This window comes from Panthera onca, chromosome D1 (assembly GCF_046562875.1).
Source record: "Panthera onca isolate mPanOnc1 chromosome D1, mPanOnc1 haplotype 2, whole genome shotgun sequence".
NCBI lineage: Eukaryota > Metazoa > Chordata > Mammalia > Carnivora > Felidae > Panthera > Panthera onca.
Window position 1 is genome coordinate 79,447,808 of NC_138348.1, and position 1,153,433 is coordinate 80,601,240.

At 34.4% G+C, this 1,153,433-nt stretch overlaps 1 protein-coding gene, 1 non-coding gene and 1 pseudogene across 3 annotated transcripts in view; 2 read left to right on the top strand and 1 right to left on the bottom strand.

Moving 5' to 3' along the window:
* Positions 1 to 80,139: 80,139 nt before the first annotated feature.
* On the top strand, positions 80,140 to 80,319 carry LOC132662681 (U2 spliceosomal RNA; annotated as a pseudogene).
* A 201,705-nt stretch (positions 80,320 to 282,024) lies between these two features.
* Positions 282,025 to 282,128, bottom strand: LOC132662704 (U6 spliceosomal RNA). The gene has a single exon (XR_009602704.1). It is a non-coding gene; the product is annotated as a U6 spliceosomal RNA (small nuclear RNA).
* A 782,986-nt stretch (positions 282,129 to 1,065,114) lies between these two features.
* Positions 1,065,115 to 1,153,433, top strand: part of CNTN5 (contactin 5) — a 1,365,947-nt gene continuing 1,277,628 nt past the window's right edge. The window contains exons 1-2 of one of the 2 annotated variants that reach the window (XM_078432971.2): positions 1,065,115 to 1,065,385; positions 1,065,936 to 1,066,046. The gene's annotated coding sequence lies outside the window, so the exon portion shown is untranslated. Of the gene's footprint in view, positions 1,065,386 to 1,065,689; positions 1,066,047 to 1,153,433 lie in introns of those variants that run through there. The other variant, XM_078432970.2, reaches the window with a different exon arrangement.

Consider the following 1,153,433-nt stretch of genomic DNA (forward strand, 5'->3'; position numbering starts at 1 on the left):
GCGGGTAGGAGAAGGGGCAATGTTTATTTAGCATAAGCCATGCCACTTTTACTGTGTTCAGCACTTTATGTCCATTGACTCATTCATGGCTCATGATGATCTTAAAAGGTAGACAACATGACTGTCTTCAGTCTAAAATAAGAATAATTATATTAAAGTCTCATATCCAAAGTTTTTCAATTAGGAGCTCAGAGACAGTTTATATTTTATTAGAGGGGTTCCAAAATTTGTTCTTAAGCATACATAAAATATTAGACAATGCATCCTTAACAAAGTTTACAACTTTAATTTTCCATAGCCTAATAGAAATATGAATAAAAATATGTTTGGCTAAATGAAGGCTAAATAATGCTATTCCTATTTAACTCCTGGTCCCTAGAATTGTATTCTGTTATGTTTTGCTTGAGGATTTTTGTTCATAAATCAAGCACTATTTGGTTTATGAACAGATTTTCCTTTGCAAATTTATTCGTGTTCAAAATAACTAAAAGTCAAGTACTCACATTATAGAGTTTATTATAGAATCTGTCATTTGTTTATATCTTCTTCTCTTCCTCAAATATGAAGGCAAGGACCAGATAATCAAATGATTTTAAGCCTAAAATTGCTTTAAAAAATTCGCTAATAGACCCTGTACATAAGAAAAAAATAAACGTTATTTTACTTAGGCATTATTTCTCTAATTAACTATTTATTGAAAGAAAAAAAAAGTAAGATAATAGGTAGATTAACTAATCCTGGCCAATTGAGAGAAATGATCACTGAACTTTATATATTGGTAACTGATATACATACAGACAACTCACTCTTCTGTCTACAGGACCTTGGCTTTGGAAACAGAACCAAGAGAAGTTGTGGAATCCTGCAGTTTCATTAGTTCTGTGATCTTGAGCAGGTTCGTTACACCTTGAAGCTCTGTCCTATTGGCTGAAAAATGAGGATTAAAATACATCTCCAACTAAGTAACAGGATTATTACAAAAATAAAAAAATAAAATATATGAACAAAAATTTTTGGTGGTGAAATGTGACATATATGTGCTATTTTTATTCCTAGTGTCCAATAAAGTTAGTCAGAATGTAGCTTTAAGTTTTTCAATGTACTTTTTAAGAAGAAACATGTAAGATGCTTTTGTGAATTAAAAGAAACATAGAATAAATAGCCACCCCCAGAGGCAGATGATCCATGAAAGTGAATTAGGAGGGGTTGAAAGACATTGTCTTATTATGAGAAACACATTGAGTGGAATTATAAACTTCAGTGATTCCCCAGAGACAGTTCCTGATAAAGTGCAGAGAATATGCTTAGAGGAAATTCAGTGTTTACAATTATAACAAAAGTAAAAAAATAGTTACTAGAATTCTCCAAAGGATAGTTGAGGAAAAGAAAGTATAGTACCATCTCTCAAATAACTCTCTGTTTAGATACAGAACAGGGATTTATTTTTTATTTGATTTTTTTTAAAGAGAGAGAGGGAGAAAGAATTTTAAGCAGAGTCCACACCCAACACAGAGCCCAACGCGAGGCTCCATCTCATGACCCTGAGATCATGACCTGAGCCAAAATGAAGAGTTGGACTTAACTGAGCCAGACAGGCACCCCAGAAAAGGGATTTAGTGTGCTCCTGTTGTTCCATTATCAGATGGAGGCTGTGGCCCTCTGAGGTTTGAGTAAACTTAATTTAATTTAGAACCTCCCTTCTATTTCTTCTGGTAGTACTATCTACTTTAGAAAAAAAAAAAGAAGTACTGATTCTCTTCTACCATACATTCCATTACCTTTTCCCTACTTTACTAAAGAATGGCTTCTTACACCAAAGCTTTATGAGTTTGTAACTTTCTTGAAGAGTTTAAGGACAAAAAGAAAGGTAACACTTTACTAAGCCCAAGCTTTTGACATACAATGAAGTCTCAATCTCCCTCCTTCTTCTGACTCTTCAAGAATTAGTAACATTCCTCTCTCTCCTAGGCTCCTATGTCTTATAAGTCTGGTAAAACCATTTACAGGCCAGCTACTAACTTAGGCATGCCTATTTAGAAATTTTTCCATCGAAGTGGACAGCATCTTTTTTCACTAAGAGGAATTCCTTACTTATTGCTAAGAGAACATTTTGTCCTACTTATTATTTAAAATTTCCTTTAATCTTTTCCTCAGCTAAGACATTTAATAGTTTATTTAGTAGACACTGGAAAAACATAATGTGATTTCTAAATGAGTACATATCTATATATATTTATTCAGAATCAACTTGATATTGCATTCAATAGTATAAACCTGGTTCTCATATTAAATAAGCTTAAGTGGTTCTCTTTATATTACCCTAGTTAGATATCCCATTTAACTTCCAGGAATTTCAAACAGACTAATATTCTGTGTACCAAGTGGGACCAGGGATTCTACATGACTCATTTAATTTTAACAATTATATGGTGGTCATTTTATTAATGAAAAACTAGATTTAGTCATTTTGAAAAGACTGTATCCTTAAATGGAAGGACATTGAGTACAATCTCAGTCTGACTTTAAGATAAGTGGCCTTTGAAAATTATCACGTAGTCTGGGGGAAACTGAAAGCCTCGTAAGGCATTTCCAAATAATCTTAAACTTTAAATTAAGATAAGTGGCCTTTGAAAATTATCACGTAGTCTGGGGGAAACTGAAAGCCTCGTAAGGCATTTCCAAATAATCTTAAACTTTAAATTTTTAGAAGGAAAAATGTCATTTGCAACAATCTGGATGAACCTGAAAGACACTATGCTAAGTGGAATAAGCCAGTCATATTGCATGATTCTATTTACATCAGATATCTGAGGTAGTCAAACTCATATAAACAGATTAGAAAGGTGATGTCCAGGGGACTGGGGGGAGGGAGATATGGGGGTTGTTGCTCAATGGGTATAAAGTTTCAGTTATGCAAGATGAAGAAGGTTTAGAGATCTGCTGTACAACATTGTGTCCATAGTTAACAATACCTAATTGTACTTATAAAAGTTTGTTAAGAGGGTAGATCTTGGTTACATGTTCTTACCACAATAAAAATAAATAAATAATAAAATAAAAGCTACTTAAAATTTTATAGCAAAAATAAAAGTGAGTTAAATGAAGAAAAATTAAATTAAATTACTCTATAAATTGAAGTGTTTAAACATAAAAAAGAAGACTGGTATTTCATAATTTGATTCTATTTCTTACAAATATTATTTTTTTAAGTTTGTTTGTTTGTTTGTTTAGCACAGGAGAGGGGCAGAAAGACAGAGGGAATCCCAAGCAAGCTCACGCTGTTTGCGAGGAGCCCGATTTGGGGCTCGAATTCATGAACCATCAGATCCTGACCTGAGCAGAAATCAAGAGTCAGACACTTAACTGACTCAGCCATCCAAGCACCCCACAAATATTAAAGTATTTTAAGGCACATGCACAGTATTCCAATTCCACCAACTTTATTTTGTAAGTATATTAAATGTTTTTTGTATCTCACACTTTTATCTTAACCCTAATATTAATCAAAAAGAGCATGTGAAAGAAGCTCTAATTTGAACTGATGATTCATCTTTCTTATCGAAAATTAAAGAAAATCTCATTATGAGCTATTTCTGTGTACCTCCTGTCACCAAAAAAATCTAAATCTCCAATAAATCTCATCCCTATATAGCTCTGTACATTCCCTAAAGTGACCCAATTTTCCTCATTCCCGTGCTTCCAAACCTTGCCACCTTTCCCCTTGTAACACTATTTGTCATCTGCAACCCTCACCTCTCACCCTGCTTCAAACCCTTCTCTGAACTCTCCTGTTATCACCTTATTTTGCTGAAGATGTGACAATGTAGCCTTCAAAATGTAAGCTTTCATTGTTGTTTGTCCCTCAATACTCCCGTATTACAAAGCCTGAAGATGGTATATTTCCTTGTAACTCATTTGAATATCCTGTTATATCTTCCAAAAGATATACTGTTATATCTTCCAAACCAAGAATTCTTTCAAGTGATGCCATTAGGCCTATTATCTCCTAGCTGCCTTTGATCCTGGCATCTACTAACAGTTCTTCCTCTTCATTCTTGAAGTCTCCTCATTCTGTCACCTAGTTTATCATCTTCTCTTACATCACTATTTTTGTTATTATTGTTGACATGGTTTAAATTTACACTGAGGATTCAGTCAATTCCCTGGCCTCCGAGCTCTTTGTCATCTACTCTTCCAGTAATCTACTTCTTAATTTCACTTGACTTATCTCTCATGTGGTAGACATTTTCATTATCAATTACATCATCTTTGAAAGCCTAAATTTGTACATTTAATTCTTTCACCAGATGTACTATTTTTTTCTGTTCCTTTACATGGGTGCAACCACTGCACATTTTTTCTGCTCCACAAACAAATCCAGTTATTCCATTTATCAATTCTTCCTGTTTTCCTTTTCTTCTTTGGTAGCTTAGAGCTCATGCCTCTCCACTAGAACCATGCAGCTAATAAACTTTTTACTCTTTTGTACCTTATTCCCTACACCAGCACCTTGACTAGAAAATTCTAAACCTCAGTTATGCACAAATTGTACCTTCTCTACACTTCTCATAGTAGCTGAACATGGCTACTGAAAACCACAGGTCCCTGCTAACTGGGTTCCATTTATTTGTACCATAGACCTCAAATGGGAATTTAGCACCAGCTGGAGAAAGTGCTAATTTGCCTAAGGATTGTACTCTTCTACTTTCCAAGAAGATGGTTTCATATCTATTCTTCTAATACACAAATCTCTAGTACTATCTTCCTTTTCTCATTTTAGGTTGATGAACTCACCACTGTCAATGCACTGAGAAAATAAAGGAACCTACTTATCTGTAACTATACATTTGATCTCCCTCTCATGTAGTTAAAAGGGATGATTTTGCCTACCATACTTTAGTTTACAAGTCATTTTAATTCCACGTTAGGTGTTTGAAATCTGTTTATACCAACATAACATTATTGATTTTAGCTTAAATACATTGTTCTACTGAATAAGTAAATGTGTATCTATTTTTTTCATACTTCCATTGAAAGATAGTTGCATTATTTGTATATTTACTCACAATGTAAAGAGGCCTGGGGTGAGCATTTGTAAAATTGTCCCCTTGCCTGACTGTAGAAAAGTTTTCTCAGTGTAGATATCAAATGCAGAATTATTGGATTCCCATGCGCATTCTCAAAATTTTAGTTCATTAAAGTCAAATTTCTCTCCAAAGTAATTTTAACAATTTACACTCCCAATAGCAATTTAAATGAGTTATATTTCCCACATATTATATTCAACACTGGTAAAATAAGTTATCAGGTTTTAAACCTTGCAGAATTGATGGGAGTGAAAGCTATATCTGGTTCTGATATAGCTTTGATCATTGATTTTTTATGATTATTATTGATAATTGAGTGTTCTTCATTTCTTTCATATAGTTAACATTCAGATTTCCCCTTCCATGAATTGTGTGTGATATCTTTGATTATTTTTTTCTACTGAATATTTATTTTCTAAGCATTTTAAATTATAATATGTATCACAACAGGGTATAAAACAGTATATAGCATAACAAATTTGTAAAAGCAACAATAATGTAGCCACTCCATACTTTAGTTTCACCTCTCAAACTTTACAGAAAAGCAATTTTTCAGTATTTATTAATTTTGCTTCTGTCTTCTTTCGGTTGGTTTAATATTTAAAAATTCATCTAAGTAATTCTGTGTAAATATAGTTTATAATTTTGGGTTGCTCTGGTATATTTCCTTGTATAAATGTATCATTATGTTCATTTTATTCTTATTTTAAGTTTATTTATTTTGAGAGAGGAGAGAGCATGTGCATGAGTGGGCAGAAGCAGAGGGAGCAGGAGAGAGAGAATCCCAAGTAGGCTCTATGCTATCAGTACAGAGCCCAACACAGGACTCAATATTATGAACCATGAGATAATGACCTGAGCTGAAACCAGGAGTCAGATGCTTAACTGAGCTACCCAGGCACCCCCATTTTATTCTTGATCTCATTTAGAGTTGCTTCCATTTTATTTATCATGAATAATGATACTATGGACATAGTTGTACTTATATCTTTGTGCAAATAAGCATGTTTCTACAGAATAAATGTTTATAGTAGAACTTCTGAATTGCAGAGTATATGAGTTCTCAGCTATACCAAATAACGCCTGTTGTTTGATTTTGCTGTTCTTACCACTTTCAGCTTTAAAAATCAAGTCATAATTCTTCAGGGCTATTTATATTTTTACTGCCATTGTAAACTCTGATTACTCCAATATCTCCTTAACTTGGTATTAGTTAGACTTTGTACCTTTTAATTTTAGTCTTTTAGATTGACTGTATGTATTCATGGCTTTGCTGTGCATTTCATTAATTACTAGATTCATCTCCTGCTTAAAATATTTGGCCATCTATGTATCCTTTTTTCTGAAGAATTTTCCTTTTCTAAAAAGTTTCCTTTTAGAAACTTCCCCTTACCTCTCCCTCCTTTTCTTCTTTCTTTCTTTCTTTGCTGCAAAAATTTATTTTGGATTATCTGGCTTTTGTTACTAATACATTTCAATTCTAAAAATATTATGAATATATTCCCTTTTCTAGTTATATGTGTGACAAATATCTTCAACTACCTGACTTGCTTTTGACTTTCTTAATGATGTTTCTGAAGTTTATGACCTTAATGTAGTCAAATTTACACACCTTGTCATTTACTTACAGAGTTGTGTGTGTGTGTATATGTGTGTGTGTTTAATGTGCCATTAAAAAACCTATCTCTAACCAGACATCATGCAGATATTGTTTTAAAATTTTTTAATGTTTATTTTTGAGAGAGAGAGGCAGAGCACAAGCAGGGGAGGGGCAGAGAGAGAGAGAGAGAGAGAGAGAGAGAGAGAGAGAGATGGAGACACAGAATCCAAAATAGGCTCCAGGCCCTGACCTATCAGAACAGAGCCTGATAACAGGGCTCGAACCCATGAGCTATGACAGTATGACCTGAGTTGAAGTCAGATACTTAACTGACTGAGCCACCCAGGCACCCCTATATTGTTTTATATTATCTTCTAAGGACTTTATTTTCTCCCTTTAACATTAGTTATATGAACCATGTAGAGTCGCTTTGTGTGTGTGTGTGTGTGTGTGTGTGTGTGTGTGTGTTTATGGCATGAAGTTGTTTTGTGGTCCATTTTCTCCATATTTTCACAACTGCTGTTCAGTTATATTTTTATCATGTACAAATGGGCATGTATACATAATTCTGGGTTCTTTAGTTTTCATCACTGTTCTTGCTCAGGGATTTGCAAACTTTTTCTTAAAAGATCAGATGGAAAATATTCAGGCTTTGGGCCATATAGTATGTGGTCACAAATTGGTGTAGCATAAAATAGCTAGGTTCTAATGAAAATTTATTTTCAGAAAGTTGTGATTGGCATTTAGGTCATGTGCTCCCAATTCTCAGTTTTGTCTAATCTTGGTATAATATAGTCCTATTTAATAACCATGCTGTATGATAAATCTTACAATTTGGTAGAGCATTCTTACCATTTTGTTATTCTTCTTCAGAGTATTTGGGCTAGACTCAAAGCTTTTTATTCCTCCATTCATTTTAAAATCAGCATGTTAGATTTTTTCATCCACCTTCCAAAAACTCTAAGGAGATTTTCACAGGGTATGCAATATATCTGTATTTCCATTTAGTGTAAATTGATATCTTGGGTTTTCCAAATCATGAACATAATATATTAACTCCTTGTATTTGGGTTTTCTGGAACATCTTTCAATAAAGTTGTATTATTTTCTGCATAGATATATTGCAAATATTTTCTTAAATTTATTAAGAGGCAATAGATATTTTGATGTTACTTTTATTTTGTTTATAATTTCTCTTACTGTTTTAAATAAATACTACTGATTTCTAATGGAGATATGAAATGATATCAGTTATTTTTCTTACATTTTAATCTTGATTATCGTACTGCTCTTTTTTAAATTATGTATTTATTTTTGAGTATTATACACCTAATGTGGGGCTTGAACTCACAACCTTGAAATCAGCAGTCACACGCTCTTCCTACTGAGCCAGTCAGGCTCCCCTATTTTACTACCCTTAAGTTATCTTTTACTTTTAGCAAATGCAAAAGTAAATACCCTCTTATTGCTCCTTACAAAATGCTCAGTGCTTATCACCATTCTTGGAATATAGTAGAGTCTCAATATATTTAATGAGTGAATGAATGAAAAATGAATAACAAGTACATCTAAAGTGATGGGGCACCTAGCTGGCTCAGTCTGTTGAGCATATAACTTCAGCTCAGGTCATGATCTCGCAGTTGGTGAGTTCAAGCCTGTGTTGGGCTCTGTGCTGACAGCACAGAACTTGGAGCCTGCTTCAGATCCTGTGTCTCCCTTTCTCTCTTACCCTCCCCAGCTCATGCTGTCTCTCTGTCTCTCAAATAAATAAATAAACGTTAAATTTTTTTTAAAAAAAGTGAAATGCTGACCATTATATGATGAGTATGTATTGGAAATATTGCAAGAGAAAATAAATGCTTTTGTATTTATGAAATTAAAATAAAAAGTTTTAGTCTAAATATTTTAAATCTATGAAATAAAGATTCTTTTTCTTTTTTTTATGTTTCTTTTTTTTATTTTTGAGACAGAAAGAGTCAGCATGTGTGTGGGGGAGGGGCAGAGAGAGAGGGAGACACAGAATCTGAACAGGCTCCAGACTCTGAACTGTCAGCACAGAACCCAATGCAGGGCTGGAACCCATGAACTGCGAGATTATGACCTGAGCTGAAGACGGATGCTCAACTGACTGAGCCACCCAGGTGCTCCTTCTTTTTTCTTTTCAGTGTTCATTTAATTGAGAGAGAGAGAGAGAGAGAGAGAGAACAAGCTGGAGAGGAGCAGAGAGAGGGAGAGAGAAAATCCCAAGCAGTCTCTGCACTGCCAAAGCAGCGCCCAGCACGGGGGTCAAACTCACTAACTGTGAGATCATGACCTGAGCTGAAACCAAGAGTGGGATGCTTAACCGACTGAGCCACCCAGATGCCCCAATTCTTCATATGTGGTCTAGAGACCAGTTCCTCAGAATTAGTCAGGGGCTTATTAAAATGCTGAGTCTTCTGCTCCAACTTTGAACTGCTAATTTAGAATCTTTTGTTATAAGATTCACCATCAAATTAGCAAAACTACATATGCATATATTTATTTTATCCAACCCACATGCAACAAAGTATAGTTCTTGAGTTCTTAAACCTGAAATATTTAATTATATTTTATTAGATATATGCCAACAAACCACATTAGTCACATATTTATATGTTTCATTTACTTGTCCTAGGAAATTGCACAATACTATCAAATTATGTCACAACTTTTTCTAAAATGAAGTATTCTTCCAGTCATCCTGTTTCAGATCTCTTAATTAGAAATCAGACTTGGGGGTGGTCCTGTATAGCTTGTTTGGTTAAGTGTCCAACTCTTGATTTTGGCTCAGGTCACGATCTCAGGGTTCCTGGGATTGAGCCCTATGTTGGGCTCTGCACTGACAGTGTGCAACCTGCTTGGGATTCTTTCTCTCCCTTGCTCTCTACCCCTCCCCAACCACCCCCCCCCTCAAAATAAATAAATAAACATTTGAAAAAAGGAAATCGGAGACTTGGTTTTCTAAATAATTTTGAAAACTGCTTAAACCTCAGAATCAAAATATTACATTTTAGGAAATACAGCTCAAATCAGAACCCACCGCCCCTACCTCAGACTGTTATGCTCTTCTATTGACTGGTAAGAAAATTACTTATGCTTCAGTTAATCTTCTGTCTCCATTTTTTAAGATGATGATAGGTTTAGATGCCCAGATAGAAATCAAGAATGAAATTATTTCCAGTGACTTCTTTCCTTGCAACTTCTTTTGTTTAGAAATACATAAAAAGAAACTGGACATTTTCTTTTAAATCTCTGTTCAGATTTCCTACTGATGTTTTGGTTATTTGCCTCATTTTAATAGTGAATTCTTGAGTAAAATACATTTTAACTATAACATTTGGATTACTTAGACAGCTGTCTGCAACTGTGACATTCAACTATGATTCCACTTTCCTCAAGAGAGTGTGTTATATTTATATCAATAGAATGATTTGAGTGATTGGCTCTGTACAAACCTGGCTCTTTTGTTCCTCTGTGCTTGTATCTCTGCAGGAATTGTGGACAGGGGAAGACTGAGGGTCATTCTTACATTGTTTAAAAATGATCTATTTACTCTTGGCCATTTTTTTTGATTAAAACTTATGTTAGCTTATTTCTCAGAGTGTTTAGATTGGTCATAGAATTCATAAAAGCCCCGATTATCTGATGAAAATTGTACCATTTCATAAGTAGCCATGTCCCAATTTAAAACAGGAAATATTTATGACTTACTTATATTATTTAATAGACTATTATTTACAGTTTATTTTCCAAGTTCACTACAGCCAATACTAAATAGAAGGAAATGAATAGCTTTTCAGGGGAATGCCAGCCTCCTGGTTCCCAAAAGTTTGAGGTAGGCAACTGCGATGAGGATTGAAACTTCTAGGACATAGTAGACACTTTAAAAAAATGTGAACTATTAATGAATTTTATTATCAGGAACACAGAACATAGCCCATTTCCCTAAGGAACTGAGATCCTAGAACCCCTAGAACATACACTCTAGACTCCTTGAAGAAGCAATAATTGTCATATCGATTCTACAGGGAGTATGTTGTTCTTTGTCTTATCTGAAGAAATGAAATCTGCACAGGAAGAAGATAAACTCCAAACTGCAACAAAAGAACTAAATTTTGTTTTATTTCCTAGCCAGGTCATGGGTTATTCAAGGTAATTATATATACTATATTTTCTTGCTTTGTTCTTATTTCTAAATCTTTTCATATTGCTCACAAAAATCATTAATACCCAGCTCTCTTCCTCTCTGTGTGTACTATCAGTCCTCTCCATCTCCCTCTCTTTGTCTCTCTGTCACTCAACACAAAAGGACAAACTGAACATACCATATTATACAGTAATATAATTTATGAGACGAATAATCTTGACTCGTGATGTATGAATACCTTTTGAGGGATAATTATAACGAATTTTCAGAAACTCATTGCTCTTACCTTAAACATGTATGCATTATTTTTTACTCTCTGTGTGTGATTTTTATCCTGAATTTGCATCTATTATTCCCAAGATTCTTACCCACTTGATAAAAGTGATTAAAAACCAATTTTGGTATGTGGTCACACTGATCAAACTTGTTTCATGATTTTTCACCACAAAATTAATTTTAAAATCTTACATCCTACAAATAACTTATTGGTTTCTGAAAAAAATTTGCATCCATTAGATTTCAAATTCTGCTTCACAATAATCATATAACTTCTATCACTGGTACATAAGGTGGGTAAAGCCACACTTATTATATTTGATCAGTGCTTTCTTTTTTCAGTTCCTTGATACTCTACTCAAGCAATCTAAAATGGGTGGAAACATAATCAGAAACTAAAATCAAGGCAAAACATAGCACTCATGGTTTTTAATTATTCTATAGCTATAAAATTAGAGGATTCATAAATAAACTTCTTACTATATGTTTCAGGAATGCTCATCTAAATAGTTTTTTTTTTTCCTTTTATATGAAAAGTCCAGAATGCGGTATAATTGCCATCATTTCAAAATAATTAACCAAAGATTTAATTTTTCTTTTTTTCAGGCAAAATATAAGACATATTTAAAATATAATCACCTACAAGATTTCATTACCAAAATCACAAACGAGTCCATTCATCAGTTAGTTTTAATATAGTTCTTTATCCAGGTGTCAATTTGGGTGATGATTTTACAATTAATATCAATTTAAAATTTTTCCCTTATGAGAAGTAAGAATACAAGGGGAGAATTGTGAAAATTATGATCCCTAAACTTTATACACTTTCACACCCCTGCAAGCCTCATGGTAGATGTTTAATTCCCACTGATTTCAAAAGGAGATCGGTTTATGGAAACGCTCTGCAGGCATGCAGAGGCTGAATAAGTGCAAAATGCCTGTGAAATACTCACTTTAAGGAAGCAAATTTTAGAAGACAGTATGTAGGGAAACCATAGAAATGGAACATTTTGAGCACTTCATAAAAGCCAAATAAAAAAAAAAAAACAAACAAAAACAAAAGCAAGAAGGTAAGCAACCAAACAAAATAAAACCCAAAACAACTATTACAGAAGATAGTTACATCCAAGATTTTAACATGTACAACTTTTCTACAAGTGATAATTTCTGACACAGAGTAAATCCTACCCTGGTCACTTCTATTGAAATAGCAGCAACACCCTTTTATTTATTTTGAGAGTGAGAGAACACACACACACATGTGTGCACAAGCAGGGAAAGGGGCAGAGAGACAGAGAATCCCAAGCAGGCTCCTCACTGTCAGTACAGAGCCCAATGCGGGACTTGATTTCACAAACTGAAATTATGATCTGAGTTGAAATCAAGAGTTGGATTTTTAACCAACTGAGACACCCAGGCACTCTGCAACAACACCTTTTAATCGCTTCCACTTGGCATAGTTTTCATGTGTTTTAGATAGAAATGATATATTAAATGTCACATATAAGAAATAGTTTTTATAATTACTGTTTTTTCAGAAGGTTTTTCTTTATAATCCCTCCTGTCTTAAAACACATCCCTGTAAGATGGCTACCCTTTCAACAAATGTTGCTCTATTTCTCCTATTCTTCACCTCAAGATTTGTCCAGAATTCTCTTTTCTGTCTCTACTTTTTCACTCCCTACTTTATTCTTAGCCTCTAGTAATATGGCTGGTGTTTTTACTATTTTACCATGTCTTGCAATTGTCAGCTGGAGGATGGGATCAGCTTTTCACCTAAAATTGGTTTGGAAGTCCATACTGATGACATCACACACATGAGGAGAGAGTTCCACAAGATACCTTTGGAGATGTTCTGGGAGAGCAGGATGGGCCTCCTTTGGCTTGAGCAAAATGATAACCAAAGTGGCTTTGTTTTTTTATTTTATTTTTTTGTCATTAGAATGCAGTGGTTGCTGGCATTGGGTTTTCCACAAGGGGCTGGATTTGTGGGGTTTGAACTTCTCCACATCAACAGGAGAGTGAACAATGGGGTTTTCCTATCACATTGTTCAGATGTAGTTTGCCCAGATATGGGGCAAGTGGAGAAGAGGAAGGAATAAACGTATTAGCAGTCAAACATCAAAAATGGAGTCAGATACTACATTACCTATTGAAACAGCTTTCTGTAGAACTGATAAATTTCTAATTTATAAGTCCAAATGCTTGTATTCAGTCCTCATTCTTCTTCAAAACATGCTTCTCTGTGGTAAGTGGTTCTCTGCTATTGGTCAGCTTCTTGTAGCAAGAATAGATGGTCTTTGGAAGGGACAAATATTCTAACTCAAGCTCAATTGCTATTCTTCTATACTCATCTACAGCCCAGTAGTAAGGACCCATATAAGATATGATGGCTTTCTTGATTGATACATGGCTGCAAAGAAAGATGAGAAGGAAAGGAATAAAATTCCCAGTGGTGGTAGAAGTGTTAGGTAGACAAAACAATTGCCTGCTAACCTTGTAAAGTCTCTCCTATATTGGTTTGCATAAGACGAAGCATCTATCCACTAATCTCAACTCACCAGCTATATTTTCTTTCACTCTTTCATGTTTGTTTGATTTTTAAACATAAAGTCTTTAAATTTAGATATTCTCTAAGTTCAATTATTTTACTTATTTTAGTACATTATGTTTATATTTACTGCTTAGTGTTTTATTAAGCATCTTTGAGTACTCGTGTGAGACTTCTCTGATGGATTTCTCCTATTTCTGCACATCTTGTGAAGGAGGCATTGATTTCACTTTGTTAAAAATTATATTTTTCAAGGATAGAAGTACAGAGAACACTCAGGGGAAAAAAGATAGTGTCTCCCTCTGGAGCAAAGTAAAGCTATGATAACTGTACTTAATGATAAAGAAAATGTCTCCCTCCAGATTAATAAGCATACTGCATATGCAAGTACCTCTTTTTCCTCTTTACCTTGCCCCGAGGGAAATAGGGTTTAGGGAATCGGTAGAGAAAGCTGATGTTGTCTGACCATGGTTAAGCAATTGTTTGTGTGTGTGTGTGTGTGTGTGTGTGTGTGCGCACGTGTGCGTGTGCACATGCCCATATTTGTGACCACAGTTGGATGTTACCTCTCTGTACTCAAACTCCTTCAGCCAAAAAAAAAAAAAAAAAAAAACAAAAAGTCAGATGGAAGTGGCAAAAAAGTGAGAATAATGGATTAGATAATCTTCGAAATTAACTTCTGCACTAATAGTCTATGTTTATAAGAACGTATTTAGGTCTGTATTTATACTTCTCCTTGTTTCTGTCCTCACTTATAAAGAAATATGTCTATGTCTCTATCTATTGTTTGAAACTATAATTAGAAATTGGTAAATGATACAAAAAATTGGAAGAAGGTGCACATAAAGGTAAATGACTTGGTGGTAAGGTGAAGTGTAACATTAAATGGTCAAATATCAAAAATGATATAAATATATAAAATGATACCAAAAACATCAAACTGATAGTTCTTCTGGTGTTAAAAAGATGAACAAAAACAAGTCATGTGTGTAATGGTGAAAAGTGTTTTTAAGCAGTGCTGGGAAAGCCAGGGCCATAAGTGAATGTGTTCAAGGAACTGGAAAAAGGGCCAAATATGGAAAATGCAGTGATTAAAAGGTAGAATGATGTGAGTGGCTAATAGAAATTGTGGCTTCTAATTGCCCTCAAATATTCTCATTCTCCTCTAGGGACAAAATCCTAGATTTTTCTTGATACACTATTCCACTCTGTTTTCTTAAAAATAAGAATCTCTAGAACCCATCTTGGGCCATCTGGAGATGGCAGAGAGGTGAGCTAGAAAGAACCAGTGTTGCTAATAAATTCACACATCACACATTCACCGTGTGCTACCTACCTTGGGAGTTTTAAATGAGAGATAAATGCTTTCTCATTTATTAAAGTCGTTACTTTAGGATTTTCTGTTTTAATTGCTTGGCTATTCCTAATTAATATGGTCAGGCAGAGATCTGAAATAAAGTTTTATAAGTCATAGTAAAGGTTGTGGATATTATTCTTAGTAAAATGAAAAGTTATTGAAGGATTTTAATGTGGATGTTTGAGGTGTTGATCTTTAACATCATATATATTTTTGAAAGATCAATGTCCCTAGGTAGGAACAAATAATTGCTAACATAGTGAATGCCTAAACGTACATTCCAAATCTTCCCCCAGATTATATTGTTAATTATTTTTGATCATCATTTTGAAAAATCAGCATGCCTACATGATCTTTTAACAAAAACAACTTAAAAATTACAAAGAAAGAAGGTTGATAGTTATCATACTTTTAACTAAGCATAAATCTACTTTGTGCACCCACAAGACTAGATTCCCAATATTAGTTTCACCATTAATTAACAAGGAGGACTTAGCAAGTTCCTTAATTTTACTAGTAAGTGTACTCATCTTTTTTGAGAAAGGTAAATATTCAACCATTGTAATAAAGATACTGTGAGATTAATGGCTGTTTGAAAATGCTTTCTAAGGCACATGGCTCTATACAAATGACTTATTTTAAATGCAAGTGTAGTCATAAAACAGATTAAATATTATCCTTTTAATTTTGTCCTTTCAAATTATCTACTCTGAAAATGAGTGACTCCAGAAAGTATGCTAAACATGTAGCATGAATATATGAGTAAAGAAATTAAATGAATTGCATTTTCTATCAGTTTAACAAGTTATGAAGCATTTGACAAGTGTCACAAAACTTAATAATAATTATTAAATAATACCTTCAATATTTACCATGTTAACAGCATATTGCCAAGATTTATTTTACTCTGTGCATATAATTAAAGTGAAATAATATAATGCCTTATGGTGTCAGCTGTTTTCAGTTCCATCTTTCCTTCTTGAAGATATTTTAAAATATGACTACATTTGAAGTCAATCTACTTCACATGAGCGCTTTATGATGCCACAAGTTTAGGCTTACAGCTACAGTGCAAATCAAACATGGAAAATTTAAAAGTAGAATTATTGGGAGGGAATGTAACACAGACCTGGGGAGGGTACAAAAACCATTTTTGGTCGCCGCGATGGAAGACAGCTCACAGACTATGATTTGAGTGGTTCTAAATGTTGTCTCTCACCTCCAAGAATATAGAAGGAAGTCAAAGATTTTTAAGAGGAGGTTAGAGGAAGAAATAATACCACTAGTTAGGTTAATGCTAGTTAGGTTAGTGCTGGTTGTCCAGTTTTACTGTCTTTGAACTAAAATAAAACTGGTAGGCGATGCCCCCCAAAGAGGTAAATGTTGTCACAGCTTCCCCAAATGGGAAAAGGGGACACTAGAAATACAGTGTCTTCTCTCTGAGAATGACTATTACCTAAATAGATATTTTTTTCCTTCTAACAAAAAGGAGGAAATGGTTAGTATGTCACCAGACACCAGATCTTATTTGAAATATTCTTTCCCATTTAGTATAAATAAAATTTCCTAATTTTCATTTCCTTTTGAACACTGTATTTTCTGGAACTCTAATGATACTGTGAGTGTGTACTCTTATCTGGTGTCATACATCTTCTTTTTAAATTTAACATTAAAAAATTTTATACCATAGCATCTGCTGCTTGGACTTTGCTTTTTGCTATGAGATTATTTATACCCGTGAACGCTGCCTCTAGGATAAACCTCCTCTGTACCTGAGGCACCATTTTTGTTTGAAGGAAACTGAAGGTACTGTTACTGTCTCTGAAGCCTATACATCTTCAATTCTATTTAGGGTTAATTGCTCTACTAAAGGCTTCAAAAAGTATTATTTCTCCTCAGATTTTGAATTTCTAGGCTGAACATAAAATTTCTGTCATTTTTTTTACATCAGTACTGGGATAAGATTAATGTTTATATTTGTTTACTTGTTTTTAAACAGAACTCTGTTAAGTTTGAAAGCTTAATCACTTTCTTTAAATTTACTTCCATCTATAACATGGCAGTTAATGTGTTTGTTAGAATTGAGTGTCTTTTGTTTTCCTTTCAATTTTTATTTGCTTTCTGACTCAAACATTTGCCTTCTTAACATGATCTCTTATGTTTGTCTTGTTGGGTTTCTCATAATGAGAGATAATAAATGAATAAATTATGTGTATCTCTAAAGTTTTATCAAAAATATTGTACATATTGGATAGCCCATCTGAATTATATTTTCCCATTAAATGAACATCTAATCTGGTCTTGTTTCCTATTTGACTGTCTCCATGGTTTCTCTTTATCTCTCTTTTTTATTGTTGTTTTATATTCAATTAGAGCCTCAGTTACATCAGTATTGAGACATATCCTCTTAAGGAACATAGTTCTTCATCTATAATAACTATGTCACCTTCAAACTCCCTCAGAAACTTTTTGGAGTATTTTACACTAGTCTTCCTAGTGTTTGTATCACAAACCTATCCAATGTCATTAACATTTTACAATAGCTGTTTTAAACTTTATAGATTGGCTCTTCAGTTGCTCTTAGACTGGACCCTGTCCACAGCTTTAAAAGATCACATCTCAAAAGTTTCCAGAATATTGGCTTCCTCTGAGAGTCCTTCCAGTCCACTTTTTATGATCTTTGCCTGCTCTGCCAGATTTCTCTTAGTCATGACTATGATCTAATAATAACTAAAGCATCTCCAATTTTCTAAGGCCTATTTTAAAAACAATTAGACTTGGTACATTTCTATCTATTTTATGTCTACTTTATCTTGACTTAAATTTTATTTTTCATGTTTATTTATTTTTGAGAGAGAGAGACAGAGACAGAGTGTGAGCAGGGGAGGGACAGAGAGAGAGGGAGATACAGAATCCTCAGCAGGCTCCAGGGTCTGAGCACAGAGCCCGATGTGCGGTTTGAACCCACACGAATCTCACGAACCGTGAGATCGTGACCTGAACCAAAGTCAGATGCTCAACCGACTGAGCCACCCAGGCGCCCTAAACTTTACCTTGACTTTTAAGATAATTTTACCTTCATATGTATTTACCTTTCTAAAAAAATTTTTTTAATGTTTATTTATTTTTTGTGATTGAGTGAGAGAGCAATCTGGGGAGGAGCAGAGAGAGAGGGAGACACAGAATCTGAAGCAGGCTACAGTCTGTCAGCACAGAGCCCAACGTGGGGCTCGAACTCACAAACTGTGAGGTCATGACCTGAGCTGAAGTTGGGCTCTTAACCGACTGAGCCACCCAGGCGCCCCAAACTTTACCTTGACTTTTAAGATAATTTTACCTTCATATGTATTTACCTTTCTAAAAAATTTTTTTTAATGTTTATTTATTTTTTGTGATTGAGTGAGAGAGCAATCTGGGGAGGAGCAGAGAGAGAGGGAGACACAGAATCTGAAGCAGGCTACAGTCTGTCAGCACAGAGCCCAACGTGGGGCTCGAACTCACAAACTGTGAGGTCATGACCTGAGCTGAAGTTGGGCTCTTAACCGACTGAGCCACCCAGGCGCCCCAAACTTTACCTTGACTTTTAAGATAATTTTACCTTCATATGTATTTACCTTTCTAAAAAATTTTTTTTAATGTTTATTTATTTTTTGTGATTGAGTGAGAGAGCAATCTGGGGAGGAGCAGAGAGAGAGGGAGACACAGAATCTGAAGCAGGCTACAGTCTGTCAGCACAGAGCCTAACGTGGGGCTCGAACTCACAAACTGTGAGGTCATGACCTGAGCTGAAGTTGGGCTCTTAACCGACTGAGCCACCCAGGCGCCCCAACTTTCTTATAAGAGCTCAGCTTTTCCCATGGGGAAATCCCTTTCTTTATTCAACTTAGCTAAACCCTTTCTTTTCTTTCTTTTTTTTTTTTTTAATTTTCTTTCTTTTCTATGGATAACCAATGCTTTTCAATAGGTAATAAGAATAGAGCATGTTTTCAAATCATTCTAGTTCTTTGTTTTGGTTAGGAAAAAAAAAAAGAAAAAAAAGAAAAAAAGTCCTGTTTTCCTTAGATATAGTGATCCAGTCTCAAGCATTTATTAGATTTTCTCCACTCTGTTCTTTTTTTTTTTTTTTTTTAATTTGTGCCTCTTTAATGGCATGTTTGTATGTGTATGTGTGTTTAATAACAAATGTCCAAACTTACACATTCAATTACTAATAAATACCTACAACTGGTTTGTCAGTACACCACTATTTTAAGCTCTGAAATCTTAGGTCATGTTCAAACAATATAGTAAACTCTACTTTAAATCCTCCTTGCAACACTAATTAAATAAATTTATAGTAATATACTGCATCTAAGATAAATATTGTGTATTTTTTTTAAAGAAACCATGTGGCTTTAAAAAAAATTTTTTTTGACGTTTATTTATTATTGAGAGACACAGAGACACAGAGCATGAGCAGGGGAGGGGCTGCAATATGGAGAGACACAGAATCTGAAGCAGGTTTCAGGTTCCTAGCTGTCAGCACAGACCCCAATGCGGGGCTCAAACTCACAAACCGTTATAGATCATGACCTGAGCCGATGTGGGACACTCAACTGACTGAGCCAACCAGGCGCCCCAAATATTGTGTATTTTTAATAGTTATGTGTATTTCTTGTCAAAATTGTTTGCTGATCACCTGTTTTTCTATGAATGACATGTAAATAATGAGATGTAGGTTAACTGAGGATTAGGAGATACCCTGCAGTGGCTACATGATTAGGAAAGTATAAAAGCCAGAGAGACCCTAAACTGGTCTATGCCCAATTAACTTACTTTCTCTAACACATGCATTCCAAGTATGGAAGGATATGGGGATGTTGAGAAGCTGCACTTATGACCTTCACTATGCTATCACCATGCATATTGTGTGTTGCCTATCCTGTTTCTTATATTGATGATAAGTAAACTTGACACTGGTGAACCTTATTATGCTTTGTAAGTTTGTCTATTTGAAAACAAAATCACTGCTGCTGGTTGAGCAGAGTAGGCATTGCAATTCAAAACATTAAGAGGGAAAACAGAATCTGAAAAAGCCACTCTTGCATTGCATGCCCCATACTTAGCTTTAACAATTTAAACCTAGGCACTTACTATGCTCCTGGATAATAACACAGAGAAAACAGCTGCCTTTAAAAATTTTAAAAGTCTTGGTCTGGTTTGTAGTACAGACTGAAAAACAGAATAAAAGAAAAAAAATATTGTTACTGATGTTCTGCTTGGTTCAAGATGAACCTTTATTAGAGATATATCTAATCTTTGTCATCTCTTTGTGTATTCAAAGTCAAACTGTATCTGTCTTCTTATTAAGGTCCTCTATTAAGGCCACTTGCTTTCAAAAACCTAATAACTAATGTTACCCAAACTGGCCTTTCTATGTATTTTTCCCACAAGTTCTATTTGAACATTAATTGTGTACTTAAAATATTCAAAAATTTTATGCAAGTCTTCCTCTTTCCAGTATAGAGACAACTGAAAGATAATTGTAAAAGGCAAAGAGATGGATATAAAATAAGTTAGCATTATTACTGATGAAAATTAGATGGAGTTGTGACATAGGTCTGTAGACAAGAGGATGCGTTAACATTTTGCTCCTAAAGTAGACAGACATACCTGTAGAACCATAGACCACAGAAGACTAATATGAGCCTCCTCCATGGGGGCTAACCCTTGCAGAACTATTACATATAGAAGCAGAAATTTTGAGCTTGTTGTATATAATAAATCCCCAAAAGAAGAGAGAAAAATACTGAGTCAAACATGCTCAGCTCCAATCTCATTAAGCATGGAAAATGAATTTCATCCTTATGGAAACAAGAAGGGTAGGGAATAAGTTTCCCTTCTAAATAATGTCCCCCTTCCACTATTAGTCTGTAAGTACCATGAGGCAAAGGACAATGTTTACATTTCCCAGTACTTAAGCCAGTGAGTATTCAGCCACATACACACTCTTGAAGAATGGAGAAGTGAATCAAGAAAAGAAAGTGAATAGGAATATTAGTGGTATGTTTTTGAGGAAGTAAATAGTATAAAGAAAAGCAAAGTTTAGGTGGTTAAGGAAAAAGTAGATGGCTTGAGCAAAAAATTAACTTATCAGCACATGAAATAATTAATTTGAGAAGTATAATTCAATACGTGAGAGAATTAGTAGTGATATTTTATAATATTAGTAGCTTCTTATTAAAAGCTAATAGGTTTGTTTGTTTGTTTGTTTATTTATTTAGAATTTCAAGTTTTAAATGTGTTCTTGCAAAAAAAAGAGAAAAATTAGTGAATTTTGAAAGAAGTATCATTGAAATATGTTTTCCTTGGAAATAGAAACTAATGTAAGACTTAACCAGACTCCTAAATTTTAGAAAGAAGAAAAGGTCATTCTTCTCCTCCACTCATGACTATGATAAAATTTGTTTCAAAAATGTAGGGATCAAAAGACTTATATAAATGAAATTATTATTTTTAGTTTAATTTTATAATAATATGCTTAGTAGGTCATAGAATCTTTAATTCAGCAGATAATATTGTTGGTTTTTAAGTTGCCAGGTGACTGAAAAGGTATGGAAGTACAATGCCCAGTCCTAACTTCATGGAGTTCTCATATATAGTTCTTATTAGCATCATTACAAATCTTTACCTAAAATAGAAGTCTCATAGGTATGTTACAACAATATTTTGAAATGACCCTAGGAGGTGAGACTAAACCAAATGGAGGTGTGGGGTAGGTTTCTGTGATAGGTGGCAAAACAAATTTCAAAATTAAAAGATATGTTATAATGACACTCTTTTAGCCCAGAGTGTTATCAGAGGAATCATGTACATTGGGCTAGACACACCAAAGTGGTCTATATTATATAGCAATGCTTGAATTTAGAGAGATAACTTTCACTTATGGTTTGAGATAGAATACTAATTGATTATACTTCTAAATAGATACTATGGGAACTAAGTCTTGCTCTGAGTGAAAAAAGGCAGTGCTCCAGCTAAGCGGTCTTGTGTTTTAAAATAAAGCTTCATTGCAGTGAACTATTCTCAACTATTATTCAGAAACTGAAAACAAACAAACAAACAAAAAAAGAACACCTTCACTCATACAGAATGGATGCACATGAAAGCAAAGTCTGTATTTGGATGAGCATGTTAACATTGTGGCCTTGTTATATGAATGCACAAAATACTGTTTATTGCTATCCAATAAATATGTTACAATTGATAATGGGGAAATTGACAGGTTTGCTTTTAGTGGTAAAGTAAAATTAATGATTAAGACAAATTTTCTTTTCTATAAAAATATAAGAAAGAAATCAAGCTTCTAAAAAAATATTTGAGCTGGAAAAAGAAACAAAGTTTGTGAGTATATCTAAGATACTGCATACTAGTTAAGAATAAATTGGAAGCATGAAGTGAAAAACTCATGTTAACAATGATTTAAAGAAACTTCCAATTGTTACCTAGGGTGTAGAAAGCTAAAATTCCAACACTGCCAAATTAACAATAATATAAAAGCAGATAATCTATAAAATTAACCTTTTTCTTGAACTCATCAGAGAGCTGAAATTGTAGGACAAGGCCATAACAGAGTTTAAAGAAAGTCTGTTTTCCTCTGAGGAGAATCAAGATGTATTTGCTCCCATGTGGTAGGAAAGGAAGAGAGTCATTGTACAAGTGGGTAGGGACTCAGAAAATTTTCAATGAAATCTTCTTAAAATTTTAAGTTATTTTTAAAAGAGCACAGGCAAGGGAGGGGGAAAGAGAGGGGACAGAGGATATGTAGCAGGCTCTGCACTGAGAACAGTTAGCCCAACACAAGGCTCAAACTCACAAACAGTGAGATCATGACCTGAGCTGAAGTTGGATGCTCAACCAAGTCCACCCAGGTGCCCTCAGTGAAATTTTTAAAGGCTGCGTGTGGGCTGACAGAAGAGAATAGAACCTCAGTGAGCCACTGACATAACAATAATTCTTACTCATTAAAAGACTCTTCCATTGGCTCTCCGGGGGCATTCACAAGGGACTGAGGGAAGGAAGGAAGACAGAATAAGGCATTCCTCGGTAGTGCAGAACTGGAGAAGGGGTACAGCCACCATTCTAGGAATAGCACAAAATCCTCTCAGATCCTTCTGACCTAAGAAACAAAATCCTAAAGTAAACATAGAGGAACAAAGCAGAAGATTTTGAGAAGAATTAGGAGACTAAAATATTGTTTTACTAATTCAATTTATATTTGGTACTCTAATTTTACCTAGTTCTTAAATAACAAAATGCATTAAAAGAGTCACTGCTTTTTTAAATTATTCTTTTCTCTAAATGTGGCACATCACAAGCATATATTAGTATTCTATTTTAACTACAAATAATGTGTGTTAACATTTCAAATGAAATAACTTAAACGTTTCCTTAAAACCATTTAATAACACTAAAGGGGGAATATTAAAAACTAAAAAAAACAAAACAAAAAAAAAAAGTATCAGAGACCTTCCTAGATTTGCTTGAAGGAAAGCAAATATGTAATTCTAACCACCACTTTCACCACCAATTACTGTGAATCATATGAGCTTGTTTATTTGCATCATACTTGTCACACACATACCAAACCTGGTTCTAGATGTACTATATTCATGAATTCATCACAGTGCCCAGTAAATAAAAACTATTTAAAAGACAATTGATATTAAAATGCCAAGTTTTATTTTCTCTCAGATTAAGTCCAAGAATGATATAGATACTCTATAAATTCATTATATCTGGTCTTCTTTTGTGTTGTTGCTTAACTATCCTAGGGTGCACTCTCATCCCTGATTTAAGTTACTTGCAATGCATACGTGCATTTCATCAAGACAGATAACAGAGAAAAGGAATTGCTTCCCTAACATCAAAGTTACCTCTTAGAAATTGCCTGGATGACTTTGGCTTCTATTTCATTGGCCATATCTAGCTATTAGAAAGGTGGGGAAAATCACACTTTTTCTGGGCAGTGATATGACAAGCTAAAATTTGGAAGTTTCATATCTGGAAAAAAATGAAATTGAAAAATCCTGGATTAATAAAAAAAAGTGCTATCATGGATGTAAGTTTAGCACTGTTCAATTTTCTTTTCCTGGGTGTTTAAAAATTGACAGAGTGGACTACAGTAATTTTATTGAAAAATATTATTAAAAATAATAATAAAGAAAATCTTTGCAAATCATGGAATAGTAATAGTGCAGATTTTAAGATTATCTAGTTAGAGCAAAATTAAAAATAAATTTGTCTATTTGGTTTTACTAAAAACACATTTAACTGTCTTGTGCAACTGAGGTGAAAGAGGAATGAGTATTTTTAATATTGCAATAGCAATGTATAGAAAATAAAATTATAGTTATTAAAAAAGTGTTGGAGATTTTTAAATTCCAATTCTTTATTTTATACATAAGGAAGTTAAAATGCACAGATTTTAAATCTCATTCCCAAATTCACAAAGCTAGGTAGTAAAATAGATGGAAGTAGATACCAGTTTCCTTTCCAGCTGTGCTCTTTATTTTATACTGTGTTGTCAGGTTAGGTTTTTAATAATGGTATCATTCAAATAAGAGGGCTCAGCTTGCTATCTAGTGTGTATGCCCACCATAATGTGGATGTGGACAAAAAAGCTAGATGCCACATGTAAGTATTAATGAATGAATTCATTATTCTGCTTAATAAACATTTGTTAAACAACTAAAATGTTTGAGGTTTTATGGCAGGTGGATATTAGAAGCACTTTTCCTTCTTTCAATAAGCTTTCTATCAAGAAAATGAGAAAGCAAAGGGACAAATGAAATTCATTTAAAGTAAAATGCTTCATAAGAGAATTTTCTAAAACTGCAGTTAAAATTAGAAAGGTGGGAGATACCGCTTTCAAATTGGAAGAGTTTATGAAGGTTTCATGGAAAAGAGAGCCTTTGAATTTTATTTTGAGAAATGTGTAAAATTTCCCTTGAAAGAAGATATGTTTGAAGAGTTAGTAATACTGAAAGGAATATTAAGCTATTGCTTGAAAATCTTGAGTAATTTGAAAAGAACAGCTTCTTTTTTGTTGTTTTTTTCTCCAATGCTTTATTTCAATTTTAGTTAGTTAAGTAGAATTTAGTGATTCATCACTTTTATATAACACCCAGTGCTCATTATAAGTGCCCTCCTTAATAACCATTACCCATTTAGCCCATCCCCCGCCCACCTCCCTCCATTCACCCTCAATTTGGAAAAGAACAGCTTCTTAATTGGACAATCCATAATTTTCAGTCTAAAAGTTCATTAAACAATTGAATATGTTGGATAAAAATGCATATTACTAGGTTCTAGTTTCAAGGTAATTATGAATCTCTAGTGTGAGGCTCATGAATCTAACTTGTAAACAAACATCTCCAATCTCCCCTCTCATATGTACCTGCTGTGTGTGTGTGTGTGTGTGTGTGTGTTTATACACTCCACTTTGTTTAAAATGCACCCCTGTATATCTCCTTAAAAGGCACATATATTAATTTTACATATATGATTTTAATACAAGTAAATGAAATGGTAATACAAATGTCATATTTCTCACTATTCTCATTTAACATTGTTTTTGAGATCTATCCATGTTGCTGTACAATCTCTAATTCATTACTCTAGCCTCTAAAAAGGCTTGTACCAATGAACACAAACACTTTTCACTTGAAGTAGATACTAAAGCATTATGACAACTCACTAATACAAACGATGCTGTGATAAAAATCTTTATACCTGTTGCTTTATGGACCTATGAACATTTCTCCGATTATTCTCATTATTTGAGTTCCTTGGTACTAAAATATAAATGTCCGAAGTACTTTCAGGTTGTTTTCCAGAATGGTTGTATATGTTCATATGGTATTAGCAGTCCATGAGTGTTCCTGTATCTCCACTGTCTTATCAGTAGAAGTTCAGAGATCCTTGGGAAGTGGAGGGAGTTATAAAAATAGTATGATTTGCTCCACCTGTGTTCTGAAAAAGTTGAGGAAAGATTCAAAGAGTGGCTGATGGGCAGTTAAAATATCTCTTTTATTAATAGTGAAGGACATAATGGAATGTGGGCTTTTCTCATTTAGTCAGATGGGCTTGCTAATACCAGGAGATATGGTTCAAGAGGCTGCCTCCTAGAAGAAGCAATATTGAATACCTGGTCACTGAAGGAAGCTCACTTCCAAGAGAAAGGACAAGTTTACACATGCTCAGTACTTGTTCTCAAATTCATCAGTTCAATAAGTCCATACATCTGAGGGATAAGGAAGGAGCTAGAGACAGGTCAGGAGTGTATCTAATGAGATTCCATCTATGTAGAAGAGAAATAAGGAGAAAGGAAGAAATATTTCATATTAACATACACCTGAGCTCATTTCATTGGATTATGTTGAGTTTTCCACATAGCTCATTCTCCATCTGGGTATAGATGGTCCCTCTGAGAAAAGATTAGCAGTCTATTGAGGCAGATGTGTTTTCATTTCCATGTCTCTCTTCAAGTGTACTTAATGTTCTTTTGAGTATCCTCTGAGGATCACCAGTAGGTATAATGAATTTTAGACACAAAAAAGCTTTGAAATGAGCTAAATCAATATATTGCTTGAGTAAATTCCAAGGATAAATTGTATACAGGTCTGAAAAGTAATTACCTATGTTGTTTTCATTTCTTATTTTCTTACACTATGTTGCAGCATAGTACATCAGTTTATGTACTGTAGTAGTTTAACAGATGACCCCAATGATACATGTTTAATAGTTCTAATAGCTAATATTTCATATAAATGTCAAAATTTGAATATAAACTCTTTTATATTATGAAATTTATATTATCAGAAAAATTTAAAGACTAAAAGATTAGTTCTCCTGAAAGTAAAAGTCCGCAGACATTCAAACATACCCAAAAAATTAAAGTCTAAAGAAATATTTGACTTTCCCAAGTTAAAAGTGTCTACTTAATTTAAATCTTTACTTAAAAGTCTTACTTACATAAATTAGACTTTAAAAATCTCCCCAAATTTATTATTCTATTCAGCTTCAGAGTCAAACTTCCCTCATGCCTTAGATTAAAATTAAAATTCCTTCATCAACAGCTTTGTTCTGAAAACATTTCATTCAAGGTCTCACACACTGTACTAGTTTGACACCAAGTACTTAATGAAATTCACTAATAAATTAAATATATATATATATATATATATATATATATATATATATATATATTCTTCATCATTTACATATAACACCCAGTGCTCATCACAAGTGCTCATCACCCATTTAACCCATCCCTCTGCCCAATCCCTCTCCAGCAACCCTCAGCTTGTTCTCTATAGTTAAGAGTCTGTTTTATGGTTTGCCTCTCCTTTTTTCTACCTATGTTTAAAGGCAGACACTTTTATACCCAGGCCATAGAACTGTCATACCAAACAGTGTTTTATTTATTATTTTTAAATATTTTGTTTATTTTTGAGAGAGAGCACACGAGTGAAGGAGGGGCAGAGAAAAAGCGGGACAGAGAATCTGAAGCAGGCTCCATGCTGACAGCAGTGAGCCTGATGGGGGGATCGAACTCATGAACCATGAGATCATGACGTGAGCCAAAGTTGAACACTCAAACAACTGAGACACCCATGTGCCCTATCAAGTATCTGTGTTTTAAAAACTTATTACTTTGAATTCTTTTTTTTTTCCAATTTTTTAAATGTTTATTTTTGAGACAGAGTGCGAGGAGGGGAGGGGCAGAGAGAGAGGGAGACACAGAATATGAAGCAGTCTCTAGGCTCTGAGCTGTTAGTACAGAGCCCGATATGGGACTTGAACCCATGAACCATGAAATAACGACTTGAGCTGAAGTCGGATGTTCAACTGACTGAGCAACCCTGGGCCCCCCAAAATTCATTACTTTGAATTGTCCAAAGACCCTAGCAGAAACATAATAGTATCTGAGGTCAGGATGATAGATGGGTTAAATCTTATTGCCAATTGCCTAAAAATTCAAGTTAGAAACAAGCTTACTGGAATCCATAATCTTTAGATTTAAAATCAAGTAGTAGACACTTCTAAGAAAACAATTAATTTGGCTCTGACCAATTTTTCCTAAATCTAGGGGAGGTGTATTCATTGCCTATTGCTGCTATAACAAATTACCATACAGGTAGTGGCTTAAAACAACACAAATGTATCATTTTGCAATTCTGAAGTTCTTAAGTCTAAAATGTTGTAACACAGCTGTCTAACTTCTGGTGGCTCTGGGAAAGATCTGTGAAGCTGCCTTTTCCAGCTTCTTAAAGCTGCCTGCAGTCCCTGGATCATTGCCTCATACCACCCTGACTGCTTTTTCTGTTGTCCCTTATTCTTTTTTCCACTTTAACTCTCCTGATATTTTTATAAAATCCTTGGTGTTACATTGCACCTGCCTGAATCATGCAGCATAATCTATCCATCTCAAAATCCCTAAATTAGTCATATTAGACAGTCCCTTTCAAACATATGAGGTTAAATTGCCACAGACACTAGACATTAAGACATGGGCATCTTTCAGTACCCACCATTTAGGAATACAGAATACAGAAAGAACAGAACCCAACTGATACTGCTTTTAGCCAGTCAGATCCATTTTTGACTTCTGATCTCCAGATAATAATTTGTGTTATTTTAAACCACTAACTTTGTTGTAATTATTATTAAGCCCACCACACGGAATTTAGAATTCACCAGGCAATTTTTTTCTCATGGATAACTGGAAATCTTTCCCAATCTTTGTAATTTGGGATTCTTTCAAATGATTCAGCCAAGGAAATTTTTTACATGTATTTTATTGCATATATGCATGTATGTTGAGTATAAACAGGAGTAAAAATTTAGAGCCATTGGGTAGACACTGGGTAGTATTAAAATATTAATTTCCTTTTACTTTTGAACATTAATTTCTAGGAACTTGAGCACTGTTTTAAATTGATAATATAGATCATACACACACACATATGTACACATATATAAAACATTTTTATTGAAAATGTTAAATAACAACAAAATGTGCACAAATAATACACAGTTTGATAGTATATATTAGTTTCAGCACTAATACTGTATGTGACAAATTACAACAAAGTTAGTGGTTTAAAATAACACACATTATCATCTGGAGATCAGAAGTCAGAAATGGATCTGACTGGGTTAAAAGCAGTATCAGTAGGGTTCTGTTCTTTCTGTATTCTAGAAGAGAGTGTTTTTAAGAAACCACCCACCTTCCTTGGTTCATGGCTCCATGCCTTCATCTTAAAAGCCAGCAAGGTAGGGTAACATCCTTCACTCTTCAGCCTCCTTCTTCCACTTTGTGGCTGTATCTCTCAATTCACTCACCTTCATAATCCAGGATAATCTTTACATCTCAAGGTTTGCTGATAAGCAACCATAATTCCATCTGTATGGAATTCATTTAAATTTATTTAGATTCTCCTTTGCCATGTAACTAACATATTAACAGGATTGAAATATTTGGACATGAACATTTTTGTGAGGGAGGGCTTTATTTTGCTTACTACCAATTGTTATTAGGTGACTGTATCTGCAAAATTATAAATCCAAGATCTGGTTTATTACCAGCACATCTACATGCCGCTTCTACATCATTCCTACCTCCTCTTTCTCAAATGTAAACAAGCTTTTGTGTCTAGCTTTTATTCATTCAACATTTTGCACATAATATTAATCTATATTCTTAAACTGGTATAAGTTTATTTTTACTGCTATGTAATATTTCACCGTGTGAATTTAAAAAGAAACACTATTTATTCATTCAAATGTTTATAGGCATTTGGATTGCTTCCAATTTGGGATTCTTTCAAATGATGCAGTTAAAAATTTTTATACATGTATTTTATTACATATATGCATGTATATTGAGTATAAACTTAGGAGTAAGAATTTAGGGTAATTGGGTAGGCATATGTGCAAAGTTGACAATGTCAACATACTTTTCCCCAGTGGCTATACCTAATTACACTCCCAACAGACATGAATGGAAATCAGTTTGCTAAGATAGTTTATAGGGAATGGATGTTGAATTTCATTACATGTTTTTTCTGAATTGATTGTAATAATTAATTCTTTTTCTTCTTTATTCTGTTAATATGTTGAATTACACTGATGGATTTTCAAATGTCAAAAAAATGTTGCATTCCTGGAGGAGAAAAAAAAAGTTTGCTCATTACACATTATCTATCTATCTATCCAAATATCTATTGAATAATCTGTCTATTGCTGCAGATATAGTTAATATATTGGTTAAGATTTTTTGCAACCACAAACAAAAGTGAGATTAATATTTTTTTAAAAAAATTCCTGTCATGTCTATATCAGGTTTTTATAACAAAGTTAGGCTAAGGTCATGAAATATAATAATTGATCACTTTATTCTGACTTCTGGAAGTTTTGGCATTTTTTTTTATTTTCAAAAATGTTAGTCAAATTTACCATTGAAGCCATCCCAGTGTGAAGGTTATGAACATGTATGTGTTTGTGACAACTTTAATTTTTTTTTTTTTTTTAGCATTTATTTATTTTTGAGAGACAGAGAGAGACAGAGTACGAGCAGGGGAGGGGCAGAGAGAGAGGGAGACACAGAATCCAAAGGAGGCTCCAGGCTCCAAGCTATCAGCACAGAGTCTGATGCAGGGCTTGAACTCAAAAACCGCGAGATCATGACCTGAGCTGAAGTCAGACGCTTAACCGACTGAGCCACCCAGGTGCCCCAGTTTGTGACAACTTTTAATTATGAATTCATTTATTGTTCCAAAGATCAATTTCTGGATAAGAAAATTTCTCAAAATTTAGCAACTCTAAATTATAATTTTATAATATACAAAATTTGAGAATATAATTTTATAATTTTCAGGAATTTGGGGAAAGCTGAGCTGAGCAGTTCTTGATTGAGTTCACTTATGGGATAGTATCCAAATATTGGCTGAAAATGCAGTCCCCTGATGGTTCAATTGAGCTGACATCTAATGTGGCTCACTTACGTTGCTGTGAGTTGATACTGGTTGTCTGTGGGGAACTCATCTAAGGTTTTCAAATGTTTACACATGGCCCCCAGACAGCAGTCTCAGAATAGTTTAACTTCTTATATGGGGACTGGCTTCCCCAAGAACAAGTGTCCCATGAGAAACAGGCAGAAGCTGAATTTTGTCTTACTGACCTATTAGTTACTGAGAGAGATGAGTTAAAATGTTTCAGTATGATTATACCTTTGGCTATTTTTCTCTGTAGTTTATCAATTAAAAAAATAGTCCTTACATCATCATTTTCTTTTTTCATGTGTCTGCTTTCTCATTTCTTATTTTGGGACTCAAACTCATGAAGGTTAGACTACTTGATATTGTCTCATAGGCAATAAAACTCAGCTTATTTCTTCCAGTCTTTTCCCTCTTTCCAATTGAGTTTGTAATTTCTATTATTGTGTTTTCAAGTTACTGATATTTACTTCTGCAATATCTACCTACAATTAATCCCCACCAGTGAATTTCTTAGTACAGCAAATATATGCTCATAACTGGAAGATTCACTTAGTTTTGTTTTATGTCTTCCATTTCTTTCCTTATTCTATTCATGCTTTTCTTTATGTCTGTGAACATATTTATATACTTTAAAGACTGCTTGCTAATCTCATAATTTTATCACTTCTGTATCTCTTTCTGGTTACTGAAATTTCTCCTGGTTGTGGGTCACATTTGCCTGATTTTTGACAGGTCTAGTAATATTTGCATCAGAATCTTCACATCATGCATTTTATATTTTTGAATGCTATCATTTATTGTTTTGCTTTACCATTGTTGTGCTTTGTTCTGTCAGGAAGTTCATTTTTTTTGCAGATCATGGGAATAGAACTTTTATTTTAGGATTAGTTTACTCACTAAGGAACAACTCTTGCAGTATCTCTGTTGAATGCCTTTGGTGTTCATGAAGATATTCCACATCATCTGGTAGAACTTGAATATCTCTAAGCCCTGCATGGAAATTGTTCAACATACAGTTTTCTGATCATTCTTTTCCAGCCTCATGGAGTTTCACCCTATGTATGCATGCCTTGGTATTTACCCACAAACTCAAAAGTCTTCTTTTCAGATTTCCAGATCTTTTGGATCCTTTTATTTGTGTTTTTCTCTTCTGTCCTTTACTCTATCCCACAGATTCCAACTGCCAATGCCTCTTTAAATCCGATATCTTTTTCCTCAATACAAAAAATGACCACGTCTTACTAAAATGTCATTGGGCATTAGACTTGAATCTCTGATTATGTGGGAATGATTCAATGCAGCCTAACCATATTTGGGACAAAACAACATGAGTAAAAACAGAACTATGAGAGTAAATTTTATACTGACCATTGGACAATTATAACATTTTCATTACAAAATAATTTGTTAAGATTGTTATAGTCAAACTTAAACATTTTAATACAAATTAAAAAGCAAATCACATTTATTACACTGAATAAACTTAAGCAAGAAAATATTTGGGGTGGAAAGCATTTTATTACTATATAAAGTTTATTATTTTATAAGTTTATCTAATTAAGTATAAACAACACTTTAGACTCATTAGTAAGACATAAATACTAGATCAAATAAAAAAGATTGTGTGGTCTTCCATTATTGTGAATATTATGTTTATTGATTTCTCTACTGTTGAAGGCTTACTAGGTACTTTGTCTTCTAAACCTCATTAAGGCTGGATAAAAAATTAAAATGGTCAGTGTTAATCTTTTATAATCTATTATTTCATACCAAATGCATTCTCAGAACAAAAGATAAAATCTAGATAGTGTCATGTTAGTATGAAGAGAAGTGGTAACACTGCCATGATTAAAGACATACTATGCACTAGTTTAAGACCAAAAGCTCAGAAGACAGCCTAACTAGGTTCACAGTGTTATTTAATTTGTCTATGCCTCAGTTTTTTCATCTAAAATGGGAACAATAATTAACCTGACACTGAATGCTGCAAAGATGAAAAATGAGATAATGCACATAAAGTTTTTAACATCGAGGCAGGCACATGAGTTAATATTGAAATTGATTAGTTATGTAAACCTTTCTATTACAGAGTGAGATAACAGAGAAATAGAAGATCCTATTCCCAAGAACATTTAAACTGTCCAAACATCCAATGAGTTTGAACAATGAATTAGTTAAACTATCTGACTTTGGTACTAACATTTTGAATATAGAAGACACTTTTTTATACTGCTGTTTACTATTGTTTTAAGTGTATGGAATGAATATTTGGTATCAAATCTATTTCTTAAGGAGAACAGAAAACAGTGTGGTGTAATATTTTATGATATAATTTTTTTCTTGACATTAGCTCCACCACATTTGCCAAAATCGAAGCTCCCTGTAATATGATCCCCAAGCACTTTACGCTTACCTTGGGACTTACTGCACGCTCTCTTGTACCCGTCTGACTCTTCCTCTTCCTACACACTGTTAGTTTCTTGAGGGCAGTTTTATTTTGCTCATTAGTGTTTGCTTGTATTTTATAAAAGATATCAACGTACTGAATATTTTTAAGTATCTTTTGAGTGAATTAATGAAGAAATGGAGCATATTTTATATAAACAATCTTGAGGGTTTTTTTTTCCAGAAGGGGTGTACAGTAGTTGTTTTTTTTTTTCCTTGTTTAAGAATATCTTGAAATATTGTCTGTGATCTCCATTCCAGTAAAGATACCTAAAGTAATTTTTGGAATCCTCCACTTTCTTCCTCTCTTTTTTTGCAATTCTTAATTTCTGTGTAAGAAGTTATTTTTAAAATAATAATTTTGAGAAAAGAGATAAAAGTGATGATACAAAGAGTTAATGTTTCAAGAGAAAAATGAGAAGTATGTTATACAATTTCAAATACTGATGAGATAATATATTGACCATCCTTTCCCTCTGCATCTCCAAACCTCTTCACCATTGACTTTGCAATCTTCCACAAATGCTCATTTCTTGGGGGTATTGGTGCAGAGGATGTTTGGTTTATAAAGGCAATCAATGCTATTATAAAGAATAATGAAGTGGAAAAACAGAATGTAAGGTTTAATAATATTGGCCTATCTGTGACTTAAAGTGGAGAAGATAATAGGGTATTGGTAAATTTGTATGTTCTTATGTTCTAAATTAGATAAGAAAATTAATTTAATATTTTTTAATTGAGAGTTATTTAAAATCCATTCAAATGATCGTTTTTACTACACTTGATCTTAGCCAAAAGGCCGGAAAGCAATCAAATGATCATTTTGTATTACCTGTCAGGTGCATACACACATACACAAACACCTGTGCTTTAGCAGACTGTAGCTAATCCTCAAAGAAACTTGTATGATCTCATATGTACAGATAAGATAAGGTAAAGTAACAACTTGGATGTAACCTCAGAACCATTTCAAAGTGTTCTAATTGAAAGGGAGCTATTTACATATTTATTGGGGATTTAAATGTGCCAAAATACTGCATTGTATGCAATATTCATTTCTGTTACATCCTGATTTCCCAAAAGTCAGTAATTTGGCTTGTGAAGAAGATAGTTTAGTTAAAAAGTACTGGGCTATGTGTCAAAAGTCCCAGGTTCAAGTATAATAATTTTCAGTTTCCCACTGTGTGACCTCAGGCATATTTTTCATTTTCCATACATATTTACCTAGACAAATGAAAAACTTTAAAGCATTTAATTAAAAGAAGAGTTTAGCTGGAAAAATTGTAAATGAAAATGTAGGAATTTAACAACAGATCCAGATAGCCAAAGTAGTCTATTTTGATTGGTTTGAAATATGTTATTGCCTTAGTTCCAAATCACTTAAGTTCATGTTATAAATGAACTTAATATCACCAGAATTATATTACATAATTTCTGTAATTTACTCTGTGTGTGCATGTGCACTTGGATATAAGCTAAGTGTCTAGTGTATAATAAATTGTTCTCATTCCGTGGTAAGCTCAATAATGTTTTCTCAATTTCCTTGTTTTCTTTTTTAATACTGAGTAAAGTTATTTATTTATGTTTTTCCTCAGAAAAGTGTGCCTCCTCATTCACTGTTTTGCAGAAATACAGCAAAGTAGATAAATATATAACCTAGAGCTAATGTGGGTATATATAAAACAGAGTTGCTTGTTGGAAGACTAAGCCTTGCTTTTATCAGTGGCTGAAAACAATAAAACAGAGGATTACGAACATGAGTTATAGGAAAACTTTCACTTTGAGAAAATATTGATAACATCATAAAGTCGGAGCAAAAAAATAATCCCAAGACAATAATGAAAAAAATAAATCATTTGTGTTTAGAAAAAGATTGCATGACTGTTTTTTGAAAGTTTTTAGTCAACAAACATTGTAATATTAGCTTCAGGTGTACAATATAGTGATTCAACACTTCCATACATTACCCAGAATAGATATCAGTTGTTCTCTATAGTTAAGAGTCCATTTCTTGCTTCCCCTCCCTCTCTTTTTTTCCCTATGTTCATCTGTTTCATTTCTTAAATTCCACATGAGTGAAATTATATGGTATTGTCATTCTCTGACTGACTTATTTCACTAAGCAGTATACTCTCTAGCTCTATACATGTTGTTGCAAATGGCAAGATTTGTTTCTTTTTTATAGCTGAATAATATTGCTATATATCTATATCTATATATTCTTTATATATCTATATCATCTATATCTATCTATATCTATATCTATCTATTTCTATTTCTATATCTATCTACGTTCTCTATCCATTCATTAGTTGTTGGACATGTGGGCGGTTTCCATAATTTGGCTATTGTAGATAATGCTGCTATAAACATTGGGGTAGGTGTACCCCTTCAAATCAGTATTTTTGTATCTTTTGGGTAAATACCTAGTAGTGCAATTGCTGGATCATAGGGCAGTTCTCTTTTTAACATTTTGCGAAGCAAAATTATTTAAATCAGATTATAAAACAATAGAGGAAGTCCATGAATTTAAAGTAACTCATGGAGCACCTGGATGGCTCAGTCAGTTGAGTGTCTGTACTATTGATTTTGGCTCAGGTCATGACCCCAGGGTTGTGGGATTGTGCCCCATGTTGGTCTCCATGCTGAAGGTGAGCAGGCTTGAGATTCTCTCCCCCTCTTTGTCTCTCTTTCTCCCCCTCTGTCTCTCTTCCCCACTTGTGCTCTCTCTCTCTCTCTTTAGAATAAAGAAAAAAATAAAAATAAATAAAATAACCCCTAATTCTGCTGCTTACAAATGGCAAACTAAAAAAGCAAGTTTAATTCTAGAATCATAGAGAATTTGGGGCCAATCCTGACTTTGAAACTGGTTAGTTATCTGATGTAGAATGTAATTTAAATTTTTTAAGTTTTAGTTTCCTCAACAATAAAAGAGAGGATAAAAGTTAACTTTTTATTTCTACGCTTAATATGTCTTAGGTTTGGTCTCATTCTTTTAAACATATATGTAAATTTAGTCTTCTCTGAAACCTATAAATCAGAATGTATCATTTCTTCCTTTATTATGTGACTGGGAAAACTTATAAAAATTGAGTCGAGAAACAAAATTAAAAAAACATTTTAGGTGACAGAGGTGGGATTTTGAAACTCAGTCAGCTAGATTCCAGATATTATTCTATTCTGCTTCCCTGGCAATTTCCAGCTGAAATGAAGTAAAAGCATTCACCTTCAGAGGAAGGCATCTGGTACTGATAACCCATCATCTATTACACTATCAAAATGAATTAAAAAGCAAGCAAGCAAATGACTCCTGTTACCTTCACAGGTGTTGCTGCGGCTGCCACCATTATTGCTATGACTGCTAGCTCTCATCCTTCTTTTTTTACCAAGGTATCTACGGATTACAGCAGCTTCTGCCATTTCCTACCTTGTTTTCTCTCTTTGGATTAAAATACACTGAAGAGAATCTTTAAAACTAAAAATAACGAAGGCTAACAGGGACACTTTATAAAGTTTTACTAAATATACAGTGGCTGAGAGACATTTCTCCTAAACCACACTTCCCTGAAAATCATCACTTGATCTCAAACCTGTATTGTATTGTGTGCCTGTAGAACATGCAGTGCTGCAAAAGAATTGAATCCTTACCTTCTCATGTCAGTTCATTATAAAAAAACACATATTGCCATGTTGCATACTGATGCTTGATTAGAATTCACTTTATCCATAAAAATTAAATTATAAGACATATATTTAGACCTCACTAATACAGTATGATGGATCTATTTTCAAAGAGCACATCACATTACCTTTGCAAACATGCATGATTCATTCGCACAGAGAATTTGAAGCCCTAACATCCTTTCTCAGAAAAATTTCTGCCACAATATAGGGCTATAATAAAAGTTTTCTTGTAAGATCTCAACTGGTCTATCTGTAGCTAAAAGGGTAAAACATTTACTATATTTTGGAAATTTTTTAGACTGTCAGCAGTAAATATCCTCAATTGTTATAGAGTACGATGTTGCTGCTGGCAGTCATGCCCTCTTATGGTGCATTATATCCTTAAGATTGGAATTCTTCAATATTTCTTGAACTACAACTACCCTGTTCATTAAGTTCTAAATATATAAAAATATACATTTGTATAAGCAGGTTTAAAATGGAGATTTAAAACCATAGGTCTTATACACATCTTAAGTTACATGTCTAATTAATTTGTCTTCACACAACTCTACCTTTTCATTAATTTGTGCTTCCTAGAGTAGTAGATACTATACTATTTCATGTTTTAATCCTAATGTCCTCTCTAATTCTTTAAAATACAAATTCCTAATGACCATTTCTCAGTCAGTAGAGATGTCAAGTTTGCATGGCTAAAGAGGAAATACAGTAAGTCTAAAAGCTCTATTTTCCATAAACATTGCTGTAAAAATCACATACCCTTTTAGAATTCAGAAATCAGCATGTAGCCTATCTGAATATATCAATCACAGTGCATGTAAATTGCTGTTTTACTTAGCTTTCATGAAAACTAATGAAGAAAACAAGATTTTTTTAGTCATTCCAGAATTGACAGAAAATAAACTGCAAGATTTAGTTGAAAGTTCATGTGGAATATAACAACAAAAATTTACCATTGACAAGGATATTACCAAGCAAATAAACAATAGCACTGTCAGTAAAACCATATTAACATGAATAATAATACTTGTTCTTTGCTTTTACAGTGCTGTACAGTCATTAATTTTAATTTTGGTAATTGAATTAATTATGAGCTCTCATCATAGCCTCAATTTACTAGCAGATGCAGAATTTTAAGATACATAGATAACCCGAAAAGTAATGTTTGAGTTTAGAGCAGAAGAAACACTTGATTATCTGCATGGATGAAGGGCATTATTTCCCAGAAGAGTATAATCAAATTGCATTTACTTTTACTTTATTTAGAAAAAAAATGAATAAATTCAGGGTAAAAAAGCATTTAAAATACATATGAGTAAAATGTATTAATGTATTTATTACAGAAAGAACTTTTAAAAATGAGGTTAATTTTAAAATATGAAAAAGGATTTTCCCCCATAGCATTTATCATTTGACAGTGTATGTTGTCACTTAATATTGTATATACTCATTTGTTTGATATATCTACCTCTATTTCTCTAGAATGTAAGGAACACGAAGAAAGAGACTTGTATTTTTTTTTAATTTTTGTTAAATTTTATTTTTTAAAATTTACATTGTAATTAGTTAGCATGTAGTGCAACAATGATTTCAGGAGTTGATTCCTTAGTGCCCCTTACCCATTTATCCCATCCCCCTCCCCCCCACAACCCCTCCTGTAACCCTCAGTTTGTTCTCCATGTTTATGAATCTCTTCTGTTTTGTCCCCCTCCCTGTTTTTATATTATTTTTGTTGCCCTTCCTTTGTGTTCATCTGTTTTGTCTCTTAAAGTCCTCATATGAGTGAAGTAATAAGATTTTTGCTTTTGCTGCCTAATTTCCTTTAGCATAATACCTTCCAGTTCCATCCATGTAGTTGGTAATGGCAAGATTTCATTCTATTTGATTGCCAAGTAATACTCTATTGTATGTATATATACCACATCTTTTTTTTTCCACTGAGTAAACGTATTAATATATTTTATTTATTAATTTTATTTTTTTAATATATGAAATTTATTGTCAAATTGGTTTCCATACAACACCCAGTGCTCATCCCAAAATGTGCCCTCCTCAATACCCATCACCCACCCTCCACTCCCTCCCACCCCCCATCAACCCTCAGTTTGTTCTCAGTTTTTAAGACTCTCTTATGCTTTGGCTCTCTCCCACTCTAACCTCTTTTTTTTTTTCCTTCCCCTCCCCCATGGGTTTCTGTTAAGTTTCTCAGGATCCACATACGAGTGAAAACATATGGTATCTGTCTTTCTCTGTATGGCTTATTTCACATAGCATCACACTCTCCAGTCCCATCCACGTTGCTACAAAGGGCCATATTTCATTCTTTCTCATTGCCACGTAGTACTCCATTGTGTATATAAACCACAATTTCTTTATCCATTCATCCGTTGATGGACATTTAGGCTCTTTCTATAATTTGGCTATTGTTGAGAGTGCTGCTATAAACATTGGGGTACAAGTGCCCCTATACATCAGTACTCCTGTATCCCTTGGGTAAATTCCTAGCAGTGCTATTGCTGGGTCATAGGGTAGGTCTATTTTTTAATATTCTGAGGAACCTCCACACAGTTTTCCAGAGTGGCTGCACCAATTTGCATTCCCACCAACAGTGCAAGAGGGTTCCCATTTCTCCACATCCTCTCCAGCATCTATAGTCTCCTGATTTGTTCATTTTAGCCACTCTGACTGGCGTGAGGTGGTATCTGAGTGTGGTTTTGATTTGTATTTCCCTGATAAGGAGCGACGTTGACCATCTTTTCATGTGCCTGTTGGCCATCTGGATGTCTTCTTTAGAGAAGTGTCTATTCATGTTTTCTGCCCATTTCTTCACTGCGTTATTTGTTTTCTGGGTGTGTAGTTTGGTGAGCTCTTTGTAGATTTTGGATACTAGCCCTTTGTCTGATATGTCATTTGCAAATATCTTTTCCCATTCCGTTGGTTGTCTTTTAGTTTTGTTGGTTGTTTCCTTTGCTGTGCAGAAGCTTTTTATCTTCATAAGGTCCCAGTAATTCATTTTTGCTTTTAGTTCCCTTGCCTTTGGGGATGTGTTGAGTAAGAGATTACTACGGCTGAGGTCAGAGAGGTCTTTTCCTGCTTTCTCCTCTAGGGTTTTGATGGTTTCCTGTCTCACATTCAGGTCCTTTATTCATTTTGAGTTTATTTTTGTGAATGGTGTGAGAAAGTGGTCTAGTTTCAACCTTCTGCATGTTGCTGTCCAGTTCTCCCAGCATCATTTGTTAAAGAGACTGTCTTTTTTCCATTGGATGTTCTTTCCTGCTTTGTCAAAGATGAGTTGGCCATACGTTTGTGGGTCTAGTTCTGGGGTTTCTATTCTATTCCATTGGTCTATGTGTCTGTTTTTGTGCCAATAACATGTTGTCTTGATGATGACAGCTTTGTAGTAGAGGCTAAAGTCTGGGATTGTGATGCCTCCTGCTTTGGTCTTCTTCTTCAAAATTACTTTGGTTATTCGGGGCCTTTTGTGGTTCCATACAAATTTTAGGATTGCTTGTTCAAGCTTCGAGAAGAATGCTGGTGCAATTTTGATTGGGATTGCATTGAATGTGTAGATAGCTTTGGGTAGTATTGACATTTTGACAATATTTATTCTTCCAATCCATGAGCACGGAATGTCTTTTCATTTCTTTATATCTTCTTCAATTACCTTCATAAGGTTTCTATAGTTTTCAGCATAAAGATCTTTTATATCTTTGGTTAGATTTATTCCTAGGTATTTTATGCTTCTTGGTGCAATTGTGAATGGGATCAGTTTCTTTATTTGTCTTTCTGTTGCTTCATTGTTAGTGTATAAGAACGCAACTGACTTCTGTACATTGATTTTGTATCCTGCAACTTTGCTGAATTCATGTATCAGTTCTAGCAGACTTTTGGTGGAGTCTATCAGATATTCCATGTATAGTATCATGTCATCCGCAAAAAGTGAAAGCTTGACTTCATCTTTGCCAATTTTGATGCCTTTGATTTCCTTTTGTTGTCTGATTGCTGATGCTAGAACTTCCAACACTATGTTAAACAACAGCGGTGAGAGTGGGCATCCCTGTCGTGTTCCTGATCTCAGGGAAAAAGCTCTCAGTTTTTCCCCATTGAGGATGATGTTAGCTGTGGGCTTTTCATAAATGGCTTTTATGATCTTTAAGTATGTTCCTTCTATCCCGACTTTCTTGAGGGTTTTTATTAAGAAAGGTGCTGAATTTTGTCAAAGGCCTTTCTGCAAAGGCCTTTTCGATTGACAGGATCATATGGTTCTTCTCTTTTCTTTTATTAATGTGATGTATCACGTGATTGATTTGCGAATGTTGAACCAGCCCTGCATCTCAGGAATGAATCCCACTTGATCATGGTGAAGAATTCTTTTTATATGCTGTTGAATTCGATTTGCTAGTATCTTTTTGAGAACTTTTGCATCCATATTCATCAGGGATATTGGCCTGTAGTTCTCCTTTTTTACTGGGTCTGTGTCTGGTTTAGGAATCAAAGTAATACTGGCTTTGCAGAATGAGTCTGAAAGTTTTCCTTCCTTTTCTATTTCTTGGAATAGCTTGAGAAGGATAGGTATTATCTCTGCTTTAAACATCTGGTAGAACTCCCCTGGGAAGCCATCTGGTCTGAATAACCCATTCAATTTCTTCACTGGTTATGGGTCTGTTCAAGCTTTCTATTTCCTCCTGATTGAGTTTTGGAACAGTGTGGGTGTTTAGGAATTTGTCCATTTCTTCCAGGTTGTCCAGTTTGTTGGCATATAATGTTTCATAGTATTCCCTGATAATTGTTTGTATCTCTGAGGGATTGGTTGTAATAATTCCATTTTCATTCATGATTTTATCTATTTGGGTCATCTCCCTTTTCTTTTTGAGAAGCCTGGCTAGAGGTTTATCAATTTTATTTATTTTTTCAAAAAACCAACTCTTGGTTTCGTTGATCTGCTCTACAGTTTTTTTAGATTCTATATTGTTTATTTCTGCTCTGATCTTTATTATTTCTCTTCTTCTGCTGGGTTTAGGCTGCCTTTGCTGTTCTGCTTCTATTTCCTTTAGGTGTGCTGTTAGATTTTGTATTTGGGATTTTTCTTGTTTCTTGAGATAGTCCTGGATTGCAATGTATTTTCCTTTCAGGACTGCCTTCGCTGTATCCCAAAGCGTTTGGATTGTTGTATTTTCATTTTCGTTTGTTTCCATATTTTTTTAATTTATTCTCTAATTGCCTGGTTGACCCACTCATTCTTTGTAGGGTGTTCTTTAACCCCCATGCTTTTGGAGATTTTCCAGACTTTTTCCTGTGGTTGATTTCAAGCTTCATAGCATTGTGGTCTGAAAGTATGCATGGTATAATTTCAATTCTTTTATATTTATGAAGGGCTGTTTTGTGACCCAGTATATGATCTACCTTGGAGAATGTTCCATGTGCACTCAAGAAGAAAGTGTATTCTGTTGCTTTGGGAATCAGAGTTCTAAATATATCTGTCAAGTCCATCTGATCCAATGTATCATTCAGGGCCCTTGTTTCTTTATTGACTGTGTGTCTAGATGATCTATCCATTTCTGTAAGTGGAGTGTTAAAGTCCCCTGCAATTACCACATTCTTATCAATAAGGTTGCTTATGTTTATGAGTAATTATTTTATATATTTCGGGGCTCCCATATTCGGTGCATAGACATTGTTAGCTCTTCCTGGTGGATAGACCCTGTAAGTATTATATAATGCCCTTCTTCATCTCTTGTTACAGCCTTTAATTACAGTCTAGTTTGTCTGATATAAGTATGGCTACTCCAGCTTTCTTTTGGCTTCCAGTAGCATGGTAAATAGTTCTCCATCCCCTCACTCTCAATCTAAAGGTGTCCTCAGATCTAAAATGAGTCTCTTGTAGACAGCAAATAGATGGGTCTTGTTTTTTTATCCATTCTGATACCCTATGTCTTTTGGTTGGTGCATTTAATCCATTAACATTCAGTGTTATTATAGAAAGATATGGGTTTAGAGTATTGTGATGTCTGTATGTTTTATGCTTGTAGTGATGTCTCTGGTACTTTGTCTCACAGGATCCCCTTTAGGATCTCTTGTAAGGCTGGTTTAGTGGTGACAAATTCCTTCAGTTTTTGTTTGTTTGGGAAGACCTTTATCTCTCCTTCTATTCTAAATGACAGACTTGCTGGATAAAGGATTCTCGGCTGCATATTTTTTTTCTGTTCAACACATTGAAGATCTCCTGCCATTCCTTTCTGGCCTGCCAAGTTTCAAAAGAGAGATCGGTCACGAGTCTTATAGGTCTCCCTTTATATGTCAGGGCACGTTTATCCCTTGCTGCTTTCAGAATTTTCTCTTTATCCTTGTATTTTGCCAGTTTCACTATGATATGTCGTGCAGAATATCGATTCAAGTTACGTCTGAAGGGAGTTCTCTCTGCCTCTTGGATTTCAATGTCTTTTTCCTTCCCCAGTTCAGGGAAGTTCTCAGCTATTATTTCTTCAAGTGCACCTTTCCCTCTCTCTTCCTCCTCTGGGATACCAATTATGCGTATATTATTTCTTTTTAGTGTATCACTTAGTTCTCTAATTTTCCCCTCATACTCCTGGATTTTTTTATCCCTCTTTCTCTCAGCTTCCTCTTTTTCCATAATTTTATCTTCTAGTTCACCTATTCTCTCCTCTGCCTCTTCAATCCGAGCCGTGGTCGTTTCCATTTTATATTGCATCTCGTTTAAAGAGTTTTTCAGCTCCTTATCCCTTGATCTCTGTGACAAGAGATTCTCTGCTGTCCTGTATACTGTTTTCAAGCCCAGCGATTAATTTTATGACTATTTTTCTAAATTCACTTTCTGTTATATTATTTAAATCCTTTTTGATCAGTTCATTAGCTGTTGTTATTTCCTGGAGATTCTTCTGAGGGGAATTCTTCCGTTTGGTCATTTTGGATAGTCCCTGGAGTGGTGAAGACCTGCAGGGCACTTCCCCTGTGCTGTGGTGTATAACTGGAGTTGGTGGGCGGGGCCACAGTCAGACATGATGTCTGTCCCCAGCCCACCACTGGGGCCATAGTCAGACTGGTGTGTGCCTTCTCTTCCCCTCTCTTAGGGGCAGGATTCACTGTGGGGTGGCGTGGCCTGTCTGAGCTACTTGCACACTGCCAGGCTTGTGGTGCTGGGGATCTGGTGTATTAGCTGGGGTGGGTAGGCAAGTTGCACGGGGGCAGGAGGGGCAGGCTTAGCTCGCTTCTCCTTAGGTGATCCACTTCAGGAGGGGCCTTGTGGCAGAGGGAGGGAGTCAGACCTGCTGCTGGAGGGGTGGCTCTGCAGAAGCACAGTGTGGCGAGCAAGCAAGTTCCCTGGCAGGAACTGGTTCCCTTTGGGATTTTGGCTGGGGGATGGGCGAGGGAGATGGCGCTGGTGAGTGCCTTTGTTCCCAGCCAAACTGAGCTCTGTCGTCCCGGGGCTCAGCAACTCTCCCTCCCTTTGTCCTCCAGCCTTCCCGCTTTCTGAGCAGAGATGTTAACTTATGACCTCCCAGATGCTAAGTCCCGCTTGCTGTCGGAGCACAGTCCGTCAGCCCCTCTGCATTTGCAGGCCAGACTCGGGGTCTCTGCTTGGTCAGCGGGCTGCCCTTCTGCCCCGGCTTCCTCCTGCCAGTCCGTGCAGCGTGCACTGCCTCTTCGCCCTTCCTACCCTCTTCCTTGGGCCTCTCGTATGCACTTGGCTCAGGAGACTTTGTTATGTTATCCTCTGGCGGTTTTCTGGGTTATTTAGGCAGGTGTAGGTGGAATCTAAGTGATCAGCAGAACGTGAGGTGAGCCCAGCATCCTCCTACGCTGCCATCTTCTATACCACATCTTCTTTATCCATTCATCCATTGATAGACATTTGGGCTCTTACCATACTTTGGCTATTGTTGATAGTGCTGCTATAAACATGGGGGTACATGTGTCCCTTTGAAACAGCACACCTGAATCCCTTGGATAAATGCCTAGTTGTGTAATTGCTGGGTCATAGGGTAGTTCTATTTTTAGTTTTTTGAGGAACTTCGATACTGTTTTCCAGAGTTCCTGCACCAGTGTATTCCCAAGGAGACTTGTATTTTTTGGTCTCTATGTATATTAAGGACAATATCTGGCAAATATGTGTTTAATATACTGGATCAAAACTTAAAAAAATAAATCTCTCCATCATTTACACTAAATGTGACCTTATATCTTGCTTTCTTTCTCATGACATAGCAGTGAAGAAAAAAATTTGTTTATTTTATTATGAAGACAAATTTCCTTTTTGTATTTCAGTCCTCTGTCATCCATGCCAGGTTCTGACTAGAACAACTCTTATAGTAATATCTATTCATCAGTGTTCTAGTGTGTGTGTGTGTGTGTGTGTGTGTGTGTGTGTGTTTTATGTTTCATGAAACTATGGGTTATTTACCCAGGAGACAATCAATTTGTGCATTTCCCATTCACCTCCCAAGCAGGAAAAAAAAAAAAAAAAAAAAAAAATATATATATATATATATATATATATATATATATAGGCAGTTCTGGTTTTGTAAAAAGCATTACTAACCACTAATTGCTCTCATTCAGTCAGCATGTTCAGATAGATGAAGATGGAATACATGGGCTATGATGCCAAGCTTATTCCCATTTTCTACTTCCTAATTCTTTCTAATCACTAAGTGATTTCCTAAAGAAAATAAAAGTCTAAATAAAGGAAATATTTATTTAATATTCTTACGTAGAGTTTAAGCTCAAGCTTTGCTGTTTGATAAACAATTCTATCTACAAATATTTCTTAGTGACCACTAAAAAGTCAAGTGCTATGTATATATCACAGAAGAAATGAGAAAGAATAAAAGATACGATATTCTCTCAGAGTTTAGAGCCTAATTAAAGATATAAACAATTTTCTAATGAGCTAAATTTGAAACATCCTCAACTACAGGTTTTCTTTGTGAATTAAATGGAGCATAATACTCAGATTATGAACTATCTGGATGAGAGATTGTTAAACAATATATATGTTCTTCTCTCATTACACCACCTGCTTTCTTTATTAGGATCTGTATGCTGTTGAGCAACAGGAGTGCCTGCACATACTCCCCCTTCTTTATCTATCTATTCATCTTAAACAATTTACCAGACTTACCAAATCTCAATAACAACTTTCTCAGCTTTAAAATAATGCATCTATAATTTGAGGTTTAATTATTCTGAAGATTCTTTTCAGTATGTATTATGTTTACAGAGAAACTATATATTCCAATTGTGTAAGTCTCCTCCCCCCCACCAGGTCTATTGAGATATAATTGACATGTAACAGTGTATTAATTTAAAGAATACAACATGTTTGTTTATATATATATATATATATACATATATATATATACACACATATATACACACATATAAATATACACACATAAATATACACACATGTATATATATATATATATATATATATATATATATATATATAGTGAAATCGTCACCATAAAAAAGTTAGTTAACATTCATCACCTCACATAGTTACAAGATCTTTAAGATCTACTCTCTTAGCAACTTTCAATTATATAACTGTAGAATTTGTGCTTACTTTACATTCGCAGTACTCATTCATTACCTTATGTAACTGGAAATTTGTACCTTTTGACAATCTTATCCAATTTCCCCATCCTCTACATTCCTGCCCTCTGGCCACCACCAATCTGTTCTCTATATACGTGAAGTTTTTGTTTGTTTGTTTTGTTTTTTTGTTTTTAGATTTAACATACAAGTGAGATCACATAATGTTTATTTTTCTCTGAGTTATTTTAATTAGCATAATGTTCTTAAGTTTCATCAATTCATTTATGGATGAATATCTTGGTTTTCTCCATATCTTGGCTAGTGTAAATAATTATGCAATGAACATGGAGATGTAGATATCTCTTCAATATGATGGTTTTATTCCCTGAAGACATATATATATATATATATATATATATATATATACTCAAAAGTAAAATTGATGGATCATATATTAGTTCTATTTTTAATTTCTTGACAAACCTACATGTTGTTTTCCACAGCGGTTGTACCAATTTACATTTCCAGTAGCAGCGCACAAGTGTTCCTTTTACATCCTCACTAGCAGTTGTTATCTCTTGTCTTTTCTATAATAGCCATCTTAACCAATATGGCATGATATCTCATTTTGATTTTGATTTGCATTTCTCTGATGATTAATGATGTTGAGCACCTTTCTATGTACTTGTTTGCCATTTATATGATTTCTTTGGAGGGGCTTCTGGGTGGCTAAGTTGGTTAAGCACCTCACTTTGGCTCAGGTCATGATCTTGCATGAATTTGAGCCCCCTGTTGGGCTTTGTGCTGACAGCTCAGAGCCTGGAGCTTGCTTTGGATTCTGTGTCTCCCTTCTCTCTGCTCCTCCCTCACTTGCACTGTGTCTCTCTTGCTCTCTCAAAAATAAATAAACATTAAAAAAGTTTTATATGTTTTCTTTGGAAAAGTGTCTATACTGGTCCTCCACCCATTTTAAAATTAGACTGTACTTTTTTTTTTTTTTTTTTTTTGCTATTGAGTTGAATGAGTTCTTTATATATTTTGGATATTAACCTCTTATCAGATATATGATTTGTGAATATTTTCTCCCATTCAGTAGATTGTCTTCTCATTTTGTTGATGGATACTTTTGCTGAGCAGAAGCTTTTTATTTTGATGTAATCCCACTTGTTCATTTTTGCTTTTGTTGTCTTTTCTTTTGGGGCTAAATCCAAAAAATTATTGCTAAGATTCATGTCAAGAAGATTACTTATTTTCTTTTAGGAGTTTTATGGTTTCAGATCTTACATTTGTGTCTTTAATCCATTTCAAGTTAATTTTTTTAATGTTTATTTTTGAGAGAGAGAGAGAGGGAGAAAGAGAGTGTGTGAAAGCATGGGAAGGGCAGAGAGACGGGTGACAGAGGATATGAAATGGGCTCTGTGCTCACAGCAGAAAGCCCGATGTGGGGCTTGGACTTATGAACCACAAGATCATGATCTGATCAGATGCTTAACTGACTGAGACACCCAGGCTCCCCTCAAGTTAATTTTTTGTGAATGGTATATAATAGGGGTGTAGCTTAATTCTTTTGCATGTGGATGTTTAGTTCTCCCAACACCATGTATTGAATTGACTATCCTTTTTCCATTGTATATTCTTGGCTCCTTTGTTGTAAGTTAATATACCATATATGTTTGGGTTTATATTCTGTTCTATTGGTCTATGTGTCTGTTTTTATGTCAATGTCATACTGTTTTGATTACTAAAGCTTTCTAACATAGTTTAAAATCAGGAAGTATGTTGCCTTCAGTTCTGTTATTCTTTCTCAAGATTGCTTTGGCTCTTTGGTGTCCTTTGTGGTTCCATACAAATTTTAGGATTATTTTTCTCTCTCTGTGAAAAAAAGTCATCGGAATTTTGATAAGGATTATGTTGAATTTGTAGATTGCTATGGGTAGTATGGACATTTTAACAATATTAATTCTTCCAATTCATGAACTTGGAATATCTTCCATTTATTTGTTTTTCAATTTCTTTCATCACCGTCCATATACACATCAGTGTTTTTATACATTCTTATTAAAGACAATTTCTTATTTTCCATATTTTTCCCATTGGAAATCTTCATATTTGAGGTAAACATTGAGACAAATTAATGAAAATAATTTGTATAATGAGTAGTAATAATAATGTCTTAAGTTTTTGTCTCCAGAAAACCTTAAGGAACTGAAAGTTCAGACCATTAATTTTGAGAAATGGAAGGCATAGCATAAAGCTGCAAATTCTAACAGGCTGGAGTCATTAGTTGCCTGGTAAATTGGCTAATATGTCAGGAACATTTTCATTTTTATTAGTAGATCACATGGAGCCAAATTAGGCATTTGGGATATTACTATCAAATTTTAAATAATCCAGGTGCTGTGACCATTCATAAATTTTCACTCAATTACAGGGCTGATTGCAATCATTTTCTAAAAGGAAAGAGAGTCTTAATTCAAACTAGTGGTTTCATAATTTTTGTAATTATATTTTATTAGAGAGGTTATTAGAGTTTCTCTGAAATAAGTACAAATTTTCATGGTATAGAAAAATATCCACAAATATCCTTTGCTTTGTAAACAGAATATTTTAATCAGTGGAAAATTTTCTTAAAATTACCCACATTCACCCCTTTCACCACCACCAATCATTTATTTTTATTCCTTTTATTACTTCCTGTCAATATTCTTATTTTGGAAGAGGGATGTATTAACTGTTTCCTTTCCTTCATATCTAGAACATTTCTCTAAAGTATACATAAAGTAAAACAGAGTAATGAAAAAAACCAAAGGTGCTATACATATTGTTGTTCTAAACTGATCATAAATACAGAAGCATTACAATAGATTTCTAAGGAACACTTTCTTATTGAATATTAATAGTGATATATAATATCATTGCTTATATGAAGAAAAATATAAACTTGCTATGAAAGTCTAAATATTGAAACACAGCTTCATGCAGTGTTCACTTTTTCAAATATACAGTTAGGGCACCTACAAACAGATTTCACTGATGAGCTATATGGAAGTTTCTCTTTGGAAATGAATAAACTGTAACTTAAAAATGATTTCAGAGCAAGCTCCACTTAGTAGAAACTTCCAATTTGGAATATTAAAGGAACTTCTATATAATGTAGACAATGCAATCGCTAGGGTTTGTTAAAAAATGGTGTAATAACTTCTCTGACAACATTCACTTTGGCAGACTCTAAAAGATTGTAGAAAGGAAAGCTTGTACCAAAACATACATAAGTCTTAAATTAGTGATTTTTTTTACAGAAAAAAAACCAGAACTTAAGAATTGAATTAAAATCATTGTTTCAGTTTTTGTATATAAATATAACCTAATTTATCTAACTTGAGTCACCTTTCTCTTACATATTTAGAAAAGATGTGTGTGTGTGTGTGTGTGTGTGTGTGTTCATGAGTGAGAATCTACATGCCAACTTCATTTTCTCATAGTGTGCAAGTCATTGCTTAGAATTCTGGAAAAATATCCTTAACAGGTTGCTAAGCTCCCTGTACAGGTATCAGCAAAGGAGTCAGTACTGGGCATACTGTACTTCTCTTTATTGCATGTTCTAATTATTTTTCACATCCTCCACACAAGACTTGCTGACTGAGGAAGTTCAAAGCAATGCAAATAACTTGGAATTGAAAGTTGAAATCCTCTAGGTGAGAAATGTTTGTTCATCTCATTTGAAAGATCTTGTTGGCTATCTTCCTCTGCAGTAGCTGCCTTCCTGCCATGTTGTGGGTTTTCTTTCCCTCTTCCCACTTATTTATCTCCTTATCTTCTTTCTTCTTTTCCTCACTGACTTTTAATGCCTCCTCCAGAGTTGTCACTGGACCATTCTCTCTCTCTCTCTTCTCTGTGTCATTTCTCTTGATCATTTGCTTTTGCTCTCTTATTTTGGCATTCTCATCATTATTTCCACTCAAATCATCATACTTTTTTTTTAATGCTTTGTCTTCCACAATAAAAGCACCATATAAATGTAAGCAGGATATAAATGCAACTCTTTCTGGAGTTGAACCAGAAACTGTGGTTCCAGTGAGTAATGTGATAATTCCTTCAACACAATTCACGGGTAATCATTTCATATAAAACAAAAGAAAACTCTATAGTGGCCTGTGGTAAGTGTCCTTATTATCAAAATGTTTGTTATCATTCCTTTTGATAACATCAATAAATTTGGGGATAAAATATATAATTTGAATGTTCTTTGTGTATATAAAATGTTAGTAGCTTGGACTATTATGTATTGCATTGGTATATTTGTATATGTGTACAGGTTTTAGGCAGTTTGGAAAATTAAGACAACGAAGCTCAAAAAATGCAGGATTTGTGCATTTTCTTTTTGTGTGTGTACATTTGATTTTTAAAAATTATTATGAAATAGTGAAGACATACAAAAGATATAAAGGATAAAGTACACCAGTACCATATAACAACTAATTAGCTTTAAAAAATAAAATACAATTATTGCACCTGGAAGATCATTTCATACATTCCAGGTTGCATGCATAATCTGACATGCATGTTTACCACCATGTTGATCACCATCTTCTCTTGCAGATAGATAGATGATAGATAGATAGATAGATAATGGAATTGATACAATAAAATATATATATATTAATATACATATTGATATGACTAGATATCCATATAATAATGTAGTTGAAATATAAAATCTATATAACCATATATATACTTCCGATGTTTTCTTTTATATAAATCATGTCATATTTTATGTATGTTATTACAGATATTTTTCATCTTAACCTATTCAATGTGATACATTTATAGGTTTTCTTGTGTTAAACCATTCTTGCATTCCTGAGATGAATCCAGCTTGATCACGATATAAACAATTACATACTGACAAAAGTATATACATAATTAAATGCATGCAAATAGAGAAGAAGATATTTGGATCACATTTGTAATACTTGCTAATATTATTTAACCTATTTTCATAAATAATATTGGCCCATAATGATTACATTTTTTCAGTACTTCTCTGTATCAGAGTTTAAAGTCAAACTAGTCTCATAAAATTAGTGGAATACAACTGTGTTTAACATTTTATATGAACAGATTTTTATAAATGTAATTTGGAGTAATTATTTCTTGACTATCTGATAAAGCTCATATGTAAAATTATATGTGTCTATTGTTACTTAGTATTGACTTTTGTATATACCATTTTAAAGCATACACTTCAGTGGTTTTTAGCGTATTTACTATGCCGTGAAACTATCACACCTAATTCTAGGACACTTCCATAAGCTACCTCTCCCCCCTAAAAAATCTCTTGTACCTATTAGCAGTTACATTCAAAACCCCTTTTCCTTAATCTCCTGACAACCACTAATCAACTTTCTATCTGCATGGACTTATCTATTCTGAACATTTCATATAAGGATTTCATGCAATATATGGCCTTCTGGTGTGGGTTGTTTCATTTAACATAATGCTTTCAAAGGTTATCAGTGTTGTGACATGTAACAGTACTTTATTCCTTTTTGTGCCTGAATAATAATATTCCATTATGTATTTACCACCTTTTGTTTATTCAACACTTGATAGGCATTTACATGATTCATGTTTTTGGTAAATATGAATAGTGCTGCTATGAATATTTGTGAACAAGTTTTTGTGTGAACATATGTTTTCAATTATCTTGTGCATATACCTAAGAATGGTATTGCTGGGGCACATAATAATTCTACCTTTAATTTTTTGAGAAATTGCCAGACTTTTTTCCATAGTAGCTGCACTGTTTTACATTATCATCACCAATGCATGAGGACTACAATTTCTTGGAGCATCCTCACCAGCACTTGTTACTTTCCTTTTTGTTTGTTTTGTTTGTTTGTTTATTATAGGCATCCTAGTGGGTTGCAAAGACGTATCTCATTTTGGTTTCGGTTTTGATTCACATTCTCTGAGTATTCTTTCATGTTTTTATGGACCATCTGTGTATCTTCTTTGGAGAAATGTCTCTTCAAATTATTTTCCCATATTTAAATTGGGCTGTCTTTTTATTGTTGAGTTGAAAGAGTTCATATGCATTTTGGATACTAGACCTTTATCTAATATGATTTGCAATTATTTTCTCTTATGTGGGTTGTCTTTTCACTTTGTTGATAGTGATTTTTGTTTAATGTTTACTTATTTGTGAGAGAGGGAGAAAGCAAGGAAGGGGCAGAGAGAGAGAGAGACAGGATCCAAAGCAGACTCCCCACTGAGCGCAGAGCTTGATGCCGGGCTGAAACTCACGAACTGTGAAATCATGACCTGAACAGAAGGCAGACACTTAACTGACTGAGCACCCAGGCACCCCTGATTGTGTTTTTTGATACACCAAGTTCTTTTTTCATGTTTTGTTTTTTTTAAATTCTTTATTGAAGTAGAGTTGACAATGTTATATTAGTTTCAGATGTACAGCATAGTGCTTCAAGTTCTTTATATATTATGTTATACTTGCCACAGCTATATTGACTATCTGTAACCATACATAGTTATTACAATATCATTGATTATATATCTTATGCTATGCCTTTTATTCCTGTGACTGCATCTAGAAGATCATGCCCTCTTCCTTTGTATTTCACCATATTAATATCTCAATATATGAATATGGTGAAACACATTGATCAGGTGTTGGATGTTAAGCCATCATGTACTCCTGAAGAGTTTATATCTGTCCTCTTAATATACCTGGGTGAGCTAGTTATATTATAATATGATGGACAAAGAAAAGAGGTGCAACATAATCACTGATCTGTTTTATTCAAATTTTCACCCTGGTGCCAAAGAATAAATCTTTTGGCTCCAGGACTTTTGTGAAGTTTGGGTTAAAGATAATGCCCCAAACTCCTACTGAACCAAAACTTTGCTACGCTGAATCCCTACTAAAGTTATTTGTGTGGAAAAAATCAAGAGGTATACTTGGGTCTTAAATCAGTGACACAAGGAACATGTGCAATGCAGCAACATCACCTCCAGAACAGGATTCTCCTTTTACAGTATCCTGTCTCAAATCTTATTTTCATTAGAACCAGGGGGTGATATGCATTGGCATGTCCACTAAGTTTATTATGAAAGAATAGTAATGATAACTAATGCTTGTATTTACTGAATGTCACTCAGTGATCTGTTTTCCATATATTACCTGTATCATTTTTCACATAAAAAATCTGTTTATCCTTATGTTATAGCTGAGGACCCTGATAAAACAAAAGGGTGAAAACCTCAACCACTGCCACATAACTATTCCAAAGCAGAACAAGGTTTTGAACCCTTAAACTGGCCATGGAGTGTGTACTTTTAAATGCTATGTCATAGAATTTTACTGCTCCATGTTTTTCATACATTCATTTGCCCTAAGAAACTCTAAGAATATGGGTTTACTTATTATTGCATCATTTGCTTTTTCTGGGTCAGAAGGGAACATCTATGATCATTATATTTGAAGACATTTTTGTGGTAAATTTTTCTGCCCAGTATAAGGTTTATAATTTTATTTGATTATCATATTTCTTTATAAAACACCTTTGTTATTTGCATACGTTTTGTTATCTTCCAAGATAAGGTACTTACAAACACAAGATACATACCTTTAAATGTTAAATAGCAAATATAAACAAACACCTGTCCCTAAAATCTAATACATTTTAGTATACATTTCATATAGAGATTGTGTTTCAAAAAATTAAAAAAAAATTTTTGACGTTTATTCCTTTTTTGAGAGACAGAGAGAAACAGAGCATGATTAGGGGAGGGAAAGAGAGAGAGAGACACAGAATCCAAAGCAGAGTCCAGGCTCCAAGCTGTCAGCACAGAATCAGATGCAGGGATCAAACCCATGAACCGGGAGATCATGACCTGAGCCAAAGTCGGACACTTAACTGACTGATCCACCCAGGCCCCCAAATGTGTGTCAAATTTTATGGACATTATGGACAAATTTAGATTTCTCTGTTACATTAAACTCTAACAGACAAAAGTATGTATTTAGTTTGATGATTAAATAAAAATTATCTATGAACAGAATGTTTATGTTAATTATATCTTTGATTAAATATGTTTAAATGAAAATGCCAGCCTAGATTCTAAGACTTTTTTCCTTAAAACATAATCAATAGCAATTCCATAACTCATATTGCATCCCAGAAAATTGATTTGTGTTATCAGGTCTTTAAAGACATGATAGGAATTGAAAAACCACCACTTAAATTATTTGTATTGTCATCACATTAAACTTTACTTAAACATGATAAAAACACGGAAACAGGAGAAAAAAGAATAAAATATCAGCCACAGAGAAGCCATGTCACGTTTTATTGGCTTATGTTTTATATTCTCATGAATCATATTTTTAAATGCTGAGTCAACTGTTTTCTTTTTTTGAAGTTAAAAACTCTGTCAGAGCAAATTATATATTTTATTCCTAAATAAATTCATTATCATATGTGTGTTCAAAAAACTCCTCACCACTAATAATTATTTAATACTCTGTTTAGCTTTTTACTCGTGTTGAACAACAGCAACAACAAAATACTATTGTTTAATTTGGGAGATTTTCCAGATGCCTTTCTAGAGTCATGTGTTTAGTAAGGACTCTATTATACACCATTTATTTTTCTCAATAGAAGTCACATCATCAGCACTTTCTACGAAATGTGTTTCTGTGGTGAAAAGGATTTAAATAAGATAAGCTTTTAGTGGAAGGCTAAGTATCCTGTGGATGTACAGTAAATGATATTTAAAGGAATGACTGGCAGCAAATTCCATTTAATCCAATCGACTTTTATTGAGAGTTGAAACTATTATAAATGTTAAAGCTATGAAAAAAGGATGGAAAAGATTGCCTCCAATCTAAAGAAGTTTGAGTTCTTTTGCTAGAGATAGATATTTTCATAACCATAAAAAGGTTATTTGTTTTTTTCTAAATCATCAAATATTAGTCAAAGTTTATTATACACTAAATAATCTGTGACGCTCTGGATGATATAAAATCCTGATCCTCTTGTCCTAAAAGCTCAAAGTGAAATTTCAAATATATCAAGAAAAAACTCAGTCTTTCAACAAATACTTATTTTGTGCAAATTACTATAAGATGTTTCTTTGAGATCAAGAAATGTATGTTTGAGTGATGAATGTAGACATGAAAATGTGTGTGTGTGTGTGTGTGTGTGTGTGTGTGTGTGTTTGGAAAAGTTCATAGAGACAGCTACCCTGTAATATCCTGTATGAATATGACAGAGAGGTAGAGAAATTAAAGATAAATTTACTTTTTAAAGGGGGTTTGCGGAAAAATACTAAGAGCTAAGAGTTGGTGCTCGAATGTAATGGTCACATCAAGAAGTGACAAAGCTAAGGATCCAAAGAAAGATTGTGCAGGGACTTGTACATTATAAAAAAGTATGTTTATGCTTGTTGGTTTGTTTTTAACTAGATGACATAAGGCCTTATGCCATAGTATGTATATTTTATAAATATTAGCCTTCTGGTTGTTTACAGAGATCATAGACTAGAAATGCAGGAAAACATTATGTGGGGAAGTGTGGTTCAGCTGGGTCATGATAGATAAGGCCAATTTCAGTAACCAGGAAGAGGTCAAAAGACAAGAATGAGCATTCAATAGAAGAACAGTAAGACCAAAAAAGAAACAGATGTTAATGAACAAATGGACCCTCCACAGCTTTGTTACTCTGTGTCTCTTTGGAAGTAGAATGTGTACTATTAACAGGAGTCTATACCTGAAGTAGTCAAGGCCTGTTCTAAGAGGTTTCTCTTCTGCCTGTGTGTCAGTACAAAATCCTTGATGGCCATATTGTTGTTAGTTTTAGAACCATGTTAGGCACATGTTATGTATCTGATGTGTCCTAGAATGAATAACATTTCTGCCTACTTGAACATAAGGATTGATTCTCTTCAGTAAAGGGTGGGAGAAAGGGGTGAAGTTGTAGGGGATGCAGCGAAAGTTGTAATTAGTAAATAATATTCTAATTTTGGCCTGAAGGCTGAAATATTAAAAAAGAATAGAATATCAATAACATCAGACTACAACTTTCCAAGCTACTTGGGTCATGAGTGTCCTACAGTTCCCAGCAACTTTTTTACCTTGTTTTTCAATATTTAGGCATTCCCTCTTGTTATGGAACATTGACGTTTATAATTGCTTATTGGGTATTCTAGATAGCTTGTTAAGTTCTGATATTTTCAAATAACTTATTCTAGCACCATTTACTATACCTAGGGGCATCAGCTGGATATTTGCTATGGAATACAACATGGTTATGTTAGTAGTATATTAGTCTCCTTGAATATTGTAAAGCTAATTTTACATTCTGGTTTATATTAATCCCTTCTTTTTGACTGAAGTATAGTGAACACACAAAGTTACATTAATTTTAGGTGTACAACATGGTCATTTCACAACTCTATACATTATGCTTTGCTCACCACAAGTGTAGCTACCATTTGTCACTATATAACACTATTAAAATACCATTGACTATATTCTTTATACTATAACTTTCAGCCTATATTCTGTAAATGTTATAAATCTGAAAACATATAGAAAAATTAAAAAATCCAAACACCTTCAAAGTCTTCCATAAATATGAACTTTCTTTACATTTACCACTAACCTTACCCCACCTGCTCTTGCTCACATCATGTATTACTAGACTGAGGGCATTTTGAGGCCTGGGTCTCTATTCTATTGGTCTTTGCATTCCCAGAATAACAAAATGACTGGCTCACATTGGGTTCAAAATGCTATTGTGGATTAAGCAAAATAAATAATTAATTGATAGATGAAAGAAGGAAGTAATGAAAGAAGAAAGGATTAAAGAAAGAAGTAGGGATGGAAGTAGTGGGCAGAGGAGGAAGACAGGAAAGTGGGGGAGAAAGAAATTGCCAGAGTAGGAGTACAGCTTTACATTTCCTTAAAAACAGAAATGGATGTTTTTTAAATGTTCATCTATTTTGCAAGAAAGAGAGAGAGAGAGAGAGAGAGAGCAGGGGAGGGGCAGAGAGAGAGGGAAAGAGAGACATGGGACTCAATTCCCCAAACTATGAGATCATGATCAAAATCAAGAGCCCAAATCAAGAGTCGGATGCTTAACCTACTGAGCCACACAGATGCCCCTCTGATGCTTTTAAAATGAAGATCAAAACTAAACTGATGATGTTTTCTCTGTATTAACATCTCTCAGGAAAATAAAATTTCTTGTCTTTCATTCATTTATAAATGGTTTTTAGAATGCATTAGTAGAAATACCAGCATAGGAGATAAATATCTTACATATGAGTACTGAACTTGTCTATTAATAAATATTTGTGTAAATGTGATATTTCAGAATTTCTTTGAGCCTTAGTTATGAGCTTTAGAATGTGACCAGATTGAGCCTTAATTGATTTAAGCATGGTAAAGAACGCAAAACATGTATATTATCATTTTTTTCCATTCTGACTCTAAATATAATGGGTTATTATCTCCATTGACAGAGAAAGGCACTGTGATCACATTTTCATTCAAGATCATGCAGTTAGTAGGTAATAAAATTGGGATTTGGATATAAGACTGTATAACCTTGGGATTCTCCTCCAGTTGTAGACTGTCCTGGCTTTGCCCATACTTAAATACAAAGGATTTTATTCCAAAGATATTTCTATTTTCATTATAACTTGCATAATAATTAACAAAAAAGGATGCTTAGCTCTGAATAATTTTGGAGTTTTAAATGTGAATATGGCTTAAATAAATATTTGTTCAGTTAAACAATGTCAAAAATGCTAACAAACACATTTTTCCCAAGGATGAAGTGAATTAAATAAAAATGATAATGGTGTTGTCATATCATAAATGCAAAGATTAAAGAGGAAAAATAATTCTGAATTTTTATCATAAAACAGTATATAAAAGAGTGTGTCATAAATAAATTTCAAAATGTATTCATTTCTAAAGTAGATAAAAGCAGAAAGATATCATACTGAAAATTTTTAAAACTACTGAAGCATATCTTAGCAATTTCCAAGATAATATCCTTGGATAGTGAAAAAAATCTTAAATACTCTAATGATCATCATAGGAAAACAATTAAATTAAATATTAATATAGTCAAGTAGGACATTCTGATTATTCTAGTAAGAAATGTAAATTTTAATAACTCAGAAAATGGATGAAATATAATGACACATTCTAACATTCTTTGGGTAAGTATATTTCTATTCTGAAAGAAAAAGTCATTTTCAATTCAACAGGTAGAATTAAAGGACTATTTTGAAAGTTCAAAATTCCTACGCCAGAAGTAATTCATTCAAGATCAGAATGGCTATCAAATTCAGTGAGATTAGGAAAAATGCTGAAGTACTAGTAACTCTTGCTTTCAGCTCACTTTGTATTTCAAATATGGACTCTTGATTCTTCCTATAATATTTAACTGAACAATAAAAATAAGCTTGTCCTGAGACGTCTTAAATGAAGTTTGTACTCAACATATGGGCTTCCTTCCCAAGAAAAGAGAAAAGGAAGGAAATCCTTCTTAGGAAGCAGTGTGGGCTAAAGAAAAACAGATAAAACTTAAGCAGCTTTACAGTGTCTGGCTCTTCAATATGTCACAGTGGGTGAGAGTTCTTTCTTAGAAGATGCTCTCCATCTACTTGACTGAAACCTGTCAAAAGAAACAACAAAGGGGCATCTATTAATCCCTTCCACAATTTAGTGGATGAAGCCATCCATCCTGCTGGGAGCAGAATAAAGCTTGAATCTCAAACATGACTAGTAGCTTATCTCTCATGGAACGATCTGAAAGAAAGTCTGAAAAAAAGCTCCAGGTTTTCAGAGTGGTTATATATTCTAGAGTTGTATCTGTGAGCTGTTCATAGCATGCAAGTTGAAATACTAGGATTCAATTAGATATAACCAAATTCAAAAGGTAACTTTGGGTTGCTGGCTATGCATGAAGTCTTTGCTTATCTTAACTTATTCTGAAATGAAACCATCATTATGATATGCTAACTGAAGAAGAAAATGTAATATTTTCTCTTTGTTCCAGTGTCTGTTGTTGATGATAATTAATACAGAAAAAGAGATAATATGGTATGTTAATTGCTCCCCTATCAATTGAAATAGTAATGAAATTAAACTGTCCTGAGATAACCCAGATGAAGTTCACATTAAACCCATGGGTTTCTTTGTAAAGAGCACTCAGAAAAAAGTACTCCCTATAAAGCAACTCCAAAGTGCAATGATGGATAGAGCTAGGTCTGGTTACAGCTCTGCCACTTAATCACCGTGTGATTGTGCCCAAGTTATAAAACATTTCAGAGTTTCTGTTTTTTTCTGTGCAACATATTAGTAATGACTTATGATTTGCAGTGTTGTTGAGAGGATAGTGCATAATGTATATAATCTACTTAGCACAATGATAGATAAATGGTATGTAGTTAATAAATGGCAAATGCATGATTAGGCAAGTTTTATTATGAGGCTATAGTTCATTCCGTTCCTTCAGTCTTTGAGCAGCTATTATATCTTGGCATTAACTAGGCTTAGAAGCAAGATCCCTGTTGCTATGATAGACTTCAGGAGAAAGTGGGGTATTCTATGTGGTTATGCTTTCTTCTTTGAAATAGAATATTGCTGTACTTTAAGTCACAACAAATTCAACTGACAGTGCACTATAACCATAAAGTTTATTATAAATTTTACATTGAAGAGGGTAGATATATAGGATAATTCTATGAAAACAGAAATAATCCTTTTGTGAAATGTGACTATATTTAATGACTACAGTGAGCAACAGAAATAAAATATCAGTGGAGAGGAGGGAGAGTGTCTTAAAAGCAGAGCTGCTGGAGGTACGCACTTGATTTCAATCAGCCTTTGCTGCTATCTCTATGATGTTGAGGAAATTACTTAACCTCTCTGTGCCTCTTTTCCCTTATATTTAGCGCATTTATTTTAGGGTTGTTGTGCTTATTAAATTAGTTTCACACAGAACACAGTGTCTGGCACAGGGTAAATGTTGTATTTCTGTTTGTTAAGTGAATCTACTTGAAAGAAAATGGTGATTTGCCAGTCTTGAAAATTCTTATACTCTTTGACATACAATTAATATACAGTGTCATATTAGTCTCAAGGATTTTTTTTTACTTTATATTCAGATTTTCTGTTTTTTATTGAAGTATAGTTGGCACAAAATGTTAAATTAGTTTCAGATGTACAACATTAGTGCTTCAAAAAGTCTATACATTATGCTATTCTCACCACAACTGTAGCTATCATCTGTCATCATAAAACAGTATTGCAATACCATTGACTGTGTTCCCTAGGCTGAACCTATTATTCCCATGACTTATTCATTCATAACTGGAAGTGTGTATCTCCCACTCCCTTTCACCAACTTTAAAAAGGAAAAAGACAAATTTTAATGGGGTATGTTGTAAATAAAAGGAATGCTTTTCTTTTCTTTATTTTTTTTTTCTCCTGTTCTTGATGAGTTTGTTTTCGAATGGCAAAGGGGATGCTTGAGAAAAACAATCTTAGGAATAAAAACAATCCAGAAAGGATTTGATTCAGAGACTCAGATATCCTGTGCAGTTATAAATAAATATATTTGATTGAAATATTACATGTCCTATATTTTTAAAAGTACTATAAAGGTTATAGTACAGATGTAGTTTATTTTCTAGTTCCACATTTTACTAATCACTATTCACAGGGGAAAAAAAACACTTTCTCCTTTAAAACACTTTCTCCTAACATTGAAATTAAATCTACACCAATATCTTTGCAGACATGATCTATTCACTTTCTGCTCTGTATGTTGTGTTTACAGCACTATTTCACTACCACTCCAATTTCCCACTGTGCCCAATTCACTAGAAAAACACATTCATAGTCTCCCTTAAATTAGTTTGTACAGACTGGTTATAGTTTAATGGTATGCATTGATTTTGTTTTGGAGATAATAAACAGAAAATCACAATAAAATTGCTTTTAACTTAGCTGCAAAGATGTAGAAGGTATTGCTCATCTGGATGACCAATGTCTGGAATAGCATCTTACATATTACATGGATATTTCCTTTTAGAAGTAAATAGCAAGAAACCCCTTCCATAAGATAAAATGAATTATTTATACCATCACATCTTCCTTTTATTCCAGGCTTATGAGAATCCTACAGCCGAATGAAACATTCAATCATACAAACACATACAAACTCATATATAGTGAGTTTCCTTGAATACTTTTTTGAGAAGTGAGGAGCTATAAATAAATGGAATAACAGTAACCAATAATAGATGTATAAAGGTGAAATCTAAATTTTCACACCTAGTTTATTCTGTCTTGTGTTATACCTACTTTATATTATATCTTACTTCTTTTCCATAGTTTGGGCTATTTTGGTACAGAAATCATGCGTTAATCATTGTTCTTACCATGGTGCCTGAATTACATAAAGTTAATTCTCCATAAATATTTACTGAAGTGACATACACAATTTTTTCCCTAGAGTTCCCCAAATCACAAACTTTGTATATTCAGTTATTCTGAGTATAAATCATTTTGTAATCATCTTTCTATAGGAAATGTCCAATCATCAGCACCATTCTCAATAGTTGCAACCTTATTGTGACAGAAAAAATGCAAGTTATGGTATTAAAAGGTTAACTGATTTAAGAAATAGCCTGAGTCCATTCTCTGCAAATTTACACTTTGTATGCATAGGAGTGATATGTTATTTAAATAAACCTTTGAATTTTTAGAAATCACTGCCCTGGATTTCAGTTCCAGTTCCAGAGATCCCAAGCTTGTATCTATCATCAACAGAAGCCCAGTGTATCTAAATCTTTGTGTGGTTCTGACTGAAAGAGAATTGCTTTCAAGACATTTTTCTACAATTCAGTAGCTACCAAAAGATTCCACTACCCAGCAGGAAATGATGGCCTTCAGAGTTATAACCCCCTTCAAATGACTGTAACAAGAGTTCTAAAGGGTTTTTCTCACTGTGTTACTATGCACTGTGTCTCATTAGGCTACCTACGGTGCAGTAGTTACAGAAAGACTTGACAGATCTAAAATGTCACTACAATCACTTTTACCAAGTGCTGTCACCCATGCTTAGTCTGCTTTTAGTTTTGTGGAAGGAAATGTAGAAAGGCCATAAAGGTCTTTCTTAATGGGAACAAGCAATTTGGTCTAAGCTCTAAAATAAGGACTTTTGTTAAACTCTGTGAGCATCTTGACAGAAATTCACCCTGGTGAACACTGTATTTATTAAGATAAAGGTCATCCTATCTCCATGCATCCACCTGCTTGATAGTACACATGAAATATATCCATTTATCTGGTTCTTTCTTTGTGTATATACATATATATAAACATAAGAACATATATAAATATATATGTTATATATATGTGTATATATATGATATATATATCTATAGATAGATATATAGATATATATATCATATATATAAGAATGGACATAGCCACTCAGCAACATGTATTTTTATAATTTACTTAATTTCTTGTGTGATTTATTGGATTTGATTAGCCAGAATAGCATCACTATTTTTCTTGCTTGAGTTGAAAATGAATTGAAAGATAAGCAGGTGTATCAAGGTATCAGGCAGGTGGAAAACAGAATAGTAATGTTGAGATCTGTGCTATGAATGTGTGGACTAGTCAGCATTCTGATGCTAAATCCCAGAATCAAATTAGAAGCTGCTCCTATTTCACTTAGATTAAAAGAAAGAAGATGGGTAAAGATTTAGGGGAAAAGGAACACAATTGTCTGCTGAACCTCACCAAGGTCTTTGTCTTCACCTAAGTTAAATTCTTGGGGTGTCTGGGTGTCTCAGTCAATTAAGCATCTGACTTTTGGTTTCAGCTCAGGTCATGATTTCACAGTTCATGAGTATGAGCCCCACGTTGGGCTCTGTGCTGACAGTGTGGAATCTGCTTGGGATTCTCTCTCTCACTCTCACTCTCACTCCCTCTCTATTCTTCCCCTGCTTGTGCTCTCTCTCTCTCTCTCTCTCTCTCTCTCTCTCTCTCTCTGTCTCTCTCAAATAAATAATAAAAAACTTAAAAAAAATACATTAACATAAATTCTGTGGTTAAGGATTGGGCCAGTCAAACTGATTAGCAGAGAAGGCTATATAAGAGTTTAGAACTAGAATTCTATTAATCATTTACTCCTCAAAATATTTATTTCCCTGAAATGTCATATGGGTAAACTTGTTTTAAGAATTAAGAACAGTAACGGGGCATCTGGATGGCTCCATCAGCCAGCTGTGCATCTGACTATTGATTTCAGCTCAGGTCATGATCCCAGGGTTGTGGGATCAAGCCCCATGTCGGGCTCTGTGCTGAGCCTGGGGCTTGCATAAGGTTTTCTCCCTCTCTCTCTGCCCCTTCCCTGCTCACATTTGTGTGCTCTCAAAAAAAAAAAAATTAATAACACTAGCTATGGCAAAGATAACTGATTAGCGCTTATTCTGTTTATATCATAAAGGCACTTGGATAACATTTTTATTTTACTTTTTTGTTGATACAGTTGCTTTCTCCTACTTTAATGTAAGCACCTGGTGATCAAAGACTCCACCTTACTAATAGCTTGTCTACATGGTGTTTGGCACAAGCAGGTGAGATAACATGATGAATAAATATCTGAATGAAAAAATGAACTTACAAATTTTAAATATTCTGTGCTTTATTTTGGAAGCTACCAATTTTGTGAAGGACTTTTCTTGATGTATAGTCAAAATTAATTATTTTCTTTCTCATGTGACCATATCTCTCCAAATGCCAAAAAGTGGTTTAGAGATCAAGAGTTTTGACTTCAGATAAATTACATGAGTTCCAAATCTTGGCTCTACACCATACAGTCTGTGTAAATTTGGCCATACATCCAACTTTCCTTTGACATACTTTTTGATTTGTAATATGGAGATAACATTCATTCTTATATCTCATACTTTGTAATATTTAATAAAAATTAAATGAACCAATGTCGATTGATTGATAGATAGAAGTAATTAGAAAAGTAGCACATAATAAATAATTTAGAGTGCTGGATAAAATGATTATTATATTTGTGTAGTATTACATATTTATTTCCAATAACTGGAATGTTGATCTAATATAAACATGTTTCAATGTTATTTGAATTCCTATTCCTAGCATCTAACAACTAGTAAATGAAAATTAAAGGAAATAGGAAATAAAAGATATTTGGAAATGAATCTTAACTCGGATGTCTTTGAATATCCTATTCTGTTTCATTTCCTTGTTGCTTTCACCCTCTTCTGACACTGATTGCAAACTTTCTCTATGAAAAATAGTACATGCCTTAATATAAGCTGGTAAGTTTTGTTTTATGTACATTACTTTCTCTTTATGTCTTAACTGAATATAACCTTTTGAAATTTCCTAAGCTATGCCAGTGAAATCCTAGTAGCCTAGAGTTTCTTTTACTTCCTGTCCCTACAGCATTTAATACTATTTACTAGTTGATCTACAATGCTTTATTTGTCTGGAGTACTTCTCCATGCACCAACCCACCCCTCCTGCAGTTGGGATGTGATGTTGGATTGAGGAGGACACCCATAATGACCTGTACTTAACTCAGTTCCAACCCTGTTTTCTTTGCCTACCATTTCTGGGAATACTTCAATGTTCCTTACTCTATGTTCCCACTAGCTTTTGCAAAATTCAGAAATATCTTAGGTGCGTAATGAGTATATTTTATATAAAAGAACAAGAATGAGATGAGAACAAGAATTTGCATGATTTAAGCAGTGATTCCTGAAGTTATCTTTATCCATGAACATTGCTGCTTACACCTATAATGATTTGCTAATGTTAAGTTTACCAGGAGATGAGGGCTTTCTGACAGATCAAATATTCAGTGGGTTCTAACAAAAGATCTCCAGAGGAACCTCGAGAGAGAAAGGAGGAGAAAAAGCTTAATTTGCTTCATGAATGGGAGGAGACTTTGATTTCCTAAAGGTGGAAAGCAGTTACTATAATTTCTTCTTTATAAATAAATGTTGCTTTTATTGTCAAGAATATTTTTTTTCTATTTTGTAATAGGATTGCTGAATATTTATTGGACTTTGAAAGATAATTCTGCTTTTGCTATTTTTAATCAGCATATATTGTACATGGATGATTCCCAAACCACACTTCCAAACAAAAGAACTTTTAATTAAGAAATTAACAAGGCAATGATAAGTTACTTCAGGGTAAAAAGTATTATGAGTTTTTAAAAAGTAGTAAAACCTCAAACTCACCATTTCAGTTTAGGGATCTAGGAGTCAACATTAGAAATAAAACTCTTTGTGATGATTTATGTTGAGAAATGAAACCAAGTTAATAAATTCAAATGAATTCATGGATAAAAGGGAATTATCTCTGATGAAAACAGAGACAATATTTTGGAATCTAGAAAAAAAAAGTTTCAAAAAACAAAAATTATCAACAAAAATAATAAAATAGTGCTTTTTTTCAGAAAGACTGTTTTTCAAATGCAGAATGGAAAAAAACTACAAAACAGATAAATAAATATCATAGATCAGAAGAAAATATTTTTGGTATCTAACCTGCCTAAAAAAGACTAATAAAATTATAATCCTCCAGTCAGCAGACACAATGGTTTTCCTTTATGTAGATAAAAGAAAAAATTAAAAGCAGACTGAATAACATGTAAAATACATTGAAAAATATAGGCTCAGAAAATACAGCCTTTCTTGTTATTTTTTATATCATTGTATTGTCAATTTAATCGAGGATCAATAAATGAATTCTTCTCAACTACAAAACTAAACTAAATAATTTAATAATCATAGTGGAGTCATTTTTTAAAGTTTATTTTAATTATTTTTTTGAAAGAGAGAGAGGGTGTGTGCATGCATAAGCAGGGGAGGGGAGAGAGAGAGAGAGAGAGAGAGAGAGAGAGAGAGAGATAATCCCAAGTGGCTCCATGCTGTTAGCATGGATCCCAACTTGGGGCTTGATCTCATGAACCATGAGAACATGACCTGAGCCACAATAAAAAGTTGGATGCTTAACAGATGGAGCAATCCAGGCACCCCATGGTATCATTTAAAATGGATTTCTATAATGGGTTCAAAAGATCTGAGATTAAAACCATTTGCATAATAAAACTATATATTTTTATATTTAGATATAGTTTATTCTATTTGAGGACCAAACTGCAGTAGGTTGTATTTTTTTACCTTGGGAAAAAATTACATTTTAGCTTGGGAGAAAGATATTGAATAGCTGGGTAAAGCATACAGTAGTCAAAAGCTAATGTAATTATTTCTTTAACAACAAAATCAGAGGGTTTTTTTTTTTCTTTATTGGGTATATGTGAAAAAAGTTTACAAAATGTGCAAAAAGCCTGACTTTGAGCCATAAATTGGAATGACTTTTTTTTCCATTACAAAATACCTGAAGTTATCTAACTTGCATTATTTCTCATATATGTCAATATATAAAGTATCAACATTGAATCATAGATATATAGTACAGGGACACTATATAATTCTCACTTTATATAAATAAGAGAGAATACCACCAAAGTTTGATTCAGATGTCAAGATTGATGACCCCACACACAGCAGGAAGATATGAAAAGGTTTTGCTTCCATAATTGAGTTGTTGTTTTTTTTTTTCTGGGGAGAACAAAGCAGTCCCCCAAAGCACATCTGAAAAGTCTTGAGGAAGAAGAGTAGCTTGTGATTTTTATTGTGGTTATATTGGGGTTAGGATGACATAGGCTGGAGTTTATATGATTTGGTGTATCTGGTTATAGTGTCCCACTGTATGGAGAAAACTCAACTTCAGTAGGAGAAAACCAACCAATGAAGAGAAAATTAAGTTGAATGAAAATAGTTGTTAGGGAGAAGGACAGAGGACTATTGGTATTTAAATATGCAAAGTTAAATGTTGAAATCAAGTTTCCGTTTCTTCACTTTGTGAAATGGCTCTCATCCACTAAACTTTGTAGGCATGTTCATATTTAATACAAATCTGAAGTGAGCTGTTTGCAGCACAAAATAATCTATCATGCTTTCTCTGTTTACCTAATGTGTCTTATGATTAAAACAATAAATTTGGTTCAACAAATATGAATGAAAAGGCATGAACTTACTATTCTCTTACTCTTCAAATCTTAAAAAACAAAACTAAATTAATAAAAAGGCACCTTTTATTTTTTTATTGCTTTCAAATAGTAGGTGTTTTCATATCAGATTCTTTCTTTCTTTCTTTTTTCTATTGCAAGGTATTTCTATGTTTACCATGCACTTTATTTGAAACTTCATAGCAAGCTTTCTGAAGTAAGAATGACACTTTGAATTATTCCTTATGAACACATAAAATTATGTAATTAAAAGGAACTAACATTTTAAATATTTTTTTGAGAGAGAGAGAGTGGTAAGAGGAGCAGAGAGAGAGGGAGAGAGTCTCAAGCGGTCTCCATACTCAGCACAGAGCCCAACGCAGAGCTTGCTCCCACAGCCATGAGATCATGACTGAGAGGAAGTCAAGAGTTGGATGCTTAACCGACTGAGCCCCAAGAGGCACTAACATTTTATATGTATTTCAAGAAAGCTGATTATATTAAAATTCAAAAATTGAGAGAATTTTAGATTTGTATTTTGTACTTTTGGTGTATCTCCAGTCTAGGAAGCATATATCAAGAATTTCTTGAAGGTACAAATAAAAGTTTAGGAAAGAACTACTAGAATTGTCTAGAGTTATTAGTTTTTCTAAGAGAAAAGAAATAAGGAAGACAAGGGCAAATACACATCAAACGTGGCCATATATTCAGCCAAAGAAAAAAAGTGATTACATAATTATCTAAAATATAATTCCAAGTAAAAGTGGCAAATATTGAGAATCAATTTTATCAGTAATTATGTTAGCATGTAGTAAAATATTTAGATTTATGAATTTCACTGGACACTTAGGGAGTATTATATTTATTTCCAGTAAAAAAATTTGAAATAATTTTTAGCACAAATTTAGGATATGCAAGTACATCAAGTTAAATTACAGAGATTAAACAAAGTAAATAATGCATGTTTTTACATATTGAAAAATTGGACCAGATTAATGTGAATAAAAAATGTGTACTTAGAAAAAACATTTTAAATTATTACTATAATAGGAAGATTTGGGGGGTACCTGGGTGGCTCAGTCAGTTCAGTGTCCGACTCTTGACTTCAGCTCAGGTCATGATCTCAAGGTACATGAGACGGAGTTCTGCACCAAGTTCCATGCTGTGATTGGGATTCTCTCTCTCTCTCTCTCTCTCTCTCTCTCTCTCCTTCTCTCTTTGCCTCTCCTCCCAACTTGCATGCACATGCTCTCTCTCTCTGTCTTTCAAAATAAATAAATGAACTTAAAAAAGCAAAATGGGAAAATTTTGCTTTTGTTTGTAAATGAAAGAATAAAATGAGTAAAAAAGAAAAATGAGGTATTATAACACAAGATTCTATTATAAAATGAGAATAGCTGTTTTACAATTTTACAATATTTTAATTAAAGATCTAGTTAATGAATAGATCCATTAAACTAAATTTTATGTTTTCTTTAACACTTCTCCTCCAAAATTAATTGTGAGTGTCCTGCAGGCACTTGGATTCTTTTCTATGTTTAAAGTATGCACAGGTTTTGATACAATGAAATAAGAGCAAGCTCATAATTTTCACCGACTCCTCTTATCATCAAATTCTTGCCATCTAGCTCCTGAAAGTAATGAATGAATGAAAATGGCAGGCTTAGAAGATGTGACTCAGTAAAATGATCACTGGGTAAGATCTAAGAACCCAATAGACCAACTGTATGCTAAATTTGGGGCCATGACTCCATTTACTATCTAACTTCAATTTTTCTCACACAAACAACTGAACCATGGGAGGTGTTAGGATTTGGGTGTCAATATCAAATCAGACCCTTCATCCAATTGTCTTCAAATTGCCTTATTATCATCATTTCTCAATGTAGAGTTGTGCAAGTTAAGAAGTGTGAGCAGGGCCAATTGTATGGGCATGTGACCTGCACAGTTACACAGAGCCTACAATCAGAGGGTCTTGCCCTTGGTTTTATGTTCTGCTGTTACTGTCTTAACATTCTTAATAATGTTGGAACACTGTTTCCCTCACATTTATTTAACATTGGGTCCACAAATTCCATATTCAGTTTTGTCTGTTGGTCTCTTTAAGGTAGGGCTCGATGAATAAAACTGTGTATACTTGCCATCATGTAGCAGGGACTGATGTATTCCTAGAACCTGGTTATTCAATCAATCAACCAACAGATTCAGTATCTGAAAACTGGAAAAAAAAATCCTGAATTTTTATTATCTTATCTTATCTTATCTTATCTCACAAGCAAATTTCTGATGGTGTGTTAACTATTGTATCCTGTAGGTTTGTCTATGAAACATAATCCTGTAGTGGATATTCTGATCTTTTGGAATGTCTTAGCCTGGGTACTCCAAGAAACAACACCAAGACCAAATTAAACATGCAGGTATTTTATTATGGAAAATGCTTCTGTGAAACAAAATGGGGATGGAGTTTTAGAAGGTAGGGAGCTGACGGTACAGATGCAAACCTGACCCCGAGGAAGGAAAGAAAATAAAGTTGGATAGACATGCCCTTCACTGTTATGCAGTTAGAAGAGATTGGCAAGACTGTGTGGTATCTTCAAGCCAAAGTCAGTCATTAGAACAGTCATATGTCTTTCAAGAATGGGCCTTCCTCTGTATCACATCCAGTCATTGGCTACCACAATCTGTGGCAAGTACAACCTTTGTATAAACATGGAGATGGATTTCAAAGTGTAGCAGCTGTGATACTATATCAATTATAATCCCCACAGTTTGAGGTATGTTAAAAATTCTCATGGAAATCTCTGTCAAATTTTTATACAAGGCATACCTTCTCTGCACAATTTCCAGAATCAGCTCTTCATGGTTTCTGTGTGCCCTTCTTCCTGAAGGGAAACTCGGAAGTGAAAGCATAGTAATATGAAATACAGTCTCCATCCCTGCAGTTGATCTCAGGGCCACCACTGGTATGCATATCCTTTCTCTTCTACAATCTATTCTAAACCTCCTGACCCTCAGATAATACCTTAGTTTGTGGCTTATTTGGCAATATGATCCAAGTCTTTATTTCAAAGCACCTGAATCCTTTAAAATCATGTCTCTTCACTTTCAAGTTACTGCATATGTCTACTGACTTATACAATGAAGTATGGAAATGTCAGGATGCACCCAAGGGGATCATCTGGGTTGAAAACATGTCCCTTTCTGCCATCATTGTGAAAGTCAACCCTACTTTTTACTGTTGACCATGGTTAATTAGCTTTGCCAATATAGTCATACCTCTTCTCTGTTGGTGTCTGGATATAGGAAATTCATATGAACTGGCAGCAACCGGAACATGTAGTTTCAATGAGAAATTTTTTGGGTTTCCTGTCAAGTGTGTGCTCCTGTTTGGGTCCAAAAACTCCATCTCTACAGAGCCAAGACTTGTGATAGGAAACAGAAATTGTCCCACAAGTCACTGAAAATGATTCTAGGTAGGACATTTCTACTCATTGGTTCTTTGTCCCATGTATGCTTCTTTTTGGGGATATAACACTATGTAAAACTCTGGTTTCATAAATGCATTGTGACCTGAGAAATAACACTTCATAAATCCTGAGTGCCATCTCTGAGATGTCATTTCAACTGCACGATTAGAAGGTCATGCCAGCATTCAATAAGGCCAGCTGCGTTAGGGTACTGCAGCATGTCATAGGACCAGTTGATTACACTCACATTTCTTCGGCTATGAAGAGTTCCCCTGATTGAAAATTATGATGTGTGAAATGTTGTAAGTACTCTAATGATAACTATGTTTGAAGATCTTCCAATTGGAAAGACAATTAAATACACTAAGAACAGGTGTTTTTTCCTATTAAAATGAATTGCTGACCTTTTTGTAGCTACTCCTTGCATGGGGGTATTGTCCCACTTCTATAATGGCTGATAACAAAGGCTGGCTCATTTCATTTTATCTGTTTGGCTTTTTAGTGCTTTCTCTGTGGAGTATACTATCCTGAGGACATTAAGATGTAATACTAAAATATTTACACTTCGTATCCACTCCCATAGGCTCTTCCACACGATTCTATACAGACCTCCTTGTCTCTATCTTGCAACCTTTTCTTTTCTAGGTGCCTGACCAGTTAGTCAGGCATTTGGCCACTGCTCAGGCCCAGATTTTGTCATTACAGTTGTGCTTTAGATTACCATTACATCATGTTTGAAATTTACTCATTTGGTTACTAAATTCTAAGTTTGGTGTTCAGCTGCTTTTTTCTCTTTTTGTAAACTACACAAGAAAGCCTCTGGACTTCACACTTACTTTATAGTTGTTTGTTAAGCTTTTCATTGTCCTTAGGTAGAGCATCAATACAACTTTACAAAGCCAACCTATTCTATTTTCCTTTTATGTAACTTCCCTATCCTCTTCCTCTCAAACTTGCATCCCCATATTTTTCCAATACCTATATCATTGAACAGACCAAGGTCTTTTCTTTTCTTGGGACATTCCCTGCAATAACCACCTGCTAGAGTTTTAGCAATTGAGCTACCACTTTGTTCCCAGGACAACCCCCACCTCACATAATCCCTAACACAGTGTCCTCATTGCCAGGCTGATGAGTCACCAAGTCTTGGAACTCTATCTTATTCTCTGAAATTCTGTGACAGTTTTGTTCTTTGGAAAGGAGATACTGAAATGGAGTTAAGAGTACACAAGATTTATTAGGGATTATACCTGAAAAAAAGAAAAGGGAGAAAGTGACGTTGGTTAGGGGAAGCTGTTGAATCATGAAGTAGATCTGGCAAAGTCTCTGCTAGATCAAAGGAGAGCTTTGCAGCAAAGACTGCTAATAAAAAGACTGTCATACTCACCTTAGTGGCCAGGAGCTTATGCTTCAGTCCTGTCTGGTCCCTGGCTAGGGTCACCCCTAGAAGAGTGTAATCTAAACTCAAAAGCAGAGGTAAACCAAAAACTCAAAAGCAGAGGTAAACCAAAAGGAGGAAAGAAGATGCTGTCAACTAGACAGATTCCTCCCAGTTGCTCAGAAAGACCTTTCTCGAGGAAGGATTTGATCAATGGATTTCTGTCTGCTATAAGTAAACTGTCAAAGTTTATATGGTTGGGAAGTGGAGAACCTTCAGAAGTTTAACGAAATGCATGATAGCTCTGATATTCATAATAATAAATAACCAATACCCAAAAAAAGTCTCATAAAGCAAGCCTGTTTTGACACCTCTATCCAAAATCCAGTATTTACTTAATCTATGGATGCTTTTAACCAATTATACGCTGTCAGCCTGACAAAATTATAACTGCTGCTTGTCTTTGAATAAATTTCTCATTTCATTCTAAATATGTAATAAAGTATTGTAGCTTTAGAATATATAACAAAACAATGTTGCCTCAAGATTATTATATTTTCTGGTAATCCATTGACATGCATTATTATAAATCATCTGTGTTTTTCAACAGAAAAACATTTTTAGGACAATAATTCAGTGTATGGAAAAATAATTGAAAAATCTTTCATTTTTTTTATTTATAGTGAATTTAAATATTAATTCTCCTTTGCTGTCACAATTTTATTTTTTGGAGAGGTTACTATTTCATGTAGTTTCATCCACATATAACTTTGTGAATTTGTACATTCTAAAACATAATATGATTTAATGGAGATTAGAATTATTCACTCATTGTTTTTCAGTCTTTATTTTCTCTGGTAAAACTTTTTAAATGAATTACATATAATTTTTAATGCTTCAGTTTTCTCATTATTAAATGCAGGTAATAAACCTTCCTGTAAATACTGCTGAGCTCTAAACTGGGATCACTGTGTCCTATATATAACATTTTAATATGTCTGTTTTCTTTCCTATCCCTTTCTCTTTCATATAAGCACGAGTCCTTAGATTTGTCAAAATAAATTGGAGAGAATTAAGATGAGTCATTTTAGAAAACTGTAGCGTTACACTTCGCTGCTTTTCTGTCCTCTACCTGTGTGCATCATATCCCACTTGAGGTTGAAAGGGAAGAAAAATGGAGTTTAAGGGTTTTATAACAATTATTAATTTGGCATTATGTTTCTATGTATAGTGTTTTCATATCATGTCTGAATAATCAAATAAAGAAAGTTTTATATTGTTTTCCATTAGTCAAGATGTTTTAATCTACTGTAAGCACATCATTAGGATTCCAAAACTATCTTTTAGGAAAGGACATTTGTATTTTTTTTCTGTTTAAAGCACCATATAAAATATAGCACTTAAAAAATATATAAAAGAAAGAAACTTCAACAGTGTTCAATATATGTCTTAGAGCAGATAGATACTGCAATATGAACTTATACTGGATCTATTTTTATACCTGTTTAAGAATACACTTGAGATTACCAGTATAAATTTGGTTATTTTTTTGAAAATATAACATAACAGGTGATAACTAATCTTTGTTTTTTTCCCCAATATATAAAAATTATTGTCAAATAGGTTTCCATACAACACCCAGTGCTCATCCCAAAATGTGCCCTTCTCAATACCCATCCCCCACCCACCCTTCCCTCCCACCCCCCGTCAACCTTCAGTTTGTTCTCGGTTTTTAAGAGTCTCTTATGCTTTGGCTCTCTCCCACTCTAACCTCCTTTTTTTTTTTTTTTCCTTCCTCTCCCCCATGGGTTTCTGTTAAGTTTCTCAGGATCCACATACGAGTGAAAACATATGGTATCTGTCTTTCTCTGTATGGCTTATTTCACTTAGCATCACACTATCCAGTTCCATCCACGTTGCTACAAAGGGCCATATTTCATTCTTTCTCATTGCCATGTAGTACTCCATTGTGTATATAAACCATGATTTCTTTATCCATTCATCAGTTGATGGACATTTAGGCTCTTTCCATAATTTGGCTATTGTTGAGAGTGCTGCTATAAACATTGGGGTACAAGTGCCCCTATGCATCGGTACTCCTGTATCCCTTGGGTAAATTCCTAGCAGTGCTACTGCTGGGTCATAGGGTAGGTCTATTTTTAATTTTTTGAGGAACCTCCACACTGTTTTCCAGAGTGGCTGCACCAATTTACATTCCCACCAACAGTGCAAGAGGGTTCCCGTTTCTCCACATCCTCTCCAGCATCTATAGTCTCTTGATTTGTTCATTTTGGACACTCTGACTGGCATGAGGTGATATCTGAGTTTGCTTTTGATTTGTATTTTCCTGATGAGGAACGACGTTGAGCATCTTTTCATGTGCCTGTTGGCCATCTGGATGTCTTCTTTAGAGAAGTGTCTATTCATGTTTTCTGCCCATTTCTTCACTGGGTTATTTGTTTGCTGGGTGTGGAGTTTGGTGAGTTTTTTATAGATTTTGGATACTAGCCCTTTGTCCAATATGTCATTTGCAAATATATTTTCCCATTCCGTTGGTTGCCTTTTAGTTTTGTTGGTTGTTTCCTTTGCTGTGCAGAAGCTTTTTATCTTCATAAGGTCCCAGTAATTCATTTTTGCTTTTAATTCCCTTGCCTTTGGGGATGTGTCGAGGAAGAGATTGCTACGGCTGAGGTCAGAGAGGTCTTTTCCTGCTTTCTCCTCTAGGGTTTTGATGGTTTCCTGTCTCACATTCAGGTCCTTTTCTCCATTTTGAGTTTATTTTTGTGAATGGTGTGAAAAGTGGTCTAGTTTCAACCTTCTGCATGTTGCTGTCCAGTTCTCCCAGCACCATTTGTTAAAGAGACAGTCTTTTTTCCATTGGATGTTCTTTCCTGCTTTGTCAAAGATTAGTTGGCCATACGTTTGTGGGTCTAGTTCTAGGGTTTCTATTCTATTCCATTGGTCTATGTGTCTGTTTTTGTGCCAATACCATGTTGTCTTGATGATTACAGCTTTGTAGTAGAGGCTAATGTCTGGGATTGTGATGCCTACTTCTTTGGTCTTCTTCTTCAAAATTACTTTGGTTATTCGGGGCCTTTTGCGGTTCCATATGAATTTTAGGATTGCTTGTTCTATTTTCGAGAAGAATGCTAGTGCAATTTTGATTGGGATTGCATTGAATGTGTAGATAGCTTTGGGTAGTATTGACATTTTGACAATATTTATTCTTCCAATCCACAAGCACGGAATGCTTTTCCATTTCTTTATATCTTCTTCAATTTCCTTCATAAGCTTTCTATAGTTTTCAGCATACAGATCTTTTACATCTTTGGTTAGATTTATTCCTAGGTATTTTATGGTTCTTGGTGCAATTGTGAATGGGATCAGTTTTTTTATTTGTCTTTCTGTGGCTTCATTATTAGTGTATAAGAATGCAACTGATTTCTGTATTTTGACTTTGTATCCTGCAACTTTGCTGAATTCATGTACCAGTTCTAGCAGACTTTTGGTGGAGTCTATTGGATTTTCCATGTATAGCATTATGTCATGTGCAAAAAGTGAAAGCTTGACTTCATCCTTGCCAATTTTGATGCTTTTGATTTCCTTTTGTTGTCTGATTGCTGATGCTAGAACTTCCAACACTATGTTAACGGGGAGAGTGGACATCCCTGTCATGTTCCTGATCTCAGGGAAAAAGCTCTCAGTTTTTCCCCATTGAGGATGATGTTAGCTGTGGGCTTTTCATAAATGGCTTTTATGATGTTTAAGTATGCTCCTTCTATCCCGACTTTCTCGAGGGTTTTTATTAAGAAACGTTGCTGAATTTTGTCAAAGGCCTTTTCTGCATCGATTGACAGGGTCATATGGTTCTTATCTTTTCTTTTATTAATGTGATGTATCACATTGATTGATTTGCGAATGTTGAACCAGCCTTGTATCCCAGGAATGAATCCCACTTGATCATGGTGAATAATTCTTCTTATATGCTGTTGAATTTGATTTGCTAGTATCTTCTTGAGAATGTTTGCATCCATATTCATCAGGGATATTGGCCTGTAGTTCTCTTTTTTTACTGGGTCTCTGTCTGGTTTAGGAATCAAAGTAATACTGGCTTCATAGAATGAGGCTGGAAGTTTTCCTTCCCTTTCTATTTCTTGGAATAGCTTGAGAAGGATAGGTATTATCTCTGCTTTAAACGTCTGGTAGAATTCCCCTGGGAAGGCATCTGGTCCTGGACTCTTACTTGTTGGGAGATTTTTGATAACCGATTCAATTTCTTCGCTGGTTATGGGTCTATTCAAGCTTTCTATTTCCTCCTGATTGAGTTTTGGAAGAGTGTGGGTGTTTAGGAATTTGTCCATTTCTTCCAGGTTGTCCAGTTTGTTGGCATATAATGTTTCATAGTATTCCCTGATAATTGTTTGTATCTCTGAGGGATTGGTTGTAATAATTCCATTTTCATTCATGATTTTATCTATTTGGGTCATCTCCCTTTTCTTTTTGAGAAGCCTGGCTAGAGGTTTGTTAAATTTGTTTATTTTTTCAAAAAACCAACTCTTGGTTTCGTTGATCTGTTCTACAGTTTTTTTTAGATTCTATATTGTTTATTTCTGCTCTGATCTTTATTATTTCTCTTCTTCTGCTGGGTTTAGGCTGCCTTTGCTGTTCTGCTTCTATTTCCTTTGGGTGTGCTGTTAGATTTTGTATTTGGGATTTTTCTTGTTTCTTGAGATAGGCCTGGATTGCAATGTATTTTCCTTTCAGGACTGCCTTCGCTGCATCCCAAAGCGTTTGGATTGTTGTATTTTCATTTTCATTTGTTTCCATATATTTTTTAATTTCTTCTTTAATTGCCTGGTTGACCCACTCATTCTTTAGTAGGGTGTTCTTTAACCTCCTTGCTTTTGGAGGTTTTCCAGACTTTTTCCTGTGGTTGATTTCAAGCTTCATAGCATTGTGGTCTGAAAGAATGCATGGTATAATTTCAATTCTTGTAAACTTATGAAGGGTTGTTTTGTGACACAGTATATGATCTATCTTGGAGAATGTTCCATGTGCACTCGAGAAGACAGTATGTACTGTTGCTTTGGGATGCAGAGTTCTAAATAGATCTGTCAAGTCCATCTGATCCAATGTATCATTCAGGGCCCTTGTTTCTTTATTTACCGTGTGTCTAGATGATCTATCCATTTCTGTAAGTGGAGTGTTAAGGTCCCTGCAATTACTACATTCTTATCAATAAGGTTGCTTATGTTTGTGAGTAATTGTTTTATATATTTGGGGGCTCCCGTATTCGGCGCATAGACATTTATAATTGTTAGCTCTTCCCGATGGATAGACCCTGTAATTATTATATAATGCCCTTCTTCATCTCTTGTTACAGCCTTTTATTTAAAGTCTAGTTTGTCTGATATAAATATAGCTACTCCAGCTAGTAATCTTTGTCTTAATAAACTTTACTATTTTAAAACAAGAAATGTGTAATTTCCAAATAAATAACATATCTTTAAAACCTGATTTGTTTCTCTCTTCACATAATTTATTCATGCTCCATGTTCACCTACATTTATTGACACAACGCCAATAAAACCGTTTTTGTTTCAAAATTTAACTATAGTTGATATGATATTTATTTATTACTTGTGTTTACTTATACAACCAAATAACTTATCATTTGGTGTTAAAGTGTCCAGAGAAACAAAACAAAAATTTAAAGTTATTGTAGGGATTAAATCATTTACTCTTTAAAAAAAAAATAGGGCAACTACAATATTCAAGGTCTTAAGTCAAGTGCTTCTCATTAAGATGACTAAGGCCAAATCTCTACCTGGAAAGATGTATATTAAATCAGAGGAAGTAGGTATGTAACTAAGGAGAGTAAATTATAGGCTTTGGTGGCAAATGCACCTGATATTAAATGCTTATTTACCATTAATCAGCTCTGTGGTTTTGAGCAGGTTTATTCAACTATAAGCCTCATTTTATTATCTACAAAATTGACATAATGCATTACTCCACATGTGCATAATTACCACTAATTTAAATGAAATTATTTATTTAAAATGTTTACTGTCTGTCTGGCACAATTGTAGGCTCTCAACAAGTGCCATATTTTCCCTACACAATAGCATGATTTAATATACAATTTCTATAGCAAGGAACTCTGTAAAATTCTGCTGGGGTACCAAAAAAGAAAAATAGTGATTCATATCAGGGTGATAGGAAAGTCTTCACAGTAGAAATGTAACTTTGGAAGCTGGAAAGCAGTTAAAGAGGTTTCAGAGAGGTTACAGTATGGTTGAAGGCAATAAGGCAAGGGATGAATAAGATTATGAGGAATCAATGTCGCAAGGTTTGTTGGGCAGGCAATGAGAGACAAGGCAGAGAAGCCTAGGTTAGTGACTGTCATTTAGAAAGTCTCTGAATGAATCGGAATGAAAATATCTTTATAGTGAAACTCAGGAAAAATGTTAAGTTTGATCAAAAGCCAACCATGTCTCTCATTCCTTCTCTGGCTACCAGTTACCCCTATTGTTCTTCCATTGGACCAGTTTGGTCTTCCTCCTCTACCTCATCCTCTCTCTACTTCTTTCTATACCTTCTGGAAGCCAATTACATCTAAACAAATGGTCTTATATGCCCCCATAGACATTTAGTCCTCTAAAATCCATGCTGATTAGATACTTACATGCTCAACTCCAGTACTCTTTGGCTTCATTTTATTTATTTATTTTTACTTTTATTATTTTAATGTTTATTTATTTATTGAGAGAGATAGGGAGAGCAGGGGAGGGGCAGAGAGAGAGGGAGCTACAGGATCTGAAACAGGCTCCAGGCTCTGAGCTGTCAGCACAGAGCCCAACGCGGGACTTGAACGCTTGAACTCACAAACTGCGAGATCATGACCTGAGCCGAAGTCAGATGTTCAACTGACTGAGCCACCCAGGTGCCTCAAGTCTTTTACTTCATTTTAAATCAGCAACATAGTGCATGGACACACTTTAGACTTGATCTTCTTGGTGATAAACAAACATTAAGCCACATTGGAATATTTTAACCTCATTGTCTGCATGATTAATGAGTAATATATTTAAAACATATATGCAGATAGTACTGAAAATCTAAAGAATTAAAAAATAACCAAAAGATACGCCACTTAAAAATTTGGTAAAATTCCTTCCAGATACTTTTGTGTTCTGTTTTAATATAACTTAATCAAAAGAACATAATAAAATATATAATATGATATAACTTTGTGTAACTTTAATTATCATACATTTATATCATATTTTTATTAAGAATTTAATTATATATATATATATATATATATATATATATATCTCACTTCTTGGCTTTTTGGCTAAGATCAAGTGTATTATCTGTTTTTAACCGTTTAATTATATGGTGGGCACCTTGGGCGCTCAGTTGGTTAAGCATTGCACTCTTGATTTTAGCTCAGGTCATGATTTAGCAGTTTGTGGGTTTGAGCCCTGCATGGGGCTCTGTGCTGACAGCTCAGAGCCTGCTTGGGACTCTCTCTGTCTCCCCCTCTCTCTCTGCCTCTCCCTCTATCTCTCTCTCAAAATAAATAAATTAATTAAAAAAATAGTTTAATTATATGTAACATACCATTTGTGACTTGATTTTCCATTTACTGATTTTTGTAGATGTATGTTTTTGTAATGAACATAGATTTACAACATTGTTTTAAACACTACATAATTTCCCATTCTTCTTATATACTATAGTATAGTATGTATTTATGCAAATTAAATCTATGGTTTGAAAATTTTAACAGAATTGTGTAACAATTCCTAACTGTATATCTCAGTGAACATCTATATTTATATGCAATACCAGTAAGTTTCCTCAAATTCACATTGAAATTTTCTGCAATGAGTATAAACAAGAAATACTCAAGTCCGTGAAAACCAATATTATTATGTTAAAAATGGTGATAGCTTTAAATAATATATTATGATTCTGAGATTTTTATGTGATCCTGAGCACTTGTTAACCATCTCAGAGAATGCTAAGTATTTTGGATATTTATATATTTGTTTTAAAATTTTGAGAATAAAATAAATGGCCAGACCACATGCAAAGAGACTGACAAAATACTGAAATTATTATGTGATAGTATAGAAAAGATCAAACTACTAGTTTGAAATGAAACTCTAGTAAATATGCAACTGGTATAAAAACAAAGAAAAATTAATACTTAAAATGAAGAGTAAAATCTTATAGAATTAGTTCAATTAAAGTATTAGATATAGGTATTTATATGTAGCCAATATATCATTAAGTAAAAATTCAGATAAAATAAAGTAGGATTTTTCATCCATGGCTTTAAATTACAAGCTTATTAAACTCATAACAAATATAAAGTTTAGCCAGCCCAAAGATATTATACTTGCTGATCGAGTGTATCATCAAAGACTTAGATTCCTTCTGTCTTTTTGTTCTATCAAACACATAACTTAGCTTTTGTGTTTGGAAAATTCAAATGGAGAAAGTGGAGGAGTAGAATTTGTATTATGAAAGAAAACCCTTCCTCTAAAATGCCTTGCGGACTTCTTACATTTCATTGGCCATAAATGTGTCACATGGTTCATTCTTAACTGAAGCGGGGCTGGGAAGTCAAATAGGTTTAGCTGGGTATGTTTTCATATCCAATTGAAATCAGGGTTCTCTTAGCAAGGAAGCAAGAAACAAGTGTATATAACAAACCAAAATAGCTCTGTCTCTAGAAAATAAACTAAAGTTTCAGTTAAAATATTTTCACAAAGAAAATTCCATACTCAGATGACTTTGCTGATGAATTATACCAAATGTTTAAGGAAAAATTACCAATTTTATAAAATCTCCTCCAGAAAATTGATGAGGAGGAAATATGTAACTAATCTTATGAGGCCATAATTATCCTGTTATAAACACCAGACACAGACACTACAAATAAAGAATACTACAGAACAATATTCCTCATCAACATTGAGAAAAAAGTTCTAATATGTAGCAAATTAAATGCAACAATATATGAAAATGGTCAAAAATCATTGTCAATTTGGGCTTATCCCAGGAATTCAAAGTGAAAGTCTGAATACTTTCCCCTAAGATAAGAAACAAGGCAAGGAGGATTATTAATAACAGTTTTATTCAATAATATACAAGAGTTTCTAGCCAATGCAATAAATAGATGGTAGATAGTAGAATGATAGATGATGATTAATAAATAGATAGATTGATGATTGATAGATACACACAGATAAAAATGAAGAAGAAAAAAGACATAAGAAAGAAATAAGACAAAAATAAATGAAACATGACCATCTATGTTGGAAATTCTATGAAATCTACAAATTAGCTACTAGACTTTATCAAGGTTTCAGGCTGCAAGATCAACTATAAAAAGCAATTGTGTTTCTGTATCCTAGCAATGATTCCAACAATTGGAAAGAAAAAAAATTAAAAAAATACTAGTTACTATAGTATCTACAAATATGAAATATTTAAAGGTAAATCTGACAAAGTAGATGAAAGAACTGTACACTAAAAGCTGGAAAACACTACTGAGAGAAATTAAAGGAGGGATATACTGTGCTTAAGAATCAGAAGACTTGATATGTTCAACATGTCCAATTCTTCCCAAATTGACCTACAGTTTTAATTCAGTTTCAATAAAACTTCCAGCAGGATTCTGTTGAAATTTATTAGCTCATTCTAAAATTTGTATGGAAATACAATGTATCTGAAACAGTCTAAATCACTTTTAATAAGAACAAAGTTGGAAGACACATTATCTCCTTTCAAGACTTTGCAAAGCTACAGTAATGAACAAAATGCAGTATTAGAGTCAACACAATTTGATTAATGGAACAAATATATATCTTCAGGTATGGAGCCCAGTGAATCTCACAGATGCTTTTTTAAAAGGTGCACATTGTAGAGACAATGCAAATAGCAAGAAAATGAGAAAAATCTAAATGGCACTACAGACAGTTGGTAAGGGGTAGAGAAAATCACTTTTTTTTTTTGAGTTGATTTATTTATTTTGAGAAAGAGAGAAAGAGAGAGAGAGGGAGAGAGAATCCCAAGCATGCTCTGCACTACCATCAGAGGCAGGGCTCGAACTTACAAACTGTGAGATCATCATTTGAGCCAGAACCAGGAGTTTGATGCTCAACCAACACCTGGGTGCCTCAAGATGATGACTTTAAAAATGACAATTAGGGGTGCCTGGTGGCTCAGTCAGTTGGGTGTCCAACTTTGGCTCAGGTCCTGATCTCACAGTTTGTGAGTTCGAGCCCCGTGTTGGGCTCTGTGTTGACAGCTCAGAGCCTGGAGCCTGCATCAGATTCTATGTGTGTGTGTCTCTCTCTGTCCTCCCTGGCTCACACTCTGTCTTTCTCTCTGTGTTAAAAATGAATAAACCTTAAAAATAATTTAAAAAATGACAATTAGACTAAGTGCCTTTTAGTTTACATCTTCAAGTTATTAGAGATAAGCAACTAAAATGAGGGAGAAAAAATAATATGACAACATCATCACTCTCAAAAGCAGATGATAGATGAAGGTAAACATAGAAAAAATCAGACATTTAAAAAATATGAATGAAATATTGTGAAAAGAAACTTCTAGTAGATCAGCTATCAGAATAAGTGGTTAAACACTGCAGTTAAGAGACAGAGGCTATGTCCAAAAGTTTAAAAATCTAATTATATTCTATTTACAAAAATAACATTTTATTCACATACTGATAAAAGTTTAATTATAAGAAATATGTAGTAATTTTAAGTCTCTACTGAAATAAGAATTTAGCTTATAAAGCATATAGACAATGTAGTGGACAATTTTAATACACTTTTCTCTAATTGATAGATTTATTAGTCAAAAGGTAAATTTGTTTATTTGTTGAATATTTGAGTTGTTTCTACTTTGGGGCTACTACAAATAAAGCTGTTATAAAAATTTATGTATATGTTTCAAGGGAACATATGCTTTTATTATTATTGTTAGAAATTTGGAAACATCTTATCTTGGCACTTAAGAGCCACAGGTTAAATAAGTTTAGATCAGTTCAAGTAAGCTAAATCAGCTTTAAAAGTTTTAAGTGGCAGCTTGAGGAGAGAAATCAGGTCTATCTGACTCAAAAGCCAAGTATTTTGCACTGGGGAAATCACTTCAATAAGGAGGAAAATGCTGAAACATGACTTAAAATATGCTTACTAATTGAAGGATGTTGATAATGTCACTGTATCTTATACTTTCTTTCCCTCGTAGAGACAGCAGCATGTAGTGGTTAAGAGTTTTAGCTTTGATATGTGCTTGCCTGGCTTCAAATTATTGTTCTATCACTTTCTGACTATATACTATGGGGAATTACATGATATCACTATTTTTTTTCTCATCTTTTCATCTGTTTTGCTTTCTTTTATCATCTTTTCAAAGGCAGTAGTAATAGTATCTACTTTGTAGAAGTTTATTGAAGATAGAGTAAGTTATTATGTATAAAATATTTAGAAAGAAAATTTTCTTTCCTTCCTGCCTTTTTTGAAAGTCTATTTATATTGAGAGAAGTGAAAGAGTGCACGTGTTCACAGGAGCAGGGGAGGGGCTGGGAGAGATGGGGAGAGAGAGGATCCCAAGTACACTTAGCACTGCTGTCAGCACAGCTCAGAGCCCAACACAGGGCTCAGTCTCACAAACTCTGAGATTATAACCTGAGCCACAGTCAAGAGTCAGATGTGTAACAGACTGAGTTACCCAGGTGCCCTTCTCTTTTTTTTTTTTTTTCTTTTCTTTTCTTTTCTTTTCTTTTCTTTTTTTTCCTTCCTTCTTTAGAAGTTTCTTTCTACTTGATTTTCTGTGTATTCAGAATCCATTTTTTTTTAAACATAAGCATTTTAATTTCAGGTTAGATTGAAAATCTAGCACTTTGCTTTCATGAGCATCAAGATAAGAATTATCCCTACTCCTGGTATATTTAACTTATTTGATAACTACTACAAATTGAATCTTTGAAATATCTATTTGAGATAATCTAGAGGTTATGTGATTCATATTAAAATACATGTTGACATAATTTATGTCTATACAAGCAATATATAAGATAATATTGAATTTATATAACAAGGAAGATGAATATTCTCACTATTACAACTTCAAACTTAGCTTTTAAACTATTCATTTTAAAACATTTATTTCATAAGTAGTAATGTAAGACTTATCATGGGTTAGGGGACATAAGTGTCACTGTGAATGCAAGGGTGAGTGACTGTATGTGCTAACCTCACTGAAGTCAGGTAAATCCACTAATTAAAATGAATTTCCAAAGCATCTTGAAATTACTCAACTACTTAAATATTATTTCCCTTTCAAATTAAAATTCTGGTTTGTTTATGATCTGTGATGGAGATAATACATGAATCATGGTGCAGAATAGACACCTTCATTCTATCTCTACACTAAAAGCAATCTTTAGAAATCAGGACATTGAAAAAGTATCAAAAACTCTATCTTACATTGAAAGAGAAAGCTTTTATAAGCCATAGCCCCAGACAATAAAAAGAAGTCGATTTGCAGTAAAAGGTGAACATTTTGCATTGCTATGGAACATCCAGTGCTGCATATAGGGTCTTTAAAGTGGTGCATGTTCCATAAATATCTACTGAATGAACAAATAAAAGAACAAATCTGTCTGAGAGATGAATTTGAAAGTGGACATATGTTGGGGTAGAATTCTGGCCACAGGCAGAGATATACAGCTTTAGGATAAACATCCAGAGGATTAAAAACCCAAACCAAAATATCTACTTAGAACCAGCAGGTTGAGTACTTAGTACAATTGCAAATTATCCAGGGTCATTTCTTTCCATTGGCAGGAAATGGGACTAGTATTTTCACTCATGTAACTATTCAAGTATTCACTCACAAAGTCTTGTGTGGATAGCTGGAGGAGAAAAAACGATTAAAAATTATCTCTATAGCAAATGTTCTTGATCAGTAGAAGAAACAATTGACCTACACATATTTTTAGGCATAAATGCAGGGCTAAGTACCTCCAATATGGGAGGCAAAATTTTCCATTAGCCCTGAAATGAACCTTACTCCCATCATAGAGGCTTCACAGGAAAGAGAGAACATGAATTTCATATTGACCAGTAAACTATAGTCCCACTTTTCTTGTGTTCCCCTACAATTAGTGCTAGTATTGGCAGATCCAGGAAAATAAATGACACCCCTTTAGATATAAATAGTCACCAGAATGAAAATAGCACAGATTCTTCACAATTGCATTTAAGGAAAGAGGAGAAATGACTATGATAAATAATAAGAAGAAAAAGCTATTCAACTGGAAAAAAAAGATGGAAGTGTGGATACTACATAGGGATGTTTATAAATCTAAATTATCTGGAAATACAGCGTTGAATAAATGACAACATGTTGTTTACATCAGTAATATCCAAATTATAGGTAATTCAGCCTCATTAAGTGGTTTCATAAAAATTGAAAATGGTTAAAATAAGCTTCTGTGTTAGTATGGGACTAGAATAACAAAAAACACATAACAATGGCAAATACACGACTAGCACATAGAAGTTGCTCAATATATTCAATACAGTAATATGAATCTGTATATGTGTGCACTTGTGCATGTGGTGTCTTTAAGATATAAAAGTGGATATTAAAAAGAAGACAATGTAACATCCCTTCTTAGGTAGATTTCATTTTGAAACCAGACCAGAAACTCCATTTCAGTTACGTAGTCCACTAGAAGTGGCAATCACTGGGCTCTGATTTCTCTTTCTGTCTTATATTCACATAAAAATTGATATCCTTTTCCTCACATGGAAGATATTCCTTTGTTAAAATTTAAAAATCCAGGAACTATCTGCTCCACTAATGTGGTTTAAGGGCACAGTTTTTCCCCCCTTGGGGGAGTTTCTATATCTTTATATTTCAAGATCTTAGATGCTTCTCTCAAGTCTCTCTATAGCTCTTAAGAATTATTTTTACCTTGTGTATGATCAAAAATTATTCTGTTCAGTAGTCTGAGTTAAAGCCTTTGCAGTTCTCTCAGCTTGCTAGTGATTATTGCTCAATAGCATTCACTTTCCTCCATCTCTTGTTGAATATAGCTTCTATTTTCTCCTCCAAAGAGGTTATAAATTTCTGCAATCCATTTTGCCCTACGTGAATCACATCAAACATGCCCCTGAGAGATTATGGTTCATCTTTTCTGACATCTGGGGGAGCATTCCAAAGCTAAGAAGACAAATACAACACTGAAGCTCTTTGAGTGAGGGGCTTGAAAATGCTATTTGATGATTTTTATATTTCCCCTGCAAAGCACTAAAAGAATAACAATACTCACCCCATATCTATTTCATATAGCCATTGCAGGGATTCATTAGATCATCTATGTAATAGGCTTAGAGCTCTTTAAAGAAAAATCCTCTGTGATCTTATCCCAGCTTTTTATCCCATGACCTTTCTATGAACTTTTACTGAAACTAGGATAGTTAATTATTATTTTTTTTTAATTTCAAAAGGCAACAGTGATAAAGAGAGGGTGTCATGCAACTTTTCCTTAAAAGTTCAGTATAAAACAGCAGGCATTTGGCCAGTATTAGTTTTCTCCTCTGTGAGTTTTCTCTCTAGTGAATACCTCAAACGTACCCTGCAGCTGTGTGCAAACCTGCAGGTCTCACCTCAATGCGAGGGGTTTTGCACTAATTTGGGACCTTGAAAAAGCTGTGACTCTTCACTTCAAGAGTCCTCAATTCCATATAGTACATATATATTTAGTGCCTAGAACACATGCTGCATGGTGAAGTATAGAAGAGCTACAGTATAATTTCACATAAAATAAAATCTGCCACAAATTATTGGGGCTACAAGAATACACATAGAATATAAACAAGACTGTCATTTCAGATTCACAAAATCCATTAACATAGAGTTGCAACAAATAATCTTTGAACACCTAGAACTGTTCTTGGCAGATTGTAGGCAGTGGATAAATACTCGGTGATTACTGTCAGAAGCCAAGGAAGCAAGGTATAGAAAGATCTTGAGGGACACCTGAGTGGCTCAGTCAGTTGAGTCCAACTTTGGCTCAGGTCATGATCTCGAAATTCATGACTTTGAGCCACACATTAGGCTCTGTGCTGACAGCTCAGAGCCTGGAGCCTGCTTCAGATTCTGTGTCTCCCTCACTCTCTGCCCCTCCCTCACTTGTACTCTTTCTCTCTCTCTCTCAAAAATAAATAAACATTTAAAAAAAAATCTTGAAATCATCTCCTCCCACTGACGCAACAAATCTACAACTGCAGATGGAAAAATTACCCATGAAAAAGATGTGAAAACAAGCTGAACAGCATCTCCACAACAAAGGACTAAACGAATGAAAAGGGTAGGAGAGACAGAAACAAGGTCTCACTAAAAACCCAATCCCTGGTGCAGTGGCACACCGTTGGGAGGGATGTCACAAATACGAAGCTTCTCTCTGAAGAAAGTGGGTTTGGGCCCCACATCAGGCACCCCATCTCTTAGGCTTTGCACCAGAAAGATGAGCTTTCAAATGCATAGTTCAAACGCCAACAAGACTTATGTCCAGGACACAGGGCTGTAGGGGATGGAGATTCCTCTCTTAACGGGTTTGCATTCAGACTCATTCACCCTGGGACCCAATGCAAAAGTAGCCAATTGGAAAGTGCCTAGACCATATGTAAAGTTTCATTTGCTAATTTCTGCTTTAATAAAATTAGTGTTGTCCTGGTAATGGATTTCTTTTTGACCATTATTGGCATGAAATTTTCCCATTTCATTTAATTTGTTCATTTACTGGTATAATGTTTTTTGCAATATTTACTTATCCTTTTAATATTTGTAGAATCTATCTCCTTTTGTAATCTTTGAACTAGCCTAACTCTTTCTATTTTCTATGTTGACAGATAGAACCACAAAATAATGAGTGCTGTTCCCAATAATAAAATGTATATATTGTCATATGCAATCAACTCACTTAGGCTCCTGTAGATCTCAGTGTTTGTTGGAAACTGACAAAACAACCTCTTTTCAAACCATTGTGGTTGGTTCTCTTTTGCCTCTAAGGGAAATGGTAGAGGAAGACTTAGATGGTGCTTTCCTTAATGTTCCTGAGGAGAATAAAGACCACCCTCTTTTCAGAAGATTCTAGGCAGCAAAGACCCACACTCTACTGAAGACACTCAGTATATATAGATCCAGTATAGGACCTGGATCTATGAGAGTTCCATAGTAATGTTTTCCCTTTCCTCTCAGTCTTTCTCCCCACATTTCTTCATGTAACCACCCTATGTCTACCAAGTTTAGCATTTTATTGTCACTGGAGCCTGATTAAAGACTTAGCAGAAAATAATCAAGTTAGTTTGAATTTTCATGTCTTCAAACCTTTCCATTAAAGTCACATTTTTTTTGATACATTGAAATAAATATATGTCTTTATATGGGAGGAAAAAAAAGTGTGTATATAGTGTTTGACAAGACTCTGTTGATAATAAGTGAGAAAAATCCAGTTCTGAATATTTTAGACAAACATAGAAGTGAAAGGAGTATATTGACAATTAAAACCAGAGTACATCAATCAAAGTTTAAGAAAAAGAGATTTAACTGGGTCTCAGGAAGCTGAATAATGCCAGCACTTCCTATATATTTTGCCTATACTTCTCACTCTGGATCATTTAAAGTTTTTTCTCTTTGCAGACTGGCTCCTCTCGTATAGTAAGAAACATTGTCCTGGAGAAGTCTGTAACTTCACATCTCACAACATCTACTCAGATAGAATTAACCTATAGGCTGTTTAATATCCAAGTTCAAAATTAACAGAAAATGCTCTGGTCATAGGACGATCCCAACTAGGCTATGGAAAGTCATACCAGAAAACAAAGAGGAGCCTTATATTTGGGAGACCCATTAGACTGGAATCAAGCTTAGGCAGACAGCATATGAATATATAACACTGGCTTCTAACTTCAAGTATAAATAAGTCGACATACACATTATGTGCACTTAATAAAGCATATGAGAAAATTAGGATTGCTTCCCTGGCAATTCCTTTGTCCACGATTCTGTATGCATCAATTGTGGGTACATTTAATGTAGTATCTTTAGTGTCCCCTGAAGGGCCTCATTAGTCAGGTTTCACCCTGTATTTGTTATCATGAGAACTCTTTCTCTATCATATAGTTGAATAAATTTAAGAATATGTCCCAATATCTATGATGCATAGTTATGTTAAATGTGAGAAAATGATTATACAAAATTGATATGTCAACACCATTGATGAATCTATTACCGAAAATTTACTCCAGCTCTCAGATATATTTTGCTTGGCCTGCACCATATTCATTTTTGGATAGAAAATCATGATTATCTGGCTTCAGTTGAGTTATAGGAATACATGGAAACACAAGGCTGGAGCTGAGTAACTCCCTTTAGAGAAGCATAGGCTGTACCTTCTATTACTATAGCTATTCAGCCAGCATCATTCTCACGTGGTATCACCTGACATTGTCAGGCATTTGATATTAAGAATCCTGGCTAATTGGAACAATCCATGTGAAAATGCTTAGCCCTCTTTCTGTTGAATCTGAATCTGAAACCCAGCAATTCTATTCACTGCCCTGATTTTTCTATAAAATTATAAACTCCTTAAACACAGAGGTCATGTTTTTGTAATTTGTGAATCCTCTACCTCATTTTATATTACCTGTGAAAATAAAACTCCTGGAAACAATATTTGGCAAATAAACAATGTTTGGAAGTTTTCCTTTCTGGGCATTGTCCATTTAGATCCAAAGGCTTATGAGCTCAGACTCCACCTAGAATGTCTTACCTAGCTTCCTTACCACATGTACTGGAGGGAAGTGGAGACACAGACCAGAATTTACAACAATCATCTGGTGCTGATATTTATGATACTTATAATATTACATGGACTATTTTCCTTCAAAAACTTTAGGAAGACAGAAAAGTAATTAATTTAGAAAACCTAAACCAGGGGCGCCTGGGTGGCGCAGTCGGTTAAGCGTCCGACTTCAGCCAGGTCACGATCTCGCGGTCCTTGAGTTCGAGCCCCGCGTCAGGCTCTGGGCTGATGGCTCGGAGCCTGGAGCCTGCTTCCAATTCTGTGTCTCCCTCTCTCTCTGCCCCTCCCCCGTTCATGCTCTGTCTCTCTCTGTCCCAAAAATAAATAAAAAACGTTGAAAAAAAAATTAAAAAAAAAAAAAAGAAAACCTAAACCAAAATCTGGGTTTGTAATATATATAAATTCTAATTTTTTTGTTAAGAAGCCATCTTAATTCATTGCTAAATATAGCTACATATATGGCAGCAAGTTTTGAAGAATTGAAAAATCGATGGTAAAATAGATATATTCAATTTAGTTGAAGTATATGTGCATAAGTATGTGTGTGTGTGTGTGTGTGTGTGTGTGTGTCTGTGTGTGTGTGTTTTCCCAAGTAACTATTTATACAATTTTAATTCAGGATAGAAATCCTCAAAATTTTTACCCATAGAATAATTTTGACAACTTTGATGACTAGTCAGGTGCAAGAAAAGAAACAAATGAATAAACAAAAAATAAATAAATAAAAGACTTCCTTGACCCTTTTATTTGGCAAAACAATATTGACATTAACATCATTTTTTAAGCAAATACATGTTTATTTTTTTTAATTTTCTTATCTAATTTTTTAATGTTTATTTATTTTTGAGGGGCAGAGACAGAGCATGAGCTGGGGAGGGGCAGAAAGAGCAAGGGAGACAGAGAATCCAAAGCAGGCTTCAGGTTCTGAGCTGTCAGCACAGAGCTCAAAGCAGAGCTTGAATCCACGAACTGTGAGGTCATGATCTCAGCCAAAGTCAGATACTTAACCAACTGAACCACCCAGGTGCCCAGACATTGACATCTTAATCTGCGGTGATTGCCAAATTGACAATTATATTTATATATAGATACATTTATAGAGTCTTATTTGTCCTAATAGCTTGAACTGTGTTGTTGTTTTTCAGATTCTTAAAAGCATTGTAATCAAATTTTGTAAATTACTTATCCATTTTGACATTCTAATAGATCAGGAGTAGGCAAACTATGGCTGGCCTTTTGTCTCATTTTGTAAACAACATTTTATTGGAATAAGCTATGTGGTTCACTTACATGTTGCTCATGGCTGCTTTCACAGTACAGCCATAGATGGAGTAGTGGTCTCTGACCATGTGGCCCCCAAACCTACAAATTTACTAACTCATGCTTTAGAGTAAAAGTCCTGCAACTCTTACACTATATAAAACTAACAAAACAATAGTTTATGACTATGTAAGGTAGTTTCAGTTGTAACACTTCAAATTAAAAAAAAATATATATATGCAGGCACTTTGCTTTTTTGCCTTTTTTTTGTTTTTGTTTTGTTTTGTTTTAAGTTTTTATTTAAAATTTAGTTAATTTCAGGTATAGAATTTAGTGATTCATCACTTACATACAACACCCAGTGTTCATCACAAATTCCCTCCTTAATACCCATCACCCATTTACTCAAACCCTTGTCCATCTCTGCTCCAGCAACCCTCAGGTGTTCTCTGTAGTTAAGAGTTTGTTTCATGGTTTGCCTTTCACTACCCCCTGCCATGTTCATCTGTTTGGTTTACTAAATTCCACAAATGAATGAAATAATAAGGTATTTGTCTTTCTCTGCCTGTCTTATTTTACTTAGCATAATACACTTTAGCTTCATACACATCACTGCAAATGGCAATATCTCATTCTTTTTATGGCTGAGTAATGTTCTATTGTATATGTACTACATCTTCTTTATCCATTCACCAGTCAGTGGACATTTGGGCTCTTTCCATAATTTGGCTATCATTGATAATGCTGCTATTAATATCAGGGTGCTTGTGTCTCTTTGAATCAGTATTTTTGTGCCCTTTGGGTAAATACCTACTAATGGAATTGCTGGACTGTAGGGTAGTTCTATTTTTAACTTTTTGAGGAAACTCCATACTGTTTTATGGAGTGCTAACAGATATGAACAGATGCTCAACATCACTCATCATGAGGGAAATACAAACCAAAACTGCAATGAGATGTCATTTCATGCCCATCAGAATGGCTAAAATTAACACAGGAACAACAGATGTTGGTGAGGATGTAGAGAAAGTGGAACACTCAAACTTTGGTCAGACACTTTCTTTTTACACTAGTTTGTGTACTAACGTGATTTTATTTTCTTCCCATTTATAACAAATAATATATTAGTCATTTTTTTCCTTTGCTTGTAGAGCACTTAATATAGAATTGCCTGCTGTTGGTTTCATGTTTTTATATTCAATAAGCATGTTTTTGAGAAATATCATTATAGTAATCTCATGGTTTAGTATGGTTTTGTAATGTTTTTTCCTATAAACATTCTTAACAACAATATATTAATGATCCCAAGTAAATCATGAGAAACCTAGAAATTTCTTTGTCTTCAAATCATATGCCAATACTACAAGCAGTATCTGGAACTGGAAATATAACTTTTTTTTCTTTAAATTTTTTTAGTGTCTATTTTTAAGAGAGACACAGAGAGAGAAACAGAGCATGAGCAGGGGGAGGGGCAGAGAGAGAGCAAGACATAGAATCTGAAACAGGCTCCAGGCTCTGCACTGTCAGCACAGAGCCTGATGTGGGGCTTGAACTCAAGAACTGCGAGATCGTGACCTGAGCTGAAGTCAGAGGCTTAACCAACTGAAACACCCAGGTACCCTTCTTTGCCCTTAATGTTCACAACCACCTACTCAGATGGGTTATGAAATAATTGCCTATAAATCATAGGTGAAGAATTGCATAAAGCTAACCATAATTATTGACATTAAATTTCAAAATAACCCTCTCATAGTTTGTTGTCTAATACTTAATGGTATCTTTGCTCAATTTGAAAATACTACCTAGGCATAATGGCATAAGTCAAGTGCTGATTCAGGTGTTTGAAAGGAAACCATATCTAACTTTGATTGTAAAAGTGAAACATAAATATCAACAAAATGGTTAGAATTAAATGCACTGGTGTATTTAATCATTGTTTCTTTGTATTCATGTTGTTATGCATAAAAAAAAACACAGTAAAAAGTGCTTTGCTAATTTAATTGTGAATCTATGGATGTTTTGAGGAAAACAAATTTGGTTTTAATGTTATTTTATTCTTACTTAAGAAACAAAAATAGAGATTTTATCCTTAAAGGACTGAGTGGCCAGACATAATTATTTATGTGTTCATTTAATTATAAATGCATATTCTGTTGGAATTATTTAAAACAGCAGCAGTTAACATGGTTGTTCATCTTTTTAAAATATAAATTAAGACCTGTCACTCCCATTCTGCATAGAACCTTCCATTGGCTTCCTGTCACAGTCAGAGGAACTCTGAAATACCTATCATGGTATACAAGCCTCCACCTCAGCTGGCTCTGGCGATCTCTCAACCTCATATCCTCTTCTTCCTGGGGATGAGGTTTATAGCACAAAAGCTCTTTCCTTCCTTAGGGCTTTTGCATTGCTGTTCTCCCTGGTTGACTTAATGTAGTCTGGTCGTTTATACACTTATGTTCCTAACTAGAAGATGGGAGTTAAATTGATTTTACCCAGCTTAATCTGAACTGAAAATCTGTAGAAGATAAAGAGGTGAAAAAAGAGCCTCATTAGCCTCAGTTGTTAGAGCAACCAAACGGCTGTAGTTTGTAAACAGGCCATGTAATTTAATGTGCTAGATTTTGCTCAGCATCAGGAAATAAGGATAGAAGCCTCATACTGTTATTCATTAATTAGAACATTTATGCTGGAATTAAAAATTACCTTCTGTACTTTCTGAGAAGATTGAGTTTATATAAATACAGTTTCTGGTAGATACAGATAAGTAGGTAGATAATTGATGGATGGAAGGATGAATGGATGAATGGATACACACATACATACATACATACATACATACACAAAAGAGAGGGAGATAGAATTGAGGGGGTGGGTAGAGGAAATTTATTATCATGTTGAAAGATAACAATTCATAATCTCAATTAGTTCAATGTGCATGTATTTTAATTTCCTGAAGAGTATAATATCTTTTCTTTATTTTTTTAAGTTTATTTATTTATTTTGAGAGAGAGAGAGGAAGGGAGAGAGAGATATCCAGGGAAGAGAGAGAGGGAGAGAGAGAATCCCAAGCAGTCTCTGCACAATCAGCATGGAACCTTGAATCCATGAACTGTGATATCATGACCTGAGCCAAAAATAAGAGTTGGATGCTTGACCAACGGAACAACCTAGGTGCCCCTATAATTATTATTTTTTTAATTAACAGATCACTGTTGGTCTTAACCTAGAAAAACACTCTCTAACTTAAAAAAAAAGGTAATATATAGATTTGTACATGTATGTTTCCTATCATAATTACTTCACATATAAGATTGCTATGACTTTTAAAAGAGACGGTAATGTTTATAACATGCTTGGCATGTAATATTGGTGAATATCTACTATTTTTATTACTATTGTTAGTTGAGGCTAGCAAGGCAATCTCTATCAACAAAAATACTAGTAGTTATTTTTAAGAATATAATGTATATGTATGGCTCTAAAGAAAATTAAAATTTAACATTTAAATGGTCACCAAAAGAAATGTCTCATTCCCTACAACAATTCCACATTTAAATCCCTTTCAAATGAATACAATTGATGGAAACAATGTTAGTCAAGTTTTAAATAAGTCATGACCTCACATCATCTGAATATAGTTGAAGAACTTTTACTCAGCTTTAAAATCCCTTTCTCAGAGTCTGTTCCTGATATCAACTGCTTAGGTCAAGTTCCTAAAAGAAGAACCTTACAAGGGGAATCTAGCTCAAGAGACTTACTTAGGCAATGCTCTCAAAGAGAATGGGAATGGAGGCAAGGAAACAAGATAAGGTAGAGGTATAAGTGAAATGAAATTTATCCTCAGTTGGAGACTAGTTTAGTCTGATATGATGGTGAAGATCATCAAAGATTTCAGCTTCTGGTAGATCTATGGCTCTTCATCATTCTGCCAGTATCCAAGCTAAATATATATATACATATATACATATATATATATGTATATATACACACACACACACACATATATATATATATATATATATATATATATATTAGCAGACTTAAGCAGAAGGAAAATAAAAATGGCAGTCATTTGATTGCATCTTAAAACTTCCACTCAAAAAAGGCTTATATCACTTTTACTCACATAGCATTACCTAAAGCAAGTTATATGGCCAAACTTGATGTCAAATTGGGTGAAAAGTGTGATTCTCCTACAGGAAAGCCCCACCAAGAACAGAAGTTAAATGGGATCCTAATACAAATTCCATAGTTCATATTTTTGGCCACAAAAATATTTGGCTATCTTCTTATATGCAGAACACAGTCATCCTGTCCAAAAGAGCTAAAGAACCAATGAAGTCACCAGAATTTAATATATGTAAACAAGCCCTCCCAATTTTCAAAGGGGAAGAGTTTCCTCCTCCTTTACTTCCTTCTCCTTTTTGTTTGCCCTTGATCCTGGAGGAAATCTTTTCATTCCAATATTTTTTCATGGTCCTGGAAGGCACTTTTTTTCTCGATGTTTCCATTGGCCATACCTCAAGAAAATTTTGAAGAATATTCTTTTCCCTGCTTCCAGAGATCTGAATGCCAATGGGTCAGATTTTTTGTCAGAGTCTCTTTTAGTCCAAGTTATTGGTTCTCTTGAAAGTACAACTTTTTTTTTTTCCCCAAAACCATGGTGGTCTTTTATCTATTTAATTCCAAGCTACTACATGTACCAATAAGAGCACCAATAAATTTATGTGAGATGTTCCCCTTCCCTCTGGGCTTGAATGGAGTTATGCTAAGCCTAAAAACTTCTGTGAGAAACCTACTTACTTAGCCTCTTTCTCCTCAGCCATTCTATGTGACTGAAAGGATTTTATAATACTAGTAGATTCAGGGGATTTTTGAATTTATTTTTTTTAGTTGCAATATATATAATCTTGAAGTCATTCTTGCTTGAGACTGAGTTGTAAATGCTTTGTTTTGTCCAGTGACTTTTTAGTTTATCTTTTACCACTTGGAATTGAGAAGCATTCTTTGATGTACCACTACAAACCTGGCATTTATTGTCTCTCTCTATTTCCTTTTTTTCTGCTGGCCAAGAGGCCAAATCATTTCTGAACATATTATTTTCTAGGAGTATTTGTCAATATGTACAATAGTAAGCAAATAATGTTAACTACTTTCTGGTTTCTCATTTCTTCTCTTAAACTTACAAATTAAATAAGAAAAGCACTATCAAATGCTGAGTGCTGTAATCTATTTACAGGCATTGAACTGATTCTTTTCAGAACTTCAGGCTGTTAGAAAGTTGGACTATTTCCTAGGTCATCACTGACCATATGATGTAGACCTTATAGAATCTCATCTTAAATTATAGTGAGTTTACAATGACATCACCTACATGATGAACCTAAGACACCAATATTTGTACCCACTAACCCTAGAACTATGAAAATCTTACCACAGTGATGGCTTGTAATGGTGTTTAGCAAATATTAATTCCATTAAAAAATGCATGTATATGTGTGGATTAATTGATTGGTTGATGATTTAAAGGTCTTTTGTGCCCTATGTGGAATTTTTGCAGTTTTACTTGTCTCTTTTCCAACTTTTTATATTTTCTACTATATATGTTAAAGAATTTCATTACAAGGGAGCAACTTCTTTCTTATACTGGGATATCAGTTCTCTAAGCTTATGTGTGTGCTTTCCATCATGCTTTGCCTTTCTGTGTAGTTTCTATCTTCTTGTTAATATGAGTATTTAAAAAGCAGCTGTTCCTTTTTGTTTGTTTCTTATTTTGATCCCTATTTCTTTCATCGCTTCAAATTTTTACATAAAGGTTTACATTTTAAAATAATTCAATTTTGTTTTATTCCTTTCAGCTGTTTTTTTAAAAAAATAATGTCCAGGGCCACCTGTGTGGCTCAGTCAGTTGAACATCTGACTTTGGCTCAGGTCATGATCTCAAGTGTCCGGAGTTCAAGCCCCACATTAAGCTCGCCGCTGTCAGCACAGAGCCTGCTTTGGATCCACTGTCTCCCTCTCTCTCTCTGCTCCTCCCCTGCTTACACTGTCTCAAAAATAAATAAAACATTAAAAAACTTAAAAAAGAAATGATGTACAAATTAGCATTTCCTTTTATTTTGCACATTATTTTATCATTATTATTCTTCTAAATTTAAATGTAACACATCATTAGAGAGAATTTTTGTTATAATATATGTATTTTCTCTGCATAGTGGAAATATTTCTGCTTATAGATGCTCTTTTACAAAATCTTTAGTCATTAGATATATGTGGATGTAAGATAATCTCTTGTTTCATTTTAGGTATGTTGTTTACTCACAATAGTTTAATAAAGTTTACATGTAATTAACAATTTTGATGATATTAAAATTGCTGAAGCTGGGTTATTCATAAATCTAAAAAAAAAAAAATGAACAAAGCAATGAAAAAGTCTAACCTCCTAGAAGTGTTAAATATGTATGCCATTCTCTGCATGAGTAATCAATAATATTTTAAAAATAAAGTATGTTATAAACAAGAGGATATTTCTCCTTTTTCTTATATTAGGAGTTACTTTTATGGACTATTGATTTAGATATTTTATTACTTTAGAAGGAACTAAAACCTAGAGAACAGATAGCACATTTAAAAAGATCAGAGGAGTAGGCCATCATATTGAAATATAATATTTAAGAATTACCATTTTTAATATGTTTGACATATGTTGCTTAATTTATTGATATCTTATTAAGGGGTAAATTTATGAAAATTAGATGAATAAATTTACAGAAAGCATAATACTTAAAACCCTTAAAGTTAAGAATTATTTTTTTCTTGTTTCAAGTTTTTATTTAAACTCCAGTTAGTTAACATAGTGAATATTAGTTTCAGGTGGAGGATGTAGTGATTGACCACTTATATACAACACCCAGTGCTCATTATGACTACACTTAATCCCATCACCCATTTAATCCATACCTCCATCATTTCCCCTCTAGTAACCCTCAGCTTGTTCTCTATAGTTAAGAGTCTGTTTTATGGTTTACCTCTCTTTTTCTCCAATGTTTATCTGTTTTATTTCTTAAATTCTACATATAAGTGAAGTCATATGGTATTTGTCTTTCTATGACTGACATAAGAATACTATTTTAATTTGCACAATTACTACATGCAAAATTCTCTATGTTACTATGAAAAAGCATGGGTTTAAAAATTAAGTATAATTTAATAAGAATAGTGGCTCTGGCATTAACAAGATTAGGCTAGTTGCTTAATTGTTCTTAACTTCTGTTTCCAATTTGCAAACCTTGCTCAAAACCACCAACTTCATAGGATCATTATGAGTAATCAAAATATAAGATATGAGTAACTGACAGTTATCATTGTCTTGTTTTTAAACCATCTTTGATGTCCATCTAAGAATAAGCTGGGTATAATCAGGGTACTAAATGAGAAAAATGAAAACAAAATCCATTGTATAGCTTTATTTTAAAAATTGCTTTACTTTTCTGTTTTTATAATTTTCCTATTGGACATGTGAGAGACAAGAAACAGAACTGTGTGGTTTATTAGCCCATTCAAGAAGACCTCGTTTTAGTTCCTAATATGTTTTATGACATATCACACTAATATCTCTTGAGGTTCATATTCCTCTTTTCCTATAGCTTTCTAGAACCATAAAATGGAAACACATTTTAAAATCAAATGATAGTATTTCCAAATAGTTTAATATCTCTCTTCTGGAGTTACTTTTACATATCATAATTCACTTATGGCCATTGCTATAATAATATAAAACTATCACAATATCCTCTGCAATATCCCCAGTAGTACTTTGGCAAGGAAAAGAAAAACCATATACACCCATACGTGTACTCTCTAAATAAAACTTAAAAAGACTCTGGTAGGAAATCTATCTTTTCATATCTGTATTTTAGAAAACAAGCCAGATAAAGCAATATAACAATATCATGGTGAGCAGTAAGCTTTTTCTTTTCCTATATTTGAGCTATATTTTCAAGAGGAAAAAGTTAGTTTACATATAGAGAAGTAAAAAACAAAACAAAACAAAACAAAAAAAGCTCAAACTTGATAAGTGTTTTTAGGAGCTTGGTAAGACGGTGGAGTAGGAGGACTCTGAGCTCACCCCATACCTTATGTACAACTAGATATCTCCCATATCCAAGTTAAAAAACCAGAGAGTGATCCAAAGACTGGAAGAACAAACTCCGAAACTAAATATAGAGAAGAAGCTGCACCTGAAAGGTGATGAAGCTCATAAAGGTAGAGGGAGGATGCCCACAGGAGGGAGGGATCTGTGTGCACAGACAGGGCAGAGAAATGGGCCCTTGCACCAGGTGGCTCACGGGGGAAGACTAATCCCCATAATATTTGGCTTTGAAAACCAGAGGAGATGAATTCCATAAGTTTATATAACCATTGGGATCAGAGCCTGGAACTGTAAAATTTAGCTGACTCAGGACTAGGAGAGCCGGGAGGGTGAGTGATAGCAGGGTCACCACCTATAAAGAAATAGTAGCTGTGTGGAGAGGCAACATAAAAATGGCAATTTACAGAACACCAGGGACAAACAGGAGACCGATATTTTTATACTGAATTTGGAGAGAGTGTGGGGAAATTCTCACGGAACAAAGAAGCTGGCAGTCACTATTTTTCTTCTCTGTCTTCCAGAATAAACAGGGCCACCTGCAGGAGACAGGGCTCCTGTCTAGGAGTGTGCCAAGACACTTGCTACCTAACCAGCTAGGGTTGTGCCAAGCCCATATGTTCTCATGAGGACTCACCCACTGCATGGCTGCTAGCTTCAGCCTCGGGATTAGACCACTGTGCTCTGTAAGTTTGTGCCTGTAGCTGCCCCCATACACAGCCCCCAACTGCCATTGTGCTTTGGGGACTATGTCTAGGACTAGTTGCCCAGTGCAAATCTTGCTAACACTGGTATTCTACCCCTAATTCTCAAGTGGACACACCCCCTCAGAGCTGGCCTGCCTGGGTCCCTCTAACACCACAGACAGCAAGCACAACCCACAGCAGGCACAGAATGAAGATGACTGAAATGAAAGGAAAAGTGGCTCAGACACAATAACAGGGCACAAGCAACACACATAGGATACTCTTCTGAAGTGCCAGGATCTGGTGAACAGAGAACACTACAATGCAAGGCACACCAGGACCTCTTCTTCATAAAGTCACTACTTTCAAGAAGAGAAGACATACTAGACTTTTTTAATGAACAGAAATAGAAACAGAGAAGAAGACAAAATGAAGAGACAGAGAAATATGTCTGAAATAAAACAACAAGACAGTCACAGCAGGAGATCTAAATGAAATAGATAGAAGTAATAACCCTGATGCAATATTTAAAGTAATGATCATAAAGATCACTGGACTTGAGAAGACTGTGGAGGACATCAGTGAGATCCTTAACAAAGAAATGACAAACAACATCAGAAAAGAACTCAATAATGAAATTTAAAAATACAATAGATGGAATAAATAGCAGACTACAGGAAGCCAAAGAGCTAATGTGTGACCTAGAGGATAGAATATGGGAAAGCAATCAAGCTGAATAGGTGACAAGTACTGCATAATGAGAATCAAATTAGAGAACTCAGTGACACCAACAAGTGTAATAACATTTTCATTATTGGGATCCCAGGAAGAGGAGAGAGGAATAGGAACATAAAATGTATTTGAAGAAATAATAGGTGAAAACTTCCCAAATCTGGGGAAGGAAACAGATCCACATCCAAGAGATCCCTCAACAAATTCAAGGAAGTCCACACCAAGACAAATAATCATTACAATGGCAAAAAATAGTGATAAAGAATCTTAAAGGCTGCAAGAGAAAGAATGCAGTTACACGAAAAAGAAACACATAAGGATATCAGCTGATTTTTTTCAGCAGAAACTTTGTAAGCTAAAAAGGAGAGGCATAATATATTCAAAGTACTGGAAGGGTAAAATATAAGAATGCTCTATCCAGCAAGGTTGTCATTCACAATAGAAGGAGAGATGAATAGTCTCTCAAACAAACAAATTAAAGGAGTTCATGGCCACTGCACCAATCTACAAGAAATATTAAAAAGGACACTTCAAGTGGAAAGGAAAGATCATAAGTGAGAGTATGCAAAGTAGAAAACACAAAAGCAGTAAAAACAAATATTTCTGTAATAAATTAGTCAAGGAATTCAAAAATGAAAGACTCTAGATGTTTGCAAAATACGCTCAAAGTATGTGAGGAAGAAGTGTAAAGAATGGGTCCAAACTTAAGTGACCATCAACTTAATATAGACTGTTATATGCAGAAGATATTACATACAAACCTAATGATAAACAAAAATCGAAAAACCATTAATAGATATGCAAAGAATAAAGAGAAAGGAATACATGTATATCACTAAAAAATCCCAGCAAACCATGAAAACAACAAAAGAAGAAAGGATCAGGAAAACTACAAGAAGAACCAAAAATCAAATAACAAAATGGCAATAGATACATACCTATCAAGTACTTTGAATATAAATGGACTAAACATTCCAATCAAAAGCATAGTTACCAAGTAGATACAAAAACAAAAAACAAAAACCAAAAATAAGACCCATCTATACGTTGCATACAAGAAACTCATTGTAGACCTAAAGACACCTGCAAATTGAAATTAAGGGGATGGTGAAGGATTTATCATGGAAATGGATGCCAAAAGAAAGCTGGAGAAACATTACTTATGTTGGATAACATAGACTTGAAAATAAAGGCCATAATGAGAAAAGTATGCTATATAATAAGAAAGGTAACAATCCAACAAGAAGATATGACAATTGTAAATATTATGCACCCAAAAAGGAAGCACACAGATAAATAGTTAATAAAACACATAAAGAAACTAACCAATAACATTCCATCTTCAAACAGCAGAATATACAATCTATTCAAGAGCACACAGAGCATTCTTTAGAATACATCACATATTAGGCCATAAGCCTCAGCAAATTCAAGAAGTTTGATATCATACCACACATCTTTTCTGACCACAGAAAAAGAAAAGCACAAGAAATAATCAGGAAAGACCACACATATAAGGAGGTTAAACAACATGTTACTAAACAATGAGTGGGTCAACCAGGCAATAAAAGAAGAAATAAAACCGGGCATGGAAACACATAAAAATAAAAACACAATGGTCCAAAACCCTTGGGATGCAGCCAAAGCTGTTTTAAGAAGGAAGTTTATAGCAATACAGGTCTATATTAAGAAGCGAGAAACATCTCAAATAGCCTAAACTTACACCTAAAGGAGCAAGAAAGAGAACAACAAAGAAAACCCAAACCAGCAGAAGGAAGTAAATAATAGGATTAAACCAGAAAAAAAATATAGAAACTAAAAATATAATAGAACAGATCAATAAACCAAGAGCTGATTCTTTGAAAAATCAATAAAATTGATAAACCTCCAGTCATACTCAAAAAAGACAACAACAACAACAACAATAAATAAATAAAAGAGAGAGAAAGCTTTTAAATAAATAAAACCACAAAGGAGAAATAACAACCAATACCATAGAAATACAAAAAATTATAAGATAATATTATAAAAAACTATATGCCAACAAACTGGACGATCTAAAATAAATAGATAAGTTCCTAGAAACATGTAACTACCAACTAAAACAAGGGCATACATGCCACATGTATGCAATCAGTCTGTTCAAATTTTCTATTAATTCTTATTTTTAAATACACACACACACACACACATATATATATATACACAAATATACATATATATGTATATATATGCATATGTATCTTATATATATAAGAATAGCCTTCAGCTCTAAAAAAAGAATAAAATCTTGTTAGTTTTAATGACATGGAATGAGTTAAATAGTATAATTCTAAGAGAAATAATTTAGGCAGAGAAATACAGATACCATACGATTTCATTCTTATATGGAATGTAAGAAACAAAACAAATCAGCAATGGTGAGAGAGAGAGAGAGAGAGAGAGAGAGAGGAGCCAAGAACCAGACACTTAACTGTAAAGAACAGCCTGATGGTTACTGCAGGAGAGGCGATTGAGAGAATGGGTAAAATATGTGTTGGAGATTAAGGAGGGCACTTGTAATGATGAGTACAGCGTGATGTACAGAACTGTTGAATCACTATATTATACATCTAAAACTAATATAATACTCTATTTTAACTTACTGGAATTATAATAAAACCTTAAGAATACAAACTCATTTGCCGTGTAGTATTACAAAAATAGGGGGAAAAAATCTCTGACATGTTTTGTGACTTTTTTGTGTATTATCTCCTACTTATTATTCTGTTTTCATTGGAACATTGAATATATATTTTATATAATTATCTTTTAATTGCTTACACTATAGCTAATAGAAATCTCATTAATAATCAAAATTGTATGCAAAATTGCATTTATAACAAAATTGGATGTTAGCGATTTCTTGAGGTGAATACCAAAAAAAAAAAAAAAAAAAAGGTTAGGGGTGCTTATTAAAATAGAGATTCCTAGACCTAGTCACCAATATTTTTGAAATAAAACTTTGGGAATGATCCTGAGAATGTACATGAAAACACAGCTTTTATGAATGATTTTTCTTTTTTTCTTCCACCAATGGTTTTTCTGTGCAATAATTTACTTATTTATACTGCATTATATAATGAAAATCAGAAAATCAACAGATAAATAAATATCCCAAATCTATTTTACAATTTTCACAATGATTTATGCATATAATCCAAAAACCTAAGAAGAGTTTTAAAGGAAATTATATCCTGTACACCTATAGGTTAGATTTTCCAATTTTCAATCATGTGCCTGTGGATATTCAAGTTTGGTCAAATTTAAGATTATCACATAAATCTAATGAAACAAACTGCAACACTAAAAATTATACTATGCAGTGTACACACACACACACACACACACACACACACACACACATATATATACAGTAACTTTTCAGCAATACTAAACATTATATAGATGATTTGATATGGCATAAATTAAAACTTCTGCAAGGAAAAACAAATCATACACAAAAGAAAAAAATTAAAGAAAATTATGTGTATGTAATGAATAAATATTTAACATTCACATATATATGAATCAATATTAAAAATCCATATCAGACAAAAACAACAAAAAGGTCAATTACAGAAAATATAAATTTTTGATGCTCTTTGTGAAAAAAAATATTTGTAATCGCATGAGATGGAAAATATGGGTGTCATTGTATACAGAGTACATAATTTGAAGGGATTAGATTGGATATAACGAAAGAAAATTATTGATGGAGAAATAGAGTATTTTTAGAATTCTAGCAGAAAAGCAGAATGAAAGCTAGAAGCCAGTGACTAAGTGTACAGTTAGGGTCCTCACAGGAAAAGATGGCAGCATTCAGCTTCCTGATTACAGCCCTGGGAATTATTTAACAACAGTTGGAATTTGATACAAAGAAGACTACTACAATGAACAGAGAAGGGGTGGGGAGTAAAGGATTTACATAAAATTAATTTTAGTAATATACCATGGATTCTAAACTGTATTAGGAGAGAAGTGAAAACATGAAAAAGTGGTAGGGAAAGTGAACTCTATATATGCAAAAAGAAATCTTCTCATAATAGAATGCTTACTAATCATGGCCCAAAGAAATGTATATTACTCATGGTTGACCTTTAACCTTCCATTTATCGTAAGGAGAATGACTGTAAATTATTTTAATAATTCTTTGCATTTATATGCCATTTTCTAGTTTAGATGATATTTACACATGTATGAGAATATCCAAAAATTTATAAAATAGTAACTGAAGCACTCTGATCATTGTCTTAGAGACTTAATAAATGAAGGGTTATATCTCCATAATGCAAGTACCCGCAGAACATATATCAGATAAATCCTAAGACAGAAAACAGGAAATTCCTGAAATAAAATTTGGCTTAAGTTGTGTTAAAGTTGAGCATTCTTTACTGAGAATTGTACTTACTTATTTTACATTTTAGTCATGTGTGGAAACACTGGGAATACTGGGTAATTATCAAAGTCATATCACTCTTATGCTCATGTAATTCTTTAGAAATTAACAATTTTGTGTAAATTGTATGGATATGATAAGGTAAGAACTGATATGTGTTCTGAAGTACGCTCCTAAGAAGACATGCACTCTTTGTTCTACACACTTCTTGGGGTTTGCAGGGGACACAATTACTGAGTTTCAAAATGTTACATGACAGTTGACAAATCCTGCTTATAGGATCTTGCAATCATCTTACAGAGATGGGCTCTGTACTTGAGTAGATATGATTCACAATTTTTTAAAGGGGATTATGTATTACTACATATCCTTTCCTTAGTTATAATAAGCTTTGACTGTTACAGTAGAAATGGAAATTAAAAGTTAACTGTATTTCAAAAGCTTGTCTTATAAATGTTAACACAGAATCAGCAAGTTAATCTCAAATTTAAATATGTATAATCCTGAATAAATGCTGCACTTGCACAAGCAATAGTGCCAGAACATTCTTTACAATTTACTAAGCTGTTTTGTGTGACTGCACACCCAGCTAAGACAGATATTTTATACCTGAGTAGATTCAGAACTGGAGCAAAGACACTTTTTATTTTAGTGTCACTTACAGCTAATGTTATGTCAAGATTTCCATTGTAAACCTGTTTTGGGGACTTAATAACTTTGTAATAGTTTTAATCATGGAATGGATCCAAATTTCTTTCTGAAGAGTATCAAGCAATATAGCTTTAGAAAACAGGAGGCCAGTATGTAGAGTTTTGGTAACAGTCAAATATTAGGAAGTAATCTCTATGCCCAGTGTGGGGCTCAAACTCACAACTCCGAGATCAAGAGTCACATGCTCTACCAACTAAGCCAGTCAGGTGCTCCTAAAAGTACAATTTTTGAAAAACAAACAAACAAAGAAAAAACCAAACAACAACAGCAACAACAACAACAAAAACCTGTGACTGACACTTGTAGAGATAGGGTGACAGATGGGAAGTTCTGTGGTAATTTATAGGCAGGATTAGATTCTTTTAACTGGTGCTTTCAATTTCTCAATAAAGCTTATCCATGCTGTATTTTTCCAATTCCCTACCCAATATTTGGATTAATTTTTGTACCAGAAATCATTATTTGTGTATGCCCAGTCCATGTACAGGGTTCTACTCTTGATTTTTTTCACTTTACTCACCAATTATAAACTTAAAATATTCTCTTTTTTTCATAGTGGAAACGTTTTTATCAACCATGGCAAACTCGCAACACTGAATTTCTCCCTGTCTTAGTACTGTGTACAAAGATAGTCCAGAAAAGTTTCCATGGGACATGATGATTTCTGATGAGAAATAACAAATCCCCAAGTGAGTTTTACGTTTATACGGATACACATTTGGCCTCTTTGTATCATTGACTTGAAGCTTGAGCTTTCTCACTTCTCACTTAGTCTTTTCTGAAGGGTTTTGGGAATTACAGGATAACTAAACATCATTTCAGTAAATCTTGTGTGTATTACAAAACATTGTCTCATATATCTCCCTGTTTATTACTGTGAGAAAATCAATCTCTTTTATCTTTGATTTTCCACTGATGTTACTTCCTATATATGACACTGTACTAGATGTTGGTATGGAAAAATTAATTAGATTCAGTGTTCTTTATTTCAAAATTAGGGAAGCATAAAAATCTAGTTTAGGATTCTAAACTTTCCTAATTTTGTTTGAATTTAGACTATTCCATTTAAAGTTCTGAGAACCTGAGAAATATTCACTTTCTAATTACCATTTTTTACCAGATAATCAGCATTAACTGACAACGACTAAATTAATAGCTCAAAATTGCAAGCATTTATTCAGTACCAGACCCTGTCTAAGCATCTTCCTTTTAATTCCTACAATAACACATTTCAATGAGTTGTATTATTATCTTAATTTTATAGTTAGTGAATGAGAGTTAGAGAGATTAATTTGTTGGTGACCATGATTAATTGACTGATGAGACTTGGATTTGTACCTAATAGTCTGGATCCCAATTTCATGCCCTTAGCCTTGTGCACTATAGCCACTCTTTGTGAGAATTAAGTGAACAATACCATTGACCAACTTATCTCAATAGTTGGCACACAGTGTTCAATAAATGATACCTATAGAATCTTAAGTTAATAGAACAGATTATTTAAAATATTTTAACATTTATTCATTTTTGAGAGACAGAGAGAACAGAGCGTGAATGGGGGAGAGTTGGAGAGAGAGGGAGACAGAATCTAAAGCAGGCTCCAGGCCCTGAGCTGTCAGCACAGAACCTAATGTGGGGCTGGAACTCAAGGACCTTGAGATCATGACCTGAACCAAAGTCAGATGATTAACTGACTGAGCCACTCAGGCACCCCATGAATATTTAGAAAGTAGAAAACAGAAGTCTTCTATCACAGTCTTTCTATTCAAAAACAGTAAACTGAAGTCTGGACAGATTGTAACTTGGTCAACTTCAAATGAATCTATTATTTAAAAAAATTAGAATAATTAAGTTTAAAGCCATTCACACTTCTTTTAATTATCCATCCAAAAGTGGTTAATTGTCTAGCAACACATATGTAAAAGGTAGTCTCCAGGATTTGATAAGCATATTAAGAAATTAGAGGTAGATATTTCCCTCACAAAGTAGGCCCTTAAAAAGGACATTTGAGCTCATTTGCCATTCTTCAGTTGGCTTAGTTAAGTAGTTAGTAGGTCAGTCATTCAGCAAGGATTTTCCTGAGATTCCCATAGATGATTTCAGGTATTGTGCTAGACCGTGGGATATATAGTGGACAACAAAGAATTTAAATTTATCTTATGGAAGAAAAGTCCATAAAAGATTTACTAATAACATGTTTAATGCCTCAAAATTAGTCAGACCTGTTTAAGGAAGAAACTAGAACACAATTAATACATAAAATACTATTTCCAGTGGACCTTAAAGAAAGGTAAGATTTGGCAAAGTGGAAATGGGGGTGGAAAAGCATTTTTAGAAACAATATAAACCAAAAATAGATGAAGACAAGATGTTGAGAAAATACTGAAAAATTTAAGAGCTATATTTATCTTTAATTTAAAACAGTGGTTCTCAAATTTTACTGAATATTAGAGTCATCTGAGAAGCCTTTAAAATTCCCAGTGCCTAGGTTTTCATTCATACCAATTCATACATCTGAGAGATGAGCTAGGCATTAGTATTTTTTAAAGATCCCAGTGTGCAGCAGGTTTTGAGACCCACTGGTTTAGAGTATAAAAAATAAAAATAAAAAATAAGCATTCTAAGAGGAAAGTTAGATTGTAGTTAAATTGTAGAGGAATTTAAATCTCAGGGGAAAGCATTCAAACATAATTCAATAGGATATGTGAAATTATCAGAGAAGAGGATCTATAGGCAAAAGACAACTATGTTCCATAACCAAGGGAAGGGACACCGGACATTGTGATTTTGGGGGATGAAGACTTCCCCCTGTCCTGTGGTTCTTCTAACTGGATTTAGAATAAAATTGACATGAGGCACATTAACAAGAGGAAATCAAATTTAATAGACATTTGTACAGGAAATTCACACAGACATGGAATTGCAAAAACAGTGAGGCAGCATGAAGCTTATATGAGCTACAGAGAGGGGCAGGGCCTGAGGTCACAAAGGGGAGGGAGGCCATTGGCAGGAAAGTGAAAGGAGATGTTTGGAAAAACAAAGGGCCTCTATTATGCAGATAAGTTTCTTAGGTAAAGGAGAGTCTGTTAATAGCCCTTTTCTTGGTACAGTCTCCCTTTAGGCAGTTGAGAGGGAGGCTTAGAGCTTTTCCTGTGTTCTGATTGTTTTTAACTCACAATAATCTTTATGACAAAGCGACCCATCTTGGGGCAACCTACCCTTAGCCCCTACATTATAAAAGCCCCAAAATGTCAAGGAGAATAAGAACAGAAAAATGGCTTATTAAATGTGGCAACTAGAATGCATTTAATAACTTTCAGGGAGCAGTTTCACGGTAGCAAGGGAGAAATCTGGATTTCAAGTGGTAAAGAATACATGTAAACACAATAGGAAGTTTACTATTTTGGGAGGAAAAAAAATAGGAAGGAATAGAGATTGCACTTGATTATGTTAGTAGGCTAGAAGAAATGTAACATCAAGAGAAAAGGGGAGTAAAGATAATGGGTTACATACTCACATCCTTGAGAGTTTATGTGTGTTCGTTTGTATTCTCCTGGTAGGAGAACTTTTGTCAAAGATAGGAGTGCAAGTAGTTTATTTGAGAAAGGATATCAAGAAGGAAAGTGAGGAAACAATAAATTGGGACCAAGAAAGAGGACTACTCAATATCAGAATCTGTTTTTGAGGTTACTTATGTGAGAAATAGAGGTTTGATCCAGGGAATCCCCTAGAGGTGTCAAGGATGCTTTCCAGAATTATGCATTTAAGGTACGGGTGATTCGAATGTTTCTCTGTTAGCTCTAATCCCTCAGTGTTTGTGGAGACTCCATGGAATTAACTCCTCTACATGTCTTGGCTGTGCTTGCCCTAGGTCCAGTATGTGCCCTGGACTGTAGAAGACCTTGAGATAGAATGGAGAAGTTCGTTGCTGACAGTATGAGACAAGTCTGAGTTCTCACAAAACTATTCACTGCAGCTGTGATTGCAATTAGAGGAGCACTGAGGGAAACCAACAATTAGAGAGGACTGGCGTTACACAAGAAAGTGTTAATAGTGGAGCTGGCACTCATGGTGGGGATACATTCTATGGAAATGAAAAGTACAAAATATTTGAGTGTGCTGATCAGGAGGAGCGTTGTTAGAAAAAGGGGTTATGATTTATCAATGTGGAAGATAAAAGATGGAGAACAACTGTCTTCTGTATATCAGGTGCTTGATATATTCGGTTTTTAACAACACTTTGTGTTAGGTTTTATTACTCTTATTTTAAATTTGAGGAAACTGAGACTAAAGGCTCACCTAGAATGTGAATTCAAATCTGCCTTTACTACAAAGCTGTTACTAATCCACTTTACTATGTTAATTCCTTTGGGTATAAGAACAACTTTAAAATTAGGCTGCAACTGTATCATTTCTGGGCAGAGAGAATTTGGTAGCATGAAGATAGCAATTTATGCATTATTGTTTTAGTGTAGGTCATTTGGCATGCCCAAAGAGGAGCCAGAACTAAGAATGTTCTTTTGAGGGAGGAGGACATTATTAGGAATAAGGTAGGGGAGAAGACTTATTATATGAGGGAGGGAGAAAGAGGCAGAATATCAAAAGCAAGAACTAGGTAGATGGACTGCAGCCTGATATGTGGGTGTACCAGTTGGAGAAGAAAGGAAGAAAGCAGTTCTTAAATATCAATATCAAGAAAAATGTTTTGAGCTTCTTAGTTTCTCCCACTGTGAGTTAGTCAACAAATATCATTGAGTGATATAACGTCTCTAATGGTGAACAGCACAGAACATTCCTCTCAAACATATTTTTAAAGAGGAGGAAAAATATAAACAAGTATTTAAATACTACTGTGGTAAGTGGTGTGAAATGTATAAAATGTTATAGTATACCATTTAGTGTTAAGGGTTAGAAAAGCAACTCCTGGCTAAATAAGGGGAATGAACAACTGGGGTGAAAGCCATATAACAAGCTCTGGCATTTGTTAGTTTTGTGAAACAGGTAATTTAATTTTCTCACTTCTTTGTTTTCTTGTCTGAAAAGTTTTATAAATTATAGTGTAAGTAAAATTTTAAGACCAAATTAAGAGAAACATGACTTACAAAATAATAATGTTAAGCAAGAAAAGTTCATTTTTCCTAGCATGATTGTAGAAAGGCATTCAAATCAGCAAACTGAAGCTAAGATTTTATTGAAAAAAATGCTTCTGTCAAAATCTGACAGCTGAATCATGGACACCTCCTAAGTTGTCACTGGTTTACCAGTCATCCAAAGCAATCATTTCTGATAGGTCCTCTTCAACACTAAGATACTCTTTGGAATGCTGACCTTATTAGGGAATAGCAGAAACAGCAAGACAGAAATGCAAGAACATAGAAGCAATATTAGTTGTCAGCTGTGTTGTCAGAACTGCTAAGTATAGAATGCTTTAAGATATGGAGCCAAGAACTATGGATTTTGCTTTTAGTGATTTTAACAGCATGCAATGCTTTGTTCTCAATCAAAAGAAATGTAAAATAATAATGATACAAATTTTTAAAAAGAATAATGAAACTCTGCACACTATGAAAGTTTTGCCTGTGAGAAAGCCCCTGGAGCATCATACAAGTCAAATGTTGCCAAATTCTATTTCTAGACCAAATTTTCCTCAGCCTCGGGGAATAGCTGTCAAATATTTGCTTGACTAACATTGAGACAAAGCCATAGAGTCGATTGATAACTTTTAACGAATAAAGTCAGATTAATAAATGCTTGTTGATTTGAGAAAAAAAACCCTGCTTTTTCATTACATTTGAATTTCCTTTCATATTTTGAAAGGAAAAACAGAGAAAGTGAAAGTACATAAATTAATAACAACCCATGTTTTTAGCACTCCTATATGAATGGCAGTCATTCATATCAACATAGCAATGGACTTAGGTTGGTAACATAAGTTTCTATGTATCTTTCTGCCAGAAATAAATTCAGAAATAAATTATTTGAAGACAATGTAATTCTAATTAAATTATTCATGAAAAAATAGGTTTTTGGAATTCTAAACAATTTTGTATGAGGAGCTATTTATTTGTATTTTGTTGAAAGAGTGTGTATTTAGACATAAACACTAGAATCAATTTCTATAATTGTGGTAGAGAACTCAGCAATATGAACTCACATTTCTAACTTTTACAGCTTTTATCTCACTACTCAAAATATACAGCATTCCTCAAACTAACTTCAGTATGACTGAACTTGAGAAACATATTACCTGTGTTTAACTCTTGATTTTAGAATTCAGAACTTTTGTTAACAACATGTTTAATTTATTCAACAAAGAAATGAAGACAATACATATTTTACAATGTACTTGATAGTATTTCATGCAGCCTTCTATTTTACTTACAAATAAAAACTTATTTTCAAATATTTATTTATCCTCTCACATAAAAAGTTATGCTTTATATGTCTGAATGATATTGGGTTCTGGAATAAAGATGAAAAAGACATATCTCTTCTATCAAGAAATTATAGGCAATTACAATACAGTATGATGAGTAGGATAATTAGATGTATGTAAAGAGAAAATGCATCTGTGGGCCATGAATATCTTCCAAGAGCTCAGTATTATTAAAGTGTAAATTAATGTAATAGCCAGGTGTTATCACAGGGCACAGCATGTGAAAAGACTCAGAGTGTTGGGATAACATGGCATATTTGAGGAATACAAGGTACATCTATGTCACTCAACAGAGGTTGCTCTTCGGAACATTGTAGAAAAAAAGTTGTAAACAGTGATAGGAAGAAAATGTTAATCACGCATCAGTGGAAATTACTTACTTCTAAAATAGATTAGCCTGATGTAGGACTCTAGCTCATTCTAAGCATTAAGAAATGCAGCATTTTTCCCAAGATATTTACAAGGGATATAAAAATGCAAAATAGTTAAAATAAAAAAAATAGTATTCCATTCTTAGGTGGGTTATGAATTAGAAAAATTAATTTTTAAAAAGAGAAGAAAAAATGAAATAAAGCTGAACAATTGTGAACATGTACAACGTCTCACAGGAAATGGAGGAAAAGCAGTGTAACATTTATATATTGAACACCCAAGCACAAATGACAGTAACAACAGCAATCATCATATTATTCCATATCTACATTAATACAACCACAAAGAACTCCCCACTGACCAACAACAAGGTATCTTCAACCTCTGAAATCTACCAGTAGTAATTGTCAAATATCATCCACATCAATTTCAAAAAGAAACCTTAAAAAATGCAGACCTCTTGGGCGTCTGGGTGGCTCAGTTGGTTGAGCGTCTGACTTCGGCTCAGGTCAGGATCTCATGGTTCGTGGGTCCGAGCCCCTCATCGGGCTCTGTGCTGACAGCTCAGAGCCTGGAGCCTCCTTCAGATTCTGTGTCTCCCTCTCTCTCTCTTCCCCTCCCCCTCTCACACTCGTTCTCTTTAAAAAATAAATAAACATTAAAAAAAATGCAGACTTCTCAACTTCAGAATATGTGGACCTATGATTAAGGAACAGGAAATTTGAAATTTACAAAATAAAACAAATCTTTAGAGTGCTCTAATGCAATGTCAGATTTGGATACTTTAGTACTATAACTGTTGTGTTACTCAGATGTATTTTTTGTATTACTCAAATGTATTATTATTGTCATGCAAATGAATCTTTGTTGGATCCATTTCATTTTGTTCTAGTAATTTTTGTACCCATAACATTGCATAATATTATACCTGGCTCTAATGAATATTTGTTGAATAAATGCATTTATTTACTCAATCTTTTCAAGAATATATATGTATATGTGTTTTATAAATATATATGTCAGTGACAGATTTTTTCCTTAACAATTATACTTCTCTCAACCATATAAATGGCAGAAATATTTAATTGATTGTCCCAATATGTTCTTCTGATTATTCACTGAACAGTTTTCCATAGACCAGGCTTCAGAATGTCCACTGGGGTTACTCAAATATAACAAATCTTCCTCATAGCAACTAATCACCGACTACTAGTACAGATGATCTACAGTAAGGTTCAAAGGCAGGTTAATTCCATGCTATTATTTATATCCAAATCTACATGAAGCAAGCATAATCATATTGCAGCAAAATGTTAGATGAGACCATTTTTTAACTTCCAATAATGTTTATTTAATGTGAGATAAAGATGATAAAATTAGACTAGTAGGCATTTGGACTACAGAAACTAAGATTTTTTTCTCTATTATTACAATCAGAAATAATCTATCAGGAAGCAATAAATTTTTCTGAATAATCCTCTTAAATAAAATGTACTCTAAATTCAATTAAAGGTGATGAATTGGATTTAGAAGCTCCTAAATACAATGTATTATCTTACAGTTAGATTTCTACCCTCATTTAATTCAGCATGACCATAACATAAGGTTGATGTTAAGATTTCCATTTTATAAATGATAAAATGGATGCTCTAAGAATTTAAGTATCTGTTCCATAGTCATACAGTTATTATAGCACAGCTAGGATTTGGACCTAAATCTGTTTGTTCCACTGTATCACCTTCATCTTGTAAGTGATACATAAATAGGACAAATCTTTAAGATAACTCTTACATTATTTCAAGATTGTATATAATTGTTATGTGATTACACATAATAAATCTAAAAACTTATCTTCAAATATGTAACACTTGGGCTTTAAAATAAAAATCACATTTAGACCCAACCCTAGATTTTCAAATCACTCTCTTCTGCGATAGAGTCCAGAAAACTAAATTTGGACATTTTTCCATAACTGTCTTTTACTTTTCAAGCTTAGAGAATTAGAGACTGTGAGAAACTCTGGGAAACTCATGGTTTCCCAAATGCAACAATTAATTTCTCATCAAAATTTTATGGAGTTTTGTGAGATAACTATTTGCCTAATAATTTAAATAATAAAGTGCTACCCTATGATCCAGCAATTGCACTACTAGGTTTTTACCCAAAATATAATATATTCTTAATAATTTATTTTCTATCATCAATGTTGAGAAAGTTTTGACTTATTGATATATATGTGTGATTTTTTCACTCTTCAACATAGGTCAGCACAGATAAAATATTTATATTATAGTTTAATACATATATACACACCTGTATACATAGGTGTGTATATTATAGGTACATACATCTATAGATGTGTAATTTGATATTATATTATACAGCTGATGCCAGAGAGATGTCAATATATGTTTGTTTGCCAAATTAATAACCTTTGGTTTGATTTCTGTTATTCCATGTTTTATTGAAAAGAAAACTTCTACCTGTTCTGTCAATAATTTCTATACATGATATGAAACAAATTTTTTCTTAATTTCAGGATTTAGTGTTATAATTAAAATTTCTACAAAATATTCATAGAGTACCTTTACTAACCAATTTCCAGGGAATTTTGTAAAGTATGTTTAAGAAATATTTGCTAGCATTTTCTGCTTTAATTGAAATGTTGACCAACATTTCCTATAAACGTGCTAACACAGTGATTATATATGATGCTTATGTTTAAATTCACATGATGTAGAACTTTGATTTATATAAAATGTTTCAATAAGCCTGATATCTGAATCTACATAGAATAATGTTTTAAAATTTGAGCTAATAGAATTGCATATTCCTATTTGTTTATATATTCAAGATATTTTATCCATCAAAATCAAATTAATAAAAGCATTAAAAGCAATCTGAGCCAAATTAGTTATGAACATGAATAAAAGGTCGGTAATTTCTTCTGTATGCAATTTTACATTCATCAAAACATCTAGTAAGCCCTTTTGTTGTCTTGATGCTTTGATTTTTTTTCTCTAATGCAGTTTACTATGCCCTTCACAAAAATGTAATTTCAAAATTCATCACAGTTTAGCAGCTTAAAATCTCTGCTAAAGAGAATCAGAAATATTTGGGCAGTTTTATGTCAACATTTGAAACAGCAAAGAAAATTTGTTTTCATAGACCAGAGCAATGACTTTGAATGGACCTGCATATGTCATACTATACGCTGTTAATGAGGATCAGGTAGGTGACACTGTCAGCCATGAGACATTCCTTTTCTTTTCTTAGCGACTCAAATTCCAAACTAGACATATTGATTGTTTATGAAGCTAACTCTAGACTCAATGTGCGCTCAGATCTGTGGGATTATATTTTGTTTATTTACAAAGAGTTTCCATTTAAAAATTTTAAATTGAGATGCCTACTGAAGCCTTGAATTTCCATAGTGAGAAATAAGAATTGTTAAATAAGTTTATGCATTTTATTATTTTTTATTTTTTTATTTTTTTAAAAAAATTTAACGTTTATTTATTTTTGAGGTAGAGAGAGACAGAGCATGAAAGGGGGAGGGTCAGAGAAAGGGAGACATAGAATCTGAAACAGGCTCCAGGCTCTGAGCTGTCAGCACAGAGCCTGACATGGGGCTTGAATTCACGGACCGCGAGATCATGACCTGAGCCTAAGTCAGCCGCTTAACCGACTGAGCCACCCAGGCACCCCTAAGTTTATGCATTTTAACTTCGAGTTATAAAATAAATAAGTCACAGGGATGAAAAATACAGTATATGGAATATAGTCAATAATGTTGTGATAATATTGTATGGTTGCAGATGGTAACTACAGTTATAATAAGCATAGCCTAATGTAAAGAGTTGTCATATCACTATGTTTTATAATTGAAATTAGTGTAACAGTATGTCAATTCAATTACACTTCAATAAAAAAAGTTTCTAACTGTGGATTAACCTTCAAAGTATTAACTGCATTAACAAATTAATATTGTTGAATGAGTAATTACTACATGATCAAATAAACTGTAATAACTTGGAAAATAACCTCCTTGATTGTACAACCCAATCAATCCTATATAATTAATTTCAAACCAACCACCTTTCTGAATCCACACATACAATTTCAGCTTACACAAATTTCTCCCTACCCTAAACTTTTAATCATTATGATATTATCTAAGATTCTTTTTGTTGTTGTTGTTTGTTTGTTTTGTTAATGTTTATTCATTTCTTTTGAGAGGGAGAGAAAGATTGTGTGAGTGGCGGGCAGGGAGGGAGGTGCAGCAGAGAGGAAAATAGAGAATCCCTAGCAGACTCCATGCAGTCAATGCAAAATCTGAGGCAGGGCTTGATCTCATGAACTGGGTGGGAGATCATAACCTGAGCCAAAAATAAAGAGTCAGACACTTAATTGATGAGAGCCACCCAGGTGCCCTGACATTATATTAGATTCTTAATCAAGAAATCACTGGGACACCTGGGTAGTTCCCTTGGTTAGCTCTCAACTCTTGATTACAGCTCAGGTCAAGATCTCATGGGCAAATATAGTGAGATGTAGTACAGCATCAGGCTCCTTGCTGGGCTTGGAGCCTGCTTTAGATTGTCTCCCTCTCCCTCTGCCCCTTCTCTTCTCCCTCTGCCCCTTCTCTGCTGGTGCTCTCTCTTATTCTCTCTCTCTCTCTAAAAAAAAAAAAGAAAAAAAAAAGAAAGAAAAAAAGAAAAGAAAAAGAAAAAGAAAAGAAATCATGATATACTAATGTGCAGTGATGACTTTGTAGTGTGTAGCATGCAGTTTATTAGTAATCTCATGTCTAGACAAAGCTTGGCTTGATAGATATTTGTTGTACACATAATGGAGTGAATAAATAAATGACTGTATGAATGAATGAATATATGATAGAATAAAAGAATCAAAATTTTTAATGATTTTGCTTTTTATGACTAAATTTATTACTCTAATGGAGATATTTTTATCACTCCCTATGATTACATGTTTTTTTTTTTTTTATTTAAAAAAAAATTTTTTTTTTAACGTTTATTTATTTTTGAGACAGAGAGGGACAGAGCATGAACAGGGGAGGAGCAGAGAGAGAGGGAGACACAGAATCCGAAAGAGGCTCCAGGCTCTGAGCTGTCAGCACAGAGCCTGACGCGGGGCTCGAACTCACAGACCACAAGATCGTGACCTGAGCCAAAGTCGGCCGCTTAACCGACTGAGCCACCCAGGCGCCCCCCTATGATTACAGGTTTTACAGCGAGAGAAATAAAGTTAGATTTGGAGAAAATAGCTATCAGAGTATTATGAATATTTATGAAGTATGCCATGCATAATTTAACTTTGTTTTAGCAGAAAAAAAAAGTAAAAAGCATTCACCTTTAGTGATAACCACATACTTTAAAAGAGGAGTAGGAAAATACAAAACTATAAAACACTTGGAAGATAAATTAAGAGAACCTAGTGACCTTGGGTTTGGTTATGACTTCCTAGATACAACATCAAAAGCATAATCCATGAAAGAGGGAATTGCTAAAATAGATTTCATTAAATTAAAATTTTCTGGTCTAAAAAAGACATTGTTGAGAGAATGAAAAGAAAAGCCCAGACTGGGAAAAATATTTGCAAAGACAAATCTGATAAAGGACTGTTTTGCAAAATATACAAAGAATTCTCAGAACTCAATACAATAATAATAAAAAAAAAAAAAGCCTGATTAAAAAAATGGACCAAAGACTTTAATAAACGTCTTCCTAAAGAGGATACATCAATGGCAAATAAGTACATCAAAAGACGTTCCACATCATATGTCATCAGGAAAATGGAAATTAAAACAGAATACTACCACACACCTTTTCAAATAGCCAAAATCGAAAACACTGACATCAAATGCTGGGAAGGATTTGGAGAAACAAGTACTCTTATCTATTGCTGGTAGGAATGCAAAATGATACAGACACTTTAAAAGTCAGTTTGACAGTTTTTTATAAAACTAACAACACCCCTGCCATGGAGAAAAAGTAATATTCCTTAGATTTTACCCAAAAGAGTTAAAAACTCATATCCACACAAAAACTTACACATAGATATTTATATCAGGTTTATTCATAATTGCCAAAATGTGGAAACATCTAAGATGTCATTCAGTGGGTGAATGGATAAATAAACTGTATTATATCCAAACAATGGAATACTATTCAGTGCTAAACAGAAATGAGCTATCAAGCCATGAAAAAGGATGAGGAATCTTACATGCATATTACTAAATGAAAGAAGCCAATATGAAGAGGTTACATATTGTATTATTCCAAATGTGTGACATTCTGGAAAAGGTAAAACTGTGGGGACAAGGATTAGTGTTACATATTGTATTATTCCAAATGCGTGACATTCTGGAAAAGGTAAAACTGTGGGGACAAGGATTAGTGTCTACAAGAAGTTAAGGGAGACTAAGGGATGAATAAGCAGACAACAGATGATTTTTAAAGCAAGGAAAATATTCTACATTATACTATATTAGTGGACATACATTATTATAAATTTGTCCAAACCCAAAGAATGTACAACACGGAAAGTGTGTTTTAATGTAGACTATGGACTTTGGATGATAATGATGTGTCAATGTAGGTTTATCAATTTTAACAAATGTTCCAGTCTGGTAGGGGGTGTTGGTAATGAGTGAGAACATGTAGGTGTGGGAGAAGGAAATATCAGGAAAATCGTTCTATCTTCTGCTCAATATTGCTCAACAAAACTGCTCTAAAAATAAAGTTTATTAAAAAAAAAAGGATAGAAATGAGGTATGAAGTTTTAGTTTCTGATCTTGTATTTTCCAAGAATTTACTGTTTTTAAATCTCCTTAATGTTCTAAAAAGGATAACAAGGTAAAGGAATATAAAGGCTAATATTTACTACAACTTTGAATTTATTTAGCATAGCAGTAGAGAGACCCAATCAAGGGTTATGTTAAAATTAAACTTGATTTGTAGGGGAACCTGGTTGACTCAGTCAGAGAAGCATGTGACCCTTGATCTCAGGGTCATGTTCGATCCCACATTGGACACATTTTATTTTACTTGAAAAATAAAATAAAATAAAGTAAATAAAATAAATAAAATAAAATAAAAGAATTTATGAAAGCAATTAGGAGACTGAATTTGGTCTTATGCAGTAGTTTATCATCTGTGTGTTATGGGTTGAATTGTGTCCCCCACAGTCTCAAATTCATATGTTGGATTTCTAACCCCAAGTACCCCAGAATGTAACCTTATGTGGAGATAGGGGTTATACAGAGGTAATCAAGTTACAATGAGGTCATTAAGGTGGGCCCTAATCAAATGTGACTGGTATTATACATGAAGGGGAAACTTGAACACAGAGACATGTATAGAAGGAAGATAATATAAAGAGACATAAAGAGAAGACATCCAAATACAAGCCACAAATAGAGGCCTAAAACAGATCCGTCCCTCACAGCCTTCAAAAGGAAGCAATTTTGCAACATTTTAATTTTGAAATCTAGTCTCTGAAACTGTGAGACAATAAATTTGTGCTGCATAAGCCATCTTTTGTTGTACTTTATTATGCTAACTTTAGCAAACTAATAGTAACATAATAATATTGTAGGGGTTGTCAGTCACCACGATACACTCAAACTATCACAGAAACATTCAGCACAATTCAGTTTGCTGGATCAGAAGGACTGAGTGATAGAGTGACTGAATTGCAACAAAACCATTAGATGGACATTTTCATGCTATAAGCTCACTCAAAGTTAGCTTTTGTTTTTTTTTTTTTTTTTTTTTTTGATGACCTGTAATTAAGTTGGAAGAGCATACTCAAATATATTTTCTCCAGTATCCAAAAGGCTTTCTACACATCATGTTTTTTTTTTTTTTTTTTTTTTTTTAATGATTAATGATACAGGGTCACAATGAAGCAACTTGCCTTTCACTGGAGAAAGTATTCTGACATGCTTTTGTGAACAAAACAGGTATATATCTCTGCATTCATGTGGTATTTACCTTTTTCTCAGAAGAGACATAAATTAAGTGTGGATATGCACTTTTGGGTATACTTTTAGATGACTAAGAATTTAACTATCAAGAAAATGTAAGCAGGGAAGTAGAATAAGTTCTGCTAGGTATAAACCAGGGGAAGTAGTGAGATATGTGGATATACGGTAGAAGAGCATTCCAGGAAAATGAAATATTAAGTATATTAAGTATATTAAGCCTCTTTGGTAAATGTGTGTTGGTACATTGAGAACACCAAGGAAGTCAATGTGGATGGATGAAGAGGGAAGTAGTAGAAGCTCAGGACACAGAGGTAATTGAACTGGATTTGCTGAACAAGTCATTGAAAAAAGATACACTGAGCACAAAGGAAAGCTAAAGGAAAACTTAAGACAAAGGAGTAGGAATGGAGAAGATGACTCTAGCTACTGTAATTGGAACAGACAAGATGGACAAAAGTAAAGAGACAAATTAGTAGACTATGATAACAATCTATTTGAAAGTTAATGATGTCTTGGACTAAGGTAGTAGCAGTGCCTTGGTGATGATCAAATAAAAGAAAGGAAAAGGAAGAAAGAGGCAATAATATATGCTAATTGCATGTGGGATGAGAAAAAGATAAATTAAGGATTACTCTAAATGTTATTGACCTTAGCAAATGGAAGGTCAGTTATTAATAACTAATGAGGTGGGGGGGGGGAATTGCAGGAACACCCAATTTAGAGGAGAATACCAACCAGGAGTTTCACTGGGAATGTATATTTGAGGCATCTTTTTAACATCCAAAGTGGCTGTTCAAAATACAACTTTAGAATAAAAAAGAAAGACCTAGGCTATAATTATACACAAGAAAGTAATCAGTGAGTAGATAACATCTGAAGCCACAAAACTAGAAAACAAAATAAAAACAAGGAAGTCTGTGCAGATATAAAAATCTACAGATAATGCAGAACAAACCCCAATTAAAAAAAAAAAGAAAGAAAGAAAAGGAAAAAAAAAAAAAAAAAAAAAACACGAGAGAGGAAATGCAGAGGGGCCTAAAAAGTGAAGTATGTGAAGAACCAGAAGAATATGATGTTATGAGAGACAATGAAAGAAACTATTTCGGTTAGGAGGAGAGGAGTATAAAACTTTGTTGAAAATATTCGTAGGTCAACTATGAAGATGACCAAGAATTTAATGATGGGGAGGTTGTTATTGACCTTCAAAGGAACAAAATTGCTTAAACAGTAACATGAAAGCCTGATTTTTTTTTTAATAATAATTTTTTGACTATAGTTGACATAGAATGTTACATAATCTTCAGGTGTAAAATATAATGATTTAAATTCTCCATGTTGGGGTGCCTGGGTGGCTCAGTCGGTTAGGTGTCCAACTTTGGCTCAGGTCATGATCCCATTGTTCATTGGTTTGAGCCCACACTGGGCTCTGTGCTGACAGCTCGGAGCTGGAGCTTGTTTCAGATTTTGTGTCTCCCTCTCCTGCTCATGCTCTATCTCTCTCTCTCCTTCAAAAATAAATAAACATTTAAAAAAAAGAAAAGAAAACTAATTCTCCATGTTAGCTTATGCTCCCAAGTGAAGCTACCATATGTCACCATACGATATTATTAAATATCATTGACTATGTTCCTATGCTGTGCCTTTTATTCCCGTGGCTTCTTAATTCCATACCTGGAGGCCTATATATCCCACTCCCCTTAATTCACTTTGCCCATTCCTCCAAGCCCTTCTGTCTGGCAACCATTAGCTTGTTTTCTGTATTTATAGCTCTGATTCTCTGATTTTTGTTTATTTGTTTTGTTTTTAGACTCCACATATGAAGAAGATAATATAATATTTGTCTTTCTTAATTTGACCTATTTCACTTATACCCTGTAGGTCCATCCATGCTGTTGCAAATGGCGATACCTCATGCTTTTTTATGGCTGTACCATATATACATATATTACATCTTCCTTATCCATTCCTCTATCAGTGGACACTTAGGCTACTTCTATATCTTGGATCTTATAAATAATGCTGCAATAAACATAAAGGTACATACATTTGAATTGGTGATTTTGTGTTCTTTGAGTAAATACCCAGTAGTAGAATTATTGGATCATATGGTATTTCTAAGTTTTTGAGCAATCTCCATTCAGTTTTCCACAGTGATTTTACAAATTTACATTCTCATCAACAATGTTGAGGATTTCTTTTTCTCCATATCCCCACCCATATTTGTTCTTTTTTAATTTTTTTATTTTAGTCATTCTGACAGGTATAAAGTGATATCTCCTTATGGTTTTGATTTGCATTTCCCTAATGATTAGTGATGTTGAGGATCTTGTCAGTATTGTGTTGATCACTTGTGTGTGTTCTTTCAAAAAAATGTTTATTATGATACACTACCCATTTTTTAATTGGATTATTTGTTGTTGTTTTTTTGTTTGTTTGTTTTTTGTTTTTTTGTGTTGAGTTATAAAATGTTTTATATATTTTGGACATAAACCCCAATTATATCATTTGCCAATATTCTCTCTCATTCAGCAGGTTGATATTTTGATTTGTTGATGTCTTCCTTTTATTTGACATAGTCCCAAAATTATTTTGGCTTTTGTTTCCCTCATCTTAGGAGACATAACCAGAAAACTATTTCTACTACTGATGTAAGAAAAATTAATGCCTGTGTTCTCTTCTAAAATTTTTTATGGTTTCATGTCTTATATTTAGGTCTTTAATTCATTTTGAATTTATTTTTGCGAATTGTGTTAGGAAGTGGTCCAGTGTCATCCTTTTTGCATGTAGTTGTCTAGCTTTCCCAGCAATCTTTATTAAAGAGACTGTCTTTTCCATATAGTATATTCTTTCCCCTGTTGTCATAAGCATGGGTTTGTTTCTGGACTCTATTCTGTTCTATTGATCTATGTGTCTATTTTTGTACCATACTGTTTTGATTACCACAGCTTTGTAGTATATCTTAAAATCTATAACTGTGATACCTCCAGCTTTGTTCTTTGTGGAAGTCTGAGTTAATAGGTTCAAGGAAAGATGTATAGATAGAAAGTGGAAATGAGTACAGGCAGACTTTTTAATTTATTCAATTATTTTAATGTTTATTTATTTTTAAGAGGGAGTGGGAGTGGGAGAGGGACACAGAGTGAAGGAGACACAGAGTCTGAAGCAGGTTACAGACTCTGAGCTGTCAGCACACAGCTTGACGTGGGGCTCAAACTCACAAACCATGAGGTCATGACCTGAGCTGAAGTTGGATGCTTAACCAACTGAGCCACCCAGGTGCCCCTCAAACTAGTTTTTAAATAGAGCTAAATACAAAACCCAAACAAAAACAATTACCTCAGAGGAGAAGTATATACCTTTGACAGTGAATATTTACATCATTTTCAGGTTTTTTTTTAAACTTTGAATGTAAATGGACAGAATTCACCAGTCAAAAGACGTAGTGTGAAAGAATGGATAAAGAAATAAGACCTGTCTATATGTTGCCTACAAGAGACGTTTTATACCTAAAGACACCTGGAGATTGAAACTAAGGGAATGGAGAAATATCTATCTTAAAAATGGATGCCAAAAGAAAGCCAGAGTAGCAAAACTTATATCAGACAAAATGATTTCAAAACAAAGATTTTAATAAGAGATAAAAAAAGACACTATATAATAATAAAGGTAACAATTCAATAAAAATATATAACAACTATAAATATTTATGCACTCAACATAAGAGAACCCAAATACAGAAAACAGTTAAAAACAAAATAAAGAAACTAATGAATAGTAATAGAATAATAGTGGAGGACTTTAACACTCCATTTACATCAATGGACAGATTATCCAAACAGAAAATCAACAGGGTAACAAAGGCTTTAAATGACACATTGGACCAGATAGACTTAACAGAGTTTATTCAGAACATTCCATCCTAATACGAGAATATACTTTGCATCTTTTCTGACCACAACACTATGAAACTAGAAGTCAGTCACAATAAAAAAAGTCAGAAAAGTCCACAACTACATGGATAAACATGTACATAAACATGTACATAAACATGTACATAAACATGTACATAAACATGTACATAAACATAAACAAAAGAAGAAATAAAAACGTGCATAGAAACAATTGAAGATGAAATCACCATGGTCCAAAACTTTTATGATGCAGCAAAAACTGTTCTAAGAAGGAAGTTCATAGCAATACAGGTCTACTTCAAGAAGCAAGAAAAATCTCAAATAAACAACCTAACCTTACACCTAAAGGACCCAGAAAAACAACAAACAAACAAAACAAACAAAAAAAAAACAAATCTAAAGGCAGCAGAAGGAAATAAATAATAAAGATTAGAGCAGAAATAAATGATATAGAAACTAAAAACACACAAACAAAAATAGAACAAATCAATAAAACCAGGAGCTAGTTCTTTGAAAAAAATCAATAAAATTGATAAACTGTAGCCAGACTTATGAAGTAAAAAAGAGAAAGTATTCAAATAGCTAAACTCACAAATGAGAGAAAAGAAATAACAACAAACACCACAGAAATACAATTATAAGAGGATATTATGAAAAATTATGTGCCAACACTTTGGACAACCTACAAGAAATGGATAAATTCCTAGAAGCATAAAACTCACCAATACTGAAACAGAAAGAAATAGAAAATTTGAGTGGACTTATAACCAGCAATGAAATTAAATCAGTAATCAAAAAACTCCCAAAAAATAAAAGTCGAGAACCAGATGACTTCACAAGTGAGTTCTGTCAAACATTTAAAGTTAAGATCTCTTCTCAAACTATTGCAAAAAGTACAAAAAAAGGAAAACTTGAAAATTCTTTTGGTGAGGCCAGCATTATCCCAATACCAAAACTAGATAAAGACACCACTAAAAAAAAAAAAAAAAAAAAAAAAAAAAACCCTAACAGACAGATGAACATCCATGCATATCTCCGATGAACATTGATGCAAAAGAATTTAACAATTATTAAAAAAAATAATTCACCACAATCAAGTGGGATTTATTCCTGGATTGGAAGGGTCATTCAATATCTGGAAACAAATCAATGTGATACATCACATCAATCAGATAAAAGATAAGAACCACATTGATGAGGGGTGGAAGCAGAAAAAAAATGTTCACCTTTAGCTCAGAGGTCTGACCTATAGCCTTTATACTTTCCATAACAATCCAATACGTGGTGGCTGCTATGTTCTTAAAGGGTCTCATGGCTGCCTGCAAATTTCCCCAGCATTTAATATGGAGCTGAAAGATAAGCATCAGAAAACTGCCTGCAAAAGCAGTATTATCAGTAAAAATCCAAAGAAGACATTTGTGATCTAATATTCTCTGCATGTTCCCTCCCCCTTGAACACTAAGCATAGAACCACCAGCTTCATACAGCAAGAGTGCAGCAATTTCTGCCCATAGGTCACATCCCCATGCTATAATTAAAGCATCTTTTTGCACCAAAAATATCTCATGAATTCATTCTTGGCCACGCACTCTCAGCCCCACGTCATTTTGGTGCCCAACGTAGGGCTTGTCCTCTTAGCTGAACTTCAAGCCCTTGTGCAAACTCAGTGATTTATTCCTTCTTCTTTTACTTTCATTCCTGGGGCTTTTCAAGGAATAGGGTCTTATTGGAACACTTCCACGTGAATTGTTCAGGCTGCAATCCTCTAGCCTGTGGCTATTCTACGGGGAGGGAAAAATCCTGCCTTTTGAATGGAAATTAATATTCTGGCCAGAATGGTGATGACACCCAGAAATTTGATGCCCTCTCTTTATCCCTATTCTTATAGAAAGTTGTCTTTCTATGTCAGCAGGACAATTGCTAATGTTAAAACTCCTGTGTAAGGTTTCCTCCCCATGGGTCTAATGTGATCCCCTCCACATCTGTGGTCTAGCCCCTTCTGGTCGTGGGATATCTCCTCAGAGCTGGCCAATACCCTATTGAATTAAAACCCAACTGGGAACTGTTTCCTAAGGAAGTCAGCTGTAAAGATTACATGTGTTGCAATATTGCTTAGACCATGATGGATTTCTATCTTTACTATTTTTCATCAGTGTCCCCCACTGACTATTTAAATTATGATATTAGGTAATTTCCCCTTGTAAAACTTTTCTAATACTTTCCATGGGTTAAAATTGGTGGGTTCCTCATGGCATAGCATGGTCTTTCCGTCCATTCACAGGCACCCATTTGTAGTCTAGAATGCAATGAGGGAAGTGAAGAGACTCTGGCATGCCTTCTACATGGCAAAGGCTATGTTCTTAGCATTTTTGTTTGAAGGATACTCTAGTCAGTTTGACTCTAGGAGCCTCTGGCATATCCTGTGTTCTACACCACCTGGGAGTCAGGGGGGATTCTTGGTAATGGACCTTCTCTAATTTTTAGAAACAAGGGTTCTCCTTCTTTCAGCCGCCAAAGACTATCTGTTGGGATGTCTTTTAACTTACTGGAAATAATTTGGATTGTAAGATTTAAGAAAGGACTGATCTTCTGTAACACTGAATGGCCTCAATCCTCCTCAGGAAATGAAAAAAAAAATGGCCCATTATCGGTCATTAAGCCTCAGTATGATCTGTAAGTTAGATCTCTTCTGTAGGAAACAAGGCAAAAGGACTGAGATACCCTATGTCCAGGCCTTCACAGCCCTAGATCAGGATCTCATCCTAATGGCCTCTTGTAGAATGTGTTTGTCCACTAACCAGGCTAATAAACACCCTCCCAACATACTGGATGATGATTATCTAAATAGACTTCTTTCTCCTAATAAACCCAGGTTGCTGGAGGAAACACAGACCATCCCTAATGAAAAAAAAATGCTGTCTTTCACTGTTTCTCCTTCTAATTGACCCATGTTACTCTTGTTGTATGTGGGGCTTCTCCCTCATTTATTTCTTGGGTTGATGGATATGATAATTGGAGGCAATTATCTGTGGTTAGTCTACCTCAGGACAGGGACTGTAAGGAATATTCCCAAGCAGTTTCCAAAACTCATTTTGTTTTTGGGAAGTTGCTTGTCTTCTCTGGCCCAACATGGACTGCCTATTTTCACTTTTTGTTGGTGGAAAAAGCATGCCTCTGCTTATCTGTCTGAACTGATGAGCTTTAAGATCAGGAATCCTCTTTTTCTGCCAGCTTGGCTTTTATCTGCCTTCAGACTTGCTGGAGGCACCTTACCTCTTCTGCCTACCCTTCTCTTTTCTCCTGTTTCTGCACCACCATGAGCAAGGCTTGAAAAACCAGCTCCTATACTATCCTCTGTACCTCCAATGCCATCAGTTCCTGCTCCTCTTACCCTTGCTCTCCAAGAGCAAAGAGCACACCTCCCTGGACTTAAATAAATCCACTTCAAATTTCCCCACTGGTGCCCCACATAAAAATTGACAATGGAGAACAAATTGATTTTTGAATGGACATAGGGGCAACATACTCTGTATTAAAGCTAATTTAAGTTTGTAAGCTTAATTTTTGAATTTGTTTTTATTTATTTTTTTTTTATTTTTTAAAAGTTTGTTAGCTTGGGGGCGCCTGGGTGGCTCAGTCGGTTAAGCGTCCGACTTCGGCTCAGGTCATGATCTTGCGGTCCGTGAGTTGAAGCCCCGCGTCAGGCTCTGTGCTGACCGCTCAGAGCCTGGAGCCTGTTTCAGATTCTGTGTCTCTCTCTCTCTCTGACCCTCCCCCGTTCATGCTCTGACTCTCTCTGTCTCAAAAATAAACTTTAAAAAAAATTTTTTTTAAAAAGTTTGTTAGCTTAATTCAGGCATGTCTTTAGAATGATTAGCATTAAATGTAATACTTTTATTCTACCAAGGTTTACTATAAGTCAAATAAGTTCATGTTATCTCTGTTGCAACTTGTCAGCAAAAATATGACTTAAAATGACGATTAGTTTTATCTGTCTCACAAAGTTCTCATGGATAATTGTTAAGATAGCTTTCAAAATCTTTGGTAAACTGAAAATTTTAAAGTTTGCAAAGTTAGATGACAAATTGGGTTAAATTCATTGGATATTCAAGTATTTTCCAAATAAGATAAAATACTAAAGCATTGATTACTAAATATTGGTTTGTGCTTTTGGTTTCTTACTGCAGAGAAGCTGAGGATACCTATGTCTGTTGCTAAGTATGGTTTATGCTTTATTAAAAGATTGCCTATGGAAAAATATGTTTTTAGAAATTATGAAATCTGCAGGCAATTCACAATTGGTTACTACATAATTTTCAGCAGAGACTAAGGTTTATAAGAGTTAAAATTCTACAAAATGTAATTAAGACTGATGGAAATAAGAGAAGCAACTCTATATGCAAGAAAAGATGTGTGTTTAATAAGAAAGATACAAGAATGGGAATATATTTTGATGAGGGAAAAAGAAAGTAATTTTGTTCTAAAATGAGACTGGTTTTTTGGAGAGAAAAGGCTTAGAAAAAAATCTGAATGAAAAAGAAAGTTGCAGAATGTTGGTGAAGGAAAAGCTTTGGAAAATAATTTTATATATGGCCAGGAATAAGTTGAAATGAATGGCTCTTAAAAGTACAATGATATAAGAGGGAAATTCTGCTTTTTTCTCTCTTAAGAAGACAAAGTGTTCTTGGATTGTTGGTCTTCTCATGATAAGAAAATATAAACAAAGTTGTTTTTTTTTTTTTCTTTATCTGACCCAAAACCACAGTTTCTATGTTTGTCTTTATCAGGTCTTTGATTACTTAAGAGAACTGCAACTTCTCAATATTAAAGGAGTTAAGTTTTGCTGACAACTGTATAGCCTTCTGTAGAATCTATTATTGCCATCCTGGGTAAATAGGTAATAAAATATTAAATTTATAATGATCTGTAATCCTATGTAAGCATGTTATTTAAAACTTTCTGAGGTTTTTACCAAACTTCTTGAGATTTAAATGGGAAATTAAGTCTTTTTAATTAATTAGGTTTATTTATTTGGTGTGCTAAGTTACTTGGAAAGCACTGTCAAACCAGTGATGATAAAACTTGTGTTCTATGGATAAATTCTCTGCCTATTCTAGAAAATACATGAAATTCCTGACATTTTAATATGTCCTGGTAAATGGTCATTACTTAAATTATTGAAATGTGTGACACAGAAATAACCATATTCTTTGTTAATTGCATTATAATGAACTCTCATTCAGATCTTTAACTATGTCCATTTTTTGAAGGTTTCTTTTTGGCATTTATAGTTATTGTTCTGATGCTGTCACAGAATGTGTTTCATCTTCAAGGAGATTCTAAAAAGGACTTTTGACAAACGCAGGGTTTTGATATCTCTAAAATTATGGGTAAGAATTTCCATAGTTCTGGAAATTCTTACCCAGTTCTGTGTTGCTGGTGCAGAGCCTGCTTTGGTTTCTTTCTCTCCCTCTGTCTCTGCCCCTCCCCCACTTGTGTGTGCGCTCTCTCTCTCTCTCTCTCTCAAAATAAATAAATAAAATAAAATTTTAAAAAAAGATGTTAAATATTCTTTTGTGAATAAATTAAATCATTTAACTTTTCTCCCTTTCTAAACCCTCATAGTGAGAATTCTTTCTTTCATGGCAATTACAGTTATAAGTTCAATAAGAATTTGTTCCCTATGTAACAGGACACCATTGGAAACATTGGCTATATTACCAAGGCTTTGAGTGGATTGTAATATTTGAGAGAGACATGCATAGACTCAGATATGACCAGGCAGTTTTATTGACTTTATGGAGCCAATGGAGTCCCTTGGAAATGTTTACCTGATACTTTGTTTACAAAGTTCCTAGCAGTGCCTAGGTGAGTAAAGAATGTCACTTCCTGGAAGGTGTGGGAACCTCAGAATACTTTGGGGACCTTGAGAATTAGGAATTCACCCAAATCAATAGATATTGCAGGCAAGTCTGAGAGCAAGTATTTGGCTTGGTTCTGGCCTCAAGAGACTATTAAAAGTTAAATCTAGAAATTCTTTATAAAAATTTCCAGCAAAACAGAGTTTAAAGGATCTATATGATCATTGACTATTATTGCTGAGTTTATGTAAATAATTAGGCCACATTTGTTAAAACTGGACCTGTTTTATAAACAAATTAGTCTTTATTTGGCTATCTCTGGAAATAAGGGTGAATTTAGAGAAAGTATGTTTCAGTTACAATCCTTATGGATGTTAGATTCTAGTTTTGATTGTCTTTAAATGTTGCCTAAGCTAGATAACTTGAGGTAAACTTCAGAAAGATTGCCATAATGGCTCATATACAGACAATCTTCCTGTTTGTTACTCTGCAGGGATAATAAAAAGGAACCCATAGACATATGATTATTTAAAGAGCCAGACAATGGGATGGACTCTTCAACAATTATATAACTCATCTGTCACCTTGATAAATTCTTTTTTTTTTTTTTTTTGAGAGAAAGACAGAGAGAGCACTGGAAGGCTAGAAGGAGAGGGAGAGAGAGAATCTTTGACATGGGGCTGAGTCTCACGACTGTGAGATCAGGACCTGACTCAAAATCGGGATGAGCACTGGGTGTTGTATGGAAACCAATTTGACAGTAAATTTCATATATTAAAAAATAAAAAAAATAAAAAAAAAATAAAAAAAAAAGTGAGAAAAAAAAAATAAATAAAATTTTTATTGGAGTGTAAAAAAAAAAAAAAAAAAAAAAAAAATCGGATGCTTAACTGACTGAGCCACCTAGATGCCCTGATCAATTCTATGTAGCTCGGATAATGAAATCACCCCTTAAAAGTCAAAGCATACCTCATTCCATGTGGTTAACTATGCATTTATGGAAATATATGTCCCTACCTTTCTTATAATTGGATTAGATAATACACTTGGGGATGCCCTTTTCTCCAAGACAAGTCATCTCCCACTTGTCAGTGAATATTCATAATTACAATTTTAAGACTACACATCAGGCAAAGAAGCCTTCTTAATGGTTTGTTCCTTAGTCACATCTATCTTGAGAGCCACCTCTATCGATGTAAAATTACAAATGAAGGCTTTAAATAAGCATGTAGTAGCCACCTTTAACCAAACTCAACATGTAGTTACACAAATTCAAAAAGTGGCCTCCCAAAACCTAATGGCCCTTAATATCCTCACAGCAAGCCCAAGAAAATGTTACTCTACTAATATTGAGACTAAATGTTGTGTATATACTCCAAATGACTGCTAATGAATCTAAAGTTTTAGCAGAAGTGCACATAAGACTTAAGTGGTAACTCTTTTTTACAATGGGTACAATATTACACTGATTTACAAAACCAATCTTCATGCTTGATTTGTGGTTTACTCCCCATATCAAGCACTTCAGACCTCCCTTGGTGGATTTCTCCATTACAAGGTACAGATTGGCATTATTTACATCAATACATAGCCAGTATGATACATTACCACAATACCAGTACATGTAGGATATTCTTATTAGTAAAAAAAAAAAAATGTTTCTTGCTAGCTTATGGTAAATATTACATGGGACTTTCCATAAGATGCTTTTCTCTATGAAGGTAGGCTCACAACAATACATTTCCTGACCATGTAGTCCTTCTTATGGATACACCCAGAGGATTATATCAAATATGGGATGGCTCCCCAAGAATCCTGTGAACGTGCCATTATTTCACAGGCAACTGATTGGTTTGTTACTGACTGGACTAGGAATTAGATAGTTAGAACATAATAGAACACAATGGTTATGTGGGTCATATTAATGGCCATGGCTTCTACCAGGCTGGACTGGAAGATATATTATAGCTTATTCCTCGAAAAATGGCTGTAACACTAAGTCTATCACAAGTCTGGCTAATCTTACAATGATGGACAACATCTATGTTCCTTTTGTATGGCTATGTGACATCTATTTTTCTTCCATCCGTAGGTTTAGAAGATGTCTTATGGCACATGGAGCTCTTGATAAATACAAAATGAAGAAGGCCTTACATGATTTTCAAAATAGCGTTACATTATTGAACACTAAAATAACTCAAACGTGTAAAGAAATTTTAGAAAATAAAATGAGGGGCACCTGGGTGGCTCTGTCAGTTAAGCATCTGACTCATAATCTCAGCTCAAGCCTTAATCTCAGGGTTGTGAGTTCAAGCCCCATCATAAGCTCTGCACTGAGCATGAAGACTACTTAAAAAGAGAGAGAGAGAGAGAGAGAGAGAGAGAGAGAATAAAATGATATTAGATGTCTTAACAGCAGCTCCAGGAGGAATATTTGCCATTATTAAAGTGGAATGTTGTGTCCACATTCTAGATTATAACATAAATATATAAGAATATTATGCAGCCATAAAAACAAATGAAATCTTTCCATTTGCAAGGACATGATGGATCTGGAGAGTAAAATGCTAAGCAAAATAAGTCAGAGAAAGACAAATACCATATGATTTCTCTCATATGTGGAATTTAATAAAAAAATGAGCAAAAGAAAAGAGAGAGAGAGACAAACCAAGAAACAGAGATTATAGAGATTGTAGGACTTTTGTAGATAATATTTATATTATACGGAACAAACTGATGGTTGACAGAGGGGAGAGGGGTGAGGGGCTGGGTAAAATAAATGATAGGGATTAAGGAGTACACTTGTTGTAATTAGCACTGAGTGATGTATGTAATTGTTGAATCACACCTGAAACTAGTATAGCACTGTATGTTACTAACTGGAGTTAAAATTAAAACTTAAAAAATTGATGCAGTCTTATATATATTAAAATTTTGACTGTACATTTAATGCTCTTCAATGTAAAATTTCAGGCCCAGATGGCTTCAGTAGCAAATATTTTAAGACCCAAAAGAGAGAATTAATATCAGTCTTTTACCAAAATATCCAATCAAGAGAAAAAGGGGTATAAAATAAAAGAAAAAAGAAAAGAAAAGAAAAGAAAACAAAACAAAACAAAAAGGGAGGGAGCACTTCTCAATTTAATTTATGTAGCTAGAAAAACTCTAGTACCAAAGCACAACAAACATATTTTAAGAATGAAAATTACAAATCATGGGGCTGGGGAGATGCCTGGGTGGCTCAGTCAGTCAAGTGTCCAACTCTTGATTTTGGCTTAGGTCATCATCTCATGGTTTCATGAGTTTGAGTCTCACATCAGGCTCTGTACAGACAGCATGGAGCCTGTTTGGGATTCTCTCTCTCTCTCTCTCTCTCTCTCTCTCTCTCACTCTTTCTCCGCCCCTTCCCCACTTGCACTGACCACTAAGAACTTTTTAAGATGTCATGATGCTTCACTCCCACTTGGATGCATGTGTACATACATACTTTCTAAAACTTGATAAATCCAACTGTAGGCAAAAATATAGAACAACTTGAACTCTCCTACATTACTGGTAGTAATATAAAATGAAACAACCACATTGGAATTTATCAATATCTTCTAATATTAATGTTAAGATGAACCTATACTCATGTTGACTGTAAAACAATATTACTAAGGTATATTTGTTATATATATTGACATGTATGATAATAATAGCATCAAAGATATTCCCAAAATTGAGCTAAAGTGTCTGAGGTCCATGGTATTGTCTACAAGTTAAATGTAACTTTAAAAAAATATATTTATTTATTTATTTATTTATTTATTTATTTATTTAGAGAGTATGAGTGAGGAAGGGGCAGAGAGACAGAGAGACAGGCACGCACACAGATAATCCCAAAGAGGTTCCATGCTCAACACAAAACCACATAGGGGACTCGATCTCACCCTGAGAGATCATGACCTGAGCCTATATCAAGAGTCAGATGCTTAACCAACTGAGCCACTCAGACACCCTAAAAGTAACTTTTAACACATTCTAATAAATCAAGAGTGTATGTTGTATTCTCTATGGTATATCCAAGAAGCTAAACAAGAGTGAAATTAAATGATAAAAAAAAAATCATTACTAGAAAAAGCAGGAAATGAAAGAGCACTAATACACAAATAGTAAAATAATAAATTAAGGCATAGGTAAATCAGTAACCTCATTAAAGTAAGAGGACAAAATAATCCAGATTACAAAGACTATCTGATTGGATAATATTTAAAAAGTTGACCATATACTGATTTTTAAGAAACAGACTTTAAATATTCTTTTTTTAAATGTTTATTTTTTTTGAGAGAGAGAGACAGCATGAGTGGGGGAGGGGCAGAGAGAGGGGGACACAGAATCCAAAGCAGGCTCCAGGCTTCAGGCTGTCAGCACAGAGCCCGATGAGGGGCTTGAATTCACAAACTGCGAGATCATGACCTGAGCCAAAGTCGAATGCTTAAACAACTGAGCCACTCAGGTGCCCCTAGGAAACAGACTTTAAATATACAAAGATATTTGAAAGTAAAATTATAGAAACTCTGAAAGCATTAATTAAAAGGAGACTAGCTGCCAAATAAAGCAGTCTTTCAAGAAAATAGCAGTACTACATAAAAGGAAGGATATTTAATAGCAATAATAGGATCAATCTATAAAAAAGATATCAAAATCCTAAATGTATGCTTATACAAAATAACATCAAATTATATAATGAAAAATTTTACAGATATACAGAAGAAATAAAGTTAAAACCACAGTGAGAGAATTTAATATAGCTCATTAACTGATAAGATATATAGACAGCTATAAGTAGACATTCTAAACAACTCAATTAACAAGAACACATGGGATATTTAATTCAAAATTCAAGTACACATGGGATATTTAACAAATTGGCATTATCCTGCCATAAAACAATTTACAACAGATTAGATTATAAGTTCAAATTTGAAAGTTAAAAAATATAGAATATATTAGAAAATACTATTTTCATGACCTTGTGATTGAAATGTTTTGAAGAGGACATTTATTATCAGGGAGATAAAAATAACAATTTACTACAAAAATTAAGAATTTATATCTCAATGCTGATCTGTAAGTCAAAGTACCTTGTAAAATAATATACAATATACAATTGAATATATTGTTTTAATGATCAATGGGTTTTGGCTATTAAATCACCAACTTAAGCCTGAACTATATAAATCCTTTTTGTTTCCTCTACTGGCAAAAATAAATGGAACTAAGAAAGAACTGTTTGCAACAAATCACATGCTATCAGTGCCTCATATGGGCACTGTTAAGTATATTTCCTTTATTTTTTAATGACCTATTGCATATATTAGAGAGATAGTAACATTTTGACCAATTCAATAAACTATAAAATTTAGCTGTAGTATTTGCCCACAAAGTGAGACTGTCATGCTGATCAATAAAAAACAATGATGAATAAGTCCTTTATTTCTTCCTGTATGACAGTATATGAGCTTGCATGGTACAAGTAGTCAGACCACCCATTAAGAGCAGTTTTATTAATAGTACCTGCTTACATAAGGTTGCTTCATTTATCAACTTCATTGACTGCGACAAAATGCTTATGCCACTGGCAAAGGCTGGCTCAGCCAAGGGGCAAAGAAATAACAACTGCAAGAAAGTCACTTAAAGAATTGGTCCTGCTTGAATCAGCCACCTTAGAGATGTCCCTAATTGTTTAGCTGAAGAAAAGGAATTATGGAATAAATTTTTTTTCATACACTGGTATTCCTAATGATTCCTTATATAATTATAATTATATAAGTAGAGAAGAGAGGATCAAGTGTTATCCAGGTTTCCTGATTCATAGTATAATTCAACAGAATTATTTGAATATCCTCAGCATTTTGATGCTAATGTTTGTTTATATAACCAAGGCAGAGTGGAAATTTGTTGCATATAGTTTATGAAGAATTCCTTGAAAAATTTGATGTCAACCATGGATTATTTGATCAGCAAGATGTGGATTTGATTTAGTCTATTGTGTTGAGAACCATGGCATCCTGAGGTATGCATTCTTTGGCATCACATGATAAATGAAGATAAGAGTCTCCTTATTTCAGAATAATCAGTAGAAAGGCAACTTAATTAGGAAAGCATCTGTGTTATAAGATACATTTTAAAAATAAACCCACATTTTATTAATTTAGGAATATAGATAAACCTGGCAATATCAGTCCTATTAAATAGAAAACTATTCTACCTTAGCAGTTTTAAGAAATATAGAAATTGTTTTTGTTGTTGCTTAGATTAGTCAAAGCTAAACTTCAACTCAGTATCTGTTCACATTTTTTAGCAATTTTCTAATTAGCAGGATCTTATTAGGTTTCAGTAAGCATATATTAGGTTTGAGTTTTCACTTTTCATGGATAGGAGGGAAACTAAAACCAAAACAAATCCACACATCACATATTTAATGAAATAAAGAAAGAAAATGCAAACTTCACATTTAAGTGATGCTTATAGCACTTAAATCAACAAAGTCAGCTTAGAGTCCCACATGAAAAAATGTAAATGGCACAATTAATTGAACAGGTATATATTTTTAGTTTTATTTATTTATTTTGAGAGAGAGAGAGAGAGCATGCAAGTGGGAGAGGGACAGAAATAGAAGGAGAGAGAGAAACCCAAGCAGGCTCCATGCTGTCAGGATGCACAGAGCCTGACGTGGGCTCAATCCCATGAGCCTTGAGATCATGACCTGAGACAAAATTGATGTGAATGCTTAACCAACTGAGACACCCAGGCACTCCAATTGGATAGTTTTAATGTTTATATATAGAAATCTATGCTCTACAAATAAAAAAAAAATCATCTTCTTTCTGTTGTCTGATGATGTATTTTTTTAAATTTCCATACATTAGACCACAAAGTAAATCTCAATAAATTTCAAAAAGTGGAAATAATCAAGAAAGTTTTCTCTAATCGGGGAGCATCTGTGGCTCAGTCACTTATGAGGCCAACTTCCACTCAGGTCACGATATTGCAGTCCGTGAGTTTGAGGCCCGCGTCGGGCTCTGTGCTGGTAGCTCAGAGCCTGGAGCCTGCTTCTATTTCTGTGTCTCCCTCTCTCTCTGCCCCTCCCCCATTCGTGCTCTGTCTCTCTCTGGCTTTCAAAAATGAATAAATATTTAAAAAAATAGTTTTCTCTGATCATAGAGTGTAAAGATGCATCCATCTAATTAATAACAAAATCAGATAGCAAACACACTAATAAAAAATAATTTTCATCTGAAATTAAAACAAAATAATTTTGTTTTTAATGTTTTTATTTATTTTTGACAGAGAGAAAGACAGAGCATGAGCGGGGGAGGGACAGAGAGAGAGGGAGACACAGAATCCGAAGCAGGCTCCAGGCTCTGAGCTGTCGGCACAGAACCCGACACGGGGCTTGAACTCAGACTGCAAGATCATGACCTGAGCCTAAGTCGGACGCTCAACTGACTGAGCCACCCAGGTGTCCCTGAAATTAAAAATTTTAATTGCTGAGTAAAATTTCAGATTTCCTAGAAAAGAACAGTTGTGAAAACATTACATATCATAACATCTAGGATAAATCTGTTTCTAAAACAGCATGCAGAAAAAATGAAAACAAAATATGTTACTTTTGAGGGGTGCCTGGGTGGATCAGTCAGTTAAGTGTCCAACTTTGGCCCAGGTCATGATCTCATGGTCCATGAGTTTGAGCCCCACATCAGGCTCTCTGTTGTCAGCAATGGACCCTCTTTGGATCCTCTGTTCTCCTTTCTCTGCCCTTCCCCAGCTCTCTCTCTCTTCAAAATAAATAAATATTTAAAAAGAAACTTTAAAAAAATATGATACTTGTATAATGGATAATAATAAATGACTTAAGCAACTGAATAAAAATTTTGAAAAAAATGACAAAATAAACAGGAGCAAAATAACATTAATAACATTTGAATTAATAAACTTTATATCTAGTTTCATTTGATGTCTTTATTAATATTTGCAATAACTTTCTTTGTATTTTTTTCAAGCACATATATAAACATAAGACTGAAGTATGTCTTTTTTAAAGTGAGTATTTATTATTTGATATATTTGAAACTTCACGTATAGTCAAATTATAGGAAGTGTGATTTGTCTTTATTATTCCTAACTTTATTTTTAAAACTATTCTCTAACATACATATATACAAATCATGTTTAAAAAATAAAACACTTAAGGATACTGAAATGTTCATTGTCTCCATACTTCAGTAAGTCCCAAGTCATGTCTGATTCCTTTCTTATTAACAGAAAAGGACAATATTTTGAGTCACCCCCTCAGCCTCCTGTTCTGCTAGAAATTTACTGAAGTCAAGATGTCATCTCTGACCATGTATCTGTGTTGCACCAGGTCCCTAAAATTTAGAATTTTGAAACCCAGCCATGTGCCTAGATAAAACAAAGGAGCACTGTGCTGCTGGGTAGGTAGATGGCTTGGATGCAGACAAGGTGAAGGCAGAGATACGATAGAAGTCTGGGACACAAGAGGGAGTCTGTTCACTCTTCTGTGAAGGCTTCCTAAAATGAGGCAGCACAAACTTCCCTCTTCAGGGAAGAGAGTGAGCTGGTGACATTTTTCAACCCTTCTATCAGCACAAATGGACTTCAGTAAGTGGCATAACCCCCACGGTGGAAGCTTGAACTATTTACACCAAACCCTATACCCTTGCACTCTGCAGATGTCTTTTTCATTAGGGCAAGTGTTATTGAGAGCCAGAGCACCAATGGGCCCCACCCTCAGTAGACCAGCACAAACCCCCTGCATGCGTCAAGACAGTTTTCCTTCTGGGAGTACATCTAGGAGAGGTGGCACTGCCTCTCACAGGGAAGAAGAGCCAGCAGGCACCCCTAAGCTGCCCCATTAATTAGCAAAGCAGCCGAAGCTCCTGCTGAAGGCAGATAATTGGGAAGACAATTTTTGGCTTCTTTCTACCATAAACTCCAAGCCCCTGCACAATCATGGTACAGTGTTTCTACAACGAATGGATGCCAGCCACCATTTGGCAAGATGCTCCCCCAGAAGGTCAATACAAGTCCATGCCATGCCAGGCCCTAAAATTTGGAGTTTCAAAACACAGCCATGCACCTGAGATAAAACATAGGAGCACTGTTTGACCAGAAGGGAAGACAGCTGAAGGGTGTCACATATAGGCTGAAGGCAAGGAAGTGGCAGAAGCCTAGGATACAAGAGAGGTTGTTTGCTTTTCTTTGAGGGCTTCCAGAACAGTGGAAGGTGTGAACTCCCCTCTGGTAAAGAGAGAGGGTTGACACCACTTTTCACCCCTCCCACCATCACAGATGGACTTCAAAAAGGAGCACAATGCCCACAATTGAGCCTTGAGCCCCTTACACCAAACCCCACCCCCTTATGTTCTGCAGGAGTATCTGTACTAGGGCAAAATGCACCTGACAGTCAGAGAAGCAGTGGGCCCCTCCCTAGATGACCAGCACAATCCCCTTGCATGAAACAGGTCTTCTGAACACAAACTACTGCAAAGCTTCTGCTGCAGTGGAAATAAGACCAGGCACAATCAGTCCTAACACACAAAAGACTGAGGCCTAGACAAAATACCAAGATGTTGGAATTCCCAAAAGAAAGAACAAGAAGAGGTCATGGCCAGGGAGCTAATAAAAAACAGATATGCAATATGCCTGAACCAGAGTTTAAAACAACAATAATAAAGATAATAACTGGGCTTAAGAAGAGCATAAAATAAACCAGAGAGACCCTTACTGAAGAGATAAAAGACTTAAAAACTATTCAGATTGAAATTTAAAAAGCTGTAACAGATGCAAAATTGACTGGATGTAATGGCTGCAAGGATAGAAGAAGCAGAGGAATGAATAAGTGATGTAGAAGATCACATTATGGAAAATAATATAGTGGAAAATAAGAGGGAAATAAAAATATTGGATTGCAAATGGAGATTTGGAGAACTCAGCAACTCCATAAAGGTTAATAACATTCATATCACAGGAATACCAGAAGAGAGGAAAAAAAGAGTGGAAGGTTTATTTGAGCAAATTATAGCTGAAAACTTCCCTAATCTAGGGAAAGAAACAGACATCTAAATCCAGGAGGCACAGAGAACTTCCATGAAAATTAAAAAAGCAGACCAACACCAAGACATATCATAGTAAAATTTGCAAAATACACAGATAAGGAAATAATCATGAAAGCAGCAAGGGAAAAGAAATCCCTAAACTACAAGGGAAGATAAATAAGGTTATCAGCAGATCTTTTCACAGAAACGTGGCAGGCAAGAAGGGGGTGGCATGATATATTCAACATGATGAATGGGAAAAATATGCAGCCAAGAATACTTTATGCACCAAGGCTGTCATTCAGAATAAGAGAGATAAAAAGTTTTCCAGACAATCAAAAACTAAAGAAGCTCAACCAGCCCTGCAACTAAACCAGCCCTGCAACTAATATTAAAGGGGACTCTTTGAGTGGGAAAGAAAGACCAAAAGCAATAAAGACTAAAAAGGAACAAAGAAAATTTCCAGAGAAAACTGGTACTTTATAGGTAATACAATGGAAGTAAATTCATGTCTATCAGTAATCACTCTGAATGTAAATGGACTAAATACTTTAATCAAAAGGCATAGGGTATCAGAATGGATAAAAAAAAAAGACCTGGGGTGCCCAGGTGGCCCAGTCAGTTAAGCATCTGATTGATTTTGGCTCAGGTCATGATCTCACGATTCATGGGTTTGAGCCTTGTGTCAGGCTCCCCACTGAGCATGGAGCCTGCTTGGGCTTCTTTTCCTCTGTCACTCCCCTTGGCTCCTAACAATAAACAAACAAACAACAACAGCAACAACAACAACAACAACAACAACAACAACAAAACTTATCTTTATGCTGCCTACAAGAGACTTATTTTGGACCCCAAGACACTTCCATATTGAAAGTGAGGAGATGGAGAAACATCTATCATACCAATGGACATCCAAAAAAGCCAATGTAGCCATAATTATATGAGACAAAATAGATTTTAAAACAAAGACTGAAACAAGAGATGAAGAAGGGAGAATTATATCAAAATTAAGGGGACTATCTAACAAGAAGATATAACAATTATAAATATTTCTGCCCCTAACATGAAAACACCCAAATGCATAAAACAATTAATAACAAACATAAGAAACTAATTGATAATCATATAATAATAGTAGGGGACTTAAACACCCCACTTACAACAATGGACAGATCATTAATGCAGAAAATCAACAAGAAAACAAAGGTTTTGAATGACACACTGGACCAGATGGACTTAATAGATACATTCAGAACATTTCATGTTAAACTAGCAGAATATACATTCTTCTCAAGTGCACATGGAACATTCTCCAGAATGTACCATGTACTGGGTCACAAATGAGCCCTCATCAATAAAAGAAAAAAAAAAAATGATTGAGATCATACCATGCATATTTTCAGAACAAAATGCAATGAAATTTGAAGTCAAACACATGAAAAAAAAAATTGGAAAGGCCATAAATACATAGAGTTAAAGAATATCCTACTAAAGAGTAATTGGATTAACTAGGAAAATAAAGGAGAAATAAAAAAAAAATACATGGAAACATAGAAAAATGAAAACTCAATAGTCCAGAACCTTTTGAATGCAGAAAGATGGTCATAAGAGGAAAGTATATACCATACAGGCCTACCTCAAGAAGCAAGAAAAGTCTCAAATATTCAACCTAACTTATACCTAAAAGAGAAAAGGAGCAGCAAATAAAGCCTACACCCAGCAGAACAAGGGAAATAATAAAGATTAGAGCTCAACAAATGACACACAAATAAAAAACAATAGAAGAGATCAATGAAACTGAGAGTTGGTTCCTTGAAAGAATTAATAATATTGACAAACCCTAATCAGACTTATCAAAAAGAAAAGATAAAGGATCCAAATAAATAAAATCATGAATGAAAGAGGAGAGATCAAACCTACACCATATAAACACAGTTTTAAGAGAGTATTATGAAAAACTGTATGCCAATAAATTGGGCAATCTGGAAGAAATTGATAAATTCATGGAAACATACAAACTACCAAAATGTAAAAGGAAAAATTAGAAAATTTGAACAGACTCATAACTAGCAGAAGGAATCAATATTCAAAACTCTTCCAACAAACAAGTCCAAAGCCAGATGGCTTCCCAGGGAATTCTACCAGACATGTCAAAAACAGTTAATACCTATTCTTCTCAAACTATTTCAAAAAATAGAAATGGAAACAAAACTCCTAACTCCTTCTACAAGGTCAGAATTACCTTGATTCCAAAACCAAAGACACCACTAAAAAGGAAAATTAAAAGCCAATGTCCCTGATGAACATGGATGCAAAAATTCTCAACAAAATGCTAGCAAGTTGAATCCAATAGTACATTAAAATAATTATTTATCATGACCGAGTAGGATTTATGCCTGAGCTGGATGTGTGGTTATATATTCACAAATCAAGACACAGATGTCCACTCTCACCATTGTTATTTAATGTAGTACTGGAAGTCCTGGCCTCAGCAATCAGAAAACAATAATAAATAAAAGGCTTCCAAATAGGCAAGGAAGAAGCCAAACTTTCACTATTTGCAGATAATATGATACTCTATGTAGAACACCAAAAAGACTCCATCAAAAAACTGCTAGAACTGAATTCAGCAAAGTCTCAGAATATAAAATCAATGTACAGAAATCTGTTGAATTTCTACACACTCAGTAATGAAGCAACAGAAAGAGAAATCAAGGAATCAATCCCTTTTACAATTGCACCAAAAAACATAATATATCTAGGAATAAACCTAACCAAAGAGGTGAAAGATCTTTACTATGAAAACTATAGAACATTTATGAAAGAAATTGAAGAGGATACCAAAAAAGGAAACACATTCCATGCTCATGGACTGGAAGAACAAATATTGTGAAAATGTCTATAATACCCAAAGCATTCTACACATTTAATTCAATCCCTATCAAAATACCACCAGAATTTTTCACAGAGCTAGAACAAACAGTTCTAAAATTTGTATGGAAACACAAAAGACCTCAAATAGCCAAAGCAACCTTGAAAAACAAAAGCAATGCTGGAGGCGTCACAATTCCAGACCTCAAGGTACATTACAAAACTGTAGTGAACAACACATTGTGTTACTGGCACAGAAACAGACCCATAGATCAATGGGACAGAATAGAAAACCCAGAAATGAACACACAATTCTATGCTCAACTAATTTTCAACAAAGCAGGAAAAAATACCCAATGGAAAAAAAGACAGTCTCTTTAATAAATGTTGTTGGGAGTACTGGATAGCGACATGCAGAAGAATGAAATTGGAAAACTGTCTTACACCATAAAAAAAATAAATTCAAAATGGATAAAAGACCTAGTGTGAGACAGGACACCATCAAAATCTTAGAGGAAAACACAGGCACCAACTTCTTTGACCTCAGCTGTAGCAACTTTTTAGTAGATATGTCACTGGAGTCAAGGGAAACAAAAGCAAAAATGAACTATGGGAACTCATAAAGAAAAAAACTGCCCAGCAAAAGAAACAATCAACAAAACTAAAAGGCAGCTGAGGGAATGGGAAAAGATATTTGCAAAAGACATATTTGATAAAGGCTTAGTATCAAAATCTATAAAGAACTTATCCAACTCAACACTCATAAAACAAATAATCCAATTTAAAAATGGGCAGAAAATATGAATACACATTGATCCAAAGAAGACATGCAGATGACCAGAAGACACATGAAAAGATTATCAACATCACTCATCATCAGGAAAATACAAATTAAAACACAATGAGATACCACCTCACACCTGTCAGAATAGCAATATTAACAACACAGGAAGCAACAGGTTAGGTGAGGATGTGGAGAAAGCTGAATCCCCTTACACTTTTGGGATTGCAAACTGGTGCAGCTACTCTGGAAAGCAGTATAAAGTTTTCTCAAAAATTAAAAAATAGAACTATCCTACAATTCAGTATTTGCGCTACGAGGTATTTCCTCAATGAATACAAAAATACTGATTGGAAGTGACGCGTGCACCCTGATGTTTATAGCAGCATTAACAACAATAGCTAAATTATAGAAAGAGCCCAAATGTCCAATGACTGATGAAGAAATAGAGAAGATGTGGTATATATATCATTCAAAAAATGAAATCCTTTCATTTACAAAGACATGGGTGGAGCTAAAGTGTATTAAGCTAAGCTAAATAAGCCAGTCAGAGAAAGACAAATCCCATATGATTTAACTTGTATGTGGAATTTAAGAAAGAAAACAGATGAATATAGGGGAAGGGGGAAAAAGAGAGGGATGAAAACCATAAGAGACTCTTAACTATAGAAAACAAACTGAGGGTTGATGGAAGGGAGGTGGGTGGGGAATGGGTTAAATGGGTGATAGGTATTAAGGAGGGCACTTGTGTTGAGCCCTGGGTGTTATATATAAGTAAGTGATGAATCACTAAATTCTACTGCTGAAATCAATATTGCACTATGCTAACTAACTAGAATTTATATGAAACAAAGACATCATCTCTGGGGCCAGTGACAAATCCATGATGCTTTGGGATGATTTCTCCATTGCCATCACTGTCATCCTCATCATATCAACATTGACATCCATCCTTGTCACTAACACTATCTATAGTAATGACATTACCACTCTGTCATTACTGCCCTCCCTTCTTTTTCTAAAAACGAAAGTGTCCTAAAGGACACTGACAGCACCAGGATTGATGCTCTGTCTGAAAAAATAGAAACTTAGACTTTTGCTAAAAGGAAAACAACAGAAATGATTTCAGATAAACTCTTCTCGCTTTTCTGCTCAATGAATAGGCAGGCTCAAAACATCATGGGTTCATTCCTTTTGTTTCATTGTCTTCTTGTTTTCCCCTCACTAGAACAGGGCTAAAAGAAGCACCTTAAATTTCTGAGAGAGTGAAACTGCAGACTATCTCTTTCACAGTTTTGGGAATGCTTAGTTTGGAGAATATATTAGATCTCATATAGAATTAGAATAACTCTGCTGCTGACACTAGTTTTTTTTCAATTTTCATCTTTTCTTCCCAGTTATCTCAACTGCTTTTGTAAACATCATTTCCTTTTCCTTAAGCCATTGGAATTTTTCAGCTCTAAATAAAATTAGAATCACTTGGGGCTAGGGATTTAAAAAAAAAAATACATGTTAAAAAAATAAAACTTTTTTTTAATTTAAAAAAGATGATCTAATTTTTATCTTGGATCTGTGGGTACAGATGTGTATCTGAGCATTGTTATTTATTCTTAATCTCTATGTGAGGTGTGCAGCTGTAAGAGTGATTCTCTGCACAATCATTTCTATTTATAGCTCCAGAGGATAGGCTTAGAGTTTGAAAACTCCCACATTCTTTACATGCTGAGAAGGTCCATAATGCCAGATTTTAGAGCTCCCTATGATCAGTGTAAATAGAGTAATACTAAATAGCAAATGCTTTACTGCATTACACTTCATGTTCTCATACATTTATCAAATCTAATATTTTGGTTAATAAAAGGATCCATGTGTCCTTCATTGTAAATTCCTTAAAGGCAGGAATGCATCTGATTTTCTTTGTTTCTTCTTCACCAGTGCCTTGCCAATTGCCTTGGTTCCATTCATGTGCAGAAAAAAAAATACTAATATGAATAACCAAGAAATTAATGACATTTATATCCCCAGTCTTATTCTTATTTAAGCTTTAGATTCACGTACTCAGTTGATCACTTATTATTAAATAGTAATGTGGATTTCCCCTGCCTTCATTTCTAGAAAATCTCTTGCCAATAACCACATCCTAATTATCAAGTGGCTGAGGCCAAAAATGTGTCAGCCAACCACGTTCTCTCCCTTTCTATTTCATTAGAGAGAAGTTTCTAGCTATTTCTCCAAAATAAATCTGGAATTAATCCACTTTTTTCTATCTCCATTGCTACCACTCTGGTCAATGATTTGTTAGTGTCTCCCTGGGCTACTGATATTACCTCATATGTAGTCTTCCAGTTTCCATTGTTTTCCTCCCCTAGTCTTTTCACCAAACAACAGGAAAAGGAATCTTAAAAAAAATAAAAAGCTTTACTGAAATATGATTCTTATGCCATTCACGCATTTAAAGTGTATAACTCAATGCATTTTAGTATATACACAGATATGTGAAACCTTCATCACAGTCAATTTTAGAACTCACTCAAAAGAAAAAAAAAAACCTGCATGCTCTTCAGTGAGCACTCCTGTATTCCCCCATCCCTGACCCCTGCTCTAAGTAACCTCTAATAGATTTCCCTGATCTGGACATTAATAGGAATGGAATAATGTAGTATATTGTCTTTTGTGATTCATTTCTTTTACTTAGCATACTGAACTTAGGTTCATTCATATTGTAATATATCATTACTTCATTCTTTTTATGGCTGAAAAAAATATTCTCTTGTATAGATAAACCATGTGTTTATGCATTTGTCCATTAACAGACATTTGAGCTGTTTTTACCTTTTGACTATTATGATTAATGTTTGTTCTGAATATTTATATATAAGTTTCTGGGTGGACATATGTTTTCACTTATCTTGAGTGTTTACTAAAGACTAGAAATATTTATCATATCATATGGTAACTGTGTTTATCATTTGACAAACTACCACACTGTCTTCCAAAAAACCTCCATCATTTACATTCCCAAGCAGTGTATGATATTTCTGATTTCTCTAAAGCCTCACCAAAACATTTTATCTGACTTTTTAATTCTAGTTATTCTAGTGAATATGAAGTGGTATCTTATTGTGGTTTTGATTTTCATTTCTTTGATGACTCATTGAGCATCTTTTTATGTACTTGCTGACAACTTACCTTTTTAATGCCTAACTCAAAAGATGTTACTACTTCTTCCTGTCCTCACTATATCTTCAGTGCTTAAAACACTGTCTGGCACATCATAAGAGATTCATAATTAATATTTAATTATTTAACAAGTGTATGATAAATGAATAAGTGATCAATAAATATCTACATAGTATTCTAGATGCCTTTTTAAGATTGAACACTTAAAAGTACAGCTGATAAAAAGATTTTCTTTTCAGGTTCTTTTCAAGAAGCAAGGAAAAAATAGAACCCAAGGAAGAAATATCTAGATTAAAAGATTGTCCTAAAGGACAAATACGAACATAGTAATTTCCTATTCAAAGTTTGGCCCATGGACTATCACTATTAGCATCACCTTGAAATGCTTAGAAAGGGTCTAGGGCTTAAATAATACCTGGAAAAAATGGTACTGGGCTGTAGTATTTAGTTCCTGATGTTTCCATCATCACCATTAATCCTTCTGTTAGATAATATTGCTGTCAAATGTTGGTCTTCGACAGTCACTATGGCACTGCTACTATCAGAATCATCAAAGAAATTCACTCTGGGGTGCCTGGGTGACTTGGTTGAGCATCCCACTCTTGATTTCAGCTCAGGTCATGTTCCCAGGGTAGTGGGATCGAGCCCTGTGCTGGGCTCTGTGCAACCTTTTTAAAGTTTCTCTCCTTTTGTCTCCCCCGCCCCTTCCTTGCTCTCTCTCTGTCTCTGTCTCTCTCTCTGTCTCTCTGTCTCTCTCTCTCTCCATATATATATATATATATATATATATATATATATATATATATATATATATATCAAATAACAACAACAACAAAAGTTATTCACTCTGTTTACTTACCACTAAGAATATTTAACATAAATACTTTTGCTTATATTGTCAGTAAAAGATATTAGGAGTTATTCCTCTGATGTATACAATAGAAGTTTTTGAGATTCCACCTACCCCACTCATAGAAATCCCCCAAACAGCTTCCTCCTTTAAGTATGGTTTAAGCTACATCCTCCCAGCCTCCTTTCATCTTCTATATCAATGGTAAGTGCAACTTTATCCCTTTAAGTGAGGTGAAATTCCCAAAAAGAATCCTGGATGAGGAATGCTTTCTGCCAACCTTGGTTTCAATCCCTGAGATTTACAAGCCACTTATACTTCTTTGGGTTTAGTGATCCCACAAGTCAGAATACAAAGAATTGGCCATCTTTTCATGTTTTCATCTCCTGTTAGCTCTAAGAGCAAAGCAAATTAGGGACTAATAGTGATGATGGAGAACATCACAAACTAACCTAAAAAAATATCCTGTCACCTTATTAATACTAATAGTTAACACTTATATACCCTTACTGAACACTGACTATGTTCTGTGTGCTTTACTATTACACCTATTTTCACAGGAGAAATCAAGTACAAAGAGATTAAGCAATTAGTGCAAGGTTGTTCAACTTAAAAATGATAGATCCAGGATAAGACCTCAGACTTGCTCCAGAGTCTGGACTCTATGCCTCAAATGCTATCTTACAACTATTAAGCACTTAGTACGTGCCAAGCTGTACTCTAATAGCTTTCCATCCTTAAAATCACTTAATCCTCACATCAATGTCAATTTAAATATCTGGAAAATAGAGGTTTATAAATATTAATATTTTTCATAAGTCATACACTTAGCAAGTAGAAGAGTCATGATTTTAAATAGTTAACCTGATTAATAGCAGAGTCCACAATAATTCAGCAAAACACACTGTTTCTTTTTCTAGAACAGTTTCTTCAGAACAAATTTTCTACATTTTCCTTTCCATATTTTTTTATTATAACCTATCTATGTGAAATACCCTCCTTATATTTCTACTGGAAGAGTTAATTTTATATGTCAACTTGGCTAAGCCACTATATCTAGATATTTGGTCAAACACTTGTCTAAATGTTGCTGCAGAGATATTTTTAGATAAGATCAACATTTAAATTGATAGATTTCAACTAAAGCAAATTATTCTCTCATACTGTGAATAGATCTCATCTAATCAGTTGCAGGACTTGGAGAAAGAATGACCTTCCCAAGAAAGAGGGAATTCTGCCAGTAGTGTGCCTTTGGACCTGAGTGTGTTTCTAGGCTGCTGCCCACCCTGCAGTTTGGGATTTACCAATCTCTATAATCATGCAAGTCAATTCCTTAAAATCAATCTTTCTCTCTTTTTTTCTTCTTACTTTCTCCCTACCTTTCCTTTCTCTCTAATAAAAATTTCACCTTAATATGTCAGGAAATTTAATAATCATCTTAAAGACTATAAGCATTTTCAATAAAATTATTCATTTCAGAAATTAAAGATTATATCAAACAATTTTATTTTTGCCACCAAAATGTGGATATGAATATATGATGCTGCTGAAAGAGCTTGATTTTTCCCACTATTGAGAATCTTTGTAGGATAGGTTGTAGGATATAATTATGTCTTAACATAGAGAGAACTTTTGCATTAGTGTCAAATAAGAGAAGAAATTAAATTTAATACCTAGTGAATATGAATATAAACTTCTGTGGTTGCCATGGTATGCTTGTTCAGTTCATTTTGTTCAATTTCCATACATTTCATTATGTTCACTTATAGATCTAATAACCCATATTTTGTAAAATAGTAATTGTTTATCTTTTTTGAGTGCATTTTATTTTTATTTTTATTATTTTTTAAAATTTGTATTCAAATTCCAGTTAACCTACAGTGTTATAGTAGCTTCAGGTGTTCAATTTAGTCATTCAATATTTATATACAACACTGGTGCTCATCACAGCAAATGCACTCCGTAATCCCCATCACCTGTTTAAACCAACTCCTCACCTACTTCCCTTCTGGTAACCATCAATTTTTTTCTTATACTTAAGAGTCTGTTTCTTGGTTTGCCTCCTCTCTTTTTCCTTTGCTCATTTGTTTTATTTCTTAAATTCCACATATGAGGGAAATCATATTGTATTTATGTTTCTCTGATTGACTTATTTCACTTAGCATAAGACTTTCTAGCTCAATCCATGTGTTTGCAAATGGCATGATTTCATTATTTTTTATGGCTGAATGTGTTCAGCCATAAAATAATATAATTATTATATAATATAATAATATTCCATTGAATAATATTCCATTGAATATATCTACCATATCTTATCCATTCATCAGTCGCTGGACACTTGGGTTGTTTCGATACTTTGGCTGTGGTAAATAATGCTGCTATAAACATTGGGGTGAATGTATTCCTTTGAATTAGCATTTTTTTATTCTTTGTATAAAAACCTAATAGTGCAATTGCTGGATTATAAATTTGTTTTTTTTTTTTTAACTTTTTGAGGGACTCCCATGGTGTTTTCCATAGGGCTGCACCAGTTTGCATTCCCAAAAGTGGTCCCCTTTCTCCACATCTTTGCCAACACCCATTGTTTCTTGTTGCTTTCAGCCATTCTGTGAGGTGTGAGGTGATATCTCATTGTAGTTTTGATTTATATTTCCCTGATAATAAGTGATGTTGAACACCTTTTCATGTGTCTGTTGGCCATCTCGATGTCTTCTTTGGAAAAGTGTCTATTCATGTCTTCTGCCCATTTTTAATTAGATTATTCATTCTTTGGGTGTTGAATTTTATAAGTTCTTTATATATTTTGGATACTAATCCTTTATTAGATATGTCATTTGCAAATATTGTCTCTCATTCTGTAAGTTGCCTTTTATTTTTATTGATTGTTTCTTTCACATGAAGAGCTTTTTATTTTGATGATGTCTCAATATTTATTTTTGCTTTTATTTCTTTTGCCTCAGGAGACATATTTAGAAAAACCTTGCTATAGCCAATGTCTTATGATTTTTGGTGCAATTGTAAAAGGGCTTGATTCCTTGATTTCTCTTTCGGCTGCTTTATTATTGCTGTATAGAAATACAAATGATTTCTGTACATTGATTTTATATCCTAAAATTTTGCTGAATTTATATATCAGTTCTAGCATTTTTTTGGTGAAGTCTTTCTTGTATTTTGCATAGAGTTTCATGTCATCTGCAATTAGTAAAAGGTTGACTTCTTCCTGCCAGTTTAGATGCCTTTTTTCTTTTTGTTGTTTGCTGAGACTAGCACTCCAGTACTAAGTTAAACAACAATGGTGAGAGTGGACAACCGTGTCTTGTTTCTGACTATACAGGGGAAGCTCTCAGTTTTTCCCCATTGAGGATGATGTTAGCTGTTGGTTTTATATCTATTTCTTTTATTATGTTGAGGTATGTTCCCTCCGTCCTTACTTTGTTGAGGATTTTTATAAAGAATGGACGTTGTAGTTTGTCAGATGCTTTTGCTGCATCTATGGAAAACATCATATGGTTCTTTCCTTTCTTTTATTAATATGGTATATTGCAATGATTGATATGTGAATATTAAACCCACTTCCAGCCCAGGAATAAATCCCACTTGATTGTGGTGAATTATTATTTTTTTTAATGCGTTGTTGGATTCTGTTTGTGGTATTTTATTCAGATTTTTTTTTTACCTATGTTCATGAGGGATATTGGCCATAGTTTTCTTTTTTGGGAGGGAGTCTTTATCTGGCTTTGGTATCAGGATAATTGGGCTTCAGAATGAATTTGGAAGTTCCCTTCCTTTTCTATTTTTTTTTTTTTTTTTTTTTTTGGAATAGTTTGAGAAGAATAGGTATTAACTCTTTTTTAAATGTTTGGAAGAATTTGCCTGAGAAGTCATCTGGTCCCGAGCTTTTGTTTGTTGGCAGTTTTTTGATTACTGATGAAATCTTTGCTTGTTATCAGTCTGTTCAACGTTTCTTTCTTCCTGTTTTAGTTTTGGTAGGTTATGTTTTTAGGAATTTATACAATTTTTTTATAAATTGTCCAATTTGCTGGCATATAATTTTTCATAATATTCTGTTACAATTATTTATATTTCTGTGGTGCTGGTTGTGATCCCTCCTCTTTTGTTTGTGATTTTATTTATTTGGGTCCTTTATCTTTTCTTTTTTTTTTATAAGTCTGGTTATAGGTTTATCAACTATATTATTTTTTTTAAATAACTAGCTCCTATTTTCATTAATATGCTCTATTATTTATTTATTTTAAAAGTACATTTTAAAGAGATGTTTTGATTTCAATTCCCATTAGGTTGATGAGTTCTGAAAAATATACTTTTTTTTTCCTTTTTTCTTTTCTTTGTCTCTTTCCTGATATCTTCCTTCTGCTTTTGAATTGAATTAGCTGTGATTTAGTTCTTTTACTTCACAGCAACAGTGGAAAAACTCCTTGCATTGAAATAAAATGTTTCATATTCTGATACAAAATTTGGATATTTTTCTAGATTGCAAACCAAAAAAATTGTCCTGACAATTCTAGTACTCACAATAAGTAGAAATAGTTCAGCATTTTATTATTTATTTGGCTTCTCTGAGAAAATTTAATAAGCCTTCTATTATTTTGAGCAATTAATTTAAAGTAACTGTGAATTTTTTTTTAATTCAAATTTATGACTGCACAGACATATTACTGACAATTCTTAGTTAATTTTATTTGTTCATCAGGAATACTGAGGCACAATGCTGTACCTAAGTTGCTAACTGCCTGCCTGTGTCATTAGAAGGAAGTTATTTTTTATACTTTTAAATTTTTAATTAAATCTTTATTAATTACCTCATTTGGAAAACAAATAGTGGTCATAAATAATGAGTAGATCTTTATGGTTATTTTCATATGCTCTTAGGATTAGACCAAGAATGACATGTCTAGGTAACATAATTGCTATTAAAATTTCATAATATATAAGATGAACATAATATATACACATTGCACATTATACATGTTACCAAACATAATCTGGCAGTTACATTGTCTCTCAGAGATCAAAGTATGATTTTACAATCAGTGAGAGCCCTAAATAACCCTCACATCACTTATGCTAATTCATACTGGCTTATTAATTATATTTTTCATAATTTTATAATTATACTTGATATAAATTATATATTATGTAAATTATATTTATATAAATTATATATTTATGTAACTTATACATTATATACATTATCAATATAATTATAATCATCATTATGGTTTATAATGTTCTTTTTTTCTAAATTTATATAGTTTTCCAGATTTTTATTTTATTTCCTGCTACATTAACCCAACATGAAACTAAGACACACCTTTGGTTTTTGTATAAAAACAATATGAATACTCATCAAGAATTTCAAAGGTTTATTAGACTTAACTATTTGGAGACCATGAGGGAGCGATGACATAATAAAACCACACCACTTCCCACTATGTACTGATCTTATCTCCTCTCTCTCCCTTAATTATTTGTCTTTCACTCTGTTCTTATAAAATTGTCCTGGGGGTGCCTGGGTGGCTCAGTCGGTTAAGCGGCCGACTTCGGCTCAGGTTATGATCTCGTGGTCCGTGAGTTCGAGCCCCGCGTCGGGCTCTGTGCTGACAGCTCAGAGCCTGGAGCCTGTTTCAGATTCTCCCTCTCTCTGACCCTCTGTTTTCAGAATCTCCCTCTCTCTGACCCTCCCCCATTCATGCTTTGTCTCTCTCTGTCTCAAAAATAAATAAACGTTAAAAAAATTAAAAAAAAAAATAAAATTGTCCTGAAGAGTTCCAAATATTATCTTTCATACATTCATAACACTACTTAGTAGGGGTAACAGAACAGTTAAACTTTTCTTGGGGAAATATATACCTCTGACTTTTTAAGCATACAGTGAAAAAAGGCCATTCATGTCATTATTTCCAAAATAAATGAAATCTAGTTCTACGGTTATCAAGAAATTTAAATTAGATATCAAAGCTTGAGTACATGTTTTATAATGTACCATTGTGAGGAAGATGTGCTTTATGTAATGAAATGCTTGACACACAGAGGACATATTTGTCTACGGACCATAGAAAATAGTTAATGATTTTCTTTTTCAAAATTACTTTGGCTATTTGGGGTTGTTTGTGGTTCCATACAAATTTTAGGATTGCTTGTTCTAGCTTCAAGAAGAATGCTGGTGCAATTTTGATTGGGATTGCATTGAATGTGTTGATTACTTTGGGTAGTATTGACATTTTAACAATATTTAGTATTCCAATCCATGGGAATGGAATGTTTTTCCATTTCTTTCTATCTTCTTCAATTTTCTTCATAATCTTTCCATAGTTTTCAGCATACATATCTTTTACATCTTTGGTTAGGTTTATTCCTAGGTATTTTATGTTTCTTGGTGCAATTGTGAATGGGGTCAGTTTCTTTATTTGTCTTTCTGTTGCTTAATTATTAGTGTATAGGAATGCAAGTGATTTCTGTACATTGATTTTGTACCCTGTGACTTTGCTGAATTCATGTATCAGCTCTAGCAGACTTTTGGTGGAGTCTCTCAGGTTTTCCATGTATAATATCATGTCATCTGCAAAAAGACCCACAAAAGTATGGCCAACTAATCTTTGACAAAGCAGGAAAGAATATCCAATGGAAAAAAGACAGTCTCTTTAACAAATGATGCTGGGAGAACTGGACAGCAACATGCAGAAGGATGAAACTAGACCACTTTCTTACACCATTCACAAAAATAAACTAAAAATGGAGAAAGGACCTGAATGTGAGACAGGAAACCATCAAAAACCTAGAGGAGAAAACAGGAAAAAAAAACCTCTCTGACCTCAGCCGTACCAATCTCTTACTTGACACATCTCCAAAGGCAAGGGAAATAAAAGCAAAAATGAACTATTGGGACCTCATGAAGATAAAAATCTTCTGCACTGCAAAGGAAACAATCAACAAAACTAAAAGGCAACCAACGGAATGGGAAATGATATTTGCAAATGACATATCAGACAAAGGGCTAGTATCCAAAATCTGTAAAGAACTCACCAAACTCCACACTCGAAAAACAAATAATCCAGTGAAGAAATGGGCAGAAAACATGAATAGACACTTTTCTAAAGAAGACATCCGGATGGCCAACAGGCACATGAAAAGATGCTCAACATCACTCCTTATCTGGGAAATACAAATCAAAACCACACTCAGATACTACCTCACGCGTCAGAGTGGCTAAATGAACAAATCAGGAGACTATAGGTGCTGGAAAGGATGTGGAGAAACGGGAACCCTCTTGCACTGTTGGTGGGAATGCAAACTGGTGCAGCTGCTCTGGAAAACAGTGTGGAGGTTCCTCAAAAATTTTAAAATAGATACCCTATGAAGCAGCAATAGCATTGCTAGAAATTTACCCAAGGGATACAGGAGTGCTGAAGCATAGGGGCACTTGTACCCCAAAGTTTACAGCAGTACGTTCAACAATAACCAAATTATGGAAAGAGCCTAAATGTCCATCAATTGATGAATGAATAAAGAAATTGTGGTTTATATACACAACGGAGTACTACATGGCAATGAGAAAGAATGAAATATGGGCTTTTGTAGCAATGTGGATGGAACTGGCGGATATTATGTTAAGTGAAATAAGTCAGTCAGAGAAAGACAGATACCATATGTTTTCACTCTTATGTGGATCCTGAGAAACTTAACAGAAGACCATGGGGAGGGGAAGGAAAAAAAAAAAGGTTAGAGAGGGAGGGAGCCAAACCATAAGAGACCCTTAAAAACTGAGAACAAACTGAGGGTTGGCGGGGCTTGGGAGGGAGGGGAGGGTAGGTGATGGGTATTGAGGAGGGCACCTGTTGGGATGAGCACTGGGTGTTGTATGGAAACCAATTTGACAATAAATTTCATATTTTAAAAAAAGAAAATAGTTAATGATCACCTAGACAAATAAATGGAGAAGAGAAAAAAGACAAAGGTAATGAAAAAAGCATAACTGAAAATATCAAATAATCCAAACTGATGGAAAATTTGGAATATAGAAGAGGATGGAAATACATATGAATAAAACAAAAAGGAGAGAAGAACACATATACACATATATGTATATACATATACATATATATGTATCTATATATGTATTAGATTGATATTAGTTACAGGGAAGAAAGATGGAAAGAAATTTAAAAAAGGGTTGGGAATGGAACAATAATGTAAATTCGTTTAATCTTAGCAATTCAAACATGGGAAATGACTTACTTAACAGCAGATATCACAGTTTAAAACACAGTAAAGAAAAAGAAACAGAGTATCACAGGTAAGATGTTGAAGTTATAACAAAGGAAGTTAAGCTCATTCCCCTAGATCTTTTTTTTTTAATTTTTTTTTAATGTTTATTTATTTTTGACAGAGATAGAGACAGAACATGAGCAGGGGAGGGGCAGAGAGACAGGGAGACATAGAATGCGAAGGAAGCAGGCTCCAGGCTCTGAGCTGTTAGCACAGAGCCCAATACGGGGCTCGAACTCACAGACTGCGAGATCATGACCTTAGCCCAAGTCGGATACTCAACCGACTGAGCCACCCAGGTGCCCCACCTAGATCTTTTTTAATGTGTTCACTTGACTTGCTAATAAATGTTGCAGTATGTTATCTTGATTGTTTTAATCTTTTTTTCCCCCAGAAAAATGAGTCAAATCTACCACCAATGGATTAGAATGGATAGACAAGGAGTTAACAATAAATGGCTAAAGCATAGAAAGTTTTGAATGTTTTCATAAATAAAACTAATGCCAATGAAGAGTCAAACATAATAGATCACCTGTTGAATAATGTTATATCTTTACTATTCAAAGCTGGGAAACTTTGATGAAAGAAAAACTTCTACATAGAGATCTAAGTCATTAAAATTAGCTTATACCTTTAAATAGACTATTCATGCAGAGTCAAATTAATATTTGGATAGAAGAGATTAAAAAACAAAATGAATTATTATAGTATAATAAAGTAATTTTAAAAATGGAACTAAAAGTGCTAGCATAGGGAAATAAAACAAAATCCTAAGAACAAAATAAGATTTAGTTCATGAAACGCAAAATGTAACAGAAAACATCTATATCAATTAAGTTTTACTGTGTGATAAACCACTTTGATGTTCAGTGGCTGAAAGCAAAAAAAAAGTGTTATATATATTTTTTTCCTCATTTTTTTTTCCTCATGATTCTATAGCGTGCTTATGGGTTTTTTCTGGTCTGTCTTGGCTGGTAGTTGAAGATCTAGGATGACATCATCCACAAGTCTATGGCCTTAACTGCTGTGGTTCTGAAACCAGGTTACAAGGATAGCTGGGATCTCTATCCATATAGTCTCACCCTGTAGTGAGCTAATCTTCACTTGTTTAAATAGTGTTTTAGGGTTTCTTCCAGAAAAAGAGGGCAATCTCAAAGCACAAGAACTTTCCTAATCTGTACTTGTATCTCATTTTTTAATGAAAGTAAGTCACAAGGCTAAGCTTATATTCAACTGATGGGGAATTAAACCCTTCCTATTGATAAAGAAGACCTCAAAATTCACACAGCAAACAGGTATGTATACCCATGATGAGACACATTATTACAGCCATTTTATTTTTTCAATATTTCTGTTGGGGAGTGCTATCAAAAAGTCATGACTGCTGATTGATTAATGAGTTGGACCCAGGCACTGGGAGTCTCCTCACCCCCAATCCACTCTGTCTGAAGACTATGGGTTTCACTTGGCTTTCCCATTCCATAGGCTGTTCCAAGGACATAGACTTAATGATGTGGTGTTGAGAACACTTGCACAATATACATGACTAAACCTAGTTACAGCATCTTTATAAACTTTTAAGATTTGGTGAGCAGGTACACAGATCCATTCATCTTGCTGCTGCCCAAGACAAGCCTTGTATGTAAACTTTGTTTTATTTATTGAAACTGCCACCATCCAATGTGGAGTGGCCTGCCTTTTCAGTGTCTCCTTGTTTTCTGAGCACAGGGACCAGTGTTAGACTGCAATAAGGAAGATCCTGGGAGGGTTACAAACCAAAAATTCTACCTCAAAATCATCCAAAACCTCAAAACAAAAGCATTTATAATCTTCTCACAGGTAATTAATAAAAAAGCATTTGGCATATAATAAATTTAAAACACAGCATCTAAAAAAGAACACTTGTTTTACTATACAAGGAAGATAAGATCTTTTATTTAAGCAATAAATCTTTTCTATTTTATGCCCATATCACAACTAGTAAAATATGGAACGTTTTCCCACAAGTACAGTAACAGAACAAGAATTCTAAATTATTCCTGAGATTATTGACTTGAAGTTATAGTCAATCAAAAAAAAAAGTGTGGGGGCACCTGGGTGGCTCAGTCGGTTGAGCGTCCGACTTCAGCTCAGGTCATGGTCTCACAGTCCGTGAGTTCGAGCCCCGCATGCGGCTCTGTGCTGACAGTTCGGAGCCTGGAGTCTGCTTTGGATTCTGTGTCTCCCTCTCTCTCTGCCCCTCCCCTGTTCATGCTCTGTCTTTCTCTGTCTCAAAAATAAATAAAAACATTAAAAAAAAGTGTAAATACAGAGGAGGGTTATTAAAGGGATGAAAGCAAAACATCATTCTTTTTGGCCTTACCTCTATGTTTATTAGTTGTAGCATTACAAACTCACTTAACCATGAGCCTCTCATACTTGAGCTCTTTTGAATGATTGCAAGTTATATTATATATGTCAGTCTTCCTTGCACATGGATGTTAGTTTGACCTGGGATGGAATTATTAGGCCATAACCTTATTTTTTTTCCCTCATAACTCTATAGATAAATTTCTCTTATAATTCAGAATTAAAGCCTTTTTAGTTAGAAATAAAAATTACATTGTATGTAATTTAAGAGTACACTCAAATCTAAATTTTTAGAGTAACTCATTTTGAGTGATACCTTGAAAAGCAGCGTGTCTCCTAGGTCTGAATTTGGGAATGAAAAGAGATGTCTTAGGTGGCCTAGTGAGTGGGATTGTCCATTGTTCTTGATGTGGAAATGCCAAATTGTCTCTTCAGCACACACTGAAGCATGCATGTTAAATATTGTTACCTTCTTTACAGACAGATTAGGAACTAGGTAAGTCAGTCACATAAGGAGACTGTGCAGTTAGTTACACACACTTCTCTAGGAAAAAATGTATCCCTGCCATTAAGGACCTGTAACACATCACTTGGGGGGACTAGAGGAAGGCATCTGAAATTCTCAGGCCCAGTCTACCAGGTATGAACTGGATACCCTGATGCTTTGTAATGCTCGTTGATCTATCTTGCTGTTCTCTAAAATCTTGTAATAAAATCTTTTGAATGTTTAAAAATTGATGTAGCAATACGATTTTCAATGAAAGGAAGCATCCTTCTGACTGGGATCAATGTTGAATTCTTCAGATGTCTGAAAATTTGGTGAAAAAAAAGTTTTGAAGAACTTGTCTATTGTTCTTAACATGTAAATGAAGCAAATAAGATTAAAAAGAAATGATGTACCTTAATAAGAGTTATCAAAACAAAGTACAACACTGTAACAGAGAAGAAGATGAAATAATATTGAAAATAAAAAATGGAAGAAAAATAGGTAAGACATTCTGCATATAGCTTACAAAACTAAGAATTAAAACATTTTGGAAGAATATTGTCAAATGAGAGTTTAGGAAAATCACCATTAGGATAAGCAGAATATGAATTTGCTGGCATTAGTGTTCTTGAATATTGTAAAAATGTGTCACTCCAACAAATGGAAGAAAAAAGAGGCAGAATCTGATAAATTTGTTTGGAATAATGAGGGCACAATCAAGAGGCAACTAGAATAGGGTAAGAAGTTTTGATATCATCCTTTTAGTTCGTTATATTTGTATATATGATGGGGTCATTTGGGGGTGTTTGGGGAAGGTTATATTTTAATATCAGTATTTTTTAATACTCAGAAAAAATTATAAAACAGTTTTTACTTTTTTAAAGTTTATTTATTTTGGAGAGACAGATACAGCGTGAGAAGCGCAAGGGCAAAGAAGAGAGGGAGAAAAGAAGAATTCCAAGCATGCTCTGTACTGCCAGCTGCAGAGCTGGTCTCGGGGCTTGAACTCACAAACCATGAGATCATAGCCTGAGCCAAATCCAGGAGTCATACACTTAACCAGCTAAGCCACCCAGGCACTCCTAAAACAGCCTTTAAATTTAATTTTCCTATGACAAAAATTGGTACAAACTACTCCAATAATTTTTTCTTGAAAAAGAGAAATTGACAACAGACTAAAAAAATACATTCTTCCATTAATGAGAATCAATATAACAAAGATATTAGTCACATAGAACCTGGAGGCATCTGCTTCAATTCAAACCCAACTTCACTTACTGGCACGGTGATTTTGGGTAATATGTATAATTACTCATATTTTGCTCACTTATAAAATTGGTGCTGGTTGTTACTACCTATTTTCATTGGCTTACTATAGGTTTAGAATAAATTAAAAAAATGTGAAGCACTTAAAACAGTGACCAGCTCATAACTGTTATTGTATGTGTTTCAATATCTTATATTGTATACGTATTTTCAGTATCATGAAGAAAAATATGTTACTCACTATAATTGAAGTATATTGAAGTATATTGAAGTAAATGACAGAGAGGACTATAAATTTGATAATTTGAAAAGAAAAGCAGAAAATAGTAGGTTAAAAAAAACTCTTCCAAAAGAATGTAAAGTACTTCAGAATGAGAATATTAAATAGATCATTCAGAGGCTGATTTTTCAGAAGAAACCAGACTCTCAACATAATGAAGAAAAACAGTAGAATGTTCAGGAGTATAAGAGAAAAATCTGGGAAGAGAAGGCTGTTGAAAAGAGAGCAGGGATAAGAGGGGAAGCAGAGTTCATTCGTAGTGATGATTATGAAATAGAAAAATACTTTGGAGATCATTTGGCCAAGATTATGTTTAAAAAAGAAAAATGAAAAATACTTTCTTAAAGCAGAAGGAAATCTACAAAAAAAATCAAGACATGATAAGAAAGTTAATGTTTTGGAGTCTAAATACATTTTAACATTGCATGAAAGACTTAAAATGACATAATAATACCTTAGAATTTAGAAGCCCTGATCTTTAAATCAAACCAGACTAAATGTACATCCTGCATGTCAACTGAAGAACATTATTTCAACTATAACAAGCTTCAATTTCTTCATCTATAAAATGAGGATAGAATACCCACTTCAGGATTGTATCATAAATATTAAATACAATAATAGATATAAATAGCCAGGAAAACAGTAAGAATACAAAGTACTATAAGTAATATTATTAAATTTTTAATGGATGTTGAAAACATAGAATAATAAGGTGAAAGAACAAAATATAGAAAAGAACAATAATAATGTGACTAAGTTGAGTTTATAAAATATTAATAACATTTATATTCAGTATTTTACCTACTGATCAAAATAGAATATAAGTATGTTAATGTCATTTATAATTAAAAACCATAAGGATCAAATAACATATGATATCTGAAAACACTTAAAAATTATATCGTGCTAATTAAATACATTGGATAAACAGACACTAAATTCTCATTAAGTTAAAGAACTAGGGCAATTAACAGATGAAAGAACAGCTGTAGTAGTTGAAAATAGCACCACTTTGAAGATAAGGCTTAAAATATAAATTACTACATAATTAACAGTAGCCTAAAAATAAAGGAGAAAGAAATATTATTTTTGAAGGATGTGGGGGACGTTTTTTGGAGGTGTTTCAATAATTTAGTGAAACATTTAGGAATGTTAGGATGCCTTGTCTTTAAAAAGATTTGACAAATGGATATACCCCTGCAATCATCATTACAGACAAAACAGTGAATATAGTAATTACTCCTGGTCTCTTTGTATTCATTTGTATTCTCTATTTTCTCCTTTCCTCACCACTACTATATTTCTCAGGCAACAAGCAATCTTCATCTGTCACTATAGATTAATTTGCATTTTCTAAAAATGGATTTATATAGTATATATGTATTTTTTTCTAGCTTCTTTCATTCAATATAATTATTTTGATATTCATTTATAGTGAACATTTATCATTAGTTTATTCCTTTTTTATTGTTGAGTATTATTCTTTTGTTAAAACAGATCATCAAATGTTTATCTTTTTTTTTTTTTTTTTATTGATGGTCATTTGGATGTTTCCCATTGGGACTATTACTAATAAAGCTTCTATGAATGTTCAGGTACATGTTTTTGTATCTTTTATCTTTTGGATAAATACCTAGAACTTAAATGACTGGATCATGTAATAGCTCTATGTTTACCTTTAAAAAAAGGCAATTTGTTTTCTACAGATGTTATAATTTTTATATTATATTTCACCAGAAGCACGAGAGCCTAAGTTTCTCCATATCCTCACCAATGCTTAGTATGACCACTCTTTTTAAACATACCCATTCTAATGGTTGGTAATGGTATTGCAATATGTATGTGTATGTGTGCTTTGTTGTTGAGAACTTTACTGAGGTGTAATTACAGACTACACAATACACTAATTTTATACATCAATGAATTTTAGTAAATTCACAAAGTTGGGCAACGATCATCACAATCTAATTTCCATAACTCCCCCCTCCAATATTTTGTGCACTTTTGCAGTCATTCCGTTACCACCTTATGCCCTAAATAAATGATAATCAGCTCTCTGTCTTTACCGATTTGCCTTTTATTGACTTTTCATATAAATAGAATCATGTAACATGTATTATTTTGTATCTGTCTACTTTCAGTTAACGTAATATTTTTGAGTTTCATCCGTATTGTAACATACTATCAAGACAAAATCCATTTGTATTGCTTAATAGTATTTTATTTTACATATATATGATCTTTTGTTAAAAGAATAAGGTTAAAATGCAAAAAAAAAAAATTCACCTTTTATCCTGAGATTCCACTATTGTTTAATATAAATGCTTTATGGATTGATGCAAGTTTTTGTTTAATTACTAAGATTCGGAAAGAGAAATTATTTTGACAGTTTTGGGCAATATTCTCATTGCTTTATAGAGGAATAGATACTTGGAGGTCTTTGTCCCACCATTATGGAAGTTCTATTTCTTATATGATTAACTTATATTTAACTTTTTAAGAAACTGGCAAACTGTTCTTAAATAGTAAAATAGTACCACTATATATTTTTTTTTCTAGCAAAGAAGAATTGTTCAATATAGTTTTGATTTGCTTCTCAAATGACTAATACAGTTGATCATGTTCATATGTTTATTTGCCATCTCGAACTTGTTTTATAAAATTTCTGTTAAAATATTTTGGCCTTTTATTTTTAAGTTGGGTCATTTACTTTTCTTATTATTTGGTTTTCAGAGTACTAGTATTATACATTTTATGTAATCTATATGTATGTTTAAATGGCTTATAATGCTACATAATAATCTTATAATATTATATTGGCTATTTCTCCCTCTGTTGTATTATTCTCATACATTTCATTTTTCATATGTTATAAAAACATGCAAAACTACTAATTTGATATCAAGAGTTAGTTTTCTTTAAAAGCAATTAAGAGTAAGATAAAAATGTTTTCCTTTTATCCCTGTTTTCAACACTTTCAATTTCTTTAATTATATGCAGGTTTTTGACCTATATCATATTTCTTTTACCTGAAGAATATTAAATATTTCTTGTAGACTATGTTTACAAGTAATGAATATTCTCAGTTTGTTTTTCTAAGGAAGAAATCATTCTCTTTCAATTTAGACTTATTGTTATAGGCTCTAAGGAGAATACAAATTGATCCATATGTATATCTTCAAGAAATTTATTATGTATTGAACTAATAACACATAAGCAAAAGGTTAAAATAAGAAATGACTGTGACTGTGAAAATGTGCCAATAAAATTATTTCATCAGGTTACAGGCCATAATATGTTTCCTAAGAAATGCAAAACGATAGCAACAGCAACAACGAATAAAAGAAAGCAAAAAAAAAAAAAAAAAATCTAAACAATAATGAACTAATTTTTTCTACGTAGCTTGCGTATGTACACTTGAGTACATTTTTAGTTTTGGAGAAACTATCACTGAGGACAAAAAGGCAAAAGCACTATGGAATATTCCCCACAGAAGGAACAGCAAAAGTCTTACCCTTGGAAAGGTATTCAGACTATACGATGAGTAAAACAATGACAAGGGCTTTGTCAATTTATAATTTCTAATTGCCCTTTCCCAGGAAGAACTCTTTTAATCTTGAGATAATGCCTTCTTTTTGGAATATTAAAATTTGGTCTTTTGCACAATGATCCACTGAAGTGGATGTCAGATTTTCAGTTTACTTCATGTTTTTGGCTTTATTTATTTATTTTTTTAATTTTTTTTGCTTTAGCATTCTTACTTGGTAAAATTAAATTGCCAATCTGATGGCTGTCCCAGAATCCCAGAGTGATTGTGTAAGTGTATATACATATACTGGCTTAGAAAATACAAATGCTTGGATTTTGGTCATTTTAAAATTCTCATTCAGAAAACCAATAAGTATACTTATACTATACTATTATCACTAGAATAGTTTATATTTCAGAAATATATATGAAAAGCATGAATATTATGGAAAATGCTTGCCAAATATTAGAAATAAGGAGAAAGGAGAGAGCTGAAAATTTTCTGTTTTTTAGGATGATTGAGTCCAGTTCTCTAGGCTAAGATTGATCCCGTACCACAAATTGTACATCATTAGAATGCCCAGTAAGAAAAGAAGAAAGTACTGATGTATTTTTTGTAGTTTCCATGTTACATACCATCATAATTTCCTATAAATCCCAACTAAACAGTATTATTCATTTCCATACTGCACCTACAACATTATACTGACAGCTGTCAATCTGAATTTCCAACTCCGATGTTTCTTCTCAGTTTCATTATTGTATTTGCAACTACCCGTTAGACATGTTTAGTGACTATCCTACAGGTATATGGAAATAAACATAGTTCAAACAAACTAATTAATCTGTTGGCTTCCAAAATAAACCCCCTTAAAATGCAATTAAATGGCATTTTAAGTCATTCAGCTTCCTGAACAAGAAAACCTGATGTCAGTCACATATTCACTATGATCAACCTCCAAATCCAATGTGATATTTAATCAAGTTAAGCATAAATCCTATCTATCAAATTATTTCTTTACAAATCTATTGTTAATATAATAACTTCTATTTTCATCATCTCTTTCCTATACTATTTAGATAGCCTTTAAATAGACTTACTTTCACCAGTGTCTCCTAATTTAAATCCATTCACATTCCACAAGATTTGTCTTTGTGAAAAATCATTTACTTACCACATGACTTTTGGTATTTCCCCTTTGCCTAAAGCTAAACGTCAAGCTCCAAAGAAAAGTATTTATGACCTGCTGATTCTGAAAACTCCTATTTTGATCCCTTTACTTTAGCTGTTCTATGCTAATACCCTCATTATATATGATCCTTTATCCATACTACTCAACTTACAATATGTACTTTTTCAAATAAAACATAAAAATTTCTTGTACCTTGAACACATATTAAATGCCGTTACTTCATTCAAAACCACCCATATCTCCCTTGTAATTAGTCATGCTCATGTTTATATATTAATTTATAGCACTTATCAGCATGTATTGCAATTATGAATGTTCTAGTATTTTATTTGTTTTATTTTAAACTCTGTAAAGAATACACAGAAGTCTTCTTTTTATCTTTCCAGTTTGGCCACAATTGCCAGCAAGTAAGAGCTACTTAATATGTTTGTTGAATGAGTTATATAAATGGAAATCCTACTTTATTATCACCCTATCTTACCTTATTATGTAACCATTATTGAAATTTATTATCTAATCAGCCTATGTTATATGTCAGCAACTATGTGGAATTCTAGCATATATTATATCATTGATTTTCCCACAACAAGACTACCAAGTCATATTTTTATATCCATTTTACATCATTCTATGTATTAGGCAAGGGGAATTGAATATTTTATTCAAGGTCATACAGCCTTTCTGATAGCAAAGCCTGTGCTCTTAGCCTCAATACCATATACTGCCCTCATAAATAATAAATTCCATTATGGTTCCAAAGATCAATTTTTACACATCACTAACTTGGTTTGGAAAAAGGAAATAATGACCTACATGTTAAAGGTGTCATAAATTATTGAAAAATAAACTTAAAACTTGTAATCATTACATTTATTGATTAGAAAAGCAACTTTTGTCTTATTTAGCATTTTCTATAGATCTTGGACACATCATTTAGAGTTTTTGAGCCTCAGTTATACATTATGTCACAATGATTTTGAGAATCAAATGAAATAATGTGAACCTCAACTATTCATTGCAATTGGTGGTATTATTATCACGTGGGGCTTTTTTAGAAGGTTTTTATAAAAAAATATACAAATCTAAGTTTAAATCCTGTGACATAAGACCATAACTTATTCATGTTTACTTTCCTCATCTATAAGTAATCATAAAATTATAAGTATCACTTACCTTGTTAAGTTGTTGTGAGGAACAATTCAGTCATGGAAGTTGCAGGACATGTTGATGGATACCCAGTTGGTATACGTGAGCTTCTATGATTAATATTCTTGCTCTAATGTTGTTATTTTTATTATTTGTTTTTACTGAATAATCTCAAAATTAATATCAAGCTAAATAATTCTTTATATTTAGCATATTTATATATGTGCTATATATAAACATTTTTTTTTGTTTGTTTCTACATGACATGATCAAATTGTATCTCTATAAAATCACTTTGGCATGTTCAGATGGTTTGATATGTGAGAGGAAAGAATAGTGGAAAACTACGATGAAGGCTATTAATGTTCTGTTAGTGATTGTAGCTTATACTGTAGTAGTTATAGTGAATATTGTGTTCCTCAGGCCCATCTTTATGTTATCAGAGACACTGACACTCAACAAGTCCATCTTCTTCCAGGTTCTAGCTAGATATGTTAGGCAGGAATAAAGAAATAAAAGTCACCCAATTGGGAAAGGAAGAGTAAAATAATACCTATTTATTGATGATATGATCTTATGTATAGAAAATCCTCATTAAACAACATTAAACAACTATTAGAACCAGTAAATTCAAGATCAGTAAGGAGGCATGATCCAAGATCAATATACACTTGAAATGGACAACTGAAAAAAAAAATAATTAAGAAAATTCCACCTACAAAACATCAAAAAAATACCTAGGATACATTTAACAAAAGTACAAGATTTGTGTACTAAAGACAACAAAACATTGTTGAAATAAATTAAATATGTAAACATGGAAAAAGATCACATCCTCATGGATTGGAAGACTTGACATCATTACGAATGCTGTATAAGTCAAGTTCTCCAGAGAAACAAAACCAACAGGAGATTATATATATATATTCTATATATATTCTATATAAATAATATAAATAAAGATTTATTATAATAATGTTAACTCAACTATGGAGAATGAGAGTCTTATAATCTACTCTCTGCAAGCTGGAGACCCAGGAAAGCCAGGTGTAGTTTGAAAGTTTGAGGGGTATAAAGCCAGTGATATAGATTCCAGTCCAAATCAGATGACCTGAGATTCAAGGATGTTGAGAACAGAAGATTTATAGCCTAACTCAACCAATCAGACAGAAAGATAGAATCTTCCCTTTTTCCACCTTTTTATTCTATTGAGACCCTCAGTGGATTGGATGATGCAGGCCTACATTGAGGAGTGCAATTCCCTTTATTCAGTCTACCAATGAAAATGCTAATCTCTTCCCCAAAACACCCTCACATACTCAGAAATATTTCACAAGATATCTGGGCATCTCATGATCTAGTCAAGTTGGTATGTAAAATTAACTATGGCAATAGTACCAAAGCAATCTACAGATTCAAAACAATCTCTTTCATCAAAATTCCAGCTATCTTTTTTGAAGAAACTGACAAGCTGATCATAAAGTTCACATGGAAATATAAGGGACTAGAATAGCCAAAATAGCCTTTATACAGAAGACCAATGTTAGAGGACTCCCAATTCCAACGTTTACTACGAAGCCACAATAATCAAAATGTTATAGCACTGGCATAAGAACAGATGTCTAAATCAATAGAATAAACTTGAGATCCCGAAATAAGTAGTTAATTGGTTTTGGACAACAGTGATAAAATAATTCATTGGGGGAAAAATAATCTATTTAACAAATAGTATTAAAATAACTATATATCCACAAGTAAAAGAATTATTTGAATTTTTATCTTTCACCATATATAAAAAATAACACAAAATAGATGGTAGACCTAAATTTAAGACCAAAAACTGAAGAACAAAACAGGGGCAAATCTGTATGGCATTGGATAGACTCTGGATTGTAATATAAGCAACCAAAAGCATGGCAATTAAAACTTAAAAATTAAGTTTTAATGGACTTAAACTCAAAAAACTTAAAAAAGTTTTGATGGACTTCATCAAAATTAAAAAAAATGTATATCAGTTCCAAGAAACACTATTAAGTGAAAAGAAAGAGAAAATAAATAAAAGAAAAACAAAAGAAAAGAAAAGCAACAAAATATATGCAAATAATATATTTGTCATATATCTACAACATATAAAGAATTCTTGAAATTCAATAGTATTCATAGAACCCAGATAAAAAATGGGCAAAGGACACAAATATCTACTATCCAAAGAAGATGTACAAATGGCTAATCAACTGAAAATACAATCAACCTCACTACTCATTAGAATAATGCAAATCAAAATCTTAATGAGACACTCCATCATTCACACTCACTAGAATACCTATAATTAAAGACAATAACTGGTATTTTTTTGGATGTGGAAAATTTGGAACACTCATGCATTGCTGATGGGGATGTAAAGTGCAGCAGATACTTTAGAAATCATGTTGATATTTCCTCAAAATATAAAACATAGAGTTGACACACATGTAACCCAGGAATTCTACTCCTATATATATACTCATGAGAAATAATAACAAATGACCCTACAAGAATGTGTACACTAACGTTCATAGCAGGATTATTCACAATAGCAAAAGGTGAAAACAAACTAAACGTCCCTCAACTGATGATTGAATGAGCAGAGTATGGTATCTTTATATGGCATAGACATAAAAATCATAAATAATACAACATGGATAAATATTGAAAATATTATGCTAAGCAAAATAAGTCAGTCACAATGTACTACATATTTTATTATTCCATTAATATAAAAGGTCCAGAATAGGTACATCTGTCATGACATAAAGTAAATTAGTTTTGACTTTGGTACAGTGAATGAGGAATGAATGTTATAAGGCTGCTAAAAGAAATAGGACTTCTGGGGCACCTGGGTGGCTCAGTCGGTTAAGCGGCGACTTCGGCTCAGGTCATGATCTCGCAGTCCGTGGGTTCCAGCCCTGCATCAGGCTCTGTGCTGACAGCTCAGAGCCTGGAGCCTCTTCAGATTCCGTGTCTCCCTCTCTCTGACCCTCCCCCATTCATGCTCTGTCTCTCTCTGTCTCAAAAATAAATAAAAGTTAAAAAAATAAAAAAAAAAATAAAAGAAATAGGACTTCTGTTTGGAGTGATAACAACTTTCTAAATTTATACTGTTGTGATGGTTATACAACTTAGAACATACAAAAAATATATTTACATGTTAAATGTAATTATACAGTATTTGAATTGCATCTCAAAAAGTCTCTTTTAAAAACATCAATAGGGGCGTCTGGGTGGCCCAGTTGGTTAGGTGTCCAACTTTGGCTCAGGTCATGATCTCGTGGTTTGTGGGCCCAAGTCCTGGGTCAGGCTCTGTGCTGACAGCTCAGAGTCTGGAACCTGTTTTGGATTCTGTGCGTCCCTCCCTCTATGCCCCTCCCTTGCTCCTTCGCTCTCTCTCTCTCTCTCTCTCTAAGAATAAATAAAAATTAAAAAAAAACTAATAAAAATACATTCAATAGATGTATATTTTACATAAAACATCAGTGGTTTGTGGTTTCTTAAAAGGATTGCTTTCACTTGCTCAGGTTAAATATTTATATCATTTTCTATAAAATAAATTGTTAAAATTAATCAAACATTGTATCAGAAATTCTTTCTTAGTATTATTGAGAGAAATGGTGGCAAAGAAGGAAGTTCAAATACCAGTTTACAGCAACACTATATCTTAATGTATTCAAAAACTAGCCAGTATGGCAGATCAACTCATTTAAACAAATAAAATTAGCAAAGTATTTTTCATTGCTACTCAGTAATGGAAGATACCATTTTTATGGTAACTCCTAGTGGTAACAAATTGCTTTTTCAGTCTTGACCACCAATGCAACCAGTCTAAACTATATAAAACTTTACAATGTTCACATATATTAACAGACATGAAAGGTACACATGAAGAAGGGACATTTAGTATATGAAAATCATGTATCATTAAATAAAAGGACATTAAAAAATTTATGAGTTTAAAGTCTAGGACTACACTATGTCTTTTACCAATTTAATAATTTAAACTCTGAGAACAGTGTTTAAACATTTTATAGCAATTTGACATTGCTGTGTCATCCTGAAGATAGACTAAGTTATGGCTTACTAATATTATGTAGTGGGGAGCATGTGTCTGCTTCATAGTAGTCAATCACAGTAGGCAACTTTGCAGCGTTTAATATTTTAATTTTTTTTAATCAACTGTAGTCCTAATGTGTGTAAAAAACCTTTCAGGTTTAGGATTTTTGTAGAAGTATGTACTCATAGTGCACAAATCAATCATTATTTTTTTCATGGGGAAAGCTTCACTCCTCCCTTCTGTACCATTCCCTACCTTCCTCAAAAACAAAAACAAAAGGGCACCTGAGTGGCTCAGTAGGGTCTGACTCTTGATTTTGGCTCCAGTCATGATCTCATGGTCATGGGATCAACCCCCACATCAGGCTCTGTGCTGACAGTAAATTAAAAGAAAAAAGAGAAAAGAAAAAGAAAAAGGGAAAGAAAAAAGGGAAAACAACAACAACCAACAACAAAATAGTGTCTAGTAACATAATAAAACCCGTGAATTATTTTAAGCTAAAACATTTTAATTTTTCTTTCATTATGTGAAAGCTATTCATACACACCTGTAGAGGCACATACAGTGTTACAGTGGCTATTTAGGAGATAATTTATGTTGAAAATTTTGAACTACAAAAAGTGTATGCAATTGAGTTCATGCATAATAAGAAACCAGACTGTTCTTAATGTTTTAATGATATGAACTAGACATCCAGATTTGGTTCATTATCTGTATTTTGTATTTTTAATGATTCTTATACTTCCATATAAGTAAAGGGCATAATTTATTTTTAATGACAGATAATATGATAAAACCCCAAAGTTAGAAAACCAGAATTACTCTAGATTGTAACCAGATGCTCCATATTTTTTAGCAATTATTATCAAAAAAGTAGGTGATGTTCTATGAAAGTTCTTAATGAACACCTTACAAATTTTATAAAATAATAAATTATATTTTCCATTAATGTCAAATCATAGAGAATTTAAATTTAATCGTTTATGCGTTAAAAAAATAGAAAATTTATACCTTCAGGATCCACTTTTTCCATTGGAAAGGTAAATGTTTAGATACAAGTTACGAATTAAATAACTGGAAATGGCTACTGACAAACGATTGAACATTAATTTTGAAAACACAGCATGATTTTCTTTATGGTGAATAAATTACATTAAATCTCTTCTTCCAATCTCATCAACATACATATGTGAGAATGATTTCTCCTTATTAAATGCTAGTAAAACAAAACATAGAAACAGTTTAGATACACATTATCCCTTCTGAATACCCACATTATCCTTTCTGAATACCACCGTCATCAATCTATCCAAGATCAGATAAGTTAATGTGTAAGAAGCAAACTCATTGTTACACTAAACCACTTTAAATATTGACACACAGTGTTTGTTCAAAGCGTGTATATTCATTGAATAATATCACTTGTTTCAGTTATAGTTTGTGTTCAATTATAATTGTAGAATAATGAAATGTTTCTGTATCATAGTGATTCTCCCCATTAATTGCCTATGTGTGCCTGTGATATTTCAAAAACCAATATTTGCAGCTTTGTGCTCCATAGTACTGATTGCATTTTTTAAAATACAATTTTCTCTCGGGGCACCTGGGTGGCTCAGGCGGTTGAGCATCTGACTTCGGCTCATGTCATGAACTCATGGATCATGAGTTCAAGCCTGGTGTCAGCCGGAGCCTGGAGCCTGCTTCGGATCTTGTGTCTCCTTTCTCTGTTGCTCCCCCTCTTGCAGTCTGTCTCTCTCGTCTCTCTCTCTCAAAAATAAAGATTAAAAAAATTAAAAAAATATAAAATTTCTCTTGTCGAATTTTATAATAAAATATTCTGCTTGTAGTTTATGTCTTCTTTTTTCAACTCACTTTTCCAGCAAATAATTTTTTGCATGTTACAATAAAAAGGAGACAGACTGGAAATTCTTTTTAAAATGGCTGTTTATCACAGATGTTTAAACAATAATGCATAAGAGGGCACTGCCACTGGCCCTCCTTTTGCCAAAGCCTTTCTTATAAGACAAAGCAAGAACGTACCCACCAGAAACCCACACCCTCCTCTGCTAAACAAAAATCCCTGCAAACCGAGACCCTTGAGTTCTCTACTAAAAAGTTCCCAGACCACTTCTAAATCCTCTGCTAACCTCTTCTCTAGGTCTGACCTCAGAAGGGCAAATCACACCCCTGATTTGTGTGTCTCTTACCCTCAAAATGTTAAATGGCAGATGTTTCAGGAACTACTGAAAGACCTTACATTTGTGGAGTAAAGAGTCTGTATATGTGTGGGATAGGCTGTAAGATACAAACCAAGTTGATAAGGGAAGTAGGTTAAGACATTGGCCTGGAGTTGGGGCAGAGATTTTTTTTCCCTCTAGGTAGCCATGTATCTAAAGAAGATCTGGCCACTCAGATCACTTAAAAAAAGTATCTGTCAAGATAGAATAGAATATATTTTATGTAACAGTTCATTAGCTTAATTATAACTTTTAAATATTCAGCTATATGAAATGTGAGCCTTTACTTATACCCCTGCCTTAATTTGAGGAAATTGTCAGGGTAGATTTAACAATCACCATTTATGGTCTATATTAATTCATTCATTAAGCAATTATTTATTAAGTTCCTACCATGTATCAGGCACTACATTCGGTGTTGAGAATATAGCAATAAAACGAATAAAAAGTTATATGCTTTATAAATTTCACTTTTCTGAGGATAAATTGGACTGCATTTAGTAAAGTTAAACATGCTCTTGTTAAATGCTACAACAATTCTTAACCTGCAGATATATTTTAAATGAAATCTTACATATATACATATGATATGTAAAAACACATTTGTATCAAAAAATAGGAATAACATAACATTCCATCAACAAGAGATTGATTTAATAAACTGAAATATTGGCAAGTGCAATAGTACGTAGTAATAAAAAATAAAATGAACTAGGTCTACATATATAACAAATGTCAGCAAGGATGTGGAGAAAAGAGACTTCTTGTACCTTGTTAGTAGAAATGTAAACTGGTAAGCCACTGTAGAAAACAGTGTGGAGGTTCCCCCCAAAAGTAAAAATACAACTATCATATGATCCAGCAATTCTACTTCTGGGCATATATAAAAAAAATGAAATCAGTATCTCAAAGACATAAATGCACTTCCAATTCCATTGCAGCTTTACCCACAATAACCAAGACATTGAAATAACCCAAGTGTCTGTCCATGGATAAATAGACAAAGAAAATATCACACACACACATATATATTCTTACAAATATATGTAATGTATAACATATTTTACATTATATTATTGTTATTATATATTACAAATTATAATATATATATATACATATATATATATATATATATATATATATATATATATATATATATATAAAATGGAATATACTTCAGCCATAAAGAAAGAAATCCTGCCATTCATGACAACATGGAGCATATTATGCTAAGTGTGATAAGCCAAACACAGAAAAGCAAATATTATATGGTATCATTTATATGTGGAATCTAAAAAAAGTCAGACTCACAGAGGCACACTATAGTGGTAGTTATCAGGGACTGGGTTTGGGAGAAATGGGAAAATGTTAGTCAAGGGTATAGATTTTCACTTATAAGATGACTAAGTTCTAGGGATATAATGTACAGCATTGTGATTATAGTTAATAATACTATATTGTATACTTGAATGTTGCTGAAAGTCGATCTTAAGTGTTCTTACTACACACAACAACATGGTGACTTCGTGAGATGATGGAAGTGATAATTAGCTTAATTATGATAATCATTTCACAAGGTATACGTACATCAAATCATCACACTGTACACTTTAAATATATACAAATTTTTTGTCAATTATACTGCAATAAAGTTGTAGAAAACAAAGATCAATATAAATAAAGTAAAATAAATGTCATGTAATTTCAGAAATTATATTCACTATAATGTTTAGATAGCATTTAGAAATATACATAACTCTTAGTGTATATAAATTAAAGTACTCATAAATCCATAGAAAATATAAAACTTTGTACTTAGATAATGTTTACTCTGGTAGACAGGGTCAGTGATGAGGTTTGATAGGGGAAGATTACACAAGACTGTCCAAACATTATGGTTATGTGTTAATTCTCAGGTTGGTTATCAGTGATATGGGTGCTTATTGTTATTCTTTACTTCTCTTTGTCAATCTTAAAAAAATATTTTAGAAATCAGAAAAGAATGAAGTTTATAAAGCAAAGTTATATTGGCTTCAATCACCAGAGTTTACAGACCTACTCCAGGAGAATATTTGAGCAGATAATTATGACGATTGGATTTGTGGCAGCTGTAATATTTTTTTTTTTTCTCTACAGTAGAATAACAGTGACGGTACAGTTCTGTTCTGATGATGGAGAGGTCATGCTAATGGTCCTAGAAGAGTGTGGAAGAAACAAAGTTGATTAATTTAAAGAACAATAATTCTAGGAGGCTAGATGAATTATCTGGGGGTTTTAGAAGTCATCACAAATTATGATAGACTTAAATTTTACCTACTTTCACTAATAATTTTGTCTCCTCTCTCTATGTCTCTGTTTCTCTGCATCTAATTCCCATCCTTCTTCCTCCTTCATTGAGTGTCTGCTCCATGTATACTAATAACTTCAACAGATCTACAAGCAGATTTAAAACTGTATAACAACTGAGAGAGAAACAGACAGAGAGAGAGAGAGAGAGAGAGAGAAGGTAGAAAACCAAATTACTGAATTCTTCAGTCTTAACTTCTGTGAGATTTATTTAAGAGATGGATGAATATATTGTTTATATTTCTTTTTTTTTAATTTTTTAAATCTTTATTTATTTTTGAAAGAGAGAGAGAGAGAGAGAGAGCAGGGGAGGAACAGAGACAGAAGGAGACACAGAATCCAAAGCAGGCTCCAGGTTCTGAGCTGTCAGCACAGACACGCGGGGCTCGAACCCATGAACCGTGAGATCATAACCTGAGCTGAAGTTGGACACTTATCCAACTGAGCCACCCAGGCGCCCCTATTGTTTATATTTCTTTATTTCTATAACACCCTTCCACAAAATGGTTAAATCCATTGTACTTCTGATGAATTTTAAACTTTGTCTTTTAATGCATTATGACAAATCGGAATTTAGGGAGCTCATTTCTGACATTATATTTTTCTCTGTCTTCAGTGTAGCCCCCATAAGAAGGTTGAACAAGTGCCCTCCATCCATTTCTATTCATTTCCTGAGTACTAACCTAAATTTACTTTCTCATGGAAGTTGTTCACATAAAATTATTATTTTAATACTTCAGAATAATCTGGCATCTTTATTCGTTATTCGTTACATGTCACACAGTTTGTATTCTGACATCCATCATGTACTCTTTTGGCTGCAGTAAATTTATTTTAAAATTACATTTCAGATTCATTGAGGTCAGATGCCTTTGGCAGAAAGGTTTCCTTCCTCTGGTTTACAAAACTCACAAAATGGCTTGTAACATAATTTTTCTTTATGGTATTTCAACAAAATATGTCACACATTGTGCTGCAACCTTATATTCTTCATGGAAAATTTACACTTATTTTGAAACCAACCTTAGATTTCTCAAGGTTTATGATTACATTGATATGAATATTCATATGTAAGTGTAAAGCCAAATAGCTGAATGATTGCTTCATAAAGCATATTTTCCTGATCACATGGGATATGTATGCTATTTTGGTACTGCTGGGCTGTGATATTTATACCACTCTACATTCCAGAGACAAATACATACAAGAACTCCAGATGTAAATATTTTAATTTGTTTTATCTGCTCTACTAATGAAATAACAGTATCAAGACAGTAAAATCTTGGTTTGTGAGCATTTGGTCTAGAAATATACTTGTAATCCAAAGCTATATCAAAGTGAATTTTCCCATAACAAATAATGGGAACTCAGATAATCCATTCCACAACCCAAAAATATTCATATAAAAATTATTACAATACTGGGATATAATACAAAATAATAAAGAAAATATAAAGAAAAATAAACAAAGTAACCTGCACTTACCTTTGAAAACCATCATGGCTTTTGTGAGGGAGACAAAACAGAAGAGGGTTTTTGTGTAGGACGACTTTCACCATCACTGGCAGAATCACTGCATCTCTGAGCTCATTGGAACCTTTTTCCGCATGAGGGCAGTTGTACACTCTTGTACGGATGTTGACTACAATACAGCATCAATAAACTCTTGTCACATACTTTTTTTAATGTTAATGGCAATAAGGCAGCAGAGGAAAGTGTCTATATCTGCAGGCAGACCCTATGTCTGACCTAGAATGAAGTAAAGCATTCCTAAGCTGACTCTTGTATGGAAAAGCAAAGGACTGTCTATAGGTGCTTTGATGTGACAAGAAATACACTAGTGCAAGTTATGGACACCTTCCAACGTTCTGAAAAATCACTGATCTCTACCAAACACCGCAACCTGAGACCAAGTATCCAAGCATGGGAGATGGTCATCCACAGTCCCGCAGACAGAGAGAGAGAGAGAGAGAGAGAGAAAGAATCACAGGCTCAATTGTGATCATGTGACGTTCAGCATTCCGTACTCGTATTGCAAGTCATCACTCATTTATCAAGTTAAAGTTATTTGAAATGTTTGCTCATCTTGCGGAACACTCACAGAACAAGTTACTCACAATCCAAGGTTTAACCCTTGGATAGAGTTTTATAGGTCATTAAAATCACACTCTTCTCTGATGCCTAAATCATCCTAGCAACATTGTGCCTGTGCCTCTGTGGTCATCCATTTTCCATTTGAATTTCTTTTAGATAGGAAATGGATTGCTCTTCCAAAGCAGAATACTGCTTCTGGACACAACTACTATTAGTAAAGATGGTCATGAGCATCTTGTGCCCATCCACTTGTTCTGATATAGAAATAACCAGTCTAATATTTTCTTTTTGTGCTACATCTATTTGAATTTCTGCAGTCAGTGGTCTTATCATGATCTGTGTCATTCTAAGCCACATATGATCATTTTAAGTAATTTTTTCAAGCTCATATTAGTTTGTTTTTGTCATAGCTCCTTATATTGTTCTATGACACTTGTGTTTACATACAAGACAGGTGTCTCTCATGTTGATCACTCTCTTGGAATGGGATATAAATGCAAAACGTAATAGTATCAATATCCCATGTGTCCATTTTAGTTTCAATAAACCCTCTGTAACCCCACCTTTCTTTTCTTTATACAAAATTATTTTCTTTTATACAATGTTTTTAATTTGTATTTTTCCCTATATGATTGTAAACACTTGTTGTTTGTTTCTTTGTTTGTTTATAAGGAGATATGTAAATGCTTTTGAAGGCAAACTCCTTATCTTATACATAGTTTGTGTTTCCAGAGTGTCAGTAATTATGCTTTCCATATCAGCTATCCCCATGACTGTCTCTTAAGTAATATTTATTAGCGCACTTGAATCTCTATAAAAATAAAATGATACCACATTACTGAGTTTTGAGCTATTTGTCATAACCTATAAGAACTATTTGATATTTTTCTAATTAAAATTTTTAGAAAATAAAACTAATATTTACACTCTGTCTCTGTTATGAATTATTTGTAGGAGGAAACTGGTGTTTAATCTTACTTGAAGACTTTGAAACATATGAATTTCCAGAAACTGCTACTCTATTCTCATGAAAAAGAAATAAGATTGCATGTACAATGTCTATTTGTAAGTAATATGTTTCTGATTTTCCTGATTAAAAATCTGGTAGCACAAGTGACTTTTTTTCTCTAATGGAAATTATAAAGTATTTTTGGATTTATGTTAAAGAGACTTATGGGATGTTGGCCTTTATTTATTCACATGTCACCTTTATAATTTTTGCAACATTTAATGATTAGATTTATTAATAGTTTCTTAACACCTTTTAAAAAATTGAAATCTCTTTTAAAAGATTTATTCTAAACTATGGTGTTTATGAATTTATGAGTTTTGTATACCAGCTATATTTATCTTACTGTGTATTAAAATGGACATACTACTATTACAAATTTGGAAAAGTTCATCTGTATCACATAAAAATAATCTCACATGTGACCATTGGTATTCATACGTAAGATATTGTGAGGAGAGATTATTTTTCTTGCCGTACAATTGTCTATTGTGGCCTAAACCTGAGAAAATGAGTTATTAAATGTTTTCTTTTATAATGAGAGATATAAAAATAGGAGCTGCAAAAAAATCGGTTGCAGGTGCCTCCCTTTATAACCATCCAGATGTTGTATGATGTTGTATGATGACCATAGCATGATTTAAACAAAAGCCTGAACAAGAACCTTCAGTTGTGGTCCTTAAAGGGAGTACTCTGTACCACCACCTACCTTTGTCTATCTCAGGCTAGGGTCAAATTATAGAGGTTTCAAGAGAACTACTAGTAGAGATTGCCAATGTCGGTAAAAATTAAAAAAAAAAATTAAAAAAAATTAACATATTTTTCTCACATGAAAATATTAAGAGCAGTTGATTTGGATTACAGATTTAAATCGAGGAATAGGAAAAGACATTTTTAAAAATGAAGATGGGCACCTGGGTAGTTCAGTCATTAAGCATCTGTCTTTGGTGCAGTTCATGATCTCACAGTTTGTGAGTTCGAGTCCCACACTGGGTGAGCTCAAGCTCTGCTTCAGATGAACACAAACTCGGCTTTGGCTGAGCTCAAGCCTCACTTCGAATGAGCATGAGCCCTGCTTTGGGTAAAAACACAAGCCTCAATTCAGTTGAGTCCTGCTTCTCTCTCTCTCTGCCCCTTGAGGGACTGCCCCTCACGAGATTCTCTCTGTCCCTCACTCACTTGCACCCTCTCTCTTTCAAAGTAACCAACAAACGAACAAACAAATAAATAACATTGTATCATCCAAATTTCTTAAAAATAAAAATAAAAATGAAGATAAAGTATGGCAGTAGAGTAGTGGAGTAGCTATTTATAAAGTTATCTTTTAGCATAGAAACGACATGTGTTATATATGTTAATTTTCTATTTGGACTTGAGCTATCTTGCTTGCAGCTGGACAAGGAAACTAGAGATAAGTGTACTGCCGATGTCCTGACTCAAGGGATGCTGGAAAGATTTGATATAAAACTGGAACTCTACAAATCATCCAACTGCTTCTTCAAAGAAAACTATTTCTGTGTCACTGCCTAGAGGTCAATAGTGGCCTGGTAACATTAACATTAACTAGAGAAACAACACAATTACTAATCAACTGAACTGTTCAATGAAGAACCCATTTATTTTCCTCTCACCTTCCTCCAAGCTTCCAGTACATAAGAGTTTCTTTTTTTGTTTGTTTGTTTTTAATTTTTTAATTTTAAATTTTTTTAACAATTATTTATTTTTGAGAGACAGAGAGAGACAGAGCATGAGCAGGGGAGGGGCAGAGAGAGAGGGAGACACAAAATCCAAAGCAGGCTGCAGGCTCTGAGCTGTCAGCACAGAGCCTGATTCAGGGATTGAACCCACAAACCATGAGATCATGACCTGAGCTGAAGTCAGTCACTCAACCAACTGAGCCACCCAGGCACTCCTAGAAGAATTTATCTTAAAACTGTATAGAATAGTATTAAGTCAGAACCAAGTCAAGTACCACCTTTATTCCAAGATGGAAGCAAAGTGGAGTAGAAAAAAACATACTATATCATCTTCTATCCCTCAGATCCTGAAGGAACAAGTTGAGCAAGCAGAATGTGCATGTGTATGTGTGTTGGGGGGGGGTGTTAAGAATTAGTAAGAATTAGATATGAATTTGGAGTTTAAAACTGGATGAACTTTTAATAATTGAAATTGATGTGAATTTTGGAATTTGCTCAATATACTGTTAAATGGTCTGCTTTCCCATTGGGCAACAGATAAAGTTAGAAACTGAACTGTGAAAAAGAGAATTTTCTTATATCCCATCAAGTTGAGATAATTGGGTTTTGGTGGGAAAGTGCAGAAAGAAGTATGAGATTCTTATGTGTTGCTTTGTTGAAGAATGGGGAAATTTTGGGGGAGGGGCCTCTAATTAAGAGGACTTTTCTATAATTAATGATACTAGCAGGTATATTCATAGATAAATGCTTCTAATAACCCTCTCTTTGAACATCCTCATAAAAACTGGCTGACCATGTTGAATATAAAGTTTTGGTAAGTATATCGGACATCTCCTAGAAGATAGCTTAAGTTAAATAAAAACACATATTGCAACACTTTCTAGGCTGGAGTATTTTAAATAAATTGTCAATATCATAATAGAGAGTTCTCTGACATAAGTATGGAATAAATAGCAGAATGTTACAAATGACTGAGCTGATAATTTTATCCTGTAAATCTAAGATCATCTGTTTTATTATCCAAATATTGTAACTAGATGATTAAATTGAGATTTGGCAAGTAAACAACCTCTTTAAAGTCATACATTTGGTGAAACTGAAGGAACTGTCTATGTGTGGTCTTTCAAAATCTCACTGCCTCATTATATCACTCTTTATAAACAGGCACAAAAATTGAGCATTTTTTTTTTTTGCATCTCTTGATACTTCTTTATTCCACCACATACTTAAAGCCATGTTCATTAATTTTTTTGGAGAGAGATTCATTAAATCCTTTTATTTTCTTTGAGATCATTAAATTCTTAAGCAAGATTATACAAACAATAAAATGTAATTTACAGCTAATTACTTTTGTTAACAGTATATATTTTAAAAATACTTTCTTCTTTTTTAAGTTTATTATTTTTTGGATAAAGAGTGCATGAGTGGGGTAGGGGCAGAGAGAAAGAGGGAGAGAGAGGATCCCAAGTGGACCCAACATGGGTGTTGAACCCAAGAACTGTGAGATTATAACCAGAGATGAAATCAAGAGTTGGACACTTGGGGTGCCTGGGTGGCTCAGTCCATTAAGCATCTGACTCCAGCTCAGGTCATGATCTTGTGGTTTGTGAGTTCGAGCCCTGGTTGGACTCTGTGCTGACAGCTCAGAGCCTGGAGTCTACTTCAGTTTCTCTGTCTCCCTCTCTCCCTCTTCCTTCCAGGAGTTGGACGCGTAATAGACTGAGCCACCCAGGTAGTCCTTAAAAATATTTTCTAAAATTCAGTAATCAACAGTATGTTGTATTGATCCAAGTAAGTAACTACTACATCAAGTGAGACAATTCTAATATAAAAATTGTAGATTCCCTTAAGCCATCTCAAGAATGTCCTTCTGGCAGTATTTAGTTCAATATAATATAATTTGTCTAGATAATATGCCTAGAGAATGTAATTTAATCTTTGGCATTTGATGGTTTTTTGCTCTTATATTTTATAGACCTCTATAATGTAGAAGTCAAGATTTAAACTTCATATATTTTAATTCAGCCTAAATTTAAATAAAGCTAAAACCAACAGATGCAATATTTTAAACATAGAAAAACTTAAGAAAAAAATGTAACCTATTGGCACAAGATTTTTATCACTCAACATAATGAAAAATTATGTGTCTTGAAAAAATGTAGGAATCTTGTTCATCATTGTTATTCTAACCTTTAAACCAGACAGAGACAGTTTAGAGCTTAATTGCTAACCTGACCATAATTACTTCTTGCACCTTGTCAATCTCTGCCTCTTTTGCCATCTATGAGAATAAACCAAAACTATTTTTGTTATGTACAATTTAAGTTTGTCTTTTTTTTCTTTTTGAGAGAAAGTTCAGAGCCTGATGTGGGGCTCTAATCCATGAACCGTAAGATCATGACCTGAGGTGAAGTGGGATGTTTAACTGACTGAACCACCCAGGTGTCCCTGCTATGTACAATTCAGATTAAATTTTGTGGATAATGACTACCTCCAAATGGTTTTGAGGTGGATTGCTATTCTATAATGTGACAAAAAGATGTAATGAAAGCAGACTTTTGGGGAAGATGGTAGAGTAGGAGGACCCTAAGCTCACTTCATTTCATGGACAATGAGATAACACCCACATCAGTGTAAGAACCCAGAAAATGGCCCACACACTGACAGAGCAGACTTTATGGCCAAATGTACAGAAGATGCCATGTTGAAGAGATAGGAAAGGCAGAGATGTAGTCAGGAGCTAAACAGATCTGTAGGACTGTCCTTGGGAGGGAGGGACCCCAGGGCATAGAGAGGGAAGAGAAATAGACTTTAGGCACTTGGTCACTAGAAATCCACATGGGGAACATAAACCCACATAACATTTGGCTTTGAAAACCAGAGCGGATGAATTTCTCAGGTCCTTACAATCAGTGGAGTTTAACACCTAAAACTTTAAAAAATCAGTGATTTTGGCTCTGGAAGGGCCAGGAAGCTGATAGGAAACTGAGTTCCTGTCCTTAAAGTGACAGCAAAATAAACAGTCCCAAGGAGAGACAGCATAGAAGCAGCAGTTTGAATAACACATAGGATATACAGGAAAAAGACTTCTTTACTATTCTCAGAACAAAGTAGTTGGCAGGTGCCATTCCTTTCCCCCAACACAGCCTAGACACACAGATACCTGTGGGAACCAGCACAGTGCCAACAATCTCCACCTAACTAGTTAATAAGATTCCCCACCCCACACTCACCTGTGTACTGACACCCTTCAGCCTTGCAGGAGGAGTTTTCTAAAGCTGCTCCATGCCCTGTCCCATAACAGACCTGCACAAACCTGCTAACACCACTCACCTTACCCTCACATTCTCCTGCAGATCTTCCCCACCAATATGCCCGTGTTTGGAGCCCATCCTAAATGGTACCACAGGCCTGACAGAGTTCAAGGAGCCCTGACAGGGTCAGCACCACTCTAAAGAGATTCCTACTCTGGGACAGTGAAAGTTAAATACACACACAAGTTTCACTGTTGTCCCAGCAGTGGGCTGGGGGCAGACATCTGGTCTGACTGCAGGTACCACCCACTATTAAAAGCCTTTCAGGGGATAACACAAGGAAAGTACACTGTAGTTCTTTGTTACTGCATCTCTGACAAATGCCTGGTCAGACTCAACTCAAGCCCAAAGTGACCCCAGACTAGCCCACTAACAACACAAGGACCATACACTCTCCACACAGGCAAAGAGAGACATTGCATATGACTAGACTGAAAGCAAAGTGGCTCAACCACAACAGCAGGGTGCACACAACACATATAGAAGATACCCCTATAGGGCCAGGTTCTAGTAAACCAGGGACATTGCACTGCAGGGCATTGCATGATCTCCTCTTCATAAGACCATTACTTTCAAGAGCATGAGATGTAGCTGACATTCTTAATACATAGAATCGGACACAGAGAGTTAGACAAAATGAGGAGACAAAGGAATATATCCCAAATGGCTGAAAAGAAAAACATTAGAGCAAGAGAGCTAAAAAAAACAGATAAATAATATGCATGACAGAGAATTTAAAGTAATGATCATAAAGATACTCATGGGAAAGGAGGAAAGACTAGAGGATTTCAGTGAGACCCTCAACAAAGAGGTAGAAAACAAAATAAAGAACAAATAGAGATGAAGAACTCAATAACAAGTTTAAAATACACGAGCCAGAATAAATAGTAGACTGGAGGAGGCAGAATAATTGGTTAGTGATCTGGAAGACAGAGTAGTGGAAGGAAGTCAAATTCAAAAGGAGAGACAAAAGTAATAAATGAAAATAGACTTAGGGAAATCAACAATACCATAAAATATAATAACATTCACATTACAGGGATCTTAGAAGAAGAGAGAGAGAAGGGGCAGAAAATTTATTTGAAGAAATCAGAGCTGAAAAGTTCCCAAATCTGAGGAAGGAGACAGAAGTCCAGATACAGGAGACACACAGACCCCCAAACAAAATCAACCCTAGAAAGTCCACACTAAGACACATAGTAATAAAAATAACAGAAAGTAGTGACAAAGAGAGAATTTTTCAAACTATAATAGAAAAGAAAACAAATCCAAGGAGAACTCCATAAAGACATAGCTGTTTTTTCAGCAGAAACTTTGCAGTCTAGAAGATAAGGGAATGAAATGATATATTCAAAATGATAAAAGGAAAAAAAAAAAAACCTACAACCAAGAATACTCTATGTAGCAAGGCTATCATTCATAATAGGAGAGAAAAAGAGTTTCCCAAACAAATAAAGGTTGAGGAATTTATGACCACTAAACCAGTATTACAATAAATGTAAAAGGGGGCTTTCTGAGTGGAAAGGAAAGGCCATAGTAAGAGTAAGAAAATTAGAAAGAACAAAAGCAGTAAAATTAGGTATATCTATAAGGATCAGTCAAGGGATTCACAAAATAAAAGGATGTAAAATATGACAACATATACCTAAAACATGGAGGGGAGAGAAATAAAAATGGGTTCAAACTTAAACAACCTTTAACTTACTATAGAATGGGGTATGCATAAGAGATTCTATATAAACCTAATGGTAACCACAAATCCAAATCCAGTAATAGATATACACAAAAATAAAGAGAGAAGAACTTAAGTATATCACTAAAGAAAGTCAGCAAACCATAAGAAGGGAAAAAATGGAAAACTGCAAAAAGCACCATAAACAAATAACAAAATGGCAATAAAAATATACCTATCAATGATTACTTTGAGTGTAAATGGACTAAATACTCCAGTCAAAAGACACGGTTATGGAATGGATAAAAAGACAAGACCCATCTTTATTTTATTTACAATTTTAGACCTAAAAACAGATTGAGAATGAAGGGATGGAAAAGCATTTATCATGCAAATGAAAGTGAAAAGGAAGGATAAAAATACTTGCATCAGACAAAATAGTGTTGATAACAAAGACTAACAAGAGACAAAGGATACTATGTAATCATAAAGGGAATGTTCCAACAAGAAGATTTAGCAATTGCAAATATTTATGTACCCAACATGAAAGCACCCAAATACAGAAAGTGGCTAATACCAAAATTTAAGGAAGTAATTGAGAGTAATACAATAATAGTAGGGGACTTCAGAAGCCCACTTACATCAATGGAAACCTCATCCAAACAGAACACCAACAAGGAAGCGATGGCTTTGTATAACACATTGGACCAGATAAATCTTACAGATATATTCAGAACATTCTATCCTAAAACAGAAGAATACTCATTCTTGTCAAGTGAATATGGAATCTTCTTCAGAATACATCACATATTAAGTCACAAAACAAATCTCAACAAATTCAAAAAGACTGAAGTTACACCAGTCATCTTTTCTGACCATATCACTGTGGAACTAGAACTCAAACACAAGAAAAATCTGGAAAGAACACAAATACATGGAAGTTAAATGACATGTTAAACAAAATAACAAAAATAGACAAACAAGAAATCAGAGAGGAAATCAAAAAATACATGGAGACAAATGAAAATGAAAACATAACAGTCTAAATCTTTGGGAGTGCAGCAAAAACAGTTCTAAGAGAGAAGTTTATGGCAATACAGGCCTACATCAAGAAGCAAGAAAAATCTCAAATAAACAACCTAACATTACATCCAAAGAAGCTAGAGAAAAAAAATAGAAATAAAGAATCTAGAAAAACAAACAAAACACAAAACCAGTAGAAGGAGGGAAATAATAAAGATTAGAGAAGAAACTGTAAAATAGAAACTAAAACAACAACAACAACAATAGAACAGATCAATGAAATCAGGAGCTATTTCTTTCAAAAGATCAACAATTTGATAAAATTTTAACCAGACCCACTGAGAGACAGAGAAAGAGAAAGAGAGAACTCAAATAAACAAAATCAGAAATCAAAGAGGAGACATGACAACCAGCACCACAGAAATACAAAGGATTATAAGAGAAAATTATGAAAAATTATATGCCAACAAAATGGACAACCTAGAGGAAATGAATAAATTCCTACAAACACTACTTTTCAAAAGTGAATCAGAATGAAATAGAAAATTTGAACATGCAATGAGATTGAATCAGTAGTCAAAAAAATTTCAGCAAACAAAAGCCCAGGACCAGGTGGCTTTAAAGGCAAATTTTATCAAACATTTAAAGAAGACTTCTCAAACTAGTCCAAAAAATAGAAGAAGGAAAGCTACAAATTTCATCTATAAGACCAACATTGCTATGATAAAAAAATCAGATAAGAACACACACAAAAAAAGAGAACTACCAGCCAACAGATACAGAAAAGCTCAAGAAAATATTAGCAAATGGAATCCAACAATATGTTAAGAAAATCACGATCAATTGGGATTTATTTCTGGGTTGCAAGGTGGTTCAGTGTTTGCAAATCAGTCAATGTGATATATCACATGAAAAATAGAACGGATAAAAAATATAATCTTTTTGGGATGCTTGGGTGTCCCGGTTGGTTAAGCGTCCGACTTCGGCTCAGGTCATGATCTCACGTCCCTGGGTTTGAGTCCTACGTCCGGCTCTGTGCTGACAGCTCAGAGCCTAGAGCCTGCTTCAGATTCTGTGTGTGTCTCTCTCTACCTCTTCCCTGCTCTCTGTCTTTCTTTAAAATAAACAAAAAATTTAAAAAAAAATATACGATCATTTCATAGTTGCAGAAAAAGCATTTGACAAAGACAAAACAAAACAAAACCTCTCAACAACATGGAAGGGAACATACCTCACATGATAAAGGCTATGTATGAAAATCCCCAGCTAAAATACCCTTAATGGGAAAAAAAAAACCAGAGCTTTTCTCCTAACGTCAGGAACAAGATAAGGATTTCCACTCTCACCACTTTTTTTTCTTTTCTTTTTTCTTTATCTTTATTTTCTTACTTTATTTTTTAATATATTTTATTGTCAAATTAGCTTCCATACTACACCTAGTGATCATCCCAACAAATGCCCTTCTCAATGTCTATCACCCACTTTCCCCTTTCCTCCAGCACCCATCAACCCTCAGATGTTCTCTGTATTTAAGAGTCTCTTATGTTTTGCTTCCCTCCCTCTCTATTTGTAACTTTTTTCCTCCCTTCCTTTCCCCCATGGTCTTCTGCTGAGTTTCTCAAGATCCACATAGGATTGAAAATATATGGTATCTGTCTTTCTCTGACTGACTTATTTCACTTAGCATAATACCCTCCGGTTCCATCCATGTTGCTGCAAATGGCAGGATTTCATTCTTTCTCATTGCCAAGTAGTATTCCATTGTATATATAAACCACATCTTCTTTATTCATTCATCAGTTAATTAACATTTAGGCTCTTTCCATAATTTGGCTATTGTTGAAAGTGCTGCTATAAACATTGGGGTACATGTGCCCCTATGCATCAGCACCCCTGTGCCCCTTGGGTAAATTCCTAGCAGTGCTATTGCTGGGTCATAATGTAGTTATATTTTTAATTTTTTGAGAAGCCTGCACAATGTTTTCAAAGGCAGTTGCACCAGTTTGCATTCCCACCAACAGTGCAAGAGGGTTCCCATTTCTCCACATCCTCTCCAGCATCTATAGTCTCCTGATTTGTTCATTTTATCCACTCTGACCAGCGTGATGTAATATCTCAATGTGGCTTTCACTTATATTTCCCTGATGATGAGTGATGTTGAGCATCATTTCATGTGTCTATTGGCCATCTGGATGTCTTCTTTGGAAAATGTCTATTCATGTCTTCTGCCCATTTCTTCACTGGATTATTTGTTTTTCAGGTGTTGAGTTTGGTGAGTTCTTTATAGGTTTTCAATACTAGCCCTTTATCCAATGTGTCATTTGCAAATATCTTTTCCCATTCTGTCAGTTGCCTTTCAGTTTTGTTGATTATTTCCTTTGCAGTGCAGAAGCTTTTTATCTTGATGAGGTCCTGATAGTCCATTTTTGCTTTTAATTCCCTTGTCTTTGGATATGTGTTGAGTAAGAAATTGCTGTGGCTGAGGTTAAAGAGGTTGCCTCCTGCTTTCTCCTCTAGCTTTTTGATGGTTTCCTATCTCACATTCAGATCTTTCATACATTTTGAGTTCATTTTTGTGTATGGTGTAAAAAAGTGGTCTAATTTCAACCTTCTGCATGTTGCTGTCCAGTTCTCCCAGCACCATTTGTTAAAGAGACTTTTTTTTTCCATTGGCTACTCTTTCCTGCTTTGTCAAAGATTAGTTGGCCATACATTTGTGGGTCCAATTCTGGGTTCTGTATTCTATTCCATTGGTCTATGCATACTGTCTTGATGATTACAACTTTGTAGTAGAGGTTAAAGTCTGGTATTGTGATGCCTTCTGCTTTGGTTTTCTTCTTCAATATTACTTTGGCTATTCAGGGTCTTTTGTTGTTCCATACAAATTTTAGGAATGTTTGTTCTAGCTCTGAGAAGAATGCTGGTACAATTTTGATTGGGATGGCATTGAATGTGTAGATTGTTTTGGGTAGTATTGACACTTTAACAATATTTATTCTTCCAATCCATGAGCATGGAATGTTTTTCTATTTCTTTGTGTCTTCTTCAATTTCCTTCATAAGCTTTCTATAGTTTTCAGCATACAGATCTTTTGCATCTTTGGTTAGGTTTATTCCTAGGTATTTTATGGTTCTTGGTGCAATTATAAATGGGATAAGTTTCTTTATTTCTGTTTCTATTGCTTCATTATTGGTGTATAAAAGTGCAACCGATTTCTGTACCTTGATTTTGTATCCTGCGACTTTGCTGAATTCATGTGTCATTTCTAGCAGACTTTTGGTGAATTCTGTCAGGTTTTTCATGTAGAGTTTCATGTCATCTGCAAAAAGTGAACGTTTGACTTCTTTCTCAATTTTGATGCTTTTTATTTCATTTTTTTGTCTGATTGCTGATGCTAGGACTTCCAACACTATGTTAAACAACAGTCACAACTTTGTTTCAACATATACTTGAAGTACTAGCCACAGCAATCAGAAAAGAAAATGCAATAGAAGTCATCCAAATTGGTAAGGAAGAAGTGCAAGTTTCACTATTTGTAGATTACATGATACTATATGTAGAAAACTCTAAAGACTATACCCAAAACTACTAGAAAAAATAAATTCAATTATGTCATAGGATACAAAATCAATATACAACAATACATTGCATTTCTATACACAATAAAGTAGTAGAAAGATAAATTAGAAAATTATCCCATTTACAGTTGCACCAAGAATAATAAAATACCTAAGAATAAATCTAACTAAGGAAGGGAAAGACATTTGTGTCCATTTCTTTCATTTCTGTTGGATATATACCTAAGAGTCGAATTGATGGGTCATATGTTAACTTTATATTTAATTGCTAGATATTTGCAAAGTGGATTCATCGTTTTACATTCCCAAAAGCAATGTATGTGGTTTCTAATTTCTCCACACTTTCATAAGATTTGTTTTTATCTGTCTTTTGATTATAGTCAACCTACTGGTTGTGATGTGGTATTTAAACATGGTTTTGATTTTCGTTTCTCAAATGAATGATAATGTTAATTACTTCCATATCTTCTTTTGAATAATTTCTTATCAAATTATATTCTTAATTTTAAGAATATAATCTGTATTTGTTTGGAAGAGTTTTGGTTTTTTTTTTTTTTACATATTCTGCAGTCAAGTGCCTTACCACATAATGATTTTTAAATACTTTCTTCCACTTTATGTTTTTTTGTTTTGTTTTGTTTTGTTTTTTACTTTCTCAATGGTGTTCTTTGGAGCACAAAAACTTTTAGTTTAGTTGAGATCCAATTTATCTTTTTGCTGTCATTATTGCTCAAACTTTGGGTGCTATTCTGTGAAACCATTGTCTAATCTAGGTCCCAAACATATGTGTATGTTTTCTTCCAAGATTAATATAGTGTTAGGACTTATATGTATATCTTTAATCATTTTGAGTTAATTTTGTATATAATGTGGGATAAATATCTAAATCATTCTTTCGCATGTGGATAACCTATTGTCCCAGGACTATTTGTTGACAGGCTTATTATTTCCCACATTGAATGGTCTTTAAACCTTTACCAAAAGTTAGCTGACTATAGATGCAAACATTATTTCTGGAGTCTCAATTCTATTTTATTTATCTAGTACCACAGCATGGTGATTTTACTGTACATTTTGTAGTAAGTTTTGAAGTCAGAAAATGTGAGTTCTTTGAATTTGTTTTATAACAAAATTATTTAGGCTATCTTGGGTTCCTTTCATTTTCATATAAATTCTAAGATCATCATGTTAATTTCCTAAGAATCCAGCTCGAATATACATGGGGATTGCTTGAATCCACAGATAAATTTGGGGATTATTGTTATATTAACAATATTAATATTTCTGTTGCATGAATATAAGCTGTCTTTTCGTATGTTTAGATCTTAATTCTTTTTAAAAAAAAACTTCAACAACGAATTATATATATAACATACAAATCTTACATTTATTCTCTCAAAGGTATTCTTAAGTATTTTTGATGCTATTGCACACAAATTATGTTCTTAATTTAATTTTCAGATTACTTGTTGCAAGTGTATAAAAATGTTTGCTTTTGATATATTGATCTTGGATCTTGAGACCCTTTTTTAAAAGTGTATTTATTTATTTATTTATTTACTTACTTATTTAGAGAGTGTGAGCATGGGAAGGGCAGAGAGAGAGGGAGAGAGAGAATCCCAAACAGGCTCTATCCTGTCAGCACAGAGCCCTTTGAGGGGCCCAAACTCACAAACCATGACATCATGACCTGAGCCAAAATCAAGAGTCAGATTTTTAACCCATGGAGCCACCCAAGTTCCTGGATCTTGAAATCGTTTGAAGTTAGTTCTATTTATTTTAATTATTTATCTAAATATTTATTTATTCTTATTACTATCTATTTAAATTCTAATAGTTGCTTCTTGGACTTCTTGGGATTTACTATATATAGCATCATGGAATCTCCAAATAGAAATAACTTTACTTTCTTTTTTCCACTTGTGATACCTTTTATTTCTTTTCCTTATATAGATGCACTGATGAGAGCATCTAGTCCAATGTTTAATATAAGTGGTGAGAATGGACATCCTCATCTTTTCCTGTTCTTAGAAGTAAAAATTCCGATTTCCGCAATCACGCATGGAGGTAGCTATGGGTTTTTCTGATATTCCCTTTATCAATTTGATGAAGTTTCCCTCTATTCTAATTTGGTTTTCAACAAGAAGAGAAGCTGAATTTTGTCAAATGCTTTTCAGTATCTATTGAGTTGATCATGTAATTATTTCCTTATTCTATCAGGATGGTGTGTTGTATTAATTTGGGGTTAGATGTTGAACGAACCTCACATTTTTTCTCAAGTCAGAAATGTTGAAGCCATACTTGAAATCTGCCCTAAACTCTAAAATTCTGTTTATTCTACATCAATAACATCTTTTCTTCATTTCCAATGCCTCTGCCTCAGTAAATTCATTTCCTGTCATTTAATATATTTTTTAATACAAAAGCCTCTTAATTTATTTGTCTTTACACTTCTGTTTGTTTCATTCCAATATGTTATCCACAATGATGTTCAAGTAATCATTTTAGATCATAAATGTGATCATGTTTCTGTCATGCTTAACATCCTCTAGTGACCTTATTTTTGATAAAAAGCATGAACTCCCAAGGTTTTTAAAAATTTTGCTACAAATGTGACACTTTATTTGTAATGTAAAGAGTCTACATTTGTAAAGAGTCTACATTTGTTTGAAATGCTCTTTTTCCCGCAACAGAAAAATGTGGCTCTTTTTTTCTTCCACACCTTATTACTATTACCCAGTTATGAGAACTAGACTCTAATAAATAGTCACACCTGTGGCTTTAATCTTTGAGCAAGGGCCAGAAAGGCAAATCATTAATTTAGGTGTCCTGGAAAAAAAATGGTAACAGTGTCTAGCAGTAGTAATGTGTTCTATATATCCTACAATATCAAGGACAGCATATTGAACAGAATTTTTCTACTAGAAAAGAATAAGTTATACTTTCCTTTTCTATCTTATTATCCAAATGTTTATTGGGAGTAAGAACTAAGTATTATTTATTTTTGTTTCTCCTAACAATAAAGGTGGTTATATGTACTATTACACCACAATTCTCTATAAGAAAAGTGTGCTGCATGAAACTAAAAAGCTTCTGTACAAAGGAAACTATCAACAAAATGAAGGCAACCTATTGAATGGGAGAAAATATGTGAAAATCATATATTTGATAAGGTATTAATGTCTAAAATATATAAAGAACAACTCAATTGCAAGAAAACAAAAATCTGATTAAAAAATGGGCTCATTTTTGCAAAGAGAGCATACAGATACATGAAAATTATGCTTAATCTCACTAATCATCAAGGAAACGTAATTCAAAACTAGAAGGAGATAGAATCTTACTCCTGTCAAAATAATAACATCAAAACGACAAAAACTAATAAGCTTTGGTGAGGATGTGAAGAAAAAAGAACTCTGTGCACTCTTGGTGGGAATATAAATTGGTGCAGCCACTATGGGAAACTGTGAGGTTCCTCAAAAAATTAAAAATGGAACTTCTGCATGATCTGGCAATTCCACTTCTGGGCATTTATCCAAAGAAAATAAAAACACTAATTTAAAAGGATATATACACTCTCATGTTTACTGCAACGTTATTTACAATAGCCAAGATACAGAAACAACCTAAGTGTCCATCAATGTATGAATGAAGAAAATGTGGTGTGTGTGTGTGTGTGTGTGTGTGTGTCTATACACACACATAATGGAATATTTTCAGGCATTAAAGGAAGAAAATTTTGCCATTTACAATAGGGATAAACCTCGAGGGTATTATGATAAGTGGAATGTCAGACAAGACATGACATATGATCTCACATATATGTGGAATCTAAAACAAAACAAAAACTAAGCTCATAGATCCAGAGAACAGATTGGTGGTTGTTAGAGGTGGGAGTTGGAGGTGGGTGAAATGGATGAAGGGTGGTCAACAGTTACAAATATTTAGTTAGAAATAAGTCATGGGGATGTAATGATGACTATAGTTAACAATACTGTATTGTATGTTTGAAAGTTGCTAAACCAGCATAACCTTAAAAGTTATCACCATAAGAAAAAATTTTGTAAGTATGATGGTGATAAATGTTAATTAGACTTACTGTGGTAATCATTTTGCAATATATACAAATATTGAATCATTATGTCGTACACCTGAAACATATTAATATGTTTTATGTCAACTATAGTTCAATTTTAAAAAGTGTGTGTCTGTACATTCACATTCAAATTTAAGATCTGCTTTAGAAGAGATGATAATAACTATGCAATAATAAATAATAGAATGACTTAAATGAATGTCAAAGGATGAACGGATAAAGAAAATGTGATATTTTATTCAGCACAAACAAAAAGGAAATTCTACCATTTGAAAAAAACATGGATGACCCTGGAGGGCATTATGCTCCGTGAAATAAGTCAGACACAGGAAGACAAATACTGTCTTGAGCTTGATGAGAATAGTGATTTACACAGGTAGACAAATACTGTATGATCTCACTTATAGGTGGAATCTAAAAATGTCTATCCTGCAGAAAGGAAGTAACTGGTGGTTGTTAGGAACTAGGGGTAGGGGATATGGGGAGATATTGATCAAAGAGTAGGAACTTTCCATTATAGGATCAATACCTTCTGGGGATCTAATGTACAGCATGATGCTATAATTAATAATATCATGTTGTGTAGTTGAAAGTTGCTGAGAGTAGATCTTAAGTGTTATCAAAACAGTGTATCAGTATGAAGTGATGGATGTGTTAATTAACTGGATTGTGGTAATCATTTTATAATTTATACGTATATCATACCATCACATTGCACAACATAAATACATGAAATTTTGTTTGTCAATTATAACTTTAAAAATCTGGAAAAATATAATGGAAACTTTCAGTAGCATTTGTGTTCTCACAGTGTACCAGGTTCTGTACTAAGTGCTTTAGGTGTAGAGATTTAATGAATCCCCACAAACCTGTGTGAAATAGAGTGTGGAATCGTCACACTCTATTGTGCAGGAAATCGTCAGCGCAGAAAAATGTATACAGTTTTCAAGTAGTAGAGTCAGTATTTGAAACTTAGTAGTCTATTTCCATAACCCCCTTTCTGAACTTCTAAACTATATTGTCTTTCAAATTAATATGTTATCATTATTCTTCATCCATTTTTTAAAATTTTACATTACATATTTCAAGAAGTTACTTCTTTCCTTCCTTAATGATCATTTTTCTAATATAGGCCAGAGTTATTAAGAGTGAGCTTGATGAGAATGATGTAGAATTTAACCGTATGTGCTGAGATAACACATAAGACATGACAGTGCCAATTTGATACACACTGTAGGGCAGAATGGCAGTGGGCCTTTGAAGAACAAGATGATTTAGTGTCATGATGTTCAGAGGTAATATGGTTTTAAAATGAGCAAAAGTCACTAGCTTAATTATCAGAGGCCTTAACAACAAAAAAATTCAATATTTTTCTCTATTTTTTTAATTACATCTACGTTACTTAGCATATAGTGCAACAATTTCAGGATAGGTTCCTTAATGTTCCTTACCCATTTAGCCCATCCCCTTTCCCACAACCCCTTCAGCAACCCTCTGATTTTTCTCCTTATTTAAGAGTCTCTTATGTTTTTACATTATTTTTGCTTCCCTTCCTTTGTGTTCATTTGTTCTGTTTCTTAAAGTCCTCATGTGAGTGAAGTCATATATTTGTCCTTCTCTGACTAATTTCACGTAGCATTATACCCTCTAGTGCCATCCAGGTAGTTGCGATTGACAAGATTTCATTCTTTTTGGTTGCCGAGTAATACTCCATTATATATATACTCCATATATATATATATATATATATATATATATATATATAATATTCTTTATCCATTCATCCATCAATGGACATTTGGCCTCATTCCATACTTTGGTTATTGTTGATAGGGCTGCTATAAACTTTAGGGTTCATGAAACAGCATCCCTGTGTCCCTTGGATAAATACCTAGTAGTTCAATTGCTGGATCATAGGGTAGTTCTATTTTTAATTTTTTGAGGAATCTCCATACTGTTTTGCAGAGTGGCTGCACCAGTTTTCATTCCCACCAGCAGTGCAAAAGAGATCCTCTTTCTCCACACCCTTGCCAACATTGGTTGTTGCCTAAGTTGTTAATGTTAGCCATTCTAACAGGTTTGAGGTGGTATCTCATTGTGGTTTTAATATGTATTTTTCTGATGATGAGTGATGCTGAGCATTTTTTCATGTGTCGGTACCCATTTGGATGTCTTCTTTGCAAAAGTGTCTGTTCATATCTTTTGTCCATTTCTTCACGGATTATTTGATTTTTGGGTGTTGAGTTTGATAAGCTCTTTATAGTTTTGGATACTAACCCTTTATCTGATATGTCATTTTCAAATATCTTCTTCCATTCTGTCAGTTGACTTTTAGTTTTATTGGTTGTTTCCTTCACTGTGCAGAAACTTTTTATTTTGATGAGGTCCCAATACTTCGTTTTTGCTTTTGTTTTCCTTGCCTCTAGAGTCGTGTTGAGTAAGAAGTTGCCGCAGGCAAAATCAAAGAGGTTTTTGCCTGCTTTCTCCTCAAGAATTTTGATGGCTTCCTGTCTTACATAGAGGTCTTTCATCCATTTTGAGGTTATTGTTGTGTATGGTGTAAAAAAGTGGTCCAGGCTCATTCTTCTGCATGTCACTGTACAGTTTTCCCAGCACCACTTGCTGAAGAGACTGTCTTTATTCCATTGGATATTCTTTCCTGCTTTGTCAAAGATTTTCGTTTTCAAGATTGCTTTGGCTATTTGCGGTCTTTTCTGGGTCCATACATAGTTTAGGATTGTTTGTTCAATCTCTGTGAAGAATACTGGTGTTATTTTGATAGGGATTGCTTTGAATATGTAGATTGCCTTGGGTAGTATTGACGTTTTAACAATATTTGTTCTTCTATTCCAGAAGAATGGAATATTTTTCCATATTTTTGTGTCTTCAATTTCTTTCATAAGCTTTCTAAAGTTTTCAGTGTATAGATATTTCACCTCTTTGGTTAGATTTATTCTTATGTATTTTATGGGTTTTGACGCAATTGTAAATGGGATCGATTTCTTGATTTCTCTTTCTGTTGCTTCATTCTTCTTGTGTAGGAATGCAGCCGATTTCTGTGCACTGATTTTATATTCTTCAACTTTGCTGAATTCATGAATCAGTTCTAGCAGTTTTTTGGTGGAACATTTTGAGTTTTGCATATAGAGTATCATGTCATCTATGAAGAGTGAAAGTTTGACCTCCTCCTGGTCAATTTGGATGCCTTTTATTTCTTTGTGTTGTCTGATTGCTGAGGCTAAGACTTCCAATACTATATTGAATAGCAGTAGTGAGAATGGACATCCCTGTCTTCTCCCTGACGTTAGGGGGAAAGTTCTCAGTATTTCCCCATTGAGGATAATATTAGAATTGGGTCTTTCGTATATGGCTTTTATGATCTCGAGGTATCATCCTTCTATCCCTACTTTCTTGAGAATTTTATTCAAGAAAGGATGCTGTATTTTGTCACATGGTTTCTCTGCATCTATTGAGGGTATTGTGATTCTTGTCCTTTCTTTTATTGATGTGATATATCACATCGGTTGTTTAGTGGATGTTGAACCAGCCCTGCATCCCAGGTCTAAATCCCACTTGGTTGCGGTGAATATTTTTTTTAATGTATTGTTGGATCCGGTTGGCTAATATCTTGTTGAGGATTTTTGCATCCATGTTCATCAGGGAAATTGGTCTATAGTTCTCTTTTTTTTTTTTTAATTTTTTTTTAATGTTTATTTATTTTTGAGACAGAGAGAGACAGAGCGTGAACAGGGGAGGAGCAGAGAGGGAGGGAGACACAGAATCTGAAACAGGCCCCAGGCTCTGAGCTGTCAGCACAGAGCCTAACGCGGGGCTCGAACTCACGGACCGTGAGATCATGACCCGAGCTGAAGTCGGACGCTTAACCGACCGAGCCACCCAGGCGCCCCTATAGTTCTCTTTTTTAGTGGAGATTTTGTCTTGTTTTGGAATCAAGGTAATGCTGGCTTCATAGAAAGAGTTTGGAAGTTTTCCTTCCCTTTCTATTTTTTGGAATAGCTTCAAGAGAATAGGTGTTAACTCTTCTTTAAATGTTTGGTAGAACTCCCCTGGAAAGCCATCTGGCCCTGAACTCTTGTTTTTTGGCAGATTTTTGATTACGAATTCTATTTCTTTACTGGTTATGGGTCTGCTCTAATTTTCTATTTCTTCCTGTTTCAGTTTTGGTAGTTCATATATTTCTAAGATTATTTCCATTTCTTCTGGATTGCCTGTTTTATTGGTGTTTAATTGCTCATAATATTCTTTTATTATTGTTTGAATTTTTGCTGCGTTGGTTGTGATCTCTCCTCTTTCATTCTTGATTTTATTTATTTGGGTCCTTTCCTTTTTCTTTTTGGTCAATTTTGCTAGTGGTTTATCAATTTTGTTAATTCTTTCAAAGAACCAGCTACTGGTTTCATTGATCTGTTCTTTATTATTTTTTTTTTTTGGTTTTGATAGCATTGATATCTTCTCTAATCTTTATTATTTCCTGTCTTCTGCTGGTTTTAGGTTTTATTTGGTGTTCTTTTTCCAGCTCTTTAAGGTGTAAGGTTATATTGTGTAACTGAGACCTTTCTTCCTTCTTTAAAAAGGCCTGGATTGTTAGATACTTTCTTCTTATGACTGCCTTTGCTGTGTCCCAGAGGTTTTGGGCTCTGGTGTTATCCTTTTCTTTGGCTTTCATTTTTTTTTTTTATTTAATTTCCTCTTTAACTTCTTGGTTAGCCCATTCTTTTTTAATAGGATGTTCTTTAGTCTCCAGGTATTTGTTTTACCTTTCCAAAATTTTTCTTGTGGTTGATTTGTAATTTCATAGCATTGTGGTCTGAAAATATGCATGGTATAATCTCTATCATTTTGTCCTTGTGGAGGGCTGACTTGTGTTCCAGTGTGTGATCTATTCTCAAGAACATTCCATGTGCACTGGAGAAGAATGTATATTCCTCTGTTTGAGATGAAATGTTCTGAATATATATGCTAAGTCCATCTGATCCAGTGTGTCATTCAATGCCATTGTTCCCTTGTTGATTTTCTGTTTAGATGATCTGTCCTTTGCTGTAAGGGAGGTGTTGAAGTCCCCTACTTTTATGGTATTTTTATCAGTTACTTTCTTTATGTTTGTGATTAATTGCTTTATATATTTGGTTGCCTCCACATTTGGAACATAAATGTGTACAATTGTTAGGTTGTTGGTGGATATACCCCTTAATTATGATATAATGCCATTCTTCATCTCTTGTTACAGTCTTTATTTTAAAGTCCAGATTGTCTAAGTATGGCTACTCCTTCTTTCTTTTGTCAACCATTAGCATGATAGACAGTTCTCCATCCCCACTTTTAATCTGAAAGAGTCTTTAGGTCTAAAGTGGGTCTCTTGAAAATAGCATATAGATAGATCTTATTTTTATCCATTCTGTTACACTATGCCTTTTGATTGGAGCATTTAGTCCACTGATGTTTAGGGTGAGTACTGAAAGATATGAAATTATTGCCATTATGTTTTTTACACAGTTGGAGTGTCTGGTGGTGTTCTCTGGTCCTTTCTAGTCCTTGTTGCTTTGGGATTTATTTATTTATTTATTTATTTATTTATTTATTAATGTTTTTTCTCCCCTCAGAGAGTCCCCCTTAAAATTTCTTGCAGGGCTGGTTTAATGGGCACAAACTCCTTTAATTTTTGTTTGTCTGGGAAATGTTTAATCTCCCCTTCTATTTTAAATGACAGACATGCTGGATAAAGAATCTTGGCTATATATTTTTCCGATTCAGCACATTGAATATATCCTGCCACTCCTTTCTGTCCTGCCAAGTTTCTGTGGGTAGGTATGCTGCAAACCTGATCTGTCTTCCCTTGTAGGTTAAGGAATTTTTTTCCCTTGCTGCTTTCATTCTTTTCTTGCCTGAGTATTTTGTGAATTTGAGTATGATATGCCTTGTTTATGGTGGGTTTCTATTGAACATAATGGGGGTCCTCTGTGCTTCCTGGATTTTGATGTCTATGTTTTCCCCAGGTTAGGAAAGTTTTCCACTATGATTTGCTCACATAACCCTTCTACCTTTTTTTCTCTCTCTTCATCTTCTGCGACCCTTATGATTCTGATGTTGTTCCTTTTTAATGAGTCACCGATTTCCCTAATTCTTAAATCATGCTTTTTAACTTAGTCTCCCTCTTTTTTTCTACTTCATTATTCTCCATATGTTTGCTCTCTATATCACTGAATTGCTGCTCTGCCTCATCTATCCTTGCCGCCATGGCACACATTCTAGATTGCAGCTCAGTTATAGCTTTTTTTTTTTTTCATCCTGACTAGCTTTTACTTCTTTTAATCTATTTTCAACCCCAGCTAGTTTTCTTATTGTGAATCTAAATTCTGGTTCAGACATCTTGATTGTATCTCTGTTTGTTAAGTCCCTGGCTGTCGTTTCTTCCTGCTCTTTCTCTTGTATTCCTTTGTTTCATCATTTTGAAGGAAGAAAAGTAATTAATGAGGTAAAAACAATTAAAATTAATAAAAATTAAAATTAAAAAATTAAAAACAACACAAATCCAAAAGTCAAATAAATTATGCTAGACGTGTTGTTGATCTGGGTATTGAAAGTGGCTTGAGAGATTAGAGAAAAAAGGGGGATAAATGAAAACATTTGAAAATTAGAAAAAAATTAATACAATGAAATAAAATGAAATTATGGAAGTAAAATAGAATTTGAAAAATACAAAAAGTAATAAATATAGTAGAAAAAATTAAAGAAAAAATATTTTTAATAGAAATGGAAAATAAAAATAAATATTTTCTCTTTCTGTATTCATGGAAAAGAAAAGAAATAAAAAATAAAAAAAATAAAATTGAATAGATGGACCATCGAACAGACTGAAATACAATTGAAATTACATTGTTTACCCCTAGATGTCAAACTATGAATCACTTTATAGCCCAAAAATTAAGCAGGTGAAGACACCTGTGGTGCTCCTGAAGAGCAAGTTTGGCCCAATTTGGCGGGGCTTGGTGTAACGGCTCCATTCTCCAATAGATGGCACTGCTTACCTTACTGGGGTCGATTGTTGTGGTGTTTGTAGGTGTGTATGTGCACGCGCAGGAGGGGTGAAAATGGCATCACCCAGCTCCCCAGTCTCTAGTATTGGAACTCTGTTCTCACTGATCACCAATTGCTCACCCGTCCTTTGTCCCCAGCTTCTCTCTGTTTCCTGCTTTCACTGTCCGTGAACAAACCATCAGGTTGCCAGGCAGCACCTCGCTTCTGAGTTTTATCTCAGATGAGGCTGTTTTTCCCAACCCCTTACTTCTGAAGGACTGCAGCTTTGACCTGTTCTGCCCCTCTGCTGGAGGGTCTCACTGAACAATGGCCAGGTGGTGGCTGTAGCCAAGAATGTTTGTGGGACTGTGCTGCTGCTGGTGTCCAAAGACTGTGGCTGGTGCCAGCCCACCTCAGAAAAAGTTCACTCAATGGTGTAGCAACAGTGTTTCAGGGTTTATGGAAAATCACAAACACATCCTTCACCAGGCTTCATCTTTAACGTCCTTGTTCCAGCACCAGTGAATGTGATTGTTCTCCGGGATCTGCTAGGAACTTTGCCCATGGGGGCACCACACAGCCTCTACCAAATGTCCTCCCATCAGGGGAACTGCCTGTTCCTCTGTGGCCTGAGGTCCCCTGAACCTCACTCTGCTCCTGGGGATTTTCCCTTCCCACCAGATCACCAACAGGCATTGAGCTGCAGAGTTTCAGACTCTGCAAACCCCCCTGTTTATAGAGTCTTAATGGAATTTAAACCCTCTCCTTTCTCCTTTCTCTCTTTTTAGTTTAGTCTTGCAGTTGTTTCCACTTTTCCACTTTCTCTCCAGCTGCTTTTTTTTTTGGGGGGGGGTACTTTTCCTGTACTCTACCCCTGTCTCCGTCCTCTCTCCACAAGCAAAAACAGCTCCCTGCCCTCCATGGCTTCTCTTTCCCCCAGTTCACTTCTCGACACCGTGTACCTGCTGAGTTCTGTGGTTCAGGTTGTGCAGATTGTTGTGTTAACCCTCAAATCAGTTTTCTAGCTGTGCAGGATAGTTTAGTGTTGATATGGCTGTATTTCATGGGCGAGAGACACAAAAAAAGCTTCCATGCTGTTCCGCCATCTTGGGTGGTCCTCCAGTGTTTTTCTCTATTAACAAGGATGATAAAAGATATTCAAAAATACAAAATATATTTGCTTTTCATTGAGGCCTTACTAATTTGAATAAATGTTACCACCATGATACATCTATGCAAAGGAGAGAAAAATGCATAGGAGGTATTTTTTGGAAAAATTATTTTTTATGTATAATGAATATGATGTATAGACATAATTACAACAGGTTCACTGATTTTCATGAATTCCATAAGCATGGCTGTGTGTGTGTATGTTTGTTTGTGTGCATGTGCCCATGCATGCATTATGTCTCATTCTGTTGCAGTTCAATATAGTTAAGTGTGTCCCTTTTTGTTCTAATATAGTTACTGCTATAAGGAAAAAAAACACTGAAAGTTCGTAATCAAATATCCCTTATAAATGTTGAAATTAGTGATTTACAGAATATATTACCTGCATATAAGTTAAAAAGCTCAGTGAATTAAGAGAATTTTCCATGTTTTGTTTAAAAATGTTCTCCTTCACCCTTACCTGTCCTAATAGGCAAAACTTATACAGACCAAATTGTCTTGGATTGCTGTTAATATTTTATGAACTCAATTTAATTGCTATCATGTTCAATAGTTTCTTTTTGTGGAAGAGAAGAAAAGGAGAGGTTCTGTTGCTTTTCTTAGAACTCAGTAGCTTTTTTATTGTTAATGTTCAATTTTTCAGATATCATTATCTCTGTTTTAGAATAAATAAACTTCTACAACTTTTGGTCATAATTGTTAAACATTTATAGAACTTTATCTTGCAAGGTTTAAATAAGCTGCATATTCAAAAAGAACAAAGACTCTACATATGTTCCACTGGAAGTCCAGTATGCTTTAAAGTCATAATAAGCCAATAGTGTTATGTTAAAGTTTGTTCTACAGAATTTATTACATCTTAGTGAAATGAATATATGGATTAATTTTCAGGCAACAAAATCCAAAATGTACTATATATATTGAATGTATGTTACCTAATGATAGATCTATATTTAATTTTCAGACTTCTGCGCATGTATTTTCTTATATAAAACTATTTTGTTCATGTAATTGCCAGTGATGGGTTCTTTGTCTCTAGCAGCATTCATATTTTATAAAAGGTTTATTCAAGATTGTTTTGAACTCAGGATAAATTTACAAATCCTCTCATTCATATTTTATTCAATAAAAAATCCACCATAATAAAAATAAAGATTTTAAAACTTATATTGCCTACTTAATATGTATTCTGAGATGTCCTAAAAATATGGTGCTATACTTATCATAATTTGATTTATTTTTAATTCCCACAGACCAATGAATTTTAAAGCATCCTATAAATTATTTTTAATGTTTATTTATTTATTTTGAGAGAGAGAGTGCACGAACAGATGATGCGGAGAATGAAAGGGAGAGAGAGAGAATCCTGCACTAATAGGGCAGAGCCTAATGCCAGATTCAGATTCATGAACCGTGAGATCATGACCTGAGCTGAAATCAAGAGCTGGAGGATGCTTAATCGACTGAACCATGCTGGTTCCTCTGAAAGCATGCTGAAAATTATTTAATTCATTTTATTTCTGTAGTAATTCCTTGAAATGTCAAGCTATTGCTGAAATATCTTCTATGATAAATAGAATGTTTTGATTTCTGTCCACACACTTAGGTATTAAAAACAAAATAATACAAATCTAATCTTATCAAAATAGATAAATCAAAGCCTGTAAAGGCTATCAATAAAACATTAGAATATCAGAATTAAAAAAAAAACTTGTTTTTAATTAGGAAATTTAATCTAAGTGAGAAAAACAGGTCAGAAATTTTGAAGAAGGGAAGTCTAAACGTGGGGCAAGTTTCTAGGATTTGTAGTCATATTAGTTATTAGCCTAGCATATGGATTCAGTAAAACTGGTTTAAAGTCCTACCACTGTACTTTCCTGGATTAAATTTGTCTGATTTTTCAATTAATAATTGTCTCTCCATAGGACAGTAAGTATTGCTAGTGCAGTGATGAGTTCTGTTTTGCTCATATGACAATTAAGGACCAAGACATTACTAAGAAACAAAACAAAACAAAAAAACAAACAAGTATTTGGTCTCAGGATTGTTGAAAAACAAGGTCATTTTCATATCAAAAAATTTAGGATACACAAAAGGTAGAAACCTCTTTAGTATCACCTTTTGCTAATACAACTATAAAAAATTGAGGTGTTTGGTAGCAGAGAAGGAAATATATGTTTCAAATTATTTCAAGGATTTTAGGTTTTTCTGTTCTCCCTTGATTCAAAACTGTTTTGTTTCAGAAAATTCTATTTACTATCCCTTTTAAGACATCATATTTCCAAATGACAGGGAATCAAGAACTAAAATCCCCTTGGTGTAATTGACTTTTTATAAAATCTTATAATGTAAAAGCTGTCATTTTTTGCTGTGAAGATTTATGGGAATGTATATATATCTAGAATTTCACAGTTTGTCATATTTCCTTGTTTGAGAACGTTTATGCTCTTTTCATTTTCTTTTTATTTTTTTATTTTTGTAATTTTCTAACTTTTTAAAACATGTAAAATGTTTCCTTATTACATATAAGTTTATTCCAAACTCTACTAAACTGTGGTGCCTGGAATGTGGAGATAGCCTTGTTGCCAAACACCCTGATACTTTGTAGTTGTACATGTTTTCTTTCTAACTAATTTTGAGGCCTTTTCTTTAAGCAATTTAGTGAGTTGGACAGTCATATTTTACCAGATGTGATGGACTTTTTTTCACCACATATTTGAGTCTGATTGAAAGAAGGACTAAATATATCAATATTTTAAAACATTTAACTGAAACCAAGTTGCTGTTTTGTTTGTTCTTTAGTAGATTTTATTACCTTCTGTCTCATGATTAAACATGTACATTAACTGCAGTTATCTCCCTATGGTCAGGCAGACTGTTTGGGCTTGCTCAATATTTCTTTTGTCCACTGACTCATTTATGTCCCTGTTGTTCATTGAAGAAACATCAAATATGTCCACAGTACCAACTGAGTTTGTGATTGGCATGGAATCCCACAACTTTGTTCATTCTGTTGGAAAAGGTTTATTTTTTTTCTTTCATTGATATTTATAAATAGAGCTATGAGGAATAAAAAGGAAAAGCCACAATAACAACTAATTGTCAAGTAACTTAAGGCAAGAAAAAAACATAATGCTAAATAAAACTCTATAAAATCTCAACAGCAAACAACTAATTCTTGTCATACTATTATTATTATTACTACATACTATATACTACTTCTTCTCACAGAAGAATTGAAACAGTTTTAAAACTGATATGTAATATCATTTTCACCTTTTGTTCAATTTAATTTAATATTTTACACGTTTGTGCTGGTGGGCTTTGTATGGTTTGTAAAGCATATCCAAATGATATTGGCAGCATAATATCCAAAGACATTTTTTTAATTTGTAACTTATTTTTCTACTTTTTAGTTATTAGGGAAATAAATTATTGTATGAAAAATTTATGACAAATGTAATGCTAAAAGCGTCTTATTTTCTGCAATGTCCTTGTGTTAAACTTGGAAGTTTTAATAAGGAGCTTTTGGGGTTTTTTTTAATGGATTGACCAATTCAGAAACAAAATATACATCTGTGCCCCATGGCTAAAAAACAAACAAATAAACAAACAAACAAACAAACAAAAAACCCACAATGCTATTTCAACTGCAATTGGCTGTGTTTAATGTGGTGTTTCTTATTTTTAATCTTCCTCTGAGAATAAATGTAAGGTTTTAAAAAAGAGCTTAGAATATTCTAGAGCTATCAGGTGGCATTTGTAATTTTGTTATCTACTTCCAGGGTTGTTTTTCTCAAAATTATGTTTTCAAGTAGGATTTGAAAATTTATAAAATTCCAACCTCCAAAGTTTGACATTAATTCAATGCATCAACAACTATTTTGTGCCTAAATATGGGAATATGTTGCTAGGCTCTTGTAAGAAAAATACTTAAATTTTTTTCAACATTTATTTTTTTTGGAGAGACAGACTGAGATGGAGTGTGAGTGGGGGGGGGGGGAGGTGGCGAGGAGGGCAGAGATAGAGGGAGACACAGAATCCAAAGTAGGTTCCAGGCTCTGAACTGTCAGCACAGAGTACGATGCCAGCCTCAAACCCACAAACTGTGAGATCATGACCCGAGCTGAAGCCAGACACTTAACAAACAGCCACTCAGGCACCCCCAACAAAAATATTTTTATCAAAGAATTTATTCCTTTCCCCTAAGAAAATTATCATCTTGGAGAGAAAATCTAATCTAAATAAGACAAAAATTAAATAACATTTGCAAGTTTGACATAATTAGTCATACATATTAAATTTTTTTTGAATTCCTGCATGTACATTAAGGCAAGGTATCTATTATGATGGTGGTAAAGAGCCCAAACATTTTCTAGGCAGAAAAAAAGCAAAAAACAAAACAAAACAAAACATGGTGAATATTGCTTTCTCTGAGCTTGATCTGGTAGTATCTACACAATGAATTACATATGTACAAGTAGAGGACACATGTGTTACTAACATTTCTCCAAACGTTGGAACCTCTAACAAATGAATGTATGAATGTTGTAATTTATTTTATGAAGAGAACTAATGGGGTATAAATGGCATCTGGGGCAAGCAAAGCAAAGAAAAAGGAAAATTAGTACAAATGTATACTCTCAACTTTGGTGATCATAATGGGAAACTGTAGCCTAATTCCACCAGAACCTTTTTTTTAAATTTTTTTTTTAATGTTGACTATTTTTGAAAATGAGGGAGAGACAGAGAGCAAGCAGGGAAGGGGCAGAGAGAGAGGAAGACATAGAATTGGAAGCAGGCTCCAGGCTCTGAGCTATCAGCACAGAGCCCAATGTGAGGCTAGAACTCACAGACCAGGAGATCATGACCTGAGCTATAGTCAGCCTCCCAACCAACTGAGCCACCCAGGTGCCCCTCCACCAGAACCTTCTAAAGGAATGTGTGTAATGTGTCTTAGTATTCCCACCTCAGCAAAAGAAGGTGGAAATATATATTCACCTTTTCTTTCATTGAACAATGACTTACCCATGATACATTCATTTTACTATACTTCTAGGCTGCACATGCATGAGTGCCAAGTAGTTCCTAGTAACATCACACAAAATGGATCAAAGAAACACTGGCATAGAATATAAGAGACAGATACCTCTTTTGATGGGAAATTTTGTCAAGTAATGACTTTATTTTATTTTATATTTTTTTAAAGTTTGTTTATTTATTTGGGGGAGGCAGGAATAGAGGAGAGAGGGAGAGATAGAATCCCAAGCAGGCTCCATGTTGTCAGCAGAGAGCCTGATGTGGGGCTTGAACCCCTGAACCATGAGATCATGACCTAAGCCGAAATCAACAGTGGGATGGACGCTTAACTGACTGATCCACCCAGGTGCCCCAAGTAATGACTTTTAAAAGCTCTCTGTGGCACAATGTCTATTTTAAAAGTTGTGCCAGTAGAATGTGAGGTGAAACCTAAGACATTTCTTATACAACACATGATAAGAAGACAAATTAGGAAGATATTTCAACAATCCTGATTTTGATGATAAGGTTCAGAACAATTAGCTCATTAAACAAAAATTACCCTCAGCATCTACTACATGCCAAAACCTTCACTGGAAGTTACATCACAAAGAAGAATTAGAAACAGTCCTTGTTTTCAAAGGGCTTAAAAAAACATTAAGAGAGAAAATAATTTAAAAAAAACAAAGACTAAACTAAATTTTAAGGTGATTTAATGAAAAATGTAAATCTCTAAGCAGCTTTGACAAATGTTTTCTAGATACATGCACCAAGACTTGGTGACTAAATGTAAAAAAAAACATGAACAGAAATATGATAAAATATGTCTTCATATTAAGAAAGCTTTTTTGAGAGAAAAATTACAAGTTTTATTTCATAATAATGCTGTCTTTGGTAACCCACCCTACTCAAACCATCTATCTCTCTAACTTTTTTTCAGTTTCCAAACCAAAATAATTGTCTGAAAGTTAGTCATCTGAAACGCTGGTGAGGTCAGAGCAAAGACAACCTTAAAGACACAAGTTATACCTGAAAGTAACTACCTCATGTCAATTAAGGTTTTCGATAGAGGACTGAAAAAACTCATGCTGGTACGTAAAGTACTTAGAAATAACCCTTGAGTTCAATGCCCACCTGCTTCTCTTCCTCCACCCCAAATATTAATCTTATAGAATAGATGTTTGATCATTATTATAATCTTAGATTATTATGAGTTTACTCAATAAAATATATTGATATATACAGACTGAGACTTAAAATAATGTCTATATAGTCATATCTCAAAGATATTGCTGGTTCAATTATAGCCCACCACAGTAAAGTGAATATCATAATTAAGGGAATCACATGAATTTTTTTTGTTTTCTAGTGCATATAAGTTTTGTCTACACTATACTATAATTTATTAGGTATGCAATAATATTATGCCTAAAAAACAATGCATGTCCCTCAATTAAAAAATACTTTATTGTGAAAAAATGCTAACCATCATCTGCACTTTCAGCAACTCATAACCTTTTTGCTGGTGGAGGGTCTTGCTTTGTTGCTGATAGCTGTTGACTGATCTGGATGGTGGCTTCTGAAGGTTGGAGTGACTGTGGAAATTCTTAAAATAAGACAACAATGAAATTTGCTACATCAATGGATTCTTCCTTTCTTGTATTTCTCTGTAGCATGAAATGTAATTTGGAGGCATTTCACCCACAGTAGAACTTCTTTTAAAATTGGAGTCAATCTTCTCAAGCCCTGCTGCTCTTTATAGAATAATTTTATGGAATATTCTAAGTTCTTGGTTGTCATTTCAATAATCTTCACAGAATCTTCACCAGAAGTAGCTTCTAACTAAACAAACTTCTTTCTTTCTCATCCATAAGAAGAAACTCCTTATCCTTAAATTTATATCATGAGATTGCAGCAATTCAGTCATATATCCAGGCTCCACTCCTAATACTAGTTCTTTGCTATTTCCAAAACATCTGCAATTACTTCCCCCACTGAAGGATTGAGCTCCTCAACGTTATCCATAATGGTGGGAATCCACTTCTTCCAAAGTCCTCTTAATGTTGATATTTTGACTTCTTCCCATGAATCATGAATGTTCTCACTGGCATCTAGAACTGTGAACCCTTTCCAGAAAGTTTTTATTTCACTTTGCCCAGATCCATCAGAGGAATTACCATCTGTGGCAGCTATATAGCCTTATGAAATGTATTTCTTAAGTAAGACTTGAAGGTTGAAATTACTCCTTGATTCACAGGCTACAGAAATGATGTTGTGTTAGCAGGAATGAAAACAACCCTTATCTCACTGTACATCTCCATTGGAGTTCTTGGGTGACCAAGGGCATTGTCAATAAGCAGTAATATTTTAAAAGGAATATATATATTTAGATAAAATATTATACAATATTTTATTATATAACATTATACAGCCATTTATTATATAATAAATAATAAATATATAATATACAATATACAATATATATTTTCCCCCTGAGCAGTAAGTTTCAATAGTGGGCTTAAAACATACAATGAACTATGTTGTAAATACATATGCTATATATACTGTCACCCAGGCTTCGCTGGTCCATTTATAGACCACAGAGTAGGTCTACCTTAATTCTTAAGGGTCCCAGAATTTCCAGTAAATGAACATTGGGTTCAACTTAAAGTCACCAGCTGAATTATCTTCTAATAAGAGAAGTCAGACTGTACTTTGAAGGTTTGAAGACAGGCATTGACTTCCCTCTAGCTGTTTCTTTTTCTTATTATTCATGTGTTCAGTGGATTATCTTTTAATTTCCTGCAAGAATTTTTTTCTCTGTATTCACAACTTGGCTAACTGTGTGGCACAAGAGACCCTTTTCAGCTTATTTTGGCTTTGAACATACCTTCCTCACCAAGCTTAATTATTTCTAGCTTTCGATTTAAAATGAGAAACATAAAACTCTTCTTGTCACTTGAACACTTGAATGCCATTGTAGGTTATTAATTTGCCTAATTTAAATATGGTTATGTCTCAGGGACTAGGGAGGCCTGAGGGGAGAGAGAGAAATTGGGGAAATGGCCAGTGAGTGGAACTGTCAAAACACTCACAAAATTTATGAATTAACTTTGTGTCTTATATAGGTACAGTTCATGGTGCCACCAAACAATTACAGTAGTCACATCAAAGATCACTGATCACCAGAACAACCAATATAAAAATGAAAAAAATTTTAAAATACTGCAAGAATTACCAAAGCATGACACAGAGACACAAAGTGAGCAAATGCTATCAGAAAAATGGTGCTAATAGATTTTTTCAATGCAGGGTTGTTACGAATCTTCAATTGTCAAAAACACAATATCTGAAAAGTGCAATAAAGTGATGTATACTTGTAATGATTAGACGTGTCTGTTGGTTGTGAATAATTAAGACATGGAGATTATAGACAAGTATATAGACAATGCCTTTAAATCTTGGACTTTTCAGATTAGTCTATTGTTAATTCTTGGATTCCAATATACTATGTACTCTTGATTTTCCTTAATCTTTGGCCATGATTCTTCTTAGATATCTTTGCTAGATCATCTTTTTCTCTGTCTCTTGGTGGAATTCCCAGAGCTCACTAGTTGGACCTCAGGTTTTTGTTATTTATTCCCATCCCTTTGTGGTTTTGTCAACTTTGAATGTCAGCAGTATGCCAAAAACTTCCAAATTTATATTTGCAGTATTAACTTCAATTCCATACTGGTAACCTAGTGCTAACTATACATTTCTAGTTGGATGTAAAATAGACATTTCTAATTTAAGTTTTCCAACACCAAACTTCATACTTTCAACTATCCCCCAAATCTGATCCATCTGTAGAATTCACACTCACAGTTTATTGCAATTCCATTTTGAGAGTTGCTAAACCAAAAGCCTTTAATTCATATTGCCTCTTCAATCAAATAAGACATACTACTAGCTCTACCTTCTAAACAAATTACAAATTTATTTAGAATTTCTTAATTATCTCCATGGATACCAGACACACAAGCACCATAACCTTTCCCTTGAGATTGTAAAAGACTCAATATATCTTACACTACCCAATTTTGATTCTCTACAGTATGTTTTCAACACAGTTGCCAGAGTAATCCTTCTCAAATCTTTATCAGTGACTATCATTTCTCTCCTTAGAAATTTCCAAGAGCTTGTCATTTCCTGAGAATAAAACAAAAGTTTCTAATAGCCTGCAAACCTCTAAATAACTCGTTCCTTCTTAGATATCTGATCTCATATTCTACAATAGTCCCTTTGGATATACTGCCCTCCAATTGTTTTTGTAACATATTGGTCTTTCACATGTTGTTCCCTCTGCATGGTATGCTCTTGCACCATATACCCACAATCACATTCACTTTCTTCAAGCTTCTTCGTAAATGTCAGCTTCTCAGTGAAGCTATCCTAACAATACTATGTCTTCTTTCAGTGTTCTGATAACCTTTTCTGGTTTTGTTTTCCCATAACATCACTTACGCCATTATTAAAGACAACAAAATCACTTAAATGTTATACTTACCTTTATTGTTGAGATCTACTCATTAGAAGTGAAGTATGATGAAGGCAGAGATTTTCATCACCCTATTTTTTCCCTTATGCCTAAAACAGTACCTGATATATATTAAACACCCAATGAATTCAGCGCATGAACGAAGAGCTTGCTGAAAGTAGATGCAAAGTGGACTATTCTCACTACAAGTTTCCTTTTTTGTAGACTGATTTTTTTGTGACATCTAACATAAGTCTAGTTCATGCAAAACTTTGCACATAAACTTTATCCTCCAAATGTCTATGAAAACATTATGTGTATAGTTTGGCACATGATCTCTTTATCATATAATAAGCATTTTGTTATCTTACTGTCATAAATGAGAGTATGATTTCCCAGACTATGGGAAAAAACTAGAAACACAATGCTACAATGTGTTAATTTATACAATCCAAAATTCTGGATGGGTCTGGGACACACACACACACACACACACACCCCATAATGCTACACACTCCAAAAGCAATTGGGTGTGTTAATGTAAATAATAAGCCCTTAAAACCATGTAGAAATAAAATTAATGACTTCACACCTGGAGTGTCGAAAATATTTGAGCCTACTGAAATAATGGTGCCTTTGCAAAATGAGCCCTTTAAAAGTTTGCAAACTTAACACTATTTACTGAAGAGACCTCACTAAAAAGTATTTGCTACCAATGTGAATCCACAGAAGTAGCTGTTGCATAACCAGCTTTATCCAAATGAAACATAGGAAAAAATCAGTACATTTCTAGAAATAATAATTGCATGTAATGCACATCACAGAAAAAGTGAATTCACTTTGAGTCCACAGTGGCATTTCTAAATTTAGTAGCTCAAGGTCTATTAAATTACATACAAATCACTAAAAAGAAGTAGTCAAGACAAGCTTGAAGGGACAAATATTAAACTTATTAAAATGACCCATAGCCAGTTGAATTAAATAACTTTTCTCTACTGAAATATTAATGTGTTGATTAAATTATGTTTATGTATATGACTGAAACTTTGCATATTTTATAGTGTTTTCTCATCATGGTATACTTCACATGTAAAAATATATATTTGTTTAATTAAAGATGATATTCAGAACACATTTTTAGGCATGATGAAAATTTTAAATTTGAATAAAAAATAAATGATTATCATCAAGGAGCTTACACTTCGCCAAATTTGGGGTATGTATAAGAAAAAATAAAATGTTAATTGGAGAGTGATATAAATTTAAGACTACCTAGAGCTAATATATACTAAATTTACTCTGATAAACATTTCATGTACATTATCTCATCTGATCCTGGTAACAAATCCAAAGGTTAGTCTTTTATTACCCCCATTTTATAGATGGGGCTATCAGGGTTAGAGAGAGTAATAAACCAGTGATAATGTGTATTGGAAGGACATAAATTTATATCTGATAGTCTGATGACTCTGTTGCAGTGAACAAAAATATTTCCTGCAAAAAGTATGCAAGGTCAGAAATATTTTTTTTTTTTTTTTTTTTTTTTTTACCGGAGAAAAGACCTGTATGCTTTTCTTGAAGCAGGTAAGAAATACCTATACCTTTAGGTCTTAGAAAATGAGGGGATTTGGATGAAAATCAAAACCTATGAACATTCAGAAAGAATAATTAATTCAAATCAGAATATTTCAAAGAGAATGTCTGTAATTCAGTAGTGTCCAAGCTACAAAAATTGAATTTCAAATGGAAGTATTATACCAGGAAATCTTGTGATTAATAAGATAAAGAATGATCAGTACTAATGGGCAGAGAGTGAACTTTTAGTCATGAAAGGTAGGCAGAAACAGTTTCCTAACTTACCTTCCACTCCTTATGTTATTTAAGTATTTTGTATATTCTTTGAATACATTTTCAATAGTCAGACAACTTCACAATCAAGTGTTTTTGGGGGGATGCCTGGGTGGTTCAGTTGGTTAAGCGTCCAACTTCTGCTCAGGTCCTGATCTCACAGTACCTGAGTTCAAACCCTGCATCAGGCTCTGTGCTGACAGCTCAGAGCCTGGAGCCTGCTTCAGATTCTGTGTCTCCCTCTCTCCCTCCCTGACTCTCTCTCACTCACGCTCTGTCCCTGTCTCTCTCTCTCTCAAGAATAAACATTTTTTGAAAAGTGGTTTTTCATCACTCCTCATCAGGGAAATACAAATCAAAACCACACTCAGATATCACCTCACGCCAGTCAGAGTGGCCAAAATGAACAAATCAGGAGACTATAGATGCTGGAGAGGATGTGGAGAAACGGGAACCCTCTTGCACTGTTGGTGGGAATGCAAATTGGTGCAGCCGCTCTGGAAAGCAGTGTGGAGGTTCCTCAGAAAATTAAAAATAGACCTACCCTATGACCCAGCAATAGCACTGCTAGGAATTTACCCAAGGGATACAGGAGTACTGATGCATAGGGGCACTTGTACCCCAATGTTTATAGCAGCACTCTCAACAATAGCCAAATTATGGAAAGAGCCTAAATGTCCATCAACTGATGAATGGATAAAGAAATTGTGGTTTATATACAGAATGGAGTACTACATGGCAATGAGAAAGAATGAAATATGGCCTTTTGTAGCAACGTGGATGGAACTGGAGAGTGTTATGCTAAATGAAATAAATAAGCCATACAGAGAAAGACAGATACCATATGGTTTCACTCTTATGTGGATCCTGAGAAACGTAACAGAAACCCATGGGGGAGGGGAAGGAAAAAAAAAGAGGTTAGAGTGGGAGAGAGCCAAAGCATAAGAGACTGTTAAAAACTGAGAACAAACTGAGGGTTGATGGGGGGTGGGAGGGAGAGGAGGGTGGGGAATGGGTATTGAGGAGGGCACCTTTTGGGATGAGCACTGGGTGTTGTATGGAAACCAATTTGACAATAAATTTCATATATTGGAAAAAAAAAGAAAAGTGGTTTTTTTGGGGCGCCTGGGTGTCTCAGTCGGTTAAGCGTCCGACTTCGGCTCAGGTCATGATCTCACGGTCCGTGAGTTCGAGCCCCGCGTCAGGCTCTGTGCTGACAGCTCCGATTCTGTGTCTCCCTCTCTCTCTGACTCTCCCCTGTTCATGCTCTGTCTCTCTGTCTCAAAAATAAATAAATGTTAAAAAAAAGAATGAAAAGTGGTTTTTTGAATATCTTGATTTTTAACTTTATGTTCGAAAATTATTTTTTTTCTATTTATATAATTTTTGTACTAACATTACATTTTCTTAATATTTCTTTTTGGAAAGACCATTTTGCTTTTATTTTCCTTTTACTTAATTTCTTATAAGAGTTGTTTAAAGGAAAATCAAGAGTTTGGTGACACTACCGACTGATGGATAACTTTGAAGCATTTAGCCTGTGGCAGATAAAGCAAATTCACTTTCTATACTACGTAGCTATATGGTCAAGTGAATTGAGAATATAGATCATAAAGTGAAATAACATTTGCCTAATTTTTAGCAATTCTCTAGAGGCTATTGAACTCTTTAATTAAAGGAAATTGTTAATGTAAACTTTTAGGATATTGGAGAAGAATGCAATTCTGTGAGCAAAGTATGGTACTGCAGGATCTATGTTCATGGCTTATCTCAGATAAGTTATGTTGTCCAAATAGAATTATACTAAAATAATTCCCTATAGAAAAGAATTAACACTGAATGAAATGCCCATTTGTGTATAACAGTAAAAAGTAGGAAGAATGACATCATTGGATGTCTAAAGGAGGCAATAAAATATTCTCTTAGATTTTCCATTTGCATAAATTACAGGATAGGATGTTTCCTGTATGGTGATGGCTGTGCATTCAGCTGTAAGTAAGTTAACTGTTATTACTATGGCAAAATTGTGCCATTTTTAGTTATATAATGTGAGAGAAAAATGACCAAGATGTGTAATACCAAGCATTACTAGAAGCAGCAATTTATTATTTATCCATGGAAGGATTTGCAATAGCAGAGCAGTAAGATAAAATGGAGTTTAAGATTGATTTTTTGAGGAATCAGGGAATCAAATGGAATCCATAGAAACACAGTAATGGTTAGTAAAAGAAATAAATAAGTGAATTATGAAGAGCTTGAATATAAACCAGCGCTTGCAAAATCTTTGTCAGTTTAGTTTTTTAAATGTAATGAAATTTTTATGATGGTATCCACATTATGAAAGAAGATTTGAGCTAGCCTCATGTTTTGGAGCCACATGAGTCTAAACATAGATGTAGTAGTTTTCTATGAATAATAAAATTCCACAAAGCACATTCAAAAAACTATAATATGTACGAGATATAAGTGACAGTTACAGGTATAACAAATTTATATTAACAATACATGTAAAAATGAGAGAGAATTCACACTATTTTTTTCCAGAGATAATTTATCCATAAATATTTTTCACCCGTGATATTCTTAGGTATATTACAGCCTGTAGTAGGTTTTTACCCATGTGAGGGTATATAGATATTTAAAATGTCATATCAGAGAACACTAAACTGGAAGAATACTACAATACAGTAGATGAAAGTGAGAGATTTTTTTTCTAATTTGTATGTGCAAATATGTATTAAAGAAGAGAAACTAATTTTTTAGCAATACTGTCAATATTTAATGATATCTTCATAGATTAAATATTTATGACTGTGACATAATAATTTCAATATAAATTTATTCTCAGAAGATGTGTAATAAAATCTTCCTAATCTGGGGAGTGCTGAAAAATAAAACACTTCATTAAAAAAGCATCCTAAATTACTTGGAAGATAAGTTAAGGCAATTGGATTCACAGGTGAGAGAAATAAAATGGTATTTCAATCAAATGTTAGCAAAGACAGTTGCTCCAAGTACTTAAGTGATAATTTAATGACACAGATAGTAAACTGTGTTCAAATTATACAGTGGCACATTATGTAATAAAAATGTATTTTAAATACATTTAAAATAGTCAACGAGAGAATTAAAGAAAGGTATATTTGTCAAAATGCTGTCAGAAAAGCAGATAACACTCTAAACATTTCAGAAGATTTTAATGGATAAAAATAGGCACAAAAGTGTTGGAAAGGTATAAGTGAAAGAAGTGAGGTAACTCAAGGATGAGAAACTGCAAGGAACACTACCTTCTCTTAAGGAAAGAGAAGAGATAGGAATGCTGCCCAGAACCAGTGATTCTGGCCACTGCGGCTTCTGGAGCACGTCTGGGTGTTATGGCTGCTAGAGTCAACATTGTTAAAGCTTTGCAGGAGCAAGGTTTGCAAGAGTCTATAATCCCATTATGCTCATCAGACCTTTCAGTCTCGGGTTACAAAAGGCTTTTACTGATTGTTACTGCAGAAGCCAGTCTATGGACTCTGCTACTGAGAGGAATGTTCACTGTCTAAACTGGGTCCATGGGAACGATGAGGCTGTCGGGGGTCCTTCAGAGGTTCCTATGGCAGCACACTGCCCAAGCACAAAGACGGTATTGCTGTTACGCTGTTACTGAACGCTACAACAGAACCAGAAAGGTGAAACACAATCCTTTCTTTCTTCCTCTCACCTTCAGGTCTTCTTTCATTGCCTCCCACTGGCTGGCAAGGGAGTAAGAGAAAAGCTGTTTTCAGGTTTCTACACTCTGGTGATACGAAGGGGAAAATGTAAAGGCAGATATGGAAATAAGACTCAAAGACAAATAATAAACATACAAATTACAATATCTCAATTACATATGTGAGAATTGAAAAGAAAAGACAAATTTATTATGGAATCCAACTTGACTGAAATGTTGGGATCTCTAATAGGCTAGACACACTGTCTGGCAGAGGGAGAATTTATATGGTACAGGGTGAGAAAAATAATACAGTTGTAAATAAAGATTCAGAACAGTGAAGAATCAATAACCTGAGAGAGTCAAGGTGTTTACCATGAATTCTAGAGGAAATCAATTTGAAAAATAGAAAGCAAAACAAAACAGAAATCAGACCTTGAGTTTGAAGTAAAAGCTCCTTGGAGTTAAGTCACAAAAACATAATGGTGAACATACTGAATAAAAGAAAGGTCACATGACTACAGCAAAGGTGTCAGTTATTGTCTAGATTATTCAAAGATTTGAAACCCAGAGAAAAAAAAACTTCAACTTGAGATCCTGAAATTATTTATACAAAGTAGCTTTGTTAATGCTCTGTAAAAAGGTAGTTCCCATTTTATCCATCCCATTAATTTCTGGCACTCCCTTTACATTCTGCTAAAGTATTTCATAGATTATATAATCTACTGATCTCCATATATGAAAAAATATCATAAGAATTATAAAGGAGACGGTGCCTGGGTAGCTCAGTTAGGTGTCTGACTCTTGGTTTCAGCTCAGATCATGATCTCACGGTTTGTGGGATCGAATTCGGTGTCAGGCTAACACTGACAGTGTAGAGCCTGCTTGGGATTCTCTCTTTCCCTCTCTCTGCCCCTCCCCACTTGCTCATGTGTGTGCACGCTCTCTCTGTCTTTATCTCAAACTAAAACAATAAACTAAATAAACTAAATAAATAAACTTAAAACAATAGCTAAAAAAAGAATTACAAATGAGAAAAAGAGGAGTAAATCATAACAAGATAAATTCATTTTGTATGTATAATCTCATTTACAACAGTGTTAGTAGACATAATAAAGATATATTATAGCCTCTTGTGTTATGTGCATCCCATTTGCTACTCCATATCCCCATTCCATCCTCCCGTATCATGCTATATGCCTCAGAGGAATGTTTCACATGGGATATATCAATGAAATTCTTTGTCTTATGAATTTTGTTGAAATTTGTCAATGCAAGTCACCAGCAGGGGTCAGAGAGTGAGAGGAAAGGAGACAAGAAATTTATTCTACCGTTTATGCTAGTTTGTCACAGGTTTGTTGAGTCTCTGTACAAATAAAACAAAACAAGCCTTCTTCAAACAACAATCCTCTCCAAGTTTTAGTAAATATTCTGTCATTTATCCTTTAGGTCTAGAGTGGTATTGGCACCTTAAATTTATAATTCTTAGATTACTCTGCTATTCCTATCCCCCTCCCAAGTCCCTGTCCACAATTTTTATTAGTTTATTTCAATTCCTATATAATTAACATACAGTGCTATATTAGTTTCAGGTGTACAATGTAGTGATTCAACAATTCTGTACATTACTCTTTCTCATCTTGATAAGTTACTGTTTAATCCCCATCACCTATTTCATCCATTTCTCCCCCACACCTTTCTGGTAACCATCAGTTTGTTCTCTATAGTTAAAAATCTCTTTCTTGGTTTGTCTGTCTCTCCTTGTTTTGTTCCATTGCTTGCTTTGTTTCTTAAATTCCACATATGTGTGAAATCATATATTATTTGTCTTTCTCTGACTGCCTTATTTTGCTTGGCATTGCACTCTCTAAAACTATCCATGTCATTGAAAATGACAAGATTTCATTCTTTTTAATGGCTGAATAATATTCCATTGTGTGTGTGTGTGTGTGTGTGTGTGTGTGTGTGTACATATTTTTAAAAAAAAAATTTAATGTTTATTTTTGAGAGACAGAGAGACAGAGAGACAGAGAGACAGAGCATGAGAAGGGGAGGGGGAGAGAGACACACACACACAAAATCTGAAGCAGGCTCCAGGCTCTGAGCTGTTGGGACAGAGCCTGATGTGGGGCTCGAACTCAGGAACCCACGAGATCGTGACCCGAACCAGAGTTGGATGCTTAACTAACTGAGGCACCCAGGCTCCCCATGTGTGTGTACCACATCTTTATCCACTCATTAGTCAATGGGCATTTGGGCCCTTTCCATAAGTGGATATTGTTGATAATGTTCCTATAAACATTGGGGTGCATGTATCCCTTCCAATTAGTACTTTTGTATCCTTTGGGTAAATACCTATTAGTGTAACTGCTGGATCATAGTGTAGTTCTATTTTTAACTTTTTGAAGAAACTCCATAGTATTTCCCAGAGTGGTTGTACCAGTTTGCATTCCCAAACACAGTGTAAGAAGGATCCCATTTCTCAGCATCCTCACCAACACTTGTTTCCTGTGTTGTTAATTTTAGCCATTCTGACTGGAGTGAGGTGATATCTCATTGTAGTTTTGATTTGCATTTCCCTGATGATGAGGAACATTGGGTATTTTTTCATGGTCTGTTGGCCATCTGTGTGTCTTCTTTGGACAAATTGCTGTTCATTTCTTCTGCCAATTTTTAAAGTGTATTATTTGTCTTTTGGGTGTTGACTTGTATGAGTTATTTATATATTTTGATACTAAACCTTTATTGCATATGTCATTGGCAAATCTCTTCTCTAATTCATAGTTGCTACTTATTTTTTTTTATTATTTCCTTTCCTGTTCAGAAGTTTTGTCTTTTGATGAAGTCCCAATACTTTATTTTTTTTTTTTATTTACTTTGTCTCAGGAGACATATCTAGAAAAACCTTTTATGACTGATGTCAGGAGACATTATTGCCTGTGCTCTCTTTAATGACTTTTTTTATGATTTCAGGTATCACATTTAGGTCTTTATTCATTTTGAGTTTATTTTTGGGTATGGTGTAAGAAAGGGGTCCAATTTCATTCTTTTCCAGTTTTCCTAAACACCATTTGTTGAAGAGACTGTCTTTTTCCCATTGCTTATTATTTTGTGCTTTCTGAAATATTTGCAATGTAATTATGAGTTTATTTCTGTGATTTCTATTATCTTCTATTGATTTATCTATTTTTGTGCCAGTACCATATTATTTTGATCACCACAGCTTTGTAATATAACTTGAAGTCTGGAATTGTGATACCTCCAGCTTTCCTTTTCTTTTTCAAAAATGCTTTGGTTATTCAGTGTCTTTTGTAGTTCATATTAGGATTGCTTGTTTTAGTTCTGTGAAAAATGCTTGTGGAGTTTTAATAGGGATTGTATTAAATATATAGATTGCTTTGGGTAGGATAGACATTTTAACAGTATCTCTTCTTCTGACCCATGAGCATGGAATGTGTTTCTATTTCTTTGTGTCATCTACAATTTCTTTACCAGTGTTTTATAATTTTCAGAGTACAGGTCTTTCACCTCTTTGGTTAGGTTTATTCCTAAGTGTCTAATTATTTTTGTTGTAATTGCAAATGGGGTTGTTTTTTAAATTTCTGTTTCTGCTACGTCATTATTAGTGTATAGCAATGTAACATATTTCTGCATATTGATTTTGTATCCTGCTACTTTAATGAATTTATGTATCAATTCCAGTAGTATTTATTTATTTATTATTTATTTATTTATTTTCTGGAGTCTTTAGGGTTCCTTACGGGCATCTTGCCATCTGCAAAGAGTGAAAGTGTTACTTCTTTCTTACCAAGTTGGATGCTGTTTATCTCTTTTATTATTATTATTATTATTATTATTATTATTATTAAATTTTCATCTGATTGCTGTGGCTAGGATTTCTACCACTACTATGTTAAATAAAAGTGGGGAGAATGGCCATCCTTATCTTGTTCCTGATCTTAGGGGAAAAGTTATCAAGTTTTTTCCATTGACTATGAGGTTTGCTATGGGTTTTTCATGTATGCCTTTTATTACGTTGATATATGTTTCCCCTAAACCTAATTTGTTGAGTGCTTTATCAGGATTGGATGTTGTAGTGGTCAAATTCTTTTTCAGCAACTATTGAAATTATCATATGGTTTTTATCCTTTCTCTTATTGATGTGATACATCCATTGATTGATTTGCAAATTCTGAATCACCTATCCTGGGAATAAATCCCACTTGACAATGGTGAAATATTTCTTTAATGTAATATTTGATTCAGTTTGTTGGTATTGTGTTGAGGATTTTGTTGCATTTATGTTCATCAGAGATACGTGCCAATAGTCTTTCTTTCTTTCTTTCTTTCTTTCTTTCTTTCTTTCTTTCTTCTTTCTTTATTTCTTTCTTCTTTTTTTGTATGTCTTTATCTGGTTTTGGTGTCAGGGTCATACTGACCTCATAGAATGAATTTAGAGGTTTCCCTTCCTCTCCTTTTTTTTTTTTTTTGAATAGTTTAAGTAGAAAAGGTATTAATTTTTCTTTAAATATTTGGTAGAGTTTGCCTGTGAAACCATGTGGTCCGGGACTTTTGTCTGTTAGGAGTTTTTCTTTTTATTACTGATTCAATATATTTGCTGGTAATCAGTCTGTTCAAATTTTCTGCTTATTTCTGCTTCAGTTTTGGTAGGTTATATATTTCTAGGGATGTATCCTTTTTACTCGGTTATTGAATTTGTTGGTATATAATTTTTTTCATAATATTCTCTTACACTTGTTTATATTTCTGTATTGTTAGTTTTATTGTTATTTCTTCTTTTCATGGGTGAGTTTTTTTTTTTAATTCTAATCCTTTCCATTTTATTAATGAGTCTGGATAGAGGTTTATCAATTTTGTTTATCTTTGAAAGAACCAGCTCCTAATTTCATTAATCTGTTCTACCAGTTGGTTTTAAATTCTATATTATTTATTTCTTCCCTAATTTTTATCATTTCCTTCCTTCTGCTGGTTTTGGGTTTTGCTTGTTGTTCTCTTTCTGCCTCACTTAGGTGTAATGTTAGGTTGTTTACTTGAGAGTTTTCTTGCTTCTTGTTTTTCTATTTGGATGAGCTATGCCTTGATATACAGGAGCAGTTCAGATCCCCTACTATTATTGTATTACTGTTGATTAGTTCCTTACATTTGCTTCAACTGTCTTATGTACTTGGGTGCTCCTGTGTTAAGTTCATAAGCATTTACAATTACTATATCTTCTTGTTGGATTATACCATTTATGATTCTATAGTGCCCTTCCTTGTCTATTATTACGGACATTGTTTTAAAGTCTAATTTTCCAATATAAATATTGCTCTTCTGTGTTTCTTTTCACTTCCATTTGCATGAGAGAAGTTTCTCCATCCATTTACTTTCAGTCTGCATGTGTCTTTAGATTTGAAATGGGTCTCTTGTAGGCAGAGACATGTCTTTTTTATTATCCATTCCATCACCCTATGTCTTTTGATTGGAGCATTTATTCCATTTACATCCAAAGTAATTATTGACATGTGTGTATTTAGTGCCATTTTGTTACTTGTTTTATGGTTGTTTTATAGTTGCTCTCTATTCCTTTCTTCTCTTGCTCTCTTCTCTGTTATTAGTTGGCTTTCTTTAGCTAAATATTTGGATTACTTACTCTTCATTCTTTACATATCTATTCCTTTTTTTTTTTGATTTGTGATTATTATTCAGTTTGTATGTAAACTCTGCATGTAATAGTCTACAGTAAGCTTATGGTCACTTAATTTTGGACTCATTCTTTACTTCTCTGTCTTCCACATTTCAGATAATCGGTACCATATTTTACTTTTTTTGTGCTTCTCTGAACTGATTTTTACAGGCATACTTAATTTTTTAGCTTCTGTGCTTTCTATTTTTCTTACTGTTACTTATGTGTTTTGTTTTCCATTCACAGAGCCCTTTTAAAGTTGCTTACAGGGCTGGTTCTGTGGTCATGAATTTTTTTTTATCTCATCTTTGTGTGAGAAAGTCTTTATCTCTCCCTCTATTCCGAATGACAGCTTTGTTGGATACAATATTTTTACTTGCAGATTTTTTTCTTTTCAGCACTTTGAGTATTCATGCCACTCTTGTCTGGCCTTCAAAATTTTGGCTGTAAAGTCAGCAGATAGCCACATAGGCTTTCCTTTTTATGTAACCTTTTTCTTTTCTCTTACAACCTTTAAAATTCTTTCCTTATCACTTTTTTTTTTTGGCTTTTTAAAATACTATTTGTCTTGGTGTGGACCTTCATGTGTTGAATTTGAATCTCTGTGTTTCCTCAATTTGGACCTTTATTTCCCTCCCCAGATTCAGGAAGTTTTAGCTATTATTTATTTAAATAACATTTTCTGCCCCCTTTACTCTCTCTTCTCCTTCTGAGATCCCTGCAATGTGAATGTTATTATGCTTGATGTTGTCACTGAGTTCTCTAAATCTATTCTAATTATGCAGTATTTGTTTTTTTCTCACCTGTTCAACTTGATTGTTTTCCATTTACTACATACTCCAGGTCACCTATAGGCTCCTCTGCTTCCTGTAGACTACTGTTTATTCAATATATTGTATTTTTAATTTCGTTTATTGAGTTGTTTATCTCTGAAATGTTATTTTTTATCTTTTTGTCAAGGGTCTCACTGATGTTGTCCACCCTTTTCTGAAACCTAGTTAGTATATTTATAGTCGTTACTTTAAATCCTCTCTCAGGCATATTACCTTTTTCTGTTTTGCATAGTTTTCCTGCTGTGATTTTTTTCCTGCTCTTTCATTTGAGGCATATTCTTCTGTCTCTTAATTTCATCTACATTTCTGTGTCTGTTTCTGTGTGTTAGGAAAGTCAGCTACCTCTTCTCTAGAAAGTAGTGTCTTTATGAAACAGAGGTTCTATAGTGCCCTGCAGAGCAGTATCCCCTTTTCACCTGAACCTGGCACTTCAAGGAATGTCTGCTATATGTGTTGCTCACACCTCTTGTGTCTGAGTTGCTCTTTCTTTTAGTTTAGAAGACTGTACTGACTCCCTGCCTGTTGTGAGGTGTGCTTGCTCTTTTTGTGTTGTTTGAGAGCCAGAAAGACTGGCTCTGAGAAAGCATGACCTCAGGGAGACTCAGTGGCCAGGCTGCAGTGTTAGCAAAATTTACTAGTCCATAGTCCTAGGCCAGAATCTCTAAACAATTGTGGCTGGGAGCATGGCATGTGGCAGTGGCCATGGGTGCACTTCATCTGGGCATGTAGTGGCTGAGCAGGGCATAAAAAAGTGCCATTAGCAAAATTTCCACTAAACCCAGGCTGAGGCCAATAGGCTTAGATTATGCAAATGCTCAGGTGAATGTGTAGGCAAGGCACACTGCTAGTAGGTTAGGTAGCAAGTAGCTGTGAAGCACTGCCTCCCACCAGTGGTCCTGTTTTTATGCTGGAGGGTGTGGGAGGAAAATGGCAACTGCCACCTCCTTTGTTCTTGGAGAAGAGCTCCAACAAGGTCCAAAATGAGTATAAATATATTTCCTTCTGTTTGCTCCAGATATTGTGCAAACTGTCTCTTCTATGTTTCCTCTCTGTGGGTTACTATCTCTTTAAGGGTGGAGACCCAGCTATCAATCACACTCCAGGCTTGCCCATTGCTGAGTCAGATGATTTTTAAAGCTACAGGTACCTTGTCCAGCTAGTTATACAAACTTACAGAGTTCATCCCTTCTGGTTTTCAAAGCCAGGTGTTATGGGGATTCATCTCCATGTGGGCTCTTTGGTGGCTAGAGACCTTTTCTCTTCCCTCCACATGCAGCTCCCTTATTCCTGTGGACATCTCCTGACCACATGTTTGCCCTTTCTAACTTCTCAGATGCGGTTTCTTCTCTACATTTGGTTGTGGAGTTTGTTCTGCCAGTCATCAGATCACTCTTCAACATAGATGTGACTCATAGACTCATCTACATAGATGAGTCATATCTAGTTGCAAACAGTGAACAGGGTGTTTAGTGTGTCTTCCTACTCTACCATCTTGCCAAGCTCCTCCCTACCCACATTTCTATAAACTTTGAAGACTTTTATTAAACCCTCTTCTTGTTGCCTACATTGACTATTAAATCTGTTCTTGTCATGTTCTTATAATTCTATATATGTACTTTTAAAGAATACACCAGGTTTATGACTAGTAAGATGATAAACTATACAATAAAAATATAGAAGAAAATAATAGAATAGGGGTATGAATGAAGGCAGAAATAAAATTTAATACTAAGAAAAATAATTATAGGTTAGTATTATTTGTATATAAGAAAAGAATAGAATGGAAGCAGAGATAATATTCCAACATATTGAAGACTATCAAAAGAAAACAAAAATAACTAAAGATATTTAATATTCTTACAAATGGGTTAGATTTCATTTATTTGCCTGAAAATAATTCCCCATAAATTCATGATTAAGTATTACAGTATACAGTTATATCTTGAAATCTTATATGTTGATAAATACATTCAGGATTAATGCATAAAATAATCTTACGTCAATTAATAATAGGAAATAGAAGATGACTTAGAAAAAGGAAGAATAGAGAATGTAATGGAGAAGTAATATAGATTTCTGTGAATTTCTTGGAATATCTGCATTAGAACAAGAACAGTAACAAACAAAATAATATATAGATATAATCAAGATATCAAATGCTAAGCTCGATATTTAAGAGTGCTTGCTGTTAAATAACCAGTTAGGTTTTTGGAATAATATCCCCAAGACAAAGGGTTGTCATTCAATTGTTTAAAATAATAAGATAGTTAAATATGAAGCATTAAAAATATTTATTTCAGTTACTAGAGAAATCATATTATAGTTTTCATGTGTCAAAAGATTCCATTGTGTCCACTACATTTGAAGAGATTGTATGTGCATTTTTGTATTTGTTCATCTGACTTAAAAGGAAAACAGGATGCAAGAAGTGTAAGTCTTCTATCATAGCCAACAATAATGGTGAATTTGTCTCCACATATTAGCTCTCACAGTATGAGCCCAAACTCATTGTTTGTATTATTTCAATCCCGAGATTTCCCCTTTGTATTGTTATTATATAAATTTAATGGAGCCTGCCCTAGTGGTATGAGCTTTTTTCCCCTTTAAAACCAAGACAGCTAATTCTATCAGTTCACTAAGGCCTCTGTAGCTCTTAACAGAGACATAAATATAGAAGGGAAAAATGATTAATAGTTACTCCATATCACCTCAAAGGGAAATTTTTGAGATTTAATTAGATAATGTCTGCAAAGTGCTTCAGTTCCTAAGAGAAAATAATACATAAGTGTAAGGAGGAAAAGGCATCACAGTAAAATTGTACCATGTAAGTAGCAATAAAGGTAGGTTTTAGTTTGAATTCTGATATACCAGCAGTAGGACACTCATATGAATTGCCCTAAATCTCTCAAATGTTATCAGCAAACATTCATGTAACTGTGAGCTATTATGAAAAGTATAATAGATTAACATGAGAAGGGGGCAGGTTCAAGTCCTTGCTTTTTCATCGTCAATTGTAGGGCTATAAACCTGATGTGAAAATTCTCAGAGCCATAGTTTGCTCAGCAACAAAATGATGATAAAAATTCCTTTCTACTTCATAGGCTTTCTGTGAAGATCATATTTTTAGAAAGCTAAGGAAAATGCTTAAAAATGTTTAATGTGCTTTATAAATGATTGCTTAAAAAGTTAGCTATAAGTAGGATAGCTCGAAATAAGAAATGAAAATATATTTATTAAAAAATTAGTATCCATTCATTTTGTGCTTATATTCTGTTTTGTTTTGTTTTGTTTTGAAGGAGTCTGGTTCCCAGTTGGGAATTTAGAATCACATTTTTTTTTTTTTTGGTGTATTTCTATTCCCTAATTTCATCATTACTTCACAGACAAGAAAACAATATTTTTCTGCTCTTACAGGTGGTTAAAAAAATCCTCACCAAAATACTGGCAAAATTTATAAAGCAACACATTAAAAAGATGATTCACAATGAGTAGTTAGGGATGCAACAATGATTCAATATTTGCAAATAAATCAACATTATACACCACATCAACAAAACAAAGATAAAAATCATATGATCATCTCAAAAGGTGTAGAAAAAACATAGGGAAATTTTCGACAACCATTCATGAAAAAAATTCTCAACAAGTGAGATTAGAGGAAACACACTTCAACATAATTAAAGGCATACATGAAAAATCCACAGCTAACATCATACATAATGGTGAAAAACTAAAAGCTTTTGCTTTAATGTCAGGAACAAGACAAAAATGTCCACTCTCACCACTTTTATTCAACATAATACTGGAAGCCCTAGTCACAGCAATCAGGCAAGAAAAATAAAACAGAGGCATCCACGTTTATAAATAAAAAGTTAAAATGACACAGTTTTCAAATGATATAATACTACACATATAAAATCTTAAAGACTCCACCAAAAAACTTCTACAAGTAATAAAGGAATTCAGTAAAATTGCACAATACAAAACTAATATTGAGAAATTGATATCATTTCTATACACAACAACAAAACAGCTGAAATAAATTAAAAAAAAACACTAACAGCATTTACAATTGCACAAAAAATAATAAAGCACTTAGAAATAAACTTAATCAAAGAGGTGAAAGACCAGTGCTCCAAAAACTATAACACTGATGAAAAATATTAAAGACGACACAAAGAAATTGACATTCTATGCTCATGAGTTGAAAGAATTAATATTCTTAAAAATGTCCATATTCTTTAAGCAATCTACATAGTCAATGTAATACCTATCAAAACACCAATAGCATTTTCATATAACTAGAGTAAATAATAATAAAATTTGTAGGAAACTGTAAAGGCCTTGAGCAACCAAAGCAATCCTATAAAGAACAACGATGAAGGTATCACAATACCAGATTTTAAGACATATTACAAAGCTGTAGTAATGAGAATAATTTGGTACTGGCACAAAAAATAGACACATAAGTCAATAGAACATAACAGACAGCCCAGAAATAAATCCACAATTAATCTATGACAAAGGTGGTAAGAATATATACAGTCTTTTGAGTAAATGGTGCTATGAAAACTGAAGAACTACATACTAAAAATGTAACTGGACCACTTTCTAACACCATACACAAAAATAAATTCAAAATGCATTAAAGCCCTAAATGTGAGACCTGAAACCATAAAAATCCTAGAAAAGAACAGAGGCAGTAATTTCTCTGACATTATCCATAGCAACATTTTTTTCTAGATATGTCTCCTGAGGCAAAAGAAACAAAAGCAATAATAAACTATTGAGACTACATCAAAAAACTTCTGAACAGTAAAGGAAATCATCAACAAAACAAAAACACAACCTACTTAATGGGAAAGGATATTAGCAAATAATATATATGATAAAGGGTTAACATACAAAATATATAAAGAACTGATATACCTATATCGATATTGATATCGATATCTATATATGATTAAAAATTGGGCAGGGGACCTGAATAGACATTTCTCTAAAGACATAGAGATGGACAACAGATACATAAAAAATGCACAGCATCACTTATGATCAGGGAAATGCAAATCAAAGCCACAATGAGATACCACCTTATACCAGTTAGAATCCTTAAAACCAAAACAAGAAGTAACAAGCATTGGTAAGGATGTGGAGAAAAAGGAAGCTTTTGTACTGTTGGTGAGAATGTAAATTAGTAGAGCCATTGTGGAATACAGTATGGAGGATTTTCAAAAAATTAAAATATACCCCTGAGGCTAAAAGCACAGTGTATGTTAAGTAGAATTAAAATAAAAACTTAAAAGAATTAAGGATTGAAAAACAAATTAAAAAGGGAAATACATATGATCCAATAATTCCACTATTGAGTATTACCTCAATGAGAATGAAAACACTAATTTGAAAAGACATATGCACCCCTACGCTTATTGCAGCATAGAAGCAACCCAAGTTAACTCCAATAAACAAATGGATAAAGACAATGTGGTATATATAGACAATAGAATACTATCAGACATAAAAAAGGATAAGATCATGCTATTTGAGACAATATGGATAAACGTAGAAAGTATTGTGCTAAGTGAAAAAAGTCAGACTGTGAAAGACAAATACCATTGCATTCCACTTATGAGTGGAATCTTAAAACCAAAACCAAAACCAAAATCAAAACAAAACAAAACAAAAACAAAAAACAAAAAACAAAACAAAACAAAAAACAAAAAAAAAACCCGAATAAATAAAACACAGTATCAGTTGTATAAATACAGTGAATAAACTCATGGTTGCTAAGGGGAGGTGGATGAGAATTTGGAAGAATGAATAAAGGAGAGATATAGGCTTCTAGTTAGGAAATGAATAAGTCACAGGAATAAAAGGCATAGTGTAAGGAATACCATCAATGGTATTATAATAACAATGTAACAGGACAGATGGCAGCTACATTTGTAGTAAACATAGCACAATGTAAAAACTTGCCAAATCACTCAGTTGTAAACCTGAAACAAATGTACTATTGTGTGTCAACTATATTCAAATTAAATAATACAATACAATACAACACAACACAATCAATACAATACAATAAATAAAATAAAATTTGTCATATGGGAAATGGATTGAATTATATGAAGGAATGTTCCAATAACAAAACTCTATTCCCTTACCTTCATCCCCACCAGACACATGACTATCCTGTAGGAATATTGCAAATTACTACCATTAGTTGATCCCCCAAGGCTAATGTCAATAAGAGCTGGAATAATTTTTTCATACACAACGTTGCTGATACTACAATCATATTACCATCAGCACTTTAGTTTGAATTACTCTATTGTTTATAATTAAACACTTTCATAGTTATGATTTTAATATTTGGAAACAAAGGAATTGACTGGTGCCATTTCCCTCTTCTACCCCTCAGAATAAACACAGAGCCACTTGAAGAAAGCAACTCAGTTCTGACACTGTTTAACTAACTTGCTGACACCAAGACCCACTCCACTGTGCTATAGCAGGACTACCCTTCTCAGTCAAGCTTGCAGCAGTCCCAGTGTCGCAGGCCCCTCTCCCAGAAGACTAGCACAAACCACTGTACACACCATATTTTGACTGGTGAGTTCCACAGGGCCTCAATTCTGGTGGAGTTGGTGTTAGGTCTCATTTCACAAGCAGACAAGAGCACACCTAGTTAAAACTTGCCACACTGAGGCCACGGTCCAAACATTACCCACAGCAGGCAAGGAGAGCCTCTGCAGATGACTGGCCTGAAGGATAAAGCAGCCAAAATGCAACAGCAGAGCACATGTAGCACACACCAGAGACACTCCCTGAAGCATCAGACCCTGGACACTACATGACCCCTTCTTTATGAGGCCACTACTTTCAGCAACAGGAGACACGACTGGCTTTTTAACACAGAGAAGAGGGCAGAGACTTTGACAAAACGCCAAAGCAGAAGAATTTATCTCAAATGAAAGAACAAGATAAGGTGATGGCCAGAGGTCTAATCACAACAGATAAAAGTAACATGCCTGATAGAGAATTTAAAGCAACAATCATAAGAGTTGAGAAAATAAAAGAAGGCATCAGTGACACCCTTACCACAGAGATAAAAGTGTAAAATAGAATCCATGAGAGCTGAAGAATGTAATAAACAAGATTGGAAACAGGTGTGATGTAATGAATAGCAGGCTGGAGAAAACTGAGGAACAAATTAGTGACCTAGAAGATAAAACAATGGCCAATAATGAAGCTGAACAAAGCAGAGAAAGAAGAATTATGCAACACAAGAATAGATTTAGGGAACTCAGTAACTCCATCAAATGTAACATAGGAGTCCCAAAAGGAGATGAGAGAGAAAATTTATTTCAATAAGTAGTAGCATAGTAGCTTCCTAAGATGAGGAAGGAAACAGACATCCTGATCCAGGAAGCACAGAGAACTCCCAACAAAATCAACAAAAGCCAATACCAACACATATTGTAATTAATCTTGCAAAATACAGTGATAAAGAGAAAATCTTAAAAGCAGTAAGAAAAAGAAGCCCTTAACCTACAAGGGAAAACCCATAGGCTAGCTGGAAATTTTTCAACATTAACGTGGCAGGTCAGAAGGGAATGGTATGATGTGTTCAAATTGCTGAATGGGAAAAATCTGTGGCCAAAAATATATATCCATCAAAGCTATCATTCAGAATAGAAGGACAGATAAAGACTTTTCCAGAAAAACAAATACTAAAAGGGTTCATAACCACTAAACCAAACCTGCAAAACATATATATATATATATATATATGTATGTGTGTGTATACATACATATATATATATGTATGTGTGTATACATATATATATAATTTTTAATATTTTAAATAATTAAATTATTATTTTATATATTAAATATATAATATATAAATATTATATATACATGTATGTTGATTGTTGTTGCATATATGTATATATGTTGATTGTTGAATCCTCTGTTTTTTTTTCTTACCTCATATAGTTGAAGCAGTGTCAGTTTTGTGTATTTTCAAAAAAAAGTTTGAATTTTATTCATATTTTAAGAGAGAGAGAGAGACAGAGCACGAGTGAGGGAGGAGCAGAAAGAGAAGGAGACACAAAAGCCAAAGCAGGGTCCAGGCTCCAGGCTCCAAGCTGTCAGCACAGAGCCTGATGCAAGACTCAAACTCATGAACTGTGAGGTCATGACCTGAGCCGAAGTCAAATGCCTAACTGGCTGAGCCACTCGGGAGCCCCTGTGTATTTTTTTAGCGGATCATTACTTTCAGTGTCATGTTACTGCTTATTCTAATCTCTATTTTAGTTATTTCTGATTATTCTTTTTTATTTCCTTCCTCTACTAAATTTTGCTTAAGTTTCTTCTTCTAGTTCCTTGTGGTGTAAAGTTGTTTTTTTGAATATTTTTTCTTAGTACAAACAGTGATAGCATAAATCTCACTCTAACATATGCTTTCGCTGCATCCCATAAATTTTGGAATATTGTGCTTTATTTTTCTTTTGTTTTGAGACATATTTTGATTTGTTGCTTGACCTCTTATTTTGCTCATTGTGCAGTAGAGTGTTGTTTCATATTTGCATATTTAATATTTTCATTATAAAAAAGAAAAGAGAAAATAGGTTTATTAAAGTTCATGAATCCTTTACATTCAGGGCAAGAGAAGATAATTTCCTGATAAATTTTTGAAGGACTTCTACATATTTGGAATGTTCATTTTACTCAAATAATTTTGGCAGTTTATATCTTAAACAGAAAAATTACCATTTTACTGATTTGAAGTTTATCTTGGCAAAGTTTTATATAGTACTTCCTAAAATTATTCGTGCACACTTTATTCTAAATTTTATTTCAAAATTTTAAAAAGAATTCTACTGATGCAGAATCAAACACAAATTTATCATATAACTAAACTGAGTTTACTCTTCTATTCAGTTGGAGATCCAGACACTTACCAAAGTTGGCCTGATTCAATGGCCCATTCTCTTTATTTACATCATACTGTGTGATTTCAATGTAACGTATGTGAATAAATATCACTATAGGTTGTTTGACTCCTTTTCTTGTTTGTATATTCACTTAGTCATATTAGTGGGAAGTTAGAGAAATGGACTCAATGCCTATGCTCAAATTACCACATCTAGTTGGAAGTTATATCATTATTTTTTAAATGGCTTATTCATTTTTGTCCTCAAAAACAAAACCCGATCCTTTCAAATATTAATTCTGTAGTTAGCTATGACACTGATGAATTAATTCTTTTTTGTCTCTTAACTCATTTGCAATTATCAGAAAAACAATATCTCTAATCTGACCTCTGAAATAATCAGTTATTTTAAGATTTAGTAGTAAATTTGTATTTCTTGTTCATGTTCAAAACTTGTCTTTGAAATGTAATATGAAAAAATTCTGGACCCAGAAAACAAGACTTCATCTCTTCTTTTAGAATATATATATGTATATATGTAATATATATGTGTATATATATGTAATATATATGTAATATGCATATTATATGTATATATTATACATATGTATATGTGTATTATATGTATATATTATACATATGTATATGTGCAATATATGTACTATACATATTATAATATTTACCAGTCCAAAATAATATAATCACTTTATATGTGGTATGTTCCTTTCTAAAAAGGCTGAACAATTAGACATCAAAATGTCGGCATTTCTATAAATGTTGTTTTTGCCCTCTGTACCTTAGTTAATAAAAGTATATTATGTCTTTCATTTTTCCTTTTTTAAAAGGCTTTAAGTTTAATGAATAGTTTAATTTAAATTATCCAATGTTGCATTACACAGAGCAGCCTACAATTTATGTGAAGCAATACATCTAAAGAAAGTTATTGAAAACCATTAAATGTTTAAAAGCTGGAAATGATTGGGATGCATGGCAGCCTCAGTTGGTAAAGCATGTGACTCTTGATCTTGGGGTCATCAGTTTGAGACCCACATTGGGTATAGAGGTTACTTAAAAATGAAATCTCTAAAGAAAAAGATGAAAGGGTGCCTGGTTGGCTCCGTCGATTAAGCACCCAACTCTTGCTTTTGGCTCAGGTCATGATCTCACAGTTATAAAATTGAGGTTCTCTTGCAATCTCATTTTATGTAGCTATTTGATAATCTTTCTTTTTTAAATGTTTATTTATTTCTGAGAGAGAAATTTATCTGAGAGAGAGAGAGAGAGAGAGCGATCAGGAGAGCAGCAGAGAGAAAGGGAGACATAGAATCTGAAGGAGGCTCCAGGCTCCAAGCTGTCAGCACAGAGCCCCACGCAGGACTCAAACTCATGAACTGAGATTATGACCTAAACTGAAGTTGGAGGCTTAACTGACTGAGCCACCCAGGCACCCTGATAATCTGTTTTTATAAATGTGCAGTTATCATAGAGATCTAATAAAACAGGTTAAGGTCCCTTCAAGTAGTTTTGAGATTTAATTAAACAAGATAATTTGAACCTTATATAAGTGTCTTTCTAAAACACAAATTCAAAAGGGAAATGCATCCTGTATTCATTGCAGCATTATTTACAATACCCAAAATATGGAAGGAACCTAAGTGACCTTTGGTAGATGAATCAATAAATGATATGTGGTATATATACACAATGGAATTACTCAACCATAATAAAGAATGAAATTTTGCCATTTGTAACAATATAGATGGGTATAGAGGGTATTATGCTAAATGCAATAAGTCAAACTGAGGAAGACAAATATCATAGGATTTCACTTATATGTGGAATTTTTTTTTCTTGTTAAAAACTATACCTTTTTATTTCATGTCAATACAATAAAAACACTTACACATTTATGAGTGCATTATATATGCATTTTTATTAACCAGTAAAACATTTCTTCAAGACAGAGACTATTCATCCTTTTATTTCTCTATGACAGTTAACTGTTCTGGATATTTTCCACATATTTTATGTATTAACTATGTTCCATTCTATCTTTGTCAAAATCTATATCTTATCATTACTAGATAACATTTCATTTGATCAAAGTAACACTTTACATATGTGTAGATCATTTAGCCAGCTTGCATGCACAAATTCTCTGTAGATCCTTTTGTGGACTTTTGTAGGTTACTGAGCCAGCATCAGATAGTATAGGTCTCAGATCACATAAAATGAGAATTTGCAAGATCATAACAGCATTTTCTAACTTAAGTAGCAAAAATCTTTGGTAAATGATGGCTTCATCAAAGCCTTTCTCATCCACTGAATGACACATACAAATGGACATACTTTCATTTTACACACAACAAAAGGCTATAGGCAGAAAGTAAAATTCTCAGGTAAGCCAACTAATAAGTAATTTTTGAGAATTGCCATTACCTAAGCAATGTAATTATATCCGATGACACAAAAAATGAGCAGAAGTAATGCTTTACTTCACAACCTCTATTGGTGAAGACACATTCTTAAATAAGAAATTATGATAATGTGGCATAAAGTTAACAGTTGGTAGAATAGTGTTCTAATCAAGCAGATAGTAGAGGTATCTAACCATACTGTGAACACACAAGAATAATTATATAACAAACCCCTGATTTCTTATTTAAAGTATTCTTATTAATAACTTAAAGTCATGATTATGTTATGTATTTTTCCCACAATAATAATGTCTATTTACTAATTTGACTTATAGATATGTAAATAATTTCTCTCTTGTAAAATAGTATTGATAAAAAATAACAACAGTAATACAAACATAACATAATCAAACATGTAGCACTTACTCTGTGCCATGTATTATTCAAAATGATTTACCTAGGGGCGCCTGGGTGGCTCAGTCGGTTGGGTGGCCGACTTCGGCTCAGGTCATGATCTCGCTGTCCGTGAGTTCGAGCCCCGCGTCGGGCTCTGTGCTGACCGCGCAGAGCCTGGAGCCTGTTTCGGATTCTGTGTCTCCCTCTCTCTCTGACCCTCCCCCGTTCATGCTCTGTCTCTGTCTCAAAAATAAATAAACGTTAAAAAAAAAAATTAAAAAAAAATAAAATAAAAGTTCCAATTTAAAAAAAAAAACAAAACAAAACAAACAAAAAAAAATGATTTACCTATATTAATGAATTTAATCCTCACAACAAGTTATGATATAAATATTAACATTGGTGCCATTTACATCTGAGAAAATTAGGGAACAAAGAAGCCAAATTGTTTGCTTAAATATAAACAACAAAATAGTAATTGGTTAAGATAGATTTCAACGCAGACAAAATTTCTAAATCCTGTACTCTTAAACACAATTATATTTATTCTCAGTACACATAAGTTAGATTATATTGATTTTGAAAGGTTGAAAAGCAAGGATTGATTACCTTTTCTCAATACTACCTAAATATCTTAACTTGCTATCAAACTTTTCATCTTTGTTTTAGCTAGTTTCCCCTAATCAAATGTCATCTCTGAATTTCTACACACAAAATTCCAATTAGAGTAACAAGCCTTAGGTCAAATTATATTTTCTTCATAAAACCCAAACTAAGACAACCTCCATCTCCTGGATTATAAATTACATTTTCCATTCTTATAAATATTGACACATGATCTCAAATATTAACATGTGTACGTGTGTGCATATATAATAGATAACTTCTTTAAAAAAGGAGATTTTTATTTTATTTCTCTTTTTTTCTCATTATATAGTATTTCCAAATTGTTTATAATATTGGCAATAAATATTTTGAATGAAAAAGTTCATTGGCATTTTACAGATTCTATAAGGAAGACTGCTATGAATGTAATATGGATACATATTATCTGGCAACCAGTCATCTCTAAGATATTTGAGTATATTGAATTATAGAAATAAAGTTTATGTGTGACTTTACTTATTTTTGTCTCATGCACATATTTGTGATGCTCTTAATTATTATATGGTATTGCATTATGAATATACACAAAAAAAAATCATATGCCTAACTTCTAGTTTCTCATTCTTGTTACCAGAGTTATAACCTAATAATATTTGATGGTGGTGAATAATAAAGAAGTTCAAGTGTAGATTATTTACCAGAACTTAACAAGTGAAATTACCTGATCAGACAATATCATTGATACCCTCAGATGAGGCAGTTCTTATCATAGCATCTCATTTGGTTCAAAAGGTCATTCTAATTTAAATGCAAATTAAAGGTTTTAGAATGTTAATAAAGGCAAAAATAAATAGAAAATAAAGGTAAAATTGCATCAAAAACTATAAAGTTCTCTTTGAATTTAGAACACTCTCATTATTTTCAGATATCTTAGAAGATATGTTTCTAGACTGGACAACAGACCAAATAAGATCTTCTCTTATCATGTTCTATACTCTAAAAATTTTACTTGACTTTTTCATATGTATTTCTTGACCCAATAATTTTCATATTATTATGATTACTTGGATCCTTAATTTTTTAAATTTTTTTTCAATATATGAAATTTATTGTCAAATTGGTTTCCATACAACACCCAGTGCTCATCCCAACAGGTGTCCTCCTCAATACCCATCCTCCACCCTCCCCTCCCTCCCACCCCCCATCAACCCTCAGTTTGTTCTCAGTTTTTAACAGTCTCTTATGCTTTGGCTCTCTCCCACTCTAACCTCTTTTTTTTTGTTTTTTTTTCCCTTCCCCTCCCCCATGGGTTTCTGTTAAGTTTCTCAGGATCCACATAAGAGTGAAACCATATGGTATCTGTCTTTCTCTGTATGGCTAATTTCACTTAGCATCACACTCTCCAGTTCCATCCATGTTGCTACAAAGGGCCATATTTTGTTCTTTCTCATTGCCATGTAGTACTCCATTGTGTATATAAACCACAATTTCTTTATCCATTCATCAGTTGATGGACATTTAGGCTCTTTCCATAATTTGGCTATTGTTGAGAGTGCTGCTATAAACATTGGGGTACAAGTGCCCCTATGCATCAGTACTCCTGTATCCTTTGGGTAAATTCCTAGCAGTGCTATTGCTCGGTCATAGGGTAGGTCTATTTTTAATTTTCTGAGGAGAAACAGGAACCCTCTTGCACTGTTGGTGGGAATGCAAATTGGTGCAGCCCCTCTAAATTTTTTTTTAATGTTTATTTTTGAGAGAGAGAGAGAGAGTGAGAGAGAGAGACAGAGTGCGAGTGGGGGAGAGGCAGAGAGAGAGAGGGAGACACAGAATCTGAAGCAGGCTCCAGGCTCTGAGCTGTCAGCACAAAGCCTACGTAGGGCTTGAACTCACCAACTGTGAGATCATGACCTGAGCCAAAGTCAGACGCTTAATCGGCTGAGCCACCCAGGCGCCCCAAGATCCTTAATTTTTCTAGAATGTTGCAAGCAACATTTGTCATTGTTAGTAGTATTTAACACTAAAAATGTATTGAGAAAACATTTGCATAATTTCCCATCATCTAATTATTTTTATTCTCCTCAAAGTGTGGCATTTAAAAATGTGTTTTATAATATCCCCAACATCTCTTTTTGGGTACTGCTATGAGAAAAGGACATTAAATATATTCCCGTAATCAGTAAGATAAAAATTGAATTTTAATTGTAGAATTATATGAAGTTCTGACCTATAAACATGAGTTGGGATTTTTTATTTCTCAGTTCTTGATGTGAATTGAATTTAAAATCACAATAGCTTATAAAATTTATAGTTTTCCCTTCTGTGTAATTAGCATTATAAAAATTCAGAATAAAACTATTCAAGATACTGTTAGAGTATTCAAACAAGACTCGTATGTTAAATACAAATCTGAACTCTTATGTTAACACTGCTTTGTTGGGTTAACTGGATTAAGAAATATTCCCTTTGTCTCTTATTTAGTCTTCTATAAATCATCCAAGTACCCTGTTGTTAATCTATACATACAAGAAACTAAAGTGAAACCTTGTGAAAATGACAAGAATGTCAAGTATTGTAGTAATGATAAAAAGATCAACAAAAAGGAACAAAAACAATAAAAAAATATAATACATTTTACATATATTTATTTTAAAAACTAATATAAAATATAGGAAATGTAACAGAAATATAATGGACAAAATATTTGGATACTTTTTCATGGACAAATAGCCAATAATTTAATAAAAAGATTGTCTAAAAAATTACCTGAAATTTGGAAATAAAACAAAGAGAATATTGGATCTTCTTGTGGTGCAGTACTGTTTGCAATTGTAATGGATTTGATATTTGCTAAGCTATTTTACACTATAGGATCAGAAGCTAACTTATAAATTTTTAACTGGAAAAAATTGAAATATTTTCTGCCATTAGGGAAGATAATCCAAAAGATTATTTATTGTCCTCTGGACATGAACTAGTTTTATCAACGAAGCATATGCATTCATTAAATTCTTTATAAATATCCAGTTCTTTCAATGCACTTGAAATGGTTTATATCTTATCTGTTCCTTTATTAAACCAAATTAAATGAATAAAACTTTTGACTCATGTTTATTTTATATTTATAGCTTTAGGTGTCCCATTAAATTGTCCTAGTTTATTTATCTGATAGGGCCAAGAAATTTGTATTGCATATGTAGTTCACCTCACAGGCCACTTAAGCTCATGCATATCTTTTCTTCCTTGTCTTCCAAAAGAAAATTCAAGAAACGACAGAATTTTCATTTTCCTAATTCTTTGTTTCTCCCTTCCCTTCCTACTCCTACTAATTTTCTGTTTTGCTTTTTGCTGCTATTTCACTCATGGCCAACAAGTCATTTACCAATGGTGGCATATTTTAGAATTTTTTAGTCTGATAATTTGGGGAATTCTATCAGGTGAATGATAGAGATATATATATATGCTACCAAGTAAGAGATGACAGAAAATCTAGTTTTTAGCCTTGTTTGTTTCTTTGCCTGTCAGTAAACAGAATCAAGAAAATGTTTTGTGACCAATTAGAATAGTTCTTTGATATCTAGAACTTTGCATTTTTGTCTTTACTTTTTTTTTTTTTTAACAAAGAGAGAGACCCAGAGAGAGTGCACACACAAGTGGGGGAGGGGCAAAGGGGAAGGGAGAAAGAGAATCTTAAGCAGGTTCCATGTCCAGCACAGAGCCCAGTGCAGGGCTCAGTCTCATGGCTGTGAAGTCATGACCTGAGTTGAAATCAAGAGTTGGAAGCCAAACCAACTGAGCCACCCAGGTTCCTCTAAATTTCTTAGCTTCCTAAACCAGTTTCTTGATCAAAATATTGATCTTTACTCTTGTATATTACTTAAAATTGTGAAAAGTATAAAATTGTGCTCAACCAAATTGAATAATATATGTATGGATTTTTTATAGTAGAAATTATATTTTTAGTATATTAACTTGAAAATAATTTCCAAGATCTTTAGTACATTTGAAATCTTAAATGAATATTAAACTGGGGTAATTAATGAATAATTCTTAAGTAACTACATAATTTCTAAGTAATAACAGAAGCTGGTAAATAAGCATTATATATATTGCATGCATATACCTATATATATTGTATATAATGACTATATTACTGGTTTACAGAAATGGACATGTTTATTTTTTCACTTACAGAATGTAGAAGGGCTGGTATAGCTATAAAAAATTGAGTTATTATTCATACATTTTGCTAGTTTGTTAATATGTGTGTGGAAAATAGTTCTAAATTTTATAAGTCTCTGTTTATAAAATAAAGCTATTTTCTTGCTTAGAAGTTATAATAAATATGGTGGTTGAGCTTACCTAGAAGCAATACTGGTGGGAAAATATCATCATATATGCAAGGTAATGGGGTGAATTTCTTTTTAAGAAAAAAAAAAAAAAAAGAAAGCAAGTTTGCTATAAAAATCAGTTTGTTCCTGAATTTGAAAGTATAATGAAAGACAAAATTTGAGAGATGGCAGAAATTCGTGGAGTATTAAGGGCAGTGAATTCTTTTTGCACCTTATTTCCTAATACCTGAGTTTGTAAAGATGTTATCACTAATTGTAACTTTTTGGCAAAGTTCACTATTTTTGCTAAACTTATTATAAAAATGCAAGAACAAAAAAAGACCTCATGATAACTTTCCTATCAAATACTGTATTAGTGCAAAATGAGAATTTAACTTTCTCTTTATAAAAAGGTTGTATTTGTTCCAGAGCTCTTAATTAGGGGGGAGTAAAAGGTAACACTTTATGTAGCATTTCTATGTAACCTGTCCAGATGGCAGAGATTCTATATCTCACCAGAATAATTTTATCTGCTTATGGTGACTTTACAATTCCCTTAATTATTTACAAAAGCAAAAAAAAAAAAAAAAAAAAAAAAAAAACCCAGTGAATAAAGTTTCTTTGCTTATCAAAGAACTAAGTTCTCTAACATTTGTATTGTCTTTCTCTTTTATTTTACATAAATTGTCAGTTTGGAATCAAGTTGTTTCCTATGCACTCATGATTCTTAAACAAGTGATGACACTTCCTCTCAAAACTCTTGCATCTGTTTTTCCAATATATGATACTATATGTAGAAAAAAATTGCATCACAAACCTTTAAGATTTCCCCAAAGTTCTATAAGTCACAAAGATTTGTTCTCCATATGTGTATATATATATATATATATATATATATATATATATATATGTGTGTGTGTGTGTGTGTGTGTGTGTGTGTGTGTGTGTGTGTGTATATATATATATATATATATAAGATGATAGAAATGATCCATATGTATTGAGCATATATTACTTCATTATTGTACAACCTGCATGGGAAGAATTGTAAAGTCAAAAGACACAATCAGCCTTTACTAATTTAAGCTTTTAAAGTTAAATGTTACTAATAAAAATACGTCAGAAATTGTATGCTTTCTGGGAGAGCACTGGATACCTCCCATGCTTTCCATGTACATACTATGTTCTTACCATTGAGCAAGCACAGATCAAATCCTTTTGAAATAGTTATGCATTGCAATTCAAAAATAATTTTACATTCCTTCATTTTTATATAGTTATTGAAATAAATTAACGAGAACCATTCAATCTTAACTCTCAAACAGGTTTGTTTACTATATATTCTTTATAAATTCCCTGCTATAGTTTAGAAGCTGTCTTCACAGTCCCAGAGCTCTGTGGAAAGCACAGAGTACTTTGCATCAACTACTTTGAAATACTTTTACTTCAGAGAATGTAGTCCTTTGTGCAGGTTACCAAGCTGTTGCTCATACAACTTTTGACTGTGAAAGTGGTCTTTCTCAGGATTTTAGGTTTTTTAGTTTAGAAGCAGAGACAAAAAATCCAGAGAATTAAGAATTAATTGTATAAAACTAAACTGACTTATTAGTTTACTCATTCATTTTTCAAAATAAAAATCCAATTCTTTTTATTTATTTGGAATGTTGTTGCCAGTGTTTTTATTGTTTTATTCAGGACCTCAGTTTCACAAGTTAGGAAGTTTATAAACCTTAGCATATTTGAGGGTCTCAAAAAGAGTGCAGTTTATCAGAATTTAAAGATACTGTGGCTAAGAACAGGTAAAGAGAATGTTTTGTATGTGTGGGTTTTGTTTTTTAGCTGTAATATACAAGAATAAATAACATAGCCTTTTAGAAGTGCAATCTAGGGGCTCTTGGGTTAGGCGTCCGACTTCAGCTCAGATCATGATCTCACTGCTCCTGGATTTGAGCCCTGCGACCGGCTCTGAGCTAATAGCTCAGACTAGAGTCTGCTTCAGATTCTGTCTCCATCCCTCTGCCCCTCTCCTGCTCAAGCTCTGTCTCTGTCTCTCTCTCAAATATGAAAAATAAAACTTAAAAAAAGTGCAATCTAGATTTCTTATGAAAATTTTCACATGAAAGTTAGTTATCTGGCCCCACATTGCATGATCAAAGAAGTTTCTATAATTAATTAACACTTTTATTGGACCCATACATGTCATAATCTAACCAAATATTATGAGATGAGTCTTGAAATAATTAAGATTACTTTTGGAGGGGCTTCTGCGGCTCAGTTGCTTGAGCGTCTGACTCTTGATTTCAGCTCAGGTCATGATCTTACTACCTGTGAGATCAAGCCCTGCACTGGGTTCTGTCCCTCTGCCCCTCTCATGATCATGCTATCTCTCTCTCTCTCTCTCTCAAAAATAAATAAACATTATTTTTCAAAAAAGTTGATCAACATCATTCATCATCAGGGAAATGCAAGTCAAAATTATGATGAGATATCACCTTATAACTGTTTGAATGGCTAAAATAAAAAACTCAAGAAACGACAGTTGCTGGTGAAGATGTGGAGAAATAGGAAGTCTCATGCAGTGTTGGTGGGAATGAAAACTGGTATAGCATCTCTGGAAAACAGTATGGAAGTTCCTCAAAAAATTAAAAATAGAACTATCCTAGATCCAGTCATCACACTACTGGGTATTTGTCCAAAAAATCCAAAACTCTAATTCAAAGGGATACAGGCACCAATATGTTTATAGCAGCATTCTCTACAATAGCCAAAATATGGAAGCAGTCCAAGTGTCCATCAATAGTTAAATGGATAAAGAAGAGGATATATATATATATATATATATATATATATATATATATATAATACTAACCAAATAAGCTAGTCAGAGAAAGACAAGTACCATATGATCTCACCCATATGTGGAATTTAAGAAACAAAACAAATAAGCAAAGGAAAAAGAAAGAGACAAACCAAGAAATAGAATCTTAACTATAGAGAGCAAACTAATGGTTAACCATAGAGGAGGCAGGTGGAGAAATGGAGATTAAAGAACACAATTCATCATGATGAAAAAAATAAAATAAAACACAGTCATAAACAAACAAAAAACAAAATAGCAACTTAGACTAGAAGGAAGTAGAATAATGTGCAAGAAAACAGGAATGGATTCATTCATAGATGAAAACACAGGGATTCAACTATTATATACAGGAAGGGGTTTGATTAAAGATGTCAAAGAAAGAGCTTAATTACTAAAACCAATGTACTAAGACAAAGTAATGCCAAGAATGATTTGATGCTGAGGTCATAAAATCCTGACTTTGAGTTTCTTACAGTATCTATTCTCAAATATATAATTATTGTCAGTGACTGGTGAAGGTCTATATTTAAATGTGGTATTAAGAAACCCAAGTAATGAAATCTAGAAGAATTATCAGGCTAAGACCTATGCTTACACTGATTCAAACCCTATTCATGTTGCTGTCACTCCAAAATTCAAGATTTAAGTATGACTGTTCCCATTGCCTGATACAAATTAGCTGAAGCAAAATTATAGGCACAGTTTCCCCATAAAATTCCTGAAATCTCTAGCATATGGGCAACTAGGATGTTGTAGAATTCTTTTGACAGGGAATATGACAATAAATGCATGACAAGAATATTCACAAATATGCTCTCTGTGGTAAGCTGACAAAATAGGTGACTATATTAAGGACTTTAAAGAATACAATAAAGCATTAATATTGTGTGCAGTTGAGAAATCTCATAGCTGGTGAGAGGAGAGCAATGTTGTAATTAGAAAGAAAAAATTGGGGAAAATTATTTTGTGGAAAATAGATGGATCCACTACTCCCTTTTGGTCCCATGGCCAACACTTGGATGATCTCACATTCATGAAAGATAGCCATTTAGGATGTCACAAGCCCAAAATAGAGCTGATGCATGAGGATAGGGTGAATTAAATGCCCATAAAGAATTGGGACATTTTCTCGTAGTCTAATTTTAAATATATTTACTTTATGTTCTTTTAATAACCTTATGATTTCTTCCTACTTAACCTTAGTTCCTGTCCCTAATAAATATTTTTTGAATAAATAATCAATACATGAATGAAGAATACAGAAGCATGAAAACATGAATATATGACTAAAACATACTGGAAATGGCACTCCCTACCAAGGATAACACTATTTAATAAGTTAAGAAAACAATCTCAGATTAAAAAACAATTAAAAAGTCACATAGAGAAGAAAAATCTATGTAAAGTGAGATCTGGTCCTTGAGTTCCCCCAACTGACACAGGAATGGAACCAAATTAAATTTGCACAAATCCATTAATGTCCCACACCTTCTTTCTTATCTCTCTCTCTGTCTCTCTCTTTTTAAATAAACCAATTCTCGTTTGACTGACAAGGAAATGTAACTTACCTATAAAAAAAGGATCTGATAAAAGCCATCACATCTAAGTTCACAATATAATAAAATATGACTTTTAACATTGTAACCACTCAGTCTATTTAGAATAGGTGTGAACTGCCCCTTCACATTGTACCATGTACCCCATACAATTTAAATGGCAACATAGTCATCAATTTTCGTAATATTTTAGTGTTAATTTAAGGTCCAGTCTCCTAGCAAGCTGGAACATTTTGAATTTAGTATTTGTATATCCTAAAAGCATGTTTTATGACTTATTTTATTGTCTGATAGCTCCTTTCATAGTTTTCAGAAACTTGGTTTATTGGCATAAATCATATACACATTCTATAAACCCTGTATATTCTATAGCCAAATACTCTTAATGGAATTTGACCTTGAAGTAGATTTCTAGAACAATGAAACGATTAGGCCTCTTTTGTTCCCTTTCTAGCCAATAGGATCCTTTCTCATACAAAAAAAGAGGGGGGGCAGAGAGTAGTGGGAGACTGTTAGAAAAGTTATCTGAAGCTTGGAAATAAGCAAAAAGATTGTTAGCTATTCCTGTAGGGCATTTCTGGCCTTGTACCTTTAATTGATTTTCTGCTGACTGGGTTATTGTACATTTTGTAAGGGCAGATTTATTTTGTAGCTTATTTTCAAGGAAAGATACAAAATATTTCTGTGGGGAAAAGATAAATTTAAAGATTACAATATATTGCTCTAAAGGACAGCAACTAATTTTGTATCTAAAAAAAAAAAAAAAATTATCCTAACACTCTTTTACTACATTGCCATGACTTCCCAGCAGCTAAAATGAACTTCGAACTGGTTTCAACACCCTATCAACTTCCCTCATTAATTAAGTACAAAAATAAAGTATTTGACATACTTTCACTATCTAATTGCTAAGTCATTTTCGTAATCTTTTAATATTTTATCATTAGGGAAATGCATATTACAACCACAGTGTCATAGAACAACACAACAAACAGTAATGGCGGAGATGGGGTGTGGGGGCGGGGGAGGCTGTAAATATCAAATGTTGGCCAGAATGTTGGGATGCTAAAACCCTCATACACAGTTTGTGGGAGAATAAATTGGTAACCACTTAGAAAAGTTCTTGGCAAGGTCTAATAACTGTAACATGTATAAATGTATTATCTAGCAATTCTATGTATATGTATATAAATATATATTGAATATTCATATATACAAGATATATGCAGACATATGTTGACCAAAAGAGATGAACTAGTATGTTTATAATGACATTATTTGTAATATATAAAAATACCTAAATATCCATCAAGAGTAGAATGAATACCTTTTGCATACATGTATAAAATGCATTGTGACAGTAATGAGAATAAATTAACTAGCAACTGCATGCAACCATATGGATGATTTTCACAAACAGGATATTGAGAGAAGTCAGAGATAAACAAATACAAATTCTGCAATTCTGTTTATATCTAATGCAGAAACAGTTAAAACTAATATACACTGCTAGAAGTCAAGGGGATATGGTAAGTACACTTGAAAACCCCCACTAAGGGAGACTTGGGAGTACATTTAATTTCTTTGGTGTGTTGAGTTCAGATGTACAATTTTTAAACTTAAAGTAAATGTGATACGTATATTGAAATTAACAACCCACTCTATGACAAATTCAGGAAGTGTAAACACGGGAATTTTCATCGTGTTGTATAATTGAGCAATGTCATGGTTCTATGAGAAAAGGCTTTGGGCAAAATATGATGTTCAGGGACCTATGAACCAACAACAGGTAATACCAACAGAAACTGTGGCCTCAAACTGAAGTATGGGTGACAGAAACGAAACCATTCATAATTTGTTTTAGTGTCCCAATCAATATTTATTAAAATGTGGGATCCTTAAGTGCAAGTATATTTTCATGCATTTCATTTCTTCTGTGATGTTTCTATGCCATATTAGTCTTTTAAGCTATTTATTGTTATGATAACTCATAGGCTTGAATATCAATAACAAAACAGCTAGCATATATGGATTAAGTAGCATGTGTGACATACTGTGAAAATTCAATTTTAAGTGGATTTGCTTATGTTAAAATTTTCAATAATTATTTGTGAATAGTTTTAGAGTGTTTGTGTCATGTAAAAAAAGTTTAGAGCTATGATGGGTGGTTTTGAAGGCTTAATGATTTCAGGAAATTCTCAAGTTCTTTCTGTGTTTCTGCTCCACCATATTTAATCACTTCCCTGGTTAAGTTTTCAAGATGTCTGCCTGCACTTCAAACCAAAATATGTAGGCATTTCAGGCAAAAATAAAACAAAAGACGGGGAAAACATTAGAATGCTGTGTTTCTTTTCTTCTATCAGGGAAGGAAAAACTTTCCCAAAATACTTGCCAAGACCTTTCTTACTTTTCACTGGACAGAATCAAATCACATATTCATACCTAGATAGATGTATTACCATAAATGGGTTAGATCCATCACAAACCTTTCCTGCATTAGCAGAAGAATCTGGGGGTATTGTAAATACGAAAAAAAAAGAGATTGGGAGCAAAGCCTGTTGAACAACAAGGGATGATATTTGCTGCACAGATTTCTTCCTATGTCAAATGTAAGTTAAACATTTCAAAAGAAACCTTTGTAATGTATTTTTTATTTGAACGATGTGAACAAATTAGTCAAAGTAAATCATCACAAGTAACAATAATAGGATAAAAACAAATCTACAATTCCATGTTATTTTAAAGGATGCAATGAGAAGAATAGAGCATCATTTTGTGATGTTACTGCCAAAAGTGCATAAGTGTACATAATTGTGAGGAAATATCAGGCCCACATTGGAAGATATTCTACAAATGGACTATAACCATTAAAAAGGTCGAAATCATGAAAGGCAACAGACAAACAAACAAACAAACAAAAGTGAGCTACTATTCCATATTGAACAATACTCGAAGACATGAAAACTAAATACAAAAATGATTCTGGCCTGGATATTTTTGTTATAAAGACATTAATGAGGTATTTTGTGAAAATTTCTTAGCTTTATTGTATCAATATGAATTTATTGGTTTTGGTTGTTATATTGTAATCAGGTAGTACACTTTCCTTGTGCTTAGGAAATACACACTAAAGCATTATTTAAAATGATGTAGCACCATGTTGGCAACTTTGTCTGAAATTAAGAGGAAAAAAGTATTGTTTGTGCTGCTTTGCAAAAATTTTTTGTAAACTGGATTTTATTTCACAGTAAAGAGGAAAAAAAGAGAAGAAAGAAAAAAAGAAAGAAGGAAGGAAGGAAGGGAGGAAGGAAGGAAGGAAGGAGAGAAAAGAAAGAAAGAAAAAAATCTTGCTCCTTGAAAAGGTTTTGGACCCTGATTTATCACTTGCCACCACAGAAACTCACACTCAAAATTAAAACACAAAACAACTCAAAAATGAAAGAGAGAAAAAGAGAGATCTAGAACTCATGACACTCTTAGGCTCTAGCAAAATTAATATAAACTTCTATATACTAACACGTTTACATCTCATGACATATAGTTGATTCCTAAGAAAATGTTATAGAAAAAAAAAACTCCCCAGATACCAAATTTAATATAAATTTTACTATTTAATTAAAAATGCATTGCATAAGAAAAGGGCAAACATGCTTACACGCCAGTAACTTGGTAACGTTTTCTTTCACATTTCTCATAAGTAAATATTATATTTGGAGGTTTTCTTATGTGTATAGGTACAACCTAGAATGCTTTCTAAAATTGCTTAGGGGTTAGCAAAGAAGAAATAATGTTATGGAATTTTAGCAAGGTGAAGAAGATTTAAGGGCAGCCACAACATGAGAAGAAGTAGGCTTTGTAGCCTAACAGCAAAATTTTAAAAAGCTACTTGAAGGAATTTGAATGGTTTAATGTAAGTAGGGATTTCCATTTCTTTCCCTTAAAATATTAACAGCCTATCATTTATTTTTCTAACTACTGATTTGCAGTGACATGTTATGGAGGGGCTGATTTCTTCAACAGAGAGCAGCTTCCATTAAAACTGATCTCACAAAGGGGTGCCTGAGTGGCTCAGTCGGTTGAGTAGCTCAGTTGGTTGGTTAAGTGTCCGACTTAGGCTCAGGTCATGATCTCAGGGTTCATCAAGCTGTGCTGATAGCTCAGAGCCTGGAGCCTGCTTCAGTTTTGTGTCTCCCTGTCTCTCTGACCCTCGCCTGCTCACACTCTGTCTGTCTCTCTCTCTCAAAAGTAAATAAACATAAAAAAAAATTTTAAAAAACCTGATCTCACAGATAAAATGACAAAGCACATCAGGAAACCCACAGAAATGAAATAAATTCAGAAGTGAAAAGAAATGAGAAAATTAAAAGGAAATGAGCCACAGATAATAAAAGCATGTGAAAGAGATTTTAAAATAGGTTGTGGTTAAAATGCTTAGAGCAAAAGGAAGGAATAGAGTATGATTAAGTGAACATGAGTAATCTGCCCAATGTTAAACAGTCTCAAAGAGATAGATCTAAATTCAGTCTCAGATATGACTCTACAATCTCCTTTTTATTATTTTTTGGTTTTAATCCATGTTACCTCGCCTTCTTTTTTTCTTTTTAATTTTTTTAATGTTTTTATTTATTTTTGAGACAGAGAGAGACAGAGCATGAGAGGGTGAGGGGCAGAGAGAGGGAGACACAGAATCCGAAGCAGGCTCCAGGCTCCTAGCTGTCAGCACAGAGCCAGAGCAGGGCTGGAATTCATGGACTCTGAGATCATGACCTTAGCTGAAGTTGGACGCCCAACTGACTGAGCCACCCAGGTGCCCCAACACCTTCTTATATCTTAGTATTTTGCTAAAGCATAAGACTCAAAAAGACATTTAGTTCTATTGTACGTCTAAATCTCTCTTCCATGTACTGACTAAATAGGCTTGGTGAGGCTATAAACTTTGTAGGACTCCGAGTCATAATTCATATTAACTGCCAAATAGGGCAAAAAGGAAGATGAATAATAGTGAATGCAAAAATATATTCTAGGCCCGACAAAACAATAACAACAAAACAAAACTCAATTGTTTTATGACAGAGGCACATATTCAATTAAGAAAAATGGGATGAAATGTGGATCTGAGAGCAATTCTTGAAAAATGAAGTTTTCTTTTTTTTTTTTTTTTTCTTTTGGCAGTCAATTAGCATTTTTCTTGTATTGCAGAGAAGAGCACACTGGAAATCCTAGGAATAGGGGTTGGGTGTGTGTGTGTGGTAGGGTCTTGACTGGTAATTTAGTTATTTAGATTGTATTATTTTGTATTAAAAAGCAATTAAGCTTTAGACTTTGTGACCAGATATGAAATATGCATATATATTGAAAAATCTGTCATCTTCAATATTAAATTCTACAATTTTCTTTTATAAAGTAGAAAAGTTTTTCAGAATACCCTTTCTTTGCAAAATCTGACTTGCTGGAATTATTTTGGTGAAAATAATTTGAAATGAAAACAAATGCAAATGATTATTTGCATTCTATCTTTATAATTAATATTTTTATTGAAAAATGAAATATGCTTAGTTAGGAACTGCTATTGGAGCCCATCCTGAGAGTGGTATGCATCATCATCATACAAAGTGTATTACATTTCCAAAATCTGAAAACCTCTCAAATGGAAATATATCTCACTGAATGGTTACCAGTAAGAAACCTTGAATTGGTGGGGCACCAGGGTGGTTCAGTCGGTTGAGTGTCTGACTTTGGCTGTTTGTGAATTCCAGCCCCACATTGTCTCGGGCTCACTGCTGTCAACCTGTCAGTGCAGAGCCCTCTTCAAATCCCCTGTCCCCCTTCTGTACCCTTCCCCTGTTTGTGGTCTCCCCAAAATAAATAAATATTCAAAAAAGAGACCTTAAATTGGCGATAAATCAAAATAAGTCAATATCTTTAAAAATCTATTTAAAAGTCTACTGGGATTGAAGAAGCTCCCAATTATTAGATCACTATTTCAAATAAAGTATCTAAGATGAAAATAATGTAATCCACTCTGTCTAAATGAAGAAAAGTATATCCTGCAGATAGCTGAATTCTTAAAAGGGAAGTGACTGAAAGACTGCTAGTAATTATTGTGAAAATATAATTTTTGTTTCTAAGTTTAAACCCTCTAACCTCCAGAAACAACCGGCCATAGTATGTTTATGTAACAGAAAGGAGAGGAAGAGATAGACTACATTTGGTCCATCTTCTAAGATTAACCTCATTTTAAGGGACATACTAATTTGTCCTCTATATGAAATATTAAGTCAAATAGTTTCTACTTTGTAGTCAGTATAGATAAAATGGCATGTCTAAAAGAGGAATGATAATGATTATAAACCCCAAAGGCCTTTGAACTGGTACTTAACTATGATACATAATGAGGGTAGTTCATAAAGATTTGAGTATCAGAAATTTTTTATTCTGGCTTCACTTTAATCAGTGTTTTTCCTAGGGAAATTTCTGATGGTTACTTAAATAGTAACAATTATTCTAATCATACTGAGAATACAGGATAAATAAAAATAAAGCAATAAAAAGCAACACACACATTCTGCATAACTTTGATATTTAGACAATGAATTCTTATAATTTTATCTACTTTAGACTTTTAGTTCAAAAGAAAAATGCTATCAATATTTCATTTCAGGGAACATAAAATACATTTACATGTGAAAATTACTTTGTAAATCATTATATAAATGCATTATTGTATATGTCAACAATTATATTTAATATAAACTTATTGGTAAATTATGCAATGAAGTAAATACTTTCTAGCTCTTTCTAACTTGCCATTAGCTGTGGCATCTTTTATGAAGGCAATAATGACATATGCATAAGGATTTGAGTTTCCATGTTAACAAATTATTTTTGAAGAAATCCCAAATGCTTGGATACACTTATTGATAGAGCTTTGATGATGTAATTTTGTTTGTGTATGTTGACATATATTTTACCAGTTTTATGCCAAGCATGTTAAAATGAGGAAACCCATAAAAGCTATAACTTAAAATATTTCACAGATAAGTGGAAAGTATCTCCCTTGTCAAGTCTTAAATACCATTGAGAATTATGAATTTGATAATTGAGTTATGGTAGACATGTTGCCGTCACATAAAATGAAATTCAAGTTCAAGAACGCTCCAGCACATTTATTCTATGATTTTTCATAAAGCATACATCACTAAAAAGGTGAGTGCTTACTCTTTGGAGATACTTGAAAATAGACCATGAAATTCCTTGGCAGCAATGCTTTGTCTTTGGGAATTTTACTAACCTCTCTAAGCTAATTATTTTCTTAGTAAAATGAGATTCACGGAAACTGCTTCTCAGAATTATTGAGAGAATGTGTGAATTAATAATAAACCCAGCTCAGTATCTGGCAGATACAAACCAGACATTAATTTGTTTTGTTTTCTTTTCCTGCCTGGTCCATCTTCAGCACCAAACAAACTCTGTAGAACAGCTTATCATCCTGGACCCTCTCTTTGGTTAATATCTTCTAGAGTTTTATATCCACTCAGAAAAAGTCTGTATGCCATAAATTGTACACTTATTTAACATCAGGATCGGTTACTTAAAATTCTTAAAAAATACAGTATAATAACATCAGGATTGGGAGAGGCTCTAAAGATTTTAAGTGAAAGAATTCATGTGGTGTTTGAATTTGTTCCAAAGAATTACTTCCTGACACAAATGGCTAAATATTTAAAAAATCCTTACATATTCTATAATGAGAAGTGGATATGGCTATCTAATACTTGGAATATTCTTATGTGTTATTCAATGCACTCTCTACTACATATCAGGTGATATGCATTAATAAGAATTCTAGATTCAGCCAGGTTTGGGTTAATATGTGTTTCTATATTTGTCAGAGATGTGTACATTTGTTGTATGTGACAAATGAGATACTGTATTTAGAGGTCATATTATTTACAGTATTAATACTATACTACTGCTGTTACTACCACTACTGAATAGGTAGTAAATTATTTTTCATATGTTTTGATTACATACTACCATTTACTGTTTGATACTTGTCAAGCACTGTGCTAAGCCTTTTACATGCATTGTCTTACCTAATTCTCAAAACACTATGAGATGTATTAAATTATTGAAGCAATTTTACATATATGAAAAGTACGATTTAAAATTATAGATGTGCAATCATCAAAGATGATTGGATACTAGACCAATCTCATCTAAATATTGGAGAGGTTTCACAATAATGTCTATCTCTTTAATAAGCTAGACTCCCAAGTCTCTTTCTAAAGATAGATCCAGGCAGTATTTTCCTCCAATGTCTAAAAGGTATTGCTTAGAAACCTGAGTCAAGGTTCTTTCATTTCTTACTTTATCTTAACTGATTTCCCTTCCCTGCTGACAATTTCTTTTGAAATGGAAGTTGTAGCTGCAGGCCACTGCAGGCTTTCCAAACATCATGTACTAGATGTTCAAATCACTTTTTTTCATATGCTTAATCAGAGCAGTGGTTCAATATGTTAAGAATTGTTGATGTTTTTTTTTTAATTTCATGAAAATCAAATTGATAAGCCCTATTCTATAATCTTTTAGAATTTCTCCTTTTATTTTTTCTCCACTATTCTCTGATAAATTACACTTTCTTAAATGTGTATCATCATTAATACAATGTGTTTATTTCATTGCTCATCTTCCTGATAACCTTCTCCTTTGGCATTCATAATAACTCATAAAATTAAAAAAAATATTCATATGTAAGTGTTGAATCAGTAAATTCTACTCCTGAAGCCATTACGCATTGTTGTTAAGTTAAAATAAAATGATGCCAGATCTGTTGATTACACACACACACACACACACACACACACACACACTTAACAGAGCTCTATTAAAAAATACTTTTTTCAATTCCAGGCAAGATTCATTAAACTGATTTTAATTCTCTGCATATAAATGTGTTTAGGAAAAATTGACAGCAGCCATTAAAGGCATTCTGTCACAACTGTTGCACTATTTCCTAAGGTCTGTAAATTAAACACTGAACAAAAGGTATTGGAATCAGTAAGTGAGTAGAAAACATAGTATATGGTGATCTGACAATGGCTGCACATAGAATTAGTATGAGGAACGAACCTGAGAAATTAAGGTGAAATTTCACTCTAGGTAATATTCACATTTGATTTACAAAGAACCTGAAATAAAGATTAATTTTGACTACATTTTACATGAAAATTTGAAATTATGGAAATAAAATAGAAAATATCTTAGAGGGGATCTGATCCTCAAATATCATCTAGCTCTTCAAGATTTCAGGGCAATCACACTTATTTTCAGAACTCTTCAAAGCAAACTTTCTATTGCCAGTATGTGTTACTGGCAACTTCATATTTCACTGTACATAAAACAGAATTTATTTAATAACAAAGACAACACAAGAGTAATCAGCAATCTCACCGTTTCAACAAAAGAGTGCCATATGATGACTACCCTCTCATTTGTTCCTTTGAAAAAGGTAGTACATACTGAATTAAATTCTGTATGTTAGAAACAGTACAGGTTGACTGGGAGGAATTTATAATCATTATTTTTCTAGTCTGGGTCATATTGCTATAATTACATGAATGGGTGATTTTTTTTTCCCCTGGGCTCTATTTAATCTATTTGTCTAATTATTATACCTCACATCAGTACTACACTTCCTTGAGTAATGTAGCTTTATATTTAGATCTTGATCACTGTCCAGATCTCCAGTTTTGTTTTTTATAGTGTAGTACCTTTTAAGCAATTTTTTTTCCTTTCAAAATATTATATAGATCTACAGGCAATAAGCAGATAAAAACTGAGATCCTTACCACCACTAAACCAGCTTAACTTCAAGCCCTCAGGAGAAAAAAGAGAGATACAGAGAGAGAGACACACAGAGAGAATGGAAAATACTGGTAGAGAAACTCAAAGGAATGGATACAAGCTTGCCCATGTTTGGAGAAAGGTACAGGTGTGTCTCTTCACTTGGTAATGTTAAGCAATTTCATTGTACTATAACACAGAAAAGTGCTAGGACTTAGATAATGGTGGATTATCAATGATGGATTTTCTTCCTTGGTGTCAGCACAGCAGCATCACAACAAACCATAAAGTGTTCTCAAAGCCAGATTAATACAGCTGTCCAGCAATGATCTAACTGCATGTTTTTTTTGTCTGAGAGCAGTCCTCGCGATGGCCCTCACCATGCTGTACATTATTAGCCAATGCAGGATTGTAAATGGGAACATTATTAGTTCAATGACTTAGCTCCTCTTTCCTCGAAGAATTTTCAGACAATGTGATATATATACATATATCATATAATATATATATATCATATAACATATATATATATATATATACATACACACATAGAGTGTATTTATACATTTTTAGTTTTTTTTCCATCATCGTTCTATAATTTTTAGCAAAAGATCTTGAATGTATTTTGTTGGGGTTATACCTAAATATATCACAGTCCCTCTGATTAGTTTGTTCTTTCCTGATCACTTAAATAAAAGGTCAGTGTCCATTCTCCCCAGACTTTATATACCATCTCTCTGCTTTATTTTTTCTCCTAAATCCTTATCATTATCTAATATTGTGCCATTGTGTGTGTGTAAAATTTTTTCTATGTCTTTCTTCCATTGATATATAAAACTCTCTTAAGACAGTTTTTTTTTTTTTTTTTGCCTAGTTTTACAGTATATAAGAGATTGCTTGATACATAGTCGTTGTTCAATAGATGTTTGTTGAATAAAGTAATGAACTGAGAAAAGGCAAGACAAAGCAAAAATATGCAGGGCTTATTCAGGAAATTGGCAAAAATTAATGAGAAAGATCAGGGTAATTTTTTAGAGCTCAGGGTTTGTTATCATGGTGTAAAAATAGCACTGTGGCATATGGTGTGGTGTCAGAGTCTTTGTTTTGACCAATATATTTTATTTACACTTGAAATGCTTCAGTGTTTGGAACAAGTGTGAGCTGTTAATATCTTCATGACCCATGAGTACTATATTTGGTAACAGGGAAATGTATGAATGGCCATTCATGCTGAAATAAAATAATGAGGGATATTAAAAAGTCAGCTCAAATTTGGCTGAATATGCAGTATTTTTTTTAGAACCTACAAAGCCAGGAAAAATAAATTTAGAATAATGCCTACTCTCCTAAAAAGAATATATATAGGAAGCCATTCTTTTATAAAGTCTATATACTCATCCAAGTAATTGAATTTGATTTAGGCAAATTTATTTGGCACAGGATTTCAGAATTTATTTTTAGAATCCTAGATCTCACTGTTGTAAGGAAAGTTAAATGACAAATGTTCCATACACCTTTTAATTCTGTCAAAATTTCTGATAAAATAGAAATTTAACTTATGATAATAATTATGTTTATACAAGAAATATTTCATTATTTTTATTTTATTTTATTTTATTTTATTTTATTTTATTTTATTTTATTTTATTTTATTTTATTTTATTTTATTTTAGAAAGAGAGAGTGCAAGCACAAGTTGTGGAGAGAGAGAATTTCAAGCAGTTTCCATGTTTAGCGCAGAGTTTGACCTGGGGGCTGATCCCACCACTTTGGGATCCTGACCTGAGCTGAAACCAGGAGTTGGATGCTCAACTGACTGAGCTACACAGGCACCCCAATTATTAAATGACAAGTCCACTCTAACATTTTAACACCCCTAAGACTTTGAATCCTGTTCTCTAGTTAAACAAGGCAGGCCTGGCATTTCTAACTCACTCACTGTAAGCCACTTTTGGGTACATGTTTTAGCCACATGCCAAACAGAGCCCTAATTCCCTAACAACATATTAAATGCATAATCCCTGCTCAGTGAGCCCATATCAATAAATTCAGTCTCATCCAGCTTTCCATTCTTTCTACCATTTTTTCACACCCTTAATATCCATCCACACACATACTGTTGCTTGTTGCTTCACAAGATCATCTTTATTTGTACAAATAAGATCACAGGGAATTATTTCCAAACTTGTTATTTCCAAACAGGGTAAAGCAGGCTTCTTTTATCAGTGCTTGGGATGAATGTTCAGAGGGGGATTTCAACATTACAGTGAGGCTAAGTTAACTTTGGCACTTCTGGCACTTTCTGATTCCTCTAAAATGTTTGTTTGTTTGTTTGTTTGTTTATTTATTTATTTATTTATTTATTTTTGTTCTAGCAATGTGCTAGTTTCTAAAAGGTAAGATTGACAGTTAAACAAAAGCTTCTAGGAGTTTCTGAGTTCTGGAGGTTAGTCCTAAATTCAGGGAGTCAGGTTGGTGACAATATTCCCCAGATTTCTGTCTATACAAATTAGAAAGCAACTATTTATTTTGGAGTGTATTGTACCTCCTCATGGGTCTTAACTTGGTACTTTGTCTTTAGGGCCCTGATGGAACTGAGTCTAGTTATATGCTTAGAAGAAAAGAAGGACTGTAGGATGGATCCTGAAGAGAAACAGAATTGTCTTACAAGGCAACTGCTCCAGGGAAGGTCATTAGAGTTTATTCAGGGAATGTAAATTTAATGCCCTCAGATGGAGGAGGAGAGGGGACTTCTATTAATAATGGGTTGCTTGCTTCTACTGAGGATAGAGTGGCTGCTTCGACTGGCAAGGAAGACTCATCAGAATTTAAGGGCTCGATTCCCTAGGACTATCATGTCTTTCAAACATCCCATTCCAATATTCAGGATCTTCATCCTTCCCAGTCATTGTCCTTTTTTGAACAGTAAGACATCTTCAAGGCTGGGAATTTAATTTGAGTGGTAATTCCCCAATTTGCAGAATAAGATTCTGAGTTTGAAGTTTGTCAATCTCAGCCCTGTGCCTATAAGAGTTCGCGGTTTATTTTAAGGCAGATATAGAAGATTTCATGTCATTTATGTGGTTTTCTAGCTGGGAATTTAAATCTTGGCTTCATTCTTTTTTTTCCCCACTTTGTCCAGTGACATTAGGAGCAGCCAGACAATTTCATTATACTTATTAGTTTGACAAATATATTTTAAAATATTGTCATCAAGATTCTTGCTTCATATAAATATTTGATTGCAAGTATCCAATGGAGAAATTTTGCATATTTCTATTGTCAGATCATGCCATGGACTATCATTGGTCACTTAGCAACTAGAAACAGAATTAGCAGTGCTTTAAGATCTAATCAGATTAATGACACAATTCAAGAAACCCCAGAACTAATTTAGAAAATTCTTTCTGTGTGTACAAGCTTCAAAGGGAAAATCACTCCTTTTCTGCTCCCTACATCTCAGTGTTTCTACTGAGTCCACTCATGGTGCCTACTTTTTAATAAAAAATTTATCATTAAGCCAAAATTCTAGCAAGTTAAGATTAAATTTTCCACATTGACTTTTTATAAATTGTTTACAAATTGAAATATAACATTAATATAGAAAATTCAAAATCTTACAATTGTTCACTTTAATGACATCACAAAATGAACACTCCTGTTTAACCACAATTCATGTTGTTAAGAAAATTAAAACAGCACAGAATTACCATTGTCCTCCTTACTAAAATCTTTCTTTCCCTCTAAAAATAACCATTAGTTTAAACTTGTGTAGTTTTTTTCTTTTAAATTAAATTTCTTACTTTGAGAAGATTTAATATTCACATACAACTGTAGGAAATATTACAGAGATAATGTTCACCCTGTACTTAGTTTCTCCCAGTGATAATATCTTAAAAACCTATAGTTTTATATCACAACCAATATATTAACATTAATAAATGCATATATAGTTGGATATTGCCAATTTTTTCCGTAGGTATTTTACTATATTTCACTTTCACTTGCAGTGTCTGAGAGCACTAGTGTCCATTAGTGCCTCACTAAAATAGTTTTGTGTCAAGTGTTTGAATATTTCCAAAGAAAGAGTTCAGAGGTGGCACATCAATGTAATTAAATTTGCTTTTCTCTTACTGTGAATAATGCAGAGTTAATTTTTCATGGGTTTAAGAGTCATTTGTATACTATAATATGAACTGCTATTCATTTTTTTGTCCTTTGATCCTCTCAACTTTTGAGAATCATGCACACACATACACACACCCCCACACATATGTGTAATAGAGAATCATATATATATGCATATAATGTATATATATGTGTATAAATAATATAAATATGTACATATATAATCATATATATACACATATGTAAGAGACATATACATGGAACATTGGCTTTTAAAGAAAATTTGTGATATATATTGCAAATATTTTTTCCAGCTCATTTATTGTTTAATTTTTGGCATTGTTTATGGTTTTCTTTCACTATGAACTCTTTTTAAAAGTTGTAATTATTTTGTTAATCTTTTATTTTTTTAATTTTTTTAACGTTTATTTATTTATTTATTTATTTATTTATTTTTTGAGACAGAGAGAGACAGACCATGAATGGGGGAGGGTCAGAGAGAGAGGGAGACACACAATCGAAACAGGCTCCAGGCTCTGAGCTGTTGGCACATGGCCTGATGCGGGGGCTCGAACTCACAGACCACGAGATCACGACCTGAGCCAGAGTCGGACGCTCAACCGAGCCACCCAGGCGCCCCTCTTTTATTTTTTTTCATCTCAACGTTGAATCATAGTTGGAAGTTTTCCCTACATGCAGATGCTGATTAATTGATGTTTTAAATTAAGATATTTATGTTTTTAATAATTAAAACTTTACCAATACTAAAATTTTCTAGTGTTTAATTTGAGTTGTGAATCAAGTGTTATCATTTGCAAACACTATCAAAATATCTCAACTTAGCCTATTTAACATTTTAACAGATACTGGATTTCCTGATGTATTTGTTTCTGTTTCTAGACTTTATATTTTGTTGCCCTGACCTATTTATGTACCAGTACACCGTTTTAATTATATAGGTCTGATAAATATTTCAATATGAAGAGAATATTTGCCCTCTCATTGGCCTTTTTATTAGATGTCTTTTATTATGTGTAAATATTTGTTTTTTTTATATGACCTCTAAAATTATTATGCCATTTCTGTGAGAATGAAAAACTTGTTTGTATTTATATGTGAATTACACTAAATTTGCATATTTATATGAAATAGGTTAGCAGTTTTAAACTTCTAAACCATCCTTTCCAAGAAAGGACAATGTCTTCTTATTTACTCAGATGTATCTTTTAGGATTGTTTTCTTACTTTTATCTATAATATTTTCATTGAGGTATAAAATAATTTGTGCAAAAACATGTAGTAAGTAAGGTGTGTTGAGTAAAGAAATCTCAATTGCATAGCTTGCTGAATTTTTATAAATATAGATAGTATAGACCAATGCACCCACCACTACCATTTCCATGAAGAAAAGAACATTTGCATCCCTCTACATGGTTCAGTCGTGTTTCTTGACAATCAACATCATGTTCCATTTCCTGTGATAACTACCACTCTGGCTTCTGTCATTAAAAATTGGTATTTTTCCAAAGAAATTTTTCCTTGTTGACACTTTTGAAGAGTAATGGTCAAGTATTTCATACAATGTCCTTCAAACTGAACTTGTCTGATGTTTTCTCATAATTATACTGTGGTTAAGGACATTTATTTTTGGAAGAATATCAGAGTTTATATGCTCTATTGCATCCCATCAGGAGTACATGGTATAAATATAACTAATTATGAGTGATGTTCACAGTGATTATTTGGTTATAGCAGTATCTGCCAAATTTCTCCATTCTAAGATTACTATTCTTACAATTCTATACTCTGTTCACTAGAAGCAAGTCACTATGTACATCTCACTATTACATCCCCTAAAGTAGTTAGGTTCTGCCTTTTCGCCTATCTTCCTTGTAATATTATCATGGATATGGTAAATTTTATTCCTGGAGGAATAGCTTGAAAATGTGTGTGAATCTTCCTATGTCTGAGGTCTATATAGGTTTCATATTCACCCAATATTTTAGTAAGTCATTAACAATTTCCAGCTGAATCTTCATACAAGCATTGTTCATATAAGCTTATATTGCATGGCAGGCCATCTTTCCCATATAATCATAGTTTGGGTGCTATTTCTTCCTGGAAGCATCATTTTTTCTCCTCTCTTTCTGGAATTAACATGACACATAAATTTGTGGTTATATCCATTTCAATTTTGTACTCTTTCTATATTTTCTGATCTTGTATTACTCGGAAACTTATTCTAGATAGTTCTTCAGCTATATATATTTGTTTCCTAATGTTTTCTACAGTTCTGCTTAACTTTCTTTTAAACCTATGATTGAATCTTAAATTCAGTTATTTTGCATGGTATATTTTAACTCTAGAATTTCTATTATTTTTCTTACAGTTTTCATTTTTCTCTAATAGTTATGAGGATATTAAAATTTTCTATTTATGTTATGAAAAAGTTATTCTAAAATTATTATCTGGTAATAGGTCATTCCTGTTTTTTGTTTGTTTGTCTGTTTACTAATTTTTGGTTTTATATTGTCTTCTTAGCTGACTTGGTATTTCTAGTGAGTTTTAGACAGTACATATAAAATGTAGATATATTTTATGCTTTTAATTAAAGTCAAAGTATCCAATCACCCTACATACACTTAGGAAAGAAAATTATTTGAATATATGTGTCAATCCCAGGTAGACTCAGTTCATTTGGATTTTATTCTTAATCCTAGATTATACTCCTCTAGGCTCTTGCAAGAAAACCTGTGATTTTACCAGAATCACTCAACTTTGGTGGGCCCTGAACTCTATTTAGTGTCTGTCTCATGAATCTGCAAAGCATTTTTTTTTTCTTCTCATCTTCTGTGTTACTGTTTTAGGAATTACAAAACTTCTTAAAGATTAAAGCAGCCCCAGATCTGGTTATTGCTCTAAATGTATTTCCTTGTTTTTCATGAATCAATTTTTCACTCATTTGACAAATGTCTGATGTCAAAACATATATATTTATTTTTGCTTTTGCCCATTTTTTTATTGTTCACAACAGAAGAGTTATTGCAAAAGTCATCCACTCTGCTGTTTTCACAAGTAGAATTTTTTTTGGTCTCACTTTACATATTTATATATATATATATATGTGTATACTTTTTTTTTTAGCTGAACAGATATTTTTAAAACTACTTGAATAGGTTCAGAAGTTTACAAGTTGAAAGTTTCTATCCAGATGAAATAGTGATGCCCACCAGACAATAAAGGAAAAATGGTTTCTATAATTCCAATACAAAAGACGAGCAATGATTAAATAGTAATACAATTGAAATATAGGTAAATAACATTGTAATTAACTCAAGAAAAACAATGAACCAGTTGTCAAAATAACACCAAAACCTACCATATGCTAAGATGATTTCTATTTTTTTTAAAGATGTGAACTATACATTCACGAAATTAGTTTTAATTATAGGGGCTCCTAGCTGGCTCAGTCACCTGAGCTCAGACTCCTGATTTCTGTGGGATCGGGCTTCGCATTGAACCCTGTTTTGAGCCTCTGTGTCCACACTCAGTGTGGAGCCTGCTTAAGATTCTCTCTCTCCCCTGCTTGCACTTTATATATCTCTAAATATAAAACAAAAACAAAAACAAAATTTAATTATATTTTAATAAAAATATGGAATACATCATATATGTGCAGTAGATTTTTGCTCCATTTCAAATGTTTCCAAATTACTGGCTTTAATCTTTATAGTTCAAACGGAGAAATAATGTATATATTAATGACATTAATTTAATATCAATGAATATTATTATGAAATTAATATTATGTGTTATGAGCTATATGTTTACACTCTCATCTTGGCATCTGAACTTCACTTATTGAAAAAAATATTTTTTCTCTTTTTCTTTAATAGGAAATCCTTATACTTCAAAAATTCTGAAGTACCAAGTCATTTATATTGCATGATTTTATTCTTGTCTTATTTTATAATGGACAGAGGTTAATGTCACACAAGAAAAATTCTCTTGACTGGGAAGGAGACAATAGAGACACCTAGAGATAAAAAACATGAATAGGGGAAGGGAAGAGAGAGAGGGAGAGAAAATCCCAAGCAGGTTCTGCACCATCAGCAAATAAGACCAAGTCCAATATAAAATCTTTGTAAATAAAAATATTATTTTGCAAACATTATTACCAACATGTTTATCAATATATATTTTGATTTTTATAAATCAGTTTACCTTAACATTAAACTAAACTCATATATATGATATATATATACTTCTTAGGGCAGGTAAAACACACATAAGACTATTCTTTAACACACAGGAAAAAAGTACTTGTATCTACTTCTTTACAAATTTTAAAATGTTTAAAAACACTTGCTCTATGTTAGTACCTATAATCCATTCATTCATCAGAGTGTGCCTTGAGGCAAGACCTTAGGGAAAAACAATCTCATTCAATGCATTAGATAAAGAAGCAAAGTGCAATTAATATTTAAAACTATGTATTTCTACAGAATATACTTAAAGTTGCTCAATGATTAAATCTGAAATATCATGGTATATGCTTTAAATAATTAGCAAGAGAATGACTGTATTTATATTTCTACATATGCACATTATTGACATATACGTATGTGTAAATTCATGGAGATTACTTTGAATATATCAAACTTTAAATTGTTTGACAATACACAAATTTGAATGTATTAAAGTAGAATCACAAATATTTAATCAATTAATGCATTTGAAATAATTATGGATCTTAAAATTTTGGTTATCATATTAGTTATGTTTTCTTAATGTACACAGCAGATATTGGATACTATGTCAAAATTAAAAAAGTAAATAATGAAAATAAAATAAGTGGTAAGTATGAATTTAGAAGGGGTCTCTATTTATAAATATGTATGTTGGAGATCACTTATCAGTAAAAACCTGTTATTTTTTAAACTGCTAAATATTATAGATGAACCATATTTTACTCATTTATTTCTCCCTGTTGACGCAAAGGTAGGAAAAAAAATAATTACAAAAAATGCTGATGTGAAAAGGCATGTACTTATTTATTTGTGTGATTTAGCACAATGGATTCATAAACGTAGATTTACTTTTCCTTAGCAAAAATTATGTCCATTTTAATTTCTGAAAAAAAATACCACCACATTTACCTTCCAAAGTCATTTATGCATGTCTTCCCTGGAACAGTGTTTACAAAAGTACTCATTTCATGGCATGTTTTATAACAAGGAGTACTATGCCCACTCTATTTTTTGCCAGACTGATAAGAATGGAATAGAATTATGCTCTTAATTTAATTACACATCACCATGTTGCAAGAAAAAAAATAGGACCTTTTCCTACGTAAATATTTGGTTTTGATTTATGGTCTTATAAGACTTGCTTGTTCATATTGTCTATTTTTTTCTTTAGAACAACTCAGCTTAATTCTTTACATAAAACTGGATATGGCCAATACCTTCTTTCTTTGTTTTTTTAACGTTTATTCATTTTTGAGAGACAGAGAGAGACAGAGCATGAGTGGTGAAGGGGCAGAGAGAGAAGGAGACACAGAATCCGAAGCAGGCTCCAGACTCCAAGCTGTCAGCACAGAGCCCAGTGCGGCGCTTGAACTCACAAACTGAGATCATGACCTGAGCCGAAGTCGCTGGCTCAACCAACTGAGCCACCCAGGCACCCCAATACCTTCTTAATTTAATGTTACCATTTATTGCACCTAAGTCTTGTGCTAAATGCTTTATTTCATTTTTACCCTTGCATTTATGAAGTGGGAGTCTTTTTTCACATTTTAGAAGTGAAAAACATTCTTTAAAATTTTTTTAATGTTTATTTTATTTTTGAGAGAGAGACAGAGTGTGATTGGGGGAGGGGCAGAGAGAGAGGGAGACACAGAATCTGAAGCAGGCTCCAGGCTCTGAGCTGTCAGCACAAAGCCCAATGCGGGGCTTGAACTCACAAACCATGAGATCATGACCTGAGCCAAAGTCTGACACCCAACCGACTGAGCCAGCCCTGAAGTGAAAAATATTCTTTATGCAAATTATCTAGCATGATATATAACGTATATTTCTATGTCTTTCAGCTAATTCAAAATAAAAACTATATAAAAAGTACATTTTATTGATAAAATCAAAACAACTCAGTCTCAAAAAAATATTTAACGAATTAAGTAATAAAGAAAAGTTTATTCCTACTAAGTCAAACCCAAATATAAAAGTAATTCTTCCATTCGAACACACATTAAATCCTGAAATTCACTGATGTTGATGTAAGCTGGCTAATGAGGATCAATGTTAAGTGTATAGAGTAGGAAAATCTCATGAAGGAAATGAAACTCTACATTTCTGGGAAGGATAATAGAGATATTACTTGACAGAAAGACAGGCACACAGGCACTAAAAAAACACTCTGGGAAAAGCGTAGGGCTAGAAATAGCTAAATTAGATGCTATTTTCACAGCCTAGCTTAAAGTTTACATAACCACACTGAACTTGATCTTGTCTTCATTTGAACTTGTGAACTATATCACACACACACACACACACACGCAAATATTTTTGTGTACAGAATTTTATATGTATATATAATTTCTTTAGCACAAGTCATTTCATTCTGTATTTTTTTAGTATATAAAGAATCTTTCCCTAATCATGTATTGGGTTAGTTAAAAATAATATTCCAAAATAAGCTCATAGCCAAAACTGTTGATTTAATTTACTTAGTGACTGGGAAATAAATATGCAGAGAACAAAGTTGAGAAATAATTCTGGTATATGAAGAAGTCTGAAGCACTAAGGTTTTTCTCTACAATTGTTTCTTTTCTATCTGGTATTTTTCTAATGTCTCTAAATTGATGAAGTTCAAGATTAATTTGAAACAGTTAATTTTAATCCAATAATCTGTGTTGTTGGGTTCTTCAAGTCAGTTGGGAAAAATAAGGTTTTATGAGTGAGCTTTAATAAGATACATAAATATGTCATTTCAAAAATATTGTTTGCAAAAAATGTACAATTATAGAGACAATGATCTTTATGGCTGCATTTATTTAATGCATATTTATTAATATGCTATTAATACTATTTATCTGTGATTAATAAAGAACCTTGAGTCACAGGATTTATGTCTTCTTTTTTTAATATTTGGCTCAAATATAAAGATCATAATTTCTATATACACATTAATGATATTAAATGGCATCATAAAAAGTAAATCTTTGGCAGTCAATCTCCCAATGAATTTACTTTTTTAGGTAAAATTATATATGCAATTAATAATACCAAGACTGTCACAATTTAGTCTGATTTTTTTAGTTTTTTCTTCTCATGAAAACTTCCAGATAAATCAACCCATCAAAATTACAGTGTATTGATATGTTGTAATGGCAAAATTACACTATAACTTAAATTGCATGTGATTAGACCATGGATCTTGATATATAACTACTAAAAATCAAAACCACTTATGGAATATCAAGATGTTATTAAAAGCTACAATGTACATGACCAGAAATTATAGAGCTCTGTGACTCCAAGAAAATGATATTAAAAGATCAGCTTGTGTTAATATTTGTATAATTTTATACAGTTCAGAGTTGAAAAGTAGCTGCAATGATACCATTCCAAAAACACTTTAGGGACAGTTTAGGAAGCACTATACCAATTACTTTTACATTTCGTCATGGTCAAAACCTTGGCAACTCTTATAGGGAAATATTTGGAAAAATATCCCTTGATGTAAGCTTGTGTACACTGTCTCAAATAACAGAAGGATAGACCTTATTAATGTATTTGAAATCTTTAGAGTTTCTATTGCCTCTGAATCTCCAAAAAATATTTGTCTTTTTTCTTTTAATTCCAGTATAGTTAATATACAGTGTTATATTAGTTTCAAGCATACAATATAATGATTCAGCAATTACATATTTTATTCTGTGCTCATCATGATGAGTATTCTTAAACCCTTTACCTACTTCACCCATTCCTCTGCACACCTCTCCTCTGGTAACCATCAATCTGTTCTAAACATCAGTGTGTTCTTTATAGTTAAAAGACAGGGTTTTGGTTTCTCTCATTTTTTTTCTTTGCTTGTTTTTTAAGTTCCACATGAGTGAAATCATAAAGTATTTGTCTTTTTCTAACTTACTTCACTTAGCATTATATTTGTTAGTTCTATCCATGTTGTTGCAAATGGATAATGTCTTTATCCATTCATCTATAATGGGCATTGTGCTGCTTTTATAATTTGGCCATGGTAAATAATGCTGCAATAAACATATTTTCAAGTTAATGTCTTCAAGATATTTGTGTAAGTACCCAGTAGTGGAATTACTAGATCATATGGTAGTTCTATTTGCTTTCCCCCTTCCTCCCTTCCTTTCTCTCTCTCTCTCTCTCTTTCTTTCTTTTTACTTAACAGTGAAGCATTGATTTCAGGATTAGAATTCAGTGATTCATCACTTACATATAACATCCAGTGATCATCACAAGTGCCCTCCTTAATACCCATCACTAATTTAGCCATCTCCCACCAACCTTCCCTCCCTCAACCCTCAGTTTGTTCTCTATCATTAAGAGTCTCTTGTTTTTTTTCCATCTCTTCTCTTTTTCTTCTCCTTCCCATATGTTTATCTGTTTTATTTCTTAAATTACACATATGAGTGAAATCTTATGCTATTATATATATATAGTTCTAATATATATATATATATATATATATATATATATATATACATATATATATGTATAGTTCTATTTTAGTTTTTTAAAAATATTTTTATCTTTTATTTATTTTTGAGAGAGAGAAAGACAGAGTATGATCAGCGGAGGGGCAGAGAGAGAGGGAGACACAGAATCCAAAGCATGCTCCAAGCTCCAAACTGTCAGCTCAGAGCCTGATGCAGGTCTCAAACTCATGAACCATGAGATCATGACCTCACCTGAAGTCAGACACTTAACTGACTGAGCCACCCAGGCACCCCGCTATTTTTAGTTTTTTGGGGGAACCTCCATACTGTTCTCCAGAGTGGCTAATGACCATCTGTGTATCTTCTTTGGAGAAATGTGTGCTCATGTCTTCTGCCCCCCTCCATTTTTTTTTAATTGAAACACCCTTACATCCCAGGAATAAATGCCACTTGATAATGATGAATGATTCTTTAAATGTTTTTTTTTTTTTATTCAGTTTGCTAATATTTATTGAGTATTTTTGCACCTGTGTTCATCAGAGTTATTGGCCTGGAATTCTCTTTTCCTGGAGTGTCTTTATTTGGTTTTAGCATCAAGGTCATGCTGGTCTCATAGAATGCATTTCAAAGTATTCCTTCCTGTTTTATCAATTAATTAATTAATTTATTTATTTATTTTGAATACTTTGAGAATAATAGGTATCACCTCTTCTTTAAATGATTGGTAGAATTTACCTGTGAAGCTGTCTGATCCTGTTATGTTTGTTGAGATTTTTTGATTACTGATTCAATTTCATTGCTGGTAATTTGTTCAATTTTTTTTTTTAATTTCTTCTTGCTCAGTATTAGAAGGTTATATATTTCTAGGAATTTATTCATTTCTTCTAGGTTCTCCAAATTGTTGGCATATAATTTTTCAGGACATTATTTTACAATCTTTGTATTCTTGTGGTGGCTGTTATTTCTCCTGCTTCATTCCTGATTTTGTTTGAGTCCTCTGTGTAATCTCTCTAAAAGTTTTGTCAATGTTTCAAAGAATCAACTCCTTGTTTTCCTGATATGTTTTCTAGGTTTTTTTTTTTTTTTGGTGCTGTTTGTTTTATAGTTTCTGTTTTCTCTACTTCTGCTCTAATCTTTATTCTTCCCTTTTTTTCCTGCTAGTTTTAGGTTTTGTTTGTTCTTTTTTAGCTCCTTTAGTTGTAAAACTTGGTTGTTTATTTGAGATTTTTCTTGCTTCTTAAAATAGGTCTGTATTCCTAGAAACATCCCTCATAGAACAGCTTTTGCTACATACCAAAGAATTTGGACAATTATGTTTTCATTTTCATTTGTCCTCATGCATTGTTTAAGTTTCCTCTTTGATGTCATGGTTGAGTAGCATGTTTAATAGCATGTTATTTAACCTCCATGTTTCGGAGTCTTTCCAGATTTTTTTCTTGTGATTGATCTCTTGTTTTCTAGTATTGTGGTCAGAAAAGATGCCTGGTATAACTTGAATTTGTTGAGAATTGTTTTGTGGCTTAATATGTGATCTATTCTGGAGAATGTTCCATGTACACTTGAGAAAAACATGTATTCTGCTGTTTTAGGATACAGTGTTCTGAATATATCTGTTAGACTCATCTGGTCCCATGTGTCATTCAAGGTCTCTGTGTCCTTGTTGATTTTCTGTTTGGATGATCTACACATTGATATAAGTAGGGCTATAAAGACCCTTACTATTATTGAATTCTTATTGATTGCTTTCTTAATGTTTGTTATTAGCTGCTTTATGTATTTGGGTGCTTTCATGTTGGTTGCATAAATATTTATAAATGTTATATTTTCTTGTTGAACTGTTCCCTTTATGATTATATAATGCCCTTTTTTGTCTTGTGTTGCTATCTTTCTTTTAAAGTCTATTCATCCATTATTAGTATTGGTACTATGATCTTTTCACTTACATTTACATGCAAATGCTTTTCTGTCCCTTCACTTTCAATCTGCATGTGTCTTTAGGTCTGAAATGAATCACCTGTAGACAGGAAAAACATGGGTCATGCTTTTTGATTTGTTTTTTTTTTTTTCAGTCTGTCACCCCATATCTTTTTTTTACATTTATTTATTTTGAGAGTGAGAGAGAGAGAGCAGGAAAGAGACAGAGAGAGAGGGAGAGAGAAGGAATCCCAGCAGTTTCCACACTGTCAACATGAAGCCAGATATGGGGCTTAAACTAATGAACCATGAAATCATGACCTGAGCTAAAATCAACAGTCAGATACTTAACCCCTGAGCCAACCAGGTACCCCTGTCACTCCATATCTTTTTTTTTTTTAAGTTTTATTTTTCTCTTCTTTTTTTATATTCTTTTCTTTTGTTTTTTTAATTTACATCCAAATTAGCTAGCATATAGTGCAAAAATGATTTCAGGAGTAGATTCCTTAGTGCCCCCTACCCATTTAGCCCATCCCCTCTCCCAAAACCCCTCCCGTAACCCTCAATTTATTCTCCATATTTATGAGTCGTTTCTGTTTTGTCCCCCTCCCTGTTTTCATATTACATCTGTTTCCCTTCCCTTATGTTCATCTGTTTTGTCTCTTAAAGTCCTCATAGGAGTGAAGGCATATGATTTTTGTCTTTCTCTGACTAATTACACTTAGCTTAATACCCTCCAGTTTCATCCATGTATATGAATGTATATCTATATATATATATATGGATATATATATATATATGTATATATATATATGTATATATATATATGTATATGGATATATATATATATATACATATATATGGATATATATATATATATGGATATATATATACTACATCTTTATCTATTCATCCATCGATGGACATTTGGGCTCTTTCTGTACTTTGGCTATTGTTGATAGTGCTGCTATAAACATGGAGGTGCATGTATCCCTTTGAAACAGCACACCTGTATTCCATGGATAAATGCCTGGAAGTGCAATTGCTGGGTCGTAGGGTAGTTCTATTTTTAGTTTTTTGAGGAAGCTTCACACTGTTTTCCAGAGTGGCTGCACCAGTTCGCATTCCCACCAACAATGCAAAAGAGATCTCTTTCTCTGCATCCTCACCAACATTGGCTGTTGCCTGAGTTGTTAGTGTTAGCCATTTTGACAGGTGTAAGGTGGTATCTCACTGTGGTTTTGATTTGTATTTCCCTGATGATGAGTGATGTTGAGCATTTTTCATGTGTCAGTTGGCCATCTGGATGTCTTCTTTGGAGAAGTGTCTATTCATGTCTTTTGCCCATTTCCTCACTGAATTATTTGTTATTTGGGTACTGAGTTTGATAAGTCCTTTATAGATTTTGGATACTAACCCTATATCTCATATGTCATTTGCAAATATCTCTGCCATTCTGTTTATTGCCTTTTAGTTTTGCTGATTGTCTCCTTTGCCATGCAGAAGCTTTTTATTTTGATGAGGTCCCAGTAGTTCATTTTTGCTTTTGTTTCCTTTGCCTCTGGAGACGTGTTGAGTAAGAAGTTGCTGCCACCAAGATCAAAGAGGTTTTGTCTGCTTTCTCCTCGAGGATTTTGATGGATTCCTGTCTTACATTGAGGTCTTTAATCCATTTTGAGTTTATTTTTGTGTATGGTGCAAAAAAGTGGTCCAGGTTCATTCTTCTGCATGTCGCTGTCCAGTTTTCCCAGCACCACTTGCTGAAGAGACTGTCTTTATTCCATTGAATATTCTTTCCTGCTTTGTCAAAGATTAGCTGGCCATACATTTGTGCGTCCATTTGTGGGTTCTCTCTTCTGTTCCATTGATCTGAGTATTTGTTCTTATGCCAGTATCATACTGTCTTGATGATTACTGCTTTGTAGTATAGCTTGAAGTCTGGGATTGTGATGCCTCTTGCTTTGGTTTTCTTTTTCAAGATCGTTTTGGCTATTCGGGGTCTTTTCTGGTTCCATACATATTTTAGGATTATTTGTTCTAGCTCTGTGAAGAATGCTGGTAGGGATTATTTTGATAGAGGTTGAATTGAATATGTAGATTGCTTTGGGTAGTATTACATTTTAACAATATTTGTTCTTCCTATCCAGGAGCATGGAATATTTTTCCATTTTTCTGTGTCTTCTTTAATTTCTTTCATAAGATTTCTATAGTTTTCAGTGTATAAATTGTTCACATCTTTAGTTAGATTTATTCCTAGGTATTTTACACTTTTTTGTGCAACTGTAAATGGGATCAATTTCTTGATTTCTCTTTCTATTGCTTCATTCTTGGTGTATAGAAATGCAACCGATTTCTGTGTGTTGATTTTATATCCTGCAACTTTCTTGATTTCATGAATCAATTCTAGCAGTTTTTTGGTGGAATCTTTTGGGTTTTCCATATAGAGTATCATGTCATTTGTGAAGAGTGAAAGATTGACCTCCTCTTGGCCTATTTGGATGCCATTTATTTCTTTGAGTTGTCTGATTGCAGAGGCTAAGACTTCCAAAACTGTGTTGAATAACAGTGGTGAGAGTGGACATCCCTGTCTTTTTCCTGACCTTAGGGGGAAAGCTTTCCATTTTTCCCCATTGAGGATGATATTAGCATTGTGTCGTTCATATATGGCTTTTATGATCTCGAGGTATGCTCCTTCTATCCCTACTTTCTTGAGGGTTTTTATCAATAAAGGATGCTGTATTTTGTCAAATGCTTTCTCTGCATCTATTGAGAGAAACATATTGTTCTAGGAGCCAGAAAAATAACAGCAAATAAAACCCAAAACCAGCAGAAGATAGGAAATAATAAAGATTAGAGCAGAAATTGATGTTATTGAAAACCAAAAATCCCCACAAAAAAACCAGTAGAACAGATCAATGAAACCAGAAGCTGGTCCTTTGAAAGAATTAACAAAATTGATAAACCACTAGCCAGTTTGATCAAAAAGAAAAAGGAAAGGACCCAAATAAATAAACTCAAGAATGAAAGAGGAGAGATCACAACCAACACAACAGAAATAAAAACAATAAGAGAATATTATGGGCAATTATATGCCAATAAAATGGGTAATCTTGAAGAAATGGACAAACTCCTAGAAACATATACACTACCAAAACTGAAAAAGGAAGAAACAGAAAATTTAAACAGACCCATAACCAGTAAGGAAATCGAGTTAGTAATCAAAAATCTGCCAAAACACAAGAGTCCAGGCCAGATGGCTTTCCAGGGGAATTCTACTAAACATTTTTTTTTTAATATGAAATTTATTGTCAAATTGGTTTCCATATAACACCCAATGCTCATCCCAACAGGTGCCCTCCTCAATACCCATCACCCACCCTCCCCTCCCTCCCACCCCCATCAACCCTCAGTTTGTTCTCAGTTTTTAACAGTCTCTTATGCTTTGGCTCCCTCCCACTCTAACGTTTTTTTTTTTCCTTCCCCTCCCCCATGAGTTTCTGTAAAGTTTCTCAGGATCCACATAAGAGTGAAAACATATGGTATCTGTCTTTCTCTGTATGACTTATTTCACTTAGCTAACACTCTCCAGTTCCATCCACATTGCTACAAAAGGCCATATTTCATTCTTTCTCGGTGCCATGTAGTATTCCATTGTGTATATAAACCACAATTTCTTTATCCATTTGTCAGCGGATGGACATTTAGGGTCTTTCCATAATTTTGCTATTGTTGAAAGTACTGCTATAAACATTGGGGTACAAGTGCCGCTATGCGTCAACACTCCTGTATCCCTTGGGTAAATTTCTAACAGTGCTATTGCTGGGTCATAGGGTAGATCTACTTGTAATTTTTTGAGGAACCTCCAGGTAGTTTTCCAGAGCGGTTGCACCAGTTTGCATTCCCACCAACAGTGCAAGAGGGTTCCCGTTTCTCCACATCCTCTCCAGCATCTATAGTCTCCTGATTTCTTCATTTTGGCCACTCTGACTGGCGTGAGGTGATATCTGAGTGTGGTTTTGATTTGTATTTCCCTGATGAGGAGCGACGTTGAGCATCTTTTCATGTGCCTGTTGGCCATCTGGATGTCTTCTTTATAGAAGTGTCTATTCATGTTTTCTGCCCATTTCTTCACTGGATTATTTGTTTTTCAGTGTGGAGTTTGGTGAGCTCTTTATAGATTTTGTATTCTAGCCCTTTGTCTGGAATGTCATTTGCAAATATCTTTTCCCATTCCATTGGTTGCCTTTTAGTTTTGTTGATTATTCCCTTTGCAGTGCAGAAGCTTCTTATCTTCATGAGGTGCCAATATTTCATTTTTGCTTTTAATTTCCTTGCCTTTGGAGATTTCTCAAATAGGAAATTGCTGCAGCTAAGGTCAGAGAGGTTTTTTTCCTGCTTTCTCATCTAGGGTTTTGATGATTTCCTGTCTCACATTCAGGTCCTTTCTCCATTTTGAGTTTGTTTTTGTGAATGGTGTAAAAAAAGTAGTCTAGTTTCATCCTTCTGCATGTTGCTGTCCAGTTCTCCCAGCACCATTAGTTAAAAAGACTGTTTTTTTTCCATTGGATATTCTTTCCTGCTTTGTCAAAGATGAGTTGGCCATACTTTTGTGGGTCTAGTTCTGGGGTTTCTGTCCTATTCCAATGGTCTCTGTGTCTGTTTTTGTGCCAGTACCATGCTGTCTTGATGATTACAGCTTTGTAGTAGAGGCTAACATCTGGGATTGTGATGCCTCCTTCTTTGGTCTTCTTCTTCATTATTACTTTTCCTATTTGGGGCCTTTTGTGGTTCCATACAAATTTTAGGATTGCTTGCTCTAGCTTCGAGAAGAATGCTGGTGCAAGTTTGATTGGGATTGCATTGATTCTGTAGTTAGCTTTGGGTAGTATTGACATTTTGACAATATTTATTCTTCCAATCCATGAGCATGGAATGTTTTTCCATTTCTTTATATCTTCTTCAATTTCCTTCATAAGCTTTCTATAGTTTTCAGCATACAGATCTTTTACATCTTTGGTTAGGTTTATTCCTAGGTATTTTATGATTCTTGCTGCAATTGTGAATGGGATCAGTTTCTTTGTCTTTCTGTGGCTTCAATATTAGTGTATAAGAATGCAACTGACTTCTGTACATTGATTTTGTATCCTGCAACTTTGCTGAATTCATGTATCAGTTCTAGCAGACTTTTGGTGGAGTCTATCAGATTTTCCATGTATAGTATCATGTCATCTGCAAAAAGCGAAAGCTTGACTTCATCTTTGCCAATTTTGATGCCTTTGATTTCCTTTTGTTGTCTGATTGCTTATGCTAGCACTTCCAGCACTATGTTAAACAACAGCGGTGAGTGTGGACATCCCTGTCGTCTTCCTGATCTCAGGGAAAAGTTCTCAGTTTTTCCCCATTGAGGATGATATTAGCTGTGGGCTTTTCATAAATGGCTTTTATGATGTTTAAGTATATTCCTTCTGTCCCGACTTTCTTGAGAGTTTTTACTAAGAAAGTATGCTGAATTTTGTCAAATGCTTTTTCTGCATCGATTGACAGGATCATATGGTTCTTATCTTTTCTTTTATTAATGTGATGTATCACGTTGATTGATTTGCAAATGTTGAACCAGCCCTGCATCCCAGGAATGAATCCCACTTGATCATGGTGAATAATTCTTTTTATATGCTGTTGAATTCGATTTGCTAGTATCTTCTTGAGAATTTTTGCATCCATATTCATCAGGGATATTGGCCTGTAGTTCTCTTTTTTTTGTTGGGTCTCTGTCTGGTTTAGGAATCAAAGTAATGCTGGCTTCATAGAATGAGTCTGGAAGTTTTCCTTCCCTTTCTATTTTTTGGAACAGCTTGAGAAGTATAAGTATTATCTCTGCTTTAAATGTCTGGTAGAATTCCCCTAGGAAGGCATCTGGTCCTGGACTCTTATTTGTTGGGAGATTTTTGATAACTGATTAAATTTCTTCGCTGGTTATGGGTCTATTCAAGTTTTTTATTTCTTCCTTTTTGAGTTTTGGAAGTGGGTGTGTGCTTAGGAATATGTCCATTTCTTCCAGGTTGTCCAGTTTGTTGGCATATAATTTTTCATAGTATTCCCTGATAATTGCTTGTATTTCTGAGGGATTGGTTGTAATAATTCCATTTTCATTCATGATTTTATCTATTTGGGTCATCTCCCTCTTCTTTGTGAGAAGCCTGGCTAGAGGTTTATCAATTTTGTTTATTTTTTCAAAAAACCAACTCTTGGTTTCATTGATCTGCTCTACAGTTTTTTTAGATTCTATATTGTTTATTTCTGCTCTGATCTTTATTATTTCTCTTCTTCTGCTGGGTTTGGGGTGTTTTTGCTGCTCTGCTTTTATTTCCTTTAGGAGTGTTGTCAGATTTTGTATTTGGGATTTTTCTTGTTTCTTGAGATAGGCCTGGATTGCAATGTATTTTCAAGACTGCTTTTCCTGCGTCCCAAAGGGTTTGGATTGTTGTATTTTCATTTTCATTTGTTTCCATATATTTTTTTAAACTTCTTCTCTAATTGTCTGGTTGACTCATTCATTCTTTAGTAGGGTGTTCTTTAACCTCCATTCTTTTGGAGGTTTTTTTCAGACTTTTTCCTGTGTCTACCAAACATTTAAGGAAGAGTTAACACCTATTCTCTTGAAACTGTTCCAGAAAAAACTTCCATATCTTTTTATTAGAGAAATTAGTCCATTTACATTCAACATAATTATTGATATGTATGTATTGATTATCATATCGTTACCTGTTTTATGGTTGTTCTTTTTTTGTTCCTTTATTCTCTTGCTGTCTTTTTTCATGGTTTGCTTCCTTCTTTAGTGCTATATGTGAATTCATTTTTCTTTTTCTTTTTCTTTTTTTGCATATCTACTACTGGTATTTTATTTGTTGTTACCATTAAGTTATTACATAACACCTTATGCATATAGCAGTCTATATTAAGTTGACAGTTGCTTAAGTGTGAACCCATTTTTGCTTCTATCCCCCACACATATTATATATACTATGCCATGCCTAGTATACTTTTATGTTGTGAATCCATTAACCCATTAACTTATTTTTTATAGATATACTTATTTTTACTGTCACTTATTTTTACTGCTTTAATTTTTCCTACTTTTCTTTCTCCTACTTATGGTCTTTCCTGTTCACTCCAAAGGTTTCTTTAACATTTCTTATAGGGCTGGTTTAGATAGCCCTTTAACTTCTAGTTGTCTCGGAAACTCTTTATGTCCCCTCTTATTCTGAATGATAACCTTCCTGGATACAGTATTTTTGGCTGTGAGTTATTTTGTTTGTTTGTTTTCTGTTTTTAGCACTTTGAACATATCATGACACTCCCTTCTGGACTAGGAAGTTCCTTCTGAAAAATCAGCTGATAGCTTGATGTGGTTTCCTTTGTATGTCACTGTTTTCTCTTTCTTGTTCCTTTTCTAATTATCTCTTTATCACTATTTTTTTGCCAGTTTTATTATTATGTGTCTTGGTGTGGGCTTCTTTGTGTTGATTTTGTTGGGGGATCTCTGTGTCTCCTGGATCTGGATGTCTTTTTCATCCCCAGATTTGTGAAAGTTTTCTTCTATTATTTCCTCAAATATATTTTTTGCCCCCTTTTCTTTGTCTTCTCTTGGGATGACTATACTGTGAATGTTACTATGCTTGATTGTGTAGCTGAGTTCCATAAATCTATTTTTATTTTTTCTTATTTTAACTCTCTCTTGTTTAGCTTGATTGCTCTCCATTACTGTCTTCCAGGTCACTATCTGTTCTACTCTTTTTAGTCTAATATTTATTTTATCTAATATTTTAAATTTTATTTATTGAGTTCTTCATTTTTAATTTGTTCCTTATTGGTTTTCTATCTCTTTGTTGAGGGTCTAACTGAGGTACTTGAGTCTTTTCTCTATTCCAGTGAGTATCTTTATAACCATTAACTTAAATTTTCTATCAGGCCTACTACTTATGTCTGTTTAGTTTACCTCATTTGTTGTGACTTTATCCTGTTCTTTCATTTGGGACATAGTCCTTTGTGTCCTAATTTTGTGTAAATTTCTGTGTCTGTTTCTATGTGTTAGGAAAGTCAGCTTCATCATCCACTTGTGAAAGTAGTGCCCTTATGAAGAAGACATCTGCAATGCCTTGCAGTGTCATGTCCCCTGTTAACCAGAACCTGGTGCTTCAGGGGTGTTTACTGTATGTGTTGTGTACACACTGTTGTGGCCAACCAACCTTTGCCTCAGTACAGTAATTGGCAATGTCTCTCTTTGCTTGTTGTGGGCAAGGTTTGGTCCCTATGTTGTTAGGTGGCCAATCTGGGGCTGCCTTGGACTTTGGTTGAGTCAGAACAGGCGTTTTCCAGAGATACAGAAATACAGACTTGCAGGAAAATGCATGGGTGGTTTGCCAATGGCAAGAGTCCTTGCCAATGGGAAGGGACCTGCAGCTGCTGGGCACCTAAGGAGGCAATGTTAAAGGTGGCAGATCCAGAGAAGTACGCAGTGGTGAGATATGTGGTGTTAGCAAGGTTTGCACTGATGTAATGAGAGAGGGGTCCTGCAGTCACAGGGAGTTTGAGTTTGATGCGATGGATCTGCAGTATGTGCAGGAGTAAGATCCCCAATGTTTGTAAGGGTCTGCTGTGGGAGGGGGCCTGGACCCCAGGCGTGGCTGTAGAGGCCATGTCCATAGGAGAATATGTGAGCAGAATGTGCTGTTAGAAAGTCAGGTAGCCAGTGCTGGCCCTGGGCTGGCTCCCACAGCTATCCCTGTATTCATGCTGGGGAACAGGGGGAAATTGTACCTACCAATGCCTTTGTTCCTGGGGAAGTCTCCCATGGATCCCTTCCCCTCCAGCAGATGCTGTGAGATTAGTAAATAAATATGTTCCACATGTACCTCAGACAATTTTCAAATTGGTGCTTCTATGCTGTATCTCTGGGATGTTATTGTGTTGTCCCTTTGATGGTGGGGACTCAGTTTCCTCTGACCCTCCTGGCTCTCACAGAGCCAACTCAGCTGATTTTTAAAGTTACAGGTTTTAAGTCCTGCTGACTCTCAGAACTAATAAAATTCAGCCCCTCTGGTTCTCAAAGCAAAATGTTATGGGGATTCATTTTCCCTAAGTGGGCTTCCTAGTGTTAGAGTCTTTTTCTTTCTGCTCTTCACACTTACAGTGTTCCTTTCTCCAACAGACAGTCCAGTAGACCCTTTTAGCTCTGGAAGCTGTCTTTGCCCTTCCTACCCTCTTTGATGTGGCCCCTTCTCTATATTTAGCTGTGGAGAGTTTATTTTGCAAGTCTTTGTATCATTTTCTGGGTTATCTACAGTCATGTGGGTGTTATCAAATTGTATCCATGGGATAAGGTGAGCTTAGGATCTTCTGACTTTGCCATCTTCCTTTAAAGTCAAAATATCTTTCTTGACAATGAGAAAAATTAGAGTTTAAAAGCGAATTCCTAATGGCACTGAGGTGGCTCAGTCGGTTGAGCATCCAACTCTTGATTTCAATTCAGGTCATGATTTCAGGGTCCTGGGATTGAGCCCTGTATCAGGTTCTACACTGGGTGTGGAGTCTGCTTGAGATTCACTTTATTACTCTCTCTCTGCCTCTCCCCAGGTCTCTCTCTCCCTCTGTCTTCTGCACAAACATTTTAAAAAGCTTAAAACTAAAAATAAAAGTGAATTTCTGGAAGATTATATGAAGACAATGGACAATTGATATTTAGTGTTGCATTTATTTTCAGCATTTTTCTTCTATTCAAATATATTTTCTATGTTAAGACACATTATTAAAATGCTTTTTTTTAATTTTGCGGAATCTAAAAGATATATTAAGCAAATCTCAAGTGGCAAACAATAAAGCAGATTCCTTTTATTTTTTAAGGAATATTGAACCCAACATATACTCCTACTTAGCAGTCAAGACTAAATATTCCTTTAGACTTCAGCCAATATTGAAGAAACTAAGTGTGACTGATTATTCATACTCTTTCAGAGAGGGTTATGTAATTGATTAGTCTGGAATAATTTTTCCAATACCTGACATTTTCAGCAATGCTCCTTCTTCAGTGACTGCTTTTCTCTACTCTATAAGGATAAATCATTGAATTATATTGGTATCAAACTTGTAGTGTAGATATTATTACAAGTTACCGTCTCATTACCTATAGTTACTTGCAAATGATAAAGTTGTGAGCTTATACCTGTGAAAAGAAAGGTGAAAAATAATGAAGTGATTTAGTAAGTTTGGAGTTAACTAGAATTAGAATAGGAAAAAGGCTTTCTTCCTAGAATATTTGTTGTTAAATTAATTATATGGAAAAAATGGTAATATTTGCATACTAATGTTAACACTTGAGATGTAGTATTTCTTAAAAATGTACCTGTCTTCTATTTACTTGCTTATTAAACATTCTTCAGCATTAAAGTACATTCAATTAGATGAATGTTCTAGAGCTGAAGATAAACTTATCTGTTTGTTTACTTATTTATGTGCCTCACCTTCTATTACTTCAGAATTTCCTGTTTGTCTCTCATTCTCTCTTGCTCTCTCTCTTTCTCTCTCTTTAAACATTTCTACTCCCTTATTTCTATTTTGTTTATGTAATCAACATTATTCTGGAATTTGCCAAAAATAATTTAGCAATTTTCACTCTTCTATACACTTTTCATGGTAGAAAACTATATCACTGTTCTGTGCATAGTCACTCTAAATTCTCTTGATGCATTTAGAGAAAGACATTCAGATTTGGATCTAAAAATATATTACCAAGGTTCCTGCATGTAGATGGCTGAAAGCAGGAGACAGGCTGTCAGTTTTCTATTACACATTGGTAAACATACCATAGACAGGTCAACACATCATGCTTTATATCTAGTACCACAAGTCCAATATTTCAGCAGCAAAAGGCATGATTTGATTAACATCTTCAGTTCACATTACATCAACCTAAAAGTAAAAAAAAAAATGCTCTTGTAAGCTAAAGTTTTCAAAAGAAGTATCAAATCAGTCAACAATATTTCCTTCTCAGTGAAGTTTTCTTTGTAATAGACTTTGTTATAAAACAAACAATTTAATTGAATTTTTATTAACCAGTAGTTTTCCAGTATGTATCAGGCATTGTTAGGTGTTCTGCATACATTATTACCTTAACTATCACACACATGAAAGTTATTATAGTCTCCCTTATACAGATAAGGAAACAGCATCTAAATTAAGTCTGTATAATTAGTATGTCAGGGTTTGAAAATAATTACATCTCTTTTCCAAAGGAGAGCTCCTTTATATTAATTAGAAAAACAAGAAGCATACAGACTACCAGGTACCAGGATAAACAATAATAATTTAAAAATCATGGCCTCTCATTTTACTGATTATAATTTTCCAGGTTTCCCTCTACCAGAAGTTAGCAGATATTTTTTCAGCTCTTTAAGAATTGTAAGTACTTAATTGGACAGTGTTATATATCTCCACCTCCCCAGTGATTTATCCAATTTACCATTTTCTGTTATCTCTATTTTTTTTAAATATGAAATTTATTGTCAAATTGGTTTCCATACAACACCCAGTGCTCATCCTAACAGGTACCCTCCTCAATGCCCATCATCCACTTTCCCCTCCCTCCCACCCCCCATCAACCCTCAGTTTATTCTCAGTATTTAAGAGTCTCTTATGGTTTGCTTCCTTCACTCTCTGTAATTTCCCCCCCCTTCTCCTCCCCCCACCCCCGGTCTTCTGTTGAGTTTCTCAGGATCCACAGAAAAATATGGAATGCTTCATGAATTTGCATGTCATCCTTGCACAGGAGCCATGCTAATCTCTGCATCGTTCCAATTTTAGTATATGTGCTTCCGAAGCAAGCACTGTTCTCTCTAAATGCTATGAATCCTAACTTAAAATAGAGTCATGTTTTATATGCTACAGATAAAAATGCTGTGACTACTGTGGATGATATGATTTTATATGTGGTGCTATCATAATTCAGCTAAATAATCAAAATAAATATGTGTCTACTCATACCCTTTTAGTGTATAAATTAAAGCTTAGAATTGCTTGGTGTGGTGTTCAGAATATATTATGGAATGCATAGTCCTCTAAGATATTTGTTCATTGACTTCATCAAGGAGTTTAAAAATGGGTTATTTCAGGGACTTAGATATTGTCTCTGTGGGTGGATTAAGAAGAGTTTCATGTATAATGGTAAAGCAAAAATGGTAAGTAGTTGCTTTTATCTAGATAAATATATATTTCTCTGATTTCCAGAGAGAAAAATAAATATTGTTAAGAGAAAAAAGGAATTTGGGAACTGAATAATTTGAATAGTTTTATTCATTGATTATATTCTGTATTTAATTACTGATCTCTGTCACTTTTCTTTTTAGAATTAATCAAGGAGACTATGTAATCCCTACCTTTGGATGAAGTGGCTTAGTCATCATTGAGGTTTCTGTTAAAATGTTTTGTTCATATTCAACAAGACATGGAACATTCTTCTATGCATTTTACTTTGGCAGTCTGTAGATCCATAAACATCAGCATAGATCTCTAAACATCAACAGGACTTGTCCAAGGTAAAATTTTAAAGTCTTAATACATTTATTATTACATTTTCTATTCATTTTCAATTAAGTTAGTCATTTTCCCTCATAGTTTTATGCATTCTTTTATTTTTAACATTATTTGAAGTAAAAAAGTAAGCATCCGAGATACCTGTTACTGCTTCATAGGAGGGAAAAGGAATTGGATGGAAGCAGGGACTCACCTATCTTTTATGAAATTATCCCTTCTCTTTTGACTCAGGTGATAACTTGAGTAATGAAAGTTTGTTTTCTAAGGACTACTGGGCAAAGAAAAAGAGATCATAGAATTGTTGACATTCTACATTAAAGATTTCAAACTTGGATCCTTCCCCTGTTCTCATTCCATTTCCCTACTGCTAACTTTTCTCTCCTCATTGCCTTTCATCCAAGGTTAAGTTTAGTGATCTAGCATCTGCTATTATTCTGATGTAAACCTTATCATGCCAGGCTGTACAGGAGAGAATTTTGTTCAATAGCTCTTTGTTAAAATACAGGTAGTCTAAAGAGTAAACTAGTACAAGAAATAAGGCAGTCAAGATTTAGGATGGAGAATGGATGTTGTATGAAAGATTTTCTGTGTGTGTGTGAATGTGTGTGTAAGAATAGCAAGGAGAGAAAGAAGGGAAGGATAAAGAGAGAGATAATTTTAAAAATTTTATAATGATTAATAGTAGGACATAAATAAGGTTTATTAAGCCCTGGCTATGTGCTCAGGGCCATTGAAAGTGGTCATTTATTTATTTATCTATGGTATCAACTATATTACATAATCATTATAACTATTTCCATTTTACACAAAAATGAAGACATATTCAGTAGGTAAATTTATCTGAATGTATATAATTACTAAAACAAAATATATTGAAATTCAGGTCTGACTCTTCAGAGCTTACCAAATTCACCAGGATGGGTTTTAAGCACTTTTTGAATTATCCAAAATGACTCTTGGTTACCTTTTTTAAATTTTATTTTGGAGAAAAAGAGAGAAAACACCAGCGGGGGCAAGGGGCAGAGAGAGATAAGGAATATTTGGTTTAATGTTTGTTTATTTATTTATTTTGAAAGAGAGACAGCTCAAGCAGGAGACGGGCAGAGACAGAAGGAGAGAGAATCCAATCAGGCTTCACATGGTCAGTGCAGAGCCAAAAACGGGGCTCAAACTCTCGAACCATAAGATCATGGCTTGAGCTGACACCAAGAGTTGAACACTTAACCAAATGAGCCACCCAGGTTACCCAGGAGATAGAAAGAGAATCTTAGTCTCCATGCTCAATGTGGAGTCCAATATGGCAATCAATCCCATGATCTTGAGATCATAACCTGATACAATATCAAGAGTCAGACATTCAACTGACTGAGCCACACAGGTGTCCCATTGGTTTCCCTTTTGAGAGAACTACATAGTAATTGTCTTTTAATTTTTCTCTCTCACTTCATGGAATTGGGCATGATTAGTAAAGAAATCTTATTATATCTGCATCTTAAAACATAAGAATGCTTGTTAGTAATAAACACTAAATACAACTTTGCAATCACTGAATGGATAAAAAGGCACTCTCCAGGGGTGAATACTCTTGATTTAAGATAATGTGTCCATATTCTGAAATTTAAGCATAAATAATTTTATTTTTAGAAATGCATCTTACCAACCAGAACATGAAACTAAAAATCAGTAATAAGGGACACCTGGGTAGCTCAGTCAGTTAAGCATCTGACTTCAGCTCAAGTCATAATTTCATAGTTTGTGAGTTCAGGCCCTGAATACAGCTCTGTGCTGACAACTCAGAGCCTGGATCCTGCTTCAGATTCTGTGTCTCCCTCTCTCTCTGCCCCTCCCCTGGCCCAACATTAAAAAAAAAAAAATTAAAAACAATAATAAGAAAAAAAACTCAAACCCAAAACCAGAAGAAGACAGGAAATAATAAAGATCAGAGCAGAAATCAATGCTATCAAAACAAACAAACAAAAAACAAAACAAAACGACAACAACAAAAAACAGTAGAACAGATCAATAAAACCAGAAGCTGGTTCCTTGAAAGAATTAACAAAACTGAAAAGCCAATAGCCAGTTTAATCACAAGGAAAAAGAAAAGAACCCAAATAAGTAAAATCAAGAATGAAATCACAAACAACAAAGCATAAATAAAAATAATAATAAGAGAATATTATGAGCAATAATATGTCAATAAAATGGGCAATATGGAAGAAATGGACAATTTTCTAGAAACATATAAACTACCACAATTGGAACAGGAAAAAATAGAAAATTTGAACAGACCCGTCACAAGTGAAGAAATTGAATTAGTAATCAAAAATCTCCTAAAAAACAAGAGTCTAGGGCCAGATGGCTTTCCAGAGGAATTCTACCAAACACTTAAGGAAGAGTTAACACCTATTCTCTTGAAGCTGTTCCAAAAAATAGAAATGGAAGGAAAACTTCCAAACTCTATGAAGCCAGCATTACCTTGATTCCAAAACAAGACAAAATCCCCACTAAAAAAGAGAACTATAGACCAATTTCCCTGATGAACATGGATGCAAAAATCCTCCACAAGGTAATAGTCAACTGGATCTAATAATACATTAAAAAAATTATTCACCACGACCAAGTGGGATTTAGACCTGAGATGCAGGGCTAGTTCAATATCGACAAAACAACTGATGTGATACATCACATCAATAAAAGAAAGGACAACAACCACAATATCTTCTCAATAGATGCAGAGAAAGCATGTGGCAAAATACAGCATCCTTTTTTGATAAAAAAAAACTCTCAAGAAAAGTCATAAAAGCCATATATGAAAGGCCCAATGTTAATATCATCCTCAATGAGGACAACTAAGAGTTTCCCCCCTAAGGTCAGGAACAAAACAAGGATGACCACTTTCACCACTGTTATTCAACATAGTATTGGAAGTCTTAGCCTCAGCAATCAGACAACACAAAGAAATAAAAGGCATCCAAATCAGCCAGGAGGAGGTGAAACTTTCACTCCTCACAGATGACATGATTCTCTATATGCAAAACTCAAAAGGTTCCACCAAAAAACTTTTAGAACTGATCCATCAATTCAACAAAGTTGCAGTATATAAAATCAATGCACAGAAATCAGTTGCATTCCTATACACCAAGAATGTAGTGACAGAAAAAGAAATCAAGAAATCAATCCCATTTACAATTGCACAAAAAACCATAAATTACCTGTGAATAAATCTAGCCAAAGAGGTGAAAAAGCTATACCCTGAAAACTATAGAAAGCTATGAAAGAAATTGAAGAAGATACAAAAAGAAATCTTCCATGCTCCTGGATTGGAAGAACAAACATTGTTAAAATGTCAATACTACCCAAAGCAATCTACATATTCAATGCAATCCCTATCAAAACAATACCAGCATCCTTCACAGAGCTAGAAAAAACAATCCTAAAATTAGTATGGAACCAGAAAAGACCCTGAGTAGCCAAAGCAATCTTGAAAACGAAAACAAGGCAGGACACATCACAATCCCAGACTTTAAGCTGTAATACAAAGCTGTAATCATTAAGACAATATGGTACTGGCATAAGAACAGACGCTCATATCAATGGAACAGAATAGAGAACCCAGCTATGGACCCACACACGTATGGCCAACTTATCTTTGACAAAGCAGGAAAGAATATCCAATGGAATAAAGACAGTCTCTTCAACAAGTGGTGCTGGGAAAACTGGATAGGAACATGCAGAAAATGAACCTGAAAATGGACCATTTTCTTACACCACACACAAAAACAAAATGAAAAGGGATGAAAGACCTCAGTGTAAAACAGGAAACCATCAAAATCCTCCAGGAGAAAGCAGGCAGAAACCTCTTTGATCTTGGCCGCAGCAACTTCTTACTCAACACGTCTCCAGAGGCAAGGGAAACAAAAGCAAAAATGAACTACTGGGACCTTATCAAAATAAAAAGCTTCTGTACAGCGAAGGAGACAATCAGCAAAACTAAAAGTCAACCGACAGAATGGGAGAAGATATTTGCAAATGACATATGAGATATAGGGTTACTATCCAAAATCTATAAAGAACTTATCAAACTCAGCACCCAAAAACCAAATAATCCAGTGAAGAAATTGGCAAAAGACATGAATAGACACTTCTCCAAAGAGGACATCCAGATGGCCAACCTACACATGAAAAAATGTTTAACATCGTTCATTATCCGGGAAATACAAATGAACACCACAATGAGATACCACCTCAAACCTGTTAGAATGGCTAACATTAACAACTCAGGCAACAACCAGTGTTGGTGAGGGTGTGGAGAAAGAGGATCTCTTTTGCACTGCTGACGGTAATGCAAACTGGTGCAGCCACTCTGGAAAACAGTATGGAGATTCCTCAAAAAAATTAAAAATAGAACTACCATATCCCCCAGCAATTGCACTACTAGGTATTTATCCAAGGGACACAAGGATGCTGTTTCAAAGGGGCATTTGCACCCCAATGTTTATAGCAGCACTATCAGCAATAGCTAAAGTATGGAAAGAGCTCAAATGTCCATCGATGGATGAATAGATAAAGAAGATGTGGTAAATATATACAATGGAGTATAACTCAGCAACCAAAAAGAATGAAATCTTGCCATTTGCAACTACTTGGATGGAACTAGAGGGTCTTATGCTAAGCAAAATTAGTCAGTCAAAGAAAGACAAATATCAAATAACTTCACTCATATGAGGACTTTAAGACACAAAACAGATAAACATAAGGGAAGGGAAACAAAAAGTGTATAAAAACAGGGAGAGGGACAAAAACATAAGAGACTTAAATGTGAAGAATAAGCTGACGGTTACTGGAGGGGTTGTGGAGGGGGTGGAGGATAAATGGGTAAGGGGCATTAGGAATCTACTCCTAAAATCATTGTCACACTATATGCTAACTAACTTAGATGTAAATTTAAAAAATAAATTAAACAAAACAAAACAAAAAAAAAGAACAATTACTGAGAACCTTCTGCACAGAAATTAAACTGAGATTTTAGCACAGATCTGTATTATAACCCAATATGTGGTTGGCCATAAACAAGCTAATTTTGTTATAGCTTTTACTCTGAACATAAATTAAACTTACAGCTCATGATTAATCATTAATAAATAAATAAACAAACTCAAAAACAAAACACATGGAGGCTAAACAACATGTTACTACACAATCCATCGGCCAAGAAAGAAAAAAAAAAGGTAATAGAAAAATACATGGAAACAAATGAAAATGAAAATAACAGTCTAAAGTCTTTGGGATGCAGTGAAAGCAGTTCTTAGAGGAAAATATGTAGCAATATAAGCTTACCTCAATAAACAAGAAAGCTCAAATAAACAATCCAATCTTACACCTAAAGGACCTAGAAAAAGAAAAGTAAATAAAGGGCAAGGTGAATAGAATTTAGGGAATAATAAAGATCACAGAAGAAGTAAAAGGCATAGAGAAAGAAAGAAAAGAAAAAGGAAAAGGAAAAGAAAGAAAGAAAGAAACAAAGAAAGAAAGCAAGCAAGCAAAGAAAGAAAGGCAGAAAGAAAGAAATGAAAAAAGGAAAACAATCAATGAAATATTCAGGAACTTGTTCTTTGAAAATATAAACACAATTTATAAACTCTTAGCTAGACTCACTAAAAACAGAGAGAGAGAGAGAAAGGACTCAAATAAATAAAGTCAGAAATAAAAGAGAAATGGTAAAATAATGGGCAATACAGAAATTTAAAGGATAAGAAAATATTGTGAAAAATAATATGTCAGAAAATTGGACAACCTAGAAGAAACAGATAAATTCTTATAAAATACAGTCTTCCAAAACTGAATCAGGAAGAAATAAAAAGATGAATATACAAATTACTAGTAACAAAATTGAATCAGAATCAAATAACTACCAAAACATAAAATTCCAAGACCAGACAGATTCACAGGTGAATTTTAACAATTAAAATATCTATTTAATATCTACTCTTCTCGAACTATTTCAAAAAATAAAGGAGGAAAGAAAGCTTCCAAATATGTTCAACAAGGCCAGCATTACCCTGATACCAAAACCAGACACCAGAAAAAAAGAGAATAGCTCAATATCCCTAGATGCAAAAATCGTCAATAAAATATTAGCAAACTGAATTCAACAATACAAGAAAATGATTATTCACCACGATGAATTGGATTTCTTTCAGAATAAGAGGATGGTTCAATATTTGCAAATCAATTGATATGATGCAGTGAATCAACAAAATGAAAAATAGAGAATTATATTTTTAAGGTAAATATATATATATATTGATATACATATTTCTTTCTGCTTAAGGTAATCTATGTATAACTTCTTATGCATTCTCTCTACACATATTTCATGTACTTAAATAATAGAAATAATAGAAATTATCTAGTACATGTGTTCACATTTTACTTACAAGACCAAACTAAAATATGAGGAATAAATTCAGTTTTTATAGTAAACTCTTATCATCACACTGTCTCTAGTGCAAGTATCCTTTCCATCTGATTATAGATAACAATTACATAAGTCTAATATGCTAATGGTAGCCATAAAGACAGTTGCTGAAGTAGTTGTATTCTCTAAAGAAATTCTTAACTTTTAGACTTGCTAACAGAGTGATAAAAGTAGTACTCATTTTTATCAATCAGTAGTTTCTATATGCAACCTGTTAGAAAACTTTATGATAGTTACCATAAAAGTTGAATTAGTAACAGACAGTACAACATTAATTTCCACAATTTAATATCTCTCCTTAATTAAATGCCACCAAATAAATGGACATTTTGAAATACACAAAATTCAGATTAAGTTGGCAAATTTTCAGAAACTGCTCTATGAATTCAGTGTTAGACCCAGCTTTCTGTGTAACTTTCTTTACAAAAATAAGACACCAGGGAATTATAAAATATAAAGACATTTTTTCAAATGCCCTTTAAATAGGCAGATATATTTAAATATATGCACCACAATATTGATAATTGATGATTGATGTTATATGAATAGAAACTCTCTAGAGAACAAAATAGGAATAGTAAACTTTGAATGTTTTTTAATTGACTCTAAAAATATTCTACTCATGTCAATTATGAACAGGATAAAACTGACTAATTCCCATATGCTTATTTACAAAGTTAATACTATAATACCAATTAGGTATCATCAAATTCATTTGCACAAATGTTCATGCAATTCTTAGGGAATAAAAATGTTTTTTAGACTAATGCCTCATTATGTCACCTAAGGCATAAGGGGCAATTATTCTGCAATGTACATTTTTTTAAAAATTACCTATCAGTTAGCATATTCCTCCTGGCTAAAACTGTCTTTTGTGCCACAAAATAGCAGTAGATTAATTATAGCTTTAAGAATTGATCACCCCAATAGTTGTGGGTGTTGTCACTCACCATGTGCTCTCTCCTCTGATCCATCACACTCAGACTATAACCAACGCTAAGAAAACAAGTGTCAAATTTTTAAAATGTTTTTATTTTCAGAATATACTACTTGTTTTATTTTGTGAAACTCTTCACTGATTACTTTTTAAGATTAAATTTTCAGTTTTACCTTAACTTTCAAGGACAGCTATGCCCTCATACACAGATAACCATTTTTTAAAATAAATTTATTTATTTATTTATTTATTTAGAGAGAAGGCAGAGAGAGAGGAGAGAGGGAGAGAGAGAGAGAGAGAGAGAGAGAGAGAGAGAGAGAGAATCACAAACAGGCTCCACACTGTCAGTGCACATAGCCCAATGTGGGTCACAAACTCAGGAACCACGAGATCATGACTTGAGCCAAAATCAAGACTCAGATGCTTAACCAACTGAGTCACTCACACGCCCCTGGATAACCATCTCTTACAACCTTTCCCTCAATTCTAACATAGCGTACTTTTACATTAATTCTCATTCCTCTTTTCCATACCCACAAACATGCAGTCTACCATAACTGAGAACTCTCCAGAAGCTCCAAACATCTCTTAAGAGATTAAAAGCTTCCCAGGCTGTCTTTCATTAATGTTTTTGTGAAACTAAAACATGGAAAAAATTCAAAAAAAATTATGAATGAATATATTGCACAAGTTAAGAATACAAACTCTGGAATCAGACCTAGATTCCAATATATTGTGTCTATCTTATAAATTTAGGCAAGTTACTTATTAATTATCCTTTAGTCTCCCTTATAAAATGAAGCCATAATATTTACTTAATATAATTGCTATGAGGAATTAATTGAGTGATATGTATAAAGCACTTAGCATGGTTTTTGGCACATAATCAGTGCTTAATAAATCTTAATTTAGAGAAGACAACTTAATGTGCAGTGTAAAGATGCTTATGATTCTAATAAAAATATTTGAAGAACTTTATCAACATACTTGTTTAACATTTGAGAGGCTCACAGAAAGTAACAAGATTGTGATATCTTAAAAAAAAACTACTTAAGGGGCACCTGGGTGGCTCAGTCAGTTCAATGTCTGACTTTGGCCTAGGTCATGATCTCATGGTTCACAAGTTTGAGTGCCATGTTGGGCCCTGTGCTGTTCAGACACTGGAGCCTGCTTCAAATTCTATGCCTCCCTCTCTCTATACCCCTCCCCTGCTCATGCTCTGTCTCTCTCTCTGCCTCTCAAAAATAAATAAAAACATTTAGAATAATTTTAAATAAATAGATAAACTATTTTAAACATTTTTACATTGAATAAAACTTCTTAATGGAATTTTTATCTTGTTTGTTATCATTGATAATTATGAGAAAATTTTTATGTTTTTCAAAGTAGAACATTTGAGTAGTTTCAGTAATATGCAAACAAGTTGAGGAAACTAAATGCATATAATGTAGAATGTTAACTTTGAAATAAAAATTCAAATGCACATATGTATATAGAGTGGTTAAGGGCTGAGTGGATGAGCTAGCAATGGGTAACTAATCAGGAAAAGATTTTTAAATATAGCAATGCAGGGTAAAGATGTAGATACATACATAGATAAATGTTATGACTATAATGTACCAGTAATAAATGTAATTTAGAAAGTTTGAACAAATAAAAGATGTCACAAGTTCATCAAAAATAATTTATCATATAATATTCAAGAAAAAAGGACAATAAATACCTTGGATTTCTCCACCCAGACCATCATTAAACTTAGTGCATTACTCATTGTCTGACATCTTACTATTCATATGCTGGGTAAAAAAGATACATATTGCCTATGAAAATAAAAAGTGCACTAGGGATGATGTTTTATTAAAAACTACTATGTATAATTAATTATTTCTGTATTGTAAAGAAAACAAACACAACTGAATTAAAATTGAATTTCTATACTTCAGATAAGTAATTTTCACCATGAAAGACAATTTCTGAAGAGATGACAGCATGATTAAGAAAAAAAGTTTATGAAAAACACACCTAAGAATGCAATTCATTTATTTTAACTTTTTTTTTTTTTTTAGAAGTGTCAACATTTATTGTTACTGATTATAATAGATTTGGATTTCTTTCATCTTTACTATTGCTGGGTATTGTTTTAATAGTTGAATTATTTCTCTATCTAAGGTTATACTTTACTTTCTGTTTTATATAACATAATTAATAACATGGACCCTGAAGTCAGACCTCCCAGATCGAATTACAAGTTAGTCACTTATAACTTTGTTAATGTAATCAACTCATTTAACTTTTCTTCAGTGTTTCTATGCATTGAATGGGAATAACAGTACTATATCTGCCTCACAAAGTAAGTCCTATGAAATAGTTAACTATTGTTTTAATTATTACATAGGTTATTCTGTAACCATATAAGTAGTGAAATTGCTTGGCATTCATCGACTTAAAAACTGTCTATGCTAATCACTAGTTCTTGTACGGTGATTTTGCTATCCTTAAATTATTTTGATTCACATCTTAAAATTTTCAACAGTATCTCATGCATCGTATATCTAAATTTTTTCATGTTTGAAAATTTTTGCCTGTTGCAGTTATGCTTAAATAACCGGATAGAATATCCTTTGGATATCTTGGTATATTTTCAACTTGGAACTCTATAAATATTATTTTCTGATATTGAATACTGCTATGAAAATTTTAGGAACAGCTCATTTTTACCTTTTGTATTTAATTTCTTTAGTTTGTTTTGATCGCATAAACAAAAGTATTCTCTTGCCTTAATATTCAACAACTTAATTCAGGTTTGTCTTAGATTTGAACATTATAAAAATGAGAAAATTTCTGAAACTGTTGTCACTGTATCTGCACATTTTGTTTTCATTGGATAAAACATCTGAACAGACCATTTTGGGGAAAAACAATACAAATGTTAAATAAACACAAAATTTTACTCAATCTTACCAATAATCAGGGATGCAAATTAAAATGAAGTGAGCTTAACTAAATATTGAAATTGTTATAATGCTTGTTGCAGTTTTAAGAGATTTATTTTTTTTCTTCCTTACCTGAAGTCTAAGCAAGAAATCAAATAATAGATTTCAAGTATTCAGCTACACCACTGCTAAAGGCTTAAATGAAAGCCATGGCTTGAGCATGCAGGCAAATGGGCTTAGCAACACACTAAATTTGATAATCGTGCCCATCTAGTCAGAGGCAGCACTGATCAAAGACAGGCCACATGCAAAGGGTCAGAGCCTGTTCTACCACATTTTTTATATAATATTGAAAGATCAGAATTTACCTTCTCTGCAAACACACGGATCTGACAAGAGGAGAAATCACTGGGCATGGTCACTGGCTTCTCCAGCATTCAGGTTCTCCAGTGAAAATGATAGTTAATGTAACTGAAATACCTTCACATGGAAAAATAAGAGGTCTGAGAAAAGTGTGACTTCACTAAAACTGTCAAATACCAGTGAAGGTATGGTGAACAAGGGGCTCTCAAAAACCATATATGAGAGATCTCTGTATATAACCAATTTGGAAATATTTAGTGAAGTTAAATATTTTCATACCTGAAAATCAGAAGCTCTGTGTCTTTCTATCTCTTTATTGTGGGAAGAGAGGTCATCAAGATGACATGACTGCCGGTTGGATCATGGGGACTCTTGGTGGAAAAAATTGTTACTTGTTTTGGGAATCATCTTAATCTGGGCTTTTCCTCGCATGTGCTTGTATTGTTGCTGTGGCATCTGCCTCCAGTGCAGTCAGCTAGCCACCAAATGAATAACCTCCATGCTAATAACACCTCTTGATGACTTCTCAGGGCATTTTACAGATAGGGGACATGTAAGATTGTAACAGCAGTCAAGAGAGGTAAAGTGTCAGGGAGGTCATTGAGAGTATGTGATTGCCAATTGACCCAGAAGCTGGACAGAAATGTACCTAAGCAGAGATACCTTAACTGCTGCCCTGTCCTAGGAATGCACGTTCTATCCACAGTTCCCATAGCCAGAGTCACTTCAAGTAGGCAACCTTGAGAGAGTAATATACTGGTGAAACCAACTGAACTCTATGTGATTGAACCTCTGTAAGTCCTCTATGTAAAATTTTGAGATTCTGGTGGGTGGGTGCAGAGATCTACTCATCTTGTGTCCTCCAAAGACAAATCTTGTATGTGCATTAATCTACTTATTAAACCTGTCATCTACATTTTACAAAGTACAACATCCATTCGTAATAAAAACCCTCAACAAAGTAAGGATACAGGGAAAATATGTTAACGTCATATATACGAAAATCTTATAGCTAATATCCTTAGTGGAGAAAAATTGAGAGCTTTTTCTGGAACAAGATAGGGCTGTCCACTCTCACCATTGTTATTTAACATAGTACTAGAAGTCCTAGCTACAGGAATCAGAAAACAAAAAGAAATAAAAGGTCTCCAAATTAGCAATGAAGGAGTAAAACTTCTGCTACTTGTATATGACATGATACTCTATATAGAAAACCCAAAAGACTCCACCAAAAATTTTCTAGAACTGATACATGAATTTGGTAAAATCAAAAGATAAAAAATCAGTGTATAGAAATCTGTTGCATTTCTATACACTAATAATAATGTAGAAGAAAGATAAATTAAAGAATCAATCCCATTTACAATTGCACCAAAATCCATAAGATACCTAGGAATAAACCTAACCAAAGAGGTGAAAGACTTGTATTGTGGACACTAAAACACTGATGAAAGAGACTGAAGAAGACGCAAAGAAATGGAAAGACATTCCAATCTCATGGATTGGAAGAACCAGTATTGTTAAAATGTCTATACTATAATACAATCCCTATCAAAATGCCAACAGCATTTTTTTAGAGCTAGAACAAACAACCATAATTTTTTTATGAAACCACAAAAGACCCCAGAGAACAAAAGCAACCTTGAAAAAGAAGAGCAAACCTGGAGGAATCACAATTCCAAACTTCAAGTTATATTACAAAGCTGTACTAATCAAAATAGCATAGTACTGGCACACACACACACACACACACACGCACACACACACACACACACACACACACACACACATGACACACCAATAGAACATAATAGAAAACTCAGAAATGAACCCAAGATTATATTGTCAATTAATTTTTGACAAAGGAGGAAAGAATATCCAATGAGAAAAAGACCAACGAATGGTGTTGGCAAAACTGGACAGCTACATACAAAAGAATGAAACTGAACCACTTTCTTACACCATATAAAAAATAAACTCAAAATTGATTAAATACTCAAATATGAGTCTACAACCATAAAAATCCTACAAGAGAGCAGTATTTTCTATGACATCAGTTGTAGCAACATTTTTCTAGACATGTTTCCTAAAGCAAGGGAAACAAAAGCAAAAATAAACTGTTAGAATACATCAAGATAAAAAGCTTCTACACAGCAAATGAAACTATCAACAAAACTAAAAGACAACCTACTAAATGGAAGAAGATATTTGTTAATAACATATTTGATAAAGGGTTAGTATCCAAAATATATAAAGAATTTCTACAATTCAACATCAAAAAACAAAACAAAACAAAACCTGAAAATCCAATTACAAAATGGGCAGAAGACATGACTCCAAAGACATATAGATGGCCAACAGACATATGCAAATAGGCTCAACATCACTTAGCATCAGGAAAATGTAAATCAAAACTATAATGAGGTATCACCTCATACCTGTCAGAATTGCTAAAATCAAAAACACAAGAAACAACATGTGCTCGTGAGGATGTGAAGAAAAACTAACCCTCATGCACCATGGATGGGAATGCATACTGGTGCAGCTTCTTTGAAAAACACTATGGAGGTTCCTCAAAAAGTTAAAAATCGAACTACTATATGACCCAGTAGTTCCATTACTGGGTGTTTACCCAAGGAATTAAAAAAAAGTAATTTGAAAATATTTGTGCATCCCTATGTTTATTATAACACTTTTTAAATAGCTAAATTATGGTAGCATCTGAAGTGTCCATTGATAGATGAATGGGAAAAAAAAGGTGATATATATATATACGTATATATATATACGGGGAAAATGAGGTATAAGTATAAATATATGTACCTCATTTTTCCCCATTCATCTATCAATGGACACTTCAGATGTTACCATAATATATGGACATATGTTCATATATATATATATATATATATATATAATTAGTTTTATAGTTGTTTTTGTTTTCTTCCCTTGCTTACTTATCTCACAATAAGTTGGCTTTCTTTAATAGTACACTTGGAATACTTTCTCTTTATTTTTTGCATGTCTATTACTGTATTTGATTCATGGTTACCATTAGATTTATATATAACATCTTATGTATATAGCAGTTCTAGGGACACCTGGGTAGCTCAGTTGTTTAGGCAGCCAACTTGGGCTCAGGTCATGATCTCACGGTCCATGGGTTTGAACCCTGTGTCGGGCTCTATGCTGACTGCTCAGAGCCTGAAGCCTGCTTCAGATTCTGTGTCTCCCTCTCTCTCTGCCCCTCCCCTTCTTGCTCTCTCTCTCTCTCTCTCTCAAAAATAAATAAACGTTAAAAAAATTATGTATGTAGCAGTTCTACATGAAGCTGATGATCACTTCCATTCTTTCCTCACCCCACAATTCCTCTTTCCACACCCCACAATTTAGTTATATAGTTCATACTTCACATCGTTCAGTTTTTGGAATTCTTTGACTGATTTTTATAATATACATAATTTTACTCCTTTTGTGCTTCATAATTTTCTCACTCATTATGGTCATTCCTTTCTGCTCAAAGAGTCTCCTTTAACATGTATTGTAGGGTTGGTATATTAATCATAAATCTTTTAACTTTTGTTTGTCTGGGAAACTGTTTATCTCCACTTCTATTATGAAATACAGACTTTTTGAATTGAGTATTCTAAACTACAGATTTTTTTTTTCTTTCAGAACTTTGAATATATCATGCCACAAACTTCTGATGTGCAAAGTTTCTGCTGAGAAATCAATTGGCAGCCTGCTGGGGTTTCCCTGTGTGAAACTGTTTTCTTTTTCCCCTTTTAAAATTCTCTCTTTATCACTACTTTTCACCATTTTTATTACTATGTGTCTTGGTGTGGGCTTCTTTGGGTTGATTTTCTTGAGGGCACTCTCTACCTCCTGGACCTATTATTTCTCAAATAAATTTTCTGCTCCCTTTTCTCTCTTTTCTTCTTCTGGGATCTCTATAATGCTAATGTTACTGCACTTTATATTATTGCTGAGTTCCCTAAGTACTCTCATTTTGCATATATATTTTTTTCCTTCATCTGCTCAGCTTGCTTACTTTCCATTATTCTGTCCTCCAGGTCACTCATGTATTCTTTGCTGACTCTAGTCTGCTATTTTTCCATATTTTTAAAATCTAATTAATTATGTTCTTCATCTCCATTTTTTTCTCTTTGTTAAGGGTCTCATTGATGTCTTCCACTCGTTTCTCAAGTTCTGTGAGTACTTTAATGATTATTACTTTAAATTCTCTATCAGGAGTATCACTTACCTCCATTTTTCTTACATCTCTTGCTGTGAGTTTGTCTTGTTCATTCATTTGGGACATATTTCTCTGTGTCCTCATCTTGTCTAACTCTCTGTGTCTGTTTCTACATGTTGGGAGAGTCAGCTATGTCTATTGCTCTTGAAAGTAGTGGTCTTATGAAGAAGAGGTCCTGTATTGCACTGTAGTGGAGTGTCCCCTATTTATCAGAAGCTGCTACATCAAGGGTGTCTCCTCTATGTGTTGCCTTTCCCTGATGTTATTGTTGAGCTGCTATTTTCCTTCAGTTGAATCATCTGAAGTGGGTCTCTTTGCCTGATGGGGCTGTGTTTGATCATATGGTGATAGTGAACCAGTCTGAGGCTGCCTTGGGCTTGAGTTGAGTCAGACCAGTCATTTGCCAGAGATGAAATTGTACCAAACTGCAGGGTGTTTCCTCCATGTTTTCCCCTAAGAAGATTTTGTAGGTGGCCAGGGTCTGTAATCTGACCAGCTATATGCCCCTGCATACTGCTGGGGTCACGATATGACTTCTGTATGTGGTTATCTTTCCCTTTTCCTGGGGCAGAAATCACTATGAAGTGGTGTTGGCCCCTGTTGGAGCTGCTTGCACACTGCCAGGCTTGTGGCTGTGGTTGGAATGGACTCTGTCTGAGAGTGTATTGGAGGCGGCAGATCCTCAACATGCACAGGAGGGGGATGTTTTAGCAAGGTTAGTGCACTGGACCTCTGCAAGAGGGGATCTGCCACTCTTGCAAGTAAGACCAAGTCCAGATGGGTTGGAAGGTGTATATATGAAAAATATGTGGGTCAGGAGACATGGTGTTAGCAATATTTGCACTTGTCTTCTTGGCAGGGGAACCCACAGCACTGGGACCGAGGCGGGTCTGACTTGAGGGGGCAGATCTGCCATAGTACATGGAACAGGGGGGATGTATAAGCAAGTCAGATAGCAAACATGAGTGCTGCACTGGTTTCCACAGGTTCCCATGTGTTTATGCTGGAGCAGGGGAAGGAAATGACACTTTCCAACTCCCTTGTTTCTGGAGGAGTCTCCCAAGGATTTCTGTCTTTCCAGCTCATGCTCTGAGATTAGTATAACTCTCCCTCATGTGTATGCCTTAGACATTTTTCAAACTGTGGCTTCTATTGTTGTATCTCTGAGGGCTATTTGTTGTTGTGTCTTTTTAAGAGCAGGGACTCAGTTTCCTATGTCCCCACCAGCTATCCCAGAGCAGATCCTGATGATTTGTAAAGTTTCAGATTTTAAGTCCTGCTGGTTGTTAGAACTCATGAAATCAGCTCCCCTTGGTTTTCAAAGCCAAATGTTATGGTAATTTGTGTTTCCACATGTAGGCTCACTGGTATGAAAGTCTGTTTCTCTCCCTTTCCTGCATTTGTGGATACCTCCCTCCCACAGACAGACTACGGTTTGGTTTAGCTCCCCACCATGTTTCTATCCTTTCCTTCCTTCTTTAATGTGGCCTCTTCTCTATATTTAGTCGTAGGGTTTGTTCTGCCAGGCTTTGGGTCATTTTCTGGGTTACCTACACTGGATTACCTATCTAGTTGTATCCATAGAAGGAGGTGAGCTTAGGGTGATCCTACTCTTCCATTTTCCCAGTAATTTGTTCACAAGACTTAACTCTATTAAGTAACAAACATATGGAAACATGATTCACACAGGTAGATTGGAAGATAATGCATCTGATTTTATTTTAATCCAAATATTAACTGAGTCTATAGGGACTATCTTTTGAATCACAATTTTTAAAAATCACTTATATATCTGTTATGAAAAATAAAAGTAGGGGCACCTGGATGGCTCAGTCTGTTGAGCTTCCGACTTTGGCTCAGGTCATGATCTCACAGTGCAAGGGTTTGAGCCCCATATTGGGCTTTGCACTGACAGTGTGGAGCCTGCTTTGGACTCTGTCTCCCTCTCTCTGCCCCTCATCTGCTTGTGCTCTCTCTTTTTCTCAAAAATAAACATTAAAAAATAAATAAAAATAATGATTACTATTAATTAATTATAATATTCCTTATCATTTATTTATAAACCATAACCATGCAAAGACCTTTTTTTTTGTCAAGATATGCCAAAAGAATTTATTTTTGCATAATTAATTTATTGCAATGCTCTATATACATTAATATAATACTAAACTTTTGATAATTTGCTGAGGACTAAGATATCATATTAAATAAAACATATTCTAAATAAAATAATTTTTAAAACACTATGGGATTTTTAAAGGATATATTTGTTTCAGTATATGCCATCAAACAGAAAAAAGTTTCCTTGTATAATTTGATTATAATTAGGGCAAAATAATTGGTACATACTATTATCAGAATATGACATTATAATATATAGAAGGGTAAAATTAAAATGAACTGTAATAATAAATAAAGGCTTTATGGCAGAGTTGATGTGTGCTGAGTCTTGAAATAGATGTGGATTTGAAATGGTAGAGATGAGAGGAGGAAGCAATGTGAGACTGAGCTTTTGAGCACAGCATGCTGGCAAGTGAAAAAGATGGCCTCTCTATGATTCTAGAGAATAAATGTTAATAATGAATATTGTAAAAGTGATTTTTTATACCCATAATAATTATGACCTCATAAAAGTGACATAAATTGATTATTAATGACAAATTATAGAAGCAACATTAGTAGTAGCTGTTTTACTTGTAAGGCAATTATCAACGGTGATTAAGGTTTAAGTAATTAAACCAAAGCTAAATTTCATTGATTTAACTAATACCAATGAACAACTGCTAATTTATCCTCAAACATACTTTATTGAATGTCTATCATGGACCAGTGGAGTGGACCTAAATTAGCCTACTTGAAGTACAAAAATGAGTAAGGCATATTATTCAGGTTTAAACATAACTATTATTCTGTTACTCTATTAAGAAAGGCACTTATACCTTCCCCATTGAGGTGAGGCCTCATTTCATCTGGTAACAAACACCAGTCAGCACTCCTCTGTCTGTCTGCCTAGTGGCTTCTGTCTGTGAGCTTGCCTGCATCTACCTGGCATTCATCCTGCATGACAAGGAGGTGCTGGTCTCAGAGAATAAGATCAATGCCCTTATTAAAACAGCGGGTATACTTCCATCTGCAACAATGTGGATGGAACTGGAGGGTATTAGGTTAAGTGAAATAAGCCAGTCGGAGAAAGACAGATATCATATGTTTTCAATCATATGTGGAACTTGAGAAGCTAACAGAAGACATGAGGGAAGGAAAGGGGAAAAAATAGTTTCAAACAGAGAGGGAGGAAAACCATAAAAGACTCTTAAATACAGAGAATTAACTGAGGGTTGATGGCCGGGCTGGGGGAGAGGGCAAAATGGATGATGGACATTGAGGAGGGCACTTGTTGGGATGAGCCCTGGGTGTTGTATGTAAGTAATGAATCACAGGAATATACCCCCAAAACCAAGAGCACTCTGTATACACTGTATGTTAGCTAACTTGACAATAAATTATATTAAACAAAACAAAACAAAACAGCACATGTAAATGTTGAAACTTTCTGACTGGGTGTGTTTGCAAAGGCTTAGGCCAATGCCAATGTAGGGAGCCTCATCTGCAATGTAGGGGCAAGTGGACCCACCCCAGCAGTGGGTGCTGCACCAGCAGGAGTTTCTGCACCCTCCATCACTGCTGTTGCAACTGAGAATAAAGTAAAAGCAAAGAAAAAAGAATTCAAGGAGTCTGATAATGACATGGGCTTTGGTCTTTTTGAGTAAACCTCTTCTGTAACCTGTTCAACAAAAAGCTTAACACTTTTTTAAAAAAAGAAAGAAAAGAAAGGCACTTATATAAATATGTATATTATTAAAAAATGTAATGCTTTCAGAGACTGATAAAGGGGCTGAGTCAGGGGGAAAAGGATATTTGCATGGTCCCAAGTGTCTCCCAACAGATTGCTAATTAGTTGCAAGAGTAAATAAAATAATAGAAATACAGTAGAGAAACTAGAATCTTTTTTATGTGAGTGATCAAAGTTAATATAGGCATATCATGAGCCCCCAGCCACGGCACCTGTAAAAGGACACAATAACATCACTATGTAGCGTTACTCTCTAGAGTATTATACCTATGTTAGAGCAGAAATATAGACAGGTTGAATAAATGGCCCAAGAATACATAGGTAGAAAGTAGAACTAAAGTTAACACTCAAGTGAGTATCTCCAAATCTCTGTTCTTAACTACCATTGGCATGCAAAAGAATAAAACTTGTTTTTATTTAAAATGTATAGCATTGTTTTGCCTCATTTGTGTGTGTGTGTGTGTGTGTGTGTGTGTGTGTGTGTGTGTTACTATACAATGCTATACTGGTTTCAGGTGTACAACATAGTGATTTAACAACTTTATATGTTACAAAATGCTCACCATGAAAAGTTTAATTACCCTCTGTCATGCAACCGTATTACATTATTATGGACTATATTCACTATGCTGCACTTTTCATCCTTGTGATTTATTTGTAGCAGAAAGTTTTGTACTTCTTAATCCCCTTCACCAATTTTTCCCATCCCTCCACCCTTCTCCCTTTTGGCAACATCAGTTTGTTCTCTGCATTTATGAGTTGTTTCTGTTTTGTTTTTTTTCATTTGTTTGTTTATAGAGTTCACATATAAGTTACATTATATGGAATTTGTCTTGCTCTGTCTGATTTGTTTCATTTAGCATAATGTCCAGAATAATTAAAAACTTATATAACTCAACACTCCCTCCAAAAAAACCCTAAATAATCTTATTAAAAATGGGTAGAGGACCTGAATAGACATTTTTCCAAAGAAAACATATAGATGGTTAATAGACACATGAAAGGATATTTAACATCACTAACTATCAGGGAAAGCAAATTACAATATTGGCATATCACCTCACACCTACCAGAATGGCTACAATAAAAAGCACAAGTGGTGAAGATGTGAAGAAAAGGGAACCCTCATGAACTGTTGTTGGGAATGTAAATTGGTACAACTACTATGAAAATCATTATGAAGTTTCTTCTAAAATTAAAAATAGAACTACCATACAATCCAGTAATTCCACTGCAGGATACTCATCCAAAGAAAAAGAAAACACGAATTCAAAAAGATGCATACACCCCTATGTTTACTGTAGCATTATTTACAACAGTCAAGATATGGAAGCAAATTTAGGGCCCCAGTATTCCTGACCTGTCATACGTGGGTTTATGTACAAGAAGTAAATCTGTATCCTTTGGCTGCACGTGTCTGGAATTTAACCTCTACAACATGGCCACCAGCATTTCTCATTGCTCCCTCCCTAACAAATTCCATGCTGCACAGATTAAATTCCAAGCTGGTATATGATAACTTTTATCATATGCTTTTCTAGGTACCTTACTTTTCATCCTCATTAATTGTAGTGCTGGAAGAAGGCAATATTAAAATTTAATTTTGTCTTAATTATATACTAATTGTGTTTTCCCTTCTTAGTTAAATACTAAGGACCTGATTTTAGCACTATCTTTATAATTATAAACTAATAGTTTAGCCAAACCAAAATACCTGAATAATGTTTCTAAGAAGTCTATGAACTCAGTTAATTATTTTTTCATATTCCCCATTTCCAATTTCTAATACCAGCCTGTTATCATCTGATCCACTATTCTTTATATGAATGAATATCTATCGTATTCATTCATCCATTTATCTAACATGGACTATAGGTTTTATGATCCTTTACTCTTCCCACTAAATCATCCCTGAAATTTTACCAAGTATCAACTTATGTGAGCTATACCTATAGACTACATAAACTTTTCTTTATCCTAAGGACCATTGCCCAATTTAAATCACTGTCTTCTGTATCCATATTTTATATTATGGCTAGAATGCAGTGTATAATTGGAAGAAAAGAGTTTATAGTTATTTCTGAATGTCACTTTTCCTCTAGCTTCAGCAGCCCTTGAATATAGGACCCTTGGTCAATCTTCTTCACAACAAAAATTCAAGGAATTTATAGGAGTATATATTTAATGGCTTCAAGACAAATGAACATCTGTTCCCCGTGCACCATAATTTACTATTGGTTTTTCATTAATCACATAGTCAGCAGCCAGAATTGAGGACATGCAGTTACTCTAGACAATTGGAGCTAATTAATTATAAAATTACAAGATTTAAAAGTTTAGGCAATTTTAAAGATGATGGTTTCCCTAACTCAGATGGTCTTTATTTACTTATGGTCATTTTTTATCATTATATTGCAAGTACAGAGTGACTAGGACATCAGCTCCCGCTGGGCTGTTGCCATGAAATCTGTATTGTTGTCTATCTTGCATTCTTTGTTAAAGATAAGTAATCTTGGTAATAAGGGGAGTCTCTTCTGCTTATGAATTTAATTAACAAATTGACAAAAGACCACTGTTGGTAGTCAACCAGAGAGGGTGATACACTAACATTTAAATTTGATTTAATTGTATTTTCTCCCTAATATCTTCCTAATGTTATCAGGATAAACTCTAAACATTCCAAAATATTGCCTGTAAGAATATTCATGATTTGGTCTATGCCCATTACTCCAAATTCACCTCTTGTGTCAATAACATATTGGTTTAAATTCATAAATTCTTCCCTTACAGAAAATATTTTTATAGGAATCCATGTCTCCTCTGAAGTGTAATATCACTTCATAACACTAGGATGATGTAACTTTCTGTGTATGTGTGCGTATGTGTGTGTATTATCATAATTGTTTTATCCTTTAATGTGTTATAAGATCTTTAGCAAAATAAAGGTTCATTCTTTATACATTATGGCATACCTACCTTGCACAGAATAGAAGTAAATTAAGAAGTATAAAGTAAGGAAAATATCATATAAGTGAAAAAATATACAGTATTTTAAGTTCACTGTAAATTATTTATATTAATTACTACACTATTCAATAGGTAGAATGCTAAGGATAGCAGAATCAAATAAGTAAGTTGTAAAAAAATTAATACAGAAATTCCACATAAGAAAAAATTGAAAGAGAAGCAAGTCCAGACTCAGTGGAGTTTTTCTAAGTACAAGTTTAGTTGTCAAAATGAGATATAGACTTAATGCATTTAGTTTCCTATACTGTTACTTCACCAAATCCCATAATTGCAAGAGTAAAACCAAAAGAAATTGAGAAAATGAAATATTTTTTTCTGTCTGAACTGTGTAGAAGAGATTTAAGGTGCACTATTCAGCTTTTACTTCTGCTTCAGTGCAATCACTCAGGCCAGACTTATGTTTACAGTTGCGCATTATCAATAAGGTTCTCCGCAGGTGAGCCAGTAAATTTATTTTTCAATTAACACAGAGAATCTAGAGCTTACTTTAGATTTACCACTTTTCAGTTACTACTAAAACATTGAATTGGAGGCAATTTTTTCCTTTTTCTTCAAAAGGTTACTATTTGTAAATGTCTGTCATTTTTAGACACTGATGACAAATACCTGGCCACTAGTGTTCAGATTTCTCACTGAGTTCTGTTATAAGAAAACTGAGGTCTTGCACTCTTTATACATAGAATAGAAATTATAAAAACGCGTTATCTATATTAGTACTTTTAAAAACGATAGATAAAGGGTGTCTGAGTGGTTCACTTAGTTAAGGGTCTGACTCTTCATTTCAACCCAGGTCATGATCTCATGGTTTTGTGAGTTCGATCCCCACATCAGGCTCTGTGCAAGCAGTGTGAAGCCTGCTTGGGATTCTCTGTCTCTCCCTCTCTCTTTGTCCCTTCCCCACTGACTCTGTGTCTGTCTCTCTCAAAGTAAATAAACTTCAAAAAGAAAGAAATTAAAAAAAAAAAAGAATAGATAGTGGAACATTGACATTGTCAATTAAAATCTAATTTTGTCATTAGTTGTTCATGGAAGAAATTCAGCTCTTTCTGTGTGGAAATAAGTATTAAAACAGAAACATCTGAGTAAATATATTTAACATTTCTACAATCATAACATAGCGGGATTTTGTTATATTCATCTGTAATCTTTTTATTAAGATATTCAAAATTTCTTATTTTCTAACTTGTGATGAAAATAAGAGGGAAACATTTTGACCTACTGATTAAAGTTTGTAGATTTCCATTATTTAAATAATTCTAATAATTAGTCAAATATATATTTGATATCATCCATTTTATGCTTATTTATTTTGTTGTTAAATAGATGCACATTATTAAAATAAAATGGTTTTTCATGAAAATGGTTACAAACATGGAAATTTAAGTACATAATATGTGAAAAATTAATACATTTTGAATAAATACTAATCCAAAATATAACTTTCTACAATGTACTGAGAAAGTGTATTGCTCCCTCAATACTATGATTTACATGTCAATATCCTTTGCTAAAAGAAACTAAAATTACAATTTTATCACAACATTGATAGTGTGAGAATAGTTGCAAGCAAAGTCAATGGCAGGACAAATGGTGATCTCATTATCACATATTAGTAAAATGTGATTTGTTCTTCACTTCACAAAATAGCAAGAATTCTCAGACTTAGTGCATCAATAACATTTGCTCCCAGAAAGACCTAAAATATTTTCTGTATCTCAAAATGTCTTCTGAATCACTAGAATAAAAGATGAGCTAGAGTTAGTATAGTTTGGATGTCAGCATCTCATAAATTGACTTTTGTAATACTGTCATGAGGTCAGTGTTGGTCATATACTATCTGTCATATTATCTAAGAAATAAGGGAAATATACACTTCTGTTAAACACTCTTCTGCTAATCAGGAAGAATTTGATATGAAATGCTAAATATCCTAAAAATTATTCATATCAGTAGAGTCTGGAAAATACATCTTAGTAAGATTTGAAACCTATTGCAACCACTAGTACTCTTTCCAAATTGCGATAATGATATAAATGTGGCATATATAAATGATTATATCTCGAGTCCAAGTTTGTTCTCATATTGGTATGTTTAGTGCAGCAAACTTTTAGCAGTTCAGGTGACCAGCAAAATAATAATTCCAATTGCACAATCTCAAATTATAGTGTCGCCCAAATATATATTGTACTTCAACCTTGCAATTTCATTAATGAAATGAATCTCTTGATATATAGTGTAGTTTATTGCTGTGGATTAATATTTTTCCCATATCACTCCTCTGAAAAGGTTTCTGTCAATGTCACCAACATTCCACCTGTTGCCAAATGCAATTGTCAAATCTTAATTGTGAATGTATTTGATCTATCAGAAGCTTTTCACAAAGTGATTATGTCGATTTTGTTTTCCTCCTCTCCTAATCCTTTACTGCTCTCTATTTTTCTTTTTGATTTCTTAATTTGAGTGTTTGCATGGCTCAGTTTTCTCTTGAATATCTCCTCCAGTCCAATAACTTTTAATACTATCTACACATCAATCACTTTTGTGTATATGAGTGCTTTTATCTCCAGAGAATTCTTTGTTAATATCTTGGTTACCATCTTGATATCAAACCTTCAGTGAATTAACACAACTAAAGTTTATTCCTTGTTCATGCAAAGCCTATTACTGGTTTGGATAAATCGACAGGTCAACTGCCCTCCATAAGTAGGCTTAAAATCCCAGATTGTTTTGATCCTAAAGCATCTCCAGAATATCATATAACCCTTCAGTTTCCATGAGGAGGCTAGGGTGTTGAATTCAGACAATTAAGTAATACTATCTTTAAGTAAAATAAATAATTTCCCCTCATATTTAATTGGCCAGGGTAAGTCACATGAGTATGTCTAACTTCTGGTTGATGGAATCATGAAACTTTCTGTGTGCCTGCAACTATAGAGCTAGATATTACTGAACAGATAAAATGCCTGTCAAAGATCCCTCTGTTAAAATGATTTTTTTTAGCTAAGATTTAACATGTTTTATATGTAAAATGCTTAGAACAGTGCCAAACCCAAATTAATACAAATGTTTGTTAGTAATTATTATGATTTGGGACAATCATATCTCTTAGCTGAAAATTTGAGGAAATAGTCAGGATAAAATTCCAGGCAGTGAGTCAGTAATATAGAATAAAAAGCTGTCAATCAAGAAAACAAGCCAGTAGGTTAGCATCTGTAAGGGAAAAATACTTAGAAAAACTAACTTCTTTGAGACAGAACATGTCTGAAGTAGTGGATATAGAGGAAAGAAAATTCTAAAAATTAAAAAAAAAAAAGTTATTAGCTCCAAAACATAATGGAATAAAGACTGTTCCTGTCAATCTTGGAACTATAATTAAATCCATTAAGATTAGACATTATAATTATATTTGTATTCTGCACATATAGGATATCATGAAGTAACAGAGAATAGCAAATTTCTATTGAATATTATAAAATTTCCATTATTGACATATAATTATGCAATAATTCAAAAAGAGATCAGAGACACTGAAACTACTGACTTTATGTAATGACAGAGAAAATTTTACTTGACACCTTGGTCTATTCTACAGAAAGTGAGATTTATATATTCACTCAAAATTATCTTTAATAAATATTTTCTGATGAATGTATGAAAATAAATCACAAGGGTTGTGAATAATAAAAAAATCATAAAAAATAAACTATAAAAAATATATAAAAATTAATAGTAAAACAATCAATAATGGCATAAGATTACTGGCTGATTACATGAATGAAGAAAGATTCTTGTTTACTGTCTTTAATTCTATTAGTGTGGACATTATGAGATGTTGACAAACCTTCAGCCAGACTCATCAAACAAACAAGGGAGAGAGAGAGAATGAAAATGAACAAAATCATGAATGATAGAAAGAAAACAACAGATGCCACAGTAATACAAAGAATTGTAAGATAATATTATGAAAAATTATTTGCCGACAGATTGGACAACCTAGAAGAAATACATAAATTCCCACAAACACATAATCTCCTGAAACTGAATCAGGAAGAAATAGAAAATTTGAACAGACTGATTACCAGCAATGAAACGGAATCAGTAATAATAAAAATGAACAAACAAAACCTCTCAACCAAACAAAAGCCCAGGACAAAACACCTTCACCGGTAAGTTCTACCACTCATTTAAAGAAGATTTAATACATATTTTTCTCAAACTATTCCAAAAATATAGAAGCAGAAGGAAAACTTCCAAACTTATTCTACGAGGCTAGCACTACCCTGCTCCCAAAACCAGATAAAAACACTCCAAATAAAGAAAACTACGGGCCAATCTCTGGGACAAACATAGATGCAAAAATCCTCAACAAAATATAGGGAAAACAAGTCCAAAAATACATCAAAATATCATTCATCATGATTAAGTGTGAAGTATTCCAGGGATGGAAGAGTGGTTCAATATTCACAAATCAATCAACATGATATATCACATCAACAAGAGAAGGGATAAAAAACATATTATTTCAATATATGCAGAAAAATCATTTGACAAAGCACAACATTCATTCATGATAAAAATCCTTGAAAAGTAGGTCCAGAAGGAACATACACTATTATAATCAAGGCTATAAGTAAAAAACCCAAAGTGAGCATCATATTCAATGGTGAAAAATTGATAGTTTTTCTCTTTTTTTAAAAAATTTTTTTTAAACGTTTATTTATTTTTGAGACAGAGAGAGACAGAGCATGAACAAGGGAGGGGCAGAGAGAGAGGGAGACACAGAATCTGAAACAGGCTCCAGGCTCTGAGCGGTCAGCACAGAGCCCGACGTGGGGCTTGAACTCACAGACCGTGAGATCATGACCTGAGCCGAAGCCGGACGCTTAACCGACCAAGCCACCCAGGCGCCCCAATAGTTTTTCTCTTAAGGTAAGGAACAAGACAGTGATATCCACTCTCACAACTGTAATTTATTTATTTTTGAGACAGAGAGAGACAGAGCATGAACGGGGGAGGGGCAGAGAGAGAGGGAGACACAGAATTGGAAGCAGGCTCCAGGCTCTGAGCCATCAGCCCAGAGCCCGACTCTGGGCTTGAACTCACAGACTGCGAGATCGTGACCTGAGCTGAAGTCGGACGCTTAACCGACTGAGCCACCCAGCACCCCATCACAACTGTAATTTAACATAGTACTGGTAATTCTAGCAACAGCAATCAAGCACATAAAAGAAACAAAGTGCATCCAAATTAATAAGAAAGAAGTAAAACATTATTTGCAGATGACATGATACCATTTATAGAAAATCCTACAGACCACACACACACATACACACAAAACTACTACAGCTGATAAGTGAATTCAGTAAGGTCACAGGATAGAATATTTATTTTGCATTTCTAAACAGTAATAAGGAGCAGAAAGAGAAAGTAAGAAAATTATCGTACTTACAACAGCAGCAAAAATAATAAAATACCTACAAATAAACTTAAGTGAAGAGGTGAAAGACCTGCACACTCTGAAAATTATAAAACAGTGATGCAAGCAGTTGACACAAACAAATGGAAAATAATTCCATATTCATGAATTGGAAGAACAGTTGCTGTTTAAATATTCTTACTACCCAAAGTGATCTACAGATTTTTTGTAATAAATAATCCCAGATATCGAGATATACTAAAAGTTGTAGAAATTAAAACACTGTAGTACTGGCACAGAATAGACAGACAAATCAATAGAACTTAATACAGAGCTCAGAAAAAGACCCACAGTTATATAGTCAATTAATCTTTGACAAAGGAGGAAAGAATATCCAATGGGAAAAAGACAGTTTGTTCAAAAATGGTGTTGGCAAAACTGGAAAGCTACATGCAAAAGAATGAAACTGGACCACTTTCTTACACCACACACAAAAATAAACTCAAAATGGATTAAATACTCAAATATGAGCCTACAACCATAAAAATCCTACAAGAGAGCAGTATTTTCTATGACATCAGCTGCGGCAATATTTTTCTAGACCTGCTTCCTAAGGCAATGGAAACAAAAGCAAAAATAAACTGCTGGGATACATCAAGATAAAAAGCTTCTCCACAGGAAATGAAACTATCAACACAACTGAAAGACAGCTTACTAAATGGAAGAGGGTGTTTGCTAATGACATATCTGATAAAGGGTTAGTATCCAAAATATATAAAGAACTTAAAAAATTTATACAACACAGCATCAAAAATTTCCCCAAACATTCCAATTAAAAATAGCAGAAGACATAAATAGATATTTTTCCAAAGAAGTTATACAGATGACTAACAGACATGTAAATATGTTCAACATCACTCAGCATCAAAGAAATGCAAATCAAAACAATAATGAGATATCACCTCACACCTGTCGGAATGGCTAAAATTAAAAAACAAAAAACAAAATACAATATATGTTGGTGAGGATGTAGAGAAAACGGAACACTCATTTATTGTTGGTAAGAATGCTAACTTAGCCACTGTGGTAAACAGTATCATGGTTCTTCAACAAGTAAAAATAGAATTATCATAACATCCAGTAATTCACTACTGGGTATTTACCGAAAGAATACAAAAATGCTAATTCAAATAGAATTTTGTTCCCCTCTGTTTATTTAGTATTATTTATAATAACCAAATTATGAAAACAACCCAAGTGTTTATTGATAGATGAATAGATGAAGAAGATGCACAACGGAATATTGTTCAGCCCTAAAAAATAATGAAGTCTTGTCATTTGTAACACCATGGATGGAGCTGGAGAGTATAATGCTAAGTGAAATAAGTCAGTCAGAGAAAGACGTATACCAAATAATTTCACTCGTGGAATTTTAGAAGGCAAACAGATGAACAAACTAAAAAGAAATTGACCAAGAAACAGACTCTTAACTATAGAGAACAAACTGTTGGTTAGCAGTAGGGAAGTGTAGGGGGGGATAGATGAAATAGGTGGAGGGGGTTAAGAGCATAGTTATCATGATGAACACTGTGTAATGTATAGAATTGTTGAATCTTTATATTGTACAACTGAACCTAATATAATACTCTATGTTAACTATACTGGAATTAAAATTAAAAATAAAAATGTCCTTGGACGTGGTGGCACTTCTAATTTTAAGGATATTCAGAAAAAGGAAATAAATGGCAAAACATTTTTTACATAAATAAATGTAAGAAAATGTAAGAAAAAATTATAGTATAGTAGGTAGTTTCTATCTTGTGTGCTCATAATTTCCTTATTAAAAATCACATGCTGTTAATGCTGCCATACAATTATTCTATATATTGGTAGGACAAACCAAACCAGAATTAAAACAATCCATTTGAATTTTAATAATCCTCAGTTAAATGTGGTATAAAGAAATTTTTGAAATTGAGTAGGAATAGAAAAGCTACAGCAAATTGACTGATCATTATCACTTCCTTAGTACAAAGATGTTCAAACTGCTTTTTAAGCGAAATTATAAAATATGTTTCAACTCTTAGGCTTCTAAAAAAACTATTTTAGAATAAAGTAAGAATCTTTACTTTGACCACCACAGATATTTGGAGTTATGGATTAGCCCACAAATCTGAAAAGGAATACACAAAATGGCTCCAAATATCAAAGATCTTTTTCACAAAAAAAGATTAAACTTTATTTTTATTTATCTACTCTAAAATCCAAAAGCAAGGGACGTTATAGTAGAGAGAAAGTGTCTTTCCTCAAGAAGTCACTAAAACTTATTTCATCTAGTAAATTTACTTCACCTTGAATAAATCAGGCCTTTGCCTTGCTGGAATGGTCAAGGATCTACCTAAACTCCAAATTTTAGTTATGTGGTACACATTGTTTTTTCTGCTAGTATTTCTCTTCCTCCTCTCTTTCCTCCTCCTCTTTTGATCTCTCATCATTCTTTCTTTTCCTTGTCCCTATTCTCTCTCCCTTTTTTGTTTTTTGAGGTAATTATGGTAATTCCCAATTTTCCTGCTTGAAATATGTTACAATTCATCCTTAAGTAATATTTTAAGTGTTTTACTTTCAATTTTTCCCCACTTCTTATAGAATGTTCAAAGAAAATCAAATGCACTTATTTACACAGTTAGAATCAGAATATCAGAAGCCTCACACATTTTACTGTGCTGCTATGGTCTTACATCACTCTAATATGTTAGGAATTTCATCCCTTCCTTTTTTTTCTGTGTCCTGGCAAAAATGGGTCTTTGGTCTCAGAATTTCCTACAAACTGTAATTGACTCTCTAACAGAATTGTTTAACTTTTCCTCCACTGACCCCTTATTTCCTCGATAGATCATTAGATGTAGCTATTTGATTAGATTTAAATTATTTTATTTGGCAAAATTATTCCACAAGTTGTGTGGCTTATACTCTGTTTATAACAACAGAAACCGTACTATTTACCATCAATAGTGTCAGATATTATCAGTCTGATCTATTTATACTAAATTCCCTCACAACCATTTACCCAATAGTATTGTTTGCATTGATAATTATAGCATATGTCAATTGTCTCATTATAGACTGGAAATTAATAATTTAAAAAATCAAATTTTTAGGTCCAATTCCCCTATATACAAAATATTTTCATGATTTAATTTCTTAACTGAAACATAATTACCAGGTAGAGTAGTTTAAATATTTGAATTTTTCCTTTCACTTATCAATATTCAGGATAATTGATATCTCAATTATGAATCTTTTTATCTATAGAGCTTTCAAATCCTTGTAGAAACTGCAGGTCTTACTCTTTTTTGGTGTTCAAATTTTCTTGCTTCTGCTAAATGGAAGTTCATTCAAGTCCATTCAAGTTCCTGCTTTTTTTCTCTTTCTCCTCTTTTATTTTTCTTTGTAATAGATGCCCACCAGCAATGTATTTAAAAAATTAATTTTTACATCATTGTGTAATTTCATGTAGTTGTAAGACATAAGAGATTTAGAGTTCCCTTTATACTCCTCACCCAATTTCCCCAGTGGTAATGCCTTATGTATTTATAGTACAATATCACAATGAAGAAATTGACATTGACATAATCCATCCATCTGATTTCTTGTATCCTTTTTATCAAACTTCAGTCATTTAAAAAAATTAATGCTTTTTTTTTTTTTTTGAGAGAGAGAAAAGAGAGCAAGTGGGGAGGGGCAAAAAGGGAGAGGGAGACAGAATCTGAAGCAGGTTTCAGGCTCTGAGCCGTCAGCACAGAGCTGGAAGCCAGGCTCTAACGCACCAGCTGGGAGAGCATGACCTGAGCTACAGTCAGATGCTTAACTGACTGAGTCACCCAGGCGCCCCAAAATGTCAGTCATCTTTGATTTCTTTTTGTTCTGGCCCAAAAATATGATCATGTTGCATCTGAAGCACTTTGTGCATCACACCTGAAATTAATCAAATTTCGAAGGATTCCAAATTATTTGTATGTATGTATGTATGTATGTATGTATTTTTGTGTAATTTATTGTTAAATTGGTTTCCATATAACACCCAGTGCTCATCCCAACAGGTGCCCTCCTCAATGCCCATCTTCCACTTTCCCCTCTCCCCCACCCTCCATCAACCCTCAGTTTGTTATCAGCACTCAAGAGTCTCTTATGATTTGCTTCCTTCCCACTCTGTAACTTTTTTTTCCCCTTCCCCTTCCCACTTGTCTTTGGTTGAGTTTCTCAGGATCCACATATGAGTGAAAATATATGGTATCTGTCTTTCTCTGCCTGACTTATTTCACTTAGCATAACACTCTCCAGTTACATTCACGTTGTTACAAAACGCCAGATTTCATTCTTTCTCATTGCCAAGTAGTATTCCATTGTATATATAAATCATCTCTTCTTTATCCATTCATCAGTTGATGTACATTTAGGCTCTTTCCATAATTTGGATATTGTTGAAAGTGCTGCTATAAACATTGGGGTACAAGTGCCCCTATGCATCAGCATTCCTGTATCCCTTGGGTAAATTCCTAGCAGTGCTATTGCTGGGTCATAGGGTAGATCTATTTTTAATTTTTTGAGGAATCTCCACACCGTTTTCCAGAGCGGCTGCACCAGTTTGCATTCTCACCAACAGTGCAAGAGGATTCCTATTTCTCCACATCCCTGCCAGCATCTATGGTCTCCTGATTTGTTCATTTTAGCTACTCTGACCGGCTTCCCTGGGGAATGCTATCAGACATTTAAAGCAGAGATAATACCTATCCTTCTCAAGCTGTTCCACAAAATAGAAAGGGAAGGAAAACTTCCAGACTCATTCTATGAAGCCAGCATTACTTTGATTCCCAAAACAGACAAAGATCCAGCAAAAAAAGAGAACTACAGGCCAATCCCTGATGAATATGGATGCAAAACTTCTCAACAAGATACTAGCAAATCGAATTCAACAGCATATAAAAAGAATCATTCACCACGATCAAGTGGGATTCATTCATGGGCTGCAGGGCTGGTTCAACATTTGCAAATCAATCAATGTGGTACATCACATTAATAAAAGAAAAGATAAGAACCATATGATCCTGTCAATCGATGCAGAAAAAGCGTTTGACAAAATTCAGCATCCTTTCTTAGTAAAAACCCTTGAGAAAGTTGGGATAGAAGGAACATACTTAAACATCATAAAAGCCATTTATGAAAAGCCCACAGCTAATATCATCCTCGATGGGGAAAATGAGAGCTTTCTCCCTGAGATCAGGAACACGACAGGAATGTCCACTCTCACTGCTGTTGTTTAACATAGTGTTGGAAGTACTAGCATCAGCAATCAGACAACAAAAGGAAATCAAAGGCATCAAAATTGGCCTTTGATGAAGTCAAGCTTTCACTTTTTGCAGATGACATGATATTTTACATGGAAAACCCGATAGACTCCACCAAAAGTCTGCTAGAACTGTGATACATGAATTCAGCAAAGTCGCGGGATACAAAATCAATGTACAGAAATCAGTTGCATTCTTATACACTAACAATGAAGTCACAGAGAGACAAATAAAGAAACTGACCCCATTCACAACTGCACCAAGAAGCACAAAATACCCAGGAATAAACCTAACCAAAGATGCAAAAGATCTGTATGCTGAAAACTATGGAAAGTTTATGAAGAAAATTGAAGAAGATACAAAGAAATGGAAAAGCATTCCATTCCCATGGATTGGAAGACTAAATATTGTTAAAATGTCAATAGTACCCAAAGCAATCGACACATTCAATGCAATCTCAATCAAACTTGCACCAACATTCTTCTCGAAGCTAGAACAAGCAATCCTAAAATGTGTATGGAACCACAAAAGACCCCAAATAGCCAAAGTAATATTGAAGAAGAACACCAAAGAAGGAGGCATCACAATTCCAGACTTTAACCTCTACTACAAAGTTGTAATCATCAAGACAGCATGGTTTTGGCACAAAAACAGACGCATAGACCAATGGAATTGAGTAGAGACTCCAGAATTAGACCCACAGAAGTATGGCCAACTAATCTGTGACAAAGTAGGAAAGAATATCCAATGGAAAAGTCTCTTTAACAAATGGTGCTGGGAGAACTGGACAACAACCTGCAGAAGAATGAAACTAGACCACTTTCTTACACCATTCACAAAAATAAACTCAAAATGGGTAAAGGACCTGAATGTGAGACAGGAAAGCATCAACACCTCTTGGGACCTGATAAAGACAAGAAGTTTCTGCCCTACAAAGGAAACAATCACCAAAACTAAAAGGCAAAAGATGGAATGGGAAAAGGTATTTGCAAATGACATACCAGACAAAGGGCTAGTATCCAAAATATATAAATAACTCACCAATTTCCACACCTGAAAAACAAATAATTCAGTGAAGAAATTGGCAGAAGACATGAATAGACACTTCTCTAAATAAGACATCCAGATGGCCAACAGGCACATGAAAAGATGCTCAATGTGACTCCTCATCAGAGAAATACAAATCAAAATCATACTGAGATACCACCTCATGCCGGTCAGAGTGGCTAAAATGACCAAATTATTTCTAAGACATGGTATTAAATGTGATAAGTTAGGCGTTAGGGTCTTCACTGATGCTATTGCTATAGCGTCTAAGACTTTTCAGTGTTCAGAGCTAGCAAACATTCATTATTTTATTAAGAAAAATAATTGTCTATAGTGATAGTTTCTCAAATAAAGGTTACAGGTTTTTGTTTTTGTGGTTGTATCTTAATATTCTTGAATTTGTATTTGTATTTCTTTCCTCTTTTACTGCTAATCTTGGGTTATATTGCTCTCTGGCTTTTATTTGGATACAACAAAAGCATGGATTTGGGAAGAAACTGGAGATTTGGAAGCACATAAAAATATTCACTTGTTTTTAGTTCACAACTCCTATGAATCAAATCTCAGCACAGAGCTTTTTTTTTTGGGGGTGGGGAGGGATTTGTGGCAGGACAATCTGTCAGGTATTGGGTAAATGGCTTTCTGTTGTTGCAGTCCCAAGGCACTATACTAACCTTTGTTGGGTTCCTTATGTCTACCTACAGCTTTGTAAACTGCCCCATGAACACTTGAAATTACTCAGGTTAAGTTTGATACCCTTTTTTTTCTGCCTGAACGTGAGTAACACAACAGATCATCCTGGAAATCACAAGAAATACATATTTATTTAGATCCTGCTGTATTTTGTCATTTGTTCCAGATCATTTGAATTAAAAAAATAAATAAATAAAATATGTGCTTTCCTCTCTAGAAATCAATAGGCTAGTTGGTGAAACAATAAATAATTCCTCTGAATACAATAAATTTATCACAGAACTATGAATGAGCTTTTTGAAGTACAAAATAAAGCTGCTTATTCCATTCTAGAAGTTAAATAGGCCTTTTAGTGAGGTATATTTATTAAACTTTCCTTCATATATTGAAAGAATGTTTTGAAGAAAGTATGTAACTTGTTTATTTTCAAAATACACACAAAATATAGAAAGTGTATTGTACATGGTAGTTTCAATAAGTACATATTAAATGATTAGTTGGATATATAAGCACAGATAATCAAACACTCAAAATAGTTGTATATATTTTCAGCCTAACTGAAAAAACACTCAAGTTTTCTCACATGATTTTTAGTAAATTTTACTGTCTTTCACTCAATTTACCATGAGAACATGTAATGTAATAATCTCTTTGTGTCCTTATAAATTTTATCTTAGTTAGATTTGATGGCTTTGAATGAGTGTTTGGGAGATTGGCAAAGTCTACTCAAATTTCAGTTAAATTTTACATTGTGAGTCATGGAAGTAATGATCAAGAAAGTAAAGTTTTAATGGGTTAACCTTAAAAATAACTAAGATCAACAAAATGGCTAACATTTGGACTGTCCGTGAAGCATCTTTCCTGCAATGGTCACAGGCCTATGGTTGAATACCCTCAGTTATTGAAACCTTATTTTCTTTGGAGTCCACCCAATCCATTTTATTTCAAGTCTGACATTTCAGAAACTTGTAGAGTTTGTAAATATATCCAAGTCTAGTCAGATATAAGGAATAGATTGTTTACATTATAAGAATTTGATGTTCAGTCACTCAATTGTATTTTAGATTAACTATTAATATGGAATTTCAAAGATTTTTTTTTCCAATATAGTACTTTCATAACCAGTTAAGTTTTTGTTTTCCAAATAAAAATTGTCAGAAACATCACCGTCAGCACTGCATTTTAATTGAAGCTGAGGACTAATTTAAATCACATTTCATGTTATAGTATCAATGCATTGCACATCTTGCTTAAAATATCAGTATTCTAGAATAAGATATTGGCTTTCCAATGCAAGCTATTAAAACTTTCAAGCACAATTGGAGCATAGTTATTGATAAAAAAGTAATGTTACCAGGACTCAATTACCAAGACAGAGAATTTCACTAATAACATGAAGTAACATCTTTAGGCTTCTTACTTGCCTCCATTCCATTTTTTTTTTACAGGCATTAAATTACTATCTAAATTATGGTAGTTTGCTGACAATTATAATTTATTAAAAGTCCATTTTTGCCATAAAACCCCAAGATATATCTGAACACATCAGAAGCAAAAGGCTGCATTTTTAGAGAACTTGCAAGCTACTTACATAGCAGCCACATAGTGTGAAGTGTGTGTGTGTGTGTGTGTGTGTGTGTGTGTGTGTGTACTCTTAATTCTACATCTTAGCAAACCTTCAAAAAGTACACACATGAATAAGGGGAGCAGATGAAATGAGCCATGAATAAGAGAAGACCTAAACACTTCCACTTATGTATACTGGCGAAATAAATATCTCATGACAGTGTTATACAAAGTGTCCTGACAGGATTGTGTCCTTCTGTGAGGGGGTGGAGGCAAGCAATGAAGACATGGCAAGGAATAAATATTCTGATCCTGATACCAATCTGCTCTGATTCTTCAGTTTCCTACCTCTCCCTCCAAATGACTGAGCTTAACCAGAAGCTGGGAGACAAAGAAGCGTGTTGACATAGTCCATGCTTGCAGTCCATGAGCCTGTGTAAACTGGCCTCAATCCCCTCAATCAAAGAATCTCACACACAATCCTTCATTTCCTTTTCCTCTTCTAGCTGACAGAAATGCAATCAAATCCTCAGGATTACTTTGGGAGCCATGAGCAGAAGACAGCAAACATCCACAAAATGGAACGTGCCTGGATACTATGTTATCTCTTGCAGGTGAGCTGTGGGATCAGGTACACCTGCTTTGGAATGTGTGATGTGAGTACATCCAAACAGTGTGTGAAGTTCCTGATATCTTGAGTTTTATCCATTAGAGCAGATAGCATGTCATAATGATCATGACACAGCAAATATTAATAACCATACCAAAAATTTCACTATCCTATTTATCAATTAATATACTTACTAAACATTTATTAAGTGAGAAGCACTGTACTAGATACAGGGGATAAAACAACATTTGCCTTAGAGACTTTAGAAAGTTTAAAGAGTTTATATAAACTTAAAAAACTTAGTATAAGCTATAAAAATATTAGTAAAGCGCAGTACTTTAGAAACATACTGAAGAATTTAATGGCAGTATACTTAAAATTTTGTGTCTACTTACAGTTAGGTATACCTGGAATTCTATCCTCCATTTTCTGCCTGGCAAATTGGTGCTTATTATTTAAGGCCTATTCAGTCATTATCTCTGTGCTTTCCACATGTATTCTCCCTTATACTTTTCTACTATATTGAGAAAATCTCTCCTATAGCTCTCTTGTAACTCCATATTCAGTTTATCACTGAATGTTGTATATATTTAGAACTAGACCCTGATATATTTATCTTCCTTTTATCCTCCGTGTCCATAAAAATGGTTGTGTACATATTTAAGAATAATCCTTATTGCCTCCGTTTTGTATGATGTGTTTAGTCCAGATATTCGGTTATATAGCCACCGTTGCCCCTATCATTATTCCCAGGGAGCCAAGTTTCCTTTAGAAATGGGGTTCCATGTGGCTGGCTATGGTATATCAGATTTTCTGAAACATGTTACCCTGCTAGTCCATCCTATCAGCACTGATCTAAGTGTGTAGGTGAAAAAATAATCCATATAGTTGTTGAATATAGTCATGTGGAAGCCATACGTTTTCCTCTGGGTTGTACTTAAGAATATAGATTGCTTCTTATTTGATTCCTTCCAAGACCTAGCATAGTGCCTTTTGCATTTAAAATACCAAATAGGATTTCAAACAGCCTTTCCCCATCTATTTGTGTAATGCTATGCTAACATAATCAATGGGGTAAAGTTTCACAAGAACCCATGAGAATTGTCCATTGATGCTAGTCACATTTTGCAGAGCCGGGCAAAATTTGCTTTTCTCCTTCTCTGTATCGTATCTTCCCCAAGTTTCTGATAGTACACAGTTTTGATTGCTGCTCTCTAGTCTGTTCCATCTGCTACTCTCTTATTTCCCAGCAGACAAGCCACTGTACTGTGTCACTTTAATTTCTGCTTTAGTGCCCTTAAACTGCTTCTCCAACTTACCAGCCAGGCTTTAGCTCACCATAAAGCACCTGCTAGGGAATTCGACTGCCACACATGTGGCCAGCCTGGTGACTGTAGGATGCTTTCAGAAATAAGGTGAAAGTGCTTGTGGAATTGAGGTCAAAAACCTCCCTCATTTTTCTTAGTGGTTAATTGACTGTGTTTTTTAGATGGACTGTGAGTTATGGAATGTTATTGTTCATAGGGTCAGGGACAGAAATTAACAACTTTTGTCACTAAAATCTCTAGCTTCTTTAAAAGGCCACATGAAGGCCACAACACACCTGCACATGTTTTTGGTGCCATACTACTGTTAATGGCAGGTGTTTATTCTGCCAAATTAGGGTATAACTACAATGTAAAATTATCACCTAATTCAGGTACTAAGTACACAGTCATCCTATAGAGCTTCTGCACAGATCCCAGTCTTAGCCAAATTTGTCTTAATTGACAATTAATCAGCACTTGATTGAGCTTTAAATATCATGCCACATACAGATAGCTGAAAATTCAATTAAAAAATAAATGTTTTTCTTTCAATGACATAGGGTAGACTCCTAACAGAGTCAAATACAGATATTCTGGAGGAGTGAAATTGTATTTTTATCTTATACATATTTTTAATTAAAAAAAATTTAATCTTTATTTATTTTTGAGAGAGGGAGAGAGAGCATGAGTGGGGGAGGGGCAGAGAGAGAGGGAGACAGAGGATCCAAAGCGGGCTCTGGGCTGACAGCAGAGAACCTGATGCAGGGCTCGAACCCACAAACCACAAGATGATGACCTGAGCCAAAGTTAGATGCTCAACTGACTGAGCCACCCAGGTGCCCCTCTTATATACATACTTTTGTCCTAAAGAAAAACAGCGTTTCATGATTCATGATTCTCAAGATTAGCTATTGTTCCTTTGATATTTAATGGCAATATTTATTTTTAATCACTTCCTTAAGTATACACTTCCAATAAGTATTCTCTTATTGAAATATAAGCAGAATCAAGTCTGTTAATTCATCTCTATGCATATACTTTCTGGAAGGGAAAAAAGTGAAATATTTCATCGTTAGCAAGCTGTAGTCCTAAACATAAATCTAAAAGATTCTTAGATTTTTTAATTTCAGATCTGGTCTTTAACTTTAATTTCGTAGAAATCCTACTAACACAGGAACACTCCAATTCTATAATTCTCATAAAAATCGGTCATATTACACCTGAATATTTTCCCTTTAATTTGAATTTATTTTTTTGTAATTAAAATTACCTGTAATTGTTTCTGTGCCTTGTTTAATTCATTAGTTATACAAAGAAAATTGTATCTCAAGAGGTTAGTAATACTCTGCAGGCCAAAAGGAAACTCATATTTTTCAAGCCTCTGATCACTTTATACCAGGATATGGTAAGATACAGGAGCTTGCTAACAGCAAGGAAGCTAATCTTCTAAAATAGCTCATTTTTATTTTTTTTTTTAATTTTTAAACGTTTTTATTTATTTTTGAGACAGAGAGAGACAGAGCATGAATGGGGGAGGGGCAGAGAGAGAGGGAGACACAGAAACAGAAGCAGGCTCCAGGCTCTGAGCCATCAGCCCAGAGCCCGACGCGGGGCTCGAACTCACGGACCGCGAGATCATGACCTGAGCTGAAGTCCGACGCTTAACCGACTGAGCCACCCAGGCGCCCCTAAAATAGCTCATTTTTAAACATATTTTTTTCATCTGGTTATTCTTTCTTCAAGTAGTTGTATGTAAAAACATAAAAGTGAATAAACACATAAAAGATAAGTTGCTCTGCTTAAAGGCAATGAAGATACAGAAACCTACAAGGTGAGTCCTCTGATAATATTTCTATTCAAACATATGAGTCTGCCTTAGTGTGTCATGTGTACAGAAACGCAAAAATGTATGCATGTCTTCTGTGTATCATCTATATATAATGTATAGGAAAATGATTGGAGTCACAGAATTATGAAGTACCATTAACAAAAAATAGCTATTTAACCATCACTGTAAAAAGTAGTCACTTCATGATAGAAAGAAAAAAAAATTAAAAGCAAATAACAGAACCATTAAGAATATAGACTTGAGGAAAATATATATATATATATATATATATATATATATATATATATATAAATAAAGAACAATAATAAACTTAGGTAGGCATAATACTGACACAATTGATTTTAAAGATCATTATTTATAGGAGTGGAAATGCAAATACCTAAGCAGTTAGATGTTATACAGCTGTACACTTCATTATGTTGACTATTTTCAGAACTTCCCACATTCTAAATTTGTTTAATTCTTATTTATTTTTGAGAGAGAGAGGCAGAGTGTGAGTGGGGGAGGAGCAAAGAGAGAGGGAGACACAGAATCCAAAGCAGGCTCCAGGCTCCAAGCTGTAAGCACAGAGTGCGACGCTGGGGCTCAAACCCACAAACCATGAAATCATGATCTGAGCCAAAGTTGGACACCCAACCGACTGAGCCACCCAGGCACCCCTGGAACTTCCCACATTCTAATTGGGGATTATAATTCCTTTTTATTCAGTTTCATCATAACTCTCTTTCACATACTTTATTTCATTTCTTATTTGTAATTTCTGATATATAACTGTATATGTTTCAATTATATACCTCTAAATTTTCTACAGAAAAAAATTCCATTATCGATTTTTTTTCAAGTTTTTATTTAAATTCCAGTTAGTTAATATACAGTGTATTATTAGTTTCAGGTGTATAATATAGTGATTCAACAATTCTATACAATACTCAGTGCTCATCATGAGAAATCTGCTCTTATACTCTTTCAACCATTTCAAGCATCCTCCTACCCACCTCCCACCTAGTAACCATCAGTTTGTTGTCTATAGTTGAGTTTTTTTTAATCTGTTTGTTTTTTCTTTGTTTTGTTTCTTAAATATCACATGTGATTGAAAGCATATAGAATTGATATTTCTTTGATTAACATTTCATTTACATAATATTCTCTACATCCATTCAAATGGCAAGATTTCATTCTTTTTTATGGCTGAGTAATATTCCATTATCTATCTGTATCTGTATCTGTATCTCTGTCTCTATCTCTGTCTCTGTCTCTATCATCTCTACTTTATCTATCTGTATCATCTTTATCTCTAATCATCTCTTCTTTTTTTTTTTTTTTTTTTCAACGTTTTTTTTTTTTTTTTTTTTTTTTTATTTTTGGGACAGAGAGAGACAGAGCATGAACGGGGGAGGGGCAGAGAGAGAGGGAGACACAGAATCGGAAACAGGCTCCAGGCTCCGAGCCATCAGCCCAGAGCCTGACGCGGGGCTCGAACTCACGGACCGCGAGATCATGACCTGGCTGAAGTCGGACGCTTAACCGACTGCGCCACCCAGGCGCCCCTAATCATCTCTTCTTTATCCATTCATCTATCAATGGAACTTGGGCTGCTACCATAAATTAATTATTTAAAGACTGCTACAATAGGGACACCTGGGTGGCTCAGTCCCTTGAGCGTCTGACTTCGGCTCAGGTTATATCATGGTTTGTGAGTTTAAGCCCCGCATTGGGCTCTGTGCTGATAGCTCAGAGCCTGGAGCCTGCTTCGGATTCTGTGTCCCCCTCTCTCTGCCCCTCCCCCAATTGTGCTCTGTCTCTCTCAATAAATAAAGAGAAAATTTTAAAAATGCTACAATAAACAGAGGGATGCATATATATTTTCAAATTATGTTTTTTGTTTTGTTTTGTTTTATTTTGTTTGTTTTTATTCCTTGGGTAAACACCCAGTAGTGGAACTACTGGATTATATGGCAGTTCTATTTTTAACGTTTTGAGGAACCTCTATAGTGTTTTCTACAGAGTCTGCACCAGTTTGCATTCCCAACAATGGTGCCTGAGGGTTTGTTTTTCTCCACATCTTCACCAACATGTTGTTTCTTGTGTTTTTAATTTTAGCCATTCTGACAGGTATGAGGTGATATCTCATGACAGTTTGATTTACATTTTCGTGATGCTGAGTGATAAATATAAATCTATAAATATAAATATATCATTCTATTCAAATTTCTAATTCTTTCTGACTCAGTTTTTGGAGGTTGCATATTTCTAGGAAATTATCCATTTATTCTAGGATGCCCAATTTGTTGGCATATAATTTTTTATAATATTCTGTTATAATTGTTTTATTGGTATTGGTTGTTATTTCTCCATTTCATTTCTGATTTTGTTTATTCAAATATTTCCAATATGTCATTTAAAGTCACTGCTTCCTTGTAAGGGGGTATTAAAGTCTCCTACTATTATTGTATTCCTCATGATCACTTCCTTAATGTTTGTTAATATCTGCATTATGTATGCGCTTTCATATCAGGTGCATAAATATTTCCAAGTGTTATATCTTCTTATTGAATTGCTTTCTTCATGGTTATATAATGTCTTTGTCTCTTATTACAATATTTGTTTTAAAGTCTGTATTGTCTGATACATGTACTGCTATCTTGGCTTGCTACACTTCCATTTGCGTGACTAGTGCATTTTCATTTCTTCACTTCAAATCTCCCTGTTTCTTTAGGTCTGATATGAGTCTCCTGTAGGCAGCACAAAAATGGGCCTTGATTTTTTATCCATTCCATCACCTTATATCTTTTTATATGAGTGTTTATTCCATTTACACTCAATGTAATTTTTGTTAAGTATGTACTTAATACCATTTTGTTATTTATGATTGTTTTTGTAGTTTTTGTCTGTTTGCTTCTTTTATTGCTCTCTTTTATCATGTTTGTTGGTTTTAGTAATATACTTGGATTCCTTTCTCTTTATTTTTTCCATACCTATTACTGGTTTTTGATTTGTGGTTACCCTGGGGTGTCTATATAGCAACTTATACATGTAGCATCTGTATTAAGTTCACTGTCACTTACTTTTGAAATCACTTTTTACTCCTCACTTCCCACGTTTTAGGAGTATGGTGTCCTAATATATATCCCTTGACTGATTTTTATAAATATATTTATTTTTATTGCTTTTTTGCTTTCCTTATACCTTTTAAAAATGTTTAATGTTTATTTATTTTCTGAGATACAGAGCACAAGAAGTGGAGGGGCAGAGAGAGAGGGAGACACAGAATCTGAAGCAGGCACTAGGCTCTGAGCCATCAGCACAGAGACTGATGTGGGGCTTGAACCCACAAACCCTGAGATCATGACCTGTGCTGAAGTTGGACACCTAACCAACTGAGCCACCCAGGTGCCCCACTTTCTTCCTTTCTTACTGCTACTAATGTTCTTTCATTCCCACTCACAGAGTCCCCGTTAACATTTCTTCTAGGGTTATTTTAGTGGTCATGCTTTCCTTTCTCTTTTGTTTGTCTGTAAAACTCTTTATTCCTCCTTCTTTTCTGACTGACAGCTTTGCTGGATGGAGTATTCTTGGCTGTGTGTTTTTTGTTTTTTTTTTTTTTCTTTCAGAATTTTGAATATATTATGCCACATCCTTTTGGCCTGCAAAGTGTCTGCTGAAAACTCAAGTAATAGCCCTATAAAGTTTTCTTCGTATGTAATTGTTTTCTCTTGCCACTTTTAAAGTTTTCTATCACTATTTTTTTTGTAATTTTAATTACTTTATGTTTTGGTGTGGACACACTGGGTTGATTTTGTTGGAGGATCTCTGTTCCTCCCAGATTTGGATGTCTGTTTCCTTCTCCAGATTCAGGATGTTTTCAAATATTTCTTCACATAAATTTCTGCCACCTTTTCTTTCTCTTTTCCTTCTGTGATCCCTATAGTGTCAATGTTTTTATGCTTAATGGATTCACTGAGTTCTCTAAGTTTATTTTTATTTTTTTTATTATTTTCTATTTCTCTTGTTCAGCTTGATTGCTTTCTATTACTCTGTCCTCCAGGTCACTGATCTGTTCTTCTGATTCTTCTGTCTCCTATATATGACCTGTAGTGTATTTTTAATTTCAGTTGAGTTCATAATCTCTGGTTATTTTTTATTTTTATTTTTTACCTCTTTGTTGAGAGTTTTTCTGAAGTCCTCCACTCTTTCTCAAGTCCAGTGAATATCTTCATTACCATTACTTTAAATTTTTCATCAGGCATATTACTTTATCTCTGTTTCCTCTTTTCTCTTGCTGTGATTTTGTCCTATTCTTTCATTTGACACATATTCTTCTGTCTCATTTTGTGTAACTCTCTATGTCTGTTTATATGTGTTAGTAAAGTTACCTATGCCTTCTGCTCATGAAACTAGTAGTCTTATGAATAAGAGTTCTTGCAGTGCAATGTCCCCTGTTCACCAGAAACTGGTGCTTCAATGGTGTCTCCTATGTGTCTTATGTGTACATTACTATTGTGGCTGAGTCACTTTTGCCTTCAGTCCAGTTGTGTGCAATGGCTCTTTTTGCCATTGTGGGCAAGGTTTGGTCCCTGTGTGATTAGTTAGCCAATCTGGGCCTACCTTGGGTTTGAGTCGTCAAACCAGGAGTTTGCCAGAGATGTCTGTCTCTAGCCCACTGCTAGGGCTGCAGGGGGACTGGCATGTGTGGCTATATTTCCCTATCTTCATGCAGGAGTCACTTTGGAGTGGTGCTGGCCCTTCTCAGTACTGCATGCACATTGCCAGTCTTGCGGCACTGCTTGGATGGATCCTGCCATGGTTGTTTTAGAGGAAGCAGGTCCGCAGGAGAACACAGTGGCAGAGCATGCAGTGTTAACCTGGTTTGTGCTGGTTTTCTGTGGAACAGGATCTGTAGCTCCTTTAGAAAACTCTTGCCATGGGGTTGGATGGTGAAGGTCCACAGACTGTCAGGGTGGAGTGCATGGAGTCAGCAAGGTATGAGCTGGTCTGCTGTGGGAGGAGACCTGCATCCATTGGAAGACTAAGGCTGGCTAGGTTGGAAGGTGCTGACCAGCAGAAGCACATAGAGCAAGGCATGCTATTAGAAAGCTAGGTGGAGAGTGTTGCATTGCACTGGTTCCTACAGATGTCCATGTGTTTAGGCTTAGAGGCAGTAGAGGTAGATGGCACATACCAGCTCTTTGGTTCCTGGAGAAGTCTCTTAGATATCTCTGCCCACTCTGAGACCAGAAAATAGATATTCCTCCAGTGTACCCCAAGTGTTTTTAAATTCCTGCTTCTATGTTGTATCTCCATAGGACTCTTTTTTTTTTTTTTTTTCAACGTTTTTTATTTATTTTTGGGACAGAGAGAGACAGAGCATGAACGGGGGAGGGGCAGAGAGAGAGGGAGACACAGAATCGGAGACATGCTCCAGGCTCTGAGCCATCAGCCCAGAGCCTGACGCGGGGCTCGAACTCACAGACCGCGAGATCGTGACCTGGCTGAAGTCGGACGCTTAACCGACTGCGCCACCCAGGCGCCCCTCCATAGGACTCTTTACTGTGCTCTCTTTAATATAGGGACTCAGTCTCCTATCACCCTCCTGGCTATCCCAGAGCAGAGCTGCGGATTTTTTTTTAGAATTCCAGGGGTAAATCCCCACTGATTGTAAGAACTCATGAGATTAGGCCCTTCTGTTTTTCAAAGGCAAATGTTATGGACATTTTTCTACCTTTTGTGCATTCCTTGTTCCTGGGGTGCGTTATGTGAAGGTCTGTTTCTTTTTTCTTATGTAAGTGTTGTCTGGTTGCATCCATGGAACAAAGGGAGCTTAGGATCCTCCTACTCTGCCATCTTCCCCAGAAGTCCTATGTGTAAATAGTTTAGAACAAAATTAAAGATAATTTAATAATCTTAGAGGGCTTAAGTGATTTATCAATAGTCACATAGCTAATCTATATTTTAGCTAAGTTTAGTTCTTAAATTTAACTACTAAGTCTTATAATTATGTATCAACTTGTGGCATTTCCTAATTTCTGCTTAATGTCAATAAGATTATATTACAAGTTCCATATGCATTTTTAAATTGCAAAAATTTTTCATTTAATATCCAAAGGTTATAGTTAATAGAGAAGAATTAACACAGTGCATTCATGAGGGCTGATTTTTATATGATTCACTGTTTATTTGCCTGGGAGTGTAGATATAAGGAGCAAAGGGCACAGTGGAAGAAATTTATAGTCTAGCCTTCAGCTTATTTTGTGTTAAGATCAATTTTTGTGTCCTATTACTTTTATCTGGAATGCTCCATGATTGGCCTAAGTAGTAGATACCTAGAATTCAGATTTTGCCCTAAGGATTGTTTGCTGGAGCCTGGATCTGCATTATACCTCCATTCTGAATAGTGCTCATACTGTCATCTCATAACTGACCTGCCTCACCCTTTCCCTTTTTTAATAACCTTCATGTGTGCTGAATTTTAAGACTCTAATGCAATGCTTCTCAAAGTGAGGTCCCTAGACCAACACTATCATCAGTAGCATCTGAGAACTTTTTATATTATAAAATATATTTTATATTATATTTTATACTATAAATATAATTATTAAATTATATTATTTTTTAACTTTATTTTTGAGAGAAAGAGAGAGAGGGAGTATACAAGCAGGGGAGGCAGAGAGAGAGAGGGAGAGAGAGAATCCCAAGAAGGCTTTATGCTGTCAGCAAGGAGACTGACACAGAGCTTGATCCCATGAACTGCTAGATCATGACCTGACCTGAAATCCAGTCAGATGCTTAACCAACTGAGCCACCTAGCCACCCCTACAAAATTATATTCTTGAAGCTTACCCCTGACCTACTGAAATAGAAGCTCTGGGTCTGAGGCCCAGAAATGTGTATTTTAATAAGTCTTAGAAAGCTATCTGAAATATGTTAAAGTTTGAAGAGCAGAGCTCCAGCGTAAAAAGTAGAGATCCATTCCTCATCATTACTGCTTCTGGTATTCTGTACAGCTGGAGTGTCAATCCTCTTATTTTTTGGTAAGAACACCACTGACAGCTAAAGTCCAGTGCTGTTCGTTAACCAAGAAATGGGTTCTAGAAGCCCAAGATACTGAATATCATTTTATCTCCCTTATTGCTTCACAATAAATCTAATAAAAATCTCTGTTCCAATCTCTTGAGTATCTCTTGTGTGCCTGCCATTTTGTAACTCATTTAATTTTCATTATAAACATAATAAGGATTACCCTTTAGTATTTTTGGTGTCTCAGGTACAGAGGTTTGAGATATTTACATTCCTTAGTTCACAGCACAATACTGTCATTGTGTTTTGTAAAAGAGGCAATATATAGGCAATAGGCAAGCATCATTGTCTTCTTTTATAATTTTGCATGTATTTCATAAAATAAGCTTAGTGTTTTTAAATGTGTATATACTTTTTAATTTCTTTTTGTAAACAACTTAACTGAGATATAATTCACATGGCATACAATTCACTTACATGACATGTATGGCTTTTAGTATATTCAGAGTAATTTCATCAGTGTAAAAAATATTTTCATTATACCAAAGAGAAACCCTGTACCCCTTTCTCATCACTCGACAAACCCCTTTCCCTACCCTCATTCCCAGCTGTAAGTAATCACTAATCTATTTTCTGTTTTTATAGATTTGCCTATAATGGAAATTTCATGGAAATTTCATACAAAATTCAGTCTTTTGTTAATGATTTATTTTATTTAGTAAAAGATTTTCAAGGATTTCCCACATCATAGAATGTCAAATAGCTTTAATTCTTTTTATTGCTGAATTATATATCAGTACATAGATATATAATTTGGTATTTATCCATGGGTATTTGAGTTGTTTCCACTTTAGGGCTATTATAAATAATGTTGCTATGGACATTCATATACAAGTTTTGTGTATTTTTTAAATATTTTATTTAAATTCTAGTTAGTTAACATACAGAATAATGTTACTTTCAGGTGTACAATATCCAACCCTTCCACACCTCACCCAGTGTTTATCACATCCCCATCATCTATTTAACTGATAACTTCACCCACCTCCCCTCTGGTAACCATCAGTTCTCTATAGTTAAGAGTATGTTTCTTAGTGTGTCTCTCTCTGTGTTGTTTTTCCATTCGCTTGTTTGTATCCTAAATTCCAAATATGAGTGAAATCATATGGTATTTGTCTTCCTCTGATTGATTTATTTCATTTAGCATAATACTTTTTAGCTCCCTCCATGTCATTGCAAATGGCAAGATTTCATTGTTTTTCTTTTTTTTTTCCTTGATGTTTTGTTGTTGTTGTTCTGAGAGAGAGGGAGGGACTAAGAGGGAGAGGGGGGATTTTAAGCAGGCTCCATGCTGGCCGGCTACTGCAGCGCTGCATCTCACAAGAGTGAGATCATGACCCAAGCCAAAATAAAAAAATTAGACACTTAACTAGCTGATCTACCAAAGTACCCCTAGATTTCATTTATTCTTTTCTTATGGATGAGTAATATTCCATTATATATATATACATATATATGTATATATATATAATATTTTCTTTATCCATTTATTAATCTATGTACACTTGAACTGTTTTTTCATAATTTGGCTATTGTACATAATGCCACTATAAACATCAGGATGCTTGTATCGTTTGAATTAGCATTTTTGTATTCTTTGGGTAAATACCTAGTACTATGATAGCCGGATCTGTTTTCAACTTCTGTTTTTAATTTCTTGAGGAAACTCCATAGTGTTTTCCAGAGTGGCTATACCAGTTTGCATTCCCACCAACAGTGCAGGAGTTCCCCTTTCTCCACATCCTTGTCAACACTTGTTGTTTCTTCTGTTGCTGATTTTAGCCATTCTGACAGGTGTGAAGTGATATTTCATTGTAGTTTTGATTTGCATTTCCCTGATGGTAAATGATGTTGAGCATTTTCTCGTATGTTTTTTGGCCATGGGTGTGTATTGTTTGGAAAATAACTGTTTATGCCTTCTGCCCATTTTTAATTGGATTATTTCTTTTTTTGGTGATGAGTTGTATAAGTTCTTTATATATATTATGGATACTAACTCTTTATCAGATTTGTCATTTGCAGATATCTTCTCCCATTCCTTAGGTGCCTTTTAGTTTTGTTGATGGTTTCCTTCACTGTGCAGAAGCTTTTTATGTTAATGTAGTCCTAATAGTTGATTTTTGCTTTTTGTTCCTTTGCCTCAGGAGACATATGTAGAAAGAAATTGCTATAGCTGATGTCAAAGAAGATACTGTCTGTGATCTCTTATAGGAATTTCATGATTCAGGTCTCACATTTAGGTCTTTTATCCGTTTTGAATTTATCTTTGTGTATGGTGTAAGAAAACTTTCATTCTTTTGCATGTTGTTGTCCAGTTTTCCCTACACTTGTTGAAGATACTGTCTTTCTCCCATGGGATAATCTTTCCTGCTTTGTCGAAGATTAACTGATCATATAATTTTTTTTTTATTTCTGGATTTTTATTCTGTTTTTTTTTTGGGTCTATGTGTCTATTTTTGTGCCAGCACTATACTATTTTGATTACTAAAGCTTTGTGATATAACTTGGAGTCTGGAATTGTGATGCCTTTATCTTTGCTTTTCTTTTCAAGGTTGCTTGGGCTATTCAGGGTCTTTTGTGGTCTCTTGCAAATTTTAGGATTGTTTGTTCTAGCTCTGTGAAAAATGTTGGTAGTAATTTGATAAGGATTGCATTAAATGTGTAGATTGCTTTGGGTAGTATAGACATTTTATCAATATTTGTTCTTCAAAGAATGGAAAAGTCTTTCCATTCCATTGTGTTGTCTTCAGTTTCTTTCATTGGTATTTTATAGTTTTCATAGCATAGTTTTTTACCTGTTAGGTTGGGCTTATTGCTAAGTATATTATGGCTGTTAGTGCAATTATAAATGGGAATGATTCCTTAAATTCTCCCTTTGCTACCGCATTATTGGTGTTTAGAAATGCAACAGATACCTTTACTTTGGTTTTGTATCCTGTGACTTTACTAATTTCGTTTATCAGAACTAGCAGTTTTTTTGGTGGAGTCTTCTGGGTTTTCTATATATAGTATCATGTCATCTGCAAATGGTGAAATTTGACTTCTTCCTTGCTGATCCAGATGCCTTTTATTTCTTTTTGTTGTCTGATTGCTGTAGCTAGGACTTCCCGTACCGTTAAATCACAGTGTGAGAATGGACATCGCTGTCTTGTTCATGACAGTACAAGAAAGGCTCTCAGTTTTTCCTCATTGAGAATGATATTAGTTATGTGCTTTTCTTATATTGCCTTTATTATGTTGAGGTATGTTTCCTCTACTTTGTTGAGGGCTTTTATCATGAATGGCTGCTGTACTTTGTCCAAGGCTTTTTCTGCATCTATTAAAATGAATATATGGTTCTTACCCATTCTGTTATTAATGTGATGTATCACATTGATTTGTGGATATTGAACCACCCTTGTGACCCGGAATAAATCCCACTTGATCATGGTGAATGATTTTTTTAATGATTGTTGGATTCAGTTTGCTAGTATTTTCTTGAGAATCTTTGCATCCTTGTTCATCAGAGATATTGGCCTGCAGTTATCTTTTCTGGTAGTGTCTTTATCTGGTTTTGATATCAGGGTAATACTAACTTAATTAAATGAATTTGGAACTTTTGTTTCCTTTTCTATTTTTTTAAACAGTTTGAGGAGAATAGTTTTAATTCTTCCTTAAATGTTTGGTAAAATTCCCTTGTGAGTATATCTGGTCCTGGACTTTGCTACATCCCAAAGGTTTTGGACACTGTTTTCATTTTCATTTGTCACCATGGATTTTTTTTTTTCTTCTTTTTGTAGTCAGAAAAGGTGCATCGAATGACTTCAATATTTTTGTATTTATTGGGTCTTGTTTTGTGACCTAATAGGTAATCTATTCTGGAGAATGTTCTGTGTGTATTTGAAAACAATGTGTATTCTGTTGCTTTGTGATGGAATGTTCTGAATATATCTGTTAACTCCATTTGGTCCAGTGTCATTCAAAGCCATTATTTCCTGGTTTATTTTCAGTTTAGGTGATTTGTCCACTGATATAAGTGGGCTGTTAAAGTCCCCAATTATAGTATTATTATCAATGAGTTGCTTTATCTTTGTTAATAATTCTTTTGTGTATTTGGGTTCTTTCATGTAGGGGGAATAAATATTTACAATTGTTATATATATATTGTTGGATTTTCCCTTTTGTTATTATATAGTGCCCTCCTTTGTCTCCTAATGGTTTTTCTTTTAAAGTCTATTTAGTCCAATATAAGTATTGCTACCCTAACTTTCCTTTGACATCCATTTGAATGATCACTTTTTCTCCATCCACACTTTCAATCTGCCAGTGTCTTTAGGTCTCAAATGAGTCTATTGTAGGTAGCATTAGATTGGTCTTATTTTTTATCCATTCTGACACTTGTGTCTTTTGATCAGATCATTAACCCATTTACATTCAAAATAATTATTGATAGATGTATTACCATTTTATTACATGTTTTGTTGTTGTTTCTGGAGATTTTCTCTGATCCTTGCTTGTCTCTCTCTTCATGTGTTGCTGATTTTCATTCCTTTTCATTTTCTAAGCCAATGGCTTTGGAGAAACGTTCTCATTGTGCATTCCCTTCTATGCTCCTCTCTCTTTCTCTCTCTCTCTCTCTCTCTCTCTCTGTCTCTTGCCCTTCCTCGTAACCATGGTCCACTCCCTTCCACAGTACCTGAGATTCATTTCTCCCCTAAACTACGTCTCTGCACTGCCTATCTTCTTCGATGTAGCTTCTTCTCTTTACTTGTAGAGTTTGTTCTGTCAGTCTTCCAGTCATTTCTGGGATATTTAGGATGATTTGATAGTTATATAGTTGTTTCCAAGAAAAAAAGGTGAGCCTAGTGTCGTCTTACTCCACGGTTGTCTTCCTGCTCAGTTATGTGGATGTTTTAAAATTTTTTCTCTTGAGTATATACCCAAGTATTTCATATTTTCCCATAGTATTCCTTTTAAAAAGAGTTTAATTTTGAGTTTTTAATTTTTTCTTTTTTTTTTTTTTTTAGAGAGAGAGAGGGCACAAGTGATATAGGGGTAGAGAGAGAGAAAGAAGGAGAGTCCCACAAGGGGCAGATGGGGGGGGGAAGAGAGAGAAACAGAGAGAAAATGGGCTCACCCAGGGCTCCCGTTTTTACCCAAAATGGGGCTGGAGCTCACCTAAAGCAGGGCTGGAGTCACCAGAATCGGGGCACAAGCCCATTCGAAGTGGGGCTCATGTTCAAGAGAAGCAGGGCTGGAGGTCACCCTAAGGGGGCTTGTGCTCATCCAATGTGGGACTCAAACTCACCAACTATGTGATCATGACCTGAAACGAAGTCACGTGTTTAATGACTAAGCCACTCAGACGCCAGAGATTTTAATTGTAATAAAGTTGAATTTTATCAGGGCTCCTAGGTGGCTCAGTTGGTTGAGCTTCCAACTCTTGATTTTGGCTTAGGTCATGATCTCATGGTTGTGAGATCAAGCCCCATGTTGAGCTCCTCTCTGAGTGTGGAGCCTGCTTGAACTTTTCTCTCTCTCCCTCAGCCCTTTCCCCTGCTCACATGCTTTCTCTCTCTCAAAATAAGTAAACGTTTTTTTTTTTTTAATTTTTTTTTTTGACGTTTATTTATTTTTGAGACAGAGAGAGACAGAGCATGGACAGGGGAGGAGCAGAGAGAGAGGGAGACACAGAATTTGAAACAGGCTCCAGGCTCTGAGCTGTCAGCACAGAGCCCGATGCGGGGCTCGAACTCACGGGACCATGAGATCATGACCTGAGCCGAAGTCAGACGCTCAACCGACCAAGCCACCCAGGCGCCCCCGTTTTTTTTTTTTTTTTTTAAACTAAGTATTGCTTGTGCTATTTGTGTCATATCTAAGAAATTTTGTCTAATCCAGGATTATGCAGATATACAGCTGGGTTTTCTATAAATAATTTTATACTTTCAGGGTGCCTGGGTGGCTCAGTTGGTTGAGTGTTGGACTATTGGTTTCAGCTCAGGCTATGATCCCAGGATCGTAGAATCAAGCTCTGCACTGAGCTCTGTGCTGAGTGTGGAGTCTGCTGGAGATCTCTCTTTCTCTCCCTCTGCCCTTCTCCCCTATTTGTGCATTTGTGCTCTCTCTCTCTCTCTCTCTCTCTCTCTCTCTCTCTCTAATATATATATATATGTATATATATAATAAAATAATAAAATAAAATAAAATAAATAAGAATTTTATATTTTCATGTTTCACTTTTAGGTCTTTGATCCATTTTGAGTTAACTTTTATAAATGGTGTGATAGTGCCTCAATGTCATTCTTTTGCATAAGAACATCCATTTTTCCCAGAGCAATTGTTACAAAGACTATTCTTTCCTTATTTAGTAGTCTTGGTATCCTTGTTTATAATCAATTGACTTTACATGTGAGCACTTATTTATATATCAGTAGAATTTTTAGACTCTTAATTCTATTTTTTTAATGTTTATTTATTATTGAGACAGAGAGAGACAGAGCATGAGCGGGGAAGGGATAGAGAGAGAAAAGGAGACACAGAATCTGAAGCAGGCTTCAGGCTCCGTGCTGTCAGCACAGAGCCCAAGGTGGGGCTTGAACTCACGAACCATGAGATCATGACCTGAGCTGAGATCGGATGCTTAACCAACTGAGCCACTCAGCCCCCCCCTTAGTTCTATTTTATTAATCTATATGTCTAAATTTATATCAGTACCATACTGTCTGGGTTACTGCAAATCGGTAAAATGTCTTGAAATTGGAAGTGTGTATCTTCCATATTTGTCTTTATTTTTCAAAACTGTTTTAACTACTCAGTATCTTTTAATTTTCTTATGTATTTTTGTGTCTGCTTGCCCATTTCTGCAAAAAAGGTAGTTGAAATTTTGATAGGTATTGTTTTGAATCTGCAGATCAATTTGAATATATTGACCCTTCAACAATATCAGAACTTCCAACCCATGAAAACAGGTGTTTTTCCATGGTTTCGTGTCTTTTAACATTTCATTCAATAATGTGTAATGTTAAATGTACCAGTGTTGCCATTATTTAGTTAAATGTATTAATAATTAATTTATTCTTTTTAATGTTATTATAAATGCAATTATTTTTTAATTCACTTTTATTTCCAGATTAACCACTGTTAATGTTCAGGAATATAACTTATTTTTGTATATTATTCTTATATCCTACAACTTTGTTGAACTTGTTTACCAACTATTGAACTCTAATAGTTTTTTTGGTGGATTCTTTAGAATTTTATATGTTTAAGATTATACCATCTAGAAATAGACACAATAACTTTTTATATTAAAGAAAAAGAGAGTTGTAAATACAGAATGAACTAAAATTAAAGTTTTTGATAGCCAGGCTCGATCAATCTATTCATCTTATATAACATAGTGCCAATCTTTATGTTTATGAATCTTACAAAAACAATCAGGCATAGAGCGTTCAGAAGCTTGCCAAAGATTACATAGCCACTAAGCAGCACAACTGGAATTTTAATGGAAAATCTGTAGTCTATAGGGAATGATATTCATCCTATAGTTCTGATTTTAAGTGGTTTCCTTATTGTTAGTTTATAATCAATGTCAATTTATAATATTTGTCATGCTTTGCCAACTTTCTTAACATAGTAATTTATTTGAACTAAGGAAAGCAATGGTAAAGATAACTTTATAAGTCTAGTGAAAAAAATTAAGGAATTCAATAAAAGAGGAAAAAGTAGTCTATGAGGATCAGAATTAAACCAAAATTTATGAAGTCATGTAATATGAAAGAAGAGTTGTTCAGTGTTGACATATTGTCAATATGCAATAAAATGTATTGATCTTAACTATTTAGTGGGATTTTATGACAATAATACTTAAGTGACCACTACTGAAAATAAAATATGAAACATTTCCATCTCTTCTTTCCCAAAGGCTCTTTGTTCCTCTCACAGGCAATTCCTTATCCAGTTAGTGTTCTAATTCTCCATCTCTATTCTATCTCTATACTCTCTAGAACTTCTATATGATTTTGATAATTGTAAAAAATATTTTAATTTTATCTGTATTTGGATTACATGTAAAACTGAATAATCCTGTATTCACATTTATCTTTCTAGATTCTTTTGCTTACATAATGGTGTTCAGATTTTGTGCATGTTGTATTTTTTAAATTGCTGATGAATTCGTCATTGTATTGGCTACATCATAATTTATTTGTTTAATCTCCTTTTGGTGGACTTATAGAGTATTTCCAATGTTTGGAGCCCATGAATAAGTGTGCTGAATGAATTTCAGTTAAAATACTTTTTTTTAATATTTTTTTTCCTTTCTCTTCATGAGCAGTTATCTAAAAGTTATACCATATTGAATTCCAACCATCAAGTTAGAAGAGTCCCACTTGCTCTACATCCTGACCAACATTTGTTTTTGTCTGCTTTGTTTCATTTTTAACCTTCCTAAATGAATATGAAGTGGTATCTCATTGTGGTTTTAGTTTACCTTTTCCTAATAACTAATGATGTTGAGTACATTTTTCTCAGTGATTACTGGCCATTTTTATATTATCTTTTGTGAGATTCTGTTATTTTATCCTTTTGTTTCTTAATACATGTACTTTTTCCCTTTAGGGATTTTGTTTGAATTTCTTTTTCTAATTAAAATATAACTGGCATAAAACATTATATTAGTTTCAGTTGTACAATATAATTATTCTATATTTGTATACCAAAATGTGCTAAATGATCAACTGCAATAAGATTAGTTACTATCTAGGGGCGCTTGGGTGATCAGTTTGTTAAGTCACCGACTTTGGCTCAGGTCATGATCTTGCAGTTTGTGAGTTCGAGCCCAGCGTCAGGCTCTGTGCTGACAGCTCAGCCCCTGCTCATACTCTGTGTCTCTCTGTCTCTCAATAATAAATAAACATTAAAAAATTAAAAAAAAAAGATTAGTTACTATCTAGTTAAAGGTCTCAGGGTATTTTTTATATAACAGACTTGACCTACCATAGACATAACGCTTTGTCTTGCTACCTACTATATCCTTATGTATAGAATAATGTTCATCACATAATGGAAGCTTATAAGTTATTTCTAGAATACAAGAGTCTTTGTTTTATATGAAAGAAAAAATGTAAATTACCAAGAAATAAATGACAGCCTTTTTTTAAGAACCACCATCTCTCAATAGAACAGAAATACACAGAAAGAAAACCTACTGTCAGATTCCAGTTCTGACATTTACCAGCTGAGGGAAAAATCACATTCTCTTGATGCCCTGGTTTCCTCATTTAATAAATGAGAATAATAGTTCTTACTCATATGGTGCTGTGAGGTGTAAATAATTAATTGTACATAAAAATATAAAATAGTCCTAGACAATTTAATTGCTATATAATTGTGTGCTATTATTATTATAACATTGGATCAGTGGAAATGAAGCTTGCTCAGAAATTTGGGAGAATTTGGCAGTATTTATAGGAGAGGTGAACAGAAAGAAAAGCTTAGGCTAGCAGGTAGACAATACGAAGATGTTCAACATATTATTTTTCTGGGTGAAGCAGATGCTAAATTAAGGAAGTAGTAGAAACTTCATTCAAATGTATTCCCCATCAAAATGCTTCTTGAGTAGATAAGTCTGAGAACTCTTTAACATTTCTGCACATAGCTGAACCATAAAACTATAAAACCATAGCTGCTAAATCAATAGACCAGAACACTAGTGTCTATGAAAGAATGGTAAGTATTACTCTTACAGACATGCCCACTATTATATAATGCATGTGAAGGCTTTTCATAAATTGCAAAAAGCTATAATGGAACAAAGATAGTGGATGGTCCTGTTCAGCCAGGGAACTTGGGTGTGGTTTGCTTGAGCCAAAACAACAAAGAGCTTTAGCAGCTTTAGAGCTGCTTCTACCACTGACTCTGGGCAGAGAATTTAATTTGTAACCCTACTCATCACTGGATATAGGCTTTAGCCTATTCAACCAAGAAACCTAAGGAGAGCACATGGGAAGATGCATAAGCCATTCAGTAGCCTTAGGCATAGTGGCACTTGAACAGATAGCATGCTCTGTGGCTGCGCCCAGCTGCAGAGCAAAACCAGTGGCCTCACCTTACCAGGTATTTCAGTGCAAGGTCTGGCCTGACAATGTCCCCAGATAATGAACCCTAGTGCCATCTTGTTGCCGTGCCAGGTCAGGGTAGTTAATCCATAGCTTGATCTATTACTGAATACAGTACTCATTCCTGACTATCAAGTAATCTTATCAAAGAATCCAGGCAACCACAGAGCTTATCCCAGACCCTCACTTGTTTAGAGGACAAAGTCAGCAATTCTATCCAACTGCTTTAAGCCAAGGCAGACACCCTATCCCCATTCTCAGAACTTAATCAGTGACCTCACCACAAAATATAATAAGTGTCACGTGTCCAAGACATACCAACTCAGATACTCAGAAACCCAAAATGAGCTGACTTGTGAAAATGATCTCTGCCAAAGCAAATCTATAAAGTCTGAATGAGGAACCCAATTACTGAAATGTACAGATGCCAATGTAGAGAATCAAGGATCATGAAAACCAGGTAAAGATGACAAGCAGAAAAAATCAATAAAGCTCCAATAACTAACCCTAAAAGAATGAAGATCTATGAACTGTCACACAAAGAATTCAGAATAATCTTCTTAAGGAAGTTTAGTAAACAATAAGAAAACATGACTATACACTAGATAAAATTAGAAAAACAATGCAGGAATAAAATAAAAAGTTTAAAAAGAAAATAGCAATCATTGAGGAAGATGGTGTCATGGGAGGACACTGGGATCACTGCGTCCTGCTGACCACTTACATTCCACCCACACCTGCCTAAATAACCCAGAAAACCGCCAGAAGACTACCAGAATGGACTCTCTGGAGCCAAGTGTAGATGAGGGGCCCACAGAAGAGGGTAGGAAGGGCAGAGAGGCGGTGCTACGCAGACTGGCAGGAGGGAGCCAGGGCAGTGGAGTGGCAGCCTGCTCGGCAAGGCAGATTCCCTGAGGCTGGCTTGCAAAAACAGAGGGGTCAGACAGAGTGTGTTCTGACAGCCAGTGGGATTTAACATCTGGAATGTTATAAGTCAACAGCTCTGCTCTGAGAGCAGGAGGGCTAGAGGACAATGGGAAGGAGAGTTGTTGAACCCCAGAGGAAAGAGCTCAGCTTGGTTGGGAACAAAGGGACTCGCCAGTGCCATCTCCCTCGCCCATCCCCCAGCCAAAATTCCAAAGGGAGCCAGTTCCCATCACCAAGCTTGCTTGCACCACACAAACACCCAACGCTGTGCTTCTGCATATCCATCCCTCCAACAGGTCTGCCTCACTCCTGGTGCCACAGAGGCCCTCCCAAAGAGGACCACCGAGGCAAAGCGAGCTGTGTCTGCCCCTCTCACCCCTGTGCACCTTGCCAATCCACCCCAGCTAATACGCCAGATCCCATCGGAGCAGCACCACAAGCCTGGCATTGTGCAAGTAGCCCAGACAGGGGCCACACCACTCCACAGTAAGTCCTGCCCCTGGGAGAGGGGAAGATAAGGTACACACCAGTCTGACTGTGGCCCCAGAGGTGGGCTGGGACAGACATTGGGTCTGACTGTGGCCCCGCCCACCAATGCAATTTACTCCAGAGAGCACAGAGGAAGAGCCCTGTGGTTCTGCGCCACTCCAGGGAATATCCAAAATGACGAAATGGAAGAATTCTCCTTAAAAGAAACTCCAGGAAATAGCGACAGCTAATGAACTGATCAAAAACGATTTAAGCAATATAATGGAAAAAGAATTTAGAATAATAGTCATAAAATTAATGGCTGGGCTTCAAAAAAGTATAGATGACAGCAGAGAATCTATTGCTATAGAGATTAAGGAACTAAGAAACAGTCAGGAGGAGGTAAAAATTCTATAAATGAGCTGCAAAATAAAATGGAGGCAACCACAGCTCAGATTGAAGAAGCAGAGGAGAGAATAGGTGAATTAGAAGATAAAATTATGGAAAAAGAGGAAGCTAAGAAAAAGAGAGATAAAAAAATCCAGGAGTATGAGGGGAGAATTAGAGAACTAAGTGACAGAATTAAACGTAATAACATACGCATAATTGAGATTCCAGAGGAGGAAGAGAGAGGGAAAGCTGCTGAAGGTGTTCTTGAAGAAATCATAGCTGAGAACTTCCCTGATTGGGGGAAGGAAAAAGGCATTGAAATCCAAGAGGCACAGAGAACTCCCTTCAGATGTAACTTGAATCAATCTTCTGCACAACATATCATAGTCAAACTCGCAAAATACAAGGATAAAGAAAAAATTCTGAAAGCAGCTAGAGATATACAAGCTCTAACATAAAAAGGGAGACCGATAAGACTCGTGACAGATCTCTCTACTGAAACTTGGCAGGCCAGAAAGGAATGGCAGGAAATCTTCAATGTGATGAACAGAAAAAAAATTGCAGCTGAGAATCCTTTATCCAGCAAGTCTGTCATTTAGAATAGAAGGAGAGATAAAGGTCTTACCAAACAAACAAAAACTGAAGGAAATTGTCACCACTAAACCAGCCCTACAAGAGATCCTAAGGGGTCTCCTGTGAGACAAAATACCAGAGACATCAGTACAAACAAAAAACATACAGACATCACAATGACTCTAAACCCGTATCTTTCTATAATAACACTGAATGTAAATGGATTAAATGTGCCAACCAAAATAGGGTATCAGAATGGATAAAAAAACAAGACCCATCTGTTTGCTGTCTACAAGAGACTCATTTTAGATCTGAGGACACCTTTAGATTGAGAGTGAGGGGATGGAGAACTATTTATCATGCTACTGGAAGCCAAAAGAAAGCTGGAGTAGCCATACTTATATCAGACAAACTAGACTGTAAATTAAAGGCTGTAACAAGAGATGAAGAAGGGCATTATATAATAATTACAGGGTCTATCCATCAGGAAGAGCTAACAATTATAAATGTCTATGTGCTGAATACCGGAGCCCCCAAATATATAAAACAATTACTCATAAACATAAGCAACCTTATTGATAAGAATGTGGCCATTGCAGGGGACTTTAACACTCCACTTACAGAAATGGATAGATCATCTAGACACATGGTCAATAAAGAAACAAGGGCCCTGAATGATACATTGGATCAGATGGACTTGACAGATCTATTTAGAACTCTGCATCCCAAAGCAACAGAATATACTTTCTTCTCGAGTGCACATGGAACATTCTCCAAGATAGATCATATACTGGGTCACAAAACAGCCCTTCATAAGTATACAAGAATTGAAATTATACCATGCATTCTTTCAGACCACAATGCTATGAAGCTTGAAATCAACCACGGGAAAAAGTCTGGAAAACCTCCAAAAGCATGGAGGTTAAAGAACACCCTACTAAAGAATGAATGGGTGAACCAGGCAATTAGAGAAGAAATTAAAAAATATATGGAAACAAATGAAAATGAAAATTCAACAATCCAAACCCTTTGGGATGTCCCGAGAGGAAAATACATTGCAACCAAAGCCTATCTCCAGAAAAAAAGAAAAATCCCAAATACAAAATCTAACAGCACACCTAAAGGAAATAGAAGCAGAACAGCAAAGACACCTGAAACCCAGCAGAAGGAGAAATAATAAAGATCAGAGAAGAAATAAACAATATAGAATCTAAAAACAAACAGTAGAGCAGATCAATGAAACCAAGAGTTGTTTTTTTCAAAAAACAACAAAATTGATAAACCTCTAGCCAGGCTTCTCACAAAGAAAAGGGAAATACCCAAATAGATAAAATCATGAATGAAAATGGAATTATTACAACCAATCCCTCAGAGATACAAGCAATTATCAGGGAATACTATGAAAAATTATATGCAGTCAAATTGGACAACCTGGAAGAAATGGACAAATTCCTAAGCACCCAAACACTACCAAAACTCAAACAGGAAGAAATAGAAAGCTTGAACAGACCCATAACCAGCGAAGAAATTGAATCACTTATCAAAAATCTCCCAACAAATTAGACTCCAGGACAAGATGGCTTCCCAGGGGAATTCTACCAGACATTTAAAGCAGAGATAATACCTATCCTTCTCACGCTAGTCTAAAAAATAGAAAGGGAAGGAAAACTTCCAGACTCATTCTATGAAGCCAGCATTACTTTGATTCCTAAACCAGACAGAGACCCAGTAAAAAAAAAGAGAACTACAGGCCTATATCCCTGATGAATATGGATGCAAAAATTCTCAAGAAGATACTAGCAAATCGAATTCAACAGCATATAAAAAGAATCATTCAACATTGTCAAGGGGGATTAATTCCTGGGTTGCAGGGCTGGTTCAACATTTGCAAATCAATCAACGTGATACATCACATTAATAAAAGAAAAGATAAGAACCATATGATCCTGTCAATCGATGCAGAAAAAGCATTTGACAAAATTCAGCATCCTTTCTTAGTAAAAACTCTCAAGAAAGTCGGGATAGAAGGAACATACTTAAACATCAAAAATGCCATTTATGAAAAGCCCACAGCTAACATCATCCTCAATGGGGAAAAACTGAGAGCTTTCCCCCTGAGATTAGGAACACGACAGGGATGTCCACTCACACCGCTGTTGTTTAACATAGTGTTGGAAGTACTAGCATCAGCAATAAGACAACAAAAGGAAATCAAAGGCATCAAAACTGGCAAAGATGAAGTGAAGCTTTCGCTTTTTGCAGATGACGTGATATTTTACATGGAAAATCTGATAGACTCCACCAAAAGTCTGCTAAAACTGATACATGAATTCAGCAAAGCCGTAGGATACAAAATTAATGTACAGAAATCAGTTGCATTCTTATACACTAATAATGAAGCCACAGAAAGACAAATAAAGAAACTGACCCCATTCACAATTGCACCAAGAACTATAAAATACCCAGGAATAAACCTAACCAAAGATGTAAAAGATCTGTATGCTGAAAACTATAGAAAGCTTATGAAGGAAATTGAAGAAGATATAAAGAATGGAAAAACATTCCGTGCTCATGGATTAGAAGAATAAATATGTCAATACTACCCAAAGCTATCTACACATTCAATGCAATCCTAATCAAAATTGCACTAGCATTCTTCTCAAAGCTAGAACAAGCAATCCTAAAATTTGTATGGAACCACAAAAGGCCCCAAATAGGAAAAGTAATAATGAAGAAGAAGACCAAAGCAGGAGGGATCACAATCCCAGATGTTAGCCTCTACTACAAAGCTGTAATCATTAAGACAGCATGGTACTGGCACAAAAACAGACACAGAGACCAATGGAATAGAACAGAAACCCCAGAAGTAGACCCACAAAAGTATGGCCAACTCATCTTTCACAAAGCAGGAAAGAATATCCAATGGAAAAAAAAACAGTCTTTTTAACAAATGGTGCTGGGAGAAGTGGACAGCACCATGTAGAAGGATGAAACTAGACCACATTTTTTACACCATTCACAGAAACAAACTCAAAATGGAGAAATGACCTGAATGTGAGACAGGAAACCATCAAAACCCCGGAGGAAAAAGCAGGAAAAAAACTCTCTGACCTCAGCCGCAGCAATTTCTTACTTGACACATCCCCAAGGGCAAGGGAATTAAAAGCAGAAATGAACTATTGGGACCTCATGAAGATTAAAAGCTTCTGCACAGCAAAGAAAACAATCAACAAAACTAAAAGGCTACCAATGGAATGGGAAAAGATATTTGCAAATGACATATTGGACAAAGGGCTAGTATCCAAAATCTATAAAGAGCTCACCAAACCCCACACATGAAAAACAAATAATCCAGTGAAGGAATGGGCAGAGAACATGAATAGACACTTCTCTGAAGAAGACATCCAGATGGCCAATAGGTACATGAAAAGATGCTCAATGTCACTTCTCATCAGGGAAATACAAATCAAAACCACACTCAGATATCACCTCATGCCAGTCAGAGTGCCTAAAATGAACAAATCAGGAACCATAGATGCTGGAGAGGATGTGGAGAAATGGGACTCTCTTGCACTGTTGGTGGGAATGCAAACTGGTGCAGCCACTCTGGAAAACAGTGTGGAGGTTCCTCAAAAAGTTAAAAATAGATCTACCCTATGACCCAGCAGTAGAACTGCTAGGAATTAACCCAAGGGATACAGGAGTGCTGATGTATAGGGGCACTTGTACCCCAATATTTATAGCATCACTTTCAGCAATATTTCCAAATTATGGAAAGAGCCTAAATGTCCATCTGCTGACAAATGGATAAAGAAATTGTGGTTTATATACACAATGGAATATACACGTGGCAACGAGAAAGAATTAAATATGGCCCTTTGTAGCAACGTGGATGGAACTAGAGAGTGTTAAGTGATATAAGTCATATAGAGAAAGACAGATACCATATGTTTTCACTCTTATGTGGATCCTGAGAAACTTAGCAGATGTCTGTGGGGGAGGGGAAGAAAAAAAAGAGGTTAGAGAGGGAGAGAACCAAAGTGTAAGAGACTCTTAAAAGTTGAGAACAAACTGAGGGTTGATGGGGCGGTGGGAGGGTGGGTGATGGGTATTGAGGAGTGCACCTTTTGGGATGAGCACTGGGTGTTGTATGGAAACCAATTTGACAATAAATTTCATATTAAAAACAAAAGAAAATAGCAATAGTCAAAATAAACAAAAACAAAGAGAAAGAGAAAGGGATAGAAAGTATACTTAAAACAATAATGTCTGGAAACTTCTCAAACCTGGGTAGAGAAATGGACATTCAGATCCATGAGAACCAAAGGACCCCAAATATATTGAAACTAAATAAAGCTATAGCAGGACACATTATAATTAAATTGTCCAACGTTGGGTTGCCTGGGTGGCTCAGTCAATTAAGCATCCAACTTTAGCTCAGGTCATTATCCATGGTTCATGAGTTTGAGCCCCACGTTGGGCTCTGTGCTGATAGCTCAGAGCCTGAAGCCTGCTTCAGATTCTGTGTCTCCCTTTCTCTCTGCCCCCATCCCATTTGTGCTCTACCTTTCTGTTTCTCTCTCAAACATAAATAAATATTAAAAAATTAAAAGTTTGTCCAAAGTCAAAGACAAAGAAACAATTTTAAGGGCAGCAAAAGAAAAAAGTTACATACCATTGGTAAATTTCTTAACAGAAACTTTACAGGTCAGGAGAGAATGGAATGACATATTGAAAATATTTAAAGAAATATAACTGTCAACCAATAATCCTATACCCAGCAAAGCTGTCCTTCAAAAGCAAAGGGGAGATAGAAATTTTCCCAAACAAATACAAGGTGAGGGAGTTTATTACCACCAGATCTTCCTACTAAGAAATTCTAAAAGGATTACTTAAAATGGGAGTAAAAGAACTTAAACATTATAAAAACTTAAAAATATAGTGTAAATCTCACTGGTAATGTTAAGCATATAGTCATAATTAGATTCTGCAATGTAGTAAAAATGATGCATATTTCACTTACCAATTCTAGTTTAAATGTTCCAAATGAGCCAAATATAGCAAAAAAATAACTATAATAATCTATTATTAGTTATGCAATATAAAAACATGTAAATTATAAAAGAAATATAATATAAATATATAATATATAAGTATATAATATAAATATATATATTATACTAGATTTCTTTGATGCTAATATCATTCAGATAGAGTTATCCATCCCATCTTCAAACCACTTCAGTGTTCTTATCCACTGGTCTCATACTCTGCTTCCCTTAGCCTTCACACCCTAGCCTTAACACAATCAGGAGGATTTGTAAAATCCATACAGTTGATTCCCTACAAGCTTCTAGTTACTTGGCATCTTCATCTATATTGACCTTGTCTTCCAGTCCACATTAATCCCTAATTCCTATGCTCATATATTGTTGGATGCTGTCACTACTCATAATGGCTTCACATAAAAAAATCACTAGTTGAAAAAATGAATTTCCTATTGGTGATTGATGCTTCTTCCAGCACCATTTTAAACTCATTCAATCAATTTTTACTTATTTAGACCTTAAATTCATTGACCATTACTACTTATTTTCAATCCATTAGCTGTCTTCTTCCTTGCCTTTTATACAGGTGTTTCGGTGTTATTAGAATCCTTTTCATTTCATTGTTTGTAGTGCATCTGCCAAAATTTTCAATGCAATGTTGTCTCAACTACCATTTTTTTCTTTATCTATGCACTAAAGAATAAGTAGTTAGATTACACTATAAATTGAGAAAATTCAAAATATTATTTCTCAACAGTTTCATATATATTTAATTTCTTCCTTCCAACATTTTTCATCTTATTTCATCTCTTATTTCTCTCTAATTCTCTACTCATTCCCTTCGCTTCACAATCAATTTTCTTAAAAGATCTGTTTCCACTCATTCTTTTTTTCCAGCTCAACTCAGTCTCAACACATTATTTTCTTGTTTTCACACTGATAATTCCCAAAATTCTTATTCCAAGCTCATCAATAACAGTCATATATTAATCCAATGGACGTTATTTTAATCTGTAAGTTACTGTATCTTTTAGCAGCATTAAGACTGCTCAGCTTGGGGCGCCTGGGTGGCGCAGTCGGTTAAGCGTCCGACTTCAGCCAGGTCACGATCTCGCGGTCTGTGAGTTCGAGCCCCGCGTCAGGCTCTGGGCTGATGGCTCTGGGCTGATGGCTCGGAGCCTGGAGCCTGTTTCTGATTCTGTGTCTCCCTCTCTCTCTGCCCCTCCCCCGTTCATGCTCTGTCTCTCTCTGTCCCAAAAATAAATAAAAAACGTTGAAAAAAAAAATTTAAAAAAAAAGACTGCTCAGCTATTTTCTTTTTTGAAACATTCTTCTTTAGCTTCCATTATAAATCTTTGTTTTGTTCCCAGACTTTTCCCATTAATTTATTTCTCTCATTTTCTAGTCATTCTTTTATAGAGCCATTACATTTTGAAATTACTTAAGCCCAAAGACATTACTTCTTTTCCTCATTCTATCTCCTGAGTAAATTTTATATGTACTTGCAGAATCTGTTACAAAAACACATAAATATGAATAGATTTGCATCTTCCTCCAAGTCTCTTCTTCTGGGACCCTTAACAAGTTGAGAACTCTCTGACATTCCAGGTATTTCAAAAGAATCTCAGTTTCAATATATCTGAACTTAACTCAAAACTTTCCTCTACTCTAGACTTTTTCCATTGTACACTATTGTGAATAGTACCATCACTATCAACATGCACAAAACCCAAATCTAGATATTTTCCTTAACTAATTATCAACCTTATCATTTTCTTCCAAGGATATAATAAATCCAATAATTTTTCCCCAGTTCTTTTATCTATTTAATCCAAAATATCAACCATAGTTACATGTACTATGCAATTCTTTATATTCTTCAAGTCTCCATGTTTTTCTTTCTTTTTTTCATTCTTTCCTTCTTTCTCCTTCCTTCCCCCTTTTATTCCTTCCTTCCTTTTATTCCTTCCTTCCTTCCTTCCTTCTTCCTTTCTTTCCTTCCTTCCTTCCTTCCTTCCTTCCTTCCTTCCTTCCTTCCTTCTTTCCTTCCTCCCTCCCTTCCTTCCTTCCTTCCTTCCTTCCTTCCTTCCATCTTTTCATCATACATTGATGTCTATCTGCACTTTTTTAAAAAGTACAAATGGAGGCACCTGGGTGGCTCGGTCAGTTAAATGTCCAACTTTGGATCATGTCATGATCTCACGGTTCATGGTTTCAGCCCCACATTGGGCTCCATACTGACGGCTCTGAGACTAGAGCCTACTTCAGATTCTGTGTCTCCCTCTCTCTCTGCCCCTCCCCCTCTGCTATGCTCTGTCTCTCTCTCTCTCTCTATCAAAAATAAGTAAACATTTTTTAAAGTACAAATGATATAATAAATACAGATAAAAATTAGTAAGTAGATGCCATACCCCCAGCACTCCATTATATCCTCATGTGGGAACATCTGACAGTTGACAATCACTGTTTCTGATGATAAGTGGCTATAGAAAGACCCTCTAGCATTGGGCTAGAGGTTTGCTTACTTTTATGCAGTTATGCAAAGAGAGAAGTGACAGAAATATTTTTATAGAATAATATATATTCCTGCTTTTCCTCAGGAATATAGTTTAGGTCTTATTCTTTGTTGTGTTATGTATTTTGTGTACTGTTCTTTACACAGGCTATCATAACAGCACCTATTCCATGGTGTTGCAGAGTTACTTCTCTGTATCTTATACAAACTTCATGAGTGAAGACATTCTGATATCACCAGTGCCTAACATAATACTTAATGTACAAAAGTAGCACAAAATTTTTGATGAGTGAATAAGTTGCCAAACATTTTAAATATAAAAGTGAAAATATAGCTAAATTTATATGTCTATACTTAGAAAGCTATAAATTTAGAAGATAAAAATTGGGGTAAAACTTAAAACATGATATAATTTTATTTTCTAATATACAAAAACATTCATATTTCAAAAAAAATAAAACAACACCTAATACAAAACAAGACAAAGAACAAAAACACATCATTCTCACACCCAAAATAAATTACATGCAAATAAATATGAATAAATATAACTATTTATTGAAAACTGACTAGGTGATAACCAATGAACTAAGTCCATTATACACATTTATATTATTTATACCCAAACCATGCTATGCAGTAGTTAATTACTATAATGATATAGATGAGGAAACTGATACTTAGAACAGTTTTAGTAAATCATCCTGCTTCAGGAAGTGGGAATTTTATGACTGAACAAGTATTCTATTTTAAACATTATGAAAAACCTAACTGATTGCATTGCTTTGCTAGTGACATAAAATAGCACAGACTAGTGGCTTAAACAACAGGAATTTATATTCTAGCAATACTGGAGGCTAGAATTCCATGATGTTGGGTTGTAGATGGTTCCTTTCTCACTGTGTCTTCACATAGTCGTCTCTCTGTGTCCTAATCATCTCATCTTGTAAGGACATACATTATTTTGGATTAGAGATTGGATTATGACCCTATTTTAACTTAATTACCTCGTTAAAGGACCTATCTCCTAATAATCACATTCTGAGATAATGGGAGTTAGGTCTTCAACTTATAAATTTGGGGAGAACACAAATGAAACCATAACACTGATGGAAGACTGTGATAAAATATCCATTGTCTAGTTTAGAAGGACAATGTGATTCAACAACTGTAAATGAGCATCTGTGTGCCATATAATCTGTTAAAAATTATGAAATATAGAGATGAATAAGTAATGCTTTTTTACTAATTTAATACAAGTGACAAATGCTCTTCCACTAACAATGAAGACAATTCAGGGCAAATATTCTTAGCTACCAACTAAATAGGGAAGAGGTATGTGGTACTATCTTAGTACCCTTCATTTATAAATTGTTTCTTTTTGACTGAATAGACATAAATGGACATTAGTGAACAGAGTGCCAAGGGTAAGGAGGAGGATGGTGTTACATTAGAGACACAAGTGAAAGACAAAGAAGTGAGAAACTGAATGATGTTCAGATAGTCACAAAAATAAAATGGTATAACAAATTTCATTATTCTGCAACCACCAAATACTTGGGGAAAACATATCTCTTTTCTGGTTTTATTTGCCTAAACAATCTCTTAGTATCTCATCAATTCAACATACAAAACTGCAGACTGGAAAACACAATACCAACATATTAGATTTTTAGAATTAATCTTGTTGGTATGATATTTTCAAAACCTCAAGGAAACTATTTTTAAGTATTAAGAATAGTTCATATGCATAATCTTCTGACTACTCAGGGTATTTTTACTAATCTTTAAGACTTAGAAAGGAAACATAACTATCTTCTGCTTTTTTTTTTTAATTGGGAAAAAGCTAATTCAAAATTCACTTCCTTCATAGAATGAAGAATCAATTGAATCAAAATCTAATGAGGATTTTAATTCTATTTCCCTATTGGAAATCATATTTCAGTGAAATTTAGCTGATGAATTTTTAGAATAGCTAATGATATTAATGATTCTGATTTGTAATTGTATACTATGTTAGATATTTTATTTCACTCTTAATCATGACCTGATTCTGGAGAGCTGGTTTCAGTGACAATAGCCAGGAAGATTATGCCTAAATGAGCAAGAAAATTTAAAAGAACAGTTAACCTTATACAGACAGCCAGTTTATAAACTAGAAGGCATAAGTCATAAAGATAACCTAGCTAATCATAAATTCTAGAAGGACTTGATTTGATTTGTCTTTTATTATTTTTGTCCCCCTCCTCTTATAAATACTTATTTCTCTCTTAATGAAAACTTATAAATGATTAAATAAAAAGGAGTTGGAAAATTCCCATTTAATTATAATAACAAGACAATATAAAAGTAGCAAAAGTTATTTTTCCCCTGTATTCACTAGCATATTGAAGTCTTAGGCTGGTCTAAATATATTAAGTTAAGAAAGTAAAAGTTGTAACTAAAGATAATACACACAGAATAATTTTTACCTTTGGCAGACATTTGACTCTGGAATGGGAAAGAAAAGGAAAATATAGGCAATATCTGGAACATGGAGGCATAGGAGGACGCTGGGCTCACCTCGTCCTGCTGATCACTTAGATTCCACCCACATCTACCTAAATAACCCAGAAAAATTCCAGGAGACTAGCAGAACAGACTCTCCAGAGCCAAGCATAGACAAGAGGTCCACAAAGGAGGGTAGGAAGGGCAGAGAGGTGGTGCGTGCTACACAGACTGGTGGGAAGGAGCCAGGGCGGTGGATGGGCAGCCTGACAGGCAAAGCAGAGCTTCTTGCAAAAATGGAGGGGCCGGACTCTGTGAGTTCTGACAGCCAGCGGGACTTAACATCTGGAATTTAAAAAGTCACAGCTCTGCTCTCAGAGAGCGGGGAGGGCGAGAGGACAACGGGAGGAAGAGTTGTTGAGCCCTGGAAGACAGACCTCAGCTCGGAGGGGAAACAAAGGCACTGGCAAGAGCCATTTCCCTCTCCCATCCCCCAGCCGAAATTCCAAAGGGAACCAGTTCCCATCACCAAACTTGCTTGTACCACCCAAAAGCCCAACACTGTGCTTCTGTGGATCTATCCCTCTGACAGGTCTGCCTCTGTCCTGGTGCTGCAGAGTCCCTCCCACAGGGGATCACCCATGGCAAAGCTAACTAAGCCTGCCCGTCCTGCCCCTGTGCACCTTGCAGATCCACCCTGGCTAATAAGATCCCATTGAAGCAGCACCACAAGCCTGGCAGTGTGCAAGTAGGAACCTCTATACTGTTTTCCAGAGTTGCTGCACCAGTTTGCATTCCCACTAGCAGTGCAGAAGAGATCCTCTTTCTCCACATCCTCACCAACATCTGTTGTTGTCTGAATGATTAATGTTACCCACTCTGACAGGTGTGACGTGGTATCTCATTGTGGTTTTGATTTGTATTTCCCTGATGATGAGTGATGTTGAGCATTTTTTCATGTGTTGGTTGGCCAACTCGATGTCTTCTTTGGAGAAGCATCTATTCATGTCTTTGGCCCATGTCTTCACTGGATTATTGTTTTCTGGGTGTTGAGTTTGATAAGTTCTTTATAGATTTTGGATACTAATCCATTGTCTGATATGTCATTTGCAAATATATTCTCCCATTCCCTTGGAGGCCTTGTAGTTTTTCTGATTGTTTCCTTCACTGTGCGGAAGGTTTTTATTTTGATGAGGTCTCAGTAGTTCATTTTTGTTTTTGTTTCCCTTGCTTCTGAAGATGTGCTGCGTAAGAAGCTTCTAAGGCCAAGATCAAAGAGGTTTTGTCTGCTTTTTCCTTGAGGATTTTGATGACTTCCTGTCTTACATTTAGGTCTTTCATCCATTTTGATTTTGTTAATGTGTATGGTGTAAGAAAGTGGTCCAGGTTCATTTTCTTGCATGTTGCTGTCCAGTTTTCCCAGACCATTTGTTGAAGAGACTGTCTTTATTCCATTGGATATTCTTTCCTTCTTTGTCAAAGATTAGCTGGCCATACGTTTGTGGGTCTATTTCTGTGTTCTCTATTCTGTTCCATTGATCTGAGTGTCTGCTTTTGTGCCAGTACCATACTGTCTTGATGATTACAGCTTTGTAATACAGATTGAAGTCTGGGATTGTGATGCCTCCAGCTTTGGTTTTCATTTTCAAGATCGCTTTGGCTATTTGGGATCTTTACTCTTTCCATACAAATTTTGTGATTGTTTGTTCTAGCTCTGTGAAAAATGCTGGTGTTATTTTGATAGGTAAGTATTGCATTGAATATGTAGATTGCTTTGGGTAGTATTGACATATTGACATTTTAACAATATTTGTTCTTATATTCCAGGAGAATGGAATATTTTTCCATTTTTTGTGTCTTAGATTTCCTTCATAAGCTTTCTATAGTTTTAAGTGTATAGATTTTTCACCTCTTTGGTTAGATTTATTCCCAGGTATTTTATGTTTTTTGTGTTCAATTGTAAATGGGATCGATTTCTTGATTTCTCTTTCTGTTGCTTCATTCTTGGTGTACAGGAATGCAACCAATTTCTGTGAGTTGATTTTATATCCTGCAACTTTGCTGAATTCATGGATCAGTTCTACAAGTTTTTTGGTGGAATTTTTTGGCTTCCCATATAGACTATAGTGTCATCTTCAAAGAGTGAAAGTTTGACCTCCGCCTGGGCAATTTGGATGCCTTTAATTTTTTTGTATTGTCTGATATTTGAGGCTAAGACTTACCATACAATGTTGAATAGTAGTGGCAAAAGTGGACATCCTTGTCTTGTTCCTGACCTTACAGGGAAAGCTCTCAGTTTTTCCCCCTTAAGGATATTAGCAGCTGGTCTTACACATATGGCTTTATGATCTCGAGGTATGATCCTTCTATCCCTACTTTCCTGAGGGTTTTTATCATGAAAGGATGCTGTATTTTGTCACATGCTTCCTCTGCATCTATAGAGAGGATCATGTGGTTCTTGTCCTTTCTTTTATTGATGTGATCTATCACGTTGATTGTTTTAGGGATATGGAACTAGCCCTCCATCCCAGGTATAAATCCCAGTTGTTCATGGTGAATAATTTTTTTAAATATCTTTTTGGATCCAGTTGGCTAGTATCTTGTTGATGAATTTTGTGTCCATGTTCATCAGGGAAATTGGTCTATAGTTCTCTTTTTTAGTGGAGTCTTTGTCTGGTTTTGGAATCAAGGTAATGCTAGCTTCATAGAAAGAGTTTGGAAGTTTTCCTTACATTTCTATATTTTTGGAACAGCTTTAAGAGAATAGGTGTTAACTCTTCTTTAAATGTGTGTTAGAATTTTCCTGGAAAGCCATCTGGCCCGGGACTCTTGTTTTTTGGGAGATTTTTTATTACTAATCGATTTCTTTACTGACTATGGGCCTGTTCAGATTTTTTATTTCTTCCTGTTTCAGTTTTGGTAGTGTATATGTTTCTGGGAATTTTTCCATTTCTTCCAGATTGCCCATTTTATTGGCATATAACTGCTCATAATATCCTCTTATTATTGTTTTTATTTCTGCCATGTGGGCTGTGATCTCTCCTCTTTCATTCTTGATTTTTTTTTATTTGGATCCTTTCCTTTTTCTTTTTGATCAAACTGGCTAGTGGTTTATCACTTTGTTAATTCTTTCAAAGAACCAACTTCTGGTTTCATTGATCTGTTCTACTGTTTTTTGGTTTTTTGTTTTGTTTTGTTTTGGTTTGGTTTTGATAGCATTGATTTCTGCTCTAACCTTCATTATTTCCTGTCTTCTGATGGTTTGCAGTTTTATTTTCTTTTCCTTTTCCTCTCTTTAAGGTGTAAGGTAGGTTGTGTATCTGTGACCTTTCTTCCTTCTTTATAAATGGCCTAGATTGCTATACACTTCCCTCTTATGACTGCCTTTGCTGCATTCCAGAGGATTTGGTCTGTGGTGATATCATTTTCATTGGTTTGTATGTATTTTTTAATTTCCTTTTAACTTCTTGGTTAGCTCACTCCTTCTTTAGTAGGATGTTCTTTAGTCTCCAAGTATTTTTTACCTTTCCAATTTTTTTCTTGTGGTTGATTTCGAGTTTCATGACGTTGTGATCTGAAAATATACATGATACAATCTTGAACTTTTTGTACTTGTTGAGGGCTGACTTGTTTCCCAGTATGTTATCTGTTCTGGAGAATGTTCCATGTGTACTAAAGAAGAATGTGTATTCCGTTGCTTTAGGATGAAATGGTCTGAATATATCTATTAAGTCCATCTGGTCCAGTGTGTCATTCAAAGCCATTGTTTCCTTTTTGATTTTCTGTTAAGCTGATCTGTCTATTGTTGTAAGTGGAGTGCTAATGTCCACTACTGTTATGGTATTATTATCAATGAGTTTCTTCATGTTTGTGATTAATTCATTCATATATTTGGGTTCTTCCACATTTGGAGCATAAATGTTTACAATTGTTAGGTTTTTTTGGTGGATAGACCCTTAATTATGATATAATGCCCTTCTTCATCTCTTGTTACAGTCTTAAAGTCTAGATTGTCTGATTAAAGTATGGCTACTCTGGCTTTTTTTTTTTTTTTTTTTTGGTTAATGTTAACATGATGCATGGCTCTCCATCCCCTTACTTTCAATCTGAAGGTGTCTTTAGGTCTAAAGTGGGTGTCTCGTAAACAGCATATAGATGGATCTTATTTTCTTATCCATTCTGTTACCCGATGTCTTTTCATTGGAGCATTTAGCCCATTGACATTTAGAATGAGTACTGACAGATATGAATTTATTTCTATTATGTTTCTTATAGAGTTGGAGTTTCTGGTAGTGTTCTCTGGTCCTTTATATTCTTTGCTGCTTTTGGTATTTCCCCCCCCATCTTTTCTCCCCTCAGAGTCCCCCTTAAAGTTTCTTGAAGGGCTGGTTTAGTGGTCATGAACTCTTTTAATTTTTGTTTGTCTAGGAAACGTTTTATCTCTCCTATTTTGAATGACAGCCTTGACGGGTAAAGAATTCTTGACTGCATGTTTTTCCAATTCAGCACATTAAATATATCTTGCCACTCCTTTCTGGCCTGCCAAGTTTCTGTAGATAGGTCTGCTGCAAACCTGATCTGTTTTCCCTTGTAGGTTAAGGACTTTTTTCCATGCAGCTTTCATGATTCTTTCCTTGCCAAAATATTTTGTGAATTTGACTATGATATGCCTTGTTGATGACGTTTTGTTGTTGTTGTTGTTGTTGTTTTAATCTAATGGGAGTCCTCTGTGCTTCCTGGATTTTGGTGAGTGTGTCTTTCCCCAGGTTAGGAAAGTTTTCTGCTCTGATTTGCTCACATAACACTTCTACCCCTTTTTCTGTCTCTTCATCTTCTGGGACCTCTATGATTCTGATGTTGTTTCTTTTTAATGAGTCACTGATTTCTTTAATTCTTAAATAGTGCTGTTTTGCCTTAGCTTCCCTTTTTTTTCCTGCTTCATTGTTCTCCATAAATTTGTCTCTATATCGCTGATCTGCTGCTCTGTTTCATCCATCCTTGTCGCTGTGGCATTCATTCGAGATTGCAGCTCAGTTATAGCATTTTTTATTTCATCCTGACTAGCTTGCATCACTGCAGAAAGGGATTCTAATCTATTTTCGACTCCAGCTAGTATTCTTAGTATCATGCTTCAAAGTTATGGTTCAGACATCTTGTTTGTATCTGTGTTGGTTAAGTTCCTGGCTGTTGTTTCTTCCTGCTCTTTGTTTTGGGGTGAATTCCTTCATTTCATCATTTTGAAGGGAGAAAAGGAATTAATAAGGTAAAAAAAATAAAATAAAATAATTAATAACAACACACACACACAAATCAAATAAAGGATGCTAGGTTCTTGGTGTGTTCTGGTCTGTTTGTTGAAAGGAGGCTGATAGGTTAGAGAAAAAAGGGAAAGATAAGAAAAAAAAAAGAAAATGTTTTGAAAATTTGAAAAAAAGTGAATACAATAAAATAGAATAAACTGAAATGATGGAAGTAAAGACATAGAATTTGAAAATTTTACAAAAAAGTAAAAATACAGTAGAAAAATTTAAAGAAAAATGTTTTTAATAGAAATGGAAAATAAAAATATTTTTTTCTCTTTCTGTATTCAAGAATAAGAAAAGAAAAGAAAAAAATTCAATAGATGGACCAGCAAACAGACTGAAGTATGATTGAAATTATATAGGTTTTTCCTAGAAGTTTAACTATGAAGCACTTTATATTCCATAAACTAAGCAGGTGGAGAGACTTGTGTTGTTCCTGAAGAGTGAGGTTGGCCCAGTTGAGCGGGGTTTAGTTTAACAGCTCTGTTCTTCACTAGATGGCGCTGCTTAGTTTACTGGGGTAGATTTTTGTTGCACTTGTTGGTGTGTATGCGCGTGTCTGGGAGGGGTGAAAATGGCGTCACCCAGCTACCCAGTCTCTAGTATCAGAACTCTGCTCTCCCCGACCAGCAGTTGTGCACCCATCCTTTGTCTCCAGTCCATCCATGCCCCACTTTTACACAGTCCATGACCAAGCCATCAGGCTCCCTGGTGGCACCTCCCTTCTGAGTTTTATCTCACTTTTGAGGGACTGTAGCTTTGATCTGTACTGATCCTCTGGGGGAGGGTCTCACCAAGCAAAGGCCAGGTGCCCGCCATACCCAGGAACGTTCACGGAACTGTGCTGCTGCCGATGCCCAGAGACTGAATCTGGGTGCCAGCCCGTACCAGAAAAAGTTTGTGTGATCTTGTAGCAGCAGCTTTTCAGGGTTTATAAACGTCATAACACACATCTGGAACCAGGCTTCTCCCTTAACGTCCCTGTTCCAGCACCAGTGAATATGGTTGTTCTCTAGGGTCTGCTGGGACCTTTGTCTGTGTACTGGCCACACAGCCTCTACCAAATGTCCTCCCAGAAGGGGAACTGCCTCTCCATGTGGTACAAGGACACTGAGGACCTCTTTCTCTGCTCCTCGGGATTCACCCTTCCCACCAGAGCTCCTCCAGGTACTGAGCTGTGGTGTTTCATACTCTGTGCTCCCCCTATTTATAGTCTTCATGGAATTTAAACCTCTCCTTTCTCCTTTCTCCCTTTTTTGTTCAGCCCCTTGAATACACTTTTTTTCTCTCCAGTTGCTTCTGGCTGGGGGGATGCTTTCCATACTCTCCCCCCATCTCTGTCCTCTCTCCACAAGCAGAAACATCTCTGTGCCCTCGGTGGCTGTCTCCCCAAGTTCACCTCTCCACACCATGTACCTGCTGAGTTCTGTGGTTCAGGGTGTGCAGATTGTTGTGTTAACCCTGAAATAAGCTTCCTAGGTGTGCAAGATAGTTTAGTGTTGATCTGGCTGTATTTCAGGGACGAGGGATGCAAAAACAACTTCCATACTCCTCCACCATCTTGGCCTGAAAAAAATATTTTAAAAAATATATTTTCTTGTTAGGGCTCCTGGGTGGCTCGGTTGAGCATCCGACTTCGGCTCAGGTCAGGATCTCATGGTTTGTGGGTTCAAGGCCTGTGTCAGGCTCTGTGCTGACAGCTCAGAGCCTGGAGTCTGCTTTGGATCCTGTGCCTTCCTCTCGCTCTCTACCTCTCCCCTATTCACATTCTGTCAATCTCTCTCTCTCAAAAAAATAAATAAACATTAAAAAAATTTAAAAAATATATTTTCTTGTTATTTTCTATTTGGTTCTACAGAACAAGCAAATTGTAATCACTGGATATGGTGGGGAATGAGGGAAGAATAACCAACATTGTTCTAATGATAAAAATTAGAATTTGTAGTAGTTGTCATTTATTATATGATCTGTTCCTTTCAAGTTCTTTTAAATTTTTATTGGTCTTTTTATTTTGATACGAACATTTATAACACTTGCTGTTGTAACTATTTTTAAGGAAGTGTTAAGTCTCTATTTAGACACCTTTATATATATATATGTATATATATGTATATATATGTATATGTATATATGTATATATATATGTATATATATATATATATATATAATTTTAGGAATTTAGCTAGACCTTCATCTCTCTTTCTCTATCTCTTTCAGGTTTCTAGCTGAAAGCAAAAGTCTAATAGAAGGCTCATACTAAAATTAGATTATATTTGTCCTGAGGGAACAAATGTAGGGAAGAAAGCTGTAATTCTAAAAATAAATATTTAACCCTATATTTCCTTTTCAGTCACACTGTGTCCGAAACACTTATGACACACTGAAAATCTTGTGACAAATTTGCTTTATTTCTTTTAGTTTATACTTAATTTGAATAGTTCATAAATAAAAGAAAAAGTTCTCATGGCACCTGGGTGGCTCAGATGTTTAAGCATCCAACACTTGATTTCAGCTCAGGTCATGCTTTCACAGTTCCTGAGTTAGAACCCTGCATCATCAGGCTCTGCACTGGCAGTGTGGGGTCTGCTTGGGCTTCTCTCTCTCTCTCTCTCTCTCTCTCCCTCTTTCTTTGCTCCTACCCTGCTCTCATTCTCTCTCTCTCTCTCTCTCTCTTTCAAAATAAATAAACTTTAAAAGTAAATAAATACAAAAAAGCAAGTTCTTCACATTTTCTTCTTATTTATACCATATAGACTATTAATATCCCCTTTTCCCCCAAATAGCCAAAATTCTATGACTATTCTAATTTTCTTGGAGTATAAAATTATATTCTGTCAGATCATTTACTTCTACTGCAGTCATAAGGTTTACATTGATCACATTTCAGATAAAACACTAAAAAGAATATGCATGAGACTTAAAATTTATTTTCTTACATTGCTCTGCTTTCCTGTCTCTTATTTTGATCAATAGTCTATGAAATTATAAAGCTCTGAAATGGGCACTGGACATATAGTTTTTATTGAATCTTCAAAATATGCATAAACACACACATGCACTGCAACCATTGTGCATTCTTTACTACATTTGAAATCTGTTCTTCTATATCATAACTCTGTTACTTGTGGGAAAGAACCACCACCTCCTGTAAGACAGAAAAGAAAATCCACTTCTAATAATTGTAATGAATTATAAATGATTCCTTAAAATGTTTTGTAAAATATTTAACACTGTATTTCAACAATCGCCTTGCATATATATATATATACATACATATATATATATGTATGTATATATATATATATACTTGGAGGGGAGGACTACTGAACTTAACCTATAAGACATCTGCTTAATAGTAAATCTTACCTATACCAGATCAATAACGCTTAATGTTATTTTTTGTGCCTGGGCAATTTAATTGCAAGTTTTTATACAACCACACAAAACACTTACTGAAATGAGTGTGTTTTAATAATGAAGATTAATCTGAGCATTAAGAAGTCTAAAGAATGACAGTGAGAGAAGAAAATAATATTTGATAGAAAATGAAGTAATGTGTCAGACTCCATTTGGCTGAGTATTCAAATTGTATTTAAGTAGGCTGACTAGTTTGAATTATCTAGGTCTGAGTGGGAGGTAATGAGTCAGACTAAATCATTTTCACTATCTTTATCACAATCTGGCAGGTGTTCTGAATCTGTCCTTTAATTTACTTTTTGAATATATTTATGCCAAGATCATATTGAATTATAATGTTTTTCACAATTGATTAGGGAAAATGCCTTCAAAAGATTTGTCTTAAAAATGTAAAATGATGAGGTGATATTTTCCATAAGGAAAATCCAAGCAAATGAAAAGTTATGATGAATGCTTTCAACAGATATTGGTTTTCAAAAACTACTTTTGAACTTCAACTGGCATTTAAATTGAAATTTCACAAATATCAAATCAGACACTACCAAAGGTACTTTCAAAGTTTTTTTTTTTAAACATTGTCAGCAATGGATTTAGACAAATGTTGTTCTTCTTTTCTCCATAGTTCCACAGAGAACTTAAAAATTAATATACTTGTGCTTTGAGATTATATTACAAGAAAAAAACTCAGTGGGTACAGGAATTATCTGGAGGGATGTTGACTGCCATTCTGATTGCTACAGTGTTTCTGACAATGTTTGTATTGTTCCATCTGTACACTTTTCTTTCTACAAATGTTACCACCCTCCAGCCTGTGAGAGGCAGCTGGTCTGTGGGACTTTTGGCAAAAACACTTAGCTAGCCATGCTGTATCAAGAATACAAATGTTTGTACAACCACAAAGATTAAAGAAAGAGTTTCATTCTGGAAACATTTGTCAGAAAAGCAAATATAGATATTAAGGCAAAACAAAATCAAATATTGATTATACTCTCTTTTTTATAATATAAGAATGGTGAAAAAGTCAACGGATATGGGAAACACATTACAAGAAAAGTTATGAGAAAACAGGTATCAATCCTTGTTTTGATACTTTCATTCTCTTTGACCTTGAGCAAGCCACTTACTCTCTTTGCAAATACATTTGAAAAACATTTACTGTATGAATTTGCAGTGTAACAATTTGCAATAAAATGCTTTTATAAATTGTAAGTGCAAGACAAACCTACTTGTTGCTGTTTATGGCTATAATCATAACTATGTGAGGCTGGGCTTGTTAACCCTTTTTTTCACACTATGAGATACTTTGAAGTATAGTGTATCCTGAATTACCAAGGATTTTGTAATAGTGAATGTCAATGCTGAAATTCTTCTCCAGCTCAAAAATCTTTAACTGGCTGATGGAGTGGATCAGAAATTCCTTTACTTAGCATTTGAGATCATTTATTGTCTGCTATAGACATGTACTTTTGTACCTAACTTCCATTATTTGCCATTTACTTGCTACTTTCAAACCATATTGTTTTTGTTCTCCGTATATGGATTGTTACTTTGATGTCTGACTTCAACTAAAACTCCCTACCCAAGTAACTCTTCTATGTCATTGTCATCCTATATGTCATTGTCTAAATTTCCACAAAGCTTCCCATAGTCCTCTAATCATAACTAATCTTTTTCTCTGTCACATATTTTATATGTTTGTTAATGCTCTTCAGTGAAGTTGATTTTTTTTTAAATACAAGTTAGCAAGTATATGCTATGTATCTAATATGGAAGGTACATTCCAGGTACTTGTGAAAAATAAATGAATAATCAGTTGATGCTTGCTCAGAAAGTAGATAATTAAATGGTAAATAGGGGTGCCTAGTTGGCTAAGTACATTAAGCGTCTGACGTTTGTGTTCAGCTCAGGTCATGATCTCATGGTTTGTGGGATTGAGCCCAAGTCAGGCTCGGTGCTGAGTGTGAGGCTAGCATGGGATTCTCTCTCTCCTTATCTGCTCCACTCTCTCTCAAAATAAATAAACTTAAGAAAATAAATGGCAAATACAATCTCGTGGTTCATAAATTATTATATAGCTCATATTTAGATAGAGATGCATATTCAAAATCTATTTTTGGACCAGATGAGTGTTTCCCAAGGTACGGATTTAGGAATACCTCATCAGAACCACAAGCAGGACTTAGTGAAATTCAGACTATGAGTCTCCATCTCATACCTCTTAGGTCAGAATTTGAAATGGAAGGAGCAGGCACCTCTGTATGCCACACATTTCTGAGAGATTATTTGGCCTATAAATATTGCATAACCTCTATTGTACTACAGATATGAACACTTAAAAGTGACATAGTGATGTAGCAAGTAAATCTTCAACAAATCAAATGTTTTGAGGCTAGATTTGTGGAAGTTCTCATTATGACATGCTGATGCCATGTATTAATAACTTTTCTGTTCACATCTTACTATCCTAGGTGGATGAATTATGATAGATTTTGAAGAAAGTAAAATAGTGTATGTTCTTCAATGACTTGTATTGATTTAATTTAGTGGATAAGAAATGTTTAAAAGTGAGAACACCACTTTCTGAGAGTAAAGAGGGTACTGAAAATCTATGTGTGTATGTATGCTCATACACACACACACACACACACACACACAAACACACACACACACACTCATGAACATATAGGCATGTAGTTTTTCTTCAAGTCATTGTTTTAATAAATAAGAATCAAGTTATAGCTATAAGTAAGCATTTCATGTTTCCAATTTGAATTGAAATTTGTTTAAATGTCTCATTACTTGTGGATAGAAATAAATTTGGGCTTGGTATACTGACTTTGAATCCCATAATCTTACTAAATGTCATTATTGGTGCTAAAGTTACTTTTTTATAGACTCTTTGGGGTTTTCTCATGTCTGCAAATAGCAATAACTATTTCTTCTGTTCCTATATGGATGCCTAATGTTTTTTTTTTTTAATTTTCATTTTTTGTTTTTTTTTGTGTGTGTCTTATTGATTTGTCAAGTCCCTTCCCCAATTATACAGATGGAAAAAATGAGGAAAAAGAAGTTAGGTAAATTGCTAAAGAGTACACAGTAAAAAGTGAAGAACTGGGAATTTGAACTTGGATTTATCTGTCACCAAAATCTTGATATTTGATCACATGAGAATTAACATAAAACCAATTATGTTTTCTACAGCATTCCCAAGTTATAAATCCATAGAGATATTATTGGAAATATATTTTATTAATGAAATGTTGGTCTTGCTTATTTCATACACATCTAAACAAAGTTTTGAGTGATTCAGGTTAAAATAGTAAATCCTTCAGATTTCATCACTTTTGATCAATTTAGTTTAAGACTATAAATGAAGTCATAAATTTAATCAAAGTGAAGTCATAAATTTAATCAAAATAAGCATAATAAAGGAAAAGAAAGACATATGACAATCTCCATAAATTAATGATAAATATAAAAACTCAACTAGTTTTTGCTTAGGAGAGGTATACAAATATGTATGGAGAGTTTTTTTAAGAAACACTTTACAACTGCTTCTATTACTGCATGTCTGGTTAGAATCCATTCAAATACATATGTAATTAGTTGGTTTGTCTACTACATCTACTCATTCATAATTACCAAGCTCTTCCCTCATTACATTTTATTACCAAACATTTAACTCTATGTGGAAGTAAAGGGAAACCATTTGGTCATAAACAGCAAAATGCAGAAGTCTGAATTGAAGGCAAAGTCAGTAATAGAAAAAGTCATGTTGTGTGAACAGCCTAGAAATTTCAATATGTACAATATATTCACCCTAACATCTGTGCTGAATATTTTCTACCTAAAAATTTCTTTGAGAAATGTTTAATTTGAATATTTACTATATTTAAACTACTGTATTTACTATATTTAAACTATTGTACCTTAAAGAAGGTAAAACATTACTGTGTAGGTCATTTTTTTTCATTTCTAGTTTGATTTATTAAAAATTATATTACCATCATAATGTAAAAGTATATATTTAATATTTTATAATACCAATGAAATAATTTAAAATTAACATTATTTGTGTTTCCCATGATGATAGGAACCTCATGCACAACCTGTTATAACAAATTATAAGATACATGCAGGTATTTAATTTGAATTGCATATTTTGTATCAAAAAGAAAGTATTTTGTGTGAATCAGTTTCTTTCAAATGAGCTCTACTAAAAATAATCTTGAGATGCTAAAGTTTTATAAAAAAATACTGTTTTGTTTAAGTCTTATATATATTTTTACATGCATACAAAAGCCCTCAAAGTGACCTAGTTTTCATTATACTTATTTCCAACCACCAGAGCATTGAGCAGTTTTTAGGAGGAAGCTCTTTTTTCCTTGATGGCTTATCTACAGTAGATATCTGGTCAAGAGCCTGAAGAAAAATCAAATTACATTGAATTAATTATTTTAGTAACACTGGCAAGTGTGTGGTAAACCTCTAATTGGTAGGCTGCTTATATTTGTTCTTGTTATGATAGGATGACTTTAAAAGCTGTCTCTGTGGGGTGCCTGGGTGGCTCAGTTGGTTAAGCCTCTGACTTCAACTCAGGTTATGATCTCAGGGTCTATGAGTTCCAGCCCTATGTTGGTCTCTGTGCTGACAGTTCAGAGCCTGGAACCTACTTTGGATTCTGTGTCTCCCTCTCTCTCTGCCCTTCCCCCACTCACATTATGTCTCTCTCTGACTCTGAAAAATAAATAAATGCTAAAAAAAATTAAAAAATAAAAGCAGTCTCTGGTGATTTGATTTCCAAATTTTATTCTTGTTATAAGACGTTTAGGACAAAATAAAAGCTAAAATGAATTTCAGTACATGATACAAGAGGCATTTGCTCACATTTTCATTATATGACATTGCATTGCATGAATTATATACAACCACATATTCTAAATAAAACACAGAAAAGGTAGATTTTAGAAGGATCTATAAAATAGCTAGGCTTATGCTAAAAGTAAGTGGGGACTTGTGTGCTTAGGTTTTCAACACTGTTTCCTCTAATATTTAATTATTTGTTAGCAGTAATTGTGTATGGGCTGTGATGAGCTGTTGATAACTGAAAAGAAAAATAATCAAAAGCAGAAAAAATAAGGGAACAATAGAAGAAAAATAAATTGAACAGAAACCAATTTGAAAAAAATCTTCTTTCTAAATAAGATTGCTCTTTAGATATTTTTTTCACCTGTCAAACAATCTGTGTCATTTGGAACTTGTCACTATTTCCATATAGCAACCAATGTGATCTTGGATCCTGTCACTGTCTGGCTTAAATCTGTCCACTGGCTGCTTACTACAATGAAAATAAGGATCAGTTATGGATTACTTACTTTTCCTAAATTTCCAAGCTCATGTCAGCTCTGACTTTGTTCTCCCCCTTGTGCTCTTTACTGGACTACTTTAAAATACTAAGCTTTTTCCTACTTTATTGGTGAGGATAATTCTTCTTTCCAACTGATCTTTACACAGTTCCTTGCAATTCAGATCTCAATTTATATGCTACTTTTTTGGGGAAACTTCACCCACAATTGGTAGTCGGCATTTTGGTTGCTGTTACAATAGCAATTCCCTTTTCTGCTTAATTTCAAGTACCCACCTGCACTTTATAAGAATTTGACTCCACTCCATGTTAAAGTGATGATGTTTTTCTATGTTCATCACAATTATACCAAATTCTCACCACAATCATTATTCTAAAGATAGGGTCATGACCGATTTTGGATCCATATGAAACAGGTAAATGTATACTAGGATTTTAATTTTAAAAACATTTTTAATATTTTCATAAAACTTTAATAATTCTCTTTTTTTCCCCACTGTCTCTCAACTTAAAGTTAGGAAAACATATAGCTTGGGAAGTGTTAGACCAACAACAATGGAAACTCTACTTCAAGATGAAGGAGGTACTAAACCTGGGCCCTTGTAGCTACCAGTAAGCTGCTGATTCTATGTAGGCCTGAAGTCTGCCCTGGATTATTGTCATCATTTTTGCTTATATTTTTATTTGTTTCTTGTAGTTGAATGCACGCTTACTGGCGTGCATGTAAACTAATGTAAATATATTTTAATCACATTCTATCCAGTTATCCTGTCTTATTATCTACCTTTTATTTATGAATATCAGAAAATGTATTTAATTTGTTTAAATATTTATTTTTAAATCCTTAGTACCAAGAATCATGGTTTACTCATAGTAAATGGATAAATCAGTAAAGAAATTGGCTGGAATCAGTAAACTAAATCTCAGAGTCAATTTTATTCTATTAGATTCATTAAGCTAAAACCCCTCATTACTGACAGAAGCCTAGATATCCCATTGAAATCACAGATAACATTAAGTCCCAAAGTTCCAAAGGTTACAATGTATTTAAAGTCTTAACCTAACACATATAAAATTGACTCTGTTCATTTTAGTTTATATAAATTTAGTTTGTGCTCAATTCTGTTAAGCAAGATTTTGCCAATGCCTGACACTTTCAGCTCTGACATCTATGTTACTAGTCTTGAAATCTTTCCTGAGTTACCTTAACCAATAACTACCCTTACATGAATGCACCAGAATTATCTCAAACTCAGTATGTATGCTTAAATGAAAACATTTTTATTTCCTATTTTTCTTCCTAATTTTTATTCATTGGGATTTGAGATGTGAAGGCTTCATCCAAAATAACTATCTTGGACTATTAGGGGAAAATGACCTTCTTGGTTTTGAGGAGTACTGTAAAATGTGCCTCAGCTGGGATTTGTCTGTTTTTCTCATACTTACACTAAGTTTATGTATTCTGGGAAGAAAGATTATAGAGAGGAAGCCATTTTCATCACATCACATCATGAGTACATATTGTCAACATGACTTATCACTGTTGGTGTGAATCCTGATAATTTTGCTGAGGTAGTGTTTGTAGAGTTTCCCGACTGTAAAATTATTCTAGCTTCCCCTTTTTATACTGTATTCTTTGGAAGGATATCATTATGTGCAACCTCTGGGGTGACATTTTCTTAAGTCTTCTCAGCTGACCGAGAAAGGAAATATCTGGGTGTCTGTTAACTTCTGAATATGCACATATCCATAAATATTTCATATGTAATCACATGTAACTATATTAAGCTAAACATTAAGTACATACTGATGTTCTCAACTCTAATCCATTACCACATGAGTCATTCTAGCTTTGTCCCCTTGCTTATCTATAAACTACTACTTCAACAGTGAGAAATCCAACTCCCATCATCCACTTGGAATTGTTCAATACCAGTTATTTGTGAATGTTGGTGCCAGAAATATTGACTCTTAATCTCTTGGAAAATAACATTATCAAGTACTATACAATGTTATGTACAGCTGCCTTTGCCCCTAGTCTTAGAGAATGCATTCATTTCCAGAGTTATTTAGGGCAGCGTCATTTTTACCTATACCCTTCAGTGAGGTTATTTCATACATTTGCAATATAGTTAGATTGTTTTGTCACATTTTTCATTCTATCATAAGATCCTTTAACTTCCTTTTTTTTATTTTTACTTTTTATATGTTAAGATTTAGTCAGGTTTTTTCTAAGATTTTTTTTTTTAACTTTTAATTTTAGAGAGGGAGAGAGTGGGGGAGGAGCAGAGGGATAGAGAGAGAATCCCAAGCATGCTCCATGATCAGCATGGAGCCCAATTCAGGGCTTGGGAGCATGACCTGAATTCAAGAGTCAGACGCTCAACCAACTGAGCCACCCAGGCGCCCATGGTTTAGTCTTTAAGTTATGAAGTTCTATAGCTTTTAGTAAATGCATGCATTTTTACATTACTTTTTCTCCTTCCCCTAAGTGTTTTTTTTTTTTTTTTTTTTTTACTTCAATGTTTGGTCATTTATTATTAAATATTTTCTTTATTCCTAACTCAACAAACTATGTTTCTTGTTAACAGTAACCAAGTTTTTCACCATATAGTCATAACTCTGGACAGAATATTCTCAGTGCTGATTTAAAATACGTTATTATTTTCCTTGAGAAGATCTTCAGTCCACTTAGTCTGCTTTACTGTCTCCAGAAGTGAATAATTCTTCATATTTGAGGCAAAGTAAAAATTCCCAATGCACATTTTTCTAGTTATATAGTAAATTAAGTGAGATATTTCTTCAACTGATAGATGTTAGTGGTAAGAATATTACAAAATATCTGGAAAATAAACCCAGATTGTTTCTAACTAATCTCTGTGTGGGTATAGCTCACTTTAAATAATACATGTATTTGTATAAAGGTAACCTGTGAATAATTTTGAGATGAAACACCCTTGAAATATATTTATGAAATTGTCACTTAAAGCATGTCACTGAATATCATTATGACTGTATGACTATCTTTTACATCAATACAAAGTTTCATATATTGGATTTACTCAGGAAAAGTATAATTGCACAATTCGAAAAGTTATAGTTAAGCTAAGACGTAAAATGTGCATTAAAATTAATTTTAAAATTATACCTAATAAGTGTAACATTAAAAAAATAACAGGCTTACAAAAGTATATTCTCAGGGATATGTTTATAAGACTAATCAAGTGTTATTGTCTACTTATTGATTTACTTCTGAATATTTTTGGAAAGTAATTTTAATTTAACATAAGCTAATGAATCCCAAAATAAAATAATATCTGCAAGACTGGTATTTGTAAAATTAGACCTCCATGAGAAATGCCAATACCTAAGAGATCAACATTATTAATTAAATAATTAAATATGTACTGAACAATTACTAATATGTTAGACACATATTCAGATACTAGTAACTGTATAAGGCTCACCCCCTCTCATCTATTCTCCTCCACCTTCCAAACACACTCTACTCCTGGATATCATTAGGTTTGATCACCCAAAGAAGATATAAAACTCAGCTGAAATATGTAGCTAGAATGTCTAAAGGAGAACAAAAAAGAATTAAATGTTTGAAATTTTCTTCTACTGAAGTTTTTGGTAGAAAACAACACAGAGACATTCTCTACTGACAATAGTGTGATAAGAAGCAACACAAGGTTATTTATTTCCTGTTTGAGAAGTGTGTCTGATAGTCTCCTTTCTTTCATTTTCAACAGAAAAAAGAGAGTGGAAAGAATCTAGTCATGCTGGTTGAGAGAAATAAGCTATCTAAACACCTTCTATTTTGTTCTTTTCTTCTTTTTCCAGTTATAACAGTAAGATAAATTCAAGATCTTCGAGATACACTATAGTAATATCAGCTGTATAATGCATAAGTATTTGTGTGCAATATAGTAATGGAGATTCAAATTCAGAGCTAGAATTGAGAATGCACCAAGTTTGTTGGTTAGAATTATTTGACAATTCAAAAATTGAGATCCCAGCCTCATCTCATGTTTTTTTGTTTTTTGTTTTTTTACTATTTTTTAAGTTTATTTATTTATTTTTAGAGAGAACATGAGCAGGGGAAGGGCAAAGAGAGAGAGAGAGAGGAAGAGAGAGAGAGAGAGAGAGAGAGAGAGAGAATCCAAAGCAGGCTCCTTGCTGTCAGTACAGATCCTGATGTGGGTCTCAATCCCATGAATTGTGAGATCATGACCTGAGACGAAATGAAGACTCAGACACTCAACTGACTGAGCCACCCAGACACCCCATTCATGTTTTCTTTTTTAAATTATGAAAAGTTTTAATATTATAGAAAATTACTGTGTATAATAAAACTAACATTTTTGTAGCAGTTATTCAGGTTTATCTGTTCTAAATCTTCCACACTTTCTTCAGAACATTTTCAGGAAATAAAATGTTACTGAAATTATTGAAAAGTATACACCCAACTTTGCTTCCAGAAAGTAGTTATTGCCTAATTTTTTATTATACCTATACAAAAGTATATATTTCATCACATGTCTATGTATTCTAAATAAAAATATACGTAAGATTATTTTGCATAAGTAAAGCTTTATATTTTCATTTTTATGACTATTCTTTGTAATTCTTTAACATGGTGAACTTTTTTGTTAAATATGAAACAGAATTAATGCTTCACAGACGCCTTTCAGCATATTTTTCTTAAGTATTTAATTTACTCCTTTTCAGCACTGCACCTAGGTATTTAATTTATTTCTATTCATAATATTTTGATGCTATTTTAAATGATATACTGTGTACTGAGTTATTTTATAAATATTGTGAATGACATACAGAATTACAATTGAGTTTTTAAAACTACTTGTACTCATTGAACTTGTCAGAGGTATTTATTAATTCTAATAGCTCTCCTATATATTCTTTTTAGACATTTAACATATAAAACAATATCATCTTTGACTAGCTAGATTTTATTTATCTTTTTAAATCTTTAGATAAATCAATGTAGGTGTATAGGAATACATGTGTCTCATTTAAGTTATATTGCCTACTTCAAAGTCATAATGAAGGTTGGACTCCGATCTCAAGTGCATTGTTAATAGAAACTGTGATAGCTGACATGATTTCCTCATTCTGATCTCAGGGAGATAGATTTGGTGTTTCACCATTAACTGTTAAGGTCTCATAGGAGAAAGCTTCATATTAAAGAAGTTTTTTTCTATTGTTCACTCACTAAGAATTTTTGTTAAGAGTAGATGCCACACTTGGTCAAATCTTAGGGCTTTTTCTCCTTTTACAATCAATTATTGATTTTTTTTACATGTTAATCCAAATACATTCCTTTTTTGCCTCTTTTTAAATTTTTGTAGACAATTTCAAAACCATCTCCACATTCCCCAGTGTTAATGAATTATCATGAAAAACATCTTTTGTAACTTCTCTCAGAGCCAAACCCAAGATAGGACATATTCTTTGTAGCCCATCCCTGGGGACTATTCCCCATCTATTTCAAAGTATTTTAGGAAAGCATGTCCTATCTTGTTTTTATGCAGATTTTTTTTTCTCTCACAAAGAGCTTTCTCTTGTGAATATACCACAAAGAAGCAAAAGACAGATAATTTCTTAGCAACTTCCAGGCATTGGAACTTCTTAGTTGCCCCTAAAACATCTGAAAACTTTATTATTATCATTTCCAGACTCCTTACTCCCACTCTTTTCTTAATCTCAAAGAATTTTGCTTATTTTCTTAAAGGTCATCTATTCTTTACAAAAAAATGTATTTTCTTATTATTTAATCTAAAACATTTAGTTTTGTTTTGGAGAGATTTCAGCATCACCACTTTGTCATTCCTTAAATAAGAAAACATGTTTCCTCAACCCTTTCTGTTTCTATGTACTAATTTTCTCCAATTTTTTTTTTATTTTCCCTCTTCATGTTTATTTCTTTATCCATCTTTATTATATTAATGCCATTTCTCAAATGTCTGGTGATACTGGGATGAATGCTTTTGTGAATACATCAGGCTTATCTTGCACTGTAACTGTGATGTGGCTGAACCATTTCCTTGAAGGAATCACAACTGTCAATATTTGTAGGCTTTTCTTCTTGAGCTCATTAGCTTGTATCTAGTGGGACACTGCAATATTCTTCTGGGAATTAACAATTAGCTTGATCATTTTATTTTTCCTCCACAATGGAAACGGAACATGACCATTTTTTCTTCCCTTGAGATTCATTGTCATTAGGCAAGGGATTAAAAATCATTTTTTTTTTTTTTTTTTGTCTTCAAGTCCTACATATAACTTTTCAACCCAGAGTAAAAAGATCAATGTTTTCTGGATGACCTTAAAATGGTGTGCATTTCCCAAATGAGGAAGATTTGTTTCTGAAAGTATTTATATACACAGATTGACATACTGAAGCTGCTGAATACAAAAGACTCAAATTTTTCACTCACTGCTGAAGCAGGAAGGGTAGATATACATGTGGTTATATGGCTACTACTTTCTTTTTATCCTTCATTAAACATTTTCCCTATTATCAAGATAGTATTCTACCTGGAGGGGGAAATATAAAATTTGAAAAATCGGTTCTATAAGCCACATATACACAGACCAAAAACATGTGGGCAGTATATTTTAGTGGTTATTTCCAAGTATTTTTTGTGAATTTGGAATTTGACTTTATGAGTACATTGTCTTATTGCTTGATGTAAAATTAGATACATAGAACTTTGGCGAACACAGCAATCTTTGCTAATGTTTTGTTTTTGCTTTTCTGGAGCAAAGAGGGCTGTTAGTGAGTATTAGTTCTACTTCAGTAAACGACATTCCAGAGAAAAGGACTCCATTAATCCTCAGTACTTCCTAATATAAACCCTGTCTCTGTCAGTTCATTATGCGATAATTATTCTTTTTTTCTACGTAAATTATTCTTTCTTTTCATAGAATTCTGTTCACCAGAATTTCTCTTCACTTGTTTGTTTGTTTGTTTGTTTGTTTAGTGTTAAGGAATTATTTTTTGAGATCTGATATAGGTTCACAGCAATATTGAGGGGAAGGTAGAGAGATTTCCCACATTGACATGTTCTCTCTTAGTCACTGTGGTTGGAAAGGTTGAACTTCTGGATGCTTGCAGGTCTCTGGGCTAATGACCATATCCTGTTCTTTTTAAAACTGATTTTAAAATTGAATATTTAGGATGAATTCCTAATTACCCCCTTTAGGGGAGATCAAGTACTGTTCTGAAATTTCTTCTTAAATTTCTTCCACACTTGTAACACTTATTTTCCCTGTATCTCATGTCTCTAACTTATGTTTTAAGAATCACAGGGACACAAAACAACATTAAATTCCATCATGCCCTATGATTTTCATTTTTTATAACACAAATGTCTTCATACAGAATTTTGCCTATATTGGTGGTCAGTGCATGTAGGCTGAATAAATTCAGTAGTAAAAACTTTTTGATAAAAACAATGCAAGAAATTTCAAATATAAAAATATTCTGATAGTCCTGGTAGGCAGCTCACATCATTTGATTATAGTTCTGCACATGATCTGTGAGCTAAAGGGAGAAAGGACACAGGACAAAACCACATCCTTTGGTTGACCTCATCATTTCCAGAAAATTACACAGCCTTCAGATAGATGTACCCATGTGTTTGCACCTTTCATGTGCCTCCAATCCCTCATATTCAACTTCTCCGGAGAACAAACCCCTTGTTTCTTCCAGGATGAGAAGAAGTAGTCATGCAGGTACAGAGGGTATGGAAGAATCTGTCTGAATTCTGATACTTTGTTTATGAGCTTACAAATACACTTCCCCATTTTTATCATTCCTATTTTCAGAAGTTCTACCTTTCTTAAATTGCTGAAGCCATTTGAAGTCTATGGTGTGAATCCATCAGCTCTTAGGATCCGCTCTCTGCATACACAAGTTTTATCTGTTCCTGAGATGTTCAATCTGTTATTACCCATTTCCCACCTGAAATACTTTGAAGGTGGTCTCTCCTTCGTTTTTTTTTTCCCCTTTAACTTGGGAGTTAAGTATATATATGCAAATACATACATATATATATATATATATATATATATGCATATATATAATATATTATACCCTTTATTTATATATTATGTATTTTCTCTACCCTTTAGCATTTTTAGTGTTACCCCACCTCCAGAGAGAGGAAAAGCTGATTATATTTGTTTTAACTTTTTGTGTTTAAGTAGAAAAGTAACATTCCCCCCCCAAGTCCCATGGGATGCTTGTTTTCAGTTTTGTACCAGCCTGAGCTTCAGTCATAAAATTCATGCAACTTCCTGACTACACGTTAACTGCTCTCATATATTTTTATTTTACCTACTCTATTTTATCTTTAAGTTTTTCTTTTTCAAACGAATATAATTAATCATGGATATAATTTTTATCATAAGTATATTTTAAGACCTACCTCTTTTCTTCAGATCAAACAACATTATGGCACAGAATTTTCATGAGGATCTTAAATATTTCTAGAACTATAGTGGTATTAATCTTAAAAAAGTGAACTGAAAATACCATAATCTCTACTCTATAATATTATCCTATATATTAAATGTATATTTATTTAAAAATCTAATATTTTTTCAAACACATAATTTTCTAGAGATATATGTCTGTGTGCATCTAAATACGGCAACAGGAAATTGTGAAGAAGTAGTGATTATTTATTAATATACTTAGAGAAGTAGACTGGTGAAGGGAGAAAAGAAAGGAGGATGAGGAATATCAATTCTAACTTAAAAAACAATAATAAAACAAAATTATCTGTGTGTGTATTTGTAGAAATGTGAGTGGTCAATAACTTGTTAATAGTAGTTATATTTGAGTGGTGAGATTTCATGTCATATTTGCTTTTTTCCTTATACTTTTTTATTGGTTATAATTTTCTAAAAATTGGATTATTACATATTGTAACTAAAAGAGGTTAATTCTACAGAAACAAAAGCCGGTCAATGACCATGTTCTTTCTTGATATTCTGTGAGGCACATATAATCTACATATTATCCATATTTGTTTCTATGATTTTTAAAATCTGAAATTTAAACTTTAGAGGAGAATTATACTAATATTAAATATATCAGAATAGTTACCTTTAAATGTAGAATGATATTGATTTTGTCCACATTTTCTACTAATTCACATCACTTATTCTGTTTATTTATGGCATTATGAACCATTAGAGTATTTAAGTGAGATAAACGCAATTCCAAGAATCATAGGGCTGAGACTCAACTGCTGGCAAAATATTGATCTTTGCTTTAAGCACACACACACACACACACACAAAATGTTAATTTTTCATTTTTAGTTATAATTAGTCTCCTTATTTTCCTATCTGCTGGATAACATTGACTGGATAAAAGAATAGTGGAATAGTGGAAAAATGAATACTCAATTTAATATAAAGAAGTAATATAAGACAAAAGCAAGAAATAAAAAGAAGTATATATACATTTATATTTACATGTATATGTACTAAACTTCTAATGAATATTATATTCAATTATGGATGAAGAAACTAGTGACTAAGAATTAAATAATTTGTTCATCCAAGGTCTCATAGCTACAGAAATCTATAGTTCTTTTTTTTTAACGTTTATTTATTTTTGAGACAGAGAGAGACAAGAGCATGAACGGGGGAGGGTCAGAGAGAGAGGGAGACACAGAATCTGAAACAGGCTCCAGGCTCTGAGTTGTCAGCACAGAGCCTGACACGGGGCTGGAATTCACGGACTGTGAGATCATGACCTGAGCCGAAGTCGGATGCTTAAATGACTGAGCCACCCAGGCACCCCCAGAAATCTATAGTTTTAAAGTGATACAGGAGCACCTGGGTGGCTCGGTTGGTTAAGTGTTCAGCTCTTGATTTCAGCTCAGGTCATGATCTCATACTTTGTGGGCTTGAGCCCTGCACTGGGCTCCATGCTGACAGCATGGAGATTCTCTCTCTCCCTCTTTCTCTGCCTATCCCTCACTCACGCTCTCTCTAAAAATAAATAAATAAACTTAAAAAAGAAATAAACTGGTGCAATGCATTCAGAGGAGAGCTTCTGACCTCTTGAAGACAGCAATGTCTTGGCAAGTTATAACAAATATCATGAAGAGATCTACATAGGACCATTTCTTAATTTTTATATTATTGTTGTTTGCTGAATCTAAAGCAGTCTGAACACACCAGGAAAGTAACAAGCCACACTCTTTGAAGTCAGACACACTTGCATCTGAGTCTTGGTTTCACCATGACAACCTTGAAAATGTTATCTAAACCATTCTAGTCAAGTTTCGTACCATTTGACATTAGTACAATATCTATAGCATATGATTATGAAATTTCAATTATTCACATGGAAAGCACCCCTATTTCAATATTTATTTTATAAATTCCAATGATTCATAATAAATGTTAAACTACTTTTTTCTTGAGATGAAACCAATTAATCATCCTTAAAATGCCTAAAATGTTTTTTATTTCCTCTGAATTCACACACAAAAAGCCACAAGATGTAATGGGAGATTGATCCCTAACTGAAAGAGTTGTAGGATTAACATTTGATTTTGTCATGTATTCAAAATCATTCTCTCAATATTTACCCACATTTAATAAATGCAATGTCCCTAGCAATAAGGATATGAATACAAATACCTTTTCCCTGAAGAAATTTATATTCTTAGTTGGGGCAGAGAACAGTTGTCACTGGCATTTGTGGTAAAGTCCAATTTCCCATGGCCAATAGTACATGAGCAATTAGGGTCTCAATAAACAAAATGTGGAATAGTTAGCTACTTAAAGATGATGGAAAGACAGACAAATTTAGGGAAAGCCATTACCATCAAGGCCATTCAATACGTATTGTATTATAATATCTATTCCCAGTCTGTTAATCTAGAGAGTTCACAAAAAAATTTCAGTATGCAGAAGAGTTCTTTAACTACCAAACCTCTTCTGCCTACTGAGTGCTCCTGAAACACTGCTCACAGTCACATACTTCGCATGAAACTCGTTAAGGTGTTTTGAAGAACATAATCCTGAAAGAACATAATCCTCAAAGTCTTGTAGTTGCTTGATGACTTCTGTAGCACAATAATTTCTCGCTTCCTGCTCAGTTACTCACAGGTAAATTTGCGACCTAAGGTCTAGAATACCAAAGTCTCTGTAAATTGGTAGTAGAAGCATAAATCTTATATTTGCATAAATCATTAATGTACTGGTGTCCTATTCTTTCTCTACGTGTTCAGACTTCCTCTTTTCAATATTCTAAATGTTTGCTTCAGTTTTACTTCCACTGTTGACACCTCGGTTCACCTGATTCTTTGGATGTTGGTCAACTTTCATGGCCTTATTTAACTTGTCTCTTCTGTTAATATTTGTAGTGATTAATTAGTGATTTGGACTTTACAGATTGTCTCATGGATCTTTGCTTAGGACTACCCTATGGATTATAATGATATGTACCTCAGGCCTGATGTTTTCTGAACTCAATGTATTAACTGGTTTACCAGAGAAAATTAATTATATAATTCATGCAATCAAATAACTCTATTTTTTTTTTTTCTATATGAAGGAGGAGTGTCATATCTCATGACTTACTAGAGATGTATACTCCATAAATGGTGGGTAGGGAAATTTTAAGTGGAGGTGACAAAATGACTTATCCTGTGCCTTTAATGACTTATCCTCTGTTTGTTTTCTGATTCTTTGTTCAGGAGCAAGACGGCATTAAGCACAGTCAGACACCAAGCATATTGTCCTACAGTATATAGACTACCACTCTCTTAAACTTGTAACAATAGTGACTGTAAAATACTTTCAGCACTTTCACAGATAAACTACTTTAATGGCTAGGTAATTAACTTATTGCAAAAACTAATTATTGTATGATTCCCATGATTTAACTTATAATGTGGTTTCATATAAAACAAAATTAAAAAGTCAGTTAATTTAAACAAAACATTAAATAATAATGTAAATTATAATGATATAACAATTTTGAAGATGCTGCCCAAATAATTGAGATTTGGAAAACTCAACTATCACCATTATCTATGTTTTTTCACCAAATAAAAAGATCCTCGCTGTCTATCTCCCTTGATTCCCATGGCCTCCAGAGTAGGTTAAGTCTCTACACACTGAACTTGCCTCTGAAACCACATCAAGCTTCTCATTACTGGTTTTATGACTTTCTTTTTCTTTAGGATTAGTACACATGTATAATGTTACCTCTGTATTATACTACACTAGTTCCTAGCCTAATAATCTGGCCATGGCACACTTTAATATCAGTTAAAAGAATGAATAGGAGAATAATTCATATTTCATAACATTTCAGTCATGGAATCAAAAAGTGTGTGAAGAATAGATATAGGTGACAGATAATCAGTGTCAATCTTTGAAGCTATTATTCTGAGTCTATCAACTCTCATCTATCTACTTTGTCTATTTTGTTACCTATAATGCAAAAAAATACTGTTAGTGGAAATTCTGGGTTTCTGATGCTATTTTTTGTTGCCAATAAGATATCAGATATGCATGTTGGCCAATTTCAATTATAAAAATATGTTCCCTGGGGGGGCCTGAGTGGTTCAACTGGCTAAGCATCTGACCTAGGCTCAGGTCATGATCTTGCTGTTCCCGAGTTTGGGCCCTGTGTTGGGCTCTGGCTGACAGCTGAGAGCCTGGAGCCTGTTTCAGATTCTGTGTGTGTGTGTCTCTCTCTCCCCTTCCCCTGATAACACTCTGTCTCTCTCTCTCTCTCAAAAATAAATAAGCATTAGAATAAATAAATAAATAATAAATAAATAAATAAATAAATAAATGTCCCTTGATCTGTGTTTTGGATTAGGGAGACAGAAAACTGGGTGAATTTTCAAATTAGAGTAACATGGGACTCATTTCCCCTGGAATGCATCAGGATAAGCTACTGAAGAGTAAAATGCATGGTTAGAGTGAGAAGGTGAGGGATGAACACCAAAAAGCAGAGGAATAATGTGAAATCGGAAGCCAGTGAACACTTACTGATGTGACAGGTATTTAGAGACAGGTATATCTGATCCAGAATATAAAGTTTCTTTCATTTGTATAATGAAAAGCCATCACACAGGTAAAATATTTTATCTTGGTTTAGGCTTATTGAATAGAGATATTAAAGAAAAGATTAATCTACCTAAAACAGAGCAATGGCAACAAAGCTGCTATTACTGAAAGATTCATAAATAGAATTAATTTAAGCAAAGCAAGAACTTATTGCAGAAGTAGGTAATATAAGTATCCACAGACTTAGAATAAGAGGTACTAGGAGACTAAAAGATGTTCCAAAACCATGAAATCAGAATTCCAGTCATTCTTATGTAAGAGTTAAATGGTAGATAACTCCAATTGCACTACTAGATATTTATCCAATGAATACAAAAATACTAAAGTGATACATGCACCTCAGCATTCAGAGCAACATTATCTACAATAGCCAAATAATGGAAACAGCCCTAGTGTGTGTCCATTTACTTATAAATGGATAAGGAATATGTGATATATATATATATATATATATATATATATATATATACACACACAGTGGAATATTAGCCAGAAAAAGAATGAAATCATGCAATTTGCAATGACATGGATTGAACTAGAAAGTATTATGCTAAGCAAAATAAGTCAGAGAAAGACAAATATATGATTTCATTCATATGTAATATTTAAGAAACAGAACAAATGGGAATAGGGGAAAAAAAGAAAGAGAGAGAGACAAACCAAGAAACAGGTTCATAATTACAGAGAACAAACCAATGGTTACCAGAAGAGAGGTGAGTGTGGGGGTGTGTGAAATAGGTAATGGGGATTCAGGAGTGCACTTGCTGTGATGAGCAACAGGTGTTGTTTGCAAGTGCAGAATCACTACAACTAATTACTAATGACTAATCACTGAAACTACACCTAAAACTAATATTACACTGAATATTAACTAACTGGAATTTTTAAATAAAAAGTTTAAAATTTTATAGATAATCCATGTGATTTTTGTAGTGAATTAAGTAATTTAGTTTTGTGTTTATCTTTATTTTTATAAATTTGAAATACAATGAAAGGTTTTTGTTAGCCTTCAACTTCAATTTACTGGATGAAAAAAGGAGAGAATAAAAGATCAATATTCCATTTTTATGCAATTGGATAATCTGGTGTATAAATTTGACCAATACCTAACATGAGGTCTGTTTTTTTTAACGTTTATTTATTTTTGAGACAGAGAGAGACAGAGCATGAATGGGGGAGGGTCAGAGAAAGAGGGAGACACAGAATTGGAAACAGGCTCCAGGCTCTGAGCTGTCAGCGCAGAGCTGATGCCGGGGCTTGAACTCACCGACCGCGAGATCATGCCCTGAGCCAAAGTTGGACGTTTAACTGACTGAGCCACCCTGGCGCCCCAAGGTCTGTTTTATAGTGTACATATAGTGAATGAATGTAGTTAGACAAGTGAACAGTTAACTGTAAATGTTAGGCGATAGTATGATATTACATGGAATAAAAATCACTTGTCTGTTTTTCACGAGTTTTTGGGAGTTTATTGGTGATTTTATTTTTTTCTTCATGTGTGAATGTGATTTGGGAGATTTGGTAAAAATTAGGAAACCAGCCTAGAAGTTTATTTACCATGCATTTATATACCATGAGGAACAATGTGAAGTGAGTACACATATCTTGCATGCACCCAGTGCAGATAAAAACATAGAGATATTGAGGCAGGTTTTATGGAAGAGTGAGAACCCTGTGACTTTTAATTATTGCATGTGCATTTTTTTACCCATAAAGACTCTACAGTTACCCAGATTGGTAATAATACATTGAACACTTGCTTGAATTAAAGACTTACCACAAATAAATGCTAATTTATATATTGGACTGAACTCACAAAATATACAAGTTAAATTTTTATACTCAATATCTTAAAGAGACTTTTTACAAATGATGCCTCATGAGATGAGGTAATCACTTACACTTGTTGAGCCTCAACCCTATTCTCCCAAAATTACACAGTGATGGAGAATTGAAACCAAAGCACAGTCCTGTGGAAAACATTAGGTACAGAGATACCTAGATATAATGTTTAGAATACATATTTGTTGAGCTTTTATTTAATATGGCTGAGATCAATTTATTTGAACTTTAATTTGACCTCTTCATATTTACACTATTTCTTTTTTGGGGGCGGGTGGGATATCACAGTCTGCTTGCTATATTACGTATTTATATTCTTTTTTCTTTGTATGAATCAAAATAATCACCATTCCTCTTCTCACTGGTTTTACAAATGAAACTGCACCACCAATCTGTAACATCGTTAGAGAATAAAAATTACTTGACACATAGCAGGAATATGCTCACCTGACAAGCCATCACTCTAAAGTCTCCATTAGCTCATTCAGAAAATGGTGTACAGTAAAAAAAAAAAAATATGAAGGCTTGGGGTCTATTACTCCCATGGCCGTAGTTTGACAGACTTACAGAAAAAAATCCCATATTTTTTCTCAGAGTCCTATAATATTCAAACTTTTTGAATCATGCCCTTGTGGTTAACATTATCCTCTTGCAGTGAAAAACAAAGATAAAACAAAAATAAAGAGATAAAGAAGGTGGAAGTACAAGGAGAGAAAGGAGGATAGAGGAAGAAATAAGAGATGAAAGAAAAGGTAGGGAAAGATGTCTCTGTTGAGAACATATAATGAAAGGTAATACTGCTAAATGTGTCAAGATTTGTGGTAATTCCCAAAGTCAATCAACAACCTAAAGAACATTCTTGGAATTAGGATTGATAGGTGAAATAAGATTGATATTGTAACACAGGATAAAAAAAAAAGAAACAATCCAGTAAGTATTGTGAGGTTACTTTTTGACATATTATGAATGCACGTTATTTGTGAAACTATTTATTTATTTATTTATTTATTTATTTATTTATTTATTTTTGAGAGAGAGAAAGAGCAAGTGAGTATGAGCGGGGAAGGGGCAGAAGACAGGGAGAGAAATATAATCCCAAGCAGGCCCCACCCCCAGTGGGGAGCCTGACATGGGGCTCATTCTCACAAACGAACTGTGAGATCATGACTTGAGCCAAAAATCAAGAGTTGGACACTTAGCCGAGAACCATCCAGGCACCCAAGTAGTTCTATTTTTAATTTTTGAGCAAACTCCATACTGTTTTCCATAATGGCTGGCCCAATTTACATTATTACCAGTAGTGTACAAGGGTTTCCTTTTCTCCATAATCTTACCAACATTGCTATCTCTTGTCTTTTGATGATAGCCATAACAGGTGTGAGGTAATAGCTCGTTGTGGTTTTGATTCACATTTTTCTAACAATTATGATGCTAAGCATCTTTTCATGTACCCATTAGCCATTTATATGTTTTCTTTGGAAAAAAAATCTCTATTCATTTTCTCTGCTCATTTTTAAATCAGATTGTTTTTGTTATTGAATTCTATAAGTTCTTTATATTGTGGATATTAATGACTTATGAAATATGTGGTTTGCAAATATATTCTCTCATTCCACAGACTTCTTTTCCATTTTGTGGGTAGTTTTTTGTGTGTGTGCACAAGCTGTGTGTGTGTGTGTGTGTGTGTGTGTGCTTTTATAGCTTGTACCTTTGGTACAAAAAAAAGTCTTTGCCAAAACTAATTTACTTTAGTAAATTCTTCCCTATGCTTTTCTCCAGGAGTTTAATAGTATCAGTTCTTATGTTTAAGTCTTTAGTCCATTATTAAGTTAATTTTTGTGAGTGGTGTAAGATAGACAAATTTAAATTTTTGCATGTGGCCATCCAGTTTTCCCAGTACCTTTAATGAACAGACCATCTTTTCCCTGCTGAGTGTTCTTTTTTTTTTAATGTTTGTGTTTAATTTTTTAATGTTTATTTTTGAGAGAGACAGAACATGAGCAGGGAGGGCAGAGAGAGAGGGAGACACAGAATCCAAAGCAGGCTCCAGGCTCCGAGCCATCCACACAGAGCCTGACATGGGGCTTGAACTCATGAACCTGTGAGATCATGACGTAAGCCAAAGCTGGATGCTTAACCGACTAAGCCACCCAGTCACCCCATCCCTAGAGAGTATTCTTGATTCTGTTGTGAAATATTAGTTGACTGTGTATGTGTAGGTTTATTTCTGGGCTCTCTATTCTGATCTACTGGACTATGTGTCTATTACTATGCCAATAACCATTCTGTTTTGATTACTATAGCTTTGTAGTATAGTTTCAAATCAGGTCATGAGATGTCTCCAGCTTTGTTCATTTTTCTAAGAGTTACTTTGGAGTCTTTATAGTTTCCCACAAATTTTAGTATTTTTTTTTATATCTATGAAAAACAATTGGAATTTTGAAAGGGATTGGATTAAGCCTATAGAGGGCTTTGGGAAATATGGACAGTTCAATTAATTATTAATTCTTCTGGTCCATAGACATGAGATATATTTCCATTTTTGTCTTCTACAATTAGTTTTCACCGAACAAATCTTTTACTTCCTTTGTTAACTTTATTTCTATGTTTTTATTTTTAAAGTTATTATGAGTGAGATTGTTTTACTTCTTTTTCAGATATTTTATTGTTAGTGCACAGAAGTGCAACAGATTTCTGTATGTTGATTTTGCCTCCTACAACCTTATTGAATTCATTGATTAGTTTCAACAGTTTTTATTTGAATTTTAAAAAATTTCTATTTTAAGTTTGATTATACGAAAGTAAAGGCAGTTTTATTTTTTTTTTCCTTTCTGATTTGGATGTTTTTAATTTACTTATCTTGCTTGATTGCTCTTGCTAGAATTTCCAGTACTATTGAATAAGAGTGATGATAGTGGCTTCTACCCATATCCATTGCTAGAGACAATTTCCAGTCCTACTCATATCCAATTTCTTCACCCTAGTCCATGCATCAAACTCTTTCATAAATTTTCACCTGGATTACACTGTTTTCTAATTTGTTTTTCTTTCTTCAAATATTATCCCCTAGTATTTATCAAAGATTAGTTAAGATTAACTTTAAAATACAAATCTGTTGATTTATTTGTCTCTGCCAATTTCTCCAAATTTTGGTTGTTTCAATCACTTTAAGCTCCATCAATATCCAACATCCCTATTGTTCTGAGAACACTTCAAACTCTTTCCTACATCAGGAACATTCAGCATATTACCACCATCTCAAAATCCCCTTCTATCCCTTAAAACATCTGTGCAAATATCATTTTTTCAGGGACAAATAGATATAGATACACACATATATTCATAGATAATTTCATAGTGCCATTTTCTTATTATCTGTCTTATCCAAGATAATGAAACCTATTGGAGAGATAAAAAAAATAGTTTGCTTTCTTGGATGTTGAATCTTTATTTCTAGTGGAAAGCTTGTCGTATACTAAGTAGATAATAATAAATCCTTAACTTATTAATTATTTATAAGCTGAAATCTTCCTTTAGCCCCTTTACAGTGAAATGATCCTTTCTAAATAAGTAACAATTAGCATCTTCATCAATCTACAGAATATAACAGATAATTTGGTGCATTTTTAAAAGTTTATTTACTTAGAGAGAGAGGCACAGAGTGTGAGCAGGGGAGGGGCAGAGAGAAAGGAAGGGAGAAAATCCCAAGCAGGCTCCATGCTGAGAGCACAAAGCCTGATGCTGGGCTAGATCCCACAAACCATGAGATCATGACCTGAGCTGAATTCAGTAGTCAGAGGCTTAACCAACTGAGCCACCCATACATCCCTTGGTGTATTTGTAAATTACTCTAATTCAAGCATTTAAATGAAAATTTCTATGATGTAGAGATATCTCTTTGTATGCAATTCAGTTCCATATTTCATTAAAAGAAAAAATCATTTCATAGTGGTTTGGTCAACACTTTCTAAACATTTCTTAAGATAATGATAACATAACAATCAGTTACCTTCAGAGGCGACTTGGTTGCTCAGTCAGTTAAGCTTCTGACTTCGGCTCAGGTCATGATCTCATGGTTCAGCTCAGAGCCTGAAGCCTGCTTCTGATTCTGTGTCTGCCTCTCTCTCTGCTCCTCTCCTGCTCACACACAGTGTCTCTCTCTCTCAAAAATAAACATTAAAACATTTTTCAAAAAAATCAGTTACCTTCATCATTGTTCAAAAGTTATTACTTTAAAACCGAATCTTGGTATTTACAATTATTCATAAATTTGTTGGCATATTTTCATTATAAAATCTATGTTAATGATGTTAGGATTGAAAAAAAATGATGACTTTGTGTCTATTTAATTTTGTGACAATAACTAAGAAAAATTAAAGCAATTAGAGAGTAATGAAGACTTTGCAAAACAGCTGTTGACAAAAATCATGTAGGAACATTTGGGAAATTTGATCATATGCAAATCAACACGTCCAGATGACAAGATTCTTAGGGAATTAAGGGAATGCGTAGACATCTTGAACCACTTACTATTACTCAGAGATAAATTTGAAAATTCAGAAATAAGCATACTGCTGAGAATTAGCAAAAATGCAACCAGTTTTATTTTTAGTGGGGAAAATAGGGATAGGGATATTAATAGGTAAGAAAATAATGGGATAGGGCAAAGCTATCAGGTATAAAAGCAAAATAGATTTAAATGGAGTAAATACTGCCCCATCCACTCTCCTAGTGTTTACATTATAATGTATTTAGTGTGAACATTACAAGTTGTCATTCTAGATGCTAAAATAACCTCTACCTTAAAAATTGTACCTTTAGAGATAGAGGTAGAATTAAAACACAAATAGGAAATAATAATTCCTATAGATGAAGTCAATTCAGGAAACTTTTTGGAAGGTGCTGAATTTGCACCTAATTTGTACTTAATTTCAGCCTCCTGTAGTAAACTGAAAGAATAAAAAGCCTGTTTCAAATTTCAGAGAATATTAAATGAGGAATAAGTAATAACACTGACATGGACAAAAATATGGTGTAAGTATTAGGTCTAAAAATGGCAAATATAATCACAGAAAAACAAAATGAAATTTAGATTGAGAAAGTATAAGTTAATAAAGCGGGTGAAACAAATTTAAATGAGCATTAAACAAAGGCTAAAAAGCTGCACAAGACACTCTTCAAAAAAGACTAAGTAAGGCACGGTCAGACAGGTAAGATATCATGTAAGAGAAAAAAGAAAAAAAAAAGATAAAGAAGAACAACTTGATTTTAAATCCATCTGGAGACCAATATCTGTATAAAATCTTTACTATAAATTCTAAGATTACTTTAAAGATCTGTTAAACACAAATATTTTATTATTGTCCATAAAATCAAAATAAGTGAAAAATATTGACCATTTTTCCCCTGAAACTAAGCAAATTATCAAATTTGGAACATAAAGAGAGAGTCTGAAAGTGGCATGGGAAAGAGGAAAGGAAATGTGAAAAATGTGTCCCAGTCTCATTGTGACAGAAGTTGCATCAAAACCAAAGTCAGTTTTCTTTCAAAATTCAGGCATCAGAGATTTGTTTCCTAAATTAGGATTATACTAGTACTCAGTACATAAGAGGAGAATTAATTGTAAATGGATGAACAGTCTATCAAGCCATGAAAAAAACAAATTAATGTCTCACTATAAAATAAAATATATAATATAATCCACATTATTTTTATATTCATGTCAGGTGAATAAATATAACCCTTGTAAGAAATTAATTCCTTTGAATAGCTTATATTGCAACCTGAAAAAAAAAAGAAATTTTCTCTGTAATTCATTATGTCTTTATATGCATGTATAACATATATGTAATTCATTTTATGTTATATATACTATTAATATACAGAGGATACATATGTGGATGTATATGTGTGTGTATATACATATATACACATACAAAGAGAGAGAGAGTTAGTATTTAATTAAAAGCATAACACATGTCTACTCTTCATTTTATAAGCATATGCCAACAGTGAAATAGTATTGTTAGTCTTATTTTTTAGCACAAAACAACTAATTTTAATTTTCTTTCAATGTGACTAAGCTAGATATATTTTGAATGATAAAAAAGTGAGGTCACTAATCATTTTATGATTATTAAAGATTTGAAAGCAATCTGTAAGAGTGGAAGGGAGTTTGCCCTATATTCCTGGATAAAGTCCAGTGCGGGTAATTGCATTGCACCTGCCAAATTTCTCCCTGTAGTTTCCAGTCTGCAGAGCTGTTAAGCAGCTGCTATATGTTATCCCAGTGATGGCTGAAATTTTGTGATGAAGAAAATGGATCTTTCTTCTTTCTTTATTTGAAGCTTTAATAAAAATCAATAGTATCGTAAATTGTCTTGGGAAGAAATCTTCATGCATATCAGGGAGACTTTTTGTACAGAACCTACATTCTCTAACCCATTTAACAATAAACCTTGAAAAATGTAATAATTTTCCTGAATGACTTCTATTATATAATAAAAATATTTCTTTGAATACAAAGAGTAGAGGAAATTAAGTTGTTTTGAGAACATGAATGAAAATTAAGTGGAAAATGATGGCTAGATTCACAGTATATTGGGGATAAATATGCATCCTCAAGTTGTATAGAATTAGATTTGTAAGTCTTGTCTAATATTTAGATTTTGGTTTCCACCAATTTGGAAGAAATTCATTCAATGCTTGTTTAAAACTATTTCAGCTGATATTTTAACTTTCACTTTCCAATGTGAATTTCTTTTTGTTTTTCCTCTCCTCATATTTCTTCAGACTTACATCATACTCTTGTCTTTGTGAATGTTCTCAATTCTTTTCAAATTAAGATTTCCATTTCCTGTTGATCTCTCCCCCTCCTCTATTCCTGTCATGGAAATTATTCAGATAAAGAATTTTCCAAACTCGGATTTCCCAACTTTATTTTTGAGCATGTCTCTGCATATTATGAGAAAGTATTTTGCAGAAAAAAAAGAGCTTCACGTTTTGGGGGGAAGCTCAATTAAATAAATTAAATATGCACACCACAATACATTATTTACTGAACTCATTAATCTTTATACTTTAATTTGAGCATTACTTCCTTAGGGAAAAATTCTGATTCACCCCCAAATAGTTCACTTCAGTTTCCTTCTATTACAGAATTCCTTTTCCTTTGCTTACATTAATGTATTTTCCTTGAGTTTATAATTATACATATGTTTGAATAATTTAATGATTATTTTCTGTCTTCTCCACTAGAGCTTAGCTTCATAAAACAGAACATCTTGTGTAAATACTTTGTAATGTTTTTTGAATTAATAAGTAACTTTTGGGAAACAATTCTGTTTTTCTAAGGTCAAATCTGTTACTTGACCTTGAAGCTTAGTTTTTCTTTTTCTTTTATAAATTTTGCATACATATTTAATACATAGAATTTAATAATTATTAAGCACAACTAATATATTTCACATGTATCATTTATTTTTTAATCAGTCAAATGAATAATGTATTCATATTGTCATTTTATAAGCCAGGAACAAAGATTCAAATATAATAAAATTTTTCTACCTGGAAAGTGAAAGGTGAATTCAAGCTTACATTTGTCTGATTCTAAAATGTATGTTCTTAGTGTTTTTGTTAAATTTCCATATGTTTTGCTCTAAATTTCTCTAGACTTCAGATTTTACATAAATATAATTTCATACTTTGTGAAACTTGGAAGTAATTATATCTGATAAGAAACATCTGCAATAGGATGCTAAAGATTCTGGGTTGAAGTTCTATGATTTTTTTTTCTGCCAAGCTCAGTTTCAGTCAGTGTGCATCTTTCAAAATTTCAAAAGCTGAGGAACTGGAACCAATCTGTTAGCTTTAGGCAGAAACTACTAAAACACATGTTTCAGCATAATATTTCAAAAGTATATATTTATAGAGTGAAAGAAAGTCTTTCTTAAATCAACCTAGTATAATCCAAAGGAGAAAGTGACAATCTCATTAATCATGGTAACCATTGCTTTCTCAGTACACACGAGCTCTAGGGTGTCACCTAGGTTAGGTTTGTATAATTATCTCAAAACCACATATATATTTAATGATTTTTGTATTCCCAGATAATGATAGATCTTGAGAATGTAGATTTTAAGGATGTAGAGTGGCCAGTAGGAACTCACATAGTAGTTCAATGGTTCTCAGACCTGGGCTATTTGTCAGAAAAATGAAAGCAGAAATCTGGGGATGGGAACCAGACATCATCAGATTACTCCATTGTGCAGTGAAAGTGGAAAACTGCTGCTCTGATGAAGTGACCACAGCCCTGGCTCATCATTAGAATAACTTGATGGGAGTGGAGAGAGGGCTAGATTTAAGATTCTTCTATCATAAATTTAATCCCATCTTCCATCTTAATTAGCGTTCCTTGTAACTATTCACCTTAATTGAATCCTGCCTTTAATGTGAAGGCACAGGTCCTTCTGAAACCCTACTTTAAGGAGAGTCCATTTATATTTCTAAACAATTTCTCTCACGAGCAAGGAGGCAGAATCAGAATTTTCTTATATTTCCATTTCCGTTCTATTTTCCTAAACTTACAAAGCTTTTTTGTTCTGGATTCTCATCATTTGCTATGTACCTTCTACCTCATTTATTTTGTGCGTAAAAATGCATGGTTGGGTTTCCTCAACATGTTTTTTTTTCCCAATATCTAGGCAGACAATCTTTTTTTTAATGCTTTTTTTATTGTTTTATTTTTTTTATTTTTCTTAATTTACATCCAAATTAGTTAGCATATAGTGCAACAATGATTTCAGGAGTAGATTCCTTAGTGCCCCTTACACATGTAGCCCATCCCCCCTCCCACAACCCCTCCAGTAACCCTCAGTTTGTTCTCCATATTTATGAGTCTCTTCTGTTTTGTCCCCCTCCCTGTGTTCATATTATTTTTGGTTCCCTTCCCTTATGCTGTTTTCTCTGTTAAAGGCCTCATATGAGTGAAATCATATGATTTTTGTCTTTCTTTGATTGACTAATTTCACTTAGCATAATACCCTCCAGTTCCATCCACATAGTTGCAAATGGCAAGATTTCATTCTTTTTGATTGTCGAGTGATACTCCATTGTATATGTATACCACATCTTCTTTATCCATTCATGCATTGATGGACATTTGGGCTCTTTCTATACTTTGGCTATTATTGATAGTGCTGCTATAAACATGGGGGTGCATGTATCCCTTCGAAACAGCACACCTGTGTCCTATGGATAAATGCCTAGTAGTGCAATTGCTGGGTCGTAGGGTAGTTCTATTTTTAGTTTTTTGAGGAACCTTCATACTGTTTTCCAGAGTGGCTGCACCAGCTTGCATTCCCACCAACAATGAAAAAGAGACCCTCTTTCTCCGCATCCTCTAGGCAGACAATCTTTATAGTTTTCCTTTATATCCTTGGCCCATGTATCATTGTGGAAGACTTCACTCCCTTTTGGACAATTTATTTAGCATAGATGCTCACTTCCTCACATTCTACCATTTTAAATTTCTTTCCACTTACATCCCTCAAATCCTTATTTAATCCCTGTTTTATAGATTAGATTATGTAGATTATATAAAACTACATTAGATTCTAATACTAGAATTATGAATAGTATTATCTATCCAGAAAATATATTCTTTCAGACGGTTAATTTCTTGCTTCTACTGAACAAACTCACAGAAAGCAGTGTTCACTTATTCTCCAGTTTATCACTCTATACTGGCTTCTTACAACATTTAATAGCTCCCAATTTACTCTAGAATCTATAATCCATCACAAGGACTTCCTTGTTTCCATCCATTTCTTTTTCACAGTTTATCATTTCATCCACTTTCTGCAACAGATCTCTTTCAAAAGATTGTCAAAGGTAACTTAGAATTCATGAAATAAAAATATAAAGTAGTCAAAGACAGAAACTTCCTTGGTCGGCATGATTAGGGTAAATAAAGCCTAGGAATATTTGTCACTATAATTACTTTGCTCTCACAAACACAAACCTCATCACGTCACCATAGCATAATATGCCATTGCTTTTAGACATTGATTTTTCTGTATCCACACTAAAATATTAATTTATATACACTAGCTAATTTAGATTGATGATAAAAAGATGATAGATAGATAGATAGATAGATATAGATAGATAGATAGATAGAGACACATATAAGTGTTGAATGAGCATGGATGGATGACAAAATGGGTAGAGGTGTGGAATATCAACCTGTCAAATCATTTTCATTTTATTTTCTAGGAAAGGCAGCTGAGAAACTGACCCAATTTTATCAACAAACAAATTACAAGAGAAAGAGAGGAGAAAGATATGCAATTAAAAAAACTGAAGGTATATTTAAACAATTTGAATCACTATTCAATTAAATTTTCAAAATATCTGGTACTTATAACAAGAAAATATAAGCACTGTGTATATATCATATGACACAGCTATTTAATATATGCTAATGATATTATGGCTATCATTTTAAGAAGAAACTATTTTAAGAGGTAAATACTGAGATATTTACATGCAAAATAATATAAAGTATTGGATCTGCTTCAAAATAATCTGGGAAGGAAGAGTGGATATGGATATAATAGAAAACAGATTTCTGGATTTGATGATTATTAAATATTTGTGTGTGAATGTAGAAGTTTGTTAGCCTATTCTTTCTCCTTTTTATATGATTAATATTTTCCATAACAAAATGTTAAAAAGTACAAATTTCTAAAGTAAATGTTTAATTAATCTTTTACAAAACTTTTGATATGCATTCAGATGGATGGGTAGCATTACTCATATATCCTTTAATAAACAAAAGAGTGTTTTAAACATCAATTCATGTTATCAAATATTCAAAACTTAAACAAGGTCTTATAACCCCCCAAATTTAAAAAATACTCACTTGAAGGGATACATGCACCCTGATGTTTTTAGCATCATTATCTATAATAGCCAGACAATGGAAACAGCCCAAATGTCCATAGGGTGATGAATGGATCTATACAGAAACACTCACACGTGTGTGTGTGTGTATGTGTGTGTGTGTGTGTGTGTGTGTGTGTGTGTGTATAATATTAGTCATAAAAAAACAAGGAAATCTTGCCAATTACAATGACATGGATGGAGCTAAAGAATATTATGCTAAGTGTAATAAGTCAGTCAAAGGACAAATGCTTTATGATTTCACTCATATCTTTCATTTAAGAAATAAAACAAATGAGAATAGGGGAAGAAGAGAAAGAGAGAGAGACAAACCAAAAAATAGACTCTTAGCTATAGAGAACAAACTTATCAGAGGGGAGGTGGGTGGAGGGATGGGTGAAATAGGTCATGGGGATTCAGGAGTGCACTTGTGATGAGCACTGGGTGTTGTTGGATGTAAGTGCTGAACCACTACATTGTACACTTTAAACTAATATTATACTATATGTTAATTACCTGGAATTTAAATAAAAACTTAAAAAAATTATATAAGATGGGTCGCCTGGATGGCTCAGTTGGTTAAGCGTCCAACTTCGGCTCAAGTCATGGCTCTTGAGTTCAAGCCCCACATTGGGCTCTGTGCTGACAGCTCTGAGCTGGAGCCTGCTTCAGATTCTGTGTCTCCCTCTCTCTCTGTCCCTCCCCTGCTCACTCTCTCTCTCTCAAAAATAAGTAAACATTCATTTAAAAAATCATATAAGATACTTCTCAAAAGTGATTTTTTTCCTGTCTCTGTGACACATGAGTTGGCTTTCAACCTGACACTGACATAGCCCTGTTTCATACCCATCATGAGCCAAAGACAAACCTGCCTACAGAAAGTGTAAAAATTAGAACGCTGTACTACTATAAATTGAGACTGAGAAGAGAACTTTGTTGTAACTGAAACTCTTCTTGAAATATCACTACTCTTGCACATTAAAGTTTATGACAACATTATGTAAAATGAAAACTTGAAAATAAATTAACTTCAATGTGATTCTGGAAGACATGGCTGTGTAGAGTGAGGTCATATATCCAGAACATAAAATAAATTGGACAGGATAAATAAGAATTGGCAAATAAAATGAGAAATTGAATACAATTTGTCTTTTTCACTCATTCTCTCCTTCTCTCTCCCTCCCTCCTTACCTCCTTCCTTTCCTTTCTCTTTCTGTTTCTCTATCACACAATGGGCTCCAGTTTTATTGCTATAAAAAGCTAGTTGTGCTCTTCAGTAATGTATTTTATTGGGTGATCAGAAAATAGTGCCAGGAATGGGGTAGATAGGAATAAGTATAATGTGTCCTTATTAGTATATCTTTGTTGTTATTGGTCAGAAAACTTTAGTGGGCTCTGAATTAAAGTTGGAAAGGGAATTCATGGGAACACAATAAATTAAAAACTTATTTATGCTTAGGACTATGTTTAGAGAACACTGTGTCAAAATATAAAAATAGGAAAAATTATCAAGTTGTCTTGTCTACACAAAGGTAACAATATAGAAAGATTTTTATTTCCATTGTCAACTGACTATACACAATTTCCATAGATGTACATAAAAATACAAACAACATGAGCTATTCATGCTTTTTGCTTGAAATTAATAGAATATGGGTGAAAACTGAATCCAGTAAGTCATTTATAACAAGTTATTTTAGCCTTATATAATCATGCCTGTGGAATAAATTTATTATTCAAAGTTAACAAATATTTAAGAAAATGTCAATATTTTTCAAAATGTTAAGGTTAACAAAATAGCATAAAACATTACATTACACTCAAAGACTTTAAGGCTGATCAAACAGACCAGTAAATACGATGTTTTGATTGGTATTAATACCAGCTTGTAGAAATTCAATGCAATACTGTATTGAATTTATTTTATTGTGGCAAGAGCATATAACAAAATTTACCCACATGCTATTAAAAATTTATAAACAAACTTTAAATGTGTATTGTAGTATTGTTAACTATAGGCATGATGTTGTACAACAGATCTCTACAACTTATCTTGCATAAATGAAATGTTTTACCTATTGAACAAAAATTTCTTATTTTTCCTCTTCCCCAGTCCCTGGCAACCACCATTCTACTTTCTGCTTCTATGAATTTTATTATTTTAGATATCTTAAATCAGTGGAATCAGGTAGTATCTGTCCTTCTGTAACTGGTTTATTTCACTTAGCAAAATGTCCTCCATGTTCATTCATTCTGTTATATATGACACAATTTCCTTCTTTTTTAAAGCTAAATAATGTCCATTGTGTGTATGTACTGCATTTTCTTTATTCATTCATATATTGATGGGCATTTAGGTTGTTTCCACATCTTGACTATTGTAAATAATGCTTCAATGAACATGGGAGTGCAAATATGTCTTTAACATCCTGATTTCAATTCTTTTGTATTTATACTCAGAAATAGAATTACTACATCATACAATAGTGCTATATTTCATTTTTTTGAGGATTCTGTTACTGTTTTCCATAGTGGCTGTACCAATTTACATTTCTACTGAAAGTGTTCAGCTTTTAATTTCTCCACATTTGCAACAACATTTGCCTTCTCTTTAATTTAAAATGGTCATTCCAATAGATGGGAAGCCTTTTCATTGTGGTTTTGATTTTCATTTCCCTAGTGACCAGTAATGCTAAGAGCATTTTCATATACTTGTTGGCCATTTGTATGTCTTCTTTGGAGAAATATCTATTCAAGTCACTTGTTTATCTTTAATCAAATTATTATTATTATTATTATTATTATTAACTATTAATTTGTTATTGAGTGAAAAGTTCATTTTATATTTTGGAATTAACCTCTCATCAGATATAGTTTGTAAATATTTTCTCCCACTCCATAGGTCATCCTGTCATTCTGTTGAGTATTTTCTTTGCTATGCAGAAACTTTTTACTTTGATGTAGTCCACTTGTCTATTTTTGCTTTTGTTGCCTGTGTTTTTGGTGTCATATCCAAGAAACATTGCCGAAAGTAATGGCCAAAAGCATTGCCAAAAGCTTTTTGCCTCTGTTTCCTTTTAAGAGTTTTATAGTTTCAGGTCTTATGTTAAATTATTTTTCCATTTTGAGTTGGTGTTTATGTGTGGTATAAGAAAAGGTCCAATTTCATTCTTTTGCACATAAATAACCAGTTTTCAAAAAATCATTTGTTGAAGGGACTTTCTTTTTCCCATTGTGCATTCTTGGCAGCCTTGTCAAAGATCATTGGAATATGATATGTGTGGCAGGGGTGCCTGGGAGGCTCAGTCTGTTAAACTTCTGACTCTTGGTTTTGGTTCAGGTCATGATCTCATGGTTTGTGAGGTTGAGCCCCACGTCAGACTCTGTGCTGACAGCACGGAGCCTGCTTGAGATTCTCCCTCTTCCTTTCTCTCTGCTCCTTCTCCGCTTGCTCTATCTCTCTCTCAAAATGAGCAAACAAATTTTAATGAAGAATATAATATGTGTGGATTTATTTCTGTTGCATTGGTCTATATGTCCGTGCTTATGCCATTACCATACTCTTTTGATTACCATAGACTTGTAATAAAGTTTGACATCAGGAATTGTGAGGCCTCCTGTTTTGTTCTTCTTTCCTAAAATCACTTTGGCTCTTTGGGACATTTATGATTTTACCTGGTTTTTATATTTATGTAAAAATGCCATTGGTATTTTGTTGGGGAGAACAATAAATCTGTTGATCACTTTGTGCTTTGTATAGTAAGATGGTTAAAAAACATAAAGTCTTTCAATCCTAGAACATGTGATGTCTTTTCATTTGTTTATTCTTCTGTAATTTCTTTCATCTATGTTTTATAGTTTTCAGTATACACAAGTGTTTCATTAGTTTTGTTAAGTTTATTCTTAAACACTTTATTTATGTGTTTATTTGTTTATTTTTGGATGCCATTCTAAATGGGGCTTTTTTTGAGCGGGGAATAGTTTGTGTTTAGGGTTTAAAAACACCACCAGTTTTTGTATGTTCATTTTGCATCTAGAAACTTTATCACATTTATTTATTAGTTCTGTTTTTTTTTTTTTTTCATGGAATCTTTGGGATTTTCACATACAAGATCATGTCATCTTAAAATCAATTTGCTTATTCCTTTCCAATTTATATGCCTCTTATTTACTTTTGTTTTCTGCCTAATTGCTCTGGCTAAAACTCCCAATAGTAAGCAAAATAAGAGTAGCAATCAAGAGTGGACATCCTTGTCTCATTCCTGATCTTAAAATAAAAGCTTTCAGTTTTTCACCATTGAGTGTGATGTTAGCTGTGGGTTTGTTAAATACTGCCTTTGTTATGGTGAGGTAAATTTCTTCTATACCTACTTTGTTGAGATTTTGTTATACGATATTGAATTTTGCCAAATGTTTTTTCTCTGTCTATTGAGATGATCATATGATTTTTATTCTTCATTCTGTTAATGTGATGCATCACACATATTTATTTGTATATGTTGAGCAATCCATGCATCCCAAGGATAAATGTGACTTGATCATGGTGTATAATCTTTTAATATGCTGTTGAATTTGATTTGCTAGTATTTTGTTGAGATTTTTTACATCTATATTCATAAGGAATATTAGCCTTTAGCTTTATTTCCTTGTGTTTTTGTTTGGTTTTGGTTATCAGGATAATCCTGACTACATAAAATGAGTCTGGAATTGTTCCCTTCTCTTCAATTTTTGGGAAAGTCTGAGAAAGATTGGCATTAACTATTTACATGTTTGGTAGAATTCACAAGTGAAGCCATCTGGTCCTAGGCTTTTCTTTGTTGGGAAGTTTTTGATTAATGATTAAAGTTCTCATTATTGGCCTGTTCAAGTTTTCTATTTCTTCATGATTCATTCTTGGTAGGTTTTATATTTCTAGAAATTTCACAATTTCTTCTAGGCTGTCCAATTTCTTGGTGTGTAATTGTTTATGTTAGTCTTGATGATCCTTTTTATTTCTGTGGCATTAGTTTTAATGTCTCCCTTTTCATTTGTGATTTTATTTATTTATTTTTATTTTATGTAGGTAATTTAAATTTTGTCAATGTTATCTTTTGTATAAAAATTAACTCTTAGTTGTATTGATTTTGTTTCTATTTTGTATTCTGTATTTGATTTATTTCTGCTACAATCTACATCTTTTCTTCCCTTCTACTAACTTTGGGATGAGTTTGTGTTTCTAATTCCTTGAGATGTAAGGTTAGATTGTTTAATTTTATATACAGTATTGTGAGCAAGAAATTCAAGAAGGAATCTGTTGGGCAATTTGTCTTTGAGTAGCCATTAGCTGTAGCAGTAGGGCTAGGGGATCCACTCCCACACAGGAGTCCATACTTCTATGTCTTGCTCTCTGATGATGATAATTGGAATACTGACCTCAATTGTGCTGCTCATTCTGTCTATGAGATACTAAGGGAATCCTGAGATGGGGCAACCAACTCAGTCGGTTAAGTGTCTGACGTCGGCTCAGGTCAAGATCTCACCACTCATGAGTTCAAGCCCTGCATCAGGCTCTGTGCTGATGGCTCAGAGCCTGGAGTTGCTTCAGATTCTGTGTCTCCCTCTCTCTCTGTCCCTCCCCTGCTCATGCTCTGTCTCTCTCTGTCTTTCAAAAATAAATAAACATTGAAAAAAAATTTTTTTTTTAAAAAGGGAATCCTGAGATATTCATGTGGTTTCTGCAGTAACTTAGACTAATCACTTAGCAGCTCAGGTCTTTAAGATATAAGGCAAAACTTGTCATCTTCTTAAAGGCTGGGCCTGGTATTGGTATTGTGTCATCTACCGTATTTTATTGGTCAAAGTATCCTTAGACCACCCCAGATTCAAAGAGAGAAAAATGAATCTCATTTCTTGACGGGAAAAATGTTAAAGAATTGTCAGCCTTACTTAATCCACATAGGAGCAAAATGAATAAAAACTTACCTTGGACAATTGAAATGCAAGATTTTGAAAATGGTAAGAAATACTTCCACAAACTCCAGTGTTATTAGCTTTCCTTTAGAATAGATTCTGTGATATGCCATCTAGAGGCTTTCTCTAAAATTGAGGGACTCATTGGTGTTTCAGAAATGCTTTATGATAGCACACAGTTAAATTCTTGTTCAGGAATTCCTATGAAGGGAAACTCCCATACCCAAAATTCAAACACTCTGTGGGAAACATCACATCCAGTGACTGTTCTGTGTGGGGAATAAAGGCCTGATTCTCTTCAACTCAATTTGGGATGATGCTGAGGTTGTGCATTCAGCTCCAGAGTTCCCTGTGAAACTACTTTGCAACTCCAATTCTCCCTGTGCCCATACCTGTTTCCTTCTTTTTGTCACTGGTGTTGTTTTGGAGAGACCACACAAAAACATCTTCTCACAAAAAAACTGAATCAGACTAATTACTGAGTAATTGAACTGTGACACATTTTCTTTAAATGGCCATGCAGTAATCTATAAATCATAAAATATAAATCTTCACCTTTGGTATTTTTGACACAAAACATACTGTGTGTATGTATATTCTACTTTTGATGTACTAATAAAATGAATTATAAGAGCTTTATTTGAAATATTACACATGCAGTTATTCTTTATCATTTTTATAATATTTCCATAAGAAACAGATATTGACCTAAAGTCATAACTTGGGAACTGAATGGAGGTTCATTTTGAGTGTATTCAGGGTGATTTTTTAAAATAAATTCTGCAACTAGACATTTCCTTCTCCAAAGTTCAAACACATTACAATGTCATTATTTATAATATTCTGCTGATTCACTGTCTGTTTTAAAAGAACTGGGGCTTATCTGAAAACAAAATACCCACAGTCAAGCAGCTTAAAAGTACAAAAGTGAAAAAGGCAATCAGAACTTCAGGGGGGCGGGGAGTGCTGCAAACCACATTGATTTTAAGATTAAAGATATAAGATTGAATGAGTCAAAAGTAATGCAAATTTCATGGCAAACTCAACCAGAACAAAGTAATTTTGCGCAGCTCACACAATAGTAGTCTTTATAAATTTTTCCTTCTCTTTTTTTCACCTGCTTCAGCTATTCCTAGTCCTTGAAGCAAACAAAAGTGCTGACAGACTGTGAGGCCACAAATATTGACACTAAGTATTTTGTGCCCAGGGCAAAGTGATTAGAATCTTCATATTTGAAATTTTCAATCTAAATCCTTCTACCCGGTGGCTCTCTATTGATAAAACTGACCTCATTTTCCAAAGAAGACAATAGCACCACTTACTGTTTTCTGCACTGGCCCCATTTCTTCAACTTGGGCTTCCATCTCCTTTACTTGCTTTACTTTGCTCCTTAGGTATTGACCTTCCCCCTGTGGTAAGTCCCCTTATTGTTATCTACACACTCTTTTTTCAGGTATCACTGTCTCTTTAAATTTCACATACTCCTTAATATGTTAAAAAATAAAAATAATTAATTGAGTATTTTCAGTCCTACCTCTCTTCTGAAATCCAGTCCCACTTTTTAAGATGTATCTAGAGCATTTCCACTAAATGTTTCATGATTATGTCCAACCAACATATCCAAAACTTGTGTTCAACTCTTTACCACAATACCATAAATCATTTTTCCATTAGTATTATATTTATTTTAATAATATAATCATTCTTATACTTTTTTCATATTTTAAATCTTGCATTTTCTTTTGCAAATTACTTTCTTTCAACTCTCATATCACTTTAAGTCAAATTTTATTATCAAGCCTACCTTTTCTGCCTGTTTTAGCTTGTTATTTACTTTAGGTTCTTATAAACTTACACCAGGATTACTGTATTTCATCCATTCAACCATATTTGTTGGGCTGCAATGATCTTCCAGGATCTACTCTCAGAATAGAGAAAGCAGTTATTGCAAAGATAGATACAGTGCTCAAAGCCAAGTACCTTACCTTTCTAAGAAGAGAAAAAATATGGCTATATGGGGACCTAAAAAAGAGATAACTTTTCGATTTGATCTTAGCCTCTTAACTTTAATTTGCACAGGATGTCCACATACTGAGTATGTAATATTTTTTTTTAACTGGTATACAATAGGTACCAGTAAACAAGAAAAAGAATAAAGGTAAAGAAAATGACAAATACTTGACATTTTAACTCGTGAAAATGACAGCCTGTGTGTTATGCACTTTAAATGGTTCTAGGGAAAAATACATTTTTAAAAAAATTATGGTTAGGGGCACCTGGGTGGCTCAGTCAGTTAAGCATCCAACTTCAGCACAGGTCATGATCTCACTACTCACCAGTTCGAGCCCCACATCAAGCCTTGTACTGACATTTCAGAGCCTGGAGCCTGCTTTGGATTCTGTGACTCCCTCTCTCTTTGCCACTACCCCACTTGTTCTCTCTCTGTCTCTGTCTCTTTCAAAAATAAATAAACATTAAAAAAATAAAAATAAATAAATAAATAAAAATTATGGTTAAATTTTGGTAGCTCATAGAAGAAATATCACTTTAAACAAATATTTAAAGTGTGCTTCTTCTTAAAATGTTTGCTTTTCAACTGTGTATAATTATCCCAGTTAATCAGACACCATATTATGAGATATGCTATTGTCTTGAAATAGCTTTATGGATATTTTATTTTTCATGAATTCATATCATTTCATTTTATCTTTACTTAAAATTCTTTAATAGAGCCATATCTGATTTATATTTCTGTGTTACAGAGTGGTATTTCAGTATTTTGTACTTAATATCATTTAATATACATATTAGTTGTTCTTTCTCAGACATTTTAGTTGCAACATATTTCCTTCCACTCTGAAATCTCAACTCCTTTTAATAGTTCTAAATGGGTGACTTCCAAATAGTGTGTCAAAGAAAATGTATTGTTTATTGTTTCTAAAATAATTTAGCAAAACTTTTCAGAAGTTGGATTCATTTATTAAAAGGGGAACTGTAAACTTTGAACTTCTATAGGCTGGTATAATTATAAGTGACTTTTTAAGAATCATAATTTCGATGCATCAAATGATGGGTAGCTTGAAGTATGGATCTCAAGTCTCTTAGTGTCTCTTGCCCAGTGTTTTTGGTGAACCTAGTTCAGCTTATCACACTGCTGTTAAAAAGCTTTTGTTGAAATACACACTGCTGCCTCCACGTGTTCCCAGGACAGCCTTCCTGCCTTAGGTTCTGGCACCTGCAAACCGTTATTTGAGTTAATTAAGATAATTGTTTTCCCAAAGACTGCTTGGCCAAGAAAAAGTGAAGTCATTAGGGTAGCTTCCTTCTCTTGCATTTATCTGTTCAACGTTATAAAATATTAATTACAGTTCAAAAAATTTGAAAATTTTGACTCTATGCCTTACTAAGGAGAAATCTCCTACAGTGAAAAATTGGTCAATTATTGCTATTTTTTTACATCAAACATCTTTATTATATTCTGGCTTTGAAGGGTTACTAGTTTGTTTTCTAAAGATAACAGTTTCTTTAGCAAAAGGAGGTGTATTCTAAATATTCATGATCTATAAATATGTTTACATAGGAATTTGGGAAGATGACACATAAAACAAAATAGTTAATTTAAGCAGAATTATAGGGATATAAAGAATCATTACACATTGTATAGATTGCTTCTCAAAAGAAATCAAGTGTAATGTTTATAACCTAATATGTATGTATATATCATATGTATGAGTTTTTATAGTCTCATATTAGTATTCTGTAGCATTAAATTGATCTTGATTTAATTCATTCCCTTGTCAAAAATGTCAGCTGGCTCTTATAAATTTCCTCTCCATTATTTAATTATTCAATAATCTCCAAAGTGTGTAGGAATATCTTTTTCTTACATTTACCCTTCTCAACTTTCTTTCACAACCTCCAAATTTTAGCCAAACTTTTATTTTAATATATATGTAAACCATATTATGCTGAGTGTATGTCTTTATAATTTTTCTTCCTAGATTTTCACGTCTTCATTTTTATAACTTTTCAACACCCAACTAAAAACATAGTCTTCATTAAGTTTTTCCTAAAATTTTACTCTGATTAATCTGTATTCTATAGTATTATATTAATTTAACAACGCTTCTTTTACGTTACTAATTATGTCCTAAAATTCAAGAATCAAGTACCTGTTCTATTCCAGGCACTGCCATAAGCATAGAAGACAGAATGTTAAGGATTAATGTACATTATGCTTCTGTAGACCTCATGACATAGCATAAAAGATGGACATTGAGTGCGTAATAATGCTGAACTATGATTGAGATTATACTAATGGAATTATGTAAGTTATTCAAACATAAACCTAGATATAAAAGTCATTAGAGAGACTTCACTGAGGACATATAAAGAAAAGAAAGGTAAATTAGAGTTTGAAAAAGTAGTGTTACAAGGAGAAAGGACTTGATGGAAGGGTGGGATTGGAATGAAATCACAGCAAATGTGAGAAATTGTAAGATGTGCAGAGTAGCTGTAGCATTTAAGTGCGGCTGAAGAGGTAATTGACAGTGATGTCATAAAGAACTTCATAAAGAAGAATTTGTAAGCTGAGCAATTTAACAAAGTGAATGATATGATATTTGCAGTTTGGAAGATCTTTCACACTATAAAGGATGAGTTGTCAGTTAGCAAGTAGACCTTAAGAAATGGCAGTGATAAAAAAGAAAATTACAAAGATTTTGTATATTTGTAGGTTGTGATTTATAAAAATGTTTTTGGAGATTTATAGATACATATGTGTGTATATATATATATATATATATATAAAACTGTATAGTATATATGTGTGATGTGTATTGTACCATAAGTGTGTAGACAGAGGCATACATATATATATATATATATATAGAGAGAGAGAGAGAGAGAGAGAGAGAGAGAGAAATTTGAGATATATTTGTATAAATATATACATATATAAGTATATGTATATGAAGATATGTATGTACATATGAAGAAATACATAGACCTTAAAATTTACTTAATATAATAAACTTCAAACTGAATAGGTAAAAAGAAATCCATGTAAGAGGATTTCCAGGCAAATTCTTTCAAAACTGAAGTTAGATGCACTAACAACTTTACGAAACTTTATACATTTTAAGAGTTGAATATAGTTGTGTAAACATATGTATAAACTTTATTTACACAACCTTTATGATTTGATATCAAAACCAGAAGAAAGTCCAATTATGGAAATAGATGAAAAAAATTCTTAACAAATTATTACAAATCTAGACCCAGCAGTACATATAATAAAATAAATTATCATGACACAAGAGTTTGTTCTTTATCTATCACCCACAGAATTAAGATGACTTAGCATTAGAAAATACATTTAAGACTTTCTGGATGGCTATATGGCAGATTAGATATTCAGGGAATCCATATTGTCTAGACTATTAACTATTATATATTCTATACATAATATATATATATTTTTCCAGCTTTATTAAAATGTAATTGACTTATAGCTCTGTATAAGTTTAAGGTGTACTGCACAATGATTTGACTTACACATATTGTGAAATAATTACAATAAGTTCATTTAACATTTATCACCTTATATAAATAAGAAAGAAAGAGGAAAGAAAGAAAGAAAGAAAGAAACAAACAAACAAACAAACAAACAAAGAAAAGGCGTTTTCCCCTCTGTGATTAGAACTGTTAGGATTTACTCTCCTTACAACTTTCACATATACCATAAAGCAGTGTTAACTACAGTCATCATAGTGTACATTGCACCCCTAGCACTTTTTATCTTATAATAGGAAGTGTATATCTTTTGACCACCTTTATCCAATTTTCCTTCCCCCCAACCATTTCCTCTAGTAACCACAAATATGATCTCTTTTTCCTCTTAAAAAAATTACATTTATTTATTTTTGAAAGAAAGAGACAGAGTACAAGTTGGGGAGGGGCAGAGAAAGAAGCAGACACAGAATCCAAAGCAGGCTCCAGGCTCTGAGCTGTCAGCACAGAGTCCACGTGGGGCTCAAACTCACAAACTGAAATCATGACCTGAGCCAAAGTCAGACACTTAACCGACTGAACCACCCAGGCACTCCTCTTTTTCCTTTTTTAAATGAGTTGTTCTTTCTTTCTTTCTTTCTTTCTTTCTTTCTTCTTTTTTCTTTATTTTTTTCTTTCTTTCTTTCTTCCTTTGTTTTCTTTCTTTCTTTCTTGTCACATATAAATGAGATCATATAGAATTTGTCTTTTTCTGTCTTGTAGGGAATATAATCTTTTTCTGTTTTATTTCACTTAGCATAACGTCCTCAAGGTATAAGCATGTTGTCATAAATGATAAGATTTCTTTCTTTTTTTATGCATCATATTCCATTGTGTGTCTGTGTGTGTGTGTGTATCACATTTCCTTATCCATCAATAGACACTTAGGTTGTTTCCATATGTTGGCTATTATAATTAATGCTACTATAAACATGAGTGGGAGGGCACTTATATCACTTTGCCATAGTGTTTTTATTTTCTTCAGGTATATCCCAGAAGTGGAATTGCTGGATTATATAGGAGTTCTATTTTTAATTTTTTATGGAGCCTTTACACTGGTTTCCATAGTGTCTGCACCAATTGACAATCCCACCAACAATGTACAAGGGTTCTTTTTTTTCTCTACATCCTTGCCAGCAGTTGTTATCTTTTGTCTTTTTTATGAGAGTATATCACTATTTTTTAAATAAAATCTTAAATTTGAGAATAAACAAGGAAGAATTAATTGATTTCATTAGAGATTTTCTAATCCCAAATGATATAGACTTAAAATTTAATTGAATACATATTATACAGTTAGAAGGCAAATTTGGATACTAGCAAGGTTGGAAGGCCATATTAACCTCTCCCCCATTCTAATAGTATCCCCCAAGGCTGATAGAGGTAGATACTGAAAACACCTTCATCTGAATGTGATTTTCTTGTATTCATTCCTAAGAAGCTAAACTTAAAATTTAGTTTCAAATAATCATCAGGTTTTTTTAAATGTCCCACTTCACATATAAATCATTTGGGTGAATATAAATTAAAAAATCAAACACCTACTTCTTTACAACATAAAGTGATAGGGACCAGATTTACCAACCTACATTTAAAAAACTTAAAACCTAATGAAATATACAAAAGTAATGTTTTTTCAGACTTTGAATATCAAGTAAGGAGGATAGTGGACATTGAGAGATAGGACATCAATATGTGAGACTTATAATTGCCCAAGCTACTGCCTGGAGAGAATTTGCAGTCTGCAGCGTAGGAGGATTCTAAGAAATTTGGTCTTACTGTGATGAGACAAAGATGGATGTCAGTCAAGGCCAATAATGCTAGTTTTCATAGGGCAGAGGTTCAAAGAAAAGAAAGCTCACAGAAAGAAAACTCTTGAGATTTGAAAAGGATCCTCCTCAAGTCTTCAGCTGAATACTAACAAGCATATGTGTATGAGAAAGCTACAAAACTCTGGGGAAAGAACTCAAAACTATTAGAGAAAACAAGCTCCAAAACACACATAGGGCCAGATATAGTTCTGTTCCCCCCAGTCAGTGTGCAAAATCTCATAAATCACGACTCATTGGGCAGATTACTCAGAAGAGTTTTGATGTAATTGTTGGGAAATATTAGTTTTTAATTAAACTCTCCTATGGTCCTGCCTAACCAATCTTAAAAAAAAATAGACATCCTAAATTGTACCTATTAAGAGGAAAGAAAGGCAATAGCGAGAATACTGGTGAAATTTGAAAAAAAAATTCTGATTATGTTAATAATGTTTTATAAATGTTATCTCAATTTTAATAGTTGTACTGTCAAAATGTAAATGTTAATATTATTTGAAGATGAGATAGAAATAAACAAGTACTCTCTATGTAACTTTAAAATTGTCTTGTACACCTAAAATTATTTCTAAATAAAAAGTAAGTACACAAATGAAAATAAGACCCCAAAAAAGTATATTTCTAAGTAATTTAACTACATCCCTGAACAAATATCAATAATATTTTGTAAAGTTTATTTATTTATTTTGAGAGAGACAAAGACAGCATGAGCAGGGGAAGGCAGAGAGAGAGAGAGAGAGAGAGAGACAGACAGACAGACAGATTCCCAAGCAGGCTCTGTACTGTCAGCACAGAGTCCGACGCAGGGTTCAAACTCATGAAACCGTGAGATAATGACCTGATCTGAAACTGCAAGTCTGACGCTTATCCGACTGAGTCACCCAGATGCCCCAATAATATTGATACACAAAATTATTTTATTCCTCAAAATAAAGCAAAAGTTATAAGACATGTAAAAAAGTAGGCAAATATCACAAAATAACTCATAATGAGAAAGAAATCAATTCAAAGACACTCAAAAATTTAACAAATAGAATTAAACAAGGACATTAACAGTTGTTAAAACTTTATTCTACATGTTTAAAAATTGAAAGGAAATAACACTAAAGATATAAAAATTAACCATCTCATGATTCTAGGGATTAAAAAATTTAGGACTGCTATGAGAGAATATACCATAAACTGGGTGGCATAAACAACAATCGCTTATTTGTCACAGTTCTGGAGGTAGTAAGTCCAAGATCAAGGTAACAACAGAGTCAGTATTTGGCTAGGGACCTCTTCTGGTTTACATACAAGCCATCTTCTGACTGTACCCTCACATGGTGGGAAAAAAGCAAGTGAGGCTTTGGGGATCTCTTATAGAAGTGTTCTAATTCCATTCGTGAGGGCTCTATCTTCATGACCTGATCACTTTTCAAAGGTCCCACCTCCAAATACTATTACAGTGGGGATTAGACTTTAGCATATGAATATATATGATTAGGGGACACAAACATTCAATCGGTAGCAAAAGCTGTAATGTCTCAGATGAAAAATATGCTGAATGGAATTAACAGGTAATTAGATTTTGCAAAAGAAAAGATTACTATACATGAACACACATGCACACGCACACACACACACACACACACACACACACAATCCTAAATGGAACCCAGAGGAAAATAAGGTTACAAAAGAAAAGTTAAGGGACACCTGGCTGGCTCAGTTGGTAAAGCATGAGACTTAATCTCAGGGTCATGAGTTCAAGCCCCATGTTGGGCGTGGAGCCTACTTTATAATGTAGGAGAAAACAGAAAAAGTATTGAAAAGCAAGAACCAAAATTTAAGATCCAAAAAGCTCAACTAATATGAAGCATAAGAAAATAATAAATAAAATTATACCAAGACATACTATAATCTCATTTCTCAAAACTAATGATAAGCATAAAATCCAAAATATAACCAAAAGGTGTCAAGGTAGGGTGGAGGGGTGAAACACTTAATGTTTTTAGGCACCGAGATAAAAATTACCTTGTTGGCTTCTTGCTAGAAACAATATAAACCAGAAAAAAATGAACCAAAATTGTTAAAGTGATGAATGAAAAGGAAACTAAAAAACAAACTGTCATTAAGGCGGGAACTTGTTGGGATGAGTACTGGGTGTTGCATGTAAGTTATGAATCACTAAACCTTATGCCTGAAGCCATTATTACACTATATGTTAACTTGGGTTTAAAAAAAAAACAAAAACAGATAACCATCAACCAAGAATTCTATACACAGTTTAGTTGCATTTCAAAAAAGCAAAGGAGATAAAAACATTTCCAGTATGCAAAATCTGAAAGAAATAATTACCTTATACTACAAGAATTTTAAAAGAATTTTTTTTAGGAAAAAAGAAAAATAATATCAAGTGGAAATCTGAATGTACATGTAAAGGAAAGAAGAAAAAATAATTGTCTATGTGGTACATATGAAACGTTTTAAAAGATATCGTTTAAGTCTCTTTAAGTGACAATTGCCTCTTTATTTTTTTCCACTGCTGGTATTATTTATTTTTTTATTATTTTATTTATTTTTTTATTTTTTTATTCTCAAGTTAGTTAACGTAGAGTGTAGTCTTGGCTTCAGAAGTAGAATCTAGTGATTCATCTGTTACGTATGATACCCAGTGCTCATACCAACAAGTGCCCTCCTTAATGCCCATCACCCAAAAAAAGTCAGAGAAAAACAGATATCATATGATTTCACTCCTATGTGGAATTTGAGAAACTTAACAGATGAACATATGGGAAGGGAAAGAAAAATAAAATAAAAGTAAGACAATTGCCCCTTTAAAGCAAAACTAACAACAGTGCATTATGGGGTTTATATAAATTTTGAAGTGATACATATGCCAACAGTAGCACAAAAGCCAGAAGGAAAAACATATAAAAACAACAACAAAATCTTGGAATCATAGTGTTGTAAATTTCTTATTCCATAAGTCAAGTGGTATATTACTTGAAGGTAGAAGTGTGTTAAAGATGTATGCTATAAGCTCTAAAGCAACCACTAAATCAACAAAGCAAATGTTTTTACCCACCCCAAAATAATATGAAATAACATAAACTACTCATTTAACAAAAAAATAAGATAGTACAAAGATGAAAAATAGAATGACAAGCAGTTGGAATGAATGGAAAACAAAACACAAAATAGATTTCACCCAGCTCCACAAATAATTACATTAAATATAAGTTTTAATACTCAATTAAATAAGAAATAGGGGCAGATTATATTTTAAAAAGAAACACAAAACAAGTCACTCTACCTGGCCAAGAAGAAACCCACTTTAAATATAAAGACCAGCATAGGTTAAAAGAAAAGGATGAAAATAGGCATACTAGCACTAATCAAAAGCAAGTGAGTGGCTACATTAATATTGGTCAAAAAAGATTTCAAAGCAAACAATATTACCAAAAGAAGAAGATAAATGACATTTAAATATGATACAGGAGTCAATTAATCGAAAAGATATAACAATCATAAATACCTATGTACCTTGTAACAAATACTTAAAATGCATAAAGCAAGAATTAGATATCATGGAAAAAAGGCAAATCCACCATTATAGTCAAATATTTCAACACTTTTTAAAAATAATTGATAGAAAAAGTGGAAGGAAAAATCAATAAGTACATAGAAAACTTGAACAGAACTATCAGTCAATCTGAACTAAATGACATTTATAAATTATTTCACCAAGCAACAGTAAATTATACATTCTTCTTAATATTTGGAACGTTTACAATATTCTGGGTCACAAAATAAGTCTCAATGAATTAAAAATTATTTAAGTTACACAAAGTGTGTGTAATCTGACAATGCTGGAACTAAATTAGTAATTAAAAACAAAATTATGTGAAAATTTCTCAAATATTTCAAAGCAAAATCTACTTCTATTTAAGTGAGGAGCAAAGAGCCAAAAAAGAAAAATTAAAACATACTGAAAACTGAAAGAAAACGGAAATAAAACACATAAAAAATTTTAGATGTGTCCTCCAGTTGCTAGAGGAAAATTTATAGTACAAAATGCTTATATTAAAGATCAGTTACTATCTTAAATAAACCAAAAGAGCAAAACAAAACCTAAAATCTTCCAAGAAAAAAAGAGATTGTAAAAATCAGCATAGAAACAATGTGAAAAACATTTCCAGACATGAGAATATAGTATTTCCCTACCTATTCTATGAGGTCAACATTACTTTAAAACTCAATCTAGATAGCACATGAAAAATAAAGAAAAAAAGCAACAGACCAATATTTCTTATAAACATAGCATGAATATTTATACTAATATCGCACCAAACTGAATTAAGCAATATGGAAACATGATAACTCATCATAAATGAGTGCTCTTTATTGCAGGTTGTCAAGTTACTTTAATGATAAAATAATCTATCAAAATAAATCACTTATCACCAAATTCACAAAATGATTATATATTTATAGTCATCTGATTTGATGTAGAATATCATTTGATAATATTCAACACCTATTTTGGTAAAAAAACTTAAGGGAACTATGAATAGAAGGCAATTTCTTCAACCTGATCAGTTACATCTACAAAATAACTAGAGCTAACTTCACATTTAATAGTAAAGCACTGGATGGTCACCAGAAGGGTGGTGGGTGGGGGGCTGGGTGAAATAGGTGATGGGGATTAAAGAGTATACTTATCTTGTAGAGCTCTGAGTCATTATATTGTATATTCAAAACTAATATACTACACTGGAATTAAAAACAAAACAAAATAGGCAGCTCTTTCTGCCTACAGGTCCTGTCTCTGTGCTTTAATAAAACCATCTTTTTGCACTGAAAAACAAGACAAAACAAAACAAAACAAAACAAAAAATACTTAATAATGCTAAGATCAAGATCAAGAAAGACAAAGTTGTCCATTTCTATTCAGGGTTTCATTGGAGTTTCTAGCCAGTGTAATAAGCCATAAGTACACACGCACATGCGCACACGCACACACACACACACACACACACACACACACACACACACAGTATGAAGGAGATATCTCTCTCTCTCTGTCTGCATGATCTATATCATCTATATCTATCTAACGTATAGATTTATAAATGGGGAGATACATTATTATACTTTAGTACATCCATACATTTGCCATTTTTTGTCATATGATATGTCATAATATGTGATACAAAATATTTATATTAGTTCCAAATGTTTCCAAGCAGTGTTCAATTTATATTCCTATATTTTTCTTCCTAATCTGAATTATTCTAAGTTAATAACTATGATGTATATTAGCACACACTTAAAATTCCTTGAAATTATGTATGTGATTTTTCTTCCAGTAGCCATATATAGGTATATTTTATTTTCTCATTCTTAACTGACTTATATTTACTACTAAATATCTGTTTTAATTTCAATTTTTTTAACGTTTATTTATTTTTGAGAGTGAGAGAGACAGAGCATGAGCGGGGGTGGGTGGGCAGAGAGAGATAGACACAGAACAGAATCCGAAGCAGGCTCTACACTCCGAGCTGTCAGCACATATCCCGACGCGGAGCTTGAACTCACAAGCCGTGAGATCATAACCTGAGCCAAAGTCGGACACTCAACCGACTGAGCCACCCAGGCGCCCCTAATTTCAATTTTCTAAATAAAGATAATACAATTCCATAAAATCTATATAAACTAAGCTTTCTCAGAAGAAGTAAGACATAGAAAAATAAGTCCACAGGATTTATATACTTCTTTTCTTATTGGTATATACATCTACATTATATTTACATTATTTAAGATAAACTTGCTGTATATGAAATTTCAGGGCTAAGAAAAAAAATAAAACAAAACAAACACTTTTTCCAGTTTCTTTGGAAACCAGGTCAGAAATGCCATAGGTAACCTACATACTGCTGGGAGTAAAAGGGAGAAATCCCACCTGCAAATTTCAGTTGCTGACAACCTGCTGGAAAAGACAGGTGCCAGGCTCTAGGTGTATTATATTACTGTTTAAACTCCAGAGAAAAGCAATTAACACAATGTGTTTAGTCTTCTTTGGAAAATGTGTGAATTACTTTAATTTCAAAAGTAAGGCAATGTCACAACTGAAGTTCTGCTTCCTCTTTGGCTACTGAAACTTTTTAACTAGTAGAGAAATAGCAGGCTTGGTAATAGCACATAGTATCCATGGCAACAGTTTCTTCAGTATTTCACTTGCCCACATTTGGAAAGTTCATCTTTTGTTTTCATCATTTTATGGTCCACATTGTTTACTTTTAATGAGTAGTTCTTAATTCAAGCTAGGGTCAATTACTTTGAGTCCACTTTTTCCTTTGTTCTTCATTATATAATAATGCAGTGATTATTTCATATATGTTTTAGTTTAAATAATTGAACGTGATATAAATATTCACTGTCAAACATATATACTCCTCTGAGGTAATTGGTTTTTGTTTGGGTTTTGTATTTAGTTCTATTTAAAAGCTAGTTTGAAAATTTAAAAGTGGTTTGAAAATGGTAATCTGTGGCCTTAAAATCAAATAATACAACTGTCTAAACTATTAATAAGACATAAAGTACACTAAAAGCTCTAAATGCTATTAAGTCAAAAAGGTTCATGGTAATTCAGGAAGAATGAGTTGAGTAAGGCATTATCCAGAAGTGAGTAAGTCATCACTTTCACGGAAATTTATATTTGCCTTAAAATTAATGTTTGAAAGGAATAATTTGAAATCTTATAATCTTATAATCAGCAGATGCTTTAATATATACTTTATGTACATTATCTCATGTAATCCCTACTGAAACCAGCCTTGTTAGGCAGATATTCTATCAGCATTTTGCAGATGATAAAAATGCTGCTTAGGGTAGATAAGAAGGTGGAGCATGTAAGACATAAAAGCTGAGATTGCTGAAACTATGATTTACAATTCTGATCCATACACATACAGTAAGCACCTTTTTGCCTTTTTTCTTTCTTTGCTCGGTTTCTTCTCCAAAGTAATTGTTAACTCCTTATTCCTCCTTTCTTTCTGCTGCCAGCATTCAGCTTCAAAATTCCTAATTCATATTTTTCACTGTGATGATTTCTCTAATCTTCTGTATTACAAATCAGACTTGATTTTCTTTCTTCTTGATCACTTAAATGTTTTTTTTTCTAAATTGTCTCTGGTATTTAATATTTTTCCCATTTATCCAACCTATTGTCCACATATGGTAAGGCCTGTATTGATCATTTCTCTACACACACACACACACACACACACACACACAGACACACACTCAGAAATGTACTCCTTTTGATGTAATAAAAGACAAAGAAACTAATGGAGTGTATAGAAGAAAAGAATATTACAGAGAAGAATCAGTATTATACAATCTTAACATTAGACGTTTTTTTGTTTTAATCTGAGGAAAAGGAAGCTGTACTTCTTACTCTGAGGTATTGTAAGCGTGCATAAATTATTGATATATACCATGACCACAAAAGTTTGTTCCTTCTCCTTTCCTATTCAGATACTCACAATTAAAGATTTTCCAAACTCTTTCCCTATTTTAGTATCCTATTATTTTCTTTCGTGTTTGTTTATTTTTTATCACTGAATAGCTATATTGAACCTCATTTCTAGGTAGTCCATTAGCATGAAGGTACAAATGAGGAAAAGCAAGGAGGGAGAAAATGGCATAGCACAAGAATTTTATTCTGATCAGTAATAGAATCTTACATTGCCAGTATATTTGCAAAGGGTGGCACTTTTGTGGAATATTATTAGGTATGTGACAATAATTAGGTATCTGGGGAAAGAAAGATTAAAACTGACTGGGTTATGGGAAAATAAGAACTGTCAACAGTCTACTTTCCTCTATGGCGATCAAAGAAGAGATTATTATATATTCTATTAGAGTATTGCCATTTATTTTGGTAATAGAGCTTCAATTTCTCTTCTGCCTTAACCTTACCAGTGCTTCCTTTTAGTGGAATCAAAAAAGCTACCAAAGAAAGGAAATTACTAGTACACATTTATTTTCAAATTGCAGACTTATGAATATGAATAGTCACTTATTAGAATTTTATTTAAAAATTCATAAATGGTTAAAATAATATGTGGAAATAAGATTACTTGAATCAAAATATATAATAGATTATATTAAATATTTACTTTATTATTTATTCTGTAAAGAGTAACATTTGGATGTAGCATTTGAAAATGCAAAGGTGTAATTCTGTGTAATTATAAGACTGAAAAACTAGATTATGTTAATTGTGTTTCTATATTTGCTAAACCAAAATATACTTGAAAGATTGACAAGTTTTAAGCAGAATTAAAAAAAAATCTCCCTGTACAAAATTTATTGCAAAATATCCCTTTCATTTTATACTTAGAGAAAGAAAGAGAGAGTAGAAGAGAGAGGCAGAAGGAGAGAGAGAATCTTAAGCAGGGCTTATGATACTGGGCTTCATCACATGACCATGAGATCATGACCTGAGCCAAAATCAAGAGTCTGATGGTTAACTGACTGAGCCACTCATGTGCCCAGCAAAATACCCCTTTTAAAGAGCGTATATTTGATGGGTTTGAGCCCTGCTCAACGAACTCAGTGCTCTGGTCATGATCTCAGGGTTCATGAGTTCAAGCCCACATCATGCTCCATGCTGATGGTGCGAAGCCTGCTTAGGATTCTCTCTCCCTCTTTCTCTGCGCCCCCCCCCCCCGGTATCTCTCTTTCGCTCTCTCTCTCAAAATAAATAATAAAGTTTTCTTAAAAAAGAATATCTATTTGAGGAATCAATAATACTGACTCTTCTGAAATATGGTCATAAAAAATTTGACTCATAAAAAAATAATTTTACAATATTTATACAGTCTTTATTTAAAATTTTTTCCTTTATTTTTTTTCCTAGTAGAGTTTGTTCTTTTCCTTGCAGATTGCAATAAGTAACCTTTGAAAGGATAAGTATCCAGAAGGCCAATGAGTAATTTCAAATGCATTATTGTAAGGGATATGGAAGATTTGTACAGGTTGATCTCTGAAGAGTACAATAGGTTAAGTTGCTTGCAAAATGGATTCTGAGGCAGGGAGTACTTATAAAGAAACAAGAGAATAAGAATACAAACTCTTGAATGACAGAAAGAGATCAAAAGTATGAAGAGTACTATAGGACAGATTTTCTGGCAAATAGATTCTGAGGCAGCAATTTATATGAAGTAGGCTAATTAGGGAGGACTTTTAGGACACTAATCCATAAGACATGAGGAAAACAGGATTGGGCAGAAAGGGTAGTTGGAATACTCTGCACTTGCAACAGAGGCCGCAGCTGACCTCACACTTAGCTCTGGAGCTGGGATAGTTCTTTAAAATCATCTTAAAGGGAGGCACAGAGGAAGAGACAGATATCTGTAGAGTAGAAAAACGTAGTTTAGAAAACACAAATTTTTAAAATATGCATTAGACATGGTTGCCCTTTGTTCCAGAGAGAAATACAATCCTACTACAATGATATTCATTAAAATATTATGAATAGATTACAACGAAGGCTGTCAGTGCTTCTGCTCAAAAGACATGCAGAGAAGTAAGAAATCCACAGAGAACTGCATCCCAGCGGTAAGTGAATCAAACAATTTTTAAGCTGGTATTGATGCTGGCTAGGGGGAAATATCCAAGCCCATACCTGGCATAAATGTAAATTCCAGTTATGATAGATCACTGCCCCTTACTCAAGAGAAAGAGTGCAATTTAACCAAAAAGTGGCTGTTTTGTCTCATATTATTTTATGAGCATTGACTTCTGCCAGTTTGGATGGAGATTCAGCAGCAGCCGCAGTACCTAGATCAACCTTGGAGAGTGAGAGCCCGTGCTGTCGAGTCCTATGTACACCCTCCATTTCTTGCCACTTTGATACTCTCTTAATGAACTCATTTTTTCAGCATTAGGAGTCTGTATCCTTGATTCTCCAATGATTTTTTAAAATGACTTTTTATTCTAATTCCAATATGGTTAATACACATTGTTATATTAGATTCAAGTGTACAATATAGTGATTCAGCACTTCCATACAAAAGGCAGTGCTCATCAGGAAAAGTGCGCTCCTTGATTCCCATCACCTATTTCATCCATTCTCCCACCAATCTCCCCTTTGGTAACCATCACTTTGTTCTCTATAGTTAAGAGTTTGTTTCTTGGTTTGTCTCTTTCTTTCTAATTTCGTCCCTTTGTTCCTTTGTTTTGCTTCTTAAATTCCACAGGTGAATGAAATCATGTGCTATTTGTCTTTCTCTGATTGACTTATTTCACTTAGCATTATACTCTATAGCTCAATCCATGTCATTACAAATAGCAAAATTTCATCATTTTTCTATGGATGAATATGATTCCATTGGATATATATACCACCTCTTCTTTATCTATCCATTTATCATTGGACACTTGGACTCCTTCCATAGTTTGGCTATTGTAAAAAATGCTGCAATAAAGATAGGGATGCATGTATCTGTTTGAATTAGTCTTTTTATATTTTGGGAGTAAATACCCAGTAGTGCAATTACTGAATGGGAAGGTAGTTCTATTTTTAATGTTTTGAGGAATATCCATACCGCTTTCCAGAGTGGCTGCACCAGTTTGCATTCCCACCAACAATTCACAAAGGTTCCTTTTTCTCCACATCCTCATTTCTTGTATTTTTTTTTTGTTTTTTGTTTGTTTGTTTGGTTTTTATTTTTTTTAGTTTAGCCATGGTGACAGGTGTGACGCGACATATCATTGTAGTTTTAATTTGCATTTTGCTGATGATGAATGATATTGAGAATCATTTCATGTGTCTATTGGACACCTGAATGTCTTCTTTGGAGAAATGTCTGTTCATATCTTCTGTACATTTTTATTTGTATTATTTATATTGGGGTATTGATTAGTTTAAATTCTTTATATATTTTGGATACTAACCCCTTATCAGATATTTCATATGCAATCTTCCATTCAATAGGAATCTTCTTCCATTCAATAGGTTGCCTTTTAGTTTTATTGATTGTTTCCTTCACTGTGCAGAAACTTTTGGTGTATTTTGGTGTATTCCATCATTTTTTTGTTGCCTTTAGGTTCCCTTGCTTCAGGAGTCATATCTAGAAAAATGTTGCTACTTTCAATGTGAGAGAGATTACATTACATCCTCTTCTAGGATTTTTAGGGTTTCGGGTCTCATATTTGCATGTTTAATCCATTTTGAGTTTATTTTTGTGTTTGATGTCAGAAAGTGGTCCAGGTTCATTATTTTTCATATAGCAGTCCAGTTTTTCCAGCACCATTTGTTGAAGAGACTATCTTTTCCCATGGGATATTCTTTCCTGCTTCATCCAAGATTAATTGACTATATGTTGTAGGTGTGTTTATAGATTTTCTATTCATTCTATTGATCCATGTGTCTATTTTTGTGCCAATACCATGCCGTTGTGATTAATACAGCTTTGTAATATAATTTGAAATATTGAACTGTATTATGTCCAGCTTTGCTTTACTTATTCAAGATTGATTTAGCTATTTGGGATCTCTTGTGGTTTCAAATTCTAGTAACAATTTTTCTAGTTCTGTGAAAAATGATGTTGGTATTTTGATAGAAATTGCATTAAATCTGTAGATATATTTCCGAAGTATAGACATTTTAACAGTATTTGACCTTGTAAACCATGAGCATGGAACGTCTTTCCATTTCTTTGTGTTATTTTCAATTTCTTTTATCACTGTTTTATAGTTTGCAGAGTATGAGTCTTTCACCTCTTTCATTAGATTTCTTCCTAGGTATCTTATTTGGGGAGGAATAGTAAATGGTATTGTTTTGCTAATCTCTTGCTCTTTGCTTCATTATTATTATACAGAAATGGAACAGATTTCTGCACATTGATTTTATATCCTGTGACTTAACTGAATTCATTTTTCAGTTCTAGTAGTTTTTTTTTTTTTTTTGGTGGATTCTTTAAAGTTTTCTATATATAGTATCATGTTTTCTGCAAATTGTCAAAAGTTTTACTTCTTACTAATTTGGATGCCTTTTATTTATTTTTGTTGTCTAACTGTTGTGTCTAGGACTTCCAGCACTATGTTAAATAAAAGTGGTGAGTATGGACATCCCTGTCTTGTTCCTGACTTAGATGAAAGGCTCTCAGTTTCCCCCCATTGAGCAGGAGGTTAGCTGTAGGTTTTTCATATATGGCCTTTATTATGTGAGGTGTTTCCTCTAAATAAAATATTGAGGGTTTTATCATGAATTGATTCTATACTTTGTCAGATGCTTTCTCTTCATCTATTGAAATAATCACATGGTTTTTACCCTTTCTCTTATAGATGTTATGTATCATATTGATTTGTGAATATTGAACCACCTAGCAATACAGGAATAAATCTCACTTGATGGTGGTGAATGGTTTTATTAATGTATTGTTGGATTAAATTTGCTAGTATTTGCTGAGAATTTTTATATATATGTTTATCAGAGATATTGGCCTATACTTTTCCTTATTTTGTTTCTTTATCTGGTTTTGGTATCTGGTTGATACTGGCCTCATAAAATGATTTTGGAACTTTTCCTTCTTTGTCTATTGTTTGGAATAGTTTGAGAAGAATAGGTACTAACTCTTTAAATGTTGGTATAATTTACCTGTGAAACTGTCTATTCTTGAGCTTTTGTTTCTTGGGAGTTTTTTGGATTATTTATTCAATTTCATTGCTGGTAATTGGTCTATTCAAAGTTTCCATTTCTTCCTGCTTCAGTTTTGGTAATTTATATGTTTCCAGGAATGTATCCATTTCTTCTAGATTGTCTAATTTATCAGCTTACGGTTTTTCATAATATTCTCTTACACTTGTTTGTATTCCTGTGGTGTCAATTGCTATTTCGCCTCATTTACTGGTGATTTTGTTTATATGAAACATTTCTCTCTGTCTCTCTCTCTCTCTTTTATTTTATTTTATTTTATTTTATTTTATTTTATTTTATTTTACTTTGGTGAGTACAGCTAGAAGTTTATAAATTCTGTTGATCTTTTCAAAGAACCAGCTCCTGGTTTCATTGATCTGTTCTATATATATGTGTATATATATATATATATATATATATATATATATATATATATATATTTACTTTATGTAACAGTTATTTCTATTCTAATCTTTATTATTTCTTTCCTTCTGCTAGTTTTGGGTTTTGTTTGTTCCTCTTTTTCTAACTCCTACGTTAGGTTGATTATTTGAGATTTTCATTACTGCAAACTTCCCTCTTAGAATAGTTTTTGCTGCATCCCAAAGTTTTTATCGATCATGTTTTCATTTTCATTTGTTTTCATGTAGTTTTTAATATTTTCTTTGTTTTCTTAGTTGACCCATTATTTGTATAGTAGCATGTTATTTATCCTTCATGTATTTGTGTTATTTCCATATTTTTCTTGTGGTTAATTTTTAGTTTCAAAGTATTGTGGTGAGAAAAGATGCATGGTATCACTTTGATCCTTTTGAATTTGTTGAGGCTTGTTTTGTGCCTCCTGTGTGATCTATTCTGGAGAATGTTTCATGTACACTTGAAAACAATATGTATTCTGCTCTTTTAGAATGGAATGTTCTGAATATATCTGCTAAATTCATCTGGATCAGTAATTCTTTCAAAGCCACTCTTTCCTTGTTGATTTTCTGTTTAGATGATCTGTCCATTATGTAAGGGGGGTTTTAAGTCCCCTACTATTATTGTATTACTATCAGTTCCTTTTTGTATATTATGAATTGTTTTATGTATTTGGATGCTCTAATGTTGGGTGCATAAATATTTACAATTTTTATATCTTACTGTTAGATTGTCCCTTTATTATTATATAGTGTCTTTTTTTGTCTTCTTTTACACACTTTATTTTAGAGTCTATTTTGTTTGATATAAATATTGCTACTCCATCTTTTTTTTGATACACATTTGCACAATACATGTTTCTCCATCCCCTTACTTACTTTTTTTTTTTACTTTTTAAAATGTTTATTTATTTTTGAGAGAGACTGAGACAGAATGCGAATGGATTGGGGCAGAGAGAGAGGGAGGCACAGAATCTGAAGCAGGCTCCAGGCTCTGTGTGTCAGCACAGAGCCTGATGTGGGGCTCGAACTCACCAGCTGTGAGATCATGACCTGAACCGAAGTCTGACATGCAACTAACTGAGACACCCAGGCGCCCCTCATACCCTTACTTTCCATCTGCATGTGGCTTGGTTTGAAATGCATCTCTTGTAGACAGTATACAGATGCATCTTGCTTTTTTTTTTTTTTATTCACTCTATCACCCTATGTCTTTTGATAACAGCTTAGTCCATTTACATTCAAATAAGTTTTATTTATTTATTTTTTTTTTTAATTTTTGAGAGAGAAGCAGCACAATCAGGGGAGGGGCAGAGAGAGAGGGAGACATAGAATCTGAAGCAGGCTCCAGGCTCTCAGCTGTCAACACAGAACCCAGTGTGGGGTTCAAACCCATGAACTGTGAGATCACAACCTGAGCCACAGTTGGACACTTAACTAACTGAGCCACCCATGTGCCCCAGTCCATTTATATTCAAAGAATTTATTAATAGATACCAATTCATTGCCATTGTGTTACTTGCTTTGTGGTTGTTTTTGTAGTTTTTCTCTGACCTTTCCTTCTTTTTATCTCTTTCAGGGTCTGCTGGTTTTCTTGAATGATGGAATTGGATTTCTTACTCTTTATTTTTTGCATATATATTATTGGGTTTTGATTTGTGGTTACCATTAAGTTTATACACAACATCTTCTTCATATGGTAGTCTATGCAGTCTATGCAAAATTAACAAATTTTGATACTCATTCTTCACTCCTCTCCCCTCCATTTTTCAGATAATTGGTATCATATCTTACATATTTTACATTCTTTTATTTTGTGCTTCTTCTGGCTGATTTTTAAAGTTATATTTTTTTTTTTGCTTTTGTGCTTTCTAGTTTTCTTACTCTTACCTATGCTTTTTGTTTTCCAGTCACAGAGTCCTCCTTAATTTTTTTGTAAGACTGATTTAGTGGTCATGAATTCTTTTAACATTTGTTTGTCTGGGAAACACTTTATCTCTCCTTCCATTCTGAATGGTAACATTGCTGGGTATTCTTGGCTGCAGATTTTACCCTTCCTGAATTTTGAGTATATCATGCCACTCCATGTGGCCTGCAAAGTTTCTGTTAAAAAATCAACTGATAGCCTTATGGGGTTTCCTTTGTATATAATTGCCTTTTATTTTTCTCTTTCAACCTTTAAAATTATTTATCACTTTTTTGCCATTTAAATTACTATGTGTCTTGGTGTGGATTTCCTTAGGTTGAATTTGTTGGGGGATCTCTGTGCCTTCTGAATCTCGATCTCTGTTTTCCTCCCAAGATTTGGGAAGTTTTCATGTATTAGTTCTTCAAATACATTTTCTACCTCCCTTTTCTCTCTCTTCTCCTTATGGGATCCCTATAATGCAAATGTCATTACACTTGATGGTGTTGCTGAGTTCTCTAAGTCTATTCTCATCATGCAGTATTTGTCTTTCACCTGTTCAGCTTTATTGGTTTCTACTACTATTTCCTCTAGGTTGTTAGCCCACTATTTATTCCATCTGTTGTATTTTTTAATTTTATTCCTTGAATTCTTCATCTGTGATATGTTATGTTTTCATTTCTTTGTCAAGGGCTTCACTGATGTCCTCCACCCTTTCTGAGTCAAGTCATTATTTTAAATTCTCTGTCAAGCATACTATTTATTTCTGTTTTGTTTAGATCCCCTGCAGTGGTTTTGTCCTATTCTTTCATTTGAAACATAATCCTCTGTCTCCTCATTTTGTCTACATCTCTGTGTCTGCTTCTGTGTGTTAGGAAAGTCAGCTACATCTTCTGCTCTTGAAAATAGCGTCTTTATGAAGAAGAGGTCCTGTAGTGACCTGCATGCAGTGACCCCTTTTGACCAGAATCTGGCACTTCAGGGGAAGTCTCCTGTGTATTGCTTGTGTCATGCTTATGTGTCTGAACTGGTTCAGAGGTCCATACTGACTGTCTGCCTGTTGTGGGCTGTGCTTGTTCTCTGTGGTGTTAGTGAAACCAAGCAGACAGGTTTTTAGGGGGTGTGACTGGAGGATGGCAGGGGTGGGAGGAGCAGTGGTGTTAACAAAATTTGTGCTGAACAGCTAGTCTTAGGCAGGATTATTGCAAGCTTGGCAGCCCAGGGGGCATGGCATAAGGAGGGGGGAGAGCAGGTCAGGGGCACAGGAATTTGGGTTGAGCTCAGGACCAAGGCCACTAAGCTAGGAGTGTGCAAGTACTCAGGAGAATGCACATGCAGGGCACTCTGCCAGCTGGTTAAGTAGCAAGTGCCCTGCACAGCTTGCCCTATGTTTATGCCTAGTTGTATGGGTGGGGTAGAAAAGGGTGCCTGCCAGCTCTTTTTTTCCTGGAGAAATACCCCAAAGAGCTCTAAAATCAGTATAAACAAATCTTCCTGTTTGCTCTAGGCATTATGCAAACAGTCTCTTCTATGCTGCCTTTCTGTGAGCTGCTGTCTCTTTAAGAGCGGGGACGCCCCTATCACTCACCCTCCTGCTTTGCCCAGTGCTGAGTTAGCTGACTTTTAAAGTTTCAGATTCTGTTTCCTGCTAGTTATACAAACTCAGGTAATTCAGTCCCTCTGGTTTTCAAAGCTGGATATTATGGGGAACTCATCTTCCCTGTGTGGGCTCTCTGGGGTGCAGAACCAATTCTTTCTCCTCTCCATATCCACAGATCCCTCCCTCCTGGGGACAGCTATAGACCACCATTCCTTCCCTTTCTAAACTCTCAGATAGAGCTTCTTCTCTACATTTATTTTTGAAGTTTGTTCTGCCTGTTTCTCAGGTCTATTCACACAGATGTGAGTAATACCTAGTTGTAAACATGGGATAGGATGAACTTAGGGTCTTCCTACTCCTCCATCTTCCCAAGATCCCTCTGTTTAGCAGCGTTTTTGATGGCAATGTTTTCTGATGGGTATTCCATGCTTTCCCAAGATCATCATAATTCATGTCTCTTACCATTGATCTATCCACATTTCTCTTTCCCCGATTTTGTCTCTGATACCTTCCATAATTTTTCTTCTTGAACCTTAACCAAACAATGAATTTATTTCCCACTTCTCATGTGTTTATGTGTATTCTGACCTTGGAACAATGTAGGTAGGTGTAGGTGAAGCTCCCAGTGTTCTACACATTGGGAATATCTTGCCCAATTATTATTCGTCAGGTCCATTTCTGTATGGAACTGTAGCCCAGAAACAATCCATTTTTACATTATACTTACCAAATGAGCCAATCCTTCCTTGAATCAAAGTGTGACTTTTTCCTCTTCTGTCAAATAGGGATAAGGGAACATTCATGTGACTATTGAGTTTAGCTAATAGAAAGGTATTATTGCATTAATAATGGATAACTTTGGGGTCTAGACCACCTCCTCATGAAGCTTACTTGTACCTCTCAGCCCTATGCCTTGTCATATATATACCATACTTATAATGAATAAGAGTTTAGTTGATTGGAATTTTCATTTGTTGTCTAGAAGTATCTCTGACTATATGGATACTTGATATCCCATGATCAAATTTTCCATCGCAATCAGGGTCCTATCAAATTTGAGTTTTGAACTAGGAATATCTTTTTGCTTCTTCACAATTTTAGGACCCTCCCTTTTGATTCTCCTATTTTGTCTTGCCACAAGTTCCATATGATTTTTGTATTTAGTAGTATGTGCCACCTTCAAAACCTAAAGAGTTCAAGATGGCATTGTATTGTATCTTATTGTGGGGAATGAGAAATGCAATAATTAAAATTTGTTGTTGTTTTTCTTTACACACAATGTTCCTACATTCCCCATTACTCACATGACTAAAACCTAAAAAGAAAATAATTGGAGTAGTAGACACCTCCACGAAACTTTATAGAGCTTAGTTTCCACCCTATGAGGAACATGTGTATTTTATTAGACTCCAATATACCTGTTACTTCTTGCTCGTACAACAAGATGTCATCATCCAGCAATTATGTCATCAATATAGTCAACCAAAGTGATTTATGTAGAATGTGTAAGTGGTTGAATTACTCTAGTACTAGATTTTTATGGAAGGTAGGACTGTAAATGTGTTTTGTGGACAATACTATGTGTACTAGGTTGAATAATATCTTCTTAAATTCCACGTCTACTCAGAACATCAGAATGTTATTTTATTTGGAAATAGAATCTTTTTAAGTATAATTAGTAAGTTAAAATGAGGTCATAACTGCATTAGGGTGGGAACTAATGGAATTATTTCTGTGCTTATAAAACAACAGAAAACAGAGACACATGAGAACTCCATGTGAAGATACAGTACTTGCATCTATAAGCCAAGGAATGCAAAGCATTGCAGTAGCCACCACAAGCTAGGACAAAGGCATAGCATTGATTCTCCCTCAGAGTTTTCTGAAAAACCAACCCTGCTGACACGTGAATTTCAGGATTCTGTTTTCCAGGACTATGAGAGAATATATTTCTGTTGTTTTAAGGCACCCTAGTTTGTAGTAATTTCATAAAGCAGCTCCAGAAAATTAATACACCATATAAATGCATACTACTTGTTTTTCTTCTCAATCACTTGACTGCAGTGATTTACTGCAGTGCCAATTAATGGCTGTATACAAACTACAGGAATCTGTCTTAATATTCTCTGGGAGATATAACATATCTGGATCAGGTACTGCAAATGAGGCTACTCTTTGTTTGAGTTTGCGATAGCACACTTTCATCTGCTGGGATAGATCTTGTTTTTCTAGATACCAGACTTATGAATGGGATGATAATGAGACTACAATTTTAGCATCCTTTAGATCTAAAAAATGGCCATAGTCTCTATCATTCTTGTCCAGATATTATATTGATCTTGATGTGTTATCTTTGCGGAAAGAGTTTTTGCAGCTTGTGCTGGTTTTTTCTAAAAGATGTCTTACCTCACATATCAAGGAAACAGTGTGAGGATTCTGCAAATGAACAAAAATACAAACCACCAAGCGTTAAACATTTGGATAGCAGTGAAATCATCATCAAGTAGTTCTGTAGATCACTGTGAACCATGCCTGGTCGAAGCCTTCATTTATTGCATGGCCCTAATTTATTACATTCCTTTGATAATGCCCTCTGTGATCTTAATGGGGATGATGACAATTCATTTATTCAGGTAACATTGTCAACTGAGGTCCTGCAACTAAAATGTTTTGCAATGTTTGGGTAATCTTTTGTGGATAATGGTTAAATTGTCAAATAGCTGTAGGCCCCTTTGAGGAAGAACTGGATTAACCATTATTATATACTCTTGCTATGATGTTGTACTTCACTCAGAGTTTTAAGTGCTGACATATGTCAGGGCCGATAGTTCTTTTGGTGTAGAATTCCCCTTACAAACTTAGCAGATCTATCCCTTTCTCAGCAAGGTTATATTGTGACATGACTTCAGTTATTAGCCTGACGGCCAAGAGGGAGTGGTATTATCCTAAGAAGTCATGTGTTTTCTCTTAAGAAAGGGGCTTCTGTATGGTCTTCAAGCAAGGAGTTTGTTATCTTAAATAAGGAAGACTGAATTACTTTTGTAGGCCCTAAGTGTTTTGACAAATTTGCAAATTGAAGGTTTTTAAGTGCATGAATTTATATGTGCCCATATAAATTCTGATAATCCAAACATTTCCTAGTTTAAGTTTTTGTTCTTGGCATAACAAATTTTCTGGGGCTGAGAATTCAACTTTTACTGGCGCTCCACTACCCTGATAATCAAATTCTTCTGGGCCAATAGCTATAGAACAAGACACTTCCAAGCTACGCTAATAAAACTCGATTACTTATTAACCATTCATAACATTTTATTGTTTCTTCATTGAATCAATAACATACAGCAAGTGCCATCAATTCCATAATCTTTACTACTCTTGCTTTTATTGAACTTCCCAAAGGCTTGAAATGTACCTGTACACACATTCCCTTCTACATGTATTTCATCTTGATTCATCAATGGAACACTTTTTTAATAATTACGTCTTTACAGTATGCCAAGGGAATTACTACTGAAATTTGATCAATGGTGGGGTCCTTCAATAGTATATGAAGCTGGCAATTTATCCTGCTTCAAAATTTCATTTTGGAATCAGCTTCCTAGGATCATGTCCAGTATCAACAGATTTAAGTCTTATTCCCCAGGAAATAGAGATTTGCTTGCAGGGATTTTGTGGATGAATGCTGTTGAGATCACTATTTGTCAAGGGATTAAAGCAACAGGATTAGAGAACAATTAAACTGGAACTCAGCCATGACTGAGGAATCAGCTAGTTTTACAAGGATTTTGGAGCTGAGATGACCCTTCAGAGATACCCTATATATATGTAAAGGTGGAGATAGACTTCTGCACTCTCTCATTGGCCAGTTTTTGGAGGTGGCTGCCCTTAGGATGAGAGCAAGATGTTAGGTAGAGGTAGTCCCCTTCAACTTAGCACAACTGATGAAGAAGGACTTGACTGTGATAGGTAAACAGGCAACACTCCAAGCAAATCCAGAAATCAGTGACTAGGTCTTTAAGTGGTGATCTGGACAGCATTCACTGGAAAGTAATTAGTGTTGATCATCTTCAAATTCATGAATGACTGTGAATATTAGGAGATATTTTTACTTAGGTAACCTGGACTTCTGGCATTCCTCAGAACTCTTACCAATGGAGGTGCAGATGTCAGGGATGTAGAGTAGTTACAAGAAACAGTTTCTAAATGAGGAAATGCAACTGCAGGGAAGAATATTGGGAAGTTATTATTCTAACCCAGGAAATTATGAAAATAGTTTACTAAAATTAGTCCATAAACTTAATGTTGTTTCTCCAGGTTTAAGAGACAAATGAAACATAATCCTGTATAAAATTTAAATTGTCCATGAAAATAAAGCCTACCAATCTTTCAGAGACAGTACACTTTTCTTGACAATTGGATCGAAATTAGTTCATAGAGATTTACATAAAAGCATGAAAAATACAGAAATATATCATGCCATCTTCTGAAATTTCATCTATCTATTGTAGAGTAGAATACATAAGTCAGTTAGCCAATGGTGAAGAAATTATGTCCTTCAACTACTATAAGGATATTTTTTTTTTGCCAGACTATCTTTGTTTTGCTTGCTTGCTAGTGTCTTGAGTTTGTTAGTCAGTATGCTTTTCTTATATGCCATTCTTCCAAATTACTGATGGGTAGTCATGATTGTGGGCTCTAGTTGACTGAGACTGGTGGGATATAAATTTGGGTATTTATATCTTCTACATATAAGACTGGTTCTAAGTTTAGTGCACTAAAATATCTGCTTTCTATTGTGCTTTTAAGTTATTAGAATGCAGAAGATAGTAGTTACCTCAAATGCAGAGTGATAGTCATCTTACTTATTACTACTTTGGTAAAGTACTATACCAATTGTGCATTCAAATAGATTTGGAAGTTGCTGTGAACTTCTTATGTTAGCATGTTTGTTATGCTCTGTTATGTAGGCTATTATCTATGTTACTTCATTAGTTGTTTCCTTATTGGGGTCAAAAAAGTTGGCATGTATTTATTCCATTTGATGTTTCTCAGTGTTATGCATTGGATATGAGTTTGTGATACATTTTCATTAGTTCTCTGTTAATTTATTTTGAGGATTTATTTGCTTATGACATTTATTCTGTATGAATTGTTTGCCCTGTTAAAATTTGATTAATTTGTACTTCTGATGATGGGCCAAATTAAACAAAATAAAATGCCAAACTAATAAATATATAATATACATTGCTGGAAAACTAGTAAGGACTCTGCCTCAAACTGCATTATTAATGGATGAAAATTAAAGTTAATTAAAGTATTGATTTGAGAATGAGAACTGTAATTTATTATTTGTGGATCTAATAAAGAGGAACATTTCTCAAGGTCATGTTTCTTTTTTTTTTTTCTTTTCTTTAAACAACAAACCAAAAAATTTCTGAGGATAATAAATTGCTTTAAATAATAAAGAGCAATGACAGAGGTGGACTTACTGGGAAGCTAATGAAGTTTAACCCTCAAAGCCCTTAACTTGCATGGATGCCATCTGAGGCCTCAGAAGGGGTGCTAGTAATGTGTTTTAAAACACATATTTTACTGACTTTTCCAAAAGTCAGATATTTTAATTTCTGACTTGTTTCATTCTGACCTCCTCCCCATCACACTTTCCTCAGTGTTAGATACTGTGAAATATTAGGAGACTTTGAGGATCTGGCTAAGAGGAAGTAACTTGGGGTTTAGGTTTAAAGTTTTGGTTTGATAAGGTTAGTTTAGTTAAGATTTATTGGGTTATTTTATTTGGAATAGAGTTACTTCTGATATAAGTAAGATATTGTTAGCTATCCTCACGTATTTTGAAGGATTACTGATGTGCTATCATCAAATTTCATGCTAATTTACAAAAATATGTGACCAGCGATACTGTAGACCTACAACAGAATATTTTCTTGCTCTAGGTGAAACTCACAAGTGGCAGCTTTTCATTGCACCCTATATATAGTTCAGAGTAACGTTTTTAGATGCAGAATTTGTTAACTCCAAAATACAAACACTATTACCAGGCACTGTACTTCTTTCTTTGAAGTAGGAGAATTAAATGCAATAATTATTTTTACATCCTGGAAGGGATATTTTAGTATCCTCCTGATCATTGGCCCAGACAAACTACACTGAAACTGTTAGATTTTTGAAATATCATTGAATGCATTTCTTGCCCTTTGGAAAACATTGTATTACTAAAACTTTCAAAGAACTAGCCCACTTCTTGCTCATCCTGTCCCACGATCCCTGTCACCAATGTAATAGGCCAATATGATATTCTGCAGAACTCCATAGTCTAATTCTCTCCTTATACCAAAGAGCAGAAGAGTTCATTTAGCCTTGGGTTGTATTTATGAATGGATATGTTTCATGTGAATTCAAATTAGTTATGTTTTTTTTTAAATTAGAATACATAGGAATACCTACACCAGATGATAGGTTGTACATGCTATACTTGAAGCTTTAATAATCAGATCTAGTGAAGATACTATATTGGACACAACAACTGCACTATGAAAGTATTAACTGATTAAACTTGCAGTACTTTATGGTCACTCTGGCAAGTTAATTGGAGATATAATAAGAGCCCCAGCCCTGCACTCTTAGTTCTAAATGGTGACACTAATCACAACCCCAAGAAAATAATACTGTTTTTTATTTATTATTTTGGCTAGGTGTAGGGAAGTTTCAGAGACTTCTGTTTGGCCTTCACTGCTGTATCAGTACTTATCCCATTGGCCAACGACCCAAAGTGAGGTTATTCTTACTGCCAAGTGTGTCAATCTCAGTTACATTCTCAGGCAATGAGAAAATAACCACTGGATAGGTCTGCTGACCCAAAGGATCCATTGCAAATTGGATTCTAGGCAGAATTCTATATATTACCTACCCTTTAAAAATGGTATTTTACACCCATGGGTATGATTGTAAATTTAGACAGTGTTTCTAAGAGTCACCCAAATGTCTGAGTTCTTACTTTTTCAAGTGTGCATTCTGAGTTTTGAATGACCCTAGGTAATTTTATGATGATTATGTAACCTATAATTACAATATATATTTACAGTGATATAGCAGAGCCATTTCTCCTATACCCTTGACCATTTCCTTAACCAATAGATAAAAGTTTGAAAAGTGACTGGAGGAATTGAGGAAGGAATGGGACTTTTTATTAGGGAAACTGCCCTAATTCTTTCTGCTCCTTCATTCTTGTCTTCCTATGATTATAGATATTAAATATCACCTTTGTTGACGCTCATCTGTTGGCACTAAGACTGTCACATTTTACTGACCATCTCCATAACTACCTGTGGGTAAAAACCCCTAGGCTGTGCCTCTGACCTTACCACTTATTATAGTAAATGTAGCCCCCTTGCTTCTAATGGTTAAGCACTGCTACCTGATCTTAATTACCTCAGGGCTCCATCATCCCCATAGATATTAATGAGCCTATTTCTATGACATCTGCTAACATCATCAGTCCTGGACTGCAAAGAGCCAACACTGAGCTTCTTAGCTTGTTGGGGCTTCTGCTAAGAAATCGTCACTGATGGTCTTGATGAATAATGTGTCCTATGAACTCAACAAAGATGATACTCTGGTGCATCTTGTGGCCTTATATAATATATACAGCTCAGCACTATTCACTTCCTTGACTTTTTCAGTCCTTTTTCAATGATCTGCCAGGGAATCTTCGGGCAATTCCCCTTCAGTCAGCAGACACTATTGCTTACTACAAGCTTCTAAGAGTTCTTGCTTTGAGGTCCTTGCCATAAAGAGAAACTATTTTTCTTAAGAGAGAACTCACAGTTAAATATATTTTTGATTATACAGTCTTACTGTTTGGCCACTTGATCACATCTCAGCAAAATCCAAACCTAGAGGAACTCTCTCACTCATGAACCAAAACCTTTACACTCTATCGATGTCTCTATCTGACCAATAGTCTAAGAAATTTTATAAAAAGTGAAGTTTTCTTTAAGAATGAAGTTTACTTAGAAAAATATTTCATATCTATGTGCTATATATGTATATGTTTGTGTGTTTGTATATACATAGTGTATATGCCCATTTAATATTCCTTTTTCTCAAAATATATAAGCTTTTTTCCTCATTTATCCTCTATGATGTGGACAGAAAAGGTATGAAAGTGTGGGAAGAGGTAATATTATTTTATAAATTATGTAACTAGGTCTAAAGGTAACTAAGGTAAAAAGAAGATTATGTATTACTATCACCAAACTTTAATTTCACATAATAAAATTTAATACAGCAAATGTTAAAACTCGTCATCATTGTTTCATTAAATATGTTTGTGTGCTATTTTTGCTCCAGAAGATAACCAATGCATGGGGAGATTTATCTACAGAAATTAAAGTTTGAAACACAAAGATCCAAGATATATTTCAGTTAAGGTTTTAAAGATAATATATGAAATATTTCTTATACGCTTATCTTTTAAACTGCTCTGGACCAGAAGATATTATAATATATAATTCTTAAAGGACTTGCTATGATGCAATATTTGCCATGCCTGCCCTTTTGGAAAATATGAGCCTTTCCCAGCATAAATCAGTTTTACTGCAGGTAACATGCTCATCCCAATACTCCTGTTCTTGAAGATGATCACTTTACATTGAATATATTTCATTCATAATTTCACATTTATTTAAATACAGGTTTTAGAGATTCCAAGGCAAAACTTTACTTGTCCCCCTAAAGAATCACAAAACTAGAAGGATCTTAAAATAATGTCTGGTCTAGAGGCCCGATTTGATACTATTCCATATGCTATTACAGAAAGTGTATGAATTACAAAATAAATGTCTGCATTTTATCTTTAAGTAACAGTAACCATTAAAATGATATTTATCCGAGCATCTGGGTAGCTCAGTCAGTTGAGCATCTGACTCTTGATTTCAGTTTAAGTGTGATCTCATGGTTTGTGGGATCCAACCCCTTATCAAGCTCTGTGCTGATAGTGCTGAGCCTGCTTGGGAGTCTCTCTCTCCCTCGCTCTCTGCTCCTCCCATGCTTGCTTGCTCTTTCTCAAAATAAATAAATAAAAAAGCATTAAAGAATAAAATAAAGTGAGATTGATCAATTTATTTAATATAAGTAATATATAAGAAAGATATAAATACATTATTTCTCCAAGTTACATAATCACTCAGATTTCCTGAGCAGTCTTTATCCGTAATTAAACATGTACCAATTAACCCTCATACCGTAGTCTTTGGTTTGATCCTTACTTCTTAAAATGGTAACTCTTAAAGACTCTCAGTGGCTGATGAATGAAGATAATGCTGTTGAATAACTTACGATTTTTAGTTAATTGCATAATCATATATGTTGCTTAACTTTTGCTTCATCATTGAGAGCTTTCAGTGTGAAGAAAAATAAACTAGTCATGTTATCAGTCACAAGGTAGTCAGAATGAAGGTGAAGAGCAGACATTATGTTACTGAACTCCAACTTTGGCTGCCGGTTGCTAGAGAAAGGCAATACTCAAAATATGAGTTTTGGTTGGAAAGGAATTTGAGCTTTATTCAGGAGGATGGTTACCTGTGGAGAAGGCAGACTCTTGTTCAAAAGCCAACTCCAAGGTTTCTGCCTGGCCCATGGAATTTTTTTTTTTTTAATGTTTATTTATTTTTGAGAGACAGAGCATGAGCAGGGGAGGGTCAGAGAGAGCAGGAGACACAGAATCCGAAGTACGCTCCAGGTTCTGGGCTGTTAGCACAGAGCCCAACACGGGACTGAAACCACCGGCCGTGAGATCATAACCTGAGCCAAGGTCGGATGCCTAACCAACTGAGCCACCTAGGCGCCCCTGGCCCAAGGATTTTTAAAGGAATTTAGGGTAATTAATTCAGTAAAAGGGGTACACTACTCTGCAACATTTCAGGCTTAAGTACAGACTAGATACTGCCAACTACGAACATTATCTCAGCGCTCAGGAGTTGTGCAAAGGGGTGCAGTTCCTGTTTCGTGGTGTGTAGGAGTACTTTGTTCTTTCTGCAAAGGAAGTCATAGCCTACAGATACACAAAGGGTGCTTAATAAAATCATTTGTGTGACTTAAAAAAAGAAAAAAATATATTTCTAAAAAGTTTGCTAAGTTAATCAGAGAGCTGAGGTGGCATTAAACAGAATTGTTGGCCGCTGTGGCCTGGGAAAATTTTGATTTTTCAACTTCCTGGCTAGTGGCCTGTCTGCTGTGGATCCAGGGATTTAGGTCAGCAAATAAGGAGTGAGACACCAAGTGGTGTCTAAGGAATACAAACTTATTTCTTACAGTTATTGAGGCTGGAATTTCAAGATCAGGTCACAAATATGGTTGCTTTTTGGTGAAAGCCCTCTTCCTGGCTCATAGCTTATACCTTCTTGCTATGACCACACAAGGTGAAAGTTTCTAGGAAGCTCTTTGAGGTCCCTTTTATAGGGGCACTAATCCCATTTCTAAGAATACTACTTCATGACCTAATCACTTTCCAAAAGCCCCCACTTCCAAATACCCTCACCTTTGGAAGTTAGAATTTCAATATATGAATTTTGGAGAGACACAGTCAAACCACAGCAAAAACCAAATGCGTAATAAACATGCTCTGTTACAGCAATCCAACATTATTGATAAGAAACAACTGCTCCCTCTTACATTTGTTAATTTGTACATTTCCTGACATGTTTTTATTGAACAAAATGTTTATTGTTAATCACGTAACAATTGTATAAAATTGAAAAAAAACAGTAAATATTTGCCTGGATTCATACGATTAAATGAATGGATAAATAAAATATAAATAAATAAATAAATAAATAAATACTTTTTTTTTCAATATATGAAATTTATTGTCAAATTGGTTTCCATACAACACCCAGTGCTCATCCCAAAAGGTGCCCTCCTCAATACCCATCACCCACCTGGCCCTCCCTCCCACCCCCCATCAACCCTCAGTTTGTTCTCAGTTTTTAAGAATCTCTTATGCTTTGGCTCTCTCCCACTGAACCTCTTTTTTTTTTTTCCTTCCCCTCCTCCATAGGTTTCTGTTAAGTTTCTCAGGATCCACGTAAGAGTGAAAACATATGGTATCTGTCTTTCTCTGTCTGGCTTATTTCACTTAGCATCACACTCTCCAGTTCCATCCACGTTGCTACAAAGGGCCATATTTCGTTCTTTCTCATTGCCATGTAGTACTCCATTGTGTATATAAACCACAATCTCTTTATCCATTCATCCGTTGATGGACATTTAGACTCTTTCCATAATTTGGCTATTGTAGAGAGTGCTGCTATAAACATTGGGGTACAAGTGCCCCTATGCATCAGTACTCCTGTATCCCTTGGGTAAATTCCCAACAGTGCTATTGCTGGGTCATAGGGTAGGTCTATTTTTAATTTTCTGAGGAACCTCCACACTGTTTTCCAGAGTGGCTGCACCAATTTGCATTCCCACCAACAGTGCAAGAGGGTTCCCGTTTCTCCACATCCTCTCCAGCATCTATAGTCTCCTGATTTGTTCATTTTGGCCACTCTGACTGGTGTGAGGTGATATCTGAGTGTGGTTTTGATTTGTATTTCCCTGATGAGGAGCGACGTTGAGCATCTTTTCATGTGCCTGTTGGCCATCTGGATGTCTTCTTTAGAGAAGTGTCTATTCATGTTTTCTGCCCATTTCTTCACTGGGTTATTTGCTTTTCAGGTGTGGAGTTGGGTGAGCTCTTTATAGATTTTGGATACTAGCTCTTTGTTCGATATGTCATTTGCAAATATCTTTTCGTTGGTTGCCTTTTAGTTTTGTTGGTTGTTTCCTTTGCTGTGCAGAAGCTTTTTATCTTCATAAGGTCCTAGTAATTCATTTTTGCTTTTAATTCCCTTGTTTTTGGGGATGTGTCGAGTAAGAGATTGCTCCGGCTGAGATCAGAGAGGTCTTTTCCTGCTTTCTCTTCTAGGGTTTTGATGGTTTCCTGTGTCACATTCAGGTCCTTTATCCATTTTGAGTTTATTTTTGTGAATGGTGTGAGAAAGTGGTCTACTTTCAACCTTCTGCATGTTGCTGTCCAGTTCTCCCATCACCATTTGTTAAAGAGACTGTCTTTTTTCCATTGGATGTCCTTTCCTGCTTTGTCAAAGATGAGTTGGCCATACGTTTGTGGGTCTAGTTCTGGGGTTTCTATTCTATTCCATTGGTCTATGTGTCTGTTTTTGTGCCAATACCATGCTGTCTTGATGATTACAGCTTTGTAGTAGAGGCTAAAGTCTGAGATTGTGATGCCTCCTGCTTTGGTCTTCTTCTTCAAAATTACTTTGGCTATTCAGGGTCTTTTCTGGTTCCATACAAATTTTAGGATTGCTTGTTTTAGCTTCGAGAAGAATGCTGGTGCAATTTTGATAGGGATTGCTTTGAATGTGTAGATAGCTTTGGGTAGTATTGACATTTTGACAATATTTATTCTTCCAATCCATGAGCACGGAATGTCTTTCCATTTCTTTATATCTTCTTCAATTACCTTTATAAGCTTTCTATAGTTTTCAGCATACAAATATTTTACATCTTTGGTTAGATTTATTCCTAGGTATTTTATGCTTCTTGGTGCAGTTGTAATGGGATCAGTTTCTTTATTTGTCTTTCTGTTAGTGTATAAGAATGCAACTGATTTCTGTACATTGATTTTGTATCCTGCAACTTTGCTGAATTCATGTATCAGTTCTAGCAGACTTTTGGTGGAGTCTACTGGATTTTCCATGTATAATATCATGTTATCTGCAAAAAGGGAAAGCTTGACTTCATCCTTGCCAATTTGGATGCTTTGATTTCCTTTTGTTGTCTGATTGCTGATGCTAGCACTTCCAACACTATGTTAAACAACAGCGGTGAGAGTGGGCATCCCTGTCGTGTTCCTGATCTCAGGGAAAAAGCTCTCAGTTTTTCCCCATTGAGGATGATGTTAGCTGTGGGCTTTGCATAAATGGCTTTTATGATCTTTAAGTATGTTTTCTATCCCGACTTTCTCAAGGGTTTTTATTAAGAAATGGTGCTGGATTTTGTCAAAGGCCTTTTCTGCATCGATTGACAGGATCATATGGATCTTATCTTTTCTTTTATTAATGTGATGTATCACGTTGATTGATTTGCGAATGTTGAACCAGCCCTGCATCCCAGGAATGAATCCCACTTGAAAATGGTGAAGAATTCTTTGCATATGCTGTTGAATTCGATTTGCTAGTATCTTTTTGAGAATTTTTGCATCCATATTCATCATGGATATTGGCCTGTAGTTCTCTTTTTTTACTGGGTCTCTGTCTGGTTTAGGAATCAAAGTAATACTGGCTTCACAGAATGAGGCTGGAAGTTTTCCTTCCCTTTCTATTTCTTGGAATAGCTTGAGAAGGATAGGTATTATCTCTGCTTTAAACGTCTGGTACAACTCCCTTGGGAAGCCATCTGGTCCTGGACTTTTATTTGTTGGAATATTTTTGATAACCGATTCAATTTCTTCACTGGTTGTGTGTCTGTTCAAGCGTTCTATTTCCTCCTGGTTGAGTTTTGGAAGAGTGTGGGTGTTTAGGAATTTGTCCATTTCTTCCAGGTTGTCCAATTTGTTGGCATATAATTTTTCATAGTATTTATTCCCTGATAATTGTTTGTATCTCTGAGGGATTGGTTGTAATAATTCCATTTTCATTCATGATTTTATCTATTTGGGTCATCTCCCTTTTCTTTTTGAGAAGCCTGGCTAGAGGTTTGTCAATTTTGTTTATTTTTTCAAAAAACCAACTCTTGGTTTCGTTGATCTGCTCTACATTTTTTTTTAATTTATTTATTTATTTATTTATTTATTTATTTATTTATTTATTTATTTTTTAATATATGAAATTTACTGTCAAATTGGTTTCCATACAACACCCATTGCTCATCCCAAAAGGTGCCCTCCTCAATACCCATCACCCACCCTGCCCTCCCTCCCACCCTGCCCTCCCTCCCACCCCCCATCAACCCTCAGTTTGTTCTCAGTTTTTAACAGTTTCTAATGCTTTGGCTCTCTCCCACTCTAACCTCTTTTTTTTTTTTTTTTTCCTTCCCCTCCCCCATGGGTTTCTGTTATGTTTCTCAGGATCCACATAAGAGTGAAACCATATGGTATCTGTCTTTCTCTGTATGGCTTATTTCACTTAGCATCACACTCTCCAGTTCCATCCATGTTGCTACAAAAGGCCATATTTCATTTTTTCTCATTGCCACGTAGTATTCCATTGTGTATATAAACCACAATTTCTTTATCCATTCATCAGTTGATGGACATTTAGGCTCTTTCCATAATTTGGCTATTGTTGAGAGTGCCGCTATAAACATTGGGGTACAGGTGTCCCTATGCATCAGTACTCCTGTATCCCTTGGGTAAATTCCTAGCAGTGCTATTGCTGGGTCATAGGGTAGGTCTATTTTTAATTTTCTGAGGAACCTCCACACTGCTTTCCAGAGCGGCTGCACCAATTTGCATTCCCACCAACAGTGCAAGAGGGTTCCTGTTTCTCCACATCCTCTCCAGCATCTATAGTCTCCTGATTTCTTCATTTTGGCCACTCTGACTGGCGTGAGGTGGTATCTGAGTGTGGTTTTGATTTGTATTTCCCTGATAAGGAGCGACGTTGAACATCTTTTCATGTGCCTGTTGGCCATCCGGATGTCTTCTTTAGAGAAGTGTCTATTCATGTTTTCTGCCCATTTCTTCACTGGGTTATTTGTTTTTCGGGTGTGGAGTTTGATGAGCTCTTTATAGATTTTGGATACTAGCCCTTTGTCCGATGTGTCATTTGCAAATATCTTTTCCCATTCCGTTGGTTGCCTTTTAGTTTTGTTGGTTGTTTCCTTTGCTGTGCAGAAGCTTTTTATCTTCATAAGGTCCCAGTAATTCACTTTTGCTTTTAATTCCCTTGCCTTTGGGGATGTGCCGAGTAAGAGATTGCTACGGCTGAGGTCAGAGAGGTCTTTTCCTGCTTTCTCCTCTAAGGTTTTGATGGTTTCCTGGCTCACATTCAGGTCCTTTATCCATTTTGAGTTTATTTTTGTGAATGGTGTGAGAAAGTGGTCTACTTTCAACCTTCTGCATGTTGCTGTCCAGTTCTCCCAGCACCATTGGTTAAAGAGACTGTCTTTTTTCCATTGGATGTTCTTTCCTGCTTTGTCAAAGATGAGTTGGCCATACGTTTGTGGGTCTAGTTCTGGGGTTTCTGTTCTATTCCATTGGTCTATGTGTCTGTTTTTATGCCAATACCATGCTGTCTTGATGATGACAGCTTTGTAGTAGAGGCTAAAGTCTGGGATTGTGATGCCTCCTGCTTTGGTCTTCTTCTTCAAAATTACTTTGGCTATTCGGGGCCTTTTGTGATTCCATATGAATTTTAGGATTGCTTGTTCTAGTTTCGAGAAGAATGCTGGTGCAATTTTGATTGGGATTGCATTGAATGTGTAGATAGCTTTGGGTAGTATTGACATTTTGACAATATTTATTCTTCCAATCCATGAGCAGGGAATGTCTTTCCATTTCTTTATATCTTCTTCAATTACCTGCATAAGCTTTCTATAGTTTTCAGCATACAGATCTTTTACATCTTTGGTTAGATTTATTCCTAGGTATTTTATGCTTCTTGGTGCAATTGTGAATGGGATCAGTTTCTTCATTTGTCTTTCTGTTGCTTCATTGTTAGTGTATAAGAATGCAACTGATTTCTGCACATTGATTTTGTATCCTGCAACTTTGCTGAATTCATGTATCAGTTCTAGCAGACTTTTGGTGGAGTCTATCGGATTTTCCATGTATAATATCATGTCATCTGCAAAAAGGGAAAGCTTGACTTCATCTTTGCCAATTTTGATGCCTTTGATTTCCTTTTGTTGTCTGATTGCTGATGCTAGAACTTCCAGCACTATATTAAACAGCAGCGGTGACAGTGGGCATCCCTGTCGTGTTCCTGATCTCAGGGAAAAAGCTCTCAGTTTTTCCCCGTTGAGGATGATGTTAGCTGTGGGCTTTTCATAAATGGCCTTTATGATCTTTAAGTATGTTCCTTCTATCCCGACTTTCTCAAGGGTTTTTATTAAGAAAGGGTGCTGGATTTTGTCAAAGGCCTTTTCTGCATCGATTGACAGGATCATATGGTTCTTCTCTTTTTTTTTGTTAATGTGATGTATCACGTTGATCGATTTGCGAATGTTGAACCAGCCCTGCATCCCAGGAATGAATCCCACTTGATCATGGTGAATAATTCTTTTTATATGCTGTTGAATTCGATTTGCTAGTATCTTATTAAGAATTTTTGCATCCATATTCATCAGGGATATTGGCCTGTAGTTCTCTTTTTTTACTGGGTCTCTGTCTGGTTTAGGAATCAAAGTAATACTGGCTTCATAGAATGAGTCTGGAAGTTTTCCTTCCCTTTCTATTTCTTGGAATAGCTTGAGAAGGATAGGTATTATCTCTGCTTTAAATGTCTGGTAGAACTCCCCTGGGAAGCCATCTGGTCCTGGACTCTTATTTGTTGGGAGATTTTTGATAACCGATTCAATTTCTTCGCTGGTTATGGGTCTGTTCAAGCTTTCTATTTCCTCCTGATTGAGTTTTGGAAGAGTGTGGGTGTTTAGAAATTTGTCCATTTCTTCCAGGTTGTCCAATTTGCTGGCATATAATTTTTCATAGTATTCCCTGATAATTGTTTGTATCTCTGAGGGATTGGTTGTAATCATTCCATTTTCATTCATGATTTTATCTATTTGGGTCATCTCCCTTTTCTTTTTGAGAAGCCTGGCTAGAGGTTTGTCAATTTTGTTTATTTTTTCAAAAAACCAACTCTTGGTTTCGTTGATCTGCTCTACAGTTTTTTTAGATTCTATATTGTTTATTTCTGCTCTGATCTTTATTATTTCTCTTCTTCTGCTGGGTTTAGGCTGCCTTTGCTGTTCTGCTTCTATTTCCTTTAGGTGTGCTGTTAGATTTTGTATTTGGGATTTTTCTTGTTTCTTGAGATAGGCCTGGATTGCAATGTATTTTCCTCTCAGGACTGCCTTCGCTGCATCCCAGAGCGTTTGGATTGTTGTATTTTCATTTTCGTTTGTTTCCATATATGTTTTAATTTCTTCTCTAATTGCCTGGTTCACCCACTCATTCGTTAGTAGGGTGTTCTTTAACCTCCATGCTTTTGGAGGTTTTCCAGACTTTTTCCTGTGGTTGATTTCAAGCTTCATAGCATTGTGGTCTGAAAGTATGCATGGTATAATTTCAATTCTTGTAAACTTATGAAGGGCTGTTTTGTGACCCAGTATATGATCTATCTTGGAGAATGTTCCATGTGCACTCGAGAAGAAAGTATATTCTGTTGCTTTGGGATGCAGAGTTCTAAATATATCTGTCAAGTCCATCTGATCCAATGTATCATTCAGGGCCCTTGTTTCTTTATTGACTGTGTGTCTAGATGATCTATCCATTTCTGTAAGTGGGGTGTTAAAGTCCCCTGCAATGACCACATTCTTATCAATGAGGTTGCTTATGTTTATGAGTAATTGTTTTATATATCTGGGGGCTCGGGTATTTGGCGCATAGACATTTATAATAGTTAGCTCTTCCTGGTGGATAGACCCTGTGATTATTATATAATGCCCTTCTTCATCTCTTGTTACAGCCTTTAATTTAAAGTCTAGTTTGTCTGATATAAGTATGGCTACTCCAGCTTTCTTTTGGCTTCCAGGAGCATGATAAATAGTTCTCCATCCCCTCACTCTCAATCTAAAGGTGTCCTCAGATCTAAAATGAGTCTCTTGTAGACAGCAAATAGATGGGTCTTGTTTTTTTATCCATTCTGATACCCTATGTCTTTTAGTTGGCACATTTAATCCATTTACATTCAGTGTTATTATAGAAAGATATGGGTTTAGAGTCATTGTGATGTCTGTATGTTTTATGCTTGTAGCTTTGTCTCTGGTACTTTGTCTCACAGGATCCCCTTTAGGATCTCTTGTAGGGCTGGTTTCGTGGTGACAAATTCCTTCAGTTTTTGTTTGTTTGGGAAGACCTTTATCTCTCCTTCTATTCTAAATGACAGACTTGCTGGATAAAGGATTCTCGGCTGCATATTTTTTCTGTTTAGCACACTGTAGATATCGTGCCAAGCCTTTCTGGCCTGCCAAGTTTCAAAGGAGAGATCAGTCACGAGTCTTATAGGTCTCCCTTTATATGTGAGGGCACGTTTATCCCTTGCTGCTTTCAGAATTTTCTCTTTATCCTTGTATTTTGCCAGTTTCACTATGATATGTCGTGCAGAAGATCGATTCAAGTTACGTCTGAAGGGAGTTCTCTGTGCCTCTTGGATTTCAATGCCTTTTTCCTTCCCCAGTTCAGGGAAGTTCTCAGCTATAATTTGTTCAAGTACCCCTTCAGCACCCTTCCCTCTCTCTTCCTCCTCTGGGATACCAATTATGCGTATATTATTTTTTTTTAGTGTATCACTTAGTTCTCTAATTTTCCCCTCATACTCCTGGATTTTTTTATCTCTCTTTCTTTCAGCTTCCTCTTTCTCCATAACTTTATCTTCTAGTTCACCTATTCTCTCCTCTGCCTCTTCAAGCCGAGCCATCGTGGATTCCATTTTGTTTTGCAATTCGTTTAAAGCGTTTTTCAACTCCTCGTGACTGTTCCTTAGTCCCTCGATCTTTGTGGCAAGAGATTCTCTGCTGTCCTGTATACTGTTTTCAAGCCCAGTGATTAATTTTATGACTATTATTCTAAATTCACTTTCTGTTATATTATTTAAATCCTTTTTGATCAGTTCATTAGCTGTTGTTATTTCCTGGAGATTCTTCTGAGGGGAATTCTTCCGTTTGGTCATTTTGGAGAGTCCCTGGCGTGGTGAGGACCTGCAGTGCACTTCCCCTGTGCTGTGGTGTATAACTGGAGTTAGTGGGCGGGGCCGCAGTCCGACCCGATGTCTGCCCCCAGCCCACCGCTGGGGCCACAGTCAGACTGGTGTGTGCCTTCTCTTCCCCTCTCCTAGGGGCGGGATTCACTGTGGGGTGGCGTGTCCCGTCTGGGCTACTTGCACACTGCCAGGCTTGTGTTGCTGGGGATCCGGCGTATTAGCTGGGGTGGGTAGGCAAGGTGCACGGGGGGTGGAGGGGCAGGCTTAGCTCGCTTCTCCTTAGGTGATCCACTTCAGGAGGAGCCCTGTGGCAGCGGGAGGGAGTCAGATCCGCTGCCGGAGGTTTGGCTCCACAGAAGCACAGAGTTGGGTGTTTGCCCGGAGCGAGCAAGTTCCCTGGCAGGAACTGGTTCCCTTTGGGAATTTTGGCTGGGGGATGGGCGGGGGAGATGGCGCTGGCGCCTTTGTTCCCCGCCAAGCTGAGCTCTGCTGTCCGGGGGCTCAACAGCTCTCCCTCCCTTTGTCCTCCAGCCTTCCCGCTTTCCGCGCAGAGCTGTTAACTTATGACCTCCCAGATGCTAAGTCGCGCTTGCTGTGGGAACACAGTCTGTCCGGCCCCTCCGCTTTTGCCAGCCAGACTCGGGGGCTCTGCTTGGCCGGCGAGCCGCCCCTCCGCCCCGGCTCCCTCCCGCCAATCCGTGGAGCGCGCACCCCCTCGCCGCCCTTCCTACCCTCTTCCGTGGGCCTCTAGTCTGCGCTTGACTCCGGAGACTCCCTTCTGCTAATCCTCTGGCGGTTTTCTGGGTTCTTTAGGCAGGTGTAGGTGGAATCTAAGTGATCGGCAGGACGCGCTGTGAGCCCCGCGTCCTCCTACGCCGCCATCTTCCGGCACTCCCTGCTCTACAGTTTTTTTAGATTCTATATTGTTTATTTCTGCTCTGATCTTTATTATTTCTCTTCTTCTGCTGGGTTTAGGCTGCTTTTGCTGTTCTGCTTCTATTTCCTTTAGGTGTGCTGTTAGATTTTGTATTTGGGATTTTTCTTGTTTCTTGAGATAGGCCTGGATTGCAATGTATTTTCCTCTCAGGACTGCCCTTGCTGCATCCCAAAGCATTTGGATTGTTGTATTTTCATTTTCATTTGTTTCCATATACTTTTTAATTTCTTCTCTAATAGCCTGGTTGACCCACTCATTCGTTAGTAGGGTGTTCTTTTACCTCCATGCTTTTGGAGGTTTTCCAGACTTTTTCCAGTGGTTGATTTCAAGCTTTATATCATTGTGGTCTGAAAGAATGCATGGTATAATTTCAATTCTTGTATATTTATGAAGGGCTGTTTTGTGACCCAGTATATGATCCATCTTGGAGAATGTTCCATGTGCACTCGAGAAGAAAGTATATTCTGTTGCTTTGGGATGCAGAGTTCTAAATAGATCTGTCAAGCCCATCTGATCCAATGTATCATTCAGGGCCCTTGTTTCTTTATTGACCGTGTGTCTAGATGATCTATCCATTTCTGTACGTGGAGTGTTAAAGTCCCCTGCAATGACCACATTCTTATCAATGAGGTTGCTTATGTTTATGAGTAATTGTTTTATATATTTGGGGGCTCCGGTATTCGGCGCATAGACATTTATAATTGTTAGCTCTTCCAGATGGATAGACCCTGTAATTATTATATAATGCCCTTCTTCATCTCTTGTTACAGCCTTTAATTTAAAGTCTAGTTTGTCTGATATAAGTATGGCTGCTCCAGCTTTCTTTTGGCTTCCAGTAGCATGATAAATAGTTCTCCATCCCTTCACTCTCAATCTAAAGGTGTCCTCAGATCTAAAATGAGTCTCTTATAGACCACAAATAGATGGGTCTTGTTTTGTTATCCATTCTGATAGCCTATGTCTTTTGGTTGGCACATTTAATCCATTTACATTCAGTGTTATTATAGAAAGATATGGGTTTAGAGTCATTGTGATGTCTGTATGATATGCTTGTAGCGATGTCTCTGGTACTTTGTCTCACAGGATCCCCCTTAGGATCTCTTGTAGGGCTGGTTTAGTGGTGACAAATTCCTTCAGTTTTTGTTTGTTTGGGAAGACCTTTATCTCTCCTTCTATTCTAAATGACAGACTTGCTGGATAAAGGATTCTCGGCTGCATATTTTTTCTGTTTAGCACACTGAAGATATCGTGCCAAGCCTTTCTGGCCTGCCAAGTTTCAAAAGAGAGATCAGTCCCGAGTCTTGTAGGTCTCCCTTTATATGTGAGGGCATGTTTATCCCTTGCTGCTTTCAGAATTTTCTCTTTATCCTTGTATTTTGCCAGTTTCACTATGATATGTCATGCAGAAGATTGATTCAAGTTACGTCTGAAGGGAGTTCTCTGTGCTTCTTGGATTTCAATGCCTTTTTCCTTCCCCAGTTCAGGGAAGTTCTCAGCTATTATTTCTTCAAGTACCCCTTCAGCACCTTTCCCTCTCTCTTTCTTTTTTGGGATACCAATTATGTGTATATTATTTCTTTTTAGTGTATCACTTAATTCTCTAATTTTCCCCTCACACTCCTGGATTTTTTTATCTCTCTTTCTCTCAGCTTCCTCTTTTTCTATAACTTTATCTTCTAGTTCACCTATTCTCTCCTCTGCCTCTTCAATCCGAGCCGTCGTGGTTTCCATTTTGTTTTGCATTTCGTTTAAAGCGTTTTTCATCTCCTCCTGACTGTTCCTTAGTCCCTTGATCTCTGCAGCAAGAGATTCTCTGCTGTCATCTATACTGTTTTCAAGCCCAGCGATTAATTTGATGACTATTATTCTAAATTCACTTTCTGTTATATTATTTAAATCCTTTTTGATCAGTTCATTAGCTGTTGTTATTTCCTGGAGATTCTTCTGAGGGGAATTCTTCCATTTGGTCATTTTGGATAGTCCCTGGAGTGGTGAGGACCTGCAGGGCACTTCCCCTGTGCTGTGGTGTATAACTGGAGTTGGTGGGCTGAGCCGCAGTCAGACCTGATGTCTGCCCCCAGCCCACTGCTGGGGCCACAGTCAGACTGGTGTGTGCCTTCTCTTCCCCTCTCCCAGGGGCAGGATTCACTGTGGGGTGGCGTGGCCCGTCCGGGCTAATTGCACACTGCCAGGCTTGTGGTGCTGGGGATCTGGCGTATTAGGTTGGGTGGGTAGGCAAGGTGCCTGGGGGCAGGAGGGGCAGGCTTAGCTCCCTTCTCCTTAGGTGACCCACTTTAGGAGGGGCCCTGTGGCAGTGGGAGGGAGTCAGACCCACTGCCAGAGGGGTGGCTCTGCAGAAGCACAGCTTTGGGTATTTGCTGGAGCAAGCAAGTTCCCTGGCAGGAACTGGTTCCCTTTGGGATTTTGGCTGGGGGATGGGCGAGGGAGATGGTGCTGGCTGGCGCTTTTGTTTCCTGCCAAACAGCTCTGTTGTCCCGGGGCTCAGCAACTCTCCCTCCCTTTGTCCTCCAGCCTTCTGGCTTTCCGAGCAGAGCTGTTAATTTATGATCTCCCAGATGTTAAGTCGCACTTGCTGTGGGAACACACTCTGCCTGGCCCCTCCGCTTTTGCAAGCCAGACTCCGGGGTTTTGCTTGGCCTGGCAGACTGCCCCTCCGCCCCGGCTCCCTCCCGCCAGTTCGTGCAGCGCGCACCGCCTCTCTGCCCTTCCTACCCTCTTTCGTGGGCCTCTCCTCTGTGCTTGGCTCAGGAGACTCCGTTCTGCTGGTCTTCTGGTGGTTTTCTGGGTTAGTTAGGCAGGTATAGATGGAATCTAAGTGATCAGCACGATGCGCGGTGAGGCCAGCATCTTCCTAAGCCACCATCTTCCCTCTCCAAATAAATACTTTTGAACTCTGTTTAGTGTCAGTCAGAAGATAAGTGATCCAGGTCTAAGGTCCACTGTAAACCAGCATTGTTTCATTAGCAAGTCAGTAATTTCTCTATTTCATTACTATTATTTGTACAAAATAATTAAATTAGTGTGTTGGGTTTTGCATTATCTGTAGATACATGGATAAAGAATTAGGTTTTTTTATTCATTTATCATTTAACAACTAAATTATTCTTAGTTTATAATGATGTTTTGAAGGGAGAATGAAAAAAAATAAAAATAGTTTTAAAATTTAAAAGCAATCTCTTGGACACCTGGATGGCTCAGTCAGTTGAAGGTTGGACTTTGACTCAAGTATTGATCTCATAGTTTGTGAGTTCCAGCCCCACATGGGGCTCAGTGCTGACAGTATGGAGCCTCCCTAGGATTCTCTCTCTCTCTTTTCTTTCTGCCCCTCCCCATCTCATGGTTTCTCTCTCTCTCAAAATAAATAAATGTAAAACAATAAAAAAAATTTAAAGCTATCTCCTGATCTAGGTAAATCATTGATGTTGAATTTTACTTCATTTTTTGTAAGTAAACTTTCAGAGAAAATCAATTTCTGGTTTTATTGATTTATAGTAATTTTTCCAATACAATATAATGAATTGTATAAATCCATTATACAATTAACAAGCATGTATAATGCTTGTTTAAATTTTTTTAATGTTTTATTTATATTTGAGAAAGAGAGCATGAGTGGGGAAGGGAGAGAGAGGGGGACAGAAGACCTGAAGTGGGCTCTGCTCTGACAGCAGAGAGCCCAATGCGGGGTTTGATCTCACAAACTGCGATATCATGACCTTAGCCAAAGTTGAACTCTCAAATGACTGAGTCACCCAGGCACCCTGTGATATACTTGTTTAATGGAAGATGTGACAAAACTTAGGGGTAAGTCATTATCCAGTCTTATTATAGAAAACATATTCATTTACCATGAAATTGTTTGAATTATAAACAATAATTAATGTAATCCAATGGTTTTATACAAACATATTGTACTTCACAATTGTGTACAAAACATAGTATTCAAGTGAATAAGAAACATTAAACTAAATCAAGACTGCTTTAAAATAAAAGGTAATTAAATTTTAACTAAAATATGTTCAAAGGAAAATGAGGAAAATTGAAAATAGTGTATATTGTCCTTCCCCACTAATTGCAACTCTCAGGGTTGTGTGTACTTAGCAACCATCATCTAATTAGTGAGTTAATATCTTTTTCTTTCATACAATTAACTCTTGCATGGAATTATACAGATAAAAAGTAAATAACAACCTAGACAATAAAATAGGGAGTGTTTGAATAGTTTTTTTATTCCAGTTGCATGTATAAACCTTATCAAGTACTTCCTTACCTGCTTATTGCTTGCCATTCTGTCTAGAATCAAACTCCATGAAAATTCTGTTTGCAATTATATTGCTAACAATTAGAAAAATAAATAAGCACACAATTTTCTCAATCTTACCAATCTACATATCATACTAAGAAGTTTTAACATTTAAGGTTGAAATTCAGCAACTTTTTTTCACAATCTTACATTCCATTATATATAAAAGGAAATATTGTCAAATATAATAAAAAAATCAGTGTCCAACATTATACAACTACATGGAACATTCAAGATTTGAATTCTATTCCAAGGCACATTTTCCCCCTGAGATATATTGTCTCTTTTTCTGAGTCAAGGTAATCAGAAAGATAAACACACACACACACACACGCACACACACGCACATTCACACATATACACAGTGGTACACAATGATGTCAAAACCAGCTTTATGATAGATACAAGTCTGTTCAAAATTTTATTTTCAAATTCTAAAAATGATATGTCAATAATAAATATAACTCAAATAATTGATTCTACAGAAGTTTACGCTACTGATGCACAAGTTAGTGGCTTTCAAATCCTCTTTATGTGAGAATTAATTCAAAACTCTATTAACAGGAGAAGCCTTATTTTGCAGGGTTTTTTTGTTTATTTTTAGTATTTTTTTTTCTTTTTTAACAATCAATGCCAATTGTTTAACATTGCAGCTGCCTGCGAATTAATCCCAGATGGGGCAAACAAGAACCTGACCAGAAAACAAAAGAAGATCTAGGGAATGAGTTGCCCCTAGGTCACTTTGAAAAACTGTCATATTTCTGAGCATATAGAAGGGCTGTGTAGATTCCATGGAAAGGCCTGAGGAGGCTCAAATCTCTCAATTCTGGTTTACCTACAGACCTTCCATATCCAGGAAGTGAAGGCCAAGTAAAGAAATGGAAATTGTAACAGTATTAAAAGTATGCCCTAAGACTTATTTCCTCAAGTCCTTTACAGAAATCTCTGTTAAATTAACTGACTGCTAAACTAACCAAGCAGAGATTTCATTGGCCACAAATAATAGAGAAGAGGCTTTACACAATTCATCTGGGAGTCACTAAACAAAGGACAAGAAGAACAACTACAAACTTTGGTGGGAAGACCAGATTTCCAGATTGTCACATATTATTCAAAATGTCATTTGAAAGAAATTCAAGACACACAAAGAAACAACAATGACAAAACAAAGCATTTAGAATCTGTGCCTAAAGAATTTCAGATGTTGGACTTAGCAGAGAAAAATTTTAAATCAACTGTTATAAATTTGTTTAAAGGACTAAAGGAAACCATGTCTAAATAACTAAAAGAAAGTAGGAGAACTGTCTTACCAAACAGTGACTATCAGTAAAAAAATAGATAATTATATACAATATTATATATATATACACATAAGTAAATTAAATATAAATACTATATATATATATATATATATATATATATATATACACATATGTAATTCTAGTTTTAAAAAGTATGATATAAGTATGATAACTGGGGTGCCTGGGTGTCTCAGTTGGTTAAGCATCCAACTCTTGATTTCAGCTCAGGTCATGATCTCATGGTTTGTAAGATCGAGTCCTGCATTGGGCTCTGTGCTGACAGCGCACAGAGACTGCTTGGAATTCCCTCTTTCTCTCTCTGCCCCTTCCCCCACTCATGCACGTGTTTGTGTGTGTGTGTGTGTGTGTGCGTGCAAGTCTGTGTGTGCCTATTCTCTCTCTCTCTCCAAAAAAAAATAAAGAAATTAAAAAGATCTTTTTAAAAAGTATGATAACTAAAATGAGAAACTCACTGAAAAGGTCCAGGAGGAAATCTGAGTTGGAAGAAGAATCAGTGAACTTGAGGATAAGTCAATTCAGAGTATCCAATATGAGCAATAAAAGGAAAATGAAGAAAAGTGAACAGAAACTCAGAGGAATACGGAATACCATCAAACATACTAACATATGCATAATAGGAGTCCCAGCAGGAGAGGAGAAAGAGGACCATAAAGAATATTTGAGAGGTAATGACCAAAAATTTGACAAATTTAAGATTTGTAAGATTACTTAAGGACTTAAAAAAAAGTTGAATGCAATTAAATACCAATTAAAAGCTATATGTGAAAGTTAAGGTACCTCCTAAGTAAGACATAAAATGTGTCTGATTTATCAAAGCAGGAAGAAAGAATAATCTAAGCATAAAATCCGGTATTTAATCATGAGATTTGATCTTTCTTTACCAGGAAAATTTTATCGTTCTATCAGGAACTTCAGACCCCTTCCCCACACTTCTGGATATGGCCTTCAAGGTCTTCAATGACTGAGAGGTAGCCTCGAGGGCTGAAAGGGAACAGAGAAACATGTGGCAAGTCCAATATATGGCCGGCCGTAGCTGTTGCCAGCTCCCTGCCCTTCTCTGGGTCCACCCAGGGGCAAAAGCCATTAAAGGTACAAGATTGGCCCAAGAGTGTCAAATGCCCCCTCTGTCAGGGCCTGGTCCCCCCTGCAAATAACCAGGGCATTGGAGATGGAACTGCTCCTGCTTCCCATGCATAGGACGCCAGGCCTTCCAAGGTAATCAACAGCTTCAGTCCAAGGCCTTTGGCAGCTTGCCTCTCCAGGGCCGACACCTGCCCTTAGCTCTATACCTCCATTGTGAGGACCCCAATGATCTCCTCCCCTCTGACTGACAGGGTCCTGAGGCTCCCACGTTCTCCACCTCTATGGCAGAGCCTCCAGTAACCCTGGATGTGGCAGGAGACAAAATTGAATTTCTCACAAATACAGGAACCACTTATTCCACCTTATGAAATACCCAGGTGACAGCTTTCCATACTCCATTCTGCTCACTGGCATAGCGCGGCACCCAAAGGGGGATTGTTTCTCTTCTGCTTTAATTTGATCTTTGGGTAACAACACCTTACCCACTTCTTTCTTGTTTTACCTGATTGCCCCATTCCATTACTTGGAAGGGACATAATGACAAAACTTTAAGCTAATCTTTGCCTTTCTGGGATTGACCATGCCCTGCGGACATTTTTGTCCTCTGAGCCCCCTGCCCCTTCAAACATCAAGATCTCCATTTTTCAACAGATGCCCCCGCAAGTATGGGACACCTTGATTCCAGGGCACTCTCCATCAGTAACCCCAGTAAAGATACAACTTAAAGATCCTCTTTTCCTCCCTCAGAAAATCCCATTATCCCCTATGTCTGGAGGCCAGACATGGACTACAGCCACTCATAGAAGAATTCTTAGCAATAAGACTTTTACACCCCTGCAATTCACCAGTAATACCCCCAATTTAGCAGTAAAAAGTGCAGTAGCTCATAAAGAATGGTACAAGACCTAAGATCTATCAACAAGGATATTCCAATTCACTAATTGCTCCTAACCCTTAAGCCCTCCTAGGACAGATTCCCTTGGACACTCTTTGGTATACTGTGTTGGATCTCGAAGATGCTTTCTTCTGCATCCCAGTACACATGGATTCCTGGTTCCTCTTTGCCTTTGAGTAGCAAGACCTCCCCCCTGCCCCAGGTTACTCAATGGCTAACTTGGACTCTCTTCCCTCAGGGCTTTAGCGACAGTCCACATTTATTTGGACAGGCCCTAGCTAAGGATCTGTCCACCCTTCAGCCCAGAGGCAGTGCCTTATTTCAATATGATAATTTACTTATCTGCAGCCCCAATGAGAACACTTCTGACACAAAAATACTATCCTGGTGCTTTGCAGCTTCGCCTCTTAGAGCCTCCCCTTCAAAGGCTCATATTTCCTCTCAGAAGGTTCAATTCCTGGTATTAACATCAATCCCTGGGACTAAGAGCCTCCCTGACCACCATAAGAGTCTCATTTTAAATATGAAAGCGCTCTACAAAATAGCAGCTGTATTCTTTTGTTAGATATGGCTGGGTTTTGTTGAATATGGATATCCCAATTTGGATTAATAACAAAGCCTCTTTATGAGGCCCTAAGGGGATCTGAGGGAGACTTTGGAGTGTGATTCTGAAATGACAAAAGCTTTGGGGCCCTCAAGCAGGCATTTACAAGGGCCCCAGCTTTAGCCCTCCCAGACCAGGAGAAGCCCATCTCTTTATATGTGCATGAAAGAAGGGGAGTGGTCCTTGGAATCCTGATCCAAACTCTGGGACCATCCCAATACCTGGTCACATACCTATCTAAGAATCTAGATCCTATGGCACAGGGATGATCTCCCTGCCTCTGAACACTGGCATGAATGTCCTCACTTGTAGAAGAGGCTTCTAAATTAACCTTAGGACAAGGCATAACTGTTTATACACCCGATCAGTTATTGGACACCTTAAATTCTAGGGCATTTCATCCGACCTCCTATAGTAGAATTACAAAATTTGTTTTATTCTTTTATCAGAAACACCAAAAATAAATATTTGGCCATGTCAGAACTGAAATCCTGCCACCATTCTGCCAGATCCGACAATAAATGCCCCATTGGAACATTCTTGCCTAGAAACCACAGATTTGACTTGCAGTGCCAGGCCAGATCTTCAGGATATGTCTCTAGATAACCCAGAGGCTATGATTTGTGGATGGCAGCAGTTTCACAGTACAAGGTGTATGGGTCTCCGGGTACTCTATTGTGAGCTTAACCTAAGTCTTTGAGTCTGGACCTCTGCCAGGTGCCACTACCTCAACACAAAAGGCAGAATGAATTGCTCTTACCTGAGCCCTTCACTGGGCACAAAAAATGAAAGAAAAGTATATATTGAATCTGTTTATGCTTTCCACGTGATCCATACCCATGCTGCTATTTGGAGAGAGAGGGCCTCCTTACAGCCCAAGGTACCCCAGTTAAACATGCTTCTGAAATTTTGGCCTTGCTAAAGGCAACTATGCTTCTCTCCCAAATAGTTATTATCCATCACAAGGCCCACCAAAAGCATAATGACTTGCTCTCTATTGGAAACAATAGAATTGACAAGTAAGCAAAGGTAGGCACTGGGTTGCCCCTTGAGGCTGCTTGGTTCTCAATATAAATCCCTTTTCCTCCATGATATACTCAGATAGAAATCCAAAGGGCATTGACAAAGGGCTTTTCCTATACTCCAGAGGGTTGGCTGCAAATCACCAGTAATAAAGCTGTTACTCCTGGGAATGTTACAATGGAAATTTCTTTTTTTTTTAATTTTTTTAATGTTTATTTATTTTTGAGAGAGAGAAAGAGAAAGAGAAAGAGAGAGAGAAGGGGAGGGGTAGAGAGACAGGAAGACACAGAATCTGAAGCAGACTCCAGGCTCTGAGCTGTCACCACAGAGCTCAGTGTGGGGCTGGAACTCACAAATCGTTAAGTCATGACCTGAGCCAAAGTTGGACACTTAACCGATTGAGCCACCCAGGTGTCCCTACAATGGAAATTTCTTAATAAATTACATCAGGCCACCCATCTCAGGGTTAAGTCCCTTCAAGTCCTAGTAGGAACTCTTTTCATTCGCAAGAACATTCCCTAAACTCTGCAGGCTCTCTCCCAGGAGAGTTTTACCTCTTATCACATTGCATCAACCTGGAGGGAGCCTATAAACCTCCCCCACTTCTTCAACCTATCCAAAGATTAGAGACTCTACCAGGGGAGGATTGGCAGATTTTATGCACATGCCTCCCTGCAAGGGGATCAGGTATCATTCTTTGTAGACATCTTTACAGGATGGTGTCTTTCTCACTAAAACATAGGTCATTACTTCTCTCTTTAATCAGATCCTCCCTCATCTTGGGCTTCCCCGCTCCTTATAGTCAGACAATGGCCCAGCTTTTGCCTCTCAAATAACACAGGGAGTTAGTGAAGTCCTCCAGATAAAATACCCTTTGCATGCAGTATGGCACCCATAGTCCTCAAGGAAGACAGAGCCAATCAAACCATAAAAAGGTTCCTCGCAAAATTTATGCATGAAACCCAACAATCTTGGCTGACCCTGCTTCCCCTGCATTACTAAGGTCACATATCACCCAAAACTCCATAGCCCATCTTAGTTCATTTGAGTTTCTTTCCAGACAGATCTTTTATTAGACCCCAGATGCCACTATCCCACACAGTATGTTATAACGCTAGGGCAAACCATCTCCACCAATAATGACCATCAAAACCAGTACCGTCTAAAACTTGACCCCTCTTTCTCAGGTAGCATACATCCAAAACTTACGTTTGGGGACTGGGTATACCTTAAAACTCTTTCACAGGACAAAAAGTCACTTGACCCTGTCTTGATGAGCTCCTGTCAGGTTTTCCTGACCATTCCAATAGCGGTAAAACTTCACAGCTTCTCCCCATGGATCCATTTTTCCAGAATCAAGATCACTTTGGCTCCAGATGAGAACTCTGCCTAGTACAGCTGCCATAGGGTTGGAGATTGACACCCGTTATTCAAAGGAGACTCAGATGATATATACCCAAAGGCCTAGATGCCCATGAATCGGGCCCATTACTAATCCCTATTCTCTTATATTCAATCAATCTATGATATTATCTTAGAAACACTCCCTAAATACTTTCTCAAAGCTCTCATGATTTCTCCTTCCCAATTCCAAGACTTCATTCTCAACCTTTTCCTTCAGGGTGACTGCTCTGAATTTACTTGGCCATAAAATCATAACTTACCTTGAATTGTTTTCCCTTTGATGTCCTGCTCTCACAATACAATCATTACCCCTTTTGGGGTCAGTCTTTGTCTTTCTCATCATAACCATCTTTTGGCTTTCTCCTTCGGGGACCATGAAACACAATGATGGTGTTCCTGAAAAGATGCCTGTTCAGGGCCATCCTGGCATCTTCCTTTCTTAGGACCCTTGGTGTTGTATGTAAGTGATGAATCACGGGAATCTACCCCCCAAAACAAGAGCACACTGTATACACGATATGTTAGCCAACTTGACAATAAATTATATTAAAAAAGAGCAGTTGAAAATCAATGCTATATCTATAATTCCTAAAAATGACAAAAAATGTTTCTGCTCTTAGTAATTTCTACATATAAACTTAACTATCTGTGAGTTAAAAAGGTACTCTTTCACTAGTAGTGTAATAGTTGCTTTCTTTAGTTTCTTTAGTTTAAGATACTGGAATTTGGCATTATTTACATATTTTTTCCTTTTAGGAGATTCACAAATATTGTAAATACAATGATGACATTCTTTCTGATTCTATGCATAGAAGCAGATTCTTTTTCTGGCTCTATCATAATAAGATTATATTAAATTTGTAATATTGCCATACCAAACATACACATAGCCATATCCACACATACAGAGTTTTTATTCATAAAAGGCTATTAGACAAATTATGTCTTATTTAAAAATAAACAAGAAATGTAATTACTGCAATGGTTAGTAATCATGATAATTAAAAAAAAATGTTACTCCAGAGATAAAGGATTTAAATTTTAATTGGAATAATTGTGAAAAGATCTGAAATAAAAATTATAAACACATAGCTGTGCTTAACGAAGTTATACACATGCTAAGAGTAATATGTTCCACAAATAAAACTCATATATTCTTTAAAAACAATAGAAAATAGAGGTAATAAAAGGTAGAAAATCCATAAAAGTCACCTTATACATTACCCCAAAGAATTTTCACCCGAAGTTTTCAAAGTTTTTTGTGGGGAATAAGCTTAGGAATCCCCCGGGATTACACCAATGGGTTAACAAGGCATAAAGAAGTACAAAGCTATAGGATGCTCACACCCACGTTTGGGTAAACATGATCAGGACCCCAAGATAGAGCAGGGGGATGTAAAGTCACCCAGAATAGAGAGGGGAGCAAAGGTCCCCCAAACAAAGGTATATGAGGTAAGTGAGATTAGGTGTTCAGGGCAAAATTGCCCCCCAATTTAGTACTATAGCAGAAAGTTTCTTTCACAGGAGGGAAGGACCAAGTTAGGTATACAGGTGAATTGGGCTATAGACCAATGCAATGTGCTGGGGGTGAAGCTGCCCAGAGGGGAGATGATTAACAAAAGGAAAGGTGGCTTGTTAACCCTGAAGTCATTTGTCCTACCTGTCTCATCCCATAGGCTAGCTAAGATAAACAGAAGTGGTGCCTCATGTCGGTTGTAAACAACCTTCTGCCTGACTGTCAGGCACCAGGAGTTTGTTTTGTGTTAACCCAAACCCCTAACCCTGAATATCTTTAAGACCCCCTTTCCTTCACTTCCCCAAGTTGATGGTCACAGTTTCATTGTCTCTTTGTGCACATCCATCACCATGTTTCTAAGCCTTCTGATCCTAATAAAAACAGGGCAAGGACCCTTATTCGGGGCTCTGTGTTTTCCCGGACATTAGCCATCTCTCACTTTTATCCTGAGTCCGCTCTCTTGCTGGCCAAGAGAGAACTTTAGACAGAGTCTATGACAGTTTTTCAAACGACTTTCTTCTACCATGGAAGAATTTTCCACTCAAGAACTTATTTTATCCCATTCCCCTGAGAAAGAGCATGTTACAAAACTCCACACACTATAATAACTTATCAAGATGTATTACATGCTTTAGCAATTATAGGACAATCATTAGATTTTTGCACATTTATTGTTATATAGTAAAAATGATAGCTATGGACACAATGTTTATATTGCCAAACAATTTCTATTCTAACATTGAATGAAATACCTACCACTAAAACATTTATTTTCTTACTGAGAAACACAACATAAGTGTGCCATTCTTGGTAATTACCATACCAAATCATCAACTTAATAGATGTTACATATGCTTACATTGTCACATTATCATGGATGTATTTTCCATATTTTTATTGAAACCAACATCTATTCTTCTATTTAATACCAAATATTCCGTCTTTCTCCTTTTGATCATTGTCAGTGTTGGGCAAGTTGGCGTTTGTGTTGTTTCTGCATAAAGGTATTTCAAAGTCCAACTCCTCTTATTCTTACCCTTAAAATTTCAGTTCCAGGGTCCTTCCTCTTTGGTCAAATTATTTCAATTATCTAATATGTCCTGTAGTCTTTTTTTGTCCATCTCATTTCCACTGCCTAGAGAAGATGTGTCCTAAAAGAAAATGTGTTCTAAAAGAAAAATCTGTTCTCTCTTCTTAACTTACATTGTTGCACACAGACCAGTATAGTGTTTATTCAGTATTTAATATGTATTTTTTTTACTTATTCTAGGAGTATTTCAGAAGAAATAAAGGAATTAAAGTTGAAGGAATACAATCTATACCATAATTGCCCTGACACAGAGCACAAGCTAAAAGATTTGATGAATTCATGTGTGGAATTATAAGTGGATGAATGTCTTTAAAAGAGAGAAGTAATAATTGGGAATATTCAAAAGAGTTACAGACAAAAACAAAGTAAAATTTTCCCATTTTTAATAATGGAATTAGTAGATTACATAGACTCTCATAGTGTCTATTATGAAGAATTATAATTATTGAAATGTGCAAGATATTATTGTCTAAGAAATTACTATATTTATTTGTTATTTTATTTTATATGTAGACATTCTTTTTTAATTATGTGAGCCAGCCCATTTCTAGTTCTCTTTTTGTTGAGATTAACAGTGATCTTCACAAGGAAAGAACTCAAGTTTATTGCTCCTGGCTCTACTTCCATGAAAATGTCTTCAATGAGGATAGCTAAAATTTTTCTCGCCTCTTTCCTCACTCTTTTTTCCTCTCTCTCTCTCCTCTCTATTATTTCACTATATTGCCTTATTCTCCATTGAGATTGTTAAAGGAAAATAAAACCAAACTTTGGTTTCTCAATTACACATGAGGTCAGAATTCATTGTCTCAGAAATAAATTTGTTACGATTTGAAGAAATGATATAATAGAAATTTGTCTTCTGGGTATAAGCTTTGTGTGGTCCCTTAATATTTTAATTTAAATTTGTATCGACTTCTTAACCCAACACCTTGCTTTAAATTTATTTTTTCCTCAGATGCTATACAAGGCACAGAAAGATTTAGCCTCATTGATATAAGATTGCACATAAACAATTGAAATGTATTCAAGCGCTTATTATAATGAGAGCAAAAGTGAAACTATTCATTGTAGTGCTAATTTCTCATGTTTCACTTATGAGAAGTGCAAAATTTAATTTCCTAATATAAAGAATTATTAGACACCCTTTTATGTCAGTAATTTTATTATTGTTGACGTTTTTGTCATTTTTAATGGTAGGTCCTTTTTAACAGAATTAAAGAGTTCTTTACTGTGTATGAAAACCTTGAGACAAATTTGTTTCTATAGATTATTATGATGTTTTTGGCAATAGTTAAAACAATGTCATCTAGATTGCTTTTGGCAAACAAACAAACAAAAACCTCTTCCATTGAAAATTTATAAAATACAATGTTACAGGTAACACTGTTGTTTACATTCATCTTTCAAACTCCTCTTAAAACAATTAAACAATCTAGAATATTCCTTGGATGACTGTTATTTTGAGTCACTAGTCTAGTCTCAAGGATATTATTTAGTTGGTATTTATGCCAACCTCTCTCCCCAGAAGTGGACACTAACGATTTAATCTAATAACCTTACTTCATTATCTTAATCAAAAAGTTTTGTGTAAAACAATGGGCATAGACTCTAGCTCTGGCCAATGAAAAAGAACACTTTCTATGGATCTTAACAAAGCAAGTATCCTTGTCTTTGTCTTAGTTACTACAACAAAGGACTTTCATTCATCTTTTAGACTTGATTGTTGAAAGTATCTAGCTGCATTTTGGGGAAACAACTGAGATTCAGAGAAATTACATATTTTAGTCCTTGTCACACAACTAGGAAATGTCAGAACTGGAATAGGAGGCCAGGCAGTTCAAGGCAAGAGCCCACGTAGTAGTTGAGACACTTTATATTCATTATTACTTCATGACCCAGAAACTACAAAACATTCTACAGACATTGTCATATTTGGTCTGCAATCATTACAACCTTGTAAAGTGGATATTTATCACTCCCAATTTATATATAGACAAGGAGCATGAGGATCAGTAAGGTTTGGGAAATACTGACTTCAATACCTGGGCACTTAACAACGTGTTTTTAAATCCCACCTGCTGCAAATGTGCTTTGCAGGGGTTCAGACACATAATATGTGCACCAAAGATGATTGCTACTGCTATATGCAAATCATGCAGGCCACCTCCAGTCCTTGACTTGGCTGTCATTCCCCTAATATGAGCTACTGCCACTCCGCAATCTTTTAAAAAGTCCAAAATTTATGTCTACTTCAAATGTGCTCCATTTACATATATTCCAGGACATCAGTTTTGTACATATGTGGTCACCTGTCATACATGCACATATATGCACATACACATACATGCACACACAAATCACACAAATGCAATTACACATACAGGAGGCATACACAGGTACACATACACACATCTAAAAATGTATCTATTTTGCAACCCAAAAAAAGAGCTTGTGAATGGATGTAGAGATATACATTTGTGCTGACTAGAGAAGGCAAGAAGATATCAGGATTATCCTCATGCTTACTGGAAATATATGAGATGATGGACAAAACCTTACATGGATTAGCTTTACTCTGGACTTCTCAGTATGAGACACAAAATTTCTTCTTACTATCTAAAAGACAATGTAATGGATATTTTTGTCAGTTAAAATCATAAAAAGACACATTGATACTCATGTTTTTGCCTTTTAAAAAGACCAATGATAATAGTACTGTTATTTGCATAAATAGGTAATGTAAGAATTGGAATCATAAGTAGCAATAATTTTCATCTTTTAAAAATTTTAAATGAGAGTTTTCTCCCCTCAAAAGATTTGCAATGCTATATTCATAAGCTTAAGAGAGTAATTAATATCAAAATGTTAATTCTTGGGAGGCCACACTACGTGGTAACCAATAATTACATTTATCTTTTTATTTTAAATATATGAAATTTGTTGTCAAATTGGTTTCCATACAACACCCAGTGCTCATCCCAAAAGGTGCCCTCCTCAATACCCATCACCCACCCACCCCTCCCTCCCACCCCCCATCAACCCTCAGTTTGTTCTCAGTTTTTAAGAATCTCTTATGCTTTGGCTCTCTCTTACACACTAACCTCTTTTTTTTCTTTTTTTTTCCTTCCCCTCCCCCATGGGTTTCTGTTAAGTTTCACAGGATCCACATAAGAGTGAAAACATATGGTATCTCTCTTTCTCTGTATGGCTTATTTCACTTAGCATCACACTCTCCAGTTCCATCCACGTTGCTACAAAAGGCCATATTTCATTCTTTCTCATTGCCACGTAGTATTCCATTGTGTACATAAACCACAATTTCTTTATCCATGTTGATGGATAAACATCAATGTAGTTGATGGACATTTAAGCTCTTTCCATAATTTGGCTATTGTTGAGAGTGCTGTTATAAACATTGGGGTACAAGTGCCCCTATGCATCAGTACTCCTGTATCCCTTGGGTAAATTCCCAGCAGTGCTATTGCTGGGTCATAGGGTAGATATATTTTTAATTTTCTGAGGAACCTCCACACTGTTTTCCAGAGTGGCTACACCAATTTGCATTCCCACCAACAGTGCAAGAGGGTTCCCGTTTCTCCACATCCTCTCCAGCATCTATAGTCTCCTGATTTGTTCATTTTGGCCACTCTGACTGGTGTGAGGTGATATCTGAGTGTGGTTTTGATTTGTATTTCCCTGATAAGGAGCGATGTTGAACATCTTTTCATGTGCCTGTTGGCTATCCGGATGTCTTCTTTAGAGAAGTGTCTATTCATGTTTTCTGCCCATTTCTTCACTGGGTTATTTGTTTTTCAGGTGTGGAGTCTGGTGAGCTCTTTATAGATTTTGGATACTAGCCCTTTGTCCGATGTGTCATTTGCAAATATCTTTTCCCATTCTGTTGGTTGCCTTTTAGTTTTGTTGGTTGTTTCCTTTGCTGTGCAGAACCTTTTTATCTTCATAATGTCCCAGTAGTTCATTTTTGCTTTTAATTCCCTGGCCTTTGGGGATGTGTCAAGTAAGAAATTGCTACGGCTGAGATCAGAGAGGTCTTTTCCTGCTTTCTCCTCTAGGGTTTTGATGGTTTCCTGTGTCACATTCAGGTCCTTTATCCATTTTGAGTTTATTTTTGTGAATGGTGTGAGAAAGTGGTCTAGTTCCAATCTTCTGCATGTTGCTGTCTAGTTCTCCCAGCACCATTTGTTAAAGAGATGTCTTTTTTCCATTGGAGCACCATTTGTTAAAGACATCTCTTCCATTGGATGTTCTTTCCTGCTTTGTCAAAGATGAGTTGTCCATATGTTTGTGGGTCTAGTTCTGGGGTTTCTATTCTATTCCATTGGTCTATGTGTCTGTTTTTGTGCCAATACCATGCTGTCTTGATGATTACAGGTTTGTAGTAGAGGCTAAAGTTTGGGATTGTGATGCCTCCTGCTTTGGTCTTCTTCTTCAAAATTACTTTGGCTATTTGGGGCATTTTGTGGTTCCATATGAATTTTAGCATTGCTTGTTCTAGCTTTGAGAAGAATGCTGGTGCAATTTTGATTGGGATTGTATTGAATGTGTAGATAGCTTTGGGTAGTATTGACATTTTGACAATATTTATTCTTCCAATCCATGAGCATGGAATGTTTTTCCATTTCTTTATATCTTCTTCCATTTCCTTCATAAGCTTTCTATAGTTTTCAGCATACAGATCTTTTACATCTTTGATTAGATTTATTCCTAGGTATTTTATGCTTCTTGATGCAATTGTGAATGGGATCAGTTTCTTTATTTGTCTTTCTGTTGCTTCATTGTTAGTGTATATGAATGCAACTGATTTCTGTACATTGATTTTGTATCCTGCAACTTTGCTGAATTCATGTATCAGTTCTAGCAGACTTTTGGTGGAGTCTATCGGATTTTCCGTGTATAACATCATGTTATCTGCAAAAAGTGAAAGTTGACTTCATCTTTGCCAATTTTGATGCCTTTGATTTCCTTTTGTTGTCTGATTGCTGATGCTAGAACTTCCAACACTTTGTTAAACAACAGCGGTGAGAGTAGACATCCCTGTCGTGTCCTGATCTCAGGGAAAAAGCTCTCAGTTTTTCCTCATTGAGGATGCTGTTAGCTGTGGGCTTTTCGTAAATGGCTTTTATGATCTTTAAGTATGTTCCTTCTATCCCGACTTTCTCGAGGGTTTTTATTAAGAAACGTTGCTGAATTTTGTCAAATGCCTTTTCTGCATCGATTGACAGGATCATATGGTTCTTATCTTTTCTTTTATTAATATGATGTAATTTACATTTATCTTTGAAAATCTTTCGAATTGTCCCCTCTTCATCAACCTCACATTCATACTTTTGTTTAGGTCCTCACTATATCCTGCTTTGAAAATTACAATAATATTCTATTTTCTATTATTAACTAATAATTTTCTATTTGTATTATTAACTAATAGTTTCTAATTATTTAAATTTTCTAAGTCAGAGAGAGACTGAGGCATATAGATATAGATATGTAGATATAGATCTCTGAATCGTTCTATTTCTCAGAGAATCCATACTAATACATTAGTTATGATGGTCAAAAGTCAAATTTCTGATACATTCCTCATGGGCGAATGTAGGCACATGAGCCAATGCATTCATGATTGTGACTTGCAAGATACCTAGTCAAAGGAGGGTGTATCATTTGCATTGGGTTCCAAACTGATAGGGCTTCCATTTACTCTAAGAAATGGGTATAGAATACCTAAACACCAGTCTGCAGAAGTAAATAGGTTTCCATGGCTGCAAAAATTTGGTATACACTAGGGACTCAGGGAAGGCTTTTACAAAGACTCCTAATCTGAATGTAATATATTGGTATATTTGGGCCTCAGCTGAGGCCTGAACAGTGTTCCATGGCATTTATGTCAATGTCAGTCATCTGGATACAAATCTGTGACTCAGAAGGAGCTTCTTTCACTGTAAATGAATATAGTTTAGACTTATACTAGAATAAGAAACTTAGTATTGCAGACTCAAAAACTCTGATTTGAAAACTAAAGTTAGGACATAAATAAAGATAATGCCTTTGTAATAGTATAATCCAGAAGAATATCATTTTCCTTTTTTTTTCTGTGTATCTTCAGATTGGATCAAAACCCCAGAGTAACTGATGGTATATAAAAAGTGCATTTTTTTCTAAAAGTAATAAATCATATGAAATTACTACATTTAATGCGTTAAATGTATTCTATATTTGCAAGTGTCCAATAGAGTAACCACTAGTCACATATGACATGCACTGACGGTTGAATAGTAGCTACTTAAGGCTGAAAAGCTGAGTTTTAACTTTTATTTCTTTATAAGTACAGTTATTTATTTTTATTATATTTTATATATTTAAATTGATTAAATGTTACTAGACATGAAGCTACCAGTTCTAAGTGCCTAGGTTCATGGTATATCTCTAAATACTGAATAATTTCTGCATTAGCTGTATTTCACCATTTCACAATTATATTTTCTTTCTTTCTTTCTTTCTTTCTTTCTTTCTTTCTTTCTTTTCTTTTCTTTCTTTCTCTCTCTCTTTCTTTCTTTCTTTCTTTCTTTCTTTCTTTCTTTCTTCTTTCTTTCTTTCCTTTCTAAGAGAAAGAACAGGGGAAGGGCAGAGATAGAGAGAAAACTCCCAAGCACTCTCCGTGCTCAGCACAGAGCCCCACCTGGGGCTCAGTCACAGAACTGTGAGAGCATGACCTGAGCCAAAATCAAAAGTCAGTTGTGGGGCAGCTGGGTGGCTCAGTTGGTTAAGCAGCCACTTCTGTTCAGGTCATGATCTATCTTGTGGTTCATGAGTCCGAACCCCACATTGGGCTCTGTATAGTGCAGAGCCTGTTTGGGATTCTCTCTCCCCCTCTCTGACTCTCCTTCCCTACTTGTGCTCTCTCTCTCTCAAAATAAATGAATAAACTTAAAAAAAAAAATTGGTCGTTTAACCGACTGAGCTACCCAGGCGCCCTCACCATTATATTTTCATTTTTCTTTTCTACTTTTTTGATTAGAGAGTTTAGTAATCTTTCTTATGTTTTATTATCAATAAATAATTTATTAATTTATTATGGCATTAATTGATTGTAATATTTTTAATAGATATAGCTTAGTACTTTAAATGTTTTGTATATTATTATTTTTTAATTTAAATTCAAGTTGGTTAACATATAGTGTAATAATGATTTCAAGAATAGAATTTAGTGATTCATCATTTACATATAACACCTGGTGCTCATTCCAACAAGTATCCTCTTTTATGCCCCTTGACCAGTTAGCCTATCATCCCACCCTACACCCTGCCAGGAACCCTCAGTTTGTTCTCTGTATTTAAGAGTCTCTAATGGCCTATCTCCCTCTCTGTTTTATCTTATTTATTTTTTTTTATTTCCTTCTCTTATGTTCTGTTATGTTTTGTATCTTAAATTCCACATATGAGTGAAGTCATATGATATTTGTTTCTCTGACTGACTTACAATACACTCTAGTTCCATCCACTTTGTTTCAAATGGCAAGATTTAATTCTTTTTGATCACCAAGTAATATCCCATTGTATATATATACCACTCTTCTTTATCCATTCATCAGTCAATGGGCATTAGGGCTTTTACCATATTTGACTATTGTCAATAGCACTTTTATAAACATTGGGGTGCATGTGTCCCTTTGAAACAGCAATTCTGTATCTTTTGGATAAATACCTACTAGTACAGTAGCTGGATTGGAGGGTAGCTCTATTTTTAGTTTTTGGAGGAAACTCCATAGTGTTTTCCAGAATGGCTGCACCAGTTTGCATTCCCACCAGCAGTGCAAAAATCGTCCCCTTTCTCTGCATCCTCACCAACATGTTGTTTCCTGAATGGTTAATGTTAGCCATTCTGACAGGTGTGAGGTGGTATCTCATTACGGTTTCAATTTGCATTTCCCTGATGATGAGTGACGTGGAGCATTTTTTCATGTGTCAGTTGGCCATCTGGATTACTTCTTTGGAGAAATGTCTATTCATGTCTTTTGCCCATTTCTTCACTGGATTATTTGTTTTTTGTGTATTGAGTTTGATAACTTCTTTATAGATTTTGGATACTAACCCTTTATCTCATATGTCATTTACAAATATCTACTCCTATTCCATTGGTTGCCTTTTAGTTTTGCTGCTTGTTTCCTTCACTGTGCAGAAGCTTTTTATTGTGATGAGGTCCCAGTAGTTCATTTTTGTTTTTGTTTCCCTTGCCTCTGGAGAAGTGTTGAATAAGAAGTTGCTGCGGCCAAGATCAAAAAGGTTTTGCTTCCTTTCTCCTTGAGGATTTTGATGGCTTTCTGCCTTACATTGAGGTCTTTCATCCATTTTGAGTTTATTTTTGTGTATGGTGTAAGAAAGTGGTCCAGGTTCATTCTTCTACATGTTGTTGTCCAGTTTTCCCAGCACCACTTCCTGAAGAGATTATCTTTATTCCATTGGATATACTTTCCTGATTTGTCAAAGATTAGTTGGCCATACGTTTGTGGGTCCATTTCTGGGTTCTCTCTTCTGTTCCATTGATCTGAGTGACTGTTCCTGTACCAGTACCATACTGTCTTGATGATTACAGATTTATAGTATAGCTTGAAGTCTGGGATTGCGATGCCTCCTACTTTGGTTTTCTTTTTCAAGATTGTTTTGACTATTCAGGGTCTTTTCTGGTTCCTTACAAATTTTAGGATTATTTGTTCTAGCTCTGTGAAGAACGCTGGTGTTATTTTCATAGGGATTGAATTGAATATGTAGATTGATTTGGGAGTATTGACATTTTAACAATATTTGTTCTTCCTATCCAGGAGGATGGAATATTTTTCCGTTTTTCTGTGTCTTCTTCAATTTATTTCATAAGATTTCTATAGTTTTCAGTGTATAAATTTTTCACCTCTTTAGTTAGATTTATTCCTAGGTATTTTACAGTTTTTTGTGCAACTGTAAATTGGATCAATTCCTTGATTTCTCTTTCTATTGCTTCATTCTTGGTGTATAGAAATGAAACCGATTTCTGTGTGTTGATTTTATATCCTGCAACTTTCTTGATTTCATGAATCAACTCTAGCAGTTTTTTGGTGGAATCCTTTGGGTTTTCCATATAGAGCATCATGTCATCTGCAAAGAATGAAAGATTGACCTCCTCCTGGCCTATTTAGATGCCATTTATTTCTTTGTGTTGTCTGATTGCAGAGGCTAAGACTTCCAAAACTGTGTTGAATAACAGTGGTGAGAGCGGACATCCCTGTCTTGTTCCTGACCTTAGGGAGAAAGCTCTCAGTTTTTCCCCATTGAGGATGATATTAGCATTGGGTCGTTCATATATGGCTTTTATGATCTAGAGGTATGTTCCTTCTATCCCTACTTTGTTGAGGGTTTTTATCAAGAAAAGATCCTACATTTCCTCAAATGCTTTCTCTGCATCTATTGAGAGGATCACGTGGTTCTTGTCCTTTCTTTTATGATGTGATGAATCAGATTGATTATTTTGTGGATATTGAACCAGCCCTGCATCCCAGGTAAAAATCCCACTTGGTCGTGGTGAATAATTTTTTTAATGTATTGTTGGATCTGGTTGACTAATGTCTTATTGAGGATTTTTGCATCCATGTTCATCAGGGAAATTGGTCTACAGTTCTCCTTTTTAGTGTGGTCTCTGTCAGGTTTTGAATCAAGGTAATGCTGGCTTCATAGAAAGAGTTTGGAAGTTTTCTTTCCATTTCTATTTTTTGGAAGAGCTTCAAGAGAATAGGTGTTAACTCTTCCTTAAATGTTTGGTAGAATTCACCTGGAAAGCCATCTGGCCCTGGACTCTTGCTTTTTGGCAGATTTTTTATTACTAACTCGATTTCCTTACTGGTTATGGGTCTGTTCAAATTTTCTATTTCCTCGTGTTTCAGTTTTGGTAGTGTATATGTTTCTAGGAATTTGCCCACTTCTTCCAGTTTGCCTATTTTATTGCATAATAATTGCTCATGATATTCTTTTATTATTGTTCTTATTTCTGCTGTGTTGGTTGTGATCTCTCCTCTTTCATTCTTGATTTTACTTAGTTGGGTCCTTTCCTTTTTCATTTTGATCAAACTGGCTAGTGGTTTATCAATTTCGTTAATTCGTTCAAAGAACCACTTGTGGTTTCATTGATCTGTTCTACTGTTTGGTTGGTTGGTTGTTTGGTTGGTTGGTTTCGGTAGCATTAATTTCTGCTCTAAACTTTATTATTTTCTGTCTTCTACTGGTTTGGGGTTTCATTTGCTGTTCTTTGTCCAGCTCTTTAAGGTGTACGTTTAGGTTGTGTATCTGAGATCTTTCTTCCTTCTTTAGAAATCCTGGATTGCTATATACTTTCCTCTTATAACCGCCTTTGCTGCATCCCAGAGATTGTGGGTTGTGGTGTTATCATTTTCATTGACTTCCATATACTTTTTAATTTCTTCTTTAACTGTTTGGTTAGCCCATTCATTCTTTAGTAGGATGTTCTTCAGTCTCCAGGTATATGTTACCTTTCCAAATTTTTTCTTGTGGTTGATTTCGAGTTTCACAGCATTGTGGTCTGAAAATATGCATGGTATGATCTCGATCTCTTTTTACTTACTTAGGTCTGATTTGTGTCCCAGTGTGTGGTCTATTCTGGAGAACGTTCCATGTGCACTGGAGAAGAAAGTATATGCTGCAGCTTTAGGATGAAATGTTCTTAACATGTGTGTTAAGTTCATCTGGTCCAGTGTGTCATTCAAGCCATTGTTTCCTTGTTGATTTTTTTGATTAGATGATCTGTCCATTGTTGTAAGTGGGGTGTTGATGTCTCCTACTATTATGGTATTACTGTTGATGAGTTTCTTTATGTTTGTGATTAATTGATTAGATATTTGGGTGCTCCCAGGGACTTACTTTTAGTAAATAAAATAAAGTGGAAGTGGCAGGATGCAACTTCAAGACTAGGTCATACAAAGGCACTGTGACTTTTGTTTACTTCTCTCTCACTGTTTCATGACTCATTCCTGTGGAAGCAGAGGGTCATGATTTTGGCAACACTGTGGAGAGGTTCACATGAAAAAGAGCTGAGATAACCTGACATCATCCACATGAATGAGCAGGGAGGTGGGTCCTTCAGGTGCTGTCAAGCCTTCACATGACTGCAGTACTGGCAGAAGCATTAATGACAACCTCATGAGAGACCCTGAAGAAAACCACCAAGCTAAGGATCTCTGACCCACAAACACTGATATAATAAATGATTGTTGTTTGAAGCTACTAAGCTTTAATTAATTTCTTAAGCAGCAACAAATAATTAATACTGATTATCTCACTTTGTTTTTAATTTGTGTGAAAATTTTATTAACAATTTTCACCAGCTCTATGACATTTAGAGAATTTACTTTTTGTTTTTTTTTCCCCATATATTTGCTTCTTCTTTTAATTTTGATTTTCTTTAAATTAATAAGAGTTTTTGAATGAAGCTGGTTCTTACTTGATCATGTTGTTTCATTCCATAAATAATTATCTCTGGTTCACATTGAGTTTTGTGAGTATCTAAATTATTTTCATCTTTCTGCTCTATAGAGAGTAAAATTTTTAATCTCATTATACAGAATCTTTCCTTTTCAACACGCTTTGGTAGCATATTGCAGGTCTGTGTGTATTCTGCTTCTTTGATGTATAAAGTTATTCACCAAATTTTTAAAGAATATTTTAGTGTTTTTAACTTTTTTCTGTTATAAGCAATCGTACAGAAACTATCCTTTTAAATATTTAATGGTTTTATGGAGGATGTATTGATTCAGAATGCCTCTCTTTAGCAGCAACTGATTTACCTACCCATTATTAGCTATCAGTATTATATGGCTTCAGGATTCTTTGTTCAACCTTGCCTTCAAAACAAATTCAAGAGGAACATCCGTTTTCAGGCTGTATCCATTCTTATTATAAACAAAGGAGTAGGACCTTTTTGAAAAACTATCTTCATCTGAGTTTGGCACTACCATCATTGTTTCTAAATATCTTTTCTCTCTCTGAGTTATAGTGCATGTAGTAGTCTTTCCTGTCCCTATTTGGAGTTACAGAAGCTCATATTGCTTTTCTGGTTCTATCTCTCTTTGTTGTTGTGGCATGAGTTCTGAGCAGAAAAAAAATGACTTCTATTTTATCTCTGATGTATCAAAACTAGAAACTTTACAGCTTCAAGAAACTCTTTATGAACATAGATATGAAGCTCCAATAACCCAATACACCTAGATAATTAATCTTTTTAATCAGAAGTCTCTTTCCTTAATTATTTCCAACCAAAACAAAAATTGACTGAAATTCTGTTTCACAATGGAAGAATAGTCAGGGGTTTTTTTGTTCTTTTTTTTTTTTTTTTTTTAAGAATAGTCAGTTTTTAATTTAACAATGAATAATAAGTTTGCGAAAGCTTGGACAAAATATTTTTGTTCCTTCATTATTTCCATCTCAAGACCAACAAAACTGTAGGGTTTTGCACTAGGACAAACCTCCTATAACTTCAATCTCTCTCTCTCCCTCTTTCTCTCATTTCCAACACAAAATAAAATTGTCCAATATTTTGAAAATAAATACACCAGAAATATCTTTTTTTAATGTTTATTTATTTTTGAGAGACAGAAACAAAGCGTGAGCAGGAGAGGGGCAGAGGGAGGTGGAGACACAGAATCCAGTTGTTGATTCTGAGTTGTTAGCACAGAGCCTGACACCAGGCTCAGACCCACAAACTGCTAGATCATGACCTGAGCCCAAGTGGGACGCTTAACCGGCTGAGCCACCCAGGCACCCCAGATACCAAAAATATCTCAAAAATTGCTATTACGTTTTTTGATTATCATTAGTACATAAAGGAATTATAAAAAATGACAACTACTTCTCAAATGTGTCAGAATACAACAATTACTGGTAATAAAAATAGCACATACTTTTTCATATTAGCCATGTACTAACCCCAATTCTAAATGCTTTACATATATTAACATTCAGTTTCTGCAATCACCTTATTTGATGTATATGAGTATTATCACCATTATACAGATTAGGAAAATGATGCACAGTGAGTTACTTATCCTAAGTCACATAGCTAATAACTGGCAGAGCTGAAATCAAACTAGGCAATCTAATTCAAAAATTCATGCTTTCAAACGTGCTTTCTATTTTCTCTAAGCACCATGATAAGTGTTTTAAAGGAAACATGGACCCTCATCAGTCATGCCAGAACTGCATTTTACAGATAAGGTGACTAAGCTTCAGACAAGTTAAGTAACTTATTTATAGTTACACAATTTGAAAGTAAAACATTTTATATTTCAGCCAAATTTCATGTTCTGTTGTTTTTATTTGCTATAGATAGAATGATACCCATACCTATTTTATAAATGGATTATTTGAATATTTAGAGGCAGCTTTCTCAAATCTCAGGGATAATTTATATTTTTGATTAGCTGGCCTAGGATTTTACTTTGATAGGACTAGAGAAAATATTATATTATCTTATTCAGATAAGTGCATTTAATACTAATGATGAAACAAGAATACATTAGGGATATTAACATTTGTATGCGCTCCTTTGCCACATGTATTTTTTTTAACATATGAAATATATCTGCCTTGTGAATCTGAGCAGATAAACACTGATAATTTTATTTAGAAGATTATATTCTTTTCTTAGATCCTTAAAATAGTCCCTTTGATAAAAATTTCATCTTTTGTAAATATTGAGCACACTTATTCAATACTAAAATTAAGGGTGTTTGTTCTGTCTATAAGAATTTTTTAGGTATTAGGAGAGATACTAAACAACCTTTTAAAAGAGAAAAAAAGGCAAAAGTGCCATATTCATTCTGTACAAGAAAGTTTGTAGCAATAATTATTTACTGACTTAATAGCTAGTGTGGCAGGTCCCAAAATATTTTTAGGAAGCCAGCTAAACCTTTCACAAAACTTGGAACACCTTGCACATCTAAAGTAGAAGGCTACCCCAGCAGAAGTTTACATAGTCCCTATTTTCCATTCTAGCCGCTCACGTGAATTTAGTATATGTAAAAGAGTCTCATGGATCTGTTAAAAAAAAAAAAAAAAAAAAAAGCAGTTGGCTAATCACTAGGATTCTGCTCATGTAGACGATGCCAAAATATCATCTTTGCTATGGTTTTGAAATGAAGATAGGATAAACAAAAATAATATTATTTGTTCTGCAATTTAATATAATAACCTGATTTAAATGTAAACAATCATTGTAATTTCCAAAAAATATTTTTAGGAGGTAATAAGAACGACAGTGATCATATTTAATGAACCACATTTTTACTGACACTTGTAGTTTTACTACTGTTTTCTCAGTCTTCTCTTTCAAAAGATAATTAGGTGTCAATCCATAGCATTTCATCATAGAAAAATAATGGGTTTCATGAGTTTTTCTCAATTAAAGAAGTTTTTACATCTGCGTGCAATGTTTTTTAATTATCTCTTATATTTAACATTATTCTTAGGTTGTATATTCATGAAACAAATGACTTTTATAACTTATTTTCAAACAAAATCTTTCCTCATATTAAGTTTTTAGCCTTTAATATGGTTCTACCTTGTACTTATTTTAATTTCATGGATATACGATTCAGGCAGTAGGGGAGAAAGTAGTTCCCATCTATGCAAACTTAGTATGATAAGTAATGAATAGAAAAAGGAAGGGGGAGTTCTTAGTATTAATGAGCCTGCATTTCTTCCATGGATGCGAGGATATAATTCTTTGTCCAGATGATCTGCCAGATGATTGTTATATCAGTTGGTACTTTGGAATTCAACCTGTTAATGAGATGCTCCTTTCCAACTAATCACTGTCACTGAGAATGGCATATTACCAAAAGTGTGATTCAAGTCATAGCTGGGAAAGATTAATGTATAGTGACAACAGGAACTCTAGGGGACTTTGGGGATAGAGAAGGTTAATTGGAAATGCTGAAATTAATGTTCATTAATTTAATAAACTGAAGTGCCTTTCATTGTTGAGAATAGATTGCATTACTTTCTTCCACCTAATAAAGTCTGTTATTCACTTGAGGAGATTCATTTTAGATAAGAAAATGAATGAAAATACAGAACTTTAAAAGAAAATAAGAGAAAAAGAATATCCACAGAAGTAACTTTTGAACTCTTTTCTAATTCTAGAATAAATAATTCATATTTGTTTGATAACTAATACCAGGAACCCATTTTTTTTGGCTTTACAAATTGTTTTTTCAGAGTCTAATTATATTACAGTGTTAAATACATAACAGTGATTAGCAATAAATTGTACGTTCCCAAAATATATTCTAGAAAGTGCTTTTCATACAAATTTCTGTGGTCACAGGAATTTGGAAAACACTAAACAATACATCTCTTATACAGATTCATAATGCTCATTAGCATTCTTATAAACTATATTTAACGCCAAAATTTTCAGCCTTTCACCATTGAATAGATTTTCCAAGTAATACTTATTAAGAGATAATGAAAACACAATTTGACAAAAGCTAATTCAAATATTTCTCTCTTATTCTCTTTAGATAAATCTCTTCAGAGAAAAGTAGAGGAAATTAACAACAACAAAAAAAGCTTTTAAAACTGTAATATTCTGGTTCATTCCAAAATGATTTTAAAAATATGGAAGTTTAGATTTGTAACATGAAAACTTTGTATAGATTATGCATGTCTTGTTTTCATTTCAATCAAATTAAAATAAAGGTAGAAAAACTCTTATTAGCCAATCAACTTTTAAAAACATTTATTTCATATTTGGAATCAAAATCAGCTAATTAAATTTTTAGTTTATTTTGTTTTTATCATTTGATATTTTCATTTCCCAGTGCCTGTAACTTTACTCTATGTCTCTAGAAAATCAGTTGATACAGGATCAGCATAAGACAAAAGATTCATCGTCAGGGTCAACTGAGGCCTCTTTTCAGCAATTCCAGGGTTATAAAAATGATTTTCTGTATTCCCTTGTAATAGCTTTGAAGTTTAGATTTTGCATAAGGAGTATGAAGCAAAAAAACAATTTAAATTTTCCCCAAATACCTCAGTCTCACTTATTGAAGACTCCATCTTCATGCCACATATATGACATTTACAATACACTAAATATCCCTATACATATGTGCCTATTTCTGTACAATCTAAACTCTTGTTTTTATGTTCTGTTTATTTGCCGATTCCTTTTTCAATACACACATATTATTAGCATAGATGACTAGATGGTTTGACAGCTGAATTAAAAAGCTCTCATATCTCTGTTTTTAATTTCCCAAACTGTTATTTTATTCTTGGATATATTTTTTCATGTCAATTTTAAGATCAACTTGGTAAGCTTCAAAAATATTTTGGATTTTGATTGAAATATCATTGCATATATTGGTTAATTTGGGCAAAATTTATAGCTTAACAGCATTGAAGTAGTCACAGAATTGAAATGATTATAAATATGACAGCATTCCTTTTACTAAGACCTTCTTTACATCCTTCCATAGCTTTACAGTTTCTTCACAGAGATTGTTAACTTTGAGTTTCTTAAGGTTTTGGTTGCTATATAAATGGAGTATACTTTCTAACTATATACCTCTTGTTTATTTCTGATATAAAAATAACTATTGATTCTTTCTGTATTTTTTATCTTTTATTCATTAAAATTAATAAATTATGGCTTCTAATAACTTGTCAATTAATTTCCTAGGTAAATAATCAAATATCAAAAATCAATCTTTACAAATCCTGTTCTTTCTAATATTTAGTACCTCTTTATTATTTTTCCTTATCTTCTTGTTTTGGCCAGGTTATCTCATAGAATATTGAAGGTCAGAGATAAAGTCAAGTATCCTTGTTCTGGTCCTGTTTCTATGGTCATCAGTTTAGTGTGGCATCACACCAAGCACGATGTTTGCTTTATTTTGGGCCTATCTAATCATTAGCATGGTTAGAAATATATTCTTCTTATTCTTATTTTACTTAAATTTTCCGTTGCTGTATAAGCTTAATAATATTAACTGCTTTTTGGTATGAAATGCGTTGTTTATTTTTTCCTCACTTCCGTCTAGGATTGTAGTAAATCACATCAATGCATTTTCTATGTTGAAACATCATTGTGTGTCTGATGTAAGTCCTACCTATTCAAGGAATTTGGGTTATAATACCAATTTGAGTTTGAGTTTCGTTAACCATAGAAGGAGATTTGATAGTTGCTTTTATTTTCACTTCTCTAAGTCTCTTTGTATAAATATACAAACCTTGATACAACTCACCATTTAAAATTCTGTTTCAGAAACTAGATCTTTAATTTCTTCTATGTTTGTTGGTATATTTGGGTTTCATATTTTTGCTTAAGTCAATGTGGCATTTAATGTGCTCTTAGGAAGAGGTCCATTTTATCTTGATTTTAATATTATCCTAATAGAAATGGTATTTTACAAGTAATATCTTTATGTGGTTATATTTCTCTTTTTACAGAAATGATTTGCACCTTTTCTTATTTTCTTTACATTTACACTAGTACAGTCCATTTTTTGAAGTATTTTTGCTCTTATTGATCGATTTTAGTTATTTTGCCTATTTATTAATCCTCCCTAATTTAGGAAACTTAAAAAATTTAAGCCTTACATATTTTCTTCAGTCTTTTTGTTTGTTTTTTGTTTTTTTTAATATTTGTGTTTTTTTAATAAAGGGCTTTAGGGTTATGAATTTTCTATGTATTGCTTATATAATACTATAGCTATTTGCTTTTATTTTTTTAAGTTTTTATTTAAACTCTAGTTAGTTAACATACAGTATATTAGTCATGTGTACAATTTAGTGATTCAATACTTATGTACTATAACCAGTGCTCATCTAGGAATTTGCTTTTGTATTCTCATTTGGAGCAGTATTATTTAGGACTAACTGGTAGTAATCTATATATTTGTAAATGAAAGTTTTTATTGTTGTTTAGAATTGTGCATTTTAAGTATAGTCAGTCCCTTTATATATTTATGTATTTTTCTGCACTTGATTTGATGTTTTCTGAAACAGATTGTCAATTAACTTGTTAGATTTCATATCAATTTTTGAATTACATATTTTGAAATTAAATTTTTAGGAGTATAGCTGTTTATTACCAGATGCTATTTTTCTCATGGATTTTTTTATCAGTATTAAATAACCCACTTTGTTCTTTTAGATAATTTAAATTAATCCTAATTCGTTTGGTAACATTATTACTCCATTGGAATTGTTATTTTTATCATTTTCTCTTTCTTCTTTCTACTGTTTTTTTTTAGAGAGAGAGAGCATGAGTAGGGAGGGGGACAGAGGGAGAGAGAGAATATCTTAAGCAGGATCCACGCTTAGTATGGAGCCATACACAGGGCTTGATCCCATGACCATTGGATCATGATCTGAGCCGAAAACAAGAGTCCAAAGCTCAACAGACTAAGCCACCCAGGCACCCTTCTTTCTCTATTTTGAAAGCTGCGGTGATATTTTTATTTTAAGAGTACTTCTTTAAACAGCACACCAATGAAGAAAGTATTCATATACGTATGTAATATAAAACATAATATATACAGAAACACATAAAATGCTATCAGACTTCCTATCAATTTAATATGTAATTTTTACTCAAGTATCTTTCATGGGACTCTATTCCGACTACAATATATGTCTATGCCATATTTAGTGTTTCATTCACCAAATGATGGATCTTCCTTGTGATTATTTTATACTGGTTTTGTTGTGTTTCTTAAATTGAGAATTAATGTTTTCAATTAGTTTGGAAATTTCTCAGCCTGTATTTACTCCTTTTTTTTCTGACATTTTGTCTCCCCCATTTTTTGTCTAGAACTCCACCACATATTTGTTGAGAAGCTTGCTATATCCTACAAGCCTTGAGTCTCTATTAATTTGTCTTCAATCATGTGTCTTTCTGTTCTTAGGATTGGATCATTTTTATAAACCTCACTGAGTTTTCTGATTCTTCTCCTATATCAAATATGTAATTGAGGTAAGCTACTGAATTTCCATTGAATTCTTCTTCAGTTTTCACTTCTATATTTAGATCTGCTTGTTGAGTCAATGCCCTCATAATTTTCTTTACCCCTTTAATCACAGATTTATTTAATTATTTTACAGATTTGCAAAGCAAGATTCACAAAATCTTTGTTGGCTTATTTCAACATCAAAACCCCTTATAGTCAAATTCTACTGACTATTTTTTTTCCCTAAGTATGATCACATTTTTCTGTTTTTCTATTTTTTTATTGAAAATTGAACATTTAATTTGCAACAACGTGCATGGAACTGGAGGGTATTATGCCAAGTGAAATAAGTCAGTCAAAGAAAGACAGATACTATATGATTTCACTCATATATGTAATTTGAGAAACTTAACAGATGAAGGGAAGGGGAAGGGAAGGAAAAATAAGATAAAAATAAGATAAAAATAGACAAGAAGGCAAACCATAAGAGAATATTAAATACAGAGAACAACAAACTGAGGGTTGATGGGGTTGGTAAATGAGTGATGGGCATTAAGGAGGGCACTTGTTGGGATGAGCACTGGTTGTTGTAAGTGATGAATCACTGAGTTCTACTCCTGAAGCCAAAACTACACCATATGTTGAGAATACATAAACAAATAAATAAATGCCATAAGAAAAGTTAAAAAAAAGAAAATTGGACATTTAGATAATATGTTGAAACAACTCTGTATTTTAAATTATCTTTTTTTTTTTTTTTAGAGAGAACGAGAGAAAGAATCTTAAGTAGGTTCCACATGGAGCTCAATGTGGGGCTTAATCTCATGACCTTGGGATCATGACCTGAACCAAAATCAAAAGTTGGATACTCAAGGAACTGAGCCACCCAGAGATCCCTAAATTATCATTCTAATTATTATTGTTATTTTAAGAAACTTCGATGGACTAAAACTGCAAAATCTATATACTCTAAAATGGATATAGCTTCTGATATATCTGATCTTGTTATTATTATTGTTTCTTTTTTTTATCCTAGCTTCTGAAGGTTTGTTCTCTGCATCACTTTGCTTAGTCGTCAGAATGTGATATGAACTGAAGTTTTGTACAAACTCTTCAAGTCTGAAAGATTTCTATACAGTGCTGACTGATCTGTGTGTGGGTTGAGAATTACATTCAAAATTCATCTTGTTCTTAAATATGCTTTTACCTTCACTATCCACTAGTCTCTTTAACATTTCCACTGTTCAGGAGCACAGTTTCTCAGACAACTAGGTAGACAGAGCTATCATAAAAAAAATACTACAGAACAGACAGCTTAGAAAACAGTAATTAATTTTCTCATAGTTCTGGAGATTAGAAGTCCAAGACCAAAGTGTTGGCAGGCTTGGTTCCTCCTGAGACCTCTCTCTCTTTGGCTTGCAGATGGCCTTCTCATTTGTCCTCACATGATCTTTTCTCTGTTCATGTGCATCCTTTCCTCTTCTCTTCCTCTTATTAGGAAACCAATCATATTGTTTAGAAGCCACCTATTTGAGATTATTTAACCTTAATTACTTCTTTAAGGGCTTATACCCCCGAAAGTCACATTCCAAAGTGTACTGAATGTTAGGGCTTCAACATATGAATTTTGCAGACACAATTAAGTCTGTAACATTAAGAATCTCTCAATTCCAAACTTCTTCCGTTCAATTTCTGGATAGCCTATTTACTTAATCAGGATAATAACTTTGAAAGCTCAAAGGAATGAGCTTCCTATCAATTTTGCTACTTTTAGCTAAGTCTTGAATTTTTATTTTCTATCTGCACATGAAATTGAACCTGCACCCTGTAGCACCTGAACTGCTTATTTTTCAACAAGCTCTGCTCTGGTAAAACTACAGTTCTTACTAATTTGAAGTGAGTCTAAAGAATGGGAAGAGTCAGGCAAAAATAAGGCAGATTTCCACTTTTTCTTACCTTAAATATTGTCAGTTTTGCCTATGGTCAATTTCTAGAAACAATTCTGTTCAGGTGTACATTTTGATCCTGTGTGTGTGTGTGTGTGTGTGTGTGTGTGTGTGTGTTTTGCCTTTTGTTTCTTTTGTTCCTTTTCTTTTTCTTTTTCTTTCTTTCTTTCTTTCTTTCTTCCTTTTTCTTCTTTCTTTCTTTCTTTCTTTCTTTCTTTCTTTCTTTTTCTTTCCTTTTTGTGGAGACGATTTGCCAACCCTTATTCCTTTTATATGAGAATCATTCTTCTTCTAAGCTTTGCCTTTGTTCTACCCAACGCTTTCTTCTAGAATTCTTCTGGAAGAATTCTGTTGGCAAATTTTCTCAGTTCTTGTATATTTGAAAATTTCTTCATTAAATTAATTTTGGTTGAATATAAGATTTAACATTAAAAGTTATTTTCCCTCAGGATAATGGAATAATTTTTTGAATGTTATCAGTGGATGAAGACTCATTCCATTATCTTCCAGCATATATTTTTTATTCCTTCAGAAATATTTTGGATTTTTATATTACTTTTTAAATTTTTCTTAAGTTTAAATATAAATATGAAGGTTTGTGTTTGACATTTTTGATATAATATGAACCTACTTTGCCTGTAGAGTGTCTGGGCCTGGCTCACTTGTTTCCTACAAAAACTCTAAATATATTAGATATCCAATAGGAAAACTTGGTCAAACCTTATCCTGTCTGCATGTACAAACCTTATCCTGCATGTACAATTAGCAGTGTGCTCAGGGAAAAGTGGCTGGGAATGAAAATCTTGCCAAAACATTTCTTTTTCTTTGAAATATAGTTCATCTGTTCTTCATTGTTCCCACAGGTTTCTGATGCCTGTAAATATATGATTTTTCTTAAAAAAATAAATATAAAACATATGATATTTTAAAAAATCTTGCTATTTCTGGATGGCCTGCTATGCTTCACTACATCCTTTTCAGAAATAGAAGCTCTCTACTGATTTTTATTTATTATTAGTAGTAGTAATAGTACTTACAGTAGTATTTTAATTTTTGAGGTTTGTTTATAACTGCATTCAATATTTAAAATTATGTGGTGACAATTTCGTGAAAAATGACATAATTGATGTTAAATATTTTGTCTTCTCTCTTTTATTTTTTAACTTTAGTATTTATTTATTAATTTACTTATTTATTCATTTTGGGGGCCCTGTCTGTTTTAAAAAGAGCTGCAACCTATGTATTCAACCTTTGTAAGCATCCAAAATTCCATTCATTGAAGTGTTTTCAGGCTAATATGCTCAGATCAAATAATAAACTATTTTATTTAAAAGGGAATTCAAAGAACCCATGAAACAAACTTTGTAAAAACTCAAATATGTGGTTATTTTTGTTTCTTAAAGGAAAGATTTAGTGAGAACCACCCCCCCAGAAAATATGATTACTTTCTCTCCAATATCCCATATTATTGTGGTTATTTAAACACCTTAGAATTTATGTGACTATATATTATTTCATTGGGAATGCAGGAGCACCTGACCTTTATAGAATTTAGAATCTTATGGGGAACAAATCTATTGCACAAATAAATGATGAAGCTTAAAATTGAAAATCATGGAAACTTAAAATGGGAAATGTTTATTTATTGTGGAGTGTTAGGAGCGAAAGTGGCAGGAAATTCTACCTAGAAAAAGTGATGTTTAAGGTAGGACTTGAAAAATGACCATTACCAATATTTTATAATTTCTAGCCCCTAGTTTATATTAAATAATTATTGTATCAGTTAATAAATGTTATCCATACAAATTGTATATTTGTGTGGGGCTCAATGGATGGCACAATGTGAAAAATAATATTTAGATTGAACAGCGCATAATGAGGCTTGAAAAAGAGGGGTTGGACATTCCACATACACAAAACTAAAAGAAAGAAAGTATTATGAGTGAAGAACAGACAGTAAGGGGAAGCATGGAATAATTTGAGGCTGGTGCAGAAATTGAAGCTTATGTTAAATCTTTGAAGTTGTCTTATAGACTTTGGTATTTATTCTCAATAAAATAAAATTATATTGAAAAACATTAAGCCTAGTACTGATTTAAGATAATTTATAAGTGTAAAAATAGTATTCTTGTCTCAATGTGTAGAATAGAAAAGAATGGGGAGAGATTATAAAGAAACATACTACATTGTACCACTGAAGCTAAGATGCATGGTATATCAAAAATATTTTAATAAAAAGATTAAAAATAAAGATACTATATTATTGTAAATGTAGTGTTATATTGCAGATCATTGTTCATGATGTATTTACCTAGAAAGAGGAAGTGTAAGTGTAGAAAAAGGAAACATTGTGGAGATTTTGTGATGTATAATGAACCGAATATGAAGTTGATTATTTGTGGAGTAGAAGGAAAAATACAAATGAATTAATTATTACATTTGGATTTCTGAATAAATAATAGATTGATCAAGTTGCTGCCTAAAATAAATAAAAGCAAAACAGGTATGCAGGGAAATACATGAATTTGGTCCTGATTATATTAGGTTTCATGGGCATGTAAGAAAACCAATTTTACATAGGGATGTAAGATAGGCTATTTTTCTATTTTTTTGAAACTGAGAGGAGCGATCAGATCAGCACAAAAGCATACAGATTTATATAAGATTTACATGACATGATCCCCTAATAAGAAAATTAAGACCCAAAAGAAATGGCAAAACTTAAATGCTTTTATGTTAGGTTGAACAAAGAAAGACAGTTGTGAAAAAGTATCTAGAATATTTGAGTGACTAACGGAAGACAAAAATTATTTTAATAAAGTCTGTTCAGAATTCTTCCAGTCTCAACTTATCATCTTTGATGATAAGAATATTTCTTCTGGGAGGCGCCTGGGTGACTCAGTTGGTTGAGCATCCAACTCTTCATTCTGTCTCAGGTCATGATCCCAGGGTCATAGGATGGAGCCTGACATTGGGCTCCACACTGAATGTGGTGCCAGCTCTCTCTCCCTGTGCCCCTCTCTGCTGTTCATGGTCTCTAAAAAAAAAAACAAAACAAAAAAAAAACAAAAAAAAAAACAAAACCCCAAACTTCTGGAAATGGATAAATTCCTATAAATATATAACCTACCAAAACTGAAGCAGAAAGAAATAAAAAAAAAAAAATTGAACAGACCAATTACCAGCAATGAAATTGAATCAGTAATCAAAAAAACTCTCAACAAACAAAAGTCCAGGACCATACAATTTCACAGATAAATTCTAAAAAAAAATGTAAAGAATATTTAATACTTATTCTTCTCATAGTATCCAAAAACTGGAAGAGGAAATAAAGCTTCCAAATTCATTCTATGAGGTTAGCATTACCATAATACCAAAACCAGGTAAAGGCACTACAAGAAAAGAAACTACAGGCCAATATTTCTGATGAGCATAGATGCAAAAAATCCTCAGCAAAATATTAGCAAACCAAATCCAACACTACATTAAATAAATCATTTTTTAAATCAAGGTCAAATGGGATTTATTCCTGGAATGCAAACGTGGTTCAATATTCACAAGTCAATCAATGTGATTCATCACATCAGCAAAAGAAAAGATAAAAAACATCTGATCATTTCAATAGATGAAGAAAAAGCATCCACTCCTGAGACAAAGTACAACATCCACTCATGAGAAAGACCCTGAACAAAATATATTTGGAGGGAACATCTTCAGCATAATAAAAGCCGTATATGAAAAGCCCACAGCCAGCATCATACTCAGTGGTGAAAAACAGAGCTTTTCTTCTAAGATCAGGAACAAGACAAGGATTTCCACTCTCACCACTTTTATGCAGCACAGTACTAGAAGTCCTAGCCACAGCACTCTGAGGAAAAAAAAAAGAACAAAAAGAATCCAAATTGGTAAGGAAGAACTATATCATTCGTTATTTGAAGATGACATGATACTATATATAGAAAACCATAAACACCACCAGATAACTACCAGAACTGATAAATGAATTCAGTAAAATTGCAAGACACAATATCAATATACAGAAATCCATTGAATTTCCATACACTAATAATAGAGTAGCAGGAAGAGACATTAAGAAAATTCTCATTTACAAATAAACCAAAAAAAAAAAATACCTAGGAATAAATTTGACCAAGGAGGTGAAAGACCTGTACTCTGAAAACTGTAAAACATTGGTGAAAGAAATTGGAGATGACATGAATCAATGGAAAGACATTCCATGCTCTTGGCTTGCAAGAAAAAATATTGTTAAAATGTCCACACTACTACAAATTTAATTCAATTCCTATCAAAATACCAACAGCATTTTTCGCAGAACTAGAACAAAGATTTTCCATGTATAATATCATGCCATCTGCAAAAAGTGAAAGTTTTACTTCATCTTTGCCAATTTTGATGCCTTTGATTTCCTTTTGTTGTCTTGATTGCTGATGCTAGAACTTCCAACACTATGTTAAACAACAGCAGTGAAAGTGAACATCCCTGTCGTGTTCCTAATTTCAAGGAGAAAGCTCTCAGTTTTTCCCCATTGAGGATGATATTAGCTGTGGGCTTTTCATAAATGGCTTTTATGGTGTTTAATTATGTTCCTTCTATCCTGACTTTCTTGAGGGTTTTTATTAAGAAAGGATGCTGAATTTTGTCAAATGCTTTTTCTACATCAATTGACAGGATCATATGTTTCTTTTTTTCTTTTATTAATGTGATGTATCACATTGATAGATTTGCGAATGTTGAACCAGCCCTGCAGCCCAGGAATGAATTCCACTTGATCATGGGGAATAATACTTTTTATATGCTGTTGAATTCCATTTGCTAGTATCTTCTTGAGAATTTTTGCATCCATATTCATCAGGGATATTGGCCTATAGTTCTCTTTTTTGCTGAGTCTCTGTCTGGTTAAAGAATTAAACTAATGCTGGCTTCATAGAATGAGTCTGGAAGTTTTCCTTCCCTATCTATTTTTTGGAATAGCTTGAGAAGGGTAGGTATCTCTGCTTTAAATGTCTGGTAGAGTTCCCCAGGGAAGCCATCTGGCCCTGGACTCTTATTTGTTTGGAGATTTTTGATAACTGATGCAATTTCTTTTCTGGTTATGGGTATGTTCAACCTTTCTATTTCTTCCTGTTTGAGTTTTGGAAGTGTTTAGGTGCTTAGGAATTTGTCCATTTCTTCCAGGTTGTCCAGTTTGTTGGCACATAATTTTTCATAGTATTTCCTGATAATTGCTTGTATTTCTGAGGGATTGGTTGTAATAATTCCATTTTAATTCATGATTTTATATGTTTGGGACATCTCCCTTTTCTTTTTGAGAAGTCTGTCTAGAGGTTTGTCAATTTTGTTTATTTTTACAAAAACCCAACTCTTGGTTTCATTGGTCTGATCTACAGTTTTTTTTTAGATTTAGCAAAGTCGTAGTATACAAAATTAATGTACAGAAATCAGTTGCATTCTTATACACTAATAATGAAGACACATAAAGACAAATAAAGAAACTGATCCCATTCACAACTGACCAAGAATCATAAAATATCTAAGAATGAACCTAACCAAAGATGTAAAAGATCTGTATGCTGAAAACTATAGAAAGCTAATGAAGGAAATTGAAGAAGATAGAAAGAAATGGAAAAACATTTTGTACTCATGTATTGGAAGACTAAATATTGTTAAAATGTCAATACTACCCAAAGCTATCTACACATTCAATGCAATCCCACTCAAAATTGCACCAGCATTCTTCTCGAAACTAGAACAAGCAATCCTAAAATTTGTATGGAACCACAAAAGACCCCGAATAGCCAAAGTAATTTTGAAGAAGAAGACCAAAGCAGGAGGCATCTCAATCCCAGACTTTAGCCTCTACTACAAAGCTGTCATCATGAAGACAGCATGGTATTGGCACAAAAACAGACACATAGACCAATGGAATAGAATAGAGACTCCAGAATTAGACCCACAAAAGTATGGCCAACTAATCTTTGACAAAGCAGGAAAGAATATCCAATGGAAAAAAGACAGCCTCTTTAACAAATGGTGCTGGGAGAACTGGACAGCAACATGCAGAAGAATGAAACTAGACCACATTCTTACACCATTCACAAAAATAAACTCAAAATGGACAAAAGACCTGAATGTGAGACAGGAACCATCAAACCCTAGAGGAGAAAGCAGGAAAAAAAAAAAAAAAAAAAAAAAAATCTCTGACCTCAGCCACAGCAATTTCCTACTTGACAAATCTCCAAAGGCAAGGAAATTAAAAGCAAAAATGAACTATTGGGACCTCATGAACATAAGAAGCTTCTGCACTGCAAAGGAAACAATCAACAAAACTAAAAGGCAACCAATGGAATGGCAAAAGATATTTGCAAATGACATATCAGACAAGGGGCTAGTATCTAAAATCTATAAAGAACTCACCAAACTCCACAGCTAAAAAACAAATAATCCAGTGAAGAAATTGACAGAAAATATGAATAGACACTTCTCTAAAGATGACATCCAGATGGCCAACAAGCACATGAAAAGATGTTCAACGTTGCTCCTCATCAGGGAAATACAAATCAAAACCACACTCAGATATCACCTCACGCCAGTCAGAGTGGCCAAAATGAACAAATCAGGAGACTATAGATTCTGGAGAGGATGTGGAGAAACGGGAACCCTCTTGCACTGTTGGTGGGAATGCAAACTGGTGCAGCCATTCTGGAAAACAGTGTGGAGGTTCCTCAAAAAATTACAAGTAGATCTACCCTATGACCCAGCAATAGCACTGCTAGGAATTTACCCAAGGGATACAGGAGTACTGATGCATAGGGGCACTTGTACCCCAATGTTTATAGCAGCACTGTCAACAATAGCCAAATTATGGAAAGAGCCTAAATTTTCATCACATGACGAATGGATAAAGAAATTGTGGTTTATATACACAATGGAATACTACTTGTCAATGAGAAAGAGTGAAATCTGGCCATTTGTAGCAACGTGGATGGACCTGGAGAGTGTCATGCTAAGTGAATCAAGGCATACAGAGAAAGACAGATACCATATGTTTTCACTTTTATGTGGATCCTGAGAAACTTAACAGAAGACCATGGGGAGGGGAAGGAAAAAAAAAAAAGTTCGAGAGGCAGAGATCCAAACTCTAAGAGACTCTTAAAATCTGAGAATAAACTGAGGGTTGATGGGGGGTGGGAGGGAGGGGAGGATGGGTGATGGGCATTGAGGAGGGCACCTGTTGGGATGAGCACTGGGTGTTGTATGGAAACCAATTTGACAATAAATTTCATATTAAAATAAAAAGACAAATAAAATAAAAAATAAATGTGAGACCTGAAACCATAAAAATTCTAGAAGATGGGCACCTGGGTTGTTTGGTTGAGCCTATGACTCTTGATTTCGGTTCAGGTCATGATCTCATGGTTCATGAGTTCAAGCTCCATATCAGATTCTGCTCTGTCAGTGCAGAGCCTGCTTGGGATTCCCTCTCACCCTCTCTCTCCGCTCTGTCCCACTCATTCTCTGTCTCTGTCTTTGTCTCTCTCTCCCTCTCTCTCTCAAAATAAATAAAATCCTAGAAGAGAACATAGGAAATAATCTCTAAGACATCAGCTGTAGCAACACTTTTCTAGATTTGTCTCCTGAAGCAAGGGAAACAAAAGCAAAAACAAACTATTGAGATTACATTATAATAAAAACCCTCTGCACAGCAAAGGAAACAATCAACAAAACTAAAAGACAGCCCACCTAATGGGAGAAGAAATTTGCAAATGGCATATATAAAGAACTTATTCAACTCAACACCCAAAAAACAAATATTCTGATTAAAAATGGGCAGAAAGCATAAACAGACATTTCCCCAAAGGACACAGTACAGACACATGAAAAGATGCTCAACATCATTCAACATCAGGGATATGCAAATCAAAACCACAATGAGATATCACCTCACACCTGTCAGAATGGCTAAAATGAGCAACTCAGGAAACAACAGATGTTGGCAAGGATGCAGAGAAAGGGGAACACTTTGTACTACTGGTGGGAATGCAAACTGGTGCAGCCAATGTAGAAAACAGCATACAAGTTCTTCAAAAAATTAAAAATAGAACTTCCATATGATTCAGCAATTCCACTACTTAGTATTTACCCAAAGAATATGAAAACACTAATTTGAGAAGATTTATATACATGTATGTTTATTGTAGCATTATTTACAATAGCCAGTTATTGCAATAGCCCAAGTTGAAAGAATAATGGATAAAGAAGATGTTATATGTATATGTATATATATTACTCAGTTGTAAAAAAAAGAGTGAAATCTTGCCATTTGCAACAACATAGATAGGTGTGGAGAATACAATGCTAAGCAAAATAAGTCAGTCAGGAAAATCAAATACCATGTGATTTCCCTCATATGTGGAATTTAAGAAGCAAAACAAGTGAACAAAGGAAAGAAGAAACAAACCAAAAAAAAAAAACAAAAACAAAAAAACCTTAACTATAGAGAACAAACAGATGGTTATCAGAGAGGAAGTGGGTGGGATAAGTGAAGAGGATTTAAGGGTACACTTATCTTCTTGAGTACTAAGTAATGTATAAAATTGTTGAATCACTATATTGCACACCTGAAACTAATACAACATTATTAGTATACTACAATTAATTTTTTTAAAGAATATTTCTTCTGGTATAGGGAGGGAACCTGTTGCATGAGAATTTTATCTCCTGCTTTCAGGGGAAAAAAAGGAAGAGATGAGAGTGTCCAGATTTATCTGTTGTTTCCTAAGTGCCTTTGGCTCACAATAATCCTTATTTCAAGTGACATATTTTTGGGTGCCATGGCCTGCTACTCTTCAGGAGTCTAATAGTTTTCACTGCCTCTACCCTGGGCCACTTAGAACAAATTCTTCAAATAAGGGCAAGAATAGTATTTTTCAATATGAATTTAAAATGCAAATCAAATGAAGTTAATGAATCCTACTCTAGACCTTGAATACTTTCCTGTAACATAAAATCTAAATAGCTTACCCAGAACTTTCTATCTTCTGTCATTGTCTCTTTTTATCATTGTCATTATGTCTTTATCCTTTTTGTTCACTGTATTCTAGCCACAGAGGTCTCAAAGCTAGTTCTGGACATGCCAATCATTTCCCTAGCTCAAGTCCTTTTCATGCAGTTACTGTGGTAGATTGATTGCAACAAATAACAAACAAACAAACAAACCACACTGTAATTCTTCATTTCTCTCTGTATAAATAACCTTTTGTGAAATGACTCTGCAGCTCATTCCATCTAGAGATAGAGGGTTTTTTTTTTCACCCTTAACTTTGTGGGCTGGCTTTGTGATTTTCTTAGGTCACAAGGATGCAACAAAAGTAAAGAGGGTTCACTTAAGGGTCTAGGCTTCAAGAGGCTTTGAGTGCCTTCTTTTCTTTGGACCTCTGAGATGGTTAAGGGAATCAGTCATGAATAGCCTGCTGAAGGATGAATAATCACATTAAGTGGAAACTGATTCATTCCAGTCATGGCCATCCTAGATTAGTCAACCACAAACTACTGTGGAAGCTAAAAATGGAAGCATAGGTCACCTTACATGAGATAGGTCAACATAATCATCAAGAGTCCCACAAATTAAACACACCCTCATTGTTTTATATCATAGAGTTTGGGATGGTTTTGTTATGTAGCAGTAGCCCAATGCAGTTTCCCTTACCTGGTCTGGTTGTCTATAAGGCATTTTCACTTCATTTATGTCTCTGTTCACATATCACTCTTTCAGAGAATACTTCTCTAAGCATCTAACATCACTATCTTCTTAGACTACATTGTTTTTCCATTGTATTTATTATCAGTCTCATATATTTATTTTTAATCTAATAATCTCTATTTTTATTTCTTATTTTTTTAGTAGGCTCCCTGCCCAACATAGGGTTGAACTCATGACCCTGAAATCAAGAGCTGGATGTTCTACTGACTGAGCTTAGGGAGACATCCTCTTTATTTTTAGTTTTAAATGTTCAATGCAAATATATCACTTAGTAGAGTACCTGGTGCAATGGAATAGATTAATAATGTTTTATTCTTTTTAAGTTTATTTATTTATATTTCAGAGAGAGAGAGAGAGAGAACCAGCAGGCAAGGGACAGAGGATCCGAAGCAGGCACTGTACTGACAGCAGAGAGCCCATGGGGGGCTCAAACTCACAAACCATGAATTCATGACCTGAGTCTACATCAAATGCTGAACCAACTGAGCTACCTATAATGTTTTATTTTATTTTACTATTTTTCTTTCTATATAGTCATAATTTTTATCTCTGATGTATTTTTTATCAATTTTTTTAGTCACTAAACTAATAGGTCTCCGATATTCCATTTCACATGGCTTATGACATATCAAAATTCTAGGTTGACTACAACTTAGGAAATCAAGTTGAGCTATCTCCTTATTTGGTCAAATACAGAGGTAAATGTTCGATGTGAATACTACATATATATCTCTCAGTTATACAATTGAACAAGGTGAAACCTCAAAGTGTTGGTCTGGTTTACAAATTGGTATGAATTGTGTTCCATTAATGGTTGAAATTGTTCACACATCAATATATTACCAATCAAGCAATAAGCAATCTGATGATTAACCTTTGTCAAGCCTCAATCCTTTGCTTTTTAATTTTTCACAAGGTGCCTGAAGTGGCTAAAGTGGTCAATGAAGATTGAAAGCCAAATAATTCACTATTCTTTCTTGCATTTAGTTGGTGTAAATTTCACAATAGCACTCAAAGTTCCATCTCCCACTATAGAAGGACATGCCTGTTAGAGCATTCAATTATTTACATGTACTAAATATTTTCATTGCTGGTTCTAGATCAATGTTTGCTGTGATCTTCCACAGTAATTACTACATATTTTATAAACAAAGCCAACTCTACTTATTTCCATGTCTTGGAAGTAAAGTATTCTCATACATGGTTATAAATAAGTGGCCTAGAAGAAATGAAGCTTGACAGCAACAAGTGAGAATTGCCCATTTGATTTCTAGCGAAATGGAATAAACAGGCTAGGCTACTACTAATACGTGACTTTTCAACATCAAAGCTAGGTAAGTACCATCTTTTTAACTTCAAGATGAGACAAACAAAAAAAGGCAGTTTGAATTCATAGACATATTAACCAATAAATCTCCTAGCAGGGAGTATAACACTTGGTAGCAAACTTTACCATCTACAAAGTGAAAACTCCACTATCCCTTAGTTGGAAAAACTTCCTGCTTTGTATAAGAGCTGTGAGGATTCCAGCATGACAATGCAAGGACCTTTCCTGAATCACTCTCCAGTGAATCTGGCAAAATGTATTTTATATAATATATATTATGATATAATTATATATTGTTCATATACACAAACATTTTAATGGCCATAAGAACAAATAATTAAGAAACATCTATTTATGAAAACCTATGAGAATTTAGTTTTAAAGGAATAGTCTCTGGTATTTGAAACTAAAACCCTTCTCCCTCTAACTGTCCTATGTTCTGGTCCCTTAGGGATTAGTTGGGAAATTAAGCTTTCCTTGTAAGTAAAATTAAAGCATGTTATTATAGCTTAGTTATACAAACCAAGCAAGACTAGCATTTTAACAAACAACTTAAAAACATAAATCAAGGTATGATGTAGGGATTCGGAATTTCCCTATTAGTCTGATAGGATAGCAGTAAACTGTGTATGATTTAATAATGTTGATGGAATTAAAATAAGTTTAAATATATGAACCTTTGAATTGTGTCTAAACCGTACTATCCTAAAACATAGGAATAAAGAAAAAATATTTTAACAAATGTTTAAATTTCCTTTACAGCAAAAAATAACTTTAAAGAATGTAGAAAAGACTTCTATATTATGGTTAACTTTAGATAGTTAGCAGATAGGTAAATAGACCTTATTAACTCTATATCAAGAGATTGTGTGTGTGTGTGTGTGTGTGTGTGTGTGTGTGTGTGTGTTTAATTCCTCATAGCTGCCTTTCTAAGGGCACATTTAACTTGAGAATAGAATCTTTCACCTGAAATTCCTCCAGTAATACGTCTAATTCTAGATCCATTTTAATGCCTAGAATATTATTTGGTACTCAATTGTGTACTTCAGTAAATCACTGGATCTAGTAACTATTTAAAATAACTTCTCCTGTGCTTGCTATTCTTTATATCTAATAATTGATTCAATTATTTTAAATTTTGTTTGATCTATGTAACAAAATAAGTAACTCAGAACATTTATCTGTGCTTGGCTTAGTTCAGTAACCATCAGCAGGGAAAATAAAAATTGAAATAATTTCACAAATTTGCTTTGCTCTTGATGGAAAAACAATTCAGTATGTAACTAATAATTGGAATGAGAGACACTTGTTTACTCCTAATATACTCTTAAGTATATTAGAGCTAAAATGAAGCCTATAATCATTTGCAATATTTTAGTATTCATCAAAATGTGTTGCACATACAGATAAAAATTCTTTTCTGATTTGTAATAAATTATTGAGTCCCAAAGCTCAGATACCCATGATTTTGAGTTATTGTAAGGAAATTGACTAGGAATTTAATTTGCCTGATAAGTGATCCCCTCTTGCTGAAACAGCATTGTATCACCAAGGATAAAATGAATCCTATTAAAAGGAGGCATAACCAAGCAGCAGAAAGTGTCTGGGGGTTTCCAGATTAGAATACACACTGCATTTTGCCAGTGTGTTGACATCCATCATAAGTACATAATTTCAAACAGTTTGTCATTTTGTATAAAGTGGATGACTAAATAGGTCTCTTCATTTAAATGTAACTACTATTTCATTGGTTATGTCTGTACAGTGTCAGGCATCATTTGTAGTGTTTTTTTGAAATGTATGTTCTTATTGTAGATTTTATTTGATTCATTTAAATATATCTTACAAGAGCAAATTTAGTAGGTTTATTTCTCAATGTCCTATATCTCTGGGGTTTATTATTTTACACTATTTGAAAGCTGAAAGAAAAAAATGCTTCTGGCAAATACTTAGCTTAAAACTGAATTTCTTTAAAAAAAAATTCCATGCAAAATGTTTTTGGAAGCTGTGGATGAAAACCTTGGCTGTGTATGTATGCGAGGGGAGGAGTGGATGGGTGCATGTGAGAGAGAGTCTGTGTGTGGATATATTTGTGTGTGTCTGTAGGACATATGTATTTATCCACCCATGCATATACGTTGTTATAGACATATATGTTGGTTAGGGAAAATAAAAGTTGAAAAAGTTATTTTATGGATAGTCTCTTTTATTTAACACTATTATATCTAAAATTTGGGGATATCCACTTGATTAAAAATGATAAAATTGAAAAAAAGTAAATGATCATGTAAGAGAACAATTATGTATAGCTTCTTTGGTCAATTTTTTTTCCCTTTGGTCAATTTCTTAAAAAAAAACAGTCCAGAATGTATTTCAGATATCTCTCTTCATATTTCATTTCCTCTACAGAAGAAAAAAAAACTACCAGCTCTCAAATATCAGTCAAATAATTCTATATATCAGTGAAATTGAAACATTTCTATAGTTCCTTACAATTGATATACTAATATTTTAAAAGGTTTACAGTGACATAATTAAGAATATATAACAAGGAGAAAATTTCACCTTAAATACCACATTTTTTGTCGAAATAGAATGTCATAGCTAAAACACAGTTCTTCTTAATGATAGAACTTTCAGAGATGACATGCTAAGTAGTGTTTATTAAGGATAAAAGAAATATTATTTTAATGAGTCAATAATATATCGAGTTTATTTACAGGCATTTAAAATATCTCCATTTGGCATATTCTTAAACATTATACAAATAATGTACAAATGTTTATATAATAAATTGTGATAAATGCTAGGATTAAATATTACATAATTCACACGGGAGGTCAGGGAATATTTCTCTCAGGAATAACCTATAAGCTAAGATGAGAAATAAGTGTAGGAATTAGTGAGGTGAAAAGTGGTGGAGAGCATCTCAGAAAGGGTCGGTAACATGTACATAGGTCCCAAAGCAGAAGAGCATATGTCGCCCTTGTAGAATGAATGGAAAGAAAGACTCTTTGAATAGAATATATTGAGTGGAATAAGCATATTATTGAGATAGTTTCTATTTCTTCTCTATCCCCCTCCCTGGATGATTTAATCCATTTCTTTTTATATACAGAATTCCCAGTCAGTAACTTAATTATAAAATTATGATCAACATCCTCAAAAATGTATTTTCTGCAACACTGGCAAGCCTTGAAAGTAACCTAAAATCAAAATGTCTAAAACTGACCCTTTGATTTCCCTTCACAAATCAAATTTTCTTGCACACTTCAACATCTCAATATATGGCATCATTACCCACTGAGCTTCTCAAACTAGAACTTGAAATTTGTTCTTGATTCCTTCCTCACTTTGAGCACCCAACTTTAGAAAATAAGCAAGCCTGACATTTTTACTGTAGAATTCATTCTCCCCCTCCACTCCTGCTGCCATTACCCAAATTGAAACTACCATATTCTTTCACTTGAGCTGGTATAACAAATATCTTAATATCACCTCACTCCAATATATTCCCAAGAAAGCAGCTATGTTAATCATTTCAAAACATTTTAGGGAATGTTTTTCCTTTCAAAGTTTCTATTTAAATTCCAGTTAGTTAACATACAGTGTTCAGGTGTGGAATATAGTGATTCCTCACTTACATAAACAATACTGGGTGCTCATCACAAGTGCCCTCTTTAATCTCCATCAACGATTTAACCCATCCCACCTCCCTCCCCTCTGGCAACCATCAGTTTGTTCTCTATATTTAAGAGTCTGTTTCCCGGTTTGTTTCTCTTTCTTTTTCCCCTCTTCTCATTTGTTTTGTTTCTGAAATTCCATAGATGAGTGAAATCAGGTGGTATTTTTCTTTCTCTGACTGACTTATTTCACTTAGCATGATACTCTCTAGCTCCATCCATGTTGTTGGAAATGGCAAGCTGTATCATAAGATATTTCTATTTTTAACTTTTTGAGGAACCTCCATACTGTTTTCCAGAGTGGGTGTACCAGTTTGCATTCCTACCAACAGTGTAAGAAGGTTCCTCTTTGTCCATATACTTGTCAACACTTGATGTTGCTGTGTTGTTAATTTTAGCCCTTCTGACTGCTGTGAGGTGATATCTCATTGTAGTTTTGATTTGTATTTCTTATCTCAGGGAAATTTAATATTTAATTTCCCAATATTTTGGATTTTGCTAAGTAATTTTATGTTATTGATTTCATCTTTAAATCTTCATGTTCCCAGAATATATCCTATTCAATTTAAATACTTTTGAATTAATTGAAACTTCTTTTATGGTCAAAATGCGGTCTAATGGTATTGCTCGCTGCCTGTGCACTTGAAAATAATGCTCATTTTGTAATTGCTTGTGGGGGGGGGGGACTTCCCAAAAATATTAAATACTTCAACATATCTGTTATTGTTTTTCACAAACCTCAATGGTTTTACTTTTTTTTTCTATCAATTATTGAGAAAATATTTGAAAATCTCTATGTTCATGAAACTACCAATTTTTTTTCCTTTATTTTGGTCAAGTTTTCTTCATATATTTTAATTTCTACTACTAAGAAGTTCGGTTATAATTGCTATATTTTCCTGATGTGTAACTTTTAAACCCTTGGAATTCTCTGGTAATACTCTGTTTTGAAGTTCATTTTACTTGATAGAACTACTCAAGTATTTATATGGTTACTGTTTACAAAGATTTCTTTTTTTGATGTTTGTTCATTTTTGAGAAAGAGTGAGTGGGACAGGGGCAGGGGCAGGGACAAGGGTAAAGAGAGAGGGAGACAAAGAATCCGAAGCAGGCTCCAGTCTCTGAGCTATCAGCACAGAGCCCCACAGAGCTCGAACTCATGAGCCATGAGAGCATGATCTGAAAGAAAGTCAGATGTTAACCAACTGAGCCACCCAGCCACCCCAAGATTTGTTTTTCTAACCATTTATTTCATTCTATATTTTACTTAAATTTTATCTTTTGTAGGAAGCATAAAATTGGATACTTTTAAGTAGCTTTAAAAATCGCTTTAATTATTTAGACAATTACCATTCAATGTAATGATTGATATTAGTACAATTAGGGCTATATCATTTTATTATTTATTTCTGTTTTTAATCCCCATGTTCTCCTATTCCTGCCTTCTTTCTCATTATCTGGATAACTTTTAATATTCTGTTTTTATTTATCTTTTGAATTTTTGGCTATGCTTATTGGAAATGATTTTAGTGATTCTCTAGGGAATATTGTTATATAATATAATACCCAAAAGCTACTGCATGGGGTTTTTTAGTTATAATTAGCAGGAGAGATTGCTGTTATTTAGCTTAGATTGACACACTAAAACTCAATTTCTATTGCACAAGGTTTTAATATATATTCATTATTACTTTGTTCCAAGTATTTTTGCTGGGATTTCTCTTTTGATATGTAACTTTTTTTTGAGCTGTATGAGCTAATTAACAAATATCTGTGAGATATGTTAGTTACATTTTGTTATTATACTATAGTTAATTCTATTGTATCAGAGAAACAACTTTTTACAGTTTTGATTCTTTGAAATTTATTGGATATATTTTATAAACAAATATACGGTCACTTTTTGTAAATGTTTTCTGTTCACTTGAAAAAGATGAACTCCAGGGTTTTAATTTAATTTAATTTAATTTAATTTAATTTAATTTAATTTAATTTTTAAAATTTACATCTAAATTAGTTAGCATATAGTGCAACAATGATTTCAGGAGTAGATTCCTTAATGCCCCTTACCATTTAGTCCATTCCCCCCTCCCACAACCCCTCCAGTAACCCTCTGTTGCTCTCCATATTTAAGAGTCTCTTATGTTTTGTCTCCTCCCTGTTTTTATATTAGTTTTGCATCCCTTCTCTTATGTTCATCTGTTCTGTGTCTTGAAGTCCTCATATGAGTGAAGTCATAAGATATTTGGCTTTCTCTGACTAATTTTGCTTAGCATAATATACTCTAGTTCCATCCACATAGTTGCAAATGGCAAGATTTCATTCTTTTTGATTGCTGAGTAATACTCCAGTGTGTGTGTGTGTGTGTGTGTGTGTGTGTGTGTGTACCACATCTTCTTTCTCCATTCATCCCTTCATGGACATTTGAGCTCTTTCCATACTTTGGCTATTTTTGATAGTGCTGCTATAAACATTGGGGTGCATGTGCCCCTTCAAAATAGCATCCCTGAATCCCTTGGATAAATACCTAGTAGTGCAATAGCTGGGATAAAGGGTACTTCTGGTTTTAATTTTTTGAGGAAACTCCATGCTGTTTTCCAGAGTAGCTGCACCAGTTTGCATTCCCACCAGCAGTGCAGAAGAGATCCTCTTTCTCCACATCCTCACCAACATCTGTTGTTGCCTGAATGGTTAATGGTAGCCATTCTGACAGGTGTGAGGTGGTATCTCATTGTGTTTTTGATTTGTATTACCCTGATGATGAGTGCTGTTGAGCATTTTTTCATGTGTTGGTTGGCCAACTCGATGTCTACTTTGGAGAAGCATCTATTCATGTCTTTGGCCTATTTCTTCACTGGATTATTTGTTTTCTGGGTGTTGAGTTTGATAAGTTCTTTATAGATTTTGGATATTAATCCATTATCTGATATGCCATTTGCAAATATCTTCTCCCATTCAGTCGGTTGCTTTTAGTTTTGCTGATCGTTTCATGTGCTTTGCAGAAGCTTTTTATTTTGATGCAGTCCCAATAGTTCATTTTTGCTTTTGTTTCCCTTGCCTCTGGAGACATGTTGAGTAATAAGTTGCTGCAGCCAAGATCAAAGAGGTTTGCCTGCTTTCTCCTCAAGGATTTTGATGGATTTCTAACTTACATTTAGATCTTTCATCCATTTTGAGTTTATTTTTGTGTATGGTATAAGAAAGTGGTCCAGTTTCATTTTTCTGCATGTCGCTGTCCAGTTTTCCCAGCACCACTTGCTGAAGAGACTGTGTTTATTCCATTGGATATTCTTTCCTGTTTTGTCAAAGATTAGTTGGCTATATATTTGTGGGTCCATTTTTGGGTTCTCTATTCTGTTCCACTGATCTGAGTGTCTGTTTTGTGTCAATACCGTACTGCCTTGATTACAGCTTTGTAGTACAACTTGACGTCTAGGATTGTGCTGTCTCCAGGTTTGGTTTTCATTTTCAAGATCACTTTGGCTATTCAGGGTCTTTTCTGGTTCCATACAAATTTTGGATTGTTTTTTCTAGCTCTGTGAAGAATTCTGGTGTTATTTTGGTAGGGATTGTATTGAATATGTAGATTGCTTTGAGTAGTATTGACATTTTAACAATATTTGTTCTTCCTATCCAGGAGCGTGGAATATTTTTTCCATATTTCTGTGTCTTCTTCAATTTCTTTCATAAGATTTCTATAATTTTTAGTGCATAGATTTTTCACTCGTTTGGTTAGATTTATTCCTAGGTATTTAATGGTTTTTGGTGCAATTGTAAATGGAACCAATCCCTTGCTTTCTCTTTCTGTTGCTTCATTCTTGGTATAGGAATGCAACCGATTTCTGTGCATTGATTTTATATCCTGCAACTTTGCTAAATTCATGGATCAGTTCTAGCAGTTTTTTGGGGGAATCTTTTGGGCTTTTCATATAGAGAATATCATGTCATCTGTGAAGAATGAAAGTTTGACTTCCTCCAGGCCAATTTGGATGCATTTTCTTCTTTGTACTGTCTGACTGCTAAGGTTAAGACTTCCAATACTATGTTGAATAACAGTGGTGAGAGTGGACATCCCTGTCTTGTTCCTGACCTTAGGTGGAAAGCTCTCAGTTTTTCTTCATTGAAGATGATATTAGCACTGGATCTTTCATATATGGCTTTCATGATCTCAAGGTATGATCCTTCTATCCCTACTTTCTTGACAGTTTTTGTCAAGAAAGAATGCTGTACTTTGCCAGATGTTTTCTCTGCATCTATTGAGAGGATCATGTGGTTCTTCTCCTTTCTTTTATTGATGTGATAAATCAGATTGATAATTTTGTGGATATTGAACCAGCCCTGCATCCCAGGTATAAATCCCACTTGGTCATGGTGAATAATTCTTCTAACGTATTATTGGATTCAGTTGGCTAATATCTTGTGGAGGATTTTTGCATCCATGTTCATCAGGGAAATTGGTCTATAGTTCTCCTTTGTAGTGGGGTCTTTGTCTGGTTTTGGAATCAAGGTAATGCTTGCTTCATAGAAAGAGTTTGGAAGTTTCCTTCATTTCTGTTTTTTGGAACAGCTTCAAGAGAATAGGTGTTAACATTTCCTTAAATAGGAGAATTCCCTTGGAAAGTCATCTGGCCCTGGACTCTTGTTTTTTGGGAGATATTTTATTACTAATTCAATTTCTTTACTTGTGATGGGTCTGTTCAAATTTTCTATTTTTTCCTGTTTCAGGTTTGGTAGCTTATATGTTTCTAAGAATTTGTCCATATATTCCAGATTGCCCATTTTCTTGATGTCTAATTGCTCATAATATTCTTTTTGTCTAATTTTTTAATGTTTATTTATTTTTGAGGGAGAGAGAGAGAGGGACAGAGCATGAGTGGGGGAAGGGCAGAGAGAGAGGGAGACACAGAATCTGAAGCAGGTTCCAGGTTCTGAGCTGTCAACAAAGAGCCCAACGTGGGGCTCGAACTCACAGACCATGAGATCATGACCTGAGCTGAAGTTGGATGCTTAACCAACTGAGCCACCAAGGCACCCCTGCTTATAATGTTCCTTTTTATTGTTTGTATTTCTGCTGTGTTGCTTGTGATCTCTCTTCTTTCATTCTTGATATTATTTATTTAGGTCCTTTCCTTTTTCTTTTTGATCAAACTGGCTAGTGGTTTATCAATTTTCTTAATTCTTTCAAGAACAAGCTTCTGGTTTTATTGATCTGTTCTACTGCTTTTTTTGTTTTGTTTTGTTTTGTTTTGTTTTGGTTTGTTTTGTTTTGGTTTGGTTTGGTTTCAATAGCATTAATTTCTGCTCTAATATTTATTATTCCTGTTTTCTGCTAGTTTTGGGTTTTATTTGCTGTGCTTTTTCCAACTCTTTAAAGTGTAAGGTTTGGTTTTGTATCTGAGACTTTCTTCCTTCTTTAGGAAGGTGTGGATTGCTATACACTTCCCTCTTATGACCGCCTTTCTTGTATCCCAGAGGTTTTGGGCTGTGGTGTTATCATTTTCATTGGCTCCATGTAATTTTTAATTTATTCTTCAACTTCCCTGGTTAGCCCATTCCTTCTTTAGTAGAGTGTTCTTTAGTCTCCAAGTATTTGTTACCTTTCCAAATTTTTTCTTGTGGTTGATTTCAAGTTTCATAACATTGTGGTCTGAAAACATGCATGGTATTATCTTGATCTTTTTGTACTTGTTGAGTGCTGATTTGTGTCCCAGTATGTGGTCTATTCTGGAGAATATTCCATGTGCACTGGAGAAGAATGAGTATCCCGCTGCTTTAGAATGAAATGTTCTTAATATGTTTGTTAAGTTAATCTGGTCCTGTGTGTCATTCAAAGCCATAGTTTCTTTGTTTATTTTCTGGTTAGATGATCTGTCCGTTGCTGTAAGTGGGGTGTTCAAGTCCCCTACTGTTATGGTATTATTATCAGTACATTTCTTTGTTTGTGATTAATTGATTTATATATTTGAGTGCGACCACATATGGAGCATAAATGTTTGCAATTGCTAGATCTGCCTGGTAGTTAGACCCCTTAATTATGGTCTAATGCCCATCTTCATCTCTTGTTACAGTCTTTATTTTAAAGTCTAGATTGTTTCATGTAAGCATGACTACTCTGGCTTTCTTTTGTCAACAATTAGTATGATAGATGGTTCTCCATCCCCTTACTTTCAATCTGAAGTTGTCTTTGGGTCTGAAGTGGGTTTCTTGTAAACAGCATATAGATGGTTTTCTTATCTATTCTGTTACCCAATGTCTTTTGATTGGAGCATTTAGTCCATTAATGAATACTGAAAGATATGAATTTATTGCCATTATGTTGTTTCTAGAGTTGGTGTATCTGGTGGTGTTCTCTGGTCCTTTCTAGTCTTTGTTGCTTTTGGTATGTATGTATGTATGTATGTATGTATTTAATTTATTTGTTTATTTAATTTTTCATCTTTTCTCCCCTCAGAGAGTCCCGCTTAAAATTTCTTGCAGGGCTGGGGCACCTGGGTGGCTCAGTCAGTTAAGCGTCTGACTTCAGCTCAGGTCATGATCTCACAGTCTGTGAGTTCGAGCCCCACATCGGGCTCTGTGCTGACAGCTCAGAGCCTGGAGCCTGCTTCGGATTCTGTTTCTCCATCTCTTCTGTGCCTCCCTTGCTCATGCTCTGTCTCTCTCTGTCTCAAAAATCAATAAAAATATTTTTTAAAAAATTAAAAAAAATATATTTTTTAAAAAACCAGGACTGGTTTAGTGGTCATGAAATCCTTTAATTTTTGTTTGGCTGGAAAACTTTTTATCACTCCTTCTATTTTGAATGACAGACTTGCTGGGTAAAGAATTCTTGGCTGCAAAATTTTTATCAATTCAGCACATTCAATATATCCTGCCAGTCCTTTCTGGCCTGCCAGTTTTCTGTGGATAGGTCTGCTGCAAACCTGATCTGTCTTCCCTTGTAGGTCCAGACTTTTTTTTTTCCTTTCCTGCTTTAATGAAAGCAGTTTTCCTTGCCTAAGTATTTTGTGAATTTGACTATAATATGACTTATTGATGCTCACTTTTTGTTAATCTAATGGGAGTCCTCTGTGTTTCTTGAATTTTGATATCTGTATCTTTCTCCAGGTTAGGAAATCTTTCCACTCTGATTTGCTCACACAACATTTTTACCCCTTTTTCTCTGTCTTCATCTTCTGTGACCCTTATGATTCTGATAGTGTTCCTTTTTAATGAGTCACTGATTTCTCTAATTCTTAAATTGTGCTCTTTTACCTTAGTCTCCCTCTTTTTTTCTGCTTCATTATTCTCCAGATGTTTGTCCTCTATATCACTGATTCGCTGCTCTGCCTCATCCATCTTTGCCCCTGTGGCAGCCATTCAAGATTGCAGCTCAGTTATAGCATTTTTATTTCATCCTGACTAGATTTTACTTCTTTTATTTCTGCAGAGAGAGATTCTAACCTATTTTCGACCCCAGCTAGTATTCTTAAAACGTGATTCTAAATTCTGGTCAGACATCTTATTTGCACCTATGTTGATTAAGTCCCCAGATGTCATTTCTTCCTGCTCTTTCTTTTGGGGTGAATTCCTTCTTTCATCATTTTGAAGGGAGAAAGAAAATTAATAAGGTAAAAAAGTGAAATTTAAAAATTAATAACAACACACACACACATATAAAATAAATGATGTTAGATCCCAGGTGTATTTTGGTCTCGTTGTTAAAAGGAGCTTGATAGATTAGAGAAAAAGGAAAAGAAAAAAAAAAATGAAAACCCTTGAAAATTTGAAAAAAATGAATACAATGAAGTAGAATAAAATGAGTTGATGGAAGTAAGATAGAATTTGAGAAATTTACAAAAAAGTAAAAAAATATAGTAGAAAAATTAAAGAAAAATATTTTTAATAAAAATTAAAAATAAAAATATTTTTTCTCCTTCTGTATTCAAGAAAATAAAAGAAACGAATAAGAGAAAGAAAAAAAATTGAATATATGTACCAGCAAACAGACCGAAATATGATTGAAATTATATTGTTTTCCCCTAGAAGTCAGACTATGAAGCAATATATAATCCATAAATTAAGCAGGGAGAGAGACTTGTGGTGCTCCTGAAAAGCGAGGTTGGCTCAGTTGGGCAGGGCTTAGTGTAAAGGCTCTTTTCTCCACTAGATGGCGCTGCTTATTGACCTCAATGGCCATGGACCTGGGTGGCAAAGGAACTGAGAAAAAGAGAGGACAGTATAACAAGACACAGGAGACCCTGAGCCAACAGCCCGAGGCACCAAGATTTATTGTACATCTTATATACGTTTTCAGGAAAAACAGATCAGCAATGATTAACAACAAAAGCTTATCAAAGCATGTTATCAACGTACATCTGATTCAGCTATTGTACATATCTTGCATATGAGAGCAGTCTTGCCGATACTTATGTTTCGATGAGAATCTTTATGATAGAAGCAAAGACAAAGAAGGGAGTGAATGTGCTATATATAGCTGGCTTCCTTTAAGCAAAACATCCCTATCTGTGTACTAAAGAACAGACCACATTTCCCGAGGACAATTCACTCAAGTCCTTTCAGGTTATTTTTAACCTTATGATCTCGAGTTTTCTCAGAGATCTTGGAGCCTAAATGAATATGCGCCTATGGTCATTGTGGTGTTCTGTTTCCCACACTTATCTTACTGGGGTGGATTGTTTTGGTGCTTGTAGGTGTGTATGTGCATGCATGCGAGAGGTGAAAATGGTGTCACCCAGCTATCCAGTCTCTAGTATCGGAACTCTGTTCTCCCCAGTCAGCAATCATGCACCCATCATTTGTCTGCCACTTTTGTCCACTCCTCGCTTTTGCTCTGTCCGTGACCAAGCCCCAGGCAGCACCTCCCTCCTGTGCTTTATCTCAGATGCGGCTGTGTTTTCTGACCTCTTACTTGTGAGGGACTGCAGCTTTGACCCATTCTGCCCCTCTGCAGGAGGGTCTCACCAAGCAATGGCTGAGCGTCGGCTGCACCCAGAACATTTGAGGGACTGTGTTGCTGCTGATGCCCAGAGACTGTGGCTGGGTGTCAGCCCGCCCCAGAAAAAGTCCACGTGATGGTGTAGCAACAGCATTTCAGGGATTATGGAAAATCACAACACACACCTGTCACCAGGCTTCACCCTTAATGACCTTGTTCCAGCACCAGCAAATGTGGTTTTTCTCCTGGGTCTACTGGGGCCTTTGCCTCTGGTTGGGGGGTGGGGGGGTACACAGCCTCTACAAGATGTCCTCCCAGCAGGGGAACTGCCTCTCCCTCTGTGGCCCGAGGACACCAGTACTTCACTCTGCTCCTGGGGATTGGCCCTTCTCACCAGAGCACCACCAGGTATTGAGCTACAGAGTTTCGGAGTCTTCCCTCCCCCTGTTTATAGAGTTTTAATGGAATTTAAACCCTTTCCTTTCTCCTTTCTCCCTTTTTAGTTTAGTCCCTGTGGCAGTTTTCCACTTTTCTATTTTTTCTCCAGCTGCTTTTGGGGGCGTGCTTTTCCCATATACTCCCCCCATCTCTGTCCTCTCTCCACAAGCAAAAAATATCTCCTTGCCCTCCATGGTTTCTCTCTCCCCCAGTTCACCTCTCCGTGCCATGTACCTGCTGAGTTCTGTGGTTCAGGTTGTGCAGATTGTTGTGTTAATCCTCAAGTCAGTTTTCCAGGTGCACAAAATGGTGTAGTGTTGATCTGGCTGTATTTCATGGACACAAGACACACAAAAAACTTCCATGCTGTTCTTCTAACTTGGCTCCTCTTCCCGAACTCTAGGATTCTTTAATGGAATGTTCTGTATATGTCAATAATATCAAAATGGTTATTTTTTTTCATTCAAACACCTTTATTTTTTCTAATGTTTATTTATTTATTTTGAGAGAAAGAGAGAGAGAATGCACAGGAGGGGCAGAGAGAGAGAGGGAGACAGAGAATCCCAAGCAGGCTGTGCACTGTCAGTACAGAGCCTGACATGGGGTTAACTGACTGAGCCACCCAGGTACCCCTGAAACATCTTTATTCTTAATGGATTACTATCTTACCTATCACTTAATTATAGAGGCTTGTTAAAAATATCCAACCATGATAATATATTGTCTACTTCTCCTTCAGCTGTCAAATCTGTCAATTTTGCTACATACAACTAGAATTATTAGAGTTACACTGGCGTTACAAAGAATCGTGTCATAAGATTATAAAAGTTATAACTTGCTGTTTATTATACTGTTTCCCATGAGGGTTTTTTTTTCTTTCTTTATACTTCCTGCCTAATGCTATTTTGTTTTACATTAATTATGCTATACCAATTCTTTTTTGCTTGCTTGCTTTTATAGTGTATTATTTTACATCTTTTTCTTATAAACATTTAGTGTTCTTATGCTTACAATTTGTCTCATGCATATAGTATGAAGTTTTAAATTTAACTAGTTTGATAATCTTTCTATTCTATTTGAAAATTGTATTCTGTCTAAATTTAATGTAATGACTTATATAATTGGGCTTTAATTCCTATTTTTTGTTCATTTGTTGGTAATTTTTATCTCTCTCTATTGTGCACTTTTAGTTTAATCAAAAAAATTTTTTTATTATTTTATCTCATATATCTGTTTTGTAAAATTTTATTCTTATATTATTTTTCTTTTAATGTTTATTTATTTTTGAGAAAGAGAGAGACAGAGCATGAGCAGGAGAGGGGCCGAGAGAGACGGAGTCAGAATCCAAATCAGGCTTCAGAGTCTGAGCTGTCAGCACAGAGCCTGACATGGGGCTTGAACTTACGACTGTGAGTTCATGACCTGAATGGAAGTTGGACACTTAACCACCTGAGCCATCCAGCTGCCCCATTCTCCTATATTATTTCTTAGCATTAACCCACAAAATATGATTGTTATTTATTACATTAAATAATTTGTTCGACCAATTGCTGAATAGTGTAGGAAACTTTAGTTAATTCCATTTACAAAACCTCTCACCTCCATTTAGCTATACTGCTGTCATATGTTATAGTTAAATTGGATATGGATATTTTGAGGTTTACATCACTGAGCCTGAATCTTAAAGTAGTTGTCTAAGGAGTGTTAGACTTTTTGGACATATTCTAGTGTATAATTAGATCAGTTTGCTCAAATCGAGGTTTGATTAAAATTAGTATAGAGAAGCATTTATCCTAGATTTAACTTAGCCTTATGCTAAGGTGTGATCTTTTTGAGGACTCTATCTGATGCCCATGTTTGATGAGGTCTCTCCACTGGGGCTGGGTGGGAACAAGAAATATTCCCAGTCCTCCATGAGTGCCTGAAATTATTCAGTCTAGTACTTTAAGATAATCTCTTCCCAGTCTTGTATAATTTTACCTTTATATGTGCAGATAATTACTCAGACAATGCCTTAAATGAGACCCCTTCCCCTCACAAAGTTCTCAGAAGCTCTCTCTGTGTAGCAACCTCTTCTCACGTACTCTGTTTTAAAAAATTAGCTGACTGCTCTGTCTCCTATACTTACTGAGACTGCTAGACTGGCATTCTCTTCCCATTCTGTGACCTGCAAACCATCTCCAAAACTGAGTCATAATTTTCACTTTGTTCACTTTTCCTCAAGGATCATAGTCCTGCCTTGTCTATTATGATGCCCAATATCTGAAAACTATGGATATATATCCATTGTTTTTCTAGTTGCTTTTATAATGAGAAGGCATTCCTGCACAGTCATGGTCAACACAGAAGTCCCCTTAAATTCACTGGAAAATAAGCAGTATGGTAGACATGAGCAAAGATATTTCTGTGAAGCTTAGCAAGGTGATTGAGTCATTCATTAATGATCAGAATATCCCTTTATAATATCATTAATTGACTATTATCCCATATTTTTTCTTTGCCATTACCTGGTTTTGATTTTGTCAGTCAGATAAGCCCTGTCCTAGATGACATTGAACTATGATGATCACTGAAAACAGTCAACTCAATCTATTGTCTCATCAAATAAGTGTGGTTCCTGGAAGAGGAAATCTCCTATAAATTGAAGAGAATACCCAGCTGCATAGCATCCAAGAGCTGTGTCTTCATGCTGGGCATCTAAGAATAGCAAACTACCTGGCTATTTTTGTCAAATTGAAGTTAAAAATCCAAATCGGAGAATTGCTCCATTTAAACAAACATGGCATGAGTGTTTTTTTCCTCCAATTTAATAGAACATTTTATCTCAAAGAATGCTAGATTTTATTAGTATCTCTTTCTCCCCTCCTTCCTATACATGCAGTTACATTTTCAATACTCCATGCAGTTGAACAGGAACAAAGAACTGATTTCTGGATAGTGATATAGTGGGTATAGTCATACACATACCACTGTCAGCTCTGGCTTCTAAAATATTTTGGGTAATGCTATGAACTGTCTTTCTATTTACACTATTTTTTCAATTAGATGTAGTGGATCTAGTGGAGGATCTAAAAATAAATTATATGAAAACAACCTGGTTCTTTAGTTGATTCAGGACATAAACCCTTTGTTCCCCAACCTTATTTGTCCTTTGCTTTCTTCATGTAGTGATTTATGGTATGAGTGGAAAGTAAACACTAGTTTTGTTAAGCTACTAAAATGTTGAGCTGAGTACAAGTTATCCCACCAGAATACATGTGGTAGTGATATCATGTTTGCATACACTTATTTTTTAAATGTTTATTTATTTTTGAGAAAGAGAGACAGAGTGCAATTGAGGAAGGTACAGAGAGAGACAGAGACACAGAATCTGAAGCAGGCTCCAGGCTCTGAGCTGTCAGCACAGAGCCTGACACGGGTCTTGCATTTGTGAACCCATGATATCATGACCTGAGCCAAAGTCGGATGCTTCACCAACTGAGACACCCAGGTGCCACCATATATTACTTCTTTAGCAAAACTCACTGAATAATTTACCACAGGGTATAGTTAGTGATGCTGTGATAAACGAAATATTTTTATTCTAAGAACCCACACAGTGAGAAAGGTAGGTATGTTTAAAATGGAATGCAAAATTATAAGTACCATAATAGGTATCTTTATAAGCTCTAGTAAAAAGAAATACACGATTAACTGTTTTTTAAGAATGAAAGAAAAGACAACTGAGAAGAGAGCTGAATGTAAAAAATCAGGAGCTACCACAGAACAAAGGTACATAAGAGAAGACATTTCAATAGAGAGAGGAAAACTTGTGCAGTCACAAAGATGAAACACATGTGAGGAAACTGTAAATATTTTGCCACAACTAGAGCACTTTGTATATAAGAGGGAGTAGACAAAGATAATCTTGAGAGGTAAGTAGAAGTACTGCCAGACTAATCCAATGAGGAGGTGTCAAATACACGTGTTTTTCTTCATTTTTATCTGAATTTGAAGATATGCAAGGCTCTTTGCTGCCAGCTTCCTAAGCAGCATAAGTAGAAGGAATGAATGTAGTTAAGGCCATAGTGATGTCAACATTACTAAAATTTTGTTTGAGTGCCTTTGTAAAAGCATTAATACCCATGGAGATATTATTCAAAAATAATCTGTGGGTCTTTCAATAATACGTTCTTGTCCTTCAGGCTCAGTATATTCTTAAGACTGGAGTTATAAAAAGTGGGTAGTTCAACAGCACACAAGGAGAAAAATTCTTTAATTTTTTTCTTATTTGCCCTTTAAAACCAGACAAAAGATTTCCTGAAAGGATTGATAAAAAAAAGTAGAAATATCTTTTATTACATATATAAAATTCAATCTACCAACTATCAAGCAGAAAGAAATCCTAGAATTTTGGCTGGTTATATACAGTTGTTTCTTCCTCCTTTTCAGTGAACTTTTGACTCCTTTCTACCACAAGGAGATATCATGATTTATTTAACTTCTTTAGCCACAAATTCTTATAAGTGATTCTAAAATCCAGATTTCCTGAACCACTAAACAAACATCGTGGATGATTATGAGACACTACTGAAATGAAGTTAGGAGATATCAGAATTTTCACAGAATACTAGAGGCTATGCATAGATTATGACACAAGAGTCAACCACATTATGATCCCTACACTCTACTCCTTATGACGTGAAAAAAAGCAAAAGTCTTTGAAACACGAGGCATTGTTTAAAGTGTCATTTTCACCCCAATGACTGGTTAATCTACACTCTTCTCTAAATTTAGGGTTTTTTTATCTGCAAAAGGAAGTTAATAAAGCCAATCAATCTGAGTTTCTAGAAAAAATATACTATACTAAAATTCTTAACAAAACTGTAAACTGTAGGATATTTTATGAATATTAGGCATAGATATGGCCATTTCTGAAAATATCTGTTCAACATGAAAACACTTAGTTACCACTCTTTGGGAACAACATTGGAATAGAAAAGTTAGGAGACCTTAGATTAAGCAAATCAGATATTCAGATATATATATATATACATATATATATATATATATATATATATAGAGAGAGAGAGAGAGAGAGAGAGAGAAAGGTGAAGGAATACAGATCTAAAGGAAGGATGGATGATTAGATGATTGATAGATGATAGATAATAGATAGATAGATAGATGATAGATAGATGATATACAGATGGATAGATAAATAGACAGATGAGAGAGAATGATTCTTTTAATCCATCTCCCAAATTCAAATTAAACCCATTGTGGACTTATGGAGAAGTTGGCTTGTGGGGTTTACCTTAATGAATTGATTTGTATGATAGAAAATAATTTTTCTTGGGCAGAAGTTTATTCCTTCGCCCAGTCAGAGATAACATTATCTGTCCTAAATATCAAATCCGAGGCCTACTTCTATGTACTGATGACTGAGATTCATCACTGCAGAATGTATCTTAAGGAATTATTTTCACTGGAACTTGGATAAGAACAATAACACAAGTTTAAGATCTAGGTGACAGATTTTAAAATACACCTAGAGAGAGGGTGTGTTCAGGTATTTTGTAGAATGTCCATTGATTTTGATTTGTCTGTTTTTCTCATAATTGGCGTAAAAAAACTGTCTTTTGAGAGAAGACCACAGAAATAAAGTAGCACATATTAGCAGCATGACATATCCCTATTAAGTTTTTCTTGATAACCTGGCTGACGTAGCGTTTTGTTTGACTTATCCACTCTGAAGTCATTCTCCTCACTCTTTTACATAATGTATTTGATCCGAGGAAATAGAAACCACACTTAGGGAGTAAAGAATTATTTTCCTAACTTCTGGAGGGTGGAGGGAGTATCTATATAAAGCATTTAAATTCTCCTCATGGGAGATTTGTTTCTTCCCAACCATTTATTTATTTGTATTATTTATTTATTTCATTATAGACTAATTGATATTTATTTAAACTTTGAGCAATAATCTGATACTGTCTTATTTATTTTGTCTTTCAAATTGTTACAGGTTTGGTCAGTGGGAGCTCTTTCAGTTGGCTCATGTATCCCTTTAATGTAACACTCCTTCTTAGTGATTTGTTTTTGTTATTATGATATTTTTTATTTTATTTATTTTGTGGGAGCTAGTATATTATGATTTATCTATTTATGTCTTTACTTATTTATTTGTTTGACTGGTAAATAATTGACATACAATAGCCTATTAGTTTCAGGTGTACATCATATCCTTATGCTCTATATTATATCTCCATGACTTACTTTATTACTGAAAGCTTATATCTCTTAATCTTCTCCAACATTTTGCCTATCCCCCAACACCTCTGGTTACCAATAGTTTTGTCTTTGTGTGTGTGTGTGTGTCTGTGAGTCTATTTCTGTTTGTGTGTTTGTTGATTTGTTTAGATTCCCACATATAAATGAAATCATATGGTATTTTTCTTTCTCCGTCTGACTTATCTCCCTTAGCATTATATAAACTTTCAAGATCCACCTGTGTTGTCACAAATGACAAGATTTCATTACTTTTATGTGTGTAATTTTTAAGTTCTTTTTATTTTTATTTATTTTTAGAGAGAGAGAGAAAGCGGGGGTGGGGGGCGGTGCAGAGAGAGATAGAGACAGAATCCCAAGCAGGCTCCATGGGGCTCAAACTCATGAACCATGAGATCATGACCTGAGCTGGAATCAAGAGTCAGATACTTAACCAACGGAGTCACCCAGGTGCCTTGTTGTGTAATACATATATATATATATATATATATATATATATATATACACACACACACACAGATACATGTGTGTGTGTGTGTGTGTGTGTGTGTGTGTGTGACATATTTTTTAATTCCTTTATCTATCATTGGATATTTAGATTGCTTCCATATCTTGGTTATTGTAAACAATGTTACAATGAACATATGGATACATATATCTTTTTGGATTGGTGTTTTCATTTTCTTCAGATAAGTACCCAGAAGTGGAATTGTTGGATCGTATGGTATTTCTGGTCTTAATTTTTTAAGGAGTCTCCAATACTGTTTTCCATATTGGCTGGACCAATTTATTCTCCTACCAACACATGTACAAATGTTCCATTTTCTTCATATCCTTGACAACATTTGTTTTTTTGTTTCTTTGTTTTTGTTTTGTTTTCTTTTGTCTTTTTGATAAATAGGCAATCTATCAGGTGTGAGGCCATATCTCATTGTGGTTTTAGTTTCATTTTCCTGAAGATTACTGATTTTGAACATATTTTCATGTGCTTGTTGGCCATCTGTATGTCTTCTTTAGAGAAGAATTCAAATCTTCTGCCCATTTTTATTTTTTTTATTTTTTAAAATTTTTATTTATTTAAAGATAGAGAGTGTGCAAGCAAATGGGGTAGGGGCAGAGACAGAGGGAGAAAGAGAGAATCCCAAGCTGGTTCTGTGCTGTCAGCACAGAGCCCAATGTGGGACTCAATCCCAGGAACTGTGAGAGCATGCCTCAGCTGAAATTAAGAGTCATATGCTTAACCAACTGAGAGACCCAGGTGCCTCCTTCTGCCTACTTTAAAACAGATCATTTGGTGTTTTAATTTTTTTGACATTAAGTTTTATAAATTATTTATGTATTTTGGACATTAATACCTTACTGAATGTATGGTTTGCAATATTTGCTCTTATTTAGTAGGTTGCATTTTTCATTTCTTTACTGTTGAAAAGCTTGTTAGTTGATGTAATTCCACTTAAGGGATAATAATAATTATGACAAACTCATGCTGACAAAATACATCTTAACCAAATTGATATATTAAAATTAAAATTTGGGAGCACCTGGGTGGCTCAGTCAGTTAAGCATCCAACTTTGGCTCAGGTCATGATCTCACAGTTCTCGAGTTTGAGCCCCATGCCAGGCTCTGTGCTGACAGCTCAGAGGCTGGAGCCTACTTCAGATTCTGTGTGTCTCCCTCTCTCTCTGTCCCTCTCCTGCTTGCACTCTGTCTCTCTCTCTCTCAAAAACAAATAACAAAATAAAATATTTAAAAATTAAAAGCAAATAAAATATTTAAAAATTAAAATATGGATGTCACTTTATTAAGGAAATTAATGTATTACCTAATTGACCAATTAATACATTAAAAAGAAAGATCAACATCAAAGATATTCAAAGTAAACCCATAGCCACTAGAATGACTAAAATTAAAAAGGTTGACAATAGCTGGGATTATCAAGGATACAGAAGATTTTCCATGCTCAAATATTGGTGACTGAATCAAAAACATACAACCGTTCTAGCAAAGAGTTAATCTACATCTACCGTGCAACCCAGTCATGCTAGTCCTAGGTATTTACCCAAAAGGAGTCAAAGTATATATCCATACAGATAATTGCTTGACTGTTCTTAATTGCACATCATATTCGCCAATAAGTGGACATAATCCAAATGTCCATTAACTAATTAAGAGATAAATTTTTGTGTATCCATCCAATGGAATCTGCTAAACTATAAAGGAACAAAACATTGAAAGATGCAACCAACAGATATGAATGTCAAATTCTATGCTAGTTCAAAGAAGTAAGAGAAGAAAGGGTACACGTCCTATACAATTCTATTTATATAAAACTTTAGACTGAACTAAATATAGTGACTGAAATTTGTTGACTGGTGACAGAGTTTAAGTGTAGGAGGGATTGTAAAAGGGCATGGAGAATTTTTTACAGGTGAAATAATTATTCTATATTTTATTGTGGAGATGGCATAATGGGTGTATGTGCATATCAAAACTCACCAGCTTTAAGCTATTTGCAGTGCCTTGTATGTCACTTATATTTCAATAAATTTGAAAAATATAACTTATTTTTGTGAAAAATTTTATTTTTCCAAAATATTTTCTGTCATTCCCTTTAAGGTGAATATACATTCCTATCTCATTGGCATCAGTTTTAATCATGTTTTGGCCATATTGTTTGGCCAGAGAAGAGTGGGCAAAAGCAATGTGTGTCACTTCTGAGCAAGAGCTTTCCAAGCCATTACCTGGTTCTGCTACTCCTTTTATGCTTATCTACCATTAGTTTTATTAATATTGGATTTAATCCTAAATTATTAACTCTAAATTAAAGACAGCATAGAATCACAGAAAATCTGAAAAAGACATATAACTAAGCAAATATAATGCTTTAATATTATACATCACTGATAATGCGTTATGGTCTTACTGCAACCTAACTTTAAAAAATGTCAAAAAATTACATTTAGTATATAAAGTTTTATTATAGTAGAAATATACTCTATAAGTACTAGGACATACAAATCTAAAAACATGAGGTGCCTAAAATCTTGAAGATGTATTTTTATGTGTATGTGTTAGGGAATATGATTTTACTGGCATATTTGCAGATTCTAATCCTCTTTTATATATGAGCAAGTAGCTAACATAAGTATATCTATTAATCTTATCTGGATTTCAGTTTTGTCATTTACAAAATATGTTAATCAAAGGACATAATTTGTAAAATTTCTGTGCACTTTGAATTTCAATTATATGAGTATTATAGGTAAAATGAAATGCTAGGAATGGTGCTAGCATAATGAACATAGCTTTTTTACATCAAAATTGAATTAATGTTTTATGTCTTAAAGACCATCTTGACTCTTTCTCTTAAAAGGTCGAACCATTTTGGAAAGTGGTATCAGACATATTTTAAATAAAAAAATTATATCTTAAGCATTAAAAAGAATTACACTCAACTAATGTTTTCTGAGAAGCATGAGCTTGGTTATATTTTAATTTAGCTTATAAAACTAAAATGGTTGTTATTAGTCACCATACTGTAATTATTTTCCTCTTCACAGATGTTTTGGATACTAACTTCCTAGAAGAGTGAATTTCAGAGTCAATATTACATTGGGTGAATATCACGTATATGTATGTACATTTGATCTGTGGATTAATTTCATTAAGAATCTTATACATTAAATGTATAAGTAAAGCTTAAGAAAGTTTTAATAATTCATAAATATCAAAGATTTAAATGTCTAGTTTTTTTTTCTTTAAAACATGGCCATGAAAGATTACACATTTCTAATTATTTAATACTCTGGAGCATATTCCAATATGCATGCTTAATCCTACTTTATATCTTTACTTGTTTCATCTAATATTTCCAAGAGCAACATAATTTTTCAAAATGTCTCAGGTTTTCCTCCAGCTCAATAAAAGCTCAAGGTACTGGAAAAACCTATAGGACAGTTATAGATATTAGATTAATGGAAAGAATGATTTATAACAAATTTTTTAAAATCAGCCCTTGAAACCTAAAAGCCATTTTACTTAAATCTCCTAATGAAACATTGGCTTTTCATGAAACAGAGAATTAAACCAAACTGTAAACAGTATTCTTTCTAGAAGGTAGAAAAAGGCCTTTTCATTTGTAAAAAATATATATATAATTAATTCCTTTCACATATTAAAAGGTAATTTTAAAAAAGCTAAGAGAGCAGGATGGAAAACAAATGAAGATAAAGTAGAAACCAAATGAATTAGAAAAGCAATCATCAAATCAATCTGTAAGTGCCTAAGATGCTCTTCATAAATATCAAAATAAAGATTAGCATAAATATAAAAAGAGAATAATAATATACATACAAAATATTATTGCTCTAATAAACTTTGTTATTGAAGTATAACACATATAAAAATGTACAAAAACATAAGCTCATCTATCATGGCAATTTCTAATCAAGCCTCTCCTTTTCTGCAGAACTATACTGGCTTTCTTTTTCTTTCTTTCTTTCTTTCTTTCTTTCTTTCTTTCTCTTTCCTTCCTTCTTTCTTTCTTTCTTTTTTCTCTTTCTTTCTTTCTTTCTTTTGTGCTTTTTAATTTTTTTATGTTTTTCCCTCTGACCTCCTTTCTTATTCTTTAAAAAAAAAATATTTAAATCCAAGTTAGTTAATATATAGTGTAATAATGGTTTCAGGGGTAGAATTTAGTGATTCATCACTTACATATAACACCCAGTGTTCATCCCTACAAATGCCCTTCTTAGTGCCCATCACCCACATAGCCCATCCCCCCAACAAACACCCCTCCAGTAACCCTCAGTGTGTTCTCTGTATTTAAAAGTGTCCTATGGTTTGCTTCCCTGTTTTTATCTTCTTTTTCTTTCCCTTCCCCTATGTTCATTTGTTTTGTTTCTTAAATTCCACATATGAGTGAAATCACATGATATTTACCTTTCTTGACTGCCTTATTTTGCTTGGTATAATGCATTCCAGTTCCATCTATGTTGTTGCAAATGGCAAGATTTCATTCTTTTTGATCCCTGCATTATATCCCATTGTATATATACATCCCACATCTTCTTTATCCATGTCAGTCTCGTCAGTTGATTAACATGTGGGCTCTTTCCATAATTTGGCTATTATTGATAGTGCTACATAAACATTGGGGTGCATTTTCTGTTTCAAATCAGCATTTTTGTACCCTTTGGATAAATACCTAGTCGTGCAATTGCTGGATCAGAGGGTAGCTCTATTTGTAATTTTTTGAGGAACCTCCATACTATTTTCCAAAGTGGCTGCATCAGTTTGCATGCCCACCAGCAGTGCAAAAGTGTTCCCTCTCTCTCTGCATCTTCACGAATATCTGTTGTTGCCTGAGTTATTCATTTTCACCATTCTGACAGATTTGAGGGGATATCTCATTGTGGTTTTGATTTGTGTTTGACTGATGATGAGTGATGTTGAGCATCTTTTCATGTGTCAGTTAGCCATTTGGATGTCTTCTTTGGAAAAGTGTCTGTTCAATGTCTTTTGCCCATTTCTTCACTGGATTATTTGTTTTTTTGGTGTTGAGTTTGATAAGTTCTTTATAGGTGTTGGATACTAACTCTTTATATGATATGTCATTTGCAAATATCTTCTCTTATTCTGTAAGTTGCCTTGTAGTTTTACTAATTGTGTCCTTTGCTGTTCAGATGCTTTTTATCTTGCTGAGGTCCCAGTAGTTCATTTTTGCTTTTGTTTCTCTTGCCTCTGGAGGCATGTCTAGTAAGAAGTTCCTGCAGCCAAGGTCAAAGAGATTTTGCCTGTTTTCTAGGATTTTGATGGCTTCCTGTCTTACATTTAGGTCTTTCATCCACTTTGACTTTATTTTTGTGTATGGTATAAGAAAGTGATCCAGGTTCATTCTTCTGCATGTCACTGTCCAGTTTTTCCAACACCATATGCTGAAGAGACTCTGTTTTTTCCATCGGATATTCCTTCCCACTTTGTCAAAGATTAGTTAGCCATACGTTTGTGTGTCCATTTCTGGGTTCTCTGTTCTGTTTCATTGATCTATGGGTCTGTTCATGTGCCAGTTCTTGTGCCACTATACTGTCTTGATGATTACAACTTTGCAATATAGTTTGAAGTTTGGAATTGTGATACTTCCAATTGTGGTTTTCTTTGTCAGGATTGCTCTGGCTATTTGTTGTCTTTTCTTGTTTCATACACATTTTGGGATTGTTTGTTTTAGCTCTGTGAAGAATGCTGATATTATTTTGATAGGGATTGCATAGAATGTGCAGATTGCTTTGGGTAGTATTGACATTTTAACAATATATTTTTTTCTTCCAATCCATGAGCATGAGATGTTTTTGCACTTCTTTATGTCTTCTTCAATTTCTTTCATAAGCTTTCTATAGTTTTCAGCATACAGATCTTTTACTTCTTGGTTAGGTTTATTGTTAGGTATTTTATGTTTTTTGGTGCAGTTGTAAATGGGATTTATTCTTTGATTTATTTTGGTGCTGCTTCATTATTAGTATATAGAAATGCAACCAATTTCTTTATGCTGGCTTTCAATACAACATATTAATTGTCCATAGATCATGTCTAAAAGCTATGTCCATAAATTACATCAGTATTATATATATATACATATATATATATATGTATATATATACATATATGTGTGTGTGTGTGTGTGTGTGTGTGTATTATACACTGATCGGTATATATCAGTATTATATATATATATATATATATATATATATATGCAATTATATATATATATATATATTAGTCTTTTGTCACTGCATATTGTTCCATTTCAGGAATACATATCAACATAGTTATCTACTCTTTTTTTGTTAGTCTTTTGGAATTTTCCAGTGATCGCATACATGAACAGCATTCCTATGTGAATTCTTGTTTATGACTTTTGTCGTAACTCTTTCATGTTTTTTTTTTTTTATTGGTAGTAACTATCAGTAATGACAGAAAATTTTTATAATTATCTTTTTAAGTACATATTCTGCTCCATTCTCTCTTACTCCTAGGACTCTAAATTCACACGTTACTTACTTATTTGTTTAGAAAACTGGATTTTTATTTTATTTATTTTTTATTGCTTAGAGAGAGAGCACAAGTGAGGGAAAGAGGAAGGGAGAGAGAGAGAGAAAGAGAATCTTAAGCAGGCTCCGTATTTAGTGCATAGCCGGATGCAGAGGTTGATCCCATGACCCTGGGATCATGACCTGAGCCAAAATCAAGAGTCAGATGCTCAACTAACTGAGCCACCCCGGCACCCCTAATGTCACACATGTTTTATTGTTTGATACTATTCAGCACTCTTGTAATCCTCTTCCAAATTTGTAATTCATTGAGAAACGACAGTGGAAATACAGGGACTTCACTTTTAATAAAACTGATTAGAGAATTTGAATCTAGAAAGATATGCTAACATTCATTAGTCTGACTCACCCAGCCTAATCCTGTCTGAACAGACATAAATTTCCCTCACATAGGCAAAGTTTGCCTGATTAAAATTCTGAGTTATAAGAAAAACAAACTACAATGCACTAGCTCTGAAAACCAGAAGTCACAGAGTCTTTGAAATTCATGGATCGCCTATGATTTTCTCTTATTCTGGAAAGGGATGGTTCTCAAAATCTGTCTCTGAACTATCAGAATTAGAATCACCTTAAGAAGTTGGCAAACATTGTCTGTTTTCAGGTTCCACCTCACACTTGCTGAATCAGCACTCCAAATGATTCTGATGCATACAAGTATTTGAGGAATACTGCTTAGTTTATAGGCTCTCAACCCTGCCTGAAAACTGGAGATTTAAACATTAATATTTTCCAGACCATCCTAGACCAATACAATAACAATGTCTTAGGACAGAGAACTGGACATTGTGTGTGTGTGTTGTCAGGAGCTTCACTGGTGACTAATATTCAGTCAGCATTGAGAACTATCAACTCTAGTAAAAGACTCTACAATGGAAACATGAAGCAAAGGGATGATGGTTTCCTCTGACAAAAGCATGAAATAACATCGCTTTAATAATTTTAGTGTGTAAAATGTCATTCTAAATATTACATTAATCTCAAAATCTAGAATATTTTTTCAAATTTTGATAATTTGAATCTTATGATTTTTAAAAATCTTTATGGCAATATATATCATAAAAAAAACAAATGACATTCTTTTGTGTCTAGAAAATCAAAAGAATATAGTTCAACTAACTGAACTACAGTGAACAAAGTTATGATATAATATCAATTTAAGGACATCAAACCTATTTCTGTATAACAGCAACAAAGAAGACAGAAAGTAAAAACTTAAAAGAAATACAATTTATAATAGCATCATAAAACACATAATGAGAGTATTAAATCTAATTAAAAATCTTCAAAACTGGACTTCCCAACCTTGGGTTACTACTGGCCACTGTCTGTCACCCCAAGCCATCCTGTGTATGCTAACACAGCTGATGTTGAGGAGCCTGACAGGCCTAACCCAGTGGCTGCTGGTGCTATGTGCCCAGATTGTTTCAAGTTCCTGAGGAAGCAGCTTGGGACCATGTGCCAGAAGAATGCCTTGAATGCAGTCTTTGGAATCCAAGGTGTCTCCACTGGGCTTATCTCCTGCTTCCTGTTTTTCCTTTTGCCATCAGACTGGGTCCTGTCATATGCGGAGAGCTACAAAACATGGGAGTGAAGAGGGCTATCCTGCTTCTTACCTTGTGATGTGACCACTCTGGCTTTTCCTTATTACGTCTCCTGCATTCCTGGCTAGCCTTCCCTGGATCATGTCCTTCAATTACAGTGAACTCTTGCGCATTCATGACCTCTCCATTTCTCTATAGTGACATCCTGGGACCACATATATTGGTTTATAAGGCCCTGCTTGGTGGGGCCTTCCTTATAACAATAAAAAAATAAAGTTTATTTAAACCTTGAAAAAAATCTTCAAAACCTACCAGGCATCACTGAGAAAAAATTAAATATTAAATAAATATAGAGATATATTACATTCATAAATTGAATGACTCAGCACTGTAAATATGTCCATTATTCCCAAATTGAGCTATAGATTCAATGTAATCTATATTAACATATCAGCACTTTTAGGGGTGCCTGGGTGGCTCACTAGGTTGAGCGTCCGACTTCAGCTCAGGTCATGATTTCACAGTCTGTGAGTTCGAGCCCTGTGTTGGGCTCTGTGCTGACAGCTCGGAGCCTGGAGCTCTCTCTCTCTATGTCTCCCTCTCTCTATGTCCCTCCCCTGCTCATGCTCTGTCTCTTTCTGTCTCAAAAATAAGTAAAAACATTTAAAAAATAAATAAATAAATAAATTTAACATACCAACACTTTTAATTGGAATATAATTCTATAATTGTAATGCAAAATCCATACCCCAAGAATATAAGATTGAACAAAGATTCCAGATACAAAATTATATATATATATACATATATATATATATATACATATATATATATATATATATAAGCTAATGAAATCCTTTAAATTAAATTGAAACTCAACAAAATAAATCTATGATGATAGAAGTAAGAATAGTAGTTATCCTTTGGGTTGGAACGCTGTGACTGTGAGGTGGTAGAAAAGCTCTCTGAGGTGCTAATTATGTTCTGTTGCTTGAAGTGTATGCTGGTCACATGTTATTATTGAACTATAAAATTATATGTTCAGTTTTATAAATGTATCTATGTTTAAGTAAAATTTACTAAAGTGGAAAATTCTAATTTCTACTAAAAATTATATAGGTGAAAAATGATAATGGGCACATTGTGTGTTATCTTTTTCTCATTTGCATGTACATATATATTTCCAAATGCACAAAACATATCTCCATAGTATTACAATGTGCTTCAAAGTGTGTGAGATAAGACACAATTTATTTTTTCTTCCAAGGTTTTATTTAAATTCATGTTAGTTACCATATAGGGTGGTATTGCTTTCATGAATATAATTTAGTGATTCATCACTTACATGTAACACCCAGTGCTCATCACAAGTGACCTCTTAATGCCTGTTACCCATTTAACCCATCCTGCCACCCAACTATCCTCCAGTTACCTTCAGTTTGTTCTTTGTAGTTAAGAGTCTCTTATGGTTTTCCTCCCTGTCAGTTTTTGTCTTATCTTATTTTTACTTCCCCTATGGTCATCTGTTTTGTTTCAATTCCACATATGAGTGAAGTCATATGATATTTGTCTTTCTCTGACTGACTTATTTCACTTAGCATAATACACTCTACCACCCATGTTGTTGCAAATGGCAAGATTTCATTCTCTTTGAGTAATATTCCAGTGTGTGTGTGTGTGTGTGTGTGTGTGTGTGTGTGTATACCACATCTTTTTTATCCATTCATCAATCAATGGACATTTGGGCTTTTTCCATGATTTGGCTAATGTTGATAGTACTGCTATAAACATTAGGGTTCATATGTCTCTTTGAATCAGTATTTTTATATCCTATGGATAAATACCTAGTAGTGTATTTGCTAAGTCATAGGGTAGTTCTCTCTTTAACTTTATGAGGAAGCTCCATACAATTTTCCAAAGTGGCTGCACCAGTTTGTATCCCCATCAGCAGTGTAAGAATGTTCCCCTTTCTCCACATCCTTACCAACATCTGTTGTTTCCAGAGTTGCTAATTTTAGCCCTTCTGACATATGTCAGGTGGTTTAAAAACAGATTTATTGAAATACAATTCACATATCATAAAATTCACCTATTTAAAGTGTACAATTATAACTATCACCATAGTTGATTTTAGTGTATTTTTAAATTTTTTTTTAACGTTTATTTATTTTTGAGACAGAAAGAGACAGAGCATGAACAGGGGAGAGGCAGAAAGAGAGGGAGACACAGAATCTGAAACAGGCTCCAGGCTCTGAGCTGTCAGCACAGAGCCCGATGCGGGGCTCGAACTCACGGACCCTGAGATCATGACCTGAGCCGAAGTCGGACGCTTAACCGACCGAGCCACCCAGGCGCCCCGATTTTAGTGTATTTTTATCACCTCAAAAAGAAAGCCCACCCCACTGCTTTACCTATCACTTTATTTATTATGTCTTCTCTTTTGCTTGATTTGGGTTGCTTTTCTTTTCTCATGTGTGTAATTTGAAGAGTTAAGTTATAGATTTCAAAGTTTTCTTTTTTTCTAATGTAGGTATTTACTTTAATAAATATCCCTGTAAGCACTGCTATAGCTTCATCCATACATTTTGCTTGTAGTGTCTTCATTTTTATTCAACTAAAAATATTTTCTAATTTCCTTTTTGATTTCTTATTTAACCCATTGGTTATTTAGGTATGCACTGTTCAATTTCCACATATTTATGAATTCATCAATTTTCTGTTATTTATTTTTGAATTAATTATTTTGTTATCAGAGAAAATGCTTTGTGATTTTTCTATCCTTTTAAATTAACTGAGGTTTGTCTTATGGTCTAAAGTATTGTCTATACTGGAGAATGTTCCATGTGTACTTGAAAGAATATATATTCTGAGGCTAAGGATACAGTATTCTATTGATGCTTGTTAGCTCCACTTGGTTAATAAAGCTGTTCAAGTCTTGTTTCCTGTTGGTCTTTTTCCTGATTATTCTATCCGTTATTAAGTGAGGTATTTAAGTATCACTCTATTATTATTGAATTCTCTATTTTTCCTTTATTTCTTCCAGTGTTGTTTCGTGTTTTTTGGTGGCCAATTATTATAGGCATTTATCTTTTTAATTGTTATATGTCTGTTGGATTTCCCTTTTTATCTTCATCAGTATCCTTATTTATTTTTAGTATTAAATTATCTTTTATATGACATTAATATAACTACATCAGGTTTTTTTGTGGCTGCTGTTTGCATGTTATATCTTTGTTTCTATAGTTTTACTGGTAATCTATTTGTATCTTTTAACCCAAAGTGTGTTTTCTGTATAAAACATAGAGTTAGATATTGTTTCTTTATCCAGTCTGATACTCTGCCTCTTTGTTGAATTGTTTAGTCCATTACATTTATCATTTTAGCCACATTAAATTTATGATACTCGTTAAAGCATAGGATCTACTGTGTGGGGCATATTGGGATAGACTTTTAAAAATTAAAAAAAAAAAAAACACACAAGTTGTTGGGCATTGCTCCACCAAATACTTAGAAAGAGATACATCGTCTTCTTGGCTCCTTGAAGGAATTATATACCATACTTTCTTTGGTGGTCTAACTCAGGAGTCAACAATTTTTTTTTTCTTGGACAGATAGACAATATTTAAAACTTGCTGGCATATGGTACTTGTTAATACTACTTAACTCTGTCATTGTAATTTGTAAGCAGACATAAATAATTCATAAACAAATAAACACAACTGTATTCCAGTAAAACTTTATTAACAAGAACAGATGGCCGAACCATCATTCATGGTGAGTTGAACCCTGTTCTAATTCATTTACTGTCTAATTGTTAAAGCTTTATAGAGTAAGAAAACATTTGAATTTGGTTAAAGTTGCACTTTTGGCTTTAAGAACCAATAGATTCAATGGTGCAAGAAGTGTCTCTGCATATGAGGATGATCTATGAAGCCCTCTGACTGTCCTCAATGATATAAGTTAGAGTGTAAAAATCAATGCATTTTTTTTTAGTGAAATCAAGGACCCTCTACAAGTAACTGTTATTATTTTGCATAATAGGTCCTTACTTAACCATGTGACACCAAATAGCCATGTGAACTGAACTGCTTATCTTGAACTGGAGAATAAGACCTACCAAATCTTTAAATTGGTTATGCATTATAATCATAGTAAGTACTCTCTGATTCAGTGGAAATTGTGTGTGTGTATGTGTGTGTGTGTGTGTAGCATGAGCAAGTTTAAAATACATAAATACGTTGCATGAGCAGATGATACACAATTTCAAGCATCTATTGCTCCTGAATTATGCACATATATTGGATTTATGGAGAATTCCCTTATGGCCAGAGCATTAAAAATCTTATTTTTGGTTTTCCTATGGTTTGGTATAACATACTGGCATATTACAGACTTATACAAGAATTCTCCTGAATGGCAGTTTGGAAGAAAAATTCTCTGAGTTGGAATGAATTGGAACAATATATCTGATTGCCCCGTTTCTGGGTGGGAAAATGGTCAGTGGCATAAATTTACACTGATTCAAAGACAATGGCTGAACATTAACAAAGTAATGAGTGTAAGACTGGTTCACCTACTATATTCAATTTTAGAACAAAATATATGAAAAACATTTAGACAAAATATAAGGAAAAACTATTTTTAGACAATAAAAAACATACAGAAAGCTGGTTTTGAGAAAAGAAAAAAACATATATGAATAATATATTCATTTTATCTTTTTGCTTAGGACACTTTATTAACCACTGCACATAGAAACCCCAAACAGAGAGCAGTGGGAACACTGAAGAAAGGGGATGGATAACAGATTTGATGACAACAGAAGTGGCTGGATTTTGCAGGGCAGGGAATTGAGGGAGCAGCATGGAGTTGGAGTTCCATAAATCTGCACTTTGACTCTTTGGGCAAATAATAAACTCTACATGACCAAGACAAGACTCCACAAAGTCTGGCAGAGAACACACATTTGAGGACCTTGAGCTGAAGACAGATGCTAGTGATGAAAAGATTTTTGGAGACAATAGAATTCTACAAACCAGGAAAAAACCTTGCTAAATTCTCTAGACATTCAGTTGAGGTCCATGAAAGTCTATCCTTTGGAGTAAAGCTACCGCATCTATGCAACAAGGCTTTATAGACATGTCCTAACAAACCTGGAAACCAAGCCTGTATACGATCAAGGTGAACCACCTGTAAATAAACTGCTTATCAAAACAAACTCAACATTTTTTAAAGGAAGATCCATAGATTAAATTTTGAACAATGAAGCACTCCTCCTGTCCTACATATAACCAGTTATTACTTGATATATGAAGAAGCAGAAAAAAGTTAATGCATTAGCAGTAAAGGAAAAAAAAAGAGGCCATGGAGACAGGGCAAGGGAGAGTTGAATTAAAATAAAGTTTCAATTATGCAAAATGAATTAGTTTTAGAGAACTTCTATACTGCAGGATGGCTATAGTCAACAATAGCAGTGTAATAAGCACTTAAAAATCTGTGAAGAGGTTATGTCTCAGGTATTCTTACCACAAAACAACAATAAAAGGACATGGGGAACTTTTGGAGGTGATGGTATGTCTATTATTTCCTATTAGTGGTTTCATGGATATATGCATATGTCCATACTTATCAAATTGTTTATATCAAATATGCAGTTTTTTTGTATTTCAGAATACTTCAATAAAATGTAAAAAAAGAAAAAATAATACAAAGAGACCCAGAAATGTACATATATTGGAACTAGAAGACAATTACTTTAAAATGATAAAAAGAAGGAATATATTTGAAACCTAAGGAATTCTCTGCAGCTCCTCTTAATGTTTATATATTCTAAGATAAATTAAAAAGAATATCATAATATTACAGTACAGTCAGGACCACTAAGACTCAGATTTCTTTAGTATGAAATTTTGATTCAAATTACCAAGTAAAGAAACCTAACCAATGTAGGCATGCTGAGAGTAAAGGGACCATGGAATGGTTAATGGAAGAAGGAAGTAATAAATATAAATATAAATATAAATATAAATATAAATATAAATATTCCCTCACAATTCCTAATCAGTATTCAAATTAAATATTAAACAATTTTCTACTCCTTTACTTACATTTCACTTTTTTTTTTTAAATGTAATATCAGTTTTGGTTAACACAGGTGATATTGGAATAAAACAAAAAAAGTAATAGCCATTATTAATCAGAAGTAGATATAAGACCAAATTGTGTTTTTCCTTTTGGGGAAGATGCTGAGAACACTTTCATTTTTTTAATTGGTTAGAGTGAAGTACAGTTTATAAACAATAAAGTTTACCAAGTTTAGTAGAATTTCATGAATTTTTATAAATACAGTATATAACCACCAACATAATCAATACATGAAATATTTTTATCACTGGAGAAGTTCCCTTTTGGTAATATTCTTCAAAAATTATACAAAATAGAAGTATATTAAATCCCATAAACAGAGTAGCAAATGAGTGGGCATATGTTTTGGTTTGTTTTGTTTTAATGCTAGAAATCATGATCTTTTCCTATATACAAAATAGAATTTTAATTCTGAAGTTGTAACAATGGCTAAAATGTCTTTCCCATTCCTTTGTTACCTGTAAATTTTACCTTTTCAAAAAGTGTCTGATATTATTTAAATCTTTTCATTTGCAAGATATATGATGGCAAATGATACTCTAACAACTCTCTTGAAAGTTGAGTTTACACATTAACTAATATTAAATGGCAAAACATTTTCTTAATTTAACAGTTTACTTTTTTTATATAAAATTGACTAACAACAATGCAGATAAAACATTTTTGGTTATGTTTTAATTCAAAATAAAATCACTTTGGTTGATAATCATATTAATATTTAAGATTAATTCATATTAATTGCACTAATCATGATATTATGTTGCTTTTACGTACTCCTTTTACTATTATTTCACCTCATCTTTGCAATAATCTAGTAAAGCAAATACTTTGTCTGTATTTCTATACATTAGTTAAACTAAGGCCCAGAGATATTACTTAACTTGAGCAAGACTTATGAAATGACAGAGATATCTTTCAACATTTGGTCTTTTTACTCTAAAAAATATTTCTACTCTCCTAGGATGCCACATTTTAAATAAATAATTAGTTATTTATTAACCAGTATTAGTACTGGTTATTAAGCAAAAAATGGAATGTAATGCTTTTGTGGATTGATTGCATATGAACCCCAAGATATCCTTGATAAAAAATTAGCATTTTCATTGATTTGACTTGCAAAATGATTTTAAGTCATACCCAATATATCATTATTTTTGAAACATTTACTGAAGATTTTGAAGAGAAAATCCATATCATTTAATTTAAAATCTATCATTAAGTTTATTTTTTCCCCAAGGCCCTCTACTCCCTGACCCTAGGGTTTTCTTTTTCTTTTTCCAGTGTTTGGCCCTATCTGTTCTCATCTGTTTATTACTCAGAAACCTAGCTTCCATCTAACCTACTAAATGAGTCCCTGAAGACTCATTCATAACTGATTGGAATATAAAACATATTCTAAACAAAATTCTAAACTGATTAAGTATAATATTCATACCAGTTGCTAAAAATGTGAAAGCACCCCATATATAATTATATATGGAAAATTAATTGGCATTTGTATTATTTTGGACATTCTTGAAGGAAGTACTTACCTACCTGGTGAGAATCTTTATTGGTGTCACCTTCTGGTATCTTTTGAGGAGCAGCAATAGGTATCATTTAACATTACTACTAAATTAAAGGAAAATGCTGTGTTTGTTCATTGCTGTATAACAATATTGCCACAAACTTAGCAGCTTAAAACAGACATTTATTATCTCACAGTTTCTTTTGGTCAGGAGTTTGAGCACAGCTTAGCTGTATACATTGCTTAGGTTTTTATAAAGCTATAATGTAGGTATTAACTGAGAATGTGGTCCATTGAGGTTTCCCTGGGGAATAAATAACCTGCTTCCAAGCTCATATGATTGCTAGCAGCATTAAATATTTTGTGAGCTCTTGGCTGAAGGCTGCTGTAAATTCATAGCTGACATTTCTGATTGCTTTCTCAAAAACAGCAAAGGAGAGGCTCACCTAGAGAGACAGACATTAGTATCTATGTAATGTAATTACATACATCCCATCACCTTTATCCTATTTTATTTGCCATAAGTAACTTACAGTTCCCACTCATAGAAGGACATGAACACTAGGAGGTTGGAATGATGAAAGTCATCTTAGAGTTTTCTGCCACAGTTGGACTACATATTCGGGTATTATGGTTGAATGCTTCTGAGAAGCACATGTATTCCAATAGAAATTTGTTCCATTACTTTGATCCATGCTATTTCTTAGAGACAGTTAATTGTCCCCAAACGTTGTAAAGATAATAAATAGAAACACTAAATGTGATATGTTTTTTAAAAAATTAAAGAAACAAAATTAAGCAAGAGAATCAGGAAGCCAATTTTACAAGGACCTTTATAAAGTGGAAATGAAAGTCCCTATTCTCCTCCCCAAATCTAACTGGCTTCATAGATACCAGCAGCATGGATACAGAAAAAGATATTAAATGAATGCATTAATCTTCTATTATTACCATACCAAGTTACCACAAATTCAGCAGTTTAAAACAGTATTCCTTTATTATCTCCCAACATGTGGATCAGAACTCTGGGCACAGCATAGATCAGTTGGTTCTCTGTTCCAGGTTTCACAAGGTGGACATCAAGGTGTCTGCAGGACTGCATTTCTTTTGGAGGCTTTGAGGAAGAATCTCTTTTCAAGTTCATTCAGGTCGTTGGTCTAATTCAACTTCTCACAGTTTTAAGATGGAAGTTTCCATTTCTTGGCTGTTGGTTAAAGGTGACTTTCACTTTCTTAGAGGCCACCCACATCTCTTGGCTTCTGTCCACCTTCCTCCATCTTCAAAGCCAGCAACAATGAGTCAAGTCCTTTAATTCTTCAGCTCTCTCTGATCACTCCATTTGCCTCCTTACTCCTCTGCTTTGAGTCAGATAAAGCTCTTGGATTTTAAGAGTTTGTTTTTAGATTAGGCCCCTCCAAGATAATCTCCCTATTTTAAGTACAACCATAATTACATCTCCAAGTTCCTTCTGCAGTCTAATTTATTCAAAGTTTGTGGGGATTAGGGCATGAGCATCTTTTGTGGAGGTTTTTTTTCTATTATAATAAACTACAAAATGACAATGAAGTCATGATGGGATTTATTTTGCTATAAAATAAAAAAAAAACTTTTATTATTTTACTATCCCAAGGGACAGTATAATCTGATAATACAATTAAATGGCAGAGATTTAAAACCTTTTAAGAGTTTTTGTAATCTCAGTTTCATCCAAGAAAGTACAACTTCTCCAGAAGCCTTTCATTGTAACTAATCTCAGCAACAGCATTATTTTTAAGGCAGTGAAATATAAGCTGATTATAAAGCATTTTGGCATCTCCTGTACAATCTTTGAGCAGTCCTTGGATTTAGGAGAAAAATGTTGAGGAGGCCAAAATCCTTTCATGCAAAATTATCTATTGGCTTGGCAACATAGCAGTAGTCAATACTTCATAAAAGCAATGCCAAAATTATTGCTTACAGGAATTGAGAGGTGTTTATTTTTGCTGTTTTTGTTTCATCTGAGTTCTTAAAGGTATCAAATGGTCCTGAGAGTTGATATATTTTGTGTGTTTGTATTTGGTGAACTTTAAGTAAATCAGCAACTGTATGTCACTTCAGGATGTGCTTCCCAGAGCAAAGTTATGTACTCACTGACCCTGAGAAGGATGTCAACAAACACAGCAATAATAGCTTATCTTGTCTGAATGCTTTCGCTATAAAACACTCTGCTAAGCACTTTCATGAACTACCGCACTTAATTCTGATTGATAGTAGGCATTTCGTCCCAAGTACAAATATGAGAAAACAGTTTAACTTGTTAAAATTCATACTACTAATACCTAATAGATCTGGGTGTCAAACCATCAATATCTATTTTTGCCACCTAAAACGTTAATTTTTATTTTCTACCTCCTACACAAACATACACACATGCCCACAATCATGGACATGCAAAATGTGTATGTCTAACATCAAAAGGTACACACTACCAGCACACATAAAGACTTAAAAGACTTCAGTGTTTGTCCCTAGCTCACACCATGGTTCACTGATGCTGAAGATCAGCAAAGATTATATAAACATTTATTATGATTGGTTTTAGAAATTCTAAAACTTTATTTTCTTTTAGGAGACATCTACATTCATTATTTTCCTATTATGTTAAAGTTTGAAGTGAAGTTATGCTGCTACTTTTGACAGGACCTCTGATTATACAAGTTAGCTTAAAGTGAGACCATGATTAAGATATGTTGATAAGGAAAATGCAGCAAATTACAAAATTAAGTTATATCACCAGTTCTATAGATTCTGGGTGCCATAAGGGGCATTTTGTTAAAAGAGATGTTAAATGAGTTCCTGAAGGTTTGAAATATTTGGGACAAAAAACACTGGCTGAACTCCAAGATATCAGATAATTGAACTTAGCTTCTTTACTGGAGTAATTAGGCCTAATTTGCATAGATAAGGTCATTTGAACAACTTTCTGGTGGAAAATAAAGCTAATTGAGATTAATGACTCTTAAACACATCGTTCCTTTCCTCTATTTAGCATATCAAGACAATATTTCCGGGAGAACAGAAAATGCTTCAGGAATTCTATTAGGCAGGTAGGGGTAACAGGCTTTTTATTCTTCACTCATTTTGTCATATATAACATTTTTACAAGTTTCTATAAAACATCAAATTATTACACAAAATATTTTTTAAAAAACACGGTTTATAAATATAACAATTTTGTTTGATTTTCAGCAATTTCTGTGACTTCACCTTAATTTTTTATATTCATTCATTTTTCAGTATATTCACACACTTCTTTTCATATATAACTCCTACAAGTTTGATGTGATTTTCTCCTCTTTTAAAGATGAACACACTGATGCTTGGGGAAATGAAGGTCCTTACTAAAGACTATACAATTACTAAATAGTCACGCCAGGATTTGAAATCAAGTTTCTTCAATTTCCCAAACTACTTAAAATCCTAAACTAAAATAAAGAGAATGAAACACATACAATTTGCCAAATGTAGAGCAATACAATTTTTTTTGTTTATGTTCTCATTATACTTCATACCAAATAAAAACAGGAGATAAATACATATATTTATTTTGAGCAGTTGTGTGGTATATATAGACATTGAAAACATGAACACATTAAAATATATTTTTAAAACTGCATCAGAGTCTCAATTTTATAAAATATTCCAGTAGTGATGTTTAGAAAGAGAAGGTAATATATTTGCTCTACCTGCAATGTTTGGGTAAGTATGTACGTTGAATGAACTTGGTTCTATGACAATGTATTGATTAATTGACCTTGCATTAAAACATCACACTGTAAAGATAACTGAAAGTAAAACAAATCTGTGGGTCTAAACTAGGATACAAACTCCCCCCTTTCATAGAACACATATAGGCAAGCATATGAACTGAATAACTAAGTGTGACCCAATGATTAAAAACAAAAAGAAGACTGCTACTCTGTTATAGGCTGAACTGTGCTCCCCCTCTATTCCTATGTTGAAGCCCTAATCTTTGGTACCTAGGATTGTGACTGTATTTGGAGATAAGGTCTTTAAAGAGGTTATTAAAGTAAAATGAAATAATTAGGATGGTCCCTAAGCCAATATGACTGGTGTATTTATAGGAAGAAGAGATTAGGACTCAGAGAGAGAAAGACATCAGATCTATGCATGCAAAGATGAGGGACAATATTTTGGATGCTGTCTTCCCAACCTTAGCAAAATTAAATTTCTGTTGCTTAAGCCACCATGTCTATAGTAGTTTATTATGGCAGCCTTAGCAAGCTAACATACAGCTCTTTCCATTAAAACACTTAAAGTCCAGGGCATCTGGGTGGCTCAGTCAGTTAAGCATCTGACTCTTCATTTTGGCTCAGGTCATGATCTCATGATTTGTGAGATCGAGCCTTGCACCTGGCTCTCCACTGAGAGTGCAGAATCTGCTTGGGATTATATCTATCCTTCTCTCTCTGCCTCTCCTCAGCTTGCACTCTTTGTCTCTCTTTCTCAAAATAAACTAAAAAAATAAAGCACTTAAACTCCTTTTTCAGTGAATCTGATAATTACACATTAGCTTCTACACAAATCTATAACAAAATGTCTACATTATAGAATTTATAGGGATCACATCATAAGTTTCTTAGAAAAAGTTCAACTCAAAATGGTAAGACTTTTAGCTCTTTCATTCTTTCTTTATGGCTTTCTGAGGTTGGGGTTGTCCAAAGTCATTACTGCCATATGTATCTCAATGTTTCTTGTGATGCTCTGATTGTAAGTCTGATACTTAGTCTGGCTAGTGTAGACTATCCCTAGTCTTATGTAAGGACCAGATGAGTAAACCATGAGATTGTGGCTAAGGGGGAAAAAATAGAGCAATGAAAGATAGTTTGGCATCTCCAAAGAAGGGTATTCCAATTACCTATTGCTACAAAATATATTACGATAAAATTTAGTGGCTTAACTCATCAAAATTTATTACTTCACAGTTTTTTTGGATCAGGAATTCAGGTGCTGCTTAGATAGGTTCATCTAGCTCAAGGATTCTCACAAAGTCATGATGTAGGTACTGCCCAGCACTGGAGTCACCTCAAAACTCAACCAAAGGAAGATTTATGTTCATGCTTGAAGCAGCTGCTAGCATGGATAGAGTCTTTGTTGGCTATTGGCAGAAAACATCAGTCCTTGCCACGTGAATGTCTCTATAAGCCTACTCAAAACATGGTAGTTAGATTATAGTCAACAATATTGTATTGTAAACTTCAACGTTGCTAAGACATTAGATCTTATTTGTTCTCACCATAAAAAAGAAATTGTCATGTGACTCAATAGAGGTATTAGCTAACTCTATGATGGTTAATTGTTTAGCAATATTTAAATTTGTCAAATTAACACATTGTATACCTTAAACACATACATGTCAACTATATAAAATTTTGGGGACAAAATGGTGGAAAAAAACCTGAAAACATATTACTGAAATAAATTAGACTGGCTACTAATGCATGAGTGAGACTAAAGAAAGTAGGAAAACCAGTGGTATCATGAATAACTGAGCCTAGAAGAGGAAAAGGGCCAGAGAAGACATAGGATTCAGTAGTGTTGAGGAGGAAAACCTTCCTCTGCCCTACGAGATTCTTCCAGATAAATTTAGAATCAAACTGACAGATTAACATGAGACAGATAAACAGGAGAAAATCAAATTTAATAAGCATACATATGGGGAATCCACACAGACATAAAATTCCAAAGACAATGAGGGAACGTCATGAAGCTTTTATGAGCTAAGCAGATGGGTAGGGTCCGAAGATACAAAGGGCAGAAAGGCCATTAGAAAGAGGTGAAAGGAAATGTTTGGAAAAACAAGCTTGCCCTATTATGTAGATAAGTTCCTTAGGTAAAAGGGAGTCTCTGTTAATAGCTGTCTTCCTGGTATAGGTTCTTCTTAGCAAAGTAAATTTAGGCAGTTGAGTGGAATACAGAGAATTTTTTCTGCATCTGCTGGTTTTCTATTACTTTTAAGTCAAAATAATCTTTATGCCATAGTGGGCCATCTTGGGGCAGCCTACCCTGGACCTCTAGAGTAGTAATAAACAAAACGTAGGGATTGAAAAAATGGAGTGAACTAGAAAACAGGAATACTTGATATAGATAAAAAACTGTGGAAAATTATCTAGTTATTAGAAAATCTACAATGGCACTAACATCATGAAATAGTTTTGATTTTTTCCTAAATATCAAAGAAATTCTGACCTAGGAGACTTGTGTGATAATCATTTTTTTTTTTTAAATCAGAGATAATGTTCTCTACATAGATATTATAGATATGCTATTTCCATTTACATATTTTATATCCTCACATTATAAGCTTGTTCCCTATGAATATGTTACTCCAATAATTTTAATGGCATCAAATAAATAAATAATAAACACATCAGGTCAAAACCTAGTTCACAGAAACGTTTTTAGTTGAAACTATAGAATTAGACTTCTGTTAACATCGTTTTTTTTTTTCTTTTTTAAAAAGTTTATTTTATTCTCGTGTACACAAGAGGAGGGGGCAGGAGCCGGGAGAGAGAGAGAGAGAGAGAGAGAGAGAGAGAGAGAGAGAGAAACCCAAGAAGGCTCCATGCTGTCAGTGCAGAGATAGATGTGAGGCTTGATCTCACCGTGAAATCATGGCCTGAACCGAGACCAAGGGTCAGATACTTAACCAAATGAGCCACCCAGACACTCCTCATTCTTTACTTTCTTAAAACAATTTCTATAACATACTTTTCACTTTATAGATTTTGATTAAATATATAAATTATCTACTATGAATATTTTGATATATCCTTCAATATACAATTTATCTCTAATTGAAATATGCTCACTGATCTTAAGGACTTAATGAATTGGTTAATTAGCAAATTGTAATCCTCTTCCTTTTTGCTGGAAATGTTTCAGTGATTCATTGAGCAAACAACTCTGCATTCAGCTCTCTCAAGCATTTCTTTTTCTTTCACAACTTAGTTAACTGATCCCCTGGAGAACCGAGTGTGACATATTTGGTTTTCAAAAAAGAAAGTAAGAAAAGAAAAACGAAGAAATAGAAAACCTGCATTTTGATAACCTAGCACTTATGGTCTGGGCTTCTGAGACTTTAATTAAAATAATAAAATTTTATTGATCCCATGATTACTTTACATACCTTGTTGCTTTGTGTTTTTAATTACAATTGAAAACTGTCTGCAATGTTTTATTCCTCAGACTAAGTAGCACCAGATGTTTGGAGTAAACAAAATTCAGAATATATGTGGATTATCTTTCTTTTATAGAAGAATGGGAGTCCATTTTTCCTTCCTTAGGCACCTTGTATTCATAGGTGTGTTTTATCAGTTATTATCTTTAGCTCCCTACAACATGCAAGGATAACTAAAAAAATCCCACGTTAAGCTACTTAAAACATATTTTTCTTTAGTTTCCTCAGTGTCAAACTTCCATGCAATAAGTGATAATAATATGGATAAACTAATTGGTGATGTTTATTATATGTTTAAGCACAAAATTATGAGCAGAGCAGATCAGTTTCATGTTTATCAATATTTCCTAAAGGATAAAGCACGAACTTTGAAGTTTGGCAAATCTGTAGTAAGGTTGGACTAGTGCATAGATCTGGTTCTGTCTCCTTTAAGTTACTTAAGTTTTAATTTTTTTCATCAGTTAATTAGGAAAAATAGAATCTATGTGAAAGCTATTATAAAAATAAAATAAAATAATACACGTAATCCACCCAATGTCTTGCAAAATAATAATGTCATTAATGTTATTATTTTCCAACCCATATCAGTATATGCCCCTACTATGTGCTTTTCAATGTTTAGTACAAAACATGGAAGTATGCAAATATATGTCTTAGGTACTTATAAAATATTTTAAAACAACAGAATGAATACATATCTGTGACATAATGATTATTAACAAGACTTCTTTGGTAAGACTAATTGAGTTGAAATTATCAAATTTCATGGAAATTTGGAATAAAACATGGATTTAAGTGGAAAAGTTAAAAATCCCTCTCTGTCTCTTACTCCACTCTTATTTGTTTAAGGTTCCAAGCTCTGTGAGATAGCTTGTTGCCTGGGAACCTTGACTTCCTTATTAATGAAAGGAAATATATTTAAAAAAGGAAAGATATTGAGAGGAAAAGTGGAAAAAAAAACTATCGAATGAGGAGAATATAGGGTGTTCTTCTTAGAATTCCCTGTTTAATGCACAGTGAAATTCAGAGGCCAGTAATACACTCAATGAAGTGTAGTAAGAAACTGAGTTATCACCTAATATTGGGATAATTTGCCTACCATATATCTAACAATAAAGTGGAGAAGATCCCAAGATATATGTTAAATAATCTGTCAGGTTCTCAAACAGAATTCAACAGAGAAATGACTTTAATATATGCAACAAAATGTCATTGCTGAGCATATAATTTAGTTTTTTATAAATATATACAATTTGAAGGTCAAGCTTATGTGTGCCAAGTAATGTAAAATTATATGTCAATCATTAAATATAATACCTGTATTATACATATAAATATAAATATATATATAAATATATATATATGACAAAAATATGTAACACACTTAATGTAAGGCCAATATAGGTCAATAAGTCAGTTAAATACATGAATGTTTTTGAGTTTTCTTATAAATTATGTAATATTATAATTAATTTAGGTAATTCTTAAAAATATCAAATTCATTTTCCTTGAACTTTACACTTATAATGAATTTTATACATTTTATTCTAAAATGAAAAAACTAATATTCTTTTATTTTTGAGCCTTCTAAAACTGTTTAATTAAAGAATATTCTGACTGGTGGGAGGTGATATCTCATTGTGGTTTTGATTTGCATTTCTTTGATGATTAGTGATATTGAGCATTTTTTCATGTATCTATTGGTCATCTGCATGTCTTCTTTGGAGAAATGTCTATTCAGGCCCCCTACCCATTTTTAATTTTTTTTCAATGTTTATTTATTATTGAGAAACAGAGACAGAGCACAAGCAGGGGAGGGGCAGAGAGAAGGGGAGACAAGAATCTGAAGCAGGCTCCAGGCTCTGAGCTGTCAGCACAGAGCCTGATGCGGGGCTTGAACTCACAAACCACGACATCATGACCTGAGCTGAAGTCAGATGCTTAACCGACTGAGCCACCCAGGCGCCCATCCCTGCCCATTTTTTAATTGAATTGTTTCTGGTTTTACTGCTGAGTTGTGTAAATTCTTTATATATTATGGATATAAATCCCTTATCAGATATATCATTTGCAAATATCTCTTTCTGTTCACTAGGCTGCCTTTTTGCTCTGTTGATGATTTCTTTTGCTGTAAAAAATTCTTTTTATTTTGGTGTAATCAACTCACATCAATTAGAATGTATCATAAAGACAAGTGTTGGTAAGGATGTGGGGAAAAGGGAGCATTTGCTGGAGGGAATATAAGTTAGTGTGACCACTGTGGAAATATATGGAGGTTTTTCAAAAAAATTTAAAAAAAAATAGAAGTACAACATGATCCAGTAATTCCACTGCTAGGTATTTGCTCAAAGAAAATGAAAACACTGATTTGAAAAGATATATGCACCTCTATTATTTATTGCAACATTACTTACCATAGCCAAGATATGGAAGCAATCCAAGGGTTCATGGAGAGACGAATGGATAAAAAGATATTGTATATATAAACAATAGGATATTAACCATAAAAAAAATGAGATCTTGCCATTTGTGACAACATGGACAGACTTACAGGGTATAATGCTAGGTGAAATAAGTCAGAAAGAGAAAGACAAATGCCATCTGATTTAACTTATATGTGAGATCTCAAAAAATATAACAAATGAACAAATGAACAACGACAACAATAAAAACCGACTGTTAAATGCAGAGAACAGACTAATGGTTGCCAGCAGGGAAGTGGAAGGGGATGGATGAAATAAAAAAAGGGGATTAAGAGCTACCAACTTCCAGTTATAAAATAAATAAGTCAAGAAGATGAAAAGTATAGCATAGGAAATCAATCAGTAATACTGTAATAACATGGTGTGGTGACTACATTCTTGCCATGGTGAGCATTGAATAATGAATATAAGTTTCAAATCAATATGCTATATATCTGAAATGAATATAATATTGTATGTTAATTATATTTCAATTAAAAAATAACTAGATATTCGAAAGGCAAACTACCAAAACAATCTGCATTTACTTATCCATATAAATTAATAATTTTATTATAAATTTCAATAAGAAAAATACATAAAATACATTGGCTGCTAAACTATTTTTAAAAAAAACTTGTATTTCATTTATAAGATAACAATAATTTAAATGTTAGTCTTCTAGTTTTGTTGATTCACTTATTAAGTAAATATTATTAAATCAAACTTTTAAATTGTCAATAACAAAATTTACTAAGTGATCCACTATTTCACTTTAAACATAAATCATAAATTTTGAAGATAATTTTATTTGTCATAAACTAAACAGTTTCTGTTTCTTGAAATTTTATTCTACTGGAATAACTCTATTTTATCTTTATTGCTTTTTGAAAAGAGTTAAAATTACCACAAAAAATTATAAAAATAAAAGGTCTAATAAGTGAGAAACTCAATTTGCATAATACTTAGATATATTGTAGCATAGCTGTCAACAGCACATATTTAATATTTATTTTTTAAAATCCTTGTTACAATAGGGCAAAATATGAAGATATCAAGGAATGTAATGTCAATTTTCTAACACAGAAATTAACTGACATTCTACAAAACAGCAAAAGAGAAGGAAACAGAAATTGAATTTGAGGTTTTTCCCCTTCATTATTCTAGTGTTCCAGCAAACACTACTCAGTCACCATATATAGATGGGCTCATCAGTGTCCTAAGGTTAGGAATAAACTTCATGTTAAGCAGGGCATCTTTAGGAAGATATCTAACTTGACAACAGAACATCAGGTTAGCACTACTCTGGTCATCATTCTGACTATAACATGAGCTCTTGTATTGCTTTATACCAAATATGTTTTTTTGTTATTTGTCTTTTGTTTCTTTTCCCTAGCTTCAGACACTGGCACGCTGACTTCCTGCATGCACCCACACGCTGAAGTTTTGGCCTGGCCCCTGGCTTCAGCACTAATGACTCATTGAAAAACCCTATTAAAAGACTGATAACCAATTACTCAATTTCCTCTAAAAAATCATTATGATTAATCCTATAATACATTTGTGTACATTTGTGTATCAGTTACCAGGTGAGCCATCATTATATTATTTCTCATATCACTATACCTTGTGTTGATTCTTTTACCAGACACCATCTCCTACACTGTTACCCCCACCAAATAAAAATCACACTATGTCCTCAGGAACTCATAAATATTACCTGTAAATTCTCCCATATTTATTCTTTGTTTCTTTATATAGTTTTTCTTGCTGGAACTGAATTTGAGATGTCCACTAAAGACACTGGGTACAGTCTTCTCAGAATGAGATTTTTTTTTCTCCCCCACATTACATACCCATATCCTGAAGATGTGTTGATTGTTTTCTATGCCCCTCACTCTTTTATTATACACTTTTATACTTCTATTTATCCCTCCAACCTCAAAATATCCAATTGGATTGAAATAATTCTTCATGACTTCAATATCTATGAAGATACATCCAACACCCTGGTTTCTCTTTGCCTTTTTCCTCATCACTTCTGAAGATTTCTTTCTTCACCTCACTGCAACCTTTCATTCTTCCCTTGCTCATTTCCTAGACATTTTCAACCAAATATAAGTATACCACTTCAGCAAATAACCCCTGAAGCCTCTTCCTCTGCAGTAGCATCTCCTAACTTACCAGCTATTTTCTACTACTCCAATGTCAAATTTTCTTCAACTTCTTGGTGACTTTCAGGTATTATCAACCATTATCTCATGTTCTCTCTTACTCCTTAAACTTCTTGTTTTTGATAGTCTATTGCTATATAGTCATTTCATTGCAAATAGTTTCTCTTCATTTCCCTTCTTCATGCTAACAACTCTATTTAAACTAAGAACTTTATTCTAAGTTGTGAAATACAGCAACCAGACTCAAACCAACTCAGATGAATGCATATGTAGAAATACACAACTATGTGAACCACTCTTGCTTCAAGTTTAAAGCCACAGATTTGTACTAAGTTATATGACCCCCAAAATACTATGTTATTCCAATAGGTTAACTTCCTCACTCTGGTAAACAAAGATCACTTTAACATTCCCTCATTATCTTGCTTTCAGTCAATGACTTGTCTAAAAAAAGAAAAAAAAGCAACCTAATTATTCACAAAATATCTTCATTTGGGTATACTATATCTCCATTTATTTAGCCTTTCATTTTTTTTCCTCTTTATGCCTAAGTCCAAACTTTTAATTTTTTCACTATACTGAATTGCATCTTGTTACTGAAAAATTTCATACACTTATCTCCTTTCCTTGTGCATCACTGTTTTTATCCTGTACTACACATGTTAAGTTTCTCAAAAACATAAGTATTGGACTTATACTTTAGACATCTCTAACAACTGAACAAATTATCTGTTCCATTTCATATGCAGTCTCCACAGAAATTGTTTATGTTTACTGTTTCTAATTATTCATGTTCTAGTCTGTCTTCTCCCTTCAGATTTTCATCCCTTTGTACCATCATTCTTTTTAAGTCCACAAATGGCTACTAGCTTGAGTCTAAAAGCACCATTCTTATCAAGTTCATGAATGATTTGACTTTGTAAACACCTTCTTTTCAAGTTTACCAAATACTTTTCAAATTCAATCATTTATATGCTTTAATCCTACTTGGAGTCCCAGCAACTTTGACAAAATCATTACTTCCACCTTATTGAAACACTTTAATGTCTTGTCTAAATGACCTCATTAAACTCACAGAATCTTCATTTCCCATTTATAAAAGAGGATAATTATCTTGCAGGATTGTTATATGATTCAGTGAGGTAATATATGTTAGACATCTACCAGTGGCTGGCTTAGGATGGACTCAGTCAAGAGAAGCAGATGTAATAGTAATTAATTCCTCAAACATTCTAATTGGTCTCTAGGTCTCATCCATGTTTTATGAGATGCAAGTTAGCAGGAATCATCCTATTTTATATACTGTTTAAAACCAAATCTGAACACAAACATAACAAAACTTTTGCAACATAGCAGTAAACATTTATTAAAATAATGAATGATTTCTCTTGGTGAAACAATTTTTTTAACCAAAAAGTATAACTAATCAGTTTAGACCCATCTCTTTCAGCAGGACAGGTGGAAAATTTTCTGTGTTCTCACTTTATGCAGAACGTAGCCCTGTCTTTTCAATTGGTTAGAAACATCTTTCAGTACCCACCTAATAGATGATATTGAAGACTTAATTTCTTTAGAACATGGAGCAGTAACTTATCACTGAGAAGACAGTGATGAAGTCCCTGAATACTTTCATACTTTCTCTCTACACTCAAACTGTGTCAATTCACAAAATATATTTCATCTGTAAAGTATAAATTTTATTATATTTAGAGGTTTAATTACAGACAAATTGTTAAATTGCTTGTGTATGTAGACAGGCACATTCCTAAAAGTGAAAATACAAAATCTATATATATCAAATTTAATATGTTCCTTAAGGACATCCTCCAGCACAAGTCTCTGTATATGACCCAAAATATAGATTTACAATGGTTTACATCACCCATATGTAGCACCGATTCTAATCTCTATATGTCAGAATTATGCATACTTGAAGTCTTCTATGGACTTTCACTTCAGTTGTTATTCCTTTCTTTTTAATGTTTATTTATTTTTGAGACAGAGAGAGACCGAGTGGGGGAGGGGCAGAGAGAGAGAGGGAAGCCCAGAATCTGAAGCAGGCTCCAGGCTCCGAGCTGTCAGCACAGAGCCCGACAGGGGGCTTGAACTCACAAACCGTGAGATCATGACCTGAGCCGAAGTCAGTCACTTAACCGACTGAGCTACCCAGGCACCCCGTTACTCCTTTATTTTTTTTTAATGTTTAATTATTTTTGAGGGGGGGGGGTAGTGTGTATGAGCAGGGGAGGGACAGAGAAGGGGAGACACAGAATCCGAAGCAGGCTCCAGGCTGTAAGCTGTCAGCACAGAGCCAGACATGGGGCTCCAACCTATGAACCATAAGATCATGACCTGAGCCAAAGTTGGACCCCCAGTCGACTGAGTCACCCAGGCAACCCCAGTTGTTGTTATTTCTTATTAAAGGTAGACTCTCTGGATGCAACCCATTACAAAATATTATTCCTTTATTACCTTCATTCCTTTTAAACTATTGGTGTGATGTTCACATAAATACAGAAATAGGAAACTAGTTTTATAGTAGCAAAAATATTATATGATAATTGTTTCTTATGAGACTATAAGTTTGAAAAAATAGTAGAAAGCAACATATGTACTACTTTTTTTTACAGTGACAAATCTACATCTTATTTCGTACCTGATCTAGGTCTTCACTCCTTTTTAAAAGCTTCATTTTTTTTTCACTTGCACTCAAATATACTTATTCTCTCATATTTTCTTTTTATTTCTTTGGCAGCAAACCTCAAACTTGTTTTGTTGAATTTTCCTCATTTTTCTGAACTGTAAGTAGTAGAAAGCCTCAGAATTGGATCGCTTTCGTTTTTACAATCGCACCTACTCTCTAATAAGATGCTATATTAACTCTTATTATTTTACATACTATTCATATAATGGTGACTCAAATTTTAATCTTCAAATCTGTCCTCCTACCTGAATTGCAGACTCTTACATTTAACTGACTAAATGACATATCAACTTGGATTTCTCATAAGAATCTTAACATGCCCAAAACTATCGTCCTGAGTTCCCATTTCTTCAGTTATACCTCCTAGACAAGTGGTCCCTGTCTCATAAAACTTTAACAACATTCATCCAATTGCTCACGGAAAAACATTTGATTTCAAATATTTTTTAACAACCACTGCTCTTCATATCACTAGATAGTACCACTACCTACTCAGTAAATTCATCACTATTTAATACTATATCTTCCATTATCCTAAATTAATCTCCCTGCTTTCACTTTTGTCTACCATAAGTACCATAGTACTTTTTGAAGACTCACCTTCTTTTCCTTCCTTCCTTTTTCAATTCTGACCATGGTATATTTCTTGTTTCCTAAACATATAAACACATCCTCACCTCATAATATTTGCTAACCAAGTTTTATGCCTAAAACATGTACTAGATCAAGGCTACTCAGTGCCAATCTCAATAAAATAAGAAACTTGAGCTAGAAAAATACTAAAAATATTGCTTTCTTGATAATGACATGTTGCTTAGTTTCATCTATGATTTACATTATAATGGAAGTTTCCTTTCTAGTGCTGAATTAGTAAAAGTTCACACATTTGACCATTCTGGTCTATGTCCCAAACTTTGACACCTTTTAAATATTGACATAACTCATGATGTCACTTTATTAACATCCTTGCCCAAATATCACCTCGAGATCCCTTCCCTGAAAATCTTATATAAAATAGTACATCATCCCTTTTTTCAACATTATTTTTCTTGACAACAGTTATCATATAAACAACAAATCATCAACAACCACACAACTTATTATTTGTTTATGTTACCTGATTTTACTATTCCAATGTCTCTATCAACCTGACCTCACTATTCCAGGAGACATATTCAGGAAGACAAAAATAAAAATAATCTTATAATTTATTTCACCAACTTCCCAAAAATTCAATTAAGATGAAATTCAGATTAACCAGGAAGTAAAAGAAGATACAAAAAGTATACATGGAAACAAATGAAAAAAACATAGTAGTCTAAAACCTCTGGGATGCCACTAATTTCTAAGATGGAAGTTTATAGCAATACCAGCCTATATCAAGAAGCAAGAAAAATATCAAATAAACAACCAAACCTTGCACTTAAATGAGCTAGAAAAACAACAACAACAACAACAAAAACTTAAAACCCACCGAAGGAAGGAAAAATAAGAATATATAAGAAAAAAATGATACAGAAACTAAAAATATAATAGAACAGATCAATAAAACCAGAAGCTGGTTGTTTTAAAAAATCAATAAAATTGATAAACTTCTAGCAGAATTATCAAGAAAAAAAAAAGAAAAGACTCAAATAAATTAACAAACAAAAAAAGGGGAGAAATAACAACCAATACCATAGAAAAACAATAATTATAAGAGAATATTATGAAAAATTATATGCCAACAAATTGGATAACCTAGAAGAAATATGTTCCAAGAAACATACAAGCTACCAACACTGAGACAGGAAGAAACAGAAAATTTGAACAGTTGGATAACCAGCAAAGAAATTGAGCCAGTAATTAAAAAACTCCCAACAAACAAAAGTCCAGGACTAGGTGGTTTTACAGGCAAATTCTACCAAACATTTAAAGAAGAGTTAATACTGGGGCACCTGGGTGCTCAGTCAGTTAAACATCTGACTTCAGCTCAGGTCATGATCTCATGGTTTGTGAGTTTGAGCCCCACATCGGGCTCTGTGCTGACAGCCTGGGGCCTGCTTCAGATTCTGTGTCTCCCTTCCTCTGCCTCTCTCCCTCCCTCACTCTGTCTCTGTCTCTGAAGGGTAAATAAAGATGAAAAAAATTTAAAAACAAAAGAAGAGTTAATACTTATTCTTTTCAAACTTCTCAATCTATTCCAAAAAATAATATATTATATAAATAATATAATTGATTATAATATTATAATAATAATATAATATAATATAATATAATAATATAATATAATATAATATAATATAATATAATAGGAAGGAAATTTTCAAAATTCATTGTATGAGGGCAGCATGACCCTAATACCAAAACCAGATAAAGACACCAAGATAAAAGAGAATTACAAGCTGATATTCCTGATGAATATAGATGCTAAAATTCTTAACAAAATATTAGCACACTGAATTCAACAATATTTTTTTAAAAAATCATTCACTGCAATCAAGTACCATCCTGATCAAAATACCAACAGCATTTTTCACAGAACTAGAACAAACAATCCTAAAATGTGTATGGAACCATAAAAGATCAAGAGTAGGTGAAGCAATCTTGGACAAGAAAAGAAAAGCTGAAGACATCACAATTCTGGACTTCAATTTATATTACAAAGTTGTAGTAATCAAAACAGTATGGTACTAGCACAAAAATAAATACATAGAACAGTAGAACAGAATAGAAAAGCCAGAAATAAACCCACAATTATATGGTCAATTAATCTTTGACAAAGCAGAAAAGAGTATCCAATGGAAAAAGAGTCTCTCCAACAATGGTGTTGGGAAAACTGGACAGCAACATGCAAAATAATGAAACTAGACCACTTCCTTACACCATACACAAAAATAAATTCAAAATGGATTAAAGACTTAAATGTGTGATCTGAAACCATAAAAATTCTAAAAGAGAACACAGACAGTATCTTCTTTGACATTGGCTGTAGCAACTTCTTTGTCAATATTTTCCTGAGGTAAGGAAACAAAATCAAAATAAACTATTGAGACTGCATCAAAATAAAAAGCTTCTGTACAACCAGCCAACAAAACTAAATGGCAACCTACAAAATGGGAGAAGATATTTGCAAATGACATATCCAATAAAACTTTAGTATCCAAAATATATAATTTATACAACTCAAAACTCAAAAAACAAATAATCTAGTTAAAAATGGGCAGAAGACATGAACAGACATTTCTTCAAAGAAGACATACAGATGTCCAGCAGACACATGAAAAAATATTCAACATCACTCATCGCGAGGGAAATGCAAATCAAAACTACAATGAGGTATCATTTGACACCTGTCAGAATAGCTAAAACAAAAAAATACAAGAATAAGTGTTGGTGAGGATGTGGAGACAAAGAAAACCTAATGCACTGTTTGTGAGAATGCAAACTGATTCAGCCACTGTGGAAAACAGTATGGAGTTTCCTCAAAATTTAAAAATAGAACTACCTTATGATCCAGCATTGTAGTACTGGGTATTTACCTGAAGAATATAAGAACACTAATTCAAAGGGATACATACAACCCTATATTTATCTAAATATTATTTGCAGTAACCAAGATATGGAAACAGCTCAAGTGTCCATCAGTTGATGAATGGATAAAGAGAAGGAGTAAATATACATAATGGAATAGTATTCAACCATAAAAAATGATCTTGCCATTTGCAACATGGATGGAGTGAGTGAGTATAATGCTTAGCGAAATAAGTCAGTCAGAGAAAGGCAATACCATATGATTTCATTCAGATATGTAATTTAAGAAACAAAACAAATATGGAAAGGAGAAAAGTAAAAGAGAGGGAGAGAAAGGGAGAAGGAAAAATAAAAAACAGACTGAATTATAGAAGACAAACTGATGGTTACCAGAGGGGAGGTAGGTGGCAAAATGGGTGAAATAGATGATGGGAATTAAGAAATACACTTATTGTAATGAACCCAGAGTGATGTATGGAAATGTAGAACTACTATATTGTACCCTTGAAACTGATATAACACTGTATGTTAACTAACTGGAATTAAATTAGAAGCTTAAATAAATACATAAATAATAAATGGAAATTCAAATATCAATTTTATTTTTTATTTAAAGTTCATTTATTTATTTTGTGTGTGTGTGTGTGTGTGAGAGAGAGAGAGAGAGAGACAGAGACAGAGACAGAGAGTGTGTGTGTGTGTGTATGTGTGTGTGTGTGTGTGTGCGCGCATAAACTGGAGAAGGGCAGAGAGAGAGATGGAGAGAGAGAGAATCCTAAGCAGGCTCTGCACCATAAGCACAGAATCCAATGCAGGGCTTGATCGCACGACTGTGAGATCATGACCTGAGCTGAAATCAAGAGTCATATGCTTAACTGACTGAGGCATGCAGGTGTCCCTCAAATATTAATTTTAAATATGTATTGCAAAATCATCATTTCCTCCCAAATCTCACTTAAAATTCTTGTTCAAACTCTCATTTCTCTCTCTACCAATTCTAAAATATCATATCATAAACTATAACCAGCTTTTAGTAAGCTCTCACAATGAGAGACTAACTTTAAAGTAGGCCTCAAAAGTCATCTTTTTTATTTTCCCCCTGAGAAGCCAGAATTCTCCTAAGGTAATAGTAGTCTTACCAGGGATGCCTGGGTGTTTCAGTAGGTTGAGTGTCTGACTTTGGCTCAGGTCATGATCTCATGGTCCATAAGTTCAAGCCCTACATCGGGCTGTGTGCTGACAGGTTGGATCCTAGAGCCCGCTTCAGATTCTGTGTCTCCCTCACTCTCTGAACCTCCCCTACTTGTGCTCTGTCTGTCTCTCTCTCTCTCTCAAAAATAAATAAACAATATACTTGTCAGTGAGCTGTAGGCAGTAAGGGAATTTAACTTTTCATTTCCTTAGTTTCCCACATTACTGTGGCAAACACTTAAACCCCTTTCCTTTGTTCTTAGCCAGGAGTGTCCAAGGAATATCACACATATTCCACCTGCAGAGTGGGGGTGTGCCAGCCTGTATTTTGCCCTCAGCTTGCCCTATGCTCCCTCATCAATAATTTTCCATATTTCTAAAACTGCTTAGGCACACCTTAAATCACGAAAATAGAGGATATATTTCAGGTACTAAAAAAATTGAGGCTCACCTGACTATAGAAAACCATGAAGCAGCAAAGGTAGAGGAAAACTAGAGTCCCAAGGTGAATTGTCCTCAGAAGTTACCTTGGAAGTTCTAGAAATATCACAAGTGCTCATGCTTGTTGTTGCAACTTAATCCAGAGACTGATGGCTTCTCTTCTGTTTTAGCCTTCCAAATTATCAGCTAGTGCCTTTCCCTGGCTGAATCTGGTCCAGAATTTTACTAGGAAAGAGATTCTGGGAAATATGGTTTCTCTATGTTGCGGAATAGACATTAATAGGTAGTGAGAGAGATTTTATGTTCATAGTAGATATTTCACCACCAACACACACACATACAGACACACACCCAGACACACACACGGAGACATACACACTCACAGATTTAATTGTGAATCTGCTTATCAGATCCCAGAGAAGTCTTGTCCTGCCAAGCATCTTTCTATTTTGTCTGTTTATTATTTTTTTTCCTTTCTTCTTTGCAGAAGTGACTGGTCTAAGTCACATGAAAAACTATAACATACCAAAAGGGTAAACAAATATAGAAACCTCATCCATGCTAGTTGCATCACTTTGACTTTCAGGTTTTTCCTCTTTACTTTGGATCTTACAGGGAATTTGAGGGATTGAAAAATTTTTAAATAAGAGGTAAACTGACTTGAAATCCGTCTTTGTTCTTGCAATGTTGATTTTGGTTACATTGAAATTAGTTACAGTTAATTAGAAACGTCTGATTTTTACAGCAAAAGGAAACATTTTTTTCCTAAAACATTTTCCAAAAGGACATTTCTTATTGTTTGATGACCAGTTGACTAAGTCAGGTCCTATAACTTGGAAATAAAACACTGAATACATAGATAAAGCAAACACTTATGTTAAAATAATGCCTTAGACAACACTCACTAAATAGCTTCCTGAGTATCAGTCTGAGAAATATCAGGACTCTGATTTCCAAAATTCCTACAATTTATTTTTTATTTCTGTCTCCTTTTTGCAACCCTCATAAAGGCTTGAAGGAGGAAGAATCAAGTTAAATTAAGGTTCCACCAGCAAACTTCTGGGAAAAACTTGATCTAAATCATAACTTTTGCTCAGTGTCACTGAGCATGAGGCAAGCCTACAGGCCGCAAGCACCTGCCACCCTCAAGGTGGGATACATGTGATATTCCTTGGGCACTCCTGGCTGACAAAGAATGAAGGAAAGGGGAAAAACAAATGTTAACTGATAGAGATCATAGTCATGCAGGACCTGAGTCTTGATCAGTTTACAAATATCTTACTAAATTACAAGAAAAGGACAGTGTTATCAATAGCCTAATATCCAGAAACCTACAGACTCCGTTTCCTGGAGCCCCAACAAAACCCCTCCATGGTGATGTGGGAAACAAAGGGAGAAGGAATGGCAGGTAAAACTAAATTTCTTTATAACCTGCAGCCCATTGACAAATACTTGACGCTGGCAGAGTGCAACATTTCTTCAGGAACTCCCTACCATCTTAATGTTAATCCTCTGCTAGAAGGAAAGAAACTGTATCCTGTGAGTCTTCTTTAGCATATGAAAATCTCACTGGAAACTTCCCCTGGACTTTACCTCCCCCCAACTCCCAAATATATAACCAGTCTCTACATAGGGTTTGGGACAGCTCTTCCTGCCCACAGGTCTGATCCCTGTGCTTTAACAAAATCACCTTTGTGCACCAAAGAATTCCTTCTTGTCTGTCGGCTCCTGACCCCATGATCCCCTCATTACCCCAAAAACTTCATTACCACTATTGAATTTCTGTTACTTATTTGGAGTGTCCTTGCATCCCAGGAAGAACTATTATGGAAACATCATAATATAATGATCCACAGAATGGTTATAAGCAGTAACATAATTAAATACACAAAATGTATCCTACATTATGTTATAGTGATTTTTATTCTAATAGTTAAATTTCAATTCTGAGTGACCTGAAATTCGTCTTAAATGTAGGGCAGTGGGTTCTTAGCAAGGGATAATTTTGCCCCTCCAGGGGAAAAATATATGAAGATATATATATTTTTTTTAATTTTTTTTAAGTTTATTTATTTTTGGGACAGAGAGAGACAGAGCATGAATGGGGGAGGGTCAGAGAGAGAAGGAGACACAGAATCCGAAACAGGCTCCAGGCTCCAAGCTGTCAGCACAGAGCCTGACTCGGGGCTTGAACTCACGGACCGCGAGATCATGACCTGAGCCGAAGTCGGACGCTCAACCGACTGAGCCACCCAGGCGCCCTGAAGATATTTTTAATTGTCACAGCTTTCAAGTGGAAACGAGGTGAGGGGAGAGATTTACTGACATCAAATGGTTGGGGGTGAGCAATGTTATTGAACATCCTACAATGCATCCCACACATAAAGAATTATCTGGCATTAAATGCCAATAGTGCCAAGGTTAAACATACTAATCACGTGTAAGAAAATAAAATAGCACAATTTCACCAGTAATATTCTCTTTTAGAAATGTTATTGTGGTAGAGTCCCTCCCTAAGGAATGTGGTGGAGGCCTTCTCAGAAGAAAGGCAAAGTACAACGTGGCCCAATCAACTCCTATACATGTAGGCATAACTCTGACGTGACTCTGTAACTTGGACTGTGTCCAGTCAGAGTATATGTGTCGCCATATATGGAAGACAAAAAAGTAGAAATTGCGTAAAAGGCTACACCCTTCTGCGCTCAGGGCTCAGCCTTTTTTGGGGTCTTAGCCTGCTGAGCCAGTGCTGGCACAAAGAAAACTGCTTCCTAGAAAGAAGAGCCTTAGTATCCTGTCTCTCTGTGTGAGAATCCTGCTGTATTATCTTTTTACTATGTTTTTGCACTTGCAGAAGTAGGGTACAACAAATTAAAGTATAGAAGTGAATTTAAAGTAGGACATTTTAGTGAAACACAATTAAAGATTACTTTAAAAATTACTATAATATAAAATTAAAATTTCTATATTTTAGAAAAAGTAGCCATAAAAGATAATGTCTGGATTTCTAACTCTTAAGATCTTTACAGGGTTTTTTTTCATTAATTTGTCTCAATTTAAAGAAATTGTATTATAAAATAATTTATAATTATAAATTTCATTTTATTATATATGTCCTTAAGAGAACACAATGTGCTTTAGAGAGTCATAAATATTCATGTTTTTTATGATGAAAGAGTCATCATTTTTTAACATCTTTATGAAAATACTACATAGGTAAGAGGTTATCAAAAAATATGACTAAGTGCAAAGTCAAAGGGAAATTTGAGTTAATGTTTGTGAATGACAGAGCCAATGAAAGGACCATAAGGCTAGAGGAAGAATATTATATTGAGTATAACACTGATTTTCCTAGAGGCAGTCACTGTGGAATGAATAGTATTGTCTCCAGGATTATTCCTTAGATTGCTTAAGCAGATGTACTATTGGCCTCTCATAAGTTTTATAATTATCAAGAGGCATGGCCCAAGGTAATCTATTTTGTTGGCCCACATAACAATGGGCCAAGTGTAGTAGTGGATCAAGGTAAAATGATAATGCCCCAGTCATTATTGAGTATCCAATCAGCCAGTAGCAAAATCTAATGTTCAGTGTCCAATATGGCATTAGTTACTGGTGTCAGCCAAATAAATAATTTATTTTCCCTAGAATCTTTATTCTGAATGTGATTTTTCCCTGCCTGCCAGGCTTCTGCTAGTAACACCATCCAAAGACTTATTGAATACCCTATTTATTGTTTCTGGATCCTGTAAACTATTGCTTTTTACGAAATAACTCACTTTAAAACTAAAAAATAGCAAGACACCAGGGTGACATCCTTGATATTCACTGGTCATTCTTTATATCCTATCATCCAGAAAATGTTGACCTAAAAATGTGGAATGGCTCTTGAAGAATCAAATGTTATAGTCAGCTGGGAGACAGCACAAGGTTACAGCGCCATCCCAAAGGATTTGGTATAAACTTTGAAGCTGTGACTTAAATATAGTGCTTTTTTCCTCCCACTACTGTATTTGGATCAAGGAACAGAGGTTACGAAGGGAAGATGCACTCTTCTCTATTATACACTGGCAAAAATTTTGCTTCCAGTTTCAGAGGACTTAAAACCTCCAAGGAAATTCTTCCACCAGACAATATAACAGTTGTGTTTTCAATTTTTTGTTTTTAATTTTTAGGGAGAGAGAGAGAATGAGTATGCAAGCATGGGAGAGAGAATCTTAAGCAGGTTCCATGCTCAGTGCAGAGCCTGATGTGGGGCTCAATTCCATGACCCTGGGATTGTGACCCTAGCTGAAATCAAAAGCCAGATGCTCAAATGACGCAGGCACTCCAACAATTTTTTTTTTTAATTTAATGTTAACACTGCCACCATTTCAATATGCACCTTCATGCCACTGAAATAGAAGAAGAAAAGGGTATAGAAGAAGAATATGGATAAATAAGGATAAAGAAGAAGAAAATGAAATAAAAGAAGAAAAGAAAATGATCAATAGGAAATTGGATTTGATACTACACAATGAGGAATACATTGTATCTAGAGCAAACTGTCCAGCACTGTGATGCACCCTAATAAAAGTATTTGAAGTTTAAAGCAATAAATACAGGAATGACTCTCAAGGGCTCAGACTTTCTCAAGAATAAAATTCTGATCACTCAGTCTTATAAAGAACAATGGCAAGCTGGAAATTCTGGTTGAGATCAAAGGTAATAGAAATGGGTAATAAAATGAAAAAGTTATAAACAAAAATTGCATTTTCATGGCCAGCTACAGAAACTAAGGCTATAGTAAAAGCCTATATTTTCTACATTTTTCTCTTTTCCCACTCCATTTCCTCTTTCATACTGTATTATGTACTGACTGTGGTTATTTTTAGAACTTATTTTATGGGGTACAGGTTATTCAGTCGGATTTTGATTGAACCAGAGAGGAATGCACATGATCCACATGGATTCCATGTCTAAAGATTTTAGTATCTCCCTTTGGAGTGACAATGAGCATATTTATGTTTGTGTCAGGGATATTTGTATTATGTAATATAGGAGTTTGTAGATGTTGGTAGTTTTAGAAAGTAAAGAATGAGAAGCTATGTGTATATATACTGATGAGGAATATCACAGAAGTGGACCATGGTGGATATGATGAATTGACAAACATAAAATTTGGCAGTCAGAAGTAAGGCACAGATTAGTATTTCTGGTGACAAAATAACAAAGAGGTTTGTATTTTTTGTTGTTGTTGTTATTGTTCTCTCTGTGACAGTATTCACAAATGTTCTAGAAACCAGTCTTTGGTTTTGTAGTATGAAGAGCCTAGAGGCTTCTGGTTGTGGCTATGGGAATATGGGTCCAGAGCCAATAGTTGTATTGATAGCTTTCCAAATGAGAAGGTAGAGTTCTCAGATTGCAAAAATAGCTCCCTTGATTACCTGGTTTGTGACTTGGTGTAATAGTTCATTTTATGTGTCAACCTAACTCAGTAATAGAGTGCCCTGACATTTCGTTAAACAGAATTCTGGGTGTACCTGTGAAAGTATTTGTGGATGAGATTAATATTTGAAATGATACACTCGGTAAACCATATTGTCCTTTCTAATGCCAGTGGGCCTCATCCAAGCAGTTGAAGGCCTGAATAGTACAAAAGACCAACCATCCCCTGAGGGAGAGAGAATTCCTCCTGCCTGAGAGCCTTTAAGCCGTGATAATAGGCTTTTTCCTGCCATCAGACTTGAACTGAAACATTGGCTCTTCCTGGGTCTTAAACCTGCCAGCTTTCAAACTGAAACTGTGCCATTGGCTTTCTTGGGTCTCCAGCTTGCTGGCTCACCCTAAAGATCTTGTGACTTGCCAGCCTCCATAATTGTGTGAGTTAATTGTTTATTATAAACTTCTTTCTGTGTGTGTGCATACACACATACACATATCTACATCCTATTGATTCTGGGTTGTTTTTTTTTTTTTTTTTTCCAAAAAACTCTGATTAATACATTTGGAGTTAGAAATTATTAAAGGCGAAGTTTAATTTTTATCAGCACTTTCAATACTTTTTAGGCAGTTTATAACCTATCATTAATCCCCTTATACATAACCTAGATAAAATAGATTCTCTTCTGTGAAACTAAACTCTGAATGATATAAATGCATGTCTAAAATTGTCTTCTTTCCACCTTTATGCTTGATTAAATGTTTAGTTAATTGATTTTATACTTTTAGATTGGAAATAATTTTCTCTGAGAATTTTGAGGATCTGTCCCATTGTTTTCTCTTTCTTCTAGATTCCTATTATATATGTGGCTCCACTAAGATACTGATGTATTGATTTTTTTTCAGACTTTTCTCTTTTTCTTGTTTTGGATGGTGTCTATTCCTGTGTTTCTAAATCAATTGTTTTCTCTCTGTAGAACATAATCTGTTATAAAACAATCCAATGGAATTTCATTTCATATATTTATCTGAAAGTTCCATTTGTTTCTTTAGCTAAATATATTAATTCTCTCATCCTTAAATTCAAAATTTTCTTTAAATTATCTTTATATTCATAATTTTCGTAAATCTTTGAACATATTTGTTAGTACTATTTGAAATTCTTTGTCTTCTAGTTCTATTGTTTTATTCATGTTGACATTATGTTGTAGAGTATCTGAATAATGTTATTTTCCCTTAAGAGTACTAAATTTGTTAGGGGTCATTTAATGTTATTGAGAATCAGCTTGGTATTGGCTCAGTTATGGAGTGAACTTTACTCTAGAAGATGCAAAATGCTACGATCTCTGGCTATCCACTGAATGTCCCAAGTGTTCAGTGTGGGTATTCTAACTTGATGGGCTAGAACTTGAACATCTCCTGGTCTTGAGTGTATTCTGGTAATTGTTGATGTTGTTCTCTGCCCAGTCTTGCTGAATTTCACAATTTACAGGCACTAATTTTTACTGAGTGAAAGAATCAAGAGAAAATGTGTGCCAATTTCTATTATGTTCTGTCTGTGTTATTCTCCCTACTAAATCACTATATACCATAAATTTAGTTGACTACTCCCCAAGTTCCAACCACTCCCACCTTATATTGGCTGTTTCCTGTAATAATAGCTTTAATTATTTTTTCCAACCTATGTTATTTGCCTTTTAACATTGTATAATATTTTCCCCATAAAGATGTTTCTATTTTTAATTTTTGTTGAATTTATTAACCTTTTTATGACCCCTAGATTTTGAATTTTAGAAAATCTTCCTCCTTTCCAAAATAAAAAAAAATTGTCACAATTTTTAAATTATGTTTTGATTTCTTTACTTTTATGTTTGTATCTTTGCTTCTTTTAAGAAATTTTCCTAATGTTCTCTGTGAGACATGAACCCAATTTACTTTCCCAAGATTACTAATAGCCTGCTCTAACACCATTTTATTAAATACTTTGTCATCTGTCCCTAAATGTGAAAAACAATTTTCTAACACTTAAATGCCATTTAACACCTGCAGTTGTGTGTTCTGCCTTTTTCATTCTAGATTTTAAGTTGCTAGTTAAATGGTAATTTATTCTATATAATTTACTCTATATATTTATCTAAATATATAGTATATACAAATCTCTCAGTAATTATTTTTTTTTTTTAATTTTTTTTTCAACGTTTTTTATTTATTTTTGGGACAGAGAGAGACAGAGCATGAACGGGAGAGGGGCAGAGAGAGAGGGAGACACAGAATCGGAAACAGGCTCCAGGCTCCGAGCCATCAGCCCAGAGCCTGACGTGGGGCTCGAACTCACAGACCGTGAGATCGTGACCTGGCTGAAGTCGGACGCTTAACCGACTGCGCCACCCAGGCGCCCCTCTCTCAGTAATTATTAACTAAACAAATAATTTCTTTTTTATTTATTTATATAAACAAAAAAGTAATTGATTCTTGCTCTAAGTATAATTCATTAATTGTAAGACATGACAGTAACATAATGTTATAAACTCTCAGAAAAGAAAATGTTAATTAAACAACTACCCAATGATACTTAATTACTTAGACTTCATTATGTACTTACATTTTTATACATGGATTTTTGTCATTTCTGTGTAAACATAAAAAGGAAAATATAAGCAAAATAAATTGTTTAAGTGAGAGGCCAGCAAACGTTTTCTGTAAAAAGACAAAAAGCAGATAGTTTAGAGTTTGCCATAGGACCTAAGTACAACTGCTCAAATCTGGCCTTGTAGCAACAAGCAGTCATAGACAAAATGCAAACTAAGAGAGATGCTGTGTTCTAGTAAACTTTTATTTTAAAAAAACAAATGACACCTTGAATTAAATTATGGACTGTATTTACCCAACTCCTGGGTTAAATATAACTCCAAAAAAATTTAAAATTCAGATTCCAAATCTTCAGAATTATTTTGACTCGGGGTCATCAATATGTTTTCTATACAGTATCATCCTCAAAATGGTCCATCAAAATGCTTTTAATGAGGCATTGTTTAAAAAAATGTGCTATATGATCTAAAGCAACACCATGCAATACAAATATAATATGAGCCATATATGCAATTTTAAGTTTTTTTAATAATCCCATTTAAAAATGTAAAGCAAATTAAATTAATAGTATTGTATTTTGTTTAATACAGTATATCTAAAATTGTATCATTCCATTATGTAATAAATGTAAATATTATTATTATATTTTATATTTTTACAGACAAATTTTTGAAATTTGGTGAATATTTTATACTTACATCGTGTCTTCATGTATACTTGCTGCATTGTAAATGTTTGTCATCCACATACTGATGGTATTTACTCTCTCCTACAGTATAAGTGTAGAGGATATTCCTCCAAGTTTGTCATTCAAATTCTGCAAATTTTACATGTTTTATTTTCCCCAAAAGTGTCCAATGGGAGAAGTTTCACAAACAATCAGGGCTTCTATTTATTACTCAAATGGCTTTTAAATGCTTTGATGACTGAATTCTTGAGGAGTACAATTGTCTGGTAATAACATGAGGAATAAAAATTATGATATAACAGCCACCTAGCTGACAGCTATTTTAAGATTTTGTTTATTACAGAGATCTAAACTGAAAAAAAATTCTTTTTATTTTTTTTTCAATATATGAAATTTATTGTCAAATTGGTTTCCATACAACACCCAGTGCTCATCCCAAAAGGTGCCCTCCTCAATACCCATCACCCACCCTGCCCTCCCTCCCACCCCCCATCAACCCTCAGTTTGTTCTCAGTTTTTAAGAGTCTCTTATGCTTTGGCTCGCTCCCACTCTAACCTCTTTTTTTTTTTTTTTTTCTTCTTCTGTTAAGTTTCTCAGGATCCACATAAGAGTGAAAACATATGGTATCTGTCTTTCTCTGTATGGCTTATTTCACTTAGCATCACACTCTCCAGTTCCATCCACGTTGCTACAAAGGGCCATATTTTTTCTTTCTTATTGCCATGTAGTACTCCATTGTGTATATAAGCCACAATTTCTTTATCCATTCATCAGGTGATGGACATTTAGGCTCTTTCCATAATTTGGCTATTGTTGAGAGTGCTGCTATAAACATTGGGGTACAAGTGCCCCTATGCATCAGTACTCCTGTATCCCTTGGGTAAATTCCTAGTAGTGCTATTGCTGGGTCACAGGGTAGGTCTATTTTTAATTTTCTGAGGAACCTCCACACTGTTTTCCAGAGTGGCTGCACCAATTTGCATTCCCACCAACAGTGCAAGAGGGTTCCCGTTTCTCCACATCCTCTCCAGCATCTATAGTCTGATTTGTTCATTTTGGCCACTCTGACTGGTGTGAGGTGATATCTGAGTGTGGTTTTGATTTGTATTTCCCTGATGAGGAGCGACGTTGAGCATCTTTTCATGTGCCTGTTGCCCATCCGGATGTCTTCTTTAGAGAAGTGTCTATTCATGTTTTCTGCCCATTTCTTCACTGGATTATTTGCTTTTCGGGTGTGGAGTTGGGTGAGCTCTTTATACATTTTGGATACTAGCTCTTTGTTCGATATGTCATTTGCAAATATCTTTTCCCATTCCGTTGGTTGCCTTTTAGTTTTTTGGTTGTTTCCTTTGCTGTGCAGAAGTTTTTATCTTCATAAGGTCCCAGTAATTCACTTTTGCTTTTAATTCCCTTGCCTTTGGGGATGTGTAGAGTAAGAGATTGCTACGACTGAGGTCAGAGAGGTCTTTTCCTGCTTTCTCCTCTAGGGTTTTGATGGTTTCCTGTCTCACATTCAGGTCCTTTATCCATTTTGAGTTTATTTTTGTGAATGGTGTGAGAAAGTGGTCTAGTTTCAACCTTCTGCATGTTGCTGTCCAATTCTCCCATCACCATTTGTTAAAGAGACTGTCTTTTTTTTTTCATTGGATGTTCTTTCCTGCTTTGTCAAAGATGAGTTGGCCATATGTTTGTGGGTCTAGTTCTGGGGTTTCTATTCTATTCCATTGGTCTATGTGTCTGTTTTTGTGCCAAGACATGTTGTCTTGATGATTACAGCTTTGTAGTAGAGGCTAAAGTCTGAGATTGTAATGCCTCCTGCTTTGGTCTTCTTCTTCAAAATTACTTTGGATATTCGGGGCCCTTTGTGGTTCCATATGAATTTTAGGATTGCTTGTTTTAGCTTCGAGAAGAATGCTGGTGCAATTTTGATTGGGATTGCATTGAATGTGTAGATAGCTTTGGGTAGTATTGACATTTTGACAATATTTTTTCTTCCAATCCATGAGCAGGGAATGTCTTTCCATTTCTTTATATATTCTTCAATTACCTTCATAAGCTTTCTATAGTTTTCAGCATACAGATCTTTTACATCTTTGGTTAGATTTATTCCTTGGTATTTTATGCTTCTTGTTGCAATTGTGAATGGGATCAGTTTCTTTATTTGTCTTTCTGTTGCTTCATTATTAGTGTGTAAGAATGCAACTGATTTGTGTACATTGATTTTGTATCCTGCAACTTTGCTGATCTCATGTATCAGTTCTAGCAGACTTTTGGTGGAGTCTATCAGATTTTCCATGTAGAGTATCATGTCATCTGCAAAAAGCGAAACCTTGACTTCATCTTAGCCAATTTTGATGCCTTTGATTTCCTTTTGTTGTCTGATTGCTGATGCCCGGACTTCCAACACTATGAGAAACAACAGCGGAGAGAGTGGGCAATCTTGTCGTGTTCCTGATCTCAGGGAAAAAGCTCTCAGTTTTTCCCCATTGAGGATGATGTTAGCTGTGGGCTTTTCATAAATGGCTTTTATGATGTTTAAGTATGTTCCTTCTATCCTGACTTTCTCAAGGGTTTTTATTAAGAAAGGGTGCTGAATTTTGTCAAAGGCCTTTTCTGCATCGATTGACAGGATCATATGCTTCTTATCTTTTCTTTTATTAATGTGATATATCACATTGATTGATTTGCGAATGTTGAACCAGCCCTGCATCCCAGGAATGAATCCCACTTGATCATGGTGAATAATTGTTTTTATATGCTGTCGAATTCGATTTGCTAGTATCTTCTTGAGAATTTTTGCATCCATATTCATCAGGGATATTGGCCTGTAGTTCTCTTTTTTTACTGGGTCTCTGTCTGGTTTAGGAATCAAAGTAATACTGGCTTCATAGAATGAGTCTGGAAGTTTTCCTTCCCTTTCTATTTCTTGGAATAGCTTGAGAAGGATAGGTATTATCTCTGCTTTAAACACCTGGTAGAACCCCCCTGGGAAGCCATCTGGTCCTGGACTCTTATTGGTTGGGAGATTTTTGATAACCAATTCAATTTCTTCACTGGTTATGGGCCTGTTCAAGCTTTCTATTTCCTCCTGATTGAGTTTTGGAAGAGTGTGGGTGTTTAGGAATTTATCCATTTCTTCCAGGTTGTCCAGTTTGTTGGCATATAATTTTTCATAGTATTCCCTGATAATTGCTTGTATCTCTGAGGGATTGGTTGTAATAATTCTATTTTCATTCATGATTTTATCTATTTGGGTCATCTCCCTTTTCTTTTTGAGAAGCCTGGCTAGAGGTTTGTCAATTTTGTTTATTTTTTCAAAAAATCAACTCTTGGTTTCGTTGATCTGCTCCATCGTTTTTTTAGATTCTATATTGTTTATTTCTGCTCTGATCTTTATTATTTCTCTTCTTCTGCTGGGTTTAGGCTGCCTTTGCTGTTCTGCCTCTATTTCCTTTAGGTGTGCTGTTAGATTTTGTATTTGGGATTTTTCTTGTTTCTTGAGATAGGCCTGGATTACGATGTATTCTCCTCTCAGGACTGCCTTCCCTGCATCCCAAAGCATTTGGATTGTTGTATTTTCATTTTCGTTTGTTTCCATATATTTTTTAATTTCTTCTCTAATTGCCTGGTTGACCCATTCATTCTTTAGTAGGGTGATCTTTAACCTCCATGCTTTTGGAGGTTTTCCAGACTTTTTCCCGTGGTTGATTTCAAGCTTCATAGCATTGTGGTCTGAAAGAATGCATGGTATAATTTCAATTCTTGTATACTTATGAAGGGCTGTTTTGTGACCCAGTATATGATCTATCTTGGAGAATGCTCCATGTGCACTCGAGAAGAAAGTATATTCTGTTGCTTTGGGATGCAGAGTTCTAAATAGATCTGTCAAGTCCATCTGATCCAATGTATCAGTCAGGGCCCTTGTTTCTTTATTGACCGTGTGTCTAGATGATCTATCCATTTCTGTAAGTGGAGTGTTAAAGTCCCCTGCAATTACCACATTCTTATCAATAAGGTTGCTTCTCCGGTATTCGGTGCATAGACATTTATAATTGTTAGCTCTTCCTGATGGATAGACCCTGTAATTATTATATAATGCCCTTCTTCATCTCTTGTTACAGCCTTTAATTTACAGTCTAGTTTGTCTGATATAAGTATGGCTACTCCAGCTTTCTTTTGGCTTCCAGTAGCATGATAAATAGTTCTCCATCCCCTCACTCTCAATCTAAAGGTGTCCTCAGGTCTAAAATGAGTCTCTTGTAGACAGCAAATAGATGGGTCTTGTTTTTTTATCCATTCTGATACCCTATTTTGGTTGGCACATTTAATCCATTTACATTCAGTGTTAATATAGAAATATAGGGGTTAGAGTCATTGTGATGTCTGTATGTTTTTTGTTTGTACCGATGTCTCTGGTAGTTTGTCTCACAGGATACCCCTTAGGATCTCTTGAAGAGCTGGTTTAGTACTGAGGAATTCCTTCAGTTTTTGTTTGTTTGGGAAGACCTTTATCTCTCCTTCTATTCTAAATGACAGACTTGCTGGATAAAGGATTCTCGGCTGCATATTTTTTCTGTTCATCACATTGAAGATCTCGTGCCATGCCTTTCTGGCCTGCCAAGTTTCAAAACAGATCAGTCACAAGTCTTATAGGTCTCCATTTATATGTTAGGGCACGTTTATCCCTTGCTGCTTTCAGAATTTCTCTTTATCCTTGTATTTTGCCAGTTTCACTATGATATGTCATGCAGAATATCTATTCAGGTTATGTCTAAAGGGAGTTCTCTTTGCCTCTTGGATTTTAATACCTTTTTCCCTCCCCACTTCATGGAAGTTCTCAGCTATTATTTCTTCAAGTACACCTTCAGCACCTTTCCCTCTCTCTTCCTCCTCTGGGATACCAATTATGTGTATATCATTTCTTTTTAGTGTATCACTTAGTTCTCTAATTTTCCCCTCATTCTCCTGGATTTTTTTATCTCTCTTTTCTCAGCCTCCTCTTTTTCCATAATTTTATCTTCTAGTTCACCTATTCTCTCCTCTGCCTCTTCAATCCGAGCCGTGGTCGTTTCCATTTTGTTTTGCATTTCGTTCAAAGCGTTTTTCAGCTCCTTGTGACTGTTCCTTAGTCCCTTGATCTCTGTGGCAAGAGATTCTCTGCTGTCCTCTATACTGTTTTCAAGCCCAGCGATTAATTTTATGACTATTATTCTAAATTCACTTTCTGTTATATTATTTAAATCCTTTTTGATCAGTTCATTAACTGTTGTTATTTCCTGGAGATGCTTTTGAGGGGAATTCTTCCATTTGGTCATTTTGGATAGTCCCTGGAGTGGTGCGGACCTGCAGGACACTTCCCCTGTGCTCTTTTGTATAACTGGAGTTGGTGGGCAGGGCCGCATTCAGACCTGATGTCTGCCCCCAGCCCACTGCTGGGGCCACAGTCAGACTGGTGTGTGCCTTCTTTTCCCCTCTCCTAGGGGTGGTATTCACTGTGGGGTGGTGTGGCCCATCTGGGCTACTTGCACACTGCCAGGCTTGTGGTGCTGGGGATCTGGCGTATTAGCTGGGGTGGATAGGCAAGGTGCCCGGGGGCAGGAAGGGCAGGCTTAGCTCGCTTCTCCTTAGGTGATCCACTTCAGGAGGGGCCCTGTGGCAGCAGGAGGGAGTCAGACCCGCTGCCGGAGGGGTGGCTCTGCAGAAGCACAGCGTTGGGTTTTTGCGAGGAGCAAGCAAGTTCCCTGGCAGGAACTGGTTCCCTTTGGGATTTTGGCTGGGGGATGGGTGAGGGAGATGGCACTGGCAAGCGCCTTTGTTCCCTGCCAAACTGAGCTCTGTCATCCGGAGCCTCAGCAGGTCTCCCTCCCTTTGTCCTCCAGTCTTCCCGCTTTCTGAGCAGAGCTGTTAACTTATGACCTCCCAGATGCTAAGTCACGCTTGCTGCTGGAACACACTCCGTCTGGCCCCTCCGCTTTTGCAAGCCAGACTCAGGGGCTCTGCTTGGCCGGCAGGCTGCCCCTCCACCCCGGCTCCCTCCCACCAGTCTGTGGAGTGCGCACCGCCTCTCCGCCCTTCCTACCCTCTTCCGTGGGCCTCTCGTCTGTGCTGGGCTCCGGAGACTCCATTCTGCTAGTCTTCTGGTGGTTTTCTGGGTTATTTAGGCAGGTGTATTTGGAATCTAAGTGATCAGCAGGACGCGCAGTGAGCCCAGTGTCCTCCTACGCCACCATCTTTCTCTTCCTCACCCTAGCAGCAGGCGGGTCACTTCTGGCGCAGCCAGCAGATCTCCAAAAATTCTACTTTTTAAATTGACAAAATACTGTAGCTAATTCCCAAAGAAACCGAAGATGGTTATTAAGGAATTATAGAGATTGGTTTTTAATCTCTCTTTTCTCTCAGTATGTGAAATGTATTCATATGTAGCATGTGTGCATGTATGAGTGTGTGTGTGATATTTGTGTGCATACAACCAGACATGGGTAAGAGAAAGAGAGAGAAAGTAAAAAACATATATAATTATTTTTGGTATAGGTTAACTAGGAGGAAGGATTTGGGAAAAAATGCTAGCTTGCTCACAAGAGAAAATAGTAATATAACTGTCTCTTCTTAATCACCACATTATCATTGGTCATCTTTCTCTCTTGGATCTCACTTTTCCAACCTCAAGGAATTGTAAACTGTATTTTTCACTGTAAGGATCATTTATTAACACATTAAGACTATTTGATAAGTTAGCTGCGTGAAACACAACTGCAATAATAGAAGCCCCTCACACAAAATTAAAACTAAATGCTTTAATTCAGTATTAATGGGAATTCCTGGAATGACAGAATGTGGTATCAGCCAGAGGTAAATAGAACTCTTGCCAAACAGGAACTGTGAGCATTTTTTAATCAAACCAAGAATTTATGCTTCAACTGAGATTCACTGTTTAAAAGCTGGTATATACTAGAAATGTCTTCAAAAGAGCAGGCTTGAATGAGCATTGAGATTTGAGCTGGTGAGTTTTTGTTTGTTACTGTATTTATTTTAAGGGAACAAGGGAGATGTTAATGAAATATTTTTCTTGATTCTTTTAGTTCAAACAGAACAATGGGCTTTTCAAATAATTTTTTCTGCCTTACATTTGAATTCTTTTCCTTGAAATCTGAGGCTTTTATTTTTGCTGGAGATTCAACAAAATCTATGTAGCATGCACTTAAGAGTCAAGAACAAATTGCTTGAAAAAATATGTATAATATATATTCATTTCCATCCAGATGTTAGGACTTGTATTCCAGTATATTTTTGCTGCTTATATATGAATGTGATTAATCAATATTCCACTTACCTCTGGGTGAACCATTCCTTTGTCTTTTGTTAGAAGCTTTTATAAAAAGGAAAGAGGAAAATGTCTCCTATGATAATTATTATTAAAAAAATGAGTAAAATTATTTGAAAAGAAAGCTTTGGTACTTTCTGCTTACTGAAAAGGTTGTATAAAGCTCAGATTTCCAGGCAAGTTATGGTTTCCATCATGCCAGTAGGAGAGAATGAATCTGACCTTTGGGCTCAATGTCTCTAAATATTTGGAAGTCGACATTTTTAGACAACTCTTATTAGTAGCTGTCATCCATATTTAGACTTCTAGGTACCAGAGTGTGAATTTTTCTCCTACTGAAAGTTTGCTTCTATGTTTACCTTGTGACACAGAAAACCAGTGGGAGAATAGGAACACATAAAACAAAACCATTTGCTTTATCTAGCAATGGCTCAGGCCCTGACATGTCCATAGAATAATGTAAGAATAAAAGATTTGTTTATATCTCTTCATATCTTATCATATCTCTTCTCTTGTGAATCTATTAATTGTAATATTATCTTTCCACATTAAAATGGCTCTCTAACTTAAGTTGTGTAACATTGTGAAATAATTTCTGAGTTCCGGTGGAGCACAATTGGTGTTTGCAGCGTGAGTGATTTCACTAAAGGTATGCATGATATCTTTCCACAGCAAAACATATATGAAATAAATAAGAGCATTAAATATCTGAAATGTGAGAGTTTAAAGGATACTGATATACTGATATCTTTGTTTAGCATTTCTGATTCTTCAGGTGCCTTAAAAAAATAGAGAATAGTGGAACATATGTTGTATGGGCCCATTGATCAATTAAATTGTTTGCTGTTTTAATTTGAGCTTAACGTTATTCTGTTTATATAAATTGGAAATTATAGATTGTAAAAATTATGTTAGCCATCTGGAATATTTTGTACTTAATCCTTATGACATCTGTATGTTTCCTACACTTATATAGAAGAACATGAAAGAAGGAAGATGTTTATTAAAGCCCTTTAGGCTATGTTCAATTTATTTATGTCAGGAATCATTAAGCTATACATAGAGCATATATAAGTGTATACATACATAACACCTGGTGCTTCTTGAGGTAACTAAATGTGGTAAGAATATACTGGGATTTTCCTTAGAAGTATACTATAATTTTTGAACTAGCCTTTACTTTCATCTTGTAAAGAAATAACATATGGAATAATATTTAAATCTTTAGAAAATTAATAATAACAAAATCAAATCCTGTGTTTTTTCCCAAATATTTTATAATCAGGCACCACCTCTGCCAACAATATCAACAACAAATAGTAATGAATTCTTGCATTTCCAATCAACATTGCATAACTGATTTAAACTGCAATTGCATTAGAGAATATTCCTGGCACACATCCAGGAGATAACAGAAAGGTCTCATATAGTTGGAAAAGACCTTTTTTGCCAATAGGTGAGAGAAAGATTTGTAAGTTTAATTACCCTCATCTTTACATTTCTTGATCAAACATGGATTCCAAATCAAGGCTTTGCCATTAATTTCAAAGGCTTTAATGAAAAAATGCCAGTAAGTTTGACAATCTATATCTCATATTCTTTGTATGACCTCAGAAGAATCAATACTTGCAGCCATAGGAAGATTTTTAGGATATTCTGAAATGGAGACAAAGAAATAATGAAAGCCAAAATAAGACCTGGATTACACTAGAGGCATTTATTTAGTGATGATTTTCCTCTTGCAATAGTAATTATTATTGCATTTGCTCATCAAAATATTTAGGCTGGGGTTCAATTCCTTCTTTGAATATAATATCAGGGATGAAAAGAAATTTTTTTGAATCAGGATTTGTGTCACTGGAAAATCATTAAAAGAAAAAAGAACTGAGGGTCTACCAAATGCTCAAGTAAAGCTACATCCAGTGCTTTTGGATCAGTTAAACTGAATATGTTAACTCCCTTATAATATGGCTTTCTGAGATTACAAAATTAAGTCATTGAAGCAAGCTAATTATCACTCAAGAATCACCCTATTTCTTCACTTGCTTTAAGTATCTAATCATTTTCACAAGTGTTTGGCCCCTGACTCCACAGCCTTATCCAGATCCATAACTTTGGTACTTTCAGGAATTTTTATTATTCTTAACTGATGTTTAGTCTTCAAACTTCTGCACAGCTTCTCGTTTAGTCAATAACTTGGTCACTTATCTTCAATTTCTGGAGGCAAGAACTCTTCACTTGAGGCCATATCTAAATCTTATCCTGCTAGAACCCTCATGCTGCTTTGCTTCTGCTTAATCAAAAAAGGTCTAGTTCCACCTGAAGCCCACATTAGGTCTAGGGAGATGAATTTCGTGTTTTATTTTTAGGTCTTCAAAGATGCATTGGAAAGAATGTAAAACACAAGATGAAAAATAAATATTCCTTACTACCCACAAATAAATAAGATTCAACATTAGTGTGAAGAAATGTTTATTATTTTTTGTGCAAATGTTGCTACAAGTTTTTTTGTGATCAGCCATCTATGATTACAATGTAAAATACGTTTTCATGTAATTCTTCTTATTGGAAAACATTATTTTTTATCCAAAATTACCATACCAGCAATCTATGAAACAAGGTAACTTCTGCCATGTAAGGGAGTTCTCTTTCTCTGGATTCTTTTTGTCTCTCATGACTTTAAATCATGATAACCAACGTGAAAGGTTGACTTTATCTTATTTTATGACACAAATTAGTTTGTATTTTTATAAGAGTTTTCAATACCTCTAGTTTTGAAAGTAGGATGATAGGATATTATTATTCTATAATAAACTATATGAAAAGCTCTATTTCTCAAACTCATTATTTAGACCATTATATCATTCTCTTAGGCAGGCCATAAAGGTGGGCACAAGGCTCTTTTATTGTGAATAAATTATTCTTAAATTTAGCTTGTCTAATTTATTAATTAGTATGTGATTTTAATTTTTTTCTTTACCTTTATCTTTGGCATTCTTGCCTTGATAATTTCTAGATATAAAAGTATTTGTTTGTTATCATCATTTCCTGATTGTACTCTTTCACAATGGCTACTGAATTATATAGAGGAAAAAAATACACAAAATGACCTAAAAGGATCAACAACAAATTAATTTTAAGCAACTTTGACTAAGCCTTGGGAAGCACTCTGGATTTTGAATTACTCTTTTGTTAGTTCCCTAAAACAATTATTATGAAAACTGGGACAAACCTGCCACATTTCCTCAACTACACTACTTTAAACCTCTACAGATTCCCTTCTTGCAGTTTATGGAGAAGATAGAAAACATCTACCAGAAGCTTCTACAAGTTCAAACCTCCTCATATTATTTTATTCATGTTGTCTTCTTTTTCTCCTTCTGGCCTTCATTACAAAACTTTTTAAAAACTATTCTGCACTTACTATCTATCCATCTATCTGAGCCACAATGTATCATATCTAAGTTTTTGCTATTATTATATTTTTTAAATTTTTCCTGTTGAAATCCCTGAATCTAATTTTTTTTTGTTGTTTGTTTTTCCATGTCATCTTCTGCAGTGTTACAAGGTTGAATTTTAGAAAACATCACCTTAAAATTTTCAATGTCAAGGACTGCTGTTATGGTAATATTACAAATCAGATATTATAAAATGTACCTGTTACAAAACATATAAAAATGTCAGAACAAATATTTTAACAATTCCCTTAAATGTGAGAATAAGCTGACAAGAAAATAACTCTTCTAAAGCCAGAAGACTAGAAAAGTCAGTGGGCACCAGAGTTAGTAATACTTAACCAAGAACATAGCTTCAGTTTTAATGATCTCCTGAACCTAAGGCTTACTAAAGAAAACTCCTGGGTTTACACAAGACAAAACATCTGATCTTAGACTAAGGAGGTTGTCAAAGATTGGATGTTTACTCACCTAAACAAAAGAGAAACAAGCAAAAATGATAATAATAAATCACTAACCAGAAGAGAGATTAAAAAAAAATTGTGTCATATGTGACTCTGAATGGTTAGGAGAAGAATTATAAAAGTTTCTTTTAAGAATTTGAATAATAGGGGTTCCTGGGTGGCTACGTCGATTAAATATCAGACTCTGAATTTCAGCTCAGGTCATGATCTCATGGTCATGAGATCAAACCCTGAATGGCACCCTGCACTGACATTGTGGTGCCTGCTTGGGATTCTCTCTCTCCATTTCTCTCTCATGCTCCTCTCTCCCTCTTATAATAGATAAGTAAACATTAAAAAAAGGTACTTACATTAAAAATCTTTTAAAAAAGAATTTGAAAATAGTTTGAATCACTTATTAGTTTGAAGCTGGAATTCACTCTATTTTAAGATTCTGAGGGAAAAAAAAGAAAATTCTTTAACTTAATGTAAATTAGATCTGTATTGATGGTGTTTCCAAAATGTAATCAGAAATTCACTGGTAAATTGAAATGGTAACCCAACAAACATACTGTCAAATATAAGAGGAAAACGATACAATTTTAGACACACTAGGGCAGAAAAAGAACTTAAAACACAGAAACCCATTTATGTCACTTCTGAAACATATTCTTCAATAAGCATAAAAGTCAAAAACGTTTTCCCAAAAGGAAAGACTGAGAAATAAGACAAAGAGCTGCACAGAATGATAAACCTGGATAAATCTACACAAATACTGACCATGTAATATAATACTTAAACTTATCAATTATAATACTATATTATTTTTATTATATTACTATATTACTTATCTGTTGCTACCTTACTAACCACTGCAAAATTTAACAAGCTAAAACAACAGTAATGATTTATTACTTTTTACCATGTTCTGTGTCATGGATTCAGGGGTGGTTCAGTTGGGCATATCTGACTCAGGTTTTCTCATGAGGTTGCAGTCAGATGTTTGCTGGGGCTACATCTTAAGAAAAACTTATTTCCAAGATGCTTTATTCACATTTTTGACATGTTTACTCCCTTCCAGTGGGTGACTCTGCTGTGCTGCTTGAGCATCCTCATGCATGGCAGCTGGCTACTCCAACAGTAAACAATCCAGAGAGGAAGGCAGGGGCTGCAATGACTTTTATAGCCTACCTCACCTTGGAAGTAAGGCACAGTCACATCCAGGGTTTCCTATGGGTCACAAGACTACAAACAAATGGAATTCCTAAAATTGGTGAAAAATTACACTGTTTTATGAACACTCAATATTATGAAGATGCGTCTTTCTCAGTTCACTCAAAACTTCACTCGGGTTTTGTATATATTTTGAATAGTTGATTTGAATGCAGCTGAGAGTAAAGAATATCTGAGACATTCTTGGAGAAATCAAATAGTGTTGAAAATTATCCTAACTCATATCAACTACATTAAAAGAAACACTGTGGAATTGGTAAATCATCCAATGAAACTGATAGGAAACTGATAGACACTCATATACTAAAACATGAGCCATAACAGAATTGACATTGAAGACTAGTGGGGAGATGAGGGACGTTTCAGCAAACTGTGATTATCCATATGAAAGAATAAGAAATCAAATCCTTGCATCACACAAAAAAATCAATCCAACATAAATAAAGATTTACATGTGAAAGACAAGACACTAAATGTTTTTAAATGATAATACAGGAAAATAACTTTGCTAATTTTGTATAGAGGAGTTCTTCAACTACAATGAATGAAAAATCTTAAAAAGAAATAGGTAAGTAGAAAGAGGTTAGCAACATTGAAAGTTATAATGGTTGTTCCCCAGAGGCTACCATAAAGAAAGGAAAAGTACAAAACACAAACTGGAAGCTTCCCACTTACATAAGTGACAAGTTATTAGTACCCAGAATATATTTTAAAACCCTATAGCTAATTTAAAAAATGATAACTCAATAGTAAAATGTAAAATATTTTTATGGCATAACAGAATAAGAATAGAAAATTGTCAGTAAACTTATGATGAAAAATTCTCAGCCTTGCTAATGAAATGAGAATGCTAAAGAGAACTAAAGTAAAACATGTTGAAGATATATAATTTACTCATAAAAGAGTATATTGATACAACTTAGAAAGTTAATTAATTTTATCTGGTTAACTCCACCTGAAAACCCCATTTAAGAAAGAAACTTTTAGAAAAGAGAGTTTAGGGGTGCCTGGGTGGTTCAGATAATTAAGCGTCCCACTCTTGATCTCAGTTCAGGTGTTGATCTCAGGGTGATAAGTTCAAGCCTCTCATTGGGCTCCACACTGGGTGTGCAGGCTACTTAAGAAAAAAAAAAAAAAAGAGAGAGAGAAAGAGAGAGAGAGAGAGTTTGTCTATGTAAGACAAGATGTTCATAGAAGCATTTAGGTAATAGAAAATCCTGACATAACAAAAGTGAACATCTCAATATATTGAATATATAAAATATAGTACATTCATACAGTGGATATTATACTTCAATCTATGAATATAGCTATATGCATCAACCCAGCTATCTCTGACAAAGATAATGCTTAATTACAAAAGAAATGAATGTCAGAGAAACATAAGAGGAATAAATGGATACATGCATTTATGGTAAAATTGCTAACAAAAAAGCAAGAAAAGTATAAACATAAAATTACACAAAGTAGCTACTTCAAGGAAAGTAGTCATAGGTATGAGACTAAGTCAGGGAAAATGAGAAATTTTAGAACTATAATTTTCTACATTTTAAATTTCCAGTTTAGTGCATTGATTTTGTTTTATTATTTTGCTTCATCGCATACCTACACAGAGACACATATGCAAACTGGCATACAGTAAACTTAATGATAAAAAAAATACATTTTAATGAAACAAACATAAAAGAACGATGCTGTTACTCATTCTCTTATTTGAATACTTTGTCCTACAATCTCATTTATGGTGTTGTGATGGCAGAATCTGTATTGAGATACTTGCGGATTAGATTCTACACTATGCCATTTATATGAACATAAATAAGTAGCTTGATCTCTCTGAGTTTCAAAATCTCTATCAAATGGTGCTAAATTAACCTACTTTGCACTTGATCCATATCTGAATTACGGCACTGAGTCTTTTTCTATCATGTATTGGAGCTTTTCCCAGCTTAAATGTTAAACCCCTTAAAAGTGGTCCAAATTTAATAATCATCGTAGTTTCATAACAAATGGCAGTGTATTACACATAAATGATAGTTTGCTATTGTTGAGTGAATGAATGTGTACATTAATGAATGGATACATAAGTAAAGGAATACATGGAATTTAGTCTGTATACAGACAAGTAATAAGGTCCTCCAGAGGTTAGTGAGGAAGAAAAGATCAAGTTAACTTCATATATCAGATATATAATCAATAAAATTCAAGCTATCACAGAATAATATTTTCAAAAGGGCAGTCACACACACACACACACACACACACACACACACACACAAGATCCTGTAAAGACAGCACAGTCTAGCCTGTTTAGAAGTTGTTTCTTGTTATTAAGCAGTATTTATTATATTTATCAGTTTGTTTGTTTTATATCCGTTTCATAAGAGTAAGTCTCCTGTGCCCCTTTTTCTTTGGGCAATGTAAAAGTTCAACTACTGAATGTGATAAATTAGAAAATATCCTGAAGCTAGTGTTGCTCTAACATCTACATCAGAATCAAATGTGGTACTAGTTCAAATGCAGGTTCCTCATGGGGGAGGGGGAGGAAAAAAAAAAAAAAAAAAGGCTAGAGTGGGAGAGAGCCAAAGCATAAGAGACTGTTAAAAACTGAGAACAAACTGAGGGTTGATGGGGGGTGGGAGGGAGGGCAGGGTGGGTGATGGGTATTGAGGAGGGCACCTTTTGGGATGAGCACTGGGTGTTGTATGGAAACCAATTTGACAGTAAATTTCATATATTAAAAAAAAAAAAAAAACAAATGCAGGTTCCTAAGCCATATGTGATAGACAATGAATTTGAATTTGCTGCTAGATTTCTAGCAACTATGTTTTCAACAAGCCCCACATTCTAAAGATTTTTTTTTTGGTGACCTCATTAAGAAGCAGTTACTTAAAAAAAGCAAAACAAAACAACATTTTGAGATTTTTTTACCTATTTCTCACCTTTTAACTGTAAAAATCTGTGGGAAACTCACTAAAAACCACTAAAGAAATGATGTTCACATCTCCTTGGCCCAAGACTATCTGAGACTTTGGGGGCTTTTACTTACCCTTGTATTTCCTATTGTTTTATTTATTTTTCATAAATTGGAGGAGTCAAAAGTTTAACTTACACTCATAGTTATGTGCACAATGAATGGACACATATATTAGACCTAAATAAATTATAGTATTATTTTATATTTAACAAATTACAAGAATAATTATTCTTTATTTCATTCATTCTTATCTGAATAGACTCATGGAGATGGGATGTTTCCTATTTCATTTTTATTATCAACTATTTTATTTATTTAATAAACAGGCTTCTTAATAGAGCAATTAATGTATCATGTGTTATTAGAATGTCACACAAAAAGCAGATTGGTAAGACTTTAGACTTCAGAAAAAACCAGATTTATTTTATGTCAGTCACACAAAGAGGCAAGATGACATTGGAGCAATGGTCAAAAATGATTATATAAGGAAATATTTATTAGTGATATTAATATTTTCTAGTACTGAAAATTAGTTACTGAAACAGATTAGTGAAAAATACAAATATATTAATATGCAACTTTGCAAAGAATTTTTGTGTAATGTTCTATTATTAGTTTGTGAAAATTATAATATTTGAAAAATTTCTAGTAGCATAGGCACATAAGTGATACAAATAATAAAATTAATAATGTTAGGTTATTGGCTGGGCATATTAAACTATGTCACTATTAAAAACAAAACAAGACAAATAGGCCAAACAACAACAACAATAAAACTTTCCTGACCTACAGTTTACTTAAATGACTGAATCTGTATCCTAGAAAATGAAAATAAAAGTAAGAATCAATGAGAGGTTAGAGAAGCCAAAATCAATGAAGAAATAATTTGTTGTTTCAGAGCCCAAGATACCAATTATCATTATGGTAAGAACATTTCCCATTTACTGAAAATTATTGGAACCTAGGTTCTCTATTTAATGCCATTGACATGCATATTAGTAGACTTGAAAATCATAGTCAATTGAAGAAAAGAAACAGCAGTTTACTGACAAAGCTTCCATCACTGTGATGCATCCTAATCTCATAATCAGAACGGTACTAAAATCCCCCCTTGCTTAACCTCAGTTTGTCTGTGTTCAAGGTGAAAGCCTCATTTGTCTCATGTTGAATTCAGAATAAATTGTCTTAGAAATATTGTCACCACTGTTACTGCTTCCTCATGAAAAAATGAAAGGTATATAAAGCCATGTAGGGGCGCCTGGGTGTCTCAGTCTGTTAAGCGTCTGACTTTGGTTCAGGTAGTGATCTTACAGTTCGTGGGTTCGAGCCCCGAATCCGGCTCTGTGCTGACAGCCTGGAGCATACTTCGGATTCTGTGTCTTTCTCTCTGTTCCTCCTCTGCTTGAACTCTCTCTCTCTCTCTCAAAAATAAATAAACGTTAAACAATTTTCTTAAGACCCATGCAAAAATATAGTCAGAGTAAAAAGTTGATAATTTCTCTATGCAGTTAAACCAATTTGGATTCTTCATGCTTAAAAACTCACTTTGGGCCTGAACCACCTAAATGGTTTCCGAACAGACACTATTTTGTCCATTCAATCTGAAGAATAATCCATGTTAATTTCAATAGGTAATGTTCAATTATTCACTGTATTTTAGTTTTAAATACCTCATTTGTTTGGTTACCATATCTGCTTCTTGATCTCATCAAAACCAAAATTCTTCCTTAAATCATTCAAAAGGAAGTTCCAGTTTAAAAGTTTTGCATTAAATGAAATTCTACTGAAAACAAATCTACTTTGTTTTCAGTTTCTGTGTTCCATAATGAAACCAGAGTTTTACCATAGGCTAAATATAGAAACAGAAGTAAGATATTAGATACCATGAAAGGCCATACTTATGCTAAAGTTTAGAGCAATGATCTACACACCTCATTTTGTAAATAGACTCAATATCACTATTCTTAAATGTCTATGTTAAATTTAACAAATTTAAAATTAACAAATTAGTAACTTTTTTAAATAAAATATTAGTTTATTGAGACTTTTGATTCAATGTCTTTCCAAATAAATGGTAGATAAGAGATGTAGCACTAATTTTAAACTATAGTAACCATAGTCAGAATAATCAAGAAAAAATCGACTCTAAAATAACAACTTAAAAAAATATGAGGCAGGGCATCTGGGTGGCTCAGTCATTTAAGTGTCTGACTCATGATTTCAGCTCAAGAGTTCCAGCCCACATCAGGCTCTTTGCTAACAATGTAGAGCCTGCTTGGGATTTTCTCTCTCCCTCGCTTTCTGCCCCTCCCATGCTCTCTTTCTTTTTCTTAAAATAAATAAAATAAACTTAAAAAAAAAAGTATGGCCCAAAGTGTGGTGTGAAATAGAATAAATATGGAGCAGGGAGTTTGTAGTATGACTGGCATAAAAATGTGATTTTTTTCATGTAAAACAAATATTAAAAGCCAAGTTATTTAAGGAATTTGTTTTTAGGGATTTTTAAGCAATGCCTTTAAAAGGATAAATTATTTATAATTTGGCTAATAAAAATGAAAAACATATATGTGATATACAATGAGAAGTAAACCTTCTTTGCATTCCATAATTTCGGTTACATCATCAAAAGCAAATAGGACAAGCAGTGTTCTGTGCATTGTGCAAATGTATGCATATCACCCCCCAAATTGTCCATGCATGTATAAATATATACCCATATCCACATATCTCCTTTACAGAAGTGGGAGCTTATTTTAAATATTCTTCTATATCTTGCTATTTTACTTGTCATATGGATGATTTCATATCAGCACATAAAGACCTATCTCACTCCTCTTATTTCATCACTGCAAAACTGAGTATGGCCCTTTATCCAGATGCTTCACAATTAATTTATTTCTCCTCTTCCTGATGAACATTGATGATTGTCTTCTACTTCCATAGCTGCATCTGTCAGAAAAATATTAAATAATATTTTAATAGTCGCATCCTGACTTAACGGAAGTCCTCCTAAAATTTCACCATTAAGCATGCTGATTGCTTTTTATTCATAAATACACACACAGTGATCATAATAAGACAGTTTATATCTATTCATCTGCTTCTACTTTACTAATATTTTTCATAGTGGCTTTTGTCTTTTGTTTGTTTTGCTTTGTTTGTAAGTGTGGGTTTTTAGCAATAATGGCTATCAAATTTTATTAAATGCCTTACTTGCAATTATGAAGATGATCTTTTTTCTTTTACTTATTAATATTATGATTTATATTTATAGACTTCCTAATATTCACCTCTTTTTACGAATATAGAATGAACCACATAAATCATGATTTTGATATGCTGCAAGATTTTATTTTCTTATTTCTTTAGAACTCTGGCAAAATATATATAGGTGCTTTGGCTTGTAGTTGCTTTCTTTAATACTAGTTTTTGTGATTTTTTAAAAACACATCCCTGCCCTGTTAAAAAAAAGGAACTTTGAAGTATTTTCCTGTTCTCTTTACTGGAGAGTGGTATTGCACTTGTACTGATGGGGAAAAAAACAAACCCTGACCTTGATAGGGAAAAATTATGTTATAAGATGGACTGATAGGGAATTCCAGTCCCCTCCTGAAGACTGTCTTTCCGGGTTCTTCTTCCTGCCTTGCTTGCCAGGTACACCAAACTGCCACTGATGTGGAAGTAGCAGACTATAAATTTTTCCCCATGCATACGCTCAGGACTCAGAATTTGGAGAGACTGTCTCCCTTGAGCCCATGGATGTAAATAAACCCCCGATCCTCCCAGATCTCTGAGTGCCTCTTGCTTCTTCCCTCAGTGATCCAACCTGGTTCTGTAACATATTTGATTCCCTGACCTGGAAACCCAATCGTGCTGGTCCGTTGTTGCCACCAGTCTGGGACAATGACAGGGTGGTGACGGATTGGGGAATCACAGAGGAAAAGGGTGCCTCTGCCTTCCAAACCCAGCAGCTTCCAACCCCGACTGACTCTGTCAGATCCTGCTCTGTCATTTCCACTGGACTCTAAGAGACTTGGCAAGTGAGGGCCTGGACCCGATGTCAGATCTGGTAAGGTACAGGGCCCCAATTCAGTCAGGCCCATCCATAGGGGTGAAAGGGGGACCTCAGAGGTCTCACAGGTAGGAATTCTGTGGAAGGTAATGTAATAACCTCTGGTGTGTACATGAGTGCAAGTGTGTGACTCCATCTGGCTTGCCTGTGGAGTTCGATTTTGTGGCTCCATGGGTGGGCACCCTTAAGGTCCCTGAAGTCTATGGAGTCTGGGCTCTCCTGTGTCATGTGAAAGGCATATGGTCCAGGGAGGTGTCAGATCATAAGTCACAAAACTGAGTCCACTATGGCTAAGCCTTCAGGAAGTGGCCAGTTGAGCATCTGATTGGTCTCCTCATTTGAGGAGACAACCTCCTTTGTCTGTCTTTGCACCACCGGACAAAGAGAGACTCAGAAATGGTATCAAAGCAGAGTAAGCCCACAGTATCAAGACTATGCTCAAAAATTTCAAAAAGAGGTTCTCAGGTGATGATGGAATGAAGATGACACCAGGGAAGTTAAGGACCCTATGTGAATTAGAATCGCCCGTTTTAATGTAGCGGTGCCCTCAGAAGGGACGTTGGATGTCCAAATAACCCGAGGAGTCTGGCTGGTAGTCACGGGGATCCAGGCAACCCCGACCAATTCCCATACATCAATTCGCGGCTGGAAATTGCCCCAACCCCCCACCCCTGACCTTGGGTGCGATTCATCCATAGCAAACAGGGCCAGACCAGGATCCTAGCCATCTCATCCAAAAATCAAAGAAAAAATGGAAGCCCAGCTTTCCTCCAGTGTTTGCGGGTGACCCAGAAGATGACCCTGTCTTTCCCCCACCCTATGGGCTACCAAAGTCTACAACTCCTGCCACCCAGGGACTTGATACCCCTCTGCCTTCCATCTCTCCTCTGCCCCAGAGCCTTGAGGATTAACTCTTACCTGGGCCAGCAGCCAGACTATATCCCGACCCAGTCCTAGCACCCTCCAGATGCCGGTATGGGAGAGGTGGGAACCCAAGAGGCAAAATGAAGATGGAACCGTCCAGCCCAGCTGTTCCATGATGTGTTATCAGCCTTTCTCCACCACTGATCTGCTCAACTAGAAACGCAACACCCTGTCCTACTCTGAGAAGCCACGGGCAATGGTGGATCTGATGGAGTCCCTCTTCCAGACTCACCAGCCAACTTGGGAAGACTGCCAACAGCTACTCTGTACCCTGTTTAATACAGAGGAGAGAAGGAGGGTAATGAAGAAGGTCTGGAAATACCTAGAGGAGCATGCCCCAGAGGGAATTGTTGACCCTGCTGCTTGGGCTAGAGTGGCCCTGCCTAAAGTATGCCCAGCATGGAAGGTCACTACACACAAAGGACAGGCCCACATCCACTGATACCAGGAATCCCTGCTCCAGAGAATTCGAGCAGGGGCTAATAAACCCATGAACATGACCCAGATATCATTGGACATCCAGCAACCAGGGGAGTCCCCCAGGGACTACTATGAAAGACTTTGTGAAGCCTACCAGCTATACACTCTATTTGATCCTGAGGCACAGAAAAGCCAACAAATGGTAAATATCCCTTTTGTGGCTCAGGCCACCCCAGACATCCAGAGGAAGCTTCAGAAAGGAGAGAGCTTTGCTGGAATGAATATCACTCAGCTAATAGAGGTTGCCAATAAGGTCTACATAAACAGGGAGGTCACAGCCGAGAGGGCAGCTGAAAAGAAATTAAAAGAAAAAGATCACCTTCCTCACCAGTACCCTAAAAGAAAAGGATAATACAAATATGGGGAAGCTTTGGCCACCAAAAGCAGGGGAAGCCCAGGACCTCCTTGGCAAAAGATCAATGTGCCTATTATAAGGAAAAGGGACACTGGAAAAATGAATGCCCTAACTGAAAGGGGACCCAGAAGCCCAGCCAACATAAGGAAGAAATACTAAAACTCTTCGAAGCTGTCTGGCTTCCAAAGGAAATAGAAATCCTGCACTGTAAGGGACACCAAAAGGGAGATGACCCCGCAGTGCGGGGAAACTGCCTCACAGTTGAAGCAGCTAAGGCTGAAGCCTGCAAGGACACAGATAGGGCTCCCTCCTACACCGTGACCCTGACACCTCCAATAAAAACACTTTTACCCAGTTATGCTGGAGAAGAAAGAGAAGGGGCCATGGCAGAACAGGCCACCTTGACTGAGAAGGGATGGTGGGTTATGCCAGATGGACACATCTTCATTCCATCAGTAACAGGGGAGCACCTAGTCAAGGAGTATCACCAACTCACTCATCTAGGAAAGACTGCATTAGAGGCCCTCCTCAAAAAACACTACTGCATTAGTCAGCTGCCAGCTTTATGCCTAGCTACCAGTGAACAATGCATAATATGTGCTAAAAACAATGCTCAGTCTGTACCACGGCCCCCGCCAGGCATCCAAAGAATAGGATCTATCCCCTTTGAAGATCTAGAGATAGACTTCACAGATATGCAGCCAAACAACTGGTTGCAATACCTCCTGGTGATAGTGTGCACATAGTCTGGATGGGTCGAAGCCTTCCCGAACAGGACAGAACGAAGCTGAGAAGTGGCTAAATTCCTCCTTCAGGAAATTGTGCCCCCGTTTGGCCAGCCTTTAACAACTCACAATGACAATGGGCCCTCATTTGTAGTGGACATATGTAGATCTTTACTAAGTCTCTCAACATTACCTAGAGACTCCACACCGCTTACTGGCCCCAGAGCTCAGGAAAAGTAGAGCAGATGAATCACACCCTCAAAGAAACCTTAGCAAAGTTCTGCAAAGAGACTAGCCTCCCATGGCCAGATACTACCCTTAGCTCTCCTGCTTGCTCGTTGCATACCCAGGACATTATGTTTCTCCCCTTCAAGTTAATATATGGACAGCTTCCCCCATGCCTGGGAAATCATGCAGGAAACTTACATCAGGTTGGGGATAAAGGAATAAGGGAACAGCTTCAGCTCTTGGGGACCACCCTAAATGAGTTACAAAGATACACCATAGAGAGGGCCCCAATTTCCCTAGTATACCAGTACTTCCACTGGTATTCCAGTATACCACTTCTTGCCAGAATACTCAGTCTGGGTCAAGAATTGACAAAAGGAACCTCTTAAACCACAGTGGACCTTGCCACACATTGTTATCTTAGACACCCCTACTTCCCTTAAGGTTTCAGGCATTACCCCATGAGTTCACCATTCCTGAGTCAAGAGAGCCAGTCTGGAGGAGTCTCCGACTCCTTAGACCAGCTCTGCTCCAACCATGTCTTGGAAGCTGGCTGGTCTATGCATAGCTGAAACCTGAGGATTCAACAGATTAATTGGACCATCCTTAACACCCCTGTTCATGCAACTCTGTCAACCCCTGTCCCTTGCCAGTGTCATAATCCCTGTCTTGTTTCTTGCCATCAGACTAGTAGAGGTTGCCCCAACAGATTGGACATGAAACAAAATCTTATGTTGGGTCTCACCTACCTCCTCCGGATGGGAGAGCTATTAAGTATTGCTTGTATTTTATGCTAACCTGTCTCACCCTTACGATTATCACATACCCACAATGCCCTGAGGATTGTTATAAGATGGTAATGAGAGGAAAGTCAGAGAAAATGAGAGCATTCAACTCTCTCACCACCCTCAACAAATAATGTTACAAAGAGGCAAGGGCCTTTGTTAGCCAATCACAGGATGCTGGTCACATAAGTTTTGGGCTGTAGAGATTATCAAAATAGATGGACTCTGCAAAAACTCTCCCTTACAAAAGGGAATAAAGCCTGCTTTACTTACCTTCCCCAGGTGGGAATGTCAGATGGGGGAGAGGTACAGGATGAGGCCCTTCAGAAGATTATAAAAGATACACAGGCCAAGCTGGTACAGGCCATAAAGGCGACCACTCCAACACCCTACAGGGTCTTAGACCTCCTTGCTCTTAAATGATTCCTGATTTCCCACTCAGGTGCTGGACCAACATCACCTACAAGATCCTCCATGGCATAAAAAACACCACCCAGATTTGCTGGAAGTGTTTGCCTCTCTGCTGGAGGGCTTACTTAGCCACTTCTGTCCCCTTTGACTGGGAAGCTCCTGAAAGTCTCACAACCAATGGCGCTGTCTTAATTGGGCCCCTGGATACTGGGATCCATCTCACAAATGCTGATAAACTAACTTGAATACCCTCTGAGGATACAGACAGGACCTCCCTGTGCAGGAAAAACATAACCATAGATGAGAACCATAACCATAACAATAACCATTCATAAGAATGAAACCCTATGCTCCCCTCCCGGGATTTTCTACCTACACTCCAACTTAACCTATTGATGCTTAGAGGCCAACTGGACTCAGATGTGCTACTTAGTCTTCCTAACCCCCAAAATATTTGTATATACTGAAGACCAATTCCTAGCAGCATTTACCCTAAGCCCTGGGCTAAATGAGCAGTCTTGCTACCTGTCCTAATAGGAATAGGAATTGCTAGAGATAGGAACCTGGATAGGAGGTACAGCCTTTTCTGTAGGAATATGCCACAAGCTATCCCAGGAACTAAATGAGGACATGGAGTGGGTAGCCAACTCCCTGGTGACCTTACAAAATCAAATAAACTCCCTGGCAGAAGTATCCCTCCAAAATAGGCGAGCCCTCGATCTCCTTACTGCAGAAAAGGAAGGCACTTGCATTTTTCTAGGAGAAGAATGCCATTATTTTGTAAGCCAATCAGAAATAGTCACAACTAAAGTCAGGGAACTGAGAGAAAGAATTCAACACAAGCAACAAGAAGGTAACAGTCTCTGGAAGGGATGGGATTTTGTAAGTTGGACAGCTTGGCTCCCTGCTTTGGCGGGACCCCTCCTTTCCATAATCTTTCTTGTAACCGTAGGTCCATGCATCCTAAACAACCTGGTGCACTTCATTGAAAACACTGTTACACGTCAAACCACAGTGCTTGTCTTAGCCTTTCAGGGATATCAATCAATAAGACAAAAAGATGATGCCTACTAAAAGGAAGATTTTTAGAAGCATCAAAGCGGGGTGTGATGGGGAAAATACAAATCTTGGCCTTGATAGGGAAAAATTATGTTATAAGGTGGCCAGCAGGACTGATAGGGAATTCCAGTCCCCTCCCAAAGACTCCTTCCAAGTTCTTCTTCCTGCCCTGCTTGCTGGGTATGCCAAATTGCCACTAATATGAAAGTAGCAGACTATAAATTGTCCCCCATGCTTATGCTCTGGACTCCGATCTTTGGAGAGACTGTCTCCCCTGAGCCCGTCAGTGTAAATAAACCCCCGATCCTCCAAGATCTCTGAGTGACTCTTGGTTCTTCCATCAGTGATCCAGCCTGGTTCAGTAACAGTACAAATAGTATTGCAGTTGTACAATTTTGAAAGTTTGTTAGTATTCACTTACAAAATTATCTAGGTGGATGAATTTATCAAGATAGGAGATGGGGGCTCTTCAATAACTTTCTCAATTTCTTCTATGATAACTGGTCTGTTTAGAATTTATATAAATTCATGGTTTTGAACCCTCTTCTAAAATATATCCTTACATAAAAAGCTTCTGCACAGCAAAGGAAACAACCAACAAAACTAAAAGGCAACCAACGGAATGGGAAAAGATATTTGCAAATAACATATCCCCAGACAAAGGGCTAGTATCCAAAATATATAAAGAGCTCACCAAACTCCACACCCGAAAAACAAATAACCCAGTGAAGAAATGGGCAGAAAACATGAATAGACACTTCTCTAAAGAAGACATCCAGATGGTCAACAGGCACATGAAAAGATGCTCAACGTCGCTCCTCATCAGGGAAATACAAATCAAAACCACACTCAGATATCACCTCACGCCAGTCAGAGTGGCCAAAATGAACAAATCAGGAGACTATAGATGCTGGAGAGGATGTGGAGAAACGGGAACCCTCTTGCACTGTTGTGGGAATGCAAACTGATGCAGCCACTTTGGAAAACAGTGTGGAGGTCCTCAGAAAATTAAAAATAGACCTACCCTATGACCCAGCAATAGCACTGCTAGGAATTTACCCAAGTGATACAGGAGTACTGATGCATAGGGGCACTTGTACCCCAATGTTTATAGCAGCACTGTCAACAATAGCCAAATTATGGAAAGAGCCTAAATGTCCATCAACTGATGAATGGATAAAGAAATTGTGGTTTATATACACAATGGCATCCTACGTGGCAATGAGAAAGAATGAAATATGGCCCTTTGTAGCAACATGGATGGAACTGGAGAGTGTGATGCTAAGTGAAATAAGCCATACAGAGAAAGACAGATACCATATGGTTTCACTCTTATGTGGATCCTGTGAAACTTAACAGAAACCCATGGGGGAGGGGAAGGAAAAAAAAAGAGGTTAGAGTGGGAGCGAGCCAAAGCATAAGAGACTCTTAAAAACTGAGAACAAACTGAGGGTTGATCGGGGGTGGGAGGGAGGGGAGGGTGGGTAATGGGTATTGAGGAGGGCACCTGTTGGGATGAGCACTGGGTGTCGTATGGAAACCAATATGACAATAAACTTCATATATTGAAAAATAAAATAAAATAAAATATATCCTTACATATTTAATGACAAAATAATTCTTCCTGGGACAGAAGTAAGACAAAACAAAACAAAAACTTCATGAAACTATTTGCAGTGTAAACTCTGATAGTGATGAACTTCCTGGTGTGTTTAGAAGGAAATATTGACTATCAAGCATACTTGGTCTTTCATATTCCAGCTCTTGTCCCTGCTTCTAGTCAAATCTTTCCCCAGTCCCACAGGAGTCTCCTAGTTGCAAGACAATATCTGTAAATTCCAGAGATGTAAATGTTGGCCCTTGTGGGTTTACATTTATTATTCCCTCAGGTCTGTAACTCAGGCCAAGTTTAACAATTCCTTGTAAACTTAGGAGATGAATCTAGTTTAATTTCGCTTTCTTAATGTTTTTCTTAGTATTCTTCACGACTTCTATCAAGCAGTTATCATATGTTCATAAACACTAATTTGCGTTTCTGTCTCCCTGTCTCCTATCCTTCTAAGGCTGATGACAAGTCATATTTTTCTTTCCTTCTTTAGCACTTTGCCCATCACATAATTGGGTAATCCTGAATGAGTGTAGAATACACAAATTCAGTTAATAAATATGGAAAAACTCTGTAAATGTTATGACTAAAATAAGAATAAAATACATTTTCTTATTGAAAAATGTATTGTCTTAAAATTTTCTTCTTTTATTCTACAAGTTTATCTTTAGCTTCTAATATTGTCAAATATTACAGTTTGCTTATAAAAGATCTTTAAAAGAATGATATGCATGCTTCTTCCCCAAAAAACAAACAAAACAAAACTAAGATCATTAATTAATCAACTACTTAGAAATTCTAATTACATCCTCCATTAGCCACCAAGGAATCCCCGGAAAACCCCAAAAAAGAAGACAGGGACTAGATACTATTATCTCCATTTTTTAAGTGAGGAAAATAATTGTGAATAATTAAAATACTAAATATTAGTTGGAAAGCAGAATTGTAAGTTGATCCTCTTGGCTTTAAGTTTGAAATAAAAATGAAAGTCTCTCTTTAACTTATATATATTTTTTATTGATAATTGACCATAATCTTGCATTTGAAAAAGGTGATATATTGCAATAATTCAATCTTACAACCTAAGATCCTGAGAAGTTGCTTGGATATACACCAGAACAACAGAACACTAAAACTAAGCTCATACCTCAGTCTGTGTTTTGCTTAAAACTCAGGGAAATTTGTCCTAGATTCAAAAAAAGGAAATACTTAATTTTAGTAGCAAAATCCTCCAGGAGAGGAAATAAATCTGAAGTCAAAGACATAAAGATGAAACTTTAAGGAAAGGAGGTTTTATTCCTTTCTTGCAATTAGATTTACTTAGTGAAGTGATATGGTAAAAAATATTTTTTTGCGTTTATTTTATTTTTGAGAGAGAGAGCATGAGCAGGGGAGGGGCAGAGACTGAAACACAGAATCCAAAGCAAGGCCCAGGCTCTGAGCTGTCAGCACAGAGCCTGAGGCAGGGCTCCAACACCAGAGCCGTGAGATCATGACCTGAGCCGGAAGTCAGACCCTTAACCGACTGAGACACCCAAGTGCCCCCAAAATATATTTTTTTTTAACATACTGACAGTGACCTATGCTCTGAATAGAAGAAATCTTCATTTCTTACCAGGATGCAATTTATTTTCTGGGTTAGCATTAAGTTTCCTATATCTTCAGTAGTTCAGCTAGATATATTTTGATGAAATACACTACCAATTATTTCTTCAATATTAATCACCCATATATCTTTATACCCATCTACATATCTCTCCTTTAATTTCTTGTCTGCCTTTAGGAAGGGAGGAAGAGAGGAAGGAAATAAAAGGAAAGAAAGATGCAATTGTATTTATTCAAAATGTGAAAATAATTCAACCAGTATCTACAAAGTCTGGAGAATCTATATAAAGTATTTTTTTGTTAGGCCAGATATAGTATAACTAATAGAGTTATTAGAGACATTCAATTAATTTTTGCCTTCATCCCAGTAGTATCTTTTTATTCTTCACTTGGGCAGTGCACACATAAAAATGATACGTTTTGTTTATGATAGAAAATAGAAAAGAATGCATGGGACATTTTAATTGCTACAATGCAGTAATCCTGTAGTGCTAATTAACATGAATGTATTGAAAAGGTTAAATTTACCCTCTCAAACTTCAACATTTTAATCTCTGGAGAACAAAATGGTTATTTTTAATAGAGGTGATCCCAATGCTTCACATGCCACTGGTAGAAATAAGAAATTAGTATAACTTGACTTTCTGTCAACAATCACCAAAATAGAAATTATTAGAAATTTCAGAGCCCTCTGAGAAATCGGTTCCAAGAACAAATTCTCTAATGATTTTCCTTTCTTTTATTAATAAATTCTCTCTATTGCAAAACTAATCTAAAAATGGGTAGTTTTAATCCAATTTTCTACTTTAAGCCTAATAATTTTGTTGACTGTTGAGAATCTTACCTGAATTGTCAGTGAAAATAATCTGTATTCTTACTTAAATTTTGTTTGCTGTGGATGAACCGATGGCACAACAAAAATGAAACTGTGATTGTAAAACTAATGAATACAGGTCATTCCTTTCTTCCTAATACACCAACACAATTGTTGTTCATCACATAAAAAGCAGTTTTATGTGCACATTATAGAAAATGCTTAGCATATTGTTCATTTGTCATTATAAACATACTAGAAAGCCTTGGATGACAGGCAATTCACAAATACAATATTCTATACTAATTGAACTAGGATGAAATAGAACAGTAATCAGAAGTGATTTCACATTCTGCTAACTTTCTGAATTGAAAATAGTATCTGCTCCCAGGGAGGATATATTGTGAGAATCTTAAACCAACAAGACCTATATTACTCCATGTCTCATGAGAAAAGAAGGTCTACCCACCTCAACAGCATTCTATTGTCAAGTAAAAATACCTGAGAAGAAAGGAATAGTTGAAATGAAACAGGCCACAGTGGCAAAAATGGGACTTTGTGTCCTCTTTTGATTATAATTTCTGCCTTTCCCTTTAAAAGGATATATATATTTCTTTTGACAGTTGTCCTCTTCTCCTCTCACCTCAATTTTTTCCTCTGGATAACTTTTTCTTGATAAATGTCTCACATAAATTCAAAAGGTATTCCATGGTTTCAGTGGGTTATCATGTTGACATTGAATCCTTTTTACTTCATGTTGTGCACCATAATATAGGCCTTGTGAGTGCTAAAATGTATTAAAAAAAATCTATATGTGATTTTTTTTCTAAAAACTTTACAAAATTAAAAGCAATCTTTTTTTTTTTTAAGTCAGGAAATACTGATGAATAGAATTGCTAATTATATTCCCTCATCCTCAATCAAGACTTCTTTCTGATGAGATGACAAGTAACTTCTTTATCCTTTCATGTTTCTGAAAAATATTATAGACCTATTTTAATTTTCCAAATAACATTTTAAAGTAGTGAAATGTGGAAGTTTTGTCTCATTTAATAAAATGATATTATAAATTGCATTTTGTAAATATTTTAGTCTCTAAGCAACTTGTTCTTTTCCCCCATTGCCATGCAATACAATTAGCTATTTTTGATAATGAGCCTAGATTCAATAAAAGTGAAAAGTTGTGCCTGCTATTTCTAGTGTTTAATCATAATACCAAAATATCCCATTTTTTAGAGATACTGTGAATTTTAAATTTCCAGTTGATTATTCCATGTTAACTTATTTCTGGACATCTGTCATACCTGGATTTATTACCTCCTCAGTTGCATATGGATGCAAAAGGATCAGTGTAACAAATCGAATCTTCTCATGACAAATGTAGGAAACAAAAGGGATTATTTTCCCATAGTATAAGGGATCTATACATCAAGTATTCAAATATTACTTTCCTTTTAAAATATAATGTGTAATACTTCAAGTAAAGTTGATGCTTCTCAGGAGCTAAATAGGATCTTGTGGCTGGAACTAAATGAATAAGGTGGAATGTGGTAGAAAGGAGGATGGAAAGAAGAACAGCAACCACATCCGAGAAGCTTTGTAGATCACTAAGGAAGAGTGTTGAGTTTGGTTTCCATGGGAATTTACCATTGCCTTCAAGATTAAGCAATTGTGTTCTTTAGTTTCTTTATCTGTTAAACACAGCCACCTTGAGATCAATTACTCTAGTTTTGTATTAAAATCTTTGAATTTTTAACTAGTTAATATGTAGAATAATAGACTTGTGTTATTTGTCTGATCTATTGATAAGAGAAAGACACAGAGTTCTTCCTATCCTGATGTATTACTGACAGTATTAAGATTGTTTAAAGTGTTTAAGAAGAGGGGCACCTTGGTCACTCAGTCAGTTGAGCATCAAACACTTGGTTTTTGCTCAGATCATGATCCCAGGGTCCTGGGATTGAGCCCCTTGATCGGTTCCACGCTGAGGGTGGAGCCTGTTTGGGATTGTCTCTCCCTCTTCCTTTGCCCTTCTCCCATGCTCTATCCATCTATCTCTCTCAAAATGGAAAAAAAAAAAAAAAAAAAAAAAGTGCTTAAGAAGACGATTGTTCAAGAAGACTTCCTAGGACAAACTTCAAATTAGAAATCAAAACCATAGTGACAGAGGTATTTCTCTGCAAACAAATAACACTCTTACTTGTTAAGTTATGGGAGAGAGCTACACATAGAAATGTGTAATGTTTACAATGGAACAAATGGTATGTGGAATGTACACTGTTAAAAATTCAACCTAGTTAAATTTAACCTAATTAAATGCAACATAGCATTTAACCTAGTTACATGCTGCATAAGCTTCATGAATGAGTAAAATTTTCTAAGTCTGTACTACAGATCTTCTCAGATTTTATTTGCTTATCCCTAAAGCCAAAAAGATGCACCATATGTAAAATGGTAATACCAGGAAAGGAATTAAATGGTACTTTTGAAGGGGTGCAATATGAAGACGTTTGGAGAAAATTTTCAATCTAACAGATTAGTTTTAAGGCAGACACATAGAAAGATAGCATAAGTTGGGACACCTGGATGGCTCAGTCGGTTAAATGTCCAACTTCAGCTCAGGTCATGATCTCAAGGCTCATGGGTTTGAACCCTGCATCAGGCTCTGTGCTGATAGCTAGGAGCCTGGAGCCTGCTCAGATTCTGTGTCTCCCTCTCTCTCTGCCCCTCCCCTGCTTGGACTATGTCTCTGTCTCTCTGTCTCTTTCTCTCTCTTGAAATAAATAAACATTAAAAAAAAAAAAAAGAAAGAAAGATAGCATAACCAAAAGGTAACTTAAAGTATGGCAAAGATCTTACCTCATTTCAGTTAAACAACCAGCTTTGTAACCTGGGAAAATTACATGATTTCTCCTGGTTTGCTTACAGTATTAGAAAATTTAACTGTTAGATAAATCCAAAGATATTCTTATACCTACTTATACAATTTATTAAGATAGTTGTTATAAATATCAGAACCCCATTGTAATATAAAGTATTGGCCCATTAAATCATTGAGAACATGAGTTTAAATTCAAACTCATTTAATAATTTAATTGAATGCAGTGCTAATCAAATGTAATGGATTTGATTTTAATTGCTATTATTTCAAATAAAACTGAACAGCCACACAGATTAAATTTTATCCACCAGGAACACACATTATCATAAAAATAAGCATGCTATTAAGTGAATAGAGTTTTAAAGAAAATTTTACAATATGGAACATAAAAAAAATAATGTATATTTTATTCACTGATTGTTTCTACATTAGGAAATTATGTTACCTTATGTTTACAGTTTTTAAGACTCTGTAGGATTTATAAAACTTATTTTATCATCACATAAAGTGATATTTCAAAGAGATCTAGACATATTTTTGATATTATTTATTAAGCATATTGAGTATAAATTGCCAAAAACAATTATTTTCTTTGCCAAGCTTCATAAAATAAATAGAACCTGTATAAAAATCTCATCATGTATAACATCAAAATGTATCCTTTTGGGTAAAAATGAGCAATTAGTTTTAATTAAGAATATTGGACATTGAAAATAATCAATTTAATAACTTATTATATATTTGGGTGCTTATTGGTAACAAATCATATTCTGAATTTACAAATAATATTTGAGTTGTATAAGGAATCCAATTAATTAATGCTTGTAAAAATTTCAATTTTCAATGTGTGATTTAAACAATGACAGTATTGTATAACATCAAATGAAATCATAAAAGTAATTACTACTTTGCTTTTACATATTCGGAGAGTATAAGAGACCATTTGTTCATATTGTTTTATTATTTATTTATGTAATTTATTTTTTAAGTTTATTTATTTATTTTGAGAGAGAGAAAGAGAGAGAGAGCCAGAGCAAAGGAGGGACAGGAAGAGGGAGAGAGAGAAAATCATAAGCAGGCTCAGTGCTGTCAGTGCAGAGCTCAGTGCGGAGCTTGAACTTATGAACCATGAGATCATGACCTGAGCTGAAAGCAAGAGCCAGATTCTTAGCCAACTAAACCACCAAGATACCTCCATATTATTTTTTTTAATTCAACTTTATTGAGGTGTTCAGAACATCAATAACTTACAACAAATTGCTTTGGACACAAAAATATAAATCAGCATATATTTTACGATACTTCTATACGCTCAACACACATTTTATCAGTTATGAAGACAGATATAATAGATGCAATTTGCTAATTTCTAGTGGATAATAACCAAAATATATGTGGATGTTAAAATATATTAAAATATTTTATTTTTAAACCTAAATATGGGTAAATTTATTTTGTTTTTATTTTTGGTTGTCTTTTATTAAGTTTTTAATTTTAATTCCAGTATAGTTAACATAAAGTGTTATATTAGTTTTAGATGTGCAATATAGTGATTTAACAATTCTGTACATCATTACTTAGTGTTTATCATGATAAGTGCTCTCTTAGAAAAGTGAACCCTTCACCTATTCCACCCATCCTCCCATCCTTCTCCCCTCTTATATGCTTTATTTTAAACAAGTACCCTCAGTAAAAGTTATTATTTTTTTCAACAAGAACGTTTTACTTAAAGCATACCTCAGAATACATAGTTCTAAAAGATATTATATCTATATCTATATCTATATCTATATCTATATCTATCTATATATAACATTCCATCCAAGAAAAATAGAATATACATTTTCACAAATACACACAGAAGAATTTCCTGGTTAAATCATATAAGAGACTTAATATATATTACGAATTCAAGAAGACTGAAATCATACCTAGCATATTTTCCAACCACAATGGTAAAAACTAAAGAATAACAATAAAACAAAGCTGGAAACCCTACAATGTTAATATTAAACATTTAAAATATAATTATGAAATATATAATATGTAATATTAAAAAACACACTACTGCACATGTAATGAGCCAAATAATACATGAAATGGCAAATCAAAATATGTCTCAAAACAAAAGAAAAAGAAAACACAATATTCCAAAACCTATGGGATCCAACAAAAGCAGATGTTAGAGTGAAATTTATGCTATAAATACTTGCAATAAGAAAAAAATTTCAAATAAACAACATCATACCACAAATACTAGAAAAGGAAGAAACTTAGCTGAAATTTAGTCAAGGAAGGATATAGCGAAGAAAACTCAGAAATATATAAAATAGAGACCAGAATAAACAATAATATAACATTGAAAGTAATGACCAGTTTAAAAAAAAAAAAAAATAAACAAAACTGGCAATACTTCAACTACATTAACTACGAAAAAAAAGAAAGAAGCTTCAAAAACCAAAATAAGAAATGGAGGAGAAGACAATAACAACAGATAGCCACAGAAATAGATGGAGTGATATTAGATTACTATAAACAATTGTATACTAAAAGTCAGATAACTGGGGAAAAAAACACAGATAATTCCTAAAAATGCACAAATTACTATGATTGAATGATGAATCTTGAATCTAACAAACAGGAAATATTCTTAAACCAATAACAAGAATGAAAATTGAATTAGAAATCAAAAATCTCCTGCGCAGAAAAGCACAAGACCACATGGCTTCATTAGTGAATTCTAACAAATATTAAAAAATTAATGACAATGTTTATCAAAATTTTACAGGAGTGCCTGGGTGGCTTCATTGGTTTCGGCTTGGGCCGTGATCTCACCCACCTTGGCTCTGCACTGACAGTGTGAAGCCTACTTGGGATTTTCTCTCTCTCTCCCTCTCTCTGCCCCTTCTGTGCTCTCTAAATAAATAGATAGATAGATAGATAGATAGATAGATAGATAGATAGATAGATAAATAAATAAACAAACAAACAAACAAGCTTAAAAAAATTCTTACAAATAATAGAAGGAACACATTCAAAATCATTCCATGAGGTCAGTACTATCCTGATACCTAAGCAGGATAAAAACAATACCAAAAAAAAAAAAAAAAAAAGTCTAGTTTGTCTGAAAAAAGTTTTGCTAATTCAACTTTCTTTGACATCCACTTGCATGATAAATGTTGTTCCACCCATTTCCTTTCGATGTGCAGGTTTCTTTTGGTCTAAAATGAATCTCTTGTAGGCAGCATATAGATAGGTCTTGTTTTCTTCATCTGTTCTGACACCCTGTGTCTTTTTATTAGACCATTTAGTCCATTTACATTCAAATAATTTACATTATTGATAGATATGTATTTTTTGCTATTACTTGCTTTGTCATTGTGTCTGGAGATTTTCTCTGATTCTTGATTCTTTCTTATCTTTGCCACTTTTGGTGTCTCCTTTGCACTCAGAGAGTCCCCTTTAATATATTTTGCAGGGCTGGTTTAATGGTCATGAACTCTAATTTTTGTTTGTCTGGGAAACTCTATCTCTCCTTCTATTCTGAATGATACCCTTACTGGATAGACTATCCTTGGCTGCATATATTCCCCATTCATCACTTTGAATGCATTATGCAACTCCCTTCTGGATTGCCAACTTTCAGTTAAGAAATCTTTGTTTAGCCTTATGGGTTTTCCCTTGTAAGTTAAGGACTTGTTTTGTCTTGCAGCTTTTCATATTTTTCCTTTATCACTATATTTTGTAAATTTATTTACAATATGTCTTGGTCTTGGCTTGCTTTTGTTAATTATGGTGGGAGTTCTCTGTGATTCTTCGTTCTGGATATCTGTTTTCTTCCCCTGATTAGGAAAGTTTTCTGCTATTATTTCTTCAAATAAATTTTCTTCCCCCTTTCCCTCTCTTCCTCCTCTGGCATACCTATAGTATGAATGTTAATACATTTGGTGGAGTCACTGAGTTTCCTAAGTCTATTCTCATGTTGCATAATTTGTCTTTCTCTGTTTTGTTCAGCTTCATTATTGTCCATTATTTTAACTTCTAGGTCACTAATTCATCCCTCTGCTTTTCCCCACCTGCTATTCATTGCATCAAACTTGTTTCCAATATCCTTTATTGCATTTTTCATCTCCGAATCATCCTTTTTTTTCTTAAAGTTTATGTATTTCTTTTGAGAGAAAGCAGCGAGTTGGGGAGAGGCAAAGAGAGAGAGGGAGATAGAATCCCAAGCAGGCTCTGCACTGAGAGCAGCGACTGTGTGAGGCTCCATCTCACCAAACCTGAGATCATGACCTGACTCAAAATCAAGAGTTGACACTTAACTGACTGAGCCTCCCAGGCACCCCTGAATGATTTTTTTTTATCTCTTTTATCTCTGCTGTTAGGATCTCACTGATGTCTTCTATTCTTTTCTCAAGCCCAGTGAGTATCCTTATGATTGTTGCTTTAAATTCTCCATCAGGCATGTTACTTATATCTGTTTCACTTGGATCTCTGGCCATGGCCTTATCTATTATTTCATCTGGGATAAATTACTCTGCTTTGACATTTTGTCTAAGTCTCTGCCTTCTTCTCTTAGAAAAGCCAGTTATATCTCCTGATTCTGAAAATAATGGCCTTACGAAGAAAAGGTCATTTAGTGCCCAGGACCTGGTGCTTCAGGGAGTGTCCCTGTTGTGTGCTGCATGTGCTATGCTGTTGTGTTTTGGCCTCTCTATCCTTCAGGCCACTTGTCTGCTGTGGGCAGTGGTTTGTCCCTGGCCTGATGTGGCAACTTTTAACTAGGTGTGCTCTGTTCTGCTTGTGAAGTCAGACCTGACAGCAACTCCACCAAACTGAGAACCTGCAGAACTCTCTGGATGGGAAGATATATGTGGGCAGGTGTTTGTGCTGGTGTTCTGAGGAAAGGGCCTGCCATATTAGGGCTAAAACAAGCTTGACTGGGAAGGGAAGTCCCATCAGGATACAGAGGGGTGGGGCTTAGACTAAGCCAGTTAGGAAGCCAGTGTCTGAGCTGAGAGGCTTCTCACAGGTGACTCTGTATTTGTGCCTAGGGCCACGGGAGGGAAATGGGACCAGTGAGCTTCTTTGTTCCAGAGAGGCGTTTTCCGTGAACACTGCCTCTTAGGGAAGGGCTCCTAGAAAAGGTAATAACCTCCCCTTTGTGTCTCCCAAATATTTTTCAGATCACTGTTTCCATGCTGTCCATCTCAGTTTGTCTGCCTTCTCTCCAGGAGCAGGACGGTGCCCTCCTGGCTCTATCCCAGACAAGCCTGCTGACCTTTAAAACTCCTGACTTTAGGAACACGGTGTGGACAGAGGCCTGTGCCTGTCTTCCAGGGGAGGGGTCCACCTGACTGGAACTGAAGGAATTTTGTCACAAAATCCAGCCTTTCTTGTTTTCCAAGCCAATGGCTTTGGGGAAAGGTTCTCCTTGTGGGCTCCCCTGCGTGTTCCTCTCTAGCCCTTCTCTATGTCCACAGCACCCATGATCTGTTTCTCTCTTAAACCACATCTCCACACTTTCTAACTTCTTCAATGTGACCTCTTCTCTCCCTTTAGTTGTGAAGTTTGCTCTGTCAGTCTTCAGGTCAATTTATGGGGTAGTTTATGATGATTTGATAACTATCTAGTTGCGTTCCTGGGATAAGAAGAGTGCAGGGTCCTCCTAATCTGCCACTATCTTTGATTCCTCTTGTTTTGTTTTCAGTATCTTTTCTCAGCATACACAGTCTGACATACTGTCAAAAATTGACTGAGTTTATTAATCTCAGGATCAAAAACCTCAGCAGAATTTATCTACCAGTCTAGCCTCAGATTATGAACATTTAAGAAAATGTTATTATAAATCTTCATGAAAGAAGATGGGTTCTGGCAGAGTCTTCTGCAAGACAAGTCAAAGTTAACAATTTAGGTACTATAAGAAACTGGCCATAGGTGTGTCCTGAAGGTTTTGAAAGAAGGGAAACAAATGCACCCTCTAGTTGTGAAGTGAGAATCTAGGATTGAGCCTTTCCCCTTAAATATTAAGAGAGGTATGTAAGGAGGTGAGAACTGAGGAGTAGATACAGTTAGGAACTAAAAGTGTGGTATTATGGAACTCCAGAGTAAAAACGTTTTAATAAGTAGGCATGTAGTATCAAAGTTGTTGAATATTGACATGAAGTCAAACAAGATAAAAAGTGAAAAGGAATGTTGAATTTAGCAATATAGATTGTAGATGATGACATAGAAAAGGAAAGCTGCAGTGGAAGAGTGGGGGAAGTGGCTAATTAGCATAAATTAGGGGGTGTATGTAGAGAAAGAAAGTCAATAAAACCAGAGATTACTGTTTCAAGTTATTTTTGGTCCATTTGCAAAGAGTTACAAACATTTTTTCTGTACCACACATAACATTACATTCCAATATCTTCTTTCTTCCATTGTTTTTAATTTCCAAAAATATTTTAATATTAAGGAAGTCCAATTTATCTAACTTTTCTTGGGTGGTGGGGGCTCTTGTGTTTTTGTTATCATATCTAAGATCATTGTATTGATCCAGGATCACAGAGATTTACTTTTATGTTTTCTTCTAATATTTTTATGGTTTTTGCTCTTGCACATAGGTTTATGAGGCATTTTGAGTTCATTTTTATTTATGATGGGAAGCAGGGGTCTTAATCCACTCTTTTTCATGTGGATGTCCATTTTACCCAAAACCATTAGTAGAAGAGACTATCATCTCCTCTCCCCCCACCAACCAGTGAATTGCCTTGGCATCCTTGTCAAAATTCAATTAACCTTAAATAATTTGGCCATAAATGATTTAAATGACCATTACCATTTATTTAGTTCTTTAACTTCTATCAAAGATGTTTTCTTCTTTCTGGGTAGTAGTCTTGAAGGTCTTTGGCAAAAACTATTATGAAATAGCTTATTAATTTTCATAACATTATAAATATTACTAATTTTATTTTTGTTTTGCTGATTATTGATGTATAGAAGCAGAATTCTTTACTGTATATTGATCTTGAATTCTGCAACTTTGCTGATTTTATTTATTAGTTCTAATACTATGTTTGTGTGTGCATGTATTTTCTTTAGAATTTTCTATTTACAAGATTACATCATCTTTAAATAGAGATAGATAGTTCTTATCCTATAATTCTGTATACTTTTTTTTTCTTGCTAATTACTCAGTTTATATCCTTCAATGCAATGTTGAATACAAGTAGTGGGAGTAGGATTCCTTGTCCTGTTTCTGATAATAGGTGGAAAGCTTATGGTCTTTTACTTTAACACATGATTCTGTTAGTAAAATTTTGTAGCTACCCTTTATCAGCTTGATGAAGTGTAATTTTATTCCTAGTTTCTTTAGTTGTGTTTTTTAATCATGAGTGTTTAATTTTATCTAATGTTTTCCTCTGTACCAATTGAGATGACCAGTGGTTTTGTCCTTTTACATTTTTCAAGTTTTTTAAAAGTCTAATTTACAAATAAAACTAGTATATATTTGAGATATAAAATGTGATTTGATATACATATACATTACGAAGTTATTACAATTAAGCGAACTAGGATATCTATCACCTCACATAATTCCCTTTTTCTATATGTGCATATTGACGGAACATTAAAGATGTACTCTCTTAACAGATTCCAAGTATATAATACAATATTATTAACTAGAGTTGCCATGTTGTACAGTAAAGTTCCAGAATTATTTCATCTTATAACTGAATGTTTGTGCCCTTTGACCAACATTTCCCCCCTTCCCTTACCTCTCAGCCCTCTGTTTCTCTAAGTTCAACTTTTTTTAGATTCCACATGTCAATGAGATCATGCAGTATTTCTCTTTCTGTGTCTGGTTTATTCCACTTAGCATAATATCCTCAAGGTCCATCCATGTTTTTGCAAATGGCTAAATTGTCTTCTTTTCTAAAGACTATGTAATACTCTTATATATACTTTCATTATCCATTTATCTACTGTTAGACACTTAGGTTGTTTCCATATCTTTGTTATTATTAATAATTCTTCAATGAACATGAGTGTGCAGATAACTCTTTGAGGTAGTGATTTTATTTCCTTTGCATATATACCCATAAGTGGAATTCTTGGATCATATGGTAGCTCTATGCTTAGTTTTTTAAGGAATCTCCATACTTTTTTTCCTACTGGCTGTACCAGTTTCTATTTCCACCAAGGGTGTGTAGGAGTTCTCTTTTCTTTTTTGCTAATACTTGTTATCTTTTAACATTTTGGTAATAGTCATACTAACAGGTATGAGGTGATATCTCATTGTGGTTTTGATTTGTATTTGCCTGATGATTAGTGATATTAAGCACCTTTTCTTATAACTTTTGGCCTTCTGTATGTTTTATTTGGAAAATGTCTATTGAGATTCTTTGCCATTTTCAAATCAGATGTTGTTATTGTTGTTTTGCTATTGAGTTATATCATTTAGTAATATAATTTGAAATTAGGAAGTGCTATGTCTCTAGCTTTGTTCTTCTTTCTCCATATTTCTTTAGCTACTTGGGACTTTTTATGGTTTCATACAGATTTTGGGAGTGTTTTGTTTTGTTTTGCTTTGTTTCGTTTTTTGTATTTTGGTGAAAAGCACCATTGGAATTTTGATAGGGATTGCACTGTATTAAAAGGTCAGTTGGATATTTTGACAATACTAAGTTTTCTAATTCATGAACACAGAATATCTTTCCATTTATTATATCATCTTCAGTTTCTTTCATGAATGTTTTGAAGTTTTCAGTATACAACTCCTTGGTTAAATTTATCCCTTGAGATGCCTGGGTGGCTCACTTGCTTAAGCCATCCAATTCTTGGTTTCAGCTCAGGTCGTGATCTCATAGTTTCTGGGTTCAAGCTCCACATCGGGTTCTGCACTGACAGTGCAGAGCCTGCTTGGGATTCTCTGTCTGTAATTTATCATCACTTGTATTCTAGAATCTATCTATCTTACCATGAGGTCCAGTGAAGTTGAGCTTTGATATTTGTTGAACAGCTTTTTCATACCAAATAAATTATTGAAATAATGTTACAGAGGAACAAAATGGCAGGTGATCTGTACAAAATAATGACCTGCCTTTACTCCCGCTGATTCTCACACGTTTACCTTCATCTCTTCCTTTGCAGCCTACTATCTCAGAATTTCCTTCTCAAGTTGACAGGAGGCAAAGGGAGAGATAAGAGGCTCCTCACTTCCTGAGCAGTAGAAGACAACTTAAGTATATGTCAAAAGGGAAAACTAAATATAGTTTTATGGTTCCTTATTGTAAAAATGATGAATTTTAGCAGAGGCTTTAGTAAACCACATTATTTCAGGGGATATTCATGGGTTGCCCTGAGACTAACTTATCTCTCTGATAAGTTTCATTTGTCTCTTTAATAAATGTGAAATCTCCTTTCAGAACAGAATACAATTATATTTTGGTAATTACTTTTGTTTTACATCAGTGTAACCTTGGCTCTGGTACATTTTAGACTAGAAATAGAAATGATAGTTAGCATTTTCTAAGTTACGGCTATCCTCAAATGGCATGCCTGTCAGTACGATGTGGTATGTGGTAATATGCAATGTGCAAAAAGGTGAATAGAATCTAGTCAAAAGAATCAGATAACTCAAAGCTGACAGTTTAACATCATATTGAAGAAGAGAGGTATCAGGTGAGTTGTACTGTGCATTTTATATATATAATATAATATAATATATTATAATATAAATAATATAATAATAATATAATATAATATAATATAATATAATATAATAATCATATAAAGTATAATTATATATTATATAATAATAATATATTATTATATAAAATATTATATATATATAAAATTATAAAAGAAGTATCAAGAGAGAGGTCTGTGGTTTGGTAGTAGGTGAACTGTAGGGATAAGTCAGCAGACTTTTCTTTTAAAATACAAAACAACTTTTGTGTTTTTCCCTTTAAATGTAGATTTCAATCTGGTGTAAAAAAGATTTTAAGTGTGGGGTAAAAAGTCACTAACTTCCTACTCATTATTTCTAAATGGATTAATATTTTCAGTTATTTCATAAGTGAAATTTTTCCTATAGGGTTTCAGTAAAATTGGTCCAAATTATGTGCGGTACATAAAAAGAATGATGGCTGTTTCACTTCCATTAATCCTGTGCACTCAGTTCAATTTGTCACATTGAAGTTGATCACATGGAGATATATAAGAATTCAAGACATAATTACCTAGAGTAGATACTTTTAAATCTCAGCTGCTTCATGATAAAACAAACAAACAAACAAACAAACAAAAACAAACAAACAAAAAAACCTCATATTAAACATCTGCTGGGAGAAACCAAACCAATTTAGGAACAGGATTAACCTAGCCCATCTTTACCATTTCTCTCTTCAAATAAACATTTTGTCTCTTTAACTGTGAACTTGACATACAGTTGATACATTTCACTTACTGTCAAGATCCTCTGTCCCTAAGAATCGTGAATTACTTTGTGGAAGTGAACTTTGAAATAACTAAATCATTCCTTTTTTCAGTTGGTTTATCAGATATGGGGGCTGACATTTGGTGGTAATAAATAAAATTATATGCTCAGTTAAAATACTGTTAAACCTCTGATTTTAAAATTAGATTTTAAAGGTGTATTTTTCCTTTTCTGCTTCTATTTTTGGAACAATGATCTACTTGTAAGACCCATTGTATATCTATGAATGTGTGTGTGTGCGTGTGTGTGTGTGATTAGAGCACAGAGTAGAATTTATTCACCTGAATTCATTCCTTGGAATTATCTGGGCAGAACCCTCTTAAACATGTGTGAAAAGTTAATAGAGGTAAACCTTGATATTAGAATGCATGAGTATTAAGCAACAATGTATTCTTTCCTTTCCTACAATCTAAACTTTCAAGGACTGATATGTTTTCTGCCCCTGCGTAGTATCACGTACAGCTCAAAACTTGTTTGTTTAATTGAAAATGTATATTCTAGAAATAGAAATATTACAATTTCTGGAAGTTTCTAAGTACATGTCATTTCGTTATCTTCTTTTTTTCCGACAAGTTTTTTGACAGGTTAAATAACTAGTTGTTTTCTGAAAACCAGCAGCTTAAAAGTGAGAAATCAGAGTATTTATTTTGGTTGGTAACTAATAGATTTCTGAAAACTACTCTAAGCCTGTTTCTGTGAGCCCTCCTTCAAAGTCTTCATCAAAGCTTTGATAGAAGGCAGCTGGCCTTTGAAAATGCACTATCTGCAGCAGGCTGAAAACTCACGGGCACCTGTAGGCACAGACAATCCGTTTGCAGTGTGAATTATAGGGGACAGGCATTCTAGCATTTTTTTTTTTTTTTAGTACTAAGATTTACAAAGAAGCAAGTTCCCTTTGAGCAGGAGCACACAAGGTCAGTACTCCCTTCAAGTCTCATATTTCAGGGACTATGCCACTGACATAAAAGAATTTAGGAGTGGAAAGTGTTTCTAAGGGGAGGGAGAGATTGTGATAGCCTAACTACTTTAGATTTTGCACTATGCATGTTTCAGTGTGATAGGCTCTCATTGAAAAAAAAGTTACTGTATTACTTAAAATTGCTGTATTTTACTCAAAGTTCAAATATCTCTGTTTTTCAGTCTAACATAACTCAGGTCTGGATGCTTGGGGAAATGTCTTGAGCAAATTCATAAGAATAAGAAAAACTGGATTTTGACAGATTTACTGACAGAATACAAAAAGGGCCCTGAAGGAGGCAACAATTCTGACAGATTTTGATGTGGGGGTAGAGGGGGTCAGAATTTGAAAGTTTCATGAAGAGCCAAATTCTTACGTAGTCATCTTTACCATGGCTTCTGGTCTAATATTAAATAAATATACTGAATACAATCCATGAGACTGTTGTATTTCAGGCAAATTGTGGATTCTATGTAAAGTATAAGGTTCCCAGTCTGAGAGTGTGCAAGAATGATGGAGATGGGAAGTTTTAACCACATAAAATATAAAGTTTCTATGAATATTTGATTCATTTGTAAAGTAAATAATGTGGACACTTGGGATGAGTGCTGTGTGTTGTATGTAAGAGATGAATCACAGGAATCTACTTCCGAAGCCAAGAGCACACTGTATACACTGTATGTTAGCTGACTTGACAATAAATTATATTAAAAAAATAAAGTAAATAATGTTGGTTGCTGAAAACCTATTAAAGCAACAGAATTTCAAGACCTACACTTCCTCTCAGCCAGCTAAAGAAATAAATGTTCATTTGCACATATAATATTTCAGAAATTGTTTCTTGACCATATTTTCATTTCAAGAAACATGTTTGATAGGATTTTATATTGCATTCTCACTGGATAAAATTCCATTTGTTATAATAATTTGCATTTTTCCCTACATTTCAGCTCTTTCCCACCCAAACCCCAGCATTTTTATGTTAACGGTTATTAAGGGTACAATATAACAACACCTATATCATTAACATACAATTCTAAGCACGCGTATATACAACTATGTGGGAATTCAAATGCCTATGTCCTGGTTAAGGAGATTATAAGGAACGCCTTACACTGCTTTCTGGCCATGCTGAAAACAGCTAACAAGTATTTAGTTAATGCGTATTTAGAGGATGGGTCCTGCCTGTGCTCATAAATTCCCTAGACCATGCTATCTGTGGAATATCTTATCTTGTTCTCTACTCTTCTTTTGGCATCTGCTATTTTGTATTCTGGGGAATGCCTTGTTTTTTCCAGGCTTTCTATACATTCTTACTGGCACTTAGTCAAGGACATATTGTGCAAGGTTTTCTCTGTAACATACGCCTTATAAATACAGGAGTCTGAGAGCAGCTTTGGGAGACTTCCCTTAGCGTCCTTTCACCTCTCGTAACTTGTGGAGTTCTGAGTAATCCTTTCTGCACTCCTGGGCTTTGCTGGACAAAGCCAAAAGCTGAACTCACAACTGGTGACCCTGACGCAATAAGCCAAACCTACACAACTATATTTGAACTGACCTGTTTATAAAAAGACTTTTCTCTATTTACATGTTTCCCCATAATTTCCTTTTCCTGTCTAATAATACTACAGTTTATATGTAGTAAAATTTATGGTGACGATTGTTAAAGTCAATTGTTATTATTATTTATGGCCAAATATATATTGCCTTACATACTAGTGCTTTTAATTCTATAGGATAGGTCCTCATAGTCAGAATTTATGGTATAATTAAATGATAATTGTCACATCATATTCCAGAAACTGTATATTATTATATTTTTCCAGAAGAATATGATGCTAAATCACTCACATTCTTGCTAGAACTTGTTGTGTTACTGCATAATTTTCTCTTTTAAAAGTAAAAATATATATTTGGATTCATTCTTTATGGTGTCAAAAATGTGTCACATTAAGAGAGAACACTAGTTTCCCTAAATAATATTTTTAGTGTTTGATATTGATTACATTAAATCATATTAAATTTGACTAAAGAATTAATTTGCTTTTTGCAGACAGTTTCTTACAGTTTCTTTTGAAAAACAAATATATAAAGGTTAGGATGAAGATTGAGAACAGTCATACAATTTGACTTTGAACTACTGAGACTGATTTTTTTAATAACATTTTATGCCCATGTAACTTGTCCGTTGCTTTCTTGAAAATTCCTATAAGAAATGATCAATCTCAGAAAGATTTTCAGTTTAGTACTTCTGAAAAGTTGACCATTCCAAGCATTCCACTAATGCTCATGTAAACATCTTGATGCTACTTTAATTTTTCTCAAAGTTACTTATAAATGTTTGTATTAAATCACCCTTATGGAAGTAACTCTTATACAGTGCAATTATAGAGAACACTTTATTTGGAAGAACACACCCAAAAATAAAACTTCTCTTGTGCTTCAGTTGCATTTTTTTGTTTTCCACCATGTCAGTCTCATTTAAAAATTCACATCACTTATCAATTTTATTTCTAGCAACATTATACTTTTTACATTGTTTGGCAGAGACAATGCTAGGTATCTATCACACTACATCTTCTTCTTGGGCATAGACACTACATTCTCACACCTCCCTTGCAATTAGATTTGGAGCATGTGAAGCAATATTGTATTGCATTGAAATGTGGGCAGAAGCAAGGCAAGGAAGTCCAGCCTCTTCTAAGCCTTGTTCCTTATGCACTTTGCACTGTTTAGCGCTCTGTCTTCTGTGACTACCTGAAGCCCAATGTCCCAGATGACACAGGTATAAGACGGAAGACTATCTCACCTTATATGGAGTTAAAATGTATGTAAGAAAGAAACTTTTACCCTGTTAATCTACTGAAATTTGAGATTTTATAAGTTGTCTTACGGCAGCCTATCTTTTCTGAATAACACATGATTTGGAATGTCTTCTACAGTCCCTAACTTATGTTTATCTCCAGACTCAAATCTTTACTTCACCTCACAACATTAGACTTTGGTAGACAGAAAATCTTCAGTGAGTGCCTCCTATGAGGGAATCACTACCTCATACTTTGCCTCTCATGATAATCTGATGTCAAATAGAAGCACTTACAGTTTTTTAAATACCAATTTTTGTTCTCACGTATTTGTTTCCACTCTGGTCTCTGCTAGAACATGAATGCTCTCTTGCACCAGTTCCATGCCTCCTATGTTAGTGCCTCTATCAATTCTACAGTGGGGGACAGGAGAGAGGGGACAAAATAAAAACCAAAGTTAATCAAACAAAATAAAACGTTTTGTTTTTGTTTTTGCTTTTTTGTTTTGTTTTGTTTTGTTTTGTTTTGGTTTTTTGCCCTGGGAAGTTTACTGTAACACTATGGGCTATGCCTAGTGCTCTGTTTTTTGAGCATCATGATGTATTTTGAAAAGCCCCATTATAATCCACATATATAACACCCATAATATCCATTATATTTTATCTAATTATCCTAAATTCTGTGAGGGCAATGACCATGACAATCTTGTGTACCCCTATGGTAAATGCCTGGCAAAAAATAGGTTCTCAGTAAAAGTGAATTGATTCATTAATTGATCTTCATTTGCAAAGATGTTAAAGCCCAACAGCAGTTGTTTTTGTCTAGTTTGCTTGCTTTATAGAGATTCCATTTATGTATCATTTCAGAAAGCACAATAGTAAGAAATAAACTGATGGAATGGCAACTGTTTCTTCCTTTTTATAAACTGGCAGAGCTATGCTTCTATATTTCCTGTTAACAACTCTAATTTTGTCTCCAATAATATACCATGATATTCACTCACTATTATTATTTTTCAAGGAGTACAGAAAAAATGAAAAAAAAGGGAAAACATGCATGCACACCATGATAAGTTACAGTAGTATTCGGTGGGCTGAAGGGGTTATGGGATGGGTTCAGAACATTTTGGTTATTCAAACACTTAACTAGATTTCTCAAACCATTTGTAATACATGTCCTTGTATTCTGTCTATGACAAACTAGTTAGAGACTATAATAGCCCTTTAAATCTAAAAAGGCTAACTTTATAAAGTGGTCACAAGAAGTCCTTTATGAGACTTTCTCCTGGATGCTAAGACCACTGATTTACTTTTACCTTAACACTTTGCACCTGTAACTCCCCTGCCTTGAAGATGTATTGGACTGCTTGACCAAGAATGATACCCTAAAAGCTGTGTCCTGCTATTTGGATTCCGAGTAACTGACACTTTTCCTTAAATTTGTAATTGACTAACTAGTTTTAGTCCACACAATTTAATGTCTGTCTGGGTCACTCACCACCAATTGTACTATTAATGACTCACAAGAAAGAGAAACATATCTGCAGTCACAAAGTTTGCTTAAAAACAAAGTAGTTTTTGTTAGATTTATTGCACTTGGGTTGTTATCAGTAGGTTATAATATTTGTGATATAAACCACAGACACTTAGATAATATTTCCCTAGAAAAACAGTTTTATATCACTGAGAACACATTTGGGAAACTTTGGTATCACAGTAGAGCATTCAGACCCTTCCAAGTTAGGATCCTTAGGTTGAAGTGTTTCTAGTTTTACTTGGTGTGACAAAAAACAAAGGTGATATACAGTTCTAAATAACTGTGGAATCAAGAAAAATTGGAACTGGAGATAGAATTTAGTATATCATACAAAATAATCAAAACCTAGAAATACAAAAAAATAGAATAAGAGGATACAAAAGGAGATTCATCAAATACATTACCTCTTCTTTGTTGTAATATTACAAATGTACTAGGTAATAACAGATATAAAAACATATTACTAGTTCTTTTTCAGGGGAATAGGATTTAACCAAAGTGCAGGAAATAAAAAAAAATCAGCTGATAAAAGTCATAAAGGATATATTGCATAGAAAAAGTAAACACAGTAGTCTTGAATGTTGCAAAATAAAAAGAACTTTATCAATATTCTATCATCATACCAAGTCCAGGCTGCTTGCAAGTCTCAGCTCCAGGAGACTTGGAGAAAATGTGACTTGGAGATCAGAAATGTGAGAGAAAGCTTGTCCATAGATATATCTGTTGAAATATTGAACCAGAAAGTGACACCAAGTGTAAAACATTAGGAACACGTTGTTGAAATATGAGACTTCAAAATAACCAAGTAGAAGAGACGAAAGCAAATGCCTTTTAGTACCTAGAGAGAAGAAAATGGAATGAAATAAGGAAAGAGTTGTTTGGAGATGTGTTATGAGGCACCAACTTTGAAGAAAAAATTTCAAATCTAAACACCCCCATTTACTACCTACATGATATGGATCAAATCAATCACTAAGATATTTTTCTCATCTGAAAATAGAGTTGGCTTTAACACATACCTGAGTTTTGTGGAAATTAGAATTATTCTTTAGCTGGTCAATATTTATAGCTATTGTTAAGTGTGTGACTTCATCAAAAATATCCAGAAAAATGTTTATTTTTCCAATGTGGCAGGTAAGAAGCTTGGAAGTGGCCACTTTATCTTAAAAATAAGTAAAAAGCTTGACAAACTGAAAAAAATGACAAACCTTAGATCTTTAAGAGAAGTGAGATCACAGGGCAAATTGCTGCAAGCAGAATTGGAGAGATCAAAGGTGAATACAGAGAAGCACAATTTTCTGAAGCAGAAAGCCTTGGACACAAAACTTCATGGGAACAAGTGTTGGGTAGGAAGACATAAACTGTTACATTCGAATTGCTAGAGGTTCAATGTGGACAACCCTAGGAGTTGAAAACTGGAAGGATTCTCAGTCACAGAAGTGGGTCTACATTTTCCAAAATGGGAGGCAAGAAAACAAATAAAAAGACTAGGAAAAAAGTACAGAATATCCAAGAATTATGCAACAACTACAAAAGGTATAACATATGTGCAATGGAATACCAGAACTAGGGAAAGAAAGAAAGGAGCATATGTACGTTTGAAATAATAATGAGTGACAATTTACCCAAGTTAATGTTAGACATCAAAACATAGATCCAGGGAGCTCAGTGAACACTAACCAGAATAAATGCCAGAAAGATGACAACTAGACAGACCATTTTAAACTACAGAAAATCAAAAATAAACAATTCTGAAAGAAGCTAGAGGAAAGAATGCCTTAACTATAGAGGAATAAAGATAAAAATTACACTTAATTTCAGCTCAGAAACCATGCAAGCAAGAAGAGAGTGGACTGGAATATTTAAAAGCTTTGAAAGAAAAAAAAAAAAAAAAACAAACAAACAAACCAAAACACCAACCTAGAATTCTACACTTGGAAAAATGATTCTTCAGAAGTGAAGGAAAAAACACTAACCTAGAATTTTATACCTGGAAAAATGATCCTTCAAACGTGAAGAACTTGGTTCGGTTGTTTAAGTGTCTGGCTCTTGATTTAAGCTCAGCTCATAATCTCACAGTTCCTGGGTTCAAGCCCCACATAGAGCTCCACACTGACAGCATGAAGACTGCTTGGGATCCTCTCTCTCCCTCTCTCTCTGCTCTTCCCCTGCTCATGCTCTCTCTCTTTCTCTCTCTCTCTCTCAAAATAAATAAATAATACCTGTATTTTTTAAAGTGAAGGCAAAGTAAAGACTTTCTTAAATAAAAATTGAGGGTATTTGTTGCTAGTAGTCCTGCCTCACTAGAAATGTTAAAAGTTCTTTAGAGACAAGAAAAATGATATAGGTCACAACTCAGATCTATATAAAGAGAGAAGGAGCATCAGAGATGAAATAAGTGAAGGTAAAATAAAAGAAAATTACTTTTCTTAATCCTAATTGATCTAAAAGATAACTGTTCAAGAAAATAACAATATATTTTATTATATATGCTTATATATAAGCAAAATATTTATGTATATAACTATTCAGACATTAGAGGATATGGGAAAAAATATAAATATGTATTACTAAGTGAAACTAGCTAACCTAGAAAGGCTATCTATGGTATGATTCCAACAATATGACATTCTCAAAAAGGCAAAATATGGAAGACAGTAAAAAGATAAGGAGAGAGGGAGGGATGAAAAGTCCAAGCACTGAAGAATTTTAGGGCAGTGAAAACACTCTATATGAAGCATAATGATAGGCACATGTCATTATAAATTTGTCCAAACCCACCGAATGTACAACACCAAGTGTGAACCCTAATGTAAACTATGGAAATGTATACGGTTTTGTATAAGCAACATGAAAGGAATGATTCAAAGGATGGGAGAGAGGAATTATAATTATTTAGTTATACTCTGAAGCAGTATAGTGTTACTTAGAATGGACTTGGATTCATCATAAATGTATATTGCAAAATTTAAGGCAAACGCTAAATATTTTTTTAAGTTTAATATACTAAGAAAGAAGAGAAAATTAAACCATAAAATTCTCAATGGAACTACAAGCAGTGAGAGAGTAGCAGGAAAAAAATAGGAACACAGAAGAAGGACAACAAATAGAAAATAGTAATGAATGTGATAGATATTATTCAAACTATATCAATAATCACTTTGAACATTAATGGTCTAAATGCACCAATTTAAGACAAAGATTGTCAGAGTGAATCAATAAATAAGACCTAACGCTGTATTGTCTACAAGAAACCCAAATTTAAATATAAAGATATATATAGATTAGGGGTGCCTGAGTGGCTCAGTCAGTTAAGCGCCTGACTTTGGCTCAGGTCATGATCTCCCAGTTCATGAGTTTGAGCCCGCGTGGGGCTCTGTGCTGATAGCTCGGAGGCTATAACCTGCTTCAGATTCTGTGTCTCCCTCCTATCTGCCCCTCCTCCACTCGCTCTCTCTCTCTCTCTCAAAAATAACCATTAAGAAATGATACATATAGATTAAAAGTAATTGATGGAGCAAGATATGCAAGGCTAACACTAATCAAAATAAAACAGAAGTAGCTATATTAATTTCAGACATAGGCAATTTGAGAGCAAGGGGAATTATCAGACATAAGGGGAAACATTACATTATAATAAATGGGTCAATTTCCCAAAAAGTTGTAACAATCCTTGGCATAGGTGTACATAAAAACAGACTCCTCAATACGTAAACTAAAAATTGATAGGTCTGCAAGGAAAAATAAATAAATATACTATTATAGTATTAGAATTCAGCACTTCTTAATCAGAAATTGACAGATATAGCAGGCAAAATATCAGTAAAGGACATAGTTGAACTCGACAACACCATTAATCAACTGGATATAATAAACATCAATAAACTACTTCATCCAATAACAATAGAATGCATATTCTTCTGAAGTTCACATGGAGCATTCACAAGATAGGCCACACTCTGGTCCATAAAACACACCCTAGCAAATTTAAAATAGTAGGAAAGTACAAGGCCTGCTTTTAGACTATAACGGAATTGAACTAGAAATGAATAACAAAAGATAGCTGGGCAATTCCCCAAACATTTAGACATTAACCTACAAACTCCTAAATAACACATGGATTGAAGAAAAAATTTCAAGAAAAAATTTAAAATACTTTGAACTAAATGAAAATGAAAATAAAACTGATATGTTTTATTTCTAAGCTATGCTTAGAGCAAAATTAATTGCAAATATTAGAAAAAGATATCTAAATCAATCATCTAAGATTTTACCTTTAAAAGGTAGAAAAGGAAAAGAAAATTAAATCCAAAATAAGCAGAATAAAAGCAACAATTAAAACTAGAATAGAAATCAATGCAGTTGGGAACAGAAAATCAATAGAGAAAATCAATGAAACCAAAACCTAATTCTTTTTTAAAAAATCAATAAAATCATTAAGCCTCTAACCAGGCTAACCATTATATACCTAATAAAATGGCAAAAATCAAGAACACTGATAACACCAAATGCTGGTGAAGATGTGGAGTAACAAGAACTCTTATTCATTGTTAATGGGAATGAAAAATATTATAGCCTTTTGGAAAACAATTTAGTGTTTTCCTACAGAACTAAAAATACTCTCACCATATGATCCAACAATCTTATTCCTTGGTATTTACCTAAAGGAAGAGAAAATTTAGGTCCATACACAAAAACCACACATGACTGTTTATATAAGCTTTATGAATAATTGCCAAAACTTGAAAGCAACCACAACGTCCTTAGGTAGATAAATGGATAAACTGTGTTTCATCCATATAATGGAATATTATTCAAATGTAAAAAGAGGTGAGCTATCTAGCCACCAAAAGACATGGGGGAAATATAAATGCTTATTATTAAGTGAAATTAGCTAATTTGGAAAGACTGTATATTGTATGATTCCAATTACATAATATTCTGGAACAGGCAAGACTATTGGAGCCAATAAAAAGATATGTGGTTGCCGGGGTTGGGGGTAAGGGAGAGATAACTAGATAGACAACAAAGGATTCCAATGCAGGGAAAATACTCTTTATGTACCACGGTGATAGGTATGTGTCATTATAAATTTGTCCAAACCCACAGTATATACAATGTCAGAAAGGAACTCTAATGTAAACCATGGTCTTAAAGTGATAATTATCCATGTAGGTTCATTAATTGAAGCAAATGTACAACTTTAGTGGGGGATATTGATCATGGGGGAGATTGTGCATGTGTCGAGGCAGGAGATATATGAGACATTGCTGTGCCTTTGCTTCAATTTTGCTGTGAACCTAAAACTGCTCTTAAAAATATCTAATATTATATATATATATATATATATATATATATATATATATGTATATGTGTGTGTATATATAACATATATATGTATATATATACATATATATTTAATATATAATAATTTTAATATAATATATAAATATATATTTAAATATATATAAAAATATATCTCCATCTATCCGATACTCTGCTAAAGTGTTAAAGTTTTGTGGCAAATGAAACAAAGCACTATCTTTGATAGGTTCCCAGCTTAACAGAGAAAGAGAGCAACTGAAGAGAAAGAATTAAAGAAATTAATAAATGCAGTGAGGTATTATTATAGAGCATGGAGCATAGGGGTTAGGTATTAACCTCAGTGCAGTCTTATAAAATGAATTGTAATAGGCAAGGGCCCTTTCCAGAAGACAACACAAAGGAAACTTAAGCATAGAGATGGCCCATGTCCTTTTAAGTCTGAGAACCACAGTGTGATGAGGTTGGAGAATGAGGTGTGACTAAATAAAGTAAGAGATAAGAGGAAAATCTATAACATGTGACCGTATTATTTGTTTTTCGTGTGACAGATTAGTTAGAACTGTATCTTGAACTATAGCTTGCATATTATTTTCCGAATTGAGACATTTCTCCCATAAAATTTTTCAGACACTCAATAGATAAATTGGTGAAGATGGAAAGGCCCATTTGAAGCAGGGTGACAAGCCTATGGTTCCATCTACTCCTCCTCCATTTTCTTCTCTGGCCAAACGGCACTTCTTTTTTACCATCCCACCACAATTGGAGTACCATTTCAGAAACCTCTGCTATTTATAATGAGGACCCAGTGAAAGCTTTAAAAGCAGGGGGGTAAAACTCATCAAGGTGAGGAGTCTGAACAAGTGTGGATGGAGAAGTGGGCAGGAATATACCGCAACTCTACAAGGACTGCAAAAGTTTGTTTCCCTCATTGGAGCATTTGTCTCCAAATGACACAAAGAATTTATTGTGGCAGAAGTGACCTTATGTGACATTTCTTGTCACTCTGGATAGGTTTAACTAAATCCATATATCCCCTCTGACTTTGTATCAAATGCACCATGAGTGCCACCTCAAAAGATTCAATAAACTATAGACCCCCGTTCCCTGGGGTAAAGATAGCATCTAAGGAGATATGTCAATGTAATTAAATCACTATAAACCGACATTAAACATTTAGGTAGTAAATATATAATACTTGATTACAGTCAAGCATTGGCCTCCTTTGGACTTTTTCCTATAGTTAAAGATGCAGGCAAAAATTCAAAAAGCCACTTGAAAAGAAAATGAAATGAAGTCTAAAATTGCAAGTGAAAATTTGGGGAACATTGTGACATATGTAACCTATGGAAATAATTTGGACAGAAATTTTTTAAACAAAAAATATTAGAGCTATTCTGCAAGTAGGATTCTTTTAAATCTTAGATTTTTAATTACGCTTTTCCTCAATACCTGTTTATTATGCACCTACTAAGTGCCAGATACTGAATGATGCTGACTGACAAGATGAATATGCTCCTGCCCTAGATCCTGTGCTTGAAATTCAATTCTTTCAGCCAGTCATATTTATAGATCTCTTCTGATCTGTGTTCTTTTAGAGACACAGTGTCTTTTCAGAGACACATTCTCTGACTCCTTTTATGCAGGAACAATGACCATCCTACCCTGTCAGTCCACATCACTCCTCATTGCCCTTTACCCTACTTTATTTTCCTCCATTGTAATTGTCAACATCTGACATTTTATATATTCACTTCTTTGTATTATGTCTATCCTCCCTAGAATTGAAGGCAAGGCCTTTGTTTTGTCATTGTCCCTCCTACCTATTCTTGTAGCTAAGAGGAAGACCAAAGCTTCCTCCTTTCTGGGATTATTCATTCCCGCTGGATTCTGGATTCCACTCTCTTTCAGACTGAAGCCTCACCCATGGATGGGTGGTTAAATGGTACAAGAGAAGACACATAATGAAAGTAATAAAAATTTAATGTATTGAATATGAAAAAAGATTAGGATCCACACAATTATTAGGAAAGGAAAGTCATACATAAATAATTGAAGTAGAAATATTTTAGTGAATTCCCAGTCTTCCTTGGTTACTAGATAAACAGACACACTTTGGTATATTCTCATAGTCATTTTTTTATTTTGTATAAAAGATAAAAGATTTTTATTTTTATTTTGAATATTTTTTCCTTTGCATTGTGGTCACCACAAAAACATGAGAATTAAATCACTAATTAATTCCCTTATTGTTGCTAGTGATTTCAAGAAAAACCCTATGTGGGACACAAAAAGCATAAGACATTTTAGTGGTAACACTTTGATAATTCTGGTATTAGTAAAGGTAAAACAACTGATCTTGCAAGGTGAACAAGCTGCCGTAAAATAAATTTCTTCATAAGTGTCCCTAGTCATTCTCACCCAACTAAAGATATATTTGTTATGGAGTGTGTTGTAAAATCATTCTAAATGCTTCATGTATAATTTATTAATGCTTTAAACTATTAGGACAGTGAGAAAACTTGTCAGTTGGTTTTGTAAAAACAGATTGTCAGACATAGTGTTTTAAGAGTTTTGTCCTCAACAAGCATATTTTCTCTGCCCTGTATTTCCATATCATCATTGTTGGTGTAGTTCTAACTTAAATAATTTACTTTGATAGATATTGATGTTAAGCCATTAATATGTATATTTAGATAACACACAAAAATAAGCTAGTAAATGAGAAGATAAAACTCAGTTGGTTTTAAAATATGCCTTTATAGGTCATAGTATCGTAAATACAAATGTCCCTAAGAACTCAATGCCACTAAGTGGGAGAGTGAGATTAACTGAATGAGTGGAATGAATTAGTCAGATAATTAAAAATAATTTTTAAATGTTTTGAGCAAAGATAATATATTGATAATGGATTTTAGCCTATTGGTCACCAATTATGACTCTTTCCCTGGCCTTCAAATTTTATTTTTTTAAAGAAATGACATACATATGCATATATTTCTTTGAGCACTAATATATTTTCATGTTTCCATCTACACATACCTTAAACTATCCTTGAATAATTATTGAATTATCATGTGAAAATTCCTGGCACTTACTTCTAATATCACAAATTAAATCTACTTCACTAATTTTTTAATTAAAAATTAGTTTTATAAATAATACATGTATACATTTTCAAAAATCAATAGCATTACTATATTTAAAATGAAAAACAAATCAACCACAGATGCAATTCTCCAAATCCTTTATTCTTATTTCTTATTATAATTCTTTTGTCTTGAAAATTACATATGTTTCTAAATAATGTCTATGTTATTGATTTTTCAAGGTTAGTAATTATAAATTGTTTCCTAATAAGGAAGATGTAGCAAACAACAAGTGTGGTATTAAGTTTTCCCACATACATTTTTCCTGCTCTATACCTGTAATATAAATTCATCATTCATCCCATATTTTCTAAATAAATATTTAACATTTACATCAAGATTAGAAATACTTTCTTTGACCTATTTTGCTTGGCATTATACTCTCTATATCCATCCATATCCTTGAAAATGGCAAGATTTCATTATTTTGTATGGCTGAATAATATTCGACTACACACACACACACACACACACACACACACACACACACCACATACCACTTCTTCTTTATCAATCAATGGACACTTGGGCTGATTTCATATCTTGCTATCGTAAATAATGCTGCTATAAACATATGGGTGCATGTCCCTTTTCATTAGTATTTTTGTATACCCAGTAGTGCAATTCCTGGATTGTAGGATGGTTCTGTTTTTAAGTTTTTGAGGAATCTTCATACTGTTTACCACAGTGGCTGCACCCCACCAACAGAGCACAAGTGTTCCTTTTTTCTCTACACCCTCGTCAACACCTGTTGTATCTTGTGCTGTTGGTTTTTGCCATTCTGACAGATGTGAGGTAATATTTCATTGTAGTCTTGATTTTCATTTCCCCATGTTAAGTGATGATGAGCATCTTTTCATGTGTCTTTTGGCTGTTTGTCTTCTTTGGAGAAATGTCTGTTCATATCTTCTCCCCATTTTTAACTGGATTATTTGTTTTTTGGGTGTTGAGTTGTATAAGTTCTTTATATAGATACTAACCCTCTATTGGATATATCATTTGCAAATATCTTCTGTCATTCTTTAGGTAGACTTTTAGTTTTGTTGATTGTTTTTATGCAACAAAACAAATGAGCAAATGGAAAAAAGACAGAGACAAACCAAGACATAGACTCTTAACTGTAGAGAAAAAACTGAGAGTTACCCGAGGGGAGGTAGATGGGGGAATGGGTTAAATAGGTGATGAGGCTTAAGAAATGCACTTGTCTTGATGAGCACTGGGTAATGTATAGAATTGTTATTCAACACATTGTACACCGAAAACTAATATAACATTGTTAACTAACTGGAATTAAAATAAAAAACTTAAAAAAAAGATTAGAATATACTATTTATAACTTGCATAACATTTTCTTTCTTCTATAATGAATAATTACATTTTTGGTTACTTTTATGTATACCATAGCTTTACTTACAGCATATTCAGGCAGTGAGATAAACATATTTCTCCCCAACCCATTTCTCTCATTCTTTCTCATCTTCTCTCTTCTTTTCCCTCTCTCTTTTTATAAATGTTATTTCACTTTATTCATTTTGAGAGAGAGTGTATGTGCATGTATGAGCGGGGGAGGTGCAGTGAGAGAGAGAGAGAGAGAGAGAGAGAGAGAGAGAGGGAGAATCCCAGGCAGGGCCCATGCTCAGCAGAGAGTCTGACACAGGACTTGATCCCACAAACCATAAAATCATGACCTGAGCCAAAATTAAGAGTTGGTTGTTCAACCAACTGAGCCACCCAGGTGCCCTTCTTTTCCCTCTGTTTGAAACATACTATCTGGGAATCTCAGTCATTCTGCTCCTATTTCAACTAATTGTGTTTTATGCTTCATGTACTGCTATTTTCACAGCCCTATTATCAAAATCTTTCTATTCCTTTGAAGTCCATGTTTTGGATGTCCTGCAGTCTCCTGTTACTTGTTTCACTCCCTGGTTTTGAAAGGTATAATTTTCGTTACCTTCCTAATAAGGCATCATGGGAAGTAAATTTTTTCTTTTCCCTAGGAATATACTCATCTATTTTTTTTTATTCTTACTTTTAAGGTATGTAAAATCAGTATATAATTTAAGCTGAAAGTAATTTCCCTTTAGCATTTGCTTTTTTGGGGAATTTTGTTGATTGATTTTTATTTATTGATTGTTTTGACAGTTGTTTCTTTAGTTTGCTGCTTGTTGATTTTCTTGTCATTTGTTGTTTGCTATGTTGATGAATGGCTCTTGTTTGTTTTGAAAAATGTTTTTAACGATATCTTATGTCTCAATATAATTGTGTTATTTGATCATATTACTGATATTATTTTTGTCTTCTGTCTCTATCATCATTGTTACCTCTATTTAATTGTATTTTATGAAGGGTTTTTTTTTCCGTTTTTTAGTTTTGTTGTTGAAAGCTCTCTAAGCATGTTTGGGACTTATTAATTCATATATCCCTCTAAGGAAGGAACAGACTGAGATTGCATTTCAGTCTGGAATCTTTTGTTCATTTCTCTTTAATTTTGGAAAGAAATCCTCCAACTTCTGACCTCGAACCACAATCCCTGGCTTCCAGCATTCTTGTAGTTCCAGAGGGGAAATGAGAGGGTGGAAAGATTCTGAATAGACAAGATATAAACATTTGCTTAGCCTCCTGGCTTTGGGACAGTTGCTCACATCTGCTTTCAGCTGTATGTGGTATTAGAAATCTCTGTTTCAATCTCACAAGAATCCATTGTTCTGCTTTTCTTGGGATAGGGAAGAAGCATTCAATTTATGACAAACTTTGGAAAAGGGAATATGATGGCCAATTGCATTTTAAAATGGGTTAAAAGATTTTCTGTTAACGGTAAAACCTCAAATCCCATCTTCTCAATTGTTTATCCTTGCAAAATCACTGGTTTTGAAGTGCTACATCAGGTATCAGTACACCATTTGATTTACACCATCCATTGAAAGAAATCTCTCATTTTAAGTTGTTTATGTTACTTACTTTGTTCTTTGAAGGTGAAGAATCATAACATTAATTCTTCATTTACCACACAGTAGGTTTGGCAAATATTAATAATAACTGAGGATCATTTATTAATTTTTCCCCCAAAAGTTTATTTAACATAGCTGGTGTTTTTGGAATAAACTAAATCTATTTCCCTTACCACCCTAATTAAGTAAGAAAACAATGACCAACTCAATCTTCTCATTTCCCAACCATGAGAACAATTATGAAAGAAAATGATAGAAAGTAACAGAATAGTAATAGTAAGTAATCCAGTGATTAATATGAAGAAAAAATATTTTTGAGAAACAACATAGTAGGAATAAGTATGTATAAAAATCAGCTTGTACACAATGAACTATTTCTAAACAAGAAGTAAGATGAGAACAACTGGTGTTTAAATGACTTTGAATCCTATTTTTGTCTTTGCTTACTTAAAGGACCTCACTTTTCATTAAAGCATTTTCATTAATAATATAACTAATATAATCCTCTCTAAGGTCTTCCTGGTCAAAATGGGCAAACAGTAAAAGCAGGAACTGATGTAGCTACTCCCAACTTTCTATTAAGTTACACATAAATATAGAGAAAATTGAAAAGAACACTAACACTATCTCAATAAGAAAGAAATAGACAACAAAAAAGTATCATATTATAAATTCATATAATTGAACACTACCAATTTTTAAGGCTCTTGGACAAGCCCTAGAAAGATAATGGTAAATGAGGTGAAAAATATACCTGCTCTCATTTCTAGTCTTCCATGGAAGAAAGACCCTGTGTACATAAATGCATGTGTGATGAGAATAACCAGAAGCTAATTATATGATGTAATGAGGGAGCAAAGAAAACTATCCAGTTTTTGAGGGAGTCTCCTTGAGGAAAAGGTGTTCAAGCTCAGATTTTTTTTAATGTTTTATTTACTTTTAAGACAGAGAGAGATAGAGCATGAGTGGGGATGGGGCAGACAGAGAGGGAGAAACAGAATCTGAAGCAGGCTCCAGGCTCTGAGCTGTGGACACAGAGCCCAACGCAGTGCTTGAAATCAGGAGCTGTGAGATCATGACCTGAGCTGAAGTTGGACTCTTAACCAACTGAGCCACCCAGGCACCTCTCAAGCTAAGATTTTATACATGAAACATGTTAAACTTTTCACCATTTGAATTTAAAAATTTTCATATGGCCATACTATAAATTGAATCTAGAATAATGAATGAAAATGAATAAGATTTATCTAGGTAAAATATTATAAGCAGTGAGAAGAAAACTGAATATCGATGCAAGATTGAGGACAAGGGATTTTGCTGCTTCAAACTTGGAATATAGAAATACACTGAACGTAAAATTAAGTTGTCATATCCCAGGGATGATTTAACCAGCTTCTGACTCTCCATCATCAATCAGGGCATTGCTTTCCCATGCATTTCTAGATTATAACTCCTAGGACTCCACCACTAGAAAGTAGTATAGGGAAAAAGCTTATGTCCTATGATATTGGATGCTGGATACAAGGAAAAACCAGGAGGCTTTTGTGCTAAAAGGTATGGTCTCCTATATGTACTACATTTGAAATTGTTTTCTTTAATAATAATAATAATAATAATAATAATAATAATAATAATAGTAAATTGAAGAAATTTCCTTGATATCTTCCCAGAGAGAGCAAAAGGTATGGTGTCTATGAAATAGAAACGGGGTGCATAAAAAGCTCAAAGGATGAGACGACAACAGAGATACTGAAAGAGCTGTTGGACAATATGAAAACATTGTCAAAATATCAGAATTAAATAAGAAGTTATTATAGAGCATAAAATTAGCTAAGCAGTGGGAAAGTTCAAGAAAATTATTAAGTAAAAAAATATACAAAAACTGAGAAAAATTTAAAATGGATAAAAAAACAGAACCTAAAACAACAGTAACACTATATATTGTTATTTCATAAATGAATGTTTTTTTCTTAATTGAGAATATTTCTCAATCTGCAAATACCTAAAGGTCTTCAAGTTTCAAGCAATTTTTTTTAATCTCAAGGTTACCCAAAATTCCTACAAGCATCCAAGTAGGAGAAACAGGCTAGCTCAGAATTCTTGCAGAGTCACTGCTAATATTATGACTAATTTATTAGTGTTAGGTACTTTAGGCAGTTAGCTCAAATATTAACTTATCTAGCTAGGTGCAAAACTGTAAAGTTGATACCTTCATTAATTCATGTAACAATTAAAATAAAGAGAGGTTAAGTGACTTAGTCATATAGAATGAGCATTTAACCAATCTAAGATTTGACCAAAGGATTCTGTCTCAAAAAGTTCATGCCAACTAGCAAGAATGCCTTAATCAAAGAGGTGAGTTCCAGATGTAAAATGAGCAAAAATATCCTGAACAAGGCAGAGAGAAGGAAGAGATTACTGTAACTCAAATAATTTATATCTGACAAGAGGAAGACATTTAAATTATGAAAGCATTTAGAAAAAAATAATTATTTGTCCTCCTGGGAGGAGGAGGATTAAAGATGCAGTCTTAAATAGAGATAAGTTAAAATTAAGAAATCAATATTGTGAAAATAATAGCAAAATAACATTAGAAAGAAAATTTTAAAAATAGAAAGATTGCTGTAAATATTGTTAAATCCAAGACCAAAGTCAAATTATTAAGAAATATATTCTGGGGGTGCCAGGGTGGCTTAATTGGTTAATTTTCCAACACTTGATTTCGGTTCATGTCATGACCTCATGGTTTGTGGGACTGAGCCCCAAGTCAGGCTCTATTTGGGATTCTCTCTCCCTCTCTCTCTGCCCCTCTACCTCTCATGCTCCCTCTCTCTGTCAAAATAAATAAATAGACATTAAGAAAATAAAAAAGAAATATAATCTGCATAGTGAACCATTACAATTACTCATAACCTACATTTCTACCTTTTGAATAAATAAGCATTGTAAAGTGGAGGGGAATATTAAGAGTTATAAAAATGTTCTAAATTCTTCACTGTGGAAGAGGAAATCAATTTCCTCTTATTAATTTTTTAAATTATTTTTACAGAAATAGGTATTTTCATATGTATCTGGTGAAATTATAAGTAACTGCTCTTATAATGAAAAACAAGATTTCAAACTTTCAAACTTTGCAGAGGAAAAATTGCAGATAATCTGAAAGTAAGAAAGTGTTATGTTAAACTCTCTGTTCAATAAGTAAAATCTATAAGACTAGGTTAATAATACTAGAAAGCTGTTAGTTCACCAGAAACAGGCATAGATCAAATTATGCAAAGTTCCTAAAAAAAAAACTCAAAACAAATCAGCAGATAAATAGAAAATTAAAAATCAGAGGTATTGGTATTCATATTAGCAAGAGGAGATTTCAAAATAAAAAAGTATACCATTATTTGCCATCTCAAACATAAAGCAATATCAGTTCACATGATTTTATGGATTGAATGAGTAGACAGTAAGCTTAACAACAAATTAGGTCTGAAATTCAGTTATGGCAATAGAAAAGGAAAGGTCATTGTTGGTAGTGTTTAGACAAAAAAATAAAGAAAGGAAAGATAGTCTATGTTTAGCTACATACAAGAATGAAATCAAGTAAATAATTGCTGTAGTTCAACATAGTTCAGTGTGATTAATATTATATGTTTATAATGTAAGTATATAATGATGGAAGAAAATTAGCATGATGATTATATACTGTGTTCTCAGATATAAGTGATTACTATATTGAAAAATACATAATAAAGAAAACAAATGATTGAATTTTTAAAAACGTTGCTAATATAAGAGGGGGAGATGCCAGAGAAAATTAATTGTATAGACAGGATATAAAACATTTTAATGGATATGCTACCTTATATGTGCAAACTGCGCCAAGGAGTGAATTCACTCCTTGGTGAGTCAGAAACTGTACCAGGTTGTCTTGTTGCACAAAGAAAACTTCTATTTGCAGCAAATAAAGAGATTATAGGGAATGTCTAAAGCTGTGTTTTCCAAGAGAGGATAAATGGGTTCCTTTTGTTTAGGGTTAGGAGAAGTTTTTTAAATGTTTTATTTATTTATTTAGACAGAGAGAAGTGGGAGAGACAGAGAAGGGGGAAAAGAATCCCAAGCAGGCTTCATGTTCAGCTCAGAGCCCTAGAGGGGGCTCAATCTCAGGACCAGGAGATCATGACCTGAGAAAAATCAAGAGTTGGATGCATAACCGAGCTGCCTAGGTGCCCCTAGTTAGGATGAATATTTAGATAGGGAAGTTTGTCATCGTATGTAGAGGCAGCCATAAGTTTGTACATATGCCTTAAGGAAATGTATATATGCTGTATGTTATGTCAGGTCAGTTGCCATCACCTGAGGGGTAGAGCGTAGGGGAAAATGTAAGATAAAGGCCAATGAATAAGAGCAGGTGGCCATAAAAGTCAAGTCTTGGAATCTAGCTGGTGACCATATGGCTGGGAATGTTCTGGTAATATACAGACCATCTTTCAATCCCAAGTGTAGTACACAGTCTTAAATACACTTAGATTTAGTAATTCTGGCTCTCACAATGAATGTGTCTTGCTTACACAGTTTTCTCCTTGACTCCTGGATCTTGATCCTTACTTTTAAGGACTATCTGTCTACCTGAATACCTACTCATGAAAATACTGTCATGGTTTCTTTAAAATAGACTTGACAATAATTAAAAATTTGTTTTGAACAGAGGTTGTCAATGGAATTTTCACTTCTCCCAGAGCAACCTAGAAATGTATAGAGACATTTTTGATTGACACAATGATTAGAGGATACTAATGTCTGTAGGAGGAAAAAAAAAAAAAAAGCTTATGTAGGCTCTGATGAGGGAGCATAATGCAAGCTGAGGGCAAAGTATAAGCTAGCACACTCCAGGTCCGCCCCAGGTGGACTGTGTGTGATATTCCTTGGACACTCCTGGCTACCCAAGAACAAAGTAAAGGGATAAGTGCTTGCCATGGTGATGTGGAAGACTAAGGCAAATGAAAAATTAAATTCCCCTACTTCCAACAGCCCATTGACAAGTCCTCAAAACAGGCAGAGTGGCCTCCCTCTGGAAGCTCAGCTGCCTCGATGATGACGCTTTGTTAGAGGCAAAAGGAAATCTTGGCTTAACATTATCTTGACTCCCCAGGATCCTGTAAGTCTACTTTAACATATAAAAATTCCTTTGGAAACTTTCTTTATCTCAACTTCCCCAAGATATATGCTGGCAATCATACTCCAGGCTTATGGACACCTGATATCCATCTGAAGGGTCTTATGACTGAGGTTTTACTAAGGGTAATAATTGGTGTTTCTCTAACAACAGTTAGCTCCTCAGGTCCTGGAAACCTTGCTTCCAAAATACCTTAGAGAATTACTCTGTCTCTAACCCCCTCCCAACCTGAATGTATATATTCAGTTACCCGTCACAACCCCAGCGTAGCTATTTATGCCCACGGGTCCTGTCCCTGTGATTTAATAAAATCACTTTTTTGCACCAAAGACATCTTTAACAATTCTTTCTTGGCCATCGGCTCCAAACCCCAATCACCCCAAAACCCCATCAGGTTCCATATAACTTTCAAATATACTACCCATTATTTATTTAGATAAAAAGTGTGTTCATAATTATTGGAGCCTACAACTTTGCTTTTAATAGAAGTACAACTTATTTTGCATGATTGTAATAAGTATTAGAGTTATTAGGAAAGAAACTACTCTGTAAATTAAGAGAAAACGCTACCTTATTTCATGCAGAATTTTGCTAAATTTGGTCACAATGTCAGAAAATTAAATCAATACAGTCAATAGAGCACATAGTTTAGTTTTTCAGATGCTAATAGAACACATTTGTGTCATTTTGTATTTCAAGCTATTTCGTCCAAGTTATATCTTCCTACAATTACATGCCTCTGATGACTTCATGGCCATCATTTATTCATATTCTTTTATTATAATTTTGCAATTCTCCATTATTTTATGGCAGAATGTTTTTGTTTTGTTTTGTTTTTTAGTTCTGCACTTAGTTTTATTAGCTACTGTTGGGGAGGAAGAACTTCCTTTGCTGAAATGTTGCAGGATTTTTTACCTCAATACCTGGGGTTTGTTGTCTCGCTACTTCAAAGAATGAAGAGGTCAACATAGAATGAGCATCAAGCAAAAGTTTATTAGAATATAAGATCAGAAAGAAAGAATAGTAGGAAATCTCTCTTTACAGAGAGGGTACATTCAAAAGTGAATGCTCCCAGACAATAGGCAAGGGTCCTTGTTTTACAAGGTTCTGGTCAGCACCCCTTTTCCTTCCCTCTTGTTCCTTCTCAGGTCCTACCTTTATTGGCTTGATTAGTCTAGATGCTGGGTTGTCCATTCCCGATTGGCTCAATTCCATTGTATGGGTGTGCTCTATAGCCATATCATTCCTTGTGGGTCATAGGTTTTATGGTCTATTACTTATTTTTAGTTAGATCTTTTAATAAATTCCTGAGGGAATCGTGAGGGAGAATAGGTGGTGTCTGTTCCATTCTTAAGAGGAACCTTAAGCCTGAGGGGGTTTGCTGTGGTCAGACATTCCCAGCATTGTTCCAAAATATTTGTTTTCCCTACCCAGGGTTCTCAGGTCCTATCCGTTCCTTCTCTGCCTATTTTATCCTATATTTTTCTATTATATCCCCCCCCCCCCCCCACTGACTCCTAACTGCCATTAGGAATTGTGGTGAGACATCCCCAGCATTGTTCCAAAATAAGTATTTTTCCCCACCCAGGAACCTCAGGTCCTATTCTTTCCCTCTCTGACTACTGAATCCTGTCTTCCTATCATACTACAGTCCTTCTAGCTGGATTTAGAATCAAATTGACATGAGACAGATTAACAGGAGAAAATCAAATTTAATAGGGGAATTCACACAGACATGAAATCCAAAGACAATGAGGAAACATGAAACTTATAGGAGCTAAGGAGAGGGATAGGTTTTTGAGCACACATAGAGGAGAAAACTCAGTAGTGAAAAGATGAAAAGGGATGTTTGGGGAGAAACAAGTTTGCCCTTTATACAGATGAGTTCCTTAGGTAAAGGGGGGTTCTGCTAATAGTTCACCTTTTGTTGCAGGCTCTCCTTTGCCATGTAAATTTAGGCAGTTATGGGGAAGACAGAGAACTTTTCATGCATCTACTGGGTATTTATGACTTTTAAATTGAAATAATCTTTATGCCAAAGTGCAACATTTTTGGGCATCTCATCTTGCACCACTTCACTATGTAAAGTGAGTTTGCTGGAGACCATTTATTTATTTCCAGTACCCACTCTCATCTTCTCTTAGCAAAAGAATATTATGAATGATAATAGAGTACTGTCTACCTAGACAGAGATTGTATTACCAAGAATCCCTTGCATTGATGTGTCTCTCTGTAAGTTTTTGCCAATGGGATATGAGTGGAATATACATAAGTAATATCACGTTTTGATTTTAAAAAGTTTGGGGTATGTGCTCTTTTTTTTTCAAGAATTTGAGACTGATGAAGGCAAGTTAGTTCCAGTCCTATGAATGAGGACAACACACTGTGTGATGGTTGGAAAACAAGATAGAATAGTTTCGAGCATGATCTTAGAAGAAGTGCCCACCAGCCCCAGACCATCTGCCTACCTCAGAAGTGTTATTTGAGGGAAAATACACCCCCATCTTTTTTAACACATCTTTTCAAACACACCAAAATATATTTTGGGTTCTTTTTATTATAGAAGCCTAATCTGTACCATAAATATACCGACATTATCAAATATTTTTCATTAAAAGTGGGTGTGATAGTGTTGAGAACTGTTTTAAATGACTAAATATGCATACCAAAATGAGAACTCTACATTTTTTAGACATAACTTCATAAAATGAGATAAACCAAGAAGCAATAAAAAACTATATTATCAAAAATTACAGTAAAAAAATTATAATTTTTACTTTAGTCTGGATTGATGTGGGGCTGCTGAGCGAATGGTCAAAAGAATTCTTGAGATGTTTTCAATGCAAAAAGGTGTTTTTATTATACACAGGGGGATAAGGACTCCTGGGCAGAAAGAGCTGCACTGTGATTTTGTAGAGCCAATGATTACACATTTCAAGTTAGAGGTGTAGAGATAAAGGAAGTCTCTATGAAGAAATTTTCATATGTTGAAGAAGACTTGCAGGATCCTGGAGGTCTGGCTATTGTTAAGTTAAGGTTGCTTATAGTCTGTAGCAAATCATCAACATTAAAGCAGCCCTGAGTTCCTGGAGGAATGTCACACTCTGCATGTCTCAGGGATTTATCAATGGGCTGCAAGTTGTAAGGAATTTTAATTTGATCCATTTCTTTTGCTTTTGATCTTATTATGGATTATATGTTTTCATGTTGTAGATGTCTTTATTTCAATTAAACTGCTTTTGTTTTTATTCACAATTTCCAAGAAACGACTGCTTCTTTTCTCAGGGCCCTTAGTTTTAAATTGAAATAGTTGTTAGGCTTTGCTCATAGACTCTCTCAAACTATTTTCATTAGACATACAATTTTTATTGATTATGATTCAACAAAGAGTTTCCTATCCTACAATATGTTTTAGAAAAGCCAAATATCTGGGGCGCCTGGGTGGCTCAGTTGGTTAAGCGTCCGACTTCAGCTCAGGTCACGATCTCACGGTTCACGAGTTCGAGCCCCGTGTCGGGCTCTGGGCTAATGGCTCAGAGCCTGGATCCTTCTTCTGATTCTGTGTCTCCCTCTCTCTCTGCCCCTCCCCCATTCATGCTCTGTCTCTCTCTGTCTCAAAAATAAATAAACGTTAAAAAAATTTTAAATAAAAAAAAAGCCGAATATCTGATTGACTTCATAATAAACGTGGTTACTTCTGGTTACTGCATTGCATTTTTAATGAGTGATGTATGGTAGTTTCCTTTCTGTTGCACAACTTAAATCTACATGTTTCCTATATAATATTGAGTGAAGGGAAGCTGCTCTAAAGTCAGGGAAACAAACAAACATTCATTTCTGCTTGAAGATGCAGGTGATGAATGAATTTCCATTGAGTTGTGTGATGATTCTCCCTGAGAATCACCATTACATATACTCAAGGAGCAGAAGACAAGGGACGTTGATTGTAAATTGTCTTACCCACAATGATCAAGCAGCTAAACAGCACTGAACATTTTAAACCTAAAAAAGTTCTCAAATTAATATATAGAATATTGTTCGTGCTAAATAAACTGGTGGCAGCATTAAATGTCTGCCAGAAATTTTTAGTTTTTATCTAAACTACCTCTATTTTCAGCATGTGAAATAATTTCAAATTGCTTTTTAACCTTTCAAAAATACATTTTATAGTTATACTTATTTCATTGTTATATTTTTATTTAGTAAACTGCCTGAATAAAATAAACCTCAATATTTTATCAACCATAGATAGTAGGATTGGGGTTATATTAATCATAGCGAGACACTCCTAATTTTTATTAAGTTGTAGATTAAAAATGAGCAATAAAGTTCTTGTTATGGTAAAAGGACACTAAAATCTGGGGAAAAGTCTTTTGGTTATAAAATATTGAAGAATTTCTTATGAAGAAACTATCATCCCAAGCAGATTTACTTATGTTTACTCCCTACAGAGGACTTTCTATTCAATTGCTTGCTTTGAAAACAATAGATTTAAACTAAGAAGATTAATACTAGAGACCAACACCAAATAAACATCTGTGTTTTACTGAAGTAGCTCCTATTTTTGGAATTTCTTTGTAGTTGTAGAAAAACACTTTTTTAAAAGAGGTATCAGAATTTCTAAATAAATAGAAATAATTTCAGTGAAAGCTATCTCATCAGTAGGTAACTTATCCCATGACTTGTTTATAGCATTTATATTCTGATGACAAATATAAAATGCTTAAAAATACTCTATTCTGATCTGCCTTTGATTGTGTAACACAGAAATAATGCTACCGCTCTAATATGTATTTGGAGTGAGTAACAGGAACCAAATTAATGCAGTGTGTGTTGCTTTGAAACTCTGCCTTTCAAATGTAATTCATAGGCATCAACCTTACCTGCTGCTTTCACAGTGGGGTGGTAAGTTTCCAACCAAACTGTTTAATGTTGTAGCTCTCATTAAATGCACACCATGTGAGATGAAGTCAGTTTAACACTTAAAAAGAAATGCCCCTCTATGAGAGATCAATGCACATTACATTTATTTTTGTCTCTTAAAAAAATATGGACATGTGAATGTTTTGATAAATTGAGTATTCATTTTCGTTCATATACATACAGTAACACAGTGTCTACACCACAGAAAGAAAGAGACTATTACACATTTTATCCTGGAACAACTTAGTCTAATTGGCAAAATTTTAAACTTAACAGTATATTCGGTACTTGCTTAAATAATATAGCTAAAGAATTTATTTTGCCAGACCGTTAATTTGAGTAATAAATGTAGGTAAAGTCCAATAGACTCTACATTATTAAATTGAATCACAATAATGGGGAAAATGTTTCTATTTGCTTTTATTTCTTGGTACATTTTATACTTTAGAGTAAAGGGCATTAGTTTTTCAATAAAGGTAAATATATTTTATTTTTATATTTAAATTTTCTTTTGGGGTGCCTGGCTGGCTCAGTTGGTTAAGCCCCTGACTTCAACCCAGGTCATGATCTCACAGTTTCATGAGTTCAAGCTCCACATTGGGCTCTGTGCTGACAGCTCAGAGCCTGGAGCCGGGTTGAGATTCAGTGTCTCCCACTCTCTCTACCCCTCCCCAGTTCGTACTCTGTCTCTGTCTCAAAAATAAAAAACTATTTTAAAAATAATAAAAAAAATAAAAAAATTAAATTTCTTTTAAAAACTTACACACTGTGTTGCAGAAACAAATGTGACTCTAAATAGACTGTATTATGGATGAACAAAAGGTTAGAGGATAAACATACATGCTATAATTGTTTGTATTTCATTAGCTATCTGCATTGTAAAGAACAGCATCACATAAGAGAAAAATCTTCAGATATATGAGTATGCTTGTTATTTGGAAAACTTTATTTATCATATATATTTTAAGTATTTCTCTTATTTATAAAAAACTAAAATAGAAGGAAAATAAAAATATGAATCATTTTAGAATCCAAGAAAACCTTCTGTAACTATAGAAAATGTAAAAGGAAAAGAAATAAAGAAAAGTTATTTTAAAAATTTAGAGTTGAGAAAATTCCTGAATGTTATTCAATATATTTGAGTGACTATTATATGTTGACCACCAACCAGCTCCTGGGGAATTAGAAATAAGTAAGATGTGATTCCTGATCTCAAGGCTAAAATGGAAAATGCATTTTATTGGTGAGGTTTCAAAGTTTCCGAAAGAGACCACACAAAAATTCTTATTCTTATTATGCAAAAAGTGTGGGTTCCGCTTTCAGCTTTGTCCAGCAAAGCTGGAGGCAGCAGAAAGGATTACTCACACACAAAACACACACAAAGCCAATTACACTTCTCAATGGTAAATTTCCCCACCGTAATAAAAGTAAGCAAAGGGCAGCTACCATTTGTTAAAATTCTACTACTTGCCAGACTCAATATGCACACTTCCTTTTCTGAGAATTACACTGCAATGAGGGTATCATTTTCACCATTGAACGGCTGAGAACAATGAGACTTAGAGAATTTTAGTAACTTGCTTAAATTCACTAAAATATTAAGTGTCCAAATCAGTTCTTAAAACTACTACTCTGGCTTGGAAGATTTATTAACTCACCATCATTCAATGTGACCAGATCTCTAACCTCAGAACTAATTATTTTATATGAAATTCTTTAGAATTCCCTCAGCCTCCAGAATTGATTTCTTTGCCTTTATGATATTTTTTAATTTCTATCAGCATGCATGACCATATAATCTCTAGCACTATAAACTTGTTATATGTTAGAGAGAAAAAAAAATGTTTGCATTTTCAATTTGCTGATACTGAAAATGTGTTCTTTCTTAGGAAGTTTGATTTCTAAATTTCTGCTACCAAATGAGACAAGTTTTCACACATATAAATACCTGCAAAGAGTCACTGGTCTTCAAATTAGAAATCAACAGCTGTAACTAATAAGGACTGGTGGGAGAGGTAAAGTTGCTAATTGGCAAATAAAAGCATTGATGCATTTAAAATAAGTCACCTGGCAAACCTCTGTTATCATGCAAAATGTTGTAATTGAGTTAATATTTCTATTTTATTTTTGTCTATATGAAATAGAAGTATTTTTTTATGTGTGTATACTTATAATTATCATCATCATTGGCTAGATTATCAATGTTATGCAAAGAAGAGATTCATTGAAAGAAAGTGTTAATTAAGAATAACTTTAAAAATGTATAAAAATCAACAAGAATTCCACTTTTGTTGTAGTCTTCCTATATAAAAACCAAGTAGACTTTTTATATCACTGATTTAGAAGAATAAGTGAATTATATGGGTAGTGGTATTTCCAAAGCTATATTTTTCTTAAATATTTGTGAAATGTCAAGTTTACATATTGACTTCATGGAAAAAGTCATTCACCTCACTCTGTAGTAAACCAAAATTGCTATTCTTGTTTTGTTGTTTTTTATTTTACGTTGTCTTGTTGTTTTTCACCTTTTCTAAACATTTGAGAGTAATGATGAGATTTACTCCTTGGACGATCTGCTGTACCACTGAAAATAATTTCCAATAATTTATTCAACGACTATTATCTGAATCATACCATATAATTTAGTCTAATATCTGATGGAGAAGATAGGTTCAAAATGCAGTAAGATGAAGTATTCAAGCACATATAATATGTTATATATCTCAGAAAACAATAAAATATTACAAGAGAAATAGGTAGAGTTCTGCTTTTGTAAATGTAAACTAGTTTGTTTTGTAACAATCGTCATGCTCAAAATGATGGGGTTTTGGAATGGTGGTGGGGTCTGGAACCGATGGCCAAGAAATAATTCTTAAGGCATCTTTAGTGCAAAAAGGTGATTTTATTAAAGCATGGGGACAGGACCCATGGACAGGAAGAGCTGTCCCTGGACGGGACCATGAAGAGAGACTGATTGTATACTTGGGAGTTGGGGGAGGTAAAGCAACTTCCAAAGGGATTTTCATATGATAAAGATGACCCACAGAAGGCCTAGCTACTGTCAGGCTAAAGCTATTTTTCCCTGTAAAAAGCATTACCCTTAAGACAGTTGGGAGTTCCTAGAGAAATGTTTTACTCTGACAGCCTCAAGTATTTGTCAATGTACAGCATGTTATAAGGAAATTTAATTTTATTTGCCATTTCCTTCTGCCTTTTTCCTACATTGGTAACATGTAACAAAATTGGTTAAATGTAAAAATTATATTTGAAGTCATTAGAGAGCTTTTAGGGTCATGAGATTATGTGGTACAGAAATCCAAGTAGAGGGAAGCCAGAGACCAGAGACCAGACTTTGGCAGTATTCTGCCCTTGAGGAAATTGTCTAGGTTGTACTTAGAAGTTTAGAAGCTAAACAGTGCTTTTATCTGTGTAAGATGACTAAGGGGATATTGAATTTCAGATCCCACCTGTTAGAAATAAGCCCATTGACCCATTCAAAGGAGGGATGTGGAGACTCAGAAGACAGTGAAGTGAGGCTTTAATCAATGTTTTTACAAGAGTAGGTGTCTGATGGACAGGGACATTTGGGTCAGTCACAGCAGACAATTTATCTCCTAGCAGGCAAATCCCTCCCCTGGCTCCTCATTCACTGAGTACTACAGAGGCTACAGTCTTATCCAGACATTGCCTATTCCCATGTAAGACAAAAAGTAGTCTGACTGGAACAAATGTACATTCCCTGAGGTGACAGCAAGACTTTCAGTCCCTTCTCCCTTCGTTCTTTGGTGCATGGTTATTGCAAAGCCCATGAAAATAAGCCTGCAAAATAGAGAGGGGAAGAAGAATCAAGAATTGAAGTGTCTACGGGTTTGGGACTCCATTATGTGTAGAGGGTGGGAGGTTCGTACATATTTCCAATAGGTTGTAAACCTATTGATTAGGCAGAACAATTTTTATTTGGTACTTCTGAAATGAATTATCTCCCTTACTTTTCACACCAAATTGAGGAAGTAACACACCCCAGAATTTTGGAGCACTTCCTCAAAAAGGCTACATTTAAGATTAAGAATAAATTCAAAATATAACCTCATAAAAACTGAAGCCCAAGATAAGATAATTTCAATTCCTGGTAGATTAAGCTAATTGGTCCCTCCTTCAGTTACCTATAGAAGAAAGAATTCTGTTAGCTTTAAAGACACACAAGACTGAGAGTGAAATAATCAAAAATAATATTGCCAGCAAATGGTAACCAAAAGAAATCAATGGTAGTTATATCAAACAGAAGAGACTAAGCTAAAAATAGTCAAAAGAGACACAGAAGGTTATTGTATAATGATAAAAAAGGTCAGTCTATCAAGAAGATATAACAATTGTAAATGTCTATACACCCAATATTGGAACACCTACATGTATAAAGCCAATACTAACAGAAAAATAGGGGAAATTAACAGTGACATAATAATAGTTGGGGACTGTAATACTTCCAGCCACCCAGACAGAAATGGATGGTAGATTATTCAGACAGAAAATCAAGGAAAGAGCAGATTTGAGCAACACTGCAGACCAAATGGGCCTGACAGATGTATACATCTAACAAGAGAATACACATTCTTCTCAAGTATATATGGAATATTTTCAAATGTTTATTTATTTTGAGAGAGAGAGAGAGGGATCATGAGTGGGGGAGGGGCAGAGAGAGACAGAGAGACTTAGAGAGAAAAAGAATCCCAAGCAAGCTATGTGCTGTCAACACAGAGCCTGATGTGAGGCTCCATCCCAGGAACCATGAGATAATGATCTGAATTGAAACCAAGAGTCAGACGCTCTATTGACTGAGCCACCCAGGCACCTCATACATGGAATATTTTCTAGGAAGCATAATGTGTTACATCACACACACACACACAAAAGTTTTAGTGAATTTAAAAAGATTAAAATAATTCCAAGTATCTTTTTTGACCACATGATATGAAACTAGAAATCAATAACAGGAGGAAAATTGAAAATTCACAAATACATGGAAAATTAAACAATACTCACTTAACCAATAGATCAAAAAATTGAAAGACAAATAAAAAACTATCTTGAAACAAATGAAAATGGAAACAGTATATTATGAAACTTATGGCATGTAGCAAAAACAATTCCAAGAGGGAAGCTTATAGTGTTAAGTGCCAACATAAAGAAAAAGGGGAGTTCTCAAATAAACAATCTAATTTTACACCTGAAGGAGCTAAGAAAAAAAAAAAAAAAAGAAGAAACTAAGCCTAAAGTATAAGAAGGAAGGAAATAATAAAGGCTAGAACAGGAAAAAGTGAAAGCAAAACAGGAAAATAATAGAAAAGATTAACAAAACTAAAGGTTCAATTTTTTGAAAAGATAAAATAAATTAATAAATATTTAGGTAGACTAACCAAGAAAAAAATGAGAACAATGTAAACAATGCTATAAATGAGAAAAGAGATATTACAAATTGCACAGAAATAAAAAAAAAGTATCAAAGAAGCTACTATGAACTATATGCCAACAAACTGGACAATTTAGAAAAAACTGTATAGAAACATACAACCTACCAAGACTGAATAAGGAAGAAATATAAAATCTGGGGGTGCCTGGGTGGCTCAGTTAGTTTAGCATCTCTTGATTTCAGCTCTGGTCATGATCTCACAGTTTGTGAATGCAAGCCCCATGTCGGGTCTGTGCTGACAGTGTGGAGCCTGCTTGGGATTCTCTCTCTCTCTCTCTCTCTCTCTCTCTCTCTTTCTCTCTCTCTCTCTCTCTCTCTCTCACCCATATTGCTGTGCATGCTCTCTCTCTCTCTTGAAACAAATAAACTTAAAAAACAAAAAAAGAAAATCTGAACAGACCAATCACAAATTAGGAAATTGAATCACTCATCAAAAATCTTGCAACAGAGAAAAGCTCAGGATCACTTGGTTTCACTGGTGAATTTTTACCAAAAATTTAAAGTAGAATTAATGTCAATATTAATGTCAAACCCTTCCAAATAATGAAGAGACTGGAATATTCTGAAACTCATTTTTTTTTTTCATCCCATCACCAATACCAAATCCAGATAAGGGCATACACACATGCACTCACACATGCATGCAAATCTTATTGGCCGATATTTCTAATGAATACATGTACAAAACTTCTCAACAAAATACTATCAGATTGAATTTGACAACACATTGAAAGCATCATATGCCATAATCTAGTAGGATTCATTCCTGGGAGGCAAGGATGATTTAAATACATAAATCAATAAGTGTTATACATTACATTAATTGAATAAAAGATAATAATCACATGATCATCTGAATAGATGAAGAGAAAACATTTAACAAAATGCAATATCCATTCCTGACAAGAAAAAAAACTCTCAACAAATTGGGTATAAAAGGGAATATATCTCAACACGATAAAAATCATGTATGAAGAGCCCACACCAACATCATACTCCATTGCAAAGACTGAAAAATTTTCCTCAAAGATCAGGAACAAGACATGGTTGCCCATTCTCAGCATTCCTATTCAACAAATTACTGGAAGTTCTAGTTTTATTTGAGCTGAACTTGCTCTTCCCTTGCTGGATTCTTAAGGAGAATGGTTTGTGTATTTAGTTTATTAAGTTGTGATCTTTCTTCTTTGGTCTTTGGGCATTTACAGTTATATCACAGCTAAAATCTTAAATGTATATATTTTTTGAAGTTTGAATATATCATCCTCTTGTTTCTGAACAATGATTTCTGATGAGAAATTAGCTCTTCATCAACCCTTGTGTTTGCTGTTTTCTTTCTGCTTTTAACATTCTTTATGTATGCCTTCTGACAGTTTGATTCTTACGTGTCTAGGTTTGAATCTCATTGAGTTTATCATACTGGAGAATGATGAACTTTTTGGATGCACAGATTAATATTTTCCATTTAATTTGGGAAGTTTCAACCAGTATTCATTTTCAAATAACATTTCTGGCCATTTATCTCTCTCTCTCTCTCTCTCTCTCTCTCTCTCTCTCTCCTCTGTTCATTTGAGAACATCTTTTCAGCTGCTGAGATAGCTAGAATTTTCATGCATTGCATTCATGCCAATTTTTGTGCTGAAATTTATTTCTTTTTTTAGTTTATTTATTTTGAGAGAGAGAAAGAGTGTGAGTAGGTGAAGGGCAGAGAAAGAGAGAGAGAGGAAGGGAGAGAGAGAGAATTCTAAGCAGGCTCCACTTTGTCAGCACAGAGCCTGATTCCAAGCTTGATCTCACAACTGTGAGATCATGACCTGAGCTGAAATTAAGAGTCATACCCTTAACTGACTGAGCCAACCAGATGCCCATTGATGATGAAATGTCTATAGTTCCAACCACAGCATACATAATAGGGGTCATTTTAAAAAACAATCTTCACTCAGAAGATTTTTAATAATACAATCATAGCATGATCATAGTATCAGAGGAAGCCATTACTGAGGAAGATCCAAATTAGAATCAAGATAAGCAGCCAGGATCCAGGAGAAAATTGTAAACAGCAGATGTTTTCTTGTCAAGTATGGCCATTTCAGAAATACACTTCTCTAGAAATAATGTGATGGGTGTGTTAACTAAACTTACTGTGGTAACCATGTTGCAATATATATGTATATAAAATCATCATGTTATACTCTCTAAACACATACAATGTTATGTCTTTGTATCTCAATAAAGCTGGAAAAAATAAAATTAATGCATTGTCATTCTTATGATATGCATACATTTATGAAAAACTTCCATAAAAACATAAGTTCATTAAAAGTAATTTAAAATTAAAGATTTAATTACCATAAATCTCTTATACATTCCAGAATTAAAAGATAAACCTGTACAAGTATGTTCATGCCTTATTTATGATAATACAATACACCTAAGGGTTTTGCTAGGCTTACAAGTGTTTTTTTCTTTAGTATATGTATTTATAAATAAACAATGTTTAAATACAAAATAAAACTTTAAAAATAAATTCAGAATATTTCAGAAGAAAAGTGGAAAGTGAGTAAGCAGCTAGAGACCTAGTAACAAGTAAGTTTTTGTTTTCCCATTTTAATTGGAAATATAGCAGAGGGCAAAATAATGTACTTCAAGGATGAGCTAAGTTTCTTCCAGTCAAAAGACACTTCCTATGTTAAGCATGGGACTGCTATTTCTACAAATTTGTAGACGGAATCCTTGCAAATAAGTATTTGCACTCAGAGACAGAAATCCTTTTGTATGTTTTTATCTGGGGATGTTGATTATATTGATATGTTTTTTTCAGAAAATAAAGAGAATGAAGAGAATAAAGAGAACAATATAGAGAACAATGTCAAGGAGGGAGCAAACTTGTGAGAGGATGTAAAAGTTTTTTTTTTCCCCAATAACAGATAGTTAAGAAACAAGAAGCAAGTTTAAGGGTGCTAGTGGGAACACTTGTATTTACTAAGTAAAAGCTTGTAAGGCAGGCTTTATATGTGATTTTCTGTAACCTTCACAATAACTCTTTGAGGTAGGTATAATTACTCCCAGTTTTCAAAAATAGAGTACAGCTCAGAGAAATTACACAATTTTGTTGAGTTTAGAAAGTTAGTGAGAGGTTGAAACATTGAATCCCAGTCTGTCCTTTTCTAAAGCATATGTTTCCTCCATTATAGGTAATATTAACTCCTTCAAACAACGTTATTGAAATCAATAACAGTTTTTAGCAATGGATCACATCGCCTTTCAACAAAATTATAAAAATGATCTGTAATTATATGTGTGATTTTAAATAGTTTTTGCCCTAGTGATATTTTTCATTTTCCACACACCATAACCCCAATACCAAGAAAACTGGTGATTAATCCCAAAGTAAAAGCTTATTAATGTATAAAGTATATTTTTAAATAGTTTGAAATAATGTTGCATATGAGTTGCAAAGTAAATTTTCAAAGAATGTTTCTCATAGAGATAAGTCAGACTAGTCACATTGAAATCCAACTGGATCTACAGAAAGCCAGAGATATTAAAGGCACCATGGGCACACAAGGACTGAAAGTATGGAGAGATTGAAATGAGAATCCACACATGCATTTCAGTTATTCTGGCCCTATAAAGAAATAGAAAGACTGAAACTGAGTGAGAATAGCAGGATTCCATTGCTGTATGGCAACTGTAAATGTTTGTTTTTTGAAAATCACTTTTTATACTGAGGCTCTTTTTCATCAATGATAATATGAGGACCATACTTTTACTTGTAACTCCTACCTCAGGAGATTGTTTTGCTGATCAAATATGCAAAAACGTTATGCAAAATAGCTTACAAATATAAGATACCAGCAGTCTTTTTTAAAAACCTGGGATAATCATAAACCATTAAAAAATTCTCAGTTGTTTCCCACCCATGAGCAAGTTACTTAGATCTGTTCAGGTAAGGTAAAATCAATGCCACCAAGTGCTCTGAACTACAAATGCCTCTCTCCTGGTACTCCCACAGGCCTGCAAAGTGGGTTTATAAATACCATGGAGTTTAAATTAAAGGTCAAACATCTAAAAAAGCACTCTCTGTACATGGCAAAAATCTCCCCTGCTCTTTCTATATTTTGTGATATCAAAATCTACAAATGTATATGTATAGATGTGTAGCATTACAATTCTTGAAAGTAAGTACTTTTATTGAATGTCATAGTTTCAGAAAGAGATCATAAAAGATTTTCAGGCTTCTCTTTTCAGGCAAGAAATAGAAGGTGACTTTGGCAAACTTAAATAAAAAGGAATTCATCAAAAATAATTGGGGAAGTTATCATACTAACAGAAACCAATGCAATTGGGAAGTCAAGAAACAAGAGGCCCCAACACAGTTTTATAGCACCAAGACCAATCAGGCTGCTGCTACATCTACCAAACACCATTACTTCTAATTTATTTACAAATTTAACAAGTACCTTTTCAGGAAATACTATATAGAAGAGACTATTCTGGGTACTGGGAATATAGGACTGAAGGAAACAATGTCCCTGTAGTTGTGGATTTTTTATTTCAATGTGAGATTATAATAAACAAGTAAATATGCAATCAACCACAATTTGAGATTGTCATAATTCATGAGACAAAGAATAAAGGAGTCTTGTAGAGGTGAAGAATGATGGGGTAGAGTTAGAAGATTGTAAAATAATGAGGTCATGGATAACTAATCTCAAATTCTCCTCTTAACATTTAGAGTGTTTTTAATTGATTAGCATTACATCATGGGCCTATTGCCCAATTGGATATGGTGAGTAAAGGAATAAGTGGCCTCTTCATCTTCTGTATTTGGATATTTTAATTTTCACTAAGATTAACCACCAAGCAAAATCAGAAAGATTGTAGAAAACAAAAATATGACAAATATATGTTAAGTTTTGCCAATCAATTGCTTTCTCTGCATTAGATAATGAGTTGGGAGGGATATAATTAATCTTTAGGGTTGATACCCTTCCTTGGACTCAGCTAAAGAGACTGAAGGAAACCAGCAGCTAGATCCTAGCCAGCACTACACTGCAGTTATCTTTGCCTTTTTTTTTTTCTGGCAACTCAATTTAACAAGTATTTATTGATCACTTTGTGCAAAGTATTCAACATTTTTATATCCCTCTACTCAGCTTTCAGAGAGGCAACATAGGTAGGTCTCTTTAATGTAATAACCACTGAGGCCTGGTTTATTCTGAACAAGTGAACTCTAATGGGAATTCAGAAACCTGGTTGATACCATCTTAGAGATCCAAATAAGCAACCATCAAACACACAAAAAAGGCTTATTATGCAGATTGAATGAGTTGTACTTTAGTTTTTAAAGCGGTACTGACATGCAGCAGAGTTGGGTGTTTATCCCAATAATCTTGTACTTTTTCAAATAAACATTTGCATATAAATTGCCTTGAAGAATATGTTACCAAGTCAGAAGGTAAAGGAGACCGAATTAATTTTAATCCTACTTGAGCTTTGCAGGCCTGAAGTTTACTACTAAAGCAACATCTCTTGAAAACTTTAAAATTTGTGAATATAGTTCTTGGTTCTTAGGTTTTAAAACTTTCAACAGCACCAGTACCACAGAATAACGTACTCTAAATATGTTCATATGTATGCACTGCACCTCTTCTCTGGAAAATATATTGGCATTAAATTCTGCTTGCAGAGAAGGAATACTGTGTTAATATTTTCATGTTCTCTAAACTAAATAAGGCTTTCCAGCCCTAGTTATATTAAATGTAAAAAGCTGGCTTTTTAATATTGACCAATTGAAAATGAGTGATATGGCTAATGGTAATAAAAGTTTTCAAGTAACTAGTTTACTTCTTGTTTTCAAAAACTCACATTTTCTTAAGTCTCCATACTCTTCTATAAAATTCACTATTAAGGTAAAAAAGACTATATTTCCTTTTCAAATATTTCCTGTTACTTGTTTCAAATATTTATTTAACTTCTTTAGAATACAAAAATAACCAATTTATTATAGATTTCTAAGGAAAAATTAACACCAGTAGTAGTAGTAGCTATTAATATTTACATAGTACTTTCTTTTTTTTTTTTTAATTTTTTTTTTCAACGTTTATTTATTTTTGGGACAGAGAGAGACAGAGCATGAACGGGGGAGGGACAGAGAGAGAGGGAGACACAGAATCGGAAACAGGCTCCAGGCTCTGAGCCATCAGCCCAGAGCCTGACGCGGGGCTCGAACTCACGGACCGTGAGATCGTGACCTGGCTGAAGTCGGACGCTTAACCGACTGCGCCACCCAGGCGCCCCTACATAGTACTTTCTAAAGATTTTCACACACATTATCTTATATTATGATTACATTAATGTGATGAAAGGAATCCCTATAATCCCGACAGAACAGATTGAGATAATAAGGCTCAGAAATTAAGTAATTTATGAAGTCATTCAAAGTTAGTTACTAATGCATTCCTTTTTGTCAGTTTTTGTTTTCATTTTCATTTTCTTCTTTCTAATTAAAAAGTAATAAAATGAATTGCTTAGTCTATGTGTTTTAAATCACAGGAACATTAACTCTGTTTTATATATGAAGAAAACATGAATTCCAGCTTCAGAATCTATGCTAACAACAATAATATTTTATTTATGCATTTTTGATAAAATATGAAGGGGAATTTCTGAAGACACATGTGTATATAAAACGTCACCTGTGCTTCCCCAAGGTCAAGCTGGCTGTGGTTTTCAAGTAATCACCCCATACAGGTAATGCACATATATCCAGTGATCAAATGGAAACTGTACCTGATATTTATATGGGCTTCCACTACAGTAACATGAAATTGGTTATTATATACAGAATTGTTTGTATTTCTGAGTATTGACATATTTTTAAATTAAGTTTTATAATTTTAAATAACAGATATCATTAATGTACCTAATGCATTTAAATTAATACAATAAGTGAAGGTATTTATAAGAACTATATGTATTTGTGTTTAGTCAAAGTGTAGGCTTATTTAATTAATCAGGGGTTTTAAACTTGATGAACTTGAAAAGAGCATGAAAAGAACCGTGTGTAAGAACAGTGAAATGTCTTAGAAAAAAATCTTAAGAGGAAAAAAAATGTGTTAAGAAGAAGAAAAAAATACATTAGCAGTGTCGAATAGAAGTACCAGTACAAAAACTAATTGGCAAACTCTGTTCATGTTGGAAAAATGTGGTATAAGAAATGCATTTTGCAAATGTTATAACTTCCATGCACAAGACAGGGAAGAAGAGTTAAACATAACAAATACAAATGTAAAATTTCTAAAGTTTTACTTCATTTCCTTTGATTAATCCAAATGTTCACTTGTATCTTGATATTCTTATCATTAGGTACATGAAAATATTTCTGAAAAAAATATTTACAACCTTTTGGAATGCCTAGTATGAATAAATAAATAAATAAATTGAAGCAATATTTCAGTAATAAAGTATCAATTTGCACACAGTACATAACTATGCTGCCATTAAACAGTGAAACTTATTTGAAAACAGCAAAAATATTTGCTGGAAATGCTTGTAGACAATTTTATTATAGGATATGTATTGATACAAATATTTAAAGATGCTTTCTTTCTCTTATTTAATTTTGTTTGTTTTTTGGAAAATGTATAAATAATAAAATAACAAATCTTTTGAAATCCAATTTTACATAAAGGACACATTGACAACATGGCAACTATCTTCCTAGATCTCACATCACTCACACACACACACACACACACTTATGGTGGTGCATCTCTGTGTTCCTTTTTACAGATTATAAGTGGTTTTACCAATCTTTATGTTGGCTTAAATGATTACATTCTTGTTGATCATTTGTAGTTTATACTTTTTAAAATGCCTATTCTTATTATTACCCAATCTTTTTTTGCATTTTGTGTCTTTGTGTTTATATTCATTAGCTCTTCATCAAGTAGTGCATTAATGTTTTGTCTGCTATATGTATTTTTCTTTTAAAAAAATTTTTAATCTTTATTTTTGAGAGAGAGACAGCGTGTGAGCAGGGGAGGAGCATAGAGAGAGGGAGACACAGAATCCAAAGCAGGCTCCAGGCTCTGAGCTGTCAGCACAGAGCCAGACACAGGGCTCGAACCCACGAACCATGAAATCATGACCTGAGCCAGTCGGATGCTCAACCGACTGAGGTACCCAGGCGCCCCTCTTATATGTATTTTTCTAATCTGCCCTTTTTTTTTCACTTAACAGAAAGATTTGTTATCACTTTTGAAAAATATTAATGAAATATATAGTTAACTTTATAGGTTTTGACTGCTTTTATTGTTTTGGAAGATTTCCCCAAACCAAAATTACCTTGCTTTTTCTAAACATTACTTTCAAATAAATGTTGTATAAAATTTAATCCACATGGAAATTACTTTCGTATTCAGTGTGAGAACAGAGACCAAATTTGGTTTCACTGTTAATGAAATAAAACATAATTTCTCAATATATTGAAATATTATTTTCACATATCAAATTCAAATATATACTGACATCCATTTTTTCACATTTGTTTCAGTAGTTTCTGCTCTGCATAGATTGTTTTGAAACATATTTTACATATAACATTGTGTAAATTTGAGGTATACAACATTTGAGGACATTATGTAAAGTGAGGTAAGTCAGAAACAGAGACAAATAATATACGTTTGCTCTTATATGTGGAGTCCAAAAAAGTCAAACATGTACACATCTTAAATGGTTACTGATGTGGGAAACAAAGGCAAAAGAAAAAATAAATTTCCTTGCAACTTACAAGCCATTGACAAGTCTTTGAGACAGGCAGAGTTAGATTCCTCTAGGAACTCAACTGCCTAGATGATGGCATTTTGCTAAGGGCAAAAGGTGAACTTAGCTCACCCCCACCTCCAACAGGACCCTGTAAGTCTACTTTAACATAAAAAATTCCTTTGGAAACTTCCTTCATCTTTAACCCCCCAAATATATGTTAGCAATTATCATCCAAGCTTATGGCCCACTGATAATACATCTGAAGGGTCTCATGACTGAGGTTTGCTAGACAGTAATAAATGACCTTTTCCTAACAATAGCTAGCCCCCTCAAGGTCCTGGAAACCTTGCTTCCAAAATTCCTTAGAGACCTGTGCTATCCCTAACCCCCTCCAACTTGAAGGTATTTAATCAGTCACCTGTCACAACCCCAGTGCAGTTCTTTCTACCCACAGGTCCTGTCTCCATACTTTAATAAACCACCTTTTTGCACCAAAGGTGTCTCAAGTATTCTTTCTTGGCTGTCAGTTCCTAACTCTAACATTTGCCATATCAGTTGTTACCATGGGGTTGGGAGGATAGAACAGATGTTTACTGGCATCTATTTTGATATATTGTTTTACACTAAACTGTGAAATTTTCAAATCATTGTACCTTGATTATAATTCAGTATATTTTGTATCTTCTAACCAAATCCATACTTTATTTACTAATAAACTCCATAATTTGGAGTTATTCCCAAATAGTGACTCTATTTCATATAAAGTTGGAGTGAATTATATCTGCTTATTTGACAAATAAAAAGTTTTGTATTTTCTTAGTTTCTTATAATTGGATTAAATTGTGTAAGTGATAAAATATTGCTATTTTATGATGTTCTGTCCTCTCCATTATCAGGTCCTGATTTATCATTTTTTGGAGATGGTATTCTATGCTTTTTAAAAAGATTTAAAATGTTCATCAAGTAAGTTTACCTTTTCTATTATTTAATCCTAAGTGGTATATGTTTTTTGGTTTTGTTTTTGTTTTGTCAAGTTGAATGTATATTTTCATTTGTATGCATTGATTGCCTGTTGGATATATACAAAAACGAACATAGAGTTTTCTTTTTGGAATTTTAATTTTAATATAATTTTAAATTTACAGAAAAGTTGAAAGAATGATTATGAATCTCTTAAAAATCCAAAAGTGAGAGATCTAATTTTTTAATAAGTGCCAATGACTAATGTGTTTGTTTATTATGATGCTCAAATTTTCCCATATTTGGCCAGTATTTCTTGATAGCCCCATTATTCTTTGAGTGATTCCTTACTTTCTAGTGCCACATGACATTCTAGGTTTAGAATGTATTTCTCTTTAACTCTGATATCATCAGCCTTTTCTCTAAGGAAACTTAGTTATTCTGACTGGATAATAGTATTTGAAAACCAAGATCTGGGTGATAGGTGTGCTATTCACTCTGAATCATTGCTTCTCATTCTCTCAAACACATAGAGCTAGGAAATTAGATAATAATTGATGACAGATAGATGTTTATTTATCCCCATACCTATTTATCTCTCTATATTAAGATAAGCATCACACTGGTACTTCCAATTCCAGTCCACACCACAAGATACATTCTAGTCTTTCCACTTCCATATTTGTAATCTTTTTTCCAACAATAAGCAATTGGCTCCCATTATCCCAGGTGTATTTACTCATGTGCTCAAGAATGGAATACATAGAGTCATTTCAGAATTACTAACCCATAACTATTGTGAAGAGCAAATGTACTAACTCAAAGTCAATATATTTTTTATAATTTTTATTTTGAGGTAAAATTTATAAACCACGGACAGTACAAATCATTAATTAAAATTTAGTATATTTTAACATATACATACATGTACATAGAAATCAAGTTCTAGAGCCATTTCATCAACACAAAATGTTTCCACATGCCTTTTTTCAGGCATCCTCCAAAAGCAACCCCATTTGTTATTTTTGGCACATATTACAGTTTTAGCTGTCATAGAACTTCATATAAAAGCACTTCATACAATATTTACTGAATTCTTTTGTCCTTGGCTGTTTCACTCAGCATAATGTCTGTAAAATTCATTCATAGTGTTGGACAGTCTAAAATTTTTAATCTGTTTTTCCTTGCTGAGTAGTGTTTTGTTGTATGATCACACCACAATTATATGTCCTTTCTCCCATTGGAATATGTGTTGACTGTTCTTGTTATTGATTATCATGGATGAAATGGCAATAAATATTCAAGTCCTTTTAAAATATTTTTACTTTTCTTGGATATATACTTAGGACTGAAATTTCTGAGTCATCGGTAGGTATATATGTATATTTTATAAGAAATTTCCAAACTATTTAAAAAGTGGTTGTATCATTTTACACTTCACTTACCAATGTATTAAAATACTGGCTGTCCCAGGAGCACCTGGGTGAGTCAATCGGTTAAGCGTCTGATTTTGGCTCAGGTCATGGTCTCACAGTCTGTGAGTTCAAGTCCCACATTGGACTCTGTGCTGACAGCTCAGAGACTGGAGCCTGCTTCAGATTCTGTGTCTCCCTCTCTCTGTCCCTCCCCCACTTATAATAAGTAAACATCTCAAAAATAAATAAACATCAAAAAAATTAAAATACTGGCTGTCCCATATCTTTGCCAACATTTGGTTTTTTAAGTCTTTTAGATGTCGCCATTTTGATGGATATGAAAACATAATTTACTGAGGCTTTGGTTTAGAATTACCTGAGGTTGGGCACATTTTTATTTCCCTAATGGCACACTTCTGCTTTATGAAATGTTTTTTCAGATCTTTTGCTTTTTTTTTCTATTGGTGAATTTGTCTTTTTCATTAAAAATGAGTTATTTGTGGGGCGCCTGGGTGGCGCAGTCGGTTAAGCGTCCGACTTCAGCCAGGTCACGATCTCGCGGTCTGTGAGTTCAGCCCCGCGTCAGGCTCTGGGCTGATGGCTCGGAGCCTGGAGCCTGTTTCAGATTCTGTGTCTCCCTCTCTCTCTGCCCCTCCCCCGTTCATGCTCTGTCTCTCTCTGTCCCAAAAATAAATAAAAAACGTTGAAAAAAAAAAAAATGAGTTATTTGTAAACATTACATATGAATCTTTTGCAGATGTAGGTATTGTGCATATTTTATTCCCTGTTGTTGGCTTGACTCTTCATTCTTGTAACATTGTCTTCTTGTAAGCAAAAGTTTTCAATTTTGATGAAATATATTTACAATTTTAATAGCTATCAGTTTATTGTGCTCTAAGAAATTTTGCTTACCTACATAAATTTTTCCTTCAACTTTGTAGTTTAAGTTTATATTATTAGCTCTATGATTATTTTTTAAGTGAATTTTGGTGTATGATATGAGGAAAGGGTTCAGAATTTTTTTCCTCATATGTGGTTATCCAGGTATTCAGTACAATATGTTATATACATATATAACATATATTTATTTATACATATTTTATTTATACTTTTATTTTATATACATAAATATATAAATTTATACATTTATAAATTATATATTATCTTATATACTTTATATACTTTTATTTTATAAACATAAACATATAACTTTATATATTTTATATTATTTATATATATTTTATATAAATAGAAGTATAAATAAAATATGTATAAATAAATATATGCTTGGATGCCTTGGTCAAATAGTAATTAACTATATGAATGCAGGTCTTTTTCTGGACTCTCAATTTAATTCCCATGATCCACTGTCTATCATCTTGCCAATACTACAGTGACTTGTTTCTGAAGCTATGTTGAAAGTCTTAAAGTCAGTCAAGGAAAACCCCTCAAATCCAATCCACATTTTGGCTGTTCTAAGTCCTTTGCTATTTTATACAAATATAAAATATATAAAACAAAATATAAAATTATTAAAAAAGAAATTTAATTACATTTTTTTCAATATATGAAATTTATTGTCAAACTGGTTTCCATACAACACCCAGTGCTCATCCCAAAAGGTGCCCTCCTCATATACCCATTACCCACCCACCCCTCCCTCCCACCCCCCATCAACCCTCAGTTTGTTCTCAGCTTTTAAGAGTCTCTTATGCTTTGGCTCTCTCCCACTCTAACCTCTTATTTTTTTTTTCCCTTCCCCTCCCCCATGGTATTCTGTTAAGTTTCTCAGGATCCACATAAGAGTGAAAACATATGGTAACTCTATTTCTCTGTATGGCTTATTTCACTTAGCATCACACTCTCCAGTTCCATCCACGTTGCTACAAAGGGCCATATTTCGTTCTTTCTCATTGCCATGTAGTACTCCATTGTGTATATAAACCACAATTTCTTTATCCATTCATCAGTTGATGCACATATAGGCTCTTTCCATAATTTGGCTATTGTTGAGAGTGCTGCTATAAACATTGGGGTACAAGTGCCCCTATGCATCAGTATTCCTGTATCCCTTGGGTAAATTCCTAGCAGTGCTATTGCTGGGTCATAGGGTAGGTCTATTTTTAATTTTCTGAGGAACCTCCACACTGTTTCCCAGAGCGGCTGCACCAGTTTGCATTCCCACCAACAGTGCAAGAGGGTTCCCATTTCTCCACATCCCCTCCAGCATCTATAGTCTCCTGATTTGTTCATTTTGGCCACTCTGACTGGCGTGAGGTGATATCTGAGTGTGGTTTTGATTTGTATTTCCCTGATGAGGAGCGACGTTGAGCATCTTTTCATGTGCCTGTTGACCATCTGGATGTCTTCTTTAGAGAAGTGTCTATTGATGTTTTCTGCCCATTTCTTCACTGGGTTATTTGTTTTTTGGGTGTGGAGTTTGATGAGCTCTTTATAGATTTTGGATACTAGCCCTTTGTCTGGGGATATGTCATTTGCAAATATCTTTTCCCGTTCCGTTGGTTGCCTTTTAGTTTTGTTGGTTGTTTCCTTTGCTGTGCAGAAGCTTTTTATCTTAATAAGGTCCCAGTAATTCGTTTTTGCTTTTAATTCCCTTGCCTTTGGGGATGTGTCGAGTAAGAGATTGCTGCGGCTGAGGTCAGTGAGGTCTTTTCCTGCTTTCTCCTCTAGGGTTTTGATGGTTTCCTGTCTCACATTCAGGTCCTTTATCCATTTTGAGTTTATTTTTGTGAATGGTTTGAGAAAATAGTCTACTTTCAACCTTCTGCATGTTGCTGTCCAGTTCTCCCAGCACCATTTGTTAAAGAGACTGTCTTTTTTCCATTGGATGTTCTTTCCTACTTTGTCAAAGATGAGTTGGCCATACTTTTGTGGGTCTAGTTCTGGGGTTTCTATTCTATTCCATTGGTCTATGTGTCTGTTTTTGTGCCAATACCATGCTGTCTTGATGACTACAGCTTTGTAGTAGAGGCTAAAGTCTGGGATTGTGATGCCTCCTGCTTTGGTCTTCTTATTCAAAATTACTTTGGCTATTCGGGGCCTTTTGTGGTTCCATACAAATTTTAGGAATGCTTGTTCAAGCTTCGAGAAGAATGCTGGTGCAATTTTGATTGGGATTGCATTGAATGTGTAGATAGCTTTGGGTAGTATTGACATTTTGACAATATTTATTCTTCCAATCCATGAGCAGGGAATGTCTTTCCATTTCTTTATATCTTCTTCAATTACCTTCATAAGCTTTCTATAGTTTTCAGCATACAGATCTTTTGCATCTTTGGTTAGATTTATTCCTAGGTATTTTATGCTTCTTGGTGCAATTGTGAATGGGATCAGTTTCTTTATTTGTCTTTCTGTTGCTTCATTGTTAATGTATAAGAAAGCAACTGATTTCTGTACATTGTATTTGTATCCTGCAACTTTGCTGAGTTCATGTATCAGTTCTAGCAGACTTTTGGTGGAGTCTATCGGATTTTCCATGTATAATATCATGTCATCTGCAAAAAGCGAAAGCTTGACTTCCTCTTTGCCAATTTTGATGCCTTTGATTTCCTTTTGTTGTCTGATTGCTAATGCTAGCACTTCCAACACTATGTTAAACAACAGCGGTGAGAGTGGACATCCCTGTCATGTTCCTGATCTCAGGGAAAAAGCTCTCAGTTTTTCCCCATTGAGGATGATGTTAGCTGTGGGCTTTTTATAAATGGCTTTTATGATCTTTAAGTATGTTCCTTCTATCCCGACTTCCTCAAGGGTTTTTATTAAGAAAGGGTGCTGGATTTTGTCAAAGGCCTTTTCTGCATCGATTGACAGGATCATATGGTTCTTATCTTTTCTTTTATTAATGTGATGTATCACGTTGATTGATTTGCGAATGTTGAACCAGCCCTGCATCCCAGGAATGAATCCCACTTGATCATGGTGAATAATTCTTTTTATATGCTGTTGAATTCCATTTGTTAGTATCTTCTTGAGAATGTTTGCATCCAAATTCATCAGGGATATTGGCCTGTAGTCTCTTTTTTTACTGGGTCTCTGTCTGGTTTAGGAATCAAAGTAATACTGGCTTCACAGAATGAGGCTGGAAGTTTTCCTTCCCTTTCTATTTCTTGGAATAGCTTGAGAAGGATAGGTATTATCTCTGCTTTAAACGTCTGGTAGAACTCCCCTGGGAAGCCATCTGGTCTTGCACTCTTATTTGTTGGGAGATTTTTCATAACCGATTCAATTTCTTCACTGGTTATGGGTCTGTCCAAGCTTTCTATTTCCTCCTGATTGAGTTTTGGAAGAGTGTGGGTGTTTAGGAATTTGTCCATTTCTTCCAGGTTGTCCAATTTGTTGGCATATAATTTTTCATAGTATTCCCTGATAATTGCTTGTATCTCTGAGGGATTGGTTGTAATAATTCCATTTTCATTCATGATTTTATCTATTTGGGTCATCTCCCTTTTCTTTTTGAGAAGCCTGGCTAAAGGTTTGTCAATTTTGTTTATTTTTTCAAAAAACCAACTCTTGGTTTCGTTGATCTGCTCTACAGTTTTTTTAGATTCTATATTGTTTATTTCTGCTCTGATCTTTATTGTTTCTCTTTTTCTGCTGGGTTTAGGCTGCCTTTGCTGTTCTGCTTCTATTTCCTTTAGGTGTGCTGTTAGATTTTGTATTTGGGATTTTTCTTGTTTCTTGAGATAGGCCTGGATTGCAATGCATTTTCCTCTCAGGACTGCCTTCGGTGCATCCCAAAGCGTTTGGATTGTTGTATTTTCATTTTCGTTTGTTTCCATATATTTTTTGATTTCTTCTCTAATTGCCTGGTTGACCTACTCATTCTTTAGTAGGGTGTTCTTTAACGTCCATGCTTTTGGAGGTTTTCCAGACTTTTTCCTGTGGTTGATTTCAAGCTTCATAGCATTGTGGTCTGAAAGAATGCATGGTATAATTTCAATTCTCGTATACTTATGAAGGGCTGTTTTGTGACCAAGTATATGATCTACCTTGGAGAATGTTCCATGTGCACTTGAGAAGAAAGTATATTCTGTTGCTTTGGGATGCAGAGTTCTAAATGTATCTGTCAAGTCCATCTGATCCAATGTATCATTCAGGGCCCTTGTCCTTTATTGACCGTGTGTCTAGATGATCTATCCATTTCTGTAATTGGAGTGTTAAAGTCCCCTGGAATTACCACATTCTTATCAATAAGGTTGCTTGTGTTTATGAGTAATTGTGTATATATTTGGGGGCTCCCGTATTCAGCTCATAGACATTTATAACTGTTAGCTCTTCCTGATGGATAGACCCTGTAATTATTATATAATGCCCTTCTTCATCTCTTGTTACAGCCTTTAATTTAAAGTCTAGTTTGTCTGATAGAAGTATGGCTACTCCAGCTTTCTTTTGGCTTCCAGTAGCATGATAAATAGTTCTCCATCCCCTCACTCTCAATCTAAAAGTGTCCTCAGGTCTGAAATGAGTCTCTTGTAGACAGCAAATAGATGGGTCTTGTTTTTTTATCCATTCTGATACCCTATGTCTTTTGGTTGGCACATTTAGTCCATTTACATTCAGTGTTATTATAGAAAGATACGGGTTTAGAGTCATTGTGATGTCTGTATGATTTATGCTTGTAGTGATGTCTCTGGTACTTTGTCTCACAGGATTCCCCTTAGGATCTCTTGTAGGGCTGGTTTAGTGGTGACGAATTCCTTCAGTTTTTGTTTGTTTGGGAAGACCTTTATCTCTCCTTCTATTCTAAATGACAGACTTCCTGGATAAAGGATTCTCGGCTGCATATTTTTTTCTGTTCATCACATTGAAGATCTCCTGCCAATCCTTTCTGGCCTGCCAAGTTTCAAAAGAGAGATCAGTCACGAGTCTTATAGGTCTCCCTTTATATGTTAGGGCATGTTTATCCCTTGCTGCTTTCAGAATTTTCTCTTTATCCTTGTATTTTGCCAGTTTCACTATGATATGTCGTGCAGAAGATCGATTCAAGTTACGTCTGAAGGGAGTTCTCTGTGCCTCTTGGATCAATGCCTTTTTCCTTACCCAGTTCAGGGAAGTTCTCAGCTATTATTTCTTCAAGTACACCTTCAGCACATTTCCCTCTCTCTTCCTCCTCTGGGATACCAATTATGCGTATATTATTTCTTTTTAGTGTATCACTTAGTTCTCTAATTTTCCCCTCATACTCCTGGGTTTTTTTATCTCTCTTTTTCTCAGCTCCCTCTTTTTCCATAATTTTATCTTCTAGTTCACCTATTTTCTCCTCTGCCTCTTCAATCCAAGCCGTGGTCATTTCCATTTTATTTTGCATGTCGTTTAAAGCGTTTTTCAGCTCCTCCTGACTGATCCTTAGTGCCTTGATCTCTGTTGCAAGAGATTCTCTGCTGTCCTCTATACTGTTTTCAAGCCCAGCGATTAATTTTATGAATATTATTCTAAATTCACTTTCTGTTATATTTTTTAAATCCTTTTTGATCAGTTCATTAGCTGTTGTTATTTCCTGGAGATCCTTCTGAGGAGAATTCTTCCATTTGGTCATGTTGGATAGTCCCTGGAGTGGTGAGGACCTGCAGGGCACTTCCCCTGTGCTGTGGTGTATAACTGGAGTTGGTGGGCAAGGCCGCAGTCAGACCTGATGTCTGCCCCTAGCCCACCACTGGGGCCACAGTCAGACTGGTGTGTGCCTTCGCTTCCCCTCTCCTAGGGGCAGGATTCACTGTGGGGTGGCGTAGCCCGTCTGGGCTACTTGCACACTGCCAGGCTTGTGGTGCTGGGCATCTGGCGTATTAGCTGGGGTGGGTAGGCAAGGTGCACGGGGGCAGGAGGGGCAGGCTTAGCTCGCTTCTCCTTAGGTGATCCACTTCAGGAGGGGCCCTATGGCAGCGGAGGGAGTCAGATCCGCTGCCAGAGGTTTGGCTCTGCAGAAGCACAGTGTTGGTTGTTTGCGTGGAGCGAGCAAGTTCCCTGGCAGGAACTGGTTCTCTTTGAGATTTTGGCTGGGGGATGGGTGAGGGAGTTGGCGCTGGCGAGCGCCTTTGTTCCCCGCCAAACTGAGCTCTGTTGTCCCGGGGCTCAGCAACTCTCCCTCCCTTTGTCCTCCAGCCTTCCCGCTTTCTGAGCAGAGCTGTTAACTTATGACCTCCCAGATGCTAAGTCCTGCTTGCTGTCGGAACACACTCCGTCCGGCCCCTCTGCTTTTGCAAGCCAGACTCGGGGGCTCTGCTTGGCCGGCGGGCCGCCCCTCCACCCCAGCTCCCTCCCGCCAGTCCGTGGAGCGCGCATAGCCTCGCTGCCCTTCCTACCCTCTTCCATGAGCCTCTTGTCTGCGCTTGGCTCCGGAGACTCTGTTCTGCTAATCCTCTGGCAGTTTTCTGGGTTATTTAGCCAGGTGTAGGTGGAATCTAAGTGATCAGCAGGATGCGCAGTGAGTCCAGCGTCCTCCTCCTTCTCTGCCATCTTCCCTGGCAATTCTCGATATTTAATTACATTTAAACAGTTCTACTTTCTCTGTGCTTCCTGGTTTTTGATGTCTGTGTCTTTCTCCAGGTTAGGAAAGTTTTATGCTATGATTTGCTCACATAACCCTTCTACCCCTATTTCTCTCTTCCTCTTCTGGGACCCCTATGATTCTGATGTTGTTCCTCTTTAATGAGTCACTGATTTCACCAATTCTTAAATTGTGCTCTTTTGCCTTAATCTCCCTCTTTTTTTTCTGCCTCATTATTCTCCATAAGTTTGTCCTCTATATCGCTGATTCTCTGTTCTGCTTCAATCATCCTTCCTGCCGTGGCATCCATCCAAGATTGCAGCTCAGTTATACCATTTTTTATTTCATCCTGACTAGCTTTTACTTGTCTTATCTCCGCAGAAAGGGATTCTAATCTATTTCTGACTCCAGCTAGGATTCTTATTATCGTGATTCTAAATTCTGGTTCAGACATTTTGCTTGTATCTGTGTTGGTTAAGTCCCTGGCTATTTTTTCTTCTTGCTCTTCCTTTTGGGGTGAATTCCTTCAATTCGTCATTTTGAAAGGAGAAAAGGAATTAATGAGGAGGTAGAAAATATTAAAATTAAAAAATTAAAAACGAAAACACAGATGCACAATATCAAATAAATGATGCTAGATCCTAGGTGTGTTTTGGTCTGGCTGTTGAAAGTGGCTTGATAGATTAGAGAAAATAGGGGGAAAAAAAGGAAATCATTTGAAAATTTGAAAAAAATGAATACACTGAAGTAGACAAAAATGAAATGTTGGAGGTAAAATAGAATTTGAAAAAAATTTACACAAAAGTAAAAAATATAGTAGAAAAAAATAAAGAATATTTTTAATAAAAACTGAAAATAAAAATGAATATTTTCTTTCTGTATTCAAAAAAAAAGAAAAGGAATGAAAAAGAAAGAAAAGAAAGAAAGAAAACTGAATAGTTGGACCAGGTAACAGACAGAAATATGACTGAAATTACTTCATTTTTGCCTAGAAGTCAAACTATGAAGCACTTTATAGTCTATAAACTAAGCAGGCAGTGAGACTTGTGTTCTTGAAGAGCGAGGTTGGCCCAGTTGGGCGGGGCTTAGTGTAATGGCTCTGTTCTCCACTAGATGGAGCCTCTACCCAACTGGGGTGTATTGCTATGGTGCTTATCGGTGCTTATGTACATGCAGGGGAGAGGTGAAAATGATGTCTCCCAGCTACCCAGTCTCTAGTATCAGAACTCTGTTTTCCCGGATCAGCAATCACGCACCCATCCTTCCTCTTCAGCTTGCGTCTACTCCCTGCTTCCACACTGTCCGTGACCATGCCCCAGGCATCACCTCCCTCCCGAGTTCTGTCTCAGATGCATCTTACTTCCCTGGCCCCCCACTTCTGAGGGACTGTGGCTTTGACCCTCTGTGGAGGGTCTCACTGAGCAATGGCCAGGTGCCGGCAACACCCAGGAGCGCAAGTGGGACCATGCTGCTGCTGATGCCCAGAAACTGCAGCCAGGTGCCAGCCCGCCCCAGAAAAAGTTCACAAGATAGTGTAGCAGCAGGGCCTCAGGGATTATGGAATATCACAACACACATCTGGCACCCTTTACCCCCAATGACTTTGTTCCAGCACCAGCTAATGTGGCCATTCTCTGGGGTCTGCTGGGCCCAGGTGGCATCAGAGCCTCTAGCAAATGTCCTTCCAGCAGTGGAACCACTTTTCCCCGTGTGGCCCAGGAAACTGCTAGACCCCACTCTGTTCCTGGGTTTTTGCCCTTCCCACCAGAGCACTGCCAGGTATCAAGCTGCAGAGTTGCAGACTCTGTGCTTCCCCTGTTTACAGTCTTAATGGAATTTAAACCCTCTCCTTTCTCCTTTCTCCCTTTTTAGTTAAGTCCCTGCAGCTATTTCCAATTTTCTACTTTCTCTCCAGGTGCTTTTGGGGAGGGATGCTTTTCCCACATTCTCCATCCCCCCCACCATGTGTCCATCCTCTCTCTGCATGAAAAAGCACCTCTCTGACCTCCACGGCTTCTCTCCCCAAGTTCACCTGTCCACACCGCATACCTGTTGAATTTTGTGTTTCAGGTTGTGCAGATTGTTGTGTTAATCTTCCAATCAGTTTTCTAAGTGTGCCGGATGGTTTAGTGTTGGTCTGGCTGCATTTCATGGATGCGAGACACAAAAATCTTCATGCTGTTCTACCATCTTGGCTCCTCTCTCATCAGATTCAACAAAAACTGGCCATCAGCAAGGCATATCTTATTCAAATTCACAAAATACTCAGGAAAGGAGAGAATCATGAAAGCAGCAAGGGAAAAAAAAGTCCTTAACCTACAATGGAAGACAGATCAGGTTTGCAGCAGACCTATCCACAGAAACTTGGCAGGCCAAAAAGGAGTGGCAGGATATATTCAATGTGCTGAATGAGAAAAATATGCAGCCAAGAATTCTTTATCCAACAAGGCTGTCACTGAAAATAGGAGAGATAGGGGCGCCTGGGTGGCTCAGTCGGTTAAGCATCCGACTTCAGCTCGGGTCACGATCTCACAGTCTGTGGGTTCGAGCCCCACGTCGGGCTCTGGGCTGATGGCTCAGAGCCTGGAGCCTGCTTCTGATTCTGTGTCTCCCTCTCTCTCTCTGCCCCTCCCCTGTTCATGCTCTGTCTCTCTCTGTCTCAAAAATAAATAAATGTTAAAAAAAAAAAAAGAAAATAGGAGAGATAAAAAGTTTCCCAGACAAACAAAAATTAAAGGAGTTTGTGACCACTAAACCAGCCCTGCAAGAAATTTTAAGGGGGACTCTCTAAGGGGAGAAAAAAATTGAATAAATTAAATAAATAAATAAATAAATAAATACCAAAAGCAGCAAAGACTAAAAGGACCAGAGAACACCACCAGAAACTCCAACTCTACAGGAAACATAATGGCAATAAATTCATATCTTTCAGTACTCACTCTAAATGTCAATGGACTAAGCACTCCAGTGAAACCAATCTACTTTCTAACCAGGAGCATTAAGAGACAATAAATTTCCCACTGAGGCTTGCTCTTACAGCATCCTACACACTTGGATCTCTCTTTTTGAAACAATTAACTATGGGGAGCCTGGGTGGCTCAGTCGGTTAAGTGTCCGACTTCAGCTCAGGTCGTTATCTCATGGGTTGTGGATTTAAGCCCCATGTGGGGCTCTGTGTTGAGAGCTGAGAGCTCCAAGCCTGGAGCCTGCTTTGATTCTGTCTCCCTCTCTCTCTTCCCCTCCCCTGCTCACACTCTGTCTCTCTCTCTCAAAAATAAACTTTAAAAAATTTTTAAAAATTAAATCAATCAACTCACACTCTATTTTAATTATTTAAACATTTTTCACAGATTTTTCCAAATGTCCTATTGTAGACTGTTTCCATTTTCTTACCATGTTTTTGGAAAACATATTCTATGACTGATATTATGTTACTTTGTGATTCTTGTTCTATAGACCACTATATGCTCTAGCCTGGTGAATGGTGAAATGTTCCATGTATACTGATAGAATATATATTCTGTAGTTTTGGGGGATACTGTTATATAATATCTACTAGATGAAATTGTGTGATAGTGTTATTCCATTTGTCTCTGCTATTGATTTTGTCTAAATCTTTGTCAATTACTGAGTGAGACTTTACTACTGTGAATTTGTTTCTTTCTCTATCTTTAGTTGTAGCAAATTTTGTTTCATGAGTATGACACCTGACTGGTTAGGTGCATTCACAGACTTAGGATTCTTATACCTTCTTAGTATATTGTTTATTTTATTTTCATAACATGTCACTTTAATTCTGGTAATACTCTACATTGAAGTCCACATTGTCTGATATTAATTTAGCTAGTTCAGTTTTCTCATGCTTATTATTTCAAGGCTTATAATTTTTTACCCATTTTCTTCCAAGTTATCTGCACCTTTAAATTTAAAGTTTTTCTTTTTTTAAAAAAAATTAATGTTTATTTATTTTTGAGAGAGAGAGAGAGAGAGCAAGTGGGGGAGGGGCAGAGATAGAAAGAGAGAGAGAGAGTCACAGAATATGAAGCAGGCTTCAGGCTCTAAGCTCTGAGCTCTCAGCTCTCAGCACAGAGCCCCACGTGGGGCTCAAACCCACAAATCATGAGATCATGACCTGAGCTGAAGTTGGATGTTCAACCAGCTCAGCAACCCAAGCACCCCTAAAGTTTGTTCTTTTGATCATCATACAATTAAGTATTATTTTAATTCAATCTCACATTCTCTCCTATTTATATTTAATATGATTATTAATATATCATGGACATAATTGTCACATTTTTGTGTTCATGTATGTGTGTGTGTGTGTCACACACACATCATTTGTTTTTATTTATCTTTTGATACTTGGTTTCTTGTTGTTCTTATTGTTGTTGATAGGGGATGTATTTCTATGGTGGTTTAGAATTTTTTAGCTCTTTGACTATGATTTCCTAGGTATGTTTTTTTATCCTGATTAGCTGAAATATTTGTATTTCCATTCAGTTTTTATATTTAGTGTGAGAATTTTTATCTATCTTTAGCATTTTCCCATTCCTTTTCTTCTCAGCTGTTTTTTGTTCCAATAATACATTTTTTAGACTATATGATTTTAGGTCACTAGGACTCTATTATTTCAGTTCTTTTTTTCTCTGTTTTTATTGTATGTTTAACGTTCATGTATTTTTCAAATTTTCCAATTTTTGTATTTTTAATCTGCCATTAAATCCTGTTGTTGAAATCTGCAATTTATGTATTTCATTTTTAGGTTTAGAATTTCCATTTGTTCATTTTTCCAGTTTTCATTTTTCTGCTGCTAATAGTAGCCACATTTTTATTTATTATATTTATCTTTTCTTATTCATTTAGTGAACAGATATTTAAATTTCTTTACAGTTCTTTTCCATAAATTCATAAATCTGAATCATTTTGGAATATATTTCTATTGACTACTAATGGGATACATTTCTTATTTCTTTGCAACTCTAAACTTTTTTTTATCATATACTGGACATTGTAGATGTTATGTTGTTAAGACTCTTGTTTCTGTTGTTTTTTTTTTCTGAAAAATATTAATTGTTTCTAGCTTGCAGTAACATTGCTGGACTAAAAATTTAAACTCTCTCACCCTAAAGTGAGAAGCAAGTAAAATTTTCATTCTTTCAGTATTCTAATTATTGTGGTTTTTAGTAAAAACTTTGATATTATCTCACATATGCAAAATTAAGAATGTCATCCAATAAATTAAGCTGTAAATATTAAAATAGCTACATTGTTTCCATTTTATCTATTCTGAATGTCCACATTCTGCTATAACTCCTTAAGAAAGTAACATTGTGACTTTCTGCTTGAGCCCATAGTCCTACCCTGTGCCAAATGTAAAAGGTCTCCAGATGAAAAGTCTTATAGAAGAGAATTTTACCCTGTAAAGTTCAAGTCTTTTGCAGGATATGGTAACCTGACCAACATAATTTAACATAAATATTACTGAAAGATATAAAACTTTACATATTGATAATAGAAAATATGCCTTCTTCTCAAACATAGAACATTCCAATGAGTAATCAAATATTTGATCAAAGAAAGCATCAGTAATTTACAAAATTAGAAATATTACAAACAATAATCTCATCACAGTAAGAGGAGTAAAATAGAAATTAGTAACAAAATCTAAAACCTAAAGGTCCTTCTTTCTTAAAAATAAAAATAAAATAAATATCTTATTTTGTAAAAAATCTTTCATTTTAGAATTCTGAACTAAAAGGAAAAAAGAAGCCAATATTACAGAATTTGTAAAATATAATGGCCTATAATCATACACTGCCTTCTGTTATTGTTTTCTATTTCATCAAGATGTTTTTTTACTTCTCAGTTAAAATGTAAAAATTTGAGGGCATGGAAATTAGATGCCATTGTTCTGAAATTCCTTCTGTTACTTGCATTCATTCTATAGTGGGCAAGTATTTAATAAACATTAGAGAGTGTGTGTTACATTTAAAGAAGTATCTTCAGGGAACTATTGACAACTAACAATTCACAAGCTCTTAATCACTAACCGATAGCTAGGACATTGCTTCTTCTCAAAGATGATATTTTATTTATCTTAAGGGCATTACTTTTCATTTCTTCATCCCCCACTGTAAGTCTGCACCTCAAAATCTAACAAGTTTTTTTTTCTTAATATTCCTGTTTCCTAATATGAGGAACACTAACATAAATTATCTGCACAACCTCTATTGTAGTTTATATCTTAGTCCATTTTCTTTTCTTTTTTTTCTGAACAACTATTAATCTGCATGTTGTTTTTTATTTTTAAATTACTATAATATCAAATCGATATCTTACCTTTATTTTACAAAAAAAAAAAAGAAATTGAAATGAAATGTTTTATAGTAAATGAATAATCTGGAACTTTAACCAAGGTTTTGGATGATAGTCTCAGTGCTGTTTTTTGACACAAGGCTTCAGTACTTGGTGAGGTAAACTGCCTGGTCTGAACACATTTGTTCCCCACTATTTTTATGACAAATAAAAAGATACATTTCAATAATAGTAATTTATTTTTACTAAATAGTCATTTACAATGTCAAGAATTCTCAAGGAAGTCAGAGTTGGAGGAGAAATTGTGATTTTAAAATTGGTAAAAGGTTGGGGGCCTGGGTGGCTCTGTTAGCAAAGTATCCAACTCTTGATTTGGGCTCAGGTCTTGATCTCACAGTTTGTGAGTTTACTCCCTATTGGGGCTCTGTGCCATCAGCCCAGAGCCTGCTTGGGACTCTCTCGTTCTTTGCACGTCACCTGTTTGTACTCTGGCTCTAAAATAAATAGATAAACAGTTTTTAAAAATTGGTAACAGGTTTATACAGGACATGACCCTTATATCTTATTTTCAAAAATTAGTCATTCTCACTAACAGATTATGTACTGCACACATGTTAAAACTTTGAAATCAAATGAGAACTAATTTTTTCTCTCACATGTCTTCACAGTTTCTTCTCCTTGATATATTTTTAACATTAAAATAATTAATTCCAATATTCCTAATAATTAGAATTATTCTCCTATATTACTGCTTCCATGTGAATAATTTAGAATATGAGTCCTTAAATAACACATTCAATTACATATCTATTTCCAGTGATCTTACCTTTATATAAGAGAAGCAATAATAGTTATGTCAAAAATTCCCATTTATGCTGTCATGAACAGAATGAATTTGTTTTTGTTGAGATTGATTATCTCTAATATTGTGTATGCTTTACTCACTCAAACATTACTTTGGCAATCAAAATCAGAATAATATCTGTAGACAGCTGCTATTACAAAAAATGGGGGAAGGTAAACCAGATGGAAAGGCAGAGGATTACAAAAATCCTTGAGGGCTTCTCAGCTGACTTCTTTTTCATTAAATGGTGGCTGGTAATAATTTCTGTTTTGGAGCAATTATTCAAATTAAACAACACAATGCAACTTGTTTGTATATTTACACTGCATTTTTACTTCTAATAGGTAGTTTATCTCTTTAACTTTAGTGATCTGATATATCAACTGCAATCAGTTCCACTAGAAGCAACTGAAAGTGATATTGAATGACAGTCACATAAAACTACAAGTCTGCTGAATACCATTAGTATTCAGTTCACAAAAAGTCTTCTTCAACTGCTGTAAGTGTTTCCTAGTAAGGGGCCCTTGTTAGGGCCTTAGTATCTAGAACATACTTGTTTATCTACTCCCTTCATGTGAGGCTAAAGAGGCACTGATAGATGAAGGAAACTATACTGGGTCTCAGTTACCAAGTGAGTGGGAAACTTGGACACTCAATTTTCTTTTATTGCACTTATATACTGACTCTTCTTAGAAAGGCTCATCACAGAACAGTAAGTCTAACCCCTATATGATATCTAGGGAACTTTCATGATAAAATAGCTAAAGATTTCTAGCATAAAAATGACAATGAGACAATAAAACACACACAGAACACTGAGAATAAATAAACATAATGTAACCAATTCCTTTAAAAAGGCATACTTTGAAATCAAGGAAAGAGCCTCATGACAAGCATAGGACAAAGAGGTAGATTATGAAATAAGCAGTGGTTAATCTAGCATAAATTAGGGGGAAAACAAATAATAATAATAGTAATAATAATAATAATAATGATAATAAGAAGGAAAATTCAAAGAATGAAAACAGAACAGATGGCAAAACAAAAGAGAGAAAGCCAAGGCTATTGCAAGGAAAGCAAACAAATCCCAAAAGCAGATTCAAGTAAGTGTGCACAGCAGGAAACAACAAAGTATAACATGAGAAGAACTTCAGTTAAAAATAGTGGAATTGCTGTATTTTATACTTGGCTCTTTTAAGCCGATTTTGTAAATGATGGAATATTGTTAAATTTAGTTTAATGAGAAAATCCCTTGAAATTTATGAAGAAATGTGTCAACAGGAATGCAAATATAATTGACTTCCTTAAATATGTTAACATAAAAACAAATATATCTGACTAAGAGTAAACCTAAATCTAGGATGGGATCATTTCCCCCTCTAACGGGAGTTCGATTATAGTCAGAGACAAACTTTACTCTTTCATCGTCCGCGGGAGAAACAAGTTTCTACAAAGAGTGATACAAGTGGAATAGTGGCAGAAATTTCACCAGCCATCGCATATTTATTACAGGTAAAATTGATATAAACTTTTAAAAAAATAATTCAATTACTACTAGTTTGGTTATTTAAGAAATGAGAGCATGAGCTTGTAAAAAGCATCCTATGGAGAAACAATGAAAAGTGGTACTTGAAATATGAAGATAAAGTGAAATCAAATCTTTTTCATAATGTAATATTTGAAAATCAATCACCACAAAAATTTAGTATATATTGGCATGATAGAAAGTAATAAAAATGAGATAAGGAAGGCATACTCGTTCACTTCTGAGAGTAGGCATCAAGAAGTCAGCATGATCAATTGAAAGTTACTTACTTTCACTAATCACTCAAATTAAAATGTCAGAAAAAAGTATGACCATATAATATTTATTATAAATACTATGATTTGAAATACCAAATAAATTTTGGATCTACCTATCAGTTAACCAAGTTGGAACAGGCAAAAGTCACACAATTGAAAAGAAAATAGGCTAGCCAAATTACTCTTTCACTTAATTTTGGACTGTAAATTGCTAAAGGAATGATAGTTTTAAAATGTGTATATATATTAATTTGTTTTATGCATACAAAGATGCTTGTATTCATTTTCTCTTGTTATATAGCATATTTCCACAAATGAGAAATTTAGGCATAACTTAACTGGGTTCTCTGTTCAGGATTTCAAAAGGCTGAAAACAAGGTATCATCTGGAGGTCTGATTAAGGAAGAATCAGTTTCCAACCTCACTGAGATTGCTAAAATAATTCAGTTTCTTGAGTTTGTGGGACTGAGAATTATAGGCAGTGGATTTCCTGTCATGGTTTCTCCACAACAGGAAATTTTGCTTTTTCAAGTTCAATAAGAAAGAGTCTTCTTCTGTTTTAACACTCTTTTAAGAACTCACCTGATTAACTCAAATGAACTGGCTTGGAACATTAATTCCATCTCCAGAATATATTGATCTTTGTTATGTAGGTCATCATGAGAGTCATTATCTATGTCATGCCTGTGCACACCCAAGGAGAAGGGACCATCCAAGGGTATGGTTCATCAGGAATCATCTTAGAATCCTGACTATCACAGTGTTTTATTTTTTTTTTTTCACACAAAGTCAAGTTAAATCAATCTAATAACAAAGCCTTATTAGATTACTGTAAGAAATTGTAGAAAATGTAGTGGCTAAAGCAAAAACAAACTTACTTTCTTACTGTTCTGGAGCTCAGAGATTTGAAAATATCTTAACTCAATGGGTTAAAATCAAGGTGTTGGCAGTGCTACTATCCTTCCTGGGAGCACTAAAGGTCAATCAGTTTTCTTGCTTGTTCCACTTTCTAGAGGCTGCTTGCATTTCATTACTCATACCTACCCTCCTTCCAATTTTCACTACAGTAATGGCCAGTTGAGTCTTTCTCTCATTGCATAACACTATCTCTGTCTCTTCTGCTTCCCTTTTGCACTTTTAAGGGACCTATGATTAGAGCGAAATCACCTTGATAATCTAGGATAATAAGCTCTCCTTCCCAGAGTCAGCTGATTAACAACTTCAATTCCATCTTCAACCTGATTCCTCCTTGCCATGTAACATAACATATTCAGTGTTTCTGTGATTGGGATATGGGTGTCTTGAGTTTATTTAACATCTGAGTTCTGATGCAGTATTTTTTTTATAGGGGTAAGAAGTAAACAACTGACATTTTAACAAATTTTTAAAGTCTGAGTTAGGCTAGAGTGACAAATTAGTATCCCTGGGAGTTTCAAATAGAAGGGGAATCTGTTCCACTCACTGGCTTTTTTCCACAAGCTGCCAAAGATGCTCACAAAAAAGGATAGAGGAAAGTCAGAGGACCTTGGAGAGACAATTTTTAGGGTTTTCTAAGGCTTACCAAGATCTGAGGATAGAGCTAGAATAACTATAGAGGTCCATGTATGGTCTAGGTTCTTCACGAATGAAAAATAAGAATGAAACCTGCTGGTGCCCTAAACCCTTCTCTGGTAATAAGCAAAGGTATTTCTTGCTATAGAAGGAACAAGCAACATTTTTGTATCCCAGATCAGACCCTGCTCTCATAGGAGGTGAAGATCAACTGCTACTGGAGAGAAGAAATAAAAGCTACCCACATCCCTATTCCCTAACTTGACACTAGGCAAAGGTTGGCTGTCACCCTAACACAATCTGTAATGGTTGGGGACCAGGGACAGGAAATCTTTTCATGGTCAAGATCCTGCAGTGATTCAAAACAGAGACATGCTTCTCCAGAGGATGGGCGGCCAGAAACTGGTTGGCCACGGGAAAACACTGGTACAAGCCAGAGTTCCACTGCTACAGGGTGAGGGACAGAGGATTCATCTGTCCTTAGATCCTGCCCTAGGATAGAGGCAGAGGTAGGAGCAAGAGTGCTGAGAAAGACTTACTTCTGGATATAGGCTGACAGGACTTGCTCATGACAGACTGGAAAAGGACAGTTATGAAATGCAATGAATAATATATGATATAACACAAAATATAAAATATATAATGAATAATATATGATAATATAATTCATAATAATATAATGAATAATAGGAATACAACAGTGAGATTGTAATTACACCTACATCCTGCACCCAAATTCACAATGTTTGTCTTCCACCTCCAGTTAAATACATTCAGCATTCACCACCAGTCTTTTTGTTGAATTTTTGTTTTTTTAGCTCTTTCTCAGCTTGGTTCTTCTAGAAGGTTCACACAAAAAAATTCTCCTTTTATTTGTACAGTCAAAACTGCTTTTCTGTTATCTCTGTTTAGTGTAGGAATGTATGAAATCCTTGGATCACTTCTTTTTTTTTTCTCCTGAAGATTTAAGGGAAATTGTTCTACTGTCTTCTACCTTTGACAATTATTCTGAAGAAATCTAAGACCAGTTATAATTCTTTTAAGCTTTTGGAAATAAATAGTATTCTTGCTTGCAGCACAAGGAATTTTATATATTTTTTGCAACCAATTAATTTTATGCCATATGATGTAGGATTGATTCTTCTGCATCTGTATAACACGCAAGAGTTTCGTATTATGAAAACCTTTTCCTTTTTCTTTTCTTTTCTTTTTTTCTTATCTTTTCTGTTTCTTTCTTTCTTTCTTTCTTTCTTTCTTTCTTTCTTTGTAATTACATCTCTATATACTTATACTGTTTCTTACTTTTACTTTCAGTTTTCTCTGGGTACTCCAATTGCACAAAGATAAAGTACTGGAGTTTCTGACGGCATTGCAATGGTCATGAGAGCATATGTACTCATTTCTAGAGTTGTTCATATTTTAGAAATTCACTTTTGGGATGCCTGGGTGGCTCAGTCATTTAACCTACCAACTTCGGCTCAGGTCATGATCTTACGGTTAGTGTTTGAGCCCCACATCGAGCTCTATGCTGACGGCTGGGAGCCTGGAGGCTGCTTCAGATTCTGTGTGTTTCTCTCTCTGTCTGCTCCTCCCCCCCACCTTGTGTTCTCTCTGTCTCTTAAAACTAAATAAACATTAAAAAAAAATTTTAGGGACACCTGGGTGGCTCAGTCGGTTGAGCCTCCGACTTCAGTCAGGTCATGATCTCCCAGTCTGTGAGTTCGAGCCCCTGGTGGGGCTCTGTGCTGACAGCTTGGAGCCTGGAGCCTGCTTCTGATTCTGTGTCTCCTCTCTCTCTGCCCCTCCCCCGCTCATGCTCTCTCTCTCTCTCTCTCTCTCAAAAATAAATAAACATTTTTTGAAAATTTAAAGAAATTCACTTTTAACTAATTATTTTCCAGGTCTTTATGTTCCCAGTGAAACCCAATGTTAACTAATGTTGTTTAGATCATGAGGTGTTTTGTTTTGTTTTGGTAAATATTCATCATAACTGACAGTGATATTTTACAAGATGATCAGTTTGAATGAAAATCTTGCACGAATTTGCCAAAAATTGTTTCAGGAGAGATTTAACTAGTCTTATGATCCCAGATTCTATGTGTATGATTAACCTGATTTAAAATCTGAAAATAGGGAAAACACTAAACCATGATCTTATTTTTGTAAATAGAATAGTCTAATTCCCTCTACTACCGTAGTCAGAATGTTTCTACGGGATTCCTCATCTAGTCTCACCTTACCTTGTTTTCAGTAGAGAACCAAGTTCACTCCCGGTACCAGTATATACATCTGTTTTGTTTGTTTGTTTGTTTTCCCATGGGTGCAAACAAGGGGTTTAAAAAAGGTATATGGTAGACTTGGCTCCTTATTCTGAGAAAGTGTGTTTTTCATATTCCATCTGAACATTTTAGTCATAGTACATTTTAGCCAGGGTTCTATAACTTTTCTTCCTCAAGACATAGTGCCTTTCTCCCAGCTGTGATGTCTTGGGTTTAACTAGTACTTCATTATATCAAAAGCCAAATGATTTGAATATTTATATTTTTATTACCTTATAAATTACTTCCAGAAACAAAAGAGAGAACTGCTGATTTTTTTTTCAATATATGAAGTTTATTGTCAAATTGGTTTCCATACAACACCCAGTGCTCATCCCAAAAGGTGCCCTCCTCAATACCCATCACCCACACTCCCCTCCCTTCCACCCCTCATCAACCCTCAGTTTGTTCTCAGCTTTTAAGAGTCTCTTATGCTTTGGCTCTCTTCCACTCTAACCTCTTTTTTTTTTCCTTCCCCTCCCCCATGGGTTTCTGTTAAGTTTCTCAGGATCCACATGAGAGTGAAACCATATGGTATCTGTCTTTCTCTGTATGCCTTATTTCACTTAGCATCACACTCTCCAGTTCCATCCACGTTGCTACAAAGGGCCATATTTCATTCCTTCTCACTGTCACGTAGTACTCCATTGTGTATATAAACCACAATTTCTTTATCCATTCATCAGTTGATGGACATTTAGGCTCTTTCCATAATTTGGCTATTGTTGAGAGTGCTGCTATAAACATTGGGGTACAAGTGCCCCTATGCATCAGTACTCCTGTATCCCTTGGGTAAATTCCTAGCAGTGCTATTGCTGGGTCATAGGGTAGGTCTATTTTTAATTTTCTGAGGAACCTCCACACTGTTTTCCAGAGCGGCTGCACCAATTTGCATTCCCACCAATAGTGCAAGAGGGTTCCGTTTCTCCACATCCTCTCCAGCATCTATAGTCTCCTGATTTGTTCATTTCAGCCACTGACTAGCGTGAAGTGACATCTGACTGTGGTTTTGATTTGTATTTCCCTGATGAGGGAGAACTGCTGATTTTTGCAGTCTCATTCAAAATTATAAACTGAAAACTGCCTTAATTGGAATTTAGGGCCAAGGAAATTTATCATAGTAAACTAGACTGCACTTTAATTATGATTTTATAAAAGTATTTAAAATATAATTGCCAGACTACTGTAATATAAACTAATTCAATTATTTACAAATAGCATGTTTGTTCTGTATATTGTAACCTTTTGCAAGTTACACGAAGCAATCTAGAATCTCCATGCTGACTTATAAAACCTGGACATAGACGAGAAAAGCTAATTAAACTTGTCAGACTTTTTTTCCCCTAAGAAATTCCATTCAAAGACTTGCCCCATCAAAATAAATTCAGGTCATATATCCCTCCTCTGCTGTTGGCTGATGCGCAAACATGTACCTTAATTTGATTAAAACCTATCTATACTTTAAGCCTGAAGTCATTTTGTTCTTTTCTTTCTTTTTTTTTTCTTTTAAGATTTAATTTTTAAATAATCTCTACACCCAATGTGGGGTTTGAACTCATGACCCCGAGTTGAGGAGTTGTACACTCTACTGACTGAGCCAGTCAGGTGCTCCTGACCCATTTATTTTCATATTTCTCCTAATATTCCATATCACTTGAACCTAACTCATTCTAATGCCCAAAGTTCTGACAATTTTGTTCATACAAATCTGAATTTGATTAATAATGTTTTAAGACATCTTCTCTATTACACACTCTTGACCAAGAATTTGAGAATCTTATTGCACTAAGTGACACTCGTTGTATTAACCCCCACTCCAGGCATTCTGAGAGTCCTTTCCTTTAAGAGAAATGTGAAGGTGCTTATAATAGTGAAAAGATGTCATATATTTGAAGCAGCATTATGATAATAAGTATTCTCTCTAGCATTGGATATTTTACATAAGTAACTGTATCTATCTGTTTTCATTGTAGGAAAATAAATAAGAGACATATTAATTCAACAACTGTATTGATTATATCCTATGTGTAAGTCACTGTGTTCTGAATTTAGGGTATACTAGAGAGTAACAACTGTCCTCTCTCTTCATAAAATGTATTATTTGGTAAGGAAAATAATCATTTATCAAATCTTTAATTAAATAAATATACATTTTAGTTGTGGAAAATATAAAGAGACAATACTATAAGAGGGCATTAACATTTAGATTTGAACTAATAAAAAGGTAGAAAAATATTACTGAAAAGGCAATATTTCAGTGAGAATCATAAAAATTCCTAGATATTAGTTAGGATAAGAAAGGGTACAAAAGGGAAAAACATGCATTTTCTTACCCATCTGTCCATACTTCTTTTTAAAGCCATGGACTTAACATTGCTATAAAACAATACAATACACAGGGCACCTATGTGGCTCAGTCCGTTAAGCATCCAACTTCACCTCAGATCATGATATTGCGATTCGTGAGTTTGAGTCCTACGTTGGGCCCTGTACTGACAGCTCAGAGCCTGGAGCCTGCTTGGGATTCTGTGTCTCCCTCTCTCTCTGACCCTCCCAGCTTTCACTCTTTCTCTGTCTCTCTCAAAAATAAATAAATGTTAAAAAAAATTTAAAAAAACACAATAGAATACACAATATTGATTGACTGATATTACATTGAAATAAAAAATATATTAAACAATAATTTGTAACTTGGAACACAGTCCTTAGGTCATTAGCTTTCAATGATGATAAAATCTACTAATCAATTATTACAATAATTACTCATTTTTATTCTCAGAAACATGATTCCAAAAAAGAGATGTTGTAATTAAACATATAATAGAATAGACTACTTCTAGCACTATTTTTCTACAAAAGTTTTGCTTTTGTTCTAACATATCTGTTTATCTTGTCTTTGCCGAAAGCTGATCAAGTGGTTTACTGGGCGGACGTGGAAAGCTTCCAGGAGTATGATCCAGTAATGACATGTGAAACTTCCTTGTCTGGGGTTACAAAACAATAATATTGTAAAGACTATGGCAGATTTAATACTTTATTTTCTATTCTTAGTCTGTAGTGATGCACTCTTTTGGATACTTTTTTAAGGAGGAAGCACTTCAAGCATTTATTCAGTAATTTATTTTATATGTCACTCTTTGTTAAAGATTGTCATTTTATATTTTAGATTGTGTCATGTGTAGTTTTCAGGTTATTTTTTATGCTCCAGCAAACAGCCATTGATTCTCTCTCTCTCTCTCTCTCTCTCCCTGTCTCTCTCTGTCTCCTCTATCATCTATCTATCTATCTATCTATCTATCATCTATTATTATCTATCTCTATCTTTCTATCTTCTAATTATACAAAAACTTATTTTCTTTAACTTCACTAAAGCATTTTGAAGCATAGAGGTGGATTAAAATGAAAAGAGTTATAAAATACAAAATGCAATAAAGTGTTATACACTAAGTTAGTTTAATAAAAATATTTCCATACAAAAAAATAATAGTCATTTGAGTATATATAGAATTTATACCTGTGAATGTTTAGCATGTTTATATTTTAGGCATATATATATATGAAAGTAAGTCACAGTATGGGAAGATAGTCAGCATATATTATTAGGTAAATTAAACATTATATCAGTTAAATAATTGCATTCATGAAAATAATGAAAAAAAACCCACAAAATATCAAAAGCTGTTAAAACAAATGGAAGTGACCTCCAATAAGACGGTATATATTTTAGTACAATCTTTGGAAGAGTTGGAAATCAGTGATGAATATATTAAAGAGAGATAAATCTATAAAGACATTAAGAAAGATGAAAATTTTAAATAATTTAGGAAAAAATAAGTACTTGACACATGAGATTGAACTAGAAGGTGCATCCAGTTGACGGACTAAAGCATATTTATTTTTTAAAGGGAAATAGAATAAAATTTGTATTTCAGGCTGTCACTGCTACTTTAAAATAATCTGTATCCTAGAGACTTCTTGGGAAGATGGCAGACTAGGAGGATCTTAAATCCATCTCCTTCCATGGAGGCAATTAGATAACAATTGCAGGAGAGCAAACAACCCAGAAAAGGACCCAAAGACTGGCCAAATAAACTCCACAACTAAATGTAGAAAAAAAGCCACATTGGAGAGGGTAGGAAGGGTAAGAACTCAATGGAAATTTAAACCCTGTGATCTGACTACCTGAGAGAGGAAACTACAGGTGCAGACAGGAGCAAGAAACAGACTAGCACACCAGGGAGCGTACAAAAGGAAGAGAAATCCCCACAGCATTTGGCTTTGCAAATCAGAGGGGCTGAATTTCATCAGTGCTTATAACCAGAGGGACTTAAATCATGGAACTTTAAAAATCAGTGGACTCAGCTTTGAGAAAGCCCAGAGGGTGATAAAAAAGCTAAGCCCCTGCCATTAAAGAGATAGCATAGCAAATAGTCATTCCAGATAAAGCTTCAAAGCAGCAGTTTGAAAGGTGCCTGGGGCTTATGGGAGGGAGAGTTAGTTACTAATCTGAGTTCATTGAGGGACTTCTCCAGAAACAAAGGAGTTGACAAGCATTATTTCTCTCTCCTGCTCCTCATAAACACACAGCCATCTGTGGGAACAAGCACAGCTCAGACACTCACTACCTAACTTGATTACACCAAGCCCCACCCCCAGGCCAGACTTGTCTCAGTCCCTGTGCTGCAAGTCCCCTCCCACAGAAGACCCACACAAATCTTGCTAACAGTGCATCTTCCAACCTCTGTGGAGGACATGCACACGTTATTAAAACTGCCCACGTGTGCTGAGCAGAGTGGCCCTGGCTGGCCTAGTCTTAGTCTTAATGGCCAGTGGAAAGGAATGGCACCCACAGCTTGCAGGGCCATGCCCCAATCTCATTCATGTTTTGTGGAGTGACCCAAGTCACAGCCCAAGTGTCCATCCTGGCTGACTGTCCCCTGTGGAAAAGGACTGGTGTCACTTAGTTAAAAGTTCAAGTCTTGGCCACTACTTTCAAGAGCAAGTCACAACTGACTTTCCTAACACACAGACACAGAGAGGTATGTAAAATAAGAAGACAGAAGTATATGTTACAGATAAAAGAAATGGACAAAACCACAACAAAAGACTTAAGCAAAACATATAAGTAACATACCTGAGAGAGAATTTAAGGTAATGATCATAAAGATACTCACTGGGATTGAGAAATGAGTGATGAACATCAGTGAGATGGCTTAACACAAAGATAAAAAAAGAACTAATTAGAAAAAAAACTATTCAAGATGAAGAACACAATATATGAAGTTAAGAATACATTTAATGGAGTAAATAGCAGGCTGGAAGAAGTAGAGGAATGAATTAATGAACATTAAGACAGAAAAATGGAAAGTAAGCAAGCTGAAGAAATGAGGGAAAAAAGAATTATGCAAAAGGAGAATGGACTTAGGGGATTCAGTGACTTCATCAAGCATATAAACATTTTCATTATAGGGATCCCAGAAGGAGAAGAAAGAGAAAAGGGGACAGAACATTTATTTGAAGAAAGAATAGATGAAAAGTTCCCTAATCTGGGGAAGAAAAAGGATATGTAAATCCAGGAAGTGCAGAAATCCCCTAACAAAATCAACCAAAGGAGGTTCACATCAAGACAGATAGTAATCAAAACGGCAAAAAGGACTGATAAGGAGAGAAATTTATCAAAAGACAGGAAAGCAGTACACACAAGGGAAACCCTATTAGGCTATGAACAGATCTTTCAGCAGAAACTTTGCAAGCCAGATGGGAGTGTCATGATATATTCAAAGTTCTGAAAGGGAAAATCTACAGCCAAAAGTCCTCTATCAAGCAAGGCTATCATTCAGAATAGAAGGAGAGATAGTCTCTCAGATAAACAAAAACTAAAGGAGTTCATGATTACTAAGCCAGCCCTGCAAAAATATTAAAGGCAATTCTTTGAGTGGAAAAGAAAGACCATAAGTGAGAGTAGGAAAAGTAAGAAACACAAAAGCAGTAAAAATAAGTATTTCTGTAAAAAATCAGATAAAAGATTCACAGAATAAAAGGATATAAAATATGATAACAGATACCTAAATGTAGGGAGGAGAGGAGTAAAAAAATGGGTTTGAACTTAAGTGATCATCAATTTAATATATACTGCTATATGCAGAAGATGTTACATATAACCCAAATGGTAACACAATTCAAAAACCACTGATAGATATGCAATGAATAAAGAGTGAGAAATCTAAGTACTTCACTAAAGAAACCAGCAATCGAAGACAGATAGAAGAAAGGATCAGAGAAAAACTACAAAAACAACCACAACACAAGTAACAAAATGGCAATAAATACATATCTATCAATAATTGCTTTGAATGTAAATGGACTAAACACTCCAATCAAAAGACATATGTTGATGGTGTGGATAAAAGAACAAGACCCATCTACCTAAAAGAGACTTATTTCAGACCTAAAGACACTTACAGATTGAAAGTGAGAGGATGGAGAAAGACTTATCATGCAAATGGATGTCAAAAGAAAGCCAGAGTAGCAAGGACATATTAGACAACAACAATGGTAAAAAGAAATAAAAAGGACATTATAGAACAATAAAGGGGACAATCCAATAAGAAGGCACAGCAATTGTAAATATTTATGCACCCAAAATCAGAGCACCCAGATAAATAATAATATAAAGGAATATAAAGGAACTAATATATAATAATACAATATTAGTAGAGGGCTTTAAGGTCCCACGTACATTGATGAACAGATGATCCAAACAGGAAACCAAAAAGGAAACAGTGCCTTTGAATGACACACTGGACCAGATGGATTTAACAAATATAATCAGAACATTCCATGCTAAAACAGCAGAACACATTTTTTTTCAAGTGCACATGAGACATTCTTCAGAATAGATCACATATTAAGCTATGAAACAAGTCTAAACAAATTTAAAAGATCAAAATCATACCACACACCTTTTCTGACCACAATGTTATGAAACCAGAAATCAACCATAATAAATAAATCTACAGAGAACATAAATACATGGAGATCAAATGTTATTAAACAATGGGTCAACTAGGAAATTGAAAAAAAAGAAATAAAAAAGTACATGGAAGCAAATGAAAATAAAAACACAATAGTCCAAAACCTTTTGGATGCAGCAAAAACAGTTTTAAGAGGGAAGTTTATAGGAATACAGGAATATCTCAAAAAGAAGAATCTCAAATAAATAATCCAACTTTACATCTAAAGGAACTAGAAAAGGAACATCAAACAAAACCCCAAACTAACAGAAGGAAGGAAATAATAAAGATTAGAAACAAATGATATGAAAACTAAGAAAACAATGGAACAGATTAATGTCACCAGGAACTGGTTCATTGAAAAGATCAACAAAATTGATAAACCTCTATCCAGACTCACAAAAAAAAAAAAAAAAAAAGGAGAAAAATACATGAAATCAATATGAAAGAGGAGAAATAACAATCTGCACCACAGAACCACAAACAATTATAAGAGAATATTATGAATAACAATGTCAAAAATTAGACAACCTAGAATAAATGGATACATTCCTAGAAATGTATAACCTACCAAAACTGAAGCAGGGAGAAATATAAAATTTGAAAAGACCAAATACCAGCAAGGAGATTGAATCAGTAATTAAAAACAATGGCAATGAAAGTTCAGGACCAGAGAGCTTCACAGGTGAATTCTACCAAAACCTTCAAAGAGGAGTTAATACCTATTCTCAAGATATTCCAAAAAATGGAGGCAGGAAAATTTCCAAATTCATTCTATGAGACCAACGTTACCCTGACACCAAAACCAGATAAACAACCAGTGAAAAAGAGAACTACAGGCCAAAATCTCTGGTGAACATGAATGCAAAAATACTCAACAAAATACTTCCGAACCGACCAGCAATAAAATAAACATCTACCATGATCAAGTGGGATTTATTCCTGGGTTACAAGTGTGGTTCAATCTTCACAAATCAGTGTGATACATCACGTTAAAATGTCTATCTCTGGGCACCTGGGTGGCTCAGTTAGTTAAGCATTCAACTTTGACTCAGGTCAGATCTCATGGTTCATGAATTCAAGCTCAGCATCAGGCTCTGCACTGACAGCTCAGAGCCTGGAACCTCTTCAGATTCTGTGTCTCTCTCTCTCTCTTTCTGTCCCTCCCCTACTCATGCTCTGTCTCTCTCTCTGTATCTCTGTCTCTCTGTCTCTCTCTCTCTCTCTCAAAAATAAACATTAAAATTTTTTTAAATGTCTTATCTCAATAGACACAGAAAAAAGCATTTGACAAAGCATGACATCCATTCATGATAAAAGCCCTCAACAAAGTAGGTTTAGAAGGAATTTACCTCAACATAATTAAAGGCCTCAGATGAAAAACCCACAGGAAACATACTTAATTGGGAAAAACTAAGAACTTTTCATGTAAGGTCAGGAACAAGAAAAAAGTAAATAAATAAAAGGCATCCAAAGTGGTAAAGAAGAAGTAAAACTTTCCCTATTTGCAGATGACATGATACTGCATATAGAAAACAGGAAAGATTCTGCCAAAAACTACTAGAACTAAAAAATGAATTGAGTAAATTCACAGTACACAAAATCAATATACAGAAATCAGTTGCATTTCTATACATCAATAATAAAGTGGTAGAAAGAGAAATTAAGGAAATAATTCCATTTACAATTTCACCAAAAACAATAAGACATGTAGGAATAAACCTCACCAAGGCAGTAAAAGGCTTGTATTCTGAAAACTATAAAACACTGATAAAAGAAATTGAAGATGACACAAAGAAATGGAAAGACATTCCATGCTTATGGATTGGAAGAACAAATATTGTTAAAATATCTATAGTACCCCAAATAATCTACAGACTTAATGCAATACCCATCAAAATACCAACAGCATATTTCACAGAACTGGAACAAACAACCCTAAAATTTGTATGGAATCTCAAGACCATGAATAGTCAAGCAGTTTAAAAAGAAGAAGAAGAAGAAGAAGAAGAAGAAGAAGAAGAAGAAGAAGAAAGAAGAAAAAGCAAAGTTGGAGGTGCCACAATTCCAAACTTCATTATGTTTCAAAGCTGTAGTAATCAGAATAGTATGTTACTGGCACAAAAATAGACACATAGTCAATAGAACAGAATAGAAAGCCCAGAAATAAGCCTACAATTAAACTTAGACAAAGCAGGAAAGAATATTCAATGAAAAAAGGACAGCCTCTTTAACAAATGATGTTGGGAAAATTGGTCAGCTATATGAAAGAATGAAGCTGAACCACTGGCTGACATCATTCACAAAAAAAAAATATCAAAATGGAATAAAGACATAAATATGAGATCTGAAAACATAATTTTAGAAGAGAACACAGGCAGTAATGTCTCTAACATTACTCTAGATATGTCTCCTGAGTCAAGGGAAACAAAAACCAAAACTATTAGAAGTACATCAAGATAAAAACACTAATTCAAAGGGATACATGCATCCCTTTGTTTATAGCAGCATTTTTTGCAGTAGTCAAATTATGGAAACAGCTTAAGGGTCCATAAATAGATAAATGGATAAAGAAGAAGTGGTATCTATAAATACAGTGGAGTATTATTCAGCTTTACAAAATAATGAAATTGTGTCATTTGCAATGAGAGGGATGGAGCTAGATTATAATGCTAAATGAAATAAGTCAATGATAGAAAGACAAATACTATATGGTTTCACTCATATGTGGAATTTAAGAAAGAAAACAAATGAGAAAAGGGAAGAGAGAGAGAGAGAAGCCTAGAATTAGACTCTTAACTATTGAGAATAAACTGACATTTATCAGAGGAGACATGGGTTGGGGGGATGGGTGAAATAGATCATGGGGATTAAGGAGTGCACTTGTAGTAATGAGCACTGGGTGATGTATCGAATTGTGGAATCACTTTATTATACACTTAAAACTACTATAGCACTGGATGTTAACTGTATTGGAATTAAAATTTTAAAAGTCTATATCCCAATAGATGTTTAAATATAAATAAATAAATAGAAATATGACTATAATATTGCAAGCTATATTATAAAAATGTATGAGTCCAATTAATCACCAATATTATTTCCACTTTATATTTAGGAATAATGAAATTCTAAGTATTTCATTAAAATTCTTTCACATAGTTTTCTGAAATTTTCAAAAAAATTTATTATAAGCATTAATTATATGATCGGAAAGACTGGTAGAATATATACTATAATTATAGTAGACAAGTTCTTTTCCTATTTTTATTTTATAAGAGTTTATTTTATAAAAAAATCATTTTGAGAGTGCATTTCCTTCATAATTACATAAACATTTTTATTAAATTAAATTAAATTAAATTAAAACAAAACAGATCCCTAACAGTTTATGAATGATACTGACAAAAGTTATTTAAGAAATCAATAACCATGGAAATAATCAAAAAAATAAAATTAAATTGACATAAATGTGATTGATCTGAGTTAATTTTTAAAATATTTTATTTATTTATTCATTCATTTATTTATTTATTCATTCATTCATTCATTTATTCATTTATTTATTTATTTATTTATTCATTATTTATTTATTTTGAGAGAGACAAGTAGACAGAGAAGGAGAGAGAGAATCCCAAGTAGGCCCCACGCTGTCAGTGAAGAGCTCAACATGGGGCTCCATCTCACGAACTGTGAGATCATGACCTGAGCTGAAATCAAGAGTTAGCTTCATAACAGACTGAACCACACAGGGGCCCCTTAAGTATTTTAAAAATTCTATTATAAATTAATACAATAGATATTACCTATGTATCTAAGAAATCAAGAAAATATTTCTCAACACATGGAATATGGCAAAGATACTTTTGAACTAAAATATAATTGTTAGTATTTATAATTGGATAAATGTAGTCGCCAGTGTTAGTGAGCATGTGAAGCATCCTGGTTTCCATATGCTGTTGAAAGTGTGAATTACTATGATCTATTTCAAATCGTTTGCTATTATCTTCTAAAACTAAATATATTTAGATTCAACGGCCTAAAAATTCCAGTCCTAGATTTACTTAATAAAAACATAAACAGGCATAGAAATAGAAATAACACATATTAGAATGTCAAAGCAGTACTATTTACAATAACTACAAACTGGAAAATTCTGAAATGCTTAATAGTAAAATGGATAAAAACATTGCTGTATGCTCACAAAATGAAATTATATATAACAATGAGGAAAGAAAGGACTAACACTATGTGGAATAATATATTTTATATGCATAACTTTGTAAAGGAAGCTAAATTTAAAAGATCTGAACAAAATCACATATATAAACTTGAACTCAGAAAAATTAATTTATATCATTAGAGACCAGAATAGTGATTATCTCTTGTGGACTCTGGGTCTAAAGTTCTCTCTTATCTAGCAAGAGAGCAGGATGCAGGATGAAAAACAAGAGATTTCTAATGTCCAGGAAAAGACACGAGCCCCGAATAAGTGTCCTTGCCCCATTTTTATTAGGATCAGAAGGCTTACAAACATGGTGATGGATGTGCACAAAGAGACAATGAATCTGTGAACATTAACTTGTGGACAGGAGGGGAAGGGGGTCTTGAAATATTCGGGGTTAGGGGTTTGGGTTAATACAAAACAAAATCTGGGTTCTAGGCAGTCGGGTGGAAGGTTGTTTACAGTGGACATAAAGCAGCACCTCTGTTTATCTTACCCAGCCTAGGGGATAAGACAGGTAGGGGAAATAACCTCAGAGTTAACAAGGCACCTTTCTTTTGTTAATCCTCTCTGCTCTGGGCTGCTACACCTGCAGCGCAACGGCCTGTAGCCCAATTTACCTGTTTACCTAACTTGGTCCTTTCTTCCTGTGAGAGCAGCTTTCTGCTATAGTACTAAATCGGGGGTGCTTTCACCCTGAAAATCTAATCTTATTTTTTTATATACCTATGTATTGGGCACCTTTGGGCCCTTAATTTTGGGCCTTTACCCCTCCCTCTCTATTCTGGGGGCTCTGCACCCCTTCTCTATTCTGGGGTACCTTTGCACCTCCCTATTCTTGGTTGTCTTGTCTTGTTTGCCCAAACTCGGGTGTGAGCATCCTATAGCTTTGACTTCTTTATGTTTTGTTAACCCATTGGTGTAAGCCTGGAGGATTCCTAAGCCTATCCCCCACAATTATCTTTGGGGTATGGGTGATGATAATTGGAAGAGGGTACAGAAAGGACTTCTAGGATGTTGATACTTTTTTCTTGATTTGGATCCAGATTTTGGTGGTATTCACTTAATGAAAATGTATTGAACTGGAACATGACAATGTGCATCTTCATGTTGTCATAATACTTCAATAAAATTTTGAAGTCAAATGTATGTGCTGTGCTTTTGAATATTTTTATTGATAAAGGTCTACATACATACATATAGAATATCTATCTATGTATATAGGATACTTATATTCCTTTAAGATGAATATATTGAAATACAAGGAAAAATTCAACATGAGATCATCTGAAGTCAATATTACCTCCCAGATACATCAGTGTATGTTTTACTGCAAAAGATAACATAAAATATATCTTCTTTATAAGATTATATTAAAATAGTTGAAAATTTTCATGTGTAAATGACTAAGTGCATTTTATATCTTATTTTAAAATGAAAGATATTTCATACCAAAAATCCATACTGGATTAATTTTGTTTGATTTAATTATTTCCATTGATTGAATAAACCACACAAATGTAAACTCTAATTTTGTTTGATGTTAATGAACGCTACCTAAATGTCTAAATTATATTGCATCAATGGAGAAACACATATAAAATAATCTAGAAAGGAGTTTTTAGATTTCCAGTTCTCCCCAATCAGTTGTTCTGTACACAATTTGCATACGGCTTTACTGATCAAAAGTAAACTGTCTCCTTTGTTTGAACAATTACGACAATGTATCAGAACCTCCAATATAGCAAGTAATCCCACTCTGACGTCTATTGTGGTTATTTTTATGTGGCTTCTCTTCCCTGCTATACTGTTAGCTTCTTAGGGTCCAGGACCATGTTTTGCTCATCTATTTTTATCTCTGCAAGAGCTGACCTCCAAGTGTCACACTTAGGAAGCACATTAAATGAATTATCTTCACGTTTTGTTTTGTTTTGTTTTGTCCTATATTGGTTTGGCCTGTGAGATTCTTAGCTTTGGACATCCTCAGGAATGATGTTTAGAAATAATATTTCACATTTTCTTAATAAGCCAAGAGATTTTAGTTACTTAAGCTCTCTGAATCTCAGTTTTCTAGAAAATGGTAATAGTGACACTGTACCCTTCTCTTAGAGTAGATGTGAAGATAGAATAGAATTAATGTGTAAAGTGTTTGGTATTTTATTAAACATATGACAACTAAATAATAAATGTCACTTCCCTTGTATTTCTCCTTTCCCAAAGGCCTATCTTTTTAAAGCAAATGGTATTAGTATCTGTGAGAAAGCCACTTCCTTTATTTTTTTATTCATTTAAACTAAACAAAACCCCAGAATAAAAAAATAAAAATAAAAAAAGTTCATCCATTTGTCCCACTTCTGACCCCTACCTCTGGCCACCACCAGTCTGTTCTCTAGATCTATGAGCTTGGGTTTTGTTTGTTGTTTGTTTGTTTATATTCCACATATAGGAGAGATCATAAGATACCTTCTTGTCTCTGACTTATTTCACTTAGCATAAGCCTTCAAGGCCCATTAATGTTGTTGCAAATGGCAAAATTCCATTCTTTTTTATGGCTGAATAATATTTCAATGTGTGTGTGTATGTATGTGTGTATCACAATTTCTCTATACAATCATCCATCAATGGATACTTAGGTTGTTTCTATATCTTGGCCATGGTAAATAATGCTGCAGTAAACATAAGGGACACATATACATTTTTGAGTTAGTGTTTTCATTTTCTTCAGATAAATACATGGGTATGGAATTGTTAGATCATTTATTTCTTTTTTTTAAGTTCATTTTTATTTATTTCAACAGAGATCTAGAGAGCAAGTGGGGGAGGGTCAGAGACAGAGGGAGACAGAATACCAGGTAGGCTCTGCACTGTAAGCACAGAGCCCAATGTGGGGCTTGAACACACAAACCATGAGATCATGACCTGACCTGAAACCAAGAGTCTGTTGCTTAACCTACTGAGTCACCCAGGCACCTCGATCATTTGTTATTTCTATTTTAAAATTTTTGAGAAACATCTATACTATTTTCCATAGCAGCTGCATTGATTTACTTTCCTTCCCACCACTAGTGCACAGGGATTCCCTTTTCTTCACATCTTTTTTGAAGCTTGCTATTTCTTCTCATTTTGATAATAGTCAAATGAGAAGATATTTCATTATGGTTTTGATTTATATTTCCCTGATGATTAAGGACATTGAGAATCTTTTAGTGCACTTGTTAGCCATCTGTATATCCTCTTTGGAAAATGTCCACTCAGATTCTCTCCCCATTTTAAAATTAGATTGTTTTTGTTATTAAATTTTGTAGGTTCTTTATGTAGTTTGGATATTAGTCTCTTATCAGATATATGACTTGTGAATATTTTTTCCTTTTCAATAAGTTGCCTTTTCATTTGTTGATGGTTTCCTTTGCCATACAGATACTTTTTAGTAGCCCTTCTTGTTTATTTTGCTCTTGTTGCTTTTTCTTTTGTGTTAGTTCCAAAAACTTATTTTTAAAATATATGTCAAGGAGCTTAATGCCTTTGTTTTCTTCTAGGAGTTTTATGGTTTCAGACCTTACATTCAGGTCTTTAATCCATTTTCAGTTAATTTTTTGTATGGTGTAATATATTAGTCTAGTTTCATTCTCTTGCATGTGTCTGTCCAATTTTCCCATCATTTATGGAAGAAAATGTCTTTTCCCCATTGTATAATTTTGGCTCCTTTGTCATTTAAAATTAATTGACCATATAATAATGGGTTCATTTCCGGTCTCTCTATTTTGTTTTTATAGCAATACCATACTATTTTAATTACTATAGCTTTGTAATATAGTTGGAAATCAGGAAGTGTGAGGCCTTCAGCTTTGGATTTCTTTTTCAAGATTGCTTTATTTACTTTGTGGTTCCTTACAAATTTTAGTATGTTGGTTCTACTTATGTAAAGATGTTATAGGAATTTTGATAAGGGTTGCATTGAATCTGTACATTGCTTTGATCAGAAAAACAAGCTCTCAGTTGAGATTTCAGAATTTGAATTTGAAGTTTCCTGAGAACAACACTTGGATTGAAAAGGGGATTTGTTTTGGGGCACCTTGGTGGCTCAGTCAATTAAACATCCAACTCTAGATTTCAGCTGAGATCATGATCTCATGGTTGGTGAGTTCAAGCCCCACATTGGGCTCTGTGATACTGATGTAGAACCTGCTTGAGATTCTCTCCGCTCTCTCTCTGCCCCTCCACTACTTGTTCTCTCTTTCAAAATAAATAAACTTTAAACAAATAAAAGAAAAGGAGATTTGTTTTAAAGCTGTTGCTCTTAATTGCATTTTTATTGGGAATAGATTTGGAGATGTTGATACAAATTATATTATGCTAAAATATTCATAGGGAGCCTCTTGACAACTTAAATGCTATCATTTTGTGCATTTTTAAAGCTCTTGTTTTAAAATTATGTTTTTCTTTAAAAATAATACTGTGTTGTAAAATGTAAGATAAAATACTTCATATAAGTTGGCGTATCTTATAATTTAAAACATTTAGGTGACACAATCAATTTTCAGGGGACATTCAAGAACATCATGTTATCATACAATGTTATTATTTGCTTTAGTAACTAATACCAAATACTCCTAATGAGAGTTTTTCCTAGTATTCATGCTAGCAAAGGTAAAAGTGGGCACTTTCTATCTTTAATATAAAAGCTGAGGGTAACTCCCTAAGGAATAAAGACTTGAAGTCAGTACAAATAACTTCATAGTATACCACAGTAGATAAGCAAATGTAGATGTCTTTAAGTCTCAGAAGGCACTGAAACAATTCTGCAGGTAATTGGTAGCTTCTAGGATATCTTCACTCCTGGGCATTCTGGAAAAGCTGGAGGACGTGTAGTATATCTGATGAATACATCCTGGCTGTCAGTGCTCCATATTCTATTAATAGCCTAAAAGTTAATGACTGTTTCTTAATGACAGACTGAGGGTGAAAACATGGCAATCTTCTTCTGTTGACACATTTCTTGGGGCCAACCCATTCTAGGACTAATATTTGATGTCACCTGAGTCAGCTGAAATTTTAGATGAAACATTTACTCATAGGTAATTTGCTAAACGTTACCATATGTCCAAGGTGAATGATTTGAATTCCAAAGCACAAATAGTATTACAAAGGCAACATTAATCAAAATGCCAATGATTTTTTACCTAGTATAAAATAATGTTAGATTAAATACCAATAATTTTTGTCTAGTCTAATTGATGTTTGAAAAAGTAGGGTGTTTGTCTATGTCTACATAGCCAGAATGAAAATCTGGTTCGTGAACTGTATAAGATAGATATATCTTACATCTAGATGGGAACATACCTATGATTATCTCTGGGATTACCTGGAAGTCAGCTGAAGACTCTTCTCTGTGATAAAGATTAGAAGGACTAGCTAGTACTTTTTAATATGTTCTTTTAAATTTTGAAATTCCTCTGGCAGTACCCAGGACCATTGTTTGGAGATACATGGATAAATGGCAGACATCTGGCAATCTGCTTTCCCTATATAATCTGGAGTGCATTGAAACCAATAAATAAATAGCAATAAAAGTAAAAATAATTCTGCTGTAACTATCTTAAAACAAAGATCTTTATGTACATCTTGATAAATCATAATCTATACATAAGGTACATCTTATGAAATTAAGAAAGGATCTGAGGGAGTTAGGCTTAGAGATTTCTTAGGACCCATGTGTTTACCTGTTCTCTCTTTCTCTGAGTATACTCTATTCTTTACCTTGATTAGAATCTTAAATGTTTATTATCTGTGAAATCTTGTGAGTCCTTTCAGTTATCCTATCTGTGCCAACTTTGCATTAACTGACCAGATAAGGTAAGTATTTCCTATAGCCAAAATGGATGCATATGGTTGTATAGACTATCCTATTTTTGGCAACCCATGTCCTGAAAAGGTTCATTCATAAATTCATTTGAATTAAACTTTAGGTCTGATAAACCACAATAGTATCAGTCCACATATATAAAAAAAATTCAAATTATAGTAAGTCATGATTTACCTTAAAAAAGGCCTGAGAATTGATGCAAAATGTTGCCTTGCTTTGTGTTAAGAAAAGTGGAGGAGGTTACCTATGTTTTCATCTCCAACAATTTTATAACAAATTCAAAATATACACCTGGGATGACTGGTAGCTCTGCTCTCTGTGCAGAGCCCACTTCAAATCCTCTGTCTTTCTCTCTGCCCCTCCACTGCTCATGCTCTCTCTCTCTCATAAGTAATAAATAAATGCTTAATAAAAACATATATATGCACATAAAGTCTAGGCAAAAACCTGGCCAAGCCTGTAGCCTACCGTTTCAGCTAGACTGTTGCTTCTAAGCCACCTGCCATGAAGAGTTTATCATAACTTGATAAGTAGGAAAATTTCTAATTTCCTGCAAAAACAAAACAAAACAAAACAAAACAAAACCTCAGGGAAATTGAGTAAATGTTCTACAGTCACAAATAATCCTCCAAATTCAGGTCTTCCACATAAAAATTCTGCAATGTGGATCCATTAATAATAATTTCTAATAAAAGTTTTAGTCACTTTAGTAATATATTAAGCTGCTATTCATATTTAAAAAACCACAAACACTAAATTATTTGCATTTGATAAATGCCATAATTTATAACAGAAAGTTTAATTAACTAAACATAGTAAACATGTCAGACAACATATTTGATAATTTAATTATCCTGCAATTTATAATGGGCTAATTTATGAATTCTGGGTTCAACTTGGGCTAACAGAAGCTGTACCTCAGTTTTTAATATAACCCCCACCCCAGTAAAGTCTGTTTGTTTTTCCAAATGTTATAGTGGAATTGGTTTTATTTTCTTTTTCTAGAATGTGAAATTATAGCCCAGGTGTAAAATCAAACAAGACACATAAAGCTAAAAATTAAATTGGGCTTAGTCTATTAAGGAAACTTGGGTACAGGTATGAAAAAAATGCCAATATATCTGCCTGAATTGTTAGCTTTTAATATACTCCACAATACCTGGCAATAGTTTTTCCAGAGACACTAGATTGACAGGTTAATTATAGAAGATGTAAAACTATATGTACAGATAGCAAATCAAATGGGTATTCATTCACTTGGCACTCCACCAGAAAACAGCAGACAACTTTTATTTGAAACTATTTGAGGATACAAATCATATAATTCATGACATTGAAAATTCCCATACAAATGCATAGTGAGGCTGCCAGCAAGATTACTGATCCACATTTAAACATAAATTTATGGGGAGGAAAAAAAAACCACCTCAATTCACTTCAAAATAAATGAATTCTCATATTAGAATGTTCTGTACTATACTATGCTGTGTAATATCCTTCAAGTTGAATGAGATCACCTTCAAGTTTTACCATTACCACACTGATGTCTTGACATAAGTTGAAAGTTATATTATATCCTTTGTCATTTTACACCAAAGAGATGCATTCACTGGAAAGAAATTTCTTGATTCACTGTATTTGGATGAATGAAAATATTTTTTTAATTCACCTTTATACAAAGGAATTCACCTCGCTTTGAAGCTAGTATGACCTTCTGAAAATAGACATAAGGGATTCTTCTTTGAATAAAATTTATCTTGAAATGATAAAACCTCAAGAATACAATTATTTCAATATAAGGTTCTCATTTCCATGAATGCCACTCCCACCTGCATTGATTATTGGTCTGGCTAGGCATGGCCTTAATATTTCATATTATTTTGGCCATGAATGAGTTTTAAAGAAGTACAAGACATATTTTACAAAAATTGTTCTGCTCATCTTAGCCCAAATCATTTCTCCCCAGTGTTGTACCATATGTTCTGTGCAGACCGTCTATTTGGCTATTGCTGATAGCCCTTAAAATGGCCTCATTTCAGTGGTGAAATGATCCCCATATGAAAGGAGCTAGCAGGGCACTTTGGAAGCTCACAGGATTAATGGATTTATATCACCCTAAGGTTCTTTTATTAGAATGAGATTGTTTTCATGTCTTTGGCAAATCCACAAACAGGATAAATTAATGCATTTTAATATGGGATCCTTAGCAGAAATGTGGTTTGACTATACCTTTTCATTTACTGTATTGCTTAATTCTGGAAAATAGAATCTGGATTTTCACTGGAGAACAACAACAACAACTTCTCAGTTTTTCTGTTTGCCTAGCCTCCATAGCTGTCAATGATTAATATTTGTTGAGAACTGATTATATCCCAGGACATTTTATAAGAATATTACATCTATATATTCATATTTTCTTCTTGACCTCTCTATGTGATAAGTCATTTTATTATGAATATTTAGATTAGGAAATCAAGGTTCAGCTAACCTGAATATTTATTCAAGCAAATATTTGAGTGCCTACCAAACGTGGACTTATGGAAGTTAATGAACACTATCCCTCATGGTTGTTCATTTGTAGGGATGCCTTCCAATGCCCTGAAAGGATCCCTAGGATTATGATCATATGGTTGTACCTCATTTAGTATTTTTAATGTTGTATGATTTTTCCTAAAAGCATTCCCCGTTTCTGAAATTTGTATATGAGTTGCCGGTCACTGTCCTAGACACATGAGATACTTCAGTAAACAAAAAAGTTCTTACATTCTGGTCAATGGATAACAACCAGTAATCACAACAAATAAGAAAATTATATAGTATGATAGGTGATAAAAACTAAGAAGAGTAAAACTGAAGAAGAGTCAGGAGTTGGAGAGTGAACTGTGGAGTAGGGAGGGTGCATGGTGGCAATTTTAAATAAAATTTTCAGAGGGGCCTATTTAAACAGATGGCCATTAAACAAAGACTAGAAGGAAGTCAGTGGAAGCACTTTTCAGATAAAAGGGACATTCAGTGCAAAGACTCTAATACCTCTTTCAAGTTCATTAGCAATGATAGTTGTAATACACACTGGTTTCAGACAAACTGATTGAAAAGTAAATTAGTAAATGTTTTTAGAAAATCTACAAACCTAGAGAAAATCAAGTGGCATAAAATATAAGCCCTGCTCTTAAATAATCTTATTGAGATGATGTAACATACACATAGAGATGCACGACTATAGAAATGATGTAGCCTCATTGTCCAATAATTCCTGACACTAGATCTTAAAGGTGATATTCAGAATGTTGCAGAAATCTTTTTGAAAGAGCTTAGCTAGAAATGAGCTTTGAAGGATCAATATCATTTGGATAAATGAAAAGGACTTTTTAGACAATATGAGGTAGTAAATCATCAGATTTATATCCCAGTGCCCAGGATGTCCCCTTTTGTCCAAAGAGGGATTTTTTTGGTTATACTTTTAAGTTTTTTGTAGATATTAAAAATAGTTTCTCTCCTAGGTACTAGGGAATGCCTTATGCGAGAAAGATATTTTGAGTATCACTTTACCATGTCCTCAATCTTGAAAATTTAGAGTAGATTCAAAATTTGGCACAAAACATGATTATGGTTTAGTCTAATTTACATTAAATGGGAAAGAAAATGACTGCTGGATCCAATGAACTCTTTTCATTCCTTCTGGGCAACAGCACACTGAAGGAGTGTGTGTGTGTGTGTGTGTGTGTGTGTGTGTATGTGTGTGTGTGTGTGTGTGTGTGTGTGTGTGTGTATTTGTCTTATGCTGATTCTCTTCACACTGTGTGCCCTGGCCTTTTGAATTCAGTAATAAAACCCACAGGACATAAACCATTACAAATAGATTTCTGCTATGCAGTCTATATGATGTTTTTCCTGATTAATAACAGAATGATAATAAAGCTAACAGCACAATTTCTTATTTATTCAAAATAAAATTATTATTTTAATACTCATAATTAAAACTATGTATTATTAAAACTATATTATAAATGTATCAATGAGTGAAACAAGTTTTGTTTATGTGCTTATAAAATGACATAGACAGCTTCCATCTTGGAGTAACCACCAATGATTTGTTCATCTTACTGCTATCCATAATATTCTATAGTCCAAGTGTTTTCAATCATAAGTGATTTAATTTGCCATCACTGGGGCATATTTATACATATACTGGGGGTGAGAGTTCCAGTTCAAAATGGCCATATAAGATCCTCAGCTCACCTTCTCTCACAGAAACATTAAATCTATAGCTATATATGGAAATATATAGTTATATATGGAAAGGAAATAATTTCCTTTGGGAAAAAGAAACCTAAAAACTGGCAGAATGACCTCTTCATATAGGGGAAATGAGATGAAAGTCACATCAAAGTATGTAGGAAAGGCTGAGACATAAGCCTATTATAGATCACACCCCTGGTATGGCAATCCGTTATCAGGAGGCAATTCAAAACGCAGAACTTCTCCCTGCAGAGCAAAGGGCTTTTAGCACACACTGGGCACCCCACATTTTAAGACCAAAACCTGAAAGATGAGCCCCCAAAACTTCTGGTTTTAAAGACCAAAGGGGCTCACAGAGGGCCTCTCAGGGAACAGAGGCTGTGAACACCATCTTTGCACTCTCCCTCTGCTTCACACCAGGTTGTCAGTGTCTTACAGAAAAGCTTACACCCTTCTCTGTTGTCCACATTTTTGCAGCTCCTGCCAGAGGACACTTCTATATTGCTTGATTCTGGTGAAGCCATGAGGCTTATGCCCATGGGCCCCACAAGAATGTAACCAATGGAGAAAAAGTTGTGGGTTTTTGCTTTGTTTTGTTTTGGTTTTGTTTGTTTGTTTTGTTTTGGTTTGCTTTGTTTTAAAGATTTTTATAGATACTACTCCCAGGACACAGCAAAAAGCAATAGACCTAGGGCCTCAATCATTCTGTGGAAGAGACTTCTTAGGTTATCATTAAACTACAGCCTAAGGGGCAGGTTTCTAATAAAACAAATATCTAAGAGCTGAGGGCAGGCACCATTTTTGTATTCTCCATCTGTCACATTCCAGAGTGCCAGCATCTCCCAGAAGGGAGCTCTTAAATGTGTCTGGTACCCCACTTGCTCTATCTGGTGTTCTGGTATTTACAACTGCTACCCAGGAGATACCCCTTGATAACCTGGGTCTGGTGGCCAGGAGGATTTGCATTCTAGGGTCCCATGAGACTAACAATAGGAGATGGTCCTTGGCAGGCTCCCAGCCCTAGGGCACTTCACAGACAACAGACTGAAATAGATCTTTAGCCTTCCTGTGAGAGATACCTACTTGCTAGTCCTGGAGCTTTAGTTTCAGGGGCAAGCTTCAGTTGTGGCACCTATATAAAGGCTACAAAAGTGCTGTCATGGAACATAGTCCAGGGAATGCCATCTTTGTGCTCTCTTTCTACCTCACTATAGCTCACTAGCCTCTCTAAGAAAGGAGTTTGTATACCCATCTGGAGCTGTGATTTTTGCCACTATTCCTCACAGAACACCTTCAGACTGCTTGGCTTAGGGAGGTGGGCAGCTGTGCTTATACTTGTGGGCCCACAGGTCTGTACATGTTTCCATTCTTTAAATGGAATATGGCTTTGAATCAGCTTGATTTTGGTGCTGAGAATCTTCCCCTTTGGGACAACGATAGCCTTGGCACATCCTCAGTTACAGTTGCTTTTTGAATAACATGGGGTTTAGGGGTATGGGCCCCCACTGTAAACATTCATGTATAGTTTTGACTCCCCCAAAACGTAACTACTAATTTGAAGAACCACAAGAGATCACTTTTTACTGTGATATAAAATTTACTGGAAAGACAAACTTTACATGGGGATGATTGGCATCACATGGTGTTTTTAAGTGACCACTTGCAACACTTGAGCTCATCAAAATAGCAATAGGAGGTAGCTACAAAATTATTACAGTAGAACAGAATGCACTACAGGTAATTTTAAGCAGTTATGATCGAATACTGCATCTCTACATTTATTTTCATTTCTCTCAAATGGGAATGGTACCAAGTATGGTCTATAAGTGTTTGTGCATATAATAGTAGTAGACAAATAATGCTTGATCTCACTTATGTGTGGAATCTGAAAAACAAAACAAAAAAGCTCATGCACGTATGGTAATGTATGTTAACTAGACCTATTGTGGTGATCATTTCAAAATATATATAAATATTGAATCTTAATGTTGTATACCTGAAACTAATAAATGATGTATGTCAATTATAACTCAAAAGAAATATATATGAGATAATTTAGTTTTCTCAACTGAGGTAAAAAGGTCCCACTATAGTTTCTACAGCCAAAAATGATGCCTAAAATCTGACAATGGACTATTCTCTCTTGACAAAGAAATATCTTGACCAATAACTGTCAATACTACTGAGGGTGAAAAAACACAGTACTTCCTTTCAACCTTGAATAAGGCTGACTTGTGCAACCAATATATCATGAAAATGATGGTGTATAATTAATTCCTAAGCCCAAGTCATAGAAAATAATATGTCTTCTTCTGCCTTGCTCTGTCTTGTATTGTCTGCTCTGGGGAAAGTTTGTTGCTGTGTTGTGAAGACACTCATGTAGCCATATAGACAAGTCCACATGATGAGGAACTAAGGTCTTTTGAAGGATATGTGAGTGACCCACCTTGGATGCAGATCCCCCAGTTCAGATGACTACATCTGTAGGCATCATGGCCAAACCTACTGAGATTCTTTGAGCTAGAACTACTCAACTATGCTACTTCTGAATATCAGAATTACAGAAACTGTGAGACAGTAAATGTTGGTTGCTTTTAGCCATCGAGGCTTGGAATAAATTTGGGTGAGAAATAAGATTTTAAAACCGTATAAATTAAGTTTTGTATAAGTATTATGATTCTTAGAGCCAAAGAAAATTGCGTAACCACTATACAATCAATTAGGTTTTAGCCTCCCCTCCCTTTTGGATATAAGAAGAAATATGTTTGCTTTTCCCCATAAGCCGCTCAGAGCTAATCAGTTCTTTACATCCTTTCTAACCAAAGTGTGTCCCACAATGCAGAACTTTGGCATTACCAGGGATCTTGTTGGCAATACAGAATCTCAGACAATATTTCAGAAGTACTAAATCAGAATCAATATTTAATAATACCTCGCTTAAAAAGGGTCTTTTAGGGACTCCTGGGTGACTCAGTCAGTTAAGCCTCTGACTTTAGCTCAGATCATGATCTCACCATTCATGAGTTCAAGACCCACTTTGGGTTTTGTGCTGAGTCTTTTAAAAGACTCTTTAAATTTTGAGCACTGTCTTAAAAAGAGGAATGAAGTAAGAAACTCAACAAGGCTGTACCATTAATTAACAGCTTTTGTATAATGAAATAGAAAATTAGCACAAATGCATAAAGTGGTATCTTATATTGATAACTTAGTATTATTCATTGTTAGGACCTTTTGTACACTTTTTTTTTTTCAACATTTATTCATTTTTGGGACAGAGAGAGACAGAGCATGAACAGGGGAGGGGCAGAGAGAGAGGGAGACACAGAATCGGAAACAGGCTCCAGGCTCTGAGCCATCAGCCCAGAGCCTGACGCGGGGCTCGAACTCACAGACCACGAGATCGTGACCTGGCTGAAGTCGGACGCCCAACCGACTGCGCCACCCAGGCGCCCCATTTTGTACACTTTTTAAAATTATGGGGATTTAGATGATTGAATCAAAATTCATCTATAACAGCTTTGAGGCACCTTTTATTTTTGTGGCTGAATATTTTCTTTTCTTTTTTACTGTTTACTTATTTATTTTGAGAGAGAGAGAGGAAGAGGAAGAGGGGCAGAGGTAGAATCCCAAACAGGCTGCATGATGCTAGCCTAGAGCCCAACATGGGGCTTGATTCCATGAACTGTGAGATCATGACCTGAAATGAAATCAAGAGTCGGATGCTTAACTGAGCCACACAGATGCCCCTATGGCTGAATATTTTCTAAGTAAGGTTAAATATATTTATTGGTTGTATCTTCACAAAAGAAACTCAGAGCTCTGGTGCATATATTTTCTATATACCTGGCTCTTCACTATATATAATGACATTAAAAACAGCTCTATTGTAGGACTAAAGGATCATTCGTCAAAGCAATGAGCTCTTAAAATGCCAGTTGATGTCAGGATTTGGCAATTCTAGTTCTTAAAGAGTGTTGGTAGATTAGTTCTGTGCTGTCAAAACCTTAAAAACTTTTATCTAGTAACAGTTGAAATTGTCGTATCCAGAAATAAAAATTAACTGCTGAAAGAGGCAGTAAGTTGTGAAATATGCTATAAGTAAAATTCTATTTGTATTTCTGACATGGATGCTTTCATTATTATTTGACATATATTTTAATTTGATATTAATCATGTCCTTTTCCTTGAATTTCTCAGTACAACACTGTTAACCGTTTTGTCTATGTCTATTGTGCTGGTTTTTCCTCCTCTGCTGGACTTCTAATGTTGGATTATTGTAGGCCTTGACATCTTGTTATTCTTTCTGTATTATTTCTCTTAAGTAATTACTATTTACATGCTCATGACTCACCCCCATACATCTCCAAACCATACCTCTCCTCCGTGATTTTGATTCATATTATCTAATTGTCTCTGTCAACACTTTCACTTGGAAATCTCTCAGATAGATAACTGAACTTATTCAAATGTAATTATGTTCTTTTCTCAACAAATATCCATTTTTTGCTTTTGTTCCAAATCTCAGCAAATATCATTATCTACTCTTTTGTTCAGAAAGCCAGTTGTCCTCCTTTCCTCCACAGAATTCCCCATTCACATTACCATTATATCTTTTTTTTTTTAATTTTTTTTAACTTTTTTTTTTTTTATTTATTTTTGAGACAGAGAGAGACAGAGCATGAACGGGGCAGGGTCAGAGAGAGGGAGACACAGAATCTGAAACAGGCTCCAGGCTCTGAGTTGTCAGCACAGAGCCCCACGCGGGGCTTGAACTCACGGACCGCGAGATCATGACCTGAGCCGAAGTCGGCCACTTAACTGACTGAGCCACCCAGGCGCCCCCCATTATATCTTAATTGTTCTGATTTGGAAATACAAATTGAGTTCATAAACATAGTTTTCTGTTAGCATAACCACTATAGCTACTTACCTGGAATAGCCTCTTAAACTTTTTTTTTTTTTTTAATATATGAAATTTACTGTCAAATTGGTTTCCATACAACACCCAGTGCTCATCCCAAAAGGTGCCCTCCTCAATACCCATCACCCACCCGGCCCTCCCTCCCACCCTGCCGTCCCTCCCACCCCCCATCAACCCTCAGTTTGTTCTCAGTTTTTAACAGTCTCTAATGCTTTGGCTCTCTCCCACTCTAACCTCTTTTTTTTTTTTTTTTTTTTTTTTTCCTTCCCCTCCCCCATGGGTTTCTGTTATGTTTCTCAGGATCCACATAAGAGTGAAACCATATGGTATCTGTCTTTCTCTGTATGGCTTATTTCACTTAGCATCACACTCTCCAGTTCCATCCATGTTGCTACAAAAGGCCATATTTCATTTTTTCTCATTGCCACGTAGTATTCCATTGTGTATATAAACCACAATTTCTTTATCCATTCATCAGTTGATGGACATTTAGGCTCTTTCCATAATTTGGCTATTGTTGAGAGTGCTGCTATAAACATTAGGGTACAGGTGCCCCTATGCATCAGTACTCCTGTATCCCTTGGATAAATTCCTAGCAGTGCTATTGCTGGGTCATAGGGTAGGTCTATTTTTAATTTTCTGAGGAACCTCCACACTGCTTTCCAGAGCGGCTGCACCAATTTGCATTCCCACCAACAGTGCAAGAGGGTTCCTGTTTCTCCACATCCTCTCCAGCATCTATAGTCTCCTGATTTCTTCATTTTGGCCACTCTGACTGGCGTGAGGTGGTATCTGAGTGTGGTTTTGATTTGTATTTCCCTGATAAGGAGCGACGTTGAATTTCTTTTCATGTGCCTGTTGGCCATCCGGATGTCTTCTTTAGAGAAGTGTCTATTCATGTTTTCTGCCCATTTCTTCACTGGGTTATTTGTTTTTCGGGTGTGGAGTTTGATGAGCTCTTTATAGATTTTGGATACTAGCCCTTTGTCCGATGTGTCATTTGCAAAAATCTTTTCCCATTCCGTTGGTTGCCTTTTAGTTTTGTTGGTTGTTTCCTTTGCTGTGCAGAAGCTTTTTATCTTCATGAGGTCCCAGTAATTCACTTTTGCTTTTAATTCCCTTGCCTTTGGGGATGTGCCGAGTAAGAGATTGCTACGGCTGAGGTCAGAGAGGTCTTTTCCTGCTTTCTCCTCTAAGGTTTTGGTGGTTTCCTGTCTCACATTCAGGTCCTTTATCCATTTTGAGTTTATTTTTGTGAATGGTGTGAGAAAGTGGTCTAGTTTCAACCTTCTGCATGTTGTGTCCAATTCTCCCAGCACCATTTGTTAAAGAGACTGTCATTTTTCCATTGGATGTTCTTTCCTGCTTTGTCAAAGATGAGTTGGCCATACGTTTGTGGGTCTAGTTCTGGGGTTTCTATTCTATTCCATTGGTCTATGTGTCTGTTTTTATGCCAATACCATGCTGTCTTGATGATGACAGCTTTGTAGTAGAGGCTAAAGTCTGGGATTGTGATGCCTCCTGCTTTGGTCTTCTTCTTCAAAATTACTTTGGCTATTCGGGGCCTTTTGTGGTTCCATATGAATTTTAGGATTGCTTGTTCTAGTTTCGAGAAGAATGCTGGTGCAATTTTGATTGGGATTGCATTGAATGTGTAGATAGCTTTGGGTAGTATTGACATTTTGACAATATTTATTCTTCCAATCCATGAGCAGGGAATGTCTTTCCATTTCTTTATATCTTCTTCAATTACCTTCATAAGCTTTCTATAGTTTTCAGCATACAGATCTTTTGCATCTTTGGTTAGATTTATTCCTAGGTATTTTATGCTTCTTGGTGCAATTGTGAATGGGATCAGTTTCTTCATTTGTCTTTCTGTTGCTTCATTGTTAGTGTATAAGAATGCAACTGATTTCTGCACATTGATTTTGTATCCTGAAACTTTGCTGAATTCATGTATCAGTTCTAGCAGACTTTTGGTGGAGTCTATCGGATTTTCCATGTATAATATCATGTCATCTGCAAAAAGCGAAAGCTTGACTTCGTCTTTGCCAATTTTGATGCCTTTGATTTCCTTTTGTTGTCTGATTGCTGATGCTAGAACTTCCAGCACTATATTAAACAACAGCGGTGACAGTGGGCATCCCTGTCGTGTTCCTGATCTCAGGGAAAAAGCTCTCAGTTTTTCCCCGTTGAGGATGATGTTAGCTGTGGGCTTTTCATAAATGGCCTTTATGATCTTTAAGTATGTTCCTTCTATCCCGACTTTCTCAAGGGTTTTTATTAAGAAAGGGTGCTGGATTTTGTCAAAGGCCTTTTCTGCATCGATTGACAGGATCATATGGTTCTTCTCTTTTTTTTTGTTAATGTGATGTATCACGTTGATCGATTTGCGAATGTTGAACCAGCCCTGCATCCCAGGAATGAATCCCACTTGATCATGGTGAATAATTCTTTTTATATGCTGTCGAATTCGATTTGCTAGTATCTTCTTGAGAATTTTTGCATCCATATTCATCAGGGATATTGGCCTGTAGTTCTCTTTTTTTACTGGGTCTCTGTCTGGTTTAGGAATCAAAGTAATACTGGCTTCATAGAATGAGTCTGGAAGTTTTCCTTCCCTTTCTATTTCTTGGAATAGCTTGAGAAGGATAGGTATTATCTCTGCTTTAAATGTCTGGTAGAACTCCCCTGGGAAGCCATCTGGTCCTGGACTCTTATTTGTTGGGAGATTTTTGATAACCGATTCAATTTCTTCGCTGGTTATGGGTCTGTCCAAGCTTTCTATTTCCTCCCGATTGAGTTTTGGAAGAGTGTGGGTGTTTAGAAATTTGTCCATTTCTTCCAGGTTGTCCAATTTGCTGGCATATAATTTTTCATAGTATTCCCTGATAATTGTTTGTATCTCTGAGGGATTGGTTGTAATCATTCCATTTTCATCCATGATTTTATCTATTTGGGTCATCTCCCTTTTCTTTTTGAGAAGCCTGGCTAGAGGTTTGTCAATTTTGTTTATTTTTTCAAAAAACCAACTCTTGGTTTCGTTGATCTGCTCCATCGTTTTTTTAGATTCTATATTGTTTATTTCTGCTCTGATCTTTATTATCTCTTCTTCTGCTGGGTTTAGGCTGCCTTTGCTGTTCTGCTTCTATTTCCTTTAGGTGTGCTATTAGATTTTGTATTTGGGATTTTTCTTGTTTCTTGAGATAGGCCTGGATTGCAATGTATTTTCCTCTCAGGACTGCCTTCGCTGCATCCCAAAGCGTTTGGATTGTTGTATTTTCATTTTCGTTTGTTTCCATATATGTTTTAATTTCTTCTCTAATTGCCTGGTTGACCCACTCATTCGTTAGTAGGGTGTTCTTTAACCTCCATGCTTTTGGAGGTTTTCCAGACTTTTTCCTGTGGTTGATTTCAAGCTTCATAGCATTGTGGTCTGAAAGTATGCATGGTATAATTTCAATTCTTGTAAACTTATGAAGGGCTATTTTGTGACCCAGTATATGATCTATCTTGGAGAATGTTCCATGTGCACTCGAGAAGAAAGTATATTCTGTTGCTTTGGGATGCAGAGTTCTAAATGTATCTGTCAAGTCCATCTGATCCAATGTATCATTCAGGGCCCTTGTTTCTTTATTGACTGTGTGTCTAGATGATCTATCCATTTCTGTAAGTGGGGTGTTAAAGTCCCCTGCAATGACCACATTCTTATCAATATTGAGGTTGCTTATGTTTATGAGTAATTGTTTTATATATCTGGGGGCTCGGGTATTTGGCGCATAGACATTTATAATAGTTAGCTCTTCCTGGTGGATAGACCCTGTGATTATTATATAATGCCCTTCTTCATCTCTTGTTACAGCCTTTAATTTAAAGTCTAGTTTGTCTGATATAAGTATGGCTACTCCAGCTTTCTTTTGGCTTCCAGGAGCATGATAAATAGTTCTCTATCCCCTCACTCTCAATCTAAAGGTGTCCTCAGATCTAAAATGAGTCTCTTGTAGACAGCAAATAGATGGGTCTTGTTTTTTTATCCATTCTGATACCCTATGTCTTTTAGTTGGCACATTTAATCCATTTACATTCAGTGTCATTATAGAAAGATATGGGTTTAGAGTCATTGTGATGTCTGTATGTTTTATGCTTGTAGTGATGTCTCTGGTACTTTGTCTCACAGGATCCCCCTTAGGATCTCTTGTAGGGCTGGTTTCGTGGTGACAAATTCCTTCAGTTTTTGTTTGTTTGGGAAGACCTTTATCTCTCCTTCTATTCTAAATGACAGACTTGCTGGATACAGGATTCTCGGCTGCATATTTTTTCTGTTTAGCACACTGTAGATATCGTGCCAAGCCTTTCTGGACTGCCAAGTTTCAAAGGAGAGATCAGTCACGAGTCTTATAGGTCTCCCTTTATATGTGAGGGCACGTTTATCCCTTGCTGCTTTCAGAATTTTCTCTTTATCCTTGTATTTTGTCAGTTTCACTATGATATGTCGTGCAGAAGATCGATTCAAGTTACGTCTGAAGGGAGTTCTCTGTGCCTCTTGGATTTCAATGCCTTTTTCCTTCCCCAGTTCAGGGAAGTTCTCAGCTATAATTTGTTCAAGTACCCCTTCAGCACCCTTCCCTCTCTCTTCCTCCTCTGGGATACCAATTATGCGTATATTATTTTTTTTTAGTGTATCACTTAGTTCTCTAATTTTCCCCTCATACTCCTGGATTTTTTTATCTCTCTTTCTTTCAGCTTCCTCTTTCTCCATAACTTTATCTTCTAGTTCACCTATTCTCTCCTCTGCCTCTTCAAGCCGAGCCATCGTGGATTCCATTTTGTTTTGCATTTCGTTTAAAGCGTTTTTCAACTCCTCGTGACTGTTCCTTAGTCCCTCGATCTTTGTGGCAAGAGATTCTCTGCTGTCCTGTGTACTGTTTTCAAGCCCAGCGATTAATTTTATGACTATTATTCTAAATTCACTTTCTGTTATATTATTTAAATCCTTTTTGATCAGTTAGTTCATTAGCTGTTGTTATTTCCTGGAGATTCTTCTGAGGGGAATTCTTCCGTTTGGTCATTTTGGAGAGTCCCTGGCGTGGTGAGGACCTGCAGTGCACTTCCCCTGTGCTGTGGTGTATAACTGGAGTTAGTGGGCGGGGCCGCAGTCCGACCCGATGTCTGCCCCCAGCCCACTGCTGGGGCCACAGTCAGACTGGTGTGTGCCTTCTCTTCCCCTCTCCTAGGGGTGGGATTCACTGTGGGGTGGCGTGTCCCGTCTGGGCTACTTGCACACTGCCAGGCTTGTGTTGCTGGGGATCTGGCGTATTAGCTGGGGTGGGTAGGCAAGGTGCACGGGGGCTGGAGGGGCAGGCTTAGCTCGCTTCTCCTTAGGTGATCCACTTCAGGAGGAGCCCTGTGGCAGCGGGAGGGAGTCAGATCTGCTGCCGGAGGTTTGGCTCCGCAGAAGCACAGAGTTGGGTGTTTGCGCGGAGCGAGCAAGTTCTCTGGCAGGAACTGGTTCCCTTTGGGATTTTGGCTGGGGGATGGGCGGGGGAGATGGCGCTGGCGCCTTTGTTCCCCGCCAAGCTGAGCTCTGCCGTCCGGGGGCTCAGCAGCTCTCCCTCCCTTTGTCCTCCAGCCTTCCCGCTTTCCAAGCAGAGCTGTTAACTTATGACCTCCCAGATGCTAAGTCGCGCTTGCTGTCGGAACACAGTCTGTCCAGCCCCTCCGCTTTTGCCAGCCAGACTCGGGGGCTCTGCTTGGCCGGCGAGCCGCCCCTCCGCCCCGGCTCCCTCCCGCCAGTCCGTGGAGCGCGCACCGCCTCGCCGCCCTTCCTACCCTCTTCCGTGGGCCTCTAGTCTGCGCTTGACTCCGGAGACTCCCTTCTGCTAATCCTCTGGCGGTTTTCTGGGTTCTTTAGGCAGGTGTAGGTGGAATCTAAGTGATCGGCAGGACGCGCTGTGAGCCCCGCGTCCTCCTACGCCGCCATCTTCCGGAATCCCCGCCTCTTAAACTTTTTTAAATGTTTATTTATTTTTGAGAGACAGAGCATGAGTGGGAGAAGGACAGAGAGAGAGGGAGACACAGAATCTCAAGCAAGCTCCAGGCTCTGAGCTGTCAGCACAGAGCCTGAAGCAGGGCTCTAACCCACAAATGGTGAGATCATGTCCTGAGCCGAAGTTGGATGCTTAACTGACTGAGCCACCCAGGTGCCCCTGGAATAGCCTCTTAAGATGTATTATTTAAACACAAATCATATAATGTAACATTCTCTTAGTAAATTCTTTATTAGCATCTCATTACACTAAGACTGAATCCTGACCTATACTGGCCTACTTATTCTACCTTATGTTTGCCTGTCTCCAGCTCTTCCTGCTTCAGACCTACATATTATGATATCATATAATTTGCCTACTAGTTCAATAAAATCATACTCGTTCTGTCCCCCAGACAGGTTGTTTCTAAAAAGCAAAGCACAAATATGTTACTATCCTTTGATTTTTATCTTTGAAATGCAAAGTAATATTGATCCTTGTTTACTTTTTCTGAAATGTTTAATGATATATGGATGGCATGAATTAAAAAGTAATCTATTGGCTAATAACAAAAAGACAAGAAATAGCAAGTGTTGGCAAGGATGTAGAAAAAAAAGAGAACCTTTGTTTACTGTTGGTGGGAATGTAAATTGGTGCAACCAATGTGGGAAACAGTATGGAGGTTCTTTAAAAACTAAAAACAGAACCAGCATATGATCCAGCTATTCCACTTCTGGCTATGATCCAAATAAAACAAAAATACTAATGCAAAATGCTTTATGCACCCCATGTTTATGGCAACATTATCTAAAATAACGAAGATATAGAAAAACCTGAGTCCCTCTTCAGAAGAATGAACAAAGAAATTGTGAGATAGATAGACAGATAGATAATAGATAGATGATAGATATAATGGAATGTTATTCAGCCGTTAAAAATAATGAAATCTTACCATGTACAACAACATGGATGGACTTTGAGGGCATTAAGTTAAGGGAAATAAGTCAGCAAAAGACAGATACCATATCATTTCAGTTATATGTGGTATCTAAATTAATAACAAAAATAAAACAAAACTAAAAAAAAAAAACAAACCATAGGTCCAGAGAAAAGATTGGTGTTTTCCAGAGGCAGGGTGGGCAAAATGGGTGAAAAGAATGAAAAAGTACAAAAATCTAATTATAAATAAAACATAAGGATGTAATATACAGCATGGGAACTATACTTAATAATATTGTATCGCATATCTGAAAGTTGCTAAGACAGGAAATCTTAAAACTCATCGCAGGACCACTGGGTGGCTCAGTCAGTTAAGCATCCCACTTCGGCTTAGATCATGGTCTCGTGGTTGAGGAGTTACAGCCTCACGTTGGGCTCTGTGCTGACATCTCAGAGCCTGAAGCCTGCTTCAGATTCTGGGTCTCTCTCTCTCTGCCCCTCCCCAACTCGTGCTCTGTCTCTCTCTCTCTCTCTCTCTCTCTCTCTCTCAGAAGTAAATACACATTAACAACAACAAAAAAAATTTCTCATCACAAGAAAAAAAAAATTCTGTATGGTGATGAATATTCATTAGACTTATTGTGGTAATTATTTCACAATATATACAAATATTAAGTCATTATGATGTACATTTGAAACTAAAACCATGTTATATGTTAAGTATACCTCAATTAAAAAGGAAAAATATTAATTATATAACAAATTAAATTTCTCTGGTTCATAAAAAGTAGTTTGTGTAAAACAAAAAATATATATCATGCATAGTGAGTACTATTCAGAACTCATATTTATCTGTCCATACATTTGTTTTATGTAGAATATTTAGTATTCAATGATTTATTTTAGGAAAAAAAATCATGTTGATGTTATTTTGGATATTTATTTTTTGCTAAATTCAGCATCTGCTTTATTTGAAATTTGCTAAACTATGGGGCGCCTGGGTGGCTCAGTCGGTTAAGCGTCCGACTTCAGCTCAGGTCACGATCTCGCGGTCTGTGAGTTCGAGCCCTGAGTTGGGCTGTGGGCTGATGGCTCAGAGCCGGGAGCCTGCTTCCGATTCTGTGTCTCCCTCTCTCTCTGCCCCTCCCCCATTCATGCTCTGTCTCTCTCTGTCTCAAAAATAAATAAACGTTAAAAAAAAATTTAAAAAAAATAAATTTGCTAAACTAAAGATCCTCGGTTCTGGATGAGGCATGCTTTCTACTTTGTGAGAAGGATTTCACAGGACAATTCTCTACAGTAAACTTCTTGAACTGTATGCAGAGAAGGAAGAATAGTGATGTACCAGCTGGAAGAAATGCCTTAAGTTTCATACTCTCTAGGCCACCGTCTAGAAATTACAGATGCTGTGGCCAAGGTCCTTTTACTAAATTTGTTACGATGCTTCCATCATTCCATCACAACCAACCTCATACGCTTCTAACTTATAATGTTATGATTTAAAGAAAGAAATCCATCCCTACAAGAACCTTTCTTTTATCTAATATTCTGAGCATCTCTGAAGTAGAAATGCTTGAACAGATATGTCACTGACAATGTTTTATGTTGTTTTGCAAATGAATACAGATATTGCTATTGCCTAAATAGAAGGAAACCCATGACCAATGTTTTTCAGTTGATGCTATACTTATGGATGATTGATTATTTTGACAAGAAGTCTAGAAGAACAGACTTTTAAAGAATGTTAATGATGCTAACAACATAGACCTATAAAAAGCATCATTTAAATTTACAGTTGCTTCCTGGCTGTGTCACATAATTACTAATTACTACCTCACTTTTACAGACAACTGAGTTAAAAAATAATGAAAATATTACTTTAATCAAGGGCTATAATTTTTCTTACAAAATCTCAATAGTTTCTCTAAATTCATTCTGTTAAATTCTGCAAGCATTCTCTTTTCAAATTTTTAAAGGTTTTTTAAAATTTTAATTTCAGTGTAGTTAACACACAGTACTATATTAGTTTCAGGTGTACAACATAGTGATTCAATTCTCATTACTCAGTGCTCATTTTGATAAACGTACTCTCTTCCTTTTTTTAAATTTTTATTTATTTATTTTTGAGAATAAGAGTAAGCACAAAGGGGGAAGGGGCAGAAAGTGGGCTCTGCTCAGACAGCAGGAGCCTGATGTGGGGCTCAAACTCACGAATGGTGAGATCATGACCTGAGCTGAAGGCAGACACTTAACTGACTGAACCATCCAGGTGCCCCTTGATAAATGTACTCTTTAATCCCTTTCACCTATTTAATTCATCCCCCCACTACCTCTCCTCTGGTAACCATCAGTTTGTTCTCTATAGTTAAGAATCTGATTTTTGTTTTGTCTCTCTTTTCCTCTGTGTTTTGTTTCTTAAATTCCACGTATGAGTGAAATCTTACGGTATTTGTCTTTCTCTGACTTATTTTGCACAGCATTATGCTGTCTAGCTTCATCCATGTTTTTGCAAAAGGCAAGATTTCATTATTTTTAAAGGTTGCATGACATTCCATGTGTGTGTGTGTGTGTGTGTGTGTGTGTGTGTGTGTTCTTTATCCATTCATCTGTTGATGGACACTTGGACTGCTTCTATAATTTAGCTATTATAAATAATGCTGCTATAAACATCAGAGCACATATATCCTTTCAAATTAGTGAGCTCTTTAAAAAATATATATCTTTGGGTAAATACCTAATAGTGTGATTACTGAATCAGAGAATAGTTTTATTTTTACCTTTTGAGGAAACTCCATACTGTTTTCCACAGTGGCTGAATAAGTTTGCGTTCTCACTGACAGTTTCCACATCCTTACCAAAACCTGCTGTTTCTTGTGGTTTTTATTTTACCCATTCTGACTGGTATGAGGAGATATCTCACTATCATTTTGATTTGCATTTCACTGGTGATGAGTGATGTTAAGCATCTTTTCATGTCTCTGTTGGTCATCTGTATGTTTTATTTCAAAAAAAATGTCTGTTCATGTCTTCTGTTCATTTTTAGTTAAATTTTTGTTTCTTGGGTGTTGAGATATATATTCTTTTTTTTAAGTGAGAGAGAGTGGGGGAGAGGCAGACAGAGAGGGAGAGAATCCCAAGCAGGCTCTGCACTGTCAACACTCCTGACTTGGGGCTTGAACCCACAATCCATGAGATCATGAGCTGAGCTGAAATCAAGAGCTGTACGCTTAACTTACTGAGCCACCCAGGCACCCCTGTATACATTCTTTATATATTTGTATACTAACCTTTTATCACATGTTATTTACAAATATCTTCTCCCATTTAGTACCTTGTCTTTTAGTTTTGTTGATTGTTTCTTTTGTTGTGCAGAAGCTTTTTATTTTGATGTAGCCCCAATAGTTTGTTTTTCTTTTATTTCCCTTGTGTGAGGAGATATATCTAGAAAACTGTTGTGATGGCCAATGTCAGAGAAATTACCTGTGCTCTTCTCTAGGACTTATATAATTTCAGGTCTCATATTTAGGTCCTTAATCCACTTCGAGTTTATTTTTGTTTATGGTATAAGAAAGTAGTTCAGCTTCTTTTCTCTTTTTCTTTCTTTCTTTCTTTCTTTCTTTCTTTCTTTCTTTCATGTAGCTGTCCAATTTTCCCAAGATCTTTTGTTGAAGAGACTTTTTCCCATTGCATATTCTTGCCAATTTTGTTGGAAATTAATTGACCATATATTTGTGTATTTGTTTCTGGGCCTGCTATCCTACTGTCTCTGTTTGTGTCATTGGCATACTGTTTTGAGTCCTACAGCTTTGTAGTATAACTTGAAATCTGGAATTGTGATACCTCCAGCTTTGGTTTTCTTTTTCAAGATTGCTTTGGCTATTTGGGATCTTTTGTGTTTCCATACAAATTTTAGGATTATTTGTTTTAGTTCTATGAGAAATGCTATTGGTATTTTGATAAGAATTGCCTTAAAACTGTAGATTCCTTTGCATAGTATGGACATTATAGCAATATTTGTTCTTCTAATCCATAAGCATGGAATATCTTTCCATATATTGTGTCATCTTCAATTTCTTTCATCAGTGTTTTATAGTTTTTACAGATCTTTCACCTCTTTGGTTAAGCTTATATTCTTATAACCAATAATTCATTATCATCATTATCATTATAGGAAGTGTTCATTAAACAAGAAAGGTGTAAATGTTCTGATGCGATCTTAATTAATAATATTAAGTATAGTAATGTGTGAATCATGAATTGTAAACAAAACAATGCTCTATTGATATGATATTTGGCCTCTACAAAATTTCTAGAAGTGTGGTTTATAAAAAACAAATAAGATGCTAAAAGGAAAATTATTTCAGTACTATAGCCCACATGCTTAAGCAATATCCATGGAAGTTTGCAGTTTATATGAGGTCATTTTAAATGGTGTGGCATGTAACCACTTAGGCTCTTGGTGCTCAAAATGTTTGATAATATCTGTTTATATGAAGAGAGAGAAAATGAGAATAACAGACAACTTGAAAATCCAATACTCAACATTAGAGTCCTAAAACCCACATATGTATTTCTAATAACTGCTCTCACTATTTCTGATATGAGTAATATTTTTTAGAATCTTCCTCAGAACATAGAGTTTTATATGCAATGTCATGCAATTGATATATCATAATAACATTCCACAAGACTGGTTAAGAAAAAAAAAATCCTTGTGATAATCTGATTTCCACTTAGCTATGAAGATTTGAGAAATGCTCTATATCCAGCATTGCACAGAATTTGTTTTACATATAATTAACTATTGGATATGGAAGAGCATCCTCTTCTAATTTGTAAGGCAATAAACTCACCCTAGATGTGAGTTGAAAGCTATAGGATGCATGCAATAAATTATTTTATGAGTATAACAATTCCAGAGAAACCTATGAACCCTTAAGTATACAGCTTTTGATTCAGGAATCTCAGAAGGTAAACTAAGATTCAGTGTTTGAACTGATTTTCTGAGTGCTCAGCTTCTCATCATAAAGACCATCCTGAGTATTGGCACAGGTTGAAGTGAGAGTTTTGCCACCTTCATCTGTTTGTTTATCTTCCTAAGATGTTCTGTTTCCTCACCCATTTTCCATATATCAAACTTTGCTCTCTAATTTAGATCCATTATTTATGTTTTGTTTTTGTTTTTTACCCTCCTAATAAGTTCCCTTAACCATTACTGTGTCCATTTTAAACTTTCTACTAATTCTGCTGAGTCATTAACACCACAACTCCCTCCTACTAACATTTCAAATGTCAAATAATACAAACAGGGTTAAGTTATGGTAAGGTAGGCACTTTACATGATCTTTGGGCTCAGAATTTAGGTTAGGTACATTAACTGAAAAAAAAAATAACTAAAAATAGAGAAAGAAGTAAACCACCACAATTTGTTTCTATTCTGTTGATTTGCTGGCCTGTCTCAGTTTACTGTTCATTCCCTGTCCCAAGACAATTCCTAGATTTTGATATGTGTATGGCATCTATAGAGAGATAATGCTCTCTTCTGTTATACTTAAGGTAATGTCTACTTTCAAAGAGGTTCTAGTCACCTTAATTGTAAAGATATTTGAGGAATTAGTATTGAAATACAAATCAAACTAGGGAGTAAATGAACATTTCTTGGAAGAAATTACATAATTTGAGTTAAAAAGATAAGGTAAAGAATTAAAGGAAAATTTATTCCAGACACAGCACTCATAAGGCATATGTTGTTTTGAAAAGTTGCATGTTCTACTGACTGAGCCAGACAGGCATCTCAGGAAGATATATTAAGTGGAATTCATTAGAATGAAAAATAGAGAGATGTGCATTAGAGATAAATTAAAAGAAACTCTATACTAATGACTTTGAATGTTGTTTTGAATATTATAAGAAGGCTTTGGAGAATATTGGTCAACGGTGAATATATTATGTGCAGAGTTCACAAATTCTGTCTGGAAGTAATATAGAAGATATATTTCAGGTAATGAAAAGATAAGAATATCAGGAGGCAATCCAGTTAGTAACAGACAGTAATAATCATGGAGACAAAGGGTTGGATATTATGGAGTTAAACTTTGTGTCTTCTTTTGCAAAATTATATGTGGTTATTTATGAAATAGACTTCTTATTTCCCACCATTTTTCCATGGAATATATCTTCATTCGATCTACTATGTAAGACTGAATCATGTGTGTTGCCTTCCAAAACATTCATAATTTTTGTATTTTGAATTACCCTATGCATTCCCTACAAAACATTTTTCACTGTTAAATTTATTCAATCTAAATGTAATGACCACTTGTATAGGCAAGACTCTGATTCGTGATTCTTAAAATATAAGAAAGAAAGTTGAGGCACATGGAAAACAAGTGGCACAAGTACAGAACATATTCAAGAAAATTCAGAATGGTATATAATCTCTACTGAAAAAAAAATCATTAGGATTTATCTTAGATGTTCTAACATTACTTAAAAAGTGGACAAGATATAAATATGTGAAGAAAAATGCTAGTGTTAATGGACAGAAAGAAATAATAATATTCAGGGAAAATAGTAATTGCAGTAAAATTAATTGATTAAGCACAGAGTTTTTGCAAGTAAATAGCAAATAGACTTGATAGAATTCTCTGAAACATCACCTAATGTGAGAGGAGAACTGATGCCTCACGCTTCTGTTTTCTTAAAACAAACAAACAAAAACAAAAACAAAACAAAAGAAAAACTTCCAAGTATCTAATGTGTCCACCAGAGGCCTATATATTCTACTTATACCCAGTATATCCATCAATATAGTAATAAGATTTAATTCAAAGTTCACAAAATTATGTGAGAGTGAGCATTTAAAATTGATGCTATCAATATTTTTTTGGTCTACGGATTCGTAGTGAGACCAATTATTTTTTTTTCATATTTAGAGTTTCCTAAGGTAATACTTAGAGAATAGTGAAATTCTTAATGAAGGATGAAATGAAAGTACTAGCTACAGCTACATGTATATCTGCCCGCTCTTCTTGAGCATTAAGTAAAATATTTTACTATGCTAAAGTCAATAGCCTCATTACCAAATTATGCATGTGTGGACTTTCAGAAACATACCTATTTCACTTAAGAAATGCACAGCACTTCAAGGTATCCAGAAGACACTGTGTTCCTTTAAGTATAACTATAGACTAAGAGGTAAGATTAGAGGACAGAAGAAAAAAAAATAACAAATCCTAAGGGGTAGGATTAGAGGACAAAAAACAACAGCAACAACTTATTTTCAATTCCTTGCCTATGGGTATCTAAACCCAAGGGAGGAAGAAATTGGGCCTGCACTATGTTGTTTATATATCATTTAAATTATACTCAGAAAAAAAAGGCATTGAGGAAATAATTTCTTTGCAGCTCATTTCATGTTTAAATACTCTGCCAACTATTTTCCCATATTTCATTTAAGGTGAAATTGAATATCTAAAAGAAAATCACTTCAGAATGAGCTTGATGCTAATTAACATCATTATGTTTCCTTCCTTCCTTTCTTTTAGCTAAAGTGATCAGAGGTACTAGGTGCATACCAAGTCAGTCATACACAATAATATCACTTGTTTTTGAAAAACAATTTACCCTAGCTTTAAAAAAGAACATATTGTTAATGGGCTTTGCCAATACTGCTTTCAGATGTCTTGAGGTTTACATGGGTAATGGCAACAAGGATAATGGCAGAGTATATCTGGATTAAAATAGCAAATCAAGAGGGTGTCATTATTTCTCCACATCTATGTTTCTAACTTAATTTTTTCCTTTACCATAACAACAAATTGACAATGCATTAATTTAAATGTTCAATTTAAAACCAGCCTTGGAGTTAATGCATTTAAATTGGTGAAAGCAAAGATAACAGCAGGCTAAAAGCTTTGTGAAAATTGAAATGCTATCAACCCAATTTAAATAATTTTGGTTCTCCCATGATTTGTCTTCTTTATACTAGACTAAGACTTATCCACCTTAACGGTTGTAGATTTGGAAAATCTAAAGGCTTTCTTTTAATGCCAAGTAAAATGCTTGGGGAAAGTCACAGAGATTATCAGAGATTAGTTTAATATCCCCAAAAGATAAAATAATATCTTTTTTGAATCAGAACAAGTAATGTTTTAAGGGTTTCAAGTCAATAGCATTTAAAATATATTTTAAATATAATAAATTATGCTAAAATAGGTTTATTAAAAATATCTAATGTGTAAGTGTATATGGAAATATCAAATTTATTTGAAGAACAAAACTAATTATATAGATTTTATAATCTGAGTAGAAGTGAGTAGAAGGCAAAGTGTGGAAATATTTTTAGATGCATTTTTTAAAATCCCAACTGGATGTGAGAAAAATCTGTAAAATATCATTTGACCTAAAATAATTTCCTCTCGTATTTTAACTCAAACTTATATTGAACAAGACCTTTAAAACCTGATGTTTAGGAGCAACTGGGTGGCTCAGTTTGTTGAGAGTCTGACCCTTGATTTTGGCTCAGGTGATCTCACGATGGAGATCCCTTTGCCCCTCCCCTTCTCACACACTCTCTATCAAAAAAGACACAAACAAAACAACAACAAAAAGCCAAAGACTGATGTCTACTGCACTCCATTAAAATAGCTAATTCTGGTCATTTAGTCTAGAGAACAGAGGTAGTCTTGTTAAGTCATATATAAAAATACTAAACAGACAGCCACACAAATTTAGAACAAAAGGACAATAGTTTGAACTGAAACCTTAAAGACAATTTACTTAAATCTCTTCATATATAGTATAATAATGTATGCTTTCCTGTTTCCTGATCACCATTCTTTTCATTCTATACAATATTAGCAAATTTTTTTCTCTTTTTTAGGCCCTTGTCTTACTGTTTTGCCTACATACCCAAATATGTATTTTGATACATATCTTCCATCTCAAGTACATGGCTTTATTATGTATGCTTATAAATAAATGCATATACTTTATTTCTATTGTTGACCTTAAAAACAAAATAAACAGCTATTTTGTGAAAACAAAATGAGGTTTTTGGGGGAATAACCAGAGAATTGTAGTTTGGGACAAGCAAACAATGGTGAACTATAGCATGTCTGGAGAACAAAAAGGGTTTTCTTTTATAGGGGAAGGAAAGAAGATGGGAGGTATTATTATGTCTTTTCAATGGGTAAGTGTGGTGCTTTCTCATTGAGCTGTTGCTGGGCAAGAAGTTATTTTTTTTTTCTCATGATGAAGTATATAATGTAAACTTCTTCCTGTTGGGGAATGTGAGACACAATTTTTATGTCAGGTGGTAGTGTTTAAGAGCTCTCACTTTGGGGATTCCAGACTCCATTTCAAATGTGGTTTTCTTTATTTTCACACTATAAATATACTGTATTCTAGTTTTGATTCTGAATTATTTAAGAGAAAAACTATTTGAAAATTTAATTGAGAATGAGTTTTGATTAAAGTTAACATAAAGTAAATATTTGAGGACTCTGAAAAGAAAATAGCAGCAGCTGGGATGAGGACAAAAACCCAAACTCAAAGTGTAACCAAACTGACAGATTCTTTTTTTTTTCTTCCTCTAATATCCCATGGGCATAAACAATACTTGGAAATTGGTAGTAGGGCACAAAGAGAGCTTTAAAGGAGCTCTCTAATTTTGCCTTGAAGAACAAGAAGAAAAAACTCCTAATTCAGAGTGTGTGCAGAATGCTCTCTCATTTTTTTTCTTTTCTCAAATCCTAGTGTCAAGGCAAATTCTGTGGAAAAGTGACAATTATAGCAACATGAGCCTACAGGAGCCAAAACTCTAATGAAAGGGAAACATCTCTGATCAGTGGAACTGTGGTTCCAAGAGTGAGGGACAATATTTCATTTTTTTTTCCATCTCTATCTGCCCTGCATTGCCTTGAATGCAGGTGTATTCAAAAAAGTATGCAGCTGTGAGAGGACGGCCAACATGGCAGAGAAGTATGGCGATCCATACTTCCCATGTCTCCCAAAGAAGGACTGAAGCCAAAGGACTTTGAACCCCAAGAGTCTGGGAGGAAAAGAGACTGAATCTACCAGGAAGAAACCAGGACAATTTGAGAGTCCATAGGTGGGTGATTGTGAGCTGGGGGAGATACAATAGGCTGCATAGACATGGAGGGGAGAGATCCCTTTCAGCTGAGAGACAAAGGGGAAGAGAAAGAGCTGCTGGGGAAGCATAGGACTGTATCTGGACAAGAGAAAAAAAACTCAGACCAGGACAGAGAGGGATCCCATATTTAATGGCAAATTAGAAGATCTCTAACTGCAGATTCCATCTTCAGAATGGGGCCCGCTGCCCTGTTCTCACACCTGGGGAGTGGGGGAGGTCCCCAGGGCTCAATGGTAGATCAGGGTCACATTCCACAGCAGGAGAAACAGGTCCCCTCCCTGAAGGACTGTTGCACAGGACAAAACCAGCCAGGACATCATATCAGAAGTTGCTTCCCTAGTACTGGGACACACAGAGCAGGAGTTTAATTCCCAGCCAAGTAACTCCTGGGCAAAGGAGTTGCCAGAGCAAGCAGACAGACTCGTCTGTGCCCGCAGAACAGTGAGGACAGCTCCAAATGTGGGATTTGGAGCTTCAGTCCTGGAGAAGAGACTGGGGGGTCGCCATGTTTCTCCTCACCACCACCAAGGTGGGGCCTCAAGGATGGTCCGCAGGGCCCACAGTGGAGGTGGGACCAGCCTACCCCAAATCACACCCCTCCACGCTGGGTAATTGCATATCTACTGGAGTGGGATAGATGCTCTGGAACTAGATGGAAAGCTCCTCCAGACCAATGCTGCAGCATTGCCTGATTAACTCTAAGACAATCCTGGATATATAGATATATTCTCCCTTTCATTTCTCCTTCTTATCTCTACCTTCCTCTGGGCTGTTTACTCTGGTTATTGGTTTGTTTAAACGGACATATTTAATCCATTCTCTTGATACATGTTCTATACCTCCTTCTTTACATTCCTTTCTCTCTCTCTGGAATAATCAAGCCATATAGTTTCTCTGTCTGGGTAACTTTATCTTTGTTTCTTTTTTCCCCACCTCCTTCCTTATTTTCCTTTCTTTCTCTCTGGATTAAGCCTTTCAGTCTCTCTGCCTGGTAAATGTTTATTTTTTTCTTTTTCTTCGCCCCTGTCATTTCTCTCTTTGTACATGCTCTTCCATCAGCAATGCCTCTACCCTGTTCTTTACTTGTAAATGGTCTTTCTGGTTTTTTGCTTTTGTATTGTTTTTAGTTTTTGTTTGTTTCTTTGTTTCACTTGTTTGTGTTTTTGCATGTTTTTGTCTCCTGTTTGTCTGTTTGTTTACCTTTATAGGGCTACTTCAAGGAACAAAGCAAAGTACACCTGGCAGAGGATCCAAAACATCACTATGAGTAGGGAAATAAAATAAACAAACTCACAACAACAGAGAGCAAGTAACACTCCAAAAAACACTTCCTGAAGGGCCAGGCCCTGGACAGTGTATGACCCCCATTTAAAATATCAGTGCTTACAGGTACAGAGCACATAACAAGTTTTGAAGACACATAAGGTACAGAAAACTAGCCAAAATGAAGAAACATAAGAATTCTCCTCAAAAGAAATTCCAGGGGCGCCTGGGTGGCTCAGTCGGTTGGGCGGCCGACTTCGGCTCAGGTCATGATCTCGCGGTCCGTGAGTTTGAGCCCCGTGTCGGGCTCTGTGCTGACTGCTCAGAGCCTGGAGCCTGTTTCAGATTCTGTGTCTCCCTCCCTTTCTGACCCTCCCCGTTCATGCTCTGTCTCTCTCTGTCTCAAAAATAAATAAACGTTAAAAAAAAAATTAAAAAAAAAAAAAGAAATTCCAGGAAGAAGTGACAGCTAAAGAATTGATCAAAGCAAATTTAAGCAATATAACTGAACAAGAATTTAGAATAATAGTCATAAAATTAATTGCTTGCCTTGAAAAAAGCATAGAGGACAGCAGAGAATCTATTGGTACAGAGATAAGGAAAAATAGTCATGATGAAAAAAATGCTATAAATGAGGTGCAAAATAAAATGGAGGTGGCCACAGCATGGATTGAAGAGGCAGAAGGGAGAATAGGTGAATTAGAAGAAAAAATTATGGAAAAAGAAGAATCCAAGGAAAAGAGAGGTAAAAACATTCAGGATTAAAAGGGGAGAAATAGAGAACTAAGTGATTCAATCAAGTGCAGAAAAAGTATTTGACAAAATACAACACTTTTCTTAATAAATTTTCTTTCCTCAAGAAAGTCAGGATAGAAGGTACATACTTAAACATCATAAAAGACATTTATGAAAAGCCCATAGCTAATATCATCCTCAATGGGGACACACTGACAGCTTTCCCCGTGAGATCAGGAACACAACAGGATGTCCACTCGAACCACTGTTGTTTAACATAGCCTCAGCAATCAGACAACAAAATGAAATAAAAGGCATCCAAACTGGCAAAGATGGAGTCAAACTTTCACTTTCCACAGACGACATGATACTCTAGATGGAAAACTTGACAGACTCCACCAAAAGTCTGCTAAAACTGGTACATGAATTCAGCAAAGTCACAGGGCACAAAATCAATGTACAGTAATAGGTTGGATTTTTATACACCAATAATGAAGCAACCAAAAGAGAAATAATGAAACTGATCCCATTCACAATTGTAAAAAGAGCCATAAAATACCTAGGAATAAACCTAACCAAAGATGTAAGGATCTGTATGCTGAAAACTATGTAAAGCTTATGAATGAAATTGAAGAAGGCACAAAGAAATGGAAAAAACATGCTATGCTCATGGATTGGAAGAATAAATATTGACAAAATGTGAATACTACCCCAAGAAATCCATACATTCAATGCAATCCCAATAAAAATTACACCAACATTCTTCCCAAGGCTAGAACAAACAATCCTAATTTGTAAGGAAACACAAAAGACCCCAAATAGCCAAAGTAATATTGGGGAAGAAAACCAGAGTGGGAAGCATCACAGTCCCTGACTTTAGCCTCTACTTCAAAGTTGTAATCATCAAGGCAGTATGGTATTGGCACAAAAACAGACACATAGACCAATGGAATAGAGTAGAGAACCCAGAATTGGACCCACAAAAGTATGGCCAACTAATCTTTGGCAAAGCAGTAAAGAGTATCCTTTGGACAAAGGACAGTCTCTTTAACAAATGGTGCTGGGAGAACTGGACAGCAACATGCATAAGAATGAAACTAGGCAGCTTTTTTACACCATTTACAAAAACAAACTCAAAATGGATAAAGGACCTGAATGTGAGACAGGAACCATCAAAACCCTAGAGGAGAAAGAAGGCAACAACCTCTTTGACCTCAACCACAGCAATTTCTTACTTGATACATCTCCAAAGGCAAGGGAATTAAAGGTAAAAATGAACATTGGGACCTCATGAAGATAAAAAGCTTCTGCACTGCTAAGGAAACAATCAACAAAACTAAAAGGCAACTGACAGAATGGGAAAAGATATTTGCAAATGACATATCAGATAAAGGGATAGTATCCAAAACCTATAAAGAACTCACCAAACTCCACACCCAGAAAACAAATAATACAATGAAGAAATGGGCAAAAGACATGAATAGACACTTTTCCAAAGAAGACATCCGGGTGGCCAACAGACACCTGAAACAATGCACAACGTTCCTCCTCATCTAGGAAAGACAAATCAAAAGCACACTGAGATACCACCTCATGTCAGGCAGAGTGGCTAAAATGAACAAATCAGGAGACTAGGAGACTACAGATGCTCACAAGGATGTGGAGAAATGGGAAACCTCTTGGACTAGGTGGGAATGCAAACTGGTGCAGGTGCTCTGGAAAACAGTGTGGAGGTTCCTCAAAAAAATAAAAATAGATCTAACCTATGACCCAGCAATAACACTGCTAGGAATTTACCCAAGGGATACCAGGACTGCTGATGCATAGGAGCACATGTACTCCAATGTTTATAGCAGCACTTTCAACAATAGCCAAATTATGGAATGAGCCTACGTGTCCATCAACTGATGAATGGATAAAGATGTGGTTTATATATATGATGGAATACTACTTGGCAATGAGAAAGAATGAAATTCTGCCATTTGCAGCAATGTGGATGGAACTGGAAGGTATTATGCCAAGTGAAATAAGTCAGTCAGAGAAAGATACTGTATGTTTTCACTCATAGGTGCATCTTGAGAATCTTAACAGAAGACCACAGGGGAGGGGAAGGTGGAAAAAGTTACAGAGAAGAAGAGAGGCAAACCATAGGAGACTTTTGGATACTGAGAACAAAGTGAGGGTTGATGCAGAGTGGGGGAGAGGGGAAAGTGGGTGATGAGCATTGAGAAGGGCACTTGTTGGGATGAGTACTGGGTGTTGTATGGAGACCAATTTGTCAATAAATTATATTTTTTTAAAAAGAGCTTACTTATAAGTGCCCACTAGTAGGACTGAACAGGGCCCAGGGGGTGGACAGTGTAGTGTTATTTCAAAAATAAAAGGATCTTGCTGGGAAGTCACTGATATGAAAATTGAAATGGTAGTTTGGTCAGGAATCTGAGACCTAGAAAATCATGGTAAGAATTTCTACCTTTGTTCTTGGTTGAAACAATAAAAGTTTGTCTTATAATAATAAAAAATATATATGCATCTGAGAAGGGCAACCATAGCCCTAGCAATCTGACAGAAGCCCTGAAAAGATGAGCCCCAGGGAACTAGAAACCACCATAGTACTATTTTTTCCCATGTTGCCATAACAAAATACCATAGACTGTGTGTCTTCAGCAACAGGATTTATTTTCTCACAGTTATAGAGAACAGAAGTTTGAGATCAGGGCGCCTTTATGTTGTTCCATTCCCTGTGAGGATTCTGCTCTAGCTTACAGATGACTATCTTCTTGCTGTGTCCTTATACAGTAAAGAGATAAGATAAGAGAGAGGGTTCTCTGTTATCTCTTCTTATAAGAACACAAATACTATCAGAATAGGAACTCACACTTATGACCTCATTTAACCTTAATCACTGGGCCTCCTGAAGGCCCTTCAAGTATACCACATGGTGGTTTATGCTTCAACATATGAATTCGTGGGGGTGGGGGACACAATTAAGTCTGTACCAACCTGGAAATTCATGGAGATAGAGGAGCTCAGGGAGCTAAAGTTATAAATTTGTTTTTAAATTCATGAGCTCAACTCTGAGTGGCACATGTGTTGATACTGTCTCAATCAGAATACTTTTTGGAACTATAAGTCGATCACAACCAAGCCTTAGACTGCTAGGTGGTAAATATGTGTAACATACTCAAAATGTACTGTAAAGCCTTTGAAAACTGAACTGATAGTGGAACTACAGCCCACAGGATGGTTACCAGCTAAAACAAAACAAAATGAAATTGTCATTTATACGAGTTAAATAAGACCTAAAGTCTCATATTGTTACATTTAAAAGGCCCAAGATACAATTTAAAAGTATTTTGCACATGAAGAACAGGAAAAATTTAATACTGCATGAAAAAAATGAAAATATCAATAGACATAAGAGCTGAGACAACACAGATGATGGAATTATATGACAAGGATATTTAAAACTTCTTAAAACTACTCAATAAGCAATCATGGAAAGTTCGGGGGAGGGGGGCATTAAGAAGCACGGAGACTCTGACCTTGTCTCATCCCTAAAACGCAGCTAGAACAGCACCAAACCATTCTCACACCTAGGAAAATGATGTGAGGATTAACACAACAATCTGTATGACTTGAGCCACAGAATTCAACAGGAATTCACCCCACAAGAAAGAAAAGAATTTAGGACCACGATAACAAGAAAACTCGCTGGGGTTGAAGCAAGCATAGAATCCCTTTCTGCAGAGATAAAAGAAGTAAAATCTAATCAGAATGAAATTAAAAATGCTATAACCAAGATTCAATCTCAAATTGATGCCAAGACAGCAGTTTGCACAAAGCAGAGCAGTGTATCAGTGTTATAGAAGACAAAATAATGGAGAAAAATGAAGCAGAAAAAAGAGGGAAACAAAGGAAAAGAGCACAATAAAAGGCTTAGAGAACTCAGTGACTTATTAAAAAGGAATAACCTTGAATCATAGGAGTCCCAGAAGATGAAGAGAGAGAAAAAGGGTCAGAAGAGTTATGTGAGCAAATTATAGCAGAAAACTTTCCTAATCTGGAGGAAGACACAGACATCAAAATCCAAGAGCACAGAGAACTCCCATTAGATAAAAAAAAAAAAAAAAAACAAACTGGCAACCACCAAGGCATATCATAGTCAAATTGACAAAATATGCAGATAAGGAAAGAATTATGAAAGCAGCAAGGGAAATGAGTCCTTATCCTATAAGGAAAGACAGATCAGGTTCACAGCTGACCTATTCACAGAAATTTGACAGGCCAGAAAGTTGTGGCAGGATATATTCAACGTACTGAAATGGAAAAATATGCAGCCAAGAATTCTTTATCTAGCAAGGCTGTCATTCAAAATTTAAGGGGAGATAAAGAGTTTCCCAGACAAACAAAAAATAAAGGGGCTCATGACTACTAAAATAAATTTTAAGGAGGACTCTTTGAGTGGAGAAAAGATGAAACAAAACAAAAAACGACCAAAAGCAACAAAGACTAGAAAGGACCAGGGAACACCACCAGAGACTCCAACTCTACAGTCAACACAATGGCACTAAATTCATATCTTTCAGTACTCACTCTAAATGTCAGTGAACTAAATGCTTCAATTAAAAGAAATAAAGTATTAGAATGGATAATAAAATAAGACCCATCTATATGCTACTTACAAGAGACTCATTTTTGACCTAAAGACAACTGCAGATGGAAAAAACATCTATCAGGCTAATGGTCGTCAAAAGAAAGCTGGAGTAGCCATATTTATATCAGACAAACTAGATTTTAAAATAAAGACTGTAAAAAGAGATGGAGCAGGCATAATTAAGGGGTTGATCCACCAAGAAGATCCAACAATTGTAAATACTTTATGCTCTAAACATGGAAAACCTAAATACATAAAACAGCTAATCACAAACATAAAGAATATCATTGATAATAATAATAATAATAATAATAATAATAATAGGGGACTTCAACACCTCACTTACAGCAATGGGCAGATTATCTAAGCAGAAAAAAAATCTACAAGGAAACAATGGCTTTGAATGACACACTGGACCAGATGGACTTAGCAGATATATTCAGAACATTTCATCTTAAAGCAGCAGAATACACATTTTTCTCTCATGTACGTGGAACATTCTCCAGAATGGATCACATATTGGGACACAAATCAGCCCTCAACAAGTACAAAAAGATTGAGATCATACCTTGTATATTTTCAGACCACAACGCTATAAAACATGAAATCATCCACAAGAAAAAAAATTTGGAAAGGCCATAGATATTGTAGACTAAAGAACATACTACTAAAGGATGAATGGGTTAACCAAGAAATTAAAGAGGAAATTAAAAATTACATGAAATCCAATGAAAATGAAAACACGATGGCTCAAAAACTCTGGGATACAGCAAAAGCAGTCATAAGAGATAAGCATATAGCAATCCAGGCTTTTGTAAAGAAGGGAGAAAGGTTTCAAACACACAAACTAATCTTACACCTATAAAAACTGGAATAAGAACAGCAAATAAAGCCCCCACCGGCAGAAGAAGGAAAATAATAAAGATTAGAGCAGAAATCAATGATGTCAAACAAAACAAAACAAAACAAAACAAAACAACAGATAAATGAAACAAGGAGCTGGTTCTTTGAAAGAATTAACAAAATTGATAACCCCCTAACAAGAATAATTAAAAAGAAAAGGGACCCAAATAAATAAAATCACGAATGAAAGAGGAAAGATTACAACCAACACCACAGAAATACAAACAATAATAAGAGAATATTTTGAGAAATTATAGGCCAAAAAATTGGCCAATTTGGAAGAAATGGAAAAATTCCTAGAAACATATAAATATAAAAACTTAAACAAGAAGAGATAGAAAATTTGAACAGACCCATAACAAGTAAAGAAATTGAATCAATAATCAAACACCTTCCAAATAACAAGAGTCCAGGGAAGGTGGCTTTCCAGGAGAATTCCACCAAACATTTAAGGAAGAGTTAACACCTATTCTTTTGAAGCTGTTCCAAAAAAACAGAAATGGAAGGAAAACTTCCAAACTCATTCTAGGAGGCTAGCATTACCTTGATTACACAACCAGACAAAGATCCCATTAAAAAGGACAACTACAAACCAATTTCCCTGATGAACAAGATACTAGCAAATCATATACAACAATACCTTTAAGGAATTATTCACCATAATCAAGAGGGATTTATTTGTGGAATGCAGGGCTGGTTCAATATCTGCATATCAATCAATGTGATTCAACACATTAATAAAAGAAAGGATAAGAACCACATGATCCTGCTAATAGATGCAGAGAAAGCATTTGACAAAATACTTCAAACTTTCTTTAAAAAACTCTCAAGAAAGTAGGGATAGAGGATCATACCTCAAGATCATAAAAGCCATATATAAAAGACCCACTGCTAATATCATCCTCAATGGGGAAAAACTGAGAGGTTCCCCCAAGGTCAGGAACATGACAAGGATGCCCACTGTCACCACTGTTATTCAACATGGTGTTGAAGTCCTAGCCTCAGCAATTAGACAACACAAAGAAATAAAAGGCATCCAAATCATCAAGGAAGAAATGAAACTTACACTCTTCACAGTCATCATGATTCTCTATGTGGAAAACTCCAAAGACTCCACCACAAAACTTCTAAAACTGATGTGTGAATTCATAACAGTCTTGGGATATACACCAATAATGTATATACACCAATTTATATATACCAATAATGAAGTAGCATAAAGAGAAATCAAGTAACTGATCCCATTTACATTTTACCAAAACCCATAAAATACCTAGGAATAAACCTAACCAAAGAGATGAAAAATCTATAGACTGAAAACTATAGAAAGCTTATGAAAGAAATTGAAGAAGACACACAAAAATGGAAAAACATTCCATGCTCATGGTTTGGAAGAAGAAATATTGTTAAAGAGTTTATATTACCCAAATAAATCTACATATTCAAAGAAATCCCTATCAAAATAACACCAGCATTCCTCACAGAGCTAGAAGAAGCAATCCAAAAATTTGTATGGAACTAGAAAAATCCTGAATCACCAAAGGAATCCTGAGAAAGAAAACCAAAGCTGGAGGTATCACAATCCCAGACTTTAGTCTCTACTACAAAGCTATAATCATCAAGACAGTATGGTACTGGCAGAAAAACAAACACATAGATCAATGGAACAGAATAGAACACCCAGAAATGGACCTACAAACATATGGCCAACTAACTTGACAAAGCAGAAAAGAATATCCAATGGAGAAAGACAGTATCTTCAGCAAATGGTATTTGGAAAACTGGACAGCTACATGCAGAAGAATGAACCTGAACCTCTTTCTTACACCATACACAAAAATAAACTCGAAATGGATGAGAGACCTAAATGTAATATGGGAAACCATCAAAATCCAAGAGGAAAAATAGGTAACAACCCCTTTGGCCTTGGACACAGTAAATCTTACTTGATATGTCTCTGGAGGCAAGGAAAAACAAAAGCAAAAATGAGCTATTGGGACTTCATCAATGTAAAAATATTCTGCAAAGTGAAGGAAACAATCAGTAAAATTAAAAGGCAACTGATGAAATGAGAGAAGATATTTGCAAATGACATATAAGATAAAGGGTTAGTGTCTAAAATCTATAAAGAACTTATCAAACTCAACACCCAGAAAACAAATAATCCAATGAAGAAATGGGCATAAGACATGAACAGGCATGTTTCCAAACAAGACATCCAGATGGCCAACACACACATGAAAAGATGCTCAGCATCACTCATTAACAGATAAATACAAATCAAAACCACACCTGTCAGAATGGCTAAACTTAACTAAGAAAACAACAGATGTTGGCAAGGATGCAGAGAAATAGGAACCCTTCTGCACTGCTGATGGGAATGCAAACTGGTGCAGCCACTCTGGAAAACAGTATGGAGGTTCCTCAAAAATTAAACATATAACTACCCTATGACCCAGCAATTACACTATTATGTCTTTATCCAAAGGTTACAAAAATGCTGATTCAAAGATGCACAAGCACTCCAATATTTATAGTGGCACTATAAACAATAGCCAAAGTATAGCAAAAACACAAATGTCATCAACTAATGAATATATATATATATATATATATATATATATATACACACACACACATATATATCATGATATACATATATAATATATATAACATGATATATATATTATAGATAACATATATAACATATAAATGATGAATATATATACATATATATATATATATATATATAAAACAGAATATTACTTGGTTGTCAAAAATAATGAAATCTTGCCATTTGCAACAATGTGGATGGAACTAGAGGGTATTTTTCTAAGTGAATTAAGTCAGTCAGAAAGACAAATATCATATGATTTTCACTCATTTGGAATTTAAGATACAGAACAGATGAACATAAAGGAAGGGAAGGAAAAGTAAGATGAAAACTGAGAGGGGGACAAACCATAAGAGACTCTTGAACACAGAGAGAAAACTGAGGGTTGCTGGAGGTTTGTTAGGTGGGAGGAAGGACTAAATTGGCAAGGGGCATTAAAAAGGACAGTTGTTGGGATGAGCCCTGGGTGTTACATACAAGTGATGAATCACTAAATTGTATTCCTGAAGTCACTATTACATTATACGTTAACCAACTTAGATTTAAATTAAGAAGAAATAAGCAATCAGGAACATTCTTGAAAGAAAAAGAAAAATAGAATGTACAAAATATATGTCAAACAAAAATTTTATCACTGAAAAGTACAATAACTCAAACTTTAAAAAGAGAGGGAAAACCTCACTGGATTGACTCAAGGCACAATAGAGATGACAGAAGAATCAGCAAACCTGAAGTTAAATCAGTAGAAAGTATTCGTTTTGTACAAGAAAGAGAATAAAAAACTAAAAAACAAAACAAAACAAACAAAAAAGAAAAAAAAAAAAAAAAAACACTGAGACTCCCCTCTTTGAAAACAAAGTTTGCCATGTGGTTCCTTAGAGTCCCAGAAGAAAAGGAGAAATATTGTGCATTGAAAATAGGCTTAAAGAAATAGAGACTAAAATCTTTGTAATTTTGGTGACAGAATATTAAAAAATCTCAGGAAACCTCAAAGAATTTAAACTCAAAATTTCATGCTCAGACACATCATAAGCAAACTGCTAAAATGCAAATGGAATAACTCTTGAAAGCAGTCAGAGAAAAGAAACATGTTACCTATAGGAGAACAACAAGAAGAATGTTTGTAGATTTCTTATTATAAATCAGGGAAGCCAGAGGAAATAGCACAGAATTTTTCTTGTTCTAGAAGAAAAGAATTGTCATTACATGAATCTAGAAACAGTTTAAATATGCTTCATAAAAATAAGAGAAATAGAGATACTCTAAGATTAAATAAAACTAAGAATTTGTTGCCAGCAAAACTCTCTGTTAGAATTACAAAAGAGGTGGAAAGAACCAAGATGGCGGAACAGCATGGAAGTTTTTTGTGTCTCGTATCCATAAAGTACCAAGACCAACACCAAACCATCCTACACACCTAGAAAACTGATTGGAGGATTAACACAGCAATCTGCACAACCTGAACCACAGAATTCAGCAGGTATATGGTGTGGAGAGGTGAACTTGGGGAGAGAGAAGCCGCGGAGGGCAGGGAGCCGCTTCTTCGTGCAGAGGGAGGATGGAGATGGGGGGGAGAGAATACAGGAAAAGGACCCCTCCCCATAAGCACCTGGAGAGAAAGTGGAAAATTGGAAACGGCTGCAGGGACTAAACTAAAAAGGGAGAAAGGAGAAAGGAGACAGTTTAAATTCCATTAAGACTGTAAACAAGGGGAGTGCAAAGTCTGCAACTCTGCAGCTCTATACCTGGTGGTGCTCTGGTGGGAAGGATGAATCCCCAGGAAGAGAGTGGGGTCCGGAGATTCTCAGGCCACACAGGGAAAAGCGGTTCCACTGCTGGAAGGACATTTGATAGAGACTGTTGAAGCCACCTGGTCCCTGCAGACCCCAGAAAATGGCCACATTTGCTGGTGCAGGAACAAGGTCATTAAGGGTGAAGCCTGATGCCAGATGTGTGTTGTGATTGTCCATAATCCCTGAAACGCTGCTGCTACACTATCTCGCGAACTTTTTCTGGGGCGGGCTGGCACTTGGCCACAGTCCTGGGCCATCGGCAGCAGCAGGGTCCAGCAAGCATTCTTGGGTGCAGCACGAATTCAGCCATTGCTCATTTGGCCAATCCTCCCTGAGACCCTCCTGTGGAGGGGTGGAACGGTCAAAGCCGCAGTCCTTCAGAAATAAGGGGCCAGGGAAAACAGCTGCATCTGACAAAAACTCAGGAGAGAGGTATTGCCTGGGGCTTGGTCATGGACAGTGAAGAAGCAGGGAGTGGAGGAAAGCTGAAGACAGAGGATGGGTGTGCAATTGCTGATCAGAAAGAACAGTTTCCACACTAGAGACTGGGTAGCTGGGTGACGTCATTGTCACCACTACTGCACATGCGCATATGCACCTACAAGTACTGCAACAATCCACACCAGTAGGCTAGCAGGGGTCATCTAGTGCAGAACGGAGCTGTTATACTGAGCTCCGCCCAACTGGGCCAACCTCCCTCTTCAAGAACATAAGTCTCAACTCCTACTTAGTTTGTCTGACTTCTAGGGGAAAACCAAGTAATTTCAGTCCTATTTCAATCTGTTAGCAGGTCCATCTATTCAATTTCTTTCTTTCTTTCTTTCTTTCTTTCTTTCTTTCTTTCTTTCTTTCTTTTCTCATTTACACTATTCTTTTTCTTGAATAAAGAGAAAAAAATTCATTTTTATTTTCAATTTTTATTTAAAATATTTTTTAATTTTTTACTATATTTTTTACTTTGTGTAAATTTTTTCATATTCTTTCTTATTTCCATCATTCTATTTTAGTCTACTTCAGTGTATTCACTTTTTAAAATTTTCAATTTTCTTGTTTTCTTTTTTATTTTTCTTTTCTCTCTTTTTTTTGTTTCTTTTCTTTTTCTTGAATGCAGAAAGTGAAAAACTTCATTTTTACTTTAAATTTCTGTTACAAATATTTTTCTTTAATTTTTTTTACTATATTTTTGCTTTTATGTAATTTTGTTCAAATTCTATTTTACTTCCATCATTTTATTTTAGTCTACTACAGTGTATTCACTTTTTCAAATTTTCAAATGATTTGTTTTTTCTTTTTCCTATTTTTCATTTCTTTTCTTTTTCTTGAATACAGAAAGAGAAAAAAATCATTTTTATTTTTAATTTTTATTAAAAATATTTTTCTTTAATTTTTTCCTACCATATTCTTTACTTTTGTGTAAATTTTTCCAAATTCTATTTTACTCCCATTATCTCATTTTAGTCTACTTCAGAGTATTCATTTTTTCAAATTCTCATACAATTTTCTCCCCTCCCTTTTTTTTCCTCTAATCTGTCAAACTACTTTCAACACTGGACCAAAATACACCCAGGATCTAGCATCATTTATTAGATTTATTTTTCGTATGTGTGTGTGTTTTAAATTTTTTTTATTTTAATTTCTACCTCATTAATTCCTTTTCTCCCTTCAAAATGACAAAACGAAGGAATTCACCCCAAAAGAAAGAGCATGAAGAAATGACAGCCAGAGTTTAACCAACACAGATACAAGCAAGATGTCTGAACCAGAATTTAGAACCACGATAATAAGAATACTAGCTGGAGTCAAAAATAGATTAGAATCACTTTCTGCAGAGATAAAAGAAGAAAAAATTATCATAATGAAATAAAAAATGCTATAACTGAGCTGCAATCACAGATGGATGCAATGGCGTCAAGGATGGATGAAGCAGAACAGAGAATCAGCGATATTTAGGACTAACTTATAGAGAATAATGAAACAGAAAAAAAGAGGGAGATTAAGACAAACGAGCATGAGTTAAGAATTAGAGAAATCAGTGATTCATTAAAAAGGAACAATATCAGAATCTTAGGAGTCCCAGAAAAGAAACAGAGACAAATGGGTGCAGAAGGGTTATGTGAACAAGTCATAGTGGAAAACTTTCCTAACCTGGGAAAAAAAAAACAGACATCAAAATCCAGGAAGCACAGAGGACCTCCATTAGATTCAACAAAAACCGACCATCAACAATGCCTATCTTAGCAAATTCACAAAATACTCAGGCAAAGAGAGAATCATGAAAGCATCAAGGGAAAAAAAAAGTCCCTAACCTACAAGGGAAGACAGATCAGGTTTGCAGCAGACCTATCCACAGAAACTTGACAGGCCAGAAATGAGTGGCAGGATATATTCAATGTGCTGAATCAGAAAAATATTCAGGCAAGAATTCTTTATCCAGTAAGGCTGTCATTCAAAATAGAAGGAGAGATTAAAAGTTTTCCAGACAAACACAAATTAAAGGAATTTGTGACCTCTAAACCAGTCCTGCAAGAAATATTAAGGGGGACTCTTTGAGGGGAGAAACAATGAAAATATATATATAGATATAGATATAGATATATTTTATATATATATTTACATTTATCTATCTGTATATATACATAAATGAATAAATAAATAAATACCAAAGGCAACAAAGATTAGAATGGACCAGAGAACACCACCAGAAACTCCAACTCTACAAGCAACATAATGGAAATTAATGCATATCTTTCAGTACTCTAAACGTCAATGGACTCAATACTTCAATCAAAAGACATAGGGTAACAGAATGGATAAGAAAACAAGATCCATCTATATGCTGTTTACAAGAGACCCACTTTAGACCTAAAGACAACTTCAGATTGAAAATAAGGGGATAGAGAACAATCTGTCATGCTAATGGTCAACAAAAGAAAGCTGGAGTAGCCATACTTATATTAGACAAGCTAGATGTTAAAATAAAGACTGTATTAAGAGATGCAGAAGAGCATTATATCATAATTAAGGGGTCTATCCTCCAAGAAGACCTAACAATTTTAAACATTTATGCACCAAATATAGAGCACCCAAATATATAAATCAATTATTAACAAACATAAAGAAACACATTGACAGTAACACCATAATAGTAGGAGACTTCAACACCCCACTCACAGCAATGAACACATCTTCTAATAAAAAAATCAATAAGGAAACCGTGGCTTTGAATGACACACTGGACCAGATGGACTTAACAGATATATTCAGAACATTTAATCCTAAAGCAGCAGAATACACATTCTTCTCCAGAGCACATGGAATGTTCTCCAGAAGACACCATGTCCTGGGACACAGATCAGCCCTAAGTAAGTACGAAAAGATCGAGATCATACTGTGCATATTTTCAGGCCACAACACTATGGAACTCGAAATCGGCCACAAGAAACAATTTGGGAAAGTAACAGATACTTGGAGGCTGAAGAACATCCTACTAAATAATGAATAGGCTAACCAAGCAGTTAAAGAGAAAATTAAAAAGTATATGGAAGTCAATGAAAATGATAACACCACATCCCAAAACCTCTGGGACACAGCAAAGATGGTCATAAGAGGAAAGTATATAGCAGTCCAGGCCTTTCTAAAGAAGGAAGAAAGATCTGAGACACACAATCTAACCTCACACCTTAAGGAGCTGGAAAAAGAACAGCAAATAAAACCCAAAACCAGCAGAAGACAGGAAATAATAAAGATTAGAGCAGAAATTAATGCTATCAAAACTAAAAAAACAGTAAAACAGATCAATGAAACCAGAAGCTGGTTCTTTGAAAGAATTAACAAAATTGATAAACCACTAGCCAATTTGATCAAAAAAGGAAAAGGAAAGGACTGAGATAAATAAAATCAAGAATGAAAGAGGAGAGATCACAACCAGCATAGCAGAAATGAAAACAATAATAAAAGAATATTATGAGCAATTATCTGCCAATAAAATGGGCAATCTGGAAGAAATGGACAAATTCCTAGAAACATATAAACTACCAAAACTGAAACAGGAAGAAATAGAAAATTTGAACAGACCCATAACCAGTAAGGAAATCGAATTAGTAATCAAAAGTCTGCCAAAACACAAGAGTCCAGGGCCAGATGGATTTCCAGGGGAATTCTACCAAACATTTAAGGAAGAGGTAACACCTATTCTCTTGAAGGTGTTCCAAAAAATAAAAATGGAAGGAAAACTTCCAAACTCTTTCTATGAAGCCAGCATTACCTTGATTCCAAAACCAGAGACCCCACTAAAAAGGAGAACTAAAGACCAATTTCCCTGATGAACATGGATGCAAAAATCCTCAAAAGATATCAGCCAACTGGATCCAACAATACATTAAAAAAATTATTCATCAGAACCAAATGGGCTTTATACCTGGGCTGGTTCAATATCTGCAAAACAACGTGATTCATCACATCAATAAAAGAAAGGACAAGAAACGTATGATCCTCTCAATAGATGCAGAGAAAGCATTTGACAAAATGCAGCATCCTTTCTTGATAAAAACCCTCAAGAAAGTAGGGATAGAAGGAGCACACCTCGAGATCATAAAAGCCATATATGAACAACACAACACTAATATCATTCTCATGGGGAAAAACCGAGAGCGTTCCCCCTAACGTCAGGAACAAGACAGGGATGTCCACACTCACCGCTGTTATTCAACATAGTATTGGAAGTCTTAGCCTCTGCAATCAGACAACACAAAGAAATAAAAGGCATCCAAATAGGCCAGGAGGAGGTCAACATTTCATTCTTCACAGATGACATGATGCTCTATATGAAAAACCCAAAAGATTCCACCAAAAAACTGCTATAATTGATTCATGAATTCAGCAAAGTTTCAGGATATAAAATCAATGGACAAAAATCGGTTGCATTCCTATACACCATCAATGAAGGGACAGAAAGAGAATCAAAGAATCGATCCCATTTACAGTTGCACCAAAACCCATAAAATACCTAGGAATAAATCTAACCAAAGAGGTGAAAAATCTATACACTGAAAATTATAGAAAGCTTATGCAAGAATGTGAAAAAGACACACAAAAAAATGAAAAATGATTCTATGCTCCTTGATAGGAAGAACAAATATTGTTAAAATGTCAATACTACCCAAGGCAATTTACATAGTCAATACAATCCCTATCAAAATAACACCAGCAGTCTTCACAGAGCTAGAGCAAATAATCCTAAAATGTGTATGGAACCAGAAAAGGCCCTGAATATCCAAAGTAATCTTGAAAAAGAAAACCAAAGCAGGAGGCATCACAATCTCAGACTTCAAGCCATACTACAAAGCAGTAATCATCAAGACAGTATGGTACTGGCATAAAAACAGACACTCAGATCAATGGAACAGAAGAGAGAACCCAGTAATGGACCCACAAACTTACGGCCAACTAATCTTTGACAAAGCAGGAAAGAATATCCAATGAAATAAAGACAGTCTCTTCAGCAAGTGATGCTGGGAAAACTGGACAGCGACATGCAGAATAATGAACATGGACCACTTTCTTTCACCATACACAAAAATAAACTCAAAATGGATGGAAAACTTCAATGTAAGACAGGAAGCCATCAAAATCCTCGAGGAGAAAGCAGGCAAAAACCTCTGTGATCTTGGCCTCAGCAACTTCTTACTTAACACATCTCCAGAGGCAAGGGAAACAAAAGCAAAAATGAACTACTGGGACCTCATCAAAATAAAAAGCTTCTGCATAGTGAAGGACACAATCAGCAAAACTAAAAGGAAACCGACAGAATGGGAGAAGATATTTGCAAACGTCATATCAGATAAAGGGTTAGTATCCAAAATCTATAAAGAAGTTATCAAACTCAACACCCAAAAAACAAATAATCCAGTGAAGAAATGGGCAAAAAACACGAATAGACAGGAATAGACACTTCTCCAAAGAAGACATCCAGATGGCCAACCAACACATGAAAAATGTTCAACATCACTCATCATCACGGAAAAACAAATCAAAACCACAATGAGATACCACCTTATACCTGTCAGAATGGCTAACATTAACAACTCAGGGAACAACAGATGTTGGCAAGGATGTGGAGAAAGAGGATCTCTGCATTGTTGGTAGGAATGCAAGCTGGTGCAGCCACTCTGGATGACAGTATGGAGGTTCTTCAAAAAACTAAAAATGGAACTATCCTACGACCCAGCAATTGCAGTATTTGGCATTTATCCAAGGGATACAGGTGTGCTGTTTTGAAAGGACACATGTAGCCCCATGTTTGTAGCAGCACTATCAACAATAGCCAAAGTATGTAAAGATCCCAAACATCCATTGATGTTTGAATGATGGATGAATGAATGGATAAAGAAGATATGGTATATATATATATATATATATATATATATATATATATATATATATATATATATACAATGGAGTATTACTGGGCAATCAAAAAGAGTGGAATATTGCCATGTGCAACTATGTGGATGGAACTGGAGGGTATTATGCTAAGTGAAATTAGTCAGTCAGAGAAAGATAAAAATAACATGACTTCATTCATGTGAGGACTTTAAGAGACAAAACAGATGAACATAAGGGAAGGGAAACAGAAGTAATATAAAAACAGGGAGGAGGACAAAACAGAAGAGACTCATGAATATGGAGAACAAACTGAGGGTTATGGGAGGGGTTGCATGAGGGGGGATGGGCTAAATGGGTAAGGGGCACTACGGAATCTACTCCTGAAATCATTGTTGCACTATGCTGACTAATTTGGATGTAAATTTTAAAAAAATAAAAAATAAACCAAGTTACAAAAAAAAAAAGAATTACAAAAGAAAGCTTCAAGAGACAAAAAGGAAATGATTCCAAAGGAAACTAGAACATAAGGAATGAAGAGGGAAGAACAGTGGCAGTAAATATATGGATAAATGTTTAAAAACTCTTATTTTACTCTTGAATTTTTATTTTATTTTTTTATTTATTTTTATTTTAGAGAGAGAAAGCATGAACAGGTGAGAGGGGCAGAATGAAGGGGAGAGAGGAGGAGGAGGAGGAGAGAGAGAGAGAGAGAGAGAGAGAGAGAGAGAGAGAATATCCTAAGCAGACTCTACACTCAGTGCGGAGCTCAAACCCTGCATCATGACCTGACCTAAATTCAAGAGTCAGGTGCTCAATCCACTGAGTCACCCAGGCACCCCATCCTCTTGAAGTTTTAAAAATACATTTGAAAGTTGATTAAAAAATTTAAATATTGTATAATGAGATTTTTAATTTGCATAGATGTAATACATAGACAACTGTCAAATAGAGGAGGAGGATAAGCAACCTAAATAATGGTAAAGTTTCCACGTAGACTGAGGAATTTTAAGTATATATATTGTAATACCTGAAACAACTACTGAAAATGTTTATACATATTTATATAATAAAAAATAAAGATAAACACTGAAAAGTGTTCAAACAATCTAAAAGATAACAGGAAAGGTGGGAGAGGAAGGGAGAGTGAGACAGAGAGTGAATGAGAAAGAGACAAATGAAAGCAAACAAACATGATAGAGGAAAATTATATTCATCAAAGATGGTGACATAGGAGTTTCCTAATCTTACCTCTTTGCCTGGACACAACAAATCTACAATTACACATGGAGTAATTCCCCCTGAATGAAATCCAGCAAATAGCTGAGTGACTCCAACAAATTAGGCAAAGGAAAAAAATTCCCACATCAAAGTGGATAAGAAAGCCTGAGACACATACTTGCTATATAAATCCCAGCCCTAGAAGAGTGACTTATAATCAGAATGAAAGTAACAATTCTCCGTTTCTTCCTGAGCATAATTCAAAACCAAAAGTTTTGGACTCAACATTTAGCACCCCAACTTTCCACCTGAGGGATGGACTACAAACATTTATTACTGAAAACCAATGGGACTTGCTTGCATCTATGAGGTTGACAGGACTATAGCAAATAAAGAGACAGTTCTCAGTAGGCTTATAAGGACTCACTGTGGCCATCACCCCACCTCCCCACCTCCGGAATCAGCGTAGAAGAGCAGATAGAAATGCCAATTCCACAGTTTTTCCCTGAAAGAAGCTTATTTAATTACTTAAAAATCTGCTGCCTGAAGGTTCACCTTCCAATCAACCTCCATCAAGATGCTGACTGAGATCTTCCCCTTTGGGGCATGGGTATATATTGGCACATCTTCAACTATTGGGAGCCAGTAACAAAAAAAAAAAAAAAAAAAAAAAAAAAAAAAAAAAAGCACTGTGTGCAATCAGAAAAGTTTGATTGGCAGTCAAGAGCTTGGGCCAGGATCATCTCCAACAGGGGACCCCTCCATCAAGGCTGGAAAAGTTAAAAAAATAATAATAATAATAAATAATAAAAAAGAGAGGATTCAAATAAAACTCAAAATGAAAGAGGAGACATTAGAACTTAGATCACAGCACTACATGGGATCTTAAAAAGACTACTATAAACAATTATACACAAACAAATTTCATTCCTTGGAAGAAATGAATGAATTCCTACAAGCTTACAGCTTATTGAGACAGAACTATAAAGAAATAAAAATCTCAGTAGATCAATTATTATAAAGAGATCAAGTCAGTAATCAAAAATCTCTGAACAACAACAACAAAATCTGTGAGTAGACGGTATCACTGGTGAATTCTACCACACATTTAAAGAAGAATTTATACCAATCCTTGTCAACTTCTTCCAAAAATGAAAGGTAATGGAATACTTCCAAAATCATTTTATGAGGACAGCATTACCCTGACCAAAACCAGACAAGGACACTGAAAAAAATAAAATTACAAGTCAATATCGCTGATGAACATAGATGCAAAAATTTTCTGTAAAATATTAGTAAGCTGAATTCAACAGGACATTAAAAGAATTATAAAACATGACTAAGTAAAATTTATTTCAGGGATGCAAAAATGGTTCAATATCTGCAAATTAATCAATGTGATACACCATATTAATAAAATGAAAAGTAAAAATTATATGATTATCTCAATAAATGCAGACAGAGCACCAAAAATTCAAAATTCATTTATGATAAAAACTTCAACAAAGTGGATATAGAGGGAATGTTCCTCAACATTTTTAAGGGCATATATGACTAGTCCAAGGCTAGCATCATACTCAATGGTGAAAAGTTGAAATCTTTTCTTCTAACATCAAGAATAAGACAAGGATGTCCACTTTCACTACATTTATTCAACATAGTATGGGAAATCCTAGCCACAGGCATTAGGCAACCAAAGGAAATAAAAGTCATCCAAATCAGAAGGGAGGAATAAAACACCTCAATATGCAGATCACATCACTTATATATAGAACACCTTAAAGACTCAACCACAAAACTGTTAGAACTAATAAATGAATTCGGTAAAGTTGCAGGGTACACAAGGACATATCAATTGATCAGAGAAAAGAAGACATTTGACAAAATTAAAAATCCATTCTTTATTAACACCTCAACAAATTAACAAACTAAGAAAATTCCTGTGGGGAATAAGCTTAGGAATCCCCCAGGCTTACAGCAATGGGTTAACAAGGCGTAAAGAAGTACAAAGTCATAGAATGCTCACATCTGAGTTTGAGTAACTAAATTTGAGCATCCCATAGTAGGGAGGTGCAAAGGCACCCCAGAATAGAGAGTAGATGCAGAGCCCCCAGAATATAAAGGGAGGGACAAAGTCCCCAGAATAGGGAGGTACAAAGGCACCAATATAGAACATAGGTGTATGAAATAAACAAGATTAGATATTCAAGGAGAAAGCACCCCCCGATTTAGTACTATAGCAGAAAGCTGCTTTCACAGGAAGAAAGGACCAAGTTAGGTAAACAGGTAAATTGGGCTATAGACCACTTGTCTGCACTAAAGGTGAAGTTGCCCAGAGCAGAAATGGTTAACACAATAAAGGTGCCTTGTTAACTCTGAGGTTTTTTGTCCTACCTGTCTCATCCCCTAGGCTAACTAAGATAAACAGAGGTGGTGTCTCATGTCTGCTGTAAAGAACCTTCCACCAGACTGCTCGGTGCCAGGATTTTGTTTTGTACTAACCCAAACCCCTAACCTGGAATATCTTCAAGACCCCCTTTCCCTCATGTCCACGAGTTAATGTTCACAGATTCATTGTATCTGTGCACATCCATCACTATGTTTGTAAGCCTTCTGATCCTGATAAAAATGGAGCAAGGACCCTTATTCAGGGCTCTGGTCTTTTCCCAGACATTAGCCATCTCTCGCTTTTCATCTTGAGTCTGGCTGTCTTGCTAGACAAAAGAGAATTTTAGAACCAGAGTCTTTGACAAATTCACAGAGATGATAATAAGCATCTAAAAAACAAAGACTTAGCTAACATTTATCATATTTCCTGATGAGAGAGAATGGATGCTTTGTCTCTAACACTTGAGACAAGGCAAGGTTGTCTGCACTCTCTACTGTTATGCTACATAATAATGTAAATCCTAGCAATGAAATAAATTTAAAAAAAGGAGTAAACTCCATACAGATTGTAAGTGAAGATATAAACATAGGCTTATTTGCAAACAATAAGATTGCCTACTTAGAAAACCCAGAGAATCTTTTTGAAATTTTCCTAGAACTAATAAATAATTTGAGCAATGTTGCAGGATATAAAGTCAGCCCCCCCCACACACACACAAAATCATATTTATATATAGTAACAATGAATTATTTAAAACCAAATTTAGGGGAAAATATTATTAACAATAGTTTCCAAAAATAAAATATGTTATATATATCAAATTTATAGGTTGAAGGTCTATAGGTTGAAAATGATCAAACACCAATGAAAGGAATAAAATGAGACCTAAATTATTGGAAAGACATATTTCTGTCTTGGATAAAGCCTCAAAATATTTAACATGCCAATTATCTCCTAATGTGATAGATAGATTTAATCCAATTCCAATCAAAATTCCAGCATGAGAATTTTAGATATAGACATTTGACCCTAAAATTTATATGGAAGGCAAAGAATGGTCTTTCAAACCATTCTGAAAAAAAAAAACTAGAAGAGATCACACTATCTGGCTTTAAGAATTAATATTAAGCTGCAAATAATCAAGGCAGTGTTGTATCAGCAAAAGACTATAAACATAGAACAATGGAACATAGAGTCTAGAAACAGACTGATACAAACATGACCATTTTATTTTTGACAAAGTTTAAAAGGCAATTGAATGTAGAAAGGATAATAATCTCTCAACAAATTACTTTGGAAAGATTGGACATTCTTGTGCAAATAAAAGAACCATGACTTAAATAAATGTTAACCACTACTAATATTATACAAATATTAATTAAAATGAATCATATCGGGGCGCCTGGGTGGCTTAGTCGGTTAAGCGTCTGACTTCGGCTCAGGTCATGATCTCATGGTCCGTGAGTCGAGCCCTGCGTGGGGCTCTGTGCTGACAGCTCAGAGCCAGTAACCTACTTCAGATTCTGTGTCTCCCTCACTCTCTGACCTTCCCCCGTTCATGCTCTGTCTCTCTCTGTCTCAAAAATAAATAAATAAAAAATTAAAAAAATAATTAAAAAATCACACTTTGAAAAAAATTAAAAAAGGAATAAATACAATGAATCATATCTCCAAATAGAAACCATAGAACAATAATACTTTTTGAAGAAAACTTTTATTATCTGGGGTTAAGGCAACAGGTTCTTATTTTTTTTTAATTTTTGCCTGTAAAAAATCTATTTTATTTTAATTTATTTATTTTTCAATATATGAAATTTATTGTCAAATTGGTTTCCATACAACACCCAGTGCTCATCCCAAAAGGTGCCCTCCTCAATACCCATCACCCACCCTCCCCTCCCTCCCACCCCCCATCAACCCTCAGTTTGTTCTCAGTTTTTAACAGTCTCTTATGCTTTGGCTCTCTCCCACTCTAACCTCTTTTTTTTTTTTTTTTTCCTTCCCCTCCCCCATGGGTTTCTGTTATGTTTCTCAGGATCCACATAAGAGTGAAACCATATGGTATCTGTCTTTCTCTGTATGGCTTATTTCACTTAGCATCACACTCTCCAGTTCCATCCACGTTGCTACAAAAGGCCATATTTCATTCTTTCTCATTGCCACATAGTATTCCATTGTGTATATAAACCACAATTTCTTTCTGCATTCATCAGTTGATGGACATTTAGGCTCTTTCCATAATTTGGCTATTGTTGAGAGTGCTGCTATAAACATTGGGGTGCAAGTGCCCCTATGCATCAGCACTCCTGTATCCCTTGGGTAAATTCCTAGCAGTGCTATTGCTGGGTCATAGGGTAGGTCTATTTTTAATTTTCTGAGGACCTCCACACTGTTTTCCAAAGTGGCTGCATCAGTTTGCATTCCCACAACAGTGCAAGAGGGTTCCCGTTTCTCCACATCCTCTCCAGCATCTATAGTCTCCTGATTTGTTCATTTCGGCCACTCTGACTGGCGTGAGGTGATATCTGAGTGTGGTTTTGATTTGTATTTCCCTGATGAGGAGCGACGTTGAATTTCTTTTCATGTGCCTGTTGGCCATCCGGATGTCTTCTTTAGAGAAGTGTCTATTCATGTTTTCTGCCCATTTCTTCACTGGGTTATTTGTTTTTCGGGTGTGGAGTTTGGTGAGGTCTTTATAGATTTTGGATATTAGCCCTTTGTCCGTTATGTCATTTGCAAATATCTTTTCCCATTCCATTGGTTGCCTTTTAGTTTTGTTGGTTGTTTCCTTTGTTGTGCAGAAGGTTTTAATCTTCATAAGGTCCCAGTAGTTCATTTTTGCTTTTAATTCCCTTGCCTTTAGGGATGTGTCGAGTAAGAGATTGCTACGGCTGAGGTCAGAGAGGTCTTTTCCTGCTTTCTCCTCTAGGGTTTTGATGGTTTCCTGTCTCACATTCAGGTCCTTTATCCATTTTGTGTTTATTTTTGTGAATGGTGTGAGAAAGTGGTCTAGTTTCATTCTTCTGCATGTTGCTGTCTAGTTCTCACAGTACCATTTGTTAAAGAGACTGTCTTTTTTCCATTGGATGTTTTCTCCTGCTCTGTCAAAGATTAGTTAGCCATATGTTTGTGGGTGTAGTTCTGGGGTTTCTATTCTATTCCATTGGTCTATGTGTCCGTTTTTGTGCCAATACCATGCTGTCTTGATGACTACAGCTTTGTAGTAGAGGCTGAAGTCTGGGATTGTGATGCCTCCTGCTTTGGTCTTCTTCTTCAAAATTACTTTGGCTATTCGGGGCCTTTTGTGGTTCCATATGAATTTTAGGATTGCTTGTTCTAGTTTCGAGAAGAATGCTGATGCAATTTTGATTGGGATTGCATTGAATGTGTAGGAAGCTTTGGGTAGTATTAACATTTTGACAATATTTATTCTTCCAATCCATGAGCAGGGAATGTCTTTCCATTTCTTTATATCTTCTTCAATTACCTTCATAAGCTTTCTATAGTTTTCAGCATACAGATCTTTTACATCTTTGGTTAGATTTATTCCTAGGTATTTTATGCTTCTTGGTGCAATTGTGAATGGGATCAGTTTCTTTATTTGTCTTTCTGTTGCTTCATTGTTAGTGTATAAGAATGCAACTGATTTCTGTACATTGATTTTGTATCCTGCAACTTTGCTGAATTCATGTATCAGTTCTAGCAGACTTTTGGTGGAGTCTATCGGATTTTCCATGTATAATATCATATCATCTGCAAAAAGCGACAGCTTGACTTCATCTTTGGTAATTTTGATGCCTTTGATTTCCTTTTGTTGTCTGATTGCTGATGCCAGAACTTCCAACACTATGTTAAGCAACAGCGGTGAGAGTGGGCAATCCTGTCGTGTTCCTGATCTCAGGGAAAAAGCTCTCAGTTTTTTCCCGTTGAGGATGATGTTAGGTGTTGGCTTTTCATAAATGACTTTGATGATGTTTAAGTATGTTCCTTCTATCCCGACTTTCTCAAGGGTTTTTAATAAGAAACGGTGCTGAATTTTGTCAAAGGCCTTTTCTGCATCGATTGACAGGATCATATGGTTCTTATCTTTTCTTTTATTAATGTGATGTATCACGTTGATTGATTTGCGAATGTTGAACCAGCCCTGCATCCCAGGAATGAATCCCACTTGATCATGGTGAATAATTCTTTTTATATGCTGTTGAATTCCATTTGCTAGTATCTTCTTGAGAATGTTTGCATCCATATTCATCAGGGATATTGGCCTGTAGTTTTCTTTTTTTACTGGGTCTCTGTCTGGTTTAGGAATCAAAGTAATACTGGCTTCATAGAATGAGTCTGGAAGTTTTCCTTCCCTTTCTATTTCTTGGAATAGCTTGAGAAGGATAGGTATTATCTCTGCTTTAAATGTCTGGTAGAAGTCCCCTCAGAAGCCATCTTGTCCTGGCCTCTTATTTGTTGGGAGATTTTTGATAACCGATTCAATTTCTTCGCTGGCTATGGGTCTGTTCAAGCTTTCTATTTCCTCCTGATTGAGTTTTGGAAGAGTGTGGGTGTTTAGGAATTTGTCCATTTCTTCCAGGTTGTCCAATTTGTTGGCATATAATTTTTCATAGTATTCCCTGATAATTGTTTGTATCTCTGAGGGATTTGTTGTAATAATTCCATTTTCATTCATGATTTTATCTATTTGGGTCATCTCCCCTTTCTTTTTGAGAAGCCTGGCTAGAGGTTTGTCAATTTTGTTTATTTTTTCAAAAAACCAACTCTTGGTTTCGTTGATCTGCTCTACAGTTTTTTTAGATTCTATATTGTTTATTTCTGCTCTGATTTTTATTATTTCTCTTCTTCTGCTGGGTTTAGGCTGCCTTTGCTGTTCTGCTTCTATTTCCTTTAGGTGTGCTGTTAGATTTTGTATTTGTGATTTTTCTTGTTTCTTGAGATAGGCCTGGATTGCAATGTATTTTCCTCTCAGGACTGCCTTCGCTGCGTCCCAAAGCATTTGGATAGTTGTATTTTCATTTTCATTTGTTTCCATATATTTTTTAATTTCTTCTCTAATTGCCTGGTTGACCCACTCATTCGTTAGTAGGGTGTTCTTTAACCTCCATGCTTTTGGAGGTTTTCCAGACTTTTTCCTGTGGTTGATTTCAAGCTTCATAGCATTGTGGTCTGAAAGTATGCATGGTATAATTTCAATTCTTGTAAACTTATGAAGGGCTGTTTTGTGACCCAGTATATGATCTATCTTGGAGAATGTTCCATGTGCACTCGAGAAGAAAGTATATTCTGTTGCTTTGGGATGCAGAGTTCTAAATATATCTGTCAAGTCCATCTGATCCAATGTATCATTCAGGGCCCTTTTTCTTTATTCACCGTGTGTCTAGATGATCTATCCTTTTCTGTAAGTGGGGTGTTAAAGTCCCCTACAATGACCACATTCTTATCAATAAGGTTGCTTATGTTTATGAGTAATTGTTTTATATATTTGGGGGCTCCGGTATTCGGTGCATAGACATTTATAACTGTTAGCTCTTCCTGATGGATAGACCCTGTAATTATTATATAATGCCCTTCTTCATCTCTTGTTACAGCCTTTAATTTAAAGTCTGATTTGTCTGATAGAAGTATGGCTACTCCAGCTTTCTTTTGGCTTCCAGTAGCATGATAGTTTCCATCCACTCACTCTCATCTAAAGGTGTCCTCAGATCTAAAATGAGTCTCTTGTAGACAGCAAATAGATGGGTCTTGTTTTTTTAATCCATTCTGATACCCTATGTCTTTTGGTTGGTGCATTTAATCCATTTACATTCAGTGTTATTATAGAAAGATACGGGTTTAGAGTCATTGTGATGTCTGTATGTTTTATGCTTGTAGTGATGTCTCTGGTACTTTGTCTCACAGGATCCCCTTAGGATCTCTTGTAGGGCTGGTTTAGTGGTGATGAATTCCTTCAGTTTTTGTTTGTTTGGGAAGACCTTTATCTCTCCTTCTATTCTAAATGACAGACTTGCTGGATAAAGGATTCTCGGCTGCATATTTTCTCTGTTCAATACATTGTAGATCTCCTGCCATGCCTTTCTGGCCTGCCAAGTTTCAAAAGAGAGATCAGTCACGAGTCTTATAGGTCTCCCTTTATATGTGAGGGCACGTTTATCCCTTGCTGCTTTCAGAATTTTCTCTTTATCCTTGTATTTTGTCAGTTTCACTATGATATGTCGTGCAGAAGATCGATTCAAGTTACGTCTGAAGGGAGTTCTCTGTGCCTCTTGGATTTCAATGCCTTTTTCCTTCCCCAGTTCAGGGAAGTTCTCAGCTATTATTTCTTCAAGTACACCTTCAGCACCTTTCCCTCTCACTTCCTCCTCTGGGATACCAATTATGTGTATATTATTTCTTTTAGTGTGTCACTTAGTTCTCTAATTTTCCCCTCATACTCCTGGATTTTTTTATCTTTTTCTCAGCTCCCTCTTTTTCCATAACTTTATCTTCTAGTTCACCTATTCTCTCCTCTGCCTCTTCAATCCGAGCCGTGGTAGTTTCCATTTTATTTTGCATGTCGTTTAAAGCGTTTTTCAGCTCCTCCTGACTGATCCTTAGTGCCTTGATCTCTGTAGCAAGAGATTCTCTGCTGTCCTCTATACTGTTTTCAAGCCCAGCGATTAATTTGATGACTATTATTCTAAATTCACTTTCTGTTATATTATTTAAATCCTTTTTGATCAGTTCATTGGCTGTTGTTATTTCCTGGAGATTCTTTTGAGGGGAATTCTTCCTTTTGGTCATTTTGGATAGTTCCTGGAGTGGTGCAGACCTGCAGGGCACTTCCCCTGTGCTGTGGTGTATAACTGGAGTTGGTGGGCGGAGTCGCAGTCAGACCTGACATCTGCCCCCAGCCCACCGATGGGGCCACAGTTAGACTGGTGTGTGCCTTCTTTTCCCCTCTCCTAGGGGCAGGATTCTCTGTGGGGTGGCGTGGCCCCTCTGGGCTACTTGCACACTGCCAGGCTTGTGGTGCTGAGGATCTGGCGTATCAGCTGGGGTGGGTAGGCAAGGTGCACAGGGGCAGGAGGGGCAGGCTTAGCTCATTTCTCCTTAGGTGATCCATTTCAGGAGGGGCCCTGTGGCATCGGGAGGGAGTCAGACCCACTGCCAGAGGGGTGGCTCCGCAGAAGCACAGCGTTGGGTGTTTGCAGGGAGCAAACAAGTTCCTCTGGCAGGAACTGGTTCCCTTTGGGATTTTGGCTGGGGAATGGGCGAGGGAGATGGTGCTGGCGAGCGCCTTTGTTCCCCGCCAAACTGAGCTCTGTCGTCCCGGGGCTGAGCAACTCTCCCTCCCTTTGTCCTCCAGCCTTCCCGCTTTCCGAGCAGAGCTGCTAACTTACAACCTTCCAGATGTAAGCCACACTTGCTGCCGGAACACACTTTGTCCGGCCCCGCCGCTTTTGCCAGCCAGACTCGGGGGCTCTCCGTGGCCGGCAGGCTGCCCCTCTGCCCCGGCTCCCTCCTGCCAGTCCGTGGAGCGTGCACCGCCTCTCCGCCCTTCCTACCCTCTTCCGTGGGCCTCTCGTCTGCACTTGGCTCCAGAGACTCCATTCTGCTAGTCTTCTGGTGGTTTTCTGGGTTAGTTAGGCAGGTGTAGGTGGAATCTAAGTGATCAGCAGGATGCAAGGTGAGCCCAGCGTCCTACTAAGCCGCCATCTTCCCTACCCACCAACAGGTTCTTAAAGTCAATGTCAAAAGTACAATTTATATAATTGTAATTGGAAAACTTGGACTTTATTGAAATTTAAAATCTTTACTTTATTTAAAAACACAAGAATGAAAAGATATGATACAGCCTGGGATCATATAGGTAAGTGACATATGCAACAAAATTTTTCAATCCTGGGCATTCCTGTGTGGGTCAGTTGGTTGAGATCTGACTCTTGGTTTTGGCTCAGGTCATGATAGCCCTGCATCAGGCCTTTGCTGACAGCATGGAGCCTGTTTAGGATTCTCTCTCTCGCTCTCTCTCTGATTCTCCTCTCTCTCTCTCTCTCCCTCTTTCTCTCAAAACAAATAAATTAATTTAAAAAATTAATTTCTGTGGCTTCTGGGTGGCTCAGTCAGTTAAGCATCTGACTCTTGATTTTGGCTCAGATCATGATCTTGCAGTTTTGCGAATTCAAGCCGCATGTCTGTCTATGCACTAACATTGGGGAGACTGCTTGGGATTCTCTCTCTCCCTTTCTCTTCCTCTTCCCACAAATACAGTCTCTGTCTCTCTCAAAATAAATAAATAAACTTAATTAAATTTTTAAGAAAAGGATTCCATAAAAGATTTAATTCCATCCTGAACATATAAAGAACTCTTAAATCCCAACTATAAGAAGAAAATCTAATTTAAAAATGGGCACAAGGGGCACCTGGGTGGCTCAGTCAGTCAAATATCTGACTTTGGCTCTAGTCATGATCTTGCAGTTCTTGAGTTTGGGCCCCACATTAGGATCTCTGCTCTCAGTGTAGAGTCTGTTTTGGATCCTCTGTTTCCCTCACTCTCTGACCCTTTCTCTCTCTCCCTCTCTCTCTCTCTCACTCTCTCTCTCTCTCTCTCAAAAAGAAATAAACATTAAAGAAAAAATGTTAAAAATAATGGACACAAGATTTGTATGTTTCACCAATACAGATACAAATATGGCAAATAAGTATATGCAAAGATGTTGAATATAGTCATTAAAGAAATAGAAATTGAAATCATGACAAGCTATCACTACACACTTATTAGAATGGCTAAAATATATGATACTGGCAATACAAACTGCTGAAAAGTTTATGGAGAAGTTGGAACTCTTACACTTTCCTTGTGCAAATGGAAAGTATTACATCCACTCTAGAAAACAGTTTTATACTTTGTAATAAAGTTACTCATTATTTCCATGTATACCAATAATCCTATTTCTGGGTACCTACTCAGAAGAATCATAATCTGAAAAAATATAATCTTTAATTCACACACAAACCTATGCATAGATGTTTGTGGTAGCTTTGTTCATAATATGCACTGGATACAACTCCAATGTCTTCAGCAAATGAATAGCTAAACAAGCTGGGTGCATCAATGCAATAGAATACTATTTAGTAATAAAAAGAAACATACTGTTGATACATAAAACAACTTGAATGACTCATACAGGCTGTATGCTGAGTGAAAGAAACTATTCTTACAAGGTCACATACCATAGCATTTTGTTAACATGGTATTTTTTTAAAGATAAAACTATAATGGAGCACAGATCAGTGGTTTCTAGGCTTAGGGCTTAGGAAAATATGTTATTAGTATGGAACAGTAGGAGAGAATTTGGAGAAATGATGGAGTTCTTCTCTATCTTGATCGTGATGGTGGTACATGAATCTATATGGATGTTAAAATTAATTGAGCTGAATTGCCAAACCATAACAATTTTACTGTATAATTTGAAATAGTTTTAAGTATAATAAAAACACAGGGAAAACATGAATCAGGGGACAAAAGTCCCAAATATTATAAGTTGACTTACTTTTTTAAACTTAATGAGATTTTCCTTGACAAAGTGTTACATACCTAGGCACTAGCAAAATTTATATTAATGTGGATTGTTCAAAAAAAGATCAACATTAAATAAAAAAGGTCTTTTTTTAAAACATTGGATACATATGGTGGTGATAATTACAGATTATTAAGCTTTATACTTATGTCAGTGTAATTTGAGGAGAAAAACAGAGGAGCAAAAATTGTGAATTTTAAAAGAAAATTATTATCAGTGGCATTTCTATCTAGTTTAAAAATATATATCATACCAGAATATCCTCAATTTATTTTTGACAAGATTTCTGGGCTAATAGATCTGAGAAATGTCATAGACAAAGTTTACCTACTTAGCCTTCATTACTAGAAATGACCCTTGGAGAAATCCACAATATTCTATTACATACAGGAATTCCTAGAATATTAGATTCATATCTCAACACCACATTTTCAATAGAACAAATTTAGAGTAATGTATTTCTAAAGTTAGCAACATAATGTTAAAAACCAATAGTAATAACCAATTCATAGGATTATTGTAAGAAGTAAATGTATTATGAGATGTCAAATATGTAATGCAGTGCCCATAGCATACATAGCAAAGGATTAATAATTTGTGTTAATGGAACTTCACAGTTTAAAAACACTCCTAACACTGAGAAATGTTTAGTTATTTGTCCTAGGTTACTCTGTAAGTCACTGAGTTTAACCAAAGTCCGTTTCCAATGTACTTTCTGTTAAATCTTGCTTTTATATAATGATGATTAAAAGAAACAGGTATGTTTAAGCCAGAGTGGGGAAGTATGGTTCATGGAGAGGAGAGGCATAAAAGTTTTTGTCTGATATTTACAGAGACTGAACACGAAAAAGGACTTAGTTAGTTTACTACTGCTTCATTCAGCGAATGATTACAAAGTAAGTTCAGGGAGCTAGACATTGTGGGAGACACCAGTAGTGAAATAATGCATATGGTAGCAGCCTATTCTTAAGGTGCAGGAGGACACAGAAAAAGCTTTTTTTCTGAAAAAGCTTTGTGAGAAATATCAAGGTTTATATTTATAAAAGTTAAGATTACACAAAAATAGATTTCTCTAACTTTTAAAGTCACTGGAGCACCTATTAGAATTTAGATTAAATGCAATTTAGGTCATTCCTTTTTAAGGTGAGAAAAATTTTGTAATGTTTTGCAATTTTTAAATTAATGATCTTTGTGAAAGAAGGTGATCACTCGAGTTGCAGTCGATCTAGAATAAAAAAGTTAGTCTTCAGATTTACTTATTAATTCAACAAATACTCCTAAAAGATTTGTTTGCTTATCTATGTTAAATACTACAGAGATGCTCTTAAAGGATTAAATGAAGTACCCAGTATAAGTTATCTAGTATAACCTAGAGCAAAAATAAAAGTTTTTGATATATTGAATTGTCTATATCCCTTGTTGTTATTTATTTTTAAAAAGTGATAAGTAATTATAATAATAACCATGATAAAATGGCCGTGCATAGATGATCAAGAATTCTATATTATTTTTAAAATTTTGTAATATACATAGGCAATAGAAATGTACGGTTATCCAACTTATTAAATAATATTTTGACAACTGGAACTCAAATAGGTTATATAAATCAGAAATTTATAAAAAGTAATAAATCAAAGAGCTAATAGGTCAAACAAAGTAAGCACTTTTATTACCTAATATAGACCTAACTAAAAGAGATCAATTTAAAAGACAAACTTACATTCCATCTTCACCCCAGATCAGGGATCTCATGATATCTTGAGCTTATCAGGACAAACAACTGACTACTACTTATAAACCAGCCAATACTAAATTGTACCACATGGTTATACCTATGGTTCTTCATTTGTTATCATAATGGATCTCAAGAATGAAAGAGAAGGATTACATGAAAAGACCCTGCAAATAGCAGTAAACTACTTAATTAGATTGTTTGCCTCTGATTTTGTAACCATCATCAATTATTTTGGGATCTTAAATTCTTATCTCTTCCAATATTTTAAAACTTCTAGAGAACCTATTGTCTATGGAAACTATATCAAAAAAGCATCAACTTAAAATCAGCTCTTAATTATAGTTTTAGAAAACTTATCCTAGATTTTTCACTTTGCCAATCAAGACTCAAGAGTAAGATCATTGTATTCTACTCTCCATACAGCTTATTATATATATATATATATATATATATGTATATGTGTATATATATATATATATATATATATATATGTATATATATATATTTTTTTTATTAAATGCTTTTATTTGTTTTTTGAGAGGGAGAGAGAAAGCATGAGCAGGGGAGGAGTAGAGAGAGAAGGAGACAAAGGATCTGAAGTGGGACCCATAGTGACAGCACAGAGCCAATGTGGGGCTTAAACTCATGATCCATGAGATCACGACCTGAGCTGAAGTTGGGCACATAACCAAATGAGCCACCCAGGCACCCCACCATACAGCTTATTTAAAAAAAAAATAATGAGATATAAATCTAGAATTAGTTGTCATCCAACTGCCTGTTACTTATAATTTAAGTAAGTTGTCATTGGTACCTGGCTACTGTACCATTCTGTAACCATAACATGACGGTTACCACACTAGGCACAGAAGATGAAATACTCACTTGTGGAATCTAAAAACACAAAGCAAATAAATAAGAAAAAAAAAGGCAGAATCAAACCTATAAATACAGAGAACAAACTGATGGTTGCCAGAGGGAAGGAGGCTGAGAGGATTTGCAAAATGAGTGAAAGAGAGTGGGAGACACAGGCTTCTAGTTTTAGAATGAATAAGCCACAGGAATAAGTGGCACAATGTAGAGAATACACCCAATATTATAATAGTGTTATATGGTGACAGATGGTACTTATACTTGTGATGAGTGTAGCATAATGTACAGAGGAGTTGAATCACTATGCTGTACACCTCAAACTAACATAACATTGTGTGTCAACTATATTCAAATTAAAAAAAAAAAGGAACAAAAGCATGATGCCTTTCTCATGGAGTTTATGGCATGGTCAGTGGTGGAAAAGAGTAAACAAATAAGTTAAAAAATAAATAAATAAATAAATAATCACAGTTTGAGCTATGTGATCCAAAGAAAAGCAATCATTTTTTAAAGACCTTACCAGACTGGGGCTCAGAGAGGGTTCAAATGATGTGATATCTTTATGTTAATGTATTCTTAGAAATTAATTTAGATGAAGGCATGCTGGATAGGGGAGTGGGATTAGTTCTGTCCTAGCAGGCAAACATAAGCAAAGGCTATATGGTGAGAGGGAAATAAGGAAACAAAAAGAAACTTCTCTGGCTGAAGATAAGAAAAGAACACTGAGAAAAGGGTCCAATCCTGCAGGGTCTGTTGGATAATTTTAAAGTTATTGGTCTTCATCTTAAGAACAACAGGAAATTATTGAAGGTTTTAATGTTGAAGTTGATAGTAACCCATTTCAGGACAGTTAATTTACTTGCTTTTTTCCCCACAATTTAGGAAAGAGTTGTTGGTAGCTTATAATAGGAGGCTGTGGGTGTGGGAAGAACTGACCCATTACAAATATTATTCTTTAAATATGTGTGAGTACTATTTGGGCAAGAAAATTTAATTATATTCAAATAAAGTCATTCTGGTTCTCAAAAAAAACTTCTTCTTCAAATGTATGAAGGCCCCTCAGCTAAGAAAAAAAATGGTATTTGCATAATTTAAAGAAGTGTGTTGATTTATTACATTTCTGGATCACTCCTGGAGCCTTCCCAGGAGTCTAGATAATGATACCAATTGCTTCCTCTCTTCATCAAGGCACACTCCATAAACTTCATGGATAATATGTCTGCCCAAGGTCTAAATATCTGAAGAGTTAAGTTTAAATTTTGCTATTATTCATATAGTTCTAGGGCTGCTTGAAGTTAACTGTGATAAACTAGCCATTTTAGTGAATGATCTGAACAGTAGTCTCAGCAGCATTGAGTGCAAATTTATTCAAATTGACACTAAGGAAGTCATAGATCTCTCATTTGAAACACACTATAGTATTTTTCTATGTGCCAAGAAAGTTAAAGAAGATAAAGGTTTGTCTAGCAAGCCAGCATGAATGCAAAAATCAACAGCACAGCTGGAATTTAGAAGCTGTTCTTGCATGGTTTGGGATGAGTGTATCTACAATTTCAGAAGAGTGGTTTATTGTAATGGATTTTAAGTCATCTGAGAATCTATAGCTCATAAAAGGAAATGAAATAATGAGAAAACGTTTGGGAGACAAAGGAAAAGTACTATAATACCAATTGGAATTAGGATAACCGACAGAAGTGATCTGAGAAGAGCTATGTTTTCAACAGGGCTACATTGACTACATCAATTAATAATCGCTGCAATCCTTGAAGTCAGTATTACTACTTTTCTGTTTTGTAGAGGAAGGTATGCAAGAAGTAAAGTGATTTGCCCAAATGATAAAATTAGCAATTTATAGAATCTGAATCAGAGACAGTGGTCTCTCTAAATGAGGAATCATTGAACTAAACCATCCTTCCACCACAGGGTTAATTGGAAAGTTAACTTCAGAAATGTTGCTGCAAAGTGGAGATTCTTATTCTGGAATATTGAGAATGCAATAATACTTTATACTTCCTTTTTGGTTTAAACAGATAAGGTTAGGGACACTGGGTCGCTCAGTCGGTTAAGGGACCGATTAGTGATTTATGCTTAGGTTATGAACTCATAATTCATGAGCTGCAGCCTGGCTTCTGGCTTTGTGCTGACAGAGGTAAGCCTGCTTGGGATTCTCTCCCTCTCTCTGCCCCTCCCCACTTGCACACATGCACACTCCCTCCTTTCTCAAAATAAATAAGCTTTTTTTTTAAAGGTGAGGTTAAATACTCTAATTTCTTAAATGAGGAGCATCTACATTTCATCAGCCTCCTGCTATTCTTATTTGTGTTATTCTTTAAAGTAGTAGCAAGAACCATTGAGTCAATGAAAAAAAAAAAAAAAAAAAACAAGAAAAACAATACTTCCTAGAAGGAGATACCTTAGACCACTGATTGCAGCCAGAAACTGAGATCCTAAAATAAAATTTAGTAATTCTGATATTTTAAGGAAACATAAAATAAAAACATAGCACTGTTCTGTGCCTTGGAATAAGAGTTTGTGTTGAGAGTATTTATTTGATGTCAAACACCAAAATGAAAGTGAGTATGATGGAGGGAAGTATTCAAATATTTGTCTAAATCACCACAAATTAGGATTCCCTGACAAAGCAAATATAGCTCAAAAATCTATAATTTTTCTTTCTTTACCAACTGGATAAAAAATTGTATCTTATCCAAGAATGAAAAACCTCCATTATTTGGTTGTTGTTTTTCACTGAAATCATGAAAGATTGGTTCTTTATCTGATGACTTGATTTACTTTTTTTTTTCCTCTTTCCCTCCTCTTTCTCTTTCCCCAGCTCCTACCTGCTCACTGAATGAATGCTGAGACTACCTAATTCATTTATTCTACTGCTTCTATTGGAGATATTTCCTTTCATTCAGTTTGAATGTTCACTTCTTTCCTTTTCCACCCATCCTTAACTCACATTTCTCAATATACCTATAAACTGACCTTTTCAAAAAAGCTTTTCTGGATTTATCTGAAGGAATTAAGTTAACTTTCATAACTATTCTATTAAAGGATTGTACTTAGAAGAAACAAATTAGACCAACAGATAAAGTGCATTTCTTTTTTTATATTATTATTAATTTGAGAGAGAGAGAGAGAGAGAGAGAGCATGAGCAGGGGACAGGGGCAGAGAGAGAAAGAGAAAGAATCTTAAGCAGGCTCCACACTCGGCACAGAGCCCAATTAGGGGTTTGATCCCATGACCCTGTGATCATGACCTGAGCCAAAATCATGAGTTGGACACTAACCAACTGAGCCACAAAGGCACTCCATCTTCTTTCTCCTTTCAATAGTTCCTCCAACTTAATAATATTTGCGTATCTGAGTACCAGTTCCTTCACACACACAATCACACACACTCTCACACACCTACAATACACATACACATATGTACACACAAATAACATACATGGACACAAACACACACAAGTCTGAGAGTAGTCTATTTGATCACATAAGTTTTGTTTTTAAGAAAGAACTAATTAAATGTTATTGTATGAAACACGTATCATTCATAGTTTAATCCCACTAATACTTATTGAGCTTCTGAGAAGCCAGTAGTAAAGCAGACATGGAATATGTCTTTCTTAGAGCTGGTAGCAAAAAGCTAGTTTGTGATAACAAGCAAAATTAATCTTTGATAGAAGATAAGATAGTGATTACTCCTAGGGGTAAAATATAATTTTACCCAAGTGGGAAAAGAGCTATTTCAATAAATTAAGTACATATCACATTTATATTGAACATTTACCATAAGCAGAGGAAAATCCAAATTTTGGAATTTGCAGTTCATATAAATGCAAAGGTAGAAATTACTTTAAAAAGTGAACAATGTTATGAGTAATTATTTACAGTGAACATTTATTTATAATGAGAATATATCAATTACAAAATTTTAAACATTAATATTGAAGTCACATTTCTGAAAAAAATACTTAATTGCTTGACAACTCTAAAAGTACATACTTTTCTAGATTTTTCTCTGCATACTCTTTGGCAAAATATTGTGGTATCATCTTTTGGGGGGGTGGAAAGGAAAATAATTCTTGCCTCTAGCATGGTTTATTTAAATGTTTTTTTAATTACTTATAACTTAGGAATTTTCCTTGCTTTTTCACAACTTGGTAACCTCAATTACATTTTGAGTGTGATATTTGGAATAAACTCTAAAGCGTGCTTATATACAAGTTGTTGTGCATTTGTTTACCTTACATAGTTTGAATTGATACTGATTAACCAGTTTATTGTCAATATACACAGTGCACTGGCATATTTGAGTTTTATCTTACTTTGACCGATTCAAGTATTTCATTTCACATAAGAGATTTAAAATGTTTCCAAAGTGTCCATATGATCCACTCCTTTTAATTAGTTTGATTATCAAACAATACAAAAGTGTATTCCTCATTCAAATTTTATCACTTCCTCTTAACGAGTTACTGGAATGTTATCTGTTATTTTGTTTAAACCTCATGTTGGCAGATAAAATATTTCTATTTTTTACTTACCTTTATTCTGTTTTTCAAAATCTGTTCTTTTTATCTGACTTTTTACTAATTACTTAATACATTATCTGTTAAATTTTTTTGTTTCTTTTATATGTCCAAATCAGAAGTTAATAATTTTTCACTTGTGTATCCAAATACACAAAAATATCTTTAAAAAATTCAGTTAAAATAATTTATCAAGCTTAATAGATAATGCATAACCATTGAGAAAAAAGCAATATGGTACTTCTTATAATTGCATATACTATATGATCAAGTATATTTATAACAGGCAAGCATTTCCATTTTTAATTTCATGAATGACAATCATATTCACTGCTTATAATTTCACATATCTGATGATAGAAAGAATGTCCATAGACTAACTTCTAGCTCCATATATTTCAAATTCTGTTTTTGCTCTACCATTCACATACTCCAGAGTATATTACAATATCACATCTGGCTTTGCATCTCTCCATTTTGATGCTGGCTGAATCAACAGAATGGAAAATACTTATATCCCTGAAAGTCATTTTAATACCAGGGTGACTAGAAATAACTTAATCATACAGGAAACTGATTATGAAGCAAATGAATACATTCTACAAAACTCCAATATATCAGCAAGTGAGTTTCTCTTAGTTAGATCATAAAAGTGACTATAGCCTCTCCAAGTCATCCAAAAAGAAGGGCAGTAAGATGTGCAATAAATTGGAAGTCAGAGTGAAGAGTTACCAGTCTTAATGGATAGTGATGAAAATATCTTACTTTTGCAAATTTTGCAAAAAAAAAATGACTTACAAGACACATTTATAGGTTCCTTCTTATTACTTATCCAGAAGACTATTTTTCAGGGTCTCTGAAACTTAAACTTCACTAGTTTCATGGTTAATCTGCTTGTGATTATAAGAAGGATACAATGAAACTACTTGTCTCATTTCTGTTAATTTTTTTCATTTTTGTTAATTTACACTTTGACTCTTCTTTCTAGCTTGTATGATATCCAACCACTTGCCAATCTTGCATATTTTATAACTGAAGTAGCTTTTAATCTATGCTTATTTTCTGTTCTGTATTCATTATTACCATTTTAATTTGAGCCTTTTGGTTATCATCTATTCATTTTCCAACTAATGGATACAACTCTTATCCCTTCTCTGCTCAATTTTGTTTCATACATGTTATCATATCAACTTTCAAACCATATCAAGGCCTTTCAGGTTATGTCATATTCCAGCCTTGCTCATACCTCTTTAATGTTCTCCATTCTACTGAATTAGTTATAAACTCCTGAGCCAGATTTCAAGGTGACCTATAATTTGAATTTATTCTATCTTTGCCAAAGAAAGTAATTAACAAAGAATACATATTTCTTTTCTTCTTTTTTCACAAAATACATATAACTACAAGTAGTTCATACTTTCCTTGAGACCAGAGATTTTTGTTTCCTTAATGGATTTCTAATCCTCACCATAGAAATTTACACATACTCAATTTTTGTTGAAATAAAGTGAGAGACAGCAACACATTGGATTGATGTAGACAAAATGAATTTTCAAATGGAATCTCTCTCTGGAAGTTATATTTTACATCAGTCAAGTGTATAGCCATTTGCAGAAGAGAATTATGCTAATCTAAGTTCACAAGTGATCAAATTTTAGCAACTTTTTATGCCTATTTACAACAATGACTACCACAAAGTTGTTCTTATTTTCATATCTCAAATATTGTAGGAACTGCAAGTGATTTTAGCATCCTTGTTCCTTTATATTGTTTCGAGAAAATGAGTCTTTCTCTGTATCAGTCAAAATTCGTCTGGGAACTATAGCTACTAACCTATTTTGATTGACAATACTTACTACAGGTAATAGACCTTAGAGAAATATGGGGAAAGCTGGAGAAATAAAGTTCTAAATGAGAGAATGAGAGGATCAGAAAGTTATTAGCCAATTCACTTGAAGCAATAGTGCAGGAGGACAAAGTGAAAAATAAGAGATATCAAAGGACCCAAGTACATCCAGTGTAAAAATGGAACTGAAAAGAGGTGTTTCAGGAAGAGGTGTTTACTATAATGCTCTATAGTAAACTTTTGTACCTATTCAGTTACCACCACTGTGGATCTGAGACCACTCCTGGTCAGCACAGCTAGTAGTCAGGAGCACAAGCAGAATGTGAAGTAGAGATTAATGAGACGATTAATGAGACGACTTAGAGCCTTAAGTTTGACTGCAAAGACTTTTCAAAAGTTAAGTCTGCATGCTTCACCTTTGCCTTCCAAAACTTGTGTGAGTTCTTCTTTGGACCAACTAAGTCTAGAGTCATTAAAGCAAGAGGACTCTGGGAAACATAGTTTTAGTGTTAACCAAGTTGATAACATACAATATACTTCATTGCTTCTCTTGAAGAAATTCTTGTCTGTTTGCGAGCTCATGGCAATTTGTTAACCAATTGCATCCTGGAAAATTTTCTCTGGGCTAAAAATAAATAACTAAATAAACAAGAGACATTATTTGGGGCTCTTGTGAGTTTCTATCCTGTAAATAATCTCACTGAGGCCAATTTCAAGTCCCAGAGTGATTTTACTGAACATGGAGTTGGGAAGAGATGCTCTTTCAAATCATTTTGAGCCAGTTCAACATTCCACTGGTATCCTCTCCTCTTATTAATTGATATAATCAATATAATGCTTTCTTTGTTAGCCCCTTCAATTCAATTTTAACGTCAGCTATATGAATACAGATTTTTCTACCTCTCACTTACTACATAATCCTGGTTTTGACTTAAAAATCCATAAACTTTTATTTAGTCTGTTTTTCTTGGCAAAATGTCTTCTCTATTCCTACTCAATCCATAATTATACCATGAGATATCTATATCTATATCTATCTATATCTATATCTATCTATATCTATACCTATATCTATATCCATGAGTTGATAATATATCTGTACCTATCTTCATATCTTCACTAGAAATTGCATCACCTTGAGTGACAAGTTAGTGTGTACTTTCCTAAAATCTATTCTTCTATGCAAACAGTGTGAGCCCTTTCAATCTAGAGACATACCTTTCAAGAATTGGACATTGTCTTGCATTATCTCATTATGTCTATAATAATTTTGTGTGTGTGTGCTCTCACCTCTATTCCTAAAACTTTTATTCTCTACTGTAGTCAAATTTTAAAACTTTATTTTCCAAGGAAATTATTCATTTCAGTTGGTTTTGAAATTCAATTGAGTTTAGTTTGTGAATTAGTCTCATACTTTTCCCCCTAGGTAACATATCTTTGAGGTTAGTTTTCATGTTTTCTTAAACTGAGTTTCATGAATTTATTCTAGAGAAAAAATATATTTATATGACAAACAAATCAATTTGGTAATCAGCACGAAGTGTTCATATATCTACTCAATATACACAGATGCTAATCACGTAGTTTGTAAGAAGAATCATTTGGTTCAAAAACATGTGGCTAATTGTGATTTTTTTAAACTTCTTTTTTAAACTTCTGCCTTTTCAAACATACTTCAGATGATATGTATCTAGCAGCTAATATCATCTTCTAAATTATACACTTGAAAATGACTTTTTGCTTAAAATATTTTTTTACTTTTAATATATATTTTAATATAAACTTAAAAAATGTACAACAGTTTGAATGATCTATCATGTTTTTTTCTAGATTGTCATCTCTGAAATATAATCCCATAGAATTATGAAGATGCATGTTACTTTTTCATTCATTCAATTTATACTTATTGCTCAGTCATTATTTGCCAGACACTGGACTAAGCCTTCAGGAAAGAGAAATGAAAGATATGATTCTTATGCTTTAAAAATTCTCAATCTAGCAATGAAATGAGGTAAGTGAGCATCAATTTTAATACAGTGCAATAAGTACTATAAAATCAGAGAAGAATGACCTAAAATGTGGGATTCCCTAATGTATTTTTATATTGTAGACCTATGGCAACAGAGGCTGGAGAATTCTGTTTCCAGAAATATATTTTGGGATCAATAATGCATATGCTGCTACATCTTCAATGCCCAATTCAGGTCCCTGATTTCAAAACTTTATAATAAAATTCTTCTCTATCTCTCTTTTTCCTTCATGTTTCAATAATTTTTCATTTATGTTACCCTTAAATTTCAAAATAGATATTCTAAAATTTTGGTGTGAAAATATTGAATCTGCAGAGCCACATTTTGGTCAAGTGTATTATTTCCTTGACAATTGTCTCGCATCCCTTTTCTTTGTTCTGAAAGTCCTATTACTAAAATGTAGGAAATCTGGATTAACCAACCCTGAAAAATGAGGAAATAGGCTGGGAGTTCTTTTAATATGATTCATGCTAGAAAACTTTTTCTTCCTGGTAAGAAGCTAAAATCGGAGAGTGAAAAATATTTCAAAATTGTGGTAATCACTAAATACAAGGGAGGGTAAATAAAACTTATTGAGTCTTTTATGCATACTACCTTACATATGTTAATGTCTGAAGTCATTTAATTCTAACGACAGCCTGATGAACTTTGCATCCCCAAATATTGCTGGACAATAGTCAACTATACCATAGGTTTAATTCTATACATCTGATCTGAGATTTAGAGGAAACCATGGTGATCAAAATCAATTTTGTGTCACTACATTTAGGATTATGTTAGTAACCACACTTAAATTGTTATATTTTAATCAATTAATTTAATGTTTTTCCCTCCCCACTCCAACACACACACACACACACACACACACACACGTGTGCACATACACATGCATAATTCATACTTAGTGTAGTCAAGGACTCACATGTATGACCCATGTACTAAGCACATTATCTAAGTTTTACTTATCCTTTAACATCCTCCAGGAAGTCTGTATACCCACAAGTCAAGAAAGGACAAGCCAAACAATTTGTATAACCCAGTGCAAAATGAAAACATGAAGCCTCCTGGTCAAAAATCATTAAAACTTTAAGACAGTGACAGCAAAACATTAATCCAAACATAAGGCTTTGTTTGACTGTACAGATTGTTCATAAATCCAGTTCTAAGTCCACATTAAATATTTCATTTTAGTTACCCTATGGCACTTTGTGTTTTACTTATCATAGCAAGTATGACATTCTAAGTATGACATTGCTGGGGCTGCCATAACAAAGTACCACAGACTGGGTGGCTTAAGCAAGAGCAATTTATTTTTTTAATGTATAACAGGCTAGAATTCTGAATGAGGCTACTCTCCTTGACTCATAGATGGCTATCTTTGCCCTTAGCCTTTACATTGTTTCCTCCGGTACCTGTGTCCAAATTTCCTCTTCTTAAAAGATTACCAGTCATATTGGCTAAAGACTCATTCTAATGACCTCATTTTAACTTAATTACCACTTTAAATACCTCATCTCCAAATGTGGTCATGTTCTGAGGTCCTTGTAGTTAGGACTCCAACATATGTATTTTGGATAACACAATTTGGCCCCTTTATAATACCTTTGTTATGGATATAGGCTCTCTTAGGTCAGTGGTCCTAAGTTGATTTTTACCATAGTAAATTTGTCATCTGTCACATTCAATGGGAAAATAAACCCTCAATGAATATCTGCTAATTGAATAAATTAGTAAGTGAATTATTATATGTGTATATATCAGAGATTCTTTATGGTCTATTGTCAAAGGCATTCCAAGCTTCAGACCTGTGGTTCTTGAGATTAAGTGAACATTTTCTGAGACATTAAAAAAAAAAAAAAAAGTACTAGAGTGGAAATGGAAATTTCATGAGATGATTAAGTCATTACACATAAAAAGTTTCGTTTGAACTTTTGTCTGTATCTAGTTGGAATGTCAGGTAAAATATAGTAATTTAATAATTAAAAATAAATATTCATATGTTAGAAAACTTATCCTTTAAGTTACTCAGATTACAAAAAAACATATAGTAAATTAGTGAATATTTTGAAAGTTATTTTTAAGTGGAAATGCTAATTTATGCAACATTTTACTTTGTGTTAATTGATAATTTTATTACTTTAGAAATAAAGGTGAATTTTTTAACTTTACTCAAAGTTTAGTTCTAATTTATTACTTACCAAATACTGCTGAAATATCAAAAACTCACTAGAGAATGTGGTTTAATTTCATGAAATACTGGCTCAAATGTATTACACAGATTCATATGCATATAAAAGACATTAAGCAACTAGATTGAAGATACTCTTGCAAATGCAATCTACATAATCTTTGAAAAATGCTGTGCTCTAAACTGAATAAGGTAGAGATATTTTGAAGTAACAGACTTTTTTTAATTCTGCTAATAAAGTAACTAAAATATATTAGGCAGATGTTATAATTAGAAATCAATTAACTTGTACATAGGTCTAAATTAAAAATTGTCTCCTGAAATTGAAGAACAAAAATATTTTAAGTTAATTTTGTCTCTACTAGATTCCATTGGGCCTTTTGAAAATAGTGTTCTCAAGCTTTTCTTTAATTTTTGATCCAAAAATAGTATTTAATCATACTTCTTTCTCCTTATTTTTTCTAGCTGTTTGGTTAGAATGATGACTGGTCCAAGATGCATAAATCTGAAAAGGATCCTAAAATGACCAAGCCCCCAAATTCCATAAGTAGAAACTGCTAACCCATCTCTCTTTTTTTACCCAAAGTGACCCTTGTTCTTCTGCTGGGAAGAAAAAGAGTATCTCCTTTCTGGTTTAGCAGAAAGCTCTGGGTCCAACTTCTCTTTGACTTGTTTGCTTTTCCCAAATAAACAGTTGAAAATGTGTTCTTTTGAGGATTCTAAATAATATAAATTCATAAAGAAAATATAATAAAAGTAACATTTTGTAATTATAGTGGAATACAACTGAAAAACAAGAAAACAATCCCTAAATATATCAGTGCCAAAGGGTGCCTGCATGGCTCAGTTGATTAAATGTCCAACTCTTGTTCAGGTCATGATCTCATGGTTCCTGAGATGAAGCCCTGCAATGGGCTCTGTGCTGACAATCCGGAGTCTGTTTGGGATTCTCTCTTTCCCTCTCTGTCTGCCCCTCCCTGGCTCATGCTTGCTCTCCCTCTCAAAATAAGTAAATAAACTTAAAGTATATCAATGCCAAATTTAATGAACTGCTCCTTAAAAATGTATACAATTTCAAGGCATCCATTTTGTTTTAAATCAGTATTTCTTCCATTTTATTGTGTCACTCTCATTTATCACTACTTGTTTTATCCATTTTAAGTGCATATTATCTAATATATTGGTAGTGGTCTAATAAGCTGTTTTAAATTTAGGTTTTATGTTTTAATACTTTGTTGTCATTGCTGTTTTCTTTCATTTTTAATTTGTACATAATTAAATAAAATGTAAATATCAATATTCATAGTGTATGTGGTGGAATAAAATATATTACTTCAAATAATATCACAAATTTAATTTTGAAATTAATTTCTATAATTAGCAATAATTTTTGATAATAACCATTATTCATTTCAGGAAGAAATAGAAATAATTCTGAGGTATGTAATGAGCTTTCAAAATACAATGCAATAGTAATTAGACATAGTAAGAGATTGTTTATCCTCTTAACTGATACTCTTCACTGGAAATCCCTTGGAATATTCATTTTAAAATATGTTGAATTTTAAGAGATCCATAAGATATACGGATTGATTAAATTAAAATTATTATTATTATTATAAATGGAACATCTAAGCTCACATTAAATGTGTGAATAATACATTTGACATTCTCATAGCTTTTACATAAACTTTTGAGAATGTGTATGTTAAATCATTATATAATTTACTAAGAACAGCTATTCTAAAATTATAGACTCTTCCATCATTTGATGTCTGAGGAATCATATTGCCATAATTGTGATTGTGATGAATTATAAATAATGATACCTTAAAGCACAGTTCATAATCAAAATCAATTGTATATAATTTTGCACATTTTAAACAAAGAACCTGATAAATTAATTTGGGTTTTGAAGTCATAGCTCAAGTACATAAAATATAATTTTTAAAATATTCTTTCTCAATTCTATTGGAAAGATTTTATCATTTTAATTATTGCAAATCTGAAACATCTGGTAAATTATCATTTTGTTCATTAGAGAACACTGGGAAAAGTTATTGTTATACTTGCTTTTGGCATGTTTTAAAACAGTTAAATTTCATGCTTACTTTTCATACTCACTGGGACCATATGCTATAATTATCCAAGTGAGGTCACCAAAAGGTGAGAAAAGTAAAATTCTACATCAAAATATTTCATGAGAACTTCTTGTACAATGTTTGAAGCATTGTTAGTAAGAGTAGGGAAAATCAACACCCATAACAACCCCGATTGTATTAGTGTTGTCATGATTTTTTCAAATAAATATGCTCTTTATCCTTACCCAGTATCAAATGTGAAAAGAGAAAAATAAAGGAGTGGAGGGTAAATATCAGGCACAAACTAGATGGATAACCTCTAAGTCACCCTATGTTGCCTCTATAGACATCCTTGATTGTTGACAATCAAGGAATTACTTGACAGAAACAAGAGGAAACATAATCAACCTTTGGGGTAGCAGACCGGCTTTAAATAGATGCCTGTGGAGATTCTGTAAGATTTATGTTAGAAACATGACTGAGAAACTAAATATTTTTCCTTTCCTCCTAAATATTAGCCATATCACATTCTTCTTGAAAGATTTTGGAGATGGCTAACTGTGCTAGGATCTTAATCCATTACAAAAGACTTCCAAAAGACATATATGACTAATAACAGCAGAGCATAGTGTAAAAGTTAATAAAGCTTTACTTAATTGTATTTGTATTAAAGAATCACTTGAGGATTTCAGTTGCAGAAGTCGGTCTCATTGTTGGCTTTTAGATGTATAAAACCAAGTCTAAGTTGCTAATTAAAAAAATATTTTTACATGAATTAGGATAGTCATTGTGTTCATGTTTAATATGTTTTTTCCCTCATTTGGGACTTTTAAAAATTTTTATGTTGCAATACAATTTGACTTCCAAATTAAAGAGAGATATGTTCCCTTTTAGTCACTCAGATCACTCAATTTCTCTCTCCATTCTTTTTCTTTCTTTTCTACCTTAATTTTCTTTTTTTTTTCCTTTCAAGATTTTATTTAAAGTTATTTAACATACAGTGTAATATTGGTTTCAGGAGTAGAATTTAGTGAGTTATCACTTACATATAACACCCAGTGCTCATCACAGATCTCTCCTTAATGCTCATCAACCATTTAGCCCATCCCCCCACCCACCAACCATCCAATACCCCTCAGTTTGTTCTTTGTATTTAAGAGTCCCTTACGGTTTGCCTCCCTGTCTGTTTTTATCTTATTTTTCCTTCCCTTCTCCTACATTCATCTGTTTTATTTCTTAAATTCCACGTAGGAGTGAAATCATATGGTATTTGTCATTCTCTGACTGACTTATTTCGCTGAGCATAATACATTCTATTTCCATCTGCAATTGGCAAGATTTCATTCTTTTAGATTCTTTATTTATCCATTTGTGCTCTTTCTATAATTTGGGTATTGTTGATGGCTCTGCTATAAACATTAGGGTGCATAATCCCCTGCAAATCAGTATTTTTGTGTTCTTTGGGTAAATACCTAGTAGTGCAGTTGATGGGTCATAAGGTAGCTCTATCTTTACCTTTTTGAGGAGCCTCCATATTGTTTTCCAAAGTGGCTGCACCAATTTATATTCCTACCAACAAGATGGGAAGATGCTAAGATTGTTCCCCTTGCCTCACATCCTTGTCAATATCTGTTGTTTCTTGAGTTGTTATTTTAGCCATTCTGACATGTGTGGTCTCATTGTGGTTTTGTTTTGTATTTCACCGATGATGAGTGATGTTGAACATTTTTTCATGTGTCTGTTAGCTATTTGTATGTAGAATACATACAATTCCCAAAAGAATTTTGGGAAATGTCTGTTCCTGGATTCTGCCTATTTCTTAACTATATTATTTATTTTGGGGAGATTGAGTTGGATAAGTGCTTAATAGATTTTTGGTATTTGGATAGCCCTTTATCCTACATGTCATTTGCAAATAGCTTCTCCCATTCCATAAGTTGCCTTTGATTTTGTTGATTGCTTCCTTCACTGTGCAGAAGCTTTTTATCTTGATGAAGATCCATGTTTGTTTTTGTTCTCCTTGCTTCCATAGACGTGTTTAGTTAGAATTTGCTATGGCCAAGGTCAAAGAGGTTTATCCTTGTATTCTCCTCTAGGATTTTGAAAATTTCCTGTTTACAAAGAGGTCTTTTGTCCCTTTTGAGTTTATTTTTATGTATAGTTTAAGAAAGAGGTCCAGGTTCATTATTCTGCATGTCACTACCCAGTTATCCCAACATTTGCTGAAGAGACAGTCTTTTTTTTCATTGGATATTCTTCCCTGCTTTGTTGAGGATGAGTTGACCATATAGGTGTGGGTCCATTTCTGGGTTCTCTATTTGGTTCCATTTATCTGTTTGTCTTTTTTTGTGCCAGTACCATAATGTCTTGATGATTACAGCTTTGTAATACAGCTTAAAATCCAGAATTGTGATGCCTCCAGCTTTGGTTTTCTTTTTCAACATTACTTTGGCTATTGGGGTCTTTTGTGGTTCCATACAAATTTTAGGATTGTTTGTTCTAGTTCTGGGAAAAATGCTGGTGTTATTTTGATCAGGTTTGCATTGAATGTAGATTGTTTTGGATGGTATGGACATTTTAATAATATTTGTCTTTCCAATCCATGAGCATGGAATGTTTTTCCCTTTCTTTGTGTCATCTTCCATTTTTTTCATAAGTGTTCTGTGATTTTCAGAGTATAAATTTTCACTTCTTTAGTTAAGTTTATTACTGGATATCTTATGATTTTTAGTGCAATTGTAAATGGGACTGATTCCTTGATCTTTCTGCTGCTTCATTATTGGTGTATAGAAATGCAACAGATTTCTGTATGTTGATTTTATATCCTGTGACTTTGTTGAATTCATGTATTAGTTGTAGCAATTTTTTCATGGAGTGTTTCAGATTTTCCATATGGAGTATCATGTCATCTGCAAATGGTGGAAGTTTGACTTTTTCCTTGTTGATTTGGATGCCTTTTATTTCTCTTTGTTTTCTGATAGCTGAGGCTAGGAATTCCAGTGCTATGTTGAAAAACAGTGGTGAGAGTAGACATTCCTGTCATTTTCTTGACGGGGAAAAAAGCTCACAATTTTTCCCCATGGAGAATGATATTAACTGTGGGTGTTTCATATATGGCCTTTATGATGTTGAGGTATGTTCCTTCTATCCCTACTGTCTTGAGGGTTTTCATCAAGAAAGGATGCTGTGCTTTGTAAAATGCTTTTTCTGCATCTATTGAGAGGGTCATGTGGTTCTTATCTTGTCTTTTATTAATCTGGTGTATCACGTCGATTGCTTTGTGAATTTTGAACCAGCCCTGCAGCCCTGGAATAAATCCCACTTGATCATGGTGAATAATTCTTTTAATGACTATTGAATTTGATTTGCCATTATCTTGTTGAGAATTTTTGCATTGATATTCATTAGGATATTGGATTATAATTCTCCTTTTTAGTGGGGTCTTTGTCTGGTTTTGGAATCAAGGTAATGCTGGGCTCGTGGAATGAGTTTGGAAGTTTCTTTTCCATTTCTATTTTTTTACCAGCTTCAAAAGAATAGGTGTTAACTGTTTAAATGTGTTGTACAATTCCCCTGGGAAGCCATCTGACCCTGGACTCTTGCTTTTTGGTAGTTTTTTGATTACTGGTTCAATTTCTTTAATGGCTATTCCATTTTTTTATTTTTATTTTTTTCAGTGTTTGTAGTTTATATGTTTCTAGAAATTTATCCATTTTTTCCAGATGGCCTGATTTGCTGGCATATAATCGCTCATAATATTCACTTATAATTGTTTATATTTCTGCAGTGTTGGCTGTTGTCACTCTCCTTTCCTTTGTGAATTTATTTACTTAAGTCCTTTCTGTTTTCTTTTTGATACATCTGGCTAGGAGGTTATCAGTTTCATTAATTCTTTCAAAGAACCAGCTCCTAGTTTTATTGATCTGTTCTGCTGTTTTTTTTTAATTCTTATATAATTTATTTCTGCTTTTATCTTTATTATTTCTCTTCTTCTGCTGGCTTTGGGCTTTATTTGCTGTTCTTTTCCAGCTCCTTTAGGTTTAAGGTTAGGTTGTGTATTTGAGACCTTTTCTTCCTTCTTGAGGAAGGCCAGTTTTGCTGTATAGTAACCTCTTATGACTGCTTATGCTGCATCCCAAAGGTTTTGGACTATCATGTTTTCATTTTCGTTGGTTTCCATGTATTTTTTGTTCTTCTTCAATTTCCTGGTTAACCCATCCATTCTTCAGTAGGATGTTTTTTAACCTCCATAAAGTTTCAGAGCATTGCGGCCTGAAAATATGCATGGTATGATCTCAATCTTATTTGTACTGTTTGAGGCCTGATCTGTGACCAAGTATGTGATCTATTCTGGAGAATGTCCTATGTGCACTCAAAAGAATGTGTATTCTGCTGCTTTAGAGTAAAATACTTTGAGTATATTTGTTAAGTCCATCTAGTCCAGTGTGTCATTCAAAGACATTGTTTCCTTGTTCATCTTCTGCTTAAATGATGTGTCCACTGCTGCAAGTGGGAGGTTAAAGTCCCCTACTATTTTTGTATTATTGATGAGTTTCTTTAAGTTTGCTATTAACTGGTTTATATATTTTGCTTCTTCCACGTTCAGGATATAATATTTACAATTGTTAGATCTTCTTGTATAGATCCCTTTATTATGACACAGTGTTCTTTTCGTCTCTTATTATAGTATTTGGTATAAAATCTAGTTTGTCTGATATAAATAAGGTTACTCCAGCTTTCTTTTGATGTCCATTAACATTATAAATGGTTCTCCACCCCCTCTCTTTCAATCTGGATTTGTCTTTGGGTCTAAAACGAGTCTCTTGCAAGCAGCATATTGATGGGACATTTTTTTTTTTTTTAATTCATCCTGATACCTTAAGTCTTTTGATTGGAGCATTTAGCCCATTTACATGCAGGGTAATCATTGATAGATAAGAATTTACTGTCATTGTATTACCTATAAAGTCACTGTTCATGTAGATTGTTTCTTCTTCTTTGCAGTTTTTGTTGCTTTTAGCCTCTCTTTCCCACTCAAAGCATCCCCTCTAATAATTCTTGAAGAGCTGGTTTAGTGTTCACAAACTTATTTAGTTTTTGTTTGTCTTGGAAACTCTTTATTTCTCATTTTATTCTGAATGATAACCTTGCTGGAAAAAGTATTCTTGGCTGCATATTTTTTTCCCATTTAGCACTCCCTTTTGGCCTGCAAAGTTTCTGTGGACAGTTATACTGCTAACCTTTTGTGTCTACCCTTATAGGTTAGGGACCTTTTGTGTATAACTTCTTTTAGAATTTTCTCTATCTTTGTATTTTGCAAGTTTCACTCTGATATGTCTTAGTGTTGACTTTTTTTTTTTCTTTTTGATGGGAGTTCTCTGTGCCTCGTGTACTTGAATGCCCATTTCTTTCCCAGCTATAATTTGTTCAAATAAGCCTTCTGCCCCTTTACCCTGTTCTTCTTCTTCTAGGACTCTTGACACAGATATTATTGCATTTTATAGAGTCACTGAAGTCCCTAAGTCTATGTTTATAATATAATAGTTTTATTTTCCTCTCTTTTTCACCTTCATTATTTCATATAATTTTTCTTCTATATCACCTATTCAATCATCTGAATCTTCCATCCTCATTGCGGTTATATCCAGTCAGTTTTGCATCTCAGTTACATCATTTTTTATTTTGTTCTGACTCGTTTTTAGGTCTTTTGCCTGTGAAGCAAGGGTTTCTCTGGTGTTTTCTATGCTTTTTTCAAGCCCAGTTAGTATTCTTATGACTGTTGTTCTAAATTCTTGTTCAGATATATTACTTGTATCTGTGTTGAGCATATCTTTGGCTGTGGTTTCTTCTTCATCTTCCTTGGTGGGGGCGGGGGGGGTGATTCCTCCATCTTGTTATTTTGTCGAGGTTACTGTCTTTTATGTGTTATGAAAGTCTGTTATATTTCCTACTCCTGAGAGTAATGCTATGTTGAAGAAGGGGTCATACACTGTCCAGGGCCTGGCTTCAAGAAGTGTTTCTGGTGTATGCTCTGTGTACTCTGCTGTTGTGATTTGGCTACTCTTTCCTCCAGGTCAGTCTTCTGCACAGTTCTTCCTTGCTATAGTGGGTAGTATTTGGACCTTTAAAAATTGTGCTTTGATTTGTTTGTTAAAATAAGCCTAATTTAAAAAACGGGGGGGGGGGGTCTTCTTCAAAAAAGAAAAGTAACAAAAAACCCAAAAAACTATAAGCCTCATTTCAAAGAAAAAGAAAATGAAAAAGAAGAAGAGAGAGAACAAAGAAAGAAAGAACAAAAAGCCCAATCCAAAAAAAAAAATGAGAAGAAGAAACAAACAAACAAAAAAAAACTATAAGCCTGATTCAAAGAAAAAAGAAAAAAAAAAGGCTATTCCTATTTCCACTAGAACTAAAGCTGACACTTTGGAGTACTCAATGATCACTAGACTTCATGCATGCAGTGGCGCCTGTTGGTCCTCTGGGAGGAGAGCACCACTGAGCATGTTCACAGTTAGACCTGCCCTTGTAAAGATGTCTCTGTAGGGCACAGGAGGGTAGGGTTTGGTGTAAGTGGCTCCAGCCTTGACTGGGGCCTCTGTGTTACTTGCTAAAGTATGACTGTGCTAGTGGTGGGTGGGTACTCTCATCCTTGAGTAGGAGAGCTAGCACTTGTCACTGCTCAGATAGTCCTCAAAGACAAGAGCACAATCTCCCCTCTTTTGTCCCATGCTTCTGTCAGATCCCTGCCCTCAACCCTGCAGTGCTCAGCTCATCAGCATGATCAGGACCATAGCTCTCCTATGTTTTATCTTGGGTGCATGACTGGGATTCAAAATTCTAAATCTTTTTTTTTTTTATTTTTTTTATGTTTATTCATTTTGAGAGACAGAGAGAGAGAGAGAGAGAGAGAGAGAGAGAAGACACAGAATCCAAGCAGACTCCAGGCTCTGAGAAGTCAACATATAACCTGACATGGGTCTGGAACTCACCAGGTGTAAGATCATGACTGGAGCTGAAGTTGTATGCTCAATTGACTGAGCCACCCAGGCGCCCCTCAAAATTCTAAATCTTAAATGGCCTGGCAACACATGGACCAATCCACTCTTTTATAGGAGAGCCTTGCAGCACTGCACCTGGCACCATTCTGTCCCAGAAAACAGTTGCATGACTGGACAGGCACCTGCAGCTTATGGTGAAGTTCAGCAAAAAGCTGCAACCACTTTATCCACCTTTGCATGTGCCTCTGTCCCCTGCTGTTGAATTGCCAGAGTCCCCAGCTTGTCTTTTGTCCTTGGAGAAGCAACCTACCCTCTTCCAAATGCACTCCAGGAAGTGGAATGTTCTTTCACGGTGCAACCCAGTGGATCCCCACACCACACTGTCTGTTGTACACTCTGGGCCTCACTTTCTTCTCCCCGGTAGCGCTGCCGCCCACCTGAATCCACTCCAATAAATGTCACAGACATCCAAAAACTCAGAATTTCAGCTCCACTGTTTGCAAAAACTTTTGATAGTCAGCCTCATGATTCCCCTATCAATGGTTTTGGGGGAGTGCTTTTCTTGCATGAACCCGAGGCACTGCTCTCTCTCCTTCTCTGTTTCTCCTCTCCATGAAAAGGGCTCTAACCCCTGTGCAGCACCGTGGCTTTTCTATCACCCAATTCCCTTCTCTGGACCATGTCCCTGGCATGTTCTCTCCCTCAAATTATGGAAATTGTTCTCTTAATCCTCAGATGGATTTCCTATGTGTTCAAAATGATTTGATGATCATCTAGCTGTGTTTGAGGGATGAGATAAGCCCAGGGTCTCCCTCCTACTCTGCCATCTTAACACTTCTCCTGTCTTAATTTTCATATATCTGCTCTTTCCTTATATTAGGCATTGTAGACACAGTGCTGAGTAAGCATGGGAATTTTACAGTGAGAGTACAATCCAGTGGGTCAAAAATAAGACATAAGCCTCTGTTAGAATTAATCATTCCACAAACTCCAAGGTAGATTTCATCAAAATGAAAAAAGTACAACTGAAGATATCAACATATGTAAAGATATTAATACATTTTGTTTTTTATTATCTTTAAAAATATTTTTATAAGATAGTTTATCAAAACTTTCATTATCGTCCTCCTTATTATAATCAGGTATTCTTAATGTTCATCTGAAAAAATAATAATCAAATATATATAGCATAGGATTTAATTCTCTTTTGGGGGGGTTGTCAAATGATTCACCAAAATATTTTCCTTTATGGTTTTTAAATACCAGTAATATCAACAATCATCTATAAATTTAGCAACCCCAGTAGCTTACTATAAAAATTTTTCAGTTTTGGAGAAGCACCAAAATCTCTCATATTCTTTAGATCACAGAATAGATTTATGGCACTCTGCAACATTTTGAAGGTTATGTTCAATGTGTACTTGTTTTACAAAACATTTTGTCAACTAGTTTTATAGTATATTAGAATATTTTTAAGTGCCAATTATGTAACACAGACTCTTCCAGAAGCTCAAGATAAAGAAATAAGTACAGTTTTCCTCTTGATAGTTTTATAGTATATCAGTAAACTAAAAATTACATTAAACAAACAAACAAATCTGCACTGGTAGGCAGCAGAGATCCCAAGAAGAAAGCTACAGCCAAGCAGAAAGGAAACTAAGAAAAATGCTAAGTAGAATCTCAGGATTGAGTAACAAGAATTGACATTCAAGGCCTTACCAAGAGGAGACCTTGCCAGGAAGAAATGCAGAAAGTAGATATTCTCAGATTCCAAAGACTACTCAAGTCTCTGACCACTAAAACATGCAACAAGAAGGTAAACTAAAATTAGCTTACAGATAAAACTAAAGGAACTGAACTGAGATTGAGCTGCCATCTATCAAAGAGTGAATTCAATGTTTGAGTCTAATCAAGCTAATCTCCTGATAAAACAAAAAACACCCACAGTCTTGGGACATATGCAATACAATACAGAACCTTCCAAATAAAACACACATAGTCTAAGATACATCCAAAATTAGTAAACACATAGAGAACAAGGAAAGGCTATATAATTTTCTAGTAGCAAAAAGATATCAAGCCCCAAATGAATGACCCAGATGTTGCCATTGTCAGACAAAAAGTTAAAGCAGCTACTATAACTGTGCTTCAGGTGGTAAAACAAAGAAATAAATAAATAAATGCACAGAGAAACATACTGGAGAGAATTAATAGGAAATAAACATGACATGGCCTTTAACTTCCCTCCATCCCTCCCTCTCTCACACACTTTCCTAATGTAAACACTGGTAAAATGCAATTTTATATAATAGTATCATAAAACATACTTGTTTTTTTTTTTTTTACTTTAATTGTACTTAAATATCTTTTATGCCACAATGAAATAGATCTACAGCAACTTTTTAAATGTGGACATAAAATCCATTTATAAAGCACTAATTTGATTTAGGAAACTAATTACCTACTGCAATTTTAATTAAAGGCATTTAAATGCTTTTTTGATCTTTGACTATCAAACATGTGGTATAATTGAACTTCCTGACTTCTTGTTTTTTAGATAGTGACATGAGACTAGTTCTGGCGAAAAAAACTATGTGCATCACCTCCAGACTAAAACAATAACAGCCCTCTGCACTCCTTCTTTTTGATAAAAACTTGCAATGTTATAGTTAATGACTGTGCCAAATTATATGAAAATTGTCCAAAAGAGATTCTACTAACATTCTATGAACATGTAGAATAAATGAGGTATAAAACCTGTTGTTTTAAATTACTAGGATTGACAGAATTTAGCACTTTGATGTGGGGTGCTATCGCAATGACAAACTTCAAACATGTGATACAAACTTCGGACCCAGGAGGCAAAGAAACTTAGAGATTGAAAGGATGGTAATCCATAATATACAGTGGAAACACTTGATAGCAAATAAAAACACATGAAAAGTATTCAACCACATTACTAATAAAAGCAAATCTATATTAAAATGGAAAGAGGAAATTCATCTTCTACAATAAATTTGAAAAATTTCTAAGTTGTTTTCAATAATTCTTTTGCTGTTATCTGGAGTTTATAATATAACTTTCTGCAAAACAATCTGGTGATAGGAATCTTTTGGCAATATAAACATTACATTTTATTTTTTCATTTGTTTATTATTTTTTATTAATTTTTTAAATGTTTATTTATTTTTGAGAGAGAGAGAGAGAGACAGAGCATGAGTAGGGAAGGGGCAGACACACACACACACACACACACACACACACAGAATCCCAAGCAGACTCCAGGTCCTGAGTTGTCAGCACAGAGCCCAACACAGGGCTGGAACTCACAAACCATATCATGACTTGAGCCAAAGTTGGAGGCTTAACCGACCGAGCTACCCAGGCACCCCTTCTGAGCTGTCAGCACAGAGCCTGATGTGGGGCTAGAACTCTGAAGGGCACCTGAGCCAAAGTCGGATGCTTAAACAACTGAGCCACCTAGGCACCCACCCCCGTTTGTTCAAAAAAATCAATGCAATAACTCTGCTTCAGAATTCTGTCTCAGAATATGAACAAAATAGCATCAAGAGCATACAAAAACATTTATATAAAGTCAAATATTATTGTATATTTTGTAACCCTCCAAATTGAAACCAAATGTTCATTATATTTTACATAAAATGAATAATGGGAAATACTTAGAGATATTCAATGGCATTGCAAAATATATGGATATAAGGTGCAAAGAAAGTCACAAAGCTGCATGCTCAGTGACAAATCTACCAGATAAAAATAAAACAGTGTAGTGTCCAGTTTGTGAACAGTGTTTCTCTCTGTGATGGTGCCATCATACTCTTCTGTCACTTTCTTCTTGGACAAGACTGTTTCCTATTTTTATAAATAAACATGGATTACTTTTAATAATAATAACAAATATTAATGTACATTTTAGATTTCTGATTTGACTCTATTACATATATGACACACAATAAAGCTCTCTAAAAACATGTACAGTTATCTATCTAAAAATCCTGTCTAAACACATGTAAACAACATTTTGTAGCAAGTGTCCTGCTTAAAAACTCTTTTCATTTGTTCTGTTCCAATGATGCCACAGTTTGAGGTGACAGTAATTCTCCTTTATACATATAATTTTCTATTTTTGTTGCCTCAAAAATCATCTTTATGTGGCAGTGAAGGACAGTACTTCCCTTAAATAGTAGGCAGTAAATGTATATATTCCTTGAAGGTGAACAAAATGCAAGATGCTCAGCATGAGGTGATATTTAGAAATCCTGTAATTACATTTTCCTCCATTAAAGAGTATCTAAAAAATAACAAATTACTTAGAAACATGGAAAACTTAAGCCATATATTTTCAAATCGTATGTATATATATGGAATAACATTTTTGTGATGCATGTCACTTGAAACAAAATACTATATTAAAATAAACTCTTGCTAAAAGTTATGCCATGATATTCAAGAGAAAAGTTATTTAATAGCCAATTTTGTTTTACAGAATGCAAAACATAAAAATTTTGGATTAATAGTGTTTCAGAAATTCTAAGATTACTTAAAAAAATTGTAAGTTTTTTTTTTTTTTTTGGCTATTGATTTGCCACAAATTTGAAATTGTGAGACTTATGGTTTTATTTATTTGATATATCTGAAATCAATATCATTTATTTTAAGAATAATAAAAATAACTGTAAGATTTTCTTCTATAGTCTTGAAGAAAGTTAAGCAAATTATTAAAATTTACACCCTCAATTCACAGACCCTAAAAATATATGTACACGAATGCACACATGTATTCACACAGGCAGGCAGGCATGCAAGTACCTGCACACACATCCCAGTAACTGGGGTGGAGTAAAAGAGGGAAAAAACAGAGGGAAAGAAAAAAGAAGTGGAATACTAATAGGAATCATGGAGGAAAATGTTGGAGTAATTTCTATTGACCGAAAAATTTTATGTGAATTAAATCTTACTATCCATGAAATTTGCAATTTAATGTTTCAGTGGACAGATTGGGTTTATGAGAACACATCAGTAATCAAACACTGTCTCCTTAATCTAATAATGTCCTGACCCTGGCTAAATTACTGAAGATATATGAACTTAAGTTTTCTCCCTTGCAGTATTGATCCTGCTTACATAGTAGTGCCCAAGAAATGTTAGCTCCTTCCCTGAGTTACTCTTCATCTTTCATTCTTGACATTCTTCATTTCACAATTTTTTTGTTAGAAAAGTCATAGTTGTTTAATCTCTGTGTGTAGTTCTCTTCCAGGATGAATGTTTTTGACCATTACTAATCTCTATTATTAACAACTCATCGTCTTCTGAACTCTTAAATATATGCAGTCCTTTGCATGCTGTCTTTGAGTCTTTGTTCTTTGCATGTTATCTTCTCTAGGCCTTCCCTGTTCCCTCAGCTGCTAGAGTGACAGTGCTTAAGACGTCCAATTTCTTGCTAATTAAGTATTATATTGGAATTGCAAGTGGGAAATAATAGAAAATTTATATATATTGATCTCTTTATTTCCTGGCACATGTTCGTAAAACTCTTACCACTACCCATGTGATAAAAGCACTAGGAACATGTTCTAATATTTGGTCTTTGACTTTCAGTTTCTAACACCAACCTCTTACATCTCTTGGAATTTCCTGGATGATAAGTATGTCTTTTGTTCTAATGACACTACCCTTGGTAAACTCCATATAGGGGTTGATCTCCAGAAAGAATAAGCTATGATTAGAAGCTTAGGACTTTCAGCCCTGCCCCCACATTCTTCAGAAACAAGAGAGGAGCTGGACGTGGAGTTAATGATCAATCATGTCTAGATGATGATGCTTCAATAAAACTTCCAAAAGCATAGGGTTTGGAGGGACTTTCTTGGTCAGCGAATACATCTAAGTGCCTGGAGTCAACTTACCCCAATTTTATGGGTATAGTAGCTGAAGCATTAGAGCCCTTCCAGACTTTTCTCCCAAATCTCTCCATCTGACTGTTCATCTGTATCCTTTGTTAGACAGTAAACCAGTAAATGTAAATACATATTCCCTGAGTTATGGGAGCTGTTCTGTCTAATAACTCAACCTAAAGAGGGGGTCAGGAGAATCTTAACTTAATAGTCTGTTGGTCAGAGGTACCAGGGACAGCCTGGGATTTGTAATTGACATCTGAAATCTGGGCATCTTGAGAGACTGAATGCTTAGCTTATTGGGATCTGTTGCTAACTTCAGAGACGGGTAATGTCAGAACTAAATTGAATTGTAGGGAATCCACCGGTGTCAGAAAATTGGTTGGTGTTGGAATAAACCCACACACAGGTGTCAGAAATGTTGTGAGTATGAGTGACAAAAACTGTTTTTAATTGATGTTGTAAGTTAATCTTATTGAGTAAAACTCATCACTTTCTGTCTTTACTAGGCTTCTTCTTGCATCTTGCCTTATGCTGCTCTTGTTTGTAATGTTATTTTTTAATTAGTCAGACCTACATCATTAGAGTTAACTTTGTTTCCTCTTCCTACGTTGTCTACCATGTTAGCAAGTCAAGTGTTTCTGTTCTATCAGTGTCTGTTCTACCTATTTTGCCCTCTTTCTCTAAGTATTTAACTACAATTTATATTTGTAATATATTTTTTTGTTTCCTGCAGCTCTGGGGACTTCTTTGATATTGGTACAGGCTGCCTATAGTTGATTCTTCACAGACCATCATTTGCCTTCTACTTTAGAGGGAATGTTAGTAGGCTTAGAGTACACACTGGTGTGCCGAAAAATAATATTCAAAGAATATCAACTGCACTAAATTGCATGGTACCAGAGAGTTGCAAACTTCAACATTGTATTATGGCAACATTCTTTCTCATATTGAACATTTAGGTCTTTGGTTTCACCTTAGTGATGAGTCCAGAAAAGGTCATGCTTCATTTTTATGATATTTTTATGGCTTGAACTTTTGAAAATAAAAAGTACATATTATTGCTCTGGAGAACAATCTGAGGACACTTCTTGTCTCTCTTCACACTTTCTCCTTAAGTGATGTCATCCCTTCTTGTACTTTTAAATTTCATTAATATACTATATCTGAAATCAAAATCTTTCCTCTGATCTCCAGAATCATATACAATTCTGTATTTACTTGACATCCCTACTGGGATGTCTAATAGGATTTCAAATATAACATTTTTTCCCTTATGACATAAAAGCCATTCTGCATACTCAGTCACAATTATTTTATGTGATTGGATGTCTATCCATTTATCAAGGAATGTCTTCCTTGGAACTCAACCCAATCATAAGACAACTCAGGTAAGTGTATCAAACATATACCTCATTTACGTTCCTTCCTTTTGAGTCTGGTTCTGTAACACCTGTCAATTCCAACTCATCTTTACTGGAAAGGGTAAAGCGCACCTATTTCAGTTAACCAGCATTCCTTCTTCCTTCCTCTCAAACTATTTTCTATATAGCAGTCATCATTATACTTTAAAACTACAATCCAGATGATATCAAGTCCATTTGTTAAAAGTCCCCAAGAAACTGTTTTCAAGTTTTCTTTATTTGTTTTCTTTTGTTTTAGTTCTTTGTCCATATTTTCCTTTCACCATTTGAGAATACTTAAGAAAGTTGTTTCAAAGTCTTTACTCTGTAAATCTGATGCCTGTGGTTCTTCTGAGACAGGTTCTGCTGCTTAATTTTCTTCCTTTGAATGGGCCATGTTTATTGTGTCTTTGTATACTTTATAATTTTTGGTTGAAAATTGGACATTTGAAAAAATGGTCACCTTTACCAGTCTGTCCAGATTGGCTTTGTGCCATAGCAATTCTTCACTCAATTAGACTGACATGCTCTGAACATGGTCTTCTCAGGGTTTTTGAAACATGCATTTTGCCTGGTCTTATGTGTGAGTTTATAAAATTTCTCCACAAGGTGCTTTTGAATATCTTATTTTTTTTAGAGAGTTTTATGCCAGCTTCTCTTTAAGGTCTTGGATGGTCTACTGTATGCCTCTAACCAGTAATCTCTTGTCCCAGGCATCTGTGGGTTTATAGTCCCACTGTAGTTTTCCAAATGGAACCTCTTTTTCTCCGTGTGGGATATTCAAGTTAGGCAAAACAGAGACCAGTTCTTAAGGGAGCCACCAGAGGTCTCCTCTGCTCCCCCTGGATTGAGGCAAGAAATTAGAATTGGGCTGCCACCACTTTCAGACCAAGACAACACTGTAAACTGGATGGAGTGGGGCAAGTGTGAATAAAACCACCATAAAATGTCCTACCATTTTGAAAGTGGCTTTTTATGATTTGGTATTCACTTCACCACTTTAGACCTTGGTTGCTTAGCCAGTTATTTATTTATTTATTTATTATTTTTAGTCTTTAAATTCTTTGAAGTATTTTTTTTTCCAGTTTTATTGAGATATAATTGACATACATCACTGTGTAAGTTTAGGGTGTACAGCGTAATGGTTTAACTTACATAAATTGTGAAATTATTATTGCAGTGTTTAGTTAGCGTCCATCATCTCATATAGCTACAATAAGAGAACAAAGAAAGAAAAAATTGTTTTCATCTTTAATGTCTCCATAGAGAAAGTGCTCAGAGCTTCCTAGTCAGACATTTTCTTAATGATACTCTATCATTCCATTTTGAAAGATATTATTATGAGAATACTTACTGTTTTCATCAATATTTGTATTATCTGGCCTCTAGTACATATTTTACTAACCACACTGAGTTCCTCCCCATACTTCACACTACTATAGAATTAAACATATTTTTTGTGCTCTTATTGCATTTCTACGAAGTAAAATATGTATGTTTGTATTGAAACTTTGCCGTAGGGCACATATTGTAGCTGTTAACTTACCCATATCTCACAACATATTATTTTTCCATTAAAATAATCATGATATGCTGATATTTAACCATTAAAACTTTTTGAAACATGTTTTAGAAAGATAATATTTCAGACACTTTTTTTTATTCATTTCATCTATATATGTGAAGCACTGGTGAACTACGTACTTTGCCATTCCAAATAGAATTTTGTTAGAATGAACAGATCAGGAGACTATAGATGCTGGAGAGGATGTGGAGAAACGGGAACCCTCTTGCACTGTTGGTGGGAATGCAAATTGGTGCAGCTGCTCTGGAAAGCAGTGTGGATGTTCCTCAGAAAATTAAAAATAGACCTACCCTATGACCCAGCAATAGCACTGCTAGGAATTTACCCAAGGGATACAGGAGTACTGATGCATAGGGGCACTTGTACCCCAATGTTTATAGCAGCACTCTCAACAATAGCCAAATTATGGAAAGAGCTTAAATGTCCATCAACTGATGAATGGATAAAGAAATTGTGGTTTATATACACCATGGAGTACTACATGGCAATGAGAAAGAACGAAATATGGTCTTTTGTAGCAACGTGGATGGAACTGGAGACTGTGATGCTAAGTGAAATAAGCCATACAGAGAAAGACAGATACCATATGGTTTCACTCTTATGTGGATCCTGAGAAACTTAACAGAAACCCATGGGGGAGGGGAAGGAAAAAAAAAAAAAGAGGTTAGAGTGGGAGAGAGCCAAAGCATAAGAGACTCTTAAAAACTGAGAACAAACTGAGGGTTGATGGGGGGTGAGAGGGAGGGGAGTGTGGGTGATGGGTATTGAGGAGGGCACCTTTTGGGATGAGCACTGGGTGTTGTATGGAAACCAATTTGACAATAAATTTCATATCTTGAAAAAACAAAACAAATCAAAAAAATAAATAAGATAAAATTGCAAGTTAAAAAAAATTTTTCTTAGAATATTTACAAGAAAGAAAAAAATCCTAAAGTTCTCATTAATCTATTTTTCCTTAAAGATATAATAGGATCCTTAAAGTAACAAAACTGCATATATATTGTTTTTTAATGGACAGCTAAATCTTAAAAAATATAAACATCTTTTAATTGTGTGAAATTCTATAGAACCATAGGTACCATTGGCATGTGAAATGTTTCTGAGAAAATCTAAGGAAATCTAAATAAAGAAAAATGAAAAGTCTTATTTTTCTTCAATAAACAATATTTATAGATGGGAAAAGGAAGTATATAATGGTTTAAGTTTAAGGGCATTCATATATTTGTAAGATATTTGAATACCGTGTCAATCTTCCCAACCAAAATCTCTAGCACCAAACCACTCTCTAGAAAGTGATTATTATTGTTATTTTGAGAAAGAGAGAGAGGTGTGGGAGGGTCAGAGAGAGAGGGAAAGAGAGAATCTCAAGCAGGCTCTGTGCTGGTCTTGTGCTTGATCTCATGACACTCAGATCATGATCTGAGCTGAGAACAAGAATCAGATTCTTAACTGACTAAGCCACTCAGTTGCCACTAAAAAATAATTACTTAATCTGAAAAACATTTTTAAGTTTCTCTTTCACATACAGAAACTTATGTGAGATATTTAGTAAGGCCATGAGGTCTAAAAACTGAACTAAGAGCACTTGAGTATCCTTCTTATGAAACCAGTGGACTATTTTGATAAATTTACCTTTCTTCTATATTTATCACAGTCTGTAATTATTTCATTTACAAGGAAATATGACATGGCATTTAGATTTCTATTCCAAAGAGGTCTTTCCTTTTTGCACAATTTGCTATATTTACAAATTTGCAAATTTGCAAATTTGCAAATTTACAATTTGCTTGACACTTGTAAATAATTTCTACAGTTTATTTTGTCTTATTTCATAAAAATAAATCTTGGACTTTGTCTTTAAAATAGCACACCATATATATATATATATATATATATATATATATATATATATATACACTTATTATACTATTACTAAAGTAACAGAAAAAGGATCTCTTAGCTAACCTAATCTAATTGGCAATTTTTGATTAGGAAAACTTATTGATTGGGAAGATCAAAGAAGTTACTATTTGCTGGTACAAATTCAGTATATCTTAAAACCGTCATAAAGATGTCCTACCTGTATTTTTTTTCCTCCAAATGGAAAATATTTACTTTTTAAAAATGAGGAAGGAAGTTGTTTTAATAAAGTGATCTCAAGAGAACTGAATAAATATATATTGTATTTATTTGATATTTAGTTAAGCTCAGGTAATATTTCCACTCCCTAATCTTTTATTCAATTTCTTCCTGACCCTCACTTGCACTATACTATATATTTCATTTCAAACTCAGTTAAATAAATAAGTCAAATTCTCTTAGCCCATGAATTTCATAGCTATTCTTTGCTGCCAGTAAATCTTACCTTTTATTTTTACTTGTCAGATCAGGGCCATAAGCTAGAACTAGGAAACATGGCTCTGCTCCTTCAGGATCATCAGCAATCTTTCACTCCATGTTTATATATGAATTATGAAGATAGCTGTTGGTTAAAAAAAGAAAATGATCTCAAGTGTAATACTGCAAAAGGTTGGAAGAATTGAATTTCCCATATAGCAAATACAGAATTGTTTTCTACCTCTGAAGTGAACTTCAATGACAATGAGAATAAAAATAACCACTTGATGCCAAATGGGAAGTTGTCATCATAATTTAGGGCCAAAATAGAAGAAAAGTACCATATACACCTGACACTATAGTACGGATGAAGGCCAACCCAGATCAATTGCCTTTGGCTCAGTGTGCTGAAGAAGCATCATGAGTATTTATGGCAGCAGTATTTGCAAAGTTTCCATAGACTTACAGGGACAGAAGAATGCAGAAATCTCTGATAAATCATGTAGTCCACTGTACAATGTTGTATTTCACATTGCAGGCAGACATATGCTAACTTTTAATTTGTGATCTCAAAAGAACTACATTAGGATTAGCTCCTACTCATTTTAAAGTATTTTTATCTAAAATTATAAACTCACAGTTCAATTTTTGTTGTAGATAGTTACCAATATTCCTTTTTCACCATTATTCTTTTCTTGCTATTCTTTTTGTCAAATATGGAATGTTAATTCACTGCTGTCAGGTCCTGAAGCCAGCTTTCAAGAACAAAATCTTCAAATTCTGTATTATTTCTCCAAGTAAGAGAACACTGTATATATTCTCCACATTCTATATAATATACCTCAAAAATAGATATGTTGAATTAGTCCTAATTCAAAAGTGTTGAGTCTTCTAGTACAAGTTAACAGGCACTTAAATTCTCTTCTCTCTTGGTTCTTAGAGATCACATCATACACAGTTCAATGTGATGGTAAATAATTGAAGAGATTCTGGTCGTTTATTAATGATATATAGTACCTCAGAAAAAGAGAAGATTAAATTTACATATATGTATATGTAAATGTATGATATATATACATTTATATATATTTTATAGATTAAATGTATGTATATAAATAATATGGAATATATATAGAGAGGCAAATGGATAAATATCTTCTCTTTAATTTCTATTTGACATTCATTGGGTTTGCTTGTGATGTATTACTTAGTTAAAGGAAATAAATAGTGGGGTGCCTGGGTCCCTCAATTGGTTAGGCATCCGAGTCTTGGTTTCAGCTCAGGTCATGATCTCACAGTTCATTGGTTTGAGCCCCACATCGGGCTCCATGCTGACAGCACACCACAGACCTGCTTGGGATTCTCTCTCTCTCTCTCTCTCTCTCTCTCTCCCTTTCTTTTTCACTCTCTGTCTCTCTTTTATTTTTTTTATTTATTTTTTTTAATTTTTTTTAACATTTATTTATTTTTGAGACAGAGAGAGACAGAGCATGAACAGGGGAGGGGCAGAGAGAAAGGGAGACACAGAATGGGAAGCAGGCTCCAGGCTCTGAGCCATCAGCCCAGAGCCCGACGCGGGGCTCGAACTCCCGGTTCGTGAGATCGTGACCTGAGCTGGAGTTGGACGCTTAACCGACTGAGCCACCCAGGCGCCCCTCTGTCTCTCTTTTAAAATAAATACACTTTAAAAAAGGAAATACATGGTATTAACATTTTCTGAGAATTATTGAATATTTTTAGATGTTTTTCTAATTGTGGTATATGAATTAACTCATTTGCCTTCTTACACCAAATCTATAAGTTATGCATTATAATAATCTGTATTGAAGAAATGGAGACAAAGAAGTTCAAGGAAGTTAAGGAGCATACTCAGAATGACAGAACAAGTAGTGACACAGCAGCATTGGGGGACAGGCAGCATGGTTTCAGAGACTCTTTTTTTAGTGAGATATGCTGCCTTAGAAAAAAAATTGCAAAGTATTTCCAAAAACATATATACATTCAAGATCCTTATGCATGTGCTGAAGTGCGTCATGCCCCAAATCCATGTGTTGAAGTTCTTGCCTCCAAAACTTCAGAATATGACTGCATTTGGTGATATGAGCTTCAAAGAAATAATTAAGGTAAACTGAGGTCATATGGATTCAACCTAATTCATTATATCTGGTGTTCTCACAAAAAAGATATTAGAGACATCAGATGCAGATATTCACAGAGAAAAGACAAGGTGGGGACACAGCAAGAAGGCAGACATCTGCAAGTTGGGGCAAGCTGAAGAAAAAAATCAGATCTCTCAATACCTTCCTCTTGGACTTCAGTCTTCAGAACTGTGAGAAAATAAAATTCTAATGTCTAAACCACGCAGTTTGTAGCATTTCATTATAGAAGTCCTAGCAAAGTGTCTGCTAACTTCTTGTCTATGGAAAAATACTCAGATACACAAACACAGTAACATTTGCTAACATATGGAAATTAGATCTTAGGTACATTGAACTCATTAATCATCTATTACCAATAATTTGTTATAAAAAATAAAATCCTGAGATTTAATTTTGGTGATTTATTGGTACTCATCAAAAATAAATAAATGAATAAGTAAGTAATAAATAGATAAATGGCAAGTCTTGTGTCAATGACTTACAATTTTAGACATCAGCATCCTTTTACTTACATTTCAACATTTTTATTTTGGTTTATCACAGTTCTAAACCCACAAAAGGAACTGCATCAAAATTTGATTAAACATGGGGACAAATCTACGTTATGCATGCATTCTGAGTGATTTTTAAACAATATGAAAGCAATCTGAATGCATAGCTAGGTAAGAAAGTAAATATTTACAAAAATTTATCTGAGGGTAAAGAAGTTATATGTAATGAGTGCTTACATGCAAGCTGATACTTTAACGTTTTATGAACATTTATTTTTATACCTCATTCATTTTTCACCACACTCATATGGCGTTGGTACTCCAGTTATTTCCACCTTACATATTTTACTTATTTCTCAAGCCAAGGTTTAAGAGTTTAAGGAAACCAAAGCCACAGAACCAGTAAAAAATGACTTAAGATCTGCCTGACTCTACATCTGACTGTAACCAGACTCCACCATTTGAAGTTTTAGTGACTGGGGATAAAATGCTATTAAATGTCTGTTTCTTCTTTGGGGGAGGTAAATAACATAAGGTTTATCATACCGATTCTGTGTATTTTTCATGAATAGCCAATGCTTTGAATGTCTTAGTTATATAGAAGTAACTTGTGCCAGAAAAAAAAATTTCAATTCTTAGAAATAAGCAAATGAGTTTACTGTAAGTTCTTTCAATATAGAGTTGAACTACTCTTTCTATTTTTCAGATTATTTTACAATTCTTTAGGGGCAGAATTTAATTTGTACACTTTTATCCAAAAGAAATGTAGCTAAATTCTGTTCAAAGGAACAAATAACCCTAAAGAGTACAGCTTATGACATCATTGGATATTTTCAACTTAAATATCAACCAACAACATAATAGTGACATTCATTAGTTGATTCCCTTATTAATTAATAAGTTAAAGTAAATATTAGACAGGTATCATTTTATATTTTAATGTAAATCATAGTTTTACCTTTTTAAAAATTATATTTTCAAGTTGTAATTTTCTAGTAATTGATTTGCAAATATTCTACGTAATAATTGTAATGCACTTATAGCCATCATTTGGGTTTTACCCAAAGATATAGTTTAATTTTTGTAAAACATTCAAAAGTAATTTCATAATTTGGGAGATTAAAAAATTAAAAACTTACAGAATTATATCTTTTTATTGAAAAACAGGGAAAAAATTTAAAAGAGAAAGAGGAGATAGAGAGTAACCTACTATCTACTAACCTACAAGGACAGTCAATGCTTTTCCTTTTTTCCCTTTTTTTCTTTTTGAGGGGAGTAGTTTGAATTACCAGACTACTTTATTAAAGTATATTTCAGTAGCATTTTATAAAATTATATGATTTTAGTAAGTTGTAGTCCATAACACAATGATACTTAGCCAAAACTCAAGTTTAACAGCTTAAGCCTCAAAACAGAAGATAAAAATCCATTATAAATTTAAATTTTTTAACATTAATCCATACTGACTTAAAAATATCTGGACATAAATTATACACTGAAAATAATTGTTCAAAATACCTTTTTTATTTGAAAGGGAGATTCTTTTATTTCAATTTTTTATTTAAATTCTAGTTAGTTAACATATACGTATTATTTGTATCAGGAGTAAAATTTAATGATTCATCACTTACATATAACACCCAATGCTCATCATAACAAGTGCCCTCCTTAATACCCATCATCCATTCAGCCCATCCCTTGCCCAAGATTATTTTAGATTATGATTTTCTAGTGCAATTGAAGCATAATATTAAACAAATTATATATTCCTTTCAGAAGTATTATTCTTCATTATAAGGAGAAAATTAATGGTGAAAATGAATTATTAAATGGCAGTTTCCATTTCCTTGGAAGCAGAATAAGATATTCTTATGTTAAGTTTTCGAAATCCTAAAGGATTTAAGAATCCAACCTACTCAGCCACTTTTCATGGCTAGAGAATAGCTTCTAAGAATGATTATGCCAACTGTACATCTACAGAGGACACTAACAAATAATGAGGACAGCCAACCTGATCAGTTGTGGCCATAGACTATCAGTACTTCCCTTAAAGCTAAGGATAAATGGGATCTTGGAATGAAAACAGCATTGGTCTCCTCATCAAACACCTCCTCCCCCAGCCCTCTGCATCTTTCTGTTTAAAGAACTCCCTTTTCACATGGTGGGCGAGAGGGACAAATGAAGGTGGAATATTAGTGCTCCTCTCCTTAAGAAATAATGAGTCATCAAATATTGCATTTTTAAAAGCAATCTTTACACCCAACGTGGAGCTCTAATTCAAGACCTTGAAATCAAGATTCACGTGTTCTAATTAAGTCAGCCAGGCCACCCATATTGTATTCTTAAACAGTGTTATCAGGTAAAACTTGAAAGATTCATCCAGATATAATAATGTAAACCTTCATGAGAAATGAAAAACAAGCTTGTTTTAGCATAGACTTCTGGCACATGAGACCTTACATAGTAAGAGGGCTTTTCCATACCTCAGAGAAATCACTGATATTTAAAATTGAAATGAAAAGGTGGCCATGATTCAACACTTAAAATTTAAGAAAACAAAGATCATAAAAAACTGGTATAGCTTGCACAGTAGGATGACTGCTAAGTGATCAAGTCAAAAATTCACATCTCATGACCCCTGTACTTTATACAATCTTCTAGGTCACACTGACTTTCAGAAGTTGTTTTTAATCACCATAAGAGAGAACTTACATAGTGCTCTTTCATTCATGGATCTGTACTTAAAGCTTAGAATTAGCAAATGAGACTCCATTCCCTGGCTTACATTACAAACTGGAATAAATGACCTATGAATACTGTACTATAAATGTAAACAGTGAAATTAATTATTCCTTGTAAGAAACACATTAAAATGTTATTAATATGAACTAGTATGGGCAACTTGCTCTCATTCTTAAATTATAGGACATTATGTGCTTTCTACTATTGAAAATATTGGAAATTATCAATTATAAGAATGTTTAAATAAACGTGTACTTCTTCAGTGAATAATGGCTGGGACTTGTTGAAATTTGAATCAATCATTTTGCTCCTGGAAGACAGCTACAACATTCAAGGAAATGTGAGAAAAAGGAAAGTAAGACAAGAATTTCAGGGATTTGCAAGTTGTAGGGCTTAATGTCTTCCAAAAGGTTTCAGAAATAATGACAGAGAAGGGATACGGGTCCTTCATATTTTTTCCCCATTCATTTAACAGATGATCTCATTCTGAGATAATTATACACTACAGTATATTTGACCAACTAACAATATCATTCAAACTACAGTCTTTTAACTGTTGGGACATAATTTACCTCAGACATTCACTTACACATTTCCCTTGGTCTCAGTTGGTTTATTTACCAAATTCCATAAAGAATGTACAGCAGGACTGATTTTAATAGAGTCAAAAAATGGTTTTATATTCCAGTACCAGAAGTACCTATCTATGTGAGAGTGAGATCTGGTAGAAATTTTAAAGATCCATCAAGTTAAACTTTTACATAAAGACAGATGAAGGAAACAAGATGCAAAAACGTGAACTACAATGTCCAATGTTCCACAGTTATTAGAATACTACAAGCTTGTTTCCACAGCTCACAAACAATCTTCCACTATGATTCACTAAAGCTCATATTCACTGAACCTCACTCAGGAGAGATCAATACGTAGTAAACAAGTTTGATTTGAGGTAGCTACTTAAACCCACATGTTTGAGTTCTTTCACTCTCAGATTTATTTTTTATAAGAACTATAAAAATATATAAATAAGGTGGGAATATCCAAATGAATACTGTACACCAAATATGATATGGTCATCATCATTCAGAAAGTTCAAGATATAGAGTCTGAAAGACTTAACTGAAAATCACAGCAAGAGGGGAAAAAAAAAACTACCAGAGAGGAAGTGGAAGAGCTTTTCAATATAACTCAATGAAAATTCTTTAGTTAAGATCAGGAAGAGTCAGAGGAAAAAGAGATAGGTGCCAGTCATGCTGATTGTCAGTTCTACAAATCTATGTGAACTGGGATCCTTACTTCTTACGTTTCTTCTTTTTCCATTGATACAGTGTCTATGCATCTGTCTGAGGATGACTTGTATCCCATTTCCTGTTAGAGTCAACCATGCAAAGATTGTTTCCCCTCAGTCCTGGATCACTAATTATTCTATCTCTACCAGTTAATTTCCATCAACATAAAAATATACAGTAATATTTCCTATCTTTTTTTTAACATTTTTATTTATTTTTGAGACAGAGAGAGACAGAGCATGAACAGGGGAGGGGCAGAGAGACAGGGAGACACAGAATCTGAAACAGGCTCCAGGCTCTGAGCTGTCAGCGCAGAGCCCGACGTGGGGCTTGAACTCACAGACCGTGAGATCGTGACCTGAGCCGAAGTCGGACGCTTAACCAACCAAGCCACCCAGGCACCCCAATATTTCCTATCTTAAAAAAATACTAAAGCCAAAGTAAAACACACTCCACAAAAAGCAAAACATTGTTGACAGCAAAACAGATTGATACCTCAGACCAACCTCAATCTCTCCCAGAATTGCAATCACAAAAATCATAGTTAAAACATGAAAATCAAATGTGAAAATTACTCCCTTAAAAAAAAAGCACTTTTAAACTACAGCAAAAGAAAGAACTTCATTGGAGTCCAGAAATAACAAGAAAGCAAAAATTCCTAAAGGATGACCTAGTGTTTAGGCCAGTGTTTGTATGTTTGTCCTTGGTGTATCTGCCAGCCATTGTTGGCCCAAGACCTTGGTTTTAACTAGCTAAGTACTTGGACACACTACAAAGGCTAGGCCTGAGATTAGAATGGCAGCTAAGAGAGCTAAAACTGAGATCCTAGAAACTCAATACTGTTGACATATTAAAAAGATATAGAAGGAAATAAAGAAACTGCCATTATTTGCAGATTATATGATTGCTTATGTAGCAAAGCAAAAAAGAAAAAAAAAGAATTTATTAGCAAATTATTATAATTAATGTTAGAGTATAACAATTTTATAGGATAAAAGATCATATCCAAATTTTAATTGCATTTCTCTACCCAAGCAACAATTAAGAAATACTATTATCTATCTATCTACCTATCATCTACTTATCATCTATCTGTCAGATATATACTATTTAAAATATCAAAATAATACAGATGATACATAAGCACATATCTAAATATACCAAATATATGTGACATATTGTGAAACTGTTTTGAAATATTAAGTTTTAAAAAGGAAAGGATGTTCATAGAAAATACAATATCATAAAAATAGCAATTCTGCCTGTCTGTATGTCAAAATGATGTATAGATTTAACCCAATTTCAAATACTACTATGTTCTTATGGAATTAGATGATGTGATTTTAAAATTGATAGCAAAGGGCTATAAAGTGTCAAGGTATTCTTGAAAAAGAACCGGGAAGGAAAACTAGCTCTAATAGATAGAACTATTTATTATAGAGCCATATTAGGACAATTAGCCATATTAGGACATATTGGGACAATGTGTTAGTTGCATAGCAATAAATAAATAAAAAGTAGAAAACATCTAGATTCCAGAAGTGTAATGTGTATATATGTATGATATTTTTTAATATAAATTTAAGAGTGCATAGGCAATTAGTGGAGAAGATAAGTAGTCAATAAACCATACAGGGATTATTTTTTAAAAGTTATATGAAAAAAAATATGACTCCAAACAAAATACAAAAATAAATCCTTAAGTGAACAAATTCTTACATGTTAGTGGTAAACTTTTTAAATATTTGGAAAGATTCTAGGTAATATCTTTTGATGTTAAGATAAGGGGACATTTCTTATACAAGATGAAAATGTAAATTTAATAAAAAAGATAAATTTGAATACATTGAATTTAAGAATTTATTTCATTAAAAAATACCATTTATTCTTTGGATAAATTCCTAGCAGTGCTATTGCTGGGTCATAGGGTAGATCTATTTGTAATTTTTTTGCGGAACTTCCACACTTTTTTCCAGAGCAGATGCACCAGTTTACATTCCCACCAATGGTGCAAGAGGGTTCCCATTTCTCCACATCCTTTCCAGAATCTATAGTCTACTGATTTGTTCATTTTAGCCACTCTGACTGGCATGAGGTGATATCTCAGTGTGGTTTTTATTTGTATTTCCTTGATGAAGAGTGACGTTTAGCATTGTTTCATGTGTATGTTGGCCATCCAGACGTTTTCTTTGGAAAAGTGTCTATTTATGTCTTCTGCCCATTTCTTCACTGGATTATTTCTTTTTCGGGTGTGGAGTTTGGTGAGCTCTTTATAGATTTTGGATACTAGCCCTTTGTCCAATATGTCATTTGCAAACATCTTTTCCCATTCTGTCAGTTGCCTTTTAGTTTTGTTGATTGTTTCCTTTGCAGTGCAGAAGACTTTTTCTCTTGATGAGGTTCCAATAGTTCATTTTTACTTTTAATTCCCTTGCCTTTGGATATGTGTTGAGTAAGAAATTGCTGCAGCTGAGGTCAAAGAAGTTTTTTCCTGCTTTCTCCTGTAGGGTTTCGATGGTTTCCTGTTTCACATTCAGGTCCTTTATCCATTTTGAGTTTATTTTTGTGAATGGTGTAAGAAAGAGATCTAGTTTCTTTCTTCTGCATGTTACTGTCCAATTTTCCCAGCACCATTTGTTAAAGAACTGGCTTTTTTTCCATTGGCTCCTCTTACTGCTTTGCCAAAGATTAGTTGGCCATACATTTGTGGGTCCAATTCTGTTTTTTTTTTTTATTCTATTACATTGGTCTATGTGTCTATTTTTGTGCCAATACCATAATTTTTTAATGATTACAGCGGTGTATTAGAGGCTAAAGTCTGGGATTGTGATGCCTCCCACTTTGGTTTTGTTCCTCAATATTACTTTGGCTATTCGGGCTTTAGTTGGATTCAATACAAATTTTAGGATATTTTGTTCAGGCTTTGAGAAGAATGCTGGTGCAATTTTGATTGGGATAGCAATAAATGTGTATACTGCTTCGGGTGATATTGACATTTTGTCAATATTTATTTTTCCAGTCCATGAGCATAGAATGTTTTTCAACTTCTTTGTGTCCTCCTCAATTTCCTTCATAAAGATTTCTATGGTTTTCAGCATACAGATCCTTTACATCTTTGGTTAGGTTTATTCCTAAGTGTTTTATGGTTCTTGGTGCAATTGTGAATAGGATCAGTTTCTTATTTCTCTTTCTGTTGCTTCATTATTAGTGTATAAAAATGCAACCTATTACTGTACATTGATTTTTGCACCCTGCAACTTTGCTGAATTCATGTGTCAGTTCTAGCAGACTTTTGGTGCAATCTATTGAGTTTTCCATGTAGAGTATCATGTCATCTGCAAAAAGTGAAAGTTTGACTTAACCTTTGTCAGTTTTTATGCCTTTTATTTCATTTTGTTGTCTGCTGAGGCTAAGACTTCCAACACTATGTTAAAAAACAGTGGTGAGAAAAATGGGGGAGGAGGAGAGGAAAGATGGAGGCGTAGGAGGACGCTGGTCTCACCGCGCCTCCTGCTGATCACTTAGATTCCACCTACACCTGCATAAATAACCCAGAAAACCGCCAGAGGATTAGCAGAACGGAGTCTCTGGGGCCAAGCAGAGACGAGAGGACCAAAGAAGAGGGTAGGAAGGGCGGCGAGGCGGTGCGCGCTCCACGGACTGGCAGGAGGGAGCCAGGGTGGAGGGGCGGCTCACCAGCCAAGCAGAGCCCCCGAGTCCAGCTGGCAAAAGCGAGGGGCCTAACGGACTGTGTTCCCACAGCAAGCGCGACTTAGGGTCTGGGAGGTCATAAGTTAACAACTCTGCTCAGAAAGCGGGAAGGCTGGAGGACAAAGGGAGGGAGAGCTGCTGAGCCCCCAGACGACAGAGCTCAGTTTGGTGGGGAACAGAGGCGCTCGCCATCCCCCAGCGAAAATCCCAAAGGGAACCAGTTCCTGCCAGGGAACTTGCTCGCTCTGCACAAACACCCAACTCTGTGCTTCTGCAGAGCCAAACCTCCGGCAGCGGATCTGACTCCCTCCCGCCACCACAGGGCCCCTCCTGAAGTGGATCACCTAAGGAGAAGCGAACTAAGCCTGCCCCTCCTGCCCCCGTGCACCTTGCCTACCCACCCCAGCAAATACGCCAGATCCTCAGCACCACAAGTCTGGCAGTGTGCAAGTAGCCCAGACGGGCCACACCACCCCACAGTGAAACCCGCCCCTAGGAGAGGGGAAGAGAAGGCACACACCAGTCTGACTGTGGCCCCAGTGGTGGGCTGGGAGCAGACATCAGGTCTGACTGCAGCCCGGCCCACCAACTCCAGTTATACACCACAGCACAGGGGAAGTGCCCTGCAGGTCCTCACCACTCCAGGGACTATCCAAAATGACCAAACAGAAGAATTCCCTTCAGAAGAATCTCCAGGAAATAACAACAGCTAATGAACTGATCAAAAAGGATTTAAATAATATAACAGAAAGTGAATTTAGAATAATAGTCATCAAATTAATCGCTGGGCTTGAAAACAGTATAGAGGACAGCAGAGAATCTCTTGCTACAGAGATCAAGGGACTAAGGAACAGTCAGGAGGAGCTGAAAACCGCTTTAAACGAAATGCAAAACAAAATGGAAACGACGACAGCTCGGATTGAAGAGGCAGAGGAGAGAATAGGTGAACTAGAAGACAAAGTTATGGAAAAAGAGGAAGCTGAGAGAAAGAGAGATAAAAAAATCCAGGAGTATGAGGGGAAAATTAGAGAACTAAGTGACACACTAAAAAGAAATAATATACGCATAATTGGTATCCCAGAGGAGGAAGAGAGAGGGAAAGGTGCTGAAGAGGTACTTGAAGAAATTATAGCTGAGAACTTCCCTGAACGGGGGAAGGAAAAGTGCATTGAAATCCAAGAGGCACAGAGAACTCCCTTCAGACGTAACTTGAATCGATCTTCTGCATGACATATCATAGTGAAACTGGCAAAATACAAGGATAAAGAGAAAATTCTGAAAGCAGCAAGGGATAAACGTGCCCTCACATATAAAGGGAGACCTATAAAACTCATGACTGATCTCTCTTTTGAAACTTGGCAGTCCAGAAAGGCTTGGCACGATATCATCAGTGTGCTAAACAGAAAAAATATGCAGCCGAGAATCCTTTATCCAGCAAGTCTGTCATTTAGAATAGAAGGAGAGATAAAGGTCTTCCCAAACAAACAAAAACTGAAGGAATTTGTCACCACGAAACCAGCCCTACAAGAGATCCTAAGGGGGATCCTGTGAGACAAAGTACCAGAGACATCGCTACAAGCATAAAACATACAGACATCACAATGACTCTAAACCCGTATCTTTCTATAATAACACTGAATGTAAATGGATTAAATGCACCAACCAAAAGACATAGGCTATCAGAATGGATAAAAAAACAAGACCCATCTATTTGCTGTCTACAAGAGACACATTTTAGATCTGAGGACACCTTTAGATTGAGAGTGAGGGGATGGAGAAATATTTATCATGCTCCTGGAAGCCAAAAGAAAGCTGGAGTAGCCATACTTATATCAGACAAACTAGACTTTAAATTAAAGGCTGTAACAAGAGATGAAGAAGGGCATTATATAATAATTACAGGGCCTATCCACCAAGAAGAGCTAACAATTATAAATGTCTATGCGCCGAATACCAGAGCCCCCAAATATATAAAACAATTACTCATAAACATAAGCAACCTTATTGATAAGAATGTGGTCATTGCAGGGGACTTTAACACCCCACTTACAGAAATAGATAGATCATCTAGACACACGGTCAATAAAGAAACAAGGGCCCTGAATGATACATTGGATGAGATGGACTTGACAGATATATTTAGAACTCTGCATCCCAAAGCAACAAAATATGCTTTCTTCTCGAGTGCACATGGAACATTCTCCAAGATAGATCATATACTGGGTCACAAAACAGCCATTCATAAGTTTACAAAAATTGAAATTATACCATGCATACTTTCAGACCACAATGCCATGAAGCTTGAAATCAACCACAGGAAAAAGTCTGGAAAACCTCCAAAAGCATGGAGGTTAAAGAACACCCTACTAACGAATGAGTGGGTCAACCAGGCAATTAGAGAAAAAATTAAAAAATATATGGAAACAAACGAAAATGAAAATACAACAATCCAAACACTTTGGGATGCAGCGAAGGCAGTCCTGAGAGGAAAATACATCGCAATCCAGGCCTATCTCAAGAAACAAGAAAAATCCCAAATACAAAATCTAACAGCACACCTAAAGGAAATAGAAGCAGAACAGCAAAGACAGCCTAAACCCAGCAGAAGAAGAGAAATCATAAAGATCACAGCAGAAATAAACAATATAGAATCTAAAAAAACTGTAGAGCAGATCAACGAAACCAAGAGTTGGTTTTTTGAAAAAATAAACAAAATTGACAAACCTCTAGCCAGGCTTCTCAAAAAGAAAAGGGAGATGACCCAAATAGATAAAATCATGAATGAAAATGGAATTATTACAACCAATCCCTCAGAGATACAAACAATTATCAGGGAATACTATGAAAAATTATATGCCAACAAACTGGACAACCTGGAAGAAATGGACAAATTCCTAAACACCCACACTCTTCCAAAACTCAATCAGGAGGAAATAGAAAGCTTGAACAGACCCATAACCAGCTAAGAAATTGAATCGGTTATCAAAAATCTCCCAACAAATAAGAGTGCAAGACCAGATGGCTTCCCAGGGGAGTTCTACCAGACGTTTAAAGCAGAGATAATACCTATCCTTCTCAAGCTATTCCAAGAAATAGAAAGGGAAGGAAAACTTCCAGCCTCATTCTGTGAAGCCAGTATTACTTTGATTCCTAAACCAGACAGAGACCCAGTAAAAAAAGAGAACTACAGGCCAATATCCCTGATGAATATGGATGCAAAAATTCTCAATAAGATACTAGCAAATCGAATTCAACGGCATATAAAAAGAATTATTCACCATGATCAAGTGGGATTCATTCCTGGGATGCAGGGCTGGTTCAACATTCGCAAATCGATCAACGTGATACATCACATTAACAAAAAAAAAAGATAAGAACCATATGATCCTGTCAATCGATGCAGAAAAGGCCTTTGACAAAAGCCAGCACCCTTTCTTAATAAAAACCCTTGAGAAAGTCGGGATAAAAGGAACATACTTAAAGATCATAAAAACCATTTATGAAAAGCCCACAGCTAACATCATCCTCAATGGGGAAAAACTGAGAGCTTTTTCCCTGAGATCAGGAACACGACAGGGATACCCACTCTCACTACTGTTGTTTAACATAGCGCTGGAAGTTCTAGCATCAGCAATCAGACAACAAAAGGAAATCAAAGGCATCAAAATTACCAAAGATGAAATCAAGCTTTTGCTTTTTGCAGATGACATGATATTATACATGGAAAATCCGATAGACTCCACCGAAAGTCTGCCAGAACTGATACATGAATTCAGCAAAGTTGCAGGATACAAAATCAATGTACAGAAATCAGTTGCATTCTTATACACTAACAATGAAGCAACAGAAAGACAAATAAAGAAACTGATCCCATTCACAATTGCACCAAGAAGCATAAAATACCTAGGAATAAATCTAACCAAAGATGCAAAAGATCTGTATGCTGAAAACTATAGAAAGCTTATGAAAGCAATTGAAGAAGATATAAAGAAATGGAAAGACATTCCCTGCTCATGGATTGGAAGAATAAATATTGTCAAAATGTCAATACTACCCAAAGCTATCTACACATTCAATGCAATCCCAATCAAAATTGCACCAGCATTCTTCTCAAAACTAGAACAAGCAATCCTAAAATTCATATGGAACCACAAAAGGCCCTGAATAGCCAAAGTAATTTTGAAGAAGAAGACCAAAGCAGGAGGCATCACAATCCCAAACTTTAGCCTCTACTACAAAGCTGTAATCATCAAGACAGCATGGTATTGGCGCAAAAACAGACACATAGACCAATGGAATAGAATAGAAACCCCAGAACTAGACCCACAAACGTATGGCCAACTCATCTTTGACAAAGCAGGAAAGAACATCCAATGGAAAAATGACAGTCTCTTTAACCAATGGTGCTGGGAGAACTGGACAGCAACATGCAGAAGGTTGAAACTAGACCACTTTCTCACACCATTCACAAAAATAAACACAAAATGGATAAAGGACCTGAATGTGAGACAGGAAACCATCAAAACCCTAGAGGAGAAAGCAGGAAAAGACCTCTCTGACCTCAGCTGTAGCAATCTCTTACTCGGCACATCCCCAAAGGCAAGGGAATTAAAAGCAAAAGTGAATTACTGGGACCTTATGAAGATAAAAAGCTTCTGCCCAGCAAAGGAAACAACCAACAAAACTAAAAGGCAACCAACGGAATGGGAAAAGATATTTGCAAATGACATATCAGACAAAGGGCTAGTATCCAAAATCTATAAAGAGCTCACCAAACTCCACACCCGAAAACAAATAACCCAGTGAAGAGATGGGCAGAAAACATGAATAGGCACTTCTCTAAAGAAGACATCCGGATGGCCAACAGGCACATGAAAAGATGTTCAACGTCGCTCCTTATCAGGGAAATACAAATCAAAACCACACTCAGATTTCACCTCACGCCAGTCAGAGTGGCCAAAATGAAGAAATCAGGAGACTATAGATGCTGGAGAGGATGTGGAGAAACGGGAACCCTCTTGCACTGTTGGTGGGAATGCAAATTGGTGCAGCCACTCTGGAAAGCAGTGTGGAGGTTCCTCAGAAAATTAAAAATAGACCTACCCTATGACCCAGCAATAGCACTGCTAGGAATTTACCCAAGGGATACAGGAATACTGATGCATAGGGGCACTTGTACCCCAATGTTTATAGCAGCACTCTCAACAACGGCCAAATTATGGAAAGAGCCTAAATGTCCATCAACTGATGAATGGATAAAGAAATTGTGGTTTATATACACAATGGAATACTACGTAGCAATGAGAAAGAATGAAATATGGCCTTTTGTAGCAACATGGATAGAACTGGAGAGTGTGATGCTAAGTGAAATAAGCCATACAGAGAAAGACAGATACCATATGGTTTCACTCTTATGTGGATCCTGAGAAACTTAACAGAAACCCATGGGGGAGGGGAAGGAAAAAAAAAAAAAAAAGAGGTTAGAGTGGGAGAGAGCCAAAGCATAAGAGAGTGTTAAAAACTGAGAACAGGGCGCCTGGGTGGCTCAGTCGGTTAAGCGTCCGACTTCAGCTCAGGTCACGATCTCGCGGTCCGTGAGTTCGAGCCCCGCGTCGGGCTCTGGCTGATGGCCCGGAGCCTGGAGCCTGCTTCCAATTCTGTGTCTCCCTCTCTCTCTGCCCCTCCCCTGTTCATGGTCTGTCTCTGTCTCAAAAATAAATAAACATTAAAAAAAATTTTTTTTTAAATAAAAAAAAATAAAAAAAAACAAAACTGAGAACAAACTGAGGTTTGATGGGGGGTGGGAGGGAGGGGAGGGAGGGTGATGGGTATTGAAGAGGGCACCTTTTGGGATGAGGACTGGGTGTTGTATGGAAACCAATTTGACAATAAATTTCATTTATAAAAAAAAGAAAAGAAAAAAAATAAAAAAATGAAAAAACTAAAACTAAAAATAAAAATAATAAAAAAAAAAACAGTGGTGAGTGTGAATTTTCCTGTCGTGTTCCTGATCTCAGGGGGAAAGCTCTCAGTTTTTCCCCATTGGGAAAGATATTAGCTGTGGATTTCTCATAAATGGCTTTTATGATGTTTATGTATGTTACTTCTATCCTGACTTTCTTGAGAGTTTTTATTAAGAAAGGATGCTGTATTTTGTCAAATGCTTTTTCTGCATCGATTGACAGGATCATATGGTTCTTATCTTTTCTTTTATTAATGTGATGTATTACATTGACTGATTTGCAAATATTGAACAAGCCATGCAGCCCAGGAATGAATCCCACTTGATTATGGTGAATAATTCTTTTATTTGCTGTTGAATTCGATTTGCTAGTATCTTCTTGAAAATTTTTGCATCCATATTCATCAGGGATATCGGCCTTAGTTCTTATTTTTCTTTCTTGTTTTTTTTTTTTTTTTTTTTTTTTTTTTTTTTTTTTTTCTGGGTCTCTGTCCAGTTTGGAAATCATAGTATACTGGCTTCATAGAATGAGTCTGGAAGTTTTCCTTCCCTTTCTATTTTTTGAAACAGCTTGAGAAGGATAGGTATTATCTCTGCTTTAAATGTCTGGTAGAATTCCCCAGGGAAGCCTTCTGGTCTAGGACTCTTATTTGATGGGAGATTTTGATAACTGATTCAATTTATTCACAGGTTATGGGTATGTTCAAATTTTCTATTTCTTCCCATTAGAGTTTTGGTAGTGTGTGGGTGTTTAGTAATTTGTCCATTTCTTCCAGGTTGTCCAGTTTGTTGGCATATAATTTTTCATAGTATTGCCTGATAATTGCTTGTATTTCTGAGGGATTGGTTGTAATAATTCCATTTTCATTTGTGATTTTATCTATTTGGTTCATCTCCCTTTTCTTTTTGAGAAGCCTGGCTAGGGGTTTATCAATTGTGTTTATTTTTTAAAAAAAACCAACTCTTGGTTTCATTGATCTGCTCTACTGGTTTTTTTGGATTCTATATTGTTTATATAGAAGATCTGCCCTTATCTTTATTATTTCTCTTCTTCTGCTGGGTTTGGGGTGTCTTTGCTGTTCTGCTTCTATTTCCTTTAGGTGTGCTGTTAGATTTTGTATTTGTGATTTTTCTTGTTTCTTGAGATAGGCCTGGATTGCAATGTATTTTCATTTTAAGACTGCCTTTGCTGCATCCAAAAGGTTTGGATTGTGTATTTTAATTTTCATTTGTTTACATATATTTTTTATTCATTCTCTAATTGCCTGGTTGACTCATTCATTCTTTAGTAAGGTGTTCTTTAACGTCCATGCTTTTGGAGGTTTTCCAGACTTTTTCCTGTGGTTGATATCATGTTTCATAGCATTGTGATCAGAAAGTTTGCATGGTATGATCTCAACTCTTTTGTAGTTATTGAAGGCTGTTTTGTGACCCAGTACGTGATCTACCGTGGAGAGACTTCCACTCGAGAAGAAAGTATATTCTGTTGCTTTGGGATGTGGAGTTCTAAACATCTGTCAAGTCCATCTGGGCCAATGTATCATTCAGGGCCATGGTTTCTTTACTGTTTCTCCTTCTAGATGATCTATCCATTGTTGTAAGTGGAGTATTAAAGTCCTCTGCATTTACCACATTCTTATCAATAGGGTTGCTTATATTTGTGATTAATTGTTTTCCATATTTGGGTACTTCTGAATTCAGCACATAGACATTTATAATTGTTAGCTCTTCCTGATAGATAGACCCTGTAATTATTATACAATGCCCTTCTTCATCTCTTGTTACAGCCTTTAATTTAAAGTCAGGTTTGCCTGATATGACTATGGCTACTCCACCTTCTTTTGACTTCCAGTAGCATGATAGATAGTTCTCCTTCCCTTCACTTTCAATCTGAAGGTGTCCTCACGTATAAAATGTGTCTCTTGTAGTCAGAAAATACATAGGTCTTGTTTTTTGCTTTTATTTTTTTTTCCATTCTGATACTGTACGTCTTTTGATTGGAGCATTTAGTCCATTTACATTCAGTGTTATTATTGAAAGATATGGGTTTAGAGTCATTGTGATGTCTGTAGGTGTCATGCTTGTAGTGATGTCTCTGGTCCTTTGTGATCCTTGCCACATTTCACCCACAGAGTCCCACTTAGGATCTCTTGTAGGGCTGGTTTAGTGGTGTTGAATTCCTTCAGTTTTTGTTTATTTGGGAAAACATTTATCTCTCCTTACATTCTGAATGACAGGCTTGCTGGATCAAGGATTCTTGGGTACATATTTCTCCTGTTCATCACATTGAAGATTTCATGCCATTCCTTTCTGGCTTGCCAAGTTTCAGTAGATAGGTCTGCTACTACCCTTATGCATCTACCTTTGTATGTTAAGGCCCATTTATCTCCAGCTGCTTTGAGAATTCTCTCTTTATCCTTGTATTTTGCCAGTTTCACTATGATATGCCATGCAGAAAATCAATTCAAGTTATATCTTAAGGGAGTTCTCTGTGCCTCTTGGATTTCAGTGTCTGTTCCTTCCCCAGATCGGGGAAGTTCTTAGCTATGATTCGTTCAAGTACACCTTCTGCCCCTCTCTCTCTTCTTCTTTTTCTGGAACTCCTATGATATGGATATTGTTCTGTTGGATTGAATCGCTTAGTTCTCTAATTCTTCCCTTATAATCCTGGATTTTTTTTTCTCTCTTTTTGTCAGCTTTCTCTTTTTCCATAATTTTATTTTCTAACTCACCTATTTTCCCCTCTGCCTCTTCAATCCATGCTGTGACTGCCTCCATTTTATTTTTCACCTCATTTATAGCATTTTTTAATTCATAATAACTATTTTTTAGTGTATTGATCTCTGTAACAATAGATTTTCTGCTGTCCTCTATGCTTTCTTCAAGCCGAGCAATTTATTTTATGACTATTATTCTAAATTCTTGTTCAGTTATATTGCTTAAATCTATTTTGATCAATTCTTTAGCTGTCACTTTTTCCTGGACTTTCCTTTGAGGGGAATTCTTCTGTTTCATCATTTGGGCTAGTTTTCTGTACCTTATAAGTTTTAAAAACTTGTTGTGTGCTCTGTGCCTGTGAGCACAGCTATATTAAACAGGGATCATATACTGTTCAGGGCCTGGCCCTGCAGGAGGTGTTTTTTGGAGAGTGTGTCACTTGCTCTCTGTTGTTTTGACTTTGGTTACTTTATCTCCCTACTCATAGTGATGTTTTGGACCCTCCACCAGGTGTGCTTTGATTTGTTTCTTGAAGTAGCCCTGTAAAGGAAAAAAAAAAAAAAAAAAGACAAACACGAGACAAAACCATGCAAACACACAAATAAAACAAACAAACAAAAACTAAAAACTAAAAACTAAAAACAATCCAAAAGCAAAAAAACAGAAATATCAGCTACAAGTAAAGAACCTGGTAGAGGCAGTGCTGATGGAAGAGCATGTGCCAAGAGAGAAATGACAGGGGCGGGGGAAAAAAAAAAACAAAAAACAAAAAAACATTTACCAGGCAGAGAGACTGAAAGGCATAATCCAGAGAGAAAGAAAGGAAAATAAGAAAGGAGGTGGGGAAAAAGAAAGGAAGATAAAGTTACCCACACAGAGAAACTATATGGCTTGATTTTTCCAGAGAGAGAGAAAGGAATGTAAAGAAGGAGGTGCAGAACATGTATCAAGAGAATGGATTAAATATGTCTGCTTAAACAAATCAACAACCAGAGTAACCAGCCTAGATGAGAGAAGAGATAAGGGGGAGAAATGAGGGGGGAGAGAAGAGAGAATATATCTATATATTCAGAATTTTCCTATAATTAATCCAGGCAATGTTGCAGGGCTGGTCTGGAGGAGCTGTCAGTCTAGTTCCACAGCCTCTATCCCTCTCCAGTAGATATACAGTTACTCAGAGCAGAGGAGCATGGTTTGGTGTAGGTTGGTCCCACCTCCACTGTGGGCCTCCTGGACTAATCCCTGAGGCCTCACCTTGGTGGTGGTGGGGAGAAACATGGCAACCCCCCAGTCTCTTCTCCATGACCTAGTGATCCAAATCACTCCTTTGGAGCCATCCTCACTGTGTGGTGAGTGCAGACAAGGCTGTCTGTCTAGCTCCACCGACTCCTTTGCCCTGGCACTTGGCTGGGAATTCAGCTCCTGCTCTGTGTGCCCCAGTACTGGGAAACCATCTTCTGATATGACGTCCTGGCTGGTTTTGTCCTGTTCCACAGCCTTTCAGGGGAGGGGGCTGTTTTCTCTTGCTGCAGACTGCACCCCTGATCTACCAATGAAACCCAGGGGTGACTCCTCTCCTCCCCAGGTGTGCGAACAGGGCAGTGGGCCCCAGTCTGAAAATGAGATCTGCAGTTAGAGATCCTCTAAACTACAGAGATGGGATCCCTCTCTGTCCCAGTCCTATGTTTTTTCTCTTGTCCAGATATAGTCCTACACTTCCCCAGTAGCTCTTTGTCTTCCCTTTGTCTCTCAGCCAAAGGGGATCCCTCTTGTCTGTGCCTATGCAGCCCATTGTATCTCCCCCAGTTCTCAATCACCCACCTATTGTCTCTCAAATTGTCCTGTTTTCTTTCTGGTAGATTCAGTCTCTTTTCCTCCTGGACTCTTGGGGTTCAAAGTCCTTTGGCTTCAGGTCTTCTTTGAGTGGGAGTTGCAGGAAGTATGGATCTCCCTATTTTCCGCCAAGTTGGCTGCCCCTTCAGGAAATTTATCTTTGACCAGAGAAAGCAAACTAACAATTTTAGGATGTCACTGTTTCCCACATATCTCTGAAAATTTTGAAATAAAACTATATGTAAAATCTTAGTAAACAAATCAATGTCCGATTTTTTTAGTTTATTTATTTTGGGAAAGGCAGAGGGAAAGTGACCAGGGGAGGGGCAGAGAGAGAGACAGAATCCCAAGCAGTCTCGACAAGGTCAGCACAGAGCCCCATGTGGGGCTCAAACTCACAAAATTGTGCTATTATGACCTGAGCCAAAATCAAGAGTCCAGTGCTTAACCAACTGAGCCACGCAGGTGCAACAAACACCGATTTTGAGAATATTCTTAAGAATGTCAACAATAAGGATGAAATGGAGGGACACATGGGTGGCTCAGTCAGTTAAGTGTCTGACTTCGGCTTAGGTCATAATCTCACTGTTCATGAGTTCAAGCCCCACGTCAGGCTCTGTGCTGACAGCTCAGAACCTGGAGACTGCTTCAGATTCTGTGTTTCCCTCTCTCTCTGTCCTTTCCCTGCTCATACTGTCTCTCTCTGCCTCTCAAAAAATAAATAAATGCTAAAAAAACTTTAAAAAAAGGGTGAAATGGAAACACTACTGGTGATGTGAAAATACACACTACAGATTATTAAAAGACCAACCTGAGTAATTAGCACAAATATCTCCCTATAAAATAGATGTATTGCAAAAAAATATTTTACAGATATCTTATTCACATATCAATTATATTAAAGGTTGTGCTGAATCTGCAAAATCCTGAGACTTCTATATACTGCTTTGTGCCAAAATAAATATTTGCCAATGTGTTTTTTTTTTATTTTTTATTTTTTTTAATGTTTATTCCATTTTAAGAGACAGAGTGAACAGGGGAGGAGCAGGCCAGATGAGGAAGACAGAGGATCCAAAGCCAGCTCTGTGCTGACAGCATTGAGCCTGATGTGGAGCTTGAACTTGTTATGTGTGAAATAATGACCTGAGTTGAAATTGGATGATCAACTGACCAGGCCATCCAGGTGCCCCGATATTTGCCAAGTTTTAATGTTAACAAGTGACAATTAAAAAAGGTGCACAGCTTTATTCCCCAAAATGCAGCTTCTAAGATTCAAAACTCTTCTTAAGGAAATTATTATTTTTTTAAATAGTCAAATATTTCCTACAAAATGTACAATGTTGTTGGATAACTTGTCTTTTTTTCTATTTTTTACCTCTTGAAAACTATGGTCATCCACTAAATATAACCATATGAAGCTCTTCAAAATTAAATATTTTATATTATGGTAATATGATTATAATATACTTAAGTGAATAATCAAGGTAAAATAATATTATTATCCCATTTTATAAAATATGAATTTAGATATAGAATATATTGGATGAATAAGTTCAAAATTGAAATTTGAAATGCACTGATTAGAAAAATGAACACAGATTAAAAAGGTTTAAAAAATGGATTAATATATGTATATCTATATATCTATATCCATACATCTATCTATATATCTTTCTTAAATTATAATCTTGTCCCATATGATAAAAGAGCAAGGAAAGAAACAAACAATCGTAACATAAAATCTGGGAAATGAAATGGCTTGTTATATGGGGCTATTTAAAATTGATAACAAATTACATATTTATAGTTTGTATAATTAAATCAAACTAAAACACTAATTAGATTATAATTAATTAATTACCTAAGGATTTCCCTTGAATTCACTTTATAAATTCACAATCTTTATTTCCTGAAAAATACTTCATAAACTCGTGAGGCTTTCCTAAGGAAAATTATAAAATAGATCAACGTAATACTGTTTGACACACAAAACACTACTATATTGAGTTTCATTTATGTATTCTATTGGGAATAACTACTTAGTGCCATTTACCTATAAACAATAATGTAAAAGCAGATCTGAAAATAAGAAGAGGATCAAAACAGACTAATATTGTCAGTTATACTCCATTAAACAATCATTATTCATATGAACAAAAATTATTGAAATGTATTATTTTCCAAGAATTTTAGAATAAGAATTCTCACTTTCACAAGTAGTCTAACAAATTTATATTCCCAATTGATAGTTAATGACACTTGCTGTAGCATTTCCATTAAGGCAAATTTATTCAGGAAGTGATAGAGCCAAGATTTGAAATAAATCTTGGTCCATTAGGTTTTTCATTTCTCTGTATCCAAGGCGTACAGAACTGTAATTCTTTGTGAATGCTAGTATTTTGGAGTATTCAATAACACTGATAATTCAGATTCCAAATTATTTTGTCTAGATATTTGGATATGCCAAGGTTGGGGAAAAATTCTGATCTTTGTAACAATGATATATGGTATATGTAAGAAAACTTCTGGGTCTTAAGCATAGTCACACAAGTTTTAGTTTTCCTTGACTTTATGCTGATTTTAAGAAAACTGATATAAGAGAATGGAAATAATTGTGACAAGTTTAGTGGCAAAAATACTACACTTCAGAATGATGCTTTTCTAGAGAGCATGAAGAAAAGGGAGGAAAGAAGGAAAGAGAAAAGAAGAAAAGAAACGAAAGAAAAGAGAAGAAAAAAGAAAAGGGAAGGGAAAGGAAGGGAAGGGAAGGGGAAAACAAGACAAGACAAGACAAGAAAGAGGTAAGGAGGTGGGGGAAATGGGAAGGAAGAAGAAAGGCAAAGAAAGCAAGCTTATTTGCAGTTGTGGGAAATTGTTTTTGTTTTTGTATTATCTACATTAGTATGATTTCATTAAACACAATAATGCATGTCAACTGATAATCACATGGGTTCAAAATTACCTCTATTTTTAGAAATTGAATACCTAATGAATAATAAAATATCTCTCAAATATTAGAACAATCATTATATGAATGCAATGAATAAGATACTAATAAAATATGACAGCTAGACATATTCTAATGAATTATAGTGCAGAATTAGTTCATTAATTAATACTTGAAAATAAAGACCAGAAATAAAAATACAAATCTTTGGAAAATAATGACTTTAAAATAAACAGTTTTTTTTAGTTTTAGAAAAATGTTTTTTTTAGTAGAGACTTATTTCTCTTGATTTTAACTTGTTTTACTTTTTATTTTTTTAAATTTACATCCAAATTAGTTAGCATACAGTGCATCAATGATTTCAGGAGTAGATTCCTTAGTGCCCCTTACCCATTTAGCCCATCCCCCCTCCCCAAACCCCTCCTGTATCCCTCAGTTTGTTCTCCCTATTTATGAGTCGCTTCTGTTTTGTCCCCCTCCCTGTTTTTATATTACTTCTATTTCCCTTCCCTTATGTTCATCTATTTTGTCTCTTAAAGTCCTCATATGAGTGAAGTCATATGATTTTTGTCTTTCTCTGACTGACTAATTTCACTTAGCATAATACCCTCCAGTTCCATCCACGTAGTTGCAAATGGCAAGATCCCATTCTTTTTGATTGCCCAGTAATTCTCCATAGTGTGTGTATATATATATATATATATATATATATATATATATATATATATACCACATCTTCTTTATCCATTCATGCATCAATGGACATTTGGGCTCTTTCCATACTTTGGCTATTGTTGATAGTGCTGCTATAAATATGGGGGTGCATGGGTCCCTTCAAAACAGCACACCTGTATCCCTTGGATAAATGCCTAGTAGTGCAATTGCTGGGTTTAGGGTAGTTCTATTTTTAGTTTTTTGAGGAACCTTCATACTGTTTTCCAGAGTGGCGGCATCAAGTTGCATTCCCATTTCATAGAGACTTATTAAATGGTTATTGGTATAAACTGTAGAATTTGAAACACCTGTTTCCTTCTTTTAACTAAATATAGCATATTTTAATAAGGTAATTAGATAAGTATAAAGTGGTGATTCAAAGTCTTTTATTTTTTGTATTTCATATTTCAAAGAAACAAAATGTCATTCCATAAAGCAGATAATGGCAGCATCAACAAAAGCAAAACTTTGAAATATAACAAAATAGGCAAGCAAAATGTCTTAATGAAAATTGCAAAGAAAATTATGTCTTGGAATATAGAAAAATGGACTCTCCAGTGAATATAAGTGAAAGCACCATGCCAGGGAGTGAACTATATTTTCATAATCTTTGACAATTTTCTTTTTGACATAGTTTGTTATCTATTCACATACTGATTACTTTCCTTATTTTCAAGTGACACATTCAGCATAACCTGAAGTATTAATTATATGTGTTGTCTCTGTTGTCATCTTGAAATATTATTTATTTACATTATTTTTTATTGAATAATCATCAAAGTGTTGAAACTTGAATACGCTTAGACAGAATCTGCTTTGATTTTGGTATTATTTTGTGTACTCTCTGAAGAAAATACTTGCACTGACAGCAGCAATGAAGCAAATACAATTGTGGATTTAAAGGATTAATGGCTAAGGATTAAAATACTTAGATATAAGAGACCAGAGAAAGGGTGACGAAGTCCTAACAGATTTTGTCTTTTAGGTCACTATTTTAAATTTCACATGGTTCAGTAGTCTTGATAAGATATTATCATCTAATAGCTGAGAAATATGAGACTGGCCATATCCTGATAGCAATGGCAATGCATGAGAAAGAGCATGACTGCACAAATTTGTGATATTCATACACAAGTTTGATATACCTGTAAACAAGATGTACTGGTTCCCTATAATAATGGAATAAGGAAGGGAAAATTAATTCCTTCTACATTGCAATTTAAGAAATTAAGTTTAGAGACATGTTAAGGTAACAGACACATTTCACTAACAAAGAATCAACATTGAAATTCTGAAAATCATTAGGGAACACACACACACACACAAAGGCTCCTATGTACCTGAGCTGGAGAAGAGTAAAAGAAAAGGAACATCTGCTTTTCTTGTCATCCAAATGCTTCCCCTCATGCTGAAATATATGGTGAAAAGAAATACATTTGTCCATATATACCTGTATAAGTGTACATGTGATAAATGGAGAATGAAAAACTATTTCTAAAGCAGTTAAAACTAGTTGTTTATCTGGGAGTATGGGGAGCCTACTTGGGATTCTCTCTCTCCCTCTCCCTCTGCCCCTCTCCTGCTTGAGCACACATGCTTTCTTTCTTTCTCTCTCTCTCTCAAAATACATAATAATAAAAAACTAATCATTTATCAGTGATTTCTTACATGTTTAACCGAATTCAAAAGATATTATTGACCACTTGTGATATACTAAGATAAATGCTAGCTGGAAAACAGATTGGGAAGACTCAGAACTAAGAATCAAAAGTTCATGTATTGAGTAGAAGAAACAAAACAAATGTGTATAAAATAAGTCATTATATTCATATTTATAATACCCTAAGGACATGTTTAGAAAGAGTTCTGATTTATTAGCAGGTCAGAAGTCAAGGCACAAAGAGAGTCTATATCCTCTCTTCCTTCCCAAAGGAAATGATAGATCGCTAATTCTGTCTTATCTATGGTCTCCTTAATCAGTAAGAACAGTTATTTACTCAAGATCTCAAAATCTCATGAGGTAGCACTGCTCCAGCACAAGTAAAAAAATAATGTGAGAAAAAAAAGCATTTAACTATATTTAAAAGAAAATGTATGGACTCTATGTGAACACAGCCATAGCCAATTTTAATTGTACCTCAAGAATGAAAGATGTTGAAGACCATAAACATTATCATGCCTAATTGTTGCTGTTATTTTTCATCATTGTTGTTGTTTTCATTCCAGAATCCAGATGAGTTCAATACTAAATTTCCATGAATTCTAAGAAAAAAAGTTATTTCCAGTACATGAATACACGTAGTGCCTAAAATTTTCCCAAGAATAATATATATTTTGTTTGAATTCAAGTTTCTGATGAACTTCAAGTAGGTAAAAGGCTATGGGTTTTTTTGAATAAACATGATAGATTAGAAACACCTTTCAAATAAACATTGTGTCTATTGGTAATTTAAACTCTCAGAGTTTAAGTTTTCTTACTTGCAAATGAGTAGAATAATATCTTTCTTACATGTTTCCACAAATACCAAATTAAATTATTGTTTTTTACATAACACATATTAAGTGCTAAGTAGATTTCCTATTGCATACAAGAATTAATCCAATATTTAAAAGGACATGACATTTTTTCTAGTGTATCATTTCCTAGGTGAAAGTTCAACATTTGACCTGATGGTCAGCCCAGAAGAGTCAATTAGCAAGAAGGTCACATAAAAAGAGAGTTAAAAAAAAAAGAAAGAAAGAAAAGGAAATAGGGTATAGAATACCCAGTCACCTATGTTGAATTAGATTGTAATTTTGGAATCTAAATTTAACAACCTGAGAGGGCTGTATCTATAAGGATCCTTCTTGGTTTTTATCATCTCTCTTATTAAGTATTTATTAACTCCAGAAAGTTTTCAGTAATTGAACTTATCTGACATTCTTTTACTTTTTTTTTTCATTTTTCCCTCTCCTATGTTTTATTACAGAATTAATTAGGAAAACATGTTAAGACAACAAAAGTATACAAAAATATCTCCCTTTCCCTTTCCCTGTTTTCTCCTGCCCCCTCTCACCCAGTCTTAGCATCCTACTCACTCTCCCTCAGGTAACCAAGGTATCCTTCCAAAAATGTTGCCGTGAATTTACATACACATTTTTTTTATAGTTACATCTAGTTATTTTCAATATGTCTTATTCTGCAACTTGTTTTTATTCTTACACTTAGCAATATATCAGAATTTTCTATATGGGTACATGTAGGTCTACCTCATTCAAATAGTTGCAGCCTTCCATATTAAGTCATTTGACCTTTACTTTTTTTTTGTATTTTCAAGTTTTTAAATTCCAGATAGTTAATATACAGTGTAGTATTAGTTTCAGGTGTAGAAATTAGTGATTCATCACTTACCGATAACACCCGGTGTTTATCACAAGTGCCCTCCTTAATACCCATCACCCATTTGGCACATTCCTCCACCCTCCTCCCCTCCAGTAACCCTCAGTCTGTTCTCTATCCTTAAGAGTCTGGTTTTTTTTTATTTTTTTTTATTTTTTTTATTTTTTTTTTATATATATATATATTTTTTTATTTTTTAATATATGAAATTTACTGTCAAATTGGTTTCCATACAACACCCAGTGCTCATCCCAAAAGGTGCCCTCCTCAATACCCATCACCCACCCTGCCCTCCCTCCCACCCCCCATCAACCCTCAGTTTGTTCTCAGTTTTTAACAGTCTCTAATGCTTTGGCTCTCTCCCACTCTAACCTCTTTTTTTTTTTTTTTTCCTTCCCCTCCCCCATGGGTTTCTGTTATGTTTCTCAGGATCTGTTTTATGGTTTGCTTCTCTCTCCCCCCTCCCATGTTCATTTGCTTTGTTTCTCAAATTCTACAATAGTGAAACAATATGATATTTGTCTTTCTCTGACAGAAGTCTTTCTCTGACTTATTTCACTTAAAATAATGCTCTCTAGTGTCACGTGGGTGGCTCAGTCAGATAAACTTCCGACTTTGACTCAGGTTATGCCCTCACATTTCATGAGTTTGAGCCCTGTGTCGGGTTCTGTGCTGACAGCTCAGAGCCTTGAGCCTCCTTCAGATTCTGTGTCTCCTTCTCTCTGTGCTCCTCCCCCCGCTTGCACTCAGTTTCTCTCTCTGTCAAAAATAAATGAACGTTAAAAATTTTTAAAAATAAATAATACTCTCTAACTCCATCCACATTGTTGCAAATGGCAAAATTTCATTCTGTTTTTATGGCTGAGTATTATTCCATTTCATATCCCACATCCTCTTTATCCATTCATCAGTTAATAGACATTTGGACTGTTTCCATAATTTGGTTACTGTAGATAATGCTGCTATAAACATCAGTGTGCAGCATCCCTTGAATTAGAATTTTTGAATTCTTTGAGTAAATACCTAGTAGTATGACAGCTGGATCGTAGGGTAGTTCTTTTTATTTATGTATTTATGTTTAAATTTACATCCAAGTTAGTTAGCATATAGTGCTATGATGATTTCAAGAGTAGATTCCAGTGATTCATCCCCTGTGTATAACACCCATTGTTTGTCCCAACAAGTGTCCTCCCTGATGCTCCTTACCCATTTTACCCATCCCCCACCCCCAACCCCTCCAGCAACCCTCAGTTTGTTCTCTGTATTTAAGAATCTTTTACATTTTGTCCCCCTCCTTGTTTTTATATTATTTTTGCTTCCTTTCCCTTATGTTCATCTGTATTATATCTAAAACTCCTCAAAGAGTGAAATCATATAAATATTTGTCTTTCTCTGACTGGCTACTTTCACTTAGCATAATACCTTCTAGTTCTATCCATATAGTTGCAAATGGCAATATTTCATTCTTTTTGATTGCCAAGTAATACTCCATTGTGTATACTACATCTTCTTTATCCATTCATCTGTCAATGGGCATTTGGGCTTTTTCCATACTTTGACTGTAGTCGATAACATTGCTAAAAACATTGGGGTGCATGTGCCCCTTTGAAACAGCAACCTGTATCCCTTGGATAAATACCTAGTAGTGCAATAGCTGAATTGTAGGGTAGTTCCATTTTTAATTTTTTGAAGAATCTCCATACTGTTTTCCAGAGGAGCTGCATTAGTTTGCATTCCCACCAGCAGTACAAAAAAGATCCTTTTTCTCCTCATCCTCGCCTGAGTTATTTATTTTAGCTATTCTGACAGGTATGAGGTAGTATCCCATTGTGGTTTTAATTTGTATTTCCCTGATGATGAGTAATGTTGAGCATTTTTTCATATGTCTGTTAGCCATCTGGATGTCTTCTTTGGAGAAGTATCTTTTCATGTCTTTTGCCTATTTCTTCACTAGATTATTTGTTTTTTTAGTGTTGAGTTTGATAATTTCTTTAGAGATTTTGGATACTAACCCTTTGTCTGATATGTCATTTGCAAATATCTTCTCCCATTCTGTCAGTCGCCTTTTAGTTTTGTTGACTGTTTCCTTTGCTGTGCAGAAGCTTTTTATTTTGACGAGGTACCAATAGTTCATTTTTGCGTTTGTTTCCCTTCCTCTTGAGACATGTTGAGTAAGAAGTTGCTGTGGCCAAGGTCAAAGAGGTTTTTGCCTACTTTCTCCTCAAGGATTTTGATGGCTTCCTGTCTAGGTTCATCCATTTTGAGTTCTTTTTGTGTATGGTGTGAGAAAGTGGTCCATGTTCATTTTTCTGCATGTTGCTGTCCAGTTTTCCCAGCACTATTTGCTGAAGAGACTGTCTTTATTCCACTGGATATTCCTTCCTGCTTTGTCAAAGATTAGTTGGCCATATGTTTGTGGGTCCATTTCTGGATTCTCTATTCTGTTCCATTGATCTCAGTGTCTGTTTTTGTTCCAATAGCATACTGTCTTGATGATTACAGCTTTGTAATACATCTTGAAGTCTGGGATTGTGATGCCTCCAGCTTTAGTTTTCTTTTTCAGGATTGCTTTGGAGATTCCGGGCCTTTTCTGGCTCCATACAAATTTTAGGATTGCTTGTTTTAGTTCTGCTCTGTGGTTCAAGTTGTGCAGATTGTTGTGTTAATCCTCAGATCAGGTTTCTAAGTGTGCAAGATGGTTTGGTGTTGACCTAGCTGTATTTCAGGGATGAGAAACACACAAAAAAGTTCCATGCTGCCCCACCATCTTGGCCTCTCCCCAAGGTAGTTCTAATTTTAACTTTTTGAGGACCCTCCATATTGTTTGCCAGAGCAGCTGCACCAGTTTGCATTCCTGCCAATAGTGCACAAGGGTTCCTTTTCTCTGCAAACTCAACCACATTGTTGTTTCCTATGTTGTTAATTTTAGCCATTCTGATAGGTGTAAGGCAACATCTCATTGTAGATTTTATTTGTATTTCCTTGATGATTAGTGATGTTAAGTATCTTTTCATCTGTCTTTTAGCCATCTGTATCTCTTCTTTGGAAAAATTTCTATTCGTGTTTTGTGCCCATTTTTGAACTGGATTATTTGTTTTCTGGATGTAGAGTTGTATAAGTTCTTATATATTTTGGATACTAACTCATTGTCAGATATGTCATTTGCAGATATCTTCTCCCATTCTGAAATTTTCCTTTTAGTTTTGTTGATTTTTTTCCTTTTCTGTACAGAAGTTTTCTATCTTGATGAAGTCCCAGTTGTTTAATTTTTCTTTTGCTTCCCTTGCCTCAGGAGACATATATAGTAAGAACTTGCTACAGCTGATGTCAAAGAGTTATGTTCTCCTTTAGGATTTTGATGATTTTCTGTCTCACATTTAGGTGTTTCATCCATTTTGAATTTATTTGAAGAAAGTGGTCCAGTTTCATTCTTTTGTATGGAAGAAATGGATAAATTTTCAGAAACATATCAACTACCAAAGCTGAAAAAGGAAGAAATAGACAACTTAAATAGACTGATAATCAGCAAAGAAATTGCATCAGTAATCAAAAATCTCTCAGAAAATAAAAGTCCATGGCTAGATGGCTTCCCAGGGGATTTCAACCAAAAACTTAAAGAAGGGGAAATATCCATTTTTCTCAAAATATTCCAAAAATATAAAAAGAAGGAAAATCTCCAAATTTATTCTACAAGACCAGCATTATCTTGATTCCAAAACTAGACAATGACTACACTAAAAAAAGACAACTACAGAGCAATATCCCTGATGAACATGGATGGAAAAATTTTCAACAAGAGCCTAACAAATCAAATCCAAAGTACATTAAAAGAATCATTCACCATGACCAAGTGGGATTTATTCCTGGATTGCAAGGGTGGTACAATATTTACAAATCAATCAATGTGATATACCACATTAATAAAAGAAAGGATAAGAACCATATGATCCTCTTAATAGATGCAGGGAAAGCATTTGACAAAGTACAACATCGATTATAGATAAAACCGCTCCACAAAATAGGGCTAGAGGGAACATACCTCAACATCATAAAAGCCATATATAAAAATCCCACAGCTAACACCACCCTCCCTCAATGGGGTTAAACTGAGAGCTTTTCCTCTAAGGTCAGGAGCAAGACAGGGATGTCCACTGTTTTCACTATTATTTAACATAGTGCTGGAAGTCATAGCCTCAACAATCAAGCAAATAAAAAGAAATAAAAGGCATCCGAACTGGCAAGGAAGAAGTCAAAGTTCCACTATTTGTAGACAACATGATACTCTAGAAAACTCAAAAGACTCCACCAAAAAATTTGCTAGAACTGATAAACAAATTCAGTAAAATCACAGAATACAAAGTCACCATACAGAAATATGTTACATTTCTATACACCAAGAATGAAACAACAGAAAGAGAAATCAGGGAATCAATTCCACTTACAATTCCTCAAAAATTGTAAGATACTAGGAATAAACCCAACCAAAGAGGTATAAGATTTGTAATCTGAAAACTATAAAACACTAATGAAAGAAATTGAACATGGTATAAAGAAATGGAAAGACATTCCCTGCTCATGGGTTGGAAGAGCAAATATTGTTAAAATGTGTACCCTACTCAAAGCAATCTACACATTTAATGCGATCCCTGCCAAATACCAACAGCATTTTTCACAGAGGTAGAACAAAAAAATCCTAAAATTTGTATGGAACCACAAAAGACCCTGAATAGTGAAAGCAATCTTGGAAAAAAAAAAAGCTGGAGGCATCACAATTCTGGACTTCAAGTTATAACACAAAGCTGTAGCCATCAAGATAGTACAATTCATTTGTCCAATGAAAAAAAGATGGTCTCCAACAAATGGTGTTGGGAAAGCTCAACTTATCTGACATTCTTAAATTAGATTCTTCTTGCCTAGAAGAAGTTACCTGTGAATGTAGCTATGCTTTTTGTATTTTGGGCATTATGTGAATAACTATATATGTACACGTGTGTGTGTGTGTGTGTGTGTGTGTGTGTGTGCGCGCGCGCCTATATGTGAATATGTTTGTGTGTCTTTTTTTTTTTCTTTACATTTATTTCTGAGAGGCAGAGAGAGATAGAGCGTGAGTGGGGGAAGGGCAGAGAGAGAGGGAGACACAGAATCCGAAGCAGGCTCCAGGCTCTGGGCTGTCAGCACAGAGCCCAATACGGAGCCCAAACCCACGAACCGCGAGATCATGACCTGAGCTGAAGTTGTAAGCTTAACCAACTGAGCCACCCAGGCGCCCTGTTTGTGTGTCTTTTAAATTCAATAGCTACATTATGATATTTTGTCATGCAAGTATATTTTGAAATCCTCCAACTATATTGAGTATTATGATTCATCTCTGTTTTGGAGACAGAGTGATCTTCTAAAAAGATATAATTTCTTCATATATGCTAACTCACAATCATAAATTATTCAATGGTTTCTAAAATACTTAGACTGTTCTAAACAGCTCTTTATGATCCTTACTTATGCTATTAGTACTAGTTCAACACCATCACCTTTGTGTCAGTCAGTCAAGTGTTCTTTCTCAAAGATCAAGTGAAAGGGTTGTTAGAGATGAATTTGAGGGGTAGGAGGGAGTCAGGTCAACTATGTGGGACAGTTCCTTTCAGACTACTTAACTTCTATCCATCCTCACAATTGTGCTTATGCTTATGATTCAGACCTGATTCAAGTTCCTGATTCCTCAACAATGTCCCTCTTTAGCCCAAATCTTGCCATATTCATTTATTCATTTTATTCATTTTCAGCTCTTTTCTCAATTTTAAATTGTATAATTACTTGTGTGACCATTTATATTATCTATCTATCTATCATCATCATCATCTATCATTTATCTGTAATTCAGCTACTTTCTAATACATCATGTGATGAGCTCAATAAGGGGAATGATCTCATGTGTTTTTGTTCATCATTCAATCTTCAGGGGTCTAGAATGTCACCAGACATAAAATAGGTGCCCAGAAAACATGTATTTAGTCAACAATTAGCTCTTATATAACTTTGATTTTCTGTTCTCCAGAATTTATTTTATGTTTTTGTGTACCTAAGACTTTCAGAATCTGTATGATGACAGATTAATTGGCTAAGTGCTATTGTTCATTGATTTAGCAAGCAAATACTATCCTTAAGCTTTAAAATCTGCCTGAATATATGCCTTTTCTTGAAGCAATTAAATTATGGAGATGATTATTTTATACTCATCTTTTTCTAACTAGAAAGGATAGCTTTATAATTTAATAGTGTATAGAGCCTCTTGAATGCATAATAGCAAAAGTAGCCATTTAAAGCAGATAAATAAATGTGGTATCTTTATTCATAATGATCTTTTAAGTTTCTTTTAGCCCTAAAATTTTATAAATCTACGTGCAGCCTTAAATACGTGAAGTGCTTTTTCTTAATCTCTTGACCTTTAATCCCTTGTCTTTTTGTGATTTTAATTTGTCTTGACACTAGAACATCATCTCCTTTTATAACTTGAATCAGCAATCACTGGAGATCTTTAGGCTAATGCCAAAACCCATTAAACTGAATGGTGAATCAGCACAGTCAAGTTAAGTAATATAAAATATTTAAGATTAATCTTTTCCTTCTATCAGTTTATCTAAAAGTTTTCCATAGGATCATCTGATTTAAACTGTTGATGCTTTTAAAAATCGGTAGCAACATCATACTTTCTAAGGGGTATCTTGGTGCCTTCTCAGCTATTTGAAGTTGATACAGGTTCTGTGCAGAGATGATTATAGAATTCCAAAGGCAGAATTTTCAAGCAGACACAGAAATATGAAAAGGTAGTCCCAAACAGATTTGGACTTATTAAATGGTCAATGCTCCCTAAAACATATGGGTATTTACGGGCCTATGTCAGGAGTAGCTATTGCTGTCCCTAGAGAAGATCTAGGGTGGTACAAAATAGAGTAGAAATTTTATAGAATAACTCATATTTTCCTTTTGGCTTTGACTTTTATTGAGAACACTTAGGATAAATCAACATAATCTGCTCACTCTTATACATCCCTGCAGATTCTTTAGATATTTTTCAGGAAGCATTGGCTTGAGATAGTAACTGTGTAAAGTAGACAAACTGGATATAATGCAAAAAGCACTATATGCTATCAATAACCCCATTCTCTTGCATCATTGTTTTGCTCTATTGTTTTGAAATTAGCTATCTCACAATGGCCTACCTAATAAAATACAATTCACATGAAGTCATCTCAACTTCCTTAACTATTTCCTCTATTATATGATTTCTGTGTCTCACATGCTTAGTCTAATCCCTGGTGAAATATGCATGCATTTGCCCATATACATTTAGGGAATATCTTCTTTGTACCATACACTGTGCTAGACATTGTAGGAGATATAGATGTTTTTTTCTCTTTTTGGTAATGCTCCAAAATACTTTCTTCAATGTTTTCTTTAGAGATGATACAAAAAGCAGTTTCATTTGTTGATAGAATCTTGTAGTACAGGGACAAGCTTGTTACTTTCTTATACACAACACATTATTTCAAATTTCTTCTCCCCTTGTAAATAGCTTCTCTATATGTCTAAAATATTTTTTCCTTTTTCCACCCTGGATTATATCTTTTTTATGTAAGACTAAGTTTAAAATTATCTCCTTTTCAGGGCACCTGGGTTGTTCAGTCTGTTAAGCATCCAACTTTGGCTCAGTTCATGATCTCACAGTCCATGTGTACAGTTTGAGCCCCACATCAAGCCCTCTGCTCAGAGCCTACTTCAGATCCTCTGTCTCTTGCTCTCTCTGCCCCTACCCAACTCGTGCTCTCTCTGTCTCTCTCTCTCAAAAATAAACATTTTTTAAATAAAAAAATAAAATAAAATAAAATAATCAAATAAAATAATTTCCTCTGCAAGCCTTTCATCAAAGTTCTTGGTTAAATATGCTATATTCTCCTCAAAATTCTGTATTTATTTTCAAATTTTACTTTGAGGACTTATATTGCATTGTCATTATTTGGTAAATAGTTGTCTCCTTTGGTAGAATATGTGATCTGGAATTTTTTAACCTGTAACAGTGTATCTTCGCTATATTGCTCAATACATAGCACCAGAATTTCTAACAGTATGGATTTATGGGACAGGAAATAGAGAGACAAATAGCAATACGATTATGACTGATAGAGGCTGTATAATTTTTTTAACATTTATTCATTTTCTGAGAGACAGAGAGAGAGACAGTCTGAGCAGAGGAAGGACAGAGAGATAGAGGGAGACACAGAATCCGAAGCAGGCTCCAAGCTCTGATCTGTCAGCACAGAGCCCCACATGGGGCTCAAACCCACGAACAGTGAGATCATGGCCTGAGCCAAAGTCAGACGCTTAAGGGACTGAGCCACGCACGCGCCCCAAGGCTGTGTAGTTTTTAAGTGAATATCCTTTGTTTTGCTAAACTTGATCAAAGGTATCTACAACCAAAAATAGAGAAATCTAGAATTATCAGCTCTGATAGGTAAAAGCCGACTCTGTGGGGTTGGGACAGAAATGGACTGCAGTAGATAATGTCAAAAGAAAAAAATAAGTATGCAAAACTAAGAGCTATAAGTTTTGCCCAGATTGTTATTATACTTGGATATTGTTTGAAAGAAGTTTGTTAACTCACATACAATCCAGTTTTTTCTTATATTTTACTTCTGCTTGACTATATATTATAGAATATAAAATAACACATATAAGTTGTTTTAGGTTGAAGTATCCTAACTAAATCTAATCCATATTTGAAGCATGGGAACACCTCTGTCATATGAATGTTAGATTGATAGTATCTTTAGCAAATAATGCCCAAACTCCTCTCCTTTCAGCGAGTCACTTTTTTTCCTTTCACTTAGCTGAAAAGATTGCATAACTTCTAAAGGAAATGCATATTAAGACAGAACTACTGAGAGAGTGAAGGTGCTAAGTGAACAGTGTTGAAAACTGCACAAAGAAAGGAAAGGGCTACAGGTTTTTGTATATAATGGCAACTCTGCTAACCTTTATTATGGCAGCTGAATCAAAGATTTATGGTTAACCATAGAATCAGGTGTTGAAGCATGGCTTCTTCCACACACTTCCTCTACACAAGGTACGCATCTCCATTTCATTGAAGTAGGAGAAAGAAGGTAAAAAGACAGCATAGAGGGTTTACAGAAAGGATCATGCCTGAATGTTGTATCTTATACTAAATGAATCACCTTGCTGTTGCCACCCCACCACCTCTGTCCAGAGCCAAGGACCATCTTTGATACTCCTATGATTTATTATTTTTAACTATTGGACATAATTAATATTCCTTTTAATCTTCTAGCCATTTCCTAGAAAGCAGTTTCTCACTGAAGAACTTTGATTTCATAGATGCCCTCAAGATTTTAGTAGTGCCAGATTTCCCCATCCTAGGTCACAAAAAATTCTTAACTAATGATCTTGAAATAAACAGTTTTATTCCATATGAAAGATAATCAGTGAAAAATTCTATGTCTTAGATAATATAACAGAGGATAGTTATGAGCTTTGAGCACTGTGGAAAGTTTTAGGGGCCAAGAATGAATGCAGTGTCCAGGTCTGCCATCATTTCTAAAAATGTTAAACTCTAAATGAAATGACTTTATGAAATATGTAAATATTGACTTCTTAATAAAGTTTTTTATTAAAGAGGTTGCAAGTGTTTTAATTTTTAAACATTCATGTTAATAAGGGTGAAATTTGCTCAACAAAGGAATTTAATTTGTTCTGGCTCCTCTTTTTAGGAGTGAAAAAAAATATGTTGATTAATTTAATTTTTACCAAGCATGTCTAAAATAGTTTATCGGTATATTGTGGGTTTTATATTTTCATTTTAGACTTCACTCTCTAATTTGTTATCCATCAAGGGGCGCCTGGGTGGCTCAGTCGGTTAAGTGGCCGACTTCAGCTCAGGTCATGATCTCGCAGTCTGTGAGTTCGAGCCTCGTGTCAGGCTCTGTGCTGACAGCTCAGAGCCTGGAGCCTATTTTGGATTCTGTGTCTACCTCTCTCTGACCCTCCCCCGTTCATGCTCTGTCTCTCTCTGTCTCAAAAATAAACGTTAAAAAAAATTTAATTTGTTATCTATCAATAGATCTTATGGTTAATAAGTTACTATCTATTAAAAATAATAAAGAACATTAAGAAAACGTTCTTAAATATCTAAAAAATAAATTTATGTAAATTAATGGAAAAATAAACAGCTGAATAAGCAAGAAATGTGAATAAGTTTTTGTAAAGGTTTTACAAGAGGTTTTACAAAAGCATTGATAATTTAAAGACTTTGTGTATGGGGCACCTGGGTGGCTTAGTCAGTTGAGTCTGACTTCAGCCTTGGTCATGTTCTCACAGTTTGTGAGTTCAAGACCTCATTGGGCTCTGTGCTGACAGCTCAGAGCCTGAAGCCTGCTTTGGATTCTGTGACTCCCTCTCTTTGTCTGCCCCTCCCCTGCTCGCGCTGGAGCTCTCTCTTTCTCTCTCCCTCTCTCTCAAAAATAAACATTGAAAAAATTAAATAAGTAAATAGTTTGTGTATTTGCTTAACTTCAACCTCTCTACCACACAGATGCTAATCTATATACTATAATTTCCACTTAAATAATTCTTCTGGTTAAAGAAGGCTACTCAGGTTAAATTCTTTTTCTCATTTTCGTTTTAAAGTCATCACACTATAATGTTATATATTTAAGAAGGATTTAAAAAAGAAAATGAACATAATGCTATTGATTTAAAATTAGATATTATTTTTTTATAACCAGATTCTAGTACTTCAAAAAGTTTTTTTTCTTTTTTCTGCATTTCTAGTATTAGAAAAGGAAAATCTTTTGGCTCTTAAGTTGGTTTGCATATGTTAATGAGATTTTCTAGATTAAGTTTCTTGTATCCTTGCCCTTTGGCTGCAATTAGAGGTGGTAACCAAGTACCTGTGGTAGACACAGACATACACCATCCAAATCTCTCTTCAAAGAAGAATGTGCTGCCTACCTCAGGGAAGGCTGGTCAAGAGAGAACTTCCACCTATCAGCTCCTTCAGGCTCTGCCTCAGCTTCAGAGAGCCACCTTTCCTAATATCCTTCCTTTCCCAGGTCAGTTCACATTCAGTGACTGAATGAGTAGGGGTATAATGGCCCAGTAATTTTGCACCACCACCACCCTCCCCCCGCCCCGCAAATATTGAGAAGGGTGATGTTGCCCCAGAACTCTTACCAGGTTGGGTGAAGCTTTGTTGGCTTTGCACTGTAGTTCTAATTCTATCCTGCTTGATTCTGCCTTGTCTTTCTTTCACAGGTGTTGATCACTAGTATTTACTCCAAGCTCTTGGCACTCCAAACTCTTGTCACAGCATCTGCTTTTGGAGAACCTAATCTGTGACAGTTTTACCAGAAGTGGTTGCGAAATGCAGGTGATAAGGTTTTATAGCTAAATCACCAGCCACCTGGATGGCAATAAAGATCTCATCATTCTTGGTAGTTGGAGCACAGACAGTCCCTGGCACAAGGTGGCAATTCAATTGCTAAAACCAGAGATGAATCTTGATGGTATATAGGTGGAAAGGTATGCATTAAATGACTTGTAAGGCATTTGAGATGTATGATGGAGATAGTAGATGTTAGGAAGTAGTATTACATAATCATTGCTAAGCATGATTAATGCTCTCTAGAGAAATAGTGAGCATCTGAGGTAAAGGAACTGACACTTGAAAGCCAGGAATAAAAGCCTGAGGGCTACTTTGGTTGCATATAAAGAATATCCAATCTTCTGCAAGAAGAGGATAGGGAAAGCTAAGAACCAAGACTAAGACTGTGTTTAAATATCAAAGACAGCTAAGCACCAAACTGAAATAAATATATTTTGCCATCATCAGAGCTCTGGTTGAGAAGAATGAGACACTGACAGATGAATCTCATCAACCTCCTGAGACTATAGATATAGTTGGTTCACTATTCTTTGGTAAGTGGTAGCATTTTCTTTAAACTAAAGGATGATGCAAGTGTCTTTTTTTTTTTCTTACAAAACAACAATCCCTTGGAATCATTAGAATTTACCTGGTCAAATGACTTGCGCAGAAATATTTTGGGGGGCAGTGGGGTTAAATATGTAGCTATATGCCTTCACTAATGAAAACAAAACTATAGGACACTGAATTAGTTGGAGATCAGTTTCAATAGTAGATTTAAACCATTAATTTTTGAAAGAATATATAGCCAGTGTTGATTTTTTCACAACATGAAATCATACACTTTTAAATTAGCAATAAAATAATCAAGTTTACATTAAAAAATACAAAGAACAAATAAATCCTTGATTCCCCCCCCCCCCCCCACTGCTTCCTCAGGAACTTCCCTACTCACCATGTTGGCCACTTGGCCTATACCTAGTATTAAATAACAGAATAATCCAAATAAGGACAACTGGGTCTAAGAAGAAAAGAATGGACTATATCACAAAAGTATTGTAATATTATCTGACCTTTACTTGACAGGAACCATAACATTACACATGGATCTATATATTAATTAAAGTGGCTGGAAAATAAAATTAGACAAAGCAGATTTGTTGACTTGGGAACACTCTCCTAAAATCCACTATTTAAAGCTATTCAGTACAACATGAAATGCTGTGACTCATTATGAAGATAGCTCATAGAAGCATGGAAAAAGCAATAACTTTTACAAGTAAAGTTGTAATGCAGATGATAGAGAAAAGGCTGAGTGAAGTGGGCATACTGGAGTGTGGGCAGAAGACATGCTGGTTGACTATGTTCTGTGGGAAGGCTTGGAGGACACACATTTACCAAACATACAATGAATATGCTGCTGACAGTGGAACCTGCATCATAAAATATTCAGTGTGTCTCTAAGCTATAGGCCAAGTCCATCAATGGGAGAGACTATTGCAGAACTCAAATCACTGACAGCAATGAAGATGAGAGGATCCCCAAACTATAGAGGCTAAGTGATGCTAATTAACTACCAGTAGCCAAGAGAAAACAAGCATAGTATTGATGGGCAAGGTTTCAGGGACAGTCAAATGGGACTGATTCACCAAGAGTTATAGAGATAATTTGTAGCCCACATACCCTAGTGGCAAAATATATCGGTATCTAACTTGTATTAGCAGAAGAAATCAAGGATTTGTGACCAGAAGAAAGGGAGTGGATCATTCTTTACATTAAAAAGCAGTGCAATGTTATATGTCCATTGCATTTCAATAAAGCTTGAATGGGGAATGGGGTAGAACACATATAAGAAAAAGTCATGATCCTTTGATATATACCTGGACATAAGTCAGCCTTCAAACCAGGAATCCATTGACTGACAGCTGGGTCACTAGAAAGAAGGATCTGTGGAAAGAATACATAAAGACTCAGTTTCTGGTACAACATGTGAGGAACTTAGAAGTAGCCATCCATCCTAACAAGTATAAATCTGAATAAACTGAAATATCACTACTTCTTAGAGTGACTGAAAAAGTGACATGCAAGGGAAAATTCCTGCCCCTTCCAAATTGGGGCATTGGATAGGCAAATAGACAGAATCACAACTTACTAGAGGACAATCTATGAGCAGAAATCTTCATAGGAAACAGTACTGGAATGAGAGAAGTTGAACTGCAATTGAATTGCTAGAGGCTTAGTATGGACAAGTCTGATACTGAAAACTTTCAGGGACCCATCCTTTTGTGAGTTTTACCTCAATGAGCTATACCACGTTCACAGTAGAGATCTGAAAAAAAATCCCCTCATGTTTCCAGCAGGAGGAGTTAAAAAATACCATTTTAGAATATATCAGACCTGGGGAAAGAGAAATACCCACTTCCAGTAAGCTCTGGCCTTCCATGAGGAGGAAGAGAAATACATAACTCCAGACCCCAGTAGCCATTGTGTCCCAAATAATGGGGACACTGGATGAGAAGAATTGGCAAAGCTCTTATTCTAAAGGCTCAGGCTCAACAAAAGACTGAGACATAAACATAGGACAAAATACTTACCTCCCCTCACAGTTTTACATTATAATACTAAATGCCTCTTTTTTTTGTAGTTCCTTTGGTCTAGTACATTAATACATTTTTCAATTAAAACTAATAATGTATATTAAAATATAAAGCACAACCAACAAACAAAATCTTCCACAAATTGAGGGCAAAAGCAAGCATTAGAACCAGACTAAGAAATGGCAGAGATGTTGGAATTCTCAGATTTCGAATTTAAAACAAGTATAATTAATATGTTAAAAGCTTTAGTGGGTACAATAAGGTACATGCAAAACAGATGGGTCATGTAAACAGAAAGAAACCCTAAAAAAGAACCAAAAATAAATACTAGAAATCAAAAACAGTGTAAGAGAAATGATAAATGCCTTTAAGGACTTCATTAATGGAATGAAATGGTTGTGGAAACAATCTCTGAGCTTGAGAATGTGTCGACACAAACTATCAAACTGAAAAGCAAAGAGAAAAATGAAACAAACAAATAGGCAAACTACACAAGGACTACAGGACAACTACATAATGTGTAATATATATGCAATATGAATGCTAAGCTGAGAGAAGAAAGAACAGAAGATATATTGAAAACAATAATGACTGAGATTTTTCAAGAAGGCGGCACAGTAGGAGGACCTGAAGCACATCTGCCAAGAACACAACTAGATAACTATCAAATTATCCTAAATACCCCAGAAACCAATGTGAAGAATGACAGAACAAACTCCACAACTAAAGGGATTGAAAAGGTCACACTGAAGATAGTAGGAAGTGTGGAGCCATGGTCTAGGGGAGAAACATATTACAGGTACTGCACAGGAAACACAGTCATGGTTGCAGAGAAGAGTGAGGGAGATATAAGCACACAAGGAAACAAGGAGAACATTTCCCCAATGCCATTGGCTTGTAAAATGAGAAGGACTGAATTTTGTTGAGTTCTTCAAGCAACAGGGCTTAATGACTTGAGTTGTAAAGGTCAGCAGGCTTGGCTGGGATAGCCCTGATGGCACTGTCTTGATCCTGGAGAGAAGACAGGCAAATAACCTCGGGGTACATAGCATGGAAACAGTGATTTGAATGCTTGGGGCACAGAGTGGGGAGATTATCTACTCTTCTTGGACCTCTTCCTTGAGAGGCAACATTCACAGAGACACCTCTCCTAGAACAAAGGAGCTGTGACTGGCACAATTTCCTTCCTCCACCAATCAGCATAAACACAGAGCCACCTGAAGGAAACAGCTCAGCACAGACACTGGCTGTGAAACTTGCTTACACCGAGGCCCACACCTTTGTACTCTGGTGGAACTGCCCTTCTTTGTCAAGTTTGCCTCAGTCCCAGAGTGGTCAGCCCCTCCTCTGAAGACCAGCACAAAGGCATGTCCATATCACATCTGCTGACAAGAGAGTTCTTCAGGGCCTCAATTCTACTGAAGTAAGTGTCAGGTCTCATTTCACAAGCTGACCAGAGCACACCTAATTAAAATGTGTCACATTCAGGAGAAGGATGAAACACTGCCCACTGCAGGAAAGGAGAGTCTCTGCAGGAGAGTAGCCTAAAGGATAGAGCAATGAAAACACAATAGCAGAGTGCACACAGCACACCCTGGAGACCGTCACTGAAGCCCTAGGCCCTGGACACTACATGACCTCTTCCTCATGGCGTCATTACTTTCAGGAAAGGAGACATAACTGGTTTTTCTAAAACACAGATGTAGGCAGACTTAGACAAAATGGCAAGATGGAGGAATTTATCCCAAATGAAAGACCAAGATAAGACCATGGCCAGAGATCTAAATGAAACATAGAATGATACATATAAGTATCATTTTGCAATCATCAGGATACTCACTGGGCTTGAGAAAAGAATAGAAGACATTAGTGAGACCCTTACCACAGAGATAAAAGGGTTAAAAAGAGAATCAGACATGAAGAATACCATAAATGAGATTGGAAACAAGCCTGATGCAATGAACAGCAGGATGGAAGGAGCAGAGGAATGAATTTGTGACCTAGAAGACAAAATAATGGAAAATATTGAAGCTGAACAAAAGAGAGAAAAAAGAATTATGCAACATGAGAACAGACTTAGGGAACTCAGTGACTCCATCAAAATGTAATAACATTTATATTACAGGAATCCTAGAAAAAGAAGAGAGAGAAACAGAGGCAGAAAATTTATTTGAAAAAAAATAATAGCTGAAAACTTTCCTTATCTGGGGAACGAAACAGACCCCAAGATCCAGGAGTTGCAGATAACTCTCAAAATCAATAAGCAGACCAACACCAAGACACATTGTAATTAAATTTGCAAAATGCAGTGATAAAGGAAAAATCTTAAGAGCAGCAAGACAAAAGAAGTCCTTAACTTACATGGGAAAGACCACAAGGCTAGCTGCAGATTTGTCAACAGAAATGTGGGAAGCCAGAAAGGAGTGACATGATATATTCCAAGTGCTGAATGGGAAAAATCTATAGCCAGGAATACTCTATCCAGAAAGGGTATCATTCAGAATATAAGGATATATAAAGAGTTTCAGAGAAAAACAAAGTAGAGTTTGTGACCACTAAACCAGCTGTGCAAGAAATATTAAATATTGAGTGCAAAGGAGAGACCAAAAGAGACAAGACAAGAAAAGATCAGAGAAAATCTCCAGAGATGACAGTACAAGTAATAAAATGGCAATAAGTATATATCTATCAATAATTACTTTGAATGTAAATGGTCTAAACACATCAATCAAAAGACATAGCATGTCAGAATTGATTAAAAAAAAATAAGGCCCATCTATATGCTGCCTACAAGAGACTCATCTCATTTTAGACCTAAAGATATCTGCAGATTGAAAAGGGGGGGGGGTGTGTAGAAAAACATTTCTTATGCAAATATGATGTCAAAAGAAAGCCAGAGTAGCAATCATTATAGGAAAATCTAGGCTCTAAAACAAAAAGAGCAAAAAGAGGCAAAGAATGTCATTATATAATATAAAGGGGACAATCCAACTAGATCAAACTATTGTAAACATGTATGTACCCAACATGGAGACCTCAAAACACATAAAACAGTTAATAACAAACATAAAGGACCTAATTGATAATAACACCATAATAATAGGAAACTTTAACACCATTCTTACAACAATGGACAGAGAATCTAAACAGAATATAAACAAGGAAAGAATGGCTTTGAATGTCACTCTGGAATAGATGGACTTAACAGATATTCAAAACACTGCATCTTAAAAAGCATAATACACATTTTTTTTTCAAATGCACATGGAACATCATCCAGAATGGATCACATATTAGGTTACAAAACAGGACTCAACAAATGCAAAGAGATAAAAATCATAACAAGCACCTTTTCTCTACACAAAGATATAAAACTAGAAGTCAAACACAAGAAAAAAATTGGAAAGACCACAAACACATGGAGGTTAAAAATAAACTACTAAACAATGAATGGATCAACCTGTAAATAAAATAATAAATAAAACAAAAAATACATGGAAACAAATGAAAATGAAAACAAAATGGCCCAAAACCTTTGGAAAGCAGCAAAAATGGTCCTAACAGGAAAATACATAGCAATATAGATCTACATCAAAAGCAAGAAAAATCTGAAATAAGCAACTTAAGGAACAAGAAAAGCAAACAAAACCTAAGTCCAGCAGAAGGATGGAAATAATAAAGATTAGAACAGAAACAAGTGATATAGAAACTCAAAACAACATTAGAATAGATTAATGAAACCAGGAGTTGGTTCTTTGAAAAATGTCAATAAAATTGATAAACCTCTAGCCAGACATACAAAAAAGAAAGAGAAAGGACACAAATATATAAAATCACAAATGAGAGAAGAGAAATAATAACCAAGACCACCAAAAATACGATTATAACAGAATAGTATGAAAAATTATATGCCAACAAATTGCATAATATGGAAGAAATGGATACATTTCTAGAAAGATATAAACTACCAAAATTGAAACAAGAATAAAATAGAAAATTTGAACAGATGGATAACTAGCAAATAAATTGAATCAGTAATAAAAATCCTTCCAACAAACAAAAGTCCAGGGCCAAATGGCTTCACATGCAAATACGACCAAATATATAAAGTGTTAATTAATACCTATTCTTCTCAAACTATTCCAAAGAAATAGAAATGGTAGTAAAACTTAAAGATTTATTCTACAAGGCCAGCATTACTCTGATACCAAAACAGATAAAGATTACACTTAAAAAAGAGAATTATAAGCCATTATCACTGATGAACATGGAAGAAAAAAATTTCAACAAAATACTAGCTAAGAGAATCAAACAGTACATTAAAAGAATCATTCACCATAACCAAGTGGGATTTATTCCTGAACTGCAAGGTGGTTCAATTTTTACAATTCAATCAACATCATATACTACATTAATTTAAAAAAAAGGGTAAAATCCATATGATCCTTTCAGTAGATCCAGAAAAAGCATTTGACAAAGTACAACTTCCATTCATAATAAAAACCCTCAGTAAAGTAGGGGTAGAGGGAACATACCTCTAACATAATTAAGGTCATAAAAAAAAAAACCAGCTAATGTCATCCTTAATGAGGAACAACTAACAGTTTTCTTCTATGATCAGGAATAAGACAAGGAGGTCTACTCTCACCATTATTAACGTAGTATTTAAAGTTCTAGACAAAGTAATCAGCAACAACAAGAAAAATAAAAGGCATCCAAATCAGCAAGAAAGAAGTCAAACTTCCACTATTTGCAGATGACATGATATTCTATATATAAAACTTGAGAGACTCCACCAAAAAACTGCTAAAACTGATAAATTCAGCAATTTCACAGGATACAGAATCAACATTCAGAAATCTGTTGCATTTCTATACACCAAGAATGAAGCAGCAGAAGGAGAAATCAAGGAATAGGTCCCATTTTCAATTGCACCAAAACCTATTAGATACCCAGGAATAAACCTAACCAAAGAGGTAAAATATCTATACAACTATAAAACTTGGTGAAAGAAATTGAAGATGACACAAACAACTGGAAACATTCCATGCTCATGGATTGAAAGAACAGATATTGTTAAATTGTCTATACTACCCAAAGTAGTCTACATATTTAATGCAATCCCTATTAAATTATCACCAGCATTTTTCGCAAGGCTAGAACAAAGAATCCCAAAATTTGTATGGAAGCACAATAGATCCTGAATACCCAAAGCAATCTTAAAAAGAAAAGAAAAGCTGGAGACATCACAAGTCCAGGCGTCAAATTACATTACAAAGCTGTAGTGATGAAGATATTACGGTACTGGTACAAAAATAGACACAGAGATAATAGAACAGAATAGAAAACCCAGAAATGAACCCACAGCTATATGGTCAACTAATCTTCAACAATGCAAGAAAGAATATCCAATGGAAGAAAGACAGTCTCTTCAACAAGTGGTGTTGGAAAAACTGGACAGGAATATGCAAAAGAATGAAACTGGACCACTTTCTTTCACCACACACAAAAATAAATTCAAAATGGATTAAAGACCTAAATGTGAGACAAGAAACCATCAAAATCCTAGAGGAGAACACAGGCAGTAACTTCTTTGACATTGGCTTTAGCAACTTCCTTTAGATAGGTCCCTGGAGGCAAGGGAAACAAAAGCAAAAGTAAACTATTGGGACTTCATCAAAATAAAAACCTTCTGTTCAACGAAGGATAGAATCAACAAAACTAAAAGTAAACCTTTGGAATGGAAAAGATATTTGCAAATGACATATGTGATAAAGGGATAGTGTCCAAAATACAAAACAGGATACAAAAATACTAATTTGAAAGGATACATGCACCTCCATGTATATAGCAGCATTATCTACAACAGTTGAATTAGGAAAACAGCCCAAATGTCCATTGACTGATTAATGGATAAAAAAGATGTGGTATATATATAGAATGGAATATTCGCCATAATAAAGAATGAAATCTCATTTGCAATGACATGGATGAAGCTAGAGAGTATTTCTAAGCACAGTCAGTCAGTCAGAAAAAGACAGATGCCGTATGATTTCACTCATATGTGGAATTTAAGAAACGAAACAACCAAATATTGGGAGAAGAAAAGAGAGGGGTGCAAACCAGTAAACAAACTCTTAGCTATAGTGAACAAACTGATGGTTACCAGAGAGGAGGTGGTGGGGGAATGGGTTAAATAGGTGATGAGGATTAAAGAGGGCACTTCTTGTGATGAGCACCAGGTGTATGGAAGTGTTGAATCAGTATATTGTACACCTGAAACTAATATTACACCATTTTACCTAACAGGAATTTAAATAAAAACTTAAAAAAAAAATGAAAATTTCCCAAATTTATGTCAGACACTGAAGCACATATCCAGGAAGCCCAGAGGACCATGTGGGATAAATGCCCAAAACCTATACCTACGTATATAATATTCAAATTGCATAAAGTCAAAGGTTAAGAAAAATATTTTAGGGGCACCTGGATGACTCAGTTTGTTAAGTGTCTGACTATTGGTTTCTACTCAGGTCATGATCTTGAGGTTTCGTGAGTTGGAGCCCACATCAGGCTGTGCAAGGAGCCTGCTTGCAATTCTCTCTCTCCCTCTCTCTCTCTGCCTTTCCCCCCACTCACACTGTCTCTGTCTCTATCAAATAAATAAACTTACAAAAATTTTTTTTAAAAAGAATATTTTAAAAAGTCAAAACAGGATAAAAGACTAGTTACCTACAGAAAAGCAAAGATAAGAATGAAACCCTACTCTCCTCAGAAACCATGCAAACAAAAAGGGAGTTTACTAAAATATTTCGTCTTGAGAGAAAAACACAAAAACAAAACAGCAACAAAAATCCTATATCCTGTGAAATTATCCTTCCAATGTGAAAAACAAATAAAGACTTACACATCAAATAATTAAGAAATTTGTTGTCCATCTACTTGCTTTGTGAGAAAAGTTTAAAAGTTCCTTAGTGAAAAGGAAAATGATTACAAACTCATATCTATGTAAAGGAAGGAACAGCATAGGAAAATAAAAGTGAAAATAAAATAACTCATTGTCATTATTCTGAAGTGATTAAACAGATAACAGTTTGTTCAAAATATTAATAACAAAATTGTATTTAAATATATATACTTATAGGTACATATTCACACATACAGTATAAATATATACATATGCATAAGTGAAATGAATAACAACAATAATACAAGGGATAGGAGTAAGTGATTAAGAATATTTTGCGTTTATAATGTATTCATGGGGTGCTGGGGTGGCTCAGTTGGTTAAGCATCTGATTTCAGCTCAGGTCATGATCTCACGGTTCATGAGTTCAAGCCCCATATTGGGCTCTGTGCTGACATCTTGGAGCCTGGAGCCTGCTTTGTATTCCGTGTCTCCCGCTCTCTCTGTCCTCCCCTGCTCACGCTCTGTCTCCCTATCTCTCAAAAATAAATAAGCATTAAAAAAATAAAAAAAATAAATTTATGATGTATTCACACGAACTGTAAAAAGATATAGAGAGTTATTTCAAAGTACATTTGGATTGGTTGTAAATCCATATGGCAAACTCTTAGGCAACCAGTAAAGAAAGTAAAAAATAAGTAAATAAATAAAAACATAAATATAATCAATAAGCTATAAAAGGAGAAAAAATGACATTACATGAAATGTTTGATTTAAAGCCACAAAAGGTCAAAAAATGTGGAAGACAAAAATAGGAACAAAGAACCAGGGCAACAAATAGAAAATAGTAATAGATATGATAGATACTAAACTAAACATACCATTAATCACTTTAAACATTAACGTTGTAAATACATGAATAACAACAACAGAGATAGAGTGGATCAACAAAACCAGACTCAACTACATGTAGTGTATAAGAAACCCACTTTAAATACAGGATTGATAAATCACCTTTTATAGCACTGTATTTTCTACTTTGTATCATTTATTTAATAAAAATGTATTGATTTATTTTTCTGTTATGTTGTAAACACTGAAGTAGTAATTAAAATATGACCTCTGTTTTCAGTGTTACAGTTGTAGTAACAATGTGACAAGTGCTAGAATAGAAATATATGTGAAAAGCTATCATCAGAGAGTTTCTTAAATTGAGTTCCAAGGAACTTTGCATCAAAATCATCAGTGAGCTTGTTAAAGATTACAGATTCATGACCTCCACCAGGTCTGTCAATTATAATGTCTCAGAGTTAGGAATCTGAATGTTTACTAAAAAATACTAACTGAAGTGTACACCTGACAGAAGGTAAGTATTTCTTAACAGTGAGAGAAATTGGAAAGAGGCAAAATAAAGGAAGAAGAATGGGGCGTCGGGGTGGCTCAGTCAGTTAAGCATCTGAGTCTTGATTTGCTTAGGTCATGATCCCAACGTCGTGGGATGGAGCCCCAAGTCAGGCTCTGCAATGACAGCATAAAGCCTGCTTGGGATTCTGCCTTTCTCCCTCTCTCTGCCCCTATCCTGCTCACAGTCTCTTTTTCTCTCTCTCTTTCAAAATAATTAAACTTTAAAAAAGAAAGAAGAATAAATAAGAGGATCAGTTCACCTGGCAGAGAAGCAAGAATGGGTGTGAGCATTCTTGGAAAAGATAACATTTGGCAAAGCATATAAGTGAGAAAGTGCAAGACATGTTCTGAAATTCCCATTAAATACTCAGGTATTTATTATGTTGGTAACTCATTTTGCAAATGAGGATGTTCAGAAACAATGTTGTTAATAACTCCTGTAAACTCACATGACCACCTATGGTTGAGCTTGAATCAACAACACTTCTCACAAATCAGCTAATGTTACAGTCTCTCCAAACTTTTGGTGGACTCGTAGCATTTGAGACACAGTACCACTGTCAGAAGCACTCTGAAATTCCCCAATGATTGCCATGCAGTGGAATATAATGGTTCTTGAGGTATGGCAACTTCCATCAGATAACAAAGCTACATTGAACTACTCCATACTTACGTATTTATATCCTCGGTCTGGACCTGATATGAAATGGGAAGCCACAAGGGTGAGCGTTATTTCACTCTAAAACAAGTTTGGAAAACATCTTGGCTAGTATGTGCCTCTGCAAGTCTAAGAAGCATGATAAAGTTGCGCTGACATCAGATAGACAAATAGTTAATGAAGGAAATTTTCCAGTCAAAAGTAGGATGGCATCCTGGCATTTCCTCAAAGTTCTTCCCTCCAAAGTATTATTTCCTTGTTTCTTTTTATTGTGGATGTGCCACAGTGCTTCGGTGCTTTCATTAGGGCTTCAGCTTCTGACAAGCCTAAGGACAGCTGGGAGCCTGCTGGCTCGAGGGTTGATGTGGAGACAGTTTCACAGTGTGTCATCTGTGGGTGGCTGTGCTGTAAATCTCAGCATTTTGTGATCCCTCCTCCATGACTTCTCAATGAGCACAGAGGGCAGCAGAAAACACTCCTGGTGGGGTGATACATTTGAAGTTCTTTGGGAGAAGAAGCAGCTATAGGAAGGGGAAATGAAAGTTGCCAACATGTAATTATAGCCTCTGAACAGGAACTTGTCCAAAACACAGGATTATGATTCTTCGCTTTCAAACATGTAGTTTCAGTGATTGGGGGGCTTGGCACAGTACACGGCTGGCAATAGATTACTCACTGGGGTAATCAGGGGAGAATCAACACTTTCAATGAGGTTCTAATTTCTGTAAGATCTTATTTTTTGCTTGCATATAATTCCTGAGTTCTACCAGTTTATATTTCATCACCTTCTGTGGTATTACAATCTTCTCTTTGATGGCTAGAATTTCAGTTTTGCACTCCTGTTTAGAGAATACCACTTTTTTCCTTGATTTTATGAAATTCATGTTTTAAAATATGTTTTTCTGATACCTTATGTAATGTACAGGGATCATTAATATGCTTCATATATAATATATATTGTTTATAGATGATATGCTTCAATCCTTCTTCAGCATCATGTTTGTTAAATATCTTGAGTAAATAGATAGGTGCTCTGAGTGAAAATGTTTAATGTTCAATGTTTATGCAGTAAATTCTAAGGAGAAAAGAATAATACACCTAGAATCCTGGGACATACATTAGCTTTCGTCAGTAACTGATAGTTTTTAAGTCACAAGAGAGAAGTGAGAAGTTGGCTACAAAGGAAATATGATCACCTATTTATCAGAGATAAATGAGTGATATCTTCAGTGGTATGAAGGAAAATTGTTTGGCTTAAAAATTGTATAGCTTCACCTCATTCAGATAGGTGTCCCATTTTCAATGTTGAGATATGGCTCATTTTTGGCTCCCAACTTCCTATCTGAAGCATGACTCTGACTCCAAGCTTTACACAGCTTCAGATATATTTCCACACCAGGGAAAGCATGACTCTGGCTTAAAGCCTTTTTTTTTTTTTTTTTTTTTCTGGAGCAGTTTGAGTGCTAAAAACCTTAGGCAATGGGGCTTCGGTCCTTTTTGTAACTGTGGATTTCCACTTGCATTCTTATTTTGGAATCCATCAATGTTTCAAGTCTACAGCATTCTCTTTCCAATATTAATAATGTGAACTTACATTTATCAGTGTTTAAAATGTTCCCTATCATTCTGATATTGCTGTGTGTACAGGTGCACGTGTACGTGTGTGTGTGTGTATGTGTGTGTTGGGTGGAGTCAGTCTTATATCATACAGTTTATAGTCCATCAGCTAGAAGATATATTACTTAAAAAATATGAAATGTACTTTATTAAATACAAAATGCAGAGATTGTGAAATTTAAATTCTTTGGAGGTGCTATGTTACTGCAAAGCCATCTTACGGGTTTGATTTCATTGCCACTCAATATGCTTATTGCATGAATCTTTTAGAGCAAGAAAGGGCACTCACAAGCCCTCTGATGAGGCACAGATAATGGCAATGGGCCTTTTTTTTCCAGCTGCTTAATAAATCACAGTTCAAGGTTAATGGCAATTTCAGTTGGAGCAACATGCTTGCATATGGTTCCAAATATCTAATAAATTTTCCAGATCAAAATGTTTGGGTTATAATTTGTACAGAATGAAGATACACCATTTATCACATAATCCTACTGTTCTTTTAGAATCAAATTAGTTCATACCATGTTACCTATCATGCAGATATTTATATTCAAAATATTCCACCTCCACATTTTACATTTAAATGTACCATTAATGTGTACCTTAAAAATAATTTGCATGTGATGTAGATTTGCTAGTGATTACATTAAGCATAAACATGAATATTTCAAAATCATATTCTGAATTCAAAACCCATTATATTAATTCTATACTTTTAAAAATGACCTGCAAAATAAATTTATAACTATATCTAAATATTATCTACCCTGTGAATTCTGTTCATTGCAGTTCAAATTTTGTGAAAATTGTGAAGTAAATAAACTGCAGGGCTATAATCCATTTTCTCCTGTTACAGAATTGTGCTCCAGGGAAGAAAACAAGTGAGCTAGTCACATCTGTAATGCTAATTCTAATGATGGACCTCCTAGAAAACAAACTAATGATATTTACTACTGGGAGATGTCTTACCTATGGAATGCTTTAGAAAGATGTACCTGGTCTGTCTAGCAATGTTCATAGTAAATAAATCTGTAATCTATAAATTTCCAGTGCATGGCTTTCAAAAAAAAATGCCATTCATGCTATGTAACCATCTGAGTATAAAATGGAAATGTTTAGTGATCAAAATATATCTTTGTTTTTTGTAACTAATGCAGCAGCATACAGTAATTAGAGAACATCCTACTCAATGTGACAAGAGCACACCCAAAGTAGCAAGGACCGTCAATGTGTATACTTGAAATATTTAGTAAATCTTGGGACACCTGGGTGCCTCAGTCAGTTGAGCTTATGACTCTTGATTTTGGTTCAGGTCATGATCTCAGGGTCATTGGGATAGAGCTCCACCTTGGGCTCCATGCTCAGCATGGAGCCTGCTTAAGATTCTCTCTCTCTCTCTCTCTCTCTCAAAATAAAAATTGAAAAAAGAAATATTTTAGTAAATCTTGCTACTTGATAATAGCCCTGATTTTTGTTTGATTCCAGCCTTTCTATTTAAATATATTGCTTTTAGAAATATTTATTCTCCAAGGGATATATGAATTAAAAATTCCTAAACTGGCTTTACCATTTAGCATTTACATGCTGTGTTCATTTAAACATGCACCTTTGTGCAAAATTAAACTTAGTTTCCTTTTGAGATTATGTAACATTGTATAATGTCTTTTCCTGTTTCTTTTACATTTTGGTAATATATATTTATTTTATATCTAATATTACATAGGATTGGGCATTTGTTGCATTCATTTTGTTGTTGTTGTTGTTGTTGTTGTTGTTGTTGTTGTTGTTGTTTTATCCTAATTATCAGCACTGAAATAGAAGACAATTTCCATTAGTTCCTTTATGTTGTGGCCTGGGTAGATTTATTAAAGTTCATGAATGTCAAGATTGTAGTTGAAAGGACCTATTGCAAACCTGAGGATATTAAATTACCTTATTTAGACAGAAAGGAAGATTTGGGCAGCAAAGCATGTGATTCCTAAACTGAGTTTAGTAATTGGAATTATAATAAACTAATATAAAAACTTCAATTTACTTGTCATGTAACTTCCAGATAAATAAAATCTGATACCTGTATGTGGGCATTTTAATAATGAAGCAATCTGTCATACACATAATAGGCAAGACTCACAAACATGAAGATGTTAATACTCCTTGAGCTGATTTGTCAATTCAATGCAATTCCAAAGAAAATCTTAGGAGAGTTCTAAGTGGAATATGGTAAGTTAATTTTAAAGTTTATATGATAGACAAAATGTCAAGAAACAGATCATTCCCAAAGAATAGAAAGTGGGAGATCTTCTACCAGGTGTCAAGAACTTGTTCAAAATCATTACATGAAAATGAAGCATAAACATACTGAAAAATATAATAAAATAAACATAAACATTTAATTCATAACCAAGGTGTGATTCCAGATTCCTAAAAGAGGCTATTAGGTAGGACGATTTTAGTTTCTAGGACAATTTTAGTTACCAGTATTGGGAAAAATAGATGTTTATCTTTACATCACACCACACAAATAAATCAATTTCACATGGAACTTTGCAAGTGCCTTAAAGTAATACATAAAACGGTGTAGCTCCTTTGGAAAATAGTCTGGTGGTTCCTCAAAAGTTCAAACATAGACTTAAAATATGACACAAATCCTTTCTTTAGATATACCTTAGTGAATCGAAATACATGTCCACATAAAATCTTATAAATGAATACTTACATAAGTATTATTTAAAGTAACCAAAAAGTGCAAACAACATCATGGTCTGTCAACTATTGAATGGCCAAACAAAATATGGTAAATCCTTACAATGGGATACTATTCAGTCATAAAAAGTAATGAAATACTCATATATGCTACAATATACATTAACTTGAAAAGATGCTAAATTAAAAAAGCCACACACTAAGACAAAATATTGTATTACCCATTTATATGAAATACTCAGAATAGGGATTTCCACAGGGATAGAAAGTCATGGGAAAGGAGAAATGTAGAGTGACATTTTTTTTTTTTTTAATGTTTATTTATTTTGGAGACAGAGAGAGTGTGAGTGGAGGAGGGGCAGAAAAAGAGGGAGACACAGAATCTGAAGCAGGCTTCAGGCACTGAGCTGTCAGCACAGAACCTGATGCAGGGCTCAAACCCATGAACTGTGAAATCATAACCTGAGCCAAAGTTGGATGCTCAACCAACTGAGCCACCTAGAAGCCCATGTAGAGTGACTCTTAATGGTATGAGGATTCCCTTTAGGGTGATAAAAATGTCCTAGAAATTGAAAATGGTGATTGTTGTGGTTTGATATTATGAAGTTTCAGTATGTGCTGCCTACATATCTGAAGTGAGGGAGAGAGTAGCTCTGATGGCCCAACTGGAAGCCAGTCATTCCAATACACTGATGATAAGATCACATCACTGAAAAACCCTTTTCATCACAGGGAGAGGAGTTTTAGGCAAAACTCCTGCTTACCCCTGAGTAGCAGGTTTCAGTTCCCTGTAAGTCAGTGGAATTATTTGAACAAGCCACTCACATCCTCTTGTGGGAATAAAAGATCACTCCACCCTCCTGATATTATGAAGCCCACCTTTTATAGTCACTGTTTACTCTCTTGAGTGCAGCTCCTATGTGACCCTGTGTAGCATGCTGTGTGCTCCCTCTAAGATTGGAGTATAAGTGGTTACTAACCTGATGTCAATATCATCTGGCCAGTATCAGGTGTCAAGTCGTTGGTCATCCTCATAACCGAAAGTAGGATTCTCTCTCTCACCAATGGGGTAAAGAGTAAGCAATCAAAATATGGCTGTACATCCTTGGGAATACACACACAAAAAAATCACTGAATTGGACACTCTAGAAGGATGAATTATATGGTATGGAAATTGTAACTCAAGTGAAAAAATATTAAAAGAGCTTCATAACACACATTCACAATAAGTTTATATACAGAGCATATTAAAAAATCCTACAAATCAATAGGTAAAATCCCAACAATTCAATAGGAAAATTTGCAAAAACATGCATAGAGAGATTTTACATAAGAAGGAAGATATAAATAAAGTGCAATATCAACAAACTCTTGTCATGAGCTTCAGCCTAATAGGTAATCATAAGAATGCAAGTTAAGGTGAATAATATGACATATTGATACTCAATTATTCTGAAATTTACGTAATCAGATGTTGGTAACATTGAAAAATCAATAGTTAACTTTTGTGTCCTACTTATGGATGGACAAGTTTGTACAACGACCTTGGACAAAAATTGTGAATAGCCTGAAGTTAGTATGTATATATTTTATGTCCTGTCAATTATACTTCTAAGTATCCTAAGAAAAATTATCCTCATGTACAGGAGAGCACATACAGAACCGCTCATTGCAGATTGTTTGTAATAGCAATAAAAAAAAAGAAAATGAAGACAATTAAAAGGATGTTGAATATACAATTATTGATTCATACCATGTAACACCATACTGTAGGTAAAAATTACAATAGCAACAGAAATCAACAATACTATATTTAAAACAAGGTGTTTTGTTTTGTTTTGTTTTGCCACAAATGATTCTTGGAATTTCATTCTGCAATATTGATTTTGATGTTACAGCACTTCCTGGAGTAGCCTGAGAAGATATAATCAGTCTTCCACCTCCTTTGCTATATTTTTGGCACCCTGCTACTATTCAGAAATGTCTGACTTTAGGACACAGAGCTATTGAAATAAAAGACAATCCTGGAGAGAAATTAAATGTTCTAGAAGGTCAGCCTCACATCCTGCCCATTTATCTGTATTCTTAATTTTTGATATTTCAAACTTAATCTCTTGGGACTTATATGTCAAGCAAGTTAAAAACTAAGGAGCAACCAAAGTGTGAAGCACTCTGTTGGGTTACATGAAGAATACAACGATGAAGGATTTCCAGTCCCCAGTCACAGACATTCCCAAGATAATAATGAAAAAGATACATAACAAGTAACTTGGAGAGCAGACCAAAAAAAAAAAAAAAAAAAAAAATACATCAATCATAAACTCAATGTAGATTAAGTATAGAAGTATAGTGTAGGAAAAGACTAATTTCGTTCGTACAGTTTCAGGGAGTTTTACCCAGGTAGCTACAATTAACATTTATCTAGTATCTACCATATTCCAGAGGATGTGATGCAGTATTTTTTAATAAGGAAAATTATGAGTAACATAATCTTAAGACTTGAAGCATATTTTCTTTTTTTTTCTATATCATTATATATAATTCAGCTCACAACTCACGTTTTTAGATTCATCTATAATTTTCTTGCAAAACCATTCTTTTGGCATTAGTTGGATATAAAACTTTATATGCATTGAACAGTAATTCTCATTTCTGCCTCCCCTGCTCTTGTAACCACCATTCTATTCTGTTTTTATGAGTTTGAGTATTTTAGATATCTCATGTAAGTAGGATCATTCAGTATTTGTCCTTCTGTGACTGGCTTGTTTCACTTATTTTAATCTCTTCTAGGTTCATCCATGTTGTCACATATGACAGGAAGCATTTCTTCTTTATGAAGTCTTATGTTCCCTATACATTTAGTTACTTAATATCCTCTTGATATATGTATTTAAATAATAATAATATACATGGTTGTTATTAACTGCTTTCCTTTTTCTTTGGCTCCTACATTTAGCACATCTACCTATCGGCACACATGGGGCACACACAAGCACATATAATGTTACAAGTACATTTCTCTATTAAATCTATATTTACTACCTTTAGATCAAATCAACACAGACTGGACCTTTTCCAGAAACCATACTTGTTAAGGAAATGGAGCAATTAATCCTATGCAGAAAAACAATGTGTATCCTTGAAACTACACTTAAAATAGGTGTAATTTTCATTTTTCTATTCAATATTGACCTCTGCAATTTTCCAATGCTCTAATAGATGTATCAAGAAAAAAAAAAAAAGAAGAAAGGGAATAAATGATACCTTCTTTAAAAAATCTCATGTCTACAGGGTGCCTAGCTGGCTCAGTTGGTTAAGTGTCTGACTTGAGTTCAGGTCACAATCTCACAGTTCATGGGTTTGAGCCCCGCATCGGACTCTGTGCTGACAGCTCAGAGCCTGAAGCCTTCTTCAGATTCTGTGTCTGCCTCTCCTGCTGTTTCTCTCCACTCACTCTCTATCTCTTTCTGTCTCAAAAATAAACAAAAAAAGGTCTGCCATCTACTGCAAAATTTTCAAAGTTTTAGATCTCAGAACCTCTTCATGCCCTAAAAAATATTGAGAACCGAAAGATTTTTTTATGTAGGTTGTGTCTACTAATAGTTAAAATGTTAGAAATTAAAACTGAGAAACTTTAAAAATATCTATTCGATGTTTTAAAAATAAAAATATATTAATTTATATAACATATATGGTAAAATAATTATTTTTAAAACAAATTAAAAAGAAGAGTAGCAATAAGTTTTACATTTTTATAAAACTTTCCAATGTTTGGTTTAACAGAGGACAGCTGGACTCTCATATCTACTTCTACATTCAATCTGTTCAATCATGCTGTTTTAGTTGAGCTATATGAAGAAAATGCAACCATACAGATATGCAGTTGGAAAACGAAGGAATATTTTGATAAACTTTTTCAGAATATGATGGACATTTTTCTTTGATAATATCTAAAATTAAGCAATTTTTTTAATGGTTTCTTAAAAGTTAAGCTGAAATATGGATTCTGAAACCATATTAATGAATTCTTTTAACTCTATTACATTAAAATACATTGTTCTATCTTGGTAAGCTGTCAAATTTATTATGACAAAAATAATTCTCCAAAATTATAACTTTCTCCCAAGAGCTTGAATTTTATTCTTGGCCATTATTACTGTCATTGTTTTTCTTGAAATAACAAGTTCACTTCATTTCCTTTCAAGAACATTTCAGCTAAATACCAAAGTGTGAATTACTATGGTTTATCTGTCAGCCATTGTTTTAAATAAAAATTATGTTGTGTGAAAAAAGCAACTAATTCAGCTCACAACTGAAAGTCATGCCAATGCTTTACTTGGATGTAACATTGTACCTTAGTATACAGCAGAAGTGTTTTCTGTGCACATCTCATTTTTCATACAGAAAGTTAAAAAGACATGTTCAAGTTCAACATCTGATATAATTAATACATTTCTCCTGCTCTGTCAAGGACATTCTGCAGCAATACTATTTTGTGCTTGTTTATTTCTTTGAGCAGTTATTTATTTACTGTTTATTGTGTTTCTGTGAGTGTGTGGATGTGAGGAATGCAGTGATAGATAGCTTGATTCCACTGCCTTGATTCATGCTAAGGCATCAATAGTTTTACCACCACTGTTTTTGTACCATTAGTGCAAAAGCCAGCACAGTGAAAAAAGCAAATAATGTATTATTATGAAAATTGTTCTGTTCGTTACAGTCCCCCTGAAGTGTGAGATTCCTAGTGGTGTGTGGACCATACTTTGAAAACCACTGGTCTAGTGTAACCATGTAAATTACCTTCTTTGATAATAAATACATAGAAGAAATCTGCACTTGAACCAAATGCTGACAAACTGCTTATGCTACTTCCAGAAAGGAAACAGTATACTAGACCATATATTTATAGTCAGAAAAATATAGATTTGAATTCTAGCCATGTGATTTAGTAGCCCCATGTCTTTAGAAAAATAATTCAATCTTTCTTGCTTTGCCCTCATTGCTGAAACTGATTTTTTAAGAATAGTGTAAGAATAAAATGAGACCATGCACAAATGCACTCATACACACAATACCTGGCATATAGAAATGCCTGATTAATAGCAGTTTCTATTATTATTTTTGTTGTTGCCAACAAGGCATGTAATTAATGGTATTGTATAAGTTTTGATCTTTCTACCCCACATTTAGTAACATCAATTTTAGATGAATGTAGCTTTCAGTGAAAGAGCCAATTTTAACATATGGGCCATGACAGGTGATTTATTCTAAAGATAATAGCACTGGAGAATTAATGCAGCTAGGATTATATTATTTACCTGTTTTGAAAATAAAACTATTGAATTTCATCACTGTTCATCCTCATTGTGCACCATCATTTCAATAATTGATTTTCATGTGTGAGTCACTGTGTCCCAAGTCAGAAGAAAATTCCATAGAAGTTGGGAGAGCGAATTAGCACACCACAAAAGAATAATGAAAGAAATGGGCACTTGTTCCCTATTTTAATAAAGCTCTTCACATATAAAAATGATTCAACTGTTGTAAAAATTCAAGGAAAATTGAATTTTTATCTTTGTCCTACATAAGAGCCTAAAGTGTGAAAATGAGAATAGTACAGATATACAGTATCAAAATTGTGCTTCCGTTCTGTTTATATCCAGTTCAGTTGCTATTAGCATTAAAGGAAGATTGTAGAAAAAGATAAAGAATATTTGAAGCTATAGTGAAAAAGCCATTAACTTTGGAGTCAGATAGGCCAGATTCATGTTCTAGTTGTGTTACATGATTGATCTAAGCATAACTCTGGATACTTCCTCAAGTCTTCTGATCCCTGATTTCTTCAACTGCAGAAGAATTATGAAATAATTACCTCATGGTAATTACCTCATGGTGGTTCTGAAGAGCTGAGATTAAACTATTGAAAGTGGATAACATCCTCACATGGAATAAGTAGTCTCTAATCAGTCATTTCTGCTTATTATTATAAAACTATTAAAATAGTGGGGCTTCTTTTCTTAATGTAGAACTTAAACTGGCTCTCCTTATACATCCTCTCACAAAGTTGACCATGCAATATAAGGTTTTAACACCATTTCAAAAGGACTAGTTGATTTGGTCAATTCAGCAAACATATTCTCTTAAATAAGGATCTCAACAAAAGATAAAAACAGTTGTTTTCTCTATAGACTTACACAAATATACAACTAAGCTGTTAAGATTATTTTTGTTTATTACTTACTCTTCCCTGCTAGAATGTAACTTCCTTAAGTAAAGAGATTTTGGTTGTTTTGTTTGGAAGTGTCCAACTCATGCTAAGTTCTCAAGAAATGATTTGTGAATGAGTATTTTGAATAAAAGAGGTGGAAAAATATGTGAAGCAAGATTATTGCCTCAGCCAGTTAAAACTGCTATAACAAAATACTATAAACTGAGAGGACTGTTAACTACGAACTTATTTCTTATGGTTCTGGTGGTAACACGTTTGAGAGAGTAGAGGACCATCATGGATGAGTTATTGTTGAAGGCTCTCTTCCCAGGCTGCACATAGCTGTTTTCTCTTTACATGTTCACATGGCTGAGAGCAGAGAGAACTCTTGGGTCTCTTTTATAAAGGCACCAATCATATTTATGAGGGCTCCACTCTCATGACCTCTCATCTCCTGAGGGTTCCATCTCCTAAGACCATCACATTGGGGGTTAGGATTTCAACATATGAATTTAGGGGATAGGGGTACAAACATTTTGTCCCAAACGATGCCTATTTCATTTTAAGTTAAAAAAATGTTCATTCACTATTATAAGACAAAGCACTATAAAATATTATTCCAAAGATAATAATAAATAAAACATATTTTTCAAAGATAGTAATAAGAGCTATAATGTATTACATCTGAATTTATACTAAGCAACATTATTGAACACATACTTTGTGCTAGACATTATGCTTAATAGATACTGAATCATCTGACATAGAGGCTATATGAAAGCATCAGAGTAAATCCATAACATAAGTACTGGTAAAGCTTTACTTCTATTTTATTTAGAATAATTTAAATAACACTTTATTTGCCCTCTTCAGTGGCTATCTTGGGGGACAGAATGCTGGAGGGACTTTGCAGAGACTACTCATACTGAGTATTAAATTTCCCACAACGATATAGTATTTGAAAAATTCTCTTGTAACCTGAAAACAGTTCTAAATAGAAGAAACATCTGTTTTGGGAGAGCACCTAAATGAGGAATATTGAAGCTAAATTAGCATGATAGATCTATATCACTATAGGTATCATTTACGTTATAATTAGGACTTAATTTGATGTTGTCCACTAGATTTTATTTCTGTCCACCCTCAGGGTGACATCATATGCCTTGAGGCACAGTGCCTATACTAGTGCAGATCTCACTTACTTGCAATGTACTGAAAGTTTTGACCTCATTCCATTTACTCATTCTGCAAATACTTCTTGAACTTTTGTTTAATGAATAAATCTCTGGGGCGCCTGGGTGGCTCAGTCAGTTAAGCGTCCGACTTCGGCTCAGGTCATGATCTCGCAGTTGGTGAGTTTGAGTCCCGCGTTGGGCTCTGTGATGACAGCTCAGAGCCTGGAGCCTGTTTGAGATTCTGTGTCTCCTGTCTCTCTGACCCTCCCCCGTTCATGCTCTGTCTCTCCCTGTCTCAAAAATAAATAAACGTTAATAAATAAATAAATAAATAAAGCCCCTTGGAAATAAAGGGGAATCTAACAATATCTTGACTTTTAGGAACTTGAATTCTAATAGTAGACAACCATAAAACAATAACGCTGATGTCAAAATAATTGCTATAATGAAAGGTTATATAAGAGGGAAGAAACTTCAAACTCTGTTGGAGGAGCAAGTGATATTTTCAGAGGATGCCTATTCAGAACAGAGATTCAAGTGACAATTATAATATTTCCAAGTACTAGAAAGGAGAGAAGATTTCAGAGGAGACAGTATGTAATTAGGTATACAAATACACATATATCACTTATACACTTTCAAGACATATAGGTAGTTCGGTTTTGTCCTGTGTGGAAAAGTGGGAGATTAACTTGGACAGTGAGGTAAGGGTCAGAATATGAAGGACATTGCATGTCCTGTGAAGGAAAATTAGATTAGAAGTATTTCAACAGAGTGTCTTGCTTTTGGATAGTTCCTAAGTACAAGAAAACCTGACAAGAGTATATAATTAAAGTCACTCATTTGTAATAATTTTTTAAGTGTTCTGTAAGAGTTCAGTCATTTTAAGCCAAGTTTAGATTGAATTAATTTATTTTGGGAAATGAAGTTCTGCTAATTAGGTTTTGCCCTCAGGCCTATGGCAAGTTGTCAATATGGATTTTGGTGTAGAAGGCAGGGACTTCTTATTGTAGTAACCTATGGGAAATGTTGCCTTAACTGCTGACTTGCAGAAAAGTTACCAAAAACTTCTACCAGTCTTTGGTAGACAATTAGCAAAAACGGAGCTGTGATAAAACAGACCAATTTTATAACATGCTAGCGATTTGCAACTCCAGGTGTTTTTCTATGAGCAGATATCTCAAAATATTCTTAAACTACAAAATTGAGCAAAATTGTCAGAGTACTCAATTTTAAAACACAGTCATAAAATTTTGAAAATATTGTATAACAAAGAAATAGATTTACTCTGAAAATTATTTATTTTAAAGATATAAGTGAGATGTGCTAAAACATGGATACTCACCATGTTCTTTGCATCCTTGGTAGTTATATAAAAAGTTTAAAATAGATACTTGTCCACAGAACTAAAATGCAGGTGTCAGGAAGTACATTCCCTGTCTGTCCTCTCATTTTTTTTTTGTTTATTTTTGAGAGAGAGAGAGAGACAGACAGAGCACGAGTGGGGGAGGGACAGAGAGAGAGGGAGACACAGAATCTAAAGCAGGCTCCAGGCTCTGAGCTTTCAGCACAGTGCCCGATGCAGGGGCTTGAACCCACAAGCCGTGAGATCATGACCTGAGCTGAAGTCGGACGCTTAACCAACAGAGCCACCCAGGCTCCCTCCTCTTATTTTTTATTGCAACCAGATGTTCTTAAAATTATCTCCAGCTCTAAACTTCAATCAAATCATTCCTGGATATTGACCATTTGTCTTCCAAGAAGAAAACAATCGGTAAAAACACTTGGCCTTAGTTACAGGTCTTTTATTCTTACTGATGGATTCCACATAATCCCACACTTCATAAAAAGGACTTGATTCCAGCATGTTTACATACATTTTGACCACACTATTAGATTTTCTCTTGGTTTGTATCTATCAGGTTTTTGGTTAATTATTTTGACTTCATATTTGTTAATGTTTTATTCTAAGTTGTTCACACTCTCTGAACCAGACCTTATTTATAATTGTTACCTTAATTTTTTTCAACCACAAGAGTGCTTTTTTTAGTTTAAAAAATGTCCCTGTGACCTTAACTAGCTATTCACAGACAAGGGTGGAATGACAGATTTCTTTATATTTGCTTGTTTCCACTTAGGAGCAGTTTGGGAGAAAGATAAATTTGGATTTGTATTTAAATTAATTTAATCAAAGGTGCTTAAGTAAATTACCTGGCACGCTTAAGACAATTGTTTATGAGTTAATGAATCAGAATTTGAAGAGGGCCTCTTTGGGCATGATGTATTTTATTTATGTAGAGGAAAGCAAGTGGAGGATCTTGAGGTGGCTATATCACTCACATGATGGACTTCTCTGGCCTTTCTATTGGCGGAGTGTCATTCTTTAGGGACTTTCTAAACGGCTTGGCTTCTCATTTCATGGAAGTCTAAGAGTAGTGTGATTTCAATCATGACAGCTAGCTTCCCCAGAAGGAATGTTTCCACATATCTAGGCAGAGGCTGAAAAGTTTCTATAAACTAGCTTTGAAAATGGCAAAATATCCTTTCCAGTACTTTCTTTTGATCCTTAAGGTAAACCCACATTTAAAGGAAGGAAGAAATAGACTTTATCTCTAGTGGTGAAAAATGACACACACTCATACTCAGGGGTAATGAATTCATGTATGATGTATGGTCTGGAGATCAGAAAATAAATAAATTGGAAAAAAAAAAAAAGCAAAACTGCTTTCTCAGAAATTGTAACTATTAAAGCATAAGGTGATAAAAATAATAAATAATAAAAGGAAATGGATTGAGAAAGGTTTTCTCCCCCTCTTTGTTATCCCTCTATCCATTTTATAGGTATAAGAAATTCTGGACTCCTGGATGTCAGTTCCATGTATAAGTAGATTTAACATAATGACTTTGTCATAACAATAATAATAAAGCTGAATGTACAGAGAAATCAATTTCTTGTCTCCCTAAGAACAGGGAGAACACAGGGAAAATTGTTGCTACAAGAATTAGAAACTCAGACAGATAAATACAAGAGTCACATCTTACCAGAATAGTGACTCATGAGCCATGGGACCCAGTGCCAGAGTAGAGAAACCTGAACTCTAACTGACAAATTTTTGGAAGTTCAGTGTGGATGACTCTAAAAATAAAAACACTTATTTTTCTTATTCTTAAATGATTGAATAGAGAAGTTTGTTCAAAATAATAATAACAACAACGTACTCAATGTTTATGTATATGCTTATGTATATATCTTATTTTTCTTGAGGCAAAAATAGCTAGCGAGATGTGAAGAAGTGAAAGAAATGGAAGTTGGAGTAATAGATGAAGCAATAGTCTTGAGTATGAAATAATTGTACTTAATAACAAAATTTTAAAAAAATCTAAATAACTCAGCAAAGTCAAAACAATATTGAAGAAGAACAAAGTAGGGAGAGTTAAAATAACCTCCTCTAAGTCTTACTTTAAAGCTACGATAATCAAGACAGTGTGGTATCAGTGAAAAAAAATAGACAAATAGATCAATGAAACAGAATAGAGAGCTCAGAAATAGACCCACAAAAATATAGTCAATTCATCTTTGAAAAAAAAAACAAAGGCAATTCAAGGAGGAATGGACAGTATTTTCAACAAATGGTGCTGGAAAAACTGGACATACATAAGCAAAAAAAAAAATGAGTGTAGACAGGACTTTACATCTTTTTCTTTAAGGTTTATTTATTTTTGAGAGAGAGCGAGAGCACTGACAAGGGAGGGGCTGAGAGTGGGGGAGCAGAGAATGGGAAGCAGGCTCCATGCTGACAGCAGCAAGCCTGATGTAGGGCTGGAACTCACAAACCATGAGATCATGACCCGAGCTGAAGTGAGATGCTCAACTGACTGAGCCACCCAGGTTCCCTGGGACATTACATCTTTTACAAAAAATTAACTCAAAAAAAATAATAGATCTAAATGTAAACCACAAAACTAACACTCTTAGAGAAAATGTAGGAGAAAAATCTAGGTGATCTACAGTTTAATGATGACTTTCTAGATATAATACCAACAGAGAAAAGCATAAAAATTTTTGATAATTTAGATTTTTAACGAAATAAAATTGAAAGCTTCTGTGAAAGACAATAATAAAAGAATGAAAGAATAAGCCACATAATGGAGAAAATCTTGGCAAAACTGATAAAATATACAACATAAAGACTTAACTCTAGTGTAAGTTATGGACTTTAATCAATAATAATGTATCAATATCGGCTTTTTAATTGTGAAAATGTAGTACACTACATAAGATGTTAATAATAAGGAAGCTATGTTAGGATTTAAGGGTGCTTAAGGATTTATACAGGAACTAACTGTACTTTCCACCCAATTTTTCTACTTTAAAAAGTGAAATCTAGTATATTTTTAAAAGATATCTCTAATGAATAAGTATATAGAAAATTACCCAGCTTATTGTAAATTGTTCAATATACTTCTAAATACAAAAGAAGAAATCAACCTGAAAGTTTGAAAATACGTTGAACTGAAATAAAATGAAATTTGATATGTAAAACTTCAGCATCAAGACTAAAACAGTACTTAGAAAGAAATATATAACCATAAATTAGTATATTAAAAAGCATAAAAATCTGAAAACCTAAGCTTCTATACAAAGAATATTATAAAGAAAAAAATTAAAAACCAAAGAAATTAATAAGAAGAAACATTTATTGTTTTTGTGGTAGGGTCCCCTCCTTAAGGAATGTGGTGAGGAAAAAAAAAAAACTCAAGATAAGGGAAGGCAAGCTGGCTATGTGCTTATGTGACATCCCTCATGACCCTGTAACATAAGACTACCCAATCAGATTGTATGTATATACATTACCCATATATGGGAGACAAAGAAGTAGAAAATGTATAAAAGGCTATACACCATGTGGTGTACGAGGCTCAATTTTTCAGGTATGAACCCAACTGAGTCTGTGCTGGCATGAGTAAAGTTGCTTGCTGGAAAAAAAGACCTCGGTGTCCTAACTCTCTGTGCAAGAATCCTTTTACATTTCTTGGGGGCTCGTGTCTGGGATTCAGAGATGGTGCATTTTCACCTCTTTTGCTGCCAGGGATAAGGACTTTGGATCGCTGGGAGGGGCAAACTCTCCAGGTGCCTGCAGGCCACCTTATCCGCAAGAAACTAGCCCCTCCCAGCCCGTTGGGGCAAGGACCCCGTGTGCTCCAAAAGAACACTTGAGGACCAGGAACTATCTCAGGGAGTGCTGCAGGTCAGACTGCTAAGAATCTGGGTTTGTTTTGGTAGACCTGTCCCTAAGAGGCAGAAGGAGAGACTGATCACCTCCCAGAGTTTTCCTAGTAGTTCCATAAGTAATAAGGAATGAAACTGCAACTCTAAGCCTCTGGGCACTAGGTGACAGGTCAGAGTCACTGTGTGACTGTGTGGGGACTTCTCTCTTATTCATTTCCTGAGTCAATAGCTATGATAATTAGAGCCAACTGTCTCTGGTTAGTCTACCTCAGAACGGTGACTTTAAGGAATATTCCCAAGCAGCTGCCAAAACTCCTTTTGTTTTGGAGAAATTCCCTGCCTTCCCTGGACTGACATGGACTGCCTAATTCCATTAGTGGAAAAAAGAAAACAAAACAAAAAACCCAGAGTCTCCTCCCCTTCTGAGCTGACAAGATTTAAAACTGGGAATTGTCTTCCTCTGCCTTCTGCTAGCACCTCACCTCTTCTGCCTTCCCTTCCCCCTCCTCCTGTTTATGCACCACCTGCCTCCTCAATGCCTCAGGCACCATTAGCTCCTCCTCCCACCCTAGATGTCAAGGTGTAAAGGCCACCCACTTCAAATTTCCCCACCAGTGTTAAGGGTAAAAATTAACATAGGGAACAAATTGTTTTAAGTGGACCCAAGAAAAACGTATTCAGGGTTTAAGCTAATTTAAGTTTGTTGGTTTGAGATAGACCTGTTTATCAACATTAAATAAAAAATAAAATAAATAAAATAAACCTTTATTCTATCTTAGGTTTGCTGAAAGTCAAATAAACTCATGTTATCTCTGTTCCAATTTGTTAGCAAAAGGATGGCTTAAAATGGTTAACCCTATCTCATAGGTAATTGTTAAGATAGCTTTCAAAGTTTTGGGAACCTAACCTTACAGATTTGCTTGCATGATAAATTGTGGTTGAATTCATTGGATATCAACTGAGATACTGAGATAAAAGACTAAAGTAGTAATTACTAGATATAGGTCTGTGCTTTTGACTTATTGTAAAAAAACGACTATTTGGGTCTTACAAATGTGCTTCATGCTTTATGGAAAACCTGCTTTGTGCTTAATTGATAAATTTACCATCTAAAAAAAAGTCTGACATAACAGATAGTTCACAATTGGTTACTACTTAGTTTTCACTGGAGACTAAGGTTTCTAAGAGTTAAAATTCTGCTAAATATAATTAAGACTGATAAAAATAAGGAAAGTAACTCTGTAAAAAAAAAGTAGGAGATATGTAAGAAATGTATAAGGAATAGAAATACATTTTTGTTGAAGGTAAAAGAAAGTAATTTTGTCCTAAATGAGACTGGTTATTTGGAGAGAAATGCCTTAGGACAAAATCTGAATGCAAAGGAAAGTAGTAGAAGGGAAATCTTTGGAAAGGAATTTTATGTGTGGTCAGGATGGACTAAGATTAAAATGAATCCATTTTAAAAGCACATTGATTTAAGATTAAAATTCCTCCTCCTTTGATCCAGAGGGAAAATGGTGGTGATACCCTTGGTGGCAGCCTTCAAATCCTCCACATTTTTTTGCTCCTGTTTTGCAGAGGAATGGATGCCTGCACTATATGAGGGATGGATGATATATGAAGGGCTTTTACTGGGATACATGGGAGCCATTTTGCTAAACTTATCCCATTGTATGCTGAAAATGGATATCCACATGGCTGGAACATATTTATGCAGGCATTGCTGAAAAAGGAAAGGGAATAGACCTTGACTTTGGCCCTTTTAGCACCCTTGATGGACAATTTTATCCTTGCAAAAAATGGTTTTTGCAAGTCTTTTAAAATATATTTGTAAAGAGGATTACTGTTGGGCCAATAAAATTAGTGCATCCTTTTACAACCAGGAAAGTCTTGCTTGGTCACAGTTGACACCCCCAAAGTCCTTCAGGCAGAAAATGGAGGAATAGGAGATACCAGGAAAGACAAAGTCAGTTTTCAGAGGTAGGGTCAAGCTTGGATAAGAGTGTCTGCTCATAGTGTCTCATGACACTGACAAAGGCCTTCACTGCCAATCAAATAGCCAGCCAAAATGCAGGGCCAGGAGATGAGGCTGCACCTGGCCAACTATCAGGGTCATGAGCAGGTTCAAGGCCAATACTCCTTTGGGATACATTCTGAAAATTTGGGATGATTTTGATCTATAAACTCTGAAGAAAAAGAAACTCATTAATTATCATGATGTTGGAGGTCCTATAGGGAACTTCAAGTTTCCTACTGGGGCCCAGGTATTTCCATTCCAAGATCCTAATTGGGACTATGACCATCCCATTGATAAATGTTATTGCCATCATTTCCAAGCTGGTGCTTTAGGGAAATTAAGGAAGTCTAAGGTTAAGCCCTTAAATTATGCTAAATCAACCACTATTTTACAAACACAGAATGAGAGGTTGATGGCCTTCCTGGAGAGGTTGAGGGAGGCTCTCATTAAAAATATGGCTATATCCCCTGGCACCCCTAAGGCTGAGATGATTTTGAAGAAAAATTTGCCACTCAATCAGCCCAACATATACAGAGGAAATGCAAAAATTGGCTATTGGCCCACAAGGGATCCTGGAGGAGATCTTATGACCTGCCATTTGGGACTATTACAACCAAGACTTAAAAAAAAAAAAAAAAAATGAAAGAGGCTTAAGAAAAATCTAAGGCCTTAGTCATGGCCTTATGCATTATGTCAGACCAGACTTCCCAAGGTCCTGGCACCATATGCCACTTATATGGCCAGTCAGGGCACTGGAAATGAGACTGCCCTCAGAAGAGATAACAGAAGTCAAAGCCCTGTAAGCCATGCCCCTTGTGTGGAGACAATCACTGGAAGTCTGAATGTCCTCAGGGACCTCTATCTGAGAAGGCTGAGATGACCAGTGTCCCTGGAAGGAACTGATGGGGACTTAGGGTCTTCAGGGTGGCTCCTGGGAAACAACTGTCTCTTGGAAGCCCAGAGTCTTAGGTAACTCTGGAAAACTTAGGTAAATAAAAGGCTGGTTCACTTCCTTCCTGATACTGGAGCCACCTTTTCTGTTCTTCTTTCCACTCTAGGCCAAGTATCCAAATGCAGCATAAAGATTAGAGGTGTTTCTGGAAAATTTATAGCTAAATTTTTCTCTCTGGGATGCATATGGGGAAAACTAATTTTTTCTCATTATTTCTTGAAAATACCATAAAGCCTTACTCCCTTGTTAGAAAGGGGCATTAGAACTAAATTACAGACTATAGTGCTACTAACTACAGGACAGATAAAGAATTGTGTGAGTTTTGGGGAATGATTGAATATTGTAGGCTGTAGATACCAGGATTCAGGAAAACAGCTCACCAGCCATATTAATTATGAAAGGAGACTCAATCCCACCTATTCTCCAAAGGAAATAAACTGGGGGCTGACTCAGGGGCACTGTCTCAGCCCTTGGGATGATTACAAACAGAGCAGGGGTGATAACTATTACCTAGCCCACAGAGCTAAAAGATCATTAAAGCACTGCATCAGGCCTTTTGTTTAGGGAGCAATAGAACTTAAATGCTTCAAAGGATGTTTACTGGGAAAACTTTGTCAAGGACAGTTCAGCAAGTAGTATCAGCCTGTTAAGTATTTCTTAGAAACAATCCTCTCAACCACAAACTTGCCCTCACAGGCAATCAAGGAACTGGAGGCTAACCAGGGAAGATTGACAATTAGATTTCACTTATATGCCAAGGTCAAAGAAGTTTCAACATCTCCAACATCTGTCGGTATGGGTTGATACTAATTGGGTAGAGGCCTCCCCCAACCAAAAAAAAAAAAAAAAAAAAGGGCACAAGAAGTAATAAAAGTTCTGCTTTATAAAATAATACCCAGGTTCAACTTACCTAATAATTTGCCAATTAATAATGTTAAATGTCTGTCTTGACATTTTCTCTGGTAGGATTCCAAGCTCTTAAAAAATTTTTACACCTTTAAATAAAGCAAACTGTATCCTTATACTCAGCAAAACTCTAGCACCCCACAAGCATTAGATACTTTAAATTAAAAAGAAATTAAATAAAGTTAGGGTCGGACTTTTGGAGAACAGAACCACCATTGGTTATTTACTGCTCCTCCATGACCTGGGTTATAAGAGATTCCCTTACATATGTTGTTTCAATATAACCAGTAATTCTCACAGTCTTATAACTGATAGATGACACTTGGGCATAATTGGACAACGTCAGGGTCTCCGCTGGATTGTTTGGTTTGGTAACTGGGGACGTTATCTTGAGATGCCATCTTATTGGTCAGTGTAATCTTTACTTTGTGTTTTTCTTTTTGTGCCTGCCAATGTTTATGCCACCTCATGCCTGCCATTCTTCCTATAGAAGCATAACGTGAGACACTCTACCGACCCTTGGGTAGACTCTAACTGCTGTATTCCCACACCGTCCCTTATCAGCCTGAAGAAGCCAGAAAGGTCATAGTCCCTGTTCCCTAATGGAAATTAGGGGCTCTATTCCGAGGGGGGGGGGGAGATAAATATGGAAAGGGTTAACATTAGGCAGGGAGACATAAGGGACCTTCAGGCAGGCAGACTGCAGCTACAAATGGGAGGCTGAAGAAGAAGACGGGGTTCTCCCCTTATTAAATCCTTTATGGGTGCTTCCCCCATTATCAATGGCATAAATGGGGATCTAACCCTAAGGCAACAGATTCCAGCCCTTGGTTCTACCCTAATCACCTTACACCACTGAGTCAGAGAGCGGTTACCTGTGAGTCTGACCACAGAGGGTCACCTCTTTAAACCAAGAGATGTTGTATGGGTGAAAGGATGTCCAACCTCTAAAACCCCTATGGAGGGGGCCCATTAACTGTCATTTTGTCCACCCTTATTTCAGTAAAGGTGGCTGAGGTGGGCTTCACAGCAGAGTGAAGCTGGCATCTCTAAACTGGGAGTGCATTCCTGATCCATCAAGGCCATGCACAATGATTATAGAGAGGAAGCAATCTGCAGCTCCAGAGGCTCTGGGAGAGACTGCAGTCCTGCTTTAGTAACTCCGGAAGCTGACTAATCTACACAAAGTAGAAGCTTGAGAAATCAACGGTTCAGTGAGATAAATTGGCTGTCCTTATTTTCTATATCTGTTTCCTTACTGTGATGCACTGTCACCCCTTGTTTCTTACTGTTATTGTGATTCTTTCTCTACTTGTCACCATAGGATTGGCAGAGGCCACCCCAGCTGGCTGCAAGTATAGTGAGTGGTTTCTGTTAGCACTCACTTTCCTTTTGCGGATGGGATGCTTCATTCATACCAACATGGAGAATCAAAGGCCATGGGAGGCTAGAGAATTAGATCCCCACAAACCTTGTAGTGGAACAGAATACCCCAGTCCTACCACCAGGGTTTGACTCCTGAAACGCTCAACTATTGGGAAAAGCTTCCTTGCCCAATGGGGGAGAAAATATACCATCTCTGTTGGAAACTTAACATGCCTAGGCCAAAGATTTTATAATTCAATCACCCGGGAAACCCAATGGTAGGGGTCCCTGGAGCACCTTGAGCCAGATCCCTATCCCTTTTCTAACTTCTTTCATCTCCAAGAGGCCTGGGAAAATGTCAATGCAGCCACTGAATGGCAGACCTCAAATGGACTATACTGGATATGTGGAAGGACAGCCTATACAGTACTTCCCCCAGGCTGGTCTGGTTATGTGTGCTGGGAACTATTCATCCATCTTTCTTCCTGCTCCCACTTGCCACAGGGGAACATTTGGGAATCCAAGTTTGTGGGGACAGGAAACTCAAAGGAAATGGTGTGCCCTACAGACTGGCAATTGAAAAGATGATGAGTGGCCTCCAAAGAGTATAATCCAATATTATGGCCTTGTCACCTGGGAAGAGGATGGGTCCTGGGGCTACCACACTCATATTTACATGCTAAACCACATAACCAGGCTGCAAGCAGTTGTAGAGATTATAACCAATGAAACTACCCAGCTCTTAACTTACTAGCCAAGCAGCAGACCAAAACACAAAATGTTATCTATCAAAATCGCTTGGCCTTACATTACTTGTTTGCCTCTGAGGAAGGAGTTTATGGAAAGTTTAACCTGAGCAACTGCTACCTGCAGATAGATAATAAAAGAAAAGTCATAGAAGAGATCACAGATCAAATGAAAATGTCACAGTCCAGACCTGGAAAAGTTGGGACCCTGAGGAGTTATTTGGAGTATGGTTTCCAACTCTCAGGGTATTCAAAACCCTCATGGGAATTATCCCCCTGATTTTGGGAGCTTGCTTAATCCTACCTTGTCTAGCTCCCCTGGTTATATGGTCTGTCTCCAGCCTCACTGAGGCAATGGTTGAAAGTAAAACAGCCATGTATGTAATGATGCTGTGGAAACATAAACCTCTAAACCAATATGATGCTCTTTGAGCCAAGATAAGGGGGGTCCAAGCATCAAAGGGGGGAATGTGGTAGGGACCTTCCCTAAGGAATGTGGTCAGAAGAAAAACACAAGATAAGGAAGGCAACCTGGCTATGTGCTTATGTGACATCCCTCTTGATCCTGTAGCATGAGACCACCCAATCAGAATGTATGTCTATACATTACCCATATATGGAGACAAAGAAGTTGAAAATGCATACAAGGCTACACCATGCAGCATTTTGGGCTGAGTTTTTTTGGGTGTGAACTCAGCTAAGCCTGTGCTGGCATGAATAAAATTGCTTCCTGGAAAGAAAAGTCTTGGTGCCACTTCTCTCTGTGCAAGAATCCCGCTACATTTTAACATCTCTAGGTGAGATCTATCTGGGCACCTGGGAGGCTCAGTCAGTTAAACGTCCAACTCTTGGCATTGGCTCAGGTCATGATCTCACAGTTCATGAGGTTGGGCTCAACATTGACAGCATGTAGCCTTCTTAGAATTCTCTCTCTCTCACTCCCTCTCTCTCTCTCTCTCTGCCCTTCCTCTGCTCTGCCTCTCTTTCAAAATAAATAAGCTTAAAAAAAGTTATCAGATCAACATTAATCAAGATAAAGGAGAGACAAACTGGGGAAAGAAAACTAGTTTTATAATATTTAACACTAATTTATTGTAAAATTATGCCAAATGAAGAGTAAGATATTCACTTAATCTGATAATAGTACTTATAAAATATCTATAGCCAGTCCACATCATAGTATTTTAAAGTTTTTGCCTCAAAATTGTGATAAGACAATGATGTCCTTGAATAGCAGTTCTACTTCATGTTGTGTTATATAACCTTGCCAGTGCAATGAGACAAGACAGAAAAGGAAAGTTAAAAGAAAGAAATAATGTTTGAAAAGGAAGAAACAAAAGGCCATTTGTCAAAGATGTGTAATGTAAAGATTATGTAATTTTTAAATTCAAAGGAATGGTAAGCAAATTTCTAAGTTAAACAAGTGATCTTCCTTATACAGCCAAAATAGAGTTACAGGTGTTAAAATTACCTTGCCATGGGAAACAAGCAAAAACTTGAAAACATGTGAGGTACAACACTAAAAACGTGATCATGAAAGAAATAATTGACAAGCTGGTCTTCATTAAAATTAAAAACTTCTGTGAAAGACAATGTCAAGGATGAGAAGACAAGCCACAGACTGGGAGAAAATATTTGTAAAAATTTCATCTATTAAAAAAATGTTATCCAAAATATACAAAGAACTCTTAAAACTCAAAGTGAAGAAAACAAATAATCTGGTTAAAAAATTGTTCAAAGTCCTGATTTCACCAAGAAAGATACACAGTTGGCAAATAAGCATATGAAAAACTGCTCCACATGTCATTAAGGAATTTCAAATTAAAAGTAACAATGGATACCACCACATACATATCAGGGTGACCAAAATCTAAAACACTGACAACATCAGATGGTGACAAGGATGTGGAGCAATTGGAACTCTCATTCATTGCTAATGATAATGCAAAATGGTCACTTTGGAAGACAGTTTGGCAATTTCTTATAAAACTAAACATACTCTTACCACAAAATAACTCAATAGCAACACTTAATTTACTTGTTATTTACCCAAAGGAGTTGAGACTGATGTATACATGAAGCCTCCACATGGATGTTTATAGAAACTTTATTCATAAATGTCAAAATTTAACAGCAACCAATATATCCTTCAGTGGATAAGTGGATAATTAAACTGTGATACATGTAGACAAGGCATATTATTAAGCACTAAAAACAAATGATCTATCAAGCTATGAAAAGACATGGAGGAATCTTAAATGCATGTGAAAGGAGCAAATATGAAAAGGCTGCATACTGCATGATGCTAAGTATATGACCCTATAGAATGTCAAAACATTCTGGAAGAAACAAAACAACGGAGACAGTAAAAAGATCAGTGGTTGCCATGGTTAGGGAGAAGAGATGAATAGGCAGAGCACAAACAATTAGGACATTGAAAGTATTCTGTATCATACAATAATTCTGGATTCATGCCATTATATGCATTGTGAAACCCATAGAATGTACAACACCAAGAGAGAATCCTGAGGTAAACCATGGGCTTTGGGTAATAATGATGTGTCAATATGGGGTCCTAGTCATAACAAAAGTACCACTGTGGTGCAGAATATTGTTAGCTGGGGAGACTATGTGTGAGATGAAATAGGAGGTTGATAAAGTAGGTAGTTAAAATCTAGTTAAGATACGAGCTGGAGGCAAGTGGTTTCTCACTTCTTGGAGCTATTAAACCAAGAACAGCATGTGCATAGCATGCATTGTCCTTTCCAGGCTGTGTTCTACAATAACCTATAGCATCCTTATGATATATTCATACTTCAGTTTTGACACCCCCCACCCCCCGCAACACCCCTGGGGAAGAGGGCCATGACAGCTCCAGCAAGAACCTTGTAAGGCCAAAAATTAACCCTCCCAACTAATAGGAGGAGTGCTTTTGATACTTGGAAACAACTTCAGTCAGAGACTGCTCTAGCTGTGACCCAAAACCTACACAAACATAAGAAAAGATACCCTTAACCTTGGTGCAGTTGTCACCTGTGGTGTTGTCTTGAGAGTGTACTGACCTTAATAATCTTCTTTATTCTTGTTACTTTCCTTCTGGCTGTCTTTATTCAGGTATGGATCCTCATGTAAATCTTTCGTGGGCAATCCAAGAGCTAAGACTTCCATTCACGCAATACAGAATCTCCTACTAGTAACAGGGTATGTGAGAATTCTTTGTATGTTCTGCTTAGTTTTGCTGTGAACTAAAACTTCTCTTTAAAAGATCTGTTTAAAAAATACAAACAACTATGACAACAAAATATATGACAACAATTTTGAAGACATAGGGTATCATGTATTGAAGGAGGGGGATTCCTTAGAGATGGAAAACAAACTAGGTGCATTCTAGTTTAATGATAGTCTCAGTTTACTGCGCTGAGGCAATTTTCAGGCCATTGGGAGAGAACCCCAAAGTGGAGCCCAGAGGACTCTATGAGTTGAATAATAACTGCTGAAAGATGAGAAGGCCAGGGAGCCCAGAATTTGTAGGACCCAATTAGAGGGGAGAGAGCTATATGCAAGGTCTCTTTTGACTATTCAGCAGAACATTGCAGAACATTGCTGATCACATTCATGAGAGAAAACTACTCAAGGCTGGGAACAGAATCACCTACAAGGATCAGAAGAAATAGTTCTTATCTTTCCTATAGGACTGGGAACAGTGCTGGTTCCCACCAGACAGACGGGAAAACCTCATGATTTATATGTCATTAGGAAGAGTTTCATCTTGGTTGTAGGGAACAATTAGCAACATCTAAGACCATCTAAGAACAGCATCTAGCTCTATCTAACACATTTTAAAAACAAGATCTGAAAGGATTAAAATGTTTCCAAATGACTTATCTGCATCCCAGAAAGGAGCTCAAGAACATTCTACAGGAGTTGAAAATTATCCAGGACCAAACAAGATAAAATTCACAGTATTTGAAGCCTGTATAATTTACTGAACATATCAGCAAAGTCCAAGTGTTCTCTGTGACTAGTAATAAGGACACTGTAATAAATGAAGACTCCACAACTGTGGGACACAGGGACTATGGAGGACATGCAAAAAGAGATCCATAAAGAACTATTGGAGAAGCTAATAGTTCGCCAGTTCTTTAGTGAGAACTACCTAGCCACTGATGTCAGAACTAAACTTTCTATTCTTAGTGGTATATTGTTTATAAATATATATAATGAAATAAATATAGGTTTTATTTCAGTAGGTAGAATATAGTCATTCTCAACAAATCTTTTTGACATTTTTATAATTACCCAAGGCAAAGAATTTCCCTTATGCATGTGTGTGTTATTCAGATAGCATTTTTCTTTTAAATTCTGCTTTGCATCAGACCCACTAAAAAGTCAGGAAATAATGTAGTGAATAAGAAAACTATGGTATGCCTGTTCTTATGGAGCCCAGTTTGTTGAAGACTTGACATTAACATAGAAACACAAATACTTAATTGAATGTTTTATAAAATATGATATTATTTATTAAATTAGTGCAGAGAGTTCAGAGGTTAATGAGATACAGATATAGAGGTCAGTGGAACCTATGTTATTTTTATGTACAGGCCCATAGGACTTCAGTAGACAGTAGTAGGGCAGCAGTCTTAAGAAAGTCATCTTAATGCATGTGTATTTATCTGTAAATGTCGCAAGCAACAAACTGAGTTAGTGATGTAAACCAGAAGTGGATTAGCTTTAAAAAAAAATAAAATAAATAAAGCTTAGCAGCTGTCTTTGCTTGGTGTTATTATCCTTAGAGAGAACTACCTAACAACAACAAAAAAGTTATATTGGGATATGGCTATTAGATGTAATTCTACTTTTTATATGCTGAAACACCTGCTTGAAAAGAAATGGTTTCAGAGTTGATATGTTTTGCACCAAGGATATAAACAACAGCTTGTTAATTTCCTTCTATAGAAACTAGAAATGTGCCCAAGAAGAATGTGATTATCATTAGTCCTGTTAAAATTTTAATGAAATAAAACCTATGCCACTACAGTTGTGTTGTAGCTAGTGGTTATTTTCTAAAAGTGCACCTATAGAAAAATTAAATGTGATGAAAACTGAACATTTTAATATGTCTATTATATTTTAGAAAGGAAACAAAATGCATTGAGACATTTCCATTTTTTGAGAGAACAGAATTAGTACATCCCATTCACTCAGGGTGTGGAGGCTACACTCATGAGTGGTCCCAAGGGACATAGTCCCCTTCCTGATTTGGATTTTTATTTCTTGTTGTGTCATTTTATGGTTTGACAGTTTATTGCCTCAGGCATGAAATTATTTACAAGTTCTTAGCTTTCCTTTTCAACATTCTGACATAGACTGGTAATCACACCAACATTCTTATATATTTTGGTCCATTTTCCTGCCTGCTAAAAATCTGAGTGTTAAATCATCTCTTATATCTGTTCCAGTACTGAAAGTCTTGCCTAAGTCTTGCCATGACTTTATCACAACGTAATAAAGCTTTGCCAAAATTTTGGTAAGACAAAGTAACTTGGAAAACTACAACTTGTTCCTGCTAATTTAAGGTGAATGAGAAGGACTTAATGAATATAAGCTTTAGTAAAGAGATAAAATCTAGATAGTAATAAAAACTAAATTTGAGTTAGATCTAAATTCAAATCATGATAATGTTATAATTTTATTTTATAATTCTCTTCATAAGGACTCAGTAGGGCAAGTAAATCTTACACTAAAGAAATGTGGCTGAGAGTGACTAACATACAGGTGAGAGAATTTATTTCAATTAACTTTCTGAAATGCTGTTAGTGAAAAATGAGAAGTTGAATCACTTCTTTACCATAATTTGGCCTTGATGACATTATTTAAACTTGTATGGAAGGTTAAAGCATAGTGTAAATTTAACTTCCAAAGCCTCCCATTTTGGAAATATATAAATTGGCAGATTTAGTCACTGCTTGAGGGAGAAAAACCTGGAAAATGATGGAGAATATGTACGTGTTAAAAAATAAATCTGAGGAAACAGAGATTGTCAATATAGTCAAACCAGAGTCAATGCAATAAACCTAGATGACATTACATTAAGTGAAATTATTCAGACTCAGAAAACAAATACTGCATCATCTCACCTACATGTGGAATCAAAAGTAATCAAGGTCATAGAAGGCAAGAATAGAGTGGTGGTTGCCAGGGAAATGTAGGTCAAAGGGTAAAAACTTTCAGTTATTCAAGTTTCCATCTTCTCAGCAGCAAAACTACTACTCTGTGTTGCTGTTTCTATGACCAAATCCACAATGAAGTTTCCACAACTGTTGCAACGTGCTTCACTGAAAGCAAAGGATATTTAATTCAGAACGAACTGGACCATGCTTTGTTCCTCTTCCCTAGTGAGAACACAGTTCGATATTCCAAAAAACTTTACCAAAGGAGGAAGGGCCCTGGATAATCTCAGGCCAGGAAGTGTGATATGTTGCAAAATTTTAAAATCTCCTTCTTATAGCCATCAAAAATGCTAATTTCTTGGTGACTATGCATAATATCATAAAAATTGCCCCAATCTAATAGCTTTTTAGTCCATCATGTGAAGGAATTAAAAGGTGCTATTGCTGTAACCACCTAAGAGAGCGTACTAGAGTTAGCTAAAAGTACTGGTGGTATCTTTTCCAGATTGCCTATTTTTATCAGAACACATCTTTGTGCTACAGAGGTTTCAAGTTAATTTATATATATTCATTACCTGTTCATTTGTATTGAAGAATGTTTACTTGAAAAATGGCCAGTAGCATTGTATTGTGCTATAAGTGAAGAGAAAACATAAAATGTTTAACAGGGTATCTGTCATTATTACATGGAACAGGAGAAAATAAATCTTTATAGACAAATAGACTAGGAATTATGAAATGAAGTGCCCCTAATTGTGTTTAATAGTATCAGAATATAAGTCAACGAGGACAAAGTAGTTAGCACTGCTAAATACACAAAATTTCATGTTTTGTTTTGCATGGGGTTGTCAGGTTTTTAGATTCTATGATAGTTTTGTTGTTTGTTTAATTTGAAAAGCAGGTCAAGCTTCCTGGAGATGACACTACATCTAAATAGAAGTTTGTATAAGAGCAAACTGAATAGAAGCAATTAAATTTTTGCAAAATCAAAGTTCTGGATTGAGTCTTCTCTGAAAGTTTCACTCATTTGCTGACAAAATAAACATGAACCAATTGAAAGGGAGAGACTAACAGTAATAAAAGTTTTGCCTCCTTAACAGATAGTTTGTAGTAAATAAGGCAGTTAAAAGAATTTAGTCTTAATCTGGAAACATTGAATGAATTATAAAAAATATTTGGAATATTAGTGCTTCCTCAATGACTGCCGATGCAGCCCAGTGTGGAATTGCTTTGTTTGTGACAATTTTCCTTTTATGTATAAATATTTTCTGTAGGCCAGTATAAGTTCTGAATAAAGCTTTAGAGATACTAAATAAAATACAGATACATGTATATCAGTACGGTGCTACAGAAAATTACCTTATGAAGCAATTGTGTTTAGTGCACACAGGGATGGCTCAAAATTAGGATGACAACAAAAAAAATTCATTTGCTTTTATGCCTGGTGAACCAGGGCATTTATTGGAAGAGACAGATTTTATCAAAGATTATATAAAGATTGTTCTTTATCTAGAGAGTCTAATATTTAAAGTATCCCATGCTAAAGTTGCTCCAAGTAAAAGAGTATAACTAGTAATCATACAATTTTTAATGTTTTCTAATTTAAAGATTTATTTCCTTAGGGCTCTAACCAAAACTATAAAACTAAAATAATTCTCAGGGCTTTAATATAAATATTCAGATTCTATTACAAAGTAAGGAAAAAGTGGGGATCACTTTGAGGCATTCTTTACTCTATGCCATCCTGCTGTTAAGAGGTAGTGCTATGAGAAAGTTGTGCTTGTAAAATATCCAATGGCATTTTAATAATTAAACTATTACTCTAATAACCCAATGACTTTAGTAATTAGGATAACTGAAAAACTTTTCCAGAAAAGCAGCTGGATTTAAGCAGCATCTCCATATTGCTTTTGAATAAGTTCCATCATTGATACATGCTTAAGCCTAATTTAATTATATTTTAATAATTATTTAAAAATAATGTCACATTTGCTGAAAGCCACTTGAAATTGTTCATTTTATATTATATTTGCATAAGCCAGGTCACTGTTTTTTTCTATTTTTTTTAAATTCAAGTGTAATTAATATATGGTGTTCTTTTAGTTTCAGGTTTACAATATAATGGTTCAACAATTGTATACATTATTCAGTGATCATTAAGATAAGTGTACTCTTGGGGCACCTGGGTGGCTCAGTTAGTTGAGCCTCCGACTTCGGCTCAGGTCATGATCTCACGGTCTGTGAGTTCAAGCCCCCATCGGGCTTTGTGCTGACGGCGACTCAGAACCTGGAGCCCACTTTGGATTCTGTTTCCCTCTCTCACTCTGCTCCTCCCCTGCTCGTGCTCTGACTCTCTCTCTCCCTGTCAAAAATAAATCAACATTAAAAAAAATTTTTTAAAAAGATAAATGTACTCTTAACCCTCTTTATCTGCTTCACTCATTCCCCTGCACCTCCCCTCTGGCATCCAGCCGTTTGTTCTAAAATTTAAGGGTTCTTTTTTTCTTCTTTGTTAGGCTTCTTAAATTCCGCATGGGAATGAAATTATATGCTATTTCTCTACTTCTGACTTATTTCATTACATATATGTGTATATATATATATATGTGTGTGTGTGTGTGTGTGTATATGTATGTATATATATATATATATACACACACACACACACACACACACCACCACCACCACTTCTTATCTATTTATATATTGATGGACACTTGGGTTGTTTCTATATCTTGGCCTGCAGTAAACATCAGGACAAATATACCTTTTCAAATTAGTGTTTTCATTTTCTTTGCGGAAATAACCAGTAGTGGAACTACTGGATCATATGGTAACTCTATTTTTAATTTTTTAAAGAATTTGCACACTGTTTTTCAGAGTGGCTACCCCAATTTGCATTCCCACCAGAAGTGCACAGGTTTTCCTTTTTCTCCACATTCTTACCAATACCTGTTGTTTCTTGTGCTTTTGATTTTAGCCATTCTGACAGATGTGAGGTGATATCTCATTGTTGCTATAATTTACATTTGCATGATGATTAGTGATAGTGAACATCTCTCCATTTGTCTGTTGACCATCTGTATGTCTTCTTTGGAAAAATGTCTAGTCAGGTCTTTCGTCCATTTTTTAAATGGGATTATCTGGCTTTTTGTTATTGAGTTGTATAAGTTCTTTTTATATTTTGGATATCAGTCCCTCATCAGATATATCATTTGAAAATATCTTCTCTGATTTAGTAGGTTGTCTTCCTGTGTTTTTGATATCTTCCTTTGAGAAAAGCTTTTTATTTTTTATAGTACCAATAGTTTAATTTTGTTTTTGCTTCCTTTGCCAGAAAGGATGTATCTAGAAAAAAGTTACTATAGTTGATGCCAAAGAAATTACTGTCTATGTTTTCTTCTAGAGATTTTATAGTTTTGTGTCTCACATGTACGTCTTCAATCAATTTTGAGTTTATCTTCTGTGTATGGTGTAAGAAAGTGGTCCAGTTTCATTCTTTTGCATGTAACTGTTCAGTCTTCCCAATACCATTTGTTGAAGAAATTGTCTTTTTCTTACTTTAAATTCCTGCTTCTTTTGTCGTAGATCAATCAACCAAAAATGTGTGAGTATGTTTCTGGATTCTCTGTTCTGTTCTATTTATCTGTGTGTCTATTCTTTTGTACCAGTACCATAATGTTTTGTTTAGTATAGCTTTGTAGTGTATCTTGAAATCTGGGTTTGTGATACCTCAAGATTTGTTCTTTTTCAAGATTGCTTTGGCTATTTCAGGTCTTTAGTTGTTCCATACAAGTTTTAGTGTTATTTGTTCTGGTTCTGTGAAAAATGCTGTTGACATTTTGATAAGGCTACATTAAATCTGTAGATTGCTTTGGGTATTACAGACATTTTAACAATATTGTTTCTTCTAGTACATGAGCATGTGCTATCTTTCCATTTGTTTGTGTCATCTTCAATTTCTTTCATCAGTGTTTTATAGTTTTTGGAATAGATGATTTTTTACTTCCTTGATTAAGTTTGCTCCTAGGTATCTTATTCTTTCTGGTACAATTATAAATGGGATTGTTTTATTAATTTCTCTTTCTACTACTTCATTATTAGTGAATAGAAAGACAAAAGATTTCTGTATATTAACATTGTATCCTGTGATTTTACTGAATTCATTTATCAGTTCTTGTAGTTTTTAGTGGAGTTTTTAGGGTTTTCTGTATATAGTACTATATCACCTGAAACTAGTGAAAATTTGACTTTTCCTTACCAATTTGGGTGCCTTTTCTAGTTGTTGTCTGACTGCTATGGCTAAGTATTCCAGTATTATGTTGAATAAAAGTGCTGTGTGGTTCCTAATATTAGGGGGAAAGCTCTCAGTTTTCTAGCATTAAGTATGATGTTAGCTATGGGTTTTTCAATTGGCCCTTTATTACATTAAGGTATGTCCCTTCTAAACCTACTTTCCTGAGTTTTTATCATGAATGCATGTTGTACTTTGTCAAATGCTTTTTCTGCCTCTATTGAGATGATCATATGGCTTTTATCCTTTCTCTTTTTTTTTTTTTTTTTTTTTTTAATTTTTTTTTTTTTCAACGTTTTTTATTTATTTATTTTTTTGGACAGAGAGAGACAGAGCATGAACGGGGGAGGGGCAGAGAGAGAGGGAGACACAGAATCGGAAACAGGCTCCAGGCTCCGAGCCATCAGCCCAGAGCCTGACGCGGGGCTCGAACTCACGGACCGCGAGATCGTGACCTGGCTGAAGTCGGACGCTTAACCGACTGCGCCACCCAGGCGCCCCTATCCTTTCTCTTTTTAATGTGTTCTATCATGCTGATTGACTTGTGAATATTGAACGATATCCCAGAAATAAACCCCACTTGATTATGGTGAATGATTTTTTAATTGTTTTTAACGTTTTATTATTATTTTTTTTGAGAGAGTCTCAATTTGAGAGAGTCACCATTTTATTTTTTATTTTTTGCTCTAATCTTTATTATTTTCTTCCTTCTACTAGCTTTAAGCTGTGCTGTTCTTTGTTTCTATGTGTAAGAGTAGCTTGTTTATTTGAGATTTTTCTTGTTTCTCGAGGTAGACCTGTATTGCCATAATCTTCCATATTAGAAAAAATAGTTTTTGCTGCATCTCAAAGATTTTGGACTGCTGTATTTTTATTTTCATTTTTCTCCATGTATTTTTTTTTAATTTTCTCTTTGATTTCTTGGTTGACCCATTCATTGTTGAGCAGCATTTTATTTAACTTCCATGAATCTGTGTTCTTTCCAAAATTTTTCTTGTGATTGAGTTCTAATTTATACAATTGGGGTTGGAAAAAATGTACGATATGATTTCAATCTTTCTGAATTTGTTAAGACTTGTTTTATGACCTAACATGTGATCTATTCTGAAGAATGTTCCATCTGCCCTTGGGAAAAGTTTTTATTCTGCTATTTTGAGTTGCAATGTTCTGAATGTATCTGTTATATGCATCTAGTCCAATGTGTCATTTAAAGCCACAATTTCCTTGTAGATTTTCTGTTTAGATAATCTACTGATGTAAGTAGGGTATTAGAGTTGCCTACTATTATTGTATTACTGACAATTTCTTCCTTTATATCTGTCAATAGTTGCTTTATGTATTCAGGTGCTTCCATGTTGAGTATGGAAATATTTATTATTATTATAGCCTTTTATTGGGTTGTTTCTTCTTTCATTACGTAGTGTCCTTTTTTTGTTTTTCATTACAGTCTGTTTTAAACCCCATTTTGTCAGTTATAAGTATTCCTACCTTAGTTTTTTTTCATTTTCTTTGCATGATAAATGTTTTTCCATCCTTTCATTTTCAATCTGCATATGTCTTTAAGTCATAAGGGAGTCTCTTGTAGGCACCATGTAGATGGATCTTGCTTTTTTGTCCATTCAGACACACTACAGCTTTTGATTGAGGCTTGAGTCCATTTACATTCAAATTAATTATTGATAGGTATATACTTATTGCCATTTTGTTACTTGTTTTATGGTTGTTTTTGTAATTCTTCCCTATTCCTTTCTTGTCTTGCTTTCTTCCTTTGCAGTTTGCTGGCTTTCTTTAGTGATATGGTTGTGTTCCTTTTTCTTTATTTTTTGTATATCTATTACAGGTTTTTTATTTGTGGTTACAATTGATTCATATATAATATGAATATAATAGTCTAAATTAAGTTGATGATCACTTAAGTTTGAACCCATTTTTAAAGCACTGAATTTTTATTCCCCTCTCTTTATGTTTTATGTATATGAAATCCTTTATATCCTTTTATTTTGTGAATCCATTGACTGAGTTTTTATACATATAATTGATTTTACAACTTTTATGTTTAGCCTACATAAGGATTTTATAAGTGATTAATCTACTACTTTTTTGTGTTTACATATACCTGTAAACATCTTTTTTTTCCTTTCCTAATTTCTCACTCCTGAGTATGGCCTTTTATTTTCTCTCAAAGAATTCCCTTTAATGTTTCTTTTAAGGATGGTTTATTGGTGATGAACTCATTTAACTGTTTTTTGTCTTTTATTTTGTTGTTGTTGTTTTTGTTTTGGGTCTGGAAAACTATTTTTATTTCTATTCTGAATTATAGTCTTACAAGTTTCATTCTCTCAGCACTTTGAATATATCATAACACTCCCTTCTGGTCTTCAAAGTTTGTGCTGAAAAATCAGCTGATAGCCTTATCTGGTTTCCTTTGTATCTTGCTGTGTTAAAAATTCTCTCTTTATCACTACATTTGCCATTTTGATTACTATGTGTGTCAGTATGGCCTCCTTGGATTGATTTTGTTGCAGGCTCTCTATGCCTCATTCATCTGGATGTCTACTCCTTTCCTTAGATCCAGGAAGTTTTCAGCTATTATTTCTTCAAATCAACTTTCTGTCTCCTTTCTTCTTTCTTCTCCTTCTGGAATCCCTATGATTTTGTTATAACTGATGATGTCACTGAGTTCCCTTAACTTATTCTCATTTTTTTAATTATTATTTTGTTTTCTTTAGGCTGTTCATTTCAGTTGTTTTCCATTACTCTGTCTTTCAGCTACCTGATCCATTCTTCTGTCCCTTCTAATCTACTATTGATTCTCTCTAGTGTATTTTTAAATTTCAGTTATTAGCTCTTCATTTCTGATTTTTTTAAGTTTTCTATCTTTTTGTTGAAGGACTCGCTGAGATCCCCCACTGTTTTCTCAAGTCTGGTAAGTACTTTTATGACCATACATGAATTATTATCTGGCATATTGCTTACCTCTGTTTCATTAATCTTTCTGTTGTGGTTTTGCCATGGGTATATTCCTCTATCTCCTCATTTTGTCTCTCTGTGTTTGTTTGTATCAGGAAAATCAATTACATCTCCTGCTATTGAAAGTAATGGCTCTATGAAGAAGAGGTCCTATGGTCCTATGATACAATGTCCCCTGTTTACCAGAACCAGGTGCGTCAGTGGCGTCTCCTATGTAGGTTGTGTGCACACTACTGTTGTAGCTGACTCTTGTTTGCCTTCGGTTCAGTTAGCTGCAATGGCCCACTTTGCCTGTTGTGGGATGGGTTTTTCCCCTTTACTGTTAAGAGGCCTGTGTGGAGCAGTCATGGGCTTGTATTTGTTCAATATCAGCAGACAGACAAGATGCCTTCCTTTAGCCCATTTGCCAAGGTGGTGGTAACACTGAAATGTAAGGTGCTTTCCCGGTGTTGTCCCCTGAGTTTTGTTGCCCCCAGTACTTCTGTTGAGGCTGCAGTAGCATAGCCCTATAGGATGATTTTCCTGCATTGTACCTTGGGAGACTTTTGTTGGTGAGTGGAGAGGGTAGATAGGCCACATACTTGCAGCGCTGCAGATGCACTGAATGGCAGAGAACTCCCTCTGCATTGCCAGTTATACAGTTTGGCTCTTGGGACTGAGAGTATACTGATGTGTGTGGTTTTCTTCCCCTCTCCCCAGGCCAGGAAATACTTTGGAGTAGTGCAGGTTCCTGCTAGGGCTTTTTGCAGGATGAGACAGACATGACAGGAGGTCTTTTGGAGGAGCTCCTGCTGAGTAAAATGGATTAGATGGGGCAGATCCATAGAGGAATGTGGGGGTAGGACTCATGCTGTTAGCAAGTTAGGTGGAAAGTGTTTGTGGTGTTTCCCACAGGTGTCCAGCCATCCAGGTTGTAGGATGGGGAAGAAGTGGTACCCACATGCTCTTTTGCTCTTGGGGAGGTCTGTTAAAGATGTCTGTTCCTTGAGCATATGTTCTGGGATTAGTAAACAAATCTTCATATATACCCTAGGTGTTTTTCAGACTGCTGCTTCTATGCTATATCTTTGGGGACTATTTGATATCTTGTCTCTTTAAGGGCAGGGATTCATTTTCCCATCACTCTCCAGCTCTTCCAGAACCAAGCTTGCTGATTTTTAAGGTACCCAGAGTTGAGCCCTGTTGATTATAAAAAATCATAATGTTAAGCCTTACTGTTTTTCAAAGCCAAGGTTATGAAGACTTGTCTTTCCAGTGTAGGTCCCCTGTGTCTGGGGCACCTGGTATGGGGACGACTTCTCTACTTTCTTTGTGCTTTGGTGTCCTTCGCATTTGTGGTTAGTTTTGCCAAAAGTTTGGTTCCTGACTGGATCTCTGCTCTTCATATGCTTTTTGATGTGTCCTCCTCTCTACATTTAACTATGGAAGATCTGTCCTCCCAGGCTTTAGGTCATTTTCTGGGTTGGATGCATTAATGTTGCTGTTATCTAGGTGTGTCCATGGGACAGAATGAGCTTAGGATTCTCCTGCTCTGCCATCTTCACAGTTTCCCAGTTTTTATGTTTTATTTTATTTTATATTTTTTATTTTTATATTTTTATTTTTATGTTATATATATTTTTATTTTATATATATTAATATTTTATTTATTTTAATTTAAAATATTATATATTGTACTTTCATATTTTTATATTTTATATATTTATATTATTTTATTTTATATTTTTATTTTATTATGCATATATAAATACACTATGAGTGTCAATAGTCAAAATTATATTAAAATATATACTTAGAGTAACTCTACTGCAAATCTGCCTTTTCCTTTCTATGCCTTCCTTTCTATGCAAAGAAAACCTTTGCATTCTTTTCAGTTTTATTTTCAATTTTTACACCAAAGAGCAGGCTTTATAATATTCTCCAATTATAGTGGAGATCACTCTATATTAGAATAATGATTGTTTTTGGACTTAAATTTTTTTTTATTTTTTGAATTTTTTTTTAATTGTTTTATTTGTTTTTGAGAGAGAGAGAGAGAGAGAGAGAGGGAGAGCAAGTGAACATGGTCAAGGGAAGGGGAGAGAGGGGAAGACACAGAATCTGAGCCCATGGACCAAGAAACCATGACCTGAGTCGAAGTTGGACACCCAACTGACTGAGCCACCTGGTGCTCCTGTTCTTGGACTTTTTATAGTTCCACTGTATATAATCATGTGTATCCCTCATATCCCAGGTCTGTTTTGTCAGACAAATCCATATGACTAATTTTACCTAATTGGATAAGAGAAGAATTGATATTTCACTTCTAGACCAGTTGTGTAAGGGCCCATGTATGACCATCTTGCTTTCTGTTCCTTTGCAATCACAATTACATAAACCTAATTAATGGGATGAGAGCACATGCATGCCTGAGTTACTAGTGGTAGTCAGAACTCCTAGAGGATCAACCACACAGAGCGGAATAATTGGATGAAAATAATAAATCTTTTTATGTTGTAAACTTTTGGCATTTTTGTTTTGTGGTCTCAGACACTACAAATCATGTATAGTTTTATCACCTCTGTCACAGAAAGTTCTTAAAGCAAAGACTTGTTCTTACATTTCAATACACTCATATAACATCTTTCAAATATGAGTTTGTAGTTGGCTACAGAAAAATCCCAGCTAGTTGCAAAATTTATTTATCAAGTAATTCAAAGATCCCTACCATCATAGAAACAAGATAAAAATAAACCATAATTAGGGTCTCCTTGGTGGCTCAGTCAATTGAGGATCCGACTTCGGCTCAGGTCATGATCTTACGGCTTGTGAGTTTGAGCTCCATGTTGGGTTCTGTGCTGACAGCTCAGAACCTGGAGCCTGCTTCAGATTCCATGTCTCCCTCTCTCTCTGCTCCTCTCTCTCTGCTCCTCCCCTGCTTGCTCTGTCTCTCTCTCTCTCAAAAATAAATTAAAAACATTAAAAAAATAAAAAAAAAACAATAATCAGGTAGTGAAAATAAAACTAAATAATAAAAATACATTTTAGTCACTTAGAATATAATTAAAGTAAAACTTTATATAGCTATGTAACAATTATAGTAAACTAAAAATAAAATGACATTACCAATCATGAAGTCATTATCATCAAAAAGAATGAAAGTAGAGAAATTATATGTGAACAAAATAGTGGGTTTTAACCACTTTGTAAAGAAAAAAAGGGGGGGGTTTAAAATAAATTGAGTATTCAATTTAAGCTGAACGAAGGGAAAAACAAACCCAAGAAAATTAGAAAGTTCAAATCATTAGATAAAGCAAATGTTAATAAAATTAAAAAAAATAATGAGGCATTAGAAATGAAATGGAAAAAAAAGATTAATTGAAACAGTCAAAAAAATACAACTTTCATGAGAAATAAACAAATAGAAAACACATGCAGACTTTTTGAACAAACTGAAAATCAATAACTCTTCTTAGATCCATCAGAGAATTGAGGTCACAGGACAAACAGCTGCCCCCAAATTGGAGATACAGACAGTTGGATATGGAGAATCACAATTTACCAGAACAGTATCCCTCAAACAAAAACCTCTGTTAAAACCTGCATAGGACAACCTAAGCTAAAATTGACAAATTGTTGGAAGCTGAGTGTGAACAAGACTAAGGATTAAAAATCCAGGTCAACCCAGTCCTAGGACTTGATGCTCCACTAGTCCGAGGACCCTACACTTTTGTGAGTTATACCTCTAGGATCTCTACCAGGTTCTCAAACTGAAAACTGGAGAAAATGCACTTCTTGCAGTGGGAGGAGAAAATGATTGTGTTAAAATAGGCCCAGAGCATTCTGTTATGCCCTCAAGAGAAACTATTTTACCAGACCCTAAGCAACTAGAGTTTTAACAGAACATGATTCACTTGGGAGAAGAGAAATATCCAAATCCAACCTGTAGTAGAGAAACTATAAATATCTAATTAATATAGGAAAAGTTGCACCCAGAGAGTTAACCTTTATTTGTACCAAAGAACTCACACAATAGAGAAACTCTATCTTTGCAATCAACATGAAAAATCTGTCATTGATAATTTATCCCTATAACAAGAACAAATTCTCATTGTCTAGTCACCACAGGTCTGTGATCACTGTGGATGAGTCCCCAATCAAGCTCCAGCCTTGGTGTGCTAAAGAAAACTCTAAATAGAAATAATCCCTAAAACAAGAAAAAAGTATTTATTTGGAGGAAGAAATTCTTGAGTTACACAAATAATTCATAATGGTGAAGTAGTTCAATTACATATTGGAAATCTATTACTTTTACAGTGACATTTGTAGGACATATGAGGTTCTTCACCACATAAAACATTCTCAGTGTTATGAGTGGAAGACAGTCTTCAGTGATCACTCATTCTTCAGTCAACATTAGTCATATCACACTGTGGGCACACCAATATTTAAGGCATATGACAAAGCTATCAGATGGAGTCCACATCAGAAAACTCATACCGGGAAGACACATGACTGAGCAAATAATGTGGGCTTTGCCTAATGACCTACTACTTAAAATTGTAACATAAAGATGTAGGATTATAAAGTAGTCATGGCAATCCTGAATGCACAATTTGGAAACAAGTAATACATGAGATAAACCAACTTCAATAGATGTGTACCTGTGTGTAAGCATGCAGTAGGAATAGTTGCTGAAATATTAAGTCTACTTGCATTTGTCTTGACAAAATCGAGAAACAGTATCTTGAATACAAATGGATTCCATTTGAATCCAAATGGAATTTGAATACAAATTTGAATACAAATACAAATACAAATACATTTGAATACAAATACAAATGGAATACCATTTTTCCTTAATCATATATCACTATTAGTCATTTAGTCAGTTTCTATATTTTGTGCATTCTAAACATAATCGCAAAGATATGCATCAATCAGAAAATACCTGAATGAAACTGAAAATTTTAGGACCAAAAATGAAGTGTGTTAATAAGTACAAAATATGTATATACATAAATGGGACCAAAAGATGATAAATAAATCTTTATTTTGTGAGTTAAAAAAAACTAGGGGATACAAATGATTTAATGAGTTTCTTTATCGGAGGCGGTTTCTCACACTGTTACCCACTTTACTTTCTCTTCTTGCTGAACTATTAAATGACACAACTTTTTCACATTTCCAGAGTGTTCCACAAGCCATCTGTTTTTTTCCTTACCAAAATATGGAAGTATAAATGCTTCCCTTTTTAACTTTCGCATCTAATTTTCTTCTTTTATTTTAAATTTCTGAGGACCAATATGAATTTCATGTCAGCTGCCAAATATTCAGAGATTTTCTGAAACTGGGTGACATTTAGCAATAGTAGTTACATTTTTGAATACTCATTCTACTTTGGTTAAAAAAAAAAAGAGGAGTTAGGCTAAGTCATTACATTTTGCCAAATCCTTTTTAAATTTCATCATGAAAAGAGACGATGGTATCTTTAGGAAACTTTGTTATGAAAACTGAAGCAAATGGAAGACTATTTCACAGGATAATAAAATAAAATGAGATCTAGAATTATGGGGGTGAAATAATTAGATCTCAATAGTTGTGTTAAATAGGAAGTGCTTTCACATACAATTGGTTGTGTTGATAAATAAATCGCATTTTAGCTCCATGTATTTGCATTTATGACTACTGAGGAAAAAAAAAATCTTCACTTAGCTGCCCAATAAACATCAGTCACTGAATCACCAAAAATCATTTAATTCTAGAAACATGAATTACATGGATCCTACACTTGAAGCACATAAACCTATAATTTTTAATATGTGGATGAGCTGGTGTTTGACCTAATTTAGAAACATACCATACTTTGGCTGCTGTATTTATATAGGCTCCAAAATAATGTTCTTGAAGAGGGATTTATCCAAATATTTAAAGTTAGTATTTTTAGGTTATTGGGAAATTTTACTTATCCTGTGATTTCTCTCCACTTTTAAAATGAAAATTTTAAATCTTGTTTTATCTCTTTGATTACTGAGCCACTTCCTGCCCCAAAACATAAACTTAATGAAGGATTTTGAGTTTCCCAAAGACGCTTATCTACTTCCAAGCTGTTCTGTGTTCAGAGTGCAATTTGCAGTTATAAAATTCCTGAGCTTGCCCCATCAGGGGATAAACTAATTTCCAACTTAATGGAAAGATTTGTGATGGCTTAACTGTTTCATGAGGCTAAAAATTTAGACCAAACTGATTTTAAATCTCATTTCCAGAGAAAGATAGTTATAACCTAAGAATAGTTTTCAAAACTATACCCAATTTTTAAAGGTGTGTGCTCAAAAACAGACTATAGACTTTGTAGCTTCCTTGCTAGTGCTGGAAGGAACAATCACCCCATCACCCCATCATATGAATTGTCTTTATGGTGTCTGCACTCAGAGATTGATGCTCCAGGGAGAATTCACATCTCATTGAAGTTACTCTTAAATTTTATTGTGCAAGTGATCATGTAATTTAAAACTAATTCTGGCTTTTACAGTCATGTTTTCTTTAGCTCAAATTTAAGTAAATTGTCAGAGATGATAGTAAACAATTATGCTTTTATTTTGTAGTAAGGTATTACTTGGAATATAGTGCCAAGATTAACAATTTATTATAAAGAAAATATATACAGAGTTACCACTATATGTTCTTTTGAATGATATTTTGAATTTCTTTAAAAAGTTATTAGTAATTATTAGATGTTGATGCTCATTACTCCTTGGAGAAATATCTAAAACCAACATCACTTTAAAATCACTAAATGATTTCTAATTGGATGATAAATATGATATGAAATTCTTTTTTATAAAAATTATAACTTGAATGAATTGTGATAGCAGATCATGCATTAACTATTTATGTACTGTCAGAGCATGATATCTATGATGTCCATTCTAAGAAACACAGGAAATGGGTTATAGATATATACTCTTGGGGCATATTTTGAACTATTAGAGTTTATTTAAATATTTAGGTGTGGAGAATGTATTACTAGAGAAGGTCAAGATGTTTGTTTCTTTTTTTCCCTCAGCAAATACTAACTTTGAGGTAAAGTTCAAAAAATAAAAACTTCAGCTTTTTTTTTTTTTTTTTTTTTAATTTTGGAGAGAAAGAGAGAGATGTGAGTCAGGGGAGGTGGACTGAGGGAGAGAAAGGGAGAATCTCAAGCAGGCTCCACCCTCAGCAAGGAGCTTGACATGGGGCTCAATCCCATGACCTTGGCTCATGACCTGAGCTGAAACCAAATCAGATACTCAACTGACTGAGTCACCCAGGTGCCCCAAAACTTCAGCTTTAATACATACGGAGATGACGCGATGGCTCCACACAGTACTATAGCAATGGCAAAACTCTGATTCTATTGTGACTATTTTTACTTCAATGGTGATTTGAGACCTATTTGATCTTGCCTTTGTCACTCATATATGAGTGACTTTGGCTAAATTTCTTAACACTGTGTACGTCAATCACATTATCTGGAAACTAGTGATCACAGAGCTTAACTGATTTGAGAAAATTAAAAAAAAAATGTGTGAAAGTGGCTGACATATGTATTCAATAAAGTTATAAAGTCTGGTTGAATCAAAATATTTCAAGCCAGAAATTTTTCTTTGCATTTTTCTCTTACCTTAAGATCTAGTAATCTAAACTCTGGATTTTAAAAACAAACACAAACAAACAAAAACAACAAATCTAATGCTTATTTGACACAATGATATAACAACATCAACAAAAATCAAAGAAAAAAAGCTTAATTCTCATTTAGTAAAAGTTTAAAGTAATTTTATCTCTAAGGCTAACTTGTAACTATTATTGTAGATAAAATCAAAGTATAAAGGACATTATGACAGATATAAACAAATGTAATGTCTATAAAAATATAGTCAAGGAAGGAATCACATGTATACTGGTAGAATTTTGAAGCCTTCACAATGGAGATCATATTTGTGCTGGGCTTTGAAATATGAATGGACTTGTAACTATCAAAGGAGATAAGATAATTCCTCACAGAGGAAAAAGCATGAGCAAATTATGGGAATACATGAATGGGCATATCACATTAAAAAATAGGAGGACATAATGAATAACACTTCATTTTGTTGGGATAGAATGACAGGCAACAAAAACAACCCAGTAAATAAGATGTCAGCATTTTCATTCACTAATGTGGTATAAATATTCAAAAACATTCAAAAAAACATTCCAGAGTTAATTCAATGAAGCAGTGTTGTTTTACAAACAGTTAAATCACAACAGGTCGAATCTTTTCATTCATACTTGCTCATTTAATCCATCTCTGAGAGGATATAAACACAATTTGTCATATGAAAAACAAGTCATTATTTTAAATAAGTGAACTTTGGGGCACCTGGGTGGCTCAGTCGGTTGAGCGTCTGACTTCAGCTCAGATCATGAACTCATAGTTTGTGAGTTCGAGTTCCACGTCAGTCTCTGTTTTGACAGCTGGGAGTCTGGAGCCTGCTTCCAATTCTGTGTCTCCTCTCTCTCTCTCTGCCGTTCCCCCTTTCTCTCTCTCTCTCTCTCTCTCAAAAAATAAATAAATAAATAAATAAACATTATTTTTTTTTTAAGTAAGTGAAGTTTAAGACATCTGGTAGGATTCCAGTCGGATTCCTCACTTATTATATTTGAATAAATAATCTTCAAACTTAACAAGTTTATACTAGTGCAGATATTAAATGAAATCCCATTTTTATAGTCCAATAGTGATAAGTAAGGGCTTAAAAATTTATTTAGTGATATCAGGTTTTGTAATTAGAATTAAACAAAAGCACTGAGTCAAATATAATGCAAGAGTAAAACACTCTTACTTTGTTAAAGGTAAAAATATTTTTTATGGTGGCCTTTCTCAATGGACATGATATTTCTAAAAATTCTGGTAAGAGAGCACATCAAATTAAAAAGAAAATTAGTTCTAAGAAAAGGGGTAGACTTATTTTTAGTGGCATTTATTAGAAAGGTAATACATGTTCATTTAACCAGAGCCGTGTATATGCAGGTTTGCTCACAAATACTCAGGAGTTATCTTAGATGTCTATGGTTCTATACAACTGGTCTGCTTAGTTTCCCACCTCCCTCATTATTGGTCTAAACTATCACCTCTAACCCTTTCCCTAGTCTAACAAATCTAGTCTACCTGGATTGAGTCTCTTGTCTTTGTTGAGACAGTAACTCTAGATAATACATTCCTAGTGCTCTCAGAAACTGCTGGTCTGCCAAGAAAAAGATATGACAGGGAGTAGAAGATTGAAGTAAAATGTTATTTTTATTTATTTATTTTTGCTTGATAGTTTGTTTTACATTTATTTTCCTGTTTTCCTTAGAGCTCACCAATATGTCGATATTCTTCCTCAGGGTTCTGATAATGAATACAAAAATATTACATTTTAATTAAATGCACGCAAATGAGAATTCAAAATAGATACAAAAAAAAAAAAAACACTTTGAATGACTAGAATCATCTGCTAATGATTCCCTATTCTATCCTTAGACTACAATCGTGATTATAATGTGCTTGTTTTATTGCTATAGTTCCTGCTCAAAATTTCATAGTTATGATACCTTATTTTATTTTACTTATGTCTGGATGAATATTCACAGTAAGTTGTAAATATATGTGCACACATATATGAGCTTGTATATTAAAATATATTTATTGTATAATAATTCACATGTATGTATTGGAATAGATTTAGCATTTGTAAATTATAATGCTTATTTTAGATTACATATACTATATTTGTATGGAAATGAATGTGGTGATATGAAATTTTAATATGTTATCCAAGTATTTGCATCCTGGTGTTCATGATAATACTAGCAAATATTTCTATTCCAGTATTCCTAAAAACACTGGAGAAGTGATCTTACTAGAGAGAATTAAGAATTGACAGCAATAAATATTTAGATAGTTTAGTGTGGGACTCAAACAATTTTTAAAAATCTTTCTGTAAACACACTTCCTTCAGCTTAAGGTATGCATATCTTCTTGATGATATCACCAACATCTTAGTAGTGGCCATTTTACTTTCAGTCTTTCTGGGAGCCACAAATATCTCCATACCCTGTGGCAAACCATTAACAGTAAAGTGCTTCCTTTTATCATTTTTACGTATTTAATTTTAAGTTTGTTTGTTTTTTTATTTAGAAAGAGAGGAGGGGTGCAGAGAGAGGAAGAGAGAGAGTACCAAGCAGGCTCCCATCTGTCAGCACAGAGCCAGACATGGGACTCAATCAGATAACGACCTGAGTGGAGATCAAGAGTCCAATGCTTAACTGTCTGAGCCACCCAGCTGTCTCCCTTGATCATTTTTAAAAACTCTGTCCAAAGTCTTGTAATGAAGGGAAAATATCAAAGAAAATGATAGTCCTTCTTGTGTGTGTGATTGTATCTACAACGTTTTTCAATTTGTTTCCACCTATTGATGACTACTTTGATTTATTTTTTTCATGCGAGCCAGTGTAACTCTTGCCTCCCCCTTTACTTAGAGCCTTTGTAATAAGAATTATTTTTACATTTCTTGTGTCCATATCATTTTTGAACGTTTATTAAGTAACCCTAGTTTCCTTCACTTCTAGGCAGCTCCATATTTTTCTATTTTCTATATATATTTTCTATAGAATATATTTTCTATAACACACACTTTGCCTAGTCTTCCAAAAATCAGCTTCGTCTTTTTTTTTTCCCCTGTGAAATTTCTCTGTAAAAACCCATGGAATTAAGTATGGCTTCTTTGGGTATCAGCTAGCATCATGCCTATTCCTCTAATGTTGCAGATATAGCAATTAGAAAACAAAAAAAAAAATATATATATATATGTATATTTATTTTCCTTTTTAAAAACAATTCTATTGAGGTGTAATTAAATACAATAAGCTACACTTATTTAAGGTGTGTAACATATGTTTTTAGACACACACACTCATAAAACCATTTCCACAGTCAAGATAATAAGCATATATATCATCCTCAAAAATGTCCCTATGCCCTTTGGTAATAATACCCTGCTGCTCATCCTGCTTACCTTCTATCATGTCCAAACAAAACTCAATCTGCTCTCTATTTCTATATGTTAATTTGCCATTTCAAGAGTTTTATATAAATAGAACACAGGGTATGTTCTCTCTTTTTCTTTTGCTTCTTTCATTTAGGACAATTATTTTGAGAGTCACTGGTAGAGTTTTCTGTACCAATAGTTCATTCCCTTTAATGCTTCAACAGTGTTCTTTTACATGGTGAGGCCACAACTAGTTTATCCATTCAATTGCTGATGGACATTTAGGTTGTTTCCAGTTTGGGGCTACTAAAATAAAGCAGCTATAAATATATGTGTACAAATCTTTGCATGGGTATGTGTGAATCTTGGGCAAGTACATAGGGATGAAACGGTTGGATTTTATGGTGGTAGACCTATGAAGGGTATGAAGGGTACACCTTCAAAGGTGTAACCCTTGAAGAAACTGCCAATCCTTTTCCAAAGTGGTTTTACCAGTTTCCATTCCCACCAGGAGTCTGCAAGCCTTTCCATCCCTCTATAATGTCAACGTACTTTGTAGTTTCTTCTTTTATTTCTTTTTCGACCCACAGGTTATTTAGAAGCATGCTATTTACTTTTCTCATATTAAAATATTTCCAGAATTAATCTGTAGTGAACTTTGAACTTAATTCCATTGTGATCAGAACACATACTTTGTATGAATTGAATTCCTTTAAACACATTGAGTGTCGTATTGCCCAAAATACATTCTATCTTAATAATTTTTTGTGTGTGAACTTAAACTGAAAATGCTGCTTTGAGGTGAATTAATTTATAAATATCAGTTATTTCAAATTGGTCGATTAGGAATTTCAACTCTTTAATTTATAGGCGTCCTCACTTTGTACAATAGAATGGAATCATACAAATCACAATGCTACTTCTGTCCACAGGTTCAAAATAGCCAAAGTAAAACAAATGTACCATTGAAGTAGTAATTTTAAAAGTTATTGTGCACACACTAAAAAAGACAGTTTACAAACTGGGAGCCCTCAAACCAGAACAGGGAATGAGGCTCAGGCATTATTTTGTTATTTACTTATTTACTTATATTGTTATAATGTAATAATATATGTTATTTACTTATATTGTTATAAAGCAGCTTATATAATGATAAAGCAGTGCCTGTTTTTCTTTATACTGGTTGGTAACAATATTACAATTTTCAAAGATTATCTCTATCAATCTTAAGAAATCATTCAAGTTTTGCCTATCATTTCCAGAGGCACAAGTAAGACATGATCTAGGTCAAGTTAGCCTTGCAAAATAAGCTGAATTAAGCTTTGCCTGCATGACCTGAGCAGTTCTGTCTGATCGGCAAAACTTCAAGTCTTGTCCGAGTCTGTCCTTGATTTCAACAATTCCTTCTGAGGTGTTTATCATTTATGTAGAGGCTGGATGAGGTAGAACAGCAGTGTATAGACATTTCTTTTACCTCTAGGTTTATGGCATGAGGATTCATAAGATGCTCTTAATATCCTATGTGTGGTCAGGCAATTATTAATAAGTGTGGAAGTATTCAGAAGTATAATAGTTTTAACCAAGATTTTACTCTTCTTCTCAATTTATTTATTTTTTACAGAAGTAACAGATATAAGAAAAAATAATTTATTTTTGTTTTATTTCCCTTTTTTCCTATTTTGTTTACACAGAAACACACAAAAAAAAATAAAGAAGAAAGAAAGAATTATTTCAAATGAGATACTGTTCTTTTTTCTTTTCTTAGTAATCTCTACACCCAACGTGGGGCTTGAACTTATGACCTCAAGATCAAGAGTCACATGCTCTGCTGACCCAGCCAGCCACCATTAAATGAGATTTTTTCCAAATTAAATCAATGCTAAAGATTTCTGCAATATCTGGAAGAGGATAAAAGTAGTTCCACATGTTTAAAAATACATGTTTATTCATTTCACATTACTATTGTTACTCTTAATGTAAAATCATGTGCCCTGATGCTATGCCAAGAAAAATTAAAGAAGAAAGTTAAAGTAATATGCTGCCAGAGGGAAAAGTAAAAGGTATTATCTCCAAATAAACATCAAACACTAATCATACATTTGTGGTTATCAACTATTAATACCAACATCATTATTTGGCCATTGAAGGCTCAGAAAATGATAATATTGGTGATGATGACAATGTTGATAATGATGATAAAATAACAATAAAAACAATATAAACTATATGGAACTATTTAAAAAAAATTTTTACGTTTATTTATTTTTGGGACAGAGAGAGACAGAGCGTGAACGGGGAGGGAGAGAGAGAGAGGGAGACACAGAACCTGAAACAGGCTCCAGGCTCTGAGCACAGAGCCCGATGCGGGGCTCGAACTCACGGACTGTGAGATCATGACCTGAGCCGAAGTTGGATGCCCAACCGACTGAGCCACCCAGGCGCCCCTAGATGGAACTATTTAAAAATATTTTAAAATATGTTCTCATTTTACAGGTCACAGTTCATATGGCTAGGATTGATTGAGTACTGCTTACATGGATAATTAAATTTACAAGACAAAATTCTCCCAGAGGATTCAAGACAGCAAGTCTCAAAACAGGTTCTTTTGAAAATATCAGTTTGCACTCTCATTGGGAATATCTTCCTTTGTGAACCATCAGGGTGGTGCTGGGAAGGATTGTGCTCCTCCCCATTGTCCAGTCGTTTTTCCAAGGAGAATGCTGATGCTTATTTTCAAGGTTGTTATTGATTGCTAAAGAGGTAATATATAGTCTGTCTGGTCAAACCCTTGCATTTCAGGTCACACCAGACTCCAGTTCTGAAAGTGCTTTTTACGTATCAAATGCAGCCTGTCTTCCCAGTAATTACATCACATTCAACTGAATAATACAGAAGTCATTATTTTCATTGAATTATGCACCTGCTTTCTCAAAAGTCTAGGTTAGTGCTATGCCCGCCTGAGTGAATAAACAAAAGGAAATTTAAATCCTGTGTGAATTTTTTTTCACTAACCACGCTTTTCCTGTATGCTCACCAACTTCAAATAAATAAACTGTTCCAAAATGTTCCAATTCTCTTCTTTATTCCCTACCCTCTCCTAAGTTCCTTTCATGTCTACACTCTCTGAATTCTCTTTCTCTTCATTCTTTTTCTCCATGCAGATATTCTTATTTAATTATATAGATCTCAACTCTCTGTAGGTATAATATCAGCTTTCTGATACCTATAATAAGAGTTAATAAAGTATAAAGCTGTTTAATTTTATTCTGACGAATTTACTTTTAAGTCAAATGCTGAGATGTGTAGTGGCATTCTCACTGATCAGCTATTTGGAACACAAAGTCCTCTGGATTTCATGTTTGGTGAGATTCAGTATACATTAAAATCTGGTAACTGTCCTCTCAGATGTGAGATTACTTAGAAATGTGAAATTTTAAGGAAATATTGAGTTTAATATTTACAGACCAAAAGATAATTTTTCTGAGGTCTTTATATCTGTATGTAGGTCAACAACACCCAATAAAAATATATTTCATTACACATACATAATTTAAAATTTTCTAGTAATAATATTTAAGAAGTAAAATTAAATTTTAAATTACTTTTAAAAATACATATTGTTAACTCAATATATACAAAATTTTGTCCTTCTAACATGGAATTAATTTAAAAAGAGTTATTTGAAATATGGTGTGTTTTTATACTTAACCTCATATCTAAATTCATACATTAAATTTTCAATGATTAAAATGAAATATAATCCTACCAAAATAATAAAGTTGTGTTTATCATAAAAATGTGTATTTCTTTGCTTTATAAATTAAAATTAAATTAAGTATTTTAAGTTTCAATTGCACTACTCTCATTTCAGGTGCTTAGTGGCTTGGTACACAAGTGGTTTGTAGCTTCCATATTGAATGGGACTACTACAGGTGTTTGAATCATACCCCTGAAGTCTGAGAGAAGTCTTCTGGATGGGATCTGCCTCACAAGCATTGTTCAAGAATGTTCAATCTGTACTTGGGCACCTGGGTGTCTCAGTCAGTTGAGCATCCAACTCTTCATTTTCACTAATGTCATGATCCCAGGGTCATGAGATTGACCTTCTTGCTTGACTGTGTGCTGAACATGAAGTCGGCTTCAGATTCTCTCTCTCTCTCTCTCTCTCTCTCTCTTTCTCCCTCTGTCCCTCTCCCCCACTCGCTCTCTCTCTCTTACTCTAAAAAATAATAATTAAAAAAGCATCTCTACTTAGTTCAGGGCCCAGCTGTCACTGTTCTGAAACCCAAAATCAAAATCAGATGCTCTGAATTTTTATTTTGCATTGGGTTCTGCAAACTAGGTACTTTGTCTAATCCCCAGCATGTGTCTGGTGACTTTGCACTTCAACCAGCAATTAAATCTAACAATGTACTACATATAGATGACATGTAATTTTTATGTGAAAAGTGTTTGAAAAGGACTCAGTTCAAGTTTCTGGCAAATGGAACCGAGAAGCATAAATTCCAAAGTGGTTGGCCTATAAATATGATGATTTGATTTGATTTTTTATTTTGTTTTATTTTTATTTTATTTTTAATTTTATCCTATTTTTATTTTTAGATTATTTAACATGCAAAAGAAGAATAGTTCTTTGAGGGGCGCCTGGGTGGCGCAGTCGGTTAAGCGTCCGCCTTCAGCCAGGTCAGGATCTTGCGGTCCGTGAGTTCGAGCCCTGCCACGGGCTCTGGGCTGACGGCTCGGAGCCTGGAGCCTGTTTCCGATTCTGTGTCTCCCTCTCTCTCTGCCCCTCCCCCGTTCATGCTCTGTCTCTCTCTGTCCCAAAAATAAATAAAAAACGTTGAAAAAAAAAATTTTAAGAAGAATAGTTCTTTGAGAGAGAAGTCTGCATTCAGGAAAAGAGAAAGCTCAAAGACATTTAGTTCAATAAGAGTCCAAATAGCATTCTCTCTCTGTCTCTGTCTCTTATTGTTTAAAGCAACTTCTTTTAAATCAGCAATAACTAGCTAGAAGAAGTTTTTATTCTATTTTTTATCCTCTTGAATTGTCTTTCTTCTTCTTTCTGTGTCTACTGGAATAACCTGGATCTTTATCTGAAATAGCTTTCTGATAACATTTTCTTGTTAACCTTTATGATTGACAGCATTAACAATTTTTTCTTTCTTTTTTATTTATTTATTTATTTATTTTTAAAGTTTATTTATTTTTGAGACAGAGAGAGACAGAGCATGAACGGGAGAGGGTCAGAGAGAGAGGGAGACACAGAATCTGAAACAGGCTCCAGGCTATGAGCTGTCAGCACAGAGCCCAATGCGGAGCTCGAACTCACATACCGTGAGATCGTGACCTGAGCCAAAGTCGGACGCTTAACCGACTGAGCCACCCAGGAGCCCCAACAATTTTTTCAAATTTAGTAATTATTTACCTCTGTAAAATTCTATCAATGGAAGTTAAATATTCTCTGGGACAATTGGAAAGCATTTTTTACTTTCACATTTTAACATCTCTATCAAGGTTATTGATTCATGTGTTAATATAAGTATTTTTCCCATGTGGGCTTTTACCTTATGGCATCTTTAGTCATCAGAATTTCTCAATATATGCTTAGCTACCACAGGAGGTCTCTGATACAAAACCAAGCCTATATATCTATATCTATATATAGATATATAGATATAGATATATATTATTAACAAGCGTCCTTTATTAGATTTAATACAAAATTAGTTGGGGAATTTTTTAAATTACTCAAGTGTCATTATCATTCTTTTGTTTATATAATAACAAGAAAAATTCAACAAAAATAACAAAGTTAAGTGTGACTATAAAAACATTGAATGTACTAAGAAATCTATTAAAATCTACATTTGGAAAAAATTAACTAAATGATGCAATCATCACATAATCCTTCCCATTCCTCCCATTTTTTAAATTATTTGGTCAAATATGCCTTGATTAATTGGAAATTATAAAATTTACTAATGGGAAAAGCTATAGTTTATATTGTCATTCTGTAAGCATAAATAAGCACATTAGAACTTAAGATAGTAATAATTTAGTTTAGACCTCATATATAAAGAAATTTAAAAAATCCTTGATCAAACAGTTTTTTATTTATAAAATTTGAAATAGAATAGTGAGAAGAAAGACTGGAAGGAAAAGAAAGAACATTATAATAATAAAAATGTGATTTAAACTTTTTTTTCCAATATATGAAATTTATTGTCAAATTGGTTTCCATACAACACCCAGTGCTCATCCCAAAAGGTGCCCTCCTCAATACCCATCCCCCACCCTCCCCTCCCTCCCACCCCCCATCAACCCTCAGTTTGTTCTCAGTTTTTAACAGTCTCTTATGCTTTGGCTCTCTCCCACTCTAAAAAAAAAAAAAAAAAAAAAAAGAGGTTAGAGTGATTTAAACATTTTTATGTACCATGAATTATCTACTAATTTATTAAGGTTTATTTGTTTATTTTGAGAGAGAGAACATGAGCAGGGAGTGGCAGAGAAACATGAGCAGAGGGAAAGAAAATCTCAAACAGGCTCCACACTCAGGCTCCACACTCCACACACAGAGGATTCCCAACATGGGGCTCAAACTCATGATCTGAAACCAAGAGTCAGACATTTGACTGAGCCACCCAGGCTTAGTTTATGAATTGTTTAAAATCTATATACATTATTTCTTTTTCCTCACCACAATCCTCTGATATAAGAAGTGGTGTATTCTAATTTTATAGATTATTACCTTTAGTAATGTCAGAATTAAGTAACTAATTTTCGTAGAAAATGGTACAATTGTCACATTGACAATTAATTATATAATTAATATAATTATTACTGTTTTAGAAATACTTGATGCCAAATATGTTTCATATTCTGAATTTTCATTATTTTTAAAAGATGCATATGCCATGAATCTGCAACTCTACTGGAATATGAGATAGTACCTTATAATTAAATACATCATCAGTTCTATAGCAAAATATGAATATTACTATTCAATGGCAAAATAAAGAATACAATTCCCATGTTTTAATAGTAATTTTGTCATCAAATGATTTCAGAAAGAAATTATAAATAAGTTTTTAAATTTGTTTTTAATTTTTTTTTTGCATTTTTAAATGCAAATCAGTGATTGTGGATCTGACCAACTGTACTATAACAAATTATAAATTTCAATGATATAGCAGGTTAAATTATTAAAGTGAGTTACAGCATTGTAACATACAGACTTCCAAAAATATATGCCCTTTACTCAGTAGAATGTTTTATAATTATAAAGAAATTGTATACCAACACTTCTATCTAATCAGTAGACATGAAATGATAGAGTGATTACACCAAATTTGAGGTTTGGGGTATGAGCTAAGATTGAGCAAACTGATTAAGATTCCTTGCATACAACACTAACAGCAGTAGTTAATGAGGAAATCATTTGAGTCAGAATGGTTCTATAGATCCTGATAGCCTGAATCCAAGGACAACAGAACATGAACGAAAGAAATTGGCAGCAGAAACAGCCCTGACAGTAAGATAGTCCAATATGCTGTGTAGACTTATCACATAAATGAAATTATTTAATTATATGTGTTTCTGCAAGTACAGTGGGTCAAGTGTATATACAGAGATAGTGTATTTATATGTATTTGTTTATCTTGTATTAATTTTCTATAACTTCATGAATTACACTTCAAATAATATGTGATCCCGAAACATTTGAAAATATATTGAGCCAGAGGTGCCTGGGTGGCTCAGTTGGTTAAGCATCTAACTCTTGCATTTGGCTCAGGTCATAATTTCACTGTTCATGAGTTTGAGCCCCACGTCCAACAACGCATTGACAGCACGGAGCCTGCTTGGGATTCTCTCTCTCCCAATCTCTTTGCCTCTCCCCCATTCTTGCTCTCTCTCTCTCTTTCAAAATAAATTAACAATCTTTACCAAAAAAAGAAAATATATTGAGGTGAATATTAATAAAAATGTAAATCATGGTGTGTTTTGGGGGCTCAGTTGGTTGAGCATCCAACTTCAGCTCAGGTCATGATCTCACAGTTTGTGGTTTCAAGCCACATTGGGTTCTGTACTGACAACTCAGAGCTTGCAGCCTGCTTCAGATTCTGTGTGTGTCTCTCTCTCTGGCCCTCCCTTGCTTGCACTCTCTCTCTCTCTCAAAAATAAACATTTAAAAAAATAAAAAAATTTAAATCCAACTGTAATATTGTTTGTTGACAATCAGATTGCTGAAGAGTCAAAGAAAAAGATAATGCCCAGGAAGTAGGCAACTTTCATACACTACTAGTTGATTATTTCTTCTTTGGTAATTTTAGCAATACACATAAATATGTCAAAGAATTTGATAACATGATAACATTTAATAATTTACCCCAAAAATACTTATATGAAAAATTATACTCCCCAAACATTCTCATTAAGAATGAAGAAGAATGTAAAATCACATGATATCTTAAAAATAGGATATTGGTAAATATATTACATACCCATACCATTGCATATTTGAACATCATTAACAGTTTTAAAGAATAGAGGTGATATAGATAATTTCCAAAATGAAATTTCCAAAAGACAATTTCCAAAAGAAAAAGGAAAATATATATCTATGCATGAATCACATAAGACACAATGCTGGAAAAATTGATTAGAAAAATACATAAAAATGAATTCAAATGCTTCATCTCAAGCCATTTACAAAAATCAGCTACAGTCAAATGAAACATTTAGATTGAAATACAGTGGATTAAGACCTTTAAAAAACATTTGGCACTGGACAAAGTGAAGTAGCTTATACTAGATTATATATGTTATATGTTTATATAATACGTATAATCAAGTAATATATGTTGTATACACACATAGATACACATTTACACATAAATATATTAAGTGTATAATAAAGAGTTTAATAATGAATATTTCAGACTCACTAATGTATACAATAAAACCAACACCCATGCAACTACTATCTGGCTTACAAAATCAAACATACATAAAATAATTCAATTTAGGGGCACCTGGGTGGCTCAGTCATTTGAGTGCTTCACTTTTGATTTCAGCTCAGGTCATGATCTCACAGTCTGTGGGATCTTGGATGGAGCCCTGCATCAGGCTCTGCACTGAAAGCATGGAGCCTACTTGGGATTCTCTACCTCTCTCTCTCTTTCTGCCCCTCCCCTGGCTCATGCATGCATGTGTGTGTGCACTCTCTCTCTCCCTTTATCAAAATAAATAAATAAATAAATAAATAAACAACATTTAAAAAAATAATTCAATTCTGGGGCCTCTGGGTGGCTCAGTCAGTTAAGCATCCGACTTCAGCTCAGGTCATGATCTCATGGTTTGTGAGTTCGAGCCCCACATCAGGCTCTGTGCTGACAGCTCAGAGCCTGGAGCCTACTTTGGAATCTATGACTCCCCTTCTCTATCTGTCCCCTCCCCAGTTCATGCTCTGTCTCTGTCTCTCAAAAAATAAATAAACGTTAAAAAAATTTTTTTAAAATATAAGTCAATTTAAAGTTGTACCTTCCTCATGGTTAACTACTGGGTAGGAAAATAAATGTCCCCTACCAGATATCTAACCTTATAAATATTTTCTTTTAAAAAAAATATTTTTGAGGAGGGGCAGAGAGAGAGAGAGGGAGACAGAGATTCTAAAGCAGGCTCCTTGCTGTTATCGCAGAGCCCCTGACGTGGGGCTCAAACTCACAAACCATGAGATCATGACCTGAGCCAAAATCAGGGTTCACCTGACTGAGCCACCCAAGCACTCCAAACTTACGAACATTTTGTTTTTTAAAAAAACATTTTTAACGTTTTATTTATTTTTGAGAGAGAGAGAAAGAGACAGAGAATGAGCAGGGGGATGGCCAGAGAGAGAGGGAGACACAGAACCTGAGGCAGGCTCAGAGCCTTACATGGGGCTGGAGCTCACTAACTGCGAGATCATGACCTGAGCTGAAGTCGGACGCTCATCCAAATGAACTTCCCCTTTTGAACATGGTCTAATGAAGACAACTAAAACAAAGGTGTAGGACCAAAGTCCTGATTCAAGCTCAACTAAGCATATTAGAAAAATTGGTATATAGCAAAGGAATTATAGATTAATTCAAAATCTGTGCATTGATTACAGGAGAAAAAGTGTTGAAGAAATTAATAATCAAGATGAAGAAAAATTAATTTAAATCCTTTACATAAAGTCATTCATAAAAATCAGTTACAGTCATGTGAAATTTTTAGAGTCACAGACAATAGAAAGACATTTTTGACACTGGGGGAAAAAAAAAGTATCTCATACCAGCACCAGACTGACTGCTCACAAAAGAACAGTAATATTTGGGCAAATGCACATGATAGAAATGTATAATACAATGAAGACATTAGAGAAAATAAAAGCATGAAAGACTTGAGGGTTGTAGTCAATAAAAGAAGGGTGATGCAAGGAATGAGCTCCACTTTCACATATATTTTTTTTTCTCTGGTAACACTTTTTTCCCCCAAATCTCAACAGAAAGAGAATGGTAATTAAAATGGAAAGAAGCAGTCATACTGGGCTAAAAAAAATAAAAATCAGAGCTTGGGGATTATAAAGCGGCTAAAATCCTGGAGAAGACTGAAATGCAGATAAGTTCCATAAATGCGGCATAAACTCAGCATGTGCATAGCAAGTCTCCATAAAGCATAGCAGAAAATCCAGCTGGAAAACTAAAAGAATGGGGTGATAATTTCAGCATTTTAGGGGGAGAAAAATGTTGACATTCTAACAAAGTGACAGGGACCTGGAAAGTACACTTGACTTTCATTTGAGACTCCACAAGAATGATCCCTAGAAATATTGGCCAGGCCCTAGAAGTAAGCACTGTATCCTAGAGCTAGGAGCAAAATAAAGGCTAAATCTAAATTTTAATATCTCTCTGTCTAATGTCTCTATGTCTCTCTCTCTCTTTTAATCCACAATATTTAACATTCAGGGAAAGTTTAGAATTTTTTTGAAGGACAAAAATTGACAATAAATAACACATTTTTACAAGTAATTTGAATATTGATATCTTATAGGGACATTAAATAACAAAAATGAATTGGAATCCTAATTGGAGATTTCATCTCACCTCTAAATAACTGGCAAATAAAAGCAGACAAAAATAAAGTCATTAATAATGTACAAGATTTGAAAAATAAGATTATTCAAATTAATTTACTTTTTTAAAAAAGTGTACTACACCCAATAACTTTAGCCTATGTATATTTTAAGGGGCAGTTGGAACATTTAATAAAATGGACAATATACAATACCATAAGGCAATTAACTAAAAATTTCAAAAACTTAAATAATTCAGTGTGGGTTCTTACACTCCTATGTAAGATTTAAATATGATTTAAAATAAGAAAATAATTAATGAAAGTTAGAACATTTCCCAAATATTTAAAGTTTAAGTCATAGACTTCTAAATAAACCATGAGGCCATATTTTACTATATATATATACATATATATATATATATGTATATATATATTTCTTTTTAATTAATGTTTATTTTTGAGAGAGAGAGACAGAGCATGAGCTGGGAAGGGGCAGAGAGAGAAGGAGACACAGAATCTGAAGCAGGCTCCAGGCTCTGAGCTGTCACCACAGAGCCTTACACAGGGCTCAAACTCACAGACCCTGAGATCATGACCTGAGCTGGAGTTGGACGCTCAACCGACTGAGCCACCCAGGTGCCCCAGAGTATATTTTGAATTAAATAATAAAATATAACATCAAAACTTATGGGATACAGCTAAAGCAGTACTTAAAAGGACATTATAGCTTTCAGTGGATATATTAGAAAGAAGAAAGTTACAAGGAAGAAAATGGAAAAAATAAAGAGAATTTAATAAATATCAGAAAATATTAACAAAGACAAAGCAGGTTTTGGAAAGATTTACATATGGAAATATTAATTTAAAAAAGTAAACCTGTGGGGCACCTGAGTGGCTCAGTTGGTTAAGCGTCGACTTCGGCTCAGGTCATGATCTCAATGTTTGTGGGTTCAGGCCCTGCATCGGGCTCTGTGCTGAAAGCTCAGATCCTGGAGCTTATTTTGGATTCTGTGTCTCCTGCTCTCTCTGTCCCTCTCCTGCTTTTGCTCTATCTCTGTCTCTCTCTCAAAAATAAATAAACATTAAAAAAAAATTTTTAAAGAAAAAAAAACCTATACACACAGAGAAATAAGAACATATTTTTTAATGTCTAATGCATTGATATATGAATTATATATGAGTTATAAGTAAAAAAAAATCTAATTGCAATATTAGAACTAAAATGTAGAAAATAGTGATGAAGGATGAGTGGGGATATTTGAGTTAATTATTCTATATTTTATGTTTCTTTAAGAACATGAATATATTGATAATGTTTAGAATGTCTAAATATGCAGTATTAAAAATAAAAAATTAAACTTAATAAAAAAATTGATTTACAATTTCCAACACAGTAGAGGTGTAAGCAATGTCATATAAGTATGTGATTAATCCTAAATAAAGCAAATAAGAAAAAGAAAATACATACAAAGGTCACGATAAAAAAAATTCAAAATGGGCCAAACCCACTGGCTAAAAGACATCATGTTGACTTAAACATCAGCTATATTTTAGCTGATAACCTCAGACACAGAAAATTTAGAAGATTAATATGAATAAATACCATTTGAGTATACAAATTGAGAAAATTATTTCAATAACCGGCTCCAAGTTCCTTTTTAAATCATTCAAAGTTAAAATATACATATATATTGTAAAATTTCTTCCAGAATCTCTTAATTTGAACTCATTCTTATTCATGTGCCAATTGTAATTATCATGAATTCCTTTGGCATTCATTGTAGTAGCAGCAATTATCACAAAATTGTTTGCTATTTGTTATAATATGGCTGATCCATAAAGAATTTATTTGACACATATGAGGGCATTATATGTACTTTCTCTTCATAGAACTGCAATTTAACATCTGTGAAGTATTATTTAATGATAATATAAAATAAACAATTACTCATGTTAAGAAATACGTATCTACTACCATTTTAAGAGGTTACAAGTTAACCAAAATACAAGATGCTGTTAGCTGGACAGTTGCCCTATTAAGACACTGTGTATTATCTTTAGGAAGAACAACAAAACCCTCAAATTTATGACAATAGCACAATCACAGTCTTAATATTTGCATAAGACTTTTAAAGTATTTATATTTGCAATTAGTTCTAATACTTTAGAGACTGATGTGTCATAATTCATTTCAAAATATATGCTGACTTCAACTGGGTTACTTTAATTCAACTTTTTAGAAAATTTAAAAAGTTTTATGTGTGTTATAAATCCGTATAAGCTTTGAATATCTTCACTTACTAATATAGTCCCATGGTATTTGCATTGATAAATGCTCTTACAATCATTAACTTCAATTGTCCAACATTTTTCAAAAATTTTCTATGAAATGTAAGTAAATCCAGAATCCCAGGTTCCTAATACTACCCACTATTATGTTCTCATAAATTCAAAGGAGGATTAAATTTATTTCTAGCCTCAAGGCATTCTATATAACTAGAGATATGTATGTTTTCAAAAGTAATTTTATTTGAAGCAAATTTTAAAATATCTATCTGATAAGAATTTCATATTTATTAGTCCTGAATGTTTTTTATATCATTTATTTTCTTCATTCATAACTTGCTATTTCTTTCAATGCAATTGCTTTTTCCCTGAATAAAATCTAACGTCCTTGAACAAAAATTAATAATATTTGATCAAAACTTTAAAAATCCAATTTGTCAAAGCATTGCTCAAAGAAAGGTCTAGTGATTTTGTTTAACCTTACTGTCTTTAGTTTCCTCACCTGTAAAATTGGCATGTTAATATTTACTGTTAATAATTTCTATTAAAATTAAATTATATATGTGATTATATTTATGTATCATATATAGGATGCTTATCTCATAGCTTATATGAAGAACTCAGAAAATGTTACCTTTAAACAATGAATTATATCTCATTTTAAATATTACTTACTGGAATTCAAATAAAAATTGGGCAGAAAAACAAGTACAAATTTGTTTTGAAGGGTATTACAGGTTAAGTAAATTCATCAGGATTCTGCTGATTCTTAAGAGAAGTTTTAATTTTTTATACACTAACTCTCATTTCCCAGAATTCTGAAACCTAAAATTATTTTCCAAAAATACTTTGAGAAAAATTCTAAGTTAATATTCAAAAGTAATCCTAGAACATAGAGCCTATTATGGAAAAGGAGTTGTAGATCAAGCTCTTTTAACTGGAGAAAAAGATTAGAATGTGATTGGCTAAATTCCAGAACACTGGTTTGCATTCATTAGTGGGTGGAGTCACACTGTCCTCATGGTCACATGCCTGCTCTTCTCTTTTTCTTTGTAGCTAGCTGATAAATTTACATCATTGTTTTTCTGGCAAATTGCTCCTTACTGTCTGCTTTTTGTTTTTTTTGTGTGTGTGTTTTTGTTTTTGTTTTTGTTTTTTGCACTGTGCCTTGATTTTTTTTTTTTTTTTTTTTTGAGAGAGAGAGAGGGAGAGCACATGAGTTGGGGATGTGCAGGGAGAGATGGGGACAGAGAATCTTAAGCAGACTCCACACCTAGTGAGGAGCGTGACCTGGGGCTCAATCTCACAGTAATGGCACCATAATGACCTGAGCCAAAATCAAGAATTGGATGCTTAACCATTTGAAACATTCAGGCACACCTTGATAATATTTTTATTATTGCACATTGCTTCAAATTACAAATAATGTTTTACTAGGGTTTATTCTAACTTGTTTAACAAAAATCTAGAGGTGTTATGCTTCTGATAAATGTTTGGTTCTATTTCTTATCATAATATTTGCCTTCTTAATATTTTAAAATCCCATAGGTTCCTAAACTGAGATTTATATTAAAACTACCTTTTGCCTTTAGAAATTAAAAACTGACCAGTTTGTATATCAGCTTCAGACAGAGACAGACAACTTGGGTAACATGTGAAGCATGTAAAGTGAAGTGGCTCTGGTTTGCATCAATATCCAGAGCTCTAATTTAGTGCCTGGGAACAGGCTTCAGGATATACTAAGTAGAGGCTTATAATCTTTACTTTTAATAATGTAGGTATATATTTAGAAGCCCATCACAGCCAAAAAATGTCAGGGGACTGAGACACGGAGTCCTAAGGGAAATAAAAGCAGACATACACCAGAGTTCAACCAAGCGACTTGGAGTTCAGGCAGGAATCCAGATACATTAAAAAAATTTAGAATGCTAAAAAGAAATTTAGAGCCGAAATTCTATCCTATGGAATGAGCAACATAGCTGGAATGAGTTTACATTACAAGCACAGAGTTGCTCAAGATGCAGGTGCACCAAATACAGGTCTATGACAAGAATAATCTCAAAGCCCACTCATGTATTTGGATCTGTGAATTTAGTCATTAGGAGTTGGCTGAGTATGAATATGGGCATGAATGACTAACCTAAGCAAAGCTGGAGAAGGAATCAGCTGAAACCATAGGGCTGGGATTGTGCCATTCAATTCTATCAACTTTACCACCACAGTAAGTAGCCCGATACTCATTCAAAACCACAAATAAATAATATATATTTCATTCTGTAATGGTTAAGTGTCAAAATAGTCAATATTTGAGATTTAACAGGAAAGCAATGGCAATAATTCTTTATTGATTTTTTTCTCATTCTAGGACCAGAGAATCTATTGTTTTCATAAGTGTTTTATTGCATGACATTTGCACATAGTAGAGATTTTAATATTGTTTTTATCTTACCATTCTTTTGGAAACAATTACTTGCTTATTTCATGTAATGAAAGAATGGACTTCCAACTTTGCTGTTTAATGTTTAATACTAGGAATGACTGTGCAAATCATGCAGATATTTGCCTCTCCAATGTAATATTTATGTTTCCTGTGCTTTACTAACTGAAGGAGTTCTTCCTAGGCAAATACTAAGAAAACAAAATTCTCATACTACTTACATGTACAGCCCAGTAATGCCATAGGAAAACCTGCACTTTTAAAAGTTTGTTCACTTGTTTTTACTGCTGATGGTGATAGAAAAAAAGTATTTTAAAGGTTTCAAATATTTTTGTTATATAAACTTAAATCTAATTTTGACATATACTATACTTTTTTTAAGAGCTGTTACTTAAGTGGGCCTATTTAGATGTGGAAATTTAAAAATATATTTATTTATAATTCTTGGGCTTGGATGCATAATCTCAAAAGCAGAAGCAATGTACAGCTTTGAAACATAAATTCTGTGTATACGGTTTTTACAACTCTATTTCTGCAGTTATAGTTCCCTCACAATATTCTCTTATTAAATAGTGAAAGCATCATAATCCTCTGAGCACATGGCTGTATTTCAGTCAGGGCTGGCTTTTTTCAGAGGATGACCTGTGTAGTTACATTAGGCTCCATACTTAAGAGGACCTTACACATGGTTTAATGTGTGCTTGCCATCTTGCAATTCTTAATAATTTCTGTTTTTTTTTTTTTTAACAAGGAGATCTAGTTCTCACTTTGTACTGGTGTCAGTAAATTATATAATCATTCTGGGTTTTAGGCATCTACAGTGGGACTTACTCATGAGTATTTTGAAAAATACCCCAATTGATTTAGATGAATATTTCTTGTTACACACTACTTGTCCCCAGTTCCTAACATAAGAGCTTCTAAGACCTTTGGAACTTGTAGAGTGGTGAGTGTCCTTTCATATGCTAATGAGATAACTGGTGTCTGGGGGTTCATAGATAGCTTCAGAATGGGAGTTTTTCACTGGAAAGACCCAGACATAAAAAAAAGAAAAAAGAAAAAGGGAAGAAGACCAAGTCATGATTAGATAGTTGGAATTTCAGCCACACCCCCTGACCTCCAAGGAGGGGGAAAGTGGGGCTGGAGGTTAACTTAAATATCAATGGCTAATATTTCAATGAACCATACCTACATAGTGAAACTTTCAAAACTACGAGTTTCTGGGAGCCTACGAATAAATGAACACATTGAGCTGCTATGAGGATGGTGCACCTGGAGAATCAATGTGTTCCACTCATAACTTGCTGTATGCATCTTTTCCATTTGGCACTTCTTTGACTTGGATCCTTTATAATAAATGGGTAATAGCAAGCAAACTCTTTTCTTGAGTTCTGTGAGCCATTGTAGCAAATTGTTAAACTTGAGAAGATCTTGAGAACTCATGATTTATAGCTAGTCAGAAGTACAAAAAGGCCCATGACATGCAGTTGGCATTGGATATGGGAAGAGTCTTATAGAGTCCTTAACCTTTGGGTTCTTTGCTAATCCTATGATAATTAATGAGATAATTGAATTGAATTGAATTGAGGGACACCTGTTGGTGTCTGGAGAATTGAAGAAACAGTTGGTATAGGAAAAAAACACACACATATTTGGTGTCAGAAATGCTGTGAGTGAAAAGGAACTTCTAACACACAAATGGCCCACAGGTATGTGAAAAAGTATTCAACATCATTAATCATCAGGGAAATGAAAACTAAAATCTCAATGAGGTATCATTTGATATTCAGGATAGTTATATGGAAAAATAAAAGATGGTGAGGATGGACAAGGATGTGAAGAAATTGGAAACTTTGTATATTATTAGTGGGAATGTAAAAGGATGTTGCTACTATTAGAAATAACATGGAGGTTCCTAAAATTTTTAAAATAGAATTGCTGCATTAAATACTAAAAATAGCCAAGATGTGGAAACAATTGAAGTGACCATCAACAGATGAATGAATAAATAAAATGTACTGTGTACATACAATGAAATATTATTTAGCCTGAAAAAAGAGAAAATCCTGTCATATTTTACAACATAAGTGAACTTAGAGGATATTATGCTAGAGTAAAATAAGTCAGTAACAAAAGGACAAATAATGCATATGGAGTATCTAAAATTGTCAAACTCAAAGAAGCAGAGAGGAGAATAGTGCTTGCCAGGGGTTGCAAGTGGGGGAAATGGGGAGTTGTTCAATTAGTGTAAAGTTTTATTTTCAAAAGATGAATAAGTTCTAGAGATCTGCTATTCAACATAGTGCCTATAGCTAGTGATAGTGTATTGTACACTTAAAAATGGAAGAGGGTAGATATCCTGTTAAATATTCTTATCACAATAAAAAAATAACTAAAAACTTGTTTCTCAAACTCTTCCAAAGTATTTAAGAGGAAGAAGACTTCCCTATTCTATGAGGTCAGCATTACTCTATTGCCAAAGGCAGATGAAGACATTGCCAGAAAAGAAAACTACAGACAGATATCTTTGATTGATATTAATGCAAAAAGCCTCAACAAAATACTAGCAAATCAGATTGAGCAGTATTTTAGAAGGATATACACTACAACCAACTGGAATTTATCCCTAAAATGCAAGGAAGACTCAATATATAAAAATCAATCAAAGTCACATTAACAGAATGAAGAAAGAAATGACATAATAATCTCAATTGATGCAGAAAAATAGCATGTGAAAGAACTCCACATTATTTCTTGATTAAAACAATAAAATAGAAATGGAAAGAAACCAACCTCAACATAATAAAAAACATTTATGAAAAACCTATCACTAACTTGTTAATTGTGAAAGACAAAGCTTTTCTTTCTTTCTTTTTTTTAATCTTCAAGAACAAGACATGGGCACATGGGTGGCTCAGTCAGTTAAATGTCCAACTCTTGATTTCAACTCAGATCATGATCTAATGGTTCATGAGTTCAAGCCCTGAACTGGGATCTGTGCTGGGAGCACAAAACCTGCTTGAGATTCTCTTTCTCTCCCTCTCTCTCTGCCCCTCCCCCACTCACATTGTCTCTCACTCTCTCTCTCTCAAAATAAATAAACATAAAAAAATAAAAAAATAAAAAACAAGACAAAGATGCTCACTTTACTATTTCTATTCAGCTTAGCATTGGTATTTCTAACCATAACAATTAGGTAAGAATAGATATAAAAGGAATCCACTCTTTAAAGGAAGAAGTAAAACTGTTTCATATAAAATGAAAAGATTTTATATTTAGAAAATCCTAAAGATGGTACCGAAAACAAAACAAAACAAAAAAACATATTAGACTACTTAAAAAATTCAGCAAAGTTTCAGGACACAAAATTGACCAAAAACCTATTGTGTTCTATATGCTATCAATGAATTATCTAAAATGAAAATTAAGAAAACAATTCCATTGTCATACCAACAAAAAGAATAGAATACCTACCATTTAAATTAACAAAGGAAATGAAAGACTTTTACACTGAAAATAATATCACATTACTGAAATAAATTAGAGACATAAATAAATGGAAAGACATCCAATCTTTAAAATTTTTTTTAACATTTATTTTTGAGACAGAGAGAGAGAGAGAGAGAGCATGAACGGGGGAGGACCAGAGGAAGAGGGAGACATAGAATCTGAAACAGGCTCCAGGCTCTGAGCTGTCAGCACAGAGCCTGACGCGGGGCTTGAACCCACAGACCGTGAGATCATGACCTGAGCTGAAGTCGGATGCTTAACCGACTGAGCCACCCAGGCACCCCCATCCAATCTTTATAGAATGGAAAACTTAACATTGCCAAGATGTCAATACTAGTCAACTCTCTACAGATTAAATTCAATATTTATCAAAATTTTCATATTTCTTGCATAAATAGAAAAATCTATTTTAAAATCCATAGGGAATCTCAAATCATTCCAAATAGCCAAAATAATTTTGAAAAAGAGACACAAATTTAAGAGAATGATGCAAATATAGACAACATTGATAAAGAAACTAGAGTTATTTGTATATAATCATTAATCTTTCTATGTTTATTATAAGAAGGAAGATAATATAAGATCCAGTACTTAAAAATTCCCCTTAAAAATCTGGAAAAGAAGACTACCATTAAAGAGAAGGAATTACAGGAGCACCTGGGTGGCTCAGTCAGTTAAACATCTGACTCTTGATTTTTGCTTAGCTCAGGAGCTCACGGTTCATGGGTTTGAGCCCCACATCTGACTCTACACTGTCAATGCAGAGCCTGACTGATATTCTCTCTTTCTCCCTCTGCTTCTCCCCTGCTTTCTCTCTCAAAAATAAATAAACATTAAAAAAATAAAAATAAAATAATGTGAAAGAATTATAAACCCCCTAGAATAACTAGGAATCTTCCCCCAGAAATGCCATACCTTTTGTTAAATCAAAGAACTCATTTGGTAAGGGTTTACTGATTATTAGCTTTCTCAGAAAGTTCCATTCAAAGCATAATAGAACAATGATTACAAATCTTTAATATGCATACAAATCATAAGGTGTCAATATTAAAACTATAGCTTTTGATTCAGTAAATATGCATGGGGATGGAGATGGTGCATTTATAAGATTCTCAGGTAATACCAATGCTATTCGTACTTGAACCACATAGTAGTAAAAAAGGTAGAAGAAAATGGCAATCTATATTTTTAGTCATTCATCTATTATATTTATTATAAGGCTTAGGGATGACCTCCAGTATGAACAATGTATTGTGAGGTTTAAATTATAATTACCAATATTATATATGGCAACGGAAGCACAAAGTACATTGTTACATGTTACATGTTGAAATAAAAGTACATTGTTGAAAGTTTCTCATACTATATATGAAATGATATAATAACAATAAAAATAATAATATTATAAGGTAGATTATTTTAATGGTCAACTTAACAATGTCTATTGTAAGCTTTACAACAGCTAAAAAATTAAAGAAACCTAGCAACTAATCCATTAAAGATTTAAAATGTGATATTAAATAGTATTCAGTCCAAAAGACAGCATGCAGATAAGGACAATAGGATAAGAAAAAATGTGAGACATAAAGGAAAAAAAATAGCAAATGGTAGAATTCTAATGTAAATAAAATTATGAAACTAGTTTCAACAACACAATAAAAAGGCAAACATCAGAGAAGAAACAGAAGATCCAACCGTATACTTTTTACAACTAGTACACTTTAATAAAAGATGTAGCTAGCTAAAACTGAAAGGGTGGAAAAAGATATTAAATGTAAATAGTAATTATAACAAAGCTATATTTATATCGGATGCAGTAAAATTTAGATAAATTTTAAAGAATTTAAATCATATGCAGAATGTTCTTTTACCAAAACAAGTTGGAAATCAGTTTAAAAATCACAAGAGAAATTAGAAAAAACTATAAACTAAGGGATAATTAAAACACAACATATCAAAATTGTACTACGTATCTGGGGTAGTGTTTTGAGGAAAATTGATAGTTTTTAACTTTTATATTAGAGAAAAAGTAAAGTTTAAGTCAATTACCTGAGTTTCCACCTTAAGTAGCCAGAAAAGGAAGGACAATTAAACTCAATGTAAGAAATAAGTAAATAACAAAAATAAGGGCAGAAATCAATAAAATAGAAAATGGACAAAGAAAACAAATTTCAAACATACCAAAAGAGAGTTATTTGAGAAAAAAAAATCAATTTGATAACCCTCAAGCTTGATTGATTAACCACAGAAAAACAAACAAACAAACAAACAATACCCAAATTAACAGTATTGGAAAAGAAAGAAGGCACATTACTAGAGAGATCATTACAACTTACATGCAACCATCAAATTTATTGAAAAAATAAATAAAACTGACATAAAAAGCTAATATCTAAATAGACATATATACTAAATTAATTGAATGTGTAATTAGAATCTTCTCTTGAAGAAAACTTCAGGTTCAGATAAACTTCACTAGTGAAATCCATCAAACATTTAAAAAAATATCAAATTTATGAAACTTCTTTCATTAAATAAGGGAAAAGGCAACAATTACTACCTTATCTTATAAGGTTAATATTTCCTGAGAACCAAATCTTAACAACAACAAAACAACTTAAGGAAATAATAACAAATTTAATACATAACAACTTAATACATAGTAATTTAATACATAAATACATAACAAAGATAATGCATACTGAACAAGTAGATTGTAACCTAGGAATGTAAGTTGAGTTCACCATATTCATAGAAAGAAGGATTAAAAAAAAAGGGGGGGTGCCTGAGTGGCTCAGTTAGTTAAGGTTTGGACTCTTGATTTCAGCTCAGTCCATGATCCAACAAAACAAAGAAACAATTCAACAACATAGGAAACACCTCAAGTACATATTTGACAATATTCAACACACTTACATCATGAAAATTATTAATAAACTAGAAATAGAAAGACCAAGTATGATTAAGAGCATCCAAATAAAACCCACAGCTAGCATTATACTTAGAAATGAAAGAATGAGTACTTTTCTACTAAATTCTAGAGCAAGAATAACTATCTCTTCCCCTTTTCCTTCCCCTTTCCCTCCCTCTCCCCCTTCCCCTTCCCCTTCTTCTTCTCTTTCCTCTCCTTCTCCTTCTCCTTTTTCTTTCTTTCTTTCTTTCTTTCTTTCTTTCTTTCTTTCTTTCTTTCTTTTGTTCTTTCTTTCTTTCATTCTTTCTTTTGCTTTCTTTCAACACTCTTGGACTGAAAGCCAAGCCAGTTCAATGAGGCAATAAAAGGAAAGAATGGTATAAACATCAGAAGGGAAAAACAATAACACTAATAATTCTACAAAAGTTTTATAGAATGAAAGGTATGTATTCAGTTTATTTCTCTAACTAGCATAAAATGGTTGATTTCTGTATACTAGCATAAAAATGGAAAATCAAATTAAAATTTTTTTAACGTTTATTTTTGAGAGATAGAGCATGACCAGGGGAGAGGTAGAGAGAGAGACAGACACAGAATCCGAAGTAGGCTCCAGGCTCTGACTTGTCAGCAGAGAGCCCATCATGGGGCTTGAACCCATAAACCGTGAGATTATGACCTGAGCCAAAGTCAGACGCTTAACCAACTGAGTCACACAGGTGTCGCTGGAAAATCAAATTTTAAAGTACCATTTAAAATAAAATCAAAATATGTAAAAGATTTAGAATAAATTTAATAAAGAATGTGCAAAATCTCTATAAAAACTTCATAAATTTAAAAGAAAATTAATATAATTAAAAAATACAAAATTAGATATTGTTCATTATTTGAAAGACTCAGTGCTCAAGATACTAGTTCCCCTAAGTTGATCTAGAAATTTAATAATAAACTCAACATTTTTATAACTGACAAACTCTAAAATTTGTAGTGCAAACTAAAAACCTAAACAATTTTGAGGGGAAAAAAAAAGATAATTTGAAGAATTCCCAATTCTTTATTTCAAATTTAATATAAAGTCACAAAAATGAAAACATTGTATTTATACACATAGTCAAATGAATAATTGAAACATTACATAAAGGCAAAATATTGAGGCAAGCATGTATATTGGGCTAATTTTAGAAAAACACACCTAGATACCAATGGGGGAAAGGAGCATCTTTTAAAATTTGGTGCTGCAATAACTGGACATCTCTATAAAAAATTTAAACGTTCTCTAAATCCATATTGAATTTGAGATGGATAATAGACACCAATATGAAAGCTAAAATAATAAATCTTTCAGAAATAACATAGTAGAATATCTCTGTTCTCCTGGAGTGGGTAAACTGTCCCCAAAACAACAACAAAAAACTCAGCAGAGAAAAAAAGAAAGATAAAAAAAATCCAGAAGTATGAGGGGAAAATTAGAGAACTGAGTGATGCACTAAAGAGAAATAATCGATGCATAATTGGTATTCCAGAAGAGGAAGAGAGAGGGAAAGGTGCTGAAGGTGTACTTGAAGAAATAATAGCTGAGAACTTCCCAGATCTGGGGAAGGAAAAAAGGCATTGAAATCCAAGAGGCACAGAGAACTCCCTTCAGACGTAACTTGAATCGATCTTCTGCACGACATATCATAGTGAAACTGGCAAAATACAAGAATAAAGAGAAAATTCTGAAAGCAGCTAGGGATAAACGTGCTCTAACATATAAAGGGAGATCGATAAGACTAGTGACGGATCTCTCTACTGAAACTTGGCAGGCCAGAAAGGAAAGGCAGGAAAACTTCAATTTGTTGAACAGAAAAAAATATGCAGCCAAGAATCCTCTATCCAGCAAATCTGTCATTTAGAATAGAAGGAGAGATAAAGGTCTTCCCAAACAAACAAAAACTGAAGGAATTCATCACCACTAAACCAGCCTTACAAGAGATCCTAAGGGGGATCCTGTGAGACAAAGTACCAGAGACATCGCTATAAGCATGAAACCTACAGACATCACAATGACTCTAAACCCGTATCTTTCTATAATAACACTGAACGTAAATGGACTAAATGTGCCAACCAAAAACATAGGGTATCAGAATGGATAAAAAAACAAGATCCATCTATTTGCTGTCTACAAGAGACTCATTTTAGACCTGAGGACACCTTCAGATTGAAAGTGAGGGGATGGAGAACTATCTATCATGCTACTGGAAGTCAAAAGAAAGCTGGAGTAGCCATACTTATATCAGACAAACTAGACTTTAAATTAAAGGTTGTAACAAGACATGCAGAAGGGCATTATATAACAATTACAGGGTCTATCCATCAGGAAGAGCTAACAATTATAAATGTCTATGCGCCGAATACGGGAGCCCCCAAATATATAAAACAACTATTCACAAACATAAGCAACTTTATTGACAAGAATGTGGTAATTTCAGGGGACTTTAATACCCCACTTAAAACAATGGATAGATCATCTAGACACACAGTCAATAAAGAAACAAGGGTCCTGAATGATACATTGGATCAGATGGACTTGACGGATACATTTAGAACTCTGCATCCCAAAGCAACAGAATATACTTTCTTCTTGAGTGCATATGGAACATTCTCCAAGATAGATCATATACTGGGTCACAAAACAGCCATTCATAAGTATACAAGAATTAAGATCATACCATGCATACTCTCAGACCACAATGCTATGAAGCTTGAAATCAACCACAGGAAAAAGTCTGGAAAACCTCCGAAAGCATGGAGGTTAAAGAACACCCTACTAACGAATGAGTGGGTCAACCAGGCAATTAAAGAAGAAATTAAAAAATATATGGAAACAAACGAAAATGAAAATACAACAATCCAAACGCTTTGGGATCCAGGGAAGGCAGTCCTGAGAGGAAAATACATTGCAATCCAGGCCTATCTCAAGAAACAAGAAAAATCCCAAATACAAAATCTAACAGCACACCTAAAGGAAATAGAAGCAGAACAGCAAAGACACCCCAAATCCAGCAGAAGAAGAGAAATCATAAAGATCAGAGCAGAAATAAACAATATAGAATCTAAAAAATCTGTAGAGCAGATCAACGAAACCAAGAGTTGGTGTTTTGAAAAAATAAACAAAATTGATAAACCACTAGCCAGGCTTCTCAAAAAGAAAAGGGAGATGACCCAAATAGATAAAATCATGAATGAAAATGGAATTATTACAACCAATCCCTCAGAGATACAAGCAATTATCAGGTAATACTATGAAAAATTATAGGCCCACAAACTGGACAACCTGGAAGAAATGGACAAATTCCTAAACACCCACACACTTCCAAAACTCAAACAGGAAGAAATAGGAAGCTTGAACAGACCCATAACCAGCAAAGAAATTGAATCAGTTATCAAAAATCCCCCAACAAATAAGAGGCCAGGACCAGATGGCTTCCCTGGGGAATTCTATCAGACATTTAAAGCAGAGATAATACCTACCCTTCTCAAGCTATTCCAAAAAATAGAAAGGGAAGGAAAACTTCCAGACTCATTCTATGAAGCCAGTATTACTTTAATTCCTAAACCAGACAGAGACCCAGTAAAAAAAGAGAATTACAGGCCAATATCCGTGATGAATATGGATGCAAAAATTCTCAAGAAGATACTAGCAACTCGAATTCAACAGCATATAAAAAGAATTATTCACCATGCTCAAGTGGGATTCATTCCTGGGATGCATGGCTGGTTCAACATTCGCAAATGAATCAACATGATACATCACATTAATGAAAGAAAAGATAAGAACCATATGATCTTGTCAATCGATGCAGAAAAGGCCTTTGACAAAATTCAGCACCCTTTCTTAATAAAAACCCTCGAGAAAGTCGGGATCGAAGGAACATATTTCAACATCATAAAAGCCATTTATGAAAAGCCCACAACTAATATCATCATCAATCGGTAAAAATGAGAGCCTTCCCCCTGAGATCAGGAACACGACAGGGATGTCCACTCTCACCGCTGTTGTTTAACATAGTGTTGGAAGTGCTAGCATCAGCAGACAAGAAAAGGAAATCAAAGGCATCAAAATTGGCAAAAATGAAGCAAGCTTTCACTTTTTGCAGATGACATGATATTATACATGGAAAATCCAATAGACTCCACCAAAAGTCTGCTAGAACTGATACATGAATTTAGCAAAGTTGCAGGATACAAAATCAATGTATAGAAATCAGTTGCATTCTTATACACTAACAATGAAGCAACAGAAAGGCAAATAAAGAAACTGATCCCATTCACAATTGCACCAAGAAGCATAAAATACCTAGGAATAAATCTAACCAAAGATGGAAGAGATCTGTATGCTGAAAACTATACAAAGCTTATGAAGGAAATTGAAGAAGATAGAAAGAAATGGAAAAACATTTTGTGTTCATGGATTGGAAGAATAAATATTGTTAAAATGTCAATACTACCCAAAGCTATCTACACATTCAAAGCAATTCCAATCAAAATTGCACCAGCATTCTTCTCGAAGCTAGAACAAGCAATCCTAAATTCATATGGAACCACAAAAGGCCCCGAATAGCCAAAGGAATTTTGAAGAAGAGGACCAAAGCAGGAGGCGTCATAATCCCAGACTTCAGCCTCTACTACAAAGCTGTCATCATCAGGACAGCATGGTATTGGCACAAAAACAGACACATAGACCAATGGAATAGAATAGAAACCCCAGAACTAGACCCACAAAAGTATGACCAACTAATCTTTGACAAAGCAGGGTAGACTATCCAATGGAAAAGACAGTCGCTTTACCAAAGGTGCTGGGAGAACTGGACAGCAACATGCAGAAGAATGAAACTAGACTACTTTCTTACACAATTCACAAAAATAATCTCAAAATGGATATAGGACCTGAATGTGAGACAGGAAACCATCAAAACACTAGAGGAGAAAGCAGGAAAAGTCCTCTCTGACCTCAGCCACAGCAATTTCTTACTTGACACATCCCCAAAGGCAAGGGAATTAAATAAAAAATGAACTATTGGGACCTCATGAACATAAAAAGCTTCTACACAGCAAAGGAAGCAATCAACAAAACTAAAAGGCAACCAACGGAATGGCAAAAGATATTTGCAAATGACATATCGGACAAAGGGCTAGTATCCAAAATCTATAAAGAGCTCCCCAAACTCCACACCCGAAAAACAAATAATCCAGTGAAGAAATGGGCAGAAAACATGAATAGACACTTCTCTAAAGAAGACATCTGGATGGCCAACAGGCACATGAAAAGATGTTCAACATCGCTCATCAAGGTAATTCAAATCAAAACCACACTCAGATATCACCTCACGCCAGTCAGAGTGGCCAAAATGAACAAATCAGGAGACTATAGATGCTGGAGAGGATGAGGAGAAATGGGAACCCTCTTGCACTGTTGGTGGGAATGCAAATTGGTGCAGCCACTCTAGAAAACAGTGTGGAGTTTCCTCAAAAAATTAAAAATAGACCTACCCTATGATCCATCAGTAGCACTGCTAGGAATTTACCCAAGGGATACAGGAGTACTGATGCATAGGGGCACTCGTACCCCAATGTTTATAGCAGCATTCTCAACAATAGCCAAATTATGGAAAGAGCCTAAATGTCCATCAACTGATGAATGGATAAAGAAATTGTGGTTTATATACACAATGGAGTACTACGTGGCAATGAGAAAGAATGAAATATGGCCCTTTGTAGCAACGTGGATGGGACTGGAGAGTGTGATGCTAAGTGAAATAAGCCATACAGAGAAAGACAGATACCATATGGTTTCACTCTTATGTGGATCCTGAGAAACTTAACAGAAACCCATAGGGGCGGGGAAGGAAAAAATGTGAGGTTAGAGTGGGAGAGAGCCAAAGCATAAGAGACTCTTAAACACTGAGAACAAACTGAGGGTTGATGGGGGGTGGGAGGGAGGGGAGGGGAGCTGATGGGTATTGAGGAGGGCACCTTTTGGGATGAGCACTGGGTGTTGTATGGAAACCAATTTGACAATAAATTTCATATATTAAAAAAAAACTCAGCAGAAACAAAATACCTATAAATAAAACTTAATAAGAAATAATAATTATATTCTTCAAAAGACAGTATTAAGGAAATTAAAAGGCAAACCACAGTTGGAGAAAAAATTATATATATATATATATATATATATATATACATATAGTGTATATATATGTACACATATATGTATATATACACATATATGTATATATGTATATGTACACATATATGTGTATATATGTTTATATATGTACATATGTGTGTATATATATATACATACATGTATATATATATACATATATATATCTGAGAATAATATTCTTGTTTTCAGAATATGTGAAGAACTCTTACAAGTTCAAAATAGACAATCAAATATAAGGGGAGTAAAAATTATTGAAGAGACATTATTCAAAATACGCTATAAGATTGCCCAAATGTATATGAAAAGATCATTAACACAGTTTCATTAATTCAAATTAATACAAAGTCAAACTCACTAGATTGGCTAAAATTAAAAATATGGTAATGCATTATGTTAGTGAGGATATGGAACAGCTTGAACTATCATGAATTGCTGTCGGGAATATAAAATAATAAAACCACATTGGAAAAGAATTGTGCAGTTTCTTTTAATAATTATCATACACTGATTATATTACCCACCAATCCCACTACTAAAATTTTACATATGTGTGTGTATAAAGCATTACATATATATTTATAAAATATGTTTTACATATATAACATATATAATTAACATATACATATAATAAACATATACATATATACATATATATGTAATAATATGATGTCTGAAATGTTGTAGCCAAAAACTAGAAATAATTCATATTCACCAACAAGAGAGTGAATAGAAAAATAATGGTATACTCATATAGTAAAATTCTACTAAGCAATCAAAAATAAATAATTTCTGAGCCACACATCAACATTGGTGAAACCCTAAAACATTTTACTGAGACAAGAAGCCAGAACAAAAGTATATGTGCTGCATGGTTTTATTTCTGTGAAATTCTGGGACAAGCAAATAATCTATGGTAACAGAAAGCAGATCAAGATCAATGGTTGCCTGAGATGTTAGTAACTAATATAACATTCATGTTAACTCTACTTCAAAAAGGAAAAAAAAACTGAATGAAAAGAAATTCAATGATGTTTTGCAGAATAAAAATATTGTATACTTTTATTGAGATAATGGTTATATGGGTATATTTATTGCCTGTTCTCTTATATTGGATGATTTGTTTCAATAAGTTTGATTAAGAAAAAAATTTTGAATTACTCTTTACAAGTTCATACCTTGTATTCACTGGTTCAACATCATGAATTGGCGACATCATCTAAAGCTTAAACTGAAAGTGTAAAACATCTTTAAACGTCTGTTTATTTTTTGACATCACTATCAAGCAAGTATTTGTACATGTAAACAATGTGTTCAATATTATTTGTACTTGTAGATTTTCTTCTTTTTGTATCTCTTTTTTTATAGGCCTCAATTTCATTTCCTCTATTTTTTTGAAATATATTCTTAATTTTCTGTCTTTTGGATTACCTGAATGGCTCAGTTAGATAAGCATCTAACTCTTGATTTCAGCTCAGGAGAAATTAATTTCGGCTCACTGTCATGAGGTGGAGGCCTGTGTTGGGCTCAGTGCAGAGCCCACTTGGGATATTCTCTCTCCCTCTCTCTCTGCCTCACTCCCACTTGTGCTGTCTCTCTCAAAATAAATAAATAAACATAAAAAATTCTTTTCTTTCTCTCCTTTTGCTCCAATTTCTCCATTCACCAATCTTAATATAAAAATGACAGAATATTTGTATTATCTGAATAAATTCATACTATATTATTGAGTCTAGAAAAATAGTACACGTTATTTAAATACATGCATGAACTTTTAGAATTATTTTAAAATTTTCCTTCAGACAACAATCCTTCAGCTAACATATCTTATTATATGGCCTTTTGTAATTTCTATATGTAGTAGTAGCTCTTAATAGGAATATAGATAGAGAACTACTGATTTAACCAGTATTTTATTAATATTCTGTATGTTGAGATCTATTGAAAGATTTTAAAATGCATACATTCATTTTCTACTTTCATAAAAACTAAGTTAACCCCTTTTTAAACTATCAGTTTAAATATGTCATTGTATCTTCATGGAAAGTAACAAATCAATTTATTCAATTTATTAAAGTAAGACACTAAATTTCAGGTAATATTTCATTGAGCCAATATTAAATAATATCTTCTACCTTTCCCTTAGTGCATAATATGTAAATTCTTCATCAGTCTTCTGCAAGAGAAAATGTCATGACAGTCAATGTTCTTAATTGTGGTAAAGTAAAGCAGAAAAATCCAGTGCATGCCAAAATTTTATTGGTTTTATTTAAACAAATTTACACAGGGAAAATTAGTTCTTATAAGGAAAAATCACCCTGGTTAGTCTCTTATACTGTCGATGACTTTAGGAGAACAAACTAATACAAAGAGCATATTGCTTCTGCATATTTCTCTAAATATCTTTGCTCTGGCAGTTAGCTTCAGAGATTATGCAAGGAGTAAGTTTCCTAAATTACAATTGTTAGAAAAAAGTCTCATTATGTGATATTAGAAAAACAATTTGATGCATATATCTTTATCGCTAGCTTATCTTTTCTAATATTGCATATGTTAGAAACATCTGGGAATATCTTGAAGATTTTTTTGGGTATCCATATTTATTTTCTTATTGCTGATCATAATGAATATGTCAGCAGTGTGCTAGAGCCTTATGGAATATACAAGCACATGTGTGGTGTAATAATGTTGCAAAGTTAAAAAAGGGAGAGAAAGACAAACTAATAAATTTACAGATTTTTGAAGAGTATAAATCACAAACTACAGCAATCAAAATGTCAACAGAATCAGAGTAAAGAAGGCTATTTCTTGGATTTGAATTCAAAGCTTGAATATATTTTATGAAATGAGGAAGTTAGTCTGGAAAAATGGTATAGGAATGTTTAAATTTTAAAAAGAAATAGGACAACAAAGCAGAAAAGGTCATACGTTGGAAACACTACAGACATTTTCAGTTCCTTGCACATATTTCCTGGTACTAGTTTTTTTCAGTATGCAATCATGGTGTCCTTGAAAAACATCTATGATTGTTTGCCTGATGGCTTTCTCTAATCTTGTAAGCTTGTGAGAGCACCAATCACTTTTGCTGCATTTCACTGGCCAAAATCGGTGAGAATGCACTCCTAGACTTAAGTCTTAGGGAAGTAGACTACACATTTTGATGGGAAGAGCTACAAAATTATATTGCAATACATGTAAATATGGAAGCAGTTTTGGGTGGAGGGACTGAGACCACTTTTGCAAATATCAAATCCAATGTCTGGTCCCAATTATTCATGAATATTTCACTAAATATGCTCAGATCCATCTCAGGATCAAAGGTAACTTTCAATTATGACAGTAGTCTCAGTGAATCATCATGTCATTTTCTACATTAGACCTGGATGTAGTCTTCAGATATGGCACGTTTTGATGCAGACAACTATGAACTGAAAAGTCAAGTTATTTCCTCCACACTCTTAATAGTTTTATAATGATTCTATCAGGTAAAGAGTAATATCCAATATATTCAAAAGTTGCTTATTAGAAAAAGTTCTGAGATGACACTAATATCAGGTAAACTAAAATTTTATTTTGTAGTGTAAAATTTAAAGTATAATATCCTCCAATTTTAGAATGGGAAATTGTGAAAAACAGGTGATAACTGGAATCCTGTGCAAAGTCCACTCTACAGTGATGCCCTTTTCCTGGTTATTTCCTCAGTCAGTATGTGAATAATTAATTAGGAAATACAAATTCATTGGATTGTGAGTAACTTGTTCTGCGAGTGTTCCACAAGACAAGCAAACATTTCTAATAAATTTTAACTTGATAAACGAGGGATGTCTTTTAATACAAGTAGTATGTGATGCCAAACGTCACATGATCACAACTGAGCCAATGGCTCTTCTCTCTCTAGCTGCAGGATTGTGGGTGGTCATCTCCCATGCTCGGATGTTTGGCCTCAGGCCATAGTGTTTGGCAGAAATCAGTGATTTTCCACAACATTGGAAAATGTCCTCAACTAGTGTATTTTTTGTCACTTCAAAGCACCTATGGAGAGTTCTTTGCTTTTCCATACTAGAGTTAAGCTTAGGAACGCTTTTCTTCATTTCTACATCTGCAATGTAGACTCTTTGCTGCCTTATTGCCAGTTACATTAAATACAGTATGTGACAAGAGTTTACTAATACTGTGTTGTAGTCAGTATATGTGTGAGCATATACAATGGCCCCATGCAGAAAAAGATTCCATGGAGCCAATAGATAGCAGTGATTCCATTAGTGGTAGTGAAAGTTGTCCTACACAATAACCCTCCTCTCATGTCTCCCTCACACCAGCCATGATGAAGGTTTTCAAAGGTAAGGGCAGGTTAATTTGTTTCTTTTTCTTTATATTTTGTATATGTATATTTTCTTTATTATTTTGTATTATATTATAGTACTATAATAATTTTTATATGAATATTTTTGGGTTTTGGAATGAATTATCTGAGTTTCCATTATTTCATATGGGGAAATTTGCTTTGATATACAAGTGCTTTGGATTATAAGCATGTTTCCAGAATGAATTATGCTCACAAACTGTGGGGAATAAACTTAGGAATTCCCTGGGCTTGCACTGATGGGTTAACAAGGCATAAAGAATTACAAAGCCATAGGATGCTCACACCCCCAAGTCTGGGTAAACAAAATTAAGCTAATAAGGATAGAGAGGGTGGGGCAAAGACCCCAATACAAAGGTATATGAGGTGAACAAGATTAGGTATTCAGAACAAAAAACCGGCCCTCCAATTTAGTACTCTAGCAGAAAGCTGCTTTCACAGGAGGGAAGAACCACATTAGGTAAACAGGCAAATAGGCCTATAGATCCCTGTGGGTGAAGCTGCCCAGAGCAGAGCTAATTAGCAAAAGAAAGGTGCCTTGTTAACCCTGAGGCAAAATGTTGTATCTGTCTTATCCCCTAGGCTGTCTAAAATAAACAGGTCTTGGTGTCTCATGTCTGTTATTAACATCCATCTGCCCAGTGCCAGGATTTTGGTTTATATTGACCCAAACCCCTAACCATATATCTTCTAAACCCCCTTCCCCCATGCGCATAAGTTAATGTTCACAGATTCATTGTCTCTCAGTGCACGCCCATCATGTTTGTAAACCTTCTGATCTTAATAAAGATTTTAATAAAGATCAGAAGGAGGAAGGACCCTTATTCAGGACTCAAACATTAGCCATCTCTTGCATTTTAATCCTATATCCGCTCTTGGTGGACAAGAGAGAACTTTAGACCCAGAGTCTATGACAACAAACCAAGATTTTACTGTACTTAAAAACTTACAGAAAGCTAATACTTGTTCCCTGATCTATGAAGACATTGTTGACAGAGCCAATAGAAGAAACTGACATATCTCTCTTCAAAGCCCAACCAATATTGTACATCAGAAGCAACATTACATCCCAGAAGGAATTTCAGAGGTTACCACCACCCTCCAACACCACAGGAGGCAAAGTGGATGGCCCCATAACATCTCCATTCAATTCCTTATTTCTTCCCTTAAATCATGGAGTCTGAATATTTTGCTTAATGTGCCATCTTTACAGAAATCAATCAATAAATCCTTAGTTTGTGTCTACTGTCATGACAAACACCTTTTCAATCCTCATAGAAAGAAAACACCAAAACATATCCCTAGTACATGGGAAAAATAATGATAAACATTCTCTTGCCTCAGGAACCTCAAGGATCTTGGTCATTTAAACATTTTGTGCAACACTGACCTACTGCAGTGATTAAATGAAAGTGAACATGGTAATATAACTGGATAATTACTTTTGTTGCTATTTTAACACACATGTGCCAGAGAGTGAAACATTGAGAAAACATAAATCAAAGACTCCCTAACATGCTGGAGAAAAGTCATGATTTAAACATTTCTGAAATAACTTCCATTTGAAAAAAAAACAAAAAAGCAAAAACTCTTGACATAGTATTAGGCCTTTGTAAAGACTGAGTACCTCGCTATTGATCATCAAATGAAGATGTGCTCAGGGATGCCCATTATGGGCTTAGAATTGTCAATTCTCTGAGCTATAGACTGACTTGGCATAGCAGCAACCCATTGCATGATGGGAATGATACAAATAATTTTCTGAGCAGGTGGCCCAGCTTCCTATATCACCCAAATTCTGTTGTAGCAATACTTCTCTTTCGGTGCACATCTACTGACTTGCAGGAGGTTGTCTATGGTCCATTTATGGAGTATAAAATGAATGTGTGCCTGATTTATGATTGGTTGTTTGTATTAAAACATACAGGTAGTATAACTATTTCTCCACTCAGCAGATGACTCCAGCACTCAGAGATGGCCCTAAAGGAAAGAGTTGAAGGAAAATCTTCCATGTAAGCAGACTCCAAGTATTCCATTTAGTCATTTATTTTATACGGAGAGAAAATAGTTTGAGGTATACATATATACAGAATTATGACCAGGGAAAATGACTTCCCTTGTTAATCAGTTGCCTGGTGACAGGAAGATTAGAAGATCAGAGATAAGGAAGTATAGGAAAAAAGCAAGTGAGTATACATATGGCAATAGGTATGTGAAGTGGAGAGACAGTAATAGCTCATATTATTGAGCACCAAAAAGCAACATCCACAAAAGAGATACTCAAAAATCAGGTGACAGTATGTCTCTTTCTGTGGATATGAAATATCCCTTTTTCTCTGCCACTCTAGTGCCGACCAATAAGCCCAAAATGGAGTGCTTGTGGTGCCAGGTCTCCTTCCTAAGACTGCTCTAGTTATACACATTACACTCAATACTTACCCTGTAAGCAGCCAATCCGTCTGTATGGTTTCATCCCTTAAAAAGCCTAGCTAGGTATTTGATAGATATATAAATGATTTCATCATACCTTTTCTAAACTGGAAGGGGCATTTGTTCTTATCAGAATTAACAACTACTCTAGATATCAGTTTACCTTTTTTTATTTTTTTTTCAGTTAAACTCTACATCCAACCTGGTGCTCAAACTCATTATCCTTGAGATCAAGCATCACATACTCTACTGACTGAGCCCATCAGGTGCCCTATGATAAGAGTTTATCTTTTAAGAACCTTAGTGTTTCTGCCAGCACCTCCATTGAAGGGTTAGTTGATTGTCTAATTTACTAGATTAATTTACTAACACAAGATACTGTATAACACCAGTGGATTGGGTAAATGACAAATAAGTTTCAATAATGGATTTCTTTTCTTAAAACTATTATCTGTAAATATGCAGAGCCAGAATTGTGTAGACAGGAAGCACAAATTCCCGACATCACTGTGATTAATGGTATGGAGAGAGGGAGCCTATACTTCCACCTATTAGTTTCTGGACTCAAGTATTTTACCAACTTGGGAATAGGGCTATATAATATTTAGTGATTTAGCATGTATACTTTGTCTTGGAAGATGATGTATAATTTTAGGTTGTTACCTCCAAGGTAGCACCGCGGATATTCTTTCAGTAAGTTTCTTTTAGGTCAACATATTCTCTGTGTATTGCCACTTGTGGTAAAACCAGTGCATTGTACGATTGTAAATCCATCCCCATACTTACTTTTCTGTAAAGGAAGTCCCTGGCTCTGATGCACTGTTAAGTCAAATTCCATGACAGTGGATCCAGTGATCTTAAATTCTTAAAGAGTGATGTTAACTCAGGCCCTATAAATATGTACTCCTGCCTATTCAAGGGATTATGTTTGGATCTTTTGGCAAGCTTTTATAGGTGAATCGATGCATAAGCCCTCAGGATTTTGGAGCAAAGCCCTAACATCCTCTACATATAATTACTCTTCATTTGAGACATAACTCTTGGCCTGCTACTGGACCTTAGTGCAGACTGAATACTTAACCACAAGCCACCAAGTTACTATGCAACCTGAGCTACTCATCATTAATTGGGTATTATCTGACCCACCAATATAAAGTTGGGCATGCACAACAGCACTCCATCATCAAAAGGAGGTGGTATATCCATGATGAGACTCAAACAGGACCCGAAGGCACAAGTTTCATAAAGAAGTAGCCCATGGTCCCCACAGATACTATACTGCTTCTCTCTCTGAGCCTGCATCTATGGTCTCATAGGGAACTCCCTATCATCAATTGATAGAAGAAGAAAAGATTGGGGCTTGATTCACATTTGGTTCTGCAAAATATGCTGGTACTACCTCAAAGTGGACAGCTGCATCATTATGCTTCCTTTCTGGAACATTCCTGAAGAACAGTGGTTAAAGGAAATGCTCTAAGTGGTCAGAACTTAAGGAGTATACATGGCTGTTCATTTGTTTGGAAGCAGAAATGGTTAGATATGCAATTACCAATTTATGGCTGGTTCAAATTACTTGGCTGGATGATCAGGGACTTTGAAGGTATATGGTTGAAAAACTGGTGACAAGGAAATTGGAGAAGAGGTTATGTGGATGGACTTTACAGAATGGGAAAAAGCATGACCTTATTAGTGTCCATGTGAGAGCTCATCAAAGGGTGACCTCAGAAGAGAATTTAAAAATCAAGTGAATAGTGTAATCTATTCTTTGAATGACAATAAGCTTCTTTCTCCAGCCATCCTTGTTATTATCCTTGTTATCACAACAAAGTTGTAAATAAGTTAATCATGGTTACAGGAATGAGTTAAGCATGGGCTCAGCAACATGGCCTTCCACTCACCAAGGCTGACCAGGCTGTGGCCACTGCTGAGTGCACAATCTATCAGTAGCAGAAAACAACACTAAGTCCCAGATATAACACTCTTACCCAGAGTGATTAACCAGCTACCTAGAGATAGTGTTGATTGCATTGGACATGCTCGTCATGGAATGCAAGCCTTTTGTCCCTACTGGAATAGACATTCACTTTGGATATGGATTTGTCTTCTATGAATGCAATGCTTCTTCTAAAACTACCATCCAAGGACTTACATAATACTTTATCCACTGTCATGATATTGCATACAGAATTGTTTCTGATCAAATAACTCACTTCACAGCAAATGAAGTCCATCAATGGGCCTGTGCTTGTGGAATGTACTAATCTTACCATCTTTCCCACCATCCTGAAGTAGCTGGTATTCTGAACACTCAGTTATAGTGCTAGCTATGTGGCAACACCTTGCAGGTCTGAGATAAGGTTCTTCTGAAGACTATATGTCCTCAGCCTCCAATAAGTGGTGCTGTTCTACCATAGCCAGGATTCACAGGTTCAGGAATTTAGAGGTGGAAAATTGAGTGTCACCTCCCACTATTACCTCTAGTAATCCATTAGCAAAAGTCTTGCTATCTCTTCCCATGACTTTATGTTCTGTTGACCTAAGAATCTTAGTTCTAAAGAAAAGAATGCTTCCACCAGAAAACCCAGCAATGATTCTATTGAATTGGAAGTTAAGACTGCTGTCCTGCCTCTTTGGTCTCCTCATACTTCTGCATAAACAGGCAAAGAAAGGGGCTAATATGCAGGCTAGGAGATTGTCTTGACTAACAAGGGGGAAATTGTGTCACTACTCCACAATGGAACTAAGCAAAAGCATGTGTAGAACACAAGAGATTCCCTAAGGGCATCTCCTAGTATTGCCATGCCCTATAATTAAAGCCAATGGAAAACTACAACAACACAATCCAGGCAGGGTTATTAATGGCCCAGATCCTTCAGGAATAAAGATTTGGGTCATCCCACCAGGTAAAGAATCATGACCTTGAGGTGCTCTCTGAAACCATAAAGAATATGTTAAGTGTTTAAATAAAATACAATAAATAAAATAAAATAAAACAAAACAAAACAAAATAAAATATAAGGAGTATGTAATGGATAGTGGAAGAAGGTAATTATGAAAAACAGCTATGACCACTGACCAGTTATAGAAACAAAGTCTATAATTATCATGAGTATTTCCTCCTTAGTTTGTTATGAATAGATTTGTGTATGTGTGTATATTAGGCATATATGCAAATTTTTCTGTATGTATATGTATATCTCTTCTTTCTTCTCTTATTCCTTTATCATGTAACATAGATATATTGACATTATATTATAGTATTTAAGAACTATTATTTTTACATCATAGTGTGTAAGCTATAGAGTATCAAGCAGAGGAAACATCACTCAGGACTTTTATTTCCTCTTGTCAGGAAGGTTTAGTGCATTTAGTGCATTTAGTGCATTCCTGTACACAGGACAGTTGTATCATGTGAGGTAGAATTTTGATTGTGTTTTTTTTTATATTTGGATATTAAGTATGGCATGTGGGTGTCAAGTTGACTAGGGGTGGACTTGTGATGGTTAATTTTATGTGTCAACTTCACTGGGACATGGAGGACCCAGATATCTGGTTAAACATTATTTTGGGTTGTGTCCAGGAGGGAATTTCCAGAAGAGATTAGCATTTGAACTGAATTAAGCTGGTTGCCCTTCCTACAGTGTGTGAGTATGATCCAATCCACTGAGGGCTTGAATAGAAAAAGGCAGAAGAAGGTCAGATTCCCTTTCTAATGGTTGAGCTGGAAAATCAGTATTCTCTTGACAAAGGCATCTGTGGTTTTCATGTGGTCAGACTGAAATCATCTCCATCAGCTCTCTTGTTCTCAGACTTCTGAACTACATTATTGGTTTCCTGGATCTCCAGCTTATAGACAGCAGATTATTAAACTTTTCAGCCTCAATAATTGCATACACTAATACTTTATACTTTAAATTTTATAGTAAATCTTTAAAAGTTTATTTATTTATTTTGAGAGAGAAAGAAAGAGAGAGAGAGAGAGAGAGAGAGAGCAAGTGCATACAAGCAGGGGAGGGGCAGAGAGAGGAGAGAGAGAATTCCAAGCAGGCTCCACTCTGTCAGTACAGAGGTTGACAGGAGGCTTCATCTCACAAACTGTGAGATAATGACCTGAACCTAGATCAAGAGTTGGACTCTTAACTAACTGAGCTACCCAGGCACCCTGAATCTTTAATAATATATATTTAATATATATGTATTATGTTTCTCTGGATAAATTTGACTAATACAAATCTTAGGATCAGGAGAATCTGGCAAACAAACTCATGTATTACTTTATTATATTCCCTGCAGTGCTTTAAAATTGGGGTTGCCTTCAGAATTGCCACAATCTGGGGTAAAAAGATTGACCAGTCTTAAATGTATGCTTTCCAAAAAAGGAAACTCAACCTTTCAAAAGATGATTGTCTTTACAACCAAGGGCAAGTCTCCAAGTTGAACTTCCTGAAGTTTAGAATTTTCTTTTTGTTGTTGTTGTTGTTGTTGTTGTTGTTGTTGTTGTTTTTAGTTTTGAAGGGACATCTGACTGATAAAGAAAGCTATGAAAGGTACCTAAATCTGAAGATTTTACTACCACATGGTTATTTTGTGTTTCTCAGATCAATGGACCAAAAGACAAGTAAAGAAATTTTTCGACCAGCAGACAGTATCAGTTGTGATTATCACGGGGAGCTGGAATTGCTAGTACACAATGGATGTGTTGTGAACTTGAAGTATTCGATATGCCATTTCTTATTACTTCCACTCTTAGTAAAAATGGTGAATGAACAATTACTGGAAACTGGGAATATAAGCAAAGACTCAGATCACACAAGCATGAAAATTTATAATACATAACCAGGAAAACAAATTTCTTCAGCTGCATAGCTTGTTGAGAGTGATGAGAAACTAGGAGAGATGTTAGAGAAGGAACATAATGACTATCAAGGACAGTTGTGGCAGTGAGATCTACAGAATGTCTTTTTAATTCTTGTGTATTAAATATTTCATAGAAATTGCATTCCTTACAGTCATTGGCACAGGAATACATATACATACATATATATGAAATACGAACATATCAGCATGATACAAGTAATGAACCGCTTCAGGAATTTTTGATGTTTAAAACTGCATCCTTTTAGTCCCACCTCTGATTTCAGGAATTTTTGGATAAATTGTTTCCTTGCATGCTTGAACTCACTTTGACTTTACAGTATTTTGTCTCGAGTGTGAGCACTACATCTCTGCCTCCCATTCTCAGGCTTTACAGACCCTACAGATAGTGGCAGAGCTTGCACACACAACTTGTAGAGGTAATGGCATCCTGAGTATCAAGATTCTGATAATGGATAAATATTTCCATCTCCGGTTAGTCAGACTACTATTTTTTTAATGTTTATTTATTACTGAGAGTGAAGCGAGAGTGGCAGAGAGAGAGGGGACAGCGGGTCTGAAGTAGGCTCTGTGCTGACTGCAGAGAGCCTGTTGCAGGGCTTGAACTCACAAACCGTGAGATCATGAGCTGAACTTAAGTCAGACCTTTAACCGACTGAGCCACCCAGGTGTCCCTAGTCAGACAATTCTTAAAGACACTCTTTATATATTCAGGAAGTCCCAGAGAAATTGAACCTTGCTACCCACAGACCCATTTGAATAATGCATTTTGATATCAAGGTCTAAATTATGAATCTTACAGGAAAAATATCTGAGTTTGTTAACTCTAGTGACAACCTGAAAGTTGTGTTTTCCTGAGTTCTGAAACTAAATCTAACTGTGTTGCCTTGAAACATTGGAGAATTATAGGCTTTCTGTTGCTTAAATGCAATTTTTTTTTTTTTTTTTTTTTTACATTTGTAATGTGAGAATTTCAGTTGCTCAATTACTTCATTGGTCTTTTCTTCAGTATTCTGCCCTTTGGTCTTAAGTATGTTATTAAAGGGAGATACCACTTTGAAGACTGACTTCTTTTGAAGACAAAATACTCATGGTCTTCACTCCATGCTCTGAATTATCATCACATCTGTACTGTATTCCACTGTACTGCAAAGAACACTCATTGAGTTGAAAGAAAACTCTATCACATGGATGATGAAAAGCACATGCATCAGGGAATGATAATCAAGCAGATATATACGCTACTTCCATTTTCCTATTCTTTCTCTTCCTGGAATTTCAACTGGAGCTACTTCATCCAGTTAATAACACACATTAAAAACAGAACACCCCAAAAAACAAACAAACAAACAAACAAAGCAGCCTAAAAAAATTGTTTTTAAATCTCTGGGAACTTGAGGCTTATTTGAATAATCAAGAAGTTATGCCACTTAGAATCAGTTCATTTACATAGAAATAAAAAAAAATACATATTCATTTACTGACACCTTTCAGATCTTTAGACATATTTAGTAAACATACTATTTAATGAAAATATAAAGAAATTATTGCTGATAAAACTTGAGAAACAATTTTAAGTAAATATTGTAGTTATTTCACTAGTACATGGTTTCCAACTATGATTATTTTAACCTCTAAAAGTTGTGTTTAATTTCATTTTATTACGTAAATTGAGGGCACTTAAATAATTCAGATAATATTATTTGAAATAGTCTTTTTCAGTTTAAATTCGAAGTCTTTCAGTGTTTCCTCCTTCCCCTATTCTTAGAAAATATAAACACAGTGAGAAAGTGGCCATCTACAAGACAAAGGAAGAAACCTCACAAAAAAACAACAACTTGATCTGATCACAGATCAGAAACAACTTGATCTTGGGCTTCTAGCTTCTATAAGTGTTAAAAAAAATAAATTTCTATGGTTTAAGCCACCCTGTCTGTGGGATTTTGTGATGGTAGTCCTAGAAAACTAATACATCTATCCTGAAGTGTTTATTGATACACATCAGGTAAATGCAAATTAAACTCATAAACACCCTAACCAAAGTGCAAGAATTCATAAGTCTGACAGTACGGAATTTTAGAGATAAAGTTGACTAATTAGTGTTCTTATTCATTATTGATGAGAGTATAAAGTTATGCAATATCTGGAAAATTCAAGGATAGTAAGAGAATAATTCTTTTTTACACAGGAATTCCACTTTCAGACATATATTCTAGAGAAATATTTGCCATTGAAAACAAGAAGTCATACTCAAGGAAATTTTATTACAGTAGTATTATTTATAATACCAAGATGTAAAAATAATAGAATTCCCCAACCAGAATAATTATTATCAATTGAATTGAATAGAGTAGATATATTTGCATTAACACAGACAAATCTCAAACCTAATCATGATACAACAAAAAAGTAAAAATAAAAAAAAGATAGTAAAATAAGATATAGCAGTAAAATAAGATATCCCACTTTTATATATCTAAATATGCAAAATGGTACTTTATGTTGTTTATAGATGAATACATTTAATGTAAAAATACAAATGTATGCATAAAAATGCTACACAGAAAATTCAAGCTAATGGCTGCTACTGAGGTAGAATCGGGGTGAAAGTTATGGGGTCACAATTTAGTGATACATTTATGATGCATTTGTTAAAGAAAAAGATAATCTCTGAAATAAACATGGCCAAACACACACACAAGTTTACATGTGTTTGAATTCTATGGAGGATATATAGGTGACCTTTATATATTTATATTTATTTATATATTTGTATATATTATATTTATATATTATTTTCTATAATTTTTCAGTGAGTTCAAGATAGTTTGTTATGTGAAATCATCTTAAAAAAGAAAGTTGAGCTCTTTAGCCAGCACATGATAGCACTTGATGTTGGGATGCTGTCTAATAAAAGATGTTGATTTCATCCTCACTCCCCATTGACACTTTAAGTCATCTTATAATTAACAATATATGTTTGAACTTCAAGACATTTGACCATATACTTTTCTTCATGTTCACTTTGAATTATGACTCTCTCTCTTGGAAAATTATATATGAGATGAAATGGTAATATTAAATTCACAACTGTGACTATAGCTTAAAGACTAACCATGTCACAGAATAAGTAGGCCAAGATGAAAGGGAAATAGGCAAAATTCATGGATACTGGACTATCAACAATAACCCTAACACATCATATCTGGATGCAATGACTTGAGGTAATTTGATATACCTCCAATTGGAGATCCGGTGATTCTGCTTGCTATTGCATTGTTTTCATTTATTTTTGTCTGCCCTTTAAACAGTATTATTGAGGTATAATTAATAGACAAATAAATTCAAATATTTAATGTGTATAATTTGATGAGTTTCGACATCTACAAATACCTGTGATATCATCACCATCACCAAGTAATTGCAATATATGTAAATATATATATAAATATATGTATATTTTAAATATTTATATATATTAATATTTATTATATTTATTTATATTTATATTTTATATATTTAAATTTCCTTGTGTCTCTTTAAATTTTGTTTTATTTTTATTTATTTTGTTTTGTGGTAAAAACAGTTAATATGAGATCTACACCCTTAACAAATTTTGAAGTGCACTATACTGTCCTGTTAACAATAGGCACTATGTTGTACAACATTATGATTTAGCAACTCCATTCTGGACATACAATAATGGAAATGAAATGAAAATCTAAAAAAGACATCTATACTTTCAAGTTCATTACAACATAATTCACAGTGGCCAAGATATGGAAATAATTCAAGTGTCCACTGAAAGATGATAAAGAAAATACAGACACAGATATATGCATACAGATAGAATACAATGAAACATTATTCAGACTTAAAAAAAAAAGTAAATCTTGCCATCTGTGACCACATAGATGAACCTGAAAGACATTAGCCTCAATATAATAAACCAGTCACAGAAGAACAAACAATGCATGATTCAATTTATGTGAGGTGTCTAAAATAGTTAAATTCACAGAAACAGAGAATATAATAGTGAATACCAGGGACTGGAGGTCAGGGATATAGAATTACTGTTCAATGGGTATAAATTTTCAATTATGCTAGATGAATAAATTCTAGAAACTTGCTGTTGTTTTTTAGAATAGTTGTTATCTTAGGAATATCTTTGGCTGTATACAAAAAGAATATATGTATGTTCATATGTGCCTGATGAGAAGGAAAATATAGTAGATAAAAATTAGGATGTCTTCCAAGTCTTTGCCTGGGTTGTGACTGTTTGATCCCAATTTAGGGACTACTAAAGCTAAGGCTATCATATTGTCTCTTACAAGAGTTAAAAATTAATGATTTACACAGCCTCAAAACTGTTAGTCTTACCCTGTTGATGCCTTCTAGAGTCACCGATTCAACAAATTTTTTATTAAAACTATTTTAAGTTTCTGTTTTTAAGCTACTATATCTTCTGCACTTAAAAAAGTACCTAGAACATAGTAGGCTTTTAAGAAATATGTGTTAACACAGAACTAGAACATAACCCTAAATTTTTAGGGAACTACATAAGACCTCAAATAGCCAAAGCAATCCTGAGAAAACACAAAGCTGGAGGTATCAAAATCCTAGATTTCAAGATATACTTCAAAGCTGTAGTAATCAAAACGGTATGGTACTGGAACAAAAAAATAGACACAGAGAGCCCAGAATTAAATTTACACGTTTATGGTCAATTAATCTATGACAAAGGAGGTAAGAATGTACAAAGGGAAAAAGACACTCTCTTCAACAAATGGTGCTGGAGAAACTGAACATCTACGTAGAAATGAATGAAACTAAACCACTTCCTTAACCATACACAAAAATAAACTCAAAATGAATTTAGAGATTCACTTGTGAGACCTGAAACCATAAAACTTCTAGAAGAAAACATAAGCAGTAATTTCTTTGACATTAGCTGTAGAAACATTTTTGTCAGTATGCCTCCTAAAGTAAGAGAAACAAAAGCAAAATTAAACTACTGGGACTACATGAAAATAAAAAGCTTTTGCACAGCAATGGAAACCTTCAATAAAAGTACAAGGCAACTTGGGGCGCCTGGGTGGCTCAGTCGGTTAAGCGACCGACTTGAGCTCAGGTCATGATCTCACAGTTCGTGAGCTTGAGCCCCACATTGGGCTCTGTGCTGACAGCTCAGAGCCTGGAGACTGCTTCAGATTCTGTGTCTCCCTCTCTCTCTGCCCCTCCCTGCTTGTGCTCTCTCAGAAATAAATAAACGTTAAAAAACTAAAAAAAGAAAAGAATTAAAAAAAAAAAGTACAAGGCAACCTACTAATTGGCAAATATATTTGCCAATGATGTATTTGATAAGGGGTTAATATCCAAAATATATAAGGAACTTATACAATTCAACACCAAAAATCCCCAAATAATCCAATTAGAAAATGGGCAGAGGACCTGGATTGATATTTCTCCAAAGACTTTCAAATGGCCAACAGACACATGTAAAGATGTTCAACATCACCCTTCATAAGGGAAATGCAAATCCAAACCACAATAAGATATCACCTTACATCTCTCAGAATGGCTAGAATAAAAAAGACAAGAAATAACAAATATTGGAGAGGAGTGGAGAAAAAAGAACCCTCACACAAAACAGTGTGGAAAACAGTATGGAATTTCTTCAGAAAGTTAAAAATAGAATTACCATATGATCCAATAATTCCACTATTGTATATGTACCCCATAGCCAAGATATAGAAGCAACCCAAGTATCTACTGATAGGTGAATGAGTAAAGAATGATATATATGTACAATGAACTATTAGTCATAAAAAGAAAGATATATTTCCACTTGCAACAATATGGATGCACCTAGAGATTCTAATGCTAAGTAATATAAATCAGACAGAGAAAGACAAATCCTATATGATTTCACTCATATGTGAAATTCAAGGAACAAAAGAAATGAACAAAGGAAAGAAAAGACAAACATCCTGCTTAAGTAACCAGAAAAGTAGGATACAAATATACTAAATTGTTTCAAAGTAATTTCATTACATCCCAGAATAAACTCCAAGAATATTTATAGTAATTTTAAAAACCAGAAGCTAAAATGTAAAACAATGCTACAGATTGAATGTTTGTGTCCCTTGAAAATTCATTGTTGAAACCCAGTCCCCAGTGTGATGGTAGTAGAAGGTGGAGCCTTTTAGAAAAAATTGGAATTAGTACCCTTTTGAAAGAGACTCCAGAGAGCTCCCTTATCCTTTGTACCATGTGAAGACACAGTCAGAAGATGGCCATCTGTAAACTAGGAAGTGAGTCCTCACCAGATGTTAAACTGATCAATGTCTTGATCTTGAAACTCCCAGCCCCCAGAACTGTGAAAAATAAATGAGAGAGAGAAAAAAAAACACTTCATAGAACAAACTGGTGACTGCTGGAAAGGAAGTACATGGGCAGATGGGTAAAAGAGATAAAGGGAATTAAGAGTACACTTACTGTGATGAGTACTGAGTAGTGTATAGAATTGTTGTATCATTATATTGTACACCTGAAACCAATATAACACTATATGTTAATTATACTTCAATAAAAAAAGAAATATGTGGGGCGCCTGGGTGGCGCAGTCGGTTAAGCGTCCGACTTCAGCCAGGTCACGATCTCGCGGTCCGTGAGTTCGAGCCCCGCTTCAGGCTCTGGGCTGATGGCTCCGAGCCTGGAGCCTGTTTCCGATTCCGTGTCTCCCTCTCTCTCTGCCCCTCCCCCGTTCATGCTCTGTCTCTCTCTGTCCCAAAAATAAAAAACGTTGAAAAAAAATTTTAAAAAAAATAAAATAAAAAAATAAAGAAATATGTGTTGAATGAATGGATAAACATAGATTTATTGAGTACCCATTAGGTATGTTAGTGTAAGTTTTGATAATTCAAACACGAAAAAGCTAAAGAAAGTTTATGCATCCATAAAGCTTACAGTCTATTGAAGAAAGGTAAAAATACACCTAGAATATAAGAAATCAATAAGAGTAAGAAAGAAAATAAACTAATTAATGAAGTAATAAGTGACAAGGGATGGAATATTATCTGGTTGGGAGGGCAGAAAAGGTTTCTCTGGGAGATGATGCTTGCGTTGATATATATGATATTGAGAAAGAGCCAGTTGTTTGAAGACCTATCTATAAGAAATGTATTTCAGGAAAATGAAACGAAATTTACAAAGAACTGGCATGAGAATGAGAAAAGGATTTTCTAGGAATCAAAAGAATGTAAGTATTGATGGAACTGTATGGTCATGGAGAAAGGATGCAATCAGGGATACTGAAAAAGACCAGGTCAAGTAGGGGAGCAGTAGCTATGGAAGAAATATGGATTATATTCCAATTTTAACAGGAAGTCAATTGAAATTTTTAAGTAGAAGAAAAAATAATTGAGACAAGCAGTGACAATATCATTGTTGCTACTGTTGTTGGTGGTTGGTTGGTAATAGTGTGGGACAAGATTGGGGATTTTTATTTTTTCATTATAACTGCACTTACGTAGTTTCAATATACCCATTGTCTTTCACACATTAGATATTGTCTGCTGTTTTCTCATAAAAGCACCTGAATTCATATATTCAGTAACATGCATTTTCTTAGTCAATTTATTGTCGTAGACTCTAAGTCTAAAGATCTCTTTTGGCCAGCAAAAGAGCGGACCCAAGATTAAAATGAGAGATGGCTAATGTCCGGGAAAATAACAGTAGCCCCAAATAAGGGTCTTTGCGCCATATTTATTCAGATCAGAAGGCTTGCAAACGTGATGGGTGTGTACAAAGAGAAAAAGAAACTGTGAATATTAACTTGAGGACGTGAGGGGGAAAAAGGGGTTTTGAAGATATAACAGTGTTTGGGGTTTAGGTCAATATAAAGCAAATTCCAGGTGCCTGGCAGATGGGTAGATAGTTGTTAACAAGAGACAGGAGGCACCGTGCCTGTTTATCTTTGCCAGCCTAGGAGATGAGACAGACAGGGGCAATAACCTCAGGGTTAGCAAGGCACCTTTTCTTTTGTTAACCATCTCCCTCTGGGCTGCTTTGCCTTCAGCGCAGTGGTCCAAAGTCCAATTCACCAATTTACCTAACCTGGCCCTATTCTCCTATGAAAGCAGCTTTCTGCTATAGTACTAAACTTGGGGTGCTTTCACCCTGAATATCTAATCTTGTTTTTCCTATGTATTGGGCATCTTTGCGCCAATTCTATTTCAGGCCTTTGCCTCTTTCTCTCTATTTTTGGAGGCTCTGCACCCCCTCCTTATTTTGGGGTACCCTTTGCACATCCCTATTCCTGGCACCTTTGTGCCTCTCTATTCTCAGGTTGTCTTTGCACCTCTGTATTCTTGGAGTGCCAATCTGATTTACCCAAACTCGAGTGCGAGCATTTTATGACTTTGTATTCCTTTATGCCTTGTTAACCCATTGGTGTAAGCCTGGGGATTCCTAAGCTTATCCTCCACAATTTATTAATTCTTTAATGAATATATTAATTTTTTGGTTGAACAACTAAATTCAACTGAACTGTATACACAGTACATATATACAGTAATATATATGGGTATATGTATATATGTATATACATATAAATATACATACGTGTAAAATGCAAATGTATTTTGCCTGTTATGTGCATGTATATTTGTACTGTGTATGCTGTCTATGTCCTTGCTTGACCAATTGACATTAGCCAATCCCAGTGATCTTGCTTCAAGGTAGACCTTCAGTTGCTATTCGGGAGACTGAGTCACTGTTGCTGCTTAGAGGGGAAGATAGACTGAGACTTGCTTTTTTCCCTTTCTTGACTTGGTGAACTTATTTCTCAGCTAGTTTTTTTTTCCCTCCAATATATATGCAGCTAGTAAAGAGAGTTTGTAGAAAGTTAAGAGTTTTACTCTCTCTAATGTTCCCAGAATGCAGACTAAATTGTTCCCAAGCTATTTGGGTACCACTAGTATATTTCAGATGAAAATTAAATGCCTAAAACATTTGGCAAAGGGATATAAGACTCTCTGCCACAAGTATTTTCCCCACAATGACATTTCTTCATAGGTTCAACCCAATTTTATGGTCTTATGATTTTAGTAATATCTATCAAAATATTTATAAGTATTCAGTATCCTAAAACCAAAAAAAAGAGCAAAATTTACATTGGAATTATACTTGCATAGACAATCACACTCACAAGAATAACATATTTACTTAAAATTGCTTCATATAAAAATATCCTTGTGTTGAAAGCAAAGGAAAATTTATTACATGGCTAAATCAATGTTAAAATGTATTTGTAAAGACATATATTAGATAAATGTAATACAGCTAATGAAATTCTATAGCACGAACACTCTGCCTTGTAGCAATATATTATTTAAGATCTGTAGAAACTAAGTGTTTTAATGCACATAGTGCTGTTGATCATTATAGGTTTTTGACATCTTAAAAACAGGTTGTGTTTACATCATGGAGATAGGGAGATAAACAAACACATTGAAACCTAAAGTCTCCTCTAAAATACACGCTTTCATTTTATAGGTGTTATTATGAACATCAAGCTTTTTACAAATGATTAAGCTCAGGCTGAAATGGTATTGAATAACTTTTGCTTGAGTTTACAGGGATTTTTAAATTGTTGACAGCTTTTTTCACTAAAATACAATGGCATTCAAGGAGATGACAGAATGCATTGTCCCTTTTTACGGCTATAAATTCTGTTGCTAACTGTGTATGTGTAAGAGCAAGGAAAAGTTGAGAAATGTCATGCCTCATTCCAAACTCCATACTCCTTAATGCTTACATAGGATTACCTACTTTGATCTCATTACCCTATCTGGGGTTCCCCTTTGTCTCCATCTTCAGTACAAGAGCAACCTATTTTGTTTCCCACCTTCTCATTCCCATTCATGTCATCAGTTATTGAGTGAGGTTTCATTATGTCTGAGACAAAATGCTAGGCACTGAATATTCAAAAATGGCCAGCTCTTTGTGACCACATGGATTGACCTATAGGATATTGTGCTAAGTAAAATAAGTCAGAGAGAAAAAAGCGAATACCATATCACTTATACGTGGAAGCTAAAAACAAAACAAAACAAAAACAAATGAGCAAACAAAGCAGAAGGAAACTCATAAATACAGAGAAAAAACTGATGGTTGTCAGAGGAAGGAGGGATGACAGAGGGGTAAAATAGGTGAAGGGGATTAAGAGGTCCAAACTTCCAATTATAAAAGAAATAAGAAATGGAGTGGTGCCTAGGTGGCTCAGCCTGTAAAGCATACACCTTGATCTCAGGGTGAGTTCAAGCTCCATGTTGGGTGTGGACCCTACATAAAATCAATCAATCAATGAGTCGTGGAGATGAAAAGCACGGTGACACATGGTACTTACACTTATCATGGTGAGCTTTGCATAATGTATAAAATTGTCAAATCACTATGTTGTGTACCTGGAACTAATGTAACAGTATAGGTAAACTACACATCAATAATAAATTTTTTCAAAAATTGCTCTACTCATGGCTCCTGTTCTTAAGTTTCCACATAATCATTTGAATATACATGTATATTCATAAATATTTTCTTTGTAAAATGGTGATTGGAAAAATGGAGGGATGCATACATACAGTATTATAGCAATGTAAATAATGTTTCTCTTTTAAAGTGTTAATCTTATTTTTAAGGTAAAATATTGATAACTATTTATGAATTAATGTATTACTTTTCTCATCTACATGTAGTATAGATTAAGTTATTTATACAAAGAAGTGAATAATTTAAGGAATTTTATGTGGAAACTAGTTTAAGGAATTCCATGGAAAGTTGATATTATAATTTTTTATATATAATAAAGAGAGAAGCTTTCATTCTATCATTCTACTATGTAGGCCACTTGCTATGTATTTGGAATAAATAGCTACTTTATATAAAGGTGTTAATTTAACTTTATATTGATAGCTGTTTGTTATTTTACTCCAGAAACATAAAAACATATACTAGATATAATGAGTTGGGGGGGGTATGATCCAAAATTGGAATATGATGTTATTATAAAAGAATATCATATCAAAGAAGGAATATTTGACAACATGCTATTCTAGTTAGCATAGCAATAGAATTTAAACATTTAGGAGTTTGAAATATTATTTTAAATACTAGGTTACTAAAGTTTATAGATGGGCTCAGTAAAGAGTAAGAGCATTGTATGGAAGCACCCTCATAATCCTCCTAAGATGCACAATAACACACATAAACAGAGTGTTGCTGCTGATAATTACATCATAGCTGCATGGCTGAATAAATAAAGATTGACATTACTAATCCATAAATATTGCCATTGTATTCTTTAATATTAATAAATTAGTAATAATGCAAATAATCTTTTAAGTGTACAGAGCTGTTTTTAAGACTCCCACTTTAGGAAAATGTCAGTGATGAAACACATGAAAATAGTAGATCAAACATGAAATATCCATAGAAAGTTTCTGAATATGTCTTAATGAGGTTCTTCAATAGATATGTGAGCTGCAGTAAAAGCAAGATGAGCATCAGAACTTGGACATAATTATCTCATTGAATTCCTACCATAATCATTTGACATGCATATAATCATCCCTGTTTTTTTCAGATATTGAACTGAGGATGAGGAAATTCAAGTAATTATGTTTAAAATCCCAGAACTATCAAGCAGAAGAATCAAAATTTAATTACAAGAAGTCTTAGAGGCACTAAGATGCATAGGAAAATTAAAGCAGTACAAAACAAAAAAATACATGGACCTAGACTGAAGAAATCATAGGAAAAATATCAAGACATAACAAATTTTGGTACTATGGGGTTAGACAACAATCTATATAAATTATAACTTCATATTTTAGTACATACATAATTTTGGCCATATTATGTAACCTCTTTGAAAGACAGACTACATATATGAGAATATATAAATAATTATACTTGTTTTCAGTTTAGTTGCAATTAATGTAATATATACTAGCCATTTATTAAAAGCCAGTCACCCATAACAATTAAGTAGTTCCCTTCATTTCCCTCACTTTGGGGAAATATATAGTCTAATGAAAAAAATATAACTTGTATTCATATAACTAACACTCAGAAAAGAATGTGTGTAATGCTTATAGCATTTTCTCATAGAAAAGTTTTAAAATGTTTTGAAACCTGTCTTCTTCTAAGGATTATTTGGTTTCTATAAGAGCAATGCTTTATTATGGTTAGATGTTTATTACTGTATATGTTTTTATATTCACAATTTATTCTGTCTGCCTTACATGTAGTGAATAATTTCCAAGTTTCAACTCTATAAAACTTAGGTTCTAGTCCAATGTCTTGGATTCTGTAACTATTGAGGAATATAATTATATGACACCTCTCTTTGTCTTAATTTTCTCATATGTAAAACTGAATTGAGTTTTCTGCCAAACTGTATTCATAGAGATTTGGGGGGGAATAGGCAAATTGATGCAAAATCACTTAGAAACTTAATAGGTTGATAAAATTATTATTGCACCTCATTTTTGATGTTAATAAAGTGATTTTTATTAAACTTTCAGCACTATGCATACTTTTAATTGCTAAGATGCCCAAATAGTTGACACTAGCTAAAAATAATAGTTTTTCAGTATGCTCATGAAATTCTTCAAGAAACATATATCTCATAGCTAAGTATTTTGTCCTATATTTCTGTAAAATGTCAGAAACTCAAATAGTCAAAGAACTTTACATTTAAATGTAGCAAAGATTTCACCACAGGAATGCAAACCTGGCTTTTCAAAAAAAGAATGCAGCTATTTAAGGTGAAGTGTACTGATATCCACAAGTTACTTAAGTGACATATCAAAAATGAAAGGGGTGGATGGATGGATAGTAAGATAAACAGTTGGATCTATATGAGGAAACCAATTTCAGCAAAGTATTAAGAATACAATCTCTATAGTGAGTAAATGAGTATTCATTCTAAAATTCTTTGAATTTTGCTTTGGAAAAAAATGGGCCATTCAGGTAGAAAAATTAGCCATTAGAATCTATGTCTATACCACACCCTATGACTTTCAGTGTTTATTTCTTTTTATCATCCAGGGTCCTATGCGCTGTCCCACCACACCTCATCCACCTCACTCCCTTATCCCTTCACTCTTTATTTTGTCTATGGCTTCAGTCTTGGTGCCGTGTCCTTTCAGCGCTAACAGCTGTTTAATTTCCAAGTGATGTTGTTTTTCTGTTGTGACATGTGCTGTACTAACTGCACCTTCCTCCCAACTGCCTCCAACACAAATATCCATGGGAGATGGGTCAGCAATGTTAAATCCATACATTCCCCATGAGGAAAACTGAGACAAAGAAGAAAAACCAAAGTGGTGTAGGCATTTGCCATTCTATAAGGAGATGATTTTCAAATCAAATATATTTTTTAATTTTGTTAATGTTGATTTTATTTTTGTGAGAGAGAGTGCAAGTGGGGGAATGGCAGGGGCTGGTGCAGAGGATCTGAAGCAGGCTCTGTGTTGACATCAGAGAGCCGATTCAGGGCTTGAACTCATGAGATCACGACCTGAGCCAAAGTTGGACGCTTAACTGACTGAGCCATCCAGGTGCCCCTCAGAATATATATATTTTAGGAAGCTGCAATGATATATTGGAATAAAGTATTTTAATAACCATTTACCAAAAGTGGACTCCCCTTAATTTTAATTTTAGGGTAGATGAATCAAGCAGTCAGTAGCAGACTGCTTTCATTGTTGTTATTTGTTTCTCTTATTGTTACAATTCTTTCTCTGATTAAACATTTATTAAAAATCTGCCATATGGTAGTCTGCCTACTCCAAATAATCATGTTTTGATGTATGTTAGTGACAGATTTCAATTTTCTTCTATGATCTTATTTCTCTTTTTTCTATTTAAACAAAATCTTGTATTTGGCATTCCAAATTTTCTAGTTGTTTTTTTTTGAAACTACCATCAGTAGTATGTGATGAGAAGAGCTCTAGAATAGGAGACAGAAGACAGAATTTCTAGGAAATAATTAGCCATGTATTTTAATAGACTTTTTGAGCTATGTAAATAATTTAACTTTTGACCTCCTTTTTAATGTTTTTTTTTTCATTTATAAATTAAAGAGACCAAACTGGATGATTTCTTTTTTCCAAGGTTTATTTATTTATTTTGAGAGAGAGAGAGAGTCTGAGCAGTGGAGAGGCAGAGAGAGTGAGGGAGAGAAAGAATCCCAAGCAGGCTCCACCCTGTCAGTACACAGCCCGATGTGGGGCAAACTGTAAGATCATGACCTGAGCTGAAATAAAGAATTGGACACTTAACTGACAGAACCACCCAGGTTCCCCTACCTGGATGATTTCTAATGTTTATTCCTGTTCTATCATTTTGTCTACTTCTTTATGACTAAAATCCTTCACTGTATAAAGCGTTAAATGTCTAGAGGAATACAATCAAAATCAAATTCTAATTATACTCCAATAATAAATTTAAAAATCAAATAAAATATAAAATTCTATTTACACAATTGTTTCCTATTATTTATTTAGATAATTATTTAGTCTGTTTTTCAGTATTTTCTGTTATTCAGTTAGCTATAACAAAGTTTCCAGGGGATCGCTACATTCTAAAATTATATTTATTTATAGAAATGTCAATTTAAATATAAATTTTATTTTGACAGTGTATTGGGGTAGAGTACACACCTAAAGGAAACATGTAGATAGGTCTTCATTCAGGGGGCTAATTGAAATAATAAAAGACTCTGCCTTTCCTCACCATATTGCAAAAAAAAAGTAAAACACAATGATACAGTAGAAAAAGTACAGTTTGTGTTCAAAGCCCAGTTGAGATACTTGGATGGTGTATAACTTTAGGGGAGCTACTTCTGTGAACTTGATCACATTATTAACATTGACTTCTCATGATTGGGTTACATACTGAAAATAATATATTTGTAAAACATTTGCCATAGAGTAGTGTTACATAAAATAAAACATTAAAATCAGCTCAGAATGTGAAAGATGGTCTCAAATTTTGATAGTAATAGTCATTGGCAACAATATACTAATCAAATAAAGCAACTGCAGGTAAAACTTGTTTGAAAGGATGATGTTAATACCCTTCAGTCAGGATAAAGCAAACAATGAGTAAATTGTAAATAACTTCAAATTAATTTTTAGTGAATTAACCATTCTTATATTTTGCAAAGGACATGACCACTGAAAGAATTTCATATAATATACTAAGTAAGGCTGAGGATGTTCTTTATTTCAGCTACTCATTTTTTTTCTAACACCTTCAACATACTATACCTACAGCTTCTTGAATTTTCTCACCAAATATGTTATATTTTCATGCACTTCATGAAGCAATATCAATTGCTTCTCCAGTTCCAAAGCATAAGACACTCACTGTCCTGCTTGTTCTCTAATAATCCTTTTCTCTTGTCTATTTACTCTTATCTATTTGTTTATCCATTTCTACCAAAATTGCTTTGTAGAGTAATCGTCCCTTTACATCTCAGGTCCCCCCTCCCACTCACATTTACTTGAGTTTATTAGGGTCAGATGGTATATCATACCCTTCTGAGTAGTTTTGGTATTTTTTTTTTAATGACACACAGCAAACATTCAATATGGGCCCTTTAAATAGCATAGTGATTAAGATAATAAAGTTTGAGATTTATTAAATGGATATTTATTTTACTACCAATGATAAAGAAAATTTAAATAGAATATAAAATAATATGCTGACATTGGAAAAAAATAGAACCTCTGCAGCCTAGTTTTCTTATTTTACAGATGAAGACCTAAGAAATCTAATATGATGTGAGGAAAGAATTCCTAGTATATTAGTTCACTAAGGCTACCATAATAAAGCACTGCAGACTGGATGGCTTAAACAACAGAAGTGTAGTTTGCCACAATTCTGTAGACTAGAAGTCTGAAATCAAGGTGTGGATAGGGCTGGTTTCTTCTGAGGTCTTTCTCCTTGGCTTATAGATGGCTATCTTCTCCCTGTGTTTTTTCGTGGTCTTCCATTTGTTTATGTTCATGCCCTAATCTCTTTTTCAGATTAGTACATATATCTTCAGTTTAACTTTCTTGCCTTTTCTTTTTAATGCTTATTTATTTATTTTGAGAGAGAGAGACAGTGAGAGAGAGAGAGCACTAGTGCACATATGCATTCACAGGCACGAGGGAGAGGCACAGAGAGAGACAGAGAGAGAGAGAGTGAGAAAGAAAGAATCCCAAGCAGAGTCCTCACTGTCAGCATAGAATCTAACACAGGGTCTGATCCCACAATTAGGTCCCACAACCTGAGCCGAAATCAAGAGTCCAACGCTTAACTGACTGAGCTCCTTGAGGGCTCCACTCTCTTGCCTTTTTAAAGACCCTGTTTGCAAATACAGCCACATTCTGAGGTACTAAGGGTTAGGATTTCTACATAAGAATTTTGGATAAAAACAATTCAGTCTAAAAGATCTAACTGGTTAGCAGATAGTTAATTTCCATTGAACTAAAATTCAATTTCTTTGAATTATTTAAGTATTATACTTATTAAAATTTTTGGACCACATTTTGCAAATAGATTCCCAGAAGATCAAAACATAATAAAAGCAACGCACCTTGGACCAATATGACCTCTAATATCAAGTTTAGAGGATACATGGAGCAAAGATCTGTAAAGGTATAAAAACAGACAAGAAAATGTTAAAACAAAAATCATAAGGGTAGTTGACATTTCCATATGTTAAAACATAACATAAAGAAATAATAATTAAAAGTTTGTCAAATCATAGAATTAAAAGACTTTGACATTACAACAGAAATAAAGAACAAAATCAATGGAACAGAGTAAATAATCCCCAGAGACCGAATAATATATTAACATTAAGTTTATATTAATATAACCTCTCACCCATAAGAGAAAATATAGACACTTCAACAAATGTTGAGACAAGTCGTATACATTTAGAACAAAGTAAATGTTAACACCTTTTCACAACCTGAATAAAATTAAATACATTTCTTTTTTTGTTGATTTTTATTTAAATTCTAGTTAGTTAACATACAGTATAATATTAGTTTCTGTGATTCAACACTTCTGTACAACTCCCAGTGCTCATCACAAGTGCACTCCTTAATCCCCATCACTTATTCAACCCATCCCCCCACCCCCCTCCCCTCTGGTAACCATCATTCTCCATAGTTAAGAGGCAAGCCAAGAAACACTCTTAAAATTAAATACTTGTGTTACATAAATAAAAAATTTGGGACACCTGGGTGACTCAGTTGGTTAAGTGTCTATCCATTCATCAGTGGCTGGACACTTGGGCTGTTTTCCATAATTTGGCTATTGTAAGTAATGCTGCTATAAACATCGAGGTGCACGTGCCTCTTTCAATCAGCATTTTTGTATCTTTTGGGTAAATACCTAATAGCACAATTTCTGGGTTGTAGGGTAGTTCTATTTTTAACTTTTTGAAGAACCACCATACTGTATTCCAGATTGGCTGCACCAGTTTGCATTCCCACCAATAGTGCAAGAGAGTTCCCTTTTCTCCACATCCTCCCCAATCCCTGTTGATTTTTGTGTTGTTGGTTTTAGTCTTGGCAAACACACACTCACACTACATAGTTGTTAAAGTATTATGAAAAAATTCCAAAGCTCATGTAAATGCCTTTTATATGTACTAAGGCCATAGCCTTGAAAGTCTTTTATATGTTTGATACAGTGCCATATAAACATATACATAGATTGTTAATCACCAAGAAAACAGACAACTTAACAGTTCTAATTTCCCCAACTTCAAATACTTCAATTCATAAATGCTTTCCATGCATTTATTTATTTTCTATAGATTATATTAAGGAATGGAATATCTATATCAAATGATTCCCTCTATATATATCCATTTATTATAAGATTGCCTCAAAATACATATTTTATGTGTACATATAATGTATATATGTTATCAAATTGTTTTACAAAATACATATTTAATATGCACCTACTATCAAAATGTTTTAAAAGTATATTATGCATTTTATATAAAATATTATATGCATATATATCAAAAATTTAAAAATATACTTATTAATATCAAACATTTATTTGTCATATTATCACATATTATATTATCATATATCATATATCACTGTCATACATCCCATATTGTAGTGACATATATTCACCACAATTAACCTTCTCTTATAACTAATGTAGATGAATATATTTTCATACACTTGTGCATTTATAGCTTTTTCATATTAATTGGATGTTAATAAATTTTGACAATTTTTTTCACTTATTCTTTTATTTTTGGATTTTAAAATATTTTGTTTTATATCTTTTTCAAATAGTTCTTCCAGACATTCATTTACTTTTTAACTTTGTGATTTCTCTCTGTGGGCTGATTTTTTTTACAAAGTGTTTTTGTTTTTTTTTTAATGTTGATTTTTGAAAGAGACAGACAGAGTGTGAATGGGGGCAGAGAGAGAGGGAGACACAGAATCCAAAGCAGGTTCCAGGCTCTGAGCTGTCAGCACAGAGCCCGACTCAGGGCTTGAACACACGAACCATGACATCATGACCTGAGCCGAAGTCCGACACTTGTACAACTGAGCCACCCAGGTGCCCCTCTGTCTACTTATCTTTCTATCTCAACCAAAAAGACATAATTTAAACAATTGTCCAACATTAATATTGTATGTTCATAATTCTGGGAGTTTGAGTTAAGCTGGGGATTTCACGGTTAACTATTTGGCAACAAAGATAGACTTTTTTGGAAAAGAGTGTAGTTTCTGTGGTTTGATAGAAGACATAAATTATTGGGGCGCCTGAGTGGCTCAGTTGGATAAGCATCCAACTTCAGCTCGGGTCATGACCTCACAGTTTGTGGGTTCAAGCCCCGCATCTGGCTCTGTGCTGACAGCTCAGAGCCTGGAGTCTGCTTCCGATTCTGTGTCTTCCTCTCTCTCTGTCCTTCCCTCGCTCGTACTGCCTCTCCCTCTCTTCCTCAAAAATAAATAAACATTAAAAAAAAGACAGAAAACATAAATTATTGTTTCTTCACTAAACAGACACCAAACTCATGTCAATGCAGAATGTCCAGAATGTGCCTGGCATTCCAAACAGCTGTTTGCCAATTTAAAAAGTTTTCTGAAAAGAAAAGGGACTTTTTACATTCTTTTTCAAAGAAAAAGTACATGGTTTGTGGAGCAGGCCCCATAGGAAACAAAAACAAAAACAACCAAATAACTTTTCTGACAGTTCACACAAATTTTTCTCTTTCACTTAGATACCTAAGTAAAGAATCTTTTTCTTTTCTTTTTTCTTTTTTTTTTCTTAATTTTTTTTTGCTTCTTTTTATAAAGAGTTTGTGTTTGTGGGGGAAAAGTCATTCTAGCTATAAGACTAGCTACCATTTAAAGATAGCCAGCCACTCCGCAATGATGCAAAAGGCATTTCAGCAGTGTTAAAATTTACAGTTAGGCAATGTAAGAGCACAAGGTGGTTTGAATCAGAACTATGGACACAGACAAGGCAGTTGAGATGAAGACAAAATGAAAAACATAAAGACTCAAACAACACAAATTATGTTTTAGGGAAAAAAGCTGGTAGTATACAACAATGCTTGAGGCTCAGACTTTGATATCAGATAGAAGGTGAAACCCCATCTGACTGCCATTACTTATGACCTTGAGCAATTTACTCAATCTTGTTAACTTCTATTTCTTCACTAGTAAATGAAATGAATTACACATCAGTATTTTGAAGTGGTTGATAACATAAGACATAAATTTCTGAGTCCAATGTGTGGCATATGTTAGACAATAAAACGTATCAGTTGCTATTTTTACTATTATTATTATGATTATTATTACTATTGAAAATAAACTCATAGGTATGAATACCATTAGTCATTATTTAATACTTTTGCTACACTTTTAAGACATTTTATCCAAAGGATATTTATGTCTGCTGAAGAAGAACATCCATATAATAAAATATCTAGTGGTATCTAAGGGTAAATGAATTATAAAGTATCATTCTCTTGTATTACAAAATGATAATCACTAAAATATATTATTCTGCCAAGATTTTCTTTTCCTCTCATATAGAAACATTGTAAAGTCTCAGATGCCTTGCAGTCATTAAAACAATATGTTTTCATTCCACTCTTAAAGCATTGAAGTGTTAGTTAAAGTAATTATGTTTGAATGTTATAAATTAAAAAGTTTATTTTTAAAAATAATCTAAATAAGATATTGCAGAGTGATTTTGTACATAAGAATATATCATAGAGATAAAGAATGGTTTTTATATAATTATAGAGGAATTGCACAGCATGACACACAAACATATACACCATACACACACTACCTCAGAGTAGTAAACAAGCTTCTGATTGTCAGCATTCCTTCATGTGTTTGTATTTGCTTATGTCAAAAGATGAGTCAAAAAGTGACTAAGCAAATAAATATTTTTTCCCTAGAAATCGCTAAAAATATGCATCTGTAAAATCAAATTCTACAGCTCCATGCTATTCTGATAAAACATAGGAAATATTAAATAGTTGGAATCTCTGGGGGTGCCTGACTGGATCAGTCAGTTAAGCGTCCAACTTAAGCTCAGGTCAGGATCTCACAGTTCATAGGTTCGAGCCCCGCATCAGGCTCTGAGCTGGTAGCTCAGAGCCTGGATCCTGCTTTGTATTCTGTCTCCCTCTCTCTCTGCCCTTCCCCCACTCATACTCTCACTCTCTCTCTTAAAAATAAACATGAAAGAAAGAAAGAAAGAAAGAAAGAAAGAAAGAAAGAAAGAAAGAAAGAAGAAAGAAATCATTGGAATCTCTGGATACTGATATATTCTAATAATAAATGATAATTATGTAGAGCACTATGTGAGCTGAAAATATAAAATGCAAAATGTCATGATGTATACATGTGACACATATCCATGAGTCTGCAACAAAACCTATCTTGTGATTTGCACTGTTGTAATATTCCATCATTCCATTAACTTTGTTTTTACCTTTTTTTGTGTCCTGGGCCCTCATACAACTTTTGGTAACTGAATTTATGCATGTTCTCTACTACCAGAGACTCTGATTTGATAAGCTTGCCTTTTCTCAATGTAGAAAACGTTTAAATCAATAAAACTCGATAGTATCCAGCATAATGTTGGCATAGAATTTACTTTTGTTAATAGTAAGTTATCTACCTATGTAGATTCTCACTTCACTCAGCTCTTGAATTCCACAGTCCTGCCTGTCTTTGATGTTAATAGAAATTAACCCTGTTATTTGTTACTAATATATTCTAATTTCTACTTATTGTCCGCCAGACTGAATTTTCACACATTTCTTTCTTCAGACATTTATGTGACTACACATCACTTAACTCTAGTATTGGGAATTTCTTCTTTTTTAATATTTTAATGTTTAATCTAAATATTATTTCATGTTCCAGTTATTTTCATCATATAAAATCCTTTCCAGACTCTGTATTCCTACTATCTATTCTCTCTCCTTTCTACATTATCTACCCTTTCAACAGGGTAGACCACACTTTCTCATCTCTAGGGTGACCATATGCTTTGGGTTGGCTAAGATAGTTGTAATTATATCTGTTTGCCTGCTGAAGTTGTTGCCAGCCCTTGTATCACTGTTAAAATGTTCTGATTTAGATGATAAATGTTATTCTCACCCTAATAATTCAACATATTCCATAAAACACTAACGTTAGAATCTTTTCCTCATTAACATGAAATTTTGCTCACCAAAATTACAAAGATTCATATTTTCCAATGACAAGTAACGTCAGCCTTTATCTTACTGGATTCCTCTTCCATTTGACACTGTACCCTTCACTCCTTCATAAGCCAATGATCTCTTGGAGTCCATAATTTCACATTATCTTCATTCTTTTTCTCTGTCTACTTGTTCTACTTCTCCCTTGCTCATACTACTTCTTCTCCCTGTCTTTTAAATACTAATATTGCCCAAGATTTTTTTTATTGCCCTATTGCTCTTGTGTATATTTTCCTAAGGTTATTCTATGACATTTCTCATCCCACTTATGTAAATGGAGATGATTCCCAAACTAATATCTCCAACATATCTCCCTGCTCTACCACTCCTCCTCTATATAAATTTTATAGAACTATTTTTCATATCTATTGTGCCCCTTGACTGGTAATATTACTGTCCTGGTTACTAATCCATTTTTATCACTAATCTTCTTTTCTTTAGATGTAACCCTTTAAGATTTATTCCTGGACTGCAATGGTGTTTTAACACTCATAAATCAATCAACATATTATACCACATTAATTTTTTTTAAAAAAAGGATAAAAGTCATATGATCCCTTCACTAAATGCAGAAAAAGCATTTGACAAAGTCCTTTCTTCATAAAAGCCATCAATGAAGTAGGGATAGAGGGAACATACCTAAATACATAAATGTAATATACAAAAGGCCCACAAACTAATATCATCCTCAGTGGGGAAAAATGGAGAGTTTTCCTCTACAGTCAGAAACAAGACAAGGATGTCCACTCTCACCATTGCTATTTAACATAGTACTGGAAGTCTGGGCTTCAGCAATCAGACAACAAAAAAATAAAAGCCATTCAAATAAGCAAGGAAGAATCCACACTTTCTCTTTTCACAAATAACGTGATACTCTATGTAGAAAATCCAAAAGACTACACCAAAAAAAAAAAAATGCTACAACTGATACATGAATTCATTAAAGTCATAGGACATAAAATCAACATACAGAAATATGTTGCATTTCTATAAACCTGTAATGAAGCGGCAGAAAGAGAAATCCAAGGAACGCCGGACTGGCTCAGGCAGTTAAGCATCCAACTCTTGATCTCTGCTCAGGTCATGATCTTGTGGTTTGTGGGATGCAGCCCTGCAACAGGCTCCGCTCTGACAGTGCAGAGCCTGCTTGTGATACTCTCTCTCCCTCTCTCTCTCCACCGTTCTCCTGTTCACACACACACACACACACTCACTCACAATAATAAATAAACTGAAAAAAATGAAAGAAATAAAAATCAAGGAAATGATCTAATTTACAATTGCACAAAAAATTGTAAGATACCTAGGAATAAATCTACCTACCCAGAGAGGTGGAAGATCTGTACTCTGAAAACTATACAACACGTATGAAAGAAATTGAAGATGACACAAAGAAATGGAACACATTTCATGCTCATGGATTGGAACAAATATTGTTAAAATGTTCATACTCCCCAAGGCAATCTACACATTTAATGCAATCCCTATAAAAATAACACGAGCAGTTTTCATATAGCTAGAACAAATAATCCTAAAATTTGTATGGAATCATAAAAGACCCAGAATAGCCAAAGCAATCTTGAAAAGGAAAAGCAAGCCTGGAGGCATCACAATTCCAGACTTCAAGCTGTATTACAAAGCTGTGGTAATGAAGACATTACGGTACTGGCACAAAAACAGAAACATAGATCAGTGAAACAGAATAGATGCACTACTATATGGCAAACTAATCTTTGACAAAGCAGGAGAGAATATCCAATGGAAAAAAAGACAGTCTCCAAAAACTGGCATTGAGAAAACTGGACAGCAACATGCAGAAGAATGAAACTGGACCACTTTTTTACAGCATATAAAAAAATAAATTCAAAATGGATGAAAGACCTAAATGTGAGACAGGAAACCATCAAAATCCTAGAGGAGAATACAATCTTTGACCTTGGCCATAGCAACATTTTACTAAATATGTCTTGAGAGACAAGGGAAACAAAAGCAAACATGAACTATTGGGATTTCATCAAGATAAGAAACTTCTGCACAATGAAAGAAATAACAAAACTAAAAGGCAACCTTTGGAATGGGAGAAGATATTTGAAATGACATCTCAGATAAAGAGCTAGTATCTAAAATCTATAAAGAACTTCTAAAGCTCAACACCTCAAAATTAAATAATCTACTTAAGAAATGGGTAGAAGACATGAATGAAATTTTTCCAAAGAAGACATACAGATAGCCAACACATACATGAAAACATGCTCAAATCACTCATCTTCTGGGTAATACAAACCAAAACCATAATGAGATACCACCTCACCCCTGTCAGAATGTCTAAAATTAACAATACAGGAAACAACTCATGTTGAGGAGGATGCAGAGAAAGGGGAACCTTCTCTTACACTGTTGGTGGAAATGCAAACTGGGGCAGCCACTCTGAAAAACACTATGGAGATTCCTCAAAAGTTAAAAGAAAAATAATTACCCTATGACCTAGCAATTTGCCACTGGGTATTTACCCAAAGGATACAAAAATACAGATTCAAATGAGGAACATGCACTCCAATGTTTATAGTGGCATTATCAACAATAGCCAAACTATGGAAAGAGCCCCAATGTCTATGCATTCCATGAATGGATAAAGAAAATGTGGTAGATATATACAGTGGACTATTACTCGGCCATCAAAAAGAATGAAATCTTGCTATCTGCAAGGACATTGATGGAGCTAGATTGTATTAGGCTAAGTGAAATAAGTCAGTCAGAGAAAGACAAATGTCATATGATTCCATGCATATGTAGAATTTAAGAAACAAAACAGATAAACACAAGAGGAAGAAAAAAAAAAGAGAAAGAGGGAGGTAAGCCATAAAAGAGACTCTGAACTACAGAAAACAAACTGAGGGTTGCTGGAGGTGTGGTGGGTTGGGGATGGGCTAAATGGGTGATGGGTTAAGGAGGGCACCAGTTGTGATGAGCACTGGGTGTGATATGTAAGTGATGAATAATTAAATTCTACTCCTGAAACTAATATTACACCATGTTAACTAACTAGAATGTAAATAAAAACTTGAAACATTAAAAAAAAGAATATAATACCTAAAAAAAAGATTTAACCCTTTAAAAGCTGTCTTCTAACTAAAATAAAAGCATCTCATTCTTGCTTAAAATGTTTCAGTCTCTTATTTCTTTCTGAAATTCAAGTTCTTATAATGGCAAGTAAGATTCTTTATTATAGGACCATTGTTTTACTTCTTCAGTCTTCTCTCGCTTCCACATGTTGTACTTTACATTATATTTGCTAACACAAAGAATTGCTTATATATCACCACAAACTCTGGGTTGTTTCTGATCTCCATTCCATTATTCTTTCTTTCCCTCCTTCCTAGATAGCTAATCAAATAGCTCATACTTACTTATCCTTCACTACTAAGCCCAGACCTCACATACTCAAGAGTCATCCTGAGCTCTTCAGGATGAATTAGTTTTCTAACTCACCTCTCTTTTAATTCAACCTTCCAGATGTAATCACCCTCATTATGTCACCCAAAACATATTGTATAGGTATATTCATTAGCAGATTCATCATACTGTTGGTGTCCATTTCTTCAATGGATAAATGAGAGCTTTTACAGGAAGACAGTGTATCCCATCTTTTTTTCTTTTCTTTCTTTTTTTTTCCCCTAGCACTATAGGAGCTCCTTTTTGAACTATGACTGGAGAGTATTCTTCTATTTCTCTACAATATATACAAAACTGGCTGCAGCTGCAGCAGAAGCAGCTGTAACAATAAAATCTGCATTTCCATCTTGAAAATTATAGGGAATATGGAGAATCTGTCATGCTGAGGAAATTCCCTGAAATTACCTACAATCCAAGGAAAAATATCAGAATTTTTAAAAGATACTACTTTGAGTGAGGAATTTGGTGTTTGGTAAGTAGAATAAATAACACATTAAAATGATTATGGCAATTTTTACTCCCTTGATAAGAGAATGTCCTTGATTTATCAGATATAATTCTTGTTGTTTGTAATTAGCCATTTTTCTTGCAAAGTTTGAAAGCAGTTTTCTTCATTGTTTCTCTTAAATTTGAATCTTGTCTGAATAAAATCCATCATTGTCATGGATGTCATTAAGTGGTGGTATTTATACACAGATGTAAAAACTACACTAATTCAATGTCTTTCAGGTATTCTTGCGAAAGTATCTGAATTCATACAATAATTTTATGTTTTCAGTGACAAAAATTATAATTTTTCATGTTAGAAATAGGTATAGTGATTTGAATCCTTGTTACTGTTTATGTTCTATTATAAGAGTCTGCAGAATACCTAATATCAAGCCTTTCCTGTCTGCAGAAATTTTATTGTATTGTTTTGATTATTAAAACCCTTGATAAACATCTAATTGTTTTAATAAATTGTAAGAATGCATATTAACTTTTTGATATAAGTTTCTTTTTGTTTGTTTTTTTGGAGAGACTGAAGCAGGGAGGTTTATATCAAACATAAAATAATCACTTGATAAAAATTGAGTAACAGCTATGACATTTCTTGATTTGTATTACAATCTACCAGTTTTACTTAGCAGTGTGCAAGACTAGGTAACATAGGTAAGGAGCCTTGGATATTTAGGCTCCTGATGCAACTTACAGATACTGAGTGTTAGGTAAACAGTAACAAATGAGGCTAACTGAGAACTGGAGTACTTCAATAACCTCTTGGACTATTTTCAATCTTATTCCCACAATATTTTCTCTTATGAAAGAACTGGAACATTGGAAAGGAGAGATATTACCTGTTTATTTATGGATTTCATACTACTCACTTTTAGGGAATAGATTATTAATATAATTTTTAAGATTATCTATCATATCCAATGGTAATTGAAACCTGTAATTGTTCAGGTCAAAAACCTTGGAAGCATTCCTGATTCTTCTTTCATAATCATGTATCTGAAACCAACAGCTCTACTTTCAAAAACCAATTTATAATCAAAACACTTTACATCACCTCCAATGCTACCACTCAAGCCTAAACCAACAGAATCTCATGCTTAGATTATTGCAATATCTTCTAAATTGTTCCATCTCTACCCTTGCCCCTTCCTCTACCGTCTTTTTCCAACACAACAGCCAGGGTAATCCTTTCAACATGCAGGTCAGATCATGACACATCAGTGCTCCGAAACTTCCAATATTTCCATCATACTCTGAGTAAAGCAGTGACACACAAATTCGTTATAATGCCCCACAAGGCCTGTACCTGTATCAATTTTCTATTGCTGTGTCAATTTAGGAAGCTTAAAACCACACACATTTACTATCTCACAATTTCCATAGACCATGCATCTGGACATAGTTTATCTGGGTTCTCTGTTTCAGATCTCACCTGCCTGAAACCATGGTACTGAGCAGAAACAGTCTTATCAGTGGTTTGGGGAAATTTCTGCTTCCATACTCCCTCAGGTTGTTGACAGAATTTACCTTAGTTTGTTGGTGGTTGGAGACAAAGGCCTTTGTTTTCTTCCTGCTTGTCAGAAGCAGATTACTTTGTGTTCCTGTAGAGGTCACTCACAATCCCTTGCCATGTGAGCCTGTCTGGAGACCCTCTTAGAATATGACAGGCTTATTTCTTCAAAGTTAACAGTGGAGGAGAACCTCCAATGTGTTTGTCTAGTGTGTATATAAACATAAAATGGCACTGTTGTAAGGAGAGTGACATCCGATCTTTGCCATCTTCTTTTGCAGCTTTTGCCATAGAGAGAAGCAAAGACAGGTCCTGCTCACACTCAAGGGAGGGGATTATACAGGAAACGAATATGGAGACCACTATAGTATCTGTCCACGACAAGGCCCTACATGATCCCACTCACTGCTTCTCTAACTTCTTCATGTACTACTCTCTCTCTTGCCTGCTGTACTGGAGTACAGTTCAGACTTTTTGCTGCTCCTTAACTCTCAAAGCATACTATTATTCTAAAGTCTCCATGCTCGGGGTGCCTGGGTGGCTCAGTTGGTGAAGCGTCCGACTTCGGCTCAGGTCGTGATCTCACGGTTTGTGAGTTCAGGCCCTGCACTGGGCTCTATGCTAACAGCTCGGAGCCTGGAGCCTGCTTCAGATTCTGTGTCTCCCCCTCTCTTTGCCCATCCCATGCTTATGCTCTGTCTGTCTCTGTCTCTCAATAATAAATAAATGTTAAAAAAAAAATTTTAAAGACTCCATGTGCATGCTTTTCCCTGGTGAAACAGGTCTTTCTGAGGAAAGAAATGCATGTGATAGGTACCTGTACTGCCTTTCCATCCATCCTCAAATATAAGCTCATCAAGAAGGACATCCCTGACCACCCTATAAAATGCAGCAAGCCCCATACTCCTCACTCTGTATCCCTGCAATACTTTTCTCCACAGAATATGTCTCCGCTTGACATTTTATTTATTTATTTTTATTTTTTAATGATTTATTTATTTATTTATTTATTTATTTATTTATTTATTTTTTTGAGAGAGAGAGAGAGAGACAGACAGACCGCCAAAGCATGAGCAGGTAGGGGCAGATAGAGACACACAGAATTCGAAGCAGGCTCCAGGCTCTGAGCTGTCAGCACAGAGCTCAACAAGGGACTTGAACACACGACTGTGAGATCATGACCTGAGCCAAAGTCAGACGCTTAACCGACTGAGTCACTCAGGCAGCCCAACATTTTATTTTTAATTTTTTGTTTGTCTTCCCCATATCATCATGTAAGCCCAACATTTTTTTACCACTGAATTCCTAGCATCAAGAATAGTGCCTGCTGCCCATTTACTGAGGAAGATTTCAATAAGTATGCATACAATAGATTGCTGGACTGTTCCTTTGCTTTCTTAGTACAGACTGAATTGGATCAAAAATAAGTGTATAATATAGACTTATTATTTGATGTCTCCCTTCATTGTGTGTGGATTTGATGGATATATTTCAAGTTTAGCATCTATAACAGACTTATTCCCTGTGCATATAATCTGGTAGTAAGAGCCCTGATGGAAGAAAGACAGGAACACTCTGGCTCCTGGTTTAAATTTACTCAAATTTTTTCAGAGACCTTCCACAAAATAAGTATGTAATAAATCCTCACGGAAATAAGTAGGGTCTAAGCTAGTCTATTATTGGCAGCTCTACTATCTATAACCTTCAGTCAACTAGAAATGATACAAAGTGATCACATGAAGCTGTGGATTATTCCTACTTTTTATCACATGGATTGTTAAACAATAGTTTTGAATATAGACCATTGCTTCAAAAATGTCGCTACTTATGTTTTCATCCACTAACTTGAATACAATTCAAATGCAGTTTGTCAGTCTTACAGACTTGCATTTATAGCTGAGTTTGTTACATTTTCATGAAAATTCTACAGTTCCTAAGAAAACACCATCAGGCACACATATGCAAATATGCACATCCAAACAAAATGAGACTTGGGATTCCAAAGGAAAGGAATATTATGCTAATGAGGCCAACAGAATTCAATGTGTGCCTTGGCAATAATAAGGAATCCTGAAAGAAGTAATTGGGATCAAGGTTATGAATACAAAAAAGATTAAATCAATGTGTAAATGTATGATGGGTCAAGATATTAGAATATGCTGCCAAAATACATTTCCTGGAGAAAATGAAGATCTGTATCCATATTAAAATTACCCTTACAAAGGGATATAATAACACTAGAAAGGAGACATGATTATGAATTTGATTTAGTTATAGGTTATATTGGAGCTAACTTGCCATATGAAGAAAGGGGATGAGGGCTATATTTTTCTTACCATAATCAAGAAAGGGAGAAAAGCAATTAACATAACAATAATTATAACACAATCTTCTGATAATAAGGTTACTGTAAGCAATCAACAAGAACCTGAAGTTGTTTATTTTAGTGTGCTTCTCAAAAACAGATTTTATGTAATCCAAATAACTACTTAAATCTGTTTTTTGTAGGAAAAAATCATCTTAACTTAATATTTGAAAGTCTTCACCTTGGGAAAAGACACTGTCTTGTGCTGTGGAAGAATTTTAAATTGCTTCAAGATTTTAAACAGAGATTTGGCAGTACCTATCCAAATCTTTTACGCACATACCCTTCACCCGGCAATTGCACTGCTATTAATATTTTCCACAGAGAAACTCAATAAAGCAGGGAGGAAAGGTGATATATTCCATGTTGATCATTACAAAATTTATTGTAATAGGATACAAAAAAAAGCTGAAATCAACATAAATGACCCTTAGTTTGGAGAAGGTTTAAATGAAATATGATACATATAAATGATAAAATACTAAGCAACATTTTATTTTATTTTTTATTTTTTTTTATAATTTTTTTATTTTTTTTTATTTTTTAATATATGAAATTTACTGTCAAATTGGTTTCCATACAACACCCAGTGTTCATCCCAAAAGGTGCCCTCCTCAATACCATCACCCACCCTGCCCTCCCTCCCACCCCCCATCAACCCTCAGTTTGTTCTCAGTTTTTAACAGTCTCTTATGCTTTGGCTCTCTCCCACTCTAACCTCTTTTTTTTTTTTTTTTTTCCTTCCCCTCCCCCATGGGTTTCTGTTACGTTTCTCAGGATCCACATAAGAGTGAAACCATATGGTATCTGTCTTTCTCTGTATGGCTTATTTCACTTAGCATCACACTCTCCAGTTCCATCCACGTTGCTACAAAAGGCCATATTTCATTCTTTCTCATTGCCACGTAGTATTCCATTGTGTATATAAACCACAATTTCTTTATCCATTCATCAGTTGATGGACATTTAGGCTCTTTCCATAATTTGGCTATTGTTGAGAGTGCTGCTATAAACATTAGGGTACAAGTGCCCCTATGCATCAGTACTCCTGTATCCCTTGGGTAAATTCCTAGCAGTGCTATTGCTGGGTCATAGGGTAGGTCTATTTTTAATTTTCTGAGGAACCTCCACACTGCTTTCCAGAGTGGCTGCACCAATTTGCATTCCCACCAACAGTGCAAGAGGGTTCCTGTTTCTCCACATCCTCTCCAGCATCTATAGTCTCCTGATTTCTTCATTTTGGCCACTCTGACTGGCATGAGGTGATATCTGAGTGTGGTTTTGATTTGTATTTCCCTGATGAGGAGCGACGTTGAACATCTTTTCATGTGCCTGTTGGCCATCCGGATGTCTTCTTTAGAGAAGTGTCTATTCATGTTTTCTGCCCATTTCTTCACTGGGTTATTTGTTTTTCGGGTGTGGAGTTTGATGAGCTCTTTATAGATTTTGGATACTAGCCCTTTGTCCGATGTGTCATTTGCAAATATCTTTTCCCATTCCGTTGGTTGCCTTTTAGTTTTGTTGGTTGTTTCCTTTGCTGTGCAGAAGCTTTTTATCTTCATAAGGTCCCAGTAATTCACTTTTGCTTTTAATTCCCTTGCCTTTGGGGATGTGCCGAGTAAGAGATTGCTACGGCTGAGGTCAGAGAGGTCTTTTCCTGCTTTCTCCTCTAAGGTTTTGATGGTTTCCTGTCTCACATTCAGGTCCTTTATCCATTTTGAGTTTATTTTTGTGAATGGTGTGAGAAAGTGGTCTAGTTTCAACCTTCTGCATGTTGCTGTCCAGTTCTCCCAGCACCATTTGTTAAAGAGACTGTCTTTTTTCCATTGGATGTTCTTTCCTGCTTTGTCAAAGATGAGTTGGCCATATGTTTGTGGGTCTAGTTCTGGGGTTTCTATTCTATTCCATTGGTCTATGTGTCTGTTTTTATGCCAATACCATGCTGTCTTGATGATGACAGCTTTGTAGTAGAGGTTAAAGTCTGGGATTGTGATGCCTCCTGCTTTGGTCTTCTTCTTCAAAATTACTTTGGCTATTCGGGGCCTTTTGTGGTTCCATATGAATTTTAGGATTGCTTGTTCTAGTTTCGAGAAGAATGCTGGTGCAATTTTGATTGGGATTGCATTGAATGTGTAGATAGCTTTGGGTAGTATTGACATTTTGACAATATTTATTCTTCCAATCCATGAGCAGGGAATGTCTTTCCATTTCTTTATATCTTCTTCAATTACCTGCATAAGCTTTCTATAGTTTTCAGCATACAGATCTTTTACATCTTTGGTTAGATTTATTCCTAGGTATTTTATGCTTCTTGGTGCAATTGTGAATGGGATCAGTTTCTTTATTTGTCTTTCTGTTGCTTCATTGTTAGTGTATAAGAATGCAACTGATTTCTGTACATTGATTTTGTATCCTGCAACTTTGCTGAATTCATGTATCAGTTCTAGCAGACTTTTGGTGGAGTCTATCGGATTTTCCACGTATAATATCATGTCACCTGCAAAAAGCGAAAGCTTGACTTCATCTTTGCCAATTTTGATGCCTTTGATTTACTTTTGTTGTCTGATTGCTGATGCTAGAACTTCCAGCACTATATTAAACAACAGCGGTGAGAGTGGGCAATCCTGTCGTGTTCCTGATCTCAGGGAAAAAGCTCTCAGTTTTTCCCCATTGAGGATGATGTTAGCTGTGGGCTTTTCATAAATGGCTTTTATGATCTTTAAGTATGTTCCTTCTATCCCGACTTTCTCAAGGGTTTTTATTAAGAAAGGGTGCTGGATTTTGTCAAAGGCCTTTTCTGCATCGATTGACAGGATCCTATGGTTCTTCTCTTTTTTTTTTTGTTAACGTGATGTATCACGTTGATCGATTTGCGAATGTTGAACCAGCCCTGCATCCCAGGAATGAATCCCACTTGATCATGGTGAATAATTCTTTTTATATGCTGTTGAATTCGATTTGAGTAACTTATTGAGAATTTTTGCATCCATATTCATCAGAGATATTGGCCTGTAGTTCTCTTTTTTTACTGGGTCTCTGTCTGGTTTAGGAATCAAAGTAATACTGGCTTCATAGAATGAGTCTGGAAGTTTTCCTTCCCTTTCTATTTCTTGGAATAGCTTGAGAAGGATAGGTATTATCTCTGCTTTAAACGTCTGGTAGAACTCCCCTGGGAAGCCATCTGGTCCTGGACTCTTATTTGTTGGGAGATTTTTGATAACCGATTCAATTTCTTCGCTGGTTATGGGTCTGTTCAAGCTTTCTATTTCCTCCTGATTGAGTTTTGGAAGAGTGTGGGTGTTTAGGAATTTGTCCATTTCTTCCAGGTTGTCCAATTTGTTGGCATATAATTTTTCATAGTATTCCCTGATAATTGTTTGTATCTCTGAGGGATTGGTTTTAATAATTCCATTTTCATTCATGATTTTATCTATTTGGGTCATCTCCCTTTTCTTTTTGAGAAGCCTGGCTAGAGGTTTGTCAATTTTGTTTATTTTTTCAAAAAATCAACTCTTGGTTTCATTGATCTGCTCTACAGTTTTTTTAGATTCTATATTGTTTATTTCTGCTCTGATCTTTATGATTTCTCTTCTTCTGCTGGGTTTAGGCTGCCTTTGCTGTTCTGCTTCTATTTCCTTTAGGTGTGCTGTTAGATTTTGTATTTGGGATTTTTCTTGTTTCTTGAGATAGGCCTGGAATGCAATGTATTTTCCTCTCAGGACTGCCTTTGCTGCGTCCCAAAGCGTTTGGATTGTTGTATTTTCATTTTCGTTTGTTTCCATATATTTTTTAATTTCTTCTCTAATTGCCTGGTTGACCCACTCATTCGTTAGTAGGGTGTTCTTTAACTTCCATGCTTTTGGAGGTTTTCCAGACTTTTTCCCGTGGTTGATTTCAAGCTTCATAGCATTGTGGTCTGAAAGTATGCATGGTATAATTTCAATTCTTGTAAACTTATGAAGGGCTGTTTTGTGACCCAGTATATGATCTATCTTGGAGAATGTTCCATGTGCACTCGAGAAGAAAGCATATTCTGTTGCTTTGGGATGCAGAGTTCTAAATATATCTGTCAAGTCCATCTGATCCAATGTATCATTCAGGGCCCTTGTTTCTTTATTGACTGTGTGTCTAGATGATCTATCCATTTCTGTAAGTGGGGTGTTAAAGTCCCCTGCAATGACCACATTCTTATCAATAAGGTTCCTTATGTTTATGAGTAATTGTGTTATATATCTGGGGGCTCCGGTATTTGGCGCATAGACATTTATAATTGTTAGCTCTTCCTGATGGATAGACCCTGTAATTATTATATAATGCCCTTCTTCATCTCTTGTTACAGCCTTTAATTTAAAGTCTAGTTTGTCTGATATAAGTATGGCTACTCCAGTTTTCTTTTGTCTTCCAGTAGCATGATAAATAGTTCTCCATCCCCTCACTCTCAATCTAAAGGTGTCCTCAGATCTAAAATGAGTCTCTTATAGACCACAAATAGATGGGTCTTGTTTTGTTATCCATTCTGATACCCTATATCTTTTGGTTGGCGCATTTAATCCATTTACATTCAGTGTTATTATAGAAAGATACAGGTTTAGAGTCATTGTGATGTCTGTATGTTTTATGCTTGTAGTGATGTCTCTGGTACTTTGTCTCACAGGATCCCCCTTAGGATCTCTTGTAGGGCTGGTTTCGTGGTGACAAATTCCTTCAGTTTTTGTTTGTTTGGGAAGACCTTTATCTCTCCTTCTATTCTAAATGACAGACTTGCTGGATAAAGGATTCTCGGCTGCATATTTTTTCTGTTTAGCACACTGAAGATATCGTGCCAAGCCTTTCTGGCCTGCCAAGTTTCAGTAGAGAGATAGGTCACGAGTCTTATAGGTCTCCCTTTATATGTGAGGGCACGTTTATCCCTTGCTGCTTTCAGAATTTTCTCTTTATCCTTGTATTTTGCCAGTTGCACTATGATATGTCGTGCAGAAGATCGATTCAAGTTACGTCTGAAGGGAGTTCTCTGTGCCTCTTGTAATTTCAATGCCTTTTTCCTTCCCCAGTTCAGGGAAGTTCTCAGCTATAATTTCTTCAAGTACCCGTTCAGCACCTTTCCCTCTCTCTTCCTCCTCTGGGATACCAATTATGCGTATATTATTTCTTTTTAGTGTATCACTTAGTTCTCTAATTTTCCCCTCATACTCCTGGATTTTTTTATCTCTCTTTCTTTCAGCTTCCTCTTTCTCCATAACTTTATCTTCTAGTTCATCTATTCTCTCCTCTGCCTCTTCAATCTGAGCCGTAGTGGTTTCCATTTTGTTTTGCATTTCGTTTAAAGCGTTTTTCAGCTCCTCGTGACTGTTCCTTAGTCCCTTGATCTCTGTGGCAATAGATTCTCTGCTGTCCTGTATGCTGTTTTCAAGCCCAGAGATTAATTTTATGACTATTATTCTAAATTCACTTTCTGTTATATTATTTAAATCCTTTTTGATCAGTTCATTAGCTGTTGTTATTTCCTGGAGATTCTTCTGAGGGGAATTCTTCTGTTTGGTCATTTTGAATAGTCCCTGGAGTGGTGAGGACCTGCAGGGCACTTCCCCTGTGCTGTTTTGTATAACTGGAGTTGGTGGGTGGGGCCGCAGACCGACCTGATGTCTGCCCCCAGCCCACCGCTGGGGCCACAGTCAGACTGGTGTGTGCCTTCTCTTCCCCTCTCCTAGGGGCGGGATTCACTGTGGGGTGGCGTGGCCCATCTGGGCTACTTGCCCACTGCCAGGCTTGTGGTGCTGGGGATCTGGCGTATTAGTTGGGGTGGGTAGGCAAGGTGCACGGGGGCTGGAGGGGCAGGCTTAGCTCGCTTCTCCTTAGGTGATCCACTTCAGGAGGAGCCCTGTGGCAGCCAGAGGGAGTCAGATCCGCTGCCGGAGGTTTGGCTCCGCAGAAGCAGAGTTGGGTGTTTGCGCGGAGCGAGCAAGTTCCCTGGCAGGAACTGGTTCTCTTTGGGATTTTGGCTGGGGAATGGGCGGGGGAGATGGCGCTGGCGAGCGCCTTTGTTCCCTGCCAAGCTGAGCTCTGCCGTCCGGGGGCTCAGCAGCTCTCCCTCCCTTTGTCCTCCAGCCTTCCAGCTTTCTGAGCAGAGCTGTTAACTTATGACCTCCCAGATGCTAAGTCGCGCTTGCTGTGGGAACACAGTTCGTCCGGCCCCTCAGCTTTTGCCAGCCAGACTCGGGGGCTCTGCTTGGCCGGCGAGCCGCCCCTCCGCCCCGGCTCCCTCCCGCCAGTCCGTGGAGTGCGCACCGCCTTGCTGCCCTTCCTACCCTCTTCCGTGGGCCTCTCGTCTGCGCTTGGCTCCGGAGACTCCGTTCTGCTAATCCTCTGGCGGTTTTCTGGGTTATTTAGGCAGGTGTAGGTGGAATCTAAGTGATCAGCAGGACGCGCGGTGAGCCCAGTGTCCTCCTACGCCGCCATCTTCCGGAACTCCCCCTAAGCAACATTTTAGAAATAAGGCAAAATTTAATGTGTTGATAGGGAAATATCTTTATAACATGGTAAAAACAAAACGATGCAATATAATTCTGTATAATATAATGACATTTGTCTATATTTAAATGTATGTGCATCTATATTTTATGATTTACATGTAGTATATATTACATATTACATAAATATATGCAATACATATAACATATATGTTAATACATATCAATCTTAAAATATAGATGCACATACATAGACTATGTGGGCTGTGAAATCTTGGCTTCCTTGATTCGAACACTACTTTTGGGACTTTAGAAAAGTTTCATCATCTTTCTGTGTCTCATATTTTCTTCTGTAATATGAACTGCAAAATTTGACATAAAGCAAAATTAAAATGATATTAATTTTGAAGATTAAATAAATTAGTGAATGTATGCCTTTAGAACACTGCCTGTGATACTATAAGCAGTCATCATTACCATTACCATCACTATCATCATCTCTATCATTATCATTATAGAGTGTGTGTGTGTGTGTGTGATTACTGGTTGAATATTTAAAATATTAAATGGTATACATCCTTTAAAATTTATTTTCGAGAGAGAGAGAGAGAGCATGAGTGGGGGGGACAAGAGGGAGAAAGAGAGAGAAGGAGAGAAAGAATCCCAAGGAGGCTCCACACTCAGTGCACTCAGTGCAGTTCCTGACACACGGCTCAGTCCTACGACCCTGGAATCATGATCTGAACTGGAATCAAGAGTTGGACAGTCAACAAACTGAGCCACCCAGGTGCCCCTAAATTGTATATATATTTTAAAATATAATATAAACCAGGAAATTAAACTACTATTGAAATGCACTTTGTATGTCTATTAGTTTGCTAGCATTGCTGTAGCCAAACACCACAGACTGCATGGCTTAAACACAGAAATTTATTTTCTTACAATTTTGTAGGCTAAAAATATGAAATCAAGGTGCTGACAGAGTTGTTTCCTTCTAAGAATCATGAGGGGAAAAAACTGTTCCTGGACTTTCTTGGGCTTGTAGATGGGTGTCTTCCACCAATGTCTTCACATCCTTTTCCCTCTGTATCTGTCTGTGTCCAAATCTCTTCTTGTAAATACCATCAGTCTTATTGAATAAAGTCATATTTACTCCATTTTACTATAATTACCACTGTAAGGCCTTACCTCCAATAAAGGTCACATTCTGCAGTGAGGTTAGGACTTCAGCATATGAATTTGGTGGGCATGGAGTTTGAGGAGGAACACAATTAAGCCTATAACTGTATGCTAAATACTAAACCCTCACTTGGTCACATTTTTGTTATTATAATTTGCATATTTTAGAAATAGTATTATTGTTAACATCAGCATGCTCTATCTTTCTCCATTCCTTTATATTTTTATTAGTAAATACCCTTATTAATACACAGACATTAAAATTAGAACATAATATTATGATTATATAGGTAAATCTTCTAACACACTGGGCAAAGTAGACGAGTGTTTCTTTTTTTAACTTTTTATTTAAATTCTAGTTAGTTAACAGATATGGTAAAATTGGTTTCAGATGTAGAATTTAGTGATTCATCACTTACATATAACACACAGCATTATATGTAAGTACCCTCCTTAGTACCCTTCTAACAAGTGCCCTTCTTAGTACCCATCCCCCATCTAGCCTATTTCCCCACCCTCCACCCTTCTAGCGACCCTCAGTCTGTTCTCTGTAGTTCAGATCATTGTTCAGCTTGATGGCTTCTACTACTCTATCCTCCAGATCACTAATCTGTTCTCCTTCATCTAGTCCTCTATCTATTCTAACGTATTTTTACTTTCAATTATTGACTTCTTCATCTCTGATTGGTTCTTTCTTATGTTTTATATCTTTTTGTTAAGGATCTCACTGAGTTCATACACTCTTTTCTCAAGTCCAGTGTCTTTATGACCCTTACTTTAAATTCTCTATCAGACATATTACTTATCTCCATCTCATTTAGGTGTCTTGCTTTGACTTTGTTCTGTTCTTTCATTTGGGACATATTCTTCTGTCTCCTCATTTTGTCTAACTTGTCTATCTGTGTGTGTTAGCAAAGTCAGCTGTGTCACTTCATTTTGAAAATACTGGCCTTATAAAGCAGAGATCCTTTAGTTCCCTACAGTGCAACAGCCCCTATTTACCAGAACCTGGCACTTCAGGGATGTCTCCTGTGTGTTGTGTGCACCCTACTGTTATGGCTGAGCCATTTTTACCTTCAGTCCAGTCATCTGTGATGGCTCTTTGCCTGTTGTGTACAGAATTTGTTCTTATGTTGTTAGTGGGTCAGTCTGGGGCTACCTTGTGCATATGTTCTGTCAGAACAGGCATTTGCCAGAGACGCAGTAGAACCAAACTGCAGGACACTTTCCCTGTGTTGTCCTCTAAGAAGCTTTCATTGGTGGACAGGACCCGCAGTCAGACCAGATGTCTGTCCTGAGCTCACTGCTTGGGCAGCTGTCTGACTGGTGTGTGTGGTTATCTTCCCCTCTCTCTGGGGCAGAAGCCACTTTGGAGTGGAGCATGCCCCTGTTGGAGCTACTTGCACACTATCAGGCTTGTGGCACCACTTTGGGTGGGATCTGGCTAAGAGCATATTGGAGAAGGCAAGTCTGCAGGAGAGCACATGGGAGGAGGCTTGTGATGCCAGCAGGGTCCATGCTGTAAGAGGGGACCTGCAGCTGCCCAGGACCATGTCAGGCTGGGTTGGAAGAGGCAGATCTGCAGAAGCACCTGGGGTGGGCCATGTGGTTTTAGTAAGGTTTGCAAAGGTCTGCTTTGGGAGGGGATTTGGAACTGAGGCCTGGCTGGATGAAGTGTGACTGTAGGAGAACATGGGGGCAGGATGCACCGTTAGCAGTTAGGGAGGGAGTGTTGGCACTATGCCCATTCCTGCAGGTGTTTGTGTGTCTAGGCTTGGGAAGTGGGGGTTGGGGGAATGGTGCCTGGTAGGTCTTCTTGGAAAAGTCTCCCAAGGATACTTGCCCCTCCACCACATGCTCTGAGATTAGTAAACAAATCTCCCTCCAGTATATTCCAGGCATTTTTTTGAAAGCTTCATTTCTCCCTCTCTTCTCTCTTTATATCCCAAACTTTTCTTTAAACTGCTGCTTCTATGCTGTGTCTCAGCAGGGCTGTTTGTTGTGCTGTTTCTTTAAGGGCAGGGATTCACTTTTCTCTTGCAATCCCAACTCTCCCAGAACCAGCCTACTCTTTTTAAAAGTTCCAGGTGTTAAGCCCCATGTATTGTAAAAACACAAGAAATTCAAACCATTCTAGTTTTCAAAGTCAAATGTTATGGGGATTTGTCTTCCCTAATGCAGTTTCCATGTGCCTGGGGTGACTGCTATGAGGCTCTGTTTTACCCCTTTCTGCCCCCATGGCATCCCACCCTCCTGCAGACAGTCCTACAGGTCCATTTAGCTTAGGACTGCATCTCTGCCCTTCCATCCTCTTTGATGTGACCTCTTTTGTACATTCAGATGTGGAGAGTCTGTTCTGCCAGGTGAGGGTCATTTTCTGGGTTATTTATATTGACCGTGGGTGTCATTTAGTTGTATGCTTGGGATGAGGTGAGCCTTTGATCCTCCTACTCTACCATCATCCCCAGAAGTCCTTTACTTTTCACTTAAAAGATAATTTCATAGTGTACAAAATGCTAGGTTTTCGGGGTTTTAGCTCAACACTTTAAATACTTCACTCCACTCTTATTTGCATGGTTTCTGAGAATTTAGATATAATGCTTATCTTCACTGTTCTATAATGATTGGTTTTCCTCATCCCTCTGGCTTTTTTTTTCAAGATTTCTTTCTGTATCTTTAATTTTCTGAAGTTTGAATATAATATGCCTAATTATTTCTTTTTTGGACATTTATCTTGGTTGGTGTTCTCTGTGCTGCCTGGATCTATGATTTGATATTTGACATTAATTCAAGAAAATCCCAGTCATTATTGCTTCACGTATTGCTTCTCTCTTTCTTTACTTCTAATTTTTCCACTCTATTAATGTTAAACCATTTGTAGGTGTCTCCCTGTTCTTAGATATTTTGTTCTGGGTTTTGTTGTTGCTGCTTGGTTTTTTGTTCAGGTTTTTTTTTTCCTGTTTTTCAGTTTCAGAAATTTCTATTGTTACATCCTCAAGCTCAAAGATTCTTTCTTCAGCCATGTTCAGCATACTAATGAGACCATCAAAGGCATTCTTCATTTCTGTTGGCAGGGCTTATGATATCTAGAATTTATTTTTGATTCTTTCCTAGAATTTCCATTTCTATGCTTTTTTAAAAAATTTCTAATGTCTATTTATTTTTGAGAGAAAGAGACAGAGAGAGAGAGAGAGAGAAAGAAGAGAGAATAAGCAGGGGAGGGGCAGAGAGGGAAGGAGACACAAAATCCAAAGTAGCTCCAGGTTCTGAGCTGTCAACACAGAGCCCGACGCAGGGCTCGAACTCAGGGACCACAAGATCATGACCTGATAAGGTCAAACGTTTAACCGATTGAGCCACCCAAGCACTCCATCCATCCCTATGCTTTCATTTTCTATCCGTCCTTGAATGTTGTCTAATTTTTAAATTAAAGCCTTCAGCATAGTATTCAGTTTTTCTTTAATTCTGATCTGATAATTCCAACATCCATATCTGCGTCTAGTTCTCATGCTTGTACAGTCTCTTCAAACTATTTTTTCTACCTTTTAGTAGGCTTTGTAATTATATTTGAAAGATGAATGTGATGTTATGATTAAAAGAAACTGTAGTAAATTAGTCTGTAATAATGTAGTGGTGATATATATGAGAAGGGATAACATTTTATAATCCTATGATAAACTCTCAGTCTTAGGTGGGACAGAATGGCTAGAGGGGGCTAGAATTGGGTATTTCCCTATCCCCACACAGGTTAGGTCCTGAGGGCGGGCCTTATAATTTCTCCTGAGGGCAGGCCTTGTTAAGAAGAACAAAATCCTCTGGCACATTTCAAAATGGTTACTTTTACCTTGCTCCTTGTTGGAAACATGAGGGGATTTTTCTTCAATATTCCCTGTAGGAACCTGGTAGAGCTCCTGGAGGTAGAAATCATAAAATCATGGGGCACATCATATTATTCTGCCCTCTTAGAATTTTTAACCCACAGATCAAAGCCTCCAGCAATTCGTCATTTACAGTTTTCCTACCCTAGTACTAGCTTCTGCTCTGTGTGATAATGAATATATGGCATTAAATTGTATGTTGAATGTGGCTAAAACCATGGGTGTCCAGAAGTTTATAGTCTTAAGTGCTTACATTAGTAAATAAGAGCACCTGAAAATCAATGATCTATAAGTATTTAATTCAAAAGTTTGAATAAGAGCAAACTAAACTCACATAAACAGCCAACAGTCTATTACAATGATTGTCATTGTTCTTCTTTGTTTTATTTTTATGTAAAGCCTGTGATAAAAATATTTTCTATTCTTAACAGTTTGGATAAAATTTCATGCTGATTTGACATTTTTTATTTGTTTTGTTTTAAATCAAATGGCATATATTTTACTCAGGTATTTCTGAAATGGGAATTTTACAAATAAATATTCTTTTTCATGTCAGATCTTTTGTAAAGACCCCTAATTATAGAATGCCTATTGTTTAGCTTATACAGAGAAATAAAATAAAATACAGAGAAATAAAAACCCACCACAATGATAACAAAATTTGCCAAAAAGAATTTATAAGAGCTATGTCAACATAATGGTGTAAGGGGCACATTAAGGAGTCATAGCAACAATTGATGTTGATTATGAGACTGCATGGATACAGATGAATATACAACAAGATTGAAGATGTGAACCTAAAGAAAATGAGGCAGAGGAAGAGGATAGTCACTTATGACTGTCCAGGTTGTGGTGAGGAATATCCTTTATGACTTGGCTAGGTATTATGCTCAATATTTTATATACTACAACTCGCTTAATCCCAAGAGCAATATAATGAGTCATGTATCTATTGTATTGATAGAGTTTCAGGGAGCTTGAGTTATTTGACCCAGGTCATGTAATTAATAAACTCTGAAATTGAAATTCAAACTCACATCTACCTGTGTATAATTTCCAATCTGTTTCCATTTCTAGGATGCAATTAAATAATTAAAATGTTTTTAACATCTGTTGATATAAGCTATAAAAATTTGGATGAAGAGGAAGCAAAACTGCAAGAACCAAAATACTATCTGGATCCACAGATGTGAAAGCCTAGAGATAGATCCTTCAAAAATGGTTTTGACATGAATGTGGTGAGAGTATCCGCTACCAGCTGGAAGCTCCTGAATAAAAGTTAATACCAAAAATAGCTGTCAAATTGAATCAGGACAAAGGGGTAGAGCTAAAGACTGTGTAGGTTTATTTTAGCAGCCTACAAGCACAAAATACTTCCATCTAGTTTACTGCAGCCTCAAATCCTATTACCTGTATTTTCTTACAGGATTTGTTTTCTGTTAAACTAAAAAGAGACACATGTTCAAAATAAATCAAAAGCAAAAAAAAAAAAAAAGGAATACACAACATGTTAAGACTGATTTGGGATACATTTTTACTTTTAAAAATTATTTTCTCTAACCCACCTTAAAAAAGCTTTAATGGTTATAACTAAACTCAATAGTATAAAAATAAATTTGATTCAAAATATTTTCAAATTCATGAAAATATTAAGGAGTTTAAGGAAAGGCAATGTGAAAGACAGAGTATCAGAAACACCTGTGAAAAACTTGACTACACTAATAATTTTGTAAAAATGATGGAATAGTTCATACAGAAAGAAGAAAAATAAAAACAAATGTTTTTTCATATGTCTTACAATGTTAGTGAAGCAGCCAAAAGCAGAAATATGTATATATATGGCTTCAAAGATGTTAAGAAATTGGCTTATTCACTCACTCGGCAAATGATTATTGACAGAATGGTATAAGTAGTAATTTTTACAGTAATTATAATTTAATGAGTCAAAAGCCTTTATATAAGCAGTTCTATAAATATGTTAATATCTTTAGTAAAAAATGGAGACATTCTACTCTTAGAGAAGAAAGGAAAAAAAGGAGTAGGTAGAAAAGGAGGAAGAGAAGGAGGAACTCTGGAGTTAGGGTCCAGCAATCTGAGTTTCAGTCAGTCCTCCAGATGATTCTGAAGTATGCTAAAGTTTGAGAATGATTGGTTGAAATTAAAGAGAAAGGCAAACAAGTATGTTGGCATATTTAGATGACTTCCCCAATTTTTACAAGAAAGTGGAAAGTATTAATGATTGAGGGAAAAATAAAACTGGAAAAGAATAGAAATTGCATACTTCAGGTCGTATTTGTGTTAAGAAAAAATATCCTGCTTTTTTAAAGATGATAACAAATATATATATATATATATATATATATATATATATATATATATATGTATATACACACACACACACACACATATACATATATGTGTGTATATATATATATATACACACACACATATATGTATGTATATATATACACATGTATACATATATAAAGATAATTTTAATAAATGATCATAAAAGGAGAAAAAGAATAGAAGAATGAACATTTATTAACCACACACTATGTACTAGTTATTCACATGCATTCTCCGTTTTACTCTTCACAACTCTCTGATTAATGGATAAAGCAGGGATACCAGCACACCCAACCTTATGCATATTCTATATACAATCTTATGGTGACTCCATATATATGAAATTTTACACATCATCTGAATTTCAAAGGTATGCTTCTCTGTGGAAATGAAATATGCCAGAATGTCTTTCCACATATTGTAATATAAATAGAGGGTGTTCAATGTCAATATTAAAGTGAAAATCCATTATAGCACATTTGAAATAGCCCAAATTTGGATACTAGTATTTTGTCATTAGCTGTAGCCTGCAGCAGGTTGATGCAGATAATTTAATCAATTGCATAATAATGCTACTCCCACATTTTTCATGTTGATTGTTTTAAACTCTGTTTATACTATTTTAGTGGAATTTTCTGTTCTTAAAATTTCCTTCGAAGCAAGTGATAGTAACTCAATATAAATTAATTGAAGTGAAAGAGGGATCTACTGAAAGATCATGAACAAAGTGAGAGCAGACAGACAGATGGAAAAGCTGTGTCTTATTAAGTCCTTATTCTTTCAGGTGCAGACCATGAGCCAGGGATTTGGAGGCAAGTAATATATGAAAAATAATTTCCAGTGAAAACTAATAGGAGGTGGGTAAAAGAGGACAGGGAGGAAGTTCATCAAAAGTATGATTTCAGGTGAGGCTCAGACTCATGTTGGTCCTCCAGGGAGCTCTGAAGTGTACATTCTACTTCAGCATTTGTTGCTCATCTATGCAAAAAAGTGAGGTTTGTATCACATCAGTCAAGCATTGAGTACAGCAGGCATCATCAGCTTTAGCTGTGTTTTTCTCAAGCTATCTGAGTGGTCAGGAGGCTCCTGAGGCCAAAGACAATTCTCTGAAAAAGACTGCAGATATGAGCAATTAGCAGCAAAGCATAAGAATCTGAGAGATGAGCACACAGAACTGGTAAAAAAGGATTGAGGGGATCTTGGCGGGAACCAGTAGAACCCATGCTAGAAAGACATGTAGAGCTGAGCCTTAGGAATTGCTGGGACTCACTGATTGAATGTTTTGACCATGTCTCCCATTTCCACTCTTTGCACTAGATTCCTTACTCTCTACCTGTAGAACACTTTTCTATAACCTGGCAGACATTACTCCTATATTTTATATATTGCAGGTTCAGCTAATAGAGAGAGAAAAACTCTCTTAGTCTCAAGATCAGAAATCCTAGGAAAGGATTCATTGACCTTATTTTTAAAGTGACAATATTTAACTCACTTTCTGCAACTGGAGGTCAAGGGGTGGGGATGGTTTGTGAGAATATGCCAACTACCTCCAGGGTGATTACAATATGGGCAGAGAGAGGTAGTTCCTAGAAGAAAAGGTAAAGTCTGGGCAGTTGGTCTTAGGGTTCTCAACTAACCACAAAGTGTAAACTGTATTGATTGATAAGCTAAAGCGGATCTTCCCCTACATAAGTCCTTTCTGATACCTAAATTGGGAGAGAAAAAACAATTAAAAGTAACAATAAAAACTTTAATTTCAGAAGTAATAGCATTGTAAATGTAAACAGGGGGAAAAGAAGGCAAAATCTGAACCTATATAATGCTCCAGGATAATGAGGATAATTAAAATTTCATTATTTTGTAATAATGCATACATGTATATACATGTCCTGTAGGTATTAATCTTTTCAAAAATTCCCCTTATTTAGTTTTGAAATATTCTACTTTCTGGCACATGAAATGGCTTGTTAAATAATTATGCATGCCTGTTTGCTTGCTTAATTATCAAGACAGATTTTTAAAAGGCTCATTTTTGGTTTATTCTCGCAGTGGAAAGCAATGACTCAAATTGCTTTTACTATAAGAAAGTAATGAAATGTTATTTCCACTCCAGTGAAAATAACCAGTGTCTTCCAAAGGCATATATATTTTTGTAATTGAAAGAATACTGTCATATTTTTCTGTGATAACTGAAATTCCTCTTGTAAAGTTTTAATATTTGTAAGACTTGAAGGAGAGAACTCTTCTCAACTTGTTTAGTTCATACTATTCTAAACAAAATCCATCACTTAAACCATGACCAGACAGTGATTGACAATTCAAATTGCCTTTTATAACTTAGATCAATTGCAAAATAGGAGTAAAATCAGAAATATATTTTGCAAAATGAAGAATGTTTTCATTATAATATTCTTCCCTATGGCACTTCAAAAAAGAAAACCAAGCATCGCAGCACTTTAATATGAAGCATTACAAATAATAAATGACATGCAATCACTAGTAGACTCTATTCTATCTGAATATTATATGCAATGAATTAATAATGTATCATCTATATTCTAAGATGAATTAAACAGAAGGAGGTAATTTTCTATGGATAAAAGTCTATCTAAGTGTGTATTTTTGTATGTCTTAAAAGTTTGGTCAAGTGGCTCACTCTGTTGGCTTATTATAATTTGATTTATGTAGCAAGTTTCCTCTTAAGATGCTGTTATGCTTCAGTGTTTACAAAATATAACTTTAAATATTTCTTATTATAAATAGCCTCAGAACTACAAGCATATTATATCTTCAATGTAAGTAAAGTTCAGGAAAACCAATGATGTGACTCTGGATTTTTTGTGAAAAAATCCAATTGACAACCAATGTTTTCTTTCAAATAAACATTATTTTTAGAACAGTTTTAGAAATGGAGAAAATTGGAAAAGTACTACAGAGAGTTTCCATATATTTTGTATCTGTTTCCCTTATGGTTAACATCTTACATTATATAACTGTTGGTATATTTGCTACAATTAATTAAGCATTATTATTATTAACATCCATACTGTATTCATATTCCCTTAGTTTTTGCCTAATGTCCTTATTCTGTTCCAGGATTCCTTCCAGGACACCATATTACATTTATTCATTGTATCTCTTTAGGCACTTAGCTGTGACAGTTTCCCAGACTTTCCTTGGTTTTGGCGATTTGACAGTTTTGACAAAATATATATTGTTCTGGTATTTTGTATGATGTCAGGCTACTGGCATGTATCTGATGTTCTCTCATGATTAGGCAGGTGTACATTCTGTGTTTTGGTGAGAAAGACTACAGAATCAAAGTGCCATTTTCATCACATCTACCAAGGGTACAAAATATCAATGTGACTTATTAAAGTTGATGTTAATCTTGATCTGAGGTAGTGTTTGTCAGGATTCTCCACTGTAAAGTTGTTTTTTTACCCCTTTCCATGCTATGATTGGAAGTCACTATATACAGCTCATACTTAGGTAGTAGGGTGTTATACTTTCCATCTTTAAAAAAAAAGTTTATTTTGAGAGAGAAAGATGCAGAGAGAGAGAGAGAGAGACAGAGGGAGGGAGGGGCAGAGAGAGAGAGAGAGGAGAGAGAGAATCCCAAGCAAACTCCCTGCTACAGTGGGGGTTTGATCTCACTAACTGTGAGATCATGACCTAAGGTGAAATCAAGAGGTGGATGCTCAACCGACTGAGCCACCAGGCGCCCATATACTTCCCATCTTTGAAGGTAGAGTATCTAAATTCACTATTTGAAATTCTTCTACATTCCAGATTTGTCTTTTTTCCCCATTTATTTATTCATATAATCATTGATTTATGTTAGTATGGATGTATGGATATTTATTTTCTATTTTGTATTATAATTCAACACTACATTGTTTATTTTGTTGCTCTGATTGTTGTAGTTAGCTATTGGGAGCTTTTGTAGTTATACTTGGTTCCTGTGTCCTTTAGATCTCCATCATTGTTCTTTTTTTCTTTTTTTCCTTAGCATTTTCCTTAATTTTAAGATATCCCGGGCTCATACTCTATTTCTTATCCCACTGATAGTTGAAAAGCTTTTTATCTTTTTTGTAAACAAATGTGTCTAATCAGAAGATATTTTTTTTCTATATGAAAGTTTTTTTTTTTCATCTTTTGGGTCAGCTCCATGGTTCAAGGAAGAATGAAAGAAATTACCAACTGAATAAAACTGAACACTGCATTTAAATAGATATTTTATGAGAATCAAATAAGCAGTCCATGAACTCAACTACATCTCACCAAAAGAAAATATACAAACTAGGAAGCTTTCAGTTAGGCATTTGTCTTTGAACTAGGTAGTTATCCCCTTTGTAAAAACAAATTATAAAACATTCCACAAATTATACCAATTACAGCTGGGGCATCACTCCTCAAATGTGTGAGCATTTCTTTGTATTTTCACTTTGCCACCGAAATCTTCACCAGCAATCATTTGAGATCTTGGAAAACCTGAACTTAGGAACCAGAGACATAGTCTTGATCTTTTCTCATTTCTGCTGCTAACACCTTCTCTGTTTGAAGGTGCCCAAATTGACTCTACTTCTTCCCTGAGGTGCCAGGGAGCAATACCACCACCACCACCACCACCACCACCACCAACAACAACAACAACAACAGCTCAGATTCCCTAAGAGCTTTCTATGTGATAATTCTATGCTAAGCAGTTTATGTTTATTGTCTAACTTAACTCTCCCAACACCAGTATGAGATAAATATATTTTAGAATTCCAACTTAATTAATATCCTTAACAGGAAGGAAGTAAAGTAATACACTTCTCTTAATAATTATATTATATTGCCTTTTGTGGAGGTCCAAATCAGAGTTCCGGATTGGTTTAGAAGTAGTTGGCAGGATTGGTTAGGAAAAAGAGCTTAATAACATTATTACATTTGAAGGTTAGCAGCTATAGTTGGGGATACAGGTTTATGTATTATTATTTTTATCTGTTTGCTTTATGTTAGCATAAGACTAATGTATGAAGACATAATATTATTTCTGAGAAACTGTAATCCAAATTACCAAATTTCTGCTTTCTGAGACAGAAATTATTTTGATAATGGTAGAATGGATAGTACATAGGTTTTGAGTCACAAAGAGCTGAATTCAAATTCTGACTCTGCTGCTTGCTATTCTGGGATCTTGGACATCCTATTTGAATTTTCTCAGCCTCAGTTTCTCAGTGAGACACAAGAAGAATTATGTTAATGTCAAAGGATTATAGTAAGAATGAAACATGATAAATATGTCCAAGTTCTGATGTTCCTTGTGCTGCAAGTTTAGTACAAATATCTACTGAAGAACCTCACTAAAAACAGCCTCAGGAATTTTCAGATTAATATGAGTTGATCTCTTTCATCTAGTTATTGTTCATTTCTCTGCCACCTGTAATAATAGGTTTCTAAATGCAACTTTATTGCATGCCTTTTGATAAATTGTTAGAATTATTACCTAAGTTTCTCCAAGTAGTATTCTCTCCTGAGACACAGAACTAACTTTCAATCCTGGGGGCTACAGGGCTAGGTTTTCTCCTAGACTTACCCTGGTTTCTTCCTCAAATACCCATAACTTATCGGTATTTCAGTGGTTGTGGGTTGTTTTCATAACAAACTTATGTCTGACATTTATTGAGATACAGTATATTTTATAGACAGCAATTAAGAATCAAAAACTGGTATAACAAATCCAGGATCTGAGGCTCAGTAGAAACTTTTGATAAGTGCAAATGGAAGAATTTCATTTTGTTTTTAATATCGAACTTTTGTTCTTTCCACTACAACATGATGCTTCTGGCATTTTATGTATTCAGTACTGTGACTCTTATTATATAATAGAGTGTATATAATCACTAGAATAAAGGAATGCAGATATTATAAAATCAAAATGAATGTTTACTTTAGAGATGCTGCCTGTGTACTAGTACCAATCCATATGCTAACCAATTTAGTAACATTGGATTACTTATTTAACCTCTTTTATCATGTCTGTTTTCTCTCTTCCTTAACACCTAATCCTTTATGTAGGAGTTGGAAAATCATTTCATAAAGGCCAGATAATAAATATTGTAGGCTTTCAGGGGCAGATGATCCTTGTTGCAACCACTGGACTCTGCCATTGAATCACAAAACCAGCCATAGACAATATGAAAACAAATGAGTGGGGTGTTGTTCTAATAATTTACAAAAATGGATTATGGACCAGATATGGCCCAGAGGCCATCATTTGCCTACCCCTGCTTTAAAAGATGCAGTTGGGCTAAATGAATTTTAACATTCCATTTTACAGTCTATACTCTTCTCTCAAAGAGAAATATGATTAATGGACTTGATTTAAATAAATCAATTTTAACATATTACAATACAGAGTGGATATACAAACTATGTTAATGCAGTCTAAGATGTGGTTCCCAGGAAGAGTGGTTAAAAGTAAGGTCCCTGGAGCCATAACTGCCTGGCTTTAAATCCTAGATCTCCCATTTATGACTTGGGTAATCATTAGAATTTGAGAGGTACTTTACCTCTCTCTACACAGTTTTCTCAATCATCAGTTGGGAATGGTGGCAATTTAGAGCAAGTCTATAAGTTCTGTGACACTTTTTCCACTGAGAAGTGTGGTCTGTATCTCTTCCTCTTGACTCTAAACTGCCCTTCATAATTCACCTGTAACCAACAAAATGTAGCAGACATGATCCTTTGCCTAGGCTGAGTCAGAAAACTATTGAGTATCTACCTGGTTTCTCTGTTTGTTCTGACAGGAGCCAGGCTGCCTGTACAAAGTCCAACTATTCTGAGATCTACATGTATTCATTTCAGTCAACAGCCCCTGCTGATCTCCCAGCCAACAACCAGCATTAATTTTGTGAGCTGTGTTGGAAACCTTGTCAGTTCAGGAATCAGAAAACTGTAGCCCTAGCTGTTATCCCACTATAGCTTCATGAAAGACCCTAAGTAAGAATTACCCAAAACTTACTAATTACCAATCTAAAAAAATTATGAACAAAATAAAACAATTGTTGCTTTACAACATTAAGTTTTGGAGAAATTTTGTATACAACAGCAGAAACCAGAAGGGAAGTAATAAAAACAATATTCCTTTTATGCTCGTTATATAAATTAAATGACCTAATGTGTATAAAAGTACTTAGAACAATGCCTGAGTAAGTATTGTACAGAATAAATACCTGTCTTTAAAAACTTATTGATATACTGGTAAATTTCAGCTTCCTAATAGAATGGAAAGTGGTGAATTTTGAGCATAAAGTTTAAAAGAATAAAAATCATAGGGGCGCCTGGGTGGCTCAGTTGGTTGAGCGTCCAACATCAGCTCAGGTCATGATCTCACAGTTCATGAGTTCAAGCCCCACGTGGGGCTCTGTGCTGACAGCTCCGAGCCTGGAGCCTGCTTCGGATTCTGTGTCTCCCTCTCTCTCTGCCCCTCTTCTGCTCGTGCTCTGTCCCTCTCTGTTTCTTAAAAACATATACATATAACATAAAAAAAATTTTTTTTAAGTTTAAAAAAGAATAAAAATCACTAAACTATTGAATAAAATATATTATTATGCAATGGAGTGACTTTTCCAGGAGGCACAGTGCCTAGGTCCCATGATACTTTTAGGGACACACAAAACTTTTAACTTTTATTTCTTTTAAAATCAGAAGGAAAAATATCTAATAATAGTGAATGTACCATAATCAATGAAGTCTGGGTTATATTTATCCTTATTATAATGTAATCATGTTTTTGAAATATATTTTATAGAGAAAGAACCCTACAAAGGCAAGAGTCCCTAGAGTCTGCAAAAGTCATAATATGTCTCCCCACCCCTCTCTCTCTGTATGTATATATACCTATATGTGTAAATATGTATATATACACATATATCTATCTATCTATCTATCTATCTATCTATATATGTGTAAATATATATATAAAACAACAATATATACACACACACACACACACATATATATATATATATATATATATATATATATATATAAATCTAGTTTTTAAGTCTTCTTTTAGAGCCTCTAACCTTAGTGTTACTCTGAAATTATTGCTTATAAACTTGTGATTTTTTTTAAAAAAATCATCTGCCTTTGTGATCATTGTTCAGTTTCTCATTCCTATAACCCTTTGTGACATAATTCATATATATAAGACAAACTGGAGTTTTTATTGGTTAAAAGTCAAATGCTGGTGAAGTGAGAAAGAGTAAGATTGGACCTCAGGAGAAGCATTTAGGGTGAATGATATATAATTGTTAAAGAGATGCCATCTTTCTTGGTATTTCATCTTAAGTCTACTCTTAATTTTGTGCTTAAGGTCAGCTCTACTCTAAATAGCTTAATTTCTAAAACTCAAAGGAGGTGACCTGTAAGAACTGCTGGAATTTTATATCTTGGTTCAAGGTCATTTGGACATAGGGAGATTTTAATTTTTGAAGGTATCTTTTAATCTGCCCTGTGAATGACAGTCTCAAGAGAATGAGAGGAGAAACCACAGACTTATCTTGCAAAAGACACATCGATAAATGCCTGTTATTCAAAATATATAAAGAACTCTTAAAACGCAACCATAAAAAATAAACCCAATATATTTTATTTTTTAAGTTTATTCATTTATTTTGAAAAGAGAGCATGAGCAAGGGAGGGGGAGAGAGAGAGAGAGAGAGAGAGAGAGAGAGAGAGAGAGAATCCCAAACAGGTTCTGCAGGGTCAGCACAGAGCCCAACATGGGGCTCAAACTCACTAAACTGTGAGATTATGACACAAGCCAAAATCAAGAGTTGGACGCTTAACAGACTGAGCCACCCAGGCATCCCAAACACCCCAATTTAAAAATGGGCCCAAGACCTTAACAGACACTCTATTATGAAAATAGGCATATGGAAAATAAGCATATGAAAAGATGTTCAACATCATACGTCATCAAGGAAATGTAAATTAAAACAACAGTGAGACACCACTACATATTTGGAACACTGACAACACCAAATTCTGTGAAGAATGTAGCATAACAGAAACTCTCTCTCATTTATTGCTGGTGGGGATGTAAAAATGGTTGAGCCACGTTGGAGGACATAATCTTATCATATGATCCAGCAATTGTGCTATGTGGTATTTACCCAAAGGAGATGAAAGATAAGTCCATGCAAAAGCCTGCACATGAAGGTTTATAGCAGCTTTATTCATCATTACCAAAACGTGGAAGCAATCATGATATCCTTCAGTAGGTGAACTGATAAATAAACTGTGGTACATGCAGATAACAGAATATTATTCAGTGCCATGACAAGACATAGAAGTTATGTAAGTGCATTTTACTAAGTGAAAGAAACCAGTCTGAAAAAGCTACATACTGTATGATTCCAACTACATGACATTTTGGAAAAGGTGAAACTGCAGAAAATAAAAAGATAAGTGGTAGTTACGGACTGAGAGAGATGACTAAGAAGAACACAGACAATTTTCGGGACATTGAAAATACCCTGTATGATATTTTAATGTAGATATATGTTATTATGCATTTGTTCAAACTCATGAAATGTACAACACTAAAAGTAATCCATAATGTAAACCGTGGACTGGGTTTACTTTTAGTGTTGTACATTTCTTAACCAATTAAGCCACCCAGGCACCCCAAGACTTTATTTTTTGAAACAGTTTAATGTTCACAAAAAATTGAGAAAATTATACTCCTGCCCCCACACATGTATATAGCCTCCTCCATTAACAGCATCCCCCATTCCAGTGGTACACTTGTTATAATTGACCTTTCAAAATGACTCAATTGGTTAAGCATCCAACTCGTGATTTCAGCTCAAGTCATGATCTCATAGTTTGTGAGATCCAGCCCCATGTCAGGCTCTGGACTGTCAGAGCAGAGCCTGCTTGAGATTCTCTCTATCTCTCTCTCTCTGCTCCTTCCACATGTGCTTTCTCTCTCTCTATGTAAATAAATAAGTAAACATTTAAAAAAAGTCTTAATTTTAAAATAATTGTTTAAAAATGCAAAATATATTTAAACAATTGTTGGTGTCATTAGCCTGTAATTTACATGAAGGTATATCCCTCTCTCATTTTGTTGACATTATGTTGCAACAGCATGTAGAGAATACCTTTAAATTTTAAGTGGAATCTATGATTCCTCTAGCAGAATGAAGTATTAGCAATCATTTTCTATTCTTCTGATTGATCTTAAATCAGTTCTAAAAAAAAGGTAATCATGAAACCTGAAAGCACTCAACACATCCATGCATTAAGCACTGATAATTATGAGAAATTGGCCAGAAAATTTTTTTTTCAGAAAATTTTACTTCTAAATCAAGTCATTTCTGCTATTTGGTATAATGTTGACCAAAGTAGCAGTTATTTGACAAGTTTGAAAGAGAATCCTGACTTAGACTTCTTCAAAAATAAACTAGAGTGTGCTTTAACTAACCCTCCTTTATTGTTATTTGTTAAAAAAATCTTCACATGTAGGGCACTTATACTACTGCTGTGAAAAAATATTCAAAATAGTCCTTGCAATGTGGGGCTCATAAACTAGTTTGTGAAGAGAAATCTGCATGTGATATGGTAACATGTGCATGAAGTTCACTAAACTGACAAAAGAAATCAGGTTCTGATTCTGATTCTATAACTTTGTAGAAGTTGAAGAATTGTTACCAAATATTTTCTCTCCCTGAGCTTCACTTTCTTCTGCTGCTAGATTGAAATAATTAAGCCTGCCCCATCTGCTGCAACATGTGTTTATGAGGGGAGAGAAGTGGGGATATTACACATGAAACATTTAAATGGTAATGTAAGAAAGCAGGTTTGTAATAGCAGTAGGTTTAATGGCAAGAAATAAGGTGTAAATATCAGACTGACAGCATGTTATAGAAATTTAGATTTAGAAAGGAACCTTCACAGGTATGTCTTTATATTCAAAACCAACATTAATTAAACATGCACTGCAAACAGAAAGGATATTGGTCCCAGGAATGTGGAAAATTAATAGGAAATGACTTTTTATATTGGAAAAGTTTCACTCTAGAAGAGAACCTATATATAAATAAATAAACGTCCTATAAGAACTTCAGTAAACCATACATTTCTAGATTATTATGTTTGATAACTTAATAGTATCCATAAATTAGGAGAGAGGCCCATAGTACTTAATTTTATTTTTTAGGGATATTTAAAATTTTGCCATTTCACACAGGAAAGAAAATTTTCTTATCTCAAAAGGAGGAATATCATTACCTCAAAACAAAGGATGATATTTGCCATGATAAAATATATTCAATTTAGTAACCTCATGTATATTCACATTGATTTTATTCATTCTCATTTCACCATAGAACTATCAAAAACAAGCTCATAATAAAATACAGCTCTTAAATTGAATTTTGGAAAATCAAAATAAGTTTAAATAGTGAGATTATAAAAAGAGGTATGGCCAATTTATTCAGTAAAATTAGCCTAGGTATGTTTTAGGAAAGGCTTCATTCATCGACGAAGTTACTCACAAGCTGAATCCTAAAATATGAAAGATAATAGAGAATGAAGCAAAAGTAGAAAAATATAAATGAATTTATAGTATAGTCATTAAGAGTTTGGTTTTTGTGTCAGGAATAGGTTCAACACTGACTCTAATCTGTAACTTTGGACAAGCCATGCAATCTCTTAAACATAAATTTGCTTTAACTGTACAGTGGAACTTTAAAATATAAATTTTTTAGATTATTGTGGTTACAAAAGAAAATTCATGAAAAACCTTAGCATACCTAGCATACATTAAGTGCTTAAATAAATATTGTTAAGATTCTTCTTTTACCATTACTTTTAGTACTTTTACTATTATTATTTTATGTAGTAAGAATGAAAGACCCAGTCAAGGTATGTGAAAGGTGGAGTGAGTGATATATGTTTTAGAACATAGAGCATATTTCATGTCATACTGGACCTTTGGAAGAACCAATCTATATTTTGTTCATAGAAAGCTCTTTTTGATATTACTATAGAGAGCAGATTTAATATAAGAATTGCAGCACAATTATTAACTTGGCTCTTCTTTCAATAGTCCAAGTGACACAGAATGATGGTATACTATGGAAAAAATGGCTATGAAGAGAAAGATCCTGATAAGGATTGCAGAGTTATTTAGGGAGCAATGAATGTGGTGAATCATCATGCGTTAAGGTGTTTGTGAAGGAGACAGAAGACTTTAAGATGTACGCCAAATTTATCACTTATTTGAGATATAAATATAAAAATTTTCAGATATTCAGAGTGAACTATCTGGGGTATAGTGAGAACTTATTATAAAAGTTATTATTATTTTAAAATAATTAACCCCATAAACTCTGATATTCAAAACAACAATTTGAAGTAACTGAAATAGTCTACAAAGTGGTAGAAATCACGTTTAACAAGTCTGATCTCTCCCTGTAGAGGAAATTAAATGCTGGGTGGTAAAAATATGCAGTACTTGCATTATATTCCAAAATTTTAAAAGGAGGACGTTGGACTATAAAACAATTGTTATGTGAAGTTTATTGATCTAAATGGATGGTTTTGTAATAAAGCCAACCTCTGTAAAAGGTAAATGTAAGCACTGCCCAAAGTAAAATGCTTGTAGCATTCTTTGACAGGGAGAAATATGCTAAAAGGCAGATTTAGTTAAAGAAATGATGGATGGTAGCTTGAAGTTCTGGTCTGGAAAATAAGTTTTTAGTTTTGCAAATAGCAGTGTTAACTGTAAGGAAAAACAATCTCTGCATTTATACTTGACTTTTATACAATATATGTTTTTAAATTCAAGAAATGAACTTGAGTTTTAGTAATACAATAAAAAGGCTGAGATAAAGATATACTATTTGTTGGATTGACTATGTAATATTAGTGTCAGGCAGGTCAGTGGCAATTTTGACATTTTAGTAGACAATATATAAGATACAAGAAGTTTAACCTATCTTTTGTTAAAAACACAAGGGGAAGAGTAAACTTAAGATGTTATAATTCTCAGTTCCTAAAATAATCACAAAATTTTCTTCATACTTAGTTTTCCAAAATTTCTTAAAATTAAATTTCTGATCCACAGGCATCACAATAATATCATTAAATAAACAGACTATTAATACCAGTGAAGAGAATAATTCTTTGCATTGGCAGTATTAGCTCAATAGTTTTGAAGAGATTAAGTAAACACAACACACACACACACACACACACACACACACACACACACACAATTATTGGCACTAGGATCAAATATAAAAATTCTTATTAGAGACCCTGCTTCCTGCTATGTCACTAAACTTTACTGTCTAAACAAAATTACATTTGCTTTTTGTAAGTCATCAGTGGTGATCATCACTTTTTCTTTTAATTCAATAAGAGCATCACTGTGCCAACGCTCAGATTAAACATTCTGCATCATGAAACAAGCAGATGAAGCGGGATGCTCCAGTAAGAACTAAATGACTGATGCCTTCAAAGTACATGCATAAATTAGAATTAAGCAAAGTATCAAACACATCAACCACATAGGCTTAAGTAAAAGAAAGGTTTCAGTTGATTATCACATACTTAATAATAAACTTTTAATGATAAAATGTTGGTGACTTATAATGTTGAAATAAATGTAAGTAAAAATAAGTCATTAAATTATTCACCATGAAAGCAAATAAATATAAGTTACCAACACTTTGTTATAGTTTCCTGTGAACAAAAGTAGAAAAAAAAAGCATAAAAGTACATATTGCCATTACTGTCCAAACAACAAAACATAACAATTATTTCTGGGAGAATATTCTTTTCCCTGACATTGATTTTAGCATTTATTGATCAGATAGATTTTATATAAGGGCCATTAAGTAACATAATAAGCAACTGCTCCAATTTTAACTTTGCAGAGGATAGATGCACAGCATTTATGTTTCCCCTCTGGAAAAATGGAAGTTCATAGTTAAATCTATATGCACTGACAGTATTTATACAGTGGTCCTGAGTGCCACAATCTAGAAAAATCCAGATTATATGACAATAAAGAAATATAATTTAAATAAATTTGAAGAATGTTTAACATAGGCTTTCAAAAAGTATCTATTTATAATCAGAATTATGATGTAACGTTCTAAAGAGTCAACCTCCCAGACTTAACCCTCTAACCACTGACCAAGAATTTCTAAGTAGGATCAAATCATCTCTCCAAAGTATCAAAAATTTTTTGAGATTTTTGTGAGTGTGGATTATAGTGAGCTAATAATTTTATTTTCTAACAGTTAATAAAGTGTTCATATTTTATTTTAATTAAAGAAAAAGTCATATTCTTAGAGCAAGATTTGCAGATCATATATTTGATATCAAGTTTTAAAAATTTAACTTACCAGAAATAATTTAACAATTAAGAAACTCCATTTGTTTCTGCACAAGAGTGTATATATTAGCCATTAAAATAGGTCTAGGGGGCACCTGGGTGGTTCAGTCAGTTAAGCAACTGACTCTTGTTTTCAGCTCAGGTCATGATCTCCTGGTTTGTGAGATGGAGCCCCACATCAGGCTCTGTGCTGGTAGTGCAGAGCCTGCTTGGGATTCTCTCTCCTGCTCTCTCTGTTTCTCTTTCTCAAAATAAATAAATAAACATTGAAAAAATATGTCTAAATCTGGCTAAGCACGTGGACAATCATTGCACTGATATCCAAATGTTGTACTAAACATGGAGGAAATGTTGTAAGCAGAAAATATATTAAGTCACATGTTACCAATCAGCTGCCACAATAATAAAAAATTAAAAGTTTCCCTTCTATAAAATGTATTGATAGGTCTAAATACTGTAACTCGATTTTTGCATATGTTGCATAGTAATAAGATTTGAATGTCATGGCTACAAAGATCATGAAGTAACCCTACTTCAACTGTGAGAATTGTTTCTGAAAACTCTAGCAAATGTTTTATTGAAGAGATTGAAACTCTATAGGAAATGTAAAAAGTGGTTAAATATTGCCAATAAGCCTGTGAAATCCATTACAAATATGATGGTTATTCATTTAAAAGAAAAGCCAAGTGTTACCTGATGCTAAGGAATTAGAGGTCTCCCCCAATTTTCTCTTTATGCCATCGTAGAAATGATGACACTTTAATGGACTAAATAAGTACTACCCCATAACTAGGTTTAAATGCAATTATGCAACTCAGTGTGTTTGATTTGGAAACATGACTTTTAAAATTACAGGACTTTTTAACTTTCACTTATGAGGCAGAAAACTACAAGTAACATCATCCTCACCTGTTGAAAAACACCATAACAAAGCCATACAGTCAGCAAATCCACAACTTTTCTTGAACACTCCCTCATTAAGAAACTAAGATCATAGGCCAACTAACTAACCCAAAATTTATGGAATATTTGTCTTCAGGACAAATGAAGGTCAAGCACTTGCTTACATGAGACAGATACCACTGGACACCAGCAAGAAGAATTCAGCTAAAATTCTTAACAAATTACTTTAGGTGGAATATGAACTAGTTACAGAATACAGAACTCCTGGGAGAAGAATGCAGACACAAAGGGACTTTACACCCACTTATAGGCTATTCTCAAAGACCTCTGCAGGAGCTCAAGAAAAAATATTAACAACAGTACTGAGAAAGCATAGCTTGTGATATAAACCTAGAGGGGTGACCAGCAGAGTTTGACAGAATCATCTTCACTATCTCTATTATAGATTGAAAGTTTTAACCTACTGGGGGAAGGGGGATTAGAGGATCGTTAAGAGTGTTCTTCCAGGGGCGCCTGGGTGGCTCAGTCGGTTGAGAGACCGACTTCGGCTCAGGTCATGATCTCATGGTTTGTGAGTTTGAGCCCCGCATCGGGCTCTGTGTTGATAGCTCAGAGCCTGGAGCCTGCTTCTGATTCTGTGTCTCCCTCTCCCTGCCCCTCCCTCACTCGTGCTCTGTCTCTCTCTGCCTCAGAAATAAATAAACATTAAAAAAAATGTTAAAAAAAAGAGTGTTCTTCCACTTCCCTACCTCCATTCCACCAGCCACCTGCCCCCCCTGCACCCCGAACAAAGTGCCTACTTAAGACTCAGCCTTAGAAAGACAAAGCCCTTGTCCAACTGTTACCCTTCCCCACCACCAAGTCAATAAGCACTGAGTGACAGTACTCTACTTCTGGGAGAAGGGACAAGAATATGGAGAAAGATCCTCTCTGAGGAACAACACCAAAGAAAGACTTAAAGCTCAGAGTGGAGCAGACACTGAGGAAGTGTGGGGAAAAGACACACCTCTAATAAACCACCCTAAACTTAGAGTACCACTAGAGAAATTTGAAACGTAGGGTACACTGACATATCCAAACCCACATCAACTCTGGGCTGACTTAACACCTCCCCTGACACACACACACACACACACACACACACACAGCTGGAGCAATTAATGTTAGCTGGAGTTAATTCTTTTGTTAATCAGAAACTAGACAGAATTAAAGTCTTTCACACTTAATTTTTCATATGAGAAGGCCATAGTTGAGTAGCAGAGAAGTTGCTATGTTTTTGACAATAAACAAAGCAGATAGTATATTTTTCTTAATGAATATTTAATTTTTGTGTGAACTACTACTAAACAAGAAACTAGGATTACTAATACTGGTGCCATTTTTCTTGTACATGTTATTTCCTTAAAAATCTTAAAATCATTATTATATTAAATAGTATGCTACTTTAAAATTTATATAAAATTAAAAATAAATCCCAGTGATAAAGGAAAGATTGATATATGTGGATCAGTATTCACTTTATTGGATAACAGTACTTATAACAGAAATTACCCATTTGTGCTGGCTTGACTGATATTCCATATACATGAACAATCTTCTCAGGATTTGTTGACTAGTTTTTTGCTGTCTCTTTATATACACTATCTGAGAGACAGAAAAGAGATATATAGCAGCCTGTTAGCATCCTAGAGAATTGAGAAGAATATCAGAATAAGTGTAAAATAGAAAAAAAAAATCTCATTTAGACTAGTTTAGTTATTAGAATCAAGTTCAATCTTGTCTGTTTTACCATAAAATTAATACTTATTGTCTTCCTTAGTGACCACTTTCTACTTTCAGGAACTTATAGAATAGTGAAGAAACACACACACATCATCATCATCATCTTCATCATCACCATCATCATGCCATGTGGTAAAGTGCACAAAGAGAAATGTACACCGTGTTTTGAAAGCATAAAAATCATAACAGCTAATCCAGCTCTAGGTTGAGGGTAAAATAAGAAGAAGGTAGCCTTTTTGAAAAGACTTCCTGAATTCCTGATGTGAGTTAAATTCTGAAAAGTACATTCAGGACAAAAAAAAATACTCTTCTCAAGTTGATCTAGTAGAAAGGGAGAGCAAGATATGATTCGCATGTGATTTATTAAAGGTGAGTCATAAAAACAGAAGAAAGCCCTTGCTTCTCACTTGATTCATGAATTTAGATGACAGAGTGGGATGGACATTCAACTGTAACTTCAGCATAAAGTAATTAAAATGAAACAAAATATAGCAAACTCTTTCACACTTAGTAAAATATGTCTCGTGAAACTTTTTTTTAATGTTTTTAATATTTATTTATTTTTGAGAGAGACAGAGACAGAGTGTGAGCGGGGCAGGGGTAGAGAGAAAGGGAGACAGAATCCAGAGAAGGCTCCAGGCTCTAAACAAGCTGTCAGCACAGAGCCTGACGTGGGGCTCGAATTCACAAACCGTGGGATCATGACCTGAGCTGAAGTTGGACGCTTAACAAACTGAGCCACCCAGGCACCCCAGAAACTTTTTTATCCAGTTAAGTGTGTGTGTGTGTGTGTGTGTGTGTGTGTGTGTGTTTGTACTCTGTGTCTATAAATATATTTCTTACTAAGTTTTGTTTTCAAAAGTTTGAAAAACATAATCCCAGTCTACCTTTGCTTTAAGCTTTGACATTGGAACAAACCTGTATTATTTTTTTTCCACTAAAGACTATTCTTTAAATCAGATGTTTTACACTAGGTAGCAGAGTGGTAAAATCAGAGATGAGGAATTGGGGGTCATCCAACTTTATGGTCAACTTTGGTCTGAAGTTAATTAGGCTTACCAAGAATTTTTTTTAATTCCCCAGATTCCCAAGTAGTTTATTACAAATCATCAGCCAGTAATAAAGCATTCTCTTGCCTATTTTACTGTTGCCCCCTAGGTCTCTATTTGTTTTGGGTACTTCCCAAGCAGAAAAGTAGCTGAAAAAAGGCCAATATGTGGTGTTTCTGTATCTGCTGTATGTTTTCAAAATGTAATGACTGAATGGGTAAAACTAAAGTCATTAAGGAAGTAATACTTTGTATTCTTTGATTAAGGAATTTCTTAAGAACTTTTCTTCTCTATTGGATCGGTTCATACATTATATATACATTCATTTTGCCCCAAAAAATAATCATGTAATATCCCCAACATAGAAAATAAAAGCGAAAGGAGAAAACAATGGACTGTCCCTATAGACAACAAGAAAGAATAACATTGTTATTGTTTACTGGCTAGAACAATACACTATTCTTATCCTCACCATAACCCTACAAAAATGGGATTATGAAAATATGTGAAAGATAAAGATATCCAGATTTAGAAAGTTTAAATAACTGGTACTGAGTCAAGAACTTTTAGTGACACACTAAAAGTATCTAAGTTAAATCAATTAACTCCAAACCCACGATGGCATGTTGATACTTGCATTTTTAAGCTAATTATTTATTTACAATGGTTATGTTTGTTGTTTATATCTATGCCTGTTAATAAATAAAGGTGTTTGTGATGTCATATGAAATCACAGTTTTACCAGTTTTCAGTTATTCATAAAGGGAAACATGTTTATGTTTATATTTAACCAGAAAAATAAGCAATCAATTTACTGTAAGACTCAAATTGATGTAAAATATATATAATATTAGTTGTTTTTTATATGGATTTTAGTTTGCGATTCCCAAAATGTTCTGTCATTACTAAAATGTGCTCCTCTTCAACTTTTGTAATTCCACTGCATGATTTAGGATTTATATTTGGGGTAATAGTGCCACTAGGCGCTGCTGTCAATAATACAGACCTGAAAATTAAGTATATTTTTGAAATAAAATTGAGATCAGAGAGACTAGCTTTTTATGAATCCATTATTTTTTTCTAACTAAAGCAAGTGTTTTACTGAATGATTATATACAAAGGCATATTTTTTTCTACATAAATGGTATAGAAAATGCAATACCAACTTAAAACAAGATTGTTGGCAAAGATAAAATTCCTAAGAATTTTGACTTGCTTCTCATTATCTAGCTTTAATTTTTTTACTCCCACTACATGTTTTTATTTAACATAATCAGTTTGCAGGCACACAAGGTTTTATTTAAGATTTTTTGCATGTCTCATGCTCAGGAATTCTGAGAGTTTTAATCTGTTAGACCTGATTCCTAGCTGTAAGACTATATTAGAATCTAAGGCTCTCAATTACTTACTAATGTCCTAACACTTCTCTGTAAATTTAGGATTAGTTCCCTTGTTTCTCCAGTTCTGCTCTATTATAGTCACTGAAACATTTACTTACAACCATGGTTTTTATAGTGTCCTAGAATCACATGAAAATCACAAATGTCTTGTAAACAGAGATTCTGCTACAGGGTGTCTGATACCAGAGTCATAAATATGCATTTCAAAAATATTCCAAGTCCTTTGATACAGATGGCCTTGGGCTTCTCTTTGAGAAACATTACATAATCCCTTGCTCCCAAACACTATAGTGTAGACCACTGCAGCCAGCCTCTGGAGCTAGTTCACAGTTCAGACCAGATCTCTTCGCCTGTTGCTTCTGGACCCAGCTTCGTTGCAAATCCCACAATTCTGTATCTGATCCCTATGCCTCTTAACTAAGAATAAATGAATTAGGATAGGTTGAAGTTTTCTCCACTGTGTTCTATTTCCAAAATGCAGTAAAAACTACCTACCTACCTAACTAACTAACTAACTAGATCATCTTCCAAAAAACAATTTTATCATCCTCTTTTTTTACTCAACATTTATTGAAACAAAAAACAAGAAATGCATCTCTTCCTGGCCTCCCTGTTATATCTCCCACATTCCTTTATTTATAATGCTTTAGGTGATGAAGGAGAGATTCCCTAGACCCTTTTTCAGCAGTACAAGTCAATTTCACACATATTGAAAACTGTTTACTTCCTTCTGTTTCTCTAAGTAAGCACTTGCACTATCAACCTGACTGCAGTTGACAGCAATTACTTTTTTAAATGGATGAAAACTGCTGTTAGACAATTTCATATATTTTCTACACAACTTTTAAGCAATTATGCATAATTGTGCACTTTCTCACACATACCTAATATTATACTCATGTATGTTATATTCACCAAATGCATAAATATGCATAGCACTATTGTAAATTCACTGATATTACTAGAAGTCAATTTTAAGACTTAAAACAGAAAGAAAGTTACAGTGGAAAAGACTAAGATTTTTTCTGATACCTATCTTTTCAGTTTCTTTTAATTAAGCCAGCTTCATTATTTTGGATTCTGTTTCTTCATACTGAAATAGAATGTAGTTGCAAGTGCAAAACCACTGCTAATGAAAAATATTACATTTTTGTTTTAGTGTTCGTTTTTATTTTCTTAGATTCTGCATTTGTTTTTACTTGCTAACAAAGATAGCATAATTAAGATCAATGAGCAATTATCTCTATATTACTTCATTCCAGTTAGTGTTGTGGGGTCGAGGCAAAATCAAAATTCCAAAGTTTTGCCAGATCTTATGTATCCTGAACAATTGGAACCAGAAGAGATAAATACATCTGTTTGCTAGAGTATATTAATCATTAGCTATGCAAAGAGAGTTTGTGAGCCAAGAATAAAATAGACACTTACATTTTCTTTATAAGAAAGAACATGAGAAATTGAGTTCCCAAAGGTATTACCTTAAGAAAGAAGACATAAGTGAGAGAGGAAAAGGTGAATAGCAGAAAGTAAAAGCAAGCCACCAGAACAACGTGGCATAAAGAGACATTCACAGTGAACAGAACAGGAATGACCAAAGGACTTGCAAAAGCAAGGTTGCCTAATGTTCTATTTTAAGTTTCTGCTGTATAATATCATATCTATTGTCTTCAAGTTTCCATAAGACAGGCAAATACACCAAGCCTGTATTTTCTTCTTCAGAATTACTGCGGAACACAGAGAAGTATCCAATGTAAGATATGCGCTATAATATAATGAGCAGTTAGCAAGTGTTTGTAATTTGAAGGGAAATAACTAGGAAACATATAAACTTGCTGAAAATTCAAGATATTGAGGTAGAGAGGCTCTGGGGTTTCCCATATGTGTTATGTGAATTTGAATAATTTTCATTCCAATAAAACTGAAAACATAAACTGAGGAACTGGGATCTCCAGGTAACTATTGGTGTTACGGATTTAATAATACCCACTTCCTATTTTACAGGGCCTGCAATGCAGCTTAAATAATATTATGTATGAATCCATGTTGTACTCTATAAGATCAAGATCATACACAAGCATATTTAGAAAGCCATTGAAAAAGCACAAAGGCTCATGATTGTAAAGAATGTGGGAAAAAAAAAAAAACTTGGCAAATACATTTTAATCACAAAACACATTTTAATCAATTAAATTTAAATTTTAGTGTCATATTTTCCTATTTTGTGATGTTAATAATTTTCTACATTAATTTAGAAAACAAATGTCATATATGAGTAAAAGTGCATAGAAGAACTTACAAAGAACTAGCATGAATTCAAGGAGCTCTAATAACTGTTGTTTTTGCTTTAAATCCCCAAATACCTTTAAATCTGCTAGAATAAGGGGCCCCTGGGTTGTTCAGTCAGTTAATTATCCTACTCTTGATTTCAGCTCAGGTCATGATGTCACGGTTCATGAGTTCGAGTTCTGCATGGGGCTCCATGCTGAGTGTGAAACCTGCTTAGGATTCTCTCTTTCTCCCTCTGCCCATCTCCCCCACTTGCATTCTCCCTCTCTCTCTCTCAAAAAAAAATTCTCTAGAATCACAGTGATAGCAAAACTAAAATAAATGAATTTTCAATGACTTAAAACAAGACAATGATCTATTGTTGCTGCAATAGTGATTGAATGTATGTCAGATTGGATGGACAGGTCATGTACCATGACTTGAAGTACAACTCTCTTGATAGGTCATTCATTTTTAAACACAGATATTAATAGTTTTCAAAGGAACCAGAATAGTTTTCAAAAGGACCAAAATAGGTTTCAAATTCTTAGCATATTGCTTTGTTAATGCAAACATTTAGATTAAGTCAACTATTTATGGTATCACGATAAAAATGACCTTCAAAAATTATAATAAATTTTCAAAAGCGGATGCTGAATATTATAAGAGAGTTAAAGTCAAAGGAGAGAAATTTGTAAGAAAATACTTTGAGTTCTCAATGCTTTGAGAACAAAAGTAGAAGTGAGATTTAATAAAAGAAAAAATACCTAAAAAGCACGATTAAGCAAGATGAAACTTACGTATTTATTAGAGCAGCGAATAGTAATTTTAAAAGTTAAAGAGACTCAAATTGCTGTGAAGCTGATATAAATTAGTTCAAAATAGACTTGAGCTAAAAGTTAAAGTCATAGAAATACATAGTCAAGAGAAAATTACAATTTAGTTTACATTTACACATTTGAACATTTTATGTTACTTCTTGGCATGCTATGAATCTCACAATAATTTTATTTGTTTATTCTCTCAAATTGTAATTAATTTCCCCATTATGTATACATACAGACAGATAGATAGATTCATGTATAGAAATATACTCATAACTCAAAAATGAAGATTTGTAACCTCCTCATCTTGTCACCTCAGACTAATGAGCAATAATAATTCTAATGTGGATATGGCATCATTGTCAAGTTTGACAAGAAAAAGCTTATGATGGTGCTAGAAATGTTTAAAAAATTGTTTTTCTATGTTAAAGCATGTTTTAAAAGTTTGACAATGATTTGAAGGAGAAACTATGGTTTATTAAAGATATATCCCACAAGTAAAGGGCGAGGTTAAATACAAAACTCTTTTGCTGATCTCTCTAATAAAGAGGCTCAAACCCTAAGATTAAAGGATATAGAGAAAAGAATCACAGTACTTAAAGCAAGACGGGCTACGTGGGAGAAACCAAGAAGATCCTTTCAACCAAGTGACTATGTAAAGACGCTTCTGATCCAGCTCTAATAGCACAGTTTCCAGTGCCCACTACACTCCTTAGGAGAGGCAGAAAAGTGTAGTGACTGAATGTGGTTTCTGGCACCAGCTATCCTGGTTTTGAATCCTAATTCCAGCCCTGGAGTAACCAAGACATTGAGTTGTTATGTTCCTGATATAGTGTCTAAAACTAGATACTGACTTAACTTTTAGTGTACATGTATTCAGAACTAGACTATGAAATTGTAGATATGTACGTTTTATTAATTTTTGTATCTTCTGCATTGAGCACAATGAATAAGCTATTTTTATTGATGGACAAAAAGAAGAGAAAAAAGAGACAGAAAGAGGTATAGAGTGGGAGAGAACAGACAAGCTAAGTCTATTTTGGTTATAAAGATCTTCCCTCTAGCTGTTGAAGAATTGGCATAAAAATTGGGTTGGGGAGGGGCTCAGGTCATGATCTCTCTTGGTTCATGAGTTCAGCCCCACGTTGGGCTCTGTGCTGAGAGCTCTGTGCCTGGAGCCTACTTTGGATTCTGTGTACTCCCTCCTTCTACCCCTCTCACGCTCTGTCTCTCTCTCTCTGTCAAAAATAAACATTAAAAAAAAAGAAAAGAAGAAGAAAAAAAGAAAAGAAAAGAAAATGAAAAGAAAAGAAAAGAAAAGAAAAGAAAAGAAAAGAAAAGAAAAGAAAGAAATGTCAGCACAGAGCCCAACATAGGGCTCGAACTCATGAATGAGAGATTATGACCTGAGCTGAAGTCAGAGGCTTAACTGACTGAGTCACCCAGTACACCTAAAAAAATATATATTTTTTAATTGGGTTAGGGGATGATTCTGGGTACATTAGCATGAAAATAAACCTATGGACATAAGACATTGAGAATCCATATCCTCAGTTTAGGATTCACATATTGACCTCTGGAGCTAATTGACAGATACAAAAGAGTCTTTAGCTAAGACTGGAATACACAATTTGACCTAGAGCCTTCAGTTAAAAAAAAATATTTAAAGACAAAACTGACTTCAAACTTTTAGACTTGCAAGAAAACAAGATATGGAGAATTAAAAAAAAAAAAATTCCACAGGAAAAGAACACAAAAACAAAATTTCTCAAAAAGCAATTCTTAAAAAGATAGCATGTGTGAACCAGTGGCTTTTTATTCAAAAAATATTTCAAGGATCTTTTTGGAATTATTAAGAAGAGAAGGATTCTAGAACACTGAAAATGTGACAGAATGGATTATATGGGATGTGATTTCAAGATGGAAAATTCTTAAGTTCAGTCCAAAGGGACGTATCTCCTATAAAAAGGAAAAGTGTGGCTGATTCAAATTGCATACTGGTGTTTGAAAAAGTTGAAGCAATCTGAAAGTAACCTGCAAGGTTACAGATCCTTTGAATATCAGTAAAGACATGCTTAGATATTTTCTTTGTTTTTTCCTTAGTTCCTTTTTCATTCATTCATTTATTCACTCAACAGAATACATGAATTAAGGGTCTATACAAGGTGCTATTCTAGGTCCAGGAGAAATAAAAATTAGGAAGTTAAAAACAGGTCTTCAAAGTACACAGTTTAGTAAATTAGGAAAAATAATTATGAATTGTATAAATATAAAATAGTATTAATGTAAAAGATGGATGGAATAACTGATTCATTCAAGTATAAAAAAAGAATTAGACAGTAAAGTCTATATAGGAAAATTTTATTTATTTATTTATTTATTTACTTATTATTTTTTTTTTTAATTTTTTTTTCCAACGTTTTTTATTTATTTTTGGGACAGAGAGAGACAGAGCATGAACGGGGGAGGGGCAGAGAGAGAGAGGGAGACACAGAATCGGAAACAGGCTCCAGGCTCCGAGCCATCAGCCCAGCGCCTGACGCGGGGCTCAGAGCCTGACGCGGGGCTCAGAGCCTGACGCGGGGCTCAGAGCCTGACGCGGGGCTCAGAGCCTGACGCGGGGCTCAGAGCCTGACGCGGGGCTCAGAGCCTGACGCGGGGCTCGAACTCACGGACCGTGAGATCGTGACCTGGCTGAAGTCGGACGCTTAACCGACTGCGCCACCCAGGCGCCCCGTATATAGGAAAATTTTTAAGCCACTTGAGTCAAAAGAAGGAATTTTGGGGTGCGTGGGTGGCTCTGTCGGTTAAGCATCTGACTCTTAGTTTCGGCTCAGGTCATGATCTCAAGGTTCATGTTTTTGAGCCCCTCATTGGGCTCCACACTGACAGTGTGGAACCTGATTGGAATTTTGGAATTCTCTCCCTCTCTCTCTCTCTCTCTCTCTATCTCCCCTTCTCTCTGCCTCTGCTCTCCTCTTCCCCCCACAAAACAATAAACTTTAAAAAAAGAAGGAATTTCACGGCTAGAAAAACAATAGAAAACAGTATATGCTTTAATATATTTAGCCATAGAAAATAGTATATTCTTTATACTGTAAAAAACCACATAATGAATCATAATACTCATTGACTTTTAAAAACCTTTAGTACAAGGTAAATAAATCTGTTTTCTAAAGCGGGATATTTATTCTGACTTTCTTCTGGAATTGGGAGTAATTGATCACCTTGATGTTGACTAATTGTTTTATGGGTGGGTCTATTTCATTTTTTCCTCCTACTCTTAAGGTGTATGGCTATTCCTAGGTAGGGGTAATTAATTTTAACTTATGTCCCTTCCTCAAAGTTTGTGACCTTACGAGTTTTCAACTAAAAGCCCACACTCTAACAGCTCATTCACATTGATACGGCATTACATGCCTTCTAGTTTCTGAAATCTCTAGTCAGCATTTTATCCCCTCCACTGTTCTGTTCTTCTGAGCAACTTAAAGCTGTACCATGTACTTTTGAAATGTACAGCTCAGGACTCAGAAAAATTGAGTGGTATTTGTATATAGATTTCTGTGTCCCTTCTCTACAGTTCTTTCCTCTATTCGTTATGTTTTTTTTTTTTTAATGTTTATTTATTTTTGAGACAGGGAGAGACAGAGCATGAACAGAGGAGGGTCAGAGAGAGAGGGAGACACAGAATCTGAAACAGGCTCCCGGCTCCGAGCTGTCAGCACAGAGCCCGATGCGGGGCTCGAACCCATGGACTACGAGATCATGACCTGGGCCGAAGTCGGATGCTCAACCGACTGAGCCACCCAGGTGCCCCAATGTTTCTGAAATCACAGTCTGATGAAATTAAACTTCAGTCTCTCCCAGCAGCAGTAATACTTTTGGTTTTTACTTGCACTCCACTGCCCCACACCATGATTTGGAAATGCCATTAAGGTGAGAATGAACATTAACATATCATGTTTCCTTTTGTCAAATACTATAGCCCCTCAAGTCCTATGTACATTGATTGCTCACCAATGCTTCCAAATGTGGTTGTATGTAAATTAATATCGGTTATTTAGTTATATTTTTGCAAAAGACTTAATCTATTAGCATGTTGGTGGGAGGTGAAAGAGAATGGCAGGTTCTTTGATCTGCTTAAAAGCTTAAACTCTTAGTGGGCATTGTGAAACTGGAATAGAAGGTGTGGACTTCAAAACTATTTCTGTCCCTCCTTTAATCACAATACTGGGCCAAGTATGTATCTTTGCCCTTTTTCCATGGGTGATGATTGTTTTTATTATCTAAATCCTTCTTCCACTGTACAGGGTTTCCACCAATGTCCTCGGGTAATAGTATTGCAGTCCATCCCCTGAAGATGAAGGCATCTGTTAATTAAGAGAGATAGGTCTAGGTAAATTTTAGGTATTGGGTTCCATTCCCCACCCTAGCTGCAATGGGATTTTGCCAGTACCCACAAACTACAGGTTTTGAGGACTTTCTTTCTGGAGTCTTTTGTTTTGTGTTAGAAGCAATATAAATAAGCCAGGGCAGATTTCAGCAATGGCTGTTGTTCCCTTCCATCAGTCAGTAAATCAGGAGAACTCTCTCTATATTGTCTCTGATCCATTCTGTAAGATTCCAGTGGGTTCCTGGAGAAAACATTTGCAAGAGGTTGAGAACCCTTGTGTCTATCATCTTCAGAGTCATACTCTCACACTAGCTCACACTGGTCTTCAGAAACTCATTAAAACTTTCTAGTTTAATCACTCTATTGCCTTGTTTGGCCCAGATAGTATCTGCCTTAGGTAATCAAATGTTCTGGGCTTTTTCCTCCCTGAAGGTACCTTTCTCTTTCCAAATTTTTGTTATAAGTTTGCCTTGCAACTTTAGTTCTCTAATGAATTCGAAAAAAGTTGTTAATTTATAGTTACTCCAGATTTTTAGTTGTTGTGAGGATTTCCAGCTCTACTCTTCTTTGAGCTGCTAACCAGAACCCTGAATATATTGCTCTTTTAAGCCCCTCCTAATGTGAGATCAAATATACTTTAGATATATCCTAATGAAAATACATTAAAAAGGGGAAATAAGATTTAAAAATACTTATTTATTAGGAAAATGATAAATTATATTTACTTTCATATCGGTGATATTTGAAATTACCTTTAAATTTTAATCTATTTTTCTTCTTAAACATACTGCCCTCAATAAACAATGTTTATTTTGGGTAACCTCAAACTTACCTACTGGAACACTCTACTCACCCTCCTTGGCCCAGGTTATGTGGGCAATTAGATTACAATCTGAAGCATAACTCTATGCCTTGGTTATAAAGATAGAAAATATTAAGGATTGAAAGGGTCTTAGAGATAAGATCAAGAGTTCTTAATCAGTTCATAAATTTGTTGTAAAATCATGTCTCTAGATATTTCTGAACTATTCTGAGGAATAAGTTAATGTATTTTATTAAATTTACAAAGACACTAGTATTGCCCTAGGATTGTTAAATCCCATTGATGAGGTTCTATATCATAAAGATTATGTCATATTATCTATCTACCTTCTGTTTCTATTAATATACTCCTAGAGAAATTATCCTGCTGCTCAGTTTTTATTCCTGTAACTAACCTTTAGAACTTGGGTTCTAAATATCCTTTCAAAAAGTCCAAAGAGAAGAAAAATAAGAAAACAGGATTTTCTATGCCCGAATTGTGTGTTAATACCCAAATCCTCAGTATCTTCCCTCAAAGAAAAAAAATTACATCTCATGTTCTATGCTCATGACTGCTGCTTCAATTGCACTATTGATGGGTTCTCTAGGACATTAAATCATCACCACTAATAATACTGGTAAATTTATTCAATACATAAGTGAAATACCTTCCCATAAGTCAAACTTCTGTGTTGAGAATATCTGATACTTAATCACCTTTCTATTTTATTAATGTAATAAATAGGTTTATTATGATGAAGCTTTGTAGAGATACTCAGGTGGCTATTTTAAGAGGACTTTTATTCATAAAAGAAAAAATTTAATAATATTCAAAATTAATAAATACCTGAAGATTTGCTAGAGATTTTTGCTGGCCAGATGATTTTTATAAGAACAAAATATATGAAATAAACACATAAATGATAATAAAATATATTTAAAAATGCAAATAGGAATAAGTGCTAAAATAAGACTATCAATTTAAAGCATCAAATATATTGAATATACACAGAATCACAGAGCTTAATTATGAGTAACTTGTATAATTGAAAGAAATATAGCAATATAAATGTAACTGTAAGTGAAGCTCACCTAGGCCTGGGAAAATAATTTTAAAAAGTCAGTTTATTTTGAAAATCCCTTATCCTAATTTGTTCACTCCTAACTGTTACATTGGCTATCCTATTGAGTAATGTAACTATTTTATCTCCAGTACCAAGCTCAGTGCACAGCATAAAAATTGGTTCTTAATCTATATGGGCAAATAATTGAATAAAGGCATCATACTGTTATGGTCTTACTATCATTTGTACTGTAGTGTGCTATTTGAGTAAGTCTGACTAAATTGTATTTACTTATATGCTTGTGACCTGGAAGAATTTGTTTTGCCAATAAAACTTAAATTTCTTTTATATCATTTTCCTTTTATTGTAGGAAATAGGGCCAATTAACTTAATGTAATATACCAATGATTAAGTTAATTTTAATATCTCAATTTTTCAAAAAGACAGAGACCTTATGGTATATAACTTTGCATTCACAAAGAAATTTTTCACAAAGTGGGAAATGGGATTAAAATATACACAGGTTGATTTTCTAGTTTTATAGGCTATAATGTATGACCTTTGGCTGCATTCTAATCTACCAACCTTGTTTGCCTTTTTGCCATTTTTGTCAAAGTTGAGGTTATTTGGTTTTCTGAGTATTTTTATAAAAATAGGTACATTTTTATTCTTTCAGAATTGTTTACTTTTAAGTGTTTAACTTTAAAATATTTCTAAAGTTTCTTTTAAAATAGAAATGGAATTTTCAATATATTACATATTCTACAATCAAAATTTACTTGTATGCTTACAATTAACTCTTGATTTACATACCTAATGTGTGTTCTCTAAAGTAATCAAATATTTTTGAGAGTTTCTTCAATTCATAGAGCCTAACTAATGCTATTTTTGTAACTGTTTTTTTTCCCCAATGTGCTGGATAATTTCAAGTAACTAAACATTTAAGAATAAGGTTGTAGCTTTCAATTTGCTCTTTTTATTTCTTTTTAATCAAAGATGATAGTATATTCACTTAAGCACTCTACAAAAAAATATTATATGCTGACCCAGAAAAAATTCTCTTCAGAAAAATGAATTTAAGTATATCTAAATGATTTTAAATGTTCATAGCTATCCAAGTTTTCAAACTGTAAAAGTTCTGAGCAGAATGTTTATTTTACAACTGATCAATCTTGTAACAAAGAAAATAATTATCTTAGTTCCGATTGCACTCAAGAAGCAAACTAGGTAAATAAATATAAGTGAGAAATGATCTTCAGATACATTATAATCTCCTTGATGGTGTCTTCTTACTTTTCTTAAATCTTAGAGTGGTGGCACAGAACAGGTTATTAATAAATCAGTGTTTGGCAATTAAGGTGATTATCATAAGTACTCATGCTAATATACATTAAAGGTGAAATAAATCAAATAGGAGAAAAGTTAAATGCCTTTTGAAATACAAAATATATTTATTTGCACAGCTCTGTAAATGTTCTCTTATTTCTCCTCTGACAAAACAAAAAAAACTCTTAAGATACATTCTTCAAAACGTGGCATTCAAGACTACTCTTTTCAAGTTACCTGAACCCAACTGTATAAACTCAGTTTGGAAGGAAACTGGTACATATTTGTTAACGGAAATGGCCACACACACACATATGTACACATATATATTAGTTACATGCGTGTATCTAATTCACGCTATAAACTTCTAAGTTAGATATGTTCATATATTTCCATTTTTTATACAAAGAAACTGAGACACAAGAGGGTAATTTAACATAGGTCACACAATCAAAAATAAATTAAAAAAACAGTTTTGAATCCATCTAATCTGGCTCTAATTTCAAGCTCTAAGTTACTTTTTTAAAATGTTTACTCATTTTGAGAGAGAGCGTGTCCATGAGTGTAAGTAGGGGAGGGACTGAGAAAGAGGGGAGAAAGAATCCCATGAAGGTTCTGTGCTTTCAGTGCAGAGCCTAACAGGAGGCTTGATCTCAGAAACCATACAATCATGACCTGAGACAAAATCAAGAGTCAGTTGCTCAACGAACTGAGCCACACAGGTGTCCCTCAAGCTCTAAGTTACTTTCAGTGCTACCTTGGAGACCAAAGGAATCTCCATGGGATACCTGTTGTGCCCCTTACCCTCCACCATAACTCCTTAACATTACATACGAGACATGATATGAACTAGATGTGAACTAGAATTTCACTAATGAAATGAATAGCTGTTCATTAAGTCAAAATGTTTTACAGGAATAATAAGTTCATTCAATGCCTGAATGAAAATGCTGGTAAACTGTGGCAATTAGAATACTTTCACTCTATTTTTTTTCAATTAATTTCTTAGTTGCATGGTGGACTAAACTTTTGATTCCTTCTTTAAGGGACAATTAAGAAACATTCCCTAGTAACATGGTAAAATTTAAATTAAAATAGTAGCAGTAGTAAAAACAACAATGATAATAATTTGGTAATACTATAGCTGATAAGATCTTAATAAGTATAGCAGATGATGGTAGTGCCCAATAAATCTCTTAATCACTTTTATTCACATAGCCCCAAATTCTTCCACTAAGACATGTATTTCTTTGCCTACAGTCTTTTTCTAGCCACTGACACATTCTTTTCTTTCTATGCTCCAGGCCAGAGAGTTGGGGAATCAATGCTACCTGAGAGCAGGCCTCATCCAACTGATGAAAATTGGTGTACAAACTCCAAGTCTCTCAATTTGCAGACAGTGCAGATCTGAAGAGTATACCCTACACAAGCATTCCTATCGCCTACAGTAATAATTGGCTCAATAATAAACTCAACATTGCTCCCTTCCATTTCAGTTGTCTAACTTCCTCACTCCCTTATCCTCTACCTCCCACCTTCCAAGTTAATTGTTTGCACTTGAATCATTGTCTCAGAAACAGCTCCTGAAGAAATCTCTATTATCACTTTAAGGTTAGTCTGAAAAAATACACAAACATTCAGCTTAGATTTGGATTATGAGATTTACATGGAATAGTCTGTTCCATCTGTTCCATCTGTTTCTAATAGCCTTGGCATATCTGTAACTGTATAAAGATTAAGTATATTTAATATACTAAATGCCTCAGTTACCCTGACATTGCAAGAATGATAATTTCCACAAAACATTAAATCAAATTATTTTAATTTCTTTCATTTAAGGAAGAATTTTAGTAGTCATTGTATGTAATTAAAAACTTGCCAACTTGCTTATTTTACTGTTTCAAAACTTTTCGTGAAGAACCGAGTAATGTGTGCATTTGTGTGTATTCAGTGGTATTTCATTCACTTCTATAGTTCATTGTTTTGTGATTTATAGAATTTTTAAATTTATTTACTAAAAATGTCAAAAATATGCTTCATTGGCAATCAGAGGAACTCAAGGTAACCAATATTTTCACTCTTAATTCATCATAACAACTGGAAAAACCAGGAATTATGATTACCTAGAAAACTTAGTAAAAATAGGACTCAATGATAACTTCACTATAGATATATGATTGCTCAGGTAATCAAAACTTGTCCAGGATAATGGCATTAAATGATATACATTCAAATTCCTTAGAATTCACTCACTTCAGTGACAAGATAAAAAATATGCCAAGCATTCAGAAGAAATATATAATTCATATTTACACACCTACACATACACATAGGTATGTGTATTTTTTCTTTTTTTAACATGAATTTTCATTAGAGCTTATTATTTAAATAAATTTTGGGTTTATTACCTAAAAATTGCTCAGAAAACAAAGAGAGTTCCCATATATTCCCCCCTCCCTTTACTCCACATACAATTTTTCCTATTATTTATTTTTTTATTTTATCTTATTTTTTTAATTTACATCCAAGTTAGTTAGCATACAGTGCAACAATAATTTCCCATTTAGCCCATCCCCCCTCCCACAACCGTTCCAGTAACCCTCTGTTTGTTCTCCATATTTAAGTCTCTTATGTTTTGTCCCCCTACCTATTTTTATATTATTTTTTCTTCCCTCCCCTTATGTTCATCTGTTCTCTGTATTAAAGTCCTCATATGAGTGAAGTCATATGATATTTGTATGTCTTTGACTGATTAATTTCCCTCAGCATAATACCCTCTAGTTCCATCCATGTAGTTGTAAATGGCAAGATTTTATTAGTTTGATTGCTGAGTAATATTCCATTGTGTGTGTGTGTGTGTGTGTGTGTGTGTGTGTGTGTGTGTGTACTATATCTTCTTTATCCATTCATCCATCATTGGACATTTGGGCTCTTTTCACACTTTGGCTATTGTTGATAGTGCTGCTATAAACATTGGGGTGCATGTGCCCCTTTGAAACAGCATACCTCTATCCCTTGGATAAATACCTAGCAATGCAGTTGCTGGGTAGTAGGGTAGTTATATTTTTAATTTTTGGAGGAACCTCCATACCATTTTTCAGAGTGGCTGCACTAGTTTGCATTCCCATCAGCAGTGCAAAAGAGATCTTCTTCCTCCGAATCCTCACCAACATCTGTTGTTACCTGAATTGTTAATGTTAGCCATTCTGACAGGTTTGAGGTGGTATCTCATTTAGGTTTTGATTTGTATTTCCCTGATGATGAGTGATGTTGAGCATTTTTTTTTAAGTGTCGGTTGGCCATCTGGATGTCGTTTTTGGAGAAGTGTCTATTCATGTCTTTTGCCCATTTCTTCACTGGATTATTTGGTGTTTGGGTGTTGAGTTTGATAAGTTCTTTATAGATTTTTGATACTAACCCTTTATCTGATAGGTTGTTTGAAATATCTTCTCCCATTACATTGGTTGCCTTTTAGTTTTTCTGACTGTTTCCTTCACTGTGCAGAAGGAATTTTTTTTTTATTTTAATTTATTTTATTGAGGTCCCAATAGGTCATTTTTGCTTTTGTTTCCCTTGCCTCCAGAGACATGTCAAGTAAGAAGTTGCTGGAGCCAAGGTCAAAGAGGTGGCTGCTTATTTTCTCCTCTAGGATTTTGATAGCTTCCTGTCTTACATTTAAGTCTTTCATCCATTTTGAATTTATTTTTGTGTATGGTGTAAGAAAGTGGTGCAGGTTCATTTTTCTGCATGTCACTGTCCAGTTTTCCTAGCACCACTTGCTGGAAAGACTGTCTTTATTCCACTGGATATTCTTTCCTACTTTCTCAAAGACTAGTTGGCCATGTTTGTGGGTCCATTTAGGGGTTCTCTATTCCATTCCATTGATCAGAGTGTCTGTTCTTGTGCCAGTACCATACTCTCTTGATTATTACAACTTTGTATTACAGCTTGAAGTCCAGGATTGTGATTTGCTTTGGTTTTCTTTTTCAAGATTGCTTTGGCTATTCGGGGTCTTTTCTGGTTCCATAAAAATTATGGATTGTTTGTTCTAGCTCTGTGAAGAATGCTGGTGTTATTTTGATAGGGATTGCATTAAATATGTAGATTGCTTTGGGTAGTATTGACATTTTAACAATATTTTTCTTCCTATCCAGGAGCATGGAATATTTTTCCATTTTTTGGTGTCTTCTTTAATTTCTTTCAGAAGATTTCTACAGTTTTAAGTATATAGATTTTTCACCTCTTTGGTTAGATTTATTCCTGGTATTTTATGGGTTTTGGTGCAATTGTAAGTGGGATTGATTCCTTGATTTCTCTTTCTGTTACTTCATTGTTGGTATATGGAAATGCAACTGATTTCTGTGCATTGATTTTATATCCTGCAACGTTGCTGAATTCATGGATCACTTCTAGCAGCTTTTTGGTGGAATCTTTTGGGTTTTCCACATAGAGTATCATGTCATCTGTGAAGAGTAAAAGTTTGGCCTCCTCCTGGACAATTTGGATGCCTTTCATTTCTTTGTGTTGTCTCATTGCTAAGGCTAAGACTTCCAAAACTATGTTGAGTAACAGTGGTGAGAGTGGACATCCCTGTGTTGTTCCTGACCCTAGGAGGAAAGCTCTCAGTTTTTCCCCATTGAGGATGATATTAGCGTTGTGTCTTTCATATATGGCTTTTATGATCTCAAGGTATGATATTTCTATCCCTACTTTCTTCAGGGTTTTTATCAAGAAACAATATTGTGTTTTATCAAATGCTTTCTCTGCACCTATTTGGAGGATCAGGTAGTTCTTGTCCTTTGTTTTATTGATGTGATGAATCACATTGTTTTGTGGATATTGAACCAGCCTTGCAGCCCAGGTATAAATTCCATTTGGTCGTGGTTAATATTTTTTTTAATGTATTGCTAGATCTGGTTGGCTTGTTGAAGATTTTTGCATCCATGTTCATCAGGGAAATTGGTCTTTAGTTCTCCTTTTTAGTGGGATCTTTGTCTGGTTTTGGAATCAAGGTAATGCTGGCTTCATAGAAAGAGTTTGGAAGTTTTCCTTCCATTTCTTTTCTTTTCTTCTTCTTTTTTTTTTTTTGGAACAGCTTCAAGAGAATAGGTGTTAACTCGTCTTTAAATGTTTGGTAGAATTCCCTTGGAAAGCCATCTGGCCCTGGACTCTTATTTTTTGGCAGATTTTTGATTACTAATTCGATTTCCTTACTGGTTATGGGTCTGTTCAATTTTTCTATTTCTTCCTGTTTCAGTTTTGGTAGTGTATATGTTTCTAGGAATTTGTCCATTTCTTCCAGATTGCCCATTTTATTGGCATATTATTGCTCATAATATTATCTTATTATTGTTTTTGTTTCTGCTGTGATCGCTCCTCTTTAATTCTTGATTTTATTTATTTGGGTTCTTTCCTTTTTCTATTTGATCAAACTGGCTAATGGTTTATCAATTTTGTTAATTCTTTCAAAGGACCAGCTTCTGGTTTCATTGATCTGTTCTACTGTTTTTTTTGTTTGTTTGTTTGTTTGTTTGTTTGTTTTGATAGCATTAATTTCTGCTCTAATCTTTATTATTTCCTGTATTTTGCTGGTTTGGGGTTTTATTGCTGTTCTTTTTCCAGCTCCTTAAGGTGTAAGGATAGGTTGTATATCTCAGACATTTCTTCTTCCTTTTTGAGGAAGGCCTGGATTGCTATATATTTTCCTCTTATGACTGCCTGTGTTGCATCCAAGAGGTTTGGGGTTGTGGTATTATCATTTTCATTGGCTTCCATGTACTTTTTAATTTCTTCTTTAACTTCTTGGTTAGCCCATTCATTCTTTAGTAGAACGTTCTTTAGTCTCCATGTATTTGTTATTTTTCCAAATTTTTTCTTGTGGTTGATTTTGAGTTTCATAGCTTTGTGGTCTGACAATATTCACTGTATGATCAACCCTTTGTACTTTTTGAGGGCTGATTTGTGTCCCAGTATGTGATCTATTCTGGAGAACGTTCCATATGCACTGGAGAAGAATGTATATTCTGCTGCTTTAGGGTGAAGTGTTCTGAAAATATCTGTTAAGTCCATGTGGTCCAGTGTGTCATTCAAAACCATTGTTTCCTTGTTGATTTTATGATTAGATGATCTGTCCATTGCTGTGAGTGTGGTGTTGAAGTCCCCTGCTTATTATCAATGAGTTTCTTAATGTTTGTTATTAATTGATTTATATATTTGGGTGCTTCATATTTGGAGCATAAATGTTTACAATTGTTAGGTCTTCTTGGTGGATAGACCCCTTAATTATGATATAAAGCCTTTCTTTATCTCTTGTTACAGTCTTTATTTTAAAGTCTATATTATCTGATATAAGTGGGGCTAATCTGGCTTTCTTTTGTCAATAATTAGTATGGTAAATGGTTCTCCATCCCCTTACTTTCAATCTGAAAGTGTCTTTAGGTCTCAAATGGGTCTCTTGTAAACAGCATATAGATGGATCTTGTTTTCTGATCCAGTCTGTTACCCTACGTCTTTTGATTAGAGCATTTAGTCCATTGATGTTTAGAGGAGTACTGAAAGGTATGAATTTATTGCCATTATGTTTCCTGTAGAGTTGGAGTTTCTGGTGGTGTTCTCTGGTCCTTTCTAGTCTTTGTTGCTTTTGGTATGTATGTATGTATGTATGTATTTTGTATTTTCTACCCTCAGAGAGTCCCCCTTACAACTTCTTGCAGGGCTGGTGTAGTGGTCACAAACTCCTTTAATTTTTGTTTGTCTGGGAAACTTTTAATCTCTCCTATTTTGAATGACAGCCTTGCTGGATAAAGAATTCTTGGCTGCATATTTTTCTGATTCAGTACATTGAATACATCCTGCCGCTCCTTTCTGGCCTGTCAAGTTTCTGTGGCTAGGTCTTCTGCGAACCTGATCTGTCTTCCCTTGTAGGCTAAGGACACTTTTCCCTTGCTGCTGTCATGATTCTTTACTTTTCTGAGTATTTTGTGAATTTGACTATGATATGCCTTGTCAATGGTCAGTTTTTGTTGAATCTAATGGGAGTCCTCTGTCCTTCCTGGATTTTGATGTCTGTTTTTCCCCAGGTTAGGAAAGTTTTCCACTATGATTTGCTCAGATAACATTACTACCCCTTTTTCTCTCTCTTCCTCTTCTGGGACCCCTATGATTCTGATGTTCCTTTTTAATGAGTCAATGATTTCTCTAATTCTTAAATTGTGCTCTTTTACCTTATTCTCCCTCTTTTTTTCTGCTTCATTATTCTCCACAAGTTTGTCCTCTATATCGCTGATTTGCTGCTCTGCCTCATCCATCCTTGCTGCCGTGGCATCCATTCGAGATTGTAGCTCAGTTATAGCATTTTTTATTTCATCCTGATGAATAATATCAATATTTACTTCCTTTATATCCACAGAAAGGGATTCAAATTTATTTTACACTCCAGCTAATATTCTTATTATCATGATTCTAAATTCTGGTTCAGACATTTTGTTTGTATCTGTGTTGGTTAAGTCCCTGGCTGTCATTTCTTCCTGCTCTTTCTTTTGGGGTGAATTCCTTCATTTTGTCCTTTTGAAGGGAGAAAAGGAATTAATGAGGTAAAAAAATTTTTAAATTAAAATTAAAAGCAATTAAAACTAAAAAAATTAAAACCAACACACACATGCACACACACACACACACACACACAAAATCAAATAAATGATTCTACCTCCTATAAATTCTAGCTCCCAAATAAATGATTCTAGAGAAAAAAGGGGGGAAAAAGAAAAAAAAAAGGAAATCATTTGAAAATTGGAATAAATGAATACAATTAAATAGAATAAAAATAAATGATTGAAGTAAAAAAGAATTTGAAAAATTTACAAAAACGTAGAGAATATAGTAGAAAAATTAAATAAAATATTTTTAATAAAAATTGAAAATAAAAATACTTTTTTCTCTTTCCATATTCAAGAAAAAGAAAAGAAACGAAAAGGAGAAAAAAAAAAGAAAGAAAATTGAAAAGACAAACCAGTGAACAGACTGAAACACGATTGAAATTACTTTGTTTTCCCCTAGAAGTCAAACCATGAAATGCTTTATAGTCTGTAAACTAAGCAGGCAGAGAGACTTTTGTTCCTGAAGAGCAAGGTTGGCCCAGTTGGGTGGGGCTTAGTGCAACATCTCCATTCCCCACTAGATGGCACTGCCTAGCCTACTGGTGTAGATTGTTGTGGCTCTTGTAGGTGTGTATGCTCGCATGCACTGGAGAGGTAAAAATGGAATCACCCAGCTGCCCAGTCTCTAGTATTGGAACTCTGTTCTCCATGGTCAGCAATCTTTCACCTTTTTTCTCTGGCTTCCATCCACTCCCCGCTTTTACACTGTCTGTGACCAAGCCCCAGGCAGCACTTCTCTCCTGAGTTTTATCTTAGATGCGGCTGTTTTTCCAGACCTCTTACTTCTGACAGGCTGTGGCTTTGTCCCTCTGTGGGAGGGTCTCACTGAGCAATGGCTGGGTGCTGGCCTCACCCAGAAATGTTCACGGGACTGTGCTGCTGCCGATGCCTAGAGACTGCAGCTGGGTGCCAGCCTGCCCCAGATAAAGTTCACGTGACTGTGTAGCAGCAGCATTTTAGGTATTATGGAAAATCACAACACACATTTGGCACCAGGCTTCACCCTTAATGACCTTGTTCCAGCACTAACGAATGTGGTTGTTCTCCTGGGTCCACTGGGGCCTTTGCCTGTTTGGGGGGGGGGCACACAGACTCTACCAGATGTCCTCCCAGCAGGAGAATTTTCTCTCTCCATGTGCCTTGAAGACCCCCAGACTTCACTCTGCTCCTGGGGATTCACCCTTCCCACCAGAGGACTGCCAGGTATTGAGCTGCAGAATTTCAGACTCTGTGCTCCCACTATTTACAGAGTCTTAATGGAGTTTAAACCCTCTCCTTTCTCCATTCTACTTTTTTAATTCAGTCCCTGAGGCTGCTTCCACTTTTCTACTTTCTCTCCAGTTGCTTTGCAGGGGTTGCTTTTCCTGTATTCTCCCTCTCACCCATCTCTGTCCTCTCTCTGCAAGCAAAAACAGCCTCCTGCCCCCTGCGGCTTCTCTCTCTCCCAGTTCACTTCTCCCTGCTGTGTACCTCCTGAGTTCCATGGTTCAGGTTGTGTAGATTGTTGTGTTAATCCTCAAATCAGTTTTCTAGGTGTGCAAGATGGTTTACTATTGATATGGCTCTATTTCATGGATGTGAGATGCAAAAAAAACATCCATGCTGTTCAACCATCTTGACTCCTCCCTCCAATTTTTCCTATTATTAAACATCTCGCAATAATGTAGTATATTTGTCATGATTGATGAACCAATACATTATTACTAACTGAAATACAAATACATAGTTTACATTAGGATGAAGTGTTCTGTTATACAGTTCTGTGGATTTCAACAAATATATAATGTTATGGGGGTGCCTAGGTGTCTCAGTTGGTTAAGCATCTGACTTCAGCTCATTTCATGATCATGCAGTTTGGGAGTTTGAGCCCCACATTGGTCTCTGTGCTGATGGCTCAGAGCCTGGAGCCTGCTTGGGATTCTATGTCTCTCTCTTTGTGCCTCTCCTCTTCTCACACTTTGTCTCTCTCTCTCTCTCAAAAATAAATCAACATTTGAAAATTTTAAAAATATAGTGTTATGTGGTCACCATTACAGTATTACACAGAATACTTTACTACCCAAAATATACTCTCAGTTCCATTTATTCATTTTTTTTTCTTTCTTTCTTTCTTTCTTTCTTTCTTTCTTTCTTTCTTTCTTCTTAGAGAGAGAGAGAGAGAGTGTGTGTGTGTGAGTTGGGGAGAGGGGCAATGAGAGAGAGAGAGAGGGAGAGAGAGAGAGAGAGAGAGAGAGAGAGAATCTTAAACAGGCTCCACGCTAAATGTGGCTTGATGCAAGTCTCAATCCCATGATCCTGGGATCATGACCTGTGCTGAAATTAAGAGTCAGACACTCAACTGACTGAGCCAATTAGGTGTCCTTATTGTTATTATTTTTAAAAACTGAAATTCTAATTCAAGTTCTCTATGTCCAAAGAATTTTGTTAGAGTGATTATAAATAGTAAAAGCAGGTCAAAAGATCTAACAATAGTAAAGCAAAAATTTATTGTTGCAGGGTCCTGTAACATCAAATCAACCTAAGAGATTTCAAAAAGGAAAGAAGATGAAAGTATGTGACAATTTGCTCCACATCAGGATATAATTTATTGAAGGAAGGGATATGATTACTGTACGTAGAATTGTCCAAAATAATTAAAATTTGGCCACAAGTTGGAGAAAAAATTTCAAGTGAAATTACAACTTGGTGAAGCATTCCAAAGTATGTTTGCAGAATGAGATTCTATGGCCAGATGCTCTAATACATGCTATTCTGGAAAAGGTTAAACGGGTTTATTTACTGCAGGCCTTTTCACAAGCTTTAACAAGATAATGTTCACCATCAATTCCCAATAAATGGGGATAATATGATGCAGCCATTCCTAACCTAGTTTTCCCTACTGGTCTTTGTTGCTTAACCATTTTTCTTGGGATTAGTGTTTCAGAGGACACACTTAGAAAGCACTACATTAGAGAATCGTTAGCTGTGATAATGCATTTCTATGATCCCTACTCTTCTCCATATGTAATACAACACAAGGACTGCCATAAAATAAATAGTTACCTTGTAACAGACTAAATGTATTAAAACATAATCTATTGCATCCTTATACAGGCTTCAAAAATAAGTATTGCCATTTATTTTATAAGCCAGGATATTGAGGCTAAAAGTATTGCTTGACTTGTCCACAGTATACACACAAAAATTTGTACTTTTTTATTGTGGTAAAATCAATATTACATAAAATTTACCATTCTAACCATTTTTAAGTATACATTTCAATAGCATTAATACACTCACAATGTTGTGTAAATATTGTCACTATTTCCAGAATTTTTTCATCATTGCAAACAGAAACTCTGTCATTATTAAACAACATTGCCTATTCTTTCTTTCCCATCAGCCCCTGGTAACCTATATTTTACCTGTCTCTATTAATTTGCATAGTCTAGGTAATAAATATAATTGAAAATATACAATATTTGCCCTTTTGTGTCTGGCTTGTACCACTTAGCATAAAGTTTTCAGATTCATTCATGTTGTAGCATGTATCAGAATTTCACTTTTGTTTATGCTCAAATAATATTCTATTATATGTATAAACAGTGTGGAAAGTCCAAGGCGATTTGTCCAATTTATTGCTTTCTGATTGGGTATTATATATGATAGAAATGGAGATACAATATAAACACTGAGAAAATGGAGAAAATAAAACAATATCTATATTACAAAGCGTAAAAATACATAATCTAAAATAAGTGGATTTTTATAGATAAACATTAATTTTATTTTTCATATAAAATTTTTTATAAATAAAGATGTTGCAATTATAGCATTTCATATTTTTCCTGTTGGACTATCATGACCTTCACATTAAAAATTAAAATTAATAAATAATAGTACAAATGAGTAGTTGAAATCTAAATCATAAAATAGCATTTTTAAATTCATCCTGGCTAGTTCTTAGGTCTTTGATCTCTGCAGCAAGGGTTTTCTGGTGCCTTCTATGCTTTTTCCAAGCGCAGCTATTAGTCTTATGACTGTTATTCTAAATTCTTGTTTAGATATATTGTTTATATCTGTTTTGAGCAATTCTCTGGCTGTGATTTCTTCTTGACCTTCCCTTTGGTGAGAATTCTCTATCTTGTCATTTTGGCTGAGTTTCTGTCTTTCACGTGTCTTAAAAGCTTGTTGTGTGTCCTGCTATATTAAAAAGTGGTCATACACTGTCCAGTGCCTGGCACTCCAGGAAGTGTTTCTGGTTGAATGCACTCTGCTGTTGTGTTTTGGCTGCTCTATCTCACTGGTCAGTCCTCTGCAGAGCTCCTCCTCACTTGTAGTGGTGGAGTGTTTGGACCTTTAACTAGGTGTGCTTTGATTTGTTTGTTGTAGTAACTCTGGGGGTGGGGGGAGGTGGGTGTATACATTTTATACATTTATATATGTATAAAATAAGAATTGACAAAAAACAAACCAGAAACTATAAGCCTGATTCCAAAATTAAAAATAAATAAATAAATAAATAAAGCATTGTCTGTTGGTGCGTGGGACTGGTGGCTGTGCTGGTCTGGAGGAGAGGCTGGCTGCATTAGGTCAATTAGTCTTGCTCCAGTAAATAAGCAGTTGCCAGGCACAGAGGGGTGGGGTTTGGTCTAAGCTTGTCCGCTCCTCTCCACTGAGGGTCTGCTGTGTTGCTTTCTTAAGTCCCACCTTGTTGGTGTTGGGGGGAAAATGGCATCACCCCACTCTGTCCTCCCCAGACTGGGAATCACAACCCATGCTGTTCAGGCAGCCCTCACAGAATTGCAAGGGCATTCAGCTTTCCCTGATCCACAGTTCTCCTCTGCTTTATTATTGGTGCTGGGCTGGTATTCAAAACCACATGTCTTAAAGGACCCAACACTGCATGGATTCACTCCCAGAGTAGAGTACTCTCCACCCTGCTGATGATAGGCCTGTGACTGGTGACTGTCACTTGCAGGATTTTTTGTCCTGGGGGAGGCAACACGCACTCTTCCCAAAGTACTTCAGGAAGGGGACTGTCCTCTCCCAGTGCGTCCTGGAGATTGCTACACCATGCCGTACATTCCTGGGCCAACTCCCTTGTCTCTAGGAGTACAAGCCAGGGCTCTGCTATGGAGAAAGTTGAGCACTTCAAAAGCCTTGGAGTTTCAGCTCTAAAGGCTGTTTGCAAAAATCCGTGGTCCAGAGAGTTTTGCCTCTTGTGCTAACTCAATGCCGTACTTTCACAACTCCTCTCCCTTTCTCTCCTTTTGTTTCTCCACAGAAAGGGTTCTCTCCCTTCCATAGCTCCACTGTTTTATCTCCTTCAACACACATACATGAACCTTGATCCTGCCAAGTTGTCTCCTTCCAGCTGTGGAGATCCTTCTGGCCCTCCAGATCTATTTCCTGGGTGTTCAAAGTGATCTGACCTCAATACTGCTGTGTTTGAGGGATGAGAAAAATCCAGGTCCTCCTGCTTCTCTACCATCTTAACTCCCTTCTACATCTGTACTCAGTTCTTATATTCTCTTTTCTTCTCATTCTTCTGGAAAAACCCCAATCTCAATTAAAAAGACCTTTCTGTCTACTCCATGCCTTTACTTGTGCAACTGAATGTGGCTTGGAAAAAAAATTCACAAACTATATTAAGTTAAAGAAATGTATTTTCTAGACCTGAACTAACCAACATAATAGTCACTAGCCATATGTGGAACTGAACACTAGAAATGTACCTGTATGGCTATATTTAAAATTTTTAATTAAAATAAGGAGCTATATTTAAAATTTTTATTTAGTTTTGATTGTTTTGAATTTGAATTTTAAATTTTTTTTAATGTTCATTTATTTTTGAGACAGAGAGAGACAGAGCATGAGCAGGGAAGGGGCAGAGAGAGAGGGAGACACAGAATGTGAAGCAGACTCCAGGCTCTGAGCAGTCAGCACAGAGCCCGACGCGGGGCTCGAACTCACGAACTGTGAGATCATGACCTGAGCCGAAGTTGGACGCTTAACCAACTGAGCCCCCCAGGCGCCCCTTGAATTTGAATTTTAAAACTATTTCTCAATTCAGTTACTTGAAAACTTTTAAGTATGCTTCAAACAACTCACCTATATAAATCTACTTTTTCAATCATAAACTTTATTAGATATAAATTAAATTTTTCTCATTAAAATTTAGCATTTGAATTGAGGTGTGCTGTAAATGTAAAATGCACACTAGATTTGGAATACATTACAAAAAGCAAAACATATAGAATATCCCACTGTTTTTTCTATATCAATTGTATGTTGAAATGATAATATTTTAGAGACAAATCAAGATCAATGAAATATATCACAAAACTATTCACACTATTTGTTTTTACTTTTTAAAAAAAATGTTACTTCTAGAAAAATTTAAATTACCTATATGGTTTACATTGAATTTTTATTGGACAGCAGTGTGCTGGGTCCTTTAACTATGTGCTCAGTGCACAGAAAGTACTGGTGAGAACTGTGATGGAGGCATGTATGCACAGGGTGCTGAGGGCATGCACTAGAGGAAATTAAATCATAGTACTGGCAAGGAAATTTCTAAAATTGAAAGTGACCTGAGAATACAACTAAACATAAAAAGATTATGTGATGGGATCTTCATTCATTCAGCAAGTATTTCAAGTTTATATTCCATAAGTTACTGGGTATATATGCAATTATATATTTGGCAAGGTGTGCTTTTAAAACATATTTAGTATCTGCCCCCTCCTCTTCCACTGGTAAAATACAGGCCCAACTACCACCACCTTTTCTCTATTGGTTTATGGCAATTGTGTTTTACCTTATCTCTATGCTGTGTCCCTACAATGTTAATTTCCCCATCACCACCAACACATATGTGCATGTGTGTGTGCACATGCATGGGTGTGCACAGACACACACAAAGGATTTATATTGAATAATGAATCTGGAATGAGACTTTTAAAATATAACACAAATAATCTCACCATACATCTCAAAACCCTCTCGTGGCTTGCTATGTTGTCCAAAATAAAATAAAATTCCTTATGATAGCCCAAAGGTCATCCAAGATCTGGATATCTGGTTACTTTAGTATAGGAACTGAGATGCTAACACTTCCCCACCCTCACTCATACAACCAGAAGCCATGGCCCTTCTTCCCTCTCTCTGGATCAGTCTTTCCAAAGACATCTGTTTTTCTCAATCTTCACTTCTTTCTGGTCCCTGACAAAAGCATACCTTTTTAAAAGACATTTTCTTGAACACTCTATTTAAAATAGCAGCTCATCCTCACCCCATTACTTTGAATCCCCTACTATATTTGATCAAAATCTCAAATACCCCATATTTTATTGCAAGTACCCCCCCCCCCCCGGCCTGGCTTTTACAAGTATGATCTTTGAGGGCAATGACTTTTGCCTTTTGTTTTCACTGCTGTATCATCACTAACTAGAAGAGGGCCTGATATATAGTGAACATGCATTAAATATTTTGAAATAATCATTTTTCAAAAACTGGAGAAAAGTCAAGTATCATGGTGAAAATGCTGAAGATATAGCAGTCAGTAAGCCAACTGGTATCATCAGCATTTTATTAGGATGACAAGACTACAAACAACATTATAGTACTTCTATTATTTAATATACATGCATATTTGTTTTTTAAAGTCTTTTGATACTGATGTTTTTTATTACAAATTTCTAAAAGCTAATAAAATTTTTATTTTTATGGTACATTTAAAAATTAGGGGCGCCTGGGTGGCTCAGTTGGTTAAGCGGCCGACTTTGGCTCAGGTCATGATCTCGCGGTCCGTGAGTTCTAGCCCCGCGTCGGGCTCTGTGCTGACAGCTCAGAGCCTGGAGCCCATTTCAGATTCTGTGTCTCCCTCTCTCTGACCCTCCCCCGTTCATGCTCTGTCTCTCTCTGTCTCAAAAATAAATAAACGTTAAAAAAATTAAAAAAAAAATTAAAATTAAAAGTGATAGAGTGAATGTAAATAAATGAACTTTAATTTTGAAATGCAAACTGATGAAAGTGACTAAAAGGTAAAAATGTTTCTGGAGCTTGGTTTAGTACCTTAAGCACCAATGTTCAGGCATTATGTTCTCACATATAATATTCACATATGAACAGAAATGTTATCTAAATTTTAAAATATTTGGAATATTTTAAATCTCTTATGTTAACAAAGGTTTTTCCAAATTCTATAGTTAATTCCATGAACAGAAGGCATAATCTTTTTAAGAAACAAAAGACAAGCTGAAGTTTATGCCCAACTTGAATAAAGAGAGAAGGGAATCAAATAAGGGGGCTATAAGGAGATCATGATTGAAAAGTAAACCCAGAAAAAAGAAGCCCATTAATGTCAAATCAATATAAAGCGGTCATAGCATGATTTAACTCTAACATTTTATTAAAGTGTTTTAAATATACATTATATATATATATGTGTGTGTGTGTGTGTGTGTGTGTGTACATACTCACACACACTTAAAATAAGTATGCAGTTTAATGAATACTTACATGCTGAATATATTCATAAAACCACTACTAAAAAAAAGGGCTCTTTAGCATCCCAGAACCTTCTCTTTGTGTCCCAATCTTTTTTTTTTTTAAGTTTTCTTTATTTATTTTGAGATAGAGACAGGCAGAGAAAGAGGGAGAGAGAGAATCCCAAGCAGGTTCTTCCCTGCAAGTGCAGAGCTGGACATGGGACTTGAACCCAGGAAACCACTCTATCATGACCTGAGCCTAAACAAAAAGTCAGATACTCAACTGACTAAGCCTCCCAGGTAACCCTCTTTGTGTTCCATTCTAACCACTTTCTCCACCTGAAAAAGTAAACATTGCTTGACTTCTAACAGCATAGATTAGTTTGCTTATTTTTATATTTCATAAAAATTGGATTAGAACATATGATTTTGAGTCTTGCCTCTTTTATTCAACATTTTATTTTCGATATTTTAACATCCTTTTAATATAACAATTTATTTATCCATTCAACCACTGATAACTATTTGTATAGTTTTCAGCTTTGAACTATTGCAAATAGGGTATTATAAACATTCTAGTACATATTTATGTGTGTTCATGTGTGCAGTTTGTGTGTGTGTGTGTGTGTGTGCAGTTTGTGTGTGTGTCTACAGTTGATCTGCGGACAACACCAACTTGAACTGCACAGGTCCACTTACACATGAATTTTTTTCTGATAAATTCAGTACAAGAGTGTAAATGTATTTTCTCTTCTCTATGATTTCCTTTTCTCTAGCTTAATTTATTGTAAAAATACAGTAAATAATACATATAATTACAAAATATGTGTTGTGAAGGCTTCCAGTCAGTAATAGGCTGTTAGTAGTTAAGTTTAAGAGGAGTCAAAAGTTACATGCAATTTTCTTTCTTTTTTAAAATTTTTAATATTTATTTTTGAGACAGAGAGAGACAGAGCATGAACAGGGAAGGGCCAGGGAGAGAGGGAGACACAGAATTTGAAACAGGCTCCAGGCTCAAAGCTGTCAGCACAGAGCCTGAAGCGGGGCTAAAACCCACAGACTGAAAGTTGATGACCTTAGCTGAAGTCAGGTGTTCAACTGACTGAGCCACCTGCGCACCCCATAAATCACATGCAATTTATTACTGCACTGGGCTTAAAGCCACTAACCCACCTATTATTCAACTGTTTAGTGTCTGTATATTGACATATATAATATTTGTATATATATACACACACATATACACATTTCTATTAAGCATATTGCCAGGATCGTATATTTGATAAGACAAATATCATATAAACTATTGATAGTAGTTTGTAGCATAGTAGAATTTATACAAGATTTATAAGCGTGCCTGGCAAATGCTTAATAAATGTTAACTGGTTAGTAATAGTTGTATATCAAATTACCAGAATAACTGTCTTTTAGTAAATATTTGAACTCTAGACATGAATAAGCCTGCATCAGATTCCTCACTATGTCATTCCCAAGCTGAGTGGTATTTAGGCACATTGCTAAAAAAATTTGAAGTCTCATTTTCCTCTTTATAAAATGTAGAAAACATAGGCTGTTGTGAATACTTGAGAAGAAAGTAAATATACACTTAGCACAGCACCAGGTATGTAATGGAGGTTAATAAACGTTTGTAGTTTTTAGCACATGACATAATTAACAGAGCTGCTAATACTATTGTTCTTTACTAACACCATGTCTTTGTAATACACCATATGAATTTAAACAAAGGCCGTGTTTAATATCTTAGCTATTTCCCTGGATACAGAGATGTGTTGCCCAAGAAACCAACTATCTCCTAGCAACTTCATGTTCCAATTCCCTTTTAACTTGGAAGTTTTTCAGATGCAGTGCTGGATCTTTCTGAACTTCTGTATAACTCATAATATCCAGGTAAAAGAGAGTTAATAAAAAATAACTAGATTAAACAATAATCTCATCTCTTTGACTTTAAAAAAGCATGAAAGACAAGGTTGCTTATCCTGCTAAAATTAATACTGAGTTGTTTGAAAGTAGAGACTCAAAATGCTCAGCAGTACTGAGAAGTACATCCTCGGGCTTATATGCTAATTAAAATTCTGCCTAAACTTATATTTCAAATACTATATTTAAACTAAATTTATTTGAAATGAAGAGACATAATTCTTTAACTAAAGCTCACTGTTGCATTTTTTCAAAGAAAAATCTATAATGTGATGTTCTTCAAAATAAATCCCTGGGTTTTATTAAGGTAGTAAAAATACCAATATATGTGACAGTGGATTTTCTAAGACAAAGGGATTTTTTTCTTTTATACACTAATAAAAAAATGAGGTATACATATTTCTGGGAGGAATTTTGTGTGGGGAAAAAAAGCACAACTTTTAGAGTATATCTTATTTATACAGCTGCCAAATCTTTCCACCAGCTTTCGCTCTGACAGAAATGCAGCTATGCCTGGATAAGGTTGATTTTTAATTAAACATTCTGTGTCTCTCAGCAAGTGAAAAATGAGCTAATAGCAATACAATATTAGACAATATTAGAGTTTTAATTCTAAAATCTACTACTGATGATGGGTTTATTTGTGCTAATCATGTCCACAGATATTAAGAAACAGATATTACAATATATGTATGCACAGATATCCTGTATTAATAATTACTTTCAAAAGTACATAGAACACTTTTAAAATGTCATATTTAACCTAGTAGTTCAAGCATGGATTTCCAAATCCCTGTCTATTACCTTTAATTTAAGTGATTTAACCTTATTTATTTGTTTGTTTATTAATTAATTATTTATTTTTAAAGTTTATTTATTTTGAGAAAGAGAGTGTGAACATGTGTGGGGAAGGGACAGAGGGAGAGGGAGAGAGAAAGAGAATCCCAAGTAGGTTCTGCTCCATTAGCACAGAGCCCCATGGAGGGCTTAAACTCATGCACCGTGAGTTCACGACCTGAGTTGGAGTCAGGAGCTTAACCAATTGACCCACTCAGGTGCCCGTAACCTTATTTAAAGATTTAATTATATAGGATGAAAGGATACTTCAATGTTTTAGGATACATACAGTAGGTGTCATGATCTTTTCTTAATTAATCCCTTGAGAATGGATCCATTTTTATGTATAGTGCCTGTCTATTAATCATAGTTTTTCCAATGTTAATGAAATAATCTATAGAGCATATTTCCTTCCTATAATACTAATACTCAATGACAACTGTATTATCTTTGTTTAATAATAAAATCTTAAAGTTTTAAAATTCAGTTCCTTACTGCAAACACATCACAAAATAAAATATTTCCTATTTCATTAGAATGATAATAATACTACCAATTTAATAAATAGATTTAGAAGCAGAATGAATATAACTGCAAGATCCCTGCATATAAGTGAGCTTCTCTATGCTACATGTTTCATTCCTCATGGTCTTGGACCCTAATTACTGCTTACACTAGATTTAAGAAGTGATCATATGTAACGCTAAAATTTTCTATTTGTATGATTCAGATCTTCTCTCTTAGAAAAAAACTACTTTGTCACCTTTCTATCCTAATTCACCCCATTTAATTTCAGTAAAGAAAACTCAGAATATCCCTTCCTCTCCCTTCTTCTCTTATCTCCTTCCTTCTTTTCTTCCTTTTTTTTCTTTGTTTCTATGATTCTCATAGAATTTAAGGATGTCTTGCAGGATGTGTCAAATTACAGTAACTGTGAAGGGAAGCACTCCCAAACATATTCTTTTGGGTAGTTTGTGTAAGCCAAATCAGAAGTATGCACACTGAACAAAGCTCTGGCTAATTTATCCACCAGTGAGTTAGGTAGTTGCTTTGATGACAGCCTTTGAGACAGCATACAGTTATTGGTAGTTTTAGTCTTTTATTGTTGGGGCAGTGCCCTATGTGATTCAGCAGTATAATTATTAAGCATTTATAAGCCATTTCAAAGCCTCCCAAATAATTTCTGTTTCCTATTCTTTGTGGTTATGGGCAAATCTCTCCTTCTGGGCTCCCTTCTTGGGCTATAAAGTTATCTCTTTATCCTCCTAAACAATACTAATCTCAGTACTTATGTCTCAGAAGTTATTTCCAGGAGGTAAAATCTGATTTAATTCCTTAAGGATTTATCCCATGTGATTCCAATGGGATCAACAAAACCAAGGGGTTAGATGTGTTGATTCCAGAAGACTTTCTGGCATCTTTTTTTCAAAGAATAATTAAAAATCCAACCTGAAATTTCAGTGCACACACATTCTCTTCATTAGCCAACTACTCTTTTAATATAAAACTTTGGCATATGGTTTTTGATTAAACACGACACTAATAATTTATGTATTTTCTGAACATACATTTAATAAATACATTGTGCTATTTATTAATCAAAGTTCTCAGCATCCTCTCCATGGTTTAGCATTAATAGTACAGTATTTTCTGTATTATTTTCTTATTCTCTTATTATTTTTATTACTTTTCTGCATGAGATAAAAGAGATGTGTTGCAATTGCATATGTTTAGCATATATATGTTTGTGTTATAATAGAGCATAGCAAAAAGAAAAAGAATACTAACTAGAGGTTTGCATGTTGATGCAAAGTGCATGATGATTTCAAGTGGAAAAGATGAGACATCTAATCTGAAGCAGTGTAATTTGAAAAGCAAGCATGATATTTTAATGATTTTTACTTTGAAAACAAAAATATATGGTGTTTCCATAATACAAAATGGTGAAAGTAAAACACCCTTAAATAATATCAACTAGTGAAGACAAACAGAATATAATGACTTGTGATGCTTTAGGTGGAAGGAATGATTTTTCGAAGTCTGCAAACATGGAAGCATGTTCTTATTAGCTCAAGGTTTTCATTCTTTTCTTCCCTTTCTTCCTTTCCTCTTTCCTCCTTTTCCTCTTTCCTTCCTTCCTTCCTTCCTTCTTTCCTTCCTTCCTTTTCCTCTCTTCCTCTCTCTCTCTCTCTCTCCCTTTCTCTCTCTCTCTCTGTCTTTTTTTCTTTCCCCACTGACTCTTAGTGAGTCATCAGGAAACTCCTCCATCCAAGCAGCCAGCCCTGAAAAGAAGAGCTGCAAGAAGAACCTGGGGTTATCTTTTCTCATCCAAACTGATTTGTCACATACAAAGGAGAATCAAGACAAAAGTATGTTTAGAATTATAATGAGGAAAACAGGTCTCTCATTCAAAGCATAGTGACAAAAAAGACTATTTCAGAGAGAGATTACTTGAGCTTTTTATGGCCTGATAATGTATGTACTAATTAATTCCTCTCTGACAATGTATTGCTTCATGTGGGCGTCACCTTAATTTGTCAAAACCATAAATAATCTGATTTCATACTTTGAAGGCTTACTGGGGTGCCTGGGTGGCTCATTCGGCTAAGTGTCTGACTCTTGCTCTCAGCTCAGGTCATGATTTCACACTTCATGAAATTGAGCTCCTTATGGGGCTCTGTGCTGACAGCAGGTAGTCTGCTTGAGATTCTCTCTCCCTCTCCCTCTGCCCCTCCCTTGCTTGTTCCTACTCTGTTTCTCTCTCTTTAAAAACAAATAAACAAAAATAAGACTTCCTCACAGATACAGCTTCACATATTTTCCCAAAGTCTACTTTCCTGCTTATTATTTACATAGAATAGAAAACAAAATCAAGGCTTATCTGGTGTAGCTGAAGGAAAATATTATGTCTTATTAACTTTTAAAAGGATGTGCATTTGACTAAATATGTTAAATGAATGAAATAACATGAAATAAAAATTTAGATGCTAAGAAGCTATGCTCATACTGTCTGGAAGGTTTATTGCCCATATAATAAAGGCTATTTAAAATTCATATTGAAAACATTATATTAGAATGCATTTTATGCATATTTAAAATATTGGACATACATGTTATGAATGAATTTTTAGGAGTAGCATAATGTTTCTTATACTCTAGAATGTAACATCAAAAGTGGATTTATGAAAGCAAATAATATTCATCAAATAATGCCTTAGTCACTTCCTATTCCATGAAGTAATTCATGAGGTTCGAAAGCAGATTAACTATCTTATCCTGAGCTAAATTGTGTCGTGATGTTTATCTTTAGGATCAACAAGTGTTCTCTGGATGTTCTGGAAGGACAAATATTTATTAATTTTAATTGCATATTTAGAATGTTCATTTCATTCCCAAATCCAAAGTATGTAGATTTAAAAAATCATGTCCTTAGAATTAAAGAAATGCTTTTTTTTTTAACGCTTATTTATTTTTGAGACAGAGAGAGACAGAGCATGAACGGGGGAGGGTCAGAGAGAGGGAGACACAGAATCTGAAACAGGCTCCAGGCTCTGAGCTGTCAGCACAGAGCCCGACGCGGGGCTCAAACTCATGGACGGCGAGATCATGACCTGAGCCGAAGTCCGGCGCTTAACCGACTGAGCCACCCAGGCGCCACAAAGAAATGCTTTTAGGTTTAAAGGATATGATTTATTGCGACACTAAGGTGTTCATTTTTGCCCCATTAGCTATGTTCTTTAGTTGAAGACGAGCTGTCGTAGCCTCTACTTCTCTCACTACCACAGTAATGTGGTTGCAGATTTCCTTCCTAGCACTCTGAATTTGGATGTTATCAGGAGACATTAAGGATTCTTGGATTTTTAAGAATTATTTCATGATATTTCCCTTTCAGAATCTCTTGCCTTAAAATCTTAACATTTGTCTTAAAATTTTGTCTTTTTTATTTGAATATAGTTGACACACAATATTATATTAGCTTCAGATGTGAAACATAGCGACTCAACTCCTCTATATGTTATGCTCTGCTCATCACAAGTGTGGTTGCCATCTATGGCATACAATGCTATTATAATACTACTCACTATAGTCCCTATGCTGTGCTTTTATTCCTTTGACTTATTTATTCCATAATGAGAAACCTGTATCTTCCACTCCCCTTCAACCATTGTGCCTGTTCACCTACTCCCTTCCTTTCTGTCAATTATCAGTTTGTTCTCTGTATTTGTAGGCCTGATTCTGCTTTTTGTTTGTTTATTTATTCATTTTTGTAGATTCCACATATAAATGAATTCATATATGTTGTTTTTCTTTCTTGGTCTGACATATTACACTTTTCATTATACCTTTCAAGTCGTCCATGTTGTCATAAGTGTCTCACCCTTTTCTAAGGCTGCATAATATTCAATTGTGTGTATATACCATGTCTTCCTTATTCACTTGTCTATTAGGGAACACTTGGGTTGCTTCCATATCTTGCCTATTACAAATAGTGCTGTAATAAATATAGAGTGCATGTGTCTTTTTGAATTAGTGTTTTTGTTTTCTTTGGGTAAATACCCAGTAGTGGACTTTTTTGGATCATGTCATGTTTCTGTTTCTCATTGTCTGAGGCATATTCATATTTTTTCCACAGTTGGTATATCATTTACATTTCCATCAACAGTGTTTGAAGATTCCTTTTTCTCCACATCCTCTCCAACACTTGTTAGTTCTTGTCTTTTTTATTCTATTTTAACATGTGTAATGCGATATCTCATTGTGTTTATCACATTAACAAAATGTAGTATAAAAATCATGATCATCTCAATAGATGCTTGACAAAATTCAGCATCTGTTCATGATTAAAAACTCTCAACAAACGGATTTCAAGGGAACATACCTCAACATAGTTAAGGTCATATAATAAAAACCCACAGCTAGCATCATGTTCAATGTTGAAAAACTGACAGCTTTTCTTCTAAAACCAAGAACAAGATAAGGATGTCCATTCTCACCACATTTATTCAACTTAGTACTGGAAGCCTAGCCGGAGCCATCAGACAAGAAAAAGAAATGAGGTATTCATGTTGGTAATGAAGAAGTTAAACTGTCACTAACTGAATGAAACTGCATAGAAAAATCTGAAAATTGCACCAAAAAACTACTAGAACTGATAAATAAATTCAGTAAATTTTGTAATTCAGGGTACAAAATTAATACCCAGAAATTGGTAACATTTTTATATACTAAAAACAAAGTAGCAGAAAGAGAAATTAGGAAAACATTTCCATTTGCAGTATCACCAAAACTAAAAAAATACCTAGAAATAAACTTAACCATGGAGGTAAAAGACCTGTAGTCTGAAAGTTATAAAACACTGATGAAAGAAATTGAAGACAGCACAAACCAATGGAAAGATATTCCATGCTCATGGACTGGAAGAACAAATATTGTTAAAATGTCTATGTTACACAAGCAATCTATAGATTCAGTGCAATGCTTATCAAAATCCAATAGCATATCTTACAGATCTAGGAAAAAAATCATCCTAAAATTTGTATGGAACCACAAAAGACTCTGAATAGCCAAAGGAAACTTGAGGAAAAAAAAAACTGGAGGTATCACAATTCCAGATCTCAAGATACACTGCAAAAATATAATAATCAAAATAGTATGGTTTTGGCACAAAAATAGACACATAGATTGATAGAACAGACTAGAAAGCCCAGAAATAAACCCACACTTATATGGTCAATTAATATTTGACAAATCAGGAAAGAATATCCAATGGAAAAAAATAGGGTCTCTTCAACAAATGGTGTTGGGAAAACTGTACAGCAACATGTGGAAGAAAGAAACTGGACCACTTTCTTACATGATACACAAAAAACTAAACAAAAAGTCGGTTAAAACCTAAATGTGAGGCCCGAATCCATATAAATTCTAAAAAAGAACACAAGCAGTAATTCTTTTTTGACAGTTGTAGTAACATTTTTTTCTGGATATGTCTCCTGAGGCAAGGAAACAAATAAACTATTAGGACTATATAAAAAAAAATAGCTTCTACACAGCAAAGGAAACCATCAACAAAATAAAAAGTCACCCAACTGAATGGGAGTAGATATTTGAAAATTACATATTCAATAAAGGGTTAATATCCAAAAAATATAAAAAACTTATCTTTCTAAACACCAAAAACACCCCAAACATAGAATTAAAAAAAAAAAAAACAGATAAAAAACTTTACTAGATATTTCTCCAAAGAAGACCTATAGATGACCAAGAGACACATGAAAAGTTGCTCAATATCACTAATGAGAATCCCCTATTCCTTTTTTTAATGTCTGTTTTTCTCATCTCTAAGTTTATCAGTGAGCAAAGAGAATATCACAGGTATTATTGAACCTACAATAAAAATATTTACCAGTAGATAAGACATTGCAAAAGTCAGATGAGGTCCTGGAATATTAGGGAATTTTTTGTATCAGAGTTATTCAGATCAATATCAAGTTTTATCTAACAGCCATATATTTAAAAACTTAAGAAAACAAATACCATGTGTATTTACCTAGCAAACAAGAAAAAGAGAAAATCAAGGGATATTTGAATAAAAGAAAAACAAAAAAAAACAAAAAGAACCAAATTCCTTAAAAATGATAGCTAAATCCACAAAATATAATGAGGAAATTTTGATAAAATGTGATATTCAGAAGAAAAAATAATATATTAAAAATAGTTTTAAGTCGTCTAAATCCTAGGGGTGCCTGGGTGGCTTAGTCAGTTGAGCCTCTGATTTCAGCTCAGGTCATGATCTCACCATCGATGAGTTCAAGCCCTGCATTGAGATCTGTGCTGACAGCTCACAGCATGGAGCCTGCTTCGGATTCTGTGTCTCCCCCTCTCTCTGCCCTTCCCCAGCTCATACTCTGTCTCTCTCTCTCTCTCTCTGTCTCTCTCAAAAATCGGCATTATTTTTTAAAAAATCCTATGGATGGAAGAGTTTCTTCAGAAACATTACATAAAAGTAATGCTTTGATCAGCAAGAGTTTTGGAGTATTGGTCAGAAGAAAGAGTAAAGTATGTGAACTATGTCTGTAGAGAAGTTAGCAGAGTGTTTGAATGAGTTTTGATAGAATGATGGAATTGTGTAGTCACAATATTTCCTAATTCCTTTTTTTGACCAAAATTTTTAATTATAAAATGAGGATATATAGATGAAAAATAAGCACATAAAATGATGTCCAACCTATCAGCCTCTGGGGAAATGTAAATTAAAACCACAGTGAAATATCACTACACACACTTCAAAATGGCTAAAATTAAAAAAAAATAATAATTAACACCAAAAGCTGGTGAGAATGTGGAGAAACTCAATCACTTGTAACGTGCTAGAAGAATGACAAATGATATAGACACTCTAGAAAACTGTTAGGCAGTTTCTGGAAAAACTAAACTTGCAACTACTTCTTTTTTTTTTTTTTTTTTTTTTTTTAGGCTGTGAAGATACTTAGTTTTTATTATTTTTTTAACTTTATTTTTTTATTTTTTTTAAATTTACCTCCAAATTAGTTAGCATATAGTGCAACAATGATTTCAGGAGTAGATTCCTTAGTTTCCCCTTACCCATTTAGCCCATCCCCCCTCCCACAACCCTTCCAGTAACCCTCAGATTGTTCTCCATATTATAAGTCTCTTCTGTTTTATCCCCCTGCCTGTTTTTATATTATTTTTGTTACCCTTACCTTATGTTCATCTGTTTTGTCTCTTAAAGTCCTCACGTGAGTGAAGCCATATGATTTTTGTCTTTCTTTGACTGACTAATGTCACTTAGCATAATACCCTCCAGTTCCATCCATGTAGTTGCAAATGGCAAGATTCCATTTTTTTGATTGCCCAGTAATACTCCATTGTATGTGTATACACATATATATATATATATATATGTGTGTGTGTGTATATATATGTGTGTATATATATGTATATAAATATACATATATACATATGTATATATGTATATGTATATGTATATGTACACATATATATGTACATATATACATATATATGTACATATATAATATATATAATATATACATATACATATATATATACACATATATATATGTATACACATAAAATGGAGTATTACTGGGCAATCAAAAAAATGGAATCTTGCCATTTGCAACTACATGGATGGAACTGGAGGGTATTATATATGTATGTATATATATATGTATATGTATATGTATATGTATATATATATATACCACATCTTCTGTATCCATTCATTCATCGATGGACATTTGGGCTCTTTCCATACTTTGGCTATTGTTGATATTGCTGCTATAAACATGGGGGTGCATGGGTCCCTTCGAAACAGCACACCTGTATCCCTTGGATAAATGCCTAGTAGTGCAATTGCTGGGTCGTAGGGTAGTTCCATTTTTAATTTTTTGAGGAACCTCCATACTGTTTTCCAGAGTGGCTGCACCAGCTTGCATTCCCAACAATGTTCCCTAATTCTTTACCTTTTTAAAATGTATGCAAGCTTAGCATTATAGGAACATTCTGTTTCTGACTAGAAATTTTTTTAAACTAAATATAAAGTCAAGAAGGATAGAAGGTCAGATACTAGAGTTCATATTAGATTGTCAAAATCATAGTCCTATGACTATAGAGTCAGAATTTTAGAGTTGATTGTAGAGTCCACTGTTACAAGTATAAAAATAACATCAGAGAAAAACACATGAGACTATATGTACTAATGTGTCTTGCCTAAGACATGTAAGTACATACAACATAGTAGCTACACAGCTGTAACAAAACCACTTCTAACACAGAGTGTCCTGATTCCTTACTGATTTCCTGTTCAAATGCTACTATGTAGCTCTCATCAAAACCATTTAGAAGAACATCTAAATTGCCAGAAGATTTAGGCATATATATTAGTTCAACATGTGTAAAGAACAAAATATCAAAAAATATTTTGTAAATATTTTCATGCCCTATCAATAATTTTGGTCTGTACCATCGCAACCATCGAATTAACAAAGACTGCTTTTTTTTTTAATTTTAAAGCTGATTTTCTTTAAATCATAACAATGCCAATATTTCAAAATTCAAGCTTTATTGAAAAAAAAAGGTTTTGAAAATTTCCAAAATTCCCATTGTCAAGTGGAAAACTAGACCTAATAGTCTTAAACTTAAAGTTTTACCATTATCAGCAGTTATCTGAGTTAGCAAAACTGGCAACCAGCAGGAAGAGTTCTTCCTTTCCAACAAGGTGGCTGAAGTCCATGATGGGAGGCAGAGAGAGAGGAGAGGAGATAAAGTGTGACAAGAAGTAGATTTGAAGATTCTGACTTGCTTTTTGATATTAAAACATTCAAAGGGGAGGTCAAGGTTCAGTAAACACCCCTAAAACAGATCATTACCACTCAATTTTAATGGTATCACTGAAAGAAATTGCAGAATTTAAGATCCTTTCAGTGTTAGAAGCGTGTGATGCTACACAGGAAGAACATTAATAAATTAATGCATTCTGTGAATAAACTCATTATTTTTAAAAATTATATAGTAGAGGGAAAGAGTCAGGCCTTCATCCTGTGACTCTTATATAAGTGATAATGAGTCATGAAATAGTAGGTCGGGGAAGCTTCCTTTATAGAAATATTTCACCATTCGTTCTGTGCTCTGTTCTCATGGTTCTGACCTCAGCATGATCTCTTCTTTTTCATGAAGGGTACAATCAATCACATCTGAGTAGTTTTCCTGCTGATAAAGTTTTAGTGTTGGAATAGACTCTTCGCTTTGTACTCATTGTCCATTTCAGTCCAAAATGACAGTACTTCCAATATAACTCTAAAAATATTTTGGGTGTCCTCTAGATAATTTTAGGTTTTAGTTCACTTGACAAAGGGTAAAATCACATATCTCTTCTAGATTAAGCCCTTCTGTACCTTGGGCTACTGCTGAGACTGTTGAGATAGAATACCCTTAAGCTTATTAGGAGCACTACTGTTTGATTGCAAGGATCTATAATGTATATGCTTAATTTCTATAGAAGGAATTTTTTTTTAATAAAAAGGTACTCTAAGATGGTACTTTTAATTTTTTTGAGAGCTTAAAAAAGATTTTATAATCATACTCTCAACTTCATCTTTATACCCTATTTGTCTTGGCATACCTTAGATGATGTAATTTTTGCCCCAAAATAATTATTTTTTTAAGTTTACTCATTTGTTTTGAGAGAGAGAGGGGCAGAGAGAGAGAATGAGTGATGGGCAGAGACAGGAGGATAAGGATCTGAAGCAGGCTTTGTATTGTCAGCAGAAATCCTGATGCAGGGTTAAACTCATGAACCACGAGATCATGATCTGAGCCAAAGTAGGATGCTTAACCCACTGAGCCACCCAGGCGCTCCAGATCCAGAATAATGTCATAATTTTAGTATCATTTGCTTGCTAAAAAGGGTGAAAAACTTCAAAATCATGACGTTTTGACCCCTTTTTGTCTAACAGTTTTTTCCTTGTTCTTTCTTAAAAGTTTTTCTTTGTCCTCTTGCATTTTACTGTAAAGAGTGAATAAAAACAACAACCACTACAATAACAGGTGGCACTTCTCTGGTTTTTAATCTCCTTATCCATATCACCCAGTTTATTAGTTATATTTTCTATTTTCCATATAGCTATAGGCAACAGTTACTAAACTTTCTCAATTTTTTAAGTTTATTTATTTATTTGAGAGAGACAGAGACATCACAAGTGGGAGAGGGGCAGAAAAAGGGAAAGAGAGAGAATCCCAAGCAGGATCCACACTGTCAGCACAGAGCCTGATGCAGGGCTTGATTTTACCAACTGTGAGATCATGACTTGAGTTGAATCCAAGAATTGGACACTGAACCAACTGAGCTACCCAGGCAAGCCTAAACTTTCTGCTACTACATAACAAAGATCTCCTTTTCTCCAGTTTCCAATAATGTTTTTTTTTTTTCACTTTCTGGAGAAGTCTTCTCTACAGCATGCTCAAAGTCCTAACCTCTACAAGTGGTGTGTTTAAGGTACTCTAAGCTTTCAATAAACTCTCCTCAAGACCATTCACCCAGTTTAGGTTGTAGCTGTGGCTGCACTCTACTTCCAGATACAAAAAATGATGCTAGTTACCTACTGCTGCATTAAAATCTATTCCACACTTTTTCAGATTAAAACAAACCTTTATTAACACATCTTCTAAGGGTCAAGATTCTGGGAGAGGCTGTTGAGTTGGGTGGTTCTCTTCCAGGGTCTCTTATGAAGTTGGAGTCAAGCTGTCAGTCCAGGTAACAGTCTTTGCATTTAAGGGTTTGTGGATATGATTTCAAGTTCATTAATGGGGTTTATGGACAGAAGTTTCATTCTCTCATTATATGGGCTTCTCAGTAGGGCTACTAATGATATAGATTCTGCCTAGTGAGAGATTAGAGATTATAGAAAGGGAGAGAACCTCTAAGATGGGAAGCCATATTTTTTTTATAATCTAATCTTGGAGTGGCATGTCTTTGCTTTTACTATATTCTATTCATTAGAAGTGGGTCATGAAGCACAGTCCATACTCAAGAGAAAGGAACGAAGCATGGTTTACTACTATCTTTCTTTGTAATGTAAATATGGTTAAAGAAATTGTGTATGGATTCTAGGTTGACAAGGAGTTTGATGGTGGTAATTTCGTGACATTCTTTAGCTAATTTGGGACTAAATGTTCCAGCATGTGTTGGTAAAATTCAGACAAAGAAGAACACAAGTGAAACAGCAAAAGATTTGTAAGGTGGAAGTAAAGTGTCAACTGTTATGTTTCTGCAGCATGAGTCATTGTCACTGATTGGCTCTCCCAGCTTGTTTGTGCATGGCAGAATTCAGGCTTGAAACTCCTCCACTTCCTACAGGATATCTTTGATTTTATCCTTCAAGTCCTGGGCCAGGTGTATGTAGAGTTAATTAGGAAAGTTCACTATTTTCTGTATAGTTAATCAAATGCCATCAAGGTTGTAGGCTCAAATATAGGTCCTTTTTCCTACATTAGTAGAGGTTAGCTGTGAGTCACTTATACTCTGCTGTCTCTTCTGTTTCAAGAGCAACAATTTGAAATTTTTTTAATGTTCATTTATTCTTGAGAGCATGAAGAAGGGAGGGACAGAGCAAGAGAGGGACACAGAAACCAAAGCAGGCTCCAGGCTCTGAACTGTCAGCACAGAGCCTGACCGGGGACTCAAAATCACAAGCCGTGAGATCATGACCTGAGCTGAAGTCGGACGCCCAGCTGACAGAGCTGCCCAGGCACTCCAAGAGCAACAATTTGAAAAAAAAAATTACTGCATTAATTAAAGTCTATGATTTGGTCACTTCACACTTAGAAAATCTCAAGGTATGCATTCTTAATTGCCTTCCAAATAAAATCTAAATGATAAACCCAAACTCTTATCTCTCATCAGTACCATCTGCATGTGTATATTCAAACTCACCCAAACTGCCTACTTCCCTTTTTTTCAGAGACATTATGTTTGTTAAGGCACATTGCCCTTGTACATGTTCTTTCCTCTGCTGGGAACTACCTTTGGCCTTTTTTGTGGATAAGATCTTCCCATGTTTTAATAAAACTATCATGAAGCATTACTGACTTGGGTTAGATTCCCTTCCTTTTTCCATACTCTAAAATATACCCTGACATGGTATTTATTGCTTGCATTTTATCTTTCTGTCTTCCTCACTACATTATGTTTGTTAAATGAATGAATAAATGAAGTAATTTATGTGACATTAACTGAAAGGATGAAATATTAATTAACAATATGACCTTGGAGCTTAGGTACCATAACTCACATAGTTAGACTATTGTGTTCTTTTACTGCCTCTCTGAAAAACAACAACTGAGCATTGCATGGATGATGCTTAGAACATTGCAGACATTCAGTGAATATAAAAAACAGTAACAGTAAATATAAAAAGCATTTTTTCTAAATGTTTATTTATTTTTGAGAGAGAGAGAGAGAGAGAGAGAGAGAGAGTGAGCATGCAAGAGTGTAGTGTCGGAGAGAGAGGGAGACAGGATCCAAAGCGAGCTCTGGACGCCCCAAAAGAGAAAACATTTTTAACATCAACCGCAATGAGAATACACAGATAGACAATAAACTTCTTTAGCACTGCACATGAAATAAAGAACAGCTAGGACATAAAATGTAACAATTTTCTTTATTATCTGAAATGTGTGGGAAAGCTATTGATATTTTGCTTTTGGTAAAATAAAAAAGTAGAGAAAGACATTAAAGACAAGGAGAAAACGAGAACTGTGTTTTGCTGATAATGTCTTTCAATGTCAGACATTTTTTGATTTAAAGTCATTTGCTGAGAATGGGTCTATGAGTAAACACGTAATATGGATTCTTCCCTCACAGAGCTACACTTTTGAGAAGGTGTAGCTATAACTCAATGTGCATCTTTGGTGCAATAAAAGGTTCTATTTTCTTAGACATATACTATCACCATAGACACTAAAATAGAAACAAATGCAGCCTAGTGAGGCAGTTGCTCATGGAGGATTTGGAGAAGCTATAGCCTAATTTCCCACACCCATTATTTGCCACAGAAGTTATAAATATGATTACTAAAAAAGTAATCATCTAATAATTACATTTAGTGTAAAGAATGGGATGAGTAAGAATTTTGTTTATTCTACTTAAAGACATGCCTGTACTGGCAATTTTATACTCACTCTAAGACTACATTACAAATATATGGAAATGATAACATTTGAGGGTACTTCGGCCCCCAAATCCCCAGGTATTTTATTATATGTTCACTGATAGCTGATATTCTTTAATTATGCACAAATTAATATTTCATGGTTTCTTATATGGAAATAAATGCTAATATCCTTATTATAGCTGATGAATTGGCAGTATAGCCAACCATTCTGGGTTTCAGTTTTTATGGGAAAAAAAACAAAAACAAAAAACAGGTAAAGCTTACCTAGTAAATTGCTATGAATAATAAAAAACATAAAGTGTGTGAAGTGCTAAGCAACCCCATGTAATAAAATATTTTAGCTACTATATTTGTTTTTGTATCTAAATATTCACCATCAAATTATTCCAGAAAACAGGTTTGAACGTAAGTGTAGGAGAGGGAAAATTGAGGAACTTTCAAGTGGTAGGAAAGGGGATTGGGTGACATGCATACAGTTGTACTAAAGGTTGAATAAATGGAACCTAGCACCAGAGACAAAGTATGAGAACATTACAATTGTCCTGGAATTGCCAAGACCCAGATGATTTTGGCTCTCTTAACAGTGTTATATTCCAGTTGAGGTTATTAAGTACTTAAGAACTCAATTTTATCATCTTGTAAAATGGAATGATAATATACATTTCATTAACTGATATGGTGTGTCCCAAAGCCCTCATCATAAATCACATTTCATGGAGTTGCTTTCATAATGAAGATAAAATTATAATAAAAGAGTCATGGTCATAACTAAAGAAAAAATTACATAAGTTGTATTATTATCCTTTTCATGACAAAGAAACTCGCTCAGAAAGTTGATATGTTGACGGTATATTTTAAGTGTCAGGCAGAACTAATGGTCGGCAAATTCTCTATATCAGCATCTTCTAACACAGTGATTGCTGCCTACATTGAAGTCTTTAAGTATTGAATAATTTGACAAAAAATAAATAAATGACTTACCCGTGGTAGGAGGAAAACTGGGCTGCTAAATCAAGTATTCAAAACTATGCCTTTGTGGCATCAGAGCACCCTGGGTTGTTAATTCTTCCTTCCTGATGTTTCCCTCCACTTTCTTCCATTCCCTCACGTCCTCTTCATCTCTCTCTCTCTCTCTCATCCCGTCTCTCTCTCCTCTTTCAAAGAGAGCATACTGAGTGGTGGGCTACTGACATCTAAATTGTAGTACAGAATTTGGGTATCTGTAAAAATGCAAAGAGGTGGCATGTAACCAATACATATCTCAGTAAATTTAAGCCCATCCTAGAACAGAATATGGTATAGAACACAAAATAATTTCTTTTTTTTTTTAAAGGTCAAGTTCAGCATCTTTAAGGTATAAATAGAAAATATGGTAAAATAAATTTTTTCAGTAAAAATGTAATAAAATATGATAACAACAGATTCAGAAATTCTATTTAGCAAAAATATCCCACTTCAGCAATATTCCATATCTGTTTATAAACAGATACTCTTTATTTATCTAAGGAGTTGTTTCTGCAACCTTCTATGATGCTTCCTAGATTTTCAAAAATCAATTTTTGAAAATCTAACATTGTCAAGGAGGCACTCAAGCTATTTTTCAGAGTTAGTACATTTTTCTTTAGGGCCTAGGGAAACTAACTGCAACTTCACTCCCAATTTTTATGGATTTATGCCGCTATTCCAAACAGAAGCTCAAGATTAGGGTTATTTTCTACCCAGGGTATGAAACTCTGAAAAGAATATTTGATTACACTGATACCATTCTAAAGTCAATCTGGGAACAAATACATGCATAGTTTACTGTACTCTCTTTAACAGAAATGACTACTCTGTTTTGGCTGAAGGGCTTGAAATGCTTTTTATAGCAAAGGTTTTTAAAGAGATAACCTTTGGGTACCCAGGATATAATCAATCCATTGAAAAGAAAATGCATGTTATCTTTTTGTTTCTTTGTTTTTAATTTTTTAATGTTTATTTATTTTTGAGAAGGAGAGAGACAGAGGGTGAGCAGGGGAGGGGCAGAGAGAGAGGGAGATAGAATCCAAAGCAGATTCCAGGCTCTGAACTGTCAACACAGAGCTGCACATGGGGCTCGAACTCACAAGCCGTGAGATCATGACCTGAGCCAAAGTTGGAGGCTCAACCGACTGAGCCACCCAGGCGCCCTGTAAATGCATGTTTTTAATAGTGCTATATGATATGGCATTTACATTTTACTTCATGTTTCTATACCTCATGCCTTCATTACATAAATATAGAAAGAGTGTAATACAATATTTCAAATAACAGTCTGCTCTTAGTGGAACCTTAATGCCAATCTGTCAGAAATACTTTTCAAATATTATTTATCCATTTTTCTTTTTTTAAAGTGATTTAAGTTTTTATTTATTATTTTGGAGAGAGAGACAGAGACAGAGAGAGAGAGAGACAAAGAGAGAAATGGGGGACAAGCAGGGGAAGGGCAGAGAGAGAGAGAGAGGGAGACACAGAATCTGAAACAGGCTCCAGGCCCTGAGATGTCAGCACAAACCCAACACGGGGATCAAATTCACAAACGGTGAGATTATGACCTAAGTCAAAGCTGGATGCTCAACCGACTGAGTCACCCAGGCACCCCTCAGATTTTATTTTGTTACACACTTCAATTTAGTAACCTTCATATATTCTGTAGTTAAGCTAACTTTACCTAAACTGGGAACTTAAATTTCCTTCTATTTGGTTCATTTTTTATCATTTTTATCTTTTTAAATTATATAATTCTAATATTCCAAGAATGTTTTTCCTTTAACTTTCTTAAATTAGGATTAAATAGAATAACCACAGTATCAAATCACTATATTAAACTCTCTTTCCATTTCCCTTGCTCAATTTTTCCCTTTATTTTGAACTAGAATAGTTCTCTTGGACCATTTCAGCAACAAGTAGCTCACCAAATATTGACTATAATGGCTATAAAAGAATAATTTTCACCAGTTTTGTCTGATAACATCAAGTTCTGGTGGTTAAATATGACATTTTATAATTTTATTCTATGTTATGTCAGTTCATGTCAAAAAAAAATTTTGTTCATGTGTAGTGTTTTTAACAAATTTGATTTCTTAAGTTTCTTTGGAAAATATTTTTTTTTAATTTTTTTTAACGTTTATTTATTTTTGAGACAGAGAGGCAGAGCATGAACAGGGGAGGGGCAGAGAGAGAGGGAGACACAGAATCTGAAACAGGCTCCAGGCTCTGAGCTGTCAGCACAGAGCCCGACGCGGGGCTTGAACTCACGGACCGTGAGATCATGACCTGAGCCGAAGTCGGACGCTTAACCGACTGAGCCACCCAGGCGCCCCTTCTTTGGAAATTTTTAACAAAATAACTTATATATCTGATTTTAAAAGCACCTAATAGTACAGAGAAGCCATAATAAAACAATCAATCTTACCAATCCCTAATGACAGATGTTATTTTTCCTTTTACTTCTTAAATTATCAGTTCTAATTTAGTATGTAATATACTTGAATCTGCTTTTGATTTGTTATCAAAACATTATTTTTTCACTCTTTCACCTAAAATAGATAGCTCTAGATACCTTGCTGTATCCCCACTTCTTTTTTATGTCTCTCAGTTCAGTTGTAGTTATTCTCAACTCTCTTTCCATTGGTCAAATCTGCATTTTCAAATGATGTACCAAAACTTTCATTCCTTCTTCCAAATTCATAGATATTATATCTTGACTCCCCAATTTGTCAGATGTAGATGTCATTAATCTTCTCCCTCATCATCTCTTTTCCACTGTTTTATTTCCCATGTCCAAGTCTCAGTGCTGTAAATCTATTTTTGTATTTCCAAGTTAGAAATATTTTTATTATATATTAATTCAAAGTTAGATCTTCTAAGATTTGTCTGTGGTTTTTGTTTGTTTGTTTCTTGGGGTTTTTGTTTTATTGTTGTTATTATTTGTAAGTAAAATGTCAGTAAAAAAAATCTAATTTTCATAATTGTAATTACTTTCAGGAAGAAGTAATACCCTGTGTAGTGAAGAACTGACTTTACCCAAAGAAGGGTCTAGTCTTTGCCCTTGTCCACAGGGAGAAGACCTCTAGGATCATGGGAGGTCATGCTTGATAGGACTGTCTTGGTTTTCCTGGAAGCTTTGTCCACTGCAAAGTCTAACAATGTGATATATGATGGAGGCATTGGACACACCATATAAATCCCCATCTCCCAAGAACCTGAAGACTAAAGCTATTAACCTGAACCCCCAAGTTCAGCCACACAAGCAGTATTCAATCAAGTCCTAATAAACTGTGGACACCAAAGGATTGAGTGAGCTTCTCTGTTTGGCAATACTCTGTGTGTATGGTCCTCATGTGGCAGGAGAAGGTCACAAGAAAAAGACAATCAGAAGCTCCATGTTTGGACTGCCTGAACTTTGTATTTTTTCTCCCTTCACTTGGTAGATTTTAATTGTATACTTTCACTATTCTAGAAAACAGTAATAAGTATAGCACTTTCCTGAAGGTGCCTGTCAAGAACCTCAAAGTTTTAGGTGACTGGTCTGAAGTAAAAGTGTTCTAGGGTTCCCAAACCTGTGACTGGTGTCTGAAATGAGGGCAATCTTATAAGGACTGTTTCTTCAGACTTTGCAGTTTGGCTAACCCATTGCATATAGAATAATAGCATTTCTTTTTGGGGGACTCCGGATTTTTTTTTTTTTTTTTTTTGCTATTATGCCAATAAGGGGTAATGATTTCAATTTTAAATGACTTATTTTTCCTACATTCCACAAATACTCCAAATCATAACACATTATGGTTTATTTTTCCTGTATTGGGATCAACCTTTTTATATTTGCTTTTTATGAAGTTTCTAGTTTTTGACTAAGTCTTATATACTGTCTAGGCTTTGTCTGGAACTAGTTTTATCTAGATCATCCCTTAATTTGTCCAAGGTTGGACCTGAATTCAATAACTTTCCCTTCCTTATTTTAACTACTCATTTTGCTAACATTTGCTAATATTTGATTTTTCTGGAGATAAACCTTGAGTCCTCGCAAATATGAAAAGCTGCCCTCATCTTTTCTTGATAAATTTAACTGAAATAAATTATAGATAGGAAACCATTTTCCTAGTGGATTTTGAAGACTTTGCTCTATTGTCTCCCTAGATATATCTTTTCTCTTTAATTTCCTATCTCTCTAATATTTGTTTGTTTAACAAAGGAGATTTCTTGGCCTTATCGTCAAACGACACTAGTATACTTTCTTGCTCGCTATTTGATCTCCAGCATGTAGAACAGTGTCTCCTATACGTAGGGTCACAATAAATATTCATTGATCTTTTACAGACTGGATTCAATGTTCTTTTAATATATCTTCATTATTATAATAGCTTTATTAGGCAAATAAGATTTTTTAAATTAGAAAAAATTAGACTTCTTATAAACATACTTGTATTTTCTTCCATTTTGTTTATTTTCTTAATTCATTATGATATCTATTTGTAGTTATTCTTCTTAGAACTGCATCCTTCTGTTTGGCCACACTCCTCTGAGAAGATTCTTTTTAGAGTTTTAGGCCATTTCATTCCTCATTTTTAGCTATTGTGGTTACTCTAAGCTCACAGTTTTATAGTCAGAAGTTATATAGAACATGAAATTTTCTATAGTAAACTATTCTTGGATTTTTCTTACCATTATATTTTAAGTAAAATGTGTGTTTTAAATAGAACCAAAATCTCTAAGTTCTACATGTATAATATCAATAAATAGATGCATTTAATGCATTTATTCCATCACTTAAGAAATATTTAATAGTGTGTGAGTCAGAATAATATAATAGTATCAGAATAATAATATAGTATCTATATACCAGGGGTACAAAAATTAAGAGAATATAAGGATTAGTTGTTGTATTATTAACTAGTTATTGTATTAAGTTATATAAGTATATTTGGATGTATATTTATAACATATAAGTATATATATAACTTATATAAGCATATAAAAGTTATTAACTGCAGGTACAAATATTGTAAACATATATAATTTTAACATAATCACTAATTTTCTCAAAGGAAGAAATTTCAATACCTTTGGAGCCTACACCAAAACAAAAAGTGGGATGATTAAAATGTCAGCAGAATAAAATTTGAAATATTGTATCACATTATTTGAACAGCCAGTTTAAAATGCTATATCCATTAGCATCCATCATCCAAGGTGGTGAAAGTGTTTAGAGCTAACCATTGAATTTCATTACTTCAGATAAGATGTGGTATTGCAGATTCAGCCTTATGTCTTTTTTATGGTTAAAATTTATAACCAAATAAAATTTGAACAAAAGAAAAACCCTCTTGTCTATAAATATATTGTCATTTAAATAGATGCTACACACATAGTAGGCTCTCTATAAATAAGCAATGAATTATTGAATTCGAAATTTAGATACAAAAAAGAAATTGAGTTGCATAGAAAAAAATGCCTGGGGAATTAAAATAATCACCATACATAAATATTCACATTAGGTAATTGTATTTCAAATTCAAAATTTCATAATAAATTAAAGTATCTTGTCACTGAAAAGGAAATGTCTCACTTTATGTGCTTGCAGGTGTGCATAATACCCAAATAAGCTTTTAAATAAATACCTGTGATTACAAAATAATGTTTACTTGTAATTTGGGGCATTTCCTAGCACCATGAACTATTTAATGAGGATAATAAGAATCTACTCATCTCCAATAATCAGGTAAAGTAGTGTTTATAAAAGAAAAAAATTCTATCTTAAGAATGTATATTCTAATGTGTTTATTGTACAGCTCAGTCACAATACAGTGGAGTGTTAAATATCTGTTTTATTTTTAGTAAGTGTATAAGAAAATACTAATTTATAGCAATAAAATCATCACTTAGTACTTTTTTGAAAGTATATAGTCATATCATCTTAATTTTCTTTCTGAAAACCAAAATTAAAACAATATGATTATATTTATGATGGATGTAGAATAACATAACTTCCACCAAAGAACAAGTAAAAGCTGAAATTTTATTTCAAAATTTCTAGCTTCAAAAAATTGGAAAGAATGTGAGGCAACCAAGCCTAACAGAGACAAAAATCAAGAAATAGGAGAAACAGGGCACCTGGGTGGTTCAGTTGGTTGAGCCTTGACTTTTGTTCATGTCATAATCTCACAGCTTGAGAGTTCGAGCCCCATGTCGGGCTCTGTGCTGACAGCTCATAGCCTGTCTCCTGCATCTGATTTTGTGTCTCCCTCTACCTCTGCCCCTCTCCTGCTCATGCTCTGTCTCTCTCTCTCTCCCTCAAAAATAAGTAAACATTAAAAATTTTTTTTAATAAGTAAATAAAAAAGAAAAAGGAGAAACAACTAAAAGAGATGAGCTGGCATTTTGTAACTCTTGTTTTCTTTCAAGACATCTGTCAATTCTGGACAATGGGCAAAAAGTTAAGGATTGGGAAAGTGCCCAGGCCAAGAATTGCCACTAAGAGGAAGGAAAACCAACATAGAAATGACATTCTTTTTGTGCTTCATAAATAAAACAAAACAAAACAAACAAAAAACCCAAACAAAGAAACAAACAAACAAAACAGCTACATACAAGAGACTTCTATAATTGTAGTGCGAAGAAAGCGTGGGAAATTGAGTTCAGAACCCCATCAGTTTTCACAACAGGGCATTCACTTCTTAAGAATTCATTCCTGAAGTTTACTAGTGTTGGAGATTTAAACACTAAGTAGATAGCCTCACTGCATGAGTTCTGACAGCCAGTGGGACTTAACATCTGGAATGTTAAAAGTCAACAGCTCTGCTCTTGGAGAGCGGGGAAGGCAAGAGGACACTTGGAGGGAGAGTTGTTGAGCCCTGGGACACAGAGCTCAACTTGGCAGGGAACAAAGGCACTGGCCAGCGCCATCTCCCTCACCCATCCCCTTAGCCAAAATCCCAAAGGGAACCAGTTCCCCCCACAGAACTTGCTTGCACCGCGCAAACACCCAACGTTGTGCTTCTGTGGATCCATCACTCTGAAGGGTCAGCCTCCCTCCTGGAGCTGCAGGGCCCCTCCCACAGAGGACCACCAAAAGCAAAGCTAGCTAACCCTGCTCCTCCCGCCCCGGATCCACCCCACTAATACACCAGATCCCAACAAAGCAGTACCACAAGCCTGGCAGTGTGCAAGTAACCCACAAAGGGGCCACACCACTCCACACTGAGTCCTGCCCATGAGAGAGGGGAAGATAAGGTACACACCAGTCTGACTATGGCCCCAAGCAATGTGCTGGGGACAAATATCAGGTCTGACTGTTGCCCAGCCCACCAACACAAGTTACTCCAGACAGCACGGGGGAGGTGCCTGCAGTTCCACGCCACTCCATGAACTATACAAAATGATGAAACAGAAGAATTCTCCTCAAAAGAAACTCCAGGAAGTAGCGACAGCTAACAAATTGATCAAAAACAATTTAAGCAATATAATGGAGCAAGAACTTAGAATAATAGTCATAAAATTAATCGCTGGGTTTGAAAAAACTATAGAGGACAGCAGAGACTCTATTGCTACAGAGATGAAGGGACTAATAAATAGTCAGGAGGAGCTAAAAAATGCTATAAATGAAGTACAAAATAAAATGGAGGCAACCACAGCTTGGATTGAAAATGCAGAGGAGAGAATAGGTGAATTAGAAGATAAAATTATGGAAAAAGAGGAAGCTGAGAAAAACAGAGATAAAAAAATCCAGGAGTGTGAGGGGAAAATTAGAGAACTAAGTGATGCAATCAAATGGAAAAATATCCCTATAATTGGAATTCCAGAAGATGAAGAGAGAGAGAAAGGGACTGAAGGTGTACTTGAACAAATCATAGCTGAGATGATCTGGGGAAGGAAAAAGGCATTGAAATCCAAGAGGCACAGAGAACTCCCTTCACACGTAACTTGAATCGATCTTCTGCATGACATATAGTGAAACTGCCAAAATACAAGGATAAAGAGAAAATTGTGAAAGCAGCTAGGGATAAACATGCCCTAACACATAAAGGGAGACCGATAAGACTAGTGACAAACCTATCTACTGAAACTTGGCAGGCCAGAAAGGAATGGGAGGAAATCTTCAATGTGATGAACAGAAAAAAATATGCAGCCGAAAATCCTTTAGCCAACAAGTCTGTCATTCAGAATAGAAAGAGAGCTAAAGGTCTTCCTAAACAAACAAAAACTGAAGGAATTCGTCACCACTAAAACAGCCCTACAAGAGATCCTAAGGGGGATCCTGTGAATGAAATGTTGCAAGGACCACAAAGTACCAGAGATATCACTATAAGCATGCAACCTACAGACATCACAATGACTCTAAACCCATACCTTTCTATAATAACACTGAATGTAAATGGACTAAATGCACCAACCAAAAGACATAGGGTATCAGAATGGATAAAAAAACAAGACCCATCTATTAGCTGTCTACAAGAGACTCATTTTAGACCTGAGGACACCTTCAGATTGAAACTGAGGGGATGGAGAACTATCTATCATGCTACTGGAAGTCAAAAGAAAGCGGGAGTAGCCATACTTATATCAGACAAACTATACTCTAAATTAAAGACTGTAACAAGAGATGAAGAAGGGCATTATATAATAATTACAGGGTCTATCCAGCAGGAAGAGCTAACAATTATAAATGTCTATGCACCGAATACGGCAGCACCCAATTATATAGAATAATTGATCACAAACATAAGCAACTTTATTGATAAGAATGTGGAAATTTCAGGGGACTTTAATAATCCACTTACAACAATGGACAGATCATCTAGACACAGGATCAATAAAGAAACAAGGGTCCTGAATGATACATTGGATCAGATGGACTTGACAGATATATTTAGAGCTCTGCATCCCAACGCAACACAATATATTTTCTTCTCGAGTGCACATGGAACAGTCTCCAAGATAGATCACTTACTGGGTTACAAAACAGCCTTTCATAAGTATATAAGAATTGATATCATACCATGCACACTTTTAGACCACAATACTAAGAAGCTTGAAATCAACCACAAGAAAAAGTCTGGAAAACCTCCAATAGCATGGAGGTTAAAGAACACCCTACTACAGAATGAATGATCAACCAGGCAATTAGAGAAGAAATTAAAAGATATATGGAAATGAATGAAAATGAAAATACAACAATCCAAATGCTTTGGGATGCAGCAAAGGCAGTCCTGAGAGGAAAATAAATTTCCATCCAGGCCAGCTCAAGAAACAAGAAAAACACCAAATACAAAATCTAACAGCACACCTAAAGGAAACAGAAGCAGAACAGCAAAAACACCCCAAATCCAGCAGAAGAAGAGAAATAATAAAGATCAGAGGAGAAATAAACAATATAGAATCTAAAAAATCTGTAGAGCAGATCAATGAAACCAAGAGTTGGTTTTTGGAAAAAATAAACAAAATTGATAAACCTCTAGCCAGGTTTCTCAAAAAGAAAAGGGAGATGACCCAAATAGATAAAATCATGAATGAAAATGGAATTATTACAACCAATCCCTCAGAAATACAAGCAATTATCAGGCAATACTATGAAAAATTATATGCCAACAAACTGGACAACCTGGAAGAAATGGACAAATTCCTAAGCACCCACACCCTTCCAAAACTCAAACAGGAAGAAATAGAAAACTAGAACAGACCCATAACCAGCGAAGAAATTGAATCAGTTATCAAAAATCTCCCAACAAATAAGAGGCCAGGACCAGATGGCTTCCCTGGGGAATTCTAACAGAGATAATACCTATCCTTCTCAAGGATTTAAAGCAGAGATAATACCTATCCTTCTCAAGCTATTCCAAAAAATAGAAAGGGAAGGAAAACTTCCAGACTCATTCTATGAAGCCAGCATTACTTTGATTCCTAAACCAGACAGACACCCAGCAAAAAAAGAGAACTATAGGCCAATATCCCTGATGAATATGGATGCAAAAATTCTCAATAAGATACTAGCAAATCGAATTCAACAGCATATAAAAAGAATTATTCACCATGATCAAGTGGGATTCATTCCTGGGATGCATGGCTGGTTCAACGTTTGCAAATCAATCAATGTGATACATCACATTAATAAAAGAAAAGATAACAACCATATGATCCTGTCAATCAATGCAGAAAAAGCATTTGGCAAAATTCAGCATCCTTTCTTAATAAAAACCCTCGAGAAAGTCGGGATAGAAGGAACATACTTAAACATCGTAAAAGTCATTTATGGAAAGCCCACAGCTAATATCATCCTCAATGGGGAAAAACTGAGAGCTTTCCCCCTGAGATCAGGAACATGACAGGGATGTCCACTCTCACCGCTGTTGTTTAACATAGTGTTGGAAGTGTTAGCATCAGCAATCAGACAACAAAAGGAGATCAAAGGCATCAAAATTGGCAAAGATGAAGTCAAGCTTTCACTTTTTGCATATGACATGATATTATAGATGGAAAATCCAATAGACTCCACCAAAAGTCTGCTAGAACTGATACATGAATTTAGCAAAGTTGCAGGATACAAAATCAATGTACACGAATCAGTTGCATTCTTACACACTAATAATGAAGCAACAAAAAGACAAATAAAGAAACTGATCCAATTTACAATTGCACCAAGAAGCATAAAATACCTAGGAATAAACCTAACCAAAGATGTAAAAGATCTGTATGCTGAAAAGTATAGAAAGCTTATGAAGGAAATTGAAGAAGATAGAAAGAAATGGAAAAACATTCCGTGCTCATGGATTGGAAGAATAAATATTGTTAAAATGTCAATACTACCCAAAGCTATCTACACATTCAATGCAATCCCAATCAAAATTGCATCAGCATTCTTCTCGAAGCCAGAATAAGCAATCCTAAAATTTGTATGGAACCACAAAAGACCCCGAATAGCCAAAGTAATTTTGAAGAAGAAGACCGAAGTGGGAGGCATCACAATCCAAGCCTTTACTACAAAGCTGTAATCATCAAGACAGCAAGGTATTGGCACAAAAAGAAAGACTAAAGAGTGTTTTTGGTGGATAAAAGACAGTCATTCTAGACAGAGGTATAAGAAGCAGAAAGAAAAGATTATACTTAAGAAGGTAAACGTTTGGGCTAAATATACTGGATATAGCTACACAAAATAATAATTATAATGTAAACATTAAATACATGTAGAATTAAAATACACTAAAGCAAAATTGGGAAATTTTGAACATAACTGACATTGCTGGAAGCAATAATTTATCTTAGATAAAATAAGTCTAGAATCCATGCTTCATTTTCTATTGGAACTACTTAAAAAAAATGTACATAAAATAAGCTGATCATATAAACTAAAAATTAATTCAAAAGAAGGCAAGGAAGTGGATACACTAAAACAAATAGTAAGATAGTAGATGTAAATATTATATATGTATATATGTGTATATACATGTATGTATACATGTAACTATTAAGTGTCAAAAAACTAAATACTAAACAAAAAACAATAATTATCATTCTAAAATTGTAATAAAAAGTGTGTTATATATTCCTTACTAGAGACACACCTTAAATATATGTGCACATAAAGACTAAAATTAAAGGATGAAAAGGGTCTAAGATGGTGGCCTAGGAAGATCCTGAATTCACTCCCATGAAGACACTGAATCTACAAATACATATGAATCATTTCCCTCTGAAAAGAATATAAAAACTAGATGAACTTCTTCTCCACACAAAAAATGATAAAAGGACTACAGTGAGACACTTAGGAGTAGAGACACAGTCTCAGCCACAGCAAACTACCCCCCACCCTGCCAGCATGGCAACACACTACAGAGAAGGATCTCACTCATCTGGTGCTTCTAGAGGAGTGAGTGGTTGGTGCCCCATATCAGGCATCCCCACCTTTGGGATCTACACTGTAAAGACAAGCTCCAGAAAGTGCCTGGCTTGGGAAACCAATGAGGTTAGCATCCAAGGAACCCGAAGTGTTATAAGAAACTGAGACACTCCTTTGAAAAGGCTGGGATGTGGGTTCATTCACCCCTGGATTCAGCATAAAACACCAATTTGAAAAGCACCCAGACTATAAATGAAGGAGATTCATTTGCTGGTCTGAGGCACCTACTCAAGAAGCAGAGCAGTTGGACATCTCTCTAGAGTTGGAGGTGCTGGCACATGCCCTGTGTACTCTCCATTTATACTACTAACACTGGCAGATGTGCTTATATGAGGCACCATCCTGCTATTTCACTCGGATGGAGAAAGTAAACAGTCCTGGCACTGACCCACTTCCTTGCTGAAGCCAGAGAGTGTGATGGATGCTATGTTCCTCTGCTCCCTAGCTGGAGCAGGTGAGTGCAAATAATTGCAGCATTCTACTGCTCCCTTGCTAAAGGTGGCAAGCTCTGGTGGTTGTAACACTCCCACAAACCCTGGCTGGGGATGGCAAGTACAAGTGATAACAGCATCACCTTACACTCACTCTTGGGCCAGCATACACACTCAGAAAAGGCACTCTCTTGCAGCATTGCTGAAGCTCATGTGTGCAACGTGGAGTCAAAACACTTTCTCACTGCTTGTCTGAGGTGAGTGAGTATACCTCACTGTGTATACTTTCTGGATGCTCTACTAAACCCAGAAGGTTCACACAAACGACTCAGGGAACAATACACACAGGGGATAAATTGTCTTGTCTTGGGGTTAGCATTTCTGAGCTCTATGGAACTATTACAATCAGAAGGACAGTTTCTGGCAAGCCAACACCTCCAGGGCACTGTACAGACATCAGAAGCATACCCCTAGAATTCCTATGAAAATTTTATATTTACTTATACTGGGGATTCAGCCTGAGGGCATCTGTGCTCTCATTTTTATGAGCTAATACAATCACAGTGTAAAAGCATGGTTTGGGGGATGGGGGATAGTGGAAAGTCCTGGAAAAGTTTGGCAGAGGAGAGACCATGACTACAGGTTCTAGTTGAATAAGAAGACCTGTCTCCATTTTCATTCACAAAAAAAGAATGGGACCCTTCCACCCATAGTTGCTACAGCAATTAGGCAAGAAAAAAAAAGATCCATCCAAATTAAAAAAGAAGATGAAAAACTACATATAGACTTAAGTGACACATTAAACTAGATGTACATAGTAGACATATATAGAAAATACTACCCAAAAGCAACAAATGCACATTCTTCTCAAGTGCACATGAAACATTTCTCAGGGTGTCATATATTAGACCAGAGGACAAGTCTAAATATATTCAATAAGTTCAAAATCATATCAAGTATCTTCTTTAACTACAACAGTATAAAACTAGAAATAATTAGTGCAGAATTTGAAAAAATACAAATTTGTGGAGATGAAACATGTTACTGAACAACAGTAGCAACAACCATAACAACAACTGGGTTATCAAATAAACCAAAGGAGAAATTTAAAAATATGTAGACACAAATGAAAACAGAAAAATGACAAAATCGTTGAGATGTAGCAAAAGAATTATTAAACTGGAAGCTCATGGGGTGCCTGGGTAGCTTGGTTGAGCGTCTGGCTTCGGCTCAGGTCATGATCTCAGTTTGTGGGTTCAAGCCCCACATCAGGATCTGTGCTGACAGCTCAGAGCCTGGAGACTGCTTTGAATTCTGTGTCTCCCTCTCTCTCTGCTCCTCCCCCGCTCATGCTCTGTCTGTCTCTTTGTCCTTCAAAAATAAATTATAAAAACATTAAAAAATTTTTAAAATGGAAGTTCATAGGAATCAAGAAATAAGAAAAAGAAATCTCAAATGAGCAATCTAACTTTACATCTAACAAAACTAGAAAAAAGAAGAGTTTAAAGCCCAAAGCTAGTCAAAGGAAGGAAATAATAAAGATCAGAGCAGAAATAAGTGAAATAGAGACTAAATAGACAATAGAAAAGATAAATAAAACTAAGAGATGGTTCATTGAAAAGATAAAAGTTAAAAATAGATTTACCTTATGAGTCAGCAATTGCATTACTAGGTATTTAACCAAAGGATACAAAAATACAGATGTGAAGGGGGACATGCACATCAATGTCTATAGCAGCATTATCAACAATATCCAAACTATGGAGAGCTCAACTGTCCATCTACTGATGAATGGATAAAGAAAATGTGGCATATATATATATATATACACACACACACATATACATACATATAATGAAATATTATATATATAATGAAATATTATATATATAATGAAATATTATATATAATGAAATATTATTCAGCCATCAAAAAGAATGAAATCTTGCCATTTGCAATGATGTGGATGGAGCTAGAGTATATTAGGCTAAGTGAAATATAATGAAATATTATATATATAATGAAATATTATTCAGCCATCAAAAAGAATGAAATCTTGCCATTTGCAATGATGTGGATGGAGCTAGAGTATATTAGGCTAAGTGAAATAAGTCGGTCAGAAAAAGACAAAGGTCATATGATTTCACTCATATGTGTAATTTAAGAAACAAAACATATGAACATATGGGATGGGGAAAAAAAGAGAGAAGGAAACAAACTATAAGAGACTCTTTATGATAGAGAACAAACTGAGGGTTGACCGAGGGAGGTGGGTGGGAGGTGGGCTAGATGGGCGATGAGTATTAAGGAGATCACTTGTGAATGAGCAGTGTGTACTGTATCAAGTAATGAAACACTGAATTCTATTCCTGAAACCAATATTGCACTGTGTGTTAACTAACTGGAATTTGAATAAAAATTTGAGAAGAAAAATAAAGCATATTAACCCAAACTATGGAAAAGGGAGGGGGGAAATAGAAAAAAATAAGAATGTAAATTAATGGAATAGAAAGTAGAAAAATCAAGGAAATAAAAAGTTGTTTTTTAAGACTAATAAAATTCATATAACTCTAACAAGACTGATGAATTAAAAAAAAAACAAGAATAGGAAAAATTAACCTAATACTAGGAATGAAAAAGTGTTCATCACTATGTATATTTCAGATGCAAAAAGGATGTAAGACAATATTAATAATCCTATAGCAATAAACAAAATTTCCCATTAAATAGAAAAATTCCAAGAAATACACAGGTTATAAAAATAAAAAGAATACGAAGGAGATGGAGAAGGAAAGGAATGAAAAGAAGTAGGAGAGAAGAAAGAAAGAGAGAAAGAAAGAAAGAACAAGAAAAAGAAAGGAACGAAAGAACAAGCATGTAGATATTGAAATTGTTTTATACTTATTTAAAAATTGAATCCACATTTAAAACTTTGCTGAAGAAGATCTGTAGGCTGAAATTGATTCTTCAGTATTTTTTTTTCATATGTTAAAGACAAAAAGAACACTAACTTTTCTTCAGACAAATCCATTGTATTGGAAAAGAGAAAATATTTCTGAACTAATTTTATGACAACATAACCTTAGCATCAAACAGGACAATAAAATTTAAAAAAAAGAGAGAATTTGCAGGTAAATAATTTCTTTGTAATAGATGCAGAATTTCTAAGCAAAATATTAGTAAGTAGAATATATTGATATGTTGAAAAAGATAATGCTTTCTAACAAGTTGTGTTAATTCCAGAATGAACGTTTGGTCACAGGTCAGGCAATGTAACTGACAAATTCAGTGGGGAAAAAAAAAGAAGGAGACAAATTATATGATTTTGTTAATACATGAAGATGTCAGTGAAATTCAACACCAACTCAAAATTCAAAACCTCTCAGTAAACTGGAAATGGAAAGAATTTCCTAATCTGATGAATTTTGTGTTAGGCTTCTTTTAGAAAAGTTCCTAATGATTTCTGCTTTCTGGTGTTTATGACCTTGTATAACCCTTTTCTTCTGTTAAGGCCTGATCTAGTAACTTCTTATGGATAGAAAATAGTAAAATTAATGGAATGAAACGTCCAACATTACATTTTAAAAGGCTATAATGTCCATCTCTGTCCCACTCACCCTCAATCTACTTGCTTTATCATTTTGTTGAAGCCAGCTACCATTTTGTGAGTTGCCTTAAAAAGAGTTCCAAATGGCAAAGAATAAGTGGACTCCAGTCAATATCCAGTAAGGAATTGAAGTCCTAGTCCAACAACCCATGAGAAAGTGAAATCTGCTTATAAACACTGAGTGAGCTTGGAATTGGAGGCTGCCTAGGCTGACATCTTGATTAGACTTGAAAAAGACTGGAGGCAAAGGACCCAGCTAAACCACACTCAAATTCCTTATGCAGGAAACTTAGAGAAAAGAAATACTAATTTTATAAGTCATTAGCCTAAGGTGGTGATTATTAAAAAGCAATAGATAACTAATTCAAATATCTGAAAAAAAATACAGCAACTTAAATAATTATTTAAAGTTTTATTCCTAAGTTTGAGAACAAAACAAGAAAAATCATTTTTTAGAGATCATTTTCATTAGAGATTCTAGGTAGATCATAAACTATTTTAAAAAGTAACATTACACTAGTTTCCAAAACATTAAAACTTAGAAAAACATTAAAACTTAGAAATGAATGAAATAAAACATTCAAAACCTCTACAGTGAACATTACAAAACATTATTGGAAGGAATTAAAATCCTAAAGAAATGATAGGATAGACTATATTTATAGGTTATCAGACCAATCTTTTGAGAATGATAATCCCACCTAAACTAATCTATAGAGTCATTGAAATACCAATCAAAGGTGCAGGTGAATTTCTGAGACATTGGCAGGCTGATATTAAAATATATATTGAATAGTAAAGGGCTAAGAACAGCCAAGACGATTCTGAAAAAGAACAACAATGGCACGAAATGGAGAATTTCTACTACCAGATCTCAAAGCTTATTTTAAATTAAGCAGTTAACCTTTTGCAGTACTGGGGAAAGGATAAATGCATAGACCAGAATAGAGTTCATGAAGAGACCACATACATACATCTGATTTAAGAAAATGTGATGCTGCAGTACGGTGAAGAAAGGATGGCCCTTTTCAATAAAATACTTAAATTGTTTAATTATAAATCCATATGAAAGTACATAACCCTTGTCCCTTACCTCATAGCTTAAATGAAAATCAATTCCAGATGGGCTGTGTATCTAATCATAAAAGGGAAACCTTTGTTTTTTTTTTTAAATAACACAGTTAATATTTCTTAACTGAACATAAACACACCATAAATATTAATCATAAAATAAATTTTTAAAATGTTATATGACATTAAAGTTAAACTCTTCTGTGCATTAACAATCATTATTGAGAGAGTTAAATGTAAAGTCAAAACAGGAAAATAAAATTCACAGTACATAAATTTGAAAAAATTTGAAAAATGTATTGATAAAATATAGAAAGAACACTTACATACCAAGGAGAAAAAATAACTACAAAAAGAGATATCCAAATGAGAAAAAAAAAAAAATCACTGAGTCATGCAACTAAATGGATGAATCTAAGAAAAAAAACCAGTAAAATAAGCCAAGTTGAAAAATACGAATACTACAAGATTCCATTCATAGAAAATTCGGTAGCACATAAACTAATTTATGGTGTTGGAAATTGAGGGAGTCATTATCCTTGGTATGTTGATTAGTAACTGAAAGGAAGCACAATGAGGATTTTGGCATATTATTAATATTCTATTATCTAGCCTACCACTGATTACATGAGTGTGTTCAGCTTATAAAATTATGTTGTAGGGGTGCCTGGGTGGCTCAGTCAGTTAAGTGACTGACTTCAGCTCAGGTCATGATCTCACAGTTCGTGGGTTTGAGCCCCGCGTAGGACTCTGTGCTGAACAATTGATCAGAGCCAGGAGCCTGCTTCGGATTCTGTGTCTCCTCCTCTCTCTGCCCCTACCCTGCTTGTGCTCTGTCTCACTCTGTCTTTCAAAAATAAATAAATGTAAAAAAAAAAAATAAATTGTTATAATAATATATAATAATAGCTTATACAAATCAGCAAACTCTTATAATAATATATAATAGCTTATACAAATCAGCAAACTGTACACATCGTTTGTAATTTTTATAAATCCTCTTTTTATGATATTTTTAATAAATAGATTATCAGTTTAGATATCTATATTCTAAACATCATTCCAAGTTGTTCCATCCAAAACAATACTTATCTAAGAAATCCATTCACTAAAGCTTCTGGTGAAGCTGAGCCAAAATGAAACAAGCCTTATACATTTTATTTAGGAGTAACTTTTTATGTGTAAATTCATAGTGAGGATTATTTTACATTTGGTACACACGCACACACACACATCTGTAAATGGAAGTTTAATTTATGTAGTTAACATTTCTCCAAGTCTTACAGGTTTAGTAAGCAGGGATGAGGTTATAATAAAAATTACAAAAGCAATAACCATTTCTGAACCTCAAGTCTCCACCTGTACTTTTGTCCCAGCCCTTTACAACATTGCCCTCACTAATCCCTTCAAGTTATATTCTGTAGTCCCTACGTGTTCTTGTCATTTTACAAATAATTGTCAGCTCATTTCCCATCTATTATTTTCTTCCTTGTCTCTTCCCTTAGCAGGCCTGCTGCAGAGGCCTGTGCTGCCCATAAAATTTCATAAGATTAGCCACAGCGGTTACTACTTTAGCTAGCACTCGTTCTTAAAGTGCTCTAAAGCTTCCCCGCTGTGTGAAAGCCACCAGGCTGTGACAAACCAACCATGCCTGACTCTCCTCTGATATACTAGGGTCCAGGGTATATCTATGCTCCTGTCATTTTTGTAGATGCCCAGTGCTGGATTATGGGCCATGATTCAGAAACGTACCACTTGGTATTAGAGACAATAATAAAAATGTACATAGAATCCTATGTAATATTAAATATTTAAAAATAAAGCAAACAAACAAAAAATTCCAACACATATAACAAACTCCATGCGTACATGATATATATTTTGTCAAAACTATGAGTTGAAAAAAATTATATTTTGAAATGTTTAGGTGAAGTGCACTGATTTTTCAGGAGCACAGTTGAAAGTCTGCATGTGTGAATTCTATATGCAGGTGTTTATACAAAATTTTCAGGGCTTATTTGTTCTTGTGCTTCTTCATTTTTCTATTTTTACTATATTTCATATTATACTACACTCAAAAGTTAAGACTAAAAAATGATTCAAATGTAACAAAAAGAAGAGATTATTAATTCTAATATTTTATATCAAAATGTAAAATCAATAAATATTCTAAAATCTCCATTCTGAAACAATAGTATCAGTCCTGGGGAATTATATGAACATAAAAGCAATTCATTATTACTGTATTAATTATTGTTTTTAATCATGTTTGAGATAACGCGGAAATAATAATGAGATAAAATGAATAAAAGTAAATTCTAATAATACATTCTTTTTAATGGTGAATTAACTTATTTTTATAAGACACACTTAATGAAAAATAAAATTGTTGGGTACATGAAAATATGCATGACTGGAGAAGGCTGACAAATAGTACTTATGCCAAAGAAGAATTTCACAGTAGTGACTATCCCAAGAAAGTGTTCCAGAATATCTCACTTGTCAAATTGCCTGCATATATCAAGACTGACTGATAACATTCTTTATGACCCAAAGGTATAAATTTACAAACTAATCTAGTTTTTCTTAGAGGCTAAAATATTCAAAGACCTGTATTATAGTAACCCTTCGAAATATCCAAATAGTGCTGAGGTTGAAGCAAGATAAAGCTATCAAGAGAGGTTAGCTTGTACCTTGCTACAAAATCATGTAAAAGGAGTCACTGAAGATGAAACTTTCTGAGGATATTTCATTGGCATTATGAGCTCATTATTTATATTTCCAATAATGCCAGACATTCAAGTAAACTCACCAACTATCATAGATTTATAGCCAGGAGACTATGTTAGGACCACCATAAAGGACTGTGCTAGATATGCCTGCCATTGATGAGGGAGACCCATGAGGAGAGTGAATGGAGGCTGAAATCAAGCTTTCACACCTCTCACATGTGAATAGATAGGCGTGGTGCCACAGGAAAGTGGACACCCTTAGAATTAGTTCAAAAGTATAACCTAGAGGTGACTATGGGGGATATCATGAGTGTGTGTGTGTGTGTGTGTGTGTGTGTGTGTGTGTGTGTGTGTGTGTTATGGCAATTAGGAATCAATTCGATAAGTCACAAGTTCCATTTCAAATATCTACCATATACAATAAAATAGTTAATAAAATGTCAGCATCTAATAAACTAAGGAAAAAATCCTTGATGATTTTCACTTCTGAGAGACAGAGGGAAAATGTTTCATCAAATGATAATTTAGAGTTGTATATTTCATTTTCCACTTTCCTTTATCTCCCAAGCATGCTTGTGACACCTACAAAGTTTACAAATAGTATGAGCTTGGTTAAAATATTCCCTACAGTCCACCAAATTGCTAATTTAACCTCTCTCCTGTTTTCTAGATAGACAGATACAATTTTACTCAATGCTTTATAACAAACATAGTCCACTCTATGTCATATTCTATGGGCTAGGAGGAAAACAATAATTGCCTCCCCATTTTTAGGTCCAAAAATGTACTCAGAAACCTCCCACAATTCAAGACTTCAAGCAGGTCTCTCTGGTCTTATATTCACATTGGTTATAGTGATATAGGCATTGTCCTTGCCACCATGATTTCTGAAAGGTAGATATATAGGTCTATAGCTGTCTGGCATTGTAGATTTTTGTCAAGTCAAAGGTTCCTTTTCCATATAACCATTCTTCTTTGAGATCCTATCTTATCACTAAAACCTTCAAAGTAGTATAGGACACAGCTAATTCTGGATCCAATGAGTCCCCACCAATTCTTTCCAGACCAGAGAAAGTACTTCTTCATCAAGTACAGTCATGCTTTCTTTGTGGCTCGTTTCTTTTCTAGGAAAATTATGCTTAAACTTCCCAATGAGGAGTTGGGAGACGAAATACTAAAAAAGGAACTTCTTCTTCAGGAAGATTCATTTTTTAATGGTATAAATGTGTCCCAAAGCAAAGAAAATTATATACTTCGCTATCTTCTTGTAACAAGAAAGAAACAAAACAAACTAAAAACACAAAATAGTATTTTAGTTAATTATTTTGTCATTCTCTATAGTATACTTAACTTTACTGCATAGACAATCCATTTCTCGTTCTGAGATTTTTTTTTTTTTTTTAAAGCCGGTAGACTCCTCAGGGCACTACCTCTTTTCACACAGTTGCTAACTACTTCAATATTGTTTTCATTTATTTTCCTTGTTTCATTGAGTGTAAGCCTTCAAGAGTAGGCAGTGCTATTTGACTCCTAGCCCAATGTTTCCAATCAATTCCTTAGTTACAGAACTCTTCCCAGTTTTTGAGTGTTATAAAGTTGGAAGAGGATTGTGTGTTCCTTAAATTTGAGGATCCCTTTCTAATCCTTCCCTGAAAACCAGATTATTGTCAGAAGGCAGAGAAATAGTCCTGCTATAATCATGCCCAGCCTCTCCCAGTAAAAACATTCACCATTCAATGAGTGATTCAGCCACTTTTCTCTCCCTGCTGATGGCTGTCCTTGGTGAATTTGGAGCTCCACAAAAGTGGTTGCACCTTGATCCTTCTTTTGGTGTGTGATGAAGTTGTCCCTTATTGCAGACCTATGATAGAGATTCAATATACAGTTAATAAGTGAATGGATAGATGGATGGATGGATGATCCAAGATGGAGAATATCTGCTGGTTATTTACTGAAAAGAGGATAAGTCCTCATTCTCATTTAAATGAATGTGCCATAAAGTAGATAAACATCCTTTGGAGAAAATAACTCAAATCCAATATTCAGCAAGTAAAATCTAGCTTTCATTAGAGTCATTTATCAATCATATGTAAAATATAAATTTGTTGCTGAAGAATATAGCACATTATGGCACCCCAAAATATGTAACTTTGGTTGCAGATTATTCTGAGCTGTAGGCACTTGAAGAACAGTAACTGAAGAGAAAGGCTTTCTCTGAATTCCCCTTGTCTGGCTAGAGATAGATCTTCTAAAAGGAATTCAATTGACATAAATCCCCTCCTGGAGTTCTATCAACCAGAAGAGTCTAGAGGTCTATATTACACCCAGACAAACGTGGTCACAAACTGTCAAACCTACCACCTATTCTTATAAGAGTCCATTTATGTTTCCTAAAAAATCATGTACTTTCCCTTAAGATAACTGTATTCCCCCTCTGCTTTCCCTTTTAAGATAGTATTAATCCTGAATTTTAAAGCCATCTCTTTGAATTATTCATTTTTCCTTGGGTATCTCCACATATACATGAGGTATACATGTTAATAGCTTTTGTTTATTTTCTCTTGTTAATCTGTTTAATATTATAGGAGTCTCAGTTAAGAACTCAAAAGGGGAGAGGAAAATTATTTCTCCTCCCCTACACTGCTTTACATTCACCCAGAAGAAAAATGGTGTCTTCAAAAACATCAGTTAGTGGCTCAGTCAGTTGAGCGTCTGACTTTGGCTCTGGTCATGACCTCACAGTTCATGAGTTTGAGCCCCGCGTTGGGCTCTGTGCTGACAGCTCAGAGCCTGGAGCCTGCTTCAGATTCTGTGTCTCCCTCTCTCTCTGCCCTTTCCCTGCTTATACTTGTCTCTCAAAAATGAATAAACATTTAAAAAAAAATTTAAAAAAACAAAATGAAAACATCAATTGGGCATCCACCTTTTATTAGCCAGGAATTTATTTAGGTCCCCAAATGGCTCAGACTGGAAGTGTAAAAGTATCATAAGTGTATTCAAAAGTATGTGTCATGTGATGCTGTAACACAAATAAAACACAAATCTCAGTGGCTTCAAGTACTATAGAGTATGTCTCTCTCAACTACACATCCAAACTGAACAGGCGGGGGATCTGCTTCATATAATCACTGACAATGTCAACCTGATGCCACCATCCTGTACCTGCAAACATGCAGTACCTTCTGACAGCATGGTAGACGATTATGCATCCACACTTAGAATGATGCATATCATTTCCCCCTCACATCATTGGCCAGAGCTAGTCATACGGTTCCAGCTAAGTACAAGAGGCCAGAGAAGTGGACTGTTCCTTTGTTTCCAGACAGAGAGAAGAATTTGATATGAATAGGCTCTAGTAGTGAAGCAGAGCATTATTAACACCATGTGTTATCTGCAATAATAAAATTATACTTACAGACCTGAATACATATCTCAGCATTAACTTTTAGACACTATATAATTTGTACAAGTTACTTTATCCTTCAACTCTGCTTCCCTATCTAAAAGTGAGAATAATGATTTTATATGGTTTTTGTACAGATTGCGTAATGTAATGGAATATATAAAGACCAGACACATAGAAGCTTTTCAACAAATGGCAGTAGTAGTAGTTTTTCTTATAATATATAGCACAAGAGAGGTAATACCTGTCCAGAGCAGTCATATTCTTTGGCCACATATTAGATTTATCTGGAGAGCTTAAAAAATAATGATTCCTGGACTCTACCCTCAGATTTCTATGTGGTAAAGCCAAAGTGTTGGTATTTTTAAAGGCTACCAACTTACTTCAGCATAAAATCAGGGTTAAATACCTCTCTAGTAAGATGAAAAATAAGATAGATACATACGGTTGATATTAATTTGTTGTCTTTCTCAGAGTTTCTTTCCTTTTTAAAAATATATAGCTCAACAACAAACTATATTGTTTGAAGAAGGAAATAATTGTGTTTTCTACAGTGAAATACATTGCTATTGTAACAATCACATTCATTTTACAACAAACAAGAAAATAGACGCTGTATAAATAATTGTTTTCTCATGGTGGAAAGAACAAAACAAATCCATAGAAATATAACATCTAGATATACAGTAGCTGAGTAAAACAGGGAATCACCTTGAAATGCAATATGTATTTCCAACTAAACAAGAGATCTAGGTTATATTTCACATATAGCCTTAATAAAAAAAAAAACAAAAAACAACTCTCAGAACATTTTATTGATGGAGGTATACTAATGAGAAAAAAATTACCTGAAAGTCTACAGGGACACAAAAAATAGAGAGTATTGTGAGGAATGGTCTAGGGCACAAAAAATACAGCTTGAATACTCATTCAGAAACTAAACTGCTACTATATAGTTTGTGAAAGGGGAAAAAACAATGCATTGTTGGCAAAAGCACAAGTTACAATTTAACCTAGCAATTTGGGAAGCGACGTCAAAATTCAATTTTGCACATAGTGATAACATGATTGATGACACTCCACTCCCTTAGTTCCTTTTTATTTTAATATGCTATTAAGGATTATAAAGCATATGCCTTTACTCCATGGCTGGGATGTTTATACAAACTACCCCATCACATCCATGCTTGCTTCAAGTCACCATTAAAGCATTGTGAATGAGCAACCTATTTAGAGTATAAAAGTATTTCCCCTGAAATACTCACATCAGGATATAATCTCCTGGCCTTAGGTAAAACATGGCAAAAAAGAACACCAGTATTCTCTTCCTTCATTAGTTAATCAATTTGGGATTTAAATCAACAAATGTACTCAGCATTTATTATATACAAAGCACTGCATTTACTATGTCACTGTTCCTAAATATTTATTTATTTAAAACTTCTTACTAGGTTAATTTTTATATAAAGTACATGAATGTATATACATTTATAAATTTATGTGATTTTTAAAATTATACATATATATATATATTTAAAATACAGAAATAAACAACATATATTCATTTAGCATTAAATATTTATTGAATACCTGGTATATTCAAAGCATTGTCCTAATTTTTTAGATACTGTGTCTTGTGCTGTTTTCGGCATTTCATTTTTGTTTTGTTTTGTTTTGTTTTAATTTCTTACCCAGATTATGAGAGTACTTAACAAAAAAGGAAATGTTAATTTAATTGTGGAGATAATAAAAGTGAAGTATACATGAAACATGTTTTTAAATTTATTTATTTGGGGAAAGAAAGTGTGAGCAGGGGAGGGACGAAGAGAGGGAAAGAGAATCTGAAGCAGACTCCATGCTGTCAGTGCAGAGCCCAATGTGAGGCTTGAACTCTTGAACTGTTGATATAATGACCTGAGCCAAAATCGAGAGTTGGACGCTTAACCAACTAAGCCATCCAGGCATCCCTACATAAAACATTTTGCAGCAATAAAACTGCTTGGATATGTGGAGAAGAACAAAGAATCCGCAAAATCCTTAAATTTGTGAAGCTATTCACAAAGTAACTACAAGTTGTTTTTATTATTACTACTTGTTGAAGAAATGCTTTACACACTTGTGAAGAAATAAAGTAAATATAAAAAGTGAGGTAGTAAATATGTATATTATAATGAATTAAATTTTAGCATATAGTGAGGGAAAAATATAGGAAAAGAATTGTGAATAGAAGTGATAGATACCAGCATTACAAATGACATATTACGATGATTGATGGGTTGTTTAATTATAATTTGTGTGTGTGAGAGGTAACAGGGTGCAACCTTTAAGAGAAAAATTTTCAAAATCACACAGATATGACTTACAATTCAGTTGCTGACACTTGGAACTCTGTAGCTTTGGGCACAGTTTTTGAAATCCTGTGCCTCAAAGTCTTAATTATAACAGTGAAGATTGAGTACTATCTAGTTCATAACATTGTGAGGATTAAAACATGCAACTGTTTGGACTATAGTATATGGTCAATAAACTACTGTGGGTAATAATACAATAGAATTATAATAATTAAAGGTAGTGAATTTAAGCTAATAAATAGGAAGAAAATAGGGAAAAAGCTATAGTTACGTATTTAGAACTTCGATTACTAAAAGTAAAAGTTTATTGTCTTGTACCTCCTAAAGAGTGAAGAATTGAAATTTAGCAAGCCCAATTAAGGAAGAACAATAATGATTACAATAAAATAGTTGGATAGAAGGCAGCATTATTAAAATCCCCGTAGCTAATATTAATAAAACACTCATGAGTATAAGTTGACCAATATTACCAAATTTGCATTATTTTTACATATTTCAAGATGAATTGAATCTTTAAAAATTTTTCAAGAGTTTTTTCACCTTCTTCCATTTCACATATGCTATTGCTAAAAGAAAACATTTTTTGCTAAGGAATAGAACACTTAAAGTTAAAATATGATTTTTTATAAAACGGACAATATATGTTGATATTTTTTCTATCTTCAACCTTGGCAATAATTAATGTTCATGGCTGGAATAGAAAAAGTCATTTTCAGTGGAACCATTATTGATTTTTCTAGAGGATTCAGAGTGTTATTTTCAAGGCTCTATTGTCTCTTTTCCAAAAATCATATATAGATATATTTTAAATTTATGTTCTTTAGCCTTCTATTTTACTGTTTAGTGCTTGTTTGATAACTAAGATTGGGCTTTATGTCCATAAGAAAACTATTCTTCAGATTTACATTGCAGCTACTTCTAGAAACATGTGACTACAAAGTAGTAACAAAGGTAAATAAGAGTATTTGCAGTTAAAGATTCTTTTAATTTAGTACAAAAATAGTGTTTTATTGAACTAATACATCATAGTTGTGTCTTATATTTTGAAGAATATTTAGTAGAGTTATGATCAGTATGTTCTATTAAGATAGTTGTCTTCAAATCTCCATTTTACACACAGAATTTGTATGACAAAATACAAAATACACTGGTTTAAAACAAGGATGAAGAGAAAAAGAAAACAAGAAAGAAAAATCTCAAGTTTTAACCATAAAGAGGAACATGGTTATTGTAAACAACCAGACTATTGATATATAAGACTTAATATCAAACTATATAATAAAGAAACTAGATTGGGGAAAAGATGCTTAGTTCTTCTGCAGTATAGATTGGAACTGAACCCCACAAACTTAGAAAGCAGAAAAGGCTGTCCCACTGTGAAAAAAGAGATACAAAATATTTGGCACTTTGGCTCAGGGGTATTCTTTTTTTTTTTTTTTTTTCCAGTTTATTTATTTACTTAGAGAGAGAGAATGCACATGTGAAAGCATGAGTTAAGGAGAGGCAGAAAGCGGGATAGAGAGAGAATCCCAAGCAGGCTCCATACTTCCAGCATGAAGCCTGACATGAGGCTCCAAATCAGGAACCCTGAGATCATGACCTGAGCTGAAATGAAGAGTCAGACACTTAACCCACAGAGCCAACCAGGTGCCCTGGCTCAGGGGTATTCAGTAGACATGGGCCACTGATTTAGGGCTATGAATGAAACACGAGACACCCGAGAACAAAGAGTATCCCATTCCCATTTCCCATGAAATGTAAAAAAACTAAGCCAATAAATTAACATAAAGCTGGTCTGAAATATGCACAATAATAAAACTTGAAAAATAATATACTTACTACTTCAAATTTCATTTTTACAAGGTGAATGTATTTTCATTTATGGATAAACCTTTCTTCACATTAAAAATAACAATAAAAATAACAACAATAATTTGATGTTGCTTTGCCCACACACTTGCAGCAACAGGTATGTAGAACATACATAGTAACATTTTTATTTCTAATAATGGCAAAAACTAGAAATAATCTAAAATTAATCAAAAGTAAAATGAATACATAAATTATGATTTATTCATACATTACTAGAGAAACCAAAAATATAAGCAAAGATTTCAAATAAAAACTCATATTAATATTAAAAATACAGGGCCACCTGGTTAAGTGTCCAACTTCAGCTCAGGTCATGATTGGCTTAGGTCATGATCTCATGATTTGTGAGTTCCAGCCCCACATCAGGCTCTCTGCTGTCAGAGCAGAGCTCTCTTCAGATTCTCTGTCTCCCACTCTCTCTGCTCCTTCTCTGCTCATGTGCCCTCTCTCCCTCTCTCTCTCTCAAAAATAAATAAACAGTTTAAAAAGTTATAAATATTAACAGCATAATATTGAAGAAATAAATCCATAATACAGAGGAAAGACTACATATTACATGAATCTAATTATATAAAGCTTTTTTTTTAATGGCAAAACTAAACAACAGAGATGCATAGTTATGGAATTCAATAGGGATGCGTAGTTATGAGGTAAATTTTAAGGGAAATAAAGAAAATGGTTACCACACAAGTGACTTGTGGTAACTCTTAAGAGAAAGACATTGTGATTGGTTGTAATAAAAAAAAATTAAGTGTGAAAGGAAGTAACCTAGAGCTTTTACAGGGCAATGATGAAGCCTCTCACTTCTGGGAGGATGAAGTAGGCATAATTTTCCTTATTTTTTTCTGCTAAGTACAACTAAAAGCCCTGTACATTATACAAAAAACAAACATAAGAAGATTCTTCAAAGATGGGAAAAAAGTCATAGTTGCTAGGGATATGGAGACTGGAGAAACAAACAAACAAAATTAGCACCCTGAGTTATATTTTTTTTTCATATATCCCAGACCTGGAGTTAAGGAAGTCTACAACCTGAAAATATCAACAGGCACAGGCAAAAATACTGTCCAACAAGAACTGTTCCTTCTAACCAAAGAAGCAAGGGAAGAGGAACTTAGCACCAGAAAATTTTGATAATGACTACTCTACTCTGGACAAATACCACAGAAAAAACTCTAGCCCCACTCCCACTTGATCCAGCAAATAAGAAACCTAGATTTCTGCTCTTGTAAGGCTATATTATAAAGAGGCACCCCAACCTCTGTGGGGGCGATGTCGAAGAAGGTCAAATAAGGAGCTGAGGATTTCATCCCTGCTGGCTGATAACAAGCCTTACCACCCTAGTGACCATGTAGGGAGCCTACACTTCTACTCCCAGCAGCAATGAGGAGCTTTCCACCTTTGGTGTCAAGAAGGTGAATGGAGAACTTGAACTCCTGCCTCTATTTGGCAATAACCAGGTGATTCCTCCTATTCTCTTAACAGAGTCAGACAAAGGCAGATAAAAGAAGTTTAAATAAATTCAAGAATTTCATAAATTAAAGGAATATGCCCAGGTTTCAGTTGAAAATCATTCATCAAGTCAAAAACCAGAAAGATCTAAAATTGAGTGAAAGAAGAAAATAAACAGAAGTCAACATTGAGATGATGAAATGTTAGAATTACCAAATTAAAATTTTAAAGCAACAACAATAGTAATAATTCTTCAACAGTTTATTATGAACATGCTTAAAACAAATGAAAAAAAAAAAAGTACCAGCAAAGGAAAAGAAAGTAAGATATAAAGAAGAACCAAATGGGATTGAATACAAAGTAACCAGAATATACAGGTTAGTCTAGTTCACTATGAGAATGGAAGTTAGAAAAAGTATTTAGTGAATCAGTAGAGAAACATTAGGAGATAAAACGTCAGGAAGAGAAAACAAAACAAAACAAAACGAAAGATGAACAGAGCCTGAGGAACCTGTGGCACTATAAGAAATTATCTAATATTTGTATCATCAGAGCCCCAAAAGCTGAAGGGAAAGAGTGTTGAAGTGAAAGTAATAAAAGAAATGATGGCTGAAAAGAAAATGATGGCTAAATTTATCAAGAGATGTAAATGTATAGATAAAGGGAACTGAGAAAACTCCAATCTGAATAAATCTTATGAAATCCACATTAAGACACAACTTAATCAAATATGTGTGTATGTTTCTAAACAAAAAAAATCATCCTGAAAACAAGAGTGAAATGAGACCTATGAGATGGTATCTGTAGGAGAAAAATAACTTGGAAGGTAGTGGATTTCTTACCAGAAACCCTGGAAGTGAGAAGTGGCACAGTATCTTTCAAGTGCTAAAGGCAAAGCATTGTCAAGCAGAATCTATATTCTAAAAAAAAAAAAAAAAAAAGTTTATCAATGAAAGAGAAATCAAGATATTCTAAGGTGAAGGGAAACAAAGATAGTTTCCTGCTAACTGACCTAGTGCAAAACACTGGCTAAAGAAATTTCTCCAAACAGAAAATAAGAGAAAGAACTTTGGGAAACCACAAAGGAGAAAAGAACATGGTAAGCAAAAATATGGATAAATACAGTAGACTTTCTTTCTCCTCTTGAATGCCTAGTTTTTGAATAGTGAATTTATATTTTGATAAGTTGAAGCAAAAACTGTAGTACTGTGTGATGTAATTCTATACAGAGAGGAAATATTGAAAATTATATTATAAATGGGGTAAGCATGTAGAAAAAAGGTAAGGGTTTTATAGTCCACACAAAATGTAAAGTGATGATGTTAGTAGACTGTGATAAGTTTTGTATATATATAATGAAATACTCAAAACAACCACTAAACTGTTTACAAAAAGAGATACACTAAAAAAAAAGTGTAGATAAGTTAAAATGGAATTCTGAAAAATGTTCAAGTATGAAAGAAAAATGCAACCAGAGAAACAAAAATCAGGAAAAATATAAAGTAACAATCTTAATCCTTAACATAATAATTGCATTTAATATAAATAGCAGGTTTACACTAATAGGCAGGAATTGGCAGATTTATTTTTTATTTTGTTTTATTTTTTAATGTTTGTAATGTTTATTTTTTTGGGGGGGGGGGTGGGCAGAGAGAGTGGGAGACACAGAATCCAAAGCAGGCTTCAGGCTCTGAGCTGTTAGCACAGAGCCGGTCGCCTGGAACTCATGAACCGTTAGATCATGACTTGAGCCTAAGTCGGATGCTTAACTGACTGAGCCACTCAAGTGCCCCAGCAGATTATTTTTTTAAAGTTTATTTATTTACTTTGAGAGAGAGAGAGAGAGAGAGAGAGAGAGAGAGAGAGAGAACGCGTGCGCGCGCGCGTGCATGAGTGGGGGAGGGGCAGAGAGACAGGGAGAGAGGGGCACCTGGGTGGCTCAGTAGGTTGAGCCTCTGAGTTTGGCTCAGAGCATGATCTCGCGGTTTGTAAGTTTGAGCCAGGCATCAGGCTCTGTGCTGACAGCTCAGAGCCAGAAGCCTGCTTCCTATTCTGTGTCTCCCTCTATCTTTGCCCCTCCCCCACTCATGCTCTGTCTCTCTCTCTGTGTCTCAAAAATAAATAAACATTAAAAACAAACAAACAACAACAACAAAAAAAAAAAACCAAAAAAAGAGAGAGAGAGAGAGAGAATGGAATTCCCAAGCAGTCTCCTATTGTCAGCCTAGAGGCCTTGTGCACTCCATCCTATGTACCATGAGGTCATGATCTGAGCCGAAATTAAGAGTCTGACACTTAACTGAGTCATCTGGGAACCGTAGCAGAATATTTTTTACATGAGTCAATTATATGCTGTCTACAAGATACTAATTTCAATTATAAAATATAGGCAGTTTATATTCTATAAAGTAGAAGCATAGAAAAGCATATCATGCAAATATTAATCAAATAAAAGTAGGAATGGCTACATTAATAAAAAATAAAAATGTTAGAGCCATAATAATAATAATAATAATAATAAAGAGGAAGAAGAAGAAGAAAAAGACGATGACACAAAGAAGCACTGTATAATGTTAAATGGGTCAACATCCAAGAAGACATGGAACTTCTAAAAATGTATGAACAAAACAATACAGCTGCAAAATGTATGAACTAAAAGCTGATAGCACTAATACAGAAATAGACAAGTTCACAATTGGGGATATCAAGATTATTCTCTCAATGACTTATAAATAGAAAATTAACAAGGATATCAAATAACTCAGCATTATGATCAACCAACAGAATAAGATAGACTATTATAGAACTTTCCACCCAGAAAACAGCAGAACATATATTTTTTTTAAATGCTCAAGGAACATATAAAAGGTAGATCAAACACTGGGCCATATAACAAATGTCAACAAATAAGAAAAAAACTATAATCATAGATAATATGTTTTCCAATCACAATGGAATACTAAGAGTTAAGACAACAGAAAAACTCCTAAAATTTAGAAACTAATTTATAGACTTCTAAATAACCTATGAGACAAAGGAAAACATCCTGAAGGAAGTTAAACACAGAGCTAATTGAAAATGAAAATGCGGCATATAAAAGTGTATGGATTGCAGCTATGGCAGTGTTGTCAAGGAAATTTATAGTTTTAAGTGTATATATTAGAAAAGAGTAAGTCTCAAATCAATAATATAAGCTCACATTTCAAGAACCTGGAAAAGCAGAGCAAAATAAACCCAAGGCAAGCAGAAGGAGGTAAGTAATAAAAGGAAGAAATAAAAAAAAAAAAAACCCAGAAAAACAATAGAGAAAAATCAATGAAACAAAGAGCTTGTTTTTTGAAAAAATCAATAAAGCTGACAAATTTCCAGTAAGACTGACAAATAAGAAAAAAGATACAAATTATGAAGAGTGGTAATGAAACAGAGGATATTACTATAGCATTTTAATTATCAAAATTTGAGGAAATTAAATTCATAAATACAATTTTTTTCAAAGAAGGAATTTTCAGGTCCAGATAGTTTCACTGAAGAATGTTAACAACTGTTGAAAGAGTAATTATCACCAATTCTGTATAGAATCATTTTAAGAAATAGCAGAAAGGAAGATACTTCCTAATTTATTTTTTTGTTTTTTCAACGTTTTTTTTTTTTTTTTATTTATTTTTGGGACAGAGAGACACAGAGCATGAATGGGGGAGGGGCAGAGAGAGAGGGAGACACAGAATCGGAAACAGGCTCCAGGCTCCGAGCCATCAGCCCAGAGCCTGACGCGGGGCTCGAACTCACGGACCGCGAGATCGTGACCTGGCTGAAGTCGGACGCTTAACCGACTGCGCCACCCAGGCGCCCCCCTAATTTATTTTTTTGAAGCTAGTATTACCATGATACAAAGACCAAAGTACTAAAAAATAAAAAAAATAAATAAAAAATAAAGGAATAAATCTACAGTTCAATATCGCACATGGATATAGATGCAAAACTCCTTAAAAAAATACCATATAGTATTTAGCAATGTATAAGAAGATTTATGCAAAATGATCAGGTGAGGTATTCTAGGAATTCAAATCTGGCTCAATATTTAAAAATCAGCCAATGAGGGGCACTTGAGTGGCTCAGTCAGTTGAGCATCCGACTTTGGCTCAGGTCATGATCTCACGGCCTGTGAGTTCTAGCCCCATGTGGGGCTCAGTGCTGACAGCTCAGATCTGGAGCCTCCTTGGGATTCTGGGTCTCCCTCTTTCTCTGCCCCTCCCCCAGCTCTCTCTCTCTCTCAAAAATAAATAAACATTATTTTTTTTTTAAATCAGCTGATGAAATCTACCAGGTTGAAGAATGAAAACCACATGATCATATAAATCAATGCAGAAAAATCATTTGATAAAATTCAGCATTCATTCATGATTGCAATTCTTAGAAAAATAGAAAAGAGGAAGCCTTCTTGATAAATAACATTTACAAAAGGCCAACAGTCAATGTTATACTCAATAGTCAAAACACAGAATTCCTTCCTCCAAAATCAGGAAGAAGGTAAGGATGTCTACTCTTACCATTCTTATTCAGCATAGTACTTGAAATTTCAGCCAATGCTGTAAGGCAGAAAGAGGAAATAAAAATGCATACAGATTGGAGAAAAAAAGAAATAAAACAGTTCCTATTTTCAGATGACAAGATTACTATAGATAGATTCCCAAGTAATCTAAACAACAACAACAACAACAACAAAAACCAGTCCTAGAGCACACTCTTTGAGTTGAGAGATTTAAGGAGAGCAAAAAGAAATTCACAAAAATCCATTGTATTTCTACATATTAGCAATGAGCACGTGGACACTGAAATTAAAAATACAATAGAATGTATAATTGCTGTGCCAAAAGAAAAAGTAGAAATATAATTTCAAAAATTGAAATTGAAACAATACAAATGCAAAAGTAGCCGAGGGGGAAAAAAAAATCAATCTGTGTGCGGTAATTTTGTAAGAAAATTTTTAGACTTTCATATAATCAAAACCACCATAAGGATTTCTAAGGAATTTGGTAAGATTAACATAAAGTGTATTAGAAATATAAATGAACAAGAATACCCAGAGACTGATAAAAATTAAAATGTGAATGTTTGCTATCAGATATCAAAATGATGTATAAAGCTATAGTAATTAAGATAATGTGGTATTGGCTCAAATAATAATGGACTTATCAATGGCAAAATGGATTCTGTATGTGAGAAAAAAAAACAATTCTGAATGAAATAATGACATAGATGTGAAAGGAAAATCTGAAAAAAAAACACAACCCACATAAAAGAATATTTTATCATTTCAATATAAGGAGTATTTGTTAATGAATAAATTTTAAAATATTATTACTAACATAAAATCTTGAAAAATTCAATTACATTAAATTTAAAAAACCTGGTTCATCAAAAATTATTATAAAGGGGAAATGATAAAAAAAAAGTCTCTACATTTTCTGAGAGAAAGTATTTGTAACACATATAATTGACAAATAAACTGGGCATAACAAATGTAAAGAATAGGGCACCTGGGTGGCTCAGTGGGTTAAGCTTCTGACTTTGGCTCAGGTCAGTATCTCACAGTTGATGGGTTTGAGCCCCACGTCGGGTTCTGTGCTGACAGTTTAGAGCCTGGAGCCTGCTTCGGATTCCTTATCTCCCTCTCTGTCTCTGCCCCTCGTCCACTCATGCTCTGTCTCTGTCTTTCAAAAATAAATAAAAATGCTATTTTTTTTAAAGTAAAGAATGGCTATGAAGGGCAAAAATAAAAAAAAAAATTGACAGACATGAATCAGTTTCCTCTGCAATGAGATGTTATTTCATACATGGTAGATTATTTTTTAAAAAGTGTGAGTGCCACATTTAGCCAAAATGTGGAACAAGGAATCCCTTGTAAGCACAGACATTCTAAAGGTACTGTTAGTTCAGTGTGAACAGAGGATGGAACGCTTATCCGAAGACAAAGAAGACCAGAGAAGAGAGGTAGTGGCCAGATCTCGTGTGGCTTTAAATTACATTAGATGATATCTGAAGGCAATGAGAGGCAATTTGAGTATTTTAAGAAGAAAAGTGACATAACAGTTTTATGTTTGTAAAGACAACAGGAGGTAGCTTAACGAATAAATTAGAGAAGGGCAAGAGAGGAGACCAGTGGTCAGCATTATAGTGAATAGGAGATGTTTAAAAATGGAGACTAAGACTCGTATTTATTTTGAGAGAGGGAGAGAGAGTGTGCACACACACATGTGTGGATGGGCACAGAGTCGGACAGAGAGAGAGAGAAACCTAGCAGGCTCAGTGCTCACAGCTGTGGGGGTAGGGAGGTGGGGGGGGGGTGCAGAATTCTAAATCCCACTAAATATGAGGTCTTGACTTGAGCCAAAATCAAGAGGTGGTGACTCAACAGACTGAGCCACAGGAGCCCCTATTTTTCTGAACTTACTAAACATAGTTACAAATATTTTATTACTAATTATAAAATTACATTACTATCTAACAGGAGTAATGAAAAATCCCTAAAGCAATTTTAATCATGTTCTTGTTTTCCAAAAATAAATTATTTGATTAAAATCTTGTTACTAATTTAATAATTTTTAATTGATGACTTATGGCCTAAAGGATTTCCTACCCATGTACAAAATAAACCAATTGTGAAATTAGTAATAACTTAATGATTCAAGTAACAATTGTCTAAATTATAGCCTATAATAGATTTCCTACATTAAGCCTATTATAATTTTCATTGTTTTTAAATTTTATTTTGAAACTATAAGTCAGTCATCTGGTTTAAACTATAAAACTTTACAAGATGAATCCCCCCTCTAGATAGATTCTATGAATATGGGAGATAATATAATTGCCTCCTTTTGTTTTTATTAATCATAAAATTCAGAGTTCCTTCCTCTATTTAATATCCATGTGCTTTTATAGTTCACAAGAATCCCATTTGATTATAAGATTTTAACAATATTTTACAGACTACATGAAAAGATAACTGAATAAAGCAAAGAAAGAAAACTATTAGGAATTCTTATCTCCACATTTCTATTTTTCCATGTTACCATGTTAAGCATTTCACCGTCCTAAGCATTTTGGTTTAGTCCTCTGCCTTACTGTTTGATAGGCACATGGTACCTATAGTTAACACTTTACAATTAAGAGAAATCACATTTTCACTGACTGTGTTCAAAGCTTGGGGAACGATGAAGAGGAACAAAAGGGCATTCCGTTTATGCTGTTCTTGCCTTCATCAGTTAGGAATTTTTTTTCTAAAATGTATGAAGCAGACTTTATTTATGTGTCATTGCCCACCCTCAACCAATCCCTAGTAGAGGCATAGGGTTCTCTATGTTTGGCTCAGGCTGACCATGACATATGCCCCAGAGCAGGACATATTACTTCTCAAACAAAATTGGTAGTGTGGAAGAATTTAAAAGAGATTAGTTTTCTGCAATAGAAAAAATGTTGGCATGTAATAGGAGATCAACTAACATTTCTTGAAGGCCTGTCTGTGTCAATTACTTGGCTATAAATTTTCTGTAGATTAGAGAAGAGGGCAAATTTGGTATTTAAAAAAAACAGTATTACTGCTACATATTCTGTTTCTTCTATTATCTTCAAATGTTAACACCTTACTATATTTATTTAAATGTTTAAATGTTAATGTGGAGCAGAGCCTGCTTGAGATTCTCTGTCTCTTCTCTCTCTCTCTGCCCGTCCCCAATGCACCATCAATCTCTCTCATAAATAAATAAATAAATAAATAAATAAATAAATAAATAAAATTAAAACAATAAAAACCTGAATTCAATAAATGTAGCATCTGTAAAAGGATGTTCAGAGAGCAGAAGCTATATGCAAAATTTCAAAAGCTTCTGTATTTTAAATTAATTTAATCATTGTTTTAGAATGCGTGGGTATTTGCAGAGTATGAATTCAGGTACACATGTAAAGTTTCAAGAAAATATGCCTAAGATTCACATTTATTGAGAACCCAGTTTTCAAAATCTAAGTTTTATTACAAAAGTAGTGTATGAAAAATAAATTTGAAAATAATAGTGCAAACTTAGATGAAACAAGCAGTGATTAAAGCATTTTTGTGTGTTCCATTTTTTGTTTCCATTCTGATCTTTAGGTGTAGAGAGAGTTTATATTCTTTTGTAGTCCTCAGTTCATAGTGCACTGTACTCATGTGTCCATTCAAAACTCTCCCTTTTGTATTTTATTTACATTGCTTTACATTGTTCCATTTCATTTTATTGTGTTGTATTTTATTTTCCCTTTTCTTCTGGTCTTCTTCTCTGCACCAATTCATCTTCATATGGACCTATTCTCTTTATTTAATATTAAATGGAAAATAGACATGAAAACTTATCAAATATGGAGTGTTGAGTGAATGTTTTGATTTACAGACAACACTTAAATATGAATTATATTACTTTATCCCTCATTTCACCACTAATGTTTTCAGATATAGCCATGCTTCTTTATGTTTCTAAGTTGGTGCTCCTTACTTCTCAGACATATTCCACTCACATTTTGTTTATGCATTCTTCATGTAATGCTCAGTTTTGAAACCTGTTACTACTCACTGTTATAAAGAATAATGATGTGATGTGCCCTTATGCAAGTTTTTAAAGTTTTTTTCCCACCCATACTGGGATCAGTTTGTGTACCAGTCAGTATATGGTGAAGTATCTCTCTAGGGATTTAGAAGATGGTATTTAATGCAAAGAATTAGGTTAACAGAACTCTTGGGAGGGGCCTGAGTTGATCATATCAGGGAAGACTGCTGTTAGCTCTCAAATTCCCTCCTGGCTTCCATGGCATCAAGAAAATGAGGATCTGAAACTACTTCCAAAGTTCATAGGTAGTTGACTCACAGGAGGAGATCTCAAGGCTGCTGAAAAAAACCTCACCTCTGCTGAGTCCCATACCATTGCCTGTTGCTCTCACAATAGCCCCCTTTACCTTCTAAATCACATGCTACTACTTCCTGTTGGAGGATTCTAAACAAGAACTAGGATAGCAATAAAATTTGGAAAATGTATTTCCAGTCTCCTTCTTCTATGATATAGTGTAGAATGTAGAAGATAGTGGAGATTATAATTTATTGCCAAAAATGAGTATTGACCTTATCAGGCTTAAGCGTGCATAATTTAGATAAATACTGCTTTACTGAAGTCTACAAATAGCTGATCATCTTACATAATCACGGTAAAGCCTAAAATTCATCCCCCCCCCCCCCCATGTCCTAACTATTCACTTGAAATGACACACATTTCTGCCATTCAAGGTAGATAAAACTAGGATCTTATAATTGTTTTTCATCTTTATTTCTCTAATTTCTAGTAAGTTAAGAGTATCTATTCATATGCTTATTAGCTATCCAGGCTTCTAATTGTTCATTAATATTTGTTGATTGTCTTCTATTGTTTTTCTAGTTTTTATTTTGTTTAGTTGCTGTTAATATATTTTAGATATCCATCTCTTGGCCATTTTAGATGTCATAAATGTCCTCTCCCAGTCACATTTGTTTCTTAACAAATTTATTGAATAGAAATCATTATTAATCTTAAGGTTTATAACTTTTATGTCTTTAAAAAAATTATCTCCCTAGTCTTTGATATATAGTCCTCCACATTTTCTTCAATTAATTTATTATGTTTACCTTTAAGGAATTTTCATTATTATGTCACTTGATATTATGAATTTGAATAAATATAAATTAAAATTGGCTTCTTACTCTGCCCGGCAGTAATGTGACCATCTATCTACTTTATGTAATTGAATTTGTAGACATCGTTTTTAGTATCATGGTAGAATTTTACTGTATTTTCTGAAATTTATGATCTTTATCAACTTATTTAAGGTTTGTTTAATGCTTCTTTTCATCTTTGCTTATTAATCCAGAAACATATCCACTGGGTTACAAATTGATCTGCTGGACTACACTCCTCTCAAAACTGAGGGTCCTTTCCCTGCATTCTTCATGTCCCTTCCTTTGGTAACCCATAAAAGGAAATGCCCACCAATATTCTTTGGATGGAGGAGGGTACCTTTATTATGGAGGTATGAGCTAAAAATAAACTTCCCCCAGGAGAAATAGAGATGCCATGTCATGTGCTGTAGTGTCAATAATAAACCATTCTTTCACTCACCACTCCTTCATAAAATACGTTCAAGCATCTTGGGGTTGGGTGTGAGACTCTGTTACTATTTTAAGAGCAGTATCTGCATTCTTAGTTGTACACTGATAAATCTTTCAGAGTAACTATGAATCCAGAATAAAATTAAAATATCACTGTACAAAGACCTGAAGCCACAATCATGTATTTTATTTCACAGAAGTAAACTGGAATAAAATATTTTCTTTTATATTTTAGAATTCATTAATTTGCTTTTACAACACAGAACAAAATATATATATAGGCTTTCCTCCTACTCACCCTACTCACTACAGATATTGTCTCTGCCTGCTCAGTCTCTGTGCATTTGCTGCTCCTAATTATGACAATGGAGGTGTAAGTAGAACTAGGAAGTTTACAGTGAGCTACATGACGAAGGCAGAGTTGCTGTAAGAAGATAAACTAGGAGAATCATGGTAAAGAAGGAGTAACGAAACCAACATCAAACAGGAACATATGTGTCCTGAGACTGGAATATTTTGTAAAGTAAGAGCTATTAGGAGTGTCTGCTGGGCTTGTGAGATGTTGAGAGAAGACTTGTGGAAACAAGATTGGAGAGAGAGCTAGTAAAAGCCAGTATTAAAAATGTCTGTTTCTGAGGAGATTTGTTCCTTTAATGCTTTACTGAGGCTTAAATTCTTAAACTGCCTTTCAATTTTCTAAGCAAGTCTAGTGATTATTTAATTATAACTGTGCTCAGACTTGGCTGAGGGTAGCTCAAATTTATTTGAGTTCACTAAATTCATTTTACCCTTAGAATAAAAATTTCTAAAAAGTAAATGTGCTATTGGGTTATATTCCCATAACTTATTAAGACTGTGTGTTCTTATGTGTGTGTATAATTTTAGAAGAATTTAATGATACTTTCCCTACTGATTATATAGAATTCTGTGTTACACTGCTGAAGCATATGCTTTAAAAGTCATGGAAAAAGACCTTTAAGAAAATGTTAGCTCAAAAGGTTACCCTAAGAACTTATATTCTTACAACCTAGGTAGCTAAATGCTTTCTATAGAATGAATTTATATTAGCTATTTTGGTGGATATAAGTGAAGAATCAAATCTAGATTTGTAAATAAATGGATATAGTAATGTATGCTTTAATCTTATCAACGCAATTAGTTAAATTATTCTGAGTCAGAAAACTGATATTACTTAAAACTAAAAGGTGGTCCAAGGGTTCTGGGGTTCCAGGGACCCTTTCAGGAAATACATGAAATCAAACTATTTTTATGACAATGCTGTTTTTACTTTCATTGTGCCATGAATATACAGTGGAGTTTTTCAGCAGTTACATTCCACTTGCAAAAGATTAAATGCAGTAGATATGAAAGTCCATTTGTCTTCTATTAGGGCAGATATTTTAAAAGTATGACAAACAAAAAATGATGCTAACCTTTTCCCTATTTTTGTTTAAAAAATGTAGCCATTGTTACATAAAATATCTTATTTTTGCTAACATACAATGATTCATTATTGCTAGTTTTAAATGAATGTTTTAGTTCTGTCTTAGTTTTAGTTCCTTATGTGGTGAATATTAATAGATATATTTCCCAACAACCAAAGCTCTTTGGGACCTTAATATGTTTGTTTTAAGAGTGCAAAGTGGTCCTGAGACCATAAAGTTTGAGCATCTCAGTCCTAAAAACTTAAAAAAAAATTTAATGTTTATTTTTGAGAGAGAGACAGAGCATGAGTTAGGGAGGAGCAGAGCGAGAGGGAGAATCCAAAGCAGGTTCCAGGCTCTGAGATGTTGGTGCAGAGCCTGATGTGGGGCTTGAACTCACGGACCACCAGACCATGACTTGAGCTGAAGTCGGATGCTTAACAGAGCCACCCAGGTGCCCCTAAAACTTTGAGAATAAATATAAGTTTTCAGAATAGAGAGGCTACTGCTTTTCTTTTGAGTTTCATATATATCTTTGCTAAATAACTAAAAATAGGAGATGATGAAGGAAGAAGAAAGGATAGATAAAAGGAAGAGAAAAGGAATAAAGAACACATGGCAAACAGAAGTGAAATATGTTGGCTCATTATACCTCAGGTGACATGTCAAACAGGCAACAATGTATCTTCCATAGAAATAAATAAACCACAAGAAAGATCAGAAATTCACTGCCTCTACCCTGAAAACTACGTTCATACTCAACCCACTGAATATTATGAAGTATGGCAAGCAAAATAAAAAGACCTTTATTTAAAATATAATAATCATTACTAAATTTCTTATATTTAATTTTTAGAGTCATTAGAGCACGGTACTTTTTTTATGAAGCTCTTTTGTTTTAATTCCGGGATAGTTAATTCAACAATTCTACACATTACTCCGTGCTCATCATGATAAATGTACTCTTTAATCCTCATCACTTATTTCACTCAACCCCTCACTCACCTCCCTTCTGGTAACCATCATTTTGTCCTCTATAGTTAAGAGTCTGTTTCTTAGCTTCTCTCTCTCTTTCTCTCTTTCTTTTCCCCATTCCTAGCTTATTTAATTTCTTAAATTCCACATATAAATGAAGTCATGTGGTATTTGTCTTTCTCTGACTGACTTATTTCACTTGGCATTATACTCTCTAGCTCCATCCACATCCTTGTAAATTACAAGATTTCATTCTTTTATGGCTGAATAATATTCCATTGTACTTATACACCACCTCTTCTTTATCCATTCATCTATCGATGGACACTTGAGCTGCTTCCATAATTTGGCTGTTGTAACTAATGCTACAATAAACACTGGGATGTATGTATCCCTTTGAATTAGTGTTTCTGTATATTTTAGGTAAATACTCAGTACTATGATTACTAGATCATCAGGTAGTTATCTTTTTAACTTTTTGAGGAATCTCCATACTGTTTTCCACAGTGGCTGCATAGGGTGCAGCACTTTTATTTCATGACTGTTTCAAGAGTTTTATTATTAAAAAAATAATTAATGCATTAAAATAATTAATTAATTAAAAACCTTAAATGCCACTGAATGGTTATAAGAATATGACATAGAGACACTGTACCTATGGCAGAGTAAGCATTTTTTTTGTCTTTTGAAAATTTACAAAGTGAAGTGTTGCAAAATCAAGTTTCAACAGTCTATACGTAACTCATAGAAAATATTAATAAGCTCATCACTGTGCCAATCTGATACCAAATCACTAAGTCTACTTAGTGCTTATAATGTAGTGTTACATTGATTTAATGATGCTATTAGGGATATTTGCAGTGATTGGACTGGCATAAACAATTAGTACTTAGGATACTCTTTCTCGGTAGAAAAAACACCTAATTCCACTAATTGCCTCTAGTTCTGCTTCTATTAACTGCACACTTTGTACATGCTAATAATCTTATTATCAGCTGTTGCTGAGTTAATTAAAAGTCATGTCTACAAGCATAAACCAAAATAAAAATATGTATTCTGCTCATCTTTTATATAATAAATAAAAATTTTGGAAGACTGTATTTAAACATTTATCTTCAGAAAGTGAAAGAAAATTAAAAAGATGTATATGCCAAATTAATTTATGGCAAGCTCAGAAGAAGCTGCAAAAACAATTTTGCACTCAAATTATAATAGCTAAGAACATGCCAGTCCATTGGTTAGTATAGAAAATGCCTAAGTTTTCAGAAAAGCATTGCTCATTCCTTGAATAAAGGAATGTATCCCAAAAAGACTCTTTTTGTTTGCCTTTTTCCCCCTGAAAATTGCTAAAATATATTTTAATTTGTTCTGCAAGTCTTAAAATCAACCTGAAATATATTTTCTTTTGTGTTGGTATTTTACTATTTCAGAATTTAACAGATCATTTCTAAGTAAATAGTTTATATATGACATCATATTTGTATCTGGTAAGAGTAACTTATGTTTCAAGATTGTATTATTTATAACTCATTAATGGCAATGAACATATACCAGACATTATTTCATAATGAAGAATGTCACAGAGTATTTCAGTTACATTTACTTGTGTTATTAATAAAGAAGTAAAGATGTTAGGTACTACTAATCTTCCCCAGATTTCATCAAGGAGAATCACTCTAATTGGGACCAATTAAATGAGTAAGTTTTTTTATGCTTTTAATTCATTCCTTAAGCATACAAGCTGCCTACATTCTCTCAATTTGGAATTGATAAGTTTAGTGTTGCTATAAAATGATACTCATGTTGCCGTACGGCTGTATGTTACAGTGTGCTTTTTGTTTAAGAACAAGTAATTCTTAAAATGTAAGAGTAAAATGTTATGTACACATGTATATGGGTATGTACAAAATATTTATATCTAATTTTATATGGAATATGTACCATAAATTGAATTCCTAAGATCTGATTTTCTTTTAACAACAGTAATACCAACAACAACGGATAAGAATATGATATGTTCAAGAAATACCTCTCCAGGAAAAAACCACAAAAATAGTAATGATGAACAAAACCCTCAGTTAAAACAAAAACAAATTAGTACTATAGACCTTAAGTTAAATTCAGCCAAACAAGAAAAGTTATACATGAAACATTTAAACATCTTTCTCTATCCTTCTATTTTGTTAAAACAAATACATCAAAGTTTTGATGACCTTTTCACATTATCCATTGCCTTTGAGGCACTTTTCATTGCTGTAACACGCCTGTGTATTCTCCCCAACTTTTAAAAGCCAAATCAAAAATGAATGTTTAATTCCTATCTTCTTTCACTTCTTTGAACTTGATGCATTTGTGCGTGCTCTACTTCTTGAAATTATCTCCAGCTTTAGCTTCCTTGACAAACCTCCATGGTTTTCTTTCTCATACAAGATATTACCTTCTCCGTATCCACTATCAGTTTTTATTTCTCTATGACTTTAAAATGTAGTGTTCCCTGAGCTTCCATTGTTGGCCCTGCCCTCTTCTCATGCTATCGTTCTCAAGATCAATATTTTTATTCCATGCATCAGCTACCAAATATACCTGAATACTTTAAACACAAAATGTATGACCTCTAAACATAGGCTCTCCATATTATTCAGCACAAGTTTCTTAAATATTGCACAAATGAATCTATTTCACTATAAACTGAACTCATTATCTATCTCTTAAATCTATCCCTTAGATAATACTTGTCAGCTAAATTCACTACTTTTGACAGCTAGAGTTTCCCTTTTTTTCCACTTAGCAATGGGTTCAGTGTAATGTCTTGCTTATTTGATTAGATCTCCCAATGAAATCTAAGACCCAAGAAGACAAAATCTATTTCCTGTCTATTTTGTTCACATAGTATACCTAGTTGTGTGGTCCTAGAAGAAAAGAGTTAATGCACAGTGGTTTTTGTCTGTCACCACCCAACATGCCCAGTTAGTCCACACATCTTCCTGTTTCCTCATCCTAGAAGTCTCTGGGATCCACTACCCTGCCACATTCCTAGTTTCTGCTTTTATGATCCGTGGATAAAATACTATAATAGTTCCCTAACTTATTTCTTTGATTCAAGACTATTCATCTACAGAATTATCTTCTCCTGTTCAAATATTTTCAGTGATCTCTGTTCCTTAAGATTATATGTAAGTATTTACCTCAAAGATCTGCTACTTAACATCTCCTGCTCTGCACATTCCAAGGGCTGCAGTATCTACCCATATTCATTAATTTTAACTTTCTGGAAAACATGAAACAGCACACTGTGCTCCTATCACAGGGATAGATAGGTATAGATATTTGATATAAATGTCAATATAGATATCTATATAAATACAGACATAGAAAGATATGACTATGGGTATAGGTGTAGGTAGATATAGATGTTGAAAGTAACCAGAATTTTGGACCCCAAAATATGTCTCTTTGGTCGAAAGATGATCTCAAACTGGCTATTTTTAAGAAATTGTGCAAAAAAAAAAAACATTAAAAAAAGAAAGGATGCCTAATGACTCTGTTAAGTGTCTGACTTCGGCTCAGGTCATGATCTTGCAGTTTGTGAATTCCAGTCCTGCTTTGGGGTCTGTGCTAACAGTGAGGAGCCTGGAGCCTGCTTCTCATTCTGTGTCTCCAGCTCTCTGCCCGCCCCCTCCCCCTTTCTCTTTCTCTCTCTCTTTCTCTAAAAAATAAACAAACATTAAAAATGAAAGAAAGAAAGAAATTGTAGACACAGGAAACCTTCTGGAAACTGAGCAGAAGTTACTCTTTTGCAAAACATTAATGTTTATAAGGAAAATCTCTATTTGTAAGTATCTATCTCACTGCACCAGAAAGAGGAGGATATCCTATTCCCTGGAAACTGTTATCAGTGGTGAAAGCATGGACTTAAATCTGCATCACAATCTTACTCTGGGTTGACTATGTTTTTCCTCCTATAAGTAACTCCCCACATGCAACAACTTCTTTTGCCTTTAGCAGAAAATGGAATTTCAGGTGATGATTTCAACCATTTTGAGGAGTTACTCAGTTTTCCTGAGTGTTTCCAATGCATACAGAAGGAATACAGGTTATTACATTTGTATTTGTGTTTCTCCTCTTAATTTGTCTTTTTATTACCTGTTTTTTTAAACCTGGAAAGGTAGAGAATTATTTTCTTCCTCACAATATGTGGATGTGGATATAAATATAGATATAGATGTAATCACCTCTGGCCGATTCTCCCCCTCACTCTTCTGAACCATTTAAGATTCATGTTCTTGGTAAAGGGCTCCCTTCAGTGCTGTTCTCTCCTGCCTTCCTACAGACTCCTGAAAATATCTCTGTTAAAGCACTTTGGACATTGCATTTCCACGTCTGTACCATAAGCTCCTTGAAAGTAGTGTTACATAATCAGTAGTAAAAACATTTGTTAAAAGAATGTTTGAATCAATTATAATTTGTATTAATTATCATATCAATCTACCATGTGAAGAGAAACTTAATTTTAAATATACCTACCAAGCAGCAGTGGCACAAAGAACTTCAAATAAGGAATCCTGTAAATACAAATACACTTCAGAATTCTTTGTTTAAATATAGCCCATTAAGTAATACTTAACAAAAGAAAAACAAATCCCCAGGTAACATATAGAAGGAATAAATATTTACTTATGCAAAGTATAATTCAAGCAACGCTTAGAACTCCCCTCTCTTCTATTTTAATCTGTTAACTAATAAGTATATTATATATTAAGAATGCTTTACAGGTGAAATTTGATTGTTGTTAAAGTTCAAAGTGCTCTGAGAGCTTAACAATAAACAGTTTTGAGTTTGTTGGAACTTCTTTATATGAACTGAAGATCCTTATTTGGAAATGTCTTTTTTTACAGGAAATAATCAGAACACTGGTTTATGACAGAAGCAAAAGAATGCAACTTCAAATTTAATTATGTATGGAAACATAGGCTTAAAATACTTGGCTATTTCTACAAGAGTCATCTCCACCCTCAGTAAGCAAGAGAGTAACCCACTAAAAAGACAAGCCCAATTGAGATATCAGAAAGAATGTCTCTTAAGTTTTTATGCCATGTTGATGGTTTTCAAAATATTTTCTATGCTTTCATTAAAAAAAAACAAAACTTGGGTGAGGGGTGCCTGGGTAGCTCAGTCGGTTAAGCATTCAACTTTTGGATTTGGCTCAGGTCATGATCTCACAGTTCCTGAGTTTGAGCCCCACCTGAGGCTCTGTGTTGGTAGCAAGGAGTCTGCTTGGGATTCTGTCTCCCTTTCTCTCTGCCCCTTCCCTGCTCTCTCTCTCTCTCTAAAAAATAAATAAAGCATTTTAAAGAATTAAAAAAAAAAAACACTTGTATACACCATCTTCAGTAAAGATTTAGTAAGAAAATGAAGCACAAATCTGTTTTATTCAATGTCAAAGTATATCAAAGTCAACAATTTAGACTTCAAAAAGAAAAAATATGCATTTCCCATCCTGTCATAAGGAGCATATTTTCATTTTGAAGTAACTAACACAATGAGAACAAAACAGAATAAGATTTGTGTTTATATCAATAAGTATAAGAGAATCAGAGGAGTTAGAACTCTAACTCAGGTCATATGGGGATACAGATAAGGAAAACAAAGTGGGGAAGGAGAATGAAGCAGTCCTGTATGGTGTGGAGAAGCTGAAGTCACTGTAATTGCTGAACTTGGGGGCTCATCATGTGCATTCTCTGTTTTCCCAGGAGAACACGTGCAAGGGATAACCAGCAGGTAAACCCCATCTGGGAAGGAGAGATGGTGGTCTAGAATGGAATCCACTATAGTGTTTCAATGACTCCTCCATGAATTTGGAAATCGGGTTCTTTTTTCCCTTATTAAGAGAATAATTCTGTGGTCAGAAAGCAAGATTTTTCCCATTATTCATATAATATTGTAAAAGCTCTAATTTAATGATTTTTCTTTTAAAGTTTTCAAACTTTGAGTCAAACATGCAGTTTTCACTAATACTAATAGCTCCTTACACATTAATTGTGCTGATGCCACTGTAACATGGCCATACTTCCTACCCTTCGGGGGCAGACACCATTGGTAGCATTATCCTAAGGCTCACACAAGTACAAAACACCACTGCTGTAATTTTTCAGCAAACATTGTTAATTTTTTGGTCTCATATTGTTTTCCAGTGGGTTTTGATATGATTTGCTCTACTGCTGGCTCCTTATCAGTATTTGCTACCTAATCAGCAAGCATCATTTTGCACAAGCCTCAGCCAACATGATGCCATCTTGTTCAAACTTTTAGCTTTCTTTGGAACTGTCCAGCATAGATTCCTTTTTCTTTCCACTACAAAACTGTCAGCCTTTTGCAAGCTAATAATTAATAATTAATATTTTATAATAAAGTTGCATTATATTATAGTTTGCCAACCAAAGTAATTATTTCCACCTCATTAGGAATATCTCTTCACCAATTGCACTGAAAACAGGTTCACAGTGTATGATTCTTTCCTTTCATATAAAGTATATGTATGCACACAGATGATGTGACATAGGAAATAATGAAAGGTATATGAAAGCAGTGACATGTAGCTATACTACATTGTTTAGTTTTTGTTTTCATATTCAATGAACTTGAGATCCTTATAAGAAAGGTGCTATTTAATGATAAAATATTGTTATATATGTAACTGCACAGCTTATAAATCATATCTCAAAATTTCACAAAGTTTTTTTAAATTTTTTTTTAAAATGTTTATTTTTGACAGAGAGAGAGAGAGAGAGAGAGAGAGAGAGAGAGAGCATGAGCGGGGGAGGGGCAGAGAGAGAGAGGGAGACACAGAATCCGAAGCAGGCTCCAGGCTCTGAGCTGTCAACACAGAGCCTGACACGGAGCTCGAACTCACAGACCACGAGATCATGACCTAAGCCGAAGTCAGATGCTCAACCAACTGAGCCACTTAGGCACCCTGACACAAAGTAAGTTTTTAACATTGTCAGCAGCAAAGTTAATGTAGTTATTCCAGAAGGGGCCTCCTCTGTTATCAAAACAATTTTCAGCAGAGTCCTGATCCCTTCACTGCTACCAGTTATCAGAAGAGCAATAGTTGGTGGTGGGTCAGATAGAAAGAACATAACCCAATTTCTGGGCACCAGACTGACCTTGACATGGTGACAGAAAAATGTTTTTTAATTTATAAAGAAAGCAAACCAGACATAAATAGGATTGATGGCAAACAATTGGAAATTCAAAATGTAATCTCTTCTGAACAAAACAGCATTTATTGTTAAAACTATGTGTTTTTTCCCAAAATTGTGGGTTTGTTATATGTCAATTAGCATTTTGAATCTGGTATTATTCAGGCAAAATATTAGAATAAGACTATATAACTCTTTACTTTTTGAAGTATATGAAAAAAAGTTTTGTGAAATCTCATATTTAAATTTATTCACCTTGTACAGTACTTAGACTAGTAATTTCCTAATCAATATTACTTGAATAAATCACATGTCCCAGAGAATATACACAAAATGCCATAAACTTCCAATGAATAGGTTTAATATGGCATTTTATCTTGTTATATACTTGTGCTAAAATTATTTTCCATTTATTGGATTCTCTATACATGAGGTGTGTTCTGTGCATCTGGTACCAACACGTTATTTTGTGGTGATTTAAGTGATTTACTCTAATCAAAACCAGGATTGGTTTAGTGAACTGGTTAAGAACAGTCAATGGAGACAGAGTACTTGAAAATGAGTTTCAGCTAGACCATTAGGACAAAAGGGAACAATTCATCTAAAGCATACCTATTTAAAAAAAAATTTTTTTTTGATGTTTTTTATTTATTTTTGAGACAGAGAGAGAGGGACGGGCAGAAAGAGAGGGAAGGGCAGAGAGAGGGAGGGGCAGAGAGAGAGGGAGACACAGAATCCAAAGCAGGCTCCAGGTTCTGAGCTGTCAAGACAGAGCCTGACGCAGGGCTCCAACTCACAGACTGTGAGATCATGACCTGAGCTGAAGTCGGACGCTTAACTGACTGAGCCACCCAGGCGCCCCATAAAACATACCTATTTCAATGCCTCGCGTATATTTAACCCTCAACAAATTTCAATAGCTCTTATTTTGCCTCAAGGTGCAAGATCACCTTTTAAACATTTGACATTTTACAATTTTCTGATGTGTTTAGTAGATGTTTACATTAAGTTGTATATATAACTCTTCTTATAGAGTCAGTAGCTAATTTGGGGGGTTCCTCTCATTCCTAAAAAATCAAAATCCCTAGGACACAACCTAAATGACATTCCTAATTAGAACACCAATGCCATCTAGTGGTCACATTTGCAAACTACAGGCTTACTGGTGAACAGAAAAGTAAGTGGTGCTGCTTCAGAATGCACTCTGAATGAATCTCAGATGAGCAAATAAGGTTTCCTACATGTACACTACTCAGCCAATAAAAAGTTTAAACCAAAATTTCAGCATAGTGTAGAAAATTTAGTTCCTGGTCCACAGGAAGCATACAGTCTGGCTCTCTATATAAAGACCTACATAAAATTCTTAAGTTGGGTTATAAACACGATTTAGAAAAAAGACTGAGTCCAACTATAAATGAGACCATGAAGAGCTGGAATAGAAATATGGGTAGAGTATTTGATAACAAAATTTATTTTGGAGAAATATTATTCAGATTTAGGGCAAAAAGTCAAAGAAAGGTCAAATTAATGCACTTGTAAATTCAGGAAGAGATGGAAAATGATCAAAATACAACACACATATGAAACTCCTTTAAAATAAGATACAACAAATTAGAACATAAGAAGGTATTAGAGATTTTTATTCCAGATTGAAAAGATTTGCATAAACAGATAATATTTGGAGACATACCTGGTCATGAACAAATGAACTAGGTTTTGTTTCTTTACAGAAAATAATTATATATGAGAACATCTTGGTGAAAGAACGCTATACAAAATGGAAAGTAGACATCTATAATAGCAAGTATATTAAAACTTAATGTACATCCTTACACTAAAGATATATTTAGGAAAAAAATGCACGTGTTTATCTAACAAGCTACTGAATACAATCAGTAAGTAAACCTTACCGTTAAATTAGTAAGATTTCAACTTTTACTCCTGTTTTGTAAAATCTTAGTTAAACTGACAGTGTCTTTTGTTCTTTCCTAAGTAAAAACATTTTTGTTAGACCAAGATGTCACAGGATGAGCTTAAGGGCCACTCAGAGGTCGGTAATGTCCATAGCTTCCATAAGCAAAAGTCGGCACTCTGAGCACCAAAATCGTCAAATTAGAGCTCATCTCTCAGACCTCTTAATGCGTTTAGCTACAGATGTTATCAAGACATCCACAAAGTGGGCTATGTTCTTTAGTGTTGGTTACCGGAACAGCTGTTAAATTAATTAAGTCAGTATATTTTCCAAGTCTGATTAAGATATGTTTATTTCTGCTTTCACAAAACAGCTGTGATGTAAGTACTAAAACTGATGTTCTAAGAAACCCAAAATAAAATTAAAATCATCATATGTTGTCCAGTTCAAGTAAAAGTTTACTTTTGGATCTTCATGTTTTAGTTATATTTATAGGGAATACAGGTGTACGTTGACAATGCAAGGTTTTGATTAATTTCTCAGTATTTTCACATTCACTATTATTTTCAATATATAACATAGAAGATTAAAACATCAAAACAGAAAAATGCAAATGCTGAAAGTGGCTCCAATAAGCAAAGCAGGTGATTCAAGAAAGGATTATACCTGACTTGAATTGAGTATTGCCCTCTGTTTCCCTTCATGTTATGGCACAATTTGTTGACAAATAACGTAGCATTGGTCCCGTGACTAGAACCTAGAACCTTCTATGAGTCAGATGAAAGGAGAGGAAAGGAGGCTGTGATTTAAAGAAAAATATCTGTAACACAAATAAGACAAAACCTTAGAGGCAACTCAACTACTACAGATGTGCTACATCTGCTCACTTGCCCACTGGGGACTAGGAAATAAAGAGATTAAGACATTTACACAAAGATGGTTAGACAACAAGATCAGATAAGCAACACGACAGCTTGGTCAAGGTACTATAAGCATAGCATGGAGAAAATGACTCACTAAACCACTTAACCCACTTACAAACAATATTTTTAATTCATTTAATGTTCAAATGATATTTTATCAGGGTAGACAATGAGCTGGCTATTTTTAAAATGTCACTAACAGTCTGAAATAGAAACAAGCGATCTTTTTAATAATGACCTTTTTAAAGTAAATAGCATTGCGATTTTATAATGGGGCATGAATGCCTATGACTTTTAAAGATAATATAAGAGCAATATTTTAAATTCCCATCTTCACATAACAATAAAAGAAATGACTAGTTATGATGCATGTGAAAAGATTTGATGGGTGCTTGGAAAACATGAGTTAGCTTGTTTCTTCTTGGCAGACCTCCTGAAAGAAAATTTTTCCTGCTTCTTACCTTACGCACTGCTGTTTTCCTAATTTCAAATGTTCACCTGCTTATACCTGAAACTTGTGGATGTAATAACAGAGGCACATGACCTATAGACCAATTTAAAAATATGCACTACAACAAAAATAGATTCCACAATAGCAAAATTCTAAATTTTTCAGAAAGATGTAGAAGTCAAGGCTTATTTTGTCTATAGTACATATATAGGTATTAATATGGAATATATAATACTAGTATTGAATTTACAGTTGCATATTATATAATGAAATATTTTAAATTATAAAATAAATGAAAATATAGTCACTCATTCCGAGTCTTGCTGCAATATATCCCTGTAACCTAGTCACTCCTACGTTATGACTTGATATGACTTGAAATTAACATTCTAAATTTGAACTGACAGAAATAGATCTTACTATTCCTAATTAACCAGATTCAACATCTCTTTTCCCACCCTCTAAATGATCAGATAACCTCAAAAGGAAAAGTGCTTTACATTATCAATATTTGTTACACAAATATCTTCATGCCTAATTATAATCATCTTTTTTGTAAAATGTCAAAACATCATAAGCCTTTGTATTATTTTATTTAAAATAATTAACACACCTATATCATTTGAAACATACATCTCCTTGTTCATGTTAACTGTGGGAGGGTACCACGAATCATGTGACCAATAGCATTTCCTTCTTTAAATTGGCTACTATCTTAATGGTAAACTTAAGGCCATTTTTAACAACATAGAAATGAGGTTTTCTGTCTAAACCTCATTCCTGGCTACCTGTCTCTCCAACTATCACGTTACCCTATGTCTTGATTTGACTGACCTACATTCTTGATTAATTTTAAAAAAATTAATAAGCCAACTTAATTTTTTTCTGAAATGAAAGTTGAAAGAAAATATATGAAATATATGAGGTGATGACACAAATGCCAAAATTATCAAATCAATTGCAATATAAAGGTGTTCAAGGAAGTAAAGAAAACTGTAAGCAAGCTTGTCTTTTCTATCTCCTATTAAGGCTGAATGTGCTCAATTATAACAAACATTTAAAGGGAAAAACCTCACTGCACAATAAAAAAAAATAATGTTTTAAGCTTTTAGACTTTGAATCTATGTTGTGATATATTTAAAGAGGTTATAAAAGTCCGGGTGATTCTCTCTGTGAACCAAGAGCCTGACACAGGAGTGAAGCTAGTGAAGCAGAGAAAAAGCCGAGAGAAGTCAAATCTCGGCAACAATCCCTCAGTTAACACAAAGAAAATAACCTAATTACTGGAAAGCAGGGAAAAAGAAAATAAAAAGTATGGAAGGGTAGAGAAGCATTAGATGTGAACACACAAATTTGTCTTTGCTATGGAACAAGAAATCAGCCCAGATCCTGAGGGTGGCCATTAAAAGCAGAGGCTGTATGTTCTCACAACATGTGTGGATGAATGAGAAGAAGCCAAGAAACAGTAAAAAGACTAATTTTAATTACCAGAAAAGCTGTAAGAGAAACAACAGAGAGTTGGTGGTAGGAAGGCTTCCAGCTACAGGCTGCGTGGCACTGTACTCTCCTTACCAATTAGAGCCAGTCAGACCCCATTGAGGGATTAAGTGAGCAGAAGAATCAGCCCCAGTGCAGGGTCAGGCTGGACTCAAACACACATGCAAACCGGACACCAACCGACAGCGGGTGTAACCTGAGGATCTCACACAGTCTCACAGAGATAGATGAACAGAAACAGAAAACAGTGCGTGGGATTTCTTTTCCATTAAACACAGGTGCTAATCGCTTTATCTATGGAAATACATTGCCAAGGACGTGCAATATAATTTCTGTAACAAACTCTTAGCATCAAAGGAATCAAGAGAATTCGAGAATGACTCTGAGATCGAGAGAGGAAAAGTAAAGGGGAGGGCTACCAGAACAATAGCACTAAAGCTGCCACACTGTGGATTTACTACCTGTGTTATTTTTCCAATTACATCCATTGTGATATAAAATTTCAGGAAAAAAAAAAGGGCCGCTGTCTGAGACTAAGCCGACTATTTCCCTAGGTTACTCAGGACTGACGCGGGGGCGGGGGGGGGGGGGAGGACAACCAAGGAGAAATAAAAACAGTCACAGAGCCTAACCGTCCTGAGATAAAACTCATAAGTGTGCGAACAAAGAGAAGCGCTTCCCGGTCAGGACCTAGGGACATTCTCCAAAGTGCAAAGTCCAGTAGCAGCGGGCCTCGGTCGGTGCCGCTGCTGTCTGGGGTAGGAGCGACCGAGTGGGAATCCGAAAGCAGACAGACAGCGGCCAGCGAGCAGAGGAGGGAATGCTCGTCTGAGATCTCCTGAGCAGTCACCAGCCAACACGATCGCTCTGTAATCTATGAATGTTGAATTCGGAAAGGTTGCGGCGCAGAAAAGCAGGTTGGGGGGAGGGGAAGCCCTCCGCACTTCGGCGCGAAGGGAAATAGCGGTTGACTAGTGAGACGAGTAGAGAAACATATAAAACCCTTTGGAAGCAAACAGACCTTTCAGCCCGGGGACATGCTAAATGAACCTTCTCAGCGAGAGGCAGTGAGGCGCAGGGCGCGGGCGACAGCGACAGCGCGGGCGAGCGGGGAGGGGCGAGGGACCGCTCCGGGAAGGACACAGCCAGTCAGAGGCGCGGGGCGCGGGGCGCGCGGACGCATTGGAGGAAAACACGCGAGCCCCAAACGTACCAGCCTGAGGAGGCGCCGCACCTACTTCCCGATATAACCAACTCCGGAGTGGGGGCGCGGAACTGCAAGGAGGCGGCAGCCAAAGTGCCATTAAAGCTCGGGGCGGAAAGGATGAGTTACCTGGGTCCCCTCTTCAGGGAGAAGCAGGGCAAGCTGGAGGATTTCCTCTGAATGATTAAAAACTCCGCAATTCTCTCCTGCCACAGGCTGAGTGGACTCAAGGAACTGCTCTATCTGAACTGTGTTGACGGGCAGGAGGATGGCAGACAGGAATTGAGAGTCACAGAGGAAGGACAGGGGAGTCTGGCATCTCATTGGTAAGTGGCAGGCATTCCTTTGCCAGGGACTGCTTTCTGTGATTATGCACTTCATCTCCCAGGCACTTAACGATTTTTGACACACTCCCTTCTGCAAAGCCATCTTTTCTTGCCATATTGCCAGAATTTAAAAACTGTAACGTAAAGAGTTGTGGTTTTTTCCCCCCAAACATGCTGTTTTTTTCTTTGCTGAAATTTTATGTCAGAAAAGTTGAAGCATGGAGTGAATATAACCTATTTGTGTATCTCATAATGTCATCCAAAATAAGAGTAAACAATTCCTGCAAGTAAACGGTAAGGTAATGAATGCCAGGTGAGGGGAAGAATTTTCTGCAAAAGAGGGTAAATGCTCAGAAAATAGGATGTGGTTCTCAGATACTGAATGTATGTCTCACGACTGAGCCCTGTATTTGTGGGAAGACAGCCCAATGACTGGGCACCTGGCAGTGCAATAACTTGTTAAAATTCAGGAGGGATGCTCTCTAAGTGGAGTTCTATAAAGTTAGAGAGACCAAGGAAAAACGGTGTCTTGAGTTATGCTGCGGTGTTTTCTAAATGTCATGTAGGGGAATGAGACAGATTTTTTTAAGAAAATAAAAATATGTTCAGACATCCTTATTAAGCTTTTTATTGAGAAGTGGAAGAGAATAGTAATTTGCATAAATATGAACATGGTGTAGAATAGGCTGAGAATTACTCTGACAATCTCAAAAAATTTTAATTAACTTTTTTTTTGGAAAAACAAGGATCCAATAAATATTTTAGAATTGTTTTATTTAAAAATTTTATTACCTCTTTAGCGTGAAAAATACAATACAGTCACGTAATTTAAATGCAGATTTGGAAGCAGAAAACTTTTAAACTGTCATATGTGAAATGCCTTACCTATATTCAATCCATCTGTATTTTTTTCTAATTGAAAAGATAAAATAATTTAGAGACACCATACCTCCACCTTGATTCTCAATTTTACCTGGGGAAATAAGGATGAAAGGAATAGATATTCATTAGGGTACTAGCATTAAAAAACACAGACAAATAAATAGTGGGTCGATTTTAAAAAAATTAGTGAAGGTATAATTGATTACTATTGAACTGTAACAGAGCTACAGAAATACTTAGGACTATCATAGCAAGCTAGAAAGAGTTCGTCATGATTGATACTGTGATCCTAAACATAAAAGAATTACTAATGATGAGGTCATTATTTTTTTCAAAGGGCCTGTAGCCAATTTTAAGCAACTCACAAATGTTTCTTTGTATATTTTCCTACTGCATACTCACATGAGTTGTATGTGGACCAGTATATTGAATCTCAAACTTGATAGGTATATGTTTCCTCTGACGCAACTCTAAAGAAACTCCAAAACAATATGACTGTGTAAGAATATGTGACATAAAGCAAATGCTTAAAAATTAAAGATATTACATACAAAGACCAACTAAGTTTAGTGAGAGAAAAAAAACACAAAATGCAAAGTTACAAGTCAAAAAAAGGAAATGTGCCATAAATAATGAAATAGAATTTGAAAAATAACAAGTGGACTGTGGTGAGATGATATTAAAGCATATTTGAAATAGAAAATTAGTGAATGTTTATTACAATATAAAGTGTCAAGGTTTTTGTGCAGGGGTTGGTGCACCCTTTACATTTTTCTAAAGCTTAAAACTTCTGAAAACTAAGGAATGAAGAGAAAAACATTTTAATTTCTTCTTTGATTGCATACACAGTTGAATAGACAGAATTCTCAAAGTTAGAAAAAAGAATATTTACCCTGATAGATTAACTAAATGCCAGACTTTGTAAATTGTGAGGCAAATGTACACCACAGTATGTTTAGAAATAGATCTGGGAAAGTACAATTGTGGAATTTTTTAATGGACCGCTGAAATACCTTAGTTTCCCTATCAGAGCAACCCTTCAACTATTAAGTGGTAAATAAATCTTTAGTAGGTTAGGAAGATTAACTAAAATCAAACAGTGAACACACACATAGGCTATTAAAAATTAGTTGTTTGTGCACGTTTACTTCAATTGTATGGGTCCAACTGAGAAGAACTGTTTGTTAAAATGGAACAGGTTTGGCTAAAATATAGTTCTATAAATATATTTTTTATTTAACAGTTTAGAAGACCTTTAGCACCTTTAGATTAGAGATTAGAGTGTGGTTTAATCTCAAAACTGATTTGGTAATAAGGACCAGAGGGTGTCAGTAAAGGGTAGAGGGCTCTCCAGATGAAGAAAGGAAGGGGTTGCTATGCTGCCCAAGTTATTTTGGAGTTTGTCTTAACTCCTAGAGAAAACAAAAGGCATATTTTATGAAATTAAAAAATTTGCCTAGATGGCTTTAATAGTGTAGAGATGATTTGACTACATTTAAGTTCCATTACTAACACAAGTTTTATAGCAGCATTTAGTGATTCCCCATCCAATTTAGGATTTTATGGGGCCAAGGTTTAAAATGTTTTTTGCTTGATCCATCCTATCATACATATTTTGCTTAGCTACATTGTCTTTGAACTGTCTGCTTTTTAAAATATATGTTTTCTTAAAATTTTGTTAAGAGATTGGAAATTTTATCTTAATTTGAATGTGTCCATATGTTTATATAATTTGGCAACTTAAAACTCTGACTTCAAGATCTCAGATTTATTTACTCCTTTTTTTATTGCTGAAGATACAAACATAAAATAAGAGGTGTGTATTTCTGACAAGATATTTTCTTAGATTGGTGTTATAAGGCTGTGCTAATATGTCACATGAACTTCTTAGCACTTTATAGCAGGAAAGAGGCTGGTCGGAAGCTCAAAGCAGTAGAATGTTTGCCGAGGTCTATTTTCTGAGCATTTGTGATCAATAATTCCACATTAGAGAATGGTGCATTTTAAAAAGTAATGAGTAATATAAAATCCCTTGATATAATATTTAGGAATAAAAACTATTTAAGAGCTATGTCCAGTATCCCTACCTATGCCCAATTAATTTCTCCTTTTATGATTTTTTGATATCCAAATGTATAATGTTAGAAGGTTTCTGATAAGCAGCATAGTATCAGTTAATATTTTTCTTAAACTCTTGGACATTCTTTTAGTTAATTATTTTCATTAAGAATGAATAAAACAAATTTGGTAGTGTTTCATTGATACACTGAATATGAGAGGAATTTTTAAACTGCTTTATTGTATATATTTACCTTCTAGGAAGATAAGGTTTTGCAGTTAAATTATTTCATCAAAGTTATTTGTCAGTATTAAATTATACCCCATGAACTTGATATCAGACCATGTATTAACTTCATTCATGTTTTATCTATTATAAACATATGTATAATCCAAAGAGAGCATTTTTATCCACATCAACCCCTTAAATTAAAACACAAGTCTTTCACATCATATTCCACATTGTTAGATATTGTATTTTTGACTTTCTAGTCTTCTGAAACATCAGTTCATAAGACTTAAAGCCAGCCAAAGTATGGAAGCTCTTCTTCTCAGTTTTATAAGGAAATAGAACCCTAGAAATAGCCCATAAAGTAATCCTGGGAAGGAAATCAAAGTTCTGTCTTTTCATGGACATCAAAAAAATCAATACATCCAACATTTCTTAAGCTAATATAAAATAGTGTGGGAACTGTCATTCTCAAGAAACTTTAGAGAGCATGGGTGTTCATTTCCCGTGTGTTCTTTAAGCTGGAATCCCTTGTGACCATTGTCATTTTTAAACAATTCCAAAAATGGATGCATTTGACAATACAGTTGTAAAATGGATTTTTTTTGTCTTCTCAGTGGTTCCCTAAAAATCCATAATGACCTAAATAACTTGCTTCCTTGTGGATACCACTTTTATGCATTTTTAGCAAGTGGATTTCTCTTACATGATCCAGCAGGACTTGCCCATTTTCCTCATATCTGTCAAGAATCCAAGTATTCCCTATACTTATAAACGTGAAAAAAAGTTGAGCTCTTGATAGAAAATAAAGTATTAACATAGTTGTATGAGCCTTCCTGCAAACATTCCTTTATAGTTTGTGTCTTTATTTTAAAATATGTCCATGCATGGGGCGCCTGGGTGGCGCAGTCGGTTAAGCGTCCGACTTCAGCCAGGTCACGATCTCGCGGTCCGTGAGTTCGAGCCCCGCGTCGGGCTCTGGGCTGATGGCTCGGAGCCTGGAGCCTGTTTCCGATTCTGTGTCTCCCTCTCTCTCTGCCCCTCCCCCGTTCATGCTCTGTCTCTCTCTGTCCCAAAAATAAATAAAAAACGTTGAAAAAAAAAAAAATTTAAAATATGTCCATGCTTAAGCGTTAAAGTAGCTCCTGGGCAAGGAGGAAAATCAATGTATTTTATTTATGAGTTATCAAAAATTCTTTTGCGACCATCAATAGGATAAGTGTAATTATATACATAAAGATTTTATCGGCCTGGGATAGGAATCTGCTCCTTATCATTCTATCTTATCATTATAGCTGTTAAATGCTCAAGATGATTTCATCTTCCATTGTCATCCAGTAGTAACTGTAGCATATGGATCTTAGGAAGGGAAATTTTGCTGGTCACTTAGGTGATGAAAGGTGAATTAAAATTCTCTTCCTATTGATAGACATAATATTGGAAGAAAAAGATATTATAACAGGATAATTATAGTTATAATGTGTCTGGATCCATAAACATATTTTTAAATATATTTTAAGGAAGATTTCACTGGCTCCACAAGTTTATATTTATGAAACAACTGGTAGAGAAATGGTATATTTATTGGGTGAAAAATTTACTTGTATGCATATAAATTTTCATCTTTATTTTCTCAAATATTTAATTTCTTATTTAAAAGTGTTAAAGAACTTTTCTGAAGCTAAACCAAACATTATATAAACCAAATGTAAATATTATTTTAATCCTCCTGGGTTCTCCCATTTCAATTTTATATAAGAATTCACTTTTCAATTATGTCATATTTGCTGAGATATTGTATTTTGTAGTCTCGGAAATGACAGAATTCGATGAAATTATTGGAATTAAGTTGAATAGTAACTGGAGGATACAGATGAGTGACAGTAGGAAGTTAAAAAAGACTTCTTGTTTTCTAGAAATAAATTTTTATTCAATTGGTATTTCATGATCATTAATGTGAAATTGTTTCCTGTGCTTCTAAACAAATTTAATTGCCCTCAAATATTTCTGAAATCATTAGAAAAGGTCTCATATCGAATCTTAGTTAGATTTTATGTTTTGCTTTATTGTGTTGGTTTGAAACTTTCCTCTTCATATTCTTCTCCAAAAGATACAGACTAATCTCATGTCTTATATTCAAAAATTAATAAAACAATTTGCTAGTGATCATTAATTTTTCTAATTTTGGGTATATTTTATAATAGGTACTTCAAAAGTCATATCATTTGTAATAGAATTGAAACCTTAAATTTCATAATTCAGTACTCTTCCTCTTTCAATGCCATTATTCTAATGGCAATATATGAGCTAGTGAATGAGTTTCTAATGTTAAAATAACCATCTCATTAAAAATAACCACAGATATCATAGGTCACTAATGATAAATAGATTATCAGGACATTTAGGGAACAGTGACAAAATAATATCATTTAGTATTAGAAGGAGCCTTACAGAGTGCATACGTATTACCACAAAGAGTAACAAACAGATATAAACAGGTGAAGTGCTCTGTTCAACATTACATTTAATGGAAAAAATAGAATTAGAACCCTATTTTTTTTATTTCTTTGTCAGAGCTTTTTATAGTTTATACTTTTTATTTTGCTATGAAAATATTAATTAGTTTTATATCTTTTAAGTCAAGATTACTACATAGTATACTTGTAAAACATTGTCTTTTAAGATTAGAAAATTTAAAATTGAAATATGTTAACTAAGAGGAAACAGCTATACCCACATTCTCTTAACCAAGAACTGAATGTCTAGCCAATGTAATTGCTGGATATAAAGTTTTTCAAATGAACTTAGTGTGTACTCAGCAGTTAAATAGGAGGCTTTTGACAGTATCAATTAAGAAACCTGGAAATGCAAGTAAGAAAAGAAACACAAGTGACTTTTTTCCACCATATATTTATAAAGGACTGTATATTTTTTTGGTTAAAACTTTTTTTTTCCTTAATTGGCAGTTTTTTAGTTTTTTGTTTATTTGTTTGTGGTTCTTTCAGTAATATGTGTTTAATGACACACTAAAATGAGATAGAAAGTCAACGAGAAATGTAGCTAAGAAAATGTTCCTGTGTATTGACAAGTTTGGATAAAATTTAAATCATGAGCTTCCATAGGATAGTAATGATTTTGGAGAATTTAATAAAATGCAAAGCAGAAAATGAGTCTCTAGAAATAGGTACCATTCCTCTGAGTTTTAGAATTAAAATATCAACTTGTATAAAAACTCTAGTTTTACTGCTGTAATACTAAAGAAAGTTAATACAGAACACATTTGAGTCTGTAATAGTATTTAGTTTATCACTGTGTCTGAACCAAATTTCATCTATGCTTAATTTTAATAATGTGATGTAATTATTTAAACACTTAAGCCTGGGAAGAAAATTAGTTTTCACTGCAATATGTATTGTAGGTTATAAGCTTTAAGTTATCTGTCTACCAAAATATTCTGTTTTTGCATGAGGCACAATGCTGCCCTAATTGTGGAAGGCAATATTGAGATGTATAGACCATGAGCTAAAAAATTCTATGGTAGAACCGAGGGTAAACTATAATATGAGCATAGTGCAACTCAAGTGATTATACATTGCTAGGTTTATGGTACAACATTGTCTCTCAAATCTTTCATTGTCACGTATGACAAGAGAATTTTTGTATGTCCATATGGGCTGACTTCATATTTTAAGACTCTCATTTACTTTAAATACTGAATATTTAAAGGTGACAAATATAGTAAAGATGAAGTGAAAAACAATGGCTAAAATAATATCTAATCTGAATTTTTTTACCCTATGCATATTGACAGATTTTGCAAATAATTAGTAGAAAATATAAAATATATTCTCTAAGTCCAATGAATAAGTGGTCCTTAATATTCTTTGAATTTTTACTTTCTTTGGATATTTACTTACCTACAACTTATTTTGAATTCTTCAGTATTTTCCAAAAACAGTAACCTTAGTAAGAAAGAATGGTTAAGATTTAAGTTAAATGATCCATAATTGATTTTATGAAAATCTACCACATTAACTGTGTTTAAAAAGTTATGACTATATTTGTTTCTCATTTTTTAAGGTGGTCTTATTAGTATATGCTTTAATGTGTAGCATTAATAAAGAGACAATTCTTTCAAGTTTAAAGCAATTTCTACATCGTTTCACTCACTCAAATGGTCTAGTGTGTGCAGTTGTAGTTAAGTAAGAATATAAAGGGGAATAAATAGTTTATGAGCTGGTGGAGGAAATAAGCATATAGGGTAAATGTGGTTCAATGTAAAATGTACAGTGATAGCACTGTATACAGCTAAGATGCAAATATTCAAAGTGTTCTCCTTTTGGAGACTACTGTTAGTTTTCTCCTACTGTGTCTTTCCAGCTTGGAGTATTTTATGCTAGCTCTCTAATTGCTGCATTTACTTCCTACTGCCTAAGTTATTTTGAAGTAACTTTGATTCCAAGACTCACCTAACCACTTTAAATGAATGCTGTGTTTTTCTACATCTCATTATAGTGCTAACTTTAGTATCTTAGAACCATCCAGGCTCTGATGATAGAATTGCATCTTAGGTAAAATAAATGTGGCATGCTTAGATGCTGTGAAAAGATACATTTCTTACATGTGATAATAAATAAGCTTTATTTCTTTCTATGATTAAGTATAGAATATTAATGGTGATGGTAAACCATATTTTAAGGGGTTAGGTTAACTGCAAAGCTAATACAGCTTTACTTACACAGTCCCTTCCAGATAGCAATACTAGTAGTAATAGAGGTGTCAGAACAGTAGTAAACATTATTTTGATCATTATAATAATATATCTAACATAGGGAGGGCAGTATAGATTAAGGGACTTGGTGTTTGAATTTTAGAGTTCAGCCTTGGTTCCACAACTTGTTAGCTGTTTAATTTTAGAAGACTTACTTAACCTTTCTTTATATGCAAAATTAGGATAAAAACTGTCATGCAGTTGTGATAATATTAATATAAAAATAAACAATCTACTTCTCAATAACAAAAACGACAGTGGTAGAAACATCAAAAAAGTCTGGGAAGAAAACTTGTTTTCACTCCAATATGTATTTATGTAAGATATAAGCTTTAAGTTGTCTGTCCATCCTAATTGTAGAAAACAATATTGAGATGTATGGACCATGGGTATTTAAAGATTATTCTATATATCTTCTCTTTTATTAAATTAACTTATTTAGAAAGACATTTCTTATAAAATTAGTATACACAAAGCCACTTATTTTTGGCAATCCAAAGCAAGTGAGAGGTTTGATCTCAGCAAGTGAGAGGTGGAAAATTGTCAGTTCGGACACAACTTGATAAGAAACTTAAGAAAATGTACTAGTAAACATAATTATTGAGATATTAGTCACACATTCTGAAGACATTGGAGGAACAGAAATAGTCATTGTGTGGATGGATTAAACTGAATTCCCAGACAAAATAAGATTTTGTACTAAGAAGTACTAAGATTTGGCGGAAATTTCAATTATGGATTGGTAAAGACTCTTTTCAGTTGGTGGAAAGACAGGCAGAAAGAAGATGAATATGTAAAAGGAAGTAGGAAAATTAACTAATGTAAAGAAAAAACTCTAATGCAAAGAGAGAAGTTAAAATACATCGAATGCGATGTAAAGGATTCTGAGAGACATGTAAAGTATTGGGATTTTATCAAAAACAAGAGGCTAATAGTTCATTTCAAGATTAGATGGCATTTAAGGTGAGGGTCAGCTCCAGTTTTGCACGTAGCTGTGACTTGGGCAAATCACTTCCTCAGTTTATTATCCTCTTAAGAGAGTTAAAATCAATAAACCTAAAGGATATTTTGGGGGGTTTTGATACACTGTAATTTAATGGCCCCTATGTGAGTTATGAGATTTTGATATAGACAAAAGTTGAAAGAAACAAAACTGTTGGTGTTGACAGCTTAGTCTAGGATAGATTCCACCAAACAGATATAATGAGACAAGACATTGCATTCATAGCGCCTGGAGAGGCCATGGAAAAAGCATGGACTTCCTACTACCCAGATTTCCTCCTGATCCAACAGCTTCCCTATGTGGTTCCCCGAGAAATACAGAAACTTTTCTAAGCTTCTGTTTCTTTACTTGTAAAAGAATGATATTAACTACTGTTTTACAGGTTTTTTGTTTGTTTTGTTTTTATAAGAAGGAAACAAGAATGGTTTCAGGAGTCAAGATTATTTCCTTCATATCTTTAGGTGCAATTGCTTACAAATTTGTTTTTTTAATGCTTAGGTTCAAAAAATATTTGAAGACAGAAAAGTAATATAAATTTTGTATAAATACACATCGGCACAATCGGTCCAGTTTTCCAAATATGAGGAAAATCACTTATTTTATTGATATGGAGATGTTTTATTTTCCTTTTATGGTCTTAATTTTACTTGCATGTATTGAAAGAGATTACTGGCTGGGGTCTTTTTATTATATTGTGTTTTTGCTCTGTCTGTTAAAGGAAGTATTTAATGTTCTTTTATAGAATTATTTAGAGCATTGATTCTATTTTGGAGATGGAGAGGAGATGTTCAGATATTGTCTTTGAATCCCATGTAATTGCAAAATGGTATAGGATATATTCATTTGCAAATACTATGTTCCTCTGAGTATTTTCTTCTTTCAATTTTAGTACATGTTTTGTTACTTAAAAAATAATTTTATGAAAGTAGCTCATGCTGCAAATATTATGTTAAAAACAAATAGAAACTGAAATCTTTTAAATAGCAAATTGTCAATAGATTTTAATGCAAACAAATGATTTCATTTTAGTTTGCAAACATTTTACAGATTTTTTTCTACAAATGATATTTAGGTATATAATTAGATTCTGGCTTGGCTACTATTATTAAGTAATATTATTAAGTAAACACAGTTTGTGTTTAATATGGTGAATTATGTGCCTCTCTATGCTTTGTATTTGTACAGCCAATCAACATCTTCCTTAAATGTTTGCTGATTATTTTACTATTGCAGAAAATTCAATACAATGCAAAGATTGGAAGAATCAAATCTCACACACAAAAAACTCTCTTTCAAAAAAAGAATATTAAGACTATACTGCTTATTGAGGAAAAATAGGAAGGTGGAGAAAGCCACAAAGCAGACAGGAGAGGGAGCTGATAGAAAGGAATTTCACAGCATTTTATGAGGAAATGATTAAATAAGTATTCATATCATGAGATACTTTAAAAAAATGGCCTGAGGTGCTATTTCACCTGAAGCAAAGATGTCTTTTTATCTTTTCTGCGTGTGTTTGTTTTATAAGATAATAGGCTTTAGATATAAATGCGTGGTTGATTTTGTCAGATTGAATCTTGAAATGCCATTTATTCAAAAATATATAGTTGCCTTGATAAACATTAATTTAGAAGAAAGAAATGACTTTGTGTTCTCATTCCATGCATATTACTTCTCTTTAGATATTCTGCATGATCAGATGTCTCCTACATATGAGAACTTCAATACATGTTTAAAAGTTAAGACAACTATCTTGATCTAACTTCATATTAACTACCTTTCTAAAGGTAATCTCTGTTAGGTTAAGTGTTTGTCCGTAGTTAATGTTTGTGTAAATGGTCTCAGTTCAATTTCTTTTTTATATGAAGAAATTATTGTTAGTTTCTTGTAGCCTTATATTTCAAACACATTAGGGTAATTCAAGTTTTCTTGAATGAGCAAGAAGAAAACTCAAATGACAGATAAATATATCTTCTTACCTAGCTTTTTTCTCCTTGGCAAAAATAATACACTGTTTTAAGGGTTAATTTAAAGAGGCATAGTTTTGTAGAGGAATTATTTTCCAATAACAAAAGATAATTATAATTTTTTTCCAGCTCATCATTGATAAAAAGTGGAATGCTAAGAATGACTTCAAATATAATCCTAACATACTTTTTGTGACGTTACAACTGATCTGTTCTGTTGGGGTATTGTCAGCCTGGTGACCATATGATAAACAGCTCTCAAAGTCAGAATCTTGATCAAGTGAATACTGTTGTCATCATCTGTTTTTTATCCTAACGTTATTGAGTTGACAATGAGCATTATAAAAAGAATATAATGAAAGCTGAATCTCTGCCCTAAAATTTCTTCTAGTCCTGTGCTTCAGGGGTAGAAGTGCAGAACTAGAAGCCATCATCAACAGGAATTTTTACATGCACCCTTCCAAAACATGTTGTATCTTTTTATTCATAAAATAATTTTGGGTGCCTACATAACAATTCAAAAGGTACATAATTTTTGAACACTGTAGACTATGTCATGATAAAGATAGAGTATAATTTATATACATAATCCTTCTCCTAAAATCATTTATCAATTTATTTTTATATGCAAAGACAAATGTGAAATAAAAATTCTTATATGCATTTTTACATAAGTGTAAGTAGATCTAGAAGCAAAATTCCCAGGTAATTGAGAATGTGCATTTAAAATTTTAGTTTTACTGCCAAATTAATCTCCACAGGGATGATTCCAGTTAACACTTCCACCAACAGTGTTTTAGAATATCTGTCTATCCATATTTTGAATATTTTCACATGTTTTTAAAATATTTCTTAGTCTTACATTACTACCAATCCCCAATTTAACTCTATTAAGTTGATTTTTTTTTCTTATTTCCTTTACATACTAACTGAAACCAAGACACAAATGGCAGCAGGAAGTCAATTACAAATGTTTTGAGGCATTGCTCAATTTTCTAGGAAAGCACATTGTGAAAAGCAAGAAATATTTGTATAAGTAACATCATTTTGTTTCCCCTCCAATGCAAAAGATCCAGTTGGGGTATGAAAAAGAGAAGACAGACAGTTCTACGTGGGTAGAGCAGAAAAGGCTTCAAGCAAAGAAAAGATTCTGGATAAATGAATCCTCTCACATTCAAACCAGCCTTCTAAATCTTACAACACTGGTTCAGGGCATCTTTCAGTAGAATAACATCTCCAGCTTTGTTTCTTTCCTTCTGTTCTCCAACATGTCAGCCATTATGATGGAATAATCTTTCAAAGATTCAGACCTGGTCATGCCATTTCTTTTATAAACTACTTTGCATAACATAAACAAGTAGATTTTTAAAAATGTTTATTTATTGGGGGAGTGAGAGGAGAGAGAGAAAGAGAGAGGGAGAGAGAACGAGCGGAGGAGGGGAAAAGAGAGGAAGGGAGGAGAAAGAACAAGCAGGCCCATAAACTGTGATATCTGGACTTGATCAAGAGCTGGATCCTCAGTCGACTGAGCCACCCTGGTGGCCCAACATAAACAAGTGAAATTTTATTTAATTAAATTAGCCCTTTTTCCTAATGTATAATGCTCTAGATAAAATAATGCTTTAGAGATACCAGAATTGAGAAATACCACATAGAAGTAGCGTTAGGATACATCATAACACAGAATGAGCTCTCAGCAAGTGTTTGGGTTTTTGGTTTTGTTTGTTTTTTTTAAGTTTTATTTATTTATGTTTGAGACAGACAGAGAGTGAGCGAGCACAGGCAATAGAGGGGCAGAGAGAGAGAGAAGGAGACACAGAATCTGAAGCAGGCTCCAGGCTCTGAGCTGTCAGCACAGAACTCAATGTGGGGCTCAAACTCACAAACCGTGAGATCATAACCTAAACTGAAGTCAGATGCTTAACCAACTGAGCCACCCAGGTCCCCTAGCAAGTGTTCTTACTATACTTCCACGTAAGTTTAAGTTTGGTCCCTGACCTAACAACATCAATAAAATTATTTGTTTAAGTTCTCTTTTCCTAATTGTGATGAAGAAACCAAACTTGTATGTGCTTGAAAAATTTGTGATGAAGGTTCTTAATTTGTTTTTTATTTTTATCTAAATTATCAATTGACTCACTGAGTTTTGCTTGCTTACATTTGCCTTGCTCCTTTCAGAACATGTAACAATGCTTGAGATAAAGGCATGCACACGAAACCAATACTTACTTTAACACTTCTGAAACATGAGCAAATCTTTTTCATTTTATACATCATTTGTAATGTTCAGCTATTCCACAAAATGAAAACTGCTTAGCACAAAGAAATAAAAAAAGATACATATATTTTTTACAAGTCATTGTAAGATGATATATAATGAAAAAGAACATTTTTTTAGGAAGATGATGTACCATACATTATGTTTGAATTTCACCATTGAATCAAATCACAAGTACCACTAAGTGAAATGTCCTATCTGTAACTAAAGTAAATTATAAACTTAATTATTAGTTCTAGCTATCATATAAAATTTTATTTCAATTCAATAAATTAACAACTAGCTAAAATAATTAGATACCAAAGTTATTATAAGAATAAATAATTTAAAGCTGAAAAGACATTTCCTGTATCTTTTCAATATATTTAAAAGAATTTTTCTTAGATAACTCTTTTGGAATGTAGTTTAAAATAAAGCATAATGTGGAATTTAAGAAACAAAACAAATGAACAAAGGAGAAAAAAAGAGAAGGAGGCAAACCAAGAAACAGACTCAACTACAGAGAACAAACTGATGTTTACCGGAGGGGAGGTGGGTTGGAGAATGGGTAAAAAGGTGATGGAGATTAAGGAGTACACTTGTAGTGAAGAGCATTAGTGGGTGTTGTATGGAAGTCTTGAATCACCATACTGTATAGTAATAACACTGTGTATTAACTAATTGGGATTTAAATAAAAACTTCAAAATAATAAAGTATAATTATCATGCTGTTAAAAATAATAGTTAAAATATAATGTTTCTTCCCATTCTGGCGTATATTTTGATAACTAGATTAAAAGTTGAGTTCATAAACTCAATACCATAAAGTCATTGAAACATTAGCAATAAAAAGAGTTGTAAATATGTTTTAGGGAAATGAAAGAAAAAGAAGGAAAATCCTGAAGAGGAGTTCAATACCAAAAAGCTTAAAGGCATTTACAAGCTTTTTCAGGTCATTTAGTACATTTAAGTCTGGAGGTATGCTATTATCTCCTTTATTCCTTGTGCTTATTTCTTCTTTATCTTAAGATACTATTCTTCTTCTAATCAAAAGGTCTCTGTCATTGACAGGAAATGCTATTGAACTGCCCTGAAAGATTCACATTCTTATTTTTTCCATCACTTGATAAACTCAGAAAAGCCATGCTGCTGTTCATCATATTGTTTCTGCCTCAATAGAAAACACTAAAAGTAAAAGCAAATGGAAGACCAAGAAGTCTTTTTGAAATTAGGGAAAAAGAGAATTTGCAGCTGTTAAACACACAAATACTAACTAGAATCACAAAAATTCCAGTGTGCACAATTAAAATTGTCTTCTCATCTCTGAGATTTTACAAAATAGTGGGCAGTTGCTTAATAAGAGAAATGATGGATTAATGTTCACACTAGCTGCTGAGCACTGAATCCAAAAACAGAAAAGAAACTGATTGTTAAATTAGCTTCTGTGGTCCTCCTGGTGACAAATAGATGGCTTGCAGCAATCAGCAGTACTCTACAAAATATTTAAAAGGACTGCTTCTTGGCATTCCTAAACTTCTATGAAAAGATTTCAGAGACTTTTATATTTTAAAAAACATGTAGTATCTCAGAGAATCAAGAAAAAAACTCAAGTAAATTTTATATACCACTTAAAATTTGTTCAGCAATTTGAGACAAAACATTTTTTAGGGAGACGATGCGTTTTTTCAGGATGGCACTGGGATGGGGGGGATTTATCCTCAACTTTTCCACATTTTTAAAAACATAAAATCAATCTGCTAAGAACAGTTAGCAGTAGGTATTTGCTCAGTAGCAGAAGGATAGGAATTTAGAAGCTGGGCTACTACTACCAAGGTGCAAGCTAGGAAAAATTGCTAGAGAAAAAGACAAAAGATGATTCAGTATAATGCAAATATATGTACATTTTGAAAGAAAATAAGAAAATATAATTTAATAACTAGAGCCAAAACTATATATTATGATTTTTTTGAATTCCAAGTACTATAAAAACTCAAAAACTAAAGGCATAACAAATTATTAGACTTGGAAAAAACTCCTGTAACAAAGGTTATCATGAAAATAATTATATACATCCGATTAGATATGAAATAAATACTATACTAGCCTGATTAATTAACGTAATCCTGATATTTGATAGTATTTGGGATCATTATTTTAGGTCTTATGTTTACCAATTAACTGTGTTTTTTTCTACATAGTTAAGGTTTTTAAAAACCAGAAGCTATAAAAATTCAAAGAAAAAACAGAATTTAAGAGATCATGTAAAAATAAAAGTTAAAAAATGTGGACGATTCTTCTAGGTTTATTTGGTGTGTACTATGTGCAAGGCAAGTTGACATTTATATGGAACACATTTTAATTATTAGCAGTATATCAAGTTTACTCTGAATATAGATCAAAGTCTCACAATATCCATTATTTAAATGGTTTTGCTGATCTGTGTACAGAGATATTGTGTGTGCATTCACTCCCTTTTATGGTAAAAAAAGAGCTATCACAATCTGAAGTATTAACATTTCTTTAGTCACAATTTGAGAACTTATTGTAAATTAAAAAATGAAACTGCAAAATGTAACTAATGCACTTCCAGATAACATAATAATAATAATAATAATAATAATAATAATAATAAGCAATTTAGGAGAAACTGTACTATATCAAAAAAGAGAAAGAACTGTAACTTTAACTTGAATTAATCTTCTCAATTCTAAAACTCTCTTTGTAATTTCTCACTTATTCAGTGAGAGCACAAAACTGAATAAGACATGGGCCCTCCTTGGCCTTGAATTTTCAGAACAATATTTCATGTATTTCATGGAGTAGGTATTTCCCATCAAGGAACTTTTCCCATCTATGAACTTTTTTCTTATAATTTCAAAATTTACCTGCAAAAATTTACCTCTTAAAACCTTTTGTTCCCACATCTGCTTTTCTTCAGCTATTTTTTTCTCTTCTTTAGGGACTCCATACTTCATATTTCTGCCATTTCTCTAGTATCTTCATTCTCTCCATTTCTATAGTCTTCTTTTGTCCTACAACAAATGCAGGCTGGCCCAGTCTTAAAAATAAAAGTTAGCCTACTCATCATACTTTTGTTCAAGCTACTACCCTGTATATACTACTCTCATACTTTCCTCCTCCTTCTGATTCATTTGTTGGCATACCTTGCCTATCTTCCTCTGAATTCATTGAAGGTAATCTTACTCAAGTATTTATTCTCGTCACCAAGCACATAAGACACTCACCGAGTGCTTATTGAGGAATACATGAATCCTACCATGTTCTTTCATTATTATTTCAATATGATTTCAGTATGAATTTCAATATGATTATGCCCAGGAAATGTGGTGTTAGATATACATAAATGTTATATTATCTAAACTTTCATTAATAATAAATAACATAATAGCAGTAAATTGCATCCCTCACTCTTTATGTTTTTAACACATACAGAAAGAATTCAATGACAGTTACGGGCAATGTGCGCAGTGCTATTTTATGTATAAGGTATAGTTTAATTTTGATGGCTCTGAATCAGTAATTATTTAAATATTTTTGTGGACTAAAATTCCCTAATTTGACCATGACAAATTAGGCCTAATTTGATGAATGACAATTTTGGAGAAACGGTACAAATAGTCCTTTGCATATGTACATATGCACACAGAGCTCCCTGCCAAGGCATGAATTCCGTAGGTGCCCACTACTAGCTGAAGGCTTTTTTTGGTATAATAACTTGCCTGATAGCAGCATAGTTTATTATCACATGTTGCTTGAGACTCTACCTTAGTTTCATCATTGTGTTTATTAGTGGGATCTGCTCACTAATGGCACTCATTTTATTTCCTTATAAATAAGGATTTCAGGGGATTATTTCCCCATTGAGTTTTCTCGAAGTTATATTAAATTCAGTGTCTGTTACTAAGCATCACTTCTTTGATATTAATCATACATAGTACTGAACACTTAGCAGATAGTCTTTCATTCATCTTTTAAAACTGGGAGCTATGATTATCCTAACAGTGTCTTTGGTATTGATACTTGTATCTAGCAATGATCCTGAGATGAGTGATAAAAATGTACTGCATACGTTAAAAAAGTTGTCTGAAGTTCTGAAGATGGCTTCCAGAGCTGCTCATTTATAAGGATAAAGTGAAAACTTTTGCAATTTATTGTGATTCTCATTTCCCAAAGAAATTTGTATGTACAGATATAGCTATATTAATTTAATCAGACAATATGGGGCACCTGGCGTCCAACTCTTGATTTCAGCTCAGGTCATGGTCTCACAGTTTGTAAGCTGGAGCTCTGCATTGAGCTCTGTTTTCAGATTCTCTCCCTTCCTGTCTTTCTGCCCCTGGTCCACTCGTGTGCTCCTTCCCTCCCTCCCTCTCTCTCTAAAAATAAGTAGATAAAAAAAACTTAAAAAAAAATTAATCAGGTAATAGATTTTATGAGACCAGATTAAGAACATGCTCCCAAATATGCTTATTTGCACTTAGATCGGAAAAGATTGTGCCATTTTAAGTTAGTTTTCAAAATTAAATATAATGATGCCTAAAATGTTTTTAGATGGGGTTGGGCACATGTGAGTCAATAAGCATTAATTAGTTTTTAACTTTAAACTAAAGTATTTGCAACTATGTAACATATAGGAAATATTACTCTAGGATTGAAATAAGGTTCATACCTTAAATGGTATGCATTCTGGATATATTGAGCATTGTTGCATTGTTTAGAGCTTCAAATTAATGATGGCTAATATTTATTTGGTGTTTGCTGTATGCTAGGTACTATTTTATGTGCTTTACATAGCACCTAATTTTCACAACAAACTTATGAGGTACTGTTACCATCTCATAGATGAAGAGTCTGAAGCACACAGATATTGAAAAAATTCACTTATGGACTATTAAGGGGCAAGGCTGTTTTTGCACCCAAGCAACTAATTTGTTCACCATGACTCTCCTTATTATAAGATTAATAATAGAGAGATATTTTGAAATTTCCCCATTACAGTTTCATTACATTTTCATTATTATCATTCTATCTTGGGCCTACCCTTTACAGGGGACCCTGCTTTACATTTTTTTCCAGCCAGGCACCATCCCCAAAGGAAAGGATTTTGATAACCATGGAGAATTATTTCTTCTGAGCTTATACCCACCATCCCTTGCTATAGGTCACACTAGAAAACTGAAACCTCAGAATTCTTTCATAAGGTGACATGAAGCCTATCCCCAGGTCCTGATAGGCCTCTAATCTGGATCCATCTCTTTGGGCAGACTGGTGTGGATATCTGTAGATCTAAAGGGCAGCCAAGATTTAGGGGAGGTGAAGGCAGCTTAGAATCATGGTCTGGAACGCCCGCCTTGTATACAAAGCCTCTTGTGGTACCGTAGAGTAAATGGGCAGGCTGCTGAGTAGGGACCTTGAGTCAGGGTCCTCAAAGGTTCATGTTTTTGTACCAAACTCTAAGGAGTCTAAAAATTCCAAATTCACAACTGACTTTGCAGAACTTAAAAAGAAGTATGTGCAAAGTTGGAGAAAGAGGCACATTAGTTTGTATTAAAACTTATAATTATTTATACTTGATATATGGGTCACTATAAATATTCTTGTCCCAGAGCTTCAAATATTAGAGCAGGTCCTGGCTTTCATGTTTGCAATTATATTTTATGCATATTATAGCATAAGGGATTTGATTGTTACTTTATATTCTTTACCTACTAAGTATGAGACTACATTTTCTCTCTTGTGAATAATGACATAGCTAATGCTTTAAGAGAAAATATAGTACATAATAGAAACTAACTTCATGCTGCTTACTGGGTAACTGGTAGATTAATTTTTATTTTTTATTTTTAATTTAGAAAATTTAGAAAATTTTTAAAAGTAAACTCTACACTCAACAGGTGGCTCAAACTCACGACCCCAAGATCAAGAGTCTCATAATCCACTGGCACCCCGGTAGACTATTGTTAGAGACCTTAACACAAGACTCTTACATTGTCCCATTTATCATCAATGCATCAAGAGAGCTCAGACAGTCATACTATATATATATATATATATATATATATATATATATATATATATATAGACATAGATATAGATGATGTAGATAGATATAGATATGGATATGGATATAGATATATATAGATATGATATCTATCTCTCCTTCTATATGAAGAGAGGGAGAGAGAGAGAACAGGCTACTATGGGTGGCATTTTGAATCAAACTTAGAAATTCAGATCTTTAGTTGTTTGAACCTAAATTCTAATATCTTCTCTTGTCTTTCAACTGATACTGTCTTCATTTTTTTATGGGTCAGAGGAGTGTGAGTAGAAAAACATGAATGTTAATAATACTTAATGTTAGGGAATTATTAGGATTCAATCAATGACCATAAAAAAACTAAGCTTTTTTTTTTTTTTTTTTAAGTTCAAGGCATTAAGGAATTAAATACTAAGTATATTTTAGCTACTTTCTAAAATAGCAATCTCCCTGTAGTCTATTTTCATTTACATCAAATATCCATTCCTTAATACTTTTTACTGTTCTTTAGTGAAGTATACCACACCTGATCTTTAGATAGTATCATTTCTAAATATTTTAATATAATAAAATAATAAAATTTAGAAGTTAATTCCTATGGCACTTTTAATGTTTTAATTCTTAGGAAATGAGTTTTGCAAACTATGTTTAAAAAACATACTCCCCCTCTACCCAACTCCTTTCTTAAAATATATGCTCCATTCTCTAATCAAGGGTAAGAAAGGCTTTTGACAAATTAATTCAGGGTTCAAGGAGGTACTTCTATGGAAGAATGGAAAGTGTCTGGCTGAAATGGTGTGGGGCCTGAAAACAAGAGAACTATGGATCTTGAGAAATTTAAATTAAATTTTAACTATATAAGAAGGAATCAGTTTCTAAGAGCTATGGTAGCATGTTAAGAAAATCAGTGGAAACACTAAATTTCTCAGTTGTTAGAACTATGCATTAAATGGCAGCCCCAAACTGCATCTGTGTTCATTTATTTATTCATTCATTCAGTAAGTATTTTATCAAGTGCCCACTATATTACAGGCAATACTACTTAAAAATTACATAAAATAAAATTTGAATCCTTACAGAGTTTCAAGAGGGGAAGTGTGCTATATTGTTTATCAAATAAATATTCAAATAATTATATAATCACATATTATTACAAATTCCATAAGGAACAATTTTGCTAAGAGAGAAAATTATGAGAAAGATGTTTCTCTTTCTGAGGAAGTGATGTAGATCCAAGAAAGGTAAACAGTATTCAGGCGAAAAAAGGAAGGAGCATTTGAGGCCAAGGGAACAGTATGTGCATTTAAAAAACAGTGTGTGTGTATATATATGTGTGTATATAGAAAATTAGAAAAATTAGAAAATCATTTTACATTATAAATGAGACTTGCCTGTTACTTTTTCTTGGAAAATACATTTATGGTTTTTTATTATATATTTAATAAAAACTCTTCTCTGAACATTGTAAATTGTTTACCAGATTACTAAGTTTAACCATATAATTATTTTCTCAGGAATTTAGCTAGGAATTTAAGCTGAGAGCTAGAAAGGTAAAACATTTTCACTTTAAAAAAATTTATTTAACAAAACATCTTTCACAAAGTCTGATATTTACTGGAAGAGTATTAATACTACATATTACAAATAAGAAAAGTCAGATGCCTTTCTAATAATGCAATAAGGTAATGTAAATAGTCTATTTGTCAGACAGAGATGGAAGTTAGCATTTTTAACTTCAGGCCTCATATACAACTGACTAAATCCTTCATTTTACTTCAGGAATGATTTAATAAAATTGAATTGGACTAGTAAAAAGGAGAATTTTTGAAAGTCAGTGTTAAGGTTTATTCATATACTCATAGGAAATATTTTATATTAAAGTCATCTATTTCAACATTTTCTATCTTATGTCTTTGTTTTGAAAGAGATTATTATCACTTAAACATTGCAACCTTTATGTATTTTTAAATTATTAACACAACAAGAAGAGTATGAATGAACTTAGAATTTTTTTTCAGTATACTTGAAACTAAAAAGCAATTGATATCAATAATAAAAGCTAATATGTATTAAGAACTTACTATTTTCATAGTCTGCTCTATTCTAATCTTCTACTCTAACTTGTTCTTACATAAGAAAAAATATGTCATAAAATTATCAATATTGAGAGATGCTAATATGTGAAGGTGATTTTTACCATTTAGTTTTGACAAAAAAAAAAAAAAGCTTTGTGTGTATGGTGTGTCTTTAAAAATAAGGATATTTAGATTGCAATGGTGAAATGTAAATTGTAACTAACATTATGTATAAGATAAACAGGCAATTTCAGTTTTTTAAAAGCTCCATTGTGGGGCACCTGGGTGGCTGTCAGTTAAGCATCTGACTCTTGATTTCAGCTCAGATCATGGAATCAAGCCCCACAAAGGCTCTGCGCTTGACAGCATTGGAGGAGCCTGCTTAGGAATCTGTCCCTCCCTCTCTGCCCCTCCCCTGCTCTCACACATGTGCGCGCGCTCTCTCTCTCTCTCTCTCTCTCTCTCTCTCTCTCTCTTCAATAATTTTTTTTTTTTTAATGCTCCAGTGTAAGTGATGAATCACTAAATTATACATCAGAAACCAATTTTAACATATATGTTAACTAACTACATTTTAAATAACAACTTGAAAAAGGAACACATAAAAGCTCCGAAGACCTGGGTATGTATTTTTTTTTTTTTTAATTGATCGTGGGTACATCAGTTTCCCGCAATTAATCCAGTAAAAGGTAATCAAGAAATTCAGCCTCTAAGCAATTAAAATAACTTGTTTTTAATAGGATCACCTGTTGGGATTTTGACTTTGTGAGATTTTACCCTAATGTTTAAAAATGCCTTAACTGGGGCGCCTAGGTGGTTCAGTCGGTTGGGCGGCCAACTTCAGCTCAGGTCATGATCTCATGGTTCGTGGGTTCAAGCCCCACGTCCGTCTCTGTGCTGACAGCTCCGAGCCTGAAGCCTGCTTCAGAATCTGTGACTCCCCCTCTCTCTCTGTCCCCTTCCCAGCTCATTCTCTGTCTCTTAAAAAATAAATGAAAAAAAAAGTTAAAAAATTAAAAAAAAATAAAAATGCCTTAACTGACAACAATACAAAGTGCGGCACAGACTATTTTCATAGCTTATACATAATTAAACAATGTTTTACTGCTTCTATGCAAAAGATTGCAGCTTTTAGATATATTTTCATACAATTTTTAAAGTTTAAATACTTGTGAAAATTTATTTGTACTTGTGCAAGAGTATAACTTATGGGACTTGTACATGTTTTGTGCAGCTATGTTAAATGCATCTAATATATTTATAAAATGTGTATTGAAAGTTAATTATTTTACATGCCTTTTCGTGAAAAAACTCCCAGCATATTTCATTTTTCCAAAAGGTAATTGGAAAAAAAAAACAAGCTGTTTCACAGTCATACAATTGCAAACCTTAAAATAATATCATGACACACTATTTAAAGCATTTGGAATAACTTTCCCTTTTCCTTGCATTTTTCCCAGAAGTTTTCACAGTCAGTGCATAAACTACGTCTTAAAATAATAGTAAATCAGACTACTGATGTCAGTTTACAGATAAAGTTGAAGGTGACCCAAAACAGTAAATCAATGGAGTGACTTTAAGATCTGCTCTAAAAAAGTTCAAGTACTACTATACAACCTAAAGTAGAACAGGGTATCTCAATCCAAAGGCCATATCATGAATTGTGCTGGTGTTACAATGTTATGATATCGGTTATTCCAAACAAAATGAGAAGCATATTCAACAATATTAAACAAAATCAACAATAAAATGATTCATGTTTTCAGTTTTTCTCTATTTTCAGGAGGCATTTCTTATTAGTGGCTACAAAATAAAAATCTTTTCCATAATCTTTAAATATTTTCACATTAATCAGTTAGGGTGTAAGTTACCAGAAATGAAACCGAAAGAAATTGATTACTTATATTCTTTACACTATTTGTACTATTTGTGTTTTGTTGTCTCCTATGTTCTAATATATCACATGAAGCTTTCGGTTTGCCAATTCTTAAGAGACTACATTGCCCTACAGCTTCAGTTTGGCAAAGCCAGTTTCTTATTAATGGATGATACGTGATAAAATTCTGTATCAAAATTCTAAATTAAAGTAAAAGGAATTCAAGAGGAATTTACTCTAATGAAATCAGTACTGCTACTGTGGTATTAATTATATCCTGAGCCCACATCTTAGGCAAAGATGGTTTCTAGTCAGCTGAAACTCACAAGAAGTGCCTCATCCTTCCATCTTCCTTAGTATGCTTTCATTGTACAAAGTCGGGCTGAAAACCCATAATAACATCCTTGAAAACACTGCTAATTTTATGTAAATTAATGATAAATTACAAAAATATTTTAATGTTTATTTTTGAGACCGAGAGAGATCATGAGCATGGAAGGGGCAAAGAGAGAGGGGAGACACAGAATCTGAAACAGGCTCCAGGCTCTAAGCTGTCAACTGCAACGCAGTTCGATGCAGGGCTCGAACTCATGAACTGTGAAATCATGGCCTGAACCGAAGTCAGATGCTCAACTGACCAAGCCACTCAGGCGCCCCAACTCATGATAAATTTTAATTTTGTTGCTGTTTCCAATGCTGCCTTAATTGGTCTCCCTTCCCTTTCTGGAAGAGATTTCAGAAACATGGTTATATCATGTAGCATAACTGCTCTACGTAGTGAAACACATTGGTTAACAATAGTAATGCTGGAGCCAAATCACCTCGGTTCAAAATTCAGTGCTTCCACTTGAACAAGTTATAATCTCTTTGCCTCATTTTCCTCATCTGTAATGACCTGAATTAGTAAATTGAAGGTGGCTTTGCACAATTGACTTAAGTCTATTTGCATATTTACCTGAAGTGGGTGGAGAAGTGAAACAGAAAAGTAAATGTGCAAAGTATCAGATTTCACAGATACTCTCTTGCCACCTTTTGAAATATGACCAAAATGGACATGTTCTCCTTTACTGACGACAGCCTGTGGTCACCCTGATTCCTTTGGGTCTACTTACTCCAGAAGTGTATTAAAAGTTTATTTATTATTGCAGGGTGAAAATTTACATGAAACACTTAAAAAAAACACCTGAAGATAAAGAATACAAAGTGAAAGAACAGAGACAAACTAATAACAATTTTCTTCAAGTCCCAATGTATATAATTCCCATATATACAGGTCTCTGTGTATCCATATCATCAATCATTTAAATAAAACTGGTAAAGACTGAAAATCAAAGATTTTATATTTTCATCTTGTCACAACCCTATATGTCTTTGATGCTATTTCTAGTTTCCTATTTTAAAAAGGAAATAATAAAATCTTGCTTGTTCTATTACTTATTTTATTTCCAAAGAGTGGGTGATGCTGTGAATCTAGTTCATGGTGTATTATGAGATGAATTAGTTTCTTTGATAACTACTTTTTGTTGTATAGCAGAGTAAACAGCCATTAATTTAAAACTTGTAAATTGGAAATCTGGGACCATTGCAGTAGCATTAGGAGAAACACATTCTTTCAGCATGTGATTACTTCCATAATTCTTGAGTATGGAGAATTACTGCCAAACAGAATAGTCAACTTTCCCTGATAAGATGTATTGACTGACACTTTAGTAGAAAAAAGGTAGAAAATGAAAACATTATGTATTTCAGATAATGCATTTCAGAGAATAATAATATGCATTTCAGAGAATATAATTGGAAACACAAACTAAAGCAATTGTGGTTTTTGTTTTTATTTTTAAGAAAGTAAAGAAGAAAGTTGAGAAATAAAATATTTTTATCATTTGAAATATATGATCTTTTGTGTTATAATTTGGTGGGGGATGTTCTATTCTTTATTTAGATTAACTCAACTATTGGTATTTGTCATAAAATAGTTCTCATATCAGAATTAATGTTTCAAATAGAAAAAAAAAATAGAGCATTGGAAAGCCATACATTAAAGACATAAATATTTATTTTTAGTATTTTTATTATTTTTTAAGTTTATTTATTTTGAGAGAGAGAGAGAGAGAGAGAGAGAGAGAGAGAGTGTGTGTGTGTGTGTGTGTGTGTGTGTGTGTGCGCGCGCAGGGGAGGGGCAGAGAAAAGGAGAGACAGAATCCCAAGCAGGCTCCTGTAAGCTGTCAGCACAAAGCCTGACATGGGGCTTGAACCCACGAACCACAAGATCATGACCTGAGCTGAGCTGAGATCAAGAGTCGGACGCTTAACCCACTGAGCCACACAGGTGCCCCTAAAGATTTACTTTTTATTTTTAAATGGAAAAAATAAACCCAAATGTGTGTATGTATATATATATTTCTTAACTATATATATATTTCTTAACTATGTGTATATATATTTCTTAACTGTATATATATAGTTAAGATACTTAATGTTTTTCTAGTGAAAACTGGACTCTTCAGTGGTAACCTAATACATTTCTAAGTGTTGAGTGCATAGTTAATTTATTGCTTTGCATATATTTAGCACCTTGTAAACTTGAGGGGTACTCAGAGTTTCAAATTTTTCATTCCTTTCTCAAGAATAATCATGGAATGAAAAATAAATATATTCTTATATTAAATGCTTTTTGAATGTGATGTATTCATTAAAACATATTTTATAAATCATAGCTTGCTCCCTTAAGTGAATCTCAGTGTGTAACAATTACTAATAACCTACATGTGTGTGCTAATATTACATAAACACATGTATCATACATGTGTATATACATGTGTGTACATGTAGAGTAATATGAATGCATATGTATATTACATAATATTCAAGTTATATCATAACTCAAGTTCAGAATAATATCACTTAACATGGCCAAAGCATTTATAGGAGGCTAAAATAAAACAGCCATTAAAAATATGGCAAAAATAACAATTTCCTGACTTTAACTATATTATAGTTTCAGGAGGCCTGTATGCTTTTCTCCTGCATCACATTATTCTTACTAATAAGCCAAATCTATAAGCCAAGTTTCCTTTTTATAGTGTATTTGAAGAAAGGCATTTCTAATCGTACAATTTCATGTAATTCAGTGTAATAGCATCAGTGTACTCAGCCCCAAAGGGAAAAGGACAAATAGCTGAATCATTAATGACATCCAGAACTTTTTCCCTTTTGAGACTTACTTGATTTTCAATGCCATCAATGGTGATGTATCTGAAAGTATGGTATTCATTTGGAATATTCAGCATATCATTCATGAACTTTCCCGTGGTGATTTCATTTAGCATGCCAAAAATCACCAACGGGAGTTTCATTACTAGAAACAAGCCTAGTTTATTTTTGTAAATTTATTTTACTTCAACAGTCAACAGCAGGTATTGATTACCCACTGTGTTGAGAGCATTGAACTGTGTATTATGAGGAAGTCATTACAAAGGAAGTAAAATATTTGTTCAAAGAATCACTTACTTATCATCTAATGAAGGAAAGAAGGAAAACTTTATACAAATGATTAGCTATCAGTCAATCCACCCACTTACTCTATTCATTCATTCATTTACTTTATTCATTCATTCATTCATTCATTCATCCATTTACTCCATTCATTTACCTTGTATTTTTTTTAAGCATTGGAGTTTATACAGATACACAAGAAGCTGTTTATTCCCTTCAAAACTCACAGTGAACAGGAAAGCCAGATATAACTACCCACAGAATAGTAGAACAATTTTATTATGACTAGGAGTGTTAGGAAAGCAGTGGGAAAAATGGCTTTTGAAGGTAGTCTTAAAAGGATGAATTGGATTTTGACTGTTGGAGATGTGAGAAAGTAAATTTCAATAGAGAAAATACCATAAACAAAGGCACAGTTTTGCAAGAGCAATCATGATAAGGCCATTGTGAAACTGCAAAGAGTAGTTAAGCATGGTAGAAAGAAGTGTATGATATTGAGGAGGCAGACAAAACTGGGGTTACATGGTTATATGCACAGGAATCTAGTATTGTGTGTATGTTACATATTAAATATATATACACATTTATATATATATGTGCACATGTATATACACACATACATACATGCATACATAAAAAGTATATAGTTTGAGTGGGTGGTCTTTGTTGAATAGAATGGACACTTGAAAATGGATACTTGTTAGAAGCTTTAATTAAAAAGCTAACAAATTGCCAAACATTTTAAAAGAGTGTTAATGTGGTCAAGTGATCATCTGTAAAACATATCTAGTGGTTACATACTGAATGGGTTGACTTTTATGAAAAGACAGCACTTTTGACATACGAAATAGACGTGAATTTAGAGAAAATGTTTCTAAGTCTTATTGAATCTACTTGCTCTGAGTCTAGTTTTGTACCCTTTCAATGTATCCTTAATGCTATCACAAGAGAAAATTTTCTAATTCTTAAATCTGATAATGTCTTACCACATTTACAGTAACTACAAATTAAACCTCTTCAAAAATTTGGCTATAGTACATGATGAAATCCCAGCTTTAGAGCATAATATACAAGGCTCTCCATTCTACTTTTAGACTCAAATTCCTCCACGTCCCCCCATCTCTGCATCCCCTTATGTTTTAATATTTAGCCGTTTAGCAAAATGATCTTTCTACTTATAAAATGTTTAAGACAAATTTGCTATGTATTACTACATCCCCTATTTTTGGCTTACAGTCATTCACAAAAAGTGGGGAAAGAGCTGGATTCACATCTGTTTCAAATCTATTTCTGTGTGTGTGTGAAGTTCAAAGATCCTATTCCTTAAGTCCCTAGTAAACTAATTCTTTATTTCCAGCCTGAAGTTAAGTTCAGTCTGTTTTCATTGGAAACAATTTAGGATAACAGCTAAAAGACTGCAAAACATGTACATTTTTTTCTAAACCCTTCTGAGTTCATATGCAATTTGCAGTCTTTTAAGTTATCTTCAAGACCTTTTTATTCTACTTTTCAATTTTATTTTTTCCTTTTTTTTTTCATCTGTGGTTTCTAATAACATATGAACTTAATTGATACAGATGTAAGAACTCTAAACTATATGTTCCTGAAATTATTCTAATTGTCTAAATTTCTCTTTGGCTTGTTGTTTTGGAAAGTTTTGCCATAAGAGTATTTTCCTATTTTGAAGGGAGTGTGTGTGTGTGTGTGTGTGTGTGTGTGTGTGTGTTTTCTTTAAGATGTCATTGAGCTTTGTTTTTATCTGGTCACAAGAGAAAGGGAACAGGGCAGAAAAAGGAGTAGGAGCAGCCAGGTAATAATATGCATAGAATGAGGGAAGAAGACTAGTAAAATAAAGCCATTAGGCTTAAGTTGAGGTTGGAGGATCTAAGTGAGAGTTTTAAGTTTTCTGCATGTTTTTGTTTGCCTTGGCCAAGGAATATTTTAAGGAAGCAATTTTGAACCATGAGTCTTTTGGAAACTTTCTTATTCCAATAAAAACCAACCAATCAAACAAACAATCATTGGATGTTTGTTTTCTTTCATTTTAAAGTGCCTCTCAAAAGAATAATTTTGTTCATATATAAAATTCCCCAATGGCCACTGTAAGTCTAATATTTTTGGTGTAAGTATGTCATTTAGAAAAAAAAAATAAGTACCAACCTTTGGAGTTTAGTGGAAAGGTGTAAGAACTTAGACTGGGACAAACCCATATGGTCTGGAAACAGTCAAATTCTTGCTTGTGAGTCTTGTCTTGAGTTCTCAACCTAATTGTTGGTTGTCAATCACAATTTGTTTGCTGATGGCTGGGTGACTGGATGACTGGATGGAGAGAAGATCTCTCCCAGAACCAGACTTTTATAGACAAAATAAGACAGGTTTAAGAAAAAATCTCCCGTGTTTTGGAATATATAGCAAGATTTGGTCTATCAGAGGCTGGTTTACTGAGACCTTTTTTATTTTTTTTTTTAAGTTTATTTATTTTGAGAGAGGAGAGAAAGCATGAGTCAGGGAGGAGCAGCGAGAGGGAGAGAGAATGAATCTCAAGCAGGCTCTGTCAGTGGTCACTACCTGTCGTCTTCATTATGAACTTTTACTTAAAGGAAATGAAGAAAATACATTGAGACTAATAGTAATTTTCTGACTAATAAAGCATCTGTCCACTAAGATAAAAGCTTTCAAAAGAGATGTGCTTAAAGTATTTGAGAACAATATGTATATACATACATATATATCCTAAGAAAATCCTGTCCTTTTCATTCCTAGAAACATTTGGAGAGGTTAGCAAAAAGATGGTAGAAGTTCAGATTCAACACAACACTCACCTTATCACCAAAGTTCAAGGGATGGCATATTCATAATTGTTTTGAAAGAAGCCTTGTGAGTAAATAGTCATTTGGATCAGCCCAATTGAATATCTATTTTTTCTTAGAAAATATAACTTATATGAGGGGGTCATTGTATAGTTTATTGTTCAGATGTGTTAGGAAGTTCTTGAAACAAACAAAGTTGTTTGCAAATTCATTTTCTGGGCTAAAAATTTCTGGAATAGTAGCCATACTGATAATATTCTAGACTAGTAATTCTAAAACTTAACCTTAAATCACAATCATCTGGAAGCCTTAATAAAACACACATTGCTGGGTCCTATCCCCAAAATTCAAAACATCTGAGCTGGGTCCCTAGCATAGTTCCCCAAAGTTTCTAGGTGATACCAATATTGCTGATCTGTGAGGACAGTTTGAAAACCACTAATGTAGACAGTCTTACTCATTAACCATATTAAGCTGTGGGCTGGTGATCATTTCAGGGAGACTAACTATGACTCTGAATGTCAATAAAATTGTTTTAATATACCTCATACTTGTCAATGTGTAATATTCAAGATGTTTATTGCTTAAGAGAAGGGTATTGGAATCAGTGTTCTACATAACTAATTTTAAGATATGCCAATTTTATATTATTCCTCTAAATGGTAAGGAGATCAATTATCAGAGTACAATTTGGGTTGATTTCCTAGACAATTTTACCCTTATGAAAATAGATCAGTGCATAGGTATTAATATACACTGAGTGAGGAGATATGCATATTGGCTCTAGATCACAGTGTTATATCCAGTACAGGTTCTATGAATATGTGCTACTCCCATGCCAATCCCATTTTCTCTTTTTGTCCTTCATTGCCTAATTTTCTCATAAGCTCTAAGATGCACATTTAAATGCTTGCCAGGTCCTGGCTCTTACCAATTAGACTCATTATTACTTTATAAAAAGTGCAGGCCACCCCTAGTTACTTGCCTACTTTTCCAATTCCAGGGCACTGAGCATGCTGCCCCTAAAACTGGGTTCAAACTAACTGTTAGAATGAGAATGAGTCTTGCCCTGAAGGGATCTTTTCAAACTCACAGTTGGGCCTGAATGCAGTTTTGCCCTTAGGCTCTCTCTGTTCCTTCAGAGTGATAATCCAGGCTCCAGTGATTGTTGCCTTTGGGTTGTCTCCTTCAGTTTCAATTTCAAGGCTCCAGTGCATTTTACCCTCAGGTTTTCCCTTTTTAGTTTCTGTATTAGGGTTTAAAGGCCTACTGGCTCTAAACGCTTTCTCATTGCCATATTTTCCTGTTTCATGCTTCAGTAACATAGATGTGGACTGCTGTTTCATTGATCTGATGTTCCCTCTTTGAATTTCAATATCCCCTCTTTTTACTTATCAGGGTTTTTGTTTTAAGTTATACTTTATTTCAATTCTTAGACTTATTCTGTGGTAAGCTATGTAGCATATAACCAACCATCTCACCAAATACATATTTTCTGCTAGAAGAAATTATTTGCATACCTATACTATCTAACCAGTCAACATATTGGTAATAAATAAAAGATGTATAATTGTTTTAATTCAAACAGAAGGTTCTTTGAATTACAAAGCTGAGAACCATGCTCGAAAACAAACAAAACCCAGCTAAGAGTGGGTGTAGTAATCATGCACATGCACATGCCAATGGAAGAGATGGTTAGGACATAGCTAATGCAGATGCTGGACACTGAAGCCACCCTCCAAACTGATGCCAGTAGATGCTTGATATCACCACAAAAAAACATTGAAATAATTATTAAAATATTCTCCCTCTGAATCACAGTTTCTTGTCCAGAGCCTCAGCTGGGAATATGAGATTGGCTGCACTAAGCCTGTGCCTTCCTATTGGCTTGCATCATGGTAGAAGTGGTCCTATTACCATCAAATCTTAAATGATGGCCCACTTCCAACAGCAGAAGTGATGCAGATATTGTGTCAAAGAAAACATGATTCTAAAAACATGGAAAATAATAACTAGGTCATTGTCATAAACATAAATAAAAAATACCTTATATGAGCTTCAACAGGTTTTTACTTTTGAATTCAACTTTTAATTATGTAGGACTAATATTTTTCCCCCTTCCTCTTTTACCAACATCATTTTCTCTTTGTCCTCAACTCTCCTGGAATATAAAGTAAATTATGGATACTACCTATAAGCCAAATTTCAGCTTATCACTAAACTGACAAGCATGAGCATCCTCGAGGAACACAATTTGATCTGGTCAGAGATAAATTATGCTCTCTCTGGGGATAGATGGTTGTGTTGCCTTTGAAATGCTTGGTGAATTCTGTACACCACTGTATGCTGTTATGTTGCCTTCAGTGAGCCTGATCTGTTTATCCTGAAGATTTTTTTTAAAGACATTTATCTCTTCTTCCAATTTCCTAGCTTTCATATAGTTATGAACTATGTCCACCCCAAAGTCCATATATAACCAACACAATACAGGTTTTTTTATTTTTTCCACAAACATGTTAAAAGGTTGGCCTTCTAATAAATAATATCCTTTACTTATTTCAGGCAAGGAAATTTCTGATTCTTTCTGGTCCTTTCCAAACATGTCTTTGAGTAACATAGGATAATGTTTCTACACAGAAAAGAAATCTACTTTAACCTACAACTATTTCTTGGTGACTAAAACCTATCCAGAGGATAGATTATTTGATTCAATTATACACGATTCAATTACATATTTCACTGAACATGTTTTTAAGTATAATTTTATTCTATTTTTTAAGATTTTAAGTAATCTCTACATCCAATGTGGGGCACGAACTCAGAACCCTGAGATCAAGAGTTGCATGTCTTACAGACTAAGCTAGCCAGGCACCCCTAAGTATAATTTTAAATTGTGATTTATTTCTTCATTCAGTAAACACTTTAGTGTCTACTTTGTGTCAGTCACTGTTCTCAATGCTGAAGATAAAATAGTGAAAAAAGTAGGTGAAAAATACCCACTCTAATAGAGCTTACATCCTATTATGGCATATATCTGAAGTACAAGTGAAACATGAATATAATTATATTTATGTATATGGTTACAAATGCTGAGGAGAAAAAGTAAAAAAGAGAATTGGCAGTATTGGGAAAGGTGGAACACAAATGATTAAAATTATAGCTAAAGAGTCCAGAGAAGTTAGTATTTAAGTATAGACAGTGATGGGATAAACCAAGCAGATATAAGAATATTTTAGACTGAGGACACAGGGTGCAAAAGATCCTAGGCAGGAACTTCCCTAGTTTTTTTCTAGGAACATAAAGGACACATGTTTGGTTGAATAAGAGTAAGTATTGGGGTTTAGGGGAAGATGAGGGGATGAAGTCTAATAGAAAACTTAGAGTTCATTATAATGACACTATTATAGATGAGATGGAAAGTTCTGGAGGTTTTTGAGTAGAAAAGGTTGTATTCTACTCAATGACTGACATTTAATAGCACAACTCTAGTTCCGAAGTGAAGCATAAATTATGGGGAGAGTGGGCAAAGGCAAGAACATGCAAAATACTAAGAAGGCTACTGCAGTATTCAATCGATAAATAATGGAGACCTTGACTAGATGGTGCCAATGGAGGTAGTCAGATTCTGGGTATAGCTACAGACTTTGCTTACAATTATGATGTTATAGCTGTGAGGGAAAGGATCAAGAGTGACTCCAAAGTTTCCAGCTTTAGCATTGAGATAATTTACAAGGAAGGAAAAGCAAGTTTGGAAGGAAACATCAGGAGCTCAGTTTTTGATACATTGGTTGTCTTGGGTATGAAACAGCTAAGAAGAGATGCCAATTAAGTGGTGAGATATCCAAGTCTGAAATTTAGGCAAAAGGTCTGGGCCTGAGATGTAAATTTGAGAGCCACGTACACAAATAATAGCCCAAGATATAATCTGTTGCTGTAAAACAAAAGTACCCCTGGATTAGCTGCTTAAATTAAACAAAAAAATCCCACAGTTTCAGAAGTAAGGAAACTACAATGTGGAGAGCTATATAGCTTGACCACACACACCTAGGAAATTATGTGCAAGGGTATAACTTCAGAACTCTTTGCTTCTGCACCCTCAACTCCTTCAGTTACACAGCTCTGTATTCTTAGCCTTCCCTTGAACTGGCTGCACTTCCCACAACTCCTCAAGGGTCTACTGAGTGCTCTCTCTGATTGCTTCTTCCACTAAGTGAGCTTCCTTTATCTACCCAAATTCTTTCTTTACTATTATTAATCAAAGATAGGTTCTTTTCCTGTGACCTGAGCAGACAGGAAGGAAAATAGAGGAATGAGCAAGGTGCATAGAGCTCAGACAGATAACTGAGATGAGGACTCTTCAGACAGTTCTAAATGATGAGGATTGGATGGATAACAGGGGAGAAGGATAACCAATGGTGGATAGGTGTGTGTGTGTGTGTGCGTAAAGTCTTGTTTAGGAATGCAGGCAATTATTTTTTTTTTCCTTTTTTTCTTTTCCAACCAATCTAAATTAATGAAATCACAGCAAACTGCCCGTCAAGTATCTGAAGGAAAGAAATAAATACAAATGTGTGCTTTCAGCAGCACACCATTTTTCTTAGCACATAATTTTTAAAAGGCACGATAATATACTACTCCCTAGTCCTCCATTTTCCTATCAATTCACTGTCTTCTCATTATTATTATAGTGTTTAAAATTTTTCAGAGCAATCCATTATGCATTATCGCATGTGATTGTCATGAAAGCTATTTAGGTGAAGTTAAAACAGAGGTGGATAAAATTCATACATTAATATAAAAAGTACACAGTATGTTTCCTTGTAAATTTCTCAAAACGTGCAATTTGTTGGTAAACTATTGTTGTAGGGTTTTGGAATTTACCTTGTAACACTGAAGATGATAAAAAATAAATATCTCTGTTTTATGATATTCTCTTTCTCACCTCCACCTCCATTTTCCTTATTGACCATTTAGCCCCAAACGCTAGGAACCCTTCTAGGTTTCCTTCATCCCATCAAATTCTTTCCTCTCTGATCTGCAAGATCCCCAAATTCAAATTCCTCACTCCTAACTATAGAGAGTGGTGTGATCTGTGATGAATTTAAGAAGGTTAATCTTGCTGAAAACTCTCTTTCTTAATCTCTGTCTTTGAGTTTAACATTATTTTATCCAAGATAACTGTATTCCTGGGCCAAATGTAGTCTATTTGCAAAGTTCTATTTTAGTGACCCTTCTCACATTGTCTTCATGACTGTTTATTTCTAAATTAAATAAGGTTATTTGCCTATTCCTCCCTGTTTTGGGGGAAATTGAGCCCTTTTGCTTTTGTCATTATTGATTTGGGTTTTGAGGGCTGGGGAAAATTTATGCCCTTTTCTAAGTACTTTTCTTTCACAAATACTTTTATAATGCAGCATGCAATTAGCAAATTGCTTATACACATCAAACATGTTCATCCATGTGCTGTTATATACAGTTTACCAAACACACACATTCACACACACACACACACACACACACACACACACACACACACACACAGGCAACCAAACCAGAAACACAGGAATAAGCATTGTTGCTTATACCAGTCCATCAGTCCTTTGAATGAAGTAATCTGGGGCTAGAACTAACATTCATTTAAGGTAGTATTATGGAGAAAAGCTCCTCCTTTATTTGTCTCTCTCCCTTCCAAATATCCTTCCCTCTTCTCTCTCTTTCTTTCTTCCTTTCTTCCTTTCTTCTTTCCATCTCCCTTTCCTCCTTTTGCACTTTGTTTTTTATTATTTCAGAGACATCATGCTGATTGTCATCATTTGGGCTAAGTATTTGAGCAAGCCATTTAAAATTTTAAGGACACACCCTAGGAGGACAGGTACAATTCTATTTATTAGACTAATAGGCAGCCCTCATTAATGAATGTTTTCTTAGACTTTCTTGTCCTTCATTAGCATAGAATCTATTTTACAAAAAAGCTTGAACGTTTGCTTAGTAGAAAGGAAAATCTACTTCATTGTTTCTCTGTTATGCTCCTTGATGTTCCTAGTAGAGGTTGCTTCCTTAGTGCCTATTATCAGAATGAAAACAAATTTAAAATTAATATGATTTATTTCAGGCTAGTTCCCAGAGCTAAATGTACACAGGATATTATAAATACTTTTGTTTAGTCATTTATATGTCTATATGACCAGTTTTTTTTTTACAGTAAAAACATCTGCAGCCCCCTTTACAGCTCATTCAGAATTATCTTGTGGAATTCACACACTTTTTGCATTCTTATTAAAAGCATTAGAAGAGTCATTACTGCCAAGTATTATTGACTTTCCTGTAACATCCTATTCATAATCTGTATTCTGAGTTTCCAGTCTCTCTATTAATATTTCTGTTAATATCTCTATACAGTCTCATCTCCTCTCATTAATAATAATGTTATATATACCAGTTTCCACATGCTTATTTTCTTTTATGGTTCATAAAATATGAATGTAAGGGTTATATTATAATTCAAATGTAATTTCATAGCAAGATATATGTTTTGTATATATTATCCATTTACTGCTTTGAATTTCCATTAAAATGTTGAATTTTAACATTAGAACACAGTCTACTAGAATGGTTAAAGTTAGTTAAATTTAGGAATGTAAGAGAGAGAAAAAGATTGGTTTAAAGTTTATACCAGTAAATATGGGTATATATATGAGTTTGTAGATAAGCTCTTGGTTGAAAACAATAATTTTAATTTATTAATTACAATAAAAACAAATCATATTTGACTATACCATCATAAGATAACCATATAATACCTTTAAAGAAAAAATATAAAATAAGTAGAAATACTTTAGGCTAAGAAATTGTGCAATCTTAAGCACATGTTTGTGCATGCACAATGGTATATTACCTGAGAAAGTTCTTTATTTTTAAAATCTACATTTACAAAGAAGATAGAAAGCCCACATATCATACAACTGAAACCAAATGACACTAAAACTATCATAGTTGGAAACATGGTCATGCTCTGATTAATAATTAACTGGTTTTAAACAGGTTGATCATTGGTATTAAGATGATGTGGTAATAGAAGAATCAATTAGTCACAGACAGGAAGGAGAGAAATGAGCTCGATATATGAAATGACTTTTTTTTTCACTATAGAGAAGCAATGCAAGAAATTTACTCTTAGATATAACGGGAGAAAAAAGGAGCTCAGAAAATACATCATTTTGCATTAAATGAATTTTAGTATTTTGTTGTTAAAAACATGTACACAGAATAAAACTTGTCCTTTCTGTTCCCACATTGAAATCTATTCTGTATGGATGGATTTTAGTGTTATATTCAAAAGAAAGAAAAAAATGGACTCAAAAAGCTCTTCAAAATATTATGTCTTTAGCGAAATCTTTTGAAAAGGTGGCAAAGAGGGTGCCCTATTGCAGAATACACAATAATATGCCTCTATCCATCTCTTTAAAGTATCACACAGTCTCCATGGTTCTAATACTCATTTGGGTCTTCCCTCCAAACTCCAGCCATTGTTCTAATCTCCATTGGGGTCTCTCCCTCCAAACTCCATATTCCAACCCCTCTGGATTTCCGTTCTGCTCCATTGTCATAATCCAATCCCAAGTTTCAAGATCTTTATCTTTTTTTCTTTAGCTTCCTGTACATAAAAATCAGTTTAGATACTCTGGGAATTAGTCAGTCTATCACTTGTGTATTACCCTTCCTTGCTCAACAAAGGCCTGTGATTTGATATGTAACAAATAAATTTTCCCTTGATGGCTGGGGCAGGGGAAGGCTGTGAATATCTATACTTTTTCCCCTAACTGAATATCACTGCATTAAAAACTTGGTTTTTATTCTTTCAAGAAAATTATGCATGAACTATACCTCTGAAAAAGAGGAGGGTGTGTATCTGGTGAAAAAGTATTAGGGAAGCCATATTAGCAGCACTGGAAGTGAAAACTTGACCCAGCCCAACTGAGTCAGTAAAGATATCAGAAGTCCTTAGGGGTGTGTCTCCCTAGGAAGGTCATAGAGGGGAAATTGGTACATGGAAAGACTTTGTCTTTCTTCTCTTGTTGCTGTAAACAGCAAGTGTTTGTCTGGCCCACTTCAGGATTTTGGCCAAGTTTCTTAGTCAAAGAAAACAAAACAAAACAAAACAAAAAGAAAAAAGTAAAGCATGTTCCAAATAGGATCAATAGGCAAAGCACAGTAAATGGAAAGAAAGGTTACAGGCTTGAATGATGAGGTAAACTTGAAGTTGTATTTAACCATAAGAGATGACATAATCTGTATGAGCTCATAAACTGCAGACAGATTCAGTAATTAAAACCAGCAACTTCTGATTAAATTAAAATCACTTGAAGAACTTTGGAAACTTTATTGGAATTTTCAAGAGTAGGAAGAAACTTCATAACAATTTTGTAGTAAATTATCTTTTTGAAAATGAGAATGTGACCCAGATTCAGACTACATTGATGGCTTCAGCAAATCTAACTAAATCTAAAGAGTTGTATGTAATAATCAACATTGCAGAAAAAGTCAAGATGATCTGATGAAAGAAATTCCAAAGGAGACAATTGTAATTAGTTAACATATGAGAACCAACATATGTATCAGTCTTTTAGATATAACAGCCTATCTGTTGTACTAGGGATTGGGAAGTATCTTTTTGTCCCCACACATATTTTGCCATTCAGTTATTAGCCTACAGATGCATTTTTTATACAAAATTAGTAGCCTACAGGTATATTCTGATAGAGGTCTTAAACAAGCAGAGATGTTTAGCACAGATACGATGGGTAAAAAGAAACTAATGTAACAACCAGTATACAATCTGTGTTTAGATAGATCCTAAAAAGTTGTCTACCGGGAAGTATTGGGAGAAACATGTTATGTTGTAGTTCCAGGAACTAATTAGAAGATATATTAATATGACAGATGGTAATAACGGCTAACATTTATTGAGAGTTACTACATACAAAACAATGTCTAAGGACAATAACTCTTTGTTTTGGGGATGCTGTTTTTAACGCATCTATTGCAAAGAAGAAAAACAAGTCCCACAAATATTGAATAACTTGCTCAAGTTGTACTTAAGAGCATCAGAGTTTCAATTTGGATCAAGAGAATTTGCCTTTGATGCCCATGTTCTTAATAATTGTATAATCTACCTTTTAATTTGAGCACCACTTCAGTAGTTAAAATGATAAATAATGAGGGCAGATTGAGCCCTTACTAATGAAAGCCATTAACTTAAATTAGATAAAACTTTTAAAAAAATATATAATGTTGGCCATAGAACCACATTTCCTTTATTCAAAATTTATTAGATGCACGGTATCTACAAGCAATACAAGTCAGTTAACTGCTCTCAGAATGTTTCTACATATGTAAAATGAGGACGATATTTACACCATAACATTGCTATTAAAAAAAATAATAATCCACATAAAGCCAAGAGCAGGTATTGGTGAAGATATGGAGAAAAAGGAACCCTCTTACACTGTTGGTGGGAATGCAAACTGGTGCAGCCATGGTGGATAACAGTATGGAGGTTCCTCAAAACATTAAAAATAGAACTATCCTGTGATTTAGTCATCACATTACTGGGTGTTTACTCCCAAAATACAAAAACACTAATTCAGCGGGATACATGCAGCATTATTTACAATAGCCAAATTATGGAAGAAACCCTAGTATCCATGAATGCTGAAGACGAATAAAGAATAGGTGGTATAGGGGCACCTGGGTGGCTCAGTCAGTTGAGCTTCCAACTTTTGCTTAGGTCATGATTTCATGGTTCAGCGGTTGAACACCACATCGGACTCTGCTGACAGCTCAGAACCTGGAGTCTGCTTCAGATCCTGTGTCTCCCTCTCGCTCTACCTCTCTCTCTCTCTCTTTTTCTCTCTCAAAAAAAAATTTAAAAATATTTTTAAAAAGAAGAGGTTGTATATATAATACATACAATATATATGTAATATGTATACTATATATATATATATATATAATTCCATATCCATATATATATATGGAATATTATTCAGCCATAGAAAGAATGAAATCTTACTATTTGCATTCACAACGACGTGGAGTTAGAAAGTATAATGCTAAGTGAAATAATTCTGTCAGATAAAGACAAATGCCATATGATTTCACTTACATATGGAATTTAAGAAACAAAACAAGTGATCAAAGTGGAAAAAGAGAGAGACAAAGACAAACTAGGAAACAGACTCTTAACTGTAGAGAAAAAACTGATTGTTACCAGAGGGGAGGTGGGTAGGGTGATGGGTGAAATAGGTGATGGAGATTAAAGATGGCACTTGTGATGAGCACTGGGTGTTGTATGGAAGTGTTGAATCACACTATATTGTATACCTGAAACTAATATAACACTGTATGTTAACTATTCTGGACTTAAAATAAATTAAAAAAAAGAAATACTCCCTTAGCCTAAAGCAAGCCTTTCTTTTTTTCATAATTTTTTTAATGTTTATTTTTGAGAGAGAGAGAGTGTGTGAGCAGGGGAGGAGCAGAGAGAGAGGGAGACACAGAATCCAAAGCAGGCTCCAGGCTCTGAGCTGTCAGCACAGAGCCCGACGCGGAGCTCGAACTCACAAACTGTGAGATCATGACTTGAGCCGAAGTTGGACGCTCAACCGACTGAGCCACCCAGGCGCCCCTAAAGCAAGTCTTTCTTAATTAAGGTTAAATTATTAGTCTTCCTTTTAGATTTATAAGAACCTACAAAGGGTTCTAGTTGTTAAAAACAAATTTACTACTTAATTTTGCACCTCTGGAATTGTGCCTGCCCCATCAAAGACAGAGAAAACAAAGTTTCTAATGTCATCAGACTCGTAAGCAAGTTTTGCAAAAACAAATAGGGACAACTGTGTCATCAGGTTAATTCAGACTATGTATAGAGAATACAACTTCTGGGAATCAATACTCTATAAGAATTTCTTCATTTCTGCAGTCCAGTGCAGCAATTCAAAATTGGCTATTCCAAATTAAGATGTGCTGCAAATATAAAATACACATCAGGTATCAAAACCTTAATATAAAAAAGTAAAATATCCCATTAATACCTGTATATTTATTACATATGAAAATAATATTCTGGTCATACTGGTTTAAATAAGATATATTATCAAGCTTAAGTTTGCCTATTTTGTTTTTACTTTTTTATGACTCATGTTATAGTTGTACTGGACATTTCTACTTTAGATCTCATCTAATAAAAATGGGGTAAATTGACAAAGTATCCTATCTGGCAACATATTGTAGTCTCTCTCTATATATATACTATATATATATATATATATAGTATATATATATATAGTATATATACTATATATATATATACTATATATATATATAGTATATATATATATATAGTATATATATATATATACACATATGTATACATATATATATATATACTATATATATATACATACTATGTATACATACTATATAGTATATACATACTATATATAGATATACATACTATGTGTGTGTGTGTGTATATATATATATATATATATATATATATATATATAGACTACAATATGTTGCCAGATAGGATACTTTGTCTCTATATATGTATATATATATATACACATATATATATATATGTATACATATATATATACACATATGTGTATATATATGTATACATATATATATATATATGACAATAATTATGTAGGGATTTGTTTGTTTAACATTTGTGACTATCATATCGAATAAATTAATTGTGTGTGTGCGTGTGTGTGTGAGAGAGAGAGAGAGAATTGCTGATATCCTCTATTGGCTGATTTATTTATTTAGAACACATTGATTAAGCAGTGCTTGGTATTGCTAGTGGCTGAATCAAATTCACAGCAGCTTAGAGCATCACTACCTCAAAGGCAAACCTTTTGTTTAAAATGAATCACTTCATTTGTTTGGATAGTCAGCCTATATGTCTGTGTTACTTTATAGTTCTCCATAGTCAGGTTATATTATTTGAACTCTTCTGCCAGTATATTCTTAGGACTTTTCTTCTGCCTTCTCTCTTTAGGAGCACTTGACTTCAGTTTGTCAACACAGCAGCTGTTTGAGCATTGTTTGCCAATTCTCTCTGTGCGTACACCTATTACCCTATTGGTTATTGATATTTTAGATTCCAGTATACACAGCATGTAGGGAAAGAACAACCTAAATCAGAAAAATGTGTAGATTATTTGAAAAGTATTTTGTAATGGAAAAGAACACAGATTTTGTCAAAGAGCATAGTCAAAAGACATCTGTTAGTCTAGAAACAGCAGAATATTAGAAAATGAGACTTTTTGTATTTAAAAATTGAGAAGTGACTAATGATCATATATTTATTTATTTGCATTAATAAATTATATGAGTGTATGTTCTCAGTTTCTCTAGTATTGAACAGATCTTTAATCCAAATATTTCAAGGAGAAATTTATATAAAATATCATAACTTTTGATAATAAATTTTATTTTGAGTGTATCAAAAATATTTTCATGGTGTCCACAAGGTATGTAGTGTCAAAAAAGGAAGGAGCACATTTGCATTTAAAAATTCATGTTACAAAACTCAATACATTGAAGAAGACAGTATTATTTTTATTAAAAAGTTATCTCACAGTTTTTGAGAAGTGGTTATAGTGCTTCTGGTTGGGCCAAAGAATTAAACTGACAAAAACAGATTAACAGGAGAAAAACATACAAATTTATTTAATAGAAGTTTTATGTGATGTAGGAGACTTTATAAGAAAATGAAAACCTAGAGAAGCACACCTGTGTATTTTTATGGTAGGTTTGATCAAAAGTGCACAGTTGTGGAAGAATATGAGGTTATTGTGGTAAAATGGGGAAAACAGCAATGTCTGTTTCTTAGGATTCTTTTTAGCTAGCATCCCTTTATTTTTGAATATAAGGATACCTCTGTGCTCTGGGTTGAGGGAAGGCAGGGTATATGGAGAACACCTCTCACATAAGGGTTTTGTGACCTGTTTTGGGGAAGAAAGGCGAGGAGTGGAAGGAGGTCAGAGTGATATTCAAGCTTCTGCCATTTTCTCAAATTCTTTCAGCTTAAAACACTCAGTATCCCACAGTGGTATAATTTTGAGAGTGTGCCTGAATCCCATCATGTGTTTTTTTTTTCTTATTTCTAAAGTTATTTTGAAATTAAATCATGTATAAATACTAACTTGATATTAAAATGTGTATTTCATGTAAACCAAAAATATTGTTCCTGTTTTCTAATTTTAATAAAATTATTTGACATAAGATTTAGAATGTAAGGTTAATTTCCTCATAAAGAAAATGTTTTGCTTTTTAATTTTCTTTCTATAATGAAAACATGAGCACTAATTTTCATAATGAAATAAAAACAGAATGATACCAATGTAAAAGCATTTCACTTTTCAATTAATGCCTGTTAGAGCCTTTGTTTCCTATTATAGATAAAAATATAATTGGAAAGTAAGGATACACATAAAGAGTAGGAAACATACAAGTTAATGGGAAATCTTTAAATTCACAATGATCATGTGCCATTCTGCCCATATTAGAGACATACAATTAACTTTAGGGATGTGCAAGGCAAAAAGGCAATAAGGCAGATTTTCAAGTGATAAATCATACTGACAGTTATCTTTAAAAGGATGTAGCAGACAGAATTCCCAAGTTAAGAAAGGGCCATACAAGCACAGAAGTCTTAAGATTAGTGATAATTTGCAAATACCAGTAAATCTTAAAACCATACATTAATTGTGGAACACGCATCTCTTCTTTATCTGCAATCAAAGGACATGAGCGATTACATAGTGTTGCTTCTCTTTACTTGTGTTGAATTAATAACAATATTTACTTGCAAATAACTTTAAAATGTATAGATGGTCATAAAACCACAAGTAGTTTTATCAGAAAATTTTAGAGGTTCGTGTACTTTGAAACCATATCACTTACCCATATAGACCCATATATAAACACACTGGGCTTCTTAGGGCTGATTCATACTCTATTTGACAAAAAGGATGGGTAGAGAGAAAAGTTTAAATTTTTAACAATGAAGTTGAAATATACAGTTAACATGAACCACATTAATATATGTTTGGTATATAATTTTGAACTCATAGTTTGTATTTTAATAAAGTCTTAAAAATCTGGAATGTGTAGTTAAAATTCAGTCAAACTTTTCGTTGTTTTAGTCTTGTTTGCTCATTAATATTTTAATCAGTTTTATAAATTAACATACATAAAGTGATAAAAATATTAATATTGCTATTAAATATTTTGGGAATTAAAAGTTTTCTCTACCATCCAAAGGTTCTTTGGGCAAGTCTAAGAATTAAACCAACACAAGACAGATTAGCAGGAGAAAATTAAATATTATTTCACATATCCCGGAACCCCACATTGATGAGGGACTCAAAGACAGAAAGGTAATAAAATGAAGTATATCTTCCATTCTGAGTTAAGAAATAGGGTAGGGCCCTGGGGCTTCAAAGGGGAGGAAGATAATTCACAGAGCAATAAGAAGAACATATGTTTGGTAATTAGATGTGTGCCCTACCATACAGATGGGTCACTTAGATAAAAATTATCTTTGGTAATAACTCTTATTCTAGGAAGATCCCCAATTTATATTCTTCTAGGCAGTCAAAGGAGGAGCAAATGTTTCTTTTGAACCCACAAGGTCTCCATTACCTCCAGGTCAAAGTAGTAAACATGCAAAAGAGAAAAAGGGCACATTTTGGGGAGACTATTTTAAAAGTTTTATTTATTTATTTTGAGATAGGGAGAGAGGGGGCACACAATTGAGGGATGGGCAGAGATAGAGGGAGAGAGAGAGAATCCCAAGCAGGCTCCGTGCTCTCAGCATAGAGCCCAAAGTGGGGCTCAATCTCATGACCCTGAGATTAGGACCAAAGCTGAAATCAAGAGTCAGATGCTTAACCATCTGAGCCACCAGGAAACCCTGGTGGCACTTCTTTTGAATGTTTCACATGTAAATATGCACACATGTAATATACACAAACAAGCTTTTTGGTAATATTCAATATGCTGATAATTAGTACCTGTCATGTTAGCGAGGGTATGACTAAAGGGACAAAACAAGATTTTCTCCATTGAATGCATGTGAAAATTGTCTATTCTTTCTAGCTGCAACTTTTTTTTTTTTTGAAACATATCAAAACAAAAAACAAAACCTACCTTCAACAGATAAAATAACTTCCAAATATGAATGAGATGCTAATTAATGTTGCACCAAATAAATTTCCCAGTGACCTAAGCCATGCAATGTAAAACATACTGTGGCAGCCAGGAACATGTGCTTTGCAGATCTTACTATGGAAACCTAATTGGCTGATGACCTTAGCTCTTGCACTCTGAAATACATCATCACATTTAAGCTGATTCTTCAGTTCCCACAGGCTGTTCCCATCCAGTCACTAAGCACAGCAGGAATAATAAGGCAGCTCTGTTCCTCCCAGGCATGGGGCTCTTCTGATGGTGACTGTGACTCAAGGACTTCCTATTGGCCTGGCCACATTTTTATCCAACTGCCCTGTGGCTTAAGATCTTCCATCCAAAGTCACTTTCTTCTCTTTCTTCTTCACAAATATCAGACCCATGTGGTACTCTGCCAGGTCCCTTAGCCTTCCTACCTCATTCCATTTTCTATCATAGGCATTTTCTCAGTAAATCACTTGCATATCTAATTTTATCTTAGCCTTTGCTTCACCAAGGGCCCCAGCCAACACCCAAACATTTTCATATATTTGGAACTTCACAAGAGGAAAATTACTTAGAAGTCTTTCTATAGATTTTAAGCTTAATACTTAAAACCCATCCTTTTAAAAAATTTGTAAGCATTATCATGGTGACCAGATGCTAATACAGCTCTAGGTAGCCCCCTATTTTTATTTTGCTTTCTTTAAAGAGTTATTGTTCTCTTAAAATAAGTATTGGCAGTTCTGCCAATGCAAAAAGATATGCTAGGGAAGCAGACAATCGATGTGGAATAAACAAAAGCTGAAATCTTTACAAGACTGAGAATAGGAAGATTGGCTTAAGTGTCATCTTGACCATTGAATACACAAATATAGAAGAGATACATATAAAGAGGAAGGTAGGAAGGTGCCACATACACGAAGAAAGAGTGGCATAGGAAGGAGATATTTTAGAGTATTCAAAAGTGGAAAATTAAAATTAAGTTTTAGAATTCAAGGAAAGTTGATTAGATCACATTTGGAGAACCATGTTAAAACTTCAATTGGTACTTCTGTAAAATGAGGATCTTTACATGATCTCTAATTTCTTAATATAAAGTCTAGCTCAAAAGTTCTGTGACTCCTTCATTAATTTATTAAATATTTACACAATTTCTGTTGTACATATATTTTCTGCTAGTACTAAACTATAGATATCTTACAAGGAAAAAATACAAGTTAACCAACACTTGCAATATAGTGAAATAAATATTATGAAAGGGTATGCCTAGGATGTGATGAGAGAAAAGAATCATGAAAAACGTCAGACGTAAAAAATGAGTGGATAGAGCTTAGATGAGTTCAGTGCCTAAATGGGCTGGAGTGGGGGGGATATACATCTAGACAAAAGTTTGTTTAAAAATACTAGAGCACCAGATGATGTAGTCTATTCAGAGACATTAGGGGATACATGCCTTGAGCAAAGTGGGTGAATCAGGGGAGAGAGACAGGCTGGGTCTCAAAGCTCCTAGGAAACTAGGGATTTCAACTTGAAAGCCATTGAGAGCTTGCAAGAATATATTTTTTTATTTTATTAAGTTTTTAAAATTTTCATTGCTGTATAGTTAACATACAGTGATTCAACACTTCCATACAACACCTGGTGCTCATTACAAGTACACTCCTTCATCCCTATCACATATTTCACCCATCCCCCCATACGTTTCCCCCCTGGTAACCATCAGGCTGTTTTCTATTTTTAAGAGTCTGTTTCTTGATTTGCCACTCTCTCTTTTTTCCCCTTTGCTCATTTGTTTTGTTTCTTAAATACCACATGTAAGTGAAATCATATGGTATTTGTCTTTCTCTGGCTGACTTATTTTACTCAGCATTATACTCTGTAGCTCTTGCCATTGTGAATGGCAAGATTTCATTCTTTCTTATGACTGAATAATATTCCATTTACCAACCTCCTCTATATCTATCTATCCACCTATTTTTATTTTTTAAGTTTATTTATTTAGTTTGAGGGAGACAGAGACAGCATAAGTGGGGAAAGGGCAGAGACAGAAAGAGAGAGAGAGAGAGAGAGAGAGAGAGAGAGAGAATCCCAAGCAGGGATATAGAGAATCTTATGCAGGGCTCAAACTCACGAAACCATGAGATCATGACCTGAGCCAAAAGCAAGAGTTGGCTTAATCCACTGAGCCACCCAGGCACCCCTATCTATTCATTTACTGATGGACACTTGGGTTGCTTCCATAATTTGGCTATTATAAATAATGCTGCAATAAACATAGTGGTGCATATATCCTTTCAAATTAGTGTTTTTGAATTTTTTTGGATAAATACCCAACAGTGTGATGACTAGATAACAGGGTAATTCTATTTTTAACTTTTTGAGGGAACTCCATACTGTTTCCCACAGTGATTATACCAGTTTGCCTTCCCACCAACAGTGCACAACTGTTCCCATTTCTCTACATCCTTGCCAACATTTGTTTCTTGTGTTGTTGATTGTAGCCATTCCAATAGGTGTGAGGTGATATTTTTGTGGTTTTGATTTGCATTTGCCTGATGATGATGATGATGCGCATCTTTTCATGTGTCTTTTGGCCATCTGGATGTCTTCTTTGAAGAAATGTCTGTTCATGTCTTCTGCCCATTTTTAATTGGATTATTTCTTTTTTAGGTGAGCTGTATAAGTTCTTTATATATTTTGGATACTAACCCTTTATCAGCTATGTCATTTGCAAATAGCTTCTCCCATCCAGTAAGTTGTCTTTTAGTTTTGTTGATTGCCTCCTTCGCTGTGCAGAGGCTTTTTATTTTGATGTGGTCTTAATAGTTTATTTTTGTTTTTATTTCCCTTGCCTCAGAAGACATATCTAGGCAAATATTGCTACAGCTGATGTCAGAGAAATTGAATTACTGCCTGTGCTCTCCTCTGGGATTTTTATGATTTCACTCCTCACATTTAGGTCCTTAATCCATTTTGAGTTTATGCTTGTGTATGCTGTAAGAAAGTGATCCAGTTTCATTCTTGGCATGTTGCTGTACAGTTTCTCCAACAGCTTTTTTTTTTTTTCTTCTACAAGATTATTTTGGCTGTTCAGGGTCTTTTGTGGTTCCATACAAATTTTAGGATTATTTATTCTACTTCTGTTGGTATTTTCATAGGGATTGCATTAAATCTATAGCTTGCTTTGGAGAGTATGAAAATTTTAACAATATTACTTCTTCCAGTCCCTGAGCATGGAATATTTTTCCATTTGTTTATGTAATCTTCAATTTCTTTCATCAATGCTTTATAGTTTTCACCTTCTTGGCTAAGTTTATTCCTAGGTATTTTATTATTTTTGGTTTAATTGTAAATGGGATTGCTTTCTTATCTGCTGCTTCATTAATAGTGTAGAGAAATGAAATCAATTTCTGTACATTGATTTTGTCTTCTGCAACCATACTGAATTCATTTATTAGTTCTGGATCTTACCGATTCGAATGTTTTTTTTTTTTTTTTATTCTTTTCTCTTGTCTGATAGCTGTGGCTAGGACTTCCAGTACTATGTTGAATAAAAGTAGTCAGATCTTCTGGGGAACGTTTTCAGTTTTTCACCATTGAGCATGATGTGGGTTTTTCATATAGAGCTTTTATTATGTTGAGGCATGTTCCTTCTAAATCTACTTTTTTGAAGCTTTCAATCCTGAATTCATGTTGAACTTTGTCAAGTGCTTTTTCTACATCTATTGAAATGATCAAAAGTTTTTTATCCTTTCTCTTATTGATGTGATGTATCACGTTGATTGATTTGCAAATATTGAGCCACCCTTGCAACACAGGAATAAATCCCACTTGATCCTGGTGAATGATTTTTTTAATGTATTGTTGGATTCAGTTAGCTAGTAATTTTTTTTTTTTACTTTTTTTAATTTTAATTTTTAATTTTTATTTTCTTTAGAGAGCGAGAGCACGACTTGGGGAGTGGGGCAGAGGGAAAAAGAGAGAGAATCATAAGTAGGTTCCACATTCAGCATAGAGCCTGACACAGGGTAATGATATGAGCCAAAAATCAAGAGTCGGGCACTCAACTGACTGAGCCACCCAGGTGCCCCTAGTTAACTAGTATTTTTTTTGAGGAATTTTGCATCTATATTCATCAGAGATATTGGCCTGTAGTTCTCTCTCTGTGTCTCTGTCTCTGTCTCTCTTTTTGTGATCTCTTTATCTGGTTTTAGCATCAAGGTAATGCTAGCCTCTTAGGATTAATTTGGAAATTTTCCTTTCTTTTCTATTTTTTGGACTAGTTTGAGAAGAAAAGGTATTAAATCTTCTTTACATGTGGTGCAGTTCACCAAGGAAGCCATCTAGTCCTGGACTTTTGTTTATTGGGAGTTTTTGTTTTTGTATATATATTTTTTTTAATTTTGTTTTTGTTTTTGTTTTGATTACTGACTAAATTTCATTGCTGATAATTGGTTTGTTCAAATTTTCTATTTCTTCCTGATTAGATTTTGGGAAGTTATATGTTTTTAAAAATTAATCCATTTCTTAAGGTTGTCCAATGCTTTGGCATATAATTTTTTCATAATATTCTCTTACTACCTTGCATTTCTGTGGTGTCAGCTGTTATTTCTCCTTTATCATTTCTGATTTTGTTTATTTGAGTCCTCTTTCTCTCTCTGTCTCTCTGGCTTTTTTTTTTTTTTTTTTTTTTAATGAATCTGGCTAAAGGTTTATCTATTATGTTGAACATTTCAAAGAACCAGATCCTTGTTCTTGATCTGTCCTATTTGTTTGTTTGTTTGTTTGTTTGTTTTTTGTTTTATTTATTTTTTTCACCTCTAATCTTTATTATTTCCTTCCTTCTACTGGTTTTGAGTTTTGGAGTAAGGTCTTTAGATGTAAGATCAGAGTGTTTATTTGAAATTTTCTTTCTTCTTGCAGTTGGCCTGTATTGCTATAAACTTCCTTCTTAGAACAGATTCTGATGGATCCTAAAGATTTGGAACTTTGTGTTTTCATTTTTATTTGTCTCCATGTATTTTTTAATTTCCTCTTTGATTTCTTGGTTGGTCCATTAATCGTTTAGTAACATGTTATTTGACCTGCATGTATTTGAATTCTTTCCAGATTTCTTTCTTGTGTTAATTTTTAGTTTCATAGCATTGTGGTCACAAAAGATGTGTGGACTGACTTTGATCTTTTTTGAATTTGTTGAGACTTGTTTTATATGAATAAATAAATATCTGAATATATCTGTTAAATCCATTTGGCCCAATGTGTCATTCAAAGCCACTGTTTCGTTCTTGATTTTCTGTTTGGATGATCTCTCCATTGATATAAGTAGGGTGTTGGTCTCATACTATTATCGTATTAGTATCAATTACACCTTTTATATTGTGATTAAATGTTTCATGTATCTAAGTGCTTGTATGTTGGGTGCATAAATTATTTACAGTTGTTATATTTTCTTGCTGGAGTGTCCCCTCAATGACTTTATAGTATCTTTCTTTCTCTCTTGTTACAGTCTTTGTTTTAAAGTCTATTTTATGATATAAGTATTGCTACTCCAACTTTTTTTTTGACGTCTATTTACATGTTAATGCTTTTCTATCCCTTCATTTTCAATCTGCCTGTGTCTTTAGGTCTAAAATGAGTGTTTTGTAGGCAGCATATAGATAGGTCTTGTTTGTTTATCCATCCTGTCACCCTATGTCTTTTGATTAGAGTGTTTATTCTGTTTATTTTCAAAGTAATTATTGATAGGTACATATTTATTGTCAATTTGTTAGTGGTTTTATGATTGCTTTGTAGTTTTTCTCTGTTCCTTTCTTTTCTTGCTCTTTTCTCTCATGATTAGTTGGTTTTCTTTAGTGATATATTTGGATTCTTTTTTCTTTAGTCTTTGTGTATCTATTACTGGTTTTTGATTTGTGGTTACCATCATCTGTATATAGTAGTCTATATTAAGTTGATGGTCACATAAGTTTGAACCCATTTTTTACTTCTCTGCTCCCTGTGTTTTAGGTATATCATGTCATACTTTATATCCTTTTATTTTGTGAACCCCTTGATTGATTTTTACAAATATATTTATTTTCATTGCTTTTGTGCTTCCTACTTTCCTTACCGTTGCCTATGATCTTTCCACTCAGAGTCTCCTGTAGCATTCTTATGAAGTTGGTTTAATAGTCATGAATTTCTGGGGTGCCTGGCTGGTTCAGTTGGTGAGCATCCGACTTTGGTTCAGGTCATGATATATAATGGTTCATGAGTTGGAGCCTGGTATCGGGCTCACTGCTGTCAGCGCAGAACCTGCTTCGGATACTCTGTCTCCCTCTCTCTCTACCCCTCCTCTGCTCATGCTCTCTCTCTGTCAAAAATAAGTAAACATTAAAAAAAGTAGTCATGAATTCCTTTAAATTTGTTTCTCTGAGAAACCATCTCTCCTATTCTGAATGATAGCCTTGATGGATAGAATATTCTTGGTTGAAGATTTTTTTCCTTTCAGCATTTGAATATATTATGCCACTATCTTCTGGCCTGCAAAGTTTCTGCTAAAAATTCCTCTGGTAACTTTATGGGGTTTCCCTTGTATGTAATTGATTTATTTTCTATTACTGTTTTAAAAAATTCTCTGTCACTACTTTTTGCTATTTTAATTGCTATGTGTCTTGTTGTGGTCCTCCTTCGATTGATTTTGTTGGGGGATCTCTGTGCCTTCTGGGTCTGGATTTCTGTTTCCTTCCCCAGACTTGGGACGTTTTCAGCTATTATTTCTTCAATTACATTTTCTACCCTCTTTTCTTTCCTCTTCTCCTTCTGGGAATCCTATAATGCAAATGATATTACGTTTGATGGTGTCCCTGACTTCCCTAAGTCTATTCTTGTTTCAGATAATTTTTTTTTATCTCACCTGCTTAGCTTGATTACATTCCCTTACTCTTTCCTCTAGGGTGCTGATTCTTTCTTTTGCTGCATTTAGCCTGCTATATTCCATCTAGTGTCCTTTTTTTTTTTAACATTTATTTACTTATGAGAGATGGAGAGAGACAGAGTATGAGCAGGGGAGGAGCAAAGAGAGAGGGAGGCACAGAATCTGAAGCAGGCTCTGGCTCTGAGCTTTCAGCACAGATCTTGATGTGGGGCTCCAACTCACGAACCGCGAGATCATGACCTGAGCAGAAGTCGGATGCTTAACTGACTGAGCCACTCAGGCACCCGCACCTGAAGCTTTAGAAGCTTTAGTTGGTGGGCAGGTCCTGCAATCAGACTAGCTGTCTGCCTCCAGCCCACTGCTGGGGCCTCCATCTGATTCATATATGTGGTTATCTTTCCCTCTCTCCAGGGTAGTAGTGACTTTGGAGCAGTGCTGGCCACTGTAGAGGAAGCTTGTATATTGTCAGGCTGTGGCACCACCTTGTTTGGGCTCTGGCCCAGAGTTTATTGGATAGAATGGATCTTCCAAAGTACAGTATGAGGGTGGGGTAGTAGGGTATCTGTACTAGCAAGCTTTTTCCACTCCTGGTCCCCTCTGTGAGGGGCCCTGAAATTTTGGGACTGTGGCAGACTATCAAGATGTGTGGATTGGTGGATGCACAGCAGTAGGTGTGGTGGAGAGGATGGTAGTGCTAGCAAGTTAGGTAGGGCGTCCTGAAAGTGGCTAGGGGGCTGAGGAGGGAAATGGTGCCTGCCAGTTCCTTTGTTCTTGGAGGAGTTCCCCAGTGATTTCTGTCCTTATGGGATATGCTCTGAGATTAGTAAATAGTTCTCTCCCTCCCATATGCCTCAGGTGCCTTTCAAACTGCTGCTTCTATGCTATATCTCACTGGGCTTTTTATTGTGCTATCTATTTAAGGGCAGGAACTCAGTTCCCTCTCATCCTCCCAGCTCTCCTAGAGCAAAGCCAACTGATTTTTTTTTTTTAATTCCAGGTTTTAAGTCCCACTGGTTGTAAGAACTCATGCAATTTGACCCTTCTGTTTATCAAAGCCAGATGTTGTGGGCTTCATCTTCCCCATCTGGTCTCCCAGTTTGGGCATTTGTTTTTCTCCCCTTTCCTTGCCCACAGGGCCCCACCTTTCCACTGACAGTCCCTTGAGCCTACTTAGTTCCTGACTGTATGTCTACCCTTTCTACTCCCTCGGATGTGGCCTTTTCTCTACATTTAGTTGTGGAGTTTATTCTTCCAGTTTTCAGGTCATTTTCTGGTTTACTTACACTGATGGGAGTGTTATCTAATTGTATCCATGGGACCAGGTGAGCCTAGGGTTTTCATCCTCTGCCATCTTCCCCAGAAATCCCCCAAGCCTTAGAAGAATTTTACTGAAGTAATTTACATAGTCAATTTTGACCTTTAGAAAGAATACTTTGAATGAGTAAATCAGAAGTATGTGAAAATAAGGCAGGAAAATCTATTAGAGGTTACATAAAATAAATTAGCACATAATAGGATTGAGTATATTTTGGTTGAAGAAGTAGAAAATTAATTGCAAAAAGGCTTAGGGCTTTAGAGTTCCAAAAGTTGAATACAATTTTTAAAATGTCAGATATCCCTAAGAAAGAGTGACCTTTAGTGAATAAAAGAGGAAGTCTCATGGATTCTTACCTTGCATTAGCCATAATTCCAGCAGATAATTCCATTTCCCTTCCTTAGGAAGGGAACCATTATTCACGGTTGTTGGCAACAATTCATTCTTACCCTAATTTGAAAGCATGTCTAGGAAGTTGATATGGTTGAGGATTATTGCCAAACTTAGTAGAAGGTCATCAGTGAGGAATCATTTTTTAGAAAATTGAGCTTTTCAGAGTTGATCCTTTAGAAAATGAGGGCTTCCTTCCACTAACCCCGCTCCAGATTGAATCTTGAAATATAAATATACCTCTCCTTCTGGCTAATTTGCTAATGTAGAGCCATCTGAAATTTCACTGGAATTTTTATCACCTAGCTATAAACTGGGGTTAGGATAATGGGGCAGATAAAGGTCAGGTGATATTTAAGTGGGGGTGAAAAACAAATAGTGGACAGAGGATACACTAAAAAGAGAGTCTATAAGTCAAGGTCAAATATATTCTCCTTAATTTTTCCCCTGGAAGTTGCCTATGTTTTGTTAAGTTGGTGAATGCCTTGATACCACAGTGTGCTTAAATCCCTCCAATGTTGTATTATAAATATCTTTGTGATTGTATTGTACTACGATTATTAGTTTACAAATCGATCACTCCTGCTGGACTATAAACTGCTAGAGAACAAGTACTGCATGTTTTTATGTATTCATCCTCAGCACCTTGCATTAGTACCTGGTATATATCAGATACACTTAGTAAATATGTGTTTTAAAAGTCCATAAATTGATTGTTATTATTTAGGAAAAAAATTAGATACCTTGAAAATAGCCTGTTTTATAAATACTAATTTCTTGTCCTTTAGTTTTACTTGTCTTCTAGGAATTACTCTGCTAAACATTTAAACTTCACCAGCATCCCTTGCTTTTGGTAGCAATTTTAAGATCCCTGATCATACCAGTGTTACTGCTTACAGCAGTGCAATGGGGTTAAAGCTGATCCCTCAGGCTTGCTTCCTAGCATCAGCAGGAGAAGATTTAATTAGCCACTTAACTTCCTCAGGTGTAGGGGACAGATCTCCCTCTTCTAATAATGAGGTCTGAGCTGCCAGCCAGCCTCAGTGGCTTCTCTCTTCAGGCTCAATCTCCCCCACACTGCTGGTGAGCTGACTTCCTGATGACCACTTAGTCCCTATTGGCACGAAAATTGCTCTGTCAAGAGTTTCCCTGGCTGTGTTTCAGGCAATATATTTCCCCTAATAACTTCAACTTGTTGTAACTCCAAAATCCATCTTCTATCACTGACTATCTGGTTTACTGGTGATGAATCTTCTCATCTTCCTCTTTTTACCCAGGTCTTCCCCTTTCTTTTCTGAAGGAGATTTTCATGCAAAGGGAGTTTTGGATTACATTTTAAGTGGCTTTAAAAAAAAAAAAAAAAACAACTTCAAGAGTAATGATTTTGTTTTTGAAACTAATTTTAAGTAGTTTCTTTTTATTAATAAAATGAAAGCAATATGGAAAAGTAAAGAGAAGAAGAAAGTGAAGAAAACACCCTGAGCCTCTTCAGGAGAGGAAAACTTTTCTACTCTTCCCTTTTATTTTATTTGGCTGATCTGAATAATTAAATTGACATATAACAGATTAACAGAAGAAAAACAAAGGAACCCCATGAAAACATGAGGAGCTTTCTGATAGGCAGACAGTTGAGGTTTATATGCCGTCTTGAGCCAAATAGAAGAGGTTAGGGGTCTAAGACTTCAAAGGAAGGAAGACAATTCACAAGAAGATAAAATGTTGGCAAATAAGTATTTGCCATTCCATGCAGAGAAGTCTTAAGTTACCAAAAAAAAAAAAAAAAAAAAGTATATTTGGAAATAGCTGTCTTCTTGGTACAAGATCCCTACCTAAATTCTTTTAGGCAATTAAGGGGTAGTAAAATGCTCTTATTAAGTCTGTTGAGGCTAAATTGTCTTCAGCTCAAAATAATCCATATGCCATAGTGACACATTTTGGGATAGCCTGCCCTGAATCCTGTCACACCTCTGTCCGGATCGAACCATGTCCAGCATTTGACAGAGCTACCTCCATATATCTCCATATGCATGCAGATACAAAAATAGATGGCTCAAAAGATAAGCAAATATATAATAATAAGATCATTATATCTATGCTTCTAAGTAAAAACAAGTATTCCATTCTCATATATAGGAGATGCCTTATAAGACAGGTGGTCATGTTTTTTTTTTAATTAAATGTATTTTGAATATTCAAATCAAATGATATCAATGGTTTTAGAATATTTTTTTTTCAAACTTACCCTACTGGGTATCACTCAGATATTATGTGTACCTCTTACTGTCAGACTTAAATATTAATATAATTAGCCTAGAGAATTTGCTCAAATGGCCAGAGCAATGTCAGTACAAATTAAGAGTACTTTTATAATACTCTCATAGTACTAATATTACTTTACAAACTGATACTGAAACTGGAATGAGCATACAGGTTATCTAGAAACTTGTTAAAAGGCAGATGCTGACTTGTTAAGTTTATGATGGTAGCTGACATTCTGCAGATTCAGAGGAGATGTTGATGTTGGTGGCTTTGAACTACACTGTAGGCAGCAAGGCTTAGAGTGCACAATGTGTCAGGTAGTATGGTAAGCTAATTCTTCAGGGTTATATTCATGATCTCATCGAATCATCATGACAACCAATAACTTGGTATTTTAATTATAAAACCAAAGCTGAAAGAGTGTAAACTATGTACCTAAAGTCACACTACTAGTTGGCTGCAGATAGATGCTTGAATCTAGCCTGTCTGCCTCTAAACAGATACATTTTTGACTTTATATAAACTCTACTCGTATTTCATTCTGGAAAGCAAATTGATGAGAGTGATTAGGATTAGAATTTACAGTATCATTAAATTATGCATAAACTGAAAATGCCACAGTCCATAAAACTAGGGTAACCGTTTACCTTAAAAGGGAAAAAAATCTGCAGTTATATAGAAAGAGCAAATTAGTGGAATTTTGCACATATTATATGGATTAAGGGAGATTTTAAAAAAGGATATTTTTTTGCATGTTTATGTTACTACAGCAGAAATTATAACTAAGAAAAGCTGGAAAATACCCAACCTTAAGCTTAATATCAGATAACTTTTAACTGCAAACCAATATATATAACTAATATATATTTTACTGCTATATATATATACATATACATATATATATATATATATATATATATATATATATAAACTGCAATATATAAACTGCAAGTATTAAATATTTACCCTATGAGTAATTTCCATTTATAATTTTTACTTTTTGAATTCTAAAATAACTATTATTTACCCAAATAATTGCTCTTATTTAAACACTTGAATTTCACACTGAAGAACTTTTAAGTATTTCTGAAAAAAACCGACTTTAGAGATTAAATTTGTTGTAATTATCTGCAGTATAGATAAAGTTGACAAATTCCTTGAGAAACATGATTATCAAAATTGGCACAAGAAAAAATAGGATATCCAAATAGTTCTATATCTATGAAAGAAATTGAATTTGTTATCAGAACATTTCCATAAAGAAAACTTTAGGCTAAGATGGTTTCCCTGATGAATTCTATTTTTAAAAATTAGGAAATTATGATATAATCACACAAACGTCAAAACACATTTAACAAATGAGAAAAAGAAATGAGACACAATAGTACATATTGTGTAATTCCGCTTACATGAAGTTGAAAACTCTAGCTAAACTATCAAAGGTGATAAAATCAGAGCAACAGTGGTCTATAAGGGTCTTGGAGTGAGTATGAAGGAGATGTGAGGGAACTTTCTGTAGTGAAATAAATGATTGGGATGGATGTTAAAAGTATATACCAGTTCCAGAACTCAAAAAATTCTACATTTCTGAAACATAATTTCTTTAACATGGATAGAAAAAAAAATCCCTTGGTTCTGAAACCAGTCCATATGCATAGTGAATTAATAAAGTGGAATCCAGTTTGGGAAAAATTGTTATCATGGAGTTTATTCAGTGAAATAATATTAAAATAGGAGCTAAAAGTGCTTTGAATTATGAAATTGTGATTGGCGTTAAGTATCTAGTTTTCTAAAATGATTGCTTAAAAGCATAATGCAGTTTTGGATATAAAAATCACATTACATTTAGTTAATAGTTGTGCCATTTTGTAATAGCAACTCACATTGTACTTTTAATTGTCCTGTGGCTTTTCTCTGTCTTCTGTCTCAACCAAGTGTTAATTCTTCCAGAAAGGAAAGAAATATCTCATACTGCTGATTATCACATGCTTACTGAACCTTTTAAAATTAAAACTAGATGTCACAGAAGTTAAATTTCTACTTTCTATAATGTAATTTTTATGAAAAACCCAGTCCAATTATCAGTGGTTGGTGTATTTTTTTTATGGCAATTTTTCAAATATGTTCGCTACTGCCATTCACTCCATCAAAGATTTCTTGAGTGTCTACTGTGTTCCAGGAAAGGCTCAGTGGTTTCAAACTAAAAAGGAGGCACATGCTTCAAGGCGCAATACTCTTTTACTTAGAACATATACCAGTCATTAGACATGTGCTTCTGTGGACTAAAGTAATTGTGATAATATAAAATATATGACACTGAAAAACACAGCATAAAATAATGTAATATTTTTATTGTGTACTACGAAGTGTACACATTAATGAACCACGTATTCAAGTGAAACTACAATAAAGTTTAGAATTGATTATAGATTCTGTACTTTCATGGGTTATTCATTGTTTTTATAACATCTCCAGTAACACATCAATAAACTGTAAAGATTTGTTTTAAGTTTCTCCAATAACACCCTTGAAAGTCATATTTTGTTTATACAATCAAATAAGTCATAAAATCATTTAAATTAGTATATGAACTATTTATATGTAAGTATGGTTTACATATGTTTTTGATGTTCAGTAATAAATATAGCATATTTAATATCAATAAACAGAAATGTTTAAAAATATAGATGCAAATAACAGGAAGAGTGATTTGCTCAAAATACATATTCTACAACAATGAAAATACAAATTGTGCAAACATTATCCCTTTTATTTTAGATTGTGTTAAGTAAAAGTAGATTTATGTTTGGTTGGTCATCATCTAAACTTTGAAATAAATGTTGGTAAAACAAATCAAAAGAAAGGTAACATTAGAAGCAACATTTTATCCTTAGGCTACCTCAAAGCTATAAAAATATAAAAGAAAAATTGCGGTAATACTCCTTCCATTACCACAGGAACCTTTCTTGTTTTATATCTCTTTTAAATAGTATGTATTTAATAGAATTATTATATTCTTTCATTTAATTTATACTGACAGCTGTTAAGGGAATTGTTATAAAACACTCCATGATCAGAAAGTTAAAATCTGGTTTAAGAATGAAAGCGGTTATGATAGTATTACTTCAATATTATTTGCTCACCAAATTAAGATTAATGTTGCATTCGTGAAATATTTTTTTGCACTTCTATATCTCCCCTGTCCCCACAGAAACACACACTGGTAAAAGTGAAATAGATACAATCATTAAGAAGAAGCTTGTCTCAACAAAAATACAAACTCTTACTATTGATGTATGGTAGCATTTAAAATTATGTAAGAGGTCATTTAGTGATAACACAAGATACAAAATATTGAGCTTTTTTTAAGTAGATGAGAAGTTAGTTCATCAGTATTTGCCACCCCATGGATATATTCACAAATATTTGTTTTTAAAAATGGACTTTTATGTCTACTTTAGTATGACATCATTTGGAAAAAAAAAGATATTCTGATATTTTCCATGGAAATACAGCATTTAGTTTTTTGTTTTTGTTTTATTTTATTTTAGTATTTGGAAAATAAATCCTATGTGTATGACATTTTTCAAAGGGCATGTAGATTAAAGGAAGGAAGAGTCTGCTGGGAAAGCATCAGGGAAAATAGCTGTGCATTTTACAATAAATGAAAATTGTAGCCCGTTGTGTATTTTTGTTCCCTTGAATCATATAAAATTTTTCCTTCTCCCAAAGGATTGTTTACTTTATTGTTTTTCTTCTTACAACTGATCCAATCATACATTTTTTACACATGTTAACAATTATAATTCAGTGGCACTAGAGTTCTTGTAGGTCCAAGTGCAATTTGTTTCCTACGGTACTCAGGAGACAGGCTAAGCTGTGCTAGCATATTGCATTTATGATGGTATTGAGTTTATGTGGCCTTCTGTGGCATACCTTGGTCTCAAATTCAGATATTTAGGAGAAGGCATTTGGGATATGTTGCTACTCTTAACACTATTATAGAGTATAAAGTTTAATAAAAAATCAAAATTTAAAATAAAAGTTATGTGATATGTTGTTACAGGGGAGGAAGAAATTACTAATACAATGCTGCTGGTATTTATGTAATGATAAGGGTAATGAACGCTTTGCCAATACTTTGAACTGACAATATTTAATATCAGCACTGCAAACAAATAATTACATTTGGTGATAGTCCCCACATGTTCAACACTATTCCAATGGATTCTAGATACACTTTGTATTATTTTATAGTCCTTAGTGATACACATTTAAACTGTCTCTGAATTTCTTTTGGAGACAGAAAATTACCAAATCCTTATCTCCAATTTAGCTGAAACATAATTATGGTTACACTGTGTTACTAAAGCATGATGAGAATTATCTCAAGCTTTCTCTCCCTCTTCAGTGAACTTTAAATGGAGAGTGTGTCCTCAAAGTTTACTTTTGTGTCTTTGCTAATACCATTGGTAAGTTTAAATTCAGCTATTAGTTCCCAGTGATGTAAAAAATAATAATTGCTTTTTATGGGGCACCTGGGTGGCTCAGTCAGTTAAGCATCTGACTCTTGGTTTCAGCTCAGGTCATGATCTCATGGTTTCATGGGTTTGAGCCCTGCATTGGGCTCTGTACTGACAGTGCGAAGCCTGCTTGGGATGCTCTGTCTCCCTCTCTCTCTCTGTTCCTCCCCCACTTGCACTGTCTCTTTCTAAAAAATAACAATAATAAAAAAATAGTAAAAATAATTGTTATTTCTAAAAAGAACATAAAACAAGGTTTAATATTATTTTTATTTTCTTCGTTTTTACCAACAATTTGATATCTAGTTAAAGTGAATTTTACTATCAATGCGTAATTTTCTTTCTTGAATAGAAAAGGTAACTTTTAAAAAATAAATTTAGAATTAAAATTTTATCTGATACTGAGTATACTGCTTTAAGGAAAGAAATGTTAAATATATATTTATTGTTGATTAGCAATAATCTGTGTATCCATAAACTTAGATAAAGTGACTCTATCCAAAGAGACTTTTTGGTGGATTTCTGTTTGGGGAATTTTTATGGTACATATCCAGCTAGTGTAAAACACAACTTTACGGAGGTAGATATACAAAACAGAACTTTGAGATTTGCTCTGACAATAGAAAATTTTATCACTAACGAAGAGGAAATAGTATTAAAACTTACTTGCTAGATTTTCCAGCTCTATCTCGATAACCAACACAGCAAATCCATAAATAAGTAGAATGCCTGCAATAATCACTGCAGTTTGGGGTGCTATTGTTAAAAAAGTAATAAATAAATGATTTTAAAAATGAAATAGCACTTAATAACTATACTATTTATCTCAGGAATCAATATGCACTGTCAGACAAGTTCAAGCAACGTATGGGTCCACAGTATAAGAAGTTTCAATTGCTATGATCTTGAAATTCTAGAATATGTTCACTGAAAACATAAGTGATCTCACAATTTAACTGTAAAATAAATACATAATATAAGTATTTTATGATATATTCATTGCCTACCTTTCCGGTTTAATTTGTGAGCCCTTTTCCTCTTGTAGTTTATTCTTCAACCAAAACAAATTAACTTCAGGTCCTTGAATGTGTCATACTGTTTCATACCTCACATCCTATCCTTTCTGACTATAAAATCCTTAAACACCCTTGTCAAGCTGGTGGATTTAACTCATCCTTTAGACATAACTCACAGTTTCTGACTGCATCCAGATAGATCGGATTACTGTCTCTTTTCTGCTACCACTTCCTTTTATACATACCAGTATTTCAGCCTTTGCAGAAATAGATAAAGAGATTACTTTTGTTTGTATTTGTTTTTTTCTTCTAACCTTGAACTGTTTGTGGACAGGAACAGACTACTATTCTGCTTTAAATCTAACATGTATAACACTGGGTCTGACTTTATAGATGCTCAATAAATGCAGAGTGTATAATTTCATTATAAAACAAATGCTAAGCACTAAAATATAGTTTTATTTGGTTCCAAATTGTGTATTGCTGGGCATATTCACAGAAAGAAAAGTGAAGATAATGACATTAACCATAAGATTATACAGGAGGTGAGTTTCATGTTATTTTTTGAATATACCAAGAATTTGAATAAGCTTAAAGGAGAACATAGAGTATTCAAGGCAAAGGGAACAAGATGATAATGGATATGAGTATGAATACTGTATTACACATTTCATCTGTTACCATGTTTTTGGAAGCACAAAAAGAGAAAACCCAACTCTTAATGGTGCACAAATAAAGGGGATATAGTACCTCACGTAATAATCACCTCCTTAGCAATCACGATGTGGAGTGGACAGAAGCTGTGCAAACAATGATTTAGTTACGGCACCAAGTTCCAGTGTGAAGTCTTTTTTATCTTCTGCCCTTAAGATGTGAACTTGGTCCTCAGGCTGGCTCTTTTGAAAATAATTTGGTTTCTGCCACAGTTCAAAACATCACATTCAGATACAACTCTATCCAGCAGGAAAGGGGTGGATTCTTCCATTTACCTTTTCTTCAGTGTGAAGAAATATTTCGTTACATTTTCTACAGTAGAATCCCCTTAATTGATCAAACTGAGTCACAGCCTTCACTGGAATTGGAAATATGATTAACATAACTAATATTTGTGATTTGTCCCTTTTCATTCTGGAAGGGGGCAGAAACCTGCTAGGAGGGAAAAAGGAGATCACGGTTATTGAATAAGCAACAGCAGTTTCTGAAACATTATGTTTTGAGAAAAATAGGAAATAGGTTTGTATAAATGTACTAAGAACATTTTAGGGAGGAATGTCGACCTGATGCAACAGGAAATAAGAAGCCATTGAAAGTTTTAGATGGTGTGCATAACTTTTAGTGAGACAGAAGATGTTCTTTGGAAACAGCTGCATTAGCTCCATTTAAGACTTGCTACCAATTTTGCTCACCTATTGAAAAATAATGTTTCATTTTCAGAAGAATATATGTACTATTGTCATGAAATTATGGGGTATATGGTGAAAATGGAAATTTTCACTTTCCAAATGCAAATGTAATTCCCTGAAATTGAAATATAAATGCATATAATAGTTTGTAAATATTTGCAGAAAAATTGCATTTTGCTTTTTCAATTACTCTAACATATGTTCTTCTTCATTTCTCAATAAAATGGAAAAGCTGGCTTGCCAAAGAAGTAAACCCCTTGTTGCTGTCTCTATAATATGTTTAGTGCTTTTCATTGAGTGAACTCTTTGGAATTAACTGTGAAGCTACAACCTCATTAATTTAACAAATAGATATCTTTACTTCAGTAAACATAAAGCATAGGCAGGCATATCGAAAACATTCCTCAGGTTTCATTCGTTCAAACAGACAACTATAATTATGCTTTCTACATTTGCCCAGGAAATTTGGTCTAGTCCATTTTTGTTTTTTCAAGTAATCTGTAACTTAAGAAAAAAAAATGATCACAGATGCATTTCTCAGAGGTTTCAGTCATCAAACCTAAACAATGATCTCAAGATGATATCATACCTATTTAATGATCCTTCGAACATCAACAAATTGAAATTCACCACTGTTAGGTACTGCATTGATGTTCTTAGTCTATTTCCACTTGCTTTCAAATTATTACATTTTAATAAATCAAGTTTCTTCAAATATTTATACCTCTCTCCTATCTTAACAAAGTCAATAAATACAAAAGTGTTTTAATGCATAGGACTTTGTCTTAAAGTAAATACACTGAGACATTATTAGGTTAGCAAGCAGGTGGTATCTTACCAATTATTAAGAAGAAATTTTTGAAAATGAAGACCTTTAACTAATAGTTGTTACCTTTCAGAGTCAATGTCCCCATTCATAGCCACTGTTTATAATACTCACTTTATTATCCTGAAATGAAATTTATATAGAATATGACCTACTTACCAACACAAATTTTAAAACTGAATATAACTAACGAACAGAAACATATAGAAGAAATTTAAAAAATGCATGTGTAAACTAACATTCATTTCAATATGTATATGTTCAGCAAACTTGTGTGAGATGTTATAATAGAGAATGTGGATGTCTCTTCTTAAGTAATTATGACAGGTGCTACAGTTGCCAATGCCAGTGGTGTCTAATCATTGTTACCTCTAGTATCCCCAAACACAAATATTCAAAATGTGCCCTCAGAGAGAACCACTGCCCTAGATTGAAACTCTTTTGTTTTTAGTCCAAGGGATGATGTAATCAGGGAATGAATAAATATAGCAAGGGAAAAACCTTTAACTTATATTGCCAATTCTTTGGCCTATGAATTTAGGGTTTTGGTCTTTTCTATTTACAAAGGAAAACACACACACACACACACACACACACACACCCCTCCCTCTGAGTGTTTTTTCAAAGGGACAGAATAAGAGATATATTTAAAATATACTTTATAAGCATAAGATGTGGAAATTATTATCTTACATAGATATAAGGTAGATATTTTGCCTACATTAAAAATAATATTTAAGAAGAGTTTTAAATGAAATGGGAAGTATAAGTCATCAAATAAGTAATCATAAAACTAAAATATGACATTGTATATATAGTATGATTTAACAAAAGTAAAGTACCTTTATGTAGCCTGAAGGGAAAGTGGCCAAAATCTTATTAGTGGCCAATTCTAGATTTTAGGATTGTGGATGATTATGTTTCCATTATTTTCTCTCTACTTCTTGATGCTTATAGAAACATTACAACAAATGACCAACATATAAAAAAAATAAAACATTGGATAAGGCAAAAAGAATTGAGGTGGATTTTTGTCTATCAGTTACTCACTTTCTACATTTTTAATCTCCCCTTGTCATCTTATTTTTGTTCTCCTGAATGCATACCCTGTATTTAGTGATTCTTCATGTTTCATGTGTTGAATTTGGATCTTTCCCAGTGTCCTTTCTTCAACTTATTTCTTTTGTCATATTTATTCTCCCTGCCTGGTATGACCCATACTTGTGTCTTCTTGCCTTAGCTCTGAAAATAGTTGAGGCTATCCTCAAGCTCATGTCATTGATTTCTACTTACTGACTCAGTAACTTCATCTTGTGTCAAGTGGCACTTCAAATGCATTACAGCTAACAGTAAGCTAATATTGTATATCTACACACTAGCATATTTCCCACTTATAATTACTCCAACCATTCAACCTGACCTGCCAATGATCTTGGATATTTTACTTTCTAGTAAGTAAATAACATTTATTCTTTCTTAACAAAGGCCTTCTCCAGTAGTGGGTCCAGAATTTCTATCAGAGGAACTTACGGGTAGCAGCTTTGAGGCAAAAGGGAAAGCTAACAGGCTTAGTAAGTTGAGCATCTGACTCTTGATTTTGACTCAGGTCATGATCCCAAGGTCATGGGGCTTCATGTTGAGCATGGAACCTACTTAAGATTCTTACTCTCTGTGCTTCTGCCCCTGTCCCTCCCATCTCCCCCATACCCTCTCTCTTAAAAAAAAAAAAAAAAAAAAAAAAAAGGAAAGGTGTGATTGCACAATATAAAACATTTTAGAAAATTTTATGTTAAAGTTAGTTAGGAAGGCGGATGAATGAGGGTGAAGTGAGTGGTTAAAGACCCACCCCTCAGCCGCTCTTGTTCCATGTTCTATTCCTACAATAAGCACTACACTGGGCTCTTTTTGCTGTATACCTGCAGTGCCAGTTTATCTGGAGTTGGGAAGCCGTTATTGGGGTCCCTGACATCATATGTTGAGGATATTTTGTGTTTTAAACTCTTTCAGTGACATTATTTTCTTGTCTAAATAATAAATGCATACAATTGCTCTATTTACCAATAAAACAAAGATATTTAGCTTTTATTCAAACACTTCAAATCCTTATTGAATTCTCTCATTTTTCTGTTCCCCCACCAACTACTTATACATGTACTACACTTGACTCTAAATGGAATTGCTGTTCTTCGTATATACTTGTGTCGTTTTTTATCATGCAATGTTCTGCTTCCCTGCCTTATCTGAAAACCACTCTTCCCAATTCAAGAACTGCTTTCCATTTGCATCCTTCTTCTCATAATGTAGCAACTGGTGTGATGTCTGCTGCGTCTACTGTTTCTGCTCTGCATTATGATTATTTATATTCATATATTAGAAATTCTATTTGGCTGTAGGAAATTTGAGGGCAGGTCTCTTAATGATTATTTTTAATGTTTTCCTGAGTATAGAACATTGCTTTGTGCATAACAAGGGCTCACTAAAAATACACTAAAATTTGAGTGAATCCACAAATAGAGATGATAACACTGGATTTTCCAATCTACTGTTGACTTTTGTTAAATAACTTTAAATTTACATAATATTATATTTTTCAGAATCCTAAGCATTTTTTATTAAGTTTATTCTGTTTTTTAATATATTTCTATTTTTATTGCCTTCTGTGTCTAGGTTTCCTTTTCCTACATAAATGAATTTACCTTTCTTCTTTAACTCTCCCAACAATTATGATGTTCTAGGAAATTGGTAACATTGTGCTAAAAGTCTGTTTTGAATTTTAAATAATAGGAAAAATATTCCCTATATTTTAGGTAACATTGTATTAAAAAGCTTCAGAAGTTTGTAAAGCTTTCTTTTATCTGTTTTACCTTCCATTGCTTAGTTACATTTCCAAATTTTCCTTCAAAAAATAATGGTATCCATTTCTAGTTATCACAATGGACACAATTATATATATATATATATATATATATATATATATATATATATATGTAAGGGATCAAATTAGGAGTTTTGTGGCAAAATTGTGGCAAAGTGTACTCTTCATTTTCATATTATTTCAAGAGGAAATTTGATTTGTTGCTATGTAAGGTACATACCCTAAGTCATACCAAAAGTATCATTTTGTAAGACTCATTATATCAAAGATTAGGACTCAAATTTAATTTGCATCAGCTCACTATTCTTTTTTTTTTCATTCGTAAAAATTTGGAATCATCATCATAAACAGAATTGATTCATGTTTTTGTTCTAAATGCCTTTTTAAGAGTTTTTCTAACAATATTCAAAGTTGTATTAGTTTATTCAGCAAAGCAAAATATGTTAAGTGTAATTAAAATAGTTTTGTTATTTTGGAATGTTATAATAATAATAAATAAATATTACATTTATAATCCTATGCTTAATGTTTATTTTAATATATGAATATGTTATAAATATTTATATTTAAAATCTACTTATACTGTCTCTAAGTTCAAATTAATTTGCATATTTTGATTCTGACAGTATTCATGTTAATTAAGTAGAGTTAGTGTTCTTTCCCCTATTTGATAGAGAAGGAAATTGAGGTCAGAAAGTTTGAGAAATCTGCCCAATGTCAGAATGGGCAGAAACAAAATCAAGATGCAAATTCTTATCCAAGTTACTTTTCCTTGACCCCTTGTCCTAGTTACTTTCCAATATTTTGACTCTGCTGAAAACACTCGCTATGAATATACAAATATTTGTTAATTGGTTTCACAATTTTAATTAGTTTCACTCTGGGCACATATATGGAATGATAAATCATTTTAAACTTGTTAGCTTTCTTTTGACATGTTAAAATAAGTAAAGATAATGGAAGAGACAATAAATATGAGGCTTTGACTATATTTATTTAAGTAGAAAAGCAACTAACTGGACACATAAAATAGTAAATTTAAATACAAATCTGAAATATAGATATAAGAGGTCTCATAAACTGGAAATAAGAGAGGTGATTTTAGATTAAAAAAAAAGATTTATTCTATAAATTAAAAAGCCAATGAAAGTGTTTATATGTCAAGAGAAAAAAATTTAGTATTTCATCCAGGAATAGGTACACATATTAACTAGAGGAAAGTCATTGCTGTGGAACAAAAGAGATACATGTGACATGGGAACAAATGTAACAAGGAGTCTAATAAGAAGTTGAGGCTTTGATGCTGGTACAATTAAATAATAGGGTTAGGGTAACAATCATAATTGCAAAGACTATGAAATGTTTACTATGGATCAAACGTAGCTTTCTAGTGCTTTACACAGAATAGAATCTTCACAACAACATCAGACAGGTGGTTTTGCTTTTGTCCCTATTTCATACATGAAGAAAACAGAGGCTTAGAGAAGTTAACTAACCTGACCAGGGTCACACAGTAAGTCGTAAATTTTGGTTTTGAGCCTGGTAAATCTGGCTCCAGAGTTTGTGCTTTTTTCATACTATAGTAAATAGACAAACAGAAGATCAGAGAGAGATTTAAATCTATACAGAATTTTGAGTGGAGGAGGAGCCACGCCCTGTGTGTACAGCATTTCTAATTTTCAAATCATCCCTCACATTGATGAACCCTTATGCTACTAAAGGACAGAACAAATACCTGACTTGTCTATGACATGAAAGAAATAGGATTCAGAGCTGAAATTCAAACTCATTTAACAAGTGGTTTAAAAGCTTATGCTTTTTCAGTCATAAACTAGAAAATAAGATATTTTATATGATTTTTCTATGGACCACTTATTTATCATAAATTAAAAATCTTCAAAACTTCTTGTACACAAGGTAAAATGTTAAGCACTGAGATTAATGTAATAAACAAGAATTGAGGACTCCTGGGTGACATATAAGCAAACAAGCCAATGCAATGCAGCAGGAGCAAGTGAAAGGGACACTTAATATTCATAGCTTTATTACAGCATTTCCCACAGTCGAATGTTTATTTCAGTGGCTGTATACAATTCTGTCTCTAGTACTCTTTGATCTTTTTTAGGACCCTGAGTATACCTTTCTTTCTTTTCCCATAATAAATGTGGTCTCCTATACAAAGTAACTGCTCCATAAATACTAGCAGAAGTGAATTCAATTCAGTGCAAGCTATAAGTTTTAAAAGGCATTACAGTTATGTCTGTTAGCCATGGCTGAAGAATAACAAGGGGTTTTGTAATAGAAAATAGAGTAAAGGAATGTCTTTTTTTCCCTTAAGATTCATTCTTCCTTCTGACCACAGCTGACTTCATGCAGGCACACAGGCCCCCATGCTCAGAAGGGCCCAGTGCTTGGCTTTGTGCTATGCTGTCACTGTCCTGAAATTCTTAATAATTTCTGTACTAGGAAAGTCTTTACTAGGTGTCTCCCATTTTCAGTATGCACTGGGCTCCATAAACTATGTACCCAGTCCTCTCTTGACATTTCCTTTTTGCAAAACCATGTGGATGATATGAATAGCCTTCTTAGAAAAGAGGTCCAAAGAGCAGATGATAAGGGAATAGTGAACCCTCAGTTCTGGTGCAACTACTTCACCTCTTTCAGAACCCTTCAATAACAATCCTCTCATGCACATGCATTTCACATTGAGGTAAATGTCTCTCCTACATGCATCCACCACTCACTTTGCATCACTATTGATCTGTGTCCTCATCTGTACACTGACAGCGCCAGTCAGGAGATTGGCATTTGTGCTTACAGGATACTAGGGAGATACTGGTGTAGAATCCAGGTATATGACCTGTTAAGAAATTGTTCCTACGGTCTTGGCATCAAGGTTGTGATTCTTAAGAGCAAGTGAAAGCCCAAGACTTTCCTTATCAGTCAGGTGACCAAAAGAAAGAAGAAAAAGAAAATGTGAATCTTGAAAAAGAATGCTGATTTTGTCAGAAGGATGCATCTTGTGATAAAAGTGTACCAAAAGGTAATGAAATACATAAAATGGGAAAAATGCAATAACAGCAGCAACCGCAGAAGCAATAAAAAAGAACCGCTCTTGATGAAAGAATACCAAATGAATATTTATATAATAATTGTACATTGAGGCAGCCCAGAAGAGTCAAAGATGCTGGAAAATGAGGAGCTAAAAGATGAGGACCAGTGTGAAAGTCAGAAAACACTGTGTGTCCAGATAGAAGAGAATGGAGAGGAATCAGTAGCAAGTCCTTGTATTAACTACATCTTTCATGTAAAATGCTTATTACAATTTTCAGTTGTCCACTTAGGTGAGTAAATCAGTGTTCATTAATTTTGTACTGTATTTCAGTATCAGAGCTTACTACTAATTCACAAAAGAAACATATGGTACAGATATTAGTCTTAGGTGACCATGAGTGAAAGTAAATGAACACAAACCCAAAAACTGTTAAACACTTTGACTAAGGGAGTAATTATTATTAATAGCCTAATATTGACATAACGTTCTAACCTTAAAACTAATGATATCTGGTTATACATATTAAGTCACTGAAGATTCTCAAAAATCTCAAAATGTAGTAATAAATTCATGAGAAGAGATGGATGTTATATTTCATATAGACAGTGGACCTTTTATGTTATATTTGTAGTTTCAATTACAGAAATGTAAAGCTAATTATAATTTCTGCACCTAGTCTGTAAACTTTATATTAACAACTCTTTATTACAGCACATAATCTACTAACTTTTATTAGTCATTGCAAAAATCACTTATTAATAATAGTTATTATGCAATACTCACTATGATCTGGGAGGTAAATTATATAGGTCACTGTGTATACATATAAGCACTTTATATAGGTTAACTCTTTAGTCTTCATTTAGCCCTTTAACTGTATAAGATAAGCACTATCAATATTCTCATTGTTTGATGATGAAACAGGCAATAGAGTTCTTCCACTACTTACTTGGAGTATCCTAAGCTACTAAATGACAAAGCCAAGATTTATTTCCAGACAGCAGAACTCCAGATTCTGTGCTTTTCACCATTTCCCTATATGTTCATTATTTATTTCTTTTAAGTTTATTCATTTATTTTGAAAGAGAGAGGGGCAGAGAGAGACGGAGAGAGACAACTCCAAGCGGTCTCTACACTGTCAGTATGGAGCCCCACACAGGGCTTGAACTCACGAACTGTGAAATCATGACCTGAGCTGAAAACAAGAGTCGAATGTTTAACCAACTGATCCAGCTGGGCACCCCCTTGTCCCCATATATTGATTCTTAAAAAAAATTGCATTAAATAAGTGAATTGAGCTGTCAATTAGCAACCTGTGTTATTGTCATTAGCAACACACTGATAATTTAGAGTGAAGTATTTAAGTGTATTTTTAAATTATAATTGAGATAACGATAAAGCTTTAAAGAAGGTAAGTGCAAATGTGCATGCTAAAAATGTTTAGCATGTAACTATACTTTTTCTGTTACATGAGTATTTAAATTTTGAAATCTGAGTTTTTGCATATGAGTAGAAACTAACTTGAAAAGGGATGAAGTGATCTGGGCCAGTCTTACTTAACATTTGGCATAATATGTGTTTGCTTACATGATAGGCTTCCTTATGTACTTGTTGATGATCCTGATTAAATGCCAGTTTTTCAGTGAAGTTTCCCTATTCATCCAGTCCCAGAATAGACATTTACATACCTCTTATAATATACTGCTTTTTAAAAAGATCCTGTTTGTTAACTCATTAGAGTCTAATTTCTCAGGATATAATAAGTGCTCAATTAATGTTTTTACCTATGATAATTATTATTATTAGAAAACTTGAAAACATTTAGAAAGTCCACTGACTGAAATATTTTTTATATCCATATGTCACTAATTTATGTAAAAAGAGGCAATAAGGATGTTAATTTACACTAAGAACCACCTTATTCTTAAAATGCAAATACAATTTTCTGTTTATATGGAATGGCTTATTACACAGTAAAGCTAGAGCAGTAGCCTCTTGGAGTCAGTATGTGCCTGTTGGGGTTTATAGAACAGAAAGGTGAGAAGTAACACAGAAGAAGAAAGTGGGAATGCAAAAGAGTTATTATATTTTTATAATCTTCTCAGCACTATTTCTGCACATAGCTGCAAGTGATATATATAAGTTAATTGTTAATCTATGTCGGCCCAGTGAAAGAACTTATGAAGTCCCCAAGTTATTTACATATCTGATTTTTTTACTGGACATAACAGGTGATGAAAACAACCAAATAACGACAACAAAAGCCACAAACCCTCATCCTTATGCATGTATATTATAAATTTCCTGTAGCTATAGGGAATAGACAAAAGTTACAGCTTGAAATATGTACCAAAGGACAAACAAACTCTTTGTTACTATCAGGAAGGTGATTTATAACATATTCTGCTGACCAGACAAAAGCTCTACATCTCTAGAAGATCCCTGGAATCCTGGAAATGCAGGAAATAAAATTGAGAAGTAAAGAAAGTGATAAAAATGGAAAATTTGTGTATTTGTCTGACTTTCCATGCTGAAGATTTTATAGACTGAGCAAAATAATCCCTCCTACTGTGGTCTTATTGCTATTACTTTGGTCATTTTCCCTTTTGCTTTATGATTAGCAATTAGGAATTCCTATATGAGAAACAGGGAGATCTGCAGACCTAAGATTCAGATAGACCTGGATTTAATTACTACCTTTACTATTGGGTCTAGTCAGGAAAATAGAATCTGTGTCAAATAGTTGTATAGTGCCAATTTAATAATGTACCGAATGACACAGTTATCGGAACACCCGAAAGGAAAAAGGACCCAAACCCAAAAATTCATGCAATATGACTATTACTTTTCTAAGGCTGGAGAGTCAGAGATGTAAGGTGTTACAGAGCCTAGAATTAGGGCCACCTGGTTGGAACCGTAGTGAGGGCTGCCCTGGAGTAGTTCATCCACCAAGGGAGGAGTTGAAATGATGAACAAGACACATTGCCTTGTGGAGACACTGCTCAGAGTAGAGGAACTTACTGAGCAGAAGGGAAATACCTTGGCTCCCCCTTTTTCTCATGTTCCAATCACCCACCAGGCATCTCATTGATTGACTGAAGACCAGTTGGAAACAGAACTTGAGCAAGGTAGTTTGCAGGAAATCAGCCCTGTGTGACAGGGAACAAAGCAGGGCAAGGACAGAGAATGCATATAAGAAGAAAAAGGCATGTAGTTACTTGACACAACCAGCTCAATCTTGGTCAAGTAGTTTCAACATCTAAATCTCAATTTCTTTTTTAACATTGGAGTAATGCCATCCAATTTATAGCATTTTTATTAATTGTATGAAATAACATTTATAATGTGCCTGGAACATAATAAAAGGTGTAGCAATAATATTTTTTTTCTTTTCTAATTTCATCAACTCAAAGTGAGCAAATGCAATACAAAGAAATGCTTAGTGAAAAAGCATACTCCTTGCATGACTTCTAATATATTATATCTGCAGTTTTTAAAAGTAATGCCAAAATATTTTATTTTAATATTTTATCTGAGAAAGTACATAGTTGAGCTCAGATTAGAATATAAAGGCCCAATGACTGTATAAGTATTTTGGAAAGATACTGAAACTTGAAATAAATGAGAAGATTTAGTGCCAAAGTATTTCTGTGTATAGATAAATATCTGAGTTAATGTATGAAAACTGAAGTTAGTATCTTTTTGTATGAAGAAAACCTTCTTTAGTTTCTCAAATTTATTATCAAGATAAAATGCTTTTCACATTACAAGTGAAAGATTTTAACATTTTTTATCAGTTCCACTTATAAGAAATTACCTAAAATAACTGGCCTATTGAAAGAATGTATGTGCAGTAAGCTATATATGGGAAAAAATGGAATTAATCTTAATACCCATCAACTTGGTAACTGATTAAATGGATTTTGATATAGTTTAAATTTGAAATACTATGAAGTCACTAAAATGATGATACTTATCTACATTTACAAATATGGAAATTTTATATGATATATTATTGAGTATTACAAAACAGCATGATGGCATTTTGTTATGGATATGTTTGTATTTATGTCCAAAAATATATATAAAATCAAAAGACAATAATGATTATCTTTTGGGAGGGGGTTATTAGGTTATTTTTATTTTGTCCTTTATATGTTTCATTAACTTCTGGTATTTTTAAGGAGCTTTGTACAATTAATTTTTTTTTTTTACAATTAACATTTTATTTTAAAGAAATGACTATTTCTATTTTGATGAATAAGACTTCTAGCTTTATTTTTGTGTGGAATTTTAAGTCAAACAATTTGTATATAATTGCTATTCTAAACCACATAATAAATAACAGTTAGTTGAATAAGAACAAAAGTTGGAACCCTAGGAACTTTACATATTGATTCCTGGCTTGTGGATGAATACAAACAACTTTAATTGACACTTAGTGAAGGGAACCTGGTTGGCTCAGTTGGTTAAGTGGCTGACTTCGGCTCAGGTCATCATCATCTCGTGGTTTGTAGGTTTGATCCCCACATCGCACTCTGTGCTGACAGCTCAGATCCTAGAGCCTGCCTCAGATTCTGTGTCTCCTCTGTCTCTCCCTCATCTGCTCATGCTCTGTCTCTCAAAAGTGAATAAATGTTTACAAAAATGTTTTAAATTAAACTTAGTGAGTTATATATAGACACATGACCAAAATTGGATGTAATTTTCTTAAGAAATAATTCTTTTAGAACTTTTTAAAGTTTGTTTTTTTTAATAGGCAATAGTAAAAAAATAAGTGAGCTTCAAATCTTATGAAGGACACTCCGACTCTGAGCTCTGTTGCAAGTCACTAGGCAAGGGTCTGGAGGATTGAAGAGAATACATAAATAAAATGAGGCAGCCTGATGTATACTAGAAAGTGCATCAGAAAGTTGAAAATGTGTTGCTATAGCTGTTTTTTTTTTTTTTTGATTTTTATTATTTTTTTTGGTTGTCGATATGTAATTAGTTAATATGTAACCAACTCTTGTCTTATATCGTTAATTTGACATACTTGGGAAAGCTAAATGCCAGCTAAATTTACAATGCAAGGGTCAGAAAAATAAGCCCAAACCATGAAGTTGGTGAATGTGAGAATAGAAAGGCAATGTCAACTGAGTGCTTTTGTGAAATTAAGAGTGTCAAAAGTAAGGACCGTTTCTAATAACAACCACGGATTTTATAGAACTTTGCATCTTGTCCAGTATAATGTATCATTGTATTTTTATTTTATATCCCCTAGTGGAGCAAGTTAGGGAAATATAAGTTAAGCCAAATACAAATAACTTTATGGGGAACCTGAGGCTCAGAGAATTTAATAACTTCTCTAATGGTCTAATTTTCAAATCAAGCTTTTTCTACTGTAACATCTCATGATTTTCATGCTAGAGGGCCATATTTGATCACTTCATATAAGTACTTAATACACTTTAAGTCACTTTGAAATAACATATTGATTTAGAAAATATGAGATAATTAATAAAATTTAGTGGACAGATTTCTGACATTAATGGTTTGTACCCAGTTAGATACTGTCATACACTTATTTCTCTTTAAAAAATACAGCTCAAAGTATGCCCTCCCCTTTAAGAGTCTATATTTTTTGTCATGATTTATCGAATACCCTACAGGGATAGATAATTTTTGTTCATTAATGTCTATAACTATCAAAAGAGTAACAATAATAATCATAATACATTTTTGTCAATATAATGCATTATTGATTAATCTCATTAATATGTCATTATTGTTAGTAGTAATATCCATGTATAATTTAAATTAATGTGAATCCAAAAGATTGATCCAGTCTGAAGGAACTTGGAATCTTAATTGTAAGCAACTTATTAAATCTTAACATCCAGAGTCTAGACTTTTGAAATATATCTAGAAATACTGAGGATATAAACAAACAGACAAATGTAATAAATATAATGCCCCTTCTTGGTATCAGAGGAGCCATTTTTGATCAACAATTGATCACTTAAAATAAAAATAAAATCCCAATGACCATTTAAAATAGAAATAAAATCATAATGATAAAAGTACTACTCTGTTGAGGATAGAAATATCTTGTAATATCTTTAAAAGATAAGACAGCTCTAACACATGGCAAACATGACAGAAACATGACAAGAGAGGAAAAAAAACATTTTACACAAGAAGAAAAACAATAGTGACAGCATTATTGATGGCAAATGAATGTTTAGCTGCTTGTGGAGAATAGGCATATGCCTGATGGCAAGGAAGAAAGTCATGAGTAGGTGGAAAATTACAAGAGATTCTATCAACCTCTCCTCCAGTGAATACTAAAGAGCCTTCTGATATTACTACGCTAAAGTCGTGTGTGATACAGTGAGAATTTTCAATGTCAGAAAGGTGGTTTATGGTAAGTAAAAACATTTTTAAGTATATTTTCCACCTTGTGCCATAGATACTCTCTACAACCAAGTACATTATTAAGGGAAGTGTAACCTGTTTTACATAGTGCATAGTGGTTACGTAAGCTCTGCCACTTTCACTTTTCCTGCTTTCCCAAGCAATTTATTTCAAACCTTTATTCTTGCCTCTGTAAAAGAGAGTTTATATACTCTTTCCTCAAGAATATAAAATGGTAGGAAAGACAGATGTATCCAACTAGCAATAATGTAATGAGATTAAATATCACCATCCTTTTATGTTTTACAAAAGTTATTATTTTTATTTGATGAATTTAGGTAAGACTAACATTTTTTGTGGACCTTGAGTGACAAATGGAATGTCAATCAAGAAAGAGTAAAAGCAGAAAACTTCCATTAAGGTAGAAGTGGGACGTGAGACATAAAAGGGTATTAGCATAAGAGTAGTTCAGTTCAGTGCAGGAAACATGAAGATGTATGTTATCTGTGTAATGGTGGGATCTGAGATGCATAATGGTTGAGTTGTATAGGAGTGTAAAGAGGGAGTGAATTGACAGATGAAGTTGGAACTGTGGTTTGGGGAAATATTTGGATGACAGGCTAAGGATTTGGGACTTTAAAAAGCAATTAGAAGTCATGAACTATTTGTTCAGAGAAATGACAATAAGATAATTTTTATTGAGAGAGATGAGATGCTCTTTAGAATATGATATAATGGTATTCACTCAATTTTATTTAAATGGCATCGATATTTAAATTGTCTTTAATTTACATGAATGGTTAAACAGGAGTGTTTTAGTTGAATTAACAACTTGCAATAACTTCAGTGCAAATGCTTTTGTTCCTTTGAAAAACATCTACTGGTTAAATAAATGTATCCAACTGTGAAAATAATGTGATAAAAATATCTCAATATACATTAAAGTTCATTGGTTTTGAAAAATAATTGGTTTTAGATAAAAAGCTATTAGAATTAGTAAAAGTGCCTAATTTAGAATAAAATTTGTTCATTTCATGCAATTACGTTGTTTATAATGGAATGTATTGGTGATGAAAATAGCAATATGATGTGGATGACAATAAATAATGCTTCTTCTGTTTTGGGAAAACCGAAACAGATATGATTCATGAATTTAATGGATCAGTAATTTAAATAAGTAGTCAAGATGGGAAGAATATATAAATATGAATTTTTTAAAGTAGAAACATGAAGAATATAATTCCACAGGGTTGTTTACCATTGTGTATATTTTAAAGTGTTTTCATAGGTTTTACTTTACCCGATCCCTTGAGTAATCCCTCAAGACAGAAAAAGCAAGTGGTGAAATGTATTGCTATTTTAATGCCTTGGCCTACGTTTCAGGTCTGGAATTATAGCCCACTCGTGTTTTTCTTCTTCATGTCTTCTTTACTGGGACTCAGCTATTACTAGACATTTTTCCTAAAAAAAAATAAATCATTTTGTTCAGTCAATGCATTCAAAACTCAGTCAGGTGAGTAAATATGATTGGTTTGTCAGATATTTCTCACTGTCATGCTTGAATAGACTGTGCATTTAGTCCTAAGTTTATTATTTGACTGACTTTAGTTTCCTTTCTGATATACTTGCAGGTAATGATTTTAAGACTATTTCAAAGCCATTGCTATTCTTAATTTAGAAATTTAATTAAGAGGAATGTCCTGTGGATATTGTAAGATTTATAAAGCCACAATTATATTTTGTGTATGTGTATGCAGTGCTACACTTCATTAGATATCACTATGTCCTGTGCTTATTTGCAAGGAGAGTGTATGCATATAAAAATATATATCTTTCAAGGAACGTATATTAACTTACATTTTCTCCTAATTCAGAGAATTGATTTAGAGAAATATGTAGAGGAAATCATTGGTATATATTTTCATCCAAATGTTGCCTTCTGTATTTTTTTTTTAATTTTTTTTTAACGTTTATTTATTTTTGAGACAGAGAAAGACAGAGCATGAACGGGGGAGGGTCAGAGAGAGGGAGACACAGAATCTGAAACAGGCTTCAGGCTCCGAGCTGTCAGCACAGAGCTGTCAGCACAGAGCCCGATGCGGGGCTCAAACTCACGGACTGCGAGATCATGACCTGAGCCGAAGTCGGCCGCCCAACCGACTGAGCCACCCAGGCGCCCCACCTTCTGTATTTTAATGCACTATCCCTAGTGCATACATCACATATATTCTAACAATTATTTAATCTTAGGGTGGAATAAAAATGTGTCTAGTCATTGATCATGAGACAATGGGGGAACAAATTGAAATGGATTTAGGGATTATATATGCTCTACCAGAAGAAAAAAAGGAGCAAAACACAAATGACTGTAATATAACTAATTTAACACATGAAAATAATCTTTAAAATAGAACAAATTTATTTACCTTACACTATTACATTGATTTAATTGTGGCCAAGTTCATAGGTTGTTTTGTTTTATTTTCTAGGATATTTGCATAGTTTTGAAATCAGGTTAACAAGAACATACTATAGATATTATCTACATAGAGATAACAAATTTCTTAATATTTAAAGTTGCTAAAAATCTCTGTACTCCAAGTAAATCGATATTAGGACGTCTCATCAACACCTTTGCTTACATCTATCTTTGAAAACATAAGTATCAGTATAATTAGTATAAGGAGAAATTATGATCAAAAGGATATTTATTATTTTCAAGGGCAGTATTTACTTAAATTTAGTAATAATAATTGTCTGCTTTTAGATACTAATTTCCTTCCTATGTAAGAAAACCAATTTATAATTTAATTTGGATATTATTTTTCTCTTAGGGTGAAACCTGTATATGCTGTGAAAGTAAAAGGTCAGTCTACATGTTAAGAAGTACAGTAAGGAAAAGGAGATAAAATTTTAAAAATCAATATAACATTAAACTAAAATACAATGATTTCTCGGGAGTTATACTCATTACATATTTTCCGAGTTAATAAAATCTGCATTTTAAGATACAATAAATCTGGTGTATCTTCCTTCTGTTAGGAAATGAATAATTCTGTGTACCTCATTTACCCTTTTAGGTACCTGAGAGGGAAATAAAGAGTTCCTTCTCCAAGTAAATGATTAAGTAGCATCTATGAGACCAGATCTAACACACTTACCATTTATGGCTTCAATAATATCAAGAGTGTTAGATTTTGTTATCATAAAAAATATTTACTGACCTATTTATTGATGAATGTTTAGGCCAATAAACTAGATTGTAACAGATGAATTTCCATCATGCATATGGTATTATGCCTGAAGAAGCAAGTATTAATCTTCAAGAGTGACATATTTGACAAAGTAGGCTATGTAAGGCAATATAATCAGAGCAGTACAGGTTGGATGTCTGCTTTATTTCCTTGAGGTAACCAGAAATTCCCACTTATGTAGACCAGAGCACTAGAGTCTTAAAAAGCTGAAGATGTTATGATAGGCTCACCTACACCACAGGGGATAGTCAGGGGAAAGAGGAAAATATCAGCACTCTGCTATGGCATTTTCTTAGTTCAGCTTTATGACAAAATAATTGCTAGTAACTGCTGTTCTCTGAGGAAACAAAGCTGTAGTCCTTGATTGTTTAGAGGAAGATGTTTATTGTGTGATCCATGTATTCTAACTAAATATAATAACGGGTCACTTTCTTTTAATCTTTTATGCATAATTTTTCTTTCAATTACTTTATTCCACACCTCATATTCATAGCATATTTAAATTTCCCATAAGTCTTTACTAGAAATTGCTTAATTGTTTTTCAGGGACTAAAAGTTTTCCACAAGAGATACTAATGGTTTCACACTAGTCACCAACTTGATTTTTTTTTTTTTTTTTTTGCTTCTCAGCTGTCTTATTTTCACAGTCCAGAGACCATCTGTCTAGACAGGTGTTATCTCACTGGTATCTAAAAGTAGAAACTGAACATCATTATTTTTGAAATTTATTTAGAAACTGCAACTCTGTGATAATACAGTACTGGCCTAAACTGTGCACTGTTACAAATCTCTTCCTTAGAACAGATGGACTGCAAAATGGCTTATTTTGCATGCACCAGCTGTGAACCTAAGTAATATACAGGAACTGTGGGTGCCACTTACATAGCACAGAAAAATCAAGAAATTTAATAGGTATATAATATCAAAAGCTTTTGCAGTTAGTAAGACATTTACTTAGTAATTTTTTAAAGAGTCCACTGTCTATAATACAGGGAAAAACAAAGAAAGGAATCAGCTCTCTTAAAGCTATCACTAAATTCTGGTGGGAAATATTTTTGACCTACAAATTTATTTGTGTTGACTTATTCCATAACTTTTAGCCTAAAAGTCATAGTTCTCTTTATTCAAAATTTAAAATGCTTGGTACTAAGGGCTATATGAGTATTTCCTATTGGATAGTTCTAAAGAACTGATTTTTCATTAACATAAATAAAGGTACTATTACAAAAGAATATTTAATTTTACCACAGTGTCACCTTCTCCTTCCCCATCATGATCCTTACAACTCACACGTGCATGCGCGCACGTGCGCGCGCGCACACACACACACACACACACACACACACACTCCCCCCTTACAGAAACATTCGCTGTATTAGAGATGCAGTTTTTACAATGATACCATATATGCAGTCTGGTATCTTGTTGAATGCCCAGATCCACTACTTCTTAGCTATGTTACCTTGGGAAAATTATTTAATATCTTGATGACTTAGTGTTTGCTATTTTCCTAATTGAAATAGGGATAATAGACCCTAAATGATAAAGTTGATGTGAAGATAAATGGCAAGATGCATATAAATCACTTAGAAACAACCTGGTTTATTTTTTTTATTTTTATTTTTTAATTTTTTTTAACGTTTATTTATTTTTGAGACAGAGAGAGACAGAGCATGAACGGGGGAGGGTCAGAGAGAGAGGGAGACACAGAATCTGAAACAGGCTCCAGGCTCTGAGCTGTCAGCACAGAGCTCAACGCGGGGCTCGAACTCACGGACCGCGAGATCATGACCTGAGCCGAAGTCGGCCGCCCAACCAACTGAGCCACCCAGGCGCCCCAGAAACAACCTGATTTAATAAGCAGATAATGAGCATTTAGCAGTTACCATTGCTCTTATGATTTCTGTTCTAAGTAGGTTAATGTGTTTTGTCACATATCACCTGTCCTCAACATCTATTTTCCTGAAGGAAAAATAGATATCAAGTTTGGACAGGTTAAGTTGAAGTTAGATTCTATTATTTCATCATTAAATGCCATTTATTTTGCTATCTTCGGAAATTAAACCATAATTTGCAATTTAAATGAGAAAGTATATATTTGAGTTAAAACAATAAAATTAAATTCAGTGTTTGGGAACAAAAGTTTATAAATTAATGATAAACCAATGAACTATTTTTTCTGGTTTGTGTATTACCTACAAACAATGTGCTTAAAAACGGAAAACAACCTGTCTCTTTAACTAAATAACTTTCTGTGTGTGGTTTGAAAGCCTTTAATTTTTTTTTCTTCTCTTGCCTCCTTCTCCTCATCCTTCTCTTCTCCTCCTCCTTCTTCTTCTCCTTTTTCTCCTTCCCTCCTCTCCCTCCCCCTCTTCCTTCTAGTTTTTTATGCCAGCTCTGCTTGCAAGGAAAACTATGGTAAAGAAATAGTATAAAGTGAGTCCCAGACTGGTAAGAAAGGCCAAGGTAAAGAAGGAGATAGATCATGTCAGAGTAATATTTCTGAACTTTTTGATCTACCATAAAGATTAAAGAAATTACAGCCATTCTAAAACCGACAGTATACTGCATGTTAACTAACTTGAATTTAAATAAATAAATTAAAAAAAATTACAGCCTATTTTTAGCCAGGAGTTTATGCAAACTGTAAATGCTAAATATATTTGTTTTTTGGCTTTCTTTTATCCTCCACCTATATTACAAATAGTCCTGTCTAATTAAAAATAACGAAATCATAGATGTAATAATTGGATTTGTTTTAAGATGGCATTAGGATGGCATTTAGTATTTATTATTAGTTATTTATTGTTCATCTTTAACATGGTCTTAGAAATCAAAACAAATAAATGATAAAATAAAATTCATCTCTTGGGCTTAAATCTAAATTAGATGAAGGGAAAAATGTAAAATGTGTTCTATTTTTTTTTCTCCACAACATATTGTTAAACCACTATAAAAATTAGTTCGAATAAAACTTATGCCAAGGAGGAAAATGACACACAATCTCACCTATGTATAAACATATTGCACAAATACATAAAGTATAAGATAAAGAACGCTAAATAAAATAAAGTGAAATAAAATTGCTTAGAGATCTAGAAATGTAGAATTGGCTGTAACATAGGCTCTATAATGCACTTACATGTATTATATGACTTCTGCAAAATAAATAAAAATTAATACAATGCCTTTCTGTATTGCTCCTGGAAAAAATAAACTTCTTTATTACTAATTCATCTATAGGAATAGATAGCAGAATATATGCATGCAATAGCACAGCACTTAGCTGGTGGGGGCGCTCAATAAATGTTCATCATCTTCCTAAATCTTTAAGTCCTCTTTCTCAGCTCAAAATATTTTGACTATTTTAATCCTTCAAATTGTTTCTTAGCATCACATTCGCATTTATCCAGAATATCCTATGTGAACATTAGCAAAATTTCTTTCATCATCTCAATTAGAAATGAGTTTCATATCATAAGCCAATAGAAAAATTTAGGAATTTTGCAGTAATATTAAATTCCTAATCTAGCAGGTTAAATTTTTTCCCAAAATAATATATCCAACTTAAAACCCCTGGACCTGTGAATTGGATCTTATATGGAAAAAGAGTTTTTGTAGTTGTAAAGGTGAAAGGTTTTGAGGTGAGATCATCCTGGATTAACTGACTGGGCCCTAAATCCAATAACATGTGACATGTATCATTATACAAAGAGGAGAAAACACAGTCAGAAGAGGACACATGCAGGGAAGAAGCCATATGAAGGTGGAGGCAGAAATTGGAATGAGGCCAAGCTTGGCCCCAAGCCAAGGAATACCTGGAGTTACCAGAAGCTGGAAGAGCCAAAGAATTCTTCTCCAGAACCCTATAATGATAAAGGATCTGGGGACATCTTAAGTTTGGTCTTCTGGCCCCCAGAGCTCTGAGAAAATATATTTCTGTTGTTTTAAGTCTCCAAGTTTGTGGTTATGTGTTTTGGCAGCCCTCAGAAATGAGGACACGATGTTTGACCTCTATATGCATAGAAAGCAACTTTCAAAATGAACATTACAGCAAATGTGGAGGGAAGAAAAATTTAAATAAAGTAGGATTAAAGTATTCTTAAATATCATCTGACCTAGTAGTTGAGGCAAATAAATTAATGATTGTCAAAGTCCTTTATAATTTATAAATTGCTCACTAACTCTGGGTTTCTCAGCAGGGGCACCACTGATATTTGGAGCTGGATAGCTCTTTGTTGTGGGAGTCTGTCTTGTGCATTTTGGGATGTTTAGCTGTATCCCTGCCTCTACTAGACAATAGTAATACTTTCCTGAGTGATGATGACCAAAATTTTTTCAAGAGGACTAGGGTAAGGTCAATGAGGCAGTCACCATGGACATGACACTTAAACGGGTGCCAAAAGTTAAATAATCAATATAAAGAACATTTAATGTGGTATTTTAAACAAGAGAAATTAGTGGGAAAAATTGATAGAATACCAAAATTTGTAAGACAGGAGTAGTAGCATTACTATCTTGTGTAGAGGGGAGAGGTCAAATTGTCCCCTGATAAGAACTGCTACACAAACCTAAGGTAAGTGATGGTGCTGTTGTAATGATTATTTGATCTCTTTATCATTCTTCTTAGTTTCCTCATTTTTAGGAAAGGTTAAGCATTTCTGGCTTTAGAAGCAGACAGATTTACCCCTGCTTAATATGGATCCTTAGGAATAAGTTAAGGTCTCAGCTTTTTCATCTGTAGATTGGGTTAATGAGTACACTTATCTAGAGAATTTAGGTAAATGTCTGAGAGAATTCTTGTGAAATGTGTAGCACAGTATTTGAAAAGTGCTCAGACACTGGTAGCCATAAATCATCAAATAATAATAAGTGCTATAAAAAATCTTCCTTTTCTAGTTTTAGAGAAGCTTTATTTAAACTTAAGACACTTGTGTGACTACCATGGGTGTCCCAGGCATATTGGGTGTGCTAAGTTGTATTAACTACTGTAAATATTATTCATATCATTATATTTTATGCCACCTAAATAAACATCACAGAATTTTAAATTCACCTTCACAGTATGATATTTTTATAGAGACTTAATATTATCTAATTATGCAATAACTTTTAAGTGGTCTCTTAACAGAATTTGTGTTTTCTTAAGTTATTTTTAACTTCATTCCCATACTTCAAACATGACTGAGACAATAGCATCATTTTTCTTCTGTTTTCTGCTGAAATGGGTATAGTAAATGGAAAGGGCCCACCTCTAGGGTAGTAGCAGCAGTGAAAAATAAAGGGAGGTCATTTTAGAGTTTGGGAAATGTTAAGTCAGAAGGAAAAAATTAGAAAAGAAAAAACATTAAAATTAATAGAGAAACCCTAGTATCTGATGAGATAAGACATTAATCAGAGAATAACCTCAGATTTCCAAGTTAACTTGGGATGTGTTATTACTTTCTAACTTTTCATACATATAGACAGAAAAAAATCTGTTCTGTTTGAGGATTCAGAATATCTTTTTCCTAAGAAATTACATTGTTACTGTCTTAGTTTTAATCACCCACAAAAAACCTGAATGAACATTGCAGAGAGGTTATTATCTGCAGACTTCATGAGCTTAGAAAATCTCTGTTAATTCCTTTTTGAAAATAGTCTGAAAAAGAGGAACTTTTGTTTTGTGAGTGGTTTTGAGTGTAAACTTGAAAGATAGTTTAAAATTTTAGCAAAAACAATAGAAGCAATTAGCACAAAGTCTGAAATAGAAAGATTTTACCAGTGATATCACACTTGCAATTTCTTGAAAAGTATACATATCCATGGAAAGAATGGAAAATAAGCAGAAATATTAACTGTATAATAAAAGATATAGAGAAAATAGAGTGTGGGAAACAATTAAATGCATGTAATTAGTATGATATTTATATTTGAACTTACATTTGAAAAAGTTATTGAACAAGAGGCTATGTTAATAGTTTGGGCATTAGGAATTGTGTACATTATAAAAATTACGAGTCTATAAACTAATTTATTGCATACTACATTAATAGTAAATATATTACATACATAAAAAATTATGGAAAGTTTTAGATAAAATGTAGGGCCTATAATTTCTTAATAGTGAAGCTTGGCTATTAATAATAACAAATTTAGATATCATTTATGTAGCATATTGAAGATTAGTTTATGACATAGATACACACACAAACATCACATTCTTAAGTCAATGGATTAACATATAATGAAAAATTAGATAATGACAAGCTTATAATATTTCCATCTTTAAACTTTTTTTTGTTTATTTATTTTTTGAGAGAAAGAGGGTAAACAAGGTGGCGGGGGGGCGGGTAGAGAGAGAGGGAGAGAGAGAGAGAATCCGAAGCAAGCCCTGCACTGTTAGCGTGGAGCCTGGTGTGGGTTTCAAACTCACGAATTGCAAGATTCTGACCTGAGCTGAATTCAAGAGTTGGACACTTAACTGACTGAACCACCCAGGCGCCCCAGCATTTCCATCTTCAAATTATTTGGTTGTAATGCATGTAATTGTTGAAAGCATTAAATATAGTGTCAATAGGGAAATTTCTTATTTTGTACTTTTCTTTTATAACTGAAAACAAAGCATATAAATGCCTTGAGATCATAACATGATCTCTCTTATAAAGAGGTCTCTGCAAATGTCCACTAAAAAATAAGATGTATAAAAACTTTCCAAAGACAAAATAAACACATTATTATATGCCTCTTTTTAACATAAGCAATGCAAGATTTATCTCACAAGATCAAAATCCATTGAGAAAAGAATAAAAAGCAGAAATGCATAAAATGCAACTAGAGAACAAAAATGTCACCTTAGGAGAGATCTATCCAAAATGCTGTCTTATTGAACAAGTGATAGCTATAAATGTTTTCCATTTTTATTATCCATGTCCTTCTTATAACTCATAAAAGTTTATAGATTTTTCATTATATGTGCTAGGAATCCTGGAAATTGATGCTCGTAGCATATTGAACAATAATAAAAGAGAAATATGTTACCATCTTTTTAATAGAACCGACATTGGTACAGAAAAATAATGGAATATACATACATACACAAGTGGTTCTCTATTAAAGTGTATCTATAATATGAACATATTTACATAATATTAACATTAAAATTACTTGTTGAATTTTTTTCTTCAACCATGTTTTGAAGACATTTAACTTTTTTCCCTGAAAATGTGTGTGAACACTCTAATGTTCTTGGTATTGCCCTTTAAAATTCTATATTCCGTGTTTGTTTTAGTCTTTATGTGGTTAATAAATATGTTTAGTTATTTTTTATATCTAAAAGGTTTTAAGGAACTTAATTATGAGTTCCCATGGGATATATTATATGAACTAGGACACATTAATAGTTGTGATCAGCTTAAAGCCTATATTGCAGGAAGATTCTAGGGTAAGATAGGTCTTGAGATAAATCATTGTGATTTTTATCTGAAGAAGATGGAATTGAGTACTTAATAGGATTGGAGCGTGCATTGTTTGCTATTAATAAGTTCAATTTTCTTATAAGTTAAAATTCTAAAGCTAAATCTTCTGTTGTGGTTTTTAGTAGAATACTTGGAAGGAAGGATAGCTTCAGAGGAGATTAAAATGGACTATATTTTTACACGAGAAAGGCTATTATACAAGTTTACCTTTCACCAAAAAGCAAACTGACACGAAAAGTACTATAATGCTAAAAGCACATTTTGAAATTCTGAGTTGATTTTTGATGTGATTCAGATCCTAAAGCCCTGGCCCTAGGATAAAATATGATGGTAACACAACAGCAATATATATATATATATATATTCCTGGAAACACAGAAATAATGTAATTTTTGGTAACTATTTTTAATGAGCTATTTCTACTTTGTATATAATTTTGCAATTTACACACTTTGTCCTTGCACATTTTCTTATGTGGTGCTCACAATATACCTATGAGATAAATATTATTATATTTATTTACAGAAAAAGAAACTGAAAATGAAGGTACATACGAGGGTTTCTAAGGTCACACACAAAGATAGATTCAAAACTTGCAAGTGCCTCTTTGTGCCAGATATGCCATTATACCCGTGCATACCATTCCATCAGTCTTGTTTTTAAAATAAGCAAAATGTGTCTGAAGAACACCAAGTGATTACAGATAGTTGTAGATCACGTTAGAAGCAGAGGTAATAGAACCATCAACATTTGAATTATCAGTTTACTTCCAAGCCGCTGCTGAATATTGCTTCCCTAGGCATAATGGCTTCCAGTAAAACATAGTCTGCATTGCTTATATGTAACAGAAATAAAAGCAGCCATAAACAATTCCTTTTTTCTTTTCAGTTATAGCAAACCCCCTTATATAAATATGAACATATAGAATTACATCAAATAATGACTACTATCAAATAATAAATTAGCATTTTATTG